Source organism: Anabrus simplex, chromosome 2 (assembly GCF_040414725.1).
Source record: "Anabrus simplex isolate iqAnaSimp1 chromosome 2, ASM4041472v1, whole genome shotgun sequence".
Lineage (NCBI taxonomy): Eukaryota > Metazoa > Arthropoda > Insecta > Orthoptera > Tettigoniidae > Anabrus > Anabrus simplex.
In genome coordinates this window covers 497,865,587-499,019,019 of record NC_090266.1, presented here as the reverse complement: position 1 = coordinate 499,019,019, position 1,153,433 = coordinate 497,865,587, and the positions used below count along the sequence as shown (strand labels likewise).

General features: G+C 40.4%; 1 long non-coding RNA gene across 1 annotated transcript; it reads left to right on the top strand.

The window, feature by feature from the left end:
* The first annotated feature begins 502,628 nt into the window (after positions 1–502,628).
* Positions 502,629–1,028,685, top strand: LOC136863583 (uncharacterized). The gene is made up of 3 exons (XR_011017758.1): positions 502,629–502,706; positions 846,412–846,489; positions 1,028,252–1,028,685. It is a non-coding gene; the product is annotated as an uncharacterized lncRNA (long non-coding RNA).
* The last annotated feature ends 124,748 nt before the right edge of the window (positions 1,028,686–1,153,433 follow it).

Here is a 1,153,433-nt window from a genome sequence, read left to right as displayed (position 1 = left end):
TGCTAACTGAGTCCCTCACAAGTGTGAGGAAAAGTATCCTTAATCAGACAAGTGATTTCTGGGGACTGCAGAAATGTTGGACTCATGAACGACGCATCTAAGGTTTAAGGGAAGACAATAGTAAAATTTTAAAATGCGCGATGGCGCTGTTAAAGGACGTTACAGGATGTAGGATGAACTCGTGAACTTAGAAAGAAATTATGTGTGTTTAATTAGTTTATATTTGAGTGTGTGTAAGTGCATGCTTGTGAATGTCAGTCGATCTACTCACCATGTTGTTCGGGTAAATTAATTTTCTTCCTTATTCAATTTCATTTCCTACTGCTTAGTTCCATGTGTTTGTTGTTCACTACAAGCGTTGGAGAAATAAACGTTAGTGGAACGTTAACTTTTGGATGTGGATCGCTGCCACAGGCTGGGCCACAGAAATCGACCGTCTGCTGAGGTTGTTACACAAGGAAATCGACCCATCATTGTCAAGTTCCTTCGGTATCATAACCTGACCTGCAATCCTGCACACAGCCCTCACCCACCCCTTCTCCTTCGACCCTACCACCATCAACGATTTATGTTACAAGAGCATCTGTGTTGCCACCCGCGGTGGATACGCTATTGCCACCTAAATTGACAGCCGTATTTATAAACAAGATGTTCCTCTGGATGTGGTAAAGGCTATTTTTTAAGAGAACAATGTGCATATCATTGGAATCAGTGAAAGCTGGATGCGTAAAAACTTGCCGACATGGCAACTAACCTTGACGGATACTTATTAATCCGCCGTGACCGTATTGACGAAATACGTTACGGGCTCCTACTTTATTACAAAAATGACCTAAAATGTTAGATCATTAAGAAAGAGACAAGAATTTATGTTTGTAGAATTAGACTGCCATAAAAGATATAATAGGGTTTGTATACAAGACACCTAATACAAGACAGACTAATGATTTTGAAAAGGCTTTAGCAAATGATGATATTATAATAATGGGTGACTAACAGTGACCTTAAACAACACTAGTGAAGCAATCAACCTACTGAATTTATTTCTCGCCACAAACATTATGATTTTACACTGACCGCACAAGCCATAGGTACGTTGATTGATCGTCTTGTGACATATCAACCTCAGAATGTAATTAAGCACGGACAGAACCCTGAACCTGACATCTCTTCACAGAACCAATAGCTCATTCCATGTTAAGTATTGCTCTTATGGACCTACAAGGAGTGAACACCTCCCCCTCCCCCGTCTTAGACACCCATAATTCCCCGTGACTAAGGGATATTATAATGTACTTTGTATTCGGAAAGAAAGATAATGGATGTGGCATATCGTCGTTGCCGGGACAAAACCTCCTATGTGATAATATTTTTGGAGATATACTGACCCGCAGCACATACATTATGAAGAGCGAGAATGCCTTGACAATGTTCACACAATATTGCACCTTAGAAGACAGAACATTACCGGCCAAAGTTATAAGTTAAAATATTTCACATAGGAGTTGAGTTGCTCTGTTACATGCAATGTATAATCCATTATGCTGTGAATCGCCGGCAGCTTATCACTGTTGTAGAGAAGTCATCTATTTATTTGTGTGTATGTTCTAATATTCTTGTTCTGTACAGCAGTTGTTACTGAAGATTTTGATGCTGTTGTGTGCAACGGTACATTACGGTATGACTTGTACTAGTACAGAAACTCGCTATGATTTTTAACTGTGCTTGGTTTTGTTATTTAGCTTTTGTTTCTTAAGCGCATTTTACTTTTGCCACATTTTTACCACTTTTCACAAACTCATTTAATTATTACCATTCTTTTCGTGGGGCTATATGAGGGCACAGTAGTACCCGGCGTTGCCTGGGCCAATATATTAAAATGCAATTAACTGCATACCCCAACCCCGAGCCTATAAACATTATCTGTTGTCTGTTTTCTCCCAATTTGCCTCAAACTTCAGTACTGAGATTGTGTATGTGCTTACCCACGTTGCTGTAAAACCATAGATAAGCCGCCTCCACCCCCTCCATCTCCTTTATAACCCCTATACCTTAGATTCTTATAAAAATTGCAGCTTAGTTCCTTCCTTCTTTTATTTTGAACTTAAGTTTCACCTTTGCTGTTCGTACTTTGCATGGATCATCTGCTCAAAGATATAAAGTGGCAGGGAGGGATTCAGTTAAGTGGAAATGTAGTACGCAGTCTGGCCTATGCTGACGGCTTGCTCTTAATGGCAGATTGTGCTGAAAGCCTGCAGTCAAATATCTTGGAACTTGAAAAGAGGTGCAATGAGTATGGTATTAAAATTAGCCTTTCGAAGACTAAATTGATGTCAGTAGGTAAGAAATTCAACATTATTGAATGTCAGATTGGTGATACCAAGCTAGAACAGGTCGATAATTTCAAGTATTTAGGTTGTGTGTTCTCCCAGGATGGTAATATATGAAATGGGATTGAATCAAGGTATAGTAAAGCTAATGCGGTGAGCTCGCAGTTGCGATCAGCAGTATTCTGTAAGAAGGAAGTCAGCTCCCAGACGAAACTATCTTTACATCGGTCTGTTTTCAGACCAACTTTGCTTTACGGGCGCGGAAGCTGGTTGGACTCAGGATATCTTATTCATCAGACATGAAAGTAGCAAGAATAATTGCTGGTAAAATAGGTGGGGACAATGGCAGGAGGGTACTCGGAATGAGGAGATAAAGGCTAATTTAGGAATGAACTCGATGGATGAAGCTGTACGCATAAACCGGCTTCGGTGGTGGGGTCATGTGAGGCGAATGGAGGAGGATAGGTTACCTAGGAGAATAATGGACTCTGTTATGGAGGGTAAGAGAAGTAGAGGTAGACCAAGACGACGATGGTTAGACTCGGTTTCTAACGATTTAAAGATAAGAGGTATAGAACTAAATGAGGCCACAACACTAGTTGCAAATCGAGAATTGTGGCGACGTTTAGTAAATTCACAGAGGCTTGCAGACTGAACGCTTAAAGGCATAACAGTCTATAATGATAATGTTTGTATGTATGTAAGTACTGAGTTTCACCAATATATATGCCACGGTTTTCCCGTGATGCTGTTGCGCAGAGCCGTTCGATATGGCAACTCGGTTATCATAAGAGCAACACTGTTTTCTTAACATGGAATGAGCTGTAGCGTACCTGTGTTATTCTACACAAATATCTAAGTACAAACCATGCTGCAGTACATTACGATAAGAGACTTGAGATATATTGGCTGGAATACACTACGCCACGACGGATAAAACTTGCCGTGGGATAGTGTACGTAATTTTCAGAACAAAACTCTAAAGTAAATAAATATTTGACAAGCACGCACTAAAAAAACATGTAAGAATCGCCTGCCATTCTTCCCCGTGACTAACGACAGAGATAAGGTCTGCTATGTCCAGGTATGACAAATTGTACAGATAAGACAGGCAGACGCTTGACACAGATGATTTCGAGCGATACAGAATTCTGAGAAACACACCAAAGCAGTTAATTCTAAATTCTGAATTAGAATTCTTTCATGAACTGAGACATAAAGGGAGTAAATTGCGTAAAGTCGCAGAGAAACATGAGCCAAGCACATAGCCAAGGGCTTTAAATGATCATTCCGCACGGTCATGAATAGCCTCTACCTCCTTCCCTAAAAATTCACCACCCTTGTTTCAACAGCAGTGTGTATATGTGTAATATACAGTATTTTAGAAATATAAACTCGTATGAATTTAAGCGTGTATTAAATCGAATGCCACAGGCAATGATGACATTCCTAATCCACTGATTAGGGATATATTAGTAACTTAGCTGTTCTGTCAATACTAACTCATATATTTAACTACTGCCTATCATAGGGAGTGTTCCCAGATGATTGGGAAGATGCACTAATTCGACCCAACCCGAAGAGTTCCAAGTTAGTTTCTCCTTCGGATTATCGTCCAGTATCCATTCTGCCAGCCTTATCCAAGTTGCTTGAACTTCTAGTTCACACACAAGCTACTGATTATCTTACCAAGCAATCTCTCCGCAACTCATTTTTCAGGCTTTAAAGAAGGACATAGCACTACGTCAGCTTTATTACGAGTGACATATGATATCAGACGTGCAATGGACCGATGGGACGTGACTATACCGACATTATTAGATCTGAATAGTGCCTTCGGCATTGTCAATAGTCAGTTACTAGTGCAAAAACTTCGAGAACTAAGCTTTAATAGTGTGTCACTTCTCTTATTTTTCTCTTACCATGAAAATCGTTAACAATGTGAGACAGTGGGAAAATGTGACTTCGAGGTGGCAAAGTAAGTTCCTGTGTCATCCATGGGTTGATAATCTGATCACTGTTACTAATCATGCAAATTAATGACATATCAAAAGCCCTTAGTTTCCCCAATTTCCAACTGCATGCAGATGATGTACTGATTTACTACCATTCAACCCGAATGACAGATATACAACAATTATTATGATAAATTTTGACATAAAACACCTTAGTATCTATGCAAATAAAACAGCTTATTAATGAAACCTAATAGAACTCAAGTTATTGTTGCATCCAACCTAGGCCCTATATTTCCTCAAACAACGGAACATTACTCCAGTAATTTTAAACAATAAAAATATTTCCTGCGCTACTTCAGTGACCAATTTATGAATTAGTATGACTGATACCCTTGATTGGACCCAACATGTTGTAAGCAAATGTTCCTAAATGCTTATACCCATTAAAACGGTTCTATGATATATTCTCTGTTTGAATTAAAGGACAACTGATTTACTCTCTGATGCAATCCATGTATGACTAGTGTGACACTGTGTAATACTAAAAAACCCTCGGCAGTAAGAAGAAACTGGATCGGAGCCTGAACAGCTGCATCAAGTATAACCTTGATCTGCGATATGATGCCCATATATCAAATTATTATAAGAAGCTCTCGTGGCTTCGAGTGCGCCACTGCCGTTGTGACTTCCCCTCTTGGAGAACAATCATTGAACGAGAAATGCAACCATGCAAGCTAAGGGCGCCAATCTTTAAGTTGATGACTTAAAGATAAAAATTTATAATCAAGCTTGGACGGACTCTTATCACAGGGGTGGGGTGATAGTGCACTAATCATTAAGCAGGAGAATTAGAAATCAAAAGGCTAATTAAGGCAGATTGATTAAAGTGAACTAGGAAAATACTATTTATTATATTGAATATAAATGACGACGGTTTAACGAGAACTGATTTTAAAATAGGAAATGAATTTAACAAAAAGTTGAATGACTCTACTTCGCGAAAACTTGCAATATTTTTAACTCGCTTGCTCACCATGTAGTCTTGTTCTGCTGGTCCTTGGAAAGCTTCCATCCTTGTAGCTGGAACATCACCAGTCGTCTTTGAGATATCTTCATCTGCAGCTAATTACCATTCCTGCCTTGCTAAGTGCACCGAAAACTAATTGGAAGATGGCTTCGACACTAACACTCCCTATTATGCTCTATCCCATATATTGGAGATGAGCCCTAAGGCATAGTTAGAAAAACCTCCTTGGGTTATGTGGAGAGGATACTCAATTAATAATCCTTCCAACTTTACTGAAAATGTGCCCTGAAGTTTCATTTCTATCTAGTTTAATACTACCTATTGTCTTAGACTGGTACAAACCGGTCTAGTAGCAGAGCTGTACGTACTTCCTGATGAGAGTGGCTATACACCCCTCATTCAGAAATTCCTAAGTACCACGTCGTGGTAACGAAGTAATTAATGTAGAAGTGATAAACTGTCACACTAGTCCACTATGGTACAACAACCATAAGACAAGTTCTCAGACCTACAGCGAAATACAAGATCGAAGAATCAAGAAGATTAATAATAACGAATGCAGAAGGATGCCAAAAGCTCCAACACGCCCTTTTATAACCTTCTCTGGCTCTAATTACAGGTCGCTACACGTGGTCCAATCAGTTGACACGTCTCTCCCCACTCCAGATATTAGAGTTGATGGGTCCCAACCAAGATATCAACTGTTCTTTTATTAGCCCTTTCACTCAGTATCCATGGCAACATGACGCTCCTTTGAAAATATAGGCGGTGATCAGTTTGAATTATTCTGGTCGAAATACGGTAGCTGTCGTTACAACGCTTGAACACGTGCTCGCTTTTCCCAGAATTTGATGTCTAAATTTGTCCTTCCTTCTTCCTCGGTGATGTGGCAAGATAGAGGAAATCTACTGCAAGTTAAATTTAAACGAATGTCGCAAGAATCTAAGTGAATATTAGGATATTCAGCCCTCGTTTACAAGTCGTAGTTACAAAGTAATGAAATGATAGTGAGCAAATGATCAACCATGAATTATAATAAAATTACATACCAAGATAAATATCATGACGTTAAATTCCTGAATTAATCACACATAATAAAATTAACATAATTACACTGTGACGTCTGGAACGCTACATACGCCCCCATGAGTTCTTAGCACATATTACATGAGTTGAGAACTCACACACTTACTCCCACATTGACATGAAATACCTCTATTACCTGCCCATTACGAGCGACATTATTTTCATACAATTAATTATATCTCACTGTCTCCATCTCACTCTTAGACTGCTTACCATTGCGAATGTCTGTTATTTCAGTTCATCTTGAGGTTTAGATACTAAATTATGCCCAACATGAGCAACTTTCCATTTTTTAAAAACAAGATTATCTTTGAGAATATAACATAATAAATATACAATTCAGATTACAAACTCTCCCGAGTGTCTATTAGTCCTTTTACTCTCCATCTTTCCGACATTCTTTGCTAGATAGCAGTAACACGTTCTCTTCCAATCTTTTACATTAAAACCATGGAAAACAAATGATACAACCAATTTACACCTTAATCTCTCTCTCGAATGTTTCAACCTTATCTTGAAGCAGGATGCAATACACTTCACACGAATACACATGCGATTTAAGCTCACGGTAAAATTATTGCAAGTTAGAAATGCTCATACGGGAAGATTAATTATTTGCCGTCGTCAGCTTTAATTAGCCTTCGGTAACATCTCAGAAAACAGATAAGATATAAAATTTCATGGCCTCACATACAGAAAACAGATGATCTATTGTCAATGAACGAGCGTAAATCTACCGCTACACACAAACACCTCCCTTGTTTACAAACACAATTAGGAAATACCACCACAATTGAGAGGTAAACTCATTCTGCTCGTCGTCTGACATAACAGGTAGCAACTTCCCCGAGTTACTGACCTATATCTCCCAATCCGGTTCAGCCACCTCACACGACAGGTATCTCCGTAAACTACTAATGTTATATGAACCATTCATTACGCTCTCGCATTCAATACACAGACGTATTGATCCATCACACTTAGGCACAACAATTAAGGGATTAACGTATTGACTGTTTGATAATTCAATCACATCGTCTGCTAACATAGCTTGAATTTGATCCTCTACGGCTATGGCATATTTGTGTGGTATCGGATACCGCGGTCCGCTAAATGGACTCTTATCCAGCACAGAAAAAGAATGCTCGTACAGATGGGTAACACCGGGTTTCTCAGAGAAAATCTCCATGTGTTCATATAACACTTCAAATAACTTGTCCTTCTGGACTTCATTTAACTGATTTCTACCTACGGCTTCTTTCAAGCCACATATTTTATCCTCATTAATCCACAACTGGCACAACTTCAGGCCCTCACTAGCCTCTTCATTAACTTTAGAAACCTCTCTCATTCTCCACACTGTACTAACTTCCGTTTTCCTCTGAATTTCCTCCTCAAACTTGACCTTGATATCCTCATTATTCCACCTCAAATTTAGCACTAAATCATTGTAATTTAACTGAGCCAATTTTAACGTTAACAAGTCAGATCCCAAGATAAGATCAAATATCAAATGCGGAATTACCAAACATATCTGAACGCTAATAAAATTATTAATACAGATCGGAACAGCTATTTGTTTACAAATTTGCTTAGACCTCTTTCCAACAGCCGTAATGATGAAGGTAGACTTAACAGGCATTTCCTCCAACTGAATACCCTGTTTCACTAATGACTCATACCACTGAGAACTAATACATGATATTTGGCTACCAGAATCAATAAAAACTTTAACCCACGCCCCCCAAACTTTCAATTTAACAACGGGATTGACTACTTTATTACTTGAATCTCCATTATTCTGCTCGGGTTCATACAACAAATCGTCTCTAACATCTAGGTCATATGGTAACACTTTCATGACAAGACACTTCGCTACCTTCGTACTAGGCTGGAATTCTGACCTAAGATTACAGCCTCTAGTTAGTTTAAAGGTTCCCTTTGTGTATTGACGTTGGACTCATTAGTACATTGCTCTGGCCCCCGTTGGGAATTTCCTGTCCTATATTCAGGTGCTCCGCTCCTACTGTTATGCTGAGGTCTGAACTGATTGCGAGCTTCGTGATTCTGTGTTCTTCCGTTATGTCTCATTCCGTTGTGATGACTAAAGTTCTGAATATTCTCCGTTCTACTCCTAAGGTTACCTAAAGCATCAAAACTGCCTAGTAGGTTCTCCATCTCCTCAATAGTACCAACTCTTTGCATGCAGGCCGCTTCTCTCACCCTGTCCGGAAAATCTCTCAAAAGTAGTCTTACTACATCAGACCCCTCGGTTATACCATCTAAGTTCTGACAAATCATGACATGGGCCAGGAACTATTCCGTCATAGTGACTCCCTCATGCTGTTTGTACCTCCCAAATACCACCCTTTCTCTCTCCCGAGCTTGTATCGCTTCATTCCAGAATTTCTCTCTAAATTTATTTCTGAATTCTTTCAGGTTCGTCATCGTTTGCCTATATACCATGAAACAAGACCGAGTTTCTCCTACAAAAGCATGGTCAATATTTTCCATAACGTCTTCCCAGTCCATAGACCCTTCCTCTAGACGCTTTTCAAATCGTTTTTCTATCATCTTAAGGAAATCTAGCGGGTTCGTTTGTTTCCCATTAAATTTAGGTAGCTCAATTTCCCTAATGTAACTATTTCCTAGACATTGCTTTCCCGTGAAAACCTGTTTATCCTTTGCCACCTGTTTTAACTGATTTTCTGCTTTCTCCATCCGGCATTCTACATCTTTGTCTCTTCTATCAATTTCGCTCTCCAAATTAACCTGCTTCTCTTTCAATGTCCTAATTTCAATCTTATTCTCTTCAGCTATCGCAAACCTTTCTTCACTTGCCCGGGTCTCATCTTCTATTCTATGCTTTACTGTGTCAATCTCTTGTTGGACGTGGTCTTTGAATACCCGTATTTCCCCTTTTTGAGTCTCAACTCTCTTATCAATACTAGTGACCTGCCTCATTACTTCCTCCCTAGTAGAGTTGTTTTCCTTCCCCATTAATTCCAAGAATTTACTTCTCTGCTCCGCAAACTTTTCTTCTACCTCTTTCCTTTGCCGTTCACATTCACTTTTCTGTTCCACTAATCGCTTATTAAAATGTTCATTTTTTACCACCAGATCGCGTAACTGCCTACTGTGTTCGTCCATTCTCCGATTCGCTTCCTCCTTATTTTCCCTCATCTCCCTGCTTAATTCAGCTTTAGTTTGCTCTAACTGTTCTTTAAGTTCATATTTAATATTCTCAATTTTAGTGTTAGTTTTTTCTAATTCACTTTTAAGCTCAGATTTAGTTTGTTCTACATCTGTTTTAATTTGTTCCAATTCATTTTTTATTTCAGATTTACTGTCCTCTATCTTACTCATCATTAACTGCATCATTCCCATTAACTGATCATTATTATTACTTTCATTGTTAGTGTTTACTTCCGCTTCGCCCCCCATCCTACTATCATCTGACTCCATACTGACTTCTTTCTGCTTGCCTTCACTCTCCATACTACTTACACTTCTATCTTCAATTTCCTCTACTAGACTACACAACTCTTCCTCTGAACTCAATACGTTATTGCCTTTTATCGCCCGTCCACTGCGCAACATCCTCTCATCTTTCGTCTGATCAAACACTCCTAATGCAACGTGGATATCCAAATTTTGCCCATAATACGAATTCTGATATCGTTACTGTCATTAACTGCTCCGTACTTAATGATTTTCTCGCCCTACGTTGGAGCGGCATTTATGTGACTTCCCCTCTTGGAGAACAATCATTGAACGAGAAATGCAACCATGCAAGCTAAGGGCGCCAATCTTTAAGTTGATGACTTAAAGATTAAAATTTATAATTAAGCTTGGACGGACTCTTATCACAGGGGTGATAGTGCACTAATCATTAAGCAGGAGAATTAGAAATCAAAAGGCTAATTAAGGCAGATTGATTAAATTGAACTAGGAAAATACTATTTATTATATTGAATATAAATTACGACGGTTTAACGAGAACTGAATTTAAAATAGGAAATGAATTTAACAAAAAGTTGAATGACTCTACTTCGCGAAAACTTGCAATATTTTTAACTCGCTTGCTCACCATGTAGTCTTGTTCTGCTGGTCCTTGGAAAGCTTCCATCCTTGTAGCTGGAACATCACCGGTCGTCTTTGAGATATCTTCATCTGCAGCTAAGTACCATTCCTGCCTTGCTAAGTGCACCGACCACTAATTGGAAGATGGCTTCGACACTAACACTCCCTATTATGCTCTACCCCATATATTGGAGATGAGCCCTAAGTCATAGTTAGAAAAACCTCCTTGGGTTATGTGGAGAGGATACTCAATTAATAATCCTTCCAACTTTACTGAAAATGTGCCCTGAAGTTTCATTTCTATCTAGTTTAATACTATCTATTGTCTTAGACTGGTACAAACCGGTCTAGTAGCCGAGCTGTACGTACTTCCTGATGAGAGTGGCTATACACCCCTCATTCAGAAATTCCTAAGTACCACGTCGTGGTAACGAAGTAATTAATGTAGAAGTGATAAACTATCACACTAGTCCACTATGGTACAACAACCATAAGACAAGTTCTCAGACCTACAGAGAAATACAAGATCGAAGAATCAAGAAGATTAATAATAACGAATGCAGAATGATGCCAAAAGCTCCAACACGCCCTTTTATAACCTTCTCTGGCTCTAATTACAGGTCGCTACACGTGGTCCAATCAGTTGACACGTCTCTCCCCACTCCAGATATTACAGTTGATGGGTCCCAACCAAGATATCAACTGTTCTTCTATTAGCCCTTTCACTCAGGATCCATGGCAACATGACGCTCCTTTGAAAATATAGGCGGTGATCAGTTTGAATTATTCTGGTCGAAATACGGTAGCTGTCGTTACAACGCTTGAACACGTGCTCGCTTTTCCCAGAATTTGATGTCTAAATTTGTCCTTCCTTCTTCCTCGGTGATGTGGCAAGATAGAGGAAATCTACTGCAAGTTAAATTTAAACGAATGTCGCAAGAATCTAAGTGAATATTAGGATATTCAGCCCTCGTTTACAAGTCGTAGTTACAAAGTAATGAAATGATAGTGAGCAAATGATCAACCATGAATTATAATACAATTACATACCAAGATAAATATCATGACGTTAAATTCCTGAATTAATCACACATAATAAAATTAACATAATTACACTGTGACGTCTGGAACGTTACACCGTGAACTTTAAATGTTTTCATTTCTACACAAAATACTTTCCACTAATACTCCCAACTATCATTCTTCACGTTTTCCTACGTCTCGTCCTATCAGGAACACAATAAAATATCTGGCTCCTCTCTTGCCATACTCGTAAACACTGCTGTTTACAACCACTCCTCCATAATATCTGGATCCAGATCATGAAATTCTCTCTACCTTCGAAGATTAGGAACTTTCCCTCCCATCGCAAATTTAAAGTGCCTTGTCATGAGCACTTTCTGAGTTACTGGATAATTGTTGAAGGAATGAATGAACGAATGAATGAGATGAAAGAATGAATTACTGTAGCTGCGCCAGTTGAATGTTATTTAGTTATAATTTCAAAAGGATTTTATTAGTTTTATTATTCTTAAATATGTTAGTATTGCTATTAGTATTATTTTGTGATGAAGCATTCTTGTTGTTTAAAGTGGCTTAACATCTAAGGTCATCGGCCCAATATTATTTTGTAATGTCACCTTAGGTGTAACGCGAATGTAATCGAAGTGAGGTTATTACTTCAATGGGGAATTCAGTACATTCCCGGTAAAATACACTTATATGCGCAGTGGAAATAAAAGAAAAATCAGAGGGGCTCATAGCTAGAGAAGGAGGACCGTTAGGACCGATGAATATGAGGGAAAGAAGAATATAATGAAATCTTAAATAACATGTATATGTATAGAGGCTATATATATATATATATATATATATATATACAACTTTTTGTTTTAGAACCACAGAAATGGTATAACAATTTAGGATCAAGCGACAACAATTTGATAAGAGTTTTGGTAACAACTTGAAGGACTGTACAATAAAAATGGAGTGTACACATTGGTACAAATTGATTTAGCATTTGCATTTTTCTACAATACATTAATTGCCAAGATACAGGAGATGATAAATAACAGGAGTACCAGCGTTAAGAAGAGATAGTCTATATAAAGCTTATGTTCAGTCTTCACCCCTAAGGCTCGTTGGATCCTCAACAGCTCTGCCATCAGCTGTCATAGATGGCCTAGGCATCGCTGAAGAGGCGTACTGTGGAAATGAGGAGTGAGGTAGTTTCCCATTGTTTTCCTCACCGAGCCAGAAGTTGCTATTACACATCAGTCTGCCAAGACCACTGAAATGCATGCACTGACCGACACTATGAGCAACATTTTCATAGCATTCATAGCAGGGACTGGCTGCACAAGCAATGGCATTAGCTAGGGACCGGATATTTATGCAGTAATAGGTTAGAATGCAAACTTCCTGAAGCGAGTAACAAGTATAGTCTACCTTCACAACGACTGTGCTACGGTGTTTGCATAAACAATAGGGGTACGGCCCATCAGAACCCCTATAATTTATGTTACTCTTGCTACATTATGGAAGAGTGGGTGGCCGACACTTCCTACTAACCAAATTAGTTTGCAATCTAAGCGGTTACTGCATAAAAATCCGGGCCCTGGGCATTACTAGCATTGCTCATAGATCAGTCACTTTCATATTGTCAAAGTCAAGGATAAGACAGAGACAGATCAAAGAAAGTAACAAAATTGCTCTAGCCTATACCAGAAGACATAGTGCACTGTGAACACTAGGTCCTGCCAGCAAAGAAAAGTTTACAGGTGAATAATAAAATTTACAAGTATAACGGCAATTAATATAATAATTAAATTTAGAACCAATGCTGGTGGTAAGAAGTTGCTTGATAATGCAATAGTGGGTAAGAATGTAATACATAAAAAAGGAAACCTATTCCAAGCATTCAAAATACATGTTTAGAAACAATTTTGGTGACCTGCTTGTCAAAATGAGTGTGTGTAAAAAATGTGAAACATGAAATGAGAAAAGTTATTGCTAGATATCATAATACTGTACATACTTAGAACCTATAGTGATGGTAACAAATTGCCTAATAACACGAGTGTGTGTAAAGATGTGAAACATGAAAAGAGAAAATTTTTACAAAATATGAAGCTTGTATAATCTACGATTTAAAAGGTAAGGATGGTTGAGATAGGATCCAGGAAAATACGACGCGAGATGGACGTCAGGCATGTAGATAAAGAGGTCAAGGAAGACGGTCATTCAGTTTCGTGATGTAATTTGGAAATGATGAAGTTTGTCCCCCACTCCTTTTCAATGTGTACATAGAACAGGCAGTAAAGGAAATCAAAGAGGAATTTGGAAGGGGAATGACAATCCAAGGAGAGGAAATCAAAACCTTGAAATTTGCCGATGATACTGTTATTTTATCTGAGACTGCAGAGGATATCGTGAAGATGCTGAATGTTATAGACGAAGTCTTGGGTAAGGGGTACAAGATGAAAATGAATAAGTCAAAACCAAAGTAATGGAGTGCAGTCGAACGAAGGCAGGTGATGCAGGAAATATTAGATTAGGAAATGAAGTCTTAAAGGAAGTAGATGAATATTGTTACTTGGGTAGTAAAATAACTAACGATGGCAGAAGTAAGGAGGACTTAAAATACAGACTAGCACAAGCAAGGAAGAGCTTTAAGAAAAGAAATTTGCTCACTTCAATTATTGATATAGGAATTAGAAAGATGTTTTTGAAGACTTTCGTGTGGAGCGTGGCGTAGTATGGAAGTGAAACATGGACGATATCTGCTCAGAAAGAAAGAGAATAGAAGCTTTTGAAATGTGATGTTACAGAAGAATGCTGATGGTGAGATGGATAGATCGAATCACAAATGAAGAGATAGTGAATCGAATTGGCGAGAGGAGATCGATTTGGCTAAATTTGACGAGAAGAAGAGACAGAATGATAGGACACATCTTAAGACATCCAGGACTTCTTCACTTGGTTTTTGAAGGAAGTGTAGGTGGTAAGAACGGTAGGGGTAGACCAAGGAATGAATATGACAAGCAGATTAGAGCAGATGTAGGATGCAATAGTTACGTAGAAATGGAAAGGTTAGCACAGGATAGAGTGGCATGGGGCGCTGCATCAAACCTATCTATGGACTGATGACTCAATCAACAACACAATGCAGATTTTTTTTACAAGTTGCTTTACGTCGCACCGACACAGACAGATCTTATGGCGACGATGGGACAGGAAACGGCTAGGAGTGGGAAGGAAGCAGCCGTGGCCTTAATTAAGGTACAGCTCCAGCATTTGCCTGGTATGAAATCGGGAAGCAACGGAAAACCATCTTCAGGGCTGCCGACGGTGGGGGTCGAACCCACTATCTCCCGAATACAGGATACTGACCGCACGTAAGAGACTGCAGCTATCGAGCTCGGGGAAGAAGATTTTCTTGACTGTCCACTATATGTAGACCACTCCCCCAACTCCCGCCAAGGTATCCATAGCAAATAATTAAGTTAAAATTTAGATAAAACAGTTTCCATGTTTCTCACTGCAAAATACAGTAGCGGAGTGATGGGGCAGAGCAAACTCTCACGCCGCGACGAGGTCCTATGTGCTCATTAGAGTGTCGATTCAACCTGCCTAAATAGGCAAGGTGGCGAGAATATATAGGCGGTAAGATGGTTCCGGAGGGTTCGAGCATGACAAACAGCTGAGGCTATGACGTATTAAGAAAACGAAGGAAACAGATGAAATGAAATGGCGTATGACTTTTAGTGCCGGGAGTATCCGAGGACATGTTCGGATCGCCATGTGAAGGTCTTTCAATTTGACTCCCTTAGGCGACAGTAGTATAATAGGACAGTTCTGCCGCCGCCTCCGCCGCAGTGCTCCCAGTGGCCCCCTCCGCCTCCACCTCACGGGTGGCCCTCCCAGTGGCCCCCTCCGCCTCCGCCTCACGGGTGGCCCTCCCAGTGGCCCCCTCCGCCTCCGCCTCACGGGTGGCCCTCCCAGAGGCCTCCTCCGCCTCCCGCGGGAAATTTGAATTGGTAAACAAAGCCACGTGCTTTTTGACAGCTGTCATCGACAACAACGCATCGCTAACCTCAGTACTGCCATCTTGACGGGCCTAAACCTCAGTAGTGCCAACTTAACCTAACTAGCGCGAGGTAAACAAAGCCACGTGCTTTTTGACAGCCACGTGCTTTTTTGACAGCTGTCATCCGCCATCTTTAAACCACAAAGCACTGTGCTGCCCTCTATATCGCAGTAGCTGCAAAATTCGTCACCTGTCATCGGCAGTGCTGCCATCTTGACGGGTCTAAACCTTAGTGCTACCAACTTAACCTAACTAGCGCGAGGTAAACAAAGCCACGTGCAGCTGTCATCCGCCATCTTTAATCTATAGAGCACAGTGCTGCCCTCTTTAGCTACTTACCTTTGAAATGTGGTGGCGGATAATTTGAAAAATGCTTTTTGACAGCAGCCATCTTTGTGCACCGTGCTGCCCCCTCTTTAGCTAGATACCTGTGGTGGCAGGCAATTCCACATGACAGCAGCCATCTTTAATCAAGAGAGCACTGTGCTGCCATCTTTAGCTAGATACCTTTGAAATGTGGTGGCGGCAAATTGAAAAATTTCACGTGCTCTTGTTTGGGAAACAAACTCACGTGCTTTTTTTTCTGACAGCTACCATCCGCCATCTTTAATCAACAGAGCATAGTGCTGCCCTCTTTAGTTTGAAATATGGTGGCAGCAAATTCCACGTTCTCTTGTTTAGAAACAAAGCCATGTGCTTTTTTGATAGCTGTCATCCGCCATCTTTAATCAACAGAGCACCGTGCAGCGGGCAATTTGAAAAGTTCTGTTAGCTATCATCCGCCATCTTTGAGCACCGTGCTGCCATCTTTAGCTAGATACCTTTGAAATGTGGTGGCGGCAAATTGAAAAATTTCACGTGCTCTTGTTTGGAAACAAACTCACGTGCTTTTTTGACAGCTACCATCCGCCATCTTTAATCAACAGAGCATAGTGCTGCCCTCTATGTGGTGGCGGTAAATTCCACGTGCTTTACAAACCCATGTGCTTTTCTGACAGCTGTCATTCACCATCTTTAATCCAGAGAGAACAGTGCTGCACTCTATGTGGTGGTGGTAAATTCCACGTGCTCTTGTTTGGAAACAAACCCATGTGCTTTTCTGTCATCCACCATCTTTAATCTAGAGAGAACAGTACCGCACTCTTTAGTTGAAATGTGGTGGCGGTAAATTCCACGTGCTCTTGTTTGGAAACAAACCCATGTGCTTTTCTGACAGCTGTCATCCACCATCTTTAATCCAGAGAGAACAGTGCTGCACTCTATGTGGTGTTGGCAAATTCCACGTGCTCTTGTTTGGAAACAAACCTATGCGCTTTTCTGTCATCCACCATCTTTAATCCAGAGAGAACAGTGCCGCACTCTATGTGGTGGTGGCAAATTCTACGTGCTCTTGTGTGGAAACAAATTCTACGCGCTCATCAGCTGTCATCCACCATCTTTAATCAAGAGAGGACCGTGCTGCCCTCTTTGTGGTGGCGGATAATTTGAAAAATTATTTTCGACAAGCAGCCATCTTTAATCCAGAGAGAACAGTGCTGCCCTCTTTAGCTACTTACCTTCGAGGCGGTTAATTTGAAAAATTATATTTAACAAGCTGCCATCTTTAATGAAAAGATCATCGTTGTGCTATCTTGCGAGTAATATTTTACGTCACAACTGTCATCCACCATCCTGCAATGCTAACCTTAGTGCTGCCCTCTTTAGCTACTTACCTTTGAAAAAAATCTATTTGACAAGCTGTCACCCGCCATCTTGCATCGCAAACCTCAGTGCTGCACTCTATGTAGTGGCGGATAATTTGAAAAATCTTTTTGACAGGCAGCCATCTTTAATCCAGAGAGAACAGTGCTGCCATCTTTAGCTACTGCCATCTTACATCGCTTACCTCGCTGCTGTACTCTATGTGGTGGCGGTTAATTCGAACAAGTTTAATCACGCATCGGGCAAGCTAGAGTAAGCACATGCTGTTGTGATGACGTCATTGTGCATGTTTAAACCCGTTCGTTGACTAAAAGCTTTAGTCTTCGAGAAACAGTGATAGAGTGTAGAGTGTAAACATGACGAAAACATTAATAGTTGATGTGCAAGGCTTTAAAGTAAACGGAAACAAATTTGTGTTTAAAGAGGTGGCTGTGTTAGATTGCAGTGTGTTGTGGGCTCCAAAACTTGTTAGTTTAGTATTTAGTCCACCGTTCCCTTACTGTTTGCAAACAGATGAAGATAAAAAGCAGACTCAGTGGATTGAAAACAATTTAGGTCTGAAGTGGGAAGAAAAAGGAATACCTTATCGTTTTCTACCTTTAATGATGAATGCACATTTGTCAAGAGCAGATCTTGTTCTTTTAAAGGGTTGTGAAAAGAAAGAATGGCTGCGTGATTTTCTACCATCATCATGTGAAGTTATCGACATGCATGAATTGGGGTGCCCATCATTTAAAACTCTTCCGAAAGAGCATAGCAGAGAAACAAGTAAACAGTCTTTACAACATGTAGGTATGCTCTTTGATTGGTTGTGTCGCAGTGCATGCCGGGAAGTGAACAACATATGTAAACTGCAGTGTCGAAATAACCTTAGTGTAAAAGAATCATTTGTAGAGTAAAGACATCATGTCATTTCTAACAGATACTAAGTGTAACGCAGTTGAAAAGGCGATCGCAAAGTTTTATGCATGCAAAAAGAAACTAAACACTTTTACTGAAGAAGAGTTAAATGCATTACCAAAGGCATTTTTGGTTAATGTAGCTACGAATGCTGTAAAGAAGATTTGGGAAAAGGTGCCTCGTGAGTGGACTCAAGATCCTGTTTTGTCAGAGCTTCAAACGTGTAGTTTACATCATGAGCACGTGAGTTTAGCTAGAAGACCTTCTGTGAGATAGTGCCGTACAACTAATTAAACTGTATCACGGACCTAAAACTAACGAGTTGTCTTCGCTTATAAACACTTATCATGGCTGTGGAGAGAGTAAACAAGGAAAGGGTGAAGAAACGTGCTGGGAGAAAGATGAGGAAGCATGTTGGGCGTGGACTCATCAATAGAGTGATTGATCTTCTTTTCTTCGTGCTTCATCTCCCCTGCGGCCCTAGAACACGTTCGCCTGACACGTAGTTACATGCTGCCTGCATAGAGTATGTCGTGTAGCTGTTAAAATCTGCTTCGTAGAGTTATGCCGTGTGTGTGTGTGTGTGTGTGTGTGTGTGTGTGTGTGTGTGTGTGTGTGTGTTATTACCTAGTGCTTTAGCTGCTCAGAAGAATATAGCAGCACTTGTCGTTGTTGGTGTAATAAAACGAAAACTGAATGACAAAGACCGTAAAATAAACAAAGGATAAAAATGTATATATTCTAAAATAAATATGAATTGTCAAAACATATTACAGGTGTTGTTTAATCCTACAGCATGTCCTAGTGACTTAGAAGAAAGGAAACGTAGAGGATTAAAAGAAAACACACATAAGATTTAAAGTACATCCTCTTTATTAATCCATGAATTAAAGCTGTTATTAAAACCAAGCCATTTAACATACAGTTTATTACCACGACGTCGAATAACACGTTCAACTAAATAGTGATCAGGATATTTTGTTTTCTGCAGTTCTTCGATGTAGAATCCTCCTTCAATAGGCTGTCCTCTGAGATCGCGAAGTAAATACGTAACTGGATTAGTAAGCTTAACACTTCTGATTTGAAAAACTTTAGTGCTCCAGTTAGGTGTGTATCCTTTTGCAAAGATAGACTTGTGTTTGCTGATGCGAACGAAATCACCTTCTTTAAAGCGATGGCGACGTGGATCAGCTGTTTTGATTACAAGATGAATAGCATCTAGACGAGGTGTATTCTTTGTAACAAGACGTGGCTTTGTTCCGATAGTGCGATGAGGTGTATCGTTGTAGGTAGATAAAAGTCTAGGTAGCAGATCAATACAACGATATGAACCTTGCGCTGTAAATTCTCGCCACATCATTGTTTTGAGTGTACGATTAAAGCGTTCTACAACACTTGCCTTGAGATTGCTGAACGTAGAGTAGTGTTGAATGCCAAGTAACTTGAGGTAAGAAGAAAAATCCTTGTTGTAAAACTCTTTACCTTGATCAGTTTGAAGAAGCCTTGGGCAGCGTTTCGATTCTTCAACAATATGTTTAAATGCTTCTTTAACTTGAGCTGCTGTTTTAGAACGCACGGGTTGTGCAAAAGCAAACTTTGAGTACACATCGATAACAGTAAGTAGATACTTATAGCCCTTATTACTAGAAGCATATGGAATCATTTCTACTAAGTCTGCTTGCCAGAGATCATCTTTTCCTCGTGTAATAACGCGTCTGCGACAGTAGGTGCGACGTGCTGGTTTATGTAACTCATGTGCGATGTTTACCTTTACAGGTGAGATCTTCTCTTGACGAGCCATTACAAAATAATACCGGCATAACGTAGTTCTCTTTCTATTTCTAGAATTTCTGATCCGTGACCAGTGTGACCAGCCTCTTGCGATGCTCCTAAAAGTTGTAACGTTCAACGAGTAAGTTTGGGTCATTCCAGTATCTTACATCCACATACGGCAACAAAGGCTTGTAGATAACGTCTAGACTACGTGCAGTCGGAAACAGCTTAGAAATAAACTCACGATACTTGTAACTCTTATTCGCATTTACAGCTTCTGTTCTCTTGTAATTACGTCGTGTTGCATCAGTAGCAAAAAGTATTGCTTTATACTTTTTAAGATCATCTTGTAAAATTATATCCTTGTCAGGTATTCGTGAGAAAAGAAGTTCTAAGAGTCCTTTCGTAGGTTTATAGGTAACACCTTTTACAATGAGTTTGTTGCTATTAATCTTAACATTTGAATTTCCTATCCGGAAACAGTCATCTTCGTAGCGAATACCATAGGTAGTGTCAGTTTGTCCTGTAAAAAGTTTTTCTATATAAGGTGCAAAGAGAGATCCATAGGTATCTTGAATAAAAGTTCTAAACTGATTGCGATACTCTGGTGTAATCATAACCTCAGACAAAGATGGTAGATTTTGCGTCGATGTAGTAGGTGTTTCTGCAATAACATCTGTAGTTAAAAACTCAACACGCTTAGATGGTGATGTATCATTAAGTTCTTCTTCTTCTTCTTCCTTATCTTCCTCTTCTTGATCTACATCCTGCTTCTTCTCTTCCGTATCTTCTTCATGCTTTTCTTCTTCACGCTTCTCTTTATGATATGATGTTTGCATAGAAGCAAAACTTGAAGTAGACTGCGGTAATGAAGTAGAATTAAAAATTTCTTTGAGTGGTGTACTTAGTTGTGTTTTAAAAAATAAATCCGTGTCTGCTTGAATACGTTTAAGCTCTTTAAATTTCCGTCGAATATTGTTTCGAGCTTGGATGATATGTTTTGTGATCTCCTTGCTAGATGTTAACATGATGGTGGTTTTTAATCAAGTAGTTACTGTAATTCTGTGTTAATGCATATAAAATGATCGAAACCCATGCGATATCGTCCATGCTGTACATCACTTTCTTTATCAATAACTAAAAAGCTGTAACGGTGTAATGACCAACATTTAGCACACATACGTTTAAAGACATCGAATGTCATATCAGTGTTAACATGATCGTTATACACATGTCGCATGTTACGCTCATCTTGCCGAAAAAGCACAATAACATTTGCGTTGTCGCGTATCAACTGCTTAGGCACACGAGAATAGGTTTGGCACAAGCAATCAACATATTTATGTCGACCCATACTAAAGAATGCACGAATAACGTTTTGCTGTTCTGTTGCGACATCATCAAAGATCATTAGAGAATTAGGAAGCACATCGTCTGGTGATGGTACTTGCTCATGTGAATTAAATTTAAAATATCTTATTCCATCTTTAACTAGATCGTGCATTACAGTTTGTAGAATAGTACATAGCGGCTGATAGAGTGACTTTGCGAAAACGTAAATATTCTCGAAGCGTACACCATTTACAGAAGTAATAAGTGTGAGTAAAAGATTTGTTTTACCGCATCCCGACGGACCTGATATAATACATCGAACAGTAAAAGGAAACAACGTTCCATGACGTTTTCTTGTAGTTGTACTAGAACTAGGTAAGAGATGTGGTACAATGTCGGTAACAGGTAGCGTGTCTTGCTGCTTTATAATCTTCATGATAACTGAATCATAAAGTACGTAATAGTAATATATATATTAAACGAAACAAGAGGCAACGGTTAGTTTATGATTTGCTCTTGACTAGTAAAGTCGTGTCCAGCATGGTGAAAGAACGATATCCAAACGACATGAAGAAGAAGAAGAAAGTAAAAACTGTTGGATGGAAAGATGTTATAAAGGCTGCGCAAAAAGCTATTCGAGGGGAATACAATCCTCGTGTAGCTATTACTAAGGCGTTACGCGCAGCAAGAGCGAGAATTTCTCCAAAGTGCAGAGCAATATTTAGTAAACGTGCACGAATTATTCCTGTACCAAAACGAGGAGGATTTCTTCCTGCGCTGTTTGCTGGCTTAGCAGCTTTAGGGTCATTGCTAGGTGGTGCTAGTGCTGTAGCGAGAACTGTCAAAGCTGTAGAAGAAGCGAAACAACAGTTGAAAGAGAGTGAACGTCATAACAAGACGATGGAGGCAATTGCGTTACGAGGCAAAGGTGTGAACATGAAGCTAGCGCCATATAAGAAAGGGCTTGGTATCTACATTTCTCCAAAAAACGTCTACTGAATGCACTGCCATATCGAGCTCTAACGCATGATGAAGTTTTTACGTTTGCTAAAAACTAGGAATTCATTATTTTCGAGGAGTGTATATGCGCGATCAACTACCAGCACGTCCACGTGAACGTGAAAGTGCCGTAATTAACTTGGACGACAGTCGTGGACCTGGAACTCATTACGTTGCTTATGTAAAACGTAAATCTAAAGTATGGTATTTTGATAGCTATGGAGATTTACCTCCTCCTTTTGAGCTCATACGTTATTTCGGAAGCAGTGCAGACATTGTTTACAATAAAAACCGTGTGCAAAACTTTAATACACGCATGTGCGGACGATTATGTCTTATGTTCTTATATCAAACCCAGACAGTAGAGAAAGTGTATTAGTGTCTACGTGATGACGAACAGTGAAAGAACGTTTGCTGTACGTGGAGAAGGACCTGAAACAACCATCTATTTTAATCCACCAATCGAACTTGGTTATCAGCGCATAGTCTTGGACTAGTATCGTTTGAAAGCTACAATAAAATCTATAATGTGCGTGATGGTTTAAACAAGTTCTATTACGATGAGTATGTGCTAACACTACCCTCAGGTAGTTACACAGTAGATGATATTCACGACTATATTGAAAGTACGTTAATTGATCAGTTTGGGGAAGATAGTTTTAGTAATCATAATTACAAGTTCTCAATCACTATAAGCAACATTACGCATAAATGTGTTATTGAATCATCATTTAAGATTGACTTCAAATCACAACCTGATTCGATTGGACTACTGCTCGGATTTTCATCGAGGGAGCTCCTACCGAACGTACGTTACGAGTCTGATCAACCTATAAAACTCTTCGATGATTATAATGTGAACATTACTTGTAATATTATTACAGACTTGAATAGTAATCTACAACCTTCGCACGTCCTGCACGACTTTATTGTTACTGAGGAACGTGGATATACTATTTGTGAGAAACCAGCAGTAGTTCTTTATCATACTGTGTCTGTAAAACACATTAGCAACATTACTCTTAGACTTGTAAATAAACATAATCAGCTTATTCATTTAGATCAGCACGCGTACGTAGCTTAAAAACTACATCTTAAACTAGTATGAAAACCATCTATAAAACACGGTGTACATTCCGAAGACATACTACATGTGTGCAGAGACTCATCGAGTTAACAGATACCCATAAGCAGATACTCCAAGATTTAGGATATACACTACTACAACAGAATGGAAGAAATGCTAGACATTACGAATACAGTAGAAAGTCGTGAAGGTGTAGTACGAAGTGAGCTTCATTCCTATCAACCTTTTACGTTTGGATTAAATAACAATGATGAAATTCATTTTATTATTAATCAACAAGATGTTTACACCTTACCACACGAAAGCTACCTCTATATTGAAGGACGATTAGAAAAGTCTGATGGAAGTGGACCAAGCACTTCACAACTAAACAACCATGCTCTAGCTTTTCTCTTTTCTGAAGCGCGATATGAAGTAAATAATGTTGAAATAGATCGAACGAAGAATGTTGGTATTACAAGTGCAATGAAACTCTACCCTTCTTTCTGTGATGAAGAAAGTAATCTTTTGCGGATGGCTGGATGGTGTCCAAAAGCTACTAACAACTGGATGATTAATGAGGATGGAACTTTTACGGGTATGTTATCACTGAAACATATTTTTGGATTCGCAGAAGACTTTACACGTATTATAATCAACGCAAAACAAGAGCTTATTCTAATCCGTGATCGAAGTGATTACAATTCTCTTAAAGCAGTAGAAACACCTGTAGAATCGAAAATAACACTGCATCGTATACTGTGGCGGATCCCACATGTAACCTTATCTGATCGTGAAAAACTTCGATTGCTCAAGATTGTAGAAAATGATACACCATTACCTATACGTTTTAGAAGTTGGGAGCTGCATGAATATCCTGTGTTACCACCTACAAACAAGCATAGCTGGGCTGTTAAAACATCACGTTTTACTGAGAACCCCTTGTACATTATTTTTGGATTTCAAACTAATCGTAAATTCAATCACGAAAAAGATAGCTCACTGTTTGATCACTGCAAATTAAGACACGTTAGACTATATCTCAATGGAATTACGTATCCCTACGAAAACATCGACATTAACTTTGAGAAAAATAAGTTTGGGATGCTCTATGACATGTTTTGTAAATTTCAATCATCGTATTATCAGAAAGAAGATCGTCCGCTATTTACACCTCAAGAATTTAAAAATAAAGCACCGATTGTAGTTATAGACTGCTCTTATCATGAAGAATCTATAAAAGAATCTCCAGTTGATATTCGTTTAGAATTTGAAACATCTGAAAACATTCCTGCTAACACAGCAGCCTATTGTCGTATTATTCATATGAGTGATGTTACTTACCATCCGCTAACGAATATTGTTACGAGACTATAAATAAGAATAGATCTTTATCATTTTCATTAGTGTGTGCTTCGACATCGTACGCTATGGAACAAAACTGTAAATGTGCATGCTGTTTGCATGCTCATACGCAACATCTTATTTATGTTTCACGAGTGAGTGAGGCTATTAAGATGTTCTATAAACGTAGATCGTCGATGCCGAAACATCTTATTCAATACTTAAAACCAGGATTTTTATATACGTACGCTGCCTCTTACGTACATAATTTTTGGGACATCCTTCCTCTACACATTAAGATGTCAATCGAAGTAGCTTTATGCAGAACTTGTGAACGACATTACAAGCATCGAGGAGAAAATGGTGATGATGATTGGGATGGACCAAATTCGAGGATTGAACACTGTACACAGTGTATGAATGAACTTTCTCTAGTACTTCATGATGATGATGATGATGATTCCGAAAAGGAATAACAGCAAGGTAAGAAGTATATGATCTTCTCTGTAAAGCATAACGTACTTAGTATAATATATTTCTAAATGCTTTGTTTAATTTGAATGTTGCAGGAGGCATTTCAGAAGCATACGTTGTTAAGAAGCACACCAACCTTGTCAGCAGCAAAAAACGAACACTGTTGTAGTACATTTGTAAATAAATATTTGATCGCATTCAAAAATGTTGTGCTTATTGCATTGCTTTACTCCGACTTACTCTTAAGAAAAACGATCAGGTCTAAACATGCACAATGACGTCATCACAACAGCACGTGCTTACTCTAGCTTTCCCGATGCATGTTTAAACTTGTTCGAATTTACCGCTACCACATTCCTTTACATCGACTTACTCTTAAGAAAACGGACAAGTCTAAACATGCATGATGATGTCATCACAACAGCACGTGCTTACTCTAGCTTGCCCGATGCGTGATTAAACTTGTTCGAATTAACCGCCACCACATAGAGTACAGCAGCGAGGTAAGCGATGTAAGATGGCAGTAGCTAAAGATGGCAGCACTGTTCTCTCTGGATTAAAGATGGCTGCCTGTCAAAAAGATTTTTTCAAATTATCCGCCACTACATAGAGTGCAGCACTGAGGTTTGCGATGCAAGATGGCGGGTGACAGCTTGTCAAATAGATTTTTTTTCAAAGGTAAGTAGCTAAAGAGGGCAGCACTAAGGTTAGCATTGCAAGATGGTGGATGACAGCTGTGACGTAAAATATTACTCGCAAGATAGCACCACGATGCTCTTTTCATTAAAGATGGCAGCTTGTTAAATAGAATTTTTCAAATTAACCGCCTCGAAGGTAAGTAGCTAAAGAGGGCAGCACTGTTCTCTCTGGATTAAAGATGGCTGCTTGTCGAAAATAATTTTTCAAATTAGCCGCCTCAAAGGTAACTAGCTAAAGAGGGCACCACTGTTCTCTCTGGATTAAAGATGGCTGCTTGTCGAAAAGAATTTTTCAAATTAACCGCCTCAAAGGTAAGTAGCTAAAGAGGGCAGCACTGTTCTCTCCGGATTAAAGATGGCTGCTTGTCGAAAATAATTTTTCAAATTATCCGCCACCACAAAGAGGGCAGCACGGTGCTCTCTTGATTAAAGATGGTGGATGACAGCTGAAGAGCGCGTAGAATTTGTTTCCAAACAAGAGCACGTAGAATTTGCCACCACCACATAGAGTGCGGCACTGTTCTCTCTGGATTAAAGATGGTGGATGACAGAAAAGCGCATAGGTTTGTTTCCAAACAAGAGCACGTGGAATTTGCCACCACCACATAGAGTGCAGCACTGTTCTCTCTGGATTAAAGATGGTGGATGACATCTGTCAGAAAAGCACATGGGTTTGTTTCCAAACAAGAGCACGTGGAATTTACCGCCACCACATTTCAACTAAAGAGTGCGGTACTGTTCTCTCTAGATTAAAGATGGTGGATGACAGAAAAGCACATGGGTTTGTTTCCAAACAAGAGCACGTGGAATTTACCACCACCACATAGAGTGCAGCACTGTTCTCTCTGGATTAAAGATGGTGAATGACAGCTGTCAGAAAAGCACATGGGTTTGTAAAGCACGTGGAATTTACCGCCACCACATAGAGGGCAGCACTATGCTCTGTTGATTAAAGATGGCGGATGGTAGCTGTCAAAAAAGCACGTGAGTTTGTTTCCAAACAAGAGCACGTGAAATTTTTCAATTTGCCGCCACCACATTTCAAAGGTATCTAGCTAAAGATGGCAGCACGGTGCTCAAAGATGGCGGATGATAGCTAACAGAACTTTTCAAATTGCCCGCAGCACGGTACTCTGTTGATTAAAGATGGCGGATGACAGCTATCAAAAAAGCACATGGCTTTGTTTCTAAACAAGAGAACGTGGAATTTGCTGCCACCATATTTCAAACTAAAGAGGGCAGCACTATGCTCTGTTGATTAAATATGGCGGATGGTAGCTGTCAGAAAAAAAAGCACGTGAGTTTGTTTCCCAAACAAGAGCACGTGAAATTTTTCAATTTGCCGCCACCACATTTCAAAGGTATCTAGCTAAAGATGGCAGCACAGTGCTCTCTTGATTAAAGATGGCTGCTGTCATGTGGAATTGCCTGCCACCACAGGTATCTAGCTAAAGAGGGGGCAGCACGGTGCACAAAGATGGCTGCTGTCAAAAAGCATTTTTCAAATTATCCGCCACCACATTTCAAAGGTAAGTAGCTAAAGAGGGCAGCACTGTGCTCTATAGATTAAAGATGGCGGATGACAGCTGCACGTGGCTTTGTTTACCTCGCGCTAGTTAGGTTAAGTTGGTAGCACTAAGGTTTAGACCCGTCAAGATGGCAGCACTGCCGATGACAGGTGACGAATTTTGCAGCTACTGCGATATAGAGGGCAGCACAGTGCTTTGTGGTTTAAAGATGGCGGATGACAGCTGTCAAAAAAGCACGTGGCTGTCAAAAAGCACGTGGCTTTGTTTACCTCGCGCTAGTTAGGTTAAGTTGGCACTACTGAGGTTTAGGCCCGTCAAGATGGCAGTACTGAGGTTAGCGATGCGTTGTTGTCGATGACAGCTGTCAAAAAGCACGTGGCTTTGTTTACCAATTCAAATTTCCCGCGGGAGGCGGAGGAGGCCTCTGGGAGGGCCACCCGTGAGGCGGAGGCGGAGGGGGCCACTGGGAGCACTGCGGCGGAGGCGGCGGCAGAACTGTCCTATTATACTACTGGCGACCTACACGTCATGTTGAAGATGAAATGATGATGATGAAGACGACACATACACCCAGCCCCCGTGCCAGAGAAGTTAACCATTGATGATTAAAATTCCTGACCCCGGGAGTGTCTGAGGACATGTTCGGATAGCCATGTGGTCTTTCAATTTGACTCCCTTAGGCGACCTACGCGTCATGTTGAAGATGAAATGATGATGATGAAGACGACACATACACCCAGCCCCCGTGCCAGATAAGTTAACCATTGATGATTACAATTCCTGACCCCGCCGGGGATCGAACCCGGGACCCCTGTGACCAACGGCCAGCACGCTAACCATTTAGCCATGGAGCCGGACAAGGAAACAGATGAACACTCAGTATGGCGACCAGTCTAATTTCAATGGGAGTGACTGGAGGAATAAGCGTCGAAACATATGCAGTGTAGACATGAAGAGGTAAGTTCAAAAATAGAAAATATGGAGTATATTTAGAACACACGTAGTAGGTTGGCACAATATGTATTTGTAATTATAAGTTATGCAGATGTGTATTTTTATGGGTAAATGTAAGAAAGGACCTTGAGCCATAACTTCACCATAAATAACGACATTGTCTATCTATCTATCCATCTATCTATCTATCTATCTATCTATCTATCTATCTATCTATCTATCTATCTATCTATGTATCTATCTACCTAAATGACTACCGCGCGTTTCCATATTTTACTTCATGGTTCACTTCCTTCTCCCCACACCTCGCCTCGCAGGGACATTCGAACGACCTTATTTCCAGACATGTTGATTTAGACCTATCTTTTTAAATTCTTGTAGCCGTTCTGCGACGAGCGTTTTTAATATTATGCAAGGGAACTCGATTTAGATAGAGCTCAAGGGCACATCCTTTACCGTCACTCCGGACTGTCATAGTGATATGATACGTACGCGAGTTGTTTTTGGTAAAGATTGAGAAGAAAGGCATTAACTGAGCATCTATGATGCAGTTTGACCAAACTAGAAGATGCTCCGTATTACATGTGGGACGGGACAGTTTTCAGGGAGATGTACCAACCAAATAGCTTCTTGCTTGTATAGACATTTGAAAAATGCTCATTCAGGCGTAGATGAAGTTATTTACCATTTTTACCAGTACGGCGGCCAAAATAAGAGCAGTATCGTTTCTCCCATGGTTCTATTCACCTATCTGGAATTAACAAACTAAATAAATAAAATCTTAAGTTGCCAAGTTATATGGAGGGTAACAATAACCACGTTGTCGTTGTGAAAGTTGGGAAATGTAGAGGATCGAAAATTTTCCACCTTAACGACTGGACGCAGCTAACGGGAATAACAAAAAATAGGAAATATTTCAAGGCAATTCGTATGGAAATGAAACACTTTTATGATTTCATATTTTTAGCCAACGGTGAGGGACCATTTCAAATTTGAAATATTGCTAAGATGGGCGAAAAGTTCTTAGGATGCCATAAACAATTAAACAATCAAGCAGCAGAGAAATTGAATATATCTCAAATTGAATAATTTTTCAATCGTTGTGAAACTTGCAGCAAATGACAAGTATTGGCTGAAACTATTAATTTTGTGTAGTTGTCCGATTTTGCATAAAGTGTCTAACTTTAAAATTTATCTGCTGTAAACTTCAGTTTTAATTAATTACTGACTATTTTTGCGTAGCCGTAGTCATATTTGCTTATTTGAATAGGATTACAATGTAAAGGTGTACCTGCGTTGTTCTTCATGAAGGCTGCCTTGTATTACTCCGATACGTCTACACTTAGTATTCGGATACTATGCGTGTATCGGTTGTGAGTGCGAACTTCCTGTATACAACTGAAATTAAGCCATTAACTAAAAACCTGATGATATACTATTTCAGTCAGAAATGCTACTAACCGTGCGTAGATCTGGACCATTTTCCGAAAAATAATACTATAGATAATAAGAGAAACGATTATTTATTAGTGACCACAGAGTTTTCCAAGCCAGATAACTACTTCATTAGATGTGATATATTCTACACGCTGCGAAGTAAAATATGATTGCAGATACACAAGATGGTACTTGTTGATGCCCCGTTTTGGGTGTAGTGACAACATAGTCATTATCCTCGCTACACAATACCACCGAGATGTTTATATGAGAATGAGAGGGACTATGATGATAGTACTGTGTTCACTTGCAGGCTAGGATTCTGTTGGAAATGACCGTAGACCAGACTTCGCTGAATTGACAAAGATAATATTGAGAATAAAATCCATTTTTAACACAAAAAGCACATTATTTACTCAAGAGCTAAATTACACCGGACCCTCCTGGCCGAAGAGCCGCGATGGTAGGAGTCAAGGTGGCCAGGGATGGATCAAACCATGCATGTGATTAACTTGACTTACGGCTTCTAGTTATTCTTTAATATATATATATCTGATATATTGTCTTAATCTAACGACCTTTGTAGTGTTGGAATATCGAGGTCCAAATTTTGCCTTCGTCCCTATAGTAGTTTTGTTTCTGAGCGTCAATCGTCTATTTACAGAGCGAGTTAGCTGAGTCACTGAAGTCACGTAGATGTGAGTTTCTATTCGGGAGATGGTGGATTCGAACCCCAATCTCGACAGCCCTGAAGTTGGTTTCTAGCGATTTCTCGATTTTACACCAGGCAAATGCTGGGACTGTATTTTAATTAAGGCCATGTTCACTTCCATCCCATTCCTATCCCTCTTCTACCATAAAACCTGTCGGTGTCACTGCTACGTAAAATCAATTGCAAATGATATCGTTCCCTTCCATCTAATTTTCAAATCTAACTGGCAAATACCATATCGGATGGGTATCTGTTGAGAGACCAGAGTAAGGAAAGGTTCATCGAAAGGTGGATAGCAGCCTTTCGGAAGTTGCAAGGGCGGCAGTCTAGATGATTGACTGATATGGCCTTGTAATAATACTCAACATGGCATAGCTGTGTTGATACTGCTATACGGCTGAAAGCAACGGGAAACTACAGCCGTAACTAACTACCGAGGACATGCAGCTCTATCTGTATGAATTATGTATTGATGGTGGCTTCCTCCCGGTAAAATATTCGGGAGGTAAACTAGTCCCCCATTCGGATCTCCGGGTGGGGACTACACGAGAGGGGGCGATCGTCAGGAAGATGGATACTGACATTCTGCGAGTCGGAGCGTGGAATGTTAGAAGTTTGAATCGTTGTGGTAGATTAGAGAATTTGAAAACGGAGATGGATAGACTAAACTTAGATGTAGTTGGTATAAGTGAACTACGTTGGCAAGAAGAACAGGATTTTTGGTCAGGCGACTACCGAATTATCAACCCATCAAACAGAGGAAATGCAGGAGTTGGTTTAATAATGAATAAGAAAATAGGACAGCGGGTAAGCTACTATGACCAGCATAGTGAAAGAATTATCGTCGCCAAGATAGACACCAAACCAATGCCCACCACAATAGTGCAAGTCTACACGCCTATTAGCTCAGAGGATGAAGAAGAAATCGAAAGAACATATGAAGAGATAGAAGATTTAATACAATATGTAAAAAGTGACGAGTATCTAATTGTGATGGGAGACTGGAATGCAGTGGTAGGCCAAGGAAGAGAAGGTAATACAGTAGGAGAATTCGGATTGGGACAAAGGAACGAAAGATGAAGTCGGCTGGTTGAATTCTGCACTGATCATAATTTAGTCCTTGCCAATACTTGGTTCAAACACCACAAACGACGGCTTTATACGTGGACGAGACCTGGAGACACTGGAAAGTATCAAATAGACTTCATTATGATTAGGCAGAGGTTCGGAAACCAGGTGCTGGATTGCAAAACTTTCCCAGGAGCAGACGTGGACTCTGACCACAACTTGTTGGTCATAAAATGCCATCTGAAGCTAAAGAAATAGAAGAAAAGAAAGAATGCAAAAAGATGGGATATAAACAAGTTGAAAGAAAAGAGCGTGAGAGATTGTTTCAAGGAACATGTTGCAAAAGGACTAAATGAAAAGGCTGAAGGAAACACAATAGAGGAAGAGTGGATAGTCATGACAAATTAAGTCAGCGGGGCTACTGAAGAATTGTTAGGAAGAAAGAAACGATCAACTAAGAATCAGTGGATAACTCAGGAGATACTAGACCCGATTGATGAACGACGAAAATACAAGAAAGCTAGAAATGAAGAGGGCAAAAAAGAATACAGGCGATTAAAGAATGATGTGGATAGAAAGTGCAAGGTAGCTAAGGAAGACTGGCTGAAGTAGAAGTGCAAGGGTGTCGAAGGTTGTATGGTCCTAGGAAAGGTAGATGCTGTTTACAGGAAAATCAAGGAAACCTTTGGAGAAAGGAAATCTAGGTGTATGAATATTAAGAGGTCAGATGGAAAACCACTTCCAGGGAAAGAAGACAAAGCAGAAAGGTGGCAGGAACATATCCAACAATTGTATGAACGTGAAGATGTAGATAATTTGGTTCTGGAACAAGAAGAGGCTGTTGATGCTGATGAAATGGGAGACCCAATTTTGAGGTCAGAGTTTGACAGAGTTGTGAGCGGCCTAAATAGGAACAAGGCACCTGTAATTGATGACATTCCCTCTGAATTACTGACTGCCTTAGGAGAAACCAGCATGGCAAGGCTATTCCATTTAGTGTGTAAGATGTATGAGACAGGAGAAGTCCCATCCGATTTTCGGCAGAATGTTGTTTTACCTATTCCCAAGAAAGCCGGTGCTGACAGGCGTGAAAACTATCGCACCATTAGTTTGGTATCTCATGCCTGCAAAGTTTTAACACGTATTATTTACAGAAGAATTGAAAATCAAGTTGAAGCTGAGTTGGGAGAAGATAATTTGGCTTCAGAAGAAATGTAGGAACACGTGAAGCAATCCTGACTTTACGTCTGATCTTAGAGGATCGAATCAAGAATGACAAGTGCACGTACATGGCATTCGTATATCTAAGAAAGGCATTCCATAATGATGATTGGACCAAGCTATTTAAGATTCTGAGGGTGATTGGGATCAGATACCGAGAACGAAGGATTATCTATAATCTGTATAAAAATCAGTCTGCAGTGATAAGAATCGAGGGCTTTGAAAAAAGAAGCAGCAATCCAGAAAGGAGTTAGGAAAGGCTACAGTTTGCCACCCCCCCTTTTCAATGTTTACATAGAACAGGCAGTAAAGGAAATCAAAGAGGAATTTGGAAAGGGAATCACAATCCAAGGAGAGGAAATCAAAACCTTGAGATTTGCCGATTATATCGTTATTTTATCTGAGACTGCAGAAGATCTCGAGAAGATGCTGAACGCCGCGGACGAAGTCTTGGGTAAGGAGTACAAGATTAAAATGAATAAGTCCAAAACAAAAGTAATGGAGTGCAGTCGAACGAAGGCAGGTGATGCAGGAAATATTAAATTAGGAAGTGAAGTCTTAAAGGAAGTAGATGAATATTGTTACTTAGGTAGTAAAATAACTAACGATGGCAGAAGTAAGGAGGACATAAAATGCAGATTAGCACAAGCAAGGAAGAGCTTTCTTAAGAAAAGGAATTTGCTCACTTCAAACATTGATATAGGAATTAGAAAGATGTTTTAGAAGACTTTCGTGTGGAGAGTGGCGTTGTGTGGAAGTGAAACATGGACGATATCTGCTCAGAAAGAAAGAGAATAGAAGCTTTTGAAATGTGATGTTACAGAAGAATGCTGAAGGTGAGATGGATAGATCGAATCACAAATGAAGAGATAGTGAATCGAATTGGCGAGAGGAGATCGATTTGGCTAAATTTGACGAGAAGAAGAGACAGAATGATAGGACACATCTTAAGACATCCAGGACTTGTTCAGTTGGTTTTAGAAGGAAGTGTAGGTGGTAAGAACGGTAGGGGTAGACCAAGGTATGAATATGACAAGCAGATTAGAGCAGATGTAGGATGAAGTAGTTACGTAGAAATGAAAAGATTAGCACAGGATAGGGTGGCATGGAGTGCTGCATCAAACCAGTCTAGTGACTGATAACTCAAACACAACAACTGGAAGATGTGTTTGTTTAATTTAATTGACTTGCGTGAGTCGGAGATTGAAAACTAATTCCTTTATGATATTTATTTACGCGTGGGTTGTATTTCCTCCTCGCTCTACTATGAAGATCAAATTTTTTGCATCGATTAAATCCATGGTAGTACTTGTTAGTACTTGTTACTTCTCTCTCATTGCAATGTTGGTATTTTCGGATATTTCTTACAGTGCTCACTATCATTATAATTACTTCATTAGATGTGATATATTCTACAAGCTGCGATATAAAATATGATTGCAGATACACACTGATCGAAAGAAATACTTCTATCAGTCCATGCAATCTTTCCTGCTTCACAGTTCACTGTTAAAAAGGTTGAGTTTTCCGCTTTCTTCTTCTGTTGAAATAATTTAAACCAATGCTCGCGTTTTTCTACACATTTCACAAAGCCATCTATAGACTCAACTAACTTCTGAATGTTCAGTATTTTAAATATGTCTGCAGTCGGAACTCGAATATGAAATGACCCAGCATTAGCGCTCGGCAGAAAATCGCATCTACGAGTATAATGGAGACATGAGAGAGAGCAATTAGCAGGGCCTTTATGTCCCCGTTCCATTCACCTGTTCAGCAATCACGCCTTGAATTGCTCACCGTTTGCAGTTGGCAGCAGTAATGTAGTCAGCAGAGTAAAGAAGAAGTCTGAAATAGTGATGAAGTATGTACCTTGGTTGAAATTAGTTAATATAATATAATATAATATAATATAATATAATATAATATAATATAATATAATATAATATAATATAATATAATATAATATAATATAATATAATATAATATACATTGTTTATATGTATGTCCGAATCGTTGGTTGAATGGTCAGCGTACTGGCCTTCGGTTCAGAGGGTTCCGGGTTCGATTCGCGGCCGGGTCGGGGATATTAATCGCTTCTGATTAATTCATCTGGTTCAGGGACTGGGTGTTTGTGTCCGTTCCAACACTCTCCTCTTCATATTCATACAGGACACTATACTCCCCACCACCACCACCACAGAAACAAGAAATAGTGATTACATCCCTCCATATAGGGTTGGCGTTAGGAAGGGCATCCGTCCGTAAAACATGGACAAATCCACATGTGCGACACAGTTCGCTTCCGCGACCCCACAGGTGTGAGAAAAGCGGTAGGAAAAAAGAAGAAGAATAAATAGTTCATATATAATTAAATGAGGATAGCCAAATACGATCACAGACCATTCATACCAGACAGCATGACCATGAACGAAAATGTAAAAATATGTTTCAAGGGAGTATTTTTATCATCATATGTGTTGTTTGAATAGAAAAAGTTGTAAAAGATTAAGCAAGCTGAATTTCTCTTTATCACTTTTGTTCCACTTGATATTAGTAGTTCTGATAAGGTCATTTCTGAATATGTTTTCGACTAAGTAAAGCAAATAGTGAACTGTTGTGAGTAAGCCAGTTTTTAATGTGGGGAGGGTGTGTTTTAAACTGTCGGTTAACTGATCTTCACAATTGTAGACATACTATTTGGAATGTACTTCACGATCTTTATATCGTCGGCTTACTTCTAAAACCACGTATGTTACAATGTTCTTCCTACCCATTATATTCCTTAACACTGGTTACGCCTCCCAGCCATCAGCACTTTTTCCGTAGTGTCGATTTTCCTGTGCAAGTGTGTAAAGGAAAATGGACCTTACCATACCGTATTGTAGGGATGTTGTATTCATGGAGAATTTAAACACTCCTACAGTTTAATGTATTTAAGGTTCATTTTCATTTACACACTGGCGTAGGAAAATGAACACAACGGGAATTGTTCTGATGGGCTGTACATCCATATGTGGCTGGGAAGTCTTAAGGAAGAAAATGGATAGGAAGTGCATTGGGAGATACGAGGTTTTAGAAGTAAGCCATCGATATGTACCGTACGTAGATTGCTTCACTGACATGAATAAGGTTCAGTCAAACAGAAAGCGAGCTGTCCATGAGGACGAAAAGGCCGCAGACCGTCGCGGACTGGGCTAGTCCAAGAGAATGCGGACTAGTCAGGCAGAACCAGTGTGAAAGCAGTCGCGACCGAGTGCGTACAGACTTCGTTCAATACTTCCTTTCTTGAACTCGTGTATTCTTTTTTAATTTTAATCAAATGTCCAGCAGATCCTCCGACGAGCGATTATTCCCCAGTTCTCTTTGAGTACAGTAAAACGAAAAAGTAAATGGGTGAATGAAATAAGTAAGAAAAAAGAAAAACGAGGGCATTTCAGCAAGTTTCATCCACTACTATTTCATTTGAAGACAGGTTTTTCACATATTTTCGAATGCCTAAAGAGATATTCGAGAACTTACATGCTCTCCTGAAATATCAAAACATACCACTAAATGGGGTAAATCCATTGGGACGAAAGAAAGGCTAAAAATATTTTTGTTTCATTATGTTTTACAAAATCGTATATTAAAAATCTTAAATGAGTAAAAATACACACAAAGTCAAATTACGTTTCTTAAGTGAAATTTCCGTAAAGTCCTTTTGATGATTTTATACAGGGTACACGGAATCTGAGGTTACGCTTATTATTTGTTGCTCATGCTTTGTGTTTACACTTTTGCCCGTGCGAACTTTGTAAAAGATTACAGGCGGAAGACTGCCCCCCACGGTCTTGATCTCACCGCTACGTCAGCTCAGGTTCTGCTTGACCAGAATGATGCAATATGCAGGAGAAAGTGCCCGGGCACGCTGTGCGATCTGACCGCGAGGAGAGTCCGCTTTCAGTCTGACTGAATTTTTGATGAAGTTTACTCGTATTGCGTGAAGTTTGGCTTGAAATGATATAGTTGATTTCTAATTGAAATGTAAGTGACACCCTATTTTGAGGTGAAAGTCAGAAAATAGCCGTTGTTTTTGTTGTTGTTGTTGTTGTTATTGTTTGAGTCAACAGTCCATGGACGAGTTTGACACAGATTTCCATGCCACCCTATTCTGTGCTAACATTTCCATGTCTACATTAACTGTTGCATCCTACATCTGATCTAATCTGCTTGTCATATTCATACCTTCGTCTACCCCTACCGTTCTTACAAGCTACATTCCCTCAAAATCCAACTGAACAAGTCCTGGTTGTCTTACATTGTGTCCTAACATTCCAACCCTTCTTCTCGTTAAAAATTTAGCCAAGTCGATCTCCTCTCACCAGTTCGAGTCAGTATCTCTTCATTCGTAATTAGATACTGTATATCGATGGTTTACTTCTAAAACATCGTATGTCTCAATGCTCTTCCTACCCATTATATTCCTTAAGACTGGACACGCCTCCCAGGCACATATTTATATGCAGTCCATAAGAATAATTTTCCTTGTGTTTTTTTCCTGTGCTACCGCGTAAAGGAAAATGACCTTACCATACCGTATTTTTGGGATGTTGTTTGCAAGCAAATTTACGCACTCCTACAGTATATTGTATTGTAGTTAAGGTTCATTTTCCTTTACACACAGCCGTAGGAAAATGAACACAACGAAAATAGTTCTGATGGACTGTATATAAATATGTGGCTGGGAGGCGTGACCAGTCCTAAGGAATAAAATGGGTAGGAAGAGCATGGGACATACGAGGTTTTAGAAGTAAGCCATCGATATGTCGGATTATAGACCATGAAAGCACACCAATCCAATAGGATATAAGGTTACGCAACACGACAGAATCGAATGCCAAATTTGCCATTCAGCAATGTATGCAGTTGAACTTCAGCCTTAAGACCGTGTACACGAACTGCTTTTGTAGCACGTTAAAGAACAAAGGGAAAAGTGCTTTAATTTGCATTAGAGAATTTTGTGCTGGCATTAAATGAGAGATATCGTCGGCTTATTTCTAAAACCTCGTATGTTACAATGTACCTCCTGCTCATTACATTCCTTAAGACTGGTCACGCCTCCCAGCCACATATTTATAAGCAATCCATCAGAAACTTTTTCGTAGTGTTTATTTTCCTGTGTAAACGTGTAAAGGAAAATGGACCTTACCATACCGTATTATAGGGGTGTTGTTTTCAAGGCAATTTAAGCACTCCTACAGTTTAATGTATTTAAGGTTAATTTTCCTTTACACGTCAGCATAGGAAAATGAACACAACGAAAATTGTTCTGACGGACTGTACATCCATATGTGGCTGGGAAGCGTGACCAGTCTTAAGGAAGAAAATGGACAGGAAGTGCATTGGGAGATACGAGGTTTTAGAAGTAAGCCATCGATATATTACCCGCCGCACTGTGGAGAAACTCGTGCCTTTTCCTAAAATAGTATCGCTGCAAATTGATTGATGAAGACACGTCTAATTTTTCAGCCTTTATAGGTCAACTATCCTATAGTATATCATGGTTGTTGAAGGATTGAGATTAGCTTATAATTTTCCGTTTTGAAGCGTTTTCAAAAATGTCAAGACATCCAGCTACAAAATGAGATAATCCCTAAAATTGCCACCCGATTGAGCAGGAAACATCAAATAATGTTATTTGGTTTACGGGCATACCGAGGTAGAGTTCTGATGACAGTTCTAGGGTCTTATCTGATTTTGGACTCCTCAGACAATATCAGCGTCCTATCTCCAACATTGCCTCCTACAAAGGAAGTTGTGCTGCAGAGCTGTTGTCAAAATCCTACAGAACACAGCCGATTGTAGTGTATCGGTACTTTTGAAGTGAATATTGTTTAAGCATTGTTCTCATGGATCCTTATCAGCTTTCAGCATTCTGAGATTATAAACTATAGATTCATATGAATTCATATGGGATCTATAACTATGACATGGATGGCTTTCCTTCTGCATCTTAACCGGTTCATGCGAGGTCGACAAATCTGACAAGGCATTTCGTCTGTCACAAACATCGTTCCCTGCTAACTGGCTCGCCCTCAAATCCAAAATCACACAGTCCATATATCTTTCTCTCAGCCTTTTACCTTCCATCTACAGGCCACAGACTGTACTCCCCTCACTAGCATCATTCCTCAGTACAAAATTATCGTACCAGAACAGTCGTCACTGTGAGACTTGTTTCGATATTTCAGACACATTAATACTCTCTCTCTTTCTTGATTAGGTCTAGGTCCATTCTAAAGAACGCCGCACATCTAGCGCAGCATTTTCATTTCAGCAACCTCCAGCCTCTGACTCTGCTCCATGCATCACAGAATATTTCATCACATTCTTATAAAACCAAATCAAACCCCCTGGCACAAAAGCCCAGAAGGGCCATAGCCTTCCAAGCGACCACTGTCATGTGGTGAGCACGACGAATCGTTTCAGCCGTTATGCTTGGCTTTCTATGCCGGGGCCACCATCTCACTGTCAGATAGCTCCCCAAATGTAGTCACGTAGGCAGAGTGGACCTCAAACTAGCCCTCAGTTACAGTTAAAAGTAACTGACCTGGCCGGAATCGAACCCGGAGCGTCCGGATAAGAGGCAGGCTCCCACTGACCTGGCCGGAATCGAACCCGGAGCGTCCGGATAAGAGGCAGGCTCGTTAGCCATACACCACGGGGCCGGCATCACATTCCTTTAGGTCATTCCTCTTGCTTGAACCGTTGCAATTTCAGTGGCATGGATGAAGTAATCAATAAATATATAAACTTGAAAATTTGAAGGTGGAGTTTAGAAAAAATAGTGTGTCCCAGACGGGAAGTAGAGGATACTACCACTTTCACTCCAACGGCAGTTCAAGAATTATTTGCGGAAATTCGTTTTCGTATTCTTCCATGAGGATTTTGTGATCAAGGTGGCAATTGAATTTCTTTGGTCCTACCACAACATTTGGCTCTACACTATTTACACAATGTGAGTTCACTGCATCCTATGCCATGACGTTATTCCTACATCAGAAGTTATTGCTTCCGTTTCAGATTATGTTGTGAGTGGGAATGGTAACGGTGGCGATGTTGGTTATTATAATAGTTACATTGTTAGACCTGTCATTTGCAAACTGCTGCAGTGGGGTTGTTAGACTCGTTGATAACAAATGTTAATTAACGAGTAACTTTCTGGTGTTATTATACATTGAAATGAAATTCGATGACTCTCACAATCAGATAGCTATAGTAGGATTCGCTGTTACAGGATGAACTGGCTTTTTGTCCTGTTCTAAGCAGAAACAGATCCTTATAGCATACATATTATGACGTGGAACAAAGAGCTTAAAACTGTTAGCAAGAACACTTAGGTATCCGTCTGAACTAATGAAAAAGTATCCATGTTAAGGTACTCAAATATTCTGATAATAGATTGGTTTTTATGTTAGAGATATGAAAAAGTTAGCAGGGAGAAAAGTAGATGCTGCTACGAGGATATAAATTTACTATCCTAGCTGTGAATAGCACGAAAGAAGCATTATATAGAGAAGGAAATAGAGCATTCTTATAACGGAATAAACATTACTTCGTTAATTTATTATCGTTGCAACGTTCTACAATTCTTGGAATATTCATATCTTTCCCATGACTGATCAAAGTCGTCTGGTCACCAAATTTTCCTGAAGTCGAAATAATTGTACTGTGGTTTCTAACCTTCCAAATTCGAAGTAATTGTTTATATATAAAATATGTCTTATGCTTATAATTAGGTAAATCGTTCACCATACTGATTCCTTCCACGCTTTGTATAAACGAATCTCCCCCTTCTTGCAGCCATTTACCTGCATGTTGTTGATAACACGGGCTGAGATTATATGAACAGGATCGCTAGATGACGAGAGAAAAGAATAATACCTATTTATAAATCATATTTACTGACAACATTAAGGTAATGTTCTCTTGCATGTAATTATAGCAATGTCGAACTCAAAAGAACCTTCATACAGCCAAGATATATAATCTTTAGATATAAAGAGCGGCGTGCACTCGTCTAGTTGCACGATGAGTTTCAGAAGTATGCCAAAAATGTTATAATAGTATTTATTTCCTGGCGCGATGCATCCATTTATTATTAAAATAATGATGCGTCTCTTAATTCATAGATATTCACTCCAGGTAATGCACGGAGTTAGCTTTTGTTGCACATGGGTTTCCGTTTGTTCCAAAACTCGTGATAGGAAATATTTTCTTTTCTACAAGTTGTTATATATAACAAAGGCTCATGCAATATTTATGCACGTCTTGATCTTGGAAGAGACTGTTTGACACAGTATGGTCCAATCACTGTGTACGGAAATGTTAAAATCATTTCAATCAGAGATGAGGAGGGAATAAGGAAAAAGGCTCGACATTACTGTTCCTTCTCCCTGCCGCAATTGGGATTTCCCCATTTTCGTATTATTTTAGTACATACAAGAAATGCAGTATACATCCTTTTAATAGCACGGACCATGCATTTTAGGTCCTTATCTGCCTACAATTTTTCACGTATTAACGTTCAAGGATGAGGACCCAGGAAACGTCCAGTTGCTACACACTCGATCTCTTTCTTTTTTCATCTAGGATTCCCAGAAACAGTCCAGATCTATTCAGATCTATTCAGGGGTATTAACTCAAAACTGTTGAAATGTTTACATCCGTCAAGTTTTGCCGCTACTCTCGATGGTTTTGGGAGTTATTTCCCGTCGTTGTACGTTCCATGTTATTGCCACTAGGTGCGACCGATGTACATGCCTACGCGGTTTGGGTCACGTAGCCGTTGGCTTGCATTCGGGAGATAGTGAGTTCGAACCCCACTGTCGTCAGGCGTGAAGATTGTTTTCCGTGGTTTTCCATTTTCGCCCCAGGCAAATGCTGGGGCTGTGCCTTAATTAAAGCCACGGACGCTTCCTTCCCACTCCTATTGTCTTCTATTCCATCATCTCCATAAGACTTATCCGTATCGGTGCGACGTAAAGCAAACAAAAGAAGGAAGAACAACAGATACGCGCCATATACCAGCATTTCTCACGGATCCGTATGACGAATATTGCATTTCCCACTAAATCTGATGAGATGGCAACGAGATACAAGCCAGTAAAGTAAATTCGTATCCTCGTCCCGACGGAGTGCAGATCTTTTCGGGCAAATTCTCAGTAATGAACGTCACCGGTGGTAGACACACGTCGTTCTCATTGGCCGCTGGTAGGCCGACATGCTGTGTCGGGAACCTGTTAAAAGTATTTCGTATAGGCTAAGTTCCTCTAAAATAGCCCTGAATTGAGCGCCATACATTCAGAAGCTAACTTTCTCAGTTCGAAAGTCCACAGTCAAAATACCGGTACAAGCTACAACCAATTGAAAAGTAGTGATTCCTACACTTTTCTTGTTTTAATTCTGGAAAGATGATTATTTGGTACCTTAAATGGACAGCCATGAAATAAAAATCAATATTTTGATCATTCTGGGGAAAAATGGCTGAAATTGAAATGATTTTCTTTTTTTGTCACGAAGTTCTTCCGTTAAAATCAAACAATTTATCACTTTAATAATGTTTTGCTTGCTAGTCTGCACACAGCGGAAATGGGCGTGACGTCTGTTTTGCTTTCATTTTCCCACGAATTATAATTTTATATATAATTCCCATTTTCTCCCATAATATTCTGCCTAATGTAACAAAATTTATAGGGTCTATGGTATATGCATCACAGCTATGTTAGGAAAGTTGTGTTTGGAATTTTTAACGCATAATTTTTTCAAGCGCAGCAAACTCTCGTTTATCCGGACTAATCATTGGAAAAATTTGCACGGATAACTGAAAACACGGGTAATACGATTCCGTGCATTTTAAAGAGTAACGAAACATTTAATAATACAGAACATACAGTACTGTTTGAAAATGCATTAACCTCAAAAATTAACACATTCAATAACCACTTGTATCAATAGAGTCTTCTTCATTGTTTTGCCTCATGACTGAGGCGTCGTGACTATCATAATATTCAGCCCTCTAGCCGATGAACCATACTCCGCCATTCTTCCCTATCTAAAGCTTTCAATGTGGTTACTCTGAGAGAACACTGTACGGGGCCGTTCACCATGTCAATCCATCGCGTTGGTATTCGTCCTCGTTGTCTGGTTCCCTGGACTTTGCCCTCAACAATCAGCTTTTGTAGACTACCATCTCGGCGCATTATATGTCCAAAGTAGCGTACAATCCGTTGAGAGACCTTACAAGATAGACGAATTTTTATCTGAAGTTGGTTCAGGATTGATGTGTTCGTGCGATGAGCTGTCCAAGGAATCCTTAACATTTTCCTCCAGCACCACATTTCAAAGCTTTCTATCCGTTCACGATCACGTTTGAGGATGGTCCACGTCTCTGCGCCATACAAGAAGGCTGAGAAGACTAGAGATTCAACGAGCTTCTTTTTTGTCTTAATGGTGATGTTGTTATCTTTCCAGATCTTCCGCAGACGGATCATTGCTACCTTTGCTATTTCAATTCTGCGCTTTATTTCATCTTTGGAACCACCAGAATTGGATAGTAAGGAGCCTAGGTATACATACTGATGTACAACTTCACACCCTCCAATCTGTTTGATATGTGGACTGTTGTTGTTCTTACGATCAACAATCATGACTTTGGTTTTCTGTCGATTTAGGTGTAATCCAATTTCTAGGCTTGCTTCCTCTACTCTCTTGATCAGCTCTGTCAACTCCTCTTCAGATGATGCTATCAAGGTGGTGTCATCAGCAAATCTCAAATTGTTGATCTTGCATCCCCCAATGGAAAACCCTTCGTCCCAGCCATCTAATGCAGTTCTCATTGCATATTCACCATAGATATTGAAAAGTAACGGTGACAGGATACATCCCTGGCGAACTCCAGCCCTTGTACGAAACTGCTGAGACTGTTTGTTTTGAATCTTCACAGTGGCTGTATTTTCCTTATACAAGGACTTGAGGAGATCAATCAAATGGAGTGGCAAACCCATGTCAAATGGTAATTCTAAATTCCCATGGAGGGAATCAGATATTTTTCACCAATAGAGCATATCAAAAATCAGATCAAAAATTAGATGTATGGCTTTTCAGGCGTTTGCTCTATTAACCAGCATTTCGTCTTAGGTCTGACACTAGACTCGTCAGAGTGGGATGTGTCAGACCCTACCCACTTATGCTGGGGTGTATGCAGGTGAACTAATTCCCTCCATGGGAGTTTAGAATTACCATTTGGAATTGCTAGGCAGGCATTAATTCCATTGTGGAGTTTTATCTCCCGTATGCAGTTATCAGACTGTGCCACATAAGAGGCTTCTGATAAGTTCACCTGCATACACCCCAGCATAAGTGGGTAGGGTCTGACACATCCCATTCTGACGAGTCTAGTGTCAGACCTAAGACGAAATGCTGGTTAATAGAGCAAACGCCTGAAAAGCCATACAACTAATTTTTGATCTGAAACCCACGTCATCCAAAATTTTTGAAAGATGCTTCCATTTGACAGTATCGAAGGCCTTTTGGTAGTCAATAAAGCACAGATATACTGGAACATTGAATTCTCTAGCCTTTTCTATAATTTGTCTTAGGCTTAAGATCTGTTCTCGAGTACCTTTTCCTTTCATAAATCCAGTCTGGACTTCAGGAATTTGATACTCTAGAAATGCCCGGAGTCTCTTGTGCAGGATATGAAGCATAACTTTACTGGCATGTGAAATCAAAGCAATTAAGCGGTAATTTTCACATTTTTTCCTCGATCCTTTCTTGTGGATTGGGACAAAGATTGACTGTACCCATTCCTCGGGCCATCTTCTAGAATTCCATATTGCTTGGCAGATTTTCAACAGCATTTCAATTCCAGCACCGTCTGTAGCTTTCAAGACTTCTGCACTTATTCCATCAGGTCCACACGCTTTTCCAGTTCTCAGCATTTTCAAAGCCATTTCTATTTCATCTCGGAAGATGTCAGGTTCAGGATCTGACTGCTTGTCTATCATCACTTGGTCTTGTGCATGACATTGTTCACTGTACAAATCCTGGCAGTACAATCTCCATGTTTCCAGAACATTCCCTATATCCACAACATCATCCCACTTTGAGTTCTGTATATTCCAGGAATATGGCTTGAATTCTCGAGTGATTATTCTACACTGACTGACAGAGCAAATGCAACACCAAGAAGGAGTGGTTCGAAAGGGATGAAAGTTGGGGAAAAAACAGAGACGGCACGGACGAATAATTGATGTTTATTTCAAACCGATATGCAGGTTACAAAATGCGCATGGCATCGACTCAGTATGATGTAGGACCACCGCGAGCGGCGATGCACGCAGAAACACGTCGAGGTACAGAGTCAATAAGAGTGCGGATGGTGTCCTGAGGGATGGTTCTCCATTCTCTGTCAACCATTTGCCACAGTTGGTCGTCCGTACGAGGCTGGGGCAGAGTTTGCAAACGGCGTCCAATGAGATCCCACACGTGTTCGATTGGTGAGAGATCCGGAGAGTACGCTGGCCACGGAAGCATCTGTACACCTCGTAGAGCCTGTTGGGAGATGTGAGCAGTGTGTGGGCGGGCATTATCCTGCTGAAACAGAGCATTGGGCAGCCCCTGAAGGTACGGGAGTGCCACCGGCCGCAGCACATGCTGCACCTAGCGGTGGGCATTTAACGTGCCTTGAATACGCACTAGAGGTGACGTGGAATCATACGCAATAGCGCCCCAAACCATGATGCCGCGTTGTCTAGCGGTAGGGCGCTCCACAGTTACTGCCGGATTTGATCTTTCTCCACGCCGACGCCACACTCGTCTGCGGTGACTATCACTGACAGAACAGAAGCGTGACTCATCGGAGAACACGACGTTCCGCCATTCCCTCATCCAAGTCGCTCTAGCCCGGCACCATGCCAGGCGTGCACGTCTATGCTGTGGAGTCAATGGTAGTCTTCTGAGCGGACGCCGGGAGTGCAGGCCTCCTTCAACCAATCGACGGGAAATTGTTCTGGTCGATATTGGAACAGCCAGGGTGTCTTGCACATGCTGAAGAATGGCGGTTGACGTGGCGTGTGGGGCTGCCACCACTTGGCGGCGGATGCGCCGATCCTCGCGTGCTGATGTCACTCGGGCTGCGCCTGGACCCCTCGCACGTGCCACATGTCCCTGCGCCAACCATCTTCGCCACAGGCGCTGCACCGTGGACACATCCCTATGGGTATCGGCTGCGATTTGACGAAGCGACCAACCTGCCCTTCTCAGCCCGATCACCATACCCCTCGTAAAGTCGTCTGTCTGCTGGAAATGCCTCCGTTGACGGCGGCCTGGCATTCTTAGCTATACACGTGTCCTGTGGCACACGACAACACGTTCTACAATGACTGTCGGCTGAGAAATCACGGTACGAAGTGGGCCATTCGCCAACGCCGTGTCCCATTTATCGTTCGCTACGTGCGCAGCACAGCGGGGCATTTCACATCATGAGCATACCTAAGTGACGTCAGTCTACCCTGCAATTGGCATAAAGTTCTGACCACTCCTTCTTGGTGTTGCATTTGCTCTGTCAGTCAGTGTAATTTTGTCAAAAAGATCCTTGCTGTGGTTTTGATTTGCATGGTCTTCAATCTCAAAACAAATGTTATTAAGGAAATTATTCTTATCTCTTCTACAAGAAGACTGAATCCTTCTATCAAGATCAGACATTTGCTCTCTTTTTTCTTTAGTGTTAATGCCAGATTTTTTAAGGCACCTTCTTTCTTCTACAAGCTGAAGGCTCAAGTCAGAGATCCACTGTTGCTTTCTAGTATTTGGTACTCGAGATTCATTCAAAGAGGACTCTATCCAGCTTTTTGTCACATTCCACAGCCCTTCTGCAGTTGTTATTGGATCCTGTAATATGGAGGCTCTTCGCGCCAATGATTCCCTGAAAGACGACATATTAACTACTTGTGGTATCCTGTGTGATCTTTTAACTGGTGTTTTAAGTTTTGTTCTTATTTCTGTTCTAAGAAGCTGATGATCACTGCCACATACTGCACCTGGACAAGTTTTGGTGTCCATTACAGAAGACCTCCATCTTGAACTGATCAAAATATTGTCAATCTGATTTTTATATTGACCATCAGGCGATGTCCACGTGTACATGTGCCGTATGTGATGCTTGAAGACTGTATCGTTATAGTGAACCTGTTTTGAATTGCAAACTCAAGAAGCCTGTTCCCCCGTTCATTTCTTTCTCCAATTCCGTATCTTCCTATCGATGTTCTGACATGCTCATCATGTTGTGTTGAACCAATTTTGGCATTGAAGTCTCCCATAACAATAGTTATTTCTCTGCTTGGAAAAGCTGAAACAGTAGCATCAAGATCTTGATAGAAGCGGTCGATTATTTCATCAGATGCATCCGCTGTTGGGGCATAAACCTGAATGATGTTGATTGAAAGTGGCTTGCATTTGAGACTTAGTGTTATAATGCGATCATTAACAGGTTTATATCCTTTCACTAGGCCATTCAGTTTCTCACTGATCACAATTGCGACCCCGTTACTGCTTTTTTCTTCATTTCCAGAAAAGTAGACCCAATGATTACCACTCCTAAAATGGCCATTGTTTTTCCAGTGAGTTTCACTTAGCCCAGCCACTCCTATATTATACCTTTCCAGCTCTTGTATTATCAGGAGAAGTTTTCCTGAAGCTAAAAGTCCTCTCACATTCCAAGTACCCACATTCTGCTTTGTTCTTCCAGTCGCAAATATCACATATGCAGCCTGGTTACCTACATGCACATGCCCAGTAGCACATTTCACACTTTGCAGCCTGGAACCGCAAAAGCGCCGGTTGTCAGCCGGGTCTCATGACGAATTAGATCCATTTAAAGCAGCTATCATGATAGTGTTCATGGGAATAATAGTGTAGTGAGGTCCCTCTCTCTTCCACACCGCAGTACCACAACCGAAAAACCAGTCATTCTGGTGACGCTTGAGGCTCCCCGCTCTTGACCCATCTCGAGCATGAAGTGCTCTGTGCATCAAGTCGATACTGATGGCGCTGCTGCCCGACATCAGGTTTTCAGTGGATTCCAGTGGCATCTCCTCCACTGAGGGACCACCACCCTTCCTCAAGGAGCTCATCCGCCCGAAGCCGTTGGCTCCCTGAGGGTGTCAGCTTATTTCTCGCCGCCTAACACTCGGCGTATCAATAGAGTAGGCCAGTATAAAACTAACTTACAACGTATATTGCTGATAGAAGACCTGAGGTACAGAAATTATACACCAATCGCATAACCATTCGCTAATTTCTTTGCTGATTCTCCTTTCTCGAAATTTAATTCAAGCTTTTTTAAAGTTAAAAGCACTGTCTTTCGTTTCGTAACCATGACTGTTATCTAGAAACACCAACAAACATCTGCTATATACGGTAGTACATTGCTCAGTGTTTAGTTTTCGAACAAAGCACGCCTCCAGTACACTTGCAGCCGAGAGTGGGCTCGAAATTCAAGCGAACTGAATGAACGTATTAGAATGCCGTGACAAAAATGAAGGAAATTAAATAACAATACAATAAACCTCGTATCTGCACGGATAACCTGCGAACCAGATAATTTGCACACGGATAATCGTGAGTTTGCTGTAGTAGGGTTCATTAAATCCAAAATTTTAGATAATAAAAATTACGTAACATTTAGTACAATATATCTCCTTATATAAATTATGTACAAAAATATAATTACACAGTGCTTTTTAAAATAAGTATTATCTACCTAATTCCAAATTGCCATTAACATCTCAATTAAATGTCATGAAGAATGGACACAAAAATTTCAAAAAATATTTTTTGGAAAGCTGTTAATTGGAAATGAATTGAATTTTCGTGAAATCCTTATTTTATTAAGGCGATATTTCCACAATGTTTCGTGAAAATATATGCATTAGATAAAAATACCAGTATACCTCCAGACTGTCCGATTAAGGTATTTTGTGCTGTAAGTAGCCGAGCACGGCTACCTTCTCTGTACATGTAAGGAAGAGGGCACTAAACGCCATAACACATGGCACAGCAATGGGCATCTAGGTTACTCTAAGTAGCTAAATTCATCCTACTTCTTCTAAGATATCTTTCTTTCTTTCTTTCTTTCTTTCTTTCTTTCTTTATTCCTTTCATAATACGTTTATCGTTCAGGGTTGGTTTTTCCTCGGACTCAGCGAGGGATCCAACCTCTACCACCCCAAGGTCAGTGGCCTGGAGCGTGAGACTTTCGGTCGGGAGATCCAACTGTGCAGGAGGACCAGTACCTTACCCAGGCTGTCTTACCTGCTACGCTGAACTGGGACCTTGTGGGGGGGGGGGATTGGAAGATTGGAAGGGAAAGACAAGCAAGGGGGAAGGAAGCGGCTGTGGCCTTAAGTTAGGTACCATTCCGGCTTTTGCCTGCAGAAGATGTGGGAAACCACGGAAAACCACCTCGAGGACGGCTGAGGTGGGAATCGAACCCCCTTTACTCAGTTGACCTCCCGAGGCAGAGTGGACCGCGTTCCAGCCCTCGTACCACTTTTCAAATTACGTGACAGAGCCGGGAATCTTAACTATCATTAGTTAATTTCTCTGGCACGGGGGCTGGTTGCATGTGTTGTCTTCATCATCATTTCATCATCATCCCGACGCGCAGGTGTCCTACGGGAGTCAGAAAAAGACCTGCACCTGGCAAGCCGAATCCGTCCTGGGATCTCCCGGTACTAGAAGCCATACGCCATTTTAGTATACATCGAAGTCACTTTCAAGTCCTTTAATTACTTTATTCTCGACACTGAAGGAAAACAGTGTAATCACCATGATTTACTGCTCAGAAAAGTCTCGTTGGGTACGACAGTGATGGTGGTAGGGAGTGGTCATTCTTTCCACGAACCTTACAAGGCGTACGTGACGAAGCTGTTATCATGTCCGTCTCCATGGTTGAGCGATCTGCGTCTTGGTCTTCCGCCTTCGGAGCCCCGAGATCGATTCCCGGCTGTGTCAAGGGGATTTTAATCTTAAAACAGTTAATTCCTTTGGCCTGGGGTGTAGATACTTCTGCTGTCCCCAGCATTCCTGCAACACATAAACCATACACAACCTTGTCCTCCACCGTTGTAACACACAGCTTCCCCACTCGTGGCAGATGCCACCCACCTTCGTCGGAGGGTCTGTCTTACAAGGGTTGGGCCATGCTAGCAATAGTGCTAAGAATGGACGTAGCCTACAGCATTTTGTTGCTTTTTCAGGGTCGCTAACTGACCGACTACACAGTAATATTAGTAAGAAATTCATCTATTACGTTCATTGTTGCAGGACTGTATTCTGGTTGTTGTTGGTGGTGATTATTGATTTTAGGAGAAGTACAACCAAAAAATTATCCACAATTTTGGCGTAGTACTGTAGGTGACAATTTGGAGTGTTTGAATACGAGACACCTATGTCGATGGATTTACGGGCATGTTAATGATAGAGCATAATTCTGGCACTGCGCGGTCTTCTAATATCGAATGAAATTTAAAATATCTGGAAAACACAAATAATAATAATAATAATAATAATAATAATAATAATAATAATAATAATAATAATAATAATAACATCCTCTGGTGTCGCTATTTTGAGAATCCTACTCGTCTCCTGGCTGAAGACTTCACCTATGTATAATATTGAAGGTGCATCCAAGAGCCGGCCGCTCCCACGCGGAGAACTACACCAACATGCACTCTCCGGTTCCCGTCTCCAGCTGTCGCCATTGTGGCTATATCTAAATTAGGTGTCGGCTGGAAATCATTTGTTCAAGGGCGGCATTTTGAACATTTTTTTGAGTTGGTGTCAGTGTCAAACATGTAATGTGTCATTTTAAAATGAACTTTTATAATAGAGTAAAACTTCCTGAAAGCGAAATCGCAAGGAATCATATTTTTTGCGAATTAGACAAGTTTTCGCATTGCACAGACATCGTCGTTGTGCTTTAAAACACCAGGCATGATCACTGCTACACTAAACATGCTACAGTATACAGAAGTTTGAAATATTACTTTGAGCATACCTGTACCTGCGTACGTATGACGCTCGACTATTCAGATTGATGTACGTACATAGTACTGTAGTACACTGTTTTTTAATTATTATACACAGTATATGTATAATTTTGACGCTATCCCAACGCAATATTACACTATTCCACAACACTAGATATACACTCCTTAAATTTATTTCCACCACAATGCTCTATAGAGTACTTCACAACGCTAAGCTTTATTCCACATATCAAACAAAAACTTGTTTCTTCTTCTTTCGAATGTAGTCCTGAGCTGACTCCATTAGTTCAAGTAGCATGGAAGAGTTAGATGCAATGGAAAATTGCTTCATGTCACAAATGCACTGTACGGCCTGTTCATGGATTCCAATCTTGATTTGTTCTTCATCTTCTTGCTCGTCTCCTTATTCCGTCTGCTCCTCTTTCTCGGCCTTTCCCACTGCTAGAAAGGTTGTAGCTGATTCGAAATTGTGATATGTTGTAAGTTGTTCACCACTTCGAATAAAGTTCCTTGATTCTGGAAGAACGTTCCTTGCTTGAACAAGTCGGAAAGTGCCAATACATATTCAAGCGCTTCATTCGTTCCATCATCTGTATCACAGTACCTGTTTATCTTAGAAGATGGATTACTGACCTTTCCCTCACAGAAATTGCTGAAGTGTACCAGTGAAGAAATAGAAAGACAGGTGTACTTATGGCAGGAATGTCCAAACATGTGTTTCAGTTTGTCCACACAATGACATTGTTCATACCAGCAGCAACCATGCACAAATATAGTACGTAGGACTAAATCAGCTCGTAATATTTTCCGCATTGTACAGGCAGATTTTAAAATGTTTCATTATTTAGTTTCCATTTCCTCGTTGAGGAGATTCCGCATGATATAAAAGTAAAAATATAATTACGCCGTAACCTTTGCCAGGACCAAGAAAAATTTTCGTAGTGGACGCGTTTCCGTTTCATTAAAGTTCCGCTTTGAACAAGTTTTGAAGTACCTCTATGATGAAGCACTTCAGCGTGGGTATTCATAGGATATTTTTCCCTTGTTTTGGTGTCAGGAAACCGCCCCCACCGTTTGTCGAAGTATTTCTGATACACCTTCCATACACATATAATATTGGCCACCTGTTGCTATTTAATGAAGGCCGCGGGTTCGATTCGCGGGCGAGTCAGAGATTTTAACCCTAAATGTTTAATTCCACAGGTTCAGAAAATGGATGTTTGTACTGTCACTAACTTCTCTGCAACTCACTTACTACACGCAACACGGCTCTACCGTGGCCCTAGGCCTGTGAATTCGGAAGACGGGGCAGGGCTGGACCTAACAGCTGGCCTCAACCTTCGACTGTCCTGAGAATGGTTTTCCGTGGTTTTCCATTATCCTGCACTAAGGCGGGTGCCGGGACAGTTCCTAGTATACGCTACTGCCGCCAACCCCCTCACCTTCTCCCAGCATCTCCTTCACCGTAACAAATCTCCCGGCCTCAGAGACGGCGTCACCGTCTAAGAACCCCGCCTCCTCTTTCAGGGATGGAACGAAAACATTTTAGTTGTAGTATAGGTGACAAAAGTGCGCGAATCCACCACGACGTATCTTCGGCGTATCCAAAGCACATTACACCCACTCACATGTGATCGAGCAGTCACCTCTTCAGTCACTGGCTTTCACACGGACACTCCCATCCAGCGCCGGTAATTACCGTACAACTTGTGCATGTCTTTTCTCAGAAGCACCTAACGAATATTATTCTGTTCTCTATCCCTTGACTACCCGCGTCCGGTCTTCTAGATCGCGCGAGATCCCTAATATTTCGATAACTTCCCCTCCGCAGTTAGTGTGGACTCATCCGATCCTGTAGCTCGGTAATTCAAAATAATGCTACAGTCTCAGCATTTCCCTGGTATGAAAATGGGAAACCATGGGGAAACACCTTCCGGGCTGCCGACATTGGGGTTCAAATCCGCTATCTCCCGAATGCAACCTGTTAACTACGTGACACACACTGTGCATCCACTATCTCGGGCTCTATGGAGTTTAAATTTGTGGTTTGGAATAGTGAACCATCATAGAAGGAACACTGAATTCTCAAAAGAATCTCAACCTCCAAACAGACCAACTTCCACAGATGTTAGAAGCTTTTTCACTGCAGACTAGGAGGAGCATGTGGTGTCAGCACGGTGTCCTGCGCGTAGTACCTTTTCACCAAATTTGATCCCTTTAGAATTTATTCTCTTGGGAGAGCTAAAGGACACTGTTTATAAGGACATTCTGACTACACCACGTGATATGAAATGACGTATTACTGCTGCCGGCGCAGAAATTTCTGATGCAATGGTAGAACGTGTGTATCAACCTTTACGTGGCAGACTGGAAGCTGGCGGTCATCACTTTTAAACACTACCTTTGAAAGCCAATTCTCTTTCTTGTTCAGAATCTAAAAGAACTTGTTTATTCACTTTTTATTAAGTTAGTACTGACAAATGGAGCAGACAACTTCCGGTGTTTACAATTTTCAAACTACGATGCTCGTAGAACACTTGGACTAGAATCTTGAAAGAAACACCATTGACATATTAATTTACTGTAGTTTCATTTTGTTTCTGTCAATAGGTATTGCGCGTTTTGAAAAATTAGTACACATTCTAATGATTTTTAAAGTCTGGTATGGGCTAAAATTATGAGCCCTTGTTACACTTCATTTCTGCGAAAACAGAACAGAAATAGAACCATCCATTTCAGAAATATTTGGGCGTGCAAGTTTTAGGCGATCCACCCTCTATGGCTTAGTACCATAAAGTCACGGAGGTGAGTTCTTGTACTTTTGTCACCTTTTACATAGGAATAGGCATAAGGTAATCCGAATGCACCAAAGAAGACGTCCATCACTTTCCAAAACTTGCACAGCCTAGGTCTTTGCTTCAGTATTATGATGCTACCTAAAACAATTGTCAGCCAATGCAGACTGTGGCAGACTTTCATTTCACTGTCAAGGGGATGACGGACCTTTATATCTAGAAGCTTGGCAAATATTTGGAGACATGGCGCGAAAGCTCCTACTGCAATCGTAACAGAAAATTACTGTTCGCATGTCTGCACGGAAGAATGCGCACGCCAGGTTGTCGAATAGTCGTTGTATATAAACTGCACCAGTCGAGAGATGGATTTCCATAGTTCTAAGGAAAAGATACAATACCATGAAAAGACACAGTTGTTGGAATTCATTAATTAAGAACACGCAGAAAGGCTTTCACCGTATTCCTTTATAATGTATTTAACTTATTCGTATGACACACTCGAGTTACCATTAACATAAGACCCAAAACTTCTCAGGGTTGTACAAGTAATGGGTATGGAGGAAGTTGTGTTAATGAAGTAAGCGGGACAATAAAATAGGGATGGAGTTTGGTATCAATATTTATATACCTATCAGGATTTATATGATATGGTATTCGATATGATGGTATACTTTCTGGTTTCCATGTACAATTATTTAATAATCAAAGCATTATGCAGAGGTTTAATTTAAAGGTATTAGATTGTTTCAATTGCCGAAAAACTCCACCTCATTCCGAGTACGATGCGTGGGATGAGCCTCTATAAATCATGGCTCCATCATTGTGTACGAGGCTTCCTTGGCAATATATTGTCAGTTATGCACGTCATAACCTTTGCATTCAAATTTTGTTCTGCATTACATAGCATTAGAATGCTGTAGGGAAATTATCCCTCCTATAATCCGAATGAAGTGGAGAATTTTGTATGTAACATGCTCAGAATTAATTTCAGGTTTTACAGATTTCATATATTTTCAAGTATATAACCAGAACTCTCCTGTTTAAGAACACCAAATAGTTTTATGTGTTGATGACTGACTTATATGAAAATATGCAAAAAATAAGGAGCCTCCGTGGCTCAGACGGCAGCGCGTCGGTCTCTCACCGCTGGATAACGTGGTTCAAATCCCGGTCACTCCATGTGAGATTTGTGCTGGACAAAGCGGAGGCGGGACAGGTTTTTCTCCAGGTACTCCGGTTTTCTCTGTCATCTTTCATTCCAGCAACACTCTCCATTATCATTTCATGGCATTTATCACGCATTAATAAATCACCTTGTGAGTGGCGACCCCTTTGTAATAACAGCCTATATATGTTTCATTCATTCATTACATCCCTGACCCGGTCAATGACTGGAAAACAGGTTGTAGGTTTACATTTTCATGTAAAAAATAACGTTTGGAAACCTACGTAACGCTAGTACCTAGGTACATATTTAACATGAAGAACTATAGCCGCACTACAAGATTCGAGTTATAATTCCAGGAGCGACCCCGATCCTCCACACATTTCCATTTCAAAATCTGATAACATTTTATACATATATGGAATAATTCTCTATAATTTCAAATTATTATCTAGTTATCCGTAATTCTGACTGTGACATAATCAGATGTGCGACGAAAGGTAATACACAGGCAAGTTAGAACAACGTAGCTATCGGTCTCAAAATGGTAGTCCTGCAAAGTAATTTCACAACCCTTACTTCCGGAAGAGTAGGTACATCTCAAGCACTAGATGTGAATAAAGAAAGCTACAGCATAAGTACTAAATGGAGAGTAGGGTATTACGAATTAAATACCACTATACGAAGCTGTAACGCCTTATAAAATTACCATTTACAGAGAGCTCTATGTTGATCTCATCATTCATAGGCAGTTGTATTTCATTATGGTACTCATCTGGCGTGGAAATCGTTACCTGAGAAGTGTTAAAATAAATCTTACAACCAACAAATTTTCCCACGTATTTAAACATACATTCATAAATAGAGTTAGGTGATAATAAAACCAATATATTCTACATAGCATTAAACTATAAGGAAGACAGTTATGATCATTATACCTATGCATATGCAAGATAAGTACATTACATAAATGAAATGATAAACTGAATGAAGCGAGCGAGCTAGTTTGCATTCGGGGGAAGGTGAGTGTGAACAACCCCACTGTCAGCAGCTTTGAAAATGATCTTGTAGGGTCTACATTTCCACAGGTGGCAAATGCAACAGACGAACCTTAATTAAGTCCTCGGGCTCTACCTTCCCAGACCTATCCCAACGTAGCCGAAATAATAACTCTCTTAGTATGACGTTGAACAGGTAGTAAAACATTAAACATATTGAATGTCAAACCTAGGAATTTCCATGTTCTTGTGATACACAGACAGTACATTTATAGTTATAATAATCATAGTACTATTGGTTTTACGTCCCACTAACAACTTTTCTACGGTTGTCGCGGACGTCAAGGTGCCGGAATTTAGTCCCACAGGAGTTCTTTTACGTGCCAGTAAATCTACCGACACGAGGCTAACGTATTTGAGCACCTTCAATACCAGCGGACTGAGCCATGATCGAACCTGCCAAGTTGGGGTCAGAAGGCGAGAGCCTCAACCATCAGAGCCGCTCAGCCCAGCTCATTTATAGTCATAGGGACGCATATTTCAATGATAGTGTAACTTTCCTAACTGTCTGACAAAATTTACAAATATTATGAAACTGCATTTAACTTGTAAAATCTGAATATATGTATTTAAAATGGAAAATCTGAAAATTAATATCCATTAGATAAAATACACACTCGTCGGACCTTGTACTCACACTTACTTGTTACCTGCTTACTTACACATACGTTATTTGAAGGGCGCCAGCTGCCACTCAGTGCAGCAATAATAGAATGAGACTCTTGACTACCTCTAGGGTGTGGGTTAATAAGCTTACTTTTGACAACATACCATATAAGTTCTGGGAAAAGGAGATTGGCGTTCGGTTTCCCCATTAATTTTGAGGTTAAGATATTTTGCTGTCAATGAAATGAAACTATGAATTCGTTTGATAGAACAATATATATTCTTTAAATAATATATCAAAAAATAGTGAGTCTTGTTGCGATAAAACAGATGAGAACATGAAATTATGACATTGCAACTGAAAGAAACTAGGCATGAATTTGAATTCTTCTTGACCGGACATTTAACAATTTATACGAAATATTTCCCTCACTGATTCACTTGACTGCACCTTCAACACTTTGAGTGTAATTACGACGTAATCCATTGATCTGGTGTTTACTGTAGATGTGTCACGCCTAACTTGGTGATACATCCTTGTGACTGCTTCTTCTCCATATCATCTGACTTCTTTGTAAGTCAATATGGTATTACCTCTTGGCAGGTCCAGGGTTGCCCTCTCTGACTCCATGGTAAGCCTTGCGTCCGTGTCTTCAACTAAGTGACGGACCAACTAACGTTTGGCCTCACTCTCTCAATGACCAATGATTAATAGCTCACTGAGTCTTCTCCATCTCTCGTTCACACTCGTTGACTGACCGACTGAGGCCTCTTCATCTAGTAGACTTGTTCACTGTACTGCTTCCGTTTAAATAATGACTGACGCCACAATATGCATCCACCTTTTATAGACGTTGGTTGACACAGCTACGTAATCTCCAGAAATAACAATGACATACTCCCACCTACGCGACAGATATTACATACAGTGGTGAAATCCCCCGGGGCGGCCGACTCTCTGAGCGCATATTCTAAATAAATACGATGACGTAGCCATGGCGTGGCGATGACTTGGCAGAATCGTCAGTGGTATAGCAATATAACAACGTCACTTCCACATCTGATACATCGAAATTCTCACTGTACAGGTATTTAATGATAATCTACATCTATATATATAAAATAACTTGTCCTGACTGACTGACTGATTCATCATCGCCGAGCCAAAACTACTAGACATAAAGGAATGAAATTTTGAGGATATATTCATATTAAGATGTAGGTGCTCGCTAAGAGAGGATTTTTGGATATTCCGTCGCTAAGGGGGTGAAAAGCGGGGAGAAATTTTAAAATGAGTGTATCTATAACTCAAAAATTTAAAAGTTTACAGATGTAAAAATTGGTATTTAGAATCTTCTTTAAAAATAAGGAAACCCGTATTCTTTTGTTTTCAGAAAATCCCAATAGGAGGGGTGAAAAAGGCTGAAAATTGGGGGAAATGGGTTGAATACCTTCAATCAGGATACCGGTACTTATATCTCAGAAACTGAAGATATTACAGACCTGAAAATTGGTACTTTTGATCTCTTTTAAAAATAAAGAAACACGTATTTTTTGTTTTTGGAAAATCCAATTAATGGGAGGGTGAAAAGGGGGTGAATTTTTAAAATGAGTGAATCTATACCTCAAAACTTTTAAATGTTATAGATGTAAAAATTGGTATTTAGAATCTTCATTAAAAATAAAGAAACATGTATTTTTTGTTTTCGGAAAATCGCAATAGGAGGAGTGAAAAGGGGTGAAAAAGGGGTTGAATGCCTTTAATGAGGCTACTTATATCTCAGAAACTGAAGATATTACAGACCTGAAAATTGGTGTTTGGGATCTCCTTTAAAAATAAAGAAACACGTATTTTTTGTTTCTGGAAAACCCAATTAAGGGGAGTAAAAAGGGGGTAATATTTTAAAATGAGTGTATCTATATCTCAAAACTTTTAAAGGTTAGAGATGTAAAAATTGGTATTTAGAATCTCCTTTAAAAATAAAGAAACACGTATATTTTGTTTTCGGAAAATCCTAATAGGAAGGGTGGAATAGGTTGAAAAAGGGGTCGAATGCATTTCATGAGTCTACTTATATTTCAGAACCTGAAGATATTACAGACCTGAACATTGGTGTTTGGGATCTCCTTTAAAAATAAAGAAACACGTATTTTTAGTTTTTGGAAAATCCAATTAATGGGGGGGGATGAAAAGGGGGTGATTTTTTAAAATGGGTGTATCTATATCTAAAATCTTTTAAAGTTTATAGATGTAAAAATTGGTATATAGAATCTCCTTTAAAAGTAAAGAAACACGTATTCTCGGAAAATCCAATGAAGTGGGGAGGGGGATGAAAGAATTGAAAAATTAATTGACTTAATTGTATGAGAATACATACATCTAATAAAAACTAAAGTTGTTACTGACGTGAAAATTCGTTTTTGGATCTCCTTTAAAAACAAAGAAAAACGCGTTTTGGTGGGGAAACCATCTTGGAGGGCGGGAGTGTAAAGGAGTTGAATTCCTTTCATGAGGACACATAAATAAAAAACTGAAGAAGTTAGAGTCGTGATAATTGGTATTAAGAAGATCCATTACTATTAGAGAAACAAGTATTTTTTGCGGGAAAATTCACTTAGGGGGGGGGGGGGGGAGTGTTGTGAATTGAAGTGAAAAAAGTAAATTATTTTTATGGGGATACTTATATCTCAAAACTGAAGGTAATAGACGTGAACACTGGTGTTTGGAATCTCCCTTAAACATAAAGAAACAAGTATTCTTTTAATTTTGGGGGGAGGGGGTTTGGCGGTAAATAAACTTAACGGCGGTTGGGTGTAGAAGGAGGTGAGAGCAATTGATTTTACTGTTATTAATGTACTTATAAGGATCCTCTGTTGCTCAGGCGGCAGCGCGTCGGCCTCTCACAGCTGGGTTCTGTGGTTCAAATCCCGGTCACTCCATGTGACATTCGTGCTGGACAAAACGGTGGCGGGACAGGTTTTTCTCCGGTTACTCCGGGTTTCCCTGTCATCAGCCATTCCAGCAACACATAATAGTAATAATACTAATAATAATAATAATAATAATAATAATAATAATAATAATAATAATAATAATAATAATAATAATCCGGACCGTCGTCAAATGTGCGGACCGCGCTGGAAACGGCTCCTGGACGGGTAATGACTAAGAATGCAGTCCGGCCGCGGGTTCAGTGCCACCAAGGCACCCAATATGACACCACGCCGGATCTCCTGAAGGATTTTATCCATATTAAATATATTATAGGAAAAGATGGCAAAGATTTACGAACCCAACTGACCGGGAGGAATACCTGAGCCTAGCCCGGGAAGTACGAAATCGATTGCTGGAAAGGAAGATTGAAAAATGGGAGGAAACGTGCCGTAAAATAATAGAAAACCAATCAAATCGGGAGTTTTGGTGGATTCTCGCAGAAAACGAGTCAGATCGCGAATTTCGGCGTATTATATATCTAAAACAATAAGCATTCAATTATAAATTTCAGTATAATACCGTAGCGAAGCACGGGTATCTTGCTAGTATACGTATATATGCATACATCTAAGTACAATCTTGCAAGCAACAGGCATTGCAAAATTGAATTGAATAAAACTGATAATTACAATAATAGTAACAATATCACAGATAACATAATAATAATACTAACATAATAATAATAATAATAATAATAATAATAATAATAATAATAATAATAATAATAAAATACAGATAAAATCATACAATAATAAAAATACAGATATCATCTTGTAACGGGATTTGAACCGTTACAATAGGTTGAGAATTATTACCCTAAATAGTGTAAATAAATTATTTTCATACGTCAACATTGGTGAGCGAAGTGGAATTCAATGCGGAACTGTCAGTATTAATTGGGCTTATGGAAGAAAGAAAATACAACCGGGAGCGTTAGGTTGTGTTAGGGTAAGGGGAAATAACGAGGGGGACGATAGGAGATTATACAATGTACTCGATAGGTGTTAAAAAAAGGACAGGGAAGAGTGTATGGTAGGACTGCTCATCAGAAATACTATTGCACACAATATAGTTTCTGTTAGGCACGTAAATGAGGTAATGATGTAGGTGGATTTGGCAGTTGGAAGAGTTAGGACGAGAATTGTCTCCATGTATTCACCAGGTGAGGGTGCAGATAAGTATGAAGTTGACAAGTTTTATGAAGCATTGAGTGACATCGTAGTCAGGGACAACAGCAAGGCTAGGATAGTGCTTATGGGCGACTTCAATGCGAGAGTTTGAAATAGAACTGAAGGGTCCAAGAAGGTGATGGGTAAATTTGAGGAAGATATGGAAGCTAATACGAGCGTTTGCTTGACTTCGGTACTAGTATGGGATTAGCAGTTACGGATACATTCTTCAAGCATAAGCCTATTCAGCGCTACACATGGGAGGTTTTGGGTACCAAATTCATAATAGACCATATCTCAACCAACGTTGAATTCAGAAATTTTGTTAGGAATACTTGGCTTTTCCGGGGATTTTTCGATGATACAGACAAATATGTGATCTGTAGTGGACTAAGTAACTCTAGGCCTAGGATAGAGAAAGAGTAATTTGTCTCTAAACGAATAAGGGTACAAATTCTCCAGGACGAGGGAAATGGACAGAGGTGCATGGATATGATTAGCTAAATGTCCCAAACAATGGACCGTAAGCAGCTTAAGGATACAGAAAGGGAATGGTTGGCATACAGGGTTACTGAAACTGGAAATAGCAAGGAAATGCGTAACAACAACTGTGTGTAAAGAAGGGAAAAAGCTAATATCTCGGTGAAATGGTGAAGTGAGAGTTGCTTGGAAACGTAAACAGAATATGTACCCGAAATGGCTCCAAACGAGGACTGATGCAGACAGCGAATTGTACGTAGATGAAATAAACAGAGCGAAAAATATGGTTATTGAGTCCAAGAGGATTTTGACCATAACATTTACGGACAGTAATATAGAACCCCAGAAATGAATGGAAAAGGATGAAAATCAAGTGAGCTCATAATATATCCTAGGGAATCACTGGGCAGATGCAACGAATATTTTGAAAATCTTCTCAACATAAATGGAAATATTTTTGGTGATGTAGCGAACTCCCGAGCGGATAGGGAGGGCAATGATGCTGGTGAAATTACGCTTGGTGAACTGGTAAGGACGGTAAATACACTCCTTTGTCAAAAAGATTAAACTATTGAAAGATTAAATTACATCAGGAATTGCGAAATATATTGGGAAAGCAGGGATAAAACGGCTTCATTGAGTGATAAGATTAACAAGGAGTGTTAGTAAGGTATCTTCCGTTTGGACAAAAGCTCTAAGCAAGAGAAAATTAAGGACTGTAACAAATATCGAGGTATCTCATTGATCAGTATACCATACAAGGTGTTCAATGGGATTTCTGAGGGGAGGGTGCGATCAGTGGTTGAGAGGAAGTTCGATGATAACCAGTGTGGTTTCATATCACAAAAGGGCTGTCATGATCAGATTTTCAGTATGCGTCATGTAATCGAAAAATGCTACGTGAGGAATGGACAGTTATACAGCGTGGTACAGCTGCCCCTATTCACTCAGGTTTTATGCAACCCGCAGAATATAGTCTAACTTAAAAATATTGACCTTGACTACTCACACCAATGGCTGGTCTTCTGGTCGCTTTCTCGAATTCGTTTATTCGTATCAACCAAATTAGCATTAATGATAAAATACCGAATTATGGTAAAGAATTGTGAAAATTCTGTTCAAAAGCAATGGAATGCGAAGAGAATAGGATTGCTGAATGACTAGAAGTAGTATGGACATAATAGCAGCCAATGGCAACTCGTGATAGCCGATTGTACTGGAAGTTAGAGGAGGAAACCAGTTCTAGTTAGTTATAGCTTCGATTCTATTGTTGAACGAATATGTTTATTTAGATATTAATGTTCGCGTGAGTCGCGTCGTTTAAAACAAATCTAAATCATGACCAGTTGCAGGTACTCTGCTATATTCATTTCTAAGTAGCTATTTAAGGAGCTAGTTCCAGTAAAGTAATCTATTACCGAGAGAGATGCAATGGGCTTGTGTTTGGCCATTCGATTAATGAAGCAAATGTTCAAAATCGCCACCTCCTTCGCTAGTACAATCTGAGCACGGATGAGAAGTTCATTCTTCCTTGCTGCAACATATTTGGCGGAAACTTCCCGCAGGCTTCAGTGATGAGTCTCCGTAAATTAATCGGGCTCTCTGGCTCCTTTTCATAGGCTCTTTATTTTAAATAGTCCCAGAGGAAAAATATCTAGTGGAGTAAGGTCAGGTGATCTAGCCGGTCATGTGACAGGACTTTCTCATCTAATCCATCGTCAGGATATGTCTTATGCAAGTGGTTCCGTACTGCCAATAACCAGCGTGAAGGATCCCTCCTGGAACCACATACTTAACCGTGTCATAAGGGGCGCATTCCCAATAACAGCGGGAAGTATTCTTGAAAAAACTATGGATAGCGCCGTCCCGTGAAGTTTCATTCGAAGAATATGATCCAATTATCTTGGCACGTATTATCCCGCACCGTACGTTGACGCCTCATTGTGCCTGATATCAAGTTCACTATATTCAGTGAAGATATTCAACGCTCCAGTAATGGATGTTGCGAAGATTAACAGTTCAGCAGTGGTGATATCTGGATTTGTCACTAAAGAAAATGTCCGTTCAGACATCCGCGTCAGTTTCAACTATTTGCAATATCATTGCGAAAGTTCTGTCCGTTTTGGAATGTCATTTCCGTTAAGTTCCTTGTGTAGTTTTTGGTGGTAGAGGTGGCGGTGTAATATGCGCAGTACAGATATATGACTGATGTTCAGTTCATTTCCAATGGCCCGTGAGCTTCTATGCGGGTTGTACTCAATTGCAGTTTGAACACTATCTTCGTTATTTTCAAACGTAACTGGAGTATCCCGAACTGATGTGGGGGGGGATATGTGTGAAATGACCACTTAGCACGCAACTGTCTTTCAACACGATGAAGTGTATCTGCAGTTGGTAGCCTTCGTTCAGGAAATCGTTCTTTTTACAAGTGTCTGGCTTCCAGCGAATTCTGCCTTCCTTCCCTATAAAGTAGGGGAATATTCACATAATCATCCCGTGAATGCATAATGTTTGCTTTTGCGCGCATCGTACAGTGATGTTCGCAATTTGCTGCTGCTTTACGAGTTGAACGTGCACAGTTGCTTGATTGAATCGGTGTGTTATAAGGTTGACAATAAGTGCAGTGCGCTTCATTCGTTGTAGAGAAAACATGCCATAGCAGCTCCGAAGTTCCTTGGCCTAACAAGCGACCACTTCACAGCCTGAAAGCCTGCAGATCATGAGGTGTCATGTGGTCAGAGAGCCGAATACTATCGGCCATTGTTCTTGGCTTTCTAGACAGGGAGTTCATTGTAGCCGTTAGCCATATGAAAGTTGCATGTTATTATTCGTTTCCTATGTGTGCCTTCTTTGTAAAGTTAAAAAGTGTCTCTCAAGACTTAATTACGAATGTCTTTGCGTGTATAATATAAAAATAAAATTGAAAAGCCCGTGATCTGATTCGAACTCCGAATCTCCGTAAACGATAATACCCTGGCTGTGATTAGTACCATGTAGCCACTCCAGGCTACGCATAGTTGGTCTCGTAACTCTGTACTAATGGAATAATCTAGCCTATCGCTTCGAAACTGTTGTATTTTAGAAGTTCTGAACTCGAATGGTCCGCCTCTGTGGTGTAGTGATAAGTGTGATTAGCTACCACCCCCGGAGGCCCAGGTTCGATTCCAGGCTCTGGCATGAAATTCGAAAATTGGTACGAGGAATGGAACGGGGTCCACTCAACCTCGGGAGGTCAACTGAGTAAAGGTAGGTTCGATTCTCACCTCATCCTTCCTGGAAGTGGTTTTCCGCCGTTTCCCACTTCTCCTCCAGGAAAATGCCGGGATTGTACCTAACTTAAGGCCACGTCTGCTTCCTTCCCTCTTCCTCGTCTATCCATTCCAATCTTCCCATCCCCCCGCAAGGCCCCTGTTCAGCGTAGCAGGTGAGGCCGCCTGGGCGAGGTACTGGTCATCCTCCCCAGTTGTATCCCCCAACCCAGGGTCTGAAGCTCCAGGACACTGTCATTGAGGCGGTAGAGGCGGGATCCCTCGCTGAGTCTGAGGGAAAAACAGACCCAGGAGGGAAATGGATAAAGAAGAATAAGAAGGAGAAGAAGAAGAAATCTAGTGTGCATACAGGTTTACCTTACCGCAAACACCACAGTGTCTCTCTCATCCCCAGGCAGTTGCAACCATTCCTTAAGCGTAGATATATACCTATTGCATAGTTGAATGAGTCCTGCATAATATTTCAGGTGATATTCGCAATGCATTTGTCCATAGTGGGTGCTTACGTGGCGATAGTTATTATGTGTCTTTATTATAACTTGCTTAGAAGAATATATCAGAGGTCAGACAAGTCAGGACTTTGTAGAGGATGCCGAGACTATTACGAAATGAAAAAAACGGGTTGACCCAAAACTGGTATGAACCCTCTCTGCTATAAACAGCATATCCACGTACATGTATCATGCATAAGTGCACACAGACACTTTCAGGGCTGAAATTAACCCCGTAAAACACTGTATTCACGAGCAGAGCGAAAGTTCTCGCTTCGAAAAGTTACTGATGTGTTATAGATTTATGGCTCGGTTTTATACGTTTATTGAACGGTCTGACGGTAGTCAGGTAGCTGTCATATCTGCTGTGTAGCATTTGCGTGTCATCGGTTATCAAATAATGTGGAAAACATTTTTATATAAATTTCGATGTGATGAGACTACACAAAATGGCGATGAATTGACATGTCCGTACTTGGCTCTAACCTATCACGTTTCTATGATACAGCGACCACCCTTTTCTATCAAAAGAAAATGGCCTCTTGGACCAATCAGGTGCATAATTCACTACTGACAGCTGTAGGAGTGGCTATGGTTTGTACAACAGTAATATTTCTTAAAAATGACTGTAGTATTGTACTCCGTTCTACATAAAATGGTACAGTGTTTTTATGATGGGCCTCATTTACTGCCTCTTGTGCTGTTTTTGCATTTCGGTCTAACCCCACATAAAATGTAGCGTAAGATAGGACTAAGAGACATTTAATTCCTAGCTGATTGCATATATTCGGGTAAATGCAGGGGCAGCTGGCTTTGACGGCATATATCCAGAGTTTCTTAAAGCCATCGGGCCGAAAACAAAGATGTGGCTTATTGGATTTTTCAATGAAATTCTGGAAACTAGAAAATTACCGAAGCTTTTAGAACAGGCTAAGATAATTGCCATCCTGAAACCGGGAAAAGATGGAAACGATGCTTCTCATTATCGACCAATATCACTACTCATCATGACCTATAAGCTATTAGAAAGGCTTATTACCGAGCTCGATAGCTGCAGTCGCTTAAGTGCGGCCATTATCCAGTAATCGGGAAATAGTGGGTTCGAGCCCCACTGTCGGCAGCCTTGAAGATGGTTTTCCGTGGTTTCCCATTTTCACACCAGGCAAATGCCGGGGCTGTACCTTAATGAAGGCCACGGCCGCTTCCTTCCACTTCCTGGGCTTTTCCTATCCCATCGTCGCCATAAGACATATCTGTGTTGGTGGTACGCAAAGCAAAGTAGCAACAACAGCAGAAAGGCTTATTCTAAATAGCATTCAAGAGGCCATTGATCAAATCATCCCGATCGAAGAAGGTGGCTTTAGGAAACATCGGAGTTGCTGCGACCAAGTCTTAACATTGACAACTGTAGTAGAAGCTGGATTTCAACGAGGTCTCAAATCAGCTGGAGATTTCCTGGATCTTAAAGCAGCTTACGACACTGTATGGAGGGAGGGCTTGATGTCCAAATTTATTGAAATCATCCCATGTCAAATGTTGGCACTTTTAATGAACAACATGCTTTCTGACAGGCGCTTTAAGGTGTTCTTGAATGGGCAGGCTAGCAGGTGGAGGATTTTAAACAATGGCCTACCTCAGAGATCAGTTTTGGCCCCCATTTTGTTTGAACTGTATGTCCATGACATGCCTCACACAGATTCCATGAAAATCCAGTATGCAGAAGACCTAGCATTAATTATCCAGAGTAAAGATTTTATGAAGTGTGAGAATATTCTAACTAGTGATCTGGCGAAACTGAGTGGTTACTTCCACAAATGGAGACTTCAACCCAACCCAACCCAAACAAGACTGAGGTTACTGCATTCCATCTAAATAATAAATACGCCCAAAGGAATCTACATGTGACTTTTGACGGAATCGAAGTACCCCATAACTACAATTCAACATATCTTGGAATCACTCTGGATCGGTCCTTGGCATTCAAACAACAGTGCATCAAGTTATCGAGGAAACTTTGCTCAAGAGTGAATCTACTCCGCAAGATTGCCGGAAGCAGCTGGGGTGCAGACGCTAATACTCTACGTTCTGCTGCACTCGCTCTTGTGTATTCTGCTGTTGAATATTGCGCCCCTGTATGGGAAAACAGCACCCATACCACTAAGATTGATGTGCAACTCAATGAGACCATGAGGGTTATCACTGGTACTGTTAGATCTACTCCCACAGAGTGGCTACCAGTCCTAGCTAATATCGCTCCGCAAGATCTAAGGAGGAAAGCAGCTAACGTAAGCTTGCTCAAGAAGATCACCTCTCATAAGAACTCTCCGTTGTGTGATGCACTGCAAGATCCACCAACAACACGTTTGAAATCACGCAAGCCACCATGGGTTGATTAAGAAGGTATCGATTCTTTCAACATGACCTACAATTGGCAACAACGTTGGAACGAACATCCACCCAGCAATGCTCACCTGTTTGAAAGGGATTCCAACTACCATGCCAAACCTGGTCGAAGCCGAACCGTATTAGAACGGGTCAAGGGAGGTGTGGTGTAAAGAGTTCCTTACTAGTTTACTTACTTGAAAACACACTAATCTGAATTTTAATTGAAAAAAGGAAATATCTGCATTTAGAATGGAAAATATGAAAATTAATATTCATTAAATAAAATACACAATCGTCGAACCTTGTACTCACACTTACTTCTTACCTGCTTACTTACACATACGTTATTTGAAGGGCGCCAGCTACCACTCAGTGCAGCAAGAATAGAATGAGAATCTTGACTATCTCTAGGGTGTGGGGTAATAAGCTTACTTGTGACAACATACCATATAAGTTCTGGGAAAAGGAGATTGGCGTTCGGTTTGCCCATTAAATTTGAGGTTACGATATTTTACTATCATTGAAATAATACTATGAATACATTTGATAGAACAAAATATATTCTTTAAATAATTTCAATAAAATAGTGAGAACTGCTGCGATTAAAACAGATGAGAATATGAAATTATGACATTGCAACTGAAAGAAACTAGGCATGAATTTGAATTCTTCTTGACCGGACATTTAACAATTTAACATATGATAACAATGACATTTACAATAAGATACAAAAGTTGAAAACTAGAAAAGCGGCTGGAATTGATCAGATTTCTGGGGATATACTAAAGACAATGGGTTGGGATATAGTACCATATCTGAAGTACTTATTTGATTGTTGTTTGGTCGGAGGAGCTATACCAGATGAATGGAGAGTTGCTATAGTAGCCCCTGTGTATAAAGGAAAGGGTGATAGAGATAAAGCTGAAAATTACAGGCCAGTAAGTTTGACATGCATTGTATGTAAGCTTTGGGAAGGCATTCTTTCTTATTATATTAGACATGTTTGTGAAATTAATAACTGGTTCGATAGAAGGCAATTCGGTTTTAGGAATGGTTATTCCACTGAAGCTCAACTTGTAGGATTCCAGCAAGATATAGCAGATATCTTGGATTCTGGAGGTCAAATGGACTGTATCGCGATTGACCTGTCTAAAGCATTTGATAGGGTGGATCATGGGAGACTACTGGCAAAAATGAGTGCAATTGGACTAGACAAAAGAGTGACTGAATGGGTAGCTATATTCCTAGAAAATAGATCTCAGAGAATTAGAGTAGGTGAAGCTTTATCTGACCCTGTAATAATTAAGAGGAGAATTCCTCAAGGCAGTATTATTGGACCTTTATGTTTTCTTATATATATAAATGATATGAGTAAAGGAGTGGAATCGGAGGTAAGGCTTTTTGCGGATGATGTTATTCTCTATAGAGTGATAAATAAGTTACAAGATTGTGAGGAACTGCAATGTGACCTCGAAAATGTTGTGAGATGGACAGCAGGCAATGGTATGTTGATAAACGGGGTTAAAAGTCAGGTTGTGAGTTTCACAAATAGGGAAAGTCCTCTCAGTTTTAATTACTGCATTGATGGGGTGAAAGTTCCTTTTGGGGATCATTGTAAGTATCTAGGTGTTAATATAAGGAAAGACCTTCATTGGGGTAATCACATAAATGGGATTGTAAATAAAGGGTACAGATCTCTGCACATGGTTATGAGGGTGTTTAGGGGTTGTAGTAAGGATGTAAAGGAGAGGGCATATAAGTCTCTGGTAAGACCGCAACTAGAGTATGGTTCCAGTGTATGGGACCCTCACCAGGATTACCTGATTCAAGAACTGGAAAAAATCCAAAGAAAAGCAGCTCGATTTGTTCTGGGTGATTTCCGACAAAAGAGTAGCGTTACAAAAATGTTGCAATGTTTGGGTTGGGAAGAATTGAGAGAAAGAAGAAGAGCTGCTCGACTCAGTGGTATGTTCCGAGCTGTCAGCGGAGAGTTGGCATGGAATGACATTAGTAGACGAATAAGTTTGAATGGCGTTTATAAAAGTAGGAAAGATCACAATATGAAGATAAAGTTGGAATTCAAGAGGACAAACTGGGGCAAATATTCATTTATAGGAAGGGGAGTTAGGGACTGGAATAACTTACCAAGGGAGATGTTCAATAAATTTCCAATTTCTTTGAAATCATTTAGGAAAAGGCTAGGAAACCAACAGATAGGGAATCTGCCACCTGGGCGACTGCCCTAAATGCAGATCAGTATTTATTGTATTGTATAATTTTATACGAAATATATCCCTCACTGTTTCACTTGACTGTACCTTCAACACTTTGAGTGTAATTACGAAGTATTCCCTTGATCTGGTGTTTACTGTAGATGTGTCACGCCTAATTTGGTGATGTATCCATGTGACTGCTTCTTCTCCATATCATATGACTTCTTGGTACGTCGGTATGGTATGACTTCATTGCAAGTGGTATCCTTCTATGACTCCTATTAAGCCTTTGCGTCCGTATCTTCAGCTAAGTGACCGACCAACTTCGGCCTCACTCTTTCAATGACCAACGACTAATGGCTCATTGAGTCTTGTTCACACTCGTTGACTCTCGTTGACTGACCGACTTAGGCCACTGCTTCCAATTGAATAATGACTGACGCTACAAGATGCAGCCACCTTTCATAGACGTTAGGTTGACGCACCTACGTAATCTCCAGAAATAACTATTATCGACTCCCACTTCGCGACAGATATTGCATACAATGGTGAAATAGCCCAGGGCGGCTTGAATTACTCAAAGAAATTGAGCGCATTGCTAAATACGCACGATGACGTAGCGATGACTTGGCAGAAACGCCAGCAGTATTGCACAATGTAACAATGTCACATCCACATCTGATATACAGCAACTCTTTACTGTACATGTCTTTAGTATTAATCTACACATACGTATATATGCAAACATTTAACTACAATCACGCAAGCGACAAGTATTGCAGAATCGAATTGAATAATATTTATATTACAATAATAGTAATCTCAGAGATAAAATAATAACAATACGGACATAATAATACTAATAATATTAATGATAAAATAATAATAATAACAATAATAATAATATCACAGATAAAACAATAAAAATAATAAAAATAGAGATATCATTTTGTAACGGGATTTGAACCGTTACAATTCGCCTCCCTCATAAATAAATCGAAGAACATAGAATCGATTGATTTATGAACAACAATATGTATATATATATATATATATATATATAACACTGACACATATAAACACTTTAAATGAGTATACAACAATAATTTTCTTTTTGAACATCCATACAATTTATAAAACATCAAAGATATGAGAATTTTTCTCGCACATTGTCATCGTAGATAACTGTCCAGTGTCCCATTCTCTCCCTCTCTCATACAATTCACAATAGTATAACACTTAATTGAACACATACAAATGATTGTAAATCATTATACAACATTCTTCTTTTTTAACATATCTAAACTTTTTGTGAAATATCACTTATACGAGAACTTTTCTCGCATATTTTTATCGTAGATAACTGTCCACTGTCTCGTTCTCCGCTTTGTCATACAATCCATGACAATGTAGCACTTATTCTTCCAATACGCCAATACGACACTTGGTTCACACGCGAATTTACATATGTTAGTTTTATTTTGCCAGTTTATCACAGAAATGAATCATCTTATTTTTATCTCAACAAATCTCACATGAAGTACTTCTTTAAATTCTTAATGTTATAAGTACCGACAATCTTCCATTCCTGATCCTTTAAAGAATATGCACACTCCCCGATACTGTTCACGATTGTGAAATACCCCTGATACAAAAGAAACAATTTAGACATATTTCTCGCCCCTGAAGATGATGAAAATGGAACTCTGAGTAGCACATTGTCACTCAAACTGAATCAATTATGCCCTTATTAACTCAATAAATCCATCCCTCTTGTCAACAATAATTAAAGGATCAATACCATGGCTACAAGATGGTTCAATTATTCCTTAATCCAGCATAATGTTTATTTGTTCTTACACGTCACTAGCGCACTGCTAAATACGCACGATGACGTAGCGATGACTCGGCAGAAACGACAGCAGTATTGCACAATGTAACAATGTCATATCCACATCTGATATACAGCAACTCTTTACTGTACATGTCTTTAGTATTAATCTACACATACATTTAACTACAATCACGCAAGCGACAAGCATTGCAGAATCGAATTGATAATAATTATACTACAATAATAGTAATCTCACAGATCAAATAATAATACGGGCATAATAATACTAATAATATTAATGATACAATAATAATAATAATAATAATAATAATAATAATAATAATAATAATAATAATAATAATAATAATAATAATAATAATAATAATATCACAGATAAAACAATAAAAATAATAAAAATACAGATATCATCTTGTAACGGGATTTGAACCGTTACAGTGGTCACACCTTAAAGAAATGGGCTTTCCGTACATCTGCTGCCTGTGACTGTGGAGTGGAGGACCAAACCATACAACACATTATTCAAGAGTGCCCACTTCGTGCACTTGACGCTGGTCTGAAGATTCTACACCAAGTCACACCATGTGCTCTGGAATGGCTGTCAAATTTGGATATTTCCATTTGATTATTTGTAAACTTTTGTGTACTTGTACAACCATGCGATATATATATACCATCCGGTATTTATGCTTCGTATAGCTAGAGAAAGCATCCGAGAAAGTACCGAGGGAAGGCATGTTCTTCGTACTGGGGGACTACGGGGTTAACGTTAGATTATTGAAATCAATCAACGTCATTTATGTTGACAATTGGGCTGCAGTGGGAACTGATGGTAGAATGAGTTCTTGGTACAAGGTAGTTTAAGGGGCATAGTTTACAACTATCATTTGCTGAATGGTACGAGTAGCAGGGATGAATTCAGTTAGGTGAAAATGTTGTAGGCAGTTAGGCCTATTCTGATGTCTTGGTCTTAGTGGAAGATTGTGCCGATAGCCTGCAGTCTAATACCTTGACATTTGAAAATAGGTGCAATGGGTATAGTATGAAAATCAGCCTTTCAAAGGCTAAATTGATGTCAGTAGTTAAGTAATCCAAGATAATTGAATGCCAGATTAGGGATACAAAGCTGGAACAGACAGATAATTTTTAGCATTTAGGATGTGTGTTCCCCCAGGATGGCAGTATAGTAAGTGATACTGAATCAAGATGCAGTAAAGCTAATGCAGTGAGCTCGCAGTTGATATCGACAGTATTCTGTAAAAAGAAAATCAGCTCCTGGACGAAACTATCTTTACATAGGTCTGTTCTCAGACCAAACTTTCTTTACGGGAGTGAAAGCTGGATGTACTCAGGATATCTTATTCATAAGTTAGAAGTAACAGACGTGAAAGTAGTTCGAATTATTGCTGGTACAACAGTTGGGAACAATTGTGGGAGAGTACTTGGAATGAGCAGATAAAAGGTAAGTTAGGAATGAAGTCGATGGATGAAGCTGTATTCATAACCCGGCTTCGATGATGGGGTTATGTGAGGTGAAATGAGGAGGATAGGTTACCTAGGAAAATAAAGGACTCTGTTATTTAAGGTAAGAGGGGTAGAGGGAGGCCAAGATGACGTTGGTTAGACTCAGTTTCTAAGGATTTGAAGATAAGAGATATAGAACTAAACGAGGCCACATAACTAGTTACAAGTAGACGATTATGGCGGCGGTCAGGAAATTCACATTGGCTTGTAGACTGGACGCTGAATGGCATAACTGTAAGTAAGGAAGATATATATACATATAATTAAATATATATTAACCTCAAGGTTGACCATATATTAATCATTTCCCTCTAGGCTTAAAAACTATGATTTATTTCTTCCTAAAAGAAAACCTCAGCGGTTGAAGCATGGGGTGTTAAATATTGCTTTAACTGAATTGATCTCGAAGGGCAAGGTTTTGAGCCTGACTTTTCACAGCCCTAAATGTAGTTTACCATGGTTTCGCCTTTTCACATTTTCATACGCAGCAAATGTTCAGCTGTCCCGGTACCTTAAGTAATGTCACGACTGCTATCTTTTCAGTACTAGACTCAGCAGAGGTATTCTTCGTCTTTTCTTCATGGGGCCTCTAAATATTAGTTCCTAATTAGCGTCGACCTCTAAGATCTTGCTGTCATGTTTTCCCTTCATTCCCACCTAGATATACCTGCTCCCTTCACAAAGCTGCAGATTGTTCTTATTGCGTCTACTTGGATTTATCCTCTCCCTTCACGTGGGAGTCCTAGAGTGGAGAGTCTGATTCTACCCAGCGCCTCACATTCGAAAAGTATGTGTTCAGCTCAATCCTCTGCTTCATTGCATTTCCTACATATGTTTCCTCTTTTTACTCCAATTCTAATTGGGTGTTTTTGAGATGGCAGTGTCCTGTCAATAGTCCTACTACCCATATTATATTTTCTCTGTTGAATTTCATCAGTTCTTTAGTATGCTTCTTGTTTGGTCCTTTTATCAGTTACTTTGCAAGCTTGCATCCTGGAGTATTTTTCCAGTTTTCCATTTGTTTCTTTTGTACCCATTTTCCTGTGTAATGTCCGACTTGTCCGTAGTAAATACCCATACAGGTCCTGGCCCTACAAAATGTGTTTCTGCCCCTTTCCTATCCAGTTTATCTGCCTTTTCATTACCTTCTATACCTGGATGCCCTGGTACCCATATTATTTTGGCAATGTTGTACTTTGAGAACTTCAGGAGAAGTGAGTGGCAATACCAGACAATTTTAGATATTATCCGGACTGCCTGTAGTGCTTTAATGGCCGCTTGGCTGTCCTTAAAAATTAAAATGTTCTTATTCCTATAGTCCATTTTCAGATTTTCTTCAAGACATGTTGTGATAGCTATCATTTCAGCTTGAAAATACTGCAGTGTGTCTGCCCAGGCTCATCTGGATTGATCTCTCAGGTCTTCCCCCGTTGGTCCCTCCTCCTGTGCCATCCACAGTCTTTGAGCCATCAGTACACCACACTATATCTTCTTTTTCAGTATTCCATATCTGGGTCTCAAACAGTTTTTCGAAGTTGTACTTTGGTATCATATGATCAGAAGGCATGTGTAGAAATTCCTCTGTTATTACTCTGTTAATTTTAAAGTGTCCTAGACTGGGTCGTTGTGCATTTCAGCACTCTGATTGTGCCAATCAATATTAACTCATTCGAGCCAGTCCTTTTATGAAACTGCATAGTGATGGGAGGTCTAGTAAAGTATTTGAGCTTCTGTTGGCGTAGTTCTCATAGCCCCAGTTATGGCTATGCATGCCATTCTCTGTAGGCTATCCAATCTATTGCAGATCCAGGTTAGATTTTTATCTAACACTACACCTGGGTGCGCAGTAGCTGTTTGTACACACACACACACACACACACACACACACACGCACATATATATATCTTGCCCAAATAGCTTCAGTGATCTGCTTCCCTCTAATTTTCTCCTTCTTTTAAAAGGGACCAGAGTTATCTTGTTCGGGTGTCCTGATAGTTGCTCTTTCCGACACCAGTTCTCCACAAGGTTGAGTGATCTTTGCGTGAGGTCCTGGATAACGCTCATCACCTTACCTCGTACCACAATCAGTAAGTCATCTGCGTATCATTGTGTATAGAAACACTGTTCGTTGAGCATAGCTATGACTTTGTTCACCACGAGTTTCCACAGCAGAGGCGAAAGAACTCCCCTCTGAGTACAGCCTCGGGTGGCCCTAACCGTCAGCGTTTCTTCAAACAGGGTTGCTTTTATCTAACATGGATTTAATACATTTGACGACGGTTTTACTCATCTTGCTATTTTCCAATGCTTTGATCATAGAGTCATGGGTTGTATTGCTGAAGGCTCCTTTTATATCTAGTAATGCCGCCAGTGCAATTTCTTTATATTCTAGGCTTTCCTCTAGTTTACAAACCAAGTGGTAGAGTGCTACTTCGGTGAATCTGCCCTGTCTATATGCAAACCGATTTTAATGTCACGTTGAGTTCAGTTGCACCGTACTTCTGATACATTTATCCAGAATTTTCTCCATTGCTTTCAGCAGGAAGGAAGTTAAACATAATGGTCGGTATGCTTTGGCTTGGGCATAGTTTGCCCTTCAAGGTTTAGGTATGAATTCTGCCTTAGCTTCAGACCATGATTTCGGCACGTACCCTAAAGCTAGACTAGCTCTGAAGAGGTCCGTCATGACATTGACTAGTATTTCTCGTCCTTCCTGCAGGAGTATCGGAAGTATCACATCTGGCCCCGGCGCCCATATAGGCTGAAACGTGTCAATTACCCATTTTACATGGTTGTGGTTTATTAACCTGTTGGCACAGTTCCAGTCTGCTCTTCGAGCTCCGGTCTCTATTCCAACCGTTCCTTCTTCTGTCATCTCCTCAGCCTCAGGAAAGCGACATGCCACTAGCATCTCCAGTGTGTCCTTCCCCGCCTGAGTAAAGGATCCATCTGGTTTCTCCAATGTCCCCACCTGATTTATATACTTAGGTTGCCTTCTGGAGACTTGCTGATTCAGTGTGTGATTCCACTTTCTCACAGAACAGTCTCTAAGATTTTCATTTTGCTTTCCGTATCTCTAAGTTATACTCAGTGAGTTTTCTATGATATACGTCCCACATACCATTTCTAGATGATATTCTACACAACTTTCTTTGAGAGGACAGTTTTCATGGAATGAGTCGGTAATGGTCTCTTCTAATAGTTCCACTGCTTCATCCAATTCTTTCTGTCCTCTCACGCTAGTTGTAATTTTTTGTACAGCCTTCCATAGAACTTCTCTGTACCTATCCCAGTTAGTTATTTTGGGGTCTCTGTATATCTCAATCCTACATATTCTCACATCTATTGCATATTTAATGTGCTGGTGGTCTGCCAATGATAGTTTCTCAAGCACCTTCCAGCCTTTTTTTTTTGCTAGGGGCTTTGCGTCGCATTCCAGCCTTTAACAAAGTTTGCAATATGCGTAGTGCTTAGTGTAATGTCCCTTACCTCCCTACGCTTTTTATTTATAAATGTAGGCATGTTTCCTAGGTTTAGTATCGTCAACTCTGTTCCAATAATAAACTCTAGTGAAGACTCACCTCTTGCATTGCAGTTCATCCTGCCCCATGCCGTGGGGTGTGAATTTGCATGTGCTCCAAGGACTAGGTGTTAGCCTTTCCTATTTGCGTTGCAAATTAGGTTGTAAACTTCTTCTGATGGGGGCAGATTAGTTGAGTCATGTGGGAGGTATGCAGGGACTATGGTTATTTCTCTGGGACCTTCCAAGTTTCGAAGTTTTATCTTGGCCGCCACTAAGTACTTTGAGGAATGTTCCTGAAACAGAAGGCATTTTAGTTTTCTGCTCATAAGGAAACATGTTCTAGTCATATTCGATGTAGTATCGTGCATTAGATTACCTCCATATTCCGCCAGTTCTGCTACTCTGCCCTTAACTACCCATGGCTCTTGTATAAGAGCCACATCGATAGCCTCGAACTTGAAATTCTTGACAAAATGGGCCACAGCTGATTTTTGTGTTGTAGGTTGGCCTGTAGAACTTTCAGTACCATCCTTTCCAACGCTAGGTTTTGTTATTTCCTTAATTACTTGAAATATGATGTACCTAAGTCCAAGCTTGGCCTTAAGGCCTCTCTTCTTGAGCTCTTCAAAATCTCTTTCATTAAGGGGCAAAACGGTTGTCCTTCCTGTGTAATCAGTAGTTGTTGCATTCAGCACTCTCCACATTTTCATCGGAAGCTTGGTGTCATGCTGATGTATCCTGACAAGCACATCATCAACCTTCATCTTGTGAAATGGAGGAGGAAACTTGGTGATGACCTTTGTACTATTCAGCACCTTCTTGGCTTCTGCCACCTCCAAATTCTCCTCTTTCCAAGGGTTGCAATTGGCCACTGTCTGTTCCAGTCAGCCTTTAGTTTCTGGATTTGCACAGATCAGTACCATTGCTCCACTTTCCAGCTTTGGAGACTCGAGGAAGTCTGGAAGGCATCTGTCCGCAGTGGTTTAATTTGCGCTATCAGAGCAGATGAAAGTTCCTTCACGTCTTCCTCCTTCAGTTTTCCGTATGGAAAGGTTTTAGGTATTATTGCTACCTTGATTTAAGTTAGTCTTTCCGAAAAGGACATGACCGTCTCCTCTTTCTGTTTCTTGGCGGTCGGTTTTGTAGCCGAATTTGATGGCGTACTATCCCCCGACCTTGGCCTTTTGGGCGTTATCGGAGGGATAGCCTCTCGCCGATCCCTGTTCCTTGGCTTCTTCTCCGTCCAAGTTCCAGCCGCTATTTTGGCTTCCTTCCTCGCTCTCTTCCTTTCCTCATAATATGCACTGTTGCGAGGTGGTCTGTCGATAAGAAATCTGTTGATTTTCGATGCGGAAATCTTAAGTTCTCTCTCTACGGACGTTCCTGGTTTGCTTGTGGTAGCAATCTACTCTACTGGAGCTTCTGTTAACATTTCTTGTTCCAAGTCGGCGACAGCCAGTCCAATTGGGACTTCTGTCTCCATTTTTTAAACTTGGGCTTGCTCCCGGATCTGCTCTACTGGAGCTTCCATGGCTTTCCTTGATGTCAAAGTTTTTGAAATTGGTTCTTTATAAGCATCCGTATTTCAATCAGTCATAGGGTTTTTGCCTTTCTAGGGTCCTGAGCGTCGTTCTCACCATCATTGGTTAGGCATACAGCCAGGCATTGTCCTTCCTCAACTCAGGCTCTCCGTATTAGAGACCACACTCCTCAGTCGTCCATCCAGCTGTCTTTCCCCTGGCCCGAACCTAGCCAGGTTTGTTCCCCCTTCAGTTCGCCTACTCACGTGGTCTTCACTTGCCATTATCATGACTGAGTTCACACCCATGACTTTCCCCCTAGGTTGGGATCGCCCCTTTCCCAACCCGCGGCTCGTCCAGGCTACGTAGAGCAAAGTGATGTGTTGGTTCCAGCACCCTGCAGTGAGCCTTCACCTCAGTCGCCAGCCCAACTGAACCACCGTATCACCCATGTGGAGGAACCATGGGTGCCTCTCTAGCATGTGTGGGCAAGGCCTCCACTTCCAAGCCTTGACTTGGGCTAGTAACAATCACAGTGGATCAAGACGTTTTCTGGCAATACCTGTTTTTGTTCCGCGAGGGGGTGTTTTATTTCCCTCAGACCATCCAGACAAGTATGGAGGGCCACCTGGGACGCGCCCGATAGGGGAACAGATAAGAAAACACCCACGGGATCTCTCCTCCTACATATGCCTGTATCACCAAATTTCGTAAGTTTTCCTTTTCTGCTTGCTATCGTCCAAGTTTCTCTTTAGTACAGTACCCCGCTCTACACGAATATGTTAGAAAATATATGATAAGAATATCTACTGAATGTTAGAATCGAGAAAATTTTTTTTTTAAAGAAGGCTTTCGTTTCTATCGCTAGTCTGTAATCCTTTCTTCTGCCATCGTTAGTTATTCTCGTGTACTATTCAAGTAAGAATTTTAACCTACTTCCTTAATTTTGTGACGTAATATTTCCTACATCTGCTGAATTTTATTTCGACTGCATTCCAATAATTTTATTTTGATATCGCACTCCTTCTCCATGGTTGTGCCTATATCACTTTCAAATTTCCCCAGATCTTCATTCAACTCAGATAAAACAACAAAATCATCGGCAAATCTCACAGATTTGATTTTTCTCCTTGAATCGTGAACACTTTCTTTGAGCTAACTACTCTGTAAGTGTATTCTGTGCTTCGTTTGTACTTAGTCGTTAAGTGAATACAATGGCCCTCACAAGTCAATTGAAATTCCTTTAGCAATATATCACTTACATTTCAGAATATTTTCGTTTGTGTAGGGAGAGTAATAAGTCTAACGCGGCAAAATTAGAATTCATGCAGAACAAATAGATCGAGCGAGGGTGAATGAGTTATCTCACGGCACAGTTGGCTGCGCCACTCCAAGTACAAATGATGTTTCTCAGAGGATTAAAGCAATATTTATTTGGCAGCGGCAGAGTAAACGCCTTTACTGGTAACACTCCTATGAATATTCATAAAGACAAAGAAGTAAAGATGTCATATTTAATTCTACTACAGAGTTATAACCCGCACTGGGCCTAAGTTTTCGGATTACAGGACAATATTATTAAACTGAGTGGGCAGAGTGTTTATATATATATATTGCTGCACACTATCTTCTTTGTAAGTAGCAACAAATTTTACTACACTCTGAACTCGTCAGAAATCGCCTATCACATTTCGTTCCAATCGTGTATAGATGTTCTGTCCTCACATTTTACTTCATATCTAAATCTGACGTGAGATTCTATTCTCATCGTCACCAATGTAATAAGAGTTTGAGCGGTAACCAAGAGCGGTCTATGACAATCTCTAAGTAGTTAAATTTAGAATGATGGTGAGATGCATAATTGGGAAGCAAAATTGTTAATGCCTAGTACGAATAATAGTGGTCCCAGGGTAGGTTCCAGCCTTGGTCCTCAACTATTTTATTCTGCTTTCTCTTCCTTAAAGGGATAATGATTTTATTCACTTTGAAATGCATTATTTTAAACGAAGGGATAAATTTTCAGTCACCTTACTTTTGATGCATTCGATTCCATATGGTAAGAATATCACCAAAAAATAAAAAAGACAGTCACGGAAGTTGTTCTCTTCAGATTTTTGGCATGCATCTAAAATGCCTTTATACTGATTATTCTAGGTGAATATTGTGCCATTTCACTGTTCTTAGTGAAGTTTATTTGGAACGAAAATAGAGTCTAGGCCGTGAGAACGTCAGTAATAAAACATCAAAGTATTCCTAGCTATCAAAAGAATGATGTTTTCATCAGGTACTTGAGGAGAAAGAAGTATAGAAGGCGGTGATAAAAGACGCGAGAAGATTATTAAAATTTATTATAGCAAAATAACATTCGTTTTTCACTGAAGACACATAAGTAAAAATGCCACTTCAGACAGCTAGATAGGAAGACTAATCTGAAAGGAAGAAAATTAAAGGCATAAATAAATTAATAACAATTGTCTACGGGTTATCGCAAGACGCAGGCGTTGAAGGATATACTCAGCTCCGTAAAATTAAAACTATTTCGGCAGACTGGAAGATTTCCGTATTACTACGTCGCAACATCCTAGCCAGACGACCTGTTAGACGACAGAGTTGATTTTTAGAGGCTACATAGTAATAATAACAGTAGCGGAAGACAGAGAAAACGTTATATCGTAGTCAGATTGAAATATTCATAGACGTACAGAAAGATTCTAGAGCATTATAAAAGATCATATTATGTAAGAAGTGGTACTCGTAAATTATCAATAGATTATAGCAGACTGTGTCCGTAAGATGACGAAACTAACCATGCTGACGTATTATTCTGTTCTAACTGCGCAAGAGGCCGGAGACATGTGCTAAAGAAGTGGAGAGAGAGCTACCTAGGTTATGGCGACACGAGATGACAAATCCAGCCAATGACGACCGGCAACGGCCCGAGACTGTCCCAGATGTTCCCGAATTGATGAGGGGAATGCCATGAACTAAGCCTTTTATGTCTAACTACCAGGACATGTGACGACAACGATGGAGCCGGAGGAAAGATAAGTCATTATACTCATTAATGTAAATGCTATTTGCTTTCTTTTGGAAAGTGCTATTCTATATTTTTATTTTCATTTATCGAAAGATGAACAAAGTGCTATCTTAAATATTTCTAACAGAGTGATGTTACATGAGAAGACAACTCCCGTAAATACGTTAGAGGTTATTACGTAATCATCGAACATGAATGTCAAATCCATTAATGTAGGAAGTGGTTAACCAGTGAAAATTTAATATTCTGTTCGCAATGTTGTCAATATCGAGTAAGAGGAGGTTAAGTTAGTTTCAATGTGAATACAATACGACATTGTGGTAAACACCAGGCTAACGTTAGAACATGTGACGTGAAGTTAAGATGAAATGAGATCGTATATAGAATTTGATAATTTGCTACTAAGATATGGTGATATTTTACGGAATTTTAGGAAGATTGAGAACATAACAGAATAATCAAATGAATGGTCAATGATGACAGTATAGCATACGTCAAGTTGAAATGAATTGTTATGTTCATTGTAATGTAGAGCGTAATACGAGATAAGTAATGTGAAGTGAATGATTTATATGCGAATAATGGTAAGAGGTTATGATGAATAATTTTGGTGATGATTATTGTTTCGTTGTAAATGAAGTTGTGGATTATTTTAGCGGCGATATTATTTCAATTTACATATCTTGGGATGGAGGATGGTTATAATTTGTTCTCAACTGCCAATTAATCCTTGGATAAGTCATATATAGCACTAATTACGATCTAAATAATGTTCGTAAGTTGACACCTAGTGGATAATCAAATAATTCCTGATAAGAGGAGTAGCACAGAATTAGCCTATATGTATACGATTCTTCTGACCACAAGTATTCTCACTTAGGTTAGGAAAGCTAGGAAGCTTATTTTACTGCGTTAATCGATATCACTGGTAACTTTTCTTCATAATTGAAGGCTATTAGTAATTGACAGAGTCTTCTTACCAGCTAGATCACCTGATATCCAGCATAATCTAGTTGAATGATTGTCAAATATGGATGATAGCACAGTAACACAACATATATAATCACTATATAAGCACTTAAATTAATTTTTAAGATGAATAGTTACCTCAAGTGAACAATTTGTGTAAATATTGGTCATGATATTTCGGTCATGTTGTTGTTAAGGGAATAATGACTTAATGAATTACTTTCTCTCCATACGAAACGTGATACCAAGTGTTTTGAAATGATGGAAAGTTGTGATACATGTGAATCATGTAAAATATTTAAATTATTTATTATATTTCCTCACAACAAGGATATTTTCGATAATTGAGTATGAACAATTACAGTCAAATGAATATATCGCACCTTGACGTGATTAGTGAATGTTTGAACGAAAGCAAGTAAGATTTTCAGGAACAATTTCATGAAATGCTTGATATAAGATGAAAGATGTTATTTTAATTTTATTTCCAACTCATTTAGCTCAGGGAATCTGCGTCAGACACATTTTATACTTCCTAATCGATATTGTAAATACTGTAACCATATTTATTTTTCTTTTATTCAGTTGGAGGCCTTCTATTTTAAGACTTTTTAAAGATTAATTCATGAGATATAGAGTTAATTACCTATTATTTATCTTTTCAACGAGTGATATACGAACCATTTTTCTCAGATTCTACTTCATTTTCAAATAAATAGCGTCTTGTAAAACTTATTCATTCTTTTAATGAATTCTTAGAATAAGCATTTAGTTGTAAGTGATGATTATTTCTGTATTATTGTGAGTTATGCAGAAACTAACCGGATTACGTGTAGGATGCGTCCACTACGTAGGTTAGGCTTTCCTGTTAGTATAGCCCGGTGATCCTTTTTCTCGATGCGGAACCCATAGCCCATAAATCTGATGTACGGAGAAATTGATATTCTAATCGAGCTAGCTTGGATCTCATGCGAGTCGACCTGGACGCGGGAAGGGCGCAATATTAATATGGCGTTCATATTACAACGTAAGACATTTATTGATAGTGTAATTAATCATCCGTATAACTGCACCAATTTTATTTATTTCTACGGGAACTATAGTGATATTTTTTCTGAGTTCATGATTAGCGAACTTGAGCATTTTCAGAATCAGACTGCGATGTCCTGAGAATTATGTTTCATTTCTGTACACTACGATTTCCTGAACAGAACGGTAATAACTCCTTACGAAGCTTTACTTTTGAAACCAGTTCTGACAGTTACTTACTCGAAAAATTTTTTTACTACTTATCCCTCTTATACATACATACATACATTATCATTATAGACTGTTATGCCTTTCAGCGTTCAGTCTGCAAGCCTCTGTGAATTTACTAAACGTCGCCACAATCCTCGATTTGCAACTAGTGTTGTGGGCTCATTTAGTCCTATACCTCTTATCTTCAAATCGTTAGAAACCGCGTCTAACCATCGTCGTCTTGGTCTCCCTCTACTTCTCTTACCCTCCATAGCAGAGTCCATTATTCTCCTAGGTAACCTATCCTCCTCCATTCGCCTCACATGACCCCACCACCAAAGCCGGTTTATGCGTACAGCTTCATCCATCGGGTTCATTCCTAAATTAGCCTTTATCTGCTCATTCCGAGTACCATCCTGCCATTGTTCCCACCTGTTTGTACCTGCAATCATTCTGGCTACTCTCATGCCTGTTACTTCTAACTTATGAATAAGATATCCTGAGTCCACCCAGCTTTCGCTCCCGTAAAGCAAAGTTGGTCTGAAAACAGACCTATGTAAGTATAGTTTCGTCCAGGAGCTGACTTCCTTCTTACAGAATACTGTTGATCGCAACTGCGAGCTCACTGCATTAGCTTTACTACACCTTGATTCAATCTCACTTACTATATTACCATCCTGGGAGAACACACAACCTAAATACTTGTAATTATCGACCTGTTCTAGCTTTGTATCACCAATCCCTTCCCTCTTATAGTTAATAATTAATAGTAGAATCACTTCCACACTGCAGAATGCATTGTGCATCATAACTATATTTTAGGAGACATAGAAATATACTTATAGTGCGTAAGTCAGCTGTCTTCCACTGTTAGCTTTCATAGATACATTCCTTTTCCTGCAAAGGAAGCCGAACGATAATAATCGCCAATTATTATCCTGGTCACAAGTTGTTCAGGAATTTAACCAGCTCTCTTCTTCCACAACACCTTTTAAAGTCCAGTTGTCTTCCAACCATGTTCAATAATCATTAACGTATGTACTGTTTTCACTATGCCCACACGGTATGTTACGAGCTCGTCGAGTTGTATAAAGTAAGAGACATACATTCATTAGTGCAGTTACGTACTACAAACTTAGAGCGTACGTTCTCATCATGCAGGTACATGCTATACTTTAATTCAGATGTAAGCTATATGTGAAGGGAACGGCCAGTAAATAAACATGCATCAGCTTATGTACAGTCGCTCAAAAATATATGAGAAAATAAGTTTCACACAGGTGCACTTTTCCAAGAAACAATTGAACCTATAGGTGCAAACATTCTGATAATACAGTAATTAAAATTAAGACTGACAATATACTAATTCAGACGGACATGCAATACGATGAGCTGATTCCTTTTCTGAGCGACTGGGTGGGCTATATATGTCGTACCACAGCCGGAATATGGGATGTAATGTTGTATTTCCATTACATGAAGGAAGCGAGCAATGTTTAGAATTTATACTGGTGGAAATTGTGTTACACCCAGAGGGAAATGGAGGAATTTAATAATATGTGGGATATATGTAAAGAATCACGCACACACACATACACACACACACACACACACACACAAAGAATAATTTCTAAATAAAATGAATCACTCCGCGTTTGTTGTCGTCTTGATCATGTTTCAGGTAGAAAAGTGACTGCTATGAGCAGTTTAATAAAGAGCGAGTTGGCCGTGCGATTAGAAACGCGCAGCTGTGAGCTTGCATTCGGGAGATAGTGGTTCGAACTACACTGTCAGCAGCCCTGCAGGTGGTTTTCCGCGGTTTCCCATTTTCACACCACACAAATGCTGCGGCTATACATTAAGGTCATGGCCGCTTCCTTCCCACGCCTAGCTCTTTTCTCTCCAATCGTCACCATAAAAACTATCTGTGTCGGTGCGACGTAAAGCCAATTGTAAAAACATACATTTAAAGACTTAAAACAGTTTTGTACTGTTAGATCCCTGGAGGAGTAGAATCAATAAGAATCCGGTCGACTGGTTTGGTAATGTCTATTAATGTTTTCACGATGTTGCCAACCGGATCGTGGACTGTTTAGAATAGGTTGGCATGATGTATCTACCCGTGGCGTGGCAAATATGGTCTATTATGGATAAGTACGAATCGATACGGGAGGGACTGATGCATTTTCGTGACAGCTTCCAGGTCTTCTCGTGCGATGTCACACCACATGATGGTCTGGTAGTGACTGTAAAAATTGATCGGATATGAACCACAATATGCACAAATTAACGGTCTTCACGTATCATAATCCTTCGGTACAGACGAGTGCCAGGTCCACGAGTACCGGGGCCTTCCTGAATGCACTATGTAACCAGAGTTTGTTCCGAGTTCTTCGGGAAATTTACTTACTTACTTACTTACTTACTTATTTATTTACTTACTTACTTACTTACTTACTTACTTACTTACTTACTTACTTACTTACTTACTTACTTACTTACTTACTTAATCTGTTTACCCTCCAGGGTTGGTTTTTCCCTAGGACTCAGCGAGGGATCTCACCTCTACCGCCCCAAATGCTGTGTCCTGGAGCGTGAGACATTGGGCCGCGGGATACAACTGGGGAGAATGAGCAGTACCTCGCACAGGCGGCCTCACCTGCTATGCTGTATAGGGGCCTTGTGGGGGATAGACAAAGTAGAGGGGAAGGAAGCGGCCATGCCCATAAGTTACGTAAGATCCCGGCATTTGCCTGGAGGAGAGGTGGGAAACCACGGAAAACCACCTCCAGGATGGCTGAAGTGGGAATCGAACCCACCTCTACTCATTTGACCTCCCGAGGCTTAGTGGACCCCGTTCCAGCCCTCGTACCACTTTTCAAATTTCGTGGCAGAGCCGGGATTCAAACCCGGGCCTCCGGCGATTACAGCTAATCACAATAACCACTACACCACGGAGGCGGGACTTTCAGGAGATTTAAGAATTTTAAGTCCAAATTCCGACCTGTCTCAATGTCAGGCAGTTAAGTATTTGAAGTTCTTCTTATACACTGTTCCATATCTAACTACCATTAAGAAATGGTAGACAAACATTCTTCGTAAATATCACAGCTCCCATCTTTTAACTGCTGTAAACAACATCGCACTCTTTCATGACCATGGTTTTAATGCGGATGAAAATTCTCTGCAGTCTCAAAGGATCTTATTTCAGAAAGGAGGAAGTGACGTTTTAATTTTTGGAGGGAATGGGACAACATATTTTGTAGAAAATTAGTCAACTCCTTATATGATTGTGAATGTCTGACTTGTACGTAACCACGTGTAAACTCACAGTTATATCGATGGCTTACTTCTAAAACCTCGTATGTCCCAATGCTCTTCCTATCCATTATATTCCTTAAGACTAGTCACGCCTCCCAGCGTCATATTTATATGCAATCTATCGGAGTAATTTTCGTTGGGTTCGATTTCCTGTGCTTACGTGTAAAGGAAAATAGACTTTACCGTACATCATTGTAGGGATACTGTTTGAAAGCGAAATTACTCACTCCTACAGTAAATGCATTTAAGGTTCATTTTCCTTTACACACTACCATAGGAAAAGGAACGCAACGAAAAATGGGACATACGAGGTTTTAGAAGTAAGCCATCGATATATAATTTTCTTGTCCTTCCTGACGAGGAATATATGCAAGTACATCAAAATCCCTATATATAAAACTAGCAAGGTACCCGTGCTTCGCTACGGTATTATACTGAAATTTATAATGGAATGCTTATTGTTTTAGATATATAATCCGCCGAAATTCGCGGTCTGACTCGTTTTCTGCGAGAACCCACCAAAATTCCCGATCTGACTCGTTTTCTATTAGATTACGGCATGTTTCCTCCCATTTTTCAATCTTCTTTTCCAGCAATCGATTTCGTTCTTCCCGGGCTAGGCTCAGGTATTCCTCCCGGTCAGTTGGGTCCGTAAATCTTTGCCATCTTTTCCTATAATCATTTTTAATATGGATAAAATCCTTCAGGAGATCCGGCGTGGTGTCATATTGGGTGCCTAGAAGGCACTGAACCTGCGGCCGGACTGCATTCTTAGTCATTACCCGTCCAGGAGCCGTTTCCAGCGCGGTCCGCACATTTGACGACGGTCCGGAACATTATTATTATTATTATTATTATTATTATTATTATTATTAATATTATTATTATTATTATTATTATTATTATTATTATTATTATTATTATTATTATTAATATGTGTTGCTGGAATGGATGATGACAGGAAAAGCGGAGTATCCGGAGAAAAACCTGTCCCGCCTCCGTTTTGTCCAGCATGAATGTCACATGGAGTGAACGGGATTTGAACCACGGAACCCAGCTGTGAGAGGCCGGCGCGCTGCCGAGGATCCTTATAAGTACATTAAGAACAGTAAAATCAATTGGTCTCACCTCCTTCTACACCTCACCGCCGTTAAGTTTATTTACCGGCAGCCCCCCCCCAAAAAAGAAATTAAATGAAGGCTTGTTTCTTACGTTTAAAGAAGATTTCAAACACCAATGTTCACGTCTATTACCTTCAGTTTTGAGATATAAGTATCCCCATAAAAATAATTTACTTTTTTTCACCTCATTTCACACTACTCCCCTCCCCCCTAAGTGAATTTTCCCGCAAAAAATACTTGTTTCTTTAATAGTACAGGATCTTCTAAATACCAATTATCACGACTCTAACTTCTTCAGTTTTTGATTTATGTGTCCTCATGAAAGGAATTCAACTCCTTTACACTCCCGCCCTCCAAGATGGTTTCCCCACCAAAACGCGTTTTTCTTTGTTTTTAAAGGAGATCCAAATACGAATTTTCACGTCTGTAACAACTTTAGTTTTTATTAGATGTATGTATTCTCATTCAATTAATTTAATTAATTTTTCAATTCTTTCACCCCCCCCCCCTCATTGGATTTTCCGAGAATACGTGTTTCTTTATTTTTAAAGCAGATTGCAAATATCAAATTTCACGTCTGTAACATCTTCATTTTTGAGATATCAGTAGCCTAATTAAAAGAATTCAACACCATTTTCAGTCACTTTTACCCCCCCCCCCTCCACCCAAGTGGTATTTCCGAAAGCTAAAAATACACGTTTCTTTATGTTTAATAGAGATAAAAAATACCATTTTTCACTTCTGTAACATGTTAAGTTTTTTGAGATAAACTGTAAAAATTCTCATTTTAAAATTTCACCCCTTTTGAGTTCCCCTTAAGTGGAGTTTCCAAACACAAATCACCTATGTTTCTTTAGATTTACAGGAGATACAAACACCCACTTTTTACGTCTGTAACATTTTACGTTTCCAAGATATTCTGTAGATATAGTCTTTCAAAAATTCACCCAATTTGTCACTCCTGTTTAACCGCCATTAATTGGATTTTCCAAAACTAAAAAATACGTGTTTCTTTATTTTTAAAGGAGATCCCATATACAAATTTTCAGTTCTGTAATATCTTTCGTTTGTGAGATATATGTATCCTCATACAAGGCATTGAACCCATTTTTCACCCTTTTACACCCCTCCTATTGGGATTTACAGGAAACAAAAAATACGTTTTCCTTTATTTTTAGAGGAGATTCTAACTACCAATTTTTACATCTGTAAATTTTAAAGTTTTAAGATGTATACACACTCATTTTTTAAAATTTACCCTCCCCCTTTTTACCCCCCAATATTTGGATTTTCCAAAAACGAAAAAATACGTGTGTTTATTTATTTTTAAAGGAGATTCTATATACCAATTTTCACATATGTAACCTTTAAAAATTTTGAGATAGATACACTCATTTTAAAATATTACTCCCTTTTCACACCCCCCTAAATTGGATTTTCCAGAAACAAAAAAATACGTGTTTCTTTATTTTTAACGGAGATCCCAAACCCCAATTTTCAGGTCTGTAATATCTTCAGTTTCTGATATATAAGTAGCCTCATTAAAGGCATTCAACCACTTTTTAGCCCCTTTTCACTCCTCCTATTGCGATTTTCCGAAAACAAAAAATACGTGTTCCCTTATTTTTAATGAAGGTTCTAAATACCAATTTTTACATCTGCAAACTTTAAAAGTTTGGAGATATAGATTCCTTCATTTTAAAAATTCACCCCCTTTTCACCCTCCCATTAATTGGATTTTCCAAAAACAAAAAATTACGTGTTTCTTTATTTTTAACAGAGATCAAAAGTACCAATTTTCAGGTCTGTAATATCTTCAGTTTCTGAGATATAAGTACCGGTATCCTGATTAAAGGCATTCAACCCATTTTTCCCCATTTTCACCTTTTTTCACCCCTCCTATTGGGATTTTCTGAAAACAAAAAAATACGTGTTTCCTTATTTTTAAAGAAGATTCTAAATACCAATTTTTACATCTGTAAACTTTTAAAGTTTTGAGATATAGAGCAACTCATTTTAAAATTTCACCCCCGTTTTCACCCCCTTAGCGAAGGAATATCCAAAAATCCTCTCTTAGCGAGCACCTACGTCTTAATATGAATATATCCCCAAAATTTCATCTCTTTATGTCCAGTAGTTTTGGCTCGGCGATGATGAATCAGTCAGTCAGTCAGTCAGTCAGTCAGGACAAGTTATTTTATATATATAGATAACATGTCCTGACTGACTGACTGACTGACTGATTCATCATCGCCAAGCCAAAACTACTGGTCATAAAGAAATGAAATTTTGGGGATACATTTATATTGGGGTGTTAGTGCTCACTAAAGAAAGATTTTTGGATATTTTATTATATTCTCTCTGGTTTCCCTTTCTGTGCCTTAATTAATATCTCAGGCACTTCCTTCACACTCCGAGCCCTGTCCTATCCCATCGTTGCCATAAGACCTATCTGTGTCGGTGGGACGTAAATCAAATCGTAAAATCGATTAATTTCAATCAGCAACTTACGTCGGAAATTGAAGCAGTTAATGAAGTGAGAAGTGTTTCAAGAGAAGGAATATTAAACATAAATGAAGTGCTACTTCCAATTTGTAACATTTTAATAATACAGTAGATCGTCGGTAATCGGAGCTAATTAGGGCACGGGATAGTTAGGATTTTCACTTTATTATTATCGTGCTAAAACTTCGAATTTACATTTAATATAATTGCACGTTGCCGGCCCCGTGGTGTGGGGGTAGCGTGTATGCCTCTTACCCGGAGGCCCCGGGTTCGTTTCCCGGCCAGGTCAGGAATTTTTACCTGGACCTGAGGGTTGGTTCGAGGTCCACTCAGCCTACGTGATTAGAATTGAGGAGCTATCTGACGGTGAGATAGCGGCCCCGGTCTAGAAAGCCAAGAATAACGGCCGAGAGGATTCGCCGTGCTGACCACACGACACCTCGTAATCTGCAGGCCTTCGGGCTGAGCAGCGGTCGCTTGGTAGGCCAAGGCCCTTCAAGGGCTGTAGTGCCATGGGGTTTGGTTTGGTTTGGTTTATAATTACACGTTACATAATCGACGGGAATCGCCATCTCATTGAAAACAATATATTATTATTTTCTGGCCTTTGTATCTTTAATGCCAAATCTCAAACTCTTTGTAACTTCCGATGAAAATTGGTAAATATTTTATAAATATTTTATTCTTGTTTCCTATGTTGGATATAATTGACTTTTCAGTATTAAAAATAAACGCAAAGGACGTACAACTTTCTCCCTTAGAAAGTCTACTGAATATATCAATATAATTTACATTAGCTAAAAAAGGTTTCAAGAATGAAGGGGAGGTCATAATTGTACAAGTTTACTGTACCACAGGAAGCCTCTGTACAGTGACTCATACAAAGACCCTAGTTCGAAGCCTAAGAGAACAAGCTTTAATCTAAGAGAATCAAAGTTCAACACACTGGCTAACAGCATAAGAGTAAAAGCTTAACCTAACAGACTTCAAATACTATACCCGAGCCTACTGCAGGCCTAACGTTACGCAGACCACGCGTTAATCTAATTTAATCTTCTAAGGCTTGGGGTTGTATTTGGAACAAGGTGGTAGCTATAAGCCTTAATAGACTTCAAATTCGATACCCTGGCTAACTGCAGGCCTAACGTAATGCTGACCACTCGTTAATCTAATTTAATCTTCTAGGTCTTGGAGTTGAAATTGGAATTAGATGGTGGCTACAAGGATTAATACGTATGATTTTAGACTTCAAGTTCGATACCCGGGCTAACTGCAGGCCTAACGGTACTTTGATCGCGCGTTAACCTAACTTAACCTCCTAGGATTTGGAGTTGAACTTGGAACAAGATGGAGGCTATAAAGCTTAATACAAATGCTTTATTCATAGGGGCGTAACATAATAATAGAAGGCTAACGCAGGGGGTAATGTGCAAGATAGCTGCTATACAAGGCCTCTTATGGGACTAAATCCGAGCAATTGCAGCTACACCCCAGATCGATGTGTCAGTCAACGCACGAGGCTCGATTTCATCAGAAATATATCAACATATTAAATATATGAACCATGACGGCAAGGCTATCACCCATGAAATTTACTATCAAAAATATATTTGACCCTTTCCCCATCATCAGATCATCAATATAAAGGTTCCATTCGTAGGATCAAACCTTACTTCGATATTTCTATCGAAACAGATTGACTATATTTTCATAAACTTCAAGGCTATCAGCCTTCAAAGTGCGAAAATGTTAACTTCCAAACAATGCAGCTACGTCCCATATCAAGGCGTCAATTGACACGGGAGGCTCGATTTCATCATAAACATATCAACATATTGCCTATATGAACGATAACGGCAAGGCTATCAGCCTTCAAAGTGCTGAAATGATAACTTCTAAACCATTGCAGCTACACCCTATATCATAGTGTCAATCGACACAGGAGGCTCGATTTCATCCGAAATATGTCAACATATAGCCTATATGAACTACAATATAACGTCAAGGCTATCTGCATTCAAAGTGCCAAAAAGTTAACTTCTAAACAATTGCAGGTACACCCTATATCAAGGGTCATTCGACGCAGGAAGCTCGATTTTATCAGAAATATATCAACATGTTGCTCATATGAACCACAACGGCCAGGCCATCAGCCTTCAAAGTGCCTAATTGTTAACTTCTAAACAATTGCGGATACACCCTATATCATAGTGTTAATCGATAGAACAAGATGGCGGCACGGGTCTAAGGAGATGGCTTAAGGCTTAATACATGTGCTTCATTCATAGGTGCGTAACGTCTCAATGCAAACTTAGGGGCTTGGAGCTGTACTTGGAATTTTGGAAAGATGGTGACAATACTTTGGAGGTGGTATAAAGCCTAATAGTTTTGCATTGCTTATATGGATGTAACGTTAGAGGGTGATCTCAGGGTCTCGGAACTGAGCTACTGCAGAGTCAAGTGCGCTAGCGTTTGTGCTGATGTGGAACGCTCTGTTGTTTTAGTATCTGGAACACTGAATTTTTGATTTTAACTTTTCGAGTTGGTAGATTTTGAAATTTAGAGACTTCTAATTTCCTGCCGAAATGTTTACATCACTTATAGATTTAAACTTAATGTTCAGAACCGAAAAACAATTCGCGTTGCAACTGTAGTGGGAGGCTGCGAGTTTCTGACTTCATGCCAAAAGGCAAAAAGGGCAAAAAGGGCGAAAGGGCAAAAGTGCAGAGGGGCAAAAGGGTTAAAGGGTAGAAGGGAGAAATGGCAGAAGGCCAAAAGGGCAGCGGAGCAAAAGGTCAAAAGGGAAAAAGGGTAGAAGGCAAAAGAGCAGAGGGGTAACCCATGTAGAGGGAGACTACACATAGTACTGGGGAGATGGTGTAAGACTTATTACATATGCGTCATTCATAGAGGTGTAACGCTGAGCGGTGTCCTTAGGTCTTTGAGCTGAGTGACCACGCCCTCCTCCTCCTTATGCTCCTCATTCGCCTGGAAAAATGGGAGCAGGGCTCCTTCTCATAGGCTTAGTAGCGTATGACTACATCCTCCTCCTCCACTTGAGTGCAAGCTTAACCTAACAGACACGGATTCGACTCCAAGCTTAAACGCACAGGCTCTTGATTCGACCCTAGGCTTAACCTAACAAGGGGCTTTAATGATGACCTTTTTGGAAGCTGAAGTTGAAACAAGATGGCGACTACACATTGTACTGATAGGACTAGCGAGGTGGTGTAAGGCTTAATAAATGTTAATTATTCATAGGGACATAACTTTAGAAAGTTACTTCAAGTTCTTGAAGCTGTGTGGCTGCAGAGTCAATGATGCTAGCGTGTGAGCTGATGCGTAACGCGCTATTGGTTTTTGGTGTTTGGAACACTCAATTTTGATTGTAAAATTTCGAGCTAAAAGACTCGAACTCTAGAGACTTTCAATTGTCTACTGTAATGTTGACGTCACTTAGAGAGGCAATGTAGATCTCAGTCGTTGAAGAGACATGAACTACGCCGATTTTACGGTTGTGGAAAAAGACATTCAAAGTTTTAGTAACGCAGCAGGACTACCTACCGACCTGTCTTCCGCATGTGAGTGTGAGGCCTGCTTCTTTGAACAAGTGAACAACACATTAGTAAGTGAGGCTACTGATGCATTTTTTTAAACATAAGTTTTTGTGGTATATGTCAAAGCATTTAATAACCTACCATCCAGTTTTGTAGCAAATTATGCCTCTAATGATGTAGAATATTCATGGAACCTACTACCACTTCACCTTAAAATAGCACCAGAATTCGCTGCTTGTCAACGTTGTGATCAACATAAAAACTGGAGAGGAAAATATGGCTTCGACGATTGTGATGGACAAACCTTATGATCAAAGACTGTTTACAATGTACCTCACAGTAATGCAATCTATTCGTGTTGTGTATATCTATGATTACTTTTCAATAAACAACTGCATTGAATTATCTACCAGACTTATGGTTTTGTTATAGTCCTTCTAATATGAGTAGTCACACATTAAGCTGCTTAGCATTTGTGTTATTCCTACCACAAGTACACGGGAAACTGATGACCGTCTTGTCCTAAAACAAAAAGTTCACCGTACTAATGACCATACTATCCTCACTACAAGTACACGGGAAACTGATAACCGTCTTGTCATAAAACGAAAAGTTCACCGTGCTAATGATCATACTATCCTCACCATAGGGTTGTACTAATAGGACTAGGGAGACGGTGTAAGACCTAATGTACGTATATGCTTTATTCATAGGGGCATAACGCTGAAAGGCGACTTTAGGTCTTGGAGCTGAGCGACCGCATAAAAGGCAAAAAGGTAAAAAGGGCTAAATGTCTAAAGGAAGAAAAGCTAAATGGTTAAAGTACAAAAGGGCAAACGGGCTAAATTGCAAAGGACCAAAGTGTAAAAGTGCAAAAGGGCACCTCCTTCTTCTCGTCCTCCGAACAGAGAAATCGATCCTCCTTTAGAACTAGCAGTTTAAAACTAGTTCCTCCTCTTCCTCTACATAAACCTCCACCTTATACTCCTCCTCAGAGACCTAGAAGAAATAGGTTATGGTCTAGGGCTTAGAGCTGAACTTGGAACTAGATGGTGACACAGGACTAGAAAGAGGGTGTAAGGTCTCTAATGATGTAATGATGTAGAATATTCATGGAACGTACTTGTGCTTTATTCATAGGGACATAGCGGCTACGCATTTACTGACAGGACTAGTGGTCTGGTGTAAAGCTTAATAAATGTGCTTTATTGATAGGGACATAACTTTAGAAAGCTACTTCAAGTTCTTCAAGCTGAGCGGCTGCAGAGTCAAAGATGACAGCGTGTGAGATGATGCGTAACGCGCTATTCGTTTTTGATGTTTGGAACCCTGAATTTTTGATTGTAACATTTCGAGTTTATAGATTTGAAATCTAGAGAATTTCAGTTGTCTGCTGTAATGATGAAATCACTTAGAGATTAAAACTTTGTGTTCAGAACCAAAAAACTTGGCGCTTTACACCACTTGGTAATGAAACTCAGGGCTCTTTCCTTTCGATTGCTGAGTATCATGCTACGTAAATTCAGAAACATCCAACATTCGAGAAATAAGAAATTTCAAAATCGTCGACCAGAATAGGAATATTGGGATTCGAATCCGAGGTCTATATGGTTAAGCCTGCGCAAGTAGCCAGCGTCATGTGAGGATAAGAGCGCTCAGCAGTTAGTCCAGGTATCGAATTTGAAGTCTGTTAGGTTAAGCTTCCACTCTTATGGGGTTAGCCCCTGTGTTGAACTTTGAGTCTTTTCGGGTCTTAGGTCCCTAGGCCTGGAGTCAAACCCGGGATCTGCGAGGTTAAGTCTAGACGCGTTATGCCTGTTAAGTTAAGCTTACACTCTTGACTATAATAACTTTAGCAGTTGTGTCCAGCTTGCACTTATTGGCATCAAACTTCGGTGTTAGGCCCTTAAGCCTAGGGTTGAACCCGGGGTGTGTGAGAGTAGTATAATTGGACAGTTCGGCCGCCTCCTCCTCCTCCCGCCGCCTCCTCCGCCGCCTCCTCCGCCGCCGCCTCCGCCTCCGCCGCCCGCGGGAAATTTGAATTTTGGCGGGAAATTTGAATTTTGGCGCGAGATTTGAATTTGTAAACAAAGCCACGTGCTTTTTGACAGCTGTCATCGACAACAACGCATCGCTAACCTCACTGCTGCCATCTTGACGGCCCTAAACCTCACTAGTGCCAACTTAACCTAACTAGCATGAGGTAAACAAAGCCACGTGTTTTTTGACAGCCACGTGCTTTTTGACAGACAACAACGCATCGCTAACCTCAGTACTGCCATCTTGACGGGCCTAAACCTCAGTAGTGCCAACTTAACCTAACTAGTGCGAGATAAACAAATCCACGTGCTTTTTGACAGCCACGTGCTTTTTGACAGATTTGTAAACAAAGCCACGTGCTTTTTGACAGCTGTCATCGACAACAACGCATCGCTAACCTCAGTACTGCCATCTTGACGGGCCTAAACCTCAGTAGTACCAACTTAACCTAACTAGCGTGTGGTAAACAAAGCCACGTGCTTTTGACAGCCACGTGCTTTTTTGACAGCTGTCATCCGCCATCTTTAAACTACAGAGCACCGTGCTGCCCTCTTTCATCACCTATCATCGGCAGTGCTGCCATCTTGACAGACCTAAACCTTAGTGCTACAAACTTAACCTCACTAGCTCGAGATAAACAAATCCACGTGCTTTTTGACAGACACGTGCTTTTTTGATAGCTGTCATCCGCCATCTTTGAGCACAGTGCTACCCTCTTTAGCTACTTACCTTTGAAATGTGGTGGCGGATAATTTGAAAAATGCTTTTCGACAAGCAGCCATCTTTAATCCAGAGAGAACAGTGCTACCCTCTATGTGGTGGCGGCAAATTGAAAAATTCCACGTGCTCTTGTTTGGAAACAAACTCACGTGCTTTTTCGACAGCTACCATCTGCCATCTTTAATCTATAGAGCACAGTGCTGCCCTCTTTAGCTACTTACCTTTGAAATGTGGTGGCGACAAATTCCACGTGCTCTTGTTTAGTAATCAAACTCACGTGCTTTTTTGTCAGCTGTCATCCGCCATCTTTAATCTATAGAGCACAGTGCTGCCCTCTTTATCGTAGTAGATGTAAATTCGTCACAGCTGTCATCCGCAGTGCTGCCATCTTAACAGGCTTAAACCTTAGTGCTACCAACTTAACCTTACTAGCGCGAGATAAACAAATCCACGTGCTTTTTGACAGCTGTCATCCACCATCTTTAATCTATAGAGCACAGTGGTGCCCTCTTTAGCTACTTACCTTTGAAATGTGGTGGCGGATAATTTGAAAAATGCTTTTTGATAGCAGCCATCTTTGAGCACCGTGCTACCCTCTTTTGTGGTGGCAGGCAATTCCACGTGACAGCAGCCATCTTTAATCATGAGAGCACCGTGCTGCCCTCTATGTGGTGGCGGCAAATTCTACATGCTCTTGTTTGGAAACAAACTCACGTGCTTTTTTCTGACAGCTGTCATCCGCCATCTTGCATCACAAACCTCAGTGCTGCGCTCTTTAGCTACATACCTTTGAAATGTGGTGGCGGCAATTTGAAAAAATCTATGTGCTCTTGTTTAGTAAACAAAGCCACGTGCTTTTTATGACAGCTATCATCCACCATCTTTAATCAATAGAGCACGGTGCTGCTATCATGCAGGCAATTTCATCACCTGTCATCCGCCATCTTTTAATGAACAGAGCACCGTGCTGCTCTCTGTAGTAGCGGGCAATTTGAAAAGTTCTGTTAGCTGTCATCCGCCATCTTTAATCAAGAGAGCACCGTGCTGCCATCTATGTGGTGGCGGCAAATTCTACGTGCTACGCGCAGCTGTCATCCACCATCTTACATCGCAAACCTCAGTGCTACACTCTATGTGGTGGCGGATAATTTAAAAAGAAAAATTCTACATCAGTCCTCTCTCGACGCTAATTGCACAAGATGGTGACTATACATGACTCCTTAAAGGTGCTTATGCAAGATGATCGCTATACATAGACGCCCTTGGGATGCTTGCGCAAGATGGCGGTTATACAAGGCTCCTTATGAGGGATGCTTGCGCGAGATGGTGGTTGCTCTTATGAGGCGGCTTAAGGATCCATGACTAGAGACGCCCTAAGGATGCTTGCGCAAGATGGCGGATGCAAGATGGCGGCTATACATAGCTCCTTATGAGACAGCCAGTACTCGATACAACATGTGATCAGAACATTGATTGATGTGTTCAGAACACTGTACTCGATACAACATGTGATTAAAACATTGTGTGGTGTGTTCAGAACACTACATAAGTAGAATCGAACGCTGTATTAGGGGATACCTTTGTTTAGATTGAAACATAACAAGACTAGAATTGAACACTGCACATTGATTGATTGATTGATTGATGTGTTCAGAACACAAAATAAGTAGAATCGAACACTGTACTCGATGTCGTTAATTTCAGCATGTGATTAAAACATTGTCTGGTGTGTTCAGAACACTACATAAGTAGAATCGAACGCTGTACAACATGTTAGGGGATACCTTTGTTTAGATTGAAACATAACAAGACTAGAATTGAACACTGCACTCGATGTCGTTACATGCGATCAGAACAATGATTGATGTGTTCAGATCACGAAACAAGTAGAACCGAACACTGTACAACATGTTAGGGGATACCTTTGTTCTAAGAAGATCAGCTTGAAACATAACAAGACTAGAATTGAACACTGCACTCGATATACCGCGTAGCTAACTCGTTCATCACACTGCTAAGACGCTTAGTAATTGTGAATACACTCATACGAAAATCAAGAAAGCACACTGCGTAGCCAACTCGCTCGGCTCACTCGCTTAGTATTTGCAACACACACGGATAAGAATGTTCCGAGATACTTACATGTTTTTTAAGGGAGGGTGAAAGATCATAAATTATATGTACACATGTTGTCTCCTCCAAGTTGTAAGATGAAATAGACGCAGTACTGCGAGTTTCCGCTCTAGCTGGCGAACGGAAGTAGCATGATATCTCAGCAAAAAATAATACGCGTGAGCTTGCAAGTCAGACACAATGATGGATACCGCGATTCAAATCCTGGTAACTTATGCCGTCGGGAAGGGTATCCGGCGAGCATCTAGCTGTAAATCCTCGATTCTCGACAGATTCTTAATCCGAGTTCTTTGACGTCAGGAAGGGCAACTAGTTGAAAACAACTATCGAACACGCATCGCGAAGGCAAGAGTGTGCAGCGATATGCTTGTTTAGACTTGCAGATTACGAAATGACGTCAGGAAGGGCAACTAGTTGAAAACAATTATCGAACACGCATCGCGAAGGCAAGAGTGTGCAGCGATATGCTTGTTTAGACTTGCAGATTACGAAAAGAAACATAACAAGACTTGAGTCTTAAAACAAATTCTTGCGATTTAAAATCTTAGTCAGGAAGGGCATCCAGCAGTAAAACAATAGTTCGTGAAACTACGATTTAAAATCTAGCAGTAAAACCCCCGATTCTCGACAGATTCTTAATCCGAGTTCTTTGACGTCAGGAAGGGCAACCGGTTGAAAACAATTATCGAACACGCATCGCGAAGGCAAGAGTGTGCAGCGATATGCTTGTTTAGACTTGCAGATTACGAAAAGAAACATAACAAGACTTGAGTCTTAAAACAAATTCTTGCGATTTAAAATCTTAGTCAGGAAGGGCATCCGGTACAAGACTTGAGTCTTAAAACAAATTCTTGCGATTTAAAATCTTAGTCAGGAAGGGCATCCAGCAGTAAAACAATAGTTCGTGATACTGCGATTTAAAATATAGCTGTATATCCCCCGATTCTCGACAGATTCTTAATCCGAGTTCTTTGACGTCAGGAAGGGCAACCGGTTGAAAACAATTATCGAACACGCATCGCGAAGGCAAGAGTGTGCAGCGATATGCTTGTTTAGACTTGCAGATTACGAAAAGAAACATAACAAGACTTGAGTCTTAAAACAAATTCTTGCGATTTAAAATCTTAGTCAGGAAGGGCATCCAGCAGTAAAACAATAGTTCGTGATACTGCGATTTAAAATCTAGCAGTAAAACCCCCGATTCTCGGCAGATTCTTAATCCGAGTTCTTTGACGTCAGGAAGGGCAACCGGTCGAAAACAATAGGGTATGATGTAAGAGGTTAGATACTACCAGTTTTGCGTCAGGAAGGGCAACTAGTCTTAAAACAAAACAGATTCTTAATCCGAGTTCTTTGACGTCAGGAAGGGCAACCGGTCGAAAACTATAGTGTATGATGTAAGAGGTTAGATACTGCCAGTTTTGCGTCAGGAAGGGCAACTCAACAAATTCTTGCGATTTAAAATCCTAGTCAGGAAGGGCAGCCGGTCGTAAAACTATGGTGTGAGGCGGGGTGTGCAAAAAAGCCAGCATTAAGTAAGGGCTGTTGATAGGAGGCGTTAAACAATGTGCATGATCCTTCACCAGGAGAAGCCTACATGCCGGTACCGTGCAGGTTCTTTCGAGAGGAGTAGGCACTGTGTGTGTTTTAACCTCTCCGTACAATCATGATATTTTACGTTAGGAACTTACATAGGCTAAATGCTACACATTCCGTGTAAGAGGTTAGATACTGCCAGTTTTGCGTCAGGAAGGGCAACTCAACAAACTCTTGCGATTTAAAATCCTAGTCAGGAAGGGCAGCCGGTCGTAAAACTATGGTGTGAGGCGGGGTGTGCTAAAAAGCTAGCATTAAGTAAGGGCTGTTGATAGGAGGCGTTAAACCATGTGCATGCTCCTTCACCAGGAGAAGCCTACATGCCGGTACCGTGCAGGTTCTCTCGATAGGAGTAGGCACTGTGTGTGTTTTAACCTCTCCGTACAATCATGATATTTTACGTTAGGAACATACATAGGCTAAATGCTACACATTCCGTGGCAGAGCCGGGAATCGAACTCGGACCTCCGAGGGTAGCAGCTAACTACTACACTACAGAGGAGGACTATTTCAGAATATTTTACAACCTTAATTAGTACTGTGTTTTAAGAGCTTGAATGGTACTCAGCTAAGAAGACGTTCGCGAGTTACAAGCCGCTTATCAGTGTCCTCGTTCAAGGCCGAGCCGGAAGATACGTGTACAATTTCAGCTAACACACGCATTCCGCTGCTCGCTCTGCGCTGATACGACTTCATGGACAGTAGAACAAACCCATAGCCTACAGTATGCATGCCTCTCACCCGGTAGTCTCGGGTTCGATTCTCTTGGGAGTAAAAATGTGTTTAAATCGCAAGAATTTGTTGAGTTGTCCTTTGCACACTCTTGCCTTCGCGATGCGTGTTCGATAATTGTTTTCAAACGGTTGCCCTTCCTGACGTCAAAGAACTCGGATTAAGAATCTGTCGAGAATCGGGGGTTTTACAGCTAGATGCACTTCTTAGATTTTAAATCACGAACTATTGTTTTACTGCTGGATGCCCTTCCTGACTAAGATTTTAAATCGCAAGAATTTGTTTTAAGACTCAAGTCTTGTTATGTTTCTTTTCGTAATCTGCAAGTCTAAACAAGCATATCGCTGCACACTCTTGCCTTCACGATGCGTGTTCGATAATTGTTTTCAACCGGTTGCCCTTCCTGACGTCAAAGAACTCGGATTAAGAATCTGTCGAGAATCGGGGGTTTTACTGCTAGATTTTAAATCGCAGTATCACGAACTATTGTTTTACTGCTGGATGCCCTTCCTGACTAAGATTTTAAATCGCAAGAATTTGTTTTAAGACTCAAGTCTTGTTATGTTTCTTTTCGTAATCTGCAAGTCTAAACAAGCATATCGCTGCACACTCTTGCCTTCACGATGCGTGTTCAATAATTGTTTTCAACTAGTTGCCCTTCCTGACGTCAAAGAACTCGGATTAAGAATCTGTCGAGAATTGGGGGATATACAGCTAGATTTTAAATCGCAGTATCACGAACTATTGTTTTACTGCTGGATGCCCTTCCTGACTAAGATTTTAAATCGCAAGAATTTGTTTTAAGACTCAAGTATTGTACCGGATGCCCTTCCTGACTAAGATTTTAAATCGCAAGAATTTGTTTTAAGACTCAAGTCTTGTTATGTTTCTTTTCGTAATCTGCAAGTCTAAACAAGCATATCGCTGCACACTCTTGCCTTCGCGATGCGTGTTCGATAATTGTTTTCAACCGGTTGCCCTTCCTGACGTCAAAGAACTCGGATTAAGAATCTGTCGAGAATCGGGGGTTTTACTGCTAGATTTTAAATCGTAGTATCACGAACTATTGTTTTACTGCTGGATGCCCTTCCTGACTAAGATTTTAAATCGCAAGAATTTGTTTTAAGACTCAAGTCTTGTTATGTTTCTTTTCGTAATCTGCAAGTCTAAACAAGCATATCGCTGCACACTCTTGCCTTCGCGATGCGTGTTCGATAATTGTTTTCAACTAGTTGCCCTTCCTGACGTCAAAGAACTCGGATTAAGAATCTGTCGAGAATCGGGGGTTTTACTGCTAGATTTTAAATCGTAGTATCACGAACTATTGTTTTACTGCTGGATGCCCTTCCTGACTAAGATTTTAAATCGCAAGAATTTGTTTTAAGACTCAAGTCTTGTTATGTTTCTTTTCGTAATCTGCAAGTCTAAACAAGCATATCGCTGCACACTCTTGCCTTCGCGATGCGTGTTCGATAATTGTTTTCAACTAGTTGCCCTTCCTGACGTCAAAGAACTCGGATTAAGAATCTGTCGAGAATCGAGGATTTACAGCTAGATGCTCGCCGGATACCCTTCCCGACGGCATAAGTTACCAGGATTTGAATCGCGGTATCCATCATTGTGTCTGACTTGCAAGCTCACGCGTATTATTTTTTGCTGAGATATCATGCTACTTCCGTTCGCCAGCTAGAGCGGAAACTCGCAGTACTGCGTCTATTTCATCTTACAACTTGGAGGAGACAACATGTGTACATATAATTTATGATCTTTCACCCTCCCTTAAAAAACATGTAAGTATCTCGGAACATTCTTATCCGTGTGTGTTGCAAATACTAAGCGAGTGAGCCGAGCGAGTTGGCTACGCAGTGTGCTTTCTTGATTTTCGTATGAGTGTATTCACAATTACTAAGCGTCTTAGCAGTGTGATGAACGAGTTAGCTACGCGGTATATATTTTTTTATTTTCGTACTAAGCAAATCATTTGAAGTGTTAGTCTTGTTAGTTTCAATCTAAACAAAGGTATCCCTTAACATGTTGTACAGTGTTCGCTTCTACTTGTTTCGTGATCTGAACGCATCAATCAATGTTCTGATTACATGTTGTATCGAGTGCAGTGTTCAATTCTAGTCTTGTTATGTTTCAAGCTGATCTTCTTAGAACAAAGGTATCCCCTAACATGTTGTACAGTGTTCGGTTCTACTTGTTTCGTGATCTGAACACATCAATCATTGTTCTGATCGCATGTAACGACATCGAGTGCAGTGTTCAATTCTAGTCTTGTTATGTTTCAATCTAAACAAAGGTATCCCCTAACATGTTGTACAGCGTTCGATTCTACTTATGTAGTGTTCTGAACACACCAGACAATGTTTTAATCACATGTTGAAGTTAACGACATCGAGTACAGTGTTCGATTCTACTTATTTTGTGTTCTGAACACATCAATCAATCAATGTGCAGTGTTCAATTCTAGTCTTGTTATGTTTCAATCTAAACAAAGGTATCCCCTAATACAGCGTTCGATTCTACTTATGTAGTGTTCTGAACACACCACACAATGTTTTAATCACATGTTGTATCGAGTACAGTGTTCTGAACACATCAATCAATGTTCTGATCACATGTTGTATCGAGTACTGGCTGTCTCATAAGGAGCTATGTATAGCCGCCATCTTGCATCCGCCATCTTGCGCAAGCATCCTTAGGGCGTCTCTAGTCATGGATCCTTAAGCCGCCTCATAAGAGCAACCACCATCTCGCGCAAGCATCCCTCATAAGGAGCCTTGTATAACCGCCATCTTGCGCAAGCATCCCAAGGGCGTCTATGTATAGCGATCATCTTGCATAAGCACCTTTAAGGAGTCATGTATAGTCACCATCTTGTGCAATTAGCGTCGAGAGAGGACTGATGTAGAATTTTTCTTTTTAAATTATCCGCCACCACATAGAGTGTAGCACTGAGGTTTGCGATGTAAGATGGTAGATGACAGCTGCGCGTAGCACGTAGAATTTGCCGCCACCACATAGATGGCAGCACGGTGCTCTCTTGATTAAAGATGGCGGATGACAGCTAACAGAACTTTTCAAATTGCCCGCTACTACAGAGAGCAGCACGGTGCTCTGTTCATTAAAAGATGGCGGATGACAGGTGATGAAATTGCCTGCATGATAGCAGCACCGTGCTCTATTGATTAAAGATGGTGGATGATAGCTGTCATAAAAAGCACGTGGCTTTGTTTACTAAACAAGAGCACATAGATTTTTTCAAATTGCCGCCACCACATTTCAAAGGTATCTAGCTAAAGAGCGCAGCACTGAGGTTTGTGATGCAAGATTGCGGATGACAGCTGTCAGAAAAAAGCACGTGAGTTTGTTTCCAAACAAGAGCATGTAGAATTTGCCGCCACCACATAGAGGGCAGCACGGTGCTCTCATGATTAAAGATGGCTGCTGTCACGTGGAATTGCCTGCCACCACAAAAGAGGGTAGCACGGTGCTCAAAGATGGCTGCTATCAAAAAGCATTTTTCAAATTATCCGCCACCACATTTCAAAGGTAAGTAGCTAAAGAGGGCACCACTGTGCTTTATAGATTAAAGATGGTGGATGACAGCTGTCAAAAAGCACGTGGATTTGTTTATCTCGCGCTAGTGAGGTTAAGTTGGTAGCACTAAGGTTTAGGTCTATCAAGATGGCAGCACTGCCGATGATAGGTGATGAAAGAGGGCAGCACGGTGCTCTGTAGTTTAAAGATGGCGGATGACAGCTGTCAAAAAAGCACGTGGCTGTCAAAAGCACGTGGCTTTGTTTACCACACGCTAGTTAGGTTAAGTTGGTACTACTGAGGTTTAGGCCCGTCAAGATGGCAGTACTGAGGTTAGCGATGCGTTGTTGTCGATGACAGCTGTCAAAAAGCACGTGGCTTTGTTTACAAATCTGTCAAGAAGCACGTGGCTGTCAAAAAGCACGTGGATTTGTTTATCTCGCACTAGTTAGGTTAAGTTGGCACTACTGAGGTTTAGGCCCGTCAAGATGGCAGTACTGAGGTTAGCGATGCGTTGTTGTCTGTCAAAAAGCACGTGGCTGTCAAAAAACACGTGGCTTTGTTTACCTCATGCTAGTTAGGTTAAGTTGGCACTAGTGAGGTTTAGGCCCGTCAAGATGGCAGCAGTGAGGTTAGCGATGCGTTGTTGTCGATGACAGCTGTCAAAAAGCACGTGGCTTTGTTTACAAATTCAAATCTCGCGCCAAAATTCAAATTTCCCGCCAAAATTCAAATTTCCCGCGGGCGGCGGAGGCGGAGGCGGCGGCGGAGGAGGCGGCGGAGGAGGCGGCGGAGGAGGCGGCGGGAGGAGGAGGAGGCGGCCGAACTGTCCAATTATACTACTTGTGAGGTTAAGCCTGAACACGCAGTGAGGTTAACAGTGAAGTCTTAGTCAACCGCCTTACTTTTCAAATCGTCCGCCAAGGAAGGTCATGGAGGTTAAGCATGCAGTCTTAGTCAGCACAGTCAATGAAGTGGAGATCTCGTCAAGGGGGCCGGAGGTGGAAGTGGCCGCCGAACCCGCACAAAACCACTTCTGTGCTGCCCAGCCAAAATCCTCTCCCTGTATGATAAGCGATATTTATCCCCCCCCCCCCCCACACACATGGCGAATACTTCTTTCGAAGAAGTTACCGTAGGACATGCAAACATTTCTTACAAATAGAAATGTAACCATTTTACGTTCTGCTGAGAAATCCATAACAGTGTATTTATTCATATTATTATTCCACGCTAACACAGTATTTTACGTAACATCATCTTCTACATTCTCAATTTGCTCTTAATCACCTGACTCTGTTGCAAAATAATGTAACCTCCTGCCATTTTTCTATATAATTCCTGATTGCGTATCACCTTTACCCAGGTCATTCAATCTACCTCTTCTGCTTCTTCCATTACGTTGCGTTCCATTTTTCATTTCGTTGCACTAACCGGTGTTAATATATTTGAGATTGCAGAAATAGAGGAATCATCCAAATGAATCCGCATTATTAATATAATAAATTATTACTAGGCTTACTCTCACGGTCTTATTTAATATAGCGTTTCCACCAATGGTGCGTGGGTAAGTTATTCAGCTTTGGAAACACGAAGGGAATATGACTAATTCTATTGAATAAGTGTAAAATGGTAATAATGACGATGAAAATAATTCACCGATGTGTCAGAAATCAGGAAATAATAGGTGGCGCCACGTTCCTTGGCGTCTTGGAAGTGCCCAGACTTGTATCAGGTGCGCTGTGACATCTCAAGATTGAGTGTTAACACCCGGCTGCGCTGGTCATGGCTAGACGTCTCGAACTAGCGTCTTTTGAACGGGTCATGCTAGTGGGCACCAGATGGATGAATATGCCATTGGCGAAGTTGTGCGACCATTTAACATTTAATATTCTTCGATCGACGGTGAGTAGTAGAGCAGTGGTGATTCTAAATCGCTGAGTCAGCATTTTTGCTGAGTCAGCACCCAAGGTCCAGTAGTATAGCAATGGAGGTTCCAGTGAGAGGTCATTGACCACTAGTATAGAAGGTGTGCTATGTCGATTTGCGGATTTTGCATAAGAGAGCGAGCCTAACCTTACGTTCACTATTTTGAGGGGCCTAACCTTACTTTAACGGCTAATTACCCGTCCTGACGCCTAAGAGAGCAAGCCCAACCTCACAGCAGCTATCTTGGAGGGACCTAACTTTATAGGACATAGTTTTACTTCTAGATGCCCTTTCTGACGCCATTTTAAGTAGTACACCAGTACGTGAGGAGACGGCAATGGGCGATTGCGCAAGATGGCTGCTATACATGGGCTCTTATGGAGAAATATGATGGCTATGGGCGATTGCGCAAGATGGCGGCTATACATGGGCTCTTATCAGAACGCCTAGTGCCACAAGAAATACATTGGTTACATTTAAGCCCCTAGCAGTCGAACAAATTATCGGATAAACATGTAACTTGAAATTTCGGTTCGGAAGTATATTATTTGAATCAGTTGGCATGGGTTATAAGTATTCAGCTCATGCGGAAAGTGAAAGTAAACAGAACGCCTAGTGCCATAAGAAATACATTGGTTACATTTAAGCCCCTAGCTGTCGAACAAATTATCGACTAAAAATTTAACATGATATCTTGGTTCGGAAATATACTATTTGAATCTGTTGGCATGGGTTATAAGCATGTAGCTCATGAGGAAAGTGAAATAAACAGCTCGCGTAGGGCTATAAGAAATACATAACTTACATTAAAGCCCTTGCAGTCAAAAAATGTATCGCATAAACATGTAACATGAAATATCGGTTCGGAAACATATTATTTCAATCTGTTGGCAGAGGTTGTAAGCTTGTAGCTCATGCAGGAGCGAAATTAAACAGAACGCTTAGTGCCATAAGAAACACATTGGTTGCATATATGCCCTAAGCAGTCAAACAAATTATCGCACAAACATGTACCCTGAAATTTCGGTTCGGAAATATACTATTTGAATCTGTTGGCATGGGTTATAAGCATGTGGCCCATGCAGGAGGTGATATAAACAGTTCGCGTAGCGCTATAAGGAATACATTGCTTACATTTAAGCCTCTAGCAGTCGAACAAATTATTGGATAAACATGTAATTTGAAATTTCAGTTCGGAAATATACTACTTGAATCTGTTGGTTATAAGCATGAAGCTGATGCGGAAAGTGAAATTATACAAAACGCCTAGTGCCGTAAGAAATACATTGGTTACATTGAAGCCCCTAGCAGTCCAACAATTTATCGGATAAGCATGTAACTTGAAATTCCGGTTCGGAAATATACTATTTGAATCTGTTGGAATGAGCTATAAGCATGTAGTTCATGCAGAAAGTGAAATAAAAATGCATTGCTTACATTTAAGCCCGTAGCAGTCGAACAAAGTTTCGTATAAACATGTAACATGAAATATCGGTTCGGAAATATATTATTTAAATTTGTTGGCATAGGTTAAAAGCTTGTAGCTTATGCAGGAGAGATATTAAACAGAACGCCTAGTGCCATAAAAATACATTGGTTACATTTAAGCCCCTAGCAGTCGAATAAATTATCGGATAAACATGTAACTTGAAATTTTGGTTCGGAAATATTACATTTGAATCTGTTTCCATGGGTTATAAGCATTTAGCTCATGCAGGTGGTGAAATAATCAGTTCGCGTAGCGCTATAAGGAATACATTGGTTACATTTAAGCCTGTAGCAATAAAACAAATTTTCGTACAAACATGTAACATGAAATATCGGTTCGGAAACATATTATTTCAATCTGTTGGCATAGGTTATAAGCTTGTAACTTATGCAGGAGCGAAATTAATCAGAACGCCTAGTGCCTTGAGCCGGAAAAAATCGTGCTACACACATGATAGGGAATGGAACTCAGGAGTCACATCTTAATAGATGGACAAAAGGGTAAAATAACTCTTCGTCCTCATCCTCCTCTTCCTTATCCTAGGGATAAAGGGCTAAAGGGCTAATGGCTAAAGGGCTAATTACATCTTATTAGAAGGGCGAAAGTGTAAAATGACTCTTCCTCCTCCTTTTCCTCCTTCTCCTTCTCCTAGGGATAAGAGCTAAAGTGGCTAATGGGTTAAGTGCTAATGGGCTGAAAAGCTAATGGGTAAAGTCTAAAGGGCTAATAGCCTAAAGGTCTAATGGACTAATGGAATAAAGGGCAAACGGGCAAAAGGTCTAAGGATCAAAATGGCTTACATTTTGTTAAGTATTTAGGGTGCCTTTCCTCTATTTATCCGGGCTTGAGACCGGCTCTACAGCTAGAGGCGGAGTTAACACCCAAAGGAAGGAAGAATGTTGGAAAATTATCTGTACGAATATAGGTAACCGATCTACCATATGCTACAGAAGGACGACTTAAATGAGGGTGAAGGTGAGGGCTGGGAATGTAGGAAGGTGTTTAGGCTTTAGTGCTGTCGAGAGAGAGTTTACAGTTAAGGTCTTTACTTTGAAGAGCTATTACTCAATAATACATGCATAACGTAATTCTTGCTCTATTTCAAAATATAGTTTTTATACTCTGTGTAACCAGCATCTCGATAGGTTCTTAGAAGTTGCAAACCTTTTACAAGTAGGTTGGGGTCTTAACAGTATCTTACGTCTACATGGGGTAACAGAGGCTTGTTGTGAACTTGGAGCCTATATGCAGACAGTTGATGTGTAGGGACTTGTGTTAATGTAAATACGTGCTTCAGCAGTAGCGTTTCCAGGTACAAACTTAACTTGTTTCGATAGCAATGAAGCGTTGAAATTTTGTTCTACTTCGTCTTGCATCTCTTCTTGAGATGTTTGTAAGGCGGCAGAACGTGTAGTAGGCTTAGAAAATGAAGTAAAAATTAAGCTCTAATGGCAGTGAAACACTGAGATCTTCTTTTTCTTCTCCTTCTCCTTTTCCTTTATTATCACTATTATTATCTGCATCGTTATCCTTATTATCATAATCATGATCTTGCCTCTCTTTATCTCGAAATGTGTGCTTAGTAACAGGACTTATAGCAGGCCTAGACAAAAATGGAGAATTATAAATCTCCCACGGAGGTGTACTTTTAAAAATAAATCACTGTTTGCTTGACTACGGTTGAGCTCTTTGTATTTTCTTCCCGATGAAGCTGCATTACACGCGGCTTCGCGACGTTGAGCGTTGTATGCGTTCTTGAACTCTCTTCTACAATGTTTGCATTGAAAAATTGTCCTACATGTTATCTGGTGACATTTCTTGTGATAGCCTCGGGAAAATATTTTTGCGCACTCTTTGCAAACATAGCTAGAAATAGGTTTTTCCATGACTGACTTTAAATTCTGCTAACATATTGTTCTTTAAAAGATACAAGTTAAAATCTACTAGACACTTGTTACTCTTTACTTCGATGATGCAAACACCTTAACGATTAACAGTAAACTAACACAAAAGCGTATAACCAAGGTGGTAACAGTGATGTTTAGCCCCGTCAAGATGGCAGCAGTGAGGTTAGCGATGTTCTGTTGTTTAAAATTACGCGCCCACATCGTTAAGGATGGCAGCTGTTATCTTGACAGATGTCAAGAAAGCCCGGGGATTTTGAATTCCGCTCAACGACATGCATAAGGTGGTAGCAATGAGGTTTAGCGCCGTGAAGATGGCAGCAGTGAGGTTAGCGATGCTCTATTGTCCTTAAAAGTGAGGTTGACAGCTGTCAGAATAACACATGATCAAGCACGTGGCTTCGTTAACAAACAAGAGCACGTGGTCGTGACGTCACGGTCACGTGGGATGCTGCGTCAGCACCCGAATTTCAAAATCCACACCGATGTAGTTAGAAGTTGTTAAAAAGCACGTTGATTTTAACATTCCTGCGCTTATGTTGTTACGATTACAGCTGCTATCTTAGCATGTTCTATCTATGTGCACTAACTTTACTACTTAGAGCGCTGAATTTAAAATCCATGTGATTTTGACAAGTTTTAACCACATCGGTGTTGATTTTGAACTTCGGGTGCTGACTCAGCAAAAAATGCTGACTCAGCGATTTAGAATCACCACTGTTGTACTACTTTCGGGTCCCGCATGTATCGGGAATACCTCACGGAAGGCATCACCACCCACTGTGAACAGCGCAGTGGCTGTCCACGGATACTTATATGATCACAAATAGCGGTGTCTGGCTAGAATTTTCTGTGGTAACAGACAAGCCACAGTGGCTCAAAACACATCCACATTTAGTGCAGGAGGTACCAGACGCGTATCCAACAAGTCAGTGCAGCGTTCTTTAACGTTAGTGGGATATGAAAGCAGAAGACCTACCGGATGTCCCTTGTTAACACGACAACTCATTATTATTGAACAGAAGAGGGAGGAAGTACAAGCAATTTATTCAGATAATGAGGCGTAAACATTAAACAAAAATGGAGTATGGGCTAGAAACTAAAAGCGTATTCTTCTCCCAAAAGCTTGGGTTTAAATATTCCCAGTAGCCAGTCGGTGTAACACAGGCATAATAGTGAGAGAGGGAGAGTGAGAAACACCTCATTAGTACAAAAATGTCAGTAATCATGACAGAACTTATGGTCCAGTACATCAAATCTGTAATTTTGATATGAAGGATGAGCACTAAAACATTAACAGAAATGTAAAAATTAAGATGATCACGAAGTATAATGATACTCTGATCGTTCTCTCGTTATATTGCTGAAATAATATTGCAGAAAACTAATTTGTCCTTAGTTATATGCAAGAAGCGAAATTCTAAAATATGTAATATGGAGGAATCTCTTAACGCAGGAATGGATCCCAGGTGTCAACGAGGCACCCTACAGGTTGGTGTCACCGAAGAAAATACCACTTGCTGCTCTAATACAAATTCCAAGTCCAAAAAGTAATGTGTAAGTGAACCTTTGTCTCCAGTCCTTGCACAGACTGACGTGGAGACGCTCCAGATGCCATACAGATAAGAGGTGACTTTGCGACGCGATGGGTCCTTGTAAGGACAAATAGCATATCGCTGAAATATCACTGCTAGGTCCAGTTTTCCCGAAGGATTAGTGCGAAAGATTCAGACTTGATGTGCTCATTTTTTTTCTTGATTTTTAGATTTCCCTGTGAGCAAAACACTGTCACACCAGCCAGACTGTGTCGTATTTCACATATCAATTTCATTAATATGTGCCAAAGTATACTAATTTTGATGTTTTCAACTTAAAAATTTCAGGAGTATTCCGCCTTTTTTTCCAACTCATATCCGAAAATTACTAAGGGATATTTCTACTTAAGATATGCTCCAAAACTGCAAAGTGGCAAAGTATAAAAATATGCCGTGAGGTCCAGAACAGTCGTCATAATTTTCCATTAATCCTTTGTCCATAAAATCCGATATAGCTCTAATTATTAATTTTTTGGGTATTAACTCGACTATACGTCCGAATCGTTGGCTGAAAAGTCAGCGTACTGGCATTCGGTTCAGAAGGTCACGGGATCGATTCCCGGCCGGGTCGGGGGATTTTAATCGCTTCTGATTAATTCTTCTGGCTTGGGGGCTGGCTGCATGTGTCCGTCCCAACACTCTCCACATCATATTCAGAAAACATACCACACTAGCAAACACCAGAGAAACACGCAATAGTGCTTACATCCCTCCATATAGGGTTGGCGTCATCAAAGGCGTCCTGCCGTTAAACAGGGCCAAATTCACATGTGTGACGCGGTTTACACCCGCGACCCAGCAAGTGTGGGAAAAAGCGGTAGGAAAAGAAGAAAAAGAACTCGACTATACGTGCAGCTTCTGATTGGTTGGAACTTCCTTCGCCTTACAGCACAGAGATTACCAATATGGAGCATACAGATGTATGATAAGTGGAGTGATACATTTGTCTGCCAAACACAGTCATAGTCAGACGGCACAGTATATCAAACTAAACCGTCAGTTTACTGGAAATGAAGTTTGTTTTGAGGTAGTAATGTTATAAAGCATACCGTAGGCCAACTTACGGGAATTCCTGTTTTATATCTATATTGCACTGAAAAATAACTATGTATCGTTATGTGTTCCAAACGTAACTGATTTACTTTCCCCACTGATAAACGATTTCTGAATGAATGTTAGAGTTATGCACAAAATTACGTTCCATGAAAAGGTATAACGGGGTTAGTCCCTTACTGGAGCAGCTAGTCTCCGATGTTTCCCTAGACTCAGCCCAGGCACACGACAAAGCTGTGTGGTGTGTGTTGTTCCGTTTTCATCTCGTGGCGTGTGATGTCCGTCATCCATTAACATTATATTTAAGGTAACGTACACATACTTACACATGTTTTAGCTTAAGATATCGCTATGAAAATAATCAAAACCGAAATATTCTCATGCTATGAATATACTCGGCCATAGTTTATCGTTGCTGATACATTTAGGAGTTTTAAGTATGATCATCACAACTTTGAGGATGAGTATACAGTATATCGTCGCTGCCGGGACAAAACCTATGTGAAATATTTTAGCTTAGAACTTTGGCCCGTAAAGTTCTGTGATCTAAGGTGCAATATTGTGTGAATATTGTCGAGGCATTCTCACTCTTCATAACGTATGTGCTGCGGGTCAGTGTATCTCCAAAAATATTAACACATAGGAGGTCCCGGCAACGACGATATGATGAATGATCAACTGTATTTGTGGTATTTGCGAAAGTGTGTGACCGTAATGAACCAATGTAATGAACCAATGTAATGAACCAATGTTTATGCGTGGCTGGGTATTCAAGCTCCCTGGGCTGCCTGTTGGCCAGACTTTCCTTGAGTACTTTGAAACGTTTAACGGTAATGAGAATCGAACCACAGCCTTTCCATGAGTACTGCATTACTGATAATGTTACAGGTTTTAAGTTTACAGTTACTAATTTTACTGTTTTCGGAGGCTCTGTGTATCAGAATTTTGTTCGGCAGGTAAATTTACCAGTACAAGGGCAAAAGGCTGGAGTATTTAACCACCTTCAAACACCATTGGAAAGAGCGTGGATTGATTCCGCTATCGTGAGCCCAGAAGGTTTTATCACCTGGTTTACTCAGTCTGGCTGTACTTTATTAATGTAGCCAAATAGACTAGGTAGTTCATATATACATATGAGTTAATTTGGAGGAATAAACTATTTTGTTTTAAATTCAGGTAGTACTTAGCGTGTTTAGCTATAACATACATTTCAATCAAAGCATTGTACAGTAGAGTAGCGTAGTGGTTTAATAATAATAATTTATTTTCTTTACGTCCCACTAAACACTGTTACGGTTTTCGGAGATACCGAGGTGCCGGAGTTTAGTCCCGCAGGAGTTCCTTTACTTGCAAGTAATTCTACTGACACGATGCTGACGTATTTGAGCACCTTCACATATCACCGGACTGAGCCAGGATCGAACCTGCCAAGTTGGGGTCAGAAGGCCAGTGTCTCCACCATCTGAGCCTCTCAGCCCGGCGCATATTGGTTTGGTTCCTACAGTATGATACCTGAATGCCATTTTGGATTTAGTAGAGATAGGAACACGATACAAGCCGTGGGTTTCCTTTAGAGTGAAATTGAGGGGACAAAGAAAATCGGCAGGTAAATATTATGCAATCTTTATCGATTGTATGGAGGCCTTTGGCACAATAAACAGAAACTTATTAATAAAATCAAGGACTCTAGTGATGAAACACATCCCTAGTAAGAAAATATACTAATTCGTAACAAAATTGAAATCGACGATGGTGTCACAATACCAGAAACAATTAAGCAAACAAATGGATTGTTAAAAGGTAAACCGTAATTCCCTTACTATTCAACATTGTTACATCCGACAACACAGACATACTCAAGAGCTCACCGTAAACTACACTAATTATATACGGATGTAACATTGTCCTGGAATCGAAGAATTAGGAGCATAGAGAGGAAGCCGTACTAGAGCTATGAACATGGGTGGATAAACATGATGTACATATCGGTACAGCTATATAGTTAAATTGACTTTCAGAGAAGGAGGAAAGGCCACTCTGAATGTAAATTACGTATTATCACTTAGCCTTTGGAAATCGGAAACATGGAATTTAGTACCACAGGAATTCTTTTACGTGCCAGTAAATCTACCGACACGACGCTGGCGTATTTCAGCACCTTCAAATACCACCGGACTGAGCCAGCATCGAACCTGCCACGTTGGTGTCAGAAGCAGCAAATATTAACTTGTATATCTCGTATGCCATTTCGGGCGAATCTTCTTAACCCTTGTTGGCTTGGTGGGACGCATGGGTCCCACTAAATTTAAATGCTTACAAGTCCATTGGGAATTATCTGACCCAATTAAGGATAGCGCTGCACTCTGGTGGAATTATTTAGGACTGCACGGAGAATGATCAGTCTAATATTGTACACATCTATGGACCTGTGAAAACAGTTGAATTGTAGTCTGCGCAGTAATGGCGGACAGCTTGATGTGTTTTGGTCCAATGTCTGTTTGAATTTACTCATATGATGCGGCTAAATGACGAAGTTAGGTCTATTGTATATATTATGCAAGTGTGATTAATTCTGAAAATTGTGGTGTGTAATTTATGGGTTTTACCGCGAAATGTAAACTGTAATATGCGTTTCAATTAGCGGGACGTATTTTAACCAATGAACTGTAGGTGACATGAGTTTGGTGTTTACCAGACCACATCGTGCGCCTTTCTTGGGTGTTTTTCTTTATTACTATAGTGTCTGTCATTTCCGAATGCATACTTACGCTGGAAAATGTCTATATGTACTTATAAAAAATGCAGTACCCACATAACCTCTTATTTTGTCATACTTATAAACAGATTTTGCGAAGCTAATGCTATTGCAGTATTGTTCACGTGGGAGAATGTTTCAAAATATTTATAACTGGTATTCGACAGATATGTAAAAATTCATGAAGATGCATTTTTACATATCATACATAAATACACGCTGTTCCTATTGTTTGTGGAAAAGAACGTAGCTGAACTGTGCTCCCTAAAATATTGTAATCGTATTTGTAATGTTACGGGGCTGCCTGGCCGAGGCGGTAAAGGCGTGCTCGGTTCGCCCGGAAGGACGTGGGTTCGAATGCCCGTCAGGAAGTCGTAAAATTTAAGAAACGAGATTTTCACTTCCGGAGGTGCATATGGCCTGAGGTTCACTCAGCCTACACCAAAAATGAGTACCAGGTTAATTCCTGGGGGCAAAGGCGCCCGGGCGTTGAGCTAACCACTCTACCCCATCACGTGCCGAGGTTAACAATGGTGGAAGCATTTACCTTCCACTCCACCAAGGGCTTTCATGGCCTGCACGGAGGTGACTTTGCTTTGCTATGTGTAATGTTATGATGCACCCGTAATTTGTTCACACCTCTAATACATACACTTTTTGACTGAGAATGAACATAAATGAAATATTATATGGACTGCCTGAGGATGAAGGGGATTCAGAAGCTGAGGCTGATGAGGGTGTCGCTGAACAACTATAAGTGTTTGAAACATCAGCTAAGTCCTGTGCTATAACACATGGTCCTAACTTTATTGGTTATGAAATTGCAGATGAAGAGAGAAATTTTGTGTCCGTACAGCTAAATTTTCATATGGAAGATGCCGTTTCTGTGGATGAATCAGTGGCCGCGAATGTAGCATTCTCAGACATTGTTGGCACACACATTGAACAAGGGGAATTGTGTGTGACAGTGTTGAATATTTTGAAAATGCGAACTGTTTACTAGTAGAGAGTAAAGCTAGAATTAAGACAGATTTTACTCTATTAGACAAAGAAATAGTGTATTTCTAAAAGTTTGTACAGATGAGGTGCTGAATACTATTGTAGACCAAGCGAACGTTTATGTGACCCAGGCACGTATTCGGAGATCACGAAAAACATGTGAACATTCTGCTTCAGTTTCTAAGAATTTGAAAACCTCTGACTGTTCCTGAACATTGTGCTTTCTCAGGCATTGTTATTGTAATGGGTATCCACCAGTTACCCAAGCTGAATCATTATTCGATGGCTTTCTTTAAAAACCTCGTTAGTCCGAATACTCTTCACATCCATTATATTCCTTAAGACTGGTCACGCCTCCCAGTTCCATATTTACATGCAGTTCAAAAGAATAATTTTCGTTATGGTCATTTTCCTCTGCCAATGTGTAAAGGAAAATGAACCTTGAATACATTATACTGTAGGAGTGTGTAAATTTGCCATGCAATCAACATCCCTACAATACGGTACGTTAAGGTCCATTTTCCTTTAGACGTTATCAAAGGAAAATGAACACAGCGAAAATTATTCTGATGGACTGCATACAAATATATGACCGGGAGGCGTGGCCAGTCTTAAGGGATATAATAGGTAGGAAGAACATTTGGACATACGAGGTTTTAAAAGAAAGCCATCGTATTGGTGTTCTGATCCAGTTCCAAACGTTCCGTCAGTGTCGAATGTTATGCCAAAAACTAGGTTCAAAATATTACTGAGAACCTTCGCTGCAATGACAATACATCCGCCACACCTATAGTGGTACCAGGTTATGACAAATTACACAAAATCAGGCCCCTGTGGATTCATTTGAAGAAAGCTAATCTGGAAAACTATTAGCCCTGCACCTACTTATCAGTAGAGGAATATATAGTACCATTCAAAGGCAGATCATTCCTCAAACAGTTTATGCCGCTAAAGCCGGTCTAGCGGAGATATAAAGTCTGGTATCTTGCAGACTCGACAATAAGTTACATACTAAATTTTGACGTTCATGAAGGAAAATGTGGTACAGCACTTGTGACCAGCAATCAGATGTGTAAAAGTGTATTTATTGACCTATGCCAGGAATTTTTTCACACAAATAGGTTAGTAGCATATGACAACTTGTTTACCACATGCAGTCTAATGAATTATTATGCCTTAGAGAGGTTTGTTTCCTTGCGGCACAGTAAGAAGCAACAGGAAAGGGCTACCAGCCATGCTCAAGGAGAACTCCAAAATGAAACGGGGCGAGTTTATGTTTTCAACGAAAGGTTCTGTGTCTGCTGTAAAATTGCAAGAAAATAAACCAACTGGCCTCTTATCATCTTTGTACAATCCAAAAGGGGTTAAATTTGTGGAAAGGAAGAACAAAGATGGTTCAAAATGTGACATTCCATGTCCTGTAGTGGTTGAGAAATATAATCACAGAATGGGTTGTGTTGACCGATTCGAACAACTAAACGAAAGTTATCAAGTTGGAAGGCGACCAAATAAGTGGTGACGCAGGTTGTTTTACTTCCTATTTGATTTAGCAATTGTGAAATCTTTCCAACTGTGGAAACTAAATCACAAGCACGCTGATCAACTTGGTGTTCGCATTCGCCTACCTCGATATTTGACTGATGGGTGCTCATGCCGTAAACGCAGAGGTCCTCAGCAGTTCCAAAGACTTAAACGTGGAATAGTGGGAGTTCCAGGTGAAGTTCAATTGCAGTCTGTAGGAAAAGGTATGCCACAGAAAATCAGCTCAAAACGACGATGCCAACACTGCAGCACCAAGTTGCTTAAAAAGCGCTCGAAGGCCATTTGCTCTTCTTGTCAAGTTACATTGTGCGGTAGCCCGTGTTTTGCAACGTTTCATGCAACCTTAAAAAACTCTATTCTGGAATAACGTGACATTATGAGTAACAGATGTGATGAGTATTTTATTTATGCACGTACATTATTGCTTTCCCATATTATGCAAATATGTTTGTAGAAAGACAAGTAAGCATAGTAAGTCTGTTATTTTCATGCTCTTATTTTGCAAAGTATTTTTTGTCTAAACCATGTATATAAATGTCAAGACCTAAACAATATAGTAATTAGGTTTGAGTAGCTGTTTATTGTTTCTTCCTACTTCAGTATATAATTTCCCTTCTATCCTACCTATGGTTCCGAGAGACAATTGAGAACAATAAATCCCACTAAAGTTTTGCAAAATCAGTACATGAAAGGAAAAAAACGTGTCAGTTTCCATTTTAGAACAGCCTGCTGCACTACTACACAAAAGTGCTCTTAAATATTCTTATTAGAATAATTTTGGTCATGAAAGGGTTAATAATAGTGGTTCAGTCAAGAATTTCAATTCAGTGGATCTAGTTCTTTCAGAATAGAAAACTTCCTTTCAACGAAGAATTAAACTATTTATGCAGAGGTGTAGCTCACTGAAAATATAATTCTCTTTCTGTATTCTGTATTCAATAACTAGTATAGCTGAATAACTGATTAACTTAAAAGGCACTAGGACCATGGAATTCGGGCCAACAAATAGATTATTTTCCAACCTAGTGTGTCTATGAGTCCATTTACATTCAGGCCTTGTTAAATACAAGTCTCTTCTACTAGTACTCAAACCAGAAATACCTAGCGGGAGAGGTGAGTGCCAATACGTTTGTGGAATTAAGCCGGATATCAGGTGAAGTGCAAGGGAATATCTTCATTTACAACAATTTACTGAGATTCGACTCAAACTGCGCAGCCAACATGGTCGGTGGGTAAACAGAAAAAGATGAGGTGTAAGAGATTACGAGCGTTTAAAAGGAAACGGGAGAGCGATTCTGGAACTTAATAAGCCCAAGATAAAAATATAGTAAAGTACTAGAACTCTTGTAAAACCAGTATTACAGTCAGGAGATATATTAGAAGTATGGGTTAAGATTTATTACGGAACTGACACCGGACTACAACAAGTAAAGACAGCAACTTACCTCAGAAATATTTCCCCCTCACGTTCACTATTTTCTCAACAAACCCCAGATCAGTGCAAGTAACGGAATATCGTTTTCCTCTGACTAGTTGGGTACTCATTGGAAAAAAGCGGTGAACGTTATGGAGTTCAGTGGGATGCTATCAATATCAATTGGGTTTAAGTAAGAAAGACTGTAGAATAGATGAAATCATCTATGAGGGTGCGCCGGAATGTGTTAGGAATTAACAATGTTCCTTGCTTGTAAATCACTATCACACTAACAGATGAAACATTTCGGGTATCACAACGATGGGAGAGAGATTCAATTGGGATGGTAGCGGCCATGGCCTTAACTTAAGTACATCCCCAGCATTTGCCTTTGGTGCAAATGAGAATCCACAGAAAACCATCTTGAGGGCTGCTGACGGTGAGGTTCGAGTCTACCATCTCCTGATTACAAACTTCCATCTACTAGGCGCGAACCACGCTGCCAACACGGTCAATGGCTGAAGAGTTAAGAAATAAGTAGTAGGAGATTATAAGGTGAATCACAGAGTGTTTAAGGCGGAATGGTAGAGCCTGAAGTGTAATTTTCTTTAGAAAAACCATAGCATACAACATTGGGCATATCAGTGAACACGTGCTGCGTACAAATTCGACGGTTATAGGAATTAGGACTAAGATTGCCACTGGTATTTATTATTTTGAAGAAGCAGATGAGAATACATCTTGAGTGTACACTGTTATGTTTTTTACCGTTCAGTCTGCAAGCCCCTGTGAATTAAGAAAACGATTCAACAATCCTATACTTGCAACACGCTCTGTAGCCTTGTTTAGTTCGTCAAAACGTTTCATTAAATACATGATTTAACCATTTACGCATTCATCTCCCACTACTTCACTTACGCTCCAAGGCAAGTTAATTAACCTTACAGGTAACCTACCTCCACCATTCATTTCCCTCCTACCTCCCTCTTATGATACGCGTTCTTCAGGCGTTTAGAAGGCACTCCTGGCTTCATCATTGAACCACGATGTTCGCTTTCGCCCCATCATGATGCACAGCAATTCCTAATCATACCTTTGCTACTTCTCCTACAAAATCCCTTACTTTTCGCCTCGGCATTCTCTTTCTACTGCGCCCTGGTGGGGGTGTGATAGGCGTCATTCAATTGTTATTAATTATGGAGGAATGTATATTTCATTTTCAGAAGCAATAATAACTTACCTTATTATATTGTATAGGCCAGTTCGAGATAAGGTGAAACCTACCACAGACCGATGTCTCCACTAAGATTAAGAAATACAATGGCTAGCAGAATTAGTTTTCTCAGAAATTGTGACGTTTTGGGAAAGAGAAAGGCATGGTTATTTCCGAGTCAGTGTAAAGTTTCACGATGCTTGCTGATGCTTGTTGTTTTAAGTGGCCTAACATCGAAGGTCATCGGTCCGTAGGAAATGTTTCGTAGCCGAGGGCGAAGTTATAGTTGGAACAACGGATGGGCCGAGTGCAGAATTCCTAGAAATGACGTCAGGGGATCTCCAATGTACTAACGAGAAATGGGCGCACAGTTGGTAGTTGAAGAAAAAATGAAACTTCTCACAAGGGAACATTGGCAATGGCAAAGTCGCCGATCGCGATGAAACTTAAAAAACACATTGAGGTACATGTAAAAACAATGCCAGCATCAATTTTAGGCGCCAACATTCATTAGCGCGTTAACTAAGGGGCCTAAAAGTTGCGACATTTCAAGTTCCGCGCGATCAGCGATGAATACTAGCTAGCCAATGCTAAGCCGGCACACACACTTCCCGTCTGGAGACACACCCTCTGCACCGCCTTCCCCACTCCAACTGGTTCTCCCCGGCACGTTCCCCTTCTCCTCGCGCTTGCCGGCCACTTGGCTGTTGAACGAGACCGGCGCGCGGCGCTATATTTTGCTTCTTTACCTACTATAATTATTGAAATCCTGTAAAACACGTTCCGTTTCACACATAATGATAATAAATAACCTAAACTTATTTACTCATATTTTATTCAAATTTTATATTTTCATTCCTGCTAATTCCGGTAAGTTGTCAATTCGTGGCTACAACCCCGAGTTAAGCACCATCGGGCGTGGGCAAACGTGAGAAAAGGTACTGCGTCCGACCTAGGCTTAAATTACTATTTACGTCTGAAACACCTTGAAGCTGTCGGTAATGTCATTTAGAGTGGACTTACATATGAAATTAATTAAAATAAATCACCCACCTTTAAACAACGTTAAATATCCTTTTATTTAAAGACATTACGTGCCCGGGTAGAGGATCTCAATGAAAATAATGAGATTTTGTACCTCGGGATATCAAAATCTGGTTACAGGTCCAGACCTTCTTTTCATGTCCACTCCCCTACCCCCATTTTGTGTACGCTAGCAGGTGTGCCATAACGAAACGAAATCGCGAACAACAGCAATTATAAACTCCGAGTTAGAAACTGCTGGTATTTTCCGTATTGCGTACTCTGGTATAAGGAATCTGGATAGAATGTTTTTATTTGTGCTTGTATTGAACGATTTATTTATGTTTTGCAGTGAAAGGCACAACACATTTCAATTGCAGCAGTGGTTGTCGAACATAAATAAATTAAATGCATAGACAACTTTGATATGAGTATGACATGGAATGATTGACGTAATAAGAAAAGTCTTGAAAAATAAATAAAGATGTGCATTTATATATGCAGTAGATATACCGTAATCACAGGCAGACCTGTAGTCCTACTTTCCCGTACTTTTGCTCTATAGCTGACAAAGGTCTATGTAAAGTATAGATAAAAAATGTGTTTTTCCACCAATCAATACACAATTTATTTTAAATAGATTACACTAGTACCGGTTTCGGCTCTTAACGGCGATCATCAGCTAGTACATGATTAGTTTCCAGCCATTAGACAAATCACAAATTGTTATTGTATTAGACATCCGAATGTCTAATGGGGGATGGAAATGTATACAGTAGTATGACATTGAAATATCTGTAGTCAAGGTAAAATGTTACAATAAGTTACAATAAGTTACAATAAGTTTAATATGTTCTACATACTCATGTTCTAACTTATTGTAACTTATTGTTACTTTTTACCTTGACTACAGATATTTCAATTTAATGCTACTGTATACATTTCCATTCCCCATTAGACATTCGGATGTCTAATACAATAACAACTTGTGATTTGTCTAATGGCTGGAAACTAATCATGTACTGGCTGATGATGGCCGTTAAGAGCCGAAACCGGTACTAGTGTAATCTATTTAAAATAAATTGTGTATTGATTGGTGGAAAAACACATTTCTTATATATACTTTACATAGACCTTTGTCAGCTATAGAGCAAAAGTACGGGAAAGTAGGACTACAGGTCTGCCTGTGATTACGGTATATCTACTGCATATATAAATGCACATCTTTATTTATTTTTCAAGACTTTTCTTATTACGTCAGTCATTCCATGTCATACTCATATCAAAGTTGTCTATGCATTTAATTTATTTATGTTCGACAACCACTGCTGCAATTGAAATGTGTTGTGCCTTTCACTGCAAAACATAAATAAGTCGTTCAATACAAGCTTAAATAAAAACATTCAATCCAGATTCCTTATACCAGAGTACGCAATACATAAAATACCAGCAGTTTCTAACTCGGAGTTTATAATTGCTGTTGTTCGCGATTTCGTTTAGTTATGGCACACCTGCTAGCGTACACAAAATGGGGGTAGGGGAGTGGACATGAAAAGAAGGTCTGGACCTGTAACCAGATTTTGATATCCCGAGGTACAAAATCTCATTACATTCATTGAGATCCTCTACCCGGGCACGTAATTTATTTAAATAAAAAGATATTTAACGTTGTTTAAAGGTGGGTGATTTATTTTAATTAATTTCATATGTATGTCCCCTCTAAATGACATTACCGACAGCTTCAAGGTGTTTTAGACGTAAGTAATAATTTAAGCCTAGGTCGGACGCGGTACCTTATACCACGTTTGTCCACGCCCGATTGTGCTTAACACGGGGTTGTACCCACGAATTGACAACTCACCGGAATTAGCAGGAATGAAAATATAACATTTGCATAAAATATGAGTAAATAAGATTAGGTTATTTACTATCATTATGTGTGAAACGGAACGTGATTTATAGGATTTCAATAATTATAGTATGTAAAGAAGCAAAATATAGCGCCGGTCTCGTTCCACAGCCAAGCAGCCGGCAAGCGCGAGGAGAAGGGAGGGGAACGTGCCGGGGAGAACCACTTTGAGGGTAAAAGGCGGTACAGAGGGTGTGTCTCCAGACGGGAAGTGTGTGTGACGGCTTAGCATTGGCCAGCAGCTATTCATCGCTGATCGCGCGGAACTTGAAATGTCGCAACTTTTAGGCCCCTTAGTTAACGCGCTAATGAATGTTGGCGCCTAAAATTAATGCTGGGATTGTTTTTACATGTACCTCAATGTGTTTTCTAAGTTTCATCGCGATCGGCGACTTTACCATTGCCAATGTTCCCCTGTCAGTCCCGCGTAAGCTTGGACCAATCGTAAAATTCGCAGGGCAGAAGCAGTCACGACAACTTCGTACTGTAAGAAGCGCTGTCAACGTTAACTCCACGGATTAAATTTATAGAAGGAAGTGATTTATAAATTCGAGATAAGGCGAAATTTAGAAGCCTAACCATATCATAAAAATTAATAAAAGTTATTAATTGAGGGAGATTGACTGGCGTAATTCTGAGAATTCATGGACGCTAACCGCTGATTGGCTGCAGGCAAGATACGCTACAAAAGGCGCGAAATACCCCGCCTGGGATACAGGAGCTAAATGCACGGTTATATTAATTACCAGCGGACGATACTATTTGAGAATTGGCATAGAGGCTATAATACCATATTGCATCAGTGGATCCCAAGTTTAAGCCACTGGCAGGGCCACAAATAGTCGTATGAGGATATTGGAACTGCGTACCCTAAGATGACCTCTCGTGAACTCGGAGGAGGGGTAGGACGAATATAAGTACATGTTCGCGGGTATCGGAAGTAATTTACTTATGAAGAATTGTTCGAGCCGTTACTACGCCGGGGTGTGGACTTACTCGTGGAGAATTGTCGCAGCCGTGACTACGCCTACGTGTGCGTACTCACTCGTGGAGTATTGTTTGAGATGTTATTAAGTTACGTAGCACAGTGTTCCAAGACGTGCATTAGTTCGTATTACGGTCTTGAACAGTCTACTGACAGGAGTTCGAATTTTCACAGAACTCATTAAATCAAAACCTACGGATAGGAGTGTAAGATTATATATCAAGAATAGAAGGTATGTTACGTGAGAACGGTCGCGGGTGTTCAACGTAAATTTACCAAGTGAACGGTCAATTGCTAATACCTGGTCAGCCTCGCGGACGTGAGACGAAATTTCGAGTGCTCGTCGTGCCGTTGAACAGGATACCGATGTATCGCATGCTCCTAGATTCCGGGGAAGGAACAAATATGTATATTTACATTAAGTGGGCAAGAAAAAACCAGGAGTATAAAATTTATGTGTTAAATTTAGAGTGGAAATTATTTCAAGTGCAAAAAGTTATTTGTTTTTTATATAAGACTTAAAATGTGTAATATTGAAAAGTGTCAAGGATAACCTCTTCAAGCTGGCATGAATACCAGTAGGATGCAGTGCTAAAACCAGATGGGGCTAGGCTCTTCGTCCGGTTTAGCAAACTACAAGGCTGAGATGGGTATTCATTAATATAAATTTGTAGATTGCAAACGTTAGCGGGGGGAAATCATATTCTTTCAATATGGTAACTTGATTGAGAAAAGAGCCGCCTCCGGTATGTAAATTCAGAGAAAGATAGACAAGGGGGCAAATTAACATTAATATGTATATAATTAGATCAAGCACTCGTCATAATTTTGATTATTAATAGAGTGGGGTTGATTTGTTTATTCAAGTGCTTGGATTGTTTGTGATTATATAGGAGCACGTTTCACGTAAAGATACGATTAATATTCAGTTTAGAAATGCTCAAATGTGTTTTTCAGTTATCGGAAACTATTAAGGCGTGTTGTATGATTATCCAGAACAAATATCCAGAGGTAGAGGGTCGCCAAGTGAATTGAATTGTTGTGGGACGGAATGAAGTCCATTGAATTGTCTGTCACTATCAATGGTTATTTGTGCCGCGAAGTTTCGCCAGTGGAGAGAAATATAATAATCAGCAGAAGTATCGGAGTGATAAATGAACATGGGTAATGTGCAAATGCGTGTTCAATAATAATGCTTTGTGAATGATTGCAAGTTAAAGTAATTTAAATGTGGAGATAACATGTGTCGTGGAAGACTTTAATTCGGGCAGTAAATTTGATTTTAACATTAATTATGGATTTAACGTTTTTGGACTCCATCTAATCATAAATATTTGTTTAGAATCGATAGGGGCACTTGTATATGATGGTCACGCTATGTTTAAAGCGCAGAGTGGTTTGAGCCCAGTTTTGATGTTGGAACTCATGCGGGACAAAAATCCAGCATGAAATTAAAATAAGTCGTACTGAGGTAAATAAGGAAGAAATAGATATACCCCGAGGCCTACGTTGAGATAATATGCCCATTCCGGTGTTATGAGTGGCAGAGCAGAGTCCACGCACCGAGGATTAATTAGTGACTTGAATGGTTTGAAGAGTTCCAGTGGAATAAATGGACTTCAAAAAGAAAAGGAAGGAATAATTTGGCACTTGCAGAGATTGGATGTATTTGCCCAACTGCGAGGAGCCATGGGATTTGAGATTTGTCTTGGGAGGACATGGTGTTCCCATAAATTAACGGCAGTACGAAAATAAGGTTGCGGGTTCGGATACCGTTATTTTGTCCCGACCGATGTGAATTCGGAGCTTGATGGTTCATATTGGGAGTTAACATATGTGACAAAATTCTAAAGAGTGAAACATAAAATATAAATTTTAGAAATAATAATAATATTCCAAGTAAATCATGTTTTAATTGATTGATCAGGGCCAAATTAGATCGGAATTGTAAGAGGGTTATGCATTAAACATAATAATAGTGAACTGCCGTGTAACAAGTGAAATTAATTTATCATATTAATAATAATAATAATAATAATAATAATAATAATAATAATAATAATAATAATAATAATAATAATAATAATAATAAGTTGAAGAAGTATAAGAAGAATAATGTATTATATTATTTCTGAGAATAATAATAATGGTTGGAACTGAAATATCAAATTTTCAAATAATAATAATAATAATAATAATAATAATAATAATAATAATAATAATAATAATAATAATAATAATAATAATAATAATAATAATAATTTGAGGAAGAATAAGAAGAAGAATGTATTATATTATTTCGGATAATAATAATAATGGTGAAAATTTGAAATTGAAATATCGATGGCCTAGATTGAATACCTCGTATCTCAAATAGTTCTTCCTAACCAATATTTCCCTTAAGACTGGTCACGCCTCCCAGCCACATTTGGATATGCAGTCCATCAGAACAATGTTCGTTGGGTTTATTTTCCTATGCTAACGCGTAAAGGAAAATGAACCTTATAAAAATTATACTCTAGGAGTTAGTAAATACTTCACGTAAACATACTTTCCTATAACACGGTACGGAAAGGTTCATTTTCCTTCACACGTCGGCATAGGAATAAAGAACACAACGAACATTGTTCTGATGGACTGCATATCCATGTGTGGCTGGGAGGCGTGACCAGTCTTAAGGGAAATAATGGATAGGAAGAACTTCGTGAGATACGAGGTTTTCATTCTAGGCCATCGATATTAAATCCATGATGATTGCGTGTTACGATAATCATGACCTCTACCGATAATAATAATAATAATCATAATAATAATAATAATAATAATAATAATAATAATAATAATAATAATAATAAAATTTAAAATAGTTTTTAAAGTTATTATTTCGATGATGTTGAATGATACTAGGGAAGTTAGCTGGCGAAATAACGTAATAATGTCAAGTTGTTTGTAAATAATTAGTTAAGTTTGTTATTTGTAAAGTGATGGCTAATCCCTACATCTGCACCATTAGGTTAGAGTCGCTTTGTCGTTTCCTTCAGTTAACGATTAGCATATCGTCGTTGCCGGGACTAAACCTCCTATGTGATGATATTTTTGGAGGTATACTGACCCGCAGCACATTCATTATGAAGAGCGAGAATACCTTGACAATATGCACACAATATTGCACCTTAGGTGACAGAACCTTACCGGTAGAAGTTCTAAGCTAAAATATTTCACATGGGAAGTTTTATCCCGGCAGCGACGATATCTTGGTTAGGAACTCGGGGAGAGTTGTAGTATCCCGGGGTTGGTCTCATCTCAATCAAAGTGGAGGTGATGACATGATTCATGTGATCGAGCCCACTTGGCCAACTGGTAATAGGTCTGTGACCATCAATGGTCATTGTGTTCACGAGGGTCGAATTGTAACCCTCAGAAATCAACGGTTCCACCACCCAAGTGGATGGGTGGTCAAAAATGTAAAATAATATGTGAAATTTTCAGGAATGATTTCCCAAATTACCAGCAAATTAAGGGTCAACGAATTTTGATGTGTGTTAAATTTCTACCTCAAATAAAATGCTCCTTTAGCATTTGCATGGAAACAGTTCCAGGTTCTTGTTCTTGTAGCATAGTAAACCCTTGGTGACCATTTAAATATCCGTCTCCATTCCTAGGACGGAGTCTTCCAAATTTTTCCCTCTGATCTGATTTAATCTGTTTTGTGTGTTCTTTGATGAGCCTTAAAGTTAATGATTAGAGTGTCCCGTTCAACCCTGTAGTACTGACTGGATGGCGCCCATACATGTATTTGGAGATCTTATATCTTCTTAAAGTTGTTTATATTTATTAGTTGCGATAGATTCGGACTGTAACACCCCCTGAGATAAATGCTGGTTGGGACTCAGGCTTTGAACGGGTACACTACATCCCGAACCTGCTTACTGTCTAGACTTCGGGAATTTTCACTAATCATATCTGTATTCCTAAGGATTCTGTATTCTCTATCCTTATTCATCTGCAGGCATGGTCAACTTTCTCTGTCCTAGGGCTAGTGATACACGGTTCAGTTCACTGAAGATCAGATAGTAGTCTCATCATCATCTAGGTATTCTGCCTTATGGCAGGTCTTGTCATGGGATGAACCTCTTCCACTGTTGCCTGTCCTGCGCCAAGTTTTTCATGTCCAAGTATTTATTTCCTTGGTTATTGTCCAACATTTGATACTTTTTCCTTCCTCTTCCTCGTTTGCCTTTCACCATTCCTTCTATTCCTTCTTTCAGTAAACAGTCCCTCCTCAAACAATGTCCGATCCAGTTCATTTTTCTCCTTCTAATGATTTGTAATATACTTCGTTCTTCTCCAACTCTTCGTAATACCTCCTCATTCCTTACCCGGTCTTCCCATTTCACTCGTTCTATTCTCCTCCATACCCACATCTCTAGTGCCTCCAATCTTCTCTCATCTTTCTTTCTCAATGTCCAAGTCTCGGCGCCATACAGCGCTATGCTCCAAATGTCTTTAGCAAGTCTTTTCCTCAAATCTTTGTTTAGTGGTCCACAAAATAATTTTTATTTGTTCTTAAAGCCTTCTTTTGCTATGGCAATTCTTTACTTAATTTCTGTTGTGCAATACATATCATCACAACCATATCATCTGCAAATCTCATACATTCTACTCTCCTGTCTCCAACACAAACTCCACTATTTCCATTAAAACTTTCATTGATTATTTCTTCGAGGTAGATATTGAACAGTGTCGGTGATAAAGTGCAGCCCTGTCTTACACCTCTTCCTAATTCAGTTTCTCACTCAACTCATCTCCTATTCTCACTCTTGCTCTATGGTTTAAATACAAATTCTTTATTAGCCTTCTATCCCTCCAATCAACTCCATGTTTCTTCAGGATTGTCATCAATTTGTCCCATCTGACACAGTCAAAAGCCTTCTCAGGGTCAATAAATACAGCATAAACCTTCCTGTTTTTCTGTATGTACCTCTCTCCTATCACCCTGAGAAGTGCAATGGCGTCTCTTGTTCCAACTCCTCTCCTGAAACCAAACTGTTCTTCATCTATAAAGTTGTTAAGCTTTCCATATATCCTTCTGTTGAGCGTCCGCAGTAAGACTTTGGCTGCGTGTGAATTTAGACTCATTGTCCTATGTTCACATTTTTGCTGTTCTTTTTCTTTTCCATAGGGATTAAGATGATTTCACTAGAGTCCTTTGGCCATTTTCCTGTCATGTATATTTCATTACATAATCCAAACAACTCCTTTCTTCCTTCGTTATTTAACGCTTTTAACAGTTCAACAGGAATCTCATCTATTCCCATTGCTTTTCTATTTTCATCTCGTTCAGTGATACTTCGATCTCTCTTCTCAGTATAGTTTCTCTTTTATCATCCCCTTTAACCATATTTTCGTCCTCTAATTCAAGTTGTTCTTCATTTGGTCGATTGTCCAGATCATATAGCCATTCTGTGTATTCTTCCCATGTTTTCATTATTTCTTGGGGTTCATATATCATTGTGCCAGCTGTAGCCTCTATTTCCTTATTGCTGTTGTTCCTTCTATTTTCTCTGAATACTATATTTGTTGCTTCTTTGTACATCAAGTCTTATTTCCCTTCTTTCTCCAGTTGCTCTATCTCATCACACTTTTCTGTCAACCATTTCTTCTTTGCTTTTTCTGTTTCTCTTCTTAATTCATTATTTAACTTCCTGTAGTTACGCTTTCCTTCTTCTGTATTTACTGTTTTCCATTCCCTGCGTTCCTCCATTTTACTAATCATTTCTCATGTTATCCATTCCTTCTTTGCCCTTTTCCTCTCCTTGACTCCAAGCGTTTTCTTAGCTGCTTCTTTTATCCCATTTTGAAAAGTTTTCCATCTTCTTTCTACATTTTCTGTTTCATTTCCTAATGAATTATTGTTAAGATACCCATCCTCTAGTTCTTTATCATCGAAAAATACCTGGAAGACCCTAATATGGCAAACCGATTTTCTAAATCCAAAGTCAGTTATGAGTTATGATATAATCTGTTATGGATATGATATGGATATGCATATGAATATGTGCAGTGGTGAATAGCCTTTAGCTTGAAGAAGACATTCATAACCGTAAATCCTATGCCAGGACAGAGGCCCAGTAAACGTTTCCCATTCCTATAATCTACATTATCTTCCCAACATTTAACCATCACTTTCTCATGTTCTTCAATCCAGTGTCGAACTCCGACATTCAAAACTCCCATTAGTACTGTTTAATCCTTGATGTTGATCCTGCCTACGATATCATTCATTGCTTCACAAAACTTGTCTACTCCATCTTCATCTACTCCCTCAGACGGTCAATACACTGGGACGATTCTCATTGCAATTCCTCTCTCCGCGATATCTATCCGTATCATTCGGTAATTGTCCGACTCGTTGGCCGAACGGTCAGCGTACTGGCCTTCGGTTCAGAGGGTCCCAGGTTCGATTCCCGGCCGGGTCGGGAATTTTAACCTTAATTGGTTAATTCCAATGGCACGGGGCTGGGTGTATGTGTTGTCTTCATCATAATTTCATCCTCATCACGACGCTCAGGTCGCCTACAGGCGTCAAATATAAAGACCTGCACCTGGCAAGCCGAACACGTCCTGTGATATCCCGGCACTAAAAGCCATACGACATTTCATTTCATTCGGTAATTTACTTCCTTAATAGTAACTATGTTGTGTGTTATAGTTCTCCTAACGAACAACCCCATACCACTACCTGTCTTTCCTTTTTTCACACCTAAAAAGAACTTATAATTTCCTATGCCCCCCTCGTTTTCTCCCTTCACCCGACCTTCATTAATTCTTAATACGTCCAGACACTATTTTTACTGACATAGCCAGGTCTACTTTCTTTCTTCCTTATGCCCTGTTAATATTGACAGAGCTGCATCGAACATTATTCTGTTCGTCAAGTTGTTTCTAAGAAGTCCCAAGCTTGTCGAATGGAAGCGAGAAATCCTCTCTGCCGTAGGTGCAAGGCTGGTGTAAAATATTCTTGGTAATTTCTGTGAAGTAGGATGCCGTCCTACTTAAATATACAGAAGTCCCAGTGGGAATCTATCGTCTGACGATTTAGTGAACAGCGATGGATTGTATAATCCTAGCCACCTGAACAAAAGAAGACCCACGACTCAGAATACTTCCGAGATTCCATTCCCATTCCGTAGCATTTGGTATACCGACTCTCAGGGCAACTTACGTAGGCCACTTAAGAGTTGCCTATGGTTTACGAACTGGGGCTTAACTCCAAAAACCCAAATAATGGTCCAGATATAATGATGGCGAATGGTCACGATAGGGGCCAGTTACAGGTCTTTATAGTAAGTCCATGGGCGACCTGCGCATCCGTGTTGATGGGGTGCTACCTACGATGAATCGGATGTTGAAGACGAACCACACACTAGTCTCTGAGCCAGAAGAATTAAACAATGAAGGTTAAAATCACCAACCTAGCCGACAATCCATCCAGGACCCCTTGTACAAAGGTCACATTGCTATTGAGTTATCCAGGAAGCCGGACGAACGTCAAATAAGAATGATGTACACATATTTTATAATCTGCCAGGTTGAACAGATCAGATAGTGTATAATATTTATGGAAGATTCCTGGAAACAAAATCGAAATTCATGGAAATGTAATGAATGAATTTGAGGAACCTATAGCGTATTTTACTAAATTCCCGTTCTTTAAGCATAACGGTATGGCTGGGAGGACAAGAGTGCCAGATTCACTGTACTTATGGTATATACGACTTTCCAGAATATCTGTGATACTTTGATACTCGTGAATAGTTATTTCCGAAATATTTGGAAGATTCAGACCATTATCTGTTCTATAGTGAACTAGAGGCTGCTAGGTCTAAGACAGAGGAAGTGAAGTTCTTCCTCGTGCGGATCACCCTACCAGATAAGGAAATTAGTAATAAGAAAATATATATGATCAGGAAAATATCTCGAATTTTACACGGTAAGGGGATTTATGGGTTGCATATAGGGAAGTCTTTCCAATATTTCATCAGTCAGAGGTTGTGGGAACTTCACTTAGCACCACTGAAGATCATGCTATTATAGCATAACCAAAAGAACCTATGACATTCTAAATGTATTAGACATGATGAGGAGTGATCTGGTTTGCCATTGTTTTCCTCATTGAGTAAGAATGAATAATGCCTTTCACAATATTCGGTTACTAGTCGTGCTCCGGTTGTGTTTACACAGCAACAGATGTGCCTCGCTGTTTCGAGTGACACCGAGACTTTCTCTGCAAGCTACATATTGCCACGGCCTTTGTGTGGTTTCCCATTTTCACACCAGGCAAATGCTGGGGCTGTACCTTAATTAAGGCCACGGCCGCTTCCTTCCAACTCCTAGGCCTTTCCTGTCCCATCGTCGCCATAAGACCTTTCTGTGTCGGTGCGACGTAAAGCCCATAGCAAAAAAACAGAAAAAAAGAGATATACCTAAAAATACTGCACGAATCAAGAAATAGCTGTAGGCCACAACCTAATAATAATGTGTATTTTTTTAGTCAGTGAACACCTGATAAGTATTTAGATAAATTACACGCTTGGTCAACTAAGAATATGTAAAAGTGCCCGTATGATAGGCGTAAAACATGAAATTATTCACACCAATTGCTTAGAATAATTTAAAGTGAAATGAAGGTGACTGAGAAATGGTCGAAATGAAATGAATAATATACAATGATATGTCCTGGAGGAGAAAGATGCATATTAGATGATGTGTAAATATACTACTGTTAAGGAGGGAGGGAAATGGAAATTGATATGGTTTGATCGGCAGTAAGATCTATTTGTTTAGAGCGCTTCTTCAGCTGAACCAGAGTGGCGTCCATAAACTTTTACGTTATGTATTCGATAATGTGCCCTATATCAAAATGATATAATACTGGCGACAGTTTGAGAGAGTCTGAAGGTGATGACCTCCACAGTTCAGACATCTATCCCAATGCTGAACAAATTTCTCTATACCCTCCACAAGGAAGGACGGTGGTTGCTGAATGAGCCTCTTTTCCGCAGTTCCAGGAACCACTTGGTTGACAGTGAAATACTCACTCTTCAGGATCTTCATACCCAGGGAATCTTAATTAGTTAACTTATAAAATAAGTCATGAAATTAATATTTCATTTTATTTATAACAATGTTCGGACGATGTGAATGATTATATGCGGCGAAATATGCTACAAGATACTCGACTTCGTGAGGATAGAGTACATATCTTATGCTACTACCTGTCGTTTTCAAAACGATAATTTCCCTAAAGAATTTAGTGTGAGATATCACGAAGGTGCTCCAAAAGTAAGATAATAAGATCTATCGTTTGTAACGCTTCTTCAATTGGAACAGACTGGTGTCTAGAAATTTTCTCATTATGTATTCGATAACGTGCACCATATCAAAATGTCAGAATACTGGCGACAGTTTCAGAATCCACAGTTCAGGCATCTATCTCAACGTTGAACAAATTTCTCTATACACTTCACAAGGAAAGACGGTGGTTGCTGGTCGAACCTCTCTTCTACCGCACTCAGATGACAGTGAGACGCTCACTCTTCAATATTTTCTTCAGCACACCAAAGACCTGAATGTCGCAAGTGGTAAGGTCATGACTGTAAGGCGGATGATCCGGAAGACCCCTGTGTAAACAACACCTACTAACCTTTGTTAAGATGGCAGCGTGTTTAAGTGCCGATACAAACACTGAACATACACTGACTGACAGAGCAAATGCAACATCAAGAAGGAGTGGTCAGAACTTTATGCCAATTGCAGGGTAGACTGACGTCACTGAGCTATGCTCATGATGTGAAATGCGCCGCTGTGCTGCGCACGTAGCGAACGATAAATGGGACACGGCGTTGGCGAATGGCCCACTTCGTACCGTGATTTCTCAGCCGACAGTCATTGTAGAACGTGTTGTCGTGTGCTACAGGACACGTGTATAGCTAAGAATGCCAGGCCGCCGTCAACGGAGGCATTTCCAGCAGACAGACGACTTTACGAGGGGTATGGTGATCGGGCTGAGAAGGGCAGGTTGGTCGCTTCGTCAAATCGCAGCCGATACCCATAGGGATGTGTCCACGGTGCAGCGCCTGTGGCGAAGATTGTTGGCGCAGGGACATGTGGCACGTGCGAGGGGTCCAGGCGCAGCCCGAGTGACGTCAGCACGCGAGGATCGGCGCATCCGCCGCCAAGCGGTGGCAGCACCGCACGCCACGTCAACCGCCATTCTTCAGCATGTGCAAGACACCCTGGCTGTTCCAATATCGACCAGAACAATTTCCCGTCGATTGGTTGAAGGAGGCCTGCACTCCCGGCGTCCGCTCAGAAGACTACCATTGACTCCACAGCATAGACGTGCACGCCTGGCATGGTTCCGGGCTAGAGCGACTTGGATGAGGGAATGGCGGAACGTCGTGTTCTCCGATGAGTCACGCTTCTGTTCTGTCAGTGATAGTCACCGCAGACGAGTGTGGCGTCGGCGTGGAGAAAGGTCAAATCCGGCAGTAACTGTGGAGCGCCCTACCGCTAGACAACGCGGCATCATGGTTCGGGGCGCTATTGCGTATGATTCCACGTCACCTCTAGTGCGTATTCAAGGCACGTTAAATGCCCACCGCTACGTGCAGCATGTGCTGCGGCCGGTGGCACTCCCGTACCTTCAGGGGCTGCCCAATGCTCTGTTTCAGCAGGATAATGCCCGCCCACACACTGCTCGCATCTCCCAACAGGCTCTACGAGGTGTACAGATGCTTCCGTGGCCAGCGTACTCTCCGGATCTCTCACCAATCGAACACGTGTGGGATCTCATTGGACGCCGTTTGCAAACTCTGCCCCAGCCTCGTACGGACGACCAACTGTGGCAAATGGTTGACAGAGAATGGAGAACCATCCCTCAGGACACCATCCGCACTCTTATTGACTCTGTACCTCGACGTGTTTCTGCGTGCATCGCCGCTCGCGGTGGTCCTACATCCTACTGAGTCGATGCCGTGCGCATTGTGTAACCTGCATATCGGTTTGAAATAAACATCAAATATTCGTCCGTGCCGACTCTATTTTTCCCCCAACTTTCATCCCTTTCGAACCACTCCTCCTTGGTGTTGCATTTGCTCTGTCAGTCAGTGTATTTCTCTACACAGTTCGCAATGCAAAACTCTCTGGTTACCGGTTGAACCTTTCTTCTACAGCATCATGAACTTAGTTACTTGATCGATGATGAACCGCTTATTCTTCTAAAATTTTTCAGCAGATCACAGACCTGACTGTTACAAGGCGCGACACCGTGGGTCACAAGCACAATTAGTGACTGATTTCCTGGTAAAATCACTTTCCATACCCATGAATTCGAACACGCCACGTTATATTCGTTAGTACGTGACCATTGAATACGAACGTTCCTTCAAATTTTTCCTATATTTATGTGTTCATACTACAAACACCAAAGCATGCACTGTTGCCACCCCTTGGATGTTCTATCAGTCATTTGTAGTGTTGTCAGCTCTTTCTATGTTTCAATTGAGACAATAATTCCCTGGTGGATATTAGGCCTCAACTCATGTCAGTTATATTGTCTCAACTTCAGTGGTGGATTGACTAGGTCTGTAGAAGAGTGGTGAAACACTGAGGAACATTGTGAGATCCGATTTCCACGTCTTGCGACAGATGAAAATAAAACGGAAATGTTACAGAAGTTTCTGTGAGTAGGCGTCATATTTCTGCATGATGTCCGGCTCCATGGCTAAATTATTAGCGTGCTGGACTTTGGCCACAGGGGCCCCGGGTTCGATTCCCGGCAGGGTCGAGAATTTTAACCATAATTGGTTAATTCCGCTGGCACTGGGGCTGGGTGTACGTGTCGCCTTCATCATCATTTCTTCCTCATCACCACGCGCGTGTCACCTACGGGAGTCAAATCAAAAGACCTGCACCTGGCGAGCCGAACTTGTCCTTGGGCACTCCCGGCACTAAAAGCCATACGCCATTTCATTTCATTTCTGTATGATATAACTAGCCCATGCTCATTTAAGAAAGCACGGGAGTTACTACACTGCTGCCATTAGTGGACAATGTGGAAAATTATAACGATCGAGGGATTAAATTCGACAAGTTGTTATCCTTTCAAAACCCCTATTTTTTTCTAAACCGAGTTGTGTATTTAAAGGACGATTTTCCAGGTAAATGTTATTAGTACAAGGTCTGAAATAGAATGTACTTGGCACGGATGAAGTATAGGGAAAGGATCCACGGAATTAACATGATAGGAGGTAAGCGATTGTTTTATGGTTGTTTCTTGATTCACTCACGTGACAACTTTACCTCTCATGACTAATTATTAGAAAACGTGTTAGTAGCAGGAAAAGAAGAACATCAGTCCTAGTTAGCTTTATGGGTATTTGCAGCGGATTTGATTTGCAACTGTAAGCGCTCACTAAATCAGTGTTAGGGTAAGGCAATATCCGTAAGCCTGATTTCCAACCTGCGCAGTTAAAAACATTAAAATTAGACATTAAATTGATTCAATATTTTATATTTCTATTGTCGTACAGAGTAACATCACTTTAACTACTAACCCTCCCAAGAGCTTTTTGAACTGTCTCATGGGCCAGTGATTTGTACAAGACCACTGGAGTTGCTATTTCCACATGATCGATACCGACTTAAATTGTTTGCATCAACTGGTGCCTGTCGCCAGAGGGAGCAATACGCTGGGCTACATCTCTGTCCTTTCCTCCAGTTTATTTATCTTCTCCTCTCCTCTCTGCTATTTCCATCCGTGATGATATCCTTGACTTCCTAATCCATCTCCAGCACTTCCGCTTCAGCCAAGTGTAGCGCTTTGAAAAGCAAAGCACCTAAAATTAATTCACTTGTCTCCGTTATAATCACCTTTACGGTGCAGCGAGTGTTTATGATAACTCCAAACTGAAACTCACTTCACCCGAAGTGATAATAATGTTGATTATTATTATTATTATTATTATTATTATTATTATTATTATTATTATTATTATTATTATTATTATTTTAGTATGCACCGTTATGACGCTGAACATCTAGTCTCCAAGCTGAAGTCAATATACTGAATGACTCAATAATTCTCATGCCAGGTTTTACCTCTCCCCCTCATCTGGTTCTTGTTAGGTTTCCTGCAGCATACAGGGAGGAGAGGACCAGGACTGGTAATGTAGCATGACCTTAATTAAATTACAGCCCCAATAATTTATTGGTGTAAAAATAGGAATCCATGGAATATTATTTTTAAGGCTGTCGATGGTATGGTTTGCTCCAGCAATATCCAGAATGCAACCTTACATCTACGGTACCCTGCTTTTTCGTTGAGATTGGTAAGAGGCGAGTCGAACAGTCATGCCAAACGCCACCTTCTCCTCTATTGTTGATTTCAGATTGCTAAGCAGCTTGCAATTCTCGTCATATTATCCACTAACACCATAGCCAGTTCGTACGTACAGCGAAATACAGTGCATTCGTTCTTTGCATTTTCATTCCAATACCCGTTTATTGTTGTACTATGCCCTTCGAATCAGTAATCATTGTCATGAATTCAAAACCAGTACCTTTAACTTAAGTAACAGGAGTCGGGGGCTCACCAATCATACACTCCCGTACAACACACAGTAATCACAAATGCCAAAATGAAAGCTGGTGAATATATAAAGGTGTATTTCAAATTTCATGAAATTTTGTACAAAGTAGATTTCGACGTCACTAATTATAAATTAAATTATTAAGGCTATTACGTTTTTTACTCTAAATGCAGGCATAAGACTCAAAACAAAAATTCCGGCCTCTGGTATGGAACACATGATGTAACGATTCAGAGGTAAACACATTAGCTATTTATTCGTAGCAATAGATAGCACCGTCCTGTCATACTGATGTAGACCATGACGTTCAGCTTTGCAGTGCTGTCAGGTAATCAATATTCGGAACTCCATAACTCGGAAACCGGGCAATATTGGACATGAGCCTTAATTTCAACGTGATGTCAAATGTACAATACTATCGTGGTGTGCTTATCAGCGATTTTTCCTTCATACCGTACATATACTTTCCTATTTTTTAATTTTCATTTAATTTCTTTCCTTGAATCTTCGTACTCCTTAAATATTTAATATTAATTAGAGTTTCTTTATTTAATTCGTTTCTGGAAGTTACGCTATTGATATCAAGAACTTCGTGTTATCTGTGCTATCATAAGGTGAATTTAGAAAGTCACTAAACACAGAAATGAGTGATTGAGACAAGGTACAACAGGGTAGTCTACAGTAGTGCGAAACGATACATGTAATAAGGCACCTGTGCCTCCAGTAAATCTAACTTGAGGTTTTAAGATGGGAAAATTGAAGAAAGGTGATTATGATGATGATTGTTGTTTAAAGGGGCCTAACATCGACGGTCATCGGCCCCAGGTGAAGAAAGAAGTTGATTAAAATGTTCATGACCTTTAGAATCACCTTCCACTTTGGCATATTCCAAATATTTAAATTACATACCAGAATGGTAATACAAGCAACACATTCTGAGGTATTTCTAAATTTCATGAGTTAGTTGTAAATTTTCACTTGCCTTTCTAGTTACTTTCATTATACTGACATATTTCTTGCTGATTGTTCAACAGAATCTGGAACATTGAAGTTCCCTTGCGAGACTTAATGAATTGAGATCAATGGAAGATGATGACCATTTTAATTGAGGTAGTTAGCAAGAAATCTACTCTTTGACAAGAAATAATTACTATTCCAGTACAAACTAGTGATATATTTTGGTATATAGAAAGTTGGCTGCAATATATAATGCATATTCAGCTGGTCGGATGCACAGCTGTCGACTGAGACAGGGTTGGAGTGAGAGAACTCGGTTTCCGTTTCGCTGACTGTCAACAGGGCTCAAGCTTAGTGATGCATGCTTGTGTTTAGGCTGGCGGCGAATAAGCTTTGCGAAGCGACAAGGAAAGAGTAATTCGGCAGTAGACATTGTCACCTCCCAACAGCAGTCGTTTAGAGTTTGATTACCGACGGAAAAAGTTAATGATCCTCTTCAGTAATGAGACCTAGCACAAAAGACAGACAAGCCGTAGTATAATACGTATCCAACCTTCAAGTATTCATATGATTAATTTAGGAAGAGTCACTTAAAATAGTAATCTGTGAATAAGACAAGTTTCGTAAAGTGAATACAGAACGTAAATAGGAATAGGAGACTGAAGACTGGAGGATGGTACATGGCTTCCTGTTACTTAACAATATAATAATTTATTGTTGTTACCCGTATGTTTAGGCACGGAAAAACCCAATGATGCAAAAATCAGTCATTTTCCGGAGAGTATGGTTCTGAAAACTTATCTGAATAAAAATTATACACAGAAAAATCAATGCAAAGTGTTTTCTGAGCACGTGTTTTCTTCTACTTTCCAAATATTAAATAAGATGTTCAATCAATCAATCATATCAATCAATCAATCAATACTGATCTGCATTTAGGGCAGTCGCCCAGGTGGCAGATTCCCTATTTGTTGTTTTCCTAGCCTTTTCCTAAATGATTTCAAAGAAATTGGAAATTTATTGAACATCTCTCTTGGTAAGTTATTCCAATCCCTAACTCCCCTTCCTATAAATGAATATTTGCCCCAGTTTGTCCTCTTGAATTCCAACTTTATCTTCATATTGTGATCTTTCCTACTTTTATAAACGCCATTCAAACTTATTCGTCTACTAATGTCATTCCACGCCATCTCTCCGCTGACAGCCCGCAACATACCACTTAGTCGAGCAGCTCTTCTTCTTTCTCTCAATTCTTCCCAACCCAAACATTGCAACATTTTTGTAACGCTACTCTTTTGTCGGAAATCGCCCAGAACAAATCGAGCTGCTTTTCTTTGGATTTTGTCCAGTTCTTGAATCAGGTAATCCTGGTGAGGGTCCCATACACTGGAACCATACTCTAGTTGGGGTCTTACCAGAGACTTATATGCCCTCTCCTTTACATCCTTACTACAACCCCTAAACACCCTCATAACCATGTGCAGAGATCTGTACCCTTTATTTACAATCCCATTTATGTGATTACCCCAATGAAGATCTTTCCTTATATTAACACCTAGATACTTACAATGATCCCCAAAAGGAACTTTCACCCCATCAACACAGTAATTAAAACTGAGAGGACTTTTCCTACTTGTAAAACTCACAACCTGACTTTTAACCCCGTTTATCAACATACCATTGCCTGCTGTCCATCTCACAACATTTTCGAGGTCACGTTGCAGTTGCTCACAATCTTGTAACTTATTTATCACTCTATAGAGAATAACATCATCCGCAAAAAGCCTTACCTCCGATTCCACTCCTTTACTCATATCATTTATATATATAAGAAAACATAAAGGTCCGATAATACTGCCCTGAGGAATTCCCCTCTTAATTATTACAGGGTCGGATAAAGCTTCACCTACTCTAATTCTCTGAGATCTATTTTCTAGAAATATAGCAACCCATTCAGTCACTCTTTTGTCTAGTCCAATTGCACTCATTTTTGCCAGTAGTCTCCCATGATCCACCCTATCAAATGCTTTAGACAGGTCAATCGCGATACAGTCCATTTGACCTCCTGAATCCAAGGTATCTGCTATATCTTGCTGGAATCCTACAAGTTGAGCTTCAGTGGAATAACCTTTCCTAAAACCGAATTGCCTTCTATCGAACCAGTTATTAATTTCACAAACATGTCTAATATAATCAGAAAGAACGCCTTCCCAAAGCTTACATACAATGCATGTCAAACTTACTGGCCTGTAATTTTCAGCTTTATGTCTATCACCCTTTCCTTTATACACAGGAGCAACTATAGCAACTCTCCATTCATCTGGTATAGCTCCTCCGACCAAACAATAATCAAATAAGTACTTCAGATATGGTACTATATCCCAACCCATTGTCTTTAGTATATCCCCAGAAATCTGATCAATTCCAGTCGCTTTTCTAGTTTTTAACTTTTGTACCTTATTGTAAATGTCATTGTTATCATATGTAAATTTTATTACTTCTTTGGCCTTAGTCTCCTCCTCTATCTCGACATTATCCTTGTAACCAACAATCTTTACATACTGCTGACTGAATACTTCTGCCTTTTGAAGATCCTCACATACACACTCCCCTTGTTCATTAATTATTCCTGGAATGTCCTTCTTGGAACCTGTTTCTGCCTTAAAATACCTATACATACCCTTCCATTTTTTACTAAAATTCGTATGACTGCCAATTATACTTGCCATCATATTATCCTTAGCTGCCTTCTTTGCTAGATTCAATATTCTAGTAAGTTCCTTCAATTTCTCCTTATTCCACAGCCATTTCTAACTCTATTTCTTTCCAGTTTGCACCTCCTTCTTAGTCTCTTTATTTCTCTATTATAATAAGGTGGGTCTTTACCATTCCTTACCACCCTTAATGGTACAAACCTGTTTTCGCATTCCTCAACTATTTCTTTAAACCCATCCCAGAGCCTGTTTACATTTATATTTACCGTTTTCCACCGATCATAGCTACTTTTTAGAAACTGCCTCATGCTTGCTTTATCAGCCATGTGGTACTGCCTAACAGTCCTACTTTTAAGACCTTCCTTTCTATCACATTTATTTTTAACTACCACAAAAACAGCTTCATGATCACTAATACCATCTATTACTTCAGTTTCCCTATAGAGCTCATCTGGTTTTATTAGCACGACATCCAGGATATTTTTCCCTCTGGTTGGTTCCATCACTTTCTGAATCAGCTGTCCTTCCCATATTAACTTATTTGCCATTTGTTGGTCATGCTTTCTGTCGTTCGCATTTCCTTCCCAATTGACATCTGGCAAATTCAGATCTCCCGTTACAATCACATTTCTTTCCATGTCGTTTCCCACATAGCTGACTATCCTATCAAATAATTCTGAATCCGCGTCAGTGCTACCCTTTCCCGATCTGTACACTCCAAATATATCAAGTTGCCTATTATCTTTAGAAATGAGCCTTACACCTAGAATTTCATGTGTCTCATCTTTAACTTTTTCGTAGCTTACAAATTCTTCTTTCACCAGAATGAACACTCCGCCTCCCACCCTTCCTATCCTATCTCTACGATACACACTCCAGTGCCGTGAGAAAATTTCTGCATCCATTATATCATTTCTCAGCCATGATTCAACTCCTATTACAATATCTGGTGAATATATATCTATTAAATTACTTAATTCTATTCCTTTCCTTACAATACTTCTACAGTTCAACACTAACAATTTTATGTCATCCCTACTTGATTTCCAGTTCCCTGTTCCCTTATCACCGCTCCCTAGGCCATCCCGTTTCCCTGAATGTACCTCCCTATTACCCTTCCAAACAAATTTCCTAACTTATACGTACCACTGCGGTTTAAATGAAGGCCATCTGAGCGCAGATCCCTTTCTCCTACCCACCCATTTGGATCTAGAAATTTCACTCCCAGTTTCCCACATACCCACTCCATAGTCTCATTTAAATCCCCAATCACCCTCCAGTCAGTATCCCTTCTACACAGTATTCCACTAATAACAATCTCCGCTTTCTTAAACTTCACCCGTGCTGCATTTACCAGATCCCACACATCTCCAACTATGTTGGTACTTATATCAGCTTGCCTTACGTTGTTGGTACCAACGTGAAAACACTACCACCTTCTCCTTCCCCTCCTCCCTCTCTTCTAATTTCCTCAACATCTGCCTCAACCTAATTCCTGGATAACACTCTACCCTGGTACCCTTTCCTCCACACACTTTCCCCACGTGTCTAACGATGGAATCTCCCATGACCAGAGCCTCAACCCTACCCACCTCGTTTGATCCCCTCCCCTCCTGGTCAGCCCTATCTTTCCTGATAACTGCAGAAGCTACTTCCTCCTCCCTTTTCTCCTTCCCATGACCCTGTTCCACCTGTCTTTTCCTATCATCTACTCTACATTTTCCTTTCCTAACTTTTCCCTTCCTCCTACTCCCACACATCTCACCAACAGTTCCCTGTCCCTCATCTTCCCTCTGTTGTTCTACCTGGAGTGACTCGTACCGATTTTGCACAAACACCTGTCCTGAATTCTGATCCTGAATAGAGCTCTTAGCCTGCAATCTCCTTCCCCTTAGAACATTAGACCACCTGTCTTCTACAACTCCTCCCTTTCCTTCCCTTCCCTCTTGTACACCTACTGTAACCTGTACGTTGTTTGAGGGAGTCCTATCTTCCTTCCTGTTTTCTGTGAGAATCCTAATTATCTCCCTCAAACTTTCCAACTCCTCCCTCATACCCCTCAATGCCTCGCCACACCCACAGAAACTGCACTCGCGCTCCTTAGCCATTCTTTACGGGGGGGAAAATGAAATTAAAAAATAAAATAACTTATTTGCAAAAAATAAATGAACGGAGGGATATATTGTCTGGGATAGTACACAACAATAAGGTAATTAATATACGACTACACTACAATACTACTTAGTCGTGCTCTATTTTTTTTTATCCTACAACCCCTGACAGGATAAAAACTGCTGTTAATTACTGAATATCGAAAGTAATAGCCTACACGAGAACTACACAATTCCAAACTGCAATTAAGCCTATTCTAATTACAACAACAGTATTTTAGTACGAGTTTCTACGGATACCTCTACTACACTAGTACTACACAAATATTTTACAATAATAAAATAATCACACTAAATTCTGATAGGATATTACTCGTATACTACTGTACAGTACACTACAGTAATGTTAAACTACTTTCAGACGTATCCTAATTACGGAACCGTACCGTATTTCACTAAACTAAGCACAACAGAAATGAAATTTGCAAGAACTACTGTAGTCAAAGATCACCAACGAAGCTAAATGCTTAGACAAATTATTATTAGTATTACGGTCTAATAGATACACACGAAAAATAACACACGAATATAGCAGGCAAGATACGGCACTATCTAAATGTACTGTATCTATACTACAATGTATCTACACTACACTACCCTGCGTTTGGTTAAATGCTTAAGTATCGAAAAGATTGCCGTACACGAAGAAAAACACGAATATAACTAGCAAGATACTATCTAATATATTATACCTTATCTTCACTACAATTCTACTGAAATGTGGTTATGTGATTATTACAGCTGGTGGATTACTATTATTTTCCCTACTCCACGGGACGGAGAATAAAAATGTCCTTAATTAGGCCTACTGAAAAATACGAGGTTGTCTACAGTAATTTCTCAAATATTTCTATCAAAACTACTACTACTACTACTACTACTACTACTACTACTACTACTACTACTACTACTACTACTCCAGGGACTTGAACTGCAATTACTGGGATATATGAACTTTATTATTATTAGCTAACCGCTCATAAATACTGAAAGATCGAGGGAGCGAAATATAAATTACGGATACTCTAACTACCTACTTAGAAGTACTAATGAATGGAATACAAGATCAGCTGATTTTTATTTATATTTACTTGACTACACTACACCCTTTGTTCACAACTTAGCCAACAATGCAATAATTGAATATGAGGACCGGCAATAATCAATAACAATACAACGACTGTTAACTATTACCGTGTAATCTCTTTAACTTCTTTTTAAATGGAGGTTTACAGGCGTATCGTGTTTTTTTTTATGTAGTAAATTTTTACCTTCGCGATAGTTTGAACGGGTATCTATACGAAATACCGGAGAAGTTGCTGCAGAAGTTACGGTACTATTCCTTATGATAACCTACCTTTGTAAGTATAACCAACGAACCTACAGATATTTACAAATATTTTTTTAAAGTTAATATTATTACCTAAAGTATTTCCTAATCCTAAAATCGAAACAAGGTACACCTAGCTAGCCTACTTAACCTAGAAAACGTAATTTACTGAAGACCAACTGAATTACTTGTTACAAAATTTAAATAAATGTCACTACTCCCAATTTCTACCAACAAGCACTAAACACCACTATATAAACAGCACTAAATGAATCAGATATACACAAAATTTAGACGGAAATAAACGAAATAAAGGCATATGTCATTTTTGAAAGAATTCATTTTATAGACTACCGTATTTCAAATGTAACTTTAACTAATTATAACACATACAAAAGTACAGGCACCCTGCGCGCCACTCTGGTGGCAAGTTTGGTTATTAATTGGTGGATAACAGAAATAGCGGAGTAGGAATACACTGGCGGAAAACGAAATCCCAACACCAAGAAGGAGTTCTGCTAGATAAACAAAAATTGGGAGGAATATTTGCACATCTGAAAGGTGACGGCTTTTCGAATTTGCGCTCTAGTTGACGAAGAGTGGTGTTAGTAGCACCACTATGACGTTGCAAAGCAAGTTTGCTTTAAGTATGCGCTGTGCACTTCGTGAGCGCTAGTCATCGTCCGGTGTTGAAGTTGTGAGATAGGTGTAAGTCAAGTATGCCTTTAAGGAGATGAAGAAGGCGGTATCAACAGCTTACCGAGTTAGAACGAAGCCGTGCAGTAAGGCTACGAGGAGGTGAAAGTTATTTCCCTGATATTGCAAAAAATGTTGGCAGGGATATATCCATAGTGCATCGGTATTGGCGACAATGGTCACGGGATGGCACTGTCTCAAGAAGACCGGGGTCCAGCTCCACATGGGTGACTACACGGAGGAAAGAACGCCGTATTCGTACTGCATCTGCAGTAGACGTTACAGCTTCAATTGGCACCAGAGTGACACAGCGAACTGTAAGAAATCGATTACTTGGGGAACATCTCCGAGCCAGACCTTACGTAATGTTCATGCCACTAACTCCAAATCACTGCCATCTGCGACTTCAGTGGTATTGGACTAGATGTAATTGGAGGGAGGAATGGAGATTCCTTGCGTTCTCAGATGAGAGCCGTTTCTGTCGTGGTGTCAGTGATGGCCGTAGAAGGAGGCCAGGTGATCACTTAAAACCAAGCCGTCTGTGGCGTCGACACCCCGGACCTACACGAGGAGTTATCGTCAGCGAAGCCATTTACTCTGGCAGCAGGAGTACTCTAGTTGTCATCCCAAGAAACTTAAGAGTGGATTTCTACGTCGTATTGGTGATTGAAACGGTTGTGCTGCCATTCAAGGGTTGATTTCCAACAGAATAACGCTCGTGTTCATACCGCTGTTGTCACCCAGTTTTCTGTACAGAGTGTCGACCAGTTGCCTTGGACTGTGATATCACCAGGCCTTTCCCCCATTGAGCACATATGGGATATTATCGGACGAGAAATACGGCGTCATCCAATACCAACATTCACCGTTGCTGATTTGACTATATGCAACAGGCGTGGAACTCCATCCAACTAAATGGCATACAGCACCTGTACGACACAATGCATGTAAGTTTGTATGCTTGCATTCAAAATCATGGCGACTACAGCTATTATTCATGTACCACCTACCAAAGTACCAATGTATCACCGTGCCTTCTTGAAAATGTGATCTGAAAAATTTAATCAAATAAATATGTTACCTAGATAATTGCTTAGCCTAAATTCCATTCCCCTAAACGAATGTTTTCTTGGTGTTGGGGTTTCATTTTACGCCAGTGATAAGCGGATTCTAAGATGTCAGATATCGCATCCTGGAAATGCGGATAGTAATGGGAGCAAAAACTTTAGAAAGAAGTAAGTAAAATGTTTAAATATTGTCTCTCAAATCAGTACCTTGTACTCAAGAAATATCTACGGTATGTATATGGTGTTTATAACTTAATGTTACTGCTGTTTATGTTTCGTAAGTGCAAAATCTGAACATTGCATTCATTGATCAAATCAAACGACACGTTATGGGAATTCATCATCCTTACAAACTTACTGAGTAATGGCTGGCTGATAATATTTGCATTGCTTTGTCAAGTGCATGTGCGTAGATGAACCGTATGTGATTTTTCTGGAGGTACTCTCGTGAAATACTCAATTGTTGATTGTTAATCTATATATAAAAAATAACTTGTCCTGACTGACTGACTGACTGACTGACTGACTGACTGACTGACTGGCTGACTAACGGATTCATCATCGCCGAGCCAAAACTAGGCGACATAATGAAATGAAATTTTGGAAATACATTAATATTATCATGTTGGTGCTCGCTAAGGGAGGATTTTTGGATATTCCGTCCCTAAGGGGGTAAAAATGGGGGGGGGGGTGAATTTTCCAAATGAGGATATCCATGTCTACAAAACCTAAAAGTTCACAGACTTTAAAATTGGTATTTGGAATCTCCTTTAAAAATGAAGAAATATGCACTTTTTTGTTTTCGGAAAATCCCATTAAGGGGGGGGGCGGTGATGAAAGAAGGGGGAAAAGTGGTTGAACACCTTTTATGAGGAGATTTATATCTCAAAACTGAAGAAGTTAAAGACATAAAAATTGAAATTTGGAATCTCCTTTGAAAATAACGAAACACGTATTTTTGTGTTTTTGGATGATCAGATGAATAGGGGGTGAACAGACGTGACAAGCTGGTGAAATTTTAAAAAGACTATATCTGCAAAATTTCTCAGACACGTAACATATTAGAGATTTGAAAACTGGTATTTGGAATTTCCTGTAAATGTAAAGAAACATAAATACTTTTTTCAGAAAATCCACTTAAGGGGAACTAAAAAAGGGGGTGAATTTTTAAAATCTACAGTATATCTCACAAACTTAACATGTTGCAGACGTGAAAATTGGTATTTGGAATCTTCTTTAAAAATAAGGAAACACGTATTCTTTGGTTTTCGTAAAAATACATTAACGTGGAAGGGGCTGAGAAAATTGAAAAGAATACTTTAACTATTTGCATGAGAATGTATACCAAAAATCGAAATGTGTTACATACGTGAAAACTGGTATTGAAATATCCTTTAAAATTAATGAATTATGTATTTGGTCGGGGAATCAATTTGGTAGAGGGGATGAAAACGGAGATGTATTCCTCCTACGAGGATACATACATCCCCAAAACTGAAGGTGTTACAGCCGTGATAATGGGTATTTGGAAGCTCTTTGAAAGAAACGGGTACTGTTTGTTTTTGGAAAATTCACTTGGTTGGGGAATGTGAAAGGAAGTAAAAAAATTGAATTATTTTTCTGTAGAATCTTACATCTCAAAACAGAAGGTTACAGACTTGGAAATTGATAGTTGGAATCTCCTTTAAAAATAAAGGACACGCATTTTTTGGGTGGGAAATCCATTTTGGGGGGTGCGGTGAAAACGGAGTTTAATTCCTTTTTATGAGGATACATATATCTCAAAGTGAAAATGTTGCAGTCGTGATAATTGGAATTTGGAAGCTCCTTTATAAAAAAACAAGTATTTTTGGTTTTCGGAAAATTCACTCAAGGCGGGGGTTGGGATGAAAGGGAGTGAAAAATTTAATTATTTTTATGGAGAAGCTTATATCTCAAAACTTAATGTTACACATGTTAAAAAATATTATAATGGTTATGGCGTCCGCCATGCCAAGTCGCTACGCGCCGAGCTCGTCACCCATCGCCCCCAGCCCCTTAGACTCGAGCGCGCCAATCGCGAGCAACATTTACGTGCTGGCCCATCTCTCTTCTGTCCGTGGTCGCGCCGCATGGGACGACGGAAACTACTCGACGATTAATCTGGAGTCTTCCATCTCGCGAGGTTCCTGGATACATCTAGCATCCGGACTGCTATATAAGAGAGGAATGACTTGCCTGCAGTCAGTCAGAGTGAGAGTTAGTGAGTGAGTGGGAGCGAGATTGACTTCGCTGGAGCGCAGTCAGTGATGGCCTGGGAGAGTGTAGCCTGATCGAGTATCTGTCTGTCGGAGCCGAGGACTCGTTTCTGTTTTCCTGGTGTCGTGTGTGTGTGTGTCCCTTGATGCTGGCTGCTGGAGGAGAACCTGGAGTGTTCTGGAGTAGCGCGAAGGGAACACTGGGTACCGACGTGTGAAGGCTGCGGAGTTCAACGGGTTGAGTGAACAGCGGATACTATCCCAACCTGCGAGGCTGACGAGTAGGCTGTGGACCGTGACAGCGCCAACGAGTGTGACTGAGTGGCTGAGAGAGTGTACTGCAAATAATCAATGACTCTGTGTGTGTGTGTGTGTCATTTTAGATGGAACATAAAATAAACTAAGGGAGAGAGCGCGAACCGTCTATAAGTGTGTGACCGTGTACGTGTGTAGGTTGTAAGTTCGGCTATCGTCTGTGTGTGTGTGTAAATCTGGAATTGTAGTGCTTAGCTAATAAATCTCAGAAATAGGACGCTACCAGGTGCTGTACTCATTTATTCATTTATGTACCCCGCCAGCACGTTACAATATATTTGAATCTCCTTCAAAAATAAGGAAACACGCATTTTTGGGGAGGTGTCAACTGAAAGGGCTGGGGTGAAAACCGTTTTAAGTTTTTTTTATGATGATACTACGCCCTTCGGGGCCTCGAATGGATGACCCGCGCATAAGAATGCCTCCACATAACAGGTAATCACCCACGGATGAGACTAGAGTGAAGAGCGGCTTGAATTGCCTAACGAGCTTCGAACCGCTCCCCTTCCTACGTTCTGTGCTGGCCTCGGCAGCTCGAGCACTTGCGGGGTGGTACGTTCGAAAGAAAAAAACACTAATACTTAAGATGGAGCCTTATGTAATCTGAAGGTAGGATTCTCTGGGTTCAACTGTCTAATGGATACTGCTTAGCACTGCTACAAATGACAAGAATCATATAAGGGGAGTTACAAAGACTAATTTATTCAAAATATGACATAATAAAGAAAAAGAGATACAACCCTATACAATGAATTCCCCGCATACGGGAGGAAAAGAAAATAATTAACAATTTAAACTTCGACTCGCCTATGGGCGTCGTCTGCACAAAGGTATGACTGAGGTTTTGCGACCACTACCGTCTATCTTTACCTCATTAGTTCATACCTTTTGTTGAATTTTTATATTCTGTCGATCACACCGTAAGATGAGCTGATGTCCCTACACATAGTATCTCCTGTTCTTAGCACGTAATTAACCGGTTCCTGCACTACCTCATTAACATATTTAAAGATATGTTTACATCATACATAGACAAAACACACATACCATTAGCTAAAATCCCCGGACTTCCCTGATCTGTCACCAAGACAAAACAACGTTGAACTTCGGTTCTGTTTGAACTCAAAGTAAATGCACATTAAATACTAAGCACACACAGATATATACACATCATGCATAAAGGAGGCTATTCCTGTAAGGAAAACATGGTTATCAGTATCTTCTGCCCCCGGAGCAAGCTTAATGGAAGCTTGCCCAAGGTGACCCCTCCTGATCCGGGGCTCAAAATGGATGAATCCCGACTGAGAGGTACATCCCTGAAAAATACCTAACTAGCTACGGTCTCATATGACCGGATATTGGGGGAGATCAATATTCATTTATTAATTACCTTCTAAATCACCGTGATATTATCATTATATAAGTATTCTTAGCTGAGCCATTTAAACCAAACAAACGAGCACGTTGAAAACCCTGAGCCCCGAGTCTTACTACAATAGCACAGCAGGACCGCTCTGTCGCGAGGAGCAAACACTCACAAAAAAACTGAAGGGACGGTCATTCGCTTCATACTACCATTCCTCATTCATTGGCCACACCGGATTCTTCCCTCACTCACAACGTCCAGCCCTCCTTTCTCGAAGACACATATCTATGGCCCACTTCATTTGGTTTATTCATCTTACCGCAAAATTCCCAAGAAATACTCATTTATTCTATACTTTCTCATTCTTTTCGTGAGCACCATCACTTCCGAATCATCTCACCATAAAACTATCTGGACCGGGCGAGTTGGCCGTGCGTGTAGAGGCGCGCGGCTGTGAGCTTGCATCCGGGAGATAGTAGGTTCGAATCCCACTATCGGCAGCCCTGAAAATGGTTTTCCGTGGTTTCCCATTTTCACACCAGGCAAATGCTGGGGCTGTACCTTAATTAAGGCCACGGCCGCTTCCTTCCAACTCCTAGGCCTTTCCTATCCCATCGTCGCCATAAGACCTATCTGTGTCGGTGCGACGTAAAGCCCCTAGCAAAAAAAACTATCTGGGCATTCGGCCCTTTCATTACGTCTCATATCGCGTATCTTCTTTCCTTGGGCATAGGACTCTCATGATTCCTCAATTCCACGTTTCTCATCTTCCTTGCTCACCGCCCAAAGTTATGCATCAATTTATATTCCTACCATACATACGACTCTGGCTTCCCTGGATCTCAACCGGTTGCAGGAAAAAAACTCCATCCATTTCTGGTTAAATAATCAAGTATCACGGGAAACTCGCGAACTGTCCCTCACTATTATACCTAAATAACATATTTATGTACCTCTCTCGGTCAGGGATCTCTTCTTTCTTGCAGCATGCAATTATTATATGTGTAAGTTACGCATGCATCGTCTGATTGACCCATGAGCTTCCCCAGCATTTTCCCCAGCATATACGCTAGCCATTTTGGACATTAACTAACAACCTTTGGTCATGGATTTCCCTGCTCATACCATATTGTTCCAGCCAACCCTAGGGGAACTCAAATATTCTCCTATCCTTGTTCCCATACATGCTAGGATATTCAACATATTACTAAGAATAACCCCTCACGATAATCTAATCATTAAGAAAAAAAACACATGGGTCGTCGGGGAGTTAGCTCCCTTGAATTTTACGGTAACATGATAAAGAACAATAAAATTTCCATACTAGGACATGCGTTATTTTACAACATTTAGGTATTACAAAGGAAAGCTCATCCTACTACCGGTTCTACATTAACGTGCTAAGAAAAATTATATTTGACATCACTCATCTGTTTGGTGGCCGTGGTTTTTCCTTACACGGGAGACCCATGGCGGCGCTAACTGCTGCATGGCCTCGGCGCTGGAGACGGGCATGCTGTCCTTCAGCCCTGGTCCATACAAGTCCGACATCCTGGATATCTCGTTCACAGCTGAAATCTCAGAGTAATCCAAATGGGTAACACTCCACTACTCGTCACACGGTCCTCTGCTTACCGCGACACACACACAGAGTTTATACCATGAATATGCAGGTCATTCTAATCACAGCGGGCGCGCTCACAGCAGGAATCGGGTAACTCACGAGACTTGAGCACCCTGACTTAGAGTAGCAATTTGGGTGATACCAATTTACTAATATCACGGACTCATTTAGGCCGGCATTGTATATAGCCGACCGCTACTCGTTTATAAATTATGCTCGCAGCTTATTTAATGATATGCGGCACAGAGACATTCGCCTAGGCTCGCTTGGCTTCCCGTCCACACTTCGTAAAGGCTTCGTATTTCACGGCCGCGACGGACACAATAACACTGTCTTAGTATGCGGTCAGTAGGGTTCGGACTGTAAAACTGGAGCACAACGGGACACAATGTCCCCTCTCAACTACCCGCTAGGAACTGTCTCCAGCGAGGGCTAGCTCAGCTTTTATGGTCTACACCCCGGAAGACAATGGGCGTAAACGATTCACGGTTCATTAAGGACAGCAGCTCCTTTCATCCCAGGAATTCAGAACATTTAAATTGTGCATATTGTAACCCTCTCTCTCCTCTCTTATTTGAACCAGGCGTGCTCTCCCGACGATCGGCAGTTTTCACGTAATTTGCTTCCCGCCTTTAATTATTCCATTAGCGTCATCTGGGGGGTGGAGTGAATTTTGAGCGCGACTCTTAGCTCGGGGGACGCTTTCTCGTTCACATGTGTTTGCGATATGTCACGGCTGGACATCTGGTGACCTCTTTTCGTCCCCTGAATAAAGTATTCCACATTTTTAGTCTGGGATACGCAGAAAATTCAGCTCTATTCATCGGTGTACCTCTCATAATTTTCCCATGTCTGGATCAAAATATCTTATAACTTTTACGCACCAAAATTCGACGTTGACACCCGTGAAACGTGCATAAAAACCGGAAGTTCCTCCTGTTAGTTTGGATCCCTGGAAAAATAGGCCACACCTCGGGGCGTATTTGACCATGGTAGCATCGCGTCATATCTCCAACTCTGTCTGCGAGTTGAGAGGGCCTTTTCGCGGGGGCTTGGCTCCTGTTCAGCCTTCCCTTTGTTTTCCAGGCGCTCTCTCGCGGGTTCCATTCTGGCCGGAGGCTGCTCGATCCCCATCGCCCATACTACTACCAAGGACGCGACCTTTAGAAGTGATTTTAATAAGGCCCCTATGATTCCAATGAGCTGTACAGGACACTGTACGGTTTCAATAATTATATCTATAAAACTGAAGATGTTGGAGGCATGAACATTTGTATTTGGAATTTTCTTTCAAAGTAAAGAAACACGTAATCTTTTGTCTTTGGAAAATCCCTTTAAGGGGGCTAAATTAATTGAAAAATTAGTTGAATATTTTGTATGAGTGTACTTATATCCCAAAAACTAAAGATGTTACAGACGTGAAAATTAGTATTTGGAATCTTCCTTAAAAATAAAGGAACGCGCATTTTGGGGGTGGGAAATCCATTTTGGGGTGGGGGCGGTGAAAAAGGAGTTTAATTCGTTTTTATGAGGATACATATATCTCAGACTGAAGATGTTACAGTCGCGATAATTCGAATTTGGAAGCTCCTTTATAAATAAAAAACCAGTATTTTTGGTTTTCGGGAAATTCACTCAAGGGGGGAGTGTGAAAGGGAGTGAAACATTTAATTATTTTTATGGAGAAGCTTATATCTCAAAAACGTAATGTCACACACGTGAAAATTTATATTTGGAATTTCCTTCAAAAATAAGGAAACACGCATTTTTGGGGGGTTTCAACTTAAAAGGCTGGGGTCAAAAACGTGTAAAGTTTTTTATGAGGATACTTATATCTATAAAACTGAAGATGTTAGAGCATGAACATTTGTATGTGGAACTTTCAAAGTAAAGAAACACGTGTTCTTTTTGTCTTCGGAAAATCTACTTAAGGGGAGTGAATGAATTGAAAAAATTGTTGAATTCTTTGTATGAGGATACTTATATCTCAAAAACTAAAGATGTTACAGACGTGAAAATTTGTATTTGGAATCTCCTTTAAAAATAAAGAAAGACGCATTTTAGGAGGGGTGGGGGGAATCAACTTCACGGGCTGCGGTGAAAAGAGAGTTGAATTAATTTTATGAGGATACTTATATTTCAAAAACTGAAGATGTTACAGACGTGAAAATTAGTATTTGGAATATCCTTTAAAAAAGAAGACACACGCATTTGTTTTTTCGGAAAATCGACGAAAGAGATGTGGGGTTGAAAATAAGTAAATAAGGAGTTGTAATATGTTTATGAGGATATTTTATCTTAAAACTGATGCTGTTACAGATGTGAAAGTTGGTATTTTGAATTTCCTTTCAAAATAAAGAAACACGTATCTTTTATTTAGGAAAGTCCACTTAAGGCGGGAGAGGGGTGGAAAGAAGTGAAGAAGAAGAAGAAGTTGAATTATCCTTATGTGTATACATTTATCTCAAAAACTGAAAGTGTTACAGATGTACAGGCAAGAAAATGGTATTTGGAATCTCCTTTAAAAATAATGAAACAATTTTTTTTGTTTTCGGAAAATCCAGTTAAGGGCTGAAATGAATTGGAAAAGCGGGTGAATTTTTAAAATTAGTACCGGTATATCTACATTATATGTCAGAAACTTTAACATATTGGAGACAAGAAACTTGGTATTTGGAAAGTCCTTTAAAAAGACATGAACCTGTACCATTTTGTTTTCGAAGAAGGCACTTAACTGGGGGTGAAGAGAAGTGAAAAATAGTTGAATTATCATTAATGAGAATACTTATATCTTAAAAACTGAAGATGTTAAGACGAGAATATTGGTATTTGGAATGTCCTTTGAAAATGAAGAACATATTGTTTTGTTTTCGGAAAATACACTTAGATTTGGGTGAGGGTGGGGACTGATGGACTGATCAAGGGGTTAGATTCTTTTATGGGGATACTTATCTCTAAAACCGAAGATGTTACCGATGTGGGAATAGGTATTTGGAATCTCCTTTAAAAATAAAAAAAAGTGTATTTATTTTTTCAACTTGAGAGAAGACTGTTTCTCACATGTCGCATGGTCGTTTTAGCCCCAAAAGTAATACCACTAACATGGTTTACACAGAATTTCTGGGGTAAATGAAACTCAATTTTTTGGTGAGTTTTTATACTTCTAGATTTCTCGGATAATGTCTTAGTACAATGCCGAGGAACAATTACTTTGATCAAATTACGAAATCCACGCGAGCGAAGCCGCGGGTAATTGCTAGTAAAATATATTGTAAATAACTGATTGAAATAATATTAACGGGTATTTTTCGTTGAAAGGGTAGAGTGAATGTTTTATAACACCTTCGGAATATTCCTCAAATTCAAATTCAAATAATAATAATAATAATAATAATAATAATAATAATAATAATAATAATAGCACTGAACTACAAGCTTGATAAATTAGAAATATTAGAAAGAAGAATTATAAGGAAAATATTAGGTCCTCTAAGAATTGCAGAGTTTTGGAAATTAAGAAGTAACAATGAAATTTACCAGAACGTAGAAAACATATCAGAAACAATAAGAAAAAGGAGATTGCTATTTCTTGGACACATTTACAGAATGGATGACAATAGACTAACTAAACGAATCTTCAAGTACCTTTGGAAAAATAAATCAACTACCACCTGGATTCAAGAAGTCAAGAAAGACCTGGAAAGGAACAACATACGAGAAGAAGAATTATTGGAAAGAAAGGTTTTTAGGAAGAAAGTCTTACAAATGGAAGGATTCCAAGGGAGGAAGGAAAAGAAAACAGGCACACAGTGGACTGAAGACAGGAAAAAGAAACACAGTGAAACAATGAAAGAATACTGGAAGAAAAGTAAAGAACAACTAAAGAGGAACAATTGAAATTGTAACGTGGTCCTTAGAAGGCCGGAACGCAATAATAATAATAATAATAATAATAATAATAATAATAATAATAATAATAATAATAATAATAATAATAATAATAATGCGGGACAATTATTGTTATTATCAACTGTAATACCCATTCCTATACATACTGTTTTATCTTTACCTCCTCCTGGGATTGTAGCCTATGGTCCATGACAAGATATAGGATTAAAACGTTGTGTAGACTGATTCTGTGCATGGTAATTTATAGCAGCTCCAGTCATTGCAATTGCATCTAGGTTTAATTACATTCTCTTTGGATTAGTTCTAGAATTGTAGCGTTTTCAATTGTAGGAGCAGCATTCCAATATCAAACAAAAATGATTTCAAATATTACAATAAGCAGGATAGAAATTCGTATTCAGATTATCATTCTCGCCCTCTTTCACACACACACACACACACACACACACACACACACACACACACACACACACACACACACACACACACATCTTATGAATATAAGTAGACTTGCATGTATTTCATGATCAATAGTTCCGTATTTAGTAGATGTTCAGTTATATACTAGACCGCATTAGGTAACAAACTCTAGCTTCTGCATTGTATTAGCCGAATAATTAATGTTCCGTGTCAGGGTCGATCTTCATCTACAACTACATTACTTACAGTACGTTGGCTAATCTTCCTTTGGCACTTCTCCCTTTGAGTGCTGTGTGTTGCCGCTCATCTAGCCATTCTCCTCTCACCGTGCAGAGAGACACATGGCGTCCATAATAAAGCTCCCCATCTGTGACCGTTTATTTTACTGGATCGTTCATCACAGTTGTCTTCTCAGCCTGTTTTTATAGCCGTTCCCGGGAAAAGAATCTCACTTTGGTTCATCACAACCTTACTACCTCCGTTCTCTCTGAAAAACGGTATTAAAAATATGCACAACTCTCCTGTGACCTCAGTATCTATTTAAATAACAACAAAAATTCCATTCGTATGGCCAGGCTGACTGCCTCAGACGTTTGACGTGCTGGCTTTCTGACCCCAGCTTGGCAGGTTCGATCCAGGCTCAGTCCGGTGGTATTTAAAGGTGCTCAAATACGTCAGCCCATGTCGACAGATTTACTGGCACGTAAAAGAACTCCTGCGGGACAAAATTTCGGCACCTCGTCGTCTCCGAAAACCATAAACGTAGTTACAGGGACGTAAATGATATATTCTTATTATTATTATAATTATTATCAATTCATATGAATACAATCATCCATGTATGTTCCGAAAATGTTTATTAACCCTTTCAAGGTCAAATGATATGGATAGATTGGGAGATCATTCTTGTGACAGAAGAATGTAAATCAGAATTCTTGAACATGAATTTCCTAATATATCGTCGCTTCACCGGTAAAACGTTGTATCCCACGATACTCTTCCTATCCATTATTCTCCTTAAGAATGGTCACGCCTCCCAGCCACATATGGATACGCAGTCCATCAGAACAATATCCGTTGTGTTCGTTTTCCTATGTCAACGATTAAACGAAAATGAACCTTACATGCATTGTACACTAGGAGTGCGTAAATACGTAATACAAACGTACATTCCTACAGTACGGTACTGTAAGGTTCATTTTCCCTTAAACATGGGCATAGGAAAATGAACACAACAAAATTTGTTCCGATGGACTGCATATCCATACGTGGCTAGGAGGCGTGACCAGTCTTAAGGAGAATAATTGATAGGAAGCTTTGTGGAATACAACCTTTTACCGGTCGAGCGACGATATTATTTTCTTCAGACTTTCCATTAACACTTTATGACGTTTTTGACAGAAGTAATGCAAGTCCTTACGTGAATGTCTTATGTTCATGAAATAGAAATATCATTTTAACTTTCCTTGATTTATAAACTATATCAATACTTCTATATATGTAGGTACAAAAACGGAATGTTTCGAATTGTTTGGCAGTTTCCACCATTCCATGTTAGCATACATGTCACGAATGTCAGATGTTAAAAGTTATATGTTTCCTATTGTATGATACATGTTAGACGTTAAATCAACGGCTCCAAGTATTAAAACATTGTAAGTCTGAAAACAGCCAAAATGAGTTACGGTCGTCAACAAAACCATTACTTCAATATTATTTCCCTGTATAAAAATCGTATCTCCAGTGCCGTAAACCTAGCAGCAATGTATGTTTAAGGAATATCGTAAGTCATATTAGAAACGCATTCACCGACGAAAACAATCTCAACTCATGTTACGATATTTTTGTTGGCAGAATGATAGCACAACCGAAATCGTAACTGTAGTTAAGATGGTAGAGAAAAAATCTTGCTAACAATTGTGCGATGTATATCGATGTTTATCGTTCTCGCTGTAGTTCGAAGAACTGTCGTCTAGGTCCGCTACTGTCCATGTGCTAATTGAAGTCGTGGTCATCAGTATGAGTGTAACCGGTGGCTACGCTGAGAAAGGATTCCGTGGTCGCTATTTATGTCTGTCTGGTGACTGTTAAGTTCGTCAAGTTCTTAAGTAATTGTGTACTCCAGTCGAACATTAAAAATTATGATTGACAGTCCTACGAATATTGTTGAACGTAAGAAATCTTGTTCGCTTTAGGTATCAATGCTCGTCGTGCCCAAATGAAACAGCCACCTGCCTTCACCATTTCTTACATATTCGAGCTGGTAGAGGTGGTAACACATTCAAACTGTACTCGGATAGCTGTGGAGGGTGAAACAGGAACATATTCCTATTTTCTGTGTTCGTTGTTGCATGCAGAATGTTTGGAATTTCAATCACACATCGCTTTCAAGAACAAGGGGCACTCCCAGAATGAAGGGGACTCCATACACGACCTGATTAAAATAGGAAAAATGAACCAAACTCTGTTTGTTCCGTATCAGTGAGTCACGTTAATTAGGACGTGTAATTTCACCGGCAAGCAATACACAGTCCATGAAATGAGTCAGGACTTAACACACGACTTGAGAAAGGTGGTGCAGAAGATCTGGATGCACGATACCAATAAAAATAAGGTAATGTGGAGTAAAGCACTGGAAAATTCTGTCTTAGAAGGTCGGTCATACGAAGTGTACTTCAATTACACTTACCACAAAGAATCGAAATGCAGTTTTATCCAGAAGTGATCTAAAGGCAGGTAGCTGTCATCCTACGACATTCTTGAACAGGCATATCATGGGTCCCTGCCGATCAACGAGCAGAAGTTCACGGACCTGTTGTCCTTATGCGATAGAAAATGCATCCCTACTGCTTGTCATAACTTTTATCAAAGCTTGGTTTCAAGACAAATTGGTACATCAGTACACAGTACCAGTGGTGTACCAAATGCTAATGAATGATCGTATTCTTGTGAGAAAAGTGAACGTCGACAACTGACAGTGTTTTAATCATATGAGAAACAGGAAACCTATTTAGCGCTACTCATGATCTAAATATTTTGCATATATTTCCTGGCAAAAACCTCGTAAGTTCACAAAGCACATTTCTGAACTTTATTAGAACCATTGCCTACACACTATATAAATCCCTTCATTTGTAAATGTTCATCTGTGAAGTCTCAACGAATTTGTAACTTAACTGGATTTACAGTGATTACTTCAGCTTATTTTACTTCTTCTGTATATTTGACAGTTTTAAGTTATGATGTTGATACATGGAGCCGTCGAGATAAAGATTTTACGATTAATGCAGAACTCTATTTAAACCGTACTCTATATAGTTCTTCTGTAATTATATTCTTTTACTTTAATGACATTTTTATATGGTGTGCTTTGTCGTAACGATAACTTATAAATTCGGAACTAATTCAATTAAATACATTTTTAATAAAAATTTTAATTTTAATCATCGGTGGTAATTTATGAACACTTAAGCGCCAGCAGTGGTGCTTCCTAAATAACTGAATTGGTGATGTAGCTCTCAGTGCAGTTGAAGTTGTTACGTCGAGTTTCCGCGCTAATGCGTAACAATTTGTGCAACATAGCCTTATCTTGATCTCCACAGCAAGAAAATGTGTACCAGCGAAGTGGGAAGTAAAAGGTGGGTAATTAAGCCAATACTGGCATAAGAGTTCAAAAACTGGTGAGTTGTATCATATTATGGTATTAGTATAACGTTTACGTAAAGTAGTAGTAGAAAACTTGTAGTTTAACTTACTGCAAACTATTTCACTGTTTTAGAATAATGCACAGAGATTCTGTGAAGTTTGCAGCGGCCCAAGATTGTGGAAAATAGTTGTGGGATATTCCGTCAGTTGGTACGAGTATTTTCTTCACATGCGATTGGGAACACTGGTCATTACTCAGTGTGGCAGAGGTGCAGTAAGGAGCATGTCGCTCTCGTGTTTTGAGGTGCATAAGCTCAAAACCAGTGTGGAGTGATCATAGGCAATACCTGCTGTGTTCAATAAATAACTCAGGTTTATAGCTGTAAAGAAGGCAGGGAAAGTAGGCACATAATTGTACTGCAAGGTGTAATCGTCAGTTCAGTATATAATGTCAAGGCTCAGTTGTAAAGAAACAGTCGCTTTTACAATACCAGGAAAGAATCGCAAACAAGCTTCAAGGCTCGAAAAACCGAAGACTTCGTTAAAAATGGAATTCGACGAATTCTAAATGAACCATCTACTTCACCCAGAATGTTACACTGTGTAGAGAATGATAACACATTATTCACCTTCATTTCAACTACATTGTGTGGGATCATAAAAATAAACCGGTTTGCAGGTTTTTATAAAGAAGCGTAAACGTGTGTCACCAAACTATTTGGTTACACGGTTTGCTCACGTAGCCATGAGCTTGCATTCGAGAGATAGTGGGTTCGAACAATACAGTTGTCAGCCCTGAAGATGATTTTCCGTTTTTTCCTGTTCACACAAGGCAAACACGGGCTACACGTTCCTAATACTAGTCCTATCCATCGTTGTCGTAAGCGACTAGGTACAACACAAAACAAATAGCAAGAATCCTGTGTCAATGGACTGAGCAGATCATGTAGATCTAGTAGATCATGGCTACCAAATGACTGCTACTCAGCCTGAGGGTCTGGTTATTACGAAGCGACACATGATGAGCATGACGAATCCTCTAGGCCGTTATTAATGGAGTTCTAAGCCAGCTACGCTTTCTCACAATCAGTTAGTTCCTAAATTGTTCTCACGTGGGCTGAGTGAACTTCAAATCAGTCCATAGATCCAGGTAAAAATCCTGACTTTGACGGAAATCAAACCCCGGGGACTCTGAGTAAGAGATAGGCTAGACCACAGGAGCGGATAATATAGTGTCTGAATTTCACATGATGAAATATTTATATGGAGCGTGGCTTAATGAAGGACGTGCATCTTCAAAAGACTGGAAAGAAACCGTTTTGTCCCGGGCTTCCAACTGGCCTGAAACAGCCGGCTGGGATGTAGGTAGTGGCTATGGTTTTATGGACGGCAGAGCATTGAGCTGTGAATGAAAATAACATTCGAATATCATAAGGAAATAACAAGTGATGTATTTCTATCATGGTTTATCTCTCCTGTTGAAACTCGAATCCATGAGCAAAATCGTAATGGGCAATGCATTATTCTACTCCATTCTGTGAAGTCGGCAGTAAAGGTAGTGCGGAAAGAGCAGATAATAGCCTCACGCGAGCCATCATGTGAAGTATCAAAGTAGAACTCATCGAATGTATTAAGAGACCACTATAAAACATATATATATGTTACAGGGAAGTAGTACTTGATACAGTAATTAGAACAGTGACTGTAGATTAAAAGTAACAATTGAATTCGACACAGAACGCAAGAAGACGGGATGTGGTATTTGGGCGCCAAATAAATAAATTTGCTAAGAGATTTATTTTTACTGATAGTGTGCAGTCTGATAAAGATGAAAATACAATTTACGTTTACCACTATTTCCATTTTGACTGCAATAGGCTATGCTTCTTGTCTGTTTGAGTTAGTTATTGATGATAGACGATTTTAGGATGAATCACAGTACAGACCGACATTTCAGTCTTGTGATATCAAAACAGGAACGCTTTAAATTATTGAAACATATTTTCAAATAAACTTTAACGCTACTTTGGAATGGGTTAGAACCTACTGAGAGCAGTATGCAAGTGATTTAATGCTTTACCGTTAACGTGATCGTTTATGATTCAAGATAATTAAAATGAAATAAATAATTACTTAGGTTTTCAAAGACTTTGCCGTGTAAACCCCTTAGTTTAGTTTCCCGCAGCTTGACATTAAATTATTCAACTACTTTACGTAACAATATTATTAATTTTATTTTTTTACTATTTGCTTTACCTCGCACAGATACAGGTACGTATTGTGGCGACGATGGGATAGGGAAAGGCTAGGAGTGTGAAGGAAGAGGCCGCGGCTTTGAGTTAGGTACCATCCCGGCATTTTCTTGGAGGAGAAGTGGGAAACCATGCAAAACCACTTCATAAATGGCTGAGGTGGGAATCAAATATCCCTCTAATCATTTGACCTCCAGAGGCTGAGTGGAACCCATTCCAGTCCTTGCACCATCTTTCAACTTTCGTGGCAGAGCCTGGAATCGAACTCGGACCTCCGGGGATGGCAACTAAAAACACTAACCACCACACCACCGAGGCGGACAGTTTAGATACCGCACAAGAAGATATTAAGTCAGAAAATTCAAACGTTCGCTCTATTGCGAGTGAATTGCAGTTAAAGTTTTCAGGTACAGCAACTGGCATTGCATGTCCGGCACGGAGCGCATTTACTGTCCTCTCACCTAATCACAATACTTCCGATTTTCACACAGAGTAAATGCTGGGGCTATATCTTTTTTTAAGGTAATGGCCCTCCTTCCACCCCCCAAAACGTTCGATAATAATAATAATAATAATAATAATAATAATAATAATAATAATAATAATAATAATAATAATAATAATAATAATAATAATAATAATAATAATAATAATTGTCCCGGGGGTACACACTCCCCGGACAGTAAATCTGCGCGCCTTGTATAAGGCCATCTGTGTAAATAAACTTGAACTGGTGTATTACAAGACACTTTGGTCTTCAACTGTTATTTATATATCTCTCTCATCGGTTTGATTGCTCCCTCTAGCGGGACGAAGTCTAATAATTTCATTCAGGAATGTTTATTTTCGCAGTTAGTAAACCTTAGGTTTTTAGGATTGTTTTGTTTAGGTATCGAAGTTGTAAAAACTTCAGCTGGTTCCTTCTTTTTTCATAATCAACCTATCAGAAAATTGTAAATATTTTCTCTAGCCAATTAAAATTGGCGGAGTGTATAAAGATCCAGCTTATCAGTAAATAGCTCTGGAAGCTTCCCCTAAAAATCCTATAAAAGCAGGGCGCTTTAGGACCATATTGTCTGAATTGCTCCAGTGTGAGGAAGGTGAATTGACGTGAACCAGGAGGCAGGGGTGCGGCCTGCATGAGGAAGGCCCAGCAACTCAAGGTAATGGCAGAATTGTCATGGATATATAATAGCTCCTGCGGATCATGTGAGGGGAAGGATTCAAACCCTTTTATTTAATGTAAATTTCTAAATTTTGTGGCTTAAATGTAGGATTTTGGGGAAGTGTGAGGATGTTCTATTTCCTACTGGGAAATAAGTAATATAAGGGAAAAATGAGTGATTGCCCTCTGTTTTTCCCATGCAACTTGGCAAGGGGTGACAAGAAATTCTGAACCTCTTAATTTCTTAATACTTATTTGTCATTAATGAATCTCATTGAGTCACCGTGGTATATTTTGGGCCATTGGTCCTGTATTTTTGGGCCATAAGCCCGCTTAGTGTTTAAACTATTTATATACGGAGGGCAAGAGTTTCTCCTCCTAGCCTTTTGTTTATGGCGAGTCATATGCAACTTTTCCTTTTAAACTAAGGCCGCTTAGTATGGGCAATTATGCCCCTGTACATTTATTTCTGTGTTAAAGTCTTTATGGCGTTAGTTCCCTTCGGAAACAGTGAATCTTTAAACTGTTGAGCAATTGATAAGCCCACATCGGGGCAACGGGTGTAAAAACTTTAATTGAGGACAACCGATAGGTTGCCAGGTGGAACTTAAGTGCGCCATTAGTTATGAAATTGATGCCTCCTCGAGGCGGGACTATGGCATAGTTTGAGCGCAGACTCCTACGAAGTGTATTTTCCTGCAACATTTCTTGCTCTTATAAAATTTTGTACCTGGCAAGAGCAATCCATCTATTTTCTGTGTAAATTAACATTCTCGAGTTTTGTACTTGGTATTTGGACTTCTAAGTCCACTATATGGTTAGAGCTGACGAGATCATTAATACTGTTGTAATTCATTCAGATTTTCTATTTCTCCAATTTTAAACTCAGAAAAAAATTAATGGAATAACATTTCAAACTTTGTTAAGTTCTGTTCTAGTTATTTCTTAGAACCCCCACTCAACCCAAGCGCTTCTTATCCCTCTGTGATCCACTGAAATCCCGGTATAATAATAATAATAATAATAATAATAATAATAATAATAATAATAATAATAATAATAATAATAATAATAATAATGATGATAATTTCGTGCGGCTATTGCCAGCCTGGTGCAGCCTTTGTAAGACAAACCTTCCGACGAGGTTTGGCGACATCTCCCCTGTGTGCAACGGTGTATTATTGTAGTTGAGGATAGTGTTGTGTGTTGAGTGTTAGTAGCGGGGATGTTGGAGACGGTACAACACCCAGGCGCCAAGCCAGGGGATTTAATCTTTTACAGATAAAAACTCCAACCCGACCGGGAATCGAACCCGAGACCCTCTGTACCGAAGGCGACTACGCTGATTATTTAGCTAAGGTGCCGGATAAATCTTGGGTTAATTGATACGACCTTTAAATGAAATACACTTACCCCGGCGGAATTATACAGATTGCTTGTTTACATTGGGATTAAACTCTCGTGGAAAAGACCACAGCAATTACACAAAGGCGATTTCCTTCAGCATGTTGTATTTTGAACATTTACACTGATGTCTGCAAGGGATGACATAAATTTTGTGTTGAAATTACTATTTCCCGAGGAAGTAACATTCATATTCAATAGACACGTAGGTTTACGATGCACTGTCGGGTGACATATATCCACATTGGGTCCGGCAAGTGGAACATGAGTGACAGTAGGGCGTGAATGTGTGGTGTGGTATCCTAGTGGGCTTCGTCATGGGACCATGGTGTTGTAAGAAGGCCTACTCGCTCGCTTGATTTCATACTTATAGATATTTTCTGTGAGGAATACGGAAAGATAAGGTGTATAATACGGTTCAATGACGCCAGGTTACATGCAGGAATGCAGTGTGGCAGATTGCAACACCTTTACGCCGGGAGCACTTCGTTAGTTCATCGCTCGCTAAAGTTGCGTTTACTGATGCGTATTACTGCCGATGGTAAACGCACAGACTGCATGTTGTGAGGATACATGATGTGAATTGTTTTTCGCGTGCATGTGAACTCTTGTACTATTTGTGAGGATGTGGCCTTATTTCAATTTTGGATGGGTTTCCTCTCCTTGTGTTGTCCCTCTGAACACTAATTACTTAGTACAATTAATTATAGGAAACGAACACAGTACACTGGTTTTTCAGAATAACATATCTTCTAATATCAGGTTTGCACTGTCATTGCTCGTCTTTCCTCAGCTGAAGTGCTGTCATTAGGTTCTATATCGCATTTCGTATTCGCGGATCGGGTGAGCTACGGGACGCTGTGCTCATAGCACGATGACGCACTGCACGAGTTGTCTATAACACGAAGTGAACATTACTTGCTCGAAACTGCTGGTCCAGCGAACGCCACCACATTTACATATCACCTGGACGTTTTTCGTACATATTTCACATCGATGCCTTACTTCTAAAACCTCATATGTCCCAATGCTCTTCGTACCCATTATATTCCTTAAGACTGATCACGCCTTCCAGCCACATACGAATATGCAGTCCATCAGAATAATTTTTTTTGTGTTCGTTTTCCTATGCTAATGTGTAAAGGAAAATGGACATTATCATACCGTATTGTAGGGATATTGTTTGAATGGCGAATTTACATATTCCTGCAGTATAATTTAAGGTCCATTTACCTTTACACATCAGCATAGGAAAATGAACACAATGAAAATTGTTCTGATGGGCTGCATATCCATATGTGGCTGGGAGGTGTGATCACTCTTAAGGAAAATAATGGGTAGGAAGAGCACTGGGAGATACGAGGTTTTAGAAGTAAGCTATCGATACGCTGTCATTGAATTCCTCTTTTCAGTAACTTTCAAATTCAGTTAAAACATGCATTTTCATTTAAAAATCATATTTGTTTCAATTTCTCCATTCGTACAAGTGTTACGAACAATAGCTACAGTGTATGTCATATTACTTACCCCCTTAATGCTATTCATTTAGTAAAAACTAATTTTGTTATCTTAAATCATTGGTTGTGTATCAAGGGGTGTCCATACTAGCTGTTTGTTTGTCCGCCGTTTCATTACTGGATGTCGATAATGTGATACTGTTTGATTGCTTTTTTCTATATCCTTTCAAATGTCAAACCATTAGGATTAACTTGAAAATTCAGTGATTTCGTCTCATTGCCATTTAATTTCATTTAATTTATTGCTTGCAACAGGATTTTCATCCCAATTACAGTAGCATTCATTGTGATACACAGAGAACCTATAAATAATTATTACTTAATATTACCTAGCCTAACTTATATCTATTCTAAACTAATCTTAATCTAATCCTTTTTATTGAAAAACTGAACTACATTCTAGACATTCTACATTGCCATAAGAACAAATTTTAACCACATAAATAAAAGTATCACAATTAATAACAATAACACACTATACAATCTACAGCATTAACATTTGGAAACACACAAAAAATATCAAAGAACGATACATTTATGGAGAGATAAATTTTGCTAGTGTCTTATCTCAGTCACTTCACCTCATTGCACATATGACATTACTTTCCTCATACCGAAGCGGGCATTCGACTCGTGGTTTTAATATACATGTACAATGTAGAGAAATTATTCATGTGAATTTCAAGTTTTTAAAGACTCGACACTCGGGGCAGCGAAGAAAGAGTGCATTAAATTGAAATTATAGAGATAAGGAAAATGACCTTCCACCTGTACATAGTTAGCACGACGCTAAACTCTGGGGAGAATGATGTGCGTGGCGAGGTGACTTGTAGAAAGAGAGTTCGTATATTTTCTACTTTCATTTCTTCATCTCAGACTTCTTTACAACGATAAACGTGTTTTTCAGTCATGTGCACATTTTAGCACCAGAAATTTGCGGCTTCCAGATATATGCTGCCTTCTTCGTAGTAGTGGTCACAGTCTACAGTAGGAACTATTTGGTGTGGTACAATAACACTTCTCGATGGCTTACTTCTAAAACCTCGTATCTCCCAATGCACTTCCTATCCTTTTTCTTCCTTAAGGCTGGTCACGCCTCCCAGCCACATATGGATGTACAGTCCATCAGAACAATTTTAGTTGTGTTCATTTTCCTATGCTGATGTGTAAAGGTAAATGGACCTTAAATTATACTGCAGGAATATGTAAATTCGCCATGCAAACAATATCCCTACAATACAGTATGATAATGTCCATTTTCCTTTACACATTAGCATAGGAAAACGAACACAAAGAAAATTATTATGATGGACTGCATATTCGTATGTGGCTGGAAGGCGTGATCAGTCTTAAGGAATAGGATGGGTACGAAGAGCATTGGGACATATGAGGTTTTAGAAGTAAGGCATCGATGTGAAATATGAACGAAAAACGAAATGCTCTCATCACACGCGGCGGTAAAGTCCTTTATATTCGGACATGTCCGCTTAATCGTTATGCTTCTCCGGGAAATAAAACTATGACTTCCAGAATTAATTTGAGTGTAACACTTGACGTTACGCTATTTCAAAGTGCGGTTTTGAGAATATTAATACATTAATTAATTACGCAATGAATCCATCATCTCATTATGAAAGAATAAATTTAACTAACACCAAAGAAACGGTTCCTCTAACTCAAGCTTTCAATTTCCGGAGAATTATTTACTGTCCACAGACACTTCATGGTATTCCTATATTGGAGGTAAAAACATATTTATCACAAACTACCAGGAATAATTGTATGTTTACTTCATTATGCCAACCATCTGGTCATAACACTAAGTTATTTACATTACATCCTAAACGAATCTGAACCTTGGGTAGTCCCTATCCTATTATAGTCCTACCTCATCTACATTCAAATACATACCACAGTAAACGCAAGGTAAAATAATCCTATAAATTATTTACAACAATGTTTTTGACATTCCTTGGAATAATTCATGATACAACAACAACACAACCTCTCGACCTGTCTAAACACCGAAACTCATATGAAAATAATAAACAAATAAATAATGAACGAAAATTATTTGGGTACACCTAAACAGCTCAAGTGTGGCCCCTGTTTGTACATCCTTCAAGTGGACAACACCACATATTTGGCCCTCCTTTGACAACCTCAAGAGCACGAGTACGGAATCAAGCCTTGAGACCCCTTAAAGTGGTCACCTGAACAAAACCTATCTTGCTGTCGATATTCCCGTCGTCAGTAATACTGAAATTAAGATTCGCTAAATTAATTTTAATTCTCTTGATCAATTACCAAAGAACGTTACTTAAATCCTGACAATGAATGACAATTTTGACTTCAGTTTCCCTGTTAATGAAATATGCGATATCGGCTGCTAGCTAGACCGACCGGTAATGGAAGAAAATCTGGCCCACTACCTGCTTGAATAACCTTTCATATCTCTCCCAGCTCTCAATTGTGAAATAATGCCGTCTCCTCTACACTCGACAAACCCTGTTAAATACTTCAAAACTGCAAGTTATGTCTCAAATATCTTAGCGTGACAGAGATTTACAACAAACAAACACTTATGCGAAAGGATTTAAATTGATACGTCTCGTGAAAGTGTTCTACCAATTTTATCCAACGCGACCTGCGGTTCTACGCGAAGCTCTTACTATGGAACGAATCAATATTCCCATGCCAAATAAAAATAGCGACTACTTCTTCGGACACCTGTCTAACACAGAATACCGGCATAAATATCACTTCAAAACTACATCAGGAACCTCCTCGCAAACTTAACCTGGACGACTACAGGACTTTTTCTTTGTTATTTGCTTTATGTCGCAGCGACACAGATAGACCTTATGGCGACAATTGGACAGGAAAGGCCCAGGAATGGGAAGGAATCGGCAGTGGCCTTAATTAAGGTACATCCCCGGCATTTGCCTGCTGTGAAGGTGGGAAACCACGGAAAACCATCTTCAGGACTGCCGAGAGTGGGGTTCGAACCTACTACCTCCCGAATGCGAGATCAGAGCTGCGCGCCCCTAACCGCACGGCCAACTCGCCCGGTACTACAGGACGTAAACTGCCTGAGCTATATAACACTTCTCTACACAACACTGGCATGGAATATCTGATCTGTATGACTCTGTTTCACTATAACAAAGTCCGGCTCCATGGCTAAATGGTTAGCGTGCTGGCCTTTGACCACAGGGGTCCCGGGTTCGATTCCCGACAGGGGCGGGAATTTTAACCATCATTGGTTAATTTCACTGGCACGGGGGCTGGGTTTATGTGTCGTGTTCATCATCATTTCATCCTGCTCACGACGCGCAGGTCGCCTATGGGCGTCAAATCAAAAGACCTGCACTTGGCGAGCCGAACATGTCCTCGGACACCCCCGGCACTAAAAGCCATACGCCATTTCATTTTCACTATAACAAAATACACTTCAGAAGGCCTAGCCTACCATCCCACATACAACTCAGTCTGACAAATTTACGAATCGAAAACTGGAGCTTAGACTCCCTGATAAATAGTTTCGGAATTTAACATAAAGTATTTTACACTCATTGCTTTGACATCCAGAAGTGTATCTCCCTTCCAAAAGCCTACGCTGGTCATCATTTTACAAATTTAACAACGGAGACCTACCAGGCGCTCTAACACGTACGAGTTTTTCGCGCTTGGGAACATAGGCGGCGCGGCGCGACGTTATTGCACAACTCACGTCATACGTTACAAATACCGGAAAATGTTCATAAATATTTTTGCATTTTTACTTTCCAATCGAAAATAGGGCTATCAAAACACCTCAAATCTTTCAACGGACATAAGAAAACGATTCCCAACTCCAAAAAAGACTTCGACATTTCATAAAATACCACTTCGCCGACTTCTCCCTCTAAATGAATGTTTAAACATAGAAACAACGGAAATAACGTGGCCCTTTTACAAATATCATTCTGCTTTCATTAAATACATTAAATTATACACGCACACGCAACATTTCTTCCCGCAATGATTAACCAAGAAATACAAAATCACATCATACATTCTTGACGTTGCAACACAAACAAATGGGTGAACAAAATTCGTCACAAAATTTACAGGACACGGTGTCATAACAAAACAAGCATTTTATGAAAGTGGTGAGTCAAGTTACCTTAAGTACACACCTGACTCCATCGCGGAGGTTGTGACCAGCATTCTGAATGCCTTATCCGGCCATCATAAATATCATAAATACATTCCAGGGTTTGTTATGCATTATTTTTCCCTTATTTCGGATTTTCCCTTTGATACAATGGATTTTACATTTTTCTGAATCTGTAAATAATTACCTAAAAGAAAATATACCTTCACACGCCAGTTTTTCTTTTAGAAGTACGCGCTCGTTTGTACGAATGTTTCACGCGCTTTAATTGTACGTACAAGAATACCTTCTATTATAATTCAGTTCGGAGCTTCGGCATAAGTAAGGCCGCTTATTTTACCATCTACGAATTTTAACATTATTCCACATCCGGAATACTTTTATAAATGAAAATCTGTTTTGCGATTCGAAATGTTTTACTAATTCTTTGGCTACTGCCAAATGCAATCTGACTAACTAGCAATTACTCTTACACCCTGTCCACGTGTGTATCTGATGTCATTCCTTCATTAGTGGGGAACAAAATACTCCCTTGTCTTTCCGCTTGTCTAGGCTGCTCAAGAAAAAATATGATTCGAGCTCCTCATGCTGTTTGCCCGCCTGATTCAAACTTTCTGAACTTCTCGGTTACGGGCTCTGGTTCACCCCTCGGGTTCTGGTACTTCCTTAATGATTTCCCCTATATATTTTAATACCCTTCCTTTTGCAGTTATTTAACATGTCTTTACATATTTTGACGTATTAATTTTTAATTTCAGGTTAAGTACGTTCACCAGAACGAGATTTGAAACAAATCTTTCCCTGGAACAAAAGGTAAGTTAACAAGTTCTTATGAGTTAAAAAATTCTCCATCTGTCATGTAATTAATGAAGTGTCGTGAATTTCAGTTCTCACACATACTTGGTATTTGCGTTTTCCACTGTACAGTTATTGATGGGGATATATGTGTCATGCAACTAGAATAGTACTTCCCTCCTACGTGTAATACAATATCTGTTTTTAGCCACGTCTCAGTTCACCACATCATACTGAACCCTTTAACTTAGAATTATGGGTTCAATACAGCTGAAACAATGTTCAAAGTGATAGCCTAATATATAGGTGACCAATCAACTAAGAATTAGTTCTTCCATGGAGCTTGAGAGTAAAACTTAATGATGAATTAAATTAATATAGCTCTGTACAACGGTTTTATAAAATAAAGATCACTTACACTGGCTTAGTAATACAAAGTGGGAATAAGGGCACCTGAAAGTGTAAATTCTTCAAAAATTCACACTTTTTTCACTTTGGTGAATAGTGTAAGTTTCCTGATTTCCAAAACATGCGTGTTCAAGCAGTGAAAGTGTATTTTAAATATCTGTTTGATTATGGCTGCATCACTGTCACTCAGGTGTCAGATGTCATTACATTTTCGAAAGTGACATCTTTAAAAGTTTAGGAACATTTTTCTCGAGAACCACAAGAAACTCACTGCACTATTTTTACTTGCCTAAAATCAATATGGAAAATTTTACAAAAAGTATTGTTTCCTGAAATATACGTAACATACCAGCAGAGTTTTCACGGAAAAATATATTTTCCTCCCGAGAGACAATTTTAACAGGTTAAATACTTTTGAAGTGCATATGTAGGTACTTCTTGCCCAAAACAATTACAACACGTAATATAACAACTTCCATGAAAATTGTAACTAATTTGCGACAGAAATTTGAACTTTTAAATATGATTTGTTGCTATGAGCATACCCGTTCATAACCTTAGGGAGCAAGATAGGTGATATTGTAAATGTATAGCCTCCCAGTTAATATTAGAGATGAGTATTGGAGTGTTCTTCCAGCGTGTAAACTATAGCGCGGTTAATTCGATAATAAAGTCTATGTGAAAAGAGTAATTCAACCTAGTTTTAAAAATTGTTTAAATAGATTGATGAAGACGCCAATATTTATATTAACTGAAACAGAATGTCTCATTAGATAGTATAATTACTCAATGGAACTTTAAGAACAACACTCACCTTCTGGTTAGCAATCTTGAGTCACATACCTCCTCCAGATCTTCGGCGGAAGAACGCCCTTCTGCGGAAGTACAAGAACATTTTAGACAATCCTCAGCTTCCGATACATAATGACATGGAGAATTTTCAAAGATACCAGCTAGTATCTAGGCATCCACCAATGATCACTGGCAGGGGATTATCTAAGACAAACTTCAAACTTGTTAGTTCCTGGAAGCAAAGCTGGTACGAAAACTACTCTCCAAGCTGTCAAACTCTACCTTGTATCACGAGGAAGCATCCTGCATTTGAACAGCCTCACAGAATTTGGTCTACCATAAATAGAATGTGGACCAACTATGAAAGGTGCACAGATGCTCTCCATTAGTGGGATCAACTACAATGTGAGTGTGGAGCTGACAGACAGACGATACGCCATATTATACAGGACTGCAAGACCAGGTCCAATAACGAGGACTTCACCGACTTCCTGATAGCAACTCATGATGTCATAAATACGTCACCAATTTATATAGATATCCTAGTATAGTTCCGTATTTACAATATAAATAAAGCATTGTTAATCTTACATGACTAATTGTAATGTGAAGCCATACGATAAATAAGTAAACGAACTAGTCCACGGTTGTGCGGTTAAGTGAACAAGAGATGTTATCTCTGCGGCGCTGACTGCAGTGAAACTTTCATTGAATTTGGAGTATACTTTAAGTAAAAATGACAACCGATGTATACTTTACGTTTTCATTTTCCTGAACGTATATTCACAATTTGTATGCCCTTAATTCATGTATCTTATACGTGTCAACGTATTATGAAATTAGCAAGCGACAAGACAAAAGTAAAGTAAATTTTAAACTGTGACGAAACCTTTAACGATAACTGATAACATAGTGCTGAATTAACGATTACACTTTCTGCCACTACAGAAAGAGTGCACGGAATTAGATACTGTGATATAGGAGTCTACGTAGTATTCAGTCGCTGTTGTACATATTCCTGCTCTGGCTGATTCAGTATAAAATCCAATGCCAGATAAAATTAAAGGAGAGACCTTGTCTGATGATTTGGTGTATGATAGGTATGAGTTTATCTCAAGAGTATCCTGTTTAAAATTACAGATATTGATGGACTCACACACTCGGTAGAGAAGCACATGGAAGGGTATATGGTTCATGTACTGCGTGGAGTGGTGAAAGGGAGGCTTTCACTTTCCCATAATATTTAGGGCCTCTAGTAAAGAATGAAGTCTGATCAAATAGATTTCTTCTTAAGTCAGACGCTATTAATGATTTAGAACACTTTCATATCCTGAAACCTTGCATGGTTCACGGTCCACATGCAGACACCGCGTGTGAAGGACAGGCTTGTCAGTAAGCAGCTTGTGAAGCAAACAGTGCCGGGAGGTCCTGTAGGTGAAGGTGGCCCGAGGAGGATTGGTTTACTGCACGGTTTGTCAGAAGAGGCAGGAACGTCGGCTTGGATAACAGTGGGTAATTCCATTCCCACCTGCTTTCAATGGGTGTAAACATGTTTATGAACCCAGAGTCCACCCCTATAGCGTAACGATCAGCGCCCTTAGCTTCCAGTTAGTTGCTGACCCCTCTCACGACCAACTGACCCCGAGCTGCCTCAGACCCCAGCTCATATAGGCACGGGGTTGATCGCGTGTACATGAGGCAGCAGGGGCGTTGGCCGCGAGAGAGGCAGCGAAGGGGTCCCCCGAGAAGGTGCTCCCCTTCCGTGTTCTTTAATTATAATATAATATATGTACATACAAGTGACGTGATTCGGGTCATGCACGTTACTAATGATTTGAAAAGAAGGCTCGAAAAAGAGCCATACAAGAAATTCAAGAAAAGTTCGACACAAAAATTACAATTCAAAAGAACCATTGGTTGCAAGCGAAGATACATACAATCAAGAGATCGCTTCAACACTGGAATCGTAGTCTGGCGCAGGAGTCGACGGGGCGAGGTCCGCCGATGTTCCGCGGCCGGCCGCAGCCTCACGTCTTTGCTGATTTCCTCCCCGCCCCGCTACTTCCGCGTCCTCGTCCTGGCCGACTGGAGGTTGCTCCGCGGGTGACTGCGGCTGGACGGGGGCGTCGGTGTGTACGTGAACACTTCTGGCAAAACGGCGACCTGATTTCCTGTCGCCCGGTCTGCCTGGACCGCGACAACTCACCCCTGGGCTAGAGCCAGATATAAGAGATTGGCTCTGTTGAAGAAGTACTTCTGTTGGGCACGAACTAGGTGTGGCCATACTGAGGGTGCCCACAGGGTGATGGCTCGTCGTGGTGATCCCGGCTTATAAGGATGAGGGCGAGCTGGTCCCGCAGTGCCTGGGCTATTTGGTAGACCTTGTTGCCTGTTGGCGTTGCTAGTCCCGTGTCGTAAGTTGCCGGTTGAAGTTTCTGCCAGGGGATGACGTTGTCCTGTGGCTGCTCCTGTTCGTCGGTACCGCCGTCGGATTGTTGTTGGTCCTCTTCTAAAAATTGTCCATACGGGATTCAATATCCTTGAATCTATCCGCCAACGCTTGGATCGCTGTGGTTAGGACTTCGATGTTTGCTTGCGACATGTCTTATTCTGGAAGTATCTGGTCCAAGATTTCGGAGATGGTGTCAACTGTCTCCGTGCTCTGAGTGGCTAGAGTCTCGTGAGTAACTGGTGTAACGTTCGTTGACTTATTCAGTTGTTTCCGACGTGGAGTTAACTGGGACTTGGTGGCGCGGGTTCAGTTCCCGAAACTCCCAGAGATTTAAGAACGGCAGGATAGCTGGTGTGTGGTTATAATGGTACATGAAACTCGCCTCAATTGGGGATGTGCCTGAAAAGAACTACACCATCTCGGAGAGAGGACAGGAGTTTCCTCCACCAATATTGAACCTTGCTGTATGGACTGTTATTCCCTCTCAAAATCATAGTTTCTAGAGAAAGAAACAATTCTAATGGGATGAACCAGAATATTATCCCTACTTCATACTACATGCCTTAGTAGCAGAATAGCAGAATACTCTGATTATATGGGCCTAGTGACTAATTATCTGCCTTACAACTAATCCAGGAATAAGTGAAACAAAAAAATCTCACTTAGTATATGTGACCTCTTTGAAGCAAACGTTACAAATTTCTCCTTTTCTACACCCTCAGTAGTGTATATTGGCGTGAACATATTAATGTTTAATACTATGTTACTTACACACCAGAAAGACGTAGAACATATTACCAGCTCTGCATCAAGTAAGAAACAGTGGCTTTCATTCTATATAGTCGGTTCTTATCTGTGACAGGGTAAAATAAATAAGTACTCGAGCAAAATTGAAGAGAAATGTGATAACTGCGCCAAGAAGCACTTCTTACTCCTGGTCTTTACCCAATTACTTGAGGTTTGGGCTACATGTGGATTAGGCCCAGTTTTATTGCCGGATGTATTTCCTGACGTCAACCCTTTATGGAGAGATGTATTAATTTTTGTGGGTTTCTGAGGCAGTTGGCAGTGTGATATGTTGTAGGTAAATAAGGATCTCTATTAAGACAAACACAAACATCCAGTCCTTGGGCAGAGGAATTAACGAGATAGGGCTAAAATCATTGGTCAGGCCAGGAATTGAACCCGGGACTCTCCGAACGGAAGAACACACGCTGACCATTCAGCCAAGGAGCCACATGTTTACCATATAAAGGAGCATGAATAATTCTCACACTCTGAATTAGAATTTAGGAAATATATTATCTTATAATGGTAGTTCTATTATTCACAGTCGTTGGAGAATTCAGGATCATTCTTAATATGTTTAATGACTTTGAATAGACCTACAACATTTCAGTCGTGACTAGTCCTTCAGAATCAATGAAGGATTCCTCGGCTGATTATGCTTTCATCTGTATTTAGCTGTTACCACAGCTACTTAATGTAGAGTCTCTAATGTTATCCAGCGTTATTAATCACGACTGAGAATTATAGTAAGATTTTTACACAATCTAACGTATTTCCGTTTTTCTAATTCTCTGTTTAATTATCTTAAACATGATTGGGCAATAGGTGTTGCTCTGGTAACAATGCTCCATCCTTGATACTGCTTGACTGCACATGACGTAAAATGGAGAAACTGATATTTTAGATTTGAAACAATCCATACTTGATGTACGTTTCAGTGTGCTACTGTACATTGCAGTTCATTTGCGCTTGTTTGAAATTCACCTGTACAAGTATTGTTACCAGGATCGGTCCACTACTTACATTAGTATATTCAGTTTCACGCTTCCTTTCCGTAGTAAACCTATCGTTAGTGACAACATAAAATGTTTCCTCTCTCTCCATCTACGAATGAATAACAAAGCTCTTTCAAACGATTTCCACAAAACAATCAGAAATTGACTAATGTTTATGCTTTGCTACCAATGTATGAAATCCTTCAATAAACTCCGTGAACGGAAAAATCAGTGGTAAATAAACTAAGTCTTCACACTGAGAGATAAAGACCATGTTTCACACTGTACCCGCGTCAGTCGGGTGTGATTATGTGCTAACTTATGAGACGGTGTCTGTTCCTCTCTATATTCTTCTTCCTCTGAAGCCTATCCCGCACTCTGGTGAGCTTGTCCCACTAATTTCCGAGAACAGTGGAGCTACCCAGAATCATATTGGTTTGACCGGAAGATGAAGCCCGGATGCCATTACTGACGCCACGTGATTGTTCTGGTGAAAATTTCAGCCCGGGATCGACCGGGATTTGAAACTCAGTCTTCCAGGTAGACAGGCAGAAGCTAAGCGACTACGATAATCACGCCCTCAAGCATTGGGTCTGTTCTGAAATGGCAATAGATTAAGTGTGATCTTTTCCTTCCACATAGCCTTGGCCTTGCAATGATTTTCTTAACTGGCTATAGAGAAAATTCTGCAGCTAGAGTTAAGTAAAACAATTTCGTGTAACATTTGACATGAACTCATGTCCCGCCAGCTGCATCGGTACCTTTACTTATTTATTTATTTATTTATTTATTTATTTATTTATTTATTTATTTATTTATTAGATACAGCCTATGGAGGGCCATTTTACACTAATAATAATGATAAGTTTAAATAAGTATAAAAGATAACAAAGGTATAAACAGCAATATTAAGTATGAACAATAAATTAACAATTATTAACAATATCAATATAACAACGACAACGATAACTAGCAAGCGTCGATTACAGAAATTAGGAAGAAGAAAGGTCGAGGGTTGAATGGACGGAAGAAAATGGAAACCTGGAGACGACTTCAAAGGAATCTTTTAATTTTTTATTTTGAAGGATGCGAAAGGTGTGAATATGTCGATATCGGGTGGTGAGTTACAAGGAGTAGGGAGACGGTGGAAGATAGAGCGTTGTTGTAAGCTCAGGATCGGACGGGACACACGAAGAGTGCGCCGGTTGCGTGTAGGGCGGGGAGGAACGTGTATAGGGAAGTACGCCGGAAGAGTATTACATTTGGTGTAGCCATTGATTATTTTATGGAGGTAACATAGGTCGGAGAATTATAAACGGCTTCTCAGGTCAAGTATACCCACATAGTTCAAAACGTCTGATTTTGTTTTGTTCTTAAAAACAGGATTGCGTGTCTTAACTAAAGTTAAAAAGTTAAAAATATTACACTGACTGACAGAGCAAATGCAACACCAAGAAGGAGTGGTTCGAAAGGGATGAAAGTTGGGGAAAAAACAGAGACGGCACGGACGAATAATTGATGTTTATTTCAAACCGATATGCAGGTTACACAATGCGTACGACATCGACTCAGTAGGATGTAGGACCACCGCGAGCGGCGATGCACGCAGAAACACGTCGAGGTACAGAGTCAATAAGAGTGCGGATGGTGTCCTGAGGGATGGTTCTCCATTCTCTGTCAACCATTTGCCACAGTTGGTCGTCCGTACGAGGATGGGGCAGAGTTTGCAAACGGCGTCCAATGAGATCCCACACGTGTTCGATTGGTGAGAGATCCGGAGAGTACGCTGGCCACGGAAGCATCTGTACACCTCGATGAGCCTGTTGGGAGATGCGAGCAGTGTGTGGGCGGGCATTATCCTGCTGAAACAGAGCATTGGGCAGCCCCTGAAGGTACGGGAGTGCCACCGGCGGCAGCACATGCTGCACGTAGCGGTGGGCATTTAACGTGCCTTGAATACGCACTAGAGGTGACGTGGAATCATACGCAATAGCGCCCCAAACTATGATGCCGCGTTGTCTAGCGGTAGGGCGCTCCACAGTTACTGCCGGATTTGACCTTTCTCCACGCCGACGCCACACTCGTCTGCGGTGACTATCACTGACAGAACAGAAGCGTGACTCATCGGAGAACACGACGTTCCGCCATTCCCTCATCCAAGTCGCTCTAGCCCGGCACCATGACAGGCGTGCACGTCTATGCTGTGGAGTCAATGGTAGTCTTCTGAGCGGACGCCGGGAGTGCAGGCCTCCTTCAACCAATCGACGGGAAATTGTTCTGGTCGATATTGGAACAGCCGGGGTGTCTTGCACATGCTGAAGAATGGCGGTTGACGTGGCGTGCGGGGCTGCCACCGCTTGGCGGCGGATGCGCCGATCCTCGCGTGCTGACGTCACTCGGGCTGCGCCTGGACCCCTCGCACGTGCCACATGTCCCTGCGCCAACCATCTTCGCCACAGGCGCTGCACCGTGGACACATCCCTATGGGTATCGGCTGCGATTTGACGAAGCGACCAACCTGCCCTTCTCAGCCCGATCACCATACCCCTCGTAAAGTCGTCTGTCTGCTGGAAATGCCTCCGTTGACGGCGGCCTGGCATTCTTAGCTATACACGTGTCCTGTGGCACACGACAACACGTTCTACAATGACTGTCGGCTGAGAAATCACGGTACGAAGTGGGCCATTCGCCAACGCCGTGTCCCATTTATCGTTCGCTACGTGCGCACCACAGCGGCGCATTTCACATCATGAGCATACCTCAGTGACGTCAGTCTACCCTGCAATTGGCATAAAGTTCTGACCACTCCTTCTTGGTGTTGCATTTGCTCTGTCAGTCAGTGTATTTAGTTGAGATATGTTAGTAATAGCAGATGAGGACCAAATAGGGGAACCAAAGTCAATAATGGGGAGAACATACGAGACAAAGTATAATTTTAAGGCGTTAATATAATTTATTTCAGTGAACCTGTAAAGAATGCCTAGGGCACGCATAGCACGAGATTTTATAGACTGAGTATGAGCAGAGAAGGTTAGTGTAAAGTCTATTATTACACCTAGGTCTCTTACCTGAGAAGCAGATTGCAGTGGAATTACCTGGATGGTATAGGCAGTGTTCATTTCTTGTTTCTTCAATGAAAAGGAGATTGTATTGCACTTCTTAACATTGGAAGAAAGATTCCAGTTCTCAAACCAGTCACCACACGAATTGAGAATAGTCTGAAATTCATCACAATCATCAGGCGTAGACACTTCTCTTAGGATATTCAGGTCGTCGGCGTACAACAGGAGGGAACACTGACTATTTTGGGTGCAGAGAATTATGTCATCAATATAGAGAACAAAGAGTAGGGGTCCCAGAATACTGCCCTGAGATACACCTGATAACACAGATAACCATGATGAGGCAGATTCAGGGAGTACCACTCTTTGATTTCTGCCGGAGAGGAAACTTGTTATCAACGACAGGACGGGGCCATGGGTATTAAATCTGGTAGCGAGCTTATGAAGAAGTAGTGCGTGATCCACTGAGTCGAACGCTTTGGCCAGATCTATATAGATTACATCTAACTGAGATTTATTTTCTATTGCTGAAATGATATGATGATTCAACAAAAATTCGTGTGGCTATTTCTAGCCGTGTGCAGCCCTTGTAAGGCAGACCCTCCGATGAGGGTGGGTGGCATCTGCCATGTGTAGGGAACTGCGTGTTACTGTGGTGGAGGATAATGTTATGTGTGGTGTGTGAGTTGCAAGGATGTTGGGGACAGCACAAACACCCAGCCTCCGAGCCACTGGAATTAACCAATGATGGTTAAAATCCCTGACCCGGCCGGGAATCGAACCCGCAATCCTCTGAACTGAAGGCTAGTACGCTGACCATTCAGCTAACGAGTCGGACGATGTGGTGATTGAGAACCGTGAGGTTAGTGAAGCATGATTTTTCGGGAGTGAATCCATATTGTTCTTCGGTCAGGTACGGCTGTGTGAAAAATGAAGGTCGATTCACACATCTCCGGGACGTGACGGCGCTTTCCTTGACGTGACGGCTTCTTCCGTGAAAATAAAATATCGTCGCCATGTAAACGAAGGGATGAGTTCCAACACTTCCGTTGACGTCATTCGCCGTGACCTTCAGTGCTTCTCCGTGATCCGTGCCGGCAATACGTATTCGCTCGCCAACGATATTTTCTTGTTTTCACGGACGTGATTTCTCTTTTCCCTCCTTCCTGCTTCTCTGCTTTCATCCAGTACTGAGGTTATCTGTGCACGTTTGAATTGTTCTTTACCTCCCAAAATGAAGGACGAACTGCTGATTGAATTAGTGAAGGCACACTCTTTTCTATATAATTTAGCTGGTTCGAAATATATGGATAGTGGTTTGAGGAAGCGTGTATGAAACGAAATTGGCGAGAAAATTGAAGCTGAATGTAGGTAAATAAAATTTTTTGCTTTTAAGATTAAGAAAATAAGTCTGTCTTTACATAGTCACCAACTTTGGCGCAGCAAGCCACTTTCTGCCCTCAACCTACAAAGTCAGGCGTATTAAAAATTAATCGACAATTTCATTTATTTAATTTTTCAAGTAATTATTATTTAATTTTTCAGGTAATTGAAAGCAAATGTGTATCCGTGAAATTTTACTTCGTCATCCTTCAAGCACTCACAGTATATAGAGTAGAAATAGAAAACTGTCCTTCCTTACCCCTGCGTTTCCATATAGGATGAACCCACTCTTTCTCCTCTTCATCCAAGATTATAGCTATCATTAACAGTTCATCATCACTAAAAAGCTCATCATGGAACACTTGATTGCCGACTTATAACTGCACGGAGCTGAAGTATGAGAACAGACTTGAAATATTCATGTCGGAAAGGACGCATACGGACACGGAGAGCGCCGTCACGTCCCGGAGATGTGTGAATCGACCTTAAGAGTCGGCGGCGGATCATTGTTTCAAGGACAGAGGATAGTATTGGGACGATAGATATTGAGCGGTGTGATGAGATATCATTCTTGTTGCCAGATTTGAAAATAGCTGTGATATCAGCTTGTTTTCAGCTGTCGGTGAATGTACCAGTAGCCACACACAGGTTTAAAAGTTTAGATAACGGTGTACCGAGAGATCCAGAAGTATTTTTGAGGAATATAGGGCTAATATCATTGGGCCCGGTGGAGCGGTTTGTTGGGAGGTTATTGAGAATATTTTAAACTTCGTTAGGGGTCGTTGATATTTGTGACAGTGAGCAACTGCAAACACTATTGATCTGTGGTAGGGGTGAAGGTGTAGTGAAAATACTCACTGAATTTTTGAGACCTTAATTCCGTTAGGACATCATCACTTTGTATTTGAAGGTTCAGTGGTATCCGGGGTGACTTTCTACGTGATGAAATAAGGGTCCAAAATTTGTTAGGGTCGTTTTTAAGGTTTTCAGTTATAGAAGTGATGTGCCGGTTGTAGTCATTCTCAACCCTCAAGCACACGCGTATGGGGTGGAATCCACCCCAAGTCATTTTATTTCCTAGTGAAATGTACAAATAACTTTTCTGTGCTCTCCCCGCTCTTGTAAATTTCTGGCTGGATCCCCGCAGAAAGAGTCATTCTTACATAATCCATCTTAAAATCTCCAATTAATACAGTAATTCATATTTTACAATGCAATGATATGTGGGGTGGAAAGCACCCCCACGCGTGTGTCTGCGTCCTAAGATCTGGCGCGTGTGCTTGAGGGTTAAGATGCGATTTTGAAATTTTCCTCATGTGTTTAAAAGTATTATACGTGTATGAATTACGCATAGACTTCCAGAGTGACCACGCACGGGTTTTGTTCTTTAATAGCAGTTTAGTTTCGGCACTCAGCCAGGGAGATATTTGTGTGTTCTGGGTTTGGAGAAAGGTACATGCTGTTTAATAGTGGTAAACATTAAATCCTCAAACAGGGAAACCTCACTGTTGACGTCAGCACCAAGGGAGAGATGACAAATCCTGATTGACAATTAGCCAGTCTACTTTACTCCATAGAGGAAATGCTTGCCTCGCAGCGGGTGGAAGTCTTTATGACGATAAGCAGGTAGGCTGAGGGTAGCTTCGATTGAGTCATGGTCAGCGCTAAGAATGTTTCTGCCAACGGATACACTAACACTAGTTACTGTAGAGAAGAAGAGGTCCAATGTTTCCAGATTTCTAGTGGGTTTTATGCAGAACTGTTGTGGATGAAGACCGTTTTGAAATTTGACAAAATAAATGAGTCCGCAAGGTCGGTTACTGTTCCAGTGGTTGTAAATTGCCAGGATATGTGTGAGTTGAAATCATCGATTAGCACAATATCGTTGAATTTATTCAGAGCCGAAACCGTTGAATTAAAGCAATCTCCTAACGCTGTGATATCACCGGAGGGTGGGCGATAGATGCAGCCAACTAACAAGTTTTTACTTCTGGAGATCGTAATTTCCACCTAGGTTATCTCACATTCTGTTTCTATGTCAGGTCTGTGACGGCTTTAAGTTTATTACTAACTGAAATAATTACACCACCCCGACGCTTACCGGTACCTTTGTTTTTACGGAACACTGAAAAGTTAGACGAGAATGGAAGTTCACTGTCCGAGACAAAATCAGGTAACTAAGTTCAAGTGAAACATAAGATATCAAACTCGCTAAATTAGGTTCACTGAGTACACAGTCAGTTAATTTGTTTTTCAGACTCTGGGTATTCTGATAATAAACATTAAGCGGTCCTGAATTTAAATGAAAGAAGTAAGAAAACGAACAGAGCACGTGGGGAAGCATGGAAACCTTTCGTCCTTTCACTGGAAGAGACAGGGACATGGCGAAGCGCAGGGAGAGACAGCGGAGAAAATATAATGCCGTTCAGCGAAGCATCATTGTAGTAATGAATCACACGACACTTCACTTGCTTCAGGGATGGTTGTAGATACGAAAGCACAGCACGACACACTCCTATACACAAGAAAGGCTAAGAAAAGAAAGTAATATGTCGGAGGTAAAAAACATGACTGTTGCCAGTTGCCGCCATCTTGCTGATACGTATTTTTCAGAGAGTGTGAAAAGTGTGTTAATTTCTAAGCTATACTTCTGTAACTAGTTAGACTTATTTGAAAATGAGTTTGGTTGTTTGCAGTGGTTGCTTCTTTATGATGCTTCATTAACCGAGTTTCCAAATTTAGCTTGACTCTGCAGTCATAAGGGAATAACGTAGCCTTGAAACGTTTTACATAATTCCATAGATTAATGCATCCCCTATCACCAGAGACTTGATATAAGTGATAATAACTGATTTTAAACCCATCTGGTATTTTACTATAGAACAACACTTTCTGTGTCACTCCCAGATGCAGACATTTGTGCTCGCATATTTTTATAATAGGTCGCTGCTGAATGTTTATAACCACAGTACCATCCATTGTCACATCCCATGGGCTACATTTAGGCGTATCATGTTAGATTTCCCTCATTCTCCTCGTATATAAAAAGCTCGTTGCTGGCAGTAACGATTCCCGAGGCAATACAGTACCAGTAATTAATGTTCTCCACCTCACTATACTCTCAAATAGCTAAAACGCTCCTGCGTCATCCTCTCTCAGTAGGTTCATGCACTCAGCCACACTCATGCCATTATACATAGGTCACGTGAATTTACAGCCAGTTCATACGAAGTAACACATTGTCAGAAATATTGGACTACGAAGGCGCATTCTATATCCAGTAATACGTTCATGTGTCTATTAAACTTCTTGGCATGTAAAGAGGAAATTTACTGATTTATAATATATTTTTACACGGGTAAGAAGAGCACTAGGTGGAATAGAGACCTACACTTGCCGATGGTATGATATTCTAGTTCCGACCCACTAGTTACCACCCGGAATGTAGGTTTCCCCTTGGTTTCAGTATTTGGAGGTTTACTAGCATAAAAGCAAAATTACTCTAGTTTTTTTGCTAATAGTTTAACGACACACTAGGACATCGAAAGTTTTCGGTGACATAAGAATGGGAAAGTGATGGAATTAGAAATTTTAATTAAGGTACAGATATAGGATTTGCCTGGTGTGAAAATGAGAAACCACGGAAGACCGTCTTCAGGGCTGTCGACGTTGGGATTAGAACCCACCATCTCCCGAATTCAAGTCCACAGCTACGCAGTTCTAACCAAGAGACCAACTCACTTGGTAATCATTAAAGTAATGCTACGCATACTGCAATACTATAGCCCAAAAGTCTACGACGTCAGATCACCTCTGTGTACTCCATGCTTCAAGAGGGAAAGGAGGGCAGTAAGGAGCCTGACACTCACCCAGAGAACCCATCTTCGGTTCCGACCAGCTCAGGGATATTTACCTGTATCTGAAGGCTGATTCAAGATCCACTCTGTCTACGCGAAAGCCATGGATGAGCTTTCTCAAGATGAGATAGACAGCCAAGAACAATGGCCGAGAGGATTCGCCACACTGACCACGCGTCATCTCGTAGTCTGCTGGCCTTCAATCTGAGAAACAGTCAACCGGTAGTGTAAGACCCATCATGGCTGTTGCGCCATGGGTTTGGGTTTGTTGAAAAGAACAATTACTTGATTTCACTTCACGACTTCCTCTAACAGTAGTTCGGCGTAGTTGACTTCGGTTCAGAGGGTCCCGGGTTCAATCCCCAGGCGGGCTTCGTATTTTAACCACGTCTGGTTAATTTATACAGATCGAGGACTGAGTATTTGTATTCGTCTTAATACTCATGTTCTTTTACGCACAGTAGATCCACACTACCAACCATCACAGAAGCACGCAACAGCGAATACATCTCTATGCATAGGAGTGGCGTCAGAAAAGGCTTCCGCCTGTAAAATTTGGATTAATCAACACGAAGTACCCATTCAAATTAATTGGGACAAGAATAATAAAAAGAGGATAAAATTAGCTTCTTGTAATAATGCTAAAAATATCCAAGTGTTACGACGAATGCGCTAAACAAAAGAGAAAAATAAACCTGTGTAGCATGCAACCCATTAAGGACCTTCACCTGTTAAGACGACTGATGACCCTCAAGATGTGTTTAAATTGTTGTAGTGCCATGTGGTCCGCGTGACTTAATTCTATCCGCTTTGTTCGATTTTCATGACCGAGGCAAATACACTAAATTTTATAATAATAAGTACGATGTACAATGCTATTTTACAGGAAGGGAAATAACGGGTTAAACTTCAGTGGTTATTGTTACAATTATCCAAAGTGCATTCAGTTGGGCCAGCGAGGTAGAAGAACGGCCAATTCGTTTGTCTTCACTAAAAGGTCAATATTTACTCTATTACGTAGTTACAATTTACAATTCACAATAGGATTTATTGAACCTTACAGGCCTTCGCGAAATACAGTGTTCAAATCCATAATAGCCTAAGCAAACACAAAATGTATAAACTCCCCTGCTTAGGAACTATGACAAAATAATAATTCCATTAAACAAAACAATATAGAATTTGAAAACAAATGGCCCACGGTCAACTCACTTCCGGAGAGCCATTAGCCCTGGGAATAAAACTAATCTACAGTTAGACCTATAAGTAATGAACAAGCTATGATATCTTGCTTAGGTTACGTAACATGCAGAGGTAAAGATAAACTAAGGCGACGGCTACGGCATTGACCCACATTTTCCTTGTCTGAGTTGGCTAGTCTGGTATTACGATACCACTCCTAGCGAACTCTGACAACAACACATTTTCCGCTGAGTGCACTGACTTTTCTGCTGTCTCAGGACCGTCCTCATTACTATTTAAATTCCTTTCCACTTTTGTGTTTACATATTCGTTTCTTACCTCATTACCACATGCTGAACTCACTTTTCTTTCACATAGTTTCTTCACGGCACTTACGAATATATTCAGTTTACCCATGATGTTCCATTCTTTGGAGATCCACGCAATAACTTTTAGTTTATCACCAATTCAACACATTTCTTGTTGTTTATCCTTTAGGAACTTTTTCCTTAGCTTCCCTGTTTCTAAGCAATCTCCTACTAAGTGTAAGTCATCCGACCTGTTCCAACATAGAATGCATAGTGTATTGTCTTTCCTTCTGGTCGATCCCTTATTCTTGTGGAACCCCAAAAGCCACCAAGTTAAACCCCTTCTCCACCTCCTGTCTCCAAATCTTATACTTATATTGGAGACCTGTACTACCTCATAAAACAAACTCAGAGAAGCTCTTTTCCTACATTCTTCCAACCATCTTTACCCTTGTATATCCTTTATTCTAGCTATCAGCGCTCTCTGACTGCTTCTTCCTTTCCCTTTCCAAGTCTCAAACCAGATATAACCCATTCCTACATTTTGGTTTTTGATTTTTGCCAGCCAACTCTCTATATACATATATTTTTCTTGCTGTTTATATGCCTCCTGTGCAACTCTGCCGCCTTTCCCCCGTTTCAGACTCATCCAGTAGTTCAACACTCTCCTGAGGCACTCTACTTCTATGTATTTTCCGCATCATAGCAACGCTGTACACTGAGGTAGACCCACAATAACGTTGCTAAATTTATAAATAATTTGGTTTAATGTATACTTTTTCCGATCAAGTCCCCATACTTCCGCCCCATATAATGCTCTGCTTAACACTAAGGTCTTTAATATAATTCTCGGAATCTTATAATCTATCCCCGAGGATATTGCCACCAGTATTTCAAACGTAGATAGTGCTGCGACACCTCTTCATTTTGCCCTCTTAATATGGTCTTCCCACCCTCCTCTTCTATTTAACAGCAGTCCTAAGTACTCTATTTTATCTACTTTGTATATTCTCTCCCCCTGTAGTATCCAATTCCTCTCCTTATTTGTCTTCCTTTTCTTTTGAATAGTTATCACTTTCAACTTATTACTGTTAATTTTGAAAGCCCAGTTCCCCGCGAACTCCTTTTTTTGTAGACTCCCTCTTGTTAAGGCCATAAGAATGACGCAATCTGTGAATATCATTATCTAGCTGTTGTACTACCGGTACTACCCATTTTGTTCCCACTTTGCCCGTCCAATATATCATTTATAAATAACAGAAATAACAGCGGCGAAAATTTACATTCTTGTTTCAACCCGATCTTACACTCTATAGGCTCACTGATTACATTTTTATCTTGATACAACAATATACCTTTTGGTGTATCGCCTCGATCGCCCGTATCATCTTCCTAGAGACTCCCAACCTGCATAATTTCTCCAACAGTGCCTCCCTACTGACCGTATCAAATGCTTTTTCGAAATCTATGCCGGCCAAGTACCCAGGGCCTTTTTCCGTACTTAAGTATTTTTCTATTATCATCTTCACCGTCATGATGTTATTTGTAGTTCTTCTTTCTTTTCGAAAACCTCCCTGTAGCATTGATATTATTGAATGTTCTTCTGGTCGAGTCGTTAACCTATTTACCAAAACCCCTGAAATAAATCTTACTCAGTGAGTCAAGTAGCGTTATCCCTCGGTGTTTGTCCGGCAAGTTTTTGTTTCCTTTCTTTTTGTATATTGGGCAAATGATCCCGCCTTCCCAGTCTTTGCGTATTTTACCAACATTGAATATCCTGTTGAACAATTTTGTTATTCCCTCCCTCATATGTCTGTATTTACCAATTTTATTCCATACAGATTTATTTATGCCATTCATTCACCCCGCCCATTTACTCCTTAGTTTGTCTAACACACCCTGGACTTCCTCTATGGCCATATCTTTGCCGAGTTCATATATACTAACCTCTAGGTTTCTCCCTACATTCCTTGCCCACTCTTCCAACTTCCAAGAGTACTTTCCTCCTAATAAACCACTGAAGTATATCACCCACTGGTAATAATCAATCCTAGCTTGGACCACCCTATTCCATCCTATAACGACTTTATTATTCTTTCCCATACTCTCTCTCCCTAGTTTAACCTGCATTCTTTATTAATTGACTCCACTTTTTCTATCGATCATGCCTTTTTCCTCTCGGCGATCTTCCTTTTATATTCCTTTCTTAATCTACAGAAAGTTTCTCTTTCCTCCTCACCTTCACTTGATCTATATTTTTAAGGCCTTCATTACTGCGCACCTCAATACCTCGCATTCCTTATTATACCATCCACTCCCTCTACAGTTACTCTTTTTGTTCTTGCTCTAGCCTTGCAACCCTCCTTACAGGGTATTCAGTTAGGTCAGGGCTCTGTCGATATTATTTCCTTCAGGGCTACATCCCATCCGCGTCTGATTAATTCTGTATCATTCTTCACAAGTTCTCTTTGTGAATTCTCCTCCCATCTTTAATATATCTCTTCCCCACTCTACTGCCCTCATTTTGACTCCCTTCCTTTCCTCCTCTCCACTTCCTTCAAGCCACGCCCGTACCGGCGCGTAGTGTGATTCGATCCAAGCTTCGATCTCCATCCTTACGAATTTTTCTAGCATATCTTCCGTACACATCACTAAGTCAGTCTCTTTTCCCCCTTGTGCTATAATGTATGTCAATATACCTTCTCGGTCCCCTTCCCAAAAACCATTTATAATATAGAATTTTCCTGCCTCACAAAATTCCAGGAGCTTTCCTCCATAGATATTTAATTTCTTATTCTTACTTTTCCCTTCTACCCGTCTGACTGTCTCATCTTCTTTGCTAAGCATTGGGCATTGTACACTATTCTAGCATACCAGTCACCAAGTAATATCACTCCGTCCTCTTCGTATTTCCCCATTATAATACTGGTTTTTAACAGTAGCTCCTCGAAGACCTCATCGTTAGCATATGGAGATCCCTTGGGGTGGCAGTACGCATATGCTATACATACCTTTCTTTATCTACCCTTTTCTCTCCCTATGTTCAATCTCAACCAGACACCTTCTTCCAATTCACCCCCTACTTCTTCTACTAGTTCCTCGATCTCTTCTTTGATCCACATCAATAATCCCCCTGGTGATCGCCCTTTATTACTTCTTTCTTTCTTTATTTATTTGCATTTCGCAATACGCCCACCCCAGGTTACCTCTTTTCCTATTGGTAACCAACTCTCCAATAGAGCAATGATATCGAAACATTCAACCACCTTTATCACCTCATTATTATTCATTTTACTTAGTAAACCTACAATATTTACAAATCCTACCTTCAAGTCCAGTTATAACTTACCATCTCTACCTTCCTCATTACCTTCTTTATCTTTACTCCTTGTCACCATCACCCTCTCCTTTTCTATCTCACTCCCTTCATAATTTGACAATTTCTGGCGATCTATCCTATATTTTTCCTCTGTGCCCTTGTTTTTCTTCCCCAAAAATCTTTTAAGCTTCTACTTCTCCCCTTCATCAAATTGCCTTTCCCCTCCCTGTCATCCATCGATCCACTTCCCTCTTTATTATACTCATCTCTCCTGGGCTCTGCAATAGACATTTTTGGGCCTTACTCACCGCCTCCACCTTCTTATCCCCTTGGCTTAGCCCCATGGTACCTCTCGCACTTTCCCCTTCGATACTTTCCGTTCTTACCTCTATCCCTTGCTCCTTTTGAACAGCAGCCTGCCTTCCAACTTCCTTTGAACCGAGGATACTCTTCATTCTTGAGCTCTTCCTCCATGGCTTTTAGATCTGCTACGGTCCAAAATCTCTTCCATTTTCCGTCGGAAACAACCAGCTGCTGCACACTTAGATGCGCCTTCAACCCCTGAGATATTGCTCTCGCCCGATGTTTCCTCAGTATCCTCAGATTCTCGTACCTTCTCTTCCCAAGTCTCTCCTAATCCAGATTTTTTCCTTGAAGGTTGCTCGAGTTTCTTAATTTTATCTCCGACATTAGGGTAGATATCAGTTAATCATCTCCTCTTGTATGGCTTCCACAAGTTTATAAATCGTCTCTATCTTGTCTCTACCCGTTCTTCCTGCACCCCATATAAGAATAAACATTTCTTCCTCCTCTCCTGGCCGTAGGCTACAGCCTCTCTCTTCAATCCGACCACTTTATTTTCTAAACTTTTGATTCTCTCTCTTAGAACTGCAATTTCTTCCCCGTTATTTCTCACCTTTGGTGTTGTATTGTCTGTTCTTTCCTGAAGCCATTTCTTCATTCCTCGCGCTCCTTCGATTGCTCCTGCATCATATTTTTAATTTGCTCAACCTGACCAACTTCTTCTACCACCTCTCTTACCACCTTCCTAATTAATTCCACTTCTTCCCAACCCATACTTCCACTGCAGATCGGCCCTGGTTTCAATTCCAAACCTACAGTACAGAGCAATACTAAAACCACCTCTGCTGTCAGCATCATCTCCATCTTCATTCCCATTTCCATCATGCTTCCTCCACTTTTCACATTTTCTTTCCTCTTCTCCCCTGCCATCTTCCTATAACTGCCGTGTATTGTTCAACACCAATCATCTTCCCAACACTCGTCACTTCACACTTGCACTCCCCTCCAGCACCTCTTTCTCACACTACCAGCACGCTCCTGCCAGCACGTCTGCACTTGTCGCTTGCTCAGGCTAGACTGCTATTACGCACTTCCATTCCAATTAGAATTAACTAGAAGTAAGGAGAAGATATTTTTGGTCACTAATTTAACGGCAACCATGAGACGTCATTCATACACACGCACTGTAAATATGTCCAGGAAATCGGCTGCTGATAGCAAGATGAATATCTTAAATTAAGTGTTCGCTCAATAGAAATGAAGACTGAATTAGTGTTCAGATATATTATGTTATGAAATTAATTCGATCAGTGAGGATGGGCACATATCTTTTTATAAACTAGCCAATCAACATTTTACCTACGTCGTTCAGCGTGCAATAAAAATTGGCTGCGGATCAGTAATACACTAGTGTCCACAAGTTAAACATAATCACTAAACGACGCCATACAGCCTGATAGGAATGCAAGGCGGATTGCTGAAAAAACGGAAGCTGACTCACACACCATATGTCACACAACATGTCCAAAACACCGTGTCAGAATGACAACAAGTAACAAAACTTGGCAATGTCTTCCACAACAAAATATGCTGCTAATAGGGAGTATGGTTACCCCTGACGGCCACACATGCTTCACAGCGACATGGCATGCTCTCTATCAGATAGTCCAAGAACTCTTGTGGCAGTCGATCCCATTCCTCCGAAAGGGCAACGCGAAGGTCTTGGAGGGTCCTTGGTGTAGACTCATGGGATGAAATTCGCCTCCCCAATGCACCCTAGGCATGTTCTATAGGATTAAGATCCGCAGACCTCCCTGACGAGTCCATGCGATGAATATCTTCCCCAGCCAGAAATTCATCCACCAGAGTAGCGCGGTGCGGTCGGGCATTATCGTCCATTAAGAGGAAGTCTGGACCAAACGCATCTCTGAAGAGTCAAACATGTGGTCTCAGTACCTCATCCCTGTATCTCCGAGCGTTAACAGTGTTCCTCGGACCACCCGTGAAGATGTGCAGGTCCGTGCGGCCATTCAACATAATGCAACTCCACATCATGATGCCACCACCACCATACTTGTCCTGTTCCACGATGTTCCTGTGGTAGTATCGGCTACCCGATTCTCTCCAGGTTAATGTGCGACGGGAATCGTTCTGCAAACTGAAGCGGGATTCATCTGTGAAGAGCACATGCCTCCATTCATTCATTCATTGTCCGGTTTCGATGTTGACGGCTCCACAGTAAACGAGCCCGTTTCTGTGCTGGAGTGAGAGGGAAGTACACCGATGGACGTCGGGCAAACATCCCTGCTGTTCTGAGCCACCGGTACATAGTTTGCCGGAAAACGGCAACCCCTGAGACGACTGGAAGCTCAGCCGACTATTATCTTGCAGGTGCACTCCGATTTCGTCGGGCGATTAAGGCCAGATATCGGTCCTGCTGTGGGGTGTTTACCCCTTGGTCGACCTGGTACTGGCCTACGACTAACATCTCCTGTGTCTCGAAATCGTCTCCAAAGCCTGGAAATGACACTTTGTGGCACATTCAAGGATACGGTGACATCGGTCTGTGTCTGGCCTGCTTCCAGGCGGTTGAGTATTCTACCCTGCAAAACGGGGTCCAAATGGTATCGTTGTGACACTATGTTGCCACGTTCACCACGAGGCTACACTCCGCACACTATAACAGGGCAAGCACGATTAAGGCAATATGGGGCGCAGGCACTGGCCGTGTTTACCTTGCGGTTACGCCGCTAGTCAAAGCAGGAAATACTCCTTTCCTAAACAGAGCGAACACGTAAGGTTGGTAGGTCGTGCGATTTGCTGTCTGTTTCCTGTTGCCCTGATTACTTGTAACTTATGCTTAACTTTTGGACACTAGTGTAGATTTCTTATGAGTTTGACTAACATCCCACATAACTACCGTGGAAGCATAGAATAAATTGATACCCTGTTTCTGAAACAGGCATCACAATAGAATGGTTAACAAGCAAGGAATAAAGAAATATTCCGAAAACCATGGCGCGAGAGATCAAATGGGCCTTGATCTTTCAAGCGACCGCTGCTCAGCCTCAAAGCCTGCAGTTTGCGAGGTGACGAGCGGTCAGCGCGATGATATACCTCAGCCGTTATTCTTAGTATTCTAAACCCTGGTAGCACCACAATTGTTCCCCACGTAGGCTGAGCGAACCTCAAACCAGCCTTCAAATCCTGGTAAGAAACCCAGTGTCTCCCTGTAAAAGGCAGGGCCGCTATACCTAGACTGTGGACCGGCAAAAGACGATACTAAAATCATTAAACTCAATAAATTCTCATGCATATATTCGAAGCAATAGGTACTATATATCGTAGATGTGCTTAATTGCTGGCCATAGACACAGAATTACTTCTTTGAAGTTATTTCCTTTCGATATTTCTAGTCTTCCAGCATTTGGTTGGATATCAATACTGTTAGTGTTTACATTGTCTCTGCCAATGCTATTAATGACGATTGTCTTCAGCTTTAGAGCCTCAGCTCTATCCACATCATCCTCGATAGTAGATACTGTGGGCAAAAATTCATGAAAACAAAAACGTTAGGAACTTGAAAGCATAAAACCTATCTACAAATATTAATAAATGTTCTTGAACAAATTCCCAGTTTAGGTTCGTTTAATTGTTTTGGGGATTTGTATCGTCTGAGGTCACCGTGTAAAGATTCCGGGACACTATCGTTTTACGTTCGTCTTTTTATAAGTCATGGGAGTGATGTCATACCGTTCGTACATGAGGCAGCATGGTAGGGCCGGTATTACCTTGGTAACCATGTGGTAGACGTTACCAAGGGCCACCAACAGATCGCGTCTGTGGACACGGGTGCCTAGGTCCCAGCGTCCGATACTGTTAGGGAGCGTTCAGACGTCCTCCGATATGGATATAAGTATAGTGGAGCTCGGGTCATACGTGAAAATGTTAGTTCTCCATGGCAAATTGATCACCAGAGGTATGTGGAGCTACCAGAAGCTATGGATAACGAGGCATTGCTATATCGAACTGTTGGGCGTTGGACGATTGCCTTCCAATGTGGACGGGTCGCATACGGGCAGCGGGTGCACAGTGGACATACGATTCCACCCACTCAGACGTGGTTATGGCCGTTATCGAACCGTGCTTAAAAGAAGTCCGCAGTTGGACTGTGTGCAAATTACTCGCCCATTCGGGTATGTCTGGGTCGACAGGATTCCAGATATTACGACATGAGATGCAGACGTACAAAAAGTGAGTGCTATGCCAGCTAATAGAATTACTGAATTGAACACGATACGTGCCCTGTCGTATCCACCTGGATCAATTTCAACGCGAAGAGAAGGGCTTGCTCAATCGGATTATTGCAGTTATTGAAACTCGTTCATGAGCATTCGAACCAGGATTGAAGCGTCAGTCTGCTAAATGATGTAATCCGGCGTCACCATGACGACAGAACTTGCGACAGAATCCATCAATCGCGTGCGACAAAGTGAAGATATTCTTGATTGTCATCCGGTTCATGAGGGCCACTTTTCTCTTGGGTTATCTACATGGAACACTTCAGTGGAAAGGTCCTGTACTGCTGGACAACGCTATACTAATCCATGATAATTTTAGAGCCCTCACAGATCTTGTTCAACAGTGAGGTTGGGAAATTTTATAACACCTTCCCCCTTCACTGCAAATGAGTCCATGCGACTTTCATCATATTCCAAATCAGAAGAAATCGTTGCGTGTGATGCGCTTTGCAGGCAGGTAGGCCATTGTAATAACATATCGGTGGCAGTGATTCTACCAATACCACCGATGTTATTCAATGCCATCTCGGTCATTGGCTGTGTTGACACTATCGGGGGTATTTTGAAGAACGTTGGCTATTTGCAATGCACACTCGTGTTCAATTTATACTTACTGCAACACTGCGTTATACGTGCGTATTTTTCGATTGCTCCCCTATAGTTAGCTCCTGTTCCCTGATCCCATTTGATGCTAGCACTGGGACGCATACTGTATTGACCTTCCAAAGCACACTGCGGATTTTCTGTACTGCAGTACTTTCGCATTATATACAACGTCACCATGACTTATGAAACGATCCTTGTATGCATTAATGCGATATCTATGAAATTGTGTGTGCAACTTCATTTTCTGGCATAAAGTAGAGTTTTAGAGTCTCGGGTCTGGAAGTGCCCAGAGTAAAGGCAGAGTGTTCTCCTGGACTGCGTTGTGGAAATATCAGACGGAGAAGAATCATATCTAACATTGTATCCGCCAGTTTCAAATTGCAAACGTGAGTACCTTCCTCCATACTTATCATAGATAAGTGCGAAGAGTGATTTAATTCAATCATTTAAGAAGATCCTTCAGTAATCCCTTTTTCGGCTACTGGGATTTTATGTTTATTTCATAATTCAGTGGAGTGCTCCCAGAAATAAAATAATCTATGACTCACTTACAATAGTTTGTGCGAAAATTGTCGGGCCTTAATTACCGTAGTATAACATAGGAAAATAGACGTTATTTGAAGAGTAAAATATTTGACAAACCTGTGTATTTACGTTAAAGTCCACCTTCTAAACTTGAAAAATCTCCTAAGTACTGTATCTTACGTTAAATTGGACTGAAATTAGGGTTTTTACAAGTTGTTTTACGTCGCACCGACACAGGTAGGTCTTATGGCGACGATGGGATAGGAAAGGGCTAGAAGTGGGAAGGAAGTGGCCGTAGCATTAATTAAGGTACAGTCCCAGCATTTGCCTGGCGCTAAAATGGCAAACCACGGAAAACCATCATTCAGGGTTGCCGACAGTGGGGTTCGAACCCACTATCTCCCGAATACTGGATACTGGCAGCACTTAAGCGACTGCAGCTATCTAGCTCGGTAATTACGGGATTCTAATAATATTTAGATACATTATACTGTATTAAGTACTGTGAAAATTTTGAGGTAGGGCTTATATGTTAAAATAATGAATTAAGGAATCCAGGGAGATCATCGACATATCCATTTCAGTTTTCCAATTTCGTACCTGATTGTTTTCTTTATCTAGACATACGACTGGGACGCTGCACAATTTCGAGTATAAAAGGTCGAAAATCGGCACCAACAACGGTTAACGTAAGGGTCGTTTGCACAACCAATTTTCTTGGCCATTATTCTTGGTTTTTTAAAGAGCTGTCCACAGTTAACCGAAAAAATAAAGCGGCAATACGTGATTTTAAATGTAGGAGAACGTACCCAAACCCAGGCCTAATAGAAAGTGGGAAATGTAATTCTGAAGATTAATTAAGTAGTGCTGGGAGGAGGCAATTTTTTATATGTCTGTGATCGTTATGGTCGGTTTGGTTAACTTTTTTCGATGTAAATATCCATACCTTCTTTAATGTTCAATAGTTTCTTTTATTTTCGAACTGTTTTTAGATCTGTATTGATGTCTGTGAATTGTTACGAGTTGCCGTATACGTGCTCTCCGAAGGCTGAATGCCAAATGTGCCTGATAACATTTTTGTGTTCTTTGTACCTGGGGTGGAAATTACGTTTTTGTTTCGGTCTAAATTGGCTTTGGACTTCGGTTGTTGCTATTTTAGTTCATAAACTGCTGATTTTGAAAAATGTCCCTTCTTGCTTGGGTTGCATTTGCTGATGTGCTTTTGCAGTGTGTTGCTCTTTCTAAAGGCCACCTTCAAACCTAGGTTTTTGAAAATATTAGCTATTTTGTACGTGTTCTTGTTCACGTAGTTGAAGGCAACATACTTTGGTTTTTGAAGTGTAGTTTTTCTGGTGTTTTCCTTTGTTTACATATTAATGTATCTCGTCGTTGCCGGGACAAAACCTACTATGTGATAATATTTTTGGTGATACACTTACTCGCAACACATACGTTATAAAGAGCGAGAATCCATTGACAATATTCACCTAAGATGACAGAACGTTACCGGCTAAAGTTCTAAGCTAAAATATTTTACATAGGAGGTTTTGTCCCGACAGCGACGATCTACTGTGTCAGGTGAGCGGTAGAAGCCCCTAGAAATCTCTGGAGTCAGACATCTCTGGCTTCCTTTCTCGCTATTGTTGGGGCCTGCGATTTGTAGCGGCAGTAGTGGTGGCTTTAGGATCTTGCCTTGCGTGCATATCTTGTCTCTGGCAGGTCGCTGGCAGTGGCGACAAAGGCGGGGCCCACTTGGTGACGTCACTAGTGGCTGAAGCTATGCTAATTTGCTCCTCCTAAAGCCACGCATTAAAATGGTGGACAACGCCACAATATCAAAGCCATCATTTACTAATGTGTTCTGCCTCTCAGCTGTTGTAGCGTGCAGCAAAACTCTTGTAGAAAAAAGCAATTGAAAATCTGCGCAAGCCATCCCCGGTAAGTAGGGGCACTATGCCTGGTTCTTACTTGAAGTACCTGGTTTCGATTTCTGGCCAATCAAATATGTTAAATTCTGCGAAGAGGGCTGGAACGGAACCCACTTAGCCTTGTGAGACCAACAGAGAAGCTCTCTAGTATGAGGGAGAGCGGACCCGGTCATGAAAACCGAACAATGCGGCCGAGGATATCATAACGCCGATCACGAAACACTTCAATATCTAGCTAGAGGCAATCAACCCAGACATATTATGCATTCCTTACTCGGGGCAAAATGGGAAATTAAATCAAGCAGGTTGACCTGATTGTTTCACATTGCCATAATTATGGCCGATTTTGTCCGTGAATGGAACATTGAATTTGATGTGAATACAACCTATATTCTCAAGGTAACTGAAGGGAACGTAATCAAATTTTTTGAGTAGTTTGCAATCAACTTCCCTCTAAAAATGAGCGTGAATAAAACTCTTCTTCAATTCAGACGTAGTTTGTCACACTTCCGTAACCAAGTTGTAGAAGGGCATGGACAATGTGTAAAGGGCGATCGAAAGTTTTCCGTTCGACGGCCGTACAGTCTTGAATTTGGATGCCAATCAGGCAAAATCGCCGTGAGCATTGAGACTCTCATCAAACCGACACACCAGATAAAATACCTCCGTGTGGTAAAACAACATGTTCTGCTGCGTGAAGTTCGTAACCGCCTGATGCAAATCCTCATCCGACAGGAAGCGTCGACCTTCCAAGGCCTTTTTCAGGTGAACGAAGGAGTGATAATCGCATGGGGAGAGATCAGAATTATAGGGCCTCATCGCCTCATCGACCGCTCGCTTGTTTTTTGTCCGTAATGGATGAGGTTGACCTCCCAGATCGACCGGCGTCCTGCGTCAAAACGCGACCCGTACGGAACTTCGAGCATCATTACACAACGGTGGATTTCGACAGACATGCTGCCCCATACACGGTCTTCATTCTCCAATGGATATCCGTCGGTGTTTGTCCTTTGGCAGCCAAGATATGAATAACAGCACGTTGGTCCTGTTTGGACGCATTTGGTTATAACGTCACCATAGTTCACGTAGCCGTATTTAACGCATGCAGCTCTGCACGACACGACTTTCACACTAATCCCTTTGCCTCCATGTCCGTGCTTATATACCAGCATTGCAGTCGCATTACGTTGTATGTCCACTGCAACAACGCCCTGAAACCGAAACCTTTTGATCACGCCTTATAGTAAAAGTTCTGATGACATCTGGTTCCTAAAAACACTGCGTGTCTAGCAAGTTAGCTGCGTAGTACGGATTGTGTAACTTTAAGTACATTCGGGATATCGTGGATTCGAAACCGTATGTTTTGATGTACTGAAGATGATTTTCCATCTTTCCCGTTTTCACACAGGGTAAATACCGGAACTATACTCTAATTAAGGAGGTCTGCTACCTTACCATTCCTACGTCTCTTTCACCCCTGTCTCGCGGAAAACCTGTATGTGTTACTACGATCTCAAAGTATTACCCAAGAAGAAATGGCGTATGGCTTTCAGTGCCGGGAATATCCGAGGACAAGTTCGGCTCGTCAGGTGTAGGTCTTTTGATTTGACTCCCGTAGGCGACCTGCGCGTCGTGATGAGGATGAAATGATGATGAAGACGACACATACATCCAGTCCCCGTGCCAGCGAAATTAACTAATTATGGTTAAAATTCCCGACCCTTCCGGGAATCAAACCCGGGACCCCTGTGACCAAAGTCCAGCACTCTAACCATTTAGCCATGGAGCCGGACACCCAAGGAGAAGAAAGCTATGATTGATCTGAATCATTAGTCGGTAAGAGATTCTAATTTAACGTACAGTTTCCTGTGCCCCTCTATTTTCATTTCTGAAATAAACATTACTTTATCTGGCTCCTTGAACAACAATTCATGAAACTTTTACAGCATTTCATTGAGATAATTTTGGTATCAGTATTTGACTAGGTTACAATCTCCAAAACTGTACCACGTTTGTATTTCAGCTTATCATACACCTCTCACACAATCATGCGTATAGTAGTGATCTGTTGGGATTTGCATAGAAAATGCGAGATATCATCGTCATTGGGTTACGTAGGTGATTATATTCCATGTGATAAAAAACGATCCAACAAATTATCCTTAAAACCCTTGAGCTAGTTATCCGGAAAGAATATCCAACTGAATAGACTGTAACAGAATTTTGTAAATTTCCGCCCGCACTTCAAAACTCGATGTAAAGAAATGAAATTCTCCGACGTGATTGATGTCTTTGATTACCATTCATGAACCAGAACCGCAATTAGCTGCGAGTTTGTCCGGAAGTAGGCCTACATTGCTATTCTGGGATATACTGTATTCTCTATCGAAAATGAAACTGACAAGTGCCCTAGGACTAATCGATACTGCTGATTGTTTCTCTTTGTTGGAACAGTTGAGCTACCAAATTCGTCGCCAAACGTTCACCGAACCATTAAATCAACAGACACAATGGTGCTTAACTGAAGGATAACTGTGTGTATTTAATTTCGACACGCAAGTGCAAGCAACAGCTGCAATGAATGTAATTACACAATCCTATAGACAGTGTCCGGCTCCATGGCTAAGTGTCAGCGTGCCGGCCTATGGCCACAGGCGTCCCGGGTTCGATTCCCGGCAGGGTCGGGAATTTTAACCACCATTGGTTAATTTCGTTGGCACGGGGGCTGGGTGTATGTGTCGTCTTCATCATCATTTCATCCTCATCACGACGCGCAGGTCGCCTACGGGTGTCAAATCAAAAGACCTGCACCTGGCGAGCCGAACATATCTTCGGACACTCCCGGCACTAAAAGCCATACGCCATTTCATTTCATAGACAGTGAGAGGAACATCAGAAATTTAATTTTAATTATTTTATGAGTTCGAGTGCATTAGTCCATCCATTTGTACACTGGAATATAATATTATAGGCCGGCCCCGTGGTGTAGGGATAGCGTGCCTGCCTCTTACCCAGAGGCCCCGGGTTCGATTACCGGCCAGGTCAGGGATTTTTACCTGCATCTAAGGGCTGGTTAGAGGTCCACTCAGCCTATGTGATTACAACTGAGGAGCTATCTGACCGTGAGATAGCGGCCCCGGTCTAGAAAGCCAAGGCCAGAATTTGACAGAGCTTTGAGAGACCTAAATAGGAACAAGGCACCTGGAATTGATGACAATACCTCTGAATTACTAACTGCCTTACGAAAAACCAGCATGGTGAGGCTATCCCATTTAGTGTGTAAGATATATAAGACAGGAGAAATGCCATCCAATTTTCGACAGAATGTTGTTTTACCTATTCCCAAGGAAACCGGTGATGACATGTGTGAAAACTACTGTACCATTAGTTTAGTATCTCACGCCTGCAAAATTTTAACACGTATTTTTTACAGAAGAATGGAAAGACAAGTTGAAACTGTGTTGGATTCAGTCCCTACAACCGTTCAATTTGATCTTTTTCCGGCAACTTACAGTTCACAATTCGTTTATGTCGACGGATCCAAGTGTTAACATTGTAAGCCTAAAAACAGCCAAACTGAGTTACTTTCATCACCAAAAGAGTTAGTTCAATATTTTTCCTTGTATAAAAATCATATCTCCAGTGCCTTAAACTTATCAGCAACATACTTCTTTAAAATACCGGTATCATAATTTATGTCAGGAACGCGAAAAGTATCGCAACTCATGTTACGATGGTTCTATTGGTAGAATGATAGCACAATTAAAACAGTAACTGTAGTTACGATGTTTGTACTTGTTAAAAGTTTCGTGTTAACAAGTGTGCGATGTCTATCATTGTTTATCGTTCCCGCTGTTGTTAGAACACTATTGTCTAGGTCCGCCGCTATCCATGTGCCCATTGGAGACGTGGTCGCCACTGTGAGTGCAACAGGTGGCTTCGTTGAAAACAGTTCTGTGGCCGCTATTTATGACTTTCTTGTGTCCGTTAAGTTCTTAAATAATGATGTACTCCAGGCGAACGTTAAAATTTATTGCTATGCTTGACAACCCTAAGAATAATGCTGAACGTGTAAGTAATCCATTACTCTTTATTTATCAATGCACGTCGTGATCCAATGGTAATAGCCAGTTGCCTTTACCATTTCTTACATATGCGAGCAGGTAGAGGTGGTAAAACATTCAAACTGTACTCGTATAGCTATGGGGGGTGAAACAGGAACAGATTCTTACTTTATGTGTCCGTTGTTGCATGCAGAAAGTTTGGAATTCAGTCACACATCGCTTCCTAGAACGGGGGCACTCCCAGAATGAAGGGGACTCCATGTTTGAAAGAAGAAAATGTAACCAAATTTTGCATGTTCCATCGCATTAATTAGGAGGTGTAAGGTCCGGTAAGCCATACACAGTCCATGAAATGAGTAAGCACTTAACATACGACTTGAAAAAGGTGGTGCAGAAGCAACACTGGATACACGACACTAATAAAAATAAGGTGACGTGAGGTAAAGTACGGGAAATTTATGTCTTAAAACGTCGCCCATACGAAGTGTACTTCAAGTACACCTATAAGGAAGAAGCAAAGTGTAATTTTGCCCAGAAATGATCTGAAGGATGGCACTCATCATAATGTGACACTCTTGAACAGGCATATCATGAATCCCTATCGATCAACAAGCAGAATTTGAGGGAGCTGCTGTTCTTATGCGATAGCAAATACATCCCCAATGCTTATCATACCTTTTATCAAAGCTTGGTTTCAAGACAAACTGGTACATCAGAACACAGTGATGTGTCAAGTGCTGATGAATGAACGTGTTCTTGTGAAAAAGTGGACGTCGACATTTGACAGTGTTTTAATCATGTGGAAGATGGGAAACCTATAAAGCTTTATTTACGATCTAATTCTTTTGCACATATTTCCATAGAAATACATCGAAGTCCGCAAAGTCCATTTTTGAAAATTATTAGAACTAGTACTTACAGACTATTTAAATACCGTAATCTGTAAGTGTGTATTTGTGAATTTTCAATAAAATTGCAATTTAAATGGATTTACATTGATTATTTCAACATTTTGTCTTCTCTTGTACATTTGACAATTTGAAGTTATGATGTTACTACTTGGAGCTATCAATATGATACTTATATACAGGGTGAACAAAAAATGCCGCATTTGGTGGTTGGCATGCGATTCGTCATCCCATTGCAAGACAAAGGTTCCTATAGCCAAATCGGATCTGGTACTGTTGGAAAACAAGTCGAAAACGAGAGGCTGGCAACACTGTCACATCCTGCAGTACATCGGAATGTAATAGAGAAATGTGCATCATCCCGCTCTACCGTAACCGCCGTCGCAGCTCATTGAGTAGACTGCTGGGTTAACAAACCCACATGCACCATGGAGCTACGGCTCGAATGTACGTCAGTTCGTCTGTTTTTCTTGTGTGTGTGTGTGTGTGTGTGTGACGTCAGACCCTACTTCCCGTCGTGTAACTGCTTTCTTAAGCATGACATCCTGCTGTCCCATGACAATAGACGAACACATGACAGTGTGATCCATTGAACTGAATGCATGAGTCGACTAACCACGCAGTGCACAGCCATAACTGGTCCTGTCAAGAGCATGTAGGGCGGCTTCCTGATGGAGTACTCATACGGCGAATACGTCGATATGCTTTTAGTGTTGGGTGCATCCGATAACCAAGCTTCTGCTGCTGCTCGTGAGTACGCAGCACGGTACCCTCAAAGGCACTATCCCGATAAGTATGTTTGTCGTCGCCCTTGAGCAACGCCCGCGAAAAACCGGTAATCTTCGTTCACAAGGAGTGGAAAGAGGTCGTGCGAGGACCAGACGTACTCCACAAACAGAGGACGACATCTTGAAGCCGTTCACCAATCACCTCGGCGAAATATCTGTGATATTGCAAGGCAGTTCCAGGTATTTCAAACACTGATTGTTGACGTGTTGCACGACGAAAAACTGCATCCATATCATTACACGTTAACCTAACACCAGTGACCAGAAGACCGCATTCAATTAGTACAGTTCTATGAATGGCTTTTGCAACAATTTGAGATAACGAACATTTTATAAAGAATGTGATATGGAGTGACGAATGTAGCTTCACTCGGGAAGGTATTTTCAACCATCACAACAGCCATTATTGGTCTGACCACAACCCACATGTCACCCGTGTACGTGGCTTTCTGGCACGCTTTGGCATAAACCTGTGGGCTGGAATCGTGGGAGGAGTGCTTTTAGGCCCTTACCTATTGCTGGACAAGTTGAATGCGCCCCGCTATCGCACGTTTCTGGGCAATACCTTGACTGACGCTTTAGAAAACTCTCCACTTGGTGTTCGGCGACACCTATGGTTTCAGCATGATGGTGCACCGCCACACTTTGGAATGACTGCGCGAAACTGGTTAAATGAAGCGTTTCCAGGGAAATGGATTGGTCGTTGAGGTGCAATGTTCTGGCCTCCACGTTTCCCGGACTTTAATCCAATAGATTTTTATTTGTTGGGATACTTAAAAGAACATGTGTATAGTACTCCACCCATGGATGTATAAGACCTCATAGCTCGCGTGCATGCTGCATAGGCAAAGGTGGATGAAGATATGTTGCGTAGGGTCCGGCAAAGTATGCTCCAGCGAATGGCGAAGTGTTTGCAAATGCAAGGTGGTCGCTTTGAACATCTGCTGTGAAGTGAACGTTGCTCGTAACTGTACGTACCAGCTCTGTGAGGATAGGACTTGACGTCACACGTACACTATGGAGTTATTGTGCGTAGCATAATGGGCAATCCAGTATAGCCTACCTACTGTACTGTATTGTGTTTCCTGGTACCGCATTGGATAGAGATGATGTTACTGTATCCACTATTATGTTCTACGTATTGGATTTATTTGTGCCATGGACGAAACAAAGTGGACGTTTACGTCTATAAGAAGTTCATGTTATGTATAACCCGCGAGTGGTCGCTGGCCGAAATCTAACGTGAGTGGTCGCGCGTGAAGCTTTCTCTCACATTAAAATAAATATGACATTTTTCACAGTTTTGTGGGACGTAAGACTGAAATTTGCCACTGAAATGAAACGCAAGTTTACCTTGTATATTCTAGATAAAATTGAAATGATTAGCTCTGTGAGAGAGAGAGAGATGGCGTGTGGCTTTTAGCGCCGGGAGTGTCCGAGGACAAGTTCGGCTCGCCAGATGCAGGTATTCTTATTTGACTCCCGTAGGCGACCTGAGCGTCATGACCAGGATGAAATGATGATGATGACGATACATACACCCAGCCCCCGTGTAAGCGAAATTAACCAGTTAAAGTTAAAATTCCCGACCCCGCCGGGAATCGAACCCGGGACTTCTGTGACCAAAGGCCAGCACGCTAAACATTTAGCGATGGAGCCGGACATGATTAGCTGTTTATCAAAGACACAAATTACCACTTAAAATAACATATGCAATGTACATAAAAGTAATTTCCGCCCTGAAGTTGTAAAAATAAAATCTCGCACATGCATTATATCTAGTAATATTTACGTACAAAGCAAGGTTTCTGAACACAATAACCTTTTCAAAAACTAGAAGTGCTCATAATACAAATACTAACGCGTAGAACAGGAGTAAGTTTCCCGCTCCACTTCAAAATAACACCAGCGTCATTAGTAGCGCGATGAGAGAAAACTCACGCAGCGCGCACGGACACATAGGAACCTTTGTTCTGACTAGGTGAGGGGGCGTTTACCCTTCAAATGTGAATCGATCTTCTCACAACAGTTACAAACTCAGCTCATCACTGTGAAGCAATATCACAATATAAAATAATGTGAGAGAAAATCTCGTATAGCGACCACTCGCGGATTAAATGTTTAAATAAAGGTAACTATAACGGTAAGACAGAACATAGTGTATTTCATAGTGGAGGTGTACATTGGATACAATTTAATACATGAACTGAAAAAATGTTGGCGCGAAGGTGACTCGAATAACGATGCGTCCGCACAACCGGCATTTATGGCATTACCTCGTCTCACTGAGCTGATTCTTTTTTCTGAGCTAAGTTGTATATATTCTATACTTCAATATTTACATTCACACATGAAATACAGTAAATCTGTACTTGACAGGTACTGGTGAAATAGTGTTGAAATAGCTCATTTGTGCATGCACTGTCAGGTATAAAAAAACACTGGTACCTTCAAGGTGTTAATTCAAAACTAAAACATAAAAGCACAAAGACACATTATATACCAAGACAGTTCAAGTAATGGCCATACCTATCTTCTAGCTGCCCGCTTTCACTCATTTTCCATCCCTCTTTCCTAATGTGGTACAAGAGAGCCGGTAGTATGACACCATCAGTACTGTCCAACATGTATGTAATGTAGTGACCTAGGAGCCATACAATCGCTTGCTGTTTTATCTGAGGAACGGCCGTTCCAGACAGTCAGCTTCCTGTCATCGATGTCTCCAAGAGGATGGTTCATGAGGCGACACACCTGTCGTTTACACCAGCTCCATGTGCGCACGGCATGTGTGCATGTTGTCAAGCGGTTTATCACTGTGTCCAACTGACCACACATCGTACACCAAGGCAATTGTTCCAGATGTATTTTGTGGCGACGTTGTGCTGTTGGTACCATATTGTTTAGGAAAAGGAATATTTAGGAACGTGCGTGTGACCACAGTTTCATACGGCTAAAGTTTACCCACACCGTTGACCAGTGGGTGGGGAGTGCCGTGGACTCAATCCGCGGGGTGAAGTTCACAGCTCGTCGTAACATATTGTAGATGGTCTTGTTAGTAGCATTCGTTCCAGACGGTAGTTCACTAACGAACTTTTGGAGTTTCAGTTGGTGATCTCTAAATATTTTCGGCAAGGAACTGGTGTCACCGTTATCTGGGCTTCATATGTCTTTGTACAGTGCCTTCGAGAAATTATCCGACTGTAATAATATAGAAATATAATTTTTAAGAAGTAGAGCTTGGCATTTCGTTCCGTGTGCGATGAGTCCTAATCCACCAAGTTTACATGGGAGATACAGTTGTTCCCGTTGTACTCTAAATAGATAGCCTTGACATATGAAGCAGCCAATATATTTTGAGAGCTAGCTTTCAAAGTTGTTGGGTAGCGGGAACAATTGAGCTAAGTACCAAACCTTTGTGAGAACATAGATGTTTGTCACCACAATCCTCTGAGTTATATTCAAATTTCGTTGAAGAAAGTTCATAATCACACCCCTAACATTAGCAATAACAGCAGCCCAGTTGGTTTCTGAAGTACCGATCACAGTGTTTTTTCCATTTAATACCAAGGATCTTCACCTCATCAACAATGTTAAACCAGTCCTTCTGTACGATGTCTGTCCCATCGTTTAAGTTAAGTAAAGTAGTTTTCCTGGGATTAGCTTTCACCTCTGAACCGGCGCTGTATGTGCGGAGAGCTTGAGAGATACTGTATGTTGAATGTCCCGTTCACCTCTTACTAATATCGATGTCATCTGCGTAAACACACATCGAAAATTTATGTACATTCATCTGTATCCGTGTAGCTTTGGTTGAAGTGTCCTAATAAATGGTTTCAGACCTGTGACAAAGAGCAACATGGAGAGGGGACATCCCTGTCTTATTGATCTTTCTATCGGTATGGGCGTCGAGAGGAATCCGTTAACAAGGATTCGAGATATAGAGTGGCAATTGATCATTCGAATTTAATCGATCACTGTGTCAGGGAATTTGGAGTGCTTTAGAACGATGTAGAGGTACTGATGGCTAACACGGTCAAATGCTTTATCAAGATCTATATTCAAGAGGCTGAGGTGGTCACTCGTCTGGGAGTGTGTTTTCAGATGGATATCACGTACTGTTTTTAGATTTGTCAAAATTGTACGTCCGGGAACGCTGCAACACTTTTCGGGTCCAACTACATCTATGAGGACAGTCTTCAGACGACGGGTTAACACTCTGGTTAATATTTTATAATCACTGCATAGTAGAGTAATGGCCTGAAGTCCTCCACCTGAAGGGTTCCTTTCTTTTTTGGAATGAGAACTATGATACCTTCATAGTGGGTTTTACATAGGGCACGACGTCTCAAGATAGTGCGGATAACGTCACAGAATTACTTGCCAATAATAAACCAGTATTGTTTATAAAATTCATATTCGACCCCGTCGATTCCTGGAGAGCGATTGGACGGAAGGTCTTTTATGATGGCTTGAATTTTATCATCAGTGACGTCCATGCCAAACAATTCTACACTTGCTGGAGTAAGTTGAGCATCGCAGGACTGAAACAAGGTGTTGACTTCGTGTACATCGATAGATTCCCTGGTGTATAATTGTTGATAAAATGAGGAAACTTCTCTTCTTATGTCTTTCTGTGACGTCATCTCTCTTTCATCGGACGATCTTATTTTATGAATGTACCGGCGTTTTTGCTCTCGCTGTGTACGTGCTATATAATAGACACTTGCAACTTCATCAGGTAGTGCCGTTTGATCCTTCAGGGTTACGTTTCATTTTGTGAGCGTCCTCTGCTGTACCGTCAACAGTTTATCTTTAACATCTATAATCTCATTGTAATTTTGTACATCGGCGTTTTTCCTCTCCTGGAGCTGTCGGAGAACACTGTTATAGAAGTCAGTTGTATTGCGTCTCTCTTGGGCCTTTCGATAAGCAATATTTTTGAAGATTCTTCTATCCCCGGTTTGATTAACTGGACCCGCCATTCTGCACTATCGCTATATTTACATTTCTGAAGTAGCCACTTAGAAAAACTTCCGTCCATTGATCATCCTGTAGTAGTGAGCAGTTCATTTTCCAATATCCTCTCCCTATATAGTAGACTTCGTGTGGGAAATTTATTTTACATACAACTGCGTGATGATTGGTGAAGCTAACGGGGATCACCTCGTAAGTTCTAGGTTGAATGAGTGATCGGGAAACATACATACGGTCAAGGCGGGAGGAGGAGTTATACTGGATGTAGGTATGGTGGGGAAGGGGTACATGCAACTTATCCACAACATCGGTCAGGTTCAAGGAGGTTATGAGGTCATTTAAGGCAGGGTTGGCCGCATAAGTTTGCCGCGTCGAATCTTCTATTCGTTGAACACAATTAAAGTCCCCGGCGAGGATTGTTTTTTCTTTTATATTATGCAGTTGTGGGAGTATATCGTTCTGAAAGGATTTCTTGCGTTGAACACGGTTGTGGTTCTCTGATGGTGCATAAATATATATTAGGCTAGTGCCATTAACGTGTCCAGATATGATCCTTCCTGAAGGGTGACTCTGCACATCTCCGAGTTCCAGATCGTGTCGTGTTATGAATCCTGTTCGCCTACTAGTAATGCCAATGTTTATATATTGGTTGTAGTATGAGGATATGGGTAACACAGGGAGTGCGACTTCTTGTAAAAAAAAGGCGATGTCAATATCATGAGAACGGAGAAATAGTTCAAACAATGGAAATTTAAGGTGGCTTTGTTTAACATTGATGTTCACAGGAGCGAGAGTCAGAATCTGCACCATCAGCAACAGAACCAACTCCCTTGTACACAATATTCTATCAAAATTGCGTCCCATTATACATCTATTTACGAGCCTCCGGAGATTTGCGGCGGCTTCGGGAATTACTGCGGGGTTGTGTACGATACGGCTTAGCTCCCTCTCGTGCACTATTTTTACTAGCAGCTTTTGTTGGTAGAGTGTACGAATCTTTAGGAACTATAGGCGTGAGTGTTTTATTATCCAGATTTCCAGTAGGTAATACCCGTTGTTCTACGGCTACGAAGTCCGTTCTCAGTTTAGGTGTTAGTGTAGACTCAATTTGCTGTACCATGTCAATATTAGTAGGTACAACTTCAGTGTCTTTAGTGACATCTGCAGGCGCTAATTGGTGTTGGTGTTTAATCATATGATTGGCAGGATCATGATGAATGTCCACTGTAAGGAGTTGATGTAACTGGGGCCCATTTTCTTCTAGAGCGTCCATCCGTTCCGTCCATGAGGGTGATTTAACTAAGGTGGCCGCATAACATTAACTTTGCTATCCTCTTGTCCCTGTTCAACATTCTGGCCTAGCACTGTGTTATGTGTGTGTCCTTCAGCGTAAGGTTATAGTACTACTTCCTCTATATCTTGTGTATGTGAAGGTGGTTCAGCTGTGTTAATGTATTGTACAGCTGGTTCCATGGTGTTTTCTTTGTTTGTGAGATCTGTATGTGAAGTATTACGGTCTTCTAAGATAGGAAGTGGTGGTGAACTAACGTCTCCACCAGCCTCAGTAATGTTATTTATATTACCAGTTCCGTCAGAAGCAGTCAACACAGTGCTGTATGTCGGATGCCTGACGTTCAAAGCCGGTCGGCTTCTACGATGCGGATAATCTACTTATAAATGCGCCGTTTCCTTACAGTAAAAACAGGATTTCATTTGGCCCTCATACGTTAGAAGAATTCTACAGTCATTAACAGTTAGTTGAGTGGGTATCAGGTACTTAAGTTCAATATTGACAACACGAATGACGTACTTAAGTTCAATATTGACAACACGAATGACGTTACTCACGTCAGGAAATTCGTAAGGGGTCACTCCACTTCTCGTCCCGAACGTCCTTGACCAGCCCGTAAGTTGACAGCACGCGGGCAAGCCGTTCGTTGTTTACTTCAGGTGGTAAGTTGAATACACGCACTCGCTTAGTAGAGGTGTCCGCAGCAGTAATTGTCACATTAGTTGAATGACAATTAGAAAGACGGAAAACTTTCACACCTTCATACCGGGATAATAAGTTTCCATATAGTACAACAGAGACTAATTGTATATACACTGCATTTTCCCCATTATGAAGTTGAATTGCTATAATTTGGTCCTTGTTTAGTTCGAGTTCTGTTCCTATCCAACGATAAATTTCCAGTGGTGTAGGCCTATTATTTCTATCCTCAAACACGCACTTAATAGTATTTTTCCGTATACTTGCCATATTAGTACTGATACTAGTTCCGGGAATTTAACGGGAACACTTAACAAGTCTCACTGACTTTCTCACTAGCTCACTGTCACCGCTTGGCCGCTTGCCGTCTTACCTCGGCCGAGGTCGCGCACGATCTACGGGCTGCTGAGACAGCTCCGGCAGAGCGCCGAGTTCATGCGACCTGTGATTGGCCACGGTGCACGCCGTTACAGCGTTGCCAGAGCCTCGTTTCTCAATTCGCATTTCTATTAAACCGATTGGTGGGACTATGTTTTGCAAGATAAACTTTTGTCGTGAATTTCGACGAGGAACCGCATGCCGACCTCCTCGTGCGGCATTTTTTGTTCATCCTGTATAGTTATGTTTATGAAAATGTTATACCCTGAGGTATTCGTGACAACAGAACATTATTTATTGTACGTATTACTAAGACTGATAAACATGAGTTTACCTTTATAATACCCAAAATAAATAATAGCTTTACAATTGCACGCATTTCAATGAAGCAGCATCAGGATATGACAAAAACCAATAGGAGTTCCTTTCGATGACAGTACATAGACATACAGAGTTAGTCATTCCCGCACCTATATATTAGCAAAGTGTGTAAAGAAACGTCTTTGAGATATGGAAATTGATACATGGTGCCGTGTATTTGCCTTCTCTTATATAGCATGTAACTTTTTCATGGTACAAATAATATCTTAAGAATTAGTTATAAGTCGTTATATACCTGGATATTTACATCTTACGTAAAAGACCCTGGAAGTTGCATAATTTATTCCTGTATAATTAACTTTTTAGACATTTCCTATTGTACAGAATTATAGTTTGAAAGAGTGACCCCTGACAGTGAATATTGTCTTCGTGGTTACCTCCAGTGAAAATTATTAAGTGAAGAGTTTATCTCCTTAATTTAAATAATCCTCTTGCTGCGCTCATGGAAATACCAAATTTTGGCATACGTTCACCACCAAAATAAGTGTATCAACTGAATGAACAAGAATATACTTCACAACTAATTAACATAAATTGTTTCAGTTCATAAGTACTTACGAGTGTTGTCCATATTATAAACAGTTATATCTCAGCAGCATATGATCAGAAGTTGAACCCTTGACACACAAAGTTAATTTATGTTCTCGGTAAATTTATGTCTACAGCTCCTGCAGGAAAAGAATGGAAATGTTACTTCAACTCAGGTGGCCTGGGAAGGGATTACCATACTTCAATTTAACTTCTGCTAAGTTTGTGGGTTACTTGGTAGTAGGTTATACACTGAGGGACCTCGTGCATGAATGAGGTTTCTACTCTTTTGACTGTGTGAAAAATTACTGTGAATTGTGTATCCATGTCTCTAAAGCAGGAAGGCATATATATTACGTACGTAGCACAAATATACAGCAGCAGAGTGGCGTTGAAGAGAAAGTGTTATATTCCTCTTTACCACAAGAAGACAATCAGAATCGTCAATATCTGGCATTTATAGTAATTCTTAATCTGCATCACTATTTTTATCTATACTGATACTATAAAGTGGTAAGGTTTTTGTGTTTATTTGTACTTATGTGGCAACTACTGTAATCTCGGTAACCACTAAACGGCTTTCAACAACCATTTCACCGTTGAAAAAAGGTATTTTCATCTATATATTATAGACTATACATAGTTATGCTAGTTTATCATGGAGAAGATAATTTAGGAAATTACATTAAATCAAAATCATTGTCTGTTCAGGACCCTTAAAAGTGCCATGCTGCTTGAATAGTTTTGTCCTATAGAAATGGGGCCCGTCAAGTCTAATTACAAGGGAAATAACCTAGCTCGAGCTGATGAAACAGAGTAAAAATGAGTTTAAATGATAAAATTGTAATTGTTCTAACACTCATCAATGTTACTTATATGTTAAACTTCACATTTGTTTATGGTTGAAGGTACTTACCGGGGTTAGACAAGGCTGTAACTTTTTACCTTCATTTTTCATAGTTTAAATGGATAATCTTCTGAAAGGTATTAAGTGGCAGGAAGGGATTCAGCTAGGTGAAAATTTTGTAAGCAGTCTAGCCGATGCTGATGACTTTATCTTAATGGCTAATAATGCCGAAAGCCTACAGTCTAACATCTTGAAACTTGAAAATATATAGACGGAGTATGGTATGAAAATTAGCCCTTCTAAGACTAAATTGATGTCAGTAAGTCATAAATCCAAGAGAATTGAATATCAGATTTGGAATATAAAGCTGGAAAGGTAGATTATTTCAAGTATTTAGGATGTGTGTTCTCCCAGGATTGTAGTATGGTAAATGAGATTGAATCGCGGTGCAGTAAAGATAATGCAGTGAGCTCGCAGTTGTGATGAGCATTATTCTATTAGAAGGAAGTAAGCCTCCGGACAAAACTTTGTTTACATCTGTCTTTCCTAAGACCAAATTTGCTTTACGGGAGTGAAAGATGGGTGAACACAGGATATCCTATTCATAAGCTAGAAGTAAAAGAGATGAAAGTAGCGAGAATGGTTGCTAGTACAAACAGATGGGAACAATGGCAGGAGTACTCGGAATGAGGAGATAAAGGTTACATTAGCAATGAACTCGAAGGCTGATGCAGTACGCATGCAGGTGAGTGGAGAAGGATTTGTGCCTAGGAGATTAATGGGTTCTGTTTTGGAGGATAATAAGAGTAGAGAGAGACCAAAACGACGATGGTTAGACTCAGTTTGTAACGATTTAAAGAAAAAAAGAGATATAGAAGTAAACGTGGCCACAGAACTACCGTCATCGGGCAAGTTGGCCGTGCGGTTAGGAGCGTGCAGCTTTGAGCTCGCATCAGGGAGATAGTATGTTCGAACCCCACTGTCGGAAGCACTAAAGATGTTTTACCTGGTTTCACATTTTCACACCTGGCAAATGCTGGGGCTCACGGCTGCTTCCTATCATTCCTAGGCCTTTCCATCCCATCATCGCCATAAGACCTATCTGTGTCGGTGCGACGTAAAGCAAATAGTAAAAAAGTAAAGAACTACTGTCGGCGAAGAAAGTACGTGCGGTCGAGTTTAAACGCTAATAAAATTTCAACCAGTCCACCAATCTAAACTACAATCACACCATTTGATTTTTTCGTATTCTGTTGATTTTGAGTAGATACACAGTACTGTATAACGGTAACTATTTACAATGTGAGGATATATTTGTATAAATCTTTTATCATCTATATCTGATATATCATCACTGAAGTGGAAATTATAATAGTTTCTTTTGGAATTCCAGTCCTCAAGGTCAATAATTCGAGGCTGTATCATTAACGTATTTTCTGAAAGATGATCTTTCTCCCAATAATAATTCTCAATTTTCTGTGCGTGCATTACACACTTTTTCCAAACTTCAGGTGTCACGGAATGTAAAGTTTCCTCGTATAGATCTCTGATTACATTTCCACTGTTCCCTTCTCTTGTACATTTGCCATATTAACACTTGCTATTTTATTTTTCACGTAATCCGAAATGAATTCTACGGCATTTAACTCGCAATGCGCGACAAGCAACCACACCAATTCAACATCTTGGCGCAATTCTTTTAAACAAAGCTTAGCGTGATCAATTAGGGCGGCTTTTGTTAACATATTGCACCCATAAGCCGATTAGCCTAAAGGAATGCGTTGAAATGTCGTATGGCTTTTAGTGCCGGGATATCCCAGGAAGGGTTCGGCTCGCCAGGTGCAGGTCTTTCTATTTGACACCCGTAGGTGACCTGCGCGTCGTGATGAGGATGAAATGATGATGAAGACAACACATACACCCAGCCCCCGTGCCATTGGAATTAACCAATTAAGGTTAAAATCCCCGACCCGACCGGGAATCGAACCCGGGACCCTCTGAACCAAAGGCCAGTACGCTGACCGTTCAGCCAACGAGTCGGACAAGGAATGCGTTAATTAAATTATTAAAAATCATACATGTGAATATCTGATTTTATTTCCTAGAATGTTTTATAATAAACACTTAACGTAGTAAGCCGCATGGAGAACGCTGACTGAACTATGGGACTTTTCTGAACATTTAGTTTCGCAGCAGTTTTCTAGCTCACATAACTCACACACTAGTAACTGAGCGAAGAAGGCATTACATTCTGTTGGGCAATATCATTCCATATAATTTTACTCTGTGACTGATTAGAAAAACTTTGCAATTAAATTTGCACATTGGATAAAAATTACTATTTCATTGGTAACATTAAAACCAAGCACTACTCGTGCTATTGTAGAGGGAGAGACTTTGTTTACCAGTGGAATGTAATGGGAGAAGTGGTAGAGGTACACTTTCTATTTCCAAGAGAGGTGAATAACATTTTAATCCCTTGTTAAACAACGAAAGGTGCTAGCTTTGCAGACCTAGTGGGAAGGACATCAACGAGCCAGGTGACTTGTTCCTGACAATGAACGCCAACTCAACGGATGCTAATTCCGTGTATACTGTGTAAATTATATTTAAGTGTTAAAGTCAAGATTGTGCGTGTGCTTCGGAAAACTCTTACGAGTGCTACGTAAAGTAATATGGATCCGAATCATGTGTGCGAAATGGTATATATTCCCAGCAAGATGATCAAGATGGTTTAAGACCATGTAAGGGAGGCTGGCGAGGATGCAACCCACCTGCCGGCACATAAGAGGTAAAGAGCATGTTGTATTTATGTGATATGTAATTGAGGATGACATGAGTAATTCGTGGTCAATTTTAGTTTAGTGATATCAGGTATTCTTGTATATATAAAAATTCACGTACCCAAGGGAGCTTATTTTCTTTTTGTAGGAGTGAGACCATGGCAATTACATCTAACGATTCGAGATGTAAATGTCAGGGTGTGAGTAAAACCATAATAATCATTAAATAATAATCATATTCTTTTGAGTTTCTCGTTAATCTTGTTGGAGTCATTTTGGACAGGAGTTTTGTGTGATTAACGTATAAATATATATTTTTACTTTACTGTAGGTGTTTCTTGCAAAAGGTATTTTCACGTCTCATTATAATAATAATGATGATAATAATATAATAATGATAAATATAATGGTAACAAGTATAATAATAATAATAATTTTGATTTTTGTGGATGTTGACGAGTTATTTTTAATTTCAGCTGATGTGAATTTACAGCGTATCTGAGTTATTTTTATCTTACGTGATCACAGTTTGATATCCAGTCTTGGATTTTCTTTCTTTTGTTTGGTGGATTAACTTGTTAGATGCACGATTTTTTTTTGTGGGTACGCAGTTTCGAGTTCCGACAGTTGAGTGTGGCAGGCAATCTTGTTTATGATGTTCAATTTTAGAGGTAGGAATCGTTACCAGCCGGCTCTGAAATTCATGGCAGCTTGTGAATATGAAATGAAAGATCAAGGTAACCGCGTATAAAGATGCAGTAACGTCCCTGATAATAATAATAATGGTGAAATGAAAAATAGAGTCTTGTGGACCATGTCGTATAATAATGTCGTATTTATGAATATGAGAACGACACGAGGAATTAGTGAAATTATTGATCCTGCGTGATAAATGAGCAGGGCTTTGTTGACAAATGAGATAAATGCTACGTTGAGAGTAATGAGATAAATACGTTGAGAATAATGAGATAAATATGAGAATTGAATGATAATAAATTTGAATGATAGAGTTAAATATACGACGGTACATGTGATAATTATAGGCGGAAGATTTAAGTACGCGAACATTTTTCCAGGAATGACATAACAGACGGAGATATTCTAGTAATAGGCCGAGTGGAGCCATGAAACGGAGCTAGCTTGCAATGTATAAATTTTAAAAGCTAATATGTGATATTGATGACGCATATTTCTCATTTATTTAAATTCGAGAATATCGGTTTCAGACATTTACGTCCTATGATTTGGGATTGCCTCCAAATTCAACTCAGGTGTAGCTGAGGTTTATTTTGATAGCGATGTTTTGCATTATTAAATTTCTGAATTTTTCTTAATTTTCGATAGGCAGTGATCACGTTATTTTTGAGAATTTTGTTATTTTTCTTTTCCTTTCCTTTTGACATTTTTATCTGCCGTATTTTATAGTGTAGAGGCCGAAGGTGCGTGAATCTGATTTGTATTTGTTTGACCTAAATGTAGGAGTAGTTAGGTTATTTTGCATTTGATTTCTTCTTTTTTGGAGCATTGTTTCTCCAGTACTGTGTATATTTGTGTAAATACTAATTTTAAGTATTAAGTTAATGGGACCACGCGTTATTCATCGTCAGAATCAAATGAAACAAGTTCTTTACGCAGACATGAAGACAACGTAACAAACAAATGAAATTGGACACCACCACTACTAATTCATTATGCAAATGAAACGACCTCTGGTAAAAGGTTATGTGATAAACGCCGCAAACTATCTAATTAAGATGGAATCTGCCCCCACTAACGGTAGAACAACACAGTTGGGTTATTTCTCAGTACAAGTGTAGACAGCGGCAGTGTAAAGTAAATTAATATTGTGAAGAGGCGATTTAATTTGATAAGCGTAATAACTGAGGCACTTGGCCTAATTTATTTTTGTTTTAAGTGTCCAGAACTATCACAGGAGGTAGATAATGACATAAGAATTGAAGTGTTCAGAATGAATATTTGTGTTCTTGATATTTTTTTTTGGTTTAGCCACCAGTTAATTTTCTTTGTTGTGGCAAAGTTTATAAATATTAACGAGATATTATTCTGCAGAACGGGAAGTCTTCATGGATTTTCTTGTCTTTCCCACTTACTTTGTTCACAAAAACATTGATATTACAGTGAGAAATTGGCAAGTAAATTTAAGATATCCATTTTTTGATTTGAGAGTATTCGATTATTTAATTAATTAATTAATAAGTTATTAAATCCCATTTAGTTGAATTTTCAGTTGGAATGTAATTCATGGGATATTTTCTATGTATGGCAAGCCTTGGCGGACTATTGGTTCGTTTTTATTTGTGTGCCAATGGACACTGGAGTCATTAGTTCGATGGTGATGAGTGTTATTTCAATTTGTGACCTTCAGTCAGGTTTATGAAAGTTAGATTTTGATTTTTAATATAATTGAGTTTTATTACTTTCAGTTACTTTCATTATTTTAATTCCATTTTATTTTCGATTCATTATAATTTCTGTTTGTTATCTTTTTTTTTTGCCAATTTTGTTAATAAATCCACGTTCACTTAAATTCAATTCAGTCTTTTGGGTACCGTTATTTGTAGTTGGTTGACCCGCCGACATTTTTACTTCCTCACCCCTCACTTTGTGTGGCCCGACGAATTTGAGGAAAGCTGAGGGACGGTAACACGACCAGGAGATGGAGTCTACGTGAGCGGTACGTATCTTTAAATGTCTTTACTTACAGGAGCAGCCGGAGCAACAGTCGAGCATGAGGTGTAACGCCACACATGCCTTGAAAAGGGCACAATATTGAGGTAAGAGGCATAGGGAGGGAGAGAAATGATCCTCTTCTCTATCCAGGAAATAATATTAGTCTTCCGCCAAACCATCGTTGTGGTTTTGTTTCCGGGTCAAGCATCGTATGGTAAGGTACTTGATCAATCACAATAGCCGACTTTGGTGGGAGTTTCATTAAAATCTTGCGAAACCATTCCCCAAAATGCCGAGAATTCATCTCCTTGCAATAGTCTCCAGTCCCTGCCTTTCCTACAAAGCAGAGTTCCACCCCTTCCAAAAAGCCGCCTTCATTACCTATACGCAGTAAAAATTCACGTCTTCCGGCACCAGATGGGGTTCTAAAGTCCCCTCTCCATCCAGAGGTCTCAATTTTTGTTGCAAATCGTTGTATACCCAAAACGTTTTCTTGACAGGCATATGTAACCATGTGAGACCGCATCAAGTCTCATCTGTATAATACACTTTATACCCACTTTCTCTGAGTCATCATCGTAGTTTTCTAAAAAATGCATGCCGTGAAGCAGCAACAGACACTGATTCCATAAAGACAGGCTGTTTCTTTAAATTTTTAAACTTAAAACCCATGCGTTTATTCAGTTTACGAAGCTTTGTACATGACATTATTGGGAAGTTTGGCATATTTTTTCAAGTTTATCCTTCAAATGTTTAATAGTTGGATACAGTTTCGCCAGAAATAATTCGTGAATAAACCTGATAATCATCCAATAGTGAATTGATCCACTGGAATACTCGGTCGTCCGCTCGATATCCTCTTCCTCTTAGACGGGGTCGATAAATCAGCACAAGAATTTTTCGCATTTTCCGCTTTAATTTTATGCACTGATCGGAGCGAAATACAAAGACAATCTGCCACTCGTTGGCACACTTGAAATCGGCTTTCATGTTTCCTTTAGCCCTCTAGCGTGAAAAAGCAAATTGCACTTACAATAATACGTATTTAACCTTCCGTATGACTTGACCTGCGAGGCATTTTGAACTCTGTCTTAACTGAGAAATACAGACAGTTATACAGAACGCCCAGATGAATGCAAATAACTACTCTACAGATAAGTCTGAACAACCCTTTGCTCAAGCTACTTGACACGCTTGAATGAATATCGCTCGCTCGATTTCAAATGACAATCCGTATTAAATACAGAAATCATTGTACGTTTTCGGTATACAACGATGTGGAACATAAAACGTCAGACCTTTCTGATGAACTCAATCTCGATTTCGGAAGACCAACCAGTATCAAACGGGCAGCGTTCTACAAAATCAATAATAACTTTTTCCCAAAGTGTATAGAGTAATTAAACTTCAGAGTTATATTTTTAATAATGCATTCCGCAATCCACCTGAATTGCATGAAATCGGACAGTGCGTTTTCATGTAATGGTACTACAAATCTGTTGTTTACAAAAAGCGGGCAAGAAAATCGGTGCTTGTTGCATTCCGCGTAACATATCGTTCACAGGAAATATAATACAAATCTTAAATACCACCAAACAACTTAGAATAAAACATGCTTTACGATGGTGAGATTCGTGGAATGGTTCAAATTTTATTGGCGTTAAAACTCGACCGCACATAATTTCTGTGCCGACAGTAGTTAAGAATAAAGGATTGTGGTGGTAATTAGTTAATTTACAGAGTCTTGCAAACTGAACGCTGAAAGGCATAACAGTCTATAATGAAGATGTATGTATGTATGTATGTATGTATGTATGTATGTATGTATGTATTATACCCGTAACACGGTTCTAAGTGAAAGTCCCCGATCTGTATGGAGTTATGTTACCCGCTGAGCACGCTTCTCCTGCAAGCATGTCAGCTGACAGCAGCGGAGAAGTGGGACGTCACAAACTGGGGAACTTGGTCAAGGCTGTATTACGTCAGTCGATGGAATGTTCGATTCCTTTCCATCATTAATTTCTTATGAATGAATTAAGATAAGAAGAAATGAACTACATCACCGTGTAGCCTATTTTTTTATAATCATGGCTCCCAAGTTTCAAAGAGATCTGTTGAAAATTACGGAAGATATTAGCAGTTACAATTTCTTGGGAATACCGAATAAAAAGGCAGGTATTTCGCTTGTCAAGCCAGTTCACCTTGTACCACAGCCGAGATTGGACGGCCGGCTGTTGGGTATTCTGCGGTCATAATATAAGTCGTCAGTTCGACCCTCTGCGAATGTTTAAGTCCGAGTAGTACTACGCATTATAAGACTTAGAATATTTTCAGTGGCGTGTGTGTGGTGATAGAAACTGTGCCTAAGTTGAAATGTGAACAGTTGAGGAGTTTTACCATTTACGAGAACAGTGTAACTGAAACTTACATTTTCTCACCAATACGATGTTACGCTAATATAATTTGATGTTCGTATTTGAACAACAGTGATTAACTTTACAGAGTTATTTAACACTTAATACTGAAAGTGTTGAAACGTGATCGTCAGTCAAACGTCAAAACTGTCCATGATTTTATATTTAATCTTGACAAATGATAAACTGTGCTAGTAGTTAAACATAATCTAATATTTTCAGACTGTTCAGGTTATTGAATTTACGGTAGTGAAGCATCACAGTACATAGTTGTTCTACCAAAGATGTTGGAACATTTTCAAACTGTACGTCTATATTACGAACGACTGATATAATTAATCGTATTTAACAGTGTCGTCGAACTTTGATTCTATTTTACAAGTGACCAGATTCTTAAGTGAGCATAAACTCAGTACTGTATTTAAACGATCTGGTGCATTTAACATTACTTAATTATCCCGATAAATCTTGTGTCAAACCCAGGACGGATCCAGGAAGGACAGTGTTTTCTTTTGCCATTTTCGATAGTGAACGGGACTAAATTCACGGAACTTATTCTTTTCCTTTGATTTTGTGTGAAGTGTTAAAACGGGATACCCGGTTTTCTACGTCGTTATTCGGACAATGTTCTCACACTTAACTTTAATAAGGCGACCTTTATTTTACGTGGTTAATACATCACAAGTTTAATTTTGAGTTCAATTTAATCCATCAGTAATGACTGTGTTCTTCTAATTAATTAGTAAAATCCTACTGTGAAGGCAATTGAGTGCAGCTTGTGACTCGCTAAGGATCGCTACTAACAATAATATCATTTGTGCAGATCAATTACGTTTAATCCATTTCATACCACAGTGCCGTGTTACAACCAAGACCACGACTGCTCATAGACCGTCCAGACCTCCTAGATATTCGAGACCGGCTCGGAAGATGGTGACACCATGAGCAAACATTGCGACCCCGCAAATTACCAGGACCAGTTCTACCCCAGGAGAAGTACTCATTGTAACTGCTGTGCTGAGGTGATGTTAAATTCTGACTTTATTTTATGAATAAACTTTTTAAAAAATTAGCATTCCATTATACTTACCTTACTTTCCTCTTCTCTGTAACAACTCAGATAAGGACCGGACACCCCTGTGCCGAGTCTTGTGTTCACCTAGTCATCGAAACAAACTTTTACGGTAACAGTATGTATTATTATTATTATTATTATTATTATTATTATTATTATTATTATTATTATTATTATTGTTAGAGCAAGTGAAATGTACATATTAATATCACGATTATTGCTTTAACATGGCGCTTTCTGCGTTTTCTGGCAACATATTGTGTGGAAAATACCTGAGATCCTTCTTTATGATAGCCACTCACTGTCAGTGTCTGGTTTGAACCACAGACCTACAATTCAGCTCTTCTATCTTGTCGGGAAGTGATCATGAGCACTAACACAAGAAACCTGCACCGGGCGAGTAGGCCATGCCGTTAGGGGCCGCAGCACTTAGCTTGCATCCGGGAGATAGTGAGTTCGAGCCCCACTGTCGGCAGCCTTGAATATGGTTTTCCGTGCTTTCCCATTTTCACACGAGGCAAATGCTGGAGCAGTGCCTTAATTAAGGCCACGGCCGCTTCCTTCCTACTCCCAGCCCTTTCCTATCCCATCGTCGCCATATGACCTATCTGTGTCGGTGCGACGTAAAACCAATAGTAATAAGAAAGAAACCTGCAACCCCTGCGGAAGGTTTAAATCCATGATATTTTCGCTAGTCTCACTGAACCACTGCTCCGTTCCCTGTCACTGAATGATACATTTTATAAATATAGACGTATATGAATTGATTTTCTAATTCGGATTCCAGTTGGAGTTGTTGGACCAATGACACGGAATCACAGGATTTAGAGTCGAGTGAAATAATCAACTTATATCTTTGCTTTTGTTTATTTTGTACACATGTGTTTATGATGATATCGAATTATCATCGTGGTACGAGCGAGGTAGCTGTAACTTGAATTCGGAAGATAATGGGTTTGATCCCGACACACGACAGGCCTGAAGAAAAGTTTCCGTTGTTTCCCAGGTTTTACCTTAATTAAGGCCACGCCACTTCTTTCCGAGTTATTGACCTTTCCTACTTCATTGTTATAGAAGTTCTATAAGAGCTAAGGTGGCGTATCAACACTGGCGATAATAATATTATTAATGCTGCACACCTGTGAACAATCCTAAATTGGATCGTATTTTTCAGAATGGAATAACCCAAACATACACACTGAGAAAAATGTAGTTAAAGTTAAACTAACTATAATCAAATATTTATTGCTTTGACTTAAAATTTACTATAAGGTATACATATTTTTACATGCATTGTTGAACTTCGTTCAGTTTCGATAAATTAAATATGTACGTTGTGATTCTGCAGAGTGACCTATAGAGAAAATGTATTTTGCCGAACGAAGTTGGGTAACATTTACGATATTTACGGAAGTTCAAAATCATGAAATCCTTAACGATCTTCATCATCATCTTCTACAGTACTTTCGACTCCTATCACAGCATAGTAAAGACCACGAGCATACCTCAGGACTTCAGGTCCTTGAGTTTTCCCTTCAACTACAGATGTATCATATTTCCGAAGAGATTAGTAGATGGTAGACCATGTTGTCTTTTCTTGAAATCAATCTTAGACAATTCTTCTATAAAAATTAAGATGATTTCTCTTTTTGGAGAAGTATTTCTCTTGTTTCCAGCCAGCGAAAATTTCATTTGTGCCACCTTTTTCCTGTTTGTTATCATTCGCTCTAGTGGACGTGTTTCAAGCAATGTGTTCATTTTTGTCACCACTAGGAGATTCTCTCTTCAGGAATTCATCACTGTACTTTAGTCTTTATATGCTATTTCTATGTCATAAAAGTCAGAATCATTGGAAAGAGAGTAAGAAGGAATAGTAACCGTATTGTTTTTAACGATACATGTGTTCATGGGAGTCAAAATGATATTTATGATCTGACCTCCTCAACTGTCTAACCACAAAACCAGATCCTTTGTTTACCTCTCAATATTGTTTTGTAAGTAAAATAATAGACAGCATCCCACTTCTTGCGATCCACAACCAGCAATTCATTCTGTCCATACACAGGAGTACCCTCCCTGTCTGGCTCCGTGGCTAAATGGTTAGCGTGCTAGCGTTTGGTCACTGGGGTCCCAGATTCGATTCCCGGCAGGGTCGGAAATTTTTACCATCATTTGTTAATTTCGTTGGCACGAGGGCTGGGTGTATGTGTAGTCTTCAACATCATTTCATCCTCATCACGACGCGCAGGTCGCCTACGTGAAGCAAATCAAAATACCTGCACCTGGCGAGCCGAACATGTCCTCGGGCATTCCTGGTACTGAAAGCCATGCGCCTTTTCATTTATTACCCTTCCTTCTTTCTCCCTGCATCAATACAACAGTTTTATAGCCAAAGCTGTCTCTTGTGAAACAGACATGTCTTTGGCTTTCTTTTAAAACCTCGTATGTCTCAATGCTCTTCCTACCCATTATATTCCTTAAGACTGGTCACGCCTCTAAGCCACATATTTATGTGCAGTCTATCAGTACAATTTTCGTTGTGTTCAGTTTCCTATGCCGGTGTGTAAAGGAAAATGAACCTTAAGCACATTATACTGTAGGAGTGCGTAAGTTAGCCATGCAAACAACATCCCCACAGTGCGGTATGGTAAGGTCTATTTTCCTTTACACGTCCGCATAGGAAAATGAACACAACGAAACTTATTCCGATGGACAGAATATAAACATGTGGCTGGGAGGCGTGACCAGTCTTAAGGAATATAATGAGTAGGAGGAGAATTCGGACATACTAGGTTTTAAAAGAAAGCCATCGATGTATTACTAACCTTTATGTTGCATTACCCTAGATTGAAAGCAGATACTGCATTTATCGCTGACATAATTCAAGATATATTCATCCCCTGCTTATATAGTTCATTATTAAGTAATATTGGCCCAAACAGAATGGCCACTTTAAGACGAAAGGAACTAAGTACTGATAGAACTTCAACGTCAGATATCGAAATCACGTTGTTTTCCAATATATAGCATAAACCTTGGCTGATTTCCTTTGAAGAAAGAATTAACAAATACTTCTGGCTCCTTTCCACAGAGACCAAATTTGACTTTTTGTTTCTCTGTTTTCTTGGGTGGTCCATGAACTTCATTTTAAAAATGTTGAGGATTGGTTCCATTCTGCAGAATGTGGTCCAGTTGTGACTTTCCTGCACCAGTATTCCACTTCGCAACTTTAAATCACAAGATGTGAATACCTGAATCACCACTCTGCTCTTTTAACAGAAGGCTTGCATTATTTTCAATAATAGTCGCACTCTATGTCCATTTCCACCGGATTCTGTGAGACGCTCCAAGTTAAGGAGAATTGGGCGTTCTTAGGCCTTTGGGTAGATGGACCGCGGATTGTTGACTGATGGAGGATATGAAAAGAACTGGCTGACTAACGGAAAGTGAACACCATCTCAAGATGTCTAATCAGTGAGACCCTTGCTGAACTCCGGTCTTTCTGAGGCTCATAAGAGACATTTTCTGCTTTTAGTTATTATGTTGGGAAATTTAATATTTTCCATGGATAGAATCACATTGAGAGGTGGTTTATATCCTCATAAATACTTCTACCTCTTCACGATACCTGTTCGGTACGTATTACCGCTTCTAAAATTTCAAAAGCACCATTATAAGGAATATATTTAATATGGATTTAATGCATAACATTTCAGATCATATGTTCAAGCTTTATTTTAATGAGTGATTCGGATTCACCACTGTACCGAGCTGAGTGGCAGCTCTTGTTAACGCGCAACGGCTATGGAGCCAAGCCCTGCATTCGGGAGATGTATGTGTTCGAGCCCCACCGTCCTGATAATGGCTTTCTGCGGTTTTCCATTTTCACTTCCAGGAAAATGGCGGGACAGTTCCTATTCATAGGCCACAGCTTATTTCTTCCACCTCCTTACCCAAGTTCATTCACCATATTTATTTCATCTTCATGACCACCTCAACTGGCGTTAGCGTCAGGAAGGGCATCCGGCCATAAAAACGTGCCGTATAAATTCAACTCACCTCATCTCCGAACCCGTATTAAGAAGCGGTACTATGTGGTATACATACATTCAACTTCACCACTGCCTTATCGGGAAATGAATCAAAACTTAGGAGCGCTTTTAACCACTCTTGAGCGACCTTCCTCACAAATCGACGCCCGCGAAGGGAGCACATAACGGGTTTTCTGCGTTACAAATATTGAGGTAGAAAAATCAGTATTTTTAGGCATATAGTACGTTAACATCATTTGCTATACCTTGTCGTTGTAACCAACTTTATCTCTCCATAATCCCCTCTTCGTAGGAGCTGTAGTTCTTTTATATCATTAGGTTCTTGATGTATGCAAGTCTCAGTCTCCCTATTTCCTTTTATCCAGGATCTTTCCCTTTCATTAAGTTGCAAAATCAAACTGTTGTCTCGTTAGATGCCCGAACATTTCTACCTTCCTTTTCTCTGCTTCACTGGTGTGACGTCCCTTTCATTTATCTCTCCCAACACTACGGTGTTATTTTTTCTTCAGTTCAGCTTGTTCGATCAAATCGGCTCCAAAACTACCTATGAGCTGATTCTAGCCTGTCATTTTTATGTTTTTCAACGGTCGATGTGTGTGTATGACTTACATATTGTCTCTCCGTGAACATATTTCATTTTCGTGATATATATATGTATATGTATTGGTTACTAATCATACTCCTTAACAATCCCCCCCAAGGTTCACTAGTAGTTTCGTATGAACACTATAACATCTGAGAGACTAACGGTGTAGGAATGTTGACAGAACAAAGTGAGTTCGGTGAGTACTTTGATCAGGGGACATCTGATTAACGGGAAATTTTGAATAAACAAAAGGAGCAAGAAGGTGTGAAAGGAAATTATCACCCTACCGGATACATTAAGGTGAAAGATATGCCTACACAACAGAACTCCGGGCTGAGTGGCTCAGACGGTTGAGGCGCTAACCTTCTGACGCCAATTTGGTAGGTTCGATCCTGGCTTAGTCCGGTGGTATTTGAAGGTGCTCAAATACGCCAGCCTCGTGTCGGTAGATTTACTGGCCCGTAAAAGAACTCCTGTCGCACAAAACTCCGGTACCTCGGCGTCACCGAAAACCGCCAAAACTAGTCAGTGGGACGTTAAACAATACCATGTTTATTAACAGAACTCCGTCGGAAAAATCCTTGGATATGAGTACGAATGGAGCATTTGACAAGTACAGCATTATGTACATGAAAGAAGACATTCACGCAGTATGTTCTGTTACGTACCTTTGTAGTCGGAAGCCATTCACAAACCATTAATTACTCAGCTTTTAGAAGCGATGAATTTCAGAACCTGTCCTGGGGAAGTTGAACATTTATCAGTTTTATTTCTGGTAATTTACAGGGCCTTTCAACAGATTTGGTAACAAGACTCTTCAGTGTGTACTTTCATGCACGTCTTATATCCATATCGTCGCTTCACCGGTAAAAGGTCGTAATCCACAAAGCTCTTCCTATCGATTATTCTCCTTAAGACTGGTCACGCCTCCCAGCCACATATGGTTATGCAGTCCATCAGAACAAATTTTGTTGTGTTCATTTTCCTGTGCCCATGTGTAAAGGAAAATGAACCTTACTGTACCGTACTATACGAGTGTATGCTTACATTACGTATTTATGCACTCCTATTGTATAATGCATGTTAGGTTCATTTTCGGTTACCCGTCGGCATAGGAAAACGAACACAACGGACATTGTTCTGATGGGCTGGATATCCATATGTGGCTGGGAGGCGTGACCAGTCTTAAGGAGAATAATCGATAGGAAGTGCTTTGTGGATTACAACCTTTTACACCGGGCGAGTTGGCCGTGTGCGTAGAGGCGCGCGGCTGTGAGCTTGCATCCGGGAGATAGTAGGTTCGAATCCCACTATCGGCAGCCCTGGAAATGGTTTCCGTGGTTTCCCATTTTCACACCAGGCAAATGCTGGGGCTGTACCTTAATTAAGGCCACGGCCGCTTCCTTCCAACTCCTAGGCCTTTCCTATCCCATCGTCGCCATAAGACCTATCTGTGTCGGTGCGACGTAAAGCCCCTAGCAAAAAAAAAAAAAAAAAAAACAACCTTTTACCGGTGAAGCGACGATATTATTAATAGGTGCCATGGATTTCGTGCATATTTTTATGCTTAGCTCCCGTACTTTAACGATGAGTAGCCTACCTTTATTCGTCAGCCCAGAATCTTGTTGGATCACCAACAGCTCCAACATCAGCTCTCATACATATCATAACCGTCACTGAAGAAGCTTACTGGTGAATTGAGGAGTGAGGCATTTTCCCGTTGCTTTCTTCACTGAACCAGAAGGATCTATTACGTTTAAATCTACCAAGCCCATTGAAATATATATACTGACCGACCTTATGAATCGCACTTTCACACCATTCATAACAGGGAGAGACTTCACAAGGAATGGCATTGCTTTACCAGTACTAACATATATTTTTTTTTTGCTAGTTGCTTTACGTCGCACCGACACAGATAGGTCTTATGGCGACAATGGGACAGGAAAGGGCTTGGAGTGGGAAGGAAGCGGCCGTGGCCTTAATTAAGGTACACCGAGCTCGATAGCTGCAGTCGCTTAAGTGCGGCCAGTATCCAGTATTCGGGAGATAGTAGGTTCGAACCCCACTGTCGGCAGCCCTGAAAATGGTTTTCCGTGGTTTCCCATTTTCACACCAGGCAAATGCTGGGGCTGTACCTTAATTAAGGCCACGGCCGCTTCCTTCCCACTCCTAGCCTTTTCCTGTCCCATCGTCGCCATAAGACCTATCTGTGTCGGTGCGACGTAAAGCAACTAGCAAAAAAAATAAAAATTAAGGTACAGCCCCAGCATTTGCCTGGTGTGAAAATGGGAAACCACGGAAAACCATCTTCAGGGCTGCCGATAGTGGGATTCGAACCTACTATCTCCCGGATGCAAGCTCACAGCCGCGCGCCTCTACGCGCACGGCCAACTCGCCCGGTCTAACATATTTTATACCTCAGTATCTTTAATATTGTCAAATTCATGGATGAGACTGAGACTGATGCGTGAAAGTAACACACATTTTCTAGGCCATCCCACGTCGTATAGGCTAGTGTACTGAAAACACTTTTCCTGATTGGAAATGGTTATATCAAAGTATCGGTCTCAGTAGATAGATAGATAGATAGATTTATTAACCACGAACAGGCTATTCCCGATTACAGACTGTGTGCTACACCTATAATTTATTTCCCACAACTAATTATTTACAGATAAAAACATATAATTTACAAATATTCACAAACTATAATGTTCAAAAAAGTTACATCTTACAACACTACATAGAAATCTAGTATTTTGTCATATGTAATACTGCCTTTCTAATAGTCTTTATATCAGAACAGAAGAAATCCACAGATTTTCCAACACTGTTCAGTGTCCGAAGTCACTATATTTACCACAAACTCCTGTGGTGTACAGTTCTACACTTGGTCTCCTGTAAGGTGACTCTGCGTCTGGTGTTTTGTGCCGGAACGTGAAGTGATATTAGTAGCTGGAGCTCCGGACAATCTATTCTATTTGTTATGCATTATACTGCGAACATTTCGTTAACATATTTGCGACGCAGCAGTAAATTCTCCATTTGCAGCTGTTGGCAAAACCCATCATGTAATGAAGACGTCACCTTAATCCTGAAGACCCTGCAACTCACCCACTTCGCAAATTTTACCTGCACTATCTCTAGTGAGTTAATTAAATATTGTTGGGATGGTATCCAGATCTCGGAACCATAATCCAAACCTGACCTAACATAGGAAATACACAGAGTTTTCAGGGCTCGAACAGAAACAAATTTTTTAAGAAAACCCCAGAACCTAAGAGATTTCCTTGCTATAAAATCTATATATTCCTGGGAGAAGAGGCCATTTGCATTGCTTAATACGATACCTAAATCATTGATGTTATCTACACGGTTTAAATATACGCCGTTGAAAGCTTAATTATACTCAACAGGGGATTTCTTACGAGTGAAGCTGATTACATTGCACTTCGAAACATTGACCTGCAACATCCACTTCTTACAGCACTCGTTCATACTAAAGGCATCTGATTTCAAATGTTTACAGTCGTTTTCTGACTCTATTACCTTAAAGATTTTTAAAACATCTGCGTATAAGGGACATTTGTTTGACTAATGAATTGAAAGGGGCCTAGAATTGAGCCTTTTTAAACACCGGATGTTGGGTGGTAAGGAAAAGATAGAAACCTTCAGAGTTTGAAAGACAAGTCCTACCAGATGTCAGCCATTCTAGGATCCTTCCATGCACCCCATACGCAGATAATTTAAGAATCAGGGCACTGTGTTGTACTGTGTCGAAAGCTTTCGACAGATCAGTATACAGGGTGTTAGGTGTATACGTGCAGATATTAAGCTAGTCGGCAAAGAAAAAGACATCTCACAATATATGCTATGTACTTTTTATCTTGTCCTATTAGTTTGCCCATAACTGAGCCAAATATTTCAGGACCTAATGTGTTTTGAACGGCCGTAGCAGGATATGCCGGTTACGTCATTCTGTCCACGCGTAGTGGAAGTACAGTAGCAGAGTCTAGGGCTTGTTGAACCTGTTTCTTATCGCAGGCCAACACATGTTGTTGTGCACTTCCCCTAAAGGCTTGGCAAGTAGGCGAGGATGACTCACGTGCCAGGCCACTTGCTGTACTCGAAAACCGGTCTAGGGTACTCTGTGTGAAATGTACACAGGATCCTTACAGTGACCTCGAAGATACGCACCAGCACATACGTGCGAATAAAGTATTGTGTAGTTGTGTGTGATTTATAAGACGTCAATGGCATTACTCAGTGATCCAACCTGACAAAATGAAAGGAAATAGTTAATAAGTAAATGAAAAATGAGCGCAACATTTCTGTGCTGTTATTGCGACAGTCTACGATGAATTTCTGACAATAGACAATGCGAGTTGTCTATGCTTATTCATAAACTTTTCAGGTCAATGAAAGGACGGTGGACACTGAAAGAAAAGGCTGTAAGTATTCAGTCATATTGTTATTAATGAGACAGATTTCAAAAACCGTAGTTGCAACCATGCGTGAACATTGCTCGAAGGAAAAATAGCTACTGTGGATTTCTTTTGCTAGATGCTTTACGTCGCACCGACACAAATAGGTCTTATGGCGACGATGGGACAGGAAAGGGCTAGGAGTGGGAAGGAAGCGGCCGTGGCCTTAATTAAGGTACAGCCCCAGCATTTGCCTGGTGTGAAAATGGGAAAACACGGAAAATCATCTTCAGGGCCGCCGACAGTGGGGTTCGAACCTGCTATCTCCCGAATACTGGATACTGGCCGCAGTTAAGCAACTGCAGCTATCGAGCTCGGTCTACTATGGAATTGCCGCCGGGCATTTCTAATAGAAGGCTTATTCTTCTTTTTCCTAATCTGTTTACCTTCCAGGGTTGGTTTTCCCTCGGACTCAGCGAGGGATCCCACCTCTACCGCCTGAAGGGCAGTGTCCTGGAGCGTGAGACATTGGGTCGGGGGATACAACTGGGGTGAATGACCAGTACCACGCCCAGGCGGCCTCACTTTCTATGCTGAACAGGGGTCTTGTGTAGGCCTTGCGGGGGAATGGGGAGATTGGAAGGGATAGACAAGGAAGAGGGAAGGAAGCGGCCGTGGCCTTAAGTTAGGTACCATCCCGGCATTTGCCTGGAGAAGTGCGAAACCACGGGAAACCACTTTCAGGATGGCTGAGGTGGGAATCGAACCATCTCTACCCATTTGACCTCCCGAGGCTTAGTGGACCCCGTTCCAGCCCTCGTACCACTTTTCAAATTTCGTGGCGGAGCTGGGAATGGAACACGGGCCTCCGGGGGTTGGCAGCTAATCACACTAACCACTATACCACAGAGGTGGACAGAAGGCTAATTACCGGACAGTAAGTGCCGATAGGTAATGTAACGGACCCGTTTAATTAAAACGTCCGTAATAATAATGTTCCTACTACTACTACTACTACTACTACTACTACTACTACTACTACTACTACTGCTGCTACTACTACTATCTTTACGTGCCACTAACTAATTTTCACGGTTTTCGAAGACGCTGAAGTGCCAGAATTTTGTAAAGCAGTACTTTTTTAAATGCAAGTAAATCCACAGACACGAGACTGGCGTATTTCAGCACCTTCAAATACCACCGAACTGAGCCGCCTTCGAACCTGCCAAGGTGGGATCAGAAGACCAGCGCTCTATCGTCCGAGCTACGCAGACCGGCATTGGGGCTTAGAGTAAGTTGATCGTGCGGTTAGGGGCGCGCAGCTGTGAGCTTGTATTCTGGTGATAGCGGGTTCGAACTCCACTGTCGGTACCCGGGAAGATGGTTTTCCGTAGTTTCCCATTTTCACATCAGGGAAATGCTGGAACTGTACCTTTATTAGACTTCGAACGCTTCCTTCCCACTTGTATCCCTTTTCTCTCCCACTGTCGCCGTAAGACCTATTTGTGTCGGTGCGACGTAAAACAATTTCTAAGTACATGCTTCGGTAATTTCTGAGACATGTCTGCAATTATATTATTAATAATAATTCGGACCTGTTAAAAGTTCACAATTTTCTTTAGTGTTTTCTGACAGATTACGAGCTACGAAGTTTGAGTGGGGCGATTAACTTTTATTTTCATAATAGTCAGTAATAATAGACTAACACAGTTTGTATAATAATATTGTTAGTTGCTTTTCGACGGATGCAAGCTAATCGCACGGCCAACTCGCCAAATAATAATAATAATAATAATAATAATAATAATAATAATAATAATAATAATAATAATAATAATAATAAATCTTCACGTGCCAATGGAGACGCGTGGTGTCGGAATTTTGCCCACTGGTATTCTTTAACGTGCCCGTAAATCTACCGATCAGAAGCGGTCGTATTTGAGCACCTTCAAATACCAGCGGACTGAGCCAGGATCGAGCCTGCTAAGTTCATGAAACCAGTGCTTGAACCGTCTGAGCCACTCAGCCTGGCAACGTTTATTTTGATACGTTGAATAGGCACTGCAAAATCAGCAGTAAGCTAGAAGGTTCTCATTTACATTTAAACATGTTCTCTTCGGTTGGAACCACGAAAGGAAGGTACTTTTAATTAATGTTTATAACATGTCCCTTACTTTATGAAGTAAAACGTTCGATGTGTTTTGACATTTCAATTCCGATACTACTCACTTTGAAATTCTATCCCATGCATTCTTTCGTTGACGTAATAAACTTTATTTACGTACACGTCAACACGGGTTGTTTCTGCATACGGCGAGTTGGACTCCCAAAAGACCATGATATTGAAATCGCACTGTGGGAGAATATTCCACGTAAGCAGTTCGACAAAAGCACTAGACCTGTCACATGCCGGTTGTCTGCTGTTCTTAGCGACGGAGATGTCGCTGGACGGGTTCCCCACCCCTACATGAAACCGGTCTGTCTGACCTTGACCTGAATAACAGCTGTCAGAGATGCGAATTATCGTCCGTACTAGTCACGCGAGTTACTTCGTAGAAGTAGCATCAGTAGTAGTATTTGAATAATGCCAGTGTATGAATACCACGAATACCATTATATGCTGCTAGTGTATCGTGTGGCCCTTCATGAATCTATCGGGAAAGGCTTCCAGCAATTTATATTATATTTCTTATTCCCTACGAGTTAAAACAGAGGACACTTTGCGTTTTAAGGGCCGATGACATTAAGGCAGCAATCATCATCATCATCATCGTCGTCGTCGTCACGTATAAATATTCAATAAAATAATCGTTTTATATTCATCATTACTGAAAGAGGAACTATAAGTTAACATTTAACTTAAGAAGATTGCCTAGAGTGTTTTGTTAATTTACAAAAGAAAGTTTAACATTTCTTTTAATGCAATCTGTATGTTTTTGTTTTTTAAACTGTTGTACTGTAATGTTTAACATAGGTACATTATGTTGTTCACATGCGTTTTCGTGTACGTTCGTAAATCCGTACTTTTCTATTCGAGATAGTCTTGTTACCGTCCACCTGGAATTACGGAGCCCGTACTGTATATTAGTTCATTATTTTTCTACAACAGAGTGTTACGAATGCGACTGTAGTTCCCGCGACCACGCCACTCTTATGTCTGTGTCACTAATGTGCACTTTGTTCAGCTGTGTGCTGCTTGACTATGTGGCTCTCGTTACCTTCTTCTTCCTCTTCTTCTACTGCAGCCTTATGTCTTAACAGGTATACTGTATTCTACCGACATCATCTCAACACGCTGTAGCGTAATCTGCTGCGATTTACCGAGCTCGATAGCTGCAGTCGCTTAAGTCCGGCTCCATGGCTAAATGGTTAGCGTGCTGGCCTTTGGTCACAGGGGTACCGTGTTCGATTCCCGGGAGGGTCGGAAATTTAACCTTAATTGGTTAAATTTCCTGGCACGGGAACTGGGTGTATGTGCCATCTTCATCATCATTTCATCCTCATCACGACGCGCAGGTCGCCTACGGGAGTCAAATCAAAAGACCTGCATCTGGCGAGCCGAACTTATCCTCGGACACTCCCGGCACTAAAAGCCATACGACATTTCATTTCAGTGTGGCCAGTATCCATTATTCGGGAGATAGTGGGTTCGAACCCCACTCTCGGCAGCCCGAAAGATGTTTTTCCGTGGTTTCCCATTCTCATATCAGGCAAATGCTGGTGCTGTACCTTAATTAAGGCCACGGCCGCTTCCTTCCCTGTCCTAGCCCGTTCCAGTCCCATCGTCGCCATAAGGCCTATCTGTGTAGGTGCGACGTAAAGCCAATAGCTGCTGCGATTTGTTATTAGCACCATCATAGTAAAATGTAATATAGTTGTGGCGGAATCTTCTTAGATAAGTTCGACATCTGTAGATTGTGTATAATTTGATAACTCATCTGTACTCATGAAAGCGACCGTCGGCCTGGCGTTCAGGTTAATAGCTACATGTCTCTAACGTGTAACCTTGTTTATGTTTCTTATATTTATTGATGTGTATGTTTGATGTTTATACACAATACGAGATTACAGCTGACTCATCCCCACGAGCTTGACCTGGTTCTCGTTTTACGCATAGTAATCTGTAGGTAACTACTGCGAACGATGCTAACTCACGTGACATACATTTCATCTTGTTTCCTCTTAAACCACGCATATTTTACTATTTTCTTCCACGTATTTCAGCTTTTAATGACCTAATAATAATAATAATAATAATAATAATAATAATAATAATAATAATAATAATAATAATAATAATAACGTTCAGTGCTTTACGTCCCACTAACTACTTCTACGGTTTTCTGAGACGCTGAGGTGCCCGAATTTAGTCCCGCACGAGTTCTTTTTATGTACCAGAAAATCTGCCGACACGAGGCTGACCTACAGTATTTGAGCACCTTCAAATACCACCGGACTGAGCCAGGTCCGAACCTGTAAAGTTGGAATCAAAAGGCCTGCACCTCAACCGTCTGAGCAACTCAGCCCGGAAGGAGGCACGAAATGTAGGTACGTTTAATTTATTTAGTTGTATAACATGTCCAATATTCCTTTGAAACTAAACGTTCGATGTGTTTCGATAATTCAATTCCGATCCTACTCATTTGGGCATCCCATAACTGCTTTCGTTGGCGTAAGGACCTGCCATCTTTCTTGTACCTTTACGCAATGCACAACGAGGATCTACTGTATTTCACGTCCCGGCGCGCCTATACCAACCAATAATTATATCACACGCTCGTACAGGTCCCTCACCGATTCAGGTTTTCAGGTCATTTCCATACTCACTAGACCACGGGGCTGATGACCACACGTATCCCAATCCCTTAAAGGACATAACAGCAAATGAACCAGTATTAACACTGAGAATTCGGTACATCCAGGGTCCGAAACCGATGACCAGGGTTGTCTGAAGCCCCTAAGACGGAAACTGAATACTGACAACTACGAAACCAGTCTGGCGAGAATGTAACGTAACAAGGCATACGCTACTGTAGTAGCCACCTTCAGCTGTTATCGTAGCTCAGTTGCTCTTAAACATAAAACCAGTTTGACAAGGATGTTACGTAACATCTCGTGGTAGCGTTCAGCTGTTGTACGTAAACATAAACAGAAACCAGTTTGGCACGCATGGCGCGTGACTCGCCTGTTCTCAAAGGGAAGCTATTCATTCACAAGAACAAGGCATACTACCTATTCTAAAAACATCGTATCTCTTTGCTCTCGAAAATAACTTCCGAGAATTACTAAAAGTTTGATATATAGTGGTTCGTCACATCGTGCTCTATTGCTAGAAGAAATATCTGCAGGTATACACCTAACACCCTGTATATGGAGTCTATCTGTGAGCCATTGTCCAAAGCCTGAGAGATGTAATTACAATATAAGCCATGGTTTGACACCGTGGAACGCTTACGTACAAAATCATGCTGTTCATTTGAAAGTTATTGGTTCAAACAGGTGTATAGCCTCCTACACGCTATTCTCTCAATCACCTTCGACAACAGTGATTGCAGAGCAACAGGCCTGTAATTATCAAGTTTACGATTATCCCCCTTTTTAAACACTGGAACAACATAGTATCTCTTCCACTCTCGGGAAGGGGGTATCCAGCTTGAAAAGACTGGTTCAGTAGGATGGTTAGTGGGATACCTAACTCCGGAGCACACGCTTTTAACACAACACCAGGTATATTATCCGGTTCATTTGACTTGTTGATATCAACTGCCAAAAGGATTTCCATAACCTCACAGGCAGACGTCACCACGGTTTCCAGCGTAGGCTCGCAGGTCATGGAGGGGGCATGGTATTTACTGAAAGTGTATGCAAAAATATTCGGGATTTCTTGGGTATTACTCATTTATTGATCGCCATTAAACATCCTAGACAGAAGACGAGTTGACTTTCTTTAATTGTTTACATAGTTCCAGAACTGCTTGGGGTTGGTATGTATGCCTTCCTCCACTGATTTAATATATTCTCTATATTTAAATGCCTGCAGTGCTTTGCATTCTTTACGGAAAGTGAGGAAACGAATGTACGAATGTAATCGCTTGGCAGAGCCGATGCACGAAAGTATATTCTTACCTTTTCCTTCTCCTTCATGTTTTCTTTCAACTCATTGTCGTACCAATTTGGAAGCTTACGAGCTTTGAAAGTATGGACAGGCACGCTGTCTTTAATGATAGGATAAAATAAAAAGTAGAACAGACCTTCAGCTTCGTCTACTGAAGTACACTCATCTATCAGTTCCCACTGAAGTAAAGGAAACAAGTTTCGCATGTGACTAAAGTGAGCCTTTTTCCATGAAACACAGTCCTTCTGGACGGCGTCGGTACTAATCTGTTAGGTAGAGAGATGTTAAACTCCACTTCCCGGTGATCAGATTTCACATCCTCTTCTCTTTATGTGTAATAGATATTGCCGCCCTGCAGTTCAGAAATGAAAACTAAGGCAAGAAATTTATTTTCCTAGTCGAGAAGCAACATACCTGACGCAGATTACTTTCGTTGATAACATCCAAGGAATACGAAACAATTTCACTGTGTCTCCTAATAACTGGTTGCACAGTGCCGTTCTCGTCAGGAGACTACGCTAATTCCCCAATATTGAAGTCCCCACACAACACAATACTGTCTTGGATATTAGCGGCAGTTGTAACTATATTTAAAGTCTTACGAAGGTCACTAACCCGATTCTTCACTTCGTCCGGAGGCAGGTAGCAACATACAACACACATTGCCCGGCGTGGAGAGACAGTTACTTTCACCACTGTGAATTCCCAGCTACCTGCTAAATCCGTCCTTTTAACTGGGCTGAGCGTGGACTTGACGGCTACATAGACTCCACCGCCTAATCCTTTATTATCGTGCACTGCTTCTCTGTCCAGACGTAATATCTCATAATTACTACATAGATTTTCACTAAAAATAAATTTCGTGTGGCTATTTAGTGCAGCCCTTGTAAGGCAAACCCTCCGATGAGGGTGGGCGGCATCTGCCATTGTAGGTAACTGCGTGTTATTGTGGTGGAGGATAGTGTTGTGTGGTTTGTGAGTTGCAGGGATGTTGGGGACAGCACAAACACCCAGCCCACGGGCCATTGGAATTGACCAATGAAGGTTAAAATCCCTGACCCTGCTGGGAATCGAATCCGGGACCCTCTGAACCGAAGGCCAGTACGCTGACTATTCAGCTAACGAGTCGGACGTAGATTTTCACTGTCTCCTCTTGACGATGTCAGCCAAGACTCACATACACACACGCAATCGTATCTTAGATCACTAGAAGCAGCATTAAATTCTAGTAGAGTCTTAACAATAATCCCCGTGTTTTGATAGAAGAAATTAAACTCACCGGGGTTTTTCGGGAGTGGATTTAACGATATATCACCAGAGAGAGCGAGTATTAGCATAGCGAGAGCCCACGAGGGTGTAACCAGTTTACTTGCTCTATGCCGGAAAGAATTTTCACTTGGTTCGGTCCACGGTAGCTAAGGAGAGACGGAGGTGTCACGCGCAGCCGGCCGGCGCTGTAACTTACTGCAAATCAGTGTGCCGAGCGCCCCGCTTATCTTCCTTATCACAAACACGTTTACGTTGTAATATAATATCTGTATATGAAAACCACTATTATATTGCATAAAACTATTATTTTTTTTCTGTTTGTTTATGTGCTTTCGTAAATATTGCAGACCTACTTTAAAAGCCAGAAGTGTAAGACCTTTTGCTGATATGTTTAAAAATCATTTGTATATGTTCCAGTATACCGGAAATGTTAGTATTTACAGTTCCTAATTACTTGAAAGAATTGAAAATAAGTATCCTATACACGTAAATATTAAATAAATCAAAGCTTAACAGTCAAGAAATAATATTAACCGATAAAGTCTAAATAAAATACACAAGATTTAATACTGCATGTTTTTTTCTTTTCCTGAAAATAGTAAGTACTCTACGAACATCATTACTTTCTTATTACTAAACAAAAATAAATATAATAATAATATCCAGTACAGCGTGGAGCCCTATTTCACAAATATATATTATGGCTGTAGTACATAATCATAAAATATTTCAAAACAAACAAGAGTTCAATTTGTTAAAGATAATAATAATAATAATAATAATAATAATAATAATAATAATAATAATAATCATAAGAAAAAGAAGAAATCTACATAATAAAATAGCACCACTCTTTATTTAGGCCTACCTTTCAGGACTTAATTTTGTTCATCTTCTTCGATTTTTTTCGTGCAGCGTCAGCATGCGCATCCGTAGCTCGGCGTTCATTCACTGACCTCTTGAGTGCTCTCTTTCTATTGAGTTCTTTTATTTTAATAAATGAACGAGTTCTCGCAAAACACATAACAGCGAAGTCGTCGACTTTACTATACTTAAGTCTGATGATATCTATCAGTTCCTTCATCACTCTTGGGTACTTCCTTAGACCATTTCCATGGAACCTTTGAAAATCTTTTTGTAGTTTGCAAACAGTGTCGAACCATTGGGGATTCCGTCTACTCCTAGGCCTTTCGGAGCCCTTCGTCGCCATAAGATCTATTTGTGTTGGTGCGACGTAAAACAAATTGTAAAAAAACATGGTCATTTGGGAATCTATAAAAGGACAACTTACGATTCTTTGCGTTGTTGGGATGGTTTGTACAGTCTACAACCGCACAGCACGGCATTTTAACAGCACAAACACGACATATACACTGGAATTTACTTCACTCACGAACGATACGCACAAGTTCATGACTTTCAAAATATTCGGAAGCCTCGAAAGTGATTAAAGAATTAACGAAACAATGTACAGACCGCAGACGAACACCAATGCAACGAACTTCATATTAACGAGCATATTAACGCGCCAAACAACGCGTGGTGTAATGGGAGGGATGGTCTATTGGCGTCACGACCACAGCAGTCTACTGCGCATCCTTCTCGTGACACCTACCGTCTCTCTTCTAGCTACCGTGGCTCGGTCCATTGTACTGCTTGCCGTTGAAGGCAGTCACGTGACAAGAAATTGCAAATTCGTACTGACCATGACTCCTTCCTATAGTCATTATATCCCACACGAAACGTAGGGAATTCAAGTTGACATGAATAAGTTGTAACCGCTAGTATCAAATACTTTACCACAAGAAAGAGTAAAAACACGCGAAGCGCACCTGACTCAGAGCCACACCTCGCCGCCATGTTGACGAAACCTAGGTAAAGAAGTACGTGGCTTATCTGCCTGACCATTCACTGAACTTCATTGTCGTTTCAGCCTTTAATCATCGTAACTTAACTGCTTCCTTGATGATCAAAAAGGAAGACAACTAAGCAGTCCCAGCCGTAGACAGGATTTTCAATTACCTACCTTTCAATGGCTGACCCGTAGAGAATCACGTATTCAAGTTCAGTTAGCTGAAATTAGTTGGTTGTTGCTATGAAGCGATATGATCTTCTACCAGTGAATCAAAACTGTTCTCTGCGAACTATTCAGGTGTTTTTGTTAACTTCATCAGCGGAAATCGGATATCACACCGTGAGGGAAAGTAGTTAGAGTTGCTTCGATTTGGTGAGAATTCATACTGAAGGAGAGAAAGGCACCGGTACACAGGAAAGGATTTACGCGTATTCCTCAAACAGTGGGCACCAACTTTCTCAACGTTCTCATTAATTACCATCATCATCGTCGTTTTGAACCACGTAAGCTCATGAAACAATTATTATATTTTATTAAAATGCTCAATTCTAATTGTAACAGTCTTCGGGGTCACTATAACATTGGAAAGTACAAATTCAAAATTTAATAAGTTCTGAGCACAAATAATGCGACTTTCCTGGACTAATGTTATTTAAAAAGTGTACATTGTCAGAACCTTAAGCGCGTATTTGTATACATGTTGTAATAATAAACTAGAAAGTAACGTGGGTAGAGAAGTAACAATATTAGCTTCTGAATTTCCACAGGGGCTATTCAGCTGTGTTCTAATTTACTATAAGTTACCCTGCTGAGATGTTCCGTAAAATCTGCTTTAATACCATTCTAAACGATTCCATCGCTAGAAAGATACATCATATTTACTATCGATTCAATGTGTGTGTGCGCAGGAGTCCACAGCACTAATTTGGCACTTCAAATATTGCTATCGAAGACAGGATTTCAAATATTAAGCACGTGTTTTATTAGATATTATTCGAATAGTTAAGATAACAAAATAGTTGTCACCACAACTAATGTCATACTCCCGCTCTAAATTACACATTTTAAAATAATACACTGCCAGATTTTGGATGCACAATTTAAGGATCAAAGTCAGTAAGGATCAAGAAGCAATAAAATGATTTCAAAAAACTAAACTGACAGTGCCAGATAAATCGTGTCGACTGATGAGAGAAACATTAAATGGCCATCTGTTGAAGAATTTCGGAAATACCTTCTTTCCATAAGGGAAGTAAAGTTAATTAAGGCAACTGGGAAGTGTGAAAGGATCAAAAAGTGCATTTTAGGTTTTTTATTTTATTAAATTCTCCTAAGTTTTGTGAACAAAATGATATGCATTTTAATATTGTTTTATGCATATTTAGTTGTTAAAAATATATTTAAAAGGACTGCGCGTCTCTGTAAGTTGAGTCATGCCACGCCCCTTTGCACTCTGATCTTCATTTCTTCTGCCCCTGTGGTGATAATTTTTTCTAGTAAATTTTGTTAAATTTGTTTTTATGTTGGCTAGACTGCTGTAGTCTGGGTATGCGCTGTCACGTCGTCTTTTCTTTTGTGTTGTGTTTGTATGAGTAAACATGTTGGTTCATTTGAAGTTATAAAAGTTATTTTGTTGCACGTTGGTTTCATCTTCACACTACAAGTGGTGTTATAAAATAGCGATAACGCCTAGTGTCGGTAGTGTGTACAAAAAACGTAAATTCTTAGGGAATAAATACACTAAAGTAAATAAGTGCGAACCGCTAGTTCATTGTAACCTGCAAGAACAAAGTAGTCAAAGTGATAATATAGGAAACTGACATATTTGGGTGAAGAAGTTGTTGACAGTGATTTTGTAAATAGTAGTCAAATAAAAGGTAATATTATTGTTAATGTACAGGTATTATCAGAATTCATTAACAATAACACCCGTTGTAAATACTGTAAATGTGAAGACTCTTTGTTTATTGCTGAAGATACTAGTGTTAGGAAAGGACTTTCTTCTAAACTGGTAATTATTGTCATAATTGTAACATTAATAAATCAACTAGGACTTCAGGAAAACTTCAGATAGATATTATAATATAGATTTAAGAATGGTGTATGTGATGCTGTTATCACATTCAATGAGGGTGCAGTGAGAAGAATTAAAGTTTTGAAGGCAACGGGCATAAAACCGGGTCGTAACACCACAACAGCTTTGTGTCGAATCGATCAAAATCGAGTAAAATATGCTGAATGAGCTGCTGAGGCCTCATCAAAGGAAGCTAGGATTGCAAAAAGAAGAAAAAAGGAAGGTAGATGAATCAGCTGAAGCAGATAATGATGGCTGTTCATCAGGGATGCACTGAAGTAGGCTGTAAAACTAAGTTTTATGTTTACATCACTTTTTCTCAATACTATATTTTTGTAAACATAGGTACTTTTTTAAGGAACTGTTAGACATAGAAAGCTGAAATTTAGACCACACATTGTGCATGAAATAATGACTGCTGATAAGTAAAATTATGCAGTTAAGTTTAATAGATTCTAAGATATTATTTTTTATTTTTAGAATTTTGGCAGATATTTTTTTGTGCAAGTTAATTATTTTCTTCAGTGAAATGTATTTCAGTTAGGAGTTTGAATTTACTTACCAAAGTCAACTAATAGTGGTAGAATAACATATAAAAGTCTCAAGTCCAAATTTTTGAAAACGCTCTCAGAAATTGTACCTAAAATGTCAATTTTTTTAATTTTCCGTAAGTTTATGACTCGTTTACTTACAAGTTTTTTGATTTAGAGTAATGAATGTATGCACAGACAAAGAACAGGCTTTGATAAACTACTGAAAAAATAATTAACAAAATACATCGAAAACTTAATGTTTAAATGGATGAAATACCAGGATGCGCATCGGTCTGCTTGTAACACTTCCCGGTTCCCTTAATGTACAAATACAAGGGGTAACTCATATAAATTTTATAACTTTTTCTCCTATTCATTAATTCGCGAGAGTGTGATGTAACTGTGTTGGAAAAATTCGAGTAATTCGTCCACGATTTTCAAACCCTAGGTCAAATTTTCTCTTGTAGATGCGACACATAGGGAGCCTTTGTAACTCAGTTCACTTAGCAAATATTTTAAAAAATTCTCCTATGTGTAAATTATTACTTAATTTTATACCCTATTGATATTGTTACATATTTGTAAGATAATCATTTTTTGGAATTTAAAGGCTGCATACGAAAACATTTATCATTAATTTTTCTAAACGAAGTTGAACTGAAGGAAATTGAAGTTGACAAATCTAGTGATACGTTTATCTGTCGGAACACATCGGATATATACAGGCTGTTAGGTATATACCTGCAGACATTTCTTCTAGCAATAGAGAACGATGTGACGGACCACTATATATCAAACTTTTATTTATCCTAGGAAGTTATTTTCGAGAGCAAAGAGATACGATGTTTTTAGAATAGGTAGTATGCCTTGTTCCTGTGAATAAATAGCTTCCCTTTGAGAACAGGTGAGTCACGCGCCATCCGTGCCAAACTGGTTTCTGTTTCTGTTTACGAGCAAATGTACTACTCTAACAGCTGAACGCTACCTATACAATGCACGAGATGTTACGTAACGTACTTGTCAAACTAGTTTTATTTTTAAGGGCAACTGAACTACGATAACAGCTGAAGGCGGCTACTATAGTAGTGTATGCCAAGTTACGTTACATTCTCGCCAGAATGGTTTTGCTGTTGTTAGTATTTAGTTTCCGTCTTAGGGGCTTCAGACAACCCTGGTCATCGGTTTCGGACCCTGGAGATGTACTGAATTCTCAGCGTTAATACTGGTTCATTTGTTGTTACGTCCTTTAGGGATTGGGATATCTGTGGTCATCAGCCCCGTGGTCTAGTGAGTATGGAAATGACCTGAAAAACTGCATCGGTGCGGGACCTGTACCAGCGTGCGATATAATTATTGGTTGGGATAGGCGCGCCGGGAAGTGAAATACCGCACGATCCCCGTTGTGCATTGCGTAAATGTGGAAGAAAGATGGCAGTTACTTAAGCCAACGAAAGTAGTCATGGGATGTCCAAATGGGTAGCATCGTAATTGAATTATCGGAACACATCGAGCGTTTAGTTTCAAAGGAATAATGAACACGTTATACAACTAAATAAACGTACCTACATTTCGTGCCTCCTTCCTGGCTGAGTGGCTAAGACGGTTGAGGTGCAGGCCATTTGACTCCAACTTCACAGGTTCGAACCTGGCCCAGTCCGGTGGTATTTGAAGGTGCTCAAATACTGTACGTCAGCCTGTACAGTAGGGGCTCCGTAATTCCAGGTGGACGGTAACAAGACTATCTCGAATAGAAAAGCACAGAGTTACGAACGTACACGAAAACGCCTGTGAACAAAGAATGTACCTATGTTAAACATTACAGTACAACAGATTAGAAAATAAACACATACAGGTTGCCTTACACTAAAAGAAATTTTAAACTTTCTTTTGTAAATTAACAAAACACTCCAGGCAACCTTCTTGAGTTACATGTTAACTTATAGTTCCTATTACAGTAGTGATGAATATAAAACAATCATTTTATTGAATATTATACGTGATAATGATAATGATTGCTGTTTTTAGGTCATCGGCCCTTATAAATGCAAAGTGTATTCTGTTTTAACTCGTAGTGAACAAGAAACAAAATATAAATTGCTCGAAGCCCTTCCCGATAGATTCATGGAGGGCGACCCGTGTTCTGTTCTGCCACACGATACACTAGCAGCATATCATGGTATTCGTGGTATTCATACACTTGCATTATTCAAATACTACTACTGATGCTACTGTCCGACTCGTTGGCTGAACGGTCAGCGTACTGGCCTTCGGTTCAGAGGGTCCCGGGTTCGATTCCCGGCCGGGTCGGGGATTTTAATCTTAATTGGTTAATTCCAATGGCCCGGGGGCTGGGTGTATGTGTTGTCTTCATCACCATTTCATCCTCATCACGACGCGCAGGTCGCCTAAGGGTGTCAAATAGAAAGACCTGCATCTGGCGAGCCGAACCCATCCTGGGATATCCCGGCACTAAAAGCCATACGACATTTCATTTTTACTGATGCTACTACTACGAAGTAACTCGCGTACTAGTACGGACGATAATTCGCATCTCTGACAGCTGTGATTCAGGTCAAGGTCAGACAGACAGCTCATACATCCAGTCCTGTTTCACGTAAGGGGCGGAGAAACCGTCCAGCCACATCCCCGTCGCTAGGAACACCAGACAACCGAACCGGCACCTGACAGGTCTAGTGCTTTTGTCGAAATGCTTACGCGGAATATTCTCCCACAGTGCGATTTCAATATCATGGTTTTTTGGGAGCCCAACTGGCCGTATGCGGAAACACCCCGTGTTGACGTGTACGTAAATAAAGATTATTACGTCAACGAAAGAATGCATGGGATAGGATTTCCAAGTGAGTAGTATCGGAATTGAATTGTCAAAACACATCGAACGTTTTGCTTCATACAAATAAGGGACATGTTATAAAAATAAATAAATTAAACTACCTTTCTTTCGTGCTTCCAAACGAAAAGAACATGTTTACTGGTAAATGAAAGCATTATAACTTACTGCTATGTTTGCAGTGCCTACTAAACGTATCAAAATAAACGTTGCCAGGCTGAGTGGCTCAGACGGTTCAAGCAGTGGTTTCAAGAACTTAGCAGGCTCGATCCTGGCTTAGTCCGCTGGTATTTGAAGGTGCTCAAATACGACCGCTTCTGTTCGGTAGGTTTACAGGCACGTTAAAGAATAGCTGTGGGCAAAATTCCGACCCCGCGCGTCTCCATTGGCACGTAAAGATTTATTATTATTCTTATTATTATTATTATTACTGGGTGAGTTGGCCGTGCGATTAGGAGCGTGCGGCTGTCAGCTTGCATCCGTCGAAAAGCCACTAACTATATTATTATAATAACTGTGTTAGTCTATTTTTACTAACTATTATGAAAATAAAATTTAATCGCCCCACTCAAATTTCGTAGCTCGGAATCTGTCAGAAAACACTAAAGAAAAGAGTGAACTTTAAACAAGTCGAAATTATTATTAATATTATAATTGCAGACATGTCTCCGAAATTACCGAAACATATACTTATAAATTGTTTTGCGTCGCACAGACACAAATAGGTCTTACGGCGACGATGGGAGGGAAAATGTTACAAGTGGGAAGGAAGCGTTCGAGGTCTTAATAAAGGTACAGTCCCAGCATTTCCCTGATGAGAAAGTGGGAAACTACAGAAAACCATCTTCCCGGCTGCCGACAGTGGAGTTCGAACTCAGTATCACCAGAATGCAAGCTCACAGCTGCGCTCCCATAACCGCACGACCAACTTACTCTAAGCTCTAATGCCGGTCTGAGTAGCTCGGACGATAGAGCGCTGGTCTTCTGATCCCACCTTGGCAGGTTCGATGGCGGCTCAGTTCGGTGGTATTTGAAAGTGCACAAATACGCCAGTCTCGTATCTGTTGATTTATTCCATTTAAAAATACTGTGGTACAAAATTCTGGCACTTCAGCGTCACCGGAAAACGTGAAAATTAGTTAGTGGAACGTAAATATATTATTACTATTATTATTAGTACTAGTAGTAACATTATTATTACGGAAGTTTTAATTAAACGGGTCCGTTACATTACCTATCGGCACTTACTGTCCAGTAATTAGCCTTCTGTCCGCCTCTGTGGTATAGTGGTAAGTGTGATTAGCTGTCACCACCCGGAGACCCGGGTTCCATTCCCAGCTCTGCCATGAAATTTGAAAAGTGGTACGAGGGCTGGAACCGGGTCCACTAATCCTCGGGAGGTCAAATGAGTAGAGGTGGTTTGATTCCCACCTCAGCCATCCTGAAAGTGGTTTCCCGTAGTTTCCCACTTCTTCAGGCAAATGCCGGGATTGTACCTCAAGGCCCCTGTTCAGCATCAGCATAGCAGGCTGCCATCAGAACAATTTTCGTTGTGTTCATTTTCCTATGCTGCTGTGTAAAGGAAAATGAACCTTACATACATTAAACTGTAGGAGTGCTTAAATTCGCCTTCCAATCTCCCCATCCCCCCGCAAGGCCCCTCAAGCATAGCAGCTGAGGCCACCTGGACGAGGTACTGGTCATTCTCCCCAGTTGTATCCCCCGACCCAATGTCTCTCGCTCCAGGACACTGCCCTTGAGGCGGTAGAGGTGGGATCCCTCGCTGAGTCCGTGGGAAAACCAACCCTGGAGGGTAAACAGATTAGGAAAAAGAAGAATAAGCTTTCTATTAGAAATGCCCGGCGGCAATTCCACAGTAGCTCTTTTTCCTTCGAGCAATGTTCACGCATGGTTGCAATTACGGTTTTTGAAATCTGTCTCATTAATAACAATTTGACTGAATACTTATAGCCTTTTCTTTCGGTGTCCACCGTCCTTTCATTGACCTGAAAAGTTTATGAATAAGCATAGACAACTCGCATTGTCTATTGTCAGAAATTTATCGTAGACTGTTGCAATAACAGTACAGAAATGTTGCGCTCATTTTTCATTTACTTATTAACTATTTCCTTTCATTTTGTCAGCTTGGATCACTGAGTAATGCCATTGACGTCTTATAAAACACACACAACTACACAATACTTGATTCGCATGTATGTGCTGGTGCAGATCTTCGACGTCACGGTAAGGATTCTGTGTACTTTTCACACAGACTACCCTAGACCGGTTTTCGAGTACAGCAAGTGGCCTGGCACGTGGGTCATCCTCTCCTACTTGCCAAGCCATTAGGGGAAGTGCACAACAACATGTGTTGGCCTGCGATAAGAAACAGGTTCAACAAGCCCTATACTCTGCTACTGTACTTCCACTACGCGTGGACAGAATGACATAACCGGCATATCGATGGCTTACTTCTAAAACCTCGTATCTCCCAATGCACTTCCTATCCATTTTTTCCTTAAGACTGGTCACGTCTCCCAGCCACATATGGATGCACAGTCCATCAGAACAATTTTCGTTGTGTTCATTTTCCTATGCTGCTGTGTAAAGGAAAATGAAAATTAAATACACTGACTGACAGAGCAAATGCAACACCAAGAAGGAGTGGTCAGAACTTTATGCCAATTGCAGGGTAGACTGACGTCACTGAGGTATGCTCATGATGTGAAATGCGCCGCTGTGCTGCGCACGTAGCGAACGATAAATGGGACACGGCGTTGGCGAATGGCCCACTTCGTACCGTGATTTCTCAGCCGACAGTCATTGTAGAACGTGTTGTCGTGTGCCACAGGACACGTGTATAGCTAAGAATGCCAGGCCGCCGTCAACGGAGGCATTTCCAGCAGACAGACGACTTTACGAGGGGTATTGTGATCGGGCTGAGAAGGGCAGGTTGGTCGCTTCGTCAAATCGCAGCCGATACCCATAGGGATGTGTCCACGGTGCAGCGCCTGTGGCGAAGATGGTTGGCGCAGGGACATGTGGCACGTGCGAGGGGTCCAGGCGCAGCCCGAGTGACGTCAGCACGCGAGGATCGGCGCATCCGCCGCCAAGCGGTGGCAGCCCCGCACGCCACGTCAACCGCCATTCTTCAGCATGTGCAAGACACCCTGGCTGTTCCAATATCGACCAGAACAATTTCCCGTCGATTGGTTGAAGGAGGCCTGCACTCCCGGCGTCCGCTCAGAAGACTACCATTGACTCCACAGCATAGACGTGCACGCCTGGCATGGTGCCGGGCTAGAGCGACTTGGATGAGGGAATGGCGGAACGTCGTGTTCTCCGATGAGTCACGCTTCTCTTCTGTCAGTGATAGCCACCACAGACGAGTGTGGCGTCGGCGTGGAGAAAGGTCAAATCCGGCAGTAACTGTGGAGCGCCCTACCGCTAGACAACGCGGCATCATGGTTTGGGGCGCTATTGAGTATGATTCCACGTCACCTCTAGTGCGTATTCAAGGCACGTTAAATGCCCACCGCTACGTGCAGCATGTGCTGCGGCCGGTGGCACTCCTGTACCTTCAGGGGCTGCCCAATGCTCTGTTTCAGCAGGATAATGCCCGCCCACACACTGCTCGCATCTCCCAACAAGCTCTACGAGGTGTACAGATGCTTCCGTGGCCAGCGTACTCTCCGGATCTCTCACCAATCGAACACGTGTGGGATCTCATTGGACGCCGTTTGCAAACTCTGCCCCAGCCTCGTACGGACGACCAACTGTGGAAAATGGTTGACAGAGAATGGAGAACCATCCCTCAGGACACCATCCGCACTCTTATTGACTCTGTACCTCGACGTGTTTCTGCGTGCATCGCCGCTCGCGGTGGTCCTACATCCTACTGAGTCGATGCCGTGCGCATTGTGTAACCTGCATATCGGTTTGAAATAAACATCAATTATTCATCCGTGCCGTCTCTGTTTTTTCCCCAACTTTCATCCCTTTCGAACCACTCCTCCTTAGTGTTGCATTGTCACTGTCAGTCAGTGTACATTAAACTGTAGGAGTGCTTAAATACGCCGTGAAAACAACAACCCTACATTACGGTATGGTAAAGTCCATTTTCCTTTACACATCTGCACAGGAAAATAAACACTACGAAAAAGATTCTGATGGATTGCATATAGACATGTGGCTGGGAGGCGTGACCAGTCTTAAGGAATATAATGGGTAGGAAGAACATTGTAACATACGTGGTTTTAGAAGTAAGCCGACGATATCCTGCTACGGCCGTTCAAAACACATTATTTCCTGAAATATTTGGCTCAGTTATGGGCAACCTAATAGGACAAGGTAAAAACTACATAGCATATATTGTGAGATGTATTTTTCTTTGCCGACTAGCTTAATATATGCACGTATACCCCTAATACTCTGTATATATGAATTGTGTTTAAAGCAGAAAATCCCGAATGTCAACTTCGGTTTGGATAGGTCATCACCTTCGAATTATCGTTTTAATTATACTCGTGATAGAATATATTTCAGTATCTGAAAGGACAATTAATTAAATGTAATGAATTAATATTGGTTGGTGGATTCCCTGATTTATATTATCTTCTATCAACTGCATGGTATAAAGTTTGAAGACTATTGGTCATTAAATACCGCCAGCGAAAGGTAAAATGTGTTTTCATACCCTGAACTCATAGCTGGGTATTAAGTGAGGCGAGTTGCATTGCTTTTCTCTAGTTCATTGCTTTAATAATTAGCAGAGTAAACACATGAGGAGGTTAATTTGCGGCAGCATTGTATGACTTCTAGTAATGAAGAACACAGGAAAGTCTGCAATTCACGATGAAGTGCAACCAGTTTAACGTGGAATAAAGCACAAGATTCAACCAGTCATTGGATGTTAATGTTGGCACCGTTAACTAAAAAATTTCCCTCCCACTACTACCGCTACACGTAGCCGTTCACTAGAGATAACGTTTCAAAAGTAAAATCAAAGTTGTAACTAAATTAGTCTAGAACAATCCTGCAGCATCATCAACTGGACTTCACCAAAAATATAAAAGAGGTGGATGCTAGAACTGTTGTTATGACGGCAATATGCTACTGAATTACAACATTTCTACAAAAGTCACTAATTCGTCGAGTGATGTGTTCGAGAGAGAAAGTGTGCTAATTATTGTCCCCCAATATGTAGGCTGTGGGCAATCGCTAGATCTGTCTTACTTTTTTGTGGTGTAATACAAAGGCTGCTCAGACACCCAATTTTGAACACTTGTTTTATGATTAAGGTGAACCTGTGAGGCACGACCATAACATTGATTGAAAACAGAGATTGCATTGTTACCAAAGTTTATGTAAGACTTTTTCCAAGCTGCGAACATCTTTCATCATCGTGGATAAAAATTTGAATTCACTCATTTAATTAAATATTTATGCATGAATTCACTTTCAATATAGGGTAGGAGGCCCTATATCCGGACGATCGAGATGTTTTCGGATATAGCACGTAGCAGTAAATATTTCTATCATTGAAATATATGCAGTTTCATATTATGTGCTTTAATGGTACTAGTGCGATTAATAATATGTATATATATAATATTACATACCTGCATAAAAACTATATTTAAAAATATATTGTAAACGTCCGGTAATTGGAACAAATGCTCTTAAATCCTGACATCACTGAAACATAATATGCCATTTCCCGTACATCATATTTTTCCAGTTACGACGGTTTCGTTCCCCAATATTCAACTTAACACTTGCACAGTACATTACTGTTTACATTCCATATTGTTTTACAACACATTTGCCACACACAAAATCACGCTTTCATGCACTTCCAACACATACTTCGTGAAACCATATCTGGTACAGACCGCACTGAATCCATGATCCCTTTAGTGCAGAAACGTCACTGAAAGAGTCAGTACCACACAAACCACATAAACTTGTATTGTCCTTACCGTTTTTTTTAATTTTCAGCACGGGGTTGAGGTAGAGCCTCACTTCCCCTCTATAACGGAAGCTGGTCAGCCCTGATTGTCATAACAAGTCTGTCCCGTTAAAAGTGCTAAATTGCCCGATAAGGGTTCGGTCGTCATGAACGCAATGCACAATGGGCTTAGAGAAATTCAGTCGAACTTCGATATCTCGAACCTCCATTACTCGAATTTTTAGTATCTTGAAGTAACTTAAATTTTTCCGGATGTTTGCCCTATTATTCACGTGCACTTATTTCTCTTTTACTCGAAATTCGGTTAGACGAATTTCTCGATTTCTCGAAGCAAACATGTCCTCCCTTGAAGCAAAGAATACTCTGTAACTCGAATTTTGTGCAACATTAACTGTGCAATACGGCACTTGTGATTTGTGAGGAACAGTTAACAAGTAAAGAGAGGAGTACAGGTGATGCTGGGAGCTAATGTGACCGGAATGGAAGAACTAAAACTCCTAGTGATCGGAAAATCGCCGAAGCTGCGCTGTTTCTCGGGTTTGAATTAATTACCGGTCACGTACGATAGCGACCCCTAAAGTCCGCTACACACGTTCAGTTCGGCTTGTCAGTTCGGCTTGTCAGTTAGAATTGACAAATCTAACTGATGCAGCTATCACATACACACGTTCAGTTTGGTGTGTCAATTCGATGTGGTTAACTCCAAAATTTGGTCGTGCTTGTGTTTCGGAAATTGCAACTTAATGTTTTCGGACGATGAGTTATTACTGATGTATGGTGCAGTGGATTGTGTAATTGTGAAAAGAAGGCGTCAATTCAAGCGAAATGTGTGGGTTAAAGACTGGGTTTTAAAACTCCCTTGTTAACCTTTTAAAAGAGCTTCGGTTTCACCCCAAGGGTTGGCCTAATTATTTGCGGATGAACGAAGAAACATATCTAGATCTGCTGTCCCGTGTTTCTCTGTTGATAAAGGACACTGATAACGAAGATTTGGACAATATTGGCACCTCTTGATCCGTCAGGAATAACAATTGATCGAAGTACCATAGTTTAGGTACATACCCGTCGTCTGCACTCATTCCACTAACCAAACTGTCTGTTTTACACAGTTCTTTACGAAATGCAGTTTTCAAATTGTTTATCTTCTTTGCCATTAGTGTTTTGTTTGCAAGAGGATCGATCTCTTAAACTTTTTTACGATTTTGTTATAAGCTGCCTCACGTTTTACTTTATGATAATCTTTAGAGGTAAATAAATGTAAAAAAAATATTTTAGCATAGCCTTGTGTCACTTGGAAAAGGGCTATCAATTTTTTGAGTACGCAAACGGCAAAAAATACGCGGGACACTTGCCAATCACTGGTGCGCATGCGCAGAACAGCTGATTTGAGGAACTGAACTGACGCTCCCACAGACACAATCAATTCGGCTTGCCGTCAAGCCAATGTGTCAAGCAAAAATGATGAATTTCCATCATGCCATCAGTTCAAATTTCTGGCTTGAGCTCACATCGTTTGAACAAACTTTTGTATACAAACGGTCAATTCGGCTTGTCCGTTCGGCTTGTTCAAATCGAATTGACAAGCCGAATTGAACGTGTGTAGCGGGCTTAAAGTCGCGGATGACAAGCTCCATTTACGAATCTCGCCTGCGTGGTATTCACGAGAAGTTTCAACGTGAAGGGGGAAAGGTTAACCGTTGCAACACTTTGAGCTGAAACTCTACTGTTTCGTCGTCATCAAATGTTTCCAGCGAGGGAATTATTCCTTGCATAAATGACGTATGTCCGTCTGGCTTTTGAGTGATGGCGCTATTCAGCTTTACCTCGACAGGGTATGCTTTCTTGTCGAAGCCGATTTCCTGAATGTATCAACTTGCTGTACAAATGTCTCACTTGTATAATTGGGTGTGTCCTTACTTGTTTCGTCACCAGAATTTTGGGGGGGATGTGTGGCTTGGGTATCATTGGAGAGGCTGTCATATGATATAGATGTTGATTCCCATAGGGAACATGATATGTCATATGTACGACGGCCTTCCATATTTTTTTTCTTCAGAAATTGGATCTATTTGCCATAAATGTAAGTTCCGGGTGGTTGTCACTCGCTCCCTGATGATTTCATGGAATCCTTACTTCTTTCATTCTTCTGGAAAGAGTCACGCATATTCGCCCACTTATTCATTACAGCTTTGGCTAAAAAAGATAAACAGGTTCATATACTACAATAGTAATATTAGTGATGATATATTTATTATATAACACACAAACAAAATTACAATTATTTGGAATATTTATTGCAGATATCTGGCCAGCGGTTGTACATTCACTGACTTCCACTACAGTTACAGACTCGGCATTACTACTATCAGCAAAATTTTTAGAAGCGTATGTCACGCTATTTGGTCTCTATGGCAAGAATGTATACCTGTACCCACCTCACAGCACTATACAAAAATTGCTGAAAATTTTGAACGAATAGCTAATTTCCCTCATTGCATTGGCGCTGTTGACGGGAAACACGTTCGCATCGTCCATCCGTGTAATTCAATGAATTACAACTACAAGGGATATTCATCCATAGTGTTGATGGCTATAACTGACGTTGATGTCGGAAGTTACGGTAAGGACAGTGATTCAACCACATTTCAAGAGTGTTCTTTGTGGAAATCACTGCTGAAAAATGAACTTGGACTTCCAGAAGAGAAATGTCTTCCAGGTACAGTAAGTCCCAAGGTATCATATTTTTCGTGGCTGATGAAGCGTTCGGACTGCACAGACGTATTCTACGACCTTTTGCGGGACATCAGTTGACAACTGCAAAAAAAGTTTTCAACTACCGCTTCTCAAGAGCTCGAAGATACGTAGAATTTTCATTCGGAATTTTGAACAATAAATGGAGAATTTTCCACAGAGCTATGAACCTGGATCCAGATTTTGCCATTGATATTGTTAAGTCTAGTGTTGTTTTGCATAATTTCATTCTTGAAGGGGACGGTCACCAAACGGAGGATACTCTTACGATAGTTGGGCTTCAAAGTATACAGAGAAGTGAATGCGTCCGTGGGGGAATCCCAGCAAACGACATCAGAAAATTTATGATGGACTATTTTTAACGCCTGTAGGATCAGTAAAATGGCAATTAAGCCTGTCTAAGATTTAATGTGTCCTCAAAGCATTAACAGATTGGTATACTTATCAATTTTGTAGAATCTATGTAGTATTCGTATGCTTATATACGAAAAACAAAAATGAATTATAAAATAAAATAAAATGAATTGAAATAAAATAAAATAAAATAAAATAAAAGAGTAGCAGTGTACTTACCACATTCGTTTCTTTCTTTTTCTCCCATTCTTTCAAATCCAGCATTCAAGTTGTTACACACTCTTTTTTTGCTAGTTGCTTTGACGTCGCACCGACACAGATAGGTTTTATGGCGACGATGGGATAGGGAAGGGCTAGGAGTGGGAAGGAAGCAGCCGTGGCCATAACGAAGGTACAGCCCCAGCATTTGCCTGGTGTGAAAATGGGAAACCACGGAAAACCATTTTCAGGGCTGCCGACAGTGGGGTTCGAACCTACTATCTGCCGAATACTGGATACTGGCCGAACTTAAGCGACTGCAGCTATCGAGCTCGGTTTACACACTCTTACCCAAGCATTTTTCGTTAGGATTCTGTCCTTATAAACTTCTAGTTTTGTCCCATAATATGGGTCGGTCATGTACAAACATAATCAGAATTTCTGTGTCAATTTCCGCCATATGAACAAATACATAATACACTAGAGCGCAAAAACAAGGAAACACAATACTCGAGAAGAGTGTAGACAGCTGCCGTGCTGGCTAGATGTGTAAACTTCCACTGACTCACAGCCTCGCAGTATGGTTTTTTTCGTCCGGCAGCCGGTCCGTACAGTGGGGTTTGCCGGCTTCCTACTACAATAGCATGGCAGCCGGTTGCCGTTTACATGGCAAGTATGAAACGTCTCGTACACTTCTCGCCCCGACAACCGCGTACCCGGCAGTCGGGTATATGTGAAGCAATCCTAAGACCTATCTGTGCCAGTGCGACGTAAAGCAACTTGCAAAAACGAAAACTACATTGGAAGGGGAGGCTGAATCACGCGGTATATCTGTGAGACTGCTTTTTTGATGTAGTTGCCCTACTACCACGCTCAATTGAGGTCTGGTATGATACACTATTTTAACATTGTCAGTGCTGCAGGCCAATATCGTGAGTTGCGCAATTTGTGCTGCGCAACGCTGTGACTGTGCGCCACTCAGGTGGGTCTGCACCATACACTGTTCTTCAGCCATGTGCCAGTACACTGGAGCGAGGAGAACGTGCCCTTCGTGCTAACAGCCACTCTGGTGGCTTTTGATCCTTTTCGCACTGTCTGCTGTAAACCACAACAGTAGAGCTCAGTGATCTCGTCTAGAGGTGGAAATAATGTTCTGTTGTCTGCACAATACGTCAGGTGATGTCATAGGACTGTCACTTTCCACGCATTCCCATCTATTTGCGCCCATGGTTATGAGCACATGGTATATCTGCACGTTAACGAATTTATAACTTCGAATGCACATTGCATTTCATGATGTGTGGAGAGCTCGAAAAAAGAAATGAGACGACATGTTCACACTTCGGACAAGGTGAGTGATATGTTCGTGAAAGGTGAATTATTTTTTTGCTAGGGGCTTTACGTCGCACCGACACAGATAGGTCTTATGGCGACGATGGGATAGGAAAGGCCTAGGAGTTGGAAGGAAGCGGCCGTGGCCTTAATGAAGGTACAGCCCCAGCATTTGCCTGGTGTGAAAATGGGAAACCACGGAAAACCATTTTCAGGGCTGCCGATAGTGGGATTCGAACCTACTATCTCCCGGATGCAAGCTCACAGCCGCGCGCCTCTACACGCACGGCCGACTCGCCCGGTAAAAGGTGATTTTGAGGGCAAAATATCTTCTCTTAGAAATAGTGATGTAGATCGCGACACGAATGCCATTTCGACATCTTCCGCGTGGAGTATTACAGAACCATAGGCTACTCAAGAATTAGTTTCAGATGAAGCCAATTTGTACACTAGAGATAGTGATTCTGACGAATCAACGAAGACAATAATGGGGTTATCTTGGCTTCGCTCTTCTAATCAAGCAGTGTAAATATTCACGTTCTATTGGGTATTTCTCAGTTCACTCCAGTTATTCCATGAATGATTGTTACGCAAGAGGAAGTATTCAGAATAGTGGCCCTTTTGCTCGTTCAACGCAGGCAGGAACGACATGATTCCGAGCGAATAGTATAACTAGATATGGGGCCTGTCTGACTTGTAAGCAGCGTAAACGGTTAATCTTTCAGCTTAGACGACTTATACGACCTGCGTGATGTAACTGGAATCTTGCCATGTCTGAGAAAACGAGGATGTTAATTATTCCTCCATGAAGCGAAGAATACTGTACACGTTATACGAATGAGTATGCCGTTGGCCATGTCCAGATGCTTTACCGACGTAAATGTTGCGAGCTGATGATCGTATATTATACCCACAACTGAACAATGTACGTTGTTCCGTAATAGTTGAATTCGTATAGGGAATTATTCGTGTGCTAATACCTACATCACAATTATTATTAATTGGCTTATTCACTAGCTACATATCTTTGACAGTTATGAAACGAACGGGTATTTGAGGACAGTTCTCTGGGGACCCAGCAAATATTTTTATTCATTGCTTCACACGTTGAGTTACTAGATGGAAATAGTTCAAACAGACACTACATATCCACAATTACATTTAACATAACTCCAGATCTTGTTATACTATGTTCGTATTTAACTGCATATTTGTAATATTATGTTACTGAAGAAAAGTATATTTTTAATTCATTTTTGACTTTATTTTACAAGGACTATCATAAGAGATATTATAATTTTAATTTAATATTTGTTTTTATCTAATGTAATAGTATATGTGTTTCACATCATTAGGTTTGTAGCTGTTTGAAGCACAATAAATAAATAAATAAATAAATAAATCTTATATCTGCAGTACATACCGTACTATAACCGAGCCATAACTGTCCTTTTGATATAATGGAGGCGTTGACATAGGAAAGGCAGTAAGTAAGAAAAAAATCGAAATTTAGTTTTTTCATGGAGAACGTAGTAAACGCTCATGCCAATGGCATGGAAAACGTAGCGAGTCAAATGGTACAGTAGATTAGTTTCTACGATTGGTAAAAGACGGAACCTATGTTAAGTCCACGAGGTTTGGCATGGAGAATGTAGTAAGTCAGTCAGTCCCCCTGGTGGAATTAGGTATAACCGTTGCTATTTGTTGAAAGTCAACTGCGTGTAAACCTTGTTTATAGCTATTTTATTTCGCCAGAGTGATACTTCAGTTGCCTGAAGGCTTCCGAAACCTATTTCATTCAAAATGATAAGTCGTTATTGCCAGCGATTTGACATGACGTTCATACTGGTTCTTTGTTTTCAAAAGTAGGTACTATGTGTGGCCAACAACAGTTGGAGATAATCAGATAGGCTAAACATTTTTCGACCATTTCATGTAATCATTATGAAGCCTGGGGATTTTTGTGACTTCGCCATGGAAAGCAAGATATATTTAAAAACTCAAAGCCATAACATTTCTAGTGCGAGCTGGGTAAGGATGACAAGGCTATCACTCAACGAGTTAGAACTGTACAAGGAGCATAATATCCTGAAAATGGGACGGTCCTAACACCCGATCAACAACATACATACCTTACAACCACTTGGAAAGAGTCTAACCATCAGCGAACCGAATAAAGGACTTATTGGCTATGCTGGATTCTTGGATGAAAAATGTCATTTGATTTATCGTGACATTTCCGCTCGAAACATACATGGTAGCTGACAAACTGATTACAGAGTGATTTTTCACAACATATTTTGTCACATAATTTTTGCCTGAATCATGAGTAGCAAAAATGTATGTGTTAATATGATAAATGTTTTTTTTTTTGCTAGTTGCTTTACGTCGTACCGACACAGATAGGTCTTATGGCGACGATGGGATAGGAAAGGGCTAGGAGTTGGAAGGAAGCGGCCGTGGCCTTAATTAAGGTACAGCCCCAGCATTTGCCTGGTGTGAAAATGGGAAACCACGGAAAACCATCTTCAGGGCTGCCGATAGTGGGATTCGAACCTACTATCTCCCGGATGCAAGCTCACAGCCGCGCGCCTCTACGCGCACGGCCAACTCGCCCGGTATGATAAGTGGTTTACTCCTTGAATTTACATTATTTATTTTCTGCTTCATAATGTTGGAAGAGCGTTCTTTTTTCTCCTGTAAATTTCACATTGTTTGACTGACTACCTTTTCGATATCAATACTTTAATTGTGATATACATTTGGACACACTAGATTTAATCAATCTTCTAGTTCTCAGGTTAATTTCATAGGTTTCTGAACGTATGTTGGAGATTTTGTGAAATATCTAGAAGAGTTTGTACCTTCTTTAAGAATATAAACTGCAACTTATAATCATTGTAAATTAAGTTTAAATTATAAGAGGACTGGAGTTAAGCTATGGTGTGTTCTTACTTTGAATATTATGTATGTGAAGTAGACTTAACATTAACAATTAAAAATTTATTTAGCTCACACGAAATTGACCATTGTAATTGTCCTATAGCTCATAAGGCATATCTTCAAAATTGCGAACAATCGCGTTACTGGTCAGTCTAGTTCTATACCCTCAATTCATTCGAGACTTCTAGTTCAAATTTTCTATCAACTCATTACCTGTTCGGATGTATTATGAGAGACAATGTAATCTCAGCAGATTCTAGACGGAATCATTCAACACATAATAATGGATAAGCTCTATTAGTGTCAGTGTTTAAAAGCATTCTCTCCTTAAATACAAAGAGCTCCGTTATATCAACGATTCGCAATGGATGACTTTCCCAGTATTCTTTAGTACAACGTGACCTGACTTACCGAGCCTCCACCACCCATTAAAGTTGAAGTCACATTGTTGGCTTGGTGGTTCCTTTACTCGCCATCACAATCTTCTCGCTCCATGGTAAGGAATTTTATTTGGTATTTCAACTTTATTACCTTCCCCTGTCTCGGCATAGCCGACGTTGCTTCAAGACACAGACTGAAGGGGAGTATCTCACGCTGTCTTAACGAGGAGGCAGCTATATTAAATATTTACCGCACCGAGGCTGACAAAATAACAAAAAGTATTAACATAACCGTCACCAGAAATGTTCTTCCTTATAACTGTAGTAGACCTTACTCTAAGATTAAAAGTGTGTTCCTTCTGACTATGGAACTGATATTAATGAAATTGACTTCATCCTAATTTCTTACTGAGATAAAATCAGGCTGATGTTACATGAACCCTATTTTGTACTAGGGTATGTGATCCTAACCTGCGCTTATGTTCCTATCTACAGATTACATTAGATTTCCTAGTCAGTATACCTTCTTTCTTTGATGGCCATTGAACGTGCCAACGCTACCTGCACTTTCTGCGTCAGGAACTCTCACTGATGCTGAAGGGTATGCCCTTGCACGATCGTTTGACGATGTGGATGCAACAGGATGGAGCACCGCCACATTCGACTTTACCCGTTCGTAAGGATCTGAACGAGGAACTGCCAGGGAAAATGGATAGGACGAGGAGGCTCTGTTCCATGGGCCGCCAGATCACCGGATTTAACGCCGCTAGACTTCTTCTTTTGGGGGCATTTGGAGGATATATTTTACACTCAAGCGCCGGAAAACATCGACCGGTTTCGGCAACTCATTACGGACGCCTGCCGAGCAGGAATGCTTCAGTGCGGAAGGATCAACTGCACTCCTCCGTTCCTATCAATCAAACCAACGGCCTCCAAAGGCCATGGTGCTTTCGCGGCATGAGATCCAAATATAACACTAAACTAACTTAAAGGCATAAATGAACGGAGTGAAATTTAGGATGCAATCCTTTTCCGGCAAAATGACAAGCAAAGAAATGTTTAAAAAGAACCTATTTAGTATGCCTTGATAAAGTCACGATTAATTGAAATCAACCCTGAATAATTCTACAACAATAAAAACAAAATATACAATATCCGATGGACTAAATATGAATTAGGAGATGTCACTCCTTTCATTAAGACATTTTTGAACAGTTTATTATATTTATCGATTAAATACTGTAGTTGATCGTTCCATTCCCTTTTTGACATGACAAAAACTACCTATATCATTATTGATCTGAACCCCTCTTAAGAACAGAAATGTCCTTGTAAATGCGACGGTTCTCATTAGAAGCTTTCTTCACTATTAGAAGAAACACATTATTTATGCGAAAATTGTAGACAACTTGGAGTGGTCGCCTAACTATTAATTATACTACTAATTAAATAAACAAAATAATAAGCTAACACTAGTGGGCGAAATCACAAAAATCGAAATAAAATTAGGCAAATGTCGGGTCCAGAAATCGAACCCTGATCGCAATGAATCCCATGACAAATAACGAGACAGAACCCGTTTTTGGAATTTAAATAAAAACATTGAACACAACTCAAGGAGCATATCCAAAAATTATGTACACATGTTTTAAAACAAAGTATAAGTAATTTGCGCATGCAACTGGCTGTACAACACAAAAAAATTAAATTGTGTGTGACGAAAAATCCATGGTCTGCCTTGGAGTTCGAACCGGTGGTCTCCAGGATGCCACCGACAAACGGGTCTCTAAAAAGAGCTCCCAATCTCAATTATTCACAAGGTCAACATATCATACAATAGCGGCGTTCCAGTTATTTAATTTCTTTATAGAAATAAACACGAACGAGTTAGAAATATACATACATTATCATTATAGACTGTTATGCCTTTCAGCGTTCAGTCTGCAAGCCACTGTGTATTTACTAAACGTCGCCACACTCCTCGATTTGCAGCTAGTGTTGTGGCCTCATTTCGTTCTATACCGCTTATCTTTAAATCGTCCGGCTCCATGGCTAAATGGATAGCGTGCTGGCCTTTGGTCACAGGGGTCCCGGGTTCGATTCCCGGCAGGGTCGGGAATTTTAACCATCATTGGTTAATTTCGCTGACAGTGGGGCTGGGTGTATGTGTTGTCTTCATCATCATTTCATCCTCATCACGACACGCAGGTCGCCTACGGGAGTCAAATCAAAAGACCTGCATCTGGCGAGCCGAACTTGTCCTCGGACACTCCCGGCACTAAAAGCCATACGCCATTTCATTTCATCTTTAAATCGTTATAAACTGAGTCTAACCATCTTCGTCTTGGTCTACCTCTACTTCTCTTATCCTCCATAACAGAATCCATTATTCTCCTAGGTAACCTATCCTCCTCCATTCGCCTCACATGACCCCACCACCGAAGCCGGTTTATGCGTACAGCTTCATCCATCGAGTTCATTCCTAAATTACCCTTTATCTCCTCATTCCGAGTACCCCCTGCCATTGTTCCCACCTGTTTGTAACAGCAATCATTCTTGCTACTTTCATGTCTGTTACTTCTAACTTATGAATAAGATATCCTGAGTCCACCCAGCTTTCGCTCCCGTAAAGCAAAGTTGGTCTGAAAACAGACAGATGTAAAGATAGTTTCGTCTGGGAGCTGACTTCCATCTTACAGAATACTGTTAATGGCAACTGCCAGTTTACTGCATTAGCTTTACGACGCCTTGATTCAATCTCACTTACTATATTACCATCCTGGGAAAACACACAACCTAAATACTTGAAATTATCGACCTGTTCTAGCTTTGTATCGCCAATCTGACATTCAGTTCTGCTGAATTTCTTACCTACTGACATCAATTTAGTCATCGAGAGGCTAATTTTCAGACCATACTCATTGCACCTATATTCAAGTTCCAGGATATTAGACTGCAGGCTTTCGGCACAATCTGCCATTAAGACCAAGTCGTTAGCATAGTCCAGACTGCTTATTACATTTCCACCTAACTGAGAGCAGCTCTACAGCTAGAGGCGGAGTTAACACCTCAAGGAATGGAGAATAGGAAAGGAGGAGATTGCTGTTAATATAACACTAGAAGGAAAGAAATTGGAATAAGTAAAAATCCTTAATATATTTGGCAAGTTTGTTAACATGGAATGGAAGTTGTATAGACGAAGTAAGAAGCAGAATATATATGGGAAAAGAAGTTTTCGGAAAGGTGAAAGGGCTTTTGACATCTAAGGCAATCCCTATTGATTTAAGAAAGAGGTTCGCAAAGTGTTTTGTGTGGAGTGTGGTGTCATATGGAGCTGAAACATGGACATTAAGAAAAAAGAAACAAAGTATTTGGAAAGATTTGAAATATGGTTTTGGAGAAGACTGGGAAAAGTGAAGTGGACAGATAAAGTGAGAAATGATGATGTGATAAAAAAGTAGGAGAAAAGAGACACCCGATGAAAGCGATAAGGAAAAGGAAAATATCCTATTTGGGTCACATATTACGTAGAAATTGTCTTCAACAGAGGGTGATGGAGGAAAACATACATGGATGAAAAGGAAGGGGAAGAAGAAGGTTTGGAATGTTAATAGATGTCGAACAAGGGAGATGCTATGAACAAAATCAAGATGCTCAGGACAGAGAATAATGGAGGACGTCCAGTTATTACCTGTCTCAAGACAGATTCAGAGAAGAAGAAGAAGTGTATATAAATCATTCAAGCAAAGCAAAGCAAAGCAAAGCAAAGCAAAGTCACCTCCGTACAGGCCATGAAGGCCCTTGGATGAGTGGAAGGTAAAGTCTTCCACCATTGTTAACCTCGGCACATGATGGGGTAGAGTGGTTAGCTCTACGGCTGGCCGCCTTTGCCCCCAAGAATTAACCTGGTACTCATTTTTGTTGTAGGCTGAGTGAACCTCAGGGCCATATATATAAATCATTCAAGCGTGGGGAAACCAAGTAAGTGAAAATCTGTATAGCCTCATTTGGGAAAGAAATATTCTTTTGAATTCCTAACTTAGTTTAGTTCGCACTAGCTTTCTCTCTACATCAGCACATTCTATGAATACTTCAGAAAGTGAACCATCCAATTTCTTTGCCTGTGATTTTCCTGCAGTTGAAGACAGAACTCTTTCTATTAGAAGTTTGCTGGTTAATTTTATATAAACTGCTGTTTCCAAATTATCTAACTGTATTATTTCTATCTGATCCACATTTAATTTAAAATAGTGTCAGTCCATTCGTGAATCTCTGCCGGTCCGTATTGGTTTATTTCACCAGGAAAAACACATTTTGTTATATTTTTCCGGTGTTAAAGCTTACCAGTTTCTTTCACATTGTACTATCAACAGTCGAAACACTTTGCCTTAGAACACATAAAAGGACAGCGCGTTCAATGTTCACGCTTGCACATCTCACAGCGAACTGTTATAATGGGGACATTTTTCTACTGTCGTCATACATTCATATTTTGTTTGTGAATGGCTATATTGGTTTCCTGCTGTAAATGGTGAACAAGGGAGGTATATGCATGTGTTTACAGTCAGTTTTCTATTGTAATTATGGGTTCCAGAGGGAAGAACTTAGTTGCTGCTGCTCTCCATAGATTAGAACAATGAATTAACTGCCCACAAGCAATAGCAAATGTTGTGAAGCAGTGTTTCGCAAATCATTTCATTTACTGTTACCTGTATTTGCAGAAATGTTTAAGCTTTTCAGTTCACACTTTTGCTAAAGCTAATGAACAGCTTTCCAATTTTAGGCAGAATGCTTTTATTTCGTTCAGGTTCCATGGGTTCTCACTTGTTCTAAGGGAGAAAACACCCCTGGCTGATGTTACCTTCTACAGTAAATCACACACCAGTGACTATCGTGATTCAGACTGTAACAGTAATACAAGAAATATCAGCAAGTCTTCAATGTCAAACATCAAACCAATGTACACATCTGCCAGCCTACATCAAAGAAAAAGTATGATGCTCTTGTTTCTACCATCAAGTTACTTCCTCCAGTACCGACCGCTTTACAAAATCCTCCCCCTACGGAAGGGCAAAATCGACGAGGTGATGAGAGACCAAGCGTTATCCAACATCAAGTAAATAAAGTGACATTTTCTCGAATTTCTTATGTTACCAATTTTGTAAAATGATAATGAAATGCACTTAAAGTAACGAAGTTTAAAACATTCTTGCATTTTCTACAAGTTTTAAGTCATATTGTAATTTTGTGGAATATAAAGATACGTTTAATACTGCCTATGTTGTATTAAAGGATCAAAAGTGGGTAATTCAACATCTCAAACATTTCAAGCCAATGCAAACACCAGATAAATTTTAATTTAAAAATTACTTGTGTAACAATAATCTGGTAATACAGAAAATATAGCATGTTTTAGACCGATTAAACGGATTTATTCTGAAATTTTGTCAGGTATTATTCTGTAACAGAGCATTAGATTTGAAGGAAATGTTCAAGCCTGTTTTCTTTGACGATACTATTCTTAAGTCACCTAGGTGTAATACAATGATGACGATATGGGCTCTCCGACTCTCCATTTTATAGAAATGTAAATTTGGGAATAATTTATCTGAGGAGGAATTGTGAATTGAACTAAATATGCTGAAGGACTATGTGTCTTTATTGAACTGATTACAATATGGGATGAAAGAGACAAAGCTGTTGGCAGTTGCAGTTGGGATGTTGGCGCAAGGTCAGTAGGGGGTCGCACACCACCTGGCCGCAGATCATGACATTATGCAATTCGGAATGGTGTCAAACAGCCTTTGAATTCTCTCGTGAGGCAAGCTCGTCCACAGTTGTTGCAGCTGTCCCTCCAGATTCGCAGGTTGATACTAGGACGGAGTCTCCTTTCAATGTCATCCCACACGTGTTCAATGATGGAGAAGTCCGGGGGTCTTGCTGGCCACGGAAGGACATCAACATGCTCTAGGCAGTACATAGACACATGTGCTGTGTTTGGACGTGCACTATCTTGTTGGAACACTGTCGGAGGGTTCAGTGCCATATGGGGTAATACGTGAGGACGCAGAATGTTTGTGCCGTCAAAGTCTGCCGAAGCACTATTGGTGGGGATCTGAACGCATATCCTACACCATGATGCCAGGGATTACGCCTGTGTGTCTTTCCACAATATGGGCGGGACCTTCCCCCTGCCCTTGACGCCGCCAAACCCACTCACGATGGTCATCGGAGGTTATGGGGAAGCAGGACTCATCACTGAACGTGATGCGACTCCTGTCGTCCTCTACCCATGCCTCCCGGGCAAGGCACTACTCCAGTTGCAGGCGTTTGTATCCTGATGTCAACAATAACCGACACATTTGGCAATAAGACCCCAGTCCGGCGGATGGGAGTCGTCGGGACACTGCTGGAACTCACAAGATGTTATGAAGTCTCCAGTACATGTTCGCGGATGGCGGGTGCCGAAATTATGGGATCCCGCAATACTTGGCGCACCATACGACGGGTCTCCTTCGTGGTGGTGTTTCTTAGTCGACCCAAACCTGTACAACGTGATTCGGTGCCATCACGTTCCCACAGAATCGAAAATCAGGCCACTGTGACATCTTTGCTATTTGCTGTTTGCTTTACGTCGCATCGACACGCACGTCTTATGGCGGCGATGGGATAGGAAAGGCCTAGGAAGTGGAAGGAAGCGGCCTTGGCCTTAATTAAGGTACAGCCCCAGCATTTGCCTGGTGTGAAAATGGCAAACCACGGGAAACCATCTTCAGGGCTGTCGACAGTGGGGCTCGAACCTACGATCTCCCGAATACTGGATACTGGCCGCACTTAAGCGACTGCAGCTGTCGAGCTCGGTACCGTGACATCTGAATGGCCCAAATGCCTGGCAATTGCACGATACGAACAACCTGCCTAATGCAGTCATACAATGCGGCCTCTTTCAAATGTTGTCAATTGGTGGATGTCCATGGCTAAATGGTTAGCGTGCTGGCTTTTAGACCTTTAGACAAGGGGTCACGGGTTCGATTCACGGCAGCGTCGGGAATTTTAACCACAATTGGTTAATTTCGCTGGCACGGGGGCTGGGTGTATATGTCGTCTTCATCATCATGTCATCCTTATCATGACGCGCAGGACGCCTACGGGAGTCAAATCAAGAGATCTGCATCTGGCGAGCCGAACATGTCCTCGGACACTCCCGGCACTAAAAGCCATACGCCATTTCCATTTCAATTGGTGGATATGCTGTTAACGCGTCTGAGAGGTGTCGCGGGTGCTTCGTATTGTGCGTAGTCCTCTCTGCACGTCTTGCTTAACTGTCTGATTCACAGCAGTTGACTGGTAACAACTTAACAACAGGACGGTGGGCGTTCTACACAGTAGAGATCCTTGTAAACGTAATCATTTACTCACAATCAATGGTATGCATGTATACCCAAATTGGATATTACTGGACCACTCCTTCTGGGTGACACCGGATCCCCTGAGATCTCCGAAGTTAAGCAACATTGGGCGTGGTCAGGAGTTGGATGGGTTGCCACGCGCTGTTGGTGGGGAGTAAGGGAATGGAGGAGCGGAAAAGAACTGGCCACCCTACCGCACGTAAACTCCGGCTCAGGAACACCTCTGCGGAGGTTCGGACCTGCCTTCGGGCAGTATAACCCTTATCTACCTACCTTCTGGGTGTTCAACATATTTGTCAGACAGTGTTTGGATTAGTCCTGAAGATACATAGGCGATATGAAAATAGGAAAGGAGGAGATCACTGTTAATATAACACTAGAGGGAAAGAAATTGGAACAAGTGAAATCCTAAGATATTTGGGAAGTTTGTTAACGTGGACTGGAAGCTGTATAGAAGAAGTAAGAAGCAGAATATATATGGGTAAAGAAGCTTTCGGGAAAGTGAAAGGGCTTTTGACATATAAGGCAATCCCTATTGATTTAAAAAAGAGGTTCGCAAAGTGTTTTGTGTGGAGTGTGGTGTCATATGGAGCTGAAATATGGACATTACGGAAAAAAGAAACAATGTATTCTGAAAGATTTGAAATATGGTTTTGGAGAAGACTGGGAAAAGTGAAGTGGACAGATAAAGTGAGAAATGATGAAGTGCTAAAAGTAGGAGAGAAGAGAGACCCGATGAAAGCGATAAGGAAAAGGAAAATATCCTGTTTGGGTCACATACTACGTAGAAATTGTCTTCAAGAGAGGGTGATGGAGGAAAAAATAGATGGTAGGAAAGGAAGAAGAAGGTTTGGAATGTTAACACATGTCAGACAAGGGAGAAGCAATGGACAACTGAAACAAGATGATCAGGACAGATAATAATGGAGGATATCCAGTTGATACCTGTCTCAAGATCGATTCAGAGAAGAAGAAGTGTATATAAATCCTTCAAGCGTGAGGAAACCAAGTAATTGAAAATCTGTCTAACCTCATTTGGGAATGAAATATTCTTGTGAATTCCTAACTTAAATTTAAGTTCGGAATAACCCAGCTGGTAGTGAAATCTTTTCGAAGACTGTTCTCTTTCTCTTTTACAGGTGCAAGAGACTTAAGCGGAACCGTCGTAAGCATTTACAAAATATCTTGACTAATATCCGCCGCACTAATGTATTAATGTTTGCTTGCTGCCGGATGTATGGAATTAGCCCTAATAATCCAGGCGTCCATCACTCAATTAGATTTTCCATGGAATTCACAATTGTTTAATATGAGAGAAAAATCATGAAGGGAGACCAATAAATAGCTATCATTCTGGGAATGGAGGTGACAAACAGATCGGAAGATTAAGGTTCGGTAGGCCTAATAGATGACGTAATTGGAAAGTGACCGTGATTTTTGTTTCTCAGTTTTACATAAATTTAAAAATTGGCATGTCTCTAATTTGCGTCACGACATCGCTATGTTGTCATAGTCAGATTTCCAGGTTTCGAATTAGTCCTGAAGACAAATAGGCGATATCTGTTCATATCGGAAATACATATCCCCAGAAAAATTTCAATATGCTACAAATTATTTATGGAACATTACTGAACGTATCCCTATAGAATGTGATATACATCGAGTTACTATAACCGAGTAGACTATCTCACTTTTTACAATTTGTTTTACGTCACACCAATACAGATAAATCGTATGGTGACGATGGGATGGGAAAATCCTAGGAGTGGGAAGGAAGTGGCCGTGGCCTTATTTAAGGTACAGCCCCAGTATTGGCCTGATGTGAAAGTAGGAAACCACGGAAAAACATCTTCAGGGCTGCCGACAGTGAGGTTCGAGCCCACTATCTCCCGGATGCAAGCTCACAGTTGCGCGCCCCTAACCGCACGGCCAACTCGCCCGGTGAGTAGACTATCATTACTTGGTCCAACGAATTCGATATCTTACCTCATCATTCTAATACCTAAGTTAACAACACAGCAGCTGAAAATCTATGTAGCATCATTTGAGAAAGAAACTTTCTAAGATTTTTCTTTGAGAAAACTAATATGCGTATATTACGGATAACTATTCAAGGAAACAGACGAATAGAAATTACGGTAACTACGCCTTGCTTCCACATAATGTCAGCTCTGAGTCGTTGAACTCTACGATGGATGTATATTTCACGCATATCTCTCGCCATTTCCCCTCGAACACACTGTCTAATTCAAGAGATAAACTAATATCCAAACTGTGTGGATAACAGAGTCCAAGCACTCTCTCCCTCACACACACGCACACACACACACACACACACACACACACACACACACACACACACACACACACACACAAAGAATTCAATTGGCCCCTGAACGATTCATTCGTGTAACTTCACTTTGTACTGTTTCATTGAGCCTGCTGGTACAACCTTGCGTGGTTCCGGTTTCCTTTATTGTATTTGACTCTATGAATTTCTTCCATTTATCTGTCTAACTCTACCATATTCGACTCGGTGTATCAAGCTATTCTGTTCCACTAGGTGGCAATAGGATCTCATTTGTATCTTATGAACAACGTTTTCACCAAGACTTTATGAGGGATTCATACTTTCCTGCTCTGTGCAGTATTATTCTTATTAGTGCCTCGTGCATGGATTCTTTGGAACCTTGCGAGAAGGATGGATTATTCTAACTTTCGTTGGGATTTGGAGGTCCTCTTATATGACCTACACGACTATGCTGCGTTCTGGCATAAACACAAGAGAAAAGGAAATGTGGTGTAAACGTAACAATGGGTGACACATTGCAATCTGTTACCATGGTTTCCATTTATAGTTTTCTTCGACCTCCCTTGGGTAGCCATGTTGAAATATGGGTTATAAACTTATTATTGTGGGACCGGGCGAGTTGGCCGTACGGTTAGGGGCGCGCAGCTGCGAGCTCGAATCCGGGAAAGAGTAGGTTCGAGCCCCACTGTCGGCAGCCCTGAAGATGGGTTTCCGTGGTTTCCCATTTTCACACCAGGCAAAAGATCAAGCTGCACCTCAATTAAGACCACGGCCGATTCCTTGCCACTCCTAGGCCTTTCGTATCCCATCGTCGCCATAAGACCTAACTGTGTCGGTGCGACGTAAAGCAATTTGTAAACAAACGAAAACATCTGGGGTGTCTGGCATGCATTCACTTTTGTATGTACTATCTCTCCCGTTTGAAGTTAAGTTTTATTCTTACCTGTATTTTCTGCTTTTGGGAGGCTAGCTGTTTAAATTCGGCATATTTGTTTACTATTATGTTTTGAAATGTATTTCACCTGCATGTTACCAATATCGCCATGTGTTTCACATGAGTTCTGTATGAATGTGTTGTCCATCAAAAAGCAAAGTCATCTCCGTACAGGCCTTGAAGGCCCCTGGAGGGGTGGAAGGTAAAGGCTTCCACCATCCGTAACCACGGCACTTGATGGGGTAGAGTGGTTAGCTCTACGCTCAGCCGCTTTTGCCCCCAGGAATTAACCTGGTACTCATTTTGGGTGGAGGCTGAGTGAACCTCAGGGCCATGTGCACCTCCGGAATTGGAAAACCGCGTTTCTTAAATTTTACGACTTCCTGACGGGGAATCGGACCCACGTCCTTCCGGGTGGACCGAGCACGCCTTTACCACCTCAGCCAGGCAGCCCCTACAGTTATAGATTAACTGAATCGAAACTGAAAAGATATGGCTTCAAATGTCACAAAAAATACTAAATGACCACAGAAAATATACAAGCGAAACCTAATCCCTGTATCTTACATACTATCATCTAACACACTCGTTATATTTTCATACCTTCCTATTCTATTTGTTATCCTAGTTTAAAATCACGCATCGGTACTACTTGGCAAGGAATGAGATAATTCGCCATTGCTCTGCTAACTCAACCAGAAAGTATTACTGCAGCACAATTTGCTCTAAACAGGATGCATTTACGTCCAGTGACCAAAGATCATTTTGGAATCTCCTGATTAATTTTTCATGAATAGGATATTAACTACGTACAAATTAATAAGATATTGAGAACTACAATAACAAAAGTTTTTTAGAAGTAAATCTTCAGAAACTACTGTAGGTAGTATCGTGCAATGTAACAGTATTCAACATAACATGAGCTGCGTTGATTGAAGCGATAACCCTATGAAGTTCCCAGGCACTAAACTGGAAGTGTGAAGGCTTGATATCCAGCAGAAGCAAATAAATAACTTACTGTACCTTAGTCTTGCAAAGGACTCGTCCGAATCATTGGCTGAATGGTCAACGTTGAGGGCTTCGTTTCAGAGGGTCCCGGTTTCGATTCCCAACCGGCTCGGGTAATTTAATCGGGTCTGATTAATTCTACTGGCTCAGTGACAGGGTGATTGATGATTGCGTTTGTCTCAGCACTGTCCTCTTCTTATTCCGACCACGCACAACTCTACCAATCTCTACAGGAATACGCAACATTACATCACTCCACATAGGTTGACATTAGGAAGGGCACCCGATCATAAAACAGGGCTCACTTGTGTGACACAGTTCGCACCCTCGACCTCACAGGTATGGCAAAAGCCGTAGAAATACAAGGTTTCGGAATCAACTGAATTAGCCATCATCAAGAGACCTGGAGACATTTTATTGCTCGACTTATTTCATCTAGGGTTAAGAACGGGGAAACCTGACAACATGTTCTCGAGCAGAAGACCATTTTATGTCTCTCGTTGGCTAATAAACCAGAGGGAATACATTACGTTATCTAATAATTAATTCTACCGAGCTCGATAGCTGCAGTCGCTTAAGTGCGCTCAGTATCCAGTATTCGGGAGATAGTGGGTTCGAACCCCACCGTCAGCAGCCCTGAAGATGGTTTTCCATGGTTTCCCATTTTCACACCAGGCAAATGATGGGGCTGTACCTTAATTAAGGCCACGGCTGCTTCATTTCAACTCGTAGCCCTTTCCTGTCCCGTCGTCGCTATAAGACCTGTCTGTGTCGGTGCGAGGTAAAACAACTTGCAAAAATAATAATTCATCTTATAAGATTAGTGTACGTTATGATATACTGCTTCAGAATAAACGCACGGTACTCATTAAAAAGGAAGGAAATGAGTAAATTTGGAGAATATCGTCTCAATTCCATCTACGCAATAAAATATAACCCAAAACATATTTAAGTAACCAAAATAGTGGAAACATTCTTCTTAAATCTTTTGTACTGTTTAGATATATTATTCCGCCTCCATCTGTCTGTTAGGTCATCAGCCCAGAGGCTGGTTGGATTCTCAAATAGCACCACCAAAGGTTATGCGGTTATAAGGAAACCCCAAAGCCAATGGCACCACCAAAATGAGGCTTACTAGGCAAGATGAGGAGCGAGGTAGTTTGCCATTGCTTTCCTCACTGGATCAGAAAGTACTATTGCAGCACGACTGACCCTATGAGCAGCACCTTTCATAACACTCAGATGCACTATTCGTGCTCTGAATGTCATTACTCAGCATTACCCATACCCCAGCAACTTCCATATTGTCACAGCCATGGATGAGACTGGGACTTCGGTGGAAGCTACACTTTACTCTGGCCTGTGCCAAGAGATGGATGCAAAAGTACTCTATCCATCAAGAAATGACAGCAGGCAGTCCACCTCCATAAGAAACATAAAATGAAAGGACTGGGAATTAGCCTGGCAATTTGCATAACTGATTTGACGTTCATTTCCAGGGACTGAGGTTAATGGATCTAAAACTAAAACTTTGGTCGGCTCTTAAATTTTTTCAAAGCACAGACCCTTGTGAGATGTTTCTTAAGTATTTTGATTAACACCCTCCAAATGTCCTGGCACTCCAAAGACTCTAACGATCATTAGCAGGTGAATAAAATTGTATTTTTTTTATTATTCGGAATTTAATGTTCAAATTCTTTTAAAATTAATATTCAAGATTATCCATAATTGTATATAACAAGAAGGGTTAAGAAATAACAAAGATACCATGGAATACTGCTCCTCATTTACGTATACAACTCTGATGACGGGATGCAAAATAATATAAATCACTGCGTTAATCTAAATGGCATGCATATTCTAGTTTAATGTAATCGTATTTTTGTTGAATTTTGTACGAATCACCAGACTATTTATTCCGTTGAATCGCAAATGCGTCTATTTACCGTGTAATACAATAATTGATTATAACGTTCGGAGTGGACTTTTATGAGAATATTAAACATGCCCTTAGCATTGTTTATTTCGGCTGTGTTCACGGTTGTGCAGTTGATGCTAAGTGACGGTAGGAGAGAGAAGCTTTTAGTGAGTGCAGATTCATGTTTGGTTGTAATTAACGAATTAAGGAGAGTGAATTCCTCCAATCATTCTCATATGCTCTTCTAAGTCCTCTTCTGTAACTAAATAACTTTCTTCTTCCAACCATGGAACATACTCTACTGTTATTCTAACTCCTTAATGAATAAATTAATTCCCCAAAGATGCATCATCTGATATTCTCCCACATATACAACTCTAACAGTAGCTTGTAAAGCCTGCGTGCTTTCAAGACAATGAAATTAGTTGTTGTGGCCTGAAAAGGCTAATTATTTTAGCACGAGTAAGATAGCGTTTCCACAATAGCTGAAACTGATTTTGCCTGTGTATTGTTGGTACGAGAATAAAGATATATTATCTGGAATATTAACCTGAATGATCAGTCATCTAAATAAATCTCCTGGTATATGGAATTTATTTCACGTTTTCTTGGGAATGGAATAGCTGAGAAATCGGCTGTAGGATCTTTAATATTGCGAGGAAATAATGAGAGGTATTCGAAATGACTTGAGCATGGAACAGAACGTTAATTTAGCATGCAGTGAATAGTGAAGGACACTTAAATTCATATTAACTATCCATTTTTCTAGATTCGGAAACGAATCTCATAAAACGAGCTATCTAAATATAATACACAGGAAATGGTTGTAGCATGTAGCAAAGGGAGTAGTTGCCGGAGAAAATTAAAAGTCAGTGTAAATAAATGGATATAACGTGGACGATATCCCAAGTAAAGTAACTCACAACAATGTAAAACAACAGCATGAGTAAACAATATTCGTAGCACATCTTGATGAAAAGTGAGAAAGGTACACATGAGTGGACAATAGTGGATTTGATGAGGCGCTAGATATGATTGATAAACGGAGGAAGTATAGAAATGGGAAACATTCTTATATATATAAATGATATGAGTAAATGTCTAGAATCACATCTAAGGGTATTTGTAGATGACATTATACTGTATAGAGTAGTAAATGAGTTGCAGGATTGTGAGCGACTACAGAGGGACTTAAACAATGTAGTGAGATGGACAACAGACAATGGTATGAATGTAAATGGGATGAAAAGTCAAGGTGTAAGTTTCACCAGAGGAAAAGTCCTCTCAGTTATAACTATTGTGTTGATGGGGTGATTGTACCTCATGGGGAACCATGTAAGTACCTAGGTGTTAATATAAGGGATGAACTTCATTGGGGTAATCATATTAACGAACTAGTTAAAAAAGGTTACGGGAGTATTTAGGGGTTTATTAAGGATGTAAAGGAGTGTAACCGTACAACAGTGTTACAGACTTCATTCAGCATTCGTTCTGGTTATTATCATTAATTGACTTGTTTCTTTAGATTTTATATTCTAAATCCTTCATTTTTAGATTGTAGTATATTTTTCATTGATAAGTAGGGTTACAAAGAGCAAGAGCTCTGTCAACAGGAACTATACATAGTTAATCACAACAATGGCGGATTAAGGTCTAAAGTCTACTGTAAAAGTGAAAGAGTAATAATACTGGTTTTACATATGCTTTGCGTATGACTATTTACCTAATGGAGAGGATTATATCAAGTAAGTGGATTATTATCAAAGGAACAGTACAGGACGAACAACTTTTTGTACTTTAAAGGTGACGTTGGAAATAAAAACTATAAACGAAATAACTGTTACTCATTCACAGTGCTCGAAAGGTAATTCCTAAGCTTATTACGAAATGTCACAGTTTTAGAGATGACTGTTATATTGTCAGGAACACTGTTATATTCAGATATTAGTAAGTGTTGCACTCCCGTAGTGCCAAACCTTGTTGTATAATTTTGAAAAGAACGCGTAATTTATTCTTTTGCCTTGCCTTATATGAATGGATGACAGTGACTTCAGGAAATTCAGAGTTGGTGAATATTTTTTTGTGCAAGAATTTATGAATAAGAAGTGATGCATTTAATGAGATTAATTGCTTAAGTGGAAATATATTGGTTTCAGAGGAGATTTTATTTCGAGAATATAGTTGATGGAGACCATGCATAAATCTAATAACGCTGTTTTGTAAAACCTGGAAATTATTCAAGTTATTTTCAGTTGCTTTGCCCAAATGAAGCACAAGTAAGAACGTCGAGATTGTATCATTTTGAAATAATCTAGACGAAGAGTGTCAATTGCTAGTAGGTACTAAATTTTACCAATGATACCAACCAAGACAGAGATTTCATTTTTTAAGTTTAACAAATAAGGTGTCCAGGAGAGAGCGCTATCAATTTTTAATCCAACATATTTAACTTATTTAAACCATTGCAACTTCGAGGTGCCAAACAATATATTTGTAGTAGCATTTAGATCATTTTGTGATTTATGGAGCATCATACAGACAGTATTGGAGTAATTGGTGTTAGGAGATTTTTTCTCAGCCATTCATCTAAGGCAGGTCTTTCCAACTCGAGCATTTAGTGCTGGGGCGCACCAGCGCTGCACTCAGCAGCACCGTTCCCCTCCTTCCCCACCTACCCCACGCAGTGGTCGGAGCATGTGTGTGTAAGAGACAGTACATACCCCTCTCTCTCTCTCTCTCTCTCTCTCTCTCTCTCTCTCGAATCTATTCGATAGAACAGATAGCGGAGCAGTTGGTTTCACCTTCGTTAAAAATGTATCTCTGTTCATAGAGATGAAAGGTTCTCCAATACCAACTTTGCGGAATAAACAATGGATAGTTGACCTCGCTTTTTTGGCAGAGATAACGTCTTACTTGAATGATTTAAATATTTCATTGCAAGGGAGAAACAAACTGATTAGCACCATGTGTGATAGAATTAAGGCTTTCGAAATGCAGAGTTTGTTATTGAAAAGTCGGCTTGAAGCCGGACATTTTGACAATTTTCCTTCAAAAAATCATTAAATTTGTCTACTTATGAAAATATTGGAGATTATCAGGCGTTATTACAGACGTTTCGCTCTGAATTCAGTGCCCGATTCAAAGAAATGAATGATATGGCACCTCAACTTGCAATATTTATTACCCCATTTTCAGCGCGTCTTGAAAAACCACCATCATATTTCCAAACTGAGCTGATAAAAGTACAGTGTGACGCAATCCTAAATGACAGGTACTACCACTACAGCGGTGATTTAATTTCCTTTTACAGAGGTGTTCATCCACAAGAATTTCCTAGACTTCAAGCACATGCCTTAACATTTACGTCAATGTTCGGTACAACGTATGCTTGCGAACAGACGTTTTCAATTCTGAATTTAAATAAGTGAACAACTAGGACTTCTCTGTCTGATGCTGACTTAGAGACTGTACTTAGAATTTCTACTGCCAAATCGATTGTACCCAGTGTTGGTAAATTAGTTGCCGCAAAACGATGTCAACAATCGACTTGCCCGCTAAACGCACATTAAGACAAACCCAATGTGTGTAGAGAATACATTGTGTATTATGTGTTCACAGAACTGTCAAAAGTAATATTGTTTTCATATGCTGCGCGCTGACTTGACGATCTGTGGTTCTGCCTCTGCCACTTCCCCTCTTTCCCCCACCACCTCAGCGGTGCTATAGCACAGCGCCGGGGCTACTGCCGGGGCCAGCCGGGGCCGTGGGAGCACCACAGTTGGAATCGCTTGATCTAAGGTATGACAGTCATGCTGGATATCTGCAATTATTTCATCTTCAGAATTTGATGAATGGAGTAGTGACGTATCAACTGTCAGAAGTGATATTTTAACCTTAAAAGAGAACAGGGCTATGTTATTGGTATATATGAGAAACAAAATCGGACCCAGTATAAAACCTTGTGGTACACCAAAGGAGATCTTTTGTCGTTTAATTTTATTCATACCAACTGAACATATTGCTGTCGATTTGATAAGATATTATTTATATATCATACATCTTATGTCATCTAATCATTCGATAAGAGAATCTTGTTTGCAATCATTATGAATGTAAATAAATGAGATTCGTTGACATGTAAACAAAGTCATGTTTTAACTTGTAACTGTAGGAAGAATAGCTGGCATGACATTGTGCAACCAAGGCTATGTTTAACCGATGTTGCCCTAGGCAGGAAAATTTCCGTTGACACGGACAGTTTGTAACCTTTCATACGCGTGAAGAAGCTAGTAAGCCACATGGCAATTTTTGTATCGGGCGTGGCAACGTGCCTTAGAGCTTGCTTCCGTATTCGCTAGCTACTATGCATTGGTGTGGAAGCTATGATGATGTAGAGGGGGGACGCATGGACATGACTAGTTTATTTATGTCGATTTATGGATAGTAGAGTTGACTAATATGAGTGGTAATTTGTACTGATCTGATGGAGAAGCAGCAGCATCTAATTGCGAGGCAGAACCTCTGAATGCAAATTTATTTCAGTACATTCCCCAGAGGCTTGGTCTCGTTTTCTGTAGATGTGTAGGCAGCATACACCGACCATATTAGATATATGTAGTTAAGAGTCGCTAGTGTACTGCGAAGTCTTAATTGAATTATATTACGTAATTCGTGAACTTTGATAGAGAATTGAATCATACGTACTGTAGATGTAACTAACGTGACATGCAATTGTTGTATTTATATGAAGAGTTTCTGTATCAGCTATCAGGCCACCTGAAACTGGAGTAGATAGCATATCTGAACATTACGGGTACTTCAGTAAAAGTCTTCCAATTTCTGACAACGAATATGTGTGTGGACCCCATGGAGTTCATTACACTCGGGCAGGGAAAGTAGGCCAACTTCACGTACGCTAGAAGATGAGATAACATACTACAACTTCCAACTAAAAACCTGACTGGTGGTTCCAAGAGTATGAAGTTCAACATGAAGAAATAACATGAAGAAGAAATTAATCAGCGGCGATATACAATATAATTCATGTAAAATGACAGTAGCTTCTTAAGTTGATAGCAGGATTCCTTGTATGTGACAACAAATCTCGCGGGATGTTATACACTCATGTTCATAAAAACCAGAACACCTTGAAAGACTACAGACAGGAAGTTCTTATTCACAGCACACGTGCATTAGCATGTTCTAAAGAAATGATTAGCAATTGAACCATGTCGAGCTTCAGTTCTAAGGTCTACACCGATATCTAGGCGTAACACCACCGACTGGTAAAATGTGCCTGCGACTCTGGTTGTCGCTATAAGCCGAAGATAATGGATCAGTGTGACTTGAGCAGACGCGCAAGATGCCTTGCAGACGTATGCGAGAACCTTACCGTCAAATTAGTGAGTTTGAATGAGGGCGCATTATTGGCATTAAGAGAACGTGATACATCCATCCGGCAAACTTCTGCTCGTGTGGGATGAAGTGTGTCGGCAGTGCAACGAGTGTGTACTGAATGGTTCAGAGAAGAACACGACAAGATGGATCTGATCGCACCACACAGACGCGCCCTCCCACACCCCGAGAAAATCGGCACCTGATCCAAATGGCATTGTAGGTCAAATCTGCGTCCTCATCGGTTCGTAAACATCGTGCACTATCAGGAGTGACAGTCTTCGCCGTCTATTACGGTCTGAGTTACCGGTGCGACGTCCACTTCTCCGCCTACCTTTGACTAATGTGCTAGACTGCAATTTTGTATAGAATGACGTCACTGGGGACAGGAATGGCAGCGTTTAATGCTTTCGGACGAATCCAGTTTGTGTTTGTTTGAAAATGACGGCCGGATTTTGGTTCGCCGCAGACAGGGGGGAGGTATCACATTGATTGCATTTGCACAAGACATACAGCGCCAACTCAAGGCCTTATGATGTGGGGTACTATTGGGTACAACCACAAATCACAGTTGGTGCATGTTCAGGTCACTGTGACCAACTTGACCTACGTGAATGAGATCCTGTGACCCGTAACCGTACCCTTTCTTCGCGTCACCCCAGACGTCATATTTCAGCAGGACAACGCGCCACCACGTGTTGCTGTACGAACACGTGCCTTCTTGTTGTTACAGGATGTCAGACTGCAGCCCTGGCCCGCCCTATTACCGGACTTGTCACCAATCAAAAATGTGTGGGATATGGTGAAACAACGGGTTTGGCGCTGTGATCCAATGCAACCACCAAAGATGAAATGTGGAACGAGGTGAATGCAACATGGATGGCTATACCCCAGGACGCCAATCGCGCCTTATACTCGTCGATGGCATCACATATGGAACAAGTTATCAGTGCCCATGGAAGGCCCAGTGGCTACTAGGCAACAGGATACATGCTAAACCTAGGTGACTGAAATGTCAATCGTTTCCGCAGAACATACTCTTGAACATATCCTCTGAAAATGAAATTCTTATCTCTAGTCTTTCAATGTATTTTGCTTTTTATGAACATGTGTGTATTATTCAAGTAAGGTAATGCAAGTTGATTGTGTTTTAAGGTATAATCATGAGTTCAGCTTTCTTTTAATAATAGTCATTGATTCTATTTTCAAGTACAATCCTCAGTTGTGGAATTGCGAGCACAATCTACATCCGGCCTGTATATTGCCAGGCATTTGAGTTTACCACCGCACGCCTTGAGAATAAGGAACATAAGTGGTATGTTCTCCAAATTTGTCGCTAAATACAGCGGCTGATGTTCAACTAATTTAAAGAGTAATTGTGCGAATGTAGTTAATAGTAGTGATAGTAGAAACCACATGAGAGGGCGTATAAATCTCTGGTAAGATCGCAGTTAGGGTAAGGCTCCAGTGTATGGGACCCTCACCCGGATTACTTGGTACGAGAACTGGATAAAATTCAAAGGAAAGGAGCACAATTTTTTCTGAGTGATTACCGACAAAGGAGCAATGTTACTAAGATGTTGCAAACTTTTGGCTGGGAAGACTTAGGAGGAAGGAGGCGAGATGCTCAACTATGTGGTATGTTTCGAGCTGTCAGTGGTGAATTGGCGTGCAATGGCATAAGAACAAGTATAAGCTTGAGTGGAGCTTTTAAAAGTATGAAAGTTCATAATATGAAGAAAAAGTTGGAACCGAAGAGGACAGATGGGGTAAATATTAATTTATAGGACAAGGAGTAAGTTATAGGAATAAATTATCAAGGAAGTGTTCGAAAAAATCCAATTCTGTTGAAAATATTTAAAATAAGCTAGATACAATTATAAATAAATGTAAATATGAGATAAACAATTGGTAGGGATTCTGCCACCTGGGTGACCGCCCTAAATGTAGATCATTAATGACTGATTTGGTGATTGGAAGGCATACCCTACAAACACGAAAAACACAAAAACGTTTGGAGAAATGGAAATGGATATATGAATAATGACTACATTTGAAAACCTACAACAGAAGGATGACAGGAACGTTTATTCAAATATTGTACTAAAGGATAGAAATTGTTGTCAAAATTTTAATGTCAGAAAGTTTCAGAGCATTGAGAGAGACATAAGCAATAACAAAACAACTGGATTTGATGATGTACCTTCAAAATTGCCTCGGGTCAAAACGCCATAGTGAAGGGTGTTAGATATTTGAGACAGTAGAAGCACCATTCGATTTTAAAAGTAAGTAGATTATGACCTGCTGGAAATCAATGCACCATTATTTTAATATCTCTCTGGTTAGTTTGGATTCCAAAAAAAAAAAATAGGAACGCGAGAAGAAATACTGATTCCATGTCTGTTCTTAGAGAATCGAGTTAAGAATGGCAAGCCTGCATACATGTCATTCGATAATGTTGGTTGGAACAATTTATTTGAGTTTCTGATGGTGTTTGCGAAGAAAGACCAATAAAGAAGTGTTATCAACAAGCAGAACAATATCAATCCGGTGATAAAGAATCAAGAGCTATGAAACAAAAGCGATTATCTAGAAAGGAGTGAAGAAACGCTGTGATTTGTACCCCCAACATTCCAAAGTCTATAAAGAGCCGAGGACAAAGAAAATCAACGAGGAATTTGATAAGACCATGGCCGCTTCCCTCCCATTCTTACACCCCCCCTATCCCATCGTCACCATAAGACCTATCTGTGTCGGTGCGACTTAAAGCCAATTCTAATGAAACGTCTAGTATTAGATTTATTGGTTACGTTGAGCTTCAGACTAAGAGATTTCCAAATTTGATGTCCGTTCTTCTTTTGTTCAAGGGAGTCCTAGACTCGATCTCTTTGTAAGTTAGATATTTTGACCAACGTCACTTTTGTTCAACGTATGAATAAAGCGTATATATAAAGGCTTACACTATCTTCCTAGCCCAGTGGCGTCAACTTCTTCAACGTTAGAGTCCCTATGAATGAAGCACATGTATTAAGCCTTACACCATATCCCTAGTCCCATGTGTAGCCGCTATCTTGTTTCGAGTTCAACTTCCAGCGTTACGGACCCTATGAATAACGCACATGTATTAGGCCTTACGCTATCCTCCTAGTCCTATCATTTCCCAATTTAAGCGGTGATTTTTTTATTTCTTGTAGCGTTAAAGCCAGGTGTTTCAATTACACGCACACGCTATTAACGTACAGTCATGCTTGTTTGCTGCCCACATAGAGGGCAGCTCTACGACTTGAGGGCAGCTCGACGGTTGGGTGTTTTGAATTTTACACACGCTTTCAAAGCGCAATAATTTACTTAGCATGATACTCAGCACTCCAAATGGAAGAGCCTTGGGTTCCACTCACTGTCATGTGTAGTGTGGACATTTTTTTCGGTTCTGAACACAAAGTTTTAATCTCTAAGTGATGTCAACATTATTGTAAGATACTATTAGTCTCTAGAGTTCATATCTATAAGTACGACATTTTGAAATAAAAAATTCAGTGTTCCAAACACTAAAAACCAATAGCGCGTTACGCATAAGTTCACACGCTAGCGTGTTGGAATGAGTAGTCGCTTAGCTTCGAGCCTGAAAAATGCTTCCCTGTATTACACCCCTATGAATAAAGCATGTGTATTACGCCTTACACCATCTCCCCAGTACCATGTGTAGACGCCATGTTGTGCCCAATTCAGCTCCAAAAGCCCCTGGACCATGTCTCACCTTTTCTAGTTAGGTTAAGCCCGGGATCGATTCTCAAAACTTGAGACTGTAACGCCCTTGTAAGGTTAAGCCTGGCGTCAAATGTGTGCTTGTTAGGTTAAGCTAGCACCTTGTCCATAATCATGCTGGCAGTTAGGATAAGCTAATATCCTTGGTATCAAACTTGGGTCTGTAAAGCTAAAGCGCATGTAAGTTTAAGACTAAGATCCAATCCAGGGCCTGTGAGGTTAAGCTTTGAGTCGAATCCGTACCTGTTAGTTTAAGCTAGCACTATTGACCATAATCACGTTGGCAGTTGGGTTCAGCCTGCACTTTTTGACATCGAACTTGGGTATGTAATGTTAACGCCCTTAAGCCTAGGGTCGAACACGGGGTTTGGACACGTAGCCAGTATAACGTCATGTGAGGTTAAGACCACGCCCTTAGCCAAATACGTTTAAGTTTAGCAGTCTGCACCACGCTGTGACGTCAGGCACCTGATGAGGCCTCGTCCAGGGGACACCGGATATCAGATGCCGCCGAACTGTCCAAAAGTATCTGCATCGTTTTAATTACCTGGTTTGTCGGCCATGCGGTTAGGTGCGGGCAGCTGTGAGCTCGCATCCGGGAGATAGTGGGTTCGAACCCCCGTGTCTGCAGCCCTGAAGATCGTTTCCCGTGATTTACCATGTTCACACCTTAATTAAAGCCACGGCCGCTTCCTTCCCATCCCCAGGCCTTTCCTGTCCTATCGTCGCCATAAGATCTATCTGTGTCGGTGCGACGTAAGGCAAATAGCAAGAAAAACATCGTTTAATTGGGAAAGGTTAGTCTCTGGCGAATGGTCTCCAGACTTTCCTCTATGTAAGTTTATCCGCCGAACAAATATCGATATCATACGGGACGAATGGACCCTAAATCTAAGAACCTATGACCTCCAATCTACTTGAACCTCATCGAGAAATCACCGAGCCAAAATTTGATGAAGTCAAATGTGTCGCTCAATCAAGCATAACACTCCAATTTTAGTCTGAATAATTGAGATTTAATCGTTTCAATGACATTTACCATACTGAAGTTCTTTAATAAAGAAAGATAGAGTAATCTCCCAAACGAACTATGTTCAATCTGAAAAGTACCTGTACCTTAACGATAAAACATTAATTGGATAATTATAATAATGCATCTCCAGATTAACCTTGACCAAATTTATTACATGAGAGCTGCTTCTTTAAACGCATAATTACTGAAGAAAATTTTTCCTCACGACAAGTCAGTTGTACATTTGTGTTATCAATAAACAGTACTGTTAAGATCTCCGAATCTCAAATAATGGTTGTAAAATCATTTAACGTTGCTATCTGACGTCCTTGTTAAATATACAAGCATGCATAAGTGAACTTCCATCACCGGTGGAATCTATTTACGTTACATCGTAAGTAAAATCAACATTATTTAAAATATCGAATACAACCTAACCTTATTTAGAAATAATCTACAATGCACGACATTTCAAACGACTACCAATTATGAAATACAATACCAGAAAACTGTAGCGTGACCAGGATCAACCAATGGTGGGTAAGAGGTTTATAGCTACAAAATGACGATGGAACATAATGAAGATGCTTGTGCGTGTGTGATGCGTATGTGCATGAGCGTCATTATAAGGACACTATAGAAGTAAATGATTGTTGATATTCAGATTACAGTACCGGTACACTGCAAAATCTTATATTAAAATACAGAACAAGAAGAATATGATCGAGGTGAATAGTCTTAGGGCGAATGGTATTGTACCTGTCGAAGGCTTCAGTAGATATATAAATAATCGTGGCTCTTAAATACAATATCAGAATGGAGCACCTTTGATGAGACCTGCGAACTAAGCCCGGCGTCGAAGTCCCATCTCCCCTGCTAGAATAACATCCTAGCTGGGTCGGAGATCATTACTGGTCAATGGTGCGTTCGGAAATGGGCAATACACTAATAATCTCTATAGTAGGGGAACCTTAATTGTGAGAGGAATACGACTACACCAATAAAGGAGAAGAATGATTTTATCTTTTTGAACACAAGTTTAATAGAATAAGAAAACACATATTACTATTTGCACGGATATGCCACTTCACTTTAACATACGAAAGTATATACATTCAAATTTATCTTGAGTAATTCAATGTCCCTTAGTCCATTCCTAAACTTCATTTTACACTCGATAACTTTTTAATCTCGAAAAGACGTCTCCTCTCTGATTATTTAACTATTAAATAAAACACTTATCAAACTACGCACTATAGTATTACACACAAAGATAATAAAATATGGACATATCCTGTGACGGTTCATTCCATTGTGTCGTTAATTAATACATTCAAAAACAATAAGTTACGATGTCCTAGCATCATGTGAACTGAGGTAAATAATAAAGTTATCATGAGCGGACTTTCAAACACATGAAGGTCGTATCACGTCATTTATTTAACAAACTTATTTAATTATCTATGGATTTACCATATCATACAAGGCGCTTGTTTCATCGGGAAATTACTGAACACAAATATCAAGACATGAACAACGTTGTTTCCTGTGATCAACACCTATAGAGACACAACATCCAATCTATCACGTAATCATAAATTTTAGCACTCTCTGAAATAAAAAGACAGGGAAAGATACACTTCACATTCACAAGATGAATTATAGATGGCATAATCCATCTGCAGTTGATAACAGTGAGAATTAGCTTTCAATGTCACCTGGGAATGAACCCAAGATATTTCGGCACATGGGGTACATTTTACCTGAAATTCGCTAAACGACTTAAATAATTATGGACAGAAAAGTGGTGGGATTCTTCATCTAATGAACTGTGGAATCTATACGACGGTGGTAATCTGTAAATTGTTGCATGCGGTCGTTACATCGAGAAGATAAAAGCGAGCTGCCTGTATTCTCTTCCCAATACGGTAAAGTAAAACCTGTTCCAGGCCCTGCCCTTGTCAAGGGGCTATGAATCACACAGACCAGCTGACAGCCATCCTTCCCTATCGCTCTCTGTACATAACGGAACATCTAGGCCCCTCTTGTTATTCACACTCTCGCGCAATTTTTTTCAACTCGTTAGTTCCCCGGATGCTATCAGCATCAATATCGCATCTCGGCTCTAATCCAATCTAATCTAATCTAATCGTAAAATTAAGTAGTATTGTAGTGTAGTAGTAGCCTATATTGAATACCTTATTGTCATGTGAACTTTGTGAACTATCTTTGACAATATTCCTTTCATTTCATTTTTATTTTGCACAGAATAAGTTATCTTATATCTCTTTTTTTCATTATTCAGTAAACAATAGCTAAGGAGTGCAAGTGTAGGAACTGCGGATGTGGCCAGGCATTAAGGAGTATGAGGGAGGATTTGGAGAGTTTGAGGGAGATAATTAGGATTATCTCAGAGGACAGGAAGGAACGTAGGCGTCCCTTAAACAATGTGGAGGATACAGTAGGAATGTGAAGGAAAGAGGGGAATTGTAGAAGACAGGCGGTCTAATGTTTTAAAGGGAAGGTGATTGAAGGCTAACGGCTCCATTCAGGATCGGAATTAAGGATGGGTGTCTGTGAAAAATCAGAAGAGGAACCAAGGGAAGATGAAGAACAGGAAGATGTTTCTGAGAAGTGTGGAAGTAGGAAAAAGGGAAAAGGTAGGAAAAGGAAATCTGGGGTAGTGGATTGGAAAAGGCAGGCGTAACAGGGTCATGGGATGGAGAAAAGGGAGGAGGAAGTAGCTTCTGCAGCTGTCAGGAAATATAGGACTGACCAGCAGGGGAGGGGATCAAGTGAGTTCGGTAGGGCTCAGGCTGTGGTCATGGGGGATTCCATTGTTAGACATGACGGGAAAGTGTGTGGAGGAAAGGGTACCAGGGTAGAATGTTATCCAGGAATTAGGTTAAGACAGATGTTGAGGAAAGTAGAAGAGAAGAAGGAGGGACACGAGAAGGTGGTAGTGTTTCACGTTGGCACCAACAACGTAAGACAAGCAGGGATAAGTACCAAAATAGTTGGAGAAGTGTGGGACCCGGTAAATGCAGCACGGGTGCAGTTTAAGGAAGCGGAGATTGTTGTCATTGGAATACTGTGTAGGAGAGATGTTGACTGGAAGGTGATTGCGGATTTAAATGACACTATGGAGAGAGTATGTGGGAAACAGGGAGTGAGATTTCTATATCCTAATTGGTGGGTAGGAGATAGGTATCAGCGTTCAGATGGCCTTCACTTAAACCGCAGTGGTACATATAAGTAAGGAAATTTGTTTAGAAGGGTTATAAGAAGGTACATTCAGGGGTGGCCTAGGGAGCGGTGATAAGGGAACAGGGAACTGGAAATCAAGTAGGGATGACATAAAAATATTAGTGCTCAACTGTAGAAGTATTGTAAAGAAAGGAATAGAACTAAGTAATTTAATAAATACACAATTACCAGATATTATAATTGGAGTTGAATCGTGGTTGGGAAATTATATAATGGATGCAGAAACTTTCTCACAGAACTGGAGGGTGTATCGTAGAGATAGGATAGGAATGGTAGGAGGGGAGTATTCATTCTTTTGAAAGAAGAATTTGTAAGCTACGAAAACTTAAAGATGAAAAACATGAAATTCTAGGTGTAAGGCTCATCTCTAAAGATAATAGGCAACTTGGTGTCTTTGGAGTGTACAGACCGGGAAAGGGTAGCACAGACGGCAAGATGGCGGCGTGCGTGCCGGTGGTTACAAGTGTTCTCCGTGCATTAATTATAGCTTTGTTGGTAAAAAGTGCCGTGACCTACGCGAAAAGTGTAACAGTGCATTCGGATAAGTATTGTGGTGATTTGAAGAAGATCATCTATTGGAAAAACTGTTGGTGAGTGAGAAATGTTCCCTTAAGTGTTTCACTTGGTGTGGCAGTGAAAGCCCCGGGCTGCTAGCGGTAGGGCGGCCGCGTCGTGATGGGGAAGGCAGAGTTGTCAGACTTCCGATCGCTGGGCGGCCACTGTGGTACATAACTCTCGCGTTAATTGGAGACATTGAATTGAATCCAGGACCTCAGCATTGTACAGTATGTGAAAGCAGTGGACCTCGTAATCAACTATTTGTGAACTGTAACAGTTGTTCGTCAAGTAGCCACAGGACATGTGCACAAGTTTCTACATCAGTATACAGGAAATTAAAGAAGGGGAAGAACGTGGACTTGCTGGCATTGTGAAATGTCGCCACTAACGAACTCTTTATTTTCCAATACCAGTGACGTTGCCAGTGATTCTGTAAATAGCTACAACTGTAAATATGTAAATAATAATCTAACTCTCTTTGCGTTTAACGCACGTAGCATTTTACGTCCAGGTAGAAAAAGAATATATTCTCGCTTCGCTCTCAAACCTAGATCCCTCTATTGTGTGTATCAGTGAAACATGGCTTTCACACACAGTTAATGACTCAAAAGTGCTACCAGATTCTTTTGTCTTGTTCCACAAGGACCGGATCCTAACCACAGGAGGCGGAATACTTATTGCTGCAAAACCGGAGTGTAATCCAACTAGACGTCCCGAGTTGGAGACGACAGCTGAAGCCGTGTGGGAGGAAATTACGTGCAGTAATAATGCATTCCTCATCGGATCAGTGTATCGTACACCAAAGTTCTCGCAAACGATGAACGATGCATTGCTGTTCTCTCTGGAGCGTGTGCAACAATTGCAGAATAATTGCGGCGCAATTTTATTGCCGGTGACTTCAATCTTGAAATTACTTGGTCTAGAAATGCCTCCCCAGTACCAAACAATCCTCTTGCTAATAGTTTTCTACTTGGTCTAGAAATGCCGCCCCAGTGCCAAACAATCCTCTTGGTAATAGTTTTCTCTCCACCTTCTACGACATTTTTCCCCATCAGTTAGTGTTCGAAGCGACTCGTATTACTCAAAATTCCCGTTCCACACTAGACCTGATCCTTACTAACTCTCCATCATCCGTCCAGTCCCTGGATGTAATACCTGGATTTTGTGATCACCAAGCTATAATTACAACTTTGACTTACAGAAAACCCGCCCAAAAATTCCACTCCAGAACAATATATAATTTTCCCCGCACTCACTGGAACGATCTTTCCTCTCTTCAATCAAAAAATCTTCCTGTACCCCTCGCGTCCTTCACCGGCGATATAAATATCAACGAGATCTGAGAAAACTGGAAAAAGTATTTTTTGAATGTGTCGATCAAGTTGTGCCGAAAGTTTCCATCTCTAATAAGCGACAAACGCCATGGATCACTGAAGAGGTAACATCGGTTCTTCGAAAGAGAAATCGTTTATACAGGAATTGGAAGGAAAACCCAATTTACAGTAGATGGGAGAAGTACAGACTGGCTAGGAACAAACTCAAACCATTAATCCGTGATGCCTACAGTTCATATATACACAGCCTTAGTTCCAATAATAAATAGCTATGGGCTTTCATCAGAAACAAAATCGGCAACATTGCTCCATCTGTCTTCAAGTACAACGGACTATCAGTTTCCTCTTCCCAAGAAATAGCAGACACATTTAGGAGTAAAGTTAAAATAACTTCACCACTGCTGACAAGGATGGAGACATAATCACTACAAGGACCCCCCCCCCTCCCGTTTCCGCCCCTAACCAGCTTGTACTTCACTGCTAACGAGGTCGCAGCAAGTCTTCGGAGAAATAGACCTCATGCTGCGAACGGCCCAGATAACGTGCCGGCCAGAATTCTCCATCGTTGTGCAGAAGCATTAGCACCTTCTCTTTGTGCAATATTTAACATCTCAATGAACAGTGGGACTGTTCCAGAGGAATGGAAGAAAGCAAATGTCATTCCCGTATTCAAAGATGTTGACAGGGAAAATGTAGACAACTATCGCCCAGTCTCTCTTACATCTGGTTTATGTAAATGCATGAATCGCCTAATTGTTAAACATGTGCTGGATTTTCTAAATGAGAGAAATCTGTTGAATAACAACCAACATGGATTCCTCCCTGGGAAATCCTGTACTACACTTCTTACAATAGTAATTGATGAGTGGCAACGTTCCCTGGACCAGTCTAATATATCCCAAGTGGACTGCGTAACTCTCGGCTGGAGTAAGGCCTTTGATCAGTTACCTCATCAACGACTGTTGTTAAAACTTAACAAGTAGGGCATTCAATTCGATCATTCCTGGTAGGTCGGACGCAGAGTTTTGTGTTCAGTGGGGCCAAGTCAAAACAAACTTTAGTCACCACGGGTGTGATTCAAGGTAGTGTGATAGGACCGCTTTTGTACACGATATTTACGCTGGATCTGCCAGGTTGTGTATCGTCTTCTATGGCACAGTATGCTGATGACACCATAATTTACAGAGCCATTCGCAATGAGAACGACGTAAATAAGTTACAGTCATATCTGGATAGTGTGGCTCTGTGGTGCAAAATAAATAGAATTTCTATAAATGTACAGAAATGTAAATATATACGCTTAACTAGAGCAAGTTCACAGTTACAGCACCAAATGTGACTGTGTGGTAAAAACCTGAAACCCTGCACCTCAATAAAATTGCTTGGCATTCACATTTGCAGCAATTTAAAATGGAACAAGCATGTAGAGGAAATAAGGTGCAAAGCATACAGAGTCCTGCGATTCATCCGCCGATCTCTACTGGGAGCCAGGAAGAAAGCACTCCAGACAGCCTATTTGTCATTAGTACGGCCAATACTGTTGTACGGGCTACTTTCCTGGCACCCTACTACAGTGGAGAACATGATGAATCTAGAGGGAGTTCAACGCCGAGCAAAACGACTAATTACTCAACACGGTCATTTAAATACAGCCAGGTCACTGCCCCCCATAACAACCCTCTGTAAACAAATAGATATTGCTTTCCTGAGAAAATCCCTCGCAGGTTACATTCATGTAAACCCTTTCAACCGCTTACAGCTGAACTATCGTTCCGCTCAAAGAGGTCGAGGTGTGTCCCTTTTCCCTCCATTTTCAAGAACAGTATCATATCAGATTGGCTTCTTTAATCGTTCTGCTCGGTTGTGGAATGAACTCCCACCTCAGATAAAAGAACTACCTCCTGGGAAATTTTGTAATTTGGTATATGTAAAGAAACCTTCTGTACATAATATAATTTTTCTACTGTGTGAATGTTCAGTATGAGTGGGAGGACGGATGAAAGTTTATGGGATCACGAGTGAGTGAGGCTGTATGTGGATATGAGTAGCCGGCCTAGCTAAAGTAAAGTGAGGACTCTAGTGTGTGTGTGTCGAATTACTTGAATGTTAAACAGGTTTTGTGAGTATTATGTAAATATGCCTTGTAAATACGGTAACAGTATATAAGCACACTATGTAGAATGTAATTTTATATTTGAATATTGTAATTTTAAGTGGTGATGGAGGCACTTTTGTGTATGTGGGGCTATGCCCTTTCTCCATCCACCATCCATAAATTGTACCTACAATTAATGGAAAATAAATAATAAGACGCTGATTCAGAATTACTTTATAAGATAATCAGCTATGTTGGAAACGGCAAGGAAAGGAACGTGATTGCAGCGGGTGATATCAATTTACCAAATATCAGTTTGGAAGGCAATGCGAACGACAGGAAGCATGACCAACAAATGGCAAATAAGTTAATATGAGAAGGGCATCTGAATCAGGAATTGATGGAACCAACTAAAGGGAAGAATATTCTGGATGTGGTGCTGGTAAAACCAGATGAGCTCTATGGAAAACAGAAATAATAGATGGTATTAGTGATCACGAAGCTAATTTTGTAGTAGTTAAAAATAAATGTGAAAGAAGGGAAGATGTTAAAATTAGGACTATTAGGCAGTACTATATGGCTGATAAAACAGGCATGAGGGAGTTTATAAAAAGTAATTATGATCCTTGGAAAACGGTAAATAAAAGTGTAAATAGTTTCTGGGATGGGTTTAAAGCAATTGTTGAGGAATATGAAAAAAGGTTTGTACCTTTAAAGGTGGTAAGGAATGCTAAAGATCCACTATATTATAATAGAGAAGTAAAGAGACTAAGAAGGAGGTGCAGGTTGGAAAGAAATAGAGTTAGAAATGGCGGTGGAAGTGAGAAGAAACTGAAGGATCTTACTAGGAAATTGATTCTAGCAAGGAATTAAGCTAATTATAATGTAATGGCAAGCATAATTGGCGGCCATACAAATTTTAATGAAAAATGGAAGGGAATGTATGGGTACTTTAAGGCAGAAACAGGTTCCAGGAAGGATATTCCAGGAATCATTAATGAACGAGGAGAGTGTGTATGCCAGGATCTTCAAAAGGCAGAAGTATTCAGTGAACAGTATGTAGAGATTGTTGGTTACAAGGATAATGTCCAGGTAGAGAAGGTGACTAATACTAAGGAAGTATTAAAATTTACCTATGACAACAATGGCGTTTACAATAAGATACAAATTTGAAAACTAGAAAAGCAGTTGAATTGATAAGGTTTCGGGGATGCACTAAAGACAATGGGTTGGGATATAGTACCATATCTGATGTACTTATTTGATTATTGTTTGCATGAAGGAGCTAAACCAAATGAATTGAGAGTTGCTGTAGTAGCCCCTGGGTATAAAGGAAAGTGTGATAGACACAAAGATGAAAATTACAGGCCAGTCAGTGTGACATGCATTGCACGTAAGCTTTGGGAAAGCATTCTTTCTCATTATATAAGACATGCTTGCGAAATTAATAACTGGTTTGATGGAAGGTAGTTTGGGTTTAGGAAATGTTATTCCACTGAAGCTCAACTTGTAGGATTTCAGCAAGATATAGCTGGTGTCGTGGATTCAGGTCAATTGGACTGTATCGCGATTGACCGATCTAAGGCATTTGATGGGGTAGATAGTGGGAGACTACTGTCAAAAATGTGTGCAGTTCGACTTGACAAAATAGTGGCTGAATGGGTGGCTATGTTTCTAGAAAATAGAACTCAGGGAATTAGAGTAGGCCCTGTCCCTGTATTAACTGAGAGGGGAATTCCTCAATGCAGTATTATTTGACTTTTATGTTCTCTCATATATATCAACGATATGTGAAAGGAAGTGGGATCAGAGATAAGGCCTTTTGCATATGATGTTATTGTGTACAGAGTAATAAATAAATTAGGAGATTGTGAGCAACTGCAAAATGACTTCGATAAAGTTGTGAGATGGACAGTAGGCAATGGTATGGTGATAAACGGGGTTAAAAGTCAGGTTGTGAGTTTCACAAGTAGGAAAAGTCCCCTCGGTTTTAATTACTGCGTTGATGGGTTGAAAGTTCGCTTAGGGGATCATTGTAAATACCTAGGTGTTAATATAAGGAAAGATCTTCATTGAGGTAATCACATAAGTATGATTGTAAAAATGGGTACAGATCTCTGCACTTGTTTATGAGGGTATTAAGGGGTTGTAGTAAGGGAGTAAAAAGACGCCATATAAGTCTCTGGTAAGACCTCAGCTAGAGTATGGTTCCAGTGTATGGGACCCTCACCATGGTTACTTGATTCAGGAACTGGAAAAAATCCACAAAAAAAGCGGCTCGATTTGTTCTGGGTGATTTCCGACAAGAGAGTAGCGTTACAGAAAAGTTGCAAAGTTTTGTCTGAGAAGACTTGAGAGAAAAGAGACGATCTGCTCGACTAAGTGGTATGTTCCGAGCTGTCAGTGGGGAGATGGCGTGGGAGGACATCACTAGACGAATGTGTTTGCGTGTTGTCCTTAAAAGTAGGAAAGATCACAATATGAAGATAAAGTTGCAATTCAAGTGGGCAAATTGGGGCAAATATTCGTTTATAGGAAGGGGAGTTAGGGATTGGAATAACTTATGAAGGGTGATATTCAATAAATTTCCAATTTCCTTGTAATCATTTAAGAAAAGGCTAGGAAAACAACAGATAAGGAATCTGCCACCCGGGCGATTGCACTAAATGCAGATTAGTGGTGATTGATGATACATAGCGCATCATTCCAACTCGCGCTTATCAATTATACATTGGGGAAAATTCACATTATTTTTCTTCTCCCATTATATAGTCGGGATCACAGCCTGCACAATAAGCTTCTCTTTCCCCCCTCAGTACCACGAACACATTGTTTCTTAAAGATGAATCTCTGCCATTCGGGACAAATTATACACACATGAACTAAGTAACACACAAAAATACTCCAATGCCATATCTTCATCCATTGGTCCAGCAGTCTTAAATTACAAGTGGGAGGAATCTCCTATCTCATGTGTGAAGTGAAAAAATAAGCAATTTGAAAACCTTTTGATGACTCATATTAGTTTATGAAACGGTGATGATTGTTGCCTTTATAATTATAATTATAATGAATATTTGAAACCCTTTTACTTTACAACACTTCGCACTTAGTTAACTCTAAGGCCTTAATAATACGTAATGCACTACAATTCCCGTATTTAATTGGCAGTAACATGGTTATCCAAAACCATGAGAAAACATCCTATGAAAAACATATTAAATAAAACACTATCCTCCCTCTGAAACAGCGTATTAACAAACTACTTCCTGAAATATATACATGCAAGTTACTGATTTATATTTACACCGGGCGAGTTGGCCGTACGCGTAGAGGCGCGCGGCTGTGAGCTTGCATCCGGGAGATAGTAAGTTCGAATCCCACTATCGGCAGCCCTGAAGATGGTTTTCCGTGGTTTCCCATTTTCACACCAGGCAAATGCTGGGGCTGTACCTTAATTAAGGCCACGGCCGCTTCCTTCCAACTCCTAGGCCTTTCCTATCCCATCGTCGCCATAAGACCTATCTCTGTCGGTGCGACGTAAAGCCCCTAGCAAAAAAAATTATATTTACAGTGGTGATAGAGAATTCATGCCAAGAGATGTTCTCACTTCTGCATTACAAACAGCTCCTCAGGTAGGTACAATCATGGATTTACACAGACATCGTGATGGCTTCAGCGGCGTGGAGTCCTAGGCTCTCCTGCCGATGAGTCACCTGCATGGTGGCTGGATCCTCGTTCGGCGTCGGACGATCTGGACGCTCTCTGCCGTGGAAGATAAATAACAGGCAAACTGCTCGATGTCTCTTTCTGTACACGACTTTCTCACTGGTTCAATTATGCAAATGAGAAGAAGTGACTTAGTGTAAATGTGTCAGTTTATGTTACACATTAGAAATCACTAAGATTACAAACACTCACTGACTCGAGCATCCTAATCTAGCAACGGTATTGTCCAGTAGTCAGTTACTAATCTTACTCATTTGCTTATCTCCTTATTTCACATTAAATTTAGGCCCTGAAGCTACATTCGTTCGTTTTGTTAACGTCACTGGATAAACAATGTCGATTTTCTCAGCACTTTACGTGTCAATAAATATGACTTGGCCTAATTCACAGCACCACCTAGAGATAAGACAATTTGTTCACTGCATTTGTGACCACCTGTCAGACGCTGCCCATTTTAAGATACCGGCATTAAGCCGTCCATTCTTTCTCCAGGTCAATTTCCTGACTAATACTGACACACAGTTAATAACTTCCTATATCACCCCCTCGCCATATTTGTCTGTAAACTTCGTTATATGATGTGTATATTTTATGATATTCAAGCTGAACCTGCTTCGCTGATTTACCTGGTTTAACACGTAACCTCCACATCACTGAACAACTATACGCACAATTTCATGCCGTTTCCTTTCACAAATTTTGTAGCGGCAAACTTCACATACACTGCACAATCGTATCATTATATTATACAGTGATAGATCTCTCAATAAGTCGCAAATAATTATTATATCACCAATCTACACTGTGTGCAATCAGAATAACAACTTGACAAAGAACAGAGTCAACTGTCGCAAAAACACGTAACAGGCAGTAATTCGATGTAACAAATGGATGTAGCAAAATGAATGTGGTCAGCCTTAAGGCTCTTTCGTTTATAGGCAAGCCACCTTGGTGCGGAGAGTGAGGGAAAACCACGTCTCTTTGCCTTTCTTTGGTCCGCTAATACGCGACCCTCGACATTGAGTGAGGTATCAAATTAAAGCTTGTGCGCTCCCCTTCCCACTGATCGAATTTCATTACGATCGCATCGTGGGTTTTTCTGTAATATTGAAAGGGTCTTCTGGCACTTTCCAGAGGGCGGAGCTAAGTCGGTGGGAATTATAGAGCTTGCTCGAGTTGTCAGAGCTCGACATATGTTTCTCATTAGGTCGCACCCTTGTTTACTGCGTATCTATTCTTAATTCAATTATGTAAAGCAATTCTTGGCCTTATAATTTGGCAAAAAATTCCCTGATTCAGAGGAATGTCAACTTGTAAATATCAGTCATATACTTCGCAACTTCAGTGATTATTATTATTTTTATTATTATTATTATTATTATTATTATTATTATTATTATTATTATTATTATTATTATTAAAAACAGCTGAGGACTGTGAGTTGGTATTGGTGAATATGCAGGGGAATTCACAGGATTATACTATTTCTAATGTTGAGACGCCTACTTGAGCTCTGCTTGGCGACTTAGATTCTCAGTCACGTGAGGCGTGCTTCGTCTGAACTCTCTCGCATAGAAGAGAGAGCGTTTTCAAGTACACGGGCGTGTACTCGCTTCTCCCTCTAATTACGCTCAATGAGACTTCAGTCGCAAGAGCTGACAGAGAGCCACTCGTGTCCCGGAATTGGTGAAAAGTGCTAGTTTGGACACTATTTGTCGTAGAATCGCGAGGAAAACGGCATATTTCATCTTCAGAATCTCATTTCATGCTCTTGATGATGTTGTGAAGTTCATAGTATGTTCAGATTACAATTTAAAATCCAACTTTTGAGGCTTCTTAGAGCATAGATTCAAGAGATCTGTTAGTTTTAAAATTATGTCTCTGTGAATGTTCAAAAGAGCCAACCCATTGAGTCGACTTTCACTTGTTTATTTTATTTGAAAAATTCCGTGGTTGTATCTAATCCCCCATTAACCCAACCTCCCTTCGCTACGGTCCATTCTGAAAAACAAGCAGCTATTGCGCGACGTAGATTAGTGTTGAGAGCCGGTCACTATCAGCTGAGGCGTCATGCAGGATACCTATTTAGTATACAGTACATCTCGCTTGAGTATGCTATGCTAACACTGGAACGCATGTCAAGCTGACTTGGTGGAGATCACTAAACGTAATCATAATGTAACCTCACTAACACTTGTCCTCGACATAACTGCAAACACTAAAAACGTAACACTTGGATATGATATCTCCGTCCCATACATAGCAAAAATGAAATACATTTATAATTATTAAACTGAAGACTCATTTATAAAAAAACTATCGTGGTTGATATCAACAAGGTTCCAACACCAAAACTAAACTTCCAGAATCTGTGTTAGTAATCACAACTAATGGAACTCCCAAGACCGATGGTCGTGGTCGGTGATAACCTCAAACATCTACGAGGGTAGTAATCATCACCACTAAACTGAACTCCAAAAACCTATGGTGGAGGTCATGAATAACGTTTTAACACCAATATAAATGTTAATTTGCAACTCACTTCGAATAACCAGATACATGTCCTAAATTTCCACCAAGCATGTCTTACCATTCCCATACAAACACTCTCAACTACTCATGATAATTTCAACCAAAGTATAACTCGACACTATGTTATAGCGAATGAACAAATTATACTGTAACGTTCGAAATTAAACCCATCTTCCTACTATCCAACACTTCTAACCTTGAGACCTAAGTAAATCCACATTTTATCTTCAACACCCGAAATCGAGGGACGATTCAAACCATGCGGACCTTCCGTAATATTCGAAATCTGAACTAAATTATTCAACTAACATTTTATATACAAAGTCAGCTTCTCTCAATATCTACAGGTGGTACTGGCTCTTGCTGAATACATCTGAATATCACAACTCAGAAAATCCACAGGGTCACACAGTTATCCCTGGACGACATCTCAAATTCACAAAATGCGTAGGGCGCATCACACACATGTTATGCAATTTGTGCTCAACAACAACAAACCTTGCTAGAACACATTTTTATTCGACAATCTCATCAATCCCGTCCAATAACCGTAGCTTCTGACATTCTACACTTAACTTGGGCCTCAATGTTATCCCAGAATTTACACGAGCTAATTTATTTCCTCATGAATACCCTGAATCAGATACTCCTCAAATGTTCTGTTATCAATGTTGTAATAAGACTAAACTTATCATAGAAATTATTAATAGCATTATTAACAATGGTTGGATGTGATAACTAATTTTCATACAAATATCTTCTACAACACGATCTTCAAGGGTACGCTTCAAACAATTAAAACTGTGCAAAATACTTTATCCTTTATTACTATTACCGTTAATGGGGATAGTGATGTCTATTCACTTCTAAATTCTTCTTCTTTATCTGTTTACCCTTCAGGGTCGGTTTTTCCCTCTACCTCCTCAAGGGAAGGTTCCGGGAGCTTCAGACTCTGTGTCGGGGGTCACAACTGGGGAGGATGATAAGTACCTCGCCCAAGCGGCCTCATCTGCTATGCTGAACAAGGGCCTTACGGAGGGATGGGAAGATTGGAAGGATGCGAACGTGGCCTTAAGTTTAGTATCTTCCCGGCATTTGCCTGTAGAAGTGCGAGACCACGTAAAACCACTTCCAGGATGGCTGAGGCGGGAATCGAAACCACTTCTACTCAGTTGACCTCCCGAGACTGAGTGAATCCCGTTCCAGCCCACGTACCATTTTTCAAATTTCGTGGCAGAGCCGGGGATGGCAGCTAATCTCACTAACCACTACACCACAGAGGCGGACTAAAATAGCCATTTATACATTTGGAAATGTACTTCAATCTAATTTTTGGTACAAACCTTTAATGCAGGGGATTCACATCGTACTAGTTTCCAGAGGCTGCCTCGGGCTTATTTAGCCATCCTGACACATATACTAAAAATTGAAACACTGATCATCTTTATACCCTTTTCATTTATAACACACAACAACATGGCTTAATGGTTAGGGTGCTGGTCTTTGGTCACAGGGGTTACGGGTTCGATTCTAGGCAGGTTCGAGAATTTTGACCATCAGTGGTTAATTTTGGTGGCTTGAGGGCTGGGTTTATGAGTCGTCTTCATCATAATTGCATCCTCATCACGACGCGCAGGTCGCTTACGCGCGTCAAATCAAAAGACCTGCATCTGGCAAGCCGAACATGTCCTCGGACCTACCTGGCACTAAAAACCATACGCCATTTCGTTTCACACAACAAAAGAAACACAATCAGAAATTCTACTCACAAAATACACTGTAGTATCTTCGTATTTAAATGTCTTCTGTTTGATTCCTTCTCTGGAGTTTATTATCTGTATCACATGCAATCCCGTTTCTGCTCACCACATGGTACAACACGAAAAAGAACACTCTCCCGATATGATAGCTTTTAGCATTCAGCAAACGCTCCCCTCTTTCAAGCCCAGTCAAACAAGATATCAGCATTTCTTTGACGACGACGACCAAAGAACAGAATACATTACATTCCCTTTCACATTCAAAGTTTAATTTAAACAATTATTACGGCAAGTATTCCTCCAGTCCTGCTGAAGCGTTATTCGTGGAAAATGCCACGAGGCTGAAATGTTGAATCCTATTCATTGATAATAAAGGTGTACAGGTTCTTGTCCTACTGTTAGCAGATTCTGGACCTAATATTCCAAAACTTAAATTTCAAGTGTTTGTTTAGTATTCTAAGTTAGAATTCCTTGCAAAAATCTCGTTGGAAGTGATAAAGTCCTCAACACTGGATTGTGCCTGGGCACATGTTTCGTTCTCGAAATTCGATATGGAATCTGCTCCAATCTCTTGAAGAAATTGGTGTGAATTCTGTCCCACAATCTAGTTTTAAAGCGACACTGGCCCATGATAGGGTGTGATGCAACAATGGAGTCTCTGAACCATCACATCCTGAAATAGAAAGGATCTTCAAAAAATTGTGCTGGAAACAATGGAAAATATCAGGACATCACGTCTGCACTCTCAGAATAATTTATAATCAGTTTTAATTACTTAAAATGCCCTTGCCGTCACCCATACTATTTTCTTCCAGACAGCCTCGTATTGTGCCTATTGCGTCATAAGATTGACCACCTGTTCTCCATGATTTGAAACTTTGTCCGATGGTTCTAATATGTGATATTTACCAGATAATTCACACGGAAAAATCCTCTTGCGTTTCATACATTTCACCTGTATAATTCGGGGCTCTATTTTTTCGGAATTGTCCGTTTTCCTTCTGATTACACTTCCCAAATAACTACAAAAATCCTGAGTGCCTTGCCGACTCGGACATGGAGATTACATTTCCGAAGATGCTCACTAATGTAAGGAGATGACACTTCCACAGCTTCATATGGCAACCTCGTTTGGCATTTGAACACCTGGTTTTCTGGTGAATATCGATCGCCTCCTAACACACGTGGAAGGATCTCACTTTGCAAAAATAACATTGGCGATGGTATAATCTTAGCCGCTAATGCGTCAGGTTCAGTAGATCATGGGAGACTACGGACAATAAAAGTGGTAAAGGACTAGACAAAATAGTTCCTGAAATGGTGGCTGCATTTCTAGAAAATAATCTCAGAGAATTAGGTTAAGTGAATCATTATCTGATCCTGTAATCATTAAAAATAGATTTCTTCAGGGAAATATTATTGGACCTTTGTGTTTACATTTTGTATTTATATTGGATAAATTTCCTTATTCTCTGAAATTATTCAAGAAAATGGTAAGTAAAAAATAATAGGGAATCTGCCTCTTGGCGACTGCCCTAAATGCAGATCAGTGGCGAATGATTGAATGTATGGTCATATCAGCCTCAGGGTACCATATGAAATCTGTATGCTTGTATGCCCAGTTGTATCATATTTTATGCCCTAGTTGGAGGTGGAACCACGGATTACTAAAGAATCTATTCAAGTGTTCAGTTTTCAGTAATACAGTATTAGTTTGCTACAAATACTTCAGTCGCCTACATATATCAACGTCACAAACACCAGTACCATGTTTAATGCGATTCTGATTACATTTTCTTACTGTGTTTTATGAGGGCGTAGTAATCGTAGTAATCTTAATAAAGTACTAAGACCTAAAATGCAATGTGCGATGGAAAATACAAATAATTGTAATTATCTTCATCGGATGCGCTTTGTTCTGGAAAATAAAGAAATATTTTCTGGTAACCTTCATATCAGTGTCATATCTTTAACCAATAATAGGTGATTAGTAGGTTTTCATCACAATATTAACATGATTTCCAGTATTGCTAGGGGTTGACGAACATACCATTAAATCTACCGAATCGGAAGTCACCGTTAAGGGAGGAATCGAGCGGAGGTTCTGTTCAGTATACAACACAATGTTTCACGAATCATTACATACCATTTAAAAATATGAAAATGGCATGTTCATTGTCTTTAATGGATAGAAGTTTTTTGGTGAAACATCATAGCTGAATTAGCCTGTATAATTCAAATGATCTCTCTCGTTATGACCATACGGAGACGTGTTGAAGGAAAAGTTGGGGAAGGGCACGCACGTGACCTAGAAAGTAGGACACCACTTGAACATTTTCTTCAAGTTAAGATGAGGAAAGCTAAGTAACCTATTCTGACCGATAGTGGATAGTCAAAGTTTGAATTTTACTAAATCATTACCTCAGTCAATAAATACCATTCTTTGTCATTGTAAATTGACCCTTTGAATTATCCGTTTGGTTATTTTGCTTGACTATTAGTTCCAATAGCAATCAATTCATTAAATAGATTTCTTAATGAAAAAATGTAATATATTTTAATGTATGCTATGCAAATCTTGCATTTGTTTAAAGTACGCTATAACGTAAAAATAACAAACAAAACAAACCTGTGGCACTTACAGCGCATCAGTGCCCTAAGTCTGCCAAGATGTTGAACTGTCACGTAGTCAGTATGGTGACACCCTCAGCTACACTGCTTTGTTTTCATGGCTGGATATTCTGCCTCTCATACTACACAGTTCCTCGGTTGATCTCTTTAGGCAAAGTGAACCCACTTCCTGAAGTCCTACCTGAGGCCTCCAGGCATGTACGCTACCCTTATACAACGGGACTGGCACTTTCACACTGATCTGATCAGTATATTTTAATAATTCTGCTCAAGAGTCTTTTAACTATCAAGCAAATTTGATGTGTAGTACAATAATTAATTAATCTCTTAATCACAACCAAGGAATGAGGAGAGTTTATTTCTGTTGTTACTGCTAAACCTGAATATCGTCACTGCCGGGACAAAACCTCCTATATGATAATATTGTTGGAGATATACTGACCCGCAGCACATACATTATGAAGAGCGAGAATGCCTTGACAATTTTCACACAATATTGCAATTTAGATGACAGAACCTTACTGGCCAAATTTCTAAGCTAAAATATTTCACATAGGAAGTTTTGTCCCGGCAGCGACGATATTCATTGTCCTTTTGTTGCTGATAGCATATTTCATTTTCCAACGTGAATTGAAGGTATTGCAACATATAATTGGCGTCTACGAATAATGAAGTATAAAATTAATTACCTTAGCACGATAATATACCAACTAGAAAATATAAAACCTCTGTGGAATGTTATGAAGTGGATTGTTAAACGGTTGGATCATCGAACACGTCCACGACGTGAAATTCGCATTATGGACATAAAACGAGCTTCATTTACCAATTAGAAGCACTATGTACCTCCTCCTCGCTATGCCAGTGAATACCTCCGCGTAAATATGATTACCTATGTGTTAGTGTTGCCAGTATCAGTGCATTTATATGGAAATAGTTGGGATATGGAAAGGAAAATACCCGGAGATATGTGGTGAGGTAACGGTTAATTTATGAGTCAGAGAAAATACTGTGGGATAATGCACAATTTTAAAGCAGGCACGTTTACTGGTCTCCTCCCTCGCAATATTGAATGTTGACATGGCACTTTACACTTGTGCTACTGTTTCCTAATGATGAAAGGTCATATAGATGGCTTTCTTTTAAAACCTCGTATGTCCCTATGCTCTTCCTACCCATTATATTCCTTAAGGCTGGTCACGCCTGTCAGCCATATATCGATGGCTTACTTCTAGAACCTCGTATCTCCCAATGCATTTCCTATCCTCCTTAAGGCTGGTCACGCCTCCCAGCCACATATGGATGCACAGTCCATCAGAATAATTTTCGTTGTGTTCATTTTCCTATGCTGGTGTGTAAAGGAAAATGAACCTTAAATACGTTTAACTGTAGGAGTGCTTAAATTCGCCATGCAAACAACATCCCCACAGTACGGTAGGGTAAGGTCTATTTTCCTTTACACTTTAGCAGAGGAAAATTAACACAACGAAACTTATTCTGATGGACAGGATATAAATATGTGGCTGGGAGGCGTGACCAGTCTTAAGGAATATAATGAGTAGGAAGAGAATTCGGACATACGAGTTTTAAAAGAAATCTGTCGATATATTTTATTACTGAACATTTCTTTAACTGCAGATAGATGTGGCTTCGTTTCCAGGTGGGAAGCTTATGAGCCCTCTTGGGATAAAAACTACCGCTGCTAGAAGTACACCACAATATAGGTATTAAAATGTCGTATGGCTTTTAGTGCCGGGAGATCCCAGGACGGGTCGGCTCGCCAGGTGCAGGTCTTTCTATTTGACTCCCGTAGGCGACCTGCGCGTCTTGATGAGAATGAAATGATGATGAAGACAACACATACACCCAGCTCCCGTGTCATTGGAGTTAACCAATTAAGAATATAATCCCCGCCCCGGCCGGGAATCGAACCCGGGGCCCTCTGAACCGAAGGCCAGTACGCTGACCCTTCAGCCAATGAGTCGGGCACAATATAGGTGAATAGTACACACGGAAATCTGGCTTAGAATTCCGAAGTTCAACAATCGTTCGCATAAAATGTATCCGCTAAAGACGTGACTGATATTTAGAATCAGTCGGTAATTAGCTTGCTGTTTGAGTCACAAGTTCGTAGACTGGTTTTATACCGAAGTTCAGGCCACTATAATATGAACTAACTGTTTTCAACTCCAAATACACACAGCAGCCTACCAATCTGTCTTCCTTCACCTCTTATCTACCATTTTGAATTCACAACCATGCCTCCAAATCTAATTGAAAGAACTCAGCATGAACCATGATACACATCATAAAAGTATTTATCGTTCTAGGCTTATTTCATTAAAGCGTTCACTAAGCAACCACTTCCTTCAGTTTAGATTATTGAATTACTTGCGAATCAGTCTGCTGAACAAAAGACGTCGGAAAAAACTTTATAATGCAAACAATTAATGCATACAACTGTATTATTGACCGTTATGCCTTTCAGCATTCATTCTCCAAGCCTCATTGATTTTTTTAATCCAAAATTTGTAACTATCTCTTTGGGCTAGTATAGTTCCATTCCTCTCATCTTTAAATCATAAGGAAATGAGCATAACTATAATAACAATAATAATGAGCATACTACCCTCCTCCATTCGTCTCATATGGCACAACCACTGAAGAAGGTGTATACCTATGCATACCGCTTCGTCCAGCGAATTAATTCCTTACTTAGCCTATATTTCCCCATTCCGACTACCCTCCTGATATTGTTCCTCCCTGTTTTTACCAACGATCATATTCACTACTTTCATGGTGTCACATCTAACTCATGAGTAAGATATCCTGAGTCCACCCACCTTTCACTGCCACACAGCAAAGTTGACCTGAAAACAGGCAGGCGTAAATACAGTTTTCTCCAGGAACTGAATTTTTCCTTACAGAATACTGTTGATCGCTACAGCGAATTCATGGCATTAGCTTTGCTTCAACTTGGTTCAGTCTTACTTACTCTATCCTGAGAACATAAAGTTCCAAAATAGATTAAATTATACAAGCTCTTCCAGTTTCGTATTACCTGACGTCCAGTTGCCTTAGGATTCTTCCCTTGTGACATCACTTTAGTCATCACTTCATTTTCATGTTCCAAGAAATTAGATTGCTGGATTTTTAAATCTGGCATATAATATACATAATTATCTACATGGCAATATGTGGTATAGCACCATGTTCAAGGTTTACTTCTAAAATCCAGCGTGTCCCAATGCTCTTCCTACCCATTAGTTTCGTTAAGGCTGGTCACGCCTTCCAGCCACATACGAATATGCAGTCCATCAGAGTAATTTTCGTTGGGTTCATTTTCCTGAACTAAAGTGCAAAGGAAAATGGACCTTATCATACTGCATTGTAGGGATACTGTTTACATGGAGAATTTGCACACTGCTACATTATAATGTATTTAAGGTCAATTTCCCTTTACACGTTAGCACAGGAAAATGAACTAATGAAAATTGTTCTGATGGGCTGCATATCCATGTGTGGCTGGGAGGCGTGATCACTCGTAAGGAAAATAATGGATAGGTAGAGCATTGGGAGATACGAGGATTTAGAAGTAAGCCATCTGTGTGAGGAATCGGGATAAGACATAGGGTTTCACTTCGTTGGCTTTCTTTTAAAACCTCGTATGTCTCAATGCTCTTCTTACCCATTATATTCCTCAAGACTGGTCACTCCTCTAAGCCAAGTATTTATATGCAGTCTATCAGAACAATTTTCGTTGTGTTCAGTTTCCTATGCCGGTGTGTAAAGGAAAATGAAACTTAAGCATATTATACTGTAGGGTGCGTAAGTTAGTCATGCAAGCAGCATTCCCACAGTACGGTATGGTAAAGTCTATTTTCCTTTACACTTAGGCATAGGAAAATGAACACAACGAAACTTATTCTGACGGACAGGATATAAATATGTGGCTGGGAGGCGTGAGCAGTCTTAAGGAATATAATGAGTAGGAAGAGAATTCGGACATACGAGGTTTTAAAAGAAAGCCGTCGACTTGCAGAGTAGACACTTTAGAAATACCACTACCAATGCACAATTGTCTCTAAAAACGGGAGCACTTAGAAGGCAACAGAATAACAAGTATACTTAGCCAAAAAGGTACCCACTAGGGATTAGATAATTCATAACACACATTGTAAATTTGTTTATACATCTAGTAAAGAGACATCCGAAGGACTAATCTAACTCTCACACAAGCTCACAGAGTTAGAGTGGAAACGTTTTAGATGTTCCTGGAGGTCGGACCCGTGGAAGAAGTACACTGCAAGGAAGATGTAAAATGACCTGAACATGTATCATACGCGGTATGTATATATCGATGGCTTACTGCTGAAACCTCGTATCTCCCAATGATGTTCATATCCATTATTTTCCTTTACAGTGCTCACGCCTCCTAGCCACATGTGGATATACAGCCCATCAGAACAATTTTCGTTGTGTTCATTTTCCTATACTAACCTGTAAAGGAGAATGGACCTTAAATACATTCTGCTGTAGGAGTGTGTAAATTCGCCATGCAAACAATATCCCTGCAATACGGTATGATAAGGTCAATTCTCCTTTACACACCAACATAGGAAACGAACACAACGAAAATCATTCTGATGGACTGCATATTCGCATGTGGCTGGAAGGCGTGACCAGTCTTAAAGAATATAATGGGTTGGAAGAGCATTGGGACATGCGAGGTTTTAGAACTAAGCCATCGATATATTAGAAGTTATCAGGTAGTGAATTCATTCAAAATAGTAGAGGTTATACCAGTTAACTTACAGCCTGAATAATATTCATTTGCATTTCGTTTCAAGATAGTAAGTAGAGAAAAATTTACAATATTGTAACTTGATAGACTAGAAAAATGTGAATGATTTACATACTCTTAGCACCTACTAAAACGGCGATTATTAAAATTTTTGTAAGATACATTGCAAGTAAATGAAATTATAATCAGAACAATACCTTAAAAATGGGACTGGCGTATTTTAATAATAATAACGTTATTTGCTTTACGTCCCACTAACTACTTTTACGGTTTTTCGGAGACGCCGAGGTGCCGGAATTTATTCCCGCAGGATTTATTTTACGTGCCAGTAAATCTACCGACACGAGGCTGACGTATTTGAGCACCTTCAAATACCACCGGACTGAGCCAGGATCGAACCTGCCAAGTTGGGGTCAGAAGGCCAGCGCCTCAACGATCTGAGCCACTCAGCCAGGTTGGCGTATTTTAAAGACCTGCCCTATCTAACAACTGATCCACAATTTATGATGATGATGATGATGCTTGTTGTTTAAAGGGGCCTAATATCGAGGTCATCGGCCCCTAGATCAACAATTTAACGCGCGCGCGCGCGTGTGTGTATTAGTAACTACAAGAACTATCATTCACAATAAATAAACTCGCCGGGAGTTTGATTAAAAAGGTTAAGTCTGATAGTCAAGTGTACATGTGTGTGGAGACAAGGCCAAAAACAGCCTTTATGAACCTGCTATAACCGTAGTTCAAACTTCCCTCAACTTCACATTACGTTATTCTAAGATAAAACTAAGTGACATTACATAATAAATTTAGAAAAAGAGGGTAGATATAAGACAAGGAAAAATGACGAATGGGTAGAAGAGAAAAGGATGACATACAACTGGTAAGGATTCCTTACACTGCCACAGCTTGTTAAGAATTTCGGTGAAAATAATTATATGTTAACTAGACTCAAGATTTTACTCGGGTAGGATCACAGCACATCAATTTTCTAAATATCTTGTCTGGAGAAGACGGAAGGAAATGTTTCTACAAATTATATTGTCTCTCTCTTAACCTCACCTTATTGATGAAAATGACTTGCAGAAGAGAACCAGCTCGCTATTGTTCTCGGTCCGAGCCCTTTGTCACACAGGAACTGACTTTTCATTAGCTAGGTGGGCTATATTTATATGCAAATCGAAGGTTCTAGAGAGAGATAAACGTTTTGATGATAGCCGACGTCATAACGTATTCGAAGACTTTCGGTCGAGCGCTGATAGAATGAGAGACAATTTGAGTAAGTATAAGGGCTTATAAATCATATCCTGCATCGGCTCAACACTAAATTTGGTAAGAAAATATTCATGTCTATCTTAATAAAGGATAATGTATATATGCCACATCCATAATTTGAGAAAGGTGGGGGGGGGGGTACGTCCTTCAGCACAGTCTGCCGTTAATACCAATTCGCCAGCATAGGCAAATATGCTTACTACACCACCAAACTGAATCCTTCTCTGCCTCCTAATACATTTCATTAGATGACTCATATGTGTAAACTATACATTTTTTACAATTGGCTTTACGTCGCACCGACACAGACGGGGCTTATGGCGATAATGGGACAGGAAGGGGATAGGAATGGGAAGGAAGCGACCGTGGCCTTAATTAAGGTTCGGAAAACCATTTTCGGGGCTGCCGACAGTGGGGTTCGTATCCACTATCTTCCGAATACTGGATACTGGCCGCCTCGGTACTCTTCCATATGCCTTCTTTACTGGTTATTCCTCTTGCTGCACTTTTCAATGATCTGGCATATACTGAAAATATGATGCTGAGAGCTCTTCTTTTTGTCTGAAACTATACTGGTTTCCATACAAACTTTTCTCAATCACTGATCGCACCCACGTTCCAAAATGCCAGTGAATGCCATTCCTGGTATACTAATCAATGAAATACTTCGGTAGTTATTGGAAACCGTCCTGTTCCCTTGCATAGATTGGTGCAATTTCTGCTTTTGTCCAATCAGAAGATACCATGATTCAATCTTGCTGACAATATTACCCTGCTGTACTACTTGCATGCTAATATTATTACTCTGTGACGTCATTTTATCCTTGCCTTCCCACTATATTTCATTTCAGATCGAATTTCGTATATTGCTGGTGATTTATGGCAATTATTAATTAATTTCGTGTGGCTATTTCTAGCCGAGTGCAGTCCTCGTAAGGCAGGCCCTCCGATGAGGGTGGGCGGCATCTGCCATGTGTAGGTAACTGCGTGTTATTGTGGTGGAAGGTAGTGTTATGTGTGGTGTGTGTGAGATGCATGGATGTTGGGAACAGCACGAACATCCAGCCCCCGGGCCACTGGAATTAACCAATGAAGGTTAAAATCCCCGACCCGGCCGGGAATCGAACCCGGGACCCTCTCAACCGAAGGCCAGTACGCTAACCATTCAGCCAACGAGTCGGACATTTATGGCAATGGAGTTTATGTACCATTATTTTCGCTTCCTCAGGCCTAATTTCACAGACATCATTGTCCTCCTCTCCATGAGCTCGGTTTCGGGACGTCAATATAAAGGTTTCCTTTCACGCTGAGAAGAGTTTCAAAATATTCCTTCCACCTGTCCAGTGTTTCCGTGAGATCTATTATCAGTTCGCCTGACTTACCCAAAATACTATTCATTTCCTTTTCTCCCTTCCTTTCTAAGATTATATATTACTGTCCAGAAAGGTTTCATAAAGGATTCATTGTTGCTTCGTCTAGCCTTTCCAGATTATTACCGCAATCTTCGCATGTCTCCTTCTTGTATTCAACAATGATTTGTTTCGCTGTGTTTCATTCAGTAACACACAATTACCTGTCTGCATCAGTCTTTGATTCGAAACTATTTCTTATTGGCTTTCCTTTTACATTTACAAGATACCCTCACTTCATCATTCCACCAATATGTTCGCTTTCTGCTATCTTCACACACACACACACACACACACACACACACACACACACACACACACACACACACACACACACACACACACACAGTTATTCGTAGATATTCCCTTCATATTCGTACTACTGCATCTTTGTATGTCATTATTTATCTTTCTATATCCCGAACCTACTAAATGTATATTTTTTGGAACTTTTCACTAATCATATCCGTGTACTTCTGTCAAATATCCCCGTCCTGAAAATGTTCTACCCTAATGCTTCTGTAGACAAATTTCACTTTTTCTATCCTACGCCAAGGGATACTTACTTCACTTCAGATCAGATAATAGTTTGTATCATCGAAATACCCCCAGAATACCCGTGCATTGCTAACAGATTTCCTGAATTCAAACTCAATTATGATATAGTCTATTATGGATCTGCTGTTCCTATCCTCTCACGTGTAGCGGTGAACAGCCATATGCTTGAAGAATGTATTCGTAACTGCTACTCCCTTATCAACACACAAGTCCAGTAAAATTATTGTGGTCAAAAATTGACCTTTCCTTTAGAAATGTTTTCCTTGTTTCATTAGATTTCTAGTTCCTGTTGCATGGTATCGTATTTGACGTAAGAAATGTTACACGAACAAAATACGTACTTCCCTTTGTCGTCAATATTTCTTTTTCATGGGATTCTTCGTGTTTTATCGCTAATAAAGCTACACGTCAAATCTCTCACGTCGTAATATATTGTCGCTGCCGGGACGAAACCTCCTATCTGATAATATTTTTGGAGATATACTGACCCGCAGCACATACATTATGAAGAGCGAGAATACCTTAACAATATGCACACAATATTGGACCTCAGATGACAGAACCTACCCGGCCAAAGTTCCAAGCTAAAATATTTCACATAGGAGGTTTTGTCCTGGCAGCGACGAATTGTTTTCTCTTTTGGAATAAACTTCACTTGCAAAATTAAAAATAATATTGTATTTTACAGTTTGAAATGGTTACCAGAGATATGGTCCACTTTCGAAAGATCTCTGTAAGAATGGGTTGACTGCCTGGGTACGTCCAGCTATGGAATTCGTCCATTTCATTAACCTTTTCGCTCCCAAGTTTCTTGCAGCCTTATGCATGTCCCATACCAGATTTTTCTGGACGTTTCGACAGTGGTTGTAATAGGCCATGAATACTTTCTATTTACACAGCTACTAAAATGTCATGGAACGACAATATTAGCATTAGTTTTCTCCTAACACTTTTCCCAAAACTTGAAAGAACTTGGCGTGATAAATGTCGACAGCTTGTTTCACTGAAACTTATCTCCACTATATTCATAAAAAATCGGACTCATCATCATTGCCTACAATTTCTAAAATATAATCTTTCGTTATGCTTTCTTTACACTCCCGTGCACCCATCTCAGAAGACAGTTGTGAAGGAAAAACACAAGGCACATAATTATCGTCAAAAAACGGTAAGACGATTTATGAATCGTCCTTCGTCTGAACAAAATATGTTAACAGCGTTGGACTGAACTCGGAAGTGAACAAGAGCCCATTGCTTTAAATATGAATTAACTCGTGTTTGGGACAGCGGGGGAAATGTCGACATCAGAGTTAACTCGGGCATGGGATGGAAAAGGTTAAAATATACTTACTGAAGAAGGTCCAAAATTAAAATTCCCTCATTGTTAAAAGATCGATTTAACTGAAATGTCCGTGATACAAAATACCTATATTCATTGGTTTTATTAGATAGCATCCAAAATGTTGAAAGTGAATATACAGGGGAATTTTCGAAACATTCTCAGATATTTAAAAGAACTTTAGGTATATTGTTATAAAGATAATTTTTATTCATCCTCCTATGGTCATCCTCTTGAGGGTCACTGTTTAGGTTCTACATGATATGCGATGGCTCTTAGATAGCGCAGAATGTCATTTTCATCCTTGCAATTGTTTACTACATTAAAATTTGTGTATGCTGTTAAGCTCAGTACTTGAGTTTACAACACAGCTTGCGCATCCTCAGATTCAGTTATGTCGCGCAGAATTCATAATAACATTGAAATATCTTCTGTAATGGACCTAGGTGTCTAAAGAAATCTTCTAATGATATATCTGTTATTTTTGTCTAATTAAACTGTCCATTCTCCTATCCTCAGCTCAAATCAGTACCGATTAATTTTTATATCATATAATAACTTCATACTCAACATTCTCTTCTAACACTGCAATGGGCAGTGGGAATGGTCGCTACCATATCCCAACCTTCTGAAAGAAATGACGGCAGTATGTATGACTCCAATATAACTCGTACATTCATTCCTCACCTTTAATCTTCACGTCATAAGTGAAAAAACGGCAACTCACCGCATTACATCTTATGTAAATAAGCTTACCCGCATCTACGATTCGAAACGACCAAACAAGCCAACAATAATTTACACAAATATGTGAAGTGTGTGGAAATAACTGTGTCAACAGTAAAATGGCTTGACTCTTGTCTGCATTAACTATTTGGAGCTTATGCAGCCACTATCATACTACATTCCATCCATTGGCTGATAATAGTAACTTCATCAACATAACGTTACAGGAATGCTTTCAGTAATATTTCATAAATTACGTAAGCCTGGAGGCAAGGACAAAGGCCCACTGAGCTGCATTGTTGTACAACTACGACAGCTGTTCGTTGTAAACTAGATACAACCAAACTCTGAAAAATATCTAACATGAACTAGGCAAGTCTCATGAGACGTTAACGGAAGCATTATCATATACACTACGTATGTACTTACATTAAAATAATAAAATCCTTAGTAAGCACACCTAGTTACTGCTAAGTACGTTGTTGTTCATATCATTAGCCCGTAGACCGGTTAATTTAGCTCTCCACGTCACCATATTCCGCTATAACCTCTTCACCTCTACGTGACTATCGTACAAAGAATTCAATCAAATTCATAGTAATGTATTGCTTTCCCTAGTCATTTATACCCCCTAGACATTCTTCAGAAGGTTACTGTACAAATCATAGGTATTCAAAGAATATTATGTTTCTCAATTTCTTCTTCTGGTCAAATTTCACCATTCCTTTTCCATTCATAAGGTGGATTCAATATCATTTCACTTGTTGTCTGATCTATTCGCCCCATGTTGAATATTCATCTGTAACACCACATAATAATGGCTTTTTTGGTTTTACAGAAAAAGTCCACGTTTCACCCACATGGTATGCCATCTTCCACAAAAATCCTTTCAAATACGAATAATGACTTTGTGCATGACATGAGTAAATTTAATTACTTGGGATACTGTTCTCAATTTTTACTTGCTTGCTTGCTCAGTTACTTACTTACTTACTTACTTACTTACTTACTTACTTACTTACTTACTTACTTACTTACTTACTTACTTACTTACTTACTTACTTATGTGCTTACTTACCCCTGCAATCATTTCTAAACATATTCATCTACATTATTTAAGACCAATGCCGAATATAATATTTCCTACATTATTTAGCTTAATTCGACTGCCCTCCATTACTTTTGATTTAGATTTATAATTCGATGGCTTACTTCTAAAATCTCATATCTCCCAATGTTATTCCTATCCGTTATTTTCCTTAACAGTAATCACGCATCACAGCCACATGTGGATATGAAGCCCATCAGAATAATTTTGGTTGTGTTCATTTCCCTATTTATAAATATATTTAATGCAGCCAAATAGCCATAACAGAGAATATAGGTTACATTGATCCTATGCTGACATGTAAAGGAAAATGGACCTTAAATACATTATACAGTAGGAGTGTGTAAATTCGCCACGCAAACAATATCCTTACAATTCAGTATGATACGGTCCATTTTCCTTTACACACCTTTATAGGAAAATGAACACAACAGAAATTATTCTGATGGACTGCATATAAATATGTGGCTATGAGGCGTGACCAGTCTAAGAATACAATGGGTAGAAAGAGCACAGGGACGTACAAGGTTTTAGAAGTAAGCCATCGTTATTCTCTTGTACTTTTTTCTGTGTTCCCACAATTCAAAAATGTCTGCGAATCCTCTGGACACTCAGACAGTCTAATAATAATAATAATAATAATAATAATAATAATAATAATAATAATAATAATAATAATAATAATAATAATAATAATAATAATAATAATAATAATAATAATACATTATCTTATGCTAATCCTAGAGATTCCATTTCCTCTCTTCGAACCGTGATTCGATTTCCATATTTCTCTTTTACTTTCTTTACATGGTGGTTACTATTATTGAACTGTCCCTACTTAATCGTCTCCATATGGAAAAAGAACGATGACATGAACAAGAAATGTCATGTGAACATTGCCACAGATGTGCGGAAGAGAAATAATGAATAAGCAATTCCAACGAATCACTATTAATACGTTGCCATATCATAAAACATACCTTGTTTCCGTGAAGGTAGCGTCTGTCACCCTACAAAATGTGCTCGAAATGCCACCCATCTGTGTTCAGGAAATTCTTAATGAGTAGGATATATTGTTGTAAGGCTGCACGAAGCATCACAATGGGTATTCCAGATGCCACTCTTGATGTGCTTCTTATCAGATCGGTACACGTGTGTATGTTCCCGTGATAAACCTTGTCTTTTAGATATCTTGAATCACGCAAATCTTCTAGCCCATAATATGGACATTTTTCCTACCACTCTGTCTAGAGTGCGTTGAGTTGACAAAGTTTAATTGTAACATGCCAATATACAAACACTAAGAAGGAACGACATAAACTATATGAAGTACAAAGTACTAACGCAGGTGGAATTCATTAATCTGTCTTTTATTGATCCACCTTCATTAACGTGGTGAATAAATATTCTCCATCAATGGTCTTGGCATATGAAGGAATTGTTTTTGTAGATGAAAGGACAAAATCATATCAAATGTACTCGAAATATAATCAGTTCTCATTGTGAGCTCTTATGTATGTATCGTGCTTCATAAGTGAAATTCTCCGTCACGTGGTCTTGTGAAATTTCATAAGAAACTGCCGAATTATTACAAATGAAAGGTGTATACAAAAAGTACGGAGAATTACACCATAACATAAAGAAAGCAGAAGTTACAAACAAAATACATTTTGTTATCACAATACACGTTTGGCAACATGTATACAGGTGCTGTAAAATGGCATGGAGGACATCTATTGGAATCGCTCGAGGTACTGATATCACACGTCCTTGAATGTCCGGTATGTCAGCACAATATTTGCCTTTCACAATTCACTTGAGGCGGGTAAACACACAAACTGGGGCTAATATTCGTTTATAGGAAGGGAAGTTGGGGATTGGAATAACTTACCAAGGAAGATGTTCAGTAAAATTCCAATTTCTTTGCAATCATTTATTAAGTAGCTAGGAAAACAGCATATAGGGAATCTGCCACCCGTGCGACTGCCCAAAATGCAGGTCAGTAGTGACTGAAATCTGCAGATCCTACATCAGGAGAGTACTCTGGTCGAGAACGGTTACGCGCCACTTAGCGAAGAAGTTGTGAACACAGATCGCAGTGTGTGTGAACGGGCGTTATTATGACTTTCCAGTCATGTACAATTCTGGACGAACACGCCGGATACGTAGCAGCCCGTTTCCTAACGTTCCCGTCGAATGAGGCGTTGAGAGTTTGACCCTCCGGTACGAATTCCAGGTTGGATCATGCTGTTGTTGTCAAAAGAGGCGACCAAAATTGATTTGATTCTTGGCTTTTGTAGGCGACTCTGACTGGGAAAATTTAGCTGTTTCTAACATCTCCGCAAATCATGTCGACTACGGGTGAGTTACCTGTGTTTGCATTTAACGTCCATGTACTTCCACTTTGCAAACTGATTTTATGTGTATCCAGAGCATGAAGACAGAAAGGGAAATTACGATGTTGCAATACTTCATCTATTAATAATCTAATGTAAATCACCTGAGAATGTTCTGTGATTCGTGTAGATGACAGGGATATTACACTTTCTTTCGGCTTCTCCTCAACGTGGTGAAAGTTGAGAAATAATCGAGTCCATCAAATTAACTTTCCAAGAAAAGGGTAATTCCCATCTTGAGAGCGATAAGAACATTTGTTTAGTGAATCCTAAAACCCAGGCAATTGTTCTTAAGAGACTGAATCTCTATCATCAAAACCTTTCGTCATAAGCCTTCACAGTTCGACGTTGTAACAGTTGAACATTCAATTCTTAGGAGGTGGAATAACTTCTTGGATGGTATGTATGCCAGGAAATCACCATTTCCATCCCGGTTTGTAACAGAGATCAAGATTCAGAGATGACCATTGTTGAGAATCCGGACCACTTACAGTGGAGCTTGGAAATCCGTCTCCATAGCAGGAAAACGGAAGACATATGATGCTTTAATAATCCTGAAGGCCAGTTTGACCTGTCAGATGAAGCTGGTGAAGGTATGTGTGTCATTCTCTTCACGGTGTATTTCTTATCTGCTGTTAATTACACCAAAGAGTACAATGAAGTCTAATACAATGCTTTTATTCCATAGAAGCTTTGACCTTATCAGCCGAGAAGTTGAAAGGCTTACAACAGTTAACGAGAATCTGTGGTAAAGATACAAGGAATTATTTCTCAAAAAATCCTCAGGGGTGATAAATTTGTAAATTAATACAAATATTGTAAAATGTGGTTTTATGCTTGCCAAAGGCTTGAAAAATATACATAATTTATATACTGCTGGTGTTATATTACTAACGATAATGAAAATACACACTGATATGGAGATAAAATAACAGTTCAATGCAATGAACCCGTTTCTGTCCCACTCATGTACGTAGTTACAAGATATTTTAATTTTTTGCTTTATTGTATATTAAAATTCCATAATGAAAATAAGTTACACATTTTTAATGAATATACTAAGCTCTGTGCATTTTTAGACTTTAAAATCAATAAAAGAACGTATTTTACAACGTTTTGAACTTTAAAATGCTTCCACTGAATAGTTAATAAAATGCTGATGAGCCCCTTCTTTCCCTGTTCCCTTCAATTGTTGTGAATGATGTTCACACTGCCTTCGGTATTACCTAATTCCTCTGATATTATTCTCAGAGACAGTCGCAGGTTTTGTCCAGCATCTGCCGCAATTGCTCGACGTTCACTACACTTCTGCTTGTTGACGATCGCCCCGGGCTTGGTGCACCATCAAGTGTTCCCTGTTCATCTGTAAAGCGTTTAAACCATTCATAAAAACACTTTCTGCTCACGGCTTCGGTTCCGTACATTTGGACCGAAATCGCATCCTCTCCGTCGCCGTTCCTTCCTCAATTTGTAACGAAACTTGATGTGTGTGCGTTGCTCCATTGCACTACAACACGGCTCAGAGGTGGCTGTCGACTGGTGTCTTGACTGCTTGACGCCATCCATGTAAAGATAGAGACTGAGCGTGATGTATCCTGCTCTAGGTATTGTATTAGGTGTGCGTTTTATTTATTTATTTATGTATATAAACCATAATAGACGTATAATGGACATATTACATACAGTACGCAAATTGTTATCGTTATGTATAGCACACTGATAATAGATTCGTCCAGACCGATGATCGCCACGTCCATTCTCTCCAACGCAATAGTAAATATATATCTCTCCACATATGATAGGTGTCAGGAAAGGCATCTGGCCGTAAAACTGGGCGAATCTATACAAAGTACCTATCCAAGGTAATTGAGAAAACGTGGATGAAGAGAGTCGGAAACATTCAACAGTATGGATTTCGAGCTCAAAGGTGATCTCAGCCTGCCGCATAATATTTATATCACCTCTCATGGAAAGGAAAGGCGCCACCAAAGTACAGTCCGAAAGAATGTTATTTGATAACAAAAGCAACACAGTCTACTGAAAATATCCATTAAGAGTACTTTTACCTCCGTTGATATTCAGTAACAAAATATGCTGCCCAATACTTCTCCATGAAATACATTCCAAGAAATATGGTGGAAGACCTGCAGCAAGCGGGTATGGCTCACTTTACAAGGAAGGTTACGATAATTGAAGGGAAGAGTTTATTACGGAACGAAAATGACTTATGCCCATTCAATCATGGTAACTAATTTAAAACCCAGAAATATTGTCATTGTGTCCCACTTGAAATTCGTATTGACTTATTTGTGACGAATCTTGACGTAGACACCATAACAAAATATAATATCTCAAACATTGCGTACACATAAAAACTGATTACACTAAGACTTATGCACAGGAAGTAATGACAGGGAAGAAATAAATAGCTGCATTCTGGGAAGACTTCAAATAATGAAGTGCTAGTCAATATGCCCGGATGAACTACACAATACATGCTAAATTTTGAACATCCTATCTTACTATACAATCTTGCAAGTGGATAAACCATATCGATGGCTTTCTTTAAAAACCTCGTAAGTCCGAATACTCTTCACATCCATTATATTCCTTAAGACTGGTCACGCCTCCCAGTCCCATATTTATATGCAGACCAAAAGAATAATTTTCGTTATGGTCATTTTCCTCTGCCAATGTTTAAAGGAAAATGAACCTTAAATACATTATACTGTAAAAGTGTGTAAATTTGCCATGCAATCAACATCCCTACAATACGGTACGTTAAGGTCCATTTTCCTTTAGACATTAGCAAAGGAAAATGAACACAGCGAAAATTATTCTGATGGACTGAATACAAATATATGACCGGGAGGCGTGTCCAGTCTTAAGGGATATAATAGGTAGGAAGAACATTTGGACATACGAGGTTTTAAAAGAAAGCCATCGAAATATGTGTGTGCGGGGCCGATGGCCTAGTTGTTAGGCCCCTTTAAACAATAATAATTATTCATCATAATCATCATAATGTGTGTGTGGTCGACAATAACGGGGGCTAAAGTGATTCTTCGCTTAGAATGGAGTTCATTATCAACTTCATTCATTATCACATAGTGCTGCCGTCGGCAACGACTTCCTTGCAGTTAAGGATATTTCTCTCATGGATGGATGGAATTTCCAGTCTAAAGTCCATCGAACATGTGTAATATATACCTTAGGTTGATGGATAGCCAACAGCATTCCCCTCAGAGACCTATGAGGGCTAAAAGTTTTCTTCGGGTAGAACAGAGTTTGTTGTCCACTTCACTATCCAATAACATTATTTTGATCATGGATCGCTGTTGGTCGACATATATTGCAGTTAAGGGTCATCGCATCCAGTAATGAGTGCCACTTGTATGAGGAATTGTGGACCAAAAGAACACCTCAAATGATTCACACATAATGTTGTAGGATTACATATCTGTTTCAGTAAGTAGTGGGAAAACAATTATGATTTGGGTTCCGGTGAGGGCACACAGCCACCGCAATATAATTCCCTTCCTAGATTTTCGACAGATAACTTGGATTCGCCTCTCACCAGATTAGTGCGCGTTATGAATCTGTCCATAGGCTGTGCCGTGACTGATCTACACACAGATGATACTGCCTGTGAACCTTGGTCCGGTCATGACGTTCATGATGACAGTCTAAGTGGTGTCTTCGTTGCCGTGAGGTCAAAGGGACACAGATCACAGGTCTTCTTGCAAAAATACGTCTTTCTTGAAGCCACCGACGCGCAGCAGGACTTGACACAGCCCACTCCGTGGCTGCATCGTGTTCTATAAATCGATGATTGCTAATATGGTGGAGTGGTTTCTGTCCATTTGTGCTTCATAGCGATAATGTTGTCGGGTTGCGGTCCTCGTACGAAGCTGGTCACACATTTGTGGTAAATCATCTGTTCGCTGGAACTGATTCTATAAGCGTGGTAGTGCACTTTTAGGCGTGTCCACGGCTCTGAATGCATGAGCCTGTGTCTAGCCTGCCTCCAGTCAAGCAAATGGTCTGTATTTGAGATAAACGTATAAATGTCCGTGTCAATGAAGTTACACTAGCACGACGGAATAGAAACATTTCTCGAAAATATCTTCGATACTTGACATGCAGAGGAAAAGTCGGTTTGGCCACATTACGATATCCTTGTGAATCCGCTGAACCTGCATTGACGTTCAAGTTCTTTTTCAATGGTTCATACACACTTACACGTATTTAATTGTTGTGCCGTTCGGAGAACACTCCTAACATCTGAACGGACACTTACAGTTCAGTGAATAAACATCTGCCGATATGTGCATGTTATGGACGTGCAGACTGAAGTGCAACTATCTGGAAGTACTACCGTTACTGCAGAGCACATAAAATAGTCATTACTGTGTAGAACTTGGACTCAATAAGAGCATTTGGAAGGCACGTTGTTCTAGTAATTTATTCAGAATAAAAAGGACTGGATGTAATGTTGACATTTGTAAATTTTAAAGTTGCACATTCATACACAGTTGTTAATTCCTTCACAAAATACAGAATACTGTCTTTTGTTTATTATTGTTCCATTTTCACTCTCCCTATTAAAGACATCTTATTTGAATGTTCAGAAATTTTGGCCCGTCTGTCTCGTAAATTATTAGAAAATGCACGAAGTTCATACACCCGTTCACATCTGTACGAGTGGCATTGACGTTTGCTCTTTAATGGCGTATCTCCCACATCTTACATACTTTGGACAGTTATCACCTTGAGAACTGTCAGGTGAGTTTCCCTTTTTATGCTAGAACATTTAACTTCACCTTGTGATATATTGGTCGCACTGTCGTCAATTTATAACAGCTGTTTATGAAGGATAGAACACTTAAATAAGTGGAAGAGATAACGAGAGTGTAAACCTATTTGACCAAGGTTCAAACCCTTCTAAATGCATGGAAGGGAAGGTATCGTCGCTGCCGAGACAAAACCTCCAATGTGAAATATTTTAGCTCAGAACTTTGGCCGGTAAGGTTTAGTCATCTAAGGTGCAATATTGTGTGAATATTGTCAAGGCATTCTAGCTCTTCATAATGTATGTGCTGCGGGTCAGTATATCTCCAAAAATATTATCACACTAGCAAGATACCCGTGCTTCGCTACGGTATTATACTGAAATTTATAATTGAATGCTTATCGTTTTATAAATAATCCTCCGAAATTCGCGATCTGACTCGTTTTCTGAGAGATTACGGCAAAGTTCCTCACATTTTTCAATCTTTCTTTCCAGCAATCGATTTCGAAATTCCCGGGCTAGGTCCCGGTATTCCACGCGGTCTCTAAATCTTTGCCATCTTTTCCTATAAGCAATTTTAGTATGGATCAAATCCTGAAGGAGATCCGGCGTGGTGTCGTCTTGGGTGCCTTGGGGGTACTGAACCCGCTGCCGGACTGTATTCGTGGTCATTACCAGGCCAGGACCCGTTTCTAGCGCGGTCCGCACAATTTGATGACGGTCTAGAAAATTATTATTATTATTATTATTATTATTATTATTATTATTATTATTATTATTATTATTATCATTATTATTATTATTATTATTATTATTATTATTATTATTATTATTATTATTATTATTATTATTATTATTATTATTAGATGTTCTGGACCCCACAGCAAGATGCAATACCGCTACTTGGCGGTAAATTACATCTGCTGCCATTGTCATTGTTGACAATGTGACCAGCACCAATGTCGCGCGTAGGCAAGTCTGCGGGATTTCTGGCGATACGAATGACATACTTCCGTGCATTATTGACCTTATTATAGAGGTGAACAATTTGACGGTCAATCTCATTCCTATCGTTTATTTCAAATGTGCTTAAATTATTATTTATATGCCAGGAGAGTCTACTTTAATCTAAGAACGTTCTCCCAAGGAAAAGATGGCTGCTGAAATCGAACGCAGGAAAGATAAAAAATGATCGGTTTATGATGAGAATAAGTACAGCCTGTTTCCAGTCATTCGACAGGGTCAGGAATTGAATGAATAAAGCCCCATCTAGCGGCGACAGTACGAATTGTGCCGGCTGCCGAAGCACTCCTCTGGGGCAATGGTCGATGAATGACAAATGAAATGAAATATTGGACAGTGTTGCTGGAATGAACGATGACAGGGAAAACGGGAATATCCGGAGAGAAACCTGTCCCGCTTCCGTTTTGTCCAGCACGAATGTCACACGGAGTGACCGGGATTTCAACCACGGAACCCAGCTGTGAGAGGTCGCCTGAGCAACGGAGGCTCGTTATAAGTATATTATGAACAGTAAAATTAATTGGTCTCACCTCCTTTTACACCCCAACGCCGTTAAGTTTATTTACTCCCCCCCCCCAAAAAAAATTGGAAGAAGGCGTGTTTCCTTTTTTTAAAGGAGATTACAAACACAAATGTCCACGTCTATTACCCTCAGTTTTGAGATAGAAGAAACCTCATACGAATAATTCAAATTTTTTCACTTCCTTTCACACTCCCTCCCCCCCCCCCCACCAAGTGAATTTTCCGGCAAAAATTTACTTGTTCCTTTCATACTAAAGGATTTTCTAAGTACCAATTATCACGACTCTAAGTTCTTCAGTTTTGATTTATGTGTCACCGTGAAAGGAATTCAACTCTTTTTCACTCCCGCCCCGCAAGATTCCCCCCCCCCCCAACCGCGTTTTTCTTTGTTTTTAAAGGAAATCCCAACACCACTTTTCACGTCTGTAACAACTTTATTTTTATTAGATGTATGTATTCTCATACAATTAAGTCAATTAATTTTTTCAATTCTTTCATCCCCCCCCCCCCGCTTCATTAGGTTTTCCGAAAATACGTGTTTGTTTACTTTTAAAGTAGATTCCAAATATCAAATTTCACGTCTGTAACATCTTCATTTTTAAGATATCAGTAGCCTAATTAAAAGAAATCAACAGCATTTTCAGTCACTTTCACCCTCCCCCCCACTCCACCCAAGTGGCATTTCCGAAAACTAAGAATACACGTTTCTATATTTTTAATACAGATAAAAAAATACTATTTTTCACTTCTGTATCATATTAAGTTTTTTTGATATATACTGTAGAAATTCTCATTTTAAAATTTCACCCCTTTTTAATTCCCCTTAACGAGCTGCCCGTGCGCGTAGAGGCGCGTGGCTGTGAGCTTGCATCCGGGAGATAGTAGGTTCGAATCCAACTATCGGCAGCCCTGAAGATGGTTTTCCGTGGTTTCCCATTTTCACACCAGGCAAATGCTGGGGCTGTACCTTAATTAAGGCCACGGCCGCTTCCTTCCAACTCCTAGGCCTTTCCTATCCCATCGTCGCCATAAGACCTATCTGTGCCGGTGCGACGTAAAGCCCTAGCAAAAAAAAAATCCCCTTAAGGAGAGTTTCCAAAAACTAATCACCTATGTTACTTTACATTTACAGGAAATTCCAAATACCCACTTTTTACGTCTGTATCATTTTACCTTTCTCAGATATTCTGTAGATATTGTCTTTCGAAAAATTCACCCCAATTTGTCACTCCTGTTTAACCGCAACTAATTGGATTATCCGAAAACAAAAAGTACGTGTTTCTTTATTTTTAAAGGAGATCCCATATACAAATTTTCAGTTCTTTAATATCTTCTGTTTCTGAGATATATGTATCCTCATTAAAGGCATTCAACCCTTTTACACCCCTCCTATTGGGATTTACAGAAAACAAAAAAATACGTGTTTCTTTATTTTTAAAGGAGATTCTAAATACCAGTTTTTAGATCTGTAAACTTTTAAAGTTTTAAGATGTAGACACACTCATTTTAAAAATTCACCCCCCTTTTCACCCCCCATTATTTGGACTTTGCAAAAACGAAAAAATACCTGCTTCTTTATTTTTAATGTAGATCCCAAATACCAATTTTCAGGTCTGTAACATCTTCAGGTTCAGAAATATAAGTAGCCTCATTAAAGGCATTCAACCCATTTTTCACCCTTTTCCACCCTTCCTATTGGAATTTTCCGAAAACAAAAAAATACGTGATTCTTTATTTTTTAAGGAGATTCTAAATATCAATTTTTACATCTATCAAATTTAAAAGTTTTGAGATATAGATATACTCATTTTAAAAATTCGCCCACTTTCCACCCCCCATTAATTGGATTTTCCAAAAACAAAAAATACGGGCTTCTTTATTTTTAAAGGAGATTCCAAACACCAGTTTTCAGGTCTGTAATATCGTCAGATTCTGAGATATATGTATCCTCATTAAAGGCATTCAACCCATTTTTCACCCCTTTTCACCCCTCCTATTGGGATTTTCCGAAAGCAAAAAATACATGTTTCTTTATTTTTAATGAAGATTCTAAATACCTCTTTTTACGTCTGTAAACGTTAAAAGTTATGAGATATAGATACACTCATTTTAAAAATTCATCCCCTTCTTTACCCTTTCATTAATTGGATTTTCCAAAAACAAAAAATACGTGTTTCTTTATCTTTAAAAGAGATCAAAAGTACCAATTTTCAGGTCTCTACTATCTTCAGTGTTTGAGATATAATTATCCTTATTAAAGGCATTCAATCCATTTTTCACCCCTTTTCACCCCTCCTATTGGGAATTTCCGAAAACAAAAAAATATGTGTTCTTTATTTTTAATGAAGATTCTAAATATTTATTTTTACATCTGTAAACTTTAAAAGTTTTGAGATATAGATGCACTGTTTTTAAAAATTCACCCCCCTTTTTACCCTCCCATTAATTGGATTTTCCAAAAACAAAAAATTACGTGTTTCTTTATTTTTAAAGAGATCAAAAGTACCAATTTTCAGGTCTGTAATATGTTCAGTTTCTGAGTTATAAGTACTGGTATTCTGATTAAAGGCATTCAACCCATTTTTCACCGTTTTTCACCCCTCCTATTGGGATTTTCTGGAAACAAAAATTACTTGTTTCCTTATTTTTAAAGGAGATTCTAAATACCAATTTTTACATCTGTAAACTTTCAAAGTTTTGAGATATAGATACACTCATTTTAAAATTTCAACCCCCTTTTCACCACCTTAGCGACGGAATATCCAAAAATCCTCTCTTAGCGAGCATCTACATCTTAATATGAATCTATGCCCAAAATTTCATTTCTTTATGTCCAGTAGTTTCGGCTCGGCGATGATGAATCAGTCAGTCAGTCAGTCACTCAGGACAAGTTATTTTATATTTATAGATAGGAGGTTTTGTCCCGGCAACGACGACATATAAGAGTATTTGTGTGATAAATTAAGGTAATTATTAATTGGTGAATTATGTGTAATTAACCCGCCAATTCACGGGTTGGGTCCGTGAGACCCATGCGCTGGTATTTCCAACATTTTCTAATAGACGGTGATAGCTGCATACTTCCGGCTTCTGCTACCTTCCTTTTATCATCGGTATAGTATTCCTGCAGACGAACATGGAACTGATTGCTTTAGTACGTGAGCAGTGGTAAATTAAAGTGCTCTGTGGGTCTGTGAGACCCAACCCGTGCAGTCGTGTAAGTATTTTTATCATAAGCATTTTAGTCTTTCCATGTTAACCGTGTACATAAAGAAGATTATAGGGTGATTATATCTTAGAGTCTTGTCCAAATCCGTGGTTTAGCTAGCCTGGCTGTCTTTCACCTTAGTTCCTTTGGTTTTAAGTACAGAGGTGAGACTGAAAATGGGTTGACCTGGGCTGATGAGCGTTTCTTCGTAGGTCTAAGAAAAAGGAGTGTTATGATGTCAGCAATCCACGTGATATGGAACGAGTTGCCGCATTATTGGAGGAACCATTATTAGATGATGACATTTTCTGTGGTTTTCCTCTCGTCGATGCACAGCGATGATAAAACTTAGGAAAGTATAGGAGGAAAGAGGAAGCCTGTAATAGTCGCATTCTATAATTCAGCTAAGGGTGGTGTAGGCTGTGTAGACGAAAGGACGGCTCGAAACACCAGACGTTGGACAATGGTGGTCTTCTATGCATTGCTGAGTATTGCAGGCTTTAACGCATATTTAATATTCAGAGCCAACAATCCTAACTCTCCAGACGCAAGGAACAGAATATTTTTTTGAAGAAACTCTTGTTTCTTCTAACTGAAGAACAAATAAGAGAAAGAGCTGTCTCAAGATACGGTATCTTCCTAAGAGCATTCGCGATACTGCAAGAAGGATATCTGGGTTGATGGCAGAAGCAGGACGTGAAAATGCAGAAAATAAAAGAGGACGTCGTGCATATTGTACAGTCAGAAAAGACCCGCTACTCGTGCTGTTTGTGCAGAAAGTTAATGTGTCTTGAACACTCCGTATTTGTGTGCAGTGGATGTGAAGCTGAAATGTGAATGTTCCAGTGAACATTCTGGATAGTGAAGATTTGGTTATGACGATGTCATAAATTTTGACTTGATAAGTTCTGAATTTTGTGATCAAATAAAATATTGTGTGTAAATTTGCAGTGGTCACAGAATTGCTTTGTAAAATGTTAAATAAGTGTTAATCATCAACGGTTTTGTGACAGCAATGTATTTATAATTTTTATCGGAATAGGAGGGAATGAATACTGAAAATAAAAATATATTAGCATACTATAAAAAAGAAATATGAGGATGGGTCTGTGAGATCCAACCCGTGTACTCGTGTAACATTTTGTGACCCGTGCACTGGCGGGTTAATGATATTTCTTTAAATTTAAATAACCAAAATTGGGAATTCCAAAAGAGAAAATCTTTTACATCCACAATAAGGCAGGTGAAATTTAAAACGCCAATTGAGTTACATTACAGCTATGATGCCGGTAATTGAATAAACGTGTGTGGTTCGTACTGCATAGGTTAGATCTAACTATCTGCTAGATCACCTTGGGAGACACTTCGTTTACTATTCGCTGGCTCGACTTCAATTTAATGTATGTACACGTGCTGCAGAGTCGTGAAATTGTTTTCCTGATTTATACCATGTATATATCAGTTTACTTTATTACTGGAAATCTACGTTGCCATTCATCGCTTAGGAAGGAGACTTGAAACTATTCAAGATGTTTCGATCCTGGGTATTCTTGACTTAAGATGGATTCTTCTAAGGAACTCTACACAATCCCCATGGCATCTTAAATGGCTCAACTGATACCAATGGAGCCTACGACATTATGATACTTCAGTAACTTTTTCACTATACAGTCATTCCTTACTGAATTGCATTTCAGAGCAAGCAGAAGGAAGAATAAAAGATAAAGTCGACAATTAAAATTATATTTCTGTGATTGAGCTCGTTTCCTATAGATGTGGTATGATTTGAATACCGCTTACAATATTATTTATCCTTTGATTTGTAGAGGTGTTTTTGTAGAACTATTTCCACTTATTAATGGTAGTTTGGAAGGTCTGTTAGGGCGAAATTTCTATGTATCGTCGCTACCGGGACAAAACCTCCTATGTGAAATATTTTAGCCTAGAACTTTGTTCGGTAAGGTTCTGTCATCTAAGGTGCAATATTGTGTGAATATCGTCAAGGTATTCTCGCTCTTTATAATGTATGTGCTGCGGGTCAGTATGTCTCCAAAAATATTATCACATAGGGGGTTTTGTCCCGGCAACGGCGATATATCTCTTGGTAGATTGGTTATAATAACCATGTGCAGATGATGTTATAAGATAATAATTACAACGATAAAAATGACGTCAAGTAAATCCGAACAAAATTAGTGAATAATGAGTGTTTGCGAGATTAATATTTGCCACGATCATCTATTTGAATGGTCATTTTTTTGGAGTTTATTTCGTTATCTCACGATAATGTTACCTCGTGGTATTGTATGATGTTAGATACTCATCATTAAGTTAATAATTAAAATAATAATTAAAATTATTTTACTTATGATTGTAATCAAAATAATTAAATATTTAATCATTACGAATTTAAATAATAATGAGATAAAAAGTAATTAAAAAGGTGTGATGAGTGCAATGTGTTAGTTGATTTGATATTTCGCAGTGTTTCAGGATATGCTGTATTTAAGTTACCATGTGCTGAATAACGTGTTATAAGTCGACGAATTTTATATTATTATATATATTATTTAATTTTATATGAAGCAATGTGCGAATAGTATTATAAGGCACTGTGCATGAATGTGACTTACCATGCGTCAAATTAATGACATCTCACAATTTAAGACAGCACATTCCATTACAATATTTCCTCATTTCATTTTCTTATTAATTTCTCAAATTATTCATCTCCAGGCCAATGAATCCGATTGGAATCTCTAACATTCATATTTTCCGTGAGTTTTCCAAGTAACTCTTTCATATTCCCCGATGATTCCATTCGGAATTCTTATTCTTTCCTAAAATTGTATACAGAAAACGTGTCAAATAAATTTGGACTGGAGAGGGTTGAATATCAACGAGTGTCTAATATTGTGATAATTGCAGACCATCTGATTTACAGAAATAATAAGTGAACTTAACCGTGAACGCATTCACAAGTCACTAGTGATTCGACTTAATTCAGTAGTATGATTATTACATCAATCTTCAATTTAACTGAAGTGACGATTTAACCCGATTTTGACTTGTAAACACTTTCAATAATATATTCATTCAATTAGAATAATTTAATATATGCGGATATTTGCATGTGTTTTGACTGATATTTATACTCATGTAGTTCTTTTTGTTTGGTAGACTTGTATATTCCAGATGGTTCTCGATTGTGACATTGTGTGTGTTATATTCGTTGTGCCTTTTCCAGATATTATTTTACAGTTATCAACGGTGTCTGAGTCGTGAATCAGCGTTGTATCATTTGTCGGGACAGGGAAATATTTTGATTTTAATTTTTTCTCTTCTACGGGAAAATGTACATGTAATGTGCTAGAGGAAAGGAGCATCAAATTAGTTTGTGGATTTATCTCAACAACGACGACGAAGACGACGACGACGACGACGACGACGACGAGGACGGCAGCAACAACAACAACACATTCAAATATTCAAGAAATATAAAATACTTAACTGTTTGAATTATGTTTAAAATGTTGGAGAAGATTCCCCCCCCCCCCATGGCGCAACAGTCACGAAGGGCCATGACCTACCAAGTGACCGCTGCTCAGTCCGAAGGACTGAAGATTACGAGGTGCCATGTGATCAGCACGACGTAAACACGGGTATGATAAAGGTAAATGAATTTGATAAATTTATTGGCCAAGAAAATAAGCATTTCAAACGTAACATTGAATTTAATACTAATTTCATAATAACTTTGACAAACAAATATCATTTAATATAAGAGATAGTAAAAATTCACATTTGTTGCCTATATTTTTGGATGTATAACTGGACGTATTTATATAAATTAACAGTCCTAATTCGTCATCGTTACCGGATAGGAAGGCCAATTTTTGAAGTAAATTGGTTATCGATTTACTCTTTAACCACGAGTCTGGATGTCATTGTATAGCGTAGATTCTTGGAGATCCTTCGTCTTTCCATGTTATTGTCCGGACAACCCGTGGTGTCTTATTGTTCACTGACTGTTGCCAGAAGGGCAGAGTGCGTTGGTTTAAAGAGATATAGAATTCCACGATAAAATGCCCTTAAAATAATTCTCACTATGTTAAGACATTCACAGTTAACGGCGATTCATCGAGTGCAACACATTTATGAAATTCCATCAGTCATGAAGAAACATCTCAGTACATTTTTATCATTTCTTTTATATCCTGCCTACACCAGAATTGTTCAGCTTGGATCTCAGATGAATCTCTTTTGTTATCCATAAATATACACTTAGAGTTGTGAAATTTGTATTACATTTTGAATGAGGAAGCACTCCGTACATTACCGTGTTTGCTTTAGGGAAATAATTACGACGTTAGAGTTAAATAGAATGTTAACTGCGCAGATAAAGTAGCCGGAGAGTTTCACAGAAGATACACGGTGATAAGAAAATCACAGTATGGTGATGGAGTGAGCTTGTCTCATCCCAGACTAATTATATGGTATTTATGAGCAATTAACTACAAATAGCCTCTTGTCAATACATTTCATTACCATTGTAGACATTTTGTCACTCGGTAGTAGCACTGGTGCGTCAGATATATGACGATGTCTGAAAAATTACGAACATTAAACCTGGTAATTTCTATCATCATACTTGATCCACAAAATCATGGAAGTACTACGCACCAAAAATAAGAAGTAAATCAATATATATTAAATGTACTTGTTTCGTAAATAGTTAAGAAGAAGAAAAGTCTCTCTCTACCTTGTTGATTGTCCGACTCGTTGGCTGAATGGTCAGCGGTTCAGAGGGTCCCGGGTTCGATTCCCGGCCGGGTCGGGGATTTTAACCTTCATTGGTTAATTCCAATGGCCCGGGGGCTGGCTATTTGTGCTGTCCCCAACATCCCTGCAACTCACACACCACACATAACACTTTCCTCCACCACAATAACACGCAGTTACCTACACATGGCAGATGCCGTACACCCTCATAGGAGGGTCTGCCTTACAAGGGCTGCACTCGACTAGAAATAGCCACACGAAATTAAAATTATATTATACCTTGTTGATTCGGTATTTTCACAGCACCACTCAAAAAGAGAGAGAGTGAGTAACATAACCTACTATTCTAATTAGCACACACTTGTGAAGTGACGGATTATTAACTAACATGGAACTAAAATGTAATTAAATTGTAGTCCCATTTTACGTTCTTAGAAGCTTATTTCTAAATAACATGAAGTCCGCAGTCAGACGATTATTATTAAAACAAGTCGCCTTGATATTTATGTGTTGTTAAATAGATGTCCACCTCTGTGGTGTAGTGGTTAGTGTGACTAGCTGCCACTCTCGGAGGCCTGGGTTCGATTCCCGGCTCTGCCACAAAATTTGGAAAGTGGTACGAGGGCTGGAACGGGTCCACTCAGCCTCGGAAGGTCAACTGAATATAGGGGGCTTGATTCCCTCCTAAGCCATCCTCGAAGTGGTTTTCCGTTATTTTCAACTTCTTCTCCAGGCAACTGCGGACATGGCACATAACTTAAGCCCATGTCCGCTTCCTTCCCTCATCTTTGTCTATCCCTTCCAATCTCCCCCTCTCCACACAACAAGGCCCCTCTTCAGCATAGCGGATTAGGCCACCTGGGCGAGGTACTGAGTTGTATCCCCGACCCAAAGTCTCACACTCCAGGATACTGTACTTGAGATAGTAGTGGTAGGATCCCTCGCTGAGTCCGAGTGATAAAGCAACCCTGGAGTGTAAACTGATTAAGAAAGAAAGAAAGAAAGAAAGAAAGAAAGAAAGAAAGAAAGAAAGAAAGATTACTTCTACAGAAAGATTCACAATTATAAATTATGGTTTTCACAAAAAATGCGGATGGAAATACAACAGAATTAATGAAGATAACCATTTAATAGATACTAAGAGAAATGTATGGGTCCACCTCAAGATGCTTCGTTGTTACTCTGACAGATTCAGAATCTGCCGGTCCTTTGTAATGCAAGCGAGGGTAGAACTGGGTACATGTTATTAAACCATGCTGTGTAGCATCAGCACCTTATCCATAACCTACAGAACCTGAAAGAAGCAATGTACGATGAATTACGCACTAAATGTGAAAACATGCTTGTTGAAAAAAGACAAAGCACTTGAGTATTCGCAATCCATTAACCAGGAAGAAAGGTGTGTTCTACCTTACACTAGAACGTGTATACACATGCCAGAAACAGGAATGTACAGGCTGGTAATTTCCCGCTGCATGCCAAGCTTTGCAATAGCTGAGTAGATTGGGGCTGGGTGAGCGGTGTGAGAGAGGACAGTGATCGGAGATACACAAGTTCGAATGCAACACTTCTTTTTACCGCGAATTGCACGGGATGTGGCATGGTTGCATACTTAAGAGTTTCCACGCACTGATTTGTTTATTTGGTCCTGAAAAGGGCCGTTGGTATTGTATGGTATGGAGCTGGGTTGGAAGAGGCTAGGGAACATGTTATAAGATTTCAGTTGCCTACGTAATTTAATGCAACACCTGCTCGAACTGACGAATACCATGGTCGGTACAGAGCATCAGGCGATGTTGTAAGGACTGTCTGACACGTTGCAATATCTTCGGCGTAACGGATCGGCATGCATCAATGATGAGCTATGGAAGGTGGCCAGGTTTTGGTAGCTTCTGTCCATGCACCAGTTGTTTTACGTGGTTTCACAGGAAAAGATCCAGGGGCGTACGATCTGGTGATCCGGTGGGCCATGGGACAGGTCCTCCCCTTACTATCTATTTACCAGGATACGTCACATTGAGATGCTTCCTGCCGACCACCGCCTCGTGAGGTGGAGCTCCGTCATGTTGAAACGACATTCTGCAGTGCTCAAGAAGTGGCACATCCAGCAATGGTGGTAGTTCATCCTCCAGAAACCGCAGATAGCGTTCCCCCGTCAGATGGTCCTGAGAGAAATAGGCACCAATGAGGCGATTACCCACGATGCAACACCATACATTCACAACCAACTTTATCTGAAGAGCTGCCTGTCGTTGTGCAAGTTTCAGAAATATTTATTATTGTGATTAACAGTTCCGTTGTTGTGGAACCGCGCTTCGCTCGTAAATAAGATTGTCGCTAAAAAGAGAGCATCAATGAGAACATGCTGTAGGGCCCATTAAGAGAGCGCCACCCGGGCTTCGAAATCAAGCAGATAGTTTGGGTGAAACCGTCGGGTATGCAATATCCGGATAACAGACGCCAGGCTTATGTTCGTCTCCTATGCAACGGTTTTTTATAGTGTGATGGTTATAGCGTCAAAAACAACCTCTTCATTGTGAGTAGACGTCACGAGATAATCTCGAACATGCCATGTCCTTCCCAGGGACGCAGTAGCCGGGAGACATCTTTCCACACTCCAAAATGTCATACCTATCAGGTGTCGTCTAACAGGGCAGCGTTCTTAAAAACAGGCGCTGTGTTTGGTGCGTATTTTGTCCAGCTTCTCTTTTTTTTACAATTTGCTTTACGTCGCACCGGCACACATACAGTAGGTCTTACGGTGATTATGGGATAGGAAATGGCTAGAAGTGGGGAGGAAGCGACCATGGCCTTAGTTAATGTATAGCTCCAGCATTTACATGTTTTTTTTTTTTACATGGTGAGAAAATAGGAAACCACAGAAAACGATCTTCAGGGCTGCCGACTGTGGGGTTCAAACCCACTATCTGCCGAATACAAGCTGATAGCTACGTGATCCAAACTGGGCAGTCACTTGCTCGTTGTGTCTAGCTTCTCCATAGGAGAGTAAGATATTTACGTACTCGTCGCTGGAATACATCACGAGACAGTGAATAAGCTTTAGCCTACGTTTTGCTGCGACTTGCCTCGAGGGAGAGGAGTTCACGCAACTACATACCAGCTATATGCGATTGCATGTTGTTACCATTCCAATAGGGTAAACTTTCCTCTACCTGTGTCCTACGAAGCTTGGAACACACACAACGTAGCTAACTCGTTTCGTGTCTCCTAGCCACAGATCATCACCTCCTCATCCTCGTCTAACCCAGCTCCACCATTTACTGGGCCACGTAAACAAATCAGTCTGTGGAAACTATTAAATAGAAATAAATAATAATTTCGTGTGGCTATTTGTAGCCGAGTGTAGCCCTTGTAAGGCGGACCCTCCGATGAGGGTGGGCGGCATCTGCCATGTGTAGGTAACTGCATGTTAATTTTGTGGAGGATAGTGTTTTGTGTGGTGTGTGAGTTGCAGGGATGTTCGAGACAGCACAAACACCCAGCTCCCGGGCTATTGGAATTAACCAATTAAGGTTAAAATCGCCGACCCGGCCGGGAATCGAACCCGCGACCCGCTGAACCGAAGGCCAGTACGCTGACCATTCAGCCAGCGAGTCGGACACTATTAAATATGCAACCTTGCCACAGGCAATCAACGTTAAGGAAAGCAGAAAAAAATTTGGGTGGAGTTCGAATCCCCGCGACACCGAGCACTGCTTTGTAGTAAACGCGGCGGATTGCGTACAACTAGATCGTAAGGGGTATTTGGACCACGCGGTATATTGACGATTACGCCATACGTACTGGATATATTTCAGTCCCATCACTATAATTTGAATATGAATAATTTTGAAATTGTCAATGATGTTAATAGTTACTTGACATAATTATTAGTTTCAGTCTGATACTGATGAATGTATACGGAATACAGCAGTTAATTGCCTACAAGATGGACTAAGGTTATAAAAACCGCAGGGACCTTCTTTGCGTAAACATTTCAACACTCGGAAATAATTTCACTTCTATCTGAGTACACGCGCACTACTTTTCAGACAGTCCCATATATGAGAGGAACTGTGAAGTTTATAAGGTACATGAAGGTATGATTAAATGCTATTTCATGAGGAGTGTAGACGGCACAGTAGAAACCGGTATTCAGTGTCAAGCTAGTGATATGATGTTCAGAAAAATAAGTATTTCAGCTGAAATAAAGTTACGAATAATATCACAGGGGATTGAGTCAGCTTTGTGCTGATATTCGATGTAAATACCGCGCGGAATACCAGGGGAAATTATTCACATTCATGTATTTGAATTTTTTGGTTATAAGTTGAACCTGGATTTCAGCAGAAAATAAAATGCGTTTACGACGTTATAAAATCACATTCATTTGAACTTGGATACTGGTGTTTATAAGGTCATGACAGTCATCCATGTAATTATGTAATTTATGACGTGCTAGAACATTTAAGAATACATTACTTCAAATTCAAAAAATCCGTGAAAATACTCATCAGCCTGTAAAGTACAAACGCGGCCAACCATAGCAGAATCACATAAAATCACATAATAATAGCTGACATGAAATGTACTTCGAAGGAGAGCAAGGACTCGACATGGTTCACTTAAATGTTACATGGACATTCCTGCGCGTTGTTGTTGTTGTCTTCTAGTTTTTACCATACTCACTTCCGACAAAGATTGAAAATGCACCTTCTATTAGAACTACGCCACTTAACACAAAATTAAATTTAAATAATTGTCACATTGATACCGAACGATAGTATAACCTAAAGGACTTTACTACGCATCTGCGCAGACGTTTTAACTGGTGGTGACTCTAGAATCACGTGTATATCAGTAAGGAAAACGATATGGAATATATTTTACTCATCATATAAAATACTCGTACCGGGCGAGTTGGCCGTGCGCGTAGAGGCGCGCGCTGTGAGCTTGCATCCGGGAGATAGTAGGTTCGAATCCCACTATCGGCAGCCCTGAAGATGGTTTTCCGTGGTTTCCCATTTTCACACCAGGCAAATGCTGGGGCTGTACCTTAATTAAGGCCACGGCCGCTTCCTTCCAACTCCTAGGCCCTTCCTATTCCATCGTCGCCATAAGACCTATCTGTGTCGGTGCGACGTAAAGCCCCTAGCAAAAAAAAACTACTCGCCACAAATGCTGAAGAGTGTAGCTATCAATCAGTTAATACTGATCTGCATTTAGGGCAGTCGCTCAGGTGGCAGATTCCCTATCTGTTGTTTTCCTAGCCTTCTCCTTTAATGATTTCAAAGAAATTGGAAATTTATTGAACGTCTCCCTTGGTAAGTTATTCCAATCCCTAACTCCCCTTCCTATAAATGAATATTTGCCCCAATTTGTCCTCTTGAATTCCAACTTTATCTTCATATTGTGATCTTTCCTACTTTTATAAACGCCACTCAAACTTATTCGTCTACTAATGTCATTCCACGCCATCACTCCGCTGACAGTTCGGAACATACCACTTAGTCGAGCAGCTCATCTTCCTTCTCCCAAGTCTTCCCAACCCAAACTTTGCAACATTTTTGTAACGCTACTCTTTTGTCGGAAATCACCCAGAACAAATCGAGCTGCTTTTCTTTGGATTTTTTCCAGTTTTTGAATCAGGTAATCCTGGTGAGGGTCCCATACACTGGAACCATACTCTAGTTGGGGTCTTACCAGAGACTTATAAGCCTTCTCCTTTACATCCTTACTACAACCCCTAAACACCCTCATAACCATGTGCACAAATCTGTACCTTTATTTACAATCCCATTTATGTGATTACCCCAATGAAGATCTTTCCTTATATTAACACCTAGATACCTACAATGATCCCCAAATGGAACTTTCACCCCATCAACGCAGTATTTAAAACTGAGAGGACTTTTCCTATTTTTGAAACTCACAACCTGACTTTTAACCCCGTTTATCAACATACCATTGCCTGCTGTCCATCTCACAACATTTTCGTGGTCACGCTGCAGTTGCTCACATTCTTGTAATTTATCACTCTATAGAGAATAGCATCATCCGCAAAAAGCCTTACCTCTGATTCCACTCCTTTACTCATATCATTTATATATATAAGAAATTATAAAGGCCCGATAATACTGCCTTGAGGAATTCCCCTCTTAATTATTACAGGGTCAGATAAAGCTTCACCTACTCTAATTCTCTGAGATCTACTTTCTAGAAACATAGCAACCCATTCAGTCACTCTTTTGTCTAGTCCAACTGCACTCATTTTTGCCAGTAGTCTCCTATGATATACCCTATCAAATGCTTTAGACAGGTCAATCGCAATACAGTCCATTTGTCCTCCAGAATCCAAGATATCTGCTATATCTTGCTGGAATCCTACACGTTGAGCTTCAGTAGAATAACCTTTCCTAAAACAGAACTGCCTTCTATCGAACCAGTTACTAATTTCACAAACATGTCTAATATAATCAGAAAGAATGCCTTCCCAAAGCTTACATACAATGCACGTCAAACTTAGTGGCCTGTAATTTTCAGCTTTATGTCTGAAATGGCATTGTTATAATATGTAAATTTTAATACTTCTTTGGCCTTAGTCTCCTCCTCTATCTCAACATTATCCTTGTAACCAACAATCTTTACATACTGCTGACTGAATACTTCTGCCTTTTGAAGATCCTCACATACACACTCCCCTTGTTCATTAATTATTCCTGGAATGTGCTTCTTGGAACCTGTTTCTGCCTTAAAATACCTATACATACCCTTCCATTTTTCACTAAAATTTATATGTTTGCCAATTATGCTTGCCATCATGTTATACTTAGCTGCCTTCTTTGCTAGATTCTATTTTCTAGTAAGTTCCTTCAATTTCTCCTTACTTCCTTACTTCCTATGTCTTTATGTCTTTATGTCTAGCTAATGATGTGGAAAAGGAATGCTGATCCATATAGTTCTCAGTTAGAACATCGTAGTCAACAACATTCAAAGTCTTCCAACACCACCACAACGACCTCAACAACTACTGACACTTCTAGACAGTAACTGGTGGATTACAAAGCACAAATCAAGAAAGCTATTGTAGGCGCATGTGCAACAGACGTATGACAATTTTCCCCAAAAATATCGGTGCACTTGAGTACTGAAGAACTCGACCTGCAGAAAATATCACTTCTTAATTGAAATCAGCGGGATACAATACACAGAAAATAAATTCAGTATTATTTTCCGCATCGGTACTCAAAGAAATTAAAAGAACAAATATGAAGTTTCACATATATTTTAATCTTTCTTTCGTAAATGAAAGCCACACGGATGTAATTTTCCATTTGGCAGCTTGCATGAATTTTGCGATGCCGTTGAACTACCTACCGCAGCTGAAGAGGCTTGCTAAAATAAATGACTGGCGAAAAACAGGAATCTGATTGTTGCCTCGAGTAAAAGTAAAACCAAAACAAACCCCATGGCTCTACAGCCCTTGAAGGGCCTTGGCCTACCAAGCGACCGCTGCTCAGCCCGAAGGCCTGCAGATTGCGAGGAGTCGTGTCGTCAACTCGACGAATCCTCTCGGCCGTTATTCTTGGCTTTCGAGACCGCGGTCGCTATCTCACTGTCAGATAGCTCCTCAATTCTAATCACATAGGCTGAGTGGACCTCGAACCAGCCCTCAGGTCCATGTAAAAAACCCTGACCTGGCCGGAAATCGAACCCGGGGACTCCGGGTAAGAGGCTGGCACGCTAACCCTACACCACGGGGCTGACACGAGTAAAAGTAAGCCGAAGGTAATTTTATTCTTACTGACAGATCAAAATTAATTCTATTACTGACGACAGCCTTACTACTTTTGCTTCGTATGCCACACTTAAAGTGCCACTACTGTTTAGTATGTAGAGATAAGCAAATTGTTATTGATTCAATTAATTGGCAATCATGCTACCAAAACAATTATTTTGCTCATGCAGGAAACAAGTATTAGTAATATAGCAAATAAAGCATCTATGTGTAAAAAACGCCAAGGTGCTAGTGCCCTGACGGGCCTTGGCCTACCGAGCTACCACTGCTCAGCTGGATGAATCGTCTCGGTCGTTATGCTTGGCTTTAAATACAGTGGCGCTATCTCCCCGTCAGTTAACTCTTCAGTTGTTCTCATGTAGGCTGAGTCGACCTCGAACCAGCCCCCAGATCCACGTAAAAATCCCTGACCTGGCCGGCAATCAAACCTGGAGCCTCTGGGTTAAAGACAAGCTAGCTACCTCTGGACCACGGGGTCGACATTTTCATCTACAACAAGAGTAAAACAAGTTGAAAACCAGTGTAATGTGGCGAAATGAGGTAAAACAGCACCAGTGGAATAACAATGCCTGTTCGCACATAAAAAGGACGACGCTGACCATTACATAATATGTTGTCTATGGCTTCTAATTCCATCGTAATTAAATGCAGTTGACGTTTTTCTGGTTGGTTTGTTTGTTTTTAAAATGTCATAGTTTGAATCTGTGATAGCGGATACTCCAATTATCCAGAGATGTAACTGTGCGAGATACCCTGGAACTCGAAATCGATTCCTTCTATGTGTTTGCTGCATGTAATCAGAATGAAAAGCAACTTAAGTGTAGTCACCACCAACGTTGTCCGGCTCCATGGATAAATGGTTAGCGTGCTGGCCTTTGTCAACAGGGGTCCCGGGTTCGGTTCCCGGCAGGGTCGGGAATTTTAACGATAATTGGTTAATTTCGCTGGCACAGAGGCTGGGTGTGTGTGTCGTCTTCATCATCATTTCATCCTCATCACGACGCGCAGGTCGCCTACGGTGGTCAAATCAAAAGACCTGCATCTGGCGAGTCGAACTTGTCCTCGGACACTCTCGGCACTAAAAGCCATACGCCATTTCATTTTTACCACCAGGGTTGAGAATCAAACCTAGGATCTCATTACAGTACAAACTCTCAGTCCTGCGTTACATACATTCGTTCAAAGGAATGTAATTTTACTTTCGGATAGGATACTACATTACTGACAGAACAATAACGGCTGGAAACTGAATCACTACACCCAGAATGTTAGAACAGATAAAATATATATAAGTAATGGAAAGGCTCCCAGAATTACATCATCACAGACGTAGTATCCTGTCTGAAGGTGAAAACTCTATTAAGTGTTAAACTAATTGAAATTTCTTAATTTGATCTCAAAAGTATCACATACTAATGGAAATACGCTAAAGTGCAATTCACAAGCGTTCAGCCTACTTCCAAATGAGAAAACAAAGAGAGATGAAGATCCGGCCACTGCCATGGTCTATTGGTTAAAATGTCAGGAACTCGTCAGGCAAATGACCAGGGAGTCATTAATTCCTGGTATGGGCGGTATCGTGGGGTTCGTTTACTAAAAATATCAAAAATAAAGAAGGTTCTTTTCCGTTCCCATGCAATTTCCGACATGATTCGGAGTGGATTCCCACTTCAAACCTAGGCAAATTCAGAAATATTTCATAACATGCTTACTACACATTAATGACGAAAACACACAAAAGTAGAGGCACTGGTTACCACACGTAAGTCTGCTTGGCTAAGTGGTACCATACTAGCCTTTTATCGATGGGGGCCCGAGGTAGATTCTCGGCCAGGAGGATTGATTTTTACCGATGTTGCTTAAATTCAATGGCTCGGAGACTGGGTTATTTACTGTCTCCGCACGTCCCTGCAACTTTGACACAGCACTTAAGACGTTTCTCCGCCATACGCAGTACCTCACTTGGCGGATGTCTAAGAAGGGCTGCGCTAAGGCTAAAGTAGCCACGCGATATTGTTTATATACCACAACACGAAAATATACCAAACATATCGACCTAATTTCTAAAAATACAAGAAACGATACTACCGATAAATTTTGGAGTCGTCGATAGCTCTATGCTCTCCTGTTGGTTCGTATCACGTGCTCCGTGATCAATTGTAATCAACTGGGTATGTATAGATAGATGACCACCGGTCTGAAAGGGCATGGACGAAAAATGGCAGAGACTCCTAGGATCCCAGCCTGAGAACTGGATTCACGAACCAAGCGAGTTGTCTGTGCGGTTAGGAGCAGGCAGCTGCGAGATTGCATTTGGGTGATAGTGGGTTTGAACCTCACTGTCGGAAGCCCTGAAGATGGTTTTCCGTGGTTTCCCATTTTCACACCAGGCAAATGCTGGGACTGTACCTTAATTGAGGCCACGGCCGCTTTCTTCCCTCTCTTAGCCATTTCGTATCCAAATGTCGCCGTAGGACCTGTCTGTGTCGGTGCGACGTAAAGCAGATTGTGGATTCACGACTTCAGGCACTCACCAGCTGTAGTAATCCACATGCAGCAGAGTGTAGTAGATTAGAGAAAATGGCCAAACAGCTGTTTATCCGATGACAACCTAAAAGTACTTCTTGTACTAAGATATGCCCAGAAAGTAATTAAATATTGAAAATCTCTTGGAGGACAACATATAAGTTAACAGCGTCCGGCTCCATGGCAAAATGGTTAGCGTGCTGGCCTTGGGTCATAGGAGTCCCAGGTTCGATCCAGGCGGGGTCGGGAATTTTAACCTTAATTGGTTAATTTCGCTGACACGGGGGCTGGGTGCATGTGTCGTCTTCATCATCATTTGATCCTCATCATGGCGCGCAGGCGATGGGCTTCAAATAAAAAGACCTGCATCTGGCGAGCCGAACTTGTCCTCGGACACTCCCGGCACTAAAAAAGTCATACGTCATTTCATTTCATTTTTTAGTTAACAGCGGTACAACAACTGATTTGCAAAAACACGTACAGGTTGCTCTTGACAAATAAAAAAAAAATAATCTCCAAAATGTGTGAAATTAAGTGTCTCAGTGTGTTACCTTACTTAGTATTAACATGTTAAGTTAGATTAACTCAAAAATGACAAATTAGTAGTTTCCTTCCAAAATAAATATAATATGTAACAAATGAAAACGGGAGGAACATTTATTTCAGTTTGCTAGTACAGTAAATAAAATTCATACCATCGTTCAATATGGCTGACATGGGGTGCCTTATTTTGTTAATGTATCACATTCATTCTTCGAAAATATCCTTCACGTCGTTAATACTACATGTCTTGCCATATGCAACCCACTGGCTAAGCGGGAATCTTGGATACCCCTTGTACGATAGGATACATGATTGCCGGCTCTCTAGGGTTATGTCTTCGGTACTCAGTAAACATTATCTGAGCAACCTCTGTTTGTGATGTGATTGGTGGTTATGACCTGGACCGAGGATTACGGTTCATGTCCTGATATTTTACTGCATGTAGTGAGAAACAATCTGGAATGAGGGCATCATCCATGTAACTGCCTTCAGCAATACTTAGAACTTAGTATCTCCGAACGGTACGGCTCCTCATTGTTATTGTGGCGTGGGATACATTGCTAAGGAGGTTTGTAGCTCCATTTTCATCAAAAGCATAATTATTATAGGTGAGCTGAAACTCCAATAGCAGCAGAATTTTGTGGCACGGTGCCGGAAAGAAGAAAGTTCTACAGAAAGGTACCAATGAAAATTAATTTTATGTAACGAATACAAAAACGCCGGTTATGTTTCAAGGAAAAATTCTTCCAGAGAGGAGCCTTTTAGGAGTAGCCTTTTAGGGAAATTGTCAGGAAGTGGTTAGAAAGGGCATGAAAATTATTACAGACTGTTATTCCTTTCTGAGTTCAGCCTGCCAATATCCTCCACGATCACCCATTTACAACTAGTTCTTTGGCCTCATTAATTTAAATATATTATTCTTAAATCATCAAAAACAGAGTCTTAGCCTAGAATGTTCTAAACGGGGCTCTGACCAATGGGAGAGATAGAATCCCAGCTCCATCTGACAGACAAGGGACTCGTTGGAAAGTCCTACAGGCAGATACAGATGAAAACGTAGTGTGTATAAGAAATACAGGAAAGCGAGTTAAGTTTGAAAGGAAAATTATTCGAGAGAAGAGTCTTCTAGGAGTAGCATTTTAGGGAAAACAGCAGGAACTGGTTAGAAAGGGCATCTATAAAGTCCAGACAAACTCATTAATATTCAAGTTGTCCATCCTAACTTAATGTCAGGAAATTTACAGCAAATCAAAGTAACCTGTAAAAAATAACAAGAAAGTAAAACGGGTTGGAAGACTAAATCGCCAAATAATGAAAATAATGTTGGTTATTATGAATATGGAATCAGTCTTATTCTTTAAGTTCCAGAATATACTGTAAATACCAATATTTATTGTAATATCAAAATTATTTAACCACTTGAAGAGAAAGTGCCATGGTGGCATAGTCTCGTATAAATACAATTAAATATTGTAGTACCCACATTACTTGTATAAATAAGGAGAAAATGAAAGCGACGATTACCATTGTGGCATGGACCTAATGTTACATCATCACGAGAGCTCTCGCTTCTCAGCCGAGAAATAGAGTTATTGATCTCAGATATTAACCTGAAAACGAAGAGTCACGAATAACATGTTATCATAAACACGATAAAATATTTCCGCAGAATGTCGTCGATCCAACCTTTTCGTAAACGAGTTATTTTTATTAAAATTTAGATCAGTGAAAGTACTAATACATGATGTTCTGGTCTGCTTCTCTCTTGCATTCAAAATATGTTTTGTGAGACGATTTTGTCCAGCATTTCTTGTGATACATACGTATTATTGTGAAATTTTCAATGATGCCTCTCTTGCCTCTATTTAATTTATCTATTATTTATAAATACGACTCGCATGTATATCTTATACGTTATTCGTTATTGTATCTCTGACTTTTATACTCCTCTGTGATGTTTGAATAAAAACATAGCAAAAATATTAACTTTAATATTTGACAAATTCTAAACTATCGATTTAACTTTTATCTAAGTTGAATGTAGGTTTATATACCAGTTTTTCACTACACTGTTTAACCACTCTTTATCGTAAGTATTTATGGTTATTTGGTTTGTCAGCCCAGTGAATTCATATAATTGAAAAATTCATTGGAGTATAATCAATCACGAAAAATTAGCACTATATTGTTCCATTATTAATAATTTCTCCATGAATTTATCTTCTCATAACGCTTGAGTGCTTGGATGATATTCCCTCGATCACTTCGTACTTCCGTTCTCTGCTCATTATTTTGCTTCCCTATGCAACCATCTGCGAGGGCGCAGAGCACATAAATCCCGCAGGAGGCATTCCTTTACTACGTTTGTATATCGTGTTCTCCTCTGCGAGAGAGGGAGAGATTAATGCAAGAGAAATGATGGAAGAAAGTAGTCATTTCATGACATGAAAACGTCCAGATGAAATTATAGACTGATATTACATTTTCCTTCCTCCTCAATTGATAGTGTAATTTAATGAAGCTGTCTGCTGCTGAGAATGGTCTTGTACTCTTCGTGAGCACTTATTTTTCTCCTCACACCCTGGTCGTCTGTGCAGATTGTTTATCTTTTTACCCGGAGAACTATTTGGAAAATTTCAAACAGCCGGACATTATTTTAGCACTCCTTAGAGCCGTTGGTAGACCAGTATTCGATTCTGAACAACGTATCAAACTCTCGGCATGCTACCAAGTCATTTTGAATTAGGCTCCTTGTAGTTTTAGTCGAGTCAAAAATGAAGAATTTACGTACATATGTTTCTACTCGTACATACGTTCATTCCAGTTATACGGAATAGTTCGAGCTGTATATCTGATCGACGGACGAAAGTAGGAAATTGAGTGTCTTAGTGATTAATGTAACATACAGTACGTCTTTCAAGCTATAATTGTGCAATCGAAGAGGAAGGTTGTACTGTAAGCGAGAGTACTTACATAGGAATTGCATTTCAACCGTACCGGGCGATGATAGGTCGTTGGTACTGGCGAGGGAGGTTCGCAAGGCGTGCTATGGAGTATAGTAACGGACCGTACGTGGGGCCTACCAGAATCTTAATAGCAGCTTCGGTAGTGGTGGTGCTGTTGATCAGTGGAGGGAGATGGAGAATGAAATCTGAGCCTGGTCCTGCTAGTGCCGCTGGATTGGAAGAGATGGACAAGATAAAAGAAATTATCTAGGAGGCTTACCAAGCGTAACAGAATAGTGAGCTTCTACGGTAACAGGACAGTGAGTTGAGAGAGAGGATTGTATAAAAGATGATTCTTGTTGTTCAGAAGGGCCTAACATCTAGGTCATTGGCCCTTATATAAAGGACGAACTAAGAAAGGTGACATTTGTAGTAGTCTATAACAATAAGGAAATAGCAAACTTGAGGGATAGGGTGAAGAAAATGGAAGAGTAGATTAAGGAAATGATGAGGGAAGAGAAAAGATTTGCAGTAAACTCGTAAGAAAAACATGATATTTTATGGGTTACCGGATGATGCTAAAGAAATCTGGTAGGTAGAGTGCTAGATCTAATAAATGAAACTTTTATCAACTGTAGGGTAGCCAATATCGACGAGATTCAGAGAATGGGGAAGGCAGTAGGAAAGAAACCAGTGAAAGTGAGACTAGTTTTAACCACAATGGCGAAAAATTTTTTTTGGGTGATACACGCCACTTGAAAGGTCGGTCATTATGAATCAGACAGGAGATAGGAAGCAAAAACGATACGAATTAGAAAACTCTCCGATTCCGTCTAGGGAAAGCTAGGCGTTCTGGGCTCATCGACTACATAAGGGGAATGGAATTAGTGGTGAGTTATAGGAAGTGGAGTTGAACATGGTCAATGGATCAGATGAAGGTGGTGTGCACCGCAGGGAGGACGTTGGTCGAGGTGGAAGGCGGTAGCACAGGACGGCTAAGCTCGGCATGCTGATGAGCCGGAAGTGTTGGGTACGAGGAAATGAGTCGAAGGAGCGAGAAGGAGCAAGAATCTGACTCAGAGGATGCCAGCAGGGAGCACAGCCGGGGTGACCTTCAACGACAGACGAATGCTGATTCCGTGAGGAAGGACTCAACTCCTCGACACAGGTGCTCGAGCTTGAATGACCTAAGGCTGATGAAAGGTAGCTCAAATGAGGATGTTTGTGGCAGGGAAAGTTTTAGTGCACTAGGTGAGAGCTCACTTGAGCTGGGTTGGACTATGATTACGAGAAATATGACTGCCAGTCTTGAGGAGGAAACATAAAGTAGAGATGACAACAGGGTGTGCCAATATTTAACGTTTTTGGGGCAAGTTATGGAATTCATCTCTTAAAGAGTTAATGGGAAGCTTGAATGTTTTTCGTGTTAACAAAGCTGGATTCCACCGTCAAGTAACATACAAGTAGGAGAGATTACAATCTGTTCTAGGATAAAAGGAAAGAGAGGATGTAGAGGTAGATAATCGGGTGGCTTAGGCGTTATGGTCACGGAGGGATTGCAGGATAAATTAGAACATATTAAATCGGAAATAGAGAATATGGTATAAAATATATGAGGAGAGTGAGCGATATTTCTGCATCAGTTTCATCTACATCTATCCTGAGGCCTCTACGCTTGCCAAAAAGTAATCCTTGGATGATCTGGCACTAGAAATTAATCGTACTCAAAATACTTTGGAGGATGTAGGTATTGTGCTGGTGGGGGACTTCAGTGCGAGGGTTGCGGGCTAGAAATCGTTGTATGACAGTGAGGCAGAGGAAGTATACACTGGAAAGAAAGTAAGTTAAGGTACGTAATGAAAATAGTGAAGAATTGTTAGAGTTGTGTAGTACAGAAGAACTATACATTTTGAATGGGTAGGAGATGTTGATGTAATGGGAAACCTGACATACATAACGGGGAGAGGGGAAGTATTACCGGTATGTATTTAGTGCTATATTCAAGGAATACGTTGCCTATGATTAGAAGCTTGGAGGTCGAGCACTGAGGAGAGTTACATAAGTTACCTAATTTTACCGGAATAGATTATAGAGAGAGAGCCGTGCCGTGAAAAACAGCACTAGGAAATTCGAAGAGCAGTTGATAAATACAGGTGGAGAGAATTTATGAATATATTATGAAGGAGAAACATGTGATATAGTGAAAATTGGAATATACTCAATGAATGAGAATAACCGGACGGGTGTGGCAGAAGAAAGTTAGTAAACACTATTAAGGTGGCGGGGAGGAGATGAACGTAAATGAGGGAAAGTGGATAATAAGCACGAGAATGCAGATATAAAGAATGGTGAGTAATATAGGTATTAAAGACGTACAGGAAGCATGGAAGAGAAAGTCAAAGAACTGAGTTCGGCAACAGAAGGGACGAATGTAGTGAATTGTTATGCACAGTTCAAAAATATAAAGAAAACATGATTTGTAACGTCTGGTATGTGAACGTTAATTTGGTAGATGGGTTCCAATGGTCGTACAGCATACCTTGAGATCTTAGCTACTCAGGGCATGTCAAATAGAAGTTATACTCCATATGTTGGCGTAGCCATGCATTAAACTGTCAGGTGACCTCTCAAAACAAAGTGAGTAGCGCTGCGTCTGTGGGTCGTTGTGAGGTACACAGACTACTGCGGTCATTTGAGCACGTTGTACGTAAACCAGCACATCCCATGAGACATCTTAACGACGTTCAGGTCGCAAGGGCCGTCACTTTGATCCAGGAAGGATGGACTTTTCTTCGTGTTGCTATGGATCTCTATATCTCTCCCTCAGCTATTCAAAGCGTGTGGAATCGCTACAATGAGGCAGGCCAGTTCACAAGAAGGCTTGGACAAGGTCGTGGACGCATGACAATCCCACAAGATGACCGATAACTGACCATTTGTGCATTGCGGCGTTGTTCAGTACCTGCCTCAGAATTGCAACAAGACCTCAGGAGGGTCACTGGAGTCACGGTGTCTGACCAGACAGCAAGGAACAGGTTAAGAGAAGTGTCCTTACGACCCAGACGTCCTGTTCGAATGCCCCGTTTAACGCAGCAACATCGCGCAGCTCGCCTTCTGTTTGCCCGTACCCACGTCAACTGGCAAATTCGCCAGAACAGTGTTGTTCACAGACGAGTCCAGATTTCCCCTGACACAGTGTGATGGATGCCAACCTGTATAGAGACGCCGTGGTGAGCAGTATGTCCCAAATGTTGTCGAGGAAGGCGACCAACTCGGACAAGATTCTGTGATGTTGTGGGATGGCATCAGTATTGATGCTCGTACGGATCTTCTCGTCGTCCGTGGTATCCTTACCGCTTCGGGGTACATTGAGCAGGTACTGCAACAGCATGTGTTGGTTGCTGCATACTATGTTGGCCCTGAATTAGTACTCATGCACGACAATGCCAGGGTTCATGTAGCGCGCATCGCCAGCGCTGTCTTGCGAGAACTGGAAATTAGATGATGGAATGGCCAGCAGTGAGTCCCGACCTTAATCCCATTGACCACGTGTGGGATAGGCTTGATAGAAGTGTTTGTGGGCTTCCTGTTCCACCACAGACTCTCCAAGGCCTCGAATAGGCTCTCATTGAAGAATGGGACCTGATACCGCAACGTGACCTCCGTTCACTTATACGGAGCATGCCACGTAGGTGTCACGCTGTGATAAATGCTCGTGGAGGACATACACCCTACTGAAGCTCTCCAACTGTGATAAAAAATCCACCCTGGAGGACTGTTATAACTTTGTTTTCTCCCTTATTTGGACATTTCCGTTTGTATTCTGAAAATGAACGCGAATCCATCGATGTTCTTTTGTATACTTCAACGGTAAAGAATAAAGATTTAGTTGGTCATATACCTGGGTGTGGGGTATTGTTTTGTGGAGCATGGCATTAGTTCAAAGACATGTTTCCCTGATATTTCTAACTGTGTATATGCCTACATTTAAATGACAAAGGCAGAGGGTTATTGAGTGAATAGAAATTCTGAACATAATGAATGCAGGAAAGTGTGGTGTGCAATTAAGCGGTTATGTGGAGAGCAGGGAGTTGAGACTTGAAGTTATATAAATAAATTCTAAGTATTCAAAAAATATTCTAATGTAGTGTTTGTGAAGCTATTGAAATTAAATATATTGGCTTGTAATCCAATGATTGACGCAAAAGTAATGAATTAAGCAATTTCCCACAGCTTGAGTCTTTATCAAAACATCAGTCACGTCTCGAGAAATTGGAATTCAGGCTCACAGCTCACGCCAAATCTAATTGTGTCCGAACAGAATATTTATCCGTATTAATGTTAATTAGAATTGGTATAATCAAAATAAAATATCAGCTAATGGAAATTATAATAGTGAATACATCCATAATGAACAGATACATGATGTTCATTTGCAATATTATTGTCCTTTTCGGTGAGTTGATGAAGTTTTTACTTTTCAGCAGAAACAAACAAATCATAGTTAGGCTTATCTCTGGTTTTCTGTACGTAATAATTGTTGCTTTCTTATGTAGTCTGATGATTCTATTGCATAGTTTCCCTGCTAAGTCTTTGCACCCCCCTTTTCTTATACGACACAATGTATGAATAATATTATTATTTATTTAACGTCCCTTTGACGGGGAGTGATTGGCACAGGTGTATTTAAGGAGGAAATTGCATGTAGTTGTTGCATTTAATCACCGACAACGGCCAGCGACATTATCCATGATCCAAACTGCGTTCTTGAACACTGAGGAATTATGACTGGCTGTGCCACTGAAGTCGACTGACGTCACGAGCTAGCGAACATTATAGTTTGTAGGAATGTACAAGTAAAACCTAATCACTGTTGTGTCACAAAAGATAATGTGTTCTGAAATACAATTTTTATAGGTATCGTATTGACTTCATCTGTATAATGCGTCGCAACATGGCAGTGCTAAGCTAGCTAAGAGGCACGTTCCCTGAAATAATTTCTTTTTCAGTGGGTGGCGTAGAAGCTATCGCAATTAGCTAAGTAGTTCTCAACAATATATAGACCCTACTCCAGTTTCAGTGAATTTCGAAATCAATGTTAATAGTTTTCGTATTGCTGCTAAACAATAATTCTTAAAGTTTCGAAGTGGTCACTACTAGTCCCCTTAGAGCTCGATATTCCTAGGAATGGAATTCTGTTTTATAAAATTCTCATTAATTATTGAATACTTTGTTACAGTCAGAAATCAACCCACAGTGAGGCTAAGATTCCTTTCTGAAAAACGAATTACTAATGAGACTTTTAATTCGCAGATCTTTCTTGCTCGCCATTTTCATATCATGTGAAACTGGAATACAACATGATATGCTGGGGGATAATATTCTATAGGCATCATTAATGGCAGTGAGAGTGACGTGTATTCAAACTGTTGACCTCTTGTTTGGATATTCAAACAGTAGAATCGCATTGTCACCCAAATAGTAATTAACACTTCGTTTAGAGAACATCACTTACGTAATTAGTTTCGGTACTGGTGGGGAATATTTGCACTGCACATCGATTTGATGAGGCCACAATAGGAAAACATGCAAATAGAATTTCAGTAATTGCTGTGTAATTTCCTCTAGGCTTCACTATGGAAACAAAACCTGCGGATAGAGTATCAAATGGCTTTTATCTTGTAGTACGTAGCGTACTCCAGTGAGCATTGCCACGCTTGCCCACTAGAAAGATTGAAAAGAATCTATTGTACCTTTCGAAATGCAAAAATGATGAAATGCGCTTCCTTCATTAATATCCCAGAATATAATTTTATGTTACTTCCTTGTAGTGGAAATTCAACAATTCTACTCCGTAATTAAGTTTACGAAGCTATTCTGGAATATTGCGAATCAATAGTGAAGAAGGGGCAATTAAATTTCATCTTTTTGCCAGTCAGTATGAACACTTCGAAGGAGCGCATTGTAAAAAAAAACTCCTGATGAAATAAATAATTTCCCAACAGAAAGTGAAGAATTGCTTGGCAGAGAGTTTTGTAGCTTTTTAGTACTTAGTCTAATGACAGTGTTGTTACTAGCACCTGTCACTCCATTGTGTGACTCTCCTCTTCTCTGATAATCGTAATTACATTGCCGTATTTGAACTCGGAATACATTTCAAAAGTTGATTAACCTTTTTAGGACTATATTTCAAACATACGGAATTAGCTACCGTTCCGAGTTATTTTTCAGATTTGTGAAACTCTTTTCTAATTGAGGGGCTGACATGGGAAATCACTTAAGTCCAAAACTGCAATTTTTGAGGAGAAGCAAAAAACTGTTCCAAAGGTCTTATTTGAATGATTTATTCAAAAAACTGTTTCAAAGCCCTTGTTTGAAGGATTTATTCATTATAACAATAATACCAAAACCACTGTAAAGTTCAAAAACATGAAAAAGACAACAGATTACATAAACAGTTTGAAGCATTAGCAAATGTTTCGGTAAAATTCCTTGTACTCATCATCTAAGTAATCCACCATCGGATGTAAGTCCTTCTTGTCCTCACTGATTGTTAGAGTACTCTGGATTGGTGGAAGATCTCGAAGAGCAGCGACATCATTAAGGGAGCAGTTTTTTGAATATCCTGTATTGCTTCCACTCCTCAATTGAGTTGAAAATTTGTCGAGTTAGGATGATAGGGAATCCAGTTTTCGTAATTTTCACCCACAACAGTGTGCTTATTTTCATCTTGGTAGTGTCCAGAAGTCGGTCACTTACCAAAGACAAGTCACGAAAATCTTCAAGAGCCATCTCAACAACATTGAAAGGGTTGTTGAATTTGCAGTCCCGGGCCATGTCTCCCTACTCGCTTGGAATCATTGCTCTGCAGATTCATTTCCGCTTTTCAATGATTCCGATGTCCTGGTCACAAGGCATGTAAGAATGACCAGAAACTAAAAATTTGAGTTCAATAGTTTCAAAATTATCTTTCGCAACCAAATAAATTAGAGCCATCAGGACCATACGATTTTTGTTCTGGCCTGCACAGTTGTCGCACCAGATAACTATGGGGTTATGGGTGAACTCTGATTTCAGTACTTTCACGATGCACGATGCTACTCCCCCCCCTCCCAGCAATGCCTTCGTGCCACATGCACATGTAACTGTTGCTTGTATATCCAACATGAATACACAAGTTATAGTGGAAAGCTGTCTACAATAGAACATGCTTGAGGACACCACGTACTCTTACACGATGAAAAAGTATATTTTTTGGCATCACTTTAATAAGTATTTTCTGGGTTTTGTGCTAATGGTACAGCTATGATTCTTGTAACATATAAAAAGCAGTATATTATGAGCTATTTATGACTATGTAGTGCTACGTTTCTTTTATAGGATGTGTGAAATGAATAAAAATTTGTACAGTTACGTTTTCCAAATTTTTTTTGCATAAGTTACTTCAGGTACACATTTCTCAGTTGTTTTTTATTCAAATACTCTCAAATTTTGTTCACACACTGGGAATAGACGTTGACAGATGTGTAACCACTTCGTTTCATTATTATTGGGACAGAATGCAAGAAAAAAATTCCGAACGCTTTCTTTTCAAATTTATTCAAAAACATGTATCAATTTTTCTTTTCCCAATCCAGGCCTACTGTTTTTTGGAAATGAAAATAGGTTAACATTCAAGTACTCCATTAGGCAAGTTAATGTACAAAAAATTAGCCCTCTATCTTAAATGGTTTCCTACTTATTGGTACCTAAACATGAAAAATCAGTATTAATGGGAAACAGCTGGCAAAGTTAAAAGTATATGTTTCAGAGAGTTACCTGTATCTTAGAACTTCCCAACTGCAAAATCATGATCTTTCTCCAGTTCTGATTCTTCCCTCTTCCTATTTATATTCCTATTTCTCATCCTGACCTCTTTGATGATCTGTTCAGCATACTTTTCGGCATCTCGTGCTCTCCACCTTGTCAACAGTGATGACACTATTTTTCATGTTAGGTCCACATTTTATCCCCAAGTTCTTCAATACATTCATTCTAGCTGTTACAACTCCATTGAAACAGATTACTGCATCTAAAACACTCATCTTGAGAGTATTATGCCCAACGAGAACATTTTTTGGTGCTCATCCCCAAATACAATGGTTCAAACTTGCATTACGATTCTGAGTGCCACCATGTAAGCCAGGATTGCCAACCAAGGAATTCATGCATTTTTCAAGATGCTAAACAAGGGACCTTCTGTGTTATGTCTAATGATAACCAACAGTACATTGATGACATTTAAAGTAGGTGTGACGCTTGGGACGCTTATTTAGAAAAAAAGGATTTAAGGTACCTTTAGACGTCTAAACCCCAACGAACTATATATATTTGGATTCAGAAAAGAATGAAGAATTTTATGGTGTCATTATCAAATAATCGATTTTTTCATCATGTAAGAGTACGTGGTGTCCTTGAGTGAGTAAGTGAGGGTGTGAACATTACTTGCTGTATATCTACACTCAGTGTTCAAGCAGCACTTGCAGGTGATCGGGACTGGGAGCAATCACTGCCGAGTACTTGTTTTGCCTTCTCAGCTTTGCACTGATGTACTTCACGCTTTTCTATTAAACTAAATTTTTCCGGCCCTTCAGCAGATTTTAGGCTTCAGAATGCTGCAAGTTGCACATGTATCTGTGCGAGGACGATCAAACTTCAACTTCGGAAATTCTTTCTTGAAAACCCTCCTGAAAAATCTGTAACTCATTTGACCTTCAGGATGCTTTATTTTATAAGCCCTATAGATCCTGTGGACATTAAGTTATGGGCTCAAGTAAAGCTGAGACGATTGACGCCTAGAATAATGGCTCTCTTCCGCTGGAAAAGACTGTACGTGGGATTTGATGAGATTCCTATCTTCATCAGTATATTTGAATTTATGGGTCATGTGAGCGTGAATTTCGCCCTCTTGTGTCCTTCTAGACCAACTGCCCTTGTTTGTTCATACTTATTAGACGACCCAGGCGATTGTCTGTTATCCCAAACACACCACAGAATACCTTCCTGCAAACTTTAACGTGGTCTGCAGAGGTTGGTAATCCATAAGCCACAGTTACCTGACGATCGCGAGTAGTTGGTGAGTCACCACCTTGTTCAGTTGTTCAAACCATCTTTCTACTTCTCTGAGTAGGGATTCAACTCATCAATCCCATGAGAATGTTACAGCGCGCTGAGTAATCCTATTTCCAGAAATCGTCATGCAATGTCTTAGCTCCATGAAGCAGGTCCTCTTTCGTGGTACACTTGTTGCCACACCTTTTGCAATTAGGCTGGAAAGACGAAAAACACTGCTATAGCCTATCAAACCAGTTGAAATGATAAAAAAAGTAAATATAACCTTCAAAATCCATCGAGTACTTACCTTTTTGAAAAGGACGAGGCTGATCACGACGGTAGTCAAGGGGATGATTTGGTTGCATTTTAAGTTAGGTATTTATTACGAGAAAACCTCCACTATTATAATACAAACACAAATTCGTCACTGTTAGCTAATAAATAACTCTGCAACTCCACACATTATCATAACACGAAGCGATGAAAACCACTCCCGCCTAACACAGTTAAGGTTCACCGGACCTACGTGCTTCTCTATGCCAAGGCGTCTGGACTTATAACTGATGTCATCTAGCGACCTTCAGATGAACAGAACTGAACGAGGGACGGACTTACGGGTTTCTCCACGCCATCGGCATTGCTTTTCACTTGCGCATCCGCGAAAAAAGAGTCATTTTTGGACTTAAGTGATTTCCCATGTCAGCCCCTCAATTAGAGCCGGATTTTCAGTTGAAATATGTCCTCGATTGATTTACAATCCAACAGCGTTTCGTTCGAATGTCACTAGAACTATTGCTTTCGTCAACTTCACATTCACTTCCTTTCCTGGCAGAGAGTCATTCTCTAATATACCATTGCAAGGTGACTCGGTAATTGGTATTTCTTCTTCATTCTGTGTACGGGTTGACCCTGCCTTTTTAGTTTACAAAGTATGATCGTTGAGGCTAAACACAGACATAGAGATACAAAAAATATACAGTCTCTATCGATGAATATCATCAACCCGGGTCATAATTTTCAAAATCAAGACAAGACATCTGCCACCAGATATCGTATTGTAGAAGTGATCGTACTTGTACGTGCACAGTAACTGAAGCAAAAATCTCTGAATTATACCAGTACGTTCATAGGCCATCTTATGCCTTGCATGTGCGTAGTAGTTAAAAGATAAAAGACACCATGCTACCTCCAGCTACACAGGGAATATCTCATTCACTATCATCATAAGTCCAAAAAAGTATCGAAGTTTACCCCATAAAACGACAACCAATATCAATAAATTCTGCCAGCATGTTGTAGAGTATTTCTGAACATCACCCGAAATAGGCCTGTAGTTCGAATACAATTACCATTGTAATTAATATAACTGTAAAATAGTACACAAGCGGAAGTTAAGTTTTAAAAATCAGAATGTCATTATACAAATGCAACAACAGGATATAGTATATGTTTACAGTTTCGATTATAATACTAATCGTCTGTTTCATCTAAAGGTTGTTCGGACCTCACACCATGTATATTTTCAGAATGACTGGTTACTGCAAACGAAAAGAAACCTAATTATTGTATGGTGTGTGTACAGTACATAATATTGTCGTGGTCTTGATTCATTAGACCAGAACGAGAGTCTGTTTAGGCTTTTATGTTGTATGAATATAACATTCACAGATGTAGTTGGAATGAAATAATTATGTTATTTTTACGTCAGTTGTTCGGTCGAAGACAAAAACGATTACAGGTAAATCGGATATCACTTAACCACATTTGATGTAAAAGGTTATCTTCTTTGGTTTCAGTTTACGGGCCCGCATTGTTAATAAGACTTGCAGTATTATGAATCGATGAGAAACAGAAATATGTGATATCATTATTTGTTCATTTACAAAATAGACGACGATCTAATTAAGATTAGTTGTATCATGTATCTGCGAAAAATCAGACTAAATGTTGATGGTACTCTGGTATATCTTTGCGTAGTAATCAGCGTGAAGCAGGAACATTCATCACACAATTATGCAAACGTCACAGTTAAATATCATCTAAGGAGTAATAACCAATTGAAAATTTTGAACTTAAAACGAATTAGTCACTGTACGTTATATTATACCCAGTATATTTAAATTAGCTCAGAATGCTGTTTAATTACTATGTTGAACGATGTTAATAATGCGTGTGGCCTCCGAAGAGGCCTAGTGCAGGTCTTTCGAGTTGACGCCGTACAGCCGACCTGCGCGTCTATGAAAGTGGGACCCTACCTATGATGAATTCTAATGATGAAGACGTCACACATACCCAGCCTCCGAGCCATCGGAATTAACCAATCAAGGTTAAAATCCCCGACCCGACTGAGAATCGAATCCGGGACCCTCTGAACCAAAGACGAGCACGCTAATCATTCAGCCATGGAGCCGGACGTTGAACGATGTTGGGGTTTACGAACTGGTAAAGGAATATTGTGATTGGTCCCTTCAAGTAGTGGAAAACGAAGTTATCCTAAATCTGTCCCTCATAAGCGAACATTTTTACAGAAGTGGATCAATGCACTGTGTATCATCATTACATTGATATTTCAGTTTCAAGAGCATTGAAATCACGTTCATCTCATGGGAAAAACTGTAAATATCTACGTGTTGGCATAAGGGAAGTTCCTCATTGGGTTAACTAGGATGTAAATGAGAGGGGGTAGACTTATAAGCCACTGGTAAGAGCCCAATTAGTGTATGATTCCAGTGCATGGGACCCTTACCAGGATTACTTGATTAGAGAACCGAAAAATATCCTAAGGAAAACAGGATAATTTGTTCTGAGTACTTCCGGCAAAAGAGTAGTGTTACGAACATGGGAGTAAGGAGAAGAGCTCCTCAACTGAGCGGTACGATTCGAGGTGTTGGTGGGAAGGTGGCGTGGAATGACATTTGTAGACAGATAAGCATGAATGGAGTTTGAAAGGCAGGAAGGATCATAATGTGAAGAGGGTTGGAATTCAATAGTATAAATAGGAACAAACACTCGTTTATAGAGAGGAGAGTTAGGAATTGGAATAATTTACCGAGGAAGATGTTCGACAGATTTCCAAATTCTTGGAAATTATTTAAGAAAACTTTAAATAAGCAATTGGTATGGAATCTGAAATCTGGGTGACAACCCTAAATGCAGATCGGCAGTGGCTGATTTACACCTATCACGGTGGAAAGGAACAGAAATATTCTAAAAACTCATATAATGAAGGTACTACAGATTGATATGTAATTAGTTTAGGTCCCACTGGTTATCAACACTGTTCAAATTGGAAAAGAAGGCTAATAATTCGTCACTCTTCAGGAAAAAGGTCATATCGTCACTGCCGGGATAAAACCTCCTATGTGAAATATTTTTGCTTAGAGCTTTAGCCGGTAAGGTTATGTCATCTAAGGTGCAATATTGTGTGAATGTTGTCAAGGCATTCTCGCTCTACATAATGTATGAGCTGCGGGTCAGTATATCTCCAAAAATATTAACACATAGGAGGTTTTGTCCCGACAACGACGATATCTCACAATGCTTTTCCTATCCATTATTTGCCTTAAGACAGGTCACGCCTCCCAGCCGCATATGGATATGCCGTCCATCAGAACAATTTTCGTTATGTTCATTTTCGTATGCTAATGTGTAAAGGAAAAATGAACCTTAACCCATATAACCCTGACATCCTTCCAGAAGGATGAATGGGTAGTATGATTTCAACACCATCTAGCGGTGAACACAATTAGTTCGTGGCACGAATTACTTTGTTTACAGGATGATCGGTATCCTCTCATCGGTTAACAATCGGCTTCATTAGAATGCAGCTTGTTTCTGAAGTAATAATAATTTCGTGTGGCTATTTCTAGCCGAGTGCAGCCCTTGTAAGGCAGACCCTCCGATGAGGGTGGGCGGCATCTGCCATTTGTAGGTAACTGCGTGTTATTGTGGTGGAGGATAGTGTTATGTGTGGTGTGTGAGTTGCAGGGATGTTGGGGACAGCACAAACACCCAGCCCCCGGGCCATTGGAATTAACCAATTAAGGTTAAAATCCCCGACCCGGCCGGGAATCGAACCCGGGACCCTCTGAACCGAAGGCCAGTACGCTGACCATTCAGCCAACGAGTCGGACGTTTCTGAAGTGAAATAACGTCGGTAGATGCAGAGTGGGTTGTTTTCCCGTAAGCTCTGTACTCTGACCGGCCAACCGAGCAGAGGAGATGTGGTCACGGCTCTGCCATGGCTCTACGCCTCTGCATTCGGGAGACGGGCCTGGCGCACAGTGCCGGACTTCACGCCTGGTCCCAACCGTCGGCTGTCCTGAGAATGGTTTTCCGTGGTTTTCCATTCTCCTGTACTAAGGCGAATGCCGGGACAGTTCGTAGTATAGGCCACGGCCGCCTACCCCCTCACCTTCACCGCATATCTCCTTCACCGTAACAAATATCCCGGCCTGACAGACGGCGTCACCGTCTAAGAGGCCAGCCTCCCCCTTCAGGGGAAGAATGAAAACGTTTAGTAGTTGTAGTAAGTGACATAACGTTCAAAGTGAAGCAGTGGTTTTGCAATGGAAGAACTGACTGATGTCATTGTAGAAGTGTGAGTAATACCTAGATATTTTCAGATCATTCAAGACATAGCTGATACTATACTAGATATGTCGTTTTAAGTATGAGATGAGCTTTTAGTGGGCTTCATCAGTGCTCGCATACATAATTATGACCTAAAGTTGCGCATCCTTCCTGAAGGACATCAGGGAAATACAGTTACTTTTGTTTCAGGAAAGCCCTTGCTCTGAACGAACTCTTAGGGATTCTCGAAGAGAATGAAGTTCCCGACACTGAATCACTTAACATAATAACTTTCCCTCCTGTTGGAGATGTCACAGATGAAGACTCAGGAGAAGAATATTTCCCTACAATTGACCACCTTCCAGGTTCATAGTTGCGATCAGAGTTACAGCAGCAACTAACTTTGACACAGCGAACCCTCTGAATAAGGTTCTCCGCTTTTAACGTGTGTAAAGATGGACTATCTCAGTGACACAACTGCATTTGTTTTCACTTTACAACAAAAAAATGGGTGGGATCGATCGGGCTGATGAGCATATTTCACTCTACAGTGTGTCAATCAGTGGAAAGAAATGGTATTTCCCCCTGCTAGCACACATGATAGATTTAGCAGAACAAAATGCCTGGAAACCCTATCGGAAGGATGGTGGAAAACTAGATCATTCGAAGTTTAGAAAAAGTGTGGCCACATCTATTTTGAAATCCAATAAAAGAGTAATTTCTGGTAAAGGTAAAGGGAGGCCATCTAAAAGGTAAAGTGGATACACGTTTTGACGGAGAGGAGCATTACGTGGCAGATCTTTCAACTGACACTCACACTAAGAAAAAGAAAGCAGCTTCATTGCAAACATTGCTCAAAGAAGTGTACTACAAAGTGTATAAAAATTAACTATGCTTTGCACGTTTCATGCTTTTTACCATTCCACACAAAGGTGTAATGCTTAGAATAGGATATGTGATGAGAAATTAATTACTTCATTCATAAAAAATAAATAAATAAATAAATGAACGTTCTGGAATTGGTTAAAATTTATTTCAACAGTAGTGGATGATGTAGTAAATAGTGTATTTCCCTGACGTCCTTCTGGAAGGATGCTCAGAGAATGGGTATCCCTGGCGTCCTTCTGGAAGGATGCTCAGAGAGTGGGTATCCCTGACGTCCTTCTGGAAGGATGCTCAGAGAGTGGGTATCCCTGACGTCCTTCTGGAAGGATGCTCAATTTCCGGCATACTAAGCAAAGAATTTCGGTAAACATTTTTCTTTCGCTTCATTTACAAACTCAATGATAGATTTTCATGGAAAAGTTCCTCGTTACAAACAAAAACTAATTCAGGATTATCTGGGTTAAGTACATTATACTGTAGGAGTGCGTAAATAAGTCGTGCAAACATACGTACATTCCTAGAGTTCGGTATGGTAAGGTTCATCTTCCTTTAAACACCCTCATAGGAAATTTAACACAACGAAAATAGTTCTGATGGACTGCATAACTGTATGTGGCTCGGAGGCGTGACCAGTCTTAAGGAAAATAATGGATACGAAGAGCATTGTGAGATATAACTATTTGTTTATTTCTGTATAAATCCTTAAAAAAACATGAAAATTGGAACTTATTTTAATGAAGTCCTCACTCACTTCTCTCCACTCTAGCACTCCACTCTATCGTTGGTGTGAGTCCAGCTGGTTAGTCAGTCCCTTAACCTTCTGCTATGCCACGCCCTTGAAGTCGCTAGGTCAATGACACTCTGTACTTACATAATAATAATAATAATACTAATAATAATAATAATAATAATAATAATAATAATAATGGGAGAACGAAAACTAAAACAACTAAACTGCAGTTAGGTTAAGCTTGCACGGTTAGATCAGGCGTCGAACTTAGGTATGTAAGGTTGGCGCCCCTGACGACCCCTGCTTGGAGTCAAATCCGAGTCTGTAAGATGGAGCTTGTACTTTTGTGCGGTTAACTCGAGCTTCTAAATTTGAGTCTGTAGGGCGAAAGTAAGCTACGTGATGAAGTTGACTGTTAGGTTAAGCTTGCACTTTTGTGGGCATCGATCTTTTGTCTGTAAGGTCGGTAACCATATGAGGTTAAGCCTGGAGTCGAATCAAAGCCTGTAAGTTTAAGTTAGCATACGTGGCCAGCGTTAGGTTATGGCTTCATGTGAGGTTAAGCATGCACACTTTGCTGGCATACCCATGAGGAGGGGATGCCTCTCAGGCGTCTGAGGAGAAGGAGTAGGAGGAGGTGGAGGAGGAAATTGCCAATCTGACCAAAATACACTACTAGCATGCCCAGAAATTTTGAATTTTTGACGCTCCTCAGTGTCTGCAACGTATCATCGTAGACCTGTGAATTGAGTGTGGCCACATGCTTGAGCTAAAGAAAGATATATGTACACTTTGGTTTTCATCAAACGATGACGTGTGTGACTGGTTACAGAGGTGGTTCCTACGACAGACCGCCAGGTTTTTCAAGAATAGGAATGACCGTCTACCACCCAGTGATTTTAAGGTCTTACGGTTCTAGTGATTACTTGTGAGGTACAAAATTATCTACTATATGTTCTTGTAGGTGACTCATTATAATTTGACTGACCCTTACACATAAACAACTGTGTAAAGCGAAGAAAGTACAGAATGGAACTTCACTCCAAAAAGACACGATATCAGAACAGACAAACAGATAAAAACAATAATCATTAATGACAAAAGTTCAATCGCGTACACACTCGTGTAAACAGTATATCCTAATGAAATAAACCCTTGACAGTACTCTTCCCAGGGTCGTACATAATATTTCTTCACATGCACACACGCAGACGAATGCAGAGCGTCTCACTACTCCACACGGTAACGCCTAGGAGTGGCTCGGGCGTGTACTCTCCAGATACATGTTCTTGTTCGAGCTACGGGCGATTGTGAAATGTTATATTTTTCATATTTTGCGTTTGTCCCATCACCGTTCTACGCTGTGAGTATCACCGATATTCTCGTCGAAAACTCCTCAACATTTCCCTATTAGATTACATTGCGCCTATTCTATATCGTTTGACCCCTTTCCTCCGTTGACTTGTTAATATATGTCAAGTTTCATCGCTTGCGTTCCTTCGCTTTGCATACTAATTTGATTCATTTCGTGTGGCTATTTCTAGCCCGGTGCAGCGCTTGCAAATCAAACCCTCCGGTGAGGGTGGGCGGCATCTTCCATACGTAGGTAACTGCGTGTTATTGTGGTAGAGGATACTGTTATGCGTGGTGTGTGAGTTGCAGGGATGTTGGAGACTGCTCAAACACCCAGATCCCGGGCCATTGGAATTAACCAATCAAGGTTAAAATCCCCGACCCGACCGTGAATCGAACCCGGCACCCTCTGAACCAAAAGCCAGTACGCTGACCATTCAGCCAACGAGTCGGACGCTTTGCGTACTTAATGGATAGATCACAGATCAAGTAACGTTTCTTCCGTAAATGGGAGGAATTACCATGGATATAATTACAAAAAGAAGAACTTAGTTGATCCTACAGTAAATCTACCAGATATATTTACTGGTAGAAATAACATAAGAAACAAGCCATAACCTTTCAATTAATGTTTATTCGTTTGTTATTATATCAGCTGTTTTGCTTGCATCACCTAAGAATCTCTGTGTAGTATCACTGTTCTTAAAAGTTTCCACTCAAACTGATAGATGGTTAGTATAATTTCAGGAAAAATTTGTTGGATATCTGCTAAGTATTCAAGGAAGTGCATATGGTTCAAAAGAATAAAAAATGGAGACATCTAGTATTAACGTTGTTTTACATTATTTAGTACAGAACAGTGTAGTATAGTGTGATGTTGAGTACAAGAAATTCAACTCAAAAATTCTGTGAACGTTTATCGTCTTTTCACCACTAATTGCAGCGTCCATGGTTACGTGAAGACAGACCGGCTCCCTGAGCGTAGAAGGCCGAATAAAAGAAGCAAGCTAACGTACACATCATTTCAATGGCTTACTTCTAAAACCTCGTATCTCCGAATGCTCTTCCTACCCATAATTTCTCTAACAGTGATCACGCCTCCCAGCCACATATGGATATGCAACCCATCAGAAAAATTTTCCTTGTGTTCATTTTTCTGTGCTACCGTGTAAAGAAAAATGGACCTTAAATATATTACACTGTAGGAATGTGTAAATTCGCCATGCAAACAATATCCCTACAATACGGTATGATAAGGTCATTTTTCCTTTACACATTAGCGTAGGAAAATGAACACAACGAAAGTTATTCTGATGGACTGCATATTCATATGTGGCTGGGAGGCGTGTCCAGTCTTAAGGAATATAAGGTGTAGGAAGAGCATTTTGACATACGAGGTGTTAGAAGTAAGCCATCGATTTGTAGATCAGAAGGAAACATTTCAATTATGTCGACTAGACCAAGCTCCTTGAGATCATGGAGGATATTGAAATCAAGTGGAAGGCAAGGAAATTATTATGTACGATCCGTAATGAAATCGCACCGATAACAGTAGGGATACAAAAGAGAAACAATTTTTCACAGAAATGTGCAATGGAGTTTTAGATTACCTGTCCTTTTTTTTCATAGAGAAAGCTGTAGAAAGAAACAAAACTAACCGTGGGAAAGAATGCAATGTTCCGTGAAGTGAAATTGCAACTCGATAGAGGCTTGGAGAAGGACTAAGGGATAAAAGTAAATACATGTAAGACAAAAGTAATAAAATGTTATCCACTGAAGCCAAGTGATGAGGGAAATATTATATTAAAAATGAAATATTATGGATACTGGGAAGCTACAGAATAATCGGTGTTGGCAGAATCATAGGGTACATAAAATGTATACTACCACAAGCAAGGAAAGTTCTTGCAATAGGGAATTCTTTTTACCTTTCAAATATAGATTTTATCTGAGATTTTCGTCTTGAAATGCGGACAACAATGATTATCAGCCCTGCCTTTAGTATACGATTATTGTTAGAAATATAATTCTCAATATCGATGGCTTTCTTTTAAAACCTCGTATGTCCAAATGTTCTTCCTACCTATTATATCCCTTAAGACTGGCCACGCCTCCCTGTCATATATTTGTATGCAGTCCATCAGAATAATTTTCCCTGTGTTCATTTTCCTTTGATAATGTCTAAAGGAAAATGGACCTTAACGTACCGTATTGTAGGGATGTTGATTGCATGGCAAATTTACATAGTCCTACAGTATAATGTATTTAAGGTTCATTTTCCTTTACACATTGGCAGAGGAAAATGACCATAACGAAAATTATTCTTTTGGACTGCATATAAATATGGGACTGGGAGGCGTGACCAGTCTTGAGGAATATAATGGATGTGAAGAGTATTCGGACTTACGAGGTTTTTAAAGAAAGCCATCGATATACACTCCCTTGCAATAAAAACAATTTTACTTTGGTGGATTCCCATTTCCTAGTGACATTTTGAAAGAATATACAAAATGTCGTGCACTTTCCAAACTTTGCCATATTTTTAAATTACAGCACCGCAAGATATAGCATGACGTAACATGTAGGACAATCTGAGGGCATGCTACTATGTTGTTCTAGTGGGTTTGAACCCCACTGTCGACAGTCCTGAATATGGTTTTCCGTAGTTATTTCTTTTTCACACTGGTAAAGTGCTCGGGCTGTACCTTAATCAAGAGCATAGTCGACTCCTTCATACTTCTAGCCCTCTCCTACCCCGTTGTCGCCATAAGACTTATCTGTGCCGATGCAACTTAAAGCAAGGAATAAAAAAGGATGTCCATATCGTTCTGAAAAATACTGTAATGTACGGGACAGGATAATTCATGAAATATTCACCCCACAATCACTATTTCCTCCCCTTTAAATACATCTCAAAATAATCTAGCTATTTAGGGTACATTCAAATATTCAATTCTCCAATTTAACAAAAAATATTGTTTTTGATTTCTTCTCTATGAATTGTTTATGCAACTAGCGGAGTATTTTCAAGAGACAACCCACTGAGCATTCATTGCAGAGAATTCTAAACCAAGAGTCATCGGCAAGTAAAATTTCCCAGAAATTCTCTTTCGCTAGTTTTCACTGGTGATGAAATATCGTATGGCTTTTAGTGCCGGGATATCCCAGGACGGGTTCGGCTCGCCAGGTGCAGGTCTTTCTATTTGACGGCCGTAGGCGACCTGCGCATCGTGATGAGGATGAAATGATGATGAAGACAACACATACACCCAGCACCCGTGCCATTTGAATTAACCAATTAAGGTTAAAATCCCCGACCCGGCCCAGAATCGAACCCGGGACCCTCTGAACCGAAGGCCAGTACGCTGACCGTTCAGCCAACGAGTCGGACTTCACTGGTGATCACCAACTGATTAACTACCCTCGTAATCTCAAGGTACGTTACGTGGCATGTTGGTTACTTTTCGGCAAGACCTATCAGAACAAATTAACTACGGCAAAGAAGCAAGTGTGGCCTGCTCGTTACTTTGTCGCACATCAAATGTGAACAGTACAGCAACATAGTGACGAAAATGACATTTTCGCTACTTTACTGTGACCACTTTAAGAGAAGCCTCACATTCGTAAAAGTGCAATGGTCCATTGACGCCCGTTAATTACTGCTACAGTTTCCAGACTTTTTACTGAGAATTGTGGCCCGCAATAGCACTGGAAAATATAAAAAATGCAAAACGCATTCATTAGTTTAACATGGTGCCGACGATATGTGAGACCGTTATCCTGAAGCATTGAAATGTTTAGTACACTAACTTAGGATATCGTACATATGGCCTTGTTTGATTTCAGAAAATAAACTTGAAGTTAACATTATAGTGATAGAAGATTTCGGCACCCTTTGCTCCTAGGATTCCTAGCAAAACTTTTTCATCATCATTACTCAATAAATGTTATGGCAATAACTGCTGATGTAAAGCACAACCACACAGAAGGTAGTTTTAAATACTAAAGGCCACATATCACATACATATCGATATTTCAAGTACGGAATATAAAATATGATTCTTTCGTGGAGTAAAATTGTGTCAATTACTTAATTTATCCTCTAAATTAGAAGACGTGAAATGATGCTTTTTTATTTGTTCTCTCAATTAGGAGAAATGAGAAATGAACTAATTAAACTCATTAATGTCATTTCATCCACATTCTTCTGTTAGTTGAAATCATTTGTATTTCTGATAGCACAAATATTTGATACAAGTTGAGCTAAGTTGAAACCTACTTAATACCTTTAATAAAAATCAATTCCAATAAAATTATAGGAGTAAACAATACAGTTCTTCAAAGTTGTAAAATAATTTAATTTTCAAAGAAATACTTAAGAAAACGAGAGCGTACGTTTTAAATGAAAACTACAGAGGCATATATAAACTTATGCCATTCACCAGAAGAGCATATAAACTACGGAATCACCTACGACGGTGAGATAGCGGCCCCGGTCTAGAAAGACAAGAATAACGGTCGAGAGGACTCGTCGTGCCGATCACACGATACTTCGTAATCTGCAGGCCTTCGGGCTGAGCAGCAGTCGCTTGGTACGCCGTGGCCCTTCGGGGCTGCAGCTACATGAGCATTGGTTAAACATGGATATTCGTTCTTCTAAAACCTGTCAGGGATAAGGTTGCATTTTATTTTGTCCCCGTTGGAATTGAAGAGACGATATTGTAGCATTAATGAGCATCCCTCCTAGAATAAATTCTAAGAACCTGAAAGGATGTAACATTTAATAAAAGGACGGTGAAATTGGAAATAAATCTACTGTAAATGGACCGAACTTAACTTATCAGTTAAAGACTACTATAAAAAATTCAACGAAGTCAATAACGAACTCTTTTAAAACCAGTATTGAATAAACTCCTGCTACAGGTAGCTTAAAGGTGATACTCCAGCTAACATTCATCTAGCCTGAGACTGTGATTACACAACACCCATGGTCACACTCTGAGATTATTATTATTATTATTATTATTATTATTATTATTATTATTATTATTATTATTATTATCTCCCCTCAGAGGGGCAGTATACTGAATGTGTCCCGCTCCGCATTACCGTCTATTGTAACGGGTAGGCTATTCTACGTAACCTGACATTATTCTCTGAATGAATACTGATTGTAGCCAGTGGGAGTTTAAATTAATATGGTTATATCGATGGCTTACTTCTAAAACCTCGTATCTCCCAATGCATTTCCTATCCATTTTCTTCCTTAAGACTGGGCACGCCTCCCAGCCGCATATGGATATACAGTACATCAGAACAATTTTCGTTGTGAGGGGCTAATGACCTTCGATGTTAGGCCCCTTAAAACAACAAGCATCATCATCATCATCATCATCATCATCATCATCATCATCATCATCATCATCATCAATTTTCGTTGTGTTCATTTCCCTATGGTTGTTTGTAAAGGAAAATGAACCTTAAATACATTAAACTGTAGGAGTGCTTAAATTCGCCGTGAAAACAACATCCCTACAATACGGTATGGTGAGGCCCATTTTCCTCTACACGTCTGCACAGGAAAATGAACACTATGAAAAAGGTTCTGATGGACTGCATATAAATATGTGGCTGGGAGGCGTGACCTGTGTTAAGGAATATCATGTTTAGGAGGAACATTGTAACATACGAGGTTTTAGAAGTAAGCCGACGATATATTCCTGTAGTATTACTACACCTTGATCCGCAGTGCGCCTTTATGAAGGTTATCCCCCATCTTTTCTGAAAACCTACGAATAGAATTCACTGCTATTTTTCAGTTATTCCCAGCATGTCGGATGTGAAAACATTAAGTAGGAAACATGTGACACGTCCTACAAAAATTGAAGCCTTTACATAAAATCCAAACGATAACTGTATCAAAATCCGCGTCAACATTAGTGTGGTAATTTTTCTTACAAATTACAGCATACCGATGGCTTACTTCTAAAACATCGTATCTCCCAATGCTCTTCCTATCCATTATATTTCTTAAGAGCGGTCACGCCTCCAGCCACATGTGGATATGCAGCCCATCAGAACAATTTTCATTATGTTCATTTTGCTATCGATACGTGTAAAGAAAAATTAGCCTTAAATGCATTGTACTGTAGGCGTGCGTAAATTCGCTTGAAGGCAACATCCCTACGTAGCAGTATGGTAAGGTCTATTTTCCTTTAATACACATTAACACAGGGAATATAATGGGTAGGAGGAACATTGTAACATACGAGGTTTTAGAAGTAAGCCATCGATATTAATCTATAAAATAAAATTTTAGGGGGTCCGCTGTTTGTCTGTTTGTCTGTCTGTTTGTCTGTTCCACCATCACGTCGAAACGGCTAGATAGATCTCAACCAAACTTCATATTTAGAGTATACTCATCCAGGGGAAGGTTTCTATATGCATATCATTTTAAAATATTTGAATACACGGGGGGTTTATAGGAAAACCAGAATGGTTTTTCCACCATCACGTCGAAACGGCTGGAGAGATCTCAACCAAACTTAATATTTAGAGTATACTTATCCCGGGGAAGGTTTCGACATGCATATCATTTTAAAATATTTGAATACACGGGGGGTTTATAGGAAAACCAGAATGGTTTTTCCACCATCACTTCGAAACGGCTGGATAGATCTCAACCAAACTTCATATTTAGAGTATACTCATACTGGGGAAGGTTTCAATATGCATATTATTTTAAAATATTTGAATAGACGGGGGTTTATAGGAAAACCAGAATGGTTTTCCTCCATTTTCTCTTATACTATTGATTTTGTGTAAACTTCGTTTACCGTACGTGAAACGTCTCTTCATTATAAACAACTTTCGTTATGTTCATAATTTACCTTACTCTTTACATGACGGAGAAATTTACAGTTTTCCGCTGGTATCATGCTCTGCATTGAGTGACCGACAGACCGACAACGAACCTACAGGTTACCATGGCAACGTCTCTGACTGCATGCCAGCAGGGAAGTAACGTATTGACATTTTCCTCATTATGCTTTTACATTCGTGGTTGTTCCCTGGGTAGACGGCAAGAGAGGCGTCAATCGGCCTATCCGAGGGATATTGGCGGAATATCGTTGGATGTTATAACCGCCCTCGAATAGATTAAGTAATAACACCATTAGTCATCTTCTTATTATTTGTTTACCTAGGAATCAGTGGACCTAAATTTCTCCTCTGTTACCGCTTTATTATATCCATAACTCACACTAGCATAATTTATTGAGGGGCATTTGATTTTCCAATACATTAACTTGGCATTTACATATTTGTCGTTATCCGGCTGTCCTCAGTTATAATCCACTTTCTATTACTTTCAACTCTCTTAACTGTATTATTTTCTTCCTTAATTACGCCGTATGTACGCGAGTGCTACAAACTACTGGATGTATTTCCACCAAGACTCATATTTAGAATATACACCTGTCCTTGATAGGTTTTAGGGCAAATATTGTTTCTAAATCCCTGAACTGACTGGAGGTTTATACGAAACCTTAACAGTGATTTTGCACTTCCACAAAATATACACAACCAAAGTTGATTTAAACCTACCTACCTTTGGTAGAAATTAATTTCTAAACCTTTTTTCTCATGTGTAACATTTCGATACGAGGATTAATAACGGAGATATCATTAACGGACCGTTTTTCTGTACAAGTCCCATCGGACTTAACTCACGAGCGGGTGCGTGTAGAGCGTATTCCTTACAACTTGAAAACTACTGAAGACATTCAAACCAAAATTTTTATTTAGCATCCACCTGTCCAAAGGTAGGTTTTAAACGTAAATAAGATTTCATGTTCCGGGATGGACTGGCGGTCTATAGGGAACCGAAATGGTGATTTTACTCTTCCACAATATATACAGAACAAGACCAACCTGACTGGAAATCGACCAAACGTGATGGATTTCCACCTCTAAACCTTTTTTCATGTGCATTTTTTCGTCAGGAGGATTAATAAGGGAGATATCATGAATGGTCAGTTTTGCAGGTTAAGTCCAGCGGACATAGCCCAAAAGGAGTTTTACATGGAGCAGATTCCTTATCAATATAAATCAAATCGTAACGATTGTGTACCTCTACACTGACTATTTTGGCGAAATTTTCGTAAAGCTTTCCGTTTAAGGGGTAATAATGACCATCTCCATCATTTTTGGTTTAGTTTCCTGAAAGTCCTAATTTTTACCCGCCTCGCCCAAAATCCAGATTGCGGCATAATTTGCCAGAAGAAAAAGAAGATAATTGAAATTTGACAAAATTATACGTTTTAGCCTGTAACGAACAGAAAACATCCAAGATCATTAAATTTTTCACTTTTTATCCCCGAAGAATATCGAAATTTGCAGGAAATTTTTATGATGGTGCAGACCTTCGGAAATTCCTATCACATAACAGATTGCACAATCTCCGTTCAATTTGGAATGATCTACAACCTTGGTCTTATGACTTTTTGCCGTATCTGTATACATTTTACGTTTGATTTTTCTCTGTTAATCGATGTTAAGTCAATTTGGAATTTTCACAGCATAATTCATACTTTCGATTACTTATATGAAATACAGAATCATCAAACTCTTCACGAAAATTGGCCCACCCAGTAGCCATATGTGAGCCAAATGCTATGTATGTAGCTGTCACATAATTATCCGAAAAGTAATGTAATGTGAGATAATCTTACAAAAACGTTACCCTGTTCCACGTTTCTAACCCAATCTGACCCAAGAATAGATGACATATCATAGGACCAGCCATTTAGGCCACTAAATCCGGCGTGTCTTATGGTATAATCCTTTGTCGATATGACGTACGTTTTGTAGCAGTTAATCTGTAAATGAAGGTCTTCAATATTGTAAACACGCATATACTTTCGTATGTCGATCTATATACATATATTCACTGATGTCGATTTGTAGCGATCGAGAAAGGGTGGGTCTGCTATTGTAATCAGTACTCCCCACACGCACTTTGACTGGCAGTATGAAAGGGTTCCTTCTCCAACTCCTGTGTAACTGTCATTAGTAAGGAAGGCCTACAATAGTAATGAATAGTTCCCTTCCTGATTTGACTTGCAGAAGGCAAGTGAGCATGCAGTTTTGTTTCTAACTCCCCTACCCGATTGTGTTTGGCAGTAGGCAAGGGTGCCCGCCATTATAAAGAAATGTCCTCATCTAAAATGTGACTGGCATTAGGCATAGTGGCCCGCTATTTTGATGGAAACTCACCAACTTGGTGTGACTGGCAGTAAGGTAGCTGGAAGTAGGAAAATGGACCTGGCATTATAATGATAACTGCACAACTCAACTTCGAGTGATAGTAGGGTATTTGCCTGCCATTATAATAAAAACTCCTCAACTGTAATCTGTCTGGAAGTAGGAAAGGGGGCTGCCATTTTAACGATACTCCCCAAATCGATTCTGTCCGCGTAGTAGGCAATGGGGCCTGCAATTATAATGTAAACTTCCCAACTCGATTGTGAATGGCAGTAGACAAGTGAGCCTGCCGTTATATCACAAATACGTAACAAACTTTTTACATTGGAAACAACGTACGGGAACCTCCCCATGCTCTTTCTCGGATAACGCTAAGAGACATGCAATTTTAAAATAATCTTATTTACTGCATGTACACTATTTACGTCGATATTCGAATACAATGTAGAATACCGTAGCGAAGCACGGGTACATTCGCTAGTGTTGGTATATAATTACAGGCTGGCTAATAATATTTAACAGAGCAGTCATCCAACCTTTATCTTTATAGAAATAATACAAATATTATTCTGATCTTATAATGCAAGTAGTTATTACAGACATGTCTTTCTAATAAAGTTAATATTCTGTGGTCACAACCATTCGGCATCATTTAGTGCACTCAAATAAGATACTAGCAGTACAGGTGAAATCTTAGCCTCTTGTTCTTCTTACAATGATTTTCTTAAAACTGTGTTCTACTTACGGACTTACCCCAGCTTTACGGCTAGACGTCTTCCTCACGCCAGCTCTATGTAGAAAGATGACCTCAGTTGTTATATGATTGTGGTATTGGTAGTGTGTTTATGTTGTTTTCTGTGTAACTGAATATGCACGTGTTAAGACAAAAACAAACACCCTGAAATCAAGAGCCTGACGCAGCTACGTTGAACCTTCTCAGCCATCCTCAAGGTAGTTTTCCGCGGTTTCCCCTTTCTCCTCCTGGCAAATGTTGGGATGGTGCCTAACTTAAGGCCATGGTCGCTTGCTTCCCCGTTCCTTGCCCATCCGTTCCAATCTTCCCATACTCCACAAGGCCCCTGTTCAGCATAGCAGATGAGGCCACCTGGACGAGGTACTGCCCCTCCTGCACAGTTGTATCCCCAGACCAAACATCTCATGTTCCAGGACACTGCTCTTGAGACGGTGGAGTTGCGATCCGTCCCTGAGTCTGAGGGAAAACCAACCTTGTAGGTAAAGGGAATAAATAAACGATAAATAAAATTAGTGATGAATATTGAATTTCATGATCGCATTGTAATCAAAATAAAACTTTCAACCTGTTAGGTGTTCAGTACATACCGTACGTGCTGAGGAGATGTTGAAGAGATCCCACTGGTGTTCGTTTGGCCATTTTTATTTTGTACTTAGCATGTCTGTCCGCCTCTGTAGTGTAGTGGTTAGTGTGCTACGATCTATTCCTGGCTGTACCAGGAAATTAGAAATGGTGTCCACTCAGCGTTGGGAGGTCAACTGAGTTGATGGGGATTCGATGCGCACCTCAGCCATCCTTGAAGTGTTTTTTTGTGGTTTTACACTTCTTCTTAGGCAAATGCCGGGATGGTACCTAACTTAAGGCCATGGCCGCCTCCTTCCCTCTTCCTTGTCCATCCCTTCCAATCTTCCCAGCCCCCATACGGCTCACGATAAATGAAAGAAACAGACTTATCATGTTTTCAACACGTGATATATATATCGTCGGCTTACTTCTAAAACCTCGTATGTTACAATGTTCTTCTTACCCATTATATTCCTTAACACTGGTCTCACTTGCCAGCCACATATTTATATGCATTACATTAGAACATTTTTCGTATTGTTCATTTTCCTGTGCAAGTGTGTAAAGGAAAATGGACCTTACCATACAGAATTTTATGGATGTTGTTTTCATGGCGAATTTAAGCACTCCTACAGTTTAACGTATTTAGGGTTTATTTTCCTTCACTCAATACCATAGGAAAATGATCACAACGAAAATTGTTCTGATGGACTGTACATCCGTATGTGGCTGGGAGGCGTGACGAGTCTTAAGGAAGAAAATGGATAGGAAGTGCATTGGGAGATACGAGGTTTTAGAAGTAAGCCAACGATATACTGAACACGGCCTAATAGGTTGATAGTTTATTCGCTTCAATTGCATTACTGTTCGATGAAAGTATCAAATTCTACAGGATATACCTCCTGAAAGTAATTGGCATTTGGGAAGACAGCTGTTAACTTCATATTAACACTTGTTATTATACAATAAACCCGTAGTTGTTGAACAAGGCATCGCTAATCTTAAATTCTAAAGAGGGGAGAATTAGCAAGTTAATATCAATCAGAGGTTATAAAAAGAACAAATGTACTTTCAACACCACTTAACGGTATGAAATTTCAAAAGTTGTCTAAGCCTACATCGAGGGTTTGATCTCTTTAGAATGCTTTCCTCTCATCCTAAATGACACCATGTCGTTCTTTACATGGACATACGGGTGGCACGTGACTATTTTAGAACATTCTAAAGCGGACACTATCCACATGTTACCTGGCACCTAGCCGTGGGTCCGCTCAGCATATAGCCGCGGAACTGCTAATGTTGTGTTAGATTATTTCTGTTTACAGTGTAGTGACGTATGTGCAAGGGATTGTGTACCCACAGATACTGATACCACTTTTCTGAGAGTACTGTACGTGCTGAGTGTAGAATACTACAGAAATATGGGCTACAGAGAGAACTTTGCCGGAATTTTTGCTTCTGTGATGTCCGTGAGAATGTTCCACATTTTCCTCCGTACATCAATATCTGATGAGAAGAATTCACGACTACCGAAGTTTTTATTATACCTTCCTTTACGTCATACCGACACAGATAGGTCTTACGGTGACGATGGGATAGGAAAGACCTAAGAGTGGAAAGGAATAGGCCGTGGCCTTAATTAAGGTGCAGCCCCAGCATTTGGCTCGTGTGAAAAAGGGAAACCACGGAAAATCATTTTCAGGTGTGCCGACAGTGGGGCTGGAACCCACTATCCCCCAGATGCAAGCTCACAGCTGCGCGCCCCTGGTCGCACGGCCAACTCACGCGGTCTACCAAAGATGAACTCAAAAATTGTTCTGATTTTGAAAGGATGTTTTTCTACACTCTTCAGAGAGCTTTCATTAATAGGATGTGTTTTTTATGAATAGAATGAAAGATCAGCCTATACAATTTTTAGTAATTTTTCCAGAATGTTTACAATTTTAATCACTATAAAGGCGTGTTGAAGAAAGCAAAGTTATAAATAATTCTGGAATAACCGTAATACATGTTTAAAGCATGTAAATACCAAAACCTCCGCCTCTGTGGTGTAGTGGTTAGCGTGATTAGCTGCCACCCCCGGAGGTCCGGGTTCGATTCCCGGCTCTGCCACGAAATTTGAAAAGTGGTACGAGGGCTGGAACGGGGTCCACTCAGCCTCGGGAGGTCAACTGAGTAGAGGTGGGTTCGATTCCCACCTCAGCCATCCTGGAAGTGGTTTTCCGTGGTTTCCCACTTCTCCTCCAGGCAAATGCCGGGATGGTACCTAACTTAGGGCCACGGCCGCTTCCTTCCCTCTTCCTTGTCTATCCCTTCCAATCTTCCCCATCCCCCGCAAGGCCGCTGTTGAGCATAGCAGGTGAGGCCGCCTGGCGAGGTACTGGTCATTCTCCCCAGTTGTATCCCCGACCAAGAGTCTGAAGCTCCAGGACACTGCCCTTGAGGCGGTAGAGGTGGGATCCCTCGCTGAGTCCGAGGGAAAAACCGAACCTGGAGGGTAAACAGATGATGATGATGAAATACCAAAACCGTACGGAATTAAATCGTTATTAAGAAAAGACCGTATTAGATAAACTTAAACGCACGACGGATGGCGTGATGGCAGACAGCGCTATTGCTCACTGGTAAAATACTGAAAGAAGAAAAGTAAGAAAGGAAGGGAAACGAAATGGAATATTAGCAGCAGTTTCATATTGGCGTTAACCCTGGAGAAAAACTGAAATATATGAAGACCTGAGGAAGAACATGAATATTTCTTGTTTCCTTTTACCGCATACTCCCACTGTATGATCAACACTATCCGAATATACACATGTAAGCGTAATTTATAACATGACACTCTGAATACACTTAACGCTATAACAGAGGAAGTAAAATATGCCAGCAAAATTGGTATGTATAGCCAATATGTATGAAATATATAGCGTTAGTGACTTAGAACATTGGCTAATTACTGATGATCACATTAGTAATAAACTTGTTAGGGAAATTGCAACCCTTGTCAAGTTACCATGTCGACTCTAGGTGAAGTGACTATGAAGTGGAAAATTGAAGGTACAACCATAACGAAACCATAGTCGCGAAGTTCGAACTTAAGTGGCTTAGACCATCGAGCAGTGAAGAAAGCGTCTTGTTAAAACACCCCACATCGAGTGAATCAAGCAGCCATGAGTTTCACAGTGATATCAATTGTTCAGTCAGTACCCTGGCTGTTCATTTCGAATTAAGGGGAGATGGGCTACTGTGTGTATGATCGAGCAGCTGCCCATAAGATTCATATTTCTCCCAAGAGCGCACAAGTCACCTAAAGTACTGTAGTGTAAAGAATAACGCCGCTGGATACTGGACAACTGGAAACGTGTGACAGTTTGATGGGAGGATTTGGGTATGGCGAATGCCTAACGTATTGAAAATGAAAATTAAAATCCACAGCCTGTTTCCAGTCATACGACCGGGTCAGGAATGGAATGAATGATGCCCCCATGTGACGGCGAGAATAGGAATTGTACCGGCTGCCGAAGCTTGTCGCGCTACTCCGGGGCAATGATAGATGAAATGAAGTTATACAGGAGAGAGAGGCTGGAATGAAATATGACAGGTATAACCGGAGTACCCGGAGAAAAACGTGTCCTGCCTCCACTTTGCCCAGCACAAATCTCACATGGAGTGACCGGGATTTGAACCACGGAACCCAGCGGTGAGAGGCCGACGTGCTGCCGCCTGAACCGCGGAGGCTCTCGCCTGGCGTATTATACTTTGTAATTTGTTTTGTATCAACAATATGTTTGGTACAAGTGGTTTCAGAGTGTAGGAGTGCTGTTCAAAGAATGGCTATAGAGGGACTGTGTACTCTCTGTGCTGCGAGGCAAGTCTGGTGATGCTTACTGTCTGTATCAACAGGAAAATGTTGTGTGGGGGAGTGTTTTGCGAAAATGAGGTGGTCAACTCGGAACACTGACTAGAATCTTATAGAATAATTTCGGGACGTGGACATCACTCCAGACACTTATACGCACATTGCAAGTTGCTCTGCTATAGCTCATTAAGAAGAATGGTTTCCATTCTTCCAGAGGTGTTCGGACACCTGTCACAAAGTCTCGCCGACGGAACCAGAGCAGTTATAGAGGAAAAGTTGGATCCAGCCTGTATAAATGTGCACCACAGGGCCGTGTATCAAAGGAACGTATGCGGATGTAGATATGGGAATATTGTTTATGAGATACTGTTTAAGTGATTTGAGTTTATTTTCCTATATTCGGCAACAAGTTTATTATTATTATTATTATTATTATTATTATTATTATTATTATTATTATTATTATTATTATTATTATTGCAACTTTCTCTATAAGGAGGCTGCCACAAGGACAACGTATAATCGACGAAGTTGTACCGAGCGAGTGGCCGTGCGGTAAGAGTCGCGCAGCCGTGAGCATACATTCGGGAGATAGTGGGTTTGGACTCACTATAAGCAGCCCCGAATATTATTTTCCATGGTTTCCCATTTTCACACCAAGTAAATGCTGGGGCTGTACCTCATTTAAGGCTAAGGTCACTTCCTTCCCATTCCTAGACCTTTCCTCTACTTTCGTCCCCATAAGACCTATTTTAGTCGGTGCGACGTGAAGCAACTTGCCAAAAGTAGTAGTAGTAGTAGTAGTAGTACCGGGATTTAGGTGCATAAATGCCAATCCTTTCGAATTTCCTGTACGTAAATAGGTACGTCGGCCAGGTTGCGGTTTTGTTGGCTTTCTTATTTTGCCGTTCATAGGAGCTGCTTAAGGGAACAGATTCACAGGAACGGTATTTTACAGTACGTAATGACAGCAGAATTAATTAATTGCATCATACTTCGAATACTTACGCATACTTGTACCTGCAACATGTTAACCTTATGTGCAAAATCTTTTTACATTTTATTTTGCTGTTCACCACTCCGACTCCTTGACTGAATGGTCACCGTACTGGCCACTGGTTCAGATGGTCTTGGGTACAATTTCCGGCCAGGCCTATAAATTCAATTGCATGTGGTTAATTTCTCCAACTCGAGGACTGGCTGTATGTGTTCGCCTTAATTAACTTTCCTCCATCTACGAACAACATACGACACTACCAACTACTAGCACTCGGGAGATGGTGTGTTCTAATCCTATCGTCGGCAGCCTCGAAGATGGTTTTTCCTCATTTCCCATTTTCACACCAGGCAAATGCTGGGGATGTACCTTAATTAAGGCCATGGCTACTACCTGCCCAATACTAGCCCTACCCCACACTTCAGTCGCCGAAAAGCTTCGATGTGTTATTGTGACGTCATATAACTAGCAAAAATATTCTACTAATCACTACAGAAACACTTAATCTATATAAATAAAATTGTTCGTGTCTGTTTGTATGTCTGTTTGTCTGTTCCACCATCACGTCGAAACGGCTGGATAGATCTCAACCAAACTTCATATTTAGAGTATACTCATCCCGGGGAAGGTTTCGATATGCATATCATTTTAAAATCTTTGAATACACGGGGGATTTATAGGAAAACCAGAATGGTTTTTCCACCATTACGTCGAAACGGCTGGATATATCTCAACCAAACTTCATATTTAGAGTATACTCCTCCCGGGGAAGGTTTCGATATGCATATCATTTTAAAATATTTGAATACACGGGGGGTTTATAGGAAAACCAGAATGGTTTTTCCACCATCACGTCGAAACGGCTGGATAGATCTCAACTAAACTTCATATTTAGAGTATACTTATCCCGGGAAAGGTTTCGATATGCATATCATTTTAAAATCTTTGAATACACGGGGGTTTATAGGAAAACTAGGATGGTTTTCCTCCATTTTCTCTTATGCTATTGATTTTCTGTAAACTTCGTTTACGGTACGTGAAACGTCTCTTCATTATAAACAACTTTCGTTATGTTCATAATTTACCTTACTCTTTACATGACGGAGAAATTTACAATTTTCTGCTGGTACCATGCTCTGCATTGAGTGACCGACAGACCGACAACGAACCTACAGGTTACCATGGCAACGTCTCTGACTGCATGCCAGCAGTGAAGTAACGTGTTGCCATTTTCCTCATCATGCTTTTAAATTCGTGGTTGTTCCTTGGGTAGAAGGCAAGAGAGGCGTCAATCGGCCTATCTGCGGGATATTGGCGGAATATCGTTGGATGTTATAACCGCCTTCGAATAGATTAAGTAATAACACCATTAGTCATCTTCTTATTATTTGTTTACCTAGGAATCAATGGACCTAAATTTCTCCTCTGTTACCGCTTTATTATATCCATAACTCACACTAGCATAATTTATTGAGGGACATTTGATTTTCCAATACATTAACTTGGCATTTACATATTTGTCGTTATCCGGCTGTCCTCAGTTATAATCCATTTTCTATTATTTTCAACTTTCTTAACTGTATTATTTTCTTCCTTAATTACGCCGTATGTACGCGAGTGCTACAAACTACTGGATGTATTTCCACCAAGACTCATATTTAGAATACACCTGTCCTTGATAGGTTTTAGGGCAAATATTGTTTCTAAATCCCTGAACTGACTGGAGGTTTATACGAAACCGAAACAGTGATTTTGCACTTCCACAAAATATACACAACCAACGTTAATTTAAATCTACCTGCCTTGCTAGAAATTAATTTCTAAACCTTTTTTCTCACGTGCATCATTTCGATACGAGGATTAATGAGGGAGATATCATTAACGGACCGTTTTTTTGTACAAGTCCCATCGGACATAACTCACGAGCGGGTGCGTGTAAAGCGTATTCCTTAAAACTTGAAAACTACTGAAGACATTCGAACCAAAATTCATATTTATCATCCACCTGTCCAAAGGTAGATTTTAAACGTAAATAAGATTTCATGTTCCGGAATGGACTGGCGGTTTATAGGGAACCGAAATGGTGATTTTACTCTTCCGCAATATATACAGAACAAGACCAACCTGACTGGAAATCGACCAAACGTGATGGAATTCCACCTCTAAACCTTTTTTCATGTGCATTTTTTCGTCAGGAGGATTAATAAGGGAGATATCATGAATGGTCAGTTTCGCAGGTTAAGTCCAGCGGACATAGCCCAAAAGGTGTTTTACATGGAGCAGATTCCTTATCAATATAAATCAAATCGTAACGACTGTGTACCTCTACACTGACTATTTTGGCGAAATTTTCGTACAGCTTTCCGTTTAAGGGGTAATAATGACCATCTCCATCATTTTTGGTTTAGTTTCCTGAAAGTCCTAATTTTTACCCGCCTCGCCCAAAATCCAGATTGCGGCATAATTTGCCAGAAGAAAAAGAAGATAATTGAAATTTGACAAAATTATACGTTTTAGCCTGTAACGAACGGAAAACATCCAAGATCATTCAATTTTTCACTTTTTATCCCCGAAGAATATCGAAATATGCAGGCAATTTTTATGATGGTGCAGACCTTCGGAAATTCCTATCACATAACAGATTGAACAATCTCCGTTCAATTTGGAATGATCTACAACCTTGGTCTTATGACTTTTTGCCGTATCTGTATATATTTTACGTTTGATTTTTCTCTATTAATCGATGTTAAGTCAATTTGGAATTTTCACAGCATAATTCATACCTTCGATTACTCATATGAAATACAGAATCATCAAACTCTTCACGAAAATTGGCCCACCCAGTAGCCATATGTCAGCCAAATGCTGTGTATGTAGCTGTCACATAATTATCCGAAAAGTAATGTAATGTGAGATAATCTTACAAAAAGGTTACCCTGTTCCACGTTTCTAACTCAATCTGACCCAAGAATAGATGACATATCATAGGACCAGCCATTTAGGCCACTAAATCCGGCGTGTCTTATGGTATCCGTTGTCGATATGACGTACGTTTAGTAGCAGTTAATCTGTAAATGAAGGTCTTCAATATTGTAAACACGCATATACTTTCGTATGTCGATCTATATACATATATTCACTGATGTCGATTTGTAGCGATCGAGAAAGGGTGGGTCTGCTATTGTAATCAGTACTCCCCACACGCACTTTGACTGGCAGTATGAAAGGGTTCCTCATGTCCTCATCTAAAATGTGACTGGCATTAGGCATAGTGGCCCGCTATTTTGATGGAAACTCACCAACTTGGTGTGACTGGCAGTAAGGTAGCTGGAAGTAGGAAAATGGACCTGGCATTATAATGATAACTGCACAACTCAACTTCGAGTGATAGTAGGGTATTTGCCTGCCATTATAATAAAAACTCCTCAACTGTAATCTGTCTGGAAGTAGGAAAGGGGGCTGCCATTTTAACGATACTCCCCAAATCGATTCTGTCCGCGTAGTAGGCAATGGGGCCTGCAATTATAATGTAAACTTCCCAACTCGATTGTGAATGGCAGTAGACAAGTGAGCCTGCCGTTATATCACAAATACATAACAAACATTTTACATTGGAAACAACGTACGGGGACCTTCCCATGCTCTTTCTCGGATAACGCTAAGAGACATGCAATTTTAAAACAATCTTATTTACTGCATGTACACTATTTACGTCGATATTCGAATACAGTGTAGAATACCGTAGCGAAGCACGGGTACATTCGCTAGTAGTGAATACGTCCCTCCTCATAGGGAAGTTGGCGTCAAGAAATTCATCCGTCTGTAAAGCAAGTTCAAGTCCATATAACATATTGACCTCAAGTCCGACTCGTTGGCTGAATGGTCAGCGTACTGGCCTTCGGTTCAGAGGGTCCCGGGTTCGATTCCCGGCCGGGTCGGGGATTTTAACCTTCATTTGTTAATTCCATTGGCCCGGAGGCTGGGTGTTTGTGCTGTCCCCAACATCCCTGCAACTCACACACCACACATAACACTATCCTCCACAACAGTAACACGCAGTTACCTACACATGGCAGATGCCGCCCACCCTCATCGGAGGGTCTGTCTTACAAGGGCTGCACTCGGCTAGAAATAGCCACACGAAATTATTATTATTATTATTATTATTATTATTATTATTATTATTATTATTATTATTATTATTATTATTATTATTATTATTATTATTATTATTGACCCCAAGATATTGGGGAAAAGACCAGAGAGAAAGAGAAGACGTATTGTACTTTATACCAGGCATGGAAAGCTCCAATGCTACCAGAACACACACAGTGCGAGCTTGAAAGTTCAGTGTAGGTGACCCAACAACTGTTGAATCACGTTGATCGGGAATACGTGGAAGTTTCGATTGAACATCTAGTTCACTTACGTGTATTCAGATATATTCACGCTCCTATAAGACTGATAAGTTTTCTGTAGCAGTGAGATATCTAACCTGTGATATTCGGTTCAACAATCACGTGCTGAATTAGATAGCTGTAGTCCGAAGTGTAACTCTTAACACAGAGCATGCCTCTCTGTTGGGTACAAATGGTAACTTTACAAATGTACTTCAATTTTATTAACCTCACTATTGGGCATCAATTGGATCTTCACAAACAATATACTTGCTCCACTACTGAACGTTAATGTCAACATTAAGAAATTTTATTTCAATAATAATATGAATTCCTTCACCACAACTGACAGTAATTATCACTTGCTGACTTACAATGAAATACAATTTTAAATAAATGAATAAATAAATGATGATATTTTTTCCGTAAATGGATGTATGTAGGCGGAAGAGGTCACCATAGAATCCCTCTGTCCAGAAAATTAATAATGATAATAATAATTGATTGCAGAGCAAAACAAATTACTCTCAGGTCGTGTTCATAAAGAGCTGCAAACCTGGTAGTCTGTTGACTGGGCGTTAATTAAAAGCCCCTGCAAACGTTAATAAACGGTAGGAGCGTCTTAAGAAGGCTAACATAAGTAACTTAAACTAACTCTTTGACTACAAGAAATATTATTATCATAGGAAGAAAACATAAACGTGTCAAAAGTTTACCAATTAGGATTTACAATATCTTTGTATGAATCAAATCAGCCCTAACAAATACAATTTTGAGTTTACTTCCCTCCGCTGTAATGGTTGTTTACTCACTCCGGTAGACTGATGCTTTCGCGACTGGACTTGAAGTCTCACGTCCTGGAACTTCAGATTTGTCGATCTCCACCTGAATTCGTGTCCGCAATCTTGTGCCGTGTTATGCTACTGTTCATCCCCAAATCCTTCTGCACGATAAGCATAGTCAATGCTGACGTAAAATGCCGTCCAGCCTGATGTATTTTATGATACTTGTCGAGTTATTCCCGCAGAGCTCTATGGACTGACAATAATTCGTGTGCGTTATTTCTAATACTGTTACACTTTTGAGACCAAGTCCACAATTCATCCTTCACTTATAATACTGGCACATTAAAATATAATAACACAAACTCCAAAAATATAGGACTGGTAGCACGACACACTGCCAAAAGTCTTGGTCCACATAAATGAATAACAGCACGACAGTTCACTGAATAACAGTATGGGTACGCACAGATTCCATAACCGAATAAGTGATGTCATGAGTCCTCTGAATCAGAATAAGCACCCAGACTAAATAGTCCTGTGTTTATATGTCCTCGCATACTTACCATTATTCGCCTTTCCGACTTAACTCTAAACGAAATTTCCGTTCTGTTTCATCAATCCACGTTTACCTAATCAGTTACCTGGATAAACAAAGCCCTTCAACTTTCCATTCTGTAGTCTTCACCTTTTCCTAACTACATTTTCATCTCACTTCACAAGCATTTAAGGTGTATACCAGGATATTCTTGGCCATGCTTTTACCAAAGATTACAGCCCCTCCTTGTAGACAAGTAGGCTGCGTTGAAATGTCCCAGAAAATGGCTGTCTGATCCTTACCATATAGATACAAAATTCTGACATATAAATACATGATATTTCTTACTTATTATAACCCAGTAATTTACATTATAACTCAACACATTAATTATGCCATAATACTAACGTGATTGAATCCATATTTACTTACAAAATACAGCATTACGTATTATTAATAGGTCTATAAATATACATAGATTGCCGTACGTGCAACGTGGTACGTGTTGCAGATTTGAGGTGTTATTGCTCCGAGTCAGCAGGTGAAGTTGGCCACCTTTAATGGTAAATCATATTATTAATTTAGTGCGAGTATGCCGTCATTAAAACAGTGTCAACCTCCACCCAATTTTATGCAACTGTCATGGCGTGAGGACTGATTTTCGAAAGGGGGTGGAAGCCTTTCGGAAGTTGCAGGGACAGCAGTCTGGATGATTGACTGATATGGCCTAGTAATAATATTTAACGTGGCTTTTCTATGTAGATACTGCTGTGCGGCTGAAGGCATTGAGAAACTACAGCCGTAACTAATTACCGAGGACATGCATCTCTCGCTGTATGTCTGCATGAAAAATGAATGAATGATGTACTCATGATGTTTTCCTTCCGGGTATAATATTCAGGAGATAAAATAGTTCACCGTTCAGATCTACGGGTGGGGACTACACGAGAGGGGGCAATCTTCAAGAAGATGAATAATGACATTCTGCGAGCCGGAGGGTGGAATGTTAGAAGTTTGAATCGTTGTGGTAGGTTAGAAAATCTGAAAGGGTAAATGGATATACTAAAGTTAGACGTAGTTGCTATAAGTGAAGTACGTTGGAAGAAAGAGCAGGATTTTTGTCAGGCGATTACAGAGTTATCAACAGAAAACAAAACAGGGCAAATGCAGGGATTGGTTTAACAAAGAACAAGGAAAGAGGGCATTGGGTAAGCATAGTGAACGGAATTTAGTTGTCAAGATAGACACCTAGTCAACGTCCACCACAAAAGCGCAGGTCTATATCCCTACCAGTTCAGCGAATGATGAAGAAATCGAAAGAATTTATGAAGATACAGAGGAATTAATACACTATGCAAAACAGAGATCAGAATCTAATTCTAATTCCTCATTAGAATCTAATGGGGTAGGAGACTGGATTCGAGTGATGGGTCAAAGAAGAGAAGGTAAATATCGGTGGCTTACTTCTAAACAATCGTATGTCCCAATGCTCTTCCTACCCATTACATTCCTTAAGACTGGACACGTCTCCCAGCCACATATTTATATGCAGTCCATCAGAATAATTTCTGTTCTGTCCATTTTCCAGTGTAAACGTGTAAAGGGACATAGACCTTGCCATACTGTATTGTAGAAATGTTGCTTGCAAGCGAATGCATGCTCTCCTACCGTATAATGCATTCAAGGTTCATTTTTCTTTACACGCAACCATAAGAAAATGATCACAACGAAAATTGTACTGATGGGCTGCATATCAGCATGTGGCTGGAGGCGTGACCGGTCTTACGGAATATAATGGATAGGAAGAACATTGGGAGATACGAGAATTTAGAATTAAGCCATCGATATAGGAGGAGAATTCAGACTAGAAAGTCTGCTGGTAGAATTGTGCACCGATCATAATTTAGTCCGTGCTAACACATGGTTCAAACACCACAAATGAAGGCTCTATACCTGGAAACACTTGAAGGTATCAAATAGACTTAAAGATAGAGAGAATTTTATTGTCAGTACGGATTATAATAAGGCAGAGATTCAGAAACCCCGGCTGGATTGTAAGACTTTCCCAGGAGTAGACGTGTACAACAAACAAGTGGGTAGCCATGAAATGTCGTCTGAAGTTGAAGAAATAAAAGAACGGTAGGAATACGAGGGGATGCGATCCAGGCAATATGAAGTAAGAGAGAGTGAGGGATTGTTTCAAGGAACATTTTGAACAAGCGCTAAAATGAAAAGACCGAAGGGAACAAAATACTTGAAGAGTGAACAGTCGTGGTGAATGAGATAAGTAAGGCTGCCGATGGAAGATTAGGAGCAAAGGCAAAATCAAGTAAGAATCATTTGATTACTCAGAAGATAATACACCTGATGGCCGAAAAGCGAAAGCGCAAAAATTCAACAGAAAATAGTGCATGGTACAACACAGGCGATAAAAGAATGAATTGGATAGAGAGTGCAGGACAGCGGAGGAATAAAGGCTGAAATAGAAGTGCAAGAATGTTGAAGGTTGTATGGTTTCAGGAAAAGTAGATGCCACATGTAGGGAAATAAAGGAAACGTTAGGAGAAAGAAAAACTAGGTGTATGAAGATCAAGACCTCTGATGAAAGGCGACTTCAAGGGAAAGAAGACAAGGCAGAATGATGGCCCAGGAACATATCGATGGCTTCATTCTAAAACCTCGTATGTCCCAATGCTATTTCTCTCCATTATGTTCCTTAAAACTGGTCACGCCTCCCAGCCAAATGCGTATATGCAGCCCATCAGAACAATTTTCGTTGTGTTCATTTTCCTACGGCTATGTGTAAAGGAACATGAACCTTAAATACATTATAACGTAGGAGTGCGTAAATTTGCTTTCAAACAACATCCATATAATCCAGTGTGGTAAGGTCTATTTTCCTTTACACAACAGCACAGGAAAATGAGCACAACGAAAATATTCTGATGAATATAAATATGTGGCTGGGAGGCGTGACCAGTCTTAAGGAATATAATGGGTAGGAAGAGCATTGGAACATACGAGGTTTTAGAGGTAATCCATCGATATTAAACAATTGTGTAAATGGATACAAGTAGATGATAATGGTAATAATGACTTACGGTCTCCGGAAAGGATGGGTGCAGGTCCTTAGATCTGACGTCTATCGGTGACCTGCACGTCTGAGTGTAATATGCGGTCCTGGAACAAGAACAGTCTGTTGAATCTGATGAAAAGGGAGACCAAATTTTAGATCAGAATTCAACAGAGCTTTGAGAGAACTAAGTAGGATTCAGACACCTGGAATTAATGACATACCCTCCGAAGAACTGACTGCTTTAGAGAAACCTGACATGGCCAGGTTATTCCGCTTAGTGTGGAAGATGAATATCACAGGAAAAGTTCCACCCTATGTTGAACACAATGTTGCTATGAAAAGAATGAAATAGCGATTGGCTTTTAGTGTCGGGAGTGTCCGAGTACATGTTCAATATTGCTATGCCTAATCCCAATAGAGCAGGTGCTGACAAGTGTGAAAACTACCGCACCATTAGTTTAGTACCTCACACTTGCAATCTTTTAACAGGAGTTATTTTCAGAAGAATGGAAAGATAAGTTGAAGCCGAGTTGGGAGAAGATCAGTTTGGCTTCAGAAGAAATGAAGGAACACGTGAAGAAATCATGATTTTACGTCTGATCTTAGAGGATCGAATGAAGAACGATAAGTCCACGCATGACATTCGTAGATATCGAAAAGGCATTCGATAATATTGACTGGAGCAAGCTGTTTGAGATTCTGAAGGTCATCGGTATTAGACACCGAGGAAACCAGTCTGCACTTATAATATCGATGGCAATGACAAACAAGCATCATATCAGATAGGAGTGAGGCAATACTGAAGTTTTTGGCCTCTCCATTTCAATATATATAGAAGAGACGATTACTCTATACTTTCAGTTTACCAGTAAAGATTTAAGAAAGGAATGAGAACCATAGAATATATCGTAAGTGAAGAGGCCAAACCTCGTTTGTCACAGTGCTCTTCCTATCCATCGTTTCTTAAGACTGGTCACGCCTCCCAGCTATATATGGATATCGTCGGCTTACTTATAAAACCTCGTATGTTACAATGTTCTTCCTGCCCATTATATTCCTTAAGACTGGTCACGCCTCCCAGCCACATATTTATATGCAATCCATCAGAACCTGTTTACGTAGTGTTAATTTTCCTGTGCAAACGTGTACAAGAAAATGGACCTTACCATACCGTATTGTAGGGATGTTGTTTTCATGACGAATTTAAGCACTCCTACAGTGTAACGTATTTAAGGTTCATTTTTCCTTTACACATCAGCATAGGAAAATGAACACAATGAAAATTGTTCTGATGGACTGTACATCCATATGTGGCTGGAGGGCGTGACCAGTCTTAAGGAAGAAAATGGATAGGAAGTGCATTGGGAGATACGAGGTTTTAGAAGTAAGCCATCGATATGCAGTCCATGAGAATATTGTTCGTCTTGTTCATTTTCCTCTGCGCCACTGAAAATGAAAATGAACCTTACAGTATACTGTAGGAATGAATAAATTCGTCGCGTAAACACACGTTCCTGCAGGATGGTACGGTAAGGTTCATTTTTCTTTAAACGTAAGCATTGGAAAATGAACACAAGGAAAATTGTTCTGATGGGTTCCATATCCATATGTGTCTGGGAGGCGTGACCAGTCTTAATATAAATAATGGATGGGAAGAGCATCGTCACATTCCTTGTTTTGGCGGAGGAGCGACGATATGACACGCCCATGTCTGAACAATAAGGAAACTCCTGGCCTCGTTTTCACGGACGAAATCCTACTGCTCTAACTTCAGTCGGTATGCAAAGCAGTCGCAGGAAATCTGCTCAATATTTTAGAATATATAATACTTGAAAATTAATATTGAGAAAACAAAAGTAATGGTATGTATGAAAGGAAATAAATTCGATAAAAATGAAAGGACCTGTTAGTTTGTAGGTGTGGAACTAGAAGGTGTCAATAAAATAGAATACTTCGGAATTGTAATAACATCGAATGCGATGTGGAATGAGCAAATAAGACGTGCTAAAATCAAAGCGTTGGCCGCTTTATCAAGCACAAGATGTACAGAGAGGAAGATGCCAAATATTGAACACAAGTTACATAAAAATATTTTAAAGGCAGTGGTGATATCAGGAGTATTGTATCGGTCAGAAATATGGGGTATTGAAGGGACATAGTAAAGAATTAGATGTAATAAGTAATACATTCTCTAAAATATTAATGGATATCCAGAATGTACAGCCAGTAGCGGGGTTAGAAGATTATGTGAAGATATCAACTTTCAAGCAGATATAGCTCGGAAAGTAGTAAAATATTGGTTAAGATCAAGAAGGGGAGATGGGAGGGAAATATTGAATTTAGCATACTAACACCAGGTGAAACATCTAATTGATGGTTATTGGCTAACGAAATTGAAAAATATGCTCGACGGAATAGGAATGGGAGACTCCTGGGGTGAAGAGAATCATAATAAAGACAAGAAATTCACCAAGAAAGTAACGATCAGTGTGAAGGATACTGAGGACCAAATGATTCTGGAAGAATGTAAGATTATAAGAATATTACCGGAATTCTGTGAAATTATCAAGGAAAGAAAGGCTTTCAAGTACAGAATTAAGAGGTACGGTGTTGTGGCAAGTGGGGGTAAAAATAAGGGTGAGAGATAGAAACATATCGAAAATCATTGTTTATTTTGTGGATAAATAATGGAAGAGGTGCATCTATTGAAAGAATACGGGGGAACTGACTCAATTAGAGTTAAATATTTAGGTAGTGAATATACAAGAAATAGAAAGAGGGAAATAATTCTATACAATTGTTAAATTATTAAAGAAAGAAATAACTACACCGGAAAGAATATCAAAATTATTTTGTATCTAAAAAAATACGCTCAAACAGAAATCAAAAAAGCACTAATTAAAAGAATGAAGGGTAGGATATATGTTTATCTTAGAATATTCAGAATTGTACTGCATCTAGGACAAGAAGAAAGTTTAAAGAGAAGAAAAATGGATGATAATTCGTGGAATGAATATAAACATTATAAGCTTTAAGTAAACAAACCCCATGGCACTACAGCCCTTGAAGGGCCTTGGCCTACGTAGCGATCGCTGCTCAGCACGAAGGCCTGCAGATTACGAGGTGTCGTGCGGTCAGCACGACGAATCCTCTCGGCCGTTATTCTTGGCTTTCTAGACCGGGGCCGCCATCTCACAGTCAATAGCTCCTCAATTCTAATCACGTAGGATGAGTGGACCTCGAACCAGCCCTGAGGTCCAGGTAAAAATCCCTGTCCTGGCCGGGAATCGAACCCGGCCTCCGGGTAAGAGGCGGGCACGCTACTCCTACACCACGGGGCTGGCTGTAAGCTTTAAGTATGGCATATATCTAATGTAGTAATAGTCAAATAATTGCATGAAGGTTTTAATATAACGCATGCGTCAAATAAACGAATACTGTCACTTTAGTTTCAGGTGATCCACAACTATGTGATGGGAGTATTCTATTCTTTACAGAATTGACGGTGCATGAAATCAAAGAGGAATTAAAAGAGGTATAATAATCCAAGGATAGGGAATTACTACTCTAAGATTTCCCGACGATATTTGCATTTTACCTGAGACTTCAATATATCTGGATAAGCTTCTGAAAGGCATAGACATAGCCTTAGAGGAGGTGTAGAAGATGGAAGTAAATCAACCGAAACGAAGAGTTATGAATTCAGGGTGTGCAGAAAATACTAGATTAGGGAAGTAAGTGAATACTGTTACTTCGGTAGTAGAAAAACTAACAATTGGAGAAGTAAGGAGGACATAAAATACAGCCTAGCACATTCAAGAAAGGCCGTTCTTAAGTAAATACATTTGCTCACGTGGAAAATTGATGTAGGAATTAGAGAGATATTTTTGTAGACATTTGTCTGGAGCGTGGCATCATATGGAAGTGAAACAATGGCAATAACTAGCTCTTGCTAGTGTGAAAATGAAGAACTACAGAAGACCATTTACAGGTTGCCAATGGCCCAGTTCGAATCCATCTCCTGCCATCTTGAAAATGCAAACTTATAGCTACTTGAACCCGAACCGTGCAGCCAACTAGCTCAGTGATCTTTGATCGTTGAAAATACGGTGGGGCTCATAAGTCTTTTGACATAGAGTGTTTGACTTCTAAACGATGGCAGCACAAACACTGACACTGTGTAAGGGTGGAGGGGAGTTGCAGCGTTTAGGACAACGCAGCAGAGCCAACAAGTCTAGGTACAGTAAGTGTTTCCTAATGGGCAGCAGCGAATGTTCGAAAGTCTCTTGTGACAAGAACTGTTTAGATATTTCACTCTCGATTGTGAATTTTTGTGTGTTGCAGTGTAATCGAACATCATTAACTAGTCCAACGCGACCTCCTAAGCATAAGGAGTACTCCATACAGTTTAAGGGGGCAGTAATATGTGCCCTGCGGGAGGGGAGGTCTCAGCTGAGGTTACTCGTTGTTTACATGTCAAGGCAACTGGTATCTTTCTTGAAAAATAACTGTACACAGTAGGTAGTCATGTGCACAATAAACCACGACAAGGCCGACCTCGAAATACAGCAGAGGGAGTAGATAAGTTAATTAGGGGGCAATCAGTATCAGACCCTAGAAAGTCAGCTCGACATATCACTACTGATCTGTGGCAGAATTATGGAGTTCTTGCCTTTGCAAAAGATCACCGTAACTGGCCACAGCAGAAGTGGTCTAGGGTATTATTGAGGGACGAAAGCAAATTTAATATGACGTCATCCGATGTTATTCAATATGTTCGTCTGCCTAGAAATCATACACACCATCCAGGCTACCAGATTCCTAGTGTAAAACAAGGAGGAGGTAACGTCATGGTCTGGGGATGCTTTCCAGCTAAGGGTGGAGGTCAATTAATGAGCATCGACGGTGTAATGAAGAGTCCTGTCAAAAAAGATATTTTGGACAAGCTTATAGATGGCTTACTTCTAAAACCTCGTATATCCCAATGCTATTTCTTTCTATTATATGCCTTAAGACTGGTCACGCCTCCCAGCCAAATGCGTAGTCTATATGCAGCCTATCAGAAAAAATTTCGTTGTGTTCATTTTTCTACGGCTATGTGTAAAGGAAAATAAACTTTAAATACATTATACTGTAGGAGTGCGTAAATTTCCTTGCAAACAACATCCCTATAATACAGTATGGTAAGGTTTATTTTCCTTTACACATCAGCACATGAAAATGAACACAAAGAGAATATTCTGATGGGTTGCATATAAATATGTGGCTGGGAGGCGTGACCACTCTTAAAGAATATAATGTGTAGGAAGAGCGTTGGGACATACGATGTTTTAGAAGTAAGCCATCGATATGCTTATCATACCGTACTGTAAGGATATTGTTTGCATGGCGATTTTATACGCTCCTACAGTATTATGTATTTAAAGTCAATTTACCTTTACACATTTTCATAGGAAAATGAACAGAAAGAGCATTGGGAGATTGAGGTTTTAGGAACATGCCATCGATATGCTAGAGCAAAAAATAATATGCCTTGGCAATTGTGTTTTTAGCATGATAATAATCCACAAGATCGATGCAATTGTGCAAAAGATTATTTGCAAATGAAGGAGAAAAATAATTTTGCCATGGCCAAGTCAAAGTTCGTATTTAAATTCAATAGAACACATGTGGGAGCTGCTGGATACATGTAGTACAGGATGACGTACAAATAAGTCGGAGATCTATAATAGTTTGAAATCTGAATGGGCAAAATTCCCTGCAGACAAAAGTATACACCTTATTGCTTCCATGCCTGCAAGATATGATGCTATGATACAAGCAAGAGGCTCTGGAACCAGATATTAGTTGTCACGGTCAGAAAGGGTATACTAGTATGATTCACTTGTCCAAAGGGTCTTTGCCAAAACATTTATGAGCTTTGAATTTCACAATTTAACTTTGTTGCAAACAATATTCTGTATTACAAACAATATTCTACCCCCAGAAGGTTAGTTTGTTTTATGAATGCCTTTTGTTATTCATAATTTATGTTATGCACTGTACAAGAAGCCCATCAATGCTTTAAGTAAAATAATGCGAAAAACGTTGTTTTCAAAACACTTATGTGTGCTGCTGTAGATCTACATTTGTAACGTCGTTAAATTTCAACGATCTTACTCTATATCTGAAGCCTTAATGTACGTCAGATCCTTATTTTACCACATGATGGAGCGAAGAACGTAAAGGAACTTGAACATGTTTAGGAAGAAGTGTCTCATGAAGCTTAATTCCAGCCGTGTTTCTCATCCGCAAGTTTCAGATCCCTCTGTATGACATGCTTCTCGTTAATGTTAAACAACCTCGAGGCATTTAGATTCCCATTATCAGGATAGCAGTAACAAGGCAAGCTCTAGAGTCAGCACGCGTAGAGCAAAATTATAAACCTGCAAACTTGTGTTAATAAAACAACGGCCATCTCATAATAATTGCACGACACCCTTCGAATACACACAAACAGATATTGAACCATGATAAAATCATGAACCTCAAGAAACAATGAAGTTCAGTGGGGGTAATAATCTATATATATAAAATAAGAGTTTTGTCTGTACATTGCTCAGAATTTGAAAAGAATGGTATTTCTGCATCGATCATGTCCACAGTAACAAGAAAATGTAGTTTTTACTTTTCCGTAATTTCTGTCTGTCTGTCTGTCTGTCTGTCTGTCTGTCTGTCTGTCTGTCTGTCTGTCTGTCTGTCTGTCTGTCTGTCTGTCTGTCTGTCTGTATGTATGTATGTACACGCATCACGAGAAAACGGCTGAAGAGAATTTAATAAAAATCTATATATAGAGTCGGGGGGTGAACCGCTACAATCTAGGCTATAAATTATTTTATTCACGCTGAGTGAAATGGTAGTTTAGGGGAAGGCCTAAAATTCAATTCTCAAATATTTATATTATTAGTGGTCCTATCGATAAATACTACACAACTAAAGTTATATAGAATTAAATTTCTGATCATTTTCGTCTTATGCATTTTTACCGTACCGGCTATGATAACACAGATATTCATGAATTTGGATTTTTGTTGCTAGGTCCATATCAACGCCGAGCCCCGACAAAATGGGTTAACAGAATTTAATGAAAATCGGTATATACAGTCGGGGAATAAGAAACTACAGTTTAAGCTATAAACAATTTTTTTCACCCTGGGTGAAATGGTAGTTTAGGGGAAGGCACCTAAAATTTAATTTTTAAATACCTATGTTCTTGGTCCTATGGAAAAGTTCTACATAACAAAAGTTATAGAGAATATAATTTCTGATCATTTATGTTTTATTCAGTTTTACCTTACCGACTATGATAAGAGTGGTATTTCAGAACCGGAATACAATTAATAATGTGAAGGCCTACAGTATTGAAAGCGTGTAACATACATCAACAATACCATTACACTGACTGTTGTTTATTGTAATGTTCTTTGTCTCTTATGCTGCCGCTCAACTCCGACAGATGGGATTACTGCTGCATACCGAGTATAACAGCCTAACTGAATATTGGCGGGAAATAGCTGAGGAGTTAGATACCGTAACTTTCTTCTTTAGCATGCCAATCCTCTGGTTCATATATTTTCTGAGACTTCTGGTACGTAACACACTGGTTAATCATAGTATGCCAGCTATTCGATACCTACTCTGACGCGCTGTTTTGAATGAGCAGTGTGCGCACTTAAGTTAGTAGTAGCAGTACCGGTAGTAGTATGAACTGGTCTGGAATTATAATTTAGCCCTATTCCAAATTATAGTACCAGAATTCACTAAATAACTCAAAATTCAACCTTGAAAAGAGCTGTTTCTTAGGAAAAGCTTCCTCTTCTTCATTTTCATTAAATCTACATTAATTTTATTCCAAATTAGCAGCGAAAATGTGGTTTCTTCTCTGGCTTGGAGGAAAAATTGCCCACGTCAGATAGTTCTTTCCCCCGCAGTATAGTGAATTGAGATTTTCCGACTCATCGGGTACTCCCAGGAAACAGATAAGTAAACGGGCATAGTTTTTGCCCTGGGACTATCCACTATTTGACCCCCCCCCCGCCGAAAAAAGGACGAAGATTGTTCACGGATCATGGATGTCTGCGTCTTGGTCATTCCAGTTCTGTAGCTTTGGACGGTTAGTTCAGCAGCGTAGCACTGTTCGTTAAAAGTGAGAAAATGTGTGGTTTTTCATTTGATCAAGTATTTCATATGAAGGCATTGCTTTTAACCGCGCCATTCCTACTGAGGTCATTGTAATGACCCATGTTCATTTCAGTTGTGAAAACCACTAAGAGAGTCTTTCTGAGAATCTATACAGGCAGGCGGAGAGTGAGTGTCTGCTATTATGATGAAAACTCCCCAACCTGATTGTGACTGACGGTAGGCAAGGTCGTGCTTCTAGGGCAACTTTAAGAGCTATGCAACTTAATACAATCTTGCTCACAACGTTTACACTACCTAACCTAGAATTCTGTATAAAATTTAGAATTCCGTAGCGAAGCACGGGTACATCAGCTAGTAATATTATAATAATAATCACATATATAGGTCTTTATTTTTTAATATTACGCCTTCTAGCTTTCAGTCTGCAATCCTCAGTGTATTCAATACGTGCCTCCACCATCTTTCATTTATGGCTAGCTTTGTGATCTCGTTCAATTCCACACTCATCTATAGCTGAGTATACCCATAGTCGCCTTGGTTTCCCTCTACTTCTCTTACAATCCGCGGCCAAGTCTATTAATCTTTTAGGCAACCTGTTCTCCTCTTTTTGCCTCACATAACTCCACCACCGAAACCGGCATTATACGACTTTATAATGATAGCTTACTTCCAATGTGCGACATCACACCCTAGAATTGGATTAGCATCGCGGTTGGGCGACAAATAATGCGACACCGTGGAGATATTGCATCGTAGCAATCATTATACTCATGGTAAATACCTAGTATATACCTCATAATTGCAACTAAAGCTGAATTATCATCAAATGGGATGTCATAAATATCATAATTACAGGTAGGGTTGGCGTATCATCATATAAATATCACATCATAGCATGGTATGGCTTAACTCTGTCGATCATAAGATTCCTATCTATAAAAGAGTAGGTTCTCACGACAGGTCACCACTAAATTCTTAATAATTGTACCTGAGATAGAATGGCGTCTCGTGCAATGGCATCAATATGATAGTAATGAAGGGGTATGAAAGGATTCCTATCTACAAAACAATAAAGTCTTATATGGATGGCTGGTTTATTCACATTCCTAATGCATTGTTGTGAAGGCTCAACTTACATTGTTGTGAGAGAGAAGCGATAACAATAATGTCGGGAGGCTTAACAATGTCGTTCGTTAAGAGTGGCAATAATACCATAATCTGTGAAATACAACTGAATTTATAAGAATTCCTAATGTTGGTCCACATTTAAATTTTTAATAAAGCTTCATATTGTAAATCAATTAATTGACAACCTTAGATTGAAAATTAAAATCTTCAAGAAAGGCTTAACATGGCATCCGGAATCGTGGCTTTAATGTCCATAGTATCTTACTTGAAATAGTAAGCACAAGTTGTACAATTCAATGACATCATGATATAATAATGTAAGTGAATTAAGAACATTTGTTGAACTCGTATGATTTAATGAACCAGTATTTCTTCGCCCGCTGTTCTAAGAGAAATCCTCACGTCAATTAGTACACGCCTTCAGGTAGTTCAATTAAATCGGTGATAAGTTACCATTACCTTAATGGCAGTAACACACAGACATTCAATAAAATGTGAAAGAGATTTTTCCCTTATCGACACACACAATGAAACATAGATATCGTGGAGTAGCAAGAATTCATTGAAGATCATCATCTCAGAATGTCCTTCGGTTCAGAGTGTCCCGGGTTCGATTCCCGGCCGGGTTGGGGATTTTAACATTCATTGGTTAATTCCAATGGCCCGGGAGCTGGGTGTTTGTGCTGTCACCATCATCCCTGCAACTAGCACACCACACGTAACACGATGCTCCACCACAATAACACGCAGTTACCTACACATGGCAGATGCCGCCCACCCTCATCGGAGGGTCTGCCTTTAAAGGGCTGCACTCGCCTAGAAATAGCCACACGAAATTATTATTATATTATATCATCTCAGAATGAAAGAATAATGCACCAACATGAAAATAACAATAGTGTGGCCTCAGCTCGTACCTAGAATGGATAAAGTACATCCCAAAATGTATCACAATTGCATAACCACACACTGGATCGTTGGTTCTGGATCACTCTCTTGCAAATAGCTGTAAAAGAAATTAATGGACATGCACAAACATTACAATGATGCTGGTCACTTAATCTGCTCAGGTTCTCTAATATCCTTGGGTTCGTATCGAGGTTAGTACCATTCCATTACTTCCATGTTAACTCATTCATCTGAACGACCTAGGGGTTATACGTTTATGTAGGCGAAGACTCTCTATACATCAAATTCCTCACTTTAATAAATACATAGAATCATCATAACACATAGCTGAACAATATCACGTTGATTCATAATAACACTCAGATTCTCAATAACACGTAGATTCTCAATAACTCGTGGCAAACATCGTTTTCATTGCTCCTGTAAATAAATATCGTACTATCTCACTTCAACTACACTACCCTGAAATAAAATTCCTGCTCTAAGCAGTATAGGTACACAATAATAAATTCTATCTTGAATAACTATTATTTCTAAGATCCTACTTGTCTGACCACTGTAACATCATTACGATTCATATACACTGACTGACAGAGCAAATGCAACACCAAGAAGGAGTGGTCAGAACTTTATGCCAATTGCAGGGTAGACTGACGTCACTGAGGTATGCTCATGATGTGAAATGCGCCGCTGTGCTGCGCACGTAGCGAACGATAAATGGGACACGGCGTTGGCGAATGGCCCACTTCGTACCGTGATTTCTCAGCCGACAGTCATTGTAGAACGTGTTGTCGTGTGCCACAGGACACGTGTATAGCTAAGAATGCCAGGCCGCCGTCAACGGAGGCATTTCCAGCAGACAGACGACTTTACGAGGGGTATGGTGATCGGGCTGAGAAGGGCAGGTTGGTCGCTTCGTCAAATCGCAGCCGATACCCATAGGGATGTGTCCACGGTGCAGCGCCTGTGGCGAAGATGGTTGGCGCAGGGACATGTGGCACGTGCGATGGGTCCAGGCGCAGCCCGAGTGACGTCAGCACGCGAGGATCGGCGCATCCGCCGCCAAGCGGTGGCAGCCCCGCACGCCACGTCAACCGCCATTCTTCAGCATGTGCAAGACACCCTGGCTGTTCCAATATCGACCAGAACAATTTCCCGTCGATTGGTTGAAGGAGGCCTGCACTCCCGGCGGTCGCTCAGAAGACTACCATTGACTCCACAGCATAGACGTGCACGCCTGGCATGGTGCCGGGCTAGAGCGACTTGGATGAGGGAATGGCGGAACGTCGTGTTCTCCGACGAGTCACGCTTCTGTTCTGTCGGTGATAGTCACCGCAGACGAGTGTGGCGTCGGCGTGGAGAAAGGTCAAATCCGGCAGTAACTGTGGAGCGCCCTACCGCTAGACAACGCGGCATCATGGTTTGGGGCGCTATTGCGTATGATTCCACGTCACCTCTAGTGCGTATTCAAGGCACGTTAAATGCCCACCGCTACGTGCAGCATGTGCTGCGGCCGGTGGCACTCCCGTACCTTCAGGGGCTGCCCAGTGCTCTGTTTCAGCAGGATAATGCCCACCCACACACTGCTCACATCTCCCAACAGGCTCTACGAGGTGTACAGATGCTTCCGTGGCCAGCGTACTCTCCGGATCTCTCACCAATCGAACACGTATGGGATCTCATTGGACGCCGTTTGCAAACTCTGCCCCAGCCTCGTACGGACGACCAACTGTGGCAAATGGTTGACAGAGAATGGAGAACCATCCATCAGGACACCATCCGCACTCTTATTGACTCTGTACCTCGACGTGTTTCTGCGTGCATCGCCGCTCGCGGTGGTCCTACATCCTACTGAGTCGATGCCGTGCGCATTGTGTAACCTGCATATCGGTTTGAAATAAACATCAGTTATTCATCCGTGCCGTCTCTGTTTTTTCCCCAACTTTCATCCCTTTCGAACCACTCCTCCTTGGTGTTGCATTGTCACTGTCAGTCAGTGTATGTGATGACTGACTTCCAGAAATTAAAGACTATATTGCGGTGTCATAAAATTTTAAGATCGCGTGGCTTTAAATTCTAAAGTGAAGATTCATATCCCTAGACTCTGTTTATTTGATGACATGATATCACTTTCATATTTCCGAAATCTGTACATGTTCGTCTCATTGTTATGAAATATATGCACAAATACAAATAATACAAAGACACTACCGGAAAGAGGGCACGACTGATTGGTATAAATGAGGTAAGGACTTATCTATTGACAAACCAGTCGCCACCGGCTTCTGGAGATGAGTTATTATCCATTCTGGTTAGTCCGACGCTTCACATGTTTACTGCATCTTGACGTTGAATACACACATTGAAAACACTTTCTTATTTGCAGCACACTGAAACACAATATTGAACATGATTATCTGGGGCAAGCACGTGCACGTTAAATTTAGCTTAATTGTAAGATATACGCGGTCTTGAAATTATTCCAAAAGTATTTAGAAGAATCACTGTTATGCATTTCACAACATGATATTCCAGCAGACCGACTGTACGACAGTCGCGACCCGTTTGTCTTATAAGTAGCAATGAGACCTAAATATGGAACACGGCAATTATCAATGTTAACAACAAGGCTCAGCTTTCGTGTCCGCTATCCTCAACTTGCAAAACAAGAGTGTGGGGTAGCAACAATTGGCAGTCTCTTCTTACCGCGTCTGTACCGCTCCAGTCATATCATACTCTGAGTACGGGGTTTCCAATAGCCATTTTCTTTTATATTGACGTGGTAAAGTTGTAATAGATAATGCTATAAATTATGAAATATTCATTTTCCCCAGTTCTATGTATTAATTATTTCATTTTTAAATACATTGTCATCTTGATCTTTTGTCGTTACGTCGTACTCAAAGATTGTATTAAAACTTGTATCACCATGGAACAAAGATTACATCTAAAACATCGTATGTCACAATACTTTTCCTACCCATTATATTCCTTAAGACTGGTCACACCTTCCAGCCACATACGAATATGCAGTTCATCAGAATAATTTTTGTTGTGTCCATTTTCCTATGCTTATGTGCTAAGGAAAATGGACCTTATCATAACAATTTGTAGAGAATTTGTTTGCATGGCGAATTTACACACTCCTAAAGTATGATATATTTAAGATCCACTTTCTTTTACAGGTTAGCATAGGAAAATGAACACAAGAAAAATGATCTGATGGGCTGCATATTTATATATGTGGCTGGGAGGCGTGATGACTGTTAAGGAAAGTAATGGATAGGAAGAGCATTGGGAGATACGAGGTTTTAAAAGTAAGCCATCGATATGTTCAAAGTCCGTATGAGGAAAATGTCACAAGTGATAATACTTCTTGGAGTATATTCACAGAATGCAAGGAACAGAATACCCATTGACATATATTTACGATATATCCATACCTACCGAGATGATTGTCCGTAATAAATCCTAGATTTTTGACTGTATCTTTATACAGCAGTGAAGTTGCGTTAAGTAGTATTGGATGAATAGCAAATCCATTAAGTTTTGCATAAGTTCATGAGTACCTATCAGAATTCTTTTGATTTCAGTGCATTCACTTGAAAAGCATGCTCATCAGTCCATCGATATATATGGGTCTCAAGTTTCCTTCATGTGTTTTATAATGGTGTGGAGGTCTCGAAGATGAGCATGTGCGTAGATTAGTAGATCGCCTACACACATGTGAATGTTGCTATGTTTTATTACTCGTGTTAGTCGCGTGACAAAGTATGGAAGTACGAGAGGTCCAAGCACGGATCTTGTTGTTCGCCAAGAACAAAAATTGCCACCTATTATAATGCATTGCTAGTTATACGAGAAGTAGGAATACATCCGGAATAGCATAGCGATGGCTTACTTCTAAAACCTCGTATGTCCCAATGTTCTTCCTACCCATTATATTCCTTAAGACTGGTCACGTCTCCCAGCCACATACGAATATGCAGTTCATCAGAATAATTTTCGTTGTGTCCATCTTCCTGTGCTGGTGTGTAAAGGAAAATGGACCTTATCATATCGTATTGTAGGGATATTGTTTGCATGGCAAATTTACACTCTCCTACAGTATAATGTATTTAAGGTCAACATTCAGCCTTCTCACATCAGACGGCGAAGCGCCTTTGTTAGACTGTCGACCAGGACAGCGAAGAATAGTTACCTCCCAATACATCATGATACAGATGAAAATGCCGTAATGAGACTCAAGTCACGGAAACATGGCTGAAGACGGCAAAGGAATTAGTTAATTCACATTTCAAGCCTGCTGAAATATGGAAACGCGAATGGTCTCAATTACACCCTCATGGCATTGTCAACATCAGGGATCCAAATACAAAGTTGCCTAGGTTAAACCTTCTTCGCTCCACCTGGACCACACTCAACAGGATAGGCTGCGGAGTAGGAAGAAGTGCTTCTGCTCTTCATCAATGGGCCTAGAAAGACTCTCCAGCTTGTGACTGTGGTGCTGAAGTGCAAACCAGCCTGCACATTCTGAAGGACTGCCCTATGCGAGTTTTTGCTGCTTCCATCGAGGACATTCACCGAGTGACCCCTGAGGCACTCTCTTGGCTGGAGGAACTGGACATTCGTCTCTAAGAGACTGAAAGACCCCCCCCCTATTAACCTTCTTTAATGTGGAGTTTGTATATATATATATATATATATATATATATACTAGCAAGATACCCGTGCTTCGCTACGGTATTACACTGAAATTATCAATTGAATGCTTATTGTTTTAGATATGTAATCCGCCGAAATTCGCCATCTGACCCGTTTTCTGCGAGAATCCGCCGAAATTCGCGATCTGACTCGTTTTATAATAGATTACGGCAAGTTTCCTCACATTTTTCAATCTTTCTTTCTAGCAATCGATTTCATACTTCCCGGGCTAGGTCCAGGTATTCCACCCGGTCAGTTGGGTCCCTAAATGTTTGCCATCTTTTCCTATAAACATTTTTAATATGGATCAAATCCTACAGGAGATCCGGCGTGGTGTCGCCTTGGTTGCCTTGGCGGTAATGAACCCGCGGCCGGACTGCATTCTTAGTCATTACCCGTCCAGGTCCCGTTTTCCAGCTCGTTCCGCACATTTGACGACGGTCCAGAACATTATTATTATTATTATTATTATTATTATTATTATTATTATTATTATTATTATTATTATTATTATTATTATTATTATTATTATAGATGTTCTGGTCCTCACAGCAAGATGCAAGACCGCTACTTGGCGGTAAATAACATCGCCATTGTCATTGTTGACAATGTGACCAGTACCATTGTCGCGCGTAGGCAACTGTGCGGGATTTATGGCGATACGAATTACATACTTCCGTGCATTATTGACCTTATTATAGAGGTGAGCAATTTGATGGTCAATCTCATTCCTATCGTTTATTTCAAACGTGTTTAAATTTTTTTTATATGCCAGGAGAATCTACTGTAAACTAAGAACGTTCTCCGAAGGAAAAGATGGTTGTTGAAAACGAACCCAGGAAAGATTAAAAATGATCGGTTTATGATCAGTGTAAGTACATCGAAAATATACAGCCTGTTTCCAGTCATTCGACGGGGTCAGGAATGGAATGAATAAAGCCCCATCTAGCGGCTACAATAGGAACTGTGCTGGCTGCTGAAGCACTCCCTTGGGGCAATGATCGATGAATGACAAATGAAATGAAATATTGGACAGTGTTGCTGGAATAAATGATGACAGGGATAACCGGAGTATCCGGAGAAAAACCTGTCCCGCCTCCGTTTTGTCCAGCACGAATGTTACATTGAGTGACGGGGATTTGAACCACGGATCCCAGCTCTGAGATGCCGGCGCGGCAACGTTTATTCCACCCCCCCCCCAAAAAAAAATAATTAAAAGAAGGCGTGTTTCTTTATTTTTAAAGGAGATTCCAAACACCAATGTTGACGTCTATTACCTTCAGTTTTGAGATATAAGTATCCCCATAAAAATAATTCACTTTTTTTCACTTCCTTTCACACTTCCCCCCACCCACCCACCCACCAAGTGAATTTTCCGGCAAAAAATACTTGTTCCTTTAATAGTAAAGAATCTTCTAAATACAAATTATCACGACTCTAACTTCTTCAGTTTTCGATTTATGTATCCTTATGAAAGGAATTCAACTCCTTTTCACTCCCGCCCTCCAAGATGGTTACCCCCCAAAACGCGTTTTTCTTTGTTTTTAAAGCAGATACAAACACCAATTTTCACGTCTGTAACAACTTTAGTTTTAGTTAGATGTATGTATTCTCATACAATTAAGTCAATTAATTTTTCAATTCTTTCACCCCTCCCCTTTCATTGGATTTTCCGAGAATACCTGTTTCTTTACTTTTAAAGCAGATTCCAAATATCAAATAATCACGTCTGTAACATCTTCATTTTGAGATATCAGTAGCCTAATTAAAAGAATTCAACACCATTTTCAGTTATACTTACCCCACCCCACCTTCCACCCAAGTGGTATTTCCGAAAACTAAAAATATACGTTTCTTTATTTTAATAGAGATAAAATACCATTTTCACTTCTGTAACATGTTAAGATTTTTGAGATATACTGTAGAAATTCTCATTTTAAAAAATCACCCCTTTTTAGTTCTCCTTAAGTGGAGTTACCAAAAACAAATCACCTATGTTTCTTTACATTTACAGGAGATTCCAAATACCCACTTTTTACGTCTGTAAAATTTTACATTTCTCAGATATTCTGTAGATATAGTCTTTCACAAAATTCACCCCAATTTGTCACTCCTGTCTAACCGCCATTAATTGGATTTTCTAAAAACAAAAAAATACTTGTTTTTAATTTTTAAAGGAGATCCTATATGCACATTTTCAGTTCTGTAATATCTTCAGTTTCTGAGATAAATGTATCCTCATTAAAGGCATTCAACCCATTATTCACCCTTTTACACCCCTCCTACTGGGATTTACAGAAAACAAAAAATGCGTGTTCCTTTATTATTAAAGGAGATTCTAAATAGCAATTTTTCATCTGTAAACTTGTAAAGTTTTAAGATGTAGACACACTCATTTTAAAAATTCCCCCACCCCCTTTTCACCCCCCAATATTTGGATTTTCCAAAAACGAAAAAATACCTGTTTCTTTATTTTTAAAGTAGATCCCAAATACAAATTTTCAGGTCTGTAGTATCTTCAGGTTCTGAAATATAAGTAGCCTCATTAAAGGCATTCAACCCGTTTTCCACCCTTTCCCACCCCTCCTATTGGGATTTTCCGAAAATAAAAAATACGCGTTTCTTTATTTTTTAAGGAGATTCTAAATACCAATTTTTACATCTATAAACTTGAAAAGTTATGAGATATAGATACACTCATTTTAAAAATTCACCCCCTTTTCACCCCCTCATTAATTGGATTTTCCAAAAGCAAAAAAATACGTGTTTCTTTATTTTTAAAGGAGATCCCAAACACCAATTTTCAGGTCTGTAATATCTTCAGGTTCTGAAATATTAGTAGCCACATTAAAGGCATTCAACCCCATTTTTGACCTTTTTCCATCCTTCCTATTAGGATTTTCCGAAAAGAAAAAAATACGTGTTTCTTTATTTTTAAAGGAGATTCTAAATATCAATTTTTACATCTATAAACTTGAAAAGTTATGAGGTATAGATACACTCATTTTAAAAATTCACCCCCTTTTCACCCCCTCATTAACTGGATTTTCCAAAAGCAAAAAAATACGTGTTTCTTTATTTTTAAAGGAGATCCCAAACACCAATTTTCAGGTCTGTAATATCTTCAGGTTCTGAAATATTAGTAGCCACATTAAAGTCATTCAACCCCATTTTTTACCTTTTTCCATCCTTCCTATTAGGATTTTCCGAAAAGAAAAAAATACGTGTTTCTTTATTTTTAAAGGAGATTCTAAATACCAATTTTTACATCTATAAACTTTAAATTTTTGAGATATAGGTACAGTCATTTTAAAAATTACCCCCCTTTTCACCCTCTCATTACTTGGATTTTCCTAAAACAAAAATATTCGTTTTTCTTTATTTTTAAAAGAAATCAAAATTACTAATTTTCAGGTCTGTAATATCTTTAGTTTCTGAGATATAATTACCGGTATCCTGTTAAAGGCATCAAACAATTTTTCACCCTTTTTCAACCCTCTTGTTGGGATTTTCTGAAAACAAAAAAAATACGTGTTTCCTTATTTTTAAAGAAGATTCTAAATACCAATTTTTACATCTGTAAACTTTTAAGGTTTTGAGATATAGGTACACTCATTTTAAAATGTCACACACCTCTTCACCCCCCTTAGCGACGGAATATCCAACAATCCTCTCTTAGCGAGCACCTACATCTTAATATGAATGTATCCCCAAAATTCCATTTCTTTATGTCCAGTAGTTTTGGCTCGGCGATGATGAATCAGTCAGTTAGTCAGTGAGTCAGTCAGTCAGTCAGTCAGTCAGTCAGTCAGGACAAGTTACTTTATATATATAGATTATATGTATATAAAATCAATATTTTTGTGCCTGTTAAGAACTTGTACATAGTCGATTGTCAACTGTAGCATCATACGCTAAATAATAATAACAATAATAATAATAGGAAAATGAGCACAACGGAAATTGTTCTGATGGTTTGCATATCAATATGTGGCTGGGAGGCGTGATTATTCTTAAAGCAAATAATGGGTAGGAAGAGCATTGGGAGATACGAGGTTTTAGAAGTAAGCCATCGATATATGTGTCAATACATTGGGAGGTCTTGCTGAGATCGCATAGACTTGAAAGACTTAATTGCCCTTTATCCATAACTACACCAATGTTTGCGACTTTGAGCACTGTTCATGTAATATTGTGATGTGTCCAGAACGCGAAATTGTGTTCATCAGAAAGGTTGCGGTTCAAGTACGCTATTGTTTGAGTGGTATTTTCTCCAGCATTTTTGACAGGTACGACAGAATACTATTTGTTCGGAAGTCGTGTGGTTCAGGTGGGTTATATTGTATGGAAAATGTAATATATAACATATGATTTTGAAGGAAGGGGGAATATATCTGTCGCCTATGAGGTGTAAGTGACGTGTGTTGAGGACGGTAGGATTATATCATGAAATTTGAATAGTAATTTTAGTGTTACGTCATCAAATCCTATTGACGTTAACTTAATGGAACGCATTATTTGATTCAACTCTTCTGGAGTTATATGCGAAAATTAGAATTGGCATTCTCCTCATATTCATTCCGCACGAATTATCTCAATCATGCTGTATTTACAGTCGGGACTTCCAGCCTCAAGCCCGCTCCGAAATTATTGACAATTTTTTCTGTCACAACAAACTGCATAAATAATATAATGAATACCAAAATGTAGTAAGGCGATAATGCGAGCATGCAATTTTGCATGTTGTCACTTTTGAGTAGTTAATTATACTCTCCGAGTATGTGCTGACCTTATGATTGGTCACTCGTCCCTTCTCTAACCACCTGTTCAGTACTTGTAGTGTCAGTGTCACGGCGTGTAGAAGTTTGTGATCTGATTAAACATAACGCTGAATCTCAGGAGAAAAAATGGAAATATTTTAAACCATTTCTAGCAAATATCGTAGGTAGAAGAACCTCTATCCTCAGCTTCAGAGGTGGAAATCATGTCCGATAAGCCTGAAACGTCGGTATCGTCTTCAAATAACAGAAGCATTGTTAATAGTTCAAAATGTATTTAGCCGAATCATCAGGAAAGTTCGACATTTGTTCGCATCGACACAACAGAATCAGGTCGTATGCACGGTAGTTAACTGTACACCAATATCCAAAGAATATTATAATGATAATATGGATATAGAGAGTTTCAAAATATGATTTTGTTCCATGCGGACATTTCCTCCAAATTTCCATTTTGTCAATATACCATGTTGAACCTAATTTGGATTGCCATTTAATTCTGATTAGCGTATTCTCCCAAATAATACGGCGCGTTATGAAATTTTCTGTACGTTTTTCGCTCAGGCTAGCTCTGGTAAAGTGACCAATAAATTACTGGAGCTCTTGTAACCCGAAAGTTCTGCAAGTGTTCTTGAGTATTTCTACAACTACGAGAGTATGACTTCCCTTAAAACTGCTGTGGCAGATTGACACAATTTGTACACGCGATTGCGAGCAATACTGAAGATATAAATCATCGGTTAGATCGAGGCTTAGTGGAGCAAGCTAGATAAAATACAACGAATAGTTCCTATCATCGAGATGGTGATTATATGAGACAGAGGAGATTGTATTACGATACACATGGTCCGCGGACCTACTTAAGTGGACAGGCAAGACGACAAGAACATTGGTAACTTTCGCGATTGTCGAAAATATTGAGCGAAAGGCGATGAAAAACTAAGATTAACCTTGGAAATGATGTGTTCGACCATGACAATTACAAGTCCTGAAATCCAAAACGAAGTCATTAGTTGTATGAGTAGTCAACTCCTGAGCAAGATTGTTCAGCGTAAAAATGATAGATATTTCACTTTCAAATACATTACATAGTCACTTTTTTCTCTGATAAATATATTTCCATCACAATCTGCTTGATTTGGGTATATTCAGATGTTTAATTCTCCACTTTCAACAAAATTTAATTAATTTGATGTCTTCAGTATGAATTGTTTATCAACATTTTCGCAGAAATTTCCATTAAAAGTATATTGAATATTCAACATAGAGATTTAGGGAACGAGACTCATGGACAGCTATTATTTTTCAGAAATTCAAGGGCACATTCGATAGTTTCCATTGAGTGTCTCCAGCTTTTTAACTGCCCTCATTAACTCCAAGTATCGAATATAGCATATTGGTTAGTTTTCATCAATACTTTGGTGTTCGTAAGCCAAACAAATAAAGAAAATACGCAAATGTCGTTACTTCGTTGCATATCCTAAGTGAACAGGAGAATTAAAATAGCAACATAAAGTTACTAATATGACTTATTCGCGACTTTACTGTGGTTACTTGAAGAAAATACTCATATTAATGAAAGTAACAATTGTTCATTGCAGCTGTCCAATAATTGCCATAAATTCGACAATTTGCCCTGAGATGTGTGACTTACAATAAAATGGATACATATTAAGAATTAAAAATGTACTTTTTGCCATTCGTTGGTTTAACGTGGTGTGGTCGATATTAGAAAATATGAAATAATTATACCATCAATCCTTATCATAGCCCTTACGTTAGAATAGTTGACTGTGACTGATTCTAATACCCTCCCATTGACCTCCATTATTATTATTATTATTATTATTATTATTATTATTATTATTATTATTATTACTACTATTACGTTGGACTAAATAGACGACTTGGTTGTGATAAATTCCGTGAGGTATTGATATTTTTATCTTAAATTAAATTTATATTACATCATTAGGTGCCCAAGGTGTAATTGGTAAAGTAGTAAAAGTAATTCATCCGTGCTTTACCAACGTTTTATAATATTTTGCTATTGAAGTAATGTCCGAATTAATTGCATTCATTTCAATCCATCATTGACAATGTACGATAAATACAATTAGTTCCTTTGATTAGTTCATTCAAGAAAGCCGTCAAATCACTCAGTCTTCACAGTCCGCCTCATATCTCTTCACGCAGGATGAGAACTAAAATAATGAAAAGTTGGGTGATATGTCTTTCTCCCAAATCTCCGTAAAATGATGTGCTTACAGTAATAAATTAACCGAAGGTATTCTTTTCTTCTTGAATGAAGATTTAATTAGTAAAAAATTAAGATCGTCTTTACTAGAACCTACCACACAACTCGCTGAAAACAAAGGAGGTAATTGAAAACTGAGATACGATATCGATGGCTTACTTCTAAAACCTCGTATCTGCCAATGCACTTCCTATCCATTTTCTTCCTTAAGACTGGTCACGCCTCCCAGCCACATATGGATGTACAGTCCATAAGAACAATTTTCGTTGTGTTCATTTTCCTATGCTGACGTGTAAAGGAAAATGAGCCTTAAATACTATAAACTGTAGGAGTGCTTAAATTCGCCGTGAAAACAACATCCCTACAATACGGTATGGTAAGGTCCATTTTCCCTTACACGCCTACACAGGAAAATAAACGCTACGAAAAAGGTTCTGATGGATTGCATATAAATATGTGGCTGGGAGGCGTGACCTGTCTTAAGGAATATAATGGGTAGGAAGAACATTGTAACATACTGGGTTTTAGAAGTAAGCCGACGATATGTTCCAGTTTATTTTCATCCCATTTTGTCACGTTTTACAAACTGGATACTTTAAACTGCATGTTACGTTCTTTGTATTACCTTCTAACTGTTATAGCACTTCATTGACAACACAGAGGTGTCTTTAAATGTACACAACTGTGTTCTTTTTTTATATTATCCATTAACAACTGTTACATAGACAGCAAAATTCCGGGGCTTCAGTATGAGATGAAAGCAAACTGATAGTAATATTGCGACAACTTTGCACAAGGTTCCACCACACTGCAATGAGTAATTAATATTTATACTAAAGCAAACTTTTTGTGCATAAAAGTATTAAGAGATAGGTGTTTTCACTACACCTCCTCAAATACACTAGGGAAGTATTTATCAACTCATCAGGTTGTTGTGAATGAAAACAAGGATATTTAAGACTTTCTAACAAAACCTTACATATAGTTGACTACATCAAGCAAAAACAATTGAAGCTTGAAATTTGCATGACTCTTGATATTGTGATCATAGCCACAGGACCTCCAGTTTTACGTGGAAACTGAACGAAAAGGACATGAATTTTCGTATGAAAATACCACATCTATAGACCGGGATTCGAACTGAAGCCACATTGGTGAGAAGTCAGCTACTTCCACTAGGCTATTACGCCCTCCCATAGGTGACTTTTATTTGTATGACATAATATACAGTTCCTTCATGCCAAAACAAAATGGCGTGTTGCCTACGAAAAGGCCATGTGCAAGTCTTTCGAATTGACGCTGTATAGGCTAAAATAAAATGACACACAGACACACATATATAGAGTTCAACATATCACCGTGCCGGTATAACAGTGCACTAACTCCATAAAATGGTTTTGGAGATAACGCTACCTCGTAATGGGACAGATATGCTCCAACAGATACAATACATCTCCTAACATTACTCCATTTCTAAAAAAATCTTTAATGTAATATAATATTCCCTAACAACCTTCGTGCTACCAGAGCTGTATTGCATCATTTGGAACATGGTCATTGAGGAGATATCGTCAGTGCTGTGCCATAACCACGAATATAACAATGCTCTTCCTATCCATTATTTCCCTTACGACTGGTCACGCCTCCCAGCCACATACTGATATGCAATCAGATCAGTTTTCGTTGAGTTAATTTTCCTACGCTCGCCTGTAAAGGAAAATCAACCTTACTGTATCCTACTGTAGAAATGCATATTTGCATGACATATTTAACCGCTTCAAGATTCATTTTCCTCTACACACCCGCAGAGGAAAATTAACTCAATGAAAATTATTCTGAAGGACTGCATATGAATATGTGGCTGGAAGACTTAACCAGTCTTTAGGGACATAATGAATAGAAAGAGCATTGTAACAATAGCGGTTTTGGCGCAGCATCAACGATGTTTGATGTATAAGCACTGGCAAAAGCTATTGGAAAAATATTCAGTAAATGATAATAGGGAAAGGGAATAAAAGCCAAAAAGAGAAATGAAACTGGGAAAAAGTAGTTGTGTCGTCCGGGAAATGTCGTCCACCATGTGTTCTAGGAAATTTAGATGAAAAACACAGAAAATATGCCAACATTGTGTTCTGAAGATTAACTCGATTGCAACATACCCGATTGATACCGGCACTGATTTAAGTTATCAGAATTAGACGTACTGAACAACAGGCGAAATGCTTGAGAAAGGAAGCTCATTCATACCTCACACCTAGCATACCTAGAAGTGATTTTTCCCCGTTCATCATCTCATCTGAAGTTGAACATGCTTACGATTCAGGTTAAATCAAATTCTTTCCCTATTCACTGCAAATACGCATTTAAGTACATAACCGTAAAGATACACAGGTTGTCCGACTGACTTCACACATACAAAATACATAATCCAGTCATGCTGTTCATGGGAAGCAAGAATGACAAAGGCAATTTATTTTGACCGAGATCACAAGTAATATGAAAATCAACCTTCTCGGAGTACATTGATTTCAGCAAGATTATGAATTCACAATATTCTGTACGTTGAAAATCTGTATAATGAAATTAGCACTGTTAGCCACAGAATTATGTTCATTGAGCTAAGTTATGAGACACATTCAGAAGTATTAATATCCAAAACAATTACAGTTTCTTCCGATGGAAAGACATTGCTTAGATTTGCTCAAAACAATTATGATGATTCATATCAAATTCGTCTTCTAGTGAGGTAGAACTTTGGGCTTACGCCATAAACGACATTAAGTCATCCAGATCCAGGGACTATTATCATGTAACAGGTGTTTCGGGCACATTCTCCGCAATAGAATGGGTCATCCATGTGGTCCACTCTAAGAGTTTTCATCGTAATGCACGAAACGATGACATGAAACAAACTAAACGACCAGGAGCTGTCGAATGTTGGAGAGGCCGCAGGCTAACCGGTACCTCAGTTTGCCAAAACGCCACGTACAAACAGCTGATTCTATTCAAGTGTATGGCAATGGAACAACCATATTATATGAAAAAGGAAGTTGCGGTTATGCTAACTGTATTTGCGGAGTGTGATCGCATTGAACGACAAGCAACTGCGCTTTATGCACAGCAATATCCACTTAGACGACGTCCAGATTGCGGTATGTTCGGTAATGTACAGAATAGACTGCACCTGCATGGTGCTTTTCATGTGGTAAATCGTACAGCGAGGACACCACAAAGGAACGCCGAGATCGCTTATGGTGCAACTCTACATTCAGGAGGCGAGTGGTTTCTGACCCTAGCGTTAGCTGTCCTCTGTGATTTCCCATTTAATATTGGGACAGTTCCTTTTACAGGCCACAGCCGCTCCATTCCCACCTTCAATTAGTTCAACACATCTCCTGGCCTGAGAGAATGCGTCACCCTCGAGGAGACCGTCGTACCCTTCAGGTAACGGAGTGAAATCTTAGAAAATATCAAAATAATCCGAAGGAATTTAATATGGTGAGAGAAACTGTTGCCACAGAACATCATTCAAATACTAGAGCCCTAGTACGTAAGTTGGTAATACATCATGTTTAAAATGATAGAATTTTCAAAGTGGCACTCTCTCAAACGCCACACAACTCGGCAACTGCAACCGGATGACTATGTCCATCAAGAGGTTTTGTGAAAGTATATCGCCAAACAAGTGAGTAGCACACACCTAAGCATAAGTTACGCTTTCACTTTTATAATGTAAACCGATAATCGCTCAAAATAGAGAATGAACAAATTGCATTATACTGTATGTTCCTCGCATTTAATATTTCATCAGAGTTCATTTTCATTAATGTCGAATCATATTGACTGTATATCTATAGGTTTAATCCCTTCTGAGGAAAGTGTATCTGCGAGTAAAATTATACAATTGCATGCCCTCATTCCGTTTGAGAGACTGCACGCGTGAGATGTTTCGTGTTGTTTTCGTTTACCATGCTACGCTTGATGACGTGTGCAATGATGCAATCGAAGAAGTAACATCTGGACAGACGAGTGTGCATTCGGGAGCGATGAATTTATCAACCACTGTGCTGATGGAAATCTTGATTTCAAGGAATTGCATATCGATGGCTTACATCTAAAACTTCGTATCTCCCAATGTTCTTCCTATCCATTATTTTCCTTAAGAGAGATCGCGCCTTCCAGCAACATATGTGTACGAAGCCCGTCAGAAAAATTTTCGTTGTGTTCATTTTTCTATGCTCATGTGGAAAGGAAAATGGATCTTAAATACATTGTACTGTAGTAGTGTGTAAACTTGCTTGCAAGCAACATCCCTGCAATGCGGTATGATACGGCCCATTTTCCTTTACACTTTCGCATAGGAAAATTAACACAATGAAAATTATGCTGATGGACTGCATATTCGTATGTGGCTGGGAGTCGTGACCAGTCTTAAGGAATATAAAGGGTACAAGGAGCATTGGGACAAACGAGGTTTTAGAAGTAAGCCATCGATATTCAAAGCACTTCAGCGCTAAAGTGACCACGTAGTAGGATCCTACAATGTTGACGGGAACCTAGACTCAGAAATGCATTCGAGTTTTTGGACAATGTGTTGGATTATATGCTAGAGGCCGTGGCGCTGGCAGCACACCAGGCAATTACTAGTCTATAAGGTCATGCAGCACACATCTATATAGGGGTTCGTAGGGTTCTCAACACAAAATATTTCGGAGATGGATTGGTCGCCATAGTACGCTACACGAGTGCCCTCCAAGTTCGCCCGATTTAACCTTCATATATTTTTGTGGGGCTGCTTATTCGGTCAAATTAATGTAGCATTGCCTGTAAAAAGGCTGCCTTGTGAGCAAATTTCACTCAGCAACAGCAATTATCACATCGGCAACATTAACGACAGTGCGAAAAATCAAGTGCAGAAGCTCGACGTGCAGGAGAGTCTGCGCCAACCAAATGCGGCAAACCAACTGACAGAGGAGTATAGGCCTATGTTTGAAGCCCCTAGCTAACAACTGATCGTATTTCCTTTCCTAATAATTCGCCTCAGTTTACAATTTGAGAAGCGGTTTGTACATATTATTGGATTTTTCTGCTTTACTTCGGGTAATATATTTATGAGCGTGATAAAGCATAGCGGAATAAAGAACCACAGCATTCAAACATGCGTGAAATGCAACTGGAAGTGCCATACGAAAACTTTCAATTTTAATTTATCAATAAATAAATTTTAACGAATGGAGTAGAATCAATGTTATTCTTTTTTTCTTTTGCTATTTGCTTTACGTCGCACCGACACAGATAGGTCTTATGGCGACGATGGGACAGGAAAGAATGGAGAAGGAATTTGAAGAAAGCGGCCGTGGCCTTAATTAAGGTACAGCCCCAGCATTTGCCTGGTGTGAAAATGGGAAACCACGGAAAACCGTCTTCAGGGCTGCCAACAGTGGGATTCGAACCCACTATCTCCCGGATGCGAGCTTACAGCTGCGCGCCCCTAACTGCACGGCTAACTCGCCCGGTCAAGATTATTCTTAGATATAGTTTACTATAGGTCTGTGTACGACTTAGTAATGTGGTGTGTTGTGTTTAGATGAAGAAGTTTATATTTTAAGACAAACAAGATCACTCTGGCCCGTCAATAAAGACGTGACTGAATTCCCCGACCCGGTCGTGTATTGAAGTTGAGCTCTCTGAAACGAAGTCTGCTACACTGATTATTCAGCGAAGGAATCAGAGAAGTGTCAACAAGGATAAAGTGTTTTCCTTAAGAGGGATACTCGTGTGTGTCGTTACGGGAGATCATATTACGCATAAGTTAATTATTCTGTCATGGTGACAAAACTGAAGTCTGCACGGGTTAAGGACAGGTTTCCTGAAGGACAACGAATGTCGCTGAATTTGAAATATGTCACTTACTGTGTTAATAAGATTTGAAGTAATGACCACGGAAATCTACTTATAATTATACCCCATATTCTAAATATTTTTCTTTCTCTTTTACTATGTCCTTATTGATTTTTGTTCAATTGCGCGCTGGAGATCGATGAGGTTGTGAAGCTCTGTCGTTGCTAATCAATTCAATTATATGACTCCCCACCATAGCTTGTGACGGGGTAATTGAATATCTTGCCGCGTTAGAGCAGAAAGTGATGTTAGCGCCTCGGCTGTCGGTGAGTACACTCCGGCTCGAAATTTGCAATGGTGGTCACCTCGTAATATATACACGGTTTAGAGAGTTGGGGGTTTACTGATTGCTCTATGAAACAGCATTAGATACTGAATCCTCGTCGTGGAGAAATTTGGTTTAATTTGACACAATCCTTGAGGGATTTTCCCCGCTTTATTCTGGGTTGAAATATGTATACCCGTAAATTGTTGGTATATTGCATAGATAGTTGTAATGCCTGTTGTATAGGAGAATAAAAACCGAAACGAAGTGAAACATGAAAGAGAATGAAGTAAAGGAAGGACAAAATTCCGCTATAGGTGAGGTAGGGCAGTTAGCTCCATTGTTTGCTCATTTCAGCTATGAGATAAGCGAATTTGTGTGCTAAGATGGAGAAGTATTTCAGTTGTAGCTAAATACTTTATAATTCGAATAGTTCAGGCCTTGTACTGACTTCCATCTTTTAGAAGATAGTTGGTATTAATTGAGTCTGGCTGCATTAGCGTCTCCATAGCATGGTTCTATGCACAAGAGCACACTCATTTGGTAGTGTAGAGTTTAATTTCTTTAAATATTCAATTCAAAAGAATGGTTCCTTCCATTGGAAAATGAACCTGATTATATTTTCTGCGTGCTATAATCACATTTATCATCAGCACGACATCTCTGAACGACATACTAGCTGCATTTATATTTACGCTACGGTTTCACAGGTCTATAATTACCACCAAGTGATCGATACTCACAGTATTTGTTCTCAATTTATCTGTACTCCGCCTTTACCTAATGTTTCTGTTCTTCTCTTGTATACCGTACTATACATCAATGGTGACAATTTTGTCAGCCATGACTTGAGAGGAAATCATTCCATGAGGGAAACTCCTCCTGCACTCAATTTTGATGATAAATTAATCGATCAGAAGCTGTGAACTCTGAACTATGGGACACTAGCAGATTGCCTTGACACAGGTCGAATTTCTGTCATTCCAGTCAAGCGGCTAACACAGTAGACTTGAGATCATCACAACTCTAAGCCCTGTTCAATAAGTAATAAGCGTACTTTATTGCAGATACAGTGATGGTGACAGATTGCAACCTTATATGATTCTCGTAATTACTTCAAATCAGAAACTGTCCTCACCAACATCTTCATCCTAGTGCTGTCCGTTGGCATTTAAGTAAGCTCTAATCCGACCGATCTGAGTCGATGGCAAATTGGACACTTCGAGGTGAAATTCCATCAGGCCTGTATCGCTCTGAAAACTGTTAGCAACTAAAATGAACTTCAATCCATCGTATTTTTATTATTACTATTATTATCTTGATACCGATTTCGAATTTGACTGCTATTATAAATATTATTTGTCACCTACACTCCTACTGCTATGACTAATCATTTACGCTTCTTAACTTTCTTACAATTTCCCCGTCCCCTCCTTATAATAACATGTTTTGCTGTCTGAATGTTCCTCCCCTATTCAGCTGGGCAGATGTACACAAACGTCGCTCTGCATGTTAGGCCTGATGAACTCCATTTGTCAGTTCTCGTATTGAGTAAATCTATAATACGCCTTTGCTACAGGGTAGGCAGTCCATGTAACAGGGACGGATTTTTAATTGTTTTCACCATAAGGCACCCGGCAGGGAGAATTGCAGTAATTGATACTATATATCAGGATTGACGACTTGCTTACCACACGCAAAGGACTTTAGTCACTAGAATATTTCTATTTGCTTTTCATAAAATGACTGCATTGTGAACAATCAACATTCTATGAAAATTGTAATATTTAATTTTAAAACTTGCAAGTATTAAAGAACGGTTGTATGGATATCCCAAACGTCCCTGATATTTTGAGGATATTTTTCTACGTTGTGTTTCGCAAGGGGGCACTTAGGCCCTACCAGTACCCTCACGATAAGGGTACGAATAGGGGTTTGCAATTAGGAATGAATGTTTCTCTAAGGGAGGGCTAACTACTGGTATATTAATTTTCCGGTTTGACTCGAGGGCTATTTTAAGTATCTTACTCGGCTGCAGCCTTTAACTCATAAATTCGACTGAAACTCTGCAGTCACTTGAGATCAGAATCTTGAGTGACTATGTTCAGACCTATGAAAATAAAAAGTGTAATATCATCTATAATTTATTCGAGCTAGCTAACCAGTCAGTCGGGTCGTATTGCCGCGTGCAGCTTTCTCCAACACACGAGCTCTCGATCACTGCAAGTAATGAGAAGATAATTTAAATAATGCTTATGGAGTGTTTTGTTGTATGGTTGCGAAACATGGGTCTTAGCAAAACAGTATATAAAACGCCTGGAAGGAATGGAAATATGGATATGGAGGAAGATGATGAAAATTAGTTTGACAGAGGAAAAGTCAAACAATACGGTCCTTAAGGAAATAGACGAAACAAGGGAATTAATCAACACTGTAGAAAAGAGGAAAATCACACACTTCGACAAAACACATTCCTCATGACTATGCTGGAAGGAAAAGTTCTGTGTAAGAAGGGAAGAGGAAGGCCGAGGAAGAAGTATCTGGATTCCGTGATGGACAGGCTTAATTTGAAAAAAAAAAATGTTGACATGAAACGCTCCTCAGAGGAGAGACAAATGTGGTTGCAGCGACAAGGCCTTGCCTTTAGGATATGAATGAATGAATGAATTAATGAATGCTTATCTAAACTTAACAGTGATTATGCAGAAGACAAGCGCTGATATAGGGATGGAAGACATTAACGTTAAAGTGAAGGAGAACAATAATTCCACACAAACTGCTGTACGTCGCACCGACGCAGGTAGGTCTTATGGCGACGATGGGAGAGGAAATGCTTAGGAGTGGGAAGGAAGCGGTCGTGGCTTGAATTAAGGTACAACCCCAACATTTGCCTGATCTGAAAATGGGATACTACGGTAAACCATCTTCACGGCTGCCGACAGTGCGGTTCGAATCCACTATCTCCCGGATGCAAGCTCACAGCTGCGCGCCCCTAACCGCACGGCCAACTTGCCCGATGAAGAATAATTCAAGATTACCGATAACGAAATGAATGTATACATATCATGCGATAAGTACGTGCTTATTTGTCATTCAGTAGCACTGCAATCGGTCTTTGAAAATTTTCTTTTCAAAATTTGTCTTCGAATATGTCATATAGAAGTTATGACAGAAGCTATGTCGAACCATTATTACGCGAGAAAGTAATGTTTTATGTCAAAAGTTTGTTCCTGGAAACATTGTACTACCATTCTTACAGACGTTCATAATTAGTACCACCACCTTACCCGTTCATTCAGCCTTAAGGTCTCAATAACTATTTGCAAATAGGAACGAATGTTTCTGTAAAAGAGGGCTGACGACTGATATATGAATTTTCCGGTTTTACTAAAGGATAGTTTTGAGTACTTTATCCGGCTACAGCATTCAAATTGACTGATGCTATGTATATATTATATCTTCGTAACTCTCTACCCACAAGGGTTGTTCTCCTTTCGGATCTCTCATTTGAAGGGTCATCATTAAGTGCTCTTACGTTCCATGTAGCAAAATACACCCGTACCCCTATGTTTTATACGTTTCATCTTATAGTGGAGTACTTACATATAAAAACTATGAATCCAAGGAATCTGTATGTGCACCATCATGCCTTACACAGAGTTCTATCCGTCTTCAAGTCCTCATTGACATCTTGCGGAGCATCTCAGGAGTTATGGAACGAAAGGCTTCCTCCACACTTTGGCACAATTCTTCATTAGTCGTGTACCGACGTTGAGTCACATGGAACTTGATTATTCCCCATAATGAGTTGTCTGGCGTGGTAAGGTCCGGGCTTCGTGGTGGCCATTTCAACGGGGCTGGATATGTTTGTGGGCCACGGCCAATCCAGCGGCCTTGAAATTGTTCATCAAGGAACTCGCGCACTTAATAGCAAAATGTGCTGGAGCCCCATCATGCTCTAACCACACCTTTCATTTTCATATCTCCTTTAATGTGGTCATGCATTGTTGACAGCGGTACTTGAAGTTCAGCTGCTCTTTTTCGAATGGATTTCATTGGAGACTGCTCAATTGATTGAGCGACGGCGGCACACGTTTCTTCCCGCGTCTTCTTACGTCCACTACGCGGCCTGTCTTTGACACTGCCTGAAGCAAACGCACGTTTCTCCCAATCAAGCAGAGTAGCTTTACGAGGTTTGGGTTTGCTAAAGCGATCTCTAAACTCACTCATTACCACTGTCATTGTTTGCCCCGCATGTGCTCGTTCGTGCACCCACAAACACGCCACTAATCGCTCATCAACAGTGTAGCTGTGTCCGCTCACGTCCGCCATGACTTAACTGAAATGAGACTGACAGCAACGCTAGAAGCATGGATACCAATACCAATAAAAGAACTGTTGAACTCCCCAATTATGCAAACTCAATTATCCATGCCATAATATAACAAAATAATAATATGAAACGTATGAAACTAGGGGTACGGAGACTTCTCGGACATTCTGCATAATTTCTTTCTTGTTCGACCGCACTGAGGTGATACCATTGGACGCGGCTATCCAATGGGTACTAGAAATGGCTGACCATGTTTAGGGCACCTTTTCTAGCCCATTCCCCATGTGAGGTGAGCAGAGTGGACCGAGTCACTGCAGCCTTCGTCCGCCATTCCAGCTGAGGAGGGACTTACTGTCTTTATGCCTGGTCCGCTGTTGAGGATTTTCTGTGCCGTTGACCAAATATGGTTCATCCGCATTTAGGGGAAGTTTTCCTCCCCAAGTGCAATAGAGTGCCCAAACTATGATGAATTTATGTGCCATTTCCTACACAAAGACTTCAACAAACCTGCTAAGGGAGAGCTCATCCGCCCGTAGTTGTTGGTTCGCCCCTAGTTTGCCAGGTTTGGTACTGGCCGCATGACCCTCGGCCAGAAAGTCGTAGGTAGAAACTTGTTCCGACTTCAATAGTTATCAACCTATCAGAAACTTGTAAATATTTTATATAGCCAATTAAAATTTGGGGTGTGTACAGAAATGGCTGTGGAAGTAAGGAGAAATTGAAGGAACCGTCTACTGTCACATACGGTAGCAGGGTGTTCCTGACCTGAGAAGGGTTTCTCGAATACAGTAACAACTGTGAGAGAAATAATAATAATAAGAAAAAACAATAATAACGATAATAATAATTGTAATGGGGGTTCACCTTCCCCAGCCAGTTAAACTGTGCGCCTTCTATAAGGCCATCTGTGTAAAGAAAAAACTTCAGCTGGTGTACTAAAATATACTTTAGTCTTCAACTGTTAGATGTCTCTATCATAGGTTTAATTGCTCTCCCTAGCGGGATGAACTCCAATTATTTCACAAAGAAATGTTTATTTTTTCAGTTAGCAAACCTTACGTTTCGAGGATTGTTTTGTTTATGCATCAAAGTTGTCAAAACTTCAGATGGTTCCTTCTACAATAGCAATCAACCTATTAGAAACTTGTAAATATATTTTCTGGCCAATTAAAATTGAAGGTAAAGTATTTAGCTGTAATTAACACCAGTATTTATCTGTTAGGGTGTTGTAGGATAAAAATAGAGTACGAATAAGTAGTATTGTAGTGTAGTAGTATATTAATTACCTTATTGTAGTGTGATCTTTGAGTACTATCCTAGATAATACTTCTTTCCGTTAATTTTTTTTGCACAAAACAAGTTATTTTATTTTTCCTTTCCTTCTCATTTTTCCGTAAAGAATGGCTAAGGAGTGTACATAAATGGCTGTGGAAGTAAGTATAAACTGAAGGAATTTACTAGTAAATTGAATCTAGCCAAGAAGTCAGCAAAGGATTATGGCAAGCATAGTTGGCAGTCATACACATTTTAGTAAAAAATGGAATGGTATATATCGGACCTTAAGGCTGAAACAGGTTCCAATAATGTTATTCTAGGAATCATTAATGAACAAGGGGAGTGCGTATGTGAGGATCTCCAAAAGGCACGTATTCAGTCAGCAGTATGTGAAGATTGTTGATTACAAGTAGAATGTCCAGGTAGAGTAGGTTACTAACGCTGAAGAAGTATTAAAATTTTCCAAAGATAACAAAGATATTTACAATAAGATACAAAAGTTCAAAACTAGAATAGCGCCTGGAATTGATAACATTCCTGGGGATATACTAAAGACAATGGGTTGATATATATTACCATATCTGAAGTACTTATTTGATTATTGTTTGCACGAAGGAGCTACACCAAATGATTGGCGAGTTACTATAGTAGCCACTGTGTATAAAGGAAAGGGTGATAGACATAAAGCTGAAAATTACAGGCCAGTAAGTTTAATATGCGTTGCATGTAAGCTTTGGGAAGGCATTCGTTCTGATTATATTACACATGTTTGCGAAGTTAATAACTGGTTCGATAGAAGGCAGTTTGGGTTTAGGAAATGTTGTTCCACTGAAGCTCAACTTGTAAGATTCCAGCAAGATATAGCAGATATCTTGGATTCAGGAGATCAAATGGACTGTATCGCGAATGATCTGTCTAAGCCAATTGATAGGCTGGTTCATGGGAGACTACTGGCAAAAATGAGTGCAATTGGACTAGACAAAAGAGTGACATAATGGGTTGCTATATTTCTAGAAAATACATCGCAGAGAACTAGAGTAAGCGAAGCTTTATCTGACCCTGTAATAATTAAGACGGGAATTTCTCAATGCAGTATTATTGGACCTTTATGTTTCCTTATTCATAAAAATGATATGAGTAAAGAAGTGGAATCAGAGATAAGACTTTTTGCGGATGATGTTATTCTGCAGAGAGTAATAAATAAGTTACAAAATTGTGAGCAACTGCAAAATGACGTCGATAATATTGTAAGATGGACAGCAGGCAGTGTTATGATGATAAACGTGGTTAAAAGTTTGCTTTGTGAGTTTCACAAATATGAAATATCCTCTCAGGTTTAATTACTTCGTTGATGGGGTGAAAGTTATTTATGGTGATCACTGTAAGTACCTAGGGGTTAAAATAAGGAAAGATCTTCATTGGGGTAATCACATAAAAATGATTGCAAATAAAGGGTACAGATCTCTGCACATGATTATGAGGGTGTTTAGGTGTTGTAGTAAGGATGCAAAGGACAGGGCATATAAGAATCTGGTAAGACCCCAACTAGAGTATGGTTCTAGTGTATGGACCCTCACCAGGATTACTTGATTCAAGAACTGGACAAAATCCAAAGGAAAGCAGCTCCATTTGTTCTGGGTGATTTCCGACAAAAGAGTAGCATTACAAAAATGTTGCAATGTTTGGGTTGGGAAGACTTGAGAGAAAGAAGACGAGCTGCTCGACTAAGTGGTATGTTCCGAGCTGTCAGCTGAGAGATGGCGTGGAATGGCATTAGTATACGTATATATTTGAGTGGTGTCTTTAAAAGTAGGAAAGATCACAATATGAAGATAAAGTTGGAAGTCAAGAAGACAAATTGTGGCAAATATTCGTTTATAGGAACGGAGATGTTCAATAAATTTCCAATTTCTTTGAAATAATTTAAGAAACGCCTTGGATAACAACGGATAGGGAATCTTCCACCTGGCTGTCAGCCCTAAATGCAGATCAGTATTGACTGATTGATTGAATGCTGCCTATCAGAAAAGGAGTTCCGGAAGCTTCCCCTTAAAATTACTATAAAAGCATGGCACTTTAGGGCCGTATTGTCTGAATCGCTTCAATGTGAGGAGGGTGCATTGACGCGAATCAGAAGACAGAGGCGCGGCCTGCGTGAGGATGACCCAGCAACTCAAGGTAATGGCAGAATTTTCATAGCTATGTTATAGCTCCGGTGTGTAGTTCACGGGAAGGTTTCAAGTAAAATTTTAAATTTGGTCATTTGATGTAGAATTTTCGGCAAGACGCAGAACTCTGTTCCATTACCTACTGGGAAATATATAAGGTAGGCGAACAAAGTGTGATTACCCTGCGTTGGTTCCCATTCAACTTGGCATGAGTGCCATGAGGTGACTAATGTTTCTAAACGCCTAAATTTCTTCATACTATTTGGCATTAACATGTCTCATTTGGACACCTCGGTGTATAATAGGACTAACCTCCGTATATTTGGGCCACAAGCCCACTTGGGATTTTAACTATATCTAGAAGGAGTGCTGGTGTTTTTTCAGTAAGGGTTTCTGATGTTATTTCCCTTTGAGAACAGTAAATTACATAGCTGTTGAGCAATATATAAGCCCACATCGGGTCAACTGTATATAAATAATTAAATGGAGGACAACCTATAGGTTGTCAGGTGGCGCATATGTGCGCCATATGAAATTAATATCTCTGCAAGACTGGACAGTATTTGGAGCACAGACTCCCCTGTAGTGCAAATTATAGGAGCAAATCTTGGTCTTGTAAATGTTGTACCTGCCAAGAGCAATTCACCTAACATTTGAAATTTCACATGGGTCGACGCCCCGAACAAATAGCATTTTTAATTAAAAAAATAACATTTGTAATTCTCTCAAGTTTTGTACCTGATATTCAAAATTCTACGTCCACTCTATTGTTATAGCTGATGAGCTCATTAATATTGTTGTTATCCATTCGGATTTTCTATTTATTGATTTTTAGATTAGAAGAAAGGAAAGATATAAAATTTCAAAATTTGTTGTGTTATGTTCTGCTCTAGTTAATTCCTTGTCCACCCAATCATCCCAGGCGTTCTTTTCCCTCTGTGATCCATGGAAACCCCGGAACAAGTGGTAGCAGAGCGTGGTTGAATTGACCTAGACAAAGCCCCTTTTGACTATTTTCTCTAAAATTTGTGTTTGAACACTTGGTATGCTGTGCTCCTCTTTCGGATATATATTTTCCCTTTTGTGATTAGTGTATTTATGAAATGAGAGGATGGGAGGATTTATTGGGAGTATGTTGCTCCTTTTTTGAGAAATGATACATCTTCTCTGGATATTTTGTTGTATTTTGTGAGGTTGAAGCATAACCTCTTTGCGTGTGTATTAAGCGTTATTTGCTTTGTCCTTTTGGCATGGTTGTGATGAGGTAATCCCGGAGTGATTATCCCTGGTAGGACATTTGTATCGATAGGAGGCTTGTTTTGGTCTCTTATATTTATATGTGGAGATCTGCACGTGGATTGTTCACTCCGTGGGAGCTGTCCCGTTTTAATACTGGCATGTATTCATGAGGTAGTATACAATCTTATTGTCGATATGATGTTTATCGCTATGAGGTTCTCGATTTTTCCGGGAGTAGTTTCTGGGTAGTATGTGCAATTATCCATCGAAAGACTTCCTTTGAATTCCATTGTGAGTTAGGCATAGCATCATTCCCTCATAGGGTGTTCCGGAATTTCTCTACTCCTACGATTTTCTGTTTATAATTTTGCAGTTCTTGTGATGAACTTCGGTTCCCCTTTCCTTATCTAGTATCTTGACAAATGAGGTATGACTGTGGACGAAAACTCACCAAGTTAAAAGTTGGAGATCAAGTCATCGTAAAACAAAACTTTGTTTCCGCGGACAAGCTTGCGCCCAAATTTCATGGACCTTGCGTCATTCTATATTTTCTCACATCTGTCAACCTTTTGGTGAGTAATTCGGAGGCCGAAAGGATTTTTCGTGTTCACCTGTCTCATGTAAAGCCCGTGTGAAGGCCTTTAGCACCTATCATTAAATGCCACCAAGTGATTAAATTCCTGAATTAATTATACTTTCTTCCTTAGTGTACCTTATTAGTATAAGTTTAAGTATTATTTAAGTATTAAGTATTTAAGTATTTTTAAAGTATTATTGGAAATAAAAAGAAAGAGCCTTCTACTTCTTTTGGTTATCAAAAGTTATGTATGTAAACTATTATTCAGGCATAAGTTTAAGTTGCATCCTAAGTTAATTTTGGTTCGTTGTTAAAACTCATTGTAAACACCTTCCCTTCTATCAATTCCAAATAATCTGCCATTAACCGCCCCTGCCTCCAAAACAGAGTAAGAAACTCCGTGTGGTCTTCCTCTAAAGTCACCAATATTATCTACATCATATGCAGCACCTTATTATTCCTAGTGGCTTTACGTCGCACGGACACAGATATGTCTTATGGCGACGATGGGATAGGAAAGGCCTAGGAGTTGGAAGGAAGCGGCCGTGCCCTTAATAAAGGTACAGCCCCAGCATTTGAATGGTGTGAACATAGGAAACCACGGTAAACCATCTTCAGGGCTTCTGACAGTGGGATTCGAACCCACTATCTCTCGGATGTAAGCTCACAGCCGCGCGCCTCTAACCGCACGGCCAACTCACCCGGTGTAGCGCCGTTTGAAAAACCGTTAGGCCTGTTTCACACCTACCCGGCTGCCGGGTAACCAGTAGCCGGCTCCGGCAGGAAAGGGGATCCTTTTCACATATACCCGGCAAGAACACGGCAGCAGTTGTCTACACATCGCGGGTTGAAATGGATCGCAATAAATTACTAGCGTTTATGGTCTTCCATAGGCGTTTGAAGAAAAGGAGAAAAAATAGACTGCGAAGGGTGCATCCAGTCAATATGAGAAGAGACGAGGTTGGGGCATTCTTTATACTTTTTAAAGACGTACGAAATGACAGGGACAAATTTTTCAACGATTTTAGGATGAGTGTGCAAACTTTCTGTGTCAATTTCTGCCATAAGAACAAATACGTAATACACTATAGAGTGTAAAATCAAGGAAACACAACACTCGAAAAGACTGAATACAGCTGCCGTGCTGGCTGGATATGTAAACTTCCACTGACTCACAGCCCCCCCCCCTCTTACCCTCCCAATCTGGTTTTGTTCGCCCGGCAGCCGGCCCGTCCAGTGGGGGCTGCCGGCTTCCTACAACATTAGCACGGCAGCCGGGTGCCGTTTATACGGCAACGACTTTTACCGGGCAAGTGTGAAACGTCTCGTACACTTCTCGCCCTGACAACCGTGTACCCGGCACCGGTTTCCCGGCAGCCGTGTAGGTGTGAAACAAGCCTTACTGTCGCCACAAAATGGGAAGTTACAGTGCCCAACCTTCATCCGAGGCCATGTCGTATCAATCTGGGAGAGATGCCGGCGCGGGGTAAGGCACCGGCTCGTTCCGACTAAGGATCCAGATCAACTGCTTCCTTTGTGACGGTCATCATTGGGAGTTGCCGGGAGGCTGGACTCAATCTCCCACTCTAGCCTTGGACGGGGCCGTGCTACTTGACCTTTGGCTGCCATCAACTTGACTTCAGCCCTCAAGATATCGGGAGGATGGTATGTCAGGGTACCTAAGGGGTCCGAGCGACCCCATCTAAACATCGGCAGCGGGACAACCTATAGGTTTTCAGGTAGTAATTATGTGCACAATTTGAAATTGATGCCTCTGCGAGGCTGGACTATATTTGGAGCGCAGACTCCCCTGCAGTGTAAATGATAGGAGTTAATCGTGCTGTTGTAAATGTTGTACCTGCCAAGAGCAATTCAGCTCTTTTTTGTGCAAAGTAACTTTTGTAATTCTCTCAAGTTTTGTACCTGATATTCGGACTTCTAAGTTCACTATATTGTTAGAGCTAACGAGCTCATTAATATTGTTATTATCCATTCAGATTTTCTATTTATCAATAAATTAGAAAAAAGGGAATAAATAAAATTTCAAATTGTGTTATGTTAAGTTCTGCTCTACTTAATTCTTAGGCCACCCATTCGACCCAGGCGCTGTTTATTCGTCTGTGAACCACGGAAACCTTGGAACAATAAAATTAACACCGTGAAACCTGCCTACGTGGTTTGAATCACGTGGTTACAGGGTTACATTCGGGAGATGGTGGGTTCGAACCCAACTGTCGGATGCCCTGATGATTGATTTCCGTGTTTCCCATTTTCACTCCAGAGAAGCTTAATTAAGGTCATGTACACTTCCCTCGCGATCCTGGTCCTTACCTACACTATCGTCACCGTAAGGTCTGTCAGTTTCGGTGCCACGTAAAACAAATAGCAAAAAAGAACAAAATAATAAGGGAACTCCTGTTCTCGTTCCGAAGTTGTGCAGCACTTTTCAGGTACGTTGCCACGTGGAAGTGATCTGCATGTTCACTCCTTATCCACATTCCAGCTTTCGCAACAATTTCAAACATCTGGTAGTAACGGGAATCGAACCCGGGCTTCTGAGCGTGTCAGTAAATAGTAGAAAAAGAATAATAATAAAAAGAGTAAATTATTACTACAAAGTACAGCGATATCAAGAGGGTACACAAATTCAGGTACCTCGGAGAGATGCTGGAGGCACCGGATGGAGGAAGAAGCTCACTAACAGAGATACAAAAGATGACCAGAACATTCTGTCATGCTTATCACGTAACACCAAAGTGAGACATTACAACACTGCCATCAAACCAGAAACCCTGTACGCATCAAAAACAATGGTCATGAACAGGAAAGGTGAGGTAGCAAACATCAAGAGACCAGAGGAACCACTAAGGCAGGAGACGAATGCAAGCTTCGGAGTAGACGAGGGATTGAACAGATATCGATTATAATACACGACATGATGAAACGTCGATTGAAATTCTGCAGACATATCAAAAAAATTTCGGAACCCGACTGCCTAAACAGATCTCGGATTACTCAAGAAGTATCAAGATGATGAAATCAGAGAAGGCTAGAAGGATGCTGGTATAACAGACTCAGACATACAAGACAGAATAACGCTCAAACACAAAGCGCACAGGTGGAAAGTGAGCTGAGATGTGGAGAAATTGAAGAAGATGAAAAAAGTGTGGCGCCTGAAAAATCTCACATCAAGCAGACACTCCACATGGTCCATGTGTGTAGTAGTAATAATAATAATAATAATAATAATAATAATAATAATAATAATAATAATAATAATAATAATAATAATAATCTTTTGATACCTGTGAACGTAATATCAATCTGGAAAATCACAGTCAAATTAAATCAATAGTCATAGCATTGCATTTCAGATTTAAGTACATCCTTTACTGGCAAGACCTAGTGTTCTCAGTGCACTATGTCTTCTGGCATGGGCTAGAGCAATTGTGTTACTTTCATTAACCTGTCTCGGTCTTATCCTTGATTTTGACAACATGAAACTGACCGAGGTATGAGTGATGCTAGTAATGCCATTCCTTATGTAGCCAGTCCCTGTTATGGATGGTGTGAAAATATTGCTCATATGGTCAGTTGGTGCGTTCATTTTAGTGGGCTTGGCAGACTGATATGTAATAGCAACGTCTGGCTCAGTGAGGAAAGCAAGGAGAGCTACCTCACTTCTCATCTCCCTAGTACGCCTCTTCAGTGACACTTAGGCCACCTCTGACAGCTGATGGTGGTACTGTGAGGATCAAACCAGCCTCCGGGCTGAGCACTTAACATACATAACGGTTGTATCCGTCATTGTAAGGAATAAATAACGCTTTGATAAAATAAGTTTAATGCCTATCTATGAAGTGAACTCACAAGGATTAATTTCAACACCTGTATAAATAATCCTTCGAAACTTATAGCTTGATGACCAACTGAAAATCCAACCTCTCATATTATCTTTCAACAGACAACACATTAAATTAGGACTTCTAATCGACTCTGCCTATAAACTACCAGGCAGTCCTTAGCGGGGATGGAGGTCTCGAATTCAGTGGTGGTGGGATTTTAATATAGATGGGAATTTTCGTCTCACAAATTGGATTCCTCACATACGACCATTGAAATATAGTTCAATACTAGAGTTGAAACGCAATTTATAAACATAGGAAGCTGCCTAGGATATGGGCAATGCAATGATCAACAATGATGGTGAGCCATATTCATTAAACCTTTTATGTAAATTGGAAACGGTTGTATATAGCTGCGCCTAAATCAGCAAAACATGCTAATCCTATTATTGATGAAAAGCGGAAGCACTACACACAGCTAAACGAATTAGGCTGTTATTTATAGATATGAACATTATGTTTTTAATTCACTGGTTGATCACACTAAACTGAAGTGGCATTATAATTCAGATCCATTGGGATTGTTATAGCTATTTCATTTCCGAGGGGAAATAAAGATAGGTTTTGAGCCTGGTCTAACGATGGGAATATTCTCAGTACTTACGAGTTTAAAGTGATATTGTTTGGAATTTGATGTAAGATGTTGAGTCCGGGGAAGAAAAAAACCGTGCTAGTTTATGTTAAATCGGTAGTCAACGTAGCAATTATCCATTGGTCTTGAACACCGATGGGTATACGTCCCATTTTCCGCCTTATTTGAGAAACATGGCTTAACATTGACATCGGGAAACTGTCCGCACAGTTCGTTTCTATATTGATTCCTTCAGAACATAGACTCCATGAAGGAAGTTTGCATTCGAATTCCAAAGTCCACCGTCCTTCCAATGGGACTTACGTTGCGTTTCTCTATTTTACTTCACTAGAACACTTAAGTGACATATATCCGAAATTCACAGTCACTCCTTTCCTAATTCTATTTCCATTTAATTAGAAATGTTCAGACCTGAAAATACAGGGTCATCGCCTAAAGCATGCTCCATAATCATTTATGAAATGGAAGGTGCTATTGATGTGATGTTTTCAAGGAATATCTCGACAGTCAGAATTGGGAAATATAATCTATTTCACTTGATAATTATCAGACTGCTCATATTCCTAATGCATAAAGGAAATTAATTTTGAATGCATACTTTGCCTTTTCAGTAAGGTCCCAAGGAGGTATCTTAGAAGAGTAATACATCAAGCGCTAATTGGCTGTCGCTGTTCACCTGACTGATGAGGTCCACAGCGCAATCTGGCTCCTGATTGGATGGGGGCAAGGCATCAAAACGCGGGAAAATTGAAATTGTGTCGGCGGGCGAATTGAAAATTGGGTGTGGTTGTGTGCCAGCTGTCACTCCACGTCGGGGTGTACTGTGCTCTGTCGGGTAATGTTAAAACCAGGTGGCTATGTTTGCAGGCTTGTCAACCTGACAAAGAGTATGCCAACTATACAGACCCGAGTTCCATGCTTGTAAAACTCCAGACTTACCTTAACTGTCTTACTGGGCAAGATGGCTGCTATGCATTGGGACAAATGGTGTCAGTTTGGCAGCTTCTTCTTCTTCTACTCCTTCTTAACCGGCTGCCCATCCTTACACTAGCTTGCAGGCTTTTGGCTCCAGGTCTAGTAGGCAAGATGCCTGTTTTACATTACCTGTATGGAAGGTGTCATGTTCTCTCATGAACAAACTAATCTATTTAGTTGTTGATTTTATTACGAGCTTTGTAACATCTGGATCATCAGCCCTGCGTACCTGTAGCTACATATAATTTGTCTGATAACCTGTGTTACTGTAGTAACTGTAGTAGTGTGTTTAAAAATCTTAATACGTATGCATTGCTTATAGAGGAATAATTTACAAGTGTGACCTCAGGGTTTCGAAGCTGGTATTGGAATTCGGAACAAGATGGCGACTATACATAGTTCGTACTGGACTATGGAGGTGTGGTGTGGCCTAATACGTATGCGTTCCTTATAGAGGAATAATTCTGGAAGGTGACCTCAGGGTATCCAAGCAGAGCTTTGAATTCAGAACAAGACGGCGACTATATATGGTTCTTATGGGACTAGGGAGGTAGTGTAAGGCCTAATACGTATTCATTGCTTATAGAGGAATAACTTTGGGGAGCGACCTGGGGGACTCGTAACAGAGCTTGAAATTCTAAACAAGATGCTTACTGTACATGGCTCGTATGGGACTAGGGAGGTGCTATAAGGTTTAATTACCAGTAGACGGAAAAGTTTGGAAGGCATCCTTAGGGGACTCGGAGCTGAGATTGGAATGTGAAAAATATGGCTACTATATATGTCCTTTGTGGGACTAGGGAGGTGGTGTAAAGCTAATGCGTATACATTACTGTTATGGGACTAACTTTGGAGAGCTAACTTAGGATGCTCACAATGTGTTAATTCGCACTGGACACTCCAGCTAACCCCGGAGATTCATAAGAGCTTGTTTGTGTGCTACAAGGTACCTATTCTGTATTATAGGGCCTGTTTTGGGTTCTATACGGCTTCTTTTCGAACTTCCTTTGTACATTATGGGACTTCTTTTGGGCATGATCGGACCTTCCTGAGTGCTGTAAGACATTGTATAGAAGCTTCTGTTATGTGCTTGTGAGGTAGCGTGGAGCTAGATGGTATGATGAGTCGAATTTTTTAATATAATAAGTGGAGTTGAGGAGCTATAGGCTCACAGAGGATGCGACAAGGCATATTTTATGTTTTGTGCTTCATTTTAAATACTTCACTCCTCGACCCGACTGAGAATTGAACCTCCTGGTAGAGGTGGAGGTAAGGGTGGAAGAGGAGGTAGAAGTTGAGATTGAGATGTAGGTGGAGGCTGAGGTGGAGGCGGATGTATAAGTTGATTAAGAGGTGTAGAAGGAGGTGGAGGTATAAGTTGAGAAGGGAGTGTAGGTGGAATTGGCGGTGGACGTGGAGGCGGAGGAAGAAGCTGAGAATATAGAGGTTGAGGTGGATATGGAGGCGGAAGTTGAGGTAGAGGTAGAGGGGGAGGCGGATATTGAGATGGAGGTGGAGGCGATGGTTGCAGTGGATGGGTAAGCTTAGGTTGAGGTAGGTGTAGGAAGGTTGAGGTATAATATACACTATAAACGAAGAACAAATATAAAATTGGTTACATTCTAAGCATATATACGGATAAAAGGCAGAAATGTTATGCGAAGATGTAGGGCAAGTAAAACGAAACATTTTAAGCTCGAGAACAGTTTTCTACGACAACCAGATGAAGAGATAATGAATTTTAATTTAAAGGTTGTTTTCATCTCCAAGCTATATATTACTCTTAATGTCATTTAAGTATCTTCTGAGACTATTTTTAACTTTCGAATTTATTTTTACCCTAACATTGAAATGAGACAATCGGGGGTGAGGATATATATCACCTGTTAGAGGATAATTTGTGACAAATTCTAAACTAAAATCAATTCCTGCAACTTACGGTTGGAGTTTTAAGTTAAGGGTGGTTTTAATACCAACCTATTTTTTACTCTAAAAGTAATTTAAAATAAAATACGAGACTTTTCAACGGTAGAAGTCATTTTACCCCAAAATTTCCAAAGGAAGCGGTTATTGGTAACTTGTTTATAGTATTTTACTGGTTAGACGAGAGTATTTGATAAATTGTAAACTAAAATCAGTTTTTCTAAGGCGATCAGTTCAGGAGCAAATAAATTACAAGTTAAGGGATGTTTTCACCCCTAACGTATTTTACTCTAAAAATGAATTGAATCCAAGCTCTGCTTCAAAATGCTTCAACGTCGATTCAGCCTTAAGCCTTGGCCAGCAACATACTGCTGTTTACGTAGATGGAAGAGAACAAAAGTTGATAAATAGAAGTCAGACAAGAAAGTGAAGAGAACAGCCGTAAGCCAATACAAGTTAGGCAAGAAAGTAAAGATTCAGACATGAAAGAAAATTTAGAGTTAGAAGGAAACAACACTTAAACAGCAGAGATCAGACATGGTTGCAAATTTAAGGATAAATAAAGCAAGAGTTGGTCAATAGAGCTCATACAAGGAAGGTAAGAGCATACATGATGAATAATTATTTAAACTTCAGCAACCATCTCGCATAGTAAGACAAGAAAGTAAAGAGTCAGACACGTAAGCAAGTTGAAGGTTGGAAGGGAACAAGAGTTGATCAATAGAAGTCAGAAAAGAAAGTGAAGAGAACAGCAGTTAGTCAATAAAAGTTGGAAGAGAAGGTAAAAATTCAGGCACGAAAGCAAGTTTAGGGGTAGAAGAAAACAACAATTCAACAACAGAGATCAGACTTGGTTGCAAATTGAAGGATAGAAGGAAACAATTGTTGGTCAATAGAGCTCAGACAAGGAAGTAAAGAGTATTCTTGATGAATAATTATGTAAACTTTAGCAGTCATCTTGCATAGTAAGACAAGAAAGTTAAGAATCCGACAAAGAAGGAAGTTTTAAGGTTGGAAGAGAATAAGCGTTGACCAATAGAAGTCAGGCAAGAAAGTGAAGAGAACAGCAGTTGGTCAATAAACAAGGAAGTAAATAGTCAAGCACGAAAGCAAGTTTAGAATTGGAGGAAAATTACAGTTCAGCAACAGAGATCAGACATGATTGGAAATTTAAGGATAGAAGAAAAAATAGTTGGTCAGTAGAGCTCAGACAAGGAAGTAGTTGGAGGAAAACAACAGTTGAACAACAAAGATCAAACATGGTAGGAAATTTAAGGATAGAGAAAACAAGAGATCGTTAGTAGTGTTCAGACAGGGAAGTAAGGAGTATATTTGATCAATAATTATATAAATGTTGAGCTAGGATTGAACCTGCCAAGTTGAGGTCATAAGGCCAGCTCCTCCACCGTCTGAGCCACTTAGCCCGACAACAATCATGGCTGGAAGAGGTGGGAGGACGTCGGGGATGACCAGTCTTCCTTTATTTGCTTGTGCGGATGCAGTAGTAGGCATCGAGTACGATAGAGTATTAGAAAAGCATTTCCAAATGATGGATCGTACAACACCCTTTCGAAACCTGGTCGACAGCCGTTCAACACCCGCAGAACACAAACGTAAGAAGAAGACGCTGCCTTCTACCCTCTTTGAATGCAAGCGTACGAAGAGGGTTCGCAAGTCTCTAACAACGCAAACAATGTTACTCTTACAAGGCCATTAATTTCTACAGGATAGCTTTCTTCAGGATATTGGTTAAGTAATCGCAACGGAAACATTTTGAAGAAATATGTTTGTAAGCCAGTCAGGGCGTTAAAAATATGAAACTAGCGTTAAAACACTGCGAGGCTTGTATTCTCGACATATCGAAGTGTGGCAAAGTACTTAACTACTCTCCGTGAGGGCTTCAGCTTAGACTGATCAAAGCTTACATGCCTTACAAAATGTATAGTACGGTAAAGACAAGCTCAACTAAATTAACCACAATGCCGTACGTAAACTCTCATCATTAACATGTCAACGAGGTTTGCAAGCTCGGATTATGAGTATGCCTCCGTTGTCTACTCTCCCTTCGTAAAGAGCACTGCACAATGTAGTTAAGTTCAGAAAAGTAAGCATTTTTATAATAAACCATGTCCGGTGATACTATTATACTCTACTTATTGGAGCACAATCTACTCCTAATTTCTAAAAAATTCTAGGTAGATTGAGGTGTAAATGGTGGATAAGGATTTAGGACCAGCCATGCAATGTACTTTAACACCGGAATAGATCTTACAATTCAGTAACATACGTAGGTAATTGCAGTCAATGAAGTGTTAGCAAGTTAGAAACGAGGGATATGAACGTCCGGAGACGAAATCAGACAACATGCAGAATGGAGGTTTTGTATTTCGCACGAGTATCTTTCCTTGCTAAATTTAGACACCTGCTGAGTTGTGATAAAATAGCTGAAGAGATGGTAAGTAAACACGGAATGCAAGGTTTGGAATAGCGCACTGGTGTGGTAACAGAACATCATGTACGGTAACCCCTGCCAGGTTCATGAGATGCCTAAAAGGAGTCTCAAATGCTCTTAAGTTGGGAGCATGGGTTGACTACTACAGGAACATTAGCTGAGTCCTGGCAGTGTTTCTAATTACGTACACCAGGATCTCTACTTTCAACTAAACTCTCCGAACTCTGTTGGTCACCTCTTGTTCGTTTCCTACTCCAAAGGTACAAATGACGATGATTACGAGTCCTTTATCCCCATTTCTGTTTGGCCAATACCTTCATATCTCGAAGTGTCGGGCCATTTGTAATTTTTCTCTCTGATTTGTGTTAATAGAGGGTAAGCTTGCTCACTTGTAGATGTTTTGTGGACGTTATGGCACTTAATCGTAAGCGGGACAAAGGGCTTTCAATTTCTGATCATGGGTTAGCCTCATAGCTGAGTCTAAATTTGTTCGTTTTAGGCTCTTAGCTTACACCTTTCCTACTCGTTCTCCCTTAATGTTTTACTACTCTGACGTTAATAGGTTAGCGAGGCCTAGGGTGTCTTTTATTTTCAGACCCTCCCTCAGCATTTCGTCGTTACGTGCAATCTTTCCAGTGACGGATGTACCCTTTGATTAGTGTTAATAGAGGATTGTTGTTCCATGATTTGATAAATTTAGATGCACTACTCGTTTCTGCGAATGTTCCCCAGAAGCGACGTAGCGCACAAAGAGAATTTATAGCAGCCAATATAAGCTCCATAGCGCTCGTAACAGCCACATAGTGCCTAATGAAGCTCTATAGTGCCTCATAGCGGTCATTAGTGCCCCATAGCATTAAAAAGAAACCCAGTAGTGCCCAAAAGAAGCCTGAAGGAAACACCTTGATGCTCATAAGAACTCCATAGTGAAAAACAGAAGCTCCATGGCGCACAAGAGAGAACCATAGAGCCCAGAAGGAGATCCATAGTGCCCAAAAGGGGCCTATAGCACCAAAAAGGAACTCCGTAACATTATAACACTCATAAGAGCCTCATGCAGCCACAAAAGAAGCTCTACAGCATCCCATAGCGCTAATAAAAACCCAATAGCACTCAACTAAAGCTCCGTAGGGCACTACAAAGAAGCTCCGTATCGCTGGTAAGAACTCTCTGACACCCAGAAGTACCGGGCGAATTGGCCGTGCGGTTAGGGGCGCGCAGCTGTGAGATTGCATCCGGGAGATAGCGGGTTCGAACCCCACTGTCGGCAGCCCTGAAGATGGTTTTACGTGGTTTCCTATTTTTACACCATGCAAATGCTGGGATTGTATATTAATTAAGGCCACGGCCGTTCGTTCCCACGCCTAGGCTTTTTCCTATCCCATCACTGCCATAAGACCTATCTGTGTCGGAGCGACGTAAAGCACATTGTAAAAAAACGCTTAAAATAAGATTATTGCGCAATAAGAGCCCTATAATGCCCGCAAGAATCTCTATAGCGCACCATAGGGCTTATAAGAGCCCAATAGCAGTCAAAAGAAACCCCATATCTCCCATAAGAGCCCCAATCATGCTGTACCAATAATGTACGTAAGGGAGGAGTTAGCAAATTAAACAATTTAGACTGGTGTTATATCCCGCACTCCATCTGTTGCTACACATGTCCGATGAGCTGCCCTACGGGAATGTACCTAATAACATGAGTTCAGGAGACAAGCATCATAACTGTCTGAACCAATGAGCCCAGCATAATAATAATAATGATATTAATAATAATAATAATAATAATAATAATAATAATAATAATAATAATAATAATAATAATAATAGTTTTACGTCCTGCTAATTAGGCCTGCTTTTACAGTATTCAGACGCCGTGGTGACAGAATTATATCCTGCGAGGGTACTTTTACATGCCAGTAAATCAACAGGTAAAAGGCTGAACGTATTTGAACACCTCCAAAGACTGAGCTGGAACTGAACCTCCTAACTTCACTTCAAGGAAACAGCATTTTGAACCATTCATGTCAGCATAATAATAATAATAATAATAATAATAATAATAATAATAATAATAATAATAATAATATTTTTGCTATTTGCTTTACGTCGCACCGACACAGATAGGTCCTATGGCGACGATGGGACGGGAAAATCCTAGGAGTGGGAAGGAAGCGGCCGTGGTCTTACTTAAGGTACAGCCCCAGCATTTGCCTGGTATAAAAATGGGAAACCACGGAAAACCATCTTCAGGGCTGCCGACAGTGGCGCTCGAACCCACCATCTCCCGTACGCAAGCTCACATCTGCGCGAACCTAACAGCACGGGCAACTCGCCCGGTAATAATAATAATAATAATAATAATAATAATAATAATAATAATAATAATAATAATAATAATAATAATAATAATAATTGTACCGGGAGGTACACCTGTACGCCGCGCATTCAAAATTAGCGCCTAAAAGAACTCCTCTATTGGTGAAACAGTGAAACAGAAACTACACCAACTTAGAACTTTAGTCAGAAGATGTCACCACTAAAATCTGATGTAATTTTGTTATTGTGAAGTTTCCCCTGAACTGTGTGAATTTCTACTTGTTCTGTTTTCCATTCATCAAGAAGTTTCGACATTCTCCCATACATGACTACCAAAAACTATCATCATGCACCCTGGTGGGAGGTATAAGAACTTATAATTCAAAGAAGTTTTGTATTCATAAGTTTTATTTTGGTGACTGCTGTACATTTATTTTTGGGTTGGCAATATTTCCCTTTTATTTCCGCCAGTTTTGAATATAGCCAATCCCTAATTTCTGTAAATAATTTTCTACCAATCATAGTCTTCTTCTTCGATTTTGAAAATTGACCAATAAACTTGAGAGAGTGTGGCTAGTTTAATCTTGAATGGTCTCGAACTTTCCCAGAGGGTTTATAAGCTGCGGATTTTCACGTTTCTGGGCCAATTGATCGTCATCATACGGAGTGTGTGTGTCAAAGCAGGAGGCGGGCGGCCTCTTTCATCAGGCAGCAGTACATCGACAAGGTAATGGCCACATAACATCTTTATTTCTTGCTAGCTCCGTAGTTTAACCCGAGGGAAAGGTCCGAAATCGTTAACCAGGTAACCTTCATTAGGGTATAATCATTTTCATATTGTAAGTTGTGCCTACAGAGGCCAGAATTTGTAAGTTGATGTTGCCTTGAGTAGGCTTGGAAAACTGGGAGCCTGTTAGCTCGTTTGCAAAGTTTGCGTAAGATTAATGAATGCCTCTTGAAGGCAAGATGTTGTAATATTTGGGAGCAAGTGCTCTTCGAATTAGGGGATTTCTGCCCTTGTACAATTTGTGCTCTTTTGTAAATTTGAGCTAGGATCTCAGGAAAAGTAAAGTGAGGGCTTGAAGCCCACGATCTGCTTATACCACCAATCTTGTCTTTCCTAGACTTGTTTAATAATTGCTACTTGTACCTGTAAAATTTTAAATTTTGTGTTTTGAAAATATAACCTTCAGTTTACGTTTTAAATTCAATTCTTGACATTGTAGTTAGACCCATTCACCTCGGCACTTTCTTTCACTTCTGCGTTCCACAGGAAATCCCGGAACATCATCATCATCATCATCATCATCATCATCATGATATTAATAATAATAACAATAATAATAATAATAATAATAATAATAATAATAATAATAATAATAATAATAATAATAATAATAATAATAATAATGATTTCAGGTACTACTAATTACGTTTATAGATTTCGAAGTCGTCAAGGTGAAATAAATTTGTTCTGCGAGAATTATTTCACAACGCGCCGACTACTGGAGGCAGGATTGTCACCAAACGCGTGAAACACATTTCCTTCCAGATCGGGTGCTCTGACATACCTTGCACGGCCATTATCTTCCATTCTAACATGGAACAATCTGGTTTCTCGTAGGCTCTATGAACAGATGCGAATGTAATGTGATGTGGTTGCCGTCGCTGCGGGAAGAGATCAGCATAGTGTCGTTGTGCTGCTCCCCCATTGCATTCAGTGAACCCATACACGAAGTGAATATCGGCCAACTCTTCATCAGTAAAGCTATTCATACTCCTCTGTATCACTGTTGACGTACAACTAACGCTGCCGGAAAAACAAAACCCAAAACAGAGATGATCAATACAGAATGCAAATTTAAGGGCGAAGAGTTGAAGAGGGCAATACAGTTGTCAACAGCAAGTACCGTGATTGAATAGAAATATTTCGCTTAGAAAAAGGATCACAGCGCATACCGTCGACATTTGCATGTATCGTGAGTGAATAGAAACGTTTTGTTTACCAACAAGACACACAGTGCAAACCATCGGCATTTCCAAGTACCTTGAAAATGAAAACCTACAACCTGTTTTCCAGTCATTGACCGGGTCAGGGATGTAATGAATGAAACATATATAGGCTGTTATTACAATGGGGTCGCCACTCCCAAGGTGATTTATTAATGAGTGATAAATGCTATGAAATGATAATGGAGAGTGTTGCTGGAATGAAACATGACAGGGAAAACCGGAGTACCCGGAGAAAAACCTGTCCCGCCTCCGCTTTGTCCAGCACAAATCTCACATGGAGTGACCGGGATTTGAACCACGGTATCCAGCGGTGAGAGGCCGACGCGCTGCCGTCTGAGCCACGGAGGCTCCAAGTACCTTGAATAAAATGTAAATATTTTGTTCACAAAGAAGGAGACACAGCGCATACCGCCGACATTTGCAAGTACCTTGAATAAATGTAAACATTGTGTCTACAAACAAGAAGACACCACAGTGCATACCGTCGACATTTGCAATGTTTCCTTTTAGCTCAAGCCGGCCTTAGTCGCTGAGTTGATCATTCGTCGCCTTTCTCAGCTCAAGCTCACGGATTCAGATCCGGCTCAGGTCGGTGGCCGTTAAAGGGTGTTTTAAGGGCAACAACACTTTGTCGTTGGCTTCCGTCTTGTTAACGAACTCCTGCGGGACAAATTTTCGATACCCCGGCGTCTGTCAAGATTTAGCGTTCAGGACGGATGTACAACAAATATTATTATTATTTTTATGACTATTATTATTATGCTCAATACCATACACATACAAAACTGACTGGAGCAACAAACCAGACGAAATGCCATTTACTCTGTAACGAGCCATTTTTGGTGGAGTTCGAGTTCATCCTGTATATACAGTATTGTTACGAGCCAGCCCCATGGTAGCTCCTTTCGGTACTTCCAGGAAGGGACTAGTTAATCAGCCGACCGGGCAGCTCCCAGCCGGCCTGTAGGGCATGGCTGGTATTTCCGTGTATTTTTCTCGTCGGCTGGCTTACCCGTGATTTTCTTAGAGATTCAATGAGAATGTTCTTCCTCTAGCCATCTTGCGAAAATTCTGGCTCATATCACCCGAGCTAAAAATGGGAGGCTAGCCGCGGACATTCAGTCAGAGTTGGGCTCCGTGGTAGAGCCAGTATGAGACCTAGTATGTTGGGGTTCGGTGGCTGTGCTGAGGGCGATAGAGGTGCTGGCTGTCGCTAGTATCCCGCCGAGGTCTGAACCAGGGGATGTTGTTGTTGTGGTGTAGGAGAATCCAGTGAGTAGGTGAGCTGGAGACGACGGAACGAAAGACGTGTACTACCTGAGAGTACTGTGTGTTTGTGTATTTCTGTGGACTGAGGTCCTTCGTCTTCGTGAGTCAGCGAGGGAAGCCACTATCGTGAGTGTGAAGGTAAATGGACCTGTGCTAATGTTCGCTGTTGGGAGTATCGTCCTGCTCTTGTATACTGTTGCGCTGATTATTTGTTCAATGCATGTGACTGTGTGAACTACTGGCCTGTCTCTGGTGTCGAAGCAAGGAATAGTCATCGTGTGTTGTGTAAGCCGTACCCTGCGGTCAAATCCAGCGGTCTACACACAGCTGCTCTATGAGCTGACTGGACTTGGGGAAGTGAAATTAAGGATTAACCGTCCCCAAGTATAGCAACGGGCCAGACCGCCTGCTGTACCGTAAGGAAGAGAGACTTGTAAATAGACAGCAATTAGTAAGTGTGTCAATTCATAGCTGATTAAAGTTGTGTGTCTGTATGTGCGTGTGCATTTACTGAGTGATCCTAAAATAAATTAGACTATTAAAAAGGATGAAGTTTTATTCGTAACAGTATATATTGTACCCGTAAAAATGTGTTCATATCTTTAAGGCGCTTGATATTAAATGAACGAGCATGATTCTTAACCTAGGGAGTGGCTTTATCATTGGAGCTGGTACAGAGAGAGGTATAGCTATCAATTTGAGAGATTATTTTGATAAATTGAGTTGATTGACCATCAATAGCAAGTTCATATCACCTTCGTACAGCAGCGTGGAAGTGTCGTGGCTGGTTGGTACCTCCAAGTCCTGGGATGGTGCTGGACATCGACTGGGCAGGGACCACACCTGCTCGGATGAGGAGTTCTGGAATGTCTGGAGGTTCTGGAAGTGTCTCGACGTTCTGGAAATCTCGACGTTCTGGAATGTCCCGACGTTCTGAAATGTCTCGAAGATTGGCACACGTTCCTGGGTTCGATTCGAGACGTAATTCACACTTGAATTTCCTGCACGGCACTCCACACATTCAGGGCACTGTCTGAACAGATATGACCTTCTAATTATGGTTACTGCACTCTAGATATTAAATCAAAACGTTCTGGAATAATCACTCGAAGAACAAGTACTGGTAGAAATGCAAGTTCATAATGCAAGCTCACTGTAAGTCAGAATGTTCTAGAGGATTACTGTCACTGCAGTCCTAAATGCATAGTTCTGAAGATTTAAAACATATTGGCAATAAACTGAATAAGTAGCACTCGGAAACTGTCCTGTTGCATTAATACGCGAAGTGAAAGCCATTAAAGAAAATAATATTTGAAAGAAAAAGTCTGACTTCATAAATTATGGATCACTCAACATACTGGAAAGTTCTAGGATTTTTGGAAATGCGATATGCGTATTCTGAATTGTCACAGTCTTTAAGAATCAAAACATAAGTCCCTGTGCAGCACTTGGAAAGTATTGCATATTTCACAATTAAACGTAATGTTTAATGTCCCCTAAGTTTCATAGTCTTTACAAGGCGTAAATTCACTGAGGCACTTGAGAAAACAAGTCACATCGTTCACACGAAAGTTTATGTTGGTGGGGCACAAGTTCATTCTACACGATCGGAAAATTTCTATGTTCCAGAAATTGATTCAAAAAATACAAGTTCGAATAAGTTCGAAACGTAAGTTCAATGTGGTACACAACACTGGTGAAAATTCAAAGTCCTTTCAATCGTCGTCGAATAAGTAAGTCCCTATGTGGCACTTCAAAAAAAAACAAAGTTCCAATGTGTAGAAATAACAAAGTTCCAATGTGCCAAAATATTAAAGTCCCAACACGACACTCGAAGAAAATAAAATTCCAACGTGTCGAAATATTAAAGTTCCAACACGACACTCGAAGAAAATAAAGTTCCAACGTGTCGAAATATTAAAGTCCCAACACGACACTCGAAGAAAATAAAGTTCCGATGACAATGTTCCAGTATGTCACCTTAAGAAAATAATAAAGTCTTATCGCGACACCTGGCGAAAATAACTAAGTTCCAATGAGACGCTTCGGAAAATAACAAAGTTCTTATAATATGGCACTTTAAGAAAATACCAAGGTCTAATCACGACACACGAATAATAACAAAGTTCCAATGTGTCAATATGACAAAGTTCCAATACGATGGTCGCAGAAAATAAAGTCCTATTCAGGCACTTCAAGAATATGATAAAGTCCCGATACAACACTTAGAGAAAATACCGAAATACTTGGATTTCGCAGACTGTCAACTAGAAGTTCGACACACACAATACTTCTCCTGTCACCCGTGTCACAGAGACGGCGGAGTGACAGACACTGAATTCGTAGGTCGGGTGGTCCTCCTTTTATACACGTTCGCATGGAAGTGTCTAGGACTCGGGTACTATCTACCCTTATAACTTCTATAATACTCGGTGGATTTTCTTGAAATCTTAACAGATGATGTCCATTGTAAGGGCTTTTAAGATGGCAGTGTCAAAATAGCGATAAAGTAGCTCGAAATGTACTTTTGAGGATGAGCTGGAACATTACCATATATGGTAGCGGATAGCTGGCTTACGGCGGCCACGTCACTCGCCGGGTACGTCACTGCGTTCGGCGGGCTGCCTACCTTCCATCTCGCGCGAAGTTCAACAAACATACTTCGGACTTCTCCCGTAGCGGTGTTCCCGGTACAATATATAGACCTATGAATGATATTTTGGAAGCCGGAGTTGAAGGAATATATTGATAAATTATTCCAATCACTAATTACTTGCTCTATAAAAGAATATTTTCGCCAATTTGTCCTCTTGAATTCCAACTTTATCTTCATATTGTAATCTTTCCTACTTTTAAAGGCTCCGCTCATGTTTTTTCATCTACAAATGTCATTCCACGCCATTTGTCCGCTGATAGCTCGGGACATACGATTTGGACGACCATATCGTCTCCTTACTTCCGAGTCTTCCCAGCCTAAAGTTTGCAACATTTTCGTAACATTACTACTTTGTCGGAAATCATCCCGAACAAATCGTGCTGCTTTCCTTCGGACCTTTTCCAGTTCGTGTATGATGTAGTTTTAGTAGACGAAATAATTGAAGCAGCAGAAATCTATGAAACATGTTGCACAATAAGAAGTACTGAATAAAGAACAGAAATATCACTTTGGAGAGGTAATTGGACTATGTGTCATCCAGAAGATAAATAAAATTCCAACAAATTCGACTGATATATTAGCTCTTCCTAATGAAGACTTCCTTCCCAATATTAGACTATTCCTAGAAATATTTGGCACCCTGCCAGTCACAAGAGCCCCTACATAGAGAAGTTTATCGGCCCTGCGTAAACTAAAATCCTACTTAAGAAGTACAGTGGGAGAGAACCAGATTAATGGCCTTGAATTAGAAAGCATCGATAAGTGTAGGACAAGATGTTCAAGATGTCTTGAACTACTTCAGGCTGTGAGCTTGCATCCGGGAGATAGTGGGTTCGAATTCCACTGTCGGCAGCCCTGAAGATGGTTTTCCGTGCTTTCCCATTTTCACACTAGGCAAATGCTGGGGCTGTACTTTAATTAAGGCCACGGCCACTTCCCTCCCACTCCTAGGCCTTTCCTATCCCATAGTCGCAAATAGCAAAAAAAGAACTACTTCAGTAAGGCTGGATGTTTCTAATTGGTCACACCTTTGACTGATATTTTTTTAACATTTGTTTTACGTCGCACCGACAGAGATAGGTCTTATGGCGTTTATGGTATAGGAAAGGCCAAGGAGTGGGAAGGAAGCAGCCGTGGCCTTAATTAAGGTAAGCCCCAGCAATCTTCTGGTGTGAAAATGGGAAACCCCTTTGAGTGATATGAACTGTAAATACTGTACATGACTCTACATAGTTTGTAAACCTGAAAGAAAAGTTGATAAGGTACATTAAAACTTATTGAATGGAATATTGTGGTGAAATAAATAACAATGAATTAACTTTTCTAGCGTTTTCTATACTATAATAATTTCCTTAAAATAAAAAATAAGCATGGAAAATGTTACCATTACGGAGTTAAAATATCCCAAATATTCGTTATTTTTGCTTTGTGGTATGTTATATGATACCCTCCTCAACCCCTGAGGAAATCCTGGATTCTACTCTGAATAATGACGATATTTTTACTGAATAATACGTTAGAGTAATACATCCAGTTTATTGGCTGTCTGGTCAATATACTAGCCTTCGGTTCAGAGGGCCCTGGATTCGATTTGTGGTCGGGAAGTATTTTAACTGCGTATGGTTAATTCCTCCGGCTTGGGATCTGGATGTTTGCCTTAATACACTTCTCTTTTATATACAACACTCAGCACGACTACCAATCACCAGAAACCCGCAATAATGAACACATCCCTTCATAAAAATTTGACGTCAGGTGGAGCATCCAGCCGTAAAACTCCTATAAATTGGGGAAATGATTAGATGGAAAAAGAAGAAGAAAATTTTACAGTGATACATTTCCGCTATTATTTATTTAAGGACAAAGTTTGCGTATTTTTGGATAGAGTTAGTTATAAGGTAAGCTTGTAATTTCACGCTAATTCTGACATCGTGAGTCATGGGACCTCCTATTTTAAGAACAATCAAAATAACATGTACCCGACTTTTCATTCTAACCGGGATTAGAACCGCGGCTGCCTTGATAAGGAGCCAGCGACTACGCTACTTAATGGCATGTGAACTATCAACAAACGTAACTCTCTCTCACACACACACACGCGCGGGCGTCCACGTCCCGAACTACACCTCAAACCGGAAGCCGAACGAAGTTCTGGAGTATTTAGTTACAACGCCATCACCTTGTCCCAGAGCTACGGTGCCCGGCCGCAGGAAGTTTGGCCGATGGCTTAGTGCTGGATGCTAACAACGGAACTCCTCAATTATCTAGTCTGACAAGCAAAATCCTTAAAGTTAGATGGGCTTAACATACTGTAATACCTGAAGAGTGAATGTAGATAATGTTTCTGCTTTCTGGCAAGTGTTACACTAATACATGCCCTGCGTTCAGTGACCGTGGTAGACTGCAAACAAACTTTGCGGCGACAGACATGTCGAGAGTACACCATCTGTACCTAACACTCCTGCAACTTCAAAGTAAAATCCAAGCGTATCTCTGAATAAATACACAGGATTCCGTGTTATCGTTCTGCGATGGCATATGTATGTGTCAACATTCTGCCTTTCCTTAGAGCCCTGGTGAGTCATTTCATCTTTCAAAATAGACCTTTCATTTGTTTAAACCCGATCTAATGTGTATTACGTGTTCAAAATATAATTCTATTCGGCTACGCCAAAAAAGTATTGCGTGTTTACAATCGGTGTTCTGTCGTCCGGCTCTACCCCAGGAGGGCTAAGTCTACGACTGCACAGTTAGTCATTCGGTCTGTCCTTGGTGAAGATGGCTTCCAACACAAGGCAAATGCTGGGGCTTTACCTCAGTTAAGGCCAGGGCTACTACCCTCCCAATCCTAACACTTACCCCTTGTTGCGTTGCCGATAACCTTGGATGTGTTAGTGCGACGTTACACCAATTGCAAAAGTCCTTGCTGACGTAATTGTTACTTTCGCTCTAACGTCGCTAGCCCCGGACTGATCATCATACATTCCATTCTGAATTAGTTCTATTGGTTATTTTCTCGTTCGCAGCACTCCCAGTTCTATAAAAGTTCATCTTGTCCAGTCAGCAATCCGTGCCCATTGCTCACCCGCTGTCGCCTACCCACTGTGATAAACTCTAGCCACTCCTGGCCCAAGTGCAAACATGTTGTAAGTAAGTACCGACACAGATAGGTCTTACGGCGACGATGGGATATGAAAGAGCTGCGGGTGGGAAGGAAGCGGCCGTGGCTTTAATTAAGGTGAAAATGGGAAACCACGGAAAACCATCTTCAGGGGTGCCGACAGTGGGGCTCGAACCCACTATCTCCCAGATGCTAGCTTATAACTCCGCGTTCCTAACCGCACGGCCAACTCCCCCAGTATTAATACCAGGTCTTCACTACGGTCTATATAGTACGTACGATGATAATAATAATAATAATAATAATAATAATAATAATAATAATAATAACAATAATAATAATAATAATAAGAGGACCCTTGCTGCTTTCTAGCATTCGTCATGATTAGGTGAAATAACATGTCTTGATATGAAATTGTTCCATGTGATTCCCGAATACTTTTTTGAATATTTATTTTTAAGATTTATATTACGAGGGAAGTACTATATTGTTCTGCACTTTACTTTTTGTACGTCCGGGTATGGTTTACACTTCACATTTAAAGGCGGTGACGTGTAACTAGTGTCTTGTTCCACCGTTTGGTAGCAGCTCACGCACAGGGGCTAACGAATGCACTCGTCATAGACATTTAATAACAACACTGTCAGAGTAGGAGCAGACAACATGGAAAACAACCGTCAGGTACAGCACTATACAACTTGGTTTCTGTGGAAAGAAGGCGTGACCACTGCAGAAATTCATCGGCACTTGATGGCAAACAATTACGACTGGCTGGAAAGTTGGAAAACTGGGCTCATGTCTCATCACCTAGCCATGAAGTTGGCTGGATATTGATAATGGCGCAGCAAAATTTCTCTGACCGGGCGAGTTGGCCGTGCGGTTAGGGCCGCGCAGCTATGAGCTTGCATCCGGCAGATAGTGGGTTCCAACCCACTGTCGGCAGCCCTGAAGATGGTTTTCCGTGGTTTCCTATTTTCACACCAGGTAAATGCTGGGGCTGTAACTTAATTAAGGCCATGGCCGCTTCCTTCCCATTCCTAGGCCTTTCGTGTCCCATCGTCGCCTAAAGACCTATCTGTGTCGGTGCGACGTAAAGCAAATAGCAAAAAAAAATAAAAAATTCCCTGCACACGTCCACACGCCTCTGCTTTTTGTCTGCAGACAAGAGTCTAGGCACCCACGTGGATGACACCTTCCCCAATTGCAAACGGCCGTGCACGATCCACTGCAGGGAGTTTCAGCTAATTCCCGTGGCTGCTTCCATTTCCGTAAATGTGAGGCATTTCTTTCCGTGGATGGCCTGTTCGACCCGAGCAATGTTGGCCGGTATTGACACTGTCACATTCTTTCCAGAAGTGGTTTCCTTGTCCACCGATGTGCGTCCTGTTTTCCAACCTTCCACCAAGTTGTAAACTGTTTTCCGTGACGGCGCATATCCTCCACAGATTGCCACCAAGCGCCGATGAATTTCTGCAGTGGTCACGCCTTCTTTCCACAGAAACCAAGTTGTATAGCGCTGTCCCTGACGGTTGCTTTCCATGTTGTCTGCTCCTACGCGGACAGTATTGTGAAGAAATGGCTATGACGAGTGCATTCGTTGGCCCCTGTGCGTGAGCTGCTACCAAACGGTGGAACAAGACACTAGTTACACGTCACCACCTTCAAAAGTGAAATGTGAACCATACCCGGACGTACAAAAAGTAAAGTGTAAAATAATACAGTACGCCCTTCGTACCTGTTAATTTCGTGCCAAGTGAATTTTTGAAGATCTCTTTATTGTGAAGATTATAGATATTTTACGAATTACTTTGTCGTTTTAGAGTTATTGTTGTGAGTAATTTTATAATTTTAATTGTAGATTATTTTGTTTTGCGAGGAAGTTTGACCCTGTTGAGGCCCATATTGTCTGAGAAGTAACCGGTCCTTTTTTTGTTACAAGATGCTTTACGTCGCACCGACACGGATAGGTCTTATAGCAACGACGGGTTAGGAAAGTGGGAAGGAAGCGTCCGTAGCCTCAATTAATGTACAGTCCCAGCATTTACTTGGTGTGAAAAAGGGAAACCACGGAAAACCACTTTCAGGACTGACGACAGTGCGGTTCGAATGCACTATCTGCTTGATAAGGCAATATGCGTCGAATCCGCAGATCATATGAACATGAGTACAAACATTAAAAAGGAAATATAAAATAGTCTATTGAACATTTTGTTGGGTCGGAGAAGCCAACTTAATTATTTACATTATTATAATCTGTTTACGTAGCACCGAAACAGGTAGGTCTTATGGCGACGATGGGAAGGAAGCGGCCTTGGCTTTAATTAAGGGATAGCCCAAGTATTTGCCTGGTGAGAAAATGGGAAACTACGTAACACCATTTTCAGGCTGCAGACTATCGAACCCACTATCTCCCGAATGATAGCTACGCGACCCAAACCGCACAGCCATTTGCTCGGTAAGCCAACGTAAGGAGATGGGCTAAATAGGCCTATGACTAGCACTATGATGAGCAGCTGTGGCAAGGTACAAAATGGTAAGTTAACATAGATTTCTAATAATATGATACTGTACAGTAATAATGTAAGAACTGAATATCGTCGTCATTTTCCGAACGTCTTTACAGAGGTGTGGTGGCTATAGTACGTAGTGCATGTCGTACTGCTCCTCGCAATCGACTAGGATGCTGAGCAAGTCGGATGGCTTGCTCTAGGTTGGTGAAGAGCCGCGTTTCTACGAGCTCACTCCACGATTTGTTGTCGTCACTTCGCATCGGACTCCCTCTGGATCACCAGAAGTATAATCAATTCATAATTTAATCACTTGGAGGCATTTAAGTGATAATGAGAAAAGCCTTCAAACAGGTTTCACTTGAGATAGGTGAACACGAAAAGTCCTTTCAGTTTCCGGATTACTCACCGCAAGTGTGACAGGAGTAATAAATTCCAAAATAGCACGTAGTCCGTGGAATCTGGGGGCAAGCTTGCCCACGGGAACAAAACTTTTAAGAATGGACCGATCTCCAACTTGTAAATTGGTGGGTTTTCGTCCACGGTCATATCTCAATTTTACTCTCTTATGAGAGGCCTTAAGATTATTCCTAGCTTTCCTGAATGGATACCGTATATTCTCTGGATCTATTGTCTCGGCAAAGAGCTCTTTGATAGACCACAAATTTGACAGTGGAGTGTTTGGGACGAACTGAGGAGAAATTGGCGAAAACGTGTGGGACTCACGGACGGCCGAATTAAAAGCTAAAGGTAACCAATGCAAGGATGTATCCCATCGAGAATGGTCTCCGTGGTGGAAGGCATCAAGGGCTAATTGAAGATTCCGACAAACCCGCTCAGCCAGAGATGGCTGGTGGTAATATGCTGAAATAGAGAGATCGAAGCAAAACTTACAAAATAGGTTGGAAGTAAAAGCCTTAGCGTTATCGGAAACAACATGCTTACATGGTCCGAATGATGAATATATAGAACTGAGGCAAGAAATAGTCGTTTGTGCAGAGGAAAGCCTAGTAAGAAACAGCCATGAAATTCGGATAAAACCATCCACACACACAAGAATGAATTCATTGCCGTTCCCTTTTGATTGCAGGAAGGGTCACATATACTCTGTATACAATCGCTCCATTGGGCCAGAAGGTTGGTGCGATGACAACAGCCCTACTTTGGCTGATAGTGAGAGCGTGCTAATCAGACAAGTTTTACATGCCTTAAGCAAATATTTAATTTCGCAATCCATGGCCTTCCTTATAAGAAACTTCCTTATATTCTCTCTGGTTTCAAAAATGCCCAGATGTCCGCCTAAAGGGGTCTCATGGTAATGTATGAGAAAAATAGGTACAAGAATGGGTGGAACAACATTTTCCATCATTTGATCGCGCCTTGATGGGTAACACAGGACCCTGTTCCTCATCACATAAGGCACAACATGACTCCCCAGAAGAAAGGTTTTTCAAAGATCGGAGCCAGCACCGGATAAGGGCATCAGTCAGGATGGCACTAACATCAATCAATCAATCAATCAATCAATCAATCAATCAATCAATCAATCAATCAATCAATCAATCAATCAATCAATCAATCAATCAATCAATCAATCACTACTGATCTGCATTTAGGGCAATCGTTCAGGCAGCAGATTCCCTATATGTTGTTTTCCCAGGCTTTTCTTGAATGATTTCAAAGAAATTGGAAATTTATTGAACATCTCCCTTGACAAGTTATTCCAATCACTAACTCCCTTCCTAAAAACGAATATTTGCCCCAAATTGTCCTCTTGAATTCAATCTTTATCTTCACATTGTGATCTTTCCTACTTTTAAAGACACCATTCAAACTGCTTCGTCTACTAATATCATCCCACGCCACCTCTCCAATGACAGCTCAGAACATACTACTTAGTCTAGCACCTCGTCTTCTTTCTCCCAAATCTTCCCAGCCCAAACTTGTCATCAACATTTTTGTAACGCTACCCTTTAGTCCAAAATCACCCAGAAGAAACCGAGCTGCTGTGCATTGTTTTTTTTCTGCAGTTCTCGAACCAATTAATCTTCGTGAGGGTCCCATACACTGGAACCATACTCTAATTTGGGTCTTACGAGAGACTTGTATGCCCTCTCCTTTACATCCTTACTACAACTCCTAAACACCCTTATAATCCGTTACTTACAATCACATTTATGTTATTACCCCAATGAAGACCTTTACTTACATTAACACTGAGAGGACTTTTCCTATTTGTGAAACTCACAACCTGACTTTTAACCCCGTTTTTCATCACACCATTGCCTGCTGTCCATTTCACAACATTATCGAGGTCATTTTGCAGTTGCCCACAATTTTGTAACTTATTCATTACTCTATACAGAATAACATCATCAGCAAAAAGCCTTATCTCCGATTTCACTACTTTACTCATATCATTTATATATAAATATATAAGGAAATATAAAAGTCCAGTAATACTGCCTTCAGGAATTACCCTCTTAATTATTACAGGGTCGGATAAAGCTAACCTACTCTAATCCTCTGAGATCTACTTTCCAGAAATACAACAACCCATTCAGTTACTCTTTTGCATAGTCCGATGGCACACATTTATACCAGTAGTCTCCCATGATCCACCCTATTAAATGATTTAGACAGCTCAATCGTGATACAGTCCATTTGACCTCCTGAATCCAAGATATCTGCTCTATCTTGCTGGAATCTTACAAGTTGAGCTTCAATGGAATGCCATTCTATAAACCCAACTGCCTTCTATCGAACCAGTTATTAATTTCTCGTACATTTCTAATAAAATCAGAAAGAATGGTTTCAGAACGCTTACATGCAATGCATGTCAAAATGACTGGTCTGTAATTTTCACTTTTATGTCTACCCATTGTCTTAGTATATCCCCAGAAATCTTATCAATTACAGACGCTTTTCTAGTTTTCAAATTGTTATCTTATTGTCAATTTCATTGTTATCATAGGTAAATTCTAATAATTTTTAACATTAGTCACCTCCTCTATCTGGACATTATCCTTGTAACGTTCGACTCGTTGGCTGAATTGTCAGCGTACTGGCCTTCGGTTCAGAGGGTCCCGGGTTCGATTCCCGGCCGGGTCGGGGATTTTAACCTTAATTGGTTAATTCCAATGGCCCGGGGGCTGGGTGTTTGTGATGTCCCCAACATCCCTGCAACTCACACACCACACATAACACTATCCTCCACCACAATAACACGCAGTTACCTATACATGGCAGATGCCGCCCACCCTCATCGGAGGATCTGCCTTACAAGGGCTGCAATCGGCTAGTAATAGCCACACGAAATTATTATATCCTTGTAACCAACAATCTTTGCATACTGCTGACTGAATACTCCTGCATTTTCGGAGATCCTCACATGCACACTCCCCTTGTTCATTAATGATTCCCGGAATGTCCTTCTTGGAACCTGTTTCTGTCTTAAAGTACCTGTACATACCCTTCTACTTTTCACTAAAATGTGTATGACTACCCACTATGCTTGCCGCCATGTTATCCTTAGCTGACTTCTTTGCTAGATTCAATTTCCCAGTAAGTTCCTTCACTTTCTCCTTACTTCCACAGCCATTTCTAACTCTGTTTTTTCCAATGTGCACCTCCTTCTTAGTCTCTTTCTTTCTCTTTTGTAATAAAGTGGGTCCTTAAACCATTCCTCACCACCTTTAAAGCTACAAACCTGTTTTCACATTCCTCACCAATTGTTTTAAACTCATCCCTGAGTCTGTTTACATTTTTTTATTTTCCCTTTTTCCACCGATCATAGTTACTTTTTTTAAACCCCCTCATGCCTGCTTTAACAGTCATATGGTACAGCTTAATAGTCCTACTTTTAAGGCCTTCTTTTCTATCACATTTATTTAACTACGACAAAAACAGCTTCATGATCACTAATACCATCTGTTACTTCGGTGTGCCTATATAGCTCATCCGGTTTTACCAGCACCACATCCAGTAAATTATGTCCTCTAGGTGTGCCATCGCTTTCGGAATAAGCTGTCCTTCCCATATTAACTTATTTGCCATTCGTTGGTCATGCTTCGCATCACCTTCCGAATTGGCTTTTGGTAATTTGAGATCACCCGCTACAATCACATTCCTTTCCATGTCGTTTCCCGCATAGCTGATTATCTTATAAAATAATTCTGAATCAGCGTCAGCGCTACCCTTTCCCTGCCTGTACACTCCAAAGTCATCAGGGTACCTGTTATCTTTAGAAATGATCCTTACACCTAGAATTTCATATCTGTTATCTTTAACTTTTCCGTAGCTTACAAGAACGTGTGGAGAGAGGTTTCGGAGGGCCTTCTTGAGAATCGGAAGAACTTATAGGATCACTAGAAAACATTCTGCTTGACCCATCAGCGACCACATTCTCAGATCCCCGAATGTGCTGTACCTCAAACTGGATTGCAGAAATTCTAATTGCCCAGCGAGCAATTTGCCTGATACGACGTATCCTATCAAGCACGCAACTTAGAGTCTGATTATCGGTTTCTACTTCGATCTTGACATGCTCTATATAAAGACGGAATTTTTCTAAAGCAGAAAAACAGCAAGACCTTCTGGTTCATATATGGAATATTTTTGCCTCTTGGGCAGACAAGGTACGTGATGCATAGGTGATGTGCCACCTACCGAGTTCAGATTCCTGTAGGAGAACCGCAGCGACAGCCGATGAACATCCGTCGGTCTGTACAATGAACTTTTTTTTTGAAAATCCGACATAACCAAAACAGGGGCATTGCAGAGGGCTAACTTGGGATCCTCGAAAGCGGCTTATTGAGAAGGTCCCCTTTCGAATTTGACACCTTCCCTGTGAAGAAGGTTCAGGGGCCCCGTCCGGTTAGCAAAGTTTGGGATACATCTTCTGAAAAAGTTTACCGTACCTATGAATCTAGCAACACCTTTATCATCATTGAGAGGCTTGAAATTACGGATAGCTTGAGTTCTAGATTGACCTACCGAAACTCCATCGGCGGGGGGGGGGGGGGGGAATGTATGCCCCTAGAAATACATTGTTGGTTTAGCAAACCTCCTTCACGTAGCCGTTTGACTGCTTCCTCTAGATGAGCTAGATATGTTCTTCGAAAATCTCCGAGAATATAACAACTTCTTTTGCTACTGCTTCTTCCCACACCTGTGGGGTCGCGGGTGCGAACTGCGTTGCACATGTGGATTTGGTCCTGTTTTACGGCCAGATGCCCTTCCTGACACCAACCCTATATGGAGGGATATAATAACTATTTCGTGTTTCTATGGTGGCTGGTAGTGTGGTATGTTGGCTGAATATGATGAGGAGAGTGTTGGGACGGATACGTACACCCTGTCCCCGAGCCAGAAGAATTAATCAGAAGCGATTAACATCCCCGAGCCAGCCGGTAATCGAACCCGGGACCCTCTGAACCGGAAGCCAGTATGCTGAATATTCAGCCAACGAGTCGGACTCTGAGAATATAACAACATCGTCTAAATAATTGTAAAAGTATTCAAATTGAATGTCGGAGAAGTCTCTGTCTAGTAATGTAGTAAGAACCGCCGCTTCCCTCTGGGTAGCCCGAAGGACACACGTTTTCATTCGTATAGATTCCAGTCGGTAGCGAAGGCAGTAGGATGTTTCGATTGTTCCGCAAGAGGTAACTGAATATAGGCTTGGTTGAGATCTAAGAAACCAAGGAAAGCCTGAATACAAGTCGGGAAGGGGTATTGTCTGTAGAACAATCTTACGGTTCAACGCCCTGTAATAAACTACTGGCCTGAAGCCGCCTTGTGGTTTTGGCACCAGAACAGCAGGTGATGAATATGCCGCAGTAGAGGGGCGAATGAGACCATCGTTCAACATATTATCGATAATTTCCTTGAGGGCCTTTATCTTAGGAGGAGAAGACGACTTATAAGGAGGAAATCTTACGGGGACGGAATCCGTAACCTCTATGTTATATTCGATCAAATCAGTCACACCTAGATTTTGCGAAAATATATCGGAAATTTACTGACGTAATGTACGAATGCACGTGGCCTGATCCTCTGGTAGATGATTAAAGTCTAACGGCATCTCACTTTGAGGACGCGAAACACGAGAACATGATCCAGATTCACACGGCAAAATGGGAATATGGAAATAATTGTTAAATTTGAAAGTGCATGATTCCCTTTCAAGATCAAGCACAAGACCTGAATGAGACATAAAATCTGCCCTTAATATTACAGGGCATGACAAATCTTTAGCAACAAGTATCTCAAATTTCCAGGTAAACTTCGAAATACGGATTTTTGAATGTATGAATCCTAAAATTTCTAAAGGGAAAGAGTTGGCCGAAACACACTTTACACTGTAGGAAACATATTCAGGAAATTTACACCGGTATTTCAAGTAAGAAAACCAGTCTTCTGAAATGATGGAATCGAAGTGTGCAGTGACTTATTAATTGCTTGTTTCAATTTTGAGGACTGGCACAAAACCTTGTGCATCAGAAGTAATGTTTAATAATTCGCTATGACCTTCAAATAACGCTTTAGAGAACTTAGTTTCTCAGTACCTGAAAAGGTGTAATCCGAATCAGACTGGGAAGAGGACTCAGCCGGGCATTCTATTTAAATTCTGTTACTGATATTACTAGAGGTATAACAAGAAGGTGTACTATTCGGTGAGTTACAATTATTTGCCAGGTATGGGGATGAACCACATTTAAAATAACCTGAAGAGGCAGATGACCCAGTTTTAGAACCCTTGGTCTTGAATAGGGGACACTTATTCCTTAAGTGATCCGCAGACACACAAGCATGCCATTTAAGGGGAGTGAAAGCTTTACGTGGGGGAGGCCGAGAAATAGTAGAAAACAGTGGTGGGTCTCCCGCAACTCTCAGTGTGTTGGAATATTTCCCTCCCTCAGCAGAAAATGACATGGCCTCAAGTTCCCTGAACGTTTGAGGACGGGAAGGAAAACACAAAATGAGCGGTAAGGTGGATAAATACCTTCAATAATTGTCTGTACTATTTGTCCTTCGGAATAGTGCAAGGCAAATACCCTAGTGTATGATTTGATATCCTGTATGAAATGAGTTAGATTTTCATCTAACCTCTTAACTCTCGAATAGTATTTCTGAACTAATGACGGCAAAGGTCTGGAAGGGATAAAATTAGCCAGCAAGTGTGCATAGAATATTTCAATAGAACTTATTTTCGATACGGCTTTAACTATCTTGTCTGACAAGACACCAACGGTATAGGGATGGATTATTTCTAAGATCTGAGAGTATGATAGGGCGAACAGGAAAGCGTGATCTTGGAATTGCACAAGAAATCTTAAAAAGGAAAGGTCGTCGCTAGTGGAGTTGACGTAAAATCCTGAAATCCCTTCAAGCAACATGGGTAAAAGATAGGGTAATCACCTAAAGCCTGGGAATACTACAGGAGAGGCAGTCGGAGGTTGAGGTGCTTCGAAACGGCATAATTAATGAAAAATGGGAGAAGGTGTTGCGGATTGCCGACAATGTTTACTACCTGTTCAGATGGGGCAGATGCTTGCTGTCGTTCAACCGATTCCAAACTATCTGAAGACTTATTAGGATCCTCGTCCGTATTCATAGATAATGTGGCTACGTAATCACTCATCCCACTAACGAACTCAGACATCTATTGGTTCGATTTACCAGACAGCCCAGAAATATGTTGGAACAAGTAGTTAGCCATACTGGAATGTTCAGCGCTCAGCTTAAGAGAAAACAGATCCTACACTCTATTATAGAAGTGAAACGGCCTAGCCTGAACAGGTTTAAGTTAGTTACCGGAGGGTCCACCTCCTTCAGAAAACTAACCACAAATGCAAGATCAGCAATATTGGTAGAGATCGCGGATAAAGCCTCACCTACTACCTTCTCTCCATAAAGAGGAATAAAAATAGGTAGATCTAAGGAATATTTTAGTCTTAATGCGTCTGTCGCAACTGTGCCACAAGACTGAACCTTTATAATTACAAGTCCGTAAATAAGCTCTTCCTTGCATAAATACCAAGGAGAAATATAATCTCAGGTGCCAGACATGGTGAATGAAATTTCGACCAAATTTAAAAATAGGAAAACAGAAAAATTGCCAGTGTTCAAATATAAAATTTAGAGAAAGTAGTCAAAAGGGGCTTTGTCCAGGCCCATTCAAACACGCACTGCTACCACTTGTTACGGAGTTCCCGTGGCTCATAGAGGATAGGAAGCGCCTGGATTGAAAGGCTGGACAGGGAATTACTTAGAGCAGCGTTTAACATAACAAATTTGGAGCAGTTTATTAACGAGCTCGTCAGCTCTGACAATATCGGTGACTTGTAACTCCGAACATCAGGTAACAAAATTTTCGATAGTTACAAGATGTTAAATTAAATAGATAAAACCATAATTGCTCCTGACAGGTACAGTATTTGGCAAGAGCAAAATTTTCTCCTAGCAGTTACATTACACAGAAGTCTGAGCCCCAAAATAAAATAGTCTAGCCTCGCAGAAGCAATCAGTTTCCTTTGATGCACTGCAATTATACCAGAAAATACATCGTGTGACCCCACATTAAAATGTTCATCAATTGCTCCACAATAAAAATAACAATAACATTAAGCACTGTTCCTAAAGGAAATCAAAACGCATAAATATTTACAGAATGTAGAGGGATAATTGTCCACACTACATAGCCTTAATAGTAAAAAGGAAAGAGTTGCACATAACTGGCCGAAAACAAAAAGCAAGGAGGCGAAACACCTCCACTCCTTATACACAGTTCAAAAAATTCAGGGGAAGGTTCTCATTGAAGAATGGGACCTGATACAGCACGTGACCTCTGTCGACTTATACGGAGCAGGCCACGTAGGTGCCAAGCTGTGATAAATGCTTGTGGAGGACATGCACCATACTGAAGCTCTCCACCTGTGATAAAAATCCACCCTGGAGGACTGTTATCACTTTGCTTTTGCCCCTATTTGGACACTTCCGTTTGTGTTCTGAAAATGAAGGCTAATCCATCGACGTCTGGTATGTGAACGTTAATTGGATAGATGGGGCTCCAATGGTCCTACAACATACCTTGAAACCTTAGCTACTCGGGGTATGTCAAATCGAAGTTATACTCCATCTGAAGGCGTAGCCATGCATTATACTGTCAGGTGACCCTTCAAAACAAAGTGAATAGCGGTGCGTCCGTGTGTTGGTGTGAGGCACATAGACTACTGCGGTCATTTGAGCACGTTGTACGTAAACCAGCACATCCCATGCGACATATTAACGAGGTTTAAGTCGCAATGGCCGTCACCTTGATCCCGGAAGGGTGGATTTTTCGTCGTGTTGCTGTGGATCTCAATGTCTCTCCGTAAGTTATTCAAAGCTTGTGGAATCGCTACATTGAGACAGGCCAGTTCACAAGGAGGTTTGGACAAGGTCGTGGACGCATGACAACCCCACAGGATGACCGATATATGACCATCTGTGCGTTACGGCGTCGTTCAGCAACTGCCAGAGAATTGCAACAAGACCTCAGGAGGGTCACTGGAGTCACGGTGTCTGACCAGACAGTAAGGAACAGGTTAAGAGAAGTGTCCTTACGACCCTGACGTCCCGTTCGAGTGCCCCGTTTAACGCAGCAACATCGCGCAGCTCTCCTTCGGTTTGACCGTACCCATGTCAACTGGCAACTTCGCCAATGGAGACCTGTGTTATTCACAGACTAGTCCCGATTTCCCCTAACACAGCGTGATGGACGTCAACGTGTATGGAGACGCCGTGTTGAGCAGAACATGCCAAATGTTGTCCAGGAAGGCAACCGATTCGGACATGTTTGTGCGATGATGTGGGATGGCATCAGTATTGATGGCCGTACGGATCTTGTCACAGATACTGTCACAGCATGCGTTGGTTGCCACATACGGTGTTGGCCTGAAATTCGTACTCATGCGCGACAATGCCTGGGCTCATATAGAGCGCATCGCCAGAGCTGTCTTGCGAGAACTGGACACTCAAGAGATGGAATGTCCAGCAGTGAATCCCGACCTTAATCCCATCGAACGTGTGTGGGATAGGCTTGACAGAAGTGACCGTGCGCGTCCTGTTCCACCAGAGACTGTCCAAGACCTCGAACAGGTTCTCATTGAAGAATGGGACCTGATACAGCACGTGACCTCTGTCGACTTATACGGAGCAGGCCACGTAGGTGCCAAGCTGTGATAAATGCTCGTGGAGGACATGCACCATACTGAAGCTCTCCACCTGTGATAAAAATCCACCCTGGAGGACTGTTATCACTTTGCTTTTGCCCCTATTTGGACACTTCCGTTTGTGTTCTGAAAATGAAGGCTAATCCATCGATGTTCTTTGGTATAATTCAACGGTGAAGAATAAAGTTTTAGTTGGTAATGTACCCAGGTGTGAGGTATTATTTTGTGGAGCATGGCATACCTTCAAAAATGTCTTCCGCTAATTTTTTGAACTGTTTATAAATTGCTGAAAACTTAAATCGGCTTATAACCCAATGATACAGAGGCTAATCCTGTACTACAGGGTGTGACTGAAAGAGGAACATTTAAAGCCGAGACAAGATTTACATAATTTTGATGTTGAATGATGTAGTCACACAATACAAGGGTGAATGGGAAACGACAGAGGGTCATCACTCTTTGTTCCCTTACGTTACTTATTTCCCTTTAGGGATTAGAAACTGAGTTCTCAGATTTCGCCAATTGACAAAATTACATTTAAAGGAAAACGACTGAAACCTTGTCCCCAATCTACCCGCAGTCGCTATTACCTGGCTAAGTAAATTCTGCCATTACCTTGTGTGGCTGGATGTTCTTCATACAGGCCTCGCCCCTGCCTAGTAAGCTTCCGTCAAGTGGCACTCTCAAGCACTGGAACAATTCAGACAAGACGGTCGTAAAGTACCCTGCTTTTATAGTTCCGTAAGGTCAAACTTCCAGAACACGTTGCTGATAGGTTGGATTCCTGTATACCCCCACCCTTACGGTATAATTGGCTATATATACGGGCCACTGATATGTAGGTTACAGTCGAGGAGGAACCAGCTGAAGTGTTGACAACTTCTGTACATTAAAAAAAAAGCAATCCTCTGAAAAAGACTTACCTACTCCTAAAATAAACTATTCTATCAAGTGAAATGAAATGAAATGAAATGAAATGAATGAAATGGCGTATGGCTTTCAGTGCCGGGAGTGTCCGAGAACAAGTTCGGCTCGCCAGATTTGATTTGACTCCCGTAGGCGACCTGCGCGTCGTGATGAGGTTGAAATGATAATGAAGACGACACATATACACCCAGCCCCCGTGCCAGCGTAATTAACCAATTAAGGTCAAAATTCCCAACCCTGATGGGAATCGAACCCGTTACCCCTGGACCAATGGCCAGCACGCTAACTATTTAGCCATGGAGCCGGACACTGTATCTAGTAGTTAGTTTTTAATCCAGTAGAGGGAGCAAACAAATCGATGGTAAAGCCATCTAACAGTAGAAGGCGAAATTATTTGGTAGTTTACCAGTTCAAATTCGTTGGCATAGTTGGCCGTCAAGAAGGCGAGCAGCTTTAATAGCCGCGGAATGTGTAGCCCTAGTACAAGTATTGTTTTTGTTATTGTTATTAATATTATTTAAAACTAAGCGCAAACTAATACATTTAAAATTTAGTTGTAAATAATCCAGCAAACTGTAATAATGATATATACATTTTAGCACATAACTCATTAATTTGATTTATCTGATCCTAAGTCCCCTATCTCAAAAATGTTCAGTAGAGCACCCGCAATTTCTTCCGGTACATTTTTTGCTTGCTTTTTATGAAAAACTCTGTTTAATGTTCAGTACTGTGCTTGGAATTACAGACTGAATATGTTTTATTTATTTTTATTTATTTATTTATTTATTTATTTATTTATTTATTTATTTATTTATTTATTTATTTTTTTTCATACCACCAACAGAGATGTTTCTCCAATTACAGGTGGCTTAGTCACTATACATTAATTATTAAAAATAACAAGTGTCAGAAAGAACTTAATATCTGACATTTATTTCCACATGTCGGCAGATGTTACACATGGCCACGTACGGCAGTGTAACTGAGTATCTTGCCTTTTACTGATTTAAATGCAGACGTATGTGAGTTGCCTTTTTCAGTGGGTCAGTATGTATACCTTCCTTATCATCTATCGCATGCATTGTATTCATAGCAATAAGCGAAGCATTACACATTACTTTTACGACAAAAAAAAATCAATGAAAATGACCATAAAGGTTCGAAAATTAAAACGAGAATTCCTCTTTAAAACAATCTTTTAGTTGTTGTGGGAGAATGGAGGTACATTAGAATATGAGGAGACATTTCTCTCACTTTGAGTTATGATCCCCACATGGGTGGGATTGCACAGAGATTTTCTCGAGCCTAGCAAGGTAAAAAAACATCACGTAAATACGTGCTCTGCCCTCTCTCTTCGCGTTCTGAACTGAAACTGGAACGTATGCTAAATATGGTTAGAAAAAACACTTAGTCGAGGTATACTCAGTAATTAGTATCCTTTGTAACCAGCTATTTTAAGGAAACAGACGTAATGTAAACTCATTTTCTCGTTCTATTACGGGAATCTAATAATGCAGCAGGCCAACCACAACAAAGTGAAACAAATTAGACTCTATGAAATTATGGATCTAAATTTGAATCGCGGACAGATTGACAACATGATATAAATGAGCTCACATTTTACAATTTGTTATTTCGCTATTCCTTGATAAAACAGAGTTTTCATTTAACTTAGAGAGATATGACTAATCCAAAAGAAAATTGACTGTCAACGTAGCTCTTGGGTGTTTAGACCTTTCGTATGAGTAACTCATGCATTTATAATACCATTGAGGTAATGTAATGCTTTGGAACTGTTCATAGCGTCGGCTCTTGGCTCAAATAAGGAATTGGGAGTGTTTGCTGAGACTCCCATTAACACTATATGAGTGAATGAATGAATGAATGAATGAATGAATGAATGAATGAATGAATGAATGAATGAATGAATGAATGAATGAATGAATGAATGCATGAATCAAAGAAAAGGACGACAGAATGAATGAAATAGCCTTCCCTCCGACTCACGGTTAACTATCATATGAGGAGAGAAAATTCATGTAATGAAATTGTAACGGAGCTACATATCGATGGCTTTCTTTTAAAACCTCGTATGTCTCAATGCTCTTCGTACCCATTATATTCGTTAAGGCTGGTCACGCCTCTAAGCCACATATTTATATGCAGTCTATCAGAACAATTTTCGTTGTGTTCAGTTTCCTATGCCGGTGTGTAGAGGAAAATGACCGTTAAGCATATTATACTGTAGGAGTGCGTAAGTTAGCCATGCAAACAGCATCCCCGCAGTACGGTATGATAAGGTCTATTTTCCTTTACACTTTGGCATAGGAAAATGAACACAACGAAAATTATTCTGATGGACAGGATATAAACATGTGGCTGGAAGGCGTGACCAGTCTTAAGGAATATAATGAGTAGGAAGAGAATTCGGACATACGAGGTTTTAAAAGAAAGCCATCGATATTCTCCGTGCATTTGAACTGAGCGCTGTTTAGAAGGCCATCTGTGATGTAAACCCTGAACTGTGTATTGAAATAAGTTTTGAACATTAATCTTCAGATGTCTATACTGTCGACTTATGTGCCCCCTCTGGTGGGAGGGCGGTCAATTACTTTTCAAAGGAATTCTATATTTTCTAGTTTGGTTAAACTGAAGTGTTCGTAGATTCTTTTTTTGGTGCGCTGAAGTTACTAGCAAGTCTATCTCTTCCTTTCTTAAATAATTAGCCAATCACGAATTTCGCTATGTATTTCGTTAGCCAATCAAAATTGGGGGGTGTACAGGCCATTGGCCTAGAGAGTTCTGGAACTTGTCATGTTGTCATCTTCATCGTTCCAGTCTACAGTGCAGACCTAGTTGAGGCATGGGACAGGCTAGTACGCCGTCGGAAGGCCCACCGGCTCAATGTAATGACAGACATATTTTAAATATGTGACAGCTTCAGAATGCTGACTTGAGGGGAATGTTTCAAAATTATTTCTTAATGTAAATTTCTAAAGTTTAATATCATTGTACTTAATGTAAATTTTCCCTGCTGGGAAAGATTTAACTTAGGGAATAAATAGTGTTAACCCTCGTTGTAATTCCCATTCAACTTGGTATGGGGTGATTATGATTTTCTAATACTTATATCCTAACCTTATTTTGGAACTTAATATTTTACCATCTAGTCACCCTGTGTAGTATAGGCTTAGCCTCTGTAACTTCGGGCCATAAGCCCAGATAAGATCTTAAGTGGTTCAAGGTACACAGTATTTCAGAAGGAGTGCAAGTGTTTCGCCTCCTAGCATTGTGTTTATGGCCGGTTTCTTAAACCATTTCTTTTGACCACTAAGGCCCTTTAGAATGGGCACGTATTGCCTCTGTTTAGTTTCCACGTACTCATAGTCTATTGTGGACCATACTGTCGAGTAGAAAAGACAGTGAACTCTGTTTTCTAGATTTATCCAGTGTTAGGATAAGAAAAGTGTGCCTTAGAGAGGCTAGATTGTAGTAAGTTTTGGAGCTCAGTCTCCTAGAGTGTAAATTGAGTGGAGCAAAGATGCCCTTTAAAAATGGTGTAACTTTGAGTTGCAAGCTCATTTTGGAACTAAATTTTGACTGTGAGTCAGTTTTGTGATCAAAGCTGATGAACTCACCATATGTCTATTCAACTGTTATTTGGCGTTGTTCGTCAAAGTATAATGTCAGGAAGAAAGAAAGGAAAGAAATCAAACTTCAAATGTTAGTATTTTAAATTATGCTCTCATCTTTTCTCTGTCCACCCATTCAACCCCGCACCTTCTTACACCTCTGCGTTCCACAGAAACCTCGTAAGAGAAATCATCAGGAATATTACGTTGTTCATATTTTTCAATAATCTAATGGTATTCAAACTAACAAAATGTCTTCAAATGTTGAAAATGGAATTTACTTCTATACAATAGTAGATGAGCTGTGTATGTTCTAAAACAATTGAAGCTACGTCAGCATTTTCGAAAGCTTTTGGCGGGAATATTTAATTCTCGCTGAATCAGCAAAAATTGTTGGTTTCGGCGAGGTCATTGAGTGCCAGTCATTTACGTCACTGTGACGTCAAACCTTACTTACGCGAGCGGGCCTAACCTCAGGGAAGTAATGTTATGATGTCATGATGACGTCTTAACCTGACCTGCTACCACGGACGCTAACGTAACGTCATTGGGTTAGGTTAGGGACAGAGGTTTTGGGATTTTGGGAGGGTGGAGAGGGTCCTCTTCTCCTTGCCTGGGGGCTACCTCCCAGCCTCCTACCAAAAATTGGGGAAGGGTGAGAGAAAGTTTGCTCTCTCTCTCTCTCTCTCTCTCCCTCTCTCCCAGAGGACCACCACCCGGTACTCGACCAAAAAAATTGCCGGCTTCTTAGCGAGGCATGGTCACCTTTGCGGAAAGTGGCACTGAGCTCTCATTCGCTCCGATTTTTATAGCGTGGTTGTGCGAGTATTCATGTGGGAGGAGCGTGGAGAATGCCCGTGCGCCTGCACTGTGTGGTAGGGGAGAATACAGTGCAGTTTCGCGGCAACTTCGCAAGTTGCTGTAAACAAATAACTATTAGTCCCCACTAGACGTATATCAGTGCTCTCCTACGTGGGCTCTCGTGGCGACTTCGCGAGTTAATGTAAACAAATGACTGCCAGATCCCATTAGAGACATAACAGTGCACTCTCGCGGCGACTTCGTGGGTTACTGTAAAACAAATGTCCATCAGATCCCGCTAGAAGCGCTCCCACATGGCTAGGAATAAATCAGGGGTTGCGCTGCCTAGCCCTAGTTGCTAAGACGCCTAACAGATGGTGCACTAGCAGTTAGTCGCTGTTTTCCCACTAGGCAGCGCATGCGAGCGAGATGGCTGACACGCGCCTATCCAAGCGCCAATATTGAAATATTTTATGTGTTTGGAACCCAAGCGCTCTTTTGTTAACTTACCTCGTCCACAAATTTAAAATCTAGACGTATTTTACAATGAAAGCCCTAGTACAATTTGTTGTTGTCTGAACTGAAAAGAACATTATGCTCGTTGATGGAATGGTACGTGAAGTGAGGAGGGTGAATGTGGAGCGCATTTCTTGCAGTGCACTCTGATGAGCGAATGTCGGAACAGATTTTACTGCTCATTTTTAACGGCTAAGAGTAAGAAAATGGCTAGTCCTAATGCATAGATGTAGCATACCTGCGCAACAAGACATTGTGCATTTTATGTCAAGGAAGAAAGTTTATACAAAAAATAACTAACACATCGGATAAGCAGATAGTTCGGAATTTTCTGTTAGTTTACGTATGTCAGCAAGATAGTAAGCTTACCTGCCAATATACAACTGTTGTGTATGTTTAAACACGTGCATTCCCAGACGTTATGTTAACCTGTTCATAGGAGAAGAGAGGTATGCGAGGCAGGGGGAATGCATTGTGCGTAGAGGGGGACGGACAGCATGCGACCTCTACCAAGTAGTGGAAGTGAGCAAGATGGCAGTACACTTGGCAATTTTGGAAGCATACAACCTATATTTTGTGCTTAGAGCTTGCATTATCGTACCTTGTACATAAATTTCAAATCTGCATGTATTTTGTAATGAACAGAAAAGATTTAAACAGCCAGCATACAATCTCTTGTGTTCTGAACAGAAAAGAACATCTATATGTCTTTTTTAGTGAATGAACGTCACGAGCTTGATACTTCTAAGAGAAGTTTGTAATTGGGACACTTCGAAAGGAAGAGTGTGTGGTTAGGTTAGCGTTTATGGGCAAGGTTAGGTTGACTCACGTGTTAACCTCACCTATAAGTTACCTTACGTGTTCAACTCCTTCAAGGGGAGTCAATAAAGATCGCGTGGGAGGTTCGGTTAGCGTTTCTAGTAACAAAGCTATAATGTCATAATAACATTCTCAGCTCAACTACATATCATCAAATTGATTACGCTTTTCTAAGAGCAGATGGTAAAGAGCCTGTGTGTGAGGTTAGGTAAACACACGTGTTAAACTTACTTCCAGGTCACCTATCACCCCGTCTAGCAGCAGAATCAGCTGAAGCATACAAGAATTAAATCTTTAAACTCATGCACAAAAAGCACGTATCATTTGGTTGTTTTTCTTTAACATTGACAAGTCTGTTATACTTACGCCATTGTTAAGCCTCACAACTGGAACATAAGCTTTAAACGTACGAATGAAATTATACAATCCATACTATTTACGCTAAAAACACAAAATATATGTTAACTTATTGAAAATTGTATTTTTAGTGGAGTCGGGGTTTTGTCCCGCAATAGTTCTTCTTATGTACTGCGTGGCACTCATACGCAGGCTAGCTAGATGACACCTTTTCAGAAATTCTGCAACTCTAGCAGCTAAGACTACACATACGAGCTTTGAAGTATGCCAGACTCAGCTAGACTCGGCTATACTGTAAACTGTTGTACTTAATTCACTCCCTTCACCTCCCCTCATCTAGGAAATGTAGTTAGCTAACGGTATGACTCGTGTCTATGAAGTTAACCGAGCTGGGTATCAAACATTAGCTTATTTTTTAAAACATTGACACGCAATGCAGTAAGAAAGAATCAACTCTCGACTCAGCATATAACACGCACATACATAAAATCCGTGGTTCAAGAAGACGTTGTACATTACACAACACATAACAAATCTTAAATTCGCTGCAGTAGAAAAACGTTTAATGATATACGGACTTAAGTCGCATTATAGTATTTTAAGCACATTGTACTTTCCATATGTATAGTCCCGAGATGATAATAATAATATAATTAATAATAATACTTTTCTTTCTTTCTTTCTTTCTTTCTTTTTTTCTTTCTTTCTTTCTTTCTTTCTTTCTGTCTTTCTCAATCTGTTTACCCTCCATGTGTGATTTTTCCCTCGGACTCAGCGAGGGATAGCACCTCTACCGCCTTAAGGGCAATGCCTTGGAGCGTGAGAATTTGGGCCAGGGATATGGGGCCTTGAAGGGTGATGGGAAGATTAGAAGGGATATTCAATGAAGAATTAAGGAAGCAGCCGTGGCTGCATGGCCGAGAAATGGAAAACCACGGAAAAACACTTCGAGGATGGTCGAGGTGGGAATCGATCCCATCTCTACTCAGTTGACCGCCTGAGGCTGAGTGGACCCGTTTCAGTACTTGCGCCAATTTCCAAAATTCGTATCAGAGCTAAGAATCAAGCACATTGCACTTACTATATCCTTAGTCCTATAATCATATTATTATTATTATTATTATTATTATTATTATTATTATTATTATTATTATTATTATTATTATTATTATTATTATTATTATTATTATTCTAAAACGAAGGCTTCAACGCTGACCCTTGAAGTAAAGAGTTGAATAATAATAATAATAATAATAATAATAATAATAATAATAATAATAATAATAATAATAATAGCCGGGCTGAGTGGCTTAGACGGTTGAGGCGCTATCCTTCTAACCTTAACCTTCTGTATTGATAGTGTTCGCCTTAGGAAGTTGGGGGCGGTGGTGGTGGTGATTATTGTTTTAAGCGGAAGTACAACTAGGCAACCATCCTGTATAAAACACTAATTAGTGGGAATAATCGAAAAATGAAGGTATCGGCCAAAGGAAGACAAGGGCCCCCGAAAGGCGTAAAACAAAAGACTCCCTATACCTCGTAAACCTAATTCCGTCGAGGTCGGAGAAAGAACAAGTGTTGACCGAGGGAGGTCGGATAGGATAGATGGAAGAGAGAAGGCTTGCACAAGTAAGTAGAAGCAATGCTAGGACTCAGTTCATTGCATGTCGATGCCTGCCTCGTACCAGAGGCAACGCAGTTTCGAAACCCAGCCAGGTCAGGAATTTTTATATGTATCTAGGGACTGGTTTGAGGTACGACCCTAACATACACACTAAGAAAGCAATGAAAAAATTACTTTACTCCTTCCACCTCTCCACCTTCCTAGCTTAGTGAGGAAAGCAACACTAATAGTAGGTAAGGGTTATTCTGCCCGAAGGCAAGTCCGAACCTCCGCAGAGGTGTTCCTGAGCCGGAGTTTACGTACGGTAGGGTGGCCAGTTCCTTTCCGCTCCTCCATTCCCTTACCCCCCACCAACAGCGCGTGGCAACCCATCCAACTCCTGACCACGCCCAATGTTGCTTAACTTCGGAGATCTCACGGGATCCGGTGTTTCAACACGGCTACGGCCGTTGGCACTCTAATAGTAATAATGTTATTATTTGCTTTATGTCCCACACAATATTTTTACGGTCTTCGGAGAATTCGAGGTGCCGGAATTTAGTCCCGCAGGAGTTCCTTTACGTGCAAGTAAATCTACCGACACGAGGCTGATGTATTTGAGCACCTTCAAACACCACCGGACTGAGCCAGGATCGAACCTGCCAAGTTGGGGTCAGAAGGCCAGTGCTTCAAACATCTGAGCCACTCAGCCCAGCTAAGGCAACACTAGCTGTAGCTAGACACGCATTGCAGTATGCGAGAATCAGCTAGACTTAGCTAGGTTACCATACCAAATTGATAAATGACATTGTACGCTTAACGCACTGATACGTAATAGCATCTTCTGGTTCAATGAAGAAAGCGACGATAGCTCTCGCTATAGACATTATATATAGATACTAGCAGTTAACCGCAGCTTCGCTCGTGTGGATTTCGTAGTTTGATAAAAGAAATCGTTCCTCGGTATTGTACTCAGACAATATCTGAAAATCCCTCAAGTATTAAAACTCGCCGAAAAACTGAGTTTCATTTAAAACAGAACCTCTTTATAAACCACGTTTGTGGTATTGCCTTTTGGGACTAAGATTACCATCCGATACAGAACTGTACATGTGACAAACAGTCTTGTCTATGTCGAAAAATAAAAACATGTTTTCTTGTTTTCAAAGGAGATTCGAAACACCTATATCCGCATATGTAACATCTTCAGTTTTTGAAATATAAGTGTCCCCATAAAATTAATTCAGCCCAATTATCTACCCTTCCCCCCACCATACTTAAGTGGATTTACCGAAAACAAAGAAATACATGTTTTTTTTAATTTTTAAAGGAGGTTCCAAATACCAATGTTCACGCCTGTAACATATTCAGTTTTGAGATATAAGTATCCTCACAAAAAGTAGCTCAACTACTTTTTCACTTCCTTTCACCCACGTTATATGCATTTTCCTGTATTTTTAAATGACTTCCGAATACCAAGTTTCATGCCTGTAACATGTTAAGTTTTATATATACTGCAGATATAGGGGTACTAATTTTAAAAATTCACCCGCTTTTTTCAATTCGTTTCAGCCCCGTTAAGTGGATTTTCGGATAACAAAGAAATACGTGTTGTTTATTTTTAAAGGAGATTACAAATACCAGTTTTCACACCTGTAAAAGCTTCACTATTTGAGATATAAGTATCCTAATTAACAGATATCAGCTTCTTCTACAATTTTTTTCCACCCCGTTCCCCCAAAAGTGGACTTTCCAAAAACAAAAGTACGTGTTTCTTTATGCTTAAAGGAGATTCAAAATACCAACTTTCACGTCGGTAACATCTTCATTTTTAAGATATATGTATCATCATAAACAGAATTAAACTCCTTCTTTACATATTTTCACCCTCCCGCCCTTAAGTCGAATTTCGGAAATTAAAAAGAATATGCATGTCTTTATTTTTAAAGCAGACTGCAAATACCAATTTTCACGTCTGTATCACATTCATTTTTTAGATGTAAGTTTCCTCATACAAATAACTGAACCAATTTGTCAATAATTCTTTCACCCCCCTAAGTGGATTTTCCGAAAACGAAAGAATACGTGTTTCTTTATTTTTAAAGGAGATTCCTGTTACAATTTTCACCAATACAGCATATTGGTTCTAGAGATATAAGTATCCTCATACAAAGAAGTCAATTAATTTTTCAATTCTTTCACCCCCGAAACCAAAAATTGGTGTTCCTTTATTTCTAAACGAGACTCCAAATACCAATTTTCAAGTCTAAACATCTTCAGTTTTTGGAATATCAGTATCCTAATAAAAATAAGTCAAACCGATTTTCAGTCCTTTTAAATCCCGTAAGTATTTTATGGAAACAAAAAGTACATGTTCCTTTATTTAAAAAAAATAAAAATACCTATGTTCACGTCCGTAAAAAGTTTTTGAGATATACTGTAGATACGCTCGTTTTAAAAAACACCCCGTTTTCAGTTCCCCTTAAGTGGATTTCCTGAAAACAAATTATCTGTGTTTCTTTACTTTGCAGAAGATTCCAAATACCAATTTTCATGTGTGTAACATGTTACGTTTCTGAGATATACTATATATATAGCGCCATTTTTTACGTCTGTAAAATTTTAAGTTCTTGAGATATACTCATTTAAATAATTCACGCCCCTTTTCACCCCCTTATCGAGAGAATACCCAAGAAATCGTCCCTTAGCGAGCACTTGCGCTCTAATAAAAATGTATTCCCAAAATTTAATTTCTTTATGTGCAGTAGTTTTGGCTCGGTGATGATGATTCATTCGGTCAGTCAGTCAGTCAGTCAGTCAGTCAGTCAGTCAGTCAGTCAGTCAGTCAGTCAGGACATCTTATATATATGAATGTTTAGTCCTCAACCTGAAGGCTGGTTGGATCCTTCCGCCATCAGCAGTCATACATGACCTAGGCATCACTGAAGAGGCGTACTAGGGAAATGAGGAGTGAGATAGTTTCCCGTTGCTTTCCTCGCCGAGCCAGAAGTTGCTATTACATATCAGTCTGCCAGGCCCACTGAAATGCATGCAGTAACTGACCCTATGAGCAATATTTTCACACCATTCATAGCAGGGACTGGCTGCAAAAGGAATGGCATCACTAGCATCACTCATACCTCAGTCACTTTCATTTTGTCCAAGCCAAGGATAAAGCTGAGACAGATCAATGAAAGTAACAAAATTTCTCTAGCCCATACCAGAAGACATAGTTCACTGTAAACAATAGGTCCTGTCAGCTAAGGCACGTTATATATGTATATAGACTAACAAGATACCCGTGCCTCGCTACGGTATTATACTGAAATTTATATTTGAATGCTTATTGTTTTAGACATATACTCCGCAGTAATTCGCGATCAGACTCGTTTTACGGCAAGTTTCCTCCCATTTTTCAATCCCGAGCTAGTTCCAGGTATTCCACCCGGTCAGTTGGGTCCCTAAATCTTTGCCATCTTTTCCTATAAGCATTTTTAATATGGATCAAATCCTTCAGGAGATCCGGCGTGGTGTCGTCTTGGGTGCCTTGGCGGTACTGAACCCGCGGCCGGACTGCATTCCTAGTCATTACCCGTCCAGGACCCGTTTCTAGCGCGGTCCGCACATTTGACGACGGTCCAGAAAATTATTATTATTATTATTATTATTATTATTATTATTATTATTATTATTATTATTATTATTATTATTATTATTATTATAGATGTTCTGCACCCCATAGCAAGATGCAAGACCGCTACATGGCGGTAAATTACATCTGCTGCCATTGTCATTGTTGACAATGTGACCAGCACCATTCACCATTGTCGCGCGTAGGCAAGTGTGCGGGATTTCTGGCGAAACGAATGACATACTTCCGTGCATTATTGGCCTTATTATAGAGGTGAACAATTTGACGGGCAATCTCATTCCTATTGTTTATTTCAATTGTGTTCAAATTTTTAAATGTATGTCAGGAGAATCTACTGTAATCTAAGATTGTTCTAAGAAGGAAAAGATGGCTGTTGAAAACGAACCCAGGAAATATTAAAAATGGTCGGTTTATGATCAGAATAAGTACATCGAAAATCTACAGCCTGTTTCCAGTCATTCGATAGGGTCAGGAATGGAACGAATAAAGCCCCATTTAGCGGCGACAATAGGAATTGTGCAGGCTCCCGAAGCACTCCTCTGGGGCAATGATCGATGAATGACAAATGAAATCAAATATTGGACAGTGTTGCTGGAATGAATGATGACAGGAAAATCCGGAGTATCCGGAGAAAAACATGTCCCGCCTCCGTTTTGTCCAGCACGAATGTCACATGGAGTGACCGGGATTTGAACCACGGAACCCAGCTGTGAGAGCCCGGCGCGATGCCACCTGAGCAACGGAGGCTCCTTATAAGTACATTATGAACAGTAAAATCAATTGGTCTCAATAACTTTTACACCCCACTGCCGTTTTATTTACCCCCCCCCCCAAAAAAAAATTAAAAGAAGGCGTGTTTCTTTATGTTTGAAGGAGATTCCAAACACCAGTGTTCACATCTATTACCTTCAGTTTTGAGATATAAATACCCCATAAAAATAATTTACTTTTTTCACATCCTTTCACACTCCCCCCCCCCCCCCAAAGTGAATTTTATGGCAAAAAATACGAGTTTCTTTAATAGTAAAGGATCTTATCAATACCAATTATTACGACTCTAACTTCTTCAGTTTTTGATGTATGTGTCCTCATGAAAGGAATTCAACTCCTTTTCACTCCCGCCCCCAAGATGGTTTTCCCAAAACGCGTTTTTCTTTGTTTTCAAAGGAAATACAAATAGGGATTTTCCGAGAATACGTGTTTTTTACTTTCAAAACAGATTCCAAATATCAAATTTCAAGTCTGTAACATCTTCAATTTTGAGATATCAGTAGCCCAATTAAAAGAATTCAACACCATTTTCAGTCACTTTTACCCCCCCCCCCTCCACCCAAGTGGTATTTCCGAAAACTAAAAATACACGTTTCTTTATTCTTAATACAGATAAAAAGTACCATTTTTCACTTCTGTAACATGTTAAGTATTTTGAGATATACTATAGGAAATCTCATTTTAAAATTTCACTCCTTTTTAGTTGCCCTTAAGTGGAGTTTCCAAAAACAAATCACCTATGTTTCTTTACATTTACAGGAGATTCCAAATACCCACATTCTACGTCTGTAACATGTTACGTTTCTCAGATATTCTGTAGATATACTCTTTCAAAACATTCACCCCAAATTGTCACTCCTGTTTAACCGCCATTAATTGAATTTTCCAAAAACAAAAAAATACGTGTTTCTTTATTGTTAAAGGAGATCCCATATACAAATTTCCAGTTCTGTAATATCTTCAGTTTATGAGATATATGTATCCTCATTAAAGGCATTCAACTCATTATTCACCCTTTTACACCCCTACTATTGGGATTTACAGAAAATTAAAAAATGCGTGTTCCTTTATTTTTAAAGGAGATTCTAAATACCAGTTTTTACATCTGTAAACTTTTAAAGTTTTAAGATGTAGACACACTCATTTTAAAAATTCACCCCCCTTTTCACCCCCCATTATTTTGATTTTCCAAAAACGAAAAAATACCTGTTTCATTATTTTTAAATTAGATCCCAAATGCCAATTTTCAGGTCTGTAATATCTTCAGGTTCTGAAATATAAATAGCCTCATTAAAGGCATTCAACCAATTTTTCACCCTTTTCCACCCTTCCTATTGGGATTTTCCGATAACAAAAATACGTATTTCTTTATTTTTAAAGGAGATTCTAAATACCAATTTTTACATCTATAAACTTTACAAGTTTTGAGATATAAATGCACTCATTCTGAAAATTCACCCTCTCTTCACCCCCAATAATCGAATTTTCCAAAAACAAAAAAATACGCCTTTCTTTATTTTTAAAAGAGATCCCAAATACCAATTTTCAGGTCTGTAATATCTTCAGTTATTGAGATATAAGTATCCTCATTAAAGGCATTCAACCACCTTTCCACCCCTTTTCACCCCTCCTATTGGGATTTTCCCAAAACAAAAAATGCATGTTCCTTTATCTTCAATGAAGATTCTAAATACCAAATTTTACATCTGTAAACTTTAAAAGTTTTGAGATATAAATGCTCTCATTTCAAAACTTCACCCACTCTTCACCCTCCCATTAATTGGATTTTCCAAAAACAAAAAATACGTGTTTCTTTATTTTTAAAAGAGATCAAAATTACAAATTTTAAAGTCTGTAATGTCTTCAGTTTCTGAGATATATGTACCGGAATCCTGATTAAAGGCATTCAACCGCTTTTTCACTCTTTTTACCCTTCCTATTGGGATTTTCTGAAAACAAAAATATATGTGTTTCCTTATTGTTAAAGAAGATTCTAAATACCAATTTTTACACCTGTAAACTTTTAAAGTTTTGAGATATAGATACACTCATTTTAAAATTTCACCCCCCTTTTCACCCCCTTAGCGACGGAATATCCAAGAATCCTCTCTTAGCGAGCACCTACATCTTAATATGAATATATACCCAAAGTTTAAATACTTTATGTCCCGTAGTTTTGGCTCGGCGATGATGAATCAGACAGTTAGTCAGTCAGTCAGTCAGTCAGTCAGTCAGTCAGTCAGTCAGTCAGTCAGTCAGTCAGGACAAGTTATTTTATATATATATAGATGAAGGTGATTTGGGTCGGATACCGAGAACGAAGAATTATCTACAATCTGTGTGAAAATCAATTTGCAGCGATACAAATCTAGGGCTTTGAAAAAGAAGAAGCAATGCAGACAGGAGTGAGGCATTTCTGCAGTTTGTCCCCCATCTTTTTCAATGTTTATATAAAAAAGGCAGTAAAGGAAATCAAAGGGGAATTTGGGAAGGGAATCACAATCCGAGGAGATAAAATCAGGAGTTTGAGATTTGCCGATGGTATTGTTATTTTATGTGAGACTGCAGAAGACCTCGAGATGTTGCTGAATGGTCTGCAGGAAGTCTTGGGTAATGTACCGGTTACGACCTGTACATGCATATTTTTTTGAGAGTTGATCGTATTTTATCACCACGCGTAATACTCCGTGCAAGCCTGGTTTGTTTACATTCAGCAGGACGAGCAAGCAAGCTGAGAACAGCTGTATGCGTGACGTAGCCGCAGGGGCTAGTTAGATCACCCGCCTGTCATGCCACGTGCAGCTAGCCTGAACTCATATGTTCCAGATTCAAGCGTCACACCTTCCGGAACATTCGATGGAGAAAAAATTTAAAACTCCTATAATAATTGGGGTAGCGACTTGATCAACATGCCATTTTAAAGGGAATTTCATAAAAGTCGCAATGCTTGAATTTCAAGAAAATCCGTCGAGGGATTCAGGAGATAACCAGCTTCACGGCATATGTGACGTAATGTCCCAAACCAAATATAAGGAGGGCTCAATATAGCCTGATATCTCAGTCAGTCAGTCAGTGACAGTCGAGTAGTCAACGTGGCCCTACTCATTACATTACATTACATTTATTGAACATAACAGGCGACTTCGCCCCTATACATGTTCACATGCAATAATAATAATAATAATAATAATAATAATAATAATAATAATAATAATAATAATAATAATAATAGTAATAATAATAATAATAATAATAATAATAATGATAAAATGGATAAATAATAATAATAATAAAATGAGTAATAATAATAATAATAATAATAATAATGATAATAATAATAAGAATAATTAGCAGTCATTAGCTGAAGCAGGTCACTCACTCAGTGTTCATCCAGTGTCCTTATTATGCTCTGTACTTGCGTCACATTCTTGTTACTGACCTACACCTGATCAATAATCAAACAACAACACTCAGCATTTCAGCACTTGCATTCCAGCTAACTTTAAAACAAACAGACCATGTAATCCTGTCCTCTTACCCAACTCCACATAACTAAGTACTCAGTCCCTATATTCCCTAATCCATTAGAATTTTAACATACTATCCCCTTCCCTTATACCGATAACTATTCCACCTCCCTATTCCCCTGCCCACCCTCTAACTCACTCTCCTTCATTTTACTCTCGCAGGCCTTTTTTGTCGCACAAAAATACCTGTTCAATTCACCCACTTTTTCCCATTGTTTAATAATCCATCTCAGTATTGCGTTCTCATCCCCTCTCCCCAATATTTCCCGATGCTCGGCACTCAATAATCCATGTCTTAACCCCCTCGTTACCTCACAGTCTCTTAGCAAGTGAAACTCATCATTCACATCTCCACAAAGTACACACCTTGTCTTATCCCTCCCCTGTAACCAGCCTGAATTCCTTGGCAAACCTAAAAGCCACCACATCATCCCATATCGTTTTGACCTATCGACGTATCTAATATTCAACCCTGCTATCTCCTCTATTTTCGTCAAAACAGTCAGCGAATTTCTTAGTCTGCTTTCCCCCAATAGTTTCTGCCTATGGATATCTCTAATTCTCCTTTCCAGTATATTCATCCCTCTCACTTCTGTCTTTGACCAAACCTCCCCCCACAGGTGTCCTAATCCTATCCTCTCCAAATATCCCTTTATTTTTTCTAACCATCCACCCTTATACATGCTCTTAAATTGCTGTACATATGCTGCCTGTAATACTCTCCCACCTTCCTGTCTTTTTAAATTCATCCAGTATCTAACTATTCTTTTCACACCCTCTGATTCCAAATCCTCCCCACACATTAATTCCGCCCCTACATTTGCTGTACACCTCGGTAAGCCCATTACTAACTTAGCAAAACTACTAACAATCCTTCTTAGTTCCTCTCTTTTCTCATCCAGCCCCCAAACTTCTGCTCCGTATAATACCCTCCCAACGATTACCGACCTGAACACGAGTCTCAGTGTTTTATAACTGATCCCCGGGTACTTGAGTAGCAAATTTCTGACTGAGGCTAAGGCTGCCAATCCTCTATATTTCACTCTTTTGATCTGGTCACTCCAAGTTCCTTTATCATTAAAAATAACTCCTAGATATTCCAACTATCTTTACCTGTTCCAATCTTTCTCCCTGAATTACCCAATTCCCTTCTATCTTTCTTCTTTTGTCCACCTGTACTACCAATATTTTAGACTTATTTCCATTAATTTTCAATCCCCATTTCCTCGCAAATAGCATCACTGACTCTAAGGCCCTATTCATCGCCCCTGAAGTTAGCGTCATCAATAACACATCATCCGCAAATATCAGTCCTGGTACTTCCAAACCATTAATTACTGGTACAGCCCAATTTTCTGTCCCAAACCCCTCTAAAATATCGTTGATAAATAAAATAAACAGTATTGGCGATAACTTGCATCCTTGTTTTAAACCCACCTTGGACTCTAATGGTCCACTCAGTCTCCCTTCTCCCAATTTTACACAAAACCTGACGTCCCTATATATTCCTTCCACTGCCCTCAACATCTTATCCGAAATCCCTAACCTGCCTAATTTCTCTAGTAGGGCCTCTCTATTCACCTTGTCAAAAGCTTTCTCAAAATCTATTGCTGCTACATAAACCGTACTTCTAGCCATATTCTTATACTTTTCTAAAATAGTCTTTACTATCATTATATTATCCACTGTTCTTTTCTTTTTCCTAAATCCCCCTTGGTAATCTGTCAAAATTTCATTTTCTTCCGCCCACCCGCTTATTCTGTTCGCTAGCACCCCAGTATATATTTTACTCAAAGAATCCAACAGAGATATACCTCTATAACTGTTCACATTGTTCCTACTACCCTTCCCCTTGTATATAGGGCATATAATTCCTGTTTCCCATTCCTTAGGGTAATTTCCTCCCTCAAATATCCTATTGAATAGTTTAACCATGCCCTCTATCATTATCTCATTTTTACTAATTTCCTTCCAAAACTTGTTATTTATACCATTACACCCCCCGGCCGACTTCGCTCTGGCTCTGCTTATCACTCTCCGGATTTCCTCTCTTGTGATTTCTTTATCCAGGTCATAAATTGCCACTCTCCTATTCCTCCAAATTACTTCTCCCGAACCTCTCCATCTATCACCCCCCTTTTTTCCTAGTAATTCATCAAAGTGTCTGACCCATTGCACTTCCTCAATACTCGTTCTCTCTATATTCCTTCCACCCTTAATAATTTTATTAATCTTATCCCAAACTCTCTCAAAATTGTTTGTCTTGCAGTCATTATTTATGGCTTCCATTTGTTCCTCTAACCACGTCTTTTTTGTCTCAGAGATTTTCTTTTTATACTCCTTCCTCAATCTACAGAAAAACTCCCTTTCTTGGCTCCCACCTTTCCTTCTATATTCTCCTAACGCGTCCATCACCTTCCTCCGCAATCCTTCACACTCCCTATTAAACCATTCTTCTCCCTCTTTCTTATTTCCTTTTCTAGCTTTCACCTTCTGCGCTATCATCTTTATTGGATGTAGCAACAATTCCAAAGCTTTATCAGTATTATGTTTCACTTCCCCTCTCAATAACTCGATTTCTTTCTCATTATTGACCACTCTCCTGCTCGATTCCTCTGTCTTCGTTTCAAGCCATTTCTTCATGTTCCCTATCTCCTTTCTCTGCTCCTCCATCATGTCCTTTATTTCCTGCACCTTATCCCATTGACACTTTTCCTGCATAACTTCACTTACAACCACCCTGAGTGCGGCCAAATCCTCCGTACTATATTTTCCACTGGTATTTGGGCCTGGGTTTACTTCCACCCCCCCAATAACCAGTAGCACCGCTATCACTGTCACCACCAGCACCGCTTCACTCATTTTCAATCCGTCCGTACTTATCACCAATCCACTCCTGGTCTCCTTCTTCTGCCTTGCCTGCCATTTCCCAATAGCGGCCCGGTACTGTTCAATGCCGACCATGTTTACAGCACGCACGTCACTACGCAACCTCTCTCCTCGACCGCTCGAGCTAGGTGGCCCTACTCGCTGCCAGTATCGTCGGAAGCTATCTTCGTGTGGTTATAGTCTCACTGAGGAACTCTGAATTTTTCTAAGTTTTTATAAATGGGACTTGCAATATTTACGAGTGTTGAGGAACTCTGAATTTTTCTAAGTATTCACGAGTGTTGAGGAACTCTGAATTTTTCTTTTTTATAAATAAGACTTGTACTATTTACCAGTGTTGGACTTTAACTTTTCGCCAGTGATTATTCAAAGACTTGTCATATTTAGCAGTGGTGGACTCTAACTTTTCGCCAGTGATTATTTAAAGACTTGTTGTATTTAACAGTAATGGACTTTAACTTTTCGCCAGTGATTATTCAAAGACTTGTAATATCTACGAGCGATGAACTCTAAATTTATTCGAAGTTTCCATGAGCATAGACTTGTGATCTTTGCCAGTGATTACTTAAAGACTTGTAATTTTTTTCATTGATGAACTATAACATTATTGAAAGTCTTCATTTCCGTGAGTGTTAAAGAGTGGATTCTTGAAAGTCTTTATGAACATTGTCTCGTGATGTTACTAGTGGTGAGAAAACTCATTACTCAAAGTTTTCATGAACTTTGATTTATTCTGCGAGTGACGAAGAGCACATTTTCGGAGTTTGCATTGATTCTATCAACCTCATTGTACTTGGGTAATGTGATTACCCTCAACATCGTCAGGAACCAGCGGAGGTCATCACGAGCATCGGGAACTTGAGGCGTATTTCGTGCAGCCAACCTGGATGGTCCATCCGCATCTTGATGGAGTACTTGGGCATCTTCTGGAACGTGTTCCAGCCGGTGCGACCTGGTGAGCTCGAGACCCGGGCCATTTAAAGGACAATGTGGAAGACAACCCCTATCTACCATGAGGTGATGTGCAATTTAACATGCATTATATGAATAAACTCTCATCAAATCAGATTCAAATTTTTCTTGTAGATAGGACCCTGCCTCCTGTACCAAGCCCTAGCTATTATTCATCCAGTTTAGCCCTGAGAACTATTCCATGCTTGCGTTGAAAATAAATCTTAAGGTCGGGCTCTTTTACTGGTACAGTAAGGAGTACAAGATGAAAATATACAAGTTCAAGGCAAAAGAAGTGAAATGCAGTCAAACGGAGGCAGGCGATGCAGGTAATGTTAGATTAGGAAATAAAGTCTTAAATGAAGTAGATGATTATTGTTACCTTGGTAGTAAAATAACTAACGGTGGCAGAAGTAAGGAGAACATAAAATGCAGACTAGCACAAACAAGGAAGAGCTTTATTAAGAAAAGAAATGTGCTCACTTTAAACATTGATATAGGAATTAGAAAGATGTTTTTGAAGACTTTCGTGTGGAGCGTGGCATTGTATGGAAGTGAAACATGGACGATAACTAGCTCAGAAAGAAGGAGAATAGAATCTTTTGAAATCGGGTGTTACAGATGAACGTTGAGGGGGAGATGGATAGGTCGAATCACGAATGAAGGGATACTGAATCGAATTGGTGAGAGGAGATCGATTTGGCTAAATTTGTCGAGAATAAGAGTTAGAATTTTAGGACACATCTTTACACAGAGGACTCGTTCAGTTGGTTTTTGTATGAAGTGTAGGCGGTAAGAACGGTAGGGCTAGACCAAGATATGAATATAACAAGCAAATTAGAGATGATGTTGGATGCAATCGTTACGTAGATATGAAAATTTTAGCACAGAATAGGTTGGCATGGAGAACTGCATCAAACCAGTCTATGGACTCATGACTCAAACAACAACGGTCCATATCAACGCCGGGCATTGCTGATATGGAAATATTGTTCAATCGTGTTTACACTTTATTGCATGGTGTAGTATATATGCAATATAGATTGTGATTATCTTTCTCATGATTGTCTTAAGGTGAGAAACGCAGAGATGAGTGGCGACAGAAGAGACATAGCATATCACAACAAACAATGGTAATTGTAATGCTATTTTTGATCAATTTTATGAGTTTTCGTTATTGTAGGCCTTCACATCGATGGGATTACTGCTGCGTACCAAGTACAACAGTAAGTAACAAGTAGCTAGGGAGTTAGATAACTTACTTCCTTAGCATGCCATTACTCTGGTTCATAAATTGTCTGACAAAACTGGTACGTAACACACTCTTTCGTCATAGTACTCGAGCTTTTCGATCCTTACTCTGAAGCACTGATTGGAATGAGCGGTGTGCACACTTCAAGGAATAGTGGCAGAGGAGTGTTTACGGCTGTCTGCAGCCTGTTCATTCCAGCTCTTCAAAATTTGGACTGTTACATTGGCAACGTAGTAGGCGTACCGTTCCTTTAAAGTGAGAAAATGTGCGGTTTTTCACTTGATAGAGTATTTCAAATGATAGCTTTGCTTTTAATCGCGACGGAAACAACAAAGACAGTTCCTGAGGATTTAGAAATGCAGGTGGAGAGAGCGTATCGGCCATTATAAGGAAAACTTCCCAACTCGATTGTGACTAGCAGTAGGCAACTGGGCCTGCCATCATAATGGAAACATCCAAAATTGATTGTGACTGTTAGTAGTCAAAAGGGCCTGCCATTACAGTAAAAGCTCCCTAACCCTGTCTTCAGATGAGAAAAGACGTATGGTGACTTACCCTTCAAGTTCCTGGAGTAACGTTAAGAGCTATGCAATTTAATACAATCTTACTCACAACGTTTACACTACTTATCCTAGAGTTCTATATACAACATAGAATTCCGTAGCGAAGCACGGGTACATCAGATACTCCAGTATAAAATTAACACTGGCATCAAAATTGAATTAGATAGATTGTCACTGATATTTTCTGAAGGTAGTTCAATTCATGAAAACTTTTTTCTCTGGTTGTCTGAAAATATCCATTTGAGACCTTGACGTAGTAAATACTGGGATACACAATTGCGTTAATGAACTCATTTCGATCTGAAATATTTTTGAAAGCATTCTTTAATTGGATATTATTCCAGCTGAAAATGTATTGTTGCGAGTAAAACACTGTCTGTTTTATCGATCTAACTTAATTCAGGTTAACACAATTAGCACACTCACATACACTGGCTAATATTAATTGTACCGGGAGATACACCCCAACACCGCGCATTCAAATTCAGCGCCTAAATGAACTCCTCTATTGGTAAAACAGTGAAACTGAAACTACACCAACTTAGAACTTTACTCAGAAATGTCAACACAGAAATATTATGTAATTTTTTTATTGTGCAGTTTCCTAACCTGAGTGAATTTCTACTGGTTTTGTTTGACATTCATCAATAAGTTTGGACATTCTTCCACAGATGACACCACTAAAAACTAATGATCATGCACCCTGGTGCGAATTGAAAGAACTTATGATTTAAAGATGTTTTGTATTTCTAGGTTTTTATAACTGAATGATGTTCATTTATTTTTGGGTTGGCAATTCTTCCTTTTATTTCCGCCAGTTTTGAACCTAGCCAATCCTTAATATTTGTAATTAATTTCCAATCAATCCCGTATTTCTTCTTCACCTTGTGTTTAACCAATAAAATCAAGATGGCGTGTCCTGATTCATCTTGAATGATCTCGAACCTTCCCTGAGGGTTTATAAACTGCGGCTTTTCTCGTCTCTTGGCCAATCAATCGTCATCTTACTAAGTGCGTGTGTCAAAGCAGGAGGCGGGCGGCCTCTTTCTTCGGTCAGCAGTACATCTACAAGGTAATGGCCACATCTTCATTTCTTGCTAACTCCGCAGTTTAACCCGAGGGAAAGGTCCGAATCGTTAACTATGTAACCTACTTTTCTAAGAATGTAACTTTCTGCCGGCTAATGTAAAAACTTCATAAAATCTTTAACTGTAAATCGGAGATAGAGAGTGAATTACCCTCTCGAGCTCCCCTTCATATTGGTTTGAGGTGACTACGTTTTGTAACTGGTTTTCTTCATTTCCGCAATGTTCTAATCTATTCTTATACGAGTCACCTCCATAGTTTGGGAATAGCCCCTGTTTCATCGGCCTAGTGCCCTTTAGGTTTCAAGTGTTCTTATCTAGGAGTGCAAGTATTCGCCTCCATTCATTTTGTGTTCGGGCCATTTATTTAGCTGTTATTCTTGTTCCATGAAGGCCCAGTAGGTTGGGTATTTACTATATCCCTGTATTATCCAGAAATTGTAAGTTGATGTCGCCTTGAATAGGCTTGGAAAACTGAAAGCCTGTTAGCTCTTTTTCAAAGTAAGTTTACGGTATGCCTCGTGAAGGCCAGATGTTGTAATTTTAGCAGCAAGTGCTCTTTGAATTAGGGGGACTTCTGCCCTTGTATAAATTTGTGCTCTTTTGTAAATTTGAGCTAGGATCTCAGGAAGAGTAAAGCGAGGGCTTGAAGCCCATGATCTGTTAAAACCACTAATCTTGGATTTTCCCCAATCTTGTTTAATGTTTGCTACTTGTACCCGTAAAAGTTGTTAAATTTTGTGTTCTGAAAATATATAGCTTCAGTTTTTTAATTAATTTTGGCATTGTAGTCAGACCCATTCACCCCAGTACCTTCGTTAACCTCTTTCTGCACCACGGGTAACCCTGGAACAAGTAGTAGCAGAGCGTGGTTGAATGGGTCTCAATTAAGCCCCTTCTGACGGCTAAGCAAAAAGAATTCGTTTCGAACTCTAAGAATTTTCTCGGTTGCTGGAAATTTTCTACAGTTTTAAATTTTCTTTCATCATGTACGGCCCTCGCGAAGTCCTCCATTCCGGCTACTTGCGCAAGGAGGAATTGATTTACGAATTGCTAATTAGAAATGTTCAGTCTGGAGACACGGTTGCGGCAGATACCACCAAGCTTAAAGAGTCATTAGAGTTGCCTATTAGTATCCCAACCTTGGGGGAAAAAGAAATTGATGAGGCTCTATCCATTATCATAGACAACACCACCGAGCTAGCTTCTGTAGTAAGTTTTTTGAAGTGAGTGATCCATCTCCCAATCAACTTAAAAGAGTACAAGCTAGATTGTTTCACTTTTACAATAGAGTAAGGGACCTATTGTCCCTCAAACTAAAAGAAGACCATGCTAAGGAGGCTAGCAACCTTGTTGTACACATTTCTGAAATGTCAAATAAATTTCTTCAATTGTTGACTGGGGCAGCTACCCCCAGAACCGGCCAAGCCCCTGCGATAAACATGGTGGGCGAGGAAGATTCTTCCAAGGGTGTAGAAAGCAGAAAATACGCATCAACGCAACAAACTTCTGCCCCATTAGGAAATGAGCCTCATCGTCGTACACCCATTCCACCATTCTTTTTAAATAATGCTGTGTCTGAAGCTTCTTCACCCCGTAGGCCGTTACCTATTATGTCACTCGGGTTCAGTAGTTTGCCTCATCATTTGGCAATGTTGCTTAGGGGAATCTCTAAGTTTTCTATTAATTCCACTAAAGATGTTTTTTTTTTCTTTTTTAAGGTTTTTAGTTAAATTCCAAGATCACGCTCCAGTGTTTTCTCTCTCTATTTCTCAAATTCTTAAAATTATTTACCCTTATTCCAAAGGTGTCCTCTCGGACAAAATAGTCAGAGCAATAGCTGAACAATCTTCCATAGAAGACTTCCACGCCCATCTGCTGGCTAATTTCATTCTGGCTCGAGCCATGCCTTCCCTAATTCAAAAGTACTTTTACAAAGTACCGAGACTGGATGAAAATCTCGCAGACTTCATCCAGGACAATAAGTTCTACACCAGGGTATTTTCTCTTTATTTACCTGAAGATCAAATCGTGCAGACCATTGTTGAAGGCATTTCCCCACCCTATAGGTCATATCCATGTTTCGCTTCGCATCCTCATACCTCTGCTGAATTAGAGGCTATGGCTGTCTCAGCCGAAGGAGTGCGGTATGCCGACACCTTACGAGTCGCTAGGGAACCCCTCCGTCTTCTAGTAGTTTTCGGCCTCAACCTCAACGAACATTCACCATCCGCAAATGCTATGCTTCTGGGTCTACGAATCATCTGCGTAACAAGTGCCCAGTAATAAAATCCAGTAGGACAAAGCATGGGGCAGGGTCATCACTAGGATGTTTCAAGTGTGGCTCCTTTAAACACCTCGCCAAGAATTGCCCTAATGCCAATAGCACCCACTCCTGCTCAACTTCTGGTGCAACCCCCGCGAACTCTAATAATCGAAAGTGACTAGTGTCATCGACTGAGTCGGCAAATTCATCTTTCCAAGGCTCAGCCCTCGTTAAAACCACCGATAGCTCGAAACAGGGCAGCAATTCTTCTAACCCCGCATTTGAATGCCCTAAAGAATGTCTTAGGATTGCGGCGGAGACCCCCGCACTTGTACCTTTTCTCAAAATTGAGTTGAACAATGAACCGGACACGGCTCTATCGGACTCAGGGAGTGTTTGTTCCATTATTTCGGCTGAATGGTATTCGAAATTAAAGTCTGTCTGTACATTTTCTGATTATTGTTCGTCTTCGGTCCAATGCGTTTCGGCTAATTCTTCTCCCTTAGAAATTTTAGGTTTCATTTTTGCCAAAATTCGGATTTCTAAATTCACCTGGAAAGTTAAATTGTTTGTGGCTAAGCACATGTCTTGCCCCATAATATTAGGAGCAGACTTCATGTCTCATATTGGTCTAGTGCTCGACATTCAGAGCAAGTCGTGCACTTTCAAATTTGCTAATAACTGTAAAATTCCTTTGTTTAAGCGTAATTCTGCATCATGTTCATCTGTTTCGCCTACCCAGGATGAGATGTTGTTAGACCTTAGACATCTACCTGTGGAGCAGGCTGATAGTATTCGTAAGTTGTGTCAGTCATTTCCGGATGTCTTTTCCAATACTCTTGGTGTTACTGACCTTATTGAATACAAGATTTAGGATACGGATTCGATCCCCGTTAGGTTTCCTCCTTATAGGCTATCTCTTCCCAAAATGAAGGCTCTTAAAGAGATCATCGACCAGATGTTAAAAGATGGTATTATTCGACCTTCGAAGTCGGCGTATTCATCGCCCATTTTCCAGGTGCCGAAAGCCCAAGGTGGCTTCAGGCCTGTGATTTACTATAGGGCTTTAAATCGGAAGGTGGTATTACAATCTGTGCCTCTTCCCGACCTTCACTCTTGCTTTTCATGGTTTCGGAAAGCGAAGTTCTTCACTATCTTAGACCTTAACCAGACATACAACCAGATGCCTCTAGCCGAAGAATCGAAACATCTAACAACTTTTGCCACGGATTGGAACTTATATGCGTACAACCACGTGCCTTTCGGGCTCCCCACGGGGGCAGCTGTGCTCACGAGACTGCTAGATAGGGTCGTCTCCGACATCAAATTTGAATTATTGTACCATTATCTTGATGATGTCGTATTTTCTGAGACCTTTGAAGAAACTTTGATCATCTAAAAGAGGTCCTTAAATGCCTTCGTAAGGCCGGGTTGACTGTGAAGTTATCAAAGGTAGCTTTTGCTAAACCTTCCATGTCATTCCTAGGGCATACTGTGTAGCCCAATGGTGTTTCAATCGATCATTCTAGGACACAGGCCATCCGTGATTTCAAACCTCCTAAGGCCATCAAAGGTGTTGACAGGTTCATCGGCATGGTGAATATCTTCAGGAAATGTATTCCCAACTTCGCTAACAGAGCGGCGCCCTTGAACTTACTCCGTAGGAAAGGCGTCAAATGTGAGTCAGGCCCGTCTGAACAAGCCGCTTTTGAAGACCTGAAATTAGCTCTTTGCAACGCCCCCGTCCTTGCTATGTCTGATTTTTCAAAGAAATTCATCGTTCAAACCGACGCCTCGTGGTCGGCAGTGGCTGCTGTGCTTCTTCAAGAAACTGAACTCGGAAGACGACCCATCGCCTATGCATCTAGGACATTATCGGCTCAAGTGCCCAAATATTCTATATATGAACTTGAGGGTTTGGCAGTCTTACTTGCATTAGAGAAGTTCCGTCTCTATCTGGAACATATCAAGTTCGACCTGGAAACAGATAACCAAGCATTACGTTGGGTCTTAGCTAGGCCGCGTCGTACTGGTCGTATATCCCGCTGGGCCATCAGGATTGCTGCCTTCCAGTTTGATGTTAGGCATATCAGAGGATCCTAAAATGTTGTTGTGGATGGACTAAGCCGCATGTTTTCTCATGATGCAGAGACCGCCGAACAGGATGATAGTTCTCCTCTTCCCACGCCATACCTTAGGGCATTAATGCCATTCTAACTGATGCCCCCATGTTGTTCAGGGATATTGAAAAATATCAAAGTGAAGATCCTGTGATGGCCACTATTATTGAAACCCTTTCTTCTGGCGATCATGTCGTCCCTTTTGTGTTGAGGAACGGGGTTTTATGTTGCCCATCGGGGCATGATCACAAGATGAAAGTAGTGGTTCCAGCTTTTGTTGTACCTATGATCTTCAAGTACTATCATGAGACCACGGTAGGGGGGCATTTAGGCATCTTCAAAACTCGAGAAAAGATCCGAGAGATGTTTATTTGGAAAGGTATGGACGGTGAAATTCGAGAATTGGTAAAAGCTTGTAAATCTTGCTTGCTTAGTAAGCCCACCTTGTTTACTAAGCTAGGTCTACTATCGTCTCATCAAGCGCCCCGCCCCATGGAGCTCCTGTATATAGACTACGTCGGACCCTTCCTCCAATCAAAGGGGAACGCCAACAAATTCATTCTGGTGTGTGTAGATGGTTTCACAAGATTGTTCTGGTTCACTAAGCTGGCAACGGCTCAGTCCACTATTTCTTGTTTAAATACCATCTTCGCTTCTTTTGGTCCTTGTCAATATATAGTTTCTGATAATGCTAAAGCTTTTACCTCCAACCTCTTCCGTAAATTCCGTTTTGATCTGTCCATTTCACGTGTAAATACTTCGGCTTATTATCCTCAACCACATCTGGCGGAGCGGGTCAATCGTAATCTGAGATCGGTTCTCATTGCATTTCATCATGAAGATCATTCCAGGTGGGATACGTGCCTGCATTGGTTGGCCGTTGCTTTGAATTCGCAGTTCATGAGTCCCATGAGTTCACTCCAGCTTCCCTGATTGTGCCTAACACGCCGCTCTCTAACCTTTGGTCACTTAATGATATTCTTCCAGAGATAATAGATCGCGATAATATTAGAGATATATTTAAAAAAGCTAAGCACAACCTGAAAGCTTCTCATGAAAAGGTCAGGGAAGAATACGATCGTGGACGGAGGCCCTCCAATTTGAAAGTCGGAGATCAAGTCATGGTTAGGAATTTTCTTCCTGCGGGCAAGGTTGCCCGCAGATTTAATGGGCGTGCATTATTTTGGACTTTCTGACTCCCGTTACTTTATTAATGAGTAATCCAGCCACAGAGAGGATCTTTAGAGTCCACCTCTCTCAGGTTAAACCTGTATAATTAGTTTCTTTGATATTCATAGCAGCTAAAATTTAGCAGGGATTTTGAAGGTTATATTTTTTAAAATAATCTCTCGAGGCCTTCTGCCCCGATTATGCTATTATATTTTGTATATGGCCTGTTATGTACGAACTTCCCCCTGGTTTTCCTGCTGTCAATTCCTGAGTGGACATTACCAAGCCCCCGTCTCCTGCATATCCACACCATTGGCATGCAAGCAACCTCCACGCCGCCCGCTCATCAGCATCACCAATAAAGGTCGTACTTTCGAGTCCCCAACAACACTTTTCTGTCGCCGAGATCTTACTGTTTCAGTGCCCCCTCAGCTGGCTGCCGCCGTATTTTAACATCTTGTGAGGGACACCAGGGAGAAGAAAGGGCCCTCTTCGTTCTAGCAAAGCCTCCTTCTGAACGGTGCGCCGGAGTCCATCTCCCGGCAAAGGCTGAAGTGCGGCGCCTCTACCGCCAACTCATCTGGGGACTGTATAAATACTTCTAATCTGCGGCGAACATCACCACGACTACCCCTCTCATAGTAGCGGGAGAGGTGTGTCTGAGTGTACTTGAGGGGTCCGGGCGACCTCAACTGGGTATCGGCAGCAGCGGCAGGACTTGCCGTCAAAAATATTCTCATGTGTTTAACTCTCTATGACTTCAAAGACACTTTAAAGCTGGAGTTAAACAAGTTTCTACCTAGCAACTTCAAAAAAACTTACAATTTTTTTCTCTTCAAATGAAATTTTTTTTCAAAACTTTTCTGTGTCACCCCTAGGAAGGACAGTTGGGGGGGGAGGTCTGTACTGGGAGGTACACCCCAACGCCACGCACTCAAATTCAGCGCCTAAATGAACTCCTCTATTGGTAAAACAGTGAAACTGAAACTACACCAACTTAGAACTTTACTCGGAAGGTGTCACCACAGAAATATTATGTAATTTTGTTATTGTGCAGTTTCCTAACCTGAGTGAATTTCTACTTGTTTGGTTTGACATTCATCAATAATTTTGGACATTCTTCCACAGATGACACCACTAAAAACTAATGCTCATGCACCCTGGTGCGAATTGAAAGAACTTATGAATTTAAGGTGTTTTGTATTTCTAGGTTTTTGTAACTGAATGATGTTCATTTATTTTTGGGTTGGCAATTCTTCCTTTTATTTCCGCCAGTTTTGAATCTAGCCAATCCCTAATTTTTGTAATTAATTTCCAACCAATCCCGTATTTCTTCTTTACCTTGCGTTTAGCCAATAAAATCAAGAGGGCGTGTCCTGATTCATCTTGAATGATCTTGAACCTTCCCTGAGGGTTTATAAACTGCGGCTTTTCTCGAGAACCCCGGAACAATAATAATGGCGTATGGCCTCCGGAGAGGCCGGTGCAGGTCTTTTTTAGTAGACGGCCTATTAAGCGACCTGCATATCTGTGAAGATGAATGCCCTACCTAGGATGATTTCTAATGTTGAATACGCCACACACACCCAGCCCCCGAGCCAATGGAATTAACCAATTAAGGTTAAAATCTCCGACCCGGCCGGGAATCGAACCCGAGACCCTCTGGATCGAAGGCCAGTACGCTGAAAATTCAGCCAACGAGTCCGACATACGCTGGCTGACAAAATAAGATTAAGCACTCAGAACGAGTGGTTGAAAGAGAATGATACTACATATGCTGAAAGATTATATGCTTTTATTGAACTGATTACAATATGGGATCAAAGAGACAAGGCCGTTGGCAGTTACAGGTTTAATGTTGGTGCAAGGTCAGTAGGGTGTCGTACCCCACCTGGCCGCAATGCATGCTCTTATGCGGTTCGAAATGGTGTCAAACGCCCTTTGGATTCTCTCCCGAGGCAAGCTCGTCCGCAGTTGTTGCAGCTGTCCCTCCAGATCCCGCAGGTTGGTAAAGGGTCGGAGTTCCCTTCCAAAGTCATCCCACACGTGTTCGATGATGGAGAGCTGTGGGGATCTTGTTGGCCACGGAAGGACATCAACATGCTCTAGGCAGTCCATAGACACATGTGCTGTGTGTGGACGTGCACTATGTTGTTGGAACACTGTCCCAGGGTGCTGTGCCGTAAAGGGTAGGAAGTGCGGACGGAGAATGTCTGTGACGTATCGCTGTGCCATCAAAGTCTGCCGATGCACTATAAGAGTTGACATGAGCGCATATTCAATGGCTCCCCACACCTTGATGCCAGAGATTACGCCTCTGCGTCTCTCCACAATATGGACAGGATCTGCCCTCTGCCCTCGACGCCGCTGAAACCTGCACAAGATGTTCATCGGAGGTAATGAGGAAGCGGGACTCATCACTGAACATGATGTGACGCCAGTCGCCCTCAGTCCACGCCTCCCGGGCAAAGCACCACTCCAAACGCAGGCGTTGGTTTTCTGGTGTCAATGGCAACCGACGCATGGGGCGGTAGAACGCCAATTCGGCTGATTCGAGTCGTCGAGACAATGTGCGGAACTCTCAGGATGTTGTACAGTCTCCAGTACATGTTCGCGGATGGCGGGTGCCAAAGTTATGGGATCCCGCAATGATTGGCCCACCATACGACGGTCCTCCGTCGGGGTAGCGTTTTTGATCGACCCGAAACTGCGCGACGTGATTGGGTGCCCTCATGTACTTACTGAGTCGAACAACAGGCCACTGTGACATCTGAATTGCCCACATGCCTGGCAATTCCCCGATACGACCAACCAGCCTCATGAAGTCCCACAATACGGCATCTGTCAAATGCTGTCATTTGGTCTGTGAGGCATCGCGGGTGCATCTTACTGTACGTAATCATCTCTGCACGTCTTGCTTGACTGTCTGACTCACAGCAGCTGACTGGTAACAATTTATCAGCAACTGGACGGTGCCATCACGAATGCAATCTGGTGGGCATTCTACATATTACAAATTCATGTAAATCTGATCATTTACTCAAATATCAATGGTATGCATGTAACCGAAACGGGATAATATTGGACCACTCCTTCCGGATGCTTAACGTTTTTTGTCAGGCAGTGTTTATACACACACAATTATACTCAACGATGAATGAATACACACCATGCATTGCTGTTTCACCGAGAAAGTTGGCCGGGAGGGTACAGTCGTGAAGGTGTGAGCTTGCGTTCGGTAGATAGTGGGTTTGAACCCCACTGTTGGCAATCCTGAAGATGATCCCATTTTCACACCAGGCAAATTCTGGGGCTGTACCTTAATTAAGTCCACGGCCACTTCCTTCCCACTCCTATCCCTTTCCTATCTCATCGTCACCATAAGGCCTGTATGTATCGGTGCGACGAAAAACAGATTGTAAATTGTAATTGCTGTCTATTTACAAAGTCTCTTTCTGTCCTCACAGTAGGTAGTCTGGCTAGCTGCTGTTACCCGAGGCAAGCAATAATACTGATTGTCAACTTGCCTTACTTCCACTGTCGTTCGCAAGTCCAGTCACCCCACACGGCAGCTGCAGGCGGTCAGATACGAACACAGGGTTACTGGCTACCACAGCACACTACTGTCCCTTCGCTCAACTCTGGAAAATGTCCACTACTCTTACGTTCCGCGGAGACACAGACAACTACGACAAATAAAAAGCGATCACATTACAGCAACAATTCAACAGTCCTAGCCAGCACTACAATATTCCTCACAACAACGACATTTAACACTGTTCCAACTCTACTCTACTCACGCCAGCAATTCCACACACTGACTCCAAGGCAGTCTTCGGTAGTACACACACAGTACTCCAAAGCAATACACAGACAGAAATCCACGGTACAAACTGATTCCGTTGGGACACTGATGACAGCCAGCTCTCCTGATGTCGCCCTTGTACAAATACTCAAATGCAAACCTCCGACACAACAACAACTTCGACCGGGACACTGACGATAGCACTACTGCCATCCCAGTCCAACTACTCCCATCACTGACTGACTTTCTGCGGTTGGCATCATTTTTATATCTTGACGATACAGAACTAGGACCTTCGTGGTGTGGCTGGTGACGGAATTTCCTCTTTTCAAATTCCAGAAGTCCAACGGGAAACTCGAACAAAACTTAATATATGGAGGGGCCGGCCATGCCCTCCAGGCCGGCTGGTTGGTTTCCGGCCTGACTCACAAGCTCTCCCAGGAATCACGGAAAGGAATTAGTTAAATATTTTTAATATCTGCAGCAGGTGTATGTGTGGCGTCAGGTTCCCCAACACTTCAAGTATCTTGACACAGAAACTTGGAGGTGTTTCTTCAAACATGCTGTAGTCAAGGGAGAAAAGCCGAAGACTCACAAGTCTGAAATTCATACATTTTTTGACTCATCACTTGCCTCTAAAATAATTCCTGTTTTATGAGGCTGGATTCTGGTGGAATTCTGGCTAGATGCAGGGCTCTTCAAATTCAGAACGCTCATAAACGGCTTCAGAAGGTCGTCCGGTCAAAGTGAGCTAAACAAGTTCTTATCTTATAATATCTGCATATCATGTGAACCAGGGATACTGCCAGACAGAAAAATCCCGGAAATCTATCATAGGTTAGGTCACATTTGAGCAAGAGTTTGGATCAGTGACGAATAAAGTAGCCTGTAGGTAAAGAAAAGAAGACAGGCAAGCAGAATGACAAAAATACATCAGGAGGATCTCTTGGTGAGCAAGGACGACAAAGCATGTGGTGGTGGAGACTTCTAAGTTCAGAGATATATTTTAAAAATCTGTATTTCATTTTTGATCGCGTTTGGCCTAAGGTTTGTTTCTAAAGCATTCAAGTACCACGTTCTTGTGCATAAATTGACCGAACTTAATGAAAAGTTTTACAGCACATACAGATTAAAAACATATATATAATGTAATAACTAAAAGTGGTATTACAATAAAAGATTGATTAAACTTTAATATATTTATAAAACAGTTAGAATTAAAATTTGACATTTTATGCGACGTTCCGAACGCATATGCTTAACTTGTTCAGAAAGTGATTGGTCAGTTAGGGAAAATGTTCCAAAAAATTGCTGTCTCTGCACTTAAACGAAACTGGACACAGTAACCTAATACCAGTTGGATGCAAAAAAACGAAGAGCTGTTCCTATAACAATCACTTTTCCTGAACAAAATATGACCTGTGAACCGAGCTTACATAGTTCAGAATACGGTCAGAATCCTGTGAATATCTTTCTTACGTTAGGTTTCGCATGTATCTCTATTCGTCGAACATATCAGAAAATTCTGTATATCAAAAGTATTTCACCTACATGATTGTTCGTAATACTCACTATTTTCTAGAAGTACCTTTACGGAGCGAGTTAGCCGTGCTGTTAAGGGGCGCGCAGCTGTGAGCTTACATTCGGGAGATAGTGGGTTCTAACCCCACTGTCGGCAGCCCTGAAGATGGTTTTTCGTTCTTTCACATTTCCGTACCAGGCAAATGCTGAGGCTGTACATTGAATATGGCCAGGGCCACTTCCTCCCCACTCCTAGCCATTTCCTATCCCATCGTTGCCATAAGACCTATCTGTCTCGTTACAACGTAAAGCAACTTGTAAGAAAGAAAAGAAAGAAGTATCTTTATCATCAGTAGTACTAAGGGGTGGGGAAGCTTTAGTACTACATTAGGAGAACTATTCAAAATTACGGTTTTCTTTACTCCTCAGCATAGCCAAGTGAAGTGGTTATGTAAACTCAAGGATACGACTAGAAACCTGCACGGTGCGGAGATTGGAGTCATAAACGCCAGCCTTGAAGGCTAATAATAAAATTACTGTCCCTTTTCTCCGTATTTCAAGGCATTCGCTCCATAAAAATGTCGGAATAAACATTATTACAAGTCCCGCGACACGTATAACAACTTCAAAAGGAAACCAATCACCATGGCACAACAACCCCGAAGGGCCATGGCCTACCAGGCGACCGCTGCTCAGCCCGAAGGCCTGCAGATTAGGAGGTGTCGTGTGGTTTGCACGACGGATCCTCTCGGCCGTTATTTTTGGCTTTCTAGACCGGGGCCACCATCTCATCGTCAGATAGCTCCTCAATTGTAATCACGTAGGCTGAGTGGACCTCGAACCAGCCCTCAGATGCAGGTAAAAAAATCCCTGACCTGGCCGGGAATCCCACCCGGGGCCTCCGGGTACGAGGCAGGCACGCAACCCCTACACCGCGGGGCCGGCTTATATCAACTCCAGGCCCAAATAATTAAGGTTCCCTTTCACAAACGCAAACTACAAGGAGATTACGCCCGAAATTCCAGCCCATAGTGCACAGGGCTGATGGTCAAGTTGTATCAAAACTTTTGCTTGGAACAACAGCAAGCTCAGATTTTCCTTGTAAATCACGTTCGATAATTTTCAGCCTATGTGACGCATTAATACCTACGAATATCGTTTAATTATTGCTAAAACTATTTTTCCTGAAATCATGTACGGTACTTTTTCTTGCTGCCTGCCTCGTAACAGGGATCGTTAAAGAGTGAAGCCTCCACGCTCTGATACTGTGGTTAGCCGGTTTAGTCCTGTTGGTGAAAATTACTTTCACCATCAGAATGTTGACCGGCAGGGTAGGAGAGGTGATGGTTAGCAATTTCTAATCACTAGATTGCGTGCCAAAAACCTGGATTCAATTCCAAATTCCCCGCAGTATTTCCATGGAGCGAGGGAATGTGACGCTATTGATTGTGATTCGTCCATCGGACTGGAATGTTATGTCTTAGTGATATTTCACTGGAGAAAGCTATATGGCGACGCCGGGTTTCACTCTCTCCCTACATCATTATCACCATCCCACAACCAGACCCGCAGGTCACCCATGGGTGTCAAATAGAAAGACTTGCACCACGCCAGCTGAACATGTCCTCGGACACTCCCGCTACGAAAAGCCATACGCTAAATAAATAAATAAATAAATGAACAAATAAATAAATAAATACATAAATAAATAAATAAATAAATAAATAAATACTCGTATATTCTTGCTGAATCGTATATTTACATACAAATCGCATTATAAAGCTTTTGAGCGAAATTGAAATATTTACTCAATTTTATATTTATGGATGTTTCAAATGTCATTACAACTCTCCACAGCACGAGATACCTGTTATTGTTCAAGTCTTCGGAAGCTTTTTGTAACACTAGGGAAGTGTCGTATCTACCAACGGATGTTGACGTGTGGGCGGGGAATGACAAGGATATCGGGAGTTAACGGCTGAATTTCCATACCTCAGTCCTTTCATAAGCAAAATCTGTATTGTTGGGGACTAAAGAGTTTGGAAATAAAGCGATGAGACGTAGAGCAGCTGTTAGCTATCCTCCCTCAATAGTTGCTATGGGAACGCCGTCTCATAAATGGAAAGATCACTCGGTTCGTGGATATTATCGGACTGCTCTCGTTTTTGAGATGCTCATTCCTGTGCTAATTTTCCATGTCAAAAGTCCATGACAGCAGTTACTGTTAATTGTTAATATTGTTCATGTAATTTGTTGTACTGCTGGATTATATTTGTTGCTGTCGAGTTTTGTGTGCATTTTGCAACCTTATGATTTCCAAATTCCTTTCAAAGGGAATATAAGTTGACGTGATCAATGCAGTGGAGTAGCTACAGACCTTTCCCCTCGACGACTGACATTTGATCCCAGATTTACATTTTTGCGTGAGGACAGGAAGGGCACATTTCCTTATATCCTAACCAAAATCCAAAAGCGTGTCAGGGTAACCCGAATGTCGTCAGAAATATCTAGGCTAAGCTGAAGAAAATCTACAAATCCAAAATTTTAGTTTTATGCCATTATAATGTCCACAATGCCCTTCTTCTCATTCCTTTAGATCGGAGCCTGTATTTGACCAATTTTACGACCGGATGCCCTTCTTGATACCATTCCTATGTAAAGGTATTTCAGGACGATGAGGTTAGGAAGATAGACATAAGTGAAGAACAAGGTCGTTACGCTTGCAACCATGTCAGTTCCTAATTTTAACACACTTCCTGGTAGACTCGAATTCAACCGTCTCTTCCGTGAATTCATAGTTAATTTACGACCTAATTGAGTAGAAAATGTGGGGTTAAAATACCAATTTTGGTGATTCTGGGAATGGATTTCCTTGCTTCCCCACATCAACTCCTGGTGCAGGATGGCCTTACATTTACAATCACAGATCTACTTAAATATGCATACAACTCCGGCGAATTCTAATCGGCATATGTTATCATTAGTGGAAGTCAATTAAACAAAATAATCATCTGACTGAATTTGAACCTGCTCCTTGGCTGTACTGGCCTTCGTTTCATAGGGCTACGGGTTCAATTTCCGGCCGGGCTGGGGATTTTAAGTGCGTATGGTTTATACGTTTGGTTCGAGGATAGGGTGTTTGTGTTCGTTTTAGTAGAGTTCTCTTCATCCACTTACAACACACCACAGTATCACATTACCAACCACCAGAGAAACATGGAATTGTGATCACATCCCTTCACACAGGGCTGGCAACAGAAATGGCACCGGCTGTAAAATCGGGCCAAATCCAAAACAAATTCCGGTAACATTTAAAATGAGACAATGCCAAGAAGAAGAAGAATGATGAATGTGTTTAACCGCACTGTCATACAATGAACAAATACGTCAGAAAAAATATGTTTCCTATCGTAGCAAACTTTGTCATGGATGTAAAAATTGAAGGAGCATTAGTTACTTCTTCGGTTATATTAACTCGGTTTGTTATTAACTATTACAATGTAGGCACAATTATACTCTTCAAATTCCAAATCTAAAATTTCAAAATTACAACAGTGAACGTCTGTAATTATTTTGAACTAAGGTGATCTACATTATGCAGATAATGTCCCTCACCTGATCACATTCTTCAGCTGTTCTGCGAGGGTTGGGGCAAAAGTCATGGCAAATATTTTTTTTTCTTGAAAATACCAGTCCGGTTGGTAAATGTGACATATACAGACGAAAGGACAAGGTGTTAACTACATGTGTGGACAATGAAGAGCACGGAAATATCGTAACACACTCATTTATTACGGTAGTATACAGGACAATATGGCCTTCCCGGTGCAAAAGAATGACAACACAGTACACATAAAGTTGACATGACAAACTTGGGCCTAAAGACCCTCGAAGTAGTACTCTACTATTGACATCACACGCTGCCAACGATATGGGAGGCACTGAATACCATCTGCCTCAGCATTTGCCGCACCATATGTGAATCGGATCACCTGTTCCCGCACAGCATCAGCAATGTCCTCTCGTGTTGCAAACCGCCTACCACGTAGTGGTTCCTCAATCTTTCGAATGAGATGAAAGTCACAGGGCGAAATGTCAGGAGAGTACGGTGGGTGCTTCAATTCTTCCCATCCCCAACGTCGCAGTATCTGTCCTACACACTCTGCTTTATGTGATTTTGCACTGTTGTGCAGGATTATTGCACTGTCCACAAGATTGGGACGTTTCTCCCGACCGCCGCTTCGTACCTGTCGCACCAAGGAAGTCCCTGTGGAACTGTGCGGTCGCTGTCCTGCCGTGTGAAACAAAGTGGCAAACAATGACACTCCTGACGTCATACGCGACGATCACCATCAATTTGACTTTGGAAGGATTCTGACGGACCGTGTGCCTCCTTGGTGATCCAACATGTCGCCACTCCGCGGACTGACGTTTCAGTTCTGGTTTGTATGCCCTGGCCCGAAATTCATCGATGGAGATTATTCGTGACAAGAATTGATCGCCGTCCTGTTGCCAGCGTGCAAGGTGGTCGGAGCATATTGCATAGCACACCTACCGTTGAACTTCCGTCAGTGCATGCTGTACCCACCGCGATGCGATTTTGAGCAGTTGCAGCTCATTACGCAATATCCTGTGAAGGTTCGTTTCTCGATGCCACTTGCCCTCTCCAACTCCAGTAGCGTCCATCGTCTGTCTTCATGTAGGAGCTGCTCGGTGACGGCACGTGCCACGTCGGTCCGCACACTGACAGGTCGTCCCGAACGTTGCTCATCACTGGTTGACACAGGTACTTGCTGAAACGTTCCTACCCACCGTGCTACTGTACGGTATGGTAGGGCATTATTCCCAAGGGCTTCCACTAATTCATTGTGATATTCCATCGTATTTCTCCCTCGGAGAACGGCTATTTTGATGTAAGCGCGCTGCTCAACATGGGTTACTTCCATCTCGCATGACACTCACCAACTGACTGATTTCACAGCCCTCGCTGCGCTACTACCAGCTATCACAGAGCCATCTGTTGTTCTGGATACACACTATGCCTGCAGAACTTCCTCATTGCACATATACGTTTGTGATCTGTTCACATATCCACAAGAATAAAATAGTTGCCAAAACTTTTGCCCCAATCCTCGTATTTGATCTATATTTCTCTGTACATTCAGTATTTAACAGAGTATGATTTATTATTTATGATGTCAGGCTATGTCACATTCCACAATGGAATTGAGAAGTTATAGCTTAATAATCCGACAGCAGGCATCGGTGAATTCCGAAGTCTAAAATGAGTAGACAGTTTTCAAAGAAGTTTCCAATCTCACAGCCAGTAAATGCTCGTATTGTTATAATTTCAAAGAACAAGGAACTTATCACAGTTCTAGGACAAGCACTGTGATTGTCATCATAAACTCTTCTAAAACACAAACTGTTTTCTAAGTAACATGACTGTGGTAGGATGGTATTGTCTTAAAATGTTGATATCCACTAATACAGACAACTACTACTTCTACAGTAGATTAAGATTTTATGCGTGGATTCCGTTCCATTCAAAATACAACTACGCTCTGCGTCACGAATACACGATTCTACGGAATGCACTTTCATATGTTTCTACTAGAAGTTACACTGCAACTTCAATTTGGCTGTCGATTTTTGAGCTAAGCCCGGGAATGTGTTTATACCAGCTGTACACTTATTTGTACTAGAAAAAAATTGTTAAATTTCCTGTACTTAATGAAGAACCAGGAATAGTATTAGGTTCGTTCAGCAAAAGTTATGACTCATTTCTACATGTCCTGCCTTTCGGTATAATTATCTCATCCTGTTGATACACGGATCTACGTTCAGCGTATCAATGCAGGTTCACGCCGAATATTCCCGCCGTAAATAATTATTTATGCTTGACATAAGATAAGACGGTTTATTCATACTGGCAAAGTCCTAACCCAGTACACTATAACTGGCAACAACATCACATAATAACGCGAGAAAAAGAAGCGTGATAACAGTAATAGTGAAACAAGAAAAAGAAACCAAAACCCATTGCAAAAAAACCTGAAGGGCCTTGGCGTACCAGGCGACCGCTGCTCAGACCGGAAGCGATTACAAGGTGTCATGTGGTCGGTACTACAAATCCTTGAATCCGAAAGCAGTAAAAGTAGTTAGTGGGACGTAACGACAATAATGAATCCATTAGGCCATTATATTCTTGGCTTTCTAGACCAAGGCCCTGTTTCATAAAACATACTTCACTAATATTATTAGTAAGAAACCAATAATATTAACTAATAATATTAGTATTATGTTTCATAAAATTATTAGCAGATGTTCATAATAATATTAGTAAATTGTTTCATAGAAAACATGACTAATAAAAGTTACTCACCGGGCGAGTTGGCCGTGCGCATAGAGGCGCGCGGCTGTGAGCTTGCATCCGGGAGATAGTAGGTTCGAATCCCACTATCGGCAGCCCTGAAGATGATTTTCCGTGGTTTCCCATTTTCACACCAGGCAAATGCTGGGGCTGCACCTTAATTAAGGCCACGGCCGCTTCCTTCCAACTCCTAGGCCTTGCCTATGCCATCGTCGCCATAAGACCTGTCTGTGTCGGTGCGACGTAAAGCCCCTAGCAAAAAAAAGGTTACTCATATTATTAGGATTAGTTCCATGAGTGTACTTTGACTCATAATTCATATTATTGGTGAAACCAAAGTGAGCTGTATTTTAATATTTTGGCATAAAATCACGAAGATCACTGAAATGGTCGACTCTGACTCAAATAGTGATAAGGAACGAGTGTAGGTATTCACCGTTCAATAAATATTACGTCAAACATGCGAATACCGGTACAGTGGGAGATTTAGGTTAGATTACGTAACTTTTGAGTATTTGCTTGATAGGATTTGTAGGTAATAGAACGTTCCACTGCAAGGAATGAAGCATAACCTTACAATAGCAGCTTCGCATTGCACTCCACCGGTTGGTAGTGATACACAGTATCATTGTGTTTCTCTAGTACAGTTATGTTCGGACACTCCAAGTATCTTTTAAAATCTTGGCTTATATCACCAGTAAACCAAGATGATGCTGGTGATGATTATTGTTTTAAGAGGAAGTAGGCTACAACTAGGTAACCATCATCTATAACAACCCTAATCAGATAGAAAAATGGAAAGGATCCGACAGTTTGAAAAATGAAGGTATCGGCTAAAGAAAGAGAAGGGCCACGAAGGCCGTGAAAATGAAAGACTCTCTCGGCCTCGCAACCTAATACTGTCAGGGTCGGAAAAGAACAAGAGTTGAACAAGGGAGGTCAGAAGGGTAGATGAAAATGAGCCTGGCAGAAGTAAATTGAAGCAATGGCAGGACTCATATCAGTGCCCCATGTTCGCCAACACACGCTCCCAAGTTGAGAGCCCTGGGACCCCTTTTAGTCGCCTCTTACGACAGGCCGGGGATACAGTGGCTGTTATTCTGCCGCCCCCACCAACAGGGGTAGTAAACAAAGATTTTGCTAGTCCATCTCAGAGATTTTTAAGAGCACATGAAATAAAAAAGTAAAAGGAACAAGGAGGGTTATAGTGTGAAAAAGGCTGCGAATAGTTGACGCTTTAACTCAATCACTTTCCGCAAAGAAATGTTCTTCTTTCACATTATTTTCACTTCTTTTATCCATTTTCATATGTATTGAAGTCATAACAACGAAAATATCAAGTGAGCCTTTTGAACATATGGATTAATAGTCGGTTGTAGTGAAGCATTAGCCTACTGCTAGGAACAAACCCAAACCAAGAACATATGCAACAGACCGATTCTAACCTCCATTTGTATCAGCTGACTAATGAACTAATATTATTAGTGAAGATATTTCATTATTTCATGTGTAAATCTTTATGAAACAGAATTTGGTTAACTAATAATTATTTTTATGAGTTCTAATATTATTTGCTAATATTATTAGTTAGTTTTATGAAACAGGGCCCAGGGCCACAATCTCACTGTCAGACAGCTCCTCAATTGTATTCAGGTAGGCTGAGCGGACCTCGAACAAGCCCTCAGATCCAGCTGAAATACCCTGACCTGGCCGGGAGACTAACCCGTTGCCTCCAAGTAAGAGGCATGTAAGCTCCTCTACACCACGGGGCCGGCAAACAGTAATAGTATTAATAGGAATAGTCTATCCTAATGATATTAACACTAGGAACGTATCCAGCCATGCATAACAATAATAAGTTCCATTGACAATAAAATCGATGGTAAGGGAGAAATAACAATCTTATAAAAGTACATTTTCTAATTAAACATGTTAATAAACTGGGTGCTTCATTCACAATACAGTACAAAAATGATTAAATTTACTGTACTTAACACCTGCAGTTCGTTCAAAACGCGCCTGGTATTTCACGGATATTCTTCAAATCGTCCCTGGGGGAGTAATACCGCGTATCTGACAATGCAATTCCTATCAATTATTTTTCTCACCGGGCGAGTTGGCCGTGCGGTTAGGGGCGAGCGGCTGTGAGCTTGCATTCGGGAGATAGTGGGTTCGATTCCCACTGTCCGCAGTCCTGAAGATGGTTTTCCGTGGTTTCCCATTTTCACACCATGCAAATGATGGGACTTTACCTTCATTAAGGCCATGGCCGCTTCCTTCCAATTCCTAGGCCTTTTCTATCCCAGCGTCGCCATAATGCCTATCTGTGTCGGTGTCTATCAGAATAATTCTCGTTGTGTTCATTTTCCTATGCGTACATGTAAAGGAAAATTAACTTTACCGTGCCGTTTTGTAGGAACGTATGTTTTTATGACGTATTTGGCACCCATGCAGTTTAATGTACTTTGAAAGTGCATTTTTCTTTACAAATTAGCATGGGAATGTGTACACAACGACAAATTTTTGATGGTCTGCATATCCATACGTGGCGGCTGGGAGGCGTGACCAGTCTTAAGGAATATAATGGATAGGAAGTGTATCTTCAGATACGCGGTATTGCACCTGCAGCGACGAAATGATAAATGAATATCTTTGATAGCCGGCCCCGCGGTGTAGGTGTAGCGTGCCTTCCTCTTAATCGCAGGCCCCGGGTTCGATTCCCGGCCAGGTCAGGGATTTTTACCTGGATCTGGGGGCTGGTTAGAGGTCCACTCAGCCTACGGGATTAGAGTTGAGGAGCGTTCTGACGGTAAGATAGCGGCCCCGGTCTACAAAACCAACAATAACGGCCGAGAGGAATCGTCGTGCTATCCACACGACACCTCGTAACTTGCAGGCCGTCGGGTTGATCAGCGGTCGCTTGGTAGGCCAAGGTCCTTCAGGTTTGTAGTGCTATGGGTTTGGTTGGTTTTATATTTTTGATAAAGTTTGTGGTATAGGCAGTCTATCTGCTTTAAAATTACATCACTGAAAATGGAAAAATTGATTTTCAGGTAATTGTTCATTTCAAGGATTGGCTTAAAAACACTTGTCAAAAAAGAATCATTATCATCTTTTAATAAATAGATGTGTTATCTTACACAGAATGAAGGAAATATTTATTATCTGAATTAGCTATGCCTTAAAGAGATACACTTATGCCAGCGTGGATGCCCTTTCATCTGTTTGAAACATACCTCAAATAATTATACAAAACCGTCTAACGGAACATTTGTCAGTCATCAAGGACTCTGTAAATAATTTCACAGGAAGAGCAGTTCAGAAATGAGTCCTCTATTCCCAGTTGGATACTCGTTAATTATTTAAAAATATTAGTAAGTTTCGTTTCTCGTAATATTAATGAGTAGCATGACACCCGAGCTTTGCTACGGCTTTAAACTGAATGTTATTATTGAAAGTTTTACATTTTGGAGTGTCCATTGTCAGCTAAGCCTGCAAAATGATTATTTGTTTTCTGATCTAACACTCATTTGAACCCCATACGGAAGAATTTGAATGTTTTAAACCCTATCTTATTTAAAATCTGGAATGTAAAAGCGACAACCTGTGTAATTTTTATTTTCTACGTCAAGCAGTAATGGAGAAATGAATACTTTTAATCGTTCATTGTTTTTAAATATATATTAACATTTAGAGTGCAGAAGACTAACTTTCATAAAAAATAAGTTTGTACTTGAAAGGGTTTCGGAGGGTCAACCAGCATCTAAACCCCCTAGGGGAGCAATATTTGAAGTATACGATAGTTTACATCTAGAACATAAAACAACACCTTTCTAGTAAAATTACAATTTTGTACAACAAAGAGCTTTGGAGGGATGTATAATTTATTTTACGGAGCTAACCTCATTTAGCACTTTAGGTCTGGAACGTTAAAAAATATTTCCTATTACACACCTAGGATTTGGAATTATAATTTTGTCTTCGTACGGTTAAATTTGTTTCAAACCTTCTGTTATTTAACGCCTAGGATATAATTTGTAATTTTAACTTCATAATTCTAACGGTTTCATATAAATGCATACTTTTTGTCATCATTCCTCACCCCCTGACAAAACCGCCCCAGGGGTGTATGGTTTAACGTCCACTACTTATTTGTATCCTCATAAAGGAATTCAACTCCTTTTATTCCCCCTTAAGTTGATTCCACCCCCGTCCGCCGCCACAAAATACGTGTGCCTTTGCTTTTAAAATACCAATTTTCTCGTCAGTAACATCCTTCGTTTTCGAGGTATAAGTACCCTTAAACAACTCATTTTTCTATTAATTTATCCCCCCCCCCCACTTAGTTGGATTTTTCGAAAACAAAAGGAGATACCAAATACAAATTTTCATATCTGTGTCATCTTCAGTAATTAAGATATAAGTATCCTCATAAAAAGGAATCATCCCTTTTACAGTCCTTTTTACAACCCCCACCCCTTAAGTGGTTTTCCGCAACAAAAATACGTGTTACCTTATTTTTAAAATAGGTTAAAATACCAATTTTCATATCTGTAATATGTGGTAAGTTTTTTGATATACTGCAGATATGCTCATTTTAAAAACTCACCCCCTTTAACGCTCCCCATTAAGTGGATTTTCAGAAAACAAATGGCGCGTGTTCCTTTACCTTTACAGGAGATCCAAATACCAATTGTCACGACTGTAACATCTTCAGTATTTGATATAAAAGTATCCTCATAAAAATAATTCAACATTTTATTCAGTTATTTTCACCAACCCCACCCCCTTAAGTGGATTTTCCGAAAAAATTACGCGTGTTTCTTCATTTTTAAAGAACGTTCCAAATACAAATTTTCATGTCTGGAACATCTTCAGTTTTTGAGATATAACGATGGCTTTCCTTTAAAACCTCGTATGTCCGAATTCTCTTCCTACTCATTATATTCCTTAAGAGTGGTCACGCCTCCCAGCCACATATTTATATCCTGTCCATCAGAATAAGTTTCGTTGTGTTCATTTTCCTATGCCGATGTGTAAAGGAAAATAGACCATACCATACCGTACTGTGGGGATGTTGTTTGCATGGTCAACTTACGCACTCCTACAGTATAATATGCTTAAGGTTAATTTTCCTTTACACACCGGCATAGGAAACTGAACACAACGAAAATTGTTCTGATAGACTGCACATAAATATGTGGCTTAGAGGCGTGACCAGTCTTAAGGAATATAATGGGTAGGAAGAGCATTGAGACATGCGATGCTTTAAAAGAAAGCCAACGATAAGTATCCTCATAAAAGAGTACAACCCACTTTTCAGTCCTTACGTGAATTTTCTTTAAACAAAGGTACGTGCTCCTTTATTCGTAAAGAAGATTCCAAATACCAATTTTCACATCTGTAATATCTTCAGTTTTGGAGATAATAGTACCCTAATAAAATAATTCAACCCCTGTTTCAGTCATTTTAAGCCCCCCGTAAGTTTTCTTCCGAAAATAAAAATGCGTGTTTCTTTATTTTTAAAGGAGATTCCCAATACCAATTTTCACGTCTGTAATATCTTCAGTTTTGGAGATACCAGTATCTTCATAAAAATAATTCAACCACTTTTTCAGTCATTTTAACCCCTCTTGAGTGTTTTCTCCGAAAACAGAAAATATGTGTTTCTTTATTTTAAAAGAAGATTCCAAATAACAATTTTGAATTCTGTAATATCTTCAGTTTTGGATATACCATCATCCTAAAAAAAATTTTTCAACCCTTTTTCAGTCATTTTACCTTCCCTCCCCCACTAAGTGTTCTTCCGAAAAAAATACCTGCTACTTTTTAAAGGAGATTAAAAATACCATTTTTCACTGTTGTAATACGTTAAGTTGTTGAGATATACTACAAATAGCTCATTTTAAAAATTCACCCTTTTAACACTTCCCTATAAGTGGATTTTCAGAAAACAAATTTTGCGTCTTCCTTTAATTTTATTGGAGATTCCAAATACCACTTTTCACGTCTTTAACATGTTACGTTTTTTTTAGATATATCGTAGATATACTCACTTAAAAAAATCACCCCATTTGTGACTCCTGTTTACCCCTGTTTGAGAAGATTTTCAAAAAACAAAAAATTCGCTTTTCTTTATTTTTAAGGACGATTTCATATAGGCCTACCAATTTTCAAGACTATAACATCTTCAGATTTTGAAATATACGTATCCTCATAAAAGGTGCTCAACCGATTTTTCACCTTTTTTCACACCCGTGAAGAGGATTTTCCGAAAACAAAAATACGTGTTTCCGTATTTTTAAAGAAGATTCCAAATACCAATTTTCACTTCTTTAAACTGTTATGTTTTAGAGATATAGATACACTAATTTTAAAAATTCCCCTCCCCCCCAGCTTCTCACACCCTTAGCGATAGAATATCCAAAAATCCTCCTTTAGTGAGCACCTACGTTGTAATATAAATGTATCCTCAATATTTCATTTCTTTATGTTCAGTAGTTTTGGGTCGGCGATGATGAATCAGTCAGTCAGTCAGTCAGTCAGTCGGTCATTCAGGACAGTTTGTTTTATATATATAGATACTGAATTCGGCGTCACTACTTTACATAAAGTCTACAGTTGAATTACAACACATGTTTTCAACATTAATTATTTGACTATTGTAATTATTAATTAATTTAATTTCGAAGAATCCCATGTTTACCTTTCTTCTATATCTTACTTGTTGCAGGTCCGAGAAACGAATCATTTGCGTTCGAATAACAGAGGATAAGAAGATAAATTACTTCAGAAGAGAAATATTGAAGGTAAATCATTTGAAATTATTATTATTATTATTATTATTACTATTATTATTATTATTATGATTATTATTATTATTATTACACTAGTTTCAAGGCTTTTGCCACATGGGTAGGAAAGGGCATTTTATGTCAGTTCCTGAGCAATTAATTAATTTAAACATGAAAGTGTTCCATCACGCACTATTTTTTGGAAAATAAAAAACGCTAAATAATTGAAAATTACACGTGAAATACACTTAACCAAAAACCTGTGCCCTAAAGGTATATTACTAGGGTCGGACAGAGCTCTGGAGCAGTCGATAGGTGGAAACGGTGGGAGTTGGCAACAACTTCAGTGTTTATGTGTACCTTAAAAACTACTCCGTTTTTGTAATATTGTGCTCCTTCCTCTCGATTTTTAAAAGTAAAAACTCTTAGCTATAATCCAGTAGTTCTACAGAGTTTAGTTTGTGATAGGACACATTTTAATGCTTTGTAACTAGTTATTTATGAATCTAATTATGTTACTGGTTAAGTGTAAGGCAGGGACAGCTGTCCCTAACTTTGCCACCATAAATACATTATCTATCTTCCTACCAACTGGAACTCTTACGAAAGCTATTTAAATCTGTGTTTACGCTTATTTACCCTTCCCTTTCATTGAGAGGGGACTCTGAGTAATTAGGATTTCTTTAGTATACACATGTTTGTTTGAAAGGAAGGTATTTGTTACTTTTATTGCTTCATTACCCCACTGATGAGACCGATCGTAAATAACTTTAATGGTGGATATTCAGAGTAAGGAATTCACATTTACGCTTCAGTTTCAAATTTGTTTAGGCTGTGTGATGTTCCTGTGAATGTTGTAAAGTGATTTCTGCAGTATTTTTATGAATGGAGAAATCTTCTCTCATGTGTAAATTAAACGGACAGTTTCCGTATATCTGTGCACCATACACTGTGAAAAATCAGCTTCGGTTATAACAGAAAAGGTCAAACATACTACAGTTCTTTAGGATGTCCAGTTGTTGACCAAAACACTACCTGGACACCCTATATGTGACGTATAACTTGTTATTCAAATCTTATTAATTGGGCGAATGGTAATATAACTTTTGCAGTTCCATGCAGAATACTGTTATGTCTGCCTTACGAAAATTATGAGTTATTCAAAAGGAATCCAGAGTTGAATTCCCTAATATTCCATTGGCCATATACCCCACAGTGCATGGGCCCGACCTCCCTATTCCTAATATGCCTTCATAGTTAGGTTACCAGTACTCGAATCTAGTTCAGAAGTAGTCTAGATACTTGAATTAACCGAAACATTAACATTATTTGACTCAAACTAAGAAACTAAGGAAAACCTATCCTCATTAATCACAGCAGACTTAGTGCCTTAGTTAGAGACCTCAACCTAACTAAACAGCGGCTCTGAGATCGTTGAACGTAGGCTGCAAGAGTGGAACATTCTCGCCCCCGCCCCCAGTACTCTACGTTCTCAGATAAAGACATGAATGATTTTCAGCACGTTACACTATGTAAATTTACGTTTGTGCCTGCATAAATAGGGATGGTTTAATAGATGACCTAGGTTTACAACACATCCCTGAGGAATGGAGGTCGTGTTTTTTGTTGATGTTGTTCACTTTCATTCCGTACACTTAGTGGGTGACACCATCTCTATGGCCAGGAGATGTGTGGGGATTTGCGGTACAGTGAAGGACGAAGGAGAAAGGCTCGGCCGTATTCTATAAAGAGGAACTGTCCGTGCATGTTTCCTGGAAGTGAGAATGGTAAATCATACAGAACCATTCCCAGGACAGGCGACGATGGGGTTTGAACCCGCTCACCTTACAAATTCAGGGTTGCTGCACAGCGATCCTCTCGTTGGGTTGTTTATCGACTCCTCTAAATTAAGACTGAAAGCAGTGCTCTTTCACAACGGGAACTCTAGATCATCAATACCAGTGGCATATTCCATAGAATATAAGGAAACTTAAGAATATCTTTCTCTGGTATAATGTGTAATTCAATTCAAGTACTGCCGGAAGATACATGATGATTTATAAATCATTGGCATATTACTGGGACTGCGAGGAAGATTTACGGAGTATTGTTCTTTTCTTTGTTTGTAGGACAATAAGGTTACTAGGTCACACTTCACTGTGAAAGACTGGCTACCGAGAGATAATTTATGGGCTATTCCAGGACAATGAGATTGGAATGTGACTAGCGACAAAGGAAAAAATGACGAAATTCAGCGGGAATAAAATGAAACAAATCTCATGATTGCAGAGCTACAAAGGAAGTTACAGGAAGTGTATGTGAGAAATGTAGCCACTCATTCATCTGAGGAGAATATTAAGCCTGTAAATTGTGTGGTGATAGGCGATTCTATCGTGCGGCATGTAGGACAGGAAAGTAACTCAGCGAAAATGATGTGCTTGTCGAGAACTCGAGCGGAACAGTTGAACAAGAAAACAGAGGGCGAATGCTGCGAGAATGAAGAAGTAGTAATTCTCCACGTAGGAACTAATGATTTAAAAAGGCAACACACTATATATATAATGGGGAACATTTATGATCTAGTGAACTCGACTAAGAAAAATTTCCCGAAGGCAAATGTTATAATTTGTGGTATAATAAGGAGACCAGATGTATCATGGAAGAAGATTGGCCGGTTGAACGAAGAGCTTCAGTGGGTGGCCGAAAGTTCCAGATCACTCTTTGTATACGGCAGCAGTTGGATTGACGACAGGGACTTCAGCAGGTATGGAGTTCACCTGAACCAGCGAGGAGCGGTGAGACAAGGTGAACTATTTTCGAGGGTTACCGAATCTTTTTCCACTCAATCGGATGACAACGCAGAACGGGCAGCCAAATGACGATCCACAACGGGAGAAGATTCGATGCAGCTACAGCTACAACTGGGCCACCAACAGGATATTGTGAGAGGTAGTGATACCGAATCGAGGAAATGTCTTAGATTGTCGTAGGTAAACTGCGGTAGTATTTATATTTAAATCGTAAAATTCGAAAACTTAGATCATGCGAGTGGCCCTAATAAGATTGTGTTAATGAAACTTGGTTTTCGGATAATATAATTATATAATTCAGGAATATTCAGGTCAACATTTCTAACGTTTAGATGGGATAGAGGGTCGAAAGGAGGGGGAATTTTCATTTGTGTTAGGTCAGACCTAAGCAGTACGTTAAAATGGGTTCTCGATGACTGCAAAATAATTGAGTTGAAGGTAAATATTGCACCCAATAAAAAAAATATAGTCATATTAGAGTTTATCGCCCACCGGAAATGAGGTTTAAACATGATCACTCGTCTTTCAGAATATGCATGTGCAAATATAAGCTACGGAAAAAGAGCTGGGCTGGGTCAACTACGGGCGGCCTATCGCAGGAAGCACTTAATTTATTACAGTGAAATAATGGCTTTTCTCAAGTCCTTACAAAGAACATGCGTAAATGAGCAGTTTTAGATGTTTGTCTAGTCAGACCGATTGACATAGTTATATCTTGTGACGTAATTCAGGGGATTAGTGACCACAGTGTAGTGGTACTCGATCTCACTTTGGAAGCTAGTATTACGAGGCACGTGGGAATTTCTAAGACTATTTGGTGCTATGCGAGGGGAGACTCCGTAGGTTTTCAAAACTATTTCAGGTTGTGCTAAACTAATTGGTTAAAGGAGGGCAAGGGGAACGATATATGGGAGAATTTCAAAACCATTTTAAATACTGGACTGAATAAATTTGTTCCCGGGAAGTTAATTAGGGACATTTCGGATCCGCCGTACTACACCGCGACTAGTAGGAAGCTTAAACGTAAGACTAGGGGAGCGTTCAACAGTAGAAATAATAATTATGAGTGCAGAGCGGAGTATAGAAGTTTGGTGAAGCATTTGCTATCAGAAAATAAAATGGCTGAAGAGAAATATCTTGACAATATCCAACATGAAAATCCAAATTCCTGAAACCCTTTTTATAATATATACGAAGATTGAAGGGAGACAATCAGCCAATTCTTCCTCTTTCTATAGGAGGGGATTTATTTGCGACAACAGATATAGATAAAACGGAAGCATTAAATAAGCACTATGGCGGCAGAGTTATTCGGGCACAATTTTCCGAAAACTAATAATTATTTTTAAATTAAAGCTTCATTATTACGTAAAGGTCTCTCTAAACTCAGAAAATATTAATCTTGTGGGCCAGATTCTATTTCCGAAGAGGCACTTAAACTCGGGGGTGAAGCGATCCTACCATGCTTAATCTTCTTTCTTCTTTTCCTGCCGCTTTTTCCCACACCTGTGGGGTTGCGGGTGCGAACTGCGTCGCACATGTGGATTTGGCCCTGTTTTTACGGCCGGATGCCCTTCCCGACGCCAACCCTCTATGGAGGGATGTAAGCACTATTGCGTGTTTCTGTGGTGGTTGGTAGTGTAGTGTGTTGTCTGAATATGATGAGGAGAGTGTTGGGACGGACATATACACCCAGTCCCCGAGCCAGAAGAATTAATCAGAAGCGATTAAAATCCCCGACCCGGCCGGGAATCGAACCCGGGACCCTCTGAACCGAAGGCCAGTACGCTGACCATTCAGCCAACGAGTCGGACCCTACCATGCTTAATAAGAATATTTAATATATCACTGAAAAATGCGAAGGTTCCAGAAGATTGGAAATCGGCCATTTTAGCTCCTATTAACAAAGGCGGTGACAAGAGCGAATTGAATACCACAGACCGGTAAATTTGACGTCAATTGTATGCAAACAAATGGAGCAATTCACAGCAGATTATTTGAGGTTAAAATGGGACTCTTCTGGAATGATATTGAAGGGGCAGCATGGTTTTAGGGAAGGCTTCTCCTGCGAAAGCTAGCTCTGTTCCGTATGTCAAGGCATATAGGATAAGCTCGACAATGGGTCAAGGATTGTTGCAGTAGTAATTGATTTTGCTAAGGCATTCGATCTTGTGCCACATGATATCCTCCTTGACAAGTTTGCGCGTACGGACATTGGGATAAGAGTTGTGAAATGGATACGAGAACTCCTCAATAGAAGAACTCAGAGGGTGCGCGTGGGAGAAATGCTATCTTCTCCAATAAACGTTACGTCTTTCATACTTACCATGAATGATATGCTTGATTCGATAAAATCGGAAGTGCGCCTCTTTGCTGATGGTAGTGTCATGTACTGGGAGATAAAGACAGAGGAGGACGAACTATTGCAGCAGCAGGAATTAGGTACGATTGAAAAAAGGGCGCGTGAAAATCGAATGAAAATCCACAGCAAAAAAGCATGAAATTGTGTTTCATTAACAAACAAATGACAGGAAGGAGGGATTACGAATTTGGAGAGGAAAGTATTGTTGAAGTTGGTAGTTGTAAGTACGTAGCCGTTACTATTAGAAAAGTATTAAACTGGTCGGAGCAAGTGTAAAATGTAGTTAAGAAATCCTGGAGATCTTTACATTTGATTATGCAGAATCTCAATAAAGCTAATTCTGGTGCCGAAAGTAAAGCCCATAAATGTTTGGTAAGACCGATTCTCGAATATGGATCTACATGCTGGGATCCGTATAGGGTAGGTTTAATAAATTCCTAGAAAAAGTTCAAAGAAGAGCGATGCGTTTCGTAACCGAGAATAGGAGGAATACCATTAATTGGGAAAGTCTTGTATCTAGAAGGACTAGAGCCCGTCTATGTGGTCTTTATAAGAACTATATGGAAAGGAACCTCCCTCGCATTTGTCGAGAAATTATCACAAGCATAAAATTAGGGCCAGAAACCAGCATACGGATGAGGACAAGTTTTCCTTCGTCAACAGGACCATAAGGAATTGAAATAAATTACCTGCAGCAGTCTCTAATACATTCCCTTCCGGTATTAAGTCATTTAAGTAGATCATTAGTGCTAGTGTAACGTTAAAAGTAAAAGTTGTAAATTGCGGACACTGAATTTGTAAATTTCTGCGTGATTCAGAATGTTAAACTAGTAGAATTTCTTGTAGTTATCACTTTCCAGGGAATTGTTTATTATACTCATGTTGTTGTTGTTGGGTAATTACCTGTCTTTCTATGTTTAATTTATTATCGCTTGTAATGTTAAGCTAGTTGTAAGCTCAACCTATAGTAATGTATGCTGTAGTGTTAAGACCTAGAAATACTTAACTTGTGTGTGAATTTGTATATGATGATACTGGATTTATAACGTTAAGCTAGTAGTATTTCTTTTAATATTTTCATTCCATGGAATTGCTTGTTGTACTCTTGTTGTTGTAGTTGTTGTTGTTGGGTAGTTATGTTTTTAAGTTTACTTTATTATCACTCCTAATGTTGAGCTAATAGTAAGCTCAACCTATAGTATTGTATGCTGTAGTGTTAAGCACCGGAAATGTTTAATGTGTGTGTGAATTCGTATATATTTATTATGATGCTGGATTTAGAATTTTAAACTAGTAGTATTTTTTTAAATATTTTATTTCTATTGAATTGCTTGTTGTACTCTTGTTGATGTTGTTGTAGTTGTTGTTGTTGTGTAGTTACGTTTCAACTTTACTTTATCATCACTTGTAATGCTAAGCTAGTAGTAATCTCAAACTATAGTACTATAAGCCGTAGTGTTAAGCAATGGAAATACTTAAGTTGTGTGAAATTGTATATGATGATGCTGGGTTTAGAATGTTAAACTAGTAGTATTTCTTGTCGTAGTTTCTTTCCATGAAATTGCATGTTGTACTCTAGTTGTTGTAGTGGTGATTTTGGATAGTTATGTTTTAACTTTACTTCATTATTGTAATGTTAAGCTAGCAGTAAGCTCAACATATAGTGGGTATTGTAAGCCGTAATGTTAAGCACTGGATATACTTAAGAATGTTAAACTAGTAGTATTTCTTGTAATATTTTCTTTCCATGGAATTGCTTGTTGTACTTTTGTAGTTGTACTTTGTTGCTGCTGCTGCTGTTGTCTTTGATGTTGTTGTTGTTGTTGTTGTTGTTGTTGTTGTTGTTGTTGTTGTTGTTGTTGTTGTTGTTGTTGTTGTTGTTGGGTAATTATGTTCCAACTTTTCCTTATTATCACATTGTTGGTAAATGACCTTTGCCACCGGAATATTTCCCAATTGCGATGTATTTGTTAATAATCAAATATAATATTAAGTATGACTCACAGGTAAATCGAAAAGAAAATATTAGGAATTAGTGACTTGGAAGACCTTCAGTGCAGCGGTTAATGGGTTTTTTTGTAATAATAAAACTAAAGATTACCAGCAACAAAAACAAGAATTCTTGCACAGTAATGAATAACTAGGCTGTCTAATATCATTAAAAAATTCCCTTCGTCCATTCACATTTGGATTTCCCTGAGAATTTGGGCGCTGTTAGCGAAGAACAAGGGTAAAACTTCCATCAGAATATTCATAAAATGGAACAACGATACCAGCAAGGTGGGATCCTAATATTATGGGTGACTACTATTGGCTTTCTGTTAGAAAATAAATTGCACAAGAGTAAACATAACTGTGAGTGTTATACAATTAATTTTTCATTTCTCCGCAAAGGTGTCTCTATATCGAATATTTCACCTACCGTACGTAGGTATTTAATTCTTATTGTATTTTAATTTTTAAACCATTTTTTCCCTTGAATTATAAGTGATTTTTAATTAGTTTGGAAATATACACCTTTCTATGGTTTCTATTTTACAATAAATTGAATTCGATGTTACTACCCAACAGTAGGCTACGTTACGACAGCAGGTTTCACCCTGTCACGACTTAATCATCATCATCATCATCATCATCATCATCATTTCACACACATGCGCGTAGGGCATCAAATAGCTAAACCTGCACCAACCGATCCGGACATATCATCGGACAATCCCGGCAGTAAAAGGCGTATGCTGAATAAATAAAGAAACACACTACTAAATACCACAAAAGCACACAATGGTGAACATATCCCTCCTCATAGGGTTAACATTTGGAAGATGTTCCGGCTGTATTTTTCTTTCTTTGTTGTGCTATTTGCTTTACGTCGCACCGACACAAATAGGTTTTATGGCGACGATGGGACAGCAAAGGCCTAGGAATCGGAAGGGAGCGGCCGTGGCCTTAATTAAGGTACAGCCCCAGCATTCGCCTGGTGTGAAAATGGGAAACCACGGAAAACCATCTTCAGGGCTGCCGACAGTGGGGTTCGAACCCACTATATCCCAGATGCGAGCTCACAGCTGCGCGCCCCTAACCGCACGGCCAACTCGCCCGATGATTCGGCCTAAGAAAGGAGCCAAATCCTCCAGCGATACACATTTTACACTTATGGCACCTCCTCGGTGTGTGGAAATCAGTGAAAAAAGAGAATTATTATTATTATTATTATTATTATTATTATTGTTACCGTGTTTTTGCGGTAGTTATGCGTGAAAGAAGGTGCGGGGTGGTGAATAGGTCTCAAGCTACGAAAGTAAAATTAATTTAAAATTTAACAAGGTTATATTTTTCTTTCAAAATAAAGAAATAACAAGCATGGCAGGTACAGAGTAGCAAGTCAAAAGGTAGTTACAATATTTACAAGATTTGGGCTTCGAGCCCCGAATTCACATTTCTAGGGCAATTAGCCCAACCTTACTCCAAAATAAGTTTTACCAGAGGGGCCGAAAACCCCATTCATGTCCCAGAGCACTTGCTCCAAATTACACAGAAAAGCCTCCTCGAGGCATACAACACCCAATTTTCGAAAAGAGCCACTCGCTCTCAACTTTAAGCCTCTCAAAGGCCACACCAAACTCCACCTTCAAGTTGTCCTCTCGGGACATAGACACAGGGGTAAAATACCCAACCTACTGAGGTCTATTAAATGAAAAAGGGTAATTACATGACCTCTAAAATAACAATTTGAGAGGAGGCGATCTTGCGCTCCTAATACGCTTTGTTTAAAACCTACTTGGCACTAGGCCGTTAATACAAGGGCTAATCCCATACTAAAGAGGTGAATTAATAAGGAAATAATTTACATAAGTCGAAGAAGAATAGGTTGAGAAAAATATAAGTTCACCTCAAAAAAAATATGAGTGGGAGCTCGAGAGGGTTAAACACTCTCTATCCCAATATGTAGTTTAAAAGATAGAATAGATAGAAGTTTCTTTACATTTTAATGAAGGTTACATAATGGAAAAACTTCGGACCCGCCCCGAGAGTTAAACTGCTGAGCAAGCAAGAAAAGAAGTAATTAGTCGGCCATTACCTGGTTGTTGACAGTCGCCGAAGAAAGAGGCGCTTCCCGCCCCCTGCTATGTACTTTACACACTGAAAGATGGAACAGAAGTGGCCCGGAGACCCAAAAATCAGCAGTTTATATCCTCTCGCGGAAGGTTCGAGGCGTTAGGGGAATGAGAACACCCTCCCACAAAAACTTTTATTGGGTAGGATACCGCAACATATTCAAGTTGGGGGAAGATACATCGGATTGGCCGGAAATTAATGAAAAAAATTCGGGATTGGCTAAATTTAAAACAAGGGGAAAGAAAGGGTTAATATTGCCAACTTAAACAATGACAGAAGGAAATTTAACAAAGAACAAACTTTTGAAATTAAATTTTCTCCAAAAGAACAGTTCTTTTTCTTCGCACTAGGGTGCACTATTGTTGATCTTCAGTAGTGTCCTCTAGAAGAGAAAGTTCACACTTCTTACTACAAGCAAAACAAAAATACGTCGAAAATGACACCGTTCAAAAACTCTAAAATTTCCAGGTAGTGACATCTTCTGAGAAACTTGAAAATTAATACCATCAATAAAGTTCAGACTTCCTCCAGCAGCGGAGTTTCAATTGGCGCACATTTTAAATTAGCGGCGTGGAGGTGTACCGCCCGGTACAATTATTATTATTATTATTATTATTATTATTATTATTATTATTATTATTATTATTATTATTATTATTATTATTATTATTAATATTATTATTATTAATATTATTATTAATTTTATTCAAAATTTGCATCGTTGTTTACGATGGAAGAATAAACTGCTGATGAAGTATAACCATGTCTGTTTTGCATATTGTTGTAATTTTATAAGAAACGATGAGTATGTTGCAAATAATTGTACATAATGCAGTAATTAATTTATTGAGTTTGAGGCAGAAAATTTATTCCGCATGTATACAATGGCTTTCTCCAACACCTAAAGCAAAGTAGGTCATATTTTCAACGTGCGGAATTTCCGCAGTTGTTGATTGTGGAGACTTGAGTGTTCTGTATACTCTGATTTAATGAGGAGATTTAATGAGGAGTAGCATCCATGGTTTATTATGTCTCTTCCTTTATAGCAAGGCGGTGATTTGGGAGAACTGATGTAACTCTACCGAAATTTATTGTATACAACATTTTCCTTAATACGGTATAAATTTCCAAATTTTAACTTACAGTTATATCACTTATTAGAACAAAGTTATTATAAATCAGGTTTAACGGCTTGTATTATTGTTCGTCTTCACTGTGCTATTTTGCGGGTCCGGATTTTCCTTTAGAACGTAATTAATTGTTTCCTCTATGGAGTAAATTATATGTCGACTGATAGAGCATTATAATAATAATAATAATAATAATAATAATAATAATAATAATAATAATAATAATAATAATAATAATAATAATAATAACGTGGATTGTTTAATTGAATATAGAAAGAACTGATAAAAGCGTGTTGTAAATAGCCGTAGAAAAAATTTCTGTTCACTTTTAATATTTCTGGAAAGTAAGAGTGTGAACTAGAATCTAAGACGATTTGAAAAATAATTAAGGAGGTAAAAATACACGAATGGCCCTCAGAAATAGTGCGTTATAAGAGACACACACAATTGACAAAAAGAGATTACGTAGATTATGGAAGTGCAATTACACGTGCGTCAGTCACAGGCTCAGGAAGCACTAAAAGAGGACAGGGCAGGGTGCTGTAGTTACATAATGAATGTGTCTTTGCTAGCAATTCGTGCACACAAATGAATTGATTATACTACTACGAAGAAAATGATTTTAATATCAGAATAATGCTGACCTTGAATAAGGGAGAATTATAGCACATTTTAACAGAGAATTATATTTTCCATATATTTGCGCTCATTTTGAAAGAAATGGGGCCGCAGTGATGCGAATATTAAATCCATTGATTGAGGGACGAGGAAGGAGCTCACTTACGTGGCGGATTCCAATTTACTTTTTACGACACTAAAGGAGAGGATAGCCATATTGTGCACATGCCTATTACAGATCGGAACCTACAGTCACACTAACCACTACACCACAGAGGCAGCTGACAATCGAAATGACTACCTATAAAGTAATTGGACATTCCAAATTGACTATCAACTTATCTTATGAATAAAAGTTACACTTTCCAGGTTTTGTACGGCGCCTGAATGGAATCAAAACATGTGTTGTAGTATTTCTTTACAAACCGTATTGAGTGCAGTTGTAGCTTGGAGTTGTCCTTTGACGTGTATGGATCTGCGTATTCTTGAGAAAGCTGCATACAACTGCTCAAAAGACTGAAGTGCGGAGATTTATCCCAACTTTAACGTTTATTCTGGTAACTTATTCATTGGGAAAAAGAAGACTAAATTTAGAGGAAATTGCCTCCATTTGAGAACGAATGGTAGACCAGGATTCATAGGTGCTAAATCTATTCTTGTAATAAAACACCTTCTTCCTGAAGGTGAGTCCGCCTGAATATCTGCATGAAGGATATTTTTGTCTAGCTTCCGTACATTCAGTTTCGTTCCATTGCACAAACCAGCTTTATTAACTTTACTAACATAATCGCACACTGTGGAGTAAATGCTATTGTACGTTATTTTGTCACCTATCAAACTATTCAGGAGCTATTTGGGGAGGAGAACCAGGACCTCGCCCAGGCAGCCTCACCTGCTACGCTGAACTAGGGCATTGGTGGGGGGTGGGATGATTGGAAGGGATAAACAAGGAAGAGGGAAGGAAGCGGCCGTGGCCTTAACCCTTTCGTGGCCAAATTATTTAAGAAATGAATTTTTGGGAACTAAATATATTTTTGTAGTGATGGAATGTCAAATAATGAGAAGCTATTTTTTTTTTAAATTTCAAACACTGGAACTGTGAAAAAAAAAAATGTGAGAACTATATATCCCACTGGCTGTCAGTATGCCTAAGTGACACAAATGTGGGAACTATACTTCCCAATAGCCAAATGCTAGCACACAAAAATCAGGACATAGAATGTGAATATGCGCATTCATCTTATACCACACAGAAGTATAACCAATTTACACTGAATACAGCTGTAACCACAATTTCACGTAGAATAAGGGGTGTACAAAGTGAAAGCCAAACGAAAAATAGATCCATAATTATACATTGGAAAAGTAATCCGAACACATTTATTTGTCATGAAACAAGCTACTAATACATTAGATGAATTACTTTTCATGGAATTTCTGGAACTCAGTAACATAGTAAAATTAAATAAAATAAAATAACAAAATAATTCTGAAGATGAATAATCATGGCAATATGAGGACCTTATGTTCCTGTGTTTCACCTTTACATAAATCCTATTTATTTACCCATACTTAGACAAAAATATGCTCAATCTAGTATGTCTGAAGCACTACATAATAATTTATGATAATTTAAATAGTTTAGAATTACTAACTTCCAAGTTTCTGGTGCAGAAAATCACTTCACTTCCCAAAAATGCACGCTCCTGGCATTATTACACTACACACATGTAAACAAACACGTCCACCAACCTAAAAACTGCAAATATACCCGAGCGGAATTTTTTTCTAGATTTTCTGATGTCCACACCAGGTAGCAGCACAAATCAAATGTGAGAATCAGGTAACCCAATGGCCCAATAGCAGAAAATGTTAGTGGGAATTATATCACCCACTGGCCACGAAAGGGTTAAGTTAGGTACCATCATGGCATTTGCCTGGAGGAGAAGTGGGAAACCACGGAAAATCACTTCGAGGATGGCTGAGGTGGGAATCGAACTCACCTCTACTCAGTTGACCTCCCGAGGCCGAGTGTACCCCGTTCCATCCCTCGTACCACTTTTCAAATTTCGTGGTAGAGCCGGGAATAGCACCCGGGCCTCCGGGGGTGGCAGCTAATCACACTAACCACTACATCACAGAGGCGGACGATCACATATTTTAATCAGTTTAATAAAGGCACATGGTCTTTCAGTATAAGTAGTTTCATTCACATTCAACCACTCCTTCTGGGTGCTTAACGTCTTTTGCCAGGCAGTGTACTTTTACTCTTTCAATATGTTTCAATTTAAGACAAAGAAACCTTTAGCTCATTGTGTGAATAATTTCTGAACAACTGACCATCTCCTAAATCTCTCGTGTTTTTAAACCTTTTTATTTTATTTCGACCCCAGAAGATTCCCTCTGCTCTACCCTAGAATTCGATTGAAAGTATAAAAAAACTGCTCATCTGACTTCTTAAATTTTGCCTCCAGATTGTCATTATCCATCCAACCACGTTTTCAAATGCAGATTAATTGGTCTCCCTTCCTCAATTCTTTCCTAGTACACCACCTGTTGCTCTCTCTGTATCTAGACGCTTCGTAAAACACTCTATAAGCCTGTAAAGTAGAACGAGACGGGTTTACGCTTTCCCAAAAGAAGATGACCTTAGATAATCATTGCAATAAACGGCAATGTGAGTACAGGTATTCAATTTAAATTTATTAAGTATATAGAGCGCTATAAAAGAGCCTCCGTCGCTCACGCGGCAGCGCGCCGCCCTCCCATCGCTGGGCTCCGTGGTTCAAATCCCGGTCACTCCATGTGAGATTTGTGCTGGGCAAAGCGGAGGCAAGACAGGTTTCTCTCCGGGTACTCCAGTTTTCCCTGTCATATTTCATTCCAGCAACACTCTCCATTAACATTTATTTTCATTGCTCATTGCCTCAGAGGAGTGCGACAGGCTTCGGCAGCCGCCACAATTCCTAACCTCGCCGCTAGAACGGAGCTTCATTCATTTCATTCCTGACCCGGTTGAATGACTGGAAACAGTCTGTGGATTTTCATTTTCATAGAGTAGTATAAGAGAACATTATATAGGCTGGATTACGTAACTCTGGAAGTAAAGTCTTACCCCTCTTTCCTTTTCCATTATTTTCATTTCTTCTCCTTTCTTTCTGAACACGTTACGCAGAAGCATTGGAAGCACCGAAAAGGATCTTCCTCATAATATTGGAACTGGTTAAACCTCAGTTCCTCTCTTAAAATAGAACCAGTTACTTAAAAACTGTGCACTATGCCTCATGTGCAGTAGAAATATTTCGGAGAACTCAAGGTGACAGAATGTCATGTGTAGTTACAATTTTGCTTTTCAAACAACGAAATTACAAAATCTTTCCAAATTTTCATTCAGAATATTGGTATCGCCCAGAATAATGAAATCATACGTGGTTTCGTTTAGAATTTCCTTAAACTAGTTTCCCTGTTCTCGATCATGTTATCGTTACACCTTCGATCAATTTTTCAACATCACACTTCTTTAACGGACGTGCATATATAGTGCCAAATATATACCGACCCCTTTGGTGACAGTTTCTTGTCAGAGAAAGGAAAAGCAAGAACAAATCGGAACGTTCCCCGTGCCACAGCCGAATTCTACGCTCCACTAGGATTGTTCACCCAAGCGGTTTTCATTGCAAAGTAACTCTTCCAATATCTTAGGTTAAGGGGAATCGATTGGGAAGGGTTACTAACTGACTTACTTAATCTGTTTACCCTGCAGGGTCGGTTTTTCCCTCCGACTCAGCGAGGGATCCCACCTCTACCGCCTCAAGGGCAGTGTCCTGGAGCTTCAGACATTGGGTCGGGGATACAATTGGGGAGAATGACCAGCATCTCTCCAAGGCGGCCTCACCTGCTATGCTGAACAGGGACCTTGGTGGGAGATGGGAAGATTGGAAGGGATAGACAAGGAAGAGGGAAGGAAGCGGCCGTGGTCTTAAGTTAGGCACAATCCCGAAATTTTCCTGTAGGAGAAGTGGGAAATCACGGAAAACCACCTCCAGGATGGCTGAGGTGGGAATCGAACCCACCTCTACTCACTTGACCTCCTGAGTCTGAGTCGACCCCGGTCCAGCCCTTGTACCACTTTTCAAATTTCGTGGCAGAGTCTGGAATCGAACTCGGGCCTCCGGGGGTTGCAGCTAATCACACTAACCACTATACCACAAAGGCGGACAGGGTTACTAACAACAGATCTTGTACAGAGATGTCAATCGTGCACGTCGCTACTACAGATTTTATCGGATATATTTATTCCCAGATGGATTGGCATACACAAGATGCAAAGCGATTTCGAGATTATTATTAATAATGTATTATTATTATTATTATTATTATTATTATTATCGCTAAGAATTTCCCATGTTAGTTCTATTTTTACATCGTCTGTAGATAATCCTTATCAAAGGCAAATTATAGATAACATGATTTTTTATTCAGTTTCTGCTTATGATCTGATGAGCATTATAGTTGTACAGTTTGTGTAGATTCAAACAATCAATTTTAACAGCGATTTGAAATCCAGAATAAACTCGGAATGATAATCAATAAGACAACTTCACTGAACGAAGACATTTCACGTTAATCTTTGTTGAAAATAGCGTTCTGTGATTTGCGTTTTCATATCCTTCGTTTAACATCAGGATGACATCACGTCAATGTTCAAGTGGAGGATACGTTTGTTAAATTGTTTACAAACTAAAACAGGTTACGGCTGTCCGTCGCAAGGACTAGCAGAAAATCAATGGGTGCTCTGAGTTCATGACGAGAGCTTATTCATGTGGCTACACAGATAGTTCAGAACTAAGAACGAACTTCCCTATCATATCTTAGAAGGACATCGTCTTCTACTTCACATCACATTTACCCGGAGCAAACACAATGGGCTCATAAAACAACTCCTTATCGCTGGTCACGTGACAAACAACTGTAAGTTCTGTTCGTGTGGTATAGGCTAAATCAAACAACGGAAACGAATATAGAGATGGGTGGTCTTTGCTTTGATAGTAAGAATAGTTATACAGCGAAACCTGCCACATTCACTTATCGGCCACATCTATATACGACCATTTTACCATGAAACCGATTGATTTTCACATAAAGCCTTCGTTACTACCTTTTCCTTTGAACAGTCACCTCGCACAGTGATCAGCGGCCAGACACACTTCATATACTCGCCAAATGCAGGTCCTTTCATTTGACTCCCGTAGGCGACCTGCGCGTCGTGATGAGGATGAAATAATGATGAAGACCACACATTCACCCAGCTCCCGAGCCAGCGGAATTAACCAGTTATGATTAAAATTCCCGGCCCTGCCGGGAATCGAACTCGGATCCCCCTGAACCGTAGGCCAGTACGCTGACCATGCAGCCAACGAGTCGGACACTTTATAAACTGATCTTAATGAAACGGTGAGTCATAATAACTCAAAGTACTTTGTTCTTCCCTTAGACAGATGCCCAGTTAAAAAATGATCCTTTGCATGTCTGGCCATAAGAATATTTCCTCTCCGTAGCCTAGCAGCAAACCTGCGATGATCAATAAGGTGATTGAACGAGCCCACAATATGCAAACTAATTTGAAATTTTTGGTGAGAATAATATTTAAATAAGGTGCACTACTGTTACGCCTATTGGCATTTGGGTGATTGAGTTTAGTAGTGGTACTGTATTCAGTCAGTGAATGTGTAAGCTACAATGTGTTTTAAGTCAAGGTCCGCTTTAACATAGGAGAAGAGGAGAAAAGTTCAATGTTATTGGCGTTACGTATCAGTAACTACTTTTACGGTTTTCGTAGTCGCCGAGGTGCCGGAATGTAGTCCCGCAGGAGTTCCTTTACGTGCCAGTAAATCTATCGACACGAGACTGACGTATTTGAGCACCTGCAAATACCACCGGACTGAGGCAGGGTCAAACCTGCCAAGTTGGGTTCGGAAAGCCAGCGCCTCAACCGTCTGAGTCACTGAGGAGGAAAGTACTAATGGAGAGCAGCAAAATAATTTCTGCAAAGAAACTTGTTGAAATTTTCAAATGTGTCAGGACACAAGTGAATAGCGTAACACAGAGTCACTGTGTGGATTACAGTACGGCGAGAATACAGTCTCACTTATGAATAACCTTTTAGAATAATTATTCTTGAACCGTGCGCCGCTTAAAAGAGATGCGGAAAAACAAGAAAACAAACCACACCGAAAAGTGTTATTGTAAATCATGTGAATTATGAAAAAGCTTCTCTACAGCACATTTCATTTAAAAAAGCCTGCTCTATATACGCAGTACCATACACTACGCCACGGTGCTGTCTTAATACTCTGCTTTATCATTGTAATTTATATAAATTACATAAGATGTAACCATTCAGTGCATATATAAGGCGTGATCTAAAAGTTTCCGTTTGAGGGCCTTGCTGCCGCCGACTTGCAACGAATCGCAACTCCGATGCCGGTACACCAGCACGGACGTGTATGCAAAGGCATTAGTGTGGCAGATGTGTCCTGCCGAGGTGCGTGCGTTAAATGCGGCCACGTGAAATATGGCGACGTTATTACCAAATGCGTCCTAACAGGACCAACGTGCTGTTATTCTGTTCTTGGCTGTCGAAGGATAAAAATCGGTGGACAACAATCGGAGAATAAAGACTGGGTACGGGACATCACGTCTGTCGAAAACCACCGTTGTGGAATGGTGCACCAAGTTCCGTACAGTGGTGTCATCCTTCGTCGTCTCGTCCCAAGAAGTTTAAGAGCCAACTGTCAGCCGAATGCTCACCCTGTTCTTTAACTACCAGGGTCCATTGCTGATTGGTTTCAAGGAACCCATAGTCCTGTTCTCTCCCCATGCGATTGTCACGCCTTCAGTCCCCTCGAAAAAGGTCTTGAATGGTCGACGCTTCCTGTCGGAAGATGATGTGCAGCAGGCAGTTACGGCTCCTTCAAGCAGCAGGACGCGGTGGTTTATCCCACGGGTACGTCGGTGGGATGAGTGCGTCAGTGCTCAAACCGATTTTGTCTGATTAACATCTCGATACAGGACTGTACGGCCGTCGAGCGGAAACCTCTTGATCGCCCCTTATGTATGTTAACCGTAGTATTCTATAGGTCCTACTGTAGATAATCATGTGATGAAATGGTCCTCCTCCCCAATTCCAAAATTTTGTAACCTTAATTTAGCGGCTACCTGTAATAACACCTGGCTAACTCAACGGTAGAGACGGTGGAGCGTCCGGGGTTGGTCTCCCAAGCTGTTTAGGTAATTTCATTCTAATGTTAAAAAGATGGGGAATCAGCTCCCTATTTAAAACTCCACCTCGACATTCGAGTTACCGTAGCCGAACACGAACTCAAATTTCGGCTAAGAGGAAGGTGAATATACAGTACTCGAGGCCGGATGGAAATGAGGGGAATACAAATTATGCAAGTTGTAGAATCTTGTAGAATGGTACTCGATGACGCCAGAGGAGCTAAGATTAGTAGGCCGTACATTCAGTAGTAAGTTCATAGCTTGAGAGTGCGGAGTGATGCTGGTCGAGGAGCGAAGCGGTGAAGGGCTGGAGTTCGTAGCGGCGAAAGGCAGCAAGGGGTAAGTAACATCGTCATGTTCGAGATACGTTCAAGTAAGCAGAGCACGATGCCACAAGAAGCTTACAGTGTCTAATCCTCCAGTTCAGAAGTACATGTTTTATACATCATCGGAGGTAGTTGTTTACCTAGTGCTTTCTTAAATAATGTCAAGGAAGTTTGAAATGTATCGAGCATCTTCCTTGATAATATATTTCAATTCCTAATTCATTGATTTATTGATTGATTGACCTTCCATGAGCGGAAAAAAGCCTAATGCGCATATGAACTGGACGTTGTTGTGTAGTGCTATGAATATCAAAAAAAGGTGGGCTTTTCTGACCTCTTTGTGATGATACAGTAACCGATGCATTGAAGTTCTACCTAACTCCAGGCGAGTAGGCCTACTGAGAGATTCTACCGGAGCACTGATGCACATCTGTCTAGGCTCTCCATTGGTTCTTACCGCTTCCTGACAGATAAGCCAGCTTTTATTGAACCTCACCGCTGCGATATTAAATCACTTGTTACGTAACTTGAACCGGGACACTATGCTCATAGTATCTTGTTTATAGTATTAATTTGTCAAACTACTGTTCTTTAAAAATAATAATTTGTGACCGATGTGTGGCTTAGTTATGTTGTGAATGTTAAACAGACGCGGCAGAACATTGGCTTGTGAGGCATACTCTGACATTAAGTGCTATAGAACTATAGTCCCACCAACTGCGACCTATCTTATAAAAACCGGGCGAGTTGGCCGTGCGCGTAGAGGCGCGCGGCTGTGAGTTTGCATCCGGGAGATAGTAGGTTCGAATCCCACTATCGGCAGCCCTGAAAATGGTTTTCCGTGGTTTCCCATTTTCACACCAGGCAAATGCTGGGGCTGTACCATAATTAAGGCCACGGCCGCTTCCTTCCAACTCCTAGGCCTTTCCTATCCCATCGTCGCCATAAGACCTATCTGTGTCGGTGCGACGTAAAGCCCATAGCAAAAAAAAAATATCTTATAAAAACGAAATGTAGTAGAATGGTGGCCTGAAAAAGAGTTGTCTAACGTGACAATATTGACACAGTACTCTGGATATTAAGGAATCTTAGCGGTGCTAAATATCATGCCAGCCTACCCCAGTACAGTAGCATCAATCAATCAATCAATCAATCAATCAATCAGTCAATCAACAACTACTGTTCTGCATTGAAGGTTGTCACTCAGGTGGCAGATTCCCTATCAGTTGTTTACCAAGTGTTTCTCAAATAATGTGCAAACAAATTTTAAATGTATAGAACATCTTCCTTGGCAGTTTGTGTCAATTTCTAATTCATCTTCCTGCAAACGCATTTCTTCCAATTTATCATCTTGAATTCCAACGTTATCTCCACATTATGATCTTTCCTACTTTTGGAAACTCCACTCCAGCTTATTCTTCTACTTGTATCATTCCATGCCAACTCTCCGCTGACAGATTGGGACATACCTTATAGTCGAGCAGCTCGTATCCTCACTACTAAATCTTTCCAGGTCAAAGTTAGCAACAGTTTTGTAACATTACTCCTCCAAAAAGAATGACCCAGAACAAATCGTGATGTCTTCTTTCGCTCTTTTCCAGTTCTCGAATAAAATTTTCCTGGTGAGGGTCCCATACACTGGAATCAACCGGTTTTACCAATGACATATTCGCCCTCTCTTTTACGTCCTTACTACAACTCCTAAAATCTCTCAAAACCATATGAAGGTACCTGTGACCTCTATTTACGATCACGCTAATGTGGTTACCAGAATGAAGATCTCTCCTCATGTTAGTAGCTGGGTACTTACAGTAATCTCACTATAATAATTTCGTGTGGCTATTTCTAGCCGAGTGCAGCCCTTGTAAGGCAGACCCTCCGATGAGGGTGGGCGGCATCTGCCATGTGTAGGTAACTGCGTGTTGTTGTGGTGGAGGATAGTGTTATGTGTGGTGTGTGAGATGCAGGAATGTTGGGGACATCACAAACACCCAGCCCCCGGGCCACTGGAATAAACCAATTAAGGTTAAAATCCCCGACCCGGCCGGGAATCGAACCCGGGACCCTCTGGACCGAAGGCCAGTACGCTGACCATTCAGCCAACGAGTCGGACAGTAATCTCACTGACATAATTTCACACCAGTAGAACAGTAAATAAAACTGAGAGACCTGTTCCTCTTGGTAAAACTCACAACCTGAGATTTCACCCCATTTACCATCATATCATAGCCAGCTGTCCATCTCGCAACATCGTCAATGTCTTTATGTGATCGCTCATAGTCCTATAACATATTTATTACTCTGTACAAAATAATATTATCCACACAAAGCGATTCCAGTTTTTTGCTCGTATCATTAATATTTTCTTATATACCGGTATATAATTATTAAAACCCTCCGCTCAATTATTACAGTATCAGGTAAGGCTTCACCTACTCCAGATTTCTATTTTTTTTTTTTTAGTAGTCACCCGTTCAATCAATATTTTGTCTAGTCCAATTGTCCTCATTTTTGTCAGCAGTCACCCATGATCTATCCTGTAACAAGCCTTGGACAGGTCAGTAGCGATACAGTCCATGTGACCTCCTGAATAAAATATATCTGCTATAACTTGCTAGAATACTACAAGTTGAGCCGCTCTGGAATAACCTTTCCTAAATCCGAATTGCCTCCTACCAAACCAGTTAGTAACTTTGCAAACGCGTCTAATATAATCAGTAAGAATGATGATTTCACAGACCGGCAACGGAACACGTGTTAAGCTGACTGGCCTGTCACTTTCCGCTTTAAGTCTATTATCCTTTCCTTCCTAAACTGGGGCTATTACAGCAAATTTCCATTCATTTAAAATAGCTCCTTAATGCATAGAGTAATAAACTACAGATATGATTTTATAACTCAAACAATTGGGAATATGCATCATTTTCAAAAATATTTTTTTTGAAAAGTACACCAATGAAATAGTACGTAAACGTATTACATTGTGGTATGTTGCCTTGTTTTCTACCATTAAAAAAATATTTAATAGTGCCTTTCCGCAAGGCGAGTGAAACGGCCTCTGACGTAAGCGGCGCGCTGTGACGTCACGATCCAGTACCGCATGGAGCTCTACCAGCCGTTGTGCATCAGCCGTTGCTAAAAGCCGATTGTTTATTATTCATGATCGCGAATAACTTCAAAATGACAGAAGAAAGGTTCAAAACAGCACAATCAGACAATCTATCATGCGAAAATGTCATCATTCTTGAAAAATAGTGACTTTTGTGGCCGCAGAAATTCGCGGATAACAAGCAAGTTTGTAAGTGGCGTCTTTTATATACGTGCAATGTACTGTAACCCATAGTATTAGGATAACAACGAACCTGGATAGATATCACATCACTTTCAACATTTCCTTCTAGACTGATTCCCCTATTAAAGAATAACATTACATTTTCGGGCTTTCAGCATTAGTAAAGTAAGAAATCGGATTTCAGCACTAACATAAACATATAGGTAGCATTATAGTACTAGTCCGCTTCTGTGGTGTAGTGGTTAATGTGTGCCACTCCCGGAGGCCCGGTTTCGATTCCCGGCTCTGCCATGAAAGTTGAAAACAAATAGTACGAGGGCTGGAACGGGGTCTACTCAGCCTCGGGAGGTCAACTGAGTAGAAGGGTTTCGAATCCCACCTCAGCCATCCTCGAAGTGGTTTTTCGTATTTTCCTACTTCTCCTCCAGGCACCTAAGGCCACGGCCGTTTCCTTCCCTCTTCCTTGTCTATCCCTTCCGATCCTCCCATCCTCCAACAAGGCCCCTGTTGAGCATAACAGGTGAGGCCGCCTGGGCGAGGTAATGGCCCTCCTCACCAGTTTCATCACCATACTCAAAGTCTCACGTTCCAGGACACTGCCCTTGAAGTGGTAGAGGTGAAATCCCTCGCTGAGTCGGAGAGAAAACCAACCCTGAAGGATAAACTGATTAAAAAGAAAGAAAGAAGGAAACCAAGATATATTGGTAGAATTAGAGCTGTCAAAATGGTTCATAACCCCTTTGATTTATTATCTTGACATGGATCACACAAAACATAGGTTAGGTTTGGAGAATACTTTAATAATCAGCATTATTTAATGCACTGTTTATTACTTTTTTTTTGCTACGGGCTTTACGTCGCATCGACACAGATAGGTCTTATGGCGACGATGGGATAGGAAAGGCCTAGGAGTTGGAAGGAAGCGGCCGTGGCCTTAATTAAGGTACAGCCCCAGCATTTGCCTGGCGTGAAAATGGGAAACCACGGAAAACCATCTTCAGGGCTGCCGATAGTGGGATTCGAACCTACTATCTCCCGGATGCAAGCTCACAGCCGCGCGCCTCTACACGCACGGCCAACTCGCCCGGTGTTTATTACTTTCATATTCCAAGATGTAATTGAAGCATTTAAATAAAGCATCATACATTAAAATTTAAAGTTTTACCACTAGAACAGCGGACATGGAAAAGTGATTTGAAAATTCAAACAAATTCATCTTACGTTAAAATCTTCAAAAAAATAAACTGTAGACTTTTCCGATATATCACCAGCATTTCTCCAGCTCGCCAAAATCCATTTCTCCCTAGTTTTAGCGTCTTTCGAACGTTTATAAGCAATTTGGTATGGTATGCGATGTGCTATTGCACATCGGAACTCTACACCATTTATAAGTTTTCTGCCTCACTGTCTGCGCAGGATTCATTTTAAGTCTAAAATATACCACTCAGATTATTATCCAATGTATAGACCTCGAATTTAACCATACTAGACACTAACGTAAAGTAGAAATACGCGAAGTGTATCGTGCTTCTCACAGCACACTATGTGTTATTTCGTCTGCTAATTCAGTCAACCTGTACGATGACGTCAGGCCAATGAGATCGCGTACTTGCGTGACGTGACATTTTCGTAGATTTTTATCATGTTTGGAGTTATTATTTGTACATTATGATCACATTTTTGAATTCTGCATGCAATTTTGAATCAGATTAGCATATTTTTAATTAAAACCCCGGATCATGCATGTTCCCTATTGCCCTAATTTATCAGCAAAATCTCATTAATTCCAGCTGTTTTCTTGTTTGTTTGTTTTTTTCAACTGTCGTATCTTCTTGTAAATGTCCTTATCGTAAGTACATTTCAGTACTTTGCTAGTACAGTCACCTCCTCTACCTGACGTTATCCTCATATGCTGCAACATTATCTTAACATGGTGTTGACTAAATATTTCTTCCTTCTGTGATTCCTTAATACACACTCTCCTTGTCCATTAGTGGTTCCTGGGATGTTATCCCTGGAAGTACCTATACATACCATTCCATTCTTTCACTAAAACCCATATGACTTAAAATTTTGTTTGTAAAATTTTGTCTTTTGTTGTTGACTTTTTCACTAAATTCAATGTCCTAGTAAGTTCCTTCAATTTTTTAAATTCCACAAGCAATCCTAGGTCTCTAACCAATCTGCACCTCGTTTTTAATATCTTTATTTATCTGTTATAATACATGGGTATTAACAATTCCTTACCACGTTTAAGGATACATACCTGTTTTCATAATCCTCAACTGTTGCTGTCCGACTCGTTGGCTGAACGGTCAGCGTACTGGTCTTCGATTCAGACGGTCCCGGGTTCGATTCCCGGCTGGGTCGGGGATTTTAATCTTAATTGGTTAATTTCAATGGCACGGGGGCTGGGTGTATGTGTTGTCTTCATCATCATTTTATCCTCATCATGACACGCAGGTCGCCTACGGGAGTCAAATAGAAAAATCTGCACCTGGCGAGCCGAACCCGTTCTTGGATATCCCGGCACTAAAAGCCATACGACATTTCATTTCAACTATTGCTTTAAATTCAACACACAGACTTCATATTTGTATCAACAATTTTCTACCGACCATAATCAATTTTCTTTAAACTCCATCATGACGGCCTTATCAGCCGTTTGGTACAGCTTAATAGCCTTGCTTTTAAACCTTCCTTTATATCGCTTTTATTTTAACCACGACAAAAAAAAACGCTTCGTGATCACTTGTACACCTATTACTTCAGTTTTGTCAGCGCAACGTCTAGAATATTGTTCCTTCTAGTTGGTCCATCAATTTCTGATTCAGCTGTCCACAGATTAACTTATTTACCATTTGTTGGTCGTTATTTTCGTCATTCCTATCACCTTTCCAATTAACATTTTGTACATTGAGATCTACCTCTACAATCACATTCTTTTTGTGCCGTTCCCACATAGCTAATTATCTTATCAAATAATTCTGCCACAGCGTCATCCCTTCCTGGTCTGTACGGCCCACAACATCGAGATGCTTATTATCCTTAGATATAAGCCTTGATCCCTATACCTACAATTCCATGCTTCACGTCCTTAACGTTTTAATAGCTTAAAAGTTCTTCTTTCACCAATATGAATACGCGCCCTCCCTTCGATTCTATCCTTCTCTATCATTTACACTCCATTTCCAGGAGAAAATTTCCGTATCCATAACATCACTTCCCATCCACGATTCGACTCCTATTAAAACATATGTTAAATACATATCTCCCCAATTATTTGAATCTAACCATTTTCTTACAGTACTTCTACAGTTTAAACGATTACTTGATTCCCAGCTTCCTGTAGTTTCATCACCACTCCCTAGTTCACGCCGTGTTCCCGGATGTACCACTTTATGACCCTCCTGAAGAAATCTCTTAACTTTTGCTGCTGTTCAGCCCGAAGTCGTAATGATTAAGAGGTGTCGTGTGGTCAGCATGACGAATCCTTTCGAAAGTTATTCTTGGTTGCTATTCAGTTATGCTACATTATAACAACTGTATCAGTAAGAAAAGGCAGAGCAGAGCACCTGCAACTCCTGATCATTCGCGAGCGCGTCCAACAAAGGTACCGTAGTATAGGAATTACAACACTGATGTTTACAGTAATGAGCTACTGAGATGTTACACAGGCCTCTTTCTATCTTTCAGAAATATCTGACGATGTTCTTCGCTTTACACTATCGTCTTTTACTGAGAAATATGGCTACGTGGTACAGGCAGAGTAGTGCAAAATTTCATTTGGTGGAAGATTCCTGGTGGTTTTCAAATCACAAAAATTGCTGGGATTACATCGTAATTGAGGTTATGACCACTTCCTTCTCATTCTTTGCCTCCTCCCGTACCAGTGTTGAATAAAACTCACATTTGTTGAAACTACTTTCAGCTTATAATAAGTATATTGAGGCTGCTGAAGCCACCTGGCTCTTTTAGTGATTTATCCAAGAGTTTAAGAAGTTATACACCTCATGATACCACGTATTTTTCAGGTGGATTTTCCAGCCTGGGATTGACTGTAAATCGAACCTTGGCCGTTCAGTTTGAGAGCAAGCAGCTCAGCCACATCAAAAGTTAAGTCCTCAGAACCTACAATTCTTTACTGGGACGTAAAATCGTTTGCTAAAACTAATCTCTGTTACCCAGACGTGCTCCCCTCACAGAATGACGACAAACGCATGTCATTGTTAATCACTGTGCCGAGAACGAATTTTGCCATGTTGAGCACAGAAGACGAGTGCCTCACCAATCTACGCTACTCGGCCGGTCTGCATTAAATGTTAGAATACGTGTCATGTTTCATGTCCATTTAAATTACACTTCGTTCGTACTAATGTGTTATCTATTACACAAACGCCATTACGTGGTCAACATTAGTACCATATCGAATTCTCAAATGAAGTCGTAATAGCACCTTATCTAAAATAGTGGGAAGTAAATGTGAGAGAAAATTTTGATCAGCCGTACTTCGAATCCCATTTAGTAAACTCTGGTTACGACTTAAGTTGACATCGGCAGAGCTTAAGATGGCTACTTCCTTCCCAATTCCAGCTCTTTTTTCATCCTTGCGTCGCCAGAAACCTTCGATCTGTTAGTGGGACATTAAACCAGTAGCAAAATGATTAAATAGTAATAATAATGACAAGTTTATCTGTTCATACAGAGGTGTGTTGACTACATCGTTTGACGGATTAGTTTTATTCACATCATTGCTTTGCCTCTTGTGCAACACATAACATATAATATGAAGAACAAAAGACATGTATCAACACAAACTAAACTTTAGGGATAGAATATCGTTTCTAACAAAATTAAATTGTGAAATTCAAAGCTCATAAATATTTTGACAAAGAACCTTTGGACAAGTACATCAAACGGGACGTCCAGTTTTCTTACAGTAGTAGTAGTAGTAGAAGCGTTGTACTAAACACACATTGTAACTCCCTTCCGCCCTTACATATCTATTGTAGTTGGTTCGTCTGTGTTTGAGCTGCCATCGTTTAGAGGTCGAACACACTAAGTCAAAAGACTCATGAGCACTACTCTAAATCGCACGTTTAATAATAAGAAAACTGCAAAATTTTGAGTAAGCATTGATTAACTAATTTAGTGATAATTTTATTCGTTTTGATTATGAAAGAAAACTTTAGGAATGGCCACTACCACATTTTCTACACACACAGACATGATAGAGTAGAGACGAAGCTTATTTTACAAATAAGCAAATTGCTACTAGTGGATTTTAAAGTAAGAAATTGACAATTAGATCATTTAGCTTCAAGATAGAGGAAAAAAATCGATGATCCTATAATGTATGATAAGAACCTGTAAGTATCTTTACATCTACTCGTCTATTTACTAACAAATTAGTCAAATCCATTATCTAACAGACTGCATTTAGACTATACCAAAATATCCTTGTGAATGTTATGTTGCGTGAAAAATTCTGCAAATACCTGTCTTGTACAAATGATTATGGGGCATCAGTGGCCAAGTCTGTCGTATACCAGACCATTCCTTCTGTAATAATAATAATAAATGTTTTTATGTCTCACTAACTACTTTTTCTATTTTCGGGGATGCCGAGGTGCCGGAATTTTGCCCATCAGGAGTTTTCTTACGTGGCAGTAAATTTACCGATACGAGGCTGACGTACTTGAGTACCTTCAAATACCACCAGACTGAGCCAGAATCGAACCTGCCGAGTTGGGCTAAGAAGGCCAGCGATCTACCGTCTGGGCTACTCAGCCTGGTGGAATCAGTAAATCAAACATAATTCATTACTAAAATGTTAAACCTGGAAATTGTATCATAGTGAAGTTTGGGACTGCAAAGCAGCAACTGAGCATACACAACGGAGGATTTGACACTGAAACGATTATAACACTTTTCGGTTCCTCTATTCTCAAGTTTGGAGAGCCCGGAATCGCAATAAATTGTCAAATTCCCTTAGCATGGACTCCATAAGACTTTGGATCATTTTATGCAGGATTGTGACATATGTCTGCTGCACCACGAGGGACATTCTTCTACCCACAATCTCCAAGACACGCTTAATAAGGCTTAGGTGTGGGGAAATTGGAGGGCCATTTTATACGTTATGAGGTCGCAGAGCAGCGGTCCTCAAATATTTTATCTCACGTCCCCTTCTAGAACATAATATTTCATGCACTCCATTTATTCTTCCTTCCTTCCTTCCTTCCTTCCTTCCTTCCTTCCTTCCTTCCTTCCTTCCTTCCTTCCTTTCTTAATCTGTGCACAATGCACCAAAAACGGCTTATGACATCCTCTCTTTGGGCCTACCTGTCTGATCAATGGACAATAATATTACCACTACCACTACTACTACTACTACTACTACTAATAATAATAATAATAATAATAATAATAATAATAATAATAATGGCGTGTGCCTTCTTAAGGGGCCTGCTGCACGTCTTTCGAGCTGACGCCGTATAGGCCTAGGCGACCTGCGCGTCTTTGAGGATGGGGCCCTACCGATGATGGATTAATATGATGAAAACGGTACACAAACACACATCCCGGAGCCATTGGAATTAACCAATGAATTTGAAAGTACCGAGCTCGATAGCTGCAGTCGCTTAAGTGCGGCCAGTATCCAGTAATCGGGAGATAGTAGGTTCGAGCCCCAATGTCGGCAGCCCTGAAGATGGTTTTCCGTGCTTTCCCATTTTCACACCAGGCAAATGCCGGGGCTGTACCTTAATTAAGGCCACGGCGGCTTCCTTCCAATTCCTAGGCCTTTTCTAGCCCATCGTCGCCATAAGACATATCTCTGTCGGTGCGACGTAAAGCAAATAGCAAAGAATTTGAAAAGTCACCGACCCGGCCGAAAATCGAACCCAGGACCCTCTGGACCGAAGGCCAGTACGCTGATCATTCAGCCAGTCGGACATAATAATAATAATAATAATAATAATAATAATAATAACAACAATAATAATAATAATACTTTCTTTCTTTCTTTCTTTCTTTCTTTCTTTCTTTCTTTCTTTCTTTCTTAATCTATTTACTATCCAGGACTGGTTTTTCTCTCGGACTCAGCCAGGGATCCCACCTCTACCGCCTCAAGGGCAGTGTCCTGGAGCGTGAGACTGTGGGTCGGGAGGATAAAACTGAGGAGGAGGACCAGGACCTCGCCCAGGCGGCCACACCTGCTATGCTGAACAGGGGCTTTGTGCGGGGTTGGGAAGGTTGGAAGGGATAGACAGGGAAGAGGGAAGGAAGCGGCCATGGTACAATCCCGTACAATCCCGGCATTTGCGTGAGAGAGAAGTGGGAAACCACGGAAAACCACTTCGAGATGGCTGAAGTGGGAATCGAATCCTCCTCTACTCACTTGACCTTCCGAGGCTGAGTCAACCCCGTTCCAGCCCTCGTACCACTTTTCAAATTTCGTGGCAGAGCCGGAAATCGAACCCATGCCTCGGGGGTGGCACCTAATCACAGTAACCACAACACCACAGAGACTGACAATAATAATAATAATAATAATAATAATAATAATAATAATAATAATAATAATAATAATAATAATAATAATAATAATAATAATAATAATAATAATAATAACCTGAAACCCTTAGAAATATGACGGTCAATGGTGGTATATAGTTTGTGAAAGATTTCGTTATGCACGACGTTCTTTGTACAATTACATTTTGGCAATACTGCTTTCTTAAGGGCGTCAAAATATTGCACTCTCGGTATTGCTACCTATAACTGGCCATGGCTGAAAACTGGCCGAGGTAAATAGCGACCTACGTTTTTCAGCACTTTACCTTCAGTTTTATTGATCGTGATATAAAATACCAAGCTAACTGGAAACTGATGCCTCATAAAAGAAAATGGAATTGTTTCGTCGAATGGTGCTAAATCAACTCGAGGTGTTAGTGCTCTCTGCTCAGCTTAATCTCCAATTATTATTTTTAAATCCAAACAATTTTCGTACATACTTCTTACAATTTCGCCTCGGTGATGTAGTGGTTAGCGTGATTAGTTGCCACCCCAGAGGCCCGCGTTCGATTCCCGGCTCTGCCACGAAATTTGAAAAGTGGTAGGAGGGCTGAAAAAGGGTCCACTCAGCCTTGGGAGGTCAACAGAGTAGAGGAGTGTTCGATTCCCACCTCAGCCATCCTCGAAGTGGCTTTCCTTGGTTCCCTCTTCTCATCCAGGCAAATGCCGGTATGGTACTTAACATAAGGCCACGGTCGCTTCCTTCCCTCTTCCTTGTCTACCCATTCCAATCTTCCCACCCCCATAAGGCCCTTGTTCGGCATAGCAGGTGAGGCCGCCTGGGCGAGGTGCTGGTCCTCCCCAGTTGTATCCTGTGACCGAAAGTCTCACGCACCAGGACACTGCCTTTGAGGCGGTAAGGGTGGGATGCCTCGCTGAGTCTGAGGGAAAAACCGACGTTGGAGGGTAAACAGATTAAGAAAGGAAGTAATTTCTTACAATTAATCTTGTTCCGTTTAGGAGCCCTTGGGAAACGTTCATATATCTAAGGAACATAAGCATGGCTCCAATTCTTAGAGCATAAATGTGTGAAGGCAAGCCACCTAATTCGAAGTAATTCAAGAATTCTGCCGAAAATTGGACTAGCTAGCTGTTAACGCTAGTGTACTTCCTTGAACTACCGGGTATAAGCCCAATGAGTTTATTTAAACATCCTGGATGATCAGGTGGTGCCTTTACAGTAAATCAGCATCTGTTTGATGAGTGTACTATTGATACCCGTCCGGCTCCATGGCTAAATGGTTAGCGTGCTGAACTTTGATGACAGGGATCCCGGGTTGGATTCCTGGCAGGGTGGGGAACTTTAGCCATCATTGGTTAATTTCGCTGGCACGGGGACTGGGTGTATGTGTCGTCTTCATCATCACTTGATCCTCTTACGAAGCACAGATCGCCTACGGGCGTTAAATCAAAAGACCTGGACTTGGCGAGCCAAACATGTCCTCGGACACTCCCGGCTCTAAAAGCCATACGCCATTTCAATTCATTTTTTTTCCAATTCGCTTTACGTCGCACCGACACAGATAGGTCTTATGGCGACGAAGGGATAGGAATGGGCTAGGAGTGGAAAGGAAACGGGCGTGGCTTAAATTAAGGTGTAAAAATGGGAAACTACGGAAATCCATCTTCAGGGCTGCCAACAGTGGGGTTCGAGCCCAGTATCTCCCGTATGCAAGCTGACAGCTGCGCGCCCCTAACCGCACGGCTAAGTCGCCCGGTCATTTCATTTTATGGACACCCTGATTTTTCAAGATGACAAAAGCTGGATGCATATGTGACTGGTTTTAACACTCGCCCACCCTATTATATCTCGATTGGCCTGAAAAATTACCTGACTTGAAGCCCATTGAAAATCTGTGGGAACAGAGAGTAAAACGTCAACATCAGCATCAGCATCCCGCAATTTGTTGGAATTGCGAGATCAAATCCTTAGCGAGTGGTTTAACCTGGATGTGACGTACCTGCACAACTTTATAAAAGTTGTCGACTTAACTTAAATTTTTCTTCCATCCTGGACGAGTGAGTACCATCCGGAAATTATGACCTTAGGGGTGGGATCTTCACAAATCAACGCTGCCGGCGTCGGTTAACCTGCTTGGCGCGTCATGATGGTTGAAGAAGTCCATGTGGCGGTGAACAGCATTCCTAAAATGAGATTCATGATGAGGTTCTGTTTCAAGATAGCCACGATCCCTCGTTGTATGGAGCTGAAACTTGTATTTGAAAAATTACCAAGAAGTTCTCGAAGTGGTTCGTTGTTAAGAGCAGGAACTTGGCGAAGTCATTCGTCTGTTAGTAGATTTCAAATGGGTCTACCCTCAAACGTTGTGTTGTCAGCTGAAGACGGAGAAAGAACGGAAGTGTCGTCGGCCGAAAACATAGACAGAATTAGAGTGTGCCGTGAAGTGGTTGATGAATTAAAATGCTGATTACCTCAGGCGGAAGTTGGTCGCTCATTGACGTTCTTAATTATGATACCCTCACTATCACATAATATCCGACCGGGCGAGTTGGCCGTGCGGTTAGGGGCGCGCAGCTGTGAGCTTGCATCCGGGAGATAGTGGGCTCGAACCCCACTGTCGGCAGTCCTGAAGATGGTTTTCCGCGGTTTCCCCTTTCACACCAGACAAATGCTGGGGCTGTACCTTAGTGAAGGCCACGGCCGCTTCCTTCCCATTCCTAGGCCTTTTCTATCCCTTCGTCGCCAAAACACTTATCTGTGTCGATGCGACGTAAAGCAAATAGCAAAGAACATAATATCCACTTATGCGCGTATTGCTTCATAAGAAAATATTAGGACGAATGTTAAATGTCAGGTGTTAATTAAATATTGTGTAATTATCACAACGCTTATGAATATTTGTGATTATAATCCAGAGTACCGTAATTAATTACTCCGTAGTGGTGTTATCGTTCATTGGCACTATGTTACAGAAAATTCCATTCGTTTGTTCTTACTATCACTTATTAGTTAACAGCTGTTAACAGCATTGATTTTTATAACATGGCAATGTCGGTATCTGTCACCGCACAGGTACAAAAACAAGGCAAAGAACACAACTTACTGGACAAAAATTTGGCGCGCGTGTCATTTCATGCATACCGCTGACGAATCCTATCGGCCATTATTCTTGGCTTTCTAGACGGGAGTCACTATCTCACCCTCAGATAGCTCCTCAAGTAGGCTGAGTGGACCTCGAACCAGCCCTCAGATACAGGTAAAATACACTGACTAGGCCGGAAATCGAACCTGGGACCTCCTGGTAGGAAAATATCAGCTTACCATTAAATATTCATCTAAAATGAAAACATTGTTTTCTTCTGAATATATGACAGGTATGATACTACCCCTTCTTCCATTATCGATGTTGCTCATGCTTATATAATAGATTCATAAGAATGTTGCCAATGACATCTCTAAGGAATTCGATTATTCTATTCCCAAGAGGGTTTGGTCCCAGCTGGAGTCAGTAGCATGTCGGCCCCGTGATGCCTTTTACCCGGAAGATCCGTGTTCAATTCCTGGCCAATCCAGGGATTTTAATTTTGGACTGAGTGGGGTTCACTCAGCCTCAGGAGAATACCCATGATGCTGCCTGATATGAGACCAACCGCTTGCCGAAGCCGAGCAATAGTTGGAAAATATTGCTACGTTCACCACGTGCCCTCCAATACCTGCAGGTCATCTGGCTGGACAGCAGTTTTCTTGGCAGGGTGAGGAATTTAATGGCCGGTGTGTGCTATGGTTTTCGAAGTGGATGGTATTTATGGCTATAAAATGCAACAATGCTGTTATTTGCCTTCGGATAGACTATATGTTTGAATAATAATAATAATAATAATAATAATAATAATAATAATAATAATAATAATAATAATAATAATAATAATAATAACATTCTAAGAAGCCTTAGATATGTAACGTTAAATATAGCGAAACCTCTAGAAAGTTTCAAATGACTAATAAAGACAGGCTGAAATTTCATATTTTTGCACTTGTTTGGTACGCACCTGGCACTAAGCTTTAAAGCGGACAACATGAAATTTTCCAGCGAAATGCTCGCGGCAGAGAGACAAAACTTGGCCCCCAGGTATCGACCGCAACGTCCACTGATACAGCAGCGGAGGGAACGTCAACAGTGTTTTGCCTCTTGACTTAATCCTACTTATCCATTACTATGTATGACAGCGATTAACTGTAAGTATGGTCAGCAGATGGTCTGCCAGATGGAATACAATTTCTAGTCGTAGTTAACATGAAAGCCCGTAGTAGTTGTGAATCACTACTGTTGTTATTATTCACGTTCAACGTACGGTGAATATATAAAATGATTGACCGAATACATTATTACCTGTCATTCAATTATCAAAGCTAATAATGGCGCCCGCCTCTGTGGTGTAGTGGTTAGTGTAATCAGCTGCCACCCCTGGACGCCCGGGTTCGATTCCTGGCTCTGCCACGAAATTTGAAAAGTGGTACGAAGGCTGGAACTGGGTCCACTCATACTCAGGAGATCAACTCAGTAGAGGGGTTTCGATTCCCTCCTCAGCCATCCTCGAAGTGGTTTTCCGTGGTTTTCCACTTCTCCTCAGGCAAATGCCTTATGGTACCTAACTTAAGACTACGACCACTCCCTTCCCTGTTCCTTGTCTACCCTTTCCTATCTTCCCATGCCCCCACAAGGTCCCTGTTCAGCATAGCAGGCGAGGGCGCCTGGGCGAGGTACTGATCTTTCTCCCATGTTGCTCTTGAGGCGGTAGGACTAGGATCCCTCAATGAGTCCGAGGGAAGAATCAACCCTGGAGTGTGAAGGGATTAATAAAGAAGAAGAAATAGTAATGATAGTAGTAATATTAATAAAGTTATTGGTTTTCAGTCCTGCTAACTCTATGTAAGACTTATGCAGAGTAGGCACCGCAAATTTATCCCGAGGTAGTTCTTCTACGTACCATTAAATCTACCGGCACGACGTATTCGTATTTGAGCACCTTAAATTACCGTCGAACAAAGCTGGACTCAAACCCGCCAGTTTGACATACAGAACTGTACGTTAACTTATCCCTCAATAGAAATCGACATGTTAACCATGTTGATTCGGGATTTCCACATCCCGATAGTGACATCTGAGAATGGTATGTACACATTATGGAACTAGACTCCTTTAATAGACAGTGATAACACTGATAATTAAGATACTGTGTAGTTTAGTTACCTTCACTAAGAAGAAATGAAGCAAAATGATCAACACGTTATAACGTTAAGTGTGACAACGAGGTTTCCCCCAACAGTGTATTACACTGCACATCTCAAATATAAACCAGAGCTATCCCTATTCCACACATTACAGACAGCACAGTGGAGTAGCGAGATCGATTAGAATGTGACTCTTGATAATCCTTGTAGTAGTATGTGTGGGCTTTTCTCTGCAACTTCATTTGAATACTGAATGATACTGAACGCGGCCACGTCCCTCCCATTCCAACAGAGAGGAAACCGCTGTGGAAGTAGTCTAGGCACTTGGCTCTCAAAATGGTTGTCCCGTGGTTAGAACCTCAGTGATTTAGAGTGAGATTTTAATAGTACGAAATTGACTACTGGAAATTCATTCGGAATATTCGGTACCGGTACTTACATAATTGATCCACATACATCTATACATATAAAACAACTTGTCCTGACTGACTGACTGACTGACTGACTGACTGACTGACTGACTGACTGACTGACTGATTCATCATCGCCGAGCCAAAACTACTGGACATAAAGAGATGAAATTTTGGGGATATATTCATATTAAGACGTAGGTGCTCGCTAAGAGAGGATTTTTGGATATTCCTTCGCTAAGGGGGTGAAAACGGGGGTGAAATTTTAAAATGAGTTGCTCTATATCTCAAAACTTTAAAAGTTTAGAGATGTAAAAATTGGTATTTAGAATCTTCTTTAAAAATAAGGAAACACGTATTTTCTTGTTTTCAGAAAATCCCAATAGGAGGGGTGAAAAAGGGTAAAAATGGGGAAAAATGGGTTGAATGCCTTTAATCAGGATACCGGTACCTATATCTCAGAAACTGAAGATATTACAGACCTGAAAATTGGTACTTTTGATCTCTTTTAAAAATAAAGAAACACGTATTTTCTTGTTTTTGGAAAATCCAATTAATGGGAGGGTGAAAAGGGGGTGAATTTTTAAAATGAGTGAATCTATATCTCCAAACTTTTAAAGTTTGCAGATGTAAAAATTGGTATTTAGAACCTTCATAAAAATAAAGGAATACGTATTTTTTTGTTTTCGGAAAATCGCAATAGGAGGAGTGAAAAGGGGCTAAAAAGTGGTTGAATGCCTTTAATGAGGCTACTTATATATCAGAAACTGAAGATATTACAGACCTGAAAATTGGTGTTTGGGATCTCCGTTAAAAATAAAGAAACACGTATTTTCTGTTTCTGGAAAATCCAATTTAGGGGGGTGAAAAGGGAGTAATATTTTAAAATGAGTGTATCTATCTCAAAATTTTTAAGGGTTATATATGTGAAAATTGGTATTTAGAATCTCCTTTAAAAATAAACACACGTATTTTTTCGTTTTTGGAAAATCCAAATATTGGGGGGTAAAAAGGGGGAGGGTAAATTTTTTAAAATGAGTGTGTATACATCTTAAAAATTTAAAATTTACAGATGTAAAAATTGGTAGTTAGAATCTCCTCTAAAAATAAAGGAAAACGTATTTTTTGTTTCCTGTAAATCCCAATAGGAGGGGTGTAAAAGGGTGAAAAATGGGTTGAATGCTTTTAATGAGGATACATATATCTCAGAAACGAAAGATATTACAAAACTGAAAATTTGTATATGGGATCTCCTTTATAAATAAGGAAACACGTATTTTTTAGTTTTGGAAAATCCAATTAATGGCGGTTAAACAGGAGTGACAAATTGGGTGAATTTTTGAAAGACTATATCTACAGAATATCTTGGAAACGTAAAATGTTACAGACGTAAAAAGTGGGTGTTTGTAATCTCCTGTAAATCTAAAGAAACACAGGTGATTTGTGTTTGGAAACTCCACTTAAGGGGAACTCAAAAGGGGTGAAATTTTAAAATGAGAATTTTTTCAGTTTATCTCAAAAAACTTAACATGTTACAGAAGTGAAAAATGGTATTTTTTATCTCTATTAAACATAAAGAAACGTGTATTTTTAGTTTTCGGAAATACCACTTGGGTGGAGGGGGGGGGGGGGTAAAAGTGACTGAAAATGGTGTTGAATTCTTTTAATTAGGCTACTGATATCTCAAACATGAAGATGTTACAGACGTGAAATTTGATATTTGCAATCTTCTTTAAAAATAAAGAAACACGTATTCTCGGAAAATCCTATCAAGGGGGGGGGGGGGGGTTGAAAGAATTGAAAAATTAATTGAATTAATTGAATGAGAATACATATATCTAATAAAAACTAAAGTTGTTACAGACGTGAAAATTCGTATTTGGATCTCCTTTAAAAACAAAGAAAAACGCGTTTTGGGGGGAAACCATCTTGGAGGGCGGGAGTGTAAAGGAGTTGAATTCCTTTCATGAGGACACATAAATAAAAAACTGAAGAAGTTAGAGTCGTGATAATTGGTATTTAGAAGATCCTTTACTATTAAAGAAACAAGTATTTTTTGCGGGAAAATTCACTTAGGGGGGAGGGGGAGTAGTGTGAAATGAAGTGAAAAAAGTAAATTATTTTTATGGGGATACTTATATCTCAAAACTGAAGGTAATAGACGTGAACATTGGTGTTTGAAATCTTCTTTAAACATAAGAAACAAGCCTTCTTTTAATTTTTTTGGGGGGGGGGGGGGTGCCGGTAAATAAACTTAACGGCGGTGGGGTGTAGAAGGAGGTGAGACCAATTGATTTTACTGTTCTTAATGTACTTATAAGGATTCTCGGTAGCGCGCCGGCCTCTCACAGCTGGGTTCCGTGGTTCAAATCCCGTTCACTCCATGTGACATTCGTGCTGGACAAAACGGAGGCGGGACAGGTTTTTCTCCGGATACTCCGGTTTTCCTGTCATCATCCATTCCAGCAACACATAATAATAATAATAATAATAATAATAATAATAATAATAATAATAATAATAATAATAATAATAATAATAATAATAATAATAATATTCAGGACCGTCGTTAAATGTGCGGACCGCGGTGGAAACGGCTCCTGGACGGGTAATGACTAAGAATGCAGTCCGGCCGCGTGTTCAGTGCCTTCTAGGCACCCAATATGACACCACGCCGGATATCCTGAAGAATTTTATCCATATTAAAAATGATTATAGGAAAAGATGGCAAAGATTTACGGACCCAACTGACCGGGAGGAATACCTGAGCCTAGCCCGGGAAGTACGAAATCGATTGCTGGAAAAGAAGATTGAAAAATGGGAGGAAACATGCCGTAATCTAATAGAAAACGACCGGGCGAGTTGGCCGTGCGTGTAGAGGCGCGCGGCTGTGAGCTTGCATCCGGGAGATAGTAGGTTCGAATCCCACTATCGGCAGCCCTGAAAATGGTTTCCATGGTTTCCCATTTTCACACCAGGCAAATGCTGGGGCTGTACCTTAATTAAGGCCACGGCCGCTTCCTTCCAACTCTTAGGCCTTTCCTATCCCATCGTCGCCATAAGACCTATCTATGTCGGTGCGACGTAAAGCCCCTAGCAAAAAAAAGTAGAGAACGAGTCAGATCAGGAATTTTGGTGGGTTCTCGCAGAAAGCGAGTCAGACCGCGAATTTCGGCGGATTATATATCTAAAACAATAAGCATTCAATTATAAATTTCAGTATAATACCGTAGCGAAGCACGGGTAATTTGATAATACATACATAAAAAGCAAAGTCACCTCCGTACAGGCCTTGAAGGCCCTTGGAGGAGTGGAAGGTAAAGGCTTCCACCATTGTTAACTTCGGCACGTGATGGGGTAGAGTGGTTAGCTCTACGCCCGGCCGCCTTTGCCCCCGGGAATTAACCTGGTACTCATTTTTAGTGTAGGCTGAGTGAACCACGGGGCCATATGCACCTCCGGAATTGGAAATCTCGTTTCTTAAATTTTTTACGACTTCCTGACGGGGATTCGAACCCACGTTCTTCCGGGCGAACCGAGCACGCCTTTACAGCCCCTGCCAGGCAGCCCTACATACATACATAGGTACATAAATACATACTGTACCAGCAATGCGGGTACATCTCGTATTTCTTACGACAGTTATAAGTAAAGCCCGGATTTTTATGCAGTAACAGGTTAGATTGCAAACTAATTTGTTTAGTAGGAAATGTCGGCCACCCGCTCTTCTATAATGTAGCAAGAGTAACATGAATTATAGGGGTTCTGATGGGCCGTACACCTAATGCTTACACAAACCCCATAGCATAATCACTATGAAGGTAGTCTATATTTGCTACTCTCGTCAGTAAGTTTGCATTCTAACTTATCAATGCAAAAAAATCCGGGCTCTAGTTATAAGTTGTACGCGAAGTAAATGTGTAACTTACTTCGACTCGCCTCAACGCCTGATTCCAAGTCCGACGGGGCATAGTAAGACTACCCGCCTCACTCGAAGCGATCCGCGGCAAGCCGGAACATGACCAAAGTTAAGTTGCGTCATACATTCCAGAATATTCCATACTAGAAGAAATGAAAACTTCCGTAATAATTATCGTAGCAACATAACAAGTAGATCACCGTGATCATCACATCACAAACGTCTCCTGGTCCGAATTTCAAGAAAATCCATCCAGGGTTAATAATAATATTCCACCATAAAGAAATCGGGTGACGAAAATGACGTATGGCCTGGATAGGTAGTAATAATAATAATAATAATAATAATAATAATAATAATAATAATAATAATAATAATAATAATAATAATAATCGTATGGCCTCAGCTACCGTGTGCAGACATTTCAAGTTGACGCCATCTGGCTGTCTGCTCGTCAATTTCGACGTTCCGTTTTACTCTAGGCTCACTAGCTGGCAAACCGAGTAAACCGAAACTCTCTTGGGCGTCTATGGCTGAGATTTAATTATTTTTGTCGGGTAAACACCAAATGTGTCACCAGAGATCTTTCACATGCCGACATCGTACGATATGGAGTGTCGAGTGGACTTTTTTCCGCCCTTCAAAAATCCGACTACCTCTGCCGGGTTTGAACCCGCTATCTTGGGATCCGTAGGCCGACACTCTAGGTTGGAAAATGTTTCGTACAATGATTTGTGTGGGAATCAAACCCGGATTTATAATGAGAAATGCTGATGAGATCGTAAGAAATACAAAAGAATTTAATGCATGATGATTTATAAAGTTGATTATGCAGGCCTATTGCATGCCTGATGATGTGATAAGAATTATGTGCAGTGAGTATAGTCCTGCAATTGTATTCTGGCAGGTTCGATCTTGGCTCAGTCCGGTGGTATTTGAAAGTGCTCAAATACGCCAGCCTCTTGTCGGTAGATTTACCAGCACGTTAAAGAACTCCTGCGGAACTAAATTCCGGCACCTCGGCGTCTCCAAAATCCGACAAAGTAATTAGTGGGACTTAAAACAAATAACATTATTACTATTAAAATTATAAAAGAGAAACCGGGTTCCGCCCGCATCTGAAGCATGTAGAATGGTAAGCAGCACATGTCTACGTGATAGTTAACAAAAGTTTACAGACCTCAATTTTGACTCTGGCCATGGCTCAACTAGCCGGTACACATATCGACGGTGCGCGAGGAAAACCTCGTATCCTACAACGCTCTTCCTATCCATTATTTTCCTTAAGACTGGTCACGCCTCCGAGCCACACATGGATATACAGTCCAGTCCATTTTGGGATATTTGGTATTGCTCGCGCACCGTCGATATGTTTTAGTTCGACATCATCATTTCAACAGACTCATGACAGCATTATACAGTGCATCTTTCCTTCCATCATTAGTTATCGTTGGCCTTCTATTAAAGCCTCGTATGTCCCAATGCTTTTCCTACCCATTACATTCCTTAAGACTGGTCACGCCTCCCAGCCACATATTTATATGCAGGCTATCAGAATAATTTTCGTTGTGTTCATTTTCCTGTGCCGGTGTGTGAAGGAAAATAGACCTTGCCATACCGTATTATAAGGATGTTGTTTGCTAGCAAATTTACACTCTCTTACAGCATAATGTGTTCAAGGTTCATATTTTACACATAGCCGTAGGAAATTGAACACAACGAAAACTGTTCTTATGGACTAGATATCGATGGCTTTCTTTTAAATCCTCGTATGTCGCAATGCTCTTCCTACCCATTATATTCCTTAACACTGGTCACGCCCCTTAGCCACATATTTATATGGAATCTATCAGAACAATTTTTGTTGCGTTCAATTTCCTATGCCGGCGTGTAAAGTAAAATGAACCTTAAGCATATTATACTGTAGGAGTGCGTAAGTTAGCCATGCAAACAACATCACCACAGTACGGTACGGTAGGGTCTTTTTTCTTTTACACTTTAGCATAGGGAAATGAACACAACGAAAATTATTCTGATGGGCAAGATATAAATATGTGGCTGGGAGGCGTGACCAGTCTTAAGGAATATAATGAGTAGGAAGAGAATTCGACATACGAAGTTTTAAAAGAAAGCTATCGATATACGAATGTGGCTGGGAGGCGTGAGCATTTTCAAGGAATATAATGGACAGAAAGAGCATTGGGACATACGAGGTTTTAGAATTTAGCCATCGATATGTGACAGGGCAGTAAAACGTGTGCGAATCAGAATTATGTTTGACATGTACAAGACTGCCATTTTTTCTATACGTTTCTATGCGATACTTTCATTCTCACAAAATAGTACATAATCCGTAGAAAAGATTTTATATGACTTTGTCTGCTAGAACCTGTTCTATATTACTCCTCATGTGGTTCTTCCCTTCTTAATAAATAAATAATAATATAACTTGCTTTACGTCCCACTAACTAATTTTACGGTCTTCGGAGAAGTCGAGGTGCCGGAATTTAGTCCCACAAGAGTTCTTTTACGTGCCAGTAAATCTACCGACACGAGGCTGTCGTATTTGAGCACCTTCAAATACCACCAGACTGAGCCAGGATCGAACCTGCCAAGTTGGGGTTAGAAGGCCAGAGCCTTAACCGTCTGAGCCACTCAGCCCGGCTCTTCCCTTCTTAGGGATCAAATAAAAGGGTGACGTCGCTCAATACGTTGGCATTGATGTTTCATCAGCTGTTTTGTTTACTGTAACTTTCCGTTACAGCACACTCCGGTGACTGTTTCGAATGATTTTGGGGATGTTTGATGAACGCTAGTGAATTCAGAAGTTATATAATTTTAATGGAGTTTAAAATGTTGTACTTTCCTGATGCACGATTTAAATTATCACGTGTATTCATAAGTTTTTTTCCAATTTTTTGGTAAGGAAAACGCGTAATTTTCAAGGGAAATTCATTTGTGTGCATTTAAAATATTGGCCATCCGCTTCTACACACCTCGCCCATCTTTCAGGTAGTCTATGAACACCATGTCAGAAAATCTGCTTGTCTTTTGCGGTAAACCATTCGTCGAGCCATTTTCCAACTTCTTCGAAATTGCTGAAGTGCTGCTCTGCGAGCGCGTGCCCCATTGATGCGGGAAGATTATAGTCAGATGTCGCCAGGTCGGGCTAGTACGGCGTGTGCGATAGGGTTGGGCAGACCGGAACATTGAGTTGTTCCGCAACATAAGGAGCTTGAAGCGGAGTGTTTCGGTACAGAGTGCCGGCACACGGGACACGGGACTGTAACTGCGTCGTAGAGAGAACTTCGAGAGGCAACATGACATGCTCCGCGTCAGCTGGAATGTGCCTGTACCGAACGTGCTGTGTCACGGCCGCACTAGATAGATTAGTTGGCATTGGTTGTGTCTGACTGTCGATACCGGCTGTGTGCCGCCCTGTGCTGGAGTGTAAACATTTTTTCATCCAGTTATATCTTTAATTCCAAAGCGATGACCTATATTTTTGTGGGCTTATTAGTTTCCTGAAAGTCCAAATTAATTTTAACATCAATCCCCGAGAAAGTGTTGAGGGAAACTTTCGATATGTTAAAGAAGGTAAATGAAAGAAGAGAGAAATGAACGGCGAAGTGCAGAAAGCATAACAACGCGAAGGTATAAACATTTTTTCATCCAGCTATATCTTTCATTCCAAAGCGATGACCTATATTTTTCTTGGGCTTAAAAGGTTCCTTAAAGTCCAAATTAAATTTTAACGTCAATCCCCGAGAAAGTGTTGAGGGAAATTTTCGAGATATAAAGAAGGTAAATGGAAGTTGAGAGGCAAGGAATTCGAAGGGCAGAGAGCACAATGTTGTCATCCAGTTATATTTTTAATTCCAAAGCGAGGACATATATTTTTCTTGGGCTTAAAAGTTTCCTTAAAGTCCAAATTAATTTTAACGTCAATCCCCGAGAAAGTGTTGAGGGAAATTATCGAGATATTAAAGAAGGTAAATGGAAGTTTAGAGGGAAGGATTTCGAAGTGCAAAGAGCATAACAGCATGAAAATAATTAAACCGTACGAATGACGGTAAACTTTGCATAATGTCGCATCAGAGCCCCGTTCAGGACTATTTTACTAGAAGAAAACCGGACAGAGTGAAATGCAATTTATGTTCATCTATTTTTTCTGCAAAGGGATCTTCAACCGGCACAATGACAAGGCATTTCAAACTTAAACATCCCACAGTTTTCATGTTTTTGTTCTGAGTGTACATTGTGTTTAAGTTTTATTCTCATGTTCTGCCTGTATAGTTGTATTTGTATCTTCGTGTTTCGCTTATATGGGTTAATTATTATTTTCGTGTTCCGCTTGTATATTGTGTACGTGAATAGAGTAGTGACGAATGTTTCTTCAACTGTGCGAGTATACTTTTAATTGGTGAAAATAACTTTGGGACATTTGTAAACACATGTACTGCCAGTGTAATTGTAACAGGTGTATTTCAGAATGAATGAAAACATTCTTATCCTAAAAAAGAAAATTTAGACATGATTTTTGGGTGAGTATTTCATTCAGAGTTCCGACTGCTTTCTCACGTGCCGTGAAGTTTTATCCTGTCCCTAATCACTCACAATACAGGCCAATACATTCAACTGGTGAAAATATTCATGAATATTATTAGTTAATTTTAAACACCTGCACTGCCATTGTAACCGTGTTATGTGTATTTCATATTGACCGGAAAAATCTTAACCTAATAGCATCCTTTAAACGTGATTATTTGGCGCGAATTTCAGTGTTCCGTCTGTTCATTCACGCTCCATGCATCTTTATGCTGGACATGGCCATAACTACACACAGGCACACAGCACACACCACACAGCACGTCCGGTACAGGCACATTACCGCTGGCGCGGAGCTTGTAATGTTGCCTCTCGAGGTTCTCTCTACTGCGCAGTTACAGTCCCGTGTCCCTTGCGCCCACTGCATAGTTCAGCTATACAGATTTCACCCAGAGAACCAGTCGTGATGTAAACATAAGCACGTGCTTGAGTTAACGTTTATTGGTGAGTACTGCCGCGGGACACCTACGCGGACACATGAAACTAGTTCGTTAGCCACATCATGGTTAATGCGATCCTAGATGCAAAATGTCCGAAATATAATTCAGAGAAATATACGAAAACTATTTGTATCCAATGTTATTTAATATAAACAAGCATTTCAAATTGAAGAGCACCAGGGACGCATGCGCTCATGCTTGACCCTCCATTTTGTTAAGCTGTGAGCTTGGGAAACAAGCAATAAGAGAGTGAGTGAGTAAGTGAGACATTACTTGTTCTTGTGCAATGTGGATCACCGAGTCCGTTATCATATTCTGATTAGATAAAGTACTGTACATTTTATTGTTTTAATATTGCCTTTTCTATGCTATAAGTTCCTCGCTAGAATTTTATTTGATTAGAATATTAAATGTGTGAAGTTTTACTTATATGAGCCGTTATGATTCATTTATTACGTATTTACGTCTCGGCCATAAATTCAAATCTACCTTTCTTTTCTGATGTGTTAAATATCGAGATGCCATTTATCATTCATTGTTGTTTATTTTTCGCGGACAGTGAGTGTATTTTGGACCGTAATCCGCATGACAATTGCCTGTCAACTACATGTTGACGTCAGTGGTATCCGACAACAGTCTATGTAGAGCTAATCCTGATGTAATCGCCGCAATCAAGCGAAGTAACGACAGTTTCAAGACTGCCCAAGTGGTTCCTGGGATTTGTCCATGAGTAGCCCAGCGATTCTCCAATCAGCGTTTAGACAGCGGATGGATACATACGGATACACATTTTTCTTTGTTTACATCAGGTTCGGTTCTCTGGGTGACGGGAGGATAGTAGGCGAAGGGCAGTGCATAGTGGCGCTTCTGACGGGACAGCGAGACAGTGTCTCCGTCTCGCTTGAGAATGTTTCGGAACAATTGACACTCGGTGTTCTGGAACAGCGGAACATAACTGTGCACCGGCACAGTGTGCCGAAACAGGGACATAGTGCCCAACCCTACCATGAAACATGTAATTTGTATTACCATGTTGAGATGATTCCGGGAAGAACGGTAAGTCCGACGGCCTCTCTGTGGGTCACCCACTGCTAAATCGCAGCGATTTATTTGACATTTACGGGGAGATAGATCTTGTTTCGATTTTCAAGAGACATGTTTCTTGAGACTGAGAAAAGGACGTCCGGTAACTGTCAACTTGAATTCTATTCTTGGCAACAGATATATTTTATTGTATACATGGGGTAATTTCCATAGAATTATAGGTCACTTCGACTACATGTATGTCAGAATTACTTGTCCCAATCATCAAAGGGCTGTCACATAGATCAACCGGGAGGGATTCACTTATATTTACTGCCAAGTAAACACACATAATAGTGAAAACTAAAAAGTAGGTTTATGAGATTTTACATCTATAATCGTATAAGTTTTCGGCAACTATCAGATAGGAACAGGCAAATGGTGGTGATTGTGGTGATTATTACTTAATGAGGAAGACTGGGGAAGAAGATCAGTGGCCATAATAACAGCCCTAGTATTTTCCTGGTGTAAAAATAGGGAAACGAAGTAAAACAATCTTCAGGGCTGCCGGTGATGCGTTTTGAACCTACGATCTCCAGGAAGCAAGCTACGTCTGTATGGCCCGTACAAAACACTCGATTACACATCACTATTGCTTCATCTTCCCTTCGTCGAAACTACCGTATTTATGAGTAGGTTACACTCATTGTAACAACGCTATAATCAAAGCCACACTTCCACGTACGGTGGCGTGTCACTCTAGTACAGAGATGGCGAACCTGTGCCACGCGTGTCATTAGGTGACACGCAAACATGATTTCGGTGGCACACCACATGCACATGTTAAAATTTTTATGTACGTTTTTTACTATAGACCAGGGCCTCTCAAACGCCCAAACTCTCACGCGTGCAGAGCGAGGTGCATAGGCTCTGTGCACTGTGCATCGGTACGCTTCGCCTCAACTCGGCTTGACTCGGATGGTGTAGTGTGCTGAGAGCGACGAAGCGTTTGGTGGTAGACGACGTGTTTATCAGTGAAATAGATAAGCGCACGACAACAACATAATAATGGGGCAACCTGTTTCGAAGAAAGCAAAGACTTCTGAAAGTCCATTTCAATCGAACTGGGAACTTTCGTATTTTTTTGTTTGTTTGTCGTGACGATAACGCCAAATGCTTAATCTGTGGGACGATAATTGCGTGCGTAAGAAAATCGTCTATTGAAGGACACTACAACAGACTACATTCGGAAAATTATTGTGAAATCATAGGAGACGTCAGAGAGAAAGAATTAAGGAAGTTGAAACAGCTTGAAGAAGAGCATTCTATATCCACAAATGAGGTTTGTTCCAGTACTGTAGCATTTTCATTTTGGTTACGGGTTCTGCATTTTTTTTAAATTATGTTTAAATTCCTCTCAAACATGTATGTGTATTTCTAATTCACTTTTTTAAGTTTTTTAATAACACTGGTAACCTTGTTTCATACAACTGTGCGTCTCCGCTCACTACACGTAAGTATTTCGCAGTGGGGGAGAAACAGCAGTGAAGGTGAGGAACGCGGAGACAGGCCGAACGGGGAGACAGGTGTAGGGAGAGAGGAGTGGGGGTCTGCACTCTGGTCAACCAAGCGAAGTCGTCTTTTGCACCGTGCACAGTGCATGCACCACGCGCATGCACCCTGAGAGGCCCTGCTATAGACTATACATACCTCGTACATCACACAGTCATAGTGTTTCAGGTTTAAGAAATAAATACCGAAAATATAAATTCTAGTTCCATTCGAACGTGCATTATGAAAACACCACAACACTGAGAGGTCCGGAAGTCAAGTGAAATAAATGTCTGATGCGGCCGACGAGCCGTTCGCTCAGCCACATCATTGAATTAGCGAAGTTTGGCTTCTGTGTGGTTGCCAGCATCGCATAATTATTCTTAGTGAGTAACTGTTTATTGTTGTGAATTTTGCAAGACAAATAGTTGGCAAGAAATTATCCAAATTTCGAGATTTGGAGAAACTATTGCACTTTATTTCAAAACTTCATATTGCACAAATGAGGTTATTTTGAGTGGTTAGATATTGACAGTCTAGAAATGGAGTTGGCTGAATTTTAAGAAAGCATGTATGGGTGAAAAATTTCATACAACTTGATGAAGCATTAGTGAAAATCGAGTGTGCTGTTTATGGTTGATACTCTCTCCAGAAGCCAGATAACTTAATACTTGAACAGTGGAACAGCCTCCCACAAAAGTTTTCGGCCATGAAGAAACTTGCTATAGCGCTACTGACTTTGTTTGGATAATCATACGCCAGCAAGCAGCTATTTTATACAAGGAACGTTGTGAAGCCAAGTTATGAACCTAATATAAATGACAAACCTACTAACTATTTTTGCGGTATTCGCAAAATGCGACCATGAAACATGCAATCGCATGCATTTGGTATTTTACAATATATATATATATAATAACATATTATGAAACATAATTTGGAATTAGGGATGGAAGTCGGTGGTGGCGGTGGTGAGTGTGGGCGGGGGTTGTATCCATTACAAACGAAAATAACAAGTGGCACAGTAGACAGTTGAGAATAATAATCCAGTCCTGATATGGCACACTAGTTGGAAAAGGTTCGCCATCCCTGCTCTAGTATCTATAATATTGTGAGATTTAATTTCCACCGAAAGCGATACTCTTATCTGTGGGCAAGTCATGGTCATGCTTAGCCATATTTGAGTAATGTGTAGGAGGACACACAGCTGACTGACGTTCGAATTTCATTGGTTCCGACGACCAAAGAGTTGCATGAAAGGTACTTCTATCTCCATTTTCGAACCAGTTTTGAAACTTTAAACGACGCCTCGGTAAACATCGACTGAACATTGTTTATGCAATGGAAGATCGTGCTCGATTTAGACGTTGTTTAGGTAGACGTTGTCTAAGGCTTAAAACTAGTCATCGTTTGTGCAATCGGCCCAATCTGTCCTAAGAACTTGATCCGTCTAGCACACAAGGATACTTTCTCTGGGTTTCTTCAGTATAGTTCAGAACTCGCGAAGATGCGTGACATGTTCCTCAAATGTGCTAGAAAAAATTACAACGTCGACCGAATAAGCAAACAGACAGGAGAACTTTAGATCTCCAGACTGAACCGAGTATGCGACTCAGAGCCTGACCACCTACCGAAATGCCCATGGGTACATTGTTAGATTGATACAAGCCGAATGGATTGGCAAAGGCAGTAAATTCACGGCAACTAGGATAAAGTATCTGAAGTCAAAAGCCGAATAGAATTGGGTATTCCCAAATGACTGTAATGCGGACTCGATAGTGGGAAAAGGGAAACTATCGAACACAACATGGCGATTCAAAGATCTATAATCTATCACAAGACGAGACTGTCCGTCTTTCATGGAGATTAAGAAAGCGGGTCTACTTATAGAAGACTTCGAGGGACTTACTAGACCTTTTCTAGCATATCATTGATACATTTCCTCATGGCAGCGAGTTTGGGAGGGAAACAGCTGAAAGGGGAATATCTGACTGGTGTACGGTCTTTTAATTCGATGCAATAAGAGAACTCTTTAACGCACCTTATTTTTGCAGGAAATCCGTCAAGAAGATTGTTCAGCACGAGCGAGTGGTTTTCAGATAGATCAGATTGATCGATAAGGGGATTACAGTTCGATAAAACGCATAAATATTTGCTTCCGGAAGGATTTTCAAAAGGGAAATTTTCATCGGATCTGAAACGAAAGGCAAATGATCAACTAATGAAATCGTTAGACAATCCGGAAGCTAGCCAAATTTTTCCCACACGTGATCTTGCAAATATTATCCTTTTGTTAGGCTTTAGTTAGAAATGCCACATTACAGCTGACAATCAGTGTAGCGAAGCTGCCAGTATTACCAAATTTGGTTGTATTATTGTTCCCCATTTATGTATGCAGTATCCATTTTTCTTTATTTTTCATTCTTTACTTTCCTTCTATTAATTTGGTCATTAATTTTATGAACCGGAGCAGAAATAACTTTCGTGGATATAACGGTGTTTGCTGCATTTCCACTAGTATATAGAGGCTTATGGGTGTGGACATAAAGGTACTTGCATCTCTCTTTAGTGATTGGACACAAGGGTCTATGCAGAAACCTTGTCAGTGGACGTACGTGTCTCTGCAGTAGCCCATGATTTTTAACTTACAAAATAAGCAACATAGAAGGCATTTTGAAGCTCTACGCTAGTGTTAATCAATGATAAATGATGTGAATAAGGAAATATTGGTCTTATCTCAATTTTCATTTTTTGTGGACTTAAGGCTCTTTGCATCTTGGCAACTCAATTATTTTCATTTATAACCAAACGGTGGCAATTAAAACATGACCCAAAGTATTTCTCTCCTACAGATCATTTGCAATCATGAGGTGAAAGTAACAGTTTCACACAATACAATTATCACGGCTCCCCAGACAAAGTCAAGGGGTCAAATAAGAAACATGGTTCCCAACAATCTCTATAGAGACTGCATCCCCAGAAACTAAAGAAACCAGTGAACTAAGACTGACAGAAAAGTAAACAAATATGGAACACAAGGAGGTAAGAAAGTGGTTGCCATAGTTACTGAAACAAATAAACATGAGTTATAAAGGAAATAAAATGAGAGCAAAATCCCGAAATAAAGATATTAATCGGCTGAGGAAGCAGGAAACAATAACGAGATAAAATAAAAATAATGACGAAGCAAATATCCATAAGATACTGAAAAGTAACACAGGTCCGATAACCTTTCTACACCCACAAACACTCAGACCAAACATGTGAAGTAGAGCGAATAAAAAATATAATAGCAAGACACGTTACAATAAAAATAATAACAGCATGATATGTACCAGTCAAGGCTCATGAGCTTGATCTGAGAGTACAGGTCAGATACCTGGGTCACCGCAAAGAGGCCTGGCTCACCCAATCAAAACACATAACATAAATAACGTACACGCCGCATGTCACGTATTCATATCGCACACACCAAGGCGAACATGAATCGTACAGTATCAGCTTTAGACCATAATGCATAACACAAGCTCGAGCCAAACGTCGAAGACGTAGAGAAATAAAAAGTCTGTAATCAAAAAGCACAAACAAACTCATCATACACACGTATGATCGGATAGCTGCTACCTTTCGCTCAACGTAGGAATGATTACATAACAAACAGACATGAAGAGATAGGAAGGAAAATGTAATAAGTCTGCAGTAAAATTATAAAAGAATAATACACTAAATAGGGATCTTTCAGAAAAACGTAGCATAAGTATGGCAAGCCAAGAAAGGACAAGTAGGATAACTACCTTGAGATTGGAAAAATCATATTAATTGACTCTAAGCAGTCATATTCATGGACTGTAAACTAAGAGAGGCGTACAATAAAAAAATTTGAGTATTTTTGTGGAACCACTTTTACGAGGTGAAGGTCATCTCGCAGACCAACGTCTCCATCGTTTCTTTAAAAAGCCGTTATTGTCCGAAGAACAGAGATAACTCGTTGCCATTGATGCTTTTAGGGCCCGTACTTATATACATGATACCGTATAGGCTTCTGATGACACAGAGCACAGTTCTCTGCGAAACGTAAAGAATTTCACCTTATTTTCTTGACACGGCATAAGCCCAAAAGCCATTTCAGTATCATATCTATAGAGATAACTCGAATCAAAGGTAAGCTAGAAAGAAATTCTTTGGCAATCCTCCGTTACATGAGGCGCCATCTGTACAATCGGGACGAACTACATGTCAAGTCAGGCATATACAACACTAAGCAGCCATAACAGACTGATCTATGACATCGTAAAGAATGCGATATCTTGTAAAGTACAAAAGTAGGATATGAAGGAAATGAGGTGCGGCTCACCCGTCGAGTGCTCCCGCATAGATTTCATCCGGTTGGAGTATGTGTAATATTTCCGTTGCTGGTCCATACAGCCAGGTGATCTGGTGTACGGCACTCTCCCCGAAACCCAACCGTTGTGCCCGCAAACGTTCTCGAACTGGATCCGGAATGTTCTCCTGCAAATGGTTCCATCATAGCATAGGGCTTTCATCTCAGTGACGCTGGAGACCCCATCGCTGTAGGCGGGCTTTGTAGGAGTCTGCGTGACCGTTAGACTTCAGCACTGTGCACATACCTCCTCCGTCAAGTTTCTGTCTCCGGATTCCGCAACCTGGGACACTGGTTTTTACAGCTTTTCAACCAGTTCTTTAGCGACCTGCATGTAACTATTTAGCTCTTTCTCGAGAAGTTGCACTTCCTGTTCTAATTTTAACTGACCATCTTCCACTTCACTTAATTCTTATTTTACATAGCACTTAAGTTTGCTTTTTAATTCTTTAATTAGTTGTTCTGATTAGATGTTAATCCAATTTTAAGTTGATCCTTGCTGGTTTTAAGTTCATTTAGTTGGTCTTGACTAGATTTAAATTCACCAGAACGATGGTCCTGTTTGATGTTAGTTCACTGAATTTATTGAGAAGGCTGATCGGTATGCAACTTTCTGCTCGCTGGAAAAATGTATATACTACAAAATAAGCTACTAGCTCATCCCGATTCTGACTCCAGTTGTAACGTGGGAGTGGATAGCAGGTAAATAAATACGCAACAGGTAGGGTTTACTGTAAGATGTATTAACTAACACTAATTACACAGGCACACAATCACTCTAGTTAGCGCTCTCTCTCTCTCTCTCTCTCTCTCTCTCTCTCTCTCTGTTCTCACTCTTCAGTCATACGAGTTGCTCTCTCTGGCACAAACTAATCTCTCTCTCTCTCTCTCTCTCTGTCTCTCTCTCTCTCTCTCTCTCTCTCTCTGTTCTCACTCTTCAGTCATACGAGTTGCTCTCTCTGGCACAAACTAAAACGACTACACACTTATTCAACTTTCATTAGGACCATAGGGCAATACACGATCAAATTCATTATATAATTACAGTGGCCGTAAATTGTCAGTTCACGCGCGCGCAAAACAGTCTCACAAATCTGTACGTGGTACAAAGTTTGCACACCCACAGCAGTCTTCTTACGTTGTTCCTCGTCCCTCGGCTGCACTGTCGTCCGTCCATCAACTCACACACAAAACAGCAATTGGTCAACACTGTCCTAACTGCAATCCAATGAACCGTCTCGATCGCTTGCAGAGCTGAACCAACAGTGAACCTTCACATTCTCTGGCGGAACTGAACCGCTGAAGCTTATCCGAGCTGACTTAAATAGGGAGGCTGGCACGTCCACATACTTCGTACGAGAAGAAATCCCTGGATATCTCTGGAAATCGAATGGTCTGTTAATACCTTCTGTTTATTTCTCATAATACCGGTAGGCAGCAGTGGTAGTTTATGCGCTGGTCAATGCGTCCCTGACTCGTCTCTGACTGGTTGTCTGCAGTGGCGAGAAGTCGGTGTTGGAACTATGTGATGTCACCCGCCGTTGGAATCAGACCGGCTTGCTCCTCCCAAGGCCTTATAGAAACGGCGAAAATCTTCACATTAAGAACACCGTCGTGGAGTGTATAGTATAATAGTATTTAGTCAAAAAGTAAGGATACTGGATTATGTTCATTAAAATTATTATGTTAATTATGTTAATTCATAATTAATTAAATTAACAAGGAAATTAGTAAATAGCGGGAATGATTATTCAATTCTTTAAACTTCGAACTAATGAACGTTGAATACACACAAGGAAACAGCTGAGCGAGTCATAGAAACACGGCCTACAATAACTAGGTCAAGTTGAACAAGAAAGAATCGATAATTAAGTGGGGAGTAGTCTTTAAGTTTAATCAGGATTTTAGTTTTATATAGCATTATGATTGAAATTATTATCCAGCTAAGTAATGAAAATCTGTGTTGTAAATTAACAGGGAAATAATATTAAAATTGAATATACTCCAAGTGGCTAGGGAAATATATTTTATGAAATAAGCATATAAATGATGAAAGAAATTAATTAAGCTTACAGCAGCATCAGCGAAAAGAAATGGTTAAAAGTTAATGGAAAGGATACCAGGAAATGAAACGGAGTGTTGATCCTACGACATAATTGAGCCGGATGGATATTACAATCACGCATGATATTTAAAATTTCATCGGTGGAGTTATTAAATTCACTCGGTAGCGAATTGCCGTAATTGAAATAAGAGATAGGATAACGAAATTAAATTAACAAACCGAAATAATCAGTAGCTAATGAGCAGGAGGAATAATAGAAAGTATAAAAATGAAACGCGGGAAATTCTTACGAACCGAAGGAAGTAAATAACAATCCATATAATAATAATAATAATAATAATAATAATAATAATAATAATAATAATAATAATAATAATAATAAGAATAATAATAATAATAATAATAATAATAATAATAATAATAATAATAATAATAATAGGTAAAGCGCAAAATGTTATATAATTTTGAAATTGTTAATAGCTAAGCTGATTTACTGGGGTAACATCACGAAGTAATCCATAATAAAATAATGAATGGTGCGTTAACTAATGGTAAGCCGATGTAGCGTCATATTCCCCCATGTTTAAATTCTTCGGAAACATTTCTGAGTTAAAGACATATACTGCACTCAACGAAGGATCCACAAACTTTAAGTCCATATGCTTCAAGGGAAATACATTTAATGTATGTTTACAGAGTTACTTTCGATATCATCGCTCCTATGCCAAAACCACGAATGTTAACAATTCTATTCCAATCCATTATTTTCCTTAAGACTGGTCACGCCTCCCAGCTACATATTGATATGCAGTCCATCAGACAAATTTTATTTGAGTTCATTTTCCTATGCGCATGCGGCCATAGGTGACCAAAGGACATTTTAATTAATGCCCAAAACATTTACTTGGCTGCTGGAAACAAATGGTTTAGGGAGGAATATACAACTCTCTTTACCCTGGGCCAGTGGTGACCCTGTAGAACTACAACATCCCTTATACGCTCGTGAAAGGTCGGCGCCTTCGAGCACACATCTTACTCGTTCAGTAAGCAACCGGTAACTGACGATCGCTGACATCAGACTGGCAATCAACAAAGAGAGTCAAGCATGCGCGGATGGATACACACGCAGTATATCAGTGGTCCATGAAGTGGCGAGCGAGTTATTAATGACACAACGAGTCACGACGTGCAGCTACTCACATAAAATGACCGAGCTCGATAGCTAGAGTCGCTTGAGTGCGGCCAGTATCCAGTATTCGGGAGATAGTAGGTTCGAATCCCACTGTCGGCAGCACTGAAGATGGTTTTCCGTGGTTTCCCATTTTCACATCAGGCAAATGCTGGGGCTGTACCTTAATTAAGGCCACGGCCGCTTCCTTCCCACTCCTAGCCCTTCCTTGTCCCATCGTCGCCATAAGACCTATCTGTGTCGGTGCGACGTAAAGCAAATAGCAAAAAAAAATAGCACATAAAATGAAACACGGATTGATGAGCCTGCACTATGACAAACTAAATGGCAACTAACACACATAAATACAAGGGTAAATTACACAAATTTCCAAAGTAATCACAATAAAGCTTCCAGATGAGCGATGGCCCAGTTTTTATCGTAATAAATCTCAGACTGAAAAGTGATATCTGGGCACTTAAATGAGGCCTCAAGCCCTCTACTGATTCTCTGGAAGTACTGAAAGCAGAAATACCAGTTAAAACAGCAGGAGATCAAGACTTCAAAATCTGCGTTGAGCTATTACTGTCAGGAGTGGAAGGTAGCTACTCCATAATCACTGACGGTTCCAAGATGGAAGGAAATGTAGGAGCAGGCGTGTTTGTCTATGAGAGTACTTCAGAAATGTGTTAAAAGTTAATTAAACTCAATCAGCAGTCTACAGAGTTTCACTCAGCGCTACATGGAACGCAGATGGCTGTAAACTAGATAACCCTCAACACAGAAACAAACAAGAAATATGCGATCAACTTCGTTTCACAAGCAGCACTATAAGCTATCTCATTCAGTAAATTCATCAACCCTGTATTCATTCAGATTAGGAAGGATCTCCATGATTTCCTTGCTATCAACAAAATCACACTTCACCGGATCTGAGGACTAACTGGAAATTGCGGAAATGAACCAGCCATATCTCTAGCAAAAGCGGATTTCGTAAAACATTGCATGTGATGAACCCCGATTATCCCTATGTAAACAGAAACTAATAAGCTTCTACAAACACCTCTGCAACGGATCGTGCATAACTTCTCGAAAAGCCTCATCCAGATAATTACGCTTTCCAGATATCTATTGCCGACAGCACACCAACATACACCCCATATTCATCCTTATACAATGCTTTTTCAGCCCTCGTAAATTCTTTAAGTACCTTCAGAGAATCGGTTACCTACATGAAGATGTAACTCTGACAGAAGTTCATCTTCTCATATGAACAGATAGTCGTAAACAGGCCCACGTACCTCCGGCAACCAAGTGCTCAGCTGTGCACAGTGGTTTCCAGTTCCAAGACAATTATGTTAATGAGTGAAATACACCAGATCCTAAGTTATTGGGATATACTAGACTTACTGAACAATTAAAATTACCTATGTCTTTCATGCTAAATATATTGCGATGTACCCACATGATGAAACGCAAATTCTAACCGTAGTTTAATTTTAAAGTTCTTCTGTTTGGAATAATCCCTGCTATATATCTGATGGTATGTGTGTGCTATAATTATTTTCACAGACTCATTACCTTCCGGTGTTGTGTAGATAGGAACCTAAAAGACTAGCTCTAATCAGAACCCTAATATCACTGCAGAATATCTAATTAACCTTTCGACTAAATGTCAAGAGCATTTAATAATAGATTTTAAAATAAAGTTTATATTCTACAACAATTACGTTCAGTAGTAATCTGATGATTTAGTTTTGTATAGGCATCTCGTATACTGAATGTCACCTCGCTAAGTGAGATATGTTACTACATTTGAACAGATGTCAATTTTTTTGTATACCCTAAAGTTGGTAAACTGAGGCTTGCTTACATGTATCTTTCAGAAATAACGCTTCACTTTGTTATTTGCACATATTAATTCATGTTCAAATTTCATTAAACTTGTGGAATTATTCCCATTAATTAGTTTACATTCAAGTCAATTGTTTAACACATTTAACGTATTTATAAGCAGAAAAGTGAACCGATGACCTTAGATGTTAGGCCCCTTTAAACAGCAAGGATTAACAAACAGGGAAGTACTAATTAGCAAGAACTGCGTAATTATACATCGAAGACTTGTAGCAAGTTCTCATGCTCCTGCAGTGATTCTGGAAATGCCATACCTGCCAGTTAAGTTAATCGTTGCTCACGTTTAGACACACTTCTTGAGTTAATCAAGGATGCCCAAATATGCACTATTTTGGAAGTAAAATATTTAAATTTTGACTTGGTAGTGAAGTTCCTTTTTTTTTACATCCCCTGGCATCTAACCATAATCCCTTGACTTAAAACATATTACTAAACTAATAGACAGGACTAACCCTGCAACAACCTACAAATTTGTTATCCCTTTCAAACCTAGTACCCATCGTGATGCATACATACATACATACTCTGCCCTTTTAAAAGCACCAAATGCGGTGGTCTTCTTTCTTGATATGTGCGCCGGCTGCTCCTGCAAGTAATGACATTTAAAAAAATACCTACCGCCTCATGTAGACTCTTCTTCCTCAGAGATGGTGCGTCCTTCGATCCCTCGGGATGATGGGCCACACGTCGATCGGAGGGTGAGGAAATGAAAGATGGGGTAAACTAAACTATTAAATGACGGTACCCAAGACTGAATAAAAATTTAAATAAATAAAATGGTTTATTTAACAAAATTTGCAAAGTGTTAAAATGAAAGTAAAATGGTGTAAAATGAAATAATATGAAATGAAAATAAAATTTAAAACAATTAAAGAATCTGCATTACAATAAGTTAATTATCTGCCTTAATAAATTCCGACTGAAGGTCGATCAAAATTTTAAATATACTGGAATACATCGAACCACTGTCTCCATGACGATGACGTGACCACATTTAAACACTGGTCAGAAATACAGCCTCATTTGAATAAATGATTTACAATACCTTGGAACATGTCCTCTCAAAATAAATTTGAGTAATTAATTAGTTAATTTCTTAATTCATCCAATTGACATTGACTTGAGGTGCCTATCAAACATTTAACCCATGTTTAAATTCATTTGGGAAGCACCCAACTCTAAAGTAATACTAGAATGCACTAACCATGTGTAACAATAAAAGAAAAAGAGGAAAAATAAAACCACCATGAACATGGTACTTTATCCGTTATATAACCTTTGCCACATATTTAAACTACTCGTACCGAGCTCGATAGCTGCAGTCGCTTAAGTGCGGTCAGTATCCAGTAATCGGGAGATCGTGGGTTCGAGCCCCACTGTCGGCAGCCCTGAAGATGGTTTTCCGTGGTTTCCCATTTTCACACCAGGCAAATGCCGGGGCTGTACCTTAATTAAGGCCACGGCCGCTTCCTTCCAATTCCTAGGCCTTTCCTACCCCATCGTCGCCGTAAGACCTATCTGTGTCGGTGCGACGTAAAGTAAATAACAAAAAAAAACTACTCGTGGCTGAAAACAAGAAAATTTATTGAACCAAAAACCTGAGTGCTACCATCACTCATTTGTTTTGTTAAACCTTATTTACTTAACTGTGATAGTCTGGACTCTTAAAATACTTAAATTAATTAGGCCAAGTGCCTGAAGTTTACATCTCAAATGAAAGCGATCCCTTTACATCGTTAAATTTACCTAGTTTGCCGCTACCTGCATTTTATTGCGAATGCATTTTTTTGTGGTACCAACTCCAGGTGGAGGCAGATCCCATCGTATTTATGTAAGTCATCTGCGGCACGTGTGATACAACTGCTTATTAAAGATCGCTTCATTTGCCTAACTGAAATGTACTGGATTTCTAAGGCTTGGTGATTACTGACTGTCTTTTGGTATGAGCATACCACTACTATGGTTTTGACTATGAACTAATCGATGATCTCTTACCCTAACACATGAAATCTTATTTACATAAATGAACATGTCAATGGAGAAACACTGCTCCCAAGAAATACTGAAATTAAATAATAACCTGACTACACCTATTTTATTTTATTTACAGACATTAAATCAAACACAATTCACGTATCAGATTTTAAAATAATACGGTTACAAATATATACAAAGAAATGATATCATAATAAAAATCTAGATCCCAAAAATCGCTGGCTAATAAAACTTTAAAATAAAAATGCGCAATGTAGAAGTATAAATTATTACCCTGCTTCAAGTAGCAAAATTATGTGAATTTGATGGCAATCTTCTAACCTCAGACTAAAATGTCTGGACATGACACTATTCAATCTTTACGGACAATAATTATTGGTATTACATGTCATCAATGATTATACATGACTATCGAAACACACATTGATCGGTCGCTCTGTTCACAATTTGCCTCGGACTCTAAATTGCATTTTCCGAGCATTTAATTTCCCTGGAAACTATTTGAAACAATACAGGCTCTCCGCCTACAACCATTACACATGTCGTCGCATATTTAACAATCTCGGTTAAATTATTCATCTCTCAATTCTATTTATTCATCAATATTCTCGACGTAGTAACTCATAATACGGCCTCGCTTGTATTCGGCGGGCGAAATAACTGTATCGTTCACACATCCATTTTTACGACATTATACATGACATGGTCCAAATATCACATTTTCCATTTCTCAACGCAGAACATCAGGGATATTACTATTACTTTGCTCGTTATTTGTTCATCCACCGTTTCACATATTATGAAATATCAGAGCTAACTTATCAATGGCTTCCTGTCACTAATTACTTAACTGAAATAACGAGATTGCCTCTCAAAAACAAGGCTATCGAAATGTGTAACCAGGTTACAATAAAGAAATTAAGTTTCGCGTATCAACCAGATCGTCGCGAAATACAAAGTATGAGAGCTACCGGAAACGGTCATCTGAACAATGATCACATAACATGAAATGATAAACTGAATGCACTAGCAGCAAAATATAAACATTTAAGCTAACATGACGGCATCTACAAAATCAAAACGTCAACAAAAATAGCACTCATTAACACAATTATTATTATTATTATCATCACCTTAAAAATCTGCACTACACCGTATGTAAATTCCTTAGTAAAATAGGATTCTCATATGTCAAAATGACTTACTTCAAAAGGAAACTACGCAAGTAACACTCGCTAACACTTATTTATTATTATTATTATTATTATTACTATTATTATTATTATTATCCTAATTTTTCAATTATAATTATCGTGACACTATGGCATTTATATTCGGAATCGCCAAATATAATTGTCGTACTCTCAAGTTTAACTCAAAATAAAAATGATATCAAACTATAATTAATACCATCCGATCCGTGAATTATTTACAATCCTATCTAAAATTCTAAACTACATTTTTTATCATCGATTGTCCATAGTCCTACCTATTTAACTATTTACATTCTGCTCATTTACCTTATTTGTGCTGGAGGCAGGTCAGATCATCCTCCGGACTCCGTCATGATGAATTTAGTACTTCATCTTCAAGCTGATGGGGTTATCCAAGAGATCACACACGCAAACTTGATGCATTTTTACAATAGCGTTGCACACGTCCATATTTATATTAGCACTCGCATTTTTTAACACTCCTACGAAGAATATTAAATGACATTGAATTGAGCACCTGACGTGAATTTGAAAGTCTGGACTCCGCTACCTGCCTGCTGTCGTCTCTCTCTCACCCCTCTCAGTTTGTTTGTGTAAAGGATTATTGGTTATTCACCGTCTCTGACCATAACACTGGACTCAAGGTCTTTGTGTGGCAGCATTCCACTTGTGAAAACAAAGTCTTTCTCCCTGTAACTGGCTTGACTAATTCTGCTCCCAAATATCTCACTTGCAATAATAGTTCTATGAGAGTGTGGAAAAATTTAATGTAATGTTCCCGATGATGTGGAGAATTTTATAATTATCGTCCTCCAACATATGACTTTTCCACGAAATATACAAGCTACACGTGAACTAGGGAAAATGTTATGCTGCTACGTGTTACGACGAGATTCATTGTTCACCTCGGTTCTAGCACTTTAAGTTCATTCATGGCAAGCGTTGAGAATATAACTACCATTGTCATTTGTTAATTTAATTGCCTGATTATCTCTGCATAAACTAAAGTTGAATAAAAGTTTGTGAAAGTGTTCATTTCGCCTAAGATATTACTCACACAAATAAATACATTACTCACTCGGATGCCAACTACTGTACAACAATGAAGATTCTTACAAGACTTTGAATTCTCACAGGACTGAGATTCACCACAAGACTGAGAATTCTGACGAGACTGAAGTTCACCACACTGGTGTCTTCGTTTTTGTAAACAGTCCTCCCCCACTTCGAAAATAGTTCTGTGGAAGGGATGTGGCGTAATGGTCCTGCCCTTGGGACCGATTTATCATATGTCCGTAGGTTAGAATTTTAGGAAATGTGCTCTAAACATTCCTAATTTTGGTCCGATTTACGTGTTACATTGCGTTATGAGAAACGATCACAGGTTAATTTATACGATGGCGCGCGTCACTGGCTCTATTTCCTGTAAGAGTATGGCGCCTTCCCGCCATGACTGTTCATTTCCTGGGCGATACCACCCTTCCATGTAAAATTGAAAATTTCTTATTTAACCACTGATTAGCCACACATTTGCACTGATAAATCCTTAAATATTGTTTGGAAGTCAGGACACAATATTTCACAGCTACTTCGGGCACCAAATCGCGAAATACTAGCTGTAGATTCCCGCTATGACAAGACATTCAAATTTGTAATTTTGTGATTGGCTGAGACGTTCGCGCTCTTAGTAGTTTGGATTCTTCCATTTTCTGCCAAGGGATGACGAGTATTATTCGTGTCTCACTCGCTCTTCTAGGCAGGGCAAATTCCGACGTGCGGATTCACGTGGGAACTGGATAGAAAGTTTCCACCTCTCGTCGGCATCATAAAACATAATTGGACGTGCCACTCAGGCTAGCTACTTCCTGTTCGTGCCTTAAGACGTATTCTGCGGATATATTTTCAGTCTGAACGGCGCCTGGCTGTTGCTTTGTGAGACTGAATGCTTTCCCAGCCTACTGCAGTATTCCCATATGCGAATTATTAAACAGTTAATATATGCATTTATTATGCACATTCGCTTATGGGTGCAATACATACATATACCATCATTACAGACCATAATGCCTTTCAGCATGCAGTCTGCAAACGTCTGTGATTTTACTAAACGTCGCCACATACCTCTATTTGCATCTAGGACTCTGGCTTTATTTAGTTCTATACCTCTTATCTTTAAATCGTTATAAACTGAGTCTAACCATCGTCGTCTTGGTCTCCCTCTACTTCTTTTACTCTCCATAAGAGCGTACATTATTCTCCTAGGTAATCTATCTTCCTCCATTCGCCTCACATGACCCAACCTCCGAAGCCGTTTTATGCGTACTCATAAATCGAGCTCATTCCTAATTTATCCTGTATCTCGTCATTCTGAATACCCTCCTGCTATTGTTCCCACCTGTTTGTACCAACAGTCATTCTCGCTACTTTCATGTCTGTTACTTCTAACTTATGGATAATATATCCTGAATCCACCCAGCTTTCGCACCCACCTGTTTGTACCAACAGTCAATCTCGCTACACTCATGTCTGTTACTTGTAAATTATGAATAAGATATCCTGAATCCACCCAGCATTCGCACCCGTAAAGCAAAGTTGGTCTGGAAACAGACCGATGTAAAGATAGTTTATTCCGGGAGCTAACTTCCTTCTTACAGAATTCTGTTGTTCGCAACTGCGAGCTCACTGCATTAGCCTTACTACACCTTGATTCAACCTCAGTTCCTATATTACCATCCGGGGAGAACACGCATCCTAAATACTTGATATTATCTACCGGTTCAAGTTTCGTATCACCAATCTGGGATTCAATTCTGTTGAATTTCTTACCTACTGACATCAATTTTGTCTTCGAAAGGCTAATTTTCATACCATACTCATTGCACCTATTTTTAAATTCCAAGATATTATACTGCAGGCTTTCGGCACTATCTACCGTTAAAACCGAGTCGTCAGCATAGGCTAGACTGCTTACTACGTGCCCTGAAGTCCACCCTGCCACTTTATACCTTTCAGCAGATGATCCATGTAAAATACGAACAGCAAAGGTGAAAGATTACAGACTTTTCTAACCCCCGTAAGTACCATGAACAAGAACTCATTCTACCATCAATTCTCACTTCAGCACAATTGTCAACATAACTTTTTTACAATTGGCTTTACGTTGCACCGACACAGATAGGTCTTATGGCGACGATGGGACAGGAAAGGGCTAGGAGTTGGAAGGAAGCGGCCCTGGCCATAATTAAGGTACAACCCCACCATTTGCCTGGTGTGAAAATGGGATACAACGGAAGACCATCATCAGGGCTGCCGACAGTGGAGATTGAACCCACTATCTCCCGTATGCAAGTTCACAGCTGCCCTTTCCTAACCGCACGGCCAACTCGTTCGGTGTCAACATAAATGTCTTTGAATGATTTTTATAACTTACACTTTTCATCCAACATCCTCTCAACCACTAATCGCACCCTCCGATCCAAAATGCCTGTGAATACTTTGCCTGGTATACTGATCAATGAGATACCTCGATAGCTGTTGCAATCCTTCCTTCGAGGCAGGCGGGATCCATCGCTTCATGTAGTCTGCGCCATACACCGTGCCTCCCATCGGCATGGTTCACTTGAAATTGTGATTCGTCCGACCATCTCACGTTACGCCATTGTTCCAGTGTTCATCCCTGGAGACTGGCGACAAATGGGCGTCGTTGTGCCCGATGACATTGGGTTAACAGTGGCACCCGTGTGCGGCGGCGACTCCCATACCCCATAGAACCCATCTTCCTACGGATTGTCCACTGGGAGACGTGTCTAGCGCGGCCTGTGTTGAATTGAGCCGTGATTTGTTGCACGGTTACCCGTCTGTCACTATTGACAATCCGTCTCAGATGTCGCCGGTCATGGTCATCGAGGGTGGCTGGACGGCCAGTCGTTCGTCTGTTGTGGACGGAGACACACGCATTCAACCATTCACGATACACCCTGGACACGGTTGATCGTGTTAATCCGAATTCCCGCACCACTTCCGAAATCGCACTTCCCATCCGTCGGACACCGACCACCATACACCGTTCGAACGGTGTCGTCTCACAACGACGTTGCATGTTACACCTCTCACATGCACAGCCACTGTTCACAAGGTCTCCTATACAACTGCTGCTGGCACAGGCTCGTGTGGTGCGCAGACAACACACCTGCGCATCAGTGCTCCGCTATCCTATGACATTTGCTCAGTCAGTGTACTACGAGATAACCTGAATTACCTATAACACTGTTCATTTCCTTTCTCCCTCTCTTCGTAAGGTTCTTTATTACTGTCCAGAGAAGTTTCCCTGCTGCTTGACCTAGCCTTTGCAGGTTATTACTAAAATCTTTCAACGACATTTTTGGATTCGAAACAATTTGTTTCGCTCTGTTACTTTCATCTATGTACAGTCCCCTGTCTGCATCATCCCTTGTTTGGAGCTATTTCGGATAAGCCTTCTTTTTATATTTACAAGATGCTCTCGTTTCATCGTTACGCCAAGATGTTCGCTTTTCCCCATCTTTACACACAGTTGTTTAGAGGCATTCCCTTGCTGTTTCCACTAAATCACCCCTGTATGCCACCCATTCTCCTTCTATATCCTGAACCTGCTTTTGTCCGCTGTTCTGAACTTCTCACTGATCATATCCATGTACTTCTGTCTAAATTCCTCGTCCTGGAGATTTTCTACACTTATTCGTTTGCAGACAGATTTCACTTTCTCTATCCTAGGCCTAGAGATACTTAGATCACTACGGATCGGATAGTAGTCTGTATCATCGAAAAATACCCGAGAAACCCGTACATTACTAACAGATTTCATGAATTCGAAGTCGGGTAAGATATAGTCTATTATGAATCTGGTACCCCTAGCCTCCCATGTGTAGCGGTGAATAGCCTTATGCTTGAAGAATGAATTCGTAACTGCTAAACCCATATTAGCACAGAAGTCCAGCAAACGCTTCTCATTCTTATTAGCTTCCATATCTTCCCCACACTTACCAATCACCCATTCGTATCCTTCAGTTTAATACCAGTTCTCGAATTGAATTCGCCCATTAGCACTATCCTATCCTTGGCGTTGACCCTGACAACGATGTCACTCAATGCTTCATAAAACTTGTCAACTTCATTCTCATCTGCACCCTAACATGGTGAATACACTGAGACAATTCTCGTCCTAATTCCTCCAACTGCCAAACCTACCCACACCATTCGCTCATTTACGTGCCTAACAGAAACTACTGTATGTTGCGTGCAATAGTATTCCTGATGAACAGTCCTTCCCCATCCTCTGGTCTTACCTATTTAACATCCTTCAAGTACACTTTATAATCTCCTATCTATTCCTCGTTATCTCCCCTTACCCGAACTTCACTTACTCGTAGCACATCCATATGCATACTCTTTGCTGATTCAGCAAGTTGTACTTTATTTCTCCCATAAGCCCCATTTATATTTATAGCTCCCCATCGAATTCCATTTCATTCGCCAAGTTGTTTCCAAGGAATGCTTCGCCTGTCAAATGGGAGTGGGACTCCGTTACTCCCTAAGGTCCGAGGCTTGCACAAAATGTTGTGAGCTCAGTAAATTCGTGAAGCAGGATGCTACCCTACTCAAACATAGTCCAAGTGAAGATCTCCCCTCTAAATGTCTAGGGACCACCGGTGGATCGGGGAATCATGGCTGAGATATGATAGAATGGATGCAGACATTTTCTCACGGAGCTGGAGTGTGTATCGTAGAGATAGGATAGGAATGGTGGGAGGGGAGTATTCATTCTGGGGATAGATGAATTTTTAAGCTACGAAAAATTTAAAGACGAGAAACGTGAAATTCTAGGTGTAAGGATCATTTCTAAAGATAATAGGCAACTTGATATATTTGGAGTGTACAGACCGGGAAAGGGTAGCGCTGACATGGATTCAGAATTATTTGATAAGATAATCAGCTATGTGGGAAACGACATGGAAAGAAATGTGATTGTAGCGGGAGATCTGAATTTACCAGATGTCAGTTCGGAAGGAAATGCGAACGAAAGGAAGCATGACCAACAAATGGCAAATAAGTTAATATGGGAAGGACAGCTGATTCAGAAAGTGATGGAACCAACGGGAGAGAAAAATATCCTGGATGTGGTGCTGGTAAAACCAGATGAGCTCTATAGAGAAACCGAAGTAATCGATGTTATTAGTGATCATGAATCTGTTTTTGTCGTAGATAAAAATAAATGTGATAGAAAGGAAGGTCCTAAATTTAGGACTGTTAGAGAGCACCATATGGCTGATAAAGCAGGCATGAGGCAGTTTCTAAAGAGTAACTATGATAGGTGGTAAACAGTAAATAAAAATTTAAACAGACTCTGGGATGGGTTTAAAGCAATTGTTGAGGAATGTGAAAACAAGTTTGTACCTTTAAGGGTGGCAAGGAATGGTAAAGACCCACCTTATTATAATAGAGAGATACAGAGACTAACAAGGAGATGCAGACTGGAAAGAAATGGAGTTAGAAATGGCTGTGGAAGTAAGGAGAAGTTGAAGGAACTTACTAGAAAATTGAATCTAGAAAAGAAGGCAGCTAAGGATAATATGATGGTGAGCATAATTGGCAGTCATACAAATTTTAGTAAAAAACGGATGGGTATGTATAGGTATTTTAAGGCAGAAACAGGTTCCAAGAAGGACATTCCAGGAATAATAATTGAACAAGGGGAGTGTGTATGTGAGGATCTTCGAAAGGCAGAAGTATTCAGTCAGCAGTATGTCAAGATTGTTGGTTACAAGGATAATGTCCAGATACAGGAGGAGACTAATGCTATAGAATTATTAAAATTTACATATGATAACAATTACATTTACAATAAGATACAAAAGTTGAAAACTAGGAAAGCAGCTGGAATTGATAAGATTTCTGGGGATATACTAAAGACAATGTGTTGGGATATAGTACAATATCTGAAGTACTTATTGATTATTGTTTGGTCAAAGTAGCTATACGAGATGAATGGAGAGTTGCTATAGCAGCCCCTGTGTATAAAGGAAAGGGTGATAGACATAAAGCTGAAAATTACAGGCCAGTAAGTTTGACGTGTATTGTATGTAAGCTTTGGAAAGGCATTATTTCTGATTATATTAGACATGATTGCGAAATTAATAACTGGTTCGATAGAAGGCAGTTCGGTTTTAGCAAAGGTTATTCCACTGAAGCTCAACTTGTAGGATTCCAGCAAGATATAGCAGATATCTTGGATTCAGGAGGTCAAATGGACTCTATCGCTTATGACCTGTCTAAAGCATTTCATAGGGTGGATCATGGGAGACTACTAGCAAAAATGACTGCAATTGGACTAGCCAAACAAGTGACTGAATGGGTTGCTATATTTCTAGAAAATAGATCTCATAGAATTAGAGTAGGCGAAGCTTTATCTGACCCTGTAATAATTAAGACGGGAATTCCTCAAGGCATTATTATTGGACCTTTATGTTTTCTTATATATATAAATGATACGAGTAAAGGAGTGGAATCAGAGGTAAGGCTTTTTGCGGATGATGTTATTCTGTATAGAGTAACAAATAAGTTCCAAGATTGTGAACAACTGCAAAGTGACCTCGATAATGTTGTGAGATGGACAGCAGGAAATGGTATGTTGATAAACGGGGTTCAAAGTCAGGTTGTGAGTTTCACAAATAGGAAAAGTCCTCTGAGTTTTAATTACTGCGTTGATGGGGTAAAAGTTACTTTTGGGGATCATCGTAAGTATCTAGGTGTTAATGTAAGGAAAGATCTTCATTGGGGTAATCACATAAATGGGATTGTAAATAAAGGGTACAGATCTCTGCACATGGTTATGAGGGTGTTTAGGAATTGTAGTAAGGATGAAAACGAGAGGGCATATAAGTCTCTGGTAATACCTCAACTAGAGTATGGTTCCAGTGTATGGGACCCTCACCAGGATTACCTGATTCAAGAACTGGAAAAAATCCAAAGAAAGCAGCCCGATTTGTTCTTGGTGATTTCCGACAAAAGAGTAGCGTTACAAGAATGTTGCAGAGTTTAGGCTGGGAAGAATTGGGAGGAAGAAGACGAGCTTCTCGGCTAAGTGGTATGTTCCGAGCTGTCAGCGGAGAGGTGGCGTGGAATGACATTAGTAGACGAATAAGTTTGAGTGGCGTTTATAAAAGTAGGAAAGATCACAATATGAAGATAAAGTTGGAATTCAAGGGGACAAACTGGGACAAATATTCATCTATAGGAAGGGGAGTTAGGGATTGGAATAACTTACCAAGGGAGATGTTCAATAAATTTCCAATTTCTTTGAAATCATTTAGGAAAAGACTGGGAAAACAACAGATAGGGAATCTGCCACCTGGGTGACTGCCCTAAATGCAGATTAGTATTGATTGATTGATTGATTGATTGATTCATTGATTGATAGATTGATTGATTGATTGATTGATTGATTGATTGATTGATTGATTGATTGATTGATTGATTGATTGATTGATTGATTGATTGATTGATTGATTGATTGATTGATTGATTGATTGATTGATTGATTGATTGATCCTAGCTACAATAGCACAAGCAGGGCCACGACTCAGGATATCCGAGATGCCCTCCCCCATTCCGTAGCAATTGTTATCCCGACTCTCAGGACCATGTACTCGGCCACTCAGCCATTGCCCGTTGTCCACGAACTACCGACGTGACTACAGTAACCCACACTATGAACCATAATGCATACCACAAATTAAACTTTCCTTTCTCTTAATTCAACTCAGTTGATAACTTTAAGTGAGCATCCATATTACCATTTTCACCGTGATTTTGGTAACAAAGTGGTATTTATGAAGCGTTCTCATACATTTTTCCCAAGCGCCATTTCCCTGAAATATTTTTACCCCGACCAGTTTCCCGTGTAATATTTCTACCCTAAAATTTTCTTCCCTGAAATTTTCCTCCCTAAGCAATATTTTCCTAGCGCAATTCTGCATTCCTTCCCTGCTGAATTATATTATTTAACAAAAATCGCATTTGTTTCCATGTAAATAGTTCAAAATTTTTCAGTGGAATATCAAACTAACCTCAGATTTAATCCCGGCGAGGCCAAAAAGCTAATTTACAATGGGCACGTGTATCACAGGGTATTCAAGAGGGGAGAAGTATTATGGGACGTGTTAAAAATCCAAAATGCAAAACAACTGCCATAACCACAGGCTCTGGAAATACAATAAATGTAGTGAAAGAAGGAATCCATGCCCATGCTCCCAATCAGGAGCAAATTCAGAAAGCATTTACTTATAACAATTAAAAGAGAAAAGCCAAGGAACATCACGAGGTTACCCGATCAAAATTGATTCGAACAGAATTGCCGAGAATTGCATCCGGTGTTTTGTGACATTTACCAGAACGGGGAACTTACAAAGAACACCTAAATGGGAACGTAAGAGATATTAATTACCTGAACCGAAAACAAGGAGTGATTTAAGGGAAACACCCGAACGATATAGGAAAGCACTGAATGGAGATGATCTATTGCTGTAAGATTCCTATGAAGAAAGGAATGAGAACCTGGCGAAAAACGACTTTTGGTGTATGGAACTGGAAGAAACATGGAGCTTCTAATGAACTCAGATACATGGCATGTTAATAACCCCCTAAAACCACACCAAGCATTTTCACTATTTTCGGAATTGTATCCACAAGGACAAATATTAGAAAATTAGAAAATCAGCTAGAATTGATAGTATTTCTGGGAATACACTAAAAATCCGCCTCTGTAGTGTAGTGGTTAGCGTGATTAGCTGCCATCCCCTGAGGCCCGGGTTCGATTCCCGGCTCTTCCACGAAATTTGAGAAGTGGTACGAGGGCTGCAACGGGGTCCACACAACGTCGGGAGGTCAACTGAGTAGAGGTGGGATCGATTCCCACCTCAGCCATCCTGGAAGTGGTTTTCCGTGATTTCCCACTTCTCCTCCAGGCAAACGCCGGGATCTTACCTAACTTAAGGCCACGGCCACTTCCTTCCCTCGTCTTTGTCTATCCCTCACAAGGCCCCTATACAGCATAGCAGGTGAGGCTACCTGGGCGAAGTACAGCCCATTCTCCCCATTTGTATCCCCCGACTCAATGTCTCACGCTCCAAAACACTGCATTTAAGGCGGTAGAGGTGGGATCCCTCGCTGAGTCCGAGGGAAAAACTAACCCTGGAGGGTAAATAGATTAAGAAGGAAGATATACTAAAAATAATATGTTGGGAAATGGTACCATATTTGAATTACTTGTACGATTACTGTTTGCATGAAGGAGCTATTACGAATGAATGGAGAGTTGCTATAGCAGCCCCAGTGCACAAACGGAAGGTTGATAAACATAAAACGGTCAATTAAGGGACAGTCAGGTTGACATGTCTTGCATGTAAACTCTTAAAAATCTTCGTTTCTGATTATATTAGACACGTTTGCGAAATAAGTAACTGGTTTCATAGAAGGCAGTTCGGGTTTACGAAACGTTATTTCGCTGAGGTTCAACTTGTAGGATTCCAGCAATATATAGCTGATATTTTAGATTCAGGAGGTCAAATTGACTTTATCGTTATTGACGTATCCAAGGCTTTTGATAGGGTAGATCATGGGAGTCTGCAGACAAAAAATGGGGCAATTGGACTAGACTAAAGAGTAACTGAATGGGTGGCTAAATTTCTAGAAAATAGAACTCAGAGGATTAGAGTAGGTGAACCATTATATGATTCTGTAATTTTCAGGAGAGCGGTTGTTTTATATGTTCTTATACCGAGTGGTACAGCTGCCCCTACTCACACAGATTTATGCAACCAACAGGTTATAGACTAACCTAGAAACACTGATTTTGGCTACTCACAGCGATGTATGGTCTTACTACGCTCTCTACAATTCGTTTATTCGTGTCATCTAAATCAGCATTAACGATAAAATTCGGAATGATTTTAAAGAATCGTGAAAATTCTATATCAGAGAAAATTCATGTACAGAGAATGTGATGGCTAAATGAGTACTTTTGACATAACACCGGAAAAACAACAGGTCGTGGTAGCTGAGCGTGTTTGAAGATAGAGGAATAAAGCGCTGCTGGGTAGTCGGAGGTTCGAGTCCCGTTTGGATTTTTTAGTTCGTTGTGGAATGTTCGTGTGAGTCGTGTTGTCGAAGACAAATCTAAATCATGATCAGTTCTTATATTGCACGTAATCTGTTATGTTCATTTCTAAGTAGCTCTTAAAAGAGCTATTTGAAGTAAAACAAGCTCTTACCGGCAGAGGTGCAATGGGCTTGTGCGTGGCCATTCGATTAATGAAGGAATTGTTCAAAATGACCACCACCTTCGTTAATGCGTATCTGAGTACGATAGAGGTGAGTCATTCTTGCTTGCTGCAACGGATGCGGCGGAACCTGCCCGCACTTTGCTGTAATGATTACTACGTGCTGCTTCATGTACCCTACGTACATTCCTCGAGTCGAACGTGCGCAGTTCCTTGATTGAATGGGTGTGCCATAATGCTAACAAGTGCAGTGAGCTTAATTCGTTGCAGCCGTTTGCCATATAAAGGACGCACGTTATTATTCCTTACTGTTGTATGCGACCGCCTCTGTGGTGTAGTGGTTAGCGTGATTATCTGCCACCCCCGGAGGCCCGGGTTTGATTCCCGGCTCTGCCACGAAATTTGAAAAGTGGTACGAGGGCTAGAACGGGGTCCACTCAGCCTCGGGAGGTCAAATGAGTAGAGGTGGGTACGATTCCCACCTCAGCCATCCTGGAAGTGGTTTTCCGTACTTTCCCACTTCTCCTCCAGGCAAATGCCGGGATGGTACCTAACATAAGGCCACGGCCGCTTCCGTCCCTCTTCCTTGTCTATCGCTTCCAAACTTCCCATCCCCCTACAAGGCCCCTGTTCAGCATAGCAGGTGAGGCCGCCTGGGCGACGTACTGGTCATTCTCCCCATTTGTAACCACCGACCCAATGTCTGACACTACAGGACACTGCCTTTGAGGCGGTAGAGTGGGATCCCTCGCTTAGTTCGAGAGAGAAGCCAACCCTGGAGGGTAAACAGATTAAAATAGAAGATAGAATACTGATGTATGCTTTCTTTCCAAAGGTGAAAAGCGACTTTTGAGACTTAATAAGTTAATCCTTAACTACGAATGCCTTAAGAATATAAAAATTAAAATGAAAAGCCCGCCGCTAGATTCGAACTCTGAATCCGTCGGAAAAATCACGTGTTAGCTGCGATTAGTACCACGCAAACACTCCAGGCGATGCAGACTACGTCTCGTATCTGTGTACTAATGGAATAATCTACGCTATCGCTTCGAAACTGATCTTGTAAGTTACAAGTTCTGAACTCGAACGTGCAGACAGGTTTACCTTGTTGCAAACACCACAGTACGTTAAAGAATCATGTCTCTCTTAAGCTCACTCAATTGATTACACGTCCGGCTCCATGGCTAAATGGTTAGCATTCTGGCCTTTGGTCCAGAGGGTACCGGGTTCGATTTCCGGCCGGATCGGAGGTTGTAACCTTAAAAGGTTAACTCCCTTGCCTCGGGGACTGGGTGTTTGTGTTACCCCAACATCCTTGCAAAACACACACCACACATAACGCTAACCTCCATCGCAAAAACACGCAGCTACCTACAAATTATAGATGCCGCCCACCCTAATCGGACGGTCTGCCTTACAAGGGCTACATCCAGCTAGAAATAGACGCTCGAAATTATTATTACTTGGTTAAACGAGTTCAATATTACGTTTCAGGTGGTATTCACAAAGAATTCTTCCGCAGTCTATGCTTATGTGGAGGTAATTATGTTGTCTGTTTATTACAACTTTCTTAGAAGAATAACTGAGACTTCAGAAAACTCAAATCTTCGTAAAGGATGCCTAGAAGAGCAGAAAGTAAAAAACCTCACTGCTTCCCGTACGTTATCCAGGTATATTTAACGTGCCTAACTCCGCGCAGCTACTTGCTGCTTGAATGTTTATATCTTACAACTCTGTATTCATGACGAGAGCGAAAGTTCTCGCTTCGTAAAGTTACCGGTACTGATGTGTTACAGCCTTAGTTCAGTTTGATGACTTTATTGAACGCTCAAATGGTAGTAATTACATGGCATAAGCTATCACGTCTGTCCGCCTCTGTGGTGTAGTGGTTAGTGTGATTAGCTGCCACCCTCGGAGGCCCGGGTTCGATTCTCGGCTCTGCCACGAAATTTGAAAAGTGGTACGAGGGCTGGAACGGGGTCCAGTCAGCCTCGAGAAGTGGTTTTCCGTGGTTTCCCACTTCTCCTCCAGGCAAATGCCGGGATGGTACCTAACTTAAGGCCACGGCCGCTTCCTTCCCTCTTCCTTGTCTATCTCTTCCAAACTTCCCATCTCCCTACAAGGTCCCTGTTCAGCATAGAAGGTGAGGCCACCTGGGCGAGGTACTGGTCATCCTCCCCAGTTGTATCCCCGGACACAAAGTCTCACGCTCCAGGACACTGCCCTTGAGACGGTAGAGGTGGGATCCCTCGCTGAGTAAGAGGGAAAGACCAACCCTGGGGGGTAAACAGATTAAGAAGAACAAGAAACTATAACATCCGCTGTACAGCATTTGCGTGCCTTAGATTATAAAATACTGTGAAAAACGCGTTTATATCAATTTTGATGTGATGAGACTATACAAAATGGTGGTGAATTGACTTGTTTGTAATTGGTCCTATCCTATCGCGTTCTCTATGATACCGTGACCACCCTTTTCTATCGAAAGAAAATGGCCTCTTGAACCAATGAGGTGCGCAATTTTTACCGACAGATGAATAAATGGCTATGGTTTTGTACAGTACAGTGGCATTTCGTAAAAATGACTGGAGTACTGGACTCCGCTCTGCATAAAATGAGAGAGTGTTGTTGAGAAGGGTCTCACTTACTGCCTAGTGTACCGTTTTTGCATTGTGCGGGGAAGTCTGCATCGGACTAGCTACACACAAATTTGCTTTAGGATGTTGCGCAAGATAGGACTAAGACACTTTTAATTCCTAGCTGGTTGCATATGTTTGGGAAAAATAGGAGCAGCTGTACCACCCGGTAAATATAATTGATAAGAGTAAGGAACTTTAATCATAGACAAGGCTTTTTGAGGATATGGTTATATTATGTATAGTAAAGTAATAAATGAGTTACAGGATTGTGAATGGCTGTAAAAATCAAATCAGATCAATCACTACTGATCTGCATTCAGGACAGTCGCCCAGGTGGAAGATTCCCTACATCTTGTTTTCTTAGTTTTTCTTAAATGATTGCAAAGGAATTTATCGACAGTGTTGTGAGATGGACAGCGGTCAACGGTATTATGTGAAACGGCGTGAGCAATCAGTTTGTGAGTTTCACCACAAAAAAAAAAAAAAATATCTTTTCAGTGATATTGATGGGGTAAAAGCGCCTCACGTGGATCAGTATAAATACCCAGGTGTTAATATATGGAAAGATCTTCAATGAGGGAATCACAGATAACGGGATTCTAAATACAGGTCACAGATCTCTTCATATGGTTATGAGGGTATTTAGGTATTGTGGTAGGAATGTAAAGACGAGGGCATATAAGTTACTGATAAGCCCAAAAGTAGAGTATGATCCCATTTTATGGGACCCTCACCGGGATTTCTTGATTCGAGAACTGGTATAAATCCAAAGAAAAGCCGCACGATTTATTGTGGTTGATTTTCGAGAAAAGAGAAATGTTACGAAAATGTGGACATTTTGTGCTGTGAAGACTTGGGAGTAAGGAGATGAGTTGTCCGACTAAGTTTGTTAAGTTTGAAGCCATTTTCCAGTGTAGACTTAGTTAAATGCAATAAAAACTTTCCAGTCTATCAAACACACAGCAATTACAATATAAATTATAACACTATAAACATACCTGTAAAATACACACTAATATACAAAGAATGACATGTTTCGTTCTACAAGAACATCCTCAGATTCTACCAAATAACTTAAAACATGCTTATATATGTACAGTATTGTTTACATTGTGTAAACTTGTCAATGATAGAGAGTTTAATGACAACATGAATCAGTAATGACAAAAATAAATAAATATACAAGTATTAATATAATGGAAAACTTAAGTATTTATCTAGACTGCCGATGCCAAGTCCGTTGTCCCCAAACACTACTTCAGGACGATTTGTAGTGGTTGACTTTCGAGAAAAGAGAAATGTTACGAAAATTTGGAAATTTTGTGCTGTGAAGACTTGGGAGTAATAAGATGAGTTGTTCGACTGTGTCCTGAAATAGTGTTTGGTGACAACGGATTGGTTGATTGATTGATTGATTGATTGATTGATTGATTGATTGATTGATGGATTGATGGATTGATTGATTGATTGATTGATTGATTGATTGATTGATTGATTGATTGATTGATTGATTGATTGATTGATTGATTGATTGATTGATTGATTGATTGATTGATTGATTGATTGATTGATTGATTGATTGATTGATTGATTGATTGATTGATTGATTGACGTGAAATTCATTCCACATTTATTTACTCTCTTTTTTCGCAAAAAATAAATGATAAATTTCAGTAAAAATATGTATTCGTTTTCCAGGCATTGAGACTTGCTGCTGAACGATTTGAAACGCAGTTTACACCCAGCCAAATTTATGTCCGATTTTGAACTTGCCATTATAATCACCGCACTCACAACTTTTCCTTGTGTGACATCCATTGCTTTTTCCACTTGTGCTTGCCAATCAGTGTCCATTTAGGTACAAAGTGGAAGACTACAAGGAATGTACCAAGATCGTAATGATAGATCATAAAAAGTGAAACGCATTCCATATTATCTCTTGCGTTCGTGCCAGTCTAAGGAGTTTAGATCAGTATTAAAAATGGTTGTGGAACTACCTGAAAAACTTGTTGAAATTGCAACATACTTCAAGGCCACGTAAATGTATGGTAGTCCAGTCCCTGTTCGACGTGCACGTGTTATAAATATCAATAAAATTAAACATATATTCTTTCTATGGATGGTACTCATTTTGCGAGCAAACAAGAAGTGAATTGTTCTACCTATGGGAAACTATCGACGACTGCATCGGTTAGATTTAGGTCTACTGTGGCCGAGTACCTGAAATATCATATCAAATGCGATGGAAAGACAGGCTGAAATGATCGGTGCGAATATGCGCCATTGAAATGTGTATTATTTGATAAGTCGTGGTGAACTTCGCACTAAAAACATTTCCGAACGACGGCGTAACAGATTATAGTCAGTTGAAGTAAGACATCACCCTTCCTGATATGTATCTCACACAGAGAGTCGAAAAGAAAAGAGTGACACCGAAATAGCCCTAACTCAACTACTCCTAGGCAAGAGAAATAAATGAAATGGCGTATGGCTTTAAGTGCTGGGAGTGTCCGAGGACATGTTCGGCTCGCCAGGAGCAGGTCTTTCGATTTGACACCCGTAGGCGTCTGAGCGTCGTGATGACGATGAAATGATGGTGAAGACAACACATACACGCACCCCCCTTTCCAGCGTAATTAACAATGATGGTTAAACATCCCGACCCTACTGGGAATCGAACTCGGGACCCCTATGACGAAAGGCGAGTACGCTAACCATTTATCCATAGAGCCGGACTAGGCAAGAGGATAACCGTGAAGAAAATGGCTATAGGTGCAGCAAAGAATACGTTAATTTGTATTGGGTTACACCACTTATAAAGAGTAGGAAAGGATTTTAGAACATTTCAAGATGCAGGGTCTTCATTCCACACTGCGAAACTTAATATATATGCATCATGTGAAAACTTCTTATACTTGGTGATCAATTTCAGTAAAAATAACGTATTTGATTATTACTGGAAGAAAGGGCAACACGGAAAAAAGGTATTGGGGGAATGTCATCTTGGACAAACTGCTCGTAGGGAAAAAGGAACAGGGAGAAAACGTTATTTTAGAAGAATCTGTTTCTGAAAATGTTCCTAGGGCAGAAATTACCGTGAATGGTAGAATTATGAGGATTAAAGAACAACAGTTTTTAAATATACCGGTAGCTAAACTTCCGTCAGCTAAGGCAAACATTACCTTCTTGATCCTATTGGAAAAAATAGATTTAAAATTGTGGATTAGAAAACTATCTTGGACGTATATTATTTTTGTGCAAAGTATTGTTACATGTGATTTAGGATAGTAAATAATACCTTTTTCTTCGACGTGTACGAAACATATCACAGAAAAAGTACATATCTTCATTCGACGGACTGTACTAATTTTGTTAGCAAACAAGAAATTAATTCTTCTACCTATGTGAAACTATCCACGTTTCAGGAGTTAAATTTAGGTTTTAGGATGGCCGAGTATCTTCATTGTCCTATGACATGCAATGATAAGATAGGCTGAAATGGCCAGTGTTAACATACCCCACATACTGACCACAGGAACTACGACAAATTGCCACTCCACCTCCGACTATGTCGATGGCTTACTTCTAAAACCTCTTATGTCCCAATGCTCTTCCTACCCATTATATTCCTTAAGACTGGTCACGCCTCCCAGCCACATACGAATATGTAGTCCATCAGAATAATTTTCGTTGTTTTCAGTTTCCTATGCTGGTGTGTAAAGGAAAATGTACCTTATCATACCTTATTGTAGGGATATTCTTCGCATGGTGAATTTACACACTCCTAGAGTATAATGGATTTAAGGTCCATTTTCCTTTACACTTTAGCGTGGGAAGATTAACACAACGAAAATTTTTCTGATGGGCTGCGTATCCGTATGTGGCTGGGAGGCGTGATCACTCCTAAAGCGAAAAATGGCTCTACCGTGCTCATTCAGTAATCAATGTAGCAAATTTAAACCCCAATCAAAGGACTTCAAAGATGCAACGACTGTTTCAGATTGATTAAAATCCCTCGTCTGTTCTGTGTACAAGCTCTTATTTCTGCGAAACTGTGTACAGCGCACCAGTTCCCACTGTTTTCAGCTAGACAGCCTCGCTAACCTGTCATGCAATACTAAATGAAATCCAATTTAAAATGTGAGAGAAATATAATATTGTGTGTTTCCATACCCATTTAAGGATATTCTGTTATATTCTCCGTAGCTCTCCAGTGCTGCGTATAAAGTGCTCAAGAAGACTGTGTAATTACGTGAGGTAAGTTTTGTGACAAGCGATGCAGTGGCTCGCGTTATGAGCGAGAGGGCTAAATAAAATCCCGGTTTGAAACTCTAGAGACTAACCGCACTCCTCGAGAAGTGACAGGCTAGTAGAAAGCACTGAAGACATTTATTGCACATTTAAATCTGTTGAGGACCTAACAGCTACTTCAGAGCCATTAGACGAGTTAAAATCTTACAATGACAAGCACAAACCTCGACATATTCAGCGCCAAAGTTCACTCGACAAACATGGAATAAAATTCATTTCCCACAGCCAACTAAATTTTCATATCGATGGCTTACTTCTAAAACCTCGTATCTCTCAATGCACTTCCTATCCATTTTCTTCCTTAAGACTGGTCACGCGTCTCAGTCACATATGGATGTACAGTCCATCAGAACAATTTTCGTTGTGTTCATTTTCCTATGCGGACGTGTAAAGGAAAATGAACCCTAAATATATTAAACTGTAGGAGTGATTACATTCGCTATGAGAACAACACGCTACTACGATATGGTTAAGGTCCATTTTCCTTTATATATTAGCATAGGAAAATGAACACTACGAAAAAGGTTCTGATGGACTGCATATAAATATGTGGCTGGGAGGCGTGACCAGTGTTAAGGAATATAATGGGTAGGAAGATCATTGTAACTTAAGGGGTTTTAGAAGTAAACCGACGATATGGATGTACAGTCCATCAGAACAATTTTCGTTTTTTTCATTTTCATATGCTGACATGTAAAGGAAAATGAACTTTAAATATATTAAACTGTAGGAGTGCTTAAACTCGACATGGAAACAACATCCCTACAATACGGTATGGTAAGGTACATTTTCCTTCACACGTCTGCACAGAAAAATAAACACTACGAAAAAGGTTCTGGTGGACTGCATATAAATATGTGGCTGGGAGGCGTGACCAGGCTTAAGGAATATAATGGGTAGGAAGATCATTGTAACATACGAAGTTTTAGAAGTAAGCCGACGACATTCCCTTTAAATATTATCGATGGTAATAAATAATGTAAATTAATCTATAAATTTCAAGAGTCAGCAGATATCATTTTGAAGAGTAACTTATGTGCAAAATCATATTATTAACGGTTAGAAAACAAATATTCTTTCCCCCAGGCCAGGACCACAGTTGCAGAGATCACGTAGAGAACATAGACAGCAACTAGAGAAATAAATATGATTTGAACTGAGATGTTTCTATGCGTTTCAGCAGAGGAGGAATTTGAAGACAAAACTGATTAAATGGTATGACGATAATTCTCCTGTTGACTTGTGACTAAATGAAAGGGTTATGAACATTCACTTTCGTAAAACCTCACACACGCATGGTTTTGGATTTTATGTTGTTATTGATTTAAAAATGACACAATGATGATGATGATGATGATGATGATGATGATGATGATGATGATGATGTCGATGATGTTTGTTGTTTAAAGGGGCCTAACAGCTAGGTCATCGGCACCTACGAAATGATGGGAAAGGGACAGAATTAGGGAGCTAGTATCCGTGGCCATAATAAAAGTAAAGCTCCAGCATTTTCCTGGTATGAAAATGGGAAAAACGGGAAGCCTTTTAGAGGGCGTCCTACCGAGGGATTTGAACCCACTATCTCCTGAATGCAAGGGTGCTGAAATTTAAACATAGCCCAGCTGAGAAAAAGTTAGAGACAATATTATTAACTGTTGTGGTTGTTTGAGTCATCAATCCATAGACTGGTTCGATGCAGTTCTCCGTGCCACCCTATATTGTGCTAACCTTTTCATTTCTACGTAACAAATGCATCCTACATATGGTATAATCTGCGTGTCATATTAATACCTTGGACTACCCCTACCGTTCCTACCACCTACACTTCCTTCAAAACCAACTGAACAAGCCCTGGGTGTCTTAAGATGTGTCCTATCATTCTATCTCTTCTTCTCGTCAAATTTATCCAAACAATCTACTCTCATCACTTCGATTCAGTGTTTATTCATTCGTGATTCGATCTATCCATCACACCTTCAGCGTTCTTCTGTAGCACTACATTTCAAAAGCTTCTATTCTCTTTCTTTCTGAGCGAGTTATCGTCCATGTTTCACTTCCATTCATTGCCACGCTTCAAAAGAAAGTCTACAAAATCATTTTTCTTATTCCTATATCATTATTGGAAGAGAGCAAATTACTTTTCTTAAAAAAGCTCTTCCCTGCTTGTGCTAGCCTGCATTTTATATCCTTCTTACTTCTGCCATCGTTAGTTATTTTACTACCCAAGTAACAAAATTTATCTACTTCTTTTAAGACTTCATTTCCTAATCTAATATTTTCTGAATCACCTTCCTTCGTTCGACTGCACACCATCACATTTGTTTTGGACTTATTTATTTTCACCTTGTATTCCTTACCCAAGACTTCGTCCATATCATTGAGCAACTTCCAGAGATCTTCTGCAGTCTCAGATAACATAAAAATATCATCGGCAAATCTGACGATTTTGATTTCCTCTTTTCGGATTGCGATTCCCTTTCAAAATTCCTTTTTTTGATTTCCTTTACTGACTGTTCTATGTAAACATTGAAAAGGACGGGGACATGCTGCAGACCTGCCTCACTCATTTCAGGATTGCTGGTTTTTTAAGCCCCCGATTCTTATCACTGCACACGGACTTTTTTACAGATTTTAGATAATTCTTCGTTCTTGGTAACTGATTCCGATCACCTTCAGAATGAGAAACAGCTTGGTCCAATCAAGATTATCGAATGCCTTTTCTTGATCTACAAACGACATGTACGTGGGTTTTTCCTTCTTAATTCGAACCTGTAAGGTCAGACGTAAAGTTGGGATTGCTTCACGTGTTCCTATATTTCTTCTGAAGACAAACTGATCTTCTCCCAACTCAGCTTCAACTTGTCTGGGGCGGTAGTTTTCTCACCATTCAGCTCCCGCTTTCTTGGAAATAGGTATAACAACATTCCGCCGAAAATCGGATGACACTTCTCCTGTCTCCTACATCTTACACATTAAATAGAACAATTTTGTCATACTGATTTCCCCTTAGGCTGTCAGTAATTCAGCGGGAATGTCATCAATTCCAGGTGTCTTTTCCTATTTAGGTCTCTCACCGCTCTGTCAAACTCTGACCTCAAAGTTGGGTCTCCTATTTCTTCTGCATCAACAGCCTAATCTTGTTCCAGATCCAAATCATCTACATCTTTACCTTGATACAACTGTTGGATATGCCCCTGCTATATTTCTGCTTTGTCTTCTTTCCTTACAAGTGATTTTCCATCTGAACTCTTAATATTCATACACCTAGATTTCCTTTCTTCAAAGGTTTCCTTGATTTTCCTGTATGTAACATCTACCTTTCGTAGGACCATACAACCTTCGTCATCCTTGCACTTCTCCTTCACCCATTCTTCCTTAGCTACCTTGTACTTTCTATCCACTTCATTCTTTTCTGCCCTCATCATTTTAGCATTCTTCTATTTTCGTAGTTCATCAATAACGTCTAGTTTCTTCTGAGTAATCAACTGATTCTTAGTTGATATTTTCTTCCTTCCTAACATTTCTTCAGCAGCCCTACTGACTTCATTTTTCATGCCTATCCACCCTTCGTCTATTGTGTTTACTGCAGCTTTTTTAGTCCTTTAGCAACCTATTCCTTGAAACAATCCCCTCACACTCTTTTCCTTCAACTTGTCTAGATCCCATCTCTTTACACTACTTCCTTTCTTCAATTTATTGAACTTCAGATGGCATTTCATGACCAACAAGTTGTGGTCAGAGTCGACGTCTGATCCTGGGAAAGTTCTGCAGTCCATCACCTGGTTTCTGTCTCTATGCCTAATCATAATGAATTCTATTCGATAACTTCCAGTGTCTCCAGGTCTCGTCCATCCATATATACAGCCGTCATTTGTGGTGTTTGAACCAAGTATTAACAAGGACTAAATTGTGATCAGTACAGAATTCAACCAGCCGACTTCCTCTTTCATTTCCTTGCCCAGTCCAAATTCTACTGTATTGCCTTCTCTTCCTTGGCCTACTACTGCATTTCAGTCTCCCATCACAATTAGATTCTCGTCATGATTTACATATTGTATTAAATCTTCTATCTCTTCATATATTCTTTCGATTTCCTCATCATCTGCTGAACCATTAGGCATATAGACCTGCACTATTGTGGTGGGCACTGGTTTTGTGTCTATCTTGACGACAATAATTCTTTCACTATGCTGTTGTATTATCGTACCCGCTACCCTATTTTCTTATTCATTATTAAACCAACTCCTGCATTTACCCTGTTTGATTTTGTGTTGATAATTCTGTAGTCGCTTGACGAAAAATCCTGTTCTTCCTGCCAGCATGCTTCACTTACACCAATTACATCTAACTTTATTTTATCCATCTCCGTTTTCAGATTCTCTAACCTACCACAACGTTTCAAACTTCTAACATTCCACGCTCCGACTCGCAGAATGTTAGTATCCATCTTCCTGATGATCGCCCCCTCTCGTGTAGTCCCCACCCGGAAATCCAAATGGGGGACCATTTTACCTCCGGAATATTTTACCCAGGAGGAAGCCACCATCAGTACATCATTCGCACAGAGATAGCTGCATGTCCTCGGGAGTTAGTTAGGGCTTTACTTTTCCGTTGCTTACAGCCGTGTAGCAGTATCAACACAGTTAAGCCATGTTGAGTATGATTACAAGGCCATATTAGTAAATCATCTAGACTGCCGCCCTTGCAACTTCCGAAAGTCTGCTACCCCCTCTTTCGATGAACAATTCGTTGGCCTGGTCTCTCAACAGACACCCATCCGACATGGCTGCACCTGTAGATTGGCTATATGCTTCATTGGGACGTGCAAGCCTCCCCACCGCGGCAAGGTCACATGGTTCGCAGGGAAGGATTATTTAACGACGTATCTCATTTATATACATGAACTTCTTATGAACTAAAAAATGTACCATTCTTTGGGAAACTGCAATAAACGAGGATTCGACTGATGCCTCTGTGGCACTGGTTCAAAAAAAGAAGTACATTCAGTACCTGGGTAAACGGGAGTTTTCTGAAGAGGGAAGAATCGCTTTCTACACCAATATGAAGGATTACAGAAAATCCAGGAAGGCTGGTAAGTGTCAACCATGGTCCCAAGTGGCCGAAATGGTGTATAAAATGGATTAATTTCTTACATCTTATAAGATACCCGGACGTTGAAATTTGACTGGGAAAGGATACTTTTAACTTACTGGTAAATATACTTACATAATAACTGCACATGGTCCCTGTTCATGAACGTATAATAAGTTGACGCCATCAAGATAACATCCTGCTTAAACATCTGAAGTGCATACAAAATTCCTTTACAATGTTGACGTAAATGACGTGACGAGCTATGAGTTTTATTCGTTTAGAATTTCAACCGGTCTGATCCAGAACTCATCTTACGATCTCACTAATCCCTAGATGAATCCCACGTACTAAATACCGAATGATATCATTATGACCATTGATCACAGGAGAAAAGTGTTAAAATATCTGCATCATGCAGCATGAACGTAACTGTCGAAGCTTGGAGTTTTACACTGCGGTTAATACCGAAATAACAAGCAGGTAACCAACGTATCATTTTTATATACATGAATTCTTATGGACTAAAACATGTACCATTCTATGGGGAACTGCACTAAAGGAGGATTTGACCGGTGCAGAGAAGCAGTTCAAAGGCAGCGTTTGAGGAGCGGAAGAAACCGACAACTAGAAGAAAGTGGACTCAAGAAGAGAAGGAACGACACTCTAGAAGGGTGAAGGAAATTTGGAAGCAAAGGAAATCGAACACAATAAAAAGTAACGAAATTTGATTCATCGTACCCTCCAAATGGGTTATTCGAAGAAAGAATAAGAAACAACAAGCCACGAGACCTCAATTTCACATGGAATACAAGCCACTGGGACGTGACATTTCATTTCGAAAATCTCACTTTCATGGGCCAGAATTCAAACCATACTTCCTTGGATACGCATCGAGTGACGGGATCGCTTCGTTATCACGCCTATGTGAACGTGAACGCAGGATAACTTCTGCCTTCTATTAATCCACTATTTTTCCTTTCCGCTCTCCTTAGCATAGCTAAATATCTTTGTGCATCCGTCTACTGCTCTCCATGATCTTCATGTTAGACAATAGGTGAACTGGAGTAGTAGGATGTCCATAGGGAGTAAGTGGGAAGACAAGTGACAGGAACAGAAATAATGGGGTCTGGAAATACTTCTACCAACAATCACTGCCTACACCACTTCCAAAGTAAGAGATCGTACCCACGTCTAGAATACACACTGCTCAAAAAAGTTTTGTCAAGTCTTCAAATGTAAACAAGTACATTGTACGAATGAATAGTGGGATGGGGATTGGACTATTACGGAAATAACACGTCCTGTTTACACAGCAGAGAACTTCACTCGCATTTGAATGTTAGGGATATGTCAGGATCAGTCATAAGCTAAAAGTTCCTAAATTCAAATTGTGGTTTGTGTGTAGTGTCGTTTTTACAAGTCATGGCTGAACGCTCGGATCCAAGTAGGCAACGAGTAAATCTGTAGTCGTCGAATGAAACCACTCGTACACTTAGCAGTACTTCAAGGAATTTATTCACTCAAGTAAATTACCACAGAATGCTGGGAGTTGCTCAGAATACGATTTGGTATCCTTCCAGCCTACTGAAAGTGTTATCAGACACCTTAACACGGGCTACCAAAGGGAGAAAAGCCCAGGACACGATCGTCCTTTACGTCTACAAGTTATACGGATTCGTCACGTTACGGCACGAACACTATAGGTTGACCTACAGCAGGCTTCAGCAGTGTGAGTTAGTGACCAAAACAGTCAGAAACAGGCTTCAAAAGGCCAGTTTAAGATCTCAACACCCGCTCAAGTAGCTTCACTAGACAGACGACATCGTGGCAGGAGACTGCAGTTTACTATAGACCATCTGTGTTTGCGCCTAAGAGGTTGACTTCCTGCGCTTTCCTCATATAAATCCCGTTTCGCGATATATCGTTCAGGTGGCTGTTTGCGAGACTGGAGAGAACACGGGGAACGATTTCATCCAACAGCAGTACAATCTACCATTGCTTTTGGAGGTGTATCTCTTATGTTTTGGAGGGCATAACTTTTGACACGGAAACTGACCACCCGACCATTCACAGTGGGTCCTTAAATGCTTGACGCTATATTGAGGAGACTTTAGTGACACATGTGACACCTTACGTGAGGCAACTTGGAGAGAAAGCAATATTCATGCATAATAATCCTAGAGTGGATGACTCCAACATAGTTCGGAGATTCCTGCAAGAGCACCCACCACGTGCAACGAATGAAGTGGCCATCCAAAAGTCCTGACTTGAATCCGAACATAGAAGCCTAGGACCAAGTGTAGCAACCCGTTCGTGCGAAATATACACCACCCGAAATACTACAAGCCCCTGAAGATGTCCTTTTGGAAGAGAACGGATGTTTGCCTCAACTGAACGTGTGGAACCTTGTCAGTAGCATAAGAAGGCGTTGTGAGGCTGTATTATTTCTTAAGACGCTTAAATACCACGTAGCCATTTTGGTGTTTGACTAGGAAACATATTCTTTATGACACGTTGTGCGATGATATTCCTAATTATTGCAAAGACGAAGTTTGTTTTCGTTACGTGTATGTTATAATTTCAATGTGTATGCGAATCACGGAAATATGAAGATATAAAAGGTGACAACCTTTATTCTTTGAGCAGTGTAGCACACCCATGGCAGAACGGTGAGTAACCAGTTTCTCTCAGACAGTGCATGATCCAGATGACGATTTACTTATAATAAATTTCAATATCTACGTTTTCTTCTGGTACGTACCGGTACTCAATGACACCTCAGTTACATAACTGCTGTAAATGATGTTAGAAGAAAAAATATTTTGGCCGTACATATGCATTATTTCAGACCTGGACTAACTCAGTGGCACCAAGTCTGCGAAGGGATAACAGACGTGAAAATGCAATATTTAATGAGATTCTAGATTACTAATTCTAAGTGTAAACCTTCGTCAATAAATAACTAAATAAATAAATGCAATACAATTTCCTCTTCTTGTCAAGCTGTCATTCGAATCCTGAGGGCATAGGCTTCTAACGTGGATAAAATACAGCCATTATCTAAGAATCCTGAGAAAACATGTCCCTATCTGAATAGGTTTCAGATACCTTGAGAACATGATTACTTCTGGAATAAGCAGTAATGGGATAGGTACGTACTACATTCTGAATGGCAACACAAATAATAAAATATGGAGAGACATATTTCTCCCGTTTATTAAAATTTTTGGGTGGCCATTGAATTTACGATTCGTCAAAGCGACAATAAACAATACTCTGTAAACACTGTAGCACGTAGCACGTGACTGATGGAATTTCGCACTTTTTCTTTTGACAATCTTATTCAAAGACACCAGCAATATCCTGCGTCAATGATGTTATCATATCAAATTATCAAAATACAAGGACAAAATTGCCTTTATTTTAACAGTTCAAAATTCTATTTTCGTTTCATAACTCACACTTTGTTCTCTCTCTCGCATTATATATTGCATCACGTATCACTTATTTCCCTCAATAAAAAAGATGTTTTTTTGTCAGTAACACATCTAGGTATTTCTTAATCATATAGAGAAAATCATGAAAATTGAGCTTAATTTGAAGGTAGGTTGCCGGTCAAAACGCAAATAAATGGCTGCCATGCTGGATTTCGAGACACAGACAATGGAAACATACAAATATATAAAAATCAACATCGTCTCGAAACCTGGAACGCAAACGAAAAATAACGAAATTGTTCGCATAAAATATATTATATACTGCACCCGTCCACCTCCCGAGTCCCAGACTAGCATTTATCTCAGGGGTGTCGGTTCATTATTTAAATCATCAAATATAAATATAACGGCATAATAGAACACGGGGATGAACGGAGCAACTTAAAATTAAAAGGGGGAAGGCTCGATTGTAACTTGAATTTAAGGACTCCATGATAAGACTAGGAAGTGACTATTACTTTAAAAAGGGCATCATCTAACTACAATAAAAAGATTATGAGAGTGGTTTCCTTTGAAATAATTTGCCAGAAGGAGCGGTTTATTACGCCATTTGACGTATAAAACTTTGATACACGTGGCAACAATATTTGAATTTACACACATGTTACATATATAAATCACTTGCCATACCGCAAGTGGTATCAATATCTTGCTGCGTTGCTTCTGAAATAAAATGACATTTTGGAGGTATAATTTACGGATCGATTCCATTTGAATCGAACCGTTACTCAAGGATATAGCTTCCTTCTATCGGGAGCCCGAGCATAACCCATGTTACGGTCGGCTTCCCGATTTAACTAAGATGATGTACTCCGGCTATATACATTTTTCCGAGACCGGTACTCGGACTGGGTAATGTTTCTCGTGAAGTGCGAAAACTGGATTCCACGGACAGTTCCTATCTTACGATATCCAGCTGATGCCATACCAATGAATTAGCATATACATATTATTTACATGTGATCTGAATTGTCACCAGTTAGCCTCAGTAGACTACTGCCACAGATGAGATAACGAGAAGCGGTGGGAAATACCGTGGCCATGGCCCCCCTCGCATCGCGAGCGAAGTAAACAAACACGCAAGTATGACTGTAACATCGTCCCGTACGGAAACCGTACAATAAAAAGATACCAAAAGACTCTAATATTATCATTCTCATTGTTCAAACATACGAATAGAGGGATATCGTCACCAAATAATTTAATTCACGATATTATCATCCTCGAAATTATTATTATTATTAATGAATAGGTGACCCAAGATATTATTATTGTTATTCACGTCACTTAAGAGGTTATTATTATTAATGGACCGGTCACTTCCGCCAAATTATATATTAAGATATCGGTCGCAATAACAAATTAATTCACTGATCAACCAACGACATCATTACAGTTATTATTATGACAATTATTATTAATCCGACCGCGGTGATTTAACATCGTCCTTACATTGTTATTATTATCGGTTGCATATTCTCAATTAGATTCCCGTTTAACATCGTTATCAACGCTCAATTAATTAAGGCGGTCCACTCCTTTATCTGCAATATTTATTATTATTATTATCACGACATCATGATTGTCCTCACTCGTTATTACAATGAATACAATATACGACCATTTCTGTGGAATCTGAACTCTCATTATCCTTAGATCCCTTGTATCTCAACGAATAACTGTGCAGTCTATTTATTTCGTACATGCTGTCACGGGTTCGAATTCTACCCGCTGCGTAACTCAGTATTTATCTGTGACACTGCCCGTACATTTTACACTCATATCAATATCCTAAGTGTCTCTCGTACGGAATTTATTTTTCTCTCTATCTCAATATTCCTCGATTCATTTATTTATTCCTCACAGAATTATCAACTGACTTATTTATTCATTTCGGACATCGTACGACCTTTTATTATCTGACTGCAAATTCTTTCACATTTTCTATCTCATTTGGATCTATGCCTTAGTTCATTCTCCACAAATAATCGTACCATCTTGAAATTATATTTACCAAAATTTGACAATCATGGTCTCGTAATATTAGCACTACATGTTCCGGCTAATGAATCGCAACTTCAAAACGCGACATTTATACGTAAAAAAAATTGGACCGTAATTTACACCACACGTTCATTAACATGTACGGATTATTAGCACCGATCTACATTTCAATATTATTAATCGATCAAATTAAGTTATCACGCACTTTAATTCCAAATTAAAACGACCTCCCGTCATTAAATGATTCCCAATAAACTCAACACTTGATCACATGAATGACATGAATTATTATTATCCCCGAATCATATAAAAAAATATCTTCTTTAAAAAAATGGTTATATTATTTATTTATTATTATTATTAATATTTAAAAAAATAATAATTTCGCCTGTAATACGGTAGTCCACTCTTAATATGTTTAACGCATAACCCATTGTACAAAGTCGATTTATTCTGGCACTAAACACTCCAGATATGATTTACTTGGAAATTATTATATTAATCGCATCTCACAAATTTAACAACTTCACTTTGAAAATATGACCATATTAATTTCAACAAAACACACTTGGTATGGCGAAGCTGGATTTTCCTTCCATGTCATTAAATGGCTCGTTAAAATGACAAAACATAAAAGCACATATCGGGTCTTATTTAACTAGCATAATCAAAATCAAATGTAAAGAAAATTATCGACTACAAAGAAAATATGAATGCATGCATGACTTAACGTACTACACTATATATACAAATTTACATCTCCAACAAACTGAATACCTAAAAGACCCGATTATTTACATTATTATGATTTACTACTGTCCGTGCTACAAATTTAGGATGGGGTCGTTAAGCGACCCATCTTGTTACGGAAGGTAACCAAGTATAATCAAATTATTCCCATTTTTCCCATCACGATAACATTTCCCAAATATATTTTACAGTTTAGTACTCATCTTAGTTATCGGTATTCCATTGCAGCTTTGCAGACGAGAGGCCTCATCCAGCCCCTCTCTGCGTTTTACTCCTCCATCCTTGATGGCGTAGTTTCACAAAAGATTTCCTGGCACATTATTATTTTACACTCATATCTTGATTACCACAAACCTTCACCATTTACTACGTTAACACTGTATACTTTAATTTGGATACAACAAATTTCTATCCTAGACCCAAGAATTTAATATATTTACACTATTTAATCTTCGTCCACCTACCGCACAATGGACCTGGACACGTACGACGAGGTGTCAACTATTTCGCCCGTCGCGATACGCCCGATTTATACGGCATTCTTGACGTGTTCATTACATCGGTTCGGTATAGCTAAGTACAGGCTACTACTTCCTTAAAGTACTGTTCGTCACACAGTCTATTATGTACGTACTTATGGTGATATATTTTATACTACTCTCTTGCAGTGTAATTACTTTACGTCACTGATTATTCATAAATAAAAAAAACACTATCCTACGTTAACTATTTCCAGATTTAACATGTTGCTTGAGCGCGATCACACTTTACAAACACTGGCGGATGCTCGCGCCATTAAATGACTGTACGTCCGTAGAATTCTAAGTTACCGGCGACCAACAGTTCAGCTCCCGATATTCAATTCACGTGTGCTGGCGACCGTCAATTCAGCTCCAACGATTCAAGACAAGTGCTGGCGACCGTCAATTCAGCTCCAACGATTCAAGACAAGTGCTGGCGACCGTCAATTCAGCTCCAACGATTCAAGACAAGTGTCTCGCGACCGTCAGTTCAGCTCCGTATATATGGATGAAGCCTTTTTCCCGCGGATTCGTTGACGTCATGCCCCTTAGGGAGGGGGTGGATTTTTAATATCGGTACTTGCACTCCGAATTGGAAGTTAAAATTTACATCAAATTAATCCACTCCGCTAGCATATCTGCTGGATAAAATATGAACTCCAGGTGATCACAGATTTAGGAGATATGGATGGATTTCGCTCCTCACATTTCGCGCCTTCGTAAGCGTCTCTGACAACGTGGTCTTCTTTCAGCCAATGAGATTCAAGCTGTCCGGTTTCCAAGAAATCCAGCCTTCAATTTAATTAATTTGCCAATAAGTATTGATTATTTTTCCATGCGTGACATCTAATAAATTCATTACATCCATCCGCGTACTCATATTAATTTATTACTGACTACTTTTGTAGTTACGAAAATATCTCATCCATCATTCCTTAAGATGGTATCACTGAGTCTCCCATCAAATTTTTACTATTGGCCGGCAAGCGGTCACGTGATTTAAATCTCCACCTGCTCGAACTTAGGCTAGCGAACGTACACTCAGCCGCTGTAATTTTCCATGAGGTCATGGAATTTCCGTCCTACCAAAAATATCCCAAGGTCTTACTCATGTGGTGGGTTTTCTTTGTATGATTCTCCCCCTTCCTCTTTCTGACCAAGACTTATTTGTGGACTCTGTATTTCCTTGTACGCCAACTAATGATATTCCCTGCTGTGAAGTAGCTAAAAGTTGTCGGGTTGAGCTAATCCGTCAGGCTCCAGTCTGTCGTCCTTCCTTCGCTCTGATTTCAACATTACATAAACGAAATATTTTCAAATACACTCCTCTGTATTTCAATAAATGTCTCATATTATTTTACCGATCAAATCATGATTGATTATGGGCCTAAGTCACTCGGGTTCATCTTCCTCTTGCCCAGGTAAAAAAAAATCTAGTGAGCATCATGAGATTTTTTTTTATGATGTGTCCATATCATCACTATCATGATTTGACATTGGATCCTCTGTTCTGCGACGGCTATTGATTTCGTCTCTCAACATCTGGTTCCTGACCCTTAACTCCTCGTTCTGTCTTTCGATATCATGGATCGCATTGACAAATTCCTGCACGTCTCTGTCTATCTCTCCACACTCTGGACATGGCCTTGCTTCAATTGGTGTATGGATTACTTGGACTTCTTCTTCCCTTCCGTCATCTTCTTCATCCTCTTCTTCGACATCATCTTCTTCCGGCTCGTCATCTGCTTCCTCTCGTTCATCCTCTGCTTCCCTGTGGTCTGCTGGCGTGTGGTACAGCTTTAAATTTGCAGCGTTATAGATGTTCTCTGAACTTCCATCCAAGCTCTGAACTTTGTAAGCATTGTTGTCATAAGTTTGTATAATCTTGAAAGGTCCCACGAACAATTTGCAGAACTTGTGGTACACCTTCTGCTCTGGGTTAGATACACTAGGCTTCTTTACTAGAACGAGCTCGCCAACCCTCAACGGACGGTGGAATCGCTTATTCCTCAGCCTTCTCAATCGTCGTTCTGCTTGTGCCTCCAAATGTTCCCGTGTCTTTCTGATACAAATTTCGCTGGATACGCGTGGATCTGCAGGACATGCTACTGCATCGTGCCATGGCCTGGCCGGATATCTGTTAAAGTGAACCACTTCCGGTATCTGTCCTGTTGCTTCGTGGATCGTGGTGTTAATACATTTAGTTATAATGGGCACCACGTCAATCCACCGCCAATGTGCCTCGGAACAATAGATCCTGCAGAATTTTGCAATCTCTCGCATGATCCTCTCTGATGGATTCGATTCGGGATGGCGAATCGAACTAAGTACATGCTGAATGTCTAGTTGTCGTAATTGATTTGCAAACGCAGCAGATGTGAACTGACTACCATGATCAGTAAGGATCTTCTTAGGCTTCCCCATCTGTGGAATGATATGTGAAGTAATTCCTCGTAGTACAGTTTTAGAATTTGCCTTTTGCAGCGGATACAAGGCTACCAATTTAGAGAATACATCTAAACTAACAAGGATGAATTGATTTCCCCTACGGGCCTTGGGGAGTGGTCCGTACAGGTCCATTGCGAATATCTCGCGGGGTTCAGTAGGTAACAGTGGGCGCGGAGATTGCTTAAGTAAGTACGGATTAGGTTTAATCCTTTGGCAGACGTCACATGATCGTAGTACATTTCGGACTGTTTGGTTCATCTTGGCCCACACGAATGTCTCTTGGATAGTTGCCAAGACCTTCCCTATACCTCCGTGTCCAATGACCCGGTGTACATGGTTGACTACCGGTACTTGCATTTCAGATGGTATGACTATGCGAAGTTTCGTGTGTTCCTCATCCAAAAACTTATGAAGAACCCCATTCAAATAATGGTAGCTCGCTGATAATTTACTAGCTCTGTCATACTGTGGATTGTCTGGCTGCAATGTTTTGTTAAAGAACTCTATCATCAAGTTAGTGAACCCATCTCTCTTCTGTATTGCTCCTATGTCCTTCAAATTCCTTAAGACCTCCTGATCCTCTTCTATTAACTCAATTTGGTGGATTACGACTTCCTCCGGGTTTGGATGTCGACTCAACGTGTCTGCCAAAATATTGAGTTTCCCGGGGCAATGTTCGACTGTTAGATCAAATTGCTGGATAAATAATGCCCAACGGCTAACCCTCTCGCTTGCCATATTGGTTTTCATAATGAACGTCAGCGCTTTGTGATCGGTACGGATAACAATCTGAAAACCATACACGATCTTCTTCCAATATTGCAAAGCGCTCACGATAGACAGCATTTCCAATTCCGTGATAGTATACTTTATCTCATGCTTCCGCAATTTCCGGCTCATGAAGGCAATATAGGTTTTTATGCTTGGATCATTGGGGTTTTCCTGTAGTAACACGGCTCCTATACCTATGGTTGAGGCATCTGTTTGAATTATGAATTTGAGACTGAAATCAGGGTATCCGAGCTTAACATTATGCAGTAATCGTTGCTTGGTCTGAGCGAACGCCTCATCACAAGTATGGTCCCACTTCCATCGATTATTTTTCTTAAGTAAGTCTTGCAATGGTGCTACTACGGTTGTGTAATCAGGGCAATGATCAGCGAAGAATTGACACATTCCAAGGAACTGCCGAACATGTTTTACTTTAGTAGGCTTAGGAAACATCCTAATGGCCTCAATTTTGACTGGGTTTGGTCGCACACCATCTCCATCTACAAGGTGACCCAAAAATAACACCTCCTTCTGACAAAAATGTGATTTCGATAGGTTGACCTTGAAGTTATGCCTTCCTAATTCGGTGAGGACTTCATTAATATTTTCCAAGTGTTCCGAAAGTGTTCTTGTAGCTACCAAGATATCATCCACATACATGATAGTCGCCTCTTTGACCTTTGGACTTAGATTGCGGTCAAGAGCTCGAATGAGAACCGAACCCGCGTTCTTAATACCGAATGGGAGACGATTAAAAACATAAGTCTGTTGATCGAATAAGAATCCCGTCAACAACTTAGATTTAGCTTCCAACAGTATATGATGAAACGATGACGTCAGGTCAAAAGTGGTAAAATATTCCATATCTTTAAATCTCTTCAAGATCTCTTTAATAGGCGGGGCCTGCTCATACTCTGGGACTAATCTCTCGTTGATAGCACGTGCATCAAGGCAAATGCGCACTGATCCGTCCGGTTTCCTTACTATCACTAAAGGATTCAAAAATGGCGTCGGTGACTTCGATATCAATCCACTTGCCTCCATTTCTCTAATAGCTTCGCGGACTTGGGGATAGAATTTCTCGGCAATTGGATATAATTTCTTCTTATACGGGGACCAATCATTCACGTTTAATTCGTATTCAAAATTTTCAATTTTTCCAGGTTTTGAGCCAAACGTGTCGCTATGCTTTGTTAAAATTTTGAATAAATCTTCCTTCCCCTCGGGACCTATTACAGCTGCATTAACTTTATCTGCTATAACCTTCCCACAGTTGATTTCACCTTCCTGCAATTCTGCCGCAAACAGTTTATAATCATCAGAGGTCACATGATCATCCGTCTCACTCATGACACTTTCGTCCGTCCTAAGCGGATTCACGACTTCGGTGTTCCAAATTTCTTCATGTTCTCCTATCTCCGACTGAGGGTTCATGGTTGTATCCTCAGTACCTTCCCTGTGCTTAAATCTGACAGAGTTATCCCCCATATCAATCACAGCCTGGTATTCAGTCATAAAATCGGCCCCTAGGATCAAGTTATAGTTGATTTTATTCATGATGATAAATGTATGAGCAAATTTTGAATTTCCAATTTCGATGTCCAATAATGCCTGGTTCTTACATATGACGGATTTATCCGGGATAATTCCACGAATCTTCAAATTTGAAACTGGGATAATCGGGATGTTTACTTTGGATTGTAGTTCATTTACCAGAACTTGGGATACTACTGATACGCTGGCGCCTGTATCAATGAGTGATCGAACCCTCACGTGGTTGATCCTAGTATATATCACTGGTAGTCTCTTAATTTCCTTTGAAATTTGGATTTCGGGATCGTCAATTAATTCGTCAGAGGTCACAACCCATGTATCGACCTCTGCGATGATCCATTCTTCAGTTAAAATTCGGCGTTTTTTTTTTTTTCGCCCCGAGCCGTTCTTCAGATTCGAACGTCGGTGCATTCGGGTTTAGGTCGCTGCCCCCTTTCCTTGCTCTTTGGAATTGCAAGCTCTCCGCTCCTGTCGCTTCCTCATCACGGCCTCGATCATGGATCGCCTCCTTCCATTTTCTCTTGTTCAGCTCTTCTATATACCGCCTAGACTCTTGATATCTGTCATCCTTCTCCTGACGAGATCCTCCCTGGTAATATCTCGGGTTCCCTTGATTCCTAGCTGGATACGGCCTATAATTACTTCTCTGGAATCCACGGTATCCCCTGTCGGCTCGAAAGTTCCCTTGGTTGGTTTGCCGGTTGCCTTCCGCAAAATTCCTTGGTCTCGTCCATTGTCGCGGCTTCCACTCCGTATTATATGCTCGACGAGGTTCCGGATCAGTACTAGTTCCCTGGTTCTTCGTACTAGTGGTCTTCGGTTCGATTGTCCGTTCGATATTATTCACCTGTTGGTCCCTGCTCCTAATTTGTCTTGGGTTCGAATGATGCGTTGTGAGGTCTAATTGACGTAATAAAGCCTCCGCATCGACAGCTGTCTGGACATTTGACGCTATCATCATTCGTTGGAACTCGAATGGCAATTGCTTTCCAATGGCGCTAATCAATTCTGTTTCGCTCATTGGATTATCAAGCTCCCGTAGCTTGTGAAATTGTGCCACAAAGTAATCAGAGAATTTCGTTGGTGAAGATGTTGCATATCGTCTGGAGTATACTTCCAGCCTTAACTCCTGCTGTTCCTGAATACTCCAGAACTTTTGGAGAAAAGCCCGCCGAAATCCTTCAAAATCTTCAAAAGTATACAAGAAAGCCCTGAACCATACAGCTGGTGCTCCGTCTAGGAATTTCTCGACCGTTCGCAGTTGTCGCTCTACTGGTATTTTATTCTCATTTATATAACCGGCGATTTCCCGGATGAAACCTTTCGGGGTAATATGCCCACGGGCATCGAACTTTGGTGGCTTGTCATCAGACATCTTAATGACGTGTACCACCGATGTCGGGATAGCATTTGATGACGTAGATGACCCATCTCTGTTTTCAAACTTGAAACCGTGTGTGTCAGTTTGGGATAGGCCTCCTTTCTTATGAATCCCCTGGTTATCATGGGGTTCGTATTCGCGATATTGGAGGTTAAAATCTTGGCTAGACGCTGATGGTTCCAACCTAGCCTTCAACATCTCCAAGTCTTTTCGCATGTCATCCATTCCGTCGGGATTACAATTGGCTATTTCTTTTGTGCCGGAATTTTGCCCATTATACGCCTTGCATTGTTCTAATAGGCGAACTTCCGTGTCGGCAAATGATTGGCCCTGTTCAATTAAGTCTTCCGTCCGCTGGAATAACGCTAAGTTTGCGTCTTCGCACTTAGTTATTCTCTGGCTACGGTCTTCTAAATTTATAGTTAGTTCTTCGACTTTGTTTTTCAGTCCTGCTACGATGACAAGTGTACGTGCGGCTTCCCCACGTAACTCGTTCATGCCCTTGTCATGCTTGTCCAAGGTGCCAGCTATCTGCGCGCATTTTTCTTCGACTTGTCCCCGGACGATGTCATTCTCCTTCCGACATTCATCCCGAATTTCCTCTATGTGTGATTCTATGTCCTTTCTGTCAGTTAATCGTAGAGCGGCGAGTTCCTTGACACTAGCGTTCAATTTTTCCTTAATTTCTGCGCGTTCCATTTGAGCCTCATCTCTAACGCGGTCAACCTTTTCATTAACGATGGTAATGTACGCATCCATGTGCACTTTTAATTCGTCTTTCGCGAAGTGACATGCTTCCTGGACTTGAGTTAATTTGTCCCTGAGTTCCTGTCCCATTGCTACGCTCGCGGCCTGAACTGCATCTATTTGTGCCTTGAGTTCTGTTTTATTAACTTCGCACGCAGCCTGTACTTGGTCTATTTTGTTTTCTAGTGAAACACTATTAACCTTCATTTGTTCTGCAAGTTCATGTTTAGTTGAAACATTATCAGCCTGCATTTGATCAACTTTATTTTCTAATGAAATACTATTAGCCTGTACTTGATCTATTTTGTTTTCTAATGAAACACTATTAGCCTGTACTTGATCGAACCTACGTTCCATGTTCAGAGTTAAGTTCCGCATTAAATCCTCTAACGTGAGAGCTTTCATCTCTCCCTGTCCTTCTACCACTATGTCCTGGGATCGCTCCCCACCGTCGTCAGACATTATAACTTTTCTTGAGAAAGCAAAAGGGCCGATCGGCCTCTCGCCTTGCTGCACACGAAGGAATACGCTATTGGGTCTAGGCCCTATCCTATGACATTATACCCCTACACTAACTTTCATTTAACAAAAAAAATTTGACTATAAAACTTGTTTACATTTGCCGGTCATTCAACTTGAATGCTGGCTTGCGCCTAAGATTTCACAATAAACCGCTCCAATATAACAACAACAACAACATAAAAAAAACAACGATGAAGTTGGAAATCTCCTGCCCTGAAATACGTTAATTTTAATTTATACCATCTCAACCTCTTTTTAACTAATAACTTGAACTGGTGCTCAGTAATATTTTTACCATTTCAAGCCTTCCTAAACAGCTTGTTTATAATATTCATCTCATGTCCAATGACATTTAAATGGAGTCCTGAATTACCAAAATAATATTAAATTCCATATGGGAAAAAGAGAAACATCAAATCTTCGAGCTTATTGAATTTTGAATCATTGCCAAACTTGAAGAGATTAGCAGTGGATTATATTAATAACTAGTCAAATCTAGCTCCGTTCGAAACTAACCTTATTCTAGCATGATATTACGTTACAAGTGAACACACACTTGACCGTGATGCGGTCATCAATTAATAAAAATCAAAAATTTAAAATATAAAATTTTGAAAAAAAAGTATAAAAATATAAAAATTGATTAGCAATAAAATTGGCCTCTCTGCCGTTCTTAAAGCAACACTTTGCCGTTCTTAAAGCCCCACTTTGGGCCAGCCATTTTGCACCCGTCCACCTCCCGAGTCCCAGACTAGCATTTATCTCAGGGGTGTCGGTTCATTATTTAAATCATCAAATATAAATATAACGGCATAATAGAACACGGGGATGAACGGAGCAACTTAAAATTAAAAGGGGGAAGGCTCGATTGTAACTTGAATTTAAGGACTCCATGATAAGACTAGGAAGTGACTATTACTTTAAAAAGGGCATCATCTAACTACAATAAAAAGATTATGAGAGTGGTTTCCTTTGAAATAATTTGCCAGAAGGAGCGGTTTATTACGCCATTTGACGTATAAAACTTTGATACACGTGGCAACAATATTTGAATTTACACACATGTTACATATATAAATCACTTGCCATACCGCAAGTGGTATCAATATCTTGCTGCGTTGCTTCTGAAATAAAATGACATTTTGGAGGTATAATTTACGGATCGATTCCATTTGAATCGAACCGTTACTCAAGGATATAGCTTCCTTCTATCGGGAGCCCGAGCATAACCCATGTTACGGTCGGCTTCCCGATTTAACTAAGATGATGTACTCCGGCTATATACATTTTTCCGAGACCGGTACTCGGACTGGGTAATGTTTCTCGTGAAGTGCGAAAACTGGATTCCACGGACAGTTCCTATCTTACGATATCCAGCTGATGCCATACCAATGAATTAGCATATACATATTATTTACATGTGATCTGAATTGTCACCAGTTAGCCTCAGTAGACTACTGCCACAGATGAGATAACGAGAAGCGGTGGGAAATACCGTGGCCATGGCCCCCCTCGCATCGCGAGCGAAGTAAACAAACACGCAAGTATGACTGTAACATCGTCCCGTACGGAAACCGTACAATAAAAAGATACCAAAAGACTCTAATATTATCATTCTCATTGTTCAAACATACGAATAGAGGGATATCGTCACCAAATAATTTAATTCACGATATTATCATCCTCGAAATTATTATTATTATTAATGAATAGGTGACCCAAGATATTATTATTGTTATTCACGTCACTTAAGAGGTTATTATTATTAATGGACCGGTCACTTCCGCCAAATTATATATTAAGATATCGGTCGCAATAACAAATTAATTCACTGATCAACCAACGACATCATTACAGTTATTATTATGACAATTATTATTAATCCGACCGCGGTGATTTAACATCGTCCTTACATTGTTATTATTATCGGTTGCATATTCTCAATTAGATTCCCGTTTAACATCGTTATCAACGCTCAATTAATTAAGGCGGTCCACTCCTTTATCTGCAATATTTATTATTATTATTATCACGACATCATGATTGTCCTCACTCGTTATTACAATGAATACAATATACGACCATTTCTGTGGAATCTGAACTCTCATTATCCTTAGATCCCTTGTATCTCAACGAATAACTGTGCAGTCTATTTATTTCGTACATGCTGTCACGGGTTCGAATTCTACCCGCTGCGTAACTCAGTATTTATCTGTGACACTGCCCGTACATTTTACACTCATATCAATATCCTAAGTGTCTCTCGTACGGAATTTATTTTTCTCTCTATCTCAATATTCCTCGATTCATTTATTTATTCCTCACAGAATTATCAACTGACTTATTTATTCATTTCGGACATCGTACGACCTTTTATTATCTGACTGCAAATTCTTTCACATTTTCTATCTCATTTGGATCTATGCCTTAGTTCATTCTCCACAAATAATCGTACCATCTTGAAATTATATTTACCAAAATTTGACAATCATGGTCTCGTAATATTAGCACTACATGTTCCGGCTAATGAATCGCAACTTCAAAACGCGACATTTATACGTAAAAAAAAATTGGACCGTAATTTACACCACACGTTCATTAACATGTACGGATTATTAGCACCGATCTACATTTCAATATTATTAATCGATCAAATTAAGTTATCACGCACTTTAATTCCAAATTAAAACGACCTCCCGTCATTAAATGATTCCCAATAAACTCAACACTTGATCACATGAATGACATGAATTATTATTATCCCCGAATCATATAAAAAAATATCTTCTTTAAAAAAAATGGTTATATTATTTATTTATTATTATTATTAATATTTAAAAAAAATAATAATTTCGCCTGTAATACGGTAGTCCACTCTTAATATGTTTAACGCATAACCCATTGTACAAAGTCGATTTATTCTGGCACTAAACACTCCAGATATGATTTACTTGGAAATTATTATATTAATCGCATCTCACAAATTTAACAACTTCACTTTGAAAATATGACCATATTAATTTCAACAAAACACACTTGGTATGGCGAAGCTGGATTTTCCTTCCATGTCATTAAATGGCTCGTTAAAATGACAAAACATAAAAGCACATATCGGGTCTTATTTAACTAGCATAATCAAAATCAAATGTAAAGAAAATTATCGACTACAAAGAAAATATGAATGCATGCATGACTTAACGTACTACACTATATATACAAATTTACATCTCCAACAAACTGAATACCTAAAAGACCCGATTATTTACATTATTATGATTTACTACTGTCCGTGCTACAAATTTAGGATGGGGTCGTTAAGCGACCCATCTTGTTACGGAAGGTAACCAAGTATAATCAAATTATTCCCATTTTTCCCATCACGATAACATTTCCCAAATATATTTTACAGTTTAGTACTCATCTTAGTTATCGGTATTCCATTGCAGCTTTGCAGACGAGAGGCCTCATCCAGCCCCTCTCTGCGTTTTACTCCTCCATCCTTGATGGCGTAGTTTCACAAAAGATTTCCTGGCACATTATTATTTTACACTCATATCTTGATTACCACAAACCTTCACCATTTACTACGTTAACACTGTATACTTTAATTTGGATACAACAAATTTCTATCCTAGACCCAAGAATTTAATATATTTACACTATTTAATCTTCGTCCACCTACCGCACAATGGACCTGGACACGTACGACGAGGTGTCAACTATTTCGCCCGTCGCGATACGCCCGATTTATACGGCATTCTTGACGTGTTCATTACATCGGTTCGGTATAGCTAAGTACAGGCTACTACTTCCTTAAAGTACTGTTCGTCACACAGTCTATTATGTACGTACTTATGGTGATATATTTTATACTACTCTCTTGCAGGGTAATTACTTTACGTCACTGATTATTCATAAATAAAAAAAACACTATCCTACGTTAACTATTTCCAGATTTAACATGTTGCTTGAGCGCGATCACACTTTACAAACACTGGCGGATGCTCGCGCCATTAAATGACTGTACGTCCGTAGAATTCTAAGTTACCGGCGACCAACAGTTCAGCTCCCGATATTCAATTCACGTGTGCTGGCGACCGTCAATTCAGCTCCAACGATTCAAGACAAGTGCTGGCGACCGTCAATTCAGCTCCAACGATTCAAGACAAGTGCTGGCGACCGTCAATTCAGCTCCAACGATTCAAGACAAGTGTCTCGCGACCGTCAGTTCAGCTCCGTATATATGGATGAAGCCTTTTTCCCGCGGATTCGTTGACGTCATGCCCCTTAGGGAGGGGGTGGATTTTTAATATCGGTACTTGCACTCCGAATTGGAAGTTAAAATTTACATCAAATTAATCCACTCCGCTAGCATATCTGCTGGATAAAATATGAACTCCAGGTGATCACAGATTTAGGAGATATGGATGGATTTCGCTCCTCACATTTCGCGCCTTCGTAAGCGTCTCTGACAACGTGGTCTTCTTTCAGCCAATGAGATTCAAGCTGTCCGGTTTCCAAGAAATCCAGCCTTCAATTTAATTAATTTGCCAATAAGTATTGATTATTTTTCCATGCGTGACATCTAATAAATTCATTACATCCATCCGCGTACTCATATTAATTTATTACTGACTACTTTTGTAGTTACGAAAATATCTCATCCATCATTCCTTAAGATGGTATCACTGAGTCTCCCATCAAATTTTTACTATTGGCCGGCAAGCGGTCACGTGATTTAAATCTCCACCTGCTCGAACTTAGGCTAGCGAACGTACACTCAGCCGCTGTAATTTTCCATGAGGTCATGGAATTTCCGTCCTACCAAAAATATCCCAAGGTCTTACTCATGTGGTGGGTTTTCTTTGTATGATTCTCCCCCTTCCTCTTTCTGACCAAGACTTATTTGTGGACTCTGTATTTCCTTGTACGCCAACTAATGATATTCCCTGCTGTGAAGTAGCTAAAAGTTGTCGGGTTGAGCTAATCCGTCAGGCTCCAGTCTGTCGTCCTTCCTTCGCTCTGATTTCAACATTACATAAACGAAATATTTTCAAATACACTCCTCTGTATTTCAATAAATGTCTCATATTATTTTACCGATCAAATCATGATTGATTATGGGCCTAAGTCACTCGGGTTCAATACAGAATCTCGGTAACTCAGGAAACTAAAAAATGAAAGGCATGCCAAAAATCATGAGCAACAAACTACGGGACTTGCATTATTTTCTGAAGATTCCTTTCAAAACTCACATATTATTTGATTTACGGGGCTCCAAAACTAATTTAATTGCTCCAGATGATCTACGTACCTCTACTGAATTGTACTCTTATCAATATGACTTGATGAAATATTCCTACATAGAACCTGACTGTTGTCGTATTATGGAGACGTTATACAAGGTACACATGTGTCATGATGGATAAACTATCTACCAGGTATGCATTACGTGAAGACCTACATATATTATGCTCAAGAAACTACGCATTATTCCATTCGACGGACTTCATATGAACTCATGTTTCCACAGACATTTTACGAAGTCTTCCTATATCATTCACAGATATGCTTTGTGGCACACACAATGAAGACCCTACCATTTCTTATCCATTACCATACCACGATACTAACTAATTCTCACATTCATATCGAAGACCCTATTCTCTATTTTCATTAACATACTACCTTAACTTATTCCTACTCATTTATACCGTGTGATTCAGCCACCTCTTCCAATCTAGTTTTATGCAACCCAACTAACGTGCGACATGGTTACAAGGTGACTATTCCCCTGCAAGCGTACTGTATGATGCTAATCTCTAGTGAGCACATTTTGCGCACGATTCTGAAACCTCCTGACAGGTTATATCGTCCATTCGTAAAACACGACGTCTTGAAATCATGTAACGAAGAGGTGAATCAATGCATAAAACTAGGTAACAGTGCAGTAATGTCCACCTCTGTGGTGAAGTGGTTAGTGTGATTAGCTGCAACCCCCGGAGGCCCGGGTTCGATTCCCGGCTATGCCACGAAATTTAAAAAGTGGTACGAGGGCTGGAACGGGGTCGACTCAGCCTCGGGAGGTCAAACGAGTAGAGGTGGGTTCGTTTCCCACCTCAGCCATCCTGGAAGTAGTTTTCCGTGGTTTCCCACTTCTCCTCCAGGAAAATGCCCGGATGGTACCTAACTTAAGGCTACGGCCGTCTCCTTCCCTCTTCCTTGCCTGTCCCTTACAATCTTCCTACACCCCACAAGGCCCCTGTTCGGCATAGATGGTGAGGCAGCATGAGCGAGGTACTGGCCATTCTCCCCAATTTTATCCCCGACCCAGAGTCTGACGTTCCAGGACAGTGCCCTTGAGGCCGTAGAGGTGGGATCCCTTGCTGAGTCCGAGAGATAAACCAACCCTGGAGGGTAAAAGAACTAAGAAGAAGAACAACAGTACAGTAATTAATGTCTCAAACACCGAAACGGGTGGCGTATGTACGCTACTCTAGTTGTACTACCAACATGTTTCCAGCAGTAGGGCGTAGCGGATGTGGTTAGGCGTTAGCCTAGCAATCGGCGGTTTGAATCCGACATCGTTCAAATATGTTTGCATCGGTATTATGTTTGGATAAGTAAACATGATAGTGTTGATATTTGTTGCACAAAGGGGCTATGATTCAGGTCGTCGGCTCCAATAAGTAAACACAGGCCAACGTTTTTCACATTTAAACAGTATAATGACGCTGTTATTCACCTTGTACCTTGCCCATAGTCCGCTGGTTAGGGCCTGAATGTAATCTCTGCTGTCATTCGTCGTGTTTTCCACTGATGAATACGTTGACATGCTCCTCATTTATAGAGAAGTGAGACAGAACCCGTGCGAGGCATTATGTCTGTACCAGGAACGGTATCCCAACAGGTGACACGCGGCTGTTACGACATTCTTCCATGAAGAAAGACGCCTAAGGACAAGAGGCATGATTTCCAAGCAGCCACCAGTCCGCGATAGGCCCGTTACTTCGGGTGAAACAGAAGATGCCGTTCTGGAGAATAACAATCCACACATCAGTACAAGGGCGACTGCTCAACAGGTGACCACCAACCACCTATTCGTCTGGCGACTACTGCACGAACAAAAATTTCACCCATACCATCATGTGCTACGCCAAGTGCTCCATGGGAGGGACTTCGAAGCTCGAGTGGAGTTCTGTTGGTGGCTGTTTGGCAGGCTGGAAAATGATACAGCATTCCTATCGCACATCTTGTCCTCGGACGAATCGCGCCTCCACAATAATGGGAACGTCAATCGCCACAACATGCACTATTGGAGTCCGGGTAGTCCTCACTGGATGCGACAAGCGGCCCATTATCTATGTATTTATGTACTTGTATTTATTCACGAAGTATAAGGTACAGCAACACTGAGTGAATTTCACTTGTATTGTCAACAGACTAATTAACAAATATAAACTTTCATGATAAAATATAGCAAACATAACAAAAGATAACAAGATCAGGTACACAGCCTACTAATAACAACTGCCCACATCGAAAAGCATGAGAATGTCCATGTTCATAGTCCAAGCTGTCCTGGATCAAGATGGCGGTATAACCACTTCACATCAATTTATCCTTAAGAGAATATTTACACCCATATCGAATATACTTTTACTTGATGCTAGATCAAGCTCTTGTCTCCTATTAATTGTGTTAAAGGGAGTTGGTAGGCGGATTAGGAAAGATCGTTGAAGTTCTGAGTGCGAGTGTGGGGAATGTGGAAAAGCTCTTTGATTCTGGTGGAGCGGGAAGAAACACGGAGAGAGAAGAGTGAGACTAGATGTTCTGAGCGGTAATGCTCATTTAATATCCCGTGGAGGGAACTCTGATCAGCTACCAGTCGCCTGATGTGCAGCGGTGATACATTTATTGTCCTCAATACCTGCTGCGAAGCCAGTTTTCCGAGCATGGGGTTTCTGTTCTTGACAATTGCAGCAATGAAGGAAACTTTTCTGTCTGACTGGTTAATATTGGATGGGGAGGCTGTTTTCCAAATCGGAGAGCAGTAGTTCAAGAGAGGTTGAATTATCGTGAGGAAGAAGTGACGAAGAGCAGTGGGTTCAGAAATTTATGTGAAGCGGTAGAGAATGCCAAGTAATTTCACAGCCTTGGTTTTACATGTTCCTATGTGATTCTTGAATTGTAATTTTGCATCGAACATTACACCTAAGTCACGCTGTTGCGTAATTACTGCGATGGATTTGTCGAGTAGGTACTATGATGTGGGTAGAGGAGATTTACGTAGTGTAATTGTCAACTGGCTGCATTTTAGAGGACTGGGGATAAGTTTTCAAATACGGCAGGACGTTAAGTGGGGAATGTAGAAGAGCTGCATCTGTTGGATTCCTTATCTCTCTAAATATCTTGAAGTCGTCAGCAAAAGCAGGGTATTTGCTGTTTCGTTGAGCTTCGATGGCAGATCATCCACAAGCAAGGAAAACAGCAAGGGGCCGAGAGGACTGACTTGTGCGACACAGGTGACTGGTAACCATGAGGATGATGTGCCTGATGTTACCAATCTCTGCCAACGGTCATGTAGGAAGCTAGCAAGAAGGGTCAGAAGCTAGCCATATATATTAAATCGTTCGGAGATTTTACGGAACAGCAAAGTATGGTCTACACAATCGAAAGCTTTTGAAAAGTCTGCGTAACAGATATCCAGCTGTGATTTAGCTACAATGACATGTGATGCAAAACTATGCAGAGTGGCCAGGTTTGTTACACAAGAGCCACCTGGTAGAAAATCATACTGATTGGTTGAGATATAGGGCAAGGTGAATGCGAGTAGACCCTGGTGTATAATTTTTTCAATGATAAAGTATGGTGTGGGGAGAACAGAAATTGGTGGGTAAGATGAAAGATTAAATTTGTTGTCTGATTTGAGAAGTAGGACAATATTTGCCTGTTTCCAAGTAATAGGAAAATAGCCCGCGGCGAAATGTCTGTTAAACAATATACATAGAGCGACGCAAAGGATGCTACCAATATTTTTTTCAGAAAAGGGGACCTGTAGTGTCGGGACCGGAAGCATTCTGGTACGAAGAGTTTGAAGAAGGTTATGAACATCACTTGGTTTGTTAGTTACGCTTGATAAGGTTCTGTTTGAAACTGTACCTATGGGAGGGAGCGGTTGTTTTTGTGAGGGATGGGAGAAGTTTGAGAAGGAATACCTGTTGAACAGTTCATTGAGATCGGCGTCGTCTGCTGTTGCATCGTTTTGGTTCGCGTTGACAGGAATCCTCTCCGTCCTTCTCCGTGTGTTGAGGAGACTCCAATAGCCCTTGGGATTGCTCCGGACGTTTTCAGTGACTGTGTCTACGTGTGCCTTTTAGTCTCTTCTGACCATAAACCTCGCGTAGCGGCGGATTTTAACGAAGCTGTTGTGACTGTGTGGTTACGGAAGTCCTTCCATAGGCGCCAAGCTCTCTTCTTATTATTTAGCATCAGTCTGGTCTGTTTTGATATCCAGTGTTGATATTTGCTGGTAATAGCCCTTTGTGCAGGTACGAAGTCTTTAATTGCAGATTGCAGCCAGTCGTCCAACAGATCAAGAGCCGATTCGATATCAGCTATTTCGAGAAGGCTCCAGGGAAGGCATTCCAGGGCACGACACATTGCAAGGCAGTCGGCACGGCGCCAGATGTAGGTAGGGCGGATGATGTCCTGCTGTGGGGATTTGAGGAGGTGTGGGATAGGAGAAATGTAGCATCGAGCGACTGGTGGCCGCAGTGGAAAAGGTTTCCGTCTGGGGTTATTGTTTTAATTTTTAATGAGAAGAGCTTGAAGTCCAGGGTATTGGGTCCACGGGTCGGGTACATATTAAATTGTTTCAGTCCAAGACCATTAATGAAACCGACCGTAAAGCATGTGTATAAGTTGTTAGCTGGCAGTACTGTAGATGGAGAAGACCACTTTAAAGATAAGTTAAAGTCGCCCATTAAAATTACTTCACCGTGAGGAAGAGCTGCAATGACTGAGTCCAAGCATCGTTCAAGGTCACAGAATGGGTTGCTTGGTGGCCTATAGTAACATCCCAAAAGTGCAGGGCGTCGAGGAAAGAGTAGCTCCATCCATACTAACTCACAGTTCCGTTCGAGATCTCTCCTTCGTTTGCACGGAAACGCACTGTTCACTGCTAGCATCACTCCACCACCCAGAGTAGCGCGATCTCGGAGAAATATGCTGTAATTAGCTCGTATTGGTAGTTCACTGTCACTAACCCACGAGAGCCACGTTTCAGTAAGTCCGATCACGTCAACTTCTCATAAGTCTGACAGAAATAGTTCACAATCAGACAGCTTATTAATTAGGATTTGCACGTTCTGTCAGTAGATGTTCATATCTGTTTTCATTTTACATGTGATGGTACCGGGGTTTAAATGGATATCCCCCGCCAGTAATAGGAGGCAAAACAAGCCCCTATTCCCTGAGCGACCAGGCCTAGACTCGTTTGGCTCAGAGCGAGTAGGGAGGCGCATATATGTCTGAAAAATGCCGCATCCATTCAGAGAAAACGCCGGAATGTAGGGGTTTATCTCTGCTAGTAGCCATGTAGGAGGACAACTCACTTTTTCACTTGCACACACCGATTCCTTAACTCGAATAGAACCGTATACTGAACTGCACAATTTAACAACTTTGATTATTGCCACACAAAAGCAGAAACTGCAGCAGTACTAAACTTACGCGTGTATGCTCTTGGCGCCCGTGAATGTGTGTTGTGAAATCTTCGGGGATCGCCCGATTGGACCTTATTTCTTTGAGGGCCATTGGACGGGCCCACGATACCTGCATTTTCTGCGTCAGGAATTCCCACTGCTGTTCGAGGATGTGCCCTTGCACGATCGTTTGACGATGTGGTTGCAACAGGATAGAGCTCCGCCACATTCGACTTACCCGTTCGTAACCACCTGAACGAGGAACTCCCAGGGAAATGGGTAGAAAGAGGAGGCCCTGTTTCTTGGCCCGTCTGTTCACCGGATTTGACGCCGTTAGACTTCCTCTTGGGGGGGCATTTGAGGAACATCGTCTAGGCTCAAACGCCGGGAAACTCCGACCAGCTCCGGCAATTCATCACGGACGCCTGTCGAGCAATTTCACCTGGAATACTTCAGCGCGCAAGACGATCTATTGGACACCGGGACGAAATATGCATAAACCAAAACGGTTATCACATCGATCATTTGCTGTGATAAGACATTGTCAGGGCAGTTGTGTTCTTATTACTTCCGGTCCGTATGTGTCCATCCTGCTAACTAATCGGTCCTTCGTAGGACCACAAACACATTCGTTCACACATAATTTGCATGAAAGCAGGCATTGAACTTACATTACGTGCGGTACGTTTTAAACAAATATTTCGAAAATGTGGAATCTTCACCACCTCACACGTAAACCGTCTCCACTGCGTCCGTGCCAACTACGCTACAGTTTATGTGCTGTTTATAGGATGTATTAGGTTTACTTCAGTCACAATATCAATTTAGTGTTTCGCCGGCGTGTCAGGTTCATCTGATCTAGAAGGCACACGCATGTCTTCCAGTGTTTCAGAGTATAATATTACGGCGTCCTATCGCGATGAGGCGTTAAAAACCAAGATGTCCCGTTGTGTTGTCTGAGAGTACCGGCAGGGCAAATGTTTCCAGCATGGTATTAATATTGCGGGTTGCATAAAACTACATTGATCGTCGCCATAAGACCTATCTGTGTCGGTGCGACGTAAAACAAATAGCAAAGAAATCGACATTGGAAGGGGTGGCTGAATCACACGGTATATAACAGTCTCGTCGTTTATTAAACCTCATTATTTTAAATATTACGAAGATTATATTGCTCTCAATATTATATCTACATTTAATGAACCCTTTATTTGCCAAGGTTACCTGTTCTTGGTGGTCAGCATGAAATTTTAGACTCTTGTATCTCGGGGACTTATCGGCTCTTCGTCACTTGCTGATATGACTACCGGGTATGAAGGAAGATCTACCTCCTTGGCAATAAAGGCTCAGATAATCTAGCTATGTTTACTAACTCGAAACATTGAAATCCATATGATGACGTGTGTATTTTACGAATGTGACTATAGATGACAATAATTGGTGTCAATGACCTTAACGTAACGACAAGGCTGGGCGATTTCAAGAAGAAATTAATTTTCACAACAAGAAAATGAGCTGGGCTGAGTGGCTCAGACAGTTGAGGCGCTGGCTTTGTGGCCTCAACTTGGCAGGTTTAATCCTGGCTCGGTCCAGTGTTACTTGACGGTGTTCAAATACGTCAGCCTCGTGTCGGTAAATTTACTGGTACTTAAAGGAACTCCTACGGAATTAAATTGCGGCAACTCGGCGTCTCCGAAAACAGTAAAATTAATTAGTGGGAGGTAAAGACAATATTATTATTATTATTATTATTATTATTATTATTATTATTATTATTATTATTATTATACCTGGAGGTACACCTCAACTCCGCACATTCAAAAGAAGCGCCTTAAAGAACTCTATCTATCAAACAAAACGTGAAACTGCTACTGCATGAAGTTGGGACATTGACCTGAATTATTGAAGAATTGAGTAATTGTGTTGTTTGAAGTTGCCTAAACTGACTGGATTTATTTGCTTTGTGTTTGTTTACTTCAAGAAGTTTAAACTTTCCTCCATAGATGTCATTAAAAAACTGAGGTCATGCACTCTAGAAGAATTAGTGACTTAAAGAAGTTTCTTGTTCTCATATTTCCCAACTAAATTAATTTTCATTTATTTTGTTATTTCCAGGTTTGAAACACTTCTTTCTCATTCCGCCAGTTTTTAAATCTAGCCAATAATTAATTTTAATTAATTTTCAATCAGTCACACATACTTTGTCCAGAAACCTCTCGAACCGTCCCCTTGGGTATATAATCTGCGGCTTTAAGGCTACCTTGTCTTTTGATCGCCGTATTTCTGAGAGAGTGTGTGTTAAGGGAGGGAGCGGAGCGCCTCATTCTTCGCCAGGCAGTCCATCAGCCAAGGTAATGACCACCAGTCTTATTTTTCTGTAGCTACCTCCGCAGACTTACACGAGGGGAAGGTTCAAATTTCTAATTATTTAACCTCCTATTTTCTAAAATGTAAAACTTCTTTCGGCTAATGTAAAATTTCATAAATTCTTAAAACCGTAAATTGGGGATAGAGAGTGCGTTACCCTCTTGAATTCCCCTTTAATTTAATTTGACGTGACTATGATTTTGTAACCTTTTTCTCTTTTCTCCATTCTAGTCACCTGAGCAGCTTGGGATTAGCCTCTGCATCATTGAGCCGAGAGCCCAATTAGGGTTTTTAATTTTCTAGGAGTGCAGGTGTACGCCTCCATTCATTTTGTGTTCGGGGCAGTAATTTAACCTGTTCTTCTTTTCACGAAGGCCCAGTAGTTTGGGTAATTGATACCCCTGTGTAAAAATTGTAAAAGTGTAAGATGGGCCTAGAGAGGCCAGAAATTTATAAGATTTTTGATGTAATGTTGCCTTGAGTATGCTGTAATAAATTGGGAGCGCCGTCTCCTTGATTAATGCTGGAGAGCATGTAAGCTCTTTTCTGAGATTTCTGTAACAATGAGGGGTGCCTCTGGAAGGCTATAGATTTGTAACCTTTGGAGCAAAGTGCACTTCAATTGGGAGATTTCTGTCCCTGTCTATATAATACCACATTTGCGAAATTGTAAATTTGTAAACTAGGGGCGTGAAGCCCAAAAAATGTTAAATTCCCTATTCTTGGGTTTTCCAACTCTTGAAATTGTCATTGCACTTGTGAAAAGTAGTTAATTTTGTGATTTAAAGAGAAATATAACCTTTATTTTTAAAGTTTAATTTAATCTTTGATATAGTAGAGAGACCCATTCCACCCAGCACCTTCTTTCACCTCTTTCTGCTCCACGGAAACTCCGTAACAATTATTATTATTATTATTATTATTATTATTATTATTATTATTATTATTATTATTATTATTATTATTATTATTATTATTATTATTATTATTATTACAGGAAAATGCCTGAAGGGCTATTTAAAAGAAAACCACTTTGACGTTTGCACAAGAACAACAACCTGGAAGTCCATCTATTCGGTTCCATAAACAACCATCGGGTTAAGCTTTGTATTTCTAGAACGTCTAAATATTATGAACTGATCTCCATACCTTCCCTTTAAGCCTGTCCACTAACTGACAATCAGCACACAACGAGACACGTGGACCCTTAATTGAATCTAAGTAACCTCCAGTTCACGTTATGGACCGATCACTATTATTCACTGAAGTTAAAATTTAAGTGAACATGGCTGACGGCCCAAACGTAATCATGCACTGAAGTTAAGATTAAGTGCACGAGGCTGATGGCCCAAACGTAATCATTCGCTAAAGTTAAGATTAATGAAACGTGGCTGATGGCCAAACGCAACTTTCCAAAGCAAGACAACGATAATGTAAGCTTAATGAATTTATACGCACATCATGTGCCATTGAATTCGCATCAAACATTCAATAATTTAACATTAAATTTAACACAGCATTTACAAACACTAAATACTCCAAATGAATTAAGTTATTTTACAAACCAAAAACAGCAACTATAAATTTCCGGTGAACTTCAACTATTCCAAGAACCGCTTCTATACACTTCAACCACTAACCTATGGTTTCCACTCAATGATACACCATCGACGATCTTTATCACGTAACTAAATTTCACACAATATGAGCATGGCAAGGAAATGTAATTTCTAACTATACAAAGACCTCCTCCTATCTTCCACTAAAATAAATAAAAAGTTCAAATTAATTACGAACAACCACTCTGTTATAAAAGCATCGAAATGGAATACTACATTTCACTATATCAAATGATCGTGACTATTACTGAAAATCCGACCTATCATTTATCTGTGGAATAGGAATGAAGATTCAAACTTCAAACATCTTTAACTTATTTTGAAAATAAATAGCGTTATAAAACGCACTTCATTTTTATCATCTCTAGTTCAGACAAGGGTCAGTCTTATATCAATGCGAACATATCGATTTCTTACTTCTAAAACCTCGTATGTCCCAACGTTCTTCCTATCCATTATATTCCTACGACTGGTCACGCCTCCCAGCCTCATATTTATACGCAATCCATCTGAATAATTTCTGTTGTGTTCATTTTCCTGTGCTAAAGTGCAAAGGAAAATAGACTTTACCGTACCGTACCGTACTGTAGGGATATCGTTTGAAAGCTAAAATACTCACTCCCACAGTACAACGTACACTGACTGACAGAGCAAATGCAACACCAAGAAGGAGTGGTTCGAAAGGGATGAAAGTTGGGGAAAAAACAGAGACGGCACGGACGAATAATTGATGTTTATTTCAAACCGATATGCAGGTTACACAATGCGCACGGCATCGACTCAGTAGGATGTAGGACCACCGCGAGCGGCGATGCACGCAGAAACACGTCGAGGTACAGAGTCAATAAGAGTGCGGATGGTGTCCTGAGGGATGGTTCTCCATTCTCTGTCAACCATTTGCCACAGTTGGTCGTCCGTACGAGGCTGGGGCAGAGTTTGCAAACGGCGTCCAATGAGATCCCACACGTGTTCGATTGGTGAGAGATCCGGAGAGTACGCTGGCCACGGAAGCATCTGTACACCTCGTAGAGCCTGTTGGCAGATGCGAGCAGTGTGTGGGCGGGCATTATCCTGCTGAAACAGAGCATTGGGCAGCCCCTGAAGGTACGGGAGTGCCACCGGCCGCAGCACATGCTGCACGTAGCGGTGGGCATTTAACGTGCCTTGAATACGCACTAGAGGTGACGTGGAATCATACGCAATAGCGCCCCAAACCATGATACCGCGTTGTCTAGCGGTAGGGCGCTCCACAGTTACTGCCGGATTTGACCTTTCTCCACGCCGACGCCACACTCGTCTGCGGTGACTATCACTGACAGAACAGAAGCGTGACTCATCGGAGAACACGACGTTCCGCCATTCCCTCATCCAAGTCACTCTAGCCCGGCACCATGCCAGGCGTGCACGTCTATGCTGTGGAGTCAATGGTAGTCTTCTGAGCGGACGCCGGGAGTGCAGGCCTCCTTCAACCAATCGACGGGAAATTGTTCTGGTCGATATTGGAACAGCCAGGGTGTCTTGCACATGCTGAAGAATGGCGGTTGACGTGGCGTGCGGGGCTGCCACCGCTTGGCGGCGGATGCGCCGATCCTCACGTGCTGACGTCACTCGGGCTGCGCCTGGACCCCTCGCACGTGCCACATGTCCCTGCGCCAACCATCTTCGCCACAGGCGCTGCACTGTGGACACATCCCTATGGGTATCGGCTGCGATTTGACGAAGCGACCAACCTGCCCTTCTCAGCCCGATCACCATACCCCTCGTAAAGTCGTCTGTCTGCTGGAAATGCCTCCGTTGACGGCGGCCTGGCATTCTTAGCTATACACGTGTCCTGTGGCACACGACAACACGTTCTACAATGACTATCGGCTGATAAATCACGGTACGAAGTGGGCCATTCGCCAACGCCGTGTCCCATTTATCGTTCGCTACGTGCGCAGCACAGCGGCGCATTTCACATCATGAGCATACCTCAGTGACGTCAGTCAACCCTGCAATTGGCATAAAGTTCTGACCACTCCTTCATGGTGTTGCATTTGCTCTGTCAGTCAGTGTATTTAAGGTTCATTTTCCTTTACAGCCAATCATAGGAAAACGAACCCAACGAAAATTGTTCTCATGGGCTCCATATTCAGATGTGGCTGAGAGGCGTGACCAGTCTTAAGGGATAAAATGAATAGGAAGAGCATTGGGACATACGAGGTTTTAGAAGTAAGCCGTCGATATTTTGCCTCGGGCAAAAGGGACATTACATGCGATACCCTTGGTTATAAGTGAGCAAACAATCTCCTCTCGCAATCTACGTATGTCCAAATAAATATGAAATCCCTAACAATTTATCGGTCAATATTATTGCCACCAGGAATGCACTTAAGTCTAGCGAGATCTGCAGAATATGATACAAGTTTGTTGAGATTACTTGGAGTTATTAGATGACATAAACTATCCCTCTGGACACGCCATCCTACCTAAAATCCCAATCATAGACATTACACCACATTTAAAATCACACTGCCCTGACAACTTTTCTCGGGCCTCTGTGCACGAAATGCCGGCACTATTTATTACATTATATCAGGAAGCTTGACCTGGAATATATATATAGTATACATTCGCAGGGGTTGACAAATATCTGGAAGAAATACAATATCTCTGCCACTCACAAAATACAACATCGGACAGTGACAAAACTCCTCTACACAAAAATCCATTGCTCGGAAATATAACACTCCGTAAAAACGCATTACATATGCTTCGACGCTGATCTCAGATCTCATAGACTGGACTCGAGCACTGTCACCACCTGACAAAATTACCTTCTACAAAACGAAATTTTACCACATGGATATTAACTATTACGCGTTTCAGTGCATATTACTACTAAAGACATCTACATAATTACCGGTTGGCCAAGACCTTAAAATTCGCATATTCAACTGGTTCTACAATTATAGACATGAAATATCGAAAAATGACGTACATAAAAATATCTCTTCGTCATAAGAAACAGAAGATACTAAATTTCACTCTTCTAATGTAAACATTTTTCTAATTACGTGTGAACGGATCCCTTGAAAAATATAATGAAATTAACATCTCCACGCGGAAGACAAATATGAAAAAAATTTCTACTTTAGCACAGTGACAGTTCTAACCACACGCAGACATCGTTAATTACCCATTAATCTTATCAGCACTCAAAGAAAAATGTTGAAACTGTGGTAAACTTCCACTAAATGAAAGAAGGTAAAGTTAGCCCTACCGGGCGAGTTGGCCATGCAGTTAGGAGCGCGCGGCTGTGAGCTTGCATCCGGGAGATAGTGGGTTCGAATCCCACTGTCGGCATACCTGAAGATAGTTTTCCGTCGTTTCCCATTTTCACACCAGGAAAATGCTGGTGCTGTTGCATTATTAAGGCCACGGCTGCTTCTTTCCAACTCCTAGGCCTTTCATATCCCATCGTCTCCATAAGACCTATCTGTATCGGTGCGACGGAAAGCCATGAGAAAAAAAGTTAGCCCTGCACATAACAAAATATTAGCAAGGCAAAATACACAGGACTGCATGATAAGAGTGCTTAAGGCACAGACCTTGGTTAAACTCGTTCCAGCCTCTATTTCTGCTGGCCAGTGTCCTCTGGTTGTTTAGTTACACATTATGTGCGTAATGATTTCCATTACGTATTTCTCCATCACGACATTATATATTTTCATTATTTTTATTACTTGACTTAACCTAAGAATCTGAAATACAAAGCACATAAAAGATATACCCTCACAAATCTTCTCCACACCCAAATAATTGCACTCGGGAACTGAACGTCAAATTATCGCCCGCGGTGTTGGTATGAGATTTTCTGTGGCTTCTTAATACTTAGTGCAATAAAAACTTTCCAGTCTGTCAAAAACACAGCAATTACAATATAAATTATAACACTATAAACATACCTGTAAAATACACACTAATATACAAAGAATGACATGTTTCGTTCTACAAGAACATCCTCAGATTCTATCAAATCACTTAAAACATGCTTATATATGTACAGTATTGTTTAGGTTGTGTAAACTTGTCATTGATAGAGAGTTTAGTGATAACATGAACCAGTGATGACAAAAGTAAAATAAATATACAAGTATTAATATAATCGAAACTTACGTACTTATCTAGACTGCCGATGCTAAGTCCGTTGTCACCAAACACTATTTCAGGACTGTCACAGTCCTGCTAAGTCCGTTGTCACGTAATTTTTCCATTATATCAATACTTGTCCGCCTCTGTGGTGTAGTGGTTAGCGTGATTAGCTGCCACCCCCGGAGGTCCGGGTTCGATTCCCGGCTCTGCCACGAAATATGAAAAGTGGTACGAGGGCTGGAACGGGGTCCACTCAGCCTCGGGAGGTCAACTGAGTAGATGTGGGTTCGATTCCCACCTCAGCCATCCTGGAAGTGGTTTTCCGTGGTTTCCCACTTCTCCTCCAGCAAATGCCGGGATGGTACATAACGTAAGGCCAAGGCCGCTTCCTTCCCCCTTCCTTACCTGTCCCATCCAATTTTGCCATCCCTCCACAAGGCCCCTCTTCAGCATAGCAGGTGAGGCCGCCTGGGCGAGGTACTGGTCATTCTCCCCAGTTGAATCCCCGACCCAATGTCTGAAGCTCCAGGACACTGCCCTTGAGGCGGTAGAGGTGGGATCCTTCGCTGAGTCCGAGGGAAAAACCGAACCTGGAGGGTAACCAGATTAAGAAGAAGAAGATATCAATACTTGTATATTTATTTTATTTTTATCATTACTGGTTCATGTTATCACTAAACTCTCTACCATTGACAAGTTTACGCTACGTAAACAGTACTGTACATATATAAGCATGTTTTAAGTGATTTGATAGAATCTGAGAAAGTTCTTGTAGAACGCAACATGTCATTCTTTGTATATTAGTGTGTATTTTACAGGCATGTTTACAGTGTTATCATTTAAATTGTGCCCGGCTGAGTGGCTCAGACGGTTAAGGCGCTGGCCTTCTAACCCCAACTTGGCAGGTTCGATCCTGGCTCAGTCCGGTGGTATTTGAAGGTGCTCAAATACGACAGCCCCGTGTCGGCAGATTTACTGGCACGTAAAAGAATTCCTGAGGGACTAAATTCCAACACCTCGGCGTCTCCGAAGACCTTAAAAAGTAGTTAGCGGGACGTAAAACAAACAACATTATTATTATTAATTCATATTGTAATTGCTGTGTGTCAGCGGACTGGAAAGTTTTTATTGCATTTAACTAAGTCGACACTGGAAAATATGGCTTCATTCTTAATAAAAACGATATTAATCATTAGCTCTGTCAACATGAACTAAAAAGCAGAGTAAGCAGACACACTCGTACAGTATATCTCGCTTGCTGCGACGTAAGTGTTAACACCTGTTGAATCTCGTAATGTTCGTAGATCTTTTCTTCTCTCTAACGGAAGAGACTCCGTTCTCACAGACTAACTTGTGATACGTTTTACTTTGAATACCACTAGCAAAGCAATGCTGACTTTCCTTCCCAAATTCTTAGTCCTCGTAATAAAAGTTTTACAAACAACTTGTGATATGCGTTATGTTCCCCTGAAACAACTCCATCAGTTCTACGTTCAAATATAGACTGAACACTATTAAAAAAAATGCCGGCCCCACCGAGCTACTCCAGACTGACGTGCTCACACTTCGAAAATTTTCCCGTGAATGACGCCGGGAAACACGGCCGCGCCAAGTATATTTGCGACTCCTACACGCCGAAGGTCTGCGGTGCAGTAATTCCACAAAAGGACATTTCTCTGAGTCTCGTTATCGTGATGGTAGTGAAAGTACGCGGAAAAATCTGCCCATCACAGATTCAGTCTCCAATCTCCAAATTGACATGTTTAGGGGTAGTATAGTGTGATCGCTCACTGATTTAAAAATGAAACACAGTTTAAATAATTAATCGTCGGACTATGTACTCTCACTTAGTACTTACCTGATTACTTTTTTTTTCTTTCTTTCTTTCTTAATCTGCATACCCTCCAGGGTTGGCTTTTCCCTCGGACTCAGCGAGGGATCCCATCTCTACCGCCTCAAGGGCAGTGTCCTGGAGCGTCAGACATTGGGTCGGAGGATACAACTGGGGAGGATGACCAGTACCTCGCCCATTTGGCCTCACCCGCTATGCTGAACAGGGGTCTTGGTGGGGATGGGAAGATTGGAAGGGATAGACAAGGAAGAGAGAAGAAAGCGGCTGTGGCTTTAAGTTAGGTACCATCTCGGCATTTGCCTGGAGGAGAAGTGGGAAACGACGGAAAACCACTTCCAGGATGGCTGAGGTGGGAATCGAACCCACCTCTACTCAGTTGACCTCTCGAGGCTTAGTGGACCCCGTTTCAGCTCTCGTTCCACTTTTCAAATTTCGTGGCAGAGTCTGGAATCGAACCCGGGCCTCCGGGGGTGGCAGCTAATCACACTAACCACTACACCACAGAGGCGGACACCTGATTACTTACATATACAGTTGTTGATGGGCGCCAGCTACAAATAAATGTAACGATAATAGACTGAGAATCTTGAATATCTCTAGGGTGTAAGGTAATATGCTTACTTTGACAGCATAACATATAGGTTCTAGGAAAATGACATTGTCGTTTGGTTTCCGAATTAAAATTTGAGGTTATCTGATCTACCATTGAAATAGAACAGTTAATTGCATTTGATACAAAATAAAATATATTCTCTAGATTTATAATTCAAATGGCGAGGTTTGCTGGTATAATTTGGATGATAATATAAAACTCTGACATTACAACTGAAAGAAACTCTAGGCATAATATTTGAAATCCTCTTGACCGGACATTTAAAAGTTGTACAAGAAATTTATCCCTCACTGGTTCACTTAACAGTACCTTCAATACTTTGAGTGTTATTACGACATATTCCTTTGAGCTGGTATCAGCTGTAGGTATGTCAAACCTAATGTGGTTAAGTATTCTTTTTAGTGTTCGGCTCCATGGCTAAATAGTGCTGGCCTTTGGTCACAGGAGTCCCGGGTTCGATTCCCGGCAGAGTCGGGAATTTTAACCTTAATTGGTTAATTTGGCTGGCACGGGGGCTGGGTGTATGTGCCGTCTTCATCACCATTTCATTCTCATCACGACGCGCAGGTCGCCTACGTGAGTCAAATCAAAAGACCTGCATCTGGTGAGCCGAACTTGTCCTCGGACACTCCCGGCACTAAAAGCCATACGCCATTTCATTTCATTATTTTAGTTTCACAAACATGATATAGCATGGCTTGAAATTATATTCACACTTCACAATCAACTTTTAAAATAATTCACTGATAACTCTTAGGTCGCGTGCACACCGAGCGCGCTTCGCATAGTGTGCCGCGTGTTGCTCAACGCTGAGGGTCACGCTAAGCATAACCAGTGCTTTGTTCGTAATCCAGGTGTTCACACCATCCGCGCTCTGCTGCGCTGAACGCCTACCTTACAGCTAAGCAAAGCGCCAGACAACGCGCAGTGTTGGTTAATTGCTTAGCGTTACCTAGCTTGTTCTGAAGCTATGGAAGAAGAAATCATTCATGCAGTGTTTCAAAGAGAAGAAATATGGACCCCAAGACACAAAAACTATAAAAATGTAACTGTATTGCAAAATAAGTGGACTTTCGTATCTACAACAGTTTTATCGCATTCCTACAGTAAACATATACAGTAATATTACTTCTACTGTCACACTTTACTGGGCTTAACGTTGTGACAGGATGAAATTGCGTATGGATTTTAGTGTCGGAAGCGTCCGAGGAGAAGTTCGGCTTGCCAGGTGCAGGTCTTTTGAATTGACTCCTGTAGGTGACCTGCGTCGTGATGAGGATGAAATGATTATGAATACACACATACACCCAGCCCCCGTGCCAATGGAATTTACTAATTATGATTACAATTCCCGAGTCTGCCGGGAATCAAACCCGGGACTCCTGTGACCGAAGGCCAGTACGGTAACCATTTACCCATGTAGCCGGACACTTTGTGACAAAGTGCATAGACTCTACAATTTTGAAAATGGAGGGTGGTGACATGAAGAATATCACTCTGCAGGCTAGGAGTGGGTTTGAAAGTAAATATAATATTTGTCACACATTTACTTCACTTTTGTTACGATGATAAATTGTGTATGCTAATTGTAACAGTATTGTAAAATACTATTTATAATTATTATATAAAGAGCGTGATTTAGCCGAAAATTTAAGTTCCACTTGTTTGCTGCACGGTGCTCCTGGACAATAGGGAAAATTGAATTTCTCCCAATACTTCTCAGCTACTTGTCGCCACATTTCAGTTGTAGGGTTTGGAAGGTCAAAGGTATTTTTTGTCATTCTTAAGTAATCATAAAATTTATCGCGATAAAGTCTTGTATCTCTGTACAAACGATGGAATTTTCCGAAAGTAATTCGTTCTTCATTAAATTCATGAATCCACTTTCGATTCTTCTTTCTAATTTTTAATTCTAGGTAACTGTTATCCATCAGTAAACTGCTTCTAGTGTTCTTGGATAACAGCATTAGTTTGTGACCACCCTAAAACACCTCGCACCAAACTAAGCTGAGAGCACGGCGTAGAGTTTTCGGTGTGAACAGCAAGCACGCCTTGCGCTATGCATAGCATTTCACGCTTCACGCGACACACTATGTGAAGCGCGCTCGGTGTGCACGCGGCCTTAGTCTGCATTACGATGACTCAATATTCGGCTGTCAAAAAACTGACACAAGAATTCGACCGAACAGATACACGAAACACACTCCGAACATATAATCGAATTGGTCACTGACGACTGTCTCATTAGTACTCCTGATGGCAAGGTACTGTATCCAACTCACTGTTCACCATCCGTCTCACTGACTGACTCACTGAGAGTCCACTTCCATCTGACTATCCCTCGACCAAGACTCCATCCAACTCACTGTTCACCATACGTCTGACTCCAATTGACTAGCTGCTATAGGATACAGCTCTTCATAGAGACACTAGGTGTCACATGGTATTACACCCACGTCAGAGTTAAAAGAGTACATGATGTAACCCCCACCCAGCTCTCAAGTTTACCGATTGTGTTAAATAGCCTCAGGCAAAGTAGGAACTCCCTAAGTTATCTCATACGTTTAAATGCATACAATGACAGAGCGATGACTCGACAGTTACTGTAACAGTATTATACCATATGTTGAAATGGTTGAAAGGTTTCACAAAATATACCCATATCTGATACAGTATTAGGCAGCAACTCTCGCCCTACATAATTTTAATGCTAACATACACACATATATATTATATACATAATAAATTAAATACAATGAAGCAATCTATATTTAATTAACACATAGCGAAATCAGATTATAGCATTGAATCAAATAATAATAATAATAATAATAATAATAATAATAATAATAATAATAATAATAATAATAATACAGAAAAAATAATAATACAGAATGTTTGTAACGGGATTTGAACCGTTACAATAGTCTTGAAAGTAATGAACACTATATTTTTGCAACTGGCGATATTCAATTCGCTCGGCTTGCAACGTGTGTAGAAAATGATCTCACCCATGAGAACAGGGTGAAAACGATTGCACGTGTCAAAGTCAAATCCAGCCTGAAGAAAGCCACTGAATATATAAGTTTTCAGAGCCCAAATGGCGCTCTACCTTGACTATTACACATTTTAAAATAGCAGATTTCTCGTCTCTGCTACCTCTAAATGATGGGCTCAGTATAAACCTATGAATCACCGACATGCACAGTATGTTTATGAAGCTCATGTTCCCATTAGATGCTTTAATATTCGATGGTCCCTAATTGTTCTATCCACGTAACATTACATCTTCTACCTGAGGCTTCCAACTGTACTTTCAAGCGGTGAATTAAATCACAGATTCACTTCCCTATTATCATATGTTGGTACACTAAAATCGCATTATCTCGAAACAATTTTGACTATCTACACATTCAAATAATTACAGTACAAATGTGGTCAGTTTTGATGATACTGCGATATATTCCTAACAAAATAACCCCGAATTTAGTTGATGACCTTATGGTTCCCTCAAATTAATTGCCATGCCTCAATTCGGCCTAATTAATTAAGTAATTGTCTACATTCAAACACTAAATGTCAAAAAAAAAGAATCTTCACCCTAAAACAATAACTGCAAAAGGAAAATATAAGTACTTAACTCGCTATCAGCGTGATACCATCGGGGATTGATATTTAGATATAATTTCAATTATTGTTACTGTTACGGGGTTACCTGAAGAAGGTGCTGGGGTGAATGGGTCTAACTACAATATTAAAATTAATTTGAAACTTAAACTGAAGGTTATATTTTCAGAACTTCAAACTTAACAATTTTTCATGACAATATTACAGGTACAAGTAGTAATCATTAAACAAGATTGGGAAAATTCCAAGATTCAGAACCTTAATACTTTGGGCCTTCAGCCACCAGTTTTACAATTTTACAAAGGAAGAGGTATTATTTAATGAGGGGCATAAATCCCCTAATTCAAGAGCACTTGCTCCCTAAATCACAATATCTAGCCTCCTAGAGGCACACTTTACCGTTACAAAACTGCAAAAGAGCTAACACTCTCTCCGTTTCTTTCAGCCTCCTCGAGACAACCTCAAAAATCTTACACTCTCTGGCCTTCCATGGTCCAACTTACAATTTGAAAAATGGGTATCTCGTACCCAACCTATAGGGCCTTTGCGGAAAAGAATAGGTTAAGTAAATGGCCCGAAACACAAACTGAATGGAGGCGAACTGCACTCCGAGATAATGGACACTAAAAAAAACCTAAAGGGCTCTAGGCCGATGAAACAGGGGCTATTCCCAAACTACTGAGGTGACTCGTATAAGATTAAATTAATGCATTACGGAAAGGAAGAAAAACAGTTACAAAACGTAGTCACCTCAAATCAAGATGAAGGGGAGCTCGAGAGGGTACGTCGCTATCTATCCCCGATTTACAGTCAAAGATTTTAGAAAACCTTTTACATTAGCCGGAAGAAGTTACATTTTAGAAAGGTAGGTTACATAGTTAAAGATTCGGACCTTTCCCTCGGGTTAAACTGCGGAGTTAGCAAGAAGAAAGAAGTTATATGGCCATTACCTTGTAGATGTTCTGTTGACCGATAAAAGTGGCCACCCGCCTCCTGCTTTGCCACGCACACTCAGTAATATGACGATCAATTGGCCAAGAAACGTGAAAAGCCGCAGTTTATAAACCCTCAGGGAAGGTTCGAGATCATTCAAGACTACACCAGCCACACCCTCTCAATTTAATTGGTCCATTCAAAAGGTAACACTCAAAATCGAACAAGAAACCTGTGAAAGGTGGAAAATTAAGTACAGAAATTAGGGATTGGCTAGATTCAAAACTGGCGGAAATCAAAAGGAAATATTGCCAACCCAAAAATAAATGAACATCAATCAGTTAAAAAACCTAGAAATACAAAACTTCTTTAAATGATAAATTCTTCCACCTTGCACCAGGGTGCATGACCATAGCTTTTAGTAGTGCCATCTGTAGAAGAATGTCCAAACTTCTTGATGCATAGCAAACAAAACTAGTAGAAATTCAGTCAGTGTAGGAAACTTCATAATAACAAAATTCCATCATATTTCTGTGGTGACATCTTCTGAGTAAAGTTCTAAGTTGGTGTAATTTTAGTTTCACTGTTTTACCACCAAAGGAGTTCGTTTAGGCGCTGAATTTGAATGCGCGGCGTTGGGGTGTACCTCCCGGTACAGTTACCATCAGGGCTTCCACATCACGTCCCTTTTTATTCCTTCAGCCTATTTTATATTAATTTCCTGTGGATTTAATACTTCTATTGTTCATGAGTTCGGTCACTTGCAACTCAAAAATATATGTTAGAGATATATCACACACTTCTGATCGTATGTCCATTAATGTTACTAACACTTGGCTTATCGTCTACTATCATGATACAACACCCACTCATTGTTATAGATCTTATAATTTAATTGTTACAATATTACTGCTATTTGCACGGATCAACTTCTTTCTACACAAAAGAAATTCAATATTATCAAGGCAGTCCGTAAGGGGTTGAGACATCCTGTAGACTTCCGTCTACAGTGAGATTAAGGAATGGTCAAGTAATACAATAGAAGGTCAGCAATATTCTACCCAGAAGCCTTATCTTTATGGATCGAAAATGCGGTAGTTATTTACGACGATAGGAAAAAAAACTATCGCCTGAGGCGTTTTCGAAAGCTGCAGTTGGCAAGACGAGATGCGAGGGCAAGATTAGAATTCCCGCCTAGCCATGAGCTAATGACAAAATTCCCCAAGGAATCCCTTAGAGATTCAGTCGTGCCTCCTCACCAGTATCATGAGTTCGAATACCGGAGAAAGTGTAGCAGTAGTTGCCTAAAGACAAATACATAGAAATTTATAAAAAGAACATTTACGGAAGTGACTGAAAATAACCTTACGTGTAGGTTCGACATCAGAAAGTTAGAAACTGTCAGAATTTTGCGAGATCAGCCGCGCCAGCTCGTGTAATCAGATGCGTATAGACATTAGTATTCGAAATGATACCTGTTCAGTCTCTCGGATGTTAGCCTGCTAATACGCAAACATTACGGGAGTGCCGGGTTCCGGAATTGGTGTGCGCGCCGGCCGCCAAAAGTGATACTGTTGTGTCACAAATTCCTAGTGCTGGGAAGGAATGAACAATATATATATATGTAAATTAATCGGGTCGGATAAAAAGCCGGAAGTGTAAAATATACATTTCAGATTTTTTGAATGTTAACATTTGTAAGAGGTGCTTTATTGGATTCAAAAATGTGTAAGGTTGAAAAGTGTATTGGATTACATCTACATGATGGCATGGAAAACAATAGGATGACGTGCTAAACTGGACGGCCCTTGTGCTCCTCGTCCACGTTCTAGCAACCACAGGCAGATATGAGTACAATGCCAATTTAATTATGTAGATTTGCTAACGTTAACGGGGGGAGGAATTATATTCTTTGATTATGGTAACTTAAAAGTTAAGCGAGCTGCTTCCCGGCTCTCCAAATTCAGAAATAGGTAGACAAATATGCAAATTCATATGTAAATAATGGTATCAACCACTCTTTATATTTTTATTAGAGTCGCTTAGGGGTATTTTGTTTTGTTTTATGGCTTGATTTTGTTCAATTATTGTTATGAAGGAGTGTGATTCAATCCATATAATTTGAAATTCATGTTAGGATTGCTCCAAATGTGTTTTACTGACTTAAGCCAGGTTCTCTTGTTTTTTGATATTAAGGCAGTTTGAATGATGTTCCAGAGGTACAGGGTTGCCAGTGAATTTGAATGTTGGTAGTACAGGAATTATGTCCAGATGTTATTGTAAATAACAGTGATTATGTGTGCCGCGAAGTTTCACAAGTGGACGTCAGTTATAATAATCATTCAAAATATCGAGGTGATAAGTGGAGACGGGTTATGTCTAAGTAAGTGTATAATAATAATGCCGTGTGAAAAAAGGCACGGGCTTGATTTCTAAGAATGATCTGAAGTAAATTAAATATCGACGGCTTTCTTTTAAAACCTCGTATGTCCAAATGTTCTTCCTACCTATTATATCCCTTAAGACTGGCCACGCCTCCCGGTCATATATTTGTATGCAGTCCATCAGAATAATTTTCGCTGTGTTCATTTTCCTTTGCTAATGTCTGAAGGAAAATGGACCTTAACGTACCGTATTGTAGGGATGTTGATTGCATGGCAAATTTACACACTCCTACAGTATAATGTATTTAAGGTTCATTTTCCTTTACACATTGGCAGAGGAAAATGACCATAACGAAAATTATTCTTTTGGACTGCATATAAATATGAGACTGGGAGGCGTGACCAGTCTTAAGGAATATAATGGATGTGAAGAGTATTCGGACTTACGAGGTTTTTAAAGAAAGCCATCGATATGGATGTAGCATGACAAAAATCCCGCATGAGAGAAAATTTAGTCATACTGATGCTGACGAAGATATAAATGAAACCCAAGGCCTACGTCGATGTTATATGCAAATTTCCGTGTTATGGGTGGGAAAGAAGTCCCCACGCAGAGAATTAATGAATTAAATAATTTGAAGAGTTCCAGAGAAAGAAATGGACTTCAAATGAGAAGGAAGGAATAATATAGCATAATTACAGTACGATTGAAAAATGTTGTGGTTCGATTACCGTTATTATGTCCCGACCGAAGAGATTGTGCCTGATTCAATTGGTCCGGCTGCAGCAGTTTTCAGATTTCTGTACAAATGCTCATACATATCGGAAATGAGATTATCTATATATACAATTCGTAACAACTGCGTGTCTGAAGATTGACTATTTTGTCGAAATTGTCGCTCAGTAATCCGTTTCAGATGTAATAATGACCACCTGCAAACTTTTTTAGCTTTGGTGCCTGTCTGTGTGTCTGTTTGATTTCTTAAAACTTGAAAACTACTAGATATATTTCTACCAAACTTCATACATAGAATCTACCTGTCCTTGGGTATGATTTAGGGCTAATATTGTTTCTAAATCCCTGAATTTACTGGGGGTTTATGTGAAACAGAACCATGATTTTGCACTCCCACAAAATATACTCGACGAAAATTAATCGATATCTACCTGCCTTAATGGGAATCAGTTTCTTAAACTTTTTTCTCTTCTGCATCATTGCGATACGATGATTAATAAGGGAGATATCATAAACGGAGTGTTTTTCAGTCCAAGTTCAAGCGGATTTAGCCTAAAAGCGGGTGCGTGCAAAGCATATTTCTTATAACTGCAAAATTACACTACCAAACTTCATATTTAGCATTTCCCCGTCCAAGGGTAGGTTTTAGGGTCCATCGCATTTCGAATTCCCAGAGTGGCCTGGGGTTTTATAGGAAACCGAGAAAGTTATTTTACTCTCCCACAAAATATACCAGACCAACCCTTGATGGGAATCGACCGGCCTTGATGGAAATGAATATCTATAATTTTTCTCCTGTGTACTTTTTCGATAGGATGATTAATAAGGGAACTATCATTAACGGGTGGTTTTACAGGCTAAATCCAGTGGACAGGTGAAGCAGATTCCGTATCTTAAATGAAATCGTAACGACCTTGTGTCTGAACATGGACCGTTTGGGTGGAATTTTCGTTCAGTTAGCCGTTTCAGGTGTAATGATGACCATCTGCATATTTTGTAGCTTTGGTGTCTGTTTATCTGTTTGTTTGTTTGTTTGTTTGTTTGTTTGTTTGTTTGTTTGTTTGTTTGTTTGTTTGTTTGTTTGTTTGTTTGTTTGTTTGTGTGTTTGTTTGTTTGTTTGTTTGTTTGTTTGTTTGTTTGTTTGTTTGCTTGCTTGATTGTTTTGCTGTTTGTTTGTATGAGTTGTTATACTACTACTAAACGTTTTCATTCCTCCCCTGAAGGGGGAGGCGGGCCTCTTAGACGGTGACGCCGTCTCTCAGGCCGGGAGATTTGTAACGGTGGAGGGGATGTACGGTGAAGGTGAGGGGGTGGGCGGCCGTGGCCTATAGTACGAACTGTCCCGGCATTCGCCTTAGTGCAGGAGATTGGAAAAACCACGGAAAACCATTCTCAGGACAGCCGACGGGTGGGGCCAGGCGTGAAGTCCGGTACTGTGTCCCAGGCCCGTCTCCCGAATGCAGAGGCGTGGAGCCATGGTAGAGCCGTGGCCAACTTTCTTCTGCTCGGTTGGCCGGTCAGAGTACAGAGCTGTTAGACCACGGGCAAGCCGTGGCCTCTTAAGGGACGAAACCCAAGGGCTGAAACCCACTCTGCATCCACCGACCGAGTTCTTATAACTTGAAAACTACTGGATATATTTCTACCAAACTCAGTACCCAACTCCGTTATGAACCCTTTACCTGACCAACAACATATTACATTCCACTCTGTTACTGCTAATAAAGTTAAAAAAGTATTATACTCTATCAATTCAAAAGCCAGGGGAGTGGATGATATCCCTATAACTTTCTTACACAACGTTATTGGTGCTGTTTTACCTTACAAACATTTTTAACTACTGCCTTAAAGCGGAACCTTTCCTTCACTATGGAAACTAGCTAATGTTATCCCTGTGCCTAAGAAACCTGACCCCTCCCTACCATCCGACTACAGACTAATTGCTATCTTACCAGCGATTTCCAAAGCACTCGAGCGTCTGGTTCATGAGCAGGTGCTGGAATACTTAAACAATCATTCTCTCCTAGACCCATTGCAATCTGGCTTCAAGAAGGGACACAGCACAGCAACTGCCCTTCTCAAAGCGACACTCAATGGACCAAAGACCGGTGACAATATTTACTCTCCTCGATTTCAGTAGCGCATTTGACACTATAAACATCCAGACTCTACTAAACAAGATGCAATCTTACTACTTCGATCAACGAACTATTAATTTCTTTTCATCGTACCTCAAAAATCGCGCGCAACGAATTATAACCCTCAATCAAAGCTCTCACTGGCTAACCAAGAAGGAAGGCACGCCGCAGGGTAGTGTTTTAGGCCCATTGAACTTTATTTTTTACCTAAACGACATTTCATCTAATTTAAAGAATTGTACCTACCACCTTTATGCGGACGACTTACAAATTTACTGTCACTGTAAGACCTCTGAATTGCCTCATGCCATAACAGGCATCAATGCTGACCTTCAGCGACTTAACGCTTACTCCTCGAAAAATTCCCTCCTTCTTAATCCCTACAAGACACAAGCAATCATTACTGGCTTTCAAAAATTGTTGGCCACATTAAGATACGAAACTATTCCTCCAGTTATACTGAATGGTAGAGTTATTCCATTCAGCCAAACTGTGAGAAATCTTGGAGTGACAATGAACGAAACTTTAAATTGGTCTGAATATATTAAGAATGTGTGTAAAAAATATTTTCGATACTTCATTCGGTTAAAAGAAACAGCGATATTTTAGCTTGTAATGTGTGAGTCAAACTCATACAAACGCTAGTGCTTCCCATCCTCGATTACTGTGACGTCATTCTGGTAGACGCAACAATAGAGCAGACTTCGAAACTTCAGCGAGCGCTTAATTGTTGCCTTAGATTCATATACTGTCTAAGTTATGATACACATGTCACCCCATACTAAAACACTATTTCATGGATGAAACCTGACAAACGACGAACTTATCACATACTGATACAGATATACAGACTGCTCTCTGAAGGCAGACCACTATACATTTCATCCCAGCTTAAGTATTTTTAATCCTTTCGCAGCAGTAATACCCGCTCTGGTTCCTCCCTTTCTATTCCTGTTCACCGATCCACTGTGTATAACAATTTCTTTGTTGTGGCGGTTCTAGACTTTGGAATTCCTGCCTGTCAGTGTCAGAAATTCCTCCTCATTACTTAAATTTAAGACTGCTTGCCGAGACTACCTGCTGAATGCAGCTGACTAACCTGTATGACTGGAGGATCGAATGAATGTGAGTTAGAAAAGTGCAATGTATTTTTGTGTAGGTTATTATTTACTATTTAATATTATGTACTTAAACTCTGCTCCCAATGATGTATCACTACTGTGGTTAAGTGTAAGAGAGGGCCAAGAGCCCTAACTTCGCCACCTAGAGAGGCATAATAAATAGGTCTAAATAAATATATAATCCACCTGTCCTTGGGTAGGTTTGAGGGCCAATATTGTTCCTTAACTGACTCTGGATTTATACGAAACCGGAGCAACAGCACCATTCCCGGTTTCACAGAATAACAATATGTAATCGAGAAGTATGGAGAATTACGCACAACTTCAGACCAGGAACTGTACCGTTCTTTAAACTCTGTGATCTTCGTCATTCTGTTTCCACTTTGTTCAGCTTTATCGTACATCACGTTAGACTACTGCCACGTGCTTTCGTAGAAGCAGATCAGTTTCACATTAAATGTTTGAATGCAGGCATGTAACTTCACATAAATTCACGAAGGAATCGTGAAATCGATTATAAATTCCCGTGCGAAGTACGGGTACATATGCTAGAGCGCACATAAAAACCGTAGGTCAATTTTCTTTTCCGGAGCTACTGGCAATAGTTCCTTAAAGCATTACCAAGTTCAAAAGTGCGAATTGATACCCGTCTTCCTCGTCGTTTCTGACTGAACTTTCCTCTAAACGGAGCTTTAGCTACTGCTGGTGAAAACTGCCTTTCTGAGACATTAACATCATTGGTCCTGCTGAAGACAGGAATATATACCCACCTTGTAACTGAGTTGAACAAGCAGCCATGTTTCTCACTGAATCAACCATCAATTTGCTTCTTGGATACATTTTGGAATGGGTAAAAACTAGGTGCAATAATCAACATATCGTTTTAGTCGGCGTTGTGCAATTGCACTGGTAACATTCTTGCCTGTACTGTGTCTCGATTTCAGTAAGAGAAAATGTCTCTCCCGAGCTGCTAAAATGAGAAATATAATCAACTAATGATGGCTCAGGTCACAAAGCAATGGGAATAGTAACTTGGAACATCTTGGCATGTCACTGCGGACAGATGCGTAAATACAGTACCATCCTTAACATGTAGTGTTGAGTGAATTAAGCTGAATACGTCCTGTATGATGATAGAAACTTTACTTAAGTTACGATGTTCTTAATTGGTACAAAATTAAATAATAACAGTTATGATGTTTTAAAATACTGAGTTAACAAGAATTATATTGGGAATTGGGGTGGAATAAATTTTCAATTGTTAGAGCTCAGTTTTATAACATGATAAGCAAATAATATCAAAATCCAAAAAGTGTCAGTTACGATGTTCTTGGTTGGAGTGGTCGGTGTGAGTGTGAGTATGATAGATCCGGAGGGATCTCATATTCGACGCCTGGATCAGGCTGTCGAGATTTCTGTAAATATTTAGTATGGATGTGCATGTACGTTTTGTGGAGATTTCAAGCTCCATAAACTGATAGTGTCTTCGCCCGATTTACAATGTGTACGAGTAGATATGTATTTTATATTGTTACTTATTAGTGTTGACATAATTTTGAATGAAGGAATAGTTTATGAATCAGCAGGGTGTCCGTCGGTTATAATTTCCCTAAAATATAGGACATCCGATTATTTGACTTTGTCATCAAGGTGAAGATCATTCTTCAGTTAAAGGCCTGCTTAATCTGAGTGTATAATTTGTGACAGACTTGCCTTGGATAATAATGTAATTTACAGCACCACTGAGTCAGCCTGGACCCGCTGGAGGCCAATGCGTCATTTATTCATTTGGGATTTGGAACCCCAGAATTATGTAGTTGCACATGGAGCGTTGACCACCGTGTTGTTTATTCCGGTGTGGAGTAGTCCGGCGAGGGTAGTATTTGTCCACAACGAAGGCTTTCCTTGTTTAAAATGGCCTGTTGTAATATTTCACTCACGCTCCTATAAGCTGTTATGGATTTGTATTCATTTGTGGGGTATTTTTGATTTGATTCTTCCCAATTTAGTGACGATTCAAGTTCAGAATTTTATTTCAAGTGTCATGTAATTTACTTTAGGAAACAACGTCGAATTTATGATTTAATTTAATTTCGCAAGGTGTCTTTATATTTCGAGTTTCGTGTTATTTATTTCAGGAAACATCGTTGACAGGGACTGAATTATGATCTATTTCCTCCCATGGAAAATTGAGATCTTTATTGGTGTGGAACAAATTAAATAATAACAGTTGTCCCACGTAGACAGTTGTGTATAGTTACTATTAGGAAATTCCGGAAGTGATTATGTGTGTTTAAGGCTGGCATTCCACTTCGATGTCATGCGCAGACATGGAATATGAGTATCCATCCAAATGCTTTAATAACGTAAATAGATGCCAGCCGTAACGGTGTAAAATTTTTAGCCCAATTTATTTAAGTTAAATGCCTGCGTCAGCGCATAAATTTTGCTTCAAGCTGAACTCTATCAAGAGATGTTATTTGAAGGTCATTAGTCATATGTAAATTTATCATTCTGATCAAGTTTAATTACATGTCTTCATTTAATAACTATATTCCTCAATCATACGTCGTGGTCTATCACAATTTATTATATTAGAGCCCTTGTCGTGTCTATAAAGTTCAGAATATGTGCTTCCCATCACTTGTAGCCAAGGTGTAATTTAAGTTAGGAGCATGTTTTTCTCCGCGGACTGAGTATGCCTTGGGATCTGCTCAGTAGCTGGCGGCATTATCGATGTGGTACATACCCCTTGCGATGCAGTTTTATGCATCCCTTCATATTTACTACAATCCCGAAAGACATCGATCCCTCACCCTAAACTGGGGTAATATAACGAGATGTGTGTTTACGGGCTAGAAGACTGCAGGAGTCATGAACGCCACTGTTTATTCATTATGGGTACCTCGGAAATGAACCCGTAAAACGAGTACAGGTATGTAGAACGCATAATTTAAAACAGGAGGTGGACGCACAGACCGGGAGCACGGTGCAGTATAGGCTGGGAAGTGGGCGCCGTAAGTCAAGTGACGCAGTAGCTCACATGGCAAGCGGGCGGGGAGAACCCGGGCCTCCGGGGGTGGCAGCTAATCACACTAACCACTGCACAACAGAGGCGGACATAACGATATATATTTTGAAGGTAAAAATAACGCTTAATTTGGTTAATTTGAGGACATGAATTTTCGTACTTAATACTGAAATTGTTGAGTCCTTGATAGGATTGATCTCAAAGTCATACTTGCCCCAAGTGATGTAATGTTTTAGATTTTTGATACAAAACCCGGGAATTAATTTTATTGGTTTTTCTCTGGGACTCGGCGAGGGATCCCACCTCTACCGCCTCAAGAGCAGTGTCCTGGAGCTACAGACTTTGGGTCGGGTGATAAAACTGGGCAGGAGGGCCAATACCTCGCCCAGGCGGCCTCACTGGCTATGCTGAACAGGGGCCTTCTGAGGGGATGGAAAGATTGGAAGGGTAGACAAGGAAGAGGGAAAGAGTCGGCCGTGGTCTTTAGTTAGGTACCATCCCGGCATTTGCCTGGAGGAGAAGTTGGAAACCACGGAAAACTACTTCAAGGATGGCTGAGGAGGGAATCGAACCCCCTCCACTCAGTTGACCTCCCGATGCTGAGTGGACCCCGTCCCAGCCCTCGTGCCACTTTTCAAATTTCATGGCAGAGCCGGCAATCGAACCTGGGCCTCGGGGAGTGGCAGCTAATCACACTACCCACTAGACCACAGAGGTGGACTGTTTACATTTAACGTTCTTTAAATTTTACATAGGTTTTTAACATTAACATTTATCTCTCATTTTAAATTTTACACTGGCCTTTCAATTAAGTTTTACGTTGTCCTTTCAGTGTCCAAGCAGTGAAATTGTAATAATTGTAATTGTAATAATATTCCCAAACATAAATCTAAATCACGGTGAATGAATGGGAAAGATAGCTAGACTAAGTGCAAAACAAAAATCTCATTATATCTAGCATAGGCAGGCATTCTGCTAATAGCTTCCTAATTTTGAGTTGTGTGTGCAGTAATAACTATCATAAATCCGTTAATGTGATATTCTCAAAGTAATCACTGTGCTAACTAGTGCTCCCAAAATGCTCCATCACAACATAAAACTAGGCACGACGACCTAACTGTATTTTCCAGCAGTCTCAAAATCCATTAGATCACACAGCTAAGCACATTTATTCACCAACATATATATTTCAAGTCTTACCCCAAACCCGCATAAATAACAATTTAATATAATTATTACGGAAATTAAGTTCGATGCTAGATTTCATTAATTTTATATATTATTACGATATCTAATAACTTGCCTTACTTGAATAACAAGAATTAAGTCAAAATGACCGACAAAAGTGTACTCGACATGATATAGCATGTCTTTCAGATGACTTCGAACTAACCCTTCAGCAATTATGAAATTGAAAATAGCATCGAAATTACACTTTAAATTCGTCAGTTTAACGTCTGGGATCATTATTTTTAAGTTAGAGCTTTTACAAAATTACGACGTTGCACTAAGACCAATAGTATTTGAAGAAATTCCTTCCACACACAACGCTACAGGTAATTTCAAAAAATGGCTTCCAATTCTACTACAAATCACAACAGTTAGAAGTGAAATGGAAAGATTGTTACCGATTCAAGTCTGATAGAATTATACATTGCGCTAGAAATACGTCTCTGTAGTGACCTTGGCTGGCAGTGATGCTGGGTATGTTGGAAAGAGTCCAGGCGAGCCGAGCGGGATGCGATTGTGATAAAGCGAAGGTTGGGGCAGGTGGTCAGTAGCCTGTATTAAATTACCAAATTAGATATGTAAGAAAAAAACGAAAGATAATGATTTCACAACATGGTATTCATTTTTTGCAGTTCGCGGCCTCATGGTTGCTCCATTCCTCCCGGTGGTTTCACTGCCGCAATTAAGATTACGCAAACCACCTTAATCACATATAGCACACAGACGATCACAGTTTGAAGGTGTCTTTACCGTCGTTTCCCTCGTTAAAAGTTCATTCTTGAAGCTGGGATCCAGTCAAAAATCCACACAAGTCATTCTGGCCAATCTTAAAACTAAAAGACAATTCTCAGTATTGGGTTCCAACCCGCGTGTATTATCAGAGAATACTTAACTTTGCACCATAATTCATCAATGAATAAGAAAGATTTCACTGCGTAAGCCCTAATAAGCATTTATGATTATTATTATTACTATTATTATTATTATTATTATTATTATTATTATTATTTCTAATGTAGCATCAAGACATATTTTATGGTGTCATCCGGGACTTGATTGTTAGACATTGTATAATTTTATAGCGCTTCTACTTGTAGCGCACCGAAAATTACATGAAAGTTCGCGCGTAACTCTACTCGATTTTAAAGGTCTCCCTTCCGTGAGACAAAAAATACACCACGATAAAATATCGGGTTCCAGGCACGCAGCTGGATCACCGGCCTTTTCTGGCTCACCGTGTCATCACTCTAAGGGGTGGTCGGCGGACGTTATCACACTCGCTATTCACTGCAGTCGCTAGACAAGTCGGAGCTAATGAAGGAGACAGTATCGCGCTGCGCGTATTAGACGCACGTGCAGTACTTGAATCACAATCCAGAAACGAACATATCGAAAAATGGCCGGGAGGCAATGCAATTGTGGTTTTAAGGCAGACTATGAAGAACAGTACTAGTACATCAATCCATCTACACCATATTGTTGTCATATGTCCTAAGAAATTCATAATCTTCTTTCAACACGTCAGTTTTATAAATTTGATCTAATATAGGTGATGGATGATAAGCACCTATATTCCTACATTTTCTGATGTGACTGGAGATGTTTCATAAATGTTTCCTTGTCTCATGAACGGTGAAATGTCATGTTTTGTGAAAACTAGAAATTTAAATTTTAAAATATGAACTCTGATTTGTGTGTAATCACTTCTAATATTAACCATTTTACTGCTTAAACTCTCTCTTTCGCACAAATCTACCTAATGATGTTGACGACCTATACGTTATTGTGTCAACCTTGCACATAAAATTACAGTCAAACAATAATTCTTTAAACTTCATAATGTCTTATCAAGAAGAAAATAGTACCATATTGGTATTAAAATATAACGATTCGTTCTCACCAGAAAACAATTCATTCGTAAGTCCTATACACTTCTTGCATATGCCCCTATAATATCAGCTCTAGTGTTTTAAGTGAGATATTCTCTCAATCATTACTACACCTCTGCAGATAATGCAGTGTAATAGTGACAATCATAAAGCGTGAGATGAAAGGAAGATGATTAGTGAGAAGACAAGACAGAGGAGAGACTGGGTGTGGGCGAACAAAGAAGGAAAATTGTTCCGTCAGCCACTTTCACAAGATAATAAACAGCAAGCCGGATGCAATTAACGTGTTTGACAGAGTGTATTTAGAGAAACCAGTGTGCTAGAAAATCGCCAGTCTTGTGTGTTTCTCTATATACCAAAAGCGCTAACGAGTCGGTGTTGGCATTCCAACGAGGAACGAACAAGATTATTAAAGGTGGAGAGCGCGCAATACCTCAGGCAACACCTACGGGGTAGAAAGAGGCCGGTGGCTGAGCCAGCGTTCTGTTTGTTTCATCGATACGAAAACATTGTAAGGAAAATTTTACAATGGGTTTAATAGAAAGGATTGCTGACAGAGAAAAGTATGCATGGAGGCTTTCCCTGAAAGGAATGCAGAGAATATGCACTGAAATTATAAATGTCACTACCCGGCATATCAAGAAATTATCTTCTTTTTCCATACTGCAATTGAAGGAACATCGGGGCACTCGATATACCGATATCATAAGAACAGGGGAGAAACAAAGACAGAAGTACTTGCAATACTGTCACATTGGACGTTCTTATGGAGAGTGACAATGTACAGTAACTACGCAAGAGTCCATGTAAAAAAAAACAAATTGAGGCACTCGAGTGGAAAGTGATAACAGAGCATGCAAGTTTTTACATATCGCGATGATAAGTCCAGCAGTTCCCGGGTAAAGACGATGAGGACAATCCTTTAATATGGAGCAGCAATGAGTGACTCGTATCAAACAGGGCCGATCAATGAACTAGAGTTTGTGGAGTGAAAGACTGCAATGATCGTGCCTGGACCCTATAAGTAGTGTGACAAGTATGATGGAGATACTTCGATGGAAGACGCTGCATACTAGAAGGAAATCAACATTATTATGAGTCACGTGCATTCATTATTTGAATAGTGCAAGTTGGGTTGAGTTTAAGAGTCGAATATAAAAGCCCTGTTGCATAAACATGACTAATCATTCACATAAAATAACAGGAACACCACATGAAAAAAGTAAATATTAATCCTTAAATGGTGCATTAATAACTGGAATGCGTTGCTGACAGCAGTCATGGAGGATTTCTCCAAAAAACGTAAGATGTTCGAAGAAACGACTCCAGTGTCCATCAAATGGCATGCCATGTTTGTTTAATGGTGTTGTATTTACAAGTTGAAATTAATAGTAAGTAATTGTAACGCCCAATGTCCCACTCGTTGGCTGAATGGTCAGCGTACTGGCCTTCGGTTCAGAGGGTCCTGGGTTCGATTCCCGGCCGGGTCGGGGATTTTAATCGCTTATGATTAATTCTTCTGGCTCGGGGACTGGGTGTATATGTCCGTCCCAACACTATCCTCATCATATTCAGACAACACACTACACTACCAACCACCACAGAAACACGCAATAGTGCTTACATCCCTCCATAGAGGGTTGGCGTCAGGAAGGGCATCCGGCCGTAAAACAGGGCCAAATCCACATGTGCGACGCAGTTCGCACCCGTGACCCCGCAGGTGTGGGAAAAAGCGGCAGGAAAAGAAGAATTGTAACGCCCAATCTACTGTAAATAAGTGTAAAGGTATTAAAAATATTTATGTTATCTCCGAATTTGATGTGATCAATCAATCAATCATTCAATACTGATCTGCATTTAGGGCAGTCGCCCAGGTGGCGGATTCCCTATCTGTTGTTTTCCTAGCCTTTTCCTAAATGATTTCAAAGAAATTGGAAATTTATTGAACGTCTCCCTTGGTAAGTTATTCCAATCCCTAACTCCAATTCCTATAAATGAATATTTGCCCCAATTTGTCCTCTTGAATTCCAACTTTATCTTCTTATTGTGATCTTTCCTACTTTTATAAACGCCACTCAAATTTTATCGCCTACTAATGTCATTCCACGCCATCTCTCCGCTGACAGCTCGGAACATACCACTTAGTCGAGCAGCTCTTCTTCTTTCTCTCAGTTCCTCCCAACTCAAACTTTGCAACATTTTTGTAACGCTATCCTTTTGTCGGAAATCACCCAGAACAAATCGAGCTGCTTTTCTTTGGATTTTTTCCAGTTCTTGAATCAGGTAATCCTGGAACCATACTCGAGTTGGGTTCTTACCAGAGACTTACATGCCCTCTCCTTTACATCCTTACTACAACTTTAAACTCCCTCATAACCATGTGCAGAGATCTGTACCCTTTATTTACAATCCCATTTATGTGATTACCCCAATGAAGATCTTTCCTTGTATTAACACCTAGATACTTACAATGATCCCCAAAAGGAACTTTCACCCCATCAACGCAGTAATTAAAACTGAGAGGACTTTTCCTATTTGTGCAACTCACAACCTGACTTTTAACCCCGTTTATCAACATACCATTGCCTGCTATCCATCTCACAACATTTTCGAGGTCACGATGCAGTTGCTCACAATTTTGTAACGTATTTATTAATCTACTAGCAAAGATACCCGTGCTTCGCTACGGTATTATACTGAAATTTATAATTGAATGCTTATTGTTTTAAATATATAATCCGCCGAAATTCGCTATCTGACTCGTTTTCTGCGAGAATCCACCAAAATTCCAGATCTGACTGGTTTTCTATTATTTTACGGCACGTTTCCTCCCATTTTTAAATCTTCCTTTCCAGCAATCGATTTTGTACTTCCCGGGCTAGGCTCAGGTATTCCTCCCGGTCAGTTGGGTCCGTAAATCTTTGCCATCTTTTCCTATAATATTTTTAATATGGTTAAAATCCTTCAGGAGATCTGGCGTGCTATCATATTGGGTGCCTTGGCGGCACTGAACCCGCGGCCGGACTGCATTCTTAGTCATTACCCGTCCAGGAGCCGTTTCCAGCGCGGTCCACAGATTTGACGACGGTCCGGAATATTATTATTATTATTATTATTATTATTATTATTATTATTATTATTATTATTATTATTATTATTATTATTATTATTATTATTATTATTATGTGTTACTGGAATGGCTGATGACGGGGAAAACCGGAGTATCCGGAGAAAAACCTGTCCCGCCTCCGTTTGGTCCAGCACGAATGCCACATGGAGTGACCGGGATTTGAACCACGGAACCCAGCTGTGAGAGGCCGGCGTGCTGCCGCCTGAGCAAAGGAGGATCCTTATAAGTACATTAATAACAGTAAAATCAATTGGTCTCACCTCCTTCTACACCCCACCACCTTAAGTTTATTTACCGCCAACCCCCCCCCCCCCAAAAGAAAATTAAACGAATGCTTTTTTCTTTATGTTTAACGGAGATTCCAAACACCAATGTTCACGTCTATTACCTTCCGTTTTGAGATATAAGTATCCCCATAAAAATAATTTACCTTTTTTCACTTCATTTCACAATAACCCCCCCCCCCCCAAGTGAATTTTCCCGCAAAAGTACTTGTTTCTTTAATAGTAAAGGATCTTCTAAATACCAATTATCACGACTCTAACTTCTTCAGTTTTTGATTTATGTGTCCTCATGAAAGGAATTCAACTCCTTTACACTCCCGCCCTCCAAGATGGTTTCCCCCACCAAAACGCGTTTTTCTTTGTTTTTAAAGGTGATCCAAATACGAATTTTCACGTCTGTAAAAACTTTAGTTTTTATTAGATGTATGTATTCTCATACAAGTAAGTCAATTAATTTTTCAATTCTTCCCCCCCCCCCTTCATTGGATTTTCCGAGAATACGTGTTTCTTTACTTTTAAAGCAAATTGCAAAAATCAAATTTCACGTCTGTAACATCTTCATTTTGTAGATATCAGTAGTCTAATTAAAAGAATTCATCACCATTTTCAGTCACATTTACCCCCACCCTCCACCCAAGTGGTATTTCCGAAAACTAAAAATACACTTTTCTTTATGTTTAATAGACATAAAAAAATACCATTTTTCACTTCTGTAACATGTTAAGTTTTTTTAGATATACTGTAAAAATTCTCATTTTAAAATTTCACCACTTTTGAGTTCCCCTTAAGTGGAGTTTCCAAAAACAAATCACCTATATTTCTTTACATTTACAGGAGATTTACACCCACTTTTTACGTCTGTAACATTTTACGTTTCCAAGATATTCTGTAGATATAGTCTTTCAAAAAATTCACCCCAATTTGTCACTCCTGTTTAACCGCCATTAATTGGCTTTTCCAAAAACTAAGAAATACGTGTTTCTTAATTTTTAAAGGAGATCCCATATGCGAATTATCAGTTCTGTAATATCTTTCGTTTCTGAGATATGTGTATCCTCATTAAAGGCATTCAACCCATTTTTCACCCTTTTACACCCCTCCTATTAGTATTTACAGGAAACAAAAAAATACGTGTTCCTTTATTTTTAGAGGAGATTCTAACTACCAATTTTTACATCTGTAAATTTTAAAGTTTTAAGATGTAGACACACTCATTTTTAAAAATTCACCCCCATTTTCACCCCACCCCCCAATATTTGGATTTTCCAATAACGAAAAAATACGTGTGTTTCTTTACTTTTAAAGTAGATCCAAAATACCAATTTTCAGGTCTGAAATATCTTCAGGTTCTGAAATATAAGTAGCCTCATGAAAGGCATTCAACCCATTATTCACCCTTTTACACCCTTCCTATTGGGATTTTCCGAAAACAAAAGAATATGTGTTTGTTTATTTTTAAAGGAGATTCTAAATACCGATTTTTACATCTATAACCTTTAAAAGTTTTGAGATATAGATACACTCATTTTAAAAAATCACCCCCTTTTCACCACCCCCCTTAATTGCGTTTTCCGGAAACAAAAAGTACGTGTTTCTTTATTTTTACAGGAGATCCCAAACACCAATTTTCAGGTCTGCAATATCTTCAGGTTCTGAAATATAAGTAGACTCATGAAATGCATTCGACCAATTTTTCAACCTTTTCCACCCTTCCTATTAGGATTTTCCGAAAACAAAATATACGTGTTTCTTTATTTTTCATGGAGATTCTAAATACCAATTTTTACATCTATAACCTTTAAAAGTTTTGAGATATAGATACACTCATTTTAAAACATTACCCCCCTTTTCACCCCCCCTTAATTGCGTTTTCCAGAAACAAAAAGTACGTGTTTCTTTATTTTTACAGGAGATCCCAAACACCAATTTTCAGGTCTCTAATGTGTTCAGTTTCTGAGATATAAGTAGCCTCATTAAAGGCATTCAACCCCTTCTTCACCCCCTTTCACTCCTCCTATTGCGTTTTTCCGAAAACAAAAAAATACGTGTTTCTTTACTTTTAATGAAGATTCTAAATACCAATTTTTACATCTGCAAACTTTAAAAGTTTTGAGATATAGATTCACTCATTTTAGAAATTCACCCCCTTTTCACCCTCCCATTAATTGGATTTTTCCAAAAACAAAAAAATACGTGTTTCTTTATTTTTAAAAGAGATCAAAAGTACCAATTTTCAGGTCTGTAATATCTTCAGTTTCTGAGATATAAGTACCGGTATCCTGATTAAAGGCATTCAACCCCTTTTCCCCCCTTTTTATCCCTCCTATTAGGATTTTCTGAAAACCAAAAAATACGTGTTTCCTTATTTTTAAAGAATATTCTAAATACCAATTTTTACATCTGTACACTTTTAAAGTTTTGAGATATAGATACACACATTTTAAAATTTCACCCCCCTTTTTACCCCCTTAGCGACGTAATATCCAAGAATCCTCTCTTAGCGAGCACCTACATCTTAATATGAATATATCCCCAAAATTTCATTTCTTTATGTCCAGTAGTTTTGGCTCGGCGGTGATGAATCAGTCAGTCAGTCAGTCAGGACAAGTTATTTTATATATATAGATACAGAATAACCTCATCCGCAAAAAGCCTTATCTCCGATTCCACTCTTTTACTCATATAATTTATATATATAATAAAATATAAAAGTCCCATAATACTGCCTTGAGGAATTCCCCTCTTAATTATTACAGGGTCAGATAAAGCTTCACCTACTCTAATTCTCTGAGATCTATTTTCTAGAAATATAGCAACCCATTCAGTCACTCTTTTTTCTAGTCCGATTGTGCTCATTTTTGCCAGTAGTCTCCCATGATCCATCCTATCAAATGCTTTAGACAGGTCAATCGCGATACAGTCCATTTGACCTCCAGAATCCAAGATATCTCCTATATATTGCTGGAATCCTACAAGTTGAGCTTCAGTGGAATAACCTTTCCTAAAACCGAACTGCCTTCTATCGAACCCGTTATTAATTTCACAAACATGTCTAATATAATCAGAAAGAATGCCTTCTCAAAGCTTACATACAATGCACGTCAAACTTACTGGCCTGTAATTTTCAACTTTATGTCTATCACCCTTTCCTTTATACACAGGGCTTACTAGGAGCAACTCTCCATTCATCTGGTATAGCTCCTCTGACCAAACAATAATCAAATGAGTACTTCAGATATGGGACTATATCCCAACCCATTGTCTTTAGTATATCCCCAGAAATCTTATCAATTCAAGCCGCTTTTCTAGTTTTCAGCTTTTGTATCTTATTATAAATGTCATTGTTATCATATGTAAATTTTAATACTTCTTTGGCATTAGTCTCCTCTTCTATCTGGACATTATCCTTGTAACCAACAATCTTTACATACTGCTGACTGAATACTTCTGCCTTTTGAAGATCCTCACATACACACTCTCCTTGTTCACTAATTATTCCTGGAATGTCCTTCTTGGAACCTGTTTCTGCCTTAAAATACCTATACATACCCTTCCAATTTTCACTAAAATTTATATGACTGCCAATTATGCTTGCCATCATGTTATCTTTAGCTGCCTTCTTTGCTAGATTAGATTTTCTAGTAAGTTCTTTCAATTTCTCCTTACTTCCACAGACATTCCTAACTCTATTTCTTTCCAGTCTGCACCTCCTTCTTAGTCTCTTTATTTCTCTTAAAGGTACAAACCTGTTTTCGCATTCCTCAACAATTTCTTTAAACCCATCCCAGAGTCTGTTTACATTTTTATTTACCGTTTTCCACCGATCATAGTTACTTTTTAGAAACTGCCTCATGCCTGCTTTATCAGCCATATGGTACTGCCTAATAGTCCTACTTTTAAGACCTTCCTTTCTATCACATTTATTTTTAACTACGACAAAAACAGCTTCATGATCACTAATACCATCTATTACTTCAGTTTCCCTATAGAGCTCATCTGGTTTTATCAGCACCACATCCAGGATGTTTTTTCCTCTGATTGGTTCCATCACTTTCTGAATCAGCTGTCCTTCCCATATTAACTTAGCCTCAAACGTCTGAGCCACTCAGCCCGCTAGCCCACATGTATAGATGGATCATTCATACCGAACAGGTTAATTTAATCCTCTGTATCAATATCCACTGCCTGACAAAAGAATTGGAATACGCGGATGAAATGGTCGGATATCAATGGAACAGCGTACACATACACATTAAGGGGGCCTCATTGTGGGTCTCCATCTGGTAGGTTTGTCGAATCGTGCAATATCCAGATTTGTGGAGCATTCGGATTTGACAGTGGCACGATATTGGACTGCCGTATTGTGCACCAAGCACTCATTCACATCTGCGCCTGCCATCCGAGAACAAGTCATGGACTCCCTGTAACATTCTGTGTCATCCCGCACCATTAGTGGGAGCCTAGCAGCAGCTGTACTAGGGAATTACCGTCCCATGCGCAGGATACCGTTAACACCTCAACACGAACGGCTGCGTTCGGGGTGGTGCCATGACCGGCAGGCATGGACTGATAAGGAATGGCATCGCATTGTGTTCGCTGATGAATTGCGGTTCTGCACTACCTTGGATGACCATCGTCTGTGATATGGTGGCGATTTTATTAAATGATGTTATCGTAATTGAAATTTACAGCAAAACGTTCACTTCTGCGAAAGATACAATTTTCTCAAAATTTTCCATTCTTAATTCATTAATTTGAAAGTCGTTGAGCTTATATCCGGTAATTCAAAACCATAAACTGAGTCAACAGAATAATACTGAAGATGGAATGTAGCTACTTCAACTTCCTACATTATTCATGAATTCCTTGAAATTAATGGTTTGCATCAACGTATCGTCGGCTTACTTCTAAAACCTCGTATGTTACAGTGATCTTCCTACCCATTATATTCCTTAACACTGGTCACGCCTCCCAGCCGCATATTTATTTGCAATACATCAGAACCTTTTTGCTAGTGTCCATTTTCCTGTGCAGACGTGTAAAGGTACCGTAAATGGACCTTACCATACCGTATTGTATTGATGTTGTTTTCATGGCAAATTTAAGCACTCCTACAGTATAATGCATTTAAGGCTCATTTTTCTTTGCAAGTAACCATAGGAAAATGAACACAACGAAAATTGTTCTGATGGACTTCTACATCCATATGTGGCTGGGAGGCGTGACCAGTCTTAAGGAAGTAAATGGATAGGAAGTGCATTGGGAGATACGAGGATTTAGAAATAAGCCATCGATATTCCTTTTCAACTTGGGGCCATAGCTATGTTTCTTAGAAATCTTAACGTTTACCAACGGCTCCAAAATGGAACCAGATTGGGTCCTAATTCTAAGAAGCATGTACGAAAATTATTTAGATTTGGAAATAATAAATGAAGTTAAAGCTGGGCCGAGAGCCCTGATCCCTCGAATTCACTCAATATCCGACAAAACACTTCCATTTTCTTTCAAGAGGCATCAATTTCCAATTCGCTTGGCATTTTGTGTGCCGGCCCCGCGGTGTAGGGGTAGCGTGCCTGTCTCTTACCCGGAGGCCCCGGGTTCAATTCCCGTCCAAGTAAGGGATTTTTACCTGCCCCTGAGGGCTGGTTCGACGTCCACTAAGCCTATGTGATTACAATTGAAGAGCTATCTGACGGTGATATGGTGGCCCCGGTCTAGAAAGCCAAGAATAACGGCCGAGAGAATCCGTCGTGTTGACCACACGACACCACGCAATCTGCAGGCCTTCGGACTGAGCAGCGGTCACTTGGTCGGCCATGGTCCTTCGGGGCTGTTGCGCCATGGTGGTTGGCATTTTGTACCGCGATCAGTAAGCCTCAAGAGACGCGAATATCTCTGTTTACCTCAGTCAGTTTTCACCCAAGGACGGATAAATGTTGTAAAGAGAGCGATATTTTAAAGTTGCAATAGTGCCGAAAGATACAAGGTTTGAGGTGCAAGGAATGCACCGAGCATGGGACTGCGTGGTTTGGATCACGTAGCTATCAGCTGCATTCGGGAGATAGTAGGGTCAAACCCCACTGTCGGCAGCCCGGAAGATGGTTTTCAGTGGTTTCCTATTTTCACACCAGGCAAATGTTGGGGCTGTAGCTTAATTTGGCCTCGGTCACTTCCTTCCCACTTCTGCCATTTCCTATTCCATCGTCGCCGTAAGACTTTTATGTGCCCGTGTGACGTAAAGAAAATTTTAATAGAATAAACTACAAAGAATGTTGTACATAAGGAAATCCTTCATTGGATATTTACCCCGTTGACCGTCGTGTCTTGACGGGTTTCAGCTAGTAACTGTTTATTTCTCTCGAAGCATTTTTCAAATACTTTACGCGAAAGGAAACTCTCTTGTCCTGACAACCCCTGTGTAGTCTCAATCCACACTGGATTTCATCCAATTCACTCTGCAACATTGTGTATCCTAATTTTCAAAATGCCTGTGGACACCTTGCCGAATATATTGATGAATGAAATGCTACGATACTTGTTACAGTACTCCCTGTTCTTTTGTTACATTCCATTCATAAGTGCAGTTACTGCTTTCGTTGCTTCAGATGGTACCTTACATTCCACGCTAATCTTACTCCTTGAAGGCACGTCATCTCCGCCTTCCTATATTTCACCATTTCAGGTCTAATTTCACCTATTCCTTCTGCCTTATGACAATTTAGTTTATTTACCATCCTTTCTACATTCTCAAGGATAAATTTTCAGCCATCGCTGTTCTCCCCCCCCCCCCCCACCAACTTAACTGTTCGGACCTTGACAGAAAGATTTCCTTGTGCGGTAAAAATATTTTTGTGGTATTCCTTCCGTACTCCAGTGACTCCCTGGGATCTACAATGAGTTCACCTGATTTATCCAATTCCCTATTCATTTTCCTTCTTCTTTAGTTTCTAATATTCTTCAGTCCAGAAAGGTTTGACTGCCAGTTGAACAAGCTTTCCACGATTTCTTCTTGAACTCCACAATGATGTGTTCCACTGGTTTCTTCATATGCGTGCAATTCCCTAGCTACATCAGTTCTTGTTTGGAGCCTTTCCTTTACGTTTGCAAGCTGCCCTCAAATTATCATTCCACCAAGCTTAGGCCTATCGCTTTTCCTCATCCTTATACGATGTTACTCCAACGTTTTTCCTTTCCGTTTCTACTATACCATTCCTGTGTTCCATTCATTCTCCTTGTATGCACTGAGTGTGCTGACTGTCTATTTTTAAATCATATCCACGTACTTCTATCTAATTTCCCCGTCCTGGAGTTTTTCTACTATTACCCGTCTGCAGACAGACTTCAATTTCTCTATCCTAGGGCTAGTGATGCATAGTTTACCGCAGATCAGATAGTAGCCTGTATCATCGAAAACTCGCGGAATACCCGTGCATTCCTAATAGATTTTCTGAAATCAAATTCAGTTATGATATAGTACATTATGGATTTGGTTCCTCTACCTTCTCATGTAATGATGAATAGCCCAAGGCTTAATGAATGCATTCACAACTGCTAATCCCATGCTAGCACAGCAGTGCAGTAAAAGCTTCCCATTCCCATTTTCTTTCATATCTTCTCCGCATTTGCTCATTAACTTCTCTCCTTCTCTGATTCCAAATCTCCCAGTAAAATCACCCATTAGCGTTTTCATGATCTTGCTGTTTACCCTGACTACGAAATCACTCAGTGCTTCACAAATCATGTCCGGTTCATGTTCTTGTTTACTGGAATCGAAAGTACCGGTACCAGTAAACACTCAGAACACGGGTGGCTCCGTGAATTCTAGCGCGTGGTGTCAAGTTGCTTCAGATTCTAGGAGGAAAAAAGTACAGTTAAATAAGGACAACTTTGTAATTGACACTAAAAATAGATTTTCAGCCCTGAGGGAAGTAAGCGATACGCAAGGTATCCGCACGGGAAGCAGTCAGACGTATAGCGCAAGACCCGTTACGAGAAGCGGCGAAGTTAGGCCTAAAATCCCACAAAGTGCACCGGCGAAAGTGTCGAACATTCTCATATTTGGTGATAGCCAGGCGAGGGGAATTGCGGAGAAAATGAACAATAAAGATATTGCAGCATCGGCTATCATCTATCCAGGGGCCCCAATGACGAAGGTATTGCAAAACACGGAGCAGGCGGCAAGAAATCTCGGAAGTCGTGATGCAGTAGTGATCATCGGCGGGACGAACGACGTAGCTCACAACGACGCTAAGAATGTCATTTCTGAACTTAAATGTACACTAGGTAAGCTGACTCACACTAACATCTTTGTAGTGAACGTGCCCCACAGGCATGATTTGATTAGAGACTCGTGTGTGAACATTGAAGTGGACAAAGTTAATACAGATATGGTTAAAATTTGTAAACATTTTCGTAATACACAGGTAATTGATAGCAGCAGTTTCGAGAGACACTGTTACACAAAGCATGGCCTTCATCTAAACAATTCAGGTAAACGAAAGATAGCAAATATTGTTCTAGATTTTATTAATCTTAAGATAAGTACTGTAAAAAAGGCAACTCCCTTGAGTTATAATACTGACCAGGAAAACTAGTAGAAAGAGCCAGCCGTACTTCAAGCTGGCTCAGCCAACTAGAAAATGAAACTCAGGAAGGCAGGGAATTTCAAGTTAACCAATTGCAACAGTCAAGTTTTAGGGAGGAAGGGGGTCTGAGATTGCTCTTGGTAAACTGTCAGAGTGAAGTAAATAAACAATTAAAATTCGGTACATTGATGGAATCTTATGAGACTGATGTGGTGATAGGAGTGGAATCGTGGTTGAGAGAAGGGGTGGGTAACAGAGAAGTATTTCCAGAAGGGTACACAGTCTATCGTAGAGACCGAGGAGATAAAAAGGGAGGGGGGTGTTTATTCTGGTGAAGGAAACTTATTGTTCACATGAATGGTTTACCGATGAAAGGGATGAAATATTAGGGATAAAATTAATTTGTGATAATATGATGGAGGTGGGAATTATAGGAATATACAGGCCAGGAAGAGAGGAAAGGGACGTGGAAATATTTGATAAAATAATAGATTATACTCATAAAAACAATAATAATGATGTGGTAATAATTGGGGGAGATCTAAACTTGCCTGAAGTTGAATGGAATGGAGCTACAAGTGAAGCCCATGAACAGAAACTGGCAAATAAGTTAATCTGGGAGGGAGAATTTACACAAGTAGTTCAAGAACCAACTCGTCTCAATAACTTACTAGATGTATTCTTGATTAAACCATGGGAAATTGTTGATAAAACTGAGGTAATTGAAGGAATAGGTGACCATAAGGTTGTAATAATGGATGTAGGACTAGTACCAAAAAGGCTTAATAAGAGGGTCACACAAGACAAGAAATTGTACAGAAAAACTAAAGTTGATGAATTTGGGACTTACCTTAAATCACAATTCAGTTGTTGGATAAGTGAAGGGAGTAATGTGGATACACTTTGGGCTAAATTCAAAGGAATCATTTGGGAAGGAGAGAAGAGATTTGTACCTGTTAAGAAGGGTAAAATGACCTCAGACCCTGTTTATTATACAAGGGAAATAAGAAAATTAAAAAGAAAATGTAGAATAGTAAACAGGAAAATCAAAGAAGGTAGGGAGAGTAGAGAAACTAGAAAACAGCTAATGAGGGAATTGAATAGAGTGAAAAAGGAAGCAAAAGAGAATTATATGAATGGCATTCTTCAAGAGCGTAATGACCACAAAGGGAAATGGAAAAAGCTGTATTCATATATCAGGAATCAAAAAGGAAAAGGAATCCAAATTCCTACAATGGTGGGAGAAGGGGGTGAACACTATTTAACAGATACTGAGAAAGCAAACCTCTTTAGTAAGGAATTCAGATATTCAGTAGATGATTGTCAGGAGTTGGAAACCGAAACAGAAGATAGAGAGGGAGAGACACAGAGGGAAACAAGAAGCTTCTCATTCACAAATGAAGATATTTTCAGAGAAATCCAACTACTTCAGCAAGGAAAAGCAGCAGGAAGTGATCATATTACTGGGGAGATGTTAAAGACAATGGGGTGGTACATAGTGCCTTATTTAAAATTTCTCTTTGACTATGTCATAAATAATAGTGTAATACCAAAGAAATGGAAGGAATCTATAATAATACCAATTTATAAAGGAAAGGGTGATAAAAGGAAACCAGAAAACTACAGACCAATCAGCCTGACCAGTATAGTTTGTAAAATACTGGAGAGTTTAATATCAAAGTACATCAGAGGGATATGTGATGATAAAAATTGGTTCATGAGGAGCCAGTATGGATTTAGAAAGAAATTTTCTTGTGAGGCACAACTGGTGGGATTTCAGCAGGACATATCAGATCAATTGGATTCAGGAGGCCAGTTAGATTGCATAGCCATAGATCTTTCCAAAGCCTTTGATAGAGTGGAACATGGAATATTATTAAAGAAATTGGAGGGAATAGGACTGGACGTAAGGGTTACACGTTGGGTGAAAACATTTCTAAATTCAAGGGTTCAGAAAGTCAAAGTAGGAAATAACGTATCGCAGGAAGAGAAATTTTGGAAGGGATTTGCACAGGGTAGTATAATCGGTCCGTTACTTTTCTTAATATACGTAAATGATTTAGGGAATAATATAACATCAAAAATAAGGTTGTATGCAGATGACATAATTGTTTATAGGGAAATAAATACCATTGAGGATTGTTCAGAATTACAAAGGGACCTTGAGAGTATCCAACAATGGGTTGAAGAGAATAATATGAAGGTTAATGGAGGCAAATCAACTGTTACAACATTTACAAACAGGAGTTTTAAAACTGAATTTGAATATACTTTGGATGGGGTAGTTATCCCAAAAGATGGCAAGTGCAAATACTTAGGAGTAAAATTTGAAAGTAATTTGCACTGGAAGGGTCATGTGGATGACATTGTTGGGAAAGCATACAGATCATTACATGTCATAATGAGGCTACTTAAAGGATGCAACAAAGAATTAAAAGAGAAAAGTTACCTAAGTATCGTTCGTCCATTATTGGAATATGCAAACAGTGTTTGGGATCCTCACCAAGAATACCTAATAAAAGAAATAGACAGTGTGCAGAGGAAAGCAGCAGGGTTTGTAACAGGGGATTTCAGGAGAAAGATTAGTGTATCAGAAATATTAAAGGAACTAGGGTGGGAAACTTTAAGTAAGAGAAGGGAGAAAACTAGACTTATAGGGTTATATAGAGCCTATACAGGAGAGCAGCATGGGGAGATATCTGTGAGAGGCTTCAGTTGGAAAATAATTATATCGGCAGGACTGACCACAAATGTAAAATTAGAAGAAATTTTAGTAGAAGCGATTGGGGTAAATTTTCATTCATTGGGAAGGGTGTAAAGGAGTGGAACAGTTTACCAGGGGTAATGTTTGATCCTTTTCCAAAATCTGTACAGATATTCAAGAAAAGAATAAACAGCAACAGAGAAAATAAATGAAATGTTAGAGGGCATTCGACCAGTGCAGGTTAATGTAAATAAAAATGTGTGTGAATAAATTAATTCCATCCCCTAGTCTAAGGAGTTTGGACAGCCAAAGTAGGGGACTGCCTGTAGGGGTGAAGTACAGTGGGGACTTCGAGGGCCCTGGGACCGCTACGGTAGCTGTGAAGGCCCTTCAGGAACTCTGAAAAGTGGTGGCAAAAGGTGCTCTGGTTAAGACGCAGCAGGTCGTTATGCTACTTAGGTTCCAGAATGGGTAAAGAAAAAGTAAATAAATGCAATGTCAATTTTAATCTTATACCAGTTGTACAGTATCATTTGAAGTAATTCCACATAAAGTATATCGGTTGACTATATTTGTAAGTAGTACAGGAGATATTATTAGTAGAATTTTGTAAACAATACAAATTTACTAAGGATGAGCTGTGTGTTTAATAGAAAAAATTGTTAGCGTAAATTGTATAATATTGTATTATAGGAAAATTTTGTTCTCTTGTTAATTTAATATTTAGTGCTTGACAATAATGTATTTTAGTGTACCATTTGCCACCGAGGTAGGCACCTCATTTGCAAATAAAGAGATTTTGATTTGATTTGTTCTGCTTCAGCACGTGATGAATGCACCGATGCAATTCTCTTCCTATTTCCTTGAACCGCTATACACATAATTTGCTCCTATGATTGTCGGACTGAGATTACATTGCGTGCTATGATATTCCTGATGAACCGCCTAACCACACACTCTTCTCTCTCTCTTTTAAAGCTTATAAAATGCTCAAATCTAGAGCGTAGTTGTCAATATGAATTTAAATATTATTACTTGATTTACACAGTCGAGTCGCATTGTTAGGACCACCTGCGAGTTTCCAAAGTAACCATCTATACGTACTGGCAATGACTCAATCAGGAGCTGATAGATCTCCAGGGGTATCTGGAGCCATTATGTCTACAGTGAGTCCCACAGCTGTTGAAGGGCGCGTGGTGGAGGAGGCAGATGGCGAACACGACGATGAAGGTGATTCAACAGATGTTCAATTGGATTGACATCCGGGCTGTTTGGGGGCCAGGTAAGAACTTTGGAAGTCTTGATCGTGTACTTCCAGTCACAAGCAGACACTTCAAGTCGTGTGGAAAGGCGCTGTGCTGGACGATACCATCCTCCTGATGAAGGACAGTCACCATATTCGGATGGACGTGATTGGCGAAGATTGATTCAGACACAAATCGATCAATTCCCGCAGATGATGGTACCTAGAGAATACCACGAGAATATTGCCCAGACTATAACACTGCTAACAATGCCTTCAGTTCCTCCACCAATAGTCACAAGGTGTATATTCTCCAACGTTTCTCGTCGGACACGCTGACGTCAATCCCTTCCATGCATCTAAAAGCATGACTCGTCACACGTAGCTAATCAGCAGCGGTCTAGTCGCAGTACTGTCGAGCAAATTCCATTCGGTTTCGTCGATGCACCTGTGTTAGCATGGGTGCAGTCACCCTCCTTCTACTTTGAAGCCCCGTTCGTAGGAGGTTTCACTGAACTATTAAGGTAGAAACGTGTCTGAATGACCCATGCGTCATCTGGAGCTGTTCCACTGTAGCATGTCGGTTGGCCTTTACGCACGGTAAAAGTAGACGTTCACCTCAGATATCAATGGCGCGTTGAGCTTCACATTTTCCAAGACGATTATTCCCTATGATGCCATTCGTCCAGTCACAATACACATTTAGCACAAAGATACATGAAAAGTCCAAGAATGTGGGTGTTTACGAAAAGCTGCCCCCGTTGGCTCTAGATTATGATCATCCTTTTTTGCACTTCGGTTTAATCACTTTCCGTACCCATGACAACAGGAAGTGCAATGTGTACAGCTAGACTGTCCGTCACATTATACCCGCTTGACCAGCCCACGCCACGGAACATACGTTATGGATTACGCGCACATGGCATTTCTACCCGATAATCATAATAATATGATTCGAATGTGTAGATTCCTGGTTCTTGAATGGCAACCATCGCATATAATGGAATTCATAGTCCCAATGTCCTAACGGTGCAGCTTCCCTATCCTCACGCGGAATGTTACCGATGACACTTGTAAATTTAAAGCTTTTCAGGCTGTCTAAAGAAGTAATTATAACAAATATAACACTGCAACATACCTGTAAAAATTGTACATTATTAACCAAGAATGACATGCTTCGTTCCATAACATCATCCTCAAATTCTATCAAATCACTTTAAATCATGCGCGCACATATACAATATTATTCACGTTGCGTAAACTTGTCAATGACTGAGAGTTGGTGATATTATGAACAAACAGTAATAAATAAAGATTGTAGTAGTATCCAGCCATCACCTTATTAACTTACAGAAATCTCTATGCACTTTTCTAAGCTGCTAATCAATCATTCTTCACCTTCCGAAGCCGCTTCCAGCCAGCGGTCGTAGCCTTATCGAGTCTTAATAGCTAAGCAGAAGGTGGGTGGAACATTGTTTGCGTAATGAACTGTGTTCAGCTGAGAGGGGAGGGGAAGTAGTGGAGTGTTGTTGACCATGATTCTGTCCGTTGTAGAAGGGAGTGGTATGTTGCTTCTTCATGTTATAATGCGTTTTTGCCTATTTGGGGAATAAATGCAAGTTAATTATTTTGATTAAATAAAATTATGGAATTGAATTAAAGAGTAACGCAGTAATACATTATTCCTAGTGATAAATAATAACCTATAAAGCACATCGAAGGGTGAAAGACGCTACGTAAATTTAGAGAATTTACTACGGGTAAGAATATCCTAACCCATACTCCCGGCATTTAAGTCAGAGTATCCTCCTTTGGGATTCATTAAGGGCTAATGCAAAAATGTGTCAAATGTTGTTCAGAAGTTAATAAAGTAGGTTGAAGAGGGGGAATTTTTAAATAGATATGATTATTCAGGATGGTTTGGTTAGAATTTTCTGCGATGCGAATTTCGATAGATTCCTTAATATTTAAAGATTTGTTTTTATTTTCAATGTGTCCGCAAGCATTTGCTGAAGGTGACAGCTTATATAAGTACAAAAACATTTCTACAGTTAATAAGATGACAGCAGAGAACTACTACAATCATTATTTGTCATAATATCACCAACTGTCAATCATTGACAAGTTTACGCAACGTAAACAATATTATGTACATATATATGTATTAATTTAAGTGATTTGATTTAATCTGAGCATGTTCTTGTAGAACAAAACGTGGCATTTTTTGTTTAATGGTATGTAGTTTTTACAGATATTTTATAGTGGTATATGTGCTATAATTAGCGTTAATGACAGGTTGAAAATCTTTCAAGTTATATTAACCCAGACGACACTGGAAAATATGACTTCCTTATCAATAAATGATGGCACTTGGTTGCAAATGTAGGTTGCACTTCATAACCATATTTGGCACTAAACTGAGGACGCTTTGACCGGAAATATTTTCGTGATTTACAAATTCAGATTTTCTTACATAACCTCATTCAGGTATTACAATGTCTGAAATGATAAGTGTAATTTACAAAATGGCGTGCATCATCAGCCGAGAGTTTTATTTCGATGGCTTACTTCTAAAAATTTGTATCTCTCAATGCACTTCCTTAAGACTGGTCACGTCCTCCAGTCACATATGGATGTACAGTCCATCAGCACAATTTTCATTGTGTTCATTCTCCTATGGTTATGTGTAAAGGAAAATGAAACCTTAAATACCTTAAACTGTAGAAGTGCTTAAATTCTCCATGAAAACAACATCCCTACAATACTGTTTGGTAAGGTTCATTTTCCTTTACAGGCTTGCACAGGAAAATGAACACTACCTGAAATGTTCTGATGGATTGCATATAAATATGTGGCTGGGAGACTTCCATGTCATTTTATGTATGTCCTTGTGATTAAAAGTTGTACTTCCCACTACCATATTTCTCGAGGATGCAATAGAAGGTCTGTATTCGTCTTCCTTTCCCATCTTCGCATTCAAATCCCTGAAGATTATTTTACAGTCTGCTCTTGGGCACTCATTATAAATTTCATTCAGTTGATCGTAAAATGAATCTTTATCTTCTCTTCAATTGGCGCATGTGCACAGATGTGACTGTAATTGAGGAACTTCTCTTTAATTCCAAGTCTGCACAATCTATTCGTTTTGCCCGAAAATTCATGATAAGATGTTTTATCTGATTATTGACAATAAAACCCGTACCAAGCATGTGATCCTTCATGTGGCAGCTAAGGAATACGATGTGATTTTTTCTCTGTATCACACCTTCACCAATCCATCTCACTTCTTGAATAGCAGTAATATCTAGTCGATACTCATCCAGCTGATCGAGCAACTTTCTTAGGTTTCCAGCTTGGTAAAGAGTTTAAACATTCCATGAAACAATTCTCAAGTCCTTTACACGTTTGCGAGGTCGTCGTAAAATGGTCACGCCGGCTATTTCTTCTTCAGATTTCGTAACGAGCGTTTTTCACAGATTGGGTTGTCAGCCCAACGCCAACCCCCAGAAATACTGGAGGGCGATTGTTTTTTCGGGGTTGTCTCCCTTAGCTGGTAGGTCCCCATTTTCAAGCGTCGGAAACTCGCTTTTTCGCCCTTACATGACTTAGCCGTGTACACGCAGTGTACCCGTTGCCCAGGGGCCACGGCTTGGACATGCATGTATCGGACTTGGTAGGAATAAATGGAATTTCCTGTGCTTTATTAGTACACTTCTACCAGCAAGAAGTAAACCCACAGGACCACATACTACCCCTTCGGCTACAGTGACTTATCAGAACTTAAAATATTTAGAGAACTCGTAACTTAGTGACATCAAATAACTTAGTAAACCTTAAGGGCATTTTATGGAATTTCCATGAAATATTAACCCAAGTGAAGTAAGATAACACTTGATATCCTCTTAATATTTGTGTTAGTAATAACTAGAAACAATTAAATACATCATAGTGTGTAGGACATGGACTGAACTTACATGTTTCTAATATACCGATAAGCTTTGAACTTCAGGTATCATTTTGAACCCAGTGCAACGTGTTCTGAAAGCCGGAAACATTATTATCTTGCGTAAATAATATGAATTATATGAACAGTGTTTTCAAAAACTCGTATTACTTAAATTATGCTTAAGTGTGACTCCATAAAAACTGAGGAAACTTCGAACTGTGATGTGTGTTTCAAAATCATAAATGTTTCAGACTGTGACTTAATTCATTCAAAAGCCACAATTACATCTAAGTGTAATTATTGCTTTGAAGTAGACTGTGATTCAAAGTGCACGTAACAGACAGTGTTTCAAAGTTCACGTAAAAGACTGTGATTCAAAGTGCAATTCTGTGTACTGTTTACCAGTGACTTGCTAGTTTCCACTTAACAAGATAGTGCTATTTTTAACACTCACAATCAATCGTCAATTGAACTTTCTCGTATGTCTTCACATTTAAGGGACACCAGAAATCTTTTCCTTTTTTGCTAGGGGCTTTACGTCGCACCGACACAGACAGGTCTTATGGCGACGATAGGATAGGAAAGGCCTAGGAGTTGGAAGGAATCGGCCGTGGCCTTAATTAAGGTACAGTCCCAGCATTTGCCTAGTGTGAAAATGGGAAACCACGGAAAACCATCTTCAGGGCTGCCGATAGTGGGATTCGAACCTACTATCTCCCGGATGCAAGCTCACAGCTGCACGCCTCTACGCGCACGGCCAACTCGCCCGGTACCAGAAATCTTGACTGAGTGTTTAATCCTCATATCAACCTAACACCTGACTCGACGTGGGTGATGATACGTGGTACGACGTGGGAGATGGTACGTGGAACAACGTGGAATATGGTACGTGGTACAACGAGGGAAATGGAACGTGGTACAACGTGGTGTTGACAACATCGATGGAGTTCTAGATGCTGTTCGTAGAACCACATTCACCAGTTCCAGCGTCATAATCATTCAGGTGATATGAGTGCATTTAGCATTAAACTTTAAACTTTTAAAAGCAGGGATTATTTTGAAACCATTCATAGCAATAGACATTTACGAAGTTCCTGAAGAGGCATTTTATTATTTTCAAGTCACTCTTTTCAAGTGGTATTTTAACTACAAGTGTTAATCTAATTACAAGTGCCGATTTAATTTCAAGTGACAATTAATTGCAAGTGATAATTAATTTAATGTGATAATTTAAAGAGACTTTAGGTCCTTTTAAGTAATTTCATCTTAAAGGTATTCGAATAATATTGTGAAGTGCATAACTTAGAAAAAACTTTAGGCATTTTCAGTGGATGATTTAAAAAGACTGTAGGTCTTACCTGAGAATAATCTATAAGAACTACAAGCGTTTATTCGAGATAATTGTAGAAACTCATGAAACAATACTTAATTTACGAATTTTATGAAGAAAATTGCTTCATTTTCAAATTTAATTTATTGCAAGAATTTTCAGAAATCTAATTTTGGTTGAAATATTCATGAATAAACTTGACAGAAGATATTTCCAAGTAAAATCTCAGTTTCAGTGCGAGATAATAAGAAGGGTATTTAAGCACCTTATGGACCTTAAATACACTGACTGACAGAGCAAATGCAACACCAAGAAGGAGTGGTCAGAACGTTATGCCAATTGCAGGGTAGACTGACGTCACTGAGGTATGCTCATGATGTGAAATGCGCCGTTGTGCTGCGCACGTAGCGAACGATAAATGGGGCACGGCGTTAGCGAATGGCCCACTTCGTACCGTGATTTCTCAACCGACAGTCATTGTAGAACGTGTTGTCGTGTGCCACAGGACACGTGTATAGCTAAGAATGCCAGGCCGCCGTCAATGGAGGCATTTCCAGCAGACAGACGACTTTACGAGGGGTATGGTGATCGGGCTGAGAAGAGCAGGTTGGTCGCTTCGTCAAATCGCAGCCGATACCCATAGGGATGTGTCCACGGTGCAGCGCCTGTGGCGAAGATGGTTGGCGCAGGGACATGTGGCACGTGCGAGGGGTCCAGGCGCAGCCGGAGTGACGTCAGCACGCGAGGATCGGCGCATCCGCCGCCAAGCGGTGGCAGCCCCGCACGCCACGTCAACCGCCATTCTTCAGCATGTGCAAGACACCCTGGCTGTTCCAATATCGACCTGTTCTGGTTGAAGGAGGCCTGCACTCCCGGCGTCCGCTCAGAAGACTACCATTGACTCCACAGCATAGACGTGCACGCCTGGCATGGTGCCGGGCTAGAGCGACTTGGATGAGGGAATGGGGAACGTCGTGTTCTCCGATGAGTCACGCTTCTGTTCTGTCAGTGATAGTCACCGCAGACGAGTGTGACGTCGGCGTGGAGAAAGGTCAAATCCGGCAGTAACTGTGGAGCGCCCTACCGCTAGACAACGCGGCATCATGGTTTGGGGCGCTATTGCGTATGATTCCACGTCACCTCTAGTGCGTATTCAAGGCACGTTAAATGCCCACCGCGACGTGCAGCATGTGCTGCGGCCGGTGGCACTTCCGTACCTTCAGGGGCTGCCCAATGCTCTGTTTCAGCAGGATAATGCCCGCCCACACACTACTCGCATCTCCCAACAGGCTCTACGAGGTGTACAGATGCTTCCGTGGCCAGCGTACTCTCCGGATCTCTCACCAATCGAACACGTGTGGGATCTCATTGGACGCCGTTTGCAAACTCTGCCCCAGCCTCGTACGGACGACCAACTGTGGCAAATGGTTGACAGAGAATGGAGAACCATCCCTCAGGACACCATCCGCACTCTTATTGACTCTGTACCTCGACGTGTTTCTGCGTGCATCGCCGCTCGCGGTGGTCCTACATCCTACTGAGTCGATGCCGTGCGCATTGTGTAACCTGCATATCGGTTTGAAATAAACATCAATTATTCATCCGTGCCGTCTCTGTTTCTTCCCCAACTTTCATCCCTTTCGAACCACTCCTCCTTGGTGTTGCATTGTCACTGTCTGTCAGTGTACATTATAGTGTAGGAGTGTGTAAATATCCCTACAATACAGTATAATAAGGTCTATTTTCCTTTACACGCTGCCATAGGAAAATGTACACAACGAAAAGTATTCTGTTGGACTGCATATTCGTATGTGGCTGGGAGGCGTTACCAGTCTTAAGGAATAGAACGGGTAGGACGAGCATTGAGACCTACGTGGTTTTAGAATTAAGCCATTGGTATATCCTCTGTTGTACTATAAATGATAAGAATAGGTATCTGTGTGTTACATAAAAATGGGACGTCCCGTGAGGCCATATGGCTATCGTCCGACAGGTAATTCAGACAGGGGGTTCAGAAGAAATGATGTTATTATCATAAATCAATAATTCACGATCGTATTCTTTACGGACCAATCTCAATCTGCATCTAATGACATCGGCTACATGAACACTGCACTGTTTCATTCGTAACGCCCCGTGGATAGATATTATCCAGATTTGTGCTGGGAGAATTGACCAGCCTTACATAATGTTTTGACCTGTATCTTTTAAGGACCTACTCACTTCTTCCACAGACACTTAACTATTCTGTCTCGTGAGGGACCGAAATGTGACGGTTCTCGTGAGACCGTTTCCTTTACGTAGACATGTGCGGGAAAACACATTATTTGAGTGATTTTCAATAATTATAAATACCGGCAAACAAACCGTCTGCGCGGACGGATTATTCGATCAACTTTATACACGAGCTCAGAACATTATTATAATTATTATTATTATTATTAACTCTAGACAAAGGGAGTGACGTAAGTTTAAGATGTGATCGTTACAAAAATTATACGCTGGGATGGACACTAAGACACGCAATTAAACGAATTATACGTGAGTGTTTAAGTAGAATCCCTATGTTTGATAACCTGATTTCGGGACATTGAAACAGAGACACCCATGCAGTAAAGTGCGCCTTAGAAGGAGACGTTTGGATTGGACGTAACCACATGTCTTCTTTGTCGCAACAAAAAGACTGGATATAAGGCCCACAGGAGCGAGAACCATGACCTGACAAGCGTGGAAGTCAACGTGGAGGCGATGACGAACTAAGGACAATCAGCATTGACCTCCCAACGTGAAAAGGGGTATTCGAGGGCTGAGGCTGAGTACAACTATATTTTAAAGTATGGCATGTAGCGTGGAGGATTTTCCTTGCAAAATTCATCAATATGTAGGCCCTAAATAAAAAATGCCTATGTTCAATAATTTGTAAATTTCAAATGCTAGGTTTTAGACAAAATGTGCCTGTAAAATAGGGAACGAGTGTAATTTATAAGCAAATCTGATTGATTTAAATTTGTGCAAATACGCCTAGATTTTTAAGTGAATTTATTATTTTATTTTGGCTTTCATCAGACCTGATTTTAGTTAGATTTTAATTCATGATTGTGATCAGTGTGCGTATGGATGACATGAGTTCAGTCTCATGGTCATTTATTTTGTTTGTTACTGTATACTGGGTTCATTCACCACCCTATGCCTTTTTAGTAATATTATATTGTTCGTTCTAGGGATATTGTTGCGTACTCCGGAGGGAAACAGGTGTGAGGAAATAGTGTAATAGCGTATAGCTCTTAGTGCTGGGAGTGTCCGAGGACAAGTTAGGCTCGCCCGATGCAGGTCTTTTGATTTGACCCCCGTGGGCGACCTGCGCATCGTGATGAGAATGAAATGATGATGAAGACGACACATAGACATAGCCCCCGCGCCAGCGAAATTAACCAATTATTGTTAAAATTCCCGACCTTACCGGGAATTGAACCCGGAAGCCCTGTGATCAAAGGCTAGCACGCCAACCATTTAGCGATAGAGCCGGACACAGAATGTGATAGTATACGCCAACTCAGATTTGTTAGTTGTTTCGTAATGTAATCCCAGTTTTAAAGGGATCAAATAAATTACTTGTTTCCGCACGCTAATGGCCATGATAACGTTCCTTATAGTTGTATTCCGTCCTGCCCTCAACAACATAATTCACAAAAACGCTTGTTCGGTGAAATTCCGGAAAAAATATTACTTTGCGTCACGATTATATTATTAATTAAGTACTTATTTGGGTAGATTTTTTTTTCATTTTCCATCGTCACCAAGAGGTAATACACCTTTATTTTAGCAGATATTTGGATTATCATTCATAGTAGTTAGCTACTACCCTTCTTCTTCCCTTGCTATCATTCATAGTAGTTAGCTACTACCCTTCTTCTTCCCTTGCAGGCCCACAGGTTTATAATATCATCCATAGCACGGACTAAACTCGACCCTGGGTAAATGCCGGAAAACTTAAGGGGGAAGGTTGCGGGTGGAAAAGCAATATGTCCACTATGTCAATGAATGCTTTCAGATCCTCAGGAGAGACTGGGAAATTAGTTTTCTTTCCATGAAGAGCATAAATTACGCTTCGTTGTACTATATGTAAAACCAGTTCTTCACTCGTCAAAAGTTCCAAAGCATGTAAGGGGTGAAAATTCTGTCAAACGCATGGGGGCCATTGGTATACAATTATTTTTTGATAATTTCTGTATTATATCTGATTGCTGAGGTAAGTCTGAAATTACACATACTCTTATATTTCGACTTGATTTCAATCTTGGTTCTTCGTTAACGATGTTACCTCTGTCGCTTTCTCGTACTAGAACATCTTCACCGCAGTTTCTCAAAACCAAGTGTGCATCAGATCATAGCCGATTCCCAGCTTCTCTGCTGTCTTCATCCGTGTCGTATTTGACACTAGTTGGAGCAACAGATATGTAAATAACATCAGATTTCGTAACTTCATCATCATTTCATTCTCAAGTTCTTCAAGGGTTTATCGAATACCATCCGCATTCACAATTCTAGAGAAAGAGGAAAATGAAATCATTGAGTAGTGGATGATTATTTGGCACGATATTCCATGATTTTTAATCGGAAGTGTTAATTTGATTATGATATGACTGATAACTTCACGTCAAGTTTGCAAGAATACTAGACACATTTTGATTACACAATTAGACTACGCTACAAATAACTGCCGAGTTTATAAATCACATTTACGTGCTCTATATTTGGAACAGAGTTTTGTGATAAAATAATCTCCTGCGTGAGGAAGAATGATAAAGCAATAGTGTGTACGTGTTTCCGTTAGATACCACAGCCATGTTAAGAATGAGTGCTAACTCACTTAAATATTTCGCAACAATGTCCCACTATTCTCGATCATCACTTTAAGATCCATTGTCACATGTAGGAGCAATGATGGCCTGTCAATAAATGTACTGTTTGCATTTCAACAGTTACGACTCTGTAGACCTCTTCGAAAGAACAGCGTCCACATGTTGCAAAAACACCAATATGGGAATATATCGTCGTTCCTATCCAAAACCACGAATGTGACAATCGATGGCTTACTCCTAAAACCTCGTATCTCCCAATGCTCTTCCTACCCATTATTCGTTTTAAGAGTGATCACACCTCCCAGCCACGTATGGATATGCAGCCCATCAGAACAATTTTCGTTGTGTTCATTTTCCTATGCTAGCCTGGAAAGGAAAATGGACCTTAAATACTGTATCAGTGTGTAAATTCGCCATGCAAACAATATCCCTACAGTACGGTATGATAAGGTCCATTTTCGTTTACACACTCACAAAGGAAAATGAGCACAAAGAAAGTTATTCTGACGGACTTCATATTCGTATGTGGCTGGGAGACGTGACCAGTCTTAAGGAATATAATGGGTAGGGAGAGCATTGGGACATACTCGGTTTTAGAAGTAAGCCATTGCAATGTTGTTCCCATCTATTATTTCCCTGAGGACTGGTCACGCCTCCCAGCCACATTTTGATATGCAGTCCATCAGATCAATTTTCGTTGAGTTCATTTTCCTATGCGCAGGTGTAAAGGAAAATGAACCTGAAGTGCATCATACTCTAGGAGTGGATGAATATGTCATGCAAGCATACATTCCTACAGTACGGTATGGTAAGGTTCATTTTCCTTTACACGTGCGCATAGGAAATTGAACTCAACGAAAATTGATCTGATGGACTGCATATCAGTATGTGGCTGGGAGGCGTGACCAGTCTTAAGGGAAATAATGGATAGTAAGTGCATTGAAACATTCGTAGTTTTGGCATAGGAGTGACGATATAGGATACATGATGTTTCCTAAGGGGGGCGTCGTACCCTTTGGGGATAACGGACTTTTGGTTCATGCATAGGCTCCAGAGAAAATTGAGAAAATAGGAAAGAAAAGATTTGTCCAAGCGTAACATTCAGTCGGACACCAAATTCACACCAATTAACCCCTTAGCATTACAAATAACGCAATCATTATTCGGACCTTTGAGAGTTCTCCGATCTCGCAGGAGACAACTACTTAGATAAAATATTCTTATTCAGTATACGAGTAATACAGTTTTAATTGCACATGATAAATCCTCATGAAAATATTTTATTTCTAACTGAAACTCCTCAGTTAAAGTGATAAGAGCATTGGAGATACCGAGGTCATCTTTCTTTAAATTACGATTGAGATTTGGGTCCACATTAGAGTCAAAGATGGCCATAAATTGAAAGTGTGTTTGCGTTGCTCTCGACTTAAGTCGGTACCTTGTAATTCATTAAGTAAACTATTTCTTTTTTTATCAGTGTGACGTCCTGGAAAGTAAATTGTATCTTACAAATACCTATAGAGGAAATATTTCTTCATGGATTTAAAATCAATCAACGAAATCATAAATCATACGCCTAAACAAATTTTGGAACGGTTGATTCATCCCACCTAAACTGGCATGTCTGTATTGTACAGAAATGATATGGAACATTTATCGTGATTATTCATACCCATTAGAATATCCGAGTATCCGTCCCGATCGTCGTGATCGATATCTACTAACAACATGAGGTGCCTGTCGGGAGAATTCATACCACAAAGCTACGCAACTTTCTGACATTCACTGCTAATTACAGATAATCATACCAGTACAATGTACACACTATGCCCATCTGGATTAACGGACAAACTTCGCATCCTCCACGTACACAGCGTTATTGACTAATATGTCCCAAATGTCCCAACTACAGTCATGGAGCATCAATCATTCTCGAGTGATGAAATTCCATGGACTGTCTACCGAGATAATACATGAAATTCCCGCTTTGAATCGTGATGAAACTTCCACATATAAACGGAATAATCAAACTGAAGTCCGGCTACATGGCTAAATGGTTATCGTGCTGGCTTTTGGTCACAGGGGTCCCGGGTTCGATTCCCGGCAGGGTCGGGGATTTTAACCTTAATTGGTTAATTTCGCTGGCAGCGGGGCTGGGTGTATGTGTCGTCTTCATCATAATTTCATCATCATCACGACGCGCAGGTCGCCTACGGGTGTGAAAACAAAATACCTGCATCTGGCCGGCCGAACTTGTCCTCGGACACTCCCGGCACTAAAGGCCATACGCCATATCATTTTTTCATCAAACTGAACATTTTATTGTAACTTTTGTCGTTTTTGTTTAAATGTGTAATTATGTTCTTCAGATTTGAAACTTCATATTTTCGTTTAATTTTCGCCTTATTTTTACAATCAATGTTCTGTGATGTTTTCATCGTCGATGCTACATAAGGGGACTCATTAGCCTCAGTGGCAAATTGAAACTAATAAATTTTATTCAATTCAATTCAAACCTAAACAGTGTTGTACACACATGCACATAAATTGTATCCCGACATAAACAATCGCACTGCCCCACAACAGTGCTGAAAAGGAGGGGGTAGAGTGAAAGGGTAGTGTTCAAGGCCACTCCAGTACTGAAAAGGAAGGGAAGGGAGTTAACGGGTGATGCTCAAGCACAGCCTGTGTATTGCTATACATCCACCCATTTCGATCACGACAGTCTTGTAGCGGGCTGTCTACTTACATTTATGCGTAAGCGAGAAGGTGGGAGAACGCCATGCTTTGTTTACAACGGGCACCATTTCTCTGCAAGCGTGTACGAGGATCCTTATCCTGAGGCATGAATGCTAAACAGAATATTATGTTTAGGAATATATAACAGGATAAACATTGTTTCAGAAGACAATTTTAATTAATTTTAATACCATATAAGAGATTCTCAACTGTATTTATATGGTCCCTGTTCCGCCAAAACGGCGAATGTGACAATGCTCTTCCTATCCATTATTTCCCTTATGACTGGTCACGCCTTCCAGCCATATATTGATACGCGGTCCATCAGAACAATTTTTGTTTAGTTCATTTTCCTATGGGCGTGTGTAAAGGAAAATGAACCTTAAATACATCACACTCTAGGAGTGGGCAAATGTCATGCAAACGTACATTCCTTCAGTATGGTACAGTAAAGTTCATTTTCCTTTACACAAGCGCATAGGAAAATGAACTCAACGAAAATTGTTCTGATGGACTGCATATCAATATATGGCTGGAAGGCGTGACCATTCTTAAGGGAAATAATGGATGGGAAGAGCATTGTCACATTCGCCCTTTTGGCAGAACGGGAACGATATTATTCCTCTTTGGGTTCGTTACTAAAGAATAAATGCACAAAAATGACAACAGTGTTTCGAGACGACATAGGCTATAGAGGACGCTATAAAACAGCATTCACTTATATAAACTGAATATCAATGGCTTACTTCTAAAACCTCGCATCTCTCAATGCTCCTCCTACACATTACTTGCTTTAAGAGTGATCACACCTCCCAGCCACATATGGATACATAGCCCATCAGAACAATTTTCGTTGTGTACATTTTCCTATGCTTAGGTGTGAAGACAGATGGACCTTAAATACATTATAATGTAGAAGTGTATAAATTCGCCATGCAAATAATATCCCTACAATACGGTATGATAAGGTCCATTTTCCTTTACACGTTAGCAAAGGAAACTGAACACAACGAAAATTATTCTGATGGACTACATATTCGTATGTGGCTGGGAGGCGTGACCAGTCTTAAGGAATGTAATGGGTAGGAAGAGCATTGGGACCTACCAGGTTTTAGAAGTAGGCCATCGATATATTGTTGCAAACGTTGATAAAAGCAGCTAATAAGCAAACGTCTATTTTCCTCTTTATTATCCGTTGACATAGCTATGGTTCCACAAATCTGTTACCTCCAAACAGGAGCGAAAATAACAAGATACATTTCCTCTGGCCATTTCAGGCTTGTCAAAGAAAGCTATAGCGTATTTATCGTCCAGCTTTTGTGTATTGTTATAAATCATCAGTCAAGTTCGTTTCCCGGCCGGGTTGGAGATTTTAACCTTAAATGGTTAATTCACTTGGCTCGGGGACTGCGTGGTTGTACTGCCCCCAACATCCCTTCAACTCACACACCACGCGTAACACTATCCTCCACTACAATAACACGCAGTTACCAACACATGGCAGATGCCGCCCACCCTCATCGTAGGGTCTGCCTTACATGGGCTGAACTCGGCTAGAAACAGCCACACTAAATTAATTAATTAATCAGTCAGATTATACAGACAAACTCGCCTGCTGCATTTACGTTACGTACAGAAAACTTCCTCAAATCCATTAAAGTGACAATAATGGACTTCATCACTCATATCGTCGCTTCACCGGTAAAACGTTCTATCCCACAATACACTTCCCATCCATTATTCTCCTTAAGACTGGTCACGCCTCCCAGCCACATAAGGATATGCAGTCCATCAGAACAATGTCCGTTGTGTTCATTTTCCTATGTCAATGATTAAACGAAAATGAACCTTACATGCATTGTACACTAGGAGTGCGTAAATACGTAATGCAAAATTACATTCCTACAGTACGGTACTGTAAGGCTCATTTTCCTTTACACATGGGCACAGGAAAATGAACACAACAAAATGTGTTCTGATGGACTGCATATCCATACGTGGCTGGGAGGCGTGACCAGTCTTAAGGAATATAATTCATAGGAAGAGCTTTGTTGAATACAAACGCGTACCGGTGAAGCGACGATATAATTTGTCATACTTGTTCATAATATCCGTTCATTCATAACTACTGCTAGCTAGTTGCTTTACGTCGCACCGACACGGATAGGTCTTTTGGCGACGAGTAGTACAATTGGATGGTTCTAGCGCCGCCACCACCACCGGGCTCCCAGGGGCCTCCTCCACTACCGCCACCCGGGAGGCCTTCCCAGGGGCCCACTCCTCCTCCTCCTCCCGGGAGCCTTCCCAGGGGCCTGCTCCTCCTCCCGCGGGAAATTTGAATTGGTAAACAAAGCCACGTGCTTTTTAAAAGCTATCATCGACAACAACGCATCGCTAACCTCAGTACTAGCACCCTAACGGGCCTAAACCTCAGTGGTACCAACTTAACCTAACTAGCGCGAGATTTGAATCGGTAAACAAATCCACGTGCTTTTGACAGCCACGTGCTTTTTGACAAACAACAACGTATCGCTAACCTCAGTACTGCCATCTTGACGGGTCTAAACCTTAGTGCTACCAACTTAACGTCACTAGCGCGAGATTTGAATCGGTAAACAAATCCACGTGCTTTTTGACAGCTGACATCCGCCATCTTTAATCAACAGAGCACAGTGCTGCCCTCTTTAGCTACTTACCTTTGAAATGTGGTGGCGGAAAATTTGAAAAATGCTTTTTGACAGCAGCCATCTTTAATCCAGAGAGCACCGTGCTGCCCTCTTTAGCTAGATACCTTTGAAATGTGGTAGCAGGCAATTCCACGTGACAGCAGCCATCTTTAATCAAGAGAGCACCGTGCTGCCCTCTATGTGGTTGCGGCAATTTGAAAAATTCTACATGCTCTTGTTTGGAAACAAACCCACGCGCTTTTTTGACAGCTGTCATCCGCCATCTATAATCCAGAGAGCACCGTACTGCCCTCTTTATCGCAGTAGCTGCAAATTCGTCACCTGTCATCCGCAGTGCTGCCATCTTAACGGGCGTAAACCTTAGTGCTACCAACTTAAAATAACTAGCGCGAGATATGAATCGGTAAACAAATCCACGTGCTTTTTTGACAGCTGTCATCCGCCATCTTTAATCAACAGAGCACAGTGCGGCCCTATTTAGCTACTTACCTTTAAAATGTGGTAGCGGATAATTTGAAAAATGCTTTCTGACAGCAGCCATCTTTAATCCAGAGAGCACGGTGCTGCCCTCTTTAGCTAGATACCATTGAAATGTGGTGGCAGGCAATTCCACGTGACAGCAGCCTTCTTTAATCAAGAGAGCACCGTGCTGCCCTCTTGCGTCAGCTGACATCCGCCATCTTTAAACTACAGAGCACCATACTGCTCTCTGTAGTAGCGGGTAATTTGAAAAGTTCTGTCAGCTCTCATGCGCCATCTTTAATCCAGAGAGCACCGTGCTGCCAACTTTGTGGTGGTGACAAATTTCACGTGCTCTTATTTGGAAACAAACTCACGTGCTTTTTTGACAGCTGTCATCCACCATCGTTAATCTACAGAGCGCCGCGCTGCACTCTGTGGTGGCGGATAATTTGAAAAGCTGCCAAGAGAGCACCGTATTGGCATCTTTATTCTTTGACATGTGGTGGCGGCAAATTCCACATCCGCCATCTTTAATCAAGAGAGCGCAGTGCCACACTCTTGATCGTACTAGCGGACAATGTAAAAGAAGCGATTAAGAATATAATCGAACACTGTACTCGATACAACATATGATCAGAACATCGACTGGGGGTATGCCTTTGTTCTAAGAGAAGAAAAAGAGTACAGTTTTGAACGGCTTGCGTAAGATAGCGATTGTTATAACCTCCTTTTCCCTGCTCTGTCAAGGCATAGCTTTATCGAACATACAACGCGATCTTATGCATAAGACAGTACACATATCGCGTACCTGCATGTTTAGACCTGAACACACATACTGCTGTTAGAAAACCTATAGTTCGATGTTGTTGAACACTGCATTGCATGACTAGAATCAAACACTGTTTAGAAAGAAAAAGATCTCTTCTCAACATACTTACTAAGCTGCTCTTCTTCCTCTGTCAAGGTACATCTCTATCGAACATACATTACAAAAGCGAGAGTGTACAAGTTTAGACTTGAACACATACTACCGTTTAAAAACATATATACATACTAGAGTTCGATGTTGTTGAACACTGCATTGCATGACTAAAATCAAACGCTGCAAATTCTCTTCTCAGCATACTTACGAATCTGCTCATAACCTTCTTTCTTGACATACTTACTCTTCTTCCTTGAGTGATATACTATTGAAAAAACTCTATCTTGCTAATAAGGAGCGGGAGGAAGGTAATACCTAATCTAAAATAAAAGAATATGTCAATTCTACATTATTTATTTACATCTTGTATGTACAAGTTTTATCTCGAATCATTTTACCGTAGTGATGTTTGCGTACTTCTCCCATCCTCGACGCAATTCTTGTATGTACAAGTTTAAACTTGCCGTACTACGCTCTCAGCTTACCTCTCCCTCTCTTTATACAATATGTACAGTGAATTGTGGTGTAAGACAGCTTAACGTATATGTTACAAAGTACACACCTCTAGCATAATGTTTTTCACACACACACACACACACACTTCTGCTGTATGTAAAGTAGTACCTATCAATACTACTATGCCCCAGGCTAGAGTATTGGTAGAATTTGGAATGACAAACCGTTTGCAATCATCATTATTAAGGGCTGCCTTACTAATTAAATGAGTGTACAACTGGTGCTTCTTGCTTCTAATGACAGACATTTGCTTATGCAAAATAGGTGGGTTACTTTTAATGCAGTTGTTATAGTTTTCAAAACTTAGCTGATTCTGAACTACATTCTTTTCAATCCCCTTCAATCTCTTTATTTGTAGTTCAGTTAAGAGTTTTATGCAATGTGACTTGGATTTAATACCTACAAATGAATCGATAATATTTCCAGCACATTCATCTTTCATTTTACCTAGAACCTTTTTGTTCACTAGCGGTAGATGATATTGATAATTTGCAGGATAGTTACTAGTATCAAACCTACCCAAGTCTGGCTTTATATCATTGTAATAGTCATCAGTTTTGATTTGATAAATAAACGAATCGGTATCTGTGTAGAGCAATTGCGCATCATGTGCGTACTTCTTCATCATATAATCGTAATGGAATTCATACATGAGTGTTTTAGCCAATTCAAGTACTGCAAAGCCGACGTAGGTAGGTTTGTCATACTTAACCTTAACACGATTCATCTGTATAATAAGTAAATTCTCATGTATGATGGTACAGCTGTGGAAATTTGGTTTACTTATTAAATAGTTAGCACCATACCTGTTCTTAATATTTTCCCAGTTTGTAATCAATTTTACATCAACGCGTTTGTCAACATTTTCCATAGTCTTACCAAACACACTGTTATTCATGAGCTTGTAGAAATCTTTCTCAAACTCGTTAACCGCATTTGTTCTTAAAGTATTGTTCAGATCGATATATGGCTTTAGCCACGGTGACTGATTAAATTCTAGTACGCGATGAATTTTGGATAACTTCAAACCAAGCTGCAAACACTGTTTTAAATTTCGGTAATGAATGATATACTTAGATTTATCACACAAATTAGCAATTAGCATTTTCGTCGTTCATGCGATGTACGGGGACTTCATATTTTCAAGGCAAAAGGGTAAGTCATTATGAGAAGTGTGTAACTCTTTAGGATACTGTAAGTCAACTTCGAGGAAATAGCCTTTATCAGCTGCATCGCCTAGGGCGTGCAGCTGTAAAACATCAATTTCGCACTGCGTTAGTCAGCGGAAACCACTCACCGGCAGATGCTGACTCATCGCCCACCCATACTGATTATTAGCATCGAGATAAACAATATACTGAGATTCCTGACTAAAATCGAAACTCGGCATGTACTTATTATTTGCCTTAGAATACCGCCCACAGCACTGACTTAGACCGCCTCGAATAGATGATTTTATAAAGTGCACCATATCAATATCGGTTAGCAGTTCCAAATTCACCTGCGTGTATTTTAACATGGCATCCCAAATTAACCCAGGCGCTGTAAAATACTGACATGGGTCAAGGCTGTAGGTTTTCTTGCAAACACAGCGAAAAGTTTCGAGAACATCAGCTAAGAAAGGTACATCCGTCTTTAAATATAAGTCGGAGTATTCACCTAACTTTTGAATGTGGAACTGCTCCCAGATATGTTGTGCATGTAAATAGTCATCATCACTAATATCCGCTGAATTTAGCGCGCTGTAAAATGATTGTTTCGATGGTAAAGCACGTTCTTCGAGGCGTTCTAAGCAGTCAGGATATTCATAACAAAAAACACCCTTACCCCGAAGTAAATTAAACTGCGCTTCTTCAGGAAAAACGCGTCTAATTTCCGTAAATTGTTCTGGCTGTAAATTACTAGAAAATTTATCGAGGCTACTCGCCATAAAGCGAAACGAGTCAAGGAATCTGTTTTATAGAATGCTCCTCATCTACTTTCATAGACTTTGCAAATGCAATGTACCGCTCTTTATTCTGAGAGATTATATCTACTTTTTCATCTGAAGCTCCAAATTGTGAAACGATAAAAGGTAAGTTATGAAAAATCACAGGGATAAATTTTGGAACTCTGTACTTAAGATTACAGCTATTATGAGCGGCGCATCTGTAGAAACCAGTTAAATGATCATGGTCAAAAACTTTAGGGTCATTTTCGGAAAATTCCCCATCACAAATGCCACATTTTATAGCATATTCATGATCATTTAACTGAATTTCGGTGAGCGGTTTCATAGGAATATTACTATTTAGAATACCGCCAAGACGTACTGCATCACTTTCAAGTCTTTTTAAAAATACTTTAGCAGCATCAGGTCCTCGATACAGCTCTAACTTGTTTAGCGTACTATCATAACTACACTTGATGTAATACGCGAAGCTATACGGGACATGCATGTGCGTAGAATTAGTGAAAGAGTTGTCAGGATTAGGCGAGCATGTGCTGCATGGCTTGAGGATGGCTTCAAAGTCTGCGTAAATCACGAAAGGTACCCAAATCTGCTTGTTATAATTTGTAAATTTTAAAACATTATTGCCTGTAGTAGGTATCTCTGTACGTACATGATTGCAGTCATTCTTGGAATGGTTCGTTAACTGATCTTCAGTTTTAAAATACTGCAAGCACCCATCACATAGCCACTTTTTGTTACACCTGTTTGACAACTGACTACCAACAAGTCTACTAGATTTTTAATCCAACAAAAGTGGCTATTCTCACTGTTTTCGATATAGAGTAAGCTAACATGACTACTCTTCTTATGACATGCATAATACAGTGGACCTACTACACCATACACATTAATACTAATATTATTTAGTTCTTCAAAGCGCTTAATATCCTTTAACTGCATAGGAAATTCTATACTATCGAAATTTAGTCGCGTAGAATAGTGTGGATACGATGATGTTCTATTCGCTACATTCGATTTCGCAGGATTTAAAGCCGATACTACCGCCCATGCAAAACATGCCTCGTCATTGTTTTGGATGTTTACAACAGCTTTTCTTTGCTGAATCCATGTCGGCAGCTCGATGTGCGAAGATCCTCGTATGGGATTGTACTTATTGATGTTAACTCCTAGATACAAAATTTCAACTAAAGACCACCCTGATTCCTTTTCCTGAAATTCCTCGCTCTTAGTTGAAATAATGTTCGAGACATCCCTAAGTACATCACCAAAATTAGTCGACTCACTTACTACAAAATTCTTCGTATTAAATGATTTAATGTCCGTTATTTCGGATTCATCTGTGCTCTTAATATACAACGCAAAAAGTTCGAAATTAACTTTAAATAAATTATGATTGGTCAAAGTTTTGTCAATAAGCTGTTGTACATCCGGTTGAACACAATTTAAAAAGTGTTCAGTACCCTAAAACTTTTGACTAGCACGAATTCTGCAACTAGAAATCCTACCATTAAATGCAGAATTAATTTCCTCGATGTTTGTATTACTACCACTTCTACAGGTATTATTTTTATGCACATTACTCCGTAAGTGACCCTGAAAATGTGGAGATCGTACATCAGTATTACAGTGCTCTCAGTGAATAGTTTGAAGTTCATGATTTTTTCTAGGTTTTAAACTACTAGTACTTCCTACAGCTACATCCGTTTTTTTACGCTTTATTCCTATTACCTGAGGGTTATAGTCGCAAGTAGATACCTGATGTACCTCTGCTAAGTGAGCCTGGTATTGCTCCGCATTAGCGAAATACACCCCACAAACTTCACATAAAGCAGATGTTATGCTAGGGTGTTTTGATTTTAAATGTCGTTTAAGAGCATCTCGCCTTGTAAACGTAACGTTGCACTGCCGCTGTGTAACGTATCGGATACATGCTGATGATTCGATTTTATATGACATGTCAGGCTATCTCGTCTTCCGAATGTCACGTGACACTGCGAGCAGGGAAACATGATGTCTTCAAGTTCTGAAAAGAGATCAACCATCAGAGATTAGACTAAAGTTGCGATGTCCGGAAGAAACCAAGTTTCAACCTATAGAGGTCAGACATTGCCGTGAGTTTTGAAATGCAGACAGAGGGAGATGAATGTTCTATACCTAACAAAGTAGAAGCACCCTTATTGTTAAAACTATAGTAACTCAATGTCATTCCCTCGAGTCACAATGAAAAAACGAAATTTCAATTAATAACGATCAACCAGCATGAAAGATTGAAGAGAACAACTATTTATCAATAGCCTAAAGTTGCAATGCTCGGAAGAAACCAAGTTTCGACCTATAGAGGTCAGACACTGTCGTGAGTTTTGAAATTATAACAGTAACCTCTTCGATAGCATGACGATTGAGGAGAACAACTATTTATCAATAGAGATTAGACTAAAGTTGCGATGTTCGGAAGAAACCAAGTTTCAACCTATAGAGGTCAGACATTGTAGTTAGTTTTAAAAAGCAGACACAGAGAGATGAATGTTGTATACCTAACAAAGTAGAAGCACTCTTGTTGTTTAAACTATAGTAACTTAATGTCCTTCCCTCGAGTTGCAATGAAAAAACGAAATTTCAATTAATAACGATTAACCAGCATGAAGGATTGAAGAGAACAACTATTTATCTATAGAGATTAGCCTAAAGTTGCAATGTTCGGAAGAAACCAAGTTTCAACTTATAGAGGTCAGACATTGTTGTGATTTTGAAATTATAAGCTTAACCTCTTGTATAGCATGAGGATTGAAGAGAACAACTATTTATCAATAGAGTTTAGACTAAAGTTGCAATATTCGGAAGAAACCAAGTTTCAACCTATAGAGGTCAGACATTGCTGTGAGTTTGAAATTATAAGATTAACCTCTTCTACAGCATGCGGATTGAAGAGCACAAATATTTATCAATAAAGATTACCTTAAATTTACGATGTTCGGAAGAAACCAAGTTTGAACCTATAGAGGTCGGACATTGCTGTAAGTTTGAAATTATACGATTAACCTCTTCTATAGCATGACGATTGAAGAGAATAACTATTTATCAATAGACTAAAGTTGCGATGTTCGGAAGAAACCAAGTTTGAACCTATAGAGGTCGGACATTGCTGTAAGTTTGAAATTATACGATTAACCTCTTCTATAGCATGACGATTGAAGAGAATAACTATTTATCATTAGACTAAAGTTGCGATGTTCGGAAGAAACCAAGTTTCAACCTATAGAGGTCGGACATTGCCGTGAGTTTTGAAAAGCAGACAGAGAGAGATGAATGTTCTATACCTAACAAAAGTACAAGCACTCTTGTTGTTAAAATGTTCGGAAGAAACCAAGTTTTAACCTATAGAGGTCGGACATTGTTGTGAGTTTAGAATTACAAGATAAACCTCTTGTATATCTATGCCTTCTAATTTCTCCTATCTTATAATGCTAAAAACAATGTAAACATATAAGATCGATAGAAAAAATTTCGAAACATACCTTAAAATGTACGCGCTGCAAACTGTTACTCGGATGAATAAAATGCGTGCGTTCAAGCCTGTAACTCGAACGATAATATTCTTGTTGTACCTAAAAGAACATAAAATATATGAATGTAGTGTAGGGTAAGTCTACTAGCCTAGCTATCTTTACAAACATACAACTCAAAGTTCGAAACATACCTTAAAATGTACACGCTGCAAACTTTTACTCAGATGAATAAAATGTGCACGTTCAAGCCAGTAACTCGAACGATAATATTCTTGTTGTACCTAAAAAGAACAAAAATATATTAATGTAGTTCAGGGTAAGTCAGCTAGCCTAGAGTTGCGATGTTCGGAAGAAACCAAGTTTCAACCTATAGAGGTCAGACATTGTCGTGAGTTTGAAATTAGATGATTAACCTCTTCTATGACTATGCCCTCTAATTCTTCTATCCTAGAATGCTAAAAACAATGTAAACATGTAAGATCGAAAAAAGTTCGAAACATACCTTAAAATGTACGCGCTGCTAACAGCAAACTGTTACTCGGATGAATAAAATACGTACGTACAAGCCTGTAACTCGAATGATAATATTCTGGTTGTACCTAAAAAGAACAATAATATATGAATGTACTGTAGTGTAGGGTAAGTCAACTAGCCTAGCTATCTTTAACTCAAAGATGTTTATTACCTAGCGTAGAAGTTGTTTTGCAAACACTGACCAACAGTTCAGGCTTTCCTTAAGTTGAAGGCTGAAGAATAATATTCACAGCAGGCAGTACTTAGACGGTAAGTGAGGATGTGCACGCAATAAACACACACAAAGAACAGTGAGCGCTTCTCGCAGACTGCAGCGAGTAAATATGCTGCTTGTTACCAAGCGGATATCAGAGTCGCTGACATCTGCAGTACAGTTGGAACTAAATGTTTATGGAACAAGAGCTTTCCTGAGTGCCTTACGCTGAGTTCTGCAGGCTGACGTATTTAAGCACTAAGCCAGGATCGAACCTACTGTTAATGCCGAGGTGCTAGAATTTAGGAGTTCTGCAGCAGATCGAACCTGGGAAGGTCAGCCCGCGCGATTGCAATGTTTGGGAAAAAACCAAGTTTCAAGCTATAGAGGTCAGACATGGTTGTAAGTTTGAAGTTACAAGATTAACCTCTACCATGTCTACACCTTCTAATCCTATAGTGCTAAAAAGCAAAGCGCGAGTCAGCTAGCCTAGAGTTGCGATGTTCGGAAGAAACCAAGTTTTAACCTATAGAGGTCGGACATCGTTGTGAGTTTGAAATCATGAGATTATCCTCTTCCTTGTCTACACCTTCTAATTCTCCTATCGTAAAATGCTAAATACAATGAAGGTTGTAAAAATTACTTGGTTCGTTAACAGCTAACCTAGCTATTTTTAAATTAAAGACCTATATTACCTAGGGTAAAAGCAGATGTAATAATACGATACGAAAGGACAAGTCAGCTAGCCTAGAGTTGCTATGTTCGGAAGAAAACCAGTTTCAACCTATAGAGGTCAGACATAGTTGTGAGTTTCAAATTATGAGATTAACCTCTTCTATAGCATAAGAATTGAAGAGAACAACTATTTGTTAATAGATAGATTAGCCTAAATTTGCAATGTTCGGAAGAAACCAAGTTTCAACCTATAGAGGTCAGACATGGTTGTGAGTTTGAAATTATAAGATTAACCTCTTCTATAGCATGAGGATTGAAGAGAACAACTACTTCTCAATAGAGATTAGCTTAAAGTTGCAATGTTCGGAAGAAACCCAGTTTCAACTTATAGAGGTCAGATATTGTTGTGAGTTTGAAACTAAAAGATTAACCTCTTCTACAGCATGCGGATTGAAGAGAACAACTATTTATCAATAGAAATTAGCTAAATGTTACGATGTTCGGAAGAAACCCAGTTTCAACCTATAGAAGTCGGACATGGTTGAAAGTTTGAAATTATAAGATTAACCTCTTCTGTAGCATGAGGATTGAAGAGAACAACTATTTATCAATAGACTAAAGTTGCAATGTTCGGAAGAAACCAAGTTTCAACCTATAGAGGTCAGACATTGTCGTGAGTTTTACTAAGGTAAGCCTACATCCACAGTATCCCCTACCTGTTAGCGACCTATGAAAACAACACGAAACGCTGAGGTATCGAAATATACAAGTTCTACAAGCAGACGTATTTATATTACGATTAAACGAGAAGGTTTGAGCTCAGCTCTACAAGCTGCTAATAATTTTAATGCGAACTGTACGCGTGCAGTGGACTTCATACTCCGCTGAGGCACACACATTCCGGTAGGAGCTCGCTAGCCGGATGCAGCTTGCGCGCGCGTGTGTGTATGCATGCTTCAAAGTCACATCCCAGGTATTTTTTCTCGTTCTAGAGTCTGCTTATTCGAAACCCGGTGCTAGTACATAGCTACTCGTAAGGCATAACACCTGAAATGCACTAGGAAGTAGCTAAATGCTGCTCTCCTACTCCTAGTCCTGTTTTACGACCGGTTGCCCCCTTCCTAACATGAAATTTCAAGTTGTAAGAACCTATATTACATTCGGATGCCCTTCCTACAAAAGAATCGGTTTTACAGCTGGATTTTAAATCACAATTTCTTGAACTATTGTTTTACGGCTAAATGCCCTTCCTATAAGCATGTTAGGTGCAAGTTATGCTAAGAAAACAATCGCTATCATACGCAAGCCGTTCAAAACTGTACTCTTTTTTTCTCTTAAAACAAATGTATACCCCCAATCGATGTTCTGATCACATGTTGTATCGAGTACAGTGTTCGATTATGTTCTTAATCACTTCTTTTAAATTGTCCGCTACTACGATCAAGAGTGCGGCACTGCGCTCTCTTGATTAAAGATGGCGGATGTGGAATTTGCCGCCACCACATGTCAAAGAATAAAGATGCCAAAGCTTTTCAAATTGTCCGCCACCACAGAGTGCAGCGCGGCGCTCTGTAGATTAAAGATGGTGGATGACAGCTGTCAAAAAAGCACGTGAGTTTGTTTCCAAATAAGAGCACGTGAAATTTGTCACCACCACAAAGATGGCAGCACTGTGCTCTCTGGATTAAAGATGGCGGATGATAGCTGACAGAACTTTTCAAATTACCCGTACTACAAAGAGCAGCATGGTGCTCTGTAGTTTGAAGATGGCGGATGTCAGCTGACGCAAGAGGGCAGCACGGTGCTCTCTTGATTAAAGATGGCTGCTGGCACGTGAAATTGCCTGCCACCACATTTCAAAGGTATCTAGCTAAAGAGGGCAGCACGGTGCTCTCTGGATTAAAGATGGCTGCTGTCAAAAAGCATTTTTCAAATTATCCGCCACCACATTTCAAAGGTAAGTAGCTAAAGAGGGCAGCACTGTGCTCTGTTGATTAAAGATGGCGGATGACAGCTGTCAAAAAAGCACGTGGATTTGTTTACCGATTCAAATCTCGCGCTAGTTAGGTTAAGTTGGTAGCACTAAGGTTTACGCCCGTTCAGATGGCAGCACTGCCGATGACAGGTGACGAATTTGCAGCTACTGCGATAAAGAGGGCAGCACGGTGCTCTCTGGATTAAGGATGGCGGATGACTGCTGTCAAAAAAGCGCGTGGGTTTGTTTCCAAACAAGAGCATGTAGAATTTTTCAAATTGCCGCAACCACATAGAGGGCAGCACGGTGCTCTCTTGATTAAAGATGGCTGCTGTCACGTGGAATTGCCTGCTACCGCATTTCAAAGGTAAGTAGCTAAAGAGGGCAGCACTGTGCTCTGTTGATTAAAGATGGCGGATGACAGCTGTCAAAAAGCACGTGGATTTGTTTACCGATTCAAATCTCGCGCTGGCGACGTTAAGTTGGTAGCACTAAGGTTTAGACCCGTCAAGATGGCAGTACTGAGGTTAGCGATACGTTGTTGCCTGTCAAAAAGCACGTGGATTTGTTTACCGATTCAAATCTCGCGCTTGTTAGGTTAAGTTGGTACCACTGAGGTTTGGGCCCGTTAAGATGGTAGTACTGAGGTTTGCGATGCGTTGTTGTCGATGATAGCTTTCAAAAAGCACGTGGCTTTGTTTACCAATTCAAATTTCCCGCGGGAGGAGGAGCAGGCCCCTGGGAAGGCTCCCGGGAGGAGGAGGAGGAGTGGGCCCCTGGGAAGGCCTCCCGGGTGGCGGTGGTGGAGGAGGCCCCTGGGAGCCCGGTGGCGGTGGTCGCGCTAGAACCATCCAATTGTACTACTGACGATGGGACAGGAAATGGCCAGGAGTGGGAAGGAAGGGGGCGTGGCCTTAATTAAGGTACAGCCCCAGCATTTGCCTGGCGTGAATATGGGAAACCACGGAAAACCATTTTCAGGGCTGCCGACAGTGGGGTTCGAACCTACTATCTCCCGAATACTGGATACTGGCGGCACTTAAGCATAATCTACTGTATACGCATGTCTAAAAATGATTTGATGCAATATGAGGAGTTCTTTTAGAACGAAATATGTCCTTCTGTGATTAGTATGTTCGTTTTTAGGTATCTTATAGTGTTCTAAGTGTTATTCTTCGTGCTTCAGCAGATTGAAGAACTAAGAAGTTATAGTAAAGGAGCCTAAACTGAAGAGAATGTCTACTTTCGTAACAAAATATGTATTATTAATATCTCTAAACGTTTATTGCAAGCAGCACCGTTATCTTTATTGGAACTGCCGAAGCCAATATGAAACCTACAGTAGCATTTTCCTTTACTTTGACATGGGACAGATTAGTAACTTTAACTTAGTTTTACCCCCTGTGGGTTGGGGACGCAGACGAAGAATACACTCGCGGTAGCCCCTGCCTGTCGTAAGAGACGGCTGAAAGGGGCAACACCCTTGTGTGGGTGGGCGCATGTGAAGAACACAGCCACAGTATCTCATGCCTGTAGTAAGAAGAGACAAAAAGGGACGACGAAGGGTCGATGGATCCATGAGACTACTTGATATTAGAACCATTACGTGAGGATCACCATGGGTCAACGTTACTTGCGATTAGTACCACCATATAAGGAACACCATGTGTCTACGTTACCTAGGAGCAGTACCATTATGTGCGGAACGCCACGGGTCTGGGCGTTGCCTATGATCAGTACCATCGTGTGCATCCCACCGTGGCGGAGAGAGTGGGCGCTTGGCTGCACATACTGGTAATATACATAGTGTATTGTGTCCTGAAAGTACTCTATTGTATTCTGAAAAAAGATACTACTTTACAGACTAAAATACTCTCCCAACTGTGTGGGTCAGCTGTTCAGCTGCTACCCACGTATGCAACAGTTATTTTAGTACAGAGGTATCCTGACTGTGAACTAGGCTATGTGTTGGCGATGAGCTCTTAAAGGGGACAAAACAGAAAATGTCCAGTTTCTCTCTCAATATTAGCAGAATCGAAGTATATGCCTAATAAAAGCTGTACAAAATATAATAGTCATGTTCAATGTATTCTTACCATATGAAGAATGTGGAGTTATTCATGATTCAGTTCCATTTAATATTTGTACATCACAAACATCATGTATGTATGTTCAGTCCGTCAGCGATTCCGCTGGTGGGATCCTCAACAGCTCTGCCATCAGCTGTCATAGATGGCCTAGGCATCACTGAAGAGGCGTACTTGGTAAATGAGGAGTGAGGTAGTTTCCCGTTGCTTTCCTCACCGAGCCAGAGTTAATATTACATATCTGTCTGCCAAGCCCGCTGAAATACATACACCAACCGACCCTATGAGCAACATTTTCACACCATTCATACCAGGGACTGGCTGCACAAGGAATGGCATTACTAGCATCGCTCATACCTCAGTCACTTTCACATTGTCAAAGCCAAGGATAAGAGAGAGACAGATCTATGAAAGTAACAAAATTGCTCTAGCTTACAGTATACCAGAAGACATAGTGCACTGTAAACACTAGGTCCTGTCGGCAAATTTAGAAACAGCAATTTCTAGTCCCTTATACCTTGCACATTTCTACCGTATAAGTTAAGATTTAAATTTTTATTAATTATCCGATCAGCGGCGAGCACGGCTGACGTGAAAATTCTCCGTTGTCGAGGTAACGAACTAACTGGCAATGGTGCTGGTTATTGTCGTGATTATTTTTATAATGTGTGAAACCGTATGGCTATTAGCCACTATTAATCAGGAAGATAATGAAACTGGCTAATCGAAATGAGAAGAAAAACATGAAGGAATGATCACTTGAAAACCAGATAATAAGCAATTAGAGCAGTGAGGATTTGAAAGCAAATGCCACGAACACACTAGTATCACCGAGCTGGAACAAAAAAAAATGTAATGGCCTACAATGCCATGCACCCTTAAAACTTTTCAGTAATAATTATAACGTACATTGACCTAATGTTGTTGGAAGTTGAAGTGTGCTCTGTCTCTTCTGCTGTCACTCGTCTCCCCTAGATGGCATCATGTACATAAAGCAAGTATTTCCATAAATGTAGATGCATTATGTATAAATTATATTATACAGTACACATGTATTCCTGGTGATATTCGAAACGTAGTTTTGAAATCCATTTTCAATAGTTATAACTTCAATTAAAATGACTTAGATCCCTTATTCTTTAAGCTGACTTCACGCTCCACCTAAAATATTACTGTATTCAACGTAGCAGGAAAAAAGTATTGTGGAACTAAGTGGAATAACAAAGAGTTCTTGTCGACATGAAATGTGTTTGCCAGAGGCAGTGCATTAAGCTCATGTTCGTTCGCTCCGCCTGTCTGAGCCGAGATCTACTAACAGATTGTGTGACCTATAACATATACACATACGTTATAACGCTTCTCTTACTATTTGCTTTACGTCGCACCGACACAGGTAGGATATACGGTGACGATGTGATGGGAATGGGCTAGGAGTGGAAAGGAAGCGACCGTGGTATTAATTAAGGTACAATCCCAGCATTTTCATGCTGTGAAAACGGGGAAACCACGGAAAACCATATTCAGGGCCACCGATAGTGGGGCTCGAACCCACAATATCCCGAATGCAAGCTGATACCTACGTGATCCAAATTGTACAGCCACTTTCTCGGTCGCTATAGTGCTACGTGCATGCTTGAAAATACATACCATTTATATGAGTGTTTTATGGTATAGAGCCGGCCGCGTGGTGCAGGGTTAGCGTGCCTGCCTCTTACCCGGAGGCCCCGGGTTCGATTCCCGGCCAGGTCAGGGATTTTTACCTGGACCCGAGGGCTGGTTCGAGGTCCACTCAGCCTGCGTAATTAGAAATGAGGAGCTATCTGACGGTGAAATAACGCCCCGGTCTAGAAAGCCAAGGATAACGGCTGAGAGAATTCGTCGTGCTCACCACACGACACTTCGTAATCTGCTGATCTTGGGGCTGAGCAGTCGCTTGGTAGGCCAAGGCCCTTCAAGGGCTGTAGTGCCATGGTTTTTTTGTGTCTATGGTATTTATGGACTGTATAAGACATTACGTTATTGGTTGGGTATTTGAACTCTAAACACTGTCTCAACATTTCTCCCTTTGCTTCTTCCTTCAGGAATTTTCCAATTGCTCGAAGTCGATATTAAATTAGGATTTGGTCCAATTTTACGGCCAGATGATCTTCCTGACGCCAACGCTATGCTGAGACACGTATTTACTATTGCGTAATTCCGTACTGGATGATAATATGTTGTGTGCATACGAAGAGGTCCGTGTTAAGACGAACACATACAGCCAGTCCCCAAGCCAGAAGATTTAACTAGATTCGGTTCAAATTCGCTGCATCACTGGGGATTCAACTCAGAACCCTCAGAACCGAACGCTGCAACGCTCACCATGCATCCAACGAGACGGAATAATTTGTAAAGGAACACCCACACATAATTATAACAGAAGAGAACTGGATTATCATACAGCATTGTGCAGTGCAGTATAAATCATATTACTTTATGGATAGTGAATATATTCAATTACGCTGACCTGAACATGCAAGACAGTATTCAGTAGAGTTCCACATTGATCTTAGTGTACTGTCGCTTTGATCACATTCTAAAATATCGACGGCCTAGTTCTAATACCACGTATCTGACAAGGTGGAAGCAGAATCTTCTTCAATCTTCCTAAAAAGTAGTATGATGATGTTAACGAAAAAGTAGAAGAAGAAGAGAAAACGACATGGAGGAATGAATGTTTTAAGACCCTCCTGTATATTTTCTCTACTTGTTCAATCCTCCTTAAGAAGAAGAGGAAAAGAGAAATTAACAAAGAAGTACAGGAAGAGAAGAAGAACTGGACGAAAGACGATTTTTTAAACATAGTTTAGTGCAAATTTAAAAAAGAATCCTTCGCCGCGAATTGTGCGTCGGAATTATCTTTATTATTATTATGATTATTATTTTGTTTTAGTTGTACTGTGATTTCCGTGGAGCAGATTGGGGAGATGCGCGTTGGTGCGAACGGTGGGGGGGGGGGGGGGGCTGGCGAACCGAATTATTAGGATCAAGTAAATTTATTAAAATTTGAGAAAGTTTTATTTTCTCTCTTTACTGAATAAGGTAACGAACAAAAAAATAGAGCATTTTTGCCATTATTATCATCATCGTACGAATCGTCATCAACACTGTAAATATTATCTCTGCAATGTGGAAACTGCACGCTCGCGGGATGCATGCTAGGAGGAATTAAAAGAAAAAACGAAGAGAAGAAGGAGATGGGAATTTTAAGACCCGCTAATTCCTTTTTATTCTTTAATCTTCCTTAAGAAGTAGGTGTAGATAAGGAATAAGAAGAAGAGCGGTAAGAGAGGAGGAGGAAGGAGAATTTATGACCCTCCTGTATAGCATTCTCTTCTTGTTCTTCAATCTTCCTTAAGGAGAAAAGAAGTTAACGAAGGAGCAGAAGGAAAGTAGAAGATGAAGAAGAAGAGGAGGAAGAGGAAGGACAATTTAAAAGACCAACCTGTATGTTTTCTTGTTTTCCAATCTTTCCTGAGAAGATGTTAACGAATAATAATCATCATAAGAAGTAAAGTGAAGTAAAATACCAAGGTTGTGCTCCTTAAGAGTGATCACGCCTCCCAGCCACATATGGATGTACAGTCCATCAGAACAATTCTCGTTGTGTTCATTTTCCTATGGTGATGTGTAAAGGAAAATTAAATATGTTAAACTGCAGGAGTGCTTAAATTCGCCATGAAAACAACAGCCCTACAATACGGTATGGTAAGGTCAATTTTTCTTTACACGTTTGCACAGGGAAATGAATACTACGAAAAAGGTTTTGATGGATTGCATATAAATATTTAGCTGGGAGGCGTGACCAGTGTTAAAGAATATAATGGGTAGAGAGAACATTGTAACATAAGAGGTTTTAGAAGTAAGCCGACGGAATATTGTTATGATGGACTGCATATACATATCGTCGCTGCTATGCCAAAACCGCGAATGTGACAATGCTCTGCCTATTCATTGTTTCCCTTGAGACTGGTCACGCCTCCCATCTACATATTTATATGCAGTCCATCGGAAAAAAAAATTCATTGATTTCATAGTCCTTGCCTCTGCAGGTGGCGAAGTTCTGGCTCTTGGCCCTCTCTTACACTTAAACACTGCAATAGTACATTAATGAGAACAGAGCTTAGAGTATATAATTATATGCAGTAAGGACAACATAAAATATATAGTAAATAACCTACAGTATAATACATTACACTTCTAATTCATAGTCATTCATTTTATCTTCCGAACATGAAGTGTTGCATTTTCAGTGCAAAGTGTATAATTACACACATTATGTTTTGAAAAGAGCAGCGAATAAAATCTAATATTAAAGCAATAAATTAAATTCATTCTCAATTTCAAAGGAGATTTTCTTTTACAATTCGCTTTACATCGCACCGACACAGCCAGGTCTTATGGCGACGATGGGACAGAAATGGGCTAGGGGTGGGAAGGAAGCGACCGCGACTTTAATTACGGTACAGTGCGAAAATGGGAAACCGCGGGAAACCGTCTTCGTGACTGCCGAAGGCGGGGTTCGAATCAACTCTCTCCCGAATGTAATTTGATAGCCATGTGCCAGAACCGCGCTATCATTTGCTGGGTTCAAAGGAAATTCCGTCGAATTTTAAGCATATTTGTCCTTTCAAATTAACATACGGAATCAGTACATTCCGTTTACCAAGTTCTCAGAGTTTCATCAACTTAACAGCCGCACACATCAACAAAATGTACACATAACGTCTCTCCTATGCCAAAACCGCGAATGTGACAAAGCTCTTTCTATCCATTATTTACTTTACGCCTGGTCACGCCCCTCAGCCATATTTTAATATGCAGTCCATCAGAACAAATTTCGTTATTTTCCTAAGTGCGAGTTTAAAGCAAAATGAACTTTAAATACATCATACTGTAGGAGCGGGTAAATATGGCGTGCAAATATCGTCGCTGTTCGGGCAAAATTTTATATCTCACAACGCTCTTCCAATGCATTATGTTCCTTAAGACAGGTCACGCCTCCCAGCCACATGTGGGTATTTAGTCCGTCAGAACAATATTCATTGTGTTCATTTTCCTATGTTTTCGTGTAAAGGAAAATGAACATTACCGTACCGCACTCTAGAAATGTATTTTTGCATGACTTATTTATGGACCTCTACAGTATAATGTACTTAAGGCTCATTTTCATTTACACCGTCAGCATACGAATTTGAACACACCAAAAATTGTTCTTGGGGACTGCATATCCATATGTGGCTTGAAGGCGTGACCGGTCTTAAGGGAAATAATAGACAGTAAGAGCATTGTCACATTTGCGGTTTTCGCATAGCAGCGACGATATTCGTTCACAGTAAGTGCAGCGCGTGTCTGGAATTTGATACCAGACGAGTTGCGGATGTCCGGTTTGTTATACAAAATTCAGAAAAGTATTACTTATTTTCAAGCCGCCTATGTGGTGTAGTGGTTAGCGTGATTAGCTGCCACCCCCGGAGGTCCGGGTTCGATTCCCGGCTCTGCCACGAAATTTGAAAAGTGGTACGAGGGCTGGAACGGGATCCACTCAGCCTCGGGAGGTCAACTGAGTAGAGGTGGGTTCGATTCCCACCTCAGCCATCCTGGAAGTGGTTTTGCGTGGTTTCCCACTTCTCCTCCAGGTGAATGCCGGGATGGTACCTAACTTAAGGCCACGGCCACTTCCTTCCCTCTTCCTTGCCTATCCCTTCCAATCTTCCCATCCCTCCACAAGGCCCCTGTTCAGCATAGCAGGTGAGACCGTCTGGGCGAGGTACTGGTCATACTCCCCAGTTGTAACCCCCGACCAAGAGTCTGAAGCTCCAGGACACTGCCCTTGAGGCGGTAGAGGTGGGATCCCTCGCTCAGTCCGAGGGAAAAACCGAACCTGGAGGGTAAACAGATGATGATGATGATGATGATTATTTATTTTCTATTTAGTTCCGGTTATTATAATCATTTACTTATTATTCTCTAATCGGCCAACTGGGGACCATGACATGTTTCAATATACATTCTGGCGTTTGTTCAATTTTCGATTGATCCAGTAGGTTTGCATTAGCTCGCTGTGTGTCCAGCCTCGCAGTATAGGGGCAACTCTTCCGCCTGTCACTCGGCGGCCCCGGGTTCGGTTCCCGGCCTGGTCAGGGTTTTTTAGTTGTAAATGATTAATATCCCGGGCGTGGGGCATTAGTGTTTGTGTCGTTCTTAACGTTCCTTTGCTCACATTCAACACTTTACACTTCCGCAATTTCCAAATACACTCAGGTTCATAACATAATGGTGCAAAGTAGGGGCAAAAGATCTTTCTAGGTCGGCGCCCCGAATAAATAGCATTTTTTTTAAAGCTAGCTATGTCGTGCACGGCATTCATCCGACCACACTGCACCAGTTATCCATTTCTCATCTCGGAAAGTCTCAAAATTCACGATGCTTGTTCTGAAAGTCCCTCGTTTGTCTTCGAGGTCTCTCTTGACGTTAACGTACCAGGGAGACATTATTATTATTATTATTATTATTATTATTATTATTATTATTATTATTATTATTATTATTATTATTATTATTATTATTATTATTATTATTATTATTATTATTATTATTATTATTATTTTACAAGTCCTAATACATTATTTTATCATTAAGTTATAGTTCAATTTGTTATATTACTTCCTAGTCGAAGCAATCGTTAATAGGTGCGTGTGATTGTTAACCATGGTTTAGGGTAATGGAAGGCTTTAGCCGCAAATGCAAATGCAGTTAATAACACAAGCCCACATGAATGTTTTATTAAGTTTTATGACCTTATTAACTTTTTTAAATGTATTTTTGTTTCTGATTTGAAGAATGAAAACCGAGCTCGATAGCTGCAGTCGCTTAAGTGCGGCCAGTATCCAGTAATCGGGAGATCGTGGGTTCGAGCCCCACTGTCGCCAGCCCTGAAGATGGTTTTCCGTGGTTTCCCATTTTCACACCAGGCAAATGCCGGGGCTGTACCTTAATTAAGGCCACGGCCGCTTCCTTCCACTTCCTAGGCCTTTCCCGTCCCATCGTCGCCATAAGACATATCTGTGTCGGTGCGACGTAAAGCAAATAGGAAAAAAAATGAAGAATGAAAACCGTATTTCTCTATCGCATCTTGTTTTTCATCCGTATTTCTCTATCACATCTTGTTTTTTTTATAAAAATGTATATGTTTCGGAAAAAAATACTAAAACCTCAACTTTTAAATGTTTTTTGTTTTGGTTTTACATTTTAAAAATAGTAAGTGACACAATGTTGTATATAAAAAATACACAATTAAGAAATATATATACTACTACATGATTACAAGGTTAAAGTCCGGCTCCATGACTAAATGGTTAGCGTGCTGGCCTTTGGTCCAGAGGGTCCCGGGTTCAATTCCTGACTGGGTAGGGGATTCTAACCTTCATTGGTTAATTCCAATAGTTCGGAGGCTGAGCGTGTATGCCGTCTTCATCATTAGAATTCATCATAGGTAGGGCCCCATCCTCACAGACGCGCAGGTCGCCTATACGGCGTCAACTCGAAAGACCTGCACCAGGTCTCTTCAGAAGCCACACGCCATTAAATTAACAAGGTTAAAAATCCCTATAGTAGCGTTCTCGCTTTCCATCAAGACTTCTTTTCCTGCTCTTCCTGTTGTGGGCTCGTTGAGGATCGTACCTTCTCAACATGTGGCAGTAACCCTCTATCCTGTTAATGTTCCAACTTCTTTGACACTTTCTTCCCATTTCCTGAACGTCTTGATGAAATCTTTCACCCTGCACCCCGCTGACAGCATCAGGATTTTCAGGGAAGTGTTCAAGGTCAAGGTGTGAGTGGAAAAAATGAACTTTTACGCTAAGGGTACAACCTAACTTCATAAAGTATTCCAACATGTCTGATACAAGGAACTTGTAGTTTTGGTCCTTTCTGTTCCCAAGAAAAGTGGTTACAGCAAGTAAAAAAAATCCAAACTGCTTTTCTTTGTTTCCATGTTTGTCTCAAAATTGGTATCCCTCATAAGTTTGCTGATGTCAGGTCCAACAAATACTCCTCATTTTAACGTTTCCTTAGATAAATCCGGAAACTGCTCGCAAAGATATGTCGTCGGCTTACTTCTAAAACCTCGTATGTTACAATGTTCTTCCTACCCATTATATTCCTTAACACTGGTCACGCCTCCCAGCCACATATTTATTTGCAATCCATCAGAACCTTTTTGCTAGTGCCCATTTTCCTGTGCAGATGTGTAAAGGAAAATGGACCTTACATTACCGTATTGTAGGGATGTTGTTTTCATGGCAAATTTAAGCACTCCTACAGTATAATGAATACATTTAAGGCTCATTTTTTTTGCCGTGCGGCTGTGAGCTTGCATCCGGGAGATAGTAGGTTCGAATCCCACTATCGGCAGCCCTGAAAATGGTTTTCCGTGGTTTCCCATCTTCACACCAGGCAAATGCTGGGGCTGTACCTTAATTAAGGCCACGGCCGCTTCCTTCCAACTCCTAGGCCTTTCCTATCCCATCGTCGCCATAAGACCCATCTGTGTCGGTGCGACGTAAAGCCCCTAGCAAAAAAAAGGCTCATTTTTCTTTACACTTAACCATAGGAAAATGAACACCACGAAAATCGTTCTGATGGACTTCTACATCCATATGTGGCTGGACGGCGTAACCAGTCTTAAGGAAGTAAATGGATAGGAAGTGCATTGGGAGATACGAGGATTTAGAAGTAAGCCATCGATATAAAACATTCTCCTTCTTCTGATAATGCTATGACAAATTGTTTAAACAGTCACAATTTGATATGAAGTTGTGGAAATAGCATTCTTATTTTTTGGATCGGCAAGACTCTCCCTCTGAAAATTTGTGACTTCAGCCTGTAAGGTTTTTCCCAATGGCCATTCTTTTAATACAGTTCTGTTCCCTGCCACGACTTTCCATTCACAGAGGAAGCATGAAAACATTGTGTAACCACTCTGTTGACCAGACAACATTGAAATCACCTTTACGTCACCACGGGTCGTCCATTTGTGGTCTGAATAGATTAGTTTGTTCAGGACCAACTCAATACTTTTCAAAACATTCTTTTAAATGAACCAAATGTCCGACAGACACCAAAGCATACTTGTTGCCATTGTGCATACTGTAAGTACTGCTTTCAGGATGTTTTAAAAATAACCAATATTGCACCCGCCCCATCCCGAGTCCCAACCAGCATTTATCTCAGGGCTGTTACGGTTCGATGTATGACTCAAAGAAGTCGTCCGGCCCCGCGGTGTAGGGGGTAATGCGTCCGCCTGTCACCCGGTGGCCCCGGGTTCGATTAATTGTAAATTATTTATATCCCTGGCCTGGAGACTGGGTGTTTATGTCGTCCTTGACGTTCCTTTCCTCACGTTCAACACTGTACACTTCCACAATTCCAATTACGCGCAGGTTCATATCATATGGTGTAAGTAGGGGAAAAAGATCTCTATAGGTCGACGCCCCGAACAAATAGCATTGTTAAAAAATGACTCAAAGAAACAAACAGACAAAATATACGAAGATAGGGAAGCCCCAATTTAAGTATAGGCGCAATGAAATTAGTACTACAAGGTTAAACAGGCACGCAAATTATTAATACTAAGTCTCATAATGAAAACAAATGAATTACACTAGAACAAATAAAAAGGGAAAACGGGTGGCTCCGTCCTGGGAAAAAGGAACGGATATATTAAACGGCCACCAAGGGTTTACTAATGTCTACAAGAACAAAAACTAGGAACTATTTCCTTTGCAAATGTTTGAGGAGCATTCTATTCAAAATTATATCTGGAACAAAAACAAATATTGTTGACCCTTATTTGCCCATTAATCTAGCAAATACATTTATGAAAACTAAACAAAAACAACTTTTACACTTTATACACCGTCCATCCACTTGGGTGGTTGAAACAGCGACCCTTACGACAATACTACGACTAATATGATCAAGACAATTTACCTATTGGAAAGGTGGGCGCCAGCACATAAATTATGTCGTCGCCTCCACCGTTCTTCTTCTTATTATTATTATTATTATTATTACTATTATTATTATTATTATCATTACTATTATTATTATTATTATCACTGGAAATCATTATTATCTTAACCCCTAGTCGTCATTGATTTATTATTTTAATTTAATTTTGATACTTATTTTTACTATTAATTTTATTTTAAATTAGTATTATTATTATAAAGCCGCCTCTGTGGTGTAGTGGTTAGCGTGATTAGCTGCCACCCCCGGAGGTCCGGGTTCGATTCCCGGCTCTGCCACGAAATTTGAAAAGTGGTACGAGGGCTGGAACGGGGTCCACTCAGCCTCGGGAGGTCAACTGAGTAGAGGTGGGTTCGATTCCCACTTCAGCCATCCTGGAAGTGGTTTTCCGTGGTTTCCCACTTCTCCTCCAGGCGAATGCCGGGATGGTACCTAACTTAAGGCCACGGCCGCTTCCTTCCCTCTTCCTTGCCTATCCCATCCAGTCTTCCCATCCCTCCCCAAGGCCCCTGTTCAGCATAGCAGGTGAGGCCGCCTGGGCGAGGTACTGGTCATACTCCCCAGTTGTATCCCCCGACCAAGAGTCTGAAGCTCCAGGACACTGCCCTTGAGGCGGTAGAGGTGGGATCCCTCGCTAAGTCCGAGGGAAAAACCGAACCTGGAGGGTAAACAGATGATGATGATGATTATTATTATAAATTGCTTTTCCCCGCTGTTAACTATCATTATTACCCACAAATTACACGGTTTTGTTCCGGTTCAGGACTAAGCGTTCGGGCAAATAAGTATTTAATTGCAATATTATTATTAATATTTATTTATTTATTTTAATTTCCAATCTTTAGAATTTAGTAACACATGTTAAATCCCAGGTGAACAATCAAGATCCGAATTCATATCAGTCGAGACACAATAACGGTAGTCGAACGGCAACCTTCGTTTTGTAATTAATTTATGGGGACACCACGTCCTCCCAAGACAAATCTCAAATCCCACGGCACCCCACAGCATCTCCATCCAGTCCCTGCGAGCGCTAAATTATACCTTCTTTCTCATTTGAAGTCCATATCTTTCCCTGGGACCCTTCAAATTATTTTATTCATTAATCCTCGGTGCGTGGACTTCTCCGCCACTCATAACACCGGAATCAGCATATAACATCGACGTAGGCATCGGGATTAATATATTTCTTCATCAACATCAGTAAGACTAAATTTTCTCTCCTGTCGGATTTTTGCCCGCACGATTTCCAAAACCAAAAATGGGCTTAGCCCACTCCGGGCCTTCAACATGGTGTGACTATCATATCCTAATACCTAAATATGTTATTTTGATTATTATAGAGTCCAAAAATATTGAAACATCAAATAATATTTAATTCAATTTTACTGCACGAATTAAAGTCTTCCACGTGCCACATGTTATCTCCACATTTAATTTACTTGAAATCATTCTTAGAAATCAGGCCCGTACCTCATTCACAAATTAGTATCATTACACACTTATTTAGACATAATACGTATCCACTTACAAACATCTCATTATTTTGAATGATTATTATTACTGACGTCCAATGACGAAACTTTGCGGCACACATAATCACTGATATTTACATTAAAACAACCGGACAGCAACCCTGTACAACATTAAAGTTCACTGGCAACCCGGTACTTCTGGATTATCATACACCATGCCTTGATACAGATATAAAAAATAGGAAAACCTGACATAAGTCAGTCAAACACATCTGAAGGTATCCTGACATAGATCTCAAATTATCTTAACTGAATCATGCTCCTTCAAAATAAATAAATGAACAAAATCAAGCACATGAAAAACAAAACAAACCTTAAATCTCTAATAAAACAAACAAGAATATAAAGAGCGCTTGATACAATTATTTACATGTTAATTTGTCCATTTGTCTACCTATATCTCAATTGGATGAGCCGGGAAGCGGCTCGTTTAACGTTAAGTTACCATAATTAAACGGTCTAGAAAGCCAAGAATAACGGCCGAGATGATTCGAGGTGCTGACCACACGACACCTCGTAATCTGGAAGCCTTCGGGCTGAGCAGCGGTCGCTTGGCAGGCCAAGGCCCTTCAAGGGTTTTCTTTGGTTTGGTTTTACCATAATTAGACAATTAATCCCCCCCCCCGCTAACGTAAGCAAATCTATATAACTGATTTGATATGGTACTCATCTCTGCCTGTAGTTTGATAAACCGGAGAAGGAGCACATGGCCCGTCCAGTTTAGAACGTCATCCTGCTGGTTTGCATGCCAGCATGTAGAGGTAACCTTTACACTTTTCAAATTTACACATTTCAACTTGTCAACAAAATAACACTTAGAAAATTTTACACTCTAATATTAACACCGAAATGTTTACACTTCTGGCCTTTTATCTGGCCCACTTAATTTGCACATACATTCTTCGTTCCTTCTCGGCACTAACAAACTCGTGATACAACGGTATCACCTTCAACGGCCCGGCGCGTTCTCGAATTTTGAACCCGGCACTTCAGTAAATGTTCACGTTCTTGCCGGCTTACGTCCGCGTGGCTGACCAGGTATCAGTTTGCAATCGACTGTTCGCTGGCTTCTAATTAGGCCGAACAACCGCGACTGTTCATAATATACACTACATCATTCCTACCCGAAGAATTATATTCAATTACTTCCGTAATTGTTTATAAACTTCCATTGATTTGTCGGTAGGCAAATACTTGTAAACATTCTCCGGTATCCGAACTCATGATACAGTTGAATGTTAAGGCCGTAACGCGTACTATTTCTATCACTGGATCACTGTGCTGAAGAGCGAAGTGACGGCCCGAATAAACTTTCCAGGATGGTCTCGTTACACGTACTGGACCATTGTCTTAACAAGCGTGGTGACGACCTGGATAAACTGCCTAGAGTGGTGTGTTGTGTAAGCAAGACCCAATTCTTTCGTCGGCTTAGTAACGTGAGAAACTAAGTCGCGAGCGTTGTGGCCTGTCAACCTATGTGGTTTTGAGAGCCATGTCATAATAGTGAATACTCCTGCGTTAATGTTGGTGAAGAATTTGGGTTCGGAGTATATTTAGTCATTTACTGGCCAGTATGTGGCCTGGCGCGTGAGCGCAGTTCGTGCTGTTGAGCATTGTAATATTGCTGTGAGAGTGAAGCAGTCATGCGAGCGTGGGGCACCCATCCAGTAGGTGACCACGCCCGATGTTGCTTAACTGTCTGTAGCAGTTGTTCCAGTGCTTTAGGGAGAAAAGGTAGTGGTGTTCATTGGTTGAAGAAGAAGAGTTCTTGGTCTTAGCAAGAGGAGATGCAAGGCGTTTAGTCGGGAGGGAGGAGGGTGCGGGGGTTGTGCTGGGTTTAGTACGTGGTTGGTTGAGCTGGGCGGTTCTGGGTAGTGAGGAGTAATAATAATAGCTGGAGTATGTTGTTGGGGTCATAGGTTAAGTTAGGTGGGGGTGGAGTTTGGGGTACTGGGTTCGACGGGGGAGGGATTTTAAGGTGTCGTTGTAGGCGGTAGTGCTTCCTGATGGCTTCCTTTAGGTATGGACAGCCGGGGTACGAAGCCGCATGTTTGCCTTGGCAGTTTGCGCACTTTGGTTGTTCCCGTGGTACCTTGCAGACTGAGTGGTGATGCGAGCCTCCACATCTGTTGCATCTGGTAGATCCTGTACAGCTGGCTGCAGAATGATATAGGTAAAGGCAGTTGTAGCATTGAGTGACCAAGGCAGGTCGGGTAGTTGAATGGGTTGTTGCGTTAGATTTGATGGTAGTTTGAGGCTTAGATTTCTGAGAGTGGTTTTTATGACATCTCAAAGTCTGGGTGAGTGTGTCATTTGGTTCAGAAGCTGGGGTCTGGGACGGTGGTGGTTCAGTCTCATTCCCGATTACAGATTCTGCTTGGCTGTTAATGGTCTTGAGGGCGGGGGGAGGGGTGGGCGAGGTAGAAGGCGGCGGCAGTGGAATGGTTTGACTGGCTACGGTTATGGTGTTGGGGGTGGTTTGGATCATTTGGTGGTGGTTATTGGGTTCGGTTTGTGCTACCACGGATTTGGTGTTCATGCTGGTTTGGCTTATTCGGTGGCGAACGTTGGGTTTAGTTTGGGTAGATTTGGTTGTATTGGGGTTGGTAGTTTGGCGTTTGGTTTGGGTAAATTTAGATGTAGTAGGGTTGCACGTTGGGTGGCTAGTTTCGGTGGTAGGGGGGGTTGTTGGTTCTTCAGGGGTTGGGGTAGCTGGACGTGACTGTTCTCGTTGATTGGATGAGTTTGTGACTGGGTTGATTGTGATTGGGGTAGGGATACCGGTGTGGAGGAGTTTATTGAGGATGATGGGTAGGAATTTGTTGCCAGAGGGGGTGATAATTAGGTGGTTGTTGTGCGTTTCTTCTATAACCGCTATGTGTCGGCTGATTATAGGCTGGATTGCTTCGATGACTATTTTCCGGGTGAGTGGTACGGGTCCTGGGTTCGAGAGCGGTATGATGAGGAAGTTGCAATTCTGTGCTATGGGGAATTGGGTGTTCTTCCTGGTGTATCGGAAGGGCTGTTCAAACGTGTAGTCTTCTTCGTGTTGTTGTTGTTCTTCTTCCACATCCTTTGGTTCAGCTGGGGGCTGGGGTGTTTCGACTTCTTCTTCTGCCTCTTCACTTTGAGCTGTTATTGGAAGGGAGCCAAACGGGAGGGTGGAGGGGTAGCTGGGGTGGGTTTGCATGAGTACATGGGATATTCGATGGATCTCTAGGGTTCTGAGGAGAGATTGGTTGTCGGTTGGCCTATTGGGTATTATGTAGATGCAGTGGTTGGGTGTTTCAACAATGCTGTGGATTAGTTGTGATAATGGGTACATGGCTGAGGCTATTCGGCGTCTATGGAGCTGCAGTACTGCTTTGGCGTTGATTCGGTGACTGTGGCGGTGCGGTTGCATATCCTGTACGTTGAATGGTGCAGGGATGCGAATGTAGTTATATTCGTCGTAGGGGTCAGTTAGATTGAAGGTAGTGGTCAGGGGGGAGTTGAAGGTAGCGTTAGAGTATGGGCCCCAGCTACTCGATCCACTGGGGTTGTCCATATTCTTGGGTGGTAGGTCTGTCATGGTTCAGGTGGTATGGGGTAAGGAGAAAAACACTGGAACGGTCAAACTCCTTGGAGGACCGGCTATTTAGTTTGCGCAACTCAGTGAGTTCTGTCGGCTCAGGTATAGATAGCGTATCTCAACGTGACAAGAGCCGAGCAGGGGACTACACTGAGCGCTACTGACAAATTGCTGTCTTCTCTGTTTGCCCGCTCAGTGGCAGGCTGACGGCTGGGATGGGCGAGTGGACTGGTGAGCAGCTGGTGCCGATATGGAGGACCGCGGAAAGACAGTATCCAGACGGTATCCAAGAAGTCGGACCGCGCTGGAAAACTGCAAGATGGCGGCCGTTGCCGGGCGACTCAGAAGTAGCTGGCGGAGAGCGAGCCGGGGCTGTGATGCACGCCCCTCTATTTATACTGTTTTCACTACTTTTCCGGGTTCATGGAAGGTTACGTTAGAGTGAGAAGCAACAAACTTCCCGTTTGGCTACACGCAGATATGCCTTCACTTCTTGGTCCACAAGTGTGATTAATTATTTCTTGGCTCTGTGCGAAATTTGAATTCAGATCAATCTCAGGTTATTACAATAATCATGAATTTATCTCCTGTCTTGTTGACAGACAACTTAGCACCATTTTAGCGTCCCTTGCTTTTAGCTAATCAGAGAACAGCGTTACTGATTTCGGAGAACTACCACTGTAAATCTACATAAATTACCAATTTTTAATATCAGGTCATGCTTCTAAATTCCTCCTCATTCTGAATTTAAACTCAGTTTTTACTTCTTAATTTTATTTGCGAAGTTTATCAGTATAGCCCCTCCCACAATATAACGTTGGCATGATTGCCTCTGAACTGGTTTCCTGGCGAATTTTGTCATTGGCCCAGTGCTGCGCGGGAATTTGAATCTCGCTTAATTGCCTAACCTTGCCAACTGCAGACTTCAAACACGCCTCCCGGCGTTGGACCTTCCATGATGTCATTTCCTAGAACTGCTGCGTGCTGTTCCTTGTTAAATCTATAGCCCGGCCCTGAGGCTAGGCAAGTTTCCACCTTGGTTCGGAAATACCTACAGTATTCCCATTCCATCTTGATAAGACTTCTGGGGACATTGAATTGGCAGTGAATGTGTACAAACGTGTTATTGATGTGTGCCAGTTTTTATCTTAATAAACATACTTAAAGTCCTTTCTCAATACAAACACTGGACTAAATATGAGTATTACAACTCAGTGTAAACTTCGAGGACTGGGCTCGATATAATTTTATTTAATTAGAGTGAAATTGATTATTTTCTGTTCTACTTGTAGAAAACCGATAGGATATCAATAACCAACAGTTGAACATCGTAATTCAGTCAGGCTTCAAAGCCTTCCACCCTCAAAGAAATGGCTTCCCACCAAGGAAATCAGTCCCTACATAACGTTACCGACAGTCTCAGATAAGTTATACTTCTTATACCTCTGTAATGTAGTTAACACCAAAGAAAGAACAGGCTATTATTATTGATGCTCACGACGGAATCCGAATAAGAGACTACGTCCTTGCTGAGGAAAAATAACAGATCCAGCTAACATACGTTATATATCTCGTATTTCAAACTCAAGAATTTGCATATTCCTATCGAACAAAATTCGTTCAGGAATTGTCACTCAGTCACCCTGTAATTATAATAAATAATATTGATCTTACTCTCAAACCGTTAATTGTCACAAACACGAGAGTGATATTATCCGATATATGTCCTATTTTACCTAACACAGTCATTGAAGAACACTTACAAACTGGGTATCAAACCAATGTCATCAATATCCAACCTAAAGGCTGGAATTAATATTCCGTGATTCACACACATACTTAGCTTCCGCCGACAACAATATGTTAAACCTGACGATTTCAATAAACTACCGAATGCACTACAAATATGTTTCGAAGGAACCAGTTATTGGAACTACACTTCGTCAGACGTTTCCACCTGTTTTATTTGCAAATAAGAAGGCCACCTGGCCCGAGTATCTCCCTCACTACCTGAAACTCTAGAAGAAAACGACCAGCCACCTAATCAACATTCAATTTCCTCCAAGGAGGACACCTCCAACCCAGCAAATGCAACTATGAATCCTCAGCTAACTACTGACCCTCAGCAAGTTATTGAAAATTCTAATGACACATCATCTTCCTCTAGAAACCTCCCTCAATAGGGCGTCTCCTTGAACTTGAACACATCTGTCCCAATATATGAAGCAAATAAAGAATCACTCATAACTAAACCTCAACGAATAAAACGACCCTTCCTTTCAAGTGACTCTTCAAACAACACTTCCAAGGCTGATAATAATTCCTTTTAAGATAATTCTTCTATCTCGGGAGATGATAAAACAGATGATGAATTTCCTGTTCTAGGATCACATAAAACCCAAGACATTAAACAACCTAAGAAGAAACTATGATATTAAATCCCCTCAATCTTGAAGAACAACTACTTCCTGTTAAGGAAGTAATAGAAGCTAATCCCTCTAATTTTCTTCCTAATTTCATACAACTCAAAAGTTTATTTGAAAATACTAAACGAACATCAGCAACAAATATCTTACACTTCCCATGTTGAAGATCTCATCGAGACCCTGCATGAACTATACCCCTACTATCAGGACAAAAAAATTAAAACCAGAGTACCAGACTTGTTAAGAAACTACTTACTGGCATAAACGGAGAAAGCAATAGGCCTGTCCCAGATCAGACAATAGCAATAACTGATAAGGATCAAATCTAGTAAATACATCTCTTAAAAGCCATCATAAATTATTGGATACTGCAGTGGAATAAGAACGGATTTTACCTTCAATACGAATATACAACAACTTATTAATGAATACCAACCCGAAATTATTTGGTTACAAGAAATTAATTTTCGAGACAACTACGTAGGTAATATGAGACAATTCACAGCATATCACATAATCCGTAACAATCCCACATTCATGCAAGTAGAGGGGTTGCTACTTACGTACGTGACAATGTTCCTCAAAAAGAAATACCACTAAAAAACCAATTTGGAAGCAGTAGCAATTACAGTCTTTCTAACATTTTCCCTATGCATCTGTAATATTTATTTGCCCAGCAACCAGAAAATGGATTTAAATGAATTAGTAGATCTGATAAATCAAGTTCCTAAACTATTCCTCCTCTTAGGAGATATTAATTCCCGTAACACCCCATGGAACTGTTTCTACATTAACACAAGAGGAAAAATATTTGAATCGTTGCTAGATTATGAAAATTTGATCCTTATAGACTCGAATGGTCCTACTCATTATGATATCCAGCACGGAACGTTTAGTACTATAAATCTGTGTCTGAGCACTTCAGATGCAGCAACGATATATACATCAGCACCTAGCAAAACCCTTTTCGGAAGTGATCATTTTCCTATCATAATAAATGGAAACAACAAGACTCACCCAAGTGTAAGCCCAAATAAATGGAATACTAAACATGCTAACTGGCAAGAATACAAAGAAAATATTAAGGCAGAGTTATACAGATTACCACCTAGCCATTTCAAAAATTACAACATGGACTATATCGTAAGAGAATTCACCAATAGCATACTTAAAGCCGCAGAAAATTCTGTTCCAAGGACCAACAATACAACTTACAGAAGATCAGTTCCTTGGTGGAATGATCGCTGCAAAGATGCAATTAAAAATAAAAACCAAGCATTCTACAAGTATAAACGCCATCCCACTTTACAAAACAAATTACGGTTCCAAGAAAGTCGTGCTGCAGACCAAAAAGTCATAAAAGAGAGTAAATGAGCATCTTGGCTGAAGTGTGTGTCATCTCTTTCTCATCAGACCCCAAAAAACACAATTTGGGAACACCTACGAAAAATAAGACGGCTTAAAAATCCCTCACGTATCATAGCTCTCAATAAAACGACTGGATCAGTTACAACTACACATCGCGATATTTGCAAATGCATTAGCACAGAACTTTGCAAAAATTTCAAGTGATTCCAACTATGAACAAGAATTTTTATTCTCTCGTGAAGATTGTCCTGATTTACAGTCACACATCCATCTAAGTGCTGAGCAATGCTACAACGATAATATCAGTATTACTGAAGTACTACTTGAACTTAGTAGCTGTCGAAGTACAAGCCCAGGTCCTGACGATAATATGTATGACTTCTTGAATGAACTTCCTCCTGAAGGCCCAGCATTCCTCACAGAAATATTTAATTTCATTTGGTCACAGAAAGTCTTTCCTGTAGCTTGGAGGGAAGCTATAGTAATTCCAATACCTAATCCTGGCTGCGAACACATGTTACAATATAACTATCGACCAATATCTCTAACCTGCACTATGTGCAAACTAATGGAAAAATAATAAATAAAAGACCAAAATGAGTTCTAGGACAACATAATTTTTTCACTGCAGAACATGTGGCTTCCGACAGTTTCATTCAACAGCTGACACCTTAGTAGTATTAGAGTCAGAAATCCTGGATGCCTTTCATTACGGACAACATCTACTTGCAGTCTGCCTAGATATTCATAAAGCGTATGATATGGTGTGGAAAACTCACGTTATTAAAACTCTACTGTAACATAATATTAAGGGAAATATGACCAGTTTTGAAATCGGGAGGTTGTGGGTTCGGATCCCACTGGTGTCTGGTTGGCCATTTCTGTTCTGTACTTAACATCTCTTCAACAGTCCGACTCGTTGGCTGAACGGTCAGCGTACTGGCCTTCGGTTCAGAGGGTCCCGGGTTCGATTCCCGGCCGGGTCGGCGATTTTAACCTTAATTGGTTAATTCCTACGGCACGGGGGCTGGGTGTATGTGTTGTCTTCATCATCATTTCATCCTCATCACGACGCGCAGGTCGCCTACGGGAGTCAAATAGAAAGACCTGCACCTGGCGAGCCGAACTCGTCCTGGGATATCCCGGCACTAAAAGCCATACGATATTTCATATTTCATTTCATCTCTTCAACACGTACTAAATGTACGTAACACGACCTAATAGGTTGAAAGTCGATTTCGATAATCAGTTTTATCTATAACTTCCTGCAAGACCAACGCGTTCAAATTCGAGCTAATGGTGTCCTGTCTCAAAAAGTCAGTTTAGAAAATGGTGTCCCACAAGGCTCAGTTTTGAGTGTAACACTGTTCTTAGTAGCTATAAATGGTATCACGTCATGCGTTAACCCTACTGTAAAGACCTGCCTCTTCGCTGATGACATGACTATTTTTGTAGAGGTCGCAACCTGTCAACCACCCAAAACATTATACAAAATTCTCTTGCAGATATTGCCAAATGGGGAAAACACACAGGCTTTACCTTTTCTTCAACTAAAACAAAATGCATCTTATTTTCCAAACAAAAGAGCAATAGTAACTTCCCCAGAATTGTACCTCAAGGGATATAAACTTGAGATAGTAAATTAAATAAAAATACTAGGAATGACCTTTGACAGAAAATTAACATGGAACTCTCATCTAAAACTGTAAAAGAAGATTGCCTACATCGAATTAATGTACTCAAATCATTGGCAGCTAACAACTGGGGAGCAGATCTTCATGTTTAATGCGCACTTACAAATCTATAATTCACACCAAACTGGATTATGGTTCTATTATATATAATTCAGCTACAGCATCCTCACTGAAAATGCTTGACCCGATTCTCATGATTGCCTTGGGAGCATTCAAAACTAGCCCGATCTCAAGTTTATTAATAGAAGCTAATGAACCCCCGCTCCGGACTCGCAGAAAACAACTGGCTATCAACTATGCAGTAAAGATAGCGGCCTCTCCTCACTCCAAAGCACATACTTATGTTTTCCCACGCTATCAGCCTCAACACTATTCCTCGCAACAAAAGAGACATATACCCTTCCACATTAGCTTTACGCAATACTTACAGGAAATTAATTCTTCAATTCCCCCGATTGCTTCAAGAACTAAAAAGACATCAAATTCCCTCCATGGAAATCTGAATCACCACCAATAATATTAGATTTAAGTGAATTCAATAAAGAAACAACAGACAGTACCGTATTTAAACAAATACTATCTGAAAAGTGTGAAAGTCTGCCCAGACACACTCCTATATATATTGATGGCTCAAAAACAAAATATGGTAGCGGGTGTGCTGTTGTCCACCCCGGTCACACAATGAAGTATGCACTACCAACTACATGCTCCATATTCACATATGAACTGAATGCTATCCTAAAAGCTATGGAATCCATAAAGAGTTCCGCCCAAAAAAAAAAAATTTTTAATCCTTAGTGATTCTTTATCGGCAGTAAAACTCATTCAAAATGCATCATCCTCAAATACATTAGCCCATGACATACTGGAGACTTACAATACTGTGAAAAATAATGGACAGCAAGTTACCGTAATACGGATTCCCTCACATACGGGAATAAAAGGCAATGAACAAGCTGACATATGAGCTAAAGAAGCAACTCGTCTTCCTGTACATGATCCAAACTTTCTAATTCCCCACACCGATGTTGCTCCTTTTAATCCCAGTGGAGACAGAAGTCTGTATGTAACCTATTTCCAAACTCCTTACGCACTGGACTGTACAATGTATAATATTTGATGATTAGCGGATGTGTAATATATTCCTTAATAAATGATTGAATGACGGAGCCTACACGGACCAGGGTACAATATAAAATCTCCAATCTTCCAGAAAATATTCTATCCTGAAACTTGCCATAACTCCAGGGACTCAAGGCAGAAACAAAGTCATCTTCTTGAATAGAAAAATAACGCAAACTCTTTGCCTCTACTCCGATACCAGGGACATGACGTACCAGAAGCCAGCAAATATCGATGGCTTTCTCCTAAAGCCTCGTATGTCCCAACGTTCTTCCCACCCATTATATTCCTTTAGACTGGTCACACCTCCCAGCCGCTAGGAATATGCAGTCTATCAAAATCATTTTCGTTGCGTTCATTTTCCTATGCTGTTGGGTAAACAAAAATGGGCCTTATCATACCGTAATTTAGGAATATTATTTGCATGGCGAATTTACACACTCCTACAGTACAATGTATTTAAGGCCCATTTTTCTTTACACGTTGGCATAGGAAAATGAACACAACGAAAATTGTTCTGATGGGCTGCATATTCATATGTGGCTGGGGGCGTGATCACTCTTAAGGCAAAAATTGAATAGGAAGAGCATTGAGTGATACGGCGATTTAGAAGAAAGGCGTCGATAATTCTCATTTAGTCTGGATCCTAAAACCTCCGCTGAATTCGTTAAAAGCCCCGACACTCCAACTAAATCGTTTTAACCAGAGTTTACTAGTTTTAATGTCATCTATTCCATGTAAGAACGACTAAATTATTATGTTGAATATTCACATATTACAATCCTTTAAGTACTTCAAAGCACAACATAGCAATTCATTTGGAATAATTAAGACTTCCATACAGAAATACAGAATGTTACCTAAATTTGATAAACTTAGCCAAAGTAGATTTGTGGTTTGTGACCAAAATGTACTGGATGAACTTTTAAAAATAATAGTTCTTCCGTTATCAGAGCCAAACAAGCTATAAAAATGACTGATTGCATTTGGGACAATTTTTCTGTCGCAGACGTTCATAATGAAATAAGTTTTACATACACAAATCAGTAATCAATGTTCTATACTATCTATTCCAAAGTGTTTCCTACGCGGTTGGTTGCCATTGTAGGTTATGTTCAGAGTACACTAATATAGTCTAGTACGCCTTTCATTTTTCAGACTTAACAGCGCTAGCATTTCTTCTTTCGTGGCCGCGTATAGGGAATACACTTCGTTCATTCTACGAACCTGGGCTTTATACTTGCAACACTACGAAAGAAAAACAGCGATCAAGTCTTCTTTACGATGAAGTGGTAATTGTCTGAATGTGCAGCTGTAGTTGATGCTAGACACCATGGTGTAAATAGGAACGGACGTTCCATGTGGTCTCGACACCACCAAATTCCATGTGTTGAATTTGCGGAGAGTTCGTGGCGCGCGAGCCGTGGTCCCATCATCGACTAGGCGTTATTTATAGAAGACCGATCCCGTAAATGCAGGGTTAAGGACAAAGTAAAACATGCTAATAATCTAGAATTGTTGAAGATTACTTTCCGCAAATAGTCGCCAACAGGCCCTGGATATAAAGGACACCAACATGTTTCAACGCTTCGAAAATTTACCAATTATTGGCTACTATCAAAAAATGGGGTGAATGAAATAGAGATATAGGAGCAATATTTAAGTGTAAACGTATGTTCAACATACACAGGAGTAACATCATAAATAAAGCCCATAGGAATTTAGTTCTTTAATAAGAAATGTTAATCATTTCTTAATGCAAACCTTTTCTGCCATACAATACACTAGTTAGATCAGTAATAGAATGTGCATTTAATCTGGAATGTATCATTACTTTAATAAATATATTAAGTGTGCATTAAATTTCAAATGTTCAAACTAATTTTCTAAGACATCTAGCCTATACTTTTAAATTCCAAAGGCAAGTGCAACATATGTGGCATAAAAGCAATGAAGAACGATTTTGATATAGATGAACAGGGGAATATTAATGGGAGACTTCTAATTCACGGTTACTACTTTCGAACAATCCTTGATATTATGTAATATATCGTTGCTGTTCGGAAGAAAGCTCATATCTTCCAATGGTATTACATATACTTGGAAGGCCCCTGGAGATACAAAGGGACACCAGGTTGACTATATGGTGGTTGAACAGACGTACAGAAATCAAGTGAAACACAGTCATAGTTATCCAGGTGCTGAAATAGGCAGAGATCACATTCTTATTGCAGCTAAATGTGATGTCAGATTCAACAAGTTCCAAACACTCAGACAGAAGTAGTGGTGCCTAAATAAACTTCAAGTTTCTAGTGTGCTACAAACATTCAAGGATGCTACCGAAGTGCTCGAGATGGGATAATATAAAAAGGGTCTTAGAGTTAGTTGCCACAGAAGTCCCCGGTAGAGCAAAATTAGAACCAAGAAAACCATGGATGACCTCAGAAATTCTAGAGCTCACTGAAGAAAGGAACAGGTTAAGGAAAATAGAGTTTGAATTGTTTTTTTAAACTTGATAACAATAAAATGCCGACTAGCCGAAGACAACTGGATAAAAGATGTAAGTAGAGAAATCGAAAATGATTTGAAGAAGGGGTATTCTGTTAAAGCTTACTTTCAGACAAAATCTCTGGTCTAAAAGAAAAATCCGAAAGCAGTATGGTTAAAAATAAAGATGGAAAACTGTCCTTTCAAATCGAAAACATGACTCATGGACAGAATACCTTGAACACTTATATGATGGAGAAGATATTGTCAATAATGAAGAATATTAGGAGAATACTGAATCAGTTCAAGAAGTCGACAGAGGGCCGCCCATCACTACAGCAGACATCGATGCAGCTATCTCTAAACGAGAACAGAACAAAGCTACTGGTGTGGATACCATTCCAGCAGAACTCTTGAGAAACTGTGACGATGCCATGAAAAACAGCATGTTGGAAATTTTTGCTGAATGCTACGAACAAGGAACCTTACCAACTGATTTTATTAAAAAGTAGAACAATTACACTCCCCAAAAAGGGGAATGCATGCGATTGTTCGAATTATAGAACATTAGCAATCCTTTTTCACGTTTCAAAGATTGTTTTTATTATTAAAGACAAAACTAGAAGGAAAATAGAACAAAATCTAGATAACGATCAATATGGCATTAGAACACAGAAGGGATCTAGGGGAGCTATTTTATCATTATATTAAATTTTGGAAAGAAGGATAGAAGTCAACAGGGAGACTTACGTAGCGTTTATTGACCTGAAAAATGCCTTCGATAGTGTTGAGTGGAAATAGATTTTTCAAGTAATGAGGAATTTGGGTCTTTAGTGGAAAAACAGGCGCCTTATTCTGAATCTATACAATGTGATTCAGGCGAACCTTCCAATGTAGTTTTATGCAACCCACAATATTCATTCCGTAGAGAAAACATATTCCTTGTCGGTATGCTCAGACAACACAACCGGATATCTTGGTATTTACAGCCTCACCATTGCAGGACGCCGTAATGTTATAGTAGTATTAAGCACTGGAAGACATGCGTGTGCCTTCTAGATCATATGAACTTGACACACCGGCGAAACACTTAACTGATATTGAGACCACAATAAACCTGATACTGGTGTAAGCTGCCCAGTATGCCGTACAAAACCGTAGTGTAGTTGATAAATGCGTGGCGGAGCGGGCTTGCATGTGAAGTTGGAGGTTCAAGTCCGGGGCGAATATTGCCAAATGTTGAAATACTTGTTTAATACGTACCGCAAGCAATGTAAGTTCAATACCCGCTTTCATGCAAATTATGTGTGAATGAATGTGTTTGTGGCCCTAAGAAGGGCCGATTAGTTAGCAGGCTGGACACATACAGACCGGAAATAATAGGAAGACAACTGCCCTGACAATGTTTCCTTTTTTTTTTATTTGCTTTACGTCGCACAGACACAGATATGTCTTACGGCGACGATGGGATAGGAAAGGCTTAGGAATTGGAGGAAAGCAGTCGTGGCCTTAATTAAGGTACAGCCCCGGCATTTGCCTGGTGTGAAATTGGGTAACCACGGAAAACCATCTTCAGGGCTGCCGACAGTGGGGCTCGAACCCACTATCTCCCGATTACTGGATACTGGCCGCACTTAAGGGACTGCAGCTATCGAGCTCGGTCTGACAATGTTTTATCGCAGAAAATGCTCGATGCATATTCGGGCCCGGTTTCCAATGGATCATCTTGAGCGCTGAAGCATTCCAGGTGTAATTGCTCGGCAGGCGTTCATGATGAGTTGCCGGAGCTGGTCGGGGTTTTCCAGCGCTTGAGTTTAAACGACGTTCTTCAAATGTCACCACAAGAAGAAGTCTAACGGCGTTAAATCCGATAATCTGGCGGGCCAAGGAACAGGGCCTCCACGTCCTATCCATTTGCCTGGCAGTTCCTCGTTCAGATGGTTACGAACGGGCAAAGTCGAATGTGGTTGATCTCCATCCTGTTGCAACCACATCGTCGAGCGATCATGCAAGGGCACATCCTCTGGCAACACTGGGAGTTCCTGACGCAGAAAATGCAGGTAGCATGGGCCCATCCAATGGCCATCAAAGAAATAAGGTCCAATCAGGCGATTACCCAAGGTTCCACACCAAATATTCACTTCCAATCGAACTTGATAGACCCCCCCCCCTGTCGCACCCAGTGAGGATTGTCCGGACTCCAATAGTGCATGTTGAGGCGATTGACGTTCCCATTATTGTGGAAGCGCGATTCGTCCGACAACAAGATATGCGATACGAATGGTGTATCATTGTCCAGCCTGCCAAATAGCCACCGACAGAACTCATTCGAGCTTCGAAATTCCGCCCATGGAGCTCTTGGTGTAGCTCAAGATGGTATGGGTGAAATTTATATTCATGCAGTATTCGCTAGACGGGCGGCTGGCTGGTGTTCACCTGTCGTTCAATCGATCTTGTACTGATGTGTGAATTATTACGAGCTGCCTCCAGAACGGCCTCTTCTGTTTCACTCGATGTAATGGGCCTATGGCGGTCACCTCTCGGGATACCGTTCCTGGTACAGACGTAGTGCCTCGCACGCGTTTTGTCCTGCTTCCTCATAAATGATGATCATGTCAACGTATTCCTCTGTGGAAAACATGCCGAAGATAGCTGAGATTACTGCACATTTAGGCCCTAACCAGCGGAGTATGCGCAGGGCACAAGATGAATAAGAGCGTAATTCTACTGTTTGAATGTGGCAAACGTGGGCCTGTGTTTACGTATTCAAACATCATACCGATGCAAAAATATTTGAACGGTGCAGCATTCGAACCGTCTCTAGTACATTCCGCTGGCTGCTAGCCGAGCGCGTAACCACATCCGCTACTCTACACTGCTGACTACTGCTGGTAGTACGACGAGAGCAAAGTACATACGCTATCCAGTGCGGTGTTTAAGACCTTAATTACTGCACTGTTACCCAGTTTTATGCATTGATTCCCATCTTCGTTACATCCATTCACGAGGCACGACACATTAACATAGTTACATGGTAAAAAGAAGTTGCTACATGATTTCAAGGCGTCATGTTTTGCGAACGGATGATATAACATTTCGCTGGGGTTCAGAATCGTGTGCAAAATGGTCTCACTGAACATTAGCACCATACAGTATGCCTGCAGGGGAATAGCACCCCTATAACCATGTGCATGTTAGTTGGGCTGCAGCAAACGATATTGGAAGGAGCTGCTGAATCACACTCTATGACGCTCAAACCACGGAATTAATATTAATGGTACTACAAATATGGCAAAAATTAGAAGAACAGTACGAAGAGCCTGCCCACAGTCACCATATCTCGTTCACCTGTTCATAGAAAGTGCAGTTAAAGAAATGAAAATGCATATTAAAGGGATTAATTTTAATGGTATTCAGGTATACAGCATCCGCTTTGCATATGATATTGCTATCTTATCTAATTCTGAAAAGGATATGAGTAAGAACATTCAACAAATCCTTAGGAAATGTCAAACTAAAAAAGTATAAAGAAAACAAAATTCATGATTGTAAATCAAAATAAGCCCACAGACAGAAAACACTTGAAATTAAATAACACACCAATAGAACAAGTCACAGAATTCTCCTATTTGGGTACTGTAATTACCTCTGATTACAGATCCCTTTCAGAAATCAATAAAAGAATAGCGGAAGCAATACAAGACTTAAAATAAGAAAAACTTATTGCTAAACTACCAACTCAGTTTGGAGACCAGAAAATCATTCCTCAAGACTTTTGTTTGGAGTGTTCTAATGTATTGATGACCGGGCGAGTTGGCCGTGCGGTTAGGAGCACGCAGCTGTAAGCTGGCATCCGAGAGATAGTGGGTTCGAACCCCACTGTCGGCAGGCCTGAAGATGGATTTCCGTAGTTTCCCATTTTCACACCAGGCAAATGCTGGGGCTGTAGCTTAATTAAGGCTACGGCCACTTCCTTCCCATTCCTAGGCCTTTCCTGTATCATTGTCGCCATAAGACGTATCTGTGTCGGTGTGACGTAAAGCAAATAGAAAAAATGTATTGATGCGAAACCTCGACATTAGGAAAATAAAAGTTGAGGCTGCAGAAATGTGGTTTTGGAGAAGAATTACAAGAACAAGTTGGATGGATAAAATAACAAATGACCTTATTTTAAAGCAGGTAAAAGAGGACCGATGTTTATTAAATACGATAAAGAATAGGAAAACTCTGTTCCTTGGACACGTACTGAGACACGACTCCCCTCTCCAAACCTACATTGTAGGTAATGTACTGGGAAAGAGACCCAGGTGACGACCAAGGATGTCATGTATCAGGAACTCCGTCGGTGAACTGGCATGTGGTTCATACAGCAACATGAAGAGGCTAGCAGACCGTCAGATGTGGCTACAGTGTGTGATAGTACATTATCACACCCCCGAATTATATGTAGAAGTTAGAGATATTATTGTCAGTATTCGATTTATTATTATTATTATTATTATTATTATTATTATTATTATTATTATTATTATTATTATTATTATCGGTATTTCATTTGTATGTTTTGTCATTTATATTTATAAGCTGGAAGATATCCACATATGTAGGTATGAGTAATTTGTTTTGCATGAGTGGGAAAACATTGCTTTAATAACTCTGGTAATTTGAATGAGTCATATGGCTGCCCCAGTGCTTGTTGTGATGTACTTGTGTCGGGAAATTCATGAGTCATGTATATATCCCAGCCTGATGAGATGAGCTTGTTGTTGTATTAGGAAAATTTGGTGATTCATGTAAAACTCCCGAGAGTTTGTTATTGTCTTGGGAGGAAGAAGTAGTTCAGGGCTTGGTCTTGACAAGAGGTTCACTCATGATTGGTGGGCAAGCACCAATCAAGACGTCTCATCTGAGAGGAGGGGGATGTTGATGTCTATAAAGGTTGATGATACGGCGGCAACCGAGAGATTGAAGGACATTGAAGGAGATTGTAAGAAATATTGTGAGAGTGATTGTAAAGGAACGAGAAGGAACTACTACAACTACAAGCAGTAACACTGTATGAAGGAACGACAACTGACGCACTGTACGGGAAGGAAGTGGTGCTGATACACGGTACTGGAGTGACACGGCTGCAATGGACTGGACTTCAAACGTTCGTGGAGCGTAGTCTTGTTATGTTTGTGGAAAGTGGCTGATTGTGGAGAGTGCTAGCGCATTAAGTATTGTAGCACTTGTGGCGGCCTAGCATTATATGTTGGTGAAAGCTATCTCAGACTTTCCATAAATTTATATGTTGAGGATCGACAGACGTGTGTATATATCTTTACAACAAGTGTTAAAATATGTGAACACAGTAGTACAAGGTACAGTATCTGTGTGATGTGATAACTGCCGATTATGAGAATCGGTAAGTCGAATTGATACAGAGACAGTGAAGGGTATTTATCTTCATACATGTACATTGTTCATCGGACTATTTACAAATGGTAACATAGTTCTCGCTTTCGTTTTCCCACGGTTTTCATTATTGTTGTTGTTGTAAATATGGAGTCTTCCAGCAATATTTTATGTGTGTATTATATGTATAATGTTGTATGTTGATGAGGTGCTCATGCACGGAATTTGTTCAGAATATAGTTAGCTATTTTAGAATCAGTGTTATTGATGAACCTAGGTGCAGTTCCTACCTAATTAGTCGTTTTCAGGAGGTTAGGTAAGGCCTGCAGCAGATGTACCAGTACGCAGCATTATGTACACGCCCTGGGATATAAAGTTTATCATGCTCTTATCTAAATTCGAGGGATCCATTCTGGTGAACTCTGGCGCCCATACTACGGACATTTCGGTTAATTATGCTTATTAATTTTTCAAGTTTTTGAGTAATTTTATTTATATATATTATTCATGATTTCATTTATTAGTAGTCATCAAAAAATGGTTACAAGTGACAAGGCATTTCCTTTATTAGATGATGATGATGATGATGATGATGTAGTCGAAAATACTATATAATTTTGTTATGTACGTATTAAATAGTGTTTAGAAGTTTGTACTGTATGTAATCATATTGCACATTCGCTTTTGATGTCCTTACTTTGTCTACTTTTAGATGTGATTTTCCAATACCAAGATTTTCAGATTCGCTTTCTCCTCCTAGCTCCTGATATGTACCACCTGCTTTTGATCGAGTCTGAAGATGTTCAGGTGAACTAATATAAGTGTAAATCTGTAGAAGAACAGCATACATTACTACTTCTGAAAATGTCTGTTGAACATGTGGTCAAGTTAGGGAAGAGGCCAACTCTACGTTCCGCTATACCTCACTTCAAGACGTCGCGAAATATGTCACCACTGGACCAAATTAAATGTGGTTATAGACGCCACCACATACATTGCAGTAAAGTTTGAGGGGAATAAAAACACAAAAATGGAACATTTTGACACTTTTACACTTCCATCACACAAAGAAATTTACAATTTCTTGATTACATTGTTGTGCCATTGGCTATAGAAGAAACTCGTTCCACGAAGTGTTTTGTTTACCAGGTTATAGTTAAACTCACTGAAATTTTCACACACTTCTCTTGAACTCTATGCATTTTAAAGAATAAGCGACTGAGAAAGGTGTGGTTTCTACTAATTTTTAGAAATAGATTTTTCATTTACGTTGGTAGCATCGACATAAAATATGTCTCTGTAGGCAGAAGAGTCGTCCGGTCCCACGGTGTAGGGGGCAACGCGTCCACCTGTCACCCGGCGGCCCCAGGTTCGATTCCCGAACGGGCCAGGGGCTTTTAAGGGTAATGATTAATATCCCTGGCCTGGGGACTGGGTGTTTGTGACGTCCCTAATCTTCCCTTCCTCACACACAACATTCCACACTACCGCCAATCAAATTACACGCAGGTTCAGAAAATATGGTGCCAATAGGGGCAAAAGATCCACATGGGTCGACGCTCCGAACAAATAGCATTTCAAGAAAAGGCTGAAGTGTCTGAGTTGCAATTCAGTGCCTCATTGTATGAGGATATACAAGACGCCTTTTCGCATTTGGTAATTTTAATATATACGTTTGTCTTACAGAACACAGAACGGAGAACACAACGTTTTCAATACTTTCTTTCTTTCTTTCTTTCTTTCTTTCTTTCTTTTTTTCTTTCTTCCTTTCCTAGTCCGTTTACCGTCCATGGTTGGATTTCCCCTTAGACTCAGCGAGGGATCGCACCTCTACTGTCTCAAGGACAGTGTCCTGGAGCGTGAGACTTTGGTCGGGAAGAAAACTGGCCAGGAGGACCAGTAACTCGCTCAGGCTGCCTCACATGCTATGCTGAACTGGGGCCTTGTGGAGGGGTGGGAAGATAGGAAGGGATAAGCAAGGAAGAAGGAAGGAAGCGGGCGTGGCTTTAAGTTAGGTACTATCCCGGTATTTGCCTGGAGAAGAAGTGGGGAAACCACAGAAAAGCACTTCGAGGATGGTCGAATCCCCTCTACTCAGTTGACCACTCGAAACTGAGTGGAACCCGTTCCAGCCCTCTTACCACTTTTCAAATTTCGTGGCAGAGCCGGAAATCGAACCCAGGTCTCCGGGGGTGGCAGCTAATCACACTAAAGACTACACCCCAGAGGCGGACATTATTATTATTATTATTATTATTATTATTATTATTATTATTATTATTATTATTAATATCCACCCCCTTTGATTCCTCAAAATACGATTTAAGTCCTCCTTGGCAGGGTCGAAAATTGACTCCCAGCCAGTCAAGCTGAAAGCTAATTTGCTTATCATACGTTTGCATTACAAACTGTTATGCCTCTCATTGTTCAGTTTGCAAGTGACTGTCGATTAACTATGCACCCTTGTATTCTGTTACTTTCATCTAATTTACAATTGTAGCCTCGTTTTCATCCATTCTTCGTGGCTTGAAATCCTCAATATTATCGTCTGACCTCATGAACGAGGAAGGGATTGGCGAATGTTATGTGTGGTGTATTCAGGGTTTGTTTCCGTAACATGAAACTGACTTTACACAAACTACAATGAAAATGAAATAACACGCAAGTAATTACTGAGTTGCACTGATAAAAGGACAATAACATGAATAGAGAGAGCTTGGATTCATAATTACATCCTGGAATATACAGTGGGAGAAACGTAAATAACCTGTATCACTCTCTGTTATGAGTGAAGCCTTTAGAATTCAAAGCAGGTTGGAGGATCAATTTATCAGCGAGTTAATTAGGTAGGAAGAGTGTAATTTAATTTCTTCTCCTAAATTTTAACATCTAAGCATATGTTCTTTCGCAGCTACGGTGTTCGTTCTATCCTCCAGCATACTTTCAAGTTTTAATTTTAATGCATATAGTTGAACGTAGGCGATGCATACATATATTGAAATCAAACCCCATAGCTCTATACATCTGGCGGACATAGGCCGACCAAGCGACCTCTGCTCAGCCCGAAAGTCTGCAGAGCACGGAGCGACGCGTGGTCTGCGTTGAGAATCCTTTCGACCGTTACTCTTGGCCTGCTAGACCCGAGCCACCATCACACCGTCATATAGATCAACAATTGTTCTCACGTAGGCCGAGTGGAGCTCGAACAAGTCCTCAGATGCAGGTAAAATTCCCTGTCCTGGCTGGGAATCGAACCCGGGGCCTCCGGGTAAGAGGCAAGCACGTTACCCTTAGATTGCTAGACTGGCCATAAATATATTATCTTGCTGAAAATAAGCGATTAGATATTGGAAATTGGAGTCCCTTAAATACAATGTTTTAATTATTGGTGTGGCCCTGAGGTGTTGAAGTGTTATACACTGAGAGGTGGATTCAGTGCAGTAGAAAAGAATTTTCGGGTGTGTTACAGGTAAATCAAGTCCAGAATTCAGAGCATAACGATAACTGATCGCAAGGGATATTTGATGTGACTAATTCCTGATTTTAAAAAAAAGCGTCTAATCAAAACGCTTAGGTAACTGTGAGAGGATGAATTGAGATCTGGATCAAATATATTATCGGAACAAAAGTATTCAGACATATTAATCAAAACTGTCCTCCAATGGATCGTTGGATATACTATATTCTCCAGTAGCGGACGTTAATACAGGGCTGTCGGAGCCCACGTTTTATTACAGCTCGAACTTTGTGGGGAAGACTCTCTACCAGGTGTCGGAACATCTCCAGGGGAACGGTAGACCGTTCTTCCTGTCGCGCTACAGCAAGCATAGTTAGTGATGCGGGTCGTCCGGATCTGTAGCAAAGTCACCGTCCTATTTCATCCCAGAAGCTATTCGATAGGATTGAGGCCAGGGTTCTGGGCTGGCCAGTCTATTTGCAGATCCTCGTTGTCCACACTCCACTCACAAACAGACGACGCTTTACGGCAGGCAGCATTGTCATGCTAAAAGACACATTGCTTCTCTGCCGTATACAACATGCAGTTGATCAAAGGGTCCTGATATTTTTGCGCCATTAACGTGTACTGTAGTATTACGAGAGGGTCAACTTCCTTTTAATGAATAACAAGCCACATCCACCACATTTCACGGTGGGCACTGTACACGCGAGCACAGTAATGGTATCCCGGTATAAACAAAGCATGATATACCCCACCTCCACGCTTAACGTATTGCTGCAGGTAGACAGCCCTCTACAAGACTGTTGTGATTGAAATGGGCACAGTGGTGGGTGTATAGCAATACACACACTGTGCCTTCAGCACTGCCCGTTCACTCCCTCCCCTCCTTTTCGGTACTGGAGTGGCCTTGGACACTACCCCTTCACTCCCTCTCCTCCTTTTCTGTACTGGAGTGGGGCAGTGTTGACTGTTTACGTCGGAACACCATTTCTGTGCTTGCATGTACAAGCTGGCATGTGTCATTCGCCTGACATTCGCCACCTACAGACCCTCTTATATGACGCTCACATGTTATAGAGTAATAATTCATAACTCCATTAGTCCACGGACCATGAGCCTCACTCCTGACACCACCGAACGCGGCGTTTAGAGTTTACAGACGATATGTAGGCCTACGCTATATGGGTGGGTCTTGAGTCTTGAACCGCAGTCCTGATATCTCCCAGTGCACTATCATGGAGCTAGCTGCTCAATTTCTGGCACCATGAAATTCAGTGTTGATGGTATCACACAATGACATGCGAATTTCACGTAGGCCTACTAGGTTCTTCAATGAACGACGGTCCCTGTCGGTAGGTACACATGACTAATTCGTCCGTGATTTTTTATGTGGTTGTGCCTTCCTGTTTCCACTTAAAAATCACGTCTTCAACAGTCGACTTGGCCAACTTGAGGTCAGAAATGGCCCTCATTGATTGCTTACGGATGGCGTAACCAATAATCATTCCAGGTTCAAAGTCACTAAACTCCCTTGTACCACCCACCCTGCAAGGGTCTCGTAGCACTGAGCAACGTCGAGCCTTCAGCCGCCTTTTTCAGCAACAGCGGCGAACTTAGTGACTTCTAGGCTCTTATATACGAGTACATAGAGATGTCAGACACCTTTCATCAGATAGTGTATTTTCAATTTGTGTAGTTCAAAAGAGCTGGGATGATCCATTGATGAAAATGAAAACCTACAACCTTTTTCCAGTCATTGACCGGGTCAGGGATGTAATGAATGAAGCATATATAGGCTGTTAGTACGATGGGGTCGCCACTCCCAAAGTGGTATATTAATGACTGATAGATGCTATGAAATGAGAATGGAGAGTGTTGCTGGAATGAAGATGACAGGGAAAACCGGAGTACCCGGAGGAAAACCTGTCCCACCTCCGCTTTGTCCAGCACAAATATCACATGGAGTGACCGGGATTTGAACTGCGGTGTCCAGCGGTGAGAGGCCGACGCGCTGCCGTCTGACCCACGGAGGCTTCTCAACCATTGATATGAGGGCAAATAGTCTCCAAGAGATATCATGATACTGGAACAGTGACAACAGTAGTTAAATGAAAGCGTATGTACTATTCAACCTGGTACAGAAAAACACTATGTCCAGGGATCTTCGACGGGCAGAGTAATTCCTACTCAAATTCAAGCTAGCATGGCTGACAATATTACATGACATGTAGTGTTTGTGAGTAACGAATCATTTCCCCTGAGGAAACTTCGCCACCGAGCAAGTAGCTGTGCGGTTTGGGTCACGTAGTTATCACCTACGGGCGACAGTGGGTTCGAACCCCGCTGTCGGTAGCCCTGAAAATGGTTTACCGTGGTTGACCGATTTCACTCGAGGCAAATGCTTGGGCTGTACTTTAATTAAGGCCACGGCCACTTTCTTTCCACTCTTAGCGATTTCCTATCCGATCGTCACCACAAGACCTGTCTGTGTCGGTGCAACGAAAAGCAGATTGTAAAAAAGGTAGGAAAAAGAAACTTTACCACATGGTGTAAGTTTGGAAGAATACGTGGATCAAATGAACATTTCATTTTTAAAAAGAACAACTTGACGCCATGCCTTGACTACAGTAATCGTTGCACTCCTCTCCAAATGCATATTATATAGAAAAGGTACCATTAAATTATACTGTTAAGGAGTTCAAGAACACATTAACACTGTTGTTTGAGGTGATATGGGCTATAATGTGAAGTTCTACGGTGAACCGATCGAGTGAACATCCTGGTTTAGGCGCTTCCAATGTCCAGCCTTGAATGTATGATGATATAACAAGAGAGGGATCGGAAATTTCCCCCACTGCATTCGTGAAGAACTGACTTCCTTTACTCTGAGTTCGACAATGCCACTTAATGTCATTAATTTTATGCTGCTCTGGATACTTCTATGGTTTTTGGAGACGTCTATGTGCCGGAAATGTTGTCTAACAGGACTTATTGTACATGTCGGTAAATCTACTGTCACAAGTCCAGCGTATTTTAAAACCTTCAAAACACCAGTGGACTGAGTCAGGACTGAGCCCTCCAGCCTGGGCTCAGAAAACCAGTGTTCTGTCGTCTGAGCCAACAGTCCAGTCATTCTGAATTTAAGTTCAGTTATCCCAGTCATTTCTCGTCTTTAAATTTAAATGTTCCTGCTGAATGAATTATACAGTACTCTTATCTTCTTGGATATGTATAAATGGGAGGAAAATATATGTGTAATCTTAATTTTCAATTACAGTTTATGTAACATAGACCTACGAGGTTGTTGCACCTGTAATGACGGATTTGGTACTGAAAATCCAAATAACAGGAGCTGTGTGATAAACGAACTTTAACTACTCTCGGAGCTGTTTGTGATGGTTGTTTCATTGTTGCAAAAAATAACATAAATGTTTAAAAACTGGTAGTCGGTGTCGGTTGCAGAGAGATCTGGTGAATGAGGTGAATGAGGTGAATGAGGAAGTCTCGCTGCAAGTTATGTAGTTTTCGAACAAATGATTTTGACACATATGGTTGCGTGTTGTAAATCTCCATCACTGTTGATTAATCTAGCACTCTTCACGCACAATCACTCACGCATTGCATTCAGCTGTGTATGGTAGCTCTCAACAGTAGTATGCTAGTTTCACCACATTTCGAAAGGGAATGGTGAGAAACACCCACTGCCCATCCCCAAACGACCAACGTTATCTTCTCCCGATGATAGTTCAATTTCAACATGTGTTAGGGGTCATATCACCATAAAATTATTGGGCAAATCGATAACAGTTATTCACACTGCGTTTGACAACGGAAACTCTAACTCAGATAAATCTATATATATAAAATAACTTGTCCTGACTGACTGACTGACTGACTGACTGACTGACTGACTGACTGACTGACTGACTGACTGACTGACTGACTGACTGACTGACTGACTGACTGACTGATTCATCATCGCCGAGCCAAAACTACTGGACATAAAGAAATTAAATTTTGGGGATACATTCATATTAAGATATTGGTGCTCAATAAGAGAGGATTTTTGGATATTCCGTCGCTAAGGGGGTGAAAAGGGGGGTGAAATTTTAAAATGAATGTATCTATATCTCGAAACTTTAAAAGTTTACAGATGTAAAGATTGGTATTTAGAATCTTCTTTAAAAATAAGGAAACACGTATTTTTTTGTTTTCATAAAATCCCAATAGGAGGGGTGAAAAAGGGGTTGAATATGTTTAATCAGGATACCGGTACTTATATCTCAAAAACTGAACATATTACAGACCTGAAAATTTGTACATTTGATCTCTCTTAAAAATAAAGAAATACGTATTCTTTTGTTTTTAGCCCTCAACTGGTATCATACGTCTGTGAGACGGCTGAAAAATGTTCCAAGGCCATCCCCTCCCCTTTTCTCAGCCTACTGCTATCTTCCCTTGTGTACCTCTCAGTTGGAGTATTGTTTCTCTGCAGGGAAGGTGATGTACCGCTTGCTTTGTTGGAACTTGAGTAAGTGCGTAGTAAACTTACCGCGCCGTCTGACAGTCGTATGATACCAGTTCCGTGACTATGGTTCGCGAATGACTTTATTCAGTATTGAGTGTTTATTGTGAGTTAGTATAACACTGTTGTTACTTACAGTGCGTTTAATTCCTATAAATAATAATGGAGCCACAACCAGGACCATCTCGGCGAGTTTTACGACCTAATGAACCAAACTTTGAACTGACATTCTGCGTGAACTGCCTGAATTCTTCGAGGTTCGTAAAACGTGCTACTTTTGCGATCCTAAACTGAAAAGTAGAACGAAATATAAAGTGTGGAAAACAAATCTGCTTGGAGTGCGCCAAAAAAATCTGCTGAGAGTGCTTTGCGGATAAATGAATGAACATATTATGTGGGTGTGTGAAATATTTTGGAAGTCTAACATGTTTTTCTATATATTTTGAAAATCATAGCTATATCTGGACACGAAATGTCTTGAGTTGTAGTTATATACATGTAAAAATAAGGTAACATGCCCTGTGATAAGGAAAATTGTGCTTTCTGACAAACAGTGACTTTGAACATTAAAATTGAAATTTGTGTTTTCAGTTTTCCAGTAATTTTATGTTTTATTTGTTTGTATGGTCTTTGCATAATACTGACATATTTTTAAGAAAAGATGTAAAAATTGATATTTAGAATCTTCTTTAAAAATAAATGAACGCTTTTTTTTCTTCTGTAAATCCCAATAGGAGGGGTGTCAAAGGGTGAATAATGGGTTGAATGCCTTTAATGAGGATACATATATCACAGAAACTGAAGATATTACAGAACTGAAAATTTTTGCATGGGATCTCCTTTAAAAATAAAGAAACACGTATTTTTTTGTTTTTGGAAAATCCAATTAATGTCGGTTAAACAGGAGTGACAAATTGGGGTGAATTTTTTGAAAGACTATGTCTACAGAATACCTGAGAAACGTAAAATGTTACAGACGTAAAAAGTGGTATTTGGAATCTCCTGTAAATGTAAAGAAACATAGGTGATTTGTTTTTGGAAACTCCACTTAAAGGGAACTTAAAAGGGTGTTAAATATTAAAATGAGAATTTCTACAGTATATCTCAAAAAACTTAACATATTACAGAAGTGAGAAATGGTATTTTTTTATCTCTATTCAAAATCAAGAAACGTGTATTTTTCGTTTTCCGTAATACCACTTGGGTGGACGGGGGAGGGGGGGAAGTGACTGAAAATGGTGTTGAATTCTTTTAATTAGCCTACTGATATCTCAAAAATGAAGATGCTACAGACGTGAAATTTGATATTTGGAATCTGCTTTAAAAGTAAAGAAACACGTATTCTCGGAAAATCCAATGAAGGCGGGGGTTAAATTAATTGACTTAATTGTATGAGAATACATACATCGAATAAAAAGTAAAGTTGTTACAGACGTGAAAATTGGTATTTGGATCTCCTTTAAAAACAAAGAAAAACGCGTTTTTGATGGCGGGGGGGGGGGGATCATCTTGGGGGCTGGGAGTGAAAAGGAGTTGAATTCCTTTCATGAGGACACATAAATCAAAAACTGCAGAAATTAGAGTCGTGATAATTGGTATTTAGAAGATCCTTTACTATTAAAGAAACAAGTATTTTGCCGGAAAATTCACTTGGGGCGGGGGGGAGGAGTGTGAAAGAAGTGAAAAAGTTAATTATTTTTATGAGGATACTTACATCTCAAAAATGAAGGTAATAGACGTGAACATTGATGTTTGGAATCTCCTTTATACATAAAGAAACCTGCCTTCCTTTAATTCTAGTTGTGGGCGGGGGGGGGGGGGGTAAATAAACTTAACGGCGGTGGGGTGTAAAAGGAGGTGAGACCAATCGATTTCACTGTTCATAGTGTACTTATAAGGAGCCTCCGTTGCTCAGGCGGCCTCTCACAGCTGGGTTCCGTGGTTCAAATCCAGGTCACTCCATGTGACATTCGTGCTGGATGAAACGGAGGCGGGACAGGTTTTTCTCCGGATACTCCGGTTTCCCCTGTCATCATTCATTCCAGCAACACTGTCCAATATAATTTCATTTCATTTGTGATTCATTATCCATTGCCCCAGAGGAGTGCGACTGGCTTCGGCAGCCGGCACAATTCCTATTGTCGCCGCTAGATGGGGGCTTTATTCATCCCCTTCCTGACCCTGTCAAATGACTGGAAACAGGCTGTAGATTTTCGATGTAATTATTCTGATCATAAACCGATCATTTTTAATCTTTCCTGGGTTCGTTTTCAAGAGCCATCTTTTTCTTCGGAGAACGTTCTAGGATTACAGTAGATTCACCTGGCATATTAATAAAAATTTAAACACCTTTGAAATAAACGATAGGAAGGAGATTGGCCGTCCAATTGTTCACCTCTATAATAAGGTCAATAATGCACGGAAGTACGTCATTTGTATCGCCAGAAATCCCGCGCACTTGCCTACGCGCGACAATGGTGCTGGTCACATAGTCAGCAATGACAATGGCAGCAGATGTAATTTACCGCCAAGTAGCGGTCTTGCATCTTGCTACGGGGTGCAGAACATCTATAATAATAATAATAATAATAATAATAATAATAATAATAATAATAATAATAATAATAATAATAATAATAATAATAATAATGTTCTGGACCGTCGTCAAATGTGCGGACTGCGCTGGAAACGGGTCCTGGGCGGGTAATGACTAAGAATGCAGTCCGGCCGCGGGTTCAGTACCGCCAAGGCACCCAAGACGACACCACGCCGGATCTCCTGAAAGATTTGATCCATATTAAAAATGCTTATAGGAAAAGATGGCAAAGATTTAGGGACCCAACTGACCGGGAGGAATACCTGGACCTAGCCCGGAAAGTACGAAATCGATTGCTGAAAAGAATGATTGAAAAATGGGAGGAAAAACTTGCCTTAATCTATTAGAAAACGAGTCAGATCACGAATTTTGGCGGATTCTCTCAGAAAACCAGTCAGGGCGCGAATTTCGGCGGATTATATATAAGACAATAAGCATTCAATTATAAATTTCAGTATAATACCGTAGCGAAGCACGGGTATCTTGGTAGTAAATAAATAAATAAATATATAAATGGACATTTTCTCTATTATACAATAAACACTAGCAGTCTTTATCGTTAATTTTGAAAACGACTTCATCCTGATTTGTACATTTCAAGTGCAACAATCTGATATTTCTAAATTAATGTGCCCCCTTGCTATAACATGATGATTTGAACAGTTATTATATTATTCAAACGTCAGACAACTTCAAAATTTCTGGTTGTATCTCAAGAAAACTGAACAAAATATTGAATCTCTGCTTACATATTTCTGAAAGTTCTCTTTAAAATCAATTACTACAATGATTTCAGTAAAATATTGGTGCTACATTGTGAAAAGTGTTACGTTTAGAGGATATATAACAGCACAGTTCTTCGCACTGAAAAAAGTAATGGCAAACTATCTCACCCTTCATTTACCTAGTACGCCTCTTCAATGATACATGGGCTTTCGTTTTATAATTGTGCACTCTGTAATGTTACTGCCGACCAATAAAAATGATTTGACCTCTGTGCCCAAAATAAATATTCACGTTTATAATTCACTGAAGCAAACTGAAACATCCTCTCTCAGTTTCTTAGAAAAGCAATGCTGGACCAAAAATGTCAACAAAAGCGTACGTGGTTTCCCATTTTCACACCAGGCAAATGCTGGGGCTGTACCTAAATTAATGCCACGGCCGCTTCCTTCCCACTCCTAGCCCTTTCCTGTCCCATCGTCGCCATAAGACCTATCTGTGTCGGTGCGACGTAAAGCAACTAGCAACAAAAGCATAAATCCAGCAACGAACAAAACAAAACATATCATCACCATCATGGATGATAGCGACACAAATAACACTCAATGCTGCGAAAGAAACATGACATAATATCATAAAATAAGCTATGTCCTACAAATATACAAGTGTAAAAATAAGTATCTCCAATCACACGCTGCGATATCCACAGTAATACTTACATCGCCTAAATAATTAACTTACAGATTGCTGTTTTTTGCTAGTGGCTTTAAGTCGCACCGACACAGATAGGTCTTATGGTGACGATGGAATAGGAAAGGTCTAGGAGTTGGAAGGAAGCAACCTTGGCCTTAATTAAGGTACGGCCCCAGCATTTGCCTGGTGTGAAAATGGGAAACCACAGAAAACCATCTTCAGGGCTGCCGACAGTGGGATTCTAACCCACAATCCCCCGGATGCAAGCTCACTGCCGCGCGCCGCTAACCGCATGGCCAACTCGCCCGGTACTTACAGACTGCAAATCAAGTCAAAGTCTCCTCGGATGGTTTTACTCAGAATACTTAGTGTGTCCACACGAAAGCATAATGCCCTTACGTCAAACATTAGTGGATTGCGACTGTATCAAAGGTGGTGGTCACTTTCTCCAGCCATCATAAGAAACCCCCACATATTCTTAATTATCACAATGGGAAATTAGTCCTCTGAAATATTGAAATATTAGAAACACCAACTGAATCGAATGATGAAGCTCACACTAAATACCTTAATGATGCATAATCCTTGAAAACATTAATGCATTATGAGAAGGCAATCTTGTCAGTCGCATCGTGGTTTTACATCACCATCGCATTCATAATACTTTGCAAAGTGGTCGGAAATAATGCGCAAGAGAATTCAACACATTCTCCACAACTTTGCAAAAAAGGATCCAAAATATCTGACTCACAGCCGGCATCATCATCATCATCATCATCATCATATTCTAATTAATTAATATTGTCGCTGCAGCCACAGTTGTCTATCTTGAGCCACTCTTTTCAACTCAGCGTAGGTCTTGCACTTCATCCTCAGAAGCAGCTTCTTGAAGTAAGACACTCTGGGTCGTCATCTTCCTCTTTTTCCAGCAATTTTTCCTTCAATGATATTACAAAGGAACTCCTCATGCCGCAGAATGTGACCAATAAATTTTATTTTCCATTTTTCAACTTCAGTTATCAGATTCCGTTGTTCTCTTATCTCTCTAAGGACTTCAGTATTGCTCTTCATTTCAGTCCAACTTATCCTCTGCATTCTTCTCCAGATCCACACTTCAACTGCCTCTAGTTTTTTTCTTTTCTTGCATTCCTAATGTCCAACTTTCGCAACCATACAAAGGTTTTTGCAAAGGCCTTCCGAGTTTGAATATCTATATGTTTGTTGGTCAGCAGATGCTTTTTATCTTGGAATGCTCTCTTTGCCATGGCTATCCTCTTCGTGACAGCATAACGGCGTCAAAATCTGCACCAGGAGAACAACTACAACCTTTACCGATGCAAGACGGGAGGAACTCACAAAATTGTCGTCTGAAAAAGAAGAAAGTAACATTAACACGGCATTAATTTAAATTATTATTATTTATCCTAACTTATGGATGTTCTTTAAATAATAATAATTATTATTGTTAAGGAAATATCGTGGTTCACAGAGGGATGAGAAACGTGAGGGTTGAATGTCTGGACAAGGAATTAACTAGAGCAGAACTTAACATAACAAATTTTGAAATTGTATTTATTTCGTTCCTTTTTGTAGTTTAAAATTTGTGAAATAGATAATCTGATTGAATAACAACAATATTAATGAGCTCATCAACTCTAACAATATGGAGGACTTAGAAGTCCGAGAATCAGGTACAAAACTTGAGATAATTATCTATTTCCTGATTTACATAGAACAGCGCCTTATTGCTGTTGACAGGGACAATATTCTACTCCGATCACTTACACAACATAGTTCCGCCTCGCAGACGTATCAGTTTCTTATGGCGCATTACAACCTATCGGTTGGTCTCCCTAAAAATATTTATACACAGTTGCTCCGATGTAGGCTGATCTATTGCTCAAGGCTTATAGGGTTCACTGTTCCCAAAGGTAACTAACACCAGAAAAATCTATACACAGAAATAAATATACAGGGGCATGATTGTCCTAATAAGTGCCCTTAGTGTAAAAAGAAATGGTTGCATATGACAGGCCATAAACAAAAGGCTAGGAGGCGAAACACTTGCCCTCCTTAGAGATGTACTTAAAATTCTAAGTGGGGTTATGCCCCAAAAATACAGAGGCTAGCCCTATGCGATGTTGGGGTGACTAAATGAGAAACATTAATGCCAAAATAATTTACGAAATTTAGAGGTTTTGAAAACTTTCATCACCCCATGCAAGGTTGAACGGGATACGGCAGAGTGTCAACAGTCTTCGTTCCCTTGCATTACATTTGTCCACGTAGAGAATGGAACAAAGTCCCCAGACTTTCGTAAAATTCTACATTTAAACCACCAGATATAGAAATTAACATTAAATAAAAGAGGTTAGAAAACTTCTCCTCAAACTATCCGCAGGATATCTCACATTTCTATGAAAATTCTGCCATTACCTTGAGTTGCTGCGTCTTCCTCAAGCAGGCCGCGCCCCCTGAATCCCGTCGGACCCGCCACACTCACAATCACTAGAGCAATTCAGACAATACCGCCCTAAAGCGCCCTTACGTATAGTACTTAAAGGGGAAGCTTCCGTAACTCGTTACTGTGAGGTCGGATCCCTATACGCACCCTCGGTTTTAATTAGCTAAAGAAAATATATCCAAAAATCTGCTAGGTTGATTACAATTGAGGAGGAACCAGCTAAAATGTTGACAACTTCGGTACGTTAAAAAACAATCCAAAGAACTAGATTAATAAACATCGAAAATAAATATATCATTATGAAACAATTAGAGTTTATCACGCTAGAGCGAGCAATTGAACCGATGGTAAAAAAATCTAACAGTAGAAGAACAAAGTATCTTGTAGTACAACAGTTCAAGTTTGTTTGCATAGATGGCGTTAGAGAAGGCGCGCAGTTTAACTGCCCGGGGAAGGTGTACACCCGGTACTGTTATTATTATTATTATTATTATTAGTAGTAGTAGTAGTAGTAGTAGTAGTAGTAGTAGTAGTAGTATTGTTACGGGGTTACCCGTGGAGCAGAAAGAGGTTAAAGAAAGTGCGGACTGGAATGGGTCTAACTACCAAATCAAAATTAATTAAAAACATAAACTGAAGGTTATATTTTCAGAATTTCAAACTTAACAATCATAATAATGAAACATCAGGTACAGTGATACTCATAAAACAAGTCTAGGAAAAGACAAGATGAGTGGTTTTAACAGATCCTGGGCTTCAAGCCCTCGCTTTACTTTTCTTGAGCTCCTACTTCAAATTTGCAAAAGAGCACAAATTTATACAAGGGCAGAAATCCCCTAATTCAAAGAGCACTTGCTCCCAAAATTACAACGTGTAGTCTTCAAGAGGCTTTAATAAACCTTACAAAACTTTTGAAAAAGAGCAAACAGGCTCTCAGTTTTCCACGCCTACTCGAGGCAACCTCAATTTACAATATTACAGGCCTCTCAAGGCACTATTTACAAAGGGAACTTACTTTTACAGGTGTATTAAATTCTCAAACTACTGGGCCTTTGTGAGATAAGAATAACAGGTTAAATTAATGGCCCGAACTCAAAATGAATGGAGGCGTATACTTGCACTCCTAAATGTGAACCCTTAAAACCTACATGGCACTAGGCCGATGAAACAGGGGCTATTCCCAAACTACTGAGGTGACATTCGAATAGAAATTACATTAACACATTACAGTAGAAAAACAGTTAGAGAAAAACGTAGTAACCTCAAACCAAGATGAAGGGGAGCTCGAGAGGGTACACCACTTTCTATCCCCGGTTTACAGTTAAAGATTTATGAAGTTTTTACATTTGCCGGCAGAGAGTTACATTTTTAGAAAAGAAGGTTACATAGTTAACGATTCGAATCTTTCCCTCGGGTTAAACTTCGGAGTTAACAAGAAAGAAAGATGTTATGTGGCCATTACCTTGTAGATGTACTGCTGACCGAAGAAAGAGGCCGCCCGCCTCCTGCTTGACACACACACTTAGTAAGATGACGTTCAATTGCCTAAGAGACGTGAAAAGCCACAGTTTATATACCCTCAGGGAAAGTTCGAGACCATTCAAGATTAAACTAGCCACACCCTCTCAAGTTTATTGGTTAATTTCAAAGTTACACACAGAATCGAAGAAGAAGCCGATGATAGGTGGAAAATTAATTACAGAAATTAGGGATTGGCTAGATTCAAAACTGACGGAAATAAAAAGGAAATATTGCCCACCCAAAAATAAATGAACATCAATCAGAAAAAAACTTATGAATACAAAACTTCTTTGAATAAGTCCTTACACCTCGCACCAGGGTGCATGATCATACATTTTAGTAGTGTCATCTGTGGAAGAATGTCCACACTTCTTGATGAATAGCAAACAAAACTAGTAGAAATTCAGTCAGTTCAGGAAACTTCACTATAACAAAATTACATCTTATTTCTGTAGTGACATCTTCTGAGTAAATTCCTAAGTTGGTGTAGTTTCAGTGTCACTGTTTTGACAATAGAGGAGTTCATTTAGGCGCAGAATTTGAATGCGCGGCGTTGGGGTGTACCTCCCTGTCCAATTATTATTATTATTATTATTATTATTATTATTATTATTATTATTATTATTATTATTATTATTATTATTATTATTATTATTATTATTATTATCGTTGGCCTTCTCACATCAACCTTAAGTGGGATACTATTTAAGACGGGCTTCTAATATCTCATACCATGAGGTATTTTGATTTATGGAAGATTTCACAATATAACAATCACAAACAAATTCATCATCGTAATGAATACAACAGCCGTATTATATCATTTATCCACTAATTTAGAATGGATGGATGGATGGTATGAGCTTATTAGTTCACACACACTATTAATCCCTGACATACATCTACACACGGTTATAGTCAGAAGATTCAACTAACACCACTACACAGAAATATATGAAATATGAAAATCAATAGGGCAGCTTACTAAGCCAGTTAAACTAAAAGCATAGCTGCTATGATGGATCACACACACAGCGGAGAGAGAGTGAAAACTACTATTTGACAACTCATACCACGTGGTAATTTGTCTACATTAATATACGTCAGTGAGAACACGTTCAAATTTTACAAAAATTTTGTATTAACGAGTCAGCTTACCTTAAATTTCCCATCCTGGACTTCTGGGGTTGATGACTGACGAAGATGGATAGTTTCACATCTTAAATCTGTCGGCATCGGATCTCCTGTTTACGCCCTAATGGTAAATAAGTTTAAGTCGCTGATGAAACTCATCGTCGATCCAAGTAATCCAGCGTCGAAATTTAATGACCCTTTATCGAAACTTCATGCAGCTCGAAAAAGTTACGAGACGATTCATTAGTATTATTACTTTTAGAGCGGGATTTGGAGTAGTGCTCGACGAACAATATTATGTATCTGACGTGTAGTTTGAACCTATTGACAGGATTAGTCCGCCGCAGTTTCCTGTACTATATACACTGTTTAGTATCAAATGGATGACACAATACACCAACAGACATACTGTAAATTTAAAGCGCTTAGAATACGCTTGAAAAAAAATTAAACTTCACGTATTCACGTATAGAATCGTAAGACGTAATTAAGTGCACTGTAAACATGCCACTGTCAGGAGCTCACAGACCTCCAAGTGACAGCGCTATTCCTTCTTGACCTTTGTACGGTGAAGCACTAGCTCTGACATCCGTTTGTAATTCCGCGCTGAGTTAACTATGTGGTAAAACCGGGTGGCGAGCCGCGTGTTTCTATTAAGTGCATGTACTCTTTTAGTAAGGCTTTGTTATTGACAACTTTTCGCAGAAAGGGAAAAACAACATGCCCGCTTGATTATTTAACACTTAGTTTGCTACATTAAACTAATTTAGCTCCATTATGAACCAAGGAATAGAAGGGTGCGTAATAGGAGAGTTGCCACAAAGACGGGTGATATGCCGCACCTTCGGGTGAGATGACTCAATGATGTAAAAATTATAGACTATTCACAGAAATACGTACTTTTATAACATCTAGTGTGGAGAATATGTACAAAACATTTGCTAAATAGGTTATGTACTATCAGTAAATGACTGAATATATATTCAACAAATAATTTAATTATTAATTAAACTTAATGATTGTACTCAAAAATATTACCCAGTGGACGGAGGCGATTCAAGTGTGAGCACAGAGAAAATACAGGGAACTCCTTAAAATGCATTTTTACAATAGTTAAGCTCAAATTATTTTCAAACGTTTACAGTAGAGACTCGAAATAATGTAGTTTACATTAATTCGTTTTGTATTTACCTTTAAGTCTACTAATTGAGAAGAGACCTTCTACATTTTATACGGAATGAAAGTGACCTTGTATTTGCATGGGTTGTTTCACAATCTCACGGAAACTAGGATAATCGTTGCCTCGCGAAACTTTGAGTGGAAGAACCTGGAAAAATAGTTCAAAGATTCATTTAGCATGAATTTCGGCTTGATGGGGTTATCAGTCCATGAGAAAAATGGCCTGTACTTTGGCGTGTTTTGTCGTCCGTTACTTGGTTCCGCGCACCATGCGCTCCCATTCCTAATGTTATGCATCCACTGTCGCTTCACTCACTTCAGTCTGGTTTAGTGCTGTTATCGTCTGGTTTATTAAAACTTAATTACTTCTCTTTCATTAGAAATGTATCGTGCCATGCTTCTGCGCCGCGCAATATCGTATTTCAAAGTGACAGCGAGTCAAGTAATTAAGAGATTTCAAGGCGTTGAAAATATTATAGGAATCCTCATCGGATGATGTAAACATGCACATCAGAGAAAAGATGGTGATTTATACTATTTATCTCCATAAGGAAACGTCGTATTATGGCACATACGTCCGCTAGAAGTCAGCAGAAATTAAGTCTATATGTTCCCAAGATGAAAGATGTCACACTAATTCAAACAGTTTAGAAATAGAAAAGAAACACCGATTAGGACCGATTAACACATACAAGGAAGGCAGAGATCATCACCTTCAAAGATATAACATTTACATCTCGACAACTTCAAAACTTTACAAGCTAGAACAAAATGAAGTTAGGCCTTCAGTGGTTTATACCACGCATGAAGGTATGTGGCATACAAAGGAAAGGTCCATAGGACGTATGGAGGTCGGCGCCAAGGGGTTAAACAATTCCAATCCTTTTTTTAGAGAAAATGTCCATGGCAGAGTCTGAAATCAAACCCGAGACCTCTGGCGTGGTAGCCAGCAACGCTAGATACCAATGCACGGAGTCGAATAAAACATTGTTCTTCAATCGGCCACGTTGCTCTTCTCTTTCCCTTTTTTATAGTCAGTTGGCATTATTAAAGTTTTAACTGAAAAGTAAAGGAAAAAATATTTCGTACACTATAAAACTCAATACACGGTGCGACGTGTCACCCTTGAGAGCACTGCGTCACGTGCTCTAAAACCACGGGACAGATGCCGCACCCTGCTATCAAGTCTGTATTGATGCAGTAATGGCGAACTCCACTTGCAGAACCTCCACAACATCCAGTATTGCCTATTAAAACTGTTAAAAGGAAACGAACTAAGAAAAGCACACGCAAAAAAACAATAAATTAAGGAGTCCCTAAAACTTTCTTCTTCTTCTTCTTCTTAATTTATTTACCCTCCAGGGATGGTTTATTTCCTCGGACTCAGCGATAAATCCCACCTCTACCGCCTCATGGGCGGTGTCCAGGAGCGTGAGACGCTAGGTCGGGTTATACAACTGGGGAGAATGACCAGTACCTCACCAAGGTGGCCTCACCTGCTATAATGTGGGTGGTTGGGAAGATTGGAAGGGATAGACAAGGAAGAAGGAAGGAAGCGGCCGTGGCCTTAAGTTAGGTATCATCCCTGCATTTGCCTGGAGGAGAAGTGGGAAACAACGGAAAAGCACTTCCAGGATGGCTGAGGTGGGAATCGAACCCACCTCTACTCATTTGACCTCCCGAGGCTGAGTGGATCCTGTTACAACCCTGGTACCACTTTTCAAATTTCGTGGGAAAGCCGCGAATCGAACCCGGACCTCCAAGTTTGGCAGCTAATCACACTAACCACTACACCGCGGAGGCGGACCTCTAAAACATTCACAAGGAAAATATTTTACTTACATTTTTAAAACCAGCAACACTTTGAAAATATAGGAGAAATCTTACACACAATTGATAGAAGCATTTGCTACTCAGCTAACTGGACTACTCTCAGCACATGTAGTTACATTCAGCGCCAAACTTTGAAATTGACGGCGATGCGGCAAGTCTATCGGTGCGGCGCGTCACTCGGTCTTGCCATATAAACATTCATTGTATTTAGTTTTAAAATCAAACAGGTCTTTAAGTTTTTACTGATATTTTCTTATTTCCCTTTTATTTTTTATTTTCGGACGACACACACACCCAGTCCCCGGGCCGGTGGAAATAACCAATTAAGTTGAAAATCCCTGACCCAGCAGGAAATCGAACGCATGACCCCTTGAACCAAAGGCCAGCACGCTAACCATTTAGCCATGGAACCGGACGAATTCGAACTTTAAGAGGTCTTCTCACAGATGACATGACTGGCTTTCACAGTCCTAGAGAATCCCGAATGACCGTAGCTGATTTCCGAGTTGATACCGCGGAACTAGTATACGATACGTCTGAACTAGCTCTCACCTGTGCAAAACTTACAGTAGGTGCAAGAATTAGACCGGTTTGAAACGAAATGATCCATGTACTACTTGTGTTTCCGAGTACTCCTAAGTACAGTAAACCGAGGTTTAGGAAACGCATATTTAAAATAATCTAGCGTAACCAGACTGCATGTGTTACATCATCCTTGTTATAATGAAAGAGAACTACATGGTAATGCAAACTTTTACAGTATTACTCATAGAGGTTGGCTGCCCGGTTGGATTTCCTCTGAAAGCAATTATTATCACCACTAACATCACCATAATTGTTCTGCCATATATATTTCAATTGAAATATTCTGGTAACAGCATTTCAGTTTAAGTCATGATTCTTCTCAAGTAATATCAGCCAAGCGGCGATATTGCAGGCTGGAACGTTCTAGGTGCCAGCACAATATTTTGACCTCATTTGGAAGGGAAAATTCACTCCCTTGCCACCCGAACTGGCAATGTAGTAGTGTATAGATATCGTGAACTTTGGAATTTGAGACAAGAATCCCAATTTAGAACACGTCCCAGATCTGTCCGTTCTGCCTTCTGAATTGGATCATGCAGAATAAATCAATGTAGATTCTACATATACGGGGTGGCTTGCCCACTCCTTATTTTATCTTACTTTTTTGGAGATATGCAACCCACAGCCAACCTAAAATCATTGGTACCTGATCCTACATTGCCCTAGTACAGCTGTACCGCTCCGCCTCTGTGGTGTAGTGGTTAGCGTGATTAGCTGTCACCCCCGGAGGCCCGGGTTCGATTCCCGGCTACGCTACGAAATTTGAAAAGTGGTACGAGGGCTGGAGCGGGGTCCACTCAGCCTCGGGAGGTCAACTGAGTAGAGCGGGGTTCGATTCCCACCTCAGCCATCCTGGAAGTGGTTTTCCTTGGTTTCCCATTCTCCTAAAAGTAGCCATGGAACCGGACGAATTCGTACTTTAAGAAGTCTTCTCACAGATGACATGACTGGTTTTTACAGTCCTAGAGAATCCCGAATGATCGTAGCTGATTTCCGAGTTGATACCGCGGAACTAGTATACGATACGTCTGAACTAGCGCTCACCTGTGCAAAACCTACAGTAGGTGCAAGAACTTACGGCTAGGGCACTTCTTTCCCTCTTCCTTGTCTATCCTTTCCGATCGTCCCACCCCCAACAAGGCCACTGTTGAGCATAGCAGGTGAGACCGTCTGGTCGCGGTACTGGTCCTCCTCCCCAGTTGTATCCCCGACCCAAAGTCCCACGCTCCAGGACACTGCCCTTGTGGCGGTAGAGGTGGGTTCCCTCGCTAAGTCCGAGGGAAAATCAAGCCTGGAAGGTAAAATGGAGATAGGAAAGGGCTAGGCGTGGGAAGGATGCGGCCGTGGCCTTAATTAACTTAAGCTACAGCCTCAGCATTTGCCTGGTGTGAAAACTGGGAATCACTGAAAACCATTTTAGGGCTGCCGACGGTGGGGTTCGAACCCACTATCTCCCGGATGCAAACTCACAGCTTCGCACCCCTAACTGCACGGTCAACTCGCCCGGTGACGAAATCATTAGGGCCAATGTTATTTCATTGACTTAAACTATGATGTAAGTTTAAAATGATCACAGCTGCGAATAACACTACCTTGCGTTTGGACACGACACGACTACTGAATTTTCGCATAGTGCTTTCCTCTTGTAATCTGTGACATTTTCCAGTACTCATTTACACAGTTAGCATGCATTTATAATACATACATTTCGTGGTTGAAAAATAGCATATCTTATTAATTAATACTACAGTTTGAAAAATGTTGGCAAATTACAGCACATAATTGTGGAGTTAGGTTTGATAAGAGGATGGCAACTGAAGTAGACAGTAGGATATTTAACTTCACGAAAGAAGAGTGCAGATGGTTCTGTTGTTGGGAGTACTCCTTACATGACAATATGATGTGGTTCAAGTTGGCTACTTCTCCAGCGTCTATTGGGCAGTGAGGATTGTCGAAGACCTTGATCCTGTGTAGATGACTCAGATAGCATCTATGCCCCAGGCGCATTCTTATTAAAGATGAAAGGTGTCTGTAAGATAGTTTCAATTTCTTGAACCATATATGCGTTGGTATGGTGGGCTGAATTCTAGCATAATGCTTCCCTCTTGTAAGCTTCGACATTTTTCAGTACTCAGACCATTCCCTGTAGACCTTTCGTTTCATTACGGGCAGGAAATCAGAATATGGTAACTGTTTGTAAAGGCAGAGTTCACAAGTTGTGGCTACTTTTGCTAGCTGGTCTACTGTCTCGTTCATCGTTATACTAGCGTCGCCCTTAATCCATAGGAGATGTACTTTCTGAGCTGCTTTCTGGGTGGTATAGATTAAGTTCAAAATGTCTGGTATATACTGATGTATAGACAGGTCCCAACGGGAATTTTGTAGCTTTTGAAGGGCACATAGTGAGTCAGAAAGTATTAGAATTTTGCGGAAGTGACGAATTCCATACATAATGGCTTAGTGAACAGCTAAAATTTCTACAGTAACAGTAGACGTCTCTTGAGGTAAGGATCCCTTTCTTGTTACCTGACATGCAACACAGAAGAATGCCTAATCCACGCCTGTTGTGGTCTTGGATCCGTCAATATAATTATGAACAAACTTGTGCCATGTGTTACTGTGAAAAGCTGATAAACTTTCATTGATAGAAACACTGTAAGTAATGTAGCATGGTAAGAAGAATATAGGGGGTGTAAATATAAGGAGTTCGTAGTTTTGTTGAGATACAGGGAGTCTTTCAGAGTGATGTATGAGGGGAACCAAGTGTTGAAAAATCTTGAATATAGTCCGGTGTCTCTGACCGATGTTATTTCTGTCGATTGCCATTTTAGTAGTCTTAATTTGCTTATCAGTATATTGGTCCCCAGTGTTGACCGGCGAATAAACAAGGTATTCGTCAGATATTGTCTTCTTATCGTGATAGGCATCCGCTTGGTTTCCACTCGGAGTGCGTTTGTAGGAGTAGAATTCATCGCCCCTAGACATATTCGGTTAGCACGATTATGTATTATATCAATTTTTCGGAGAACGTATTGTTGTGCATTTCCATTAAAAAATACTGCAATAGTCTAATATTGGACGTATTAATGTTCGATACAGCACTGACAATGCTGTAGTGACCGCCCCCCACCAGATTCTACAAACAGCTCGTAAGACATTCAAAACTCGATCAACTTTTGTTACTAGGTGCTCGATGTGACTTCTCCAGGAAAGCTTGCTATCGAGATGAAATCCCAATAGTTTCGCTGATGATTTTAGTGGGAAGGAGAATGAACCGAGGCGTATCGTGTGTGAAGTGCATGGAATCATTTTTCGACTAAAAATAACAGCAGTTGATTTCTCAGCAGGTAAGGTGAGTCCTGTTTGCGCTGTCCGTTCCGCTAGGTGTGAAGCTTCCGTGTCTAGCCACATACATGTTGAAAGGAAGCTAGTAGAGGCGCCGTAAATACATACATCATCCGCATATTGAAGCACTCTGATCATAGGACCAAATATTTTATCCACATCTTCAGTGTAGGTGGCATATAATAAAGGACTGGGAATATCACCATGAGGAAGTCCATTCGTGACAATACGAGGGCCATAACATGTATTGTTATGACGACGGAAATACACTGTCCTTGTCATCAGAATATTATTAATTCCAGAAATATATATATTTGGAGAGGCCTAATAGTCAGAGTTTCGATACTAGTACAGGGATTATCAGACTGTCGTATGCCTTATAAATTTCCAAAATTTAGCAAATAAATACCCTTTGTTCAAAAACTCCGTTCTATATCAGTAGTTAATAGGCTGAGGTTGTCAAATATACTTTTGGCTTTCCGGGATCAAAACAGCGTCGTTGAAAGGACTGCGTGATGTTCCATTCAAGCCGAAGTTTTAAGATCCTTTCAAAAATCTTAGCGATGCAGGGTGATAGTACTATAGGACGATAGGAAGATGGATCGTTGGGATCCTTCCCTGCTTTCAATATTGGAACAATTATTTGAGTAGTACTATCTGTTGCAAAGTCACTTTTCTTCCATATGTCGCTGAAGAGCTGAAGAGGAATCACTTTGGGGCACTGAAGGAGGTTAGATATCATCACGTAATGGACTTGATCGTACCCTAAAGCTGATTTGGAGATGCCTTCAAGACCTATTCTAATTTACGGAATGTGAATGGTGATGTAAGAAGGCACATATAGGACGTCCGCTGATTAGAAGATGGCGAATGCAATCTTTCGAACGATGTGGTCGGTGGAGCTATCAAATGAGCGAAGTCTTCAATCCAGTCGCGGAAAGCTAATGCCTGTGGAGACATCTTCCTCATTTTATTAATTGTTGACCATAACTGCGATAACGGGGTATCATTAGACAACTTTTCACAGTAGGTTTTCGACGCCGATTTCTTGCTATTCTTTAGGTAACGTTTAACTAAGACGTCTGTGTGCTTGTAGATTAGATAGTTGTTCCATGTTATTTCGCGTTTCAGACGGCTGAAGGCTTGTTTCCTCTTAGCAATCATATGGGAGCATTCGTGATTCAACCATGGATAAGGCTGGTTCTTTCTATGATCTCTGCTTCTCCGTAGTATCGCTACTAAGGCTGTTTCCTTAAACATGTTTAGAAAAATCTGGTATCTGCTATGAATTGTTTCGTGTTTGGGTACTGTAGGAATGTGGTATTCTATTCTTCATCTATATTTCAACCAGTCAGCTATTGCAACATTCCATTTCACTACCGGTTTATATGGGGTATAGAGATGTGGATCATTGCACGAAATTAGGATCCCGTAGTGATTTGACCTAAAGGATAAGACAACGTCTGCAACAAAAGTCCGTAGATATTGTTGCTGAAAAAAAAGATAAGCCGACGGCCGATAGGTAGAAGTGTAGGTGAACCGTGATTCAATATACATAGGTTGTATTCATCCATAATTTGCATAATAGCATCTCCATAAATGTCATTTATTGTACATACCCACATAGTATTGTGAGCCTTTAATTCTTCGCAGAAGAGATAAGGAGTCTCTACATTACGAGTGAAGTAAAACCATTGTCGTAAAGTGATGACACTCCTTGGAGGGCAATATATAGAGGCGACTGTAATGTTTTGGTTACGTATGCGAACCGTAGCTGCCACTCTTTGAAGAATTTCTAGTTGTGTATTATCCATAACAGCTTCTGTAGAGGGAATTATACGCTTAATTAATAATGCTGATCCACCGTATCCGTCTTCGTGGTTATGGCCAAGCACATGATAGCTAGGGAATGTAACTGATGTTCGTTGTCGAAGCCATGTATCTCAGGTAGCTGCCATTGAGGTATTTTCAGTTTTTAATACCCGTTGTAAGGATTCTTTATTCGCACCAGCAGACAGGGCGTTCCAGTGAAGAATTTTAAACTCCATCACTAGACGTGAAAATACTCGTAATCATATCATGAATAACAGTCGGACTGAAGGCTGCTGGTGAGGACTGAACCTGGGTGATCAAGAAGGTGATAACATTAAAAATCTTATCTATGATTGTATTATTTCTAAGAGGTGTATTTGTCATCCTGTTATGTGGTTGAAGGAATATGGATTATGAGATAAAGTACTGTATGGTCATCCTGTTATGTGGTTGAAGGAATATGGATTATGAGATAAAGTACTGTATGGTATATGTTGAGGAATAAATAACCGTTCTGTGACCGGAGGAAATTAAGGTTGATGTAGTGGATTTGGGGTAAGCCTGGGGGACTTCTACTGATTGAGCGACTGGGCTGATTCGTATCTAATACTGGAATTCGTTGGCTGAATAAGTTGAAGAGGCGGTAGTTGTTGCTGTTGTTTTTGTCGTTGCTGTTACTGCTATGATATGTCGTATGGGATATCCCAGGACAGGTTCGGCACCCCAGATGCAGGTTTTTCTATTTGACTCCTATAGGCGACCTGCGCGTCGTTATGAGGATGAAATGATGATGAAGACAACACATACACTCAGCCCCCGTGCCATTGGAATTAACCAATTAAGGTTAAAATCCCTGACCCGGCCGGGAATCGAACCCGGGACCCTCGGAACCGAAGACCAGTACGCTGACTGTTCAGCCAACGAGTTGGACGCTGTTACTGCTGATGCTGTCGTACTTGTTGTATCTGAAGTGCTTGTGGATTCTGATGAGAAATATCCTGTTGGTGTATTTGAAAATGAGGAATGTAGCTCACTGGAGGCTTTGACGGGGTAACAGCTCCAATGGATGTCACATCTAATCGTACAGGGGCTGGTGGTAGTAGTGGGATTATTACGTGATGTGCTGAGAGGTAAGGGAATACTCGGTGGCATTGCCAATTAAATATTAGCGTATTTGCAGCCGTACACATATCGTCGGTGCATTTTTTGTGAAATGTTATTGTGAGCTATTAAATGTTTGATTTCGGACCACTTTTCATAATCTGGAAATTCCCGGTGAGTAGACAGATGAGATCCTTAACAGTGAACACAGACATGGGCTACAGCTTCGGGATAGGATCTTATAGGGTGATGGCCACTACAGCGCCTGCAACGTTGATTACTGCGACTTTGTGACGTAGAATGGTTGAACCGTAAACATCGTTCACATTGTAATACTGAGAGAACGTAAGTTTCAATGACACAGCGTGCACCGAGAATATAAACATATTGTGGTAGGCACTGTGTCGGAACGTGATTAAGCAGACCGGTGTTGGGCGAGAGTCCCCAGTCGATGCTTTCCTTGTAGAGAGTTTGATGTTCACGATAGGTACTTCGGATTGAACTTCTTGTATAAAACTTTTTTCATTCAGTTAAATGTCTACATCCTTAATAATTCCAAGCCTACGAATAACACAGAGAGGGATATATACATCAAGATGGCTGTCTTTAAAAATGGGAGATTCTACTAGGTATTGAACCTGATACAGCTTCCACACGTAATCTATTGCGTCCTGTTTTGAAATGTGTATGATTTTTTTCTTTGGAACAATTACTTTCTTGGAATATCAGCCTAAATTTGCCAATGGATGCAGTTTCTTCCTGTTCCTACTATAATTACAAAGGAAGGTCATTATCGGTACTAGAATAACGGTTATTTTGATTACGACGGGGTTTCATCTGGTTATGTACATGGGGAACCTCACCTGACTGAATATTATTCCCAGATTCCCTTCGGACTGTATTGCCAGGTTTCAAACTACTCATTTCAAGTGTTCCATCTGAGACTGTCGATGAATCTACTAATTATTTACTGGCACGAAGACGTTTAGGTAGATGGCACACTTGATCACATACATCGGAAGGAGAAGGCACATCAGTTGGCATTAATGGTCTTTGTACAAGTCCGGTATTAGTTGTGTTGGTTGTTATATTTCCTTATGGCTGATGAATTTCATTTGACGGTTCACTGGGGCGACTGCTTGTTCATACAGGGGATATGAGACATATTGATGGCTTACTTCTAAAACCTCGTATCTCCCAGTGCTCTTCCTAGCCATTATTTTCTTTAACAGTGTGATGTTTTGAAAATCACAGCATGTACATAAAATTATCAAACTGTGGAATTAATTGAAAAGATGTATATATTTCATTTGTGGTAGGTCATTCTAAATTATTATGCTTATGTATAGGGTTATTAGTCATCCATTTCACATTATCATCCCATTTCTTCGTATTACGGCAATAACGAATTCTGAACGAGCTCATTCTTGAGTAAGGTATTACAATATCACCCGTATTAATAGCTTGCAGTAAATTTCCAGTAGCCCGAGGTCAGGCGACCGTATACGCTATGCTAATTGTATCCCTTTACCAGGAAAAGGACTTCATCTAGACTGCAAGATTGCTAAGCCCCTTCCATATTCTTAAGAGACGGTTATAACTTGTTAACACCTACTTTTCGAAGTTCGCTACATGTCGCTTTGATTGTCCGCGAAAATTCAACCTATGTGAATGAACGTTACGAAACAAGATGATGGATATACAGTTATGGATAGAAGAAGGGATATAACAGGCAGATATTACTGGACTATGTGATATGGTAGATGGAGAGAGATTTTGGAGCCTATATACATCAACGACAAGAGCACGAGAGCGTCTTTACTTGCGAGAAGGTCCTAGTGTCTTGACATCCGAGAAGATCTTTTACATCGGAGCACATTACATCGGAGGAGGTCTGAACGTCTAAAAAGTCTTAATTTATTTCACTTCGCATCTAAGTAGAGCACTACACGAAGTTACTTAATTGAGACCTGGTTATCTTAATGACGAGAGATAAAGTCAGCGAGAGACCGGTTTTGACTTGTCTAGAACAGGAGATATCTTTGTCATGTATTTAGTTACGCTCCAATTCTGTAATACTGAAGTATTCTCTCCACGAACGTAACCCACTGCGGTTTTGATATTGAAATTAGGGCTCGTTACCACATTATGTAATGAGTATTATAGGAAGTGTTAAAGTCAGGAAAGCCGTTGTCCAATTAATGGGCAATGCACGAATCAGAAATAGGACTGGTACCTACTACAAGAGATGACAGCTGTAGAATGAGAGGATCATCAAACAGCTTCTACATCGTCGAACGTGTCCAGATACTTGAATCTAAAAATGGTGAGCTAATGGCATAAATTATTGCAAGTCCCCGCGTAACAGTTCATTTTATTATTTTTTAAAAATTCAATTTTCCTTTTGTTTCCGTAAGTTCAGTTTTCGTAAACACGCCGTCACGTTTATCACTCTAATGAATAGTTATTTTAATTGGTACTTTCATAAATTCTTATTAATGATCCTTAATTACCAAGTTAGTGTCTACTTGATGGTTTTTGTTCTGTCACCTCACCTCTGAGAGTATTTAGAGTCGCATTACATATTATTATTATTAATTATCAACTATCGTCTTCAAGGCATAAGTTTGAAAGCTAACGCCTATGGGATATTGTTTATAGAGAGAGAAATGAGCGAGTATTTATTTATATGAAAATTAAGGTGACACGACACGTCACATATTCTCACACATCTTTGGGCAAGAGTGGGTACATCACATATTGGCGCCCTACTTGGGGCACGAAAATCATTAAGTAATTAAATAGAACGGCTGTAAAATTTATATAACCAGTGGTTTGGGGGTAACTGTTGTGTATCCACAGTGTATTTTGTTTTGTGTGTTCGAGTTTTTGGGGTAGCATGGCTGAGCTAGAGGAGAAAGACATGACCCTGCGTAGTGGGCAAGTGCTAAAGGGTAGTACTTTAAGTAATTCTAAGCGAGAGGTAGATAAGTGTATAGAGGAGGAAACAAATAATAGGAGCGAAGACAGCGAAGAAAATAAGAGTAGGAATGATGAAGTTACTATGGATTCAAAGGATAGTACGATGGGGGGCGAGGCGGATGTTATCCCTAAAATGAAAATAATAATCTGTACTAGAGATGATGCAGTTAATGTTTAGGAAATAGTGGACAGAAAATCCAAAATAAAAATGAATTGGAACAAAATAAATCTGAAATACAAAACGAATTGGAAAAAACTAAGTCAGAAATTTAAATAGAAGTAGAACAAACTAAGCGCTAATTAGGACATTGAATGAACACAAGGTCGAAGCTAATAAAACGATGGACGAACACAGCAAACATTTAAACGAATTATTTAAACAAAACGAAAGATTAAACGAGTAGATAGAGGAGTAGAAGGAAAACAAGGCAAATCAAACAAGAGGCAGAAAAGAAATTTGTAGAGCAGAGGAGTGAATATTTGGAATCAATGGAAAAAGAAAGCAACAACACCAGAGAGGAATTAATGAAACAGGTCACAAGTATTAATCATAAAGCTGAGACCCATAAGAAGGAAATAAGGGACTTTTAGGAACAGGTACAGAACAACATCGATACGGTTAAGTGTATGATAGAAGACAACACTAGGGAAAACAGAGAAACGTTCGTGATTGTAGAAGGCAATTCAGTGGAAATTAAGACCTTGAAATAAAATCAGAATACTTCAGTGAATGAAAATGAAAGGAGAGCGTAAGGTGTAGATAACCGCATAACGGTAGCAGAAACACGCATAAGGTGAGAAGTACGAGAAAGACAAGGTAACGTTATGAGCCAAAAGTCATGGAGGGATTTACAGTAAGGAAATAGAATTATTGAGTTTCAATGGGAAACAAATTCTCTAAAATTTCTTAAGATAGTAGAAAAACGGTTTGGAAACGGATCGAGGAGCGGTTTATGGACAGGGAAGAGGCGATCGAAATTATTGATCATGCTTTTGTGGGAGAGACGAGTTCCTGATTTTCAGTATACAACCTGTGATAATAAAGTTCGGTGAATGAAGTCAGAACGGTCGATCTGGCAACACTGGCGACACACAGCGTTGCATCTGCTTAGCAGCAGGTTTTGAAAACCTACTCCCAACGTTGTGCAGTTGAGCATCGTGTGTATGCCGTGTAAGACCTGTTTGACACAGTGCGTGCTTAGTGCGTTGGTTCTGAACTGCGAAAAGGAACATGAACGACCAAAATATCAATGTACCCTCCAGGGTTGGTTTTTCCCTCGGACTCAGCGAGGAATCCTACCTCTACCGCCTCAATGGCAGTGTCCTGGAGCTTCAGACTTTGGGTCGTGGATACAACTGGGGAGGATACCCAGTACCTCGCCCAGGCGGCCTCATCTGCTATGCTGAACAGGGGCTTTGCTGGGGGATGGGAAGATTGGAAGGGATTGACAAGGAAAAGGGAAGGAAGCGGCCGTGACCTTAAGTTAGGTACCATCCCGGCATTTACCTGGAGGAAAAGTGGGAAACCGCGGAAAACAACTTCCAGGATGGCTGAGGTGGGAATCGAACCCACCTCTACTCAGTTGACCATCCGAGGCTGAGTGGACCCCGTTTCAGCCCTCGTACCACTTTTCAAATTTCGTGTGCAGAGCCGGGAATCGAACTGGGGCCTTCAGGGGTGGCAGCTAATCACACTAACCACTAGCCTACACCACAAAGGCGGACTGCTAGATAATTACTAGGCAATAATGAGAAAAGGCTGAGCCTGGAGTCTAGTAGTTGTGTGAATGCCTTTCACCCCGAGCTTTGACTTCGATTCCTGCTAGGTCAGGGATTTTTACCTGAATCGGAGGACTGGTTCCTGGTCCACACAACTTACGTGACTAAAACTAAAAATTAATATCTGATGGTGAGATAGAAGCCCCGGTCTGGCAAACTAAGAATAATTGTCGAAAGGATTCGTTGCGCTGACCACGCGTCACCTCATGATCTGCAGGCATTCGGACTGAGCAGCAGTTAATTGGTGATACAACCTTCAGAGTTAGTAGCGCCATGGGGCGAGTGGGTGGGTTGGTTGATTGGTAGGCTGGTAATGTGAAGAAAAAATATAAGGAAGAACACTGAAACAACTCGGAACTTCATACCCTACGCATCAATTTACCTCATGAGTTAGAAAGTACACGGCTTTAAGACAAAACTATGAATTATTCCAAAGCGCATGGTTCTGATTATCAGATTTCTGTCTAATACAAGATCCCACATATCTTCCGACCCATAAAGTATTGGCATCTGCATAAAATTCAACATTTTATTCATAAAACCAGTAACGTATCAGCTAATGTACAGCAGAGTATTCACCTTTCACTTACACAGACTGTACTCTAAAGGACGTCATTCTGTGTGAAATATTTACACACACACAGAATATTAAAGTAGTTTAGTGAGCTATATAATAGTATAGTACTTGCTTGGCCTATTGTGGCTGGCCCGTCGCGCTAATTTCTAATTTGCATAGTCGTAGAAATGATTAACTTGCGAACCAATTACACACGTTGGCAGCCACTAAACATTTCCATTTTGATTTCACAACGCCAGGAACACGCTCGCTTGTGAGATACCTAATTAAGTTATAACTTAGAACGATGTGATGTAACACGATTCTTGATTTAACCACAATACATCACAACACTTTTAACTATATTTGAGATTCTTGAAAGGAACCAACATACGCCTTCTCTATGAGATATAGAGGGGGTGAGGTGCATTGTAAAATCTAATATGAACTGCATTCTCGTCACTGCTCCTTTGTCCGGCTGCTTGGCTGAATGGTCAGTGTATTCGTCTTCGGTTCAGAGTACCCCGGGTTTGATTCAAAAAAATCAAAATCTCTTTATTTGCAAATGAGGTGTCTACCTCGGTGGCAAATGGTACACTAAAATACATTATTGTCAAGCACTAAATTTTAAATTAACAGGAGACGAAGAAAATTTTCCTAGAATACAATATTATACAATTTACGCTAATAATTTTTTCTATTAAACACACACATCATCCTTAATAAATTTATATTGTTTACAAAATTCTACTTATAATATCTTACAAACATAGTCAACTTATATACAGTACGGTATGTGAAATTACTTCTAATAATACTATACAACTGGTATAAGATTAAAATTAACACTGAATTTATTTACATATTTTTATTTTACCCATTTTGGAACCTAAGTAGCATAACGACCTGCTGCGTCTTAACCAGAGCCCCTTTTGCCACCACTTTTCAGAGTTCCTGAAGGGCCTTCACAGCTATCGTAGCGGTCCCAGGGCCCTCGAAGTCCCCACTGTACTTCACCCCTACAGGCAGTCCCCTACTTGGGCTGTCCAAACTCCTTAGACCAGGGGATGGAATTAATTTAATCACACACATTTATTATTTACAATATCCTGCACTGGTCGAATACCCTCTAACATTTAATTTATTATCTCTGTTGTTGTTTATTCTCTTCTTGAATATCTGTACAGATTTTGGAAAAGGATCAAACACTACCCCTGGTAAACTGTTCCACTCCTTCACGCCCTTCCCAATGAAAGAAAATTTACCCCAATCGCTTCTGCTAAAATTCCTTCTAATTTTGTACTTGTGGTCAGTTCTACCAATATAATTATTTTCCAACCGAAGCCTCTCACGGATATCTCCCCATGCTTCTTCTCCTGTATAGGCTCTACATAATCCTATAAGTCTAGTTTTCACCCTTCTCTTACTTAAAGTTTCCCACCCAAGTTCCTTTAACATTTCTGATACACTACTCTTTCTCCTGAAATCCCCTGTTACAAACCTTGCTGCTTTCCTCTGCACACCATCTAGTTCTTTTATTAGGTATTCTTGGTGAGGATCCCAAACACTGTTTGCATATTCCAATAATGGACGAACCATACTTAAGTAACTTTTTTCTTTTAATTCTTTGTTGCATCCTTTAAGTAGTCTCATTATGACATGTAACGATCTGTATGCTTTCCCAACAATGTCATCAACATGACCCTTCCAGTGCAAATTACTTTCAAATCTCACACCTAAGTATTTGCACTTGCCATCTTTTGGGATAACTACCTCATCCAAAGTATATTCAAATTCAGTTTTAAAGCTCCTGTTTGTAAATGTTGTAACAGTTGATTTGCCTCCATTAATCTTCATATTATTTTCTTCAACCCATTCTTGGATACTGTCAAGGTCCCTTCGTAATTCTGAACAATCCTCAATTTTATTTATTTCCCTATAAACAATTATGTCATCTGCCGACCAGCTGTCGGCATTCCATCCGGAGATGGAATGCGAGGATCTCGGGGATCTCGCGCCGTTTTACATGCTAGTGTGAGGCAGGGAGTGGGGGGAATGAGAAGGTGGAGGTGGCATAGATAGTGCTAGTAATATAAGATGGCGGTATTGGAAGGTGTCAGCGGCTAGACTTCATCAGTTATTTGACTGATGGCAGCATGTAGGCTATGTCTTAAGATGGATAGAGAGTGCGCTAGTAATTCAATATGGCGCTAAGGAAGGGCATTAGATGTAGTTTGCTTGTTGACAGATGGCGGAAAGTGTTCAGTACTTTCTTCCTAGCGAACACAGTATACATGTGGTAAGGGTACATTACTTTATCGCTACAGGGCGTGTGGCAGTATACACGAGACGTTACTTTGCCGAAATGTAGTGGGCAGCACTATCGATAAGAGCAAGATGTCAGATATCTGACAAACTTACGAATTTGAGCGCATGTTTTGGATGCTTGACGGCTGGTAAACCGCGGTTGGTGTCTCGAGATGGTGATATGTTTTGAAACAAGGATCGTGTCTTTTGAATGTTGATGGAGCGAGTTCTTCTTAGAGCGCATTCTTTATGTTTCGAAACAGGCAGCGCGCTTGTTTCACCATTCAGCCACCTGATAAGAAAGTAATTGGTCTTACGTAAGATGAATGCAATATGAATAACATAACCGAGTTTGTAGGTCTAGCATCTAATTGTACCATTATCAGACCCTCAATTTGCATTCTGTGCGAAAAGCAAAATGTGTACGATCGAGTGTGGTTAAATATTTACTAGTTGAAAGCTACCACAATGTTCTAAACTCTAAGAATGTCACTCTCTGCAAGTGAATGTGAATACGTTCTCTCTCCATTCAAGTACTTGCTATCGAACAGATCAAACGTTCTTTGGTCGCATTCGATAATACAGTAAACGTCATTGGTCAGAGATTGTCTTACCAGCGTGCCATGGGGCTAGGGCAGAATCTGAGAAGTTAACTAGGCGATCATATTCCTATCTATTTTGTAACTACATTTCGTAGAATCATGAGATATTGGTTTATTTATTTATTTATTTATTTATTTATTTATTTATTTATTTATTTATTTATTTATTTATTTATTTATTTATTTATTTATTTATTTATTTATTTGGCTTCTTTCAAGTGGAAAAGTTAGGGCGTCTGGCCCTTTCTTACTCTTAACCACATCGTAGTACCTAATAAAAATGTTACGTACTTTCTAACATCTCCCAGGTATTTACAATCGAACAGATCAAACAGACTTTTCTTAGAATTTTTTAAATTTAACTTTCCTCTTCAACATAGGGACTCTCAACTTCAGAGCGTGGGTTGGCGACCACAGTCTCTCAAGCTTTATCCGACTCTTTGCTTTGTCTTTTGTCCGAACTCTATAGATCAACTTTGGTTCTCTTTCAACCCTAATCTTGCAACCATTCCAGCCACTAAGAAATCAACTTTGCGATTAACAGGACGAATGTATTCAGTGTGTTCGATATTAAATACCATTATTCAGCAGCGTGTTTAGAATAACGTAAGACATCGCAGTAGCTAAATTCAAAAGGAAACTTTTGTAGTTACATTTTCAGATGTAAACTTTGGTAAGTTAAATCACAACATGAGCCCATGTCGCACTGGGGCGAAACACTGATAATTTTTGAAGACTGAGTTTTCCGAAGTTTACAAAGCTATATTGTTTCATTCCTTTACAAAAATAACCCTTCCTTTGATTGTTACTCCTAGTATATCTGTCAAACGGTGACGAAAATAAGCTGAACCATAATATTTTCTTCCCACTTCTATCAAACGATGAAGATGATGAGCTGGATAATAATGTTATATCGTATCGTAAGTATTATTTCATGCATACGTCTTATTTTACAAATACACGACGCACACAAGAATGCTGTAAGTACTGACGAACAGTTAAACTTCGGGAAGGAATGGTCCGATGTTGACATAATTTGGTACACATGCATACCATAGGAGGATATATAAATGATTAGACTTGCAATTACCTCTAACGGTTAGAGCGACCCCTAGAGTGCATTAGTGTTTTCACCACGTTACCATGTTATTAGGCCTGATGGGATATAGAAGGGTTGTGCGCAGCTTCAGATGATTACTGAACACTGTGAATGAGCACAGAGAATGCCACGTGCTCATGTGAGACAATGTTACCAATACTTGACAGATTTGAAAGGGGCCTTATCTTGGGTGCATTTGGCCAGCTGTTCTAATCGTATAATATCCAGGCATGTGGGGCATTCAGATGTGACAGTGGCCAGATGTTGGACTGAATGGGAACAGGCGTCATCAAGTGCCCAAGAAGCATGAACTGCTGGTGAGTGGAGTCGCATCATGTCCAGCCATGAATCCCAGTTCTGCACTACTTCCCGACTATCATCTGCGAGTATGATGGCACCAAAGGTAGAGGGCATATTCCGCCAATGTCTTAGATAGACATACCGGTCTTACTCCTGGCATCATGGTGTAGGAGAGCATCGGGTATGACTTCAAATGACCTACCTCTGTTAGTGATTCAGGAAGGCTGACTGCTCAATGGTCATGTGTTATCTCTCGTGAAACAGTACCCTTCTATCATATTTTTGCAGAAAAACGCTCGTCCATACACGGTAATTGTCACGGCATGTTGCTGAGGTACACCCTTGGACGCCAAGTTCCCCAATCTGGCTCCGTTAAAAAATTCGTCGGATCAGTCCGCACGTCAAATCGTTCCCAGTGCAAATATCCGGGATGTCGAGGGCCGGTTACAACTGTTATGGGTCAACTTGCTGCAGAAGAGGATACAACACCTGTATGAATACACCCTTCCTCACAGAATCACTGCATGCATCCAGACTCAAGGAGTTGCAACATCTTACTGGCAAAGGACCACCAGTGTGCTCGTACTGCCAACTTCGATCTACGTTTCATATGATTTTGTAAGCACTGAAATAAAGTAACATAACCTCTCAACATGTGAAGATCCATTTCCTCCTCTCCTTCTAGGTGCTTAACTTTGCTTGTCAGTGAGTATATAATAGCTTAGTGTGTAGATGTTGCAATGAGTGCCCACTATTCGTTAGGTATTGAGTTCAATTCTTGTTTGTGTTCTGAACGTTACAGTTGACTCTAGAGATCGAATCTGTATTCTAATTTGTTTGGGTATTGTAAACAGCAACCAAGTTCTAGTTACCACTATAACCATGCGTAAGAGATATGTATAGACGGTTCAGTCACTACTCGTTTGGTATAGTGTTCGATTCTTACAAAATGCTTTGATATCTGTGAGTATTCAGATTGTCACAGTAGTCATCAATAATAGTGACACACACATGAAAGTCAACTTAGGCGTTTGGCGCACTTCCATGACTGCGAGTCACGTGATCATCACGGGAGTTCACTCTGAGAAGTCGCAACCTGTCAGGTGCTTCAAGAAAAGCCGAGCCGCACTGAACGCCATCGTAGTGCGAATATACATAGGTGAACCTAGTGATACAAAGTGTCTAATGTGTTCTGAATACAAATGTTTGACTTCCCGAGTGATTTGAAATTTACTGTAGGCTACTCGAAGTCCCTAGTGTTGAAGTCCATAAGTTCATGCATATTGAAACCAAAACTGAGTGTTCTAGTCAGCAAAAACGTAAGGCAGGCGTGAAAGTTAACTAGGTAAATAGCGCATCAGGCCACGTGAATGTTTGCTCTGAGCGTCAAAACCACCATCTAACAGCTATTTAACGAACTCTCTCAGCGGCCAACACTGAAAACAAAACACGTGCACACGCATTCAAATGTTATTTTAGAGCACAGGCAAGTCTCGACCAACACGTGCTCTGTCAAACTCGAAGATCGTACACGCACACGCTCTCACATATAGCCATCTTAGCGCATGGTTTTCACAGTCGTAAGCATTCGACGCGTGATCTCACTTTCAAAACATAGAAAGTGCCCTCGGGTGATGAACTGATGAATTCTTAGAGCATATGCTGAACCCTCTAGGAACAAACTAATTAAATTTCTCCGCCAACTGTCTACAAACAAATTCATTTTACTCCCCCAAACCACCACTTTGCATTACTAACGCACACTATGTCCCATGTTAAGCATGAGACCCCCGAGATCCTCGTATTCCATCTCCGGATAGAAAGCTGGCAGCTGGTCTCTCTCTCCAGCTTTCCGCTCCCGCCGTCGAACATCAAGCCTGAGGTGGAGGACAGGCAATTTTTTGGTGGACCGAGGGATTGTCCAAGGGGAAATCGCTCTTTCCCGAATTTTTGATAGACCGAGGGACGGTCCAAGGTGAAAGGGGAATCCCCTTACTCCCAAAACTGGTCACTAACCTGACCGGTGGGCTTCCCCATGGAGCCTATTGAAGATTGGATTAACGTACGTTAGGTTATGATGTCATGATAACCTCATGATTTTGGCGACGTCTAGATGGCGCTAGAGGTTATAGACCTTGCTGCCGCTGCACTAATCAAAACTGCTGATTGAGCAAAATTGAAATCGCACACTTTGGTCCAGAAACGGCTTTGCGTATACTACTCACGCTGAACTTGTAGTGGATTTATTTCAACGCTAGAGATACATTCGGTCATGTGTCTTTTGTGTGCTTTGTATGTATGTATGTAGGTAGGTATTGTATCGGGATTGACCGTACATAAAGTATTTCTTAAATACTATTCATCATGAGGAAATGCTAAAGTGTTGGCGTGCATATTTTTCGAACGCCGACAGAAACAAAGTCCTACAGGAGTATGTAGTCGAACCGCACAACGTTGCTTGCGTCATCGCCTGCATAGCGCTAGACCAGGAGGGGTTACGTCGTGCGTTCTCGAAACATTCATAAAAGATGTGTTTCTAAATTTTGAACCAATTGAAATATCAATTTATAAATAGCGGCATATTTCAGTACACATTTCAAAAGTCTCCTCGTGTTAATTTCTCCAAGATCGATCCTGGAATTACGGAGATATTCAAGGTTTAGTAAAACGTTACGTAAGAGAAACTTTTATGTAAAAGGTACAGCATTCTGAGGCCTATCAGCCAGTTCATCAGCAGTACAGCTACAGTCTACACGTTGACGATTTTGGTTGGCTGCGTCGTATTTTCAAGACAGGACTCTGTCCGAGTGAAGCGTGAACTTTGAACATAGAATAATTCCGGTGTTACGGAACTTATACATTTGCAGTGAGTAGAACTTTATTAAGGAACTTGTAAAGATTCGAGTTCGATTCCAGGACTTGTAAATCAGAGTATAACCAATACTTACGTGTGTCATATATGTCAGAATAGTTTCAAAGTGAATTTATTTGAAACTTTAACATTTCGGCTTGAGTGATAGTATCTCTTTAAGGGTTAAAATTCTATGATAGGTGTAATTAAATATTTTGTTGCAGTTTTTAGCTCCTTAGAAGGTCCTTTTTGACATAGCATAGTTTTCAAAATTTTGGATGGTCAATTCCAACAAACATTTGAAGAGGGACACGTATGTCCCATCAAACGTGACACAGGCATGGTTGTATTTTACGAGTTCTAAATATTTTCAAAATAGTTTCAAATAAACATTGTAAGATATCATACTTTCAAAATTAATTTATTACCAGTAAAAATATGTAAAATAACAAAAACACAACATGCTAAGTACCGTCAAATAAAACTGACTTCAATTTGCAAACAAGGATGTTAAGCAAAATTTGTCTAGCAAATGGAACATTGTTATAAAATACCCTTATACTAGAAATACAGAGTCTACAATTGCAAAGTTACAAAGCACTTTTCTTCTTAGTAATAGGCTAGAAAAGTTTAAAATACACCCGGCCCTTGATAGTTAGTCATCTTACTGATTATAAAAAAAGTGCAAAGCATGGTCTGGCACACAAGGGTACATTGCAGGCGTTGCATAATATTTTAGTTTTCTTCTGTATCCCTTTTGTGCTGCACATTCTGCACCTCCTTCTTGTTTCAGATTGCTTGGGAATATGGTTGCTCACATTTTGGAGTCGAACTTCATCAGGAACCCCTATATGACCAAACTTTTTGCATACCATAAACTGAGATTTTACTCCCCATTTCTTCCTGGATGAATAGTCATCAATAAGCTGTATAGCAAGCTCAACCTAAAATTCAGCTGTGTAATTTTGGGGTGTTGGAGTTTGTATATAATAAAATAATTTATTATAGCTAAATCCAGGAGAAAATAAAACAGTCTATGCCACCACGTTCTTGATTTCCTGCCCAACTCACAGCCCTCTCGAAATTGATCAAAGTGATCGACTCCGCCCATTACGTTGTTGTATGTGCGAACCACCTTAGGACAAAATACTTCTTCCTTCGAACCATCTTTCAGCTTTCTTGTTACTTAAACTACATCTTTTGGGCTGTGCAGTGTTGAAAGCAAGGCATCATCTCTATTATCTTTCCATCTGGTTGCAGCAGCTCTGGATTTAGTTTGGAATGAAAATTCTCCTCGATTTAGTTTCATTGCAGGAAATCCAGTTCGATTTGTTCTGACAGTTCCACAAGAGTACAGACCATCAGACATCAGCTTTCTCATCATATTGTAGGTGGTGAAGAAGTTGTCAAAGGCCACCAGTCGCTGTGTATGGATTAGCGGTTTACATAAATTCAAAACCACCCTCTCGCACATTGAAAAATTTCCAGCATTGCTGTCATCAGATTTTCCTATATACACTTCAAAATTGTACACAAAGCCTATAAGTGCATCTGCCAAACACCGTACTTTGTACCCTCGTTTCACTGGTTTGAGGGGCATGAACTGTTTTATGGAGGATCTCCCCTTGAACTTCACCATGGCTTTATCCACAACTACATTTTCAGAACAGCTGTAATTGGAAATACATTTCTTCACTAATTCTTCAATAAGAGGCCTAATTTTATAAATTTTATCAAATGCTGGATCACCTAATTTAGGTATTTTTCATTGTCATTTAGATGAAGATTTTGCAAAATTTTCTTATACCAGTTCATTGTCATTATCATAACATTTGACACCCCTTCAACATGCAGCAAAGCATCACTGTGTCAATAACAAGATGCAGCAGGTAAAGCATGTATCGCCATTATAATATTCATCCCAATAAAAGCTTTCAGTGGACTGTAATGTCTTCCCAGTACAGCCTTCCATTCTGAATTGCATATTTATTTGTTTCATCACAAACCAAGTTTAGAAAGTCCATGCCTAGGAATTTATCAAAATATACGATTTCTTTATCATTAGCTGTAAACTGGTAGGTTGATTCTGCAGTATAATGGGTAAAAACTTGGCCTAATTTTTCTAAACTCTCAGCCCTATCTCCTCATTCCTCATCACTGTCTTCATCTGACAAAAGTGTATTTCCCAAAGAATCACCATCAATATGCTCCTCGTGAGGATTTTGTCCACTTGTGACAAGGCCCGTAGGGCTATTTGAAATTACACAGTCTGAGTCTATACTGTTACTAATCCTATCAGGAGGTACAACGTTTCTTGAAATTTGAGTAATTATCATTAGAGGTTCTGGACTGTCAGTAAAACCGGGTTGTTCATCAGAAAATGTGCGTTCAACGGACGGTACGGTACTATTGCAAGATACGTTCACATTCACAGGGCCAAATCTGGATCTCTACTACAATACTCAACTTCCTGTAGAGAGATCAATAGTTCAGGTATGCTACACTCACACACTGTTTCATCATCAGCCTCATCACAAGCTGCTTCACGATCAGCCTCAAATGATACAACGGAACCACTTGCATGCAACAGGGAAGAATTGCCACTTGATAGGGTTTCATTATCTTCAGAATCGTCCCAATTATCTCCTTCGACTTCAGAAGAAGTTGGATCATCTGGCAAGCCATGCAGGTACTGCAAAATGTCTTCCTCCCACAATCACTGGAAGGCAAGCAATTTGTATAAATTTCTAGATATATACTCGCCTGAATACTATTCTTAGTTAACTAATAATGTCAATGGCATTTTAAAAGAAAATACATTTGGAAACATCGCAAGTTCAGAAAGTAAACACTATCAATTTACCACCAGTTTTCGTCTACCAAGTCACTATAGTACTTATTTCTTACATTTAAAAATGAGTATAAAAACCACTTGATTTGTATGCATAAATATATCAACAAAATTAACACATGTTTACTAAATGAAGAAGTTTTGCGATAATATTTGCTCATTTATAGTGTGAATTTTGAGGTTAGGGAAAGAAGTCCATTCACATTGAGGTTAGTGTTCCACACAAGGAACACTTGAAAAAACTGCCATTGAAATAATTTATATAATACTTGATTATTAAACTATGGTTCAATTTACTTCAGAAACATTATTCAACACAGTGATATTGAATATACTCACTTCATCCATGATGAACGCTGGATAATAACCAATTTGCGCCAAAACAGACTTGTGTAGCCTCCATACTCTGGTGAAACAGCTGCTCCACAGAGGTCAGGCGCTACCACCACGATATACAGTGAATGTTCATATATAACTTCCATGTGTTATCATAATACAAGTCATCCAGCATATAGCAGCACCAGCTTCATGTGTTCCAGATAGATTCCAAAGAGTCTATGAAAGAAATACGGAAGTGTTGCACATATGTCCCACCAAGCTATAAATGGGTATATTCAGGTACTTTGCTAATGAACTTTAGGTAATGCAAGTGTTCTAGTAGTTCGCTTCAGACATTGTGAAGAATGCAGTAATTATGAGTGACATGTTCAAGTGAACTGAACGCTGCTAATAGGAGATGATAATAATAATAATAATAATAATAATAATAATAATAATAATAATAATAATAATAATAATAATAATAATAATAATAATAATAATAATAATAATAATACATACATACATACAATCATTCATCATTCATTATCATTATAGACTGTTATGCCTTTCAGTGTTCAGTCTGCAAGCCTCTGTGAATTTACTAAACGTCGCCACAATCCTATATTTGCAACTAGTGTTGTGGCCTCATTTAGTTCTATACCTCTTATCTTTAAATCGTTAGAAACCGAGTCTAACCATCGTCGTCTTGGTCTCCCTCTACTTCTCTTACCCTCCATAGCACAGTCCATTATTCTCCTAGGTAAATTATCCTCCTCCATTCGCCAAACATGACCCCACCAACGAAGCCGGTTTATGCGTACAGCTCCATCCATCGAGCTCATTCCTAAATTAGCCTTTATCTCCTCATTCCGAGTACTCTCCTGCCATTGGCCCCACCTGTTTGTACCAGCAATCATTCTTGCTACTTTCATGTCTGTTGCTTCTAACTTATGAATGAAATATGCTGAGTCCACCCAGCTTTCGCTCCCGTAAAGCAAAGTTGGTCTGAAAATAGACCTATGTAAAGATAGTTTCGTCTGTGAGATGACTTCCTTCTTAGAGAAAACTGTTGATCGCAACTGCGAGCTCACTGCATTAGCTTTACTCCACCTTGATTCAATCTCACTTACTATATTACCATCCTGGAAGAACGCACAACCTAAATACTTGAAATTATCGACCTCTTCTACCTTTGTATCACCAATCTGACATTCAATTCTGTTGAATTCCTTACCTACTGGCATCAATTTAATCTTCGGGAGGCTAATTTTCATACCATACTCATTGCACCTATTTTCAAGTTCCAAGATATTAGACTGCAGGCTTTCGGCACAGTCTGCCATTAAGACCAAGTCGTCAGCATAGGCCAAACTGCTTACTACATTTCCACCTAACTGAATCCCTCCCTGCCATTTTATACCTTTCAGCAGATGATCCATGTAAACTACGAACAGCAAAGGTGAAAGATTACAGCCTTGTATAACCCCTGTAAGTACCCTGAACAAGGAACTCATTTTACCATCAATTCTCACTGAAGCCCAATTGTCAACATAAATTCCTTTGATTGATTTTAATAATCTACCTTTAATTCCATAGTCCCTCAGTATAGTGAACATCTTTTCCCTCGGTACCCTGTCATATGCTTTCTCTAGATCTACGAAACATAAACACAACTGCCTATTCCTCTAGTAGCATTTTTCAATTACTTGGCGCATACTGAAAATCTGATCCTGACAGCCTCTCTGTGGTCTGAAACCACACTGGTTTTCATCCAACTTCCTCTCAACGAATCATCGCACCCTCCCTTCCAAGATGCCGGTGAATACTTTGCCTTTTCTACTAATCATTGAGATACCTCGATAGTTGTTGCAATCCTTCCTATTCCCTTGCTTATAGATACGTGCAATTACTACTTTTGTCCAATCTGAAGGTACCTTACCAACACTCCACGCTAATTTTACTATTCTATGAAGCCATTTCATCCCTGCCTTCCCACTTTACTTCACCATTTCGGCTTTCCACTTCCTCAAGCATAATTTCACCAACATCATTTTCCTCCTCCCCATGAGCTCGACTGTTTGCAACACCACCAGGATGATTTCCTTTTACATTAAGAAGATGTTCAAAATATTCCTTCCACCTCTCCAGTGATTCCCTGGGGTCTATTATGAGTTCACCTGAATTACTCAAAACACTGTTCATTTCCTTTACCCCTCCCTTCCTAAGATCCTTTTTTACTGTCCAGAAAGGTTTCCCTGCTGCTTGACCTAGCCTTTCCACGTCATTACCAAAATCTTCCCATGACTTCGTTTTAGATTCAACAACAACTTCTTTAGCTCTGTTTCTTTCATCTACGTACAAATCCATGTCTGCTTCGGCCCTTGTTTGGAGCCATTTCTGGTAAGCCTTCTTTTTACGTTTACGGGCTGCTCTCACTTCATCATTCCACCAAGATGTTCGCCTTTTCCCATCTTTACACACAGTTGTTCCTAGGCATTCCCTTGCTGTTTCTACTACAGCATCCCTGTATGCCACCCATTCACGTTCTATATCCTGAACCTGCTTATTGTCTACTGTTAGAAACTTCTCACTAATCATATCCATGTACTTCTGTCTAATTTCCTCGTCCTGGAGATTTTCTACCCTTATTCGTTTACAGACAGATTTCACTTTCTCTACTCTAGGCCTAGAGATAGTTCACTACGGACCAGATAGTGGTCTGTATCATCGAAAAATCCGCGAAAAACTCGTACATTCCTAACAGATTCCCTGAATTCAAAGTCTGTTAAGATATAGTCTATTATGGATCTGGTACCCCTAGCCTCCCATGTGTAGCGGTGAATAGCCTTATGCTTGAAGAATGTATTCGTAACAGCTAAACCCATACTGGCACAGAAGTCAAGCAAACGCTTCCCATTGCCATTAGCTTCCATATCTTCCCCACATTTACCAATCACCCTTTCGTATCCTTCAGTTCTATTCCCAACTTTCGCATTGAAATCGCCCATTAGCACTATTCTATCCTCGCTGTTGATCCTGACCACGATGTCACTCAATGCTTCATAAAACTTGTCAACTTCATCCTCATCTGCACCCTCATATGGTGAATACACGGACACAATTCTTGTCCTAGCTCCTCCAACTGACAAACCTACCCACATCATTCGCTCATTTACGTGCCTAACAGAAACTATGTTGCGTGCAATGGTATTCCTGATAAAGAGCCCTACCCCAGACTCTGCCCTTCCCTTTCTAACACCCGTCAAGTACACTTTATAATCTCCTATCTCTTCCTCGTTATCTCCCATTACCCGAATATCACTTACTCCCAGCACATCCAGATGCATCCTCTTTGCTGCCTCAGCCAGTTCTACCTTCTTTCTTCCATAAGCCCCATTAAAATTGATAGCTGCCCATCGAATTCCATTTCGTTCGCCAAGTTGTTTCCAAGGAGTCCCTCGCCTGTCAAATGGGAGTGAAACTCCATTACTCGCATAGGTCCGAGGCTTGCTTAAAATGTTTTGAGCTCGGTAAATTCATGAAGCAGGATGCTACCCTACTTGCACATAGTCCAAGTGAGTATCTCTCCTCTAACGTGTTATGGACCACCGGTGAATTGTATAGCCATAGCCGCATGAGCACAAGGAGGACCATGACTCAGAATATGTCCGAGATGCCCACCCCCATTCCATAGCAACTGGTATCCCGAATCTCAGGACCACTTACTAGTCCACTCAGCCGTTGCCCATGGTTCACGAACTAGGACGTGACTACAGTAACCCACAAACATGAATGAATGAATTAATAATAATAATAATAATAATAATAATAATAATAATAATAATAATAATAATAAAGTAATAATAATAATAATAATAATAATAATAATTGCTTTGTATGAATTGTACTTTGCGAATAGACATTCAATGACACGAGTGCAGTCTTAAATCACTTTAGACATTCGTGTACTATGCAGTAATTACGAGTGATATTTCCATTTTCAACTGTAATGTGTTAATTGACACTTCATCAGAGAAGTGCTTTTGGTCGATCGCTGCAGACATTTAATTTCATTCTAGAATATTTAGGAATCATTTCAAAGTGAAGTTATTCCATCAGACGCTATATTTTCTGAAGTGATTAGGAATAAAGTATGCATTTATCAGTGCAAAGAAACAGTGATAATTTTCAGTTTCATGGGAAGACACCACGTAAATGAAGGGGGTCAAACTTTATTTTTTCCTTGTGTGTGTGAAAAAACTGCAATATGTTCACACATGTGCATCTTATTTTTCTAAACTAACATGTTTGTTCTAAGTCAGAGCAGAATCAATGATTAAATATTACGCCACGATTAAGAAGTGCTGTGATTTAGGTGAAAAATTCCATACTCGGAGGCTATTAAATGTGGACACTCGCGTAACACAATCAGTGAGTGATTACCCCACGCCAAAACCTTCTAAAATCAACGACGACCAGGTTACAATGGATCGTGGTTCCATGGTTCGGTTGCTAAACACGATTGATCGTGATTCCATTTTCTGATTGCTTCTTTTAGGGATCGTGTTTCTATGGTTTGGTGGCTGAGCACGATGGATCGTGTTTCCATGGATGGGACGCCGTTACACAAGGAGTATCTATGGATACAACTTTACTGCAAACAGTACAATTGTAAGGTGAACGTTATCTGGATAAATTCCGTACTTTAAATTCTGAACTTGTTGTAGTTAGAACCTTTCTCTGTACCTAGTTGCAGGTCTACACCCAGTGTGCTCTTCGATTAAGAAATCTTAAAAATCTCCAAAACAACTAGTCCTTGCTTATCATTAAATAATATCTCGGTACAGTATGTATGTATGTATGTGTGTATGTATGTATGTATGTATGTATGTATGTATGTATGTATGTATTGCACCCGTCCACCTCCCGAGTCCCAGACTAGCATTAATCTCAGGGGTGTCGGTTCATTGTTTAAGTCAACAAATATGTAAATATAGAGGCCTCGGTGAACACGAGAATGAACGGAGCAATTAAAAATAAAAATGGGGAAAGCTCGATTGTAAACATGAATTTAAGGACTGCATGATAGGACTAGGAAGTGACAGTTACCTTTAAAAAGGGCATCATCCAACTACAATAAAAAGATTATGAGAATGGTTTCCTTTGAAATAATAGCCAGAAGGAGCAGTTTATTTCGCCATCCGGCGCACGGAATTTTTGTACATTTGGCAACAATAATTAATTTTCTCACACGTTACATAAAACAAATCACTTGCTATACCGCAAGTGGTATCAATATGCTGCTGGGTTTATCCTGAAAGAAAATTACAAATGGCGTATAATTTACGGATCGATTACGTTTGAATCGAACCGTCGTTCCAGGAAGAGCCTTCCTTCTATCGGGAGCCCGAGCATAAACCCTGTTTATGGTCGGCTTCTCGATTCAACCTAGATGTAGTACCCCGGCTATCTACATTTTTTCGAGGCCGGCACTCGGACTGGGTAATGTCCTCGTTATGTTAAGAAAATGTATTACACGGACAGGTCCTATCTTTCGATATCCAGCTGATGCCATACCGCTGAATTAACATTTATAATTTATTTACACATGATCTAAAATGTTACCAAGTGGTCTCAGTAGACTACTGCCACAAATGAGATAACGAGGTACAGTGGGAAATACCGTGCCGATGCCGTGTCCTCGCCTCGAAAGCAAAATAAACAAACAACAAAGTATTACAGTAACTTGACTCATGCGGAGCCGTACGATAACGAGATAACAAAATGACTATGATTATTATTATTATTATTATTATTATTATTATTATTATTATTATTATTATTATTATTATTATTCAAACTACTCGAGCAGAGGGATGTTGTCATCAATCATTTAATTCACTATCATCAGAATATTCCTGCCTCCACGAAATTATCATTATTGAAATTATTATTATTATTATTATTATTATTATTATTATTATTATTATTATTATTATTAGACGATTCCTGGCACTGTCACGTTTGATTATTATCGTTATTATTATGCGGGACGCGAACACATAGGTTATTACTATTATTATTATTATCTCCCTCTTGTGATTATTATTAGTATGACGTCACTCAAGATATTCTTCTTATTATTATTATGATTATTATTATTATTATTATTATTATTATTATTATTATTATTATTATTATTATTATTATTATTATTATTATTAATGAATGGGTCACTTCCGCAAATACATTAAGATATCGGTCGCGTTTACAATTACTCAATGATCACTCAAAAGATTTATCTTTTCCATCATTATTATGATAATTATTATTATTCTGACCGCGATGATTTATCATCGTCCTAACGTTGTTATTATTATTATTATTATCGTTGCATATTATCATTTAGATTCTCTTTTAACATCTTATCATCGCCCATTTAATTAACACGGTCCAACATTTTATCTACAATCCTTATTATTATTATTATTATTATTATTATTATTATTATTATTATTATTATTATTATTATTATTATTATTATTATTATTATTATTATTATTATTATCACGATATCATAATTATCATCACTTGTCATTCTTAACTAACGTAACATACGATCATTTATGTGGAATCTGAACTTTTCGCAATCATTAGGTCCGTAGTCTTCCAACGAATATCTGCGCAGTCTATTTATCTCGTACGTATTATCACGGGTTCAAATCCTGCCGTCTACGTAATTCAATTTTACTCTATTTCATTTGTCCGTACCTGTACACTCATTTTCTCTGTGTTTATCATTACTTCCACAATTTCTTCGTACCTCCTTATCTTTCAGCACAGCTACGTTTTGCGTCAAGTGTCCCATACGGAAATCTATATTTTATTCATTAATTTTTTTTTGCTAGGGGTTTTACGTCGCACCGACACACATAGGTCTTATGGCGACGATGGGATAGGAAAGGCCTAGGAGTTGGAAGGAAGCGGCCGTGGCCTTAATTAAGGTACAGCCCCAGCATTTGCCTGGTGTGAAAATGGGAAACCACGGAAAACCATCTTCAGGGCTGCCGATAGTGGGATTTGAACCTACTATCTCCCGGATGCAAGCTCACAACCGCGCGCCTCTACGCGCACGGCCAACTCGCCCGGTTATTCATTTATTAATCATAGAGTTCTCAGATGACATTTCTCTTTGACAGCGTCGTACGACATTTTATTATCTGACTGCAGGTTCTTTATAACTTTTCTATTCACATTACGTCTTAGCTCATTCTCCACAAATAATCGTAATAGTCTGAAATTATATTTACCAAAATTGACAATCATGATTACGTGATATTATTCCTACGTATTCCGGCTAATGAATTGCAAATTTAAGACCCGACATTTATTCGTAAAAATATTGGACCGTAATTTAAACAACACGTTCATTAACATGCACGGATTCTTAGCACGGATATTATTATTCAATATTATTAATTCATCAAAGTAAATTATCACACACTTTAATTCCGAATTAAAACGACATCCCGTCATTACCAATTCCCGATAATCTCAACACATTATCACACAAAATTTACTATAATCATTATCACGTAACTACGGTATCTCATGAATTACTATTATTATTAATATCACTTCTCACAAATTTAACAACCTCACTTTGAAAATACGAACACACTGATAAAAACAAAACACAGCTGGCATGACAAGGCTTAATTTTCCTTCAACATTATTATATAACTCGTCAAATGACTGACAGAAAAACACACTTCGGGCCTATTTAAATATTTCAACAAAATCAAATCTCAAGAAAAAAACTTGACTATAAAGAAATTAATGAATGCATGCATGACTTAACTCACTACCCTATATCTACAAAACGTACATCTGCAACAAACTGAATAGATAATTAGACCCGATATTTACTTTATTATTACCTAATCCCGTCAGTGCTACAAATTTAGGATAGCATCGTGACGCGACCCATCTTGTTACATAAGGTAACCAAGTCAAATCAAATTATTCCCATTTTCCCAATCACGCTAACATTTCCCAAATATTATTTACATGTGGCACTCATCTGGTTATTTGATATCCATTGCAGCTTAGCAGATGAGAGACCATTATGACCCATTCTTCCGTTCTACTCGCCCATACTTGCTGGTGTTACTCCACAGAAGATTTCATGGTACATCGCCATTTTAACACTAATATATTAAATATCACACTAATTCACCATTGACATTGTTAACACTAAAAGGTTGATTTCTACTTGAATAATAGAGAACAAATTAATACCCTAGACTCAAATGATTATTATTTTACACTGTTTGAACTTCGTCCGTTTTACCGCACAAAAGGACTTGGACACATACGACGGAGTGTCGAATTATACGCCCGGCGCAATTTACGTTGTCTGACGCGGCACGCCCGATTCATGTTGCACTCTTGAAGTGTTCATAATATTGGTTCGATCTCCTAAAGTACAGGCTATTATTCCCTCAAGGTACTGTTCCTCACACAGTATTCTAATTCTGCACCTACTGCTGTGCAATTGAAACTTATATTTCTCTCTCTCTTACAATACGATTAATTGACTTCACTACGATATTTTATAACTGGCACACACTGTCCTAAGTTAACTACTTCCAGTTCATGGTGCTCGAGCGCGATCACATTTTATAAGTACCGGCGGATGCTCGCACCAATAGATGTTGAGTTACTGTAAGCATGACGGATTTGAAGTCAGCTGCGGACGATAGTTCAGCTCCAGAGTTTAATTTCACGTCTAGTGGCGAGTGTCCCTTGCGCTCGTATATATGGATGAAGCTTTCCCTTGCGGATTAACTGACGTCATGTCCCTGAGGGAGGGGGTGGATTTTTAATATCGGCAGTTTCATTCCGAACTGGATGTTATAATTAATATCAAATTAATCCACTCCTCTGGAATATACGCTGGATTAAATATGAACTCCCGACGATCATAGATTTCGGAGATACGGGTGGATTTAGCTCCTGACTTTTGGTGCGCTTGACGGCGTCCATCTCAACGTGGTTCTCGTCCAGCCAATAACATTCAAGATGTCTGGTTTCCAAGAAATCCAGCCGTCAATTTATTAAATTTGCCAATAATTATCGATTATTTTCCATGCATGGCATCTAATAAGTTCATTACGTTGATCCGTGTACTCACAATAATTTATTAACGATTACTTTTGAAGTTACGTTAATATCTCACCCATCATCTCTCAAGATGGTATACCTGGGCCTCCCAACTAATGTTTGTGATTAGCCGAGAACTCATCGGGCCATTTGAATGTTCACCTGCGACAACCTTACAACTCTGTATGCCTCCCGGCGTTGTACTTTCCCATCCAACCTTTCCGAGAATTCGTGATGCATCGGAAAGTTTGTGTTCGCCCAGAATATACTCTCGCAGCGTTCAAGTTGCACCATCCCCATTGTTCGTGACTAGCCTTCCTCTTCCTATTTGTGGACATACGTATCTGCTGGTCGCTAAATTTAAGGGCCCCCTGCCGTGAGGCAGCTCTATGTTGTTGTGACAAGCTAATCTTTCCGGCTCCAGTCTGTCGTGTACTTAGCTCATATGTCAACACTACACAGATGAAATATTTTCAACTACACTTCTGTATTTCAATAAATGTACTATTTCCCTTCATAAATCGAATCATGATTAACTTTGGACCTCAGTCACTCGGGTTCAGTATGTATGTATGTATGTATGTATGTATGTATGTATGTATGTATGTATGTATGTATGTATGTATGTATGTATACGCGAGTGTAAATTGTAGGGCATTATGTTATATTGTCGTGGCTGTGTATATGTTGTTGTGTATATGTGTACTTCACACGAGGATTTTTTGCTAGTTGCTTTATGTCGCCCACCCGAGTTTAAACTTACTTCTAACAGCAAGATAAATCCCAAAAATATAATGAGATAAAGTTTGAAATCCCATGTATCGACGCAGCTATTTTGATTATTCCTGCAAACACCCTATCAGGGAGACGGTTGAACGCTGATGTATAACTACTATTATAGAACAGTACATAAACAGTTCAAGAAGAGAAAAAGATATATAATATAAATTTAAATACAATAAGTATGAAATGCTATTAATATATACTTTATTTGACTTTCCGATTGTGAAATTCAAGTTACATGTATAGTGTAAACATGCACGGGTTAAGAAATAACTACTTCGTTACCGTACTTGAAATCAAGTTCCTGTTTCTTCTGTACAATTGGCTCTTTCAGCCAGGCATAATATGACACTATACAAGTTACTAACGCCTCACTATACTGTGGTTCTTCATGGTACCAGTTAGGGATGAATGGCTGCAATAATGATGGTATTCAGAGACAGTTTATGAAATGTTAGTTATTATATTAGAAATTTCTCTATCAATAATGTGAAGAATTTGTGAAAATTCCGTAACATAACGACCTCATTGTAATGACTGCGAATTGAGAACAACAGTACATAAGCTGAAATCTAATGGTTACGAATTTGTTTTAGAGAGTATATTCCGCAAGCCACTGTGCATAATAAAGTTCGTAAAAGGAACTTTTTACTCGAGGAGAGCAAGAGCACTGTTGAAATAAACATTTATCGAGAAATTACTCAATTTATTCAGCTAATAACGCAAAAATTAAATTACAATTACAGAAGGAAGTATCTTTCCTGGGATTGTCTGCTCATTCGAAGAAAAAGCAAACTTTTGTGCAGTTGTATAATAATATATGACACGTGTCCTGGACATAATGGCTGAGAGGCCGTTCGGAATGTTTATGAAGTCTAAAGGTGCGTCCACACCAAGATGTTTTCGTTAACTTTGTTAATAAACACTGTTAATGAACAGTGTTCATGAACATTTGTGTATGTTAATAAACAAAGCGTGTTCATTCACTTTTCGAGCAAGTTGAAAAATAAATTTCTTTAACTTTTCTGAATGAATCTTTTCATTAACGTTTCACGTTTTCGTTAACATTTCGGTTCACACATGGGCAAGGACGCAATTAGAGCACGCAGATTCGTAGCGCGGATTACGATGATTACTAATTTCTTCTAAAAATTGACTATCAAATCGTAAGCAAAAGTTCTAATATGCAGTACTTTTTGTGCCGTGATTCTACCGGCAGGATGACCCAAAAGGAGAGCGGGCCAGGGATCTGGATTAATAAACGTAAGGTCCAACCCAGAGTTATAATGTCAAGACAACGTTTTCGAACAGCTTGACTAGTACATTTATTTTACACATAATTTAAAAAAACATATTCGGAAGCGTTTGAGTTCTAACATGATTAAGAGGAGGGTTTTGACCCGTTTCCATAATTCATCCTAGGTAAAACTGAAAGGTAACCCTCTGCTCCTACAAGAGGGCTAACGTGAACACAAACTGTGCTCCTTGGTACTAAATAAATGACGAACATATCACAACTGGGCTGCAATGTATATACAGCTCAGTAACTACAAAAGGTTCAGAAAAATCCTCAAAAGGTGAACGTAAAATTAACATCCTATACGGGCACTATTACAAACATAAACCATCGCTTCTCGAACTACACGCCCAGAACATTCTGGCACCTTCATCTCATTTCCGTGAGCTCTTTCCTTATGATACAACAAACATAGAATATAAGGGCTAGAACGCTTCAAGTTAATTTCTCAATAATACCTCGGCACCAAGCCTCCTGTTATCAGTTTACAACAGTTCCTAGTTCCTCCCATCATCCTACCAACATGTAGAAAACCTGAAGATCTTACCTCCCATGCCCCCCTCACGGTCCTTGGTTCGATATAAGAGCAGTGCTCTGCTCCAAGTGCAGGCGCTGAGTGAGAATCTCCATCACCCGGCGAGGCACACCGGCTCGCCGGGAGGGGTAGGACTCAATACCAACGTCAGCACGCCCCCTCTCTCGGAGAAGCCGGGAGGGGGTAAGCGGACGCGAGCAGGGGCATGACAGAAGATCGTGATACTAAAAGAAATGCAAGGACGGAGGGACGCCCCAGGACGGAGCGAAGTCCTTGCCCATGCAGCCATAAGTGAGGAACAGGGAAAGAATACATTTATTACAACGTATCAATGGCCAAGATAGACAGAAACACGCACAATTAATTACAATAAATTTCAATGAGCTCACTAGGAGTGCCGCACATATCAAGTTCGTTGAAGCGGGGGGAGATAAAACTCACGGTTCAGCCCTCCCCCACAAAACACCAACCTAGGGTTGGAAAACTGTTTTCCCACATAAAATCCAGCCTCCTAAAGTTCATTATCTTGGATACTTGCTGGATATAAAATAGTGTTCTTGCTTTACAATAAATAATTATATATGAAAGTAACATCTTGATGCACATAAAAATGAAGAAGTGAGTCTTTGCCAAAATTATCTATGAAATTAATATTCTTGCTGCACATAAAAATGAAGAAGCGAGTCCTTGCCAAGATTATCCCGAGATATGGCAAGGAAGGCACGTAGATTAAGTTCAATGAAGATGTCCCCAGCAATCGCCAGGGGAAAGGTGGGCCACCAGGGCCGGCAACACACATAGCTGGAATACAACCCAACCAAACATTGAGCGGCATGCATGGCACTCAGCCGCAGGACAACGGCCACTGTAGCAGACCGTCTCGGAGCCTCCTTAGGCAAATCAGACGCTGGAAAACACAATCCTTCTGAACTAGGTAGCCGTAAGACACGGCGGCTGGAGTCGATGATCGCCAAGAATCGCAGGCACGAGGGGCCCTTCTCATGGTGCAGTGGGCGTAGGTGGATATTCCAGTTCACTGTAAAATAAAGCAGAAGGCCAGCAAGGTGTCGAAAGATATCCATCCACTGGTACAGGGTACAGGGGGCCAAGGCAGTGCAGGTAACCGGACCGGGTGGCATGGGAGCAGTACGGGCACGATAGGACTCCGGGAGGACTCACATTAAATAATACATCCAGGTTAAAAAAAGAACAATCTTAAGCTAACTAAGGGGAGAGGACATCTCCGATGAGAATGAAATTGAGTCAAAACTCCCCAGATAACCAGGTTAAAGCCTCATACCACATGAAACCAAGGTACCCGTAACCGAGACAGACTGCCACGCAGCAGTACCGAAAAAAACGCTAAGCAGGCTTCACCTGCAAAAGATGAACTCGGAAGAATCTCTCCGTCTCCATATCCTTTACCAACAAGGTGACCGGAGTTAAGATATCAATAATTTCATACGGTCCTCGGAATCGAGGAGCGAGCTTCCCGGAAGGCACGAAATTCTTAACAAAAACACTATCTTCTACAGCGAGAACGGTCGGTCGACGCCCCTCATTGTAAAGTTCTCTCTTCTCATAGGACACCTTAAGGTTTCCTTAACCTTTTTCCAAATAGCCCTGATGTTAAGGGGGTCAATACTTTCTGGTAACAGCTCATCAATGTTCCAAAAATTACTGAGTGGAGTGTTGGGAACGAAAGATGAGACACAGGAGAAAACTGATGCGCTTCATGTACAGCAGAATTAAATGCGAAGGCGAGCCATGGCAACGAAGTGACCCATCTCAAAACATCGTCATGATGGAAGGTGATAAGAGCGGACCGCAAATTACGGTTGACTCTCTCCGCAGAAGAGGGTTGGGGGTAATACGGAGACGTTGTCACATGGGCAATGGACAGGCTAAAGCAAAACGTCCTGAATAAATTCAACGTGAACGCCCTTCGCATTATCGGACACCAAGTACTGGCTCGGACCAAAAGATGAAAAGGTGATTTTTAAACACCTTATGGTGGATTCTGCCGTGACTAAACTCGTCGGTAAAAAACAAGGAAAACGAGTGAAACCGTCGACACAAACAAATATAATTCTATTGCCGTCCATCCTTGACTTGGGGAGGGGTCCTACATAATCTATAAAAAGACGTTGCATGGGTCGCGTAGCCTGGGTAGAAGACAACAGGCTGACCCGAGTATTTAAGGCTTGCTTACCCTACAAATCTTACACGCTTTGACCAATTCACGGACTTCAGCATCCAGTTCCTTCCAAATAAAGTTTTCTCGAATTTTCTCCCAGGTCTTAAACACTCCCAGATGACCAGCCAAAGGATTTTCATGGATATATTTAAATATCATAGGTACTAATACCAACGGAACAACTACTTTCATTTTGTGATCAGAGCGGGAGGGACAACAAAGGACACCGTTCCTTAACGCATATGGTTTAACAATCTTGCCTTCTTTCAACTGCTGGACAATAGGCCCTAAGATAGGATCTTCCACTTGGAATTTAGCAAGATCATGGTATAACAACGGGGCATCAGTCAAGATCGCAAGGGGTAATGAAGTTAGAAACTCAGGGTCAGAAGATTCATCATCCTGAACAGGCTGACCAGTGAACATGCGGCTAAGAGAATCGGCCACAACATTGTCCGAACCTCGAATGTGCCGTACGTTGAACTGAAACGCCGAGATTCTTATTGCAAACCGAGCTAGACGGCCCGTTTCCCTAGGCTTGCCCAGGACCCAGCTCAACGCTTGGTTATCGGTTTCAAGCTCGAATTTTACATGTTCTAAATACATTCGAAACCTCTCTAATGCCAAACCCTCTATCTCATAGACTGAGTATTTACTTTCAAGAGGAGTCAAGGTCCTGGAAGCGTAAGCAACAGGTCGTCTGCCCAGGTCGGATTCCTGAAATAAGACAGCTGCAACCGCCGAGGCTGAAGCATCGGTCTGAACAATGAAGGTTTTTGAGAAATCGGGCATCGCAAGTATCGGAGCATTAGTTATAGCCAACTTCAGATCCTCGAAGGCCGCTTGTTGTGAAGTACCCCATTCAAACATAACCCCTTTACTCTGGAGGGCGTTAAGAGGCCCAGCACGCTTAGGAAAGTTAGGAATAAACTTACGGAAGAAGTTTACCATCCCGATGAAGCGGGTGACGCCTTTAACGTCCTGTGGGGGTCTGAACTCATCAATGGCTCGGGTGCGAGACTGGTCGACTGAAACTCCATTAGATGACACTATATGTCCTAAAAAGGACACCTGCGGCTTTGCAAAGGACACCTTGGATAATTTAACCGTCAGCCCAGCGTTACGCAGTCTAGACAATACTTCGCGTAGGTGGTCAAGGTGCCCCTAAAAAGTTTCCGAATAAATTACGACGTCGTCAAGATAATGATAAAGATAACTGAATTTAATATCCGAAAACAATTGATCTATAAGCCTACTAAGTACGGCTGCGCCAGTGGAAATGCTAAAGGGCGGGCGACAAAATTAGTAGAGATTCCATTCGGTTGCGAAGGCTGTCGAATGACCGGACTCCTCTGCCAAAGGGATTTGATAATATGCCTGGTTTAAGTCCAAGACGGTAAAACACCTAGACTTTCTGAACCACGAAAAACAGGAATGCAAGTCTGGGAGCGGAACAGATTGCAATATCACCTTCTTATTCAATGCCCTGTAATCCAAAACCGGACGGTAACCTTCCTGAGGCTTAGGCACGAGAAATACGGGTGAGGAGTAAGCTGACGTAGAATGTCGAATTATTCCCTCATGCAACATCTTATCAATGATCTCCTTCAATGCTCGCATTTTTGGGGAGAAAGACGGTAGGGCGGACTCCTAACAGCAATAGAATCAGAGACCTCTATCTTGTACTCCAACAAGTTAGTCATCCCCAATTTCTCCGTAAGAACCTCGGGAAAAGCATCACACAACTCCCTAATGCGCTTGGCCTGATCCTCGGGCAAATGGCTAAGATCGGAGCCCTTTTCGTCCTCAGAGGGCACTACGGCAGAAGAAGAAACCGAGTTAGACCGCAATATAGGATTTCTAACATCACGACAAAATTTGAAGCAGCAGGACCCTTCCTGCATATCCAAAACCAAGCCTGAGTAAGCCAAAAAATCTGCGCCAAGGATTACAGGACACGGTAAATCCTTGGCCACATACAAAGGGAATTTCCACGAAAAATTTGCAACACGAATCTTACACTTCACAACTCCCAAAACTTCAACTCTAGAAGAATTAGCAGCCACACAAGAAAAGGAATCCGGGTGGACGACGGGAAATTTACACACAGATTTATGCAGACCAAACCACTTCTCGCTTACAAAGGAAGCAACACTTCCCGTATCTAAGAGTGCCGTCACTGGCTCATTATTAATCTCGGCCTTGACAAATGGGGCCACCCCCTTATTCTCGGCCGTTATCTGCAAACATTCGGCAGGACAGAATGACAAACGTTCACCTGGAGTAGTACAATGCTTTTGACTAGGCGACGGCGAATTAATGAGCCTGTCCTTGGCCTTTTCTCGGCCTAGACAGTTACCTTTAGGCCCTTGCGTGCAATCCCTCGCCACATGACCCGGGGTCCCACAGCGAAAACATACAACATTCGAAACCCTAGGCGGCACCTCGGTACTCGAACTACGGCTAGGCCCTTGTGCCTGAAGAAATCGAGAAAGGCACTTATTACTGAGATGATCAGAAGCGCCGCAGCCAAAACATCTTTTTAACGGAGCGGGTTTACGAGTCACCCCACGCTCAGTAACACCCCGGCCATAAGAAGGAGGATCAGGAACGCGAAGCGAATCGGCATGACGAATGCCCTCCGCAGAGACGACCATAGCTTCCAACTCGGCAAAGTTACGAGGCTGAGACACAAAACACAAGCAAGAACGATACGATGGAGCAATCCCTTCCACGATAGTAGAAACCACGTGTTCCTCCGTATAATCAAGTGCGAAAACCCTGGCATAAAATTTAATGTCAGAAATAATTCTGATAAAGTCTCATTTAAACGTTGCACTCTAAAATAAAATTGTTGCACAAAAGAATTAAGAGGATAAAGTGCGTTAGTATATGTGCTTGAAACTGATGCAACGACAATTGTTCCGATATTGCATTAACAATTTCATCAGAAAGAACGCCAAGGGTATGCGGGTAAGCCACCTGTAAAATCTGTACATGCGTCAAACCGAATACTTGAGCGTGATCCAAGAATTCGACAAGAAAACGAAGAAATGCAACCACATCACTCGCCGAATTCACCGAATAGCGAGGGCTGTCTTTCAGTATGTTATTCAATGGATGAGGAATACTCGAAAATGGTGAAACTTGCGGAGACAAGGGTGGCTGTTGACTCGTAGTCTGTTTTGAAGAGCGCTCTAAAGATGAGAAATGCGGCTCGAGGGAAGTTCGCTGCCCGTCAGACCCAAGGTCAGGAGTAGGTTGATTTAACTCGCCTACTACCGTCGCAGTGGAAGGTAACACCGGCTTAGTTTTGATAGACGGGTCAGCTAGCCAAGTCTCAACTTTCTCTAAAAGTTTAGAAGATTTTACCTTTAAATCCTGAACCTGATTTAACACCTCCTCCTTTAATTCTAATGACAGCAGATCTCCCGCACAATGAATGTAATGCATCAAACGACCCTGTACTCTCTTAAGTTGATGGGACGAAGCTACGTCGCTCTCCAGGAACTCCATCTCTGAGGCGATATCAGAGAGATTAGCCTCAATAAGGGATACCGAACTCACGACCTCGCTTCCAGTATAACAGGGCGCTGAAACATTCCTATGTAAATTGATCCTCAACAAAATTTCATCGGCCTTAACTGTCCCTTTTGATTCTAAATTACGTATTGCTAACTCATACAGCAATTCCTCCCTCCGCAAAGCTCCCGGATAAACGATGTCTCGAGCAGACATCGTGTAAATGATACAAGACACCAAGCAGAATTACGAAATACCGAGACGAGAGAGCTCCCAGGGCTCAAATTTAGCAAGTAAATAAAAAAATCCAGATCGAACCACGCTCTGCTACCAGCACTGTGCCGTGACTCTACCGGCAGGACGACCCAAAAGGAGAGCGGGCCAGGGATCTGGATTAATAAACATAAGGTCCAACCCAGAGGTATAATGTCAAGACAACGTTTTCGAACAGCTTGACTAGTACATTTATTTTACACATAATTAAAAACAAACATATTCGGAAGCGTTTGAGTTCTAACATGATTAAGAGGAGGGTTTTGACCCGTTTCCATAATTCATCCTAGGTAAAACTGAAAGGTAACCCTCTGTTCCTACAAGAGGGCTAACGTGAACACAAACTGTGCTCCTTGGTACTAAATAAATGACGAACATATCACAACTGGGCTGCAATGTATACACAGCTCAGTAACTACAAAAGGTTCAGAAAAATCCTCAAAAGGTGAACGTAAAATTAACATCCTATACGGGCACTATTACAAACATAAACCATCGCTTCTCGAACTACACGCCCAGAACATTCTGGCACCTTCATCTCATTTCCGTGAGCTCATACCTTATGATACAACAAACATAGAATATAAGGGCTAGAACACTTCAAGTTAATTTCTCAATAATACCTCGGCACCAAGCCTCCTGTTATCAGTTTACAACAGTTCCTAGTTCCTCCCATCATCCTACCAACATGTAGAAAACCTGAAGATCTTACCTCCCATGCCCCCCTCACGGTCCTTGGTTCGATATAAGAGAAGTGCTCTGCTCCAAGTGCAGGCGCTGAGTGAGAATCTCCATCACCCGGCGAGGCACACCGGCTCGCCGGGAGGGGTAGGACTCAATACCAACGTCAGCACGCCCCCTCTCTCGGAGAAGCCGGGAGGGGGTAAGCGGACGCGAGCAGGGGCATGACAGAAGATCGTGATACTAAAAGAAATGCAAGGACGGAGGGACGCCCCAGGACGGAGCGAAGTCCTTGCCCATGGAGCCATAAGTGAGGAACAGGGAAAGAATACATTTATTACAACGTATCAATGGCCAAGATAGACAGAAACACGCACAATTAATTACAATAAATTTCAATGAGCTCACTAGGAGCGCCGCACATATCAAGTTCGTTGAAGCGGGGGGAGTAAGACTCACGGTTCAATTTAATTTTGTATGATATTCTTTTAACTGTGTTCTAATGTAGTTTCATTTCCAGCTTCGCTCCTCGCTGAAAAACCTAACCTCCATAATCGCTTGTATATCATCAAAATAGTACTATCCTAACTAGGTAGGTGTTTTTAATGCTACTTGTTCGGGGCGTCGACCTTGCCCCTACTTGCACCATGTGATATGAACCTACGTGTAATTGGAATGGAGGAAGTGTAGAGTGTTGAATGTGCGGAAAAGGACGTCCCCAGGCCAGGGATATTAATTATTTACATTCATAAACCTCTGACCCAGCCGGGAATCGAACCCGAGTGCCGTGTGCCCCCTACACACCTAGGTAGGTTAAATGAAGATTTTCTTATTTCCTACCTTTACCAATTCCTTCCTTCAAACACCTCTGACACAATAACTGAAATTGCTTGTTTTGATACTCTATATAGACAAATTGGTATATAAGTGAAATGTCACCAGTTGCTAGGAATCTTTTTAGTTATAGCCTATATATCAAAAATAGCTTATCATTAGTGGAGCCGGCTTTCTGATAATCTGCATCATTACTTGCAATTTCAGACTGCTGCATCATGAATTAAAAGTTCTGACGTAAGTGTTCTTTCCAAACTTAATCCCACTCGCCTTTCCAGTATTTTGCTTTGCCACACTTCGCGCCTGCGCTTTTCTCTAATTGTACTCGCTAAAATAATGAAAGCTGCAGCTGTATTTTCTTGTTCCTGACCATATCAATTGTAACCTCACAAACAGCTATTTTGGTGTGTACACAATGTTGAAGAAGTTTGTTAACGAAAGATTATTAAAGTGTTAAGAAATGTTTTCATTAACATTGCTTATGAACTTTGTTTCGTTAACATTGTTTATTAACTTTGGTGTGGATTAACCATAATGCAGTCGCGAGGACATTGTTAACGAACAAGCTATGTCGATTGTTGTGTAAATCATAACAAATTTTATCCAAATCATTCAGATGATTATAATATTGCACTCCAGACCTTGAAGGGCCTTGGCCTACAAAGCGACCGCTTTTCAGCCCGAAGGCCTGCAGATTACAAGGTGTCGTGTGGTCAGCACGACGATTCTTGGCCTTCTAGACAGGTATAATATTGCTGTAAGCTCAACTTAATCATTAGCATATCCATAAAAATCAGGGGTCGCTTTGCATATATAATAATTTTTACCATTACCGAGCTCAACAGCTGCAGTCGCTTAAGTGCGGCCAGTATCCAGTAATCGGGAGATAGTGGGTTCGAGCCCCACTGTCGGCGGCCCTGAAGATGATTTCCATGGTTTCCCATTTTCACACCAGATAAATACCGGGGCTGTACCTTAATTAAGACCACGGCCGCTTCCTTCCAATTCCTAGGCCTTTCCTCTCCCATCGTCGCCGTAAGACATCTGTGTCGGTGCGACGTAAAGCAAAAATAGCATTTTTATCATTTTAATAATGTGTATGCCTAAATTTGATAAGTTGTTGACATTTCTGAAAACATTACCACAGCGGCACGAAAACTAAATATGAAGTAAATACTTGATATCTCAGCTATCGAGAGCTTCATACTAATGTCATGAAATATCAATATAAGAAAACTCTTTTTTCTGTTGAGGCTCAGCACTCAAATACATCTCTTTTAAAAGACATGAGAGAGAAATCAATGAAATTTCCAAATGCAGTTCTATATATTGCCGGTATCTTCACGCTCTGTTAAACTGCACCATAAAATGTATGCTGCAACACGGTAAAAGTGTGAACCCTCATCTGTTCCTGAATTGTTATGCATTCCAATTACCAACGGGCTTATGACAAAGCACGATATCAATATCACGTGTTTTACGCCCGTGATGACTGTTAACGGTCTTCTTACACGTCAGGGTGTCGAAATTTACTCATGGAAGACGTCCTGAAATTGTCAGAAAACAATGTCACACGACGTTATTGCCTTTTAACTCCCTTAAATGCAACGGGCGTTAGACAGGTTCGAACTCACTATTTTTGGAATAGAAGGTCAACAACTAGCTCAATGCATCATTGAGATAGGGCAAAGCAAAGCGTAGATTTCGCTAGGTATTACTGATAATCGACTATCGTAGACCATAGTTGTTTGTACAGTGTCAACATCGCTTCGTCATCCTTCTACCAAACGCAGCACGTAAGTAGACAATTTAAATGGTACTACATGTTCTCTGACTTGTCATTGGCTAGTGATATGTCATAGGCAATGTGTGTCCAGATCTTTGCCTTAAAGAGAAATAAATCAGCTAAGAGAAATTGTAGTCCTTCATGCCAGGAAAACGTACTTCGTTCAAGGACTTCCCACTCCGTAATTAAAACACTGCCTTTCATAGCTACAGACGAAAGAGTATCATAGAGCTTCTGTGGTTTCCACCTGCTGCTGAGAAGGTTTATATTGTACTCGACAATAACAGAACTATTGTGTTAGGTTGAGGAATACTACCACTGCACAAATATTGTGCTATCATATTGGGTTTATGAACGAGTTGTAAGCTAAGAAAATTGCTAAACAAGACATTGTACATATTAATTTATAGATAAATTTGTCTGAGAAACCTCAGCAAATTAAAGCTCGAGTGTGATTCAGGTTCAATTACAAAAACTGAACAGCACTAGGTACAAAACGGCTTCATATACGCAGAACACCTGTTTCCGCGTTAAACGATTATTTTGTCCTGCAATTGTAACAATATTATATTCTGTTCTATACATGAGTTGTTGACTGCTGATTGTTATGACGCAATATTGAATTTATAAGATGCTGCACTAGCAGAGCAACAACACTAACATTATTTTTACATTAGCCTAATGTGTTTCTCTATTTATACCAATTCATCACCGAGCAGGTGGCCCCTTGGTTTGGGACACGTATCTGTCAGCTTACATTCGGGAGATAGTGGGTTCGAATCCCACTGTCGGCAGCCCTGAAGATGGTTTTCCGTGATTTCCCATTTTCACACCAGGCAAATGCTGGGGCTGTACATTAATTAAGGCCACGTCCGCTTCCTACCCAAACCTAGCCCTTTCCTATCACATCGTAGCTATGAGACCTATGTGTTTAGGTGCGGCGTAAAGTAAATTCTAAAAAAAAACTAATTCATCACCATTCCTCATTCTTTTGCTCGTAGGTTTCAAGTGGCTGTGACAGTAGCAGCACTAAAAGTCATAACGGTGATAAGCGGATTTCATTTTATTGTTGTTCGTCACTCGCTACATGGATCAATTATGACCACAATGCAAATATCAGCGTGTGCAACGTTCATCAGAGAGCAACGTAACTATTCAAATGCGATAAATGTCCATTTACCATTTTCAAACTTGTGAGTTGAGAGTTGACGTCACATCATCCCTAGCATGTTCACAATGTGGCATATTATCGTGCGGGCATTTACGTAAATCAGTAATTTTTGAATATTCACGACCACATATTTCTACTCCCCTGGTCGAAGCTTATTCCTAAATTCATTGACGTAAACTACATCACTCATCACTGCATCAAAATAATAGGAGGGATTGGAGATAATAATTATTAATTTGCAAGACCATATTTACTTTCGTACATTATTCAGTCAGTTTAAAAATCCGCTTGATGATTTTCACTGATTACTCGATGAGAAGAACACACAGTATAGTCCACTTGTAATGTTCAATAATCATAGCGGGATCAGAACTGCATTACAATTTTCATGAAGAAATAAATTATGGAACGGATGCCTGTGGTCATTTTAATTCGCCAACAATGCGCAGTGGCTGAATAATTTTGTACGGGCTCCTGAAAATCGCGAAACTAGTTACTATGGAACAGCGGTAAGTCGTCGCCATCCTTGTGCTCAGGTGGCTTACACGAACCGATCCATGTGGTTTCAAAGCAGTTGCCTTGAATGATTCTCCCTGGAAGTATACATAAAATTAAGGACAGCACCCTGCTTCGCGGAAAGATGCAGAGTACGTTCACAACATTTCAGCAAGCCTCTGAACCTATGAAATAAAGACATCTCACCTTCCTCTGGAAAGACACGGATTTATCCGAAACTATTCAGTAAACGGAATCGATCAGACATGAAATTAGCGAAAATAATTCGTTTTACAAGCACTTGGGTCCAATAGGCAATACTCGAAATGGAAACACAGAGGCTAAGTTAGGAATGACCTCTCCGGAAGAATGAGAATGAACCAGCTTCGATGGGGAGAACATGCTAGACGAATGGAGAAGGACAGGTTGCCCAGGCTAACAATGGACTGGATATGGTGGGTAGGAGACTCAGAAGGAACTTACGACATTATGGTAAAACTCAGTTCTTCGAGCTGAAGGTCAGACGTGCACAGGTAGAGAACGCCGTAGTTACTATAGTAGTTGCTAATAGAGGGTTACGAAGGTGATTAGTTCGTTCACGGAGGCTTAAAAAGTGAACACTAAAAGGGATACCAATCTGTAATGAACACGTGTTTTATACATATACATAGGCTACTTAGCAGAAATGATAGAGGCGTGTTCAATTCACTCGGAACGACGTGGGTTCGATTCGCCATCAAGATGTCGAAGAATTTCAGAAAGGAGATTTCCACAACTCGAACACCCTACACCAAACCTAAGTACCAGGTTAATTCCTGGAGCAAAAGTGGCCGGGCATAAATCTAACCGTTCTATCCCACATAGTGCAGAGGTTACGTATAGTGGAAGCCTTTATCTTCCACTCCTCCAACGACCTTCGTAGTCTGTTCTGAGATGGCGTATATGTATATAAATGAATAATCAGTGGAAGAAAGCAATTTTTGGGAATAATAATTCTTAAGGAAAGAGAAAAATAATTATAAGAATCTTAATTAGGTACCTAATTGAACAATCATCCTCCACTACCTAACAACTACAATATGGCTGAAAAGAGAGTCCATTCCACAGTTAAATGACTAAACTCTCATGGCTGCTATGATGCATATCAGTCCGTACTGGACGAGTGGATACAGGAAGGTATAATAGAAGAGGTACCTGAAGAAACAATGGATTCTCCCTGTCATTACTTGCCGCATCGTCACGCCGTGAAACAGGATAGTACCATGCCTGTTCGTCCTGTGTTTGATGCATCGGCGTGTGGAAACAAGAACCCCAGTGTTAACAGATGTGTTGAAATATGGACCGAATCTCATAGAACTAATTCCTTCAGTATTTGCCCGTTTCCGGTTGAAGAGAATTAGAGTAATGGCGACATCCGGTGTGCTTTCCTGCAGATCATCGTCTCTAAATGGGACCGGCCATTTTTGAGATAAAGTAAAGTAAACTCGTGTCCTCATCCTGAGGTGGTGCAGCTTTTTTCAGGCACACCCCCATTGGAGGTGAGCTGAATGTACCACTTCAACCACATACCAGCCCTCCCGCCAGTTTTAAATTGCTGGCAGTACCGGGAATCGAACCCGGGCCCCCGAGGACGGCAGCTAATAACACTAACCGTTACGCTACGGAGGCGGACATTTTTGAGATTATTGTGGATCAACGTTCAAGGTACCTTGAAGATCTATAAAGACCGTCGTGTAGTGTTTGGAGTGTCATGTAGCCCATATCTTCTTGGAGCTGTAATCAAGTACCACATGCAGACTGTACTCGACCAGTGTAAAGAAGGTACACCATCTTATTTTCAAGATTTGGTAGAACTGTTAGCTCAGAGTTTTTATGTTGACAATTGTTTGACCAGTATAGATGATATAAAACAGTTGCAGCAGTCCATTGACGAAGAAACTTCCATCATGAGTGAGAGAAAATTCGAGCTTCGAGGGTGGAAGTTCACAAAACCTTCTTTGCCACCAGCAAAGCCTACCAATGCATTAGGGATGCAGTGGAATGAGTCAGAAGATACACTATAGATAAATGTAGAAAAGGTAAATTCCCTTCACCTGGAGAAAACCAACAAGAAGATTATTCTCTCGGATGTTTTACCCCATTGGAGTAGCTTGTAGTGTCACCCTGCTTCCCTAACTTCTCTTGCAGCAGACATGGGAATCAGGTATAGGTTGGGATCAGGAAGTGAATGAGGACCTTAAATCCAAATTCTTGACCTGGATGTGGGATTTGCCATACTTAGAAGAAATCAAAATTCTCAGATGGCTACCGGGGTCAGATTCGCAAGAAAAATGGACACTTCATATCTTCTGTGACGCAAGTCAAATCTCGTATGCAACTGTGGCTTACCTACGTGCTGAACATCAGGGCCAGGTTCATGTCCAGCTCACCCTCGCTAAAACAAGAGTCTCTCCAATTAGTAAGCCTAACAAGAAAATGGGAATCCCGAGGTTGAAGTTGTTAGCTGCAACAATAGATTCTAGGATGTACTCTAACATTTTTTATGATTTCAACATCATTGGTGTTAAGACAATACTGTGGAGTGACGCAACTACAGTCTTAGCATGGATTCAAAGAGAAGATCAATGGGATGTGTTCATATCAAACCGAGTTAAAGAAATCATGGAACTGACTGAAGGGCAGAAATGGCGGCACATTCCAGGCACCATGAATCCTGCAGACGTGCCGTCCCGTGGCGGTACTGGTAAGAAGTTGTTAGAATCAAGATGGAAGGAGGAACCTAACTGGCTACGAGAACAACAAAATACATGGCCAAGGCAGACGTACAGTTTGATGAAGAAGAGATTACCCGCGGCAAGACGAAAAGTGTTGTTTCCTCCATGCTCTCAGCTGCAGTTGAATATGATTGGCTTTTTATCCGCTTTTCTACTTTTAGGAAAAGCATACGTTTAATTGGTTGGATATATCGCTTTGTGAAGAATTGTCGAATGAAAGAACATGACAGATTCCATGGTAACTTTGCAACAGAAGAGTTAATGGTGACTGAGCTTAAAGTTATAAATATGGTTCAGAAACTGGCTTTCTCTGGAGTGGATGGCCCAAAGTTGTTGAATATGGTTCCATTCATTGATATTAATGGAATTGTATGCCTAATGAGAGAAGTTTCGCATAGGAAGGGTCTAAAAGATTTATGTCAACCAGCTGTTCTGCCTAGTTCCGAGCATCTTGTTGTATTTCCGTCTGATAATGGATTTACATAAAGAATCGTGTCACGCAGGTCCACAGATAATGATGACTCTCCTTAGAGAAATATTGTGGATCCTTCGTGGAAGACTAACTGTTCGATCAGTTCTGGATAAATGTCTTCAGTGTAAGAAACAAACACTCAAGCATTTAGAAGTTAATCTGGCATCTCTTCCTGATGATACAGTGCGAAATGCTAAGATATTTGAAGTTACTGGTGTCGATTTAGTATGTCCGCTGTACCTCAAGATGGAAAAGGGCAGTAATAAAAAGGCGTGGGTGTGTTTGTATTCTTGTGGAGTGTATCAAGCAGTACATTTGGAGCCTATATATTCCTTCTCGACTGACAGCTTCATTCAGAGTTTTGGGAGATTCATTAGTAGAAGAGATCGGCCATCTCTTGTCTATAGTACCAATGGTACTAACTTTTCTGACACTGATAATGCATGTAAGAAATTTGACTGGGATGGTATTAAACTTTACAGTACTGCCAGAAGAATCAAATGGAAGTTCAATCCTCCAACTGCATCTTGGTTTGGGAGCGGATTATCGGAATACTGAAGAGATTACTGCGTCATGTCCTAGGCCGAACGTCAGTGGACTACGAGGAGATCCAGACAATTTTGTGCGACTGTGAGGCCATCATCAATGTTCGTCCCCTAAATTATGTGTCTCAAAATCCCAGTGATTTGACGCCTCTAACACCCAGTATGTTTCTACAGGAACTTGAAGAGATAGGAGGTCCAGATTTTGATTTAGTTTAATCCACTGATCTAAATAAGAGACTTCTCTACCGGCGAAAGCTGAGAGGAGACCTATGACGGAAATTTCGTTCTGAATACTTGGGATAGTTGAAGTTGTTAGCCAATAAACAGCAGCATAGACTAATTTCAGTTGGTGAAATAGTGTTGGTGGGAAACGGCAACACAAACTTAGCCAACAGAGTGAAAATGCAGTCATCGGCAGAAGACTTCGAGAGGAAGTTGCTGAATGACCCCAAGAGGAAACCATGGCCATCACCGATGAGACTCCCAGTGAACTGGTGGAAACAAGATCTGGAAGGACGGTTCGTAAGCCTCTGAAACTGAATCTTTGATTGTGTTGTGTAAGTTATCGCTGGACTGACCACCGTTAACTTAGGTAGGTGAAGATGTAGAAAGAAGCTTAATACTTGAATAATATCGATTATTTGCAACTGTGTTGTGTGTGTGTAGAATGTATTTGGCTTGAGGTTTTTGTTGTTCACAAGATGTTTCCATGTGCGTGTGTTAACATAAATGTGCCCGATTATTGAGGAATTTTACCCGTGTTTTATGATTTTTGGAGTGCATTCCCAGCAAGAAGTATGCTGACCTCTATCCTATCTTCAAGATGAAGGTATCAGTCATACCTCTAAAAGAAAAAGAAAAGCTATCGGAAGAGGAAAAGAAAATGGAATTACAATTGAAAGATTTGGAGAAAAAACAGAAAAAAATGGATAATTGGAAGAGAAAAGCAGAATGCTGAAATTGAAAGGAAGAAAATAGTTCTAGAAAACGTAAAACGAAAACAGTAATCTTTTTGATAAGTGAAAACTTTTCTTTTTCATTCCTATATTTCCCGACAGATTTCTTTTCAAATTTGAAAATTGTTTTGAATATAGACCTAGACTAAATGGAATTCATTATATTCACCTACAGTAGAAACACAAGTTAACTGCGGTTGATCTCAAATCCACGTGAAATAGTATTAGATTGTTGTGGTAAAACAATTTTATTTTCATATTTGAATTATTCTCTTAATAATTTAGTTGTAGTTCGTTCCTTGGAAATGATAAGATAAGGGTATATGTTAGGCCTACATGTTACCATTAAACAATTTGTTTATCTATGAAGTGTCATCGATGTAATTGTTTTTCCATAAGTAATTGAAAAAGGAACTGGCGGGAGAATCATGCCAGCTATGGGAATGGTGGAGTCTGGATTTTCCTTTATTCTTAATTGTAAAACATGCTATTCGGCGAGTTAACTTGTCACTCAGTTTTCGTGAGTCAGGGAAAATTTTCTTACTAGGTCAGAGAAAGTCAGGGAAACTTGATAGAACATATGTGTGGACACTATGAATTAACACAAGTAATATACTGTACCAGGAAGGCCTAGGTCCTGGCACATGTCAATTGAAAAAACTTTATTTCAGCATACGATTTCCGTCCGACATGCGAACAGCGGAGCTAAGGAACATTACAGTACGTACCAGACTCCACGACCGACCAGGCGAGGCCAAGTGACGTCACCTACCGCTTGAAACTTGCCTCCCCTAGAGATATTTCTCGAAAGAATTTTTCTCTCGTAAACTTTTTAACGCCTCAACCGATTTGAACAGGACCAACGCTAAATTGTAGCAGATATCGTCAAGGTAAAATCTTGAAAATGTCAAAGCAATCTGTCCAGTAGTTTCTGAGTTATAACAATATAAAAAGTTTAAGAAGATTGAGCACTCTCGGTGACATGACTTAGAACACCACCCATCCTGGCGCAGATATATATGCCACTAGGTCAAGGCTAACAAGCAGTTCAGTTCAGCAGTACAGTCTGGCAGTGCAGCAGTGCAGAGCAGTGCAGTATGTGTGTGTGTGAGTGAGACAGAGGGGAGACCGACCCTCGTACATTATGTCCGTGCGGTCTCGAAGACAGTACTTTTCCGTCGCGTTTCGCGGAGACGAAATTATGGAATAATCAATCGCCGTCGTACTTCTAAAAGACGTCGCACCGTAACTAGTCTATCGTGCCGCCACTATGATATAATTCACAGATATTTCGAAATATAACACTTGTGAAATCATTGAAGTACGAAGTTAAATATTGGACATTCACAAACTAGAACATGACGTGTGGACTTAATTAATTTCACATAATATTAAATTACCACAATAAACAGAGACTGTCGTGTACAATAACTCGAACTACTCTAAGACTCATTCTTTTCTAATATAGTACATCCTTGAACTGTGTCTCTTTATTTACGTGCCATATTAGGACGTAACTTACTACAGTGATAAACTTGGTGAATATTAAGAACTTTTCCTAAAGTAATATAATTTTATCACCACCAGAAAATCAGTGATATCTGCTAGGATAACGATTCAAAGACTGTGGTCAGAGACGGTAATGAGAAATGTTACACGTAACTTTTTCAAGTGTTTGAACTGTGTATTTATGGACGTTCTCAGTGACGATTTAAAATAGTGTTTTATGCAGCAAGGACTGTGATTATTCATTTAACGCCATAAAATTAACATACGAACTGAACTGTGAATGATAGCATCTGTAAATACTACTTCCGCCAAATGAACTTTCCGTGTGCTAAAATCACCTCTACGAGCAGCGGAAATCTCGGTGAAATTCTACAAGATCCAGCAACCTTCAACGTCATCTCATCTATGATACCCATCGAGGGACGTCAACGTGGTTTCTTCATGGAACTTCAAGTTCGAGTCTTCGTCCGCACCCCGCAGAATGTTCCAGATTCCCATCAACATTTGTAAGCTAAATTTTCTTTATTAAGTGAGTAGTCACAAAATGACTGACTTTTTCTTATCAATCTTGAACAGTGATTTACTCAGTCCTGATTGCGACGATATTTCGTAGTTTTTCATCATTTCTCAGAAATTCATCTTTAATGATAAATTTATTTTTCAAATTTTAATATTCATGTTACATAGCAGAACTCTAGTATTTTCAGGTGTTCTATATTTCAAGGCTAACAAACTGAGAAACTTTCAACAGAAATTCAAATTCTTATTTCAATTTTCAATTATAAGTGTGTGTTCATTTCATGAATTAATACTCAGAAAGACTCTAGGTGAAGAACTTACACTTCGTGTTTTCACAAAAGACTATAGGATCTGTGATATTTATTTATTTATTTTCACGAACTGAATTCAAGAAGATTTACGTTAACATTTTTGATTTCAACAAAATATCTGAGTCCTATATTGATATTGCAGGGTGATGAATCATTTAACATTATTAATAAATTGTTTGGAAAAGGTATAACCATCTATTATTCGCCCTGCGATTCTATCCTGCTCTGTATCGGCTCCAAGACCAACTTCCACTACCTGAGATCCTTTTCATGCCCTACACCCCGAACATTTCCTGGTACAATACGTAGGGCAAATATTGGGGAGAGGATCACAATGTCGCAAGTTCCAGGTCTGTAGCATACACCATTACGCTATAACATCATTATGAAATCAGTGATGTTAGGGGCTAATGGCTCGAAACGCAAGGCGATTGCTCGTGCAGCTGCGGAGATGTGTGCTGAACGATTTCCAAAGAGAAGGGCTCCATACCGGCGTACGGTCACTCAGTCACTATTAATCTGCATTTATGGCTGTCGCCCAGGTGGCAGATTTCCTATCAATCGTTTACCTAGTCTTGTCTTAAACGATTTCCAGGATGTGTGAAATTTATCAATCACCTCCCTTGATAAATTATTCCAGTCCCTAATTCATTTTCCTAGAAATGAATATTTGCTCCAATCCGTATTCATGAATTCTAAATTTATATTCATAATTATGAATATTCTTACTTCAAAAAAACTCGATTCAGGCATATTCGTCTACTATTGTGACTCCCCGCCATCTCTCTACTAACAGCTCGGAACACACCGCATAGTCGATTAACTCGTACCTTCACTCTCCAAGTTTTCCCAGCCCAGTGTTTGCAACCGTTTCCTAAAAGTAAAATCATATCCTCGTCCCAGTTGATGCATCACTTTTCAGACACTCTCCCATTGGCGGCGAGGTACATGTACATACCAGCCCTTCTTCCAATCTCAGAATAGTTCCAGAAGGGTTTACGAAGTGGACGTAGGACAGAAAGAACAGAGCGTTCCTTCCGAAAAGCGGTCGCGTACAGACCTGTATACTCCACTAGTAACCTTTGTTCCGTGTTAAGTGTGGAGACTAAGTGTGCATGTGTACGTGTATTACTCTTTAATACCGTGTGCGTAAATAGTGAATTATGCTTATTATAACTTTGAATAATTCTTCCATAACGACATGGGGCAATGAATAGCGCCTGACACAGGACAAATAACATCCGAATCCTTGAATTTATGCTATTTGACTCCGATGGACTCTCATCCTCCTTCTCAACAACATCGTCACCGCCAGCCACTGCATCCAACTCAACAACAGGGATTACTACAAGACCGACAAAACATAACTCAAGAACTCAACATTCAACATTCAATAACTGATGAGGAACAACTTTTCTCTTCTACTAAAAGACCAACCTCATAAGCTACATCTCGGAGCAAGCATTGACCGAAAACGAACTCTAGATAATAATCTTCTTCTTAATTCAAATAAAATATCAAAGAAAAGTAACACTTCACCTAATCGATTTCCAGTGTCCGGCTCCATGGCTACGTGGTTAGCCTGCTGGTCTTTGGTCACAGGGGTCCCGCGTTCGATTACCGGCAGGGTCGCGATTTTTAACCATAATTGGTTAATTCCCCTGGCACGAGAACTTGGTGTATGTGTCGTCTTCATTATCATTTCGTCCTCATCACGACGCGCAGGTCACCTACGGGAGTCAAATCAAAAGACCTGTACCAGGCCTCTCCGGAGGCCACACGCCATTTGATTTTCTTCCATCGAATTCCAGTAGAATTGGGATATGTTACAGTCTTACCTACTCATAACAGACACTAAGCGCTAGTGCAACTGGAAGAAGACTCACACCCCAATAATGACGCAACTCAGGAATGTACAACTCCCATTTTTCTTCATGGCACAAACAAATATCAACAACTCATAACACACTTGGAATCAATTCTCTACCAATTTCCGAGGAAATTCTGTTCGCATTAACACATCATCAATTAATGATTACCGGAAACTTAATAAATATTTCGATAAAACGCTCCAAAAGTACCCTACATTTATGTTCCCAGATATCGAAAAGTTTTCATTTATTGTCAGACACGTACCGTACCATTATTCTCTTTCAAACGAAGAAATTCTTGACGAACTGATTGCATTAAATTATCCGGTGATAAAGGTTGAAAGACTCCACAAGACAGACAGACAGACTGCCTATGCCAATCATCATTCCAGAACTATCTGATAATGAACAGGGACTAGAATTTCCCAGCATTACACTCCTTCTGCGATCTTTCTTCCCTAAGTTGGACGTAGACACACTTCAAATACAGTTTCCCAGTGCACTCGATGTCAATTGCTAGGTCACACAAAACATTACTGTAAATTAGAGCCTAGGTGTGTTCGTTGTGACGATGATCATTGCTATCAACAATGCACAGCTCCAAGACCAGCCCCACCCAGATGTGTAAACTGTAGCAAAGATCAGCCAGCAAACTTTAAGGGTTGCAGCTGTAGCCACACATCAACAGCAGCGGCATACTACAGGTAGGCCACGCACTCCTCCGCACGTGTCGGCCTTAGACCAGCACCTATTTTCACATAACTCAACAATTGTTTTAAAACCATCCCATAGGCTGTTTACTTTTTTGTTTATCATTTTCCACTTATCATAATTGCCTTTTTCAAATTCTCCATTCCCTCTTATCAGTACTTATGGTACTGCTTAATAGTCCTACTTTTACGACATTCCTATATATATATATATATATATATATATATATATATATAATTTCGTGTGGCTATTTCTAGCCGAGTGCAGTCCTTGTAAGGCAGACCCTCCGATGAGGGTGGGCGGCATCTGCCATGTGTAGGTAACTGTGTGTTATTGTGGTGGAGGATAGTGTTATGTGTGCTGTGTGAATTGCAGGGATGTTGGGGACAGCACAAACACCCAACCCCCGGGCCACTGGAATTAACCAATGAAGATTCAAATACCCGACCCTGCCGGGAATCGAACCCGGGACCCTCTGAATCGAAGGCCAGTACGCTGACCATTCAGCCAACGAGTCGGACTCCTAACGCACTTATTTTTAACTATTAAAAACACAGCTTCATGGTCACTTATACCACCTATCACTTTTGTTTCCCTATAGAGCTCATCAGGTTTTATCAGCGCTAAGTCTAGAATATTTTCCTCTCTAGGTGGTTCTATCACTTCCTGATTCAGCTATCATTTCCATAATAACTTATTCACCATTTGCTGGGCATGCTTTCTGTCATCTGCATTCCCTTTCCAGTTAAAATTTGGCACGTTCAGATAACCCGCTACAATAACGTTCTTTTCTGTGCCGTTCCTCACATACCTGATTACAGTATATTATAAAATAATTCTGCATCAGCGTCAGCGCCAGCCTTAACAGGTCTGTACATACCAAAAACATCAAATATCAACAACTCATAACAGACCTTGAATCAATTCTCTACCAAATTCCGAGGAAATTCTGTTCGCATTAACACATCATTAATTACAATACAATACAATGGATTAATTTTGTCTAGCAATATTAAGGCCTTTAGGCCCTTTCTTCCATCTAACCAGAAAATACAGTATCTACATGTGCAAAATTGAAATAAATGCACTTACAATTGAAACATCTTGCAACTACTAAACAATACAATATTATAATAAAAATAGGAATAAATAGAATGATGATGATTATTTACACAATTATGACATGATTAGCTAATTTCTATTATCCTTGGTAATAACAGTGGGATTATATAAAGTCTATAGTTTGAGGAAGGCTAAATCTACAATATTTCCATAGCATTACTTAGTAGGTAGCGGTGACAAAGTTGCCTAAAACTAGCAGGTGAAGCTCCTCTGACAGAGGCGGGTAGTGCATTCCATTGTCGCGCCGAAGAAATAACAAATGAGTTAGTGTATCGTGTGGTGCGGTGAGGTGGAGTAGAGAGGAGTATATCAGATTTTGACCGTATTCCAAAACTGTGATTGGATGAGAGGTGATGAAATTGACTGTACAAGTAGGGAGGTGAGCATGAGGAGAGTATTCGACGAAGAAGGCATAAAGCATGAAGATTACGGCGCTGTTTGAGTTTTAGCCAACTGAGTTCATCGTAGGCAGGTGTAACATGATCAAATTAACGTAGGTCACATATATAGCGAACACAGGCGTTTTGCGCGCGTTGTATTTTGTCGTTAAGAGTAGCAGTCAGGTCGTTGTACACGGCGTCACAGTAGTCGAAATGAGGTAATACCAGAGTGCAAATGAGGCGTTCTTTTAATACACGAGAAAATAAGTTGCGGAATCTTCTAAGTGAGTTAAGTGTCGCAAATAATTTCCTGGAGATGCTGGTAACCTGCTGCTTCCAAGAAAGATGTTCGTCTATCATAACGCCGAGATCTTTGACAGATTCCCTGAAATCAATGGGTGAAGTTTGTAGGTAGAGTTTTGATAAAGTGAAGTTGCGTATGGTTATGCTTATGCTTATGCTTATGCTTATGCTTATGGTCCATGCATGTCAGTCCAGTTACAGATTTCTTGTAAGTCTCTATTGAAACTTTTAATTTCATCGGTTAGTCTTTCCGGTTCACAGTACAAGTATAATTGTATTGTAACAGTAAATGTGGTACTTCGGTAGACATGAGACGCAGGGCGTGTACCATTCGTTGAAGTGCATACAGAGGGAGAGGGTTTGTTTAAATAAATCTTAATTTTTTTCCAGAGTTTATTAAGAAATTGAAAGTAATGTCACCTCTGTACAGCGGATACAGTAGAAAATGTTCCTCGTCCTATGGCTGGCGATGTCCTTGGATTCCGGCAGCTCCATTTTCCATATCAGCGAACCACCATTCGTCCCCCGATGGAAGTTCTAGAAAATCCATTCGATGTCTTGAAGATCCATGCGACGTTAATGAATGGCGTTGAGGTAGTCCTTGTGAATGGTGAACATGAATGAACATCGTTAAGCCCTGGGGCGAGTTAATGTAAAGGCTGCTTCTGCACAGATGAGAGGAACGTTTATAAATGGTTTTAACAAAGTTCAAACACAAAATGTATCTTTATCACACGGTGAAATGTCACTTAATTTTGTCCCGTGTTAAATGAAAAAAATGCCACTAGACTCGAATAAACATGTAAGTTAATACTCATAAAAATAAAAGTCCACTCGAAACTTATCGTCGAGTTTAACAGAGTCACTTAAAGTTTGTGGCACTTGGTACAACGTAAGGTAATGCCGCATGACTTAGTTCTTTGAAGCACTGTTCAACATAATTCATTGAAAATAAAGATGTTCCACTCGTGCATTAGAACTCATTCACGTATTGAAAATAACATGAAATCAAAAGACGAAATTAATCGAGTATTGACAGTCCTTGGTTCGACCGTTCGTAAACTGAATGTTCGCAGAATTGAAATGTGCTGTTTATTAGAATTGAAATGCACTGTTCACACATGCACAGTTCACAGTTCATGACCGAAAATATTAACACAGTTCATGGAATGGTAAATTAAATTTGGATTCAAACACAGTCTTATAACTCGAAGTATTTAGTACTCGGTAAGGAGCAATCAGTTCTAAGTCCTGTCCATAACATAAAACTTCAATTTCGAGCACTCTAAAACGTTTGCGAGTCTTAGACACTCGTATAGAGTAACAGTCAATAGATAATGTCCAGACGATACACAATTCATCTCACGTCCTATCGGAGTAGAAAGTTGTCACAGTATAAAGAAATCTGCATAAGTCCATATTCAACACGATTAGGTTAAAGTCCACGGACTTGAAACTTAATAGCGGCTTCACGCTCGATCACGGTGCCCGCGAACCGACTGTGCGAACACTACAGTGTAGCGTGCACATAGATACTCCGGCCACACACTGGCATCACACTCTGGCAACATGCTGTAACACACTGCAGCGTACTGCAGCACACTCTAACATGCTGGAACACACACTGGTCTGCTGAGCGAAGCAGTACGTATTTATATCTGATCCGGGCCTCCACCCCTTGTTCCATAACTTTATCGTCCCAAGTCAGATTCACGTGAAATTCGGCAGGAACATAGCTAAGGGATCAAGTTATATGGTGATGTTGTTCAATTTGTTCAATTATTATCGTGGGAAAAGTTATTACCCGTCGAAACTCGAAGAACATTCTACATCAGTCTAGGCTCTGTAGTGCGGCGAGGCATGCTGTGACGTCACTCGCTCACTACGTCACACGCGCACAGCTGTTGCTCGCCGTCCAGTCAGTCCTTCGTAAGCGGCCCGGAGCGTAACACGTAAGTTTTAAAATTTCTATGACGGGGACTTAGTTTGTACCGCCGTTACCGGTACAGTATATCGTCAGCGTACATGTGGTGTCTACAGCTGTTTACCAACGACGTAATATCATTGATATAGACAGAAAATAGAAGCGGTCCTAGGACAGACCACTGTGGAACACCAACCTCTACGGGTCACCAGGATGAATATTCATTATTTTTATTTCTTACACACTGCAGACGACCACGGAGGTATGAATTCATCCACTGAAGACTGTTTGTCGAGAACTGGAGTTTAAATAGTTTGGAAAGTAGTATGTCTCTATCAACTGAGTCAAAAGCTTTAGAGAAGTTAAGGAGGGGATGGTAACTTGTCTTTTGTCCATCACATTGCGAATGTCGTCTGTAACCTTAAGTAGTGCAGTGCTAGTGCTCTGGTTACGTCGAAAACCAGACTGGTGTTCGTCAAGAATATCGTGTATTTGCAAGTAGTTGGATTCTTGTTGGTGTACAATGAATTTTAGGGCTTTTGAAAGGACCGACAATATCCTCACAGGTCTATAGTCAGTTACGTCTTCAGGCGGTGATTTTTTAGCGAGCGGGACGACAACGGCAGCTTTCAATAAGGAGGGATATGTGTCAGTCATTAGTGAATGCTTAAAGATGTGAGTTATAGTAGGTAAAATTATGTCAATTATTGTCTTAATAAGTTCTATTTCTATGTTGTTTATCCCTTGGACTTCGATTTTATTCTAAATATGGCTTGTTTAACTTGCGAGGGTGTCACAGGTGAAAAGTAGAATTTTTCTCTGTCAGGTGCAGGGGAGTTGTAATTGCTGCATAGTGTTCTATGTTTCCTTTATCTGTCAATCGTATGTCCGGGAGTGGTAAAATATGTATTGAGGGAGTCCAAGGATATATCAATAGGATGATCGTCTCTTTGTTTACCTATTCCCATGCGTCTTAGTTCTTTCCAAGCCATAGGAGGTCTACCGGAAACGTATGGACTTTAGAATGGAGTCCTACCTCTAGAATTCCACGTTACGCATCTTAAAATTTTTCGTAGCTTACAAATTCTTCTTTCACCAGTATAAATAACCTCCTCCCTCCTATCGTTCCTAGCCTGTCTCTACGATAAACACTCCTGTTCCGTGTGAAAATTTCCACATTCATAATATCACTTCTCACCCATGATTCAGTTCCTATTATATTATCTGATAAATATATGTATCTGTCAGAATACTCAATCCTATCCCTTTCTTTGCCGGCACCGAGGTGTAGGGTTAGCGTGCCTGCCTCTTACCGGAGGCCCCGGGTTCGATTTCCGGCCAGGTCAGGGATTTTACCTGCATCTGAGGGCTGATTCGAGGTCCACTCAGCTTACGTGATTACAATCGAGGAGCTGTCTGACGGTGAGATAGCGGCCCCGGTCCAGAAAGCCAAGAATAACGGCCGAGAGGATCCGTCTTGCTGACCACACGACACCTCGTAATCTGTAAGCCTTCAGGCTGAGCAGCGGTCGCTTGGTAGGTCATGGTCTTTCGGGGCTGTTGCGCCATGGTGTTTGGTTTGGTTTAGAATTCCTTTCTTTAAAATACTTCTACAGTTTAACACTAACAATCTTATATCATCCTTACTTGAATTCATGCTTCCTATACTGTCATCACCGCTCCCTGTCCACGCCGTTTCCCTGAATGTACGTAAGTGGATCAAAAGGTTAGTTTCATTAACGCGCCGCAGCAGCGCGCTGCGTGTCACAAACGTGGGCACAGCTGAGAAAGGGGCAGACACTGCCCACACGTCTGTTAGGCAGGTAGCTGTGGTGTCTCGTCTAGTATTGTGTGAATAGCGGCCAAAGGCAATGGCGCGTCAACTGGACGTTCACTCCAAATATGAGGTGCTTGCGACAATCCGATTCCTATGGGCCAAACGGAAGAATTGCACGGACATTCATCGTGAAATTAGTGCTGTGTATGGTGAGCGGCCCATTTCCCAGCAAGGTATCGTAAAGTGGTGTCAGCAATTCGAAGCCGGACGCACGGATATCACGGACAACCATCGCGAAGGCAGGCCCGCAACGTCCAGGACCCGTGGAAAGGTCAACAGTGTGAATGCCATCATTAGACAGAACCGACGCATTAAACAGAGAGAACGCAGCTGAACATGTCGTATGGCAGTGTGTTCGCTATTGTTCACGAGGACCTTGGATATTGTAAGCTGTGTCAAAGATGGGTCCCACGTCTTCTCACCGATGAGCACAAGGGACAACGTTTCCATTTCTCCCTGGCATTTTTGCAACGCTATGCCGCAGACGGCAACGGGTTTCTGCGGCGAATCGTCACAGGCGACGAAACGTGGGTCCACCACTTCACCCCCAAACGAAGCAAACATCAATGGAATGGGTGCACCCCCTCATCACCACAACGAAAGAAGGCCAAGGTTCAACCTTCAGCCAGTAAGGTTATCGCGACAGTGTTGTTTCACATGGAGGGTTTGCTGCACGTGGAATTCATGCCAAAAGGAACGACGATCAACGCGGCGTCGTATTGTCAAACGTTGCACCGGTTGCATAAAGCGATTAAAGGGAAGCGCCGGGGAAATTGAGCGCCGGTGTGATTTTGTTGCACGATAACGCAACACCTCACAAGGCCCGCCAAACGAGAGAACTGCTGCAGCGTTTCAAGTGGGAGGACTGGAAACATCCACCCTACAGTCCCGACCTAGCTCCATGTGACTTTCATCTGTTCAGTAAGCTCAAAACGGAGCTCAGTGGTCGACGTTTCCAGACCGATGAGGAGGTGAAGGCCGATGTCTCCGAGTGGTTGCAGAACGCTGCAGGAAATTTCTATGCATCCGGTATCGACAAGTTGGTTGTGCGTTCGCAGAAATGTTTGGAGTCTCTTGGAAATTATGTGGAAAAGTGACGTTACGGTGTATGTCGTTATAGTCGTGTTGCTGTTGTATAGGTGGTGTAATAAATGGCCATAACTGAGAAGTGCAACTCATTTTCTGACCTGCCCTCGTATTTAAATTCAGGGATGAGACTTAATAAGACAATTATACCAACCTATGTTTAAGCATAATTCATCCATGTTTCATATTCTAGAGAATTCGTGTCATGGACAATTGCATATATTAAAAACCTTTAGTTAATGGTGAATAATTTACGCGTGTGAGTGCTACTGAGCATTAACCACCACACATACCACAGTAACTTAAGTTATCAAACTGAATTAGCAAGTAAATATGATAACTACTATGTACCTTACCCTAAAGCGAAACAGGAGAACAGTCGTCTAAGTAAATATCTACTAAACTTACCAAATATGCTTTTATTTGAGGAACATCGCATTCTCCTCTCTTCCAATTGTATGATATTGTATAACTTCAGCTCTTCTCTCTTGTTTCTCTCATTCGTAGTTTCCAGGAAATTGTTATTTCGTTTAAAGCTTTTTTCCATTTGAAGAGGATTACGGTGTAAAATATGGCTTCCGTTCCATCAACCTCATCACTCGGCCCTTCCACAATGAAACGCGGTGGATGGCTTAGCCTGAGCAGATTGGTAACTTACCAGACGGCTTCGATCAGATGCACGTAATTCGGTCAGTACCGTTTTACTTCTTTTACACCTATGGAATGAGAATATTTTGTTAGATTTTGGAAATCTCGAAGATAACTTGAACCCATTATTATTATTATTATTATTATTATTATTATTATTATTATTATTATTTAATCTCCAAAGTGCTGTGAACCCTATTTTACCATAAGGTACGTTAGGGTTGTAGTTTATACAAAATATACAATTTCTCTGATAAAATTCAAAATACATAAACAGCAAAATAGACATGAACAGAAATGGAAAAATAAAAATGTGATATATATACAATCCTTAATACTAAGAGTACCGTACTAATATTTAAAAATACCAGATCATAATATATGCAATGCATATCTTAAATAATAAGACTTAATAATTAATGTTATTTGCTTTACGTCCCATTAACTACTTTTTAAGGTCTTCGGAGACGCCGAGGTGCCGGAATTTAGTCCCGCAGAAGTTCTTTTACGTGCCAGTAAATCTACCGACACGGGGCTGTCGTATTTGAGCTCCTTCAAATACCACCGGACTGAACCAGGATCGAACCTGCCAAGTTGGGGTCAGAAGGCCAGCGCCTTAACCGTCTGAGCCACTCAGCCCGGCATATCTTAAACAGCTAATAAGCAGACATTATCAAATTACGTATGTTTAAATACATAGTCAATAAATTTTGAAAATTGAGAACTGCAGCATTTTTTTATATATAAAATATAAAATTTAGTGGTTTTTCAAAATGGCAACTGCAAGTTAACAAATGCATCTTGAGTTCAAAACGTGTTCTCTCAAAAGCAGGACAGTTGAACAGAATGTGTTCTACAGTTTGAATGTCTTCAGTGCAGAAGCACAGTGCGCCATTTTGTGTTGGAATTTTGAATCGCTCGAAGTAAGCATTGAATTTACCATGACCTGATAGCACTTGAGTTAAATGCATTAGTCTATCTTTAAAATGCGTATTCGAGTTCAATTTATGCGCATAATATCGCAGTGGAAACGCTAACATTAAACCTTCACCGTCTGCACCAGTCAACTTAGTTTCAACCCACTACTAGCCTCACGCCGGGCGTCAGGTAGCGTGTCCGATATCGTTTCAATTGTCCTTCCGGATTTCTCCCTGTCTAGGTCACCTTGGCTTGAAACCAACGGCTGCCATCTCTTTCTCTCATAACAGAAAGAGCTTTGCATAATGATCCTTCCAGACAACCGGCGCCATGGGTATCCGGTCAAGTTGACACATATGTCACAGAATAAAGTATAAAATTATGAGGGCTATCATTTCAATGTATTAATAAGTTAACCATCAATTGGTCATATTAATCGGTCCAAGCACTGAATAAGGGCTCATCATATCCATAAACGTCTGTCCAATTTCCTCGTCCTGGAGATTTTCTACGCTTAGTCGTCTGCAGACAGATTTCACTTTCTCTGTCCTAGGCTTAGAGGTACTTAGATCACTACGTATCAGATAGTGGTCTGTATCAACAAAAATCCACTGAGTGCCCGCAAATTCCTAAGAGATTTCCTGAATTCAAAGTCGGTTTTGATAGAGCCTATTTATGGATCTGGTGCCCCTATCCTCCCATGTCTAGCGGTGACTAACCTTATGCTTGAAGAATGTACTCGTAACTGCTAATCCCATACTAACACAGAAGTCCAGTAAACAATCCCGTTCCTATTAGCTTCTATATTTTGCCCACATTTATCCATCATCTTTCCGTACCCTTCAGTTCTAATTCCAACTCCCGCATTGAGATCGCCCATTAACACTATCCTGTACGTGCTGTTGACCCCACTGGGATGTCACTCAATGCTTCATAAAGCTTGTCAACTTCATCCTCATCTGTCCCATCAAATGGTGAACACACTGAGACAATTCTCGTCCTAATTCTTACAACTGCCAAATCTACCCATATCATTCGCTCACTTACGTGCCCAACAGACACTATGTTGCGTGCAATAGTATTCATGTTGAACAGTCCTACCACACACTCTGCCCTTCCTCTTTCAACGCCTGTTAGGAATACTTTTTAGCCTCTTATCTCTTTCACGCTATCCTCCCTTACCCGAATATCACCAATTCCAAATACATCAAGACGCATCCTACTGAGCAAGTGGCGGCGTGGCTTGGGTCAAGTAGCTATCAGCTTGTATTCGGGTGATATTGGGTTCGAACACCACTGTCGGCAGCCCTTAAGATGGTTTTCCGTAGTTTCGCATTTTCACACAAAACGAATGCTGGGGCTGTACTTAATTAAGGCCACAGTCGCTTCCTTCCCACTCCCCGCGCTTTCTTATCCCATCGTTGCTGTAAGACCTGCCTCTGTCGGTGCGACGTAAAGCACAATATATATTTAAAAAACGCATCCTCTTTGCTGACTCAGCCAGTTCTACCTTCTTTCTCCCTTAAGCTCGGTAAATTCTCCTCTAACGGGTTAATTAATTACAAATAACAGGTAGTGTTTTGTTTCAACGTACAAAGACATATCCGATTACAGTGCAGCTAACTCTTTCGTAAGTACACACATAAATGTTCACTGGAGCGAAACAAGCTTGGGATTTCAATTACAATATAATTCACGGAATATATTTGTTGTGTGTCCTTAAACTTGTTGCTGCATCCACACGCAGATAAATTAATGAAATTGCTTTCTAGTGCCGGGAGTGTCTGAGGACAAGATCGGGTCGTCAGATGCAGGTCTTTTGGTTTGACGCCCATAGGTGACCTAAGCGTCGTGATCAGGATGAAATGATGATGAAGATGACACATACACCCAACCCCCACGCCAGAGGAATTAACCAATTATGGTTAAATTTCCCGACTCTGCCAGGAAAAGAATCCGGGACCCCTGTGGCCAAAAGCCAGCACGCTAACCATTTATCCATGGAGGCGAACCACACGCAGGTAAGGGAATGGGAGGTAGTGGAATATTTATTTAAGAGGAAAGTGTAGCCAAACCACAGGAAAAATTATACCTGGCTGCAGAGAAGACCGGCCCCACTGCTGTGTGCTCAGTGTAATGGTTTCAGTCCTCATGGTCCTGGTTTCGATCTTAGGAAATGTCGAAATATTATTTTAAACTCTAACGGTTAATTCACTTACCTAGAGTGTAGGTTGTGTATGTTGTTCTCTACATTCCTACAACACATATGCCTCAAACACAACACTATACTCCACCACAGCAACACGCAATTTCCTCACCCCAGCGAGAACGTCACCGGGCTAGAAACAGCCAAACGAAATTATTATTATTATTATTATTATTATTATTATTATTATTATTATTATTATTATTATTATTATTATTATTATTATTATTATTATTATTATTATTATTATTATTATTATTATTATTATTCATCAGTAAGAAAATACCTCGTGTACTTCGATTAATCAATCAATGAATTAATCAATTAATAATGATCTGTATTTACGGCTGTCCCCCAGGTGGCAGGTTCCCTATCAGTTTTTACCTAGACTTTTCCTTAAATGACTTTAAGGAAGATGGAAATTTATCGAACATCTCCCTTGGTAAATTATTCCTATCTCTAATTCCTTTTCTTTTCATGTTGCCTAAGGTCGCACCGACACAAGTAGATTTTATGGAGACTATGGAAGAGGAAAGGGCTAGGAGTTGGAGAAAAGCAGCAGTGGCCTTAATTAAGGTACAGCGCCGGCATTTGCCTGGTATGAAAATGGGAAACACGGAAATCCATCTTCAGGGCTGCTGACAGTGAGGTCACAAATTCCTTTCCCTATAAAGTAAAATTTTCCCCAATTTATCATCTTGAATTCCAAATTTATATAGCTATTCATTTCATGATCTTTACTACTTGTAAACACTTCACTGAAGCTTATTCATCTACTAATGCCATTTCACGCCATCTTTCAGATGACTGCTCGGAATATACTGCTTAGTAGAGCAGCTGGTCTTCATACTCCCAATTCTTCCCAGCTCAAGGATTGCAAATTTTCGTAACACGACTCTTTAGTCAGGTATCACCCAGAACAAATAGCGCTGCTTTCCTATGGACCTTTTCCACTTCTTGAATCAAGTAATCCTGGTGAGGGTCCCATACACTGGAACGATATTCCAATTAGGGTCTTAACAATGACTTAACCGCCCTCTCGTACACATCCTTATTACAGCCCCTAAATACACTCATGACGATATGAAGAGATCTGTTACCTTTATTTTCAATGCCGTTAATGTGATCACCCAAATGAAGATAATTCCTTATATTAATATCCATGAGATACTTTCACTCCATTAACACTGTAATTAAAACTGGTAGGGCTTTTCCTCTTTGTGAAACTGAAACTTATCATCTGGCTCTTTACACCATTTACCACCACGCCATGGCTTGTTGTCCATCTCAGAACATTGTCGTGGTCTAGTTGCAGTTGCTCACAATCCTGCAACAAATGTACTAATAATGTTATTTGCTTTACGTCCCACTAACTACTTTTATGGTTTTCGGAGACACCGAGGTGCCCGAATGTAGTCCCGCAGAAGTTCTTTTACGTGCCATTAAATCTACCGACACGAGACTGACGTATTTCAGTACCTCCAAATACCACAAATCTGAGCCAAGGCCGAACCTGCCATGTTGGGGTCAGAAGGCCAGCACCTCAACCGCCAGAGTCACTCAAACCGGCAACAAATTTATTACTCTATACAGTACTACATCATCCAAAGAATGTCTTATCTGTGATTCCAGTTATTTATTCATATAGTTTGTAAACATAGGAAAACAAAGGTACAATAATACCGCCTTGAGGAACCCAGGATAATCACTACAGGATAAGATTATTCTGTGAGGTCTGTTTTCTAGAAATATAAACACCCATGCAATCACACTTTTGTCCAATTCAGTAGCTTTAATCTTCGTCAGTAGCCTACCATGATCTACCCTATGAAACGTCTTGGATTGGTCATTTGTGATGCAGACCATTTGACCTCCTGAATCCAAAATACCTGTTCTATCTTGCTGAATCCTGCGTTCTGTGAAACCTGTTAGTAGTTTTTTAACGTGTATAATATAATCAAAAAGAATGATTTCCCAGAGCTTACAGGCAAAACATGTCAAGTTGACTGGCCTGTAATTATCCGCTTTGTGTTTATCACCCTTCCCTCTATACACAGAGGCTACTATGGTGACTTTCCATTTACACTGACTGACAGAGCAAATGCAACACCAAGAAGGAGTGGTTCGAAAGGGATGAAAGTTGGGGAAAAAACAGAGACGGCACGGACGAATAATTGATGTTTATTTCAAACCGATATGCAGGTTACACAATGCGCACGGCATCGACTCAGTAGGATGTAGGACCACCGCGAGCGGCGATGCACGCAGAAACACGTCGAGGTACAGAGTCAATAAGAGTGCGGATGGTGTCCTGAGGGATGGTTCTCCATTCTCTGTCAACCATTTGCCACAGTTGGTCGTCCGTACGAGGCTGGGGCAGAGTTTGCAAACGGCGTCCAATGAGATCACAGACGTGTTCGATTGGTGAGAGATCCGGAGAGCACGCTGGCCACGGAAGCATCTGTACACCTCGTAGAGCCTGTTGGGAGATGCGAGCAGTGTGTGGGCGGGCATTATCCTGCTGAAACAGAGCATTGGGCAGCCCCTGAAGGTACGGGAGTGCCACCGGCCGCAGCACATGCTGCAAGTAGCGGTGGGCATTTAACGTGCCTTGAATACGCACTAGAGGTGACGTGGAATCATACGCAATAGCGCCCCAAACCATGATGCCGCGTTGTCTAGCGGTAGGGCGCTCCACATTTACTGCCGGATTTGACCTTTCTCCACGCCGACGCCACACTCGTCTGCGGTGACTATCACTGACAGAACAGGAGCGTGACTCATCTGAGAACACGACGTTCCGCCATTCCCTCATCCAAGTCGCTCTAGCCCGGCACCATGCCAGGCGTGCACGTCTATGCTGTGGAGTCAATGGTAGTCTTCTGAGCGGACGCCGGGAGTGCAGGCCTCCTTCAACCAATCGACGGGAAATTGTTCTGGTCGATATTGGAACAGCCAGGGTGTCTTGCACATGCTGAAGAATGGCGGTTGACGTGGCGTGCGGGGCTGCCACCGCTTGGCGGAAGATGCGCCGATCCTCGCGTGCTGACGTCACTCGGGCTGCGCCTGGACCCTTCGCACGTGCCACATGTCCCTGCGCCAACCATCTTCGCCACAGGCGCTGCACCGTGGACACATCCCTATGGGAATCGGCTGCGATTTGACGAAGCGACCAACCTGCCCTTCTCAGCCCGATCACCTTACCCTTCGTAAAGTCGTCTGTCTGCTGGAAATGCCTCCGTTGACGGCGGCCTGGCATTCTTAGCTATACACGTGTCCTGTGGCACACGACAACACGTTCTACAATGACTGTCGGCTGAGAAATCACGGTACGAAGTGGGCCATTCGCCAACGCCGTGTCCCATTTATCGTTCGCTACGTGCGCAGCACAGCGGCGCATTTCACATCATGAGCGTACCTCAGTGACGTCAGTCTACCCTGCAATTGGCATAAAGTTCTGACCACTCCTTCTTGGTGTTGCATTTGCTCTGTCAGTCAGTGTATTTGGTATATGCCTTTCAAGCAAACAACAATCAGATAAGTACTTCAGATATGGCACTATATCCCAACCCATTGCCTTTAGTATATTCCCAGAAATCTTGCCAATTCCAATTGCTTTCCTGGTTTTCAAACTTTGCATCTTTTTGTAAATATCTTTGATATGGCAGGTAAATTGGAGTACTTCGCTGATAAAATTCCCTTCCTCTACCTGGAAATTCTCCGTATATGCAACTATCTTTAAATATTCCTGACTACTTACTTCTGCCTGTTGTCAGTCCTCACATGCAAGGTGTAACAATATTTTAGGCCAAACTTTCAGGACATATTCCTCACACGTGAAAGAAGAAAATATGTTATAAGGACATGGGTCCGTAAACTCTTTATTTCAAAATTAGAATTCATTTTCTACAACTCTAGATAGTACGTTAATCACGAGAAACACACAGGTAAATTACGTATCAGCATACCACATAAAACTCATTCTTATATGACATGTTCGAAATGCTCTCCGTTAGCAAGAGATATATAAGCACCTCCGCAATTAAATGCGACGGTAGGTTGAACAGAAAGTGATGGAATCAACCAGCGGATAGAATATCGTCGTTGCCGGGACGAAACCTCCTATGTGATAATATTTTTGGAGATATACTGACCCGCAGCACATACATTATGAAGAGCTAGAATGTCTTGACCACATTCACACAATATTGCACCTTAGAAGACAGAACCTTACCGGCCAAAGTTCTGAGCTAAAATATTTCACATAGGAGGTTTCGTCCCGGCAGCGACGATATTCTAAATGTGGTGCTGAGAAAACCATACGAGCTCTATACGCAAACTGAAGTAATAGATCGTTCATTCAATCACTTTCCGATTCAGCTATCCTTTCCTTACCCTTTGCTGGCCATGTTTTGTGTCATTCCCAATACCTTCCCAGTTAACATTAGTAAATGGAGATCATCCACAACGATCACATTCCTTTCTCTACCGTTCCGCACATAGCTGCTTATCTTATCCAATAATTCTGTATCAGCTTCAGCGTCACGCTTTCCGGGTGTGTACACCCCAAAATCATCGAGTTGCCATTAACTCCAGAGATAAAGGATTTTGTATTCTCATCCTTAACGTCTTCGTAGCTTAATGATTCTTCGTTCACCAGTATGAATTCTCCCTTCCCTATCGAATCTATTCAGTCCCAGTGATCACTCTCCAGTTCTTTGAAAATAATTCCGTGCCCCTTACATCACTTCTAAGCCATGATTCAGCTCAAATTACTTCGTTCTATTCCTTTCCTTGCAATACTCGTACAGTTTAATACCAACAATTGTATGTCATCCTTATTTGATTTCCAGTTCCTTGTACTCACATCATCGCTCCCAAGCTAACCCATTTTCCCTGAATATATCTTCCTACAACTCTTCTGAACAAACCTTCTACCTAACTTATACGTGTCCCTGTGGGTCAAATTAAGGCCATCCTAGCGCAGATCCCTATACCCGTCCAACCCATTAGACCCTAGAAATCTCATTTCCAGCTTCCTACATACCCAGTCCATAGTTTAAATTTAATTCCCGTTGATGATGATGTTTGTTGTTTAGGAGGACCTAATAGAAAGTCATCGGCCCCATTCAAATCCCCGATCAACTTCCTATCAATAGCCCTTCTGCATATTATCCCACCGATAACAATCTCGGCTCCTTTAGACTTCTTCCGCGCTATCGTAACCAGATCTCACAAATCCCCAGTTCTGTTATTACCTATTCCTCTTTGCCTAATGGTGTTGTTACCACCGTGAAAAGCTACTCTTACACTCCTCCTTCACTTCTACCTTCCAAAGTATCTGCCTTAACCTAATTCCTGCATAGCACTCTGCCATGATTCCTTTCCCTCACCCACGTGCATAACAATGGAGCCCCTATGAACAGAGCCTAAGCTTTACCCAGCACATTATATCTATTCACTCTCCTGGTCTGACTTATCTTCGCTGGCGACTGCAGTACCTACTTCCTCCTTTCTTTCCTTCTTCTCACAACCCTGTTTTTCTCTCAGCCTATCATATACTCTACGATTCCTTTACTTATAATTCCCTCTCCTTTCATACCGATTACTCTCTGATATCTCTCCTGATCTTTCCCCTGACCAGCTCCCTTAGCCCTCGATTTTTTCCCCTGAAAAATTTGCCCACCTCTCTTACATCGTTGGTTAATTTCGCTGGCACGTAGGCTGGGTGTATGTGTCGCTTCATTATTTCATCCTCATCATGAAGCGCAGGTCGCCTACGGGAGTCAAATCAAAAGACCTGCACCTGACGACCCGAACATGTCCTCGGACACTCCCGGCACTAAAAGACATACACCATTTCATTTCATTTCATTTCATTTCATTTCATTTCATTTCATTTCATTTCATCTTGCTTCTGTTATAAGGAAGCAGCACGTGATGAAAATAACAAGCAATAGTAGTAATGAAATAAACACAGAAAAATTACTAATACCACCAGATCATATTTTGTATATTTGTATATTATGTATTTTGTATATCATTACAAATCTGCTTCATTCCTTTCTCGCGTGGTGTACCATCTGTTATACCTCCCCTTTCAATCAAATACTGCAGTTCGAATGAAAACAACTATAAAATTATTTGTGAACTTGTACAGTTTCACAGGGGATGAGTTTTGAATTAACGATGACATACACTTTTTTTACAGAGTGCTTATCCTAGATAACATAAGTCGTCTTCCCTCCTGACGGAAATAATTCTTTCTCTCGTGGCACATGAAAGTGTCATTCATAGTTGTAAACATTCTCCAATTACATCATACGCAGACAAGTGAAGCGTCTGTACCTGTGCTTTATTTATTAGCAGTCTAAAGTAGGTTGTTACGGGAATTGGACTCGTTTGAAATTAAATTGCAAATTTAATGGATTCAGTGGGATTCTCAGTATTAAAATGGTTACTCAAGTGGCACGATGAGTTAAAATGGAGGTTTCAATTAAACGGTTCTTTAAAGGTTTTATTTGCAATTGCTCCACATTGAATAACTTTCATGGAATTCGATTGCGTAATTATATGTTTGGTGCTCTCAATTTTAAAACAAGTTCGTTTAGAGGTCGAATGAATGTAAAGAATTTCGAAATTATGCTGGTTAATGAACGAATACGTCTCCATCCAGCCCTGTGTCCACTGAGTAAAACATTTGAGTCAGGATATTAAATTTCAAGAGCATAAATTCACTAACTTTCCGAACTTGTTCATTAGCTGGCTATAAAATTGGTCTTTCTGGAAGTAGTAGGAACTTTATTTTTGAACGGACTTGTCTGTAAGGACAGATATTCCCAGTCGATTCTTGTAAGATACTCCCCAGTTTAAACAAGTAAATATCGAGATTCATTTTCCATTCATTCTCATACATTCTCATCCAAAATCTTACCGGTAAAAGGATTATTATCTTCTGAAGATAAAAGTATTGTATATCTTTCTTCATCATCATCATCTGTTTACCCTCCAGTTTCGGTTTTTCCCTCGGACTTAGCGAGGGATCCCACCTCTACCGCCTCAAGGGCAGTGTCCTGGAGCTTCAAACTCTTGGTCGGGGGATACAACTGGGGAGTATGACCAGTACCTCGCCCAGGCGGCCTCACCTGCTATGCTGAACAGGGGACTTGTGGAGGGATGGGAAGATTGGAAGGGATAGGCAAGGAAGAGGGAAGGAAGCGGCCGTGGCCTTAAGTTAGGTACCATCCCGGCATTCGCCTGGAGGAGAAGTGGGAAACCACGGAAAACCACTTCCAGGATGGCTGAGGTGGGAATCGAACCCACCTCTACTCAGTTGACCTCCCGAGGCTGAGTGGACCCCGTTCCAGCCCTCGTACCACTTTTCAAATTTCGTGGCAGAGCCGGGAATCGAACCCGGGCCTCCGGGGGTGGCAGCTAATCACGCTAACCACTACACCACAGAGGCGGACGTATATCTTTCTTGCCAATTTTATTACATCTGTCTCAATGTAAGATCTATTTAAAGAAGTGGCCATCTTGTCGGCCCACGTTCCTCTCATTACAAGTGGTGAGATTTGATACATATAATAAAGCTATTCAGCTACCCATTTCTTCGATCAAGCAAAGTCCTTCTTGCGGTTTCTAACGATGTTTTGTACACATTTTAGCTCCATTTCAACTATTAATGAATAACTATAATTAATTTGGCAAAGTTGTTTTAGTGTAATGAATATGCTTGTATCATTAATACAAACTTAAATATAGCATGGTACATGTTTCCCCACCCAAAAGAGTGTCTGCTATCCCAGATGATGCTATAAGCCGCCAGCCTGATTTTGGTGGGAAACAATTCGAGAATGGTTGCTCTTGTGCCTCGAACGTCACCTGGGGAAAGTATCTTATATTTCATTTTTTGTTATTGTCGGTACTCTGGTGTCATAAGCCAGCTTTTCCTTGCTGTCATAAGACATCTTTTCCTTGCTGTTCTGTTATAGTTCTCCTTGAGCGACGACTTCTAAGAGTCAAGTCTCATCTTCTTCCATCTCTGTTAAACACTCACTAATGACAGATCTGCACACATGTCATTCTGCTATCGTGTTTCATCGATCGAAACTTCATTGAACACATTCTTGTCATAGCCCAAGTAGCCTACTAATGTTAACTATCTCCGTTCTTTTCTTCATTATGATTATTAACAAATACATTGCACTTATCTTACCTTCACAATTGTTTCTTTGGTGATTATTCCAAAACTCTGCAAATATATAAATTTGCGAAAAATGACAATGGTATGAAAGAATTATAAGCGTAGCTTCTGATTATGCATTTTCCCAGTCAGAATTTTCCTTCAGTATTTAAATGGCTCCGCTCATTGCTTCATATGTGTTCTAAGTAATATCTTCCACATTTGTTAGATATTCGAATGAAACTGAGCCCTTAACTACAATCAATAACATCCTTAGATGAAAACAATCACTGTAGATTCGATGGACTACATAAACTTGGCTAACTGTAGGCTATTCTTCTTCTTCTTCTACAGCTTTTCCCACATCCTTTGTGGTCGCGGGTGCAAACAGTGTCGCTCATGTGGACTTGGTCCTGTTTTATGGCCGAATGCCGTTCCTGACACCAACCCTATATGGTGGGATGTAGTCTCTATAGCGTGTTTCTATGGTAGTTGGTAGTGCAGTGGTTGTCTGAGTATGAAGGGGAAAGTGTTGGGACAAACACAAAAACCCAGTCCCCGGATCAGAAGAATTAATCAGACGCGATTAAAATCCCTCTAATTTCCTCTAATTTATTTCTGTATATGTAGACGTGTAGCCGGTAAAACTAAGTCCTAAGCTCCTAGATCCAATAAGAAGAAAAAAGTATTTTGTGGCCTAAAATATGTTTCTCTGGTGAATATATCGTGAAACAACAATTTCCCGATAAATAATAACCAGATTCTAATTCACTTTTTAAATCTGCCATTTACGTGCGAGCATATGGAGACGATGTCTTTTACCCAGACGCTTAAATGCACAGAACTCAAATATTTAAATAATGAATTATTGTCATTTGCTAATATTGCTCCCTGTAATGCGAACACCTCAAAGCAGGCAGCGGGACTTGGTTCAGTCTAATGCCATTAAACGATGTTAACATTGCTGCTTGCTCCAAAATGACAACCTCGCTGCACTGAATGAGAAGCATCAACGATTGTTGCCTGTTATTGAATTCAATACGCGAAAACTTCAAAGCAGAGAGTAGAACTTGGTTCAGTTTAATGTCAAAAGATGACGTTAATATTATTATGTTCAACAAAATGACAATCTCACCTCGCTGAATGAGCAGTGTTTTGTCGAGAACGAAACATGCGTACGAAAATCTCAGCTGAATCAGATCTCTACTATAGAAACACCTACAACGAAGCATTCAAGATCACCATCTGGTAAGATGCCATTCCTAAGAACTCAGCGGAAGGCATTCTGTCCCGTCCTGTATGCCCACTCCTTGCCTCTGCGCGTTCGGGTATGAAGTGAGATGAATCTTTGTAGCGAGGTTTTACGACCGGATGCCCTTCCTTACACCAACCCCATCAGAGGAGTTAATGAGATGCTATATGGTAGATGAAAGACAGAGGGTGAAGCCCGGTGCCGGCACATAGCCTACTCCTGTCGAAGAGCACGAAGGCTCAAGGCTTTACGTTCCCACCCACTCATTGTCGCTAACGTCATATGCCCTCACTCCATATGAGGTCCGACTCGTTGGCTGAACGGTCAGCGTACTGGCCTTCGGTTCAGAGGGTCCCGGGTTCGATTCCCGGCCGGGTCGGGGATTTTAACCTTAATTGGGCTGGGGGCTGGGTGTATGTGTTGTCTTCATCATCATTTCATCCTCATCACGACGCGCAGGTCGCCTACGGGAGTCAAATAGAAAGACCTGCACCGGGCGAGCTCTACCCGTCCTGGGATATCCCGGCACTAAAAGCCATACATTTCATCATTCATTCACTCCATATGAGCACTGCGGATAGATTCGGAATTTAATCCAGGTTTTTGGCATGTATTCTAGATATTAGAAATTGTATACCACCACCTTCCCTACCAGCCGGCCAACATTCTGATGGTGATAATATTCGACGAAAGGGACTCGAACCGGTTAACGACTACAGAATTTAAACGTTAACGACCATGGAAAACCGGAGAGTATTCTATCTTGTGCTTACGAAAGAGATAAAGAGATTTCATGCCCCAAAATGGAAAAAAATCATTCATTTCACTGAAGGATAATATTTTTCATGGAACAGTTCACGTATTATGGTCATCAATGCATTGTTCTTATAACCCATATCTAGTACCAGTTTGAGTATCTCAAACGTTCCCGTTTTCTCAAACTATCTGTGGAAGGCAACAGAAGTCAGGACGGACGTAGTTCGGCCTCATGCCTCACGTGTACCTACGTCATCTTGGCGAATATAAGACAATAACATCGCTGATAGAAACGTATTATTAGTAGTAGTATTTTCTTCTAAATAAAAATCTAGGGGTTCCGTTGTCTGTAATGTTATTTATTTCGACAAATTATGAATTATTTATCCCTTTCAGGTCAATTCAAGAACGTATCAGTAGCTTTTTTAGCTTTCGTGTCTGTTTGGTGATTTGTTCCACCATCATGGGTAAACGGCTGAATAGATCTCGACCAAACTTCTTATTTAGAGTCTACTCATCCAGGAGCAGGCTTCGATATGCATATTATTTAAAAATCACTGAATAGACTTGGAGTTAACGGGAAGACCAGAAGAGCCTTTTTCAATTTTCTCTTACTTTGTTGAATATATCTCGACCAAATTTCATATTTAGGGTCTACTCATTCAGGAGCAGGTTTCAATAAGCATATTATTTACAAATCACTGTACAGACTGGGGGTTTATAGGAGAACTAGAGAAGGTTTTTTTCAATTTTCCATCTCCATCAGACTTCATATTTTGAGTCTACCCATCCAGGAGCAGGTTATGATAAGCATATTATTAAAAAAAAACACTGAATAGACTGGGGGTTTAGACGAAGGCCAAAAGAGGTTTTTTCATTTTCTATTACACTAATGATTGTATCTCGACCAAAGTTCATATTTAGAGTCTTCCGAACCGGGAGCATTTTTAAATATGCGTATCATTTAAAAATCACTAAATAGATTTACGGTTTACAGGAAGACCAGAAGAGTTCCTTTTGTAAATTTTCTCCTACGCTATTGGTTATATATCGGCAAAAGTTCATATCTAGAGTCTACTCATCCAGGAGCAAGCTTCGATAGGCATATCATTTAAAAACTGAATAGACTGGGAGTTAATGGGAAAACCAGAATAGATTTTTCAATTTTCTCTTACACTATTGATTATATGTAAAATCTGTAGACTATATGTGAAACACCCCTTCATTTTAAATTATTGTTGTAAATAACTTCCCTTACACTTCAAACGGCGGAGAGAATTACTATTTTCTACGGACTTCATGCTCTGCAGCCGATGACGAACACCCTCGCAGACGTGCAGTTATTTGAAGGAGCCATAACAGGAGAAAATAAGAGGATGCATCATATTTCTATCGGCTTTAAAATTACCTCACCTCCTAATGTATCTGGACCCCGAGGTAACATGAGGTAGAACTTTTCAGTTTGGTGTCTGTCTGTCTGTCTGTCTGTCTGTCTGTCTGTCTGTCTGTCTGTCTGTCTGTCTGTCTGTCTGTCTGTCTGTCTGTCTGTCTGTCTGTCTGTCTGTCTGTCTGTCTGTCTGTCTGTCTGTCTGTCTGTCTGTCTGTCTGTCTGTCTGTCTGTCTGTCTGTCTGTCTGATTACCTGGGTATCTGTTTGTATATTCCTAAATGTGGAAAACTGCTGGACTTATTTCAACCAAACTACGTATTTGGATGCTACTCACTAAGGATTTTGTTATCAGGTACATTTTGAACCTATAATTCTACGTAATTTCAAGGGTACAATATGATGTCATGGTAATCAGATGGAGTTGGTATTTATAGGAAGATTACTCTCAAATATTTTTCGTTAACATTAGGTCTATCAAAAAACTGTATACAGCAAACGTTTAAGAATATATTATTTCTGTTCCTGTATGCCATGTGCGTACTTATCGTACAAACCCCCACGGTGCAACAGCTCCGAAAGGTCATGTACCAAGCGACCGCTGCTCAGCCCGAAAGCCTACAGATTACGAGATGTCGTGTTGTGAGCACGACTGATCATCTCGGCCGTTATTCTTGGCTTTCTTGACCGGGGAGCTATCTCACCGTCAGATAGCTCCTCAAATGTGATCATGTAGGCTGAGTGGACCTCGAACCAGCTCTCAGATGAAGGTAAAAAATCACTGACATGGCCGGAAATCGAACCCGGGGCCTCCGGGTAAGAGCAGGCACGCTAACCCTACACCGCGGCGAGTTGGCCGAGTGGTAGGGGCGCGCGGCCGTTAGCTTGCATCCGGGAGATAGTGGGTTCGAACCCCACTGTTGGCAGCCCTTAACATGGCTTTTCGTGGTTTCCCATGTTCACAGCAGGCAAATGCTGGGACTTTACCATAATTAAGTCCACGGCCGCTTCCTTCCCACTCCTAGCTTTTTCCCATCACTTCGTCGCCATAAGACCTATCTGTGTCGCTGCGACGTAAAGCCAATTGGAAAAAAGAGAAAAAGAATACAATATGCAACCTAAGAAACGTGGAGAATTTCGCACAATTTCGGACCAGGAACTGTACCGTAGAATAAATTCGTCTTCATCCTCTCTCGACTTTGTTCAGCTTCATCATATTTCACGTTACTGCCACGTGCTTTTAAGAAAATATGATTTTAATATGTTGAGTTAAACGTGTGAATAGAGGCATGTTACTTCGCATAAATTTCTGAAGGTAACGTGTAATCTACTGCAAATTTTCGTACGCAGAGCGGGTACAAATGCTAATTATTGTTGTTGTTGCCATGTTTTGTGGAACAGAGAGCTGAAATAAGGTGCGGGCATGAATGAGTGGATAGAGAAAAGATCCAATGCTAATTTAAAACTTTAAAATCAGGAATTTTATTTCATCCCTTTCTCTTTGTTTTTCCTTTGTTTTCAGATTTCAAACTTTGCTAAGCAATAAAAAATAATCAGGTACAAAGGTTTAGCTCGTGAGCTCTAGAAATAATGTTAGAAAAGTCTAGGACAATCAGACAACATGATTTAACAACCTGAGCTTGAAGCTCCTCAGTTACAATTTTAACAAGAGCACCACCGTTCCCTTTAAAAAATCCAGAAGGAAACTGAGCTCCAAAATTTAGTGCATTTACAAGGAGCGTCTTGGCTCCACACAATTACTCTCTAGGAGACTATTCTCCGAAATTTACAAGATCCAGGCCTCTTAAAGGCGCAATGTAAATTTTACCAAAGGCAAACAGTGTTCACTCTCTTACCTGGTCAACAGTCGAATTTACATAGGAAATACGGCTTCAGTGAGAAAAGATAAAGGTTAAAGTTACTGACCGAAAATCAAAATGTTAGGAAGCGAACACTTGCACTCCTTTGGAATTCACTAGAACATCATTAAAACCCTATATCGGCTTACGGCCCGACGTTACAGAGGCTAAGCCTATGCTATGGAGGTGACAAGATGGAGGGAATTTTTTTAGTTACAAAATTACGAAATAGATTTTAAAGATTACAATATCATGTATGTTGGGTATTCAGCCTGAAGGCTGGTTTGATCCTCTACAGCTCCACCATCAGCTGTCATAGATAGCCTAGGTGTCACTGAAGAGGCATACTAGGGAAGTGAGGAGTGAGGTAGTTTCCCGTTGCTTTCCTCACTGAGCCAGAAGTTGCTATTGCATATCAGTCTGCCAAGCCCACTGAAATACATGCACCAACCGACCTATGAGCGATATTTTCACACCATTCATAGCAGGGACTGGCTGCATAAGGAATGGTATTACTGGCATCGCTCATACCTCGGTCATTTTCATATTGTCAAAGCCAAGGATGAGACTGAGACAGGTCAACGAAAGTAACAAATTTATTCTAGCCCATACCAGAAGTCATAGTGCACTGTAAACACTACAGCCCGCCAGCAAAGGCATTATAATATCATAGGCACCTCAATACCAAGTTGAAGGGGAATAAATAACCGTTCGCACTCTTTATTCCCTAAGTTCGTCTAAGGTTTTAGACCTGGTTTGAAGATCTACAAAGTTACATTGAGAAAATATTTTGAATCGTTTCCCTCGAACTAGCTTTCCGAGATGATTATATGATTAAAAGATGTCTGCCATTACCTCGAGCTGGACGGCCGTCCGGAGATGGGCAAGGCGCGTCCCCTGCCTCCTCAATGAACACACTATACTGCTGGACTGGAGCTATCGAAAGCACAACATGACCCAAAAGTTTCCAGCTTTTATAGCGAAGAGGAAGGTTCCAAAATCTCTGAACCGAAGCCCTGGACACACCCACAATTACCTTTGGATAATCCAATACATATCAAAAATTCCTGATTGATGGATTAAATGTTAAAATACCCGATCTGGATGAGTTTCGAACCTGCGGCCCTCTGAACAGAAGGCCTCGACGTTGAGCTTTCAGCCAAGGAACCGGACATTGATAGTAATACTAATTCATAAAATATTTGTTCAATTTCCTTTGTACTATTTCCGAATTAGCAAGCACATATACATCGGGTGCAAATAACTGGGCCGTAAATCTTTTCAGAGGCTCTGAACTCGTGAACGTGGTGTGGCGAATACAACCCCAGCTGAGTCTGGCATGCTTCAACTTTTGGTATTCACCTTTTCTCAGTTGTCTAAGGTCTGACTTTCTTAGGTCAACTATGGTGATCTTACAACTCCGACGGCATTTTATATTTGCGAGGTCTACGAAGTCGCATTGTCACAAACCTTTCCTTTGTTTAGTCTTTGCCTTCATCCTACTGACCTCAGTGATACAGTCAGTTAGTCCTTGCCCTTATGTTCTGAAACAATCGGATTCGATCCCAGCAGAGGTCATTGTGTTCATATGAGCAACTCCGTGTTATTTACTTCCGACAAGTTAAGGAATTTAAACGGGGCAAACTTCTGACATCACGGAGTTGCTTAAAATCTACTGAAATTCATGGCACCTTAGCAGCTAATAACATTAACACTCATTACCCTTCAAAGTGTCGGGACGCTTTTACTCCTATGATTGGTGTTAAAAGAAGCGGATACATGTTCTTTGCTCCTTAAAGTAATAATAAAGGCAACCAACACCATTACCTATATTGCTATTAACATCACCACTACCGAGTCACAGAGAAGTGTAAATAGTTTCGGGAAACTGTTATCCGCAGTGCTAATTTACTATCGTGAAGTTTTAAACTTTCTTAATTGAAATGAATATTTCGGCACAGTACTTGTTTAAGAACCAAACTTCCATATATTGTTACCTAATACTTTTTTTGCTGGCTATAATTCTATTTCTCTCTGTTGCTTTGTTACAGTTTCCCGCACACTTCCCATCAGCTTGTCATCACCAGAAAATAATTGGTCATTTGTTAGGATGGCGTGAATTTTTGCGATTTTCAAGAGTTCATTTGGCTCCTCTTGAGTTAGATTGACCGTGTTGCAGACCTCTTAATAACCCTCAGATCTTTCGTAAGTGCTGCTCAATTCACAGTCAACATGCAAAAAAGAAGAAGAAGAAGAAGAATAGTAGTATGCCCTTACTTAATAAGTGGTAACAAACAATCATGAGGCGCACCAGCCGATTATAATCGTAACCTGCCAAGATGACTGCTGCCCAGCCCGATTGTCTGGATATAGCCTACTAGAGTTTCACGTAGTCAGCGTAACGATATATTCAGTCTAATACTTGGCTTTCCTGATCGGATCCGCTGTCTCTCGTATCAGTGAACTCCCCTGTTGTTCTATGGAAACTGAGTGAATCCTATTTTATCCCTCTTAAAAGGTTCTATACCTTCTAAAGTGCAGTCATTTATGTTTCCTACGCAACAATTTCGACATTCCGTTAGGGCTGCCATCTACAGAGAGTACAGGGCGAGTTGGCCGTGCGGTCAGGAGCGCGCAGCTGTGAGCTTGCTTCCGGGAGATAGTGGGTTCGAATCCCACTGTCGGCAGCCCTGAAGATTGTTTTCCCTGGTTTCCCATTTTCACACCAGGCAAATGCTGGGGCTGTACCTTAATTAAGGCCACGGCCGCTTCCTTTCCATCCCTAGGACTTTCCTATCCCACCGTCGCCATAAGACCTATTTGAGTCGGTGCGACGTAAAGCAAAATAGCATCTACAGAGAAGCGGAATTCCACTGAACACTACTAAGGCTGTGTCGGGTGGCCTCAGACTACCATACCAGAAGTCTTTAACACACAATGATATGGAGTGACATGATTTTTATCTGCCCACCAAAAATATACTACGTCGGCTGGGATTGAGCCCGTGGACTTGGGATAATGAACTGGAAACCCTACGCCCGATACACGTAGGCACCAACATTTCAGGTTAAGGCAGGTAACATAGCCATCGTGTTGACAGACAGAAAAGAGCTCAATTCTTGTTCAATTGTACACACGTACATGTGACTATTTCTCCCCATACAGGTTTTTTTTTTTTTTTTTTTTTTTTTTTTTTTTTTTTTTTTTTTTTTTTTTTTTTTTTGTAAGGGATTGGGTAATTTTCGCTCCGAGAGCGTAATCGCTACTTATCTTGAGCAGCAAAAACGTTTTACTCTCTGCGTCGTCCTTTCATCTAGCCAGTAACGATCGATATTAAAGGGAGCTCAGCTGAAAAGAATTACCTTTCGTAATTCTTCAAATGGAAGGCATTTCAACAAGTAAAACGATCCTTTGGAAAACAACTACATTTAGTTCAGGTGATTAAACCTTCTGTCTGAAAACGTCCCCGTATTTAAACTGCGTAGCAACTATCTGAAAGAAAATACTTCAGGCATCTAAAGCAACATATTTTCTCATCTACAATAATTTTCAAGTTGACCGATTCGTTGGCTGAATGGTCAGCGTACTGGCCTTCGGTTCAGAGGGTCCCGGGTTCGATTCCCGGCCGGGTCGGGGATTTAACCTTCATTGGTTAATTCCAGTGCCCCGGGGCCTCGATGTTTGTGCTGTCCCCAACATTCATGCAACTCACACACCACACACAACACTATCCTCAACCACAATAACACGCAGTTACCTACACATCGTAGATGCCACCCACGCTTATCGGAGGGTCTGCCTTACAAGGGCTGCACTTGGCTAGAAATAGCCACGCGAAATTATTTATTATTATTTTCAAGTTTACAGATACTGATGGCATTGTTCCTTTCCTCCTAAGGATAAATTGATTGTGTACAAGTAGTATATATTGAGTTGTGATATTTTTAAATACAGGAATCGGAGTGACCAGAATTTGCTGGGGCATGATGACATAGTGCTGGCCCCACTGTGTAGGGGTAGCGTGCCTGCCACGGGTTTGATTCCCGGCCAGGTCAGGGATTTTTACCTGGATCTGAGGGCTGGTTCGAGGTCCACTCAGCCTACATGATTACAATTGAGAAGATATCTGACTGTGAGATAGCAGCCCCGGTCTAGGAAACCAAGAATAACGGCCGAGGGGATTCGTCGTACTGAACACGCGACACCTCATAATCTGAACAGCGGTCGCTTGGTAGGCCATGGTCCTTCGGGGCTGTTGTTCTATGGGATTGTTTATGATGGCATAGTGACATTGTCTCTGACTCCTCACCAAGGTGGTCAAGGTTCTAATCCAGGCCAATTCAAATTGGATTTTTGAAATGAAATATCATTTCTCTGTGGTTTAAATTCCACGTAAAACCGGAGGTCCCTAGCTATGATCACGCTATGAACATGTGACTTCCCCTCTCGGAGAACAATCATCGAACGAGAAATGCAACCATTCAAGCTAAGGGCGCCAATCTTTAAGTTGAGGACTTAAAGATAAAAATTTATAATCAAGCTTGGATAGTGCACTAATCAATAAGCAGGAGAATTAGAAATCAAAAGGCTAATTAAGGCAGATTGATTAAAGTGAACTAGAAAAATACTATTTATTATATTGAATATAAATGACGACGGTTTAACGAGAACTGAATTTAAAATAGAAAATGAATTTAACAAAAAATTGAATGACTCTACTTCGCGAAAACTTGCAATATCTTTAACTCGCTTGCTCACCATGTAGTCTTGTTCTGCTGGTCCTTGGAAAGCTTCCATCCTTGTAGCTGGAACATCACCGGTCGTCTTTGAGATCTCTTCATCTGCAGCTAAGTACCATTCCTACCTTGCAAATTGCACCTCCCACTAATTGGAAGATGACTTCAAAACTAACACTCCCTATTATGCTCTATCCCATATATTGGAGATAAGCCCTAAGTCATAGTTAGAAGAACCACCTTGGGTTTTATGGAGAGGATACTCAATTAAGAATCCTTCCAACTTTACTGAAAATGTGCTCTGAAGTTTCATTTCTATCTAGATTAATACTACCTATTGACTTAGACTGGTTCAAACCGGTCTTGTAGCCGAGCTGTACGTACTTCCTGATGAGAGTGGCTATACACCCCTCATTCAGAATTTCTAAGTACCACGTCGTGGTAAATGAAGTAATTAATGTAGAATACGAATGCAGAATCAAACGAAGAATCCGAAGAATCAAGTAGAAGAATCAAGTAGAAGATCAAGTAGAAGATTGTAGAAACTCAATAAGAATCACGTAGAAGATGAAGCCAAGAGCTCCAACACGCCCTTTTATAACCTTCTCTGGCGCTAATTACAGGTCGCTACACGTGGTCCAATCAGATGACACGTCTCTCCCCACTCCAGATATTAGAGTTGACGGGTCTTAACCCTGATATCAACTGTTCTTCTATTAGTCCTTTCACTCAGTATCCATGGCAACATGACGCTCCTTTGAAAATATAGGCGGTGATCAGTTTGAATAATTCTGGTCGAAATACGGTAGCTTACGTTAGAACGCTTGAACACGTGCTCGCTTTTCCCAGAACTTGGTGTCTAAATTTGTCCTTCCTTCTTCCTCGGTGATGTGGCAAGATAGAGGAAATCTACTGCAAGTTAATTTTAAACGAATGTCGCAAGAATCTAAGTGAATATTAGGATATTCAGCCCTCGTTTACAAGTCGTAGTTACAAAGTAATGAAATGATAGTGAGCAAATGATTAAACATGAATTATAATACAATTACATACCAAAATAAATATCATGACGTTAAATTCCTGAATTAATTACACATAATAAAATTAACATAATTACACTGTAACGTCTGGAACGTTACAAACAGTCACGAAAATTATAAATTTGCTTTTCAATTTTGCTGACCGTGATAATTCATTAACATTGTGATTTAGTTTAATCGATTGCACAGAGTTCAAATTCCGATCAAAAAGAATTTTTGAGTACTATAGTAGCATTCCAGAAGTTCCAAACCAAACCAAACCAAACCCCCATTGCACTACATCCCTTGAAGGGCCTTGGCCTACCAAGCGACCGCTGCTCAGCCCGAAGGCCTGCAGATTACGAGATGTCGTGTGGTCAGCACGACGAACCCTCTCGGCCGTTATTCTTGGCTTTCTAGACCGGGGCCGCCATCTCACCGTCAGATAGCTCCTCAATTATAATCACGTAGGCTGAGTGGACCTTGAACCAGCCCTCAGGTCCAGGTAAAAATCCCTGGCCTGGCCGGGAATCGAACCTGGGGCCTCCGGGTAAGAGGCAGGCACGCTACCCCTACACCACGGGGCCGGCTCCAGGGGTTCCTTTTACGCATAAAACACTGATGACACGTAAAAAAACTTGACTGGCTCTTCACTTGGTCTAGAATTTGAACATTATTTCAACACTGCCTGGAGTGTCAAGAAACTCGGTAAACACAGAATTGGCTGCCCATAATCGAAGTGAACATTTTGCAAACTACTCAGGTTAGTGCGTAAACATCCGATTGGACTAAATGCTGGCAAATCGATGTGGTGCAAGTGCGTTTGCGCAGGGAGTGTGTGAGAATGTTCCTTGTCATGGGCTGAGGAATTTATTTAATGTAGGATTGATTATGGACGAACGAATTAGTGTTGTTGTTAATACTTACAAGACTCCTGCGCTAAGGTACTGAATTTGGTAGTCCATATCTTATGGCAACTTTCGTTAATCTATGGCCCAGTTTCAAGGCATAGATAAATAGCGTGTGTTTGAGCAAGCGAAACTGTCTCTAAACCAAGACATATATATAGCTAAGAGGAAACTTTTAATAAACAGAACACTTGCTGTCAAATGAAACTTTCTCGCTAAGTGTTTGTATATATCTACAACCTAGCACACATAAACAAAGCGATGGAGAAAGGAATAAGAGCATAACCTAAAACATCACACACAGACATAGAGTAAATCATTACCGACACCGAATAAAGAATTGAACTGGATATTGTGATGGTGCATGTCACATACCCAAAATAAATAAATAAATAAATAAATAAATAAATAAATAAATAAATAAATAAATAAATAAATAAATAAATAAATAAATAAATAAATCACTACTGATCTACATTTAGGGCGGTCGCCCAGCTGGCAGATTCCCTATCTGTTGTTTTCCTAGCCTCTTCTTAAATGATTGTAAAGAAATTGGAAATATATTGATTTATTCCGGCATAGTATTATTATTATCATTCTTAATATTATCATAATTGTATTAGTGTATTAAGGTAAGAATATTTGAAGCTCGAGGTTCTCCATTTTTAGATATTAGTAATTTGTTTTGTACAGGCAGTTGGGAAATACACAGCTACTTCCATGTTTAGAAAACATCCAAGGGAAACTTTCTTGAGTCATGCGGAGAGTCCAGCCTGCCACATGCGTTTCCTGAAGTCAAACTTCGGGCGTGGTCGGGATGTAGCCACGTGTTACCAGGGCACAGGATATCTCTCGCTCGTGATTGGACAGACAGGCTGGCAGGAGCTTAAATATATCGAGAACGAATGGAGAGGAGGAAGTCTACTTATACTTTGGGAGAACACTATCCAGTGAACATTACCACCACTCGCGAAGAATTTATGTAAGAGTTTACTGTGAATGTTATCTATTATGCCTTTTGACTGTGAACATTAAAGAGTGCACGTTTGATTATGGACGAACGAATTAGTGTTGTTGTTAATACAACACTCCTGCGCTAAGGTACTGAATTTGGTAGTCCATATCTTATGGCAACTTTCCTTAAGAAAGGATATCTCTCGCTCGTGATTGGACAGACAGGCTGGCAGGAGCTTAAATATATCGAGAACGAATGAGGAGGAGGAATTCTACTTATATCTCTCGCTCGTGATTGGACAGACAGGCTGGCAGGAGCTTAAATATATCGAGAACGAATGGGGAGGAGGAATTTTACTTATACTTTGGGAGAACGCGATTCAGTGAACATTACCACTACTCGCGAAGGAATTACATAAGGAATCACATTCACAACTTTCTGGAACCATTTTTTGCTGAACTGACTGAAGGAGAGAAATGGTACGGCTATTTCCAGCAGGATAGTGCCCAGTTTCAAGGCATAGACAAATAGGGTGTGTTTGTGGAAGCGAAACTGTCTCTAAACCAAGTGTTAGTGTCAGTGAAAATGAGGTACAATATTAAAAGTGGCATACCATGTGTTGATTGATGGTGAGAGCTGGCAATTTGTGTTGATACACAGAAACAGTGAAGGGCAATTATATATATGCTTTTTAACTATTGGTCATCGGAATCACTACAAATGGTAGTGCAGTCCTTGCTGTCCTTTACCACCGCCTTTTCTTATTCTAGGATTATTGAGTAGTCTATATATAGGGAGTCTTCCAGCAGTTGTAAATATGTATTCAGCGTGTTGCTATCTTATATGCATTGTGTATTGATGAAGACCTAGTGTACAGATTATGATTAGGTCAGAATATAGTTAGGTTTCTTAATTAGTGGACAAGTGACTGGATAACCTAGGTGCAGTTCCTACGTGTTTTTCATTTTCAGGGAGTTAGTTAAGGCCCAGTCAGCAAAGCGCCAGTTTCTTAGCTTTAAGAGCACGCACCTGAGTGGAATCTTTTATCGTCCACCTCTTATTATTCTTATTGCTCTTCTTATCAGTATTCTAATTTGAGGGATCCTATGGTGACTACTTAACGGTATTTTCCGCAAACTGTAGATTATCATCATCATCATCATCTGTTTACCCTCCAGGTTCGGTTTTTCCCTCGGACTTGGCGAGGGATCCCACCTCTACCGCCTCATAGGCAGTGTCCTGGAGCTTCAGACTCTTGGTCGGGGGATACAACTGGGGAGTATGACCAGTAGTTCGCCCAGGCGGCCTCACCTGCTATGCTGAACAGGGGCCTTGTGGAGGGATGGGAAGATTGGAGGGGATAGGCAAGGAAGAGGGAAGGAAGCGGCCGTGGCCTTAAGATAGGTACCATCCCGGCATTCGCCTGGAGGAGAAGTGGGAAACCACGGAAAACCACTTCCAAGATGGCTGAGGTGGGAATCGAACCCACCTCTACTCAGTTGACCTCCCGAGGCTGAGTGGACCCCGTTCCAGCCCTCGTACCACTTTTCAAATTTCGTGGCAGAGCCGGGAATCGAACCCGGACCTCCGGGGGTGGCAGCTAATCACGCTAACCACTACACCACAGAGGCGGCCAAACTGTAGATTATTATTATTATTATTATTATTATTATTATTATTATTATTATTATTATTATTATTATTATTATTATTATTATAAGTATCATCACTGTTTATTTATTCACTTATTTTACATTATATTTCATTGGAAGTCGCCAAGTGATAATTACATTCAATAATGTTACGAAAATTACTATTTTGATGAATGAAGTTTTTAATGTTACAATTACTGCCCAAGCATGAGGCGATTAATTATTTCATTTATTTTATTCATTCATATATTATGTTATTGTTACCCAACAGTGGGGCAATAGTTTTTGGTATATTTCAATTAGCGCCCTAGAGCAGGGCAGATATTTTAATTACATTGCAATACATCAAAATTTCGCGAAAAAGTTATCATGGAAGTAATAGAAATGAAATTTGTATCTCCTTCCCAATCAACTTACAAACAGATATCCTGTAAAGGAACGTTCCCAACTTATTTAAATGTTGGATTCCGAGTAATCACACCTTGTTCATCCCTCGAATTACAATGAATCGAGCTGTGAGCTTGCATCCGGGAGATAGTAGGTTCGAATCCCACTATCGGCAGCCCTGAAGATGGTTTTCCGTGGTTTCCCATTTTCACACCAGGCAAATGCTGGGGCTGTACCTTAATTAAGGCCACGGCCGCTTCCTTCCAACTCCTAGGCCTTTCCTATCCCATCGTCGCCATAAGACCTATCTGTGTCGGAGCGACGTAAAGCCTCTAGCAAAAAACAATGAATCGATTCTCGCAAAATATTTCACTTACTCTCTTCATCATGACTTGGAAAATTTGAAATTCCAAAACCAAAAAGGGCTGTACCTACAGCGACCCAAATGTGCATGTTGAAGGGGCATGGGGCAGTGATGGGGTGACAACTCGTTCAGGTCCCTTTGCAAGCAAAAATGGACACAAATCATTACAGTGTTTCCTGCACCGACCTGCATTAAATTATTGAATCCTGCACAACGTGGATTCAAAAAGATCTTGCGGAATTCCGGCCCATACTTGCTGAAACACGGGTGCTGAGGGGAGTTGTGCAGGCGTTTAATCATCACGTCCTTTGCATGCTCAATAGGGTTAGATCCGGGGAGCTTCCGGGCCAATGTTTAAGCGTAATGTCTCGGAGAGCTTCTCTGGAAATGGCTGCAGTTTAAGGTGTGCATCATCCTGCTGAAACGTTCCATTTGAAACGATCATCATGACAGGGACAACTACTGGATCGATTACCCAACTCACATATTGTGCCCTCAACAATCAATAAAGACAATTTCACACGAAAGCCAATAGCTCCCCGGATTGTGATGATCGGCATTAAGGTGAGATCTGTGCGGATCTTCTCCCCGATACGCCTTCGGACACGATTGTGGCTATCATTGTGGCCAAGATTAAAAAACGTGATTCATCACTGAAGATGATACTATTTCTTTCATCGGTCCAGCGTGACCGTTCTCAAATCCAGGACAGCCTGATACGTCGATGTTTTGGGATCAGTGGAACACTTACTGCAGGGACACGTGATCGTAAACCAGCTGCACCCTAACAGTTAACAATTGTTCTTTCGCGTAATATGTGGTGCTACAGTACCTCGAACTTTTGCTGCTGTTGCTCGGGGGTCTACTCAAAACTTTTTTTGCCATTGATTTACGTCTCACCGGCACAGATAGGTCTTATGGCGACGATGGAATATGAAGGGAGTAAGAGTGGAAAGGAAGCGGCCGTGGGTTTCATTAAGGTACAGCCCCAGCATTTGCCTGGTGTAAAAATGAGAAACCACGGAAAACCATCTTCAGAGTTGCTGACAGTGGATTCCGAACCCAGTATCTCCCGTATGCAAGCTCACAGCAGAGCGCCCCTAACCGCACGGCCAACTCGCCAGGTCTCAAAAATTTTAAATGATTCGCAATCTTTCTTCACTGTTCCCCATTACGTTGACCCTATCCCAGGTCTCCGAGCATATGACCCTTCCTTTGACCACTGGTAGTAAACTCATTGTGCCGTAGATGCATTTTGATCAACACTTGGATTCAGAGCCTACACAAATAACACAATCTCAAGCAGATCAAATATTCGGGTCCTCTCAACCGGTGTCAACTGCTCATATCCTGCTCGTACACGTCGGCAAGGCACGTTTTACGTTGCTTTACCTTATGGACTACACATGAACTAATCTCTACTGAGTTCCACATGCAGGAGGTGGCTCGTTTGCAACCAGTTACATGGTGAGGACCGTATGGACAATCCGATTGGCCTGAAACTAGTTTCGCTCACGTACCTAGCTGATTCCACTGCAATATCAACACGAATAACTCATTTCTTGGTGTTGCTACAATTACCACTTTTCCTATTGCATAGAGTATATTGGACGATCAATATACAGGGAGAATAATTTAAGAGTTCAGACTTCTGCTCGCACGCCGTGGGAATTCCCGAGTAAGCGCCATATGGCTTGTGTCAGCACTGGCGAGATAAGAAGTGTTCACTGTCAGCGCGCAACTGTTTAGCACTCTGTCCCTCAGTTCGCTAAAAACTATTGGACGTTTAATGTTTGTTGTGAGGTTATTATCACGATGGTTAAATACACATAGAGCAAAGAATATTTTTGGTCAAGTGTTATTTGCACACGAAGAAGAAACCACTTAAAAGGTGCCTTTGAAAATTCCGTAGACAATTTCCCGGTGCGACAGTACCATCAAAACGTTACGTACATCAGCTCGTTTACAAGTGGCGTAGTACTGGTTCCGTAATCAATAAGAGAAAGAAGCGAAGGAGAACAGCTCTCACATGGGAGAGGTTAGAAGATATACAGGCAAAACTCCAGGTCAGTCCACACAAGTCGCTTCGGAGAGTAGCTCAAGAAAGTGGCATTTCACCTTCTTCAGCACGTAATGCAACAAAATTGTTACATTTACGATCTTAGCGGACTCATTCAGTCCATAACATACTGCCTACAGATTTCAATGCAAGAATACGATTTTGCAATTGGCTAATGAATAGTGTCCACGACGGTATTCTAGATCCGTACTTTATTTTATGAGCGACGAAGCCTGGTTTCATTTGAGTGGATATGTCAATTCACAGAACAATAGAAAGTGGTATACAGACAACCCGCACATTTTACAGCCGAGACCTCCGCACGATGTGAAGGTGGGTGTGTGGTGCGCTATCAGTGCCCGACGAATTATCGGTCCGATAATTTTTGAGGCCCCGATTACTTCTGACCGTTATATTCACAACTTTCTGGAACCATTTTTTGCTGAACTGACTGAAGGAGAGAAATGGTACGGCTATTTCCAACAGGATAGTGTAACGGCCCATACGGCGCGTAGCTCTATGCGACGGTTACGGGAAATGTTCGATGATGATCAGATCGTCAGTAAAGGATTATGGCCCCCTCTTTCGCCTGATTTAAGCCCATGTCATATTTATCCATGGGGAAATCTTAAAGGAAAATTTTACAGGAATAATTCTCGAACTGCAGAAGAATTAACAATTGAAATTAGGAACATTGTGCGTTCTATCGGTGTCCATGAACTACAAAGTGTGTTTCTAAATCTCATTACAAGATGTGAAGCTTGCATTGCAGCTGAAGGAGATCACTTTCAGCATCGTCTGTAAGTACTGGTGAGTTCAGTTTAATTTCCTAGTTGATTTATTGATTTGTTTATTTATTTATTACTGGTGATTCAGTTTAATTTCCTAGTTGATTTATTTATTTATTTATTTATTTATTTATTTATTTATTTATTTATTTATTTATTTATTTATTTATTTATTTATTTATTTATTTATTTATTTATTTATTTATTTATTTATTTATTTATTTATTTATTTATCTATTTATTTATTTATTTATTTATTTGCCCAGAGCATCTATGTAGCTGGTGAGTTCAGTTTCGTTAGGTTTCTGTAGGCTTAATCATGCCGCTACTTTGAGCCGACTATGCCTGCTGTCATTGCGGGCACTGCGCTCGCTGTCTCCGCTTCACAGCGCGCCTAATCCTCGGCACTCCGCTCTGAACTTTTAAATTAATCACCCTGTACAATGAACTATAAACCGAGATTTCACACCTTCCCATTGATTACCTCTATCAGATCAATGATTTACAATGATTCAATCAACTGTCGCTACACAGCAAGAATTGAATATTCGATTACGAATGTTCTCCACAGATTTTATTCAAGCAATCATAAAATTCAAGTTCTTGATAGTAAGGGGTGTTCGATGGTCCAAAATGCCTCTTTCCTTCTACACCAAGTGTAAAATTCCATAAATGATTTATTTGTGTACATATTTATTTTTACAAGTTGTTTTACGTGGCACCGACACAGATAGGTCTTATGGTGACGATGGGACAGGAAAGGGTTAGGAGGAGGAAGAAATCGTCCATGGCCTTGATTCGCCTGGTGTGATAGGAGGAAATTACAGAAAAACAACATCTTCAGGTATGCCGACTATGGGGATCGAACCAACCATCTCCCGAATTCAAACTGACAGATACGAGACCCAAACCACGCAGCCACTCGCACGGTGTGAGTTATTAAGAAGACATCATTGTTATACTGATCGCTTCAAGGGCTCTCTAATATTATAGACTAATCGAAATGTCGAAAAGTTGGTAATAAATTCCGAAGTTGCAACTCAAAAGGCTTTGAATAAATATGATCAATAAACACATATGGAATGAGAAAAATAAGGATTCTAGTATACACCGAGCGAGTTGGCCGTGTGGTTTGGGCCACGTACCTGTGAGCTTGCATTTGGGAGATGGTGGAATCGAATTCTACCGTCGGCAGCCCTGATTTCCCATTTCTTTCTTTCTTTTATCTTTTTTTTTTTTTTTTTTTTTGCTATTTGCTTTACGTCGCACCGACACAGATAGGTCTTATGGCGACAATGGGACAGGAAAGGGCTAGGAGTGTGAAGGAAGCGGCCGTGGCCTTAATTAAGGTACAGCCCCAGCATTTGCCTGGTGTGAAAATAAGAAACCACGGAAAACCATCCTCAAGGCTGCCGACAGTGGGATTCGAACCCACTATCTCCCTGATGCAAGCTCACAGCCGCGCGCCTCCAACCGCACGGCCAACTCACCTGGTATTTCCCTTTTTTTCTTTTTTTTGCTAGTTGCTTTACGTCGTACCGACACAGATAGGTCTTATGGCGACAATGGGACAGGAAAGGGCTAGGAGTGTGAAGGAAGCTGCCGTGGCCTTAATTAAGGTACAGCCCCGGCATGTTCCTGGTGTGAAAATGGGAAACCACGGAAAATCATTTTCAGGGCTCCCGACAGTGGGATTCGAACCTACTATCTCCCGAATACTGGATACTGGCCGCACTTAAGCGACTGCAGCTATCGAGCTCGGTATTTCCCATTTTTACACCAGGCAATTGCCGGGGCAGTGCCTTAGTGAAAGTCGCGACGCTACCATCCCAATCCTATCTATTCCCATCATTGCGTCACCGAAAAACCTTCGATGTGTTAGTGCGACGTTAAAACACTAGCCAAAAAAGCTAGGTTCATGTACATCGTCATCATCATCATCTGTTTACCCTCCAGGTTCGGTTTTTCCCTCGGACTTAGCGAGGGATCCCACCTCTACCGCCTCAAGGGCAGTGTCCTGGACCTTCAGACTCTTGGTCGGGGGATACAACTGGGGAGTATGACCAGTACCTCGCCCAGGCGGCCTCACCTGCTATGCTGAACAGGGGCCTTGTGGAGGGATGGGAAGACTGGAAGGGATAGGCAAGGAAGAGGGAAGGAAGCGGCCGTGGCCTTAAGTTAGGTACCATCCCGGCGTTCGCCTGGAGGAGAAGTAGGAAACCACGGAAAACCACTTCCAGGATGGCTGAGGTGGGAATCGAACCCACCTCTACACAGTTGACCTCCCGAGGCTGAGTGGACCCCGTTCCAGCCCTCGTACCACTTTTCAAATTTCGTGGCAGAGCCGGGAATCGAACCCGGGCCTCCGGGGGTGGCAGCTAATCACGCTAACCACTACACCACAGAGGCGGACTCCTGTACATACTTGTTAAAATAATTAAAATTCACATAAGTCTACAAACTTCTTGCCCTTAAGAGTTTCACAGAGACTGACACATCATAATTTGACATTTACGAAAATTAATGTAAGATACAGTCCACCTCTGTGGTGTAGTGGTTAGCGTGATTAGCTGCCACCCCCGGAGGCCCGGGTTCGATTCCCGGCTCTGCCACGAAATTTGAAAAGTGGTACGATGGCTGGAACGGGGTCCACTCAGCCTCGGGAGGTCAACTGAGTAGAGGTGGGTTCCCACCTCAGCCATCCTGGAAGTGGTTTTCCGTGGTTTCCCACTTCTCCTCCAGGCGAATGCCGGGATGGTACCTAACTTAAGGCCACGGCCGCTTCCTTCCCTCTTCCTTGCCTATCCCTTCCAATCTTCCCATCCCTCCACAAGTCCCATGTTCAGCATAGCAGGTGAGGCCGCCTGGGCGCGGTACTGGTCATACTCCCCAGTTGTATCCCCCGACAAGAGTCTGAAGCTCCAGGACACTGCCCTTGAGGCGGTAGAGGTGGGATCCCTCGCTAAGTCCGAGGGAAAAACCGAACCTGGAGGGTAAGCAGATGATGATGGTGATGAATGTAAGATACAGACTATAAATTCCACAAGGAGTAAACAATAATTTTACAGCTACGCATTTTAAGCTTATCTGACTGGCTCTTGTTCTTGAGTTAAACACTTCATAACAAGTATTATATTTTTTCTCCGTAAATCTTTTTACTATTCGCCCCTGCGTGTCAAATTTTATCTTGAGCTTTCATTCGAAGATCAAGGTATGTTACTGCAAATGACGACCTAAATTGAATAGAACTTATATTGACTTAATATGATCAGAGCAAGGAGCCTCCGTGGCTCAGACGGCAGCGCGTCGTCCTCTCACCGCTGGATACCATGGTTCAAATCCCGGTCACTCCACGTGAGATGTGTGCTGGACAAAGCGAAGGCGGGACAGTTTTTTCTTCGGGTACTTCGGTTTTCCCTGTCATCTTTCATTCTAGCAACACTCTCCATTCTCATTACATAGCATCTATCAGTCATTAATAAATCACTTTGGGAGTGGCGACCCCATCGTACAAATAGCCGAAATATGCTTCATTCATTCCATGCCTGACCCGGTCAATGACTGGAAAATAGGTTGTAGGTTATCATTTTCATTATCAGAGAAAATGAGCTTTCCTAGTATTTACACTAAAAGCATACAATTCAAATTGGCAGGATGCTGAGCTTAAATTCGATAAACAAGAAGAGAGTATCCCACTGATCCAAGAAAGTAAACTCGCGTCCTCGCACCTAGGTGGTGCAGCTCTTTTTTTTTTGAGGCACACCTCGAAGTGGTACAGTTCCTTTCAGACACATCCCCAGTGAAGGTGAGCTGTACATGCCATTATAACCACATACCAGCCTTCCTCCCACTCTAAAATCTCTGACAGTACCGGGAATCGTACCCAGGCCTCCGAGGATGATAGCTAATAGCGCTAACCGTTACGTTACAAAGGCGGACACTGATCCAGTTATAATAAATATTGACTCATCTGCATTCATCCGTGATTTTCTTTCACAAATCGATATAAAGTGCACCAAACATGAGCATAGAGCCAATGAGAACCCGGGAAAGTACCTGTGGCACTTACCTCGTGGTGATCGAGTATCGAGTATAATTTATTGAACAATCAGAGACGATGTTCATCAATTGTCTTCCCCTCATGTGCCCTACATGCCCAATTGGACCAAAATACCTGGGCCACTGTAAATTAGCGACGCCTTACTTACAGTGAGTCAAAGTGAAATTCGTACACCACTATAGTTAGTATGTGTTTATTTATGAATAGAAATTTGGGCAATAATGTATGTTCACATTTTATGCGTGTAACAATGAAGGTATTTCTTGAATTACAGTGTTATGACATCATATGTTAGATAGCGTAGGCCTATCTCTGAACTTACCAAGACATCAGAGATTCTCAGTCGATATGTTGCTGGGGCACTTCAAAATGAAACTCATACAGTTCTATATGAATAGGTAAGAGGGCAGTAAAAATACTGAATGTTTGTGTTTCGACACAACATTTAGGTTTCTGTGGAGAGATGTGAAGTAGAAACAAGTTCCGTTGCAATCATGGGGCGTCACAGAGGACAGTCTTTGAAGGCACAAAGTGAGCTGATGATTTTGCATAATAAAAGAGGGAAATCACTCAGAGAAATTGGTAAAATTGTATGAAACTGCACAGTGAGTTATAAAAGTGCACGCAGCATTAAAATAAAGACAAAGCAAGTAGGAGGAAACTTTTCAACTTCAAGGAGGAACGTCGGATAGTAAGACAAGCGAAGAAAAAATCTGTGATTAGTGCTCTGAAACTTTCTGCAATGGCTGAGGAACATATCAACATTTCTCCTCCAGATATTATTTGACTTTTCCTAAGGAAAAGTAAAAAGCCATGGATGAATACCAAGGAACAAACCATTTGTTAGCAAGATTAACAACAAGAAAAGTTGGAGTTTCCGTAAGGAAAATATGGAAAAAGACTTCGACTTCTGGAAGATCGTTATTTTTGCAGATGAAAGCAAGTACGATCTCTTCAATTCAGATTGAAAGGTTACTGTCTGGAGGAAGCTAAATGGGGAGATGAAACCTAGCAATTTTGTTCCAAGTGTCAAACATGTTGGAGGTAGTGTAACTGTCTGGGGGTGCATGTCAGCTTGTGGATCAGGAAAATTTACTTTTATTCAAGGGACAATGGATCAGCATGTGTATCTAAATATACTAAAGAGCATTTACGACCTTGTGATCAAAATGTTTGTATACTCGATCGATTTAAGTATAACGATTACAAGTACTCGAGACACCTCCACAGTTCTTTTTCTTCTTGATCTTTTTTTTTTTTACAATTTGCTTTACGTCGCACCGAAACAGCAGGTCTTATGGCGACGATGGGACAGGAATGGGGTAGGAGTGGGAAGGAAGCGGCCGTGGCCTTAATTAAGGTACAGCCCCAGCATTTGCCTGGTGTGAAAATGGGAAACCACAGAAAACCACCTTCAGGGCTGCCGATAGTGGGGTTCGAAACCACTATCTCCCGAATACTGGATACTGGCCGCACTTAAGCGACTGCAGCTATCGAGCTCGGTTTCTTCTTTATCTGTTTACCCTCCAGGGTAGGTTTCTCCATCGGACTCAGCGAGGGATCCCACCTCTACCACCTCAAGGGCAGTGTCCTGGATCGTAAGACTCTGGGTAAGGGGATACAACTGGGGAGGATGACCAGTACCTCGACCAGGCAGTCTCACCTGCTATGCTGAACAGGGGCCTTCCGGGTGATGGGACGATTGGAAGGGATATACAAGGAAGAGGGAAGGAAGCGGTCGTGGCCTTAAGTTAGGTACCATCCCGCCATTTGCCTGGAGGAGAAGTGGGAAACCACCGAAAACCACTTCGAGGATGGCTGAGGTGGGAATTGAACCCACCTCTACTCAGTTGACCTCCCGAGGCTGAGTGGGCCCCGTTGCAACCCTCGTACCACTTCTCATATTTCGTGGCAGAGCCGGGAATCGAACCCGGGCCTCTGGGGATGGCAGCTAAACACTACACCACAGAAGCGGACCACCTCCACAGTTACCAGTCTTAAATGTGATAGAAAATATGCGACATTACTTGGAAATAGCCATACGAAAACACCAGATTTCAACGAATATAATCTGAAAAGATCTGTATCTGAAGAAAGGGAGGAAGTAGGTACAATTTATAGCGAAAAGTTGGTACAACCTATGCCTAACCGTTTAGGAGCCGTGAAACGTCCTAAAAAATATACTACATAACTTATTAGAGATTACTAAGTTTGATTTTGACCTGTTTCATGCATGTTTAAGAATAACGTATTAAGAAATGGAAGTTAAGTTATTTAGTACCCTAGTAAAGAAATATGCATTTGTTAAACTAGAACGAAAACCAAAATAAATGAACAACTATATTTTTGTTGAATCCTAATAAACAAGCTTTCTCCTAGATTATGGGTTTCATTTTGACCTACTGGTTCTTACCTAGAGATTCATACTGTCATCATATCTACAGTAGTTTGAAAGTTCTCAGTTATAAATCAAATAAACCGGTTGTTGCTTTATCAACGTACTACCGATCAAACATCAACCTCAGTAATTAAAACGAAAACTTGATTTAACACTCCAGGCCATAATGTTGGATGTAGTATTAGTCAGTTTTTCAACAATAGGGTCTTGATGTACTCTCCTCTATATCTTCCAACACAAGTTCAACAACGTAAAATTGGAATTTTTTATTGGAGACGAATTAATGGCGTGCTATCCGTCGGTGTAACTTTTTCCAACTTCAGTTTAGTTAGGAGTTTATTACAAAAACCTTGTTAAAATATTTGGGTAGCAATGCAGTATAGTTTGAAATGCACTTGAGGAACTTCTTTTCGAGTAATTGTCAAGTTATTTTGCGTTGATCAGGACAAGGTGCTCAAATACGTCAGCCCCATGTCGGCAGATTTACTGGCACGTAAAGGAACTCTTTCGGGTCAAGTTTCCAGTACCTCGGAGTCTCTGAAAATCGAGGGACGTAAAACCAATAGCATTAATTAAACAAGAACAATGGTGAAATTATGGTCACTACTCTTACTATTCAGTGGGCCACGCCCACTGATCATTTTCGATATATAGTTTTCAATGTCCAGTGATTTCTTCTGCAGAATATCATATATAAACTATCTGTTATAGAATAGGTATTAAATACCATGGTAAGGAACGTAAATTAAAAATTATTCACTTCATTTCGGTAACTTTCACTGAGTTGAATGGACTTTTGTCCGATTAGTCGTCATTCAGTATTGTCCCAAATATATGCCTTAGCTTATCCCAGTCTTCAAGAATTACATAGACCCATTTAGATTTGTAGCAGTTGGACGAGCCGATCAGCATGATGGGTTTCCCGTGAAAGGATAAACGACCGCCAAACAGATGAGCTCACATCATTTTACTTCTTAACACGATGAAGTATAACCGGGGTGACATAATATAATATTTTCTTGTGTTTAATATATACATGGTGTAAATTACGCATGTCTTAATATTGGATGTGATTTTTCTTTTGTCATATTATCGTAAAATTAAGAGATCTAAATTTTTCGGACGAAAGCACATTTTTCTTGCTGATAAGTATTTCGTGATTAGCTTCGCTGGTAGTAATTTGTAATGTGCTAGTGTTCCTTTTGCCCAACAAGCTGCAAATAACGCGACTTCTGAAATTATTTTAACGGGATGGAAAGATGCATATACTGTCAATGAGCTGAACAGGCAACTTTACGGTTTCAGTATCAAAAGTAAAATTTATAGGTGAAATATCTAAACCATTCAGAATAATACAGGTGTAAGACAATCCTATTCAACTATGTCTTGCAGGAAATAGTAAAAATTTGGAATAAAAACTGAAGGAACACAAGCTATCACTAATAACACCGGGAAGAAAGAACAAATGTGTTGTAATATGCCGTCCTTCCCACTCAATGGCTGTATGAGCCCAAACCCTTCACAATTACAGCAGCTAGTTCTTCTCCAAGGATATACTTGTTATCGCCCAAATTCATTTAGTTATCGCAATTATTTCAAATCACCGCAGAGTTCCCAAGAAATGTTATTTACTTTCTATTCTTTCATTATTACACGGTACTGGTAATTAAAAATAAATACGGTGAGTGTAACATTGAAAAAATGTCATAGAAATTCATCCGATATATATATACACACCGGGTGGTTCACCAGCCCCTTATTTTCTGAAGGTATAGCAAAATCATTTTCTCGGAGATAGGCAACCCAAAACCTGAAAAATACAACAATAAAAGTCAATCTCTTGGAAGAAAGAGCCATTATCTGCAGAAAAAAAACAAATTTGTGACAAATATTAAAAATATTAAAAAACGCTCCAGAATTTCTAATAACAAGAATTGGTCGAATACGGAAGGTAAAGGAATTCAGGTATTTAGGAGAAACAATTCAAGAAAATGGTTTGGAAAAGTCCACTGAGAAGAAAGGATACACAAGATGTAAAGGGCATACGGACGGTATAACTAGGAATTAGGAACAACAAAAAACGCTTATCTAAAAGCATCAAAATACAGCACTTCAACACAGTAGTCAAACCAGAATGCTTACGGGCGGGTGAATGTCTAGTACTGAATTACAAGCTGAATAAATTAGAAATGCTGGAAAGAAAAAGGATACGGAAAAGACTCGATCGGCTAAGAAGTACAGAACTCTGTAAATTAAGAAATAATGGTGAAATATACCGGAACATACGAGTAGAAAACTTAACAGAATAATGCGGAGGAGGCGATTGATATTGATTGATATTTTTTGTTCATTTTTACAGTGTGGATGACTACAGATTAACCAAACACTCCTCCGAATATCTTTGGAACACTAAATCATCAACAACCTGGATTCATGAAGTCACGGAAGGTTAGGAAAGAAACAATATAAGAGAAGAAGCTTCAACAGAGAAATTTTTCGAAAGAAAGTTTTAAAAATGGAAGTAAGTTATTCCAATGTCGGGAGGGAAAGAAATCTTGCTCAAAATAGTCCATGGAGAGGAAAATGAGACACAGTGAGAAGATAAAGCAGGAGGAAGAAGGAACAACAAAGGATGAAGCATATAAATTGTTACAGCCGGGAGCTCACGGGTCATTTAGACAATGCATTCTTAGCTGACACGTACATTAGTATTAAATTATGAACATCAAGAGTGAAGAACTGTGAATTAGATAGATACAAAATTGTGTTATTTAGCTACATAATGTTAGGGACAAATTTCCCTTGATTATTTGATTTTTCCAGAATCTGTTCGAAGTGCTCTTTGTGCGAAACCAGTGTGGAGTGCTGTGGTACCGGGGGCTTGAGAGAGTGGTTAGATTGTGTACGGTGAGCGTAGAGAAATATGGAGGGTTGAGAAAGCAATAATGAGAGCCCTATGTCCAAGGAACTAGGATATGCGAGGTGAGAACTAATGAGAAGGCCGAACGCAAAAAAGAGTCTACGATGAGATATGAATTGAGAAATTCGAATGTTATAATGCCCCAAGGTAATCGACGAGAAGAATGAAAGAATTGTTACGTGAAGACTATATCGGAGAAGTAATAATAATACGGGGAAAAAAGAAACGAATGTAATACTTGCAATTCAGCTTGCGAGGTGAAAGGACGTGGTGCGTTGAACGAGTGAAAAGTGTAGGAGTGTGTTAACATGGGAGTTTCAATTGATCAATACAGATGTACTATAGGCAGATGGTAGGGCAGGTGGAAAGTGAAATCAACACAAATAGTGAAACATATAGCTTCAACATCACGCGAATTGTATTTTCATTAGTTGTGGTGATGGTGCTACTAGTCAACGGTGGAGTGGAGCTAAATCCAGGCCCTGGGCTGTCATGGAAAGATACTGAGAAGCTCAAGGAGGTCATGTAAGAATGCCAAGCGGAGAAGACCAAGAAAATGTTAATGGAACAAAAATGAATTTAAGGATTTAAAGACCTTCATACAAACAGAACTTAAGGATATCAAAGAGAGCGTACTTCAGAACAAGAACGAGATAGATGAAATGAGGAAGAAAGTACTGGTAATAGAAGAAAGGCTAAGGAACCTTGTAGAATATGAAAGGGCACGAGTGAAGGAAGATAGGAAGAGAAACATAATAATCTACGGGCTGGCAGAAGCAGAAAAATAATGTAAAAGGAAGTAAAATCAGGTGCTGTCAATGGAATTACGTGTGGATTCTGGAAAGAGCTAGGGAATAACAGCCAGATGCTAGAAACAATAACTAAAATATTTAACAAAATATTTTATGGCAGAAAAATTTCAAGATGTTGGCAGGAAGGAGTAATTTATCCGTATATAAAAGAAAGGGAGAAATATCGAACACGTATAACTATAGGGATATCACCTCTTTGAATACACTCAGTAAGATTTACACCAGTATTTTATCAAAAAGAATTATGAAATGGGCAGAAGATTACTCTATACTCTCAGTGTACCAGTCAGGATTTAGGAAAGGAATGATAACTACAGATAATATATTTATAATTAAAACAATAATAGATAAATACATAAGGATGAAAGGAGGTAGATTACATATTGCAGCAATATATATGTTAAAAGCTTTTGTTTCGGTTAGCAGACGGGCTGTCGTTGCGAAGCTGGCTGGAATAGGGATATCAAATAAAATGATTAAAGTCATAGAAGGATTATATGCAGAAGTGATATGCTCGATTAAAGTTAAGGAAGATCTAATGGTAGGCAGGATACACTTGAATATCGGACTTAAGCAGGGATGTAAATTACCACCAATATAGTTTTTACTTCTTATTAATGATGTAATGGACTGTCAGGGGAAGGAGGAGATTTCTAGTCCCTGCTTAAATAACAAAGAAATTCACGGCCTAGTTTTCGCAGACGACATCCCCCTGCTCTCACTAACGACAGTCAATATGCAAAACAGTCTTAAGAAAACGGCTGAATATTGCAGTACATGGAATTTAAAAATAAATATCAAGAAAACAAACGTAATGGTTTGTAAAAGAGGAAATAAATTAAAGAGAAACGAAAGGTGCTGGTGGTTAGAAGGTATAGAACTAGAAGTCGTAAATAAATTAGAATATCTAGGAGTCATAATAACGTCGAATGGAATGTGGAAGGAACAAATAAAACGTGCCAAATTGAAAGTATTGGCCGCCCTATCAAGTACAAGATCTCTAGAGAGGAAGATGTCAAATATGGGATACAAGCTGCACAAAAATATTTTAAATGCTCTTGTGATATCAAGATCACTGTACGGTGCAGAAATATGGGGTATTGAAGTAGATAAAAAAGAATTAGATGTAATAAGTAATACATTCTGTAAAATAATAATGGGTCTACCAGAATGCACAGCAAATAGTGGAGCTAGAATACTATGTGAAGATACCAACAGCCACTCAGATATAAGCAGGAAAGTAGTAAAATATTGGTTTAAGATTAAAAAGTGTAGATGGGATGGAAATATTGAACCTAGCATAACAACACCAGATGTAACACCTAGATGATGATTATTGGGTGTCGTAAGTGCAAAGTATGCTAGACAGAATAGGAATGGGAAAATACTGGGATAAAGAGATGAACAGTAAAGAGAAGACATTCATCAAAAAGTAACGATTAGCGTGAGGGACATGGAGAAACAGATGATTAGGGCAGAATGTAAAACCAAAAGAACACTATCAGGATTTTGTGGAATTATTCAAAATATGCCAATAAGGAAAGAAAGACTCCCAAATACTGAACTAAGAGATGTGGTGTGGTGGCTAATGGGGATGTATAAAAATAAGGTGCTGAAAGCGAAACATAATAAAAATTATTGTTTATTCTGTGGAGAAATAATGGAAGAGGCTCATCTATTGAGAGTATGTAGGAGAACTGACGCACTGAGAACGAAATATTTTGGTGATTAATATAAATTAAAAGTGGAAAGAGAGAAGGAATTTTATACAATAGCTAAATAGTTAAATAAAGAATGGATCACTTCAGGACGAATAGCAAAGTTTTTTGTATTTTAAGAAGTATGTTGCAGAAGGAAATGAAAAGAGATTAGCACTAACTAAAGGTACTAGCGTCAAAAATAGTGAAGGTAAGATTCATGGTGACATTTAAGCAAGCATTGGTATAGTGTGATACACCTGAAAAAGTTCTTTAAATGCATGTGAAGGCGCTTTTATGTCTTGCCTGAAGAAGTTTGACATAATATGTAGCATCTGCTGGAAAGTGGGTATTTACAATTATTTCAATTATTTCTGCTGTGAAGTAGAAGTATGTGTTTTTCGTTAGTTCGCCGCGAGGTGAGCAGTTATATAGCATGTTTGATAATGATCATTTTTGCTTTAAGTGTATAAATAAGCTAAGTTAAGATACATGTTGACCTAGACAATATAGCATTGCTAACGTCTAGGACAAAAAATTATAGTTAGTATAGCTTTTTTAATGAATGAATACACTTCTCTCCCAGTCACGGATGACCACCAAATGGGGAGAGCGTATTCGTTTATTTTAATCTAAAACATTACATGTAGTTAAATTTGAACGTACTCCAAACAAACCAACAAACCAATAAACTAAAGCAAGATACAAAAATCCAAAGATATTCAAATGCGTTAACAGTTAGATAATGTTAGTATATGTTGCATACCCCATACATATTATACATCCTTATAAAAACAGCGAACAGACCCCCCCACAAGTCAGGGACAACCGCCCACCGGGAGGAGGAGAAGGTCCGCCCGCCTCGACCATTGCACTCACATGCAACCAGAATTATTAATTACGTAAATCAAATATATTTAACTCCTCACGACCGACTGGAAACAAAGAACGGAACCCCCCCCTCCCCCAGTCACGGATGGCCACCAACAGGGCGGAGACCGTCCGATCATCGCATCCACCGCTATCACATGCCACTGGTTCTGTCCGATTTCGAAATGCAACTCCAACATTTAATATACAAAAAATATAAGAGGAAAATGTAAAATGTAAGGCATGTATGAAAATTGAACAAATTGCAATAAAAGAGTGCTCTCTCCTTTACGTCCGGACAATCCGCAACTAGGGGATGGGCGTACTCATATTCATTCATTTAGATTAAAACTCTTCAAAACTGCAATGGATGTCCATAAAGAAAATTCCATTCGCAATTACTTAAAGTGGTCAATAAAGCTTATACATGAATTTCCTTTTAAGTGCAGAAATTCCAGAAAGTCAAGCAATTAGTCTAGCTAAGTTTAAAAGATAAACGGGTTGATCCTAATTAAACACAATGAAGAATATAGAATTAATATTTAAAAACACTGTTTGTTTGTTTGTTTGTTTGTTTGTTTGTTTGTTTGTTTGTTTGTTTGTTTGTTTGTTTGTTTGTTTGTTTGTTTGTTTGTTTGTTTGTTTGTTTGTTTGTTTGTTTGTTTGTTTGTTTGTTTGTTTGTTTGTGTCTATCTGCCTGTTTGTTTGCAATTTATGTTGTTTCAGTCATCAGTCCACAGGCTGGTGTGATGCAGATCTCCATGCCACCCTATCCTGTGCTAACCTCTTCATTTCTACATAACTGATGCATACTACATCTGCTCTAACCTGCTTGTCGTATTCATACCTTGGTCTACCCTTACCTTTCTTACCCCCTACACTTCCATCAAAAACCAACTGCACGAGTCCTAGGTGTCTCAAGATGTGTCCTATCATTCTATCCCTTCTTCTGGTCAAATTTAGCCAAATCGATCCCTTCTCACCAATTCGATTCAGTAACTCATCATTCGTGATTCAATCTGTCCTTCTCACCGTCATCATTCTTCTGTAACACCACATTTCAAAGGCTTCTATTCTCTTTTTTTCTGAGCTAGTTATCGTTAATGATTCACTTCCACACTCCAGACGAAAGTCTTCAAAAACTCCTTTCTAATTCGTATATCAATGTTCGAAGTGAAAAATTCCTTCCCCTAGAAAGGCCTTCTCTGCTTGTGCTAGTCTGCATTTTATGTCCTCCTTACTTCTGCCATCGTCAATTATGTTACTACCCAAGTAACAGTATTCATCTACTTCCTTTAAGGCTTCATTTCCTAATTTAATATATTCTGCATCACCTGACTTCGTTCGACTGCACTCCGTTACTTTCGTTTTGGACTTATTTTCATCTTGTACTCCTTCCCCAAGACTCAGTCCATATCATTCAGCAATTTCTCCGGACCTTCTGCAGTCTCAGATAAAATAATATCACCAGCAAATCTCAGGGTTTTCATTTCCTCTCCTTGGATTGTGACTCCCTACCCAAATTCCTCTTTTATTTCCTTGACTGCCTGTTCTACATAAACATTGAAAATGAGAGGGGACAAATGACAACCTTGCCTCACTCCTTTCTGGACTGCTGTTTCTTTTTCAAAACCCACGATCCTTATCACTGTACACTGACTTTTATACAGATTGTAGATAATTCTTCGTTCTCGGTATCTCATCCCGATCACTTTCAGAATCTGAAATACCTTGGTCCAATCAACATTATAAATGCCTTTTCTAGATCTACGAACGCCATGTATGTGGGCTTGTCCTTCTTAATTCGATCCTCTAAGACCAGGCGTAAAGCCAGGATTGCTTCAGGTGTTCGTACATGTCTTCTGAAGCGAAATTGATCTTCTCCCAACTCAGTTTCAAATTGTCTTTCCATTCTTCTATAAATAATACGTGTTAATTTTTGCAGGAGTGAGGTACTAACCTAACGGTGCGGTAGTTTTCACACTTGTTAGCACCGCCTTTCTTGGGTAAAGGTATAACTCCATTCTACCTAAACTCGGATAGCACTTCTCCTGTCTTATACATCTTACACACTAAATGGAATAACCTCACCATGCTGGTTTCACCTAAATCAGTCAGTAATTCAGAGGGAATGGCATTAATCCAGCCTGCACCAAGAGCTAACCACTCTATCCCACGTAGTGCAAAGCTTACGGATTGTAGGAACATTAACTTCCACCCCTTCAAGGGCCTTTTTGCCTCCGTGATATCGGACGGAGATGACTTTGTTTACATTGTTTCACTCTAAGTGAAAATTTGTAGAGTTCAGGATGCAATTAATACAGAGTGGACGGATGCGATTTTAACTAATAATCCCTTCTACTCCCTGACCATTTACTAATTATCTGGGGTCTGCACTTATGTGGATCTGGCCCAGTTTTATGGTCGGATACCTTTGCTGACACCAACTCTGTGGTGGTTTGTAGTGTTGTAAGTTGTGTGTAAATGAAGATGTGCATTAAGATGAGCACAGACACCCAGCCCCCGAGCTACAGGAAGTAACCAAGCAATGTTAAAATCCCAGACCTGCTGGAATTAAACCCGTGGTCCTCTGAACAGAATGCCACCACACTGACCGTTTAGCCAAGAAGCCGGACAATTTTTATTTATTGAATTAATTAAAAAGAGTAATATCCGATTTTTACAACTTGCTTTACTTCGCACCGATACAGATAGGTCTTATGGCTACGATGGGATAGGAAAGGGCTAGGAGTGGGTAGGAAGTGGCCGTGGTCTTAATTAAGGTACAGCCTCAGCATTTGCCTGGTGTGAAAATGGGAAACTGCGGAAAAACATCTTCAGGACTGTCGACAGTGGGGTTCGAACCCACTATCTCCCGAATACTGGATACTGGCCGCACTTAAGCGACTGCAGCTATCGTGCTCGGTAATATCCGATTGACATCTGTCAATTGTTATAGATATTTAGAGACTTAGGCATATCAGAATTGTGTTCTACAAGAGTGTGCCAGAAACCAGCAACAGAGAGTTGCCGCATCTAAACATTTAACACACACTCAAATGTCACCAACCTCAGTGGGACCTACTATCTTGTGAACAGATGGTCAATAACGAAACGACTCTGCCACTGACGTCAGAAGGTGAAATTTTACGAGAATATGCAGCTATGTTAAGCCATCTCGGGAGAATGCTTCAGGTAATGTCTTATTTCAAGCTCAAATGGTTTCTGTCCTATCCTAGAATCAAGAAATTACAGTTACATGAGTTCATAGTACTCAAGACACAGCAATAATTAGTCATCAGAAATGTCCCTTGCCCCCTCCAGACACAGAATATTCTTTAAGTGGAATTTATTACAGAGATATGAAAGGGAATGCGTTTGTCTTACTTAAGTAGTTTTTTTTGCTAGGGGCTTTACGTCGCACCGACACAGATAGGTCTTATGGCGACGATGGTATAGGAAAGGCCTAGGAGTTGGAAGGAAGCGGCCGTGGCCTGAATTAAGGTACAGCCCCAGCATTTGCCTGGTGTGAAAATGGGAAACCACGGAAAACCATCTTCAGGGCTGCCGATAGTGGGATTCGAACCTACTATCTCCCGGATGCAAGCTCACAGCCGCGCGCCTCTACGCGCACGGCCAACTCGCCCGGTACTTAAGTAGTTGACTCCACTTCCGAAGAAGGAATGCTCGACGTCTCTGAGAAAGCGAAGGTAGCGACGTTTTACCACAATTTATCTAGTTGCACGTAGCGTAAACGTAAAGAAATAATCTTTCTAGAATGGAAGTAAAACACGGGCACTGACTGATGCAAAGAAGAACGGCAGATCCTACAGCACTTTTGTGAAAAAGGAATGATTTGATGACATTTTATCAGATCAATGTAATTCATTGATAGGGTGCATCGTCAGTTTGTTATAAATTGGTTGACAATAACGTGAATGAAGCACCCGATTTAAGTAAAAAGTACACAAGGGACCTTTTAAACGACAGTTTGTTTATAAAAACTGTACATAAACAAACAAAAGAAACAAACCCTGTGGCGCTAGAGCTCTGATGGACCTTGGCCTACTAAGGGACCGCTGCTGAGCCGAAGACTTGCAGGTTATGAGGTGACGAAGCACGACGAATACTTTCGGTCGTTATTCTTGGATTTCTAGACGCGGGACGCCATTTCACTTTCAGATAGCTCCTCAACTGTTTTCGCGTGGGCTGATTGAACCCCGAACCTGCCCACAGTTATGGATAAAACTTCCTGAACTTGCTGGCAATCGAACCCGAGCCTATAGATATGAGGCTGTCTCCCTAGCCCTAGGCCGCGGGACTTGCAAAATTTAAAAAGATTCAATCAATTCTGAAATAATGTACATCTTAACTGGATTGATAGCACGTCTGAAATTAACAAGAAAAATCGTTAGAAATAAGATTAAACAGGTAAACATTGCAAAATTCGGTCATAGCTCCATACATCCTGCCGATAAATCTGCTAGTATAGGTCTCTCAGTTTCAAACATTCCTAAATGTCAACCGGAAGTACCGAGATTTGATCTATGAACCTTACGCTCAGGAGGAGACTGTATCGTCTACTCGGCTAGTAACGGTAGATATGGGCTTGTTTAGACACGTATTATTACTCTGATGAGGGCTAAATTATTATGGCGGGCGTCATGGTTAGACCATAAGTCTTGTGGAGCATAGCGAGTGCCTACCGCCAGCTGTGCCAGGAGAGAAAAAAAATCATTAACTGCTTCCTCTGCCTGCAGGGTTGCTGTGCATCCAAGAGTGAACGGAGCAAAGGGTGATTGGAGTATATCCTATTTAGTGCGAACCATCAACTCTACAATGCCAAAAGCCACAAAGGCACTATCAATATTATTTCACTGTGATGTGACGTGGCATGCTTGACGTCTTCACAGACTTGTGACAATGGAATACTCTTCTGCTCAAAACGTACTTCTAATAAAATAAGGACAAATCCTAAAAGGTATTTCACAGACCAGTTATATTTTTACTCACTTCTTACTTGTGTACTTGCAGTATGATATTGATGGTTTTGTATGTAGTTTTTGGTCTCATACTACGGAATTCCGAATATATATATACATAAGGGTTTGTATATATTATTCTTACGTGTTAACCCTATGTTAGCACCTTTCGGCACTTCCTGCTAGGGACTAGTGAGTCAGACGAATGGGCCGCTCCCGGCCAGCTCGGAGGGCATAGCCGGCATTTCCGTGTGTTATTCTCTTCGTCTGGGTTCCCCGTGCTTTTCTGAGATATTCAACGAGAATGTTTCGCCTCTGGCCACATCACGAATATTCCGGCACTCATCACCCGAGCTAAAAAAAAAAAAAGAGAGGTTAGCCGCGAACAGTCAGTCAGAGTTGGAGTCAGTGTGTTGGAGTTCGGTGGCTGGACTGAGGACGGTTGGCTGCCGTCAGTGTCCCACCGGAGTTACATAATCGTCGCGTACGGAAAGTAATACTGCAGTACTGTGTGTGTCGAACAGTGATATGAATAGAATTGGGGCAGTATTAACTGCTATTGTTGTGCGGAATATTTTAGTGCTTGCTAGCATTGTTGAATTGTTGTGTGGTTGTGAGTACTAGGTAGCTCACTGTATTTTACTTTGTTACTTGCTGGACTGTCTCTAGATCCGAACCAAGAAACGGTCATCGTGTGTTGTCTGGCAAGTAGCCCTGTGTTCAAGCCTAGCTGTCTGCACGCAGCTGCAGTGTGGGGCGACTGGACTTGGGCGAGAAATTTAAGTAAGGCGAGCCTGTCAATGAGGATTATAGCCGTCCCAGGTAATACCGATGAGGGCAATGACTTGTAAATAAGCAGCAATTCGTGAGTGTGGTCATTCGTGGTTGAATCATTTAGTGTGTGAGTGTGTTTATTGGGTCATCCTAAAATAAATTAGAGCGATAAAAACGGTGTTTTATTCGTAAATGTAACATCTTCAGTTTTCCTTGTGCCGATGGGTGGCCAATTTCTTCAAATTGAGAAATTGCCATCTCCAGTCTGCACTCCCGTAACCATTCTACGGGTTCGCACACAAACTCCACGCTCCACCCATCCTGCTCCCCGGCCGCTCCCTTCGTTCTCCGCACTCTTCGTCGCCAACGATTCAACTGTGTGCTTCTGCCTGTCTGTGATTGCTGCATATGTGACGTTACTTTATCACATGATTGACCCGACGTACTTCACAGTTCACAGTTGGCTTTTCTGTGCTTTGCCTTGAGTGTATAAATATTGGGCCCAGGTCAACTGTAAGGCATGTGGCCGGATTCACGTTGAAATCATGGTCATCTTACCATAATGTTAAGGCAATAAAAAAAGAACAACTTTAAAAATTCCTCTTTCAAATTATTGACTTTTATTAATATTCGGCTCTACTTCTGTAGATGTAATGAGTCATTAATATTTCGCGGTGCGAGCTGGACTTGGAACTGCCTAAATTTTTAATTGTAGGAATCGCACATTAAGGGCCCTTGGCATCATGCTTGTTTTCAATAATGATTTAATTTATTTTGTTAGCCTGTATCGGATGAAAATATCTCCTGAGAACGATGTGGCCTTGCCGTGGTGGGGAGACTTGCATGTCCCAATGAAGCAGATAGCCGAGCCGCAGGTGCAACCATATCGGATGGTTATTTGTCGAGAGATCAGACTAACGAATGGTTCATCGAAAGGGAGGTAGCGGCCTTTCGGAAGTTGCAAGGGCGGAAGTCTGGCTGATTGACTGATATAGCCTTGTAATAATACTCAACATGGCTTAGCTGTGTTCATACTTCTACACGTCAGAAATCAACAGGAAACTACAGCTGTAACTAACTCCCGATGAATTGCAGCTCTCTCTGTATGAATGATGTACTGATGATGGTTTCTCCCGGGTAAAATATTCCGGAAGTAAAATAGTCCCCCATTCGGATCTCCGGGTGGGTATTACACGAAAGGAAACATTCATCAGGAAGATGGATACTGACATCGTGCGAGTCGGAGCGTGGAATGTTAGAAGTTTGAATCGTTCTTGTAGGTTAGAGAATCTGAAAAGAGAGATGGATTGACTAAAGGTAGATGTAGCTGGTATAAGTGAAGTACGTTGGAGGAAAAGCAGGATTTTTTCGGGTGACTACAGAATTATCAACACAAAAGCAAACAGGGGAAATGTAGAAGTTGAATTAATATTGAATAAGAAAACAGGGTAGCAGGTAAGCTACTTCGATTAGTATAGTGAAAGGATTATTGTTGTAAGGTAGACATCAAACCAATGCCAACCAAAATAGTACACGTCTATATGATTTCTAGTTCAGCAGATGATGAAATCGAAATAATATACGAAGAGATAGAACATTTAATACAATATGTAAAAGGTGACGAGAATCTAATTGCGAACGGAGACTGAAATGCAGTGGTAGGCCAAGGGAGAGAAAGTAATACACTAGGAGAATTCGGATTGTGACAAAGGAATGGAAGACGAAGTCGACTGGTTGAATTCTGCAGTGCTCTCAAATGCACTTAAGGAACTTTCAGTGTACTATCAGAAGAACCGGCTACTGCAAAACCCGACTAAGACCCAGGTGTGTGCATTTCATCTTGGAAATCGAGAAGCTACTAGACAGCTGTGCGTGACGTGGGAGGGTAAGCAACTGGAGCATTGTTTTACACCTAGGTACCTGGGTGTCACTTTAGACCGGACCTTAACATACAAGAAACACTGTGTTAATTCTGGACAGAAAGTCTCAGCCCGAAATAACATCCTCCGTAAACTTGGCTCAAGCAAATGGGGAGCCCATCCAACTTTGTTAAGAACCTCAGCTCTTGCTCTGAGTTTTTCTGCAGCTGAGTATGCGTGTCCTGTATGGTTTAGGTCAGCCCATACGAAGCGGGTGGATGTAGCCCTTAATGAAACATGTAGAATAGTAACTGGGTGTCTGAAACCTACTCCCACTGGCAAACTCTACTGCTTGGCTGGTATTTCTCCTCCAGACATTCGGCGAGAAGTGTTTGCAAGGCAAGAGAGGTCGAAGGTGGATCTCACAAGCAACCACCCGTTATTTGGACATCGACCTCCACCCAGAAGACTGAAGTCCAGGAAAAGTTTCCTTAATGTCTCCAAGGCTCTGGATAAACCAGCAAGAACAGCACGTTGTGATATGTGGCGAGCAAAAATGGAGCATCTTTCTGATTGGATGGTGCCTTCTGAATCTCCACTCCCTGGTCATCATTTGGAATGGACAACCTGGAAGGCACTTAATCGTTTGAGGAGTGGAGTAGGTAAATCCAAGGATAACCTTAAAAAATGGGGTTATCTGAAAGATCAGTCAGACTTCTGCGATTGTGGGGAGCAACAAACTACCCAACACCTGTATGACTGTCAGTCCTGCCCTGTTCGATGTACACTTCAAGACTTGATTCAAGCCACTGAAGAGGGAATTTCTGTTGCCCATTTCTGGGCAGACATTGTGTGAAACATGTTTTGTGACATAAAATGTATTCTGTTTTATTTGTATATAATACCTTATTTATATTTTTAAGTTTCTCAACACTCTGACACGAAATAAATAAATAAATAAATTAGTCACCGTTCATGAAAGGAGAAGTCGGCTGGTTGACTTCTGCAGTGATCATAATCTAGTCCCCGCTAATTCTAGGTTCAAACAACACAAACGACTGCTGTACACGTCGACGTGACCTCGAGACACTGGAAGGTATCAAATAGCACTTGAGCTGTGTTGTTTCAATTAAATGCACAAGCATATAATGTACAGTTATGCCTGTTAATATCAAAGTAGAGGAGCTACGGGTTCGAATCCTAGTCGGGTCGGTTCGGTCCAAGAAAAATCTATGTTCGATTTTCATGGTAATGTTGAGCTTCAATCTAAGAGAGTTTCAATTTCGATATCCGATCTTCTTTTTTTCTAGGGAGTCCTAGACTCGACCTCTGTGTATGATAGATATTTTGCCTAATGTTACTTTTGTTCAAGGGTGCCCCCCAGACTCGATCTCTGGTTTTGGTCAAATGTTAATAATGTTATTGACTTTATGTCCTATTAACTGCTTTTAGGTACACCGAAGTGCCAGAATTTTGTCCCGCAGTCGTTCGTCTCCTGTTCAAGGGAATCCCAGACTCAATATCTGTTTGGGACAACTATTAATAACGATATTGACTTTACGTCCTACTAAATACGTTTTAGAGTCGCCGAACTGCCGGAATTTAGTCCTGCAGTAGTTCTGTTTTAATTCAAGGGAGTCCCAAACTCGATATCCGTTTTAGGTCAAAGTCCAAGTTTCAGACACTAAAACATGAATAAAGTATATGTATTAAGCCTTACACCATCACCCTAGTCCGATGTGCAGCTGCCATGTTGTTCCTAGTTCAGCTCCAAAAAGACCTAGGACTATGTCTCATCGTGGCGTTAAATGCGTGCCTGTTAGATTTAGATAGCACTCTTGACCATAATGACGTCGGCAGATGGGTTCAGTTTGAACTTTTTTAGAATCAAACTTGGCTCTGTGTGGTTAACGCACTTAAGCCTAGGATTGAATCCGAGGTCTGTGACGTTAACCCTGGACATGTAGCCAGTGTAACATCATAACATGAGGTTAAGCGTGAACACTTAACCAACCGCCCTAGTAAAGTCATGTGAGTTTAAGCATGCACCCTTAGTCAGCACATTCCATGAGGCGGAGGCCTCACCCAGGGGGCCGGAGGTGGAGGTGGTAGCAGAACCCGCCCAAAACCACTATTATTATTATTATTATTATTATTATTATTATTATTATTATTATTATTATTATTAATTTTATTAATGTTATTATTGTTATTTTTATGCATTTACTTCCTACTAATTCCTTTTTTTATTCCAGGGATCATCCGAACAGTCGTCTTCAACTGGAGTAACTGGGCCCAAGAGAGCAAGAACGGGCTCTGCAAGGAGTTGTAAGGTAATGTCCAGTGTAATAGCACCGTGCTTTATCTTATATAGTAAATTGAACTTTTCACAATAATGTCCACAGCGTGTGCTGTGTATTTAGTCTTGTAAATACCAGTTAACATTATTTTCCTATTAACTACACTCTCGAAACCGTTTTTGTTTCTTCTCCTTTCTGGTTTACGTTGAAATCACCACTTTGTCCACATTAATGCAGTGTGAATTACTCAAAGCCGAACATGATCCAGTTCACTAAGCAACAATCCTGCTTGTACATTTTGATAACTCGATGTGGCAGATTGGTGGTGTGCGATGTTTTGTGTACTGATTTGGTTTCTGATTAGTGCAGCGAAACGGAGCATTTGCTCCAATGAGTGAACCGGCAGTAGTACTGATGCGTCACTATAGGTATTTCCAGGTATTTAACCGGCATCTCATGCTCAATTGGAGGTGTGTTTCAGGTTCAGGAGCAGTCGACCAATTGCATATGGTATAGATGGAGATTTTGCGATTTATTTTCCTTCTTTTATTAATTTCCTGCAGTTATTTTACTGAAATATTACACGTCATGCCAAGAAAATCTCCCGATGTCTGGCAATTTTGTGAAGCTGTTGGGTGCGAAATATAAATATTGCGATAGGGTATATCACTCCGATGGTGCCCATATAACGTGATGGATCACATAAAATTGGATACAAGCAACGGTTTAATGAAATAACAGGCAGGAAGTACAGTTCCTTTATATGGCCAAAACAGTTAAGAAAAGAGGAACCTAGATTATGGCTATGTTCGTTGGTTTATTTATGTATATTTCACACCTCGAACTGGAATATTTATCCAATCACATGTGATTAAGTCAACGTACATTCATTATTAAAAACAGCGTATGTTAGGAAGAACATTGTACCTGAAATTGAAAAATACCAAACTCATTAAGAAAGAAAATGCAATCGAAATTAATTATTTTAAAATTCTAAGCAGACATTGCACCTAAAACGCTTAATAACTAAAAGTAAAGATAAATAAAATAGAATAAATGCATAATCTATACATATAAATTAAGAGTTTTGTCTGTACATTGCTCAGAATTTGAAAAGAATGGTATTTCTGTATCGGCCATGTCCATAGTAACATGGAAATGCACTTTTTACTTTTCCGTAATGTCTGTCTGTCTGTCTGTCTGTCTGTCTGTCTGTCTGTCTGTCTGTCTGTCTGTCTGTCTGTCTGTCTGTCTGTCTGTCTGTCTGTCTGTCTGTCTGTCTGTCTGTAGGCCTACACGCATCACGAGAAAGCGGCTGAAGAGAATTTAATAAAAATCGGTATGTGAAGTCGGGAGATGACCCACTACAATCTAGGCTATAAATCATTTTACTCACGCTGAGTGAAATGGTAGTTTAGGGGAAGGCCTAAAATATAATTCTCAACTATTTATATTATTAGTGGTGCTATCGGTAAGTACTACATAACTGAAGTTATATAGAATTAAATTTCCGATCATCTATGTCATACATTGTCACCGTACCGGCTTAGATAACACAGATATTCATGAATTTGTATTTGTGTTACCAAGTCCATAACAACGCCGAGCCACGAAAAATGGTTAACAGAATATAATGAAAGTCGGTATATAGAGTTGGGGAATAAGAAACTACAGTCTAAGCTATAAACAATTTTATTCGCCCTGTAAGAAATTGTAATTTAGGAGAAGGCGCATAAAATTTAATTTTTAAATACCTATATTATTGGTCCTATCGAAAAATACTACATAACAAAAGTTAGAGAATAAACAATTTCCGACCATTTGTGTTTTATTCAATTTTACCATACCGACTATCATAAGAATGGTATTTCAGAGCCGGAAGAAAACTAAATGTGAAGGCCTACAATATTGCAAGCGGTTAAGATTGATCAACAATAACATTACATTGACCATTGTTTGTGGTGATGTTCTTTGTCTTTTATGCTGCCGCTCAACTCTGATAGACGGGATTACTGCTGCGTACCGAGTATAACAGCATGACTGAATATTGGCGGTAAATAGCTGGGGAGTTAGGAAACTTTCTTCTTTAGCATGTCATTCCTCTGGTTCATGTATTTTCTGATACCGTACTGCCGGTACGTAACTCACTAGTTCATTATAGTATTCCAGCTATCCGTTCCCTATTCTGAGGCGCTGGTTTGAATGAGCAGTGTGCACTCTTAAGGCAGAGGCTCACTTAGTAGTAGTAGTAGTAGTAGTAGTAGTAGTAGTAGTAGTAGTATGACCTGGTCTAGAATTACAATTTAGGCATATTCAAAATTATAGCACCACAATTCACTAGATAACACAAAATTTAATCCTGAAAAGAGTCGTTTCTCAAAAAGAACTTCTCCTTCTTCTTCACTTTCATTAAATCCTACATTCATTTTATTCAAAATTAGCAGTGAAGTGGGGGTATCTCCTCTGGTTTGGAGGAAAAAATTGCCTCCAAGTCAGATAGATTTCTCCGCCGCCAGTGTAGTGAATTGAGATTTTCCGACTCATCGGGTACTCCTAGAAAACAGATTAGTAAAAGGGCATAGTTTGCCCTGGGACTCTCCACTATTCGAGCACCCCTGAAAAAAGAATAAGTGTGTTCATGGATCACGGCTGTCTGCGGCCTGGTCATTCCATCTCTGGAACTTTGGACTGTTAGATCGGCAGCGTAGAACTGTTCGTTAAGAGTGAGAAAATGTGCGGTTTTTCATTTGATCGAGTATTTCATGTGAAATCATTGCTTTTACTCGCGCCATTCCTACTGACGTCATTGTAATGACCTATGTTAATTTCAGTTGGGAAAACCACTAATACGGTCTTTCTGAGGATGTAAAAAGGTAGGTAGAGAAGGAGTGTCTGCCATTATAACGCAGTTCCCCAACGTGATTGTGAATGATGGTAGGCAAGCGGGCCTACCATTACAATGAAAATTCCCTAACGCAGTCTTCATAATATGAGAAAAGAATAAATGCATAATCTATATATATAAATTAAGAGTTTTGTCTGTGCATTGCTCAGAATTTGAAAAGAATGGTATTTCTGTATCGGCCATGCCCATAGTAACATGGAAATGCACTTTTTACTTTTCCGTAATGTCTGTCTGTCTGTCTGTCTGTCTGTCTGTCTGTCTGTCTGTCTGTCTGTCTGTCTGTCTGTCTGTCTGTCTGTCTGTCTGTCTGTCTGTCTGTCTGTCTGTCTGTCTGTACACGCATCACGAGAAAATGGCTGAAGAGAATTTAATGAAAATCGGTATGTAAAGTCGGGAAATAAGTCGCTATAATTTAGGCCATAAGTAATCTTATTCATGCTGAGAGAAACGGTAGTTTAGGCGAAGGCCTAAAATTTAATTCTCAAATATTTGTGTTATTAGTGGTCCTATATTAATGAAAATCGATATGCAAAGTCGAGAAATAAGTCGCTACAATTTACGTCATAAATAATCTTATTCACGATGAAAGAAATGGTAGTTTATGGGAAGGCATAAACTTAAATTCTCAAATTTTTATGTTATTAGTGGTCCTATCTTAATGAAAATCGGTACGGAAAATCGGAAAATAAGTCGCTGAATTCAGGCCACAAATAACTTTATTCAAGGTGAATGGAATGGTAGTTTAGGGGAAGGCCTAAAATGTAATTCTGAAATATTTGTGTTATTGGTGGTCTTATCGACAAATACTACATTACTAAATTTATATAGTATTAAATTTCCGATCATTTATGTCTTATATATTTTTACCGTACCGGCTATGATAACAGAGATATTCATGAATTTGGATTTTTGTTGCTAAGTCCATATCAGCACCAAGTCACGAGAAAATAGGTACACAGAATTTAATGAAAATCGTTATGTAAAGTCGGGGAATGAGGAACTACAGTCTACGCTATAAATAATTTTGTAAGACGCCCTAATATCGCAAAGTCGAAAGAAAACTAAATGTGAAGGCCTACCGGTACAAAACAGAAAGCTCATAACATTGAACAACAATAACATTACATTGACCATTGTTTCTTGTGATGTGCATTGTGTCTCCTGTTGCCAGTCATGTCCGATAGATGGTATTACTGCTGTATACTGAGTATTCTTTTAATTTGCTTTACGTCGCACTGACACAGATAGGTATTATGGCGACGATGGGATAGGAAAGGGCTAGGAGTGGAAAGGAAGTGGCCCTGGTGTTAATTACGGTACAGCCCCAGCATTTGCCTGGTGTTAAAATGGGAGACCGTGGAAAACCATCTTCAGGGCTGTCGACAGTGGTTTTCGAACCCACTACCTCCCGAAAGCATACTCATAGCTGCGCACCCCTAACCGCACGGCCAACTCGCCCGGTCGTACGAGTATAACAGCCTACCTGAATATTGGCGGGAAGTAGCTGGGGAGTTAGATAACTTTCTTCTTTAGCATGGTATTCCTCTGGTTCATACTTTTTCTGATACTGCTGGTACGTAACAAACTGGTACATCTTAGCATTCGAGCTATTCAATCCCTATCCTGAGGCACTGATTGGAATGAGCAATGTGTATATTTAACGGAACAATGGCAGAGGAGTGTTCACGGCTGTCTGCGGCCTGGTCATACCAGCACTGGTACTTTGGACTATTAGATCGGCATCGTTGTACTCTTTGTTAAAAGTGAGAAAATGTTCGGTGTTTCATTTGAACGATCAAATCAATTACGCTACCTCCCTGCGTTGTGATATATATTAGCTTTCCCAGTTCATCTCCCCACCACCATCCATTTAGAATAAATAGATTTTCTGCGGCACATACTTCTAGGAGTTTATCCCCATATATATTACGTTTTTTTATCACGGCTATTTTTGCTACCTAACTTTGGTTCTATTCCTTCTTTACTATATGCTGTAACAGACTCCCCAATTCATGCGTTCCAATCTCGCAACATAATAATTCCTGATTCTTCAAAGTTACTTTTCATTAAGTTAATCTCCTCTATTAAATCCTCAAAAAATTCATATTCGTATATGGTGACCCAATAGGATGGTTACATATAAATCCTATGCGTATATTTCTCTGTTTACTCCCTTCCAGTCTGAGTTTGATCCAAACTACATCTTCCATATCGTTAGGTAATTCTTCTACCTGATTACTAAACTCTTCCCTTATCAGAAGTGATATTCCTCCCGGAGTTCTCCCTCGTGTCCTACGTTTCCTTTTCATTACACTTGTCGTAACATACCCCTTCCATAATCCATATTTCTAAAAAGGCAAATATCTCAACATTTTCTACAAGCTCAGAGACTCCATCATTCCCCAGTTTACTTAATAAGCCTTCTACATTAACAAAACCAATTCTCAATGCTAGTTATCAGAGACACTTCCTGTTTTGCTACGTGTATTTATTGTTTTATCAATTTGGTCCCATAAGGAGAACTGTAAATTTCCCCTAGCATCTCTCCTTCCCGTTTATTACCTTTTCCATCTGCGAGAACCCCCTTATATGTCTTTCAAGTTCTGTCCTTGTTTCTTTTTCTTATGGTCTTCTATTTTGCTGATGCTTTTACGGCTACCGCACTTCCTTCTCGCGTCAATGTTTCCAACTGGGATGGCGAGTAGTTCTTTCTCCAGCCATCACCTATGATGAATAGTCTCTTGACCCTTATGAACGCTGTAAGGCCCTCTCTTCTTGCTCTCCCCATGTGAAATCGAAGAATTCTTATCTCCTTCCTTTCTTCAACTCCCAGGTCTCTCTGGGTCCAAACTTCCGTCCCTTTTAAATTCCTGGCATTCCGAAGAATTTCGTAGGTTTTCATCCCGGATACCAATTGTATATTAATCGGCCTGTTCCCTTGGGTCCTTCCTATTCTCTGCACGTCGTTCACATCGGATTCCGTGCAATTTACTTTCACTCCTAGCGTGAACACTTCCAACACAGAAACTAGTAATGCCAGTTTGTCCTCGCTCCTATTCTCCTTAATTCCATGTATAACCAGGCATCTGTTACGTTGGGCAAACAATGATCTCCGAACCTGCATCTCCAGCTCCCGTGTGCGCTTCAACAACACCAATCGGTGTTCCTTTGCGATTTCCATTTCTTCCTGGTATTAATCCAGGGATTCTTTTATACCTGCCATGTCACCCCTTAGACTATCTTTCATATCCTGAATGTCCTTGTTCTGTGCCATGATGAACTCCTTCTTTGTGTCTGTTTGGCTGACCTCTTTTATCACCTTAATCTTTTCTATATCTTCTCAATTCAGTGCCCCAGGGTTGCTTTCCACTCCTCCAATTACTAATAACACAGCAATCACTGTCGCTGCCAGCACGATTTCAGAGTATTTTTATCACATTTTAAACCACATACCTGATATTTTAAGCGATTGTTCCATCGGCCGATGACCGCTCGGTAGAGTTCTAAGCTTATTCCCATTTCGCTTACGCCACAACACTCAGCACTCCGCACACACGCCTCCTCCGTTTGCAGACATTGCCGTCATTATTCAAAGATACAAGCCCATATTTGTCACTTACATCATGGGTCAATAAGACAAAATTCGTCATGTTGACTGTGAAGTGATTGTCAAAATGTTTACTAAACATGAAACGTCGTTAAAATTATTAAATAATTCACATCTCGCTTCAGTATAATCAATAATAATAATAATATTCTATCAAGTAACTAACATCGAATTTACACTGAATTTGTCAGTAATTGTAGCCTCCGTGGCTCAGGCGGCAGCGTGCAGGCCTCTCACTGTTGGATACCGCGGTTCAAATCCCGGTTACTCCATGTGAGATTTGTGCTGGACAAAGCGGAGGCAAGACGGGTTTTTCTCCGGGTACTCCGGTTTTCCCTGTCATCTTTCAACCCAGCAACACTCTCCATTAACATTTCATTCTGTCAGTCATTTATCATTGCCCCAGAGGTGTGCGGCAGGCTTCGGCAGCCGGCACATTTCCTATCCTCGCTACTAGATCGGGACTTCATTCATTCCATTCCTGACCCGGTCGAATAACTGGAAAGCTGTGGATTTTCATTTCATTGTCAGTAATTAATCCAGTCAACTGCAAGGAATTATGAGGAATTCTGAAAAATACTCATGAAAATAGCTTTTCAATAAGTAACAAATTGTATTTATTTTTTAACATCTAAAGTAATAATATGTTACTTGCCAAAAGGGTCCTGTTAGATAACTTCAGCCAATGGGAGGAGAACGCCTTCTTCTAAATACTTCTTCTTCTTCTTAATCTGGTTATCCTCCAGGGTCGGCTTTTCCCTCTACCGCCTCAAGAGCAGTGTCCTGGAGCTTCAGACTCTGGGTCGGGTGATAAAACTGGGGAGGATGACCAGTACCTCGCCCAGGCGGCCTCACCTGCTATGCTGAACAGGGGCCTTGCGGGGGGATGGGAAGATTGGAAGGGATAGACAAGGACGAGGGAAGGATGCGGCCGTGGCCTTGAATGAGGTACCATCCCGGCATTTGCCTGGAGGATAAGTGGGAAACCACGGAAAACCACTTCCAGGATGGCTGAGGTGGGAATTGAACCCGCCTCTACTCAGTTGACCTTTCGAGGCTGAGTGGACCCCGTTCCAGCCCTCATACCACTTTTCAAATTTCGTGGCAGAGCCGGGAATCGAACCCGGACCTCCGGGGGTGGCAGCTAATCCCGCTAACCACTACACCACAGAGGCGGACCTTCTCAATACTCCAACATATAATATAATGCCCAGAACCTTTCTTGTTAATCATAATAATGGTATTGATTTCACACCCCATTAACTCCTCTTACCTTTTTCGCAGACGACAAGGAGCGAGAATTTTGTCCTTCGCGAGTTCCTTTACGTGCTGCTGAATCTACCGACACTGGGCTGAAGTATTTGAGCACCACCACGCTGAGCAAGGATCGAATCTGCCAACTTTGGCTCAAAAAACCCGCGCCTCAACAGTCTGAAGCACTAAGCCCTGCTAAAATATGTACCAGGTGCCTTAATTGAATCCATTCTTCTACTGTCCTCTACAACCTGTCACATACTCGATTCTCGTGTGTTGATACAGAGTGAAGCGAAATTCACGTACTCGGACTCCTCACATGGCAGCAATAAAAAAATGTCTCTCACAAATTTCGTCCTGCGAGTATATCCGGGAGAAAAAGGTCGTTGGGGAGTGGCTATCTGGCAACACTGTAACTACATGTAGGGTAACTACCTCTGTCAGCACGTGTTAGTCGTGCTGTACAGTTGGTGCAGTGGATAGAGTTTTGAATTAGCATGCTTGGAGGTCGAGGGTTCGAACCAGGGTTTGCTAATTTCCATCGGACATTACATACTGTAACACAGTAAGACACCGTTTCTTAGGTGACATGTCATCATCATCATCTGTTTACCCTCCAGGTTCGGTTTTCCCAGGGACTCAGCGAGGGATCCCACCTCTACCGCCTCAAGGGCAGTGTCCTGGAGCTTCAGACTCTTGGTCGGGGGATACAATTGGGTGAATGACCAGTACCTCGCCCAGGCGGCCTCACTTGCTATGCTGAACAGGGGCCTTGTGGAGGGATGGGAAGATTGGAAGGGATAGGCAAGGAAGAGGGAAGGAAGCGGCCGTGGCCTTAAGTTAGGTACCATCCCGGCATTCGCCTGGAGGAGAAGTGGGAAACCACGGAAAACCACTTCCAGGATGGCTGAGGTGGGAATCGAACCCACCTCTACTCAGTTGACCTCCCGAGGCTGAGTGGACCCCGTTCCAGCACTCGTACCACTTTTCAAATTTCGTGGCAGAGCCGGGAATCGAACCCGGGCCTCCGGGGGTGGCAGCTAATCGCGCTAACCACTACACCACAGAAGTGGACCAGGTGACATGTACCATACATTTACAAAATTTAGTAACCCTGAACACGTTGTAACGCATCTAGTAGATGAAGTGGTGCGAATAAATTCACGCCCACGACGTAGAAAGGGCGTCTTTCAAAGCTGACCAATGAAAACGAATGTTCGTCCATTTCTAGGATCGTAGTATGTAAGTGCTAATTGTTTCTAGAGAACCCGCTGCAATCGCTGTTGAGCATTAAGACGCCAGATACCATACCACCTGGACTACATTTACGAAATAAAAAACATGCCCCTCAACCCAGGATCGACCCTTCGACCGCATGTATGTTAACTCTAAACTCCACCCACTGCTCCAACTGTACAGCACGGCTTGCAAATGCTGACAGAGGTAGTTACCGTACATGTGGTTACAGTGTTGCCAGATTGCCACTCTTCAACGACCTTTTTCTCCCGAATATACTCGCAGGACGAACTTTTTGAGAGACATTTTTTTTATTGCTGGCATGTGAGGAGTCGCGCTGCGACGCCCGAGTGCGCGAATTTCGCTTCACCCTGTATAAACTACTTTCATTCTATTTTAAATTATTAATTTGATTTCATTATTTGTCGTCAACTGAGTCAATACCATTCCCATTACAGATGATATCGATAATAATGAGAAGAATAAGGTTCGATTCCCGGCTCTGCCGGGAAATTCGAAAAGTTTTACAAGGGCTGGAACTGGATTTGCTCAGCATCGGGAGGTCAACTGAGTAGAGTGGGATTCGATTCCCTCCTCGAAGTGGTTTCGCGTGCTTTCCCACTTCTCCTCCAGGCAAATGCCGGGATGGACCCTAACTTAAGGCGACGTCCGCTTCCTTCCCTCTTCCTTGTCTATCCCATACAATCGTCCCATCCCCCCAGAAGGCCCCTGTTCAGCATAGCAGGTGAGAAAGCTTGGGCGAGGTACTGGTCTACTTTCCCAGTTGTACCCCTCGACCCAAAGTCTCACGCTCCCGGCCACTGCCACTGAGGTGGTAGAACGGGGAACCCTCGCTGAGTCCGAGGGAAAAACAACCCTCGACAGATTAAGAAATAAATAACAATCATAGTGTTATTTTGCTTTACGTCGCCCTGACTACTTTTACAGTTTTGCGGAGGCGCAATGGTGCCGGAATTTTGTCCCGCAGAAGTTCTTTTTGATACAAGTAAATCTATCGACATGAGGCTGACGTATTTGAGCACCTTAAAATGTCACCGAACTGAACCACGATCGAACCTGCAAAGTTGAGGTCAGAAGGCCAGCGCCTCAATCATGAGCCACTCAGCCCGGCTTATTATTATTATTATTATTATTATTATTATTATTATTATTATTATTATTATTATTATTATTATTATTATTATTATTATTATTATTATTATTATTATCATGGTGGTGCTGCAAACAGCCAAGCTCATGGGGAGGAGGAAAATGATGTTGGTGAAATTATGCTTGAGGAAGTGGAAAGGATAGTAAATAAACTCCATTGTCATAAGGCAGCAGGAATAGATGAAATTAGACCTGAAATGGTGAAGTATAGTGGGAAGGCAGGGATGAAATGGCTTCATAGAGTAGTAAAATTAGCGTGGAGTGTTGGTAAGGTACCTTCAGATTGGACAAAAGCAGTAATTGCACCTATCTATAAGCAAGGGAACAGGAAGGATTGCAACAACTATCGAGGTATCTCATTGATTAGTATACCAGGCAAAGTACTCACTGGCATCTTGGAAGGGAGGGTGCGATCAGTCGTTGAGAGGAAGTTGGATGAAACCCAGTGCGGTTTCAGACCACAAAGAGGCTGTCAGGATCAGAGTTTCAGTATGCGCCAGGTAATTGAAAAATGCTACGAGAGGAATAGGCAGCTGTGTTTATGTTTCGTAGATCTAGAGAAAGCATATGACAGAGTACCGAGGGAAAAGATGTTCGCTATACTGGGGGACTATGGAATTAAAGGTAGATTATTAAAATCAATCAAAGGCATTTATGTTGACAATTGGGCTTCAGTGAGAATTGATGGTAGAACGAGTTCTTGGTTCAGGGTACTTACAGGGGTTAGACAAGGCTGTAATCTTTCACCTTTGCTGTTCGTAGTTTACATGGATCATCTGCTGAAAGGTATAAAATGGCTGAGAGGGATTCAGTTAGGTGGAAATGTAGTAAGCAGTTTGGCCTATGCTGACGACTTGGTCTTAATGGCAGACTGTCCCGAAAGCCTGCAGTCTAATATCTTGGAACTTGAAAATAGGTGCAATGAGTATGGTATGAAAATTAGCTTCTCGAAGACTAAATTGATGTCAGTAGGTAAGAAATTCAACAGAATTGAATGTCAGATTGGTGATACAAAGCTGGAACAGGTCGATAATTTCAAGTATTTAGGTTGTGTGTTCTCCCAGGATGGTAATATAGTAAGCGAGATTGAATCAAGGTTTAGTAAAGCTAATGCAGTGAGCTCGCAGTTGCGATCAGCAGTATTCTGTAAGAAGGAAGTCAGCTCCCAGACGAAACTATCTTTGCATCGGTCTGTTTTCAGACCAACTTTGCTTTACGGGAGCGAAAGCTGGGTGGACTCAGGATATCTTATTCATAAGTTAGAAGTAACAGACATGAAAGTAACAAGAATGATTGCTGGTACAAACAGGTGGGAACAATGACAGGAGGGAACTCGGAATGAAGAGATAAAGGCTAATTTAGGAATGAACTCGATGAATGAAGCTGTACGCATAAACCGGCTTCGGTGGTGGGGTCATGTGAGGCGAATGGAGGAGGATAGGTTACCTAGGAGAATAATGGACTCTGTTATGGAGGGTAAGAGAAGTAGAGGGAGACCAAGACGACGATGGTTAGACTCGGTTTCTAACGATTTAAAGATAAGAGGTATAGAACTAAATGAGGCCACAACACTAGTCGCAAATCGAGGATTGTGGCGACGTTTAGTAAATTCTCAGAGGCTTGCAGACTGAACGCTGAAAGGCATAACAGTCTATAATGATAATGTATGTATGTATGTATATTATTATTATTATTATTATTATTATTACCATCATTATCAGAAGTCAATGCATTAAGTTCTTTCCTACTCAAGAATGTGCGATACCCTAATAACTACTTCTGGAGAACATCTAAATGTCTATCCATGACGTATTTGCTAAAGAAAACTAAGTACAGTCTTTCTTAATCCGTTTACCTCCAGGGTTTGTTTCTCCCTCGGATGCAGCGAAAGATCCCACCTCTACCGCCTCAAGGGCAATGTCCTGGAGCGTGAGACTTTGGATCGTGGGATACAACCGGGAGGACCATTACTTCGCCCAGGTGGCCTCAGATGATATGCTGAACAGGAGCCTTGTGGAGGGATGGGGAAATTGGAAGAGACAGATAAGGAAGAGGGAAGAAAGCGGCCGTAGCTTTAAGATACCATCCCGGCATTTAGGTGGAGAAGTTGGAAACCACGGAAAACCCCTTCGAGGATGAATGAGGAAGGAATCGAACCCCCTCTACCGGACGAGTTGGCCGTGTGGTTAAGGGCGTGCAGCTGTGAGCTCGCATCCGGGAGGTAGTGGGTTCGAATCCCTGTCGGCAGCCCTGAAGATGTTTTCCGTGGTTTCCCATTTTCACACCAGGCAAATGCTGGGGCTGTACCTCACTTAAGGCCACGGCCGCTTCCATCCTATTCCTAGGACTTTCCTGTCCCATCATCGCCATAAGACCTACCTGTGTCAGTGCGACGTAAAGCAAAGAGAAAGAAAAGAAGCCCCCCCTACTCAGTTGACCTCCCGAGGCTGAATGGACCCCGTTCCAGCCCTCGCACAACTTTTCAAATTTCGTGGCAGGGCCGGGAACCGAACCCTGGCCTCCGGGGATGGCAACTAATCATACTAGCCACTAAACCACAGAGGCGAACACTAAGTACAGTAACATCGTAATTGGACTAGTAAATTAAGCAAGCAAGCAAGCAAGCCTATTTTCATTATTTATTTCCTGAGAATTGTAGTATTGAATCTCATTCACATTCACGATACAAACAAAAAGTGCAGGATATTTTATTTGTGGAAACGACAGTTGAATTTCACTCGTAAGTGGATTTCAGAGTCGTCAATTGGATATAACTCTGCACAAACATATTTATCAGCGTTTGAATGTTTATGTTCGGTTCCTTTTACGAATTAGTGCAGTTTACCAACACGACCGTTTGACCGTCTCTGCGTGCAGGAAATAAATCGACTGGTAGCTTGGATGGATGGTTTCCAATGCACCATGCATTTCTCCCTCCATCATTCCCTACCCGATGTACAACAAAAGAGACTTTCATCAAATGACTGAACACCACTAGAATAGGACCGAGTGTAGAAAGACCACATAATACTGATGCGTTATTCCATTTGCCGGTCGTACAATGAATACGAACGGAAAAATTTCAAAGCATTACTTAAATAATGACACACCATCAACGTGGAGTAGTTCAAACCTCAGGCTAACCATTACAAAGAACTAAACAGACAATGCGTCACACATGTTTAGAATTCACTCATTCGGAATGAAAAGCGAATAATTGTACGAGGATGATACAAGCGTACTTAGATCCAAACACGTAGCCTCTCCAAGTATTTATTTCTGCGTGATTTACGCTTGATTGAATTCACATTGTACTGATTTTCTAACACAGTATTTAATTACTACCTAATGATCTTCGCACATCGCAATCACACTTATGAAATTACAATTTGTGTAGAAGTGCATTTTATTTTAGTATTTGAACTTACGTGGGATTAATAATAATAATAATAATAATAATAATAATAATAATAATAATAATAATAATAATAATAATAATAATAATAACAGTAATCGTATGGCCTAAGCTACCACGTGCAGGCATTTTTATTTGACACCAATTAGGCAGCCTGTGAGTCAATTACGACGTTCCGTTTAACTCTACCAGATGGCGGAGTGAACCGCATCTCTTTTGGGCGATCTGTGGCTGAGTAGCTAATTAGCTCTGTTGGGTAAACACCAAGTGCGTCGGTAGATGCAGAGTGGATTGTTTTCCCGTAAGCTCTGTACTCTGACCGGCCAACCGAGCAGAGGAGAGGTGGTCACGGCTCTGCCATGGCTCTACGCATCTACATTCGGGAGACGGGCCTGGGGCACAGTGCTGCATTTCTCGTCTGCCCTCGCCCGTCGGCTGTCCTGAGAATGGTTTTCCGTGATTTTCCATTCTCCTGCACTAAGGCGAATGCCGGGACAGTTCGTAGTATAGGCCACGGCCGCCCACCCTCTCACCTTCTCCGCACATCTCCTTCACCGTAACAAATCTCCCGGCCTGAGAGACGGCGTAACCGTCTAAGAGGCCCGCCTCCCCCTTCAGGGGAGGAATGAAAATGTGTCGTTGTAGTAGTACACCACGTGCGTCAGCCAATAGAGAGCTTCTATATGCTGACATCGTAAGACATGGAATTATCTCTTAAAAAACCCGGCTACCTCTATGTTTGAACCCGTCGTCTTGGAATTCTAGTACGATACGAGAGGAAGTGATTGTCGCCTTTGAAGAATAAGAACACGTTACCATTGGCCAGGGTACGAAATATACGAAATAATGACCCATGCAAACCTATTTAACTGAGTTTGGCTCGAATACGAGAATGTAGTTCATTTGGGCTTTACCGAATCCTGTCCTGGATGGCGAATAGTAGTCTCAGCTACAAAATCTTCTCGTTACAAATGAATGAACCAAATGTAGCCTCTTAAGTAGACGACAATTTATTAGAATAATTACAACTCCTAATGTGATAACAAAAAGGAACATATTCGAAACCGATCAATATATGATTTGTTTAGAAACCACAGCCCTGCCTCTCACGCACGGGACCCGAGTTCAATTACCGGCCAGGTCAGAGATGTTTACCCGGAACTGGTGGCTGGTTCGAGGTTCATTCAGTCTACGTGATTACGGTTGAGGAGCTATCTGACAGAGAGATAGAGTCCCCGGTTTAAAAACCCAAGGACAGCACCCGAGAGAATTCATCACGCTGACCACTCGTCACTTTCTTAATCTGCAGGCCTTCGTGCTGAACAGTGGTCACTTGGTAGGCAGAGGCCCTTCAGTGTTTATTTGTTTTAGAACCCATAACTTTCAGTGTTTCCTAGTAGCCTCTGATATTTGGGTTATTCTTCTCTTAGAAGCTATAGAAATCCGTTAATATAGTAACTTAATAATGTACGTACTTCTAATATGTCAAGTTTATATGCTGCTGTTGATGCAAAACGAACAGAAATAGTTCCCACGGCATTCTATGTGCCACGCTCAAGCTATTCTTTTACTGTAATCTGGTATGCAAGAGTGCTGCTGAATGCTGCACATCTGCTGTAGCTTACTTCGACTTTGTTAAAGAATTCTATACATTTCTTTCGCGCCTATGGGAAATAATTGAATTCTAACTTCAACCACATCAATTACGTCGTGATACAGTTGAGCAATACTTATTGCTCAGCAAGAGCTGATGCTGGTTCGACCTAAATGGAAGCTTATAATGAGATCAGGAAAGCATTTTTTTGACGTTCCTGAATGTGAAACTGAAAATATTTTTGCCAAAACAGAAATAAAATCTTTGGCATAGAAAGTTAGACAAATATAAAACTGCTTTCATGACCATCTTGTGGGAACGTCTATTGCAAAAAGTCAACAAAGTTGCTTGCAGAAAGAGAATGGGGACGAAGGTGACTGCAGAACTACGTAAATCTCAGAAACTATTCTCTTATTATGTACGGAGCGATTATGCTGGCACTGAAATAGAAGACTTGACTTTGTCTACATCTGTGGAGCAACCAGATGACGGTGAGGGTCACAAAAATGAGAAGAGAAAAGAGTGTTTCTGATGAAAATACAGACGATGTGGTTCATATGGCGGAAAAAGAGAACATTAGAGTGAAGATACTGAATACTTTGACAACCTTGTAGTTGAGCTGCAGAAAAAAATGTTGGCATACATATTTCACCAATTCAAAGGAGTCATTGTACAAAAACTAACCTGTACAATATTTCAAAGGTATATTCAAGTGACATATGTTTAAAACTGTCATGTGATAAAAAGTGCAGTTCTTCCGTCTTTTTGCGAGTCTCATGGAACGAGACAATTCCTCAGGTTTGCTGGAAGGCAAACTACGTATGGAAAGTGATGGTTCGGAAGTGATGTTTACAAACATGGCTAAAGATCATTTAGCACCCTTAAAACATTCAAGAACTACAGGGACTTTCACTCAAAGTGGGGCCGGCTGGTCGGCCGGCGCAGCGCGGCGGTAGATGGGCGAGCTAAAGGTCAGACCACATCGCAACTCACTGAGCTGGGGGCCAGGAGAGCACCAGTATGAATCACATGTAAATAAGAAGCACACATAAGAACGCATAATCGAAGTAAAATAATTTCCCACCTTACCACAGAAGACGTACAAAATATCCTCCACCTGCATCTACACATTTCTGGCTTCATCTAAGGAAGTTTTCATTCATACGCATTAGTTCATGTACCGAGATAGCCTCAATTTCTCTCTTGATATTTTGTTTGAGTTCATCTAGAGTTTGAGGGTTGGTTGCATAAAACTTATTTTTCAGATTTTCCCAATAAATACAAATCGCAAACCGTAAGATCTGGGGATCTTGCGGGCCACAGTGGTTTACTAATTACCCTGTTATCGAAAATTTCCTAACTTAATGACTCGTTAGCCGTATGTGCGGCTTCCAAGTCTTGCTGGAAATATCAAGATGGGCAGTTTTTGTCCGACAATTGTTAAAAAATGTACGAACATGTCATTCCTATATCTCTGCCCAGTGATTGTGGTTTCCAAAACGATAGGCCCTGTTATCCTGCCTGCAGTTACTGCCGCAAACACTCCTCTTTTCACACTCCAGGTGATCCAAACAAAATATCACGAGAGAAATTGAGGCTATCTAGGTAGATGAACTAATGCGCATGAACGAAAATTTCCTTAGATGAAGCCATACGTGTGTAGATGCAGGTGGAGGATAATTTCAACATATTTTGTGACTAGGTGAGAAATTATTTTACTTTGATTACGCGTTATTTACATGCGATTCATACGGGCGCTCTCCCGGTACCAACCTCAGCGAGTTGCCATGTGGTCTGTGCCAGCCGATCGGCCGGCCGCACTTTGAATGAAAGACCCTGTATCTGCCGATCAACACTGTGTCAAGGATAGCAACTGGCACCCGGACTCTCAGGACCACTTACTAGGCCACTCAGCCGTCGCCCATTGGTTCATGAACTAGAACGTGACTACGGTAACCCAAATATGGATCATTTAAATGAGGTGGTTCTCAATAAGTGTGTGATAAATATTCTTTAACAGTCCGTGGGTTAATTTGTACTTCAGCCAGATTATTATCGCAAATAGCTTTATCACGGTTATTCCAAGAGTATTGTTCCATTCATATATAAAATTAATCCAAGAACCCTTGTCGACTTCGCACGAATTACATCTTGTCCATAGAGTTGAAATGTTATGTTCAAATGAATGCTGTATGAAAGTGTGTGAGAACAATAGAATTTGTTTTTTCCAGGTTGATTTTAAATCTATTTTTTATCCAGAAAACGTTGAATTAAGGTTATATCGTGTTGCATTTTCTGTTCAAGGTCATGATAAGAATTACCAACATAGAAAATATTGGTATCATCATAAATTATAGAGATAGTCTACCTTTAACATTTTAACGACCAATATCATTAATACATACCAAATGGGAATAAGGCCTAATATATAACCCTGTTGTACACCAACTGAGTTAATACGAGGAGTATTGTCATCACCCATACAATGAACAAATTGTTATCTTCCATTGTGATATTCTTCAAACCAGTTAAGGGCAGTTTCCCTCACGCCTGCTGCTTCCAAATTCTGAAGGTGGAGAACATGGTCTACTGTATCAAATGCTTTTTCCATATCTATGAATAGGCCAGATGCTAGCATGCCCTTGTCTGATGCTTCTTGCAATTTAATAATAATTGCTTCTGTGACACTATAAGTACTTCAATTCGGTATGAAACCATACTAGTAACGATAAAAACAATCATTGTGTATAGACATTTTCTATAATCTCCTTTTAACGGCCTTTTCCAGTATTTTGGATATGGCAGGATTAATTGAGATGGGTCTGTAATTATTAACATAATGTTTTTCGGATCCTTTATAAACTGGTATTACTCTGGCGATCGTTAACTTTGGAGGAACTCTGCCCTCACTGAGGGACGTATTTATTAATTTAGTAATATGTGGTATTAAATGGGAAGCTAACTTTTGAATCAGTCTATTACTTATACCATAACAGCCAGTACTACAGGTATATTTTAATTCGCTGATTATTTCTGAAACCTCAGTTTCATGTGTGGTCGTAAGAAGCAAGGAGTTGCATGGCGCTCTTATGATATTGGTATTAGGTTAATGGCAATTTTATTTGCAAGAAAATTACCAATTCTTGTAAAATGACAATTGAGTATCACAGCAATTTCTTTAGGGCTTGTAGTCAAGTTACCGTGCACTATTAGTTTAATATCGTTTTTCCAGCTGCTGTTAGTTGGTACGATGTCATTGATACATTCCCAGTGACTTTTAGTATTATTAAGCCTGTTTATATAATGTGAATTTTGTAACTCGCTTCTAAGTTTATTTATTTTGTTGCATAATATTTTACAATCATCAATTAATGCTCAGAAAACATAACTACAGCCCATTCGGAATCTTGTTTTCTGCCATTTCATTTTTCTATACAATCTGTTCTTTTGTTCAAGCAAATTTAAGAATTGGGGAGAGAAGGCCGAATTTCCTACACAAGTTTACCCTTATGTGATGGTTCCTTGCCTCACTATCGCTTTTTCTACGTAATTAATAAATTTGCTTACTGCCACCGCACAACTGTAATTATCATTTATCATTCATAGTTATTTCATCAATTCTCTTTGCTGTCCTAAGACTCCTGGTTGTAGGTTTGACCGAAATGTCAATATTACAAACTATTAAGTTATAGTCACTGATATCATTACACTTATTGTACAAATTACAATTACAAGGGATATTAGTATATACAGTATCAATTAAACTACTACTAGTACCTGTAACCCTGGTAGGAAATATACTGTTGCATGCACTTTGATTATAACGTTCACATAACCTAGCTATTTCACTAGCCTGTGACTCTGTTGTAATTTATGTACCGTAAATTCATATCACCAGGCTTAAAACGTACGTTATGAGAATACGTCCTTTAGCATAATTAGCGTGAGAGTTCTAACAGGCCAATATGAGAATACCCCTTTCGAGACCACCTACTTCAACTAATAGGATATTAAAAGGGACGTCTGAAGCATTAATCGACAATAATGTATTATCTTTGAGTGGTTTCTTGACACAAATAACAATGCCGCCCCTCTTTTATTTATGCTTGAACAAAAGTAATGATCATGCCCATTTAGATTAAAATAGCTCTCCTCTACTGGACATAACCATGATTCAACTATTACTATTCTGTCTGGCAAATTGGCCTTTGTAGTGAGAACAGGGAACGGATTCCATTTATTTCTTACGCTATGTGCATTTGAGTATTCTAAGCTGTAAATTCGTGTTCTCTTAAACATTCTAAACTCCTTTCCGTTATATCCATATTTACTAATAATGTAAGACACATTGTTTGCTAATATGAAATTACTTGAAAACATTTGAAACCATCTGAAATAAATGCAGATGGTCTTACGTGAGACAAGCCCCCCTACATTATAAATCCACCCCTGGATCACACAAGAACTCTTGCTGATAATACAAAAAAATAAGTTGGGAAATTAAGTAATTACATTGAAATTATATCCTATTATTATTCTGCTCCAGTATATCGTCCTATACTTCAGTATTCCTGGCAGTCAGCGAATCTTGTACAAGTCTCGAACGTCAAAAATTTAACTCAGGTGACACTTGATTTTTCTTCAGTGGAATATGATTGAGATGAGTGTTCGGATGTTGCTTCTGCGTGTTGTGCTTATTAATTTTTTCATGCTGTTACATGCATTTTATAGACACTCCTCATGTACATTTTATAAGTGTAAACTTAATCAAAACGGAATGTTGCACATATTGCACCAGGAACGCTGGTCCAGCATTAGCCTCTAAGTATTTCAAATTTAAAATACGCTCTGCGCGCCAACAGAGTAGCTGGCGACAGCAAGCATGTTGCGAGTGACGTACGTTACGTTACGTTTTCTAGTTTTCATTCCCCTCCCTGAAGGGGAGGGGCGGGCCACCCTGAAGGTAACGCCTTCACTCTGGCCAGGAGTTTCGGCAGGTTGGAGAACGAGTGATGGTATGGGGAGGAGGGTAATTTGATGTATGGAATTAGGAGGTGTGTGCGGATAGTATTTAATTATCGGCGATGTGTGCACAAGGATTAAATATTCAGAGGAGAGTGCAATGGTTGACAAGCTTTAGATGAGATAGATAGGATGGAATTGAAGAGTTAGAAGGTGTAATGTTGCGGTTATATTGCGTAATGAGGTGGTGAGGAGTCTGAGGAGTTCAAGTTGCGGAGGAGGTTGGTAGAAGAAATTAGGTGGGGGTAGGGGTGGACGGACGGGTTGACTAGGTTGAAATGTAGGACTGGCTGGCCGGGGGCGACGAAAGGGAGTGTTGGACGGATGGCGAAAAGTTTGGGGTGGGGAACGAGAGGGCTCCACTTTGAAGCGATGTCGAAAGATGTAGGCACCAGTGTTGAAAAGTTGTTCCACATCATCGGAGGTGGGAAGGTGTATTCAGACCATAAATGTAGGGCCGGAGGCGTTGTAAATCCTGAACACACGACGAACGGGGATGCCTGCTGCCTGGAGTTCTTCGAGAATGTCCCGTTCCGAGATGATAGGTTCTACGCCGAGGATGACACAGCGTGACACAGTGTGGAGAGGTAGTGGTTGCAACAGGGGCGATGTTGTTGCGGCGGCTGCTGCGGTGTCGTCTGGTGGTAACGCTGCGGTGGAGTCTAGGATGTTGTCGGAGATTTGCTTGGGACAAGGTTGTGCAGAATTCAGGGTAGAAGGGAGTGAGGATATCATTACAGGCAAAGGATGGCATGACGTAACAGTAGTAACAGGAATATGGTGGAGGGTAGTGGCTGACATCGTAGTGGTCGTGGTGGTATTACTGGGAGGTGTGTGATGAGGGGGAAAAAGGGCGATGTTTGTTGTAGCAGTGGCCTGGGTTGAGGCGCGTTGACGACGGGCACTGTGGTAGGATCTGTTGTAAGCTGGGCTAAGATGGGCTGGCTAGTAGGCTCCACTAGGTAGTATCGGTCGTGAATAGTCACTCCGGTGTCAAGGAGGCGCTTCAAGTCGTCCAACGTAGGTAGGTAAAGAAGAACCTGCGATGATGGTGATGAAGTTGAGGCGTCCAACATCCGGTAGGCATCGTGGACTGGGAAGCCAGCGGTGCGGAGGGCGCAGCAAATGTCATCTTCGGATATGGCGGGATGAAAATCGGGGATGATGCAGGTGCGCATGGTGTTGGGACGGCCGACTTCCAACTCGGTGTCAGGCCTATATGCTTTTGAGTCCAGCAAGGAGATGAATTAAAGATGTAGAGCCACCCGGCCGGCAACAAAAATGATGAGAAGAGTCTTCGGAGATTTTTGAAACCAGAGCTCCTCGAGAATGCAGAGCTGTCGAGTGACGTAGGAGCCAGCTCTGGCTCACCAAGGCTAAGTTGCATTATCCATAGAACCTTCCAAACGTTCTATCATAAATAACTCATATAGGAATTACAAAACGAATATAATAATATCACCGTATACACCATTTTCATATCTCCAATACCACCAAGTTTCGTTAGAATCCATCACGGATTAAGGAAGATACTAACAGAAATTAAAGAGCTGCAATCTCCGCAACTTTGGTATAAAGAGGAGCAAGAATTCATCACGACAGAGTCTTGTCCCACAGTCAAACCAGGGTGGTTGGATGATGGAAGTTCGTGCCGCGATGTGACCGTACGGAATCGGAATCTACAGCCAAATATACGAAATTACGGTGAGAAGTGATTGAAACATTTCAATAGTCTTGCGAACTTAGAATCTTGAACAGTGCATTAGGACTTGTATTCAAAGTGATTGAAATATTTCTGCAGATAACGAACTTAGAATATTGAGCAGTGCATTAGGACTTGTATTCAAAGTGTTTGAAATATTTCTGCAGATAGCGAGCTTAGAACACTGAAAAGTGCGTTACGACTTGTATTTTTCAAGTGAATTCTGAATGTTAGGAAAACATAAAAAATTCACGTGTGAATTAATTTGTAATTTCACTGTATCTTTAGATGAACCCAGGACCATTAGTGAACGGATCTAATTTTCACTATCAAAGTATTATAAAGCCTTACCAGTGTTATTATTCATGTTTGAACATAAACAGGGCAGTATAAGTGAACGGGAATAGTTTTACTCCTGCATTAATAGTCTAATAGTGTGAACGGAACTAATTTCACATGTAATGTATTTAACTTCTCCTACAAAAGTGAAGTAATTGCTATTCATAGTGCCATCACCGTGCTAAATAAACTTGGTAAATACATGAAAAGCAATCATAAAGCAGTAAAATTCTACAAATAATTGTGTTATATTCTTCGAACATTAAAAGCTTAAGTGAGCAATTTGTGAACAATATCATAACTTGTGCCAAGTTTCACGTACGAATGCTGGTTCGATTCTATTGACATTCGATCTCATGAAAGATAACTTATTTATTTTCTCAAGTGGCCACTTTATTTGGGGGTTCGATTTTATTGACATTCGGCCGCATGAAAGTTAATTTCTTTATTTTCTAAAATGACCCGCTTATTTGCCTCAAAGCATTTGTGTCGATTTCATTGACATTCGATACGGAAGCTTTGCATTCATTTTCTTATCCTTTAATGGGAATGATTAAAGTGAGTTCAGAAATTATGCATCAGACTAATACGTCCAATATGTGCAAGGGCTTAAATGCGTGTATTCGCGCTATACTTCGGAGTGAGTGATCTTGGCGAACCAAACTCCTAGACCTCCAAGATCTTCAAGAATTTCTAGAACTTCTACAGCTTCCTCGTTGGAGTGGACGTGGTTCCATGGTGCCGAGAGCTGATCCATGATGAGGACGAGAGGAGTAGCAGAGCAATGCGGGACATCGCCAGCCACATGACGGAGATGGGTCATGCTCAATCCATCATCTACTGTACTGAGGTGATATGAACTTGAATTCTTACAATAAAACAAACAGATTTCAAAATATTTTAGAACTTCATTCAAAGCAAGGCCTCTCACTCTCTGTACCACTCCAATTTAATGTGCCGTACATGCCCTGCGTACCATCTCATGCTCTTCAAGCATAAAGTACGGGCATTTCCTGTTACAGTATGAATGCTTTTACTTTCTTCATTACCCTTGTACAAATATTTAACCGAAAATTCCTGATCGAGTCGGAGCCCTTCTCTTATCAGTTTGTCTGTGGCTGACGTTTCAAGACCTATTTGTAGCGTTTGTATGTGGGAAGGATGCAGATTTTGAAGCTTTGAGTTCATATTGTGAAGAAAAAATAAGCGATGTAAGAAAAATATGGATTTCTCGTTGCAAAATAACAGCACTTTCGTAAATACATATAACACCCGAGTTAATCGGGCACTTATTCCTTACAGATAATTATGACGGGGATCTGTCCAACAAACTCGTTGATTAAATAATTTCAATTTATCTTCCGACTCAGACTATTAATCGACATGGGAATTGTATTAGCACAAGCACAGGTGAAACTGGAGATCAGATAATTTTGCTACATTTCCTCACAATTTATGCAATTACATGCTTTGTAAATGAACTTCAGTTATATTAATAATAATATCAATTAGTGAGTGATCGAATATATATATTGTATACACTCCGTATGATCTCGGGCAGAGATAATTAGACACTTCAATTCCCTAATTCTGTAAACCTATTCGTGAAATCACAGAAGAATATCATATGAGTGTTCATTCTTTCCAGGCCATTAAAAAATGAACTTAACGTCATGGTACGTGTACGGCATAAAGCGTGCTATTTCCGTTTGTTTTCAACAGAACACACAATATTGACCAAGGTACTTGAACTAACGTCAACTGAGATGTTAGGATCCAATGAGAATACACACTGAATGAGCAAATGCCATGGGATAGCGGAGCACTGATGCGCAGGTGTATTGTCTGCGCACCACATGCCCCCTGTGCCAGCGGCAGCTGTATAGGAGACCTTGTGAGCAGTGGCTGTGCATATGACAGGTGTAACATGGAACGTCGTCGTGAGCTGACACCGTTCGAACGGGGTATGGTGGTCGGTGCCCGATGGATGGGAAGTGCGATTTCGGAAGTGGTGCGGGAATTCGGCTTCACACGATCAACCGCGTCCGGGGTGTATCGTGAATGGTTGAATGCGGGTGTCACCGTCCACAACTGACGAACGACCGGCCGTCCAGCTACCCACGATGACAGTGACCGGATTGTCAATAGTGACATACGGGCAACCGAGCAACAAATCCCGGCTCAATTCAACACAGGCCGTGCTAGACACGTCTCCCAGTGGACAATCCTTAGGAACATGGGTTCTATGGGGTATGGGAGCCGGCGCCGCACACGGGTGCCACGGTTAACCCAACGTCATCGGGCACAACGACGAGCATTTGTCGCCAGTCACCAGGGATGGACACTGGAACAATGGCGTAACGTGAGATGGTCGGACGAATCATGATTTCAACTGCACCATGCCGATAGGAGGCACCGTGTATGGCGCAGATCACATGAAGCGATGGATCCCGCCTGCCTCGTAGGTGTGGTCCAGGGCGCTAGTGTCTCTGTTATGGTCTGGGGTGCATTTTCCTGGTATAGAATGTGCCCCCTAGTTGTTCTGGAAGAGACTTTGAATGGTACGCGGTATGTTGAGCTGCTCGGAGACCATCTCCACCCATTTTTGGCCTTCAAGCGCCCAGGCGGTTCTGCGGTGTTTCAAGATGATAACGCGTCGCCACATCGCTCCCACGTCGCCCGGGAATGGTTCCAGGAACATGCAGCGCAGGTCCAACGACTGCCATGGTCACCCGGGAGCCCCGATATGAACCCTATCGAGCATATATGGGATGTCCTGGAATGCAGGCTCCGTGCCATTGATCCTGCACCCACGAACAGACCAGCATTAGCGGCCGCTCTGCAAACGATTTGATGTCAGCTGCGTCCAGAGGACTACCAGGGACTTGTCGACTCACTTCCACGGCGTCTCACTGCAGTTCACAGGACCAGAGGAGGCCCCACACGCTATTAGGTGACTATCCCATGACATTTGCTAAGTCCGTGAATTTTCGTGGCACTGATTTTTCTATATCTAGCACCAAAACCGAATATTTTAATCACAATATATTTTATGTACTCCGTTTTGTGACATTTTATGGGCAAGAAGCCAAATGATATTTAAACTGTGTTTCTTTCATCAGCTTTTACATAATTTTAAACAAAAGTTAGCTGGTCCACATGACTTACATCAGGAGTGGAATTGGCGATAACAGTAAAGCCCTACGCATGTTCAACCTCCTCACAGAAATACTTCACACATTTTCCGCCATAAGAGTAAATATAACATCGTATGTTTGGTAAGATTAATAGCATGCCCTGCCTCAAAAACAACACTCATACTTCTCCAGATGATCTTTCAGAAAGTCATCAAAATCTGCAAGGCACTCCATACAAGTTAATAGATTACCCTTTCCCTCCTCTTCACAGTATTCACTTTCGGTCTGACCACTGATTGGAAGTCCGAGTCTTGCAAGTTGTTTCACGTTTGGTAACTACTCACTTTTGTACTTAAACTCAACTGCCCTCCTCTTCTTCAATCTGCGTCAGTAGTTTAGAAGCAACTATTCTTCATCATCTTCTTCTTCTTCGTTTGAGCATTTGTCCCGCTGGTGAAGGGTCCGTTGTTTGGATCTTGGAACACCAAATTCTTCGATCAAATGCGTCGTCTTATTTCAAATTCATAAGCTTCATTTCAACGTTAATGGTGTCCTGCCATCACTGTTTGAGTCTGCTGCTAGGACGATGTCTCTCAAATTCTAAATTTCAGCCCCATTAGCTATTGTATTCAGTGCAGTACATACAGGACACGATTATACTACTTAAGACGCTTTACGCGCGTTTTCTCCTTAATTGGGACGATGCCAATTTTCCGCCTGACGACAGCATTCTGAATGTATTCATGACATGCGATGGTCATGGACCACTGCAGCATACGCATCTACATGACGTATAATCATTTCCATTGAGGACTCCTGGATGAACTACTGTGCAATATAGTTTTAATTTTAGGTATATCGGCATTCACCTGTCACGGAGCACAACAGTGGCTTCCCTCCAACGCATTCGTCGAGCATTCATCCCCGCTCATGCTTCCTCAGTGACATCGGCATCGCCGTGCAGACGAGACCCCAAATATCTCAAAGACTGTCTTCAGTATATATACGCCAGTGACTTGGAAGTTTATTTCACTTTGGCATGTCCCCAAGTACTCTCTCTTCATGATGTTAAGTAATAGAACAAACCTTCTCAATATGTCATTCCAGGTTTGGGCCTAATGCTGTAGATAAGAGGCTCTCAAACGCCCAAAATCTCACGCGTGCAGACAGCGGCGCAGAGTTCCTGTGCACAGTGCATCGGTCCCGCTCGGTTCGGCTCGGACAAACGCTTCACCTCTGGGCTACTTGCGCTACGGAGCAAGTGAGGAATAGGGAGACAGGGGGAGCGAGCGAGACAGGCGTGGGCAAAGAGATAGACAGCGCTATTGCTCCAAATCGAGGAGTGGGGGTCTGCACTCTGGTCAATCAAGCGAAGTCGTCTTTTGCACCGTGCAGAGTGCATGCCCCGGGCGCATGCACCCTGAGAGGCCCTGCTGTAGATCATCAGGGTGGTGCTGACAAATATGACGTTATCAGCATATGCAAGTTCCGATAAATTCACGGTATGGATCTCGGGTGAATCCACAGCGACAGGAAAAGTAATGGTGAAAATGTAGAGCGCTGTCGAACCTTAATGGGAATCCTCTCTGATACGCCAGCAGAACACCTCAGTCGACTGCCGGTGCTAAGGTAGAGTATCCGCACCCAGTTAATGAGCTACCCCGGTAATCCATGATCTCTCAAATCGTGCTAGATTAGTTGGTGAAGGAAAAGATCGAAAGCCTCCTCAAGACCACAAAAGCACCATGCGAACCAGCTTTTCATAATAATTTACTCCTTGCATGCATATATACCATGATAATAAAGTAAGACTTATATTTCATTAGCTCTTAAAGCATTTTCTCCACGGGACTAATTAGAATATCGATAAACAAGAACTTTTATAACTGTTTACGGTCAGGAACGAGTATGCACATGTTGTTGTTGTTGTTGTTGTTTGAGTCATCAATCCATAGACTGGTTTGATGTAGCCCTCTATGCCACCCTATCCTGTGATAACATTTTCATTTCTACGTAACTACTGCATCCGACATCTGCTCTAATCTGCTTGTCATATTCATACCTTGGTCTACCCCTACCGTTCCTACCACCTACACTTCCTTCAAAAACCAACTGAACAAGTTCTGTGTGTCTTAAGATGTGTCCTATCATTCTATCTCTTCTTCTCGTCAAATTTAGCCAAATCGATTTCCTCTCGCCAATTCGATTCAGTATCTCTTCATTTGTGATTCGATCTATCCATCTCACCTTCAGAATTCTTCTGTAACACAACATTTCAAAAGCTTCTATTCTCTTTCTTTCTGAACTAGTTATCGTCCATGTTTCACTTCCATACAATGCCACGCTCCACACGAAAGTCTCCAAAAACATCTTTCTAATTCCTATATCAATGTTTGAAGTGAGCAAATTTCTTTTCTTAAGAAAGCTCTTCCTTGCTTGTGCTAATCTGCATTTTCTGTCCTCCTAACTTCTGCCATCGTTAGTTATTTTACTACCCAAGTAACAATATTCATCTACTTCCTTTAAGACTTCATCTCATTATCTGCCTTCGTTCGACTGCACTCCATTACATTTCTTTGGGACTTATATATTTTCATCTTGTACTCCTTACCCAAGACTTCGTCCATACTGCACCCATAAGCGAATTTACGTAATTAATTTACAAATTAAAAGTTGAATATTTCGCATATCGAATACTACAGTAGGCTGTGAGAGCTAGCAGTCACAAAGGAACTTTCTGGCGCCAGTCAGTCGGCAAGGAAAATCCTCGAAACTCTTCTTAGAGCACGAGCAACTTGTAAACCGCCCTGAGTACTGCATCCAATAAATTTTATGGTACCGCCTGGGAGTGACAACTTTCTACTTGGTTCTCACGAGAAAATCACGCGTTGAGGCCTGACCTACTTAGAAGGACAAAGAGACAACGATAGCACCCACCAACCCTTGGGAGGAAATGGAAGCATCCATGCTGCGAAGAGCGCGAAAGTCCCAGCCAATCACAAAATTCCAAATTTGAATGTCCTGTCATAGCGGGAATCTACAGTCAGTATTTCGCTATCTGAAGCCCGGTGTAGTGGTGAAAAACAGTGTCCTGACTTCCTAATAATATTTGAAAATTTATCAGTGCGAAGGTGTGGTCAATTATTGGCTAATTAATAAAATTTTAACTTCACACGGAATAGTAGTATCGCCCAGGAAATGAACTGTCATGGCGGGAAGGAGCCATTCGCTGGAAGGAAATAACGCCGGTGACGCGCGCCGTCGTGTGGATTATCCTGTGATCGTTTCCCACGGCGCAATATAACAAGTAAGTCAGACCGAAATTAGGAAGATTTTGTACATAAATTTTGAAGCTTTAACCTACGGATGTATGATAAAGCGCTCCCAAGTGCTGGATCACTACGCCACATCCCTTCCACAGAACTATTTTCAAGGTGGGGGGAGAACTCATTACAAAAACCAGCGAGCAGGGTGGTGAATCTTCAGTGTGACAGTGTGTGACGGTGTGACTCTGTGTTTCACTGTGTATCCTGTGTTCGTGGGTTAGTTGAATCTTCAGTGTGTTTAGAGTGTGTCAGCTAATTCAGTTAGTCAGCTTTGAACTTTACTTTTGTCCGGTAAGAAAGCGATCAGAGACACTTGTTGGCATTCTGAGTGAGCCATGTATTTTACTTGGGAGAGTAACATTTCAGAAATGAACACTTTAACAAACTTTACTTTACTTTGAATTTATGCAGAGATAACAGGCAATAGCTACACTATCAACACTTGGTTTAAATGAACTCACATTACGAATCGAGAAGGACAAGTCTATGTTTTCAGCGTAGCTGCATAAAACCTTTCTAATCCACGTGTAGTTTGACATTTGTTGGAAAGCTATTTTATTCTTCATTTTGAAGGACGATCAGCATAAATTTCTCCACAACATTGGAAACTGTACTTTAGCTTGCTTTTGCCACTTACAATAAACTGTTTTGGCAAGCGAGATGTTGGCGGGGAGAAACTAGTTAAAGCAGACAGGGAGCAGAATGTCTTTTCGTTAATGGAAGGCCGCAGTGGTGAAGACCTTGAACAAACTGTTATGTTCCGAAGGGGTGAACGATCGGTAAGCTGTATGTAAACAACTGAGAGAGCGGTGTGGGGACCAGCAGGTGTTCTTTCAGGCAGGTAGCGGAGAGGAAACTTTCGACTTCACGTCAGGAGTCTATGCAGTGCTATCGTCTAATCTTCACTGGAGTGCGAGAAAATGCGAGTGTTTATGTTAATGTAAGCGTGTGTAACGCCATGATAAAAATGTATCAAATTTGCGTGTGTGAAAATTTGGAATACCACATCAGCTTCAAGATGGAATTCTAATTCACCATGACGGAGCACGGAGGGTGATCCAACATGCCTCCATCACCCAGGTATGAGCATCAATAAAATAATGTAAATAAATACGTAGGACCGTGCCTAATCGATGATCAAATGTAGCTTAGACTGTTAGATAGGATTGTAAATAATTCACATAATTATAATATAATCATAATAATCATAATAATAATAATAATAATAATTATAATAGTAATAATAATAATAATAATAATAATTTTTTGCACTATCAGCTAGGGTTATTTGCGCACTTCCTTTATGTAGAAGTGTTTGCGTATTATTATGGATTATTCTGTAGTATGTCACTTTGACAGTCGAGGATGCTATATTATTTGATCTCAATGAGTGTAATGCCGATTTATAATTATAATAATAGTAATCTTCATGTTATTATAACTTTAGTTTTGAGTGATATTTCTGTTGGAGTTGTGATCTTGTAGACGCCGCCTTGTTGATTTTAATGCTTATTTTGCTATTTTGCGCATTCAGCTTGTTTTATGTTGTGGAATCATCCTTCAGATGACCGTTTCTGGTAGTTCTTATACCGTGCATTTTGCGACGATGTTTTGGTAGACGCGAGTACTTATTTCTGTGTAGTTGCGGTTACACATTCTTCAATAGCTATGTTTTGAGGGGCAATCTCGTCATTTTAATAAACAGTTAGTGACAGGAAGCCATTGATGAGTCAGCTCTGATATTTTGTGATATGTGAAGCAGAGAATGATCTAGAGATCGAGCTAAATGAACAATATCCCTGATGATCTACGTTGATAATGGAGATGTGATATTTGGACCATGTCATAAACTGTCGTAAGAAATAGTGATGTGCAGGACAGATATTTCGCCCGCCGGATACGAGCGAGGCCGTATTATGAAGTACTACGTCGAGATTAATGATGAGTAAATAGAATTGAGAGATGAATAATTTAACCAAGAGTGTTAAATACGTTACGACATGGGTTATGATTGTAGGCAGAAGCCTGTATTTTGTTTCAAATAATTCCAGGGAAAGTAGATGCCCGGCAAATATGCTAGCCGTAGTACATGTGAGCAGAGCGGCGAGTCAATGTGTATTTTGATAGTCATGTAGAGTCATGGATGACATGGAATAGCAGTAATTATTGTCCATAAAGGTTAAATAGTGTCATGGCCAGACATTTGTCGTCTGAGGTTAGAGATTGCCGTCAAATTCACAATATTTTGCTACTCGTAGCGGGGTAAATTTTTTCTGTAGACTCCGATATTTTGCGCATTTTATTTATTTTATTTTATTAATTTTCAGTAGGCAGCGATGTTGGGATCTAGTTTTGTTTATTTGTTATTCTTTCTGAGTGTACCTTTTATTACCGTTCATTTGTAGGATGTGATCGTATGTGAATTATTTATATTTGAATTGATGTAAATAGATAGGTGTAGTTAGGTTAGTTTGATTTCTGTATTTCTTTTGGTTGGAGCAGTGTTTCTCTATTAACAGATTTAATTATGTAAATAAGATTTCATGTGTTAGGATAAGGGATCATCGATTAGGTCACAGTCAAAACCATAGTAGTGGTATGCTCGTACCAGGCATTCAGTAATTACCAAACCTTTAAAATCCACTACATTTTAAATTAGGAAATGAAGCGATCTTTAATAAACTAGTTGTAGAGTAACTGCCGCAATGAATGAGGTAAAATAAGATGGCATCTGCCTCCATCTAATGGTGGTACCACAAATAATGAGTTCATAATGAAATGCAGTCACCGGCAAATTAAGTAAATTTTAATGTACAAGGATCGCTTTCATTTGAAAGGTAAACATGGGGCACTTGGCCTGATTATTGATATTTTAAAGGGGTCCAGGCTATCACAGTCATGCAGGTGAAATTTAAATAATTAGATGAGCGATTGTAACACTCAGGTTCATGTTTCAATAATTTCTTTTGTTTAACCACGAGGTGTTTTGAATAAGGCAGTGGTTATGTGGTAAATGATGTACGATGTTCATGGCTGTTTTCTTTGAATTATTCTTTATTTGTTACACATGGTTCGCGCAATCCACGATTATTTTAAAGTTGGGTGTTTCCCAAATGAGCCACATGTGTTAAAGATTTGATAAATACCTCTGAGTCAGTGTTGATTTGATGACGTAACTAATTAATTAATTTACTATTCTACTACATTAATTTATTTGAGTGACATTTCCAGGTATTTCAATTCAATATTTCAAATGAGGTGGTATTTCTGACCAGAGTTTTGAATTTATTCACGTCATCATCTTGAAGACAGTATTGACATAATCTGAAAGATAATTATTTTGATCGACTTCAGTCAATTTTATTAGGCAGACATTTGTGTTATTGTAAGGCAGATCTGCAATCTTTTTTTAATTTCTATTTCAGTACACATTGTTTACATTTTTCACCAGTTTAGTTTACTTTCATTTTGGCACTTTGCACTTTATTCAATAAATCAGTTTGTTATATAATTTTAATTCAGTCTTTGGGTACAGTCATTTATAGTTAGTTTACCCCATCTTTTCATTTCCTCACTCCCTCATCGACGAGTGGCCTATCTTCGGGGATACCAACGGACGGTCCGCGACTGAGGAAGAAGAGTCTACATGCAGCGGTGAGTATCATTTAAATGTCATTTATTACAGGAGCAGCCGGCGCACAGAAGAAGGAAGAAGTTCACCGCAGTTGTTGCCTTGAAAAGGGCACAATACCATTCAGCAGCTTCTCGAGATCTTCTGCAGTCTCAGATAAAATTAACAATATCATCGGCAAATCTCAAGGTTTTGATTTCCTCTCCTTGGATTGCGATTCCCTTTCCAAATTTTTCTTTGATTTCCTTTACTGCCTGTTCTATGTGAACATTGAAAAGAAGGGGGGGGGAACTGCAGCCTGGACTCACTCTTTTCTGGATTGCTGCTTCTTTTTCAAAGCCCTCGATTCTTATCACTACAGACTGATTTTTATACAGATTGTATATAATTCTTCGTTCTCGGTATCTGATCTCAATCACCTTCAGAATCTTAAATAGCTTGGTCCACTCAACGTTATCGAATGCCTTTTCTAGATATACGAATGCCATGTACGTGGGCTTGTCCTTCTTGATTCGATCCTCTAAGATCAGACGTAAAGTCAGGATTGCTTCACATGTTCCTACATTTCTTCTGAAGCCAAATTGATCTTCTCCCAACTCAGCTTCAACTTGTTTTTCCATTTTTCTTTAAACAATACGTGATAAAATTTTGCAGGCATGAGATACTAAACTAACGGTGCGACAGTTTTCACACCGGTCAGCACCGGCTTTCTTGGGAAGAGGTATAACAACATTCCGCCGAAAATGGAATGGGACTTATCCTGTCTCATACATCTTACACACTAAATAGAATAACATTGGCATGCTGGTTTCTCCTAAGGCAGTCAGTAATTCAGAGGGAATGTCATCAATTCCAGGTGCCTTGTTCCTATTTATCTCGCCGGGCTGAGTGGCTCAGACGGTTAAGGCGCTGGCCTTATAACCCCAACTTGGCAGGTTCGATCCTGGCTCAGTCCGGTGGTATTTGAAGGTGCTCAAATACGACAGCCTCGTGTCGGTAGATTTACTGGCACGTAAAAGAACTCCTGCGGGACTAAATTCCGGCACCTCGGCGTCTCCGAAGACCGTAAAAGTAGTTAGTGGGACGTAAATCAAATAATATTATTATTTATTATTACCTATTTATCTCTATCACAGCTCTGTCAAACTCGGACCTCAAAATTGGGTCTCCCATTTCATCAGCATCAACAGTCTCTTCTTGTTCCAGAACCAAATTATCTACATCTTCACCTTTATACAACTGTTGGATATGTTCCTGCCATCTTTCTGCTTTGTCTTCTTTCCCTAGAAGTGGCTTTCCATCTGAGCTCTTAATATTCATACACCTAGATTTCCTTTCTCCAAAGGTTTCCTTGATTTTCCTGTATACAGCATCTACCGTTCCTAGGACCATACAACCTTCGACATCCTTGCACTTTCCTTCAGCCAGTCTTCCTTAGCTACCTTACACTTTCTATCCACTTCATTCCTTAATCTCCTGTATTCTTTTCTGCCCTCTTCATTTCTAGCATTCTTGTATTTTTGTCGTTCATCAATCAGGTCTAGTATCTCCTGAGTTATCCACTGATTCTTAGTTGATCTTTTCTTCCTTCCTAACGTTTCTTCAGCAGCCCTTCTGACTTCATTTTTCATGACTATCCACTCTTTCTCTATTGTGTTTCCTTCATCCTTTTCATTTAGTCCTTGTGCAAAATGTTCCTTGAAACAATCCATCACACTCTTTTCTTTCAACTTGTCTAGATCCCATCTTTTTGCATTCTTTCCTTTCTTCAATTTCTTCAGCTTCAGGTGACATTTCATGACCAACAAGTTGTGGTCAGAGACCACGTCTGCTCCTGGGAAAGTTTTGCAATCCAACACCTGGTTTCTGAATCTCTGCCTAATCATAATGAAGCCTATTTGATACCTTCCAGTGTCCCCAGGTCTCGTCCACGTATAAAACCGTCGTTTGTTGTGTTTGAACCAAGTATTGGCAAGGACTAAATTATGATCAGTGCAGAATTCAACCAACCGACTTCCTCTTTCGTTCCTTTGACCCAATCCGAATTCTCCTACTGTATTACCTTCTCTTCCTTGGACTACCACTGCATTCCAGTCTCCCATCACAATTAGATTCTCGACACCTTTTATGTATTGTATTAAATCCTCTATCTCTTCATATGTTCTTTCGATTTCCTCATCATACGCTGAGCTAGTAGGCATATAAACCTGCACTATTGTGGTGGGCATTGGTTTGGTGTCTATCTTGACGACAATCATTCTTTCGCTATGTTGGTCATAGTAGCTTACCCGCTGCCCTATTTTCTTATTCATTATTAAACCAACTCCTGCATTTCCCCTGTTTGATTTCGTTTTGATAATTCGGTAGTCACCTGACCAGAAATCCTGTTCTTCCTGCCAACGCACTTCACTTATACCAACTACATCTAACTTTAGTCTATCCATCTCCCTTTTCAGATTCTCTAACCTACCACAACGATTCAAACTTCTAACATTCCACGCTCCGACTCGCAGAATGTCAGTATCCATCTTCCTGATGGTCGCCCCCTCTCGTGGAGTTCCGAATGGGGGACTAGTTTATCTCCGGAATATTCTACCCGGGAGGAAGCCATCATCAGAACATCATTCATACAGAAAGAGCTGCATGTCCTCGGGAGTTGGTTACGGCTGCAGTTTCCCGTTGCTTTCAGCCATGTAGCAGTATCAACACAGCTAAGCCATGTTGAGTATTATTACAAGACCATATCAGTCAATCATCCAGACTGCCGCCCGTGCAACTTCTGAGAGGCTGCTACCCCCCTTTCGATGAACCATTCCTTAGTCTGGTCTCTCAACAGATACCCATCCGATATGGTTGCACCTGAGGCTCGGCTATCTGCTTCATTGGGACACGCAAGGCTCCCCACCGCGGCAAGGTCACATGGTTCCCAGGGGAGACTTAGAATTTTCAGAAAAACTAAGAGTTACTTTTTCTTCAACCTCTAAAAGTAATATTCATTTATGATCCTGAAATACATTTTTTCAGAAGCAGAAAACACTGCCCTCATAATTCTCACTTCAGTTGTATTTTCTGGCCTGTTTATAATAAAATAATATATATCATATCAGAGGTGTTCATATCAGCCTGTTTTGAACTAAGACCGACCAGTGCGACTTGGGTGAGTGACCAGAACTGTATTTGGGAGGAGAATGGGTTGGCCCCACCGTTAGCTGTCCAGACAATCGTTTACTGTGGTTTCCCATTCTCACTTTCAAACGAAATGGCGTAAGGGTTTCAGTGTCGGGATGTGTCCGAGGACATCAGCTCGCCAGGTGCAGGTCTTTTGATTTTACGCCGTAAGCGACCTGCGCGTCGTAATGAGGATGAAATAATGATTAAGACGACACATACTCTCAGTCCCCGCGCCAGGGGAGTTAACCAATTATGGTTAAAATTCTCGACACTGCCGGAAATAGAACCCGCGACCCCTGTGATCAAAGACCTGCACACTAACCATTTAGCCATGAAGCCGGACTCACTTTCAAACAAATGCCGGGATAGTTACTTTTATAGGCGACACAACTCCTAGGGAGAGAAAGGGCGTCACCTTCTAAGCGACCTGCCATACCCCTCCAACGTACGGAATGAAAACTTAAAACATCAATGAACAGGTAGGCTTTGATTCTTAATTTGTTGGCTCACGCTCTTAGTTTGTTTAGGCACTAAGTACTGACAGTTATCATCATCATCATCATCATCTGTTTACCCTCCAGGTTCGGTTTTTCCCTCGGACTTAGCGAGGGATCCCACCTCTACCGCCTCAAGGGCAGTGTCCTGGAGCTTCAGACTCTTGGTCGGGGGATACAACTGGGGAGTATGACCAGTACCTCGCCCAGGCGGCCTCACCTGCTATGCTGAACAGGGGCCTTGTGGAGGGATGGGAAGATTGGAAGGGATAGGCAAGGAAGAGGGAAGGAAGCGGCCGTGGCCTTAAGTTAGGTACCATCCCGGCATTCACCTGGAGGAGAAGTGGGAAACCACGGAAAACCACTTCCAGGATGGCTGAGGTGGGAATCGAACCCACCTCTACTCAGTTGACCTCCCGAGGCTGAGTGGACCCCGTTCCAGCCCTCGTACCACGTTTCAAATTTCGTGGCAGAGCCGGGAATCGAACCCGGGCCTCCGGGGGTGGCAGCTAATCACGCTAACCACTACACCACAGAGGCGGACACTGACAGTAATCATTCAGAGTCAAATGGGTTAGATTCTTACATGAATCTAACTTACTGGAGTCCTAATCTCAATGGTGTGGGTCCCGTGAAGTTTCTAGTCCACATTTCCTTCTAAAGCATGTCTGACTCGTTGGCTGAATGGTGAGCGTACTGGCCTTCGGTTCCGAGGGTCCCGGGTTCGATTCCCGGCCGTATCGGGGATTTTAATCACTTCTGATTAATTCTTCTGGCTCGGGGACAGGGTGTATGTGTCCGTCTCAACATTCTCCTCATCATATTCAGACAACATACCACACTACCAACCACCACAGAAACACGCAATAGTGATTACATTCCTCCATATAGAGTTGGCGTCAGGAAGGGCGCCGGCCGTAAGACAGGGCCAAATTCACATGTGCGACACAATTCGCTCCCGCGACCCCACAGGTGTGGGAAAAAGCGGTGGCAAAAGAAGAAGAAGGAGATTTTCTTCTAAAGGACATGAATCCTGAGGAGTTTTGCACAGGTTTCAGTAAAAATATTAACGAACCATCATTAGAATTAACGCATCACTTTGCATCACTGCCAAACGATGCATTATTACTACTCAACAGTAAAATGTGATCTTATAAAGGCAGTTAGCCGTTAACACTGAGAGCATTAACAGAGAAGTAAATATGCTTCTAACGTTACAGCGATACTCCCCGTGCATAAATGGAAATGCCCAATAATTAATAAAATGTTATCCATTGGCCAAACAGGTTTCCCAACTTTTCATATCTTAAGCAGAGACCACCGTACTAGTGCTATAACACCGTGTGAATCATGGTTACTTCTCTATGAATACGTGCAATATTATACAAGGTATAACTGAAATAAGCCGGCCCCGTTGTGTAGCGGTAGCGTGCCTGCTTTTTTACCCGGAGGTCCTGAGTTCGATTCCCGACCAGGTCAGGGATTTTTACTTGGAGCTGAGGGCTGGTTCGTGGTCCAATCAGCCTACGTGATTAGAATTGAGGAGCTATCTGACGGTGAGATAGCGGCACCAGTCTAGAAAGCCAAGAATAACGGCCAAAAGTATTTTTCGTGCTGACCACATGACACCTCGTAATCTCCAGGCCTTTGGGCTGAGCAACGGTCGCTTGGTAGGCCAAGGCCCTTCAAGGGATGTAGTGCCATGGGGTTTGGTTTGGTTTGGTTTGGTTTGGTTTGGTTTGGTTTGGTTTGGTTTGGTTTGGTTTGGTTTGGTTTGGTTTGGTTTGGTTTGGTTTGGTTTGGTTTGGTTTGGTTTGGTTTGGTAACTGAAATAAATTAAGACCCTTAATCTGGTGGTAGATTAGGCCATTCTAAGCAACTTATGTCGTAAACATTTCGGTCTATAATAAAATTTAAGTTATAGAATGTCGATATTTTCAGGTATTCAGCAACTTTTCAGATAGCAGTAACAAACTACTGCACGTTTGCAGTAGCTAGAGGGAGTCGGGGTAAGGTAAAGTCGGAGGGGTGAAGTTGTTTCTTACTCTAAGCATGACTTTGCTTGTTGGCAGGGACGAGGAACGGAGGTAGTCAGCTGATATGAGAGTAGTGCTGTCGTCTTACAAAATCCCTAGGTAAAGAAATTTCTATTGCTGTTGTTGCAACCTCACGTAAAGGATTGGACCGGTAGCGCTGTGGACTGATTGATTGATTGATTGATTGATTGATTGATTGATTGATTGATTGATTGATTGATTGATTGATTGATTGATTGATTGATTGATTGATTGATTGATTGATTGATTGATTGATTGATTGATTGATTGATTGATTGATTGATTGATTGATTGATTGATTGATTGATTGATTGATTGATTGATTGATTGATTGATTTAAAGAAAAACTCATTTCGATAATTAGCCTCGGCGTGGAAGTATGTTTGAAAACGTTTGTTACCGAGATTTCAATTGAGAATGGCTAGGAACAGGAAAAGAGTTCTTCACTATGCGGAGGATTAAGGGATGAAATAAAATAAAATAAAGCTCGTCACTGTGGTGAGGGTTAAATGATTTATCATACGGTTAGATATCGGCATTTCAACGCTGCATCCCTCATTCAAATCTCGGTCGGTGCACGTGTAATTTGTACCAGACAAAGAGGAGACGGGGCATAGATACCTCCGCGATCTTCGGTTGCCTCTGTCAATTTAATTCTGGTAATACTCTTTAATCGATCATTTATCATCGGCCCCAAGGAGTGCGACTGGATATCAGTCACTGAGTGATGCCATTTTAACAGTACCTCTTATACTTTAGGGGAAGGAAGATCAGAACTGATTAAATTTGGATGCTGGTGTTGTGTTTCTCTCCGTTTATATCCGAAACTCCTAAAGCGTGTTATGGATTTTTTACTGGTACAGGATAAAATTCATCCACCACCTGACCGCCAACCTGCGTGGCGCAGTTTGTTAGTCGTTGTACTTCTGAGCCCAAGTTCGCGGGTTCAATTTCGGCTCGGGTCGGTGACCTTTAAAGGGTGTTTTAAATGTAACAGTGTCGTTGGCTTCCGGCACGTTAAAGAAATCCTGTGGAACAAAAAGCCGACACCCCGGCGTCTATTAAAAACTAGTATTTAGGATGAACGCAAAAAAGATAACATTCTTATTACATTCAACCTGACTGTTGTTTGAGCTCTCTTATGTACGAATAATTTTGTTTTGAAAGAATTCATTACAGCTATTTCGATATCAATGACCTGTTCAATCGTACCTTTTTCACGAATATACAGAAATTTCGCGCGAGTCTGCCGAAAAGGAATTCATATCCTACGGTAGTCTATATGGAATGGCCCCCATAAATTCATAAAAAATATGACGGATAATGGAGAAATGAACTGGTATTAGCCGAGTAAATGGTATAACAAGATTGTGTGTGTAATAAGTTGGCAAGACCGAACAACGCCGCGTCACAACCTGAAATGAACGAATCCCCATCTACCGGCGAAGATAGGAAATGTGAGGCCTGCCGAAGCCTGTCGCACTTCTCTGGGGCAATGATTAATAACTAAAACATGAAATGATAATGGAGAGTGTTCCTGGAATAAAAGATGGCAGGGAAAACTGCACTGCCGCCTGAGCCACGGAGACTTTATACCGAACAACAACGAGATTTAAAAAGTTACAGGGGCTGGACTTAAATCGGATCGCTTAAAAATAGGGAAACATAAAGAAGAGTTGTGCTTTTCGGGAAGTTTCATCCTACTGACTGATGCCCTTTAACCATACATACAAACATATATCTTCATTAGAGTGTGTTATGCCTTTCAGTGTTAAGTCTGTAAGCCTCTGTGAATTTGCTTAACGCCACCGCAATCTTCTGTTTGTAACTAGTTCTGTGGCCAGTAGTATAATTGGACAGTTCTGGCGCCACCGCCACCTCCGGCTCCCAGTGGCCGCCTCCACCTCAGCCAGTGGCCTCTTCCAGTACTGCCAACTTAACCTAACTAGCGCGACAGTACTGCCAACTTAACCTAACTAGCGCGAAATTTGAATTTGTAAACAAAGCCACGTGCTTTTTGACAGCTGTCATCGACAACAACGCATCGCTAACCTCAGTACTGCCATCTAGACGGGCCTAAACCTCAGTAGTGCCAACTTAACCTAACTAGCTCGAGATAAACAAAGCCACGTGCTTTTTGACAGCCACGTGCTTTTTGACAGATTTGTAAACAAAGCCACGTGCTTTTTGACAGACAACAACGCATCGCAAACCTCAGTACTGCTATCTTGATGGACCTAAACCTTAGTGGTACCAACTTAACCTCACTAGCGCGAGGTAAACAAAGCCACGTGCTTTTTGACAGCTACGTGCTGTTTTGACAGCTGTCATCCGCCATCTTTAAACCACAAAGCACTGTGCTGCCCTCTATATCGCAGTAGCTGCAAAATTCGTCACCTGTCATCGACAGTGCTGCCATCTTGACGGGTCTAAACCTTAGTGCTACCAACTTAACCTAACTAGCGCGAGGTAAACAAAGCCACGTGCAGCTGTCATCCGCCATCTTTGAGCACAGTGCTGCCCTCTTTAGCTACTTACCTTTGAAATGTGGTGGCGGATAATTTGAAAAATGCTTTTTGACAGCAGCCATATTGCATCGTGCTGCCCTCTTTAGCTAGATACCTGTGGTAGCAGACAATTCCACGTGACAGCAGCCATCTTTGAGCACCGTGCTGCCCTCTATGTGGTGGCGGCAAATTCCACGTGCTCTTGTTTGGAAACAAACCCACGTGCTTTTTTTGACAGCTACCATCCACCATCTTTAATCAACAGAGCACAGTGCTGTACTCTTTAGCTAGATACCTTTGAAATGTGGTGGCGGCAATTTGAAAAATTCTATGTGCTCTTGTTGGGAAACAAAGCCGCGTGCTTTTTTTTGACAGCTGTCATCCGCCATCTTTAATCAATAGAGCACTGTGCTGCGGGCAATTTCGTTAGCTGTCATCCGCCATCTTTAATCTAGAGAGAACAGTGCTGCACTCTATGTGGTGGCGGTAAATTCTATGTGCTTTACAAACCTATGTGCTTTTCTGACAGCTGTCATCCGCCATCTTTAATCCAGAGAGAACAGTGCTGCCCTCTATGTGGTGGTGGCAAATTCCACGTGCTCTTGTTTGAAAACATACTCACGTGCTTTTTTGACAGCTGTCATCCGCCATCTTTGAGAACAGTGCTGCCCGGTGACGGTAAATTCCACGTAGAAACAAAGCCATGTGCTTTTTTGACAGCTGTCATCCGCCATCTTTAATCCAGAGAGAACAGTGCTGCCCTCTATGTGGTGGCGGCAAATTGAAAAATTCCACGTGCTCTTGTTTGAAAACATACTCACGTGCTTTTTTGACAGCTGTCATCCGCCATCTTTAATCCAGAGAGAACAGTGCTGCCCTCTATGTGGTGACGGCAAATTCCACGTAGAAACAAAGCCATGTGCTTTTTTTGTCAGCTGTCATCCGCCATCTTTAATCACCGTGCTGCCCTGTGACGGCAAATTCCACGTAGAAACAAAGCCATGTGCAGCTGTCATCCGCCATCTTTAATCACCGTGCTGCCCTGTGACGGCAAATTCCACGTAGAAACAAAGCCATGTGCAGCTGTCATCCGCCATCTTTAATCACCGTGCTACACTCTATGTGGTGACGACAAATTCTAAATGCTTTACAAACCCATGTGCTTTTCTGACAGAGCTGTCATCCACCATCTTTAATCACCGTGCTGCCCCGGTGGTGGCAAATTCTACGTGCTTTACAAAGCTATGTGCTTTTTTGACAAAAAAAAAATTCTGCTCTCGAGATACTTACCGAACTATACTCACGAAACTGCTCATCACCTTCTTTCTTCTATGAGTAATAAACAAAAACTCTATCCTGCAAATAAGGAGCGGGAGGAAGGTGATACCTAACCTAAAATAAAAGAATATGCCAATTCTACATTATTTATTTACATCTTGTATGTACAAGTTTTATCTCGAATCATTTCACCCTAGCGTACTTCTCGATGCAATTCTTGAATGTACAAGTTTAGACTTGCCGTACCAGCGTTCCTCTCCCGAATTGTGATGTAAGACAGCGTAACGTAAGTACACACACCTCTAGCATAATGTTTATGTAAAGTAGTACTTATCAATACTACTATGCCCCCAGGCTAGCGTGTTGGTAGAATTTGGAATGACAAACCGTTTACAATCATCGCTATTAAGGGCTACCTTACTAATTAAATGAGTGTACAACTGGTGCTTCTTGCTTCTAATGACAGACATTTGCTTATGCAAAACAGGTGGATTACTTTTAATGCAATTGTTATAGTTTTCAAAACTTAGCTGATTCTGAACGACATTCTTTTTAACCCCCTTCAATCTCTTTATTTGTAATTCATTTAAGAGTTTTATGCAATATGACTTGGATTTAGTACCTACAAATGAATCGATAATATTCCCAGCACATTCATCTTTCATTTTACCTAGAACCTTTTTGTTCACTAGCGGTAGATGATATTGATTATCTGCAGGATAGTTACTCGTATCAAACCTACCCAAGTCAGGCTTTATATCATTGTAATAGTCATCAGTTTTGATTTGATAAATAAACGAATCGGTATCTGTGTAGAGCAATTGCGCATTATGCGCGTACTTCTTCATCATATAATCGTAATGGAATTCATACATGAGTGTTTTAGCCAATTCAAGTACTGTGAAGCCGACGTAGGTAGGTTTGTCATACTTAACCTTGACACGATTCATCTGTATAATAACTAAATTCTCATGTATGATGGTGCAGCTGTGGAAATTTGGTTTACTTATTAAATAGTTAGCACCATACCTTTTCTTAATATTATCCCAGTTTGTAATCAATTTTACATCAACGCGTTTGTCAACATTCTCCATAGTCTTACCAAACACACTGTTATTCATGAGCTTGTAGAAATCTTTTTCAAACTCGTTAACCGCATTCGTTCTTAAATTATTGTTCAGATCGATATATGGCTTTAGCCACGGTGACTGATTAAATTCTAGTACGCGATGAATTTTGGATAACTTCAAACCATGCTGCAAACACTGTTTTAAATTTCGGTAATGAATGATATACTTAGATTTATCGCATAAATTAGCAATGAGCATTTTCGTCGTTGATGCAATGTACGGGGACTTCATATTTTCAGGGCAGAACGGTAGGTCATTATGAGAAGTGTGTAACTCTTTAGGATACTGTAAGTCAACTTCGAGGAAATAACCTTTATCAGCTTCATCACCTAGGGCGTGTAGCTGTAAAGCATCAATTTCGCACTGCGTCAGCCAGCGGAAACCACTCACCGGTAGATGCTGACTCATCGCCCACCCATACTGATTATTAGCATCGAGGTAAACGATATACCGAGATTCCTGACTGGAATCGAAACTCGGCATGTACTTATTATTAGCACTCGAATACCGGCCGCTGCACTGACTCAGACCACCTCGAATGGATGCTTTTATAAAGTGCACCATATCGATATCCGTTAGCAGCTCCAAATTCACACGCGTGTATTTTAACATCGCGTCCCAACTTAACCCAGGTGCAGTAAAATACTGACATGGGTCAAGGCTGTAGGTGTTCATGCAAACACAGCGAAAATTTTCAAAAACATCAGCTAACAAAAGTACATCTGTCTTTAAATATAAATCGGAGTATTCACCCAGCGTTTGAATGTGGAACTGCTCCCAGATATGTTGTGCATGTAAATAGTCATCATCACTAATATCTGCTGAATTCAGCGAGCTGTAAAAGGATTGTTTCGATGGTAAGGCACGTTCTTCGAGGCGGTCTAAGCAGTCGAGATATTCGTAACAAAAAACACCCTTACGCCGAAGTAAATTAAACTGCGCTTCTTCAGGGAAAACGCGTCGAATTTCTGTAAATTGTTCAGGCTGTAAATGACTAGAAAGTTTATCGAGGCTACTCGCCATAAAGCGAAACGAGTCAAGGAATCTCAGTTTTATAGAATGCTCAGCATCTACTTTTACAGACTTTGCAAACGCAATGTACCGCTCTTTATTCTGAGGGATTATATCTACTTTTTCATCTGAAGCTCCAAATTGTGAAATGATGAAATGAGAGTCGTAACCGGATAAGTTATGAAAAATTACAGGGATAAATTTAGGAACTCTATACTTAAGATTACAGCTATAATGAGCGGCACATCTGTAGAAACCAGTTAAATGATCATGATCAAAAACTTTAGGGTCATTTTCGGAAAATTCCCCATCACAAATGCTACACTTTGTAGCACGTTCATGATCATTTAACTGAATGTCGGTGAGTGGCTTCATAGGAATATTACTATTCAGAATACGACCGAGACGAACTGCATCACTTTCAAGTCTTTCTAAAAATACTTTAGCAGCATCATGTCCTCGATACAGCTCTAACTTGTTAAGCGTACTATCGTAACTACACTTGATGTAATACGCAAAGCTATACGGGACATGCATGTGCGTAGTATTAGTGAAAGAGTTGTCAGGATTAGGTGAGCATGTGTTGCATGGCGTGAGGATGGCTTCAAAGTCTGCATAAATCACGAACGGTACCCACATCTACTTGTGAAAATTTGTAAATTTTAAAACATTATTGCCTGTAGTAGGTATCTCTGTACGTACATGATTGCAGTCATTCTTGGAATGCTTCGTTAACTGATCTTCATTTCTGAAATACTGCAAGCATCCATCACATAGCCACTTTTTACCATCATGTTTTGACAACTGACTGCCAACAAGTCTACTCAGATTTTTAATCCAGCAAAAGTGGCTATTCTCACTGTTTTCAATATAGAGTAAATTAACGTGAGTACTCTTCTTATGACATGTATAATACAGAGGACCTACTACGGACTTTTTCTCTACACCATACACATTGATACTAATGTTATTTAGTTCCTCAAAGCGCTTAATATCCTTTAACTGTACGGGAAATTCTATACTATCGAAATTTAGCTGCGTTGAATAGTGTAGATAGGATGATGTTCTATTCGCTACATTCCGTTTCACAGGATTTAAAGCTGACATCACCGCCCATGCAAAACATGCTTCGTCATTGTTTTGGATGTTTACAACAGCCTTTCTTTGCTGAATCCATGTCGGCAGCTCGATGTACGATGAACCTCGCATGGGATTGTACTTATTGATGTTAACTTCTAGATACATTATCTCAACTAAAGCCCACCCTGATTCCTTTTCCTGAAATCCCTCGCTCTTAGTTGAAATAATGTTAGAGACATCCCTAAGTACATCACCAAAATTAGTCGACTCACTTATGACAAAATTCTTCGTATTAAATGATTTAATGTCCGTTATTTCGGATTCATCCGTGCTTTTAATGTACAAGGCGAAAAGTTCAAAATTAACTTTAAATAAACTATGATTGGACAAAGATTTAGCAAGAAGCTGTTGTACATCCGGTTGAACGCAATTTAAAAAGTTTGAAGTGCTCTGAAACTTTTGACTGGTGCGAATTCGGTAACTAGCAATCCTACTTTTAAATGCTGTATTAATTTCCTCGATGTTTGCGTTACTACCACTTCTACACGCATTATTTTTATGCGCATTACTCCGTAAGTGTCCCTGAAAATGCGAAGATGGTACATCAGTGTTACAGTGCTCGCAGTGAATAGTTTGAAGTTCATTTTTCCTAGGTTTTTTACTACTAGTACTTTCTACAGCTACATCAGTAGCTGCACGCTTTTTCCCTACTACTACCTGAGGGCAAGTAGATATTTGATGTACCTCTGCTAAGTGAGCCTGGTATTGCTCTACATTAGCGAAGTACAGCCCGCAAACATCACATAAAGCAGATGTTATGCTAGGGTGTTTTGCTTTTATATGACGTGCGAGGTTATCCTGTCTTGCGAACGTTGCCTTACACTGTTCGCAGGGGAACATAGTAGGGTTATAGTCGCAAGCAGATAGCTGATGATGTTTTGTTTTTACATGGCGTGCAAGGCTGTCACGTCTTGTGAACATTGCCTTACACAGCTCGCATGGGAACATAGTGTCTTCTCTTTCTTCGAATAAAGTGTTTAGGTGAACAGCGTATGCAACAAGTTCTGAAAAGAGAACAACCAATAGAGATTAGCCTAAAGTTGCGATGTTCAACCTATAGAGGTTGGACATGGCTGTGAGTTAGGCCTATAGCATGAGGATTGAAGAGAACGACTAAAGTTACGATGTTCGGAAGAAACCAAGTTTCAACCTGTTGAGGACAGACATAGCTACGTGTGCGTGTTTGAAATTATACTACGTCTATAGTATGTAGATTAAAGAGAACAACTATTTATCAATAGACTAAAGTTACGGAAGAAACCAAGTTTAAGCCTGTTGAGGACGGACATAGCTATGTACGCACCTCGTCTATAGTATGTAGGTTGAAGAGAACAATTATTTATGATTAGCTTAAAGTTACGGAAGAAACCAAGTTTAAGCCTGTTGAGGGCAGACATAGCTATGTACGCACCTCGTCTATAGTATGTAGATTAAAGAGAACAACTATTTATCAATAGACTAAAGTTACGGAAGAAACCAAGTTTCAGCCCGTTGAGGGCAGACATAGCTATGTACGCACCACGTCTATAGTATGTTGATTAAAGAGAACAACTATTTATGATTAGCTTAAAGTTACGGAAGAAACCAAGTTTCAGCCCGTTGAGGGCAGACATAGCTATGTGTACGTTTTTGAAATTATACCACGTCTATAGTATGTTGATTAAAGAGAACAACTATTTATGATTAGCTTAAAGTTACGATGTTCGGAAGAAACCAACTTTCAACCTGTTGAGGGCAGACATAGCTATGTGTGCGTGTTTGAAATTATACTACGTCTATAGTATGTAGATTAAAGAGAACAACTATTTATCAATAGACTAAAGTTACGATGTTCGGAAGAAACCAAGTTTAAGCCTGTTGAGGACGGACATAGCTATGTGTGCGTGTTTGAAATTATACCACGTCTATAGTATGTAGATTAAAGAGAGCAACTATTTATCAATAGCTCAAAGTTACGATGTTTTAGAAGAAACCAATTTTCAGCCCGTTGAGGGTAGATATAGCTATGTGTGCGTGTTTGAAATTATACCACGTCTATAGCGTGAGGATTAAAGAGAACAACTATTTATCAATTGCTTAAAGTTACGATGTTTTAGAAGAAACCAAGTTTCAGCCTGTTGAGGATAGACATAGCTATGTACGCACTACGTCTATAGTATGTAGATTAAAGAGAACAACTATTTGTCAATAGCTTAAAGTTACGGAAGAAACCAAGTTTCAGTCAGTTGAGGGCAGACATAGCTATGTGTACGTGTTTGAAATCATACCACGTCTATAGTATGTTGATTAAAGAGAACAACTATTTATGATTAGCTTAAAGTTACGATGTTCGGAAGAAACCAACTTTCAACCTGTTGAGGGCAGACATAGCTATGTGTGCGTGTTTGAAATTATACTACGTCTATAGTATGTAGATTAAAGAGAACAACTATTTATGATTAGCTTAAAGTTATGATGTTTTAGAAGAAACGAATTTTCAGTCAGTTGAGGGCAGACATAGCTATGTACGCACTACGTCTATAGTATGTAGATTAAAGAGAACAACTATTTATGATTAGCTTAAAGTTACGGAAGAAACCAATTTTCAGCCAGTTGAGGGCAGACATAGCTATGTGTACGTGTTTGAAATTATACCACGTCTATAGCGTGAGGATTAAAGAGAACAACTATTCATCAATAGACTAAAGTTACGATGTTTTAGAAGAAACCAAGTTTCAACGAATAGAGGTCAGACATACCTTAAAATCTTCGCGCTGCAAACTGTTACTCGGATGTATAAAATGCGTGCGTTCAAGCCTGAAACTCGAATGATAATATTCTGGTCGTACCTAAAAAAGAAGAAACATATATGAATGTAGTGTAGGGTGCATCATCTAACCTAATTATCTTTACAACTCAAAGTTCGAAAACATACCTTAAAAATGCACGTGCTGCAGACTGTTACTCGGATGAATAAAATTGCGTACTTTCGAACGGTACCTAAAAAGAAAAGAACATATATGAATGTAGATGTCTAGCGTAGAAGTTGCTTTGCAAATAAAAAAAAGGTAATTAACAGTTCTACCTTACCTTAAGCTGAAGAATAATATTCACTGCAGACGGGAGATGCGTGTGTACGTAATAAACGCATACAGAGAACTGTGAGCACTTCGCTGCTTGTTACCAAGCGGATATGATAATCGCTGAGCTGACAACTGCGGTACAGTCGGAACGAATGCAAACAAGAGCTCCCACCTGCAGGCTGACGTATTCAAACCTCCTGTTGATGCCGAGGTGTCAGAATTTAAGAGTTCGAGCCTTGGAAAGTTAGCGCGCGATCCTCGACTTCTCGAGGGTACATACGCGGTATTCCTTACCTGTAGGTATTGAGCTAAAGCTAGATCATGTAATGACGATCGCGCAGGCCCCCCTCGCCTAGCATTTACGGCTTCTAGTTCGAACCCGCTATCCCCCGAAGTAGTGAGAATGATTGGAGAGTGTTGAGGGTGATTCATTCGTCGGATGGAGGCGTTAAGCTATGTGCAGGCTTCTTCTAGTCAGGGTACGCGATTCAAATCCTGGCAACTTATACCGTCGGGAAGGGCATCCGGCTAGATCATGCAATGACGATCACGCAGGTCCCTCGCCTAACATTTACGGCTTCCAGTTCGAACCCGCTATCTTCCGAAGTAGCGAGAATGATTGAAGAGTGTTTGAGGGTGATTCATTTGTTGGATGGAGGTGTTAAGCTGACTTCTTCGGTAGGAGTAGGCTATGTCGGGATATCGATTTAAAATCCTAGTCAGGAAGGGCAACCGGTCGTATAAAACTATGGTGTGAGGCGGGGTGTGTGTAAAAGCTAGCAATAAGTAAGGGCTGTTGATGGGGACGTTAAACCTTGTGCAGACTCCTTCGAAAATGATTTTTGAGTACATGACTTGACGGTGATTCATTTGTCGGATGGAGGCAATAAGCCTTGTGCAGGCTTCTTCTAGTCAGGAGTAGGCTATGTGTCGGTACTGGGATATCTAGTTATAAAACCCGCTACAACAAATTTATCGCGTATACTGCGATTTAAAATCCTAGTCAGGAAGGGCAGCCGGTCGTATAAAACTATGGTGTGAGGCGGGGTGTGCAAAAAAGCTAGCAATAAGTAAGGGCTGTTGATGGGGACGTTAAACCTTGTGCAGACTCCTTCGAAAATGATTTTTTGAGTACAAGACTTGACAGTGATTCATTTGTCGGATGGAGGCAATAAGCCTTGTGCAGGCTTCTTCTAGTCGGGAGTAGGCTATGTATCGGTACCGGGATATCTAGTTATAAAACCCGCTACAACATATTTATCACGTATACTGCGATTTAAAATCCTAGTCAGGAAGGGCAGCCGGTCGTATAAAACTATGGTGTGAGGCGGGGTGTGCAAAAAAGCTAGCAATAAGTAAGGGCTGTTGATGGGGACGTTAAACCTTGTGCAGACTCCTTCGAAAATGATTTTTTTGAGTACAAGAGTGTTGATGCTGATTCATTTGTCGGATGGAGGCAATAAGCCTTGTGCAGGCTTCTTCAGTAGAGTAGGCTATGTATCGGTACCGGGATATCTAGTTATAAAACCCGCTACAACAAATTTATCACGTATACTGCGATTTAAAACCCTAGTCAGGAAGGGCAGCCGGTCGTATGATGTGAGGCGGGGTGTGCAAAAAAGCCAGCATTAAGTAAGGGCTGTTGATAGGAGGCGTTAAACCATGTGCAAGCTCCTTCACCAGGAGAAGCCTACATGCCGGTACCGTGCAGGTTCTTTCGATAGGAGTAGGCACTGTGTGTGTTTTAACCTCTCCGTACAATCATGATAGTTTACGTTAGGAACTTACATAGGCTAAATGCTACACATTCCGTGGCAGAGCCAGGAATCGAACTCGGACCTCCGAGGGTAGCAGCTAACTACTGCACTACAGAGGTGGACTATTTCAGAATATTTTACAACCTTAATTAGTACTGTGTTTTAAGAGCTTGAATGGTACTCACATAAGAAGACGTTCGCGAGTTACAAGCCGCTTATCAGTGTCTTCGTTCAAGGTCGAGCCGGAAGATACGTATACAATTTCAGCTAACACATGCATTCCACACAACTCGCTCAGAATGACTGTGCCGATACTTCGAGGACTGTAGGACAAATCTATAGCCTACAGTATGCATGCCTCTCACCCGGTAGTCTCGGGTTCGATTCTCTTGGGGATAAAAATGTGTTTAAATCACATGAATGTGTTGAGTTGTCCTTCCTGATGCAAAACTAGCAGTATCTAACCTCATAGTTTTACGACCGGTTGCCCTTCCTGACAACTCGGATTAAGAATCTGTCGAGAATCGGGGATTTACAGCTAGATCCACTTCTTAGATTTTAAATCACGAACTATTGTTTTACGGCCGGATGCCCTTCCTGACTAAGATTTTAAATCGCAAGAATTTGTTTTTAAGACTAGTCGCCCTCCCTGATGCAAAACTAGCAGTATCTAAGCTCTTGGTTGCCCTTCCTGACAACTCGGATTAAGAATCTGTCGAGAATCGGGGATTTACAGCTAGCTTAGATTTTAAATCACGAACTAACAAGAGCACGTGGAATTTACCGCCACCGGGGCAGCACTGTTCTCTCTGGATTAAAAGCTTTGTTCCCAAACAAGAGCACGTGGAATTTGCCGTCACCGGGGCAGCACGGTGATTAAAGATGGTGGATGACAGCTCTGTCAGAAAAGCACATGGGTTTGTAAAGCATTTAGAATTTGTCGCCACCACATAGTGTAGCACGGTGGTTAAAGATGGCGGATGACAGCTGTCAAAAAAGCACATAGCTTTGTTTCTACGTAGAATTTGCCGTCACCAGGCAGCACGGTGATTAAAGATGGCGGATGACAGCTGCACATAGCTTTGTTTCCACGTGGAATTTGCCGTCACCGGGCAGCACGGTGATTAAAGATGGCGGATGACAGCTGCACATGGCTTTGTTTCTACGTGGAATTTGCCGTCACAGGGCAGCACGGTGATTAAAGATGGCGGATGACAGCTGCACATGGCTTTGTTTCTACGTGGAATTTGCCGTCACAGGGCAGCACGGTGATTAAAGATGGCGGATGACAGCTGACAAAAAAGCACGTGAGTATGTTTTCAAACAAGAGCACGTGGAATTTTTCAATTTGCCGCCACCACATAGAGGGCAGCACTGTTCTCTCTGGATTAAAGATGGCGGATGACAGCTGTCAAAAAAGCACATGGCTTTGTTTCTACGTGGAATTTACCGTCACCGGGCAGCACTGTTCTCAAAGATGGCGGATGACAGCTGTCAAAAAAGCACGTGAGTATGTTTTCAAACAAGAGCACGTGGAATTTGCCACCACCACATAGAGGGCAGCACTGTTCTCTCTGGATTAAAGATGGCGGATGACAGCTGTCAGAAAAGCACATAGGTTTGTAAAGCACATAGAATTTACCGCCACCACATAGAGTGCAGCACTGTTCTCTCTAGATTAAAGATGGCGGATGACAGCTAACGAAATTGCCCGCAGCACAGTGCTCTATTGATTAAAGATGGCGGATGACAGCTGTCAAAAAAAAGCACGCGGCTTTGTTTCCCAACAAGAGCACATAGAATTTTTCAAATTGCCGCCACCACATTTCAAAGGTATCTAGCTAAAGAGTACAGCACTGTGCTCTGTTGATTAAAGATGGTGGATGGTAGCTGTCAAAAAAAGCACGTGGGTTTGTTTCCAAACAAGAGCACGTGGAATTTGCCGCCACCACATAGAGGGCAGCACGGTGCTCAAAGATGGCTGCTGTCACGTGGAATTGTCTGCTACCACAGGTATCTAGCTAAAGAGGGCAGCACGATGCAATATGGCTGCTGTCAAAAAGCATTTTTCAAATTATCCGCCACCACATTTCAAAGGTAAGTAGCTAAAGAGGGCAGCACTGTGCTCAAAGATGGCGGATGACGGCTGCACGTCGCTTTGTTTACCTCGCGCTAGTTAGGTTAAGTTGGTAGCACTAAGGTTTAGACCCGTCAAGATGGCAGCACTGTCGATGACAGGTGACGAATTTTGCAGCTACTGCGATATAGAGGGCAGCACAGTGCTTTGTGGTTTAAAGATGGCGGATGACAGCTGTCAAAACAGCACGTAGCTGTCAAAAAGCACGTGGCTTTGTTTACCTCGCGCTAGTGAGGTTAAGTTGGTACCACTAAGGTTTAGGTCCATCAAGATAGCAGTACTGAGGTTTGCGATGCGTTGTTGTCTGTCAAAAAGCACGTGGCTTTGTTTACAAATCTGTCAAAAAGCACGTGGCTGTCAAAAAGCACGTGGCTTTGTTTATCTCGAACTAGTTAGGTTAAGTTGGCACTACTGAGGTTTAGGCCCGTCAAGATGGCAGTACTGAGGTTAGCGATGCGTTGTTGTCGATGACAGCTGTCAAAAAGCACGTGGCTTTGTTTACAAATTCAAATTTCGCGCTAGTTAGGTTAAGTTGGCAGTACTGTCGCGCTAGTTAGGTTAAGTTGGCAGTACTGGAAGAGGCCACTGGCTGAGGTGGAGGCGGCCACTGGGAGCCGGAGGTGGCGGTGGCGCCAGAACTGTCCAATTATACTACTGTGGCCACTTTTAGTTATATACCTCTTATGTTTATATCATTAGAAACTGAGTCTAACCATTGTCGTCTTGGTCTCCCTCTACTTCTCTTACCCTCCATGACCGAGTCCATTATTTTCCTAGGTAACCTATCCTCCACCATTCCTCTTAAATGGCCCTACCACCGAAGCCGGTTTATGCGTACACGTTCATCAGTCGAGTTAACCTAAATTAGCCTCTACCTCCTCATTCCGAGTAACCACCGGCCATTGTTCCCATATGTTTGTACCAGGGATCATTCTTGATACTTTTCTCTCCTTTACTTCTAATTTATACGTAAGATATCCTGAGTCCTCTCAGCCTTCTCTCCCGTAAAGCAAAGTTGGTCTGAAAACAGACCGGTGAAAGATAGTTTCATCCTGGAACAACCTTTCTTCTTACAGAATACTGTTGAAAGCAGCTGTGAACTCACCGCATTAGCTTCACTGCACCTTGATTCAATCTCATATACTATGCCGCCATCCTGGGAGAATACACATCCTAAATAGGCCTATTTGAAATTATCCACCTCTTCCAAATTTGTATTCCCAACCTGGCATTCAGTTCTCTTACGTTTCTTACCTGTATATATCATTTTAGTCCTGGAAAGGATTATTTTTATAGCATAACCATTGAAAATATTTTCAAGTTCCAAGAAACTAGACTGCAAGCTATCGGCACATCTGCCAATAAGACCAAGTCGTCGGGTAAGGCCAAACTGCTTACTACCGGGCGAGTTGGCCATGCAGTTAGCGGCGCGCGGCTGTGAACTTGCATCCGGGATACAGTGGGTTCGAATCCCACTGTTGGCATCCCTGAAGATGGTTTTCGGTGGTTTCCCATTTTCACACCAGACAAATGCTGGGGCTGTACCTTAATTAAGGCCACGCCGCTTCCTTCCAACTCCTAAGCCTTTCCTATCCCATCTTCGCCATAAGACCTACCTGTGTCGGTGCGTGTAAAGCCACTAGCAAAAAGAGAAAAAGAAGCTGCTTACTACATTTCCACCTGACTGAATCCCTCCCCGCCACTTTATACCTGTCAGTAGATGATCTATGTAAATTATGAACAACAAAGATGGAAGATTACATCCTTGCCTAACGCCTGTGGGGACCTTGAACTATGAACTAATTCTACCATCACTTCTCACCGCAACCCAATTGTCAACATGTATAGGTAAGGTAAGGGTTATTCTGCCCGAAGGCAGGTCCGAACCTCCGCAGAGGTGTTCCTGAGTCGGAGTTTACGTGCGGTAGGGTGGCCAGTTCCCTTCCGCTCCTCCATTCCCCACCAACAGCGCGTGGCAACCCATCCAACTCCTGACCACGCCCAATGTTGCTTAACTTCGCAGATCTCACGGGATCCGGTGTTTCAACACGGCTACGGCCGCTGGCTCAACATATATGTACTTTTAAAAATTAGGTACTTATCTTTCCAGAGTAATTGTTTCTACATTTGCTGGAGAGAATTCGAAACAGAAATAAATTCCTCGATTTACAAATGTATTTATCCAACACCACCTAGGAAAGAAGGCCTCGCAGCAGCGCATTGTCGTCACGCTAAGAGCGAACGTGGAGCATGGTCAAATACAAACATGATTTTAATACTCTTTGCCTGTGGAATAATTTATTTACCTATGAATAACGTTCAAATTATAAAGAACAATGAGTTAAAATGTCGTTATTGCGGTGCTTTATCTTCTTCTTCTTAATCTGTTTACCCTGCAGGGACGGTTTTTCCCTCGGACTCAGCGAGGGATCCCACCTCTACCGCTTCAACTGCAGTGTCCTGGAGCTTCAGACTCTGGGTCGGGGGATACAACTGGGAAGAATGACCAGTACCTCGCCCAGGCGGCCTCACTGGCTATGCAGAACAGGGGCCTTGTGGGGGGATGGGAAGTTTGGAAGGGATAGACAAGGAAGAAGAAAAGAAGCGGCCGTGGCCTCAAGTTAGGTACCATCCCAGCATTTGTCCGCAGGAGAAGTGGAAAACCACGGAAAACCACTTCCAGGATGGCTGAGGAGGAATCGAACCTCCCGAGGCTGAGTAGACCCAGTTCCAGCCCTCGTACCACTTTTCAAATTTCGTGGCAGAGCCGGCATTCGAACCCGAGCCTCCGGGGGTGGCAGTTAATCACACTAACCACTACATCACAGAGGCGGACCGTAGTTTATCACTCTGTCATTAAAGGTAAACAACGCACAGTTTTAAACAAACACAATAGAAATTCACAAACATACTGTAATTTAATTTAAATAGCCACTGAACATGCATTAAGTGATCTAAAAAAAAGTAGCACTATAACTTAACTTAAGCCCAACATGTAAGCTATACTACATGTATACGACACACGGTGGTCTTGGAAGTGGAGCGGTTTAATTCCTTCCTGTCTTTAAATCAGTATAATTTACTTTCCGCAAAATATCAGAGACTTCGAAATGTCTGGGGTTTTTTTTTGGTAGTTGTTTTACGTCGCACCGACACAGATAGGTCTTACGGCGACAATGGGACAGGAAAAGGCTAGGAGTGGGAAGGAAGCGGCCGTGGCCTTAATTAAGGTACAGCCCCAGCATTAGCCTGGTGTGAAAATGGGAAACCACGGAAAACCATTTTCAGGGCTGCCGACAGTGGGGTTCGAACCTACTATCTCCCGAATACTGGATACTGGCCGCACTTAAGCGACTGCAGCTATCGAGCTCGGTCGAAATGTCTGTGGCATACTTATATCATAATTCATAATATACCATGTGAGCCAAATTCATGCATTTACGGAGTGAATAGGCCTACACATTGTCTACAATAATTTCTAAAAATAAAGTAACTTCAGTCAAACCTACACCTGGGACTTCAACTGCAATTATTGGAATATCGGAATTTGATTATTAACGTTTACTCGATGAATAAATGAAGGTGCAAAGTACAAATTATACAGGGGATTTAGAACCACAATTTTATTTTATTTTTACTTTTATTTTTTGCTCATAATAAGTTATTTTATTTTCCCTTTTCTTTTCATTTTACCATTAGGAATGGCTAATATGTGCAAAGGTAGGGACTGTGGGTGTGGCCAGGCATTGTGGAGTATGAGGGAGGAATTGGAGAGTTTGAGGGAGATAATTAGTATTCTCTCAGAAGACAGGAAGTAAGGTAGACCTCCCTCAAACATTGTAGGTGTAAAAGAGGTTTTGGAAGGAAAGTGGGGAATTGTAGAATACATGTGGTCTAATGTTCTAAGGGGCATACCTATATCATAATATACCATGTGAGCCAAATTCATGCATTTACGGAGTGAATAGGCCTACATATTGTCTACAGTAATTTCTAAAAAAAGAACTTCAGTCAAAACTACACCGGGGACTTCAACTGCAATTATTGGGATATCAGACATGTACATTAAGGGCTCTATTCAGGATCATATTTCAGGACTCGTGTCTGAGAAATCGATACGAGTCACTTCAGATAGAAAAAGAGAGGGAAGGTGGGGAACATGGAACGGTTGCTGAGAAGTGTGGAAGCAGTAAGAAGGGAAGAGGTAGGAAATGGAAATGAAGAGTAGAGGATACGAAAAGATATCTAGAACGGCGTCGTGAGAGGGAGGAAAGGGAGGAGGAAGTAGCTTCTGCAGCTGCCAGGAAATATAGGGCTGACTCCACAACTCATAGGTTGGAACCTCTTGAACGAGTGACCATGAAGCCATTCAAGACTGGCTTCGACGAGGCTTGTTCCATGTGGATGAGGAAGTATCCCAGTCTGAATATGACGCTGAAAGATATTTCAGGTCTAGTTGGCTCTGCATTTACCAAGGTGTGAAGAATGGAGCATGCTCAGTCAGAATATTACCTGTTGTGGCATCTATCCCCTTAACCGGAACATCTTCAGCAACTTAGATATCTTCGCGTCCTCGAAAGAGTCGGCACGAACAGCTGCTAAAATTGCTTCCAACAGTCAGCTTCCTTCGATCCGGACGTCATCTGAAGCACAACCAACTACAACATTCAGTCCTTCAGCTTCACCACGCATAGCATCCACTTCCACGGCCTCTAGGAGTGATTCATATGGGCTTAATGAAAATAAATCTCCGTGTGCAAGTATACTTCAGGAACTTAGTCCTCTTCCAAGTGAGACTATTGAAAATTTAAGCCTGAGGAAAAGGCGTGGAGACCAAGGTGAAGTTACAACTTCCACCCCTTTCAAACAGAGACTTGAAGAACGACAACAAAACTCAGTGTTGCGAGAAATTTAAAAAAAATCTGCAAAAAAACGGTGCGACAATAGGAGGAAACTCGTGAACGAAGAAGCAGAGCCAGAAAAAAGTAAAATAGACTCTGACATTTGATTTTGAAAAGACTGACTGCATCATCTGTGGTGAGAATTTGAGTGAAGACTGGATTCAGTGCATTATATGCAAGGGTTGGGCGCATAATAACTGTGCTAATCTTAAAGGGGATACCCTTTATTACAAATGTGACATTTGTGTTAGAAAGTAATGTACTGGTACAGTTTCATAGGAAAATAATAGAAGTGTGTATGGTTTGACGCCGGCAGGGTAGGGAAGGTGGTGGTATACAATTTCTAAACACTATGTTGCACGCCTAAAGTCTGGAGTATTTGAGAAACATTTTTGCAGTGCTCATATGGAGTGAGGGCATATGGCGCTAATGATGGTGGTTTGTCCGTCGGATAGGGACGTGAAGACTTCAGCAGACCCTTTGATGCTATTAAGGAGTTTGTTTTGTGCCAGCATTGATTTTCAACCTCTCTGCCGGTCAACATTCTGGTCGTAAAAAATTTCTCGACCAACGGAACTCGAACCTGCTAACCACGACGTCAGACCATACACACTTCACGCCACCTCGCGGTCTGCGCTGACTGAAGGATATAATGCGTTGTCTACCCCAGATAGGAAAAATTGATTCAATCATTTCGTACATTACGTCATTCATTTCAACTCTGTAACTTCTCGGATGAGGTTGACGTCAGAAAGGGCATCCGATCGTAAAACTCACTGTGAAGATTCATTTCACTTCATACCTGACCCCGTAGAGAAACGGGACAAAGATTGGACATACAAGTTTGAGGAATGACATCTTAACAAATTCTTTATATTGGATGCTTCGTTGAAGGTGTGTCTATGGTAAAGAGATAATTCGGTTGAGGCAGAATTTCACATGTTTGGGTCTTTCACAACAACAAGTCTCTTATTCAACAAGTTGAGATTATCATTTCGTTGCGCATAATAACATTAACGTCATCTATTCAGTCTTATGACTGAAACACGTTCAATTCTCTGATTTGAAGATTTCACGAATTGAAAGGGATAAAAGGCAGAAGACAATCGTCAATACTTCTCAGTCAGTGTAGTGAGGTTGTTATTTTGGAGCAAATAGCAACATTAATATTAGACTGAACCAAGTCCTGCTGCCTGCCTTGATGTGTTTGCATAACTAAGAGCGATATTAGCAAATAATAATTCAGTATTCAGTGTTCTGTGCATTTAAGTTTCTGGGTAGTAGACATCGTCTCCATCTGCTCACACTATAAGTACAGATTTAATGAATGAATTAGAATATGGTGATTACTTATCGAGAGACTATATTTATTATTCATTTTGCGATATTTTCACGAGAGAAACATACTTTAGGCTACAAGATGAATGTTCTTTTCATTGGAGCTCAGAACTTTGGACTTAGTTCAACCAGCTATACGTCCACAGAAATACGTCAACAGAAATCCGTTGGTAGAACATGACGTCTATGAAGGCATGATGTCTCACTTGAAAGTAATTTTCCATCGTCGAAGGTTGTTCGACTTTCGTGTGTTAAATCAACACATTTCACATGAGCCGTACCAACGTACTAAAACTCCACGAGGAAGACGAAAACAGTAAACAATGGCAAAAATGGCAAAGATAAAATATGCCATAAGCTAAAACGATACGTTTGGAGTATGATGAATTGATTAAAGTTAAGTCACAGGAAATAGAGACTAATGAAGACTCTGAACTCGGAGGCTCCTACGTCTAAGATAAGAATGTCAGAAGACGCGGAGTAAATAAGACAGGCTAAGTTAATCATATGGGACGAGGCAACTCTGGCTCCCCGTTACGCTCTTTCAGCAGTAGATCAGCTACTTATAATGAACAACAAATCATCTTTCTATATACAAGTGATCTTGCTTCGTGCAGACTTCCTACAGTGCCTGGCAGTAATTCCTCACTGTTACAGACAGGTGTTGTCCTTTCAAGTTTAAAATATTCAAATTTATGGCTGAAAATTAAGATTTAACTTCACTGAAGGGCTTCTATAACTCGGAAACGGATAACTAAGGCAAATGGTACTGTCGAGATTCAACTAAACCGGATTTCAAAAATATTCTACGACATTCACTTTGTTCTCCTTTTCATCCATATAATTTTTTTCCAAAGTAGCAAATTGTTGCCCAAGAAACGAACAAGTTAACATAACCAACCAATAGCCCGCCTCCATAGCTTAACGGTTAGTGTTATTAGCTGGCGTACTCGAGGGCCCGGGTTCGATTCCCGGTACTGCTAGTAATTTAGGAATGACAGGAAGGCTGGCATGTGGTTGAAATTGGTACATGCAGATCACCTCCATTGGGGGTGTGCCTGAAAGGAGCTGCACCAACTCAGGAAGAGGATTCGAGTTTAATTTTTTACCAACCAATAGGTTCTGAATAGTAGACTATCAAATAACGTACATTGGGACCGGGTAGATAGTGTGCGATGATATTAATGAGGTTAATAAAGCTAGTTTGTGCAATAGAACGAGATTGATTCTACGGAATCTAGAAGAAAATATCGTTCATGCAGAAATTCAGAAGGCCACAGCTTCAGGCAGAAGAGTTTTATTCCAAGAATATGTTTAGCATCTGTGAATCCGGGTATACCATTCATTCTTAAATGAAGACAATTTCCTGTAAATTTAGCCACCAGGACAAACTTTAAAGCTGGGAGGTGTCTCCTCACTCCAGTGTTTTTGACAGTTGTATGTAGCCTTCTCAAGCGTGCGAATATCAATAGACGCCAAAGTACAACTGGAAGTTACAACTGCACTCAGCGTGGTTTGTAAGTATATACTACAATACCTGCTTTTATCATTCAAATACCGTATAAAACCTGTTAAGTGGACCATTTATTCAGTATATGTTATTAGCTCACTTAGAATTTCCAATTACTTTACAGATAGTAATTTCGACTGCCGAAGACAGGTTTACGTACTAGTAAGACATGAAATTAATGATTACGAATATCCTACTTTATAACGTTAAAAATTGTCAATAATACAACAGCGGAGGTGAACATTTAAAGTTGTGCATTTCCTGAACAAGAAGACTTATGACGTGATCGCTGACTGTGTAAATAATATCTTATTTTCTGCCAAATTACTATTCTACGATGATAATGAAGTTTGAGATTGAGACGGAAATGCACGCATATATCTCTTATATATTCATTGGACATTGATGAAACCAAATAACGTTTGTGACGTTGTTACGGAGGCGGCAGAACTATATACAGAAGCCATAGAAACAAATAGTATGAATCGAGAAGCCAGAGAGACTAGATGTAGTAGACGAGAGAGTGGATTACAAGTTCGGCTTGAGACGCGGCGTCGTCCGAGAGCGGTTTTTGTGAATTGTTGAAGGAGAAAGTACTATAGTGTGAAACAAAAAGTAGAAGTAAATAAAGCGAATTTTATTGTGTTAAAATCTCAATTGTATGACAGATCGTCAGTTGTGAATTACTCATGGCGAATATACTTAATTAAATGCAAGCCTTGGTGTGCTTAACAATGGTTGGCATGGTGTATATAACTTACACTGCATCGATGTTGGAAGCGTTAATATGAAATCGAAAAAAATAATGTCCGAGATGGAATACTAAATTGAATGTTGGGGCAAGGAGGCAGACATCAATGACCCACCTCAATTGTTACGTTGGCATCAACGATGACGAACTGAGGAGAATTAAATTCATTGGCTTGTTTTACTTTTCTTCATATAGATTTCTTCGCATGGTTTCCTCTCTCTCTCTCTCTCTCTCTCTTTTTAACTTTCTATTAGTAATAATTGTAGTGAAGAGTACAACAGACATGGATGCACATATCAATATCTTGAAGGAATGTAGATCGTCTTAATAACAGGACAAGTGAATTACTGTAAATGAATCTTCTTGCTATATTTCCATTGTGGAGTAAAAATGTAGAGCCATTTGGATACTGTAACGATATTAGGACGCCCGGAAGGACGTGGGTTCTAATCCCCGTCAGAAAGTCCGTAAAATTTAAGAAAAGAGATTTCCACTTCCGGAGGTGCGCATGGCCCTGAGGTTCACTCAGTCTACACCAAAAATGAGTACCAGGTTAATTCCTGGGGGCAAAGGCGGCCGGGCGTAGAGCTAACCACTCAACCCCATCATGTGCCGAGGTTACGGATAGTGGAAGCCTTTACCTTCCACCACTCCAAGGGCCTTCATGGCCTGTACAGAGATGACTTTGCTTTGCTTTGCTTTGCTTTGCTTTGCTAACGATATTAGGAAATGTACGTGTGCGACGTTTGTTTATTATTCAGTATATGGCTTCGTACGTTTGTAATGTGATGTGATATTTGCAGGAATCTTCCAAACAACGCTACGAGAAGTATGAACTACGGAGGACGATCCTTCATAAAATGTATTTTCGAAGTGTGCTATGGTAGGTGGTACGAGTTTTTAGCTGAATCCGAGTAGTGTTTGGTAATCAAGTCGACAAATCCCTTATGTTTGGTCCTCTTAACGAGTAATCAATATCCGATGTTATCATGGACTTTAAATGGAATAATATTGCCCTCTTAATGTTACTCATATGGATTATATGGTGACGTTATGAATGACATTTGTCTTCGTGATAAAACGTTAATGTAGACCTAGGGATAGATATGATATTACATGTGTGTGTGAATAGAATCGTGATGAATACGTCTTCGTAATTCGGTAATGATAGGCCGTCAGCTGAGATAGGGTTCGTAGAACACATGACCATGGGTGAAAGATTTATATTCGTTCCACGAGTGTGTATTTCGCGAGGTTATTACTGGATATTCGAATTTGCTTATATGGGTGAAGCTAGAGTCTTTGTTATTTACACCCTTGCTTAGCTCGACCTACCCTAGTGATTTTATGAGATTATGAATATCGAGATTTAGTTTCTTAGTCTGATCTTTTTGAGGTAAGTATAATTACGTTATGACGCTTGGGTCATCTGCGGAAGATAATTAATATTATGATAATGCCCATCCACCATAATCTTGGAAACCACACATTAGGAAGAGAGTTTCGTTTATTGCAATATTTTATAATGGTTTGTTATATGCAGTTTAAAAAAAGGAGTGTTAGAGGCAATGATAGTAAAGGAATAAAATGTATCGGACGGACATTCTCTATATTTCCATCGAATACCCCGGAAACGTGACCACCGAGCTCGATAGCTGCAGTCGCTTAAGTGCGGCCAGTATCCAGTATTCGGGAGACAGTAGGTTCGAACCCCACTGTCGGCAGCCCCGAAGATGGTTTTCCGTGGTTTCCCATTTTCACACCAGGCAAATGCTGGGGCTGTACCTTAACTAAGGCCACGGCCGCTTCCTTCCCACTCCTAGCCCTTTCCTGTTCCAACGTCGCCATAAAACCTATCTGTGTCGGTGCGACGTAAAGCAACTAGCAAAAAAAAGGGAAAAAACGTGACCCCCAAAGTGAAAGTCACCAGAGCAGTCTTCCTCAATCCCTCCATACCACATTCGCCATCTAAAATGAATATTATTATGAATTATAATATGAAGGTAAAGTCATTATTTGTTGTACTATAATCTACGTACCTAATTGCTCTAGAGTTCAACAAAGAAATATTGCCTAGATTGCCTTAGGAAGAATTCTGTCATTAACTAGCATGTATCAGTTCCTTTTCCTCCATCAGATTAGTTCCCCACTTTCCTTTAATAATGTTGAATAATTCTGCAATTCTTTACTGGTGCATCCACTCTCTGTTTATTAACTACACAATGGTATACAACAATGTTCCATTATCAGTTTTGCTCGTTTCCCCATCCATAAATTTCTCTCTTATTTAACCTGTCTCTGAACAATATTTTATGCGATGTTCCCATCCCATTTCCTTAGAACATAGTGAAGATTTCGTATCATCCATATTCTGTCTGGTATGCATTGTTTTTGTACCCCATTAGCCACCATATTATGCCCTTCATTTTCCCTTTTTTATATTATCTACATCAATCCTCATTCTTCCAACTACATTGCAAAATTCTCCCAGTGATCTCATAGTTGTGCACTGTGAAGCAATTTGTAGCTTTTCGATATCCTTAACTCTTAGAACTACGTTTTAGAAGTTCCTTGGTATTCTTTACAATCCCTTTCCCAGTAGCATCCCATTCTTACATTTTCCAGAATAGTCCGTAACCCGTCCACCCAGTATCCTTGATTCCGATATTTCATTTGGTGTTGGAAGGCTATATTTAACACTTTGCCACCTGATCCCAACTTCAGTCTTAGCCAGTACTTAATTATCTTTTAACAATATCTGCCTGTGAACTTATATCCTTGCATATCATTTCGTTCTTATCATTCATTCTTATTCCACAGTTTTCTGTACAACTGGGTAATCCCTTAATTATTTTATCAAATTTACTTTTGATTACGTTAAGTGCGGACACTTTTCTTCACCTCCGCTGATCTATGCTCCGGATGCATTAAATACATGTTACACATCCTGTAATCAATGTACGACATATTTTTGTACAACATTGCCAATGGAATCTTTAGTTCTGCTATCATTGTCCTACCGTATTTTCCATTTCCACTTATTATGTTCACAACTTCCAATTTTTCATTCTTTGTTATTTTAAACCCGTTTTACATACCACTACCTTTGTTTTACGTGCATTAGGTTTTAAATTCCAATCATTACAGCAATTTACAACTTTATTTATACTACACTGCATGCTGACAGGTGTCAATGTGATTAGGAGGATGTCATCCGCAAAAATGAGGCCCGATATATCCTGATTCTCGAGACTTGGGTAAACCCCAGACGCGAAGCTTTTCCATTTAAATATATATTTTATGAACAGTAAAAGCTTTACGGAGAACAATTTATATCCTTGTTTCAGTCCTGCTTTGAAGAATATTCCCCGATTACTACACCCTCCTTTAATTTAATTGAGCACTCAGCTTTTATACACTGACTGACAGAGCAAATGCAACACCAAGAAGGAGTGGTTCGAAAGGGATGAAAATTGGGGGAAAAACAGAGACGGCACGGACGAATAATTGATGTTTATTTCAAACCGATATGCAGGTTACACAATGCGCACGGCATCGACTCAGTAGGATGTAGGACCACCGCGAGCGGCGATGCACGCAGAAACACGTCGAGGTACAGAGTCAATAAGAGTGCGGATGGTGTCCTGAGGGATGGTTCTCCATTCTCTGTCAACCATTTGCCACAGTTGGTCGTCCGTACGAGGCTGGGGCAGAGTTTGCAAACGGCGTCCAATGAGATCCCACACGTGTTCGATTGGTGAGAGATCCGGAGAGTACGCTGGCCACGGAAGCATCTGTACACCTCGTAGAGCCTGTTGGGAGATGCGAGCAGTGTGTGGGCGGGCATTATCCTGCTGAAACAGAGCATTGGGCAGCCCCTGAAGGTACGGGAGTGCCACCGGCCGCAGCACATGCTGCACGTAGCGGTGGGCATTTAACGTGCCTTGAATACGCACTAGAGGTGACGTGGAATCATACGCAATAGCGCCCCAAACCATGATGCCGCGTTGTCTAGCGGTAGGGCGCTCCACAGTTACTGCCGGATTTGACCTTTCTCCACGCCGACGCCACACTCGTCTGCGGTGACTATCACTGACAGAACAGAAGCGTGACTCATCGGAGAACACGACGTTCCGCCATTCCCTCATCCAAGTCGCTCTAGCCCGGCACCATGCCAGGCGTGCACGTCTATGCTGTGGAGTCAATGGTAGTCTTCTGAGCGGACGCCGGGAGTGCAGGCCTCCTTCAACCAATCGACGGGAAATTGTTCTGGTCGATATTGGAACAGCCAGAGTGCCTTGCACATACTGAAGAATGGCGGTTGACGTGGCGTGCGGGGCTGCCACCGCTTGGCGGCGGATGCGCCGATCCTCGCGTGCTGACGTCACTCGGGCTGCGCCTGGACCCCTCGCACGTGCCACATGTCCCTGCGCCAACCATCTTCGCCACAGGCGCTGCACCGTGGACACATCCCTATGGGTATCGGCTGCGCTTTGACGAAGCGACCAACCTGCCCTTCTCAGCCCGATCACCATACCCCTCGTAAAGTCGTCTGTCTGCTGGAAATGCCTCCGTTGACGGCGGCCTGGCATTCTTAGCTATACACGTGTCCTGTGGCACACGACAACACGTTCTACAATGACTGTCGGCTGAGAAATCACGGTACGAAGTGGGCCATTCGCCAACGCCGTGTACCATTTATCGTTCGCTACGTGCGCAGCACAGCGGCGCATTTCACATCATGAGCATACCTCAGTGACGTCAGTCTACCCTGCAATTGGCATAAAGTTCTGACCACTCCTTCTTGGTGTTGCATTTGCTCTGTCAGTCAGTGTATATATGTTTTCAACCACTCTGATCATCTTATACATACCTATCACTGCCATATCTGCCACAACAGCCCCTCTACAAACAAAATCAAATGATTTCTTCCAGTTTTAATGGTAAGTTGATAACTGAAGATCAAGTGCTACAGTTTCTTATCATTCCTAATTGTAATAACGATAAAATAATTTGAAGGTTATGAACTAAATCAGGGAATTATAAATTAGAAGAGCTCTGCTACCATTTGTATGGCACATTCTATTTGTGTAACTATATTAGGTAGGAATCACTTATAAGGAGTATCGTTTACACCTGTCACGGTTGGCCCTATAGGAATATCTATTCCAAGTGCACATAAATCTTATAATTGATTTCACAGGAGATAACACCATACATATTAAGATTTACTTGGCCTACAAACACACCCATAGCAAAGAAGGCAACTCATGACACATGCACCTTCAACATCGTTTCCTTACGGCGATTGCTTGCCATTTAATAAATAGACAAGAATCCAACTGCATTAGGATCGGAGGTTATAAGATGCCTACACAACCTTGCCACATATAATAACAGCGATCATTAAGCGACTTCAGTTACCTAACATGAAACCTAGAGTTAAGCTGCAATAACAATAATTTAACAAAGGGGGCCAATGTAGCATAATAACATGTCTACAGTATGCATTAAATAGCTGATCAATAGCCATAACATCAAGATATTTTCATTATACAAATCCGAGACTTCTCAATATTATAAGAATAGTTACGGAAAATAAGCTCACCAGGAGCTAAATTATTGAACAGGAGAGCAAGCTTTAAATTTACATGACATTACAACTTGGATGTATTAATCTCAAGACGACAATATGTACAATTTGTGGATGGACGTTCCCGTGATAAAACAACTCCGAGCAGTTACTCCAATTTTCACTCAACTTTTCGCCACTTCATTACAGAAATGCAAAAAAGCTGGCATTAAGAAAAGGGGTTAGGGAAGAAAGGGTTGAAATGTGAGAAAGGTTTTAGACAGCAGTAAATATTTCTCTATAGTGTCATCCGCGCTCTAGCAGGCCAGTTTGTAAACGTGACTACTACACTTGCAGAACGTTATAGTATAAGTTTGTGTGAATGAAGTGTAAATTAATCGCGTTTAAGCTTTCATGTGTGTGCAGGATCACAGCATGCAATTGAACAGAACGTGCAAATAACAAGTCGGAAACGAGTTATGGTAGAAACAAAATAATGTATCGCGGAGAAAGAATGTGTATAAACTCAACTCTCTCTCTCTCTCTTAAGTTGACCTTAAGCCGATAGACGATAGGGGGGCAGAGGAGAACCCGCTCACTACCGCAGTCCAACAGAGCACCCTGTTGCACAGCAAGTGATTTTAATTTGGTAAGCGAGCTTATAATATATCATCGTTGCGTCCCGAAATACCATTACGTGATAATGTAAAGGGAGAAATATCGACCCGCAACACATGTATCAATTACAACGAAAATTCGTTGATGTAGTTCATGCAATACTGAACCTTAGATGACAGAACATTTCTGGTGAGAGTTCTAATCTGGAATATTAGTTAAAATATACCGCACATCACATCACTTAACATAAAATAGGGGGTTACAATATCCGCACCGGCAGTGGAAAGTTCGAGAGAACGTTTCCCTTGATCAAAAAGAATTGTTGGAGAGTCCGTAGACCGAGAGGGATTGAATACGCTTCTTTCTTAATTCCCATTTGTTGATTCTCAAGGCTTCTCTATTCATTGTAGTTTTCTTGTGAGAAAAAGAAAGCGTTAATATGAGAATCCAGAACACACTGCCATACGAAATGTTCACCATGCTGGCAATTTCCTGCAGTGTTATGCTCCGATTATCTGCAATGATCCCATCCACACGGTCAACATTAGCAACGGTACTGGACGTTGCGGGCCTGCAATATTCGTCCGTGAGATCCGTGCGTCCGGCGTCAAAATGCTTACACCACTTTACAATACCTGGGCAAGAAATTGCACGCTCACCATATACAGCAGTAATTTCATGATGAATGTCCGTGCAATTGAGCCGCTTAGCCCATAGAAACCTGATGGATGCACGCACCTCCAATTTGGAGTGAATATCCAGTTGATACGCCATTGAGCCTAGCCCGCTTTGCACGTACAACACGACAGGATACCACACCAACCTTCCTATCGGACATGTCAGCAGTTCCTGTAGCTTGCTCCGAATCGACCACGGTCACGACACAAAGCGTGCTCTCGCGCTATGCTAGTGTAACTTACTTTTTGATTCGCCCCCATAATTTTCAACATTCGATGAACAGTTTATCCTTCGATGAAATGGAATATTATTTAAAGTGCTTCGTTCGCCAACCATGGAACCTATTCGAATGAATCATTAAAGTCACTAGCCAGGTAACCAAGGCATGCTCTATGTACAGAGTTCCTTCATCTTCTACTGACAGCTGGGCATTCACTCTAGGTACACTATCTGTAAACTGAGCCGAACCCCCACCCCAAACACACGCGAAAGTCCCACGTATGCAGTCCACAGAGGCACAATAAACAAAATGAATTCAAGTCCGAGGACCGCGATTGAGAAAGGCTACGAGAAACAGGCCTTGAACAGGAGACCGGTCCCTTAAATTACACCTACAAGGGACTGATGCTTCTTGTGAATGATTTATTCAAACATATCAAGGAAAAAAAGAAGGAAGGGAAAATGTTTAACATGAAATTAACCAGGTCAAGGAAGAATAATAAAGGTTTTATACATACATGCAAATTCAAATGGACACAACTGCCGCCGACAATGAAGGGAAATTGGCGACTACATTCCGTAATTGATTATGCCAGGAGGTTCACACAGGTCACGCTTCCCACCAGATTCTTATTCAAATTCATAGCACGAAACTTATTTGGTCAGTGCATGTAAGCATCATATATCAAAAAACGCCCACGCAATACACGCCTACACAAAATTCGACGTATCAGAATGTCAACAATCTTCTGCCCAAGGAAAATCAAGGAGCAAAAGAGGAAAAAGTACCTAAGCTACCATAGGTTAAACAGGGGGCTGAGGACCAAAGCATGCGCAAGATTTGACGTAATGAAACAACAGATAGTGACCAAAATAAAAAGTCAACCATACTAGAAAAGGTGATAACGTATGATCGCCACAGGTACGGACTCAAAGAAAAAGGGAGACGAATCTCAAAAGGATCGAATGAAATGAAAAGTAAATATTCAATAAAATACAAACATATATATATAACGTCTGTTGTCCCCCAATCGTTCAATCACAATATTCGCGCGACCTTTCACTCCAACACGTTAAGATGCACATGGCAGCAATATCGCCAGTAGGTTAAGGGCCGGACATAACCAAAATACTGACCTCCCAGAGTCACGGGATAACGGGTGCAGACACACTTCACAGGCCACGAGCAAGGCAATAAGCATATCCTTCGGGCTATTTAATAAATCATGCATACGTTGCCAGCATATCGCGATTCGTACAGATCCGCCATCACGGGGTCCGACACGGATCGCGAGTTATTTCGCACGGTCAATTCAACGCATACCAAAGGTACAAGAACAAGGGTGCAGGCCCATATCATTAACAGGAATAATATCTTCGAAGCATCACATACATCCATCCCATTCAAACGACGGTGGGAACTGTACATAAAAGACAAGAGAAACAAATATTAAGCAAGGAGTGCACGTACCTGGTGATATAAAACAAATGGTTAGAAAGATCAAAGGCTCATTATCATTTATTTGAACCTTTTATAAACGTTCTGATACGCCACAAAGGCTGACTCATTCCACATGGGATCCATGTTGATATTTTTGTCATAAAAACAAAACTCATGCAAAGAGTAGCAAAAAGCTATTCTTCCGATAGGAAGCTTGACCTTCACTGACTAAGGGAAGAGAGCTGCAACCTGACGAGTACATCGGGAAACACTCAACTAACGTAGTGCGTGCTAGTTTAAAACGTGCCAGGTAAAACTGTTCGGAAACGAACCAGAACAACACACTATCGGTACAGGGCCATCACCAAATGGCACAAAATAAGCTACAACATTATATGTTTTAAAACCATTGGTATCGCTGTACGTAACAGAAAAAAGGAAAACGGATACGACACGGTTCAGAACATGCTCAGTCAAGTAGTGGCTCCGTACGCACCGCTTGTCCATTACGTATAGCACAAGTAGCCGGTAGATGACTCACACTGCACGCGCGTATTTGCTTTGCCAGGACTGTTTACAACACGTCCAAGTGTAGGTGCTGTGCGATGTTGCCCAATTCATTATTTGCTCTCAAATTGCACTCAGCGTAGAACAGGCTAAAGCAGGGCCTCTCGAACTCCCAAAATCTCACGCGTGCAAACCGAGGCGCAAAGGCTCCGTGCACTGTGGATCGGTCCGACTCGCCTCAACTCGGCTTGACTCGGATGGTGTAGCGTGCTGAAGGCGACGAAGCGTTCGATGATATACGGCTTGTTTATCAGTGAAATAGATACGCTCAGGAAAACATAATAATGGAGCAACCTGTTTCGAAGGAAGCAAACACTTTCGAAAGTCTATTTCAATCGAACTGGGAACTTTTGTACATTTCTTCTCAGTCGTCACGATAAAACGAAATGTTTAATTTGTGGGACAATAATTACGTGATCATCAAGAAGATATATTTTTCACTACAAAGGCTTTGCTCTAATTCTACGAAAATTAGTCGAAGGAAAATTTTCCTAAGCTGCATCGAGAATCAGCTACGTTTATTTCTATGTATTTCCAGATATCACTGGTATAATTGCAAAGGAAAAGGAAAAAAAGAGCTTGAGAAGATAAATTGTCTGCTCAAACCATATTGAAAGACGAGTTTTTAACACCGGTAACATTGTCGCATATAACTGAGTGTCTCCGCTCACCCCACATAAATATTTCCCAGTGAGGGGAAAGTCAGTAGGGAAGGTGAAGAAAGCGGAGACAGGCCGAACGGGTGAGAGAGATTTAGGGAAACAGGAGTGGGGGTTTGCACTCTGGTCAACCTAGTGAAGTCGTCTTCTGCACCTTGCGCCATGCAGTGCACGGACGCATGCACCCTGAGAGGCCCTGGTCTAAAGGAACTACTTTAGCACCCCTTCACATCTATCATTCTCCTGGGTTTGCCTTTCTTTCATAATTAGTGGACACCTCGTATAATAACTGTGTTACGTAGATAAGTGCATCTTGTGAAATTCCTTATGGATATGTCATATATATTATAATAACCTTACATCTGGAAACAATGTAATAATATTTGTTAAATTTATTATAAATAGATTATTTTATGTTTTGAAAATTAAAATTTCAAAAACTGACAGTGTAACTTTAACATAGAGGAGCATGTGTAAATACGAAGGCTGTAAATACAATTGTAGCAATATTGATAGGACGCAAAATTTAATGAACTAATAAGTACAATGGAATTACATTCATTTAGTGTATTCACCCGCAAAGTCTATTATCTTTCGCCAAAGGTCGGGAAGCCGTAGTGGACCGTTGGCAAGGCGTTCTCTATTGATGACAGTGACGGAGCGCCCTACTGCGCGAAGTACAGATACCACGTCAGGAAATCGGCGGCGTCAGAGAGGAAACAGTTCGAAGTCACAAGGACTCATGTCCGGTGAGTACTGAGGGTATTCCAAGCTCCCAATGCAACCGTTGCAATAAGTGCTTGACATTGCTTGCGACATGATAACGTGCGTTGTCATGCAACACGATAGGGCGATCGTCTCGCAATAAAACTGGATGTTTGCGCCACATAGCCGGACGCAGATGTCGATCCAAAAATCGGCAATAGTAGTCACTGTTGACGAGTTTTTCCCTCAGGTACAACATGCGCAAGACTAACACCCTCGTAATCGTATGCCACAATCAGCGCAAGCTTCACCATACTGGGTTCCTGTCGAAATTTCTGTGGACATGGCGAATGTGGGTAACGCCATTTATTCGCTTGACTCTTTAATTTTTGCTCGTAGGCTTATGTCCACGTCTAATCAATGGCGAAAATACGCTGAAGAAATTCGTCTCTTTTATTGCGGTATCTTTCCAGGTGGATGCCAGCTAGTGCATACCGGTGCCATTTCTGTACGTCGATGAGTTGGTGTGGAGCCAAACGGGGTCCAATTTTCCACATGTTAAGACATTTCGTTAGAATGAGCCACACCGTTTGATGACTGAGACCAACCTCTACAGATAATCCCCGGACAGTCCATCGATGGTCTACGGAAAGGAGACCACTCACGATGTCAATCTGATCTTGAGGAATGAATGGCCGACCTGTGCGGTACAAATCCGCAGTCTCATTCCGTTCCACACGAAACGCTTTGACCAGGTGTGGAACCAGCCTATACAGTAATGCATTTTTGCCATGGAAAACCTCAAATTTAACCCACGAATGCTGACCACCTCTTGAACACATGCTTTAGAGCGATTAAGTAGACACTCTTCACTTCAACGCACACAGAAACAACACTCCCAAATGGATGCCCGTCAAATGCACACTGCACATCGACATCAGTGCCATCTGACAGCTCTATATCCTATTAGCATATGCCCGATCTCTGGCGAGTGTCCGGACTACGTTGCCATTACATTATTTACAGCCCTAGTGATATCTATAATTGAATGGGCGCCTGAGTTAACCCTCAAGCACACGCGCCAAATCTTAGGACGCAGACACACGCGCGGGGGTGCTTTCCACCCCACATATCATTGTATTGTACAATATGAATTACTGTATTAATTGGAGATTTTAAGATAGATTATGTAAGAATGACTCTTTCTGCGGGAATCCAGCCAGAAAGATATAAGAGCAGGGAGAGAACAGGAAAGTTATTTGTACATTTCACTAGGAAATAAAATGACCAGGGGTGGATTCCACCCCATACGCGTGTGTTTGAGGGTTAAGGAAATGTTGGGACCAGCATAGTGAAAATTTTATCATGACGTCCTTGGAAGTCGTATTTTTTTTAAGGATTTCCTGTCGAATCTTTCAAAGATTTCAATGGATGAAATTATATGATTCCAACAAGGCAGAGAAAAATGTTAAATTCATGAACGAATATGTTCCCACTGCCCAAACATCATCCACGTTATGGATATCACAGAGCTATTCATAATGGACCCAGAGAGAATTTTTGCTTGTTATACTATATTATCGGTGTGTAGGGACATAATATAGCTTTGTATACGCTTTGTCAAACTTTTAACATTTTGAATTGTTTCCTGCCCAAGATCGACAGGAAAATTCCCTTTATTAAGGATATATCAGTCACATATACACGAATAACAGATCTATTGTTCACCTGACAGCTTCCAATATTTAGTATTGCACTTCAGTTTGGTGTGTTGTGTAGACGTGACATCCCATAATACATGCATCAAGCACAAAGCTGTTCTAAAGCCAAAAAGAGGTTATCTAAAGGTAATTTATTGCCATTATATTCTGGATGTATTTCAAATCGCAACACTTGTAGCACGCAAGCTTGTAGTTTTACGTGACTGTTGATATCGTGGCCATAAATACGTGACCTCCAATTTTACGCAACAACATGGACACGAATTTTCATTTAAAAATCCCATGTGTATTGGTTAAAATTTCAATCGCGGCTACCTTGGTGAGAAGCCAGTTACAGTGTCACGCCTGCAATAGTGATAATTTACATCCATGATTCGCATAGAAAGTAAAATGTTTGGATTGAGAACCGACTCCATTCAGAGGTTTGAATCTGATACGTAGATCGTTTGAAAATTTGATCCTTTCTCTCTTATTCTAGATAAATGATGATTGATAAATTAACTGATATCAATCCCAGTCTTTCAAGGTTTCAATAAGTGGACTAATATAATAACAAAAACTATATTTTATAAGAAAATAAGCACACGTACTATCATTCTATTCACAAAAATCAAACAGATAATTATGTAAATGACCGGGCGAGTTGGCCGTGCGGTTAGGGGCGCGCAGCTGTGAGCTTGCATCCTGGAGATATTGGATTCGAATCCCATTGTTGGCAGCCCTGAAGATGGCTTTCCGTTGTTTACCATTTTCACACCAGGCAAATACTGGGGCTGTACATTAATAAGGCCACGACCGCTTTCTTCCAACTCCTAGCCCTTTCCTATCCCATCGTCGCCATAAGACCTATCTCTGTCGGTGCGACGTAAAGCCCCTAGCAAAAAACGTTATGTAAATGTAAAATAGCTGAAGATGAAGCTTCCATAGTCACCTCTCAACATTTTCCTGGTGTAACTCGTGGAAGTAATCTGTATAATAACTACACACAAAAAGTACACAGGAAGCCGCTTTAGTTACAATGCCTACACTCTATGCTATAAATAGGGCCAGAAATTTCTTGCCGTAATTGGTCAGAATATAATCGACTAACAGGATCCCCTTTTCCACTCTACGGTTGTGTAGGGAGACTTAAAAAATTGGTATGACTTATTGCGACGTGCATTCTAGTTCCAAGGTCTCGTAATTGTTCTCTTCATAATGGCAGCAGGAAGTCACGTAAAATACAAGGGAATCCTTCATTGGCACAGGCGGCAAGACCACCCGGCTCACAGAACCCATCGGGCCGCAGCAGGAACTAGAGACGTTTCATGTACTTGAAATGGTGACTTTCACGTTACAGAACAGCGCGTAATCATTCATTTTCTCCATTTGCGTGTTGTCACAAAAATTGATCGTCGTGCTGACGTCACATGAGTGAAAACCTTGCGTTCGTAGGTGCGACAATTCATAGTAGAGAGAACGTTGTACGTGAACGAACACAAGGAGCCTCGGTCACCGCTGCTTGGCCACAGATGAGATTCCCTCCAAAGTCGGTATTTCCGATAACGAACATTTGCTCCAGAGGTTTCTTCAAGACAAGAACTTCGAACTCATTCCTCATGCTCCATGCTCACCTGACATTGAGCCCAGCAGTTTTTGGCTCTTGTCAATGCGGAGTAGCACATTTTCCAGTCGCGCTGCTCTAGGATCGGCAATTTTCTAGGCAGCAAGACGTATCCCCAAAGAAGCTATTGAAGTAGCATGCAATCACGGCGGCGACACTGCAAAAATATATGCGTGTGGAGAGAGACTATGTGGAGAAGTTACACAAGATTCAGATTTTTTTGTAAATACTTTTTGAGAAATGAAATGAGAGACCGTATGGCTTGAATACCCCTCGTACAGCTCGTATCCCAATATATAGCTATACTTTATGTATGGAAGTTCCATGACAAACAATAATACATTGGTTGGGTAGACCTAATTTTTGAGGTCAAACCACTTTTTTGTGAATTACGCTTGAATTATTATAAACTGGCGGGAAATATATATATAAATGAACAGATCATCGTGTAAAGTAAGAACTGAAGGCATTAAATTTGCATTGTGAATTATATGACGTCCTGAACTTGGAACGTTCACTTATTGTTTCTTTGACCTCCTTTTAAACAACAAACATCGTTCATTTACTACTATTAATTGTGTGTAATTTACTTAATGGGATGTTTAGTGGTTTTACTCAGAGTCTGGTGAATCAATACGATGGACTGTTAATTGCTGACTGTGCCTTACGATGCACGTGTGTCCTAATTGCTTATTTATTCTGATACATCGGACTGCATTTTGGTGTTGAGTAACAAAAGGCTTCCCAGGTTACTCTGCTCTGAACCGGAGTGCAATGTGAACTTGTGAACATATTTCAAAAAGATGTCACTGCTGTGGTTTGTAATTGATCATCCAGTTGAGTAAAGCACACCTTCGCGGTCCCCCCTACCTTTAATGTCTTATCACTTGCACGTTCATTGTAAGCCTCTTCCTAAATCCCTGGCTTAAAACAACCCTAGAAATTACCACAGCGTCCTCACAAGCTCAGAGAAGCAAGGGTTCCATCGACGTTTCATTAACTGACAGGAATCCATAGTTCGTCGTGCGGGAAAAAGGACACTTGCTGCTCTTTAGAATTATAACTAATTATTACATGAATTTCTTACCTCTAGTTATATACTTCTATGGGAAATATTTCTCGTTTTTTTTTCTAAGTTCACAGGAATATCAGATTAGGAAACTTCAGACAAAAGAGCAATTCTTCGTAGAAGAGGTCAAAATAATCATTTCTAACATGAATTTTGCTCAAGCCCAAGAGAGAGAAGAAGTGTACCAAACTCTTGTCCAGTGATACCTTTTCCTATAATGTTAACACCCACCGTTCATCAGATATGTGGAGAAGTCCTCCTCATGTTTGTGCGTTTATCTCGTAATTTACATTTCTATTGAAATGAAAATCAATCTTATTCGGTGTCTGTTCTGTCGTAGTCCCTCTCTTTAAGATATTGCTGCAATCTCCATGAAGTGTTTGTTGGCTCTATGTGTGTTATTTCCAGTAACCAGTATGTGAGCAAAAGCCCCTTTTGAATATACCGACCGAGCTCGATAGCTGCAGTCGCTTAAGTGCGGCCAGTATCCAGTATTCGGGAGATAGTAGGTCCGAACACCACTGTCGGCAGCCCTGAAAATGGTTTCCCGTGGTTTCCCATTTTCACACCAGGCAAATGCTGGGGCTGTACCTTAATTACGGCCACGGCCGCTTCCTTCCCACTCCTAGGCCTTTTCTTTCCCATCGTCGCCATAAGACCTAGCTGTGTCGGTGCGACGTAAAGCAAGTAGCAAAAAAAAATATACCGAAGAGTTACGGGTAAGGAACTCCACGAGTAAACATCGAATTATGCTAATAAATGGCATGTTATAATGTGAAGTATTAACAGCGAAGAATTACTTTAATGATTTGAGATTTTCTGCTGAGATATTACTGCAAATTTATAAAAGATTTTAACATTGCCAAAAATGTGGTTGCTTAAACTCCAAATCAATGCGACTTCCCGCGTACCTTCCTACCCTCCATGCACAACAGGATTTTTTTCTTTGCTAGGGGCTTTGCGTCGCACCGACACAGATAGGTCGTATGGCGACGATGGGATAGGAAAGGCCTAGGAGTTGGAAGGAAGCGGCCGTGGCCTTAATTAAGGTACAGCCCCAGCATTTGCCTGGTGTGAAAATGGGAAACCACGGAAAACCATCTTCAGGGCTGCCGATAGTGGGATTCGAACCTACTATCTCCCGGATGCAAGCTCACAGCCGCGCGCCTCTACGCGCATGTCCAACTCGCCCGGTCACAACAGGAAAAGAATGGGTAATGCACTATTGCGATTCCTGCGAAACTCTTTCAAATGCTGTGCCCATATAGGTACACTGCAGTCGCACAACACATTATTACAGATGCCACAATAACACAAATTATCCCTCAATATTCATATGCAATAAGAATATGGATTTGATAATTATGGGAAATTAATAATACAGATGATATTCAGTGCATATATTCACCCGTAACCATTAATATGCGTATTACAAATAATTGATAATATTATTGTTGATACAAGGATATCTTTCCAGTTTTTTCAGTGTGCTTTATTTTGTCATAAATATGTTTAACTTTAATCAGTATTTGCCTACTTACCTCCTAATTTAAATTTCTATTGAAACGTAAATCTATCTTATTCAGTGTCTGTAAAGCCGTAGTCTCTCCCTTTAAGTTATTCCTACAATCTCCGTGAAGTGTTTGTTGGCTCCGTTCTCCGGCTTGTTTGGAATGGTTTTGTTTTGTCACTTCTCAGTGCGAAGTCAGAATGCGTTTGAATGCTTCGCTGCATCTCATCCGAAGAATGAATTGATGGAGCTGTTGAATAGAAATTGTATTTCCTACGCTTCGACAAACTCCTCTACAATTTCTTATTCCGATTCCTCTCCCCTACTGGAGAGTATTTCCACACTTATTGCTGAATATGTCCATGATATTAAAATTCCATGCCGACAAAACCTCAAAAGAATACAAATCTGAAAGTTTATCGACGTGTCCATATTATGTTTCCTCAGGAACTCGTCTATAGCCATATTCCCTTACAAGATGACAATACGCTCTTTTTTCAGGCTTCTTAGTTTTATTAATACCGCCTTCCATTCCAAACTGATTGATTCTGTTATAATCCTCTTTATTCTAGCAATATAACACATAATCAATCATATAATAGGCCCTACATAAATATAAATTTTGTAGATAGCGAGATAAATTCTTTTTTCCTCTGATGTTTTCCTGCAAGCCCGGATGATTGCTTAAGATATTCCCTTTATATTTATCTCTATTCATGGTTTCGTTCCATCACTGTATTTATTGATGTGACAGGTTAATAACTGGTTTGAAATCCTAGCTCGCGTACGTTGATATGAGAAAGATACAGCCATAAATTTCCGAAGTTATCATTCGAATGTTGGAATTTAGATCTTGTGTGTTATTTCATCTACTCTGTAAATACATTTCAATGTTATTCTCTCTATATATATAAATATGTATACGTGGTGGTTCACCAGCCCCTTACTTTTTCGGAGACAGGCAACCCAAATAATGCGCATAACGTCTCTTCTTCTTAATCTGCTCACCCTCCAGGTTCGGTTTCTCCGTCGGACTCAGTGAGGGATCCCAACTCTACCGCCTCAAGGGCAGTGTCCTGGAGCTTCACACTCTGAGTTGGGGGATACAACTGGGGAGTATGACCAGTAAATCGCCCAGGCGGCCTCATCTGTTATGATGAACAGGGGCCTTGCGAGGGGATGGGAAGATTGGAAGGGATAGGCAAGGAAGTAAGCGGCCGAGGATTTAAGGTAGGTACCATCCCGGCATTTGCCTGGAGGAGAAGTGGGAAACCACGGAAAACAACTTCCAGGATGGCTGAGGTGGGAATCGAACCCACCTCTACTCAGTTGACCTCCCGAGGCTGAGTGGACCCCGTTCCAGCCCTGGTACCACTTTTCAAATTTCGTGGCAGACCCGGGAATCGAACTCGGGCCTCCGAGGATGGCAGCTAATCACACTAACCACTACCCCACAGATGCGGACATGCGTATAACTTAAATATCCTTATAATTTAGTTTTATGAACACCAAATAACTTGAAATTTCTCCTTACGGTCAATAAGGCTCTCCCCTACATGTAGAGGATGGTTGCCTAGTTGTACTTCCTCTTAAAACAATAATCACCACCACCAACACCATCCCCTACATGTGTGTTATCACTGTAAATTGATCTATGAACATAGCAAAAGAAAAACTTTCTTTTTTTCTGTCTTTCTTTGTTAATCTGTTTACCCTCCAGGGTCGGTTTTTCCCCTCGGACTCAGCGAGGGATCCCACATCTACCGCCTCAAGGGCAGTGTCCTGGAGCGTGAGACGTTGGGTCGTGGATACAACTGGGGAGAATGACCAGTACCTCGCCCAGCTGGCCTCACCTGATATGCTGAACAGGAGCCTTGTCGGGGGATGGGAAGATTGGAAGGGATAGACGAGGAAGAGGGAAGGAAGCGGCCGTAGCTTTAAATTAAGTACCATCCCGGCATTTGCCTGGAGGAGAAGTGGGGAAACCACGGAAAACTACTTCGAGGATGGCTAAGGACGGAATCGAACCCCCTTCTACTCAGCTGACCTTCCGAGGCTGAGTGGACCCCGTTCCACCCCTCGTACCACTTTTCAAGTTTCGTAGCAGAGCCGGGAATCGAACTTGGGCATCCGAGGGTGGCAGCTAATCACACTAACCACTACACCACAGAGGCGAACAAAGAAAAAACTACTGTGCACTATTCCGCGCCAAATATTAGGGACCATTCTGCAAGCATGCGATTTATTGTGCCTTGTAATAACACAGGTACCCGTAATACGATCGAATTAATGGGTTATACCACGTGCTCTGTAACGAACGGAAGTTAAAAGACTTTGGTATGTATATTAACTTCCGAGGAGTATTTAAGTACCAAGCCTCTAGCAAACGCCACGCTTGCTGACTTCGTTGCAGAATCGGTTCAGAGATAGAGCAGAAAAGGTGTGAGTATCGGTAGCGTTGTGGTTCGAATCGATCTTAACGCAAATTTTTTTGAACGACATGGGTGCTCCATTTTAGTGGGGATACAATAAAAATCAATTTTTTGCTGTTTGTTGTAAGGGGTCTGCTTTCATTTGGCGTTTCCCCTAAGGATGGGTTGGGGAAGGATTTGGGAAGGAAATCGGCCTTGGTTTTCTATTAAGGTACCGTCCCGGGATTCACCTGGTGGTGAAAATGGGAGACGAGGAAAACCGTTTTCATGACGACCAGCATGGGAATCGAATCCTTAACCTACCGAATCCAACGCACACAAATAATAATCCGCACATACGAGGTCACATCACAGCACTTATTCATTTCCTCACGATGTATTCCTATGAAGAGTACGTTGAATTACTACTGATTTATGGAGAAAGTATGGTCGAATTAAAATGTATGTCACGTGCTCGTAATGGTAAAAAGTTAAATGAACACTGTAAAGCGGTCAACATTTCGAACACTTCTTACTCTTTCTTACAAATGGCTTTACGTCGCACTGACAAAGATAGGTCTTATGGCAATGATGGGATAGGAAATGTCTAAGAGTGGGAAGGAATCGGCCGTGGCCTTAAAGTAAGGTACAGCCCCAGCATTTGCCTGGTGTGAAACCACGGAAAAACCATCGTCAGGGCTGTCGACAGTGGGGCTCGTGCCTATTATCTCCCGGATGCAGGCTCACAGTTGTGCGCCCCTAACCGCACGGCCAACTCACCCGATCACTTGTTACTTTTCTTTTTGCTAGTTGTTTTACGTCGCACCGACACAGATAGGTTTTATGGCGACGATGGGATAGGGAAGGGCTAGGAGTGGGAAGGAAGCGGCCGTGGCCCTAATTAAGGTACAATCCCAGCATTTGTATGGTGTGAAAATGAAAAACCACGGCAAACCATTTTCAGGGCTGCCGACAGTGGAGTTCGAACCTACTATCTCCCGAATACCGGATACTGGCCGCACTTAAGCGACTGCAGCTATCGAGCTCGGTCACTTGTTACTCTGAATGTGCAGGGTACCATACTTCCTACCTACAGACCATCACGTCGTAGTGCAATCTGGTTGCGTAATATCGGATAAAAACGGTCTTTTTCAAAACAAAATAAAAATTCACTCTTCGGAACAGGATGATATGCGGCCGTATTACAGGCACTGAAAACGGTGTTAATCGAAAAAGAGTCTACCAAGCTGTGATATGCACCTACTATCACACAGCTTAGATCTCGTTTACCCACCTTAGCTACCGCGAGCCTCGGCGTGCGGGTAGCATTTCGTAGTCCTTATAGACACTTTCTGTCCAAATGTAAGAGAATGTTATTCCCAACTTTGATCGTTTTCCACATTCATTATAGTTTAAATAACACTCCTGTTAATGCTTTCTACCATATTCGCGAGCATTATATAAACGGCATGGTTGTACAAAGGCCATAAAGAAGCAGATACCTACATTTGCCGTATGACAATGATATACGCGTTAGTTGGGTTACCTTTCTTTCTTTCTTTCTTTCTTCCTTTCTTTCTTTCTTTCTTAATCTGTTTATCCTCCAGGGTTGGCTTTTCCCTCGCACTCAGCAAGGGATCCCACCTCTACCGCCTCAAGGGTAATGTCCTGGAGCGTGAGACTTTGGGTCGGGGAATGAAAGTGGGGAGGAGAACCAGTACCTCGCCCAGGCGGCCTCACCCGCTATGCTGAACATGGGCCTTGTGGGGGATGAGATGATTGGAAGGGAGAGACAAGGAAGAGGGAAGGAAGTGGCCGTGGCCTTAAGTTAGATACCAACCCGGCATTTGCCTGGAGGAGAAGTGGGAAACCACGGAAAACTACTTCGAGGATGGCTGAGGTTGTAATCGAACCTACCTCCACTCAGTGGACCTTTTTTTTTGCTAGGGGCTTTACGTCGCACCGACACAGATAGGTCTCATGGCGACGATGGGATAGGAAAGGCATAGGAGTTGGAAGGAAGCGGCCGTGGCCTTAATTAAGGTACAGCCCCAGCATTTGCCTGGTGTGAAAATGGGAAACCACGGAAAACCATTTTCAGGGCTGCCGATAGTGGGATTCGAACCTACTATCTCCCGGATGCAAGCTCACAGCCTCGCGCCTCTTCGCACACGGCCAACTCGCCCGGTCTCAGTTGACCTCCCAAGGCTGAGTTGACCCTGTTCCAGCCCTCGTACCACTTTTCAAATTTCGTGGTAGAGTCGGGAATCGAACCCGAGCCTCCGGGGGTGGCAGCTAATCACACTAACCACTATACCACAGAGGCGGACAGTTGGGTTACCTACCTTTGAAAAGGAATAAGGGTCTGGTGAACAACCCGATATATACATGGCCAAAATGATAACAATAACCCGTATTTATTCCTCTACCTTCAAGCTTCCTAGCAGCCTTGTCTTCGGATTTATATTAACAAGGTTGTTTTTAGAAGTGAGTGACTAACTTGACTAGTTAACAATTCAAGTTAAAGTTATCTCACCGTTGCTTTAGGAACGTGGGGATGAAACAAATTCCTGATTTCCGATCATAGGTAGTCAATATTGCATTTTCCCTTCCTAAAGTAGGATGTACCTTTCTACCGAAAGTGTCTTGCAAAAAGGTAAAGAAAACTGGCCGGTCTGAGTGGCTCATAGGGTGTCTCGGCGTTTCTGAAACCGAGGAAGTAGTTATTGGGGCGTAAAATCAATTATTATTGTTATAAAATTGAGTAAATTGATTGACCGACTTCATTGCTCATAATTTTAAAAAATTTCAATAGTTATAAGGTTAATAATCCTGGTCTGACAAATCCATTGCTCGGGACTTCGGCAGAGAGATTTACTTTTACATTTAAAATGTTTGTCTAACCCTTGCCCCGTTCCTCCTACGGGGTTGGCTATGAAATGAGATGAAACTTCGTAGCGAGTCTTTATGACCGGATGCTCCTCCTGACGTCAACCTCATCAGAGGTGTTAATGAGATGAAATGAATGATGTGATAAATGATACTAGGAAGGGGGAGGATGAAACCCGATGCCGGCCCATAGCCTGCTCCTGTCGAATAGAACCAAGGGGTCTGCTCAAGGCATAACGTCCACATCCGATGTACGAATTACCATCAACAGCGTCATATGACCTCACTCCATATGAGCACTGCGGGCAGGTTTAGAATTTAGTCCAGGCTTTCGGCACGCATCTTAGTGATTAAAAATTTCATACCTCCCCTCCCCTCCCCTGCTGGCCAACATTCTGATGGTGAACCACGGTGTCAGACCGAATAGACCTCAATGCCTTAACGATCATATTCCTCCCGTCTTCCCAGTGATTCCCTGGGATCTAAAAAGAGTTCATCTGATTTACCTAAAAGAGCATTAATTTATATTTTCCTTTCCTTTCCAAGTTTCCTAAATAAAGTCCAGAAAAGTTTCTCACCGCTTGACCATGACTTTCCAGGTTATTACCGAAATCTTCCCATGCTTACTTCTTGGACATTGCAATGATCTGTTTCGGCTTATTTCTTTCATTTGCTTACATCTCTCTATTTACATCTGTTCCTGATTGGGAGCGATTATTGATATGCCATCGTTTTAACTTTATACGACGCCCTGACTTCGTAATTCTACCAAGATATTCCATTCTTCCATCTTAAATATTGTACCAGGAAGGCATAGGCCCTGGCACATATAACTTACAAATTTTATTTTCTAGCATACAATTCAGTTCCGATACGTGAACAGCTGTGTGAGAGAATGTTCTCGTACCTACTGCACTCCTCGAGCGAGAACGCAAGTCAAGCAAGGTCAAGTGACGTCACCGCCGCTTGCATCTTACTTCCCCTACAGAAGTTTCTCGGCTATTTTCATGAACTTTTTAATGCCTAGACCGATTAGCACGAGAGCAACGCTGAATTGTAGCCAATGTTCTGGAAACAAAACCCTGCAAATTTGAAATCAATCCCTCGAGCGGTTTCCGAAATTTTACACTTTAAAATTTGGGAGGAATACTCGCCCCTTCATCACATGATTTCGAGCGCTGCGCACCAGACCTGTATATATAGGCCACTGGGCCAAGGCCATAGTCAGTCCCGCGTACAGAGTCCTGTGTGTGTGCACAGTGTGTGCATAAAGTATGCTCCGTCGCGATTCGCGAGGACATAATCATGGCCGTAATCGAACGCTGTTGAAATAGTGAAAGAACGTCGTACCGTACGTGAAGTTTCCGACGACCCGCGACGACGGTAAGATTCTGGACGTTTCTCAAGGTGAATTATTGTAATATAATACTTGTGAATTTATTAACAGAGTGAAGCTATAATTTGAAGTGAGAATTGAAGTGTCCAATATTTTACGGACTAGTACACGACATCGTGAACTGTACTAATTTCACATATTTCTAAAACTGTGATAATATCCTACATCATTGCATGTGGTAAAATAAAATCATAATTTACGACAATTTCAATCATACTAAGACATATTTCATTTACGATAATATATCAGCGAACTGTGTGTAACTTTATTTACTTGACATTCGTCCCATAACAGGGCAAAACTTAATTATTTTCCTAGTGCACTTCATCGATCTTTCGATCACCACTGTGAGAAACCCAGTGAACATTAAGGACTTTTTTAAAATAATATTAAGTAGAACAGACTAGTGTGGTGTAAATACAACCATACAATCGCCTTAATCTGTTAATAATATTTGTTCAGAGACTGTGATATAGACTGTTACAAATCACATTTTCAAGTGCTTATGGACTGTGTTCACTACTTTACAATCGTATTTCAGACATAATTAGTGACGATTATGAACTGTGTTACATCTCGAACCCATGAACTGTGTATTATAAGAACTGTGTTTTTCTGCAGCATGGACTGTGAATGTTAATTCAACACCATAAAATCAGTGTAAGAATAGAACTGTGCATTACGACGGTGTGTAGTATTAATATCCGTGACATTTGTGAATTCAATAGTGCCAATTGAACTTTCCGTGTTCCGATATTGCCTCCAAGAACAACGGAAAGCTTGGCAAAAGTACTACGAGATCCTGCTACATCAAACGTCGCTTCCAACGAGGTATTTACATGGTTTCTTCAGTTATGGTACCCATCGAAGGACGTCGGCGAGGGAGATAGGCGTGGTATCTTCACTGAACATCGCCGGTGCTGAGTTCGAGTCTTCACCCGCACTCCGCGGAATGTTCCAGACACCAGTCACCAACTCCAGCACTTATAAGCAGATCTTCTCGTATTCTGAGTAAGTAATCACAACTGACTGACCTTTTACAAAGCACTTAGCTCAGTACAGTGCTCTTACAAGTGCTTCATGTGGATATCAATTCATAATTTTATCGCCGTTTAAAAGAAGTATATATTTTGCTATAAATTCATTTTCTAAGTTATTAATTAATTTGAATTCACATTACCTAGATGAACTTTAGGATTTTCAAGTGCTTTATTAACTCCATTTCTTTCAATTCAAACGAACTGAGAGACATTCAACAAGATATTAAATATTTTATTTAATTTTTCCATGACAAGTGTGTGTTCATTTTTGTTGTTTAAAATTAGAAAGACTGTAGGTCAGCACCATAAATAATAAACTGATCCCAGGTGCAAAGTGATATTTTGTGTTTACATTGAAAATTAGAAAGACTGTAGGTTGTTCATGATTTATGGAAGAGCAATATTTTTTTGATATTCTCAAGCAAACAGACGTCAAGAAGATCATAACATAAATCTTTGATTTTACATTTTGGCAAACATTAGCTACAAATTTGAGCTTTTCAATTCAGATTGCATGGTGATATATCTGTGGATATTGTTAATAAATTTAAAAAGTATTACCATCTATTATTCGCCCTGCGATACTATCCGTCCCTGTACCTGCTTCAAAAAACACCGAACACTGACTGAGATCCTTCCCATGCTCAAACCCCACAATCATTTCCCGGTACAATATAGTAGGTGTTCCTCTGCATTTTCTGCTGCAGCGATCGTATATTCCTCCCATTCTTTTTCTATATTCTGAACTTGCTGACTATTTAATCTTTAGAACTATTCACTAATCGTATCCATGCACGTTTGTCTAATTTCCTCAACAGTAAATTTTCTTCTCTTCTCGGTCTGCAAACAGACTTCACAATCTCTACACTATGCCTAATTTAACCTACTAGTTTGCAGAACAAATGGTGGTTGTGTTATCGAAAAATCCTCAGAATATACGTACATTCCTGATCGATTTTCTAAACGAATTCAAAGTCAGTTATGTAATAAGTAGATGATTTTTGTGAGTTTCAGAACCACCGCCGTGATGAGTTAGCACTGAGCACGACCTTTTGGCTGTTTGACCTTGACCTTTCACCTGCCACCACTTTGGCTTTTTATTTTTTGGGTTTCCGAATGATTAAATCATCCATTCAAGCGCAGTGAATTTTTTTAAAATTTGCAAGATAAACCTAATCAATCAGCGTGCAAGGGAAAGGTGAGCAACCAATCAGCCCTGTCGATTTATTCAATTTTTGGTGCATATCCAGCCAATCAGTGCAATAGAATATTTGAGTTTCTGATATTTTCTTCATCTTCTTAATCTGTTTACCCTCCAGGGTTGGTTTTCCCTCTGACTCAGCGAGGGATCCCACCTCTACCGCCTAAAGGGCAGTGTCCTGGAGCGTGAGACATTGGATCGGGCATACAACTGGGGAGAATAACCATTACCTCGCCCAGGCGGTCTCAACTGCTATGCTCAACCGAGGCCTTGTGGGGGATGGGAAGACTGGGAGGGATAGACAAGGAAGAAGGAAGGAAGCGGCCGTGGCCCTAAGTTAGGTACCATCCCGGCATTTGCCATGAGGAGAAGTGGGAAACCACGAAAAAGCACTTCCAGGATGGCTGATGTGGGAAGCGAACCCACCTCTACGCATTGGATCTCCCGAGGCTGAATGGACACCGTTCCAGCCCTCATACCACTTTCAAAATTTCGTGGCAGAGCCGGGATCGAACCGTGGCCTCTGGGGGAGGCAGCTAATAACACTAACTACTACACCACAGAGGAGGATTTTCAGTTTCTACAAGATTAATCCAGCTCTTAACTCCCTAGCGCTACCAGCATGCAGTGCGCAGCCTTCGAACTCGGTATGCTGCAGCGCCATCTAGCAATGCCGCCCGTCGAGTACTACGGCCAGTGTGGTAAAGGCTTAAATTAGGCCTAGCGCGATGGCATTTTGGATTTTGCAAGATAACACCTCTTTTTGGACTTTTAATTTTTAGTGCTTTTTCGTTTTATATGTCTGAAGCTCAACATGCGTAACGAATAGCGGCGTGATAATTACAAGCGCCGATGTCCGCTTACACTGGCTCGAATTCATTATACCGGCTGTTAGGTGTATACGTGCAGATATTTCTTGTAGCAATAGAGAACGATGTGACGAACCACTATATCAAACTTTTAGTAATCCTCGGAAGTTATTTTCGAGAGCAAAGGGATACGGTGTTTTTGCCTTGTTCTAGTGAATGAATAGCTTCCCATCGATAACAGGCAAGTCATGCCCCATCCGTGCCAAACTGGTTTCTGTTTACGTTTAAGAGCAAATGTACTACTGTAACAGCTGAACGCTACCTATGCTATGCCACGAGATGTTACGTAATATAACTTGCCACACTGGTTTTATGTTTACGAGCAACTGAACTACGCTAATAGCTGAAGGCTGCTACCAGTGTATACCATGTTACGTTACATTCTCGCCAGACTGGTTTTGTTGTTGTTGGTATTCGGGTTTCCGCCTTAGGGACTTCAGACAACCCTAGTCACCGGTTTCGGAACCTGGAGATGTATCGATTTGTTAGCGTTAATATTGGTTCATTTGCTGTTACGTCCTTTAGGGGATTGGGATATCTGTGTTCGTCAGCCCCGTAGTCTAGTGAGTATGGAAATGGCCTGAAAACCTGTGTCGGTGCGGGATCTGTACGAGCGTGTGATATAATTATTGGTTGGGATAGGCGTGCCGGGACGTGAAATACGGTACGATCCCCGTTGTGCATTGCGTAAAGGTAGAAGAAAGAAGGCAGTTCCTTACGCCAACGAAAGCATGCGTGGGATAGGATGTCCAAATCAGTAGCATCGGAATAGAATTATCGAAGCACATCGAACTTTTTGTTTCAAACGAATAATGGACATGTCATACAACTAAATAAATTAAACGTACCTACATTTCGTGCTTCCTGTCGGGCTGAGTGGCTCAGACGTTTGAGGTGCCGGCCTTTTGACTTCAACTTCGCAGGTTCGAACTGGCCCAGTCCGGTGGTATTTGAAGGTGCTCAAATACGCCAGCCTCGTGTCGATAGATTTACTGGTACATAAAAAGAACTCCTGCGGGACTAATTCCGGCACCTTATTGTCTCTGAAAACCGTAAAAGTAGTTAGTGGGACGTAAAGCAATTATTATTATTAGTAGTAGTAGTAGTAGTAGTAGTAGTAGTAGTAGTAGTAGTAGATCATTAAGAGCTGAAGGACGTGGAAGAAAATAGTAAAATATGCGTGGTTTAGGAGGAAGCATGATGATGTGTACGTCACGCGAGGTAATATCGTTCCCAGTAGTTAACTACAGATTACTATGCGTAAGACGAGAACCAGGTGCCGCTCTTGGAGATGAGTCAGCTGTAACCTCGTATTGTGATTATCACGAGGGGACGAAGTGTAACAAAGCAGGTTTTGTGTACAAACATCAAACATACACATCAACAAATCTGATCAACTTAAACAACGTTACACGTGGGAGACATGTAGCTGTTAACCTGAACGCCAGGCCAACGGTCGCTTTCATGAGTACAAGATGAGTTATCAAATTATACACAATTCACAGATGTCGAACGTATCTAAGAGGATTCCGCCACAACTACAGCCTACATTTTACTATGATGGTGCTAATAAAAGATCGCAGCAGATTACGCTACTGCGTGTTAAGATAATGCCGGTGGAATACATGTGTTAAGACATAAAGCTTCAGTAGAAGAAGAAGAAGGAGATGGTAACGAGAGCCACATACTCAAGCAGGACATAGCCGAACAAGGCTCACATTAGTGACACAGACATGAGTGATGTGGTCGTAGGAACTACAGTCGTAATAGTAACACTCTGTTGTAGAAAAGAATGAACTAACATACAGTAGGGGCTCCGTAATTCCAGGTGGAAGGTAACAAGACCCTCCCGAATAGAAAAGCACGGATGTACGAACGTACACGGAAACGCCTGTATACGCGAAGAATTTACCTATGTTAAACATTACAACACAACAGTTTAGAAAACAAAAACATACAAATTTTCTTACACTGAAATAATTTTTATATTGCCTTTTGTAAATTAAAAACGCTCTAGGCAAACTTCATCAGTTAAATGTTAACTTACAGTTCCTATTTCAGTAGCGATGAATATAAAACAAGCACTTTATTGATTTTTAAATGTGATAATGATGGTGATTGATCATCGGCCCTTAAAAACGCAAAGTGTCTTCTGTTTTAACACATAATGAATAACAAACAAAATATAAACTGCTCAAACACACGTAATGAACACAAACCACGTGAATGGTAGGAATGAGGAACTGCCGAACTGCGTTCAAGGTCAATGTTTAGCGTTTTAAGAAGCACGTCTTCCGTCCGTTGTTTTCAGCTTTCACCACGTACAAGGCACTCGCGCACTGAAACTCTCGATTTATAATTTTTGTTACCGATACATAAATTTCTCTGCTCGGATTTATGGGAATATCGAACTATCGAGTCTCGAAATACTACTGTATATCGATTCTGTACTGTACTTCCAAGTAAATAGTGCGCAGAAATGCCATAACATCTGACATACCAAAGTGAAACTCGTAGTAATTGTTCACAGTGACGCCCCTGGGCTTCTCTGCAGGCTTCACTTCTCCGAATCCAGTTGCGACGCATTCGAGCCAAGACACCAGTGTTGTTCAGATTATATCCTCTGCTGCTTCAAAAATACGTTTACGGGGGTCAACCGTAGTGGTTACTTTCGTGCTTTCAAACGAATAGAACATGTTTAATGGTATATTAAAGCATTCTAGCTTACTGCTGCTTTTGCAGTGCCTGTTAAACATATCAAAATAAACGTTGCCAGGCTGAGTGGCTCAGACGGTTCAAGCACTAGTTTCATGAACTTAATAGGCTCGATCCTAGCTCATCCCGGTGGTATTTGAAGGTGCTCAAATACGTCCGCTTCTGCTCGGTAGATTTACAGGCACGTTAAAGAGTATCTGTGGGCAAACTTTCGACACCGCGCGTCTCCATTGGGACATACACATTGTTTATATTATTATTATTACCGGGCGAGTTGGCCGTGCGCTTAGGACCGCGCGGCTGTGAGCTTGCATCCGGGAGATAGCGGGTTCGAATCCCACTGTCGGCTGCCCTGAAGATGGTTTTCCTTGGTTGGTTTCCCATTTTCACACCTGGAAAATGCTGGGGCTGTACCTTAAATTAAGGCCAAGGCCGCTTCCTTCCAACTCATAGGCATTTCTTATCCCATCGTCGCCATAAGACATATCTGTGTCGGTGCGACGTAAAGCCACTAGCAATATTATTATTATTATTATTATTATTATTATTATTATTATTATTATTATTATAACTGTGTTAGTCTATTATTACTAACTTTTATGAAAATAAAAGTTAATCGCCCCACTCATACTTCGCAGCTCCTAATCTGTCAGAAAACACTAAAAATTAGTAGTGAACTGTCAATAATTCCGAATTATTATTAATCTTATAATCTCTGAAATTAGCGATAATTGTTTTACGTCACACCAATACAAATAGGTCTTACGGCGACGAAGGTAGGGAAAGGGGATATAAGTGGGAAGGAAGCGTTCGAGGCCTTAATAAATGTACAGTCCCAGCATGACCCTGGTGTGGAAATGGGAAATCACGGAAAACCATCTTCCCGGCTGCCGACAATGGAGTTCGAACCCACTATCTCCAGAATGCAAGCTCAAGCTGCGCTCCCCTAACCGCACGACCAACTTACTCTGAGCTCTAATGCCGATCTGAGTGGCTCGAACGATAGGGCGCTGGTCTTCTGATCCCACCTTGGCAGATTCGATGCCGGCTCAGTTCGGTGGTATTTGAAGGTGCACAAATACCCCAGTCTCGTGTCTGTAAATTTACTTGCATTAAAAGCACTGCGGTAAAATATTCTGGCAACTCAGCGTCTCCAAAATCCGTGAAAATTAGTTAGTGGGACGTAAAGACATCATTATTATTATTATTATTATTATTATTATTATTATTATTATTGGTAGTAGTGGTAGTAGCATTATTATTATTACGGAAGTTCTAATTAAACGAGTCAATTACAGTAATCATTTTACCTATCGGCACTTATTGTCCAGTAATAAGCCTTCTGTCTGCCTCTGTGGTGTAGTGGTTAGTGTGATTAGCTGCCACACATCGGAGGTCCAGGTTCGATTCCCGTCTCTGCCGCGAAATTCGAAAAGTGGTACGAGGGCTGGAACGGGGTCCACTCAGCCTCGGGAGGTCAAATGGGTACAGGTCGTTTCGATTCCCACCTCAACCATTCTGAACTTGGTTTTCCGTAGTTTCCCACTTCTCCTCCAGGCAAAGGCCCGGTTGGTACCTAACTTAAGGCCACGGCCGCTTCCTTCCCTCTTCCTTGTCTATCATTTCCAATCTTCCCATCCCCCCGCAAGGCCCCTGTTCAGCATAGCAGGTGAAGCCGCCTGGGCGAGGTACTGGTCATTCTCCCCAGTTGTATCCCCTGACCCAATGTCTCACGCTCCAGGACACTGCCCTTTAGGTGGTAGAGGTGAGATCCCTCGCTGAGTCCGAGGGAAAGAAGAAGAATAAGCCTTCTATTACAAATACCCGGCGGCAATTCCACAGTACCTCTTTTTCCTTCGTGCAATGTTCATGCATGGATGCTAGTACGGTTTTTGAATTTTTTCTCATTAATAACAATTTCACTGAATACTTATAGCCTTTTCTTTCAGTGTCCACCGTCCTTTCATTGACCTCAAAATTTTATGAATAAACATAGACAACTCGCATTGTCTATTGTCAGAAATTCATCGTAGAGTGTCGCAATAACAGCACAGAAATGTTCCGCCCATTTTCCATGTACTCATTAACTATTTCCTTTCATTTCGGCAGCTTGGATCACTGAGTAATTACTTTGACGTCTTATGAATCACACACAATTACACAACACTTTAATCACATGTATGTGCTAGTACGGATCTTCGACGTCACTCTAAGGATTCTATGTACTTTTCACACAGAGTACCCTAGACCGGTTTTCGAGTAGAGCAAGTGGCCTGGCTCGTGAATCAACCTCCCCTACTTGCCAAGCCTATAGGAGAAGTGCACAACAACATGTGTTGGCCCGCGATAAGAAACAGGTTCAACAAGCCCTATACTCTGCTACTGTACTACCACTACACTCGGGCAGAATGACATAACCGGCGTATCCTGCTACGGCCGTTCAAAACGCATTAGGCCCTGAAATATTGGGCTCAGTTATGGGACAACTAATAGGACAAGGTGAAAAGTACATAGCATATATTGTGGGGTATATTTTTCTTTGCCGACTAGCAACACATCTGCACGTATACCCCTAACACCCTTATAGTAACAATAATCGAGTTCCCTTATCTCGCGGTACTTTTTGAGTAGGCTGCGGATTATTTTTAATTAATTGTCTGGGTTAATAAATAAAGATGCCAGATCTTCACGCTCACATACGTTCGATTTGTAAAACGTATATCCTGATATACCACAAGTTAATTTGGCTAGGATGTGAATAAGAAGTTGTTTCTTTTTTTTTTTTGCTATTTTGCTTCACGTCGCACCGACACACATAAGTCTTATGGCAACGATGGGACGGGAAAGGCCTAGGGATGTGAAGGAAGCGGCCGTGGCCTTAATTAAGGTACAGCCCCAGCATTTGCCTGGTGTGAAAACGGGAAACCATGGAAAACCAACTTCAGGGCTGCCGAAAGTGGGATTCGAACCCACTATCTCCCGGATGTGAGCTCACAGCTGCGCACTCCTATCCGCACGGCCAACTCGCCCGGTTGAATGAAAAGTAAAACAAGCAAAGAAACAAGCGATTTGGTACATAATACACCCCCATATGTGCACTATTAATTGCGCGACAGACGTCAAACCTCTATTCCACATCTCTCCATCTCTGCACACTTCGTGTTGTGGACCAATATCGTAAGCAAACTGCCAGTTTGCCGAAAGTGTCTCTCCTTTTTCCTCAATGATATGTACGAGGGAACATCGTCATATGGTCGCAGTTGTTACTCCAACCGAAGACGGCATTGTACAAGCGTACAGACAGCTAGCGGGACGGGTGTTTTCTGCGCAGCCGTCTGAGCTGCCTGATCTTCAAAGAAGAGAGACAGATGGGACGCTTAACTCGCAAGTCAGCTGTGCGTTGGGATGCTTACCCAATTAAAAGTTCATACGTTAATTTCACTTGCGTAACAAAATATCCAAACACCATTAAATAAGGAATGTAAAATACGGAAATTTTGGCAATATAATTGTCAAAGTAACATAATTAATTGATTAAAGGTACAAGACGTCAGGTTAATATCCGCGCGGGAAAAGCCATCGCAAATGTCACATGCTAGTCCATTAATAACCGGTGCAATCGTCTTCCTGTTGAATGCAGGCATGCAAACATGCATGAATTGTGTCATAGAGATGCCGGATGTCAGGTTGTGGGATGAAATTCCATGCCTGTTGCACTTTGTCGATCAATAGAGGGACGGTTAATGCCGGTTGTGGATGACGCTGGAGTTTTCGCCCAATGATGTCCCATACGTGCTTGATTGGGGACAGATCGGTGGATCGAGCAGGCCAAAGCAACAAGTCGACACTCTGTAGAGCACGTTGGAATACAACAGCGGCATAGGGGTGTGCATTATCCTATTGGGAAACATCCTCTGGAATGTTGTTCATGAATGGCAGTACAACAGGTCGAATCACCAGACGGACGTACACATCTGCAGTCAGGGTATGTGGGAACTACGAGATTGCTCCTGCTGTCATAGGAAATTGCTCCCCAGACCAGAACTCCCGGTGTAGGTCCAGTGTGTCGACGCCGCTGACAGGTGGAATGCAGAGGTTCAGCTGGGCTCCTTCTAGCCAACACGCGGCCATCACTGGCAACGTGGCAGACCCGGCTTTTATCGCAAAACACAATGGACCTCCATTCCATCCTCCAATGAGCTCTCGCTTGACACTACTGAAGTCGCAAATTGCGGTGGTTAGGGGTGAGTGGATTTCACGCCGCAGGGCTTCTGTCTCGGAGCTGTCCTTCAAGTGACCGATTCTGAACAATTCATTGCGTCACTGTGGTGCCAACTGCTGTTCACATTGCTGCTGCATACGCAGTCCGCTGCACCATAGCCATACGCCGAATACGGCGGTCCTCCCTCTCGGTGGTACCAACGGGGACGTCCGGAGCCCGGTCTCTTTGTGAGCGCACCTTATCTTGACCACTGCTGCCCAGCACGCATGCACAGTGGAGACATTCCTGCCAAGTCGTTCTGCAATAGCGTGGAAGGAAAATCCTTCACGTAGACCTATTATACGGCCTCGTTCAACCACAGTGAGATGTTGATACTTGCCTCTTCGCCGTCGTAAACGCATTCTTGACCCACTCATAGTCACTCCGTCCAATCCCACAGGTAACTAGCACTCTCGCAGAGTACAGCCCGTGTTTAAAGCAAACCTGATATGTAAAGTCATGGGGCCGCTACTAGCGCCACGCTAATGGGATTTGCGGGAAATATGAATCTACGTCATCTTTCAGATGTATAAAGACGCCTATCAACGTTCGTTAATCTAACACAACCCCTTCTTCGTGTTTGGATATTTTTTCCGCCAGTGTAATTTTCATATTTAAGTACTGCATTCGACCAACTATCGCACATGTTACATCTGCAAATGCTACAAAACACATGGAGAACGGTGGAATACAGACTCGACGTCTGTCGTGCCACTAATGGCGAGCATACCGAGTTGTATTAGGTATGTAAAAAACATTCTGAGTTTCTCTACTTGTAGAAACAAACCGTCAATAATTACCTTTGTTATTCATAAGGGAATGAATTTTAACTTATTATATATTCAAGCCGGACACACTGTATAAGATGAATAGACAGATTGTACAAAGGGGTGATCTCGGAGATCACGCCTTCATTATAAGTTACAAGTACACTTGTTATTACCTCTGTTTAACTTCCGCATATAAGAGCTGCTGTAGACAGTATATATATATATTTTTTTTTGCTAGTTGCTTTACGTCTCACCGACACGGATAGGTCTTATGGCGACGATGGGACAGGAAATGGCTAGGATTGGGAAGGAAGCGGCCGTGGCCTTAATTAAGGTACAGCCCCAGCATTTGCTTAGTGTGAAAATGGGAAACCACGGAAAACCATTTTCAGGGCTGCCGACAGTGGGGTTCGAACCTACTATCTCCCGAATACTGGATACTGGCCGCACTTAAGCGACTGCAGCTATCGAGCTCGGTGCAGACAGTATAATAACTGAGAGTAGAACGATCACAGTAAACAGAGAAAGACCCGAAATAACCATCAACTCATTCAACTGGGACACAGTCCCTTTGTGCTGGGGCTCGTTTCGTTCTAAATCTATAATCAAATCTACAGTAGTGCTCATAAATATTTGACATAGTGTGTTCGACCTCTAAACGATGGCAGCACGAACACAGACGGTCCAGCTACGGTGCGTAAAGGGGGAGGGGAGTTGCAATGTTTCCTATATCGCAGCAGAGTCAACAAGTCTAGGTACAGTAAGTGTTTTCTAATGGGCATTAACACAGCACTGGTAGTTCAAAAGACTTTGGACAAGAACTGTTTAGATACTTCATTCTCAGCTGTGAATTTCTGTGTGTTGCAGGGTAATTGAAAAACATTAACTAGTCCACCGTCACCTCCTAAGCGTAAATACTACTCCATAGAGTTCGAGGTGGCAGAAATATGTGCCTTGCAGAAGGGGAGATCTCAGGCAGAGGTTGCTCGTACGCTTAACATACCAAACAACTGGTACCTGTCGGAGAAAACTGTACACAGTACGCGGTCATGTGAACAATTACCCACGATGCAGTCGACCTTGAAAAACAACCGAAAGAATAGGTGGGCTCATTAGAAGGCAATCAGTAGCAGACCACAGAAAGGCAGCTCGACATATAACTGCTGATCGGAGGCAGAATTATGGAGTAAATGTCCATGAATATACTGTAAAACGCAGGTTAAAATATCAGGAATTGTTACCTTACAGCTATTGCAAATAATTACTAATTGCACGCAACAGAAAGAAGAGACTTGCCTTTGCAAAAGAGCACCGTAACTGGACACAACAGCAGTGGTCGTGACTACTATGGGGCGAGGAAAAGAAATTTAATATGATGTCATGTGATGGTAGTCAATAAGATCGTCGCTCTAGAAATAAAAGATAACATTCACTACCAGGTTCCTACTATAAAACATGGAGGTGCGAACGTCATGGTCTGTGGATGCTTCTTCGCTAAGGGCGTAGGTCAATTAATGGGAATCGCTGGTATAATGAAGGATCCTGACTACAGGAATAATTTGGGCAAGCAAATGCTATCATATACTAGAAAAAATATGCTTCGACAATGGTGCTTTCAACATCATAATGATCCCAAACATCGATGTAAATGTGCAACAGGTTATGTGCAAAACAAGAATATAAATGTTTTGCCATAACAAAATCAAATTTCAATTTAAATCCAATATAACACATGTGGAGGCTGCCTGACACACATCTAAATACAAATAGAGCGGAGTTATTTAAACGTTTGTAATCTGAATGGGCAAAAACCCTTAAAGAAAAATGATATATCTTATTGCTTCCATGCCAACGAGATGTGATGCTGTGGTACAAGCAGAAGTCTAAGCAATGAAATATTAGGTGCCACGGTCAGAAAATGAACACTTGTTTGATTTATTTGTCTCATTCATCCAGTCCAATTGCACTCATTTTTGTCATCAGTCTCCCATGATCTGTCCTGAAAAAAACCTTAGGTAGGTCGGTCGCGATACATTCCATTAGAACACCTGAATATAAAATATTTGCTGTACCTTACTTCAATCCTACAAGTTCATCTTCAGTGGAATAACTTTCCCCAAACACCAATTTCCTTCTATCAAACTAGTTGTTAATTTCGCAAACATGCCTCATATGATTTAAAAAATTCTTTCCCAAAGCTAACCATGTAACACATCTCAAACTGACTGGCCTGTAATTATCGGCCTTATGTTTATCACCCTTCCTTTTATACGCAGCGGCTACTGTATCAACTCTCCATTCATTTGGCATAGCTCCTTCATGCAAACAGCAATCAATTAAGTACTTCAGGTATGATAATATATCCCAGCCCATTGCCTTTAGTAGATTCCCAGAAATCTTATCAATTCCAGCTATACTTCCCCTTTCACCAAATCCTCACGTACACACTCCCCTTGCTCATTAATGTTTCTTGGAGTGTCCTTCTTGGAACTTGTTTCTCCTTTAAAGTGCCTGTACATACCGTTCCATTTTTAGTAAGTTTTTATGACTGTCAATTATGCTTGCCACCATGTTATCCTTCGCTGACTTTTCATTAGATTCAATTTCCTCGTATTTTTTTTCTTCCACAAACATTTCTAATTCCTTTTCTTTTCAACCTGCACCTCCTTCTTAGTCTCCTTACTTCTCTCTTACAATAAAGTGGGTCTTTACCATTCATTACCATCTTTAAAGGTACAACTCTGTTTTCACATTCATCAACAATTGCTTTAAACCCATCCCACAGCCTATTTAGATGTATATTTACAATTTTCTGCCGATCGTAATTACTTTGTTAACTCCCTCATACCTGTCTTGTCAACCATATCGTACTGCCTTATAGTCCTACTTTTATGACCTTCCTTTATATCGCATTTATTTTTAAGTACGTCGAATATTACATGTGATACCACAGATCTTTCTCATTGCGGTCCGCTTTGTATTAACATATACCGAGCTCGATAGCTGCAGTCGCTTAAGTGCGGCCAGTATCCAGTAATCGGGAGATAGTGGGTTCGAGCCCCACTGTCGGCAGCCCTGAAGATGGTTTACCGTGGTTTCCCATTTTCACACCAGGCAAATGCCGGGGCTGTACCTTAATTAAGGCCACGGCCGCTTCCTTCCAATTCCTAGGCATTTCCTGTCCCATCGTCGCCATAAGACATATCTGTGTCGGTGCGACGTAAAGCAAATAGCAGTAGTATTAACATATAAGCATAAGACTATTCTGCCAGCCAGGTTTGAACCTCCAGGCAAAAATTCTACACTGACCGTTAACCGACCGTTCACCACCCTGGCCATGGAGAAGTCTGATGCGACGGTTCCTATACCGTATTCAGTGTGAACCTAGGTTCTGATCAGCATGGGACATTCCGTTTGTATAGGGATGAATGTCCGCAGTTCGTAAAGCTTCTTTTAAATTTAGCGAATGTTTCGTGCGAGGGAGGAGCTTGAAGTATAGTGCGATATTTAAGAGGAAGGCAGTAGAAACGTTTGTCCCTCGTCTTATACCCCTCGCTATCTCTAACTCTATCTCATTTCAACCTGCGCTTCTTTCTCAGTCTCCTTACTTCTCTGTTATAATAAAGTGGGTCTTTACCATTCCTTATCACCTTTAAAGGTTTTGTCCGAGGGACGAGCTTAAAGTAGAGTGTAATATTTGGGAGGTAGGCAGTAGATGCATTTGCCCTCAGCTTATACCACCCGCCGTACCGTGCTTCATGTTGTATGCTAGTGGCTTTACGTCGCACAGACACAGATAGGTTTTATGGCGACGATGAGATAGGAAAGACCTATGAGTTGGAAGGAACTGACCGTAGTCTTAATTAAGGTACAGCTCCAGCATTTGTCTGGTGTGAAAATAGGAAACCACGGAAAACCATCTTCAGGACTGCCAACAGTCTGATTCGACCCCACTATCTCCCGGATTCAAGCTCACAGCCGCGCGCCCCTAACCGCACGGCCAACTCGCCCGGTCAAGTCTGGACAATGTTATCCTTAGATTACAATACACATTATGAATGAATGAATTAATGAATGACTGAATGAATGAATCAATGAACGAATTAATCAATCAATAAGTTGAATGAGTTGAATACTCTCCGCCTACATCTATAGAACTCCAGCAGATATGGTGAGAACATTCCATGTGCATGCATGACAATGAATGAATGATGAATGAATGAATGAATGAATGAATGAGTGATTAGTGAATGCATGATTAATGAATGACCTGTATTCATGCATGCATGAAAAGAGGTCTCTCTGCCAGTCAGGAGAAATGGCTTTATAGGATTATGAAATGTGTGGTATGATTTTAATTTATGGTGAAGCAAGATTTACATACGCCCAGAAGCCTCAGTGAAGTGACGTGTAGAGCCGCAGTACAGTGATGTGCTTAGTATGGCTTCTTACACATTGCCCATTCATACTACTTGACCGGGCGAGTTGGCCGTGCGGTTAGGGGCGCGCGGCTGTGAGCTTGCATCCGGGAGATAGTGGGGTCGAATCAGACTGTTGGCAGTCCTGAAGATGGTTTTCCGTGGTTTCCTATTTTCACACCAGACAAATGCTGGAGCTGTACCTTAATTAAGACTACGGTCAGTTCCTTCCAACTCATAGGTCTTTCCTATCTCATCGTCGCCATAAAACCTATCTGTGTCTGTGCGACGTAAAGCCACTAGCATACTACATGAAGCACGGTACGGCGGGTGGTATAAGCTGAGGGGCAAATGCATCTACTGCCTACCTCCCAAATATTACACTCTACTTTAAGCTCGTCCCTCGGACAAAACCTTTAAAGGTGATAAGGAATGGTAAAGACCCACTTTATTATAACAGAGAAGTAAGGAGACTGAGAAAGAAGCGCAGGTTGAAATGAGATAGAGTTAGAGATAGCGAGGGGTATAAGACGAGGGACAAACGTTTCTACTGCCTTCCTCTTAAATATCGCACTATACTTCAAGCTCCTCCCTCGCACAAAACATTCGCTAAATTTAAAAAAAGCTTTACAAACTGCGGACATTCATCCCTATACAAACGGAATGTCCCATGCTGATCCGTAACTAGGGGATGGGAGTATTCTCTTCTAAGAGTAAACAGAAAGTTGGGCCGATGACCTAGATGTTAGGCTCCTTAAAACAGCAAACATCATTTTAAACATAAAGTTAGGACCAAAATGATGGATTAATTTATTATTCGAAACCTTATGCTGTACACTTCGGCTTTTATTTCGTAGCAATTAATATTGGGAGATTTGAGTCTTTCCCTGGAAGCGAGAATACAATTCAGCCCCCGAGCAATCATTTGTCATAGATAAGTAATGATCATGTTGAAATAATAATACTATATTCAGCATGATATACCTTTTATATACGTACACTAATGAAACATGTTACACCTGAATAAGACGAATACTATATCGATTATTCAATCATTCCATTCAGTCACGGACAACCACCAACTGGGGAGAGAACTATAATTATTAAACGAATGAATGAATGAATATATGAATGAATGAATGAATGAATGAATGAATGAATGAATGAATGAATGAATGAATTTCCTGATTGAATTGGATTTCGTGAGTAGATAAACACTCCTCTCTCAGCGAGGGATAGCCACCAGCTTGGTAGACAGCATTCGTTAATGAATGAGTAAATGAGTGATTGAATGAACTGAATGCTCTCAGCCTCTGGCAGATAAGTTGAGAACATTCTATACGGGACAATGAGTGAATTAATTAATTCATTCATTCATTCCTTTTCATTAATGAATAAGAAATTCGATGATTGGAGGAGTTGAATGCTCTCAGCCTACATCTACGGAACCCCAGCAGATAAGGTGAGAAGATGCCATGTACATGAATGTATGACTGAATGAGTGAATGAATGATTAATGCGTGAATGCAGGAATGAATGAACTGAATTCATGCGTGCATGAAAAATTGTGTTTACTCGTTTAGTTAATCTTCTGTTGAGTCGCACATTCCAATGTAATACTTTTTGGTCATGAACATGTTATAAAAGAGAAGAGCTCGTTAGTTTTATCTCGCTCCTTGCAGCAGCGTTGTAACTTCTCCAAGAGGACATCTTTATAGATCTCGAGCACACTTCTAACAATTTCTCGGCTGATGGTTGACTTTACACGCTACAAAGGACAGTTTCTTGTTATCTCAATTGATAATATGGATGAAATTCGGGTATGTTCCCAATTTGATCATTTTCGCTTTCCCTCATCAAACAACGAAAGTAAGTTGCAGTAACTCAATGACTATATTATAGCCTATCGAAGGGTACAGAACGTCCAACAATTTGAAATTTGGTATCCACAACATTACGAAAGGAATTCTTGGCACTGTCTGCCATAATTAATCCATTCACTTAACGTGCTATCTGTTCCTGGGTCCATACACAGCAATTATTTCTTCTAGCACAAGACTCGAAACAAATTTTTCTATGAACTGGTGAAACTACAGTATAAACGCGTACATTCAAACATATCACTGCGTTATCCAAAATTAAGTTGAGGGAAAAGCTGATAACATTAGGAATCACTACGTGTAAACTTCATGGGAAATTAATAGAGAAATACAGTAAATAGCTATCGTTTTGGGTAAACCTGAAAAAGTCATCCCCTATCTCAAAAACCAATAGATATAATAAGGGAATATTATGCAAATGCGCTGAGTGGGCATGGCGTCAGTTGTGTTAATTACCAATTTCTTAAACCCTTTTTATCTGCTTTACGTCGCACCGACACTGATAGGTCTTATATGAGGATGATGAGATAGTAAATGGCTCGGAGTGGGAAGGAAGCGGTCGTGGCCTTAATTAGGGAACAGCCCCGACATTTGCTTCGTACGAAAATACGAAACCACTGAATACCATACTCCGGGCTGCAGACTATGGGGTTCGAACCCACTATCTCCCGAATGCAAGCTGACAGCTACGAGACCCAATCTCCGCAGCCATTCGCTCTGTGTATGTACGTATGTATGTATGTATGTGTGTATTGTACCAGGAACTCACGGTACATGCCGTATTTATTAAGAGCAATGTCGTACAATTATCACGCGCGCCAAGAACTCCAAGCTCGCTGTGTTTATGTCTACCAGGACGCGGCAGCGAGAGAGCGAACAGCTGTGCGTGACGTATAATGCAGGAGCAAGGCAGACTAGCCCGCCCAACTCGTCAACCTACCTCGTGGCGAGAACTGGATGCATCTGGAATCCAAGAGTCATGCATTCGAGATTTTTCGATTCAGAAATTTACAAAACATTTTTAATAATGGTCTATAGTCTTGGAAGACGTGTAATTTTATAGCCAATCACAAGAACGTCTCTGTTGTCAAATCTCAAGAAAATCCATCGAGGGATTTTCGAGTAAATCCACTTTGAAATAATCACGTTGTCACATGACGTTTAGGCCTTGACAGTATAAAAGACGGAGCTACTCAGCGATAGACAGGCATTCTACCCTGTGTTATTCTGTCCATCGCAAATTGAAGTCAAGTGACGACGTGGTGATTGTAAAACGCGACTTGTAAATTCTCACGCCGAGAATTGAACTTAGTGTAATTCTCGAACTGTGGAACTTAATGTTTCTTCGATCAAAAACCAAGTGAAGTGTTTAACTTATTTCGTTGCTGTGCAAGTGTTAGAACATTATTTAATATTTCAGTAACTGTGATATTTGAAAGTGTTTGAGATATCTCATCGTTATAACACAAGTGTTTGCATTTTTCTTGCCATTCAACACTCAAGTGCTCCTTAACTAGTGATAAACTTTGAGTATGATAGACTGTGCCAACCGTACTATTAAATACGAGCGACTTAAAGTGATAGTCCATTACGGTGTTAGTCTTCATTGGATTCGAACTGATTTTTGTACACCTGCCAGACACTTCCTACCACTGTGCGAATTCCGCTTTTAGGGGGGGACGTTCATGAAATATGCCCAAAATGTCAACTTTCAATTTAGTTTTTTATTTAATAGTAGAATACATTGACAATAAGTTCCCAAAGTTTCGAGGATGGAATCATATCCGAAGTGCCTGAAAAATAATAATGAAATTTGTGACGCGACCTTACTGCCACGCCCACTTTTGAAGCATTACTTCAATACTAGCTCGGTGAAGAACGATTCCGTGGATTTCTTTCAAGCAAACTTGCACGGGATACATCTAGAAGGCTGTGATATATAATCTTTGGTTTTATAGATCATCTGTGACGGTGTTGTGTATCTTAGAAACAATACCAAACGTTCATCATTCAATAATGCCATGGTCAAAAATAGTGTATAGAAGATTGGATAAACTGAGTTTGCAGAAGTTAGTGAACGCAAGATGTGAGAAACAAACCAGCAATGAGGTTAGGTCGGAGTTTTTTCTGCTATTTTATTTTACGTCACACCGACACAGATAGGTCTTATGGCGACGATGGGATAGGAAAGGCCTATGAATGGGAAAGAAGCGACCGTGGCCTTAATTAAGGTGCCTGGTGTGAAAATGGGAAACCACGGAAAACCTTCTTCAGGGCTGCCGACAGTGGGGTTCGAACCCACTATCTCCCGATAACTGGGGTCCGAAGTAAGAACAGTATGGACTACATATTTCCACATGGTGTCAACAGATAAAAAATCCATTTGTAATCTGTGCTACGTTAGCTGGTGTAAATATCTACAGGCTCAGAGGAATAATAACCCCTATATTCACAAGCAGAGGCTTCTAAAATGTATCCTAGATGTCGTCAAGTCCACTTACAGGTTTCTAGCCGATCCTGAACTTCTCCAAAAGTGTGTTGTCAAAACCCAGAACCCAAATGAATCTCTAAATTCACTCATATGGAAACGATGCCCTAAAATCATATTTTCATCTGCTACAGTTGTCAAAATTGCAACTTATGATACAGTTCTTGTATTTAATGGTGGGAACGTAGTGTGATTGAAGGTATTAGAGAGAATGGGCTTTAAGGTAGGAATTTTCACTCAAGACATCTTGAGAAAATTAGATTTACAGCGCCTCTCTGTAGCTGAAAAGTCAGTTGAAGACCTGGTAAAACAAAGAAGGCAGAACACAAGAAACCAGAAGAGAAGACTTGAAGGGAATGAGGACCCTGAGTGTAAATCTGGGGCCTTCTGAAGAGGTGATATAAGAAACAACATTAGGTTCAACTTTAAATTGCATTTCCTGAAAATTATGATTTTAAACGCTTATGTACCTTTTCCTCAGATTCTATGAAGGGTAGAATTATGAAATTTCGTACATTTATTTGTATAAATCTAATAAAGGTTGTCTCAAGAGTAAATTTTTAAATTGTGTGTAAGCTGAGATATGGGGCAAAGTGCTTGGAATTTTGTATGAATTTTATATCATACTCTACCGTACCCAGGGGTAAATACCTCAGGGTTGGGCAGAGAGTGGGTTGGTCGTCATTGGGTCAGGCTAAAAGTCGAAGTTCTACACTTAAATATAGGTAAATGACAGGAAAATGGAGGTATAACTCGAATGAGAAACAATAATATGGGGTAGAATGAGTTTATTCATAAATATCCCCGAATCATACTAAAGAAAATCAAATAGATCAAATCATAAAATGTCATAACAAAATCTCAAAATTAAAGAAAGAAATGGACATGAAAAACGTTAACTGATCAAAGAAACAAATGTGAAATGAAGTATCAAGCACAACATGAATACTTGAATACTTTTAGAAATAATCTTCTTCTTATAGTCCATTGTTCATGTAATATGATAACAGATGTACGCATACACTGATACGTATTTATTTCGGATGGAGTCACACTTGAGAATTATCACATTGATACGGGTTACGAATTTAATTTAGATTTAGTCGTCGCAAGATTAAACGTTGAAGGAAAATTACAATATAAAAGAAAGTTACGATTAAAAGAAAAACTAAAACGCAATGGGACATGATATGAATTATGAAAAATACCAGTGGCCTTTCCCTACGCTATATTTACAATGAACAAAAATGAGCAAAATATCACATCAATTTACATAGGATAAAGAGAAAATCTTACATACTACACAGATTCTACGTAAATCGCGGTTCACCACAAAGGATCTAGTGAGAACTAGATTGACCATCAAAATTACTCAGCACTCCGGCTGTTCCCCATTAAACAACATGACAATATATTCAAACAACATAAAACATCATAGGACATAATCCTGTAAGAGAAAAACATATAATTATCCATCATATTCATGTGGAAAGCAATGGACAACATTGCCTTCTTCTGCTGCATTTGCGCACTCAACAGCGCGATCATCCGTCATGTATTTCCTGCTATGCTGTGAGCTGAAAGGAAATGATGGAACTCAACACTGTACTAAGGCTTGGATTCTGTCCGCCAAGATTGTAACACGGAAATACCATCTCATTCACGCCGTCTAAATAATCACGGCCAATATATCAGCTTGCAATGCGATATCATCTTTCGTCGGCTATAAGGATACTCACGTACAATAATATTCCTTCCTAGCATGCTTCGACAATTTAACACACATCAGACTCATTGGTCTGGAATCAATTCCGTCACTTCTGATCATTAATATTCTCTCAGAAGACAATAGCAGGTACATATCCACTGCACATTATTCCTTCACTTATCAGGCATGCAATCGGCCTGCATAATCACTTTATTCACTTTATAGCTCCGCATGCTTTATAACCTCTTATATCTCTTATAAATCACATCAGCCTTTTTACATTATGAGACCGGGTTCGTTTGCTGTGCAAATCATTGGGCAAAAAACAGATTCCAACCTAAATTCGAAGATCCTATTCTTTCAACGTTTATATGCAGCTCCTTACGTACAGCTTCTGAAATACCATGCGTCATGTAATTTAACTGTTACTAACTTCCAAATAATCAAAATAAAATAACGTAGCAAGTGTTTAACTTTGAAATTGGATGGACTTGTCAATCTAATCCTCCTAGCACTAATATACAAGGAAAAATCGGAATAATACTAACTAAATTATCATGCATAAATGAACAACAAATAATCCTAACAATTCCCTCATTATCCCAACTAGCTAGACATAAATCAAAATAAAAATATAGAGAAAATGCATTTCTCTTTTATCCGTATATACAACAATATAAAAGTGAAATAAACACATGCCGTCAGTCTTACTTTACATTAAATAAAATCCCTATTCTAAACTGCACTAGTATTTTATCATAACCCATATAACATTCCATAATTAACACATGCGCTTTATCTTGAACGACTCTCTGGATAAATGGCACCGGCTCACAGCCCCGCCTCGTTGGGTGTCTACTCCATGTTGATCACTGCTTCAACACATAGAAATACACTTTCTTCTCGTCGTCGCCATAAGACCTATCTGTGTCGGCGCGACGTAAAGCCCCTAGCAAAAGAAAAAACACTTTCTTCTTCCATAGGCGAAGCCATCTTCTTGCTGAAAGTTATTGATCACTGCAACACAGAAGGCTTTGGATGAATATCTCTTCACCGGTCAATTCGGCACATGCCGAACAACCCTTTCTTGGCTATAAACTCAGCCAACACACTGACATATAAATACACTGTAAATTTTACACTTGAGGGTTTATGTACACAGTTATTGAGAGCGGCTCGCGGTACGGATCGAGAGTTCCTCGCGAAACGCGACCGACACGAAAATATGAGACCAAGGAGCGTCTCTGCTACACTTACTACACTGCGGCTAATTATCACCGTCTATTCATTTATATTGAACTTTGCGATATAATGATCTGCAATTTGACTCTGCATCAGTTAATCTATTCAACTGCACGACTGAAACACGGTTTACTGGTCTTAAAGACCATACTCTGTTAATGATATATTCACGTGCCAACTTTTAAGTACAACTCTCGGAGCACACAGAACAACCTTCACCTCACGTCAGTATCCTCGATCAGAGTTGCACTTCTTCACTATCCAAACTGCGCGACCAGAGTGACGCTCTCCAGAGCTTGGGGTGTTAAGGAAACGTGGCTAACGCCGTTGCAACTATGGGATTCCCGCATGTCTAGACAAACCACCAATCAGAATGCTTGCCATTTATAATGACACAATAGTAATGTTAACATATGAATAACACACAGTTCGAATAATATAAAATCTCTTCCTATAATTTTTATATCGTATTCCTGATTATTGTTTCACTTATAGACCTGTGGAAATACGTCAAATAACAGAATTTATCTCAAGCAACTGCACATGTTGGTCAACCTGGGAATATGACTTCGCGCGATGTAGACTCCATATTTGCCACATCCTCACGTTCTCATTGGCTGAATATTTCTCATGGTCAGCATCGTACACGTGCCGAGTTGTGCCAACTCCTAGTAACGCTAAGCCATTCTCACGGTCCCGAGGAAGTATTGTACAATATCCAGCGACTTGATGTCTCCATAGATTTCCAGTCTCAGCTATTCTGCGTTTCATTACTTTACCATATATGACTGAAATTCATATCAATAAAATTTATATATTATGTCAAATAATGACCTGAGTATCTCTTATGGGCCGGCAGGATACGGCTCAATACTTACAAAATTACAAATAAAAAATTATTAAAATTATCCTATTCTATTTATTCAGAAAACCTCATGAGAGAAGCTTACTATATGCAAAGAGATAAAACAGAGATTGTTTAGAAATTTTTTGCCTAGTTTTTGAGAAAAGGGTGCATATATATTTTTGGAAGAAAATAAAAATTACAAAGTTAATAGATATACATAATCCAGGGACTTAACAGATAATAATATGTTAATTTCATGTAAATCGTGGTACAAAATATCATTGCTGTACCTTCAAAACTGTGGGTTGTGTGCATCTTTTAAATAGTGAGGATTTTTTCATAAACGTCCTCCCTTAAATCTATCTTCGTCTGAAGGGAAGCACTGAAACACGTCATTACCAAATTTCCTGCACTTCATACAATTTGGTGCGGCACAGCCAATAACACTGAAAATTAACTAAACGCCAATTTTCTCCACTACGTGCTCAGAATTTCCACTTTGTAATTAGCTGGAGTTCACAGAACGATGACACTACATGGTGTTGCGAGGTAAGGTGCTTATGAAACGTGTTTGTACAGACAATGGTTGTTGGTCGAGAACCTTGAATATTTGGAGTCACCGATGATAAGCTGTAAATGGATGTTGGAGAACACATTGCGCTGACATCGTGACGCCCAACTCTGCTCTCAAATTTTCTGTCTCTTGATCCAGATCGTGATAATAATAATAATAATAATAATAATAATAATAATAATAATAATAATAATAATAATGTTATATGCTTTACGTCTCAGTAACTACTTCTACGGTCTTCGGAGACGCCGAGGTGCCGGAATTTAGTCCCGTAGGAGTAATTTTACGTGCCAGTAAATCTACCGACACGAGGCTGTCGTATTTGAGCACCTTCAAATACCACCGGACTGAGCCAGGATCGAACCTGCCAAGTTGGGGCTAGAAGGCCAGCGCCTTAACCGTCTGAGCCACTCAGCCCGGCCCAGATCGTGAGAAAGTACTCCGATGGAGTTGGTTTAGTTCAATGAAATTACGGTCATTAGTCTGATGGAATAATGTGTGAATGAATTGATTACTGGTATTTGTGTGGTGTTGTATATCATAAAACCATACTTCATTGCGACTGGAATGAGATATGATAGCCAAGAAATCTTCCCCTGTGAACCATGTGACTTTGCCATGGTGGGGAGGCTTGCGTGTCCCAATGAAGCAGATGCAACCATATCGGATGGGTATCTGTCAAGAGATCAGGCTAACGAATGGTCCATCGAAAGAGGGGTAGCAGATTTTCGGAAGTTGCAAGTGTGGCAGTCTAGATGATTGACTGATATGGCCTTGCAATAATACTCAACAAGGCTTAGCTCTTTTTATACTGCTTCACGGTTGAAAGCAACGCGAAATTACAGCTTAACTAACTCCCGAGAACATGTAGCTCGCTCTATACGAACGAATGGCTTCCTCCCGGGTAAAACATTCCGGTTGTAAAATAGTCCACTTTCGGATCTCCGAGGGCAATTATCAGGAAGATGGATACTGACATTCTGCGAGTCGGGGCGTGAAAAGTTAGAAATTTGAATATTTGTGGTGGGTTAGAGAATCTGAAAAGGGAGATTTATAGACTAAAGTTAGATGTACAGTAGTTCCTAAAAGTGAAATACGTTGGCAGGAAGAGCAGGATTTCTGGTCCAACGACTGCAGAATTATCAACATAAGATCAAACAGGGGAAATACAGGAGTTGGATTAATAATGAATAAGAAAATAGGGCAGCAAGTAAGTTATTACGACCAGCATAGTGAAAGGATTATTGTTGCCAGGATAGACACCAAACTAATGCCCACCACAATAATACAGGTCTATATGCCTACTAATTCAGCGGATAATGAAGAAATCTAAAGAATGTAATATGAAGAGATACAAGATTTAATAAATTATGTAAAAGGTGATGAGAATCTAATTGTGTTGGGAGACTGGAATGCAGTTGTAGGCCAAGAAAGAGAAGGTAATACAGTAGGAGATTTCGGATTGGGACAAAAGAATGAAAGAGGAAGTCTGCTGGTTGAATTCTGCACCAGTCATAACTTAGTCCTTGCTAATACTTGATTCAAACACCACAAATGACGGGTATATACGTGGTCGAGAGCTGGATACAGTGGCATTTATTAAATAACATCAATTATGATTAGGCAGAAATTCACAAATCAGGTGTTGGATTGCAAAACTTTCCCAGGAGCAGACGTGCACTCTGACCACAACTTGTTGGTCATGGAATGCCACTTGAAGTTGAAAAAATTGAATCAGGGAAGGAATGTAAGGAGATGGGATCTGGACAATTGAAACAAAAGAATGTGGGGGATTGTTTCAAGGAACATGTTGCAAAAAGACTACATGAAAATACTGAAGGAACCATAACAGAGTAAGAATGGACAGTCGTGAGGAATGAGGTCTCTAGGGCTGCTGAAAAAATGTTAGGAAGAAAGGAAAGATCAACTAAGAATCAATGGATAACTCAGGAGATACTAGACATGATTGATTAACGACGAAAGTACAAGAATGCAAAAATGAGGAAGACAGAAAAGAATACAGGCGATTAATGAATGAAGTAGAGAGAAAGTGCAGTACAGGTAGGGAAGAATGGCTGAAGGAGAAGTGCAAGGATATTAGAGGGTTGTATGGTCCTAGGAAAAGTAGATGCTGCATATAGGAAAATCAAGGAAATCTTTGGAGAAATGAAAACTAGGTATAAGAATATTAAGAGCTCCGATGGAAAATCACTCCTGGGAAAACAAGACAAGGCAGAAAGATGGCAGGAACATTTACAAAAATTGTATAAATTAAAAACATAGATGATATCGTCCCTGTTCTGGCAAAACGGCGAATGTGACAATGCTCTTCCTATCCATTATTTCCCTTAAGACTGGTCACGCCTTCCAGCAATATATTTATATTCGGTCCATCAGAACAATTTCCGTGGAGTTCATTTTCCTACGCGCGTATGTAAAGGAAAATGAACCTTACTGTACCATACTGAAGGAATGTATGTTTGAATGACATTTACCCACTCCTAGAGTGTGATGTATTTAAGGTTTATTTTCCTTTACACACGCGCATAGGAAAATGAACTCAACGAAAATCGTTCTGATGGACCGTATATCAATATGTGGCTGGAAGGCGTGACCATTCTTACGGGAAGTAATGGATAGGAAGAGCATTGTCACATTCGCCGTTTTTTCAGAACTGGGACGATATGGTTCTGGGACAAGAAGAAGGTGTTGATGCTGATGAAACGGGAGACCGAATCCTGAGGTCGGAATTCGGCGGAGCTTTGAGAGAACTAAATAGGAACATGGCACCGGGAATTGATGACATCCCCTAAGAATTATTGACTGCCTTAGGAGAAACTAGCATGGCGAAGTTATTCCATTTAGTGTGTAAGATGAATAAGACAGTAGAAGTGTCATCCGACTATCGGCAGAATCTCGTTATACTTCATCCCGAGGAAGCCGATGCTGACAAGTGTGAAAAACTACCGCACCATTAGTTTGGTATCTCACGTCGGCAAAATTTTAACACGTATTATTTCCAGAATACAATGTGAAACTGAGTTTCGAGAAGATCAATTTGGCTCAGAAGAAATGTAGGAACACGTGAAGCAATCCTTACTGTACGTCTGATATTAGAAGATCGAATTAAGAAAGACAAGTCCTCATACATTGCGTTCGTTGATACAGAAAAGGAATTCTATACTATTGATTGGACAAAGCTATTCGAGATTCTGAACGTGATAGGGACCAGATACCGAGAACGAATAATTACCTAAAATCTGTATAAAAATCAGTCTGCAATGACAAGAATAGAGGACTTTGAAAAGAAGCAGCAATCCAGAACGGAATAACTGCAAGGTTGCAGTTTACCCCCTCCCTTGTTCAATGTTTACATAGAACAGACAGTAAAGGAAATCAAAGAGGAATTTGGGAAGGGAATCATAATCCAAAGAGAGTAGACCAAACCCTGAGATTTTCTGATGATATTGCTATTTCATCTGAGACTGCAGACGATCTGGAGAAGTTGCTGAATGTTATGGACGGAGTGTTGGGTAAGGAGTACCAGATGAAAATAAATAAGTCCAAAACAAAAGTAATGGAGTGCAGTCGAACGAAGTCACGTGATGCAAGAAATATTAGATTAGAGAATGAAGTCTTAAAGGAGCTAGATGAATATTGTTACTTGGGTAGTGAAATAACTAACGATGGAAGAAGTAAGAAGGGTATAAAATGTAGACTAGCTCAAGCAAGGAAGGCCTTCCTTAAGAAAAGAACTTTGCTCACTTCGAACATTGATATAGCAATTAGATGTTTTTGAAGTTTTGAAGTTTCTGGAGTTTTGCATTGTATGGAAGTGAAACATGGGCGATAACTAGCTCAGAAAGAAAGTGAATAGAAGCCTTTGAAATGTGGTGTTATAGAAGGATGCTGAAAGTGAGGTGAATAGGTCTAATCACGAACGCAGAAATAATGAATCAAATTGGTGAGAGGAGATCGATTTGGCTAAATTTGACGACAAGAAGAGACAGAATGATAGGACACATCTGAAGATACCCAGGACTTGTTCAGTTGGTTTTTGAGGAAATTTGAGGCTATGAGAAATTGTACCATTCTCCACTTATTCAATAAAATATCAAAAAGAGGGACTATGGACGTAAACTCAATAGTAATCATATGCTAAGCAGATATCGCCGTAAAGTGGAAGCGTAAGAATAGTTCATCCCGAAAAAGAATACATTTTACCCAATAGATCCTACCAGATCAGACAGAAATAGTCTGAATATGAGCCTGAGCCTCATAAGACAAATAGAACAAGCAGATGAGGCAATTATATCAATAACATCGAGAAGAATTGAAATAAAATGAATGGTTTGTTCATAGTCATAGTATAAATTTTGGGAGGATTACTACTCTAACCTCATGTTTTATTGGTTAATAAACTTTTTCACCCATTTCTTTTTTCTCATTTAAGAATATATACTCTACAACCTGTCGTATGGCATTTAAGTTAATTTTAGCTAGACCTTTTGACCCATAATTTATTCTACCCCTATTTCGGTCGCACCACGCAGCGTCTCCGCTGAGCTAGACCAAGCAGGGACGGGGGAAGGTACACAATGGACAAGTTTAATGGAATTCGACATTTCCGTACCTATCATTCAATCCCCTCCCTAACACTACATTGTGGAGTGGACAAGTCTTTTTATATATTCTGTCTGTATTTATAGTATTATTGTTATTGATTTATTTTCCATGCTACTTGCTGTATTTGAATGTAGGTACCGAACTATGATTCATTTTGCACATCACCATAGCAGGAGCGCTTTAGCGTAGTGATTTTAAGGACACTACTTTACAATACTTGTATGGATATTCACTGCAATAGGTAAGTGTTGTTAGTGTGCATTTGTGTGGACGTTCCACGTGTTGAAAATGTTTAGTGCAATATCCCCATTTGTGGAACGTCGATTTAAGCAACTTTCAGTGAGAACATGTTAAAAAAACCAATAGTAGGAGTTATTTTGTTTCAGATGTCTTTAACCTCTTCTTTCGAAGTATAGAGTTAGTCGGTTATTAATTAAAAAATTCGGTGACTTGCACTCTAAGTATCAGTTGATGAATTCTTATGATATCAGTTGGAGGAACTTATGACTTCTGAAAGGAGAAATTAAAGTTTTGGAAATTAACATTCACTTAAATATCATGGTTTGAACTTGACTGGGGCTGATTATTTCCCTAATTTTTCCTTCGAAACAGCACGCATCACCAGCAAATCAGCATTGATGTCCATGTTTAGAGTGACCAACCTCAGTGTACTTCTTATTTCTTTTTTTTTACTATGGGCTTTACGTCGCACCGACACAGATAGGTCTTATGGCGACGATGGGATAGGAAAGGCCTAGGAGTTGGAAGGAAGCGGCCGTGGCCTTAATTAAGGTACAGCCCCAGCATTTGCCTGGTGTGAAAGTGGGACACCGCGGAAAACCATTTTCAGGGCTGCCGATAGTGGGATTCGAACCTACTATCTCCCGGATGCAATCTTCACAGCCGCGCGCCTCACTTCTTATTTCTACTTTTCAAATTCTTTTATGTAAATTTCTTGGGTTGTTGTTGTTTAAGTCATCAATCCATAGATTGGTTTGATGCAGCTCTACATGCCAAACTATCCTGTGCTAACCTTTTAATTTCAACGTAACTGCTGCATCCTACATCTGCTCTAATCTACTTCTCATATTCATACCTTGGTCTACCCCTACCGTTTGAGGCAGTTTGTAATATTAATTCATTTTAATTTACTTATTTCTATGCAAAAGGACGTCATTTTTAATGAGCGCACAATTGTAGAATATTTGGAGTTGGGAACTTTCCCGACGTGTTCAGACAGAAATTCTTTTTTCTCCTTTATTGTCTATCTCCCCTCCTTGGGGAATGTGCCATAAACGTGAATAGTCGTTTCGCTGTAAGATTAGTTTCCACCTGACAAGTGAAGGTTGCTCCTGGCTGCTGTACACAGACAATAGATTCTTGGCGCAGGTAGACAATGACAATGAAATCCCAATATTTTACCTTTTCTATGCCTTTTTCGTATAAATAAATAAATAAATAAATAAAATGAATTATTCACCTCTTTGCGTGATTGGAAAACGAATAATAGGAAAGTTGACAGAAATAACAGCCACCACACGGGGAGTCGAACCCACGACCATCGAATTACTTGTCCAAGCTCTTACCGCTACGCCAACTACTGCTCGGCGTGCACACTAACGTAAGTGGCTTATACGGTGCGAGAGCCGCGTCTCCATTTTTTTAAATTTTTATTTTCTATGCGCTTGGCCATCTGGAGTTCCCACTTCTGGTACTTTCATTTCTAGCCAAGCCCTGCATGTTCTATAAATTTGAGCGAAATCGGTGGTGACGAGTAGGAAATGCCCCCTTGTTATCCCATTACGGGCTTTAGACTTATGCCCAGCCAGATGACCTGCAGATATTTGAACGCACGAGGTCAGCGCGAGGGCGTGCTCAACCGTCTTGCTCGTTATGCATTACCATGTTCAATGCCTCTCATATTACACAGCTTATCAGCTGCTCTCATGAGGCAGAAAAACCCAATTACAGCCCTTAATCAATAATCAAAATACATGGACTGGCCTGGAATCGAACCCAGAGTCTCCGAGTATTTAGGCACGTAACACTAGCAATAGTCCGCCTCTGTGGTGTAGTGGTTAGCGTGATTAGCTGCCACCCCCGGAGGCCGGGGTTCGATTCCCGGCTCTGCCACGAAATTTGAAAAGTGGTACGAAGGCTGGAACGGGGTTCACTCAGCCTCGGGAGGTCAACTGAGTAGAGGTGGGTTCGATTCCCACCTCAGCCATCCTGGAAGTGGTTTCCCGTGGTTTCCCACTTCTCCTAACTTAAGGCCACGGCCGCTTCCTTCCCTCTTCCTTGCCTATCCCTTCCAATCTTCCCATCCCTCCACAAGGCCCCTGTTCAGCATAGCAGGTGAGGCCACCTGGGCGAGGTGCTGGTCATTCTCCCCAGTTGTATTTCCCGACCAAGAGCCTGAAGCTCCAGGACACTGCCCTTGAGGCGGTAGAGGTTGAGTCCGAGGGAAAAGCCGAACCTGGAGGGTAAACAGATGATGATGATGATGATGATGATGATGATGAACACTAGCAATAAATAAGAATAGTTGAACTCTTAAACACAATTGTCTGCTTTATAACAGAATATAAATCAAAGCTGGGAAGCAAGCAGGCCTGCAGTTTTGCGTGCCTGTTAATACAATGATCATAGCCACGGGATCTCCAGTTTTACATGGAATCACAACCACGGGGACGTGACTTTCCATTTCAAAAGTCCCACATGAAAGGGCCGGGATTTGCCCTGCAGCCACCTTGGTGAGAAGCCAGTGATGATGGCAATCGGCAATCACGCCTTACAGTAGAAATCAATTCCTGTTCATATGCATAACTTCTATCGTATATGAGCGAAATTCCTACATGTGATTTCTTGCTAGTACCGTAAAATACTTCGAATACGATACCACCCGCAGTCTGCAAAGGTTATGTTCATCTCGAATTGACACTGAATATGTATTTCTCATCTAGGAAGTCTCAGTAATGTTATACTGTTACATGTAGACCTGCATGTTGTGAAATAAGGAGCCGTACGGTGAGATCTCACGCTCAGCTGCCCGTTTAATGTTGATAGTATCTGGCTCTACGGGAAAGCATTACCTTCAACGTAGCCCACACAATGTCTCTCTATGGGAGAAAAACACGCAAAGGATTGTAAGCCTTTTGTTGCAAAAGGAGAGAGGAATGGAAGAGAAATGTATATCCTCAGAATGCATAGCCACTTGAAGTATACTTTCACAAAGAGGACAATGAGAACGTAATAAAATATAAAGAATTGCTTTTCAATCGCCTCAGAATAAGTTCCTGCATCTGGTGTAGAGTTGAAAAATCCCAGGCTATGGAATGCGGAACAGAGTTTGGAATCCCATTGTAATTCCACCTGTGAGATTGTGATATCTGAGTGCACTGTCACTGGTTTCTCACTCAGGCGGCCGTGCTTCGAATCCCGTCTAGTGCATGTAGGTCCCGTGGCTTTGACCACGGTGCGACATCAACAGTCAAGCAAACTTGTATTTTACTTTTAATTTCAGCTGTAATCAATTCCTTCAGTTTCAGATTGCATTTCTAGCGCATACCCAACATTTCATGTTTAAACAGTATGGATATTATAATCGTACTTCATCCTTCGAACATTTCACACTTATTACTTCAGAACCTCGTTACCCCAAAATACTAGTGTTGACAGAATGAAGCAAACGCCTGTGACACACGACGACACTTTTGTACATGGTCACTCTGTGACGAACAACAATCTTCTTCTTCTTCTTGCGTTACGGCCTCTGTAGGACCACGGACAGCTCCTTCACGGATTGCATTTTCTTCTTCTCCTCCCAGAACCTCTTCATCCTTTCTCTTCTTCTCTCCCGCTCTTCTTCCGAGATATTCAGTATCCTCTTCTCTTGTCTACTCCACTGGTGACTCTCAATCCTTTTCCTGTATCCATCCCTATCATTGATCTCTGGCATATTAGTCGGTATGTACTTGCTTTTCCAATTTTCCTTTTCTTCCACCTTGATCCCCAATTCTGACCAATCTTTCCGGAGTTCAACTACCCACTTGGTTCCTGTCTTTCCTCGTGTCCTCGCTGTTGTTTCCCATACTCTTTTCGTCATTCTATCCATATTCATCCTGATTACATGTCCCGCAAACCGTGCTCTTTTCAGTCTGATTTCTTCTGAGATTGTCCTCATGTTCCGGTATAGTTCTTCCCTGGGTCTCCTCATCCATCTCTCACCTCCTCTCTTAGGGCCTAGTATTTTCCTCAATATTTTTCTCTCTTCTTTCTCTAGTTGTTCCGCACCATTTCTTCCTAGTGCTATTGTCTCAGCAGCATATAATACAGCATTTCTCACCGTTGCCTTGTAATGTCTGATCTTTGCGTCTGTAGATATATTCTTTTTATTGTATATATCTCTGGTCATACAGAAGGCTGATCGCATCTTCTTTATCCTCTCTGTTATTCCCTCATTACTCCTATTCCTTCCTGTTATAAATTCTCCTAGGTACTTGAATTTGTCCACCTTTTGTACGGTGCCTTCCGGTGTTGTCCAATCCTCAGTGGTATTCAATGTCTTTGTCTTGTTGTAGGCGATCCTCAGTCCTACCCTTCCGGCTATATTGCTTAAGTTGTTGAGTTGTGTCTTTGCATCTTCTTCTGTCTCACTTACTATAGCTATGTCGTCCGCAAAGGCTAGACAATCTACTTGGGCCCTATTGTCCTTTTTGTCCCCAACATGCGTCTTTGGTATTCCCATTGTCTCATTCATTGTTCTCCACTGTCTGATGACTTCATCCAGAGCTATGTTGAACAACATTGGTGATAATCCATCTCCTTGTTTGACACCAGTGTTGATATCAAATTCTTCAGAGAGTACTCCTCTGAATCTCACCCTTGCCTTTGTGTCTGATAGAATTTCCATTATGAGTTCATGTGTAGTGCCATCTAATCCTCTGTTCTTCAGGATTCTTCCAAGAGTTTGTCTGTCGATGGAGTCATATGCCTTAGTGAAATCTACAAAGGTTACCACCGTTTTTTTGTTCTTTAAGGCCCTATGTTCTATCAGTTGTTTCAGTATAAATATCTGTTCTATGCATCCTCTTCCCTTCCTAAATCCTGCTTGGTAGTCTCCAATTGTACTTTCTAACTGTTCTTCCAGTCTATTGAGCAGGACTTTCGACAACACCTTATAGCCAATCTCTAGTAGCGAAATTCCTCTATAGTTGTTTGCATCCCTCTTGTCCCCCTTCTTATGTATTGGTATTATGATCGCATTCTTCCATCCTTCTGGTAACTTCTTTGTTCTCCAAATCTGGCCGATGATGATGGTCATGTTGTCTTCTGCCTTGTCACCTCCCCACTTAATCATCTCAGCTGATATTCCATCTTCTCCGGTTGCTTTGTTATTCTTTAGATCGCTTATGGCCTGTGCGACCTCATCTCTAGTTGGAGGACATGACTCTCTCTCTTCTGTGTTTGTCCCCAGCTCCAGCTCTTCTTCAGGTGGTTCACAGTTTAACAGGTCATGAAAGTATTCTGCAAGTATCCTACAGTTCTCCTTCGCACTAACTGCCAGATCCCCATTCTTATCTCTTATAAAGAGTTCTCTGCCTTTATATCCACTCAGGCTCTTTTTGAATTTCCAAAAAAAGTCTCTACTATTGTTTTTCCTGAAGTTGTTTTCAATTTCATCCAATTCCTGCTTCATCCTCTGTCTTTTGGTCCATCTTATGGTTCTGGCTGTTTCCTTCCTTACTCGTAGGAAAACTTCCCATTTTTCCAGGTTCTTCTTAATGCTCCAGTCTCTCCAGGCTTTCCTGCGATTCTCAACCGCTTCCTCACAGTCCGTATTCCACCACCAGTGTTTCTTTTTCTTTTCTTCCTTTCCCCATATTTCAGCCTGTTTCCTCATATTCAGCTTCATGTCATCCCATCCATTGCCAGTTTCTATTCCTTCCTCGTATTTGGATCGATTGTGCCGTAATTTGTCTCTGTCTATATTTATTTTTCCAGTTGGTCTACTTGTCTGTGGCAGTCTACCCCTGTGCGGAATCCAAAGGCACTTGATTTCTGTAAGATAGTGATCTGATTCTATTCTTGTATTCTTTCTGACCTTTGTGTTCATAATCTCTTTAGTGTTTGTCCGATTGATTGCCACATGGTCAATCTGGAATTCCCCAATGTGGGTGCATGGGCTTGCCCATGTCTTTTTCTTATTCGGTTTGGCCCTGAAGTGAGTTGTCATAAGTCTCATTCTGTGTTCTCGACATAGTTCAATTAACCTTTCTCCGTTTTTGTTCGTCCTCTTGTGTGCTGGGTACTCGCCTACTATCCCCTTATGTTGCTTCTCCCTCCCTACCTGTGCATTATAATCACCTACAAGTATCTTTACTTGTCTGTGTGGTATGCTTTTCAGTGTATCATCCAGTTCTTCCCAGAAACTGTCTACAGCTTTCTTGTCTTTTCTGTTCTTGTCATTGGTAGGCGCATGTCCATTTACTATGGTATATTTTTTGTTCCCTGCTCGAATTGATAACGTGGAAATCCTTTCAGACCTACTCTTCATTTCAATTATGCCATCCTCATACCTCTTGTCTATTATGAATCCTGTACCAAAGCATGTAGGTGTGTGTCTTCCTTTTCCCACTCTGATTCCTGGTTTCCCTTTCAGCACTATGAAGCCTTCTGATTCCACTGTGTCTTCATCACTATATCTTGTTTCTTGCATGGCTAGTATCCCAATGTTTCTTTCTCTCATCTCATCTATTACCTGTTTAAGTTTACCAGTCTTTGTCATTGTCTGTACATTTATGGTCCCCATCCTGAAAATCTTTTTCGTTTTGATCCTTTTGGAGGTTCTTGGGAGCTCCGACTCTTCCCATTCGCACATTCTGGCAGGTCCCCCAGAATCCGAATGCCTGCTTGCGTCAACTTTGGTTGACGGGGGATTGTCCCCCTGGGGTAATCTCAATTCTACAGTGCGATCCATTCCATGAGCTAAAAGGAATGTTTGTTGGGACAGCTCGGGACTGTCCAATTATACGACTGAGGTTGTTAGCCCCAGAAGATGAAATAAGAGCTTGATGTTCAGCTCAGGCTGGCATTTCCTCCAAACCTCACGCTTCGGTTTTCCCACCGGTACTCGGGTGGCTGACTGCAGTGGTTTCCCACTGGGCGATGGGTGCGCCACGTCCCTACGCCAGACGAACAACAATAGATATTAGAAATGGATCCGGGAGGATAATTCCTTCCTAAGCTAATGTGATTCTGAGATTTTTTAAAAAAAAGATGAAATTATGACGTCCTCGGGACTCGAACATGACGCCCGCAGTCTCTAGGCTGGTACATTAATCGATTCCGCTATGATGATCAATAACCGGGAAGAACGCTCACGCTGAGCTCCTCCGCGACTTTCTTCAGAGACATCTGCAGGGCCAGGACTCGATCAGTATAAAATAATTATTTTTCGCCGAATTACAAACGCTTTAACAGAATCATCCTCTACCAAGAGAGTTGGCAGTGCGTATAGGGTCGTGCAGCTTTGAGCTTGCATTCGGTAGATGGTGAGTTCGACTCCCACCGTCAGCAGCCATTTAGATGGTTTCCCGTGATTTCCCATTTTACGCCAGGCGAATGTTGCGGTTGTACCTTAATTAAGGCCACTATCTCCTTAATTCTAGTCCCTTCCCATCCTTCCGTCACTGAAAAGCTTCGATGAGTCAGTGCGACGCTAAACCAGTAGGATAATCATCATCATCATGCTCTGAAGCCATTTGTAATTTTAAGAATTATAGTCACTTTCTCTCATATCTGCTAGAAAGTTCTCACGTAATCATCAAGAGGTTGCACAGTAATCCAGTCCTTGACTGAAAGACGTCTTCTGAGGCAGCCATTGAAGACCTGAGCGTGGGCGTATCTACTTAATGTGTTGAATATTTTAGTAGAATTGATTAATGAACCTATACAAAAAAGCGAGTTTCTCGTTCGAGTCCAGGGCAGTAGTAAATTGCACTGGAAAGAAATTAGCGGAAAATTACTAACCATGTAAATAATTGTACTAGGAAGCGAAGAGTCCCAATGTAAATTGCACTGAGGGGACACGCTGATAATTGAAGACCATACATACTTAAAATTCTTATTCCAGTATTGTTTCCCACAATCTGGTGAGATCGCGGGCAGATAACGATTGAGCCGCTCGTGTAACTCTGATTTACGGCCGGATCCTCTCCCTGACCCCAACCCTATATGGAGGGATGTATTTACTATTCTGTATTTATGTGATGTGATGTGATGTGATGTGATGTGATGTGATGTGATGTGATGTGATGTGATGTGATGTGATGTGATGTGATGTGATGTGATGTGATGTGATGTGATGTGATGTGATGTGATGTGATGTGATGTGATGTGATGTGATGTGATGTGATGTGATGTGATGTGATGTGATGTGATGTGATGTGATGTGATGTGATGTGATGTGATGTGATGTGATGTGATGTGATGTGATGTGATGTGATGTGATGTGATGTGATGTGATGTGATGTGATGTGATGTGATGTGATGTGTGTATGCGAAGAGGAGCGTGTTGAGACACATACAGACACCAAGTCCCCGAATCAGAGGAATTAACCAGATGTGAGTAAATTGCTCTGCCCGGCCATAAATCGAACCCAGGAACCTATGAACCGAAGAACTCGATTCTAACAATTCAGCCAAGAAGCCGAACATCGTACACACTTCAATACCTAGAATAAGTTGTGTCATGCTCATCTTTTCCTTTCTTTTCCTCTCCTTTCTCCCTTCTTCTGCAAAATAATAGCAAGTGTTTTAACAAACGTGAAGTGATCAATCGTAACAACTGATTTGATTCTGAAGGTTTTTTAAAATTTATGGTGTAATATTTTTTCCTTTGTGTGAATTTCCGGTGCTTTTTTATTTTGAGATACAATTGATCTGGATTTAATAGACGTAAACTCTTCCACGAAAATATACAAATTTGTGGCAAGAATTAAAGCTCGTACTGAAATGCTTGATTTAGCGTTCACTAGTGTCTAGCGAGGTCACTGCTTGTTTTGTCTTAACTGACAGAGCCGATTTTTGCGGTAGGTACAGCCTGGACAAAAGATTTTGCAAAATGTGTGAAAATATTAAACAGTGCAGTTTACATTGTGGATTAGAGACCTTCAGTGGCAATTTACAATCATCCAGAGCCCAGAGAATAGTCGCATTTTCAACTCATTCATCTTAGAGTACCGATAAAACTGATCACACATCACTCTTAACGCATAATGTCTACAGCAAAGGTGAGATGGGCTATTACAAATCACAGATCTCTTTTAATGCGTTATGCAAAGCAGAGGTGGACTATCACAGATCAGTCTTAATGTATAATGTGGTTAGGCAAAGCTGAGATGTACTATCATAGTTCACAGATCAGTTTCGATGTAAAATGAATTATGAAAACTGAGATGAGCTATCACAGATCACAGGTATGTATTAATGTATAATGTCTCATGCAAAGCTGAGATGGGCTGTTTGCGCCCTCACACTTTTTATATTAAGCGAACCTCTATTTGCATATACATACCACTCGCTCAAACGACTGTAGATGTCGTCACAATATACTCCATTAAACGTTCCACTGATGTATGGGATACCTATTAGTTACTGTCACTTACAGATGTGTCATCCCTCTTGCTAAAGTAAACATTTCAAAACAACTGTTCATAAAAATAACTATCCTGCGTCAGCGAGAGCATACAGCTTTGTGTAATGTTCAGAAAAAAAGGTATGGATCAGGATGGCGTTTATGGTGGGTTACAATCAATCAATCAATCAATCAATCAATCAATCAATTAATCAATCAATCAATATGAATGTTTAGATCTGTCGCGCAGGTGATAGACTCTCTGTCGATTGTTTACCTAGTCTTTTCAGAAATGATTTCAAAGACCATGGAAATTTATCGAAATTTTCCCTTGATAAATCATTCCAAACCCTAATATTCAGATTGATGCTATCATGGCCCGTATTGACGGACAGAACAATATTTTAGGATTTTTCAGGGTCAAAGAAAACAAAGAGAAATTCTGTACGTTCCGCGGAGAATCCTCGGGCTCTAGCCATAGATGTTGCCTCAGGATGACGCAATGAGATTTCTTGATAGCGAGATTCTTCTTAATCCATTTACCCTCCAGGGTTGGTTTTTGCCTTAGACTCAGCGCGAAATCCCACCACTACCACTTCAGGGCCAGTGTCCTGGAGCATGAGACTTTGGGTCGAGGATACAACTGGGGAGGAGGACCAGCACCTCGCCCATGCGACCTCACCTACTATGCTGAACAGCAGCCTAGTGGGGGATATACAAGAAAGAGTGAAGGAAGCGGTCGTGGCCTTAATTTAGGTATCATCCCGGCATTTGTGTGGAGAAGAAGTGAGAAACCACGGAAAATCACTTCGAGGATGGCTGAGGTGGGAATCGAAACCCCCTACTCCTTTGACCTCCCGAGGCTGAGTGGACCCCGTTCCAACCCTCATACCACTTTTCAAATTTCGTGGCAGAGCCGGGAATCGAACCCGTTCCTCCTGGGGTGGCAGCTAATCACACTAACCACTACACCACCGAGGTGGACTCTAGATGGCGATATACGAAACTGTAATACCACTTGTCGCCAGCCATTTTCAATTCCCGGTTGAATCTGTGCGGAAAATTATTCGCTTTTGGAATTTCATGTGCTAGGCGACAAAGATAAAGCGTTGTCAATCCGAAGAACCCTTCTTTCGGCAGCAGTATGTGACTAATTAGATCATGTTCGCTTTCTTCAAGCAGATCAATTGATCTTCCAGATGACTGCTTATGTTCCGTAGCTTTAACATTAACCCCCATTAAAACCCTGTTTTAGCGTTCCTGTTTGGGACATTGTAGGTGTTATTTGCACAATAAGTCCCATATCTACGTTTCTGTATGCATATATAATCCTCTCCCACATTTCTTCATTGTTGGCACAATTAAGTACCTTTTACACGCTATACATAGGACATACCTAACATAAAACTAACGTAGATGTACAGAACAAAAATAAAATGCAACAGATTCCGAATAGATAAATAAAAATAATGCACGACACGCTCATTCCGCAGCCAAGCTCACTCCAGGAATTTGATAAGCATTACCCTACAAGCTTATACCGAAGACTTACCCTGTTTTACTGGCTTTATATTTGCTCTAACCCTTTTCTTCACACAGTGCTTCCTTATTCACCGTGCTTCTTGTTTGAAATCGTTTTTGATATTACCTCTATGTTTAATTTTTACTTATCCCGTTCATTTATTTCTGTTTAGTCTCCTTATCCCGAACACTTTCCTATCAAACCCAGCCTGCAGTCTTCAGTTTCTGCGTCTGAAATCTAGCAATACTGACGAGGGAAGTACCCCAGCTCGAACGGCTAAAGTCGACTGGAAGTGCGCTTAACATACGAAGATATGTCTGTTCTACTACCCATGAAGGGCATTTATCTGTAAAACCCCGCCTTAGTGTACAATCAATGTTTGGAAGTTACGGCGTACAAAGAGTGCAGAAACACAATTCGCAGAAGAACTACCGTGCAACAGGCACTTCGGACCATTATAGTAACAAAAACAGACGTGGTGCAGTATCATCTGGCCAATGGTTGAACACGTGCTTGCAACAAGAACTCTTAACACATGCAGTACCGTGTTGACATAGTCATCTTTCCCACAATAGAAGATACTGTGTTGTCCTTTATTCGACGTCGAAGTGTAAATGTGGAGTTTCAATGAAGTGATTAAAACACAGCGGAATGGAACAGTATGCATACTTAACGAGGGCAGCATGTAGACATACTACGTTTCCAAACTCAAATGCCACGGTGATCATATTATCAAACGAAGCAACAGGAACATCCACATCATAACCTGCTCATTGCCATGCGTATGTTAACATAGGTCTGTATCTCGGTGCAGATAGTTGGTTGTTGATGACGGAGTGAAGACGGATGATGAAGTATCGATCATGTAACGTGGCCTGCATGGTATCTATTTGTAAATGTACAAAATCAACAAGACGTCTGACATAGAGCTTGTATTGCTAAAAAAATTTACATCCAGAGGTTGACAGTATTTGGTTGTATTTGATGACAATATCTTTAATGTAATATCTTTATTTGGAAAACATTCTCCAATGGCGCTGTAGTCTTTGTGTCCTGACCAGGAATCGCAAAGTATTAGACCTCTCTCACCAACACGTTCAGCGAGGACGGAATTAAATTAGCTCTTCATATGCGCTTTAGTCATTTTACCACTTTTACTCGCTTCAACGTGGGTGTTCCGTGGACACATTGCTGTCAGTTTCTTTGCAACCTGTGGACCAAACGTTCCATCGTTTTCCTGCAGACAAATGTAAAGCTTGTTCGCTAATCTGTCGTTCATGGACACAGCGATTATGCGTAGAACTACGCACAGACTGTACCAGACCAACTGTTGACTTTTCCCCTCTGTTTGAAAGTGTTGCAGAATACGTTATTTCATAAAAAAACTTGGCTCTGATCACTATTACACACGCATTCCTTCATTATATCCCCGTCTTGAATAAACATGTTCACGTCTGCCACAAATGTATCTGCTGTTTGTATAATAACATGCTCTTCTTCAATCTCTTTGCGAGCCATGAACATAGTGATATATCTGCACGAAATAGTATATTCGCCTTTGAAGGTCCTGACAAAATGCAACGAAGCTTTAAAATTGTCCAGAGAAACTGCCCTAGCGGCCTCCAGAGCCCACGCTTGAATGTTCCAGTAGTTCTTTAACTCTGTCAAATTGTGCTTTTACGGACTCTTTTAAAGCCTTCAATTTTAATGTTTTGTTTAACTTGAACAGACCTGGGTCTTGCCTTTTGCGCGTCACGTAATCTAAAATTACCTTGCAGATTGATTTCGACCTAATGCAGCTATAAAGCTTCATAAGTTTCTGATAAGAATATTGTAAACACGATCATAATAATCCTCATAAATGTTGTCGAATGTTCGGTCATCAATACTCCGTATCACACTTGTTCGTACACGTTTTGGGGGTGAAGGAGCGAAATCACTGTTACGTGCCGTTCCTTCCGTTGCTGGATTGTCGGTACGTTTGGAACCCTCATACTCATGTGCTGTTTCTCCTACGCCGTCCACCTCACACTCACCATTACTCTCCAATGTGTCGGTATGTAGTTCTGTTACAGGTCCATTGTATTTCTGCGTTATGATATCATATAACATGCATACAAATGGCCCATCCTCCACTCCACTTACATCTTCACTATCCAGTGTGTAGCGTCGGCGTACCTTTTCGGGCAGCAACTCCACAACATTCACAGGGTTGATTGGCTTCCACCTACTCATGTCGGACGTTTGTTGTGCACTATACTACGACACACTGCAACTGACTAACAGGCATTGCGTGCACAGCTCCAATGCAGCGCGGCCTGTGCGCTGACTGTCAGATGGCGCTGGCGACCGAACACGTACTTTTACAGATGAATGGCCTTGGTAGCTATTGATATACGTACAACGGTATATTTTAAGCCCACTTTCGGTCGGTTTTAGCCGTTTAAGCCGGGGTACTTCCCTCGTTAGATGAATGAGTCCAGTCGGTACCGACGGAGCATCCTCCGAATACACACCCGCTCTTTACAGATATCCTGAATTTAAAATAATTCATGATATTATCTATAATAAATAAGACAATCCCACTTTTGTGAGCATGACAGCAATGCTTGAAGAATACGATTGTAAAAGACTAATCCCTTACCAATATAAAAATCCAACACCATTCACCATTCACCTGCTTCTACATCTTCCTTACTACACGTCTCCTCCTTCCATTTTCAATTATTGCACTGAATTGTCTATTAGCATATCTTATATTCAATCTTTATCGCTCAATGCATCATAAACTTGGTCCCCTTCTTCCTCATCAGTTTCGTTATATGCTGAATGTATCAAGGCAATCCCACCTGTAATATCCACAATCATAAAATTTACCCGCAACAAAACTATATTCCGTAACATTCTTCCTAAGTGTAGCCATGCTCTGGCATGTCCTCCAACTGTTATGACTCCAGTTAAAGTTAAGCCCAGTCGATAATAGGCCTACTGGTACGCCATTCAATGACAATTTATCTGCAGTCCCACCTCACGATATCAGGTGACGGGCAATACAGTGTTTTGCAGTTAACAAAGGAAATATTCGTGAGACTTCTACTCCCATTTCTCTTAGAAGGAATAGTACATACCACACAGATCTGCTGGATACGCGGCTAGTATTTTCTGCATTGAATGTAGCTGTGATCTGAGTGAGCCTGTGCTGCTGCTCTGTTAAAACTATTCGCACCCTTGCCAGCGTCCCCCCTTACTCTCACTGTAAACCACTATTCACTGAACTGTATATCTTAACATTAATCAATTTTTACGTTTATAATCTTCTGATAGATATGAAGAGTAACGATTTGCCAGAAGTCGGAACACCACATATACGTGTGGTACCAGATCATCTTATCATCTCCATATATCGTGGTGTTGATTAAAGAAAGCTCAAAAATGTCATATGGCGGTAAGTATAACTCTACATAATAAATTAGGGTAAAAATTCTGTCAGCTCCCATTCAATATTTTCAAACGATGTCGTTATAAATGGTTGTTGATAAATCCATGGTACTCCATAGCCGAGTGCACTGAAGAGGTCCGGAACGCTCTACACTAACTTCCAGTGTTAATTCCTAGGTGTCAATATCTTCTATATTTGCTTAAATACAATGCTTACCTATAATGCTTATCCCTCCCCTGCGAAAAATGTGACCTTGCCGCGGTGGGGAGGCTTGCGTGTCCCAATGAAGCAGATAGCCGAGCCGCAGGTGCAACCATATCGGATGGGTATCTGTTGAGAGACCAGACTAAGGAATGGTTCATCGAAAGGGGGGTAGCAGCCTTTCGGAAGTTGCAAGGGCGGCAGTCTAGATGATTGACTGATATGGCCTTGTAATAATACTCAACATGGATTAGCTGTGTTGATACTGCTAAATGGCTGAAAGCAACGGGAAAGTACAGCCGTAACTAACTCCCGAGGACATGCAGGTCTCCCTGTGTGAATGATGTCATGATGATGGTTTCCTCCTGGGTAAAATATTCCGGAGGAAAACTAGTCCCCCATTCGGATCTCCGGGTGGGGACTACACGAGAGGGGGCGATCATCAGGAAGATTGATACTAACATTCTGCGAGTCGGAGCGTGGAATGTTAGAAGATTGAATCGTTGTGGTAGATTAGAGAATCTGAAAATGGAGATGGATAGACTAAAGGTAGATGTAGTTGGTATAAGTGAAGTACGTTGGCAGGAAGAACAGGATTTTTGGTCAGGCGACTACCGAATTATTAACACAAAATCAAACAGGGGAAATACAGGAGTTGGTTTAATAATGAATAAGAAAATAGGGTAGCCGGTAAGCTACTACGGCCAGCATAAGGAAAGAATTATTGTCGTCAAGATAGACACGAAACCAATGCCCACCACAATAGAGCAGGTCCATATGCCTACTAGCTCAGCGGATGGTGAGGAAATCGAAAGAACATGTGAAAAGATAGAAGATTTAATACAATATTTAAAAGCTGACGAGAATCTCATTGTGATAGGAGACTGGAATGCAGTGATAGGCCAAGGAAGAGAAGGTAATACAGTAGGAAAATTCGGATTGGGACAAAGGAATGAAAGAGGAAGTCGGTTGGTTGAATTCTGCACTGATCATAATTTAGTCCTTGCCAATACTTGGTTCAAACACCACAAACGACGGCTTTATACGTGGACGAGACCTGGAGACACTGGAAGGTATCAAATAGAATTAATTATGATTAGGCAGAGATTCAGAAACCAGGTGTTGGATTGCAAAACTTTCCCAGGAGCAGACGTGGACTCTGACCACAACTTGTTGGTCATGAAATGCCATCTGAAGCTGAAGAAATTGAAGAAAGGACAGAATCCAAAAAGATGGGATATAGACAAGTTGAAAGAAAAGAGCGTGATGGATTCTTTCACGGAACATGTTGCAAAACGACTAAATGAAAAGGCTGAAGGAAACACAATAGAGGAAGAGTGGACAGTCATGAAAAATGAAGTCAGTAGGGCTGCTGAAGAAACGTTAGGAAGGAAGAAAATATCAACTAAGAATCAGTGGGTAACTCAGGAGATACTAGACCTGACTGATGAACGATGAAAATACAAGAATGCTAGAAATGAAGAGGGAAGAAAAGAATACAGGCTATTAAAGAATGAAGTGGATAGAAAGTGCAAGGTAGCTAAGGAAGACTGGCTGAAGGAGAAGTGCAAGGATGTCGAAGGTTGTGTGGTCCTAGGAAAAGTAGATGCTGCATACAGGAAAATCAAGGAAACCTTTGAAGAAAGGAAATCTAGGTGTATGAATATTAAGAGCTCAGATGGAAAGCCACTTCTAGGGGAAGAAGACAAAGCAGAAAGATGGCAGGAACATATCCAACAGTTGTATCAAGGTGAAGATGTAGATAATTTGGTTCTGGAACAAGAAGAGACTGTTGATGCTGATGAAATGGGAGACCCAATATTGAGGTCAGAGTTTGACAGAGCTGTGATAGACATAAATAGGAACAAGGCACCTGGAACTGATGACTTTCTCTCCGAATTACTGACTGCCTTAGGAGAAACCAGCATTGGAAGGCTATTCCATTTAATATGTAAGATGTATAAGACAGGAGAAGTCCCATCCGATTTTCGGCAGAATGTTGTTATACCTATTATCAAGAAATCCGGTACTGACAGGTGTGAAAACTATCGCACCATTAGTTTAGTACCTCATGCCTGCAAAATTTCAACACGTATTATTTACAGAAGAATGGAAAAACAAGTTGAAGCTGAGTTGGAAGAAGATGAGTTTGGCTTCAGAAGAAATGTAGGTACACGTGAAGCAATCCTGACTTTACGTCTGATCTTAGAGGATCGAATCAAGAAGGACAAGCCCACTTACATGGCATTCGTATATGTAGAAAAGGCATTCGATAATGTTGATTGGACCAAGCTATTTAAGATTCTGAGGGAGATTGATATCAGATACCGAGAACGAAGAATTATCTACAACCTGTATGAAAATCAGTCTGCAGTGATAAGAATCGAGGGCTTTGAAAAAGAAGCAGTAATCCAGAAAGGAGTGAGTCAAGGCTGCAGTTTGTCCCTCCTCCTTTTCAATGTTTAATAGAACATGCAGTAAAGGAAATCAAAGAAAAATTTGGAAAGGTAATCACAATCCAAGGAGAGGAAATCAAAACCTTGAGATTTGCCGATGATATTGTTATTTTACCTAAGACTGCAGAATATCTCGAGAAGCTGCTGAATGGTATGGACGAAGTCTTGGGTAAGGAGTACAAGATGAAAATAAATAAGTCCAAAACAAATGTAATGGAGTGCAGTCGAACGAAGGCAGATGATGCAGGAAATATTAAATTAGGAGATGAAGTCTTAAAGGAAGTAGATGGATATTGTTACTTGGGTACTAAAATAATTAACGATGGCAGAAGTAAGGTGGACATAAAATGCAGATTAGCACAAGCAAGGAAGAGCTTTCTTAAGAAAAGAAATTTGCTCATTTCAAACATTGATATAGGAATTAGAAAGATATTCTTGAAGACTTTTGTGTGGAGCGTGGCATTGTATGGAAGTGAAACATGGACGATAACTAGCTCAGAAAGAAAGAGAATAGAAGCTTTGGAAATGTGGTGTTAAAGAAGAATGCTGAAGGTGAGGTGGGTAGATCGAATCACAAATGAAGAGATACTGAATCGAATTGGCGAGAGGAGATCGATTTGGCTAAATTTGACGAGAAGAAGAGATTTTAATACACCCAGGACTTGTTCAGTTGATTTTTTGAAGAAAGTGTAGGTGGTAAGAACGATAGGGGTAGACCAAGGTATGAATATGACAAGCAGATTAGAGCAGATGTAGGATGCAGAAGTTGCGTAGAAATGAAAAGGTTATCACAGGATAGGGTGGCATGGAGGGCTGCATCAAACCAGTCTATGGATTGATGACTCAAACAACATAATGCTTATCTATATATTTAAATTCGCTATGTATACCACGAGTCTTCGCAATATCTTTAACAATATTTCATTTGGACGGCCACTACGCATTGAACTGGATGAGAGTCCTTTGCCAGATGTTACCCGGATTCAAAGCCGAGATGGACTGTCTCTGAGAATGAATGGACAATAGCGTCACTGCACCGCTTTTACAATATTACAATTAATTTATTGTTATTCGCATATCTGTAAATTTATTTTATTATAATTTTGTAGATTTTACAGATCATAAATGTATACTGATACAGAAGAGTATCCATTGGCATGTAAGATATTTTGAGGTGTAGGGCCTACATGGTTTTATCATTGGAGTAAGCTCGTTTAGTTTACATGGAGAATATCCGTATCTCTATATATTAATCTAATGCGACAAAGGCTATTGCACTTGTTGTTTAATGCCAAATAAATTATTCAATGATTCAATGATTCAATGATCATTAAAGCCTGATATCCCTACAAGTCGTTATCAATAAGCAACCCTGGTCGGTTACTCTGCTATTCAAGGTGGACCACAGTGTCTACAGTGTGGTATTTCTGGAACATATGGTACACCGTGGAATAGTAATAAATAATGTTATTGGCTTTATGTCACACTAACTACTTGTATGGTTTACGGATAAGCCGACGTGCCGGAATTTAGTCCCCCAGGAGTTATTTTACGTGTCAATAAATCTACCGACATGAGACTGATGTATTTGAGCACCTTCAAATACCAACGGACTGAGCCAGGATCGAGCCTGCCAAGTTGGTGTCAAAACGCCAGCGCCTCAACCGTCTGTGCCACTGAGCCCGGCCACACATACCGTGAAATGAGGCATAATGAATGGGTCTAAAAATAAAAAAACTGAAATCCCTCCTCCATCTGCACTTAATATAATGGCCGTTAGCACTCTGAAAACTCATATAACATAGTTATAACCAGGTAGCCAATGTTTAACTTGAATGCAAATATCATCTTCTCACTGTTGAAACAGGTTTTACAGTCACTTAAAGAAAAGAAAAAAGGAAAAAGGAACGCATGCCGTATAAGTTTTTTATTTGCTTTACGTCGCACCGACACAGAAAAGTCTTATGGCGACGATAGGATAGAAAAGGGTCAGAAGTGGTAAGGAAGCGCCCGTGGCCTTAATTAAGGTAAAACCCCAGCATTTGCCTGGTGTGAGAATGGGAGACCACGGAAAATCATCTTCAGGGATGCCGACAGTGGGGTTCGAACCCACTATCTCCCAAAAGCAAACTGATAGCTACGTGACCCAAACCCCGCAGCCCCTTGATAGGTTATAAGTTCCTCGTAGGACCACTTTTCTTAGAAACAATTGAATCTACAGAAATAATGTTAGTCGTGGGTATCTACGTGGAAGGTGAATTATAGTAATATAATTAAAATTAAGTCTGATAACATATTAAATGCGAGGAACACACAGTACAAAACGCTCTTTCGTTTGTGAAGGACTATACATCTAAAGTCGTCTTAAAGGTAGGTTAAAGTTGAATAATATCCCATGATTTTTTCCATGTCAGTATAATTTTCCTCCTATTTTTTTCAGTTTCTTGTCAAAATTATTGCCCCACACTTCTACATTTTCTAGTATTATTTTTATAATCGAAAATATTTTAATAATACACTACCATGAATTATGCTATCATAGAAGAGATAGGTAAACGGCCGACTCGTTAGCTGAATGGTCAGCGTACTGCCTTTCGGTTCAGAGGGTCCCGGGTTCGATTCCCGGCCGGGTCGGGGATTTTAATTGCTTCTGATTAATTCTTCTGACTCGGGGACTGGGTGTTTATGTCCGTCCCAACACTCTCCTCTTCATATTCAGACAACATATCACACTACCAACCACCACAGAAACATATGCAATGGTGATTACATTCCTCGATATAGGGTTGGCGTCAGGAAAGGCATCCGGCCGTAAACAAGGCCAACTCCACATGTGCGACTCAGATCGCACCCGCGACCCCACAAGTGTGGGAAAAGCGGTAGAAAAAGAAGAAGAAGGAAAGGTAGGTAAACCTGATCATTCCGCTTATCCCACACCCTGGTGTGGTCGCGGGTGCGAACTCTGTCACACATATGTGGATTTGGCCGTGTTTTACGGCTGAATGCCCTTTCTGATGTCAACCCTATGTCAACGGATGTGCTCACTATTACGGGTTCCTGTAGCGGTTGGTAGTGTGGTAAGATGTGTGAATATGAAGAGGATTGAGTTGGGACAAATACAAACACCCAGTCCCCGAGTCACAGGAATTAACCAGACGCGATTAAAATCCCCAACCCACCCAGGAATCGAACCCGGGACCCTCGGAACCGAAGGCCCAAACGCTGACCATTTAGCAAAGGGGTCGAACTTTAAGGTAATTACAATACTTTTGTATAATTTAAAGGGAGTTATTTTCATGTGTCAGTGATGATGGTAATAATAATAATAATACACATATGCATACATACGTACATACTACTTTGGTGCCATAAAACGGACCCAAACAAACCTTCAGCAGCTACAAACGAAAACAGCAGTCTCACTCACCCGGTACCATGTTCATCGTCCTAAATCTGCGACCGAACGTCTTACACTTCCGAGATCAGAAGGTGATTCACTTCGTATTCATTGTAAATTTACACAACAATCGGATATCAAATCCACGAGAATATTTCCACTCCAGAGCTGAAACATCGTGTCTTCATCGAACTGATTTTTTTACTATTTTGCTTTATGTCGCACCGACACAGATAGGTCTTATGGCGACGATGGGACAGGAAAGGCCTAGGAATAGGAAGGAAGCGACCGTGGGCTTAAGTAAGGTACAGCCCCAGCATTTGCCTGGTGTGAAAATGGGAAACCGCGGAAAACCATCTTCAGGGCTGCCGACAGTGGGATTCGAACCCACTATCTCCCGAACGCGAGCTCACAGCTGCGCGGCCCTAACCGCACGGCCAACTGGCCCGGTCATCGAACTGTTTGCAGAGTTGATATGAACTACACCCATCTCAATCTATCGTTTTCGGAAATGCCTGAATCTGACCCATCTACAAAGGAGATGAATACGGCCGGATGGAATCAAACATCTCTTCACGGGAAATACCCCCACGAAATGGATCAGACTCATATCGACTAGTATGTGTCGCACACTTGACTGACCTACCCTGGTCTTCCACCAGAAACAGAAGGATTTGCTTTGGCTATCCGCGATCAAGTAATATTGCTGCGCGGAACTGCCGTAGATTCATCATGAATGATCCAACAGTTGCCACAGCCAACTCCCGCCGCTGTTTCAGAATTACAGAGAGCATAAAGCACGTCACCTCTGGCTGCCTACACTTAATCAAACACTGATTATAAGCACCGACATGATCAAGTAGCTCATTCATTCACCAAAACTTTCTGTAAAATATGGATTTCTTCAGTAATCAACTACATATTGGAAATACACACCTCGACCCGTTCTCGAAAATGCTTCATGGGATCGAGATGTCACAACAGATGTCAAGCTCATCAACAGCACGCCAGATATTATTCTAATTAGTAAACCAAAATAATCCGCAATCATTATAGAAAATGCATGTCCATACACCTCCAATGTGCAAACAATAGCCATAAAAATATCAAAATACACAGAACTGGCAATAGGAATACAACTTCTGCGGAAATTAGAATCAGTCATCAGTCATCACAGTTCCAATAATGAAATCATGTACTGGTATTGTTCCGAAAAGCTTGTACAGCTCCCTGGTCGCATTGAACCTGCATCACCACACGTACGTTGAACCGCAGAAAGACACCCTTCTGAGCACCTGCCACATTTTGAGAAAGTTCAGTCTGTCGAACACACACGAACAATATAACTATATAACACAATTTACTCGTTTTAATGGTGTTATCAAGGAGCTTCCGTGGCTCAGACGTCAGCGCGTCGGCCTCTCACCGCTGGACACCGTGGTTCAAATCCCGGTCACTCCATGTGAGATTTGTGCTGGACAAAGCGGTAGCGGAACAGGTTTTTCTCCGGGTACCCCGGTTTTCCCTGTCATCTTTCATTCCAGCAACACTCTCCATTCTCATTTCATGGCATCTATCGGTCATTAATAAATCACTTTGGGAGTGGCGACACCATCGTACTAATAACCTCTATATGAATCATTCATTACGTCCCTGACTCGGTCAAAGACTGGAAAACAGGTTTAAGGTTTCATTTTCATTCATTCAATGGTGTTATCAGTTGACCACCCCATGATTCATAACTGTCAAACCTGGCCCTTCATCTCTGCATTGTAGATTCTTTGTTTAATAGTGTGTATTCATATTCCTTGTTCCATAGTGCGTTTTACAGGTATGTTATTGTGTAATATTTATATTGATCTTGTATTTTCAACTGACTGAGGAGCTTTTAAGTTACATTTTAAATAATTAACATACTTTCATATTTATTCGTGTTAATGGTGTTATCAGGTGACCACTACGTGATTCATACTGTCATCTCTACATTCTAGATTCCAGTTCCGGTGGGTCCATGGCCTAGATACTTGGCCACATAAAAACAATAATAATAGGAAGACGAACTATTGTCATCATTTAATCCCGCTGACTTAGTGTAAAATTTGTGCTGGAGGCGTAATAGCCGAGAGCATCATCGCTGTCTTCTCACCCAGATGGCAGCGGTTCGAATCCCGTCCATGGTACGTGAGATTTCTGAAATGAAAAGTCACTTTCCTGTGGTTCGGAATCCGCGTAAAACTGGAGCGTTTGTGACTGTGATCACGACATCAACAGTCACGTGAAACTACAAGCTTGCTTTTGTTTTGAAATGTATGGTGTAAGAAGTTGATGTTGAACAAGTTTTCACCAAGATCCGGGTTTTTTTCCTGTTAATTTTAGTCCAGTATATGACAGGCCTGCTACCTGTACGTTCGTGTGTTTTGACGTTACATGAGGCGCTATCACCTGATCTCACACTTGACTGAAATCAGTTTCAGTGGATTGATCTTGTTGTCGGTATAGACTCTCTAAATGGAAAAGAATGTAGCCTCCAACTGGCCTCACATAAAGTAGCTTCGTCACACACCGAGTTCTAGAGTGTGGCGTATTTGTTCTGAAATATTCCGGAAGTTTCTCTCTTGCCCATCAGTCATCAAGACTTTGGCTCCAAGGCTACAGTATGTTGTTTGTTATCGCTGTCGACCGGACGGCAGGCTATATACAATGCTCCCTGCAGCGCTCCTGAAAAGGATCTCCCCCAAAACCTCAGGGTTAGGTATGATTCATAGCTCATTCAGACTGTTCACATCACATTAGTCATGGGATTATTATTATTATTATTATTATTATTATTATTATTATTATTATTATTATTATTATACTAGCAAGATACCCGTGCTTCGCTACGGTATTACACTGAAATTTATAACTGAATGCTTTTTGTTTTAGATAAATAATCCACCGAAATTCGCGATCTGACTCGTTTTCTGCGAGAATCCGCCAAAATTCGCGATCTGACTCGTTTTCTAATAGATTACGGAAATTTCCTCCCATTTTTTAATCTTTTTTTCCAGCAATCAATTTCGTACTTCCCGGGCTAGGTCCAGGTATTCCATCCGGTCAGTTGGGTCCCTAAATCTTTGCCATCTTTTCCTAAAAGCATTTATAATATGGATCAAATCCTTAAGGAGATCCGGCGTTGTGTCGTCTTGGGTGCCTTGGCGGTACTGAAACCCGCGGCCGGACTGCATTCTTAATCATTACCCGTCCAGGACCCGTTTCCAGCACGGTCCGCACATTTGACGACGGTCCAGAACATTATTATTATTATTATTATTATTATTATTATTATTATTATTATTATGATTATTATTATTATTATTATTATTATTATTATTATTATTATTATTATTATTATTATTATTATTATTATTATTATTCTTTCGAATGGGCCACCAGAGGACCACGTGCCAATTTCAATTCCTTCTTCTTTGTTCTTTCCTTTTCTTCCAGTACGCTTTCATCTGTTCACTGTGTTTCTTCTTTCCGTCTTCAGACCACTTTGAACCAGTCTTTTTTACTTTCCTACCTTGGAATCCTTCTATTTTCAATACTTTTTCCCGAAAGCCTTCTCTATTATATATTTCTTCTGTTGTTATATTGTTTTTTTCTAAATCCTTTCTTACTTCATTGACCCAGCTTGTCGTTGATTTCTTACCCCACAAATATCTGAAAATCTTACTGGTTAATCTACTATCTTGCATTCGATATAAATATCCAAAAAACATAAGTCTCCTTTTCCTCATTACATCTGATGTATTTTCTATTTTTTGATATATTTCAGCATTACTTCGTAATTTCCAACCTTCTGCTGTGTTTTGTAGGCCTAATATTTTCCTCATGATTCGCCTTTCTAGTATTTCTAGTTTATCTAAATTATAGTTTAATGCCAGACATTCGCTTGCATATAGGCATTCTGGCTTCACTACTGTGTTGTGATGCCTTATTTTTGCATTTTTGGATAGGCATCTTTTATTGTAGATATCTTTGGTGACACCATAAGCTCTCTCCATTTTATGTACCCTCTCCTCTACTGCACATTTTTCTAAACCATTTTCTTGGATTACTTCCCCTAGGTATTTGAATGTTTTACCCTCTCTATTTGGCCAATATCTGTTTTCAGAAATTTTGGTGCATCCCAAATATTTGTTAATTTTTTTTTTCTGCAGAAATTCTTAAGCCAGTTCTGCTGGCGATTCTTTCCAAGACATTTACTTGGGTTATAGCAGATGTCACATTTTCAGAAAGTATTATTATTATTATTATTATTATTATTATTATTATTATTATTATTATTATTATTATTATTATTATTATTATTATTAATAATATTATTATTATTATTATTATTATTATTATTATTATTATTATTAATATTATTATTATTATTATTATTATTATTATTATTATTATTATTATTATTATTATTATTATTATTATTATTATTATTATTATTATTATTATTATTATTATTATTATTATTATTATAGATGTTCTGGCCCCACAGCGAGATGCAAGACCGCTACTTGGCGGTAAATTACATCTGCTGCCATTGTCATTGTTGAGACTGTGACCAGCACCATTGTCGCGCGTAGGCAAGTGTGCGGCATTTGTGGCGATACGAATGACTGTGCATTATTGGCCTTATTATAGAGGTGAACAATTTTGACGGTCAATCTCATTCCTATCGTTTATTTCGAATATGCTTAAATTTTTCATTTATATGCCGGAAGAATCTACTGTAATCTAAGAACATTCTCCGAAGGAAAAGGTGGCTTTTGAAAACGAACACAGAAAAGATTAAAAATGTTCGATTTATGATCAGAATAGGTACATCGAAAATCTACAGCCCGTTTCCAGTCATTCGACAGGGTCAGGAATGGAATGAATAAAGCCCCATCTAGCGGCGACAATAGAAATTGTGCCGGCTGCCGAAGCACCCCTCTGGGGCAATGATCGATGAATGACAAATGAAATGAAATATTGGACAGTGTTACTGGAATGAATGATGACAGGGTAAACGGGAGTATCCGGAGAAAAACCTGTCCCGCCTCCGTTTTGTCCAGCACGAATGTCACATGGAGTGACCGGCATTTGAACCACGGAAGCCAGCAGTGAGAGGCCGGCGCGTTGCCACCTGAGCAACGGAGGCTCCTTATAAATACATTATGAACAGTAAAATCAATTGGTCTCACCTCCTTTTACATCCCACCGCCGTTAAGTTTATTTACCCCCCGCCCAAAAAAAATTAAAAGAAGGCGTGTTTCTTTATATTTAAAGGAGATTCCGAACACTAATGTTCACGTCTATTACCTTCAGTTTTGTCCGGCTCTATGGCTAAATGGTTAGCGTGCTGGCCTTTGGTCACAGGGGTCCCGGGTTCGATTCCCGGCAGGGTCGGGAATTTTAACCATCATTGGTTAATTTCTCTGGCATGGGGGCTGGGTGTATGTGTCGTCTTCATCATCATTTCATCCTCATCACGACGCGCAGGTCACCTACGGGTGTCAAATCGAAAGACCTGTACCTGGCGAGCCGAACATGTCCTCGGACACTTCCGGTACTAAAAGCCATACGCCATTTCATTTACCTTCAGTTTTGAGATATAAGTATCCCCATAAAAATAATTCACTTTTTACACTTCCTTTCACTATCCCCCACCCCCCGGGAAAGCGAATTTTCTGGCGAAAATACTTGTTTCTTTAATTGCAAAGGATCTTCTAAATACCAATTATCACGACTCTAACTTCTTCAGTTGATTTATGTGTCCTAATGAAAGGAATTGAACTCCTTTTCACTCCCGCCCCCTAAGATGATTCCCCCCCCCCCCCAAACCTGTTTTTCTTTGTTTTAAAGGAGATCCAAATACCAATTTTCACGTCTGTAACAACTTTAGTTTTTATTATATGTATGTATTTTCATACAATTAAGTCAATTAATTTTTCAATTCTTTCACTCACCCCTCCCCCTCCCCCCCCCCCCCCAGAGTTCATTGGATTTTCCGAGAATACGTGTTTCTTTACTTTCAAAGCAGATTCCAAATATCAAATTTCACGTCTGTAACATCTTCATTTTTGAGATATCAGTAGCCTAATTAAAAGAATTCAACACCATTTTAGTCACTTATACCCCCCTCCACCCAAGTGGTATTTCCGAAAACTAAAAATACACGTTTCTTTATTTTTAATAGAGATAAAAATACCATTTTCCACTTCTGTAACATATTAATTTTTTATATATATACTGTAGAAATTCTCATTTTAAAATTTCACTCCTTTTTAGTTCCCCTTAAGTGGAGTTCCCAAAAACAAATCACCTATGTTTGATTTACATTTACAGGAGATTACAAATACCCACTTTTTACGTCTGTAACATTTTACGTTTCTCAGAAATTCTGTAGATATAGTCCTTCAAAAAATTCACCCCAATTTGTCACTAATGTTTAACTGTCATTAATTGGATTTTCCAAAAACAAAAAAAACGTGTTTCTTTATTCTTAAAGGAGAACCCATATTAAAAAATTTCAGTTCTGTAATATCTTCAATTTCTGAGATATATGTATCCTCATTAAAAACATTCAACCCATTATTCATCCTTTTACACCACCCCTCCTATTGGGATTTACAGAAAACAAAAAATTATGTGTTCCTTTATTTTTAAAGGAGATTCTAAATACCAATTCTTATATCTGTAAACTTTTAAAGTTTTAAGATGTAGTAGACACACTCATTTTTAAAATTCACCCCCCTTTTCACCCCCAATTATTTGGATTTTCCAAAAACGAAAAAATACCTGTTTCTTTATTTTTAAAGTAGATCCCAAATACCAATTTTCAGGCCTGTAATATCTTCAGGTTCTGAAATAGAAGTAGCCTCATTAACGGCATTCAACCCCTTTTTCACCCTTTTCCACCCTTCTTATTGGGATTTCCCGAAAACAAAAAAATACTTGTTTATTTATTTTTAAAGGAAATTCTAAATACCAATTTTTACATCTATAAACTTTAAAAGTTTTGAGATATAGATACACTCATTTTAAAAAATCACCCCCTTTTCACCCCCCTCATTAATTGGATTTTCCAAAAACACAAAAATACGTGTTTCTTTATTTTTAATAGAGATCAAAAGTAGCAATTTTCAGGTCTGTAATATCTTCAGTTTCTGAGATATACGTACCGGTATCTTGATTAAAGGCATTCAACCCATTTTTCCCCATTTTCACCCTTTTTCACCCCTCCTATTGGGATTTTCTGAAAACAAAAAATACGTGTTTCCTTATTTTTAAAGAAGATTCTAAATACCAATTTTTACATCTGTAAACTTTTAAAATTTTGAGATATAGAGACACTCATTTTAAAATTTCAACCCCCTTAGCAACGGAATATCCAAAAATCCTCTCTTAGCGAGCACCTGCATCTTAATATGAATACATCCCCAAAATTTCATTTCTTTATGTCCAGTAGTTTTGGCTCGGGGATGATGAATCAGTCAGTCAGTCAGTCAGGACAAGTTACTTTATATACATAGATTTTGGGAATGTCAACTAAATGAGTGCCGAAGCACAGCCCTGTGAACACTTCTTCACTGCGGCTTCCCCTAATAAGCTCTGGGACAGCAGTACTGAGCAAGTGGCCGCGCGGTTAGAGTGACGGAGCTATCGCATTGCATTCTGAAAATAGTGGGTCTGAACACCACTATCGGCAGCCCTGAAGATCGTTTTCCATGGTTTCCCAATTTCACACCAGGCAAATGCTGGGACTGTACCTTAATAAATGCCACGGTCGCCTCCTTCCCGCTCCTAGCCTTTTCGAATGTATACATATATCGACCTACAGTATTTCATAGCGTATTAAATACTTTTTATCTCCACCCAGTTTGTTTGGTAACTCGTTGTATATGCCAGTATTGGCCCCGATATTGCATTGTATCCTCTCGAACACGTTCAGTATTGTGCATCTCACGTTTTTACTTTGAAGTGTCACGAAATAAAAACTAAGTACACTTCACTGTACAAGGCCAAATACCTGCTGTGCTTATTAGGATAACTTTATGGGATTGATCTTATATGCGGAGATGTCTGCGTCGTGAATCTCCCCGATCTTTCTAGCCTGCAGTCTCTTGCAACATGCAATCAAGCAATTCGCATTTAGTCCTGTTATTACATAGCGTGATAAGCAGGTCAAGTACCGGTAGTGTAGGTTTAGTCAGCATTTACAGACTTTTAATTCCATATTAGTACGATAGTACTTAGGTGGATCGAGAAAACTAAGAAGCTGAGTCGAAAACAAATTTAGGGAAGCGCGCTAGGAAGAAGAAGAAGAAGAAGAAGAAGAAGAAAGTGACGAATTTAGAGCGTGGATAATGGCATATCTAAAAGATAACTATCGTCCTTGTTCTGAGGCGTGTGATGTTAGTTAATGTGTCGGAAGAACTGAACGTAGAAAAGAACGCAAATCGTGTTGCACACAAGAATGAGAGTTATTCACTTATTTTTTTGAGTTAAATTTCCTTAATACTATGTTATAGATGTTCCACGTACGTTCAAACATGCCAACTGTGTCGCACATGTGGACTTGACCCTGTTTTACGGCCGGATGTCCTTCCTGATGCCAACCACATGTGGAGCGATGTATTCATGCGTGGTTATGTGGTACTTGGTGGTGTGGTATGTTGTGTGTACAAGAACAAGAAAGTATTGAGAAACGCAAACAACGCATCCTCGAGCCAAAGGAAGTAACCAGACGCGGCAAAAACCCTTGACTCTTCCAGGAATCGAACCCGGGACCCTATAAACTAAAGGCTATTACGTTGACCATTCAGCAATGGTGTCATGTCCAGGGACACGAACCTGCATTACGTAATATGTTTTGGTACAGAGTGGTTACTTTGGAAACGCAATCCATTGGCCTATGCTAAGCAGCCATGTGTTGGGGCGATAAGGGTTGAAGTTAAAAACAGTGTTTGTGAGGTCAGAAGGTCTTACGAGTAAGTCAATACGGGAAACCTAAATAGTCACGTCGTATCGTCTGGAGATAGCAAGCGAAGGGAAAGTTTGAAGGGTCCCATAACTTAAAATTAATGGTCCACCCCAATCAAGTGATACGAAACGGAGAGTCACGTTTATGATGACAAGTATTAGAAAAGGGGAAGTATGGTTATGAAGATAAGGGTTAAGAGGCGAGTAGTCATTTTTATGATAATGAGAATTGCCACGTGCATAGAGTGGGAGTTGCGATACATGGGGGACATGGTAAAACCACTGAGTGCCAGAAGGGCCTTATCTAAGAGTAGGGGAGGCTCTCATATCATAATGCTAGTTTCTTTAAATACGGATGTAATTGAAGGAACAGGCGTCTTATTGCATTAGTCATCGCCTTGAGAGCCTTGCCTTCCTCTCACGTCAGGGAATCGCGATCGATTCCCCATGAGGTCTCGTTACTTAGAATATTTCTTAGTAGATCAAGTTTGGAGGATGTTGCTAACACTTGGTATTCAACATTCATACTTTGATTCTCGACTTAGCCCTAGTTCTTCTGAGGTTTATCGTAGTTGGCAACTTAAAGCTTGAGGAATCTCTGTGAGATTCCAGGATACTCTGTTTTTACATCGCTTTAGCATTTCAGTGGTACTATTTAAATGTGCGGCGTAGAGGTGTACCTCCTGTTACAATTATTATTATTATTATTATTATTATTATTATTATTATTATTATTATTATTATTATTATTAGCTTTCATTTATGGCAGGGCTCAGGCTATAAAGCCTGCTATTTTTCTAAACCATAAAATGAAACACTGTTATACAGTTTGTTGAATAATATTAATAGTACACAAATCATTAGTTGAAACATATTTCTAAATATCACTAGAATAAATTTACCGAACACGTTAACGTCCAGGTGTATAGGTGTGTTTTACTGGAAGACTGTGGAAATGCGATATACGTATTTCAGTGTAATATTCTAGGAATGTGCAATTCTTTGCTAGATGATAACCAAGGATATATTGTAACTTCAAAGTTACCATTTATGTGTCCCCCTATTGGGTTGACATACCGATATTAGGTAGGCACTGGCGCATATTTTTCATTGTTGTTGTGGGAATCTGTGTTGTGAGCGGTCGTCTTACGCACCATTGAACGTTCTCCTTGTAGTTTACAGTTGTGTGATAAGAATTTCACTTAAGTTATATTTCTGTGCCGAGTGAGCCATAAAAAATGAAGCATCTAATTATAATACTTTGTGAAGTGTTGAAACAATACATATTGCATGTAATAATAAAGCCTCCATAATAATAAAGACGTCATTTCACATTATTTTCCTTGCAGTAATAATTGAATTCTGATGGTTCCCTATGTCATCCCGAACGGGGTGACAAATATCAGTGAAATTCCATCGTCTGTTGCGCAGAATATGTCATCTCAGAGAATTAGATGTTACGAAATGTATGATGAGAATGATTTCACCTGAAGTGATTGTATAATCTGGCTTATTTCAAAGTTATGCTCCATGTATAAATTTACCGCAGGTAGGCGAGAATAACAGCTGTTGATATCGGCCGAGGGAATCGGCATCTGTGAACACCTTGCGAGAAAACGCAATGTAATACAACAGCGGACGGTAGCGCTAGTTACACGCGATAGCTTGAAGTTGAGAAGCGTGGACACAGTATCCGATCACCCCATGAGTGTTTTCATACCACCGGGCGAGTTGGCCGTGCGTGTAGAGGCGCGCGGCTGTGAGCTTGCATCCGGGAGGTAGTAGGTTGGAATCCCATTATCGGCAGCCCTGAAGATGGTTTTCCGTGGTTTCCCATTTTCACACCAGGCAAATGCTGGGGCTGTACCTTAATTAAGGCCACGGCCGCTTCCTTCCAACTCCTAGGCCTTTCCCATCCCATCGTCGCCATAAGACCTATCTGTGTCGGTGCGACGTAAAGCCCCTAGCAAAAAAAATGTTTTCATACCAAGTTTAGTGTGAACATTCGTCACCCCGCAAGGGGTCACATCGTCTCAACGTGCTAACCTTCACAGTTTGATATCTTTATCGAACCCATCATTCACAGTCATCAAAGGAACCCCTAAACATATTAGCCACCGTCACCAACAGTTACGCCGCTTGGAAATAGCACGTCCATTTTTATGTCATCGCTTGACGAACACCCTGTGCCGATCAATAATGATCCGTTCCTTCTTGATATTTTATGTCCACTAGGTGAGAGGTGGAAACCATATTGCAGTCTCCTAGGACAGGAAATGAATCCAGATTCATAAAATCCTAGGGGAGAATATTCGGAAAGACTCGAGAATACCCGTGACCATTTCCAAAATTACGAGAATGAATCAAGCTGTAATTAAAATCTCAATTGGCAAAGTTGAACGCCAAATAATTAACAAGTAATTATAAGACTAACCATTATCTTCTGCCAAAAGTTTGAAAGATTTAAGCTAACCATGGGAATCTTCTGAGCGGGAGACGCCACGATATCACTTCTACCATGAGTGGGGAGTATTTTATTCAACCCAAGCTTCCACATTTAAGACCTATTAGAGATGAAATAAAATTATGGGACCAGGAAAGTCGTGATGCCCGAATTTTTCTGAGTAAGGAGAATCCTAATTACCAGGAGGCTCGCAAGCGTCGTACTTTCTACTTACAATTGTCCCGCATGCAATAACAATGCATGGGATGCCTATCACTTGTTTTCGAAGGAGTGCTGCAGCATGCTGTGTTGTGGATGTAGTGAAACAAATAGCAGTCATTTTACTGCACACGTTCCACAACAGGGTGCATTTGTAAATACGCCAAAGGTGCAGAAAAGAAAATGTAATAACTTATTAATTTATACACGTGTAGACATTCCACTCTACAAAAGAGTTGTTTGTATGAAATAAAACCTAATACTGTTCGGCGAAATACGTGTGTAGAAGGAAGACGTCTATTAAGAACTTCGGCTGCATTCCGACCAGGTTCTCCAGATGAAAATGATGTCTGTGTGTTCGTTGTTGCTGAACACACTAGCAATTGCCGATATGCAGAGAGCAAATGTCGTGCTGCTGTACCATACACCAGCCTAGTATTATGCGGTCGAAAACGAGGTTTACTAACGCAAGGGGTTGCAGTAGACGGGTAGCGTTGAGGAACATGCTACGAGCGACCGTTCGGTTGTTATCTCTTCATATTCTAACGTAATCTGCCTGCTGGCAGTATTGCCCCTGTGAAAATCAGTTAGTAGACATCCCATCCATCATTTGTGCATGCGGGACATTTATAAGTAGAAAGTACGGCATTCGCGAGCCGCCTGGTATACTGTATGTGTAAGACCCGTCAGATGGCAAAGTTGCACAACGTAATGCAACATTCTTCCCGAATCCGTGCGCCAAAAAGAGTGGATATATCAGAAGAACACAGCAAAGGCTTCTCATTCTATGATCGATGGTTCGGGAGCTCCGATTCGCGTTCGTTTGTGGTCTAAAACTATTGTGCGGGCCGTGCAATACAGCTCAGATTTGTCGTGGCGATGTCAAATAATTACCCCGGGTGCAGGTTAGGAACCCAAGCTGTGTGATCTAAGATAATTACTTCGATTGATGAAAACGAGGATTCAGCGAGTGTTTGACGGCGGCAAGACTGTAATAACCTCGGCATATCTCAGCACGTGGACGAAATATATTTACCTTCTTTGAATTATGCGGGATGATGCAAATATCAAAGTGCGGAAAATCGAGTGAAGTTTCAAATAATTAGACGGTCATAATTTTACAGTGCCTTTCCTATGAAGAAACATATGAGCGTGAGTCTGTCTCATTAAGAAATACATAAGAAGTTTGTAATACGACAAGTGGAAACCCATGTAATAGGTATTCATTACCAGAAATAAAATAAATAAGAAATAAAATCATAGTAATTGAGAAAAAGTGAGAAGATTGCGTAACATGTTCATATTGCGCGTCAGTATAGTTTGGTGAGAAATCAGTTGAGTGCCCGGCGAGCAGCGATGTCTTGAGAGCATCATATAACCCAGCTAAAACACGGTCATTTTCATGATTTTCATTAAATACATTCTGCGTTGTCATGTTCCGATGTAAATAGTGGTCAAAATTCGGGCCAATAGCTTGTTTTTACTTGTGCAAATATTGAGTACTTTGTGGCACGAAGATGTTACGTGTGGTCAGTAACGGGAATATATTGCGTAGTGTCCTGTCTAAAATTCAGAAACCCTAAGGTATCCTAAAAATAATCCATGCAGGTATCGGGTAAAGGTCAGTTAAATTCCACTTTTGTCGTCAACGAAATCGTGTGTCGACATTTGTATGTTAAACTAATAACATAATGTAATGGAGTGTTGGTAATATTTGTGCGGGTATCGGGTAGATTTTTCGTTATGCCCAAATTTAAGTCAAGATCAGCGACGTGTCGTACATTTTACTGTATTACTGAAAATTTGAGATTTTTTGGAATTTATTCCTGTTGTTTACATTTTATAATACGGGAGGTGGAACCTTGAAATATGCCATGAGATTAAATGTAATTTTGAACTAAGTTAGGTCATGTAATGCTGTTTAGGAAATGATCTCAGATCAAATAGATGTATTATAGCCATGATGAGGAAAGAATGAACCACTAGGGATATTGTCAAATAGGTCGAGTGAAATTACGTACAGTATATGTGTCCGTTACGAAGTGAATGCCCCGTGGGTATAATATTATTCAGGATGTGCGAAATGTCTCTGGAGCAATGGTGAATGTCCGGGAGGAATTGAATACCCCGTTGAAATAATGTAGTGATATGCCAGAAAAGGTATTTGTGATGTCCATGATTCGAATACTGTTTGGCTCGAGATAGTAACATGTCGTTTAAAGTCATTGCTTGAATGCATATGAGACTATTTGATCTCAGATAAATGAAATGTAGGCTATGATGAGAATGATTTCGTCTCAAGTGAGGGTATAATCTGTCTTATTTCAAAGTGATGCGCCATGTACAAATTTACCGCAGGTAGACGAGAATAACAGGTGTCGATATCGGCCACGAGCGAGCGTGGGACAGTCCATTACAAAAAGGGATGCATATCTCAAACATTTTAAGCTCGTTAGCAGATTACTGTCTAGGATTTCAAGAGCAGCAATAGTAATAATATTATTTCGTAAACTTCGTTGATAATGGACATGGAAGTCGTTCGTATACTGGATTTAGCGTTCTTTAAGATGTAGGAAGATTTGCTACTGTGGAATGTTAATACATTTTTATTCTTTTTTGAAATGGAATATTTAGATCGTGTTGTGGTATTTTTGTCCGCTCATAAATATGATTTTTACGATACTCGTCTACCATGAACAAGTATGAGATACCTTGTGACATTCATATGGAGGAGATTATTTGGTATTTTGATTTGTTGATATTTGATGAGAACCGTAATATGACTAGGTAGGTTTGTTGTATATATTGTGAAATTGGAGTTAATGTTTGAATTTTGTTTAATTATTACATCGGGTCGATTATGTTTGCTTTCAGGGGCCGTTATGCTTTTATTGTGATGGCCGAATTTCGAACGACTTGTGCGTCATGGCTTATTAAACGTCATAGTGGGTTCAGTTGGACTTGCGTATGCTTCCCGTGGTGATAATTAGTTGTTGAAGTAACCACGCGGGAAAGTTTGCTGTAAATAACGTTATATTAATTCAACGCAGAGATATGTTATCATGTCATTATTGCAGACCTTGCAATAGCGAAGAATTAACATCCATTCAAACGGAGAGACCGCTAGTCCAGTCTGCATTGATAGTGCTTCCCTTATTTTCAATGGTGGGCATTAATAACGTTAACTAATCACTAGTTCAGTCTGCATTGATAGCGTGTCACTTATTTTCAATGGTGGTCATTATTACAGTTAACTAATCACTAGATCAGTCTGCATTGATAGTGTTTCCCTTAGTTTCAATGGTGGTCATTGGTAAAGTTAACTAATCATCAGTTCAGTCTGCATTGATATTGTTTCACTTATTTTCAATGGTGGTCATCACTAATGTTAACTAATCACTAGATCAGTCTGCACTGATAGTGTTTCATTTATTTTCAACGGTGGTCATTACTGAAGTTAACTATATATTTTTCTGTTCATTTTCGTCACAGTTAACTATTTATTTCTCTTTTCAACGGTGGTGTTGATTGTTAAAGTTAACTGTTATTTTTTCTTTTCAACGGAGGTGTTGATTATTGAAGTTAACTACTTATTTTTCTCTCCAATTGTGATGATTATTGAAGTTATCTGTTTACGTATTTTTGTCAACGGTGTTTTTGATTATTGAAGTAAACTGCTCATTTTTCTTTTCAATAGTGGTGATTACTGAAGTTACTATTCTTTCTTTTTCAATAGTGGTGTTGATTATTCAAGTTAACTATTCACTTAATTTTTTGCCAATGGCAGTGTTGATAGCTAAAATTAAATGTTCAATATACAGAGTGTAACTAAACATGTGGAAAAGCTCCGGGGATTCGATAGAGAACCTGACAACAAGCAGAACAGGTCCTGTAAACATATGGTTTATTTGATTTCGTTTGCGTGTTACAGTCATTGTTTGTGGTTACATAACACAGACCACATCATTATGCAGGTTAGTCATTCGTGTAGGGCACACAGGCCACTTGTATGTTTCGTCCCCATTCAAGTCTGTGTGCATTTATTTTGCATTCAAAACCACGTGATGTCAGTTGCTTAGCAAAGTAAACACTTCCATACAGGTTATAAGCTATAGTGGAGTGATACGTGTTGTCAGTTGTTATTGAGTGCACGTACAGTAAAAATCGTGATAAAATGGGGTATTCGAATCAGGAAATTGCAGGCATGCACCACCTGTATGGACGGGCTCAGTGTAACGCAAATGAAGCACGGCGTTTGTATGCAGAGCACTTTCCTAATAGACGTTTACCGAACAACAAAACGTTCCAAAGAATACATGAGAGTCTTTGCGAAACAGGCTCCTTTAACAGACATGTTGCTGATAATGGACGACCTAGGAGCACAAGAATCTGACACAGAGGAACGATTTTTCAACCATATTGAGAAAAATAGCAGGAGCTGCACCAGGGAATTAGCAGCAAGGGTGGATGAAAGTCATATGACAGTGTGGAGGATTCCACGAGAACAGCTCCTTTATCCATATCACCTTCCAAGAGTCCGAGGTCTTAGTGTAGCTGACATTCCACCCAGAGCAGCATTTTGTACCTGGTTACGATGGTTGTGTGTTCAGGAGCAACATTTCCTCTCTGCTATTCTGTTTACCGATGAAGCGAAGTTTACCAGAAATGGAGTGTAGAAATTTCACAATACGCATGTCTGAGCGTATGAAAATCCCAGGGAAGTTGTGCAAACCAGGCATCAGCAACAGTTCAGTAGTAATGTTTGGGCTGGAATAATAGATGGCACATTAATTGGTCCTTTCATTTTACCGGGAACATTGACCGGAGTGTCATACTGCGCCTTTTTAACAAATGATTTACATGTTGTTGTTTTTTTTTGGAAGACGTTCCACTGGATTTAATTTAGCGCGTGTGGTTCATGCATGATGGAGCACTGCCTCATATTGATCTTGCTGCTAGAGCAATTTTACATCAGCGATTCCCAAACAAATGGATAGAGTGTCAGGGACCGACACCGTGGCCTGCTCGTTTTCCCGATCTCAATCCATTAGACTTCTACTTATGGGGTCATTTGAAGGCCATTGTGTATGCCACACCAATTCATAACGTGGAAATGCTGCGTCAGCGAATAGAGCAAAGGTGTCAGCAGATACTACAGACGCCTGGAATATGGGAACGAGTAAGACAGTCAATGATGCGACGCATAGACGTCTGCATTACAGCTCGTGGTAGCCATTTTGAGCACCTTCTGTATAGAACTGTAAGTAGTAAATGAGTGGTCTGTGTTATGTACACCACAAACAATGCCTGAAACACGGAAACGAAAGCAAATAAACCATATGTTTACAGGACAAGTTCTGTTTGTTGTGAGGTCCTCTATCGAATCCGGGGAGCTTTCCCACATATTTAGTTACATCCTATATATTCCTTTTATCATGGTATTTATCAGGGATATCAATTAGTACTTTCCTTTTTGGGCCATGATGATGTTGATTACCAAACAGAATGATCATTTAACTTTTATAAATGATGTTAGTGAGCGTAATATATACGTTTGTTGACACAGTGATGGAATTGATCATTAAAATAAATAATTCCAGTTTCATATAAGGATGATGATCATTTGTTTAGGACCAGTTTCATGTTAGGTGCTATTGATAAGTGTAGTGATCCTTCGATATTTTTATGATACTATCCATCGATTTCACTTGCGTTCGTTTATTTATTTCATTTGGTACCGTTTATGAAAGTTGGATTGGTTCAATTTAATTACTATTCAGAGAGATGGTAAAGTTTAATTTAAATATCAGTGCTTATTGGATTATTCATTCAAGATTATTTATTGCAAACAAATATAACCTGAAAACTAATTTGTCAAGCCAACGTCAATCCAATTCCTTTTATTAAAGAATATTGTGGTTGAGTGTAACATTACAGTTAAATATTTAATTTAAGTAAGTATTAAAGTAACCTCATTTCATATTGTCTGGTTGTGGCAAAATGTGATGAGATAATTTTCTTTATTGAGAAATGACGACTGATTTCATTGACTTTTGGAGCACTATGCCTTGCCAAGGAGCAAATTAACTTGTTAGGTAAATTCCTTTAGTTTATATAATAATCGATTCGAGTATAACCAGAGGATGTTTCGGTTCGAATAAGAATCCGTTCGGTGTGTGATGATATCCTACGTGATATTTTATAATCGGTGGATAACCTTGATTAAGAAAAATTTATAGAGTCCAGCTACGGAAACTGAGAATTCACGGGTCAAGTGAATTGAACTATTGCGCTACTTGAAATCCGATTATCACTTTTCAAGTTCTTCTCTTTTTCATTCCTTTCTTGATTTTCATTTCTAGCAATGGCAATTCACGTTAAGTTAAATTAATAATAAAACAAAGATTTATTATTGTACCGGGATGTACACCCCAACGCCGCGCATTTAAATCTAGCGCCTAAATGAACTCCTCTATTGGTGAAACAGTGAAACTGAAACTACACCAACTTAGAAATTTACTCAGAAGATGTCACCACAAAATATGATGTAATTTTATTATTGTGAAGTTTCCTGAAATGACTGTATTTCTAATTGTTTTGTTTGCTGTCCATCAGGAAGTTTGGACATTCTCCCATAGATGACACTACCAAAAACTATGATCATGCACCCTGGTGCGAGGTATCAGAACTTATAATTCAAAGAAGTTTTGTATTCATAAGTTTTTTTTTTCTGATTGAGGTTCATTTATTTTTGGGTTGGCAATATTTCCTTTTATTTCCGCCAGTTTTGAATCTAGCCAATCCTAAATATTTGTAATTAATTTTCAACCTATCACAGCCTTCTTCTTCGATTCTGAGTGTAACCTTGAAATTACCCAATAAACGTGAGGGGGTGTGGCTAGTTTAATCTTGAATGGTCTCGAACTTTCCCCAGGAGTGGGAAGGAAGCGGCCGTGGCCTTAATTAAGGTACAGCCCCAGCATTTGCCTGGTGTGAAAATGGGAAAAGTTTCAAGTTTCTTGGCCAATTGATCGTCATCTTACTAACTGTGTGTGTCAAACCAGGAGGCAGGCGGCCTCTTTCTTCAGGCAGCAGTACATTCACCAGGTAATGGCCACATAACATCTTTCTTTCTTGTTTTTTTTGGTTTTTTTTTGCTAGTTGCTTTACGTCGCACCGACACAGATAGGTCTTATGGCGACGATGAGACAGGGAAGGACTAGGAGTGGGAAGGAAGCGGCCGTGGCCTTAATTAAGGTACAGCTCCAGCATTTGCCTGGTGTGAAAATGGGAAACCACGGAAAACCATTTTCAGGGCTGCCGACAATGGGGTTCGAACCTACTATCTCCCGAATACTGGACACTGGCCGCACTTAAGCGACTTCAGCTATCGAGCTCGGTCTCTTTCTTGTTTACTCCGCAGTTTAACCCGAGGGAAAGGTCCGAATCATTAACTATGTAACCTTCCTTTTCTAAAAATGTAACTTTCTGCCGGCTAATTTAATAACTTCATAAAATCTTTAACTGTAAATCGGGGATAGAGAGTGATGTACCCTCTCGAGTTCCCCTTCATCTTGGCTTGTAACTGTTTTTCTTCCTTTCCGTAATGTATTAATTTACCCTTATAGGAGTCACCTCAGTAGTTTGGGAATAGCCCCTGTTTCACCGGCCTAGTGCCCTTTAGGTTTTTTAAGTTTTCACTATCTTGGAGCACTGTACGCCTCCATTCAGTTTGTGTTTCGGGCCATTGATTTAACTTGTTCTTTCCGCAAAGGCCCTATAGGTTGGGTACGAGATACCCTTGTTTCAATTTGTAAGTTGGGCCATGGAAGGCCAAAAGAGTGTATAATTTTTTGGGTGTTGCCTTGAGTAGGCTTGAGGAACTGAGAGCACGTTAGCTCTTTTTCAAATGTTGTAAAAGGTGCCTCTGGGAGGCTTGATATTGTAATTTTAGGAGCAAGTGCTCTTTGAATTAGGGGATTTCTGCCCTTGTATAAATTTGTGCTCTTTTGTAAATTTGAGCTAGGAGCTCAGGAAAAGTAAAGTGAGGGCTTAAAGCCCACTATCTGATAATACCACTAATCTTGTCCTTCCTAGACTTGTTTTATGTTTGCTACTTGTACCTCTAAAAATGATTAAGTTTGATGTTTTTGAAAATATAACCTTCAGTTTAAGTTTTAAATTCAATTCTTGACATTGTAGTTAGACCCACTCACCCCGGCACCTTCTTTCACCTCTGCGTTCCACAGATTCCCCGGAACAATTATATTGAAGACTTCTTCTTAACCCACATGTATATTAAATTTCTTCCATCTGTTTTGTAAATGTTAATATTTGTTTTGATGCTTCACATCTATTTAATTCATGAGTTCCTTTCGAGATAATAAATACATCCTAGCCCACCTCTTGAATTTTATTTCAAGTATAAAATTATACTTCCTTGTGTCACACGTCGATTTATGTCAACAAGTGACAGAATAACCCAAAAATTCTAAGACCAGAAGAGTCTATATCTGCAAGGTCCGGAGGCAGTCGTTGACGACCGGCAAGCTAGGCTGCATCCCACAAGGGGTTAAATCGGCTTCAACGTGTTAACCTTTACACTTCCGTATCATTATTGATAGTTTAGAACTTAATATTTTTTTTTTCATTTGTGAGATCTATTTTCTATAGTGTTAAGTACCAAATTAAACATTTCCTTTGAAATAACCTCGGATTGCCTATGTCTCTAATTTCAGCTGCGACTGAGTTCCTATAACATTTTTAGGATGTATAAAGGAGTTGTTATATGTGTTACCACATTGAAAGGGAATGAACAAGTGGGGGTCGTGTTGATGACCTTGAGGGAGCTCTACGTGAAGGGGAGAGGTAAGTATATTCCGAGATAGTCTGGATTGCTTGTTTGCAGAACACTATGAAGAAGGGAGATGGCGTGGTATTTACGTCGATCAGTCAATCTTCACTTCATTTTAGCCATGTGATGTGAGAAGTGCGATGAAGTACATATTTAGCGAATAATACATTTTTAATTTATTTTATAGGAGAGGAGGCTCCTTAAAATTAGTGTTGGCTACTGAATGCATGATTCGAAGCAGTGTATCGATTCATTCAATTGCCGGAGTGAATCGACTCACAGAAACGGCAAGCTCACGGCACACGATTCAGCTTACTCCCAGCGGAGAGTGCTGGAGGGGAGCCGAGCTTCCGCTGCAGCGAGACAGTGAATCATGGCATACCGAAAGAATCGTGCGCACAGCACGGCTCAGTGAGACACAAGGTACACACGGCTCCTTATCGGCACACTGGACATTGGTGGAGAGCCGAGCTTCCACTGCAGCGAGTCATACAGTGAGCCATGGCACACCGAAAGAATCGTGAACAAGCATGGATCAGTGAGACACAAGGTACACATGCTCTTTATCGGCACACTGGACACTGGCGGAGGTTATACTATTTATTAGTTTAATGAATCTTAGTATTATAACTTACTTGACATTTGACAATTAATTAAACTCGACTCTAGCCTGCCGTATGGCTATGAGTCATGCTCATGTCCACTCAAAAGTACCTGTTTTATATTGGGAAGAACGACTCAGTATTCTCTCAGTTCGTATGTCACATCGTTGCACAAGACTTCAATAATATGTGGACAGTAAGTGAGTCGACTGACGCAGTAACTTAATCAACAGTATGTTGAATCAGAAAACTAGTGGGTAGCCTATACAAAATATGACGATTTTAAAAAATTCTCTGCTGATAGAAAAGTACATATTTTCAAAAATGACTGAACGAGTTGGACGTGCGGTTAGTATCGCGTAGCTATGCGCTTGCATTCGGAGGATGTTTGGTTCGAATTCCACCGTCGGCAGCCGTTAAGATGGTTTTCAGTAGTTTCCCCATTTTCACACCAGGAAATGCTCGGAGTGTACCTTAATTAAGGCCACAGCCGTTTCCTTCCAACGCCTAGACTTCTTCTTACCCCATCGTCGCCATAAGACGTATCTGTGTCGGTGCGACGTAAAGCCACTAGCCAAAAGAAAAATACATATCACTAAGTCTAAGACGACAGCAGTTACTGCAGGTCCCCAGAAAAATGGACTACTATTCTACCAGACACCTAGTAGGAAGTCTCCCGGTTAGGGTGATAGTTGCCGTGAAGATCGAACTCGTATTAATTTCCATTACCTGTCCCAGTAAGTGTTTCACAGAGACAGTCTAATTATAGTTTCGATTAAGTATTAAAATACCATTTATCAGGCGACACTCTGTGGTGCAGTACTTCATGGAAGTTCGTTTTACCTGTATCTTAACCTCCTGTTTAAATTTCATTGCTGTTTGAAGTAGGACATTCATTTCGATGTCTTGTAGGTAAGTGTTGCATCCAGAATCCCACTCAGGCACGTTATTTCCATGAGAGAAATATTGTGAATTAATTTACCATCTTAGTTTTCTGTTTCTGAGACCTGAACTAAGGAAGGACTGCGGTAGAAAGTTACAGGTCAGGCGTTCCCCGCAATGAAACACGGAAAAGAGAACACTATAAGAGAAAGAGAAAATGAAATGTGAAAAATGCCATCACAGATATGAAAATGGTATCTGGAATCTCCTGTAAAAGTAAAAGAACACGCACAATTTGTTTTCTGAAAATCCACTTAAGGGGAGATGTTAAAGGTGATAAATTTTTTAAATGAACATATATACAGTATATATCGAAAATTTAACATGTTACAGACGTGAAAATTGCTATTTTTAATCTCTTTTAAAACAGACGTAACAGGTATTTGTTTATTTTCGGAAAAAAACACTTCAGTTGGGGGAGTGTATAAAAGAGAATGGAAAAAGGGTTGAATTATTTTTATATAGATACTTATATCTCAAAAACTTAAGATATTACAGACATCAAAATTTGGATTTGGAATCTTCTTTAAAAATAAAGAAACACTTATTTATTTTTGTTTTCGGGAAATCCAATTAAGGGTGGGTAAATGAAATTAAAATTGAGTTGAATTCCTTGTATGAGGGTACTTATATCTCAAAAACGAAGGATGATACGGACGTGAAAATTGGTATTTGGAATCTCCTGTAAAAATAAAAAAATACGTATTTCTTGTTTTCGGAAAATCCACTTACACGGTTGGTGTGGGTGAAGAGAAGTGAAGAAAGAGTTTAATTCCTTTTATGGGGATAATTATACATCCAATACTGAAGATGTTACAGACGTAAAAATTGGCATTTGGAACCTCCTTCTAAAATAAGGACACAAGTATTTTTATTTTCGGAAAAATCCCCTTAAGGGAGTGAAAAAGGTGAGAAAGGGGTTGAATACCTTTTTTGAGGATACTTATATCTAAAAAACTGAAGATGTTACAGTCATGAAAAGTGGTATTTGGAAACGCCTTTAAAAATAAAGCAATACGTATTTTTTGTTTTCGGAAAGCCTACTTAAAGGGTGGGTGTTAACAGTAGTGACAAAGGACGTAAATTTTAAAAAGATTATCTACAGTATATCTCAAAAATGTAACATGTTACAGACCTCTTTTAAAAATAAAATAACACATACCTTCTGTTTTCGGAAAAATCACTCAAGGGAGAGGGGAAAGGACTGAAAAAGTGGTTGACTTATTTCTATTAGGACACCGGTATCACAAAATCTAAATATATTACAGAAGTGAAAATTGGTATAAGGAATGTCCTTTAAAAATAAAGAAACACGTATTTTCTGGCTTCCGTAAAATCCACTTGATGGGCTGTAAAAAGGACAAAAAATGGTTGAATTATTTTTATGAGAATGCTTATATCTCACAAACTGAAGATGTTACAGGCATCAAAATTTGTATTTGGAATCTTCTTTAAAAATAAAGAAACACGTACTCTCTTGTTTTCGAAAAATGGAATTAAGGGTGGGTAAATGAAACGAAAAATGAGTTGAATTATTTGTATGAGGATACTTATATCTCAAAAACAAAGGATGTTACGGACGTAAAAATTGGTATTTGGAATCTCCTGCAGAAATAAGGAAACTCGCATTTTTGTTGGGGGGAGGGAATCAACTTAAGCGGGGTGTAAAAGGAATTGAATTATTTCTAGGAGGATACAAATTAAGACGTGGACTTAAAACAATATGTACACCCGTAAGGAGTTTGGAATATGGGATGAGGAATTATGACAAAAGTATGCGTTTATATGAAACCGTTTGAATTACGAAGTTCAAATGTCAAATGATTTCCTAGGTGTTAAATAACAGAAGGTTTAAGACAAATTTAAACCTTCAGAGAGTTAAATGGGGCTTAAGATCCGAAAACAGATATATTCATTCCTTCCTCAGAAACGGTTTAACGTACGAAGACAAAATTCCAAATAACCGGGCGAGTTGGCCATGCGGTTAGGAGCTCGCGGCTGTGAGCTTGCATCCTGGAGATAGTAGGTTCGAATCCCGCTGTCGGCAGCCCTGAAGATGGTTTTCCGTGGTTTCCCATTTTCACACCAGGCAAATGCTGGGGCTGTACCTTAATTAAGGCCACGGCGGCTTCCTTCCAAATCCTAGCCCTTTCCTATCATATCGTCGCCATAAGACCTGACTGTGGCGGTGTGACGTAAAGCCACTAGGAAAAACATCCAAATAGCGGCATATATTTTAAATCCTAGGTGTGAAATAGGAAATTTTTTAAACGTTCCATCACTAAAACGTTAAATGAGGTTAGCTCCGTAAACTAAATGATTCATCCCTACAAAACTGTTTGGCATACAAAGTTGTAATTTTACGAGAAGTGTCTTCTCTTATGTCCTAGGTGTAAAATATCGTATACTTCAAAATATTTCTTCCCTAAGGTGTTTAAATGGTAGTTGACTCTCAGAAACACAATATCCATTCTTCCGAAACCGTTTCAGGCACGAACATCATTTTTTTAATGAAGGGTGGTCGTCTATATTGTACCTGGAAGGCATAAGCCCTGGCACATATAAATTACAAATTTTATTTTCTAGCATACAATTCAGTTCCGATACGTGAACAGCTGTGTGAGAGAATGTTTTCGTACCTACTGCACGACACGAGCAAGAACGCAAATCAAGCAAGATCAAGTGACGTCACCGCCGCATGCAGCTTACTTCCCCTACAGAAGTTTCTCGGCTATTTTCATGAATTTTTTAATGCCTGGGCCGACTAACACTAGACCTACGCTAAATTATAGCTAATGTTCTGGAAACAAAACCTTGCTAATTTGAAATCAATCCATCCAGTGTTTTCCGAGATATGACAATTTAAAATTTGGGAGAAATACTCGCCCCTTATCACCTGATTCCAAGCGCTGCCCGCCTGACGTGTATACATAGGCCACTGGACCAAGGCCATAGCCAGTGCAGTCCCGTCAGTGCAGTCCCGTGTACAGAGTCATGTGTGCACAGTGTGTGTAAAAAGTATGCTCCGTCGCGATTCGCGAGGACATAATAGTGGCCGTACTCAAACGCTGTTGTAATAGTAAAAGGACGTCGTACCGTACGTGAAGTTTCCGCCGCGCCGCGACGACTGTAAGGTTCTAGACGTTTTTGAAGGTGAATTAGCGTGATATAATACTAGCAAATTTATTATAAAGGTGAAGCTATAATAGGAAGTAATAATTGAAGTGCCTAATATTTCACTGACTAAAATACGTCACCATGAACTGTACTAGTTCCACATCATTCTAAACTGTGCTAATATCATAAATCATTGCGTGTGGTAAACTGAAATCGTAATTTAAAACCACTTTTAATACATATTTCCCTTACAGTGAACTGTGTGAGACTGTATTTACTCGATATTCGTCCCAGAACAGGACAAAGATGAACTATTTTCATTGTGCACTTTCTCGATATTTCGATCTCCACGGTGAGAAATCCAGTGAACATTAAGGACATTTTTCAATAATATTAAATAGTACGGACTAGTGTGGTGTGAATATAGCCATTAAACCGCCTTAATCTCTTAATAATATTTGTTCAGAGACTGTGATAGAAACTGTGATAGATCACGTTTTCAAGTGCTTATGAACTGTGTATATAAAAACTGTTTTTTCTGCAGCATGGACTGTGAATGCTAATTTAACGCCATAAAATCAGTGTAAAAATAGAACTGTACATTACGACGGTGTGTGATATTAACATCCGTAATATTCTCAATAGTGCCAAATTGAACTTTCCGTGTTCCGACATTACTTCCACGAACAACGGAAATCTTGACAAAAGTGCTACGAGATCCTGCTACATTAAACGTCACTTCCAACGAGGGATTTACATGGTTTCTTCAGTTATGGTACACATCGAGGGACGTCGACGAAGGAGATAAACGTGGTATCTTCACTGAACATCGCCGGTGCTGAGTTCGAGTCTTCGTCCCCACTCCGCGGAATGTTCTAGACACCGTACAGCACAACTCCAACATGTGTAAGCAGATCTTATCGCAATCTGAGTGAGTAATCACAACTGACTGACTTTTTACTAAGCACTCTGTACAGTACAGTGTTCTTACAAGTGCTGCGTGTGGATGTTAATTCATAAACTCATCGTCACTTAAAAAGTTCATATTTTGCTATAAATTCCTTTCTAAATCATTAGTTAGTTGAAGTGCTTTATTCATTTCATTCTTTCAATTTAAACAAACTGAAAGACATACTGCAAGAGTTCAAATATTTAATTTATCAAACTTTCCATGGCAAGTGTGTGTTTATTTTGTGTTTCAAAATTTAGAAAGACTGTAGGTCAGCACCTTAAAAGATGAACTGACAATTTCCAAGGTGCTAGGCAATATTGGTGTGTGTTTTGCATTTAAAATTAGAAAGACTATAGGCTATTCATGATCTATAGAAGAACAATAATTATTTTTGAAATTCTCAAGCGAACAGGCGTCAAGAAAATCATAACATAAATCTTTTCTTCTTCATTTTGGCAAATATTAACTACCAAGTTGAGTTGCAATTGCAGGGTGATATAGCTGTGGCTATTATTAATAAATTTTATAGAAAAAAGAATTACCATCTATTATTCGCCCTGCGATACTATCCGTCTCTGTACCTGCTCCAAAAACATCGGACACTACCTGAGATCCTTCCCATGCTCAAACCCCACAACCATTTCCCGGTACAATATCCTAGATGTTAATAAATATTTCAAAATATTCACCCCTTAAAAAGTATTAATTCCTCCGTTACTGTTCGACGTACAAATTCAAAATTTCACAGGTTGGTCGCTTTTACGTCCTAGGTGTTAAATAACATACGGTTTAAAACATTCAAATTCTTCCCTACGGGGTTCTAGTAAGTGGTAGATTATAAAATAAATAATCATTACCCAAAACCGTTTTAAATACGACCTGAGGACGAATTTTACAAGCCCATCTGACAATGGACTGTCCAAAATGTAAATCTTTGAATAATAACTTTCATGTTAAAGCCGTAGCGAAGCACGGGTATCTGTACCGGGTGGTACAGCTGTCCCTTTTTCAAAAATATACAAACAGCTAGGAATTAAAAGTTCTTAATACTATCTTGTTCAATATCTTACAGCAATTTTATGTGCAGTTAGTCCGATATAGACTTCCCCATACAATGCGAAAACCGTACAAGAGGCAGTAAGTGAGGCCCATCTCACAGACACTGCACTATTTTATGTAGAGGAGAGTCCAATACTCCAGTCGTTTTTACGAAATGTTACTGTACTGTACAAACCATAGCCACTCCATTAGCTGTCGGTAGAGAATTGCACATATGATTGGTTCAAGAGGCCATTTTCCTTTGACAGAGAAAGGTGGTCACGGTATCAAAGAAAACGTGATAGGTTAGGGCCAATTACAGACATGTCGATTCACCGCCATTTTCTATAGTCTCATCACATCGAAATTGATAGAAAAGCGTCTTTCACAGTATTTTATAATCTATGGCACGCAAAAGCTGTATAGCAGATGTGATAGCTTACGCCATATAATTACTACCGTTACAGCGCTCAATAAAGTAAAAAAAAACTGAACCATAAGTCTGTAGCACATTAGTAATTATACGAAGCGAGAACTTTCGCTCTCGTCGTGAATACGGAGTTGTAAGAACTAGACATCTACGCAGCAAGTAGTTGCTCGGATTTAAGCATGTTAGATGCACTTCGTTAAGTTACATGTAGCAGTGAGGGTTCGAAATCTTACTGAGTCATGCATTTTTAAAATGTTGTACACTTCTAGGTACCCTTTATGAAGACATGACTTGTCTGAAGTCTCAGATATTATTCAACGGAAGTTATAATAAACAGACATAATAATTATCGCCACGTAAGCACTGAATACGTACAAATTAATTGTGAATACCACCTGAAACATAATGTTGTACCCATTTAACCAAGTAATAGGTACATACGTCCGCCTCTGAGGTGTAGTGGTTAGCGTGATTAGCAGCCACCCCCGGAGGCACGGGATCGATTTCCGGCTCTGCCACGAAATTTTAAAAAGTGGTACGAGGGCTGGAACGGGGTCCACTCTGCCTCGGGAGGTCAACTGAGAAGAGGTGGGTTCGATTTCTACCTCAGCAATCCTTGAAGTGGTTTTCTGTGGTCTTCCACATCTCCTCCAGGCAAATGCCGGGATGGTACCTAACTAAGGCCACGGGCGCTTCCTTTCCTCTTCTTTGCCTGCCCCTTCCAATGTTTCCATCCCTCCACAAGGCCCCTGTTCAGTATAGCTGTGGAGTCTGTCTGGGAGTGGTACTGGTCCTCCTCCCAGTTTTATCCCCAACCAAAAGTTTCGCTCTCCAGGACACTGCCCTTGAGGCGGTAGAATTGGGATCCCTCGCTGAGTCCGAGGGAAAAACCGACCCTGGAGGTTAAACAGATTAAGGAGAAGAAAAAGAATAATAGATACACTACTCGTAGGGAATGGTTGCAATATCTGAGCTTAAGAGAGACATGATTCTTTAGCACGCTGTGGGGATTGCAGCATGGTAAACCTGTCTGCACATTCGAGTTCAGAACTTGTAACATACAAGATCAGTTTCGAAGCGACAGCGAAGATTGGTCCACTAGTACAGACATACGAGGCCTATTCTTCGTCGCAGCCAGCATGTGACTTTACCGACGTATTCAGAGTTCGTATCTAGCTACGAGATTTTCATCATTATTTGTATACTCTTAAGGTATTCGTAGTTAAGGTTGAACTAATTAAGGTTTAACTTCCTTAAGTCTCAAAAGTCACTTTCCACCTTTAGAAAGAAAGCATACATCAGAAAGTAATAAATACATGCAATTCTTATATGGCAAACGGCTAGAACGAATGAAAAGGCTAGGAAAACAGCAGATCTGCCACCTGGGCGACTCCCCTAAACGCAGATCAGTTGTGATTGATTGATTGATTGATTGATTGATTGATTGATTGATTGATTGATTGATTGATTGATTGATTGATTGATTGATTGATTGATTGATTGATTGATTGATTGATTGATTGATTGATTGATTGATTGATTGATTGATTGATTGATTGATTGATTGATTGATTGATTGATTGATTGATTGATTGATTGATTGATTGATTGATTGATTGATTGATTGATTGATTGATTGATTGATTGATTGATTGATTGATTGATTGAACCCACTGCACTTATTGTCACCATTATGACAAACGCATTCTACCAAACAACTGCGCACGTTCGACTCGAAGAACGACTGGACTTCATACGTGGGAGTAGGGGAGCAATAGCGGTTCTAAGCCACCACGTCAGCATTTTTCTGCTGAGTCAGCACCCGAGGTCATTGACGATGGCCAAGGTCATTGACGATGGCCAAGGTCATTGACTTTATGACGTCATGACCACGTGACCATGACGTCACATTGTTTGTAAACAAAGGCGCGTGCTTGGCCGCGTGCTTATTGACAGCTGTCAAGGTGACAGCTGCCATCTTGATGGACCCTAACCTCACTTTTAAGAACAACAGAACATCGCTAACCTCACTGCTGCCATCTTGACGGGGCTAAACCTCATTGTTGCCACCTTATGCACGTAGTGGCGCGGAATTTAAAATCCACATGCCTTTGCCAGCTGTCATGTCCTTTGAACACGTACACTTGTTTTGAACGTGGCTAACCTCAGTGCTGCCATCTTGATAGCGCCAAACCTCACTGCTACCATCTAGGAGCGCAGAATTTAAATGATCTTGACGGGACTTAGCCACGCAAACTACAGTGGAATAAGACAAGCTGCCCTTATCAACATGACCCTTCCTGACATAGCTTTTATGCAAGCTGCCCTTTATAGTTTTCATGCCAGCTCCTCTTCTCGACATGACCCTTCCCGACATAGTTTTACTGCAAGCTGCCCTTCCCGACATAGTTTTCATGCTTGCTGCACTTCTCGACAACACCCTTCCCGACATAGATTTAATGCAAGCTGCCCTTCTCGCCATGGTCCCTTCCCGACACAATTTTGGAGAGAGGATTAAGCAATCTGCCCTTCTCGACATAGTTCCTTCCCGACACCATTTTTAAAAATGTAACAGCTGTTAAGATAACAGCTTCCTCCTTCTCCTTCTCCTTCTCCTCCTCCTCCTCCTCCTCCTCCTCCTCCTCCACCGCCGAGAGGACATAGCCTCATACCTACTCCTCCAATGTGTAGACGCGGATTTTAAGGAAACATTTTACCAGATATACTTACGTTATTAAACAGTGTAGCGTACCGCTCTCCTCTTGTAACGCATAAGTGTTTTGTTTGATAAAAGGAGAGGAGGGAGCGGTAGGAGGAGGAGGATGTGGTAAGGAGAAGGTATTACTTTTTACCTCTATTGATATTTTTCTTTTCGTTTGATAAATACGTCTGAGCGGTAGGAGGAGGATGCGGTAAGGAAAAGGTAATACTTTTTACATATTCATAAATATATGGACACAGGAAGAGAAATAGATGTGTGATGATAATCTAAAATAAAACAATATACCATTTTGCATTATTTATTATCATCATCATTATTGACATCATTACTGATTTTTTTAAGTTAATCTATTATAGCATTCTGCATTAGTGATTTTGTGCATATTTGCTATTTTACAACTCGAATATAAAAAAGATTATGTAATTTCCCCTTCGTACAGATAATTATTATATGTACACTATTTACACATTGCATAACAAACACAGCTATATATTGATGTACCCCTTGGTACACTCGTAAGGGAATCACTGTTCCATACACTTTTATCATCAAATGGAATTAATGAGCATTTATTCTGCTCAGTGGTAAAAACATGATGTCTGTGTGATTGCATTCTTTTCTGCGTACAAAAAGCGGCATTTTAGTTAATAGTACATTGCGATAGTGTTGAACATGTAAATGGCTAATTACGCTTGAAAGTACGCCTTTTGTTTTTTTCACAGATTGTGAATTTTCAGTCTCATAGGCATACATTTTTGGTGCTTAAACCAATAAACTCTGTCATAACATTCATACCACATTCATCTTTTACAAGCCCTGTGACTTTCTTGTTCAGTGGTTTAATGTGAAATTGATTACAAGGCGAAAAAGAAGAAGTGTCAAAGTCTTCAGAATGGTTTCGCATTACATTGTAGACGTCTGTATTCCGAATGTGATAAATAAAACTATCTGTATCCATATACAAAAGTGTAAGATCAGTAAACTGTTGCTTCGAAAATCAATAATGAAAATCATACATTTTTAGTTTTGAAAAATCAAATATGGCCATTCCCAAATAAATTGGCTTCGCATAAACGATCTCAGTTTTTAATTGCAACAGAAATAAGGTCACGATCAATTACATGATACGATTTGAAATTTGGTTTTGAGATGAACTTACGTGATCCATACCGGCCAAACCATTGATTAATTAAATGAATGTCGCGACGATTGCGTACATTTTCCACACTTTTTTCATAGAGAGAGTTATTCATGAGTTTGAAGAACGTACTCCCAAATGTTGTTCTAGTACGTTGACGATGCTCTGTATTTTAAATCTATGTACGGTTTAAGCCATGCTTCTTGCTTAAACGCGATAATAGGATGAATACGCTCTAATTGTAAGCCGTATTCTAGGCATTGAATAAGACATTGTATGTGGATAACATACCGCTTTTTTTGGAAAAAGAGTAGCAAGCAGTTTACTATACTTTGTTGTATTATTAGGCGGAATCATTTTTTCAACGCAAAAAGAAGGTTAGAATGTGAATTATGCAGATTAGAAGGGTATGGAAGAGAAACCTCTTAACACGAATCCGCGATTAGGATTTCTAGCAGCTTGAAAAACATTAAAATGTTCAAGTTCAGCTTCTGTTAGCCATACAAAATCTTTACATGGTAATGGCTGTGACATTGCCCACACATACAGATTATTAATATCGAAACACATAAGATAAGAATCTTCTTTCTCTGAATCATAATTCTTGAGGTAGGGATTATTTGCAATGGCATGCCTGTTAACAATCGAAACAAGTCAACCACGAATTTCGCACTCAAAAAACAAAAGCATGTCGACATCTGTAAGAAGATCAAGTTTAACACCTCTAAACTTTAACATGGCATCTTACGAAAGACCGGGTGTCGTGTAGTAATAGCAAGGATCTAATCCATAAATAGTTAAACACACTTTACGAAACTTTTCAAACACATCACAGAGTAAAAGTGTATCTACCTTCAAATACAAGTCTGCATATTAACCTAATAACTGTATATGAAATGTTGACCACACATTACATGCATGCAAATAGTCTTCATTTGAAATCGATACCGTATGCTTATCATATAAGGATGAGCTTAATGATGGTGTACTACATTCACTCAATACACTTGTAAATGCAGACTGAGGAGGTAATTTTGTTTCTTCTAACGTTTGAAAGCTTTGAATATAGTCATATGGCAGAATACGTTTCCTTATACAAAGTTTAAATTGCTCAGAATCTGGAAAATAATCATGAATGTATTTCAAGTCGGCGCTTGAAAGTCCATTTACAAGTGTATCAAGTGAAAAATTCATAAATGTATAGGAATCTAGAAATCGAATACTAATATCGCCTACACGATAACTGAAAGAAATAAAGCGCTTATGATTTTGTGAAATTACAGTGAACTCTGTGCAATTTAATTGTGCAAACTCACGAACAATGAAGTGGCTGTCGTAGCCTTACAAGTTATGAAAAAAGGCAAAGAATAAATTTAAGAACACGATATAAAACGTTGTAAGAATGATGCGCAGGTCCACGATATTTTCCAATAAAGTGAAAGTGATCTCTAACCTTAACCTCTGGGAATGCAATTGGCTGCTTACAGAGGTGACATTCATCTGTTTCATTATGCAAAATCATATCATCTAATATCCGGCTCCATGGCTAAATGGTTAGCGTGCTGGCCTTTGGTCACAGGGGTCCCGGATTCAATTCCCGGCAGGGTCGGGAATTTTAACAAAAAATGGTTAATTTTGCTGGCACGGGGCTAGGTGTATGTGTCGTCTTCATCATCCTCACCATCACCACCACCACCACCACCACCACCACCACCACCACGACGCGCAGGTCGCCTACGGGAGTCAAATAAAGAAACCTGCATCTGGCAAGCCGAACTTGTCCTCGGACACTCCCGGCATTAAAAGCCATAAGCCACTTTTATATCATCTAATGTCATTTCAATTGGAACTGGATGCGAAATAACAAAATGAACGCGATGTCATACCTCTTGTAATTCATTTAACAGCCATTCAGTACTGTTTTCTCCGCGATACATCTTAATAAATGATAGAGATGAATCGTATTAACAGACAACTTTGTATGCTACAGAAAACCGAGTGTGCTTCTGTATATAATCAGTATATTGGTTCAGTCATGTCTGGTTGGCAACGATGAAAAGGTACAGTAAAACATTCGAAATCTGCATAAACAGTAAACGGAACAGATTCCTGACGATAATAATTCTCAAATTTCCTTTCAACATTTACACTATTTGGAAGAACAAGTTTTACGGCAGGGCGTGTTGCACAATCATGTAAGTCTGTAGCTAACATTTTTTTCAGTTGTAAAGTACTGCAAGCATCTGTCACATATAAACTTCTTACCTTCGTACAAAGGAAGTATGATAGACATAAAGCTGAAAATTACAGGCCAGTCAGTTTGACATGTGTTGCATTTAAGCATTGGGAAAGCATTCTTTCTGATTATATTAGACATGTTTGTGAAATTAATAACTGGATTGACAGAAGGCAGTTTGGGTTTAGGAAAGGTTATTCCACTGAAGCTCAGCTTGTATGATTTCAGCAAGATATAGCAGATATCTTGGATTCAGGAGGCCAAATGGACTGCATTGCGATTGACCTATCTAAAGTATTTGATAGGGTAGATCATGGAAGACTACTGGCAAAAATGAGTACTGTTCGACTAGAAAAAAAGAGTGACTGAATGGGTGGCTATATTTCTAGAAAATAGAACTCAGAGAATTAAAGTAGGCGAAGCTTTATCTGACCCTGTAATAATTAAGAGGGCAATTCCTCACGGCAGTATTAGTTGACCTTTATGTTTCCTTATATATATATATCAATGATATGTGTTAAGAAGTGGAATCAGAGATAAGGCTGTTTGCAGATGATGTTATTCTGTACAGAGTAATAAATAAGTTACAAGATTGTGAGCGGCTGCAGGGTGACCTCGATAGTGTTGTGAGATGGACGGTGGGCAATGGTATGATGATAAACGGGGTTAAAAGTCAGGTTGTGAGTTTCACAAATAGGAAAAGTCCTCTCAGTTTTAAATACCGCGTTGATGGGGTGAAAGTTCCTTTTGGGGTTCATTGTAAGTACGTAGGTGTTAATATAAGAAAAGACCTTCATTGGGGTAATCACATAAATTTGATTGTTAATAAAGGGTACAGATCTCTGTACATGGTTATGAGGGTATTTAGGGGTTGTAGTAAGGATGTAAAGGAGAGGGCTTATAAGGCACTGGAAAGACCCCAACTAGAGTATGGTTCCAGTGTATGGGACCCTCACCAGGATTACTTGATTCAAGAGCTTGAAAAAATCCAAGAAAAGCAGCTCGATTTGTTCTGGGTGATTTCCGACAAAAGAATAGCGTTATTAAAATGTTGCAAAGTTTGGGCTGGGAAGATTTGGGAGAAAGGAGACGAGCTGCTCGATTAAGTGGTATGTTCCGAGCTGTCAGTGGAGAGATGGCGTGGGAGGACATCAGTAGACAAATAAGTTTGAGTGGTGTCTTTAAAAGTAGGAAAGATCACAATATGAAGATAAAGATGGAATTCAAGAGGACAAATTGGGGGCAAATATTCGTTTATAGGAAGGGATGTTAGGGATTGGAATAACATACCAAGGGAGATGTTGAATAATTTCTTTGCGATCATTTAAGAAAAGGCTAGGAAAACAACAGACAGGGAATCTGCCAAATGGGCGACTGCCCTCAATGCAGATCAGTAGTGACTGATTGATTGAAAGTTGAGAGCTTAACAAACGTGAGAGGTTTGCTTAAAAGGCAGTAGTGGCTTGTGTTTTTATTGCAAGCATACAAAAGATGAATATGGTGTTGTTTTCGGGAAGAAGCTGAATAAAGTGGACCTACAATACTCCCTCCGTTGACACCGTACACAGAAAATAAAAAGTTAGGTTTGTTTTTCTCAAATTTCGAAATTTTTTAAGTCCATTGGAAAAGGAACATCGTCAAAATTTAACGTCTGTTGCAACTCAATATACATATCTTTATACTGTGAAGTTCTTGAAGGATGGTGTGTTGCTGGTTTTAATGCCATTGCAATACACCATAGAAAGCAATAGTCATCTATATTCTGAACATTGATAACAGCTCTCTTATCTACAATAACTTTCGGAAGTGCAATATAGTGTCTATCTGAATTTAACGGATCAAATTTACACACATTAATCTGAAGATGAGAAATATTTTGAAGTGCTTTATTGCTCGCACCCTCTTAAAACTTTTGAAATTTGGCAAGCAATTCGTCTACAATGTGTTCACGAAACCATTCTGAAATATTATCCGAACATAACAGTTTTGTCTTTTTCGATGAAATGTAAAAAGTTTCTTGAATTTCCGCATTATCTTTAAACTGAATGAATGAACATACAGGTGAGGTATTTAACTTAAGCGCAGTATGCGTAATCAGCAAGGAAGTGACTTTTTCTTCAATGACATTATAGATGATAATAAAGAATAATTTGGATCTGAAATATTCAATGAATTTCTTATAATACCGCTTAATATAAACTGTGTGATGAAAAACATGTATGAATACTTTCCCAATTTGCTGCCATGACAATAAAAATAAAAATAAAAAAATAAATCAAACACCTCCGTAGTCCTTTCTGTGTGTTGTGGATACGATTGAAGATAAACATAAAAAATCAAACCACCTCCCTAGTCCTTTCTCTGTGTTTTGGATACGGTTGGGGATAATATCTAAAAAGATAGATAAAATTCAAATAATAATAATAATAATAATAACAATAATAATAATAATAATAATAATAATTGTACCGGGCGGTACACCTCCGCTCCGCTAATTCAAACATTGCGCCAGTTGAAACTCCTCTACTGGAGGAAGCCGGAACTTTAACTTCCACTTTAATTCTCTAAGTTCTCAGAAGATGTCTCTACGGTAAATTTTGAAGTGTTCTGAACTATGTCAGTTTCGATGTGTATTTGTTTGCTCTGTAGTAAGAAGTGTGAACATTCTCTTCTAGATGACACCTCTTAAGAACTACAATTGTGCACCCTAGTGCGAAGTGAAGGAACCTTTTTTTTGAAGAAATTTAGTATAAGTATTTATAAGTATTCGGCAGAATGTTGTTATACATATTCCCAAGAAAGCCGGTGCTGACAGGTGTGAAAACTACCGCACCATTAGTTTAGTATCTCATGCCTGCAAAATTTTAACACGTATTATTTACAGAAGAATGGAAAAACAAGTTGAAGCTGAGTTGGGAGAAGATCAATTTGGCTTCAGGAGAAATGTAGGAACACGTGAAGCAATCCTGACTTTACGTCTGATCTTAGAGGATCGAATCAAGAAGGACAAGCCCACGTACATGGCATTCGTAGATCTAGAAAAGGCATTCGATAATGTTGATTGGAACAAGCTATTTATGATTCTGAGGATGATAGGGATCAGATACCGAGAACGAAGAATTATATACAACCTGTATAAAAATCAGTCTGCAGTGATAAGAATCGAGGGCTTTGAAAAAGAAGCAGCAATCCAGAAAGGAGTGAGGCAAGGCTGCACTTTGTCCCCTCTCCTTTTCAATGTTTACATAGAACAGGCAGTAAAGGAAATCAAAGAGAAATTTGGAAAGGGAATCACAGTCCAAGGAGAGCAAATCAAAACCTTGAGATTTGCCGAAGATATTGTTATTTTATCTGAGACTGCAGAAGATCTCGAGAAGTTGCTGAAGGGTATGGATGAAGTCTTGGGTAAGGAGTACAAGATGAAAATAAATAAGTCCAAAACAAAAGTAATGGAGTGCAGTCGAACGAAGGCAGGTGATGTAGGAAATATTAGATTAGGAAACGAAGTCTTAAAGGAAGTAGATGAATATTGTTACTTGGGTAGTAAAGTAACTAACGATGGCAGAAGTAAGGAGGACATAAAATGCAGACTAGCACAAGCAAGGAAGAGCTTCCTTAAGAAAAGAAATTTGCTCACTTCAAACATTGATATCGGAATTAGAAAGATGTTTTTGAAGACTTTCGTGTGGAGCGTGGCATTGTATGGAAGTGAAACATGGACGATAACTACCTCAGAAAGAAAGAGAATAGAAGCTTTTGAAATGTGGTGTTACAGAAGAATGCTGAAGGTGAGATGGATAGATCGAATCACGAATGAAGAGATACTGAATCGAATTGGTGAGAGGAGATAGATTTGGCTAAATTTGAAGAGAAGAAGAGATAGAATGATAGGACACATCTTAAGACACCCAGGACTTGTTCAGTTGGTTTTTGAAGGAAGTGTAGGTGGTAAGAACGGTAGGGGTAGACCAAGGTATGAATATGACAAATTTTAAACAGATTAGAGCAGATGTAGGATGCAATAGTTACGTAGAAATGAAAAGTTTAGCACAGGATAGGGTGGCATGGAGGGCTGCATCAAACCAGTCTATGGACTGATGACTCAAACACAAGTTTGTTCTTTATTAAATTTCTTTCAGCCATTGTTTAAGTTGGCAATGTTAATCATTTCTTTCCGCCAGTTTTGAAATTGGCCAATCGCAAATTTCTGTAATTAATTTTCCACCAATCCTGGTTTTCTTCTCCAGTTTTGACATGTAATCTTTTGGCCGTCCAATAAAAAGCTTATGGGCGGGTGTTATCATTCATGAAAGGTCTCGAATGTTCCACGAGGATATATAAACTGCTGATTTTTGGGTCTCCGCGCCACTTCAGTAACATCTCTCATTGTGTAATTATGTAGCAGGGGGCGGGAAGCGCCTCTTTCTTCGGGCAGCAGTTCAACCATCAGGTAATGGCCGTTTTATAACTTATTTTCTTGCTAGCTCAGCAGTTTAACCCTCGGGGCGGGTTCGAAACTTTCCTCATGTAACCTATATTTAAAATGTAAAAGACACTTGGTATAAATTCTGTTTCTTTAACTACAAATTGGGATAGAGAGTGCCTAACCCTCTCGAGCTCCCATTCATTTTGTTTTGAGGTGACTACGTTTGTATAACAGTTTCCCTTCTACTCGTAATGTCATAACATTTTTCAATCGTGTCACCTCCGTAGTATGGGATTAGCCCCTGCATAAGCGGCCTAGTGCCAAATAGGTTTTTAAAGAAGTGTATTAGGAGTGCAGTTACGCCTCCTCTCAAGTTGGTATTTTGGGGGCCATGTAATTGTCCTGTTTCTTTATTGAATAGGCCTCAGTAGGTTGGGTATTTTTACCCCTGTTTTCATGTGCTTGGAGGACAGCTTGAAGGTGGAGTTTGGTGTGGCCTTTGATAGGCTTGAACTTTGAGAGCGGGTTGCTCTTTCTTAAATTTGGTTTCTGTGTGCCTCGAGCAGGCTTTACTGAGTAATAGGGAGCAAGTGCTCCTGGGCATGATTGGGGTTTTCTGCCCCTTTGTCAAACTTTATATTTGGGTAAAGTTGGGCTAATTGCTCAAGAATTGTGTGTCTGGGTCTCGGAGCCCAAATCCTGTAACAACCGTAATTGTATATTCTTGATTTGTTGCTAGGCTACTGAGTACCTGTTATATTTGTTATTTCTTGATCTTGAACAAAAAATATAACCTTGTTAAATTTTAAATAGACTTTAATTTCGTATATTGAGACCTATTCATCCCAGCTCCTTCTTTCACCTCTGCTGATCCACCAAACCACGGCAATAATAATAATAATAATAATAATAATATTAATAATAATAATAATAATAATAATCATAATAATTTTTAAAAATCAAACTTTAATTTTTAGATTACTGTTGCAAATCAAGCCGCAAGATAACAATCACTGATGATAGAGTAGACAGTAGATAACAACACCCTCTGAGATGTAGCAGCAAACCACCTCTCCAGTCCTTCCTGCGTTTGGATACGGGCCCTTTCTGAGATGTAGCAGTGAACCGCCTCCCTACTCTTTTTTGTGTGTTGTGGATACGACTGGAGATAATATCTAAAAAGAAATATAAACATGAAGTAATAATACTAATAATAATAATAATCATAATTTTTTAAACAAACTTACTTTTTTCAGATTAATGATGAAAATCAAGCCGCAAGATAACAGTCACCGACAATAGAGTAGACAGCAGATATCAACTCTTTCTGAGCAAACCACCTCCCTTGTCCTTCCTGCGTCATTGTTAATGATGATTTCTTAAAAGAGAAAAAAATCGTAAATATATCATTTTACTGTTTAAATAAGTTTATTTTTACAGACAGTACACATGCACGCTAACCTTGTTGCGAAAGCTGCTTCGTAAGAGAGGGGGAAGAATTGTTTGTCTGCTTATATACCGGCGTATCGATCAAAGTTCATTATCTGTCTGCATTTGTTTACTACACTGCAAGCTTCTGCTTGCATGACGTTGACATGTGACACCGCACGTGACGTTCAAAGTTCAAATATCGGTCAGCATTTTTTTGCTTCACAGCAAGATTTTTGCCTGCACGTCACAGATAATACTTTAATATTATAGCATACACCTCGGCGACCACTGCTCAAACCCGGGATTTAACACTCTCAGCGCCCTAAGAGCATGTAGTTGACGACTACGAAGCACATAGCTGAGTCTGTAGGTTAGTGACTGTGGGGTTCGAACCCGCTACAGGTTAATACACGCAGTGGAGGCAACCGTGGTCTTAATTAACATACAGCTCCAGCATTTTGAATGCTTTATCAAGGGCATCTGTCCGTAAAACATAGTCCTGTGTAGTTGTTGCAGGTCTTCGGAGAGATAATATTTTATCTGTTAGTTATTTTCTCTAAACTGACGCTCTAAAGGTATGTAGTTGACGACTACAGGGCACATAGCTGAGTCTGTAGGTTATCGACTACAACAGTGGGGTTCACACCCACTACAAGGTGATAGTCTACGCGCAGAGCGACTACATCAGTGGGGGTTCGAACCCGCTACAAGCTGATAGCTACGCGCAGTAGAAGCGACCGTAGTCTTGATTAAGATATAGCATCAGCATTTTGCCTGCTGTAAGAAGGGCATCTGTCCGTAAAACATAGCCCTGTGTAGTTGTTGCAGGTCCTCGGAGGGATAATATTTTTTATCTGTTAGTTTTTTTTCTAAACTGACGCCCCTAAAGGCATGTAGTTGACGACTACAAGACACATAGCTGAGTCTGTAAGTTAGCGACTACAACAGTGGGAATTCGAACCCGCTACAAGCTGATAACTACGCGCAGTAGAAGCGACCGTAGTCCTAATTAAGATATAGCACCAGCATCTTGCCTGCTGTGAAACAAAATGATAACGAGAAGGGCATCTGTCCGTAAAACATAGCCCTGTGTAGTTGTTGCAGGTCTTCGGTGGGATAATATTTTATCTGTTAGTTATTTTTCTAAACTGACGCTGTAAGGGCACGTAGTTGACGACTACAGGGCACATAGCTGAGTCTGTAGGTTAGCGAATACAACAGTGGGGTTCGAACCCCACTATTCTCGAATGCAAGCTAATAGCTACGTGCAGTAGAAGCGATCGTGGTCTTAACAAAGGTACAGCCCCAGCATTTGACTGATAAGAATCCATGGAAACCTATCTTCATGGCTGCCGACAGTAGGATTCGAACCCGCTACAAGGTGTTAGCTACGTGACCCAAACCGCGCAGTGGAAGCGACCGTGATCTTAATTAAGATACACCCGCAGCATTTTCCTGGTGTGAAAATGAGAAACCATGGAAACCTATCTTCATGGCTGCCGACAGTGAGTTCGACCCCGCTGCAATCCGAGAGCTACGTGCCGTAAACCACGCAGTAGAAGCGGCCATGATCTTAATTAAGGTACAGCCGCAGCATTTGCTTGATGATAACGCAGGGAAACCTATTTTCAGGGCTGCTGACAGTAGGGTTCGAACCCACTACAAGCTGATAGCTACGTGTCGCAAACCACGCAGTAGAAGCGACCATGATCTTAATTATGGCACAGCCGCAGCATTGCTTGATAAAAAATAAGAAACCACGGAAACCTATCTTCAGGGCTGCCGACAGTAGAGTCCGAACACGCTACAAGCTGATGTCGCAAACCACGCAGTGGAAGCGACCGTGATCTTAATTAAGGTACATCCCCCAGCATTTGCTTGATAAAAAATAAGAAACCACGGAAACTTATCTTCTAGACTTATGACAATCACACTGCATCGTAAAAACGTAGATAATAAAACTACACGCACATACACACGCATACACAAGTGCTCCTATGATAAGAGGTCATAGATTCACTTGGTTTTCGAACGCATTGCGGTGTTCGGTAAAATCAATAATCACCACCACTATCACACTGCACTGTACAAATTTAAATAACAAAATTACACGCACGCATACACTTACCTGGGATTAACAACACTTACATATTTAAAGAGAAAAATAATCATGATTATAATTATTTTTGCAATTAGTAAAGAAGAACAGAACTGCATTTATCACACTGTACAATCGAAGTGAACATTTGCTCATAGCAAGCTAGCCGCACGCTTCACTAACAGGAAACGGCGTGTTAAATTACTGTGGATGCAGCAATGCTCACTGTGTCTGTACATGCACTAACTGTTCGTCGTGCCTCACAGAGGAATAATGTAAAAATTTATTCACATAATGCTCCATCGTGATTATATTATTAACTTTTAGGCCTGCATAATAAATTCTGTTACCACAACGTTATCTGAGTACAACTCGACCGTAACATATTCATAAATGTATTTATCTACTTTGACGGCCTGGGGGCGATTGCGCAAAATGGTGGCTACATCGATTTTCGTTGTGCTATCGGGTTGGGACCGTTAAAAACGACAGACTCTTCGATGAAAGTAGGCTACCTTGATAAATATACAGCGTTGCAGTTTAATAGGTCTCCCGGGGGTTCAAATCCTGCATATTCGACCGTGACATATTCATAAATGTACTTTTCTACTTTCGCGGCCTAGGGGCGATTGCGCAAAATCGTGGCTATACCCATCTTCCTTGTGCTACAGGGCTGAGTCCGTTAAAAGGCAGGCCCTCCGATGAGAGTAGACTAGGCCTTATTATCACATCAGGCAAATGCTGGGGATGAGTATAGAAGCAGCTTTGGTCTGTAATTCATAGGGCTGCGGATTCTAGGTTTAGCTCGGAGACTAGGTGGTTTTTTATCTTATTGCACTTCTCTACGTACACGCAATATTGAATACATCTAGGAAGAACGTACGGTCATACAACGTTCTTACTCTCCGGGGTTTAAATCCATAGCGGGATAATAGTCACAAATCGAAGTCGGACCCTAACGGCCTAGGGAGTAATGCACGAGATAGCAGCTATATCTATCTTCTTTGTGCTACCAGGCTGACACTGTAAAAAGGCAGACCCTCCGATGAGAGTAGGCTAGGCCCCTATTATTACATCTGGCAAATGCTAGGGATGAGTATAAAAGCAGCTATGGTCTGTAATTTAGGAGGCTGCGGGTTCTAGGTTTAGCTCAGAAACTAGGTGTCTTTTATCTGATTGCAATTCTCTTCGTACACGCAATATATCTAGGAAGAACATCCGGTCATACAACGTTTCAGTTATCAATTCTATACTTCAAATGTTACAATCAAACATTCAGTGTTCTAAACACCTGATGTAAAAGTCGACTGAAATATGTACTGAAAGATAACAACAGTAAGTTCCATGTCCTCTATAACACGATTAAACCTAAGGGGATTAGTTTTATTCATGGCTAAGAGGCTGCTTTGGTGAGGGCTGCGAGTTCTATCAGACCGAAAGTTTAGCTCGGGGACTGCATATTTCTTTATCATATCTCTAAAGATAGTTTCCTATTATCATATCAGCCAAATGTTGGGGATAGGTATAGAAGCAGCTTTTGGTCTGTGATTCAGAGGGCCGTGGGTTCTAAGTTTAGCTCGGAGACTAGGTGTTTTATATCTTATTACACTTCTCTTCGTACACGCAATATTGAATACATCTAGAAAGAGCATCAGGTCAAAGACAACTAAAAGGGATTCTCAAATTGAGTAAACACCTGCCTGTCGTAACGACTAAAAGGGGTGCTCCTATCTTGAGAACACATCCTGCCTGTCGTTGAGCATCTTATCTTGCGACCACCTACAGTATTCCCTACCTTGTGTAAAAGACGACTAAAAGGGATTCACAACTTGAGTACCCCCGTGCCATAACGCCTTCGCAAAATTTCATGTCGAGAAGGGCAGTTTGCTTAATCCTCTCTCCAAAATGATATCGGGAAGGAACTATGTCGAGTAGGGCAGCTTGATTAATCCTTTCTCCAAAATAGTGTCGGAAAGAGATCATGTTGAGAAGGGCTGCTTGCTTTAACATTATGTCGGGAAGGGACATGTCGAGAAGGGCAGCTTGCATGGAAACTACGTCGGGAAGGGTCTTGTCGAGAAGGGCAGCCTGCATAAAAACTATGTCGGGAAGGATCCTGAAGGGTCTTGTCGAGAAGGGCAGCTTGCATGATAACAACGTCGAAAAGGGTCTTGTCAAGAAGGGCAGCTTGCATGAAAACTATGTCGGGAAGGGTCTTGTCGAGAAGGGCAGCTAGCATAAAAACTATGTTGGGGAAGGATCTTTTCGAGAGGGTTAGCTCGGGAAGGGTCATGTTGAGAAGGGCAGCTTGCATGAAAATTACTTTAGGAAGGGTCTTGTCGAAAACGGCAACTTACATTATAACAACGTGGAGAAGGGTCTTGTCAAGAAGGGCAGCTTGCATGAAAACTATGTCGGAAAGGGTGTTGTCGAGAAGGGCAGCTTACATGAAAACTATGTCGAGAAGGGTCTTGCCGAGAAGGGCAGTTTGTCTTGAAACTTAGACCCCTCGAAGATGGTAACGGGAAGGGACATGTTAAGAAGGGCAGCTAGTATTAAAGCTCTGAGGTTAGATCCCCTGGCTTTACGATCGCTCAAGAAAATTCCGCAGCGTGGCTAAGTCGTGTTAAGTTCGTTTAAATTCCGCTCTCCTAGATGGTAGCAGTGAGGTTTGGCGCTGTCAAGATGGTAGCACTGAGGTCAGCCACGTTCATATGTATAAATCCCGCGTCCACGTGCTCAAAGAACCTGACAGCTGTTAAAAGCATGTGGATTTTAAATTTCGCTCCCCCTTACATGCTTAAGATGGCAACAGTGAGGTTTGGGTCTGTTAAGATGGCAGCAGTGAGGTTAGCCACGTTGAAAACAAGTGCACGTGGTTAGGACTTGACAGGTGTCAAAAAGCACGTGGATTTTAAATTCTGCGCCCTCCACGTGGTTAAGATGGCAACAGTGAGGTTAGGACTGTTAAGATGGCCGCACTGAGGTTAGTCACGTTTACTTGTTTAAAAACAATGCCCGCGTGGTTAGGACCTGGCAGCTGTCAAAAGCACACGGATTTTAAATTCCGCGCTCCTACATGCATAAGGTAGCAAAAATGTTTCACCCTGTTAAGATGGTTGCAGCATGGCTAGCCACGTTCACTTGTTAAAAATCCCGCGCCCACGTGGATTGGACGTGTCATCTTGACAGCTTTCCAAAGCACATGGATTTTAAATTGCCCAACCCCACGTGCATAAGGTGGCAACAGTGAGGTTTACCCCCGTCAAGATGGCAGCAGTGAGGTTAGCGGTGCTCTGTTGTCCTTAAAAGTGAGGTTAGAGTTCGTCAAGATGACAGCTGTTGAGTTGACAGCTATCAAAAAGCACTTGGATAAGCACGTGGCTTTGTTTACAAACAAGAGCACGTGTTCGTGACGTCACGGTCACGTGGTCACGAAGTCATGGGGTAGATGACCTTCGGTCCTGACTCAGCAGAAAAATGCTAACGAGGTGACTCAGAACCGCTATTGCTCCCCTACTCGTGGGGCACATGAAATAGGACATTATAATCTTTGCAGCAAAATGCAGGCAGGCTCCACCACATACGCTGCATCAAGCAAGAATGACACGCCTCTACCGTACTCAGATAAGCTTTCACGAAGGAGGTGGTGATTTTTAACACAACAGAGCACCTGCAACGTGAGAACTGATTATGATTTAGATTTGTCTTCAACGACGCGACTCACACGAACATTCAAGAACGAAATAAAAAAATCGTCAAATACGGGACTTGAACCTCCGACTAACGAGCACCGCTTTCCTTTTCTAACTTCGAGCACGCTCGGATATCACGAGCTGTCGTTTACCAGCGTCATATGAACACTACTTCTAGTCATTTGCCATCATATTCTGTGTACATGAAATTTCTGCGATACAGAATTTTCACGATTCTTTACAATCATTCGGTATTTTATCGTTAATGCTGATTTCGTTGACAAGAATAAACGAATTATAGAAAGCGAAGTAAGACCAGACATCGCTGTGAGTAGCCAAGGTCAATGTTTTTAGGTTACGCTATAATCTGCGGGTTGGATAAAACTGAGTGAATAGGGGCAGCTGTACCACTCGGTATGTTTAATACAACATGTCCCGACTGACTGACTGACTGACTGACTGACTGATTCATCATCGCCGAGCCAAAACGACCGGACATATAGAAATGAAATGTTGGGCATACATTTATATTAGAGTATAGGTGCCCACTAAGGGAGTGTTTTTGGATATTCCATGGCTAAGGGGATGAAAAGTGGGGTGAATTGTTTAAATGAACATAAACTCAAAACCTTAACAGGTTATTGATGTAAAAATTGGTATTTGGAATCTCCTTTAAAAATAAAGAAACATGATATTTTGTTTTGGGAAAATCCCCTTAAGGGGGTGGAAAAGGTGAAAATGGAGTGAATGCCTTTTGTGAGGATACTTATATCTCAAAAACTGAAGATGTTACAGTCATGAAAATTTGTATTTGAAATCTCCTTTAAAAATAAGGAAACACGCATACTTTTGTTTTTGGGAAGTCTACTTAAGGGGTGGTGAACAGGAGTGAAAATGGGGGTGAAATTTTAAAATGAGTGTATCTAAAGTATATCTTAAATACTTAACACGTTACAGACGTGAAAATGATATTTGGAATCTCCTTTAAAAGTAAAGGAACACGCATAATTTGTTTTGTTAAAATCCACTTAAGGGGACGTGAAAAAGAGAGTGAATTTTTAAAATGAGCATATCCGCAGTATATCTCAAAAACGTAACATGTTTCAGACGTCAAAATTGGTATGTTTAATCTCTTATAAAAATTAAACACGTATTTTTGTGTTCGGAAAGAACGCTTACGTGGGGGTAAAAAGGACTGAAAAAGGGGTTGAATTATTTTATTAGGATACTGATATCTCAAAAACTGAAGATTTTACAGACATTAACACTTACAGTTGGAATCTTCTTTAAAAATAAATAAACACGTATTATTTTATTATCGGAAGCTAACTTTGGATGGGGGGGTGAAAGAATTGAAAAATTAATTGAATTCCTTTTATGAGGATATTTATGTCTCAATAAATAAAGAGTTTACAGACGTGAAAAATAGTATTTGTTATAAAGAAACACGTAGACTATACTTGTGTTCTCGGAAAATCCACTTGAGGGTGAAAGAATAGAAAAAAATTGTTGTATTCTTTGTATGAGGATACTTAGGTCTATACCTCAAAAACTAAAGATGTTGCCGACGTGAAAATTGGCATTTGGAATCTTATTTGAAAATAAAGAAACACGCACTTGGGGGGGTGTGATCAATTTAGGGGGTGAAACAGAGTTGAAATATTTTTATGGAGATACTGATAACTCAAACACTGAAGATTTTCCAGTCGTGAAAATTGGTATTTGGAAGCCTTATAAATAAAGGAACATATATTTATGATCCACTTAAGCGGAGTGGGGGGGCTGGGGTTTGAGAAGAAGTGAAGAATGGGGTGAATTATTTTTATTGGGATACTTGCATCTCAAAAACTGATGTTGCAGATGTAGTAATTGGTATTTGGTTGCAATCTCCTTTAAAAATAAAGAAACTCGTATTTTTATTTTCGGAAATTCTATTAAAGCGGGGTTAAAAGGATTGAAAAAGGGGTCGAATTCTTTTTATGGGGATAATTATATCTCGAAAACGGATGTTATAGACGTTAAAACTGGTATTTGGAAAACCCGAATTTTTTAATATCCACTTAAGGGGGTGAAAATAAGTGAAAAAGGAGTTGATTTTTATGAGGATATATCTCAAAAACTGAAGATGTAACAGACGCGAAAATTGGTATTTGGAATCTCCTCTAAAAATAAAGAAACACGTATTTTTTGTTTTGAAGAAGCCACTTAAGGGGGTAAAGGTGAAATGAAATGAAGAAGGGGTTGAATTATTTTTATGAGGAAACTTATATTTCAAAATCCGAAGATGTTACAGACGTGAAAATTGGTACTTCGAATTTCCTTTAAAAATAAACAAACACGTATCTTCTTTCTTCGGAAAATACACTTAAGGGAGAAGTGCTGTTATAGGGAAAGAATTATTATTATTATTATTATTATTATTATTATTATTATTATTATTATTATTATTATTATTATTATTATTATTATTATTATTATTATTATTATGCCGATACCTACCTCATAAACTGCAGATGTTGCGGACGTTTATAAAAGGAAACGTATTTTTATTTCGACTTGAGAGTGGGCTGTTTCTGACATGGACAGTTCTATGTCGCTTGATCCAGAGTTAGCTCTGCCAGTAGCCTGGTCAATTTAGCCCAAAAAGGCAATACCACACGTAGTTTGCAAAGAGATATTGGAATAAATGAACATACATCTTTCGGTGAGTTTTTATGCTTTGGAAATTTTCAGAAAATGCATTAGTGCAGTAGCGAGGAATGATTACTTTTATCAAATTACGAAATCCACGTCGAGCAAGGCCGCGGGTAGCAGCTAGTTATGTATATATACATATATCTTTCATTGGTCGATGGGTGAGCGCGGGGCTAATGTTTTACTTTGTACTCCGTATAAAACGATATTAAACTGAGCTAAACTGTTGAGTCTTGATACAAGTGCTTGTAGGGATTTAAAGAGTGGGAAAACGTGGCCTTCAACTGCAGTCAAAACCTGTTTCTGTGAAAAGTGCCGTTAAAGTGAGCGCAGTATTTGTTTTCTTTCATCTTTATACAGAATGAGGAATTTTGATGTGTATCACACTTGCATTCTAACAACGAACATATGGAAACGTAGTTAAGCTTCTTAAAACAAATGTTAATATGATTTATACAGTTAAATAACGTACCTCTATTAGCAACTTATATATACATTATCAGTGCTGTTAGCTTAACAAATGAAGATCATTCAGCAGATGAAAAATGTGTGCATGTGTTATTTACAAATAAAAAGCGCTCATATTCAGGATACATCAAACATCGCGCCGTCTCAGAATGCTTAGTTTTCTCTTTGGAACGGTAAAGCAGATATTTCAGTTTCATTTAGCTAATGCTAGCCCAGTATCACAATAAAATAAATAAACGCGACTGTAGTGAGTATTGTAGAGTATAGTCTCTGATAACACCCTCTACTTATTGATGCCAACAGAAGAAATGTGCACAATAATTTAGGAAAGATCTCTTTTGTTGCAGGATGTCCACGATTCCGGCTACACCATGGTCTTCTTCCAATGGTTCCGTCATGAATCTACAGCCTGAGCAAACAGCAAAGATCCTGGCTATGCACCGCAATAGTCAGAGCAATGCTGTTGTGTACATTGTGGTTGTCCTGCTGTTGTATGCCACGGCGCTGGTAGTTATCATGGTGCGTTATTTGCGCCGCGAGAGGGATGAGTCACGTCTCTCTTACCTCTACCACGAGTTTCTTCGTATGGAGCTGTTCCGCCGTCGCAAGAAGACCCCTAGCCCACCTCACGTGATAGTCACTATTGCTCCAAAGAGCGACATAGACACAGGACACACGGAAGCCATCACCCATGTGTAGATAACCATGAAGACTTCAAGGATCCCAGTATCTTTCTAAAAGCCTGAACGCGACTTTTCTATGTCGTGTAAAAAGCATATAAAAATGTTATTTCTGTTACTAACGGTGTATTTATCTTAATTGGAGGTTCCCTTCCCTGTGTAGCTAAAACGTGGGTCCACAGCTAAACGAATCCCTCATCAAAATATTTGTGAAACTTTGTTTCGTTTGAGTGTGATGTAATCTAGTTTGTACGGAGATATGAACAACCGTCCCTCCCTAAAAGCTGTTAGCATGACGGTCAGTGATATTATTACTGGCGCTGTCGGTCGTAATCAAACTTCATGCATCTACCAAAGACTAAGGTAGCTGTAGCTCAAAAGTATAATTAACATAAAATCAAATTAGATGGAAGAAACTTTCTAAGTATTTTTATATGGCTGTGTTTAGTAAACAAAAATAAGTTGATATACAGTAAATGCACGTAGCATATCGTCTAAATACCGTATTTTATATCTAGAAAGAATGTATGAATACCATCCAGGCCAGAAATATCTGCCTATCTCTAACGTACTCCTTTTGCAGGAGTGAAGAAAATGACAGTGCATCACACCTTTAAGTCTAACTCCAAAAGAGAGTTTCGGGCGACGAATTTACTTTCGTTATTGAAAATCCTGTAAATTGAAAACAAATCATTCAATTTTCCTTCTTATTAAATAAAATATCCCGATAATTGACAATGTATTGCTCCAACAGTGCTTTCTCTAACGCTATCAGTCCATTGTAATATTTTAGAAGAAGACCTCTACGGGGACTTCTCGCCCACCCTGTACATTCTTCTAGAGTTGTCATTTGGATAAACATTCGCATTATAAACACAATCAAAATTATTTGTCGTAGAAGGTACAAGCAAATCTCCCATTGTATATTCAGAAACGCTAGTCAAATCCAGTCAACAGATACATACACACTTGATTCCTACACACTTTGGAAACGGTCATAAACTTCTGTCTATTCACTAATCTTGGAAATTGTAAGATTTTATCATTATAGAACCGGACTGCAAGCCATCCTGTTACAAGTAAATTATGATCATCGTATGGCCTCTGTCTTACAAGATCAACCTGAGAGATTATATCTGTATTCGCTAAATTTGTCATATTCTAACTCAGTTACTAAATTTATTTCAGTATGCTTTCGTACATTTCTTTTACATTCCATCATTACCATATGATTTAATTAATCAAACATAAACAGCTTAACTAGGTTCCGAAGGAATTTCAAATGATTTTATTTGTGGTATATTTGAACACGGATGAATTAATAGCACAGGCGAAATAAATGTTTATGCCCACCTGACAGTGTTATGATAAAAATATGAAGGTAATGTGTAGGCATGCATTATCAATCCAATAAATGCTTATTCCTTGTAATATTAACTACAATTTTTCCATTCCTAGCTTTGAATTTTCCGAGAATTTCATTTTCCATCTTTTTTACGGACGTGTAACATTAATTTGGGGCTACCTTCAGGTACATTTTAACAAGGTTAAATTTTACTTTCACTCGTCGAATCATCTTCTTCGAGCTTGTAGGAAACGAATATATATATATATATATATATATATATATATATATTAAAAATTATTGAATTTTGCTGCAATTAACATTTTTCGTTTTGAGAAAAGTAATTGTCCAAAAGTACATGCTACTCGCAAGCATATTCTTTGTAACTAACAGCGTATATAGCACATGTAACACCCACAAGCAGGGACTTAACAAAGCAATAAGGAGATCATTTTATATAACTTTAAGACTTTTACGTTTTATTACTATTATTATTTCCGGGATTTTTTGCCATATTATTATCCCTCTCATTTAACATCCCTATGCTTCCAATTGTGCCTGTGTAGAATGTCAAACATATATGAATGACATTAAAATCAACAGGAAGTTCAAGAATTTCCTTTCATGACTACAACACATACAACATGCAATATGAATCGTTGATTAGAGTTCGTTCAATTGTCTCCTTCAGATACTTGTTTTTTTACATGGCGCGTTGCCATTGAAATGCACTACTTCTATGAAACATTTCTGGAAAATTAGTTAAAATCCGTAAACTTACGATACTCATCGTATGGTGTAAGCTAAGACGTTTATCACGTTTGCAACATCATAAGTTCTTAACGAGAAGAATTACATTTACATCAGCAAACAAGTACTTCGGCTAAACCATCATTTCAACATTCAAGAATGAAATTGTATCAAAACTTCCAACATACTGTTAGCTTAACGATCTCCTAAAGAGATAACCATTAGTAATAGAATTAGTGTAGTCTATAATTTAGAACATCAAATGCAAGCATCCCCTGCAGGCCTTGTCACTATGAAGAAAAGATATGGCATGATAATAAATTCATATGACCACAATTATCCACACTATTGTAGATTAAGCTCATAATTAAAATGATATATTTTCTATCCTTACTTGTATTTTCGTCAGAGCATACAAAAATACGTACGCATATTCGATCAAGACTCTAAACATTAGGCCTGCAGTTACTCATACAGTTCAGAGTAGTAAGCAGACTCAATAAATTTATCTTCTTAACCTTTCAACGACAGACGTAACCTGCAGTGATCAGTACATCTTTTTGATGGACAACGTCTAGGACACGGATATTTGCATAAATATTGTTGATGACTGAAAAACTCAAATCCCTTCTTAGACAATAATACCGGATAGAGGTTGACTAGGTTGTTAAAAGACACAGTCCATACAGAAACAAAAGGAGAATATCAACATTTGGTTCATTTATTTTTATAAGTTTTTATTAAAGGAAGCAAAGACATACAGAAACAAACGTAATTCTCATAAACTTAATGCTATTTCTATTATACATTTCAGAATAAATATTTTAAATATGACGTTAAATGCGGACTGCCATTTTCATCTTATGAAAGTGAAGGCATCTGACGTGGCATGAGTAAGAAAGAAATACTTCAGATTAAAGGTGTGCTTATTATAGCTAATATTGGTAATTATTCAAGCTTTTCGGTGCAAGTTGTTGGAGGAATTATCAGCGCGTGATCCTCCACTCGACTATGCAAACCAACTTGCCTAAAATCTGTGAATGAACCATCGCATTTAACTTATGATCTTAATATTATGTAACCAACATCATTGTGTACTGCAAGAGAAGTTATTATACTCCTATATGAAACCACTTGGATGCCGGTAATGTTGCGAAGAACACCTTCGATTTTAGCATTAGATGTTAACAGCTAGAGGTACATAAATTTCTTTAATTGCAATACATTCTGAAATGGAGCTGAGAAGATTTCTTATCCACTACGTTTGATTGATATTGTTAAGAAATTCTTCGAGTAACATTAAAAACTAAAATAACTATCTAAGCCAGCGCCTTCCAGGAAAACAGTTCAACTCAAGCAGCAACGATAAATAACGTAAATCTACTCACCATGACAATATGACGACCTTTGAACAATATAACAACTTAGTGTAGACTTCTCAAGAACCGCCGGCCATAACAATAATAATAATTTCGTGTGGCTATTTCCAGCCGAGTGCAGCCCTTGTAAGGCAGACCCTCCGATGAGGATGGGCAGCATCTGCCTTGTGTAGGTAACTGCGTGTTATTGTGGTGGAGAATAGTGTTATGTGTGGTGTGTGAGTTGCAGGGATGTTGGGAATAGCTCAAACACCCAGTCCCCGGGCCATTGGAATTAACCATTGAAGGTTAAAATCACCTACCCGGCCGGGAATCGAACCCGGGACCCTATGGACAGAAGGCCAGTACGCTGACCATTAAGCCAATGAGTCGGACACCGCCGGCCATAAGAAGTATATATATATATGTAGATAATATTCAAGGTGGCCATAAGTGCTGAGGGTTTAATTGAGCTTCTTATCAAACAAGCCCGTCGTTGTTCGAAACTATTATAAATCTTGTCACCGCTAGAAACGTTCATCCAATGATGTGATCTAAAACTCTATGCTCAAAATCCGCGCATACTGATACCGTCAGAAACATCATGACTGCCTAAGGTCATCATTGCACTTCTTATCAACAAAGTTTACCCATGGTGGCAAAACTATGATCACCACAAGGCTTTAACGCGACTGGTGTTATATTTTTTAAACTAGGTGTTTATTTTCACATAGCTAGATACTCTATGGCGGTAATAAACACTTGAGATATGTCTTTCACCATTTTTCACCGCAATGCCTATTATTGTATATTTACATCCATCTATACGCAATATTTACGAACGATATTGAAGAACAATGTTCATGATCATTAAGATAGGGAAGAAAATATTTCTGAATTTGCATCCTTCACTGTTAGCATGCCCTAAGTCAATATTATAATTACAAGAAAAGAGTTACAACTTGAGATAACACACAATCTCGCATTCAGGAAGTGGCATTGTACAATTTATATATTAAATGAGGACCATCGTCATGATATAGTATTCTTACTATTGACCTTCTGTTTACTTGAAATCGAATTACGCTTTTTTTAGCAGAATGACTTTCATAACGGTGGTGATACGGATATCTGATATCTAATTAAAGGGTTTCTACGTTGCATAAATCACAACAACGAAAACTGTCATCCCTCATATCTCATTCAGCTTCCAGTTCACTGAAAAATACCCTATGGTGATCGGTCGACCTACGAATGATACTTCCAACAAGATACACATTGAAATGGCTGGAATGCAGACGCCATATGATCTATAACCGAAGCAGTGAAACCTCAGACCTCAAGTGTATCCACTGTATGGTTATATTTCTTGAAAAGTTCTCCTTTTGAACAGCACATTTTTTAGCTATTAACATGAATATAATAAGAGCATTTTGTGAAGTATGTATAGTAATTCACATTATCAATAAGCAAGTAGTAAAGAGCTAGAACTTTCTGTTCAAATACCAGTAAATGAACTATTTCTAAAATTTTCTATTAACATGCTCATAAAGGAATACACTATATTCGATTTCACAGTATATACGTTTGTTGCTGAAAATCTTCACTTGGAATTCACGACGCATCTTAATATCACTGACGTTCATTTAGAGTGCACCGTAAGAACGACTAGTAACAATAAGAGATAATAAATATATACCACTAATTCAGTTTGTACGCACTACGTTGAGAGTTCTAAGATTCGGCAGGATATTTTCTTTAATTTTTCAATGGTGAATTTTCATACTTTCCACCAAATGATAGAAATGTAGTATATTTACCAGCACTTCGAATATCCCAATTTAGAACAGAAAACTGAGTTGTTTTCGTTTTGTATTACCAAAGTCACTTATATCCAAAACCTTCTATGCACAATAATGAACACGAGTAAGATGAACTAAACGAGAGTGTAATGCCAGTACTCTTACTGAAGCTCAAGGGAGGGACTGTTGAACATTACAACACTGACAGTGACTAACAATGCTCCATGTGTAAATATATATAAATATTAGAGGTAATATTATATATGTCAGATATCCAGGTGGTAGTATTAGTCCTTTTGTCCAATTTATTGTCAAAATAATACAGTGCGTGAAAAGTTTAATAAATATATATATTTAAGCTACTGAGTATGTTTCTAATTTGAATAACATTATGATTCCCCCACTAAACCAAATAACAGAAGTCCTCCCATCTGGAACCAAACCTATCATAGCTACAATCATCACAGGAATCGGACTAAAGGGAGCGTGTGTAGAAAACGAGTATATAAATGGCATACAGAATCACATTACCTCTCAGCAATGGAGTTTTCTGCATCAAAACGCTTTTATTAGAAGTAATAAGAAGATTATAACACTAAATTATAAACATCAGCGTTATATGTCGATCTAGATAATGCCGTAAGATCAGTTTTCTCAAAGCACATAAGGTTCGTGCCATTTATTGATATCAAATACATCAGTAAGAAACACTCGTGTGTGGAATGGGAACTCCCTGACACGACTGAACTTAAACCTAGAGAATACATTACAACTGAATAATCTAGTTGAGGAGGAATGTGCAATAGTACCTACGTCGATTGTGGATGAACAAGTATTAATACTCCTGGAAGATTCTCCGTGAGTTGCCATAAATAATGAAAATACCGTGCGAGTTGTAAGTATGACAACGATGTGAATATTTCATGGGATTTTTGTACATTAGAACATAAACAGTCGAATTTGCTCATCACAGATCAAGTACTACAAGCAGATCGTGGTCCTTCTGTATTAATTCACATTTGAATACCATGTCGTAAGTAATATATAACACAACGTAACAAAAAGATGTTTATGACTATTTACTTGTGTTTATTGTACAAAAGCAGCAGGATGAACGCGAATATGTCGTAATTTTTTTCAGATGTCTATACTTTTCGATATATTAAAGTTTCCTTTTTGAAAAAGTACAAATCTATCACTTTTTATGCCAGTAAAATGCTGGAAGATTTCAATATATCGACTTCTTTAAAAAGCCAACCACATATCGATATTTTTTGGAAAAAGTCTTCCTATCGTTTATGAATGTAGATGCAGTTTTGTGGTTATAAGTAACGCATCTTACATTGGCTCCGCACGTGACTTGTCGCAGCTGCCGGGATTCTTTAGAGGGTTGGGTACGTAGAACCACAAAATGTATTCCGTTTGCAATTCCCCAAATATGGCGAGAGCCTACAAATCATCACGACAACTGTTAGTTTCGTACGGTTGATATTTATACATTACGAAAGTACCTAGCGCAGAAAAAATATTCCATATCCTAGCATACCGTCATCAATTGCTCCAGTACCACAAAGTAAAGAGCTGCCAATTCCATCACCGCCAATACAGACTACTAGCAAAAGCGAAGTAGAGACGAATTCATGTAACGGCAGTGATTACAGTTTTAGTGATAAGAGCAGTTTGGAACCATAGCTCTGTACTCGGCTGAAACTGGATGACCTCGTTAGGGAGTTGCATCTAACCAAATCAAAGGCTGAACTCCTGCGATCCCATCTTAAGCAACTTGCTCGATAAATCCTGATAAATAACCAAATATAGAATAAGGCATGAGGATTTTGAATGCTTCTACCAAATGTATGCAAATCTTTGTCTTTGAAGTGATGTTAGTGATCTCTTTGAACACATTAAGATTCCTCCTGAACCGCATCAAGGCGTCTGTTTATAGGTAGTTCAAGTAGACGTCTCAAAGATGTCCTGTTGCACAATGGGAATAAGTTTCCGTCCGTACCAGAAGCTCATTGTCCACAACTAAAACAGACTTACGAAAACATGTAGCTGCTCTTGGAAAAAATAAAATATGTGTATTTTTGTATTACAAATGGGATGGTTGGGGTGATTTTAAGATATTTTCTGGGCCTTCAAGATGGCTACACCAAATATTCTCGCTTAAACTGTCTGTAGGATAGCAGATCAGATGATCATCACTACACCTGAAAACAATGTCCAGCAAGAAAATAAATCTTTCCAGGCGCACACAACGCAAAAAATGAGCCCCTTGTGTCCTAAGAGAATATTTTGTTACCACCACTCCATATCAAACTTGGACTTGTTTACAATTCATCAAAAGTTTAGATAACAACAGTTTGATCCTCATCAGACAAATGTTCCCCAAGTTATCTGAAGAAAAAATAAAAGGTGGAATTTTAATCGGACCTCAGATTGGTGTGATGTTGAAATAAAAAGAATTTGTAGATGGAATGTCTCTCTGATTAACGAAATGCTTGAGATGGGTGTTAGAATGGTAGTGCAACAATGGAAGTGAGAATTACATACAACTGATAGATAATTTGGTACAGAGCTACCATGTACTTGGATGTAGTGTAATATTATGTAAATATCTGAATGATAATAGTAATTCATCATAAATAACCATTGCAATATGATTAAAATAATCAAATATTAATAAAATAAAATACATAATCGCCTCACGCTTGAGCGTAAATTGTAATCTAATTCAAAATGTATGCATAAATAACTGAATAACTTACTAACATAATTAAAATAAATTTATAAAAATAATTAATCGAAATGTCCGTAGTATGAGCACCGGAGTTCACCAGAGTGGATCCCTCGAATTTTGATAGAGCATGATAATTCCTTTTCTCCCAGGGTGTGTACATAAAGCTGCGTACTGGTACATCTGCTTCAGGCCTTACCTAACCTTCTGAAAACGCCTAAATAGGTAGGAACTGCACCTAGGTTCATCAATAACTCCACTGGTTCTAAATAACTGACTATATTCTGAACAATATCCGTGCAAGAACATCCCATCAACACACCAAAATATACATAAAATACACTCACAAAATACAGCTGGAAGACTTCATATTAACAACAAAAACAGTGGGAAACTAAAAGCGAGGACCAAGCTACCATTTGTAGTCAGACCGATGAGGAATAATTACAGATCAATATATATAGAGAGAGAGAGAGATAGATAGATAGATAGATAGATAGATAGATAGATAGATAGATAGATAGATAGGTGAATACCCTTCAATGTCTGTGTCTCAACACAACTTGCATATTCTCATTATTTGCACTTGACTGCTAGCGAGTACCTGACAATGATTATCTGACTGTGCACATTGATACTCTGTGGAATTTAATTATCTATTTAACCTAATCATTGTGTATTATTGTGTGTATGGCCATTGGCTGCAATAAATTACTACTAAATTATTATTTCACTTGTTATATCACACAGATACTGTACCTTATAATACTGTGTTCACTGACTCTAACACTTGGTTTAAAGAAACATTCACTCGAGCAACATACGTTTGCTGATCCAGAACATAAATTATGGAAAGTCTGAGGTTCAGTAGCTCATGGCTTTCACTAACATGTAATAACAAGCCGCCACAAGTGATACAATACCAGGTGCCTAAGTACTCCACAGTTGTAGGTTAGTACCACACTTCACATTCCACAAACATAATAATACCACGTTCCACCAAAGTTACATCTCCTCTCGAAGTTTTAAGTCAAATCTTCTCCACCAAAGTTTGAATTCCAGTCCCTTTCCGCCGTTTGATCACATGCCTATATAGAACTCAGTTTCCCACTTCTCTCACCAGATACGTCTAGACTGATCCCGGCCATCCAATCACGAGTAGAAGATCCTCTGGTCAAGACCACGCCCTGAACCCCTTCTGGATCCCATGACAATAACAACCAGGCCGCGTCATCAGACTCTTGGATGCACGCATGACTCACACAAAGTTTCCGAGTTAAAATAGCACTGATTTCCTATCCATTTGTATAAAACAAATTACTCATATCACACATGGAGACCTTCCAACCTAAAATATTAGGAATAAATATATAAATGAAATAATAATAACAATAATAATAATGATAATATTAATACTAGGAATAATGACTATAATATCTCTCGCTTCTGAATACGGTGCGAGGGTGTGATATATGTACCATCATAGTAGAATGTCAGTGAAAATGCACTATTTGTTTTTCGTATTGATTTCTGTAGGCGAAATTTAGGAGCTATAAGCGAGGAACACGGCGAATGTTTTCACCAATATATTCACTGCATGGGAAGATGGCATCAGGGACGTTGGAACTGTGCTATGATGGGAGACTGTGTGGGGTATAGTATGAGCAGAGGGGTCAGAAGAACATTCTTAATTCATTATCTTTTTATGGTTTGATGTTGGTCTGTATTGACTTATATCTAAGACCTATATCTAGTATATTATAGTACTGACAAAGCGGACATAGATCTTTACCAGTGATTTCCAGTAGTGTACTTGACACCATTTTTGTATGAAGATTCAGTGTTATTCAATATTTTTGCATTTATTCCCACCAATTCTTAAGGTATTGTATGTTAGATTTCTTCTATAGGACTCTAGGTGTATTAGATAAGCATGCTATATTAATACCTTTCAAGAAGATTGAAAAATTCATTATCACATCTAAAATATTGACACATAAGAAAAACTACTTCATATTTATAATCAGCATCACAAATTAACCCTTTCCCGCCCACATTTTTAGTCCGCTTATCGCCAGATTTCAACCTATTATTTAGGAAAAATTGAAGCAGAGCACACTGTTTCAGAAGAAGATAAATATTTAAAAAAACTGTTTATCACAACGTATTAAAATTTTCAATAATATTAGAAAACATACCATCACATCAATTTCTGCATTCATTGAGTCATAAGGTTGTTTATTCAAACCTCCACGTCCCCACCCCCCTCGCTAATTGTGGTACTCGACACAAAGGTAGGCTCTATTTGTCACATTCTCACGTTGTATGAATCCCTATAAACCAATAACCACGTGATTCTGAAAGTGGGATGTATACTGTATATCAACTTCTATTTCCCCTGAGCAAGTGTCTTCACATTCTGTATCTATGTTTCCGGAATGTGCCTTGTTTGAATGCTGCATTCATATATATGCAAGTGGCTATCTCACTAAATAGTTTATCTCCTCCTAACATATGTCCAAAATAATATATTTCTCATATTACTCTTTCGAAATTATGGACGGGTTCAACATCATCCATATAATCATTGGGAGTAACGAAACGAAATATTTGTGTTAACTGAAATGCCGCGGCATCGCAATCAGGTCCGAATTCTCGATGTCCGTTTTCACTTACATCACAGTTATCACTAGAATTATCTTCGTTGATACGTTATTCCCTCACTAAAAATTCACCTCCACCCCTACTCAACGATTCTGTGTCACTTTCGTCGCCTATATTCAGCTCAGTTTCAATATCCTCAGTATTCAATCCCGCCATGTTTACGAACGAAACAGCTGCCCCGCGCTCGCGGAAGTTCAAGACCGTTTCCTAGGCGACGTCAAGGCAGATTACCGCTCTTCTTTCATTTTCTAAGCCTTGTAGATCGTACTGCGTGTTCATAAATGCCTCATAAACACTTCAAAGCCGAAGACAAAAACTATCGCACAGCTCGCGTAAGTGTGCAGATAATGCAGCCGGGCGCTTTCGGGCGCTAAGGGCGGGAAAGAGTTTTAAGCAAAAAAAACACACAAAAATAAGTTAAACAAAACCTTCGTCAAATATTGTTACGTAGTGAATCATATTCACGATTTAAGGCGTCAACCCTACCCCTAATAAATGTAAACAAAAAGTGAGGTCGTCCTCATTCTATGAATCAGTGTCCCAAGGATATTACCATCACCGTCCATATTGTCGTCTCTTCCAAAGTTATAGCAAGAAACAACGGGGTTTTGCCTTTGGTTAGTAACACAAACCTGACAATGTTGAACACATCAACTTATACAGAATTATAAAGCAGAGAATACTAATACTAGGCCTAAGTGTTCCATTGAAGAGTAGCCTATACACAACAAATAATTTGTGAAACCTATAGAGCGAGTTGGCTATGTGTTTCGATGCGCGTTGCTGTTAGCTTGTAATCGGGAGATAGTGGGTTCGAACTCCACTGCCGACATCCCTTGAAGATGGTCTCCTGTGTTTTCCCATTTTCACACCAGACAAATGCTGGCGCTGTACCTTAATTGAGGTCCGATCACTTTCTTCCCAATCCTGGCCTGTCATATTCAATCGTCGCCTTAAGACATCTCTGAATCGGTGCGACGTGTAACATATACAATACACTACTATGTCAGCGTGGCACATCTCCTTGGCTGAATGGTCAGCGTTGAGGCCTTCCGCTTAGAGGGTCCTGGGATCGATTCACGATCGGGTCGGGAGTTTTAATCTCGTCTGATTAATTCTTCTGGCTCGGAGACAGCTCAATAGTGATTAGATCCCTCCAAATGGGGTTGGCGTCAGGAAGGACCTCCCACCATAAAACAGGGCCAAATCCGCATGTACCGGGCGAGTTGGCCGTGCGGTTAGGGACACGCAGCTGTGGGCTTGCATCCAGGAGATAGTGGGTTCGTACCCCACTGTCGGCAGCCCTGAAGATGGTTTAACGTGGTTTCCCATTTTAACACCAGGCAAATGCTGGGGCTGTACCTTAATGAAGGCCACGGCCGTTTCCTTCCCACTCCTAGACCTTTCCTACCCCATCGTCACCATAAGACCATAAAGCCAATTGTAAAAAAAAGAATCCACATGTGCGACACTGTTTCAAACCGCGACCCCACAGGTGTGGGAACAGCGGTAGAAAAAGAAAAAGACTATGTCAGCGTGACAAGAAGTCACCTGAGATAGGGCTGCGAGTACCAGCGGACTCCTGAGCATACGCGTACACCTTGCAATGGTTAATTCCTGAGCGGCCAACATAAGCGTTTGTTTGTAGAAGTGTCGAGCGTGTTGTGACTGAGCAATAGTTGGCAGTAGTTTTGTCAATTACCTCCGTAGAATAATGCTATTGTAATGGTGACAGAAAGAAAACGAAGAATGACAGAACACAGTGGAGAGTTAAATTTAACTGCATGAATTGTGAAACGCTGCGATGAGGAAGCCGCACAAAAACACCTTGATATGCCCCTAGAAAAACTGACTGCTAGGGCAGCTAAATGCTACGGAGTTCCGTTGAAAATGATCCAGCGTAGTAGTAAAGAATGTGATGATCTACAGAAGGTAGTGTATTAGCTGTCTCGGTGGATCAGTAGTAGAGCGTCCGACCAAATTCGCGGATTCGATCCCTGAGGTAGTCGATTTTTGAAAGACGGTCACATATTTTGTCACTCCATGTCATTGTAGTTGGAATGTTAAAGATCTCCGGTGGCGCACACCAAGGCCTACTGCTACTGCTGCCAAGCTGAGTCGCTCAGACGGTGGAGACGCTGACCTTCTGACCCCAACTTGGCAGGTTCGATCCTGGCTTAGGCCGGTAGTATTCGAAGGTGCTCAAATACGTCAGATTTACTGGCACATAAAGAACTCATACGGGACTAAGTCCCGGTACATCGGCGTCTCCAAAATCAGTAAAAGTAGTCAGTGGGACGTAAAGCCAATAACATTATTACGGCTACTGCTAGTTAGCGGAGTGTTGAAATTGGTAGGCAAGCCGCCTAGATGGCACCCCTTTAGAAGGTCCGCACCTGGCAGCTGGAGCCATACGATTATTATTGTTGTTATTATTATTATTGTCGGGCTGAGTAGCTTCTGAACCCATCTAGGCAGGTTCGAAATTGGCTCATCCCGGTGGTATTTGAAGATGCTCAAATAAGTCAGCCTCGTATCGGTAAATTTACTGGCCCGTAAAAGAACTTCTGCGGACAAAACTTCTAGCACGTCGGCGTCTCTGAAAACCGTGAAAATGTACTTAGTGGGACGTAAAGCCAGTAACAGACGATTATTATCTACACTTTTCAATTAAGCAGTTTTTAGAGTAATGTAACTACTGTATGTTACTGCACTGGGTTGTGCTCTCGTGCTATCGTGTGTACACAACACTACAGGAAGAATTAATGGCTGAGGATGATTTCTAGGAGAATAATGGGCTTGATCATGGAGGATAAGAGAGGTAGGGTAAGACCAAGACAATGATGATTAGACATAGATTTTCAGGGGCAAAAAGGTCAGATCCACATACGAAATCGCTTGTTTGTTAGAAGAGGCGGCTAAAAGCGGTCCTAGGAGGCTCCAAAGTGGGAGCGTGGGCAGACAACTACAGAGTCTTTAACTGAGCACTGGCATTGCGTCCACTGACTTGTGCCAGGATCCTCACGTTCATCTATTCTATCCGACCTCCCTTGGTCAACTCTTTTTATTTTCGACCCTGACGGTACTAGGGTGCGAATTCTAGGGAGTCTTTCATTTTCATGCCTTTCATGGGCCTTGATTTCATCGGAAATATATCAACATATTGCTCATATGAACCAAGCCTCGGCCGCTTCCTTCCCTCTTCCTTGACTATCCCTTCTAATCTCCACACCTACCCTGTATAAGTTATATAAGATAGGTTATATGCTTTTCTGTTAGTTTACTCTTAATCGTCAAGCTGTTCACATCGCGGTAAGTCCTCTCGTCCTAAAGCTGCTATAGGCTACTTTTCTAATCTACACAGCTTTGTATTACATTATATAAGTAGACAGTAGCAAGTGTCTAGTAGATTTAACTTGTTTCTTTTAAAGAAGAATCAGATAGCAGAAGATAAAATCCGTCATGGAACAACCCATTTATAGCTATATTTGCAAAGACTGTGGAAAAATATTTCCTCGAGGCTATCACAAGAGACGTCATGAGATAACTTGTAGGACAATCTTTCAATGCAAGTATTGTAGAAGAGAGTTCAAGAACGCTTACAACGCTCAACATCACGAAGCCGCGTGTAATGTAGCTTCATCGAGAAGAAAATATAAAGAGCTCAACCATATTCAAGCAAATACTGATTTATTTTTTAAAAGTGCACCTCTGCGAGAGATTTTTAATTCTCCCTTGTTGTCTAGGCCAGCTACAAATTCTGTTACTAAGCATACATTTTGAGATAAAGAAAAGCAAGATGATGATGAGGAGGATGAGGATGCTGATAATAATAGCGACAATAAAGAAAAAGAAGATGAAGAAAAAGATCTCAATGTCCCTTTGCCATTAGAGCTTTATGATTTTACTTCATTTTCTAAGCCTACTACACGTTCCGTCGCTGTACAAACATCTCAAGAAGAGAGCAAGATGAAGTAGAAGAAGATTTGAACGCTTCTTTGCTATACAAACAAGTTAAGTGCGTACCTGGAAACGCTACTGCAGAAGCGCGAATTACATCAAAACAAGTTCCTACACATCAACTGCCTGCATACTGGCTCAAAGTTCACAAAAAGCCTCTGTTACTCCATGCAAACGTAAGATACTGTAAAGACTCCAAACTACTCGTAAAACGTTTGCAACTGCTAAGAGCCTATCAAGATGCTTGTTACACAGAGTATAAAGCAGATATGTTTGAAATAGAGCAAGAATTACGTCGTGCAGGTATTATTAAGTAATAGCTCTTCAAAGTGAAGACCTTACCTGTAAGCTCTCTCTGGACAGTACAACAGCCTAAAAACCTTCCTACATTCTCAGCCCTCACACTCGCCTAAGTCATCCTTCTGTAGCATATAGTGGATCGAGCAGCTATATTGGTACAGACCCTGTTCCATCATTCTCACCTTCCTTAGGGTGTTAACTCCGCCTCTAGCTTTAGCATCGGTCTCAAGCCCGGATAAAGAGAGGAGAGTCGCCCTAAATACTACAAAAAGGTAAGCCTTTTAGCCCTTTTTCCCTTTTCCCCTTTAGCCCTAATTATCCCTTTAGCCCATTAGCCATTGAGCCCATTAGCCCATTATCCCTTTAGCACATCAGCGCTTTAGCCCTTTAGCCCTTTATCCCTAGGAGGACGAGGAGGAGGAGGGCGTGGTGAGGAGGAGGGGAATAAGGCGATAAGGCGTGACCACCTGCGTTCCGTTCCCTACCATGTGTGTAGCCGAAATTTTTCACTTCTAACAGGATAACAAAGTTAGGTAATAACAACATTCTATGTTTATCTGCATCTCACCATTCTGATTATGCTTTTAGCTTCGAGTGACTATCCTTCTTCGGAAATCCTAGTGCAGCTCTCCCCCAGGGTTAGTCCCATAAGAGCCTATGTATACGCAAGAGCCCCTGCGCTAGACTGATGTTAGGAAGGGCATTCGGTTAGGAGGATAAAACCCTCACATTAGCCCAATATGTGAAAAACCTTAGCACAACTCTCCCTAAGTTAGTGCCATAAAGCTCATGTATCACCACTAGCTCCTGTACTAGACTAGAGTTAAAAATGGTAGCTGGTTAGAAGGACGAGCGATAGCCCAGCTCCTTAAAGTTAGTCTAATATAACCAATGTACAACAGCTATCTTGTCTAGTAGACCCTGCCTCAGTTCCCAAAAGTTAGGCTGATAAATCTAATGGGCCATAAGGTATCTCTCTAGAGTTTGGTTCATGAGAATACAGTATTGCAGCCATCTTGCATACCAGCCCCTGCCTCAGAAGTTATGCAGGTAAATCTAATAGGTCGTAAGTTACAAGTTGTGAGCCCCTGAGGCAGCGCTCTAGTTAGGTCTATACGAATACAGTATATCAGCTATTTTGCTTAGCAGCACTTGCCTCAGTTCTCGAATGTCAGGCTGATAAAACTAATAGGTCATAAGTTACATGTTGTAAGCCCCCTGAGGCAGCTCCCTAGAGTTCGGTACACGAGAATACAGTACAGCAGCAATCTTGCATAGTAGCCCTTGCCTCATTCCTGAAAGATAGACTGGTAAAACTAACAGGTCATAAGTTACAAGTTGTGAGCCCCTGAGGCAACCCTCTAGTTAAGGTCCATACGAATAGAGTATATATCAGCTATCTTGCATAACAGTACTTGCCTCAGTTCTAGAATGTCAGGCTGATAAAACTAATAGGTCATAAGTTACAAGTTGTAAGCCCCCTGCGGCAGCTCTCTAGAGTTCGGTACATGAGAATACAGTACAGCAGCCATCTTGCATAGTAGCCCTTGCCTCAGTTCCTGAAAGATAGACGGGTAAAACTAATAGGTCATAAGTTACAAGTTGTGAGCCCCTGAGAGAGCTCTGTAGAGTTAGGTCTATAAAAACAATGTATCGTCATTATCTCCTGCTTCATCTCCTTCAAGTTAGTCCCATATAACCGATGTATAGCAACCATCATGCCTCTGGGGTCGCAGCACTAGGAAGTTGAATGCGGCCGCCATCTTGCGCAATCGCCCCTAGGCTGTCTCCTTAAGTCCTACGTCTTCCCTACGCCAGCTTTCTCTATAAGAGCCAATGTATAGCCACCATCTTGCGCAGTAGCCCCCGGGTCAGCTTTCCCCATAAGAGCCCGTGTATAGCCGCCATCTTGCGCAATCACCCCTAGGCTGTCATCTTAAGTCCTAAGTCTCTACTGGGTCAGCTTTCTCCATAAGAGCCTATGGATAATCGCCATCTTGCGTAGTAGCCCCTGGGCCAGGTTTCACCATAAGAGCCCGTGTATAACCGCAATCTTGCGCAATCGCCCTAGGCCCTCATCTTAAGTCCTAAATCTCTTCTGGGTCCGCTTTCTCCATAAGAGCCTATGAACAACCGCCATCTTGCGTAGTAGCCACTGGGCCAGGTTTCTCCATAAGAGCCCTGTATATCCGCCATCTTGCGCAGTAGCCCCTGGGCTAGGTTTCTCCACAAGAGCCCGTGTATAGACGTCATCTTGCGCAATCGCCCTGGGCTGTCATCATAAGTACTAAGTCTCTCCTAGGTCAGCTTTATCCATAAGAGCCTACGTATAGCCGCCATCTTATGCAGTAGCCAGTAGGCCAGCTCCCGGGAGTTAGTCCCATAGGAGCCCGTGTATCGCCGCCATCTTGCGCATTAGCCCATGGACCAGCTCCAGCTCTTTTTCCCTATTGAAACCATTTTTAAAGGTGCTAACGTGTTAGCATGCACAGTAAAATTCTTCGTGTCATACCTACAAATTGCCGCGACTTCTCGTAATGTGAACAATGTAGCAGCAGCAACTGTGCTCGAACGAAACGTGAAAGTACTGATAAAGTTCGGTGTATGTCAGATGCAAAATTCAAATGAGTAAATACTTGGCTCTCATTTGCAGTCGTATACATATTAAACATTCTCATTTCATAGGCAAATGTAAATTTTCGCTGTTATGAATTGTTGCCCGTTAAAAAATATGCATAAGATGTTCAAAATAAAGGAGTTTAATTGAGCTACCATGTCATATAAAGACAGTTACACGAGGTTCTATGGTCTCCTAATATTTTCTTCAAAATGGTAGCAGGCAGGAACATGGAACACATTTTAAAACACGCAGGCGTATGTAGCACAAATAGCTACATCATCCGGTTCACAGAATCCATGTGGCAGCAAATGGAACTAGAGACATTACAGATGCTTATCAACACTCGACTCTTCAAGAGATTGACAACGAAAGACGGAATTTCCGCACAAACAGCTCACACCATTCTTCAGAACGATCCTCCAGATTGCTGCCACGAATGCTGGCTGACGAGTAAAAGGCTGCGCTCATAGAAATGTGTCAGTCGGTCTCGCCAAGTGATGGCGACAACAATAGACTTTTCGTTCTACAAATTGTCACGATGGATAATAAATGGACAACGATTTTGAATCCTGAAGGTAAATGGCATTCAAAGCAATGGAAGAACACCGACTCGCCGCCTCCGAAGAAATATCGGGTTACTGCTAGTGATGAAAAAATTATTGTGTCCATGGTTTCGGGAGAACGAAAGCGTGATCTTCACAAATCTCATTCTTAAAGGCACCACAGGGATTGTTACAATACCCGAAGAGTTTCTGAGGTTGAAGTTACCTCCAAAGTTGCAACAAAATTGGCCAGAGGGAGATGCAGTTGTGTTTATAAGTAGTAGAGCAAAGCCGTTCCCAAGCCACGGAGGGTATGCCCCCGAGATAGTTGACCCCTAGTAGGGGAGCAATGACGGTTACCTCCCGAGGTCATCGACCCCTAGTATAGTAGGCATGCATTGTCGACTTGCAGATTTTGCATAAGAGAGCGAGCCTAGCCTTTCAGTCACCATCTTGAGGGACCTAACCTCACTTCAACGGCTAGTTTCCCTTCCCGACGCCTAAGAGTGCGAGCCTAACCTCACATCTGCCACCTTGAGGGGCTTAACCTTAGTTTTAGGCAAGATGCCCGTCCCGACGGCAATTGCACAAGATGACGGCTATACATAGGCTCTTATGAGACGACCGAAGGGCGTTGCGGAAGATGGCGGCTACACAAATACGGCCCAAGGGCGCTTGCGCAAGATGGCGGGTATACATTCGCTCTTACGAGATGGCCTAGGGGCGCTTGCGCAAGATAGCGGCTATGAGACGGACCAGGAGCGCTTGCGCAAGATGGCGGCTATACGTAGGCTCTTACGAGACAGCCTAGGGGCGCTTGTGCAAGATAGCGGATATACATAGGCTCTTATGAGACGGCCTAAAGGCGCTTGCGTAAGATGGCGGCTATACATAGGCGCTTATGGGATGGCCTAGGAGCGCTTGCGCAACCTCAGCTGGCATCTCTTAACTACGTGGGCGTGGAGTTTTAAACATGTGAACCAGGTTAACCTCAGTGCTGCTATCTTGATGGGGCTAAACCTTACTCTTGCTACCCTATGCATATGGTGGCGGGCAATTTAAAACCGTGCTTTTTTGTTATCTGTCAAGATAACAGCCGCCATCTTTATCTACGTGGGCATGCATTTTAAACAAGTAAACATGCCTTACCTTAGTGCTGCTATCTTGACGGGGCTAAACCTTACTATTACTACCTTGTGCACGTAGTGGCGCGGATATTAAATTTATCTTGACGGGACTTAGCTTCGCCGCGGAATTTGAGGACATAGCTAGGGGGCTTAACTACAGGCAAGCTCCCCCTCTCGACATACTACTATCTTAGAGATGATAGTTTTAAAGCTAGCTGCCCTTCTCGACATACCACTATCTTATAGCAAGCTACCCTTCTCAACACACTCAGACCCTAGCCTTACTACTGTCATCTTAACTACGTTGTCGATGGAGTTTACAAATGTAAGATTTTCTCCTTAACACAATATGATGTAGGACAAAGGTATCCCCTCCTAAGTAGTAAAATCATTTTATCTTCACAGTAGTATGATTTTTTATTCTGTAACAGTAACTAAACATATTTTTTCTCTGTTGCATGTGTTCGAATGCCGCAAAATCCATCTTCTAAGGACAAAGGTATCCCCTGCTAAGTAGTAACAAAAATAATTTTATCTGCAGTGATTAAGAAGTATTTCGGATAGAGATATACAACATTTGCAAATTCTATGTGTGCGCGCAAATTGCAAAGAAGTGCATTTTCATCATCGCCATAGGACCTATCTATATCGGTGCGACGTAAAGCAACTTGTAAAGAAAGAATTGTGTTGGTATTAACAGAGAGAGATTAATCTTACAATGTTTTGCGTTTAAGTTTTTCTGTTCTAAACACTAATAGCCAACATGTTTTGTCTTGTTCTACAGTAAATTTTAGTGTGTGCTAATTGTAACTTGTCTTGTCGAAAACAAACTTTTTTTACAATTTGTTTTACGTTGCGCAAACACAGATAGGTCTTATGGCATCGATGGGACAGGAAAGGGCTAGGAGTGGGAATGAAGCGACCGTGGCCTGAATTAAGGTACAGCCCCAGCATTTGCCTGGTGTGAAAATGGGAACCACGGAAAACCATCTTCAGGGCTGCCGACAGTGGGGTTCGAATCCACTATCTTCCGAATAGTGGATACTGGCCGCACTTAAGCGACTGAAGCTATCGAGATCGGTCGAATAAAAACATACAGCACAGTAGCGTTAAAAGTTTTTCTGTTTAATAGTCAACATGTTTTATCTTGTCGGATAAAGACATACAGCATTAGCTTATTCTACAATCAATGCTAGTGTGTGCTAATTGTAACAGGATTGAACCTGTTTTGTCTTGTCGAATAGAAACAAACAGCACAGAAGCGATTAATGTTTCTCTGTTTAATAGTCAACAAATTTTGTCTTGTCGAATAAACACATACAACATGTCAATTCAATATTTTTGCACTTGCATTCTGTAACTAGATTGAACCTGTTCTGTCTTGTCAGATACAGCATTTGCTTATCCTACAATATTTTTGCGTGCTGATTGTAATGAAGAACAGTATTACTTTCTCCTTACCGCAAAGCACAGTGGTCTAAACACCGATTCTAGCCGGCAAAAATTCGATAAAGTCGAAGTCAAGAAATCACTGAAAAGAGATTGGGAACTCGTTGTAGACACCCCAGGCACCACATTTCTGCCATACATAATGTGCCTGGAGTATGTAAGAGGCGGGGAATGTAGCACAAACATGACTATTTTAAAAATTTGGAAAAAATTAAACATTTATGTCTTATTGGGACCAACCAGGATATTGAAGAACCGCTTCTTGGAGGGCATTTGTTGAGCAAATTCACAAGGATAAGGCCTTCTGCAGGCGCTAAAAAGACCGTATCAACCAGTGAACTTCTCTATATTTTAAACACTGTACTCCGAGTTTACGGCGTTTTGAGGGCCGGAAACTGAAGTTATAGGTAGTAATGAGTCACTGATTGATTTAATCGATAGTATACACTTTACTAAAGATTTTCCACCAAAAATCATCTGCCACTTCTTGCAACTCTTTGCTGTTGGCGGTATTTGCTTATAAGTAACCCGAAAAAAAATTCATCGCACTACTATTTCTTGTCAGTGTCATTCCCCCCTCCCGCCATCTACCCGCACCGCAACACCCACTGTCCCTGACACATGGCCTAGCGCTCTCCAAGCCTTTCTATACCGTGGATCTGACTGTTATTCTTTACATTGAAATTTGTTGTTTAAAGGTAGTTTACGAAACACCAAGGATGAACAAAAGCAGGATGTCAAAGATCGAAAATCCACTATTCAGGAGGCTTTGTGGAAAGAGATGGGCCTAAAAATTGACAGGGTTGTTTTAGGGACTGGGACCTCGAACACCGGCAACATCTCAAGAAGGTTCTATCGCAATCCGAAAAAGGCAGCGGAAGGAACCGGGGTCAGCGAAGAATTACTCATCAGATTTGCTGATATATTGCAGGCACAACAACAAAACCCAATTCAACTATATTTGGACTTAGTTCCTTCGCTTCACGATATTCATACTCTTCTCTGCGTTTTAGGATTTGGATAGTGGTCATCAGGTGAGGCATTCAGCGCGTACGTTTTAGCCACTGCAAAATTGTACCTGTCCTTATACAATTGGTATCTTATGCCTCCGACCGCCCACAAAGTCTTAATTCATGGTGCTCAGGCAATCAGATACGCCCTACTGCCAATCGGAAAGCTGCCCGAGAAAGCCCAAGAATCCCGAAACAAGGAATACAGGTTCTTCCGGGAGCACCAAACCCGGAAGACCTAAGAATGGACACAACAAATGATATTAATACACAGTCTCCTGTTTTCGTCGGACGCAGTAGTTACAAGGCACCTCACCAAAGCCAAAATTCACTGGAATGAACTGCCCCCTGAAGTACACGCTTTGCTCGTGTTCGATGAGTACACAGATGAAGAGGAGGATTCGGATCAAGAGACTTCCGAAGAAGGGACTTCCAAAGCAGAAGAAGAGGGAGTTGAAATGTCAAATAGAGATAGTGAACCCAAGGCATGACACGTAAGTAGTCTTACTAATAAGTAACATGGCGCTAAAAATCGAAACATTTCAAATATAACGTAATATATTCTTATTCCTTTTCAGGACACCTCCCTCACCAAACTGGCCTAATTTTACAATCATTGATATGTTTTACATCATGGATTTAGATGACCGATTCTTATGAAAATCAAATAATGATATTTGTCAAGGATTTCATATGTTTTTCATTCTAAACTTTCTTCACAATTTCATTAAAGTGTTAGCGAGAGCGTCGCGCGCCATTTACCATGAATCAATTCGCGGAATAATTAATTTTGTCCGGCTACCTTAAGTTAGCGGACGCGTAGTGGACCCGCTACTCCGTTAATTGAAAATCCGTTAATGGATTCGTAATCAGCGACCTCGAAAATCATCGAGTAGGAATTTTCGTCAGCTTTTGTGAAACCAGAAAGATGATACGAAAGAAATAGAGTTAGAAATGGCTGTGGAAGTAAGGAGAAATTGAAGGAACTTACTAGAAATTGAATCTAGCAAAGGCAGCTAAGGATAACATGATGACAAGCATAATTGGCAGTCATACAAATTTTAGTGAAAAATGGAAGGGTATGTATAGGTATTGTAGGAAGAAACGGATTCCAAGAAGGACATTCCAGGAATAATTAATGAACAAGGGGAGTGTGTAGGTGAGGATCTTCAAAAGGCAGAAGTATTCAGTCAGCAGTATGTAAAGATTGCTGGTTACAAGGATAATGTCCAGATAGATGAGGAGACTAAGGCTAAAGAAGTATTAAAATTTACATATGATAACAATGACATTTATAATAAGATACAAAAGTTGAAAACTAGAAAAGCGACTGGAATTGATAAGGTTTCTGGGGATATACTAAAACAACGGGTTGGGATATAGTACCATATCTGAAGTACTTATTTGACTATTGTTTGGTCGGAGGAGCTATACCAGATGAATGGAGAGTTGCTATAGTAGCCCCTGTGTATAAAGGGAAGGGTGATAGACATAAAGCTGAAAATTACAGGCCAGTATGTTTGACATGCATTGTATGTAAGCTTTGGGAAGGCATTCTTTCTGATTATATTAGGCATGTTTGTGAAATTAATAACTGGTTCGATAGAAGGCATTTCGGTTTTAGGAAAGGTTATTTCACTGAAGCTCAACTTGTAGGAATCCTGCAAGTTATAGCAGATATCTTGGATTCAGGAGGTCAAATCGACTGTATCGCGATTGACCTGTCTAAAGCATTTGATAGGGTGGATCATGGGAGACTACTGGCAAAAATGAGTGCAATTGGACTAGACAAAAGAGTGACTGAATGGGTTGCTATATTTCTAGAAAATAGATCTCAGAGAATTAGAGTAGGTGAAGCCTTATCTGACCCTGTAATAATTAAGAGGGGAATTCCTCAAGGCAGTATTATCGGAACTTTATGTTTTCTTATATATATATATATATATATATATATATATATATATATATATATATATAAATGATATGAGTAAAGGAGTGGAATCACAGGTAAGGCTTTTTGCGGATGATGTTATTCTCTATAGAGTAATAAATAAGTTACAAGATTGTGAGTAACTGGAACGTGACATCGAAAATGTTGTGAGATGGACAGCAGGCAATGGTATGTTGATAAACGGGGTTAAAAGTCAGGTTGTGAGTTTCACAAATAGGAAAAGTCCTCTCAGTTTTAATTACTGCGTTGATGGGGATAACGTTCCTTACGGGGACCACTGTAAGTACATAGGTGTTAATATAAGCTTCATTGGGGTAATCACATAATTGGGATTGTAAATAAAAGTTACAGATCTCTGCACATGGTTATAAGGGTGTTTAGGGGTTGTAGTAAGGATGTAAAGGAGAGGGCATATAAGTCTCTGGTAAGAACCCAACTAGAGTATGGTTCCAGTGTATGGGACCGTCACCAGGATTACATGATTTAAGAACTGGAAAAATCCAAAGAAAAGCAGCTCGATTTGTTGTGGGTGATTTCCGACAAAAGAGTATCGTTACAAAAATGTTGCAAAGTTTGGGCTAGGAAGAATTGAGAGAAAGAAGAAGAGCTACTCGACTAAGTGGTATGTTCCGAGCTGTCAGCGGAGAGATGGCGTGGAATGACATTAGTAGACGAATAAGTTTGAGTCGCGTTTATAAAAGTAGGAAAGATCACAATATGAAGGTAAAGTTGGAATTCAAGAGGAGAAACTGGGGCAAATATTCATTTATAGGAAGGGGAGTTAGGGATTGGAATAACTTACAAAGTGAGATGTTCAACAAATTTCCAATTTCTTTGAAATCATTTAGGTAAAGGCTAGGACAACAACAGATGGGGAATCTGCCACCTGGGCGACTACCCTAAATACAGATCAGTATTGAATGATTGATTATTGCCGGCTAGAATCGGTGTTTAGAACACTGTGCATCGTTCTCCAACCGCTCCCTTATCAATTGAAAAACTTATGCAACGGGATCAACGCTACCTGACGTAAGTATATCTGCACTAAATTTGATCAATACAGGAAGGCATCTGTTCGTAGGAGGAGGAGGAATTGTGCTAACCTCAGTAACTGGAAGGAGCAGGAGTTGCCCTTTTGCCAGGAAGAGAAGCCCATTTGCCCATTTGCTAGGAGGAGGTGCCCTTTTGCCAGGAGAAAGTGCACTTTTGCCAGGAAGAGAAAGAGGAGGAGCACATTTGCAGGGAGCCATTTTGCGATACGGATTATCGGGAAGGAACTATGTCGTTAGGAAGAGGAGGAGGAAGAGGAAGCTGTAACTTTTTCTAATTCCATCGACAACGTAGTTAAGATAACAGCAGTAAGGTTAGGGTCTGAGAGTGCTGAGAAGGGCAGCTTGCTTTGAAAATACCATCTCTAAGATACTAGTATGTCAAGAAGGGGAGCTTGCCAGTAGTTAGGCCCCCTAGCTATGTCCTCCAATTCCGCGGCGTACCTAAGTCCGTCAAGATAAATTTAAAATCCGGGCCACGTGCATTAGAAAGTAACAGTAAGGTTTAGCCCCGCAAGATAGCAGGAGAAAGATAATCCATGTTTACTTGTTTAAAATCCATGCCCACGTAGTTAAAGATGGCGGCTGTTATCTTGACAGATAACAAAAAAAGCACGTTGTTTTTAAATTGCACGCCACCACATGCATAAAGTAGCAAGAGTAAGGTTTAACCCCGTCAAGATAGAAGCACTGAGGATAGCAGTAGTAGGCCTATGTGCGTACAATACGCTGAGTCAGCAATTTTCGCTGTGTCAGCACCCGAGGTCATTGACCTTAGTAGTTTACCTAGCCTTGTTCTGACCCCGAGGTCCTTGACCCCTAGTATAGTAGTAGGGCTAGGCCGATTTGTGGATTTTGCAGAAGAGAAAGAGCCTAAACTCACAGTCACCATCTTGAGGGGCGTAACCTCACTTTAACGACTAGTTGCCCTTTCCGACGCCTAAGAGAGCCAGCCTAATCTCACATCAGCCATCCTGAAGGGGCTATCCTTAGTTTTAAGGCAAGATGCCCTTTACGACGCGCCTAACCTCACAGTCGCCGTCTTGAGGGACGTAACCTCACTTTAACGGCTCGTTGCCCTTCCTGACGCCTAGAAGAGCAAGCCTCGCCTCACATCGGCCATCTTGAAGGGGGCTATCCTTAGTTTTACGGCAAGATAGCATTCTCGACGCCAATTGCACAAGATGGCGACTATACATAGGTTCTTATGAGACGGCCTAGGGACGCTTGCTCAAGACGGTGGCTATTTAATTGCACAAGATGGCTGCTATACATAAGCCCTTATGAGACGGCTTAAGGACGCTTGCGCAAGATGGCGGGTATACACAGGCTGTCATGAGATAGCTATGGGCGATTGTGCAAGATTGCCGCTATACATAGGCTCTTATGTATATGCCGGCCATGGGCGATTGCACAAGATGGCGGCTATACATGAGGTCTTATGAGACGGCCAAGGGCGCTTAAGCAAGATGGGTGCTATACATAGGTTCTTATGAGACGGCATAGGGATGCTTGCGCGATATGGCGGCTATACATACGCTTTTATTGAGAAAAATGCCGGCCATGGGCGATTGCACAAAATGGCGGCTACACACAGGCTTAAATGGAGAAAGCTAGCTTAGAGGCTACTGCGCAAGATGGCGGCTATACATGGACCCTTATGAGACTGCTATAGGCGATTGCGCAAGACGGCGGCTATACATAGGCTCTTATGAGACGGCCATGGGCGATTGCACAAGATGGCGGCTATTCATGAGCTCTTATGAGACGGCGAAGTGTGCTTGCGCAAGATGGCGGCTATACACAGGCTCTTATGGAGAAGGCTATCTTAGAGGCTACTGCGCAACATGGCGACTGCTCTCATGAGACGGCTTAAGGGCTATTGCGCAAGATGGCGGCTGGTCTTATGGAGAAAGCTGACTCAGGGGGTCTACTGCGCAAGATAGCCGCTAAACACAGGCTGTTATAAAGAAAGCTACCTTAGAGGTTACTGCACAAGATGGCGGCTATACATAGGCCGTTAAGAAGAAAGCTAGCTTAGAGGCTACTGCAGAAGATGGCGGCTGTACATAGGCTGTTATGAAGAAAGCTAGCTTAGAGGCTACTGTACAAGATGGCGGCTATACATAGGCTGTTATGACCTCCTCCTCCTCCTCCTCCTCCTCCTCTTCCACCCCCCCTTCCTCCTCCTCTTCCTCCTCCTCTTTCAAGGCATTGCGTTATGTCTCTATCGAACAAGTTTAAACATGCATTAGTATAACGACGCGACCTTATGCTTATGGCTAGAGTAAGCACGTGCTATTATTCTGTTTTTAAGCTGCAGCGATGATGTCATCATAGTAGTACACATTTAGACTTAATCTTTATGAAGGTTACTTACTGACTGAAAGCTTTATAGATAATATGAGTAAGAATTTGTCTTTAGACTTCGAGATACAGTGATAGAGAGTAGAGCGCTTTATTAAAAATGACGAGAACATTAATAGTTGATGTACAAGGCTTCAAAGTAAAGGCAAAAAAATTTGTGTTTAAAGAGATGGCTGTGTTGGACTGCAGCGCATTGTGGGCACCAAAACTTGTTAGTTTAGTTTTTAGTCCACCTTTTCCTTACTGTTTGCAAACAGGTGAAAATAAAGAGCAGACTCAATGGATCGAAAAAAATAGGTTTGAAGTGGGAATAAATATAAATACCTTATCGTTTTCAATCGTTAATGATGAACGCACATTTGTCAAGAGCAGATCTTGTTCTTTTAAAGCATTATGAAAAGAAAGAATGGTTGCGTGAGTATCCACCACCATCGTGTGAAATTATCGACATGTATGAATGAGGGTGTCCATCATTTAAAAATATTCTTAAGGAGCATAGTGGAGAAACATCTACACAGCCTTTACAACATGTGTGCATGCTTTTTGATTGGTTGTGTTGCAGCGCATGCCGGGAAGTGAACAACATATTTAAATTGCAGTGTTGAAATAACGTTAGTGTGAATGAAACATTTGTAATGACATCATGTCATTTCTAAATGATACTAAGTGTAACGCAGTTGAAAAGGCAATCGTAAAGTTCAATGCATGCAAAAAAAACTAACACGTTTACTGAAGAAGAGTTAAATGCATTACCAAAGGCATTTTTGGTTAATGTAGCTGCGAATGCTGTAAAGAAGATTTGGGATAAGGTGCCTCGTGAGTGAACTCAAGATCCTGTTTTGTCAGAGCTTCAAACGTGTAGCTTACATCATGAACAAGTGAGTTTAGGTAGGAGACCTTCAGTGAGACAGTGTCCTATATGTCAACTGATTAAACTGTATCAGGGACCTAAAACAAACGAGTTGTCTTCGCTTATAAACACTTATCATGGGTGTGAAAAGAGTAAACCAGAAAAAGTTGAAGAAACGTGCTGGGAGTAGGGTGAGGAAGCTTGCTGGGCATGGGCTCATCAATAAAATGATTGATTGTCTTCCCTTCGAGCTTCATCTTCCTAGTTACGAGTACTGCTGCCCTAGAGCACGACTTAACGTTCGTTTGACAAAGGGTGTTCCTGGTATTAATATGTTAGATGCTGCCTGCAAAGAGCATGGCCTTGCTCATCGACAAAACCATTCTGAACTAAGACGTGTAGCGGATAAAAGATCTGCTTCGTAAAGCTATGCTGCGTGCGCCGTCACCTAGTGCTTCAGTTGCTGAGAAGATAGCAGCACCTGTCTTTGCCGGTGCAATAAAAGGAAAACTGTTACAAGGTAGTGGCAAAGACAGTAAAATAAAGAAAGGATAAAATAGATTTACTTGAAGAAATAAATGTATATATTCTAAAATAAATATGAATTGTAAAACATATTACATGTGTTGTTTAATATTAATCCTTCAGCATGTGCTAGTAATAATGATGTTGTGTATTAACTTAGAAGAAAGGATAGGTAGGTGCTCGAGAATTAAAAACACACACAAGATTTAATGCACATCCTCTTTAATAATCCATGAATTAAAGCTGTTATTAAAACCAAGTCATTTAACGCATAGCTTATTTCCACGACGTCGAATAACACGTTCAATTAAATAGTGATCATGATATTTTGTTTTCTGTAGTTCTTCGATGTAGAATCCTCCTTCAATAGGCTGTCGTCTGAGATCGCGAAGTAAATACGTAACTGGATTAGTAAGCTTAACACTCCTGATTTGAAAAATTTCAGTTCTCCAGTTGGGAGTGTATCCTTTTGCAAAGATAGGCTTGTGTTTGCTGATGCGAACAAAACCACCTTCTTTAAAGCGATAGCGACGCGGATCAGCTGTATTGATTACAAGATGAATAGCATCTAGGAGAGGTGTATTCCTTGTAACAAAATGTGGCTTTGTACCGATAGTGCGATGAAGTGCATCGTTGTAGGTAGATACAAGTCTAGGTAGCAGATCAATCCAATGATATGAACCTTGTGCTGTAAATTCTCGCCACATCATTGTTTTGAGTGTACGATTAAAGCGTTCTACAACACTTGCCTTGAGAGTGCTGAACGTAGAGTAGTGTTGAATGCCAAGTAACTTGAGGTAAGAAGAAAAATCCTTGTTGTAAAACTCTTTACCTTGACCAGTTTGAAGAAGCCTTGGGCAGCGTTTCGACTCTTCAACAATATGCTTAAATGCTTCTTTGACTTGAGCCGCTGTCTTAAAACGCACAGGTTGAACACATCGATAAGAGTAAGTAAATACTTATACCCTTTATTACTAGAGGCATATGGAATCATTTCTACTAAGTCTGCTGGCCATAGATCATCTTTTCCTCGTGTAATAACGCGTCTGCGACAGGAGGTGCGAGGTGCTGGTTTATGTAACTCATATGCGATGTTTACCTTTACAGGTGAGATCTTCTCTTGACGAGCCATTACAGAATAATACCGGCATGTTGTAATTCTCCCTCTATTTCTAGAATTTCTGGTTCGTGACCGGTGTGCCCAGGGTCTTGCGATGCTATTAGAAGTTTAAGTTTGGGTCATTCCAGTATATTAAGTCCACATACGGCAACAAAGGCTTGTAGATAACATTAAGTCCACGTGCAGTCGGAAACAGCTTAGAAAAAAACTCACTATACTTGTAACTCTTATTTGCATTTACAGCGTCTGTTCTCTTGTAATTACGTCGTGTTGCGTCAGTAGCAAAACGTATTGCTTTATATTTTTTAAGATAATCTTGTAAAATCATATCCTTGTCAGGTATTCGTGAGAACAGAATTTCTAAGAGTCCTTTCGTTGGTTTATAGGCGACACCTTTTACAATAAGTTTGTTGCTATTAAACATTTGAATTTCCTATCCAGAAACAGTCATCTTCATAGCGAATACCGTAGGTAGTGTCAGTTTGTCCTGTAAAGAGCTTTTTATATACGGTGCAAAGAGAGATCCATAGGTATCTTGAATAAAAGTTCTAAACTGATTACGATACTCTGGCGTGATCAAAACCACAGACAAAGATGATAGATCTTGTGTGGGTGTAGTAGCTGTTTCAGCAATAACATCTGAATTTAAAAACTCAACACGCTTAAATGTTCAAGTAACGTTAAGATCTTCTTCCTTACCCCCTTCTCTATCTATATCTTGCTTCTCCTCTTCCTCATCTTGCATCTCTTCTTCTTTATGCTTTTCTTGTTTATGCTTCCTTTCTGCTTCATGCTTCTCTTTCTTGTATGATGTTTGCATAGAAATAAAACTTGAAGTACGCTGCGGCAATGAAGTAGAATTAAAATTTTCTCTGATTGATGTACTTAGTTGTGTTTTTAAAAATAAATCCGTTTCTACTTGAATACGTTTAATCTCTTTAAATTTCCGTCGAATATTGTTTCGTGTATCGATTATATGTTTTGAAATCTCCTTGCTAGATGTTAACGTGATGATTGTTTTCGATCAAGTAGTCACTGTAATTATGTGTTAATGCATATAAAATGATCGAAACTTATGCGATATCGTCCATGCTGAACATCACTTTCTTTATCAATAACTAAAAAGCTGTAACGATGTGATGACCAACATGTAGCACACATACGTTTAAAGTCATTGAATGGCATATCAGTCTTAACATGATTGTCATACAAATGTCACATGTGCACTCATCTTGCCGAAAAAGCACAATAACATTTACGTTGTCGCGTATCAACTGCTTACACACAAGATAATAGGTTTGGCATAAATAAATGCAATCAACATATTTATGTCATCACATACTAAAGAATGCACGAATAACGTTTTATTGTTCTGTTGCCACATCGTCAAAAATCATAAGAGAATTATGAAACACATCGTCCGGTGATGGTACTTGCTCGTGTGAATTAAATGCAAAATACCTTATTCCATCTTTAACGAGATCGTGCATTACAGTTTGTAGAAAAGTATATAGCGGTTGATAGAGTGACTCGGCGAATGAGTAAATATTCTCGAAGCGTATACTATTTAAAGAAGTAATAAGTGTAAGTAAAAGATTTGTTCTCCCACATCCCGATGGGCCTGATATAATACATCGAACAGTGAAAGGAAACAACGTTCCATGAAGTGTTTTGTTCTTGTACTAGAAGTAGGTAAGAGATGTGGCACAGTGTTTATCATTTGCTCTTGACAAGTAAAGTCGTGTACAGAATGGTGAAACAACGATATCCAAACGATGTGAAGAAGAAGAAAACTAAAACTGTTGGATGGAAAGATGTTATAAAGCCTGCACAAAAAGCTATTCGAGGAGAATACAACCCGCGTGTAGCTATTACTAACGCACTACGCGTAGCGACGGCGGGAATTTCTCCAAAGTGCAGAGCAATGTTTAGTAAACGTGCACGAATTATTCTTGTACCAAAACGAGGAGGATTTCTTCCTGCGCTGTTTGCTGGACTAGCAGCTTTAGATTCATTGCTGGGTGGTGCTAGTGCTGTAGCAAGAAATGTTAAGGCTGTAGAAGAAGCAAAACAACAGTTGAAAGAGAGTGAACGTCATAATAAGAAGATGGAGGCAATTGCATTACGAGGCAAGGACGTAAACATGAAGCTAGCACCGTACAAAAAAGGGCTTGGCATCCACATATCTCCAAGAAACGTCTACTGAATGCACTGCTACATCGAGCTCTGACACACGAAGAAGTATTTACCTTTGCTAAACAACTAGGAATTCGTTATTTTCGAGGTGTGTATATGCGCGATCAGCTACCTGCGTGCCCACGTGAACCTCAAAGTGCTGCAATTAACATAGACAACAGTCGCGGACCTGGAACTCATTACGTTGCTTATGTACAACGTAAATCTAAAGTATGGTATTTCGATAGCTATGGAGACTTACCTCCTCCCTTTGAGCTCATACATTACTTCGGAAGCAGTGCAGACATTGTTTACAGTAAAAACCGAGTGCAAAAATTTAATACACGCATGTGCGGACGATTATGTCTTATGTTCTTCTATCAAACTCAGACAGTAAAGAAAGAGCATTAGTGTGCACGTGATGACTAACTGTGAAAGAACGTTTGCTGTACGTGGAGAAGGGCCTGAAACAACCGTCTATTTTATCCACCGATCGAACTTGGATATCAGCCAAATAGTCTTGGACTAGTATCGTTTGAAAGCTGCAATAAAATCTATAATGTGCGTGATGATGTAAACAAGTTCTATTACGATGAGTATGTCCTAACGCCACCCTCAGGCAGTTATTCAGTAGACGATATTCATGACTATATTGAAAGTACGTTAATTGATCAGTTTGGAGAAGAGAGTTTTAGTAATCATAATAACAAGTTCTCAATTACTGTAAGCAACATTTAAGATTGACTTCAAATCACAACCTGATTCGATTGGACCATTGCTTGGATTTTCATCAAGGGAGCTCCTACCTAACGTACGTTACGAGTCTGATCAACCTATAACACTCTTCGATGATTATCATATGAACATTACTTGTAATGGATATACTATTCACGAGAAACCAGCAGTAGTTCCTTATCATCCTATGTCTGTAAAACACATTAGTATCATCACTCTTAGGCTTGTAAACAAACATAATCAGCTTATTCATTTAGATCGGCACGTGTACGTAGCTTACAAACTTCATCTCAAATCAGTAATGAAAAACATCTATAAAACACGGTGTACATTTCGAAGACATACTACATGTTTGCGAAGACTCATCGAGTTAACAGATAACCATAAGCAGATACTCCAAGAATTAGGTTATACGGTTCAACAACAAAATGGAGGAAATGCTAGACATTATGAATACAGTAGAAACTCGTGAAGGTGCAGTACGAAGTGAGCTTCATTCTTATCAATCTTTTACGTTTGGATTAAATAACAATGATGAAAATATTTTATTATTAATCAGCAAGATGTATACACCTTACTACACGAAAGCTACCTCTAAATTGAAGGTCGACTAGATAAGTCAGATGGAAGTAGACCTAGCACTTCACAACTAAACAACCATGCTCTAGTTTTTCTCTTTTCTGCAGCGCGATATGAAGTAAATAATGTCGAAATAGATAGAACGAAGGATGTTGGTATTACAAGTGCAATGAAACTCTAACCTTCTTCTTGTGATACAGTAAGTAAATTTTGCGGATGACAGCATGGTGTCCAAAAGATACTAACAACTGGATGATTAATGAGGATGGAACTTTTACAGGTATGCTATCATTAAAACATATTTTTGGCTTCGCAGAAGGCTTTACACGTATTATAATCAACAAAAAACAAGAACTTATTCTGATCCGTGATCGAAGTGATTACAATTCTCTTAAAGCAGCAGAAACACCAGTAGACTCGAAAATTACACTTCATCGTATATTGTGGAGGATTCCACATGTAATATTATCTGATCGTGAAAAACTTCGATTGCTCAAGATTGTAGAAAATGATACGCCATTACCTATACGTTTGCGAATTTGGGAGCTGCATGAATATCCTGTGTTACCACCTACCAAAAAGCATAGCTTGGCTGTTGAAACGTCACGTTTTACTGAAAGGCCATTGTATATTATTTTTGGATTACAAACCTATCGTAAATTCAATCACGGAAAAGATAGCTCACTGTTTGATCACTGTAAATTAAGACATGTTAGACTATATCTCAACGGAATTACGTATCCCTACGAAAACGTATGCATTAACTTTGAGAAGAATAAATTTGGGATGCTCTATGACATATTTTGTAAATTCAAATCATCGTAGTATCAGAAAGAAGATCGTCCGCTATTTTCGCCTCAAAAATTTGAAAATACTGCACCGATTGTAATTATAGACTGTTCTTATCATGAAGAATCTATAAAAGAATCTCAAAATGATATTCGTTTAGAATTTGAAATATCTGAAAGCATTCCTCCTAACACAACAGCCTATTGTCTTATTATCCATATGAATGATGTTACTTATCATCCGCTAACGAATATTGTTACAAGACTATAATTAAGGATAGCCTTTTATCATCATCATTAGTGTGTGCTTCTATGTCGTACGCTATGCAGCAGAAAGAGTACAACAAGAAAAGTGTGAATGTGCATGCTGTTCGAATGCTCATACTGTGACCGTTCATCACTATGCCATAGGCATGTTAGGAGGTTTAGTCAATCATATATGCCGTTTTCCGCAACAGTCTGCAACATATAATGTCGTAATTAGCAGTCTACGTGCCGAATCGGGATATGATTTGCAGTACGCAGACCCGAAGGAAGCTGTTTTCTGCGCTGTATTGAGAAAAGGATAGCGTATTACCACGGAAACTTGAAATCACGCTCTCACTCTGAGCGAGAGAGGAGGAGAGATGACGCTACGCACGGAAATGTATGTTGTCAGAGAGTGGGTTGAATTAAGGTGTATTAACCCCCAAGAAATAAAAATCCTTACTGATTCAACACCGCATTCATTGGTGCCAATTCACCATATTTAACTAAAAAGAATGAGAAGAAGAACACCTTTGTCTGAGATAATCTATGGATATTTATAAGTCAGGTCTCTTCCGAACCAACGTATTTAATGCAAATTGTTGATGCATATAAATGCAACACTTTAACAGTGGATCGGTAATGACGCATTTCATATAGTGGTACGCAGACTAAAGATGACTGCCGAGATCTAGCAACGTGAGGAAAAAAGTGGGGAGGTCTTGTGAGATGAACTATGACGCGTGAATTTCTAAAAAGACACTTCTGGGATTGTGAATGACCCGCTGATCGTATTAATTCAGAACTAGATCAGTATAAAAACAGGGGTTACGAGCTATAATTTGATTGCTTTCACGTCGCTGAAAGATTCCGTTTACCGGAGCTCAATTTCGATCAGGGGCGTGGTCTACTTCCTCCCCGACCACTCAGCCCAGATACTATAAATCAGACCTGGACTTAGATGCAGTATTCCATTGTAATTTGTGTAGCCGCAGTACTCACGTGTTTGTAGTCGACTATGGATATCGGTGTATGAAGTGCTGTGTCGAGGAAAAACTTATCAGTGCGGTATAAATATCGTGAAATAAACCGTGTGGTACGAGATAAAATACAGTGGTGATGAATAGAAGTCTTATTTCAATATTTAATCCTTTAAATATCGACGACAGTCAGTTACGGCTTGTGATGCAATTATCACACAATGGGCAAACGCATCAGGTTGTTTAGAAGCAGTGAGACAGCCGATTATATTCAGTATTTAATAGTGGTTGATTTAAAAGCATTTAAACCGTGACAGACACTTAGTAAAATTAAAAGAACGGTGTTTGAGATAAGAAGAACGTTTGCATACTCCATGGACACTCGCGGTAACAATTAGTCAGACTGTGTGATTAATGGGGAAATGAATAGTGATTTATACAAACTGATCACTATTCGGGTTAGTCCAATCCTTGTTATAAGTGGATCTAATCCCCAGTAGATTCTGTGAAAACACCTAAACAGTGTATATTAAATAAATTTCCCACTTTTGTCTATATGTTCGTGAGTGATCATCGAACCCAAGAACTGGAATCAACGAGAATCGCGCCTAAAGTGCCTGCATACATTTCTTCAGGGAACGTCTAGAGATTCGAACAACGGAAGACCACAATTCTGGACATGGATGTTGTGAGGAGGAAGAAGAACCAAGGACTATTTAAGAGTGGAGCTGTCTTCATGAACGTCTAAATTTCCAGAAGTACCCTCGAGATGGCAGCGAACCACAGGCATTATCTGATAAGTACATATTTTTAATATATTAAACCACGGGATTTGGATACTAATATTTTTATCTGTAAATAAAAAAGAAATATAAAAATTAAATATATTGTAATTAATAATATTAAACGTAGGGAACACTATACGCGTGTGACTGGGAAAAATTATTTTATTAATTTAATTAGGGTTTCTTCTGTGATTTAGGAATAATCACTAATATTTTAGTGGGCTTATTTGCATGAATTATTATATAGATCCCATAAATCCTTAGTGCGTATGAAGCATATATTTTGAGGAGGACGGCACTTCAGTTAATTTATAATTCTTCCTAACGTTACCAACTGGTAAGGATCTTCATAGTAATTTGAATATAGACTATGTGTTCGCTTCACAGGGTGATTCAAGTATTTATAAATCCCATATAATAATAAATGATCATTGAAGGTGTTCAAATCGAGGTATAATTCGACTTATATAGATACGCGTGTGAAATTGAATCAGTTAAATAACCTGTGAGAATAGAGTCTTCTCTATAAATGAATAAAATGGATTTGAGATGCGCTGGTGTGATATGGGAAAGATGACGCTTGTGAAATGTTTGAGATGCTGGAATGACAAAGAATTATAATAATAACGGCTATCGTGATGTATTGAATTAGGTCGTATATGTAGCCGGGATAATAAGGAATAAGAATTGGTGGCCTTTAAATACACGTGTACTTGGGAACAAGCCAAGATGAAAAGAAACAAAGAAACAAAGAATACAGGGTGTCTTTGCTGCCGCAGGGCAGGTTGGCTCATTACTACAGGAAGATGGATTTACGATGTAAGGGTTCGCACGGTCCGAATGGGACTGTGTTGTCTCCAAGAGTCTTAATATTTACCTGTAAGCTTTTTCTCATTCGCCAGTGCAATATCGATTCCATGCTAATGATACATTATGAGCAGTGTTGATAATTTTATGATTCTTCGAAAGACCTATTCCTCCCCATTTTATGTATCAAATTAGCTCGTGATAGGAGTTTCAGATTTTTACCTCAGAAGATGAAGAACGTGGGTTCGACCCTCGTTGGAAATACGGATTTAACCTGATACTTTATGGCTTGACTAGGCCATACCTTCAAGATGTATTGTTTGCTATATGTTTGGTATTTTCCAATGTAATGTATTCATGTATTTCATTATTCCCAAGTGTTTAAGGTGATGGGTTAGATACCAGCGTTAGCTGATTTACTTTGTATATAATAGGTTTAGGTGAAACCAGGATACGCGTATGTGTTCAATGTAATATATGATTGACGTGGTCAAATAGACCATGTGTTTGATATGAGGCGATGCAATCTCGTGCGTTAAAAATGTGCTAACCAGAACATATAAATTCCATAACTATGACAGTTAACTAATAGTATGATTCATTGAGAAAATTCCATCATGACTTCTGGTTAGTCCATTCAGATAACAAATACCATCGAGTATCATTGTTTAGAAATAAATTCGCATACTGTACATAGTATCAGTGCGTGTTAATAAAGTGATTTAAAGTATGCCAAGCGATAACCACAACAGTGAATAAACTGAAAACGACGCTAAGGTATACTGTATACAAATGATTGCTGTACAATTAACTATTTATTTTGTTTATGTGTAATAATATGGCATTATCTCAGGTATTTATCGTGTGATTATATAAGTTTAATAAAACGTTTAGTAAATATTTTTAACAAAGATTCTTCTCATTTTATAATATTAATGTATTCCTCTCACATTATAGAGAACCCTACTTTCGTTATATTTCATGTAGTGCCAATTTTTCTATTACGAACATTCCATTACCCGCATGCTTTGAGCTTTAGCCGTTGACCCAATGAAAGTAGGGAGGATGAAACTTCAAGTCCCGAGAAGTGATTTTCGAAGGTTCTCATCCAGGAATTCCATTTATGTATTTGTTTGTGAAGCCGAATTATGTAATTCTCGCCCTGATATGCCCGGGATGGGTACAATACGCAACACGATATTTATCTCACACGAGTAAGTGAGGGTATTAAGATATTCTATAAACATAGAACCTCATATGAGATGACAAAATATCTCATTCAATATTTACCGCCAGGATTTTTATCTACGTACGCTGCCCCTTACGTACATGATTTCTGGGACATCCTTCCTCTACACAGTAAGATGTCAATCGATATAGCTCTATGCAGAACCTGTCAACATCGTTACAACCATCGAGAGGAAAATGGTGATGATGATTGGGATGGACAAAATCCGAGGATTGAACACTGTACGCAGTGTATGGATGTACTTTTTTCAGTACATAATAACAATGATTCAGAAGAGGAACAAACCACATGAATAACAACAAGGTAAGAACTGCATTAGAGTCTAGCTTAAGCCAGTAAGGAGGACGGACGTATCGTGTGGCGTGCGCCTGTTGAGTGGAGTGGAGTAGGAGTGGGGAAGCGGTAGGGTCAAGCGGTCGGCAAGGAGATAGATAGGATGAGTTGGGTAGACGTAGAAGTTATGAGGAAAGTGGTAAAAGAGGTAATACAGGAGATATGTCCGTTTGAGCAATTAAAGAAGATGCTTCAGGAACAAGTCCAGGAGCACGAAAAGACGAGACAGTGGATCCAGGATTATATGAAAAATACGAAGGCGATGATGGAAGGCAGCGAAAAAGAACTGGTGTCACTAAGAGAGAAAATAACAAATATGGAAGAGATGGTAAACCTGAAGAAAGAAATAGAAGTCTACAGACAGGAGCGTAAGAAGAAATCCATATTTATTTATGGTTGGAGGAAGAAAAGGCAGAATCTAAAGTGAACATTATTTACAAAGTGGTAGATGTCATACAAAGGAAAATGAAAATAAATTTCAGTGAGGTAGATATAGACAATGTGGAGAGAGTTGGCAAGGTGGGAGGGCACAGGCCCATAAAAGTGTCGCTGCTATCTTCATTGATGGCAGATATAGTGACAAGGAACGCTGGTAATCTACGGTGTGAGAAAATTGGAGTTAAGAGAGATTTCGGAAGAGAAGAGAGTAGGAATTTCTAAATTCTTAAGAAACATTTAGTGAAAGCAAAAATTCAGGGATTGAGAGCGTATATTAGTGGCCAGATACTTGTGGTGAGCGACAGGAATTGGACCCGAAAGTGGACAGTGTTGAAACTGAAATCAATGGATGAGAGTTTGAGGCAAGAAGAAACTAGCAGGGCTGAGAGTTCGAGGCAAGAAGAAACTAGCGGGGATGATGTGCATATTATCAAGGGAGGAGCACCGAGCAGATGGGGTTCCTGGGAAGCGATCGTAAAAAGAGCTGAGGAAAGAGTAAATGGAAGAAGGATGGAAGAAGTCAGGAAATTAATGAACGAACTAGTGACGGAGGTCAGCGTTAGAGAAGAAAGCAGGATGCAGGAAGAGAAGATGGAAGAAGAAACCCAGGGGATGACAAGTGGACATAATCAGAGCGAAAATAATGGTCTGAGGGAGGAAGCAGAAGTAAGAAGTGCCTTGGCTAAAGGGAGAAGCTTGAGTTTGAAGGAGTTATGGGGTAAAAAGGGAAAAATGGAGGAAGGGGTAATTACGAGAAGTAAAAAGACAAGTAACAGTAGTAAGTATGTGTAGTGTAATTGTTATTGAAGTGATGGTGTCTTTAGGTATAAGATGGATGGATTATGGATGGATGATAAGAGAGGTAGCGAAGTTTGAGTTTGATGGATGGAAATGAGGAGAGGTAACGATGTTTAAATGGTATTTATTCAAATGGTGGTATCTGTATGTGTATTGTAATTGCTGAAGTAAATGTGGCCTGGAATAAGGTGAATGGATTGTGGAGTTCGATGGATGGATGATAAGAGAGGTAGCGAAGTTTAGATGATTGTAATGGTAAAGTAAATGAGGACTGGAATTGAAGTGTTAAGTATGAAAGGTGATGATGATGGATGGATGATAAGAGAGGTAGCGAAGTTTAAATGATATTGGTGATAAGAGAGGTAGCGAAGTTTAAATGATATTGGTGATAAGAGAGGTAGCGAAGTTGAGATGTTATTTATTCAAGTGATGGCGTCTGTATGTGTATTGTAATGGTTAAGGAATGGTGTCTGCATGTGTATTGTATGATGGATGAAGGAGAATGAGAGGTAGCGAGGGGATAAGTATTTTTAAGTGTACTGTAACTGTATGGTATTTATTCAAGTGATGATATGAGGACTGGATTTGAAGTGTTAAGAATGAAAGGTGATGATGAGAGATGGATGATAAGAGAGGTAGCGAAGTTTAAATGGTATTGATGATAAGAGAGGTAGCGAAGTTTAGATGGTATTAATTCAAGTGATGGTGTCTGTATGTGAATTTTAATGGTTAAAGCAAATGTGGCCTGGAATAGAAGTGTTATGATGGATGAAGGATAAGAGAGGTAACGAGGTGATAAGGTGTTTTTAAGTGTATTGTAATTGTATGGTATTTATTCAAGTGATGGTGTCTTTAGGTATAAGATGGATGAATTGTGGAGTTCGATAGATGGATGATAAGAGAGGTAGCGAAGTTTAGATGATGGATGGAAATGAGGAGAGATAACGAAGTTTAGATGGTATTTATTCAAGTGGTGGTGTATGTATGTGTATTCTAATTGTTGAAGTAAATGTGGCCTGGAATAAGATGGATGGTTTGTGGAGTTCGATAGATGGATGATAAGAGAGGTAGCGAAGTTTAGATGGCATTTATTCAAGTGAAGGTATCTTAATGTGTATTATAAATGTGAAGTAATGGAAGACTGGAATTGAAGTGTTAAGTATGAAAGGTGATGATGGATGGATGATAAGAGAGGCAGCGCAGTTTAAATGGTATTGGTAAGTGATTTATTAGTTAATGGTTGATCGGTAAGCAAAGTTGGTTGTAGATGATTATTTAAATTAGATTAAGCATGGTTGAATAAGACGAGCAGGAATAGATAAGTAGTGCAGTGATAAAGTTGCAACGTGAGCAGAGTACGTAGTAGCAGAATGTGAGTGCAACGGAAGTATGGAATCAGCAACCCAGAGGGAATCAAGTAGAGGAAATGTAGGAGGAATGGAATGTGCGAAGGTTTGCGTGTTTACTCAGCAGGGGCATGAAGGTCTGTGACAGTCATAATACAGCTTAAATTGCATATTATGGGAAAACAATAGAAATATTCAGTAGAGAAGTTGGACGTGACATGAAGAGGCCGAGGATGACTACCGTGGTGACCTTCATTTGGGGCGTCACGTTTCCGGAGTATCCGAGGGGATTCATGCCATGTCCAAGAAGTATCATTATTTTACTAAATTATTCTATTCATTCTCTGTTCATTTCGTGTATTATTTTCTTTTCTTTTTCTGTACAGTACATAGAGTGTGAATTTTGGCTTAGGCTGGACATTGTTATTTTTCTCTTTTAACGGATCAAATGGGTATTGTTACTGTAGATCTGGAGAAAAATAATAAATCAATCAACAAGGTAAGAACTGCATTATCTTCTTTGTAAAGCACAACATACTTAGTACAATAAATTTCTAAATGTTTTGTTTAATTTGAATGTTGCAGGAGGCATTACAATTTCGGAAGCATGCTACCTCTTCGCAGAAAGCTGTTAAGAAGCATACCAACCTTGTCAGCAGCAAAACGAAAACTGTTGTAGTACATTGTAAATAAATATTTTAATGCATTCAGAATGTCGTACTTATTGCATTCCTTCGTCTCCTTACACGTACTCATTCTATCTATAAAGGCTTGAGAAAACGAACAAGTCTAAACATTTATAACTATGATGACGTCATCGCTGCAGGTTAAAAACGGAATAATAGCACGTGCTCACTCTAGCCTTAAGGATAAGATCGCGTCGTTATAGTAATGCATGTTTAAACTTGTTCGATAGAGACATAACGCTACGACTTGACAGAGGAGGAGGAAGTCATAACAGCCAATGTATAGCCGCCATCTTGTGCTGTAGCCTCTAAGCTAGCCTTCTTCATAAGAGTCTGTGTATAGCCGTCATCTTGCGCAGTAGAATGCATGTTTAATTTTGTCTGATAGAATCATTAAGCTATGCCTTGACAGAGGAGTAAGAGAAGGAGGAGGAAGAGGAAGAAAAAGTCATAACAGCTTATGTATACGCCATTTTGTGCTGTAGCTAGTGATGGGCACTCTGAGACGAGGTTTCGAGATTTCTCGGGATTTCTCGAAACTAGCGCAGGCACTATTTCTCGCGATAAATTTCGAGATATCTCGAGAGCGTTGTCCCCGCATTGTGCGACGAGCAGCGCGCCGTAGGCCTACAGGTAGTCGGAGCTGAATGTTGTTTGTGCTGAGTATGCGAATAGCCAACCACGGGCCTTCTCAATTTCGTAAATACGTGTCAACAGGCGACTAGGGGGTTCATTTCTTCCGAGGTCTATTTTGACGCAGTATAACCTAATTATAAATGATATGTATTCTGGCATTCTACGAACTGGGAGGTACACGAATGAGTGGTTTAAGTACAGAACCTGACGGTTACTGCAGGTGCACGTACCTGGATGCTAGAGGCGTGCACTATTCGAACTCGAGACGAGGCAAGATGCGCCTTGCTGCATATGTAACCACCATTACGCATGAGTGCAATGTGTAATCTAAAATGCTTCAGTTTGCTTCATTTCTTTCGACAGGTAGTTTACATCGTTATCAGACCCCGCATTCAATAACATATGATCACTGCTTGTGTTTACCAATATTTTGGTGACGAAGGAAATATTTAATAAAAATGTTATACAGTATTCGCGTCATAATTAGGTACTTCGATATATGACGGTGCAGTGTGAAATATTGTCGAGTTGTAAGCGACAACTTGAAGACGATATCCGAAACGCAACGTAAGTCGTGGATGTCAGTTATTTTGAAGAGATGTCACATAGCGCAGCCCACTGCGTTGCTTATTCAAAAGAAGTAAAATACATCGGCGGAAATACTTCTAGGATGATCCGGCACTTACAAACGCATAATATCAATGATGAGGAATCGTCACAGAACACCTCCGGCCCGGTCTGAATCACAAGAAGCTACCCTGCTGACAACGATTGTGAGCCATTCAGGTAGGTTTACATCCTAACAACAGTTATTAATAAATTATACGGGTTATTCAGCTAAGAAGTCCACCTGACATAACTAGTGAACAGTTTAAGGTAACTTACTGGCATTCTGTATTCACTTTCGTTACTGGTATTAAGTAGCTCATAGTTCAACATGCAGTGCTTTGCTAGGCTTTTGACAAAATTTATCGTCACACACGTTTCCATATGAGAACTGCTGATGATAACTATCAAGCTTACACTCGTGGTTACTCGGACGTCGCACAGCTCGCAGCACACGGAAATCGGTCTCGAGAGCGCTGTCCTTCACCCCTGCTGAAAGAGAGCAAAGTCGGGCATTTTTTTTTTTTTTTGCTAGTTGCTTTACGTCGCACCGACACAGATAGGTCTTATGGCGACGATGGGACAGGGAAGGGCTAGGAGTGGGAAGGAAGCTGCCGTGGCCTTAATTAAGGTACAGCCCCAGCATTTGCCTGGTGTGAAAATGGGAAACCACGGAAAACCATTTTCAGGGCTGCCGACAGTGGGGTTCCAACCTACTATCTCCCGAATACTGGATGCTGACCGCACTTAAGCGACTGCAGCTATCGAGCTCGGTAGTCGGGCATTTTAGATTACACGTTTCACTCATGTGTAATGGGGGTTGCATACGTATCAAAGCTCATCTTGCCCCGTCTCAGGTTCGAATAATGCACGCCTCTAGTATTCACGTAGGTGTACATCCTATCTAGTTATTCACAAACTATGCAGGGTTATTCAGCTAAAATGTCCACCCCAAATAAGTCGTGCACAGTTTAAGATACTGACATTCTGTTTTTACTTTCGTTAATGGTATTAAGGGGTTCATAGTTAAACATGCAGTACTTTTTCAGGCTTTTGACAAAATGTATTGGCTCACACGTTTTCATACGAGAACGTTATTTCACGCAATAACTGCCAATGATATACTATCAAGTTTACAGTCGTAGTTACTGGTACGTCGCACAACTTGCACTACAGGAGGATCGATCTCGAAATTCTCGCGAGAGTCTCGAGATCTGCGACGTCAGTCTCGAGAGTCTCGAGCGAGAGCGTTGCCCATCACTATCTGTAGCCTCTAAGCTAGCCTTCTTCATAAGAGCCTTGTATAGCCGTCATCTTGCGCAGTAGAATGCATGTATAAACTTGGTTGATAGAGTCATAAGACATAGGAGTAAGAGGAGGAGGAAGAGGAAGAAAAAGTCATGACAGCCTATGTATAGCCGCCATCTTGTGCAGTAGCCTCTAAGCTAGCTTTCTTCATAAGAGCCTGTGTATAGCCACCATATTGTGCAGCAGGCCCCCTCAGCCAGCTTTCTCCATTAGAGCAGCCGCCATCTTGAGCAAGCGCCTTAAACCGTCTCATAAGAGCAGTCGCCAACTTCCGCAGTAGCCTCTAAGCTAGCTTTCTCCACAAGAGCCTGTGCATAGCCGCCATCTTGCGCAGGCGCCCTTGACCGTCCCATAAGAGCCCATGTATAACGTCCATCTTGTGCAATCGAACATGGCCGTCTCATAAGAGAATATGTAGAGTTGCCATCTTGCGCAATCGCCCGTAGCCTTCTGTTAAGAACCCATGTATAGCCGCCATCTTGCGCAGTAGACCCTAAGCTGCTTTCTCCATTTAAGCCTGTGTATAGCCGCGATCTTGCGCAAGCGTCTCTATGCCGTCTCATAAGAGCATATGCATAGCATCAATCTTGCACAAGTGCCCTTGGCCGTCTCATAAGAGCCTATACATAGCAGCCATCTTGTGCAATTAGATAACCGCCGTCTTCCGCAAGCGTCCCTAGGCTGTCTCATAAGAGCCTATGTATAGTCGCCATGTTGTGCAATTGGCGTCGAGAAGGTTATCTTGCCGTAAAACTAAGGATAGCCCCTTCAAAATGGCGACGGTGAGGTTAAGCACGTCGGTAAGGGGACCTTGCCATAAAGCTATGGATAGCCCCCTCAAGATGGCGGATGCGAGGTTAGGCACGTCGGTAAGGGCATATTGGCATAAAGCTATGGATAGCCCTCTCAAGGTGGCGGATGTGAGGTTAGGCATGTCGGTAAGGGCATATTGGCATAAAGCTATGGATAGCCCTCTCAAAATGGCGACTGTGAGGTTAGGCTCGCCCTCTTATGCAAAATCCACAACTCGGCTTAGCCGTACTACTATACCAGGGGTCAATGACCTCGGGTCAATGACCTCGGTGTCAGAACACGCCTAGGTACACTACTAAGGGTCAATGACCTCGGGTGCTGACGCATCAAAAAATGCTGTCTTAACGCGTTGGGACGCACCTAGCCCTACTATAGTTAGCCACGTTCACATGCTTAAAATTCCACGTCCACGTAGTTAAGAGATGGCAGGTGTCCTTGCGCAAACACTCCTAGGCCGTCTCATAAGAGCCAATGTATAACCGCCATTTTACGCAAGCGCCCTTAGGCCGTCTCATAAGAGCCTATGTATAGCCGCCATCTTGCACAAGCACTCCAAGGCCGTCTCATATGAGCCTATGTATAGCCGCCATCTTACGCAAGTGCCCCCAGGCTCTCTCAAAAGAGCCTTTGTATGGCCGCTATCTTGCGCAAGCGCCTTTAGACCGTCGCGTAAGAGCTTATGTATAGCGCCCATCTTTCGCAGGCCCCCCTAGGCCGTCTCGCAAGAGCCTGAGTATAGCCGCCATCTTGCGCAAGCGCCCCTGGGCCGTCTCATAAGGGCCTATGCATAGCCATCATCTTACGCAAGCTCCCCTAGGCCGTCCCATAAGAGCCTATGTATAGACGCCGTGTTGCACAAGCACCCCTGGGGCATCTCATGGCCGCTATCTTGCGCAAGCGCCCCTAGGCTTTATCATAGCCGCCATCTTGCGAAAGCGCCCTTAGGCCGTCTCATAAGAGCCTATATATAGCCGCCATACTGCGCAAGCACACTTAGGCCGTCTTTGTATAGCCGCCATCTTGCGCAAGCGCCCTTCGGCCGTCTCAAAAGAGCCTATGTATAGCCGCTATCTTGTTCCATTGCGTCGGGAAGGGCCTCTTGCAGTAAAACTAAGGTTAAGCTCCTCAAGATGGCGGATGTGAGGTTAGGCTTGTTCTCATAGGCGTTGGTAAGGGCAACTAGCCATAAAACTAAGGTTAAACCCCTCAAGATGGCAGATGTGTGGTTAGGCTCGCACTCTTAGGCGTCGGGAAGGGCAACTATCCGTTAAAGTGAGGTTAGGCCCGTCAAGATGGTGACTGTAAGGTTAGGCTCGCTCTCTTATGCAAAATCCGCAATTCGATATTGCACACTTACTATACTAGGGGCCAATGACCTCGGGTCAGAACCCGCATTGCTCCCCTACTAGGTGTCAATGACCTCGGGGGGCAGACTTTCCGTGGCTATGGGAACGGCTTTACCCTAAGCAGAAAAAGTGGTGACGCTATGGAGTGGGAACCCCACTGTCCTACTACGTCAAGACAATGCCCCTGCTCATCGCGTTGCCCATCTTCAGAGTTTCCTTCAGGACAATTTCAAATTGTTACTTCAGCTCGTTATTCGTCCGACCTTGCAACCAGCGATTTTAGCTCTTTTGATCCTACAGGACACTATCCGGGGTCACACTAATTACAGTCGTGCTGTTCTTGCAACATCAATTTCCTATAGGCAAGAGGGACCCCCAAACGAAGCCTTCGCAGCAGCCATGCATTCGCAGCGCCAACTTTGTGAAACATACATGCGTGTAGAGGGAAACTGTGTGAAGAAGTGACAGAATTTTCCGAGATTTGGCATAAGAACGTTTGGGAGAAAAGTGGGATACATTAGAACTTGAATGTACGTCGTATTTTCCTCTTGCCAATATTATTGATTTTGTAATTAGTGTTACTTTTGCCTTATTTATGAAGACCAACGGGGAATTTTTAATTACCTAGAAATGTACTATGTTCTTAGGAAACGTCAAGATAGGGGAGGAAGGTCGAAGAACAAAATCTTCACAACTTCTGCGTTCAACCAATACCTGCGAAGAGTGGCACAATAGAACAAACAGGGTGGTTGGTCAGAACCACGCTTCACTTCAATGTTTGCTCGATTACTTGCAAAAATAGAACGCTGAGATCGGTCGCGATATATTGAAAGAATGGAAAGTGGACATCTCCCATAAAGATAAACTACACAGATGTTGACAAAATGGTTGAACGGTTCATAACAAGGCACGAGAACAGAATTTATTGACCGCCTTAGAGCATTCGGCGAAAACTTTGCCGCCGAATTCTAAATTTTAATGAATATTGAATTTTCACGACCGCATTGTAATCGAAAGCGGCTTTGAACCTATTAGGTCGTGTTACATACATCAAGTACGTATAGAAGAGATGTTAGGTACATAACAATAATGGCCAACCGGACACCAGTGGGATCCGAACCCACAACATCCCGATTTCGCGTCGGTTGCTCTACCAATTGAGCTATGGTGTCTTAGGTCATCTTTGCTCTGTTGGAAAGGATCGCCCGCTGAGGGACAAGTCAATGAACATTGAATTTTCACGCCCGCATTGTAATCGAAATTGGCTTTCAACCTCTTGACAATTTTCACAACGTCGGACTCATTAAAAAAGGCCTGTTGATCTCATGGTTGTATCGTTTTCTCCATACTCCACGTTCTTCTGCTGGCACAAAAACGCGTCTCAATTTTTTTCTCCTGAAGATACCAAGTTGACTTCCATCAGATTTTGACAGAGGCCACGTTTTCAGAACCATATGCGTGTGTTTCTTTTTTTGGAATCTGTTTTAAGTTGTACCGACACAGATAGGTTTCATGGCGACGACGATGGGATAGGAAAGGGCTAGGAGTGGGAAGAAAACGGACGTGGCCTTAATTAAGCACTTGCCTGATGTGAAAATGGGAAACCACGTAAAATATCTTCAGGGCTGCTGACAGTGGGTTTCGAACACACTATCTCCCGGATGCAAGCCCACAGCCGCGCGCCTATATGTTTTTACATGTCTCACTAAGACTTTGTAGACCATTAATTTGTTTTCCTCTTCAGTAATCGAATCTTCAAATGTTTTCTAAGGCCAAAAAGCACATTTTAACAGAGAATCCTTGTGCGGATTCCATCACTTACATTATTTCTTTTAAACTGAGCTCTGATCTCAAGAAGGTGAAACCATGTACAACTTCAAATTTGTATGAGGCATTTACAATATATATATTTCTTAATCACACGCATATACTTAGTCTTGACTTCATTCATATGCAGAGTCATCTTTCTTGTTGCCTTTTCCAGGTAAGTAAAGGCCTTTTTCATCTTGCTCTGATATTGTTACGTGCCAACCCTATTGTATCCCCTTTCAATATTTCCTGGAGGGGGTTAGTGAGTCAGATGACCGGGGATCTTCCAGTCGGCCTTTCCTTGTATTAATCTTGTTTCACCTGTCGGTTTCTGGGAGATGCAACGAAAATATCCCGTCTCTAGCCACATCGCAAGTATTCTGGTACACATCACCGAGGTATAAAAAAGGGGGCCAGCTACTGGCAGTCAGTCAGTGTTAGTCAGTAGTAGAGTCACTGTGGGACTCAGTGTGAGACTCATAGTGTTGGGATTCGTTGGCTGGGCTGACGGCGACGGAGAGTAGTAAAGCTATGGTGGTACGAAATCACTGGCGTTAGCATTTTTCTGCTGAGTCAGCACCCGAGCTCATTGACGCCGGCCAAGGTCATTGACCCATGACGTCATGACCACGAGACCGGCCACGTGCTATTGCTTACAAGCATGGCCACGTGCATTTTGACAGCTGTCATCTTGATGGATCTTAACCTCAATTTTTCGGACAAGAGAACGTCGCTAACCTCGCTGCTACCATACAGACACTAACCTCACTCCTGCCACCTTAACTATGCGAAGGGCGTGGAATTTAAACAGCTGTAAGCTGCTATCTTGAGAGGACGTAACCACGAGCAGTTGTTGAACAAGTGAAGGTCGGTAACCTCACTGCTGCCATCTTGACATACACTAACTTCACTGTTGCCATTTTAACGACGTAGAGGGTGCTTGTAACAGCTGTCAAGATAACTGCTGACATTTTGATGTGTTCTAACCACGTGCACTTGATGAACAAGTGAACGTGGCTAACCTCACTGCTGCCATCTTAACGAAGTGGGCCGCGGAATTTCGAAAAAGGGAACGACACTATCCTTACTACTGTCATCTTAATGGGACTTAGCCATGTGCTCTTATGCGGCGTGGAATTTAGAACGTGGCTAACCTCACTGCTGCCATCTTAACTACGTAGGGGGGCGCGGAATTTAAACAGCTGTGAAGATGACAGCTGTGAAGATGACAGCTGCCATCTTGACAGGTTCTAACCACGTGCACTTGTTGAACAAGTGAACGTGGTTAACCTCACTGCTACCATCTTAACTACGTGGGGTCGCGGAATTTGAAATTTGTTATCTTAACGGGACTTTGCCACGTGCTTTTGACAAGCGGAATTTTTGAACAACCCTAACCTTACAGCTGTTATCTTAACGGGACTTAACCATGTGCAACAGCGTCTTAGAAGGGTCTAACCTCAGAGGATCTTAGTTTTAAGGCTAAGTGCCCTTCTCGACATCCTACTTCCCCGATACCATCTTAGAGGCGGCCTAACGCCAAGGGATTATATTTTTAAAAGTAGCTGCCCTGCTCGACATGCCCCTACCCGATACCATCTTGGAGGGGTCTAAACTTACTGGGCTATAGTTTTAAGGCAATATGCCCTTCACGACATTATCTGAGAGTAGGGGCTAAGGACTATAGTTTAAGGCTAGCTGCCCTTCTCGAAAACGTTACGTTACGGAGGTTATCGAATAGCATTGTGAGGTTAGCATAAGGCTTTACGTCACCATCCGACAAACAAATAACTACGAGCATCGTCCTCTCGCTGCGGAGAGGATTTTTTACACACACAAAATTGTATATACTTACGCTGAATGGCATGAACGGTGCTGTCCTTCTCTTCATAAGAAAACTTGTTCAATCCGGTTTTTCGGTTGCGGGAGTGGGGGAGGGATCGGAAATGTATTCATATATTGCCTCATGTTAATTTACCTTGTTTATAAAATGATTTTAACCTTTTAGTCACTACTTACGTCAGGCAGGATGATACCGCAAAAATATCTCTAATATAGCTACAAATCGAGCATAGTCACAAACATTAAACTGTTACACTGAATAGCTTGGACGGCTACTCAGGCGACACCCTTTTAGTCGCCTCCCTAACAGGGTTTTGATCATTAAAACACCGAATTTTTATTGTAATATGCCAGATTATAGATTTGAACACTAGAGACGGTTAATTGACTACTGTAATGTTGACATTTGTAACCGGATTCCAGTGCTTACACGGTACACAGAAAAGGAAAGTGGAAAATGAAACCAACTGCACGGCACTCTTAAACTTTAACGTACAACAGACAAATGTTCGAGATATCACAGAACAATAATTTACAATCTAGTAGTTACTTAAGTAGACAAACAGAATACAAACAAAACATTCCACAATAATCTTCTACACCACACAGGCTAGGTAGGTAAATGGAACATGAATAAAATATTCTACCACAACAGTCCACATCATACAGTAAATATTCTTTTAAAATAGTCTCTGCACAGGTCTCATCCTTCCTACCCTCGAAATTCGAGCTATGCTCGACAATTAACCTAAGATTACTGGGGGGCGTTGATCACACCCGGAAACTTGCACACCACAGCACAGATTTGTAAAACATAACATAATGGTATTCACAAATATCGTTCTCGGAAAGTTTGACAGTCACCCTACTGACAACCATGATTCTCTTCAAGTTGAACTTCCAACAATAGAAAACACACTGTCACTACACCACAAGTCCTTTCAGTAGCTTGCAGTATGTTAAGGTTTACATATAAACACAATATAAATGTCAAAATTTGATACAGGGCGAAAATGCTTTTGACAATATTCCAAAATGCTTTGCCCATTTTAAATTTGTCCTCAGAAAAGGATGTACACTCTTTCCCTCCACCGAATGTAAGTAATTCATTGCCCATTCACTTTCTTGTAAGAAAACGTCCACTACCTCCTTCTTAGCAAAGTTTCGGAATCTTGCATCAGTTTTCACACAAATCATAGGAACGAAGTTGCACAACTAGACCACAGGTAATTGCTGATGATTTGGCTGCCGACACGGCCGTTTTCCAACAGCCTCGATTGAAGTTCAGTCCAAACCAGGTTGCTGGGTAAGTTGCAGTGCAGCCCAGCCGTATCTTGAACCAACTGGTAATTAGAAGATGGTTGAGGCGCAGTCTAGGCAGACTGCCTCCATCGGGACACTTTGCCACTGGACTGCGGCTCCGGATGGTAGCGCCCAAGTTATACTGTATGCTTCTCAACTTGGCACGTCAAGTTGCCGTCAGACGAAATTAGTTACTGCAGCCACTGCAACATAAACCAACACGCAGCAGACAGGGGAATACTCGAGGCAAAACTACCCTGCCGGACTAGAAGAACTTGGTGACAAGACCGCCTTCAAAGGATGGTTCGTGTTCAGTCTTTAATTTACTGACTAACATAGAGTCACCCAACTGGTAGCCAACGAATTTTATGTAGAGATCCCTCCCACACTGGGACATAAGGGCAACTAGCCTCGGGTTAAGCAATATCCACTATCCATACATTTTAGAGAAGATTACGGTGGGGGTGAAAGAAAACTACAGGAGTTTACCAAGAGCCCAAAATGTTAGGTGAATAAATTCCAGTCATTTACCCTAAACTGAAACCTACCTAACTTAACATACTAAACCCATTACACTAAGGGAAATAAATGTTCGAGGATACCTAATGTATTTACACACAACAATTACAGTCATGACTAAATTACTCAAATCACTTATGATTAGCGTATAGATACAACTAATACTTGCCGGTCAGCATCTAAAATTTTACAAATACATTACAACTAAAAACTCACAATTGCCTTAAACCAAAAATATCTTACAAATACCTTACAAGTAAAAACCTTACAAATACCTTACAACTAAAAACGTACAAATACATTACAACTAAATCGTCGTGGTCACGAACAATGGAAATGACCACTCCCTATTCAACTTAAGGTACCTTTATCTGAGAGAGGTGGGCACTGCTGATCCTTTTCCTCTTCGGATCATTCACCAATAATGATACCGGGGTAAGGAACTTCAAGATGGTGCAGGGACCTCGAAATCTGGAGGCCAAATTACTGATAATATGGTCCGCAGCACTACTGACGGGATGCGTTTCAATAAACACCTGGTCATCGATGGACAGATCGTGCGACCTTCGCGCGTGGTTGTAATTACGCTGAACTTTATCGAAATAAACTTTCAAGTTTTTTCGTGAACAGTGCCAATCAGCTCGGATCTTTTCTGGGCTGACATCCTCAAGCAGAAGATCATTAATTGACCACAGATATGACAGTGGAGAATTTGGAGTAAAGGCCAACATTAACGAAGGAGGAGGTTGCTTGTGGCTTTCATGGACGGCAGTGTCAAAGGCAAACGACAACAAATTTAGTGATGAATCCCACATAGAGTGGTCAGCAGAGTGATAAGCGATGAGAGCAGATAGCAGGTTACGATTCACTCTTTCAGCATAATTTGGCCTCGGGTAATACGGGGTAGTGGTTACATGAGCAATGGATAGATCAAAACAGAACTTCCGGAACTGGCCAGAAGTAAAGGCTCTTGCATTATCACTCACCAAAAATTAACAGGGTGCAAATAAGGCAAAAATCTGTTTCAAGCACGAGACAGTGGTGTTGGGATTAGCCATACGAGTCGGGAACATCCATATAAACCGAAAAAAGCGTCAATACATACAAGTATGAAACGATGGCCGGTTCGTGATCTCGGGAAGGGACCATTGTAGTCTATGAACAATCACTCCGCTGGACGAGAAGCTTGCTCGGAAAACAACAGACCTGGGCGAGTATTAGGGGCGGGTTTACTGATGTTGCAAGTCTTACAAGATTTAACAAGGGTACCTGATTTCACCATCCATGGATTTCCAAATGAAGGTTTTACGAATTTTCTCTCTAGTTTCTAAAACGCCAAGATGACGCCCCAGTGGGGATTCATGAAAATACTTGAAGAGAACCGGAACTAGGTTAGCAGGGACGACAATTTTGGGGTCTCTGCGACCGCGAGCAGGACAACACAAGATACCATTCTTAAGGACGTAAGGCTCACCAGATTTAATCCGGTCAATAATAGCTTTTAATTCAGCATCGTCCTCCTGGTGTTTAGTTATATCTTTGAAAAGGAAGGGAGAGTCGGTGAGCACTACATTCACAAAGGCCGATACTTGTTCAGGAGAGGGGTCTGCAGGCTCTGATTGAGAATCAGAGCTGCCTGGATAGAACATTCTACTGAGGCCATCAGCCACAACGTTTTCAGTGTCACGAACGTGACGAGCTTCGAATTGGAAGGCTAATATGCGTACTGCCCAACGCGCAAGACGACTGGTCCTTCTCGGCTTGGAAAGTACCCAACTCAACGCCTGATTTTCAGTTTCAAGACCGAAAGGCAGATGTTCCAGGTACATTCTGAAACGCTCTAAATAGAAGTCAACAGCTAAGGCTTCCAATTCATAAATGGAATAGTTTCATTCAGCAGGATTCAGAGCACGAGAAGCATAAGAAATAGGCCGACGCCCCTCTTCAAAGTTCTGAAGAAGAACACCAGATATGCCTGTGGAAGTGGCGTTTAGAAAAGTCGGGCATAGCCAGTACAGGAGCGTTACATAAGGCGAATCCCAAGTCGCAAAAGGCTTTACGTTGGGCATCACCCCACACGAATTTGGCATCCTTTCTTCTCAAGGCACTTAATGGAGCTGCCCTTTCGGCAAAATTGGGAATGAATTTACGAAGGAAATTAACCATGTCAATAAATCTGGCTACAGCCTTTACGTCTTTTTGCGTGGGAAAATTTTGGACGGCGGCAGTACAAGACTGATCGATAGAGACACCCTTCCCCGACACAATATGGCCTTAGAAGGACATCTGAGATTGTGCGAAAGAAACCTTGATAGCCTTAAGGGTTAGACCTGCTTTACGCAGTCTTTCAAAGACTCCGTTGAGGTGGACAAGGTGTTCACCGAAATTAACCAAGTCGTCAAGGTAATTATACACAAACTTGAATTTAATGTCAGACAAAACGTTATCCAGTAACCGAATAAGGACAGCAGCTCCAGTCATCAGCCAAATCGAACGCGTTCAAATTCATAGAGGTTCCAATCACTAGCAAAATCCGAGAGGTGCCTGCATTCCTCGGCAAGAAGTATCTAGTAATATGCTTGATTTCAATCAAAGGTGGTAAAAATTTTGGCATTAGCAATCCAAGGAAAACGAGACTGCAAATCAGGAAGGGGAACAGATTGAAGGACCACTTTACGGTTCAACATCCGATAGTCAACTACAGGACGACAACTACCTTGTGGTTTAGTGACAAGAAACTTGGGAAAGAATAAGCTGACTTAGAAGGGCGTATCGCTCCGTCAGTGAGCATTTGGTCAATAATAGCCTTAAGGGCTTTCAATTTGGGAGGCAAGAGCCGATACGGAGGAGAGCGAACAGGTATGTTATCCGTAATTTCAATATTGTACTCTAAGACATTGGTGACACCTAACTTATCGGTAAAAACATCAGGAAACTCATCGCAGAGTTTCCTAAGTTGGTTGGCCTGATCATCGGGTAAATGATTAGTCAAAAGTTTGGATTCGCCAGCATCTTCAGGAACAGCATTAATGTGACAAGGCAGAATAGGCGAGCGATCACACAGCTCAAAGGTTCTTGCAGAAAATTTAAAATGGAATCTGTTGAACTGCAGGTCCAAAATCATGCCAGTTTTGGTAATATAATTGGCACCCAATATGAACTGACAGGATAAATCTTTTGCCACTAGTACTGGCATTTTCCATGTGAAATCACGGACTGTTATCATGAGATCTAGGGATCCTACAACGATCAGTGAGTTGGAATTAGCGGTATGGCAGGTTAAGGACACGGGTTCTAATGTAGATCACTTGCAAACAGTTTTTTTGCTAGGGGCTTTACGTCGCACCGACACAGATAGGTCTTATGGCGACGATGGGATAGGAAAGGCCTAGGAGTTGGAAGGAAGCGGCCGTGGCCTTAATTAAGGTACAGCCCCAGCATTGCCTGGTGTGAAAATGGGAAACCACGGAAAACCATTTTCAGGGCTGCCGATAGTGGGATTCGAACATACTATCTCCCGGATGCAAGCTCACAGCCGCGCGCCTCTACACGCACGGCCTACTCGCCCGGTTGCAAACAGTTTTCATCGAATTGTACTAGGTCTCGCTCATCAAGGTGATACTACTTCCAGAGTCTAGCAATGCACAGACAGGTTCATTATTTACCTCTAACGTAAGGTAATTTAAAAGAAGGTATGGCAGAAATCCCACAAGATTGCAAAAATGGACACTAGGTTGAGACTGGGACGAATCATCAGCCTTGAATTAAGTAAATCATCCTTCAATGTGCAGTTATTACAGACAAAACCAGAAGCCACTTCTTGGGGTTTACCATCAGAAATAGCTGTCAGTCGTCCAGAATTACTATTGCCTAGAGGTCCAAACCCCGAAGTATTACGTGGGCACTGCCTAGAGAAGTGCCTATTTGGCCCACAGTTACGGCAAGAAGTATTAGTGGAAGAGACTCTACCCATGGCAGGCTTTGTATTGTCTAGGGCCTCAACCTTAGGACAATCCCGCTTGAAATTATCAGAGGAGCTACAATTGAAACATGAACGAGGATTACATGACTTGGAAGCAGGTGAGGGGGCGGTTTTTTATCCTGAGAAGAGGGCATGCTCATAGGAGGGGGCTAATGCAAGCCGTAACTGGTCGGCAAATCGAACACCTTCAGTAGAAACCGTGACAGCTTCCAACTGAGCGAACGTTGCTGGTCGCGGTGAAAGAGCGATATGACCAGCAGTTCAGGGCGAAACCTTCAATAATGCTGGCAACAATTTGGGCCTCAGCATAGTGGAGCCTGAAAATCCCAGCCTGGAGCTTACTGTCGTGAATATATTCAGATAACGACTCGTTCAAATGCTGCATTCTGAAATAGTGCTTCTGCACTAATGAAAACAAGGCACGAGAACGAATGAAAAATTCAAGCACATGTGCATGAAATTGATCCACAGTCCATCTTTCGGAAATGGCCCTGACGACATGCTCAGAAAGAGCTCCAGATACATGCGGGTATAGGATTTGAAATACGTGATCGTTACTGAGATTGTACACGATTTCCTAATACTTAAACTCGATTAAAAACCGAAGGAAAGAAATAACTTCGTCAATAGAGTTAGCCCAAAATTTAGGGACTCCCTTAAACACAGCAGTCAACGGGTGAGGTAGGCTGGAGAAAATCCGGGGGAAGGCAGCTGTAGGAAGTGCCTGGGAAGGCTTAGAGTGGTCCCGAGGGGTTACAGTGGCATCGTACCGTTGGTTCGGTCGCTATTGCGAAAAGGATGGAGTACGGAAGGTTGGATTAGGACTACCGTTAGCCTGCAACGTTACAGGCGCAATTAATCATATCTGTGAAGGCTTCTCGTTAATCTGAGAGACCATCGGAGCATTAACCACTTGTGTAGGGGTTATGCAACCTAAGAGAACACTTGATACCGATGGCACTAAGACAGGCGGATGGTTTTGCACCATTGCATACGAACCAGGTTTTGTAACAATAGTGGGCAGACACTGAGCCACGGCAGAAGTGCCAGTTACCACAGGAAAATTAGTAGAGGTACTGGCCTGCGAAGAGTATATATTACATGAATCACTTACAGATGTCATAGCTCCTGACAACAAACCAGAAGATCCCAGGAGAGTATTACTCACATCAGGGTCCTGAATAACACTAGCACCAGTTGCCACAGTACACACTTGAGAAGCTACTGATGCGGAACCAGAGTTAACACTTTCACACGATTCAGAGTAGACACTTGAACTTCAGAACTAGTGTTAGTCAACTCATTCCCTTCAAGCAAGCCAACGATTTTGTCCAATATTCTTGAAAACATTACTAATAAGGATTCACATTCATGCCGCTCATTTGCCGGCAAATTTAGAGAAAACAAATCCCTAATTCTATCTAGGAAATGTAATAACTTTGTCTTAACCCGCGCTAATTGGCCACGCGAGGGCTCAGAAGCACAAAAGGACACAAGAATGCATTAAATTCTGCCAATTTATCTTTAAGCACGGCCAAAGACTCACGCAACTCGCCCGCAGTTAACACGGGAATGGTTACAGGTAAATTAAGGGACTGTTTCAATAGGCTTGTGTCATCTCTGACATTGTCTGTAGAACTCAGTATGCGGATACGAAGTTCGTAAATTAGCTCCGGCTTTCTCGAATGGAAAGCACGAACAGCACGAGCCATCGTCATACGTAGAAACTAAATTTCAAGGCGATTTACGAATTTCGAACTTAGGTTAGGTACGAACACCGTTCGCTTCTCTTTCGTCCGCAATCAACCACGCTCTGCTACCAATATGTAACTAGATTCCAGTGGTTACACGGTACACAGTAAAGGAAAGTGGAACCAACTGCAAAGCGCTTTAAAACCTTAACGCACAATAAACATAGGCCACTGCGCCAATACACACAAAATACATGTCATGTTGAGCAACGTGACGACTATTGTAAAGGAACGTGGAGCGGGTCGGGGCAAACCTACCAGGGCCATAGAAATACGAAAGTTGCGGGTTTCCAGAAAAATCAACGGTGATCTCTTGATTCAAGATATTATTTTCCGAAACAAACATTACAAGGTAAGTTTCGAACAAAATTCATATATCGAAACAATCTAGTTACCGGTACATAATTTACGAATAAAAGACTAGATGTTGTTTAACAAGAGCTTTGCTATTAGGTCAAGAGGTTAAGTAAATATATATTAGCATAATTCCAGTTCTACAATACAATTTTAAGGGTAAGAGGAAACACAAGATTTAAATACAATATTTAAATGAAAGTTAACGTGCTTTCTAAGTCATCTGAGAAATAGAGTGGCGAGTCTATGCGAGTAGGGCAAACTCCTATGTGGAAATGCAACCGAACATTAAATATAATTTAAGGTGGAACTGAGATGAACAGTGCTTACCCCAAGGTAGCCCATATCGGGAGCGAGGATTCGCCGACGTGCGTCTAATCACTGGATTGACGAGAGAACGAAAGACCACGAAATCTTGCCTCTCTCTCTCTTAAAAATGGAAGTCTGGCCTTGGTGTGATTACCGAGAGACCAATCAGAGCACAGGAGCTTGCCTATCGCCACCCAGATCCACCAATCAAAACTCTTTATCAAGTCGCGATGTTTTCACCATATTTCCAGAACATAGGCAGACACTAACCGCGAACTTTCCATCTTTCAGAATTAGAAAGGACATGCTTCTAGAATCGACAGGGGCCAACACACCCTGTTCCAATAGTCCGCGTCACCACTTTTCCGGAATGTTCGAGATATCACAGAACAATAATTTGCACTCTAGTACTTACTTAAGTAGACGAAGGGAATACAAAGAAAACATTCCACAATAATCTTCTACACCATACAGGCTAGGTAGGTAAATGGAATATGAATAAAATATTCTACCACAACAGTCCACATCATACAGTAAACATTCCTTAAAAATGGACTCTGCGCAGGTCTCAACACTACCTACTGTAGTGTAAAGTAGGAAACCACGTAAATCTATTATCAAGGCTGAGGGAATTAATCGACACATCAAAGAAAAAATTTGAACATGCATACGAGGATACAGTACTTTCCGTTTTGAAAACAATCAAATGCTTAGTGTTGAGAGAGCTTAACCTGACTATAAACGGTAAATGAACGATAAGCAGGAGATACAGTACATTACCGCTATTAATGTTAATAGAGGATGGATGTACAGTTGTACTTCCTCTTAAAACAATAATCACTACTCCTATTATTGATAATAGAGGGTGGATGTAGAGTTGTAGAACCTTAAAATCTCTTTGAAGAAACACAACGGGAAACTACTTTACTGATTTTTGTATGCCTCTTCTGTGTTGCCTACACAATAAAAATCATTTTACTTACACAGGTTGCAATCGCCACCTTTTTAGAACAAGCACTGTCGTGTGCAATTAAAATGGGTTAGCATGCTGGCCTATAGTCATAGAGGTCCACGATTCGATTCCCGAGAGAATTTTAACAAAGGCACACAACAAAAACAATTATTACGAACAGAGAACACATTTTAATCGCACATTATAATGAAGAAAATAACATCCCTAACCGCGTGGCCAATTCGCTCGGTATAGGTGTGTTGTCGACACCTGTGTCTTCCTGCACATTGCTAGAGGCTAGACACAGCAACATGCAAGCGAGTACACTTTAACTTACTTACAGTACTGATTCTTTACAGTGCCACCACGAATATTATTATCAATAATAATACTATGTACCCTCTGAGCAGCAGCTGCTTCAGGGCTAGCGACAGTGGGATTCGAACCCACTATCCCCTGGATGAGGACTACTCAGCCTACGTAATTACAATTAAAGAACGGAAGATACCGGCCCCGGTCTAGGGAATAACACCCGTAAGGTTTTATCATGCTGACCACACAACGACAACTGTGTCTGCCAGCACATCGCTAGAGGCTAGACCGGTTGTAATGACACAGCAATATGCAAGCAAGTACACTACACTTTAACTTACTTCCAGTACCGATTTCATACAGTGACACCTCGAATAATAATACTATGTATCCCTCTGAGCAGCGGTCGCTTTAGGCCTAGCGACAGTGGGATTCGAGCCCACTATCTCCTCGATGAAGAGGATTTATCATGCTGACCACACATTACCTTATAATCTGCAGGCCCACAATCAATCAATCAATCAATCAATCAATCAATCAATCAATCAATCACTACTGATCTGCATTTAGAGCAGTCGCCCAGGTGGCAGATTCCCTATCTGTTGTTTTCCTAGCCTTTCCTTAAATGATTGCAAAGAAATTGGAAATTTATTGAACATCTCCCTTGGTAAGTTATTCCAATCCCTAATTCCCCTTCCTATAAACGAATATTTGCCCCAACTTGTCCTCTTGAATTCCAACTTTATCTTCATATTGTGATCTTTCCTACTTTTAAAAACACCGCTCAAACGTATTCGTCTACTGACGTCCTCCCATGCCATTTCTCCACTGACAACTCGGAACATACTACTTAGTCGAGCAACTCGTCTCCTTTCTCCCAAGTCTTGCTGAGCAGCAGTCGCTTGGTAGGCAAAGTCCTCCGTGGTTTCACATTTTCACCCGTAGCAAAAAGAAGCTGCGAATTATCTATCCGCAGCACACACAATGGCTTTTAGCGGTTTCACATTCTTAAAAACAACAATAACCACCACTACTACTACTACTACTACTACTACTACTACTACTACTACTACTCAACATATCCTGAACACTATTTAAACGAAAGTGTTATTCGACGTTGTGGAAATAAACTGTATGTCAAATGATTTGGTTGGAGGGCTGTGTGGCTAGGAATCGAATCCGACCCCCGCGAACTAGCCCATAGGAGCGATCGCTCCAGGGTTAGCGACAGTGGGATTCGAACCTTATATCTCCTGGATGAGGAGGATTTATTATGCTGACCACACATTACCTCGTAATCTGCAGGCCTTCGGGGCTGACTAGCAGTCGCTTGGTAGGCAAAGTCCTCCGTGGTTTCACATTTTTACTCTACGCAAATAGAAGCTACGAATGATCTATCCGCAACGCACAAAATGGCTTTCTGCGGTTTCACATTCTTTAAACCAATAATCACCACCACAACTACTACTATTCAAAATACCCTGATCACTATTTAAACGAAAGTGTTATTCGACGTTGTGGAAATAAACTGTGTGTCAAATGATTTGGTTGGAGGGCTGTGTGGCTAGGAATCGAAACCTGCCCCCACGAACTAACCCATAGCAGCGGTCGCCCCTGTTCTCTTAGTTCATCGTCAGAACACAATACTAATTCATGGAATCGAACCTATTCTAACTAATATTAATGATAGAATAAAAGTACATCACTCCTTATTTCGTAAGTCGCTTGGTAGGCAAAGTCCGCCGTGGTTTTGAATTTTCACTCCATGCAGTTAGAAGCTACGAATGATCTATCCGCAGCACACACAATGGCTTTCTGCGGTTTTACATTCTTAAAACAATATTCACCACCACCACCACTACTACTACTCAAGGTAACTAGAATAACAGGTAAGCTACTCCGGCGGTTGAAGCTTCCATTGGCTGGAGCGCTATGACGTCACGCGATATGAACGACAGCGAGTAAGGTACACAGTCGCAATACAGCAAGCCTATAAGTTCTCGTGCTTGTGAAACATCTTCTCAATCTTTCATCAAATAATAATCTGGTTTAGTCCGTTTCGATAAGTAACGGCACTTCCAATAGATTCAAAAACGTGAAAATGCGTTAAATTTAGTCACATGCTGAGCAGGTAGAACATCAACTATCAAATACATGACATATAATACGATAAGAAATAAAATATTGCCATGCAACTCAAAATAAAACATTTATTTCCTGATGAAGTAAATATTTATATCAAATGGCATAGGAAAATATACATCATATCGACATCTTTATGGTATTATATTAAATTACACTGACTGACAGTGACAATGCAACACCAAGGAGGAGTGGTTCGAAAGGGATGAAAGTTGGGGAAAAAACAGAGACGGCACGGATGAATAATTGATGTTTATTTCAAACCGATATGCAGGTTACACGATGCGCACGGCATCGACTCAGTAGGATGTAGGACCACCGCGAGCGGCGATGCACGCAGAAACACGTCGAGGTACAGAGTCAATAAGAGTGCGGATGGTGTCCTGAGGGATGGTTCTCCATTCTCTGTCAACCATTTGCCATAGTTGGTCGTCCGTACGAGGCTGGGGCAGAGTTTGCAAACGGCGTCCAATGAGATCCCACACGTGTTCGATTGGTGAGAGATCCGGAGAGTACGCTGGCCACGGAAGCATCTGTACACCTCGTAGAGCCTGTTGGGAGATGCGAGCAGTATGTGGGCGGGCATTATCCTGCTGAAACAGAGCATTGGGCAGCCCCTGAAGGTACGGGAGTGCCACCGGCCGCAGCACATGTTGCACGTAGCGGTGGGCATTTATAACGTGCCTTGAATACGCACTAGAGGTGACGTGGAATCATACGCTATAGCGCCCCAAACCATGATGCCGCGTTGTCTAGCGGTAGGGCGCTCCACAGTTACTGCCGGATTTGACCTTTCTCCACGCCGACGCCACACTCGTCTGCGGTGACTATCACTGACAGAACAGAAGCGTGACTCATCGGAGGACACGACGTTCCGCCATTCCCTCATCCAAGTCGCTCTAGCCCGGCACCATGCCAGGCGTGCACGTCTATGCTGTGGAGTCAATGGTAGTCTTCTGAGCGGACGCCGGGAGTGCAGGCCTCCTTCAACCAATCGACGGGAAATTGTTCTGCTCGATATTGGAACAGCCAGGGTGTCTTGCACATGCTGAAGAATGGCGGTTGACGTGGCGTGCGGGGCTGCCACCGCTTGGCGGCGGATGCGCCGATCCTCGCGTGCTGACGTCACTCGGGCTGCGCCTGGACCCCTCGCACGTGCCACATGTCCCTGCGCCAACCATCTTCGCCACAGACGCTGCACCGTGGACACATCCCTATGGGTATCGGCTGCGATTTGACGAAGCGACCAACCTGCCCTTCTCAGCCCGATCACCATACCCCTCGTAAAGTCGTCTGTCTGCTGGAAATGCCTCCGTTGACGGCGGCCTGGCATTCTTAGCTATACACGTGTCCTGTAGCACACGACAACACGTTCTACAATGACTGTCGGCTGAGAAATCACGGTACGAAGTGGGCCATTCGCCAACGCCGTGTCCCATTTATCGTTCGCTAAGTGCGCAGCACAGCGGCGCATTTCACATCATGAGCATACCTCAGTGACGTCAGTCTACCCTGCAATTGGCATAAAGTTCTGACCACTCCTTCTTGGTGTTGCATTTGCTCTGTCAGTCAGTGTATTAAAACGCACGTGTCAGGAGACTCAATTACTTGATGAACCAGCCCAAACCTAAGCCTTCTTAATGGCATATTTTCTGTGCTAGTTCCTTATTCTTTGCATTAAAATGTCATATCCTAATGAATGTCCTGGTCCTTAGGTAGAGACAAATTATTTTGTCAGGGAATACTGGAAATTTTGACTTAATAATAATAAAAAAAATTCATGACGTTTTTGCATCTGGATACAGTCTTACCGTGAAACACACCAAATGAAATTTCGTACTGGGCTATGTTTTTAACCACTCATGACTGGGATGTGTGAGGTCCCTTTTTGTAATAACCGAGATCCAGTAACAGGTCTCTTCTCGCACGACATTTTGTCCTTTTCTTCGTATTTACTGTATATCGGATCACGGATACTGTATTATTTCACGAGCTTAGAAATATATTGAGAAATATAAGTTATTAGCTCATAATAATGTTATTGGATTTTACGTCCCACTAACTATGTATTTGAGCACCTTCACCACCGGACTGAGACAGGATCGAACTTGCCAAGTTGGGCTAAGAAGGCCAGCGCTCTACCATTTGAGTTGCTACTCAGCCCAACTATTAGCACATAACAATAATTATAGAAAATATGATCTTCATTCAGTCATTTATACCTGACACCTTTCTGACGTACGAGCTGTAATAATGGAGATATTCAAGAGTTTATTACAAAGTGTTTCAACAACCAAGCATTGCTGACGAGGAAGTATTGTTATGCCATCACCGCAGCAAACTAACTGGTTATGATGGTTGTTGTCGTTACTGTCTCTATAATATGCAAAATAATAACGTTATTTGTGTTACGTCTCACAAACAACATTTACGGTTTTCTGAAACTCGAGGTTCCGTAATTTCGTCCCACGGGAGTTCTTTTACGTGCCGACAATTTACAGCGCCACACACGTTTTCATAATATGTTGACTGCATTTTAATCAGTAGAGTGGTTCTACTTCAGATACTGACAACACGAACACTGTTCACGTAATGAACCACTATAAAATTATTATGTATCCGTGATCCGCTATACAGTAAATACGTAGAAAGAGACAAAAATGTCGGTCGGTCGGTAAGTCACCTGCTTTCTTGGCTTACGCTGTGTGAACCATCAGCGATAGACCCCAAGTGTAAGCATACGAAATGTAGAGCATAGAAACCTCTACAAAAAAAGTCCGTGATGGCACATACCTATTTCCAACCGACTGCCCTCTAGAAGCGATATTATGCTATAGTCCGCGGTAAAAAATATAACTCTTTAAAATTAAATAAATATTTCGATATTATCCTCGAGTTCCTCATCAAAATAAATTGTTTGACCTCCTCCAGTATTTTATAAAGATTACAATAACCTGGTCAGGACATTATTTGCATGAATGGTTCAGAAGTTATGACCATTTTAGACTGTAGTGGTAATACGTGTCAACAGGACGGGAGAGCGCTGTTTCATATCACATGACGTCACGCAGAAGGCGACCAGGGAGAGAAACAAGTGAGCGCGATACGGGAAGAGATCTCCCTGACTACCACTATTCAAAATATCCTGATCACTACTTGAAGAGACCTCCCTGACTACTACTATTCAAAATATCCTGATCACTACTTGAACGTGTTATTCGAAGTTGTGGAAATAAACTGTATGTCAAATAATTTGGTTGGAGGGCTGTGTGGCTACGAAATGAACCCGGCCACCGCGAACTAGCCCGTAGTCAAAATACCAAGCAAATGCTAGGAGTGTATGACACATCATCCCAACAATATTGTTCCCCGCACGGCCAACTCGCCTGGTACTACGAAACTAATAGTCAATCGGCAAGCAAGATGCCCGTGCGGTTATACACGTGTAGCGTTTCGTGATGACGACCGGGGATAAATCTATAGCTGTGTAGTGTACTAGTGCGCAACAACATTCCGACACCTCAGATAATAATTTTAAAAATGCGAAACCACGGAAAACTATCTTCAGGGCTAGCGACAGTGGGATTCGAACCTACAATCTCGTACCTAAGCTGCTCAACGGAAAAATATGGACACACACGCATTGATCTAATTAACATCAACCTTTATAGCACGAGTAAGCCGCCCTCCCTCGCACACATACATTTTTATCACTCTGCACAGTATAAGCTTAGATATTTTAATCACCACACATACACATTATTTACATTTATTAGCTTACCTGAGATTATCACACTTATATATAAACATAAAGGGAATTAATCATGTTTAAAGTTGATTTGCATTCAGTGTATGAGGGGAGAGAGTTCTGCTCTTAGCACGATGTTCACCGGAAGTGGGCAAAGGCTCGCTGCGAGTGCATGCATGATAATACTATACTTTAACCCAGACGAGTGTCAGCAATATCCAAGCATGAACACTTGTATACTTCTTCATACAGTACCGTATCCATATAGTACTGAGGTTTATAATGAAATAAAATATGTGATATGGGTTAAAATGCTACAGTTTCCCTATCATAAGCGCAATGTCTGTCTTATACCTTTTTTCCTTTACTATTATAAGACTTCACCGTGTCGGCGCGACAATAAGCTACGCTATGCGACATAAATAATCCATTCAATTATTATTATTTTGACAGACATGATAAAAAACATGAGTTTAGTGCATGCTTTTAGACTTGAAGTTCGATACCGGGGCTGCAGGTCTTTCGTTATGCTGACCATATGTTAACCTCTTAAGACTTGGAGTTGAACTAAGAACAAGATAGCCCGTTTTTCGAACACACTATCTCTTACAAATGCAAGCTTACAGCCGCATGCCGCCTAACCGCATAGAATACAACTAGAGAGAATATCCAGTACTTCGTCCTCACCTGCTATGCAGAACAGAGGGTTTGTAGGAGGATTGGAACTATCTCTCGGTGTAGGAATTTAATCTGTAGTTGAGTAGTCACCGTTCTTGTTCTGTTAAGAGCCGTAAATTAAACGCACGCCTCTGGTGTGTGAGCATTAAACGAAATAATGTTTATCAAGTATTTTGTGATCGTAAAACTGGACAAGAGAACTCACTATCTCCCGGATGCAATCTCACAGCTGCGCGCTCGTAACCGCACGACCAACTCGCCGTTATCTTATCTGTAGTATCATTGAGAGAGCCTTCGTAGCTCAGGCGGCAGCGCACCGGCCCCTGACCGCTGGAATACAACTAAAGAGAATGTTCAATACCTCGCTCACACCTGCTATGCAGAACAGAGGGTATGTAGGAGGATAGGAAACAAAATTGATGAACTCTGTTATAGATTTGCCTACAGTAAATCTGTTTCTTTAAACCCACTATCTCTCGGTGTAGGAATTTAATCTGTAGTAGAGAAGTCATTGTTCTTGTTCTGTTAAGAGCCGTGAATTGAACGCACGCCTCAGGAGTGTGAGCATTATCCATGTTTATCAAGTATTTTTTGATTGTAAAACTGGACAAGAGAACCCACCATCTCCCGGATGCAAGCTCACAGCTGCGCACCCGTAACCGCAGGGCATTTCGCCGTTATGTGTAATATCATTTAGAGAGCCACCGTAGCCCAGGAGGAAGGGTCTCTAACCGCTGGGTTCCATGGTTCAGGTTTTCCTTCGGGTACTAAAAACCAATAATCACTACAATTGATGAGTTAGCACGACGTAGACTTCGAACGTTACACACAGCCCTCCTGTCATTGATTACAGCGCTTTGTTTGCATAACTAATTAAGATAGTATTCACGTGGTCGTTTTCCAGTCAGAACAGGGATTATCTAGTAACAATATTCGACATAAGATGGTAAGTATCATTACACAATTAGGCTGTTTTCTTTGTCGGAATACTTTGAGACGTTTTTAAATTCCAAAACGAATATCGACAGAAGATACAGTCGCTGCATTTGCTTGGTATTTACTAGGGCTAGTTCGTGAGGTCAGCAGAATATGGTATTTTTTGATTGTCTTGCGTTAGAAGATGGTAAGTATAATCAAGAAGGCCTACGACGTTCAAGCCATATATTCCATTCTGTGTAAAAAATATCCTCTCCGCAGCGAGAGAACGGTGTTCATATTATTTGATTGTTGGATGGGGACATAAAGCCTTATGCTAACCTCACAATGCTATTCGTCTGACGATGAACAGGGTTCGAATCCATGACTTTTCTGGGTTCGAAATCCATGTATTAGAGATTTTTTTATTCCAATGATGAACAGAGAAAGAGACCAGAGTTCGAATCCATGATTTCTTTATTCTGTTTACGGCGTCTATTGGGCAGAGAGAGGTAGTTTTATTCCATGCAATCATCGGCCTGTATGTTCATTTCTCTTGTTACCGCGCGCCCTCCTTTTATCAAGGTAATATTTCCTGTTCAGAACACGATCGGGAATGTATGCTGACTATTCAAATCTTTACTGTATGATGACAACAGTGTGTATATATATATACTGACTTAGCAAATGTCATGGGATAGTCACCTAAGAGCGTGTCGGGCCTCCTCCGGCCCTGCGAACTGCAGTGAGACGCTGTGGAAGTGAGTCGACAAGTCCCTGGTAGTCCTCTGGACGCAGCTGACACCAAATCGTTTGCAGAGCGGTCGCCAATGCTGGTCTGTTCGTGGGTGCAGGATCCATGGCACAGAGCCTGCGTTCCAGGACATCCCAGATATGTTCGATAGGGTTCATATCGGGGCTCCTGGGTGGCCATGGTAGTCGTTGGACCTCCGCTGCATGATCCTAGAACCATTTCCGGGCGATGTGGCGGCGCGTTACCATCTTGAAGCAGAACACAACCGTCTGGGCGCTGGAAGGCAATAATGGGTGGAGATGGTCTCCGAACAGCTCAACATACCGCGTACCATTCAAAGTCCCTTCCAGAACAACTAGGGGGCCCATTCAATACCAGGAAAATGCACCCCCAGACCATAACAGAGACACCAGCGCCCTGGACCACACCTTCGGGGCAGGCGGGATCCATCGCTTCATGTGGACTGCGCCATACATGGTGCAGCTGAAATCGTGATTCGTCCGACCATATCACGTTACGCTATTGTTCCAGTGTCCATCGCTGGTGACTGGTAACAAATGCGCTTCGTTGTGCCCGATGACGTTGGGTTAACAGTGGCACCTGTGTGCGGCGCCCGGTCCCATACCCCCATAGAACCCATGTTCCTACGGATTGTCCTCTGGGAGACGTGTCTAGCACGGCCTGTGTTGAATTTAGCCGTGATTTGTTGCACGGTTGCCCGTCTGGGGATGGCCGTGAGGTCCAGCCCTGATCCGTCTCCCGAATGCAGAGTCGTAGAGCCACAGTAGAGCCATGGCCACCTCTCCTCTGCTCGGTTGGCCGGTCAGAGTACAGAGCTGTTGGACCACGGACCAGCTGTGGCCACTTAAGGGGCGAAACCCAAGTGCCGAAACCGACTCTGCATCTACCGACCGTGAAACTGCGACTTGCAGTTATATTTATACTAACGTTGAGCGGGTGGTGGGATGCGCATATCAGCATGCAGCGCGCGCGCATTATGAGGCGATTGTTGCGCACTCTGGTAAACTAAAATATAAACTCATCTCAAAACTTTTCGATTGTCGATGCATGCACATCGGCTGGCGATAGTTGCACACACTGGTAAAAGAAATATATAAACATATCTCGCTGTTTTTCTATTGTTGATGTGTGCACATCGACTAGCGATAGATGCGCACCCTGGTAACAGACAATATAAGCTCATTTTGAAATTTTTCGATCGTTCATGCGCATGCATCGATTAACAGTAGTTGCGCACTCGGGTAAAAGGGAATGTGAGCTCATTTCGTAATTTTCTTGAATGTCATCGAGGGTGGCTGGACGGCCGGTCGTTCGTCTGTTGTGGACAGTGACACCCGCATTCAACCATTCACGATACACCCTGGACACGGTTGATCGTGTGAAGGCGAATTCCCGCACCACTTCCGAAATCGCACTTCCCATCCATCGGGCACCGACCACCGTACCCCGTTCGAACGGTGTCAGCTCACGACGACGTTCCATGTTACACCTGTCACATGCACAGTCACTGCTCACAAGGTCTCCTATACAACTGTCAGTGGCACAGGGGGCGTGTGGAGCGCAGACAACACACCTGCGCATCAGTGCTCCGCTATCCCATTACATTCGCTCAGTCAGTCTACATAATGTTCTATGTCCTATGTAACAGGTTTGAACCTGTATAGATTGTAAACATGTTCTGACTTGTTCAGTTTACGCGTCGGATGGAGACGTAAATCCTTAGCGACGGTGTAGATAGTAGAGGGGAAGGGCTATCTTGCACAGGAGGGCATCTGTCCGTAAAACTGTGAGGAGGAGGAACGCGGCTAGCTCCTTCGGAGGATGAAGAATACGGCTAAGTCCCGTTGGAGGAGAAGGAGGAACGCGGCTATGTCCGTTGGAGGAGGAGGAGAGACTCGTCTAACCTCCGTGACGTTACGCTGTCGAGGAGGGCAGCTAGCCTTAAAAGTATAATCCTCTGTGGTTAGACCCCATGGCTATGTTGTGTAGCAGCAGTGAGGTTATCCGCGTTCACTTGTTCCGCATCGAAAACAAGTGCACGTGGTTAGAACCTGTCGAGATAGCAGCTGTCATCTTAACAGCTGTTAAATTTTGAAATTCCGCTACCGCATGGTTTAGATGGCAGCAGTGATGTTACGATCTGTCAAGATGGCAGCAGTGAGGTTAGCTACGTTCACGTGTTCCGCGCCAAAACAAGTGCACGTGGTTAGGACCTGTCAAGATGGCAGCTATCATCTTAACAGCTTTCACTTATTTAAATTCCGCGCCCCCTACGTCGATAAGGTGGCAGCAGTGAGGTTAGGACCTGTCAAGATGGCATTAGTGACGGTAAGCGATGTTCACTTGTACAACAAGTGCACGTGTTTACATCCTGTCAAGATAGCAACTGTCATCATGACAGCTGTCAAAAGCACATGGATTTTAAATTCCGTGCCCCACGTCGTTAAAATGGCAATAGTGAGGTTAGGGTCTGTCAAGATGGCAGCAGTGAGGATATCCACGTTCACTTGTTTAAAATCAACGCCCACGTGCTTAGGGCCTGTTAATGTAACAGCTGTCAAAAGCAGGTGGATTTTAAATTCCGCGCCCTTAACGTCGTTAAGATAGCAACAGTGAGGTTAGGCCCTGTTAAGATGGTAGCTGTGAGGTTATCCATGTTCACTTGTTCAAAATACGCGCCTACGTGGATAGGACCTGTCAAGATGGCAGCTGTCAAAAAACATGTGGAATTTAAATTCCGCGCCCTCTACGTCGTTAAGATGGCATCATTGAGGTTATGGTCTGTTAAGATGGTAGCAGTGATGTTATGCACGTTCACTTGTTCTAAATCCGCGCCCACGTGGTTAGGACCTATCAAGAAAGCAGCTGTGAAAAACACGTGGATTTTAAATTCCGCGCCCCTACGTCGTTAAAATGGCAATAGTGAGGTTAGGGTCTGTCAAGATGGCAGCAGTGAGGTTAGCGACGTTCTCTTGTCCAAAAAAAGTAAGGTTAGGGTCCGTCAAGGTGACAGCTGTCACAAGCACGTGGCTTTGTTTGTAAACAACAGCACGTGGCCGTGACCTCATGGCCACGTGATCGGGGCCAATGACCTCGGGTGCTGACTCAGCACAAAAATTCTGACGCCAGTGATTTAGTACCACCATAGCTCTACTACTACGGAGGTATTGACTGTAGCTAGTGTCCAAGCGAGTGTCGAGAATACTCTGTGTGTGTGTGTGTGTGTGTGCGCTTCTGTTGAATGAGGATCGTCATGAGCCAGGGACTAGAGTAGCCATCGTGAGAGTAATAGGAACAGTATTAATGACCGCTTTCTGCGGAGTTCTGTCCTACTGTTTAGCACTATTGCTGTTTAGTTGTTCACTGTGTTCTTGTGAATTACTAGACTGTCTCTGGAGTCGAACCAAGGAGGAACAGTCATCGTATGTTGTGTAAACAGTAGAACTGTGATCAAACCTAGCCGTCAGCACGCAGCTGCTCTGTGAGGTGACTGGACTTCAGAGAAGTGAAAGTAAGGCGAGCCGATGAATAGGGTTATAGACCTATCATGTAATTCCAACGAGCAGGGACTCCCTACTGTGTGTGATAGAACGGAGACTTGTAAATAGACAGCCATTAGTAAGTCTGGCCATTCATGGTTGAATAGAGTTGTGTATGTACATAGGGTACCGTGTGTACATTTATTGGGTCATCCTGAATTAAATTTGAGCAATAGAACAGATGGTTTTATTCTTAACAAAACTGGTCTCAGATGTTGGAATAGACCCCATGTGGGACAGCGTGAAACAGCGGGCCAGGTACTGCAAGTTTCGACCGCCAGAAGACGACCAGGAGAAGATAGAAGATGGTCAGAAAAAGACGGAAGACGGCCGAAAGAAGACTGAAGACGACCAGAATAATATGGAGGGCGGCCAGAAGAAGTCGAAATACCACCAGAAGACGGAAAACAGTCAGAAGAAGATGGATGACGAACAGAGAAACGTAGACGAGGGTTTCTGCAAGATAAAGCATGCTCCACAGGTCGACGCTCTGTCCCGAAGACCTTGTCCAGACGACTGCAAGTTCTGTTCCAGGAGCGAGGCCTAGCACAAAGCTTCCTGCTGACCGTGGGATTCGAAAGAAACTGGAGCCGTGACGCCTGGATGAAAGCGCAGAAGGACGGAAATCGTCACCTTCCCCTGGTACGCCTGGCTTACGAGTCTGCAGTGCGCGAGGCTACCGGATCTACCCCAGCGTGGAAGCCGTGTGAAAGAGAGTTGCACCTTCCGGATGATTTAGGGTTCGGCCAACCTGAGAACCATCCTTCCCCAGCCGATAGGTACTGCCTGGATCTGACAAGGAGACCACAGGATTTACACGCCGCTGTCTGGAAAAGTACGAGCACGGAGTGCGACCGAGTGAAGGCACGGTACGACAAGCGAGTGGACACCATCGGAAATCATGAGAACGACGTAGGATGGCCACATAACACCGTAAGGAAGAGAGTCTTGTATCTGAAGCTCCAGAGTACATGGAAAGATACCATGCTCTGAGGGGATTAAATGACGTCAGTTACCAAGTACGACGGAGGCCCAGATGCAAGATGAAGGTGGTACATCTAGACCGATAGGCGCCACACCGAGGAACAGCTGAGAAGATTACTACTACTACTACTACTACTACTACTAATAATAATAATAATAATAATAATAATAATAATAATAATAATAATAATGTTATTTGATTTACGTCCCACTAACTACTTTTACGGTCTTCGGAGACGCCGAGGTGCCGGAATTTAGTCCCGCAGGAGTTCTTTTTACGTGCCAGTAAATCTACCGACACGAGGCTGACGTATTTGAGCACCTTCAAATACAACCGGACCGAGCCAGGATCGTACCTGCCAAGTTGGGGTCAGAAAGCCAGCGTCTTAACCGTCTGAGCCACTCAGCCCGGCGAGAAGATTACTAATCAGGACGATGAGCTCTCGAACGAGGGAAATGTTACGTGCCAACCCTGTGGTAGCCCATTTCGGTACTTCCTGGACGGGGCTAGGCTGAGGCCGGCCTTTCCGTGTATTGTTCTCACCGGCTGGTTTACCTGCGAATTTCTGGGAGATGCAACGAGAATATTCCGTCTCTAGCCACGTAGCGAATACTCTGGTACACATCACTCGAGGTTTAAAACGGAGGCTAGCCGCGGTCAGTCAGTGTTAGAGTCACTGTGGGACTCAGTATTGCAGTCAATGTGAGACTCAATGTGTTAGGGTTCGGTGGCTGGGCTGAGGGCGACTGAGGTGTTGGCTGTCGCTGGTGTCCCGCCGAGGAGTTGTGGTTGTTGTTGCAAAAGAGTGCCGAGTGAATAGCTGGACTAAAGACAGCGTACGGAACATAAGACTGTGTACTGCCATAAAATTATGTGTGTGTACTTCTGTGGACTGAAGATCGTCGTGAGTTGGCGACTAGAGCAACTATCATGAGTGTAATTGGAACGGTGTTAATGGTCGTTGTGCAGAGTTCTGTCCTACTGCTTAGCACTGTTGTTGTTTAGATGTTCACTGTTTTTGACCGTGTGAATTAATGGTCTTTCTCTGGAGTCCAACCAAGGAACAGTCATCGTGTGTTGCATAACCAGTAGCACTGTGTTCAAATCTAGTCGCCTGCACGCAGCTGCCGCGTGGGGTGACTGGACTTGGAGAAGTGAAAGTAAGATGAGACGGTGAATAGGGTCATAGCCCTCTCAGGTAAATCCAGTGAGCTGGGACTCCCTGCTGTGTGTAAAGGACAGAGACTTGTAAACAGACAGAAATTAGTAAATGTGCCCATTCATCGTTGAATAGATTTTTTTTTTTTTTTAGAATTTGCTTTAAGTTGCACCGACACACATAGGTCTTATGGCGACGTTGAGATAAGAAAGGACTAAGTGCGGGAAGTGGCCGTGGCCTTAATTAAGGTACAGTGTGAAAATGGGAAACCATACGAAACCATCTTCAGTGCTGCCAACAGTGGAATTCGATCCCACTACCTCCCGAATGCAAGCTGACAGTTACGTGCCCAAATCACGTGGCTACTCGCTCGGTTTGAATAGAAGTGTGTGTGTTTGTGTGTGCTTCTATTGGGTCATCCTGAAATAAATTACTGTAGGCTAATATAACAGACAGTGTTTTATTCGTAAGAATATCATTTTTTTACAATCTGCTTTACGTCGCACCGACTCAGATAGGTCTTAAGGCAATGATCGCATTTACTAAAATCCAGACTGATTTACACCAAGTAGTGCCTCTCATGTTAATGCCAGAATCAACCATCAATGATCTGTATTTAGGGCTGTTGCCCAGGTGGCACATTCCCTGTCAATTGTTTACCTAGCTTCTTCTTTAACATTTTCAAAGAACTTTGAAATGTATTGAACATTTCCCTTCGTAATTTATTCCAATCCCTTACTCCCTGACCTATAAAAGAATAATTGCACCAATGTGTCCTCTTGAATTCCAACTTTATCTACTTTTAAAAGCTCTGCTGAATCGTATTTATCTACTAATGTAATTCCACACCATCTCTCAACTGACAACTTGACTCAAACCTCCTTCTCTAATGCAATATTCAAAGTAAAACAGGCCAGTGAACCTCTTTTTCTAATTCAATTTTTAGTTGCTTCGGGGTTTGACAATATATTATGAATCTTAATTATGAATCTAGCATTTTCCATGCTAGCTTCTACAAATCAGTTTTTAAGAATGTGCATCTCCTGCATTGCCAGATAGAGACAACCCATATCAATACTGCCACATGCCAATCACAAATCAATGAACAGGTGATGTGTATCTGTACCAGATCTGATGCACTTTTCAAGTATTTGGTGTATTGTAATTGCAACATACCGTGGATGTATAATGCACAAGTTCCATCCATTAGGTATTACTTCAGCAAACCATATCTTTGTCATTATGTTAATTAATACAGCCATTGCATTTCAGCCCATTTGCTCGGGTTCTGCACGTTTTAAAAGTTAGGTATTATTGGATGAGGTCAATTCAAGGAGCTTTGTTGTTTTTCTAGTTCGTAATAGCAAGAGGTACTCCTTTAATGGTTGGCAGTGGCACTTGCACTCTATTTCCCAGGCTGTCTCCATTTTCTGAATATCAGGTATATTTCCATTCAATATTCCATTAAAATGCTGAGCCCATATGTCAAGTATCGCTTCATCATTGCTCAAGATTGTGTGCCATCTTTATTTCTACATAGACTTGCTCTTGGTTGGAAATCCTTCTGAATCTTATTTAACTTCTGATTAAAAGGTGTTTTTTTTTTTTTCACTGAAGCCTTTCAGATGCTCTAACTCCATGAGTTCACTTCTCACATACTCTCTCAGAGTCACTACTGATCTGTATTTAGGGCAGTCGCCCAGCTGGCAGATTCCTTATCTGTTGTTTTCCTAGTCTTTTCTTAAGTGATTGCAAAGAAATGAAAATTTATTGAACATCTCCCTTGGTAAGTTATTCCAACCCCTAACTCCCCTTCTTATAAACGAATATTTGCGCCAATTCTTCCTCTTGAATTCGAACTTTATCTTCATATTGTGATCTTTCCTACCTTTAAGAAAAAACTCATACTTATTCGTCTACTAAAGCCATTCCACGCCATCTCCCCGCTGACAGCTCGGAACATACCACTTATGATGCAACATACCACTTAGTCAAGCACCTCATCATCCTTCGCCCAATTCTTCCCCGACCAAACTTCGCAACATTTTTGTAACGCTACTCTTTTGTCGGAAATCACCCAGAACAAATCGAGCTGCTTTCCTTTGCATTTTTTCCAGTTCCTGAATCAAGAAATCCTGGTGAGGGTCAAATACACTGGAACCATACTGTAGTTGGGGTCTTACCAGACTTTTATACGCCCTCTCCTTTACATCCTTACTACAACCCTTAAACACCCTCATAACCATGTGCAGAAATCAGTACCCTTTATTTACATTCTCAATTCTGTGATTACCCCAATGAAGATTTTTCCTTATATTAACACGTATGTACTTACAGTGGTCCCCATAAGGAACGTTCTCCCCATCAACGCAGTAATTAAAACTGAGAGAACTTTTCCAATTTGTGAAACTCACAATCTTACTTTTAATCCCGTTTATCATCATACCATTGCTAGCTATCCATCTCACAACATTATTGCGGTCATTTTGCAGTTGCTCACAATCTTGTAACTTATTTATTACTCTATAGAGAATAACATCATCTGCAAAAGGCCTTATCTCTGAATCCCCTTCTTCACTCATTTATATATATAAGAAAACATAAAGGTCCAATTATATTGCCTTGAGGAATTAACCTCTTAATTATTACATGGCCAGATAAAGCTTTGCCTACTTTAATTCTCCGAGATCTATTTTCTAGAAATATAGCAAGCCATTCAGTCACTCTTTTGTCTAGTCCAATTGCACTCATTTTTGCCAGTAGTCTCCCATGATCCACCCTATCAAATGCTTTAGACAGGTCAATCACAAAACAGTCCATTTGACCTCCTGAATCCAAGATATCTGCTACAACTTGCTGGAATCCTACAAATTGAGCTTCAGTGGAATAACCTTTCCTAAACCCGAACTGCCTTCTACCAAACCAGTTATTAATTTCGCAAACAAGTCTAATATAATCAGAAAGAATGCCTTCCCAAAACTTACATGCAACACATGTCAAACTTACTGGCCTGTAAGTTTTAATAATAATAATGTTATTTGTTTTATGTCCCACTAACTACTTTTTAAGGTCTTCGGAGACGCTGAGGTGCCGGAATTTAGTCCCGCAGGAGTTCTTTAACATGCCAGTAAATCTATCGACACGGGGCTGTCGTATTTGAGCACCTTCAAATACCACCGGACTGAGCCAGGATCGAACCTGCCAAGTTGGGGTTAGAAGGCCAGCGCCTTAAACGTCTGAGCCACTCAGCCCGGCAAGAATTAAAAAAGAAAAGTTATGTAAGTATGCTTCGTCCATTATTGGAATATGCAAACAGTGTTTGGGATCCTCACCAAGAATACCTAATAAAAGAAATAGATAGTGTGCAGAGGAAAGCAGCAAGATTTGTAACAGGATATTTCAGGAGAAAGAGTAGTGTATCAGAAATGTTAAAGGAACTAGGGTGGGAAACTTTACATAAGAGAAGGGAGAAAACTAGACTTATAGGATTATATAGAGCCTATACAGGAGAAGAAGCATGGGGAGATATCCGTGAGAGGCTTCAATTGGAAAATAATTATATCGGCAGAACTGACCACAAATATAAAATTAGAAGGAATTTTAGCCGAAGCGAATGGGGTAAATTTTCATTCATTGGGAAGGGTGTGAAGGAGTGGAACAGTTTACCAGGGGTAGTGTTTGATCCTTTTCCAAAATCTGTACAGATATTCAAAAAGAGAATAAACAGCAACAGAGAAAATAAATGAAATGTTAGAGGGCATTCGACCAGTGCAGGTTAATGTAAATAAAAAATGTGTGTGAATAAATTAATTCCATCCTCTGGTCTAAGGAGTTTGGACAGCCAAAGTAGGGGACTGCCTGTAGGGGTGAAGTACAGTGGGGACTTTGAGGGCCCTGGGACCGCTACGGTAGCTGTGAAATCCCTTCAGGAACTCTGAAAAGTGGTGGTAAAAGGGGCTCTGGTTAAGACGCAGCAGGTCGTTATGCTACTTAGGTTCCAGAATGGGTAAAGAAAAGAAAAAGTAAATAAATGCAATGTAAATTTTAATCTTATACCAGTTGTACAGTATCATTTGAAGTAATTCCACATACTGTACATCAGTTGACTATATTTGTAAGTAGTACAGGAGATATTATAAGTAGAATTTTTTAAACAATGTAAATTTATTAAGGATGAGCTGTGTGTTTAATAGAAAAAATTGTTAGCATAAATTATATAATATTGTATTATAGGAAAATTTTATTCTCTTGTTCATTTAATATTTAGTGCTTGACAATAATGTATTTTAGTGTACCATTTGCCACCGAGGTAGACACCTCATTTGCAAATAAAGAGATTTTGATTTGATTTTGATTTGATTTACATATTTTATAATGTGGAGGTCCTGATCAATTGTAGAATAATTGTGGCCGGAATCCCTCATGTGGCTGCTGTGATTGACTGACTGATAGCAAAGATACCTTAATGATTTTAATTATTTCACTACCAGCTCTGTATCGTACTTTCTGTTTTTAACGTCTGTTTAAACACGATTGTGTATCTTTCTCTTAGCCATGTTGTAATATTTTATGTTTTTTTCACACTAGTTTTAAGCCTATTTGATTTTTCAAATGTAAATGTTGTTTCTTAGGGTACCATATATTTTAAGGACACTAGGTTCGGGGCCCTGACCTAACTTTAGGCTAAGATTTATTTTCGGCTGATGATGCTTACGACAGTTAAGCGAAACATGTCCCATCTTACAACGCCTGTTGTAATGTTTATTTCCAAAATATAAGGAAAGTTAAGTATTGGATAGGTAGTGTTAACTATTATTCTTATTTTAATGTTCATAAGTGGTATGTTCCGAGCTGTCAGTGGAGAGATGACGTGGGAGGACATCAGTAGACGAATAAGTTTGAGTGGTGTCTTTAAAAGTAGGAAAGATCACAATATGAAGATAAAGTTGGAATTCAAGAGGACAAATTGGGGCAAATATTCATGTATAGGAAGGGGAGTTAGGAACTGGAATAACTCGCCAAGGGAAATGTTCAATAATTTTCAAATTTCTTTGCGATCATTTAAGAAAAGGCTAGGAAAACAATAGATAGGGAATCTGCCATGTGGGCGACTGCCCTAAATGCAGATAAGTAGTGATTGATCTACTTACATTAAGACCATTTCCTTCAAAAGACAGTGAGGAGAGATACAAGCAATGAAGTCTAGCATAATTAGTCAAAATCTTGGGGAAGTATTACTGCAGGATCATTACAAAATCCGCGCCATCTCTACCTGACTTACTCTAATGCTGTCATTCATGTCTACCACAAGAAACATGGACATATTTCCAGCATGTGATGATTTAGTAGTTAAGAAAATCATGCCCTCTGTTCGGGCACCAGGTTGTTTGAGTCATCAGTCAATAGACTGGTATGATGCAGCCCTCCATGCCACCCTACCCTGTGCTAACCTTTTCATTTCTACGTAACTATTGCATCCTACATCTGCTCTAATCTGCTTGTCATATTCATACCTTGCTCAACCCCTACCATTCTTACCACCAACACCTCCTTCAAAAACCAGCTGAACAAGTCCTGGGTGTCTTAAGATGTGTCCTATCATTCTCTCTCTTCTTCTCATCAAATTTAGCCAAATCGATCTCCTCTCACCAATTCGATTCAGTATCTCTTCATTCGTGATCCGATCTATCCATCTCACCTTCAGCATCCTTCTGTAACACCACATTTCAAAAGCTTCTATTCTCTTTCTTTCTGAGCTAGTTATCGTCCATGTTTCACTACCATACAATGCCACACTCCACACAAAAGTCTTCAAAAACATCTTTCTAATTCCAATATCAATGTTTGAAGTGAGCAAATTTCTTTTCTTAAGAAAGCTCTTCCTTTCTTGTGCTAATCTGCATTTTATGTCCTCCTTACTTCTTCCATCGTTAGTTATTTTACTACCCAAGTAACAATATTCATCTACTTCCATTAAGACTTCATTTCCTAATTTAATATTTCCTGCATCACCTGTCTTTGTTCGACTGCACTCCATTACTCTTGTTTTGGACTTATTTACTTTCATCTTGTACTCCTTACCCAAGACTTCATCCATACCATTCAGCAGCTTCTCAAGATCTTCTGCAGTCTCAGATAAAATAACAATATCACCGGCAAATCTCAAGGTTTTGATTTCCTCTCCTTGGATTGTGATCCCCTTTCTACATTCCTCTTTGATTTCCTTTACTGCCTGTTCTATGTAAACATTGAAAAGGTGAGGGGACAAACTGCAGCCTTGCCTCACTCCTTTCTGGATTGCTGCTTCTTTTTCAAAGTTCTCGATTCTTATGACTGCAGACTGATTTTTATACAGATTCTAGATTATTCTTCGTTCTCGGTATCTGATCCCAATCACCTTCAGAATCGTATATAACTTGGTCCAATCAACATTATCGAATGCCTTTTCTAGATCTACGAATGCCATGTACGTGGGCTTGTCCTTGTTGATTCGATCCTCTAAGATCAGACGTAAAGTCAAGATTGCTTCACGTGTTCCTACATTTCTTCTGAAGCCAAACTGATTTTCTCCCAACTCAGCTTAAACTTGTTTTTCCATTCTTCTGTAAATAATACGTGTTAAAATTTTGCAGGCATGAGATACTAAACTAATGGTGTGGTAATTTTCACACCTGTCAGCACCAGCTTTCTTGGGAATAGGTATAACAACATTCTGACGAAAATCGGATGGGACTTCTCCTGTCTCATACATCTTACACACTAAATGGAATAACCTTGCCATGCTGCTTTCTCCTAAGGCAGTCGGTAATTCAGAGGGAATGTCATCAATTCCAGGTGCCTTGTTCCTATTTAGGTCGCTCACAGCTCTGTCAAACTCTGACCTCAAAATTGGGTCTCCAATTTCATCGGCATTAACAGCCTCTTCTTGTTTCAGAACCAAATGATCTACATCTTTACCTTGATACAACTGTTGGATATGTTCCTGCCATCTTTCTGCTTTGTCTTCTTTCCCTAGAAGTGGCTTACCATCTGAGCTCTTAATATTCATACACCTAGATTTCCTTTCTCCAAAGGTTTCCTTGATTTTCCTGTATGCAGCATCTACCTTTCCGAGGACCATACAACCTTCAACATCCTTGCACTTCTCCTTCAGCCATTCTTCCTTAGCTACCTTGCACTTTCTATCCACTTGATTCTTTAATCGCCTGTATTCTTTTCTGCCCTCTTCATTTCTAGCATTCTTGTATTTTCGTTGTTCATCAATCAGGTCTAGTATCTCCTGAGTTATCCACTGATTCTTAGTTGATCTTTTCTTCCTTCCTAACATTTCTTCAGCAGCCCTACTGACTTCATTTTTCATGACTATCCACTCTTCCTCTATTGTGTTTCCTTCAGCCTTTTCATTTAGTCCTTTTGCAACATGTTCCTTGAAACATTCCCTCACACTCTTTTCTTTCAACTTGTCTAGATCACATCTTTTTGCATTCTTTCCTTTCTTCAATTTCTTCAGCTTCAGATGGCATTTCATGACCAACAAGTTGTGGTCAGAGTCCACGTCTGCTCCTGGGAAAGTTTTGCAATGCAACACCTGGTTTCTGAATCTCTGCCTAATCATAATGAAGTCTATTTGATACCTTCCAGTGTCTCCAGGTCTCGTCCACGTATACAGCCGTCATTTGTGGTGTTTGAACGAAGTATTGGCAAGGACTAAATTATGATCAGTGCAGAATTCAACCAGCCGACTTCCTCTTTCGTTCCTTTTTGCCAATCCAAATTCTCCTACTGTATTACCTTCTCTTCCTTGGCCTACCACTGCATTCCAGTCTCCCATCACAATTAGACTCTTGTCACCTTTTACATATTGTATTAGATCTTCTATCTTTTCATATATTCTTTTGACTTCCTCATCATCCGCTGAGCTAGTAGGCATATAGACCTGCACTATGCACTATTGTGGTGGGCATTGGTTTGGTGTCTATCTTGACGACAATAATTCTTTCACTATGCTGGTCATAGTAGCTTACCCGCTGCCCTATTTTCTTATTCATTATTAAACTAACTCCTGCATTTCCCCTACTTGATTTTGAGCTGATAATTCGGTAGTCGCCTGACCAAAAATCCTGTTCTTCCTGCCAATGTACTTCACTTATACCAACTACATCTAACTTTAGTCTATCCATCTCCCTTTTCAGATTCTCTAATCTACCACAACGATTCAAACTTCTAACATTCCACACTCCGACTCGCAGAATGTCAGTATCCATCTTCCTGATGATTGCCCCCTCTCGTGTAGTCCCCACCCGGAGATCCGAATGGGGGACTAGTTTACCTCCGGAATATTTTACCCGGGAGGAAGCCATCATCGGTACATCATTCATACAGAGAGAGCTGCATGTCCTCGGGAGTTAGTTACGGCTGTAGTTTCCCATTGCTTTCAGGCGTGTAGCAGCATCAACACAGCTAAGCCATGTTGAGTATTATTACAAGGCCATATCAGTCAATCATCTAGACTGCCGCCCTTGCAACTTCCGAAAGGCTGCATATTCAATGTGTTAATGCACATGCCGAATAAAATTTGAAAGCTGATTTTCAGAAAGTGAGAGCAGATTTATTCATGCACCATCAATCACTAATCATTTCTTTAAATAAACTAAACTGTGGTTTCCCATTCTCACACCAGGCTGTACCTTAATTAAGGCCAAGGCAGCTACCTTCCCAAACCTATTACTTTCCCATCCTTGCATCGCCAATAATCTTCGATGTCTTGGAGAACCTTAAACCACTAGCAAAAACAAAGAAAATGTAATTCCATAGTTTGCGACGTTTTAAAAACAAGTAATTTCACAATGTGAAGAATGTTTTGGGTTGGCAAATTGGTTAATGAAAGTGTCTGCAGAGATTTTGATGTTTTAGAATGAAATATGGTGTAGCCAGTTTGGCAGCTTCAGAATACATGTACACAGTAGTTAAAATGATGTAATCTGAAGATCAGGTTTTTGATTCCAACCCCACTGTGGAACATCAAGGTTACACTGAAAGTCTAAAAGGATGAACTTCATATGTTGAGCTTAAATCTATTGCAGTATTCTGACACATAAGTTATTTAATATAGGTAATTCAAACCAAAAATGTTCAGCTGGAGGATATTTACACTGAGAGGATGCTTGTGCAATTCAAATGATTTTGAAAGTAAAAAAAATTAAGTTGGTTTGCGAGGAGTAATGGAATTACTTGAAATAAATTTACATTTTTAGTTTTAGTACAGGAAAGGAAATAAATTAATTTATTTATAGTTGATTAGTTTTGTGAAATTTTAAAAATTTTGAAAATGTTCTTATATGGTAGTAAATTAATATTACCTTTATATCAGGGTGGTAATGATTATTCTGATGAAGATATTTATTTCAATCACATAAGCTAATAACATTAGCAGTGCGACTTTTTGTTAGGTTATTAGAACGAAACAATTTGTTCTATTGAAGATCGTTAGACATGCCAGTGAATGGTCAGCTGTTGAGAGTGCTTGTCTCATCGCAGTGATAAAGTAGTTAAAACCAATACTGAAAAATTGGTTGGTTGAGAGAGAGAGAGAGAGAGAGAGAGAGAGAGAGAGAGAGAGAGAGAGAGAGAGAGAGAGAGAGAGAGAGAGAGAGAGAGAGAGAGAGAGAGAGAGAGAGAGAGAGAGAGAGAGAGAGAGAGAGAGAGAGAGAGAGAGAGAGAGAGAGAGAGAGAGAGAGAGAGAGAGAGAGAGAGAGAGAGAGAGAGAGAGAGAGAGAGAGAGAGAGAGAGAGAGAGAGAGAGAGAGAGAGAGAGAGAGAGAGAGAGAGAGAGAGAGGAGAGAGAGAGAGAGAGAGAGAGAGAGAGAGAGAGAGAGAGAGAGAGAGAGAGGAGAGAGAGAGAGAGAGAGAGAGAGAGAGAGAGAGAGAGAGAGAGAGAGAGAGAGAGAGAGATAGATAGATATATATATATATATATATCCATTTAGTGCCATATACTCGTATATATACTTATTGGTGTTTCGTCCTTGTTGGTAGAAATTAACATTAGTGATATTTACTTAAATTTTATATCAAGTAGTTCAGTTGGTGTTCACAGATTAAATGTTCTAGGTTAAGTAGACTAGGCTTACATTGTTTCAAATTTACACTGGGGGAACAGGAAAAAGTATTCACTTTTTTAAGACATACATAAATTTGTTGGTAGAATACTTATAAAGACAGGTTATTGTACAAACTTGTAAATTTCACAGCTTTTACATGTGTGCAGACAATAAAAACGGTATTTCATACAGGTATTCAACACCTGTTCAAACTATCTCAAAGGTAATCATTTCTTTAATTAAATAACTTTTTTTTTTTGCTAGGGGCTTTACGTCGCACCAACACAGATAGGTCTTATGGCGACGATGGGATAGGCAAGGCCTAGAAGTTGGAAGGAAGCGGCCATGGCCTTAATTAAGGTACAGCCCCAGCATTTGCTTGGTGTGAAAATGGGAAACCACGGAAAACCATCTTCAGGGCTGCCGATAGTGGGATTCGAACCTACTATCTCCCGGATGCAAGATCACAGCCGCGAATTAAATAACATGATATGCCTGTACATTTTGTTTTAAAAAAGAAATACATTCATGAGAATATATGGTATTTCTCATTTTTTTTCTTTTGCTTTACATCACACTGACATAGATAGGTATGAAAGGCCTAGGAGCGGGAAGGAAGTGGCAGTGGCCTTACTTAATGTACAGTCTGGTGTGAAAATGGGAAACCACGGAAAATCATCTTCAGGGCTGCTGGTTAATAGAGCAAACGCCGGAAAAGCCATCCATCTAATTTTTGATCTGATTTTTGATATGCTCTATTGGTGGAAAAGAATCTAATTCCCTCCATGGGAACTTAGAATTTCCATTTGGAATTGCTAGGCGGGCATTAATTCCATTGTGGAGTTTTATCTCCCGTATGCAGTTATCAGACTGTGCTTCATAAATAAGCTTCTGATAAGTTCACCTGCATACACCCCAGCGTCAGTGGGTAGGGTCTGACACATCCCACTCTGAAGAGTCTAGTGTCAGACCTAAGACGAAACGCTGGTTAATAGAGCAAACGCCGGAAAAGCCATCCATCTAATTTTTGATCTGATTTTTGATATGCTCTATTGGTGGAAAAGAATCTAATTCCCTCCATGGGAACTTAGAATTTCCATTTGGAATTGCTAGGCGGGCATTAATTCCATTGTGGAGTTTTATCTCCTGTATGCAGTTATCAGACTGTGCTTCATAAATAAGCTTCTGATAAGTTCACCTGCATACACCCCAGCGTCAGTGGGTAGGGTCTGACACATCCCACTCTGAAGAGTCTAGTGTCAGACCTAAGACGAAACGCTGGTTAATAGAGCAAACGCCGGAAAAGCCATCCATCTAATTTTTGATCTGATTTTTGATATGCTCTATTGGTGGAAAAGAATCTAATTCCCTCCATGGGAACTTAGAATTTCCAGTGGGGTTCAAACCCACTATCTCCAGAATGCAAGCTCATAGCTGCGTACCCCTAACCGCAAGCTGATAGTTACGTGACCCAAGCCACATGGTCACTTGCTCTGTATACAGCATAGCACTGGAGAAATGGCTAACAGTCTTTGGATTGTTAGTGATTGTTTGCTAAAACAAACAGTCTTTGGATTGTTAGTGATTGTTTGCTAAAACAAACAGTATAGGGTAGTCAAGGAAACAAACATAATAATCAGCTGATTACTGTATTCCTGTTATTTGTAGTTCCAAGTCTCTGACATACTTCGTACTTCGCACCTTCAATCATTCGGTATTTAAGGAATCATACTTTTAATATATGTTAGCTTGTGAAAAAAAAAAAAAAAAAAAAAAAAAGAAGAAACTTCCTAATAAGTAATTAGTTTTAACTACATTTCTATTGTTTCGTTTAGCATAGTGTAATTAGGATGCATCTAAAGGTAGTTAGAACTGTAGTAGAGTTATTTTATTACAAAATATAATGCTGCTTTATTATTGTTCATGTTTGTGTCACGTCCTAGTTCGTGAACCATGGGCAACGGCTGAGTGGCCTAGTAAGTGGTCCTGAGAGTCGGGATACCAGTTGCTATGGAATGGGAGTGGGCATCTCGGACATATTCTGAGTCGTGGCCCTCCTTGTGCTCAGGCGGCTAGGACTACACAATTCACCGGTGGTCCATAACCCGTTAGAGGAGAGATCCTCACTTGGACTATGTGCAAGTAGGGCAGCATCCTGCTTCATGAATTTACCGAGCTCAGAACTCTTTAAGCAAGCCTCGGACCTATGGGAGTAATGGAGTCCCACTCCCATTTGACAGGCGAGGGACTCCTTGGAAACAACTTGGCGAACGAAATGGAATTCGATGGGGAGCTATCAATATTAATGGGGCTTATGGAAGAAAGAAGGTAGAACATGCTGAGTCAGCAAAGAGGATGAATCTGGATGTGCTAGGAGTAAGTGATATTCGGGTAAGGGGAGATAAGGAGGAAGAGATAGGAGATTATAAAGTGTACTTGACGGGTGTTAGAAAGGGAAGGGCAGAGTCTGGGGTAGGGCTCTTTATCAGGAATACCATTGCACGCAACATAGTTTCTGTTAGGCACGTAAGTGAGCGAATGATGTGGGTAGATTTGTCAGTGGGAGGAATTAGGACAAGAATTGTGTCCGTGTATTCACCATGTGAGGGTGCAGATGAGGATGAAGTTGACAAGTTTTATGAAGCATTGAGTGACATCGTGGTCAGGAACAGCAGCAAGGATAGAATAGTGCTAATGGGTGATTTCAATGCGAGAGTTGGGAATAGAACTGAAGGATACGAAAGGGTGATTGGTAAATGTGGGGAAGATATGGAAGCTAATGGGAATGGGAAGCGTTTGCTTGACTTCTGTGCTAGTATGGGTTTAGCTGTTACGAATACATTCTTCAAGCATAAGGCTATTCACCGCTACACATGGGAGGCTAGGGGTACCAGATCCATAATAGACTATATCTTAACAGACTTTGAATTCAGGAAATCTTTTAGGAATGTACGAGTTTTTCGGGGATTTTTCGATGATACAGACCATTATCTGATCTGTAGTGAACTAAGTATCTCTAGGCCTAGGGTAGAGAAAGTGAAATCTGTCTGCAAACGAATAAGGGTAGAAAATCTCCAGGACGAGGAAATTAGACAGAAGTACATGGATATGATTAGTGAGAAGTTTCGAACAGTAGACAGTAAGCAGGTTCAGGATATAGAAAGTGAATGGGTGGCATACAGGGATGCTGTAGTAGAAACAGCAAGGGAATGCCTAGGAACAACTGTGTGTAAAGATGGGAAAAGGCGAACATCTTGGTGGAATGATGAAGTGAGAGCAGCCTGTAAACGTAAAAAGAAGGCTTATCAGAAATGGCTCCAAACAAGGGCCGAGGCAGACAGGGATTTGTACGTAGATGAAAGAAACAGAGCGAAACAAATAGTTGTAGAATCCAAAAAGAAGTCATGGGAAGATTTTGGTAATAACCTGGAAAGGCTAGGTCAAGCAGCAGGGAAACCTTTCTGGACAGTAATAAAGAATCTTAGGAAGGGAGGGAAAAAGGAAATGAACAGTGTTTTGAGTAATTCAGGTGAACTCATAACAGATCCCAGGGAATCACTGGAGAGGTGGAGGGAATATTTTGAACATCTTCTCAATGTAAAAGGAAATCATCATGGTGGTGTTGCAAACAGTCAAGCTCATGGGGAGGAGGAAAATGATGTTGGTGAAATTATGCTTGAGGAAGTGGAAAGGATAGTAAATAAACTCCATTGTCATAAGGCAGCAGGAATAGATGAAATTAGACCTGAAATGGTGAAGTATAGTGGGAAGGCAGGGATGAAATGGCTTCATAGAGTAGTCAAATTAGCGTGGAGTGTTGGTAAGGTACCTTCAGATTGGACAAAAGCAGTAATTGCACCTATCTATAAGCAAGGGAACAGGAAGGATTGCAACAACTATCGAGGTATCTCATTGATTAGTATACCAGGCAAAGTATTCACAGGCATCTTGGAAGGGAGGGTGCGATCAGTCGTTGAGAGGAAGTTGGATGAAAACCAGTGTGGTTTCAGACCACAGAGAGGCTGTCAGGATCAGATTTTCAGTATGCGCCAGGTAATTGAAAAATGCTACGAGAGGAATAGGCAGTTGTGTTTATGTTTCGTAGATCTAGAGAAAGCATATGACAGGGTACCGAGAGAAAAGATGTTCGCTATACTGGGGGACTATGGAATTAAAGGTAGATTATTAAAATCAATCAAAGGCATTTATGTTGACAATTGGGCTTCAGTGAGAATTGATGGTAGAATGAGTTCTTGGTTCAGGGTACTTACAGGAGTTAGACAAGGCTGTAATCTTTCACCTTTGCTGTTTGTAGTTTATATGGATCACATGCTGAAAGGTATAAAATGGCAGGGAGGGATTCAGTTAGGTGGAAATGTAGTAAGCAGCCTGGCCTATGCTGACGACTTGGTCTTAATGGCAGACTGTGCCGAAAGCCTGCAGTCTAACATCTTGGAACTTGAAAATAGGTGCAATGAGTATGGTATGAAAATTAGCCTCTCGAAGACTAAATTGATGTCAGTAGGTAAGAAATCCAACAGAATTGAATGTCAGATTGGTGATACAAAGCTAGAACAGGTCGATAATTTCAAGTATTTAGGTTGTGTGTTTTCCCATGATGGTAATATAGTAAGTGAGATTGAATCAAGGTGTAGTAAAGCTAATGCAGTGAGCTCGCAGTTGCGATCAGCAGTATTCTGTAAGAAGAAAGTCAGCTCCCAGACGAAACTGTCTTTACATCGGTCTGTTTTCAGACCAACTTTGCTTTATGGGAGCGAAAGCTGGGTGGACTCAGGATATCTTATTCATAAGTTAGAAGTAACAGACATGAAAGTAGCAAGAATGATTGCTGGTACAAACAGGTGGGAACAATGGCAGGAGGGAACTCGGAATGAGGAGATAAAGGCTAATTTAGGAATGAACTCAATGGATGAAGCTGTACGCATAAACCGGCTTCGGTGGCGGGGTCATGTGAGGCGAATGGAGGAGGATAGGTTACCTAGGAGAATAATGGACTCTGTTATGGAGGGTAAGAGAAGTAGAGGGAGACCAAGACGACGATGGTTAGACTCTGTTTCTAACGATTTATAGATAGGAGGTATGGAACTAAATGAGGCCACAACACTAGTTGCAAATCGAGGATTGTGGCGACGTTTAGTAAATTCTCAGAGGCTTGCAGACTGAACGCTGAAAGGCATAACAGTCTATAATGATAATGTATGTATGTATGTATGTATGTATGTATATTATTGTATGGTAGGCTTACAGCATCGGAAAAATCTCGCTAGGAATTTAGTTTTACCTATATCTGTATTTTTTCAGATAACCTGTTGTGATTAGTATAGAATGTCTAGGTTTGTAGTTTTAACCACATTTCTATTATCTCCATTAACTTGTTGAAATTAAGATACTCTTAGATACAATAGTATCTTGCTTGCATTCTTTGCCGTTGTGTAATTCTTGTGTATTCCTTTTGATATTCAGTAATTTACGCCAATTTTCATTCTGTTAGGGCATTGTAGGATAATAATATAGTATGCCTAGGTAGTACTATAGTGTAGTTAGTATATTAATTACCTTATTGTCATGTGATCCTTGTGTAATTTCCAAGAAATATTTCTTTCCTCAGATCTTTTTTTTTTGCATAGAATAAGCTTTAATCTTTGCTGAATTTTCATTATTCCATAAATAAGTGTAAAAAAAAGGATAAGGAATGCAGGTCTAGGAACTATGGGTGTGACCAGGCATTAATGAGTATGAGGGAGGAGTTGGGGAGTTTCAGGGAGATAATTAGGATTCTCTCGGAGAACAGGAAGGAATGTAGTAGGCCTCTCTCAAACAATGTATAACAATGTATGGGATACAGTAGGTATGCAACAGGGATGGCAAGGAAGTGGTGGGGGGAGGGGGGGTTAGTTGTTGAAGGTGGTCTAATGCTTCAAGGGAACAAAATTGGAGGCTTAGAGCTATATTCGGGACAGGTATCAGTAAGAAATCAGTATGAGTTACTGCAGGTAGAAGAGCAGAGGGGAGATGAACAGGAAACTGTTGCAGAGGAGTGCAGAATTAAGAGGAAAGGAAAAGAGAAGTAGAACAGGGTCATGAGAGCGAGAAAAGGGAGGATGAAGTAGGTTCTGCAGCTATCAGGAAAGATGGGAAGAACAGGGAGGGAGGGGATCAAATGCAGTGGGTGGGGATGAGGCTTTGGTCATGGGAGATTCCATTGTTAGACATCTGGGGAAAGTGTGTGAAGGAAAGGAAAACAGGGTAGTGTGTTATCCAGGGATTAGCTTAAGGCAGATGTTGAGGAAAGTGAAAGAGAAGGAGGGAATGTAATAATAATGTTATTTGTTTTACGTCCCACTAACTACGCTTTTACGGTTTTCGGAAACGCCGAGGTGCCGGAATTTAGTCCCGCAGGAGTTCTTTTACGTGCCAGTAAATCTACCGACACGAGGCTGTTGTATTTGAGCACCTTCAAATACCACTGGACTGAGCCAGGATCGAACCTGCCAAGTTGGGGTCAGAAGGCCAGCGCCTTAACCATCTGAGCAACTCAGCCCGGCAAGGAGGGAAAGGAGAAGGTGGTAGTTTTTCACATTGGTACCAACAATGTAAGGTTTTAAAAGTAGGAAAGATCATAGCATGCAGATGAAGTTGGAATTCAATAGGACAAATTGGGGCATATATTCGTTTATAGGAAGAGGAGTTCGGGATTGGGATAAAAATCACCACACACATTCTTACCAATATACTTCGGCTTTCCACACTTTCATAAGTGATATTAGCCAAAGCAAATAATCCTGAGGAACACTATCAATGGGTGATCATAAGAGTTTAGCTTCTTCTAAACCCTAACACAGTCAACATTATTGGACCCCCTAAAACTAATGCTATACCATAAACAAATGCTTTTCTTCTGCTATTTGCTTTACATCGCACCGACACAGATAGGTTTTATGGCGATGATGGGATGGGACAGGCCTAGGAAGTGGAAGGAAGCGGCCGTGGTCTTAATTAAGGTACAGCCCCGGCATTTGCCTGGTGTGAAAATGGGAAACCACGGGAAACCATCTTCAGGGCTGCCGACAGTGGGGCTCGAACCCACGATCTCCCGATTACTGGATACTGGCCGCACTTAAGCGACTGCAGCTATCGAATTCGGTCATAAACAAATGAATAAGTAATTAAAGCTTTTAAGTTGGTTTAATATAAACAAACCAATCTAACTAGTACACCACCCACAAATCTAATAGAAATACAAACGTAATTATAGTTCAAACCCGAAGATTTTTTAAGGCCCCTGCGACAAAAGTTTTAATGGCCAAACCTATACATGTATCCCACCCCTTATTAAAAATTGCAAACAATGCCCTGGTTGATTTACCAGCTCCTTCCATTATTTCTGTTTGATGAAACTTTGGATCTCATCTTGGTTTATTTTGAATAATGCAAATACCAACAAGCCTATTTTTAGCTACACACTACACTGCTGACATAGATCTAGCTTTTTCTAAATCCCTCAACAGCATCACTAATGGTGAAAGGGGCTTCATTGTGTTCAGAGGCTTGAAGGATGGTCAAATAGATGTTGTTTTTTGTTTTGTTTTTTACAATTTTATTAACTTTACACCACACCGACACAAATATGGTGACGATGGGATAGGAAAGGGCTAGGAGTGGGAAAGACATGGCTGTGGTCTTAATTGAGGTACAGCACCAGCATTTGCTTGGTGTAAAAATGGGAAACCACAGAAAACCATCTTCAGGACTGCTGACAGTTGGGATTCGAACCCACTATCTCCAGAATGCAAGCTCATAGCTGCGTACCCCTAACCGCACGGATAACTCACTCGGTGTAAAATAGATGCCTAGTAAGATTGTTAAGAATAGTCTTTGGGTTGCTTGGCTGTAGTTTCCTTCCATTAAGCCTTGGTGGGCTCATGGAACCATTAGGCCTACATCTGGAGCAAAAAGAATAGTGGTATTGAGTAAGGGGATCTGTAATGGGTTAAATGGTTGGATACCTAATGGTGGTCACGTACTATCTAATTCAATACTAGCGGATAATCTACTGTGGAAGAAAGATCAGAAGAAAGAAATGAAGAATACCTCAGAGACAATAAATAAGATTATCCCTCATCGTAATCCCTCACTAACCAGGAGGGTGCGGAGGCCTTGATAATTTCCTTCACAAGTAATATCTCATTATCACTGGATTATTTTTAAGGTGATTAGAGTTAATCCAAACAAGAGAAGGGAACTGTCATATTGGTGGAATTATTTAATTATTTCGGAACTGAGTAAGGTCTTTGTTTGTATTACGTCTAGGTATAGTTGATTAACCCGTGAGGCCTCGCCGTGCGGTCTTTTCGGCCGCACATTCATTTATTCACTTGTAATCTGCAATGAACTTACATCTCGTCTTGCTCTTGCTTCTCTTATCCTCCGCTGGAGAGTTGACAACGCTAGTGCAGTAACAGTTAATCTAAATTTGTTGTCCATTGTTACCAGGAGGAAGAAACTCTGACCTCGACAGAAGTTGCGGTCTTTTCCACCGCGTGCGAGGCCTTGCGTTTGGCATTTTTCTTTTGTTTGTGTTCCGTACTGCGAGTCTTAATAGTTCTTTCTACATGTAGTGTTATGTTTCGTGTTAGAAAACATGGATCCGAAGGAAATAGAGAGGATTGATCAAATTCTGCGAAGCGTAGAAAAAGAAGAATCAGTGAACCGAGCTCTTCAACGACAACAGCGTACTGCAAGGCGCTATTTGTTTGAAGATGACGATAGTGATTGTGAACCGTTTGATGACACCACAGCATCTGATGACGAGAATCATCCAGTGAATGAAAGTGAACATGATACGGAAAGTGAGAAGTCTGGCGAATCTGAAGGTGATATAGACAATCCTTGCATGGAGCCTGATGAAGTACCATATCTGCTTGGTAAGGATAATAAAACAAAGTGGGATGCTCATGTAATGTGTAAAACAGGCCGTAAAAGAAAACGGAATATAGTGAAACCTTCTCATTTACCAGGTGCAACAAGGGAGGCAAGACATGTCCAATCTTCATTAGAAGCCTGGCCGTTGTATTTCCCTGACGGTGTACTGGAGGAAATTGTAGCATATACTAATGTATGGACTGACAAAAATCGGACTAACTATAGCCGGCCACATGATGCTGCCAATACAAATACTGTAGAACTCAAGGCTGTGATTGGCCTTCTTTATTTGGCAGGTGTAGTCAAAAATCAAGACGTTTGAACTTGAAGGACTTATGGGCTATAGATGGGACGGGTGTTGAAGCTTTTCGCCTAACAATGTCCAGAACACGATTCCAGTTTATCTTACGTGCACTCAGGTTTGATGATATAAATAACTCACATCAGGAAGATCTTTGAGGACTTTGTGACCAGATGCATGAAATATTATTCACTTAGTGAATATCTCACAATTAATGAGATGTTACAGGGGTTTCGTGGTCGTTGCTCATCACGCAATATAATCCAAATAATCCGGTAAATATGGCATCGAAGTATTATCCATGGTAGATGCCAGAACATTTTATATGTATAAAATGCAAGTTTACATAGGAAAACAACCGGAAGGGCCTTATCAAGTTGACAACAGTGGCAAAAGCGTAGTCAAGCAGCTAGTTCAACCAATTTCTGGGTCTGGACGCAATATTACCATGGACAATTGGTACACCTCAGTACCATTAGCCGAATCATTGCTCAACGATCACAATCTTACAATCGTGGGAACAATGAAGAAAAATAAACCACAAATTCGTCCAGTTTTTGTTCAAACCAAGTAAAGCGAATACTAGCCTGTTTGTGTATAGAGGACAGCAAACACTTCTCTCATATGTACCAAGAAGGAACAAAAATGTACTTCTTCTTTCTACGATGCATGAAGGAGATAACATAGACCCAGATTCAGGAGAAGCGAACAAAGCCGAGATGCTTACTTTTTATAACCTCATGAAAGGGGGTGTTGATGTCGTAGACAGGATGAAGTCTGAATACTCTGTCTCTAGAATCAGCAATCGCTGGCCCTTAACATTATTCTACATGCTTTTGAACATTGCTGCCATCAACAGTTTTAATATTTTTAGAGACAGGCCTAACGGAAATGGCATAATATTAGAAGGAGCTCTCAATGATGCTACGAAATGGTTACATGATTCATCGTGCATCAAATGACTGCACTGCCCCTGATGTAAAGATGCGTTTGCGTAGCATTTTGGGTATTGAAGAAGAGGACCAATGTCACCAAGCTGTAAATCAGACAGACAATGGTCGCTGTGCTTATTGTGACAGAAAGAAGAATCGGAAAACCATAACTAAATGCGTTTCATGTTCATGTTTCATATGTAGAGAGCACACATGGCCATCATGTGTCCAGTGCGCGGAGAAAAGTGTTGAAATCGTACAGGAGGAGGGGGATGATGACTAAATTCTTCAGCATTTGCGAGATCTGGCAAGTTCTGAATGGTTTTCCTGTATTGCACTCAGTGTTAAGTTCCGAGATTTGTTTTGAAGCAGCCATAGGTGATGAAAATTACTAATGACTGCATTGGGACTTGAGTGGGTTTTCATTCTTTAATGTTTATTATTGTTTGCACTTTACATTTCCAGAGTTCAATTTTTAAACATCGGTAGCCATAAGTTCTGACGGACAGATGCTCAAAGTAGTCAACTGAAATGAATATATGTTTCTTTTGTGTCTTGTAGAATATTTTCTCAGCTGATTTGTGCAGTAAAGCTATGATATGACATTTCGGTGTATTATGTTCGAAAAAATAATTTGTGCATTAAATAATGGCCCATGGATTCTGTGCGGTCGGAAAGACCGCGCGCGAATTCTGGTGAAAAAATATCAGTGTGAGTTCTCCTGGGTTAAACTTGTTGAATTTTCACTCCCAGACAAAAAAAAAAAAAAAAAAAAAAAAAAAAAAAAAAAAAAAAAAAAAATTAGTTGGGGTCAATATTTGTGTTTAAATCAGGTACTATTCACTAAATTCAATAGGATTTTTTGGTTAGTTACAATAGTATTATATAATATTAATAAACTTATTGATGTGCATACACCTTATACCCTCATTAAAACCTATAAATGAGAGGCAGAAGAAGAGGATCTTCAAAATATTTCTAGCAATGTAGGGTGCATTAATCTATGTGTATATTACATATAAATTTACCAGCTGATGTAGCCGTGCTTCGCTATGGGATTCTCAGAAAGACTGACTATGTGGTTTTCCTAACAGAATTCAACATAGGTCATTACAAAAACGTCAGTAGGAATGTAGTGACTGAAAACAATGTTATCATATAAAATACTCCATCAAATGAAAAACCGCACACTTTCTCACTTTCAACGAACAGTACTATGGTGCCGATCTAACAGTCCAAAGTTCTAGAGCTGGAATAACCAGGTCGCAGACTGCCGTGAACACTCCTGTGTCATTATTCCGTTAAATATGCACACTAATTCAATCGGTGCCTGAGAGTAGGGATTGAATAGCTCGAATGCTATGATGAACCAGTGTGTTACGTACCAGTAATATCAGAAAATGTATGAACCAGAATGGCATGCTAAAGAAGAAAGTTATCTAACTCCCAGCTACTTCCCGCCAATATACAGGCAGGCTGTTACAGTCGGTACAACCAGGCGAGTTGGCCGTGTGGTTAGGGGCGCGCAGCTGTTAGCTTGCATCCGAGAGATAGTGCATTTGAACCCCACTGCCGGCATCCCTGAAGATGGTATTCCGCGGTTTCCCATTTTCACACCAGTCCCACCAGGCTGTACCTTAATTAAAGCCAAGGCCGCTTCCTTCACACCCCTATTCATTTCCTATCCCATCGTCGCCCTAAGACCTGCCTGTGTCGGTGCGACGTGAAGCAAATTAATAAAAACCTTGGTACGCTGCAGTAATCCTATCTATCGGGGATGAGGGGAAACAGAAAACAAAAAGCACATCACAACAAACAGTGGTCAATGTAATGTTATTGTTGATAAAGTTTATGAGCTTTCTATATTGCAGGCCTTTTCTTTCGACTCTGTGATATGAGGGCGTCTTACAAAATTATTTATATCGTAGACTGTAGTTCCTTATTCTCAGACTTTACGTACCGATTTTCACTAAATTCTGTTTACCCATTTTCTCGTGACTCAGCGCTGATATGGACTTAGCAACAAAAATCCAAATTCATGAAAGTCTCTGTGATTACATGCTGTACAGTAACAATGTATAAGACATATGTGATCGGATATTAAATAACTTTTTACATAACTACTACTAACTTACGATATAACTAAAGTTATGTTAGTTATGTAGTATTTATCGATACGACCAGTAATAACATAAATAACTTATTTGAGATTTACATTTCAGGCTTCCCCTAAACTACCATTTCACTCAGCGTTAATAAAATAATTTGTAGCCTAGATTGTAGTGGTTCATCACCCGACTTTACATACCGATTTTCATTAAATTCTTACTATACTTTCTATAATTAGTTTATTTGTGTCAATCAAATCAGCGTTAATGATAAAATACCAAATGATAGTAAAGAATCATGAAAATTCTGTATCAGAGAAACTTCATGGCAGAGAATATGATGGCTGAATGACTAAAAGAGCATTGTCATAACAGCTGTTATGACTCATCGTAGCTGAGCGTGCTGAAAGTTATAGGAGTTCCAGTCCGTTGAAAAAATATTTTTATTTCGCTGTTAATGTTCGTGTGAGTCACGTTGCTGAAGACAAATCTAAATACAGTCGAACCTTGATATCTCGAACCTCCATTATTCAAATTTTCAGTATCTCGAAGTAACTTAAATTTCCCGACCGTCTGTCCTATTCTTCACGTGTATTTATTTCTCTATTACTCAAACTTTGGTTACACGAATTTCTCAATTTCTTGAAGCAAAAAACTACTCTCTAACTCAAATTTTGTGCAACATTAACTGTGCAATATGGCATTTGTGGTTTGTGAGGAAGAGGTAACAAGTAAAGAAAGGATTATAATGATGCTGGGAGCTAATGTGATGGGAACCGAGAAACTAAAACTTCTAATGATTGGAAAATTGGTGAAGCCTCGCTGTTACTTGGGTGTAAATTAATTACCGGTCACGTACGAAAGCAACCCCTGAAGTTGCTAATGACAAGCTCCATTTACGAATCTTGGCTGCGTGGTATTGATGAGAAGTTTCAACGTGAAGGGAGGAAAGGTTAACAGCATGTGCTACACATGCTCAAAAACGGCATTCTCTATATCACAAAATTTCGACAACTTGAAATAAAATTTAGCTCCCGAGGTGATTTGAGATATTGAGGTTCCACTGTAATGATCAGTTCTCATATTGCAGGTAATGTGCTATGTTTGTTTTTAAGTAGCTTTTAAAAGAGCCATTTGCAGTAAAGAAAGCTATTACAGACAGAGGTGCAATGGGCTTATGTATGGCCATTCGATTAATGAAGCAAATGTTCAAAATGACCACCTCCTTCGTTAATCCAAATCTGAGCACATTGGAGGAGAGATATTCTTGCTTGCTTCAACATATGTGGTTGAACTTGCCTACAGGCTTCAGTGATGAGCCACCGTAAATGATTCGGGCTCTCTGGCTCCTGTTCATAGACTCTTTCCTATAAATAACCCCAGAGGAAAAAATGTAGTGGGGTAAGGTCAGGTGATCTACCTGGTTATGTGACAGGATCCCCTCATCGAGGACATATTCTATGCAAGTGGTTCCATACTTCCATTGACCAGTGTGGAGGAGCGCTATCCTGCTGGAACCACACCCTTAACCGTGCCATATAGGGCATATCCTCCAAAAAGATTGGGAGGTATTCACGAAGAAACTGTAGATTGCATCGTCCCATGAGGTTTCCTTCGAAGAAATATTGTCCAATGAAATGAAATGAAATGTCGTATGGCTTTTAGTGCCGGGATTTCCCAGGATAGGTTCGGCTCGCCAGGTGCAGGTCTTTCTATTTGACTCCCGTAGGCGACATACACGTTGTAATGAGGATGAAATGATGATGAAGACAACACATACACCCAGCCCCCGTGCCATTGGAATTAACCAATTAAGGTTAAAATCCCCGTCCTGGCCGGGAATTGAACCCGGGACCCTCTGAACCAAAGGCCAGTACGCTGACCGTTCAGCCAATGAGTCGGACATTTTCCAATTATCTTGTCACTTATTATCCTGCACCATACATCAACATCCCATTGTACCTGAAATCGAGCTCCCCATATCCACTGAGAATTTTGAATGCTCGAGTAATGGAAATTGCGACGATCAACAGTTCCGTTGTTGTAAAATCAGGATTCATCACAAAAGAGAATGTCCAATATGAAATCCGCATCAGTTTCAACTCTTTGCAATATCCATTGCGAAAGTTCTATCCGTTTTTTAAAGTCATCTCCGTGAAGTTCCTGGTGTAGTTGCTAATGGTAAGGGTTGAATTTATGGCAGTGCAACATGTGCAGTAAAGGTATGTGACTGTTGTTCAGTTCATTTCCAATGGCCCGTAAGCTTGTAAGCGGGTTGTACGCAATTGCATTTTGAACAGCTTCTTCGTTATTTCCAGACTTCATGTGAGCGTCCCGAAAGGGGTGTAATGTATGAAATGACCCCGTTGCACGCAACCGTCTTACAACACTTCAAAATGTACCTGGATTTGGCAGCCTTCATCCAGGAAGTCATTCTTGATACAAGTGTTTCACTTCCCGTGAATTCTGCCTTGCTTCCCCATAAAGTAGTACCACATTCACATAATTATCCTGTAAATACAGGGTTATTACAAATGAGTGAAGTGATTTCATAAATTTACTGTAGCTCCATGAATTGACATATGGTCACGAAACTCAACAGTCATGCAGAAAAACTCAAAAAGTTTTGGTCTGCTGAAGTCGCACTTCAGATTTCGGCCACGAGAGCGCAGCAGCAGTGAGCAGTGCTCAGGAGACAAGATGGCAACAGGAGCCGAGAAAACATTTGTTGTGCTTGAAATGCAATCACATCAGTCTGTCATAACAGTGCAACGACAGTTCAGGACAAAGTACCACAAAGATCCACCAACTGCTAACTCCATTAGGCGATGGTATGTAGAGTTCAATGCTTCAGGATGCCTCTGTAAAGGGAAATCAATGGGTCGGCCTGCAGTGACTGAAGAAACAGTTGATCGCGTGCGGGCGAGTTTCACTTGTAGCCTACAGAAGTCGACAGAGAGAGCAAGCAAGCAGAGAGCTGAACATACCAAAGCCGACCGTTTGGAAAATCTTACAGAAACAACTAAAGCAGAAGCCTTACTGCTTACAATTACTACAAGCCCTGACTAACGATGACAAAGTTAAACACCTTGAATTTTCGGCACGGTTGCAATAGTGTATGGAAGAGGATGAGTTTAGTATGAAACTTGTCTTCAGTGATGAAGCACCATTTTTGTTAATAGTGCAGTAAACAGACACAATGTGTGAATCTGGGAAGGGGGGAAGAGAATCCTCACGCTATCATGCAGCACATTCCAAATTCACCGAAAGCTAATGTGTTTTGTGCAGTCCCTTTTTTCTTCTGTGAAAAATCCGTTACAGGACACGTTTATCTGGACATGCTGGAAAATTGGCTCATGTCGCAACTGGAGGACAGCGTGGACTTCATCTTCCAACAGGATGGTGCTCCACTCCACTTCCGTGGTGATGTTCGTCAATTCTTAAACAGGAAAATGCCAAACCGACGGATCGGTCGTGGTGGAGCTGATGATCATTAATTCATGTCATGGCCTCCACACTCTCCTGATCTAACCCCATGCAATTTCTTTGTGTTTACAACTCCTCTCCCAACAAACCTGCCAGAACTGAGAGCTCGCATCAACCGTGCTTTCAAATCCATTGATTATAGGCTTGATGTCTGCAGATTCACTTAAGGGGCACATATCGAACATTTGTAAATGTCAAAACAACTTTTTGAGTTTTTCTATGTGTGGTGACAATATGTCAAATAATAAAGTTATTGTAGAGCTTGGGAATCGCTCAAATTATTTGTAATAACTAAAGCCTGGATTATACGAGGGTCGAGTCATAAGTCATGGCAACTATTTTTTTCTCGCGAACAGGAGACAACACGGAAAAATTTAAGATATGCATTTGGAAATATAGGGCATGTACTTATGCATATTGCCTGAAGACAAATTCTGACTTCAGGAGATTCTTGTAGGAAAGTGACAGAACACAGGTCGTCGGTAAACATTGTTTGGAGACCTTATTTTTGGGATTACCTTCGTATGTTCAGAAAAGAATAGGGGCAGCTGTGCCACCCAGTATATTCATTGAGAATTCTGTATGTAAACAAAAAAAAATACAATGATTAAATTAAATTAAATGATTTTTACATGGCAAGGGCCCACCAATTGGTTCTTGAAATAGGAGAATTAGAATTTAGGTCATTGTTGCTCCATTATTTTAATGTTTCACATAAAAACAGTCATGTTGGGGGAAAAAACATGATGAAATCTCAATGGGGGGTAGTGCCAATTTTCACTTCACTGGAGTAGTTTTTAACAATATGTTATGTTATATATTAAGTGAAGTTTGTACTAAGGATGGCTTACTCCCAGGTTATGTATTCCAAACATAAGAGAGTCCCCCACACCCCCATTCTGATCTCTGATAGGGGATTACATGAGAAGGGGTAATAGTCAGGAAATTGAATACTGACATTCAGCAAGTCAAAGTATGGAATGTTAGAAGTTTAAATTGTTGTGGTAGGTTAGAGAATCTGAAAAGGGAAATGTATAGATCTAATTTAGATATACTGTAGTTGGTATAGCCAGTCCCGTGGTGTAGGGGTAGCGTGCCTGCCTCTTACCCGGAGGCCTCGGGTTAGATTCCTGCCAGGTCAGGGATTTTTACCTGGACCTGAGGGTTGGTTCGAGGTCTACTCAGCCTACGTGATTGGAATTGAGGAGGTATCTGACGGTGAGATAGCGGCCCCAGTCTAGAAAACCAAGAACAATGGCCGAGAGGATTTGTCGTGCTGACCACGACACCTCATAATCTGCAGGCCTTCGGGCTGAGCAACGTTCACTTGGTAGGCCAAGGCCCTTCAAGGGCTGTAGTGCCATGGGGTTTGGGTTTGGTTTAACACTGTGGACTGTTTCTGGGAATAGCTTTGGAACCCTGGACAAAGCCGTTTTGAGGGTAAAGAGCCTGGCAGTAGCTCACCTTGACCTGTTACAAACTTCAGTCCTGTGTGTGTGCATGTATGCTCCACTGAAATCATTTTTGAGACCTGAATAAATGTACCTACTTTGTTTACGATAACTGTATAAAATTTGCATGTAACATCTGTCAGGGTGTACAAATACAAAATACAGTGGACTCTCGATAATTCTCGGTAATTAATGCATGAACTTCCACAGATGACCAAAAACCACAAATTAGCCACAGTTTTTAATCCCCTCTGAAATAAAGAAACACTTATTATTTTTGTTTTTGGAAAATCCCAATAGGAGGGGTGAAAAGGGTGAAAAAGGGATTGAATGCCTTAAATGAGGATACTGTACTTATATCTCAGAAACAGAAGATATTACAGACCTGAAAATTGGTATTTGGGATCTCCTTTGAAAATAAAGAAACATGTATTTTTTGTTTTTGGAAAATCCAATTAATGGGGGTTAAACAGGAGTGACAAATTGGGGTGAATTTTTAGAAAGACTATATCTACAGTATATCTAAGAAACGTAAAATGTTACAGACGTAAACATTGGTATTTGGAATCTCTTGTAAAAGTAAAGAAACATAGGTGATTTGTTTTTAGAAACTCCACTTAAGGGGAACTAAATAGGGGGTGAAATTTTAAAATGAGCATTTCTGCAGTATATCTCAAAAACTTAACATGTTACTGAAGTGAAAAATAGTATTATTTATCTCTACTAAAAGTAAACATGTATTTTTTGTTTTCTGAAAAACCACTTGGGTGGAGGGGTAAAAATTACTGAAAATGGGGTTGACATTTTTAATTAGGATACTGATAACTCAAGTGCTGCAGATGTTACAGAAGTGAAATTTGGTATTTGGAATCCCTTTAAAATATAGGAATATGTAATTTTTTTTGTTTTCAGAAATCTACCTAAAGGAGGGAGAGAAATTGAAAAATTATTTGAATTATTTGTATGAGGATACTATTATCTCAAAACGAAAGATTTTGCAGACGTAAAAATTGGTATTTGGAATCTGCTTTAAAATTAAAGAAAGTATTCTCAGAAAATCCAATGAAGTGGGGGGGGGGGGGAGGTGAAAGAATTGAAAAATTAATTGAATTAATTGTATGAGGATACTTACATCTAATAAAAACTAAAGATGTTATAGACATGAAAATTGGTATTTGGATCTCCTTTAAAAACAAAGAAAGAAGCGTTTTGGGGGAAAATCATCTTGGGGGCGGAGGTGAAAAGGAGTTGAATTCCTTTTATGAGGACACATATCTCAAAAACTGAAGATGTTAGAGTTGTGATAATTGGTGTTTAGAAGACCCTTTACTATTAAAGAAACAAGTATTTTTAATAGAAAATTCACTTAAGAGGGGTGTGAAAGGAAGTGAAAAAAGTGAATTATTTTTATGGGGATACTTATATCTGGGAACTGAAGGTAACAGACGTCAACACTGGTATTCGGAATCTCCTTTAAACATAAGGAAACACGCCTTCATTTTTTGGGGGGTGAAAAAGGACTTGAGACCAACTGATTTTACTGTTTATAATGTACTTATTCTGATCATGAACGGATCATTTTTAATCTTTCCTGGGTTCGTTTTCAAGAACCATCTTTTCCTTTGGAGAACATAAAGTTAGATTACAGTAGATTCTCCTGCCATATAAATAAAAATGTAAACACATTTGAAATAAATTATAGGAATGAAACTGACCTTGCCATTGTTCACCTCTATAATAAGGTCATTAATGCACGGAAGTATATCATTCGTGTCGCCTGAAATCTCGGACACTTGCCTACGCGTGACGATGGTGCTGGTCACATTGTCAGCAATGACAATGGCAGCAGATGTAATTTACCACCAAATAGCGGTCTTGCATTTTGCTGTGGGTTCCAGACCATCAATAATAATAATAATAATAATAATAATAATAATAATAATAATGTTCTAGACCGTCATCAAAATGTGCGTACCGCGCTAGAAACGGGTCCTGGCCGGGCAATGACTACGATTGCAGCCCGGCCGCGGGTTCAGTACCACCAAGGCACCCAAGATGACACCACGCCAGATCTCCTCAAGGATTTGATCCATATTAAAAATGCTTATAGGAAAAGATGGCAAAGATTTAGGGACCCAACTGACCGGGTGGAATACCTGGACCTAGCCCGGGAAGTACGAAATCGATTGCTGGGAAAAAGATTGAAAAATGGGAGGAATTTTGCCGTAATCTGTCAGAAAACGAATCAGATCACGAATTTTGACGGATTCTATCAGAAAATGAGTTAGATCGTGAATTTTGGTGAATTCAATTATAAATTTCAATACAATACCATAGAGAAGCACGGGTATCTTGCTAGTCTATATACACTGACTGACAGAGCAAATGCAACACCAAGAAGGAGTGGTCAGAATTTTATGCCAATTGCAGGGTAGACTGACGTCACTGAGGTATGCTCATGATGTGAAATGCGCCGCTGTGCTGCGCACGTAGCGAACGATAAATGGGACACGGCGTTGGCGAATGGCCCACTTCGTACCGTGATTTCTCAGCCAACAGTCATTGTAGAACGTGTTGTCGTGTGCCACAGGACACGTGTATAGCTAAGAATGCCAGGCCGCCGTCAACGGAGGCATTTCCAGCAGACAGACGACTTTACGAGGGGTATGGTGATCGGGCTGAGAAGGGCAGGTTGGTCGCTTCGTCAAATCGCAGCCGATACCCATAGAGATGTGTCCACGGTGCAGCGCCTGTGGCGAAGATGGTTGGCGCAGGGACATGTGGCACGTGCGAGGGGTCCAGGCGCAGCCCGAGTGACGTCAGCACGCGAGGATCGGCGCATCCGCCGCCAAGCGGTGGCAGCCCCGCACGCCACGTCAGCCGCCATTCTTCAGCATGTGCAAGACACCCTGGCTGTTCCAATATCGACCAGAACAATTTCCCGTCGATTGGTTGAAGGAGGCCTGCACTCCCGGCGTCCGCTCAGAAGACTACCATTGACTCCACAGCATACACGTGCACGCCTGGCATGGTGCCGGGCTAGAGCGACTTGGATGAGGGAATGGCGGAACGTCGTGTTCTCCGATGAGTCACGCTTCTGTTCTGTCAGTGATAGTCACCGCAGACAAGTGTGGCGTCGGCGTGGAGAAAGGTCAAATCCGGCAGTAACTGTGGAGCGCCCTACCGCTAGACAACGCGGCATCATGGTTTGGGGCGCTATTGCGTATGATTCCACGTCACCTCTAGTGCGTATTCAAGGCACGTTAAATGCCCACCGCTACGTGCAGCATGTGCTGCGGCCGGTGGCACTCCCGTACCTTCAGGGGCTGCCCAATGCTCTGTTTCAGCAGGATAATGCCCGCCCACACACTGCTCGCATCTCCTAACAGGCTCTACGAGGTGTACAGATGCTTCCGTGGCCAGCGTACTCTCCGGATCTCTCACCAATCTAACACGTGTGGGATCTCATTGGACGCCGTTTGCAAACTCTGCCCCATCCTCGTACGGACGACCAACTGTGGCAAATGGTTGACAGAGAATGGAGAACCATCCCTCAGGACACCATCCGCACTCTTATTGACTCTGTACCTCGACGTGTTTCTGCGTGCATCGCCGCTCGCGGTGGTCCTACATCCTACTGAGTCGATGCCGTGCGCATTGTGTAACCTGCATATCGGTTTGAAATAAACATCAATTATTCGTCCGTGCCGTCTCTGTTTTTTTCCCAACTTTCATCCCTTTCGAACCACTCCTCCTTGGTGTTGCATTGTCACTGTCAGTCAGTGTATATAAAAAAATAACTTGTCCTGACTGACTGACTGACTGACTCATTCATCATCGCCAAGCCAAAACTACTAGACAAAAACAAAATTTTGAGGATACATTTATATTACAATATAGGTGCTCGCTAAGCGAGGATTTTTGGATATTTCGTCGCTAGGGGGTGAAAAGGAGGGTGAATTTTTGAAATGAGTGTACGTGTATCTCAAAACTTTAAAAGTTTACAGATCTAAAAATTGGTATTTAGAATCTCCTCTAAAAATAAACACATTTTTTTTGTTTTTGGAAAAGAGGGGTGAAAAAGGGTGAAGAACGGGTTGAATGCCTTTAATTAGGATACTTATATCTCAGAAACTGAAGACATTACAGACCTGAAAATTTGTATTTGAGATTTCCTTTAAAAATAAAGAAAAACTTTTTTTTTTTTGTTTTGGGGAAAGCCAATTAATGGGGGAGAAAAGGGTGGTGAATTTTTAAAATGAGTTTATCTATATCTCAAAACTTTAAATGTTTACAGATGTAAAAATTGGTATTTAGAATCTCTTTAAAAATAAAGAAACAAGTATTATTTGTTTTCGGAAAATCCAAATAGGAGGGATGAAAAAGGGTGAAGAATCGGTTGAATGCCTTTAATGACGATACTTATATCTCAGAAACTGAAGCTATTACACACCTGAAGATTGGTATTTGAGATCTCATTTTTTGTTTTTGGAAAATCCAATTAATGGGGGTTAAACGAGAGTGACAAATTGGGGTGAATTTTAGATAGATTATAACTACAGTGTATCTCAGAAACGTAAAATCTTACAGACGTAAAAATTGGTATTTGGAATCTCCTGTAAAAGTAAAGAAACACAGGTGATTCGTTTTTGGAAACTCCACTTAAGGGGAATTAACAAGGGGGTGAAATTTTAAAATGAGCATTTCTACAGTATATCTCAAAAATGTAACATGTCACAGAAGTGAAAAATGGTATTTTTTTATCTCTATTACAAATAAAGAAACATGTACTTTTGTTTTCGGATAAACCACTTGGGTGGGGGCGGGTAAAAGTGAATGAAAATGGGGTGAATTATTTTAATTAGGATACTGATATCTCAAAAATTGAAGATGTTCCAGACGTGAAATTTGGTATTTGAAATCTCCTTTAAAAATAAAGAAATACGTAGTTTTAGTTTTTGGAAATCCACTTAAAGGGGTAAAGGAAATTGAAAAATTAGTTGAAATATGTGTATCAAGATACTATTATCTCAAAAACAATTTTTTTTTTTTTTGCTAATTGTTTTACGTCGCACCGACACAGATAGGTCTCAAAAATATAATGTATTGAGTAGGTGGTTGTTATTAAAAGGATTTTATAATTTTAACAGATAGGTCTTACGGCAACGAGGGGACAGGAAAGGGCTAGGAGCGGGAAGGAAGCGGCCGTGGCCTTAATTAAGGTACAGCCCCGGCATTTGCCTGGAGTGAAAATGGGAAACCACGGAAAACCATTTTCAGGGCTGCCGACAGTGGGGTTCGAACCTACTACCACAAAAGATTTTGCAGACGTGAATATTGGTATTTAGAATGTGCTTTAAATATAAAGGAACACGTATTCTCAGAAAATCCAATGAAGGGGGGCAGAGGTGAAGGAATTGAAAAATTAATTGAATTAATTATATGTGGATACGTACATCTAATAAAAACTAAAGTTGTTACAGACGTGAACATTGGTATTTGTATCCCCTTTAAAATCAAAGAAAAATGCATTTTTGGAGGGAAATCATCTTGGGAGGCAGGGGTGAAAAGGAGTTGAATTCCTTTTATGAGTACACAAATCTCCAAAATTGAAGATGTTAGAGTCGTGATAATTGGTAATTAGAAGATCCTTTACTATTAAAGAAACAAGTATTTTTGCTGGAAAGTTCACTTGGAGAGGGGGGGGGGGGGGGGGAGTGTGAAAGGAAGTGAAACAAAGTAAAATATTTTTATGGGGACACTCATATCTCAAAACTGAAGGTAACAGGCGTGAACATTGGTATTTGGAATCTCCTTTAAACATAAAGAAACACACCTTCTTTATTCTTTTTTGAGGTGGGGGGTTTAAATCAACTTAACGGCGATGAGGTGAAAAAGTAGTTGAGATCAATTGATTTTACTGTTCATAATGTACTTATTCTGATCATAAACCGATCATTTTTAATCTCTCCTGGGTTCGTTTTCAAGAGCCATCTTTTCCTTTGGAGAACATAAAGTTAGATTACAGTAGATTTTCCCGGCATATAAATAAAAATTTAAACACATTTGAAATAAACGATAGGAATGATATTGACCGTGCAATTGTTCACATCTATAACAAGGTCAATAATGCATGGAAGTATATCATTCATATCGCCAGAAATCCCGCGCACCTGCCTACACGCGACAATGGTGCTGGTCACATTGTCAGCAATGACAATGGCAGCAAATGTAATTTACCGCCAAGTGGCGGTCTTGCATGTTGCTGTGGGGTCCAGAACATCAACAACAACAACAACAACAACAATAATGATAATAATAATAATAATCCGTCGTCAAAATGTGCTGACCGCGCTGGAAACGGGTCCTGGCCGGGTAATCACTACAAATGCAGTCTGGCCACGGGTTCAGTACCGCCAATGCACCCAAGACGACACCACGCCGGATCTCTTCAAGGATTTGATCCATATTAAAAATGCTTACAGGAGAAGATGGCAAAGATTTAGGGACCCAACTGACCAGGTGGAATACCTGGACCTAGCCAGGGAAGTACAAAATCGATTGCTGGAAAGAAAGATTGAAAAATGGGGGAAACTTAGCCGTAATCTCTCAGAAAATGAGTCAGATCGTGAATTTGGCCGGATTATATGTAAAACGTTAAGCATTCAATTATAAATTTCAGTATAATACCCTAGCGAAGCACGGGTATCTTGCTAGTCTATGTATATAAAATAACTTGTCCTGACTGACTGACTGACTGATTCATCATCGCCGAGCCAAAACTACTGGACATAAAGAAATGAAATTTTGGGGATACGTTCATATTACAATGCAGGTGCTCGCTACGGGAGGGTTTTTGGATATTCCGTCCATAAGGGAGTGAAAAGGGGTGTGAATTTTTAAAATGAGTGTATCTATATCTCAAAACTTTAAAAGTTTACTGAAGTAGAAATTGGTATTTAGAATCTCCTTTAGAAATAAAGAAACACGTATTTTTTGTTTTCGGAAAGTCCAAATAGGAGGGGTGAAAAGGGTAAAAACAAAAGGGTTAAATGCCTTTAATGAGGATACTTATACCTCAGAAACTGAAGATATTACAGACCTGAAAATTCATATTTGGGATCTTACATTTTTTGTTTTTGGAAAATCCCATTAAGGGGGAGAAAATGGGGAAAAGTCGTTGAACACCTTTTATGAGGAGACATATCTCGAAAACTGAAGATGTTACAGACATGAAAATTGGAATTTGGAATCGCCTTTGAAAATAAAGGAACACGTATTTTTATGTTTTTGGATAACCTGATGAATAGGAGGTGAACAGGAGTGCAAGCGGGGTGAATTTTTAAAAAGACTATATCTGCAAATTATCTCAGACAGGTAACATATTACAGATTTGAAAACTGGTCATTGGAATTTCCTGTAAAAGTAAAGAAACATATATATTATTTTCGGAAAATCCACTTAAGGGGAACTGAAAAAGGGGTGAATTTTTAAAATTAGCATATCTACTCTATATCTCAAAAACCTAACATGTTGCCGAAATGAAAATTGATATTTGGAATCTCCTTTAAAAATAAGAAAACAGGTATTCTTTTGCTTTTTGGAAAAACCCTTAATGGGGGGGTGAAATAACTGAAAATTAGTAGAATGATTTGTATTGAATATATATATACCAAAAAATCTAAAGATGTTACAAACGTGAAAACTGGTATTTGGAATCTCCTTTAAAAATAAAGAAACATGCATTTTATGGTGGGGGGAATCAACTTGGTGGGAGGGGGGAGAAAATGGAGATGAATTCCTTTACAAGGATACATATATCTCAAAAACTGAAGATGTTACAGTCGTGATCTTTGTATTTGGAAGCTCTTTTAAAGAAATGGGTACTGTTTATTTTTGGAAAAATCACTTAAGTGGGGAGTATGAGAGGAAGTTAAAATAATTGATTTTTTTTTCCGGAGAAACATATCTCAAAAGTGAAGGTTACAGACGTGGAAATTGGTATTTGGAGTCTCCTTGAAAAATAAAGAAACACTTTTTTTTTTTTGGGTGGGGTGAAACCAACTTAACGGGTTGGGTGGAGTGAAAAAGGAGTTGAATTCTTTTCATGAGCATACTTATATCTCAAAAACTGAAGATGTTACAGACATGAAAATTTGTATTTGGAATTTTCATTCAAAGTAAAGAAACACATAATCTTTTGTCTTTGGAAAATTCACTTAAGGGGTGAATTAATTGAAAAATTATTGAATTCTTTGTATGAAGATACTTATATTTCTAAAACTAAGGATGTCACACACACATGAAAATTAGTACTTGGAATCTCCTTTAAAAATAAAGAAACACGCATTTTTGGAGGGGGGAAATCAATTTAATGGGGTGGGGTGAAAAGCGATTTGAATTCTTTTTATGAAGATACCTACGAGGATGGTTTGAAAAGTTCTCGGAATCACCGCTAGATGTCAGTGCTAGAGCAACGAGGTTCCCGCGCAATAATCACACATCTTTTGTGAGTGAAAACGTGGCGCATCACTGCTCTAGCTGCAGGAGTGTGGTAGTGACGACTCTTTGTTGTTGTTGTTGTTGTTCCCGCATAGTGATTTGTGACAATGGAAAAAAACTGAGATTCGAGCAGTGATTAAATACTTTGTAAAGAAAGGTATGAAAGCAAAGGAAATTCATGCCGACTTTCAGAACACACTGGGGGACTCTGCTCCTTCATTTTCAACTGTTGCCAAGTGGACCAGCGAGTTTAAATTCGGTCGGGAAGCTTGGATGATGATCCCCGTAGTGGACGGCCAAAAAGTGATACGACCCCAGAACTTATCGCAAAAGTGCATAAAATGGTCATGGAGGATCGTCGACTGAAAGTGCGGGAGATTGCTGAAGCTGTAGGGATGTCTTCTGAATGGGTATATTACATTTTAACAGAAGAATTGGGTATGAAAAAGTTATCCGCAAGATGGGTGCCGCGGCTCTTGACATTGGACAATAAATGCACCAGATTGGAAATGTCCGAACAAAGTCTGGCCCGTTTTCAGTGCAACCAACAAGATTTTTTGCGCCGGTTTGTGACTACAGATGAAACTTGGATCGACTACTATACCCCAGAGACAAAACAGCAGTCAAAGCAGTGGAAACATGCTGATTCACCACCACCAAAAAAAGCAAAGGCAGTGCGTTCGGCCGGAAAGGTCATGGCCTCAGTTTTCTGGGATGCAAAAGGCATCCTGTTGATAGATTATCTTCCTACTGGCCAAACAATTATGGGGCAATACTATGCAAAGCTCCTAGACCAACTACAGGAAAAGATACGCGATACAAGGCCTGGTTTGGCAAGGAAAATTGTCATCTTTCATCAGGACAACACTCCACCGAACACGTGTTATTGCCATGGCAAAACTTCATGAACTGGGGTACGAATTGTTGCCACATCCACCTTATTCACCTGATTTGGCACCATCAGACTTTCATCTATTCCCCAAGCTGAAAAATTTCCTCGGTGGACGGAGATTTTCTACAAGGGAAGAAATGACAGCCGAATTGGAGAGGTATTTTGCAGGCCTGGAGGAATCTCATTTTCGAGATGGGATCAAGACATTGGAGCATCGCTCGACCAAATGCATTAGTCTACAGGGAGACTATGTTGAAAAATAAAAGCAGTTCCACCGAAGTAAGATACTTAATTCTAGTACATTCCGAGAACTTTTCAAGGCACCTACGTACATCTCAAAAACTAAAGATGTTAAAGACGTGAAAATTGGTATTTGGAATCTCCTTTAAAAAATAAACACACACTTTAGGGGAGAGGGAAATCAGCGTAATGGGTAGGTATGTGGGGGTGAAAGAGGAGTTGAATTACGTTTATGACACTTATGTCTCAAAAACTGAAGATGTTACAGATGTGAAAATTAGTATTTGGAATCTCCTTTAAAAATGAAGAAACACGCATTTGTTTTTCTCAGAATATCTACGTAAGGGGTGTGGGGTTGAAAATAAGTAAATAAGTAGTTGAAATCTGTTTATGAGGATACTTTATCTTAAAAACTGAAGCTGTTACAAACGTGAATGTTGGTATTTTGAATTTCCATTCATAATAAAGAAACACACATTTATTTTGTTTTTGGAAAGTCCACTTAGGGCAGGAGAGGGGTGGAAAGAAGTGGTGAAGAAGTACAAGAAGAAGAAGAAGAAGAAGGAGAAGAAGAAGAAGAAGTTGAATTATTTTTATGAGTATATATTTATCTCAAAAACTGAAGGTGTTACAGACGTACAGACATGAAAACTGGTATTTGGAATCTCCTCTAAAAATAATGAAACACGTATTTTGTTGTTTTCGGAAAATCCAGTTAAGGGGCTGAAAAGAACTGGAAAAGCAGTTGAATTTTTAAAATGAGTACCGGTATACCTACATCATATGTCAAAAACATAACTTGTTAGAGACAAGAAACTTGGTATTTGGAAAGTCCTTTAAAAATGCAGGAGCATGTACCTTTTTGTTTTCGGAGAAGGCACTTAACAGGGGGTGAAAAGGAGTGAAAAATAGTTGAATTATTTGTTATGAGGATACTTATATCTTAAAAAATGAATGTTACAGACGTGAAAATTGGTATTCGGAATCTTCCTTAAAAATAAAGAAACAAGTATTTTTGTTTTCTGAAATACACTTAAATGGGGGTGGGGATGGGGGAAGGACTGATCAAGGGGTTGAATTCTTTTCATGAGGATGCTTATGTATATCTCAAAAACTGAAGATGTTACAGATGTGAGAATGGGGGGGTATGTATGTATTTACTTTTTCGACTTGAGAGAAGACTGTTTCTCACATGTACAGTTCTATGTTGCATGGTCGCCTTAGCCCCAAAAAGTAATACCACAAACATGGTTTACTAAGAATTTCTGGGGTAAATGAAACTCAATTTTTGGGCGAGTTTTTATACTTTAAGAATTTTCAGATAATGTCTTAGTACAATGCCAAGGAACGATTACTTTGATCAAATAATGAAATCCACACGAGCAAAGCCACGGGTAATTGCTAGTACCATATATAGTGAGGACTACTTAAGATCATGTTTCGTATACAAGCCAGGGCTAAACACATATTGTATGAAAATCACCCTTAAATTGTAGTAATAGAAAGTAAACAATGCTTTTCTAAAAAATACAAATATAACAGCCACAATGTGGACTGAAGACAGGAAAAAGAAGCACAGTGAAACAATGAAAGAATACTGGAAGAAAAGGAAAGAACGACTAAGGAGGGAGAATTGAAATTGTAACGTGGTCCTTAGAAGGCCGGAACGCAAGAAAAGAAGACAAATATAAAGAGCTACTAGATAATAATATCTCCACACATAGGGACCATACCATCCAATAATAAACTGTAAAAGTAAAGAACCGAGAAATGAATTATGATCTCCAATATGGTGGGGTACAATATCATTAGGTCTTGATTGGTAATTTATTTAGGTGTAACCACAATCATTTATTTATTAATATACTAGACTTTTACCAGATTACAAATGAATTTTTTTTTTTTTTTTGTTCCAACACTACCTTTCCATTCCCAAAAAGAATACCTATTTCCAGTTCTAGAACTAGTAACTCAAGACAGACTACACCGGTAAAGAAATTACATGTTACCTTTCTATTTGAACACCCAGAGTTTTCATTTTTATCACTTTCTTCAATCTTACAAAACTATTGCCTGCTCAGAGAAGCATTTAACAGGACCTGAACAACAGATGATAGTAAGTACATACTGCTGTCACAATACATTGGATAATAAACAGAAAATTGTTAATTTTTTAAGGTCATTTAACAATTTTCAATTCCTTATTACAAGGAAAATAAAAATAAATGTAAATTTTGCTTTTGAGCTCAGCAAAAACTCTTAATTTACTAAATGGAGGATCTTTTGTTCTTAAGGAAAAGACAAGACAAATGTTTCAAATATGTTCCATAGAAGGGTCATTTGTTAAAAAATTACATAGCAGCACATATACTAGAAGTAGCTTCTTGTATGGGGAAGATCTACAAGTTAAACAAGAAATTTGCAAATACAGAACAGAAATACTTATTAAAACAAACTTAGAATTAAGGATGAAAATGAGAAATGTGTAGTTCAGAACATAACCCAGAACCAATAAAATAACGTAAGCAGTTTCCTCAATAAAATGAGGAGTGAATAACTCATAAAAATTATACATATAGAATCTCAAAATTATCCTAAATTGCCACTGCCACTAAGGAAGTTCCAATGAAAAACTCCTGCAATCAAATCCTGCAATCAGGAATTACAGTAATAAGGAATGTAAAACATATTAAAGCTCTCAAACTAAGATTTGTAAATCAACTGCAATTTTTGTGGCTCGAGATAATCAAAGTTGCACATTAGTAAAAATCCTTGCTTCATACATAGTTCAAGGCTTAGAGGATGCAAAATTCTACATGTTCTAAAAGTTAAATTCATGTATGTTTAAATACCATACCATGAAACCTCAATGAAATGGAAATTGTCTGCTAGAATGCAAGGAGCTAACCCACAGATTGTTAAAAAATGAGTTATTGACATATTTGGATATTACTATTATATATTATTATCCCTCAATATATGAATAATTATTATCCACTTTTCCTCTCCCACTGTACAAAAGAATGATTTTGGGCATCTCCGAATTGCTATCTTGCAGTGCGAGAGGGAGCTAAGCCACGCTGTAACATTACCTCTGCTAAGTGGTAGCCAACAGCACATGCGCTTGCTGTAAAAGGGTTTAATGTTGACATCATGGCTGACTGTGACAGATGGCTGCTTAGAGTTGGTGTGACTTAAACCCCACACACTATTAGTAAACTTTAAATGTAAGAAGAAATTCATCTTGAAGTAAATCTGAACCTATTGAATTTTAAAACAAGTAACTGATAAAAATTCAACTGTTGTAAAAGTAACCAATTTTTTAAATTTAGTTTTTCAGATTTGGCTAATTGGAGCTCTCATTTATCAGATAAATAATTAATATTAGAGACGATTTCAATTTTTCTATATTTTTTGGACTATAAATAATTGTTTATGAACCAACAATGTGACTGTTAATGTGCTCAATTTCATGCAATAAACACAAACGCAAAACTCAAAATCAATGAATCACTACTGATCTGCATTTAGAAGAGTCCCCCAGGTGACCAATTCCCTATCTGTTGTTTCCCTAGCCTTTTCTTAAATGATTGCAAAGAAATTGGAAATTTATTGAACATCTCCCGTGGTAAGTTATTCCAATCCCTAACTCCCCTTCCTATAAACAAATATTTGACCCAATTTGTCCTCTTGAATTCCACCTTTATCTTCATATTGTGATTATTCCTACTTTTAAAGACACCACTCAAACTTATTCGTCTACTAATGTATTTCCACGCCATCTCTCCACCGACAGCTCGGAACATACCACTTACACGTAATAAATTTCATTACTGGTCCATATTGAATTTCTGCATAATCTTAAAAATATTCAAATTTATTTTAAAAAATTGTTCCACCTATTCAATAGATTACATTCATTTAAACATTATGACTTACACATTATTAATCATAATCCTTATTGGGACATGTTTCGCCCTGCATTACAGGTATCATCAGCCTGTACCTTGTCCTTAAAATAATATATCATCGGGATTCTGATTATCTATTATTAGGCTTCCTTATTATATTAAACATAAAAAATGTAAGTAAAAAGGTACATCTCTGTTTGTCAATCTTAAATTAGCTTTTTTTTTTTTAGCTATTTTGCTTTACATCGCACCGACACAGATAGGTCTTTGGCGACGATGGGATAGAGAAGGCCTAGGAAGTGGAAGGAAGCAGCCGTGGCCTTATTCAAGGTACAGCCCCGGCATTTGCCTGGTGTGAAAATGGGAAACCACGGAAAACCATCTTCAGGGCTGCCGACAGTGGGGCTCGAACCCACTATCTCCCGATTACTGGATACTGGTCACACCTAAGCGACTGCAGCTATCGAGCTCGGTCAATCTTAAATTAACTAATGGAATATTTGTACTATTTGATTATATAATCACATTAAAAATGGATGGTAAATGCTCAGCAGAAACACATTAAAACAATTCGTAGGTGGTAAGCCCTGTTCTACCTTCTAAGTCATTTTCACTGTCCATTGTATGTATGTATGTATGTATGTATGTATGTATGTATGTATAGTCCTCAGCCCAAAGGGTGGTTGGATCCTCAACAGGTCCGCCATCAGCTGTCATAGATGGCCTAGGCATCACTGAAGAGGGCGTACTAGGGAAAATGAGGAGTGGAGTAGTTTCCCGTTGCTTTCCTCACCGAGCTAGAAGTTGCTATTATACAGGGTTATTCACCTAACATGTTACACGGAAATAACTTCTAAACCATTAAAGATATCAGCATTCTGTTTTCATATTCGTAAATGGTATGCAGGGTCTTGTGAAATAACGTGCTACTTACTCTCATGGGGTGATTAACAACCGAGATATTGATACTAACTCCATATTTTTAAATAGAACGGCACAAATTCATATAGGAGATTTAAAAGTTCATCTGTGTACAAGTTCAAATATGCAAGTATTTTCAAAATCGGACAATTACTTTTAGAGATATAAGTAAGAACGGCATGCACTGTTTTGCATGCCGCATCAAACGGCGTGAAGTTGGGCAGGGACATATTGAGGCGCAAGCAGTTTCCTGGGAGTGAGTTCAGCCACAGAATGGATACCAGGCATGTAAGCACGTCGTACACATGTGATGGGTTTGCAAAGTGTGTGTGACAGACGAACACATGACAGGACAGAAAGGGTTGATGTGTTTAAAAGGAATAAAATAAGTACTTTGCCTTGAAAGGAACATAACGAAAGCTATAATTTTCACTGGTTTTAGTGGACAGTTCATACTACTCCATGAGTTGAGAAATAAACATAACACAAAACACCGGAAGACCTCCTTCCAGAAAAGCAAATGTTCAGAGCTTATCATGGCGAGATGGCAGCAACACTATTATTTATGTTTTATTTTACACGCATTAATCTCCGCAGAGCTCCGGCTCGACTGTAGTAGCGTGCATTCGGGAGAGCATAGGTTGGAGTCCTGCCTTGCCCAACCTGAAAGTGATTTTCATGGTGTCCCATGTTCAACACCAGGCAAATACCGGATAGGTACCTTTGTGATAGGCCACGGCCGACTTCCTTTCCAAATCCTTCCCATTCCCATCTGTGAGAACAAACGCTAAACTGAGCGCAACCCATTACATGTCAAAACAAAACAATACAACTTTTAATCTCCCTTCCCCGTTGTGTGTTCGCCAGTCATACAATAACTTTGCACACCCAGGGTATTATGTTTACAGTACATGCCTGGTATCTGTTCTGTGGCTGGAATCAAGGCCAGGAAGCAGCTTACGCCTCAATATGTCCTTGCCCGACTTCACGCCGTCTGATGCGGCAGCAAAACCATGCATGCTGTTCATATTTATATCTCAAAAAGTAATTGTCCGATTTTGAAAATACTTACATATTTGAACTTGTACGCAGTTGATCTTTTAGGCCAGCTGTATGAATTTGTGCCTTTCCACAAAAAAATATGGAGTTACTATCAATATCTCGGTTATTAATCACCTCATGAGACTAAGTAGCGTGTTATTTTACAAGGCCCTGGGTACCATTTATGAATATGAAAACAGAATGCCGATATCTTTAATGGTTTAGAAGTTATTTCTGTGTAACATGTTAGGTGAATAACCCTGTATATCAGGCTGCCAAACCCACTGAAATGCATGCAATAACCGACCCTACGAGCAACATTTTCACACCATTCATAGCAGGGACTGGCTGCATAAGGAATGCCATTACTAGCATCGCTCATACTTCAGTCACTTTCATATTGTCAAAACCAATGATAAGACGGAGACAGATCAATGAAAGTAACAAAATTTCTCTAGCCTATACCAGAAGACATAGCACACTGTAAACACTAGGTCCTGCTAGCAAAGGCATCATTGTCCATTATGAATATAATTCACAATTACACATCTTATACAATTAAAACACCTATTAGATAGCACATTAATAATTATTCACTGAATTGAGAATCTGGTTAAAAATGTCTGAATGTTATCTGTAGTAAACATTTAGACTATCTTTAATGTCTGACTACATATTCTAGAATAGCTTTGAAAATTTAAAATAGTTTGTCTAAATTTGTGGTAATATGTTTGGCAAACTTATTGTACTCATTGTTCATATTATTATTATTATTATTATTATTATTGACGTCGATGCCAGTATCATTCGTAAAAAAACAACACTAGCTTGGTGGGTAGTAATTGTAGGATTGATTATCGAAATGATGGTAATGAAATCTCGCCACGGTTGTTGACGGTCTAATGGAAGACTTCTCGAGATTCTAAATTTAGTGGTGAAATAGTTGTTTCTGGATCCAAAATGAAAGATGTTAAAACGTCTGTAATGAAAATTAAAGAGTCTGTTAAAGAAAATAAAGTGTGCGAATGGACACAATAAGGTGCGAGCACAGTGATATCCAGTCGAGCCGGCACCGCAAGCAATTCAAACTTACCACAAAAGACACGAGGAGGTAAGCAGAAAGGTCCAAAGTAGACAAATCCTAACTGGGAAACATGTAAACTAAGGGAACAAAGAGTGATTACCCTCTGTTCATTTCCATTGACTAAAGATTCTAATCATCTAAAATTCTTAACATTGTTTTGGAAATTAATGTTTCTCATTTAGTCACCCCAGCGTTGAATAGGCTTAGCCTCTGTACCTTTGGACTATCAGCCCACTTAGGGTTTTAAAATATTTTAGGAGGAGTGCAAGAGTTTTGCCTCCTAGCCTTTTGTTCATGGCCAATCATATTAAACCTTTTCTTTTTACATGAAGGCCATTTAGAACAGGAACTCATTGCCCCTGTTGATTTTGTAACTGTGTATAGACCAGTGTGTAACAAACTGTTGAGCTATAAATAAGCCCACATCAATGCAAAGATGTGTAAACACTTTACTTAAGAATAACCTACAGGTTGTAAGTGCGCTATTAAAAGCTTATACCTCTGAGAGGCTGGACTATATTAACTTATGGAGCTCAGACTCGTACGCTATATAAGTTAGTGCAGCAAACAGGCTCTTATAAAATAGTGTACCTGTTTTCAGAGCTACAATGCACATCCTTTGTATATTATCATGTTGATAATTCTCTCTAGTTTTGTACCCGACTCTTGGACTTTAAGTTACTGTTGTTGGAGCTGACGAGCTCATTATTGTATTGTTATTGTTTATTCAGATCTTCTATTCATAAAATTTTGAAGTAAAAAAAGGAACAAAATAAAATTTCAAAATTTAGTGCTTTAACTTATGCTCTGGTCATTTCCTTGTCCGCCCATTCACCCCGGCACCTTCTTACACCTCTGTGATCCATAATATTCCTGTAAAACCATTTATTACTTCGGTTTCTCTGTAGAGCTCATCTGGTTTTACGAGAACCATGTCCAAAATATTCTTCCCTCTGGTTGGTTGCATCACTCTCTGATTTGGCTGTCCTTTCCATATTAACTTATTTGCCATTTGTTGGTTATGCTGCCTGTCGTTCACATTACCTTCCCAATTGACATTTTGGTAAATTAAGATCACCAGCTACAATCATGTTCTTTCCATATTGTTTCCCACATAGCTAATTATCTTATCAAATAACTCCGAATCAGCTTTAGTGCCATCCTTTCCCGGTCTGTACACTCCGAAGACATCAAGTTTCCTATTATCTTTAGAGATGAGCCTTACACCTAGAATTTCATGTTTGTCAAATTTTACGCAGCTTACAAATCCTTCTTTCACCAGAATGAATACTCCCCCTCCAGCAAAAATGAGTGCAATTGGACTAGAAACAAGAGTGACTGAATGGGTGGCTATATTTCTAGAAAATAGAACTCAGAGAATCAGAGTAGGCGAAGCTTTATCTGACCCTGTAATAATTAAGAGGGGAATTCCTCAAGGCAGTATTATTGGACCTTTATGTTTTCTTATATACATCAATGATATGTGCAAAGAAGTGGAATCAGAGATAACGCTGTTTGCAGATGATGTTATTCTGTATAGAGTAATAAATAAGTTACAAGATTGTGAGCGGGTGCAGGGTGACCTCGATAGTGTTGCGAGATGGACGGTGGGCAATGCTATGCTGATAAACAGGGTTAAAAGTCAGGTTGTGAGTTTCACAAATAGGAAAAGTCCTCTCAGTTTTAATTACTGTGTTGATGGGGTGAAAGTTCCTTTTGGGGATCATTGTAAGTACCTAGGTGTTAATATAAGAAAAGAACTTCATTGGGGTAATCACATAAATATGATTGTTAATAAAGGGTACAGATCTCTGCACATGGTTATGAGGGTATTTAGGGGTTGTAGTAAGGATGTAAAGGAGAGGGAATATAAGTCTCTGGCAAGACCCCAACTAGAGTATGGTTCCAGTGTACGAGACCCTCACCAGGATTACTTGATTCAAGAAATGGAAAAAATCCAAAGAAAAGCAGCTCGATTTGTTCTGGGTGATTTCTGACAAAAGAGTAGCATTGCAAAATTGTTGCAAAGTTTGGGCTGGGAAGATTTGGGAGAAAGGAGACTAGCTGCTCGATTAAATGGTATGTTCCGAGCTGTAAGAGGAGAGATGGCGTGGGAGGACATCAGTAGACGAATAAGTTTGAGTGGTGTAGGAAGTAGGAAAGATCACAATATGAAGATAAAGTTGGATTCCAAGAGGACAAATTGGGGCAAATATTTGTTTATAGGAAGGGGAGTTAGGGATTAGAATAACTTACCAAGGGAAATGTTCAATAATTTTCCATTTTTCATTTAAGAAAAGGTTAGGAAAACAACAGATAGGGAATCTGCCACCTGGGCGACTGCATTGATTGATACCATTCCTATCCTATCTCTACGATAAACACTCCGGTGTTACAAGTTATGAATCTCACTATTGGTCCGTATTGAGTGATAATATATTATTTACTTAAAATGTTGTATTTGAAAATAACCACCTTTTCAATACAACATAGTTTTTATTCCACATTAAACAACTTTACATTGTTATTGTTTTATTATGTGACATGTTTTGCCAATATTTTGGGCATCATCAGCCATGTTTCTTAACTCAATGAATTAAAATATCCAGGATCCTGGTTATTTTTATCCTTATAAAATCTTTAAAATTAATGCTATTTTGGAAGTTGTTTAAAAATATGCTTTTGTATAACTAGGGCCTATATGATTAATGTAGACATCTGACTAGTTTTTTGACGGCTGGTGGAGTATGCAAAATAATGATAATAAATACACGCATTCTGCTAAAAAGTAACCATTGGCTAAAACTAATTAGTTATGTGTATAATTTGTTGAAAGGCTTTGGCAGGTTTAATTGCTCAGTCTCTACTGTCCACTGGTGTGTTATTTCTTGGTTAATTAAGTACCTAATCTTGAAGTCACAATTTTTATGCTCCCATTGAAATATTGTCAAAATGGGTTATCATGATGAATCATCATCATCATCATCCTAAACCATCTCCAGTTTCCCGGGTGTGGTATATGAGCCTCCTCCATCTCATCCTGTCCTTGTACCATTCTTCCCCCACCAACTTGTCCCAATCATGACCTCTAAGCAGTACATCGCTCTTAACTAAATCTATCCATTTCCTTTGTGGCCTTCCCACGGGTCGTCTTCCTTCTACCTTTCTGTCAAATTCCTTTCTTACAGTTCTGTTTACTGGCATCCTCTTCATGTGACCAAACCACTTCAGTCTTGATATCTGAATCTTATTGAGGAGAGAATCATCTATTCCTACTTCTTCTCTAATTTTCTCATTCCTAATCTTGTCTTTCCTGGTTTTCTGGATCAGAGTGCGTAGGAATTTCATTTCAGCTGCCTGAAGTTTGGAATTATCTCTATTGGTCAGTGTTGTGGTTTTGAGACTGTATGTAAAAATTGGTGTATAATAGGACTTGTACAATGTCATTTTTGTTTTCATGGGTATTTGCTCATCCCACAGCAGGTGTCTTACCTGGTGGTAAAATTGTGTTGCCTTATTGATTCGATTGTTCCCCTCATGTTTTGCTAGGTTGTCATTTGATATAACGCTACCCAAGTATTTGAAAACTGGATCGCTGTCCAGTTGAGCTTCATTTAACATGACTATTGGTTCTGCTCCTTCCCCATACACTTTCATCACCACCGTCTTGGTCTTGCTGATGTTTAAACCATATTTCTTAAACTCCTCATTCCAGCTTTGTATTCTCCCTCCCAATTCCTCTTCTGAGTCACTCCAGATCGCAACATCATCTGCAAATGTTCTGTTAAAAATGTAAGTTTACACCTGATAGACATTAAATAAAACCAATTGTTATGTTTATATCTTGTTAAAAGACATTGACTAGTTTAATTCTGCAGTCTTTAATGTTCAAAGGACGTATTATTTCAAAGCTGACTGAATACGAATTCTTGAAATGTCACTATTTTTTGTGCTCCCATTAGCTATGTTGTCGAATCTGGGTGTCACCTACTGAATTTAACTTATCAAGTGTCAAAATACTGTCGAGTCTATTGAGTTGCTTGTGTTGCTGAAATTGTGGAGTAGCATGCCGTTTGCCACTGTAGAAGTTCGAATAGGGGACTTCTCAATTTGTTTTTTGTATCTGTAATTTTTTTTTGCTATTGGCTTTTACGTCGCATCGACACAGATAGGTCTTATGGCGACGATGGGACAGGAAAGAGCTAGGACTGGGAAGGAAGCATCCATGGCCTTAATTAAGGTACAGCCCCAGCATTTGCCTGATGTGAAAATGGGAAACCACGGAAAACCATCTTCTGGGCTGCCGACAGTGGGGTTCGAACCCATTATCTCCCGAATACTCGATACTGGCCGCACTTAAGAGACTGCAGCTATCAAGCTTGGTTCTCAGTTAGTTAATGATAAAGATGGAATCCTGTAGCTTCAAATTTGAAGATTGAAGTTAGTTGACTGAGCGCCTGTAACGAGAAAAAAATGTATGTCTTAGTAGTGAAGTGCGTGTTGATTTAAGTATGAATGGGGAATCGCGCTGCCTCTTACTTACCCCCCTCTCTTGCGGCTACCTTGATGACCCTATAAGTTCTACTGGCTTTATCTAACCCTGTGTGCCTCGTATTGTATCTGATTGTGGTATGCGGAGGGGGATGGGTAGGGGAAGGGCGGGCGGACGATGTATTGAATGTTCTCGGAGGAGTTTTTTCTGTGGGTGGAGCTTTTATGTGTGGCGATTTGTTAAAGTTTTGAAAGGTACTCTGTTTTATTTTTAATATTTTTAATAATTGTGTGATTTGATCGTACAGAGGATTTTTGGTTTCTTCTGTGTCATTTAAATTGAGGTTTTTATTAAAATACTGGTCTATAAAAATGTAGATTTTTTTCGTACTCGTTCATTAATTTGTCCATTCGAATATTCTTTAGAAATGTCAAGACTTGTTCTATGGTCATGTACGTATGTCCAGTTTCCCTCATATGTATGCTCATAGCTGAAAATTTGTTATGTGTATTAGCACTAAAGTATTCTAAATATCTTGTTGAGAAACTTCATCCTGTTTGTCCAATGTATGAGGCGAAATATTGAGAACATGTGAACTTGTAAATCCCTGAACCTGAGTATTGGCCTTTATTGGAGTTGACAACGTTGTGGTTTAGGAACTTTTATGGTTGGTGTTTTGTGTTTTGAATGTGAATTTGAAATAATGTTTTTTGAAAGGGTTCCAAATTTGATATATATTGGGATTATTGTATGTAAATGTGGCGAATGCAGACTTTTTTGTTTTTCTGGAATTAGATCTGACATTTGTCTATTCTTGACTTTTTCTATTATACGGTTAACCATTTCTGTTAAACTTGGCTATGTTCCTTATATATTGTATTTCCTTGTTGAGATCTTTAGGTGTGAGGGGTGTTTTGAAAGCTCTATGTATTAAGCTATAGTACTCTGCCTGTTTTTAGGAATTAGGGTGTAATGAGCTGTGTTTGATTGTGTTTGGTGAAAAGGTTGGCTTCCTATAAATTTGGTATTCCAATCTATCTTCCTTACATGTAATGATGATGTCTAAAAAGTTTATGGACTTATTGATTTCGTTTTCTATAGTGAATTTTATATTTTGGTCTAGTGTATTAAAGTATTGCAAAATACTGTCGCTGTTGTTGCACTTTTGGTCTATTAAGGTAAATGTGTCGTCAACATAATGTAATCGCCACACATAAAAGCTCCACCCACAGAAAAAACTCCTCCAAGAACAACCAATACATCGTCCGCCTGCCCTTCCCCTACCCATCCCCCTCCGTGTATCACAATCAGATTCAATAAGAGGTGCACAGGGTTAGCTACAGCCAGTCAAACCAATAGTGTCACCAAGGCAAGCCAGCCGCAAGAAAGGCGAGGGGGTAAGTAAGAGCCAGCGCGATTCCCCATTCATACTTAAACCAACACACACTTTACTACTAAGACATACATTTTTATCGTTACAGAAGCTCAATCAACTAGCTTCAATCTTCAAACTGTGTGTGTGTGTGTGTGTGTGTCGTCATGACTTGAATGTTGAACAGGTCTTGTGAGTATTACTGTATGTAAATATGCCTATGTAAATATTTTAACTGTATATAAGAACATCATGTAGAATGTAATTGTATATTTGTATATTATAATTTTAAGTGGTGATGGAGGCACTTTTGTGTATATGGGGCTATGCCCTTTCTCCATTCACCATCCCTAAATTGTAACTACAATTAGTGGAAAATAAATAATAATAATAATAATAATACAGGATTCCAACTTTATCATTAACAAATTGAGAAGTCCCCTATTCGAACCTCTACAGTGACAAACGGCATGCTACTCCACAATTTCAGCAACACAAGCAATTCAATAGACTCGACAATAATACACTTTTTTTTAAATATTATTATTATTATTATTATTATTATTATTATTATTATTATTATTATTATTATTAATTATATACAGTCGTATCAGCACACACTTTATTAAAACATAACCGGTTTTTGGACACTAATATCCATCATCACTGTTAAAATTTAAATTTAATTTCACCTAAGTGTATCGTCAAATTTGGTTAAAATACACTTGATAAGTTAAATTCAGAAGGTGACATCCAGATTCAACAACATTGCTAATTGGAGCACAAAAAATAGTGACATTTCAAGAATTTGTATTCAATCAACTCTGAAACAATATGTCCTTTGAACATTAAAGACTGCAGAATTAAAATAGCATACCAGCCAACTTTCAAAAAGAGAAATCCAGAAGATCCTAAAGCGGAATAACATTAACAACACGCGCAAGCGTCGCAAAGTCTTTTTTTTTTTTTTTGCTATGGGCTTTACGTCGCACCGACACAGATAGGTCTTATGGCGACGATGGGATAGGAAAGGCCTAGGAGTTGGAAGGAAGCGGCCGTGGCCTTAATTAAGGTACAGCCCCAGCATTTGCCTGGTGTGAAAATGGGAAACCACGGAAAACCATCTTCAGGGCTGCCGATAGTGGGATTCGAACCTACTATCTCCCGGATGCAAGCTCACAGCCGCACGCCTCTACGCGCACGGCCAACTCGCCCGGTGCAAAGTCTTGAGACATAGTGAAAATGGGAAGGGGAGAGATTACAAACAATACTAATACAAGTCAAATATATGTTATGATCACCCCTGAAATTAAATACACAAAGTTACATCTTGATGAGTGCTCATTTGTTTTCACTTAACACTGGGAACAGTTCACACAGTACACAAACAGTGATTTTCCGCACTTTAAACTTGCGGGTCACAATATGAATGTCACCGTCAAAATTAAACTAAACATGTACACTTATTTACAAAATTCTGTCAAATTCACAGTATGCAGGCCATTATCCATCACAGGTTGGAGAGGACAGATGGAGGTGAGTTGCTTTCTTCAGAAATTCTGGAGAAAAACTACCGGTACTCGAGTTACATAGACCAGTTTTTCTGGTTTTCAAAACAGAAACAGAATCCAGAATTTCATTTTACACTGAGGACCTAAACTGATTTTGGTTCTTTTTCACCAAGCTGAACACACATTCACACTCAGAATTGCTGTGGGGTAGATCCAGAACAGAAATATTAGTCTGGATATCCTGTCTTACTAAGGAATACCATCAGCTCCATGAATGTTCATCAAGCAAGCCCATTTGGTGTCATCTGTC